The 822,724-nt window shown below is 42.5% G+C and overlaps 2 protein-coding genes across 9 annotated transcripts; one reads left to right on the top strand and one right to left on the bottom strand.

Moving 5' to 3' along the window:
- The first annotated feature begins 40,825 nt into the window (after window positions 1-40,825).
- PACRGL (parkin coregulated like) lies at window positions 40,826-73,465 on the top strand. Of its 3 annotated transcripts, XR_014711458.1 has the most exons (9): window positions 40,826-40,950; window positions 46,680-46,840; window positions 51,312-51,379; window positions 56,790-56,880; window positions 61,254-61,388; window positions 64,632-64,739; window positions 70,116-70,196; window positions 71,945-72,088; window positions 73,351-73,465. XR_014711458.1 is itself a non-coding variant. In XM_084627280.1 (8 exons), the coding sequence occupies exons 2-8, from the start codon at window positions 46,697-46,699 to the stop codon at window positions 71,999-72,001; spliced, it is 684 nt and encodes a 227-aa protein (XP_084483406.1). In that variant the 5' UTR covers window positions 40,826-40,950; window positions 46,680-46,696; the 3' UTR covers window positions 72,002-72,747. The 3 variants fall into 3 exon arrangements, 2 of the variants coding, with proteins under 2 accessions (XP_084483406.1, XP_084483407.1); XM_084627280.1 differs by lacking the exon at window positions 73,351-73,465 and having other exon boundaries at window positions 71,945-72,747; XM_084627281.1 differs by lacking the exons at window positions 40,826-40,950; window positions 73,351-73,465 and adding an exon at window positions 41,187-41,294 and having other exon boundaries at window positions 71,945-72,747.
- Window positions 73,466-74,265: 800 nt separating this feature from the next.
- KCNIP4 (potassium voltage-gated channel interacting protein 4) lies at window positions 74,266-551,114 on the bottom strand (the record flags this gene model as incomplete). 6 transcript variants are annotated; one of them, XM_084627273.1, is made up of 9 exons in its annotated part: window positions 74,266-74,388; window positions 79,591-79,653; window positions 79,978-80,082; window positions 81,312-81,419; window positions 98,453-98,523; window positions 108,924-108,993; window positions 184,537-184,657; window positions 200,677-200,782; window positions 298,332-298,443. In XM_084627273.1, the coding sequence occupies 9 exons, from the start codon at window positions 298,441-298,443 to the stop codon at window positions 74,341-74,343; spliced, it is 804 nt and encodes a 267-aa protein (XP_084483399.1). In that variant the 3' UTR covers window positions 74,266-74,340. The 6 variants fall into 6 exon arrangements, with proteins under 6 accessions (XP_084483399.1, XP_084483402.1, XP_084483404.1 ...); XM_084627276.1 differs by lacking the exons at window positions 200,677-200,782; window positions 298,332-298,443 and adding an exon at window positions 550,835-551,114 and having other exon boundaries at window positions 184,537-184,661; XM_084627278.1 differs by lacking the exon at window positions 200,677-200,782 and having other exon boundaries at window positions 184,537-184,661; window positions 298,332-298,464.
- Window positions 551,115-822,724: the final 271,610 nt, after the last annotated feature.

The following is an 822,724-nucleotide window of genomic DNA, read 5'->3' as shown; positions in this document are numbered from 1 at the left end:
CATCAATCATTTCCTGAGGGATCATGAGTAGCCATTTATTTTCAATGGCTAGATTTGGTGGTGCTATGCATCAGTTTCATCCCTGGAGTGTTAGGGAACTGGAAGTGAGTGGCTGGGCTAGTGATCAGAGTAGCCATTGGGAGAAGGGAAACAGACCTGATGTCAGAATAATGGAAAAACAATGGAATCAGAGTCAGAGGCTGGATGGCAAAACGAAGGGTTAATCCAGAGCCAGAGCCAGGAATTTGAGCCAAGGGTCAGAATTGGATTATCTGCAGCCAGAGAAGGCAGGAACAGGGCTGGATCCGAGGTAGGAGTGAGGCTGGGACAGGGCTGTGTTGCCTATAGGTATAGGTATTTGCTAGGTAAGATATGGGCATAAATTAAGGCAGTAAAGCAATGAGCCTACAGACCTGTATCTTGTAATTTATTGGTTTAAGCTGTTAGCATAGGCCTTGAGGTCTGTGAATTGTGGCATAGTTAAATGGCCTGATAGTCATCTTGAGTTTTGGAGAATTGGGAAAGGTATGTTTAAGAGGAAGTTTATACTAGGCAACCACAAGAACATTGAACTCATACCAGCTTTTGGACAGAAACATCCGCAGATGTCTCACTACAAGTGAACCATGGCAATGAATGGATGTACATGATAATAATTTCAGATCATTAATACACTAACATATAGGATACAGGCACCTCACCGTTAGTAGGATGAGGAAATACAAATAAAGCAGAGGGGAGACACACTTACTAAATATGCATTAGATATAATGGCATCAGTATAACCCATTATAAAAGTTGTATCCCAGCCTGTGTTTTTTGGGGAGGCAGAGATGTAGAGGTGCCAGGATGGTAGTCATTGGTGATGGTGATAAGGAAGATAATGGCCAACATTTCAAATTGTTCTGCAAAGGATGGTATGAATATATGAATGTTCAAATGTACATTCTGTATGATCTCTATCTACCTTCCTGGGTTACAGTGTTAGTGACTTTGCTAACTGTACTAATAAAAGCTATTACAAATACAAAAGGATTTTCCTAAGTGTGAGTTGTTCAACTGTGCACATCGGGGTTCCCAACCGAACAGTAATTTTAATAATACTGGGCCTGATCTTGAGACAAGAACCTATCAAACCTTAGTGTGTTAACTGGGAATTCATAAGTAATCAATATAATAATACACAATCCAGAGATCAGGCAATGGCTGGAACAAGGCAGGAATGGGACTGGAACAAGGCATGAACAGAAGTTAACACAGCTGTGGGTGAATGCTTTGAGCAGCCAGCACTCTACTAATACTGCTTGTATTTAATGGTGTAACAGACTCAGTTCTGAGTCTGTGACCACCAGATGCTGGATTTCATGATATACAGTTACATTCTCTCTCTCCCCACTATTTTAAAAAAATTATAATATTACTTCTTAATGGTGTCCCATTCTCCTAATGCTCTTACCAGGTATTTTAATGTAAACTTTGTTGCTTTTAGGTGTCTGAGTTTCTCATAGGAAATCCTCTTATCAGTATCACATCTTTCCACTCCCAGAGGATGTGATCAACTATTTATTTGACCTTGTATGGCTCACACAGCCCATCTTTGTGTTTGTTAATTAAGGCAAAGTTACTATTTAAGCCACAGAATCTGGTAGAAGTCGGAGTAGAGCTCAGTTACCTCACTCTCTCTTTCAGGTTCTTGCAATATTTTTAGAATTTTTTATTCTAGGACATGCATCTGAGCATTGGCCTGCTAAACCCAAGGTTGTGAGTTCAATTCCTGAGGGGGCCATTTAGGGATCAGGGCAAAAATTGGGGATTGGTCTTGCTTTGAGCAGGGGTTTGGACTAGATGACCTCCTGAGGTCCCTTTCAACCCTGATATTCTATGAAATGTGATTCTATGAAATCTTTTCTCCCTTGTTTCATTTATCCATACGTCCTGCCGCTCCTTTCTTAGCTCATTTTTAATTAGAGCTTTAAATTCCTGTTTACTTAGAGCGATCTGTGTGTCAGTTTTCATTTTGTAACAACATTTTTGCTTCTTTGTCAGCCACCTCATTTCCTGCTATCCCAACATGCACTTGGAGCCATGCTATTTCAATGTTTACTCCCATCCGTGCCAGTTCTGTAGTTAGTAACCATATATCATTCATTATATCATTTCTGCTCTCTGAATTTCCATTTTTGATAACCAGTAGTCCTGATAGGGAATCCGACAAGATGACAGTGGAGGTAGGTCACGTATCCAGTATAACACCAATGTTATTCCTGCTAGTTTAGCCATCATAATGGCTAAAACATTGATAGTTTTATGGATTTCTTTATTCCAAGTGTTGGGATGCAGAATGCTGTCCCCACTCTCCTGGGTTGTGTTTTTTTTTTTCTTTCATCTTTAGACCCATCTGTAAATATTTGGCAATATTTTCCCCATTTATCACATATATATCAATTTGCTAAAAAATACATTTAGCTCTTCTTTTCCCCCTTTTAATTTCATTATATAGCAGGGGTGGCCAAACCATGGCTTGTGAGCTGCATGTGGCTCGTTTACCATTAAAGAGCAGCTCGTGGAGCCCTCCCCATTCTCCATTTAGCAGATTGGGATTGGGGGGAGCTTGGGACCTCTGTCTTGCAGCAGGGTGGTGAGGTAGGGTTTTCTGCCCAGTGGGGACCGGGGTCTCAGGGCTTCAGCCCCGTGAGACACATCTGCCAGGGCTCCAGCAGGAGTGGGGCTGAAGCCACAAGCCCTGGCAGGTATGCCCTGGTTCTTGAACTTCTGAAGATTGTTGTATGCAGCTCGGCGGGTCTGTAAGTTTGTCCACCCTGGTTATATAGTTCCACATTTACATGAGGGGTTGTGATTTTTCCACCCATAATGCAATTTCCCATGGTGATTTATGCTCATTTCTTTTGTCTTTCTTTTCTCTGAGCTCCTTTGTCCACAGTTTAATCCTATTGACATGAAGCATTTTGGGGGGCTTTCCCCACAAGTTGTCCACTGAATTCCCAGCATTCTTTGTATATTTGTTTAGTGTTTCCACCTTCACTGTTTCCTATAACTTTTGCCCAGCAGGTGAAGTCCAATAACTTCCTTCTTAACACTACTGGCATCTCACCAGCAGCTGTCTGCATTACACAGGTGTTGTGATGCAGGCACCACATGCAATGTGTAATGCCAGGGTTTGGGTTGAGTCTAGCTTCCTTAGGTTTCTTTTGATGCTGAACTAAACTCTTGGCATCCATACTCAATATTTGGTATTATTAATGCTCTATAAAGCATTACCATTGCTTTCTTATCCATGGCCTAAATAGTTCTGGAAATACTTTTAAGTAGATTGAGTTTATTTTTACGTTTATCTCTAGTATTTTCAGTGTGATCCTTACATGTTCGTCTGCTATCAAATGCCACACCCAGGAATTTGTAGGTTTTAACTATATCTCTTTGCTCTATTTTTTCTTTGTTTATCCATAGAGAGACAGTTTATGCTCTTTTTTAATTTTTCTTTTAGTGAATATCATTCCTTTAGTTCTGAGAATTGAAAAGTTGAAGTCCCACATGTTTCCCCACTCTACACTTTTCTAAGTGCTTCATTAATTTGCTTCTCGCCTGTTTCTGGTTTTAGCCCAAAAGGCACAATCATCTGTAAAATAAGGATGCACCTATTCCTGCACTCATCCTTTTTGGAAGATCATTGAGTAAAATAGGTAGTGCCATTTGTGATTGTATATATGCTAGAATAGACTTTCCCTTCTCTTACCTGCGTAGTTCTTTTACTTAAGAAATCCTTTATCCACCTATACAGTCATCCTTTTATGCCCAGGGAAGCTATTTTATGCAATAATCCCTCTGTCCATAACTTGTCATATTCTTTTTCAATATCTCAGAAAGCTATTATATGTTTTTTATTTCTCATACATCTCTGTGCCTTGGTCTCTAGTCTTACTATATGATCCAGTGTACTCCTTTCCCTCCTGAATTGTCTTTGCCAATTTTGTCTATAAATCCCTTTCTCTCTAGATTTGGTGTTAATCTTTCAGTCACCACTCTTTCCACGGCTTTACTCATGATGTAAGGGTAATTGTCCGGTATGCCTCAGGGCTTCGTCACAGCTTCCCTGGTTTCCATACTGGGACTACAACCACATGTCTCCACTCCATTGGTAACTCACCTGGTCCCCTGTCATAAATATAAAGGGAAGGGTAAACCCCTTTGAAATCCCTCCTGGCCAGGGGAAAGCTCCTCTCACCTGTAAAGGGTTAAGAAGCTAAAGGTAACCTCGCTGGCACCTGACCAAAATGACCAATGAGGAGACAAGATACTTTCAAAAGCTGGGAGGAGGGAGAGAAACAAAGGGTCTGTGTCTGTCTGTAGTCGTCTTGGCCGGGGACAGAACAGGAATGGAGTCTTAGAACTTTTAGTAAGTAATCTAGCTAGGTATGTGTTAGATTATGATTTCTTTAAATGGCTGAGAAAAGAATTGTGCTGAATAGAATAACTATTTCTGTCTGTGTATCTTTTTTGTAACTTAAGGTTTTGCCTAGAGGGGTTCTCTATGTTTTTGAATCTAATTACCCTGTAAGATATATACCATCCTGATTTTACAGGGGGAATTTCTTTATTTCTATTTACTTCTATTTTTTATTAAAAGTCTTCTTGTAAAACACTGAATGCTTTTTCATTGTTCTCAGATCCAAGGGTTTGGGTTTGTGGTCACCTATGCAAATTGGTGAGGCTTTTTATCCAACATTTCCCAGGAAAGGGGGGGTGCAAGTGTTGGGAGGATTGTTCATTGTTCTTAAGATCCAAGGGTCTGGGTCTGTAGTCACCTAGGCAAATTGGTGAGGCTTTTTACCAAACCTTGTCCAGGAAGTGGGGTGCAAGGTTTTGGGAAGTATTTTGGGGGGAAGGACGCGTCCAAACAGCTCTTCCCCAGTAACCAGTATTAGTTTGGTGGTGGTAGCGGCCTGTCCAAGGTGTAATATTTTGTACCTTGGGGAAGTTTTGACCTAAGCTGGTAAAGATAAGCTTAGGAGGTTTTTCATGCAGGTCCCCACATCTGTACCCTAGAGTTCAGAGTGGGGGAGGAACCTTGACATCCCCATGTACTGTTTTATAGGTTTAGTAGTATTTTCAGACTCTCTTCATCCGGTTGTTTTAGCATTTCATTGCATATGCCATCCTTGACAGTGCAGCGTTTTTCCTTTTATCTGTAGCTTTTTTGAAGTTCCCTCATCTAGAAGTTTTTGTTTAATATTGTAGCCTCTTTTTCCTCCCACCTCTTCCAGATCTTATGATTCTCTTTAATATTTTTCCCCTCAGATGGATTTCTATATTCTGACTTTCATCATTAATAATGTGGTGGAATATTTTTGCTAGAGCTTCCACTTTTCCTTCATTTCAGCTTTTTAATCCCTTGACCTTCTATAATGAAACCTGGTATAGAATTGCTGTTACTCGGTATTCCATTCTTTTTCCGATCTGCAGTTTCCCTTGATGTTTTAGTAGCTTTATTTTCCCACAGTACTTTCTCCAGTTTTCTTTTCTTCTTCTTTTTTTTTTTGCTTTTTTAATACTCTTTGCACAATTTCCTTGTTTCTTTTACATTTCATTAAGTCGTCACCATTGATTATATTTTTTTTCCTTTCTTATTGTTATATTTGTTCCTTTCTTTAATTACTTATTTACACTCTTCATTCCAACATTGTATATGGTTTCCACCTGTGGGGGGATTTGATACCTTAGGTATAGCTAACTTTGCTGCCATCACAATTCCATCAGATATAGTGCTACTAAACTCCGATGTGTCATTATTTATACATTGTTCATTAATATTTTCATTACATTTGCTTCTAAACAGTTTCCAGTTTGCTTTTTCTATATTCCAAGTAGGGGAATTCTCCATCTCAAGCTTGCTTTTACCTTGATAAACTATAAGTACTGGGAAATGTTCACTTTCCATTCTCTCCGCTTTACTGATTTTCCAGCTGCATTTGCTTGCTATACTACTTGACACGTTTCTGAGGCCTAGACAGGAGAGATTCCCATTGGCTGCATTAAACCTAGTGGGTGTACCATCATTCAGTATTACTAAAATTTTTTCTTCAATTAATTGTTCTAGACATTTGCCATTCTTACCATTTTTTCCACGTCTGCTCAATCTCTTCTGGCTGTTTAGGTCTCCACATATAATATATAGGCCTGTTGCATACTCACCTATATCTGTCAAAACTTTCATCTCCAGTTTTCCACTGGGCTTGTGTATGTTCAGATTTATTCTGCATTGGAATCTTGATAGCGTTATACTCTACATTAAGTTTCTTCACTTCAATTTCAAGATAATTTAGGTTTTCCTTAAGGAATGTACAAACTTCCTCTCCCCTTCCTACTTCTCTGTCTTGCCTATAGATGCCATATTCTGGGATTCTGAAATCTAGTTTTCTTATTAACCATGTTTTCTGTATGCAAATGATAACAGATTTAGTATCCTTATCAAGAATATTTTTCTTTACTTTCTATCCATGTGCTATTAGATTGTATGCATTCCAACAGTCAATAATTAGTATTATTCTATTTATCTTTCAGGATTTCCTTCACTTAAAAAAAGCATGGAGTCTCTCTACTCATAAGTTGCTAACACTTAGGTACTTTGCTGCTACTTGTACTTTAAGTACAATTTTCATTTTCTCTGTTTTTTTCTGTCTGTGATGGGAAGTTTTATTACTTCAACCTCTCTTTGTCTATACACAGTGTCTTCTATTTTCACTGTATCACTCATATTGTCCTTTGATTTATTCTGTTGTGTATTTAGCTCTTTCTCCTTACTGAGTTTCCTTTCCTTATCTCCTTTTAGTCTTAGATGTCTCCCAGTGGCTTCCACATATGATATTCTATTTGAAATTTTTGGTTTTTTGTAACGCTCTTGCTTGTTTTGCTGCTATAAAACCTCCAGATGCTGCACTGTGCTTTCCTCCACAATTGCTACATTCTAATTCTGTCCCTTCCACACAATCGTCACAGGAGTGCTGTTCTCACCATTTACTGCATCTAATGTTCCCTTTATATATATCTTCCACACAGCCAAACCTTTGGCATCTGTAGCACCTCACTGGGGGTGAGATATATGGTTTTGTCAAAAAAAAAAATCTGATATCCTATTGTTACCCTATCTGTAAGGGTTTCTCCTTTAAATGCAATTAACACAACTGTTGATGTCTCCCCCCCTTTTGCTAATTAGCTAATTAGCATATAATACCTTATCATCCCGTAAGCCTTCCTTTACTTCATTTTGTATGGCAACTCATATACAACTTGTCTTGTCGCCATAAACTACTTAAGCAGTTGGCCGCTTAATTTCAGTTTTCTTAGAGTATGTCTACACTACGAAATTAGGTTGAATTTATAGAAGTCATTTTTTTAGAAATCGGTTTTATATATTCGAGTGTGTGTGTCCCCACGGAAAATGCTCTAAGTGCATTAAGTGCATTAACTCGGCGGAGTGCTTCCACAGTACCAAAGCAAGTGTCGACTTCCGGAGCGTTGCAGTGTGGGTAGCTATCCCACAGTTCCCGTCGTCTCCGCTGCCCATTGGAATTCTGGGTTGAGATCCCAATGCCTGATGGGGCTAAAACATTGTCACGGGTGGTTCTGGGTACATGTCGTCAGGCCCCCCTTCCCTCCCTCCCTCCGTGAAAGCAAGGGCAGACAATCGTTTTGCGCCTTTTTTCCTGGGTTACCCGTGCAGATGCCATACCACGGCAAGCATGGAGCCCGCTCAGCTCGCCGTCACCATATGTCTCCTGGGTGCTGGCAGATGTGGTACTGCATTGCTACACAGCAGCAGCAACCCATTGCCTTTTGGCAGCAGACGGTACAGTAGGACTGGTAGCCGTCATCGTCATGTCTGAGGTGCTCCTGGTCACCTGTGTGAGGTCGATCAGGAGCGCCTGGGCAGACATGGGCGCAGGGACTAAATTTGGAGTGACTCGATCAGGTCATTCTCTTTAGTCCTGCAGTCAGTCCTATTGAACCATCTTATGGTGAGCAGGCAGGCAATACAGATTGCTAGCAGTCCTCTTGCACCATCTTCTGCTGGGCAGCCATGAGATGTGGATGGCATGCAGTCCTTCTGCACCGTCTGCTGCCAGCCAAAGATGTAAAAGATAGATGGAGTGGATCAAAACAAGAAATAGACCAGATTTGTTTTGTACTCATTTGCAACCTCTCCCCATTCCTCTAGGTCACATTCCTCATTCCTCTAGGTCACACTGCAGTCACTCACAGAGAAGGTGCAGCGAGGTAAATCTAGCCATGTATCAATCAGAGGCCAGACCAACCTGCTAATTCCAATAAGAACAATAACTTAGGTGCACCATTTCTTATTGGAACCCTCCGTGAAGTCCTGCCTGAAATACTCCTTGATGTAAAGCCACCCCCTTTGTTGATTTTAACTCCCTGTAAGCCAACCCTGTAAGCCATGTCGTCAGTCGCCCCTCCCTGCGTCAGAGCAACGGCAGACAATCGTGCATCTGAGTTGAGAGTGCTGTCCAGAGCAGTCACAATGGAGCACTCTGGGACAGCTCCCGGAGGCCAATACCGTTGAATTGTGTCCACAGTACCCCAAATTCGACCCGGCAAGGCCGATTTAAGCGCTAATCCACTTGTCAGGGGTGGAGTAAGGAAATCGATTTTAAGAGCCCTTTAAGTCGAAATAAAGGGCTTCATCGTGTGGACGGGTGCAGGTTTACATCGATTTAATGCTGCTAAATTCGACCTAAAGTCCTAGTGTAGATCAGGGCTTAATAATTTAATCTTGAGTTTTCCCATTTGTTCTTTGCTTTTACGTTTAATCAAATGATCTCCTCCATATAGCTTTCTAGCTCTTTCTATTTCTCCAGCACTTTTTTTAACCCACTCTGCCACTTTCAGAGGGTTTATATCCCCTAGATTCACATCCTTGACCAGTGCTTTTATTATTATTACAGTTAGATTTTTCTCTTTACTCTTTCCTGTCTTTCTGCCTGTTGTTTCTTTGTTTAGCTCTAGCATGTCCACCCTTTTCTTTTTCCTAACCTGTGACCAGTCTTCTCCTCCGCTATTTCTTTCATCATTTTCTAGACTGATTTCAGTATTCTTCTTTACATCTTCCATCTCCTTCAGACTGAGCCAAGCCCAGCCAGCACACTGCTGCTGCTGCTGTTGGTTTTAATAGCAAGTCTGCTGATCCCCTCAGCCAGTGAGGTGGGTTGGCTAATCAGGCAGCTCAACTGGGGCCTCGTTGCACTCATTAGACTGCCTGGGGGGGTTAAGTTAGCAGGTAAGCACGCTAGCTGCAGTCCTTACTTCTAACATTGAGTTGGATTTTCAAAATGTACCTGCTGAAAGTCCTTCCGAGGACCTAGAACTATGCACTCGGTGCAATACAAAATTAGGCATCATTCTCATACAACACATAAATACTTTTTTGTGGGCTAGTAAGTTTAAACTACATGCTGAAAGCCAACCAAATTTCCACTCTAGAGCCTTGCATACGCTCTATGAAAGCAAGCATACTTAGAAAATATGCAAAATTTCACAATACACATCCTTTCACTTCATGTCAACACACCTCTGTCAGGGCATGTCTTAAGAAAAACAAAACCCCACAACCATGCACACAGGGGATCTGACTAATTTGCCATCTAGTCCAATATCCTGTCTATGACAGTGACCATTATCAGCTGTATCAGTAAAAGGTGCAAGACACCCAAGTAGTGGGCAATTATGTTGCTTTCAGAGAAGTTTCCTTCTGCTTCCCAATAGGGGTTGGCTAATGACTGAGGCATGAGTATTTATATTTCTTCCAAAACCTAGGAGTAACCCAAGGTCAAACCTTCGCCATGGCAATGGAAATAATGTCCTGGTAGAAAAGAATCTGCCACCGTTCAAGACAGTTCATATATAACAGCCGTAGCTTGTGAGCCACATGCAGCTCTTTAAGGGATCAACTGCGGCTTGCAGAGCTGGAGGTTTTTCCCCGTGGGGAAGGAGAGGAGATGAGCGGGCACTCGCGGCTCCAGCTACATGGTGGCAGGGGGTGACGATTGGGGCTTCCCCCTGCAGCGGGGCGAGCCACTGTTCGTGGCTTCAGCCCCTTAGCAGGGTGGCAAGAGTTGGGGCTTCACCCCTGTAATGGGGCACCAAGACTAGTGTGTGATTCATTTAAATTTTTGGTACAACATACTGCTGTGAATTGCTGTACTCCGTGATGAAGTTCGTAAAATCGAAACATCGTGCAGTCCTTATAAATCAACATCCGAACGAGCTCCTCCATACTGCCTTGACAACATATCAACCAGATTTCCAAAGATTTTTTACCAGGATGGAGACCCACAAGGCCTCTAGCTCTAGCAGTAATTAGCCACGATACAGTAAGTAGGATGTTAATATTTTTTTAAATGCATGTGTAAAGGTTGTTTGTGTCTTGCAGCTCTCAAACTTCCGAAGATTATCATATGCGGCTCAGAGGGTCAGTAAGTTTGGCCACCCCTGATATATAGAATACAGAAAAGAGGAAAAGGGAGAGTTGTTGTCCTCCTTTTAGTCCTCCATTGGCCCAGAAGGCACTTTGGACTTGCTAGACAACCAAGGATCCCAGGTTATACCTGAAGAAAACAAAGACCTCTTGAAGAAGTGACTCTGTCATCCAGACTGGGAACACCTACAGTTAACAGTCTGGGCATTGGAAAAGAAGTGTAGTTCAGCATGGAGTCTCCATTAGCCTGTCATATAATTTGGTATCCAGACAGAACTCAAACAGGATTTCATTCATTGATCTGGTAAAAGTTACATTTCAGGTATGAGAAGAAACAAAAAACTCATTGCAGTGCCCAGCAAAATGGGGGCCTGATCATGTTTAATCACAATGACAAATTAGACAATAAGATGTGGCTGGCCTTTCTAGTTGCCATTACCTCCAAAAGGAACATTTTGGAATTAGTTTCCATTGTCATACAATAATTTCTTTGCCTTTGTATACAGAAAAGGTTATTCATATAGCTCCAGAAACCTTTCTGGTCAAGATAAATTCCTCTTTCCACAATTCCTAGAAAACAGTTCTCCAGTCATTTTGGTCTAACTCTTGGAAGGTTGTGGCATAAGTAGACATTCTTAGAGCTCTAAAGAAGCATCTCAAGCATATGGAATACATATGCCAGTTGTATCCTATTCATCTCATTCTATCCAAAATGCCAAGGCCTTATGGCCTCAAGGTTGCTGATAGCAAGATGTAAAAATCATACACCAGCTGGCATGCTAGGCATCTGGGAAACTATTCACAGCAGTCCTTAGAGTCACCGGAAGAAAAAATATATGAGCCTGATCAGACAACATTTTGTAAAGTTACCATTGTTCTGCAAAGGCATCCTTTGATAGGAAGGTGCTTCCAGATTCCAGTTCCCACATAACTCCTTAGTTTACAAAGCTCTTGCTTTATTTGCAGGGGGAGGGACTTCCATTCCTGCCTATTATTGTAGTATAATATTTAAACTCTGATTGTCCTTTCCCTCCCTACTTCCAGGATTCATTGCTTGCTTCTTCCCATGGGTAATGAAAGAGGAGTAAAACTGCAACAGAATGAGAAATATCTTGCCTGGTAATTTTTTTTCTTTTAGCACTTCTCTCTGAATTCAACCCACCCTGGTAGTCTGGTAAATGACCAGAATAGAAAATTTCTTGAAAGGGAGAATTATATACAGTTTTGCATAGTGTTTCTTCAGCTACAACCGAGCTCTTCTGGTAGCCTGAGCTGAAGGGAGGAGCCTCCAGCAACAATGGACTGCCTCCGAATTCCACAGTTGGGGGCTTTAGTCCATGAGTAATGAAATCGGGAGAAGCTGCTAAAAAAGAAAATTATCAGGTAAGAAATTCCTCACTCCAGTGTAATAAAACACAGATGGGAAAAAGCAACCCAAATAGAGAGTTAACAGCTATATTCACTATTCTCATGAGATTAACTCAGGGTTGCAGGTTCCTGCTGCTTCTGTTCTGGCCAGTGTCCATGGGGTGATAGCCAGCAAAAGAACATGTCCCCAGGAAACTTATTTTGTCAGTGCTGAAAGCCATTTGTCAGTCTGTCATCCCTTGAACGGCACCCTGACCTTTGACTTTCTAGCATTCCCACAAAATTGCTCCAGGTCTGCAGAGTGATACCCATGCTGCAGGAATTCTCACCCCTGGGAACAGGCTTCAGAATTGCTTCCCAGGTGCATAGCTTCATTTCAGCATGCTGATCTTTTCAGTGTTTTCTGCCCTCTAAGTTTTGCAATGTCTTTACATTTCATTTTGCCTCAGAGGTAAACCAGCCAATGAGAGTGCTGTACTGAGCCTCCCTGTTTAATCTCATTAGCTGCCTTCCACTAAATTCAGGACGTCCATCAAAAGCAGCAGAGACTTTTATTTATGCTCTTTTTCCAGGGTGCACTACCATTTAGGGAACAGAGGACTTACCTTGGGGCGGGGGGAAGAGAAGGAGTGCATAGCTCAGTTGACCCTCAGTTCCAGCTATGCACAGTAGCAGATAACATGTATAATAGACTAGAATTCTTTTTCTTCTTATAACTAGGAAGGCAGTATATTAACTCTTTCCCAAGCATTTTATTTGTGTCTATCAGTTCATATTCATATATTTTAAAAAGCAAAAAAACCAAAATGTAAAGTCCTACAGCTCACCAAGATGCTACCTCTCGTTATTGTTTCTCACTATTCATTAGGTGTCTCCCTCAGAGTCTCTCCCTCAAAGTCCTTACTAAGTCTACTACTCTCTTCCTGAATTTTATTAAGAAGGCATAGCATTGATTTGGATTCCCCAAAAGATTTTTTCCATTTTGCAGCACATGTCGTTTAGCTGTGGAAAAATAAGGAGACTTCCAGAACTACTTCTCAAAATTGCCTTTTTTGCAGCACCTAGTTTGTATCTCCTGCCTGTGCACTTGTATCAGGGAAAATATTGTTCTATGCCCCAATATATTAAATCCCTTTTCTGTTTTTAGCTTTGTTACGTGTTTTCCCTATCTCATAAGTCAGGTAAAGATATAATTCATGTGCTGTGATTGCTTATTCTCTCATTAACGTCAAACACAGTCAAATACATTCTTTATATATGGGCATAAGGAATAAAAACCAAAAAGTGAAACAAATTATAGGTACCCACTACAGATCAGCAGGAGAAAAGGAAAATGAGAATGGGGGAAAGAGGTACACACTCTAAAGATACTTCAAGCTACTGCATACTGTACTCATGAGAGAATTAACCACCAGGCTAGCTGTTGGGTAATAAATACAGCCAAAGAGTTCCAAGTTATGCAAAAGGCAATTTTGTTAGGTTTCAGAAAATAGCACCCTGAGGAGAAGCCATCCTAGATCAACTTTATATTGATTGATCAAGAATAGAGAAATTAAAGGAACACTTGGAACTAGTGACCACAAGCTATTTGAATTCCACAAGGTAATTAATAAGCTCATTAAATACAGAGGAACCAGGGTATTAAGAACAAGCAATTAAGAAACCTAGGGTCAGATTCACTAGCCATACTCAAGCTGCTTTGAGCTGCTCCAGTGATGCAAAGCAGCTATGAACCCAGCTTAACTTGCCAGAAGCCACTAAAGTTTCTGTGTGCTAGAAGCTGAGTTAAAGTAAAGATTTCAGTGTATACAACTGTATGCTGCTCCTCCTGGTAGGGTTGCCAAGTCTCCAGGATTGTCCTGGAGTTTCCAGGAGTTAAAGATTTAATCTTTAAAGATTATGTCATGTGATGAAACCTCCAGGAATATGTCCAACCAAAACTGGCAACCCTACCCCCTGGGGATCCTCAACTGAAGATCTTTTTGTTGCTCCACTTTCAGGAGACTAAAGAGGAGGATCATGCTATCCCCCGGTCCTGGGGTTGCCTAAGATCCCAGGGAAGCGAAAAAAAGAACATGCTTCAACTTTGTTGGTCCTTTCCAAAGGAGTGAAGAGGTTTTTTGGTGTCCTGCTCCAGGAATAGGGGTCAAAACGACACTAAATACTAGAGCAACTTTAAGGGGAAGTGAGGGAGGGTAAACAGACTCCACTATAGTGAAATTGCTTACAGTGAGGTCATTTTTAAAAAACTAAATAAAAAAAGGACTTCACTGTGATTCAGTAATAAATGGTTACAGAAAACAGATTGTCCTTGTAATATTATAACTCTCTCTAGTTATATTCATATCAGGGTGGAACGTTCACATTTATTTTTCCAGAAGTGAACTTTCATGCTTTTAGATTTCCCTGAGTAGGTCTGAACAATAGCAAGTATGATTAGATATTCAAGATAACTAGGAGTCCGGAAGTTTAACCTAATGCATCTTGACTGTGCAACATTTCTGTGTAGAACACACTGTAGTTCACGCTGGGTGACAGCATATCTATTCTAGTTATATAAGGGATCAAAACTGTGTAAAACCTTCTGTAATGAAACTTGAAGACTTGTGTAATGAAACTAATCTAAATTCTCTCCTGATTTCAAGCTTTGCTATAAACCTGAAACTTGGGCCAAATTTGTCTATATTTGCAACCCATTTGATGAACCTCGGATGATTTATGATTTCAGTTGAAAAACAAAAAACAAAACAAAAAAGGTTTTGCATGGTTTAGACTCAAAAGCAGGTATAACAGTAGTTTCGATTTAGTTTCACTTTGGCTTTTTAGGTTTGTTCAAATCCAAAACTCTAAGCAAACTTCAGCACATCTGAATTAAAACAAAATATGTCTAGCACAAGTAACTCTGCAATGTAAAATAGTCTCACAGAAAACCTCCCCATCTTACATTTTCTGAATTTAAATTTGAATTTAAATTACAGAAATATGAGGAGTTTGGAGAGAGGGAAAATTAAGAATAAATGTAGTAAAAAACTTAAATATATTCAAATATAGTAAAAATCTTAAATTAATCAAACTGTACCATAAAATCTCTATGGATAGAAGTTCCATGCTTCAATAATAAGAGTATAGAAGTAGGAATATACTACCAAACACCAGGGTGGTGACAATGACTGTGAAATGATCAGGCTGAAAAACCAGTAATGGGGGATTTCAACTACCCCCATATTGACTGGGTACATGTCACCACAGGACAGGATGCAGAGATTAAAATGTCAGGACTCTATCAATGATTACTTCTTGGAGCAACTAGTCCTGGAACCCACAAGGGAGAAGCAAATCTTGGGTTTAGTCCGAAGTGGAACACAGGATCTGGTCCAAGAGGTGAAAATAAGTGAACTGCTCAGTAATACCTATCATAAGGTAATTAAATTTAACATCCTTTGGGGGGGTAAATACCAAAGAAACCCACAACAGTAGCATTTAACTTCAAAAAGAGGAACTACACAAAAATGAGGAAGCTAGTTAAATGGAAATTAAAAGGAACACTCACAAGAGTGAAATGCCTGCGAAGTGCATGGACACTATTTTAAAATACCATAATAGAGACTCAGATGAAATCTGTGCCCCTGATTCAAAAAAAAAGTAAGAGGACCAAAAAAAAGTCACAATGGCTAAACAGCAAAGTAAATGAGGTGGTTAGAGGCAAAAAGGCACCCTTTAAAAGATGGAAGTCAAATCCTACTAAGGAAAATAGAAAGGATCATAAACTCTGGCAAGTCAACTGTAAAAGTATAATTCAGCAGGCCAAAAAAGAATGTGAAGAGCAACTAGCAAAAGACACAAAAACTAACCACCAAAAAATGGGTTAAGTGCATCAGAAGCATGAAGCCTGCCAAATAATCAGTGGGGCCAGTGGACTATCAAGGTATTAAATAAGCACTCTAGGAAGATAAGGCCATTGCAGAGAAGCTAAATGAATTCTTTGCGTCAGTCTTCACTGCAGAGGATGTGAGGGAGATTCCCACACCTGAGCCATTCTTTTTGGATGCCAAACTGAGGAATTAGCCTGGATTGAGGTGTCAATAGAGGAAGTTTTGGAACAAATTGATAAATGGTACAAATGATAACAGTCAATAGGACCAAGGTTATTGAGGTTATTTTAAAACCAAGAGTTCTGAAGGAACCCAAATATGAAATTGCAGAACTACTAACTCTGGTATGTAAGCTATTGCTTAAATCAGACTTTATACCAAATGACTGGAAGGTAGCTAACATAATGCCGATTTTTAAATAAGGCTCCAAAGGTGATCTCAGCAATTACAGGCCAGTAAGCCTAACTTCAGTACCAGGAAAAATTGGCTGAAACTATAGTAAGGACAGAATTGTCAGACATATAGATGAACACAATATGTTGGTGAAGAGTCAACATGGCTTTTGTAAAGGGCAATCATGCCTCACCAATCTCTTTGAATATTTTGAGGATGTCAACAAGCATGTGGACAAGAGTGATCCGGTTGATCCAAGTATACTTGGACTTTTGGAAAACCTTTGACAAGGTCCATATCAAAGGCTCTGAAGCACAATAAGCAGTCATGGAATAAGAGGAAAGGTCCTCTCATGGACAGCTAACTGGTTAAAAGATAGGAAACAAAGGGTAGGAATAAATGGTCAGTTTTCACAATGGAAAATGGTAAATAGCAGCGTCTCCCAAGGATCTGTACTGGGACCTAAGCTGTTCAATGTATTCTTAAATGACCTGGAAGAGGAGGTAAACAGTGAGGTAGCGAAATTTGAAGCCAAGGTGCAGTGGCAGTCAAAAAAGCTAATAGAATGTTAGGAAAGGGATAGGTTATAAGACAGAAAATATCATGATGTCACTATCTATATCCATGGTATGTGCACACCTTGAATACTACATGCAGTTCTGGTTGCCCCCATCTGAAAAGAAGAGAAGGGCAATAAAAATGATTAGGGGTATGGAACAGCTCCTATATGAGGAGAGATTAAAAAGATGGGGACTGTTTATCTTGGAAAAGAGATTACTTATGGGGGATATGATAGAGTTCTATAAAATCATGACTGGTGTGGTAAAAGTGAATGAGGAAGTGTTATTTACACCTTCATGTAACACAAGAATCAGGGTCACCCAATGAAGTTAATAGGCAGCAGAATTTAAACAAAACAGAAGGAAGTACTTCATTACACAATGTGCAGTCAACCTGTGGAACTCGTTGCTAGGGGATGTTGAGAAGGCCAAAAATATAGCTACATTCAAAAAAGAATTAGATAAGTTCATGAAGGATAGATCCATCAATGGATATTAGCCAAGATGGTCAGAGAGGCAACCTGATTGCCTGGGTGTCACTAAACCTCTGTCTGCCAGAAGCTGTGACTGGATGACAGGATGGATCACTCAATGACTTGCCCTCTTCTGTTCATTCTCTCTGAAGCCTCTGGCAATGGCCACAGTTGGAAGACAGGATTCTTGGGTGAATAGACTATTTGTCTAACCCAGTGTGGCCATTCTTATGTTCTTATTAACAACATTCTCCCCCATGTTCTGAGGGCTAAGAACATTGTTCTTTGTTAAGAAGATAGAGAAATAAAATCCATCAAGTAGCATTTTATTCATGGTATTCATAAGCCTATTAATTCTCATTTATCAGTTCTTAAAATGGTGATGACAAGCATCACTAGAGAGCCAGTTTACTCAAAGGAGGAGTAATGTTCAGATAAATCAATTTTGAGTTGTAATTGAAGATAAGCGAGAGTGGCTGAAAATACTGCATGGAAATGTCAGCTATCGATTACAGTAGCAAGGTTTCCTACCTTCCCATTTTCCTGCCACATTTTTTTGAATCAGTTTTAAAATCTAGAGATCATGGATGCTGGGTGTCATCTCCCACAGAATAATAGTGATTGCAAAGAGCTCTCTACATCATGGTTCTGTACACTTGGATGTTTCAAGGAATGCCTTTTGATTAGTTATAAGGAAATTTAGTGACAAGTTTTCCTCCACCTCACTCCCTCAGACTTCTTGATAGTTCTAGATGTAAAGACCATATTCTAATGCAGATGCACAAGGGAGCAGAAATACTGTTGTGTCAGCAACCTTAATTTTGTACCTCAGCATGCAGTAAGATGGGGTGCAGGACAGAAGTGGGATAGAGCTGATGAATCTATAGTTACACTGGTCCATTCACCATTCCCCAATCCCACAAGAAAGAGTAGAGTAGTGGCTGCTGAGCAGATTCAAATGGGAGGAGGGTTCCCACACAGAGATCTCTGGTGAGCAGCTTGGACAGTCAACTGATTCCAGGACTTGGCCATAAAGAATGATGTAAACATTCTAAACCAGATTATTTTTAATGTAGGATTTGGTTTGGTTTTTTTACTCTCCAATCTGTGAGAATATTCACTGAGACTGCAGTAATTCTTCTGTAGATGAAAGTCTTCTGTATACACAAGTGTGGCCTCTGAAATTTTGGCCTAAAAGCCTGAAAACAATGTCACACCTGATTACTTTATCAAATTTTAATTAATGGACTAATGCAGGGGTTCTCAAATGGGGTCACGAGGTTATTACATGGGGGTCATGAACTGTTCGCCTCCATCCGAAACCCTGCTTTGCCTCCAGCATTTATAATGGTGTTAAATATATTAAAAAATGTTTTTAATTTGTAAGGGGGAGTTGCACTCAGAGGCTGGCTATGTGAAAGGGGTCACCAGTATAAAAGTTTGAGAAGCACTGGACTAATGGGACTACCTGTATCCCAGTACATGAGTATTCAAACACTGAACTGATTTTTGTATTAAACAAGAGATGGGTGCTCATATGCACTAGGAAATGTTTTCTATTTTTATCAACTATATATATTGTCAGTGTTTAAAATAGACTCTGTTCAGGCTAAGCTAGCTAGTCCTGAACCCCAACCCCAGCCAATAACAGCTAGATCATGCATAAATCAGTTTGGGCTACCTATTTAAACACTCATGAAGCTTTTCATTTCACTCTAGATCAAAATGCTGTTCTCCTCCATCCCTAGGATAAAAGTATATCTAAGAGGTTCTGAAAAGTGGCTCATAATTATCCTGGTTGGATGTAGAGTTTCTTACTATCTTTGATCTATAATGTAGTAACGTGTCAGCCAGACCAAAGTAGTTTTATGTGTAGTAAATAAGACAAGCTGAGTAGCTTTATGGTTAATTGATTAAAATGTTCTAAAGAAGGTGCAAGATCAAAGAGCAACTTAATGGTTTTATGTTACTTTAGAGAACTGTCAGTCCACTGGTCTGACAAGGGTGACCTTGGGCAATGAGGTAACAGGCAATTTTTAAAAAGTCCCAAACCTCATATTGTGTTTATTTAGCTTTGGCACCCTTATTTCCTTTAGAGGAATATGTGTGTTTTGTTTTATTGCACCAATGCTGTGTGACAGGTTACATTTTGTTATCATTTTAGGTGATGCAGCACAAAAATACAATGAACAAGACTGGCCACTTTCCATATGCTTTCCCTGACAAAATCAGATTAACAAGCTGCCTCATCATTAGTGGAAAACAGTTTTAAAAAAAACACAGCTGAGGGGCAATATCATCATACAGGGCCTGATCCTGTGAGTTGTTGAGCCTTCTCAACCAACCCCATTAGAATCAGGCCCATAATGAAGAGTACTTTGGGGGGAGGGAGATGCCCAAGGGTCATTTACTTGCTGAGCATCAAAATTCAACATGCTTTAATGGCATCATTCTTTGGCTCACGGATCTGAATATTTTAGGGAGGAAATTGTTAAAATAGCTCAAAAAAAAAGGAAATAAAAGAAAATCACCTAAAAATGTGTCTACTTAGCTACTTATCTGACTCCCATCATTATAGAACATGAGCACCTCACAATCATTATTGGATTGTGTCCTCACAACACTGTGTGGTAGGGAAGTACTATCCCCATTATACAGATGGGAAACTGAAGCACAGGATAGCTTAAGTGACTTGCCCATGGTCACAAAGGAAGTCTGGGGCTGAGCCAGGAATTTAACATATGGTCCCAGGCCAGTTCCTATCCATTTGACCATCCTACCCTCAGCCAGTTCATACTTTCCCATCAACATGAAGGTAAGTAGATATATAGTTAAGGCACAAGATGGCTTTCTATACCAAAACAATATAGGACTCCACTCCTACTTAGTGTTTCCCATGCTTGGGTTTCTCAAAAACTGCACTTCCTTGCTGTCAAGTCAAACACACATACCCTTCTTAGCATCTGTGTTACTAAAATAACACACTTCAAGTATCAACTTAAATGAGAAAATGTCTTGTTCTGACTCTACAGTTTCTCCAGCCCCTTGTTGAGGTCAGCCTTTTTTTTCCAAACTCCTGGTCCTGCTGCCTGGCATTTCCACAAGCCTCTTTCTCTTAAATAGGGTGACCAGAGAGCTAGTGTAAAAAATTGGGATAGGGGTAGGGGGTAATACGTGCCTATATATGAAAAAGCCCCCCAAATCGGGACTGTCCCTATAAAATCGGGACATCTGGTGACCCTTCTCTTAAAGCTCCTGCCCCTCACTGCAGGTATCTCCAGCGAGGCCTTTCCCTCAGTTTTCTCTAACCCAGGATTCCCTTCAGGTCTCTCTCCTCCTCAGTGATGGAACAGACTCCTCACAGGAAATCCAGCCCTCCCCCCGCAGCTATTATCAGGAGATTCTGGTCATCTGACCCACCCACCCACCCAATCCTAAATTCATCATTGGGGGCTGGAAAATGAGGCATGGGTGGGACTGATCCCTATTCCCTAAAAGCGTGAGTCCTCATTGGTACAGGCACCCATGAACCTCTCCAGCACTCAGATCCATAGTAATTAGAGCTATCCCCCCACTCTGGGAAAATTGAGCAGTCTTCCCAATCACACATGGCTGATGATCGTGTTCCAGTCTTAGTATCATACTTTGACTAGACTCTCTTCTATTTATGTGAAGATATCCATCTCAGTTCATCAACTAGCCAGATCTTCCTGTCACTCCACACTTTAAAAAAAAAAAAGGCTAACATCCCACTTCATTGCTGCTCCTCCCACTGAGACCTTCATGCTGTAGCACAGTGGTTCTCAAACTTTTGTAGTGGTGACCCCTTCCACTTAGCAAGCCTCTGAGTGCGACCCCCCTTATAAATTAAAAACACTTTTTAATATATTTAACACCATTATAAATGCTGGAGGCAAAGCCAGGTTTGGGGTGGAGGCTGACAGCTTGTGACCTCCCATGCAATAACCTCGTGATGCCCTGAGGGGTCCTGACCCCCAGTTTGAGAACCCCTGCTGTAGCACAAATAAGGACCTAATGCTTTCCAAGGTAAGAGAAAAACAGCCTATTTGAGCTGACCCATTGGAAGCTTTGCTATGTAACTGATCGTCTCTCTTTCCTGGGGTCACTGTGAACTAAGAACCTTTGAGTAAGGGGAACTGCTATGTTCTGAGATAATGCCTTCTGAGACACTTCCAGGTAGGCCTTTGTTTGGAAAAGAAGAGTTTTATTCATAGTCTCAAGTAAAATAAAAACTCTTGGACAGTCAAATCAGAAAAAAAAATAGTTTCCCTTGATTTTGTCAAGTCCCTTGGGATTTGTTTTACTAGAAAGGGTTATTGTACAGTAACTGAAAGTTGATTCTTCTGGAGACAATGTAATTTACACTACATGCAGAAAAACCGAGCTAAAACCTTTGCTATTCAAATAAGGACTTTGTCTTAGAAAATCTCTTTACTTCATACAAATCATAAATATGGCTTTTGGAGGTGTCAAGTCCTTATTTTGCTCTGTGGTTAGACTTTGGGACTTCGTATTAGTGATTTATGGTTTTGAAAATACAAATAGCAAAGAATTGTGGTGATTTAATATTCAATGCACACACTCACTTTAGTCAAGTACAAATGGTGCCTAGAGGGTCCATAAAATCACTGAATTAGGCCCCACAGAATCTGTTTTATTGCATTCTACCTTGAAGATACAATTACTTGCTTTAATATAAAATGGTCATACTCCATTCTTCAAGGTGATCAAGTGTAGTTTTGTGGACTGCAGGTTCCTTTGTTGCTAAGAACTGTATCAAAGCCTCTGGGTTTATCACCTTCCACTTTTTCTTTAATCACATTTTTTTTACTGAATGCTTTTTCTCCATCCACTCTCCCCTATACAGATCTCTCAGTCACAATCCCATTTTGAGTGTTGGGCCCAATTTTTCCATTGCCTGAAATGGACTATAGTTAGCTCATTATGTGCAGTTTTCATGTTCTAAAGTATTTTTTAAAATAACTCACTAGAATTTGTATTTCATTGTTTATCTTTCCAAGTTAGGAGTGGTTCCCAGTTTATGTCCCATGTTCACCTATCAGAATGTGCTTACTGATCATTTGATTTCCATCTATATTATTGGTACTGAGTCTTTCTATATTTTGTAATGAATCTATGGCTATATATTTATCACTCAAGCTGTGTATACTGCATGTGACACTGGCAAATAGAACTGAGGCCTTTATCTCTTTAGTTACAGGAGATTGCGGTGTCTCTCTATTTACATTTTTCTATACATCGCTTTCCAAATTATGCCTATCACCTTAGCAAGAGGTGCCTCATTACATAAACAAAAAAAAAATAGGTCTAACAAAAAGGTCTATGTAACAATGTTCCCTTAAAATGATCAGGTGAACTAGAACTTTCCTGAACACACATACTTTATGCTTCAAACAAGGGCTGTGGTGGATAGCCCGTGAAAGCAGATTGAAAAAGCAAAGAGCTAAAGATATAAAAGCAAACTTCAAGAATTTCTTAGGTATATCACAAAACAAACAAACAAACAAACCAAGAAGCTTGCACAAGAATTGGTCCACTAAATCACCAGGAACTAAAAGGAAAAGTTAAGGACATTGATGGGAAGACCAAATGATTTATTTGCATCACTTGCACCATGGAGGATGCTGGGGAGATACCTGTTCTTTCCTAGTAATAAAGATGAGGTACTGTTAGAAACTGAGGGGTTGCAAGAAGAGGTACTAGAGCAAACTGATAAATTTAAAAAAACAGTAAATCACCAAACATAGATGAGATTACAGTAAAGAGTCTGCAGAAGTTTTAAGTATGAATTAGCTGAACTGCTAGCTAAAATAAGCAATCTCATTAAAAACAGCTACTATACTGGTGTTTTGATGAGTAATACAAATTGCACCTGTGTTTTAAAAATGCTCCAGGGGTAATCCAGGGAATTAAAGACTAGTAAACCTTACATATGTACCTGGTAAATTGGTTGAAACAATAAAGTAAAGAGAATAATAAAACATCTGGAAGATCATAATATGATAGGGTTTAACCAGCAGTTCCTGCAAAAGGAAATTCTGTCTGACTAATCTGTTACAACTCTTTGAATGTGTCAAGGTAGTGGACAATGGAGAATCAGTTGCCACTTATTTAGACTTTCAAACGGCCTTTGACAAGATCCCTCACAACAGGCTGCTAAAGAAACAGAGTAGAAAGAAAATGAGTACTTGTGGCACCTTAGAGACTAACAAATTTATCTGAGCATAAGCTTTCGTGAGCTACAGCTCACTTCATTGGCTGCATTCAGTGATGTTAGCTGTAGCTCACGAAAGCTCATGCTCAAATAAATTGGTTAGTCTCTAAGGTGCCACAAGTACTCCTTTTCTTTTTGCGGATACAGACTAACACGGCTGCTACTCTGAAACCTGTCATTATGCAAGAGTAGAAAGACACAGTATTGTTTTTGGATCAAAAACTGGCTAAGAGATAGAAAACAAGGAATAAAAATAAATGGTCATTGCCTTTTCAACTTAAATAAATAAATTATTACATAGATTTCTAACTGGTAACGTCGTGTCGCCTCTAACAGTTGCAAGCCATCATACAATCAATTATGTAAAAACTTTCATTTTGTTGGACAATGATGCTGTAAATTACTTTCCTATTCATTTATTTAGATGTAAATAATAAAAAGATACACCTACAAGTCTCTAGACATTCTAATATATAATCAGTAATAAACAAAATCACAATAGCCTTAAAATAATCATTCAACAGGAATTCAGCCATGCATCTACAAAAAAACTACTTTCTACTCCTTTACCATTCTTGGAAGTATACCCTCACCCCTATTAAACAGATATCTTTTGAAGAGTGCCTGGAAAATCACCTATGTGTTTCACATTTCATATTTAATTTACAACTTAGTTCAATCTTCATCAATTGCTTCACTTTACATATTTTAATTATTAATTATTTGCTGAATTCCAACTATTTAGAGTACAGGACAGAGTACCATTTGCAAGAATGATTTTACCTGATGGTTTACATGATGAGTTCAGAATTACATCCATTATTTTAAAATTGCTCCAGAATACTACAGATTGTGCTTCTGTGGTTTAGCTCCTAAGCACCCACTTCAATGTAGTTAATGTTAAGTTAAACTGATAAGTCATGAATGGAAAAGTACTCAAAGGATCATTCCTTATTGCTTTTGAAACAATATGCTGTTAGTAATACACATTGCTTAACTGACTGCACTTGTAATTACTATACTGTTCTCATTTATGTGGATGTAAATTTACAAATAAAACAGTTGATGTGAGAATACTTAGCAGAAACTCTTGGAAGACACCATCAGGGAGGAAGACCTTGGGAGACATCTTCTGAGTTGGCTAAAATTATTGATTGCACCAGAAAAATACACAACATTCATAATTCAGTATATACTGGTCAGGATTGTGTTGTATTAGCCATTTAGGAAAGACACCACCATGAACAGAAGTAAATTGTCAGCAAGATTTATCTAAGTTAATATCATGAATTGTGGGAGTAAAGTATGGAGATTTAAGGACAGAAATTCAAATGTAAATAGACAAGATGTCCCAGTGCAGTCAGGGCCAGAAATGGGATTTTGGAGAGGGCCAACAAGATGTGCCCTTATTGGTCCCCTCACCTAAAAACTAAGCTGGTTCCTGGTTATGGTGAAGGTAATGCCATTTCAGGAACATTTTCCTGAACTTGATTCTGATGTAGTGTAATTGAATTTAACTAGGGCTGTCAAGTGATTAAAAACATTGTGATTAATTGCACGATTACAAAAATTAATTGTGATTAATTGCGTTGTTAAACAATAATGGACTACCATTTATTTAAATATTTTTGGATGTTTTCTACATTTTCAAATATATTGCTTTCACTTACAACACAGAATACAAAGAGTATAGTGCTCACTTTATTATTTATTTTTATTACAAATATTTGCACAGTAAAAAACAAAAGAAATAGTATTTTTCAATTCACCTCATACAAGTACCATAGTACAATCTCTTTATCATGAAAGTTGAACTTAAAAACGTAGAATTACGTACAAAAAAATAACTTCATTAAAAAAGAAAACAATGCAAAACTTTAGAGCCTACAAGTCCACTCAGTCCTACTTCAGCCAATTGCTCAGACAAACAAACTTGATTACAATTTGCAGGACAGAATGCTGCCTGCTTCTTGTTTACAATGTCACCTGAAAGTGAGAACAGGCGTTTGCATGGCGCTATTGTAGCCGGTATTGCAAGCTATTTACGTGCCAGATGTGCTAAAGATTCATATGTCCTTTTATCTTCAACCACCATTACATAGGACATGTCAAATCTGCTGTGAAAGTGTTCTTAAAATAAACGTGAGCTGGGTCATGATCCGAGACTGCTATAACATGAAATATATGACAGAATGTGGGTAAAACAGAGCCAAAGATCTACAGTTCTCCCCCAAGGAGTTCAATCACAAATGTAATTAATGCATTATTTTTTAATAAGCATCATCAGTATGGAAGCATATCCTCTGGAATGGTGGCTGGAGCATGAAAGGGTATACAAACGTTTAGCATATCTGGCACATAAACACCTTGCAACGCCAGCTACAAAAGTGCCATGTGAACACCTGTTCTCACTTTCAGGTGACGTTGTAAATAAGAGGCAGGCAGCAGCATCTCCTGTAAATGTAAACATCCTGTTTGTCTTAGCAATTGGCTGAACAAGAAGTAGGACTGAGTGGACTTGTAGACTCTAAATTTTACATTGTTTTGTTTTTGAGAGCAGTTATGTAACAAAAAAATTTACATTTCTAAGTTGCACTTTCATGATAAAGAGAATGCACTACAGTACTTGTATGAGGTGAATTGAAAAATACTATTTCTATCATTTTTACAGTGCAAATATTTGTAATAAAAATAATATAAAGTGAGCACCATAAACTTAGTATTCTGTGCTGTAATAGAAATCGATATTTTTGAAAATGTAGAAAAACATCCAAAAATATTTAATAAATTTCAATTGGTATTCTATGTTTAACAGTGCGATTAAATCACGATTAATTTTTTTGAGTTAATCATGTGAATTAACTGCGATTAACTGATAGCACTAAATTTAACTCAATGCTGTTACTTGTAAAAATTACAGAGTATCTTTTCTAATACTGAAAAAGGAGCTCTATGATGACAACGAAAACATAATGTATATTGAACTATTCTCTCTTTCACGCTATCTTTGCTTCACTGTAGAGCTTCTTCCTAGAACCTTCCCCAGCTTCTCCTGTCTCTAGTTTTCTTCTACAGATTTAAAGAAACAGTACATAGTCCAGGGGTAAAAGTAACATAGAAGACTTACCAGTATGGGGGCCTGGCTCCAGGTTCCCAGAAGGGGCAGGGCCTCGGGCAGAAGGGGCAGGGTTGGGGGTCAGCCTCCCCCAGCCAGCTGCCTGGCCTTCCACGCTGCCTGCCCCGCACCACCCGGGGCTCCGGTGGCAATTTAAAAGGGCCTGGGGCTCCAGCCACTGCCACAGTAGCAGCAGCAGCAGCCCGGAGCCTCAGGCCCTTTTAAATCACCTGGCTCCAGGGCAACTGCCCTTTTTACCCCTCGCCCCCCACCCATTGCGGCCCTGCTGGTAGGGTCCATTAAACGTTAAAGTGCTGCCGTGGTAGCACTTTAACATCATCTGCATACGGACTGGTGCCAGCAGCCACTTTCACCCCTGACAGCGTCTCACAGTTGAAGGTATATAGTGTAAAGCCAGAGTAAGTGAAGTCAGAATAAGTTTCCCTATGTGTATATCCTGGGGACTATGGCCCCATGAGGAAAGAGAGCTCCAACTTCATGAATCCTGGGGCCTCCACTTCACTTGGAGGGTCAGCCCATCAATTTAGCTTCCTGTCCCCTATCCGGTGTCCCCACCTCACCATTGCTGTACTCTCTCATTAATGTTCATAGCAGCATGTATTTTGGCTAGTTCCCCATGTAGAAATACTCCTTGTTAGGCATAGGTTTGCCAACTGTCTAATAACGCAAACCCAAATGCTCTTGCCCCACCCACTGCTCCGCCCGTGCTCTGTCCCTGCTCTGAGGTCCCACCCCACTCACTCCATCACCCCTCCCTGCATCACTCAATCTCCCCCACCCTCACTTTCACCAGGCTGGGGCAGTGGGTTGGGGTGCGGGAGCGGGTGTGGGCTCTTGGCTAGGGCCAAGGGGTTCGGAGTATGGGAGGGGGCTCTGGGCTGAGCCTGAGGCAGGGGGTAGGGGTGCAGGAGAGGGTGCGGCATGCAAGCTCTGGGGGGGGGAGTTGAGGGGCTGGGGCAGGGGATTGGGGTGCAGGAGGAGTGAGGGCTCTGGGAGGGAGTTTGGGTGCAGGAGGGGGCTCCAGGCTGGGGTAGGGGTTTGGGGTGTGGTAGGTGGTGCGGGTGCTGGCTCAGGGTTGGAGTTTGGGTGCAGGAGTGGGCTCAGGACTGAGGCAGGGGGTTGGGGTACAGGAGGGGGTGAGGGCTCCGGTCGGGAGGCACTTACCTCAGGCAGCTCCTGCTTGGCAACACAGTGGGGCTAGGGCAGGCTCCCTGCGTGCCCTGGGCCCGCACTGCTCCCAGAAGTGGCCGGCACGTCCCTGCAGGGGGCTTGGAAGCAGGAGCCCTGCTGCAGCTCCTGGCCAATGGGAACTGCAGAGTTGGCACTCGAGGCGGCAGCAGCACCGCAGAGACCCCTTGTCCCTGCCCAGGGGCCACAGGGATATGCTGGCTGCTTCTGGCAGAGGCGTGGGGCCCGGGCAGGTAGGGAGCCTACCTTAGCTCTGCTGCGCTGTTGGACTTTTTGAGCCTAAAATCTCCCGGTTTGGTTTTAGTAGTCTCTGGGAGATAGAGCCTGATTCCGGGAGACTCCCAGCAAAACCGGGAGGCTTCGCAACCCTAGTTAGGCGGGGAAGCATGCCATGCAGAGCAACAACTTCCCTGCCCTGCTCACTTCCTGCCCCCAACATGCTATCTTCAGACCCAAGAGCCCTGGCCACATGGATTACTTCTAGCACTGGGGAGGGATGGGCTTTCATGGTCTCCTATAAATGGACAAAGCATTTATTTCCCTGTTTATTATTACTTGCATGCAGGGGCCATAAAGTTCAATGAGCCTGCCCTTAATCAGCATTTTATATGTCATATATGCTCTGTTTCCTGGTCTGGGATAAAATTGGAAAAAGATTTGTCAGTAAATAAAACAGTTTCTCGGGCAATTGAGCTAGGAAATGCATCTCCTTCCTATTCAGCAATCTCTTCTATTTTGGCACCTTTAATATGTGAATTAACAGTTTGGGGAATTGAACACGGAAAAAATAAAATCTTCTGACAGCAGCAGCAATAGAAGGATGAGCAATGGGTAATATTACACAGAGCTAGCACAGGAAAAGTAACGAACAAAAGACAGTGAATCATCACCACCAAGTGGACAAAATACAAAACTGAAAAAAAAGTACCTCTGTGGGCTACTTCTTTTTCTGGCGCTCTGTTAGAGAAAATGTATCAGACCAGACTGTACTCACACTATCAGCCTAATCACCAACTGTAAAGAGATTTCTATATCGGTTGGCTTAAGTAGTGTGTAAACTACATTCCCTCTGATGTCAGAGTATCAAGTTTAGAAGAATATAAGGGTGAATATGACAATTAAAAAAAACAGTCTGCAGTAATTTGCTAGTTAGAGCTGACCAGCTCAATCTTCAATAACTGTAGGAAAGTAATTTTACCCAACTAGTAAGTATATCAGATGTGAATACCTGCCTCTAAAGCATACAGCCAGCATCAAAAGCTGTTTGTGCTGTGAGTAACAAATTTTGTACTACCGAAATCTGTGGGAGCAGGATCAAAGGTAAAGTAAGCAGGTTTTTCCCCCCATAATATACTAAGGTATGTTCTAAAGTAACAAACCTCAAATTTGAAATAGCAATCAAGCATTTCTGAATGATCCAATTAGAGAAATATGTGAGAGAAAACCAAGCATCTCTGAATGTGCAGACAATATCTCAGATAGTTTGATTAAACTAGAGAATTTGGAGTTGAGAACACTGGTTTCCTGTTCTTAGCTCTGTCACTAATTTGTTTGACTTTAGGTGTCACAAACCTTTCTGTATCTGATTTATTGTGATGACAGGCATAATCTAATCCCCCTGTGCCTCTGTTTACAAGGATTCTAATAATATCTGTGAACCTTCACAGGTTTGGTATAAGGCTGAATTAATGAATGTTTATGAAGTGCCTTGAGGTCTCTGGATAAAAGGCACAATAAAAGTTAAAATACCATTATTGTATTACTATGGGTTTCTAGCTTATTTGTCATCAGGTAGCCACTATGTTACATGGGACCATACTAACAGCTAAAATGGTAGGGTGTTAGGAGTGCTTGATAATGGCATACCTAAAGCTCACACATCTAAAGTATGCCACATGAAATGAATACATCTCAAGGGGGGAAGGTCCCAGAGCCCAGGCTCCAAACTGACCCTGGATGCCTACACTGCAGCCCAAGCCCCATGAGCCTGAGTCCGCTGCAATGTAGCCACACTACCTTAAGGCATAATGGCCAATCCTGACAAGTTTGCTGTTGCGAGGCTGAGGCAATTATTATGAGGTCATTCAGTAGCTCTTAGAACTGTTAGGATAGTACCATGCCATACCAAAATCAGAAGGGACATGCTATTGAATTTTAAAAACACAGACAGGACATCTCTTGTGCCTCTGGAGCTCCCTATTTTGGCTTCTAAGCAGGTATCACACTCCATCTATTTCGTTCCTGGAAGATTTCAGAGTAGCAGCTGTGTTAGTCTGTATTCGCAAAAAGAAAAGGAGGACTTGTGGCACCTTAGAGACTAACCAATTTATTTGAGCATAAGCTTTCATGAGCTACAGCTCACTTCATCGGATGCGTTCAGTGGAAAATACAGTGGGGAGATTTATATACATAGACAACATGAAACTATGGGTGTTACCATACACACTGTAACCAGAGTGATCACTTAAGGTGAGCTATTACCAGCAGGAGAGCGGGTGGGGAAAAAACCTTTTCTAGTGATAAACAAGGCGGGCCATTTCCAGTAGTTGACAAGAACGTCTGAGGAACAGTGGGGGGTGGGCGTGGGGGGGATAAACATGGGAAATAGTTTTACTTTGTGTAATGACCCATCCCAGTCTCTATTCAAGCCTAAGTTAATTGTATCCATTTTCAAATTAATTCCAATTCAGCAGTCTCTCCTTGGAGTCTGTTTTTGAAGTTTTTTTGTTGAAGTATTGCCACTTTTAGGTCTGTAATCGAGTGACCAGAGAGATTGAAGTGTTCTCCGACTGGTTTTTGAATGTTATAATTCTTGACGTCTGATTTGTGTCCATTTATTCTTTTACGTAGAGACTGTCCAGTTTGGCCAATGTACATGGCAGAGGGGCATTGCTGGTACGTGATGGCATATATCACATTGGGAGATGTGCAGGTGAACGAGCCTCTGATGGTGTGGCTGATGTGATTAGGCCCTATGATGGTGTCCCCTGAATAGATATGTGGACACAGTTGGCAACGGGCACTAGTCCATTTTTAAAGCTTTTGGCCCAATGCTCTACTGCATTACACCTTGTGTAGTCATGTACACGAGGGCAAAGTGAGTGTAAAACACTACTGTTTTGATTTGGCAGCATCCTCCTCTCCAGCCCCACCCCTCCACACACACTCTGCAGAACCAGCAGGAGGACGGACCAATGTGGGAGGAGGAACACCTAAACACATGCTGCCTGCTGTTCACGCTCTGCTAATCAACTGGGCAGCACTTGAATTTCTCCTGGGTGGCTGCCCAAGCGCGCAGCTTACAGGGAACACAAGTCTGCACTCCTGCTGGGATTTAACACCCCCCATTTGCTGAAGATTATAAAATCACATATCTCAAAAATCCTTATATAGATATTTAGATGCACAATCTGAGTATTTATCTTTAGCCTTAAATGCTCAGACTGTGCATCTAAATAATCTTCAGCACCACACTCATGAAATATTTTTAAAGCTAATTTTAAACTAATGTCCCGTAGACAAACATGTTCTGAGTAAATATAGCAATGCACAACTGTTTTTGTCAGTAAACTCAACAGCCCTTAAACTTCTCATTCAGATCTTAAATCTGTATGTGTGTCATACATGCATGTACAGTTCTTAATTTGCCACATTGAAAGAGTAAAGTATCACTATGGGTCAATTTCCTCCCCAGGAATTTGCCTCCTGAGTTTTATAAGGGACTTTGATCCGCTAATCCAAAACTCTCGTAGCATCTTAGCCACTCAATCAGGTCATACCAGCTATATTATTGAATGTTTTAGGCAATCTAATAATACCCAGGGACTCTAGTCATCTAGCATTGCTCAGCTAGAATGGCATTTTTCCTCACCAATTTTCCTTGAAGATTTATATTCATATTCACAGCTCCACAAATTTTGAACAGGTGCTGAACTGCTTGATACTGTGTTTGAAGATATATGTGCATCTAAACCTTTGCACAATTATGTGCCTATATTCTATTTTTTAGTCTCAAACTACTGTGTGGTTACTCCAGGATAACCATGGTGAGATGAGATTTGAATGTGACAAATAAAAATAGTGTTACATTTAAATCAATGCATGGCTCCTGAAGCTAGAGAGAATTTTTAACTACGTTAAAAAAGTGTGTTATCTCTATAAGAACTGGGGAAAAGAGAATCAGGGAATGATGGAGAGTGGTGGGAGTTGGGAAAATGTATTTGGCTCTGTTGTACTGGTGCCTTGAGATCCCAAAGAGGTACTGAGGCCAAATTATGCTAGGTGCTGTCCAAGCAGTCTCTCCTCCCCCGACACAAAAAAATGTAACACATAAGTAAATTCATATAAAAATGTTGTAAGCATATTTTAATGGGTGAGAAAATTACAAATAATTTTTTCCCATTGCCTTCATTCTTGATTGTAAAGGGAAGATGGGCTGATACATTTTCATGACAATTTTGCAAGGCTGGACTTTAATATGTGTTGTGTTACTTTTTCCCATTTTTTGTGTGTGTGTATGGAGAGGCTTGCAGGATACGTAACTTCAATAATTTTTGGAAGAAAAGTTGTTTTAAGGCTCTTTAACATAATGTGTAAAAATATAGTTTTAAATGGAGTATTACAAAATACTGTAACGCTTGACTCTTGCTAGTGAAATGCAGGCTGTGCTGTGCCTCCAACCCCACAAAGTATGCTCAGAGAGTGGTAAAATGGCCAAGCTTCCTGTACTCTCTCTTCTGATGAGTGAACTGAAGCTGAGCCATCTTGGAAAGGAACATGGCCAGCACACCACAAGGATGTACTGATTCAGTATATCTCTCAGGTAATCTCCATTAGTGGGATTTTTATGGGTCCCTGCCTGTAAATCACTCATGTTTTTCCTTTGCAGAAGGTAGTTGTTGTAGTGCTTTCTTCAGTAGAAGACAGTGTATTGAATCCCCCACTCCAGTGCAGTTGCCCTCATGGGTGTACAGGTTAAATTAAGAGCACATTTATTATTGATATTTGCAAGTTGTGTCCTTATTGACACAGTTTATTTCTACTAGAGCGAATGATTGTCTACGATTGTACTGTATAGGCAGTTATCGGTCACTTTAAGTCTGGCCAGATATCTTATTCATTATGAGAAAGCAAGTAAAGCATTAGCCTGCACAAAGTAAAGAGTTGTGAACATTAGAAGTGGCTCCCGTGCTGAGTTGCATTGGCATGACTTCTGTGTGCATGCATACCCCTTCCCCCCCAAGAAGATTACTTGCAATTATTCATATTCCCATCTTTTTTTCCCCTAACTCATTCTCCTCAACTTTGCAGAGATATCTACCAACCTCAGTTAAATGTAACATTACCCACAGTGCATTCACATATCCAAATAGGAGCTTTTATAGTTTGCATACTTTTCAATCAGAGAGACAAATTGCAGTTCCTCTGTCAATTGCCATATTTTGTAAGCTCTTCAAGGCAAAGACAGAGTCTTTGGAGTCCATCCTGCCCCTCCCTCACACCCTCACTCTTAAAGCAATGGCTCACAATTCCAACACAGTCCTCAATATACCACAGTAAAGATCATATGTGAAGAAACAAAATTGTCTGAAGGCATCCATGTGTGTCCTCCAAACATTTTTCTGATTCATGAAAAATAACATAAATTAGAAAAATATCCATAAAATATAATGGCTTTGGAATGCAAATGTTAAAGAATGCAGGTAATTTTATAAATGATTATAATCTATTCTAAAATGAGTGCAATAAGAATTCCCACATGACCAGAAAATAGTCATAGCACAATAGTTATCTCTAGCGTTGTTGATGAGGAAAGCTGTGTTGTGCTTTAGGCAGAACCTCAGTGATCCTTTAGATTTCCTAAACACGGGATTTTAATTGAAGTTTGCCTTGCCTTTTAATAAGCAACTTTCCCTTTGCAAGAGGGATTGTATACCTATAGATGGTAGTGTCACCTCAAGCAGCTGTTACAGAAATAATGCTGTTCAGAAATATATCACCAACACCAAGCAAAAAAGAATAATGGCTCAGAAAGGCAGCACTGGTGACTCTTAATGAGGATAAACACTTAAGCCTATATTTTCTAGTAGCAATTCTGGGTGTTCAAGTTGAGGCATTTTAAAAAAAATCTAGTTTTCAGAGAGCAGCTGCTTACTATTTTTGAAAATTTAGGCCTCAACTTAAAATTTCACTAAATAATGTGGAGTCATGAAGCAGTTACCTGAAGTTATTAGACTTTCTGATTAGTTTCAACTAAACATTTAGGAATTGGAGCTTTGGGATGGACCATTTTATTTTTATTTAGAATTTTCATCATCTCCCTCTTCTGTATAAAAACCTCTCCTCAGCCAGTGTGTTTTAAATGAGTTAAAAAGACGTGTCCCTATGTTTTTCTCTCCAACTTTCAGTCACTGGAAGATATAAATCATTTGTGTTGGATAAAGCTTATTCCAAAATGCCAGCGCTGACCAAAATCTAGGGCTTGTGTTAGTTGTCAGACAGACCATAACTAGGTTTCAGCATTGCTATTGCCTTTTCCCATCTATTACTTCAGAAAACCAACTGAATAGGTTGTCTAATCCAATTTCTTTTTAAGTCCCATAAAGTCCCTTATTGTGTATTACTGATGTTCAAAGGAATAACACACACCTTTCACAATTTAAGCAATAACAAAAAAAAAGTTTCCTATTTGGGGAATTCACTGCCATGTGTTCAAAAGAACAAATGTATCTCTTAAAGAGCAGTGAACATGCCATAGCTAATGAGGTCTGTTGGGAAAGAAAAATTGTAGTCTTCACTGGAAAGGTTACTCACTACACAGGCTTACCAGCAAATATTGTTTAAAACTTATAACTGTCAGATGTTGATACCCTGAGAACTGTTAGCTGGAAGATAAAACTGGTGGCTCAGATAATATCTTTACTGGAATGTTTTTATTCAAAAGTACCTGCAAATAGAATGTGTATCCTGGTCTGCAAATTGCTACTCTGTAGCTAAAAAATAAAATTAAACTAAAAGCATTTCCCAGTCACTGGTGTTATCTTCTCTTCCTACTGGAGAAAAAATGGGAGCTTGGCTTTATCAGCCTAATTGAAGTTACAACTACATAGCACAGCACATGTTGAAAGTCTTCCTTTTTCTTTTCTTTAATCTTTCTTCCCATAGGTGTGCATCTACAAGCCGGAAGCCAAGTATTTAAGTTTTGATTTGTTCAAGATGCATCCTCTGTTCCTACATACCACACAAACTATGCTGACAGCTTGTGCTACACGCTCTCAAAGAAACTGCGGAATCACCTGATCAACATCCTCTACAGCAAACAGGGAAAGATTAAGAATGAGCTCTCAGAACTGGATACTCTCATAAAAAACCAACCTTCCACACAAACTTCCTCGTGGCTGGAATTTACTAAAACTAGACAAGCTGTCATAAATATAAAGGGAAGGGTAAACCCCTTTGAAATCCCTCCTGGCCAGAGGGAAAACTCCTCTCACCTGTAAAGGGTTAAGAAGCTAAAGGTAACCTCGCTGGCACCTGACCAAAATGACCAATGAGGAGACAAGATACTTTCAAAAGCTAGGAGGAGGGAGAGAAACAAAGGGTCCCTGTCTCTGTATGCTGGTTTCTGCCGGGGATAGACCAGGAATGGAGTCTTAGAACTTTTAGTAAGTAATCTAGCTAGGTATGTGTTAGATTATGATTTCTTTAAATGGCTAAGAAAAGAATTGTGCTGAATAGAATAACTATTTCTGTCTGTATATCTTTTTTATAACTTAAGGTTTTGCCTAGAGGGGTTCTCTATGTTTTGAATCTAATTACCCTGTAAGGTATCTACCATCCTGATTTTACAGGGGGGATTTCTTTATTTCTATTTACTTCTATTTCTATTAAAAGTCTTCTTGTAAGAAAACTGAATGCTTTTCCATTGTTCTCAGATCCAAGGGTTTGGGTCTGTGGTCACCTATGCAAATTGGTGAGGCTTTTTATCCAACATTTCCCTGGAAAGGGGGGGTGTAAGTGTTGGGAGGATTGTTCATCGTTCTTAAGATCCAAGGGTCTGGGTCTGTAGTCACCTAGGCAAATTGGTGAGGCTTTTTACCAAACCTTGTCCAGAAAGTGGGGTGCAAGGTTTTGGGAAGTATTTTGGGGGGAAAGACGTGTCCAAACAGCTCTTCCCCAGTAACCAGTATTTGTTTGGTGGTGATAGCGGCCAATCCAAGGACAAAGGGTGGAATATTTTGTACCTTGGGGAAGTTTTGACCTAAGCTGGTAAAGAGAAGCTTAGGAGGTTTTTCATGCAGGTCCCCACATCTGTACCCTAGCGTTCAGAGTGGGGAAGGAACCTTGACACAAGCCATTTACAATGCACACTTTGCTTCTCTACAAAAGAAAAAGGACACTAAACTTTCTAAACTACTACATGCTACAAGGGGCCACAGCAATGGTTCCCTCAACCCACCCAGCAATATTGTTAACCTATCCAACTATACTCTCAGCCCAGCAGAAGAAGCTGTCCTATCTCAGGGCCTCTCCTTCTGCCCCTCCACCCCCACGAACATGATACAGTTCTGTGGTGACCTAGAATCCTATTTTCGACGTCTCCGACTCAAGGAATATTTCCAAAATACCTCTGAACAACATACTAATCTACAGAGGCCTCCCTACCAACATTACAAAAAGAAGGATTCTAGGTGGACTCCTCCTGAAGGTCGAAACAGCAGACTGGACTTCTACATAGAATGCTTCCGCCGACGTGCACGGGCTGAAATTGTGGAAAAGCAGCATCACTTGCCCCATAACCTCAGCCATGCAGAACACAATGCCATCCACAGCCTCAGAAACAACTCTGACATCATAATCAAAAAGACTGACAAAGGAGGTGCTGTTGTCATCATGAATAGGTCAGAATATGAACAAGAGGCTGCTCGGCAGCTCTCCAACACCACTTTCTACAAGCCATTACCCTATGATCCCACTGAGGGTTACCAAAAGCAACTACAGCATTTGCTCAAGAAACTTCCTGAAAAAGCACAAGATCAAATCCGCACAGACACACCCCTGGAACCCCGACCTGGGATATTCTATCTACTACCTAAGATCCATAAACCTGGAAATCCTGGGCGCCCCATCATCTCAGGCATTGACACCCTGACAGCAGGATTGTCTGGCTATGTAGACTCCCTCCTCAGGCCCTACGCTACCAGCACTCCCAGCTACCTTCGAGACACCACTGACTTCCTGAGGAAACTACAATCCATCGGTGATCTTCCTGATAACACCATCCTGGCCACTATGGATGTAGAAGCCCTCTACGCCAACATTCCACACAAAGATGGACTACAAGCCATCAAGAACACTATCCCCGATAATGTCACGGCTAACCTGGTGGCTGAACTTTGTGACTTTGTCCTTACCCATAACTATTTTACATTTGGGGACAATGTATACCTTCAGATCAGTGGCACTGCTATGGGTACCCGCATGGCCCCACAGTATGCCAACATTTTTATGGCTGATTTAGAACAACGCTTCCTCAGCTCTTGTCCCCTAACGCCCCTACTCTACTTGCGCTATATTGATGACATCTTCATCATCTGGACCCATGGAAAAGAAGCCCTTGAGGAATTCCACCATGATTTCAACAATTTCCATCCCACCATCAACCTCAGCCTGGTCCAGTCCACACAAGAGCTCCACTTCCTGGACACTACAATGTTAATAAACAATGGTCACATAAACACCACCCTATACCGGAAACCTACTGACCGCTATTCCTACCTACATGCCTCCAGCTTTCACCCTGACCACACCACACGATCCATTGTCTACAGCCAAGCTCTGCGATACAACCGCATTTGCTCCAACCCCTCAGACAGAGACAAACACCTACAAGATCTCTATCAAGCATTCTTATAACTACAATACCCACCTGCAGAAGTGAAGAAACAGATTGATAGAGCCAGAAGAGTTCCCAGAAGTCACCTACTACAGGACAGCCCTAACAAAGAAAATAACAGAACGCCACTAGCTGTCACCTTCAGCCCCCAACTAAAACCCCTCCAACGCATTATTAAGGATCTACAACCTATCCTGAAGGATGACCCAACACTCTCACAAATCTCGGGAGACAGGCCAGTCCTTGCCTACAGATAGCCCCCCAACCTGAAGCAAATACTCACCAACAACCACATATCACTCAACAGAACCACTAACCTAGGAACCTATGCTTGCAACAAAGCCCGTTGCCAACTGTGCCCACATATCTATTCAGGGGACACCATCACAGGGCCTAATAACATCAGCCACACTATCAGAGGCTCGTTCACCTGCACATCCACCAATGTGATATATGCCATCATGTGCCAGCAATGCCCCTCTGCCATGTACATTGGTCAAACTGGACAGTCTCTACGTAAAAGAATAAATGGACACAAATCAGATGTCAAGAATTATAACATTCATAAATCAGTCGGAGAACACTTCAATCTCTCTGGTCACGCAATCACAGACATGAAGGTCGCTATCTTAAAACAAAAAAACTTCAAATCCAGACTCCAGCGAGAAACTGCTGAATTGAAATTCATTTGCAAATTGGATACTATTAATTTAGGCTTAAATAGATACTGGGAGTGGCTATTTCCCCTTGTTTTTTCCTACCCCCCCCCCGACGTTCTGGTTAAACTTGGATTTATGCTGGAAATGGCCCACTTTGATTATCATACACATTGTAGGGAGAGTGGTCACTTTGGATGAACTATTACCAGCAGGAGAGTGGGATGGGAGGAGGTATTGTTTCATGGTCTCTGTGTATATAATGTCTTCTGCAGTTTCCACAGTATGCATCCGATGAAGTGAGCTGTAGTTCACGAAAGCTTATGCTCAAATAAATTGGTTAGTCTCTAAGGTGCCACAAGTACTCCTTTTCTTTTTGTTAACGTAGCTTGACAGACAACACAATTAATGACAGGTTTCAGAGTAACAGCCGTGTTAGTCTGTATTCGCAAAAAGAAAAGGAGTACTTGTGGCACCTGAGAGACTAACCAATTTATTTGAGCATAAGCTTTCGTGAGCTACAGCTCACTTCATGGGATGCATAAAAGTGGAAAATGCAGTGAGGATGTTTTTATACACACAGACCATGAAAAAATGGGTGTTTATCACTTCAAAAGGTTTTTCTCCCCCCACCCCACTCTCCTGCTGGTAATAGCTTATCTAAAGTGATCACTCTCCTTAGAATGTGTATGATAATCAAGGTGGGCCATTTCCAGCACAAATCCAGGGTTTAACAAGAACGTCTGAAGAACCGGGGTGGGGGCAGGAAAAAACAAGGGGACATAGGTTACCTTGCATAATGACTTAACCACTCCCAGTCTCTATTCAAGCCTAAATTAATTGTATCCAATTTGCAAATGAATTCCAATTCAGCAGTCTCTCACTGGACTCTGGTTTTGAAGTTTTTCTGTTGTAATATCGCAACTTTCATGTCTGTAATCGCGTGACCAGACAGATTGAAGTGTTCTCCGACTGGTTTATGAATGTTATAATTCTTGACATCTGATTTGTGTCCATTTATTCTTTTACGTAGAGACTGTCCAGACTGAAACCAGACTTAAACTGTGATAATGTAGGTTTAGAAAAATTGTCACGGGTGTTGCCCATACTGGTATTCCAGGAGGTGTGAGATTGGGGGAACTCCACATTTGGGGGAGAAGGAATACACACTGCTCACAGTTTAAGTCTGGTTTCAGTCTGGACAGTCTCTACGTAAAAGAATAAATGGACACAAATCAGATGTCAAGAATTATAACATTCAAAAATCAGTTGGAGAACACTTCAATCTCTCTGGTCACTCGATTTCTGATCTCAAAGTGACTATCCTTCAACAAACAAAATTTGAAAACAGACTCCAACTAGAGACTGCTGAATTGGAATTAATTTGCAAATTGGATACAATTAATTTAGGCTAGAATAGAGACTGGGAATGGTTGAGTCATTATAAAAAGTAACCTATTTCCCCTTGCTTATTCCTTTCCTTAAACCCTGGATTTGTGCTGGAAATGGCCCACCTTGATTATCATACACATTGTAAGGAGAGTGATCACTTTAGATAAGCTATTACCAGCAGGAGAGTAGGGAGGGGGGAGGGAAAACCTTTTGTAGTGATAAACACCCATTTTTTCATAGTTTGTGTGTATAAAAACATCTTCTGTATTTTCCACAGTATGCATCCGATGAAGTGAGCTGTAGCTCCCGAAAGCTTATGCTCAAATAAATTGGTTAGTCTCTAAGGTGCCACAGGTAACACAATTAATGTATCTAAAACTGCAGGATAACTTCTAATGAGACATTGGGCTTTGGACACGGAACCAATGCGCACAGCAATGGCTAGTTAGTTCAACTAGCAACCTACCTTCATGCCATTTAAAATTGCCATCTGGTCTGGTGGAACAAAGTGGTGGGAATAAAACGAGAATCCCGGGCCCTGCGTTCACCCATTTTGACTTCTTAGTGGTTCTTGTTAGCGGCAGCCCAGGCATGTGTGGGTTTTGCGTGGGCACAGGGGCTCTTGCCCAGATCCTTGCAAGGTTAGGACCTCAGGGAGAGTATCCTACTGCCAGTGATTATGCTTAGGAGCCCAAAGGGGAGCTGCGAGGCTGGTGGGGAGAGGCCCGAGCTGCGAGGCTGGTGGGGAGAGGCCCGAGCCGCCCGCCTGAGCGAGGTGCCATTAGCTGCCAAGGTCAATCCCCTGTAGGGGGACAATGATTGCAATGTAACAGACACAGCTGAGGAAAGGACACGGGCGCCCTATTCCCAGAGCCAGGCCAAGGCTTTGCTGAGCTGGTGGGGACCCTGCCCAGTGTAGACGGGTCAGCCAGACTGTGCCACGCAGCGATCCCCGGCCCCACCAGCACAGTGAGCGTGGGCGAGCAGCCCAGCCACGCGGCTACGACGGACGGGACTATAGCACAGAACTGGGGCGGGGGGGGGAGGGGGATTCGTGACGGAACATCCCCCGCCCCGCGAATTGCCGAGTCCCCCCACATCCGCGCATGCTCCCCAGCCCCGCCTGCAGTCTCTTCACAGGAAGTTTGGCCTTTCCGCAACCCGTAGACACCGCGGAGCTTCCTTAGCAACCGGCGGGACTGGAGGTGTCGCTGAGAGCGAGGCGCTGCGGAGCCCCGGCCTCTGGCGGACCTGGTAAGAGTGGCGGCGGGAAGGGGCTGGGCTAGGGCGGAGGGCTACCCCGGCGGGCCGGGGGGCTTCGTCCGAGAGTTCCTCCGCCGACAGGCTGTAACCGCCAGAGTTACGGACCGAGACTCGCTCCTCCTCGGACCTGGGGCCCCGCACACGGCCCCATAGACTAGAGCCGCAGCAACACCTCAGAGCCCTGCCGACGCCCCCCGGGGACTCGAATCCCGCCAATACCCCAGAGCCCTGCTGCTGACACCCCATCGCGGCCTGGAAGCTGCATCCCACCCAGAGCCCTGCAGATGCCGCCATGGACCCACGTCCCGCAGAGCCCCTTAAAAACTCCTGAAGAAGTGAGGTTTTTCCCCACGGAAGCTTATGCTCCAAATATATCTGTTAGTCTTTTTAAGGTGCCACTGCACTCCTTGTTGTTTTTTTAAAAACCTCCGAGGGACCCGAACCCTGCATCCTCCCCAGCCCTGCAAACATCCTCCATGGACTTGGCCGCACATCTGCTCCAGAGCCCCGCAAACACCTGTCCACACAGACCCACATCTAGGGTGACCATCCTTTCCCAACGGTTCCCAGCCCAAGTGCCGCCCGTGAGGCTGTCCCAAGCTGTTCGCCTGAGCCCCGCCTCTGCACGAGTCTGGCGTTGCTGCTCGCCCAAGCCGTGACTCCTTCCCTGCGTGGAGCTGGTATCGCAGCTTGTCCCCCAGCACATTCCTCCACATCCCACCTTTTTTGACAAAAAATGGGCATTTGTTTTGTTTGTTCTTGCCAGCTGATCAAGTTGGCAAGAGAAAACTGGACAAATATCCACCTTTGCCAAAAATTCAGAACGGCTGGAACAGGGCTTTAAAAAAGGGACTGTCCCTGCCAAAACAGGACTTTTGGTCACCCTACCCATATCCTACAGAGCCCTGCAAACATCCCCACAGTCCCAAATTCCATATCTCTCCTGAGCCCGACATACATCCCAATTGGTCTGTACCCCACAGAGCCCTGAAAATGCCCCTTATAGCTCTGTAACCCTGCATACCCCTTTAGAGCCCACATGCAGCCCATGGACCCATGCCACACATTCTCCCCTGTACCGTGCATACACCCCCAGCTGCCTACATTTCCTATTCAACCCTCTACATAGAGCTATACTTTCCATAGAACCATGCAAAAATTTCGTAGACCTATATGACACATATGCCCCCAAAGCTCTGCTTACATTCCCGTTGATGCCCTTGCTGATTTCCTCATATAACCCTGCATGTACCTCCCATAAATCTATAACACTCAAATATGGTGTATAGAGAGTGCGTACTCATTACATAATCCCCTGTATGTGCACTCCAGAGACCTTAACTTCTTCATATGTTCTATATACCAATAGTCCCGCCTCTGTGCCTCCAAAGAACTATAATTCTCCACCTGACCTTATAGTTTCACTCCTCTGCATATACCACTCCTAGACAAAAAGCCCCACCTGAAGCATCCCCTTTCCATCTGATGAATCTTCTGTGGCCGATCAGGTGGGAGTCCTGCTTTGTGAACCACAGAAGGTTCTTCAAGTGGAAAAGGGTGGGAAGCAATACTGCTTCCCCCTCTGCCTCCACTTCATTTTCCTGAACTTCCGAAATGTTCCTTAACTTCCCTCACTTCCAAGATTATTAGGTTACTATTTATGAATAGGAATGAGGGTGTAGATAGCCCCTATGCTAATGTTCCTCCTTCATATTTCTACAGTGTCCAGAATGTGCCTGAGAGTAGATTCCAACAGTTTTGTGGTAGCTCGCTAGAGCCTCACTACTACAATTCTGCTCAGTACTTCCTTTGGGTGTTTTAAAGAAGCCAGTGTTGCTTGGGCCACTCTGCTCCTTTCTTTCTATAGCCTGGCTAATGGCTTCCAGTCCCCACTCGTGCAGGGAGAATTCCTACTTGTGATGGGTAAAGGAGCAAGTTGGTATTTGAAGCCCTGGATATTGTGATTCTACCTTTCCACAAGTCTGTGACTCTAACTCTCTCTTCTTCTGCTTTGAAACCTTTCCTCATGCTTACTTGTTTTATTTCTGTTTAAGGATTTTTAATTTAGGTCTGTTTTCTGCCATTGGGATGCTTTTATTTCTAGTTTCAATCTTGAACATCACTTCTATGCATCTCACTGTACCTCTGCTCTCTGATCTCTCCTAAATGTGTGTCATTTATACATTTCTATTGTGCAGTCGACTCCTGGCTGCATGAATATCAAATTCAGTGGTAGAAAGACTGAAGTCTTCTTGGGTAAAGTACTCTCCCTCCCCCCCTTCTTGTAATTCTAACTCTGTTACTGTCGTCTTTAACTCCTATCTTGATTTGTCCCCAGGTGCTGACATTTTTCAGTTATCCACAGCCACATATTTTATTTTAATTTTTGTTCCTCTTTGCTGGTAAGGTCATTATATCTGGAATATTAGAATTTGTTGTTGACTACTTTCTTCTCTGCTGAAATCTTTATCATGTGGCTTTATTAATTCTCAGAAGAGAAACTGATTTAGAGTGTCTTACTATGGATGACCATGCTAGTTATTACATTATAATATTTTTCGTCTAAAATGTGCTCTTCCAATAGTCTGTAAGCACATGTTCAAATGTTAAACTAATTAACAATATTAAACTAAATGATCTGTGCACTATATTAAAACAGATTGCAGATACTATATTTTCACTATGTTTGCTACCTAGTGGAACATAAGAATGGCCATACTGGGTCAGACCAAAGGTCCATCAAGCCCAGTATCCTGTCCTCTGACAGTGGCCAATGGCAAGTGCCCCAAAGGGAATGAACAGACAGGTTATCAAGTGATCCATGCCCTGTCACCCAGTCCCAGCTTCTGGCAAACAGAGGCTAGGGACACCATTCCTGCCCATTCTGGCTAATAGCCATTGATGGACCTATCTTCCATGAATTTATCTAGTTCCCTTTTGAACCTTGTTATACTATTGGCTTTCACAACACTCTCTGGCAAGGAGTTCCAGAGGTTGACAGTGTGTTGCGTGAAAAAATACTTTCTTGTGTTTGTTTTAAACCAGCTACCTATTAATTTAATTTGGTGGCCCCTTGTTCTTATATTATGAGGAGTAAATAACACTTTCTTATTTTCTTTCTCTATACCACTCATGATTTTATAGACCTCTATCATATCCCCACTTAGTTGCCTCTTTTCCAAGCTGAAAAGTCCCTGTCTTATTAATCTCTCCTCATATGGAAGCCGTTCTATACCCCTAATCATTTTTGTTTCCCTTTTTTGAACCTTTTCCAATTCCAATATATCTTTTTTTGAGATGGGGTGAACACATCTGCGTGCAGTATTCAAGATGGGCATACCATGAATTTATATAGAGGCAATATGATATTTTCTGTCTTATTATCTATCCCTTTCTTGATGACTCCCAACATTCTGTTTGCTTTTTTGACTGCCGCTGCACATTGAGTGGATGATTTCAGAGAACTATCCACAATGACTCCAAGATCTCTTTCTTGAGTGGTAACAGCTAATTTAGATCCCCTTATTTTATATGTATAGTTGGGATTGTTTTCCAATGTGCATTACTTTGCATTTATCAACATTAAATTTCATCTGCCATTTTGTTGCCCAGTCACCCAGTTTTGAGAGATCCGTTTGTAGCTCTTTGCAATCTGCCTGGGACTTAACTATCTTGAGTAGTTTTGTATCATCTGCAAATTTTGCCACCTCACTGTTTACCTAACCAGTTACCAATCCATGAGAGAACCTTCCCTCTAATCCCATGGCTGCTTCTAATTATGTGAACTTCCTGAATACTTTGCTGAGGAAAATAAATTCCACATTTCTCATACTAAATATGGTTTCTTGTTTTATTGCTAATGTTACTTTTTAGCAAGAAGACCATCATTATGGCTGAATGTAGATTTTGAATTTTGGCACCAACAGCAATACTGAATTGTTTGCCTGACATATAGTATAATGTTAATCTTAAAGTTTGTTGTTTTACTATTTGGAGCTTTTATAATATGGAAACCATTCAGAGATCAATTATTCTTGCATTTGGAGAAATACATTAAGTATGATGTGGTAATAAGAAGTTTGGTGATAATAAATTTGCATTAGCAAGTTACAGTAGAATCTCAGAGATACGAATGCCTCTGGAATGGAGGTTGTTCATAACTCTGAAATGTTCGTAACTCTAAACAAAACGTTATGGTTATTCTTTCAAAAGTTTACAACTGAATATTGACTTAATACAGCTTTGGAACTTTACTATGCAGAAAAAAAAATGCTGCTTTTAACTGTCATACATTAAATGAAACAGGCACAGAAACAGTTTCCATACCTTGCCAAATATTTTTTTAAACTTTCCCTTTATTATTTTAGTAGTTTACAATAAGTAAGTTAACACAGTAAGTAAGTAAGCACTGGCCTGCACTCCAAGCCCTGAGCCCCCCACACCCAAACTCCTGCTGCTGGTGCGTGGGGGGCCCACTCTAGACTACCCCAGCAGCAGCCAGTGTGACTGGCCCAGGGGTTGCTCAGGTGGCTCCCGGGGCTGCTGCAGAAGTCACGGAATCCGTGACTTCTGTGACAAACATGGAGCCTTAGTCATGGAATGCCACAGTTCTGAGGGGGGAAAGAAAAGAAAAAACATGGAGGAGAATCCAAGGTGTAAATCAAGAATAGAATTGATTTTGATAAATGTTTTCTCAGTAGACAGTGACTCAATGATTGAGTCATTTAACAGTGTACACTGTGAGCAAGGGAACTTGGACTATCCTAGCAGGACCAACACAATTAATACAATTATTTAATTCAAAATTAATTTGTATAACTCATTCAATCACCTTAAATATTTTTGTAAAAAAACCCCACCATGTATCTCTGAAGAGCTTGTAACTCTTGTATCTTTCTTTAAGTATGAGGTGATATCTGAGACTGTATATCTTTCCTCAGTAGTAATCTGGGCTCTTCATTAAAGTTTCACACTGAAGATTTGATATGTTACATTACAAATAAAATTTCCCCTGTTAAAAGGATACTAGAGTTGTGTTTTCTGCATTATAACTATTTTTTCTAAACTTTGAATATTTTGTTTATTTAATACACTATATGTACATGTTTTCTAGTTGTTAGTTTTTAAAGTGTTCTGTATTCAAAAAGTTAAAACATTTGAAATCTTTTTTGAAATCTTCTTTTCATTTTCTGTTCTTTTCCCATTTTGTCTTTCACCCTATTTATTGTTCTCTGATTTTGCTCTATTTCAGAATATTTTTGATCACTCCTTGCACTTAAATTCTCTTTTTTCCCCATCTTTCCCATCCCTTCCAATGTTTTGCTTCCTCTTTTGTTGTATTTGTACCCATCCCCTCTCCTTCCCTCCAGAGAACAGCTTTGCGCTTTAAGTGCGGCACTAGCAGCAGAGTGAAACTGACTAAACTCAATTTCACTTTACTGCAGGTGTTGCTCTAGCAGAGTGGTAAAGGACAACAATGCAGGAAACAAAGAGATGTGGAGGCATGTGTTTGAAAAATGGAGTGATTGGTATTTACCCTGCACTGTTTTGGGTGTTCAGCAATACATGATTTATATGCATTGGTTCATATTTCCTGCATTCCTTGCACAACCTAGAATGTGAGATTTGGGTACAACAAAAATCAGGATTAAAGTTCTTAATTTGCTGTCAAGCGGGAATGAGAACTCTGTTTTTAGGTTTGTTTGCTTTTTTCATTCTAGGAATTTATGATAAAAGAATGTCATCAGGTTTCCAAATAAAACCAAAGACTGCAATACAGAAAAGCAAGACATCTTCATCTCCTTCATCTAGTTCTCCAGATCTTGCGGTTAAGCCACAACCAAGGCCCAGTGATAAACTTAACCCCAAAACTATTGATCCGGTATGTAGAGATGGTATTTTTCTGTACCAGCATAAATGAGTAGGGCCAAACAGAAAGTGAGAGAGTCACAAAAAATATGGCATTCAATTGGGACAACAGAAATCTTTGAGCACAGAAGATCTATGGTTTTCTAGGGCTTAGATCTTCTTTTATATTGTCCTATATTTTCCAGAAAGTAAACTTTTTCAAATGTAAGTTGCAGGCCCTTCAAATTGCAGAAACAACAGTGGATCTATTTATGATATGAAGGTTACTAGGTCTTGTTCACCCAGCCTGAAAAACTTAAACCAGGGGTTCTTAGACTTTTGTACTGATGACCACTTTCACACAGCAAGCCTCTGAGTGTGACCCCCCCCTTATACATTAAAAACACTTTTTAATATATTTAACACCATTATAAATGCTGGAGGCAAAGCGGGGTTTAGAGTGGAGGCTGACAGCTTGCGACTCCCCTGGAATAACCTCGTGACCCCCTGAAGGGTCCCGGCCCCCAGTTTGAGAACCCCTGACTTAAACAATTGTACCAAGATATGTTAGAAATTCCACTATTTTTTTTACTGGGTTATTGATTTTGAACATCACTACCAACATTGATTACTAGTTTGGTGCTGACCTACTGGAAATATCTATCAAATGTGTTTGTCAAAACTTGCTGGACATAATTGTCAAATTTTGACACTGCATTCTTTTCAGTTAATGTTCCTGAAGAAAGAGGTTGCCAATTCTGAACATACAAATAGTTGAAGTAATTGAATTTTAATACAGCTAAATATAAATGTGTACATCTAGACACAAAGAGCGTTGGCCATACTTTAAGGATAGGGGACTATATCCTGGGAATCAGTGACTCCAAAAAAGATTTGGGGGTTGTGGTGGATAATCAACTGAACATGAGCTCCCAGAGCCGTGGCCAAAGCTCTCATGCAATCCTTGGATGTGTACAAATAGGAATCTCAATTAAGAGTAGAGAGGTTATTTTGGCTTTGTTAGGCACTGATGTGGCCACTGCAGGAATACTTTGTCCATTATTCACTAAGAAGGTTGATTAAATTGGAGAGGGTGCAGGAAGAGCCATAAGAATGATTAAAGGCATAGAAAACATGTTTTACCCTGATAGACTAAAGGAGCTCAATCTGTTCAGCTTAACCAAGAGAAGGTTAAGAGGTGACTTGATCACAGTCTATAAGTACCTACATGGGGAACAAATATTTAATAATGGGTTCTTCAGCCTAGCAGAGAAAGGTATAAAACAGTTCAATAGCGAGAAGTTGAAGCTAGACAAATACAGACTGGAAATAAGTGGACATTAATAGTTAGATTAATTAACCATTGAACAATTTGCCAAGATTCATGTTGAATTCTCCATCACCGCACATTTTAAAATCAAGATTGGATTTTTTTTCTGAAAGATATGCTCTGGGAATTACTTTGGGAAAGTTCTATTTTTCTTGAAGTTAGATTAGAGATTACTTTTTTGTTTTAAAGCAAAAAAGATGTAGTGCCAATATACTTAAGATTCTTGTCTTCACTGAACTGTCAGCATTAGACTGACTATAAGTGGATAAGAAACTATGATTTTTTCTTTTAAAACCTTCAGCCCTGACTGTTCTGAGGTAGCATGAGCTAGAAAAAGTGGGCAAAGCTATTGTGAGTATCCGCATCATTTTCAAGACTTTCTTCTTCCTAACTTGAGAATTGCTGTAGAAAGCATTTTATTCCCTAAAATATGTTTTCTATGCTTGGAGACACTTCATCTGATTTGTGAGTTTAGATTCTTAACTTTTGTTATTAATCATTCAGTCTCCAAGGTCTGCAAGACCTAATGCCTGAGGTAAACAGTATCTAATTCCTTATCCTTTTCACAAGGGTATTTGACAGCAATCTCTCCATTTCTAGGATTGTTTTTTCTATATAGAAATACTTCAGTTTTCACCTATTTTTTTTTCCTTTTAAAAAATAAGATACACACACACACACACACAGGCAAAGGGCTACAGGGTTTTCAATACAAGGTAGTTGTCACTCCTTTTAAGAGGAGATGGGTCTAGCCCCCTCTGACTGATCAGCTGCCTCCCAGCTGAGGCAGAGATCAGGTGATAGCTGGAAGATCATCTAGTACTCATAAAAGTTGCTGGTGACAGTTGTCAGAAGCAGGAGTCCCTGGCAAGAGAATCCAGTTCATGTGAAATCTTCAGGTAATAGTCCTGTAGAGTGTAATCCTGCAAGGAGCAACGTCTGAATGAGATGGGAGCAGAGAAGCTTGCTGTGACTTGGTCATGGCATGGTTAGACCCCTGCAGAAGACTCTGGATTAGTGGAGAGGGAAGCATTCAATATACTGAACTTATGTTGTTTTGAAGAAATAAAGCCAAAACCCTGAGGAAAAAAGGATTGAAATCTTGTGGCTGGAGACTGTTCTGTGGTGCGTGGGCTGATGAGTTAGCTTACCGGTTTACAGTAGGTAACATCGTAGGCTGAACGGAAAGCCAGTGAGAGACTGCAAGCATAATGCTTATGAAAGGTGCCATCTTGTCAGTACTAAAAATTGAAAGCTTCAGTCAACAAGGAACAGTTTTATTAAAACAGAATCTCTTTTTGTGAAAAAATATCATGGTTTCATCAATTCACTGTTATCCAAGCCAACATACAGTGAAATTACACACACAATTATGTTAAAATTTAGTTAACATTGCAAAATCAAGCACTCGAGGGAGAAAATGGGAGACTGCAACCTTAATCAGACTCCTGATGTGTATGCTTTATGATACAATCTTTAATTACATGATTGCATACTATTTTTTTTCCCACAAGACTCCTGGTTCATTCAGTGCACAGAATGGATAGTGTCATTGAGTGAGCAGGTATTTGATATTACTTTTTAGTCTTGTTGTTAAACGTGTGACACTAGACTTTCTCTATTCCTCACTATTCAAAACCCTGCTCTGAAGTAAAAATTACTAACTTTCTCAGAGACTTTTCTGTGGTTCTCATCACTATAGTATCTGAGAGATTCACAAACAGTAATTTATTTTCACAACACCCGGTGAAGTGGTGGTATCCCCATTTTGCAGGTGGTGAATTAACCCCCAAATTTCACCCTACTTAAAAATTACTTGCTTACAAAATCAGACATAAAATAAAAAAGTGTGACACCACATTATTACTGAAAAATTGCTTTCTTTCTCATTTTTACCATATAATTATAAAATAAATCAATTGGAATGCAAGTATTGTACTTACATTTTGGTGTATAGTATATAGAGGAATATAAACAAGTCATTGTCTGTATGAAATTTTGGTTTGTACTGACTTTGCTAGTGCTTTTTATGTAGCCTGTTGTAAAACCAGGCAAATATCTAGATGAGGTGATGTACCCCCTGGAAGACCTCTGAGTACCCCCAGGGGTACATGCACTCCTGGTCGAGAACTACTGCTTTATATGATCAAAACACAGCCCCCATTAACTTTAGTTGCAGCTGTGAGTGTATAGCATTCCAGGGTCTCAGGTTGTGCACACATAATCAGTGAACACACTGTCAGTGAACATCTAGGAAAAGTTTTGGCTTAAGCGATTGGTTAGCATCATCATATAGGAACTCTCAGGAATAGGCAGGGATAGAATCCAGTTCTCCAATGTAGCATTCAACTGCCTTAACCGTGAGACAATCTTTTATCTTCTTCTAATCTTCTGTATCCTTCACTACATTTCTGAAAAAAATTAGGCAGGGATCCTACCTCCAGCCTCCTTCATTGCATAACATTGCTTCATCTCCACTGAAGGTCCGTTGTGTGTACTGAATGAGGCAGGGGTCATGTGGGGAAAAATTGTATCACAGCACATATGCACAAGGCGGCCAAATTATGGTTGCACAGCAACCCCTCCTCAATTGCTCAAGTCTTCTTGCCCAGCCGGTCCCAGTCTCCTCCCTGGCTCCTCATCAAGTTCATCTTCCCACCCTCACTGGCTCCCAGTCTCCTTGTCCCAATATCCTCCTTCTCTTCTCCTCCCCACCCAGTCCAACTCATATCTCCTCTTCAGTCAAGTCAGGCTTTGTGATGTCTGTGTGCCATCTGGGGGAGCTGGAAAGCCCAGGAGCCATGCTCCCTCCCCACTTATGTGAAGAGACCCCTCCATCCCCATGGGGCCATCATTGACTTTAGTGGGACTACTTGCACGAGAAAGTAGAAAAATGGGATGGGAAATGAAAAGTTCATTAAGGATGAGCATATTTACTTATTTTTCTTAACAAAACAGTAGTAACATACTGCTGTGAGGTTACTTTATTATTTAATTAAATGTTAGAATTCTTTTTCCATCCAGTCTCTGCAGTATCTTTACAGTTGTTTTTTGATCACAAGATTGTTTGTCACATTTCTCTCTAAACTGCAATACTGAAGTACATTTATAATGGTTATAACTGAAATATTATGATAGTGAGTAAATAATGCATTTCACTTTTTTGTCCACCCAGTTTGGGGATCGTTCAAAAGCTCCTTCTGCATTTTCTGCCATTTACTCTAAAGGTGGTATACCTTGCAGGTAATGAATTTTTAAAAACAATTTAACTGAATCTATTCAGACAGTAGTCTTAGGTGCAGTTAAATAGATCAAGACTCATTTCTTTATTACTGTTTGTGTAGGATGAAAACTATACACTAATTTGTATGTTCTCTGGCTATTTGATTTTACTGATCTCTGAAGGTGCCTCTGATATTTAATTCTTCTCAAAAGGAAGCAAAAACAACGAGGAGTCCGGTGGCACTTTAAAGACTAAAAGATTTATTTGGGCATAAGCTTTCGTGGGTAAAAAACCTACTTCTGCATCTGACGAATTTGTTCCGATGGAGTTGGGGTGTACTTCACTGGTGAAATTTTTGGCATTTTGCAATCTTGTGGTTTGCGACCCAATCAGCTGAACAGAGATTGGCTGCTGGTTCACAATCTGCATTTGCAGGGAAGTCCATCCTTTTAGAGTTCTCGTCCTTAGGATTGGACTTAAGTCTGCCCAGCCAGGCTCTGTTGTTCACCGCAGTTACAACCAGGGAATTTGGGGCCAGATGGGAGAAAAAGCCCTTAGCTCCCTGCGGTGGGAAAAAGTGTTTCTCCAAGCGCTTTGTGGTAGGTGGTATTGAAGCTGATATGCTCCAAAGAACCTTTGCAGGCTCTAGGAGTGCATCATTAATAGGGAGGGCCATTCTCCCAGGGGCAGATGGCTGCAGGATATCCAACAACTTATGGGTATTTTAGGAACTCTGCCTGAATGCCTAGGGAAGCCACCACATGCTGCAAAAGGTCCTGGTATGTCTTTAAGTCTAAAGGCACTGAAGGAGAGGAAGAGCCAGGCACTGCCAAATCGTCCAGGGACAAAGAAGAGGAGCCAAGGCCAGATCTTTCCCCTTGTGGACCCAGATGGGATGATTCCAGAGGCTCCCTGGGGAAGGGGAAGGCTCTCACTGGTGCCTGAATCTGTGGTGGATTGGCAGTTCCCGCCACCATTCTGCCCGGCGTTCTCACCTTAGAACAAGATGAGGAGTGCGACTCTTGCGACTGAGGAGCATCCCACGGATTCCATGGAGGCCACTGGGCAAAAGGATAAGGCATTAGTGGCCAACAGGTGCAGGGCCAACCTTGAGACAAGTGCCTATCCTGGTACTCATGGTGCTCCATGAACAGCCCCCCGTGAGCCAGGCAATGGAGAGCAGGAGAAAAAAGATCCTGACCTTGATGCTGAGGAGTCTCAGGTTTCTCGGGATAAAGGTGGAACAAGCCCTGAGGGGGTGAGCAACCAGTCCAACTCATCCATTGCCCAAAACAAGGGAGAGACTGGTGCCGACAGTGGGAACAATACCACAGGCTGAGTTTGCCTCTGTTGTGCCCAGTGCCAGGAGCAATGTTGAACCTGAAGTCAGCGTTGGTACTGAAGTAGCTGATGGTCCTGAAGTGGAAGGTGGTGAAACCACCACGGTAAAATGGGTGGCACAGGATGCACTGATGCCGAGGAGGTCCCTTGCCCTGAGCTCAGCACCGAGTCCACTTCCACTGACTGTGGAAGGGAAACATTGAGGTGTGGTGCCAACACAAAGGTTAGAATCATAGAATATCAGGGTTGGAAGGGACCTCAGGAGGTCATCTAGTCCAATCTCCTGCTCAAAGCAGGAACAAATCCCCAATTAAATCATCCCAGCCAGGGCTTTGTCAAGCCTGACCTTAAAAACCTCTAAGGAAGGAGATTCTACCACCTCCCTAGGTAACGCATTCCAGTGTTTCACCACCCTCATAGTGAAAAAGTTTTTCCTAATATCCAACCTAAACCTCCCCCACTGCAACTTGAGACCATTACTCCTTGTTCTGTCATCTGCTACCACTGAGAACAGTCTAGATCCATCCTCTTTGGAACCCCCTTTCAGGTAGTTGAAAGCAGCTATCAAATCCCCCCTCGTTCTTCTCTTCCGCAGACTAAACAATCCCAGTTCCCTCAGCCTCTCCTCATAAGTCATGTGTTCCAGTCCCCTAATCATTTTTGTTGCTCTCTGTTGGACGTTTTCCAGTTTTTCCACATCCTTCTTGTAGTGTGGGGCCCAAAACTAGACACAGTACTCCAGATGAGGCCTCAGCAATGTCGAATAGAGGGGAACGATCACGTCCCTCAATCTGCTGGCAATGCCCCTATCTATACATCCCAAAATGCCATTGGCCTTCTTGGCAACAAGGGCACACTGTTGACTCATATCCAGCTTCTTGTCCACTGTAACCCCTAGGTCCTTTTCTGCAGAACTGCTGCCGAGCCATTCGGTCCCTAGTCTGTAGCGGTGCATGGGATTCTTCCGTCCTAAGTGCCGGACTCTGCACTTGTCCTTGTTGAACCTCATCAGATTTCTTTTGGCCCAATCCTCTAATTTGTCTAGGTCTATCCCTACCCTCCAGCGTATCTACCTCTTCTCCCAGTTTAGTGTCATCTGCAAACTTGCTGAGGGTGCAATCCACACCATCCTCCGGATCATTAATGAAGATATTGAACAAAACCGGCCCGAGGACCGACCCTTGGAGCACTCCACTTGATACCAGCTGCCAGCTAGACATGGAGCCATTGATCACTGCCCGTTGAGCCTGACAATCTACCCAACTTTCTATCCACCTTATAGTCCATTCATCCAGCCCATACTTCTTCAACTTGCTGGCAAGAATACTGTGGGAGACTGTGTCAAAAGCTTTGCTAAAGTCAAGGAACAACACGTCCACCGCTTTCCCTTCATCCACAGAGCCAGTTATCTCGTCATAGAAGGCAATTAGATTAGTCAGGCATGACTTGCCCTTGGTGAATCCATGCTGACTGTTCCTGATCACTTTCCTCTCCTTTTCCTTGAGGACCTGCTGCGTGATTTTTCCAGGGACTGAGGTGAGGCTGACTGGCCTGTAGTTCCCCGGATCCTCCTTCTTCCCTTTTTTAAAGATGGGCACTACATTAGCCTTTTTCCAGTTGTCTGGGACCTCCCGCAGTCGCCATGAGTTTTCAGAGATAATGGCCAATGGCTCTGCAATCACATCCGTCAACTCCTTTAGCACTCTCGGATGCAGCGCATCTGGCCCCATGGACTTGTGCTCATCCAGCTTTTCTAAATAGTCCTGAATCACTTCTTTCTCCACAGATGGCTGGTCGCCTCCTCCCCATGCTGTGCTGCCCAGTGCAGTAGTCTGGGAGCTGACCTTGTTCGTGAAGACACAGGCAAAAAAAGCATTGAGTATGTTAGCTTTTTCCACATGCTCTGTCACTAGGTTGCCTCCCTCATTCAGTAAGGGGCCCACACTTTCCTTGACTTTCTTCTTGTTGCTAACATACCTGAAGAAACCCTTCTTGTTACTCTTAACATCTCTTGCTAGCTGCAACTCCAGGTGTGATTTGGCCTTCCCGGTTTCACTTCTGCATGCCCGAGCAATATCTTTATACTCATCCCTGGTCATTTGTCCAATCTTCCACTTCTTGTAAGCTTCTTTTTTGTATTTAAGATCAGCAAGGATTTCACTGTTAAGCCAAGCTGGTCGCCTGCCATATTTACTATTCTTTCTACCCATTGGGATGGTTTGTCCCTTTCATCTCAATGGGGAGTCTTTAAAATACAGCCAGCTCTCCTGGACTCCTTTCCCCCTCATGTTATTCTCCCAGGTTCACAAGGTTCAGTAGTCTGCCTAGCCAATGGGGCTATAAATGATGTAGCCCTGGTAAAGTCTTGGACCAAAGGAGAGGTCGGGAAGGAAAGGCAGAGGTGGTCCTTTGCTGCCTGATATGCTGTCAATGTGGAAACAGTCCGTGCTGGCATTGTCCTCATTGGTGCCGGACTCAACAGATACGCTGGGGCCAGAACTGGTGTTGACAGTACAGCGTCTCTAACCTTCCTGTGCAGTCCCGGGAAGTAGTTAGAGGCACCTGTGCCATCCTGCATGCCAGTGCATGCTCTTTCTGGAGGAAGCAGAAGAATCTCCACGAGACTCTTATGTGATCTTTTCCTCTGTGCACTCAATGTGGAATGGCTCCTCCATCGTTTTAGAGAGGTCCTGACTCCAGAGCACAAAACGACAGCACTCTGAGAATCTAAGGATGACCTCTGATCCAGCATGGGCCTCAGTGCTGGAACAGGCCACATGGCCTGTTCGAGCAGATGTTGCTTTGGGAAAAGGTCTCTAGCCACCTGAGTCCATTTTGTGAATGATTTACAAATTGAACACCACTCCTTGACATGGGCGTTGCCCAAGCACAGCAAGCACTGGGTGTGGGGATCATTCTTGGGGAGGCCATCCCAAGGAAAATAATTAGCTAAATTAACTAACATTAAATTTAACTAATACTAAGGTTACTAACTAACTATATAGAACTAGAAAAAAGTCACAGAGAGAGAGATTGTGAGGTTAAGTACCACACAGAGCTCCAACTCTAGCCACGGAAGTAACAAGGAACTGAGGAGGGTCAAGGTGGTGCTGTCTCATATAGCCAGAGGAGGGGCTTTGAGCAAGAGGCATGAACGCCGCCTTCTGCTGGTATTGCTAGGCAAAATTCTCCAGCTCTGGTGTCCTGAGTGCATGCACATCTAAGTGGAATACATGATTGTATCTACTTAAAGAAGAACCAATTAGATCTAGCATAAATACAGATAGACTTAGTTTAAAAAAAAAAAGTTTGATCTTGTAAATATCCATATAAACAGAAAACTTTTGTTTTGATAAATATCAGTACATTAAGTATCAGGGGGTAGCCATGTTAGTCTGAATCTACAAAAACTATGAGGAGTCCAGTGGCACCTTAAAGACTAACCAATTTATTTTGGCATAAGCTTTCAGGGGTAAAACTCCCCCACTTCTTCAGATTCATGGAGTGAAAATTACAGATACAGGCATAAATATACTGGCACATGAAGAGACGGGTACCTCCACTTGTAAGGCAACTAACTCCCTTCTCTTCATGTGCCAGTATATTTATGCCTGTTTCTGTAATTTTCACTCCATGCATCTGAAGAAGTGGGGTTTTTTATCCATGAAAGCTTATGCCCAAATAAATCTGTTAGTCTTTAAGGTGCCACCAGACTCCTCGTTGTTTTTATCAGTACATTAAGTTTGCAGGAAAAACAGTTGGTGTTGATATATATATGGGAAATACAATGTAATTATTATTATTTACAGCTATTTTATTTTTAGCCTCTATTTACAGGTTGTTGAAGAATTCAGATGTTGCCTTTTTCAGGAGTTGTAATGGTGTGTCAAAACGCTATAGCGTTCTGCCCAAATAGGGCTGTGCATTTCACTGGGAAGGCAGTGCATATTAGATGGGTATATATACCTTTATAGTGATTTTTTCAAAACATTTGTGGATCTTTTGGTATGACTAGCATGTTAAAGAAATTTACTGTTATATGCTGTTTGTTTCTCTGTACCATTTACTAACTTGTGTTCTGCATGATAGGTTGGTTCATGGCTCAGTAAAACACAAATTACAGTGGGAATGTCTTCCTGAAACTCTTCCATTTGATCCTCTTCTTATTACTTTAGCTGAGGTAAACTTGCTTTTCTTGAATAATTATAGAATAATACAAAGCTTTTTTGCCATGCAAAGGTCAAAAAATGAAATTGGCATGCAATATTCAAATAGGTGGGTAATTGAATGTTGATAACTACAATAACTAAAACAGTTGTTTACTTATTACTTCATATGTCAAGTGCCAACTCACGCCGATATCTAGAAACTGTCATGATTGGTGGTTTTCTGGAGACCCAAATTCAAATCTTACACAGATTACAAGAATAAATAATATTAAGATGTTGAGCATTTAAAGGCAAATCCAGTTCCCAGTGTCCAGACCAGCTGGATAGTGGGAACCTTCACGGGAAGAAAGATGGGGAGGAACAGAGGACCTGCATAGAAGCAGATACTTTGTAGTCCTCCAAACACCTCCAAGGAACTTGAACACTTATTTTACCCCTCTTAGTTTTATTCCCAATTGTTATACCTCATCTTTACCTCAGCGTGGAATCCAAAAAGTTACATTCCTTAGGGGTTGTAGCTAGTAGATCTTTCTGGATTACTGGATGAGCTGCGTCTGGTGGACATTCACTAGTCTCCTTTATCTGGATCCAATCATTGGATCCCAGGTGCTCGTAGGCAGGCTGAGACTGGAGAGAGTCTGGGTGTTGTCTATGCGCACTCTACGGTCCTTTTGCCTAGGCCCTGAATCTTACAAGCCTCCCCCATAGCTTTTTCATGTTCCTAGAGTTGTACTGAAGTTGTGGATCCATTGGATTACTGTTCCCCTCTTCAGCAAATAGGACAGTGAAAGCAAGGGGCACACAAACTTTGCAACAGAATTGCTAAATCAGTTGTGCTTTACTCACAAACAAAGCACATGAGAGATACCTCTATAGAAAATAAAAACTTTTATGCAAAACTCTCCTTCCAGTGCCCCCACCACTCCAGGAGTCCTTTGGTCAGTCCTTTCAGGGTCCCATTGTTGTCTTCTTCTACTCCCTCCTTCCCTGCCCGCAACAAAAGTCAGTGAGAGCCTTCCCATTATAAGGTTGCAGTCCCCCCTTTCAAGTGACTTTCCTCAGTGGCTTTGAGTTCCTCATCAGGTGATCTGATGGTTGGTTACAGACTCACCTAGGAGAACTAGTTACACTGGGTAGCAGCTAGCTTATTGTCTTAGGATGTTTCCATTTGAATGGGAGACCATCCAGATTAATGACTCTTGATTTCTGTGCTTTATTAGCCCTTTACTAACACTTCTGGAATCCCCACTCCGAGATGGAGTTTTGATATAGCTATGTACGGACATACACTAATCCATCACACCTTCCCCAGCGAAGGCCTAAGGGATAGGTTTTAGTGGCATCAGCAGAAGCCTTTCTCTCTATCCTTGGGCTTTGGATCATCTTGTCCTTCTCTTCATCTTCCTCCCAGCTCTCTTCTTTTGTATACTCTCTGCTACACTAACTAGGAAAGGCAGAGGGGAAAGAAGATGAAGCACCTAATGGCTGCTGATTAGCAATTGCAACCAAAAATGCTAGTGGCTAGAGGGAAAACTTCAAGTAAAACCACCTTCCCAATCCAGTATGAAAGGAGAAGTGAAGCGGAACAGCTGTTCATTCTTTCTTCCTTTCTACCCTTTGCAAACATCACATGAATAGGATTCAGTCAGAGGGTAAATCAGGAACAGAAAGGACTGTTACAGTACAGCGTTTTTCTTGCCTATAGAGGGCTGTAGCTTTCCTTCCCATCAGTCTAAGAACAAAAAATAAGCATGTTAGCTAAATGTTTCTGTGGAAAAGAACAGTAGTTAATAATAGTGGTGTTCAATTGTCATTATGTTTCAGAGGCAACTTCCCCTTGAATCCATTTGTCTTTGTTTTATCTGTATACAAACTCGGGAAGACAGGGATTTACTAGTTCTTATTTGGAAGATTTTCTTCACAATTATAAGGGCTAGAAATCTTAAATTGTGTACAATCTTATTCTATCGTGGGAGTTAAATTAATACATAAACTCCCAGCATATAGCCACATCTGGCCTATTTTGAGTATGATTTAGAGATTAGAATCTGTATTTTATGCATTGTACATCAAATGGTGACAATGCTGTTCTGTAATCCGTTTAAACTCTCCTTTTGACCTTATATAGGCCCAATAAATACTTGTCCTAATAATGCTTTCTGAAGAACTGGAAAATTTCAGTATAGCTCTTTATGGAGGTTGTGATAATGTATTGCTCTATTTGAATAGTTTTGTGTCTTAATATTATTTTAAATTGTTCTTGGAGACATTTCTCCCAGGGAATGAGAACTCTGTGATGGATTTCCAGCAATATTTTAAGAGAATTAATATTTTGAAAGCGAGTAAGCTTTTAATAAACCCACATAGATATTGTAAAATGTCATTGTTAAAAGATAGTACATCCCTAGTGTGAAACAGACTTTCAACTGAGGGGTAATGTTCAGCCAAAACGGTTATTTTTCAGTTATCTTATTACAATTAGTCACTGTCAGTTTCTATAGATACCTTTAGCGGCAATATATTTGTTTTTGAGCCCTCAAATTGGAGTGAATTACAGCTCCCAAGAAGCTAATCTAACCAAGTTACATTCCACACTGATAAACATAGTATAAACAAAGATAATATTTGAAGATGGTCAATCAGTTTGAGCAGTTGAACATTTTTTTAAAATAATCTTCCTCTGTAATTTGGGTTATGGGAGAGAGTAATGGAAAGTTGCTGAACAAACAAGAACCAAAAAGATTTGTGGATTTTGCTGTTCATAATAATACTTTATTTTATTGGGGAGTGACCACTATAATTACAGTTGCACAGGGATTTCAATTCAAATCCTGTTTTCAGTCCCTTTATAACCTTTCAGCACTTTCATTCTTAAGGCCTGAAATATTTCAGACTAGGGCTCTGTCCAGTGGTAAATTTTCTAAAATACTGAGCAAAAACATCCTAAAATTTCAGATGTTTACATCTGAAACCATGAAATTGACTATTTAAAAAATCCTATGACAGTGAAATTGAGCAAAATGGACCGTGAATTTGGTAGGACTCTAAAAGTGGTGGGTGAAATTCTGTGGCCTGTGTTGCAGGAGGTCAGACTAGATGATCATAATGGTCCCTTCTGACCTAAATATCTATGAATATAGCATTGTGGTGTGAAGAGGAAGGCCTTTGGCATATTTGCCAAAATAGCTCATCCAGAGCTGAATTTGGGTCTCAGAGCTCCAGCTCCTGTAGAGAATCCTTTGATTCTTTTGTGGTTTCAGAGATTCTCCTGTCAGTCACCAGTTTCCTGTGTGTAAATTTAGGTCCATCCCAACTATGTAAAGAGAACCTTCTCTTCAGTGAGTTAATCTTACTCACTGGAAGTGGGGCCTTGTCAATCAAAATGAATTACAGTCAGTAAGCAGCCAGGAAACCTAGTCGAAAATATGCTCAAATTTATCCTTACCTTCTGCTCTTTGTACTGGTCACTATAAGTTACTTTGTGTCCAGTCTTATTTCCTGTTTTCCCAACATTTGGCAGGGAGTTTGCCTGAAAAGACATTCCAAGAATCTCTACAAACTTAAATTTAGGGCATCTCTACATTTGAAATTCTACAGCAGCACAGCTCCAACGCTTCAGTGTAGACACTATCTACGCCGAGAGGAGGGGTTCTCCCATCAGTGTAGGTAATCCACCTCCCAAAGAGGCAGCAGCTAGGTCTACAGAAGAATCATGTCAGTTTAACTACACCGTTCAGTGGTGTGGATTTTTCACACCCTTGAGTGATGAAGGTGGATAGACCTAATTTTTTAGTGTAGATCAGGTCTTAGAGTCCTGTATCAGACGTGCTAGGCTGAACCTGAGCTATGTTTAGGTGCTTTTGAAAGAAAAAATAATCTCTTAATATTTGAAGTGGCTGAGGGACCTTCTCTCACAGAACAAATCAAAGATTTCTGCCATATAGATTGTGAGTTCCTGTGATTCAGGACATCACAAGCCTGCACCACTTTAAAGTGTCAGCCTTGTACTGCATTCTGTTTTTCATTAAGAGTAGGGGAAATCCCTTAGAAATGTCATCTATTTTCTGTTCATGGGGCTGTGGAGAAATTACTTTGGGAAGATGGAATGAAGATAAAGAAGTACATCTGTTGATGAAAATGACCATATTAAAAGGGTAAAAGTATTCTTTCACGTATCAAGGAAAAAACCTGAATATATAGTGAGCAGAGGTATACTCAATGAATCCACATGGTGGAGTAAGTGTGTTTTTATGTTTTTGAATGGCTGCTGCAATAAAACATAAGCAATATATTGCTACTAGAGGGAACTTTTTGATGTTTTAATGTAGTGTTGTGTTAAAAGTTACATATTAAGAAAAGATATTTTCCATATATATATAAACAGGGACTAAGAGAGACAAAACACCCATATACATTTGTATCAAAGGAGGGCTTTAAGGAATTACTCTTGGTTGAAGATGCTCCTGAAAAAGCAATTCCCTTGTTGCCTCGACTCGTTCCAGTGTTAAAGGCTACTCTGGTATGTTTCTCTTATTTTTCATTTATTATAGTCTTGGATTCTTTTCTTACAAAGAAAAAAAGTCACAGTTTGGTACAAGTGTTGCAGATGGGAAACTATCTGAGTCCTAGGATGACAGAAGCAACCCATGAGAAGTTGGGCAGCTCTCGAATGACTCTTCAGGCTCTGAGAGAATGTCTACTCTCAGTGTAAGCCTGTACTTGAGCCTGGGCTCAAGGCTGACCACTCCTTGCATCTACACTGCAATTGTGTTAGCCAAGGGCTGGGACCCAGGAGGGTCCAAGCTCAAGTCAAGCAGGGTCTGAGCCCTATTACTTTGCAGTGTAGTCACTACCCCACTTGACTCAGGTCCTGGGAGTCATTTGGAAGTATCCCACAATTCCATGGGACATCTTCCTTAGTCCTCTCTATCCCAAGAATCTGCACTCTATTGAAAACAGAAGTCCCTTCCCTCCCTCCCCGTTGGCAAACGGAGGCAGCTCAGGTCAGCGTTAACTTATTCTGTTCTGAGCACCAATCTGCAAGCAAATTATCAGAGAGCCTCCTGGGTGTGCAAAAGAGAGCGAGTCCATCAAGCCTTTTGCAAAGTGGGGTGCTTCCTGGTAATGTGCAGGGTGGGCAGTAAAGTTTTCTTACAGTGCATCATGTTCCTAAGGCTAGAGTGACCACATTTTGGGAGGGGGAGTGCTCTAGGGACTCTGAGATATAATTACTTTGATATGGCTCTGCACACTGCAGTGTGAACACCAGAGCACTAGGTTCGAGCACAGGTCAGAAAATTCTTAACCTAGGGTTAAAATATAATGTAGACACTCAAGCCTAAGGTTCCCTAACACAGGTCAGCTAACTGGATTCCCATTAACCTTGGTCTTACGTTGCAGTGTAGACATACTCAGAGTGTGGGAAATAGGCACCAGTAGAACTTCAACATCATTGTGCTTTATGTATAATATGCATATAATCAAAGGTAAAGGGACATATGAGGTAAAATGCACAGACCCACAGCAAATAGATAAGACTGTTTTATGGAAGGATTGAAATAAAATTAAAGGGGTTCAAAGGATGAAATGGAATAGATCAATGGGGAAAGACGAATAACATTAGAAAATGGGACTAAGCATACTTTTTAAAAATGTGTATTACAGTAATTCATTCGAAGGAATTGAAAGGTTATGGCAAGGCAGAAGTCTTAGGTTGGAATGGACCTGTATGGGGACTCTTAATACAATGGCCAGATCTGAAAAGATGCTTAGGTACCTAAATTCCAGATTTAGGTTCCTTTGCAATCCCTAAAACCCCCCACTTGGCTGCCATCCAGCCCTGTAGGAACCTAAACTCAGTGCTGAATTTCCACTAAAAGTTCCTTAGGCATGTAAGTATCTGCCTCTGAGCAAGCACACTGCTGCCTCACTCTAGGCATCTGGATTCCTCTCTCCCACCTAAGCCTTATTGTTATCCATGAGCCAGGGGAAGATAGGCGGAGGAATGCCTGTTTTGTCTGTGGGGCCTGATCTGGTAGGCATGCTCAGAGGTTCAGCATTGCAGCACCTAGCTCTCTTTATGGATCTGTGTCCAGGTCTCTTTTCAGGATTATATTTCTGGTTTTCCCACTGACTTGCTGTGTGAATTCAGCCAAGTTAAATTATTTGTTAAATTACTTATTATTTTGCTGTGCCTCCGTTTGTTCACCTATAAAAGGGTAGTAATTGTTATTTACCCCATGGATTTTACGGGGATGGATTAATACTCGAGAATTCTTTGAGATCCTCACGTTATGGGCACTACAGATGAGTCAAGTAATATTTATAGACTTTATCAGTTCCCTGGGCCTATTCTGGTAGTTCTAGTTATTCAAACTTTTTCAAATTTTTATGCTTTTTGTATGAACTTTTTCCCAGTTATCTTCTTACAATGTAATGCTGAAAACTAAATGCATTTCTCTAATTGAGGCCTAAGAAGTACTTCATATACATCCATTACTACTACAATCCAGTATAACAAATAGTGGATCCTTACACAGGACAGTCATTAGTGTTCTGTAACACATTTTTTTAATGATCCACAATAGATCCTGGCAGGGACCTCATTCAATATCTTCTTCCAACCTAACACTACCATTAATAGTTACTCTGGGTTTACCAATTTAGTAGCTAAAATTACTTACTATACTATAATTGCAGCTAATCCACATTTCTTGAATGCTTTTTAAAAATGTTATAGGGTAATGTAGTAAACACCTGACTAAAACTGAGATTCTGTAGATGGACTTGTCACAGTTTGAGTAACTGCACCTGTGTTCTATTCTTTATGTTTCACTTCAGGAGTGCCCAGTCAGGTCTCAGGTGTGCAGCCATCACCAGTCTCTGCGGGGGGACCCTTGTCCCACTCCCATCTGACATGGTGTTTTAAGCCTGCACATAGCCCTGCCTTATACTGGGATATCCCCAGCAAGCTAGTCTGCCTAATGGCCAGCACCGGTAAAATTAATTTCTCTCTCCAAGGGCTATGAACAATGTATTGCCAGCAGTGACAAGTTACCACACAGCTCTTTCTAAGCAAGCACATTTATTTTTAAGGTGAAAGCATTGCAGAGAAGACATAATGAAAACAACAAACTGATTTAAACACACACTAGACATACCAGGAGTCACCCATCAGTCTTATGGGGCCCTAATAGGCCAGAGTATTTTGTATGGTTCGGGCCCCTTTTTAATTTGTGAAGGAGCTGTGGTAACCCTCCCCCAGGAAGTAGAACATAATCACATTCCCTGTCCCACAGGTTACATAAATGTAATAAAATATGTTCCCCCAAAGATACTGCATGCTGTTACAATAACAGTCACATTACTATTGTTTCTTTAACTACCTAGCTTGCTCTCCATCAAATAAATAAATGATTAGTTGTCACACTACAGAATAAATGAAAGTCTGTTTCATTCTGAAAAACTTCTGAAACTTGCCATCAGCATCCAGTATTGGATGCTGTGTTGGGTGTGTTTCCCTTTTCCCCCCTGAAAATACATTGGCATTTAAATGACACATGCTTGATATTAACATATTCAATAATGCTGTACTTGTGTTTCTAAACCTCTTCAAACATTAGTTTCAGTGCTTTGAAAAGGTAAAGCACTGTGTAGGTACTAATTATTCTACTCAAGAGATTGCTGTTTTAGTGAGCTTGCACATTTGATCGAGAATTACTGTTTGACAGCAGTTTATTAATTTTCCCCCCTCCCTTACAAGGCCCATTCAAACAGTGAAGTATTTGAAAGAGGATTGAATGCTTTGGTACAGCTGAGTGCCATTGTTGGTCCTGCTCTTAATGATCAGCTGAAACATCTACTCACAAGCGTAAGTACAAAAAATTGACACAGTAACTGTGCCTCTTCATTTTTTATGTTACTTTTGTTTAGAGACTTCCTGTCATTTCACACAAAGATGATGGAACTTTCAGCTGTTCCATGAAAGGCATTTCTTGATAAGCTTTAGCAGAGAGCCATAGTCTTATTATAATATATGGTGAATTATAGAGCTCTAACATTCAGTATATGCTACTAGACCAAAGAACAATTTGTACAATAAACCCCCCTAAAGACTGAGACATATTAGTTACTGTGTTTTGAAGGGACATTGTTTATTATAAAATTACCTGTGAATTTTAAATATTAATATTTAGTAACAAAACCCATTAAAGTTGCTGTGATGGGGAGGACTAGGTCCTGAGGCCCCCTGCTGGAGGTCTTATGGCCCTGCCACACCCCACCTCATAAAAGGGCAGTAGAGAGGTCCTCCAAGCTGCCTAGAGTGGCTTTGTGGGAAGCAGCCAATCAGGGCCCAGCAGGCTAATAGAAGAAGAGCTGCAGGGCCAGACTGAGGAGAGTGGATGGTGCTCCAGGCTGGCTGCTGGGACTCCACGAGGACAAGACCCTGAGATTAGGGTGAAGAATGTGCGGGAGCACGGGGAAGTGGCCCAAGGAATTATAGCAGCAATGCAGTTTATTTAAAGGGACATTGCAGATGGCTGCTATCTATAGGGTCTCTGGGCTGGCACCCAGAGTAGAGGGCGGGCCCGGATCCTCACCAGCAGCTACTGGGAAAGTGGCCTGGACTTTGAGGCACCCCAGAAGTGGGATTGAACTGTAGTGGCCCAGCTGAAGAGCTGGAGCCAGAAAGGCCCTGAGAGGATGAAGACATTGCCTCCAGGGAAAGAGCTCTGGAGCACCGCTCTATTGCGGAACAGGGACAAACAGAGAGAGATATTACGGAGGGCACTGAGAGAGTACCCCAAAAGGGGGTTGCGTTGCTTTTATCTCACAGACATACTGTGTATGACTTGACTGGAGGGCTGAGTCAGTGAAGACCCACCACAAACGGGGGGAGAGAGAGAGAGAGAGAGAGTGTGCAGGCACACGCAGTTGGCCAGGAGGCACTTGCGAGAGGTGAGTTCAACCACTTTACACTGGTACCAGAAGTAGGATTGTTCGGACCAGCCCCTGCAAACAAGGGGACCATGGAAGAGCTGATAAGAGCTGTAGGCCAGCAGCAGCAAACTGTGGCAGCTTCAAAGCCTCAGCAAGCCACCCAGCAACAGCACGGCAAAACCCGGGAGGGGCTTCAACAGCAGCAACTCCAGGATCACCAGTCTTAGGCTTGGCAGGGAGCCTGGCAGCTAAAACAGCGTCTACCCAGGCCCGGCCGCTGCAGGTGCCACAGAGGAAAGAGTCAGAAGACCACCCCCCCCCGGTGGAGCTTTAGGTAGTATGGGCAAGGGGTCAGGTGAGATGGATTCAGCTTGATACAAGCCATGGTTGTAAGTCCAGCCCGGTTGCCATGAGGGCTGCTGGGACCAGTGAAGGCCAGGTGGATAAAGACACTCAGCCATGAATGGCTGAGGCCCAGGCTATAGTTAAGGCAGAACAGAGGACTGTCGGGACTCAGTTTAGGGCTTGGAAGGCTACCCACGGATAGTTTTTTTTCCATTGTGGGGAAATGGGCCACATAAGAAGGTGTTGCCCCCCCTAACTCAGGAAGTCAGTACTGGTACTATCATAGTCCCAGGACTCCCTGTAATTGGCAAACCTGGTAGACAAGGAAGGACTGAAGCCCATGTGATAGAAATGGGAAAGCAGTTGTGTGTCTTGAACAACCCTTTTTCTGAAGGGAAGACCCAGCCTGCAGTGTCTGTCCTGAGGGAAGAGAACATGGGGAATGTACCTAATGTGTTGCAGGAACTGAAGCAAGGCCAGGGCCCTGAAATGACTTCTGTGGAGAAGAGCCCAAAAAGAAGCTCTGAGGGACAGCAGGGTTCCTTGACAGGAGGTGTTGGAGACCGAGGGAAACTTGTTTCACAGGGCCTGGGAGCTCAGAGAATGACGGATAGTCAGGACTCTTGGTTGGGCACCAGGCACCCCTGCAACCTGCAGAACCAGATGAATGCTCTCTGGTATGAACTAAATAACTGGCTAAAGGCTTATGAGACCCAGGTCCAGGGAATAGAACAGACCCGTTTTCAAATGGTGAAAGAGCTGGCCAAGGAGCTGGGGACAGACCAAGCAGGAGACAGCTGATCTTGAGAAGGTGAAGGTGAAGGCACTGGCAGCCAAATGTAAAGAGGTATCCAAGGCAAGCAAAACGTGTCTGCCTAGTGAGTGAGACACTGGCTACACAAAAGATGATAGGCAGGTGAAGGAGGTGAGCTGAACCGAAACCTGGAGTAGGAAGTCTCCAGCCTAAAAGATAGAAGGAGTTGGAGCATCTGCCTATTATAGAGACCAGTGGGCCCATACAAAAATAGAGATACAGAAGAGAGAAACCCTCTCCTTGAGCAGAATTCTGAAAGAAAGCCAACAACAGAAGCTGACCTGAGAGAGGACCCAGCAAGCCTTAGAGGAGCAGCTTACCATACTGGGAAAAGAGCCAGAGACTAAGACCAGAGATTACCCCAAGGCTTGTGTGGATACCAGTGGGTTGGCTGATGGGCTAGGCACCCAGAAAGGCCTCCTGAAAGGAATGAGTAGCAGTCTAATAAAGAAGTGGGTGTCCTGTGCCATAAACAGTAAGTTCCCATGTACAACAGAGGCTGCAATAATAGCGTAGCCCCTCAGCTACACAGCAGACCTCTACAGTAAAGGACTGGGATAAGCTAGAAGAGAGGACTGCTACGGCTGATCGGAACCAGGCTGAAATCCTGGAACTACGGATATAGGTAGCTTAATACCAGCAGGAGCTGGAAGAGATCTGCTCTTCATGGGAAAGGATTGTAGGGTAAGCACTAAAATAGGAGCAAGAACTGACCCATCTCAAAGTTGAAAAGAAGACAGCGGACCAGCAGTGCTTACTACTGCAAAAGGAGCTGACCAAGCTCCAAAACCTGATCAAGGTCCAGCCAGGGTCAAAGTCCAACTTGGCTAAGGAGAAAGCTGGGGTTTTGTAGACTGAAGCCAGTACAGAAGGAAGATGGCTTGGATAGGGACATACAGCCACCTGATGAAACAGAGAGCTGCCTGACCATGCGTCTAAAAATCCAGGATCATGATACAGTGGCAAAGCAGGGCAACAACTGGACCTCTGCTAAAAAGAAGAGCTCTTCTTGGAGGAAAAAGGAAGCTAAAAATGGTGCTAACCTGCTAAATATTATCCACACGATAGTGTGGGTATAGCAAGAACAAAAGTGAGTGTTGCTAAGCCAGGTATTGAAAGCAGTGGGCAAAACAGTACAGTCCCTGGTCTTTGGAAGTCCTGGGAGCGATCTGAGCTTGGATAGAGAGATCTTTTAACTCTGAAGGGTGTACGTGCAGATGCATTCAGAAGGACTCCTCTCCAGATCAGGAGGCCACAGTAAAAGCGTTTATTTCTGGGGAAATCCTGGCTTTGTTAACCAGCCTAGAGGCAGTAAAAGGCTTTTACCATCTGAATGCCCCCTATGTGGTAAATCATGACATGTCACTGACATGGAGGGTTACGTGCACTGTATGGGCTACCTACAAAAAGGGGGACCTCGGGCTATGGTCACTTCATATTTCTCTGAGGGAGATAAGGGTATTGCCAAGGACCTAGTGGACTTCCTAATGTCAGCCAAACAAGAAGTCCGTCCCCCCACCACAGCTGAGAAACATGGCTAAAGGGTACCTTTGGTTGAGCCTACCTTTTGAGATTGGTTTGCTCTGAATAGAAGGAGCTCCCAGAGAGCCTGAACAATGAAAACCTCTCCAGACAAATGTTAGGGGGCTTATTCCTTCACCCACTTACTTTCCTGGTCCTTCTCGCATGAACAGAGAGCAACAATACCCGAAGTCCGAAGGTGCAAACAATTCGATGTTTACTGGGGTGAACTTCCAGCAAGCTTAAATACAAGTTCCTTTTTTCCTTATTTTCGAATCCCAACTTACTTCCTGTTTGCCCCTAATTTATATAGTAATATTCTTAGCTATACCTTAACCAATCATTCTACTAACATTTAACTAACCAATCCTAACATGGATTAGCTAACCAATTATATCCCACCACCTTAATTAGTTTACACCCAGCAAAATTAATTATACAGCAGACAGAAGCAATCACAGAACCAGACAGAGACCATGCCAATAAACAATAGCAAAGTGGGAACTATAATGACAAAACAATACAGAAGTGAGGATTTCACAACTACATCTGTAAAGACATAAGAGTTTCCCAGCTGTGTCTATTGATAAGTGAGTTCTTACCAGACAGAAAACTATCAACCTCAATTTCCTTTTACAGCTTCTAGGCACTTCCCTTTCTCTGGAAGTGATAGGCACTATAAGGACAGGATTAAATTCCTAACAGCCCAATAGCACCTTATTTCAATGTGACTAGTTTGGAATGTGAGGATGTGACCATTCACTTCCCAGCTTATGGCTGCCTCTGTCGCTTAGCCAAAGGCCTTAGCCTAAGAACAGGGCCTCAGACTGTCACAGTAAGAGAAGGCCCTTACACTGGCAGACAGTGATTTTGATTCTTTCTTTTATACCTCTAACTAGCCAAGTGATAGGAATACACCTAAATTCTTAGAGTATAGGCCTTTACAAACAGGCCTGAATATCTATATCCTAACAACAAAGAGTTCTGAGAGGAACCCTAACTAGGGCAATGCGATATTAAAAGCTCTCCAGGTAGAGAGGCCTGGGAGAGAAGTTCTTGAGCAATCAGGGCAGAAAGTGAATAACTCTCTGAGGTAGAAGACACGCATCCATTGAAGTGAGAAACTGCCAAATCTTTCCAGGCAGAGAGGCCTGGCAGGAAAACCCTGACAAATCAGGGCAAGGACTACTAAAGCTTCCTGTGTAAGAGACCAGGGAGGGAGAGTTCTAACAAACGGGCACAGGCAAAGGAACTCTCTAGACTATTCCCAACAACTGTTTCATATTCCTCCTGGTACTCTTGTTTTGCATCAAAAATAGTTGCAAACAAATATAAAAGCTATCTGTCTATGGATTTTATACTGCCACCCATCATTGCAAAAACTGGGCATTTCTGCAAAGCTATGTTTTTTGGTTCAGAAAACTTTGTCTTCCCCTTTTGCTTTTGACCATGTGTCTTACTTTGGCATTACCTACTATGCGTAAAGTAATGATTCTTTTTGCTTTCCCTTTCCTGAACTAAGGTGAAGCAGTATTCTAAAGCAAAAATAAATGTGGTCGGTTTTCATACATTGTACTTCAATCATCTTTTTTCCAAGTTATATTTATATTTATTTTATTCCAATAGATTTCAAAGAGGTTAATGGACAAGAAATTCAAAGAGCAAATCACTGTTGTATTACAAAAGCTAGAGCAGTATGGTGGAAAGGTGAGTTGAACAGATTATTCTCTGTATTTTACATTTTGTTAAAAAATATAAAAATATACGTGAATTTAAATCATGTCAAGAAGACTTTGATTTCAAGTCTCTGAATCCTTCAAGCTTTGCTCCTGCAAAGACTTATGTATGTGCTTAACTCTACACACTGGAACGACTGTGTGTAAAATTAATCATATGTGTAGGTTTTGCAGGGTTGGGGCCTAGTGGTGTTGTGTAGTGATTCATAATGTGAAAATAGCTTTATTTTTCCTGTATATGAATTGTGACATAGAAGAGAAATAGAATCTACTTCATGTAATACAGTCACTTATAGCCTTTTATTTTACATTTCTATAGAGAATACTTAAACACCTAAATTGTCAAACATCCTCACACTAATTTCTTGTGCTCCTTCATAAGAAACTTAGGTGCACACCTTAACATGACATTCCAAGGATCCACACCTACATAGGGATCCACACAGCAGGCCTCTTAGTCCCACACTGAGTCCCCTTCAGTGGGACTCCATTGAGAAGTAACTGCCTGTCCACGTAGATGCCCTTTGCAAGATAACCGTGTAAAACATTAAACTGTTTCTGCTAGGAGGTGTGTGCAACCTTACTGGTGAGACGGAACATTTGCTATTCTTTTCCTCCCCAGACACTAGAAGAGGTCTATAGTTCTACTTCCAGGGCTTGAAATTTGTGAGGAAAAAAGTTTACCTACTGCAGTGACATGTAATGTTTTTAAAATACTGGCTTTGTTAGCTAACCTAAAGTATTGAAATGTCCGACAGTAAGCATCAGTTTGATCCATGTTCTATCTGTAATAACATTTTGTCTTCCCAAACAAACAGGATTTTTTCCAAATCAATAATAAAACAATTACTAAGAAATACTAAAATTTTGTATAAAAAAGTAAGAGATATTTTATACATTTTTATATTCAACTTTCTGATATCCACTTCTCCCTCTCCTTCTTCTTTTATCCTGTTTTCTACCCTCTCTTCCTGTTCCCTTTTCTTAAGAGAAATTCTTAACCAGTATTGCACCCTTCTTTAAGTTCTCTCATTCCTCCCTTGTTGTCTTTAAATGATCTCCTAACCCTTATCGAGGATTAATTCTGCCTTTGTCAAACACACAGCTTCTATTGATTTAATTGAGAATTACATACGTAAGAAGGCTTTCAAATTGGGCATTTGATTTTCTTTCATTCACCCTCCCACCTACGCACCCCTTCTTCGGTACTCACTTCAAATATTGAAGAGGAAAATAATGATGCCCCGTAAATGGTATTATTTAAAAACAATTTTCCCAGCAGAACACGTGGCTTATGGAATTTTTAAACCCTGTATGTTTTTTCTGCGAGTGCCTTTTAAAAGAAAAAAAAATTATTCGAATGACAGCAGCAAGAACTTAGCGGTAGTTAATAGATAACCCACAAGCCATTGGTACATAGAATCTACCCTCCTGTAGTTCTCCCATCTATTTTCTTCTGTTATTTTACCAGTTCTCTGCATGTTTTTTTTTTTAAAGTTATTTGTCTCTGCTACTTTTCCTATGAGAGAGAGAGAGATCTGATCTCTCTCAAAATATTTAATGTTTTTCTGTCTTCAACTCTCTTCTTTTGATAGTTTAGTTTGCATGATGGGTGTTTAGATATGTATAATTATAAGGAAATGTTGTAACACAGATTGCCACTTGGTTGCCTTCAGAACTAAGTGCTTCTTACTGTGTAAACTTCATTTTTATCAACAGGAGAGTGTAACTATCATCAAATCTAAAATTCCAACCTATTGTTCCATCTCCTTTTGAATGAGAGAACCATATAGTCATTTACACTGCGTAGTGTCGTTGTGGGCATCAGAAGCTGACTGTGGATGCTGTTGGAATTTCCTTATGGTACAACTTATTCTAGTAAAACTAACCACAAACATTCTGTAATCTGCTTGGGAGAAAAAATGAAGATTAAGTGAAGTGTGCCCATAACATCTTATGAAAAAGTATAATTATGGCAAACAGTTAATCATTTTTATTAGATATCTTTTTGTGTATCCAGTCTTATGTTTACAGTTACAGTCAATAATTGGTTATCTACCATCCATTTTTTCAGCTGTAAACAAAGTAAATGTTAATTCATTTTTGCTGTACATTCCTATTTCCTTTAATATTTCTGCCACACTTACTGTGTTTATCAAATGTTACATAAAAGGTAGAATTTGATTGTAATTATTAATTAAGCAGTAACTAACTCACTGCTAAAGTGCATATACATATTTATTTTATACGCTTTCTTTCCGTGATGAGTGTTAGAGATGAAAATGTGAGTTTTCTGTTACAAAAGAACTGATTTCAAACTAGTTGTCCAGTGTTGCTCTAGTACCGTAAATAGGATAAAAACACCAGGTGTTGATATTGGAATACTGTTTTTCATATTCTATCTCAGTAACCCTTCATTTTGAAAACTGTCACATTGGGAACTTAAATCTTAGCACAGTACTGAATTAACAGTTAATTCAGGATGCGTGTATTGAAACAGTAAATCCATTTGGTTAAAGAAATGCCTGTAGTCTAGTATTTTTTCAAAAAACAAAAACATTCTGCTTGTTTTTCTTTCTTGTATTTTATTTTTATATATATATAATTTTATTTTATTATTTATTTATTTTTTTACAAAATGTGCACATTTAGTTTACGCAAACATGCTACAGCAAATTTCAGGTGTACATGTATTGTACTACTCTTATTCCTACACTGGTGATAGCAGAGCAGCCTTCAACATTCCATCTCTACACCAGAATAGATACCTGATTTATTTTTGCAAAAATAATGGTTGCAGCATTCTTTCTACGCCAGTAGCCCCTTCACATCCTTTGTGCAGAAATGTCACAATAAGGATTGGCATATCTTCAGTAGCATTTCAAAGTATTGGCCTGGAATCACTCAAAACAATAGTACAATAATTTTTATTTCTTAATTGTGATGGGGAAAAGATAATCCATTTTAATCTTTCACATCTGTGCACTTATGGTTTTTTAGGTCCAGAATTAAAGCTGTTCCTACTTTGATAGAATTAATGTTCCTCAAGAATGTAATAGTAGTACTGCTTATAAACAACACTGGTGTATAGCTAAAGTTTCTGCTTTTTTACTCCCTTTTCATAGTAAACAGACCATTGAAACAGATAGTAGACTGTCTAGATATTACTGCATTCTGAGCACTGAAGTGAGATGGAAGCTTCAAAAGACCATTATCTCCTTTTTCCTCATTAAAACCGGTAAGACACGTACTTCTGGAAATAATGGTAAAACTAGATTTTCTTCACAAAGAAATTTGAACTTAAAACCTTTTCAGGTCCTTAATTTTGAGCAGAAAACTTTGCTGACAGTCCAACCAGAATTACACATACAATATATAAGACTTCAGGTACTCATTTCATGAAAAATTCATAAATGCAGATTTATTAGGTAAGGATGATCTGTTTAATACCTACCAGTGGTACATGTCTATCTGAATCATAAAAATTTTTATTATAAAAAAGATTTCTTCCTCTTATGTAAGTTAGCTGGGCTTCAATCAAAGAGGAAAGAAAGCCAAATAAAATTGGATGTTGTTGTAGGAGATATGTATTGCTCATCAACTGTAGCAATATTTACTCAAAGTATTATGTAAAAATGAGCATTACACCATACAAATGTGAAAAGGAAATGCAGGATGATTTCTCTGTAAAAGAGAGGCTAAGACACTTTTTAAGGATTTTTAAGACACTTAAAATCCAGGGGCTGAATCCAATACAAACAAGTATCAAAACCAGCTATTTCTGATCTCCTTGTGTTAAAGCCTCTTTTATCTAGGGGTTGGAATGGTAATAAAGCTGTATAATGGCAGATGCTGTGCTGTTTTGGGGAGTTGTGGGGTAAAACCTAATACTTTTAGCATATCCCATTCGATAAAGGACAAATTATTACATCCTAACCTTTGGGAAATCATTTTTGGGAGGAAGGTCTTTATAATAAAACAAAACTTATTTGCATAATACATGTCTCAGTGTAAAGCTGAGCAATCCTACATATGGTAAATGTGGCAAATCCAGCTTTAAGTAATGTTGCAGAATAGTTCACATTTGTCCATTAATTGCAGACTAAACCACATTGTTAAATCACATTTTCAAAGAGCTGCATGGAACGCATTATGTTTTCATCCTGTAAGAAGAAAAAAAATACGTCAGATTATTTTATATTTCCTATACAGAAGTGTATAGAGGGGAAAAAAGTGGGTAGAAGTCACCAATGTTAGTTACTGACAGCAGCAACTTGTTTGGAAAAATTAATAAGTGATGATAAAATTTAACACTGAAACTGGTACTGATTTTAGAAAAAAATACCAAAACTATTAATAAATAATTACTGAAATTAAAAAAATTAAACTGAAAAGAGCATATTAAGTTAATTTGTGTTTTTGTTGAAACTGTCTACACTGTTTTGGAGATAATCAATTGAACTCTTGAAACTCTGTAAAAAAAAAAAAAATAGTATATAAATATGTGGTAACTTCCTACGTGCAGTTTGAGTACAGTCAGTAATTTCCATATATTTGAAATTGTTGCTTGGCACAGCATATTCTCCCCAAAAAACCCTTTGGCATTATCGGAGACTATTTTGTAGATTCAAGAACAATTTAAAACTGAGTCAGCATGTGCATGCAGCACGATAATTCCCCCAAATACATTGTTAAAATTGTTGACTCCTCAGCTCAGATTTTCCCCACTGGCAGTACGACATAGCAAGTCTTCTCTGATTCTACTGCTTGTTGATATTAAATAGGGAACTAATTTAATCCATTTTTACTTAAACTTTTAGCAGTGCCCTTACACAGTTACACCTCTATCCCGATATAACGCGGTCCTCGGGAGCCAAAAACTCTAACCGCATTATATCGAACTTGCTATGGAGGGCCGGGTAGGGAAGGCTGTGCCTCCCCAAACAACCTGGCCCTGTCCCCTATCCGACCCCCCACTTACTTCCTGCCCACTGACTGACCCCTCAAAACCCCCAACCCATCCAGCCTCTCCTATTCCCAGTCCCCTTAACACGCTGCTCAGAGTAGTGTGTCGGAGCCAGCCATGCTGCCATCCTAGGCGCCGACTCCGTGGGTGCTCCGGGGCTGGAGCACCCACAGAGAAAAATTGGTGGTCACAGAGCACCCACCAGCAGCTCTGCGCCCTGCCCCAGCTCACCTCCGCTCTGCCTCCTCCCCTCCGCTTCTCCCCCCTCCCTCTCTCCTTCCAAGGCTTGCCGTGAATCAGCTGTTTGGCGCGGCAAACCTGGGAAGGGGGAGAAGTGGAGCAGCGGCGCACTCTGGAGAGGAGGCGGAGGTGGGTGGGGAGTGGTTCCCCTCCCCCCCCCGGGCCTTCCACGCCCATCCATCCCCACCACAGCTCACCTCCGCTCTGCCTCCTCCCCTGAGCGCGCTACTGCTCGGCTTCTCCCCCCTCCCTCCCAGGCTTGCACAAGCCTGGGAAGGGAAATGCTTTACCGTGTTATATCCGAATTTGTGTTAATCGGATCACGTTCTATCAGGGTAGAGGTGTATCTCTCTCGAATCATCAGAATGTACTGGTCATCCCCCACACTAAATAAATATACATAATAATGATGACTCACAGCTGTCACAGTAAAACTACCCCTTAACCTCCACCTCTAAGAAAATAATTTGGTCTTGAATTTAATACTACATCTTTCTCAGTAGTGAGTATCTTATGAAGAGTGCTGTCTCCTAGACCAAGGTAGCTCCAGCTCCTTTTCCACTGCTTATTTCAGCTGTGATCTCTCAAGTAATTAGGGCTCAAATCATTCAGGGCTTTCTTAATAGGTTAAAATCCTTGCCTTGAATTCCACCCAGAAGCTTACTGATGATAAACTCTCAGCATGAAACTCCACCTAATAAACTAGCCCATGTTCTTCCCTAGCTCTAGTTTCCAAGTGGTCTTGTCATGTAGCTAATTACCATAAACCAATCTCGAGGCCAACTGTAGCAAGGGACACATCAGAGTGAAAATGGTGAATTTGTCTCAGCAAATGCAGCTGGAAGAAAGTGTACTTGACCAAGTCCATAACCTGGGCATCTAGGAGCAATTGAGTATCTTCTTAAAACCACATGGTTCTGCAGCTGTATTTAACAAATGGCGTTTGTACTCTCTCATTGAAGGTTGTCTGTATAATCATATGGCTCCTTCCCCCAAGCATTTTCTGTCTTATATGGATTGAACTGCAGCCAATAGATCCTCCCTCCACTCCCTTCAATAGATTATTCGTTCTACTCTATTAATGAGGTCAGATGTGATAAACAGTAGTAAAATACTTCATAACAAATCCAACAACAAAACCCATCTTCACATGATGTTCTAAACAGAATCAGTAAATACCAATTACCTACCAGCAAAAAATGTCTTCACTACTAGAGTTGTGATGCTGTGTGGAAGACTGTCCAAATTTCCTCTCTAATAATAGGGTAGAACACCAGTCTTCCTAATGGTAGCAAGCCCATTTTTTACCCACTGCACTGTATAGCTGTCCCAGTTCCTACAGTCTCTTTTCAGGAAAACTTTGGGCCTGACAGCTAATCATAGGTTTAGCCTGTGTTTTAAAAGCTTCTTTCAACATCTTTTTCAGTTCCAAAATAGGAAATGAATCTGTTCTTAGTCTTCCTATTCTATCAACAGTGTGATGTTGCTTTGTACTTCAACTATAAATCAGTAGCTGTTTGAAAGAATTTATTCAATCTGAGCTAGTAACAATCAGATATTGTGTTAGGCAACTGACATAGTGCTAGTATAGGTTTTTAGGTCAATGCAATTAAATCTACTGATACTCTTGGGCTCCCTTTACCCATTTTATCCTTTATGCAAGACCACAGACTCTGATATATTGGAATTGTAATCGGTGCTATTGGCCTTGGAAGCTACAGGGTTTTTTTTAAGTTCTAGTGTGATAACTAGTGTAGAAGGCTACTAACTACATTAGTTTCTTCTATGTACAATTATCCAACTAATAACTAGTTTGCAAGTGTAGCAAACACAATTACAGTACCAACTCCTAAATTATGGAAAAGTATCAGAAAAACTGCATTTCACACTGTGTGCATATTAATTAACATATTAATCTTGGTGATATGGGCTAATATATACACACACACAAAACCATTTATAAATAAAACAAGGACCTGGTACTGGCATTTGAAGGCTGATTTTGATCCTGCAATAATTGTATTTCAGGAACACACTGTAGGAAACACAGTTACACAGAGTAATTTTGCAGAAGAGAATTTCTCTCAGCTTTTGGTTCATTTTATGTATTGTTTTATCTCTTAAATTGATGAATAAAAGATACCATAGTGAACCTATTGCAAGAAGTAGAATGAGCACTGAGAAATTCTATTGTTTGATAATAAAGATAGAATCTATTAAATTAAGTCTGGCTACAATACTGTAGATGTTATATACAGTTGGAAATTTAAAAAAAAAGATGTTTTTTGGCCAAGCGTGATTAGATGCTTGACGTGTCATCTTCCATGTTGCCACCTGTAATTTTTAGTGTTGGCCTAAACAAAGTGTCCATATCTAACCCAACCATGCTTATCATTAAGGTCTCTTTGAGTAATCTGAAGCTCATCAAATGTGGGTTTTTAAGGAGTCAGGGGAAAAACAAAACACTGAGAATATCTGCTTATAGTCTTGAAAGGCCAAGTTCCAGGCATTGATGCCCAACACACCTGAACAGCCACGGCAAGATGTAGGAGATGAGTTTCCAAATCATTGGGCCCTGAAGTATGTAGGGATTTAAAGGTTGTCACTCATGCTATGAATCAGAGATGGACTACTCAGTGCCAACATATCTGATTACTCAGAAACAGCAAAGGCTGTAACAGCCTGCTGAAGTTGTGAATCATTCTGGAAAAGAACCACATTGTAGCCCTTACTGCACAATACCCCTCCATTCCTATAGATGAATTTTCCTACCCATCTGCATCATTGCCAACTTGTCCAGATTCCATCTGTAATTTTACACCCAGACTTATCCAAATCACAGTTAGGCACGGAGGAAATAGCAGAATTGGCATTTAATGAGAGGGAGACAAATGAATGCCATCTGCCTACTGGTGATCCATCTGCCTGAGCAGCCTTCCAGACATACTGAACAAGAGAAGTGACAAGATAAAACCCTACAGCACCCTATATCAGCTCTCTCCAGGAAAGAAAACTTACTCAGCAACACTGCAATCTTAGACAGGAGTGGATCCACTGCAAAGAATACTATCGATACTATGGTCAATGGTATCCAAAGCTTATTAGCCACCATGAGAAGTGCTATTAAGAATAGTACATCATTGGCTAGGTCTCACTGTCTCCTTGTCTTTGATCCAACCGGAATTTCCAATGGAATACCTAGAGGTTCAAGTAAAAAAAACCTGACAAAGTCCGTACCATCTTTTATATTTCCTGTGCAGCTTTCGGGCTACAAGGTGTTTATAAATTGTTGCTCATGGATAGACATGCTTTTCCTAGTCTTGCTTACCCATACCTGTATTGCGAATTCTTGTCGTCTGGCCCCCCTTTCATATATACCAAAAGGGCAAAACATTGACTCTTATTGTTGATTTTCCTAATCGCCTTTCCCCTATCTAAGGCAATCCAAATAGAGCTGGTATGTCCATTGAAATCTACTGTATTTTACTGTATTTATTGTTAGACAGAATTGATGGTTTTAGTTTGAGAAAAGAACTGTCAATGGCTACAACAATCTGCATGATCTAATCAATTGTTGCTAGCCCTTTTTCCAGTTTGGATCTCAACACTTGATCTAATGTAGTATGACACCCTCGGTATGTACCATGCTCCTCTAGTAGCTTGTAACCTTGTACAATGTACAAATAACAAGAAGCTTTGGTGTTTAATTTTTTCATAATAAAATTGCAGAACTTATTTTTATAAGGCTGTCTTGTCTAACTGTAGACAAGTTCTTAAATAATAGCTCATTCAGTTATCCTACAATGAATAAATGTGAATTCTGGCAGAGATATACCCAGCACAAGACTCAAATATTCACATAACAATTTGTCTACTACATGGTAGTTTTGCATAGGAAGAGACGATGCAAACACACTAGTGGAATAGGTGAACATTAGCTTTTCAAAAACTATCACCTCTATGAATACAAATATTGTATATGTTCGCACATGTAACTGACTGTTTTGTAGAACAGGTCGCCAGACATACCTTTTTGTAAAGGTGCCTAGAAGTGTAAGCTACATCTTTACACCCAAATCCTCTAATTGGTAGTACCATGTGACAACCCTTTAGCCAGCTGATAGGAGTAACTAAATATCTTACATTTATCATTACTTACTTTTTGGCAGCTTTCAATGAATTCATCTATGGTAACTACCCCATCTTTATTCTTGTCCATTTTCTGTCCAGAAAGATAAGAACATTTGCTTAAATCATGTTAAAATCCTACTTAAAAACACTGAATTTATTTATTACTTATTTCAGAGTTATATTGCAGGCTGGTGGCCACCCAGGTCAGGGTATCATTTTACTAGACACTATAAGTACATTACAGTCCCTGCCTCAGAGAGCTTCCAGTCTATAAAAGTCTAGACATAACAGATCAGTTGGACGAGTAGGTTGGGATGGGGGAACAGGGAAGATAGAGTAACAAAAATAATAGGATGTGCCAGTGAAAACATGGGAGTTTTCTTGTAGACCATCCTTTTTTGTTGTCTTGCCCTACCTGGAAAAATGTTTCCACATGTTGTCTAGGAGCATCCTCTTTGAGAACAGGATAAGTGCATTTTCCCATCATATCATATATAGCTTTCATAATATCAAGCATTTCCTGAAGAGAAAAACATGTTTATGTAAATGTTTTAGAACATGCTCAAAATCTTTTGAGCATTTATAGTTTAGAAGAAATATTTAAGACTGTGCCACAGTCAAATTGTGATTGAACAACTTCATGAGTATAATGCACATGGATCACTTTGAAATTTAAATTAGCTACTGACGCTATGTACAGACACTCCCTGGGTTACGCAACCCAGACTTACGCAAATTCACTGGAAATAGGATTTTTGAGTTGTGAAAATTTTTGTGTAACGTACGGGTATACGTTTCTGACTTATGCAAAATTTGAGTTACACAAGGCTTTCCAGAACAATTGTGTAAGTTGAGGGGCGTCTGTAACTGAAAACTCTTAAGTAGATGCAGATTTATGTTTCTGAATTTAAATACTTTACGATATCTAAAAGTCCAATGATATTGTGGAAAGAAAGCTCCAGTGGATCAGTAAGTGGAAACAAACCAACAAAAATTTGTAGTAGAAGGTGATTGGGCAAAATCACATCGCCTTCCTGTGTGTGAGTTTCCCCAGCTTTTGTAAGGTGCTTTGAGATATGTCGCTGAAAAGTGCTCTATAAGAATTATTATAACCATGTAATTCATCTGCCAATACGTTGAATAAAATGCTGTATTTTAAAAAAAACAAACCCTTTGTAATCTTTATGTAGTGTCTTGCTGAAACTGTTAGTACCAGTACCATTTACAGTAAACACATTGAGTCTGATCTTGCAAAAACTTATGTGCATGCTCACTTCACATTTGAGTTGTCCCATTGACTTTGATGAGTAAAGTTCAGCATATGCCTAATCCTTGCAGAGCAAGGCCCTTTAGAAAACAATAGCATTTTAAAGTGTTCACTTGCATTTCTGGATACACATTTTTATGTATAAGTACCCTACACAGTTCTTGAAATTCTGTGGGCAAATGTAGGTATTCAAAGGCATGCCCATTGTGCCCATTCCTTAAGAAATTTGGCCAGCTATGTCTTCTATGACTACTAATAAAATATAAATTTGTGGCTAGTTCTTTTTAAAAAAAAAAGAGTTAAGTTTATATAAAATACATTTATTTTAAAGTTGGTGGGAAGAAAAAAAATTATCTAGTTGTTTGCTACCAAACTCAGTTTTGACAGCAGTTTCTCTAAAGCCATGTTCCTTTCAAACCAAACTCAAAGGGACACGTACATGCTGTGGTTTCAGTTATTGTGGCTACAAAATGAATTCTTACCTCTTTAGTTATGTATCCATCCTTATTTATATCATACAAATTAAAAGCCCAGTTGAGTTTTTCTTGTACTGTCCCTCGGAGTAAAATTGAGAGACCCATAATGAAATCCTAGAAAGAAAACAAAAAAAAACCCTAGGTAGTTTGAAGCTGAACTATATATTTCTAAATATGCAACTTTCAAATCCTGGACTCCAATGTGATAAATTCTCCAGTGTAATACCAGGCTGGAAAGAAGGACTGTTGCTTCGTCTTGTTTTTGGTAATTAGTCGTATGTTTTAAAAAAACATCTAGACTTTTTAGGTAGTACTGCCAATTCATGGTGGATTGCTCTATTATACAAGCAATAATCAGTTTTCTAGCCTCCTTCTGTTAATGGATTGAATGTACTGTAGCCTATGACTTAACCTTATAAAATGCTGCATGCAAGCCGTTTCTGTTGAAGTCAGTGTGGGGAGAAAACACATCACTGCTGTGCACAGGTCCAGAACAAAGTCTATGTACTTCTTAAACACATGATTTAGGGCTTAACTGGAATTTAAATGGTAATAACTTATTGTAGAATGCTACATGGGAGTAAATGTCACACACGAGAACAATAAGAAAGGTAATATTCTCAGCTCTTACACCTCTGCAGAGGTTTTCTTCAGAGGCTGGCTGCTCTATGCATTGAAGCTCAACAAAAAAAAGGCAATTATGAGAAAACTATTCATTAGAGAAACGTAAGTTTATTTTTACCTCCGCTATATGAAACACAGTGATAATTGTAAATTAAAATATTGTAGAGAGAGTCTACAGAAGTAAAACAACAAAATCTGAATCCATTGCTTTGATCCTTGGTGGTAGAGAACTCTGACGCATTAACGTGTAGTGAGCTTTCAGAGAATGAAATTAGTCAGGCTACATTACTTCCCTATAGGCCAAGAAGACTAACGATTAATAGACTCGTGTTACACTAGTCCTAGAACTAGAGTTGTGTTTCAGAATTAATATGGTTTTATAGCAACATGAACCTCATTCAAACGGAGAATTGACAAAAAAGTCAAACATTTATTAGTTGTATTTCGTTCATATTTTTAAAGAGACTTGGTGAAAGCAGGGCTTTATCATTCCCAGTCCTTTGTTGGTCCTGACCTGATTTTGTGACATCATTGTTATTGCCATAGGGCTCATAACCAAATGTTGTTGTAAAGGCTCAAAGTCCTACCATAGCACCAAACCCATTAGCTACAAGGGTTAAATAATTCTGTACTGACACAGGCCAGGTTTACATGTTTATTCAGAGTTGAAAAAAAGCCAGTATTTTGGGGAAAACAGCCAAAGGGGTTGCATCAGGGACAAAGAGGGGCTGATGCATCATGTTTTAGTTTTTTTTCCTGTATGGCCATTACAGTTACCCTTCCAAGTACCTACTGAGGACAAGCTCAGCTAACGCCGCACAGCTCTATTAAAGTCCTGTCTTTCTTGACTAGTGTGCCCTGGGGCTTGCTGACGTTGTCATAGTTTCCAGTATTAATGCATCAGTGCACTCGCCTCATGAGGCATCTTAAAGATATGAATCCTGAAAAACATTTTACTGACCTTACTTATAGCTTCAGCATCACAGGGCTAAAGCACTATACAGCTCTTTGATAGCATACTGCCAAATATTAAACCATTATGCTTCAGGAAATTCAGAAAAAAATTGATCATATACTTTTAACAATCATCATTCCTATGTTGCTATTCTAAATCTTGATGGATCTTTTCCTGAAAAGTCTAATGCTGTAGTGTCAGCTTTCATGCAGGCATTTCCTCCCCATTCTACGCCTTTCTGGTGCTTCACCATTCTCTTGTTTGCGCTCCTTCACCGGCTGTACTCAAGCTACACTTCCTCAGAGGCCAAGCAACAACATGGCTGATGACCAAATTAGCTATCCATTTTGGGAGCGGCAGAAAAATGTTCCTCTTGCTTTATCTTCCCATCTTAAATAGTTGTGCGTTCACGGCTTAACAGCATATTTTGGAGCACCTCCTGCATGGGGCTGAGTGCACATTGAGCCTCACGGGTGTTGACAAGACTCAGCTCTCAGGATGTGCTCCACATCGTACAAGATCAGCCCCTAGCTTGGCGTCATATTTTCAGCTCTATTACCCTTGGGACTAGTAGACGCTACTGTGAAAGTAAATTGCTTTTTTGTTGAATGTTCACCTTGCCCTAAGGTATAAGTCCATCTCTGAACTGCTAATAAGGACTAACACTGGTAGGAAGTTGTGACGTGTTGCCTAAGAACCGAGTTTTTTTGCTATGTATATGATTGCTGTGTTGTGGCTATCTGAAATTAAAGCAAAGCCTAGAGGGATGAAAAAGCTGATTCATCTTTTCCATTTAAAAAAAGTATAATTTATCTTTAATAGCGTACATTTTTAGCCTGCTCATGCCAATCTTCACTGTATATATTATTTATTTATGTAGATTTCAGTCTAAAAACTTGAGGATGCCTATCCAAACTCTGGGTGCCCTTGACATACATAATATATGAGTTCAAAATATAAATCACTCAAAACAGTAGCATTTCTTCTTCCTGAACTTTCATCCATCATTTGTTCATGGAGGCCAATCCAGTTTAAAATTACTTCCTATTAGTTTTATTTAAATTGTGTGTGTGCAAAATTTAGTGCTTTGGGAAGCAGCCAAGTTATGAGTGCTGGAACATGAAATCCATTATTAATCCACATAAGGAGGAATACAGGCATCCGTGCAGCTCACCTGTGTCCTTGAGAAACTATTTTGGTAAGAAGAAACTCTCTCTCTCCACCTCCTTGCGTTTTCAATTAGTGCCCATCCCCATAGTATCTAAGCACTGTCACCACGCTAAAACTATCAGCAAAAGTGCCAGCTGCGACTGTGGTCTTCTTGAGGTGAACCACAGAAATGGAAGAATACCATCTATAGACCACCAAACGAGTTCCTTTTGGGTATGAGCCACAGACACATCCTTGGAGTCAATTCTGCAGCCATTCCATGCATGTTACTTTTTTACATACAGTGGCTTTTTATTAGTATTATTAAGTGCCAGTGTTGCATTTGGCCCAGTGCCTGGTTGACAATGGCTCCATGGAGCCGGGCCCATGCTCAGAAGGGGCCCCAGCCTGCTCCACTTCTACTGTGCCCCAAGACTTTGCTGACTCCCCTGCCCACCACTTGCTCCTCTTGGCCTGTCCACTGGCTGGCCAAGGGTTCCTCTCTGCCCCCTGGCCCCATCCCCTGCTCCTCTTAGCCCCCTGGCCGGACCCCAGTGCACCTCTAGCTCTGGGCAGTCTCCACTTCCACCACCTGTGGACATAGGAAGTCAGGGGGTATTGTGCAGGGAAGCTGTGTGGTGTGGCATGGGCCTGTCCCCGAGGGAAAGGGGCATGCTGGCAGCACAGGGCCGGGCAGGCCACTGTGCGTCTGGCAACTGCCGGTTTGTAAATAGGGCCCTCACATTGGGTGGAGCAGGGCTGCCCCTGCCATGCCATTCCCCATTGCCTCTCGCTGGCCCCTCACTCCGGGGACTGACCTCCCTGCACCATGCTCCATTGCCCTCATGGGGGCCCACAAATATGTTTGGTGCCAGGCCCACAAAAGGTTAATCCAGCCCTGAACAAGATACAGAGGAAGACATGATTAGGAGCTTTACTTTTCAGTTCCCCTAATTTTGAGTTTATGTTAGCACTCTTAAGGGTGTTACTTAATTGATTAGATCTCCTCAAGGAATAACTGAGACAAAACAATCAGAAAGTCATTGACAACTTTGTTAAGAGATAATTAATCATCTTTGGAAAAACAAATAAAAGTTAAGTTACTCATAGAGCATGCCCAAAGGCTTTAAACAGCTCTTTTGCAGGTAGGGCTAGCTCCACAAAGGGACGAACTTTTAAGTACCCTATACAATATATAAGGAGCTATAGGTGCATAAGCATGGGAGCCATAAAAGCCAGCATGCTGAGCTGCCTAGGTTTTTGACAAGAGAGGTTGGTCTACACCTGCCATTCTCAGGGAGATATGCACCTAACTCCAGAGCTTCTCAGCCATAATCTTTCTCCTGGAGTTTGGCATGTTAGCAGTGCTTATTTCGGGGCTGAGGCCTGGCACCTCTACGCTGGGCAGTTCATAGCCCCAGCACCTCTGGGCTTATCGCGTCAGTTACTAAAGTTTTAAAAAGTTGCTTGACCCCCCCCCCCCCTTGCACCTAATTGCTCGAGCCCCAGCACCTCTTTCCTTACCAATTAAGCACTGCGTGTTAGCTGGTTTGTTTGTTTGATTGTTTGGGGAGGAGGGAGGTGTTACAAGAAATGGAGATGGCGGCAGTAGACCCCTTACATACTTTAACCCAGTGGTTAGGGCATTCACTCAGGATGTGGGAAATTCAGGTTCAATCCCCCAATGTAGAGAAGGGATTTGAATTTGGGTGTCCCATCTCTAAAATGAGAGCCCTAACCCATGAGAGATGCTAGGATAGCACCCTCTCAGTCTCACCTGCATATTCTGGTGTGGGGCGTCTTCTGTTGACACAGTTCCACTGTCTAATTAACTATGCAATATGCCAAAGAGAGAGTCAGAATCATTCTACAGGCCAGTGGTTTGGGCATTTGCCTCAGAGGTGAGAAACCCAAGTTCAGATCCCTTTACTACATCTGGCAAAGATGGGATTAGAACCTGTCTCTCCTAACTACTATACTAAGGGGGCTACCTTTTTCTCCCCATTACCTCCAGCAATTTTGTGAGGCTTTAGGCCAGCTCTGAGCATACATAACAGATCAGGCCCTGCAGATGAGATACGCAGAGGGAGCCTACTTTGAGGATCCCACTGGGGCTAAAATGTGAGATAGGCACCCAGCTTGAGGCAGCAGTGCCCATGCTCTCTGGCAAAAACGTATGCCGCTACAGGATTAGGCAGCGGTTGAGTGGGGTCTTGGAGAGTCTCAGTGTCACCTAAGGCTATGGCTACACTTAGAGTACAAAAACTGCACACACACCCTAGTATGGGTATAAACAGCAAAGTAGATGTAGCTTTACTCTGCTCCCCTAAGCAGTGTCTCACCCCCAGAATCTACAGGTATGTACCCTACACAGCTTTCTACTCATCCAAGCTGTGCCTCCCATGGCTATTTTTAGTGCTCCACTGCTGCCTCAATGCCAGAGCCTTTCTCTGCTGCCTGCCCCTGCCCTGCCTCACCAGAGCCTTTCACTGCAGTGTCCAGCTGCATACCCTACCACATACCCTACCAACCACAACCAGTGAAGACCAGGCCACTGGGTACCCAAAAGGGCATTTGGCTACCTAAATCTTTGTGTGGATCTAGTGCACAACACCTCAGCCCTGCCAGTGATGAGTATTACTTGGAGGTTACTGAGTGATCTCAGTGCCCACTGGCCCAGATCCTGTAAGTTGCTGAGCAACATCGTCTGCCCATGAGGATGCTAGAAGTCATTCTAGGTCAGGAGCACTGACTTCAATAAGCATTGAAGGCGGGTCCTGATATTTAAAGGTATTTATGCATTGCTCTCCTCTGAGTTGCAAGGGCTAAGGCACGGATCCTCCCACTGGCACTTAAATACCTTGGAGAATCTGGGCCTAAGTGAATTAGACAGCTAAATCCCATTTTCAAAGCAATGTAGGCAATTAGAGGAGGCAAGTCTCATTGAAAACAATCCATGGAATTTAGGCTCAAAAGGTCCAGATTCATATAGGTTCTTAAGCACCTAGGTTCAACATTTAGACCTCACTGACATTCGCAAAAAAACACTGCTCAGCCACCTACTGCCACAGGGGCATAAGGTCACTAGGTGCCAAAGTTTCTGCTGGTGGGCAGGTGCAAAGCTGCTTACGTCAAAGCACACTACAAGCTCAGGCTCTACACAAAAGACAAAAATGGAGGGTGTTTGCATACACCCAGACCTAATAGCGCAGTGTTTAGGCCCTAGGCTGTGGGCGACTGAATCCCCCTTCTGTCTCACCCAGAGCAGGAACTTGAATGCAGGTCTTTCACCTCCCAGTGAATGTGCTAACCAGCAGGCTAGTCTGAGATGGGTATGGCTCAGTCTCTGCTATTAGTGCTGTTCCGCTTGGTATAAATAATTAAATATTCACTGGGCCAGTGAGAGAAGAGCATAGTTTCCTGTGACACCCAGGTTCCAGTCCCTGCTCCAATAAATACTTTATTATTTATACGAAGTGGAACAGCTTCAACGAGAGTATGAAAAGACACCCACCCCAGCAGTTATGTGGGAGGCAGTAGACCTAGATTCAAGTCTTGCACTATAGTAGGTGAAGTAGGGATTTGAACCTAGGTGTCTCACATCCTGGGTAAGTGCTCAAACCACTGGGATACTGGGAGTGCTTTTGCCAGCTGTGTTTTCTGCAGGGCCCAATCTGGTAAGCAGCCTCTGAGCACTCCTACCAGATTGGAGTCCATGGGCAAGCTAGATGAGGGGAATGCACAGTTAGTGAATCCCACCTGGGCTTAGGTATGAGGCACTGAGATGCTCAGAGGTGTCAGGACTTCGGCTGTACACATAACCAGCAGCAGAAATTCAGATGCCTAGGGGAATTTCAGGTGGCTAGGGCCTGAATGCTAGTGAAGCCTAAATGTTGGACTCAGGCATCTAAAGTGTTAGTTAGGCATCTAAGTTTTCCTTGTGAATCTAGCCCAAAGAAACTAATCTCAAGGAAGCAGAAAGGGTAGTCTCACTGGGCTCCAGGAAGTGGGCAGGCAGAGCCTGCCCACTGCTAAAGGCCCTCCCCCTAACCTAAGGATCCACAGGTCCAGGATTCCAAATAATTATGGGGGACAGCTAACGAGATAACAGGAATGGGAGTGAGGTCACAGGGCTAAACGAAGGGAACCTGAAGGGGACACCGTGCAGAGAACCTGGACAGTGCCCACTGCTCCTCGAAGGTGTCAATGAAGCCAGCGGATGCCGCCTAGAAGAACTCTGCCTGGATGCATGAACGGAATAAGGAACGGAAATAGGCCCCACAGTCACAGGAAATCCCATTGGCCAACCTCTTCTCTCCGGTTTTGTAGATGGCCAGGAGGAGGTTGACAAGGAGGTCCCGTGACTTTGTGGGATCACGGATAGGGAGTGCATAGATGAACAGGTGAGGGGAAAAGTGCAACCAAAAGCATAAAAATATATCCAAGAGGAGCCGGAATAGGGGCTGCAACCTGTCGCACTCCAGGTACACATACGTCAGGGTCTCCCTTACGCAGCAAAAGGGGCAGGTCTCTGGGAGGGGAGCGAACCGCTGCAAGTACATGCCCGTGCTCACAGCTCCTTGAAGGAGCCGCCAGCTGATGTCCCTGGCAGGCCTTGGCACTAGGGTGGCATATAGGCTGGCCCACTGGGGCTCCTCACCCTCCAGAGATGGCAGGAGGTCCCACCACTTTGTGTCGGGGCAGGACGTGAGGGTGAAGATGTGAAGGGTGTGCAGCACGAGCATGCATAGATGTGTCCATGGCGCGGTCCAGAACCGAACCGGCTGCAACTCGTGCAGCTGGCTCTTGATAAAGGGGCGGGATGGCCGGTAAGGTCCACGGGGCAGGGGCCCAATGAAAAGGTCCAGAGGGCCTGGTTGGAGGGTGGGCAGGGAGTGCCCTCTCACAGGACTCGGTTGAGGAAACCCTGAGCAGTGGGCGGTAAAATGGCCCTAACCTCCTGAAGTACGCACCAGGGAGTCTGAGGCCTGGAGAGCCCCATGCGCCGAGCAAGCATCAGGGGATCCAGCCAGTCTCCTTGGCTGTAGTCCAGGAGGTCTCCGGCTCTGGTGATTTCTGCCAGGACCAAGAGGCGGTTACTTACCTGTAACTGGAGGTTCTTTGTGATGTATAGTTCCTATTTGTAGTCCAAATGTGAGCAAAGGAAGTTTTTCAGCAGCAGTGTCCTTTGACCCTCATGGCCGCCTGCTGTTGCCATATGTTCCCTGCAAGGTTATAAGAGGCCATGCAGGGTGACGTGCCTTTAGTCTCCTTCTTACCACAGCATAGAGCATCTGCAGCAGAGGGAAGGTGTGTGGGCACTGAAATACAAATAGGGACTACACATCTTGAAGAACCTGCAGGTACAGTTACGGTGTCACACTGGAGTGCGCATAGCATTCTGTAATGCAGTAAGAGATCCAACTGCATGTGTGCTGCAAGGAGAGAGCCTGCCCTCTTGACTGTTCCGTGATGGCAACGAAGAGGCATGGGGAGGCACAAAAGGCACAAGTTCCGTCCAAGTAGAAGGCCTGCGGATGTCCAGGGAGTGCAGTGTGTTGTCCGCGGGAGTGGCGTGGGGTTTAGGATGGAAGACCAGGAGATGGATGAACTGGTTGAGATGAAACTCAAGATGCCCTTTGGGAGGAACTTAGGGTGAAGGTGCAGGGAGACCTTGTCTCTATGGAAAATGGGTCAGCCATCATGGCCACCAATTCACTGATCCACTGGGCAGAGGTGATGGCCACCAGGAGGAGGACCTTCTTGATAAGTGGGCCAGGGAGCATATGGCCAGGGGTTTGAATGGAGGCCAGGTGAGGGCAGACAGCATGAGATTGAGGTCCTGGGGGGGCGGGGGCATGGTGTTAGTACCGGCAGGAAGCAGTATGTCAGGCCCCTCAGTACCTAGGTATTGGTAAGGTGAGCAAATACCAACTGGCCATCCAGGGGAGGGAGGAAGGCGCTGAGTGCCACAAGATGGACATGGATCAACCCGAACGCAAGGCCTCAGTTCTTGAGCTCCAGGAGGTAGTCTAGGATGATGAGAACAGAGACAGCATGGAGGGGGAGATGTCATCATTGTGCCCAGAAGGTGAAACACTTCCATTTTGCGGCATAGCATGCCCTCATAGACTCCCATCTACTCTGTGTAACAATACAGTGGACGGTAATGAACAGGCATTGTCTCCGGCTGAGCCCGATCCAAAAACCAGGCCGTCAGTTGGAGCAAGCCCAGGTTGGGGTGGAAAACCCTGCCATTGTCTTGGGTGAGAAGGTCTGGCCAGTTGAGGAGGCTGATCAGTGGGCAGGCCAACAGTCTGAGTAATTTGGGAAACCAGAACTGTCGGGACCAGCGCAGCGCTAGCAAGATGACTGTGGCCCAATCTCGGCAGATCTTGCAGAGGACCTGGTGGAAAAGTGAGACTGGGGGAAAGCATACCACAAGCTGCCATACACTATGGAAGAAGGAGGGCATCACCTCTGGAGTCCTGACCCCTAGCCACCCTGGAGAAGTAGAGCGGGAACTTGAGGTTTGCATGGGTGGCAAAGGGGTCCCATAGGGAGGTGCCCCAGGTCCAGAAGATGGCATGGATCATGGGGTCATGGAGATCCCATTTGTGGCTGAGGTACCAGGTTCTGCTGAGTGTGTTCACCAGAGAGTTCTGCACCCCTGGGAGGTATGCTACATGGGGCACAATGTTGTGGCAGAGACACCAGTTCCAGAGGTGGATAGCCCCTGAGCAAAATGACCGGGATCTGGTGCCACCCTGTCTGTTTATGTATGCCATAGTGACGGTGTTGTCTAAGAGGATCTGAATGTGCCAGCCACGAAGAAGAGGCAGGAATATGTGGCAGGCCCATTGGACCGCATGCAGCTCCAGTGCATTGATGTGTATGCACACTTCCCTGAGAGTCCACCTTCCCTGCGTGATGTGGCCTGCCAAGTATGTGCCCTATCCCACCAGGCATCTCTGGTGAGGATGGTCATGGGGACGGAGGTGGCAAACATGGTGCCTTGGAGCACTTTGGTAGGATTGGTCCACCAGGTGAGTGATGCCTGGACCCAGCTAGGAATGGTCAAGGCTGAGTCCAAGTGATTGATATGGGGCCTTCAGACCAAGAGAAGCCACAGTTGTAGGCAGCACATATGGAGGCATGCACACGGCATATGACCGAGGAGACAGAGACAACAGTGCACTGTCATGTGCGGGTTTTGGCGCAGGGTGCCGTGAGGGTGGCAAAGCGGTCTGCTGGATGAAAGGCTTGTACTGTGATTGAATCTATGTGCACTCTCATAAAAGTATTGAGTAAATGGAGATTGAGGATAGGGTGGAGGCCCCTGTCTTTCTTCAGGATGAGAAAGTACAGGGAGTCGAAGCCCCTGCCGATGAAGGGGGTTGGCAGCAGGGTGTGGTAAGCAGAGCTCCCGAGGGGGGGGAGGCGCCCTGGTGAGGTGGGAATGTGAGGAATTCTATCGAGTAGCTGTGTCATAATATCTCCAATACCCATCAATTAGTGGTGCTCTTCCACCATTGGTAGGCAAATACAGCAAGACAGACCCCAAAGATGCCACAGGGGGCTGCATGTAGTGACATGGGGGGTTCACAGCTCTTGACTGTCACATCAAAATTGGGCCTTCTGCTGGTGGCAAGGTCTGGCAGCGGAAGCAGATGGCCATGGGTGCTGGGAGTGAGGGCACCAGCGGGCCAGCTCTTGGTACCTCGTGTATGGGGGTTGGTATGGCAGGTACGGGCGCGGCCAGAACTGTGGCTTAGATTGTCAGTGGTGGGGCCGGGGGTGTAGATCCAAAAGGACCAGAAGGTCACCCATGAGTCCTTTAGTGAATACAGGGCCTCATCCGTTTTTGTGGAGAACAGCTAATCCTTGTCGAAAGGGAAGTCCTCGATGGTGGATTGGACCACCCTGGGAAAACCAGACAACTGGAGCCACACATCACATCTCATTGCCACCCCGGTGGCCAGGGACTGGGAAGACATTTTTACCTCATCCACTATTGCCTGGAGGCTGACTTTGGCCATAATGTGGCCCTTGTCCATCAGGGCCTGAAACCACTGGTGCTTGTCCTCTGGGGTGTCCTTTAAGAACTCTGCCAGCTTGGTATAATTGTTAAAAGTGTACTTCGCCAGCAGAGCTTGATAGTTAGACATGTGGAATTGAAGGGCCACAGAAGAGTAGACTTTGTGGCCCAGGAGATCCAGGCGTTTCACTGCCTTATCCATGGGGGTGGAAGTGGTGGAGTGCTGGCACTCCTGTTCAATGGCTGCATGTGTGACCAACGAGGCTGGAGGAGGGTGGGAAAGCAGAAAGTCAGCCCCCTTAGCTGGCACAAAATACCTGCATTCTTACCTCTTGAGTGTCGGGGCACAGGATGCCAGTGTGTACCACACCACTCACGTGGGTTGTAGGTTGGCACTGTGAATGGGCAGAGCTACACGCGTCAGGCCCCGGAGCTGCAGAATGTCCAGCAACTTGTCTGGTTGGTCCTGGACCTCCTCCAGGGGGGGCCCAAATCAAGGGCCACCCTCTGTAGCAGCTCCTGGTACTGATGGTGATTGTTAGGAGGCGAGAGGGTCGGTGGAATCAAGGCCTCATCTGGAGAGGAGGGTGCTGCCGTTGGGACCGGTGGTGCCGGATTGAACTCCAGATCCTCCTTTTGGTCCTAAGTGATCAGATCTGGCAGAGGGGTTAGGGTGGGCTATTATGAGGCCAACTGATGATGGATATGGGCTCCAATAAGGGTCCCACGTGGGTCAGTGGTGCTATGAGGTCGATTCCTGATGGTACTGCAGGCCCCATGGATATGGGTACCACCCAGGCTGGTGGGCCAGAAAAAGTGGGGATGCCCACAGTCCGCACTACGCTGGGAGACCAGGGAGAAGGACAACTCTTCTGTTGAGGAGACCTCCGAGTCTGACAAAGCCCCCAGAAGTGGCAGAACCATTGGTGCGGGTGGTACCGTGACCAGCAGGGATGGGTCACAGCTGAGGAGGAGTGTCTCATCCGCTGGTATAGGTGGGCCGGAGGCTAAAAGAAGCGGCAAGGGCAGGGACGATAGCTCAAGGTGGGATGTGGGGACCAGTGGATCCGTCTGGTCCAATGTCCAGGGCACATCACTTTGTCTGCTGCTCAGAGCAGAGGATATGTGGAGTGGAACCCTAAGAATCCTGCCGTGGCGGAGGAGTTCACACCAGCGGGCTGTAGGGATCCTCAGTGATTGCAGGAACCGGCAGTGCTGGTGGATCTCGCTTCTGATTCGCCTTGCCCCCTGCTTTAGAGGGTGGCCCAGTGGGGTCGTCACTCAACATCTCACCCAACTGAGCCCACCTCAGGGAGGAAACGCAGTGCATCACAGCGGTCTGCGATGGGGATCTGCAATGGCGTTTGAGAGAGCACTTGTGACTGTCCTTGTGCACCTTCTCAAGTCTTGGTGGTGCCAATGGATCCAGGTGTGAAGTCAAGGGCAAAGCACTCATTGCCAGTGATGGGCAGTGCATCACCAGGCACCGGTCCGGGATCAGACTCCACACAGGGCCAGAGTGCCTCCGCTATGAGGAACTTGTGGCGGCACAAAAGTTGAGTGTCACAGATCCTTGACGGGAAGGACTTGCAGATATCTCAGTGAGTGACAAGGTGTGTCTCGCCTGGGCAGTAGAGGCAACGTGTGTCCTCATCACTCACGGAGAATGAGTGAGGGCATGAGGCGCAGTTCTTGCACCTCGGAATGCGGGGCAGAATCCCCCAAAGGGGTCGGGAGAGGAAGAGGCTACTATATACACTAACGTATTACAGAAGTACAAATTAAAAAGGAAACAGAACTAGCTACCATAGTTCTCGTAGAGTGTACGAGTGTGAAGGGAGCATTCCAACTCCGACCAGGCGGTAAGAAGGAACTGAGGGCACGTTGCCCTGCATGGCCTTTTATAACCTCGCAGGGAGTATATGGCAACATAAGGCAGTCATACAGGTCAATGGACACTGCTGCTGAAAAACTTCCAGCTCCAGTACATGGTGCACATGTGCACCTACCTTTGGAATTCATATAGGGACCATCACTCGAAGAAAAAACAATGTTTTAGATTCTTGGTTTTGACTCTTGCACCTGTCATGAGCCCTACACTCATTTAAAACTTTGCAGGGTTTTTTTTTTTTCCTCCCAAATAAACTCTACTTGAACCTTTGGCAGAGCTCCAAATTGAAAGAATTCTAAAGGTTTACCACATGCACATTTTTTCTGGACACTTCAGACTTGTTTTCAGATGCATTGTTCAGGAGCTGAAGACAGGCACACACTGCTTTTGCTGGGCTGGGTTTGAGGCTTTGGGAAAGGAAGGCTATAGTTTGGTGCCTCGCCTTTGGGAGATAAGCCATGGCTATGAGACAAACCCAAAGTCGGATCAGGGCTGCTCACTCAGCTATAACTCAGACAATTTGGGCCCTAAGGCAGCACAAAATTATGCATGTATTTAATTTCAAGCATACAAGTAGTTCAAATGAGTTCAAAGTGACAACTCAAGGGCTTAAAATTTAAGCATGTACATAAACCTTTGCAAGACTGGGGCTCAAATGGGGTGTAATACATAGTTATGCCATATCCTCACTCCTCACTGCAGCTGCTGGTTGCAAAATGGAGTGAAAATGCCTAGAAAAAGTTGGAGCACACGATTGCTTCCTCCCTTCTCCACAATTCCAGCAAATCCATGTTTTTTATTATATTCTTACAAATTAGGTTGGTACAGGAGAACATAGCAGAAAGGAAATTGCACTTCTTCTGGCTCTTCCTATACCAATCCAGACAGCCTATTTACATAAAAGCCCATGTGATTTGTTCTTGATATGATGAGGTTATAGATAGCGAGCATTTTAGCAGTAAATACAGTTTACTATAGATGGTGACAAACGAGTATTTATGCTCCAGCTTTCTAGAGCTTTTCCTCTCTGCTTTCTTTACTGAATGGAGGACAGCCATACCTACGATATGAATCGGTATAGAAAAAACTTGGCAAAGTTGCAATTTATGAGTAAGAAAAATTATTCTTTCTAGAATCATTTCTTCACACTGCCTAATGAATCTACATGCTGTCTATAGTTAACTACTGGGTAATATGTTTAGAAATTGTTTACACTACTTTAAAGAATAAAAAGAATTACTTAGGTATTCATATTCTGCAGTTAGTTTGTAGGTATTATGCTGCTACATATTAAAAGAACGTTGGGCCAGTTTCCATTAACCGCAATAAAGCTACTCTGGTTTTAACACCAGTATAAATGAGATCTGGATCACTCTACCTAGGTTAATATTGTACAAAATTGAACCTGAAAACCTATGCTGGAAATGAACAAAACAGAACCTCATTTTTGTTTTTCTATTTCCTTTTTTCAAAGCCCTTAGTGTACATCGGACTTCCCTTAGGTGTGTTCAAATCCCCTACAACAGAGGTTCTCAAACTGTGGTCCGTGCGCTCCATTCAGGTGGTCTGCAGATAGTTCCATCTAAGGTGCGTGCCTGGGTGGTCGCACACAAAAAAATGAAGGGCCACCCACCTAATAGTGGAGCCACGCAGGCATGGCTCCCCAAGGCCACCATCTCACGTTATATGTGCGTCTTCTCCAGGGTCCAGGCACCTAATTAGTTTGGAATTTGGGATGTGCAGGGCTGCAGCAGCCAGAGAAAGAGACGACCTTCCCCAGCTCCAGGGCTGTGGCTGCTGGGGAGAGATGGTCCTCCTTCCCAGCCCTAGGTTGGGGGCTGCCGTGGGAAGGGAGAGATGGTACATCCATCGCATTAGAAAGGTAAGAATACTGATATTAAAATATGAGTTGTGTGCTTTCATTTGTAGAACAAAAAACATTAATTATTATAATTTTTTTTATTTAGCGCTTTTATCCAAAGTGCTTTACAATAGTTAGCTAACAGTATAAACAACATTTGGAAAGATCATTAAGTGGTCTGCCAGACCCTCAGCAATTTTCAAATGGTCTGCGAAAAAGAAAGGTTGAGAACCACTGCCCTAGAAACTATAACAGAATAAGGCCAGACAAGCCCTGCCTTTTTTAGGACTTATTTCATACATGATGAAAAAACAACAAAATGGCATGGGAGAGATGCAGGAGCTCCTTTTGCTGTGACTTTTTTCAACAACAGACAATAACAGCAGAAATGTGGCTAGAAAATTGGTACAAACAATTCTTTGCCAGGGTTGTCTGTGTTGAATAATATTTGCTTATATTATAATATGCATTATCCACACCATATTAGTATACATTAAGCACAAATAGCATTAAGCACAAATATTATAGCAGTTATATTGCCTAAACTGGCCTATGATTTTTTTGAAACCTTGCTCACTTATAAGTTTTGCGTAACTCAACACATAGTCAACCTGTGGAACTCATTGCCAGGGGATGTTGTGAAGGCCAAAAGTACAGCTGGGTTCAAAAGTGAATTAGGTAAGTTCCTGGGGGATAGGTCGATCAATGGCTATTGGCCAAGATGGTCCGGGACGAAACCTCATGCTCTGGGTGTCCCTAAACCTCTGATTGCCAGAAACTGGGAGTGGATAACAGGAGATAGAGCACTTGATAACGGCTCTGTTCTGTTCTCTGAAGCACCTGGCATTGACCACTGTTGGAAGACAGGATACTGGGCGAGATAGACCATTGGTCTGACCCAGAATGGCCATTTTTATATTCTTCCCTTGCATTCACTGAAATAAGTTTTGTTTTCAGCAAATAGGTAAGCTGTCAAGAGAAGGACAGATGAGTGCTTTACCATAGTAACAGAAAGGGAGTTACTCTCACAAGCCTGTACAGGAATGTCCCAAAGGAAGAGGACAAGACATCTGATTGTTCTACCCTAGTACAAACCAAGGCGGTGCCTTCATGTCCTTTGGTACCTGAAATACATGTGTTCAGAACAAAGAGATAAGTGGTACAGCATGGTACCAGAAAAACAAGATAGAAAGCTTATCGGTTAAATCTAGTTTCATATGATGTACATAGTTCTTTTTACTTGTGAACAGGTAGGGTGTAAAAAGATGGCTTTAGGGGTGTAACCTGGGGAGTTCACCTTTTGTGATGTAAATGTAACAATGCAACATGAGAAAGCTTCCCAGAGACTGGCATCACATAGAACCTGTTTCCTGTACTATATTATTATTATTGGCTTATAGCAATAAAGCTGACTGACATGAGTTATTTGGTCTCTTGAGGAAATTTCGTAAAGAACCAAAGTGTGGTCAAGCAAATGACTATGCACTATCAAAACCTCTTCTGTAGTCAGTTTGAGGAGAAAGGAGGAGCAACCCATCAGTCCATGGATCAAAGATACAGATTAAGGCCCTTGTTCTGCTATTGGCACTGCACAGAACCTCCTTGACTTCAGTTGGCTGAGGTTCACCTCATGAATCCAGATGCAGAATAAGGGCCCATGTGTTTTCAAATAAACCTAAAGCCTAAACAAAATCTTGTTGCTGTTTTCTTTTTAAGTATAGGAAAATCCCAATGAATTTGTTTTTTACATACAGTAGTCACAGAACACCTCCTTGGCAAAGGCACCTGCTTCCATGTTATTCAGATTACAAGCACGCATCAATAATAAAAGGGTGAAAATATTTGTAAAATCACACATCATTGCCAGACTCTGAGAGAAATTATTCTCTTACAAACTTGCACATGTGAGAAATTTCAGACAAATTTAAAATTGGGCTTATTTTAGCTAATCATGACCTTAACGGTGAAGAGAATAGCAGCTCTCCATGACGGACGTGACATAAAATAAATACAGTCTTTAGTGGTGAATTGAAAGGCTTTTTAAATTCCATGACCTATGGTCATGGTTCTTGTTCAATATTTGATGACACGTCACTACTGCAAAAAACACACCAGGGAGTTGTGCTCTTTACCATGCTGTTGATGATGTCATCTGTTGTGGCAGGCAAAGTGCAAGAACCTTGAAATCATGTGTCAGAATTCAAGCAGAGGAAGAGCTTATTTTAAATGCTTATGTTGTACAGTACATTTGCCATGAAGCCACATTTTGTAAATATAAAGCTTGCTCCTGGAAACTACTTGTGCATGCGAGTAATCCTTATTTATTTGAGTAGTCCCATTAACTTCAATTGGAGTTGAGAGCACTTGTCATCTCACAGGAGGCACTCAAGCAAGATCAGATGTTCTTATATGTCACTTGCATCTAATTCAGGTTGCCTTTTAAATGAACATTATATCAGCAGCACAGTTTGAGGTACAATGCTGAGAGATGCCCTTCTAAAATAATAGTGGCTATTGCCAATGCATTGGAAAAACCTGAAATCTGGACCACAGCTAAAAAAGCTAACCTGGTGAGCAACAGAGGAAAATACATTCAGTCCTAGAATTAAAAACGGATAAAAGCACTTACCTCAAAACTCACAGATCCATTGTGGTCAGTGTCGAATGCATTAAAGAGAAAATGTGCATAGGTTGTAGAATCTAAAATTTAAAAACAGAATGTTCCTTAGTAAGTGCATTTTAAAAAATTATCTTGTACCGTAAAGCATATTTTCTTTAATTTTCTACAGTGAAAATTTTTAGCCACCAACAGAGCTAAACGTTAACTCCAGCCTTAATCAGGTTTCCCTTTTTGCAGGAACAAAATTGTTATTATTACACAAATAATCACACCCTCAAAAATAGTCTCAAAAACAGAGGCTATGTTCTAAAAATCTGGCTCAGACTATCCTTATGTACTCTCATCATCATAAGGGATCATTCACTGTAGTGTGACTTTATTGTGACTAGTATAATATGCTCAGTATTTACAAAAGAGTCTGTATTTGCTCAGGGCTCTGCTCATCAGATAAGGGACCATAACTGAGCTGCAGAAGAAGATGATGTTCACTTCTAAGGAAGAAACAAAGTACAACTGTCACTGGATTTGGTGGGTTGTTTTTATTTCGAAGGGAACCATGTTATCCAATTTGTAACTGAACTTGCCAGCAGGCTTCTACATGAATGAGCACTGGAGATGGACACTGATTTTCTGGTGTGATCAGTAAGTTAAAAATATGACTGAGCATTCAAACAAGTGATCCATTTATTAAACAACTGTTTTATTCTCCCTGAGTTTCGTGGCTACTGCTAAATTGACATGCTTTGAAAAATAAATGTAGAAAACAATAAAAATGTGCCAAACCTCTCAATATTTACATATGGCTGTCTCCCGTTAGGGACTGCATAAGCTAAAAAGTGGAGATTGTTTTATTTGGAGGATTTTCTGTGGTATTTGTCGTCATAGCACCTGAGCACAAGCACTAAGGAATTTGTTCTGACAGCTTCTTTGTAACATAAGGTAACATCTTCCTCTTTTTATCAATGCAGAACTGAGGCACAAAGAGCTAAGAGGTCTCATTTTAAGAGATGAGAGCTCCTGTAGCAAAAAAATCAGATGATATGTGACTCAGTTTACCAGAGTCCTCGTCTACTGCCTTAACCATAACACTAGCCTTCCTCTCTCTGAGCTCCCAAGAGTTCTTTGGATTTCCGTTCCCACCCTAACACACACCCAAAACCTGTGCTAGAACACCATGCAGGTTAATACTGCCTGAGGTATTATTTACTTGCCCTACTTTCCTCTCCACACTTTATATATGTAATCCCTCCCTGCTTTTTGTATTTGCATTGGCTTTTCTATAGTGCTCATTACCTTAATAACTAACAACCTCACAAACTTGCATTAATTTTAGTCTCAGAAAATCCTTGCGAGACAAGGAAGTGTTATTATTTTATAGATGAGGAACTAAGGCAAAGAGAGCTGGAAGCTAATTGCCCAAGGTCATGCAGGGAAAACCAAAGATGAACATATCCTGGGTGTTCCTCTGGGAGAAGGGATGATCCTGCCTGAAGGTGATAAATTTCTGCGGCCTCATTGTGGCAGGTGCAGCTCATTAACTCCAGCCTGGAATAGGGTGAGTGGGGATCTTGGGGGAGAGTGGAAACTAGGAAGTTAGGATATAGGTCCTGGAGGAAACCCTATGGGTAGCCACCTTAGGGAAGAATTTTAGGCTCAGTTTTATGTTGTTATTGATCCAGACATATCAGTGAGTGAGGACAGACATAGGGACTGATTTTAAGCATCAGACCACAACTTTATTAAATACAGGGGATGGGCATTGCACCCTCTGTCACCCAGACTCTCATAGTAGGCTTTTTACGTGGTTCCAGTGTGGGAGTTGCAGGGCTCCTACCATACAACCCATAACTCGAGGGAGACTCTTCTCAATCAACCCCTCAGATTAGCTTTCTCTACTGAATCCTTTGCCCCCACTATCCCCAGGACACAGATAGAGGGAACTAAAAGCAGGGAAGGGACATGGGCCTGCCAAAGCCACAAGTTGTCTCCCTACTCCATGAGCACAAGGCCCATCAGCAAAATCCCCTGTCTTTTACTTTGGGGAACTGGCCTTTTAACAGCACTAGTTCTGATCCTCCTTTGACACTGTTGACCATACTCTTCTTGAAATATTCTCCTCCCTTGGCTTCTGTGACTCTGTCCTATCCTGGTTCTCCTCCTACCTCTCTAATCAATCCTTCAGTGTGTCTTTTCATCCACCCTTATAGGTTTCTGCGGGGTTCCACAGGGCCCTGTCCTTGGTCCTTTTCTTTTCTCCCTGTACACCTTAGCTCTGGATAATCTCACTTGCAAGCAGAAATCAACCACCATCTGTATAGGGATGACTTCCAGAGCTACCTCTCTACTCAAGACCTGTCTCCTTCTGTTCAAAGTAAAATCTTGGCCTCTCTTGGCTTTTGGATATTTCACCATCAGCTCAAGCACAACATGGTTGAAATTGAGCTCTTAAACTTACCCCCCAAGTCATGCCTGCTGCCTCCTTTCTCAATCACTGTGGATGATAGCACCATTCTGTCTGTCACTCAAGCTTGTAACGTTGGTATCATCTTCGATTCAGTCCTCTCCCTAAGCCCTCTCATCCAGGCTATGTCTAAATCTTACCAAATCTTTTTGCAGAATATCTCTAAGATATGGCCTTTCCTATCCAGTGACACAGCTAACATGCTCCCTCATCGTGTGTCTTGATTTCTGCAATATCCTTTACTCTGGCCTTGACAAATGTAATCTTATCTGCTCAGATCCACTAAGGGTATATCTAAACTGCAGCTGGGACCATGTCTCCCAGCCCAGGTAGATACACTCGTACTAGCTTTACTCAAGCTAACACATTACAAATAGCAGTGCGGATATGTGGCATTTTGAGCTAGCTGCCTGAGTCAAAGCCTACCCAAACTCCTGGGTTCATGTTTGGGTGGCTAGTCCAAATTGCCACCCAGGCCACAACATCCACACTGCTATTTTTAATGTGCTAGCTCAAGTGAAACTACTGTGATTCTGTCTACCCAAGCCAGCAGACACTCAGGAGCTGCCAGCTGCAGTGTAGACATATCCTCAGAATGCTCTTGTGGCCTGTCGCTTTAGACACCTGAACCCTTTGCATCCCTCCATTGGCTTCCCCTTCAAATATAAGCTACTTGTCTCATTTTCAAGGCCTTTCATGATCTATTACAGCCTACCTACCATGTCTAATTCACTATCGAGAGATTGACTCTTGCATCCAGTCAACCCATGGTTCCAGCCTCCATTATCCCACTTGTTAATTTTTCAAACAAGTCCATTTGCGCTTTCTTCTATGGTAGGCTGCTGGTGTGCTGAAACTATTGCCTATCATGCAGACCAATATTGTCTCATTGTTTCCTTATACTCCCCTGGTGGTGTGTCTGCATTCATCTGCTGTCTCTTTTCTTATACTTCAGTTGTGAACCAGGGACCATCTTTTTGTTCTGTGTTTGTGCAGCTAGCACAACAAGGTCAAGGTCCATGACTAGGGTTATGACAATACAAGTATTAAATAATAAAATAACAAGAACATCTTGGAGTCTGTGTGCTCTACTGGGCACAGGGTAGGAGCTCAGCTTGGGCACGCCCTCCCTCCAGGACAGAAGGAATTGTTAAGGACTGGAATTGTGTATGTAAGCAGATTTTAAAACTAAGCGATGGGTAAACTTGTGTCTGGTCAAGTACTGACAAGTTAGGGTGCTTATCAAAAGCTTATTCAGCCTCACTCCCAAAGGGACTTGCAAAGACTATGCAATCCTGTAAAAGCAGGATCTCCTCTACCTAATTTTGATCCAGCCAATCCAGAAATAGCACGAGGAAACTGTTCTTTGCCGTATTTTGGTTCTTCTGGTCCTGGCAATACAGTGAGTGCAGAGGCGTGCACCTTTTAATCACAGCTATCCAAAGTTTTCCAACTCCCAAATGATATTAATTTGGAGGGAATGTTCAGATTTTTATTTTTCATCTGCTCCACCTTGTTCATCCCTAATTAAAACCATGAGGGAGTTTGTGGAATCTCCATCATTGGAGATTTTTCAGAGCAGGTTAGACAAACATCTGTCAGGGATGCTCTAGATAATACTTAGTCCTGCATTGTGTGCAGGGGCCTGGATTAGAAGACCTCTTCAGTCCTCCGATTCTATGATAGTAACCCTCTACACTATTCTGTTACCCTTCTGTTTCATCACCTTCCACATCATATCACATCAGAATTTGTACTCCATGGCACATCTTCTGTCGTTAGTGGCAGCACTCCTGAGTGGCATGCTTACAGAACAACACAAGGTCTTATCAGGGAACAACCTTGTTACTGCCTAAGAAGTCCTTTTCTGTCTAGCAGGATCTACAGGGGACTAAACCACTGGCTTCTGTGTACACTATTTGCATTCTGTGTTATCAAAATCATATTAACCTTGAAAAGCTGGTCACTATGCAGGGCCAAAACAATCTTCTTGCATTGGATCTATCAATGGCATTTTCTCTAGGCCAGGGGTTCTCAAACTTCATTGCACTGTGACCCCCTTCTGACAACCAAAATTACTTCACGACCCCAGGAAGCCTGAGCCCACCTGAGCCCCACTAGTCCGGGTGAGGGGGGCCAAAGCCTGATCCTCACCGCTCTGGGTAGAGGGGCCAAAGCTGAAGCACAAGGGCTTCAGCCCCAGTCAGGGGGCCTGCAACCTGAGCTCTGCTCCCCAGAGCTGAAGCCCTCGGGCTTTGGCTTCAGCCCTGGGCCCCAGCAAGTCTAAGCCAGCCCTGGTGATCCCATTCAAAGGCAGTCCCGACCCACTTTGCGGTCCCGACCCACAGTTTGAGAACCACTGCTCTAGGCTGTATCATGCACTCCTAATAGAGGCAAAAATCCCATTTTGAACTAAAAATACTCGTGACTTTTATCTGAATAAGGACTGCAAATAGTCTTAGCCCTTATTACAATATGTTAATTTGGTATTATATACATTAATTATTGTAAGAACAAACCCTGCACTGTTTGAACATATGTTACTAATGCATTTTCATTGAATTCAAAAAGAACATACTGTTGAGACACAGGAGACCACAACACTGGATGGATGGCTAAGTACCACCCACCAGTTAAATCCCCATTTTAATTTATTATTTCTTTATTATTTCTGGTATTGGAAGTTTGAAGACTCCTAAATAGATCTGAGATTTTAATACGCAAAATTTCTGGAAGGTATTGAGAGAAGATTTGTTGTGCTGTGGAAGGTGCTATGGGAACTGTCTGCAGTAACTTTTGTTTATTACAGAATTATAATTGTACACTGTGTACAATGAATTTTCTCGCTATCATGGTAAAGTGTTCCTGTTTATTTACTGTCTGTTTAGAGTGAATATAAATGTGTTAAAGAAACGATTTTCTATGGTTTACAGCCTTATTCAGACCACACATGGCTGAAGGGACACAATTCTAATTTTAATTCTCATTTGTATCAAGATATATGAATAAAAATAATCCCATGTTTGCAGAATCTTTTCTTTAGAGTGATCTGTTTGTATATTTAAAAGGATTCTTTAGGTCCCTGTTCCTGCAGTCCTTGTGCAGGTAAAACACTGACTGAGGATGGCTGGAATTTTGCCTGAAAAAAGACTACAGTGTGAGGTACTTTAATGTTTTAAGTAGAGCTACTTAATGCGATCTCTTTCCCACTAAATCTTGAGTATTATTCACTGCAGACAGAGCTTGACTTTTTAATGAAATACAGTTTCTCTTCAATGCCCAGGAATCATAACTAGTAGGATACATTAACATTTTGGCAGGTTGCAGAAGGGACAGATATAAAAGTCATAATTTGTTTGAGATTCATATCATGTACCTTAAAACATCTTAATTATACAAACAGAAGGGGTAGCTACTATGCACCCACCAGCATCCCATTGAACATCAAGGGTAAACAATTTAATAATGGCCCAGTGAATCCACTGTTATCTGTGACCTGAAAGGTTAGGGATCAAGTCCTAAGTTATATTTTTGGTGGCATGTAAACACAACCGTTGAATTGAACATTGAATGCTGGGAGGCAGTGTGCCCCCCTTCCTTCACAAATACTGCAATGATTTTCCTATATGCTAGAGAATTTAATGCAGCTACCTTAATTGAGTGCTTTTATAATGTAAAAAGCTTTTCTGAAAACTATTTTTGCCTTATAAAACATGTTCATTTTACTATAGTTCTTCATCATCCATTTGTTATTCGGAACCCAAATCACTCTCTTGTCCCCTTTCTACCCCTCCTTCCCACTTCTCCTGCACTTTAATGAAATGACTTGCCTGGTAACATGTGAAACTAATGTCCTGAGGACTGGTGGAAGTTGCTTGATTACTGTACAGAGGAAATGTTACACCGTAGTTGGCTTCCTCAAATGGAATGGGATGATCTAACAAGAAGTTGTCTCATTTTTTGTATTGTTTACACCGGGATCGGCAACCTTTGGCACACGGCCATCAGGGAAATCCGCTGGTGAGCCAGGAAGGTTTGTTTACCTGCAGCATCCGCAGGTTTGGCCAATCGCAGCTCCCACTGGCCACGGTTCGCTGTTCCAGGTCAATAGGCACTGCGGGAAGCGGCAGCCAGCACATCCCTCGGCCGTGCCGCTTCCCACAGCCCCCATTGGCCTGGAGCGGCAAACCGCAGCCAGTGGGAGCTGCAATCAGCCGAACCTGTGGACGCTGTAGGTAAACAAACCATCCCAGCCCGCCAGTGGATTTTCCTGACGGGCCATGTGCCAAAGATTGCTGATCCCTGGTTTATACTATATGAGCTGCTGATGCACATAGCTACATATAATACAGGAATGATGATTTTAGGTGTATACCACACCTATTTCTTTATAGTTAGCTAATCAATGTATTCTTTTGAATAATCCGATATACATAAAAACAATCCAAGAAAATTTAACTGCAAACTAACTGAAGGTCTCAAATGTGGGGTTAGGAGGAGAGTAGGGCTCAGCAGCCCTGGGCGAAATCCCTTCCGGTTTATGTCTTATGTTACTGAAATCTCATGCTTAAGGGTTTCACAGTTGGTCATCTGCAGGAGTCAGGAAGGAATTTTTTTCTCCAGTGTATTCTCAGATTTTTTTGGTCTTCTTTCTGTGAAGCAGCAGAGAGGGCCACAGCTAGAGGTGGGACATTGGACAGGGTGGGATGGTTCTCTGAGATGGCATCCTGCTTTGGCTGGTTCTTGCTCACATTTAACTGATTGCAATATGTGGGGTTGGGAAAGAATTTTCCCCAAGGTCAGATGGGCAGTGACCTCCTCTGTGGGATGCAGGTCACTTGCTGGGATCATCGAGGTATAGCTCACTCAATCAATTCCCTGCCACTGCAGGGACCTCTGGCATTGATGCACCTCAGTCCCTCCCACGCTCTGCGTGTGGCACATAACAATTTAGTCTCCTGTGAGCTTTAATACTTGGTCTAATTTTAGTTGTTAGGTTTAGTGTGCTGGTGCTGGGTGGTGTTGGTGGCCTGTGATATGCAGGAAGTCAGACTAGATAATCTGGTGGCCCCTTCTTGCCTAAACCTCTCTGACTCTAAATACATGGACTGTTTTGGCGAGACTTTCAAAAGAGCTCAGCACCCAATCTCGCCCTTTGTTTAGGAGTTTACATCTGATAATCTGGATCAGTTTAAATGTATGCATGGTATCTGTAAATTATTGCACTAACAAGGCATCTTGAATACCTGAGGAGCAAAGAATTGACTTTAGTGTCAGTCCCACACAGAGAACTGCACAGGTCAACCCCTGCACCTGCACAGAGCCCAAATAAAACCAATGAACCTCCATGCAGCCCTTGTGGCTCTCTGAGTAGGATCAAAGTCTTTATTCTAAACTACTGGAAATTCCTAATACAGCTGAATGTTGTAATCCTAACCCAAGCAAATCTCTGTGCAGTTTTCTGCCCGAGTAAGGATTACACTATCAAATCACTATTTTTTCCTTTGTATACTGATATAATTTAAAAAGAATGAAAATATTCTTTCACAACAAAAATTGAAAGGGAGGCATGAATTTGTGTTGTACCTGATCTTCTAACATGCATAAGTATTTTATCTCTGACTAGAAGAATAAAGTTTCAGTAGACAGTCACTGATGAATAGTTCACTTTTTTAATACCAAACTACTGTTAAAAATAATAATTAGGACATTGAGTCTTCTGAATATACAAAATGTGAGTGTAAAGGGAAGCAAAATGACATTCTTTAGTATGTGCTTCTTGCAATGAAAATTTGGCTACATAACTGGCCTGACTTTTGTAAATGAGTGATGTTTCTGTTTGGGATTTTAAAAAGCAACTCTGCATTGGGCTAACTTGGCTCCCATTGAAATCAATGCCAGTTTTATCACTGGCTTTAATGGGAGCAGAGTTAGGACAATGCTGGACACTTTTAAAAATTCCACCTGCCATGCACTGAAATAGGAACATATATCCCCAAATATGACTGACATATCGATCACTATCCTTCCTATATACTTTATAAGAATTACTTGAATCTTGCACGTTAACAATATGATAGCTCTAATGAAGAATACAATCAAGCATATTAGAACTGGGAACAGTGAGTTTAAGGAAATTATGTATGTGGATGTGGTTTATAACGGAGCCACTATTAACAATGTCCTCAAAGAATCTTGTGGTCTCATTCATACATTTGAACCTCTGTTCAATGTGAAGTGCCCTAAGAAAAGAGAAACATCATGGGACAGATTCTGAGCTTATTGACATTAGTGCAAATCATAACTAATTCCATAGGAGTCAATAGAGTTACACTGATGTAAAACTGGTCTAACCAAAAGAAAAAGCAGGCCTTATATGCTATCTTCTCTCACAATCCCAATAGATCATATACTAAATTTATGGTGATAGCTGTTCACATGTTTGAATTTTTTTTTAATTAATGTAATTTATATTCCTCGTGGTTCAAGGAGAATTATGAGCAGAGATATGAGAGGTAGAGAGTGGAGTTACAATCATGAAATTCTGATGAACTGCTATAAAAACCTCTGAAGGATAAACACATTATTAGCTCTCCATAACACCTCCTATTATTGATGAATGAATTCACTGGATTTGATACCTCTATATTTGTCCACATTAAAAGATGATATTAGTATATGTGGAGCCCCTTTGAGAAATATGTAGAAAAGAAGTTTCTCAATTCAGGAAAGCCTACATGCTATGGGTGAGAGCTTTGCCATTAACTTCAGTGGGGTCAGGATTTCACTCTATGTTCTTAAAATCATTTGGAACTGAGAATGCACAGTGCTTTGCAGTAACAAGCCCTATATGGCTGTAACATTTGTTTCATGTATTTTACCAACATCATATGAAGCAAGAGTAAAAAAGGGTGAGTTCTGTTATATTGGTCTAGATTGGAGAATGCCTATTCGTGAAAATATGGAAGATAGGATGTTCATAGTTTCTTTCTTCTGTTGCTTTAACTTGCTAAAGCATGTGGGAAAAGCTACCTTTTACAAACCAGGATAACTTATAACTGATACTACAGTTTTATACTGATTGGAATAAAAAACTAGACAGTTAGACAATCATCAGGCAGTTCTACTCTTCTTAAATGTTTTGTTCTTCCTTTTGAATGTTCCTGCTTGCTGTGGGTTTCAACAGTGGTAACCCCTTTACTTGGGTTTATTACCCCTTTACCTTCTAGTTTTTTATTTAAAATAAAACTAATTGGGAGTTTTGGTTGCTACTAATTAAGGTTTTACATAAAAGTGAAAAGCAACAGCCATTGCCAGGTAGCTCCATGGAAATCTTCCACTCTCCAGCATTTTAGGAAGAGATGAACAAGGAGAACTGAATAGAAAAGAAGTGGGGAGGGAACAGTAGAAGGAAAGGGGGGGGGGGAAATAAACACTAAAGGAAAATCTGAGGTTCAAGAAAAAACATTAGTCATAAGTGATTGTGTACTTTCATTTCACTGAAATATGGGGAAGATTGAGAAATTACTGAACATCACTGGAAACTATTTCACTGAATAAAGAGGATGAAAAAAGACCTGGAATAGGGAAAGAAATCCCACTGACGTTAATGGGATTTCACCCTCTTACACTAGATTTGAATTTGGCCCACACATTTAAACTACCTCCTACACAAATTCCTATTGTGTAAGATCTTGGGGGGAGGGGACAAAGAGTAGCAAAGATATAGCTGCATTAAAGCTTACAAGGAGATGACATGCTGAGAAAATCCTGATTTTCAAAGATACTCAGATTGTGTATCACAACTATATCCTGACACCTTGTAAATACCTCCTCTTTTTGATTACTGTCATACATGCCTGTGAACACTTCTATTCATTAAGATACTTACAATTCTCTACAGAACTTTATACAACAGTTTATTAATATGAACAATGGGCTGATAATCCAATTTAGAAATTCACAAGCGCAGTTCTCTGTAAATGCTAGCAATGCTAATTATGTCTGCAAAGTACTCACCTCCCTGTGGAAAGAACTGAGAATAAATCTCTTTGAAGGTCTCTTCATTAACAATCCCACTGGGACACTCCTAAGGAAAGTCACAGACAAGACATATGAATAAACTGTCCTTTACCTCAGTGCAAACAAATCAGTTGTTCATGAGATCATACAACCAAATGATAAAGCTGATATAGGTGAATCTGGGATATTAAAATACTGAAAAAACAAAATCTGATTCTTGCATTTTAAAATAAATATTAATAATTTATCACTTTAAAGCCACTTTTTAATGAACTTCCCATGGGATGAGGGTTCCTTCTATGCCACACCTAAACTTCCGTATCTTCACAGAGCTGGGTGACTGACACAAGCTGCACTAAGCTCTGCTGCAGTCCTTCCTCTATGGAGCTGTCAATGTAACCTTTGGCCATAGGCTACCTCACAGCTGTAGACAGCTCTCATGCTGAAAAGAAGCCAGCTACACAGCACTGAGGCAATATTTCCTTCAGACTGCACCTCAAGGATAAAGGATGTGGCCACTGAACTCAAAAGAACACAGCACAGAAGAGGAAAATCAAGCCCTGAAGATCCTCCTGTCCCATTATTCCTTGTGTGTGAACCAAGTTAGAGAGGGAAACAAGAGGACTAGAAGGCAGATTAGAAGGAAGGCAAACTAGGCAAGGTGAAAAAGAAAAATAGAATGGTGATTTTATAAAAATGCTCACTGGAGACAAGAAATAGAAGGTAGATGGTGTTATCTATTGGCTAGTGCAGGCAACTTAGATCCGAGAGATCTGTGTTCAATTCCTCACTTTGCCAGTGACTCAGTGGCTGACCTTGGCAATTCACTTAACTTCTTTGTGCCTTAGTTTCTCCACCTATAAAATGAGGCTAAGAAAACTGATCCACATTGCTAAGATGTTTAAGATCCTTGGATGGAAAGCACTATACAAACACACAGTATTTTTATTAAACCGAAAGGAAAGAAAAGCAAAACTTTGACATTAACACATTTAATTTTTATTTATTCATGTGCCTACAATTTGGAGTGATGGGACATTAGGAATTCATAGACCTAGACTCAGGAAAGGGGACATGTGAGGTATTGGAGGATGAGATGAAGGTCATGAGCAACATGGTTTTTCCTGTGGGCTCATAAAAATCAAAATGGAGAACACTGAATGCATTCATAGTTCTAACAATCCATCCTAGATAGCAAATACAAGTTCAACGATAGCAAATAGGAGTCTGTAAGCTGATTTCTCTCCCTTTTCTTTAGTTTATAGAGCAAGACATCCAGAGTAAGCCCTTTTCACTGAATGTGCAATCTGCTCTCTTTTTGGTAGGTCACAAGAGGCATAGTAAATATTAGCAACTCCAGTTACATCAGTCCTTAGGTTAGGCTAGACAGAAGTGTCAGGAATAAAACTGCCGTTTATGACAGCATAAAACTTTACATGTTAACTGTTACAAATAATGCTGTCACAGAGAAGATGATTCAAATGTACCCTGGAAAAACTTGTCTGAATTATATTTTATGTTAGCGCAATTATAAGTTAGCAACTGCCATGCAGCTTGGGTTTTGTGACATGAGTCAATTACCATAGACAACAGGATTTGTCCATGCGTTCTCTAAAACTGTGATACTTTGCTTTGACACTTAATGAATTAACGTATTAACACACCGGTTGAAAGAAATACTGTTTGAAAAACAATCCATTTTCATGGAATTGTTTAGCAGTAGAGCCAGTAATGACCACTTGGGTCACCTAATCTGACCCTCTTAATTTTGCTGGGCTCTTCACTACATCATTTCCATTAATGTCTTATTGCTTCTGTCTTTGGATATCTGCAGTAATGGCATCTTAAGCATAGCCATTCTACTGGCCAGTTGTTCTTGTTAAAAACTTTCCCTGTCAGGTCTAGCCTAAATATTCCTTTCCTTAGCTTAAGGCCACTTCTCCTTGTTCTAACATTCCCTGAGATCGTGGACAGTTCTGTTCCTTCTTTAAATATCTTTATCTTAAAAATATTTATAGACAAAGATCATGTGCCCCCCGAGTCCTCTCTTTTCTAGACTTATAAATTTAGCTCTGTTGTGTTAAGGGGGTGTCTTTGACCCACCAAGGGATAACTATTAAGAAGACCCTTGTTTACTGTTACAACATTGAATATGTCTGTGCCATATTATCGCTGGTTTATTCCCATTGTAACAACCACAATTAAAAATCTTTTAAACCTTTTATTAAACACACACAGAAGGGGAAGGAAAACAGCAAAGCATTTGAAACTTAAGAAGTAAATAAGCCTTTCATCTGAACGATTTCCTATATTCTGTTTCCCTTTAGCTCTAAGGACTTTTTTTTATCAGAGAAAGCCTCTGTTTGATAGTCTTTTCAAATTGAATGAATGATGGTATTAACTGTTCCTTTTGGGGATAAAAGAAAGTTCATTCAAATGGTCTTGAGCTGTGGTCATTGAAGTCAAATCCTGTTTTCTTTAAAAGAAAACAAGATAAACTCACACAAAAGGGGAGACAAAAGAATAGCAGACATAGAAAATACAGCTTCTGTCTCCGACAATCACTCTCAATTGTGAAATTACAGGTACAGTTCATGGTCTTATCAGACACTCCTAAACCTGGCAAACTTTTACCAGTGTCAGGCCGTCTAAGGCATTGCTTTCAGCTGGTCTTTCTGGGCACAGGCTCACAGCAGTGTTGTAAAAGGGGGAGTTGTCTTGTCCAACTAAGGCAGGCTCTTTTTAGCCAGAAGGCAAAAAGAGAAAGACAGAAAAGAGGAGAAATAAGGAGAGGAAAGAAAATGACACATGAACAAGGGCATAACAGTAGGCACCTCAGGTTCACATTTTAGATGTTGTTCAGGAGCTAGCCGGAGCTGGCGGAGGTGCTGATGCCATTAAGCTTCCCTCTCTATGGCTTTGTCTGGTTAGCACATCTTTCAGGATCAGGATAATAAAGGCCCAGTGGTGTTGTCATGGATCCTGGGGCCCCTAGAAGTGATAAGGATAATGGGAGCCATGATGATGAACTTGCTCCTTCCAGCCCACCCATCCCACTGGCCCTTTCAGTGGCTCCCAGATAAACAATATCAAGAATGATGGCAACCTCAGCCCAATGAAATTAATGAAGCCAAAAGCACTTCAGTGAGACATTACTTCCCATTTCTAGAATCTTTCAACTTGTTGCTAACCTAAAAAATCCAATTAGTACCAGTCTATTTATCTCCAACTTTTGTTTACTTTTATAAATGATGGTATATGATTGGCTGAGTTGGACTTTGTACCTTGGATAATTTAACACAATGGCTCTCTCCATCTCTCCTCACATGCGTTATTCACAAACCCTTGAATAATTTTGTTTACCCTGTTTTGTTTCAGGAATCTGTTCATGTCCATTTACTTAGAAGCTGTGCATGTTTAATTTGTTTCATCTTGTCCCTCTGTGTCTGTTTTCATTTTCACTGAAAACTTGAATTTAGTATATACTATTATCCCAAAATATAATGGAGAAACACCTGTATATGCCTTTTATTCTGATTCTTCAAATAAAAAAAATGAATTGGTTTCTTAGGGCCCAACCAACTCCTAATAAAGGCAATGCATGTTTTTCTAATGGAAAAACAGCTGTAATGGGAGCTGGATAAGATGTTTAGTCTGATACTTATAGGATGAGAGTTTAACAATGAACTTCCTTCTAATATCACAGATCAGACAAAAACTGGATCTGTCATTCCAGATAAACGATTAGTTATCAGCTTTCCAGCACACATTAGCCCAGAGATACTTGCTGAAGCTCAATCTAGGACCTTATAAGCCACAGAAGGCTCTTAGAGACTTGTAGAGTCCACAGATCTGAATGTGGCTCCTATCAGGTGGAACACACTCTCTATGTTGCACTGATATAGATGGGGAACACTGATCAAATTCACCTGAAGAACCAGGTTCCCTACCATCCACCTAAGCAGCCAGGGCGGGGGGGGGGGGAATGTGTAGTTGAAAGTAGTAAAGTGAGAGGAAAGAAATCTCCTTCTCAGAAGGCAGAAAGAAGTGAGGAACAGGACGGGAGAGAGGAGGAACAGTCCCTCCCTCCCATCAACCAGGTAGGTGTGAGAGGAAAGGAAGAGTGGGAGAGGGGTGATAGTGTTGAATGGAGTATATGAAAGTCACAGATAGACACATGCTGACATTCTGACATTGGTTTGTGCGATTTGTGAGCAAGCATCATCATGTACTGATGCAGAGCTGCAATGTCATGACTAAAACATTGCACCACCATATGGACACTGCACATCAAGTATTTTCCGGTTCTCTTTGAATCTTTTTGGCTTTATAATTGCTAAAAGTCACATGTAGCTGTTCTAACCAATGGGGAATCATGAAGGGGCTAATCATTAGTCATCTTTCTGTAGAAAATTCTTTAGGTGTTGGTATAAGTTATGAGGAGCAGAAGAGAGGAGAATAGGGGAAAAAAACTAGAGCAAAATGATGATTAAGCTGCTTTTCAGCCAAGTGAAAGAAATCGATTTACTTAATTAATTCAGAACCACGTGGAAGAGTGTCACTAGAACTAATCTCCACAAAGTGCTGAAAGAGCCCAAACGAAACTTAAACTTAAAGGGCAAACTATGTTAAACAAAAGTAGATATTGCTCTGTGAATTATGCTCCATGGATCTTTGTTCTGATTATCCTTGTAAGACAGTCCATTCAACACACTATCTGACACTTTACAGCAATGAGGGAGGAATGGAACTTCACCATTTGCAAAAGCCGTCCCGTTCACATTGGCTTTCCTATGCATACTTGTCCTGTATGGGGTATAAATCTCAAACAGTTGAAATAAAATAAAATAAACTATGAAAGAATGTGCCAAAAGAAAAAATAATTATTCCAATATTGTATTACTTTATCAAAATATTTCATGTCGATGAGAAAATGTTTCACTGAATAGTCAGCTAAGAATCCAGGATGAGAAGAAAGGAGAAGGTTGTTATAAAGGACATGAGAGGCGAAAAAAAAGAACCAAAAGATAGAAATAAAACCTGTACCTTTTGCGAGAGATTTTTTTACAATTCAAGAGTGAAAACCAGCTCTAGAATATAGTATTTAGGGCTTGATCCTGATACAATTGAAATGAATAAGAGCATTACCACTTACTTCAGTGCAAGCAGGACTGGACTCTAAGCAGGTTACCAAAGAATGCTTAACTCTTGAGTCTTAACACAGAGCAAAAAGCCAAGCATGTCTGTCTCTATTTCTTTATTAGTCTTTCTCCCCTCACCCTCTATCCATCCCTGAACTGCAGTGCCTCCCTTCTTTTGTATCAAATTAGAAGTCTGCTCCAGTTCCCCCATACCTTATCTACATTCCTTTTTGATCACTGCTACCGCATAGTTCCCTCCAGCTCTCCAAAAACCACTAACACAGTACTTGCCCATCTTTAAAAAAGGGAAGAAGGAGGATCCTGGGAACTACAGGCCAGTCAGCCTCACCTCAGTCCCTGGAAAAATCATGAAGCAGGTCCTCAAGGAATCAATTCTGAAGCACTTAGAGGAGAGGAAAGTGATCAGGAACAGTCAGCATGGATTCACCAAGGGCAAGTCATGCCTGACTAATCTAATTGCCTTCTATGACGAGATAACTGGCGCTGTGGTTGAGGGGAAAGCAGTGGACGTGTTGTTCCTTGACTTTAGCAAAGCTTTTGACACAGTCTCCCACAGTATTCTTGCCAGCAAGTTAAAGAAGTATGGGCTGGATGAATGGACTATAAGGTGGATAGAAAGTTGGCTAGATTGTCGGGCTCAACGGGTAGTGATCAATGGCTCCATGTCTAGTTGGCAGCCGGTATCAAGTAGAGTGCCCCAAGGGTCGGTCCTCGGGCCGGTTTTCTTCAATATCTTCATAAATGGTCTAGAGGATGGTGTGGATTGCACCCTCAGCAAGTTTGCAGATGACACTAAACTGGGAGGAGAGGTAGATACGCTGGAAGGTAGGGATAGGATACAGAGGGACCGAGACAAATTGGAGGATTGGGCCAAAAGAAATCTGATGAGGTTCAACAAGGACAAGTGCAGAGTCCTGCACTTAGAACGGAAGAATCCCATGCACCGCTACAGACTAGGGACCGAATGGCTCGGCAGCAGTTCTGCAGAAAAGGACCTAGGCGTTACAGTGGACAAGAGGCTAGATATGAGTCAACAGTGTGCCCTTGTTGCCAAGAAGGCCAATGGCATTTTGGGATGTATAAGTAGGGGCATTGCCAGCATATCGAGGGACTTGATCGTTCCCCTCTATTCGACATTGGTGAGGCCTCATCTGGAGTACTGTGTCCAGTTTTGGGCCCCACGCTACAAGAAGGATGTGGAAAAATTGGAAAACGTCCAGCGGAGGGCAACAAAAATGATTAGGGGACTGGAGCACATGACTTATGAGGAGAGGCTGAGGGAACTGGGATTGTTTAGTCTGCGGAAGAGAAGAATGGGGGGGGGGGATTTGATAGCTGCTTTCAACTACCTGAAAGAGGGTTTCAAAGAGGATGGATCTAGACTGTTCTCAGTGGTAGCTGATGACAGAACAAGGAGTAATGGTCTCAAGTTGCAGTGGGGGAGGTTTAGGTTGGATATTAGGAAAATCTTTTTCACTGGGAGGGTGGTGAAACACTGGAATGTGTTACCTAGGGAGGTGGTGGAATCTCCTTCCTTAGATATTTTTAAGGTCAGGCTTGCCAAAGCCCTGGCTGGGATGATTTAGTTGGGGATTGGTCCTGCTTTGAGCAGGGGGTTGGACTAGATGACCTCCTGAGGTCCCTTCCAACCCTGATATTCTATGATTCTATGCCCACTACTTCCTTTCCATGCTATCATTCATCTGCAGGCTGAAGAAAATTATAGAAAGACTTTGTACTTTTAAAGTCCTTTCCATTTGAGGACTTCAATGTGCTTTACAGATTAAGCCTGACAGCACCCCAGTACAGTAGATATATTGGAACATGGTTTATCAGTGAAGCAACAGAGGTTAGCATCTCACCCTTAGATGACACAGAAAGTCTGAGACTGCACTGTGAACAGAACACACATTTCCTGGCTTTAGTGTTGTGCCTTATCATAAAACTATCCCTCCAGCTATGTGAGTTGAAAGAAACTGAAAATAACTGGGTATTGTCACAAAGAATAGCAATGTTGAGTGTAGGAGAACAGGGGAAATCTTTATGATCCTAGAACCTCTGCCTTTAACTATATTACTGGTTCATCTATAGGAGTAAGGTTTGTAGAACTGGCCCCTTAATTAACTGATTAATTAATTAATTCAGTTAACTGGGTTCAGTGGGACTACTCACATGCATACATCTTCATATCTGGTCCTTACTTTGTTCAACATATTGAAACAGTTTGTAGGAATGATGCTATATGTAATAAAATAGGATTAGATATAATTTATATTCAAGATAAAATATAATCTCAAATAGTAATTTTTGTAAATTGCAATTTAAAAATTATCAAGAATTTGATCCTGACTGATGCTGCACATCTATCATTCAACTCCCATTGTAGTCACTTATTAAGATCAGGCACTTAAGAGTTTTCTACAAATATGTGATACCCTCTGATTGTATAGATACAACCAGATGAAAGAATCTGAGCATGACTTAATTAGAGACAGAATTAGACGAATATTTTTTGTATATTCAAACTTCATTTGTGGACAGATCTGTTCATGTAACACTCTTTGTCTGTCTTGTCTATTTAGCTTAGAAGCTCTTTGGGGAAAGGTACTATATAGCACTTAGCCCTGATATTAGTTGGAGTCTCTGGTTGTTACTCTAATAACAACAATACACAACATCTTTCATTTAAGAGTGAGGGATTTTTTGTTTGCTTGTTTGAAACTCTAATCTCCTCTTGTATGCAATTTCACAAAACTAACAGCTTTTTTAACATCTTTAGTAATGTTAAATACATATAATTAAGCAGAATTAGATTTTATTAGTTTATATTTCTGTCTGATGTGTATTGCTATTACCTGGGGAGCCTGCTTTAGCTGAAACTGATATTGAAAATATATCACCATCAAGGTTAAAGACCCAGTGGTTTACATGAAAAGATAATTAAAGTCAACTTGATTATTATATTTCAGAGTAGCAGCCGTGTTAGTCTGTATTCGCAAAAGAAAAGGAGTACTTGTGGCACCTCCAGACAGCATTTTTGCTGTACCTTTAATGGTTTTATCGTGCACATCCTTCTAGGAACTGGCATTAGCATAAAACATTATGTTGTATAACTGTGTGCAAATATCATAATGGAGTCCAAAATGCTGCTTGAATACAAACTTCAGATTTGAGAATAGTGAGCTGGAGTTTAGTTGCAGTACAAGTGAAGTTACAGTCACACAGGCTGAAGTGACCAAGATGACTACAGGAATAGCATTATAATTTATCACTGTGACAGACTGGATTCAAACACCTTGTTCGACTAATTGTATATGGAATATCATTCTATCTCATCTTAGCAGGGAAATCTCATTCTAGTGTCAATTTAAATGGGGAGACAGGGTAACACCTTTTAAATGTGCTCTATATGAAACATTGATGAAGCTGAATCAGAAATGGTATTGCTAAAGGTTGCCTCTTGCTGGAATGCTCTTTTTCTATAACAGTGACATGTGACAATCAAAAATGTGCAAGTGACAATACTCAAACGATCAATGGGACTATGCAATCCATCCGCCATGTAAAGGCCAGTTTCTGCCCTTGTGCATGCAGGTATACCATACAAATCAACTGTAACCCTGTGGGAGCATACTCAAGGGCAGAATGTGGCCTTCTTTTGTTGTACACTCGGATATCCAATATACTCTTACTTATTCTTAAATAGATCCAATACAAGTCTAATTCTTCAACTCTCCTAAAACCCTGCTAAATTCACCCTGCAGTGAATTTTTTGTCTTCGCTTCTCCCAAGGACTGGTTTATCTCATAAGAACATAAGAACGGCCATACTGGGTCAGATCAAATGTCCATTTAGCCCAGTATCCTGTCTTCCGACGGTGGCCAATGCCAGGTGCCCCAGAGGGAATGTCGCCCATTCCCCGCTTCTGGCAAACAGAGGCTAGGGACACCATCACTGCCCATCCTGACTAACAGCCATTGATGGATCTATCCTCCATGAATGTATCTAGTTCTTTTTTGAACCCTGTTATAGTCTTGGCCTTCACAACATCCTCTGGCAAGGAGTTCCACAGGTTGACTGTGCATTGTGTGAAAAAATACTTCCTTTTGTAGGGATAAAGATCAACTAAGCAGTCCACAAGTAAAGACTCTAACTATATGCATCTGAGGAAGTGAGCTGTAGCTCACGAAAGCTTATGCTCTGATAAATTGGTTAGTCTCTAAGGTGCCACAAGTACTCCTTTTCTTTTTGAGAATACAGACTAACACGGCTGTTACTCTGAAATCAGTTGGGAAAGGTGATCATCTTATTCCTTGAATTAATAATACTGATTTTGTTATAAGTGGTGACCTTAAAGGCTATAAGAAACAGTGGGTCTGAGGCTTGAGACAGAGGAGCCTGTGGTCTGTTACTGAGAGGGATCTTGTGCTTGGTTACAGTCTTTTAACCTTTTTCATGTTAACTAGACTCAGCTTTGAATCATGTGTTTCTAAACTTCCAAATCTGCATGGTTCAGGTACTTGCTATATCTGAAATGCTTCAAGAGACTAGAGTAATGATAATTTGTACAATTTTCCTTCCACCTCTGACTAATTTGAATGAAATACAGATGCCCTCATGATTTTTATATTTGCAATATACTGAGCCAAGTGATAATTTTTCTATTCACAGCACTTTCTTACTACACCAAATTCATCGTCCAACTAGGAGTTACAATATTAATTTTTATTTTCTGATTAAGCATCTAACTCTAATTTTGCTCAGAAATAGACTGTTCTGAGTTTAACTGGTCTACCTTTGCATCATGGTAAATTTGCATTCAGATTCCATAGTGAAGGATCAGTGGCTGTTTAGGAGAATAATTATCCTCAGCAAACCATTGGTCAAAAGTTTCTCAAAACTTTTCTCCCTCCCCTCTCCCAATATCTGATTCCAGTAGCCAAACTATTGTCGAACTGTCTCTCTTCAGAGATAAAAAAAACAGAACTGTGTGAAAATGGGAGCACGCCAAAGCCAGAATAGCACATTTTATCTTTTAACTGATTTAATGAAAAGGCAAAAATTTGGGCTTTTTGTAGGGAAGAATTTTTTGTCAATTCACTTCAGATAATAATGTCCCTTCTTCCCACTATCTCTAATAGAGGTCATGGCTTTGCAGGACTAGTCATGTTTCAATTTTGGAAATATAGAAAGATGAGATCCTGACAGCAGAAGGCAAGTAAAGTAATAGATACTGAAAAGTTCAAATACACAGAACTAGAGCACACATTAAAAGATTGTTTGTTACTGCAGTAATTTGTCAAGATTTCTGGAGTGTTCCATTTTTTTTCTTTCATCATGGACATAGTAGAATCTTGACTCATCTGGTGTCAGACTCTGCAACCACCTCAATTTCCTTCCTTCATCAAACAAAATTACTCTCCCTTCTAGGGTCTGGTTTATTAACATAAAATAACAGTTCCACTCAAAGCTAGACTATCCTAGCCTTCTTTTTCCATGTACAGCATTCCATTATGCCCCTCTTGGGCTCCTAATTCCCTCTGAAGCGTTTTGCTCTTGACCCTGGCTACAGGCAGCTCCAGCCATGTCTTTCCCTCTGCCAGGGGAAGGAGAGCTTCACTCCTGGTCTCCTCTGACCCTCATTCCCCTCTAGGTGCCTTCTTGCTCCCTGAAGGAATCTCTCCTTTGCACCTTTGTATCAGAACCCCAGACCTCAGTTCCCCAGGTCCCTTTGAGGAGGGGTGCTCTACCAGGCCCAGTCTAGGCATCTCCAGAGAGGTCTCTTCCTGGTCTTTCCTAGAAACAAATGTCCCCCTTGCTTACAGAGCAGGCTTCTTCTTTTAGGAAGCCCCATCCACAGGCTACCAACACGTGATGCCAGGTCACCTGACCCACTCACAAGCCCATGCTAAAATCCATGCCATCACACGATGCCAGGTCACCTGACCCAATCACAAGCCCATGCCAAAACCTATCACCTAGGAGGCAGATAACTAGGCACAAGCGGGGTTGAACCCATCTGTCCCTAAAGGGCCGCGTCTACCCTGTAGCATTCTAAGAATCCTCTTTTGCATCCTCATTTGAGTCAAATCCTGCTGTCTGGGTGTAGAAAGCACAAGGAATGTTGCATAGAGAGCCTCTTCCCTGTCCACTGTAGCAGAGCAGGATGCAGCATGTGAGGGAGCATTAGTAAAACAGACTCACACTAGTGATGCCCTACAGTCCCACAGTGTGCAGCAGGTCAGTCTGTCCAGTCACCATCTACCCCATTTGCTAGCCAGGAGGGAGCTGTTTATACTAACTAAGCAGCTTCCCAGATCACTCTACTGAATACTACACCAGTCAGCAGGATCTCTCAAGCAGAGGAAGCACTGCTTAGCATTCCTTCCGGTGCCATGGCAGGATTTCACTCTTTATGAATTTCACTCTATACACTCTTCAGTTATGAACACAGCTGGTTTACAGATGACAAGGCATGAAATTATCTATTCACCGAGTAAGTCATTCAGAGAGTTTCCAAGTCTCAGGCAGGATAAAAAAACTAAATGCAAACGAGTCAGTTAATAAGCCAATCATGCAACATAGATTAACTCATGGTTAGTTAAAGATTTTTGCACTTCAAGACAACACCCTTAAAGGTATATTCCTCGATACTGTATTAGGTTTATAAGGGTATTAATGAGATACTTGTCAAGTACTTTAAGCTCAAAATTTGACGTTCCTTAACACTGTAAAAATCTAATAGAGAATGTCCGCCTAAATACCTGATATTTTTAATCCACTACTCTGTTAGCTATATATTACAGCCTTTGCCTCAGTAGTTTTGTCTGGGAAAAGATATGTTGCTTGCTCCCCTTTAGGATAGCGATACTGTGTGGGACTGAGATATTGGAGGTGGAGGAGGGTGACCAGATAGCAAGTATAGCAAGTATGAGAAATCAGGACAGGATTTGTTAGCGGGGAAAGGCACTTATATAAGAAAAATCCCTGAATATTGGAACTGTCCCTAGGGAGGGGCAAATCGGGGAAAAATGTTTGAGAAACTTTTGACCTCTGGTTTGCTGAAGATAGTAATTCTGCTACACAGCTGCTGATCTGTGGCCATGGAAGCTGAACGTAAATGAGCTGTGATGCAAAAGTGCACCCATTAAACTCAGAATAGTATATTTCTAATAGTGTAAAAGTAGAATTGGCTGCTTAATCAGAAAATAAAAATTAATATTGTATCCCTTGTCAATAGTGCCACATTCTTGGGGTAACGGCTTGGGTCGTGACATGGATATTATCAATAGAAGATTAGAATACAGATCAGAAGCACAATTTTGAAAGAACATCAAAAGGCACATAGGCGCTGGAACTAGAAGTGTTGGGGACTGCTGCCACACCCTCTGGCTGGAAGTGGTTTCCATCATACACGGGATTTACAGTTTGGGTGAATGGCTGTCAGCACCCCCATTATACAAATTGTTCCAGCACCCTGAAAAGGTAGGAAAAGAAACACCAGAGAGTACAAGAATGATAGCATCCTGGAGATAGTAATTTTGAAAAGACATTAGGGAAATCATGGTTTTTTATTATTATTAGAGAAGAGGATATTTTGAGGTCAAGGAAGTATAGAGGAAAAGAACATTTAGTCTGGATATAGGGAAAATTACCTAGAAGGGAGATTCTATATATCACCTGTACAATAACCTCTCAAGGAAAGTAATAGAAACGCTATCTCTTGACACATTTGGTTGAACAAAACACTAAAACATACCTTCGCCTTTGCTTTGTCCCATTAGTCACAGCCAGCAGCTCTTGTGCTCCATCTCCAACCATTCCTGTTGAGTGCGTCTTCCATAGGTGACTGGTAACTGCTGATGGGGGGGAGGGGCAATGGCACCCTCCCCCACCACCACCACAGCTACAGTCAACTTCCTGGTGACTGCCAAGCAGGGCTGGCTCCAGGCACCAGCGAAGGAAGCAGTTGCCTGGGGCGGCCCATAGAAAGGGGCGGCACTCCGTCAGTTATTGGGGTGCCACGTCCGGGTCTTCAGCGGCAACTCCTTCATTCCCTCCCTTCCATTTTGGCGGCAGCTCAATAATTTTTCTTTTCCCCCCTCCCGCTTGGGGTGGCAAAAAAGCTGGAGACGGCCCTGCTGCCAAGGCACCCTCTAGCAACACCTTCTTGACCACGACATGCCCCAACCATGGTACACTGGGAGGTCGCCCGCATTGCTCATCCTTAAGGCCAGCCTTGTCAAGGTCAGCCTTAGGGAAAATGACACCCTGGCAAACTTGTATTTTGGCACCCTGCCCCCTGCTGTTTCCCTGGTCCCCCAAGCTGCTGGTGCCTCCCCAGACCTCCCCTCCTCCCCATCGCCCCTGGCTCTTGAGGCCTCCCCCAGTTCCCTAACTGAGGCTGATCTTTCTTGTGCCTGAGGGCTGAACCTTGGGTAAGTGCAGGAGGTAGTCAGGACCCTCCTGTTCCACTTGCCATTCATGAAGTCTGGTGTCCATCTGGATATGTAGGTCCATAAAGACTTCTAGACTGGTGGGGGAGGAGTCCACCTGTGCCAGCTTATCTTTTAGTTCTTTGCAAAGACAATTTTGAAACTGATGGAGAAGAGCAGCCTTGTTCCCGGCAGAATCTCTGGCCATGGGCCTGAACTAGGAGACATAATAAGGGGCTGATCCCTGGGTTTGCCAATACTTTCATAAGGCAGTCTCTACCATGTGGTGTTTGTGAGGATAATTGAAAATAGTAGCAAATGCTGGTAAGAATGAGTTCCAATTAGTCAAAAGGGGTGACCCTACTCTAGAAGGGGAGAGGTCCATGCTAGGGGGTTCCCAGTAAACACAAGCTCTGTACCAGCCCCACCTTAGCTTGTTCTGTGACATAGTCCTGTGGCTGGAGCATAAGCTGCATTAGGTAAGGAACCAAGGAAACTTACTGCAAGAACCATCATATCTTTCCAGTAAAGGGAGTCTGGGGCTGAGCAATACTGTGGGCCTGGGTTCAAGATCCATGGCTCCTGACATGCTTCCACATTGTGGTGAGCCTCATGGGAATGAGCTGCTCCCTCTACAAAAAACTCATTACTCAGCCTGATGTGATACAGCCTGGCTTTGAGCTGCAGTACTATTTCTGGTGTAAGATCAACTGCTTCAGATGCAAGTGGTAAGGTGTGCAGCAAATGACCACACCTTGGGACTCATAACAGCCTTCTATAGAGTGGTGGTGTGGTTGAGGATGCTGCACAACTACTAGATGACTTCTCATCTTGTGCTGGACTTTCCAGACTCCACACTGCAACCCCAAGGCTACTGAATGACTAAAATGTATGATGCCTACCTAAGCCCCTTTGGCATTTTTCTTCCTTTTTGACTTATAAATCTATGTTCTACCTCCCTACTTTCTATTTTGAACTTTTTTCCATCCTTATTGTACCACTTGTTCCTTCACTAATAATCATAATCATATCACAGAGGATTCCTGTCAACTCCCACCTTTTGCACCAACCACTCTTTATGCGACTCCTAACATCCATATCCACATTCCCATCATAGCTCAACTCTGAACCAAGGTATTTAAACTGTCACATAGACTTTAACTCTGTACCACTTAGTTTTACTAGCTTCTCTTTGTCCCTCCCAAAGAAGCATCACATGCATTCCATCTTTTGTCAGTTTATTCATAAACAATTTTCTTCTAATGTATTTTCTTCTAAAGCACTAAAACATATCATCTGTGAAAATTAATTCTCCATGGGGAAAGGGATGAACACAAAACCACAAATCCAAACACAGATGCCCTGACTTATTGAGTTCTGTGTGATGGAAATGGCGGCAGGTCAGATTTGGGGACCTGGAGTATGCTGACCTCTTGTATTCTAAGGGCATGTGTACACTTACCGGGGATCAATGCTGTGGCGACTGATGCACCGGGGGTCTATTTAGCCGGTCTAGTGAAGACCCGCTAAATTGACCAGAGATCGCTCTCCCATCAACTCCGTTACTCCACTGGAACAAGAAGCACAAGGTAACTCTATGGGAGAGTGTCTCCTGTCGACCCAGCCTGGTGTAGACACCACAGTAAGTCAACCTAAGGTAAGTTATTCACCTAGCTGGAGTTGCGTAACTTAGGTCGATTTACCCCTGTAGTGTAGACAAGGCCTAACAGACCTTCCTAGGCACGCTGAGGTGTTACAAGAAGATCGTACTTTTCTTAGACTCCCATTTTTTGGCCAAGCTCCAAAACCCTAAAGTGGGTAATAGACCTAGAGGGCCAGATCCTGAGTTACTGTAAATCAGCATTGTTCCATTGACTTAATAAGGCTATGTCAATTTACACCAGTTGGAGATATAGCACAAACACTTCTTTATCTCCAAGAGAAATAGGATAGGTAAAATATGTAATGTCATATGATCTTTTTTGTATCTGAAAACAGACAGAAGGTTTGCAGTATAAATACTGCACTTCTCCAACAGTCACTTCTCCAAGATTGCTAGCAATGTTTATGTACAGAAAATACATGCTGTAGGAACAGGGATTATTATACATAACCAAAAAAAAATTAACATGCAATCATCATACTTAGATTTCCCTTTCCACTCCCTGCTCTAATTCTAGAAAAGGTAGTAAGAGAAGAAGACATGGTTTTACTGTTATACACATATAACTCCATTGTAATCAGTGGAGTTGCACCTGTGTAACTGTGAGCAAACTTTTGTCCATCATATTTAGAAGTTAATAAAACTTAAATAAGTTATTTCTCATCAGCATCAGAAGTATCTACCCTTTTTCTTCCTTACAGACAGAATTTTCTCTGAACTCTCTCTTTGAATATACCTTTCCATGTAATTGAACTGCTAACATTTGGTCCCTGATTTTAACACCTCTCTTTTTGAAGTTAAATGCACAAGAGAAATATTTAATTTCCTTTTTCTTGACAGATCTTTCAACTCTTCCACATCAAATAGGAGTTTTGAGGATGATCTGGAAAAACTGGTACATGTGTGAGGTGGTTGCAATGACTGTAAAAGAGGTTTCTGCTTTTGCTTTTCTCATAAGTCAGTTATATTACTTCCCCATCCCTCTGTTTTTACGGAACTTTTCTAATTGCACTCTATGGGCCTGATTCCTAGTTGTTCCCAAACTCCACTAAGTATGTGAGTTATATCTTTATGCCATCTTTACATCTCCCAAGAGCAGCCTCAGCTCTTCCATTATGTGCATCTATCTACCTATGGCTATAAGGAGCCCCTAAGGCAACTGGAGATGACTGTCACAGAGAAGTATGCAGGCTGCTCTCCTTACTCCAGTCATGCCCATACACTAGAGATTGGGGGCAACTCAGACACAGAATAACTATGCTAGAGGAATTCCCTAGTAGCTATTTCTGCTTGCACTGGAAAATATAGCGTACGAAGGCAGAAATGTAATGGTGAATCAGACCCTGTATTCTTGCCCTGAGTCTGTGAAAATAAATGCCCTAGAGGAAACTAAATCATTAAACTTCTTTAATATAATATAACCAATAGGCTATATTAATATTTTATGAAAACCCTACAAATCCCAAATGCCTGTTCTTTCAAAGCTAACAACAACTATTAGAGTTAGTTAATGATTCCAGGCCTGCTGGAGGTTTTGGTCACTGTGTATCTCTTCAATGTAATTTTGATAAAAATGTTTAATATTTGTTTAACATAAGGGATAATTGCTATTGCTAGATCAAACACCACTGTATATAACAGAGCAAGTATAAGTCACATGACCAGCTAAGAATTTGCACATCTTACTGTTTTTATTTGCTAACCCATCTCCCCATCTTATCATGGTGCATTTGTTCCATCTACTTGCATTTTGCCTCCTGGACTGTAAGCTATTCAAGATAGGGACTATTATTTATTATATGTCTGTACAGTGCCAAGCACAATGGGGCCCAACCTAGTTGTGGCTTTTAGGTGTTACCATCATACACGTTTAATGATGATGATAAGTTCTCCAATAGAGCTTTTATCTGTGTAACCTAGGCAGTATTTGGGAAGAAAGACCTTCAGTAAGTGTCCTAACTTACAATTTTTATAGAGCCAGAGGCAAGAGGCAGGGCTAGGAACAGGACTATCCAAGACACACGTTTCCCTACACTCCCCCAAGTCTCTGGTAGCCCAGAGCTCTAGAGGTCCCAGAAATTTGTTGGCTGGGCAGGGGAAGATGAGGAACAGCCTGTAATAGAGGAAAGAGAAGCTGTCTTATTCTTCAGTATGGTAGCTGAAAGTACAGTTTCCTATGGGAAGCTCCTGTACCTTCTGGCTGATACTTCAGATATTCAGGGGACCCTGCTGGGAAGAAAGTCATCATGGCTGTTGAGAAGTCACATCTTCCAGCATACAGGATTAATGCAAAATTAAAGAATTAGAGTTAGTTTAAGTTTGGTTAAGAAAATATATGTGTTGTAAAGAAAGGCTCTGACTAGCAAGTAAAAGGAAGCCCTTGATGACAATGAATTATATGGCCAGAAGGAATGAAGCAGGGAGGATGTCTGGTTCAAAGAATGAAGGGAAAGTTTCTAAAAGGAAGACCTCTGACTGATAGGGATGACTGCAGACGGTTTTAAATAAAACAAAGATAATCTGTCTTAAAATGAGACAACGTGGCCCTTCCCAACCCACATACCCATGTTAAAGCCTATGTGAACCCAGGTGCAATGAAACAACTGTTGGTGAGCAAGGAGGAGGGGAGGAAAGGCCTTGGGCAGACAGGAGGTTGTAAATCATATCTGGAGTAAGACTGCAAATAAGGAAGAACTGTCTCAAACTGGTTTTTAGCTGAAGTCAGTAAGTGGCAATGACATCACTTGTTTGTTGAAGGGTATAAACATAATACCTTAAAGGGTTAATTGCTAATACCTGCCTGACCACTTTGGAGCTAACCAATATGGGTCTGAGCAGCTCTGAGTTTAGCTTGTTTGTAAGTATCTTGATCAAATGCTTATAAATGTTTTGTTACTGTATTGGGTGCAGTGACTGCTTATTTTTAGGCTGTTAGACACATTTAGAACAATTGTAGAAATACCATTTAGCATTTGGATTTAATAAAGGAATTTATGGTTAAATTAATGTTGTGGTAATACCCTGCATAAATATTAATAATTCTAACTCACCAGGACTGCTGAGATACCATTCATCCGCTACCCAGATCCTCTCCTTCCTCTCACCCCACTTTTCCCTCACTTTCCTGTTCAACCCCAGCCAGATCTGCTTTTAACTTTGTGTGCCACCAGAAATGCCCTTCTCCACTCCAGGAACTAATTATGGTACCTACAGAGGTAGCAGGTAACTATATTGCTTAGGATGTTGTGGGTAGGATAAGCAGCAGTGCCATGGAGCACTTAAGGTTTATTATTAAAGGATAGGCAGTTTGAAGTTGTGCTTTGGGCCAGTACATGAATCAATAAATCATCCCAAGGTATGCAGCTGCACAGGGACCTCATCTTCCAGGCATTCCACATAACACATAGCCCTAATCTACCAGCCAGAGCACCTCACCCAATGCCTTATCTGCAGTCCTGTCTAACTCTGGACACAGCTTGCCCACCTTCCCTTCTCAGCTCCCTATTTGTAAAATTATGCTTTGCATTCACTTCTGGCTTTCCATACGGGTCACCAGAGGTCACAGAGCTTCAAACAGATTTGGGGTGGTGATGTTGAACAGGTGACAAAATGAGAATCATAGGCACACAGGAGGTGGTATTGGTATATAGGAGAGGTGAAAAAGCACACAATCAAAGGTGGAGAGAGAGCTAGATGTACCCACCACAACATGCATCACTAACAACCACCATATCTCCTCCCACTTGCTGGACTTACCTACATCTAAATTGAGCCTAACTCACTGTTGTCAAGCCCAATCACAAATGTCCAATGTCCAAATACTTTCCCCAGCAGTGCCAGTCCCAACACTCAGCGGTTGAACTCATTCACAACCCACCTGCTTTCACATTTCACTGGTGATGCTGAAAAATGCAGTCCTGTTGTCTATATGGTTTATAAGCTTTTGCTGAATTTCAGCTTTGTACAAACCCACTCTCAACCTCTTTCCTCCAACCCACCCAGTATCTCTCTCATTCCCACTCCTCTTCCCAGCTGGAACTGTGAAAGGTCTCGAGCCTCATTATGTCCCATTGTTGGAACAGGTAGACATTACCATGACTGGCACTGATGTATTTGGAATGGCTGACCTGTAGTATTCTTTCATATTTTATGTTAGTGTCTGATGGCCTATCATTGACCTCCTGAGAGCAGATAAGAAATGAGACACTTTAAGGGCTATTGAATGCTCAGTGAATATTCACAGTAGATCAGTGCAAAGTTCCTTGGCACAGATGCCTAATCACGTCTAATACAGTCCTCTAATTATGATTTATTTGAAAAATCCACTGTTCAATGGCCCTCCAACACTTAATTCCACTTCCTGCTATAGATTTTTATGATGAATTATGAAGTTTTTCAAGAAGCAGAATTCTCATCATGAGTGTTTTATGGTAACATGCTCTTTCACAGAAGTGAAAGTAGATCAAGATAGGAGAGCGAGTTTTTGTGTCTGTCATCACAGGTCTTGACATCATGAGGTTATGCAGCATTGAAGAAAGTTACAGAGGTGGGATTCAGCAAAAAGGAAAAATGGGGCTAAAAGAAAAAAAGTCAAGCATGCCAGGTAAAAGTAGATGTATGTACAGAAAAATCCTTGGTTATTCCCACCCCTCCCCCCATTTCCACTAGGATTGAGAATTTGATGAGGATAAGGAATCTGTATTGATGCAAAAACAAATACAATTGTGAGGTCTCAAAGGTTATTTTTCCCCCTTCTAAAATTTTTGAAATACCCCATAAAAAGTCATGCACATTACAAGATTTTAAGACAAAACAAAAGGAATATTACATAATTTAGCTACTCACCCTCACATTTCCAAGAGAGAAGTGGGATACTGGGAAGAAGGGGTTGCTATTCTTCCCCTCTCCCCCGAGTGGGGATGGATTCCAGCATTAAAAGATCTGACCCCCATCCTCCAAAGAGAAGGTGAATAGGTTATTACCACCTGGGACACTCCTTCTCCCATGAGATAGCGCTGTGTTCCATCTACTAGAAGGAACTAATGGGAAGCCCAGAAACAACTTGTCTGCTCCGATTTATGATTCCCTCCTTATTGAGTCCTCATTGTACCAGCTATGGATGAGTGCGAGTTCTAGGGAAATGAGTTCCTCCAAGCCAAAAGAGACAGGGAGGGCAGCACTCTCTTTGCTTTTAGAAGAAGAGAAGCAGTTGTGCTCTTCCATACTCCCCATTATTTTAACATTTGCTCTTTTGAAAATAGGGCCAGATTCAGCCCGACTGATACATACCTAGGGGAGGGCAGGTGACGTTTCTATTACAGATTTCTTTTGGAGTTTCATGCCAGGAGAACAGCTTTAGTTTCTCTCCACAGCAACACCACCAATTTTTGAGGCAGTTTTGAACCCTAGCAAGTAGGGAGATGTGGACACTTAAACTTACTGCAGTCTCTCCTTTGGTGGACTTTCCACTTATAGGGCTCTGTACTGCATTTACACCTACAGAAGCAGACAATCTGGAGTGAATCTGGCCCCTTGTCTTCAGACATATCTGCCCTAACTTTTCAAATATGTATAGTGATTCTGGGAGCCTAAGTTTTTGGATGCTCAGTGTGAGACACCTTAAAGGAGGCCTGATTTTCAGAGGACAGGTACTCAGCAATTTATGAAGATCAGGCCCCTTTCAGATATCTCAGTGTGAGCACCCAAAAATCAGCTGAAAATTCAGGCCACTTATTCAGAGAGGAATGCTATATTTCCTAACTGGTACAGAGGTTAGTAAGCTAGTAGCCTGTGCTTCTAACTAAATATAAGTAATACTATATTCAAGTAATACTTAATGTGGCAAGGGTGAGAAATTCCTACTAGTGCACTCAACATTCCAATTTACCAACACAACTGTTAGAACAAAGTTTTCCAAAAACCTCTTCACTTGGTTGCAAGTTTGTGAAATTGTTTATTTCATCTACTGCTCAAGTAAATAAGCTTTCTTGATTATTTAAGGTTTACCTAAACTTGATAAGGATGTCTTGGATGGTGGAGAGTAAGTATATTAATTTAAGCTATCATGAAAACAATCCTATAGCTTACTACTAATCACCACTGTTCTACCAGTGCTCCTTCACAAAGATATGAGAGAGCATTGTAATTTAAGTGGTACTTTCTTGTCAAGAAAAATATAATCATCCACACAGTGGAATCCATCCTTGTAAAATGACTAAAAGTTCTGGGACTGCTGAACTGAGTACAGGGAATGCTTCAGTATTTTCTTTAAAAGGATTTAAAGGGCATGGTTAAAATCACAATAGGACTTTTAATTCAAAATTATTGGGTTTTTGGGAAGAAGGTGATAGAGAAGGGGCTGCTGTAGCTATTTCTCTTGGTAAATAGAAAAATATTACTTACCCTTACAGTAACCATGGTTCTTTGAGATGTCTTGTCTGTGCATGCAAGTTCAGAACTTTTTAGAAAGCAGCATCTGTTGGGGCAACACCTGTTCCCTGCACATCCTCACCCTCCCTGTGACAAGGGCATAAAGGACCCAACCAACTTTCAATTCCCTTGCTAATTTGGAATCCCAGAATAAGGACTCCAAAGGAACAGAGCTGGTGATGGAGGGTGATATGTGGGATCTACATGGACAAGACAGCTAGAAGAATCTCACTGTAAGGTAATTAACCATCCTTTCTACTTTGAGTCTTCGTCTATATGGATCCCACTATTGTATCACTGCTTGCTAGTCACCACACTGGAGGGAGAACTGAGAAGTCTTATCTAAATAACTACAGAAGATTAACTAGTCAAAGGGAGAGTTGAAGAAAGCCCTTCTAAACCAAGCATCAGATCTGGCAGCCAGGTCAAAGGCAGTGGTTAAAGAAAATGTATGTGGAGAGCTCCACATAGCTACTTTACAAATCTCTGACATGGGAATGTTTCTTGAGAACTCTAAGAATGGTTGCCTGAGCCCTAGTTGGATGAGCCCTAATTCCCAGAAGAGGCATATCTGTCAGTTTGTAACAAATAGATATGCAGTGAGTAACCCACTTGGAGAGGAACTGACTTTAACTGCTTACTATCTCCCTCTCAGCCCTTTTTGAGGTTGTAGGGATTGAGGCCTGTGTCTACTATAAGTTATTCCCTGGCTCTAGGGGGGAGGGATAGCTCAGTGGTTTGAGCATTGGCCTGCTAAATCCAGGGTTGTGAGTTCAATCCTTGAGAGGGCCATTTAGGGATCTGTGGCAAAAATTGGGGATTGGTCCTCGCTTTGAACAGGGGGTTGGACTAGATGACCTCTTGAGGTCCCTTCCAACTATGATATTCTATGATTCTACGAACACTATATAGACAGCCAAGACCAGTCTTGGCTGGTATCTGGAAGTGGAGAATGTTGAAGAGCTTATGGGGTCTTTTCTGTGTCTTGAGTGTCTCAGGTATTCTCCCAACCAGGTCCTGGAAAGTCCTACAAAAACCTGAAGGTGGAACTGGAGTTGGCGAGACTGTCTTATCAGGAGCTGATGAAAAACAAACCACTGCTTGCTCTGTCACTGCATCTCCAGGATGGCTGGTGGAAGCCTCTTCTTCATATTCAGGCTCTCACTACAAGTCTTTCTGTGCTTGAGAGAGGCTGATCTTTGCAACGAAGGGGATCTTGATCTCTCTTTAATTGAAGGTGCAGGGGAATGAGACTTAGATGTGCACTTGGTAGGTCCCTAGCATGCCCAATAAGGCCACGTGGGGTAGAAAAACTGAGAGGGTGGTGGAGAGCCCAGGGAGGAGTGTTCCAAGCCTTTCAAACCTATAATTGGGGAGGGAAGGTACTTTTCCCTAGGGTAGACTGGGTTGATAACCTTACCTGGACTTTTAAGGGCGGGGGAATGCTCTCTACTGGAAGCTGAGGAAAAGGAAGGGACTTGGGAGGAGGTGCTGATGGAATCAGTGCTGGGGAGATTGATACCAGGGAGGAAGGGGGTCAGCACCAGAGTCCCACATGCGAGCTGCAAGCAGCACTAGGATGATGTCCCCAAGACAGTGTCAATCTTGAAGAATTTTATTAGTACAGCAAATCAGAGCTCAAGGAGTGGAGTGGACTGTCTACTCATAGGACCACTGGTGTACGTTGGCTTGGGAACACTGTTTGGAATTCAGGGAAGGTCTCTTGGACTCTGAGGTACCCCTCATGGACTGTTCTAACAGGTACAGCTTTAGGGGAGATTCCCTTGACTTTCTGGTCCAAGTAGGAAAGGACCTTACAGATTGAACCATGATTGGAGATATGAGATTCCCTCAAGCAGAAAAAGCATCTGTTATGGCCATCAATTAAACAGATCAGTTTGTCACAGTAAGGCAGGGCTTAAAGTCTGCCTTGGGGTGGTGAGGTGCAAATGCCTGAGGAGATTCACCGGCATAAAAAGGGACAGGACAAGCTGCCAAAGGGGCAGAAAAATTGCTAACTCACTATAAAAACTACTAATCTAAATCTATGTATAATCACTGATTAAAAAAAAAAACACCTGTGTGACTAGTCACAAGTGAGAGGACTTGTGCAGAAAGGACACTGCAGTTCCAACTCACTGCCATGGGAGTTAAGAGGGAACTGATGGTCGATCAGGTCTGTGTGTCCCTCTTTGTCCTCAGCTGGGGGGGGTATGAGGATGTGCAGGGCATGGGCATAGCCTGATTGAGCATTGCTTATTAGAAAATTCTGAAATTGGGGGTATTCACACAAAAAGTGAGATCCTCATAGACAAGGACTGAAAGAACATTTGAGGCTACATTCTTGTGACCCAGGAGCAACTGTACGTTTTATGAAATCTCATTTTTTAATGTCGGATATTTTACAAAGCTTTCCCCCTTGCTTCACTAGAAAGACACAAAGCACACAGTGTAAATGGGGGTGAGCCCAGCCTCCTCTCCTCTACTAGAAGAAAGAGAGAGCTCCCTGTCTTCACCCTGGCCTGAATAAGCAATATGCTTTACAGCTTCATCTCCTCCTTTACTGTTGCAGTGAATGCTTCCCCTCCTGTTTCAATCTACTTTAAGCAATGAACACAGCTCTATGTTTGCCACCACTGATCCATCCATAGAACGTGCCAGTTGATTTTCTCAGCAAGGAAAGGAAGGGCAGAGAGAAACTCCACAGCCAATTTCAGAAACATATTTTCTCTGTACTACCCATTTATGAGATTTCCTTAGATAATTTTCTGTGCTTTTTCTAACTTCCCTAATTTATATTTAAATTATTTTCAACATTTAATTATATACCCTCTAAACTCATGAGGTTGGTAAACGGTCTTAAAAAATGCTCAGTGAGATTATTCTCAGGTGGGTTGATGCACACACAGAATTATCTTTAAAGCTAATAGCTGGTAGGTTTTGGTGTGCAAGATATGCAGTTTTGGACCCCAAGTGGACTTTTGTTCAGATGCAACAATGCTAATTTCACAGTTAAGAATCCTCCTAAAGACCCTGGGCAGATCCCCACCTGGTATAAATCATCCAATTTATGAGATGTCCCATAAATCATCTGATTTATACCAGCTGATGATTTGCCCCTTTATAGCCATGTATATTTTATCCTGTAATATATATAAACTTATTATGATACCATAATTCATGCCCCCTAATTATATTAATGAGTCTATTTAAAGGAAAATGTATCCACAGACTAGCAATTAAAATGTAGTTACAGCTGAAGGGATTTCATTGAATTTTGTATTGCTAAAGCAGCTTCCTACTGTAAAAATGAAGATTACCTAGAATATTAGCAAAGTACTTCCCTGCTTCACAGGAGCCCAGTTCATTAATGTGTGTAAAATACACTGAAGTTCTGAAAAGGAAGGAATTATATAAGTGCCAAAATATTAATTTTTATTACTTTGTTGCTTTAAATAATGCTCCTGAAGTTTGTAATTATAAGACCAGCATTAATATTCTTTTCAACAGTGTGATGTTATCCCAGCGATGTATAAGTACATACATTATATATGAGAGTGTGTTTATAATGATCTGGCTCTATATTGATGGATTTTCCCTAATTCTCCCTCTTGAATAATTTGTGTTTGATTCAATTATGTTGTAAACCATTGGTGTTTTTAATTTCAATTAAATTCTACTTGGAGTGTTATCAGGAGCAATAGAGCTATTAATTTAATCTCCTGTTTAAACTGAATTATTTCTTGTTTTCTTCTTTCATGTTATCTTTGCCAAGACATGGATCTAAGGAAAGCTTTAACAGTATCTTTGCTTTGCCAAAGGGTTCTTGTTTTTGATTCTTTTTTTAATAAACTGTGCAATCATTTGGAAAGATGCTTTATTGCTAACCTACAGAGCAATGATGAGCACATGGACTCATAGAAACATGTTTGGCTGGTCAGAGATACACATGGTTTGAACCAATACCACTGTAGACTATGGGCTAAATGCTAGCCCCACTGAAGCTAATGTCCAAATGTCTCTTAACTTCAATAGGCCAGGATTTCATCCCAAAAGAGCTCTGCCATTGTCTTCAGGAGATACAGGATCAAGACCGTAATTTATAGAGTGCTTTTTACATATTTTCCAACAGTCTATTTTCCATTTTAAAGTATTATGTGCTCATTATGCTTTTCTTCCCCAGAGATGTCCCATATTTATTCAGAACCCCGTCCTCTGCTATCTCCCTAATGCCGAAACGACCATTTTTATCTGATACCAATGCTTATTTCCCACAGTATTGTTACATGAATACACAGAAGCAGGGAATTTGCAAGTGAGGTGGCTTGAAACAGCCTGAAATTAATGAAAGTCTATGCCTTCTCATAACCTCACTGTCTGCTTAACCCTCAGAGGAAGTAATCTGTTCTTCTTAAGCACATTCCCACCAAAAAGGTCCTCCAGCAGATCATCACTGAGCTGCCTGAGGACCACCAGCTTCACCATCCAGGCAGGCCCCCCCGCCGCAGGGCAGTATCTCTTTCAGGCCACCTTTTAAAAGTCCCCATTCTTCTTGAAGAGCTGTAAAGAGTCCAATCAACCTGTAACGGGGCTTGCTCTATTCACTTGGACTCACTCTCCATTCATCACCTATTTGGACTAATGAGCGCCCCCTGTCCCATCTCCACTGGTGTTTCCATTCTCCTTATTGCCCTTCTCTCTCCACTTCCCATGTCTGTACCCATCCAGCCGTTCCGCACCTTCATCCCAGCTCTCCTACCCTCTATCTTCAGCCCCTCCCCTCCTGCTCTCATATTCCCCACACAAGCCCCCGCAAAGAACTCCCCATCCTATTTAACTAGAAAATACATAAATGTATTTAAAAACTTAGATAAGAAAGTGGAACCAATAATATTTGTCTATCCTAAAACCTAAGCAGAGACATTTCATGGTTTTCACCTTAATCCTCTCTTCCTCTACCTCCTTATTTATGGCTTTCTCCCTTCATGTTATACACAATGTCTGAACTGACACGTGAACCTTGAAATTGGATAAGCTAATGCAGTCCTTTGTGCCTCTGCAGAGTTCTGCTGAAAGTCACTGAGGCAGAACCTCAGCTATGACAATTTACACCATCTGAGGATATGTCCCAATATGTCTGCACGGATATACTTGCAGACCCACATGCAGGATTGGGGCCTTACACTATAAACTCTTCAGGGCAGGGAATTAAATATATATTTTTGGTTACTAAACTACTAATCATAAATAATAATGAGAGATGTCAGTCTTGTATGTAAAGAGATAGTAGGATGCTTTGACTTCTGTTTCACCCCATCTCTCGCTTCAGAGAATTGGTAGTATTCTTTTGTGAGGGCTCTTATGTTACTGTAATTGAACCTTCTGCAACAGATTGCCAGACTCTTCTTGAAGAGAAGTTTATTTATCTTGATTTATCAAAACAGGAATGTACACAGACACAGAAGAAAAATGACCAACAAAAGAAATATAAAACCAAAGGGAAAGTAGTACAATGTCTGCTTAGTCCAGGGATTAGCTAAACGGGGTTGGGGTCTCCATTGCTTTGCACCTTTTAAATATTCATTTACGTCAGTGGAAAATGTGTATTAAATATTGCAAAATCTAAATAGTAGCATTTTATACACACTTTGCACTGCTGTAAGCGATCGTTCCAGGTGCAGGTCAATAGGGAAGCAGGGCTGTTGAGTTCACAGCTCTACCACTTATAATTTGTGTGATTCTGAGCTCACAACATTTATACTACTCTGACAACAGTATAAATCAGCAGTAACTTAACTGAAGTTAATGGAGTTACACTGGTATAAATGAATCATCCTTCTTCTCAGACCACCATCCAGCTGTGAAATATTTTAAATAATTTTGTCCAGGTCCTGTGTCTCCCTGGCTAAGCCCCAAAACTTCTCTGTGCCTCATTTTATCCCTCTGTGTAACAGATATAATAATACATCCTGGAATACGGTAAAGATGCATTTAATATTAGGACAGGGTTTTGAACCTTCCTATGCAAGGCATTATTACATATAGAAACCTGCTCCCACCCACTACTAATGACTACAACAGCCTTCTACAGTCTCAAACCAAAATAAATAGTAACAAAGGAACTGGTTCACATCCAGCCTGTGTGACTTGATGAACTAAATAACAATTTTAACAAATTGGCTACAGGTACCAGCAATGTTTTAAATCTGTGTTGCTCTTTACGTAGCAGTGCAAGCCAATTAACGCAATTTTAGTTACCTATTATTAGCGATGGCACTGAAACAACTGTAATCAATTTGGCTTACAATTTGAACTTAAACCAAAAAAACCCCAAGCCTGCCAAACTTTGTAGGCAAATCTATGGGATCCAAATGGTACTTGAAATTTTTGTGCTTGCTCAGCAACACAGGAGGGGATTCTATGACACTGACTTTAAGAACAGAAAGATAGGCAGGAACTATTATTAAGTTTAATGTAGCAAAAACAAGGCTCCCAATGGATTATGTGATTGTTTCTTCTGTAAACACGTTGTTAGTCACAGGCCACTTAGCCTCGGGGGGAGGGGAATTTGTACTTGATGCTACCAATTCAAACACCTAGAAGATAATAAGGTGATAGGTAACAGTCAACATGGATTTGTCAAGAACAAATCATGTCAAACCAACCTAGTAGCTTTCTTTGACAGGGTAACAAACCTTGTGGATAGGAAGAAGTGGTAGATGTGCATATCTTGACGTTAGTAAAGCTTTTGATACTGTCTCGCATGACCTTCTCATAAGCAAACTAGGGAAATACACCCTAGAAGGAGCTACTATAAGGTGGGTGCATAATTGGTTGGAAAACCATTCCCAGAGAGTAGTTATCAGCGATTCACAGTCAAGCTGGAAGGGCATATCAAGTGGGGTCTCATAGGGACCAGTTCGGGGTCCAGTTCTGTACACTCTTTTCATCAGTGATTTAGATAATGGCATAGAAAGTACACTTATAAAGTTTGTGGGTGATACCAAGCCGGGAGGGGTTGCAAGTGCTTTGGAGGATAGGATTAAAATTCAAAATGTTACCAAAAAAATAAAAGCAAACATTATTCTGGGATGTTGTGACATTATCTGATTATAGAATCATAGAATACCAGGGTTGGAAGGACTCTCAGGAGGACATCTAGTCCAACCCCCTGCTCAAAGCAGGACCAATCCCCAATTTTTGCCCCAAATATGACCATGCAGATCATAGTTGCTACCACTGTTTGTATAATTGCAACAAATCTTGTATGAAGTATGTCATGTAAGAGGTCTATGGAGTAGTTATGATTTGTTGAATATGATTATGCTATTTGCATGCATATATCACTTTTTGTACCTGGAGTTATGAATATTGACTATGTATCTGTATTTCAAATGTGTTTGCTCCTGAGTAACACCCACAAAGTATTTAGCTTGCACATCATGAAGGGACTATTCAAGTTAAATGGCCCATCAGGGAACACTTAACTCACAATGGAGCATGGATGATGCCCATCCATACCTGATGGACTTTCCTGTGATGTTCTAACTGGAGTAGGGGTAATGGCCTCTGCTATGAGGCATACATGGACATGTGACTTGCCCATGTGACAGCAAACTCCATCTTGTTACCTGTAATTTCCCACAAACTAGAACAATGGGTTTCCCTTCACTTGGCAGAAGCTATAAAAGGTGCTGGAAACATCTCCATTTTCCCTCTTTCCTGCTCAAACCTCTGGACTATGGACTTATACTAATGGGAACATTCTAACCAAAGGACTGAGGGCCTTCCAATGATTTGGAAGCAACCAGAGACTTAACAAGCCAGAAGTTTATTCCACCACTGCTACAAGTCTGATCCAAGAACCATGCATTTGTTGTATGTATTTGATTCCTTTAACCAATTTTAACTCTCACCTTTCTTTCTTATAAATAAACCTTTATATATTATAGAATCATAGAATATCAGGGTTGGAAGGGACCCCAGAAGGTCATCTAGTCCAACCCCCTGCTCAAAGCAGGACCAGTTCCCAGTTAAATCATCCCAGCCAGGGCTTTGTCAAGCCTGACCTTAAAAACCTCTAAGGAAGGAGATTCTACCACCTCCCTAGGTAACGCATTCCAGTGTTTCACCACCCTCTTAGTGAAAAAGTTTTTCCTAATATCCAATCTAAACCTCCCCCACTGCAACTTGAGACCATTACTCCTTGTTCTGTCATCTGCTACCATTGAGAACAGTCTAGAGCCATCCTCTTTGGAACCCCCTTTCAGGTAGTTGAAAGCAGCTATCAAATCCCCCCTCATTCTTCTCTTCTGCAGGCTAAACAATCCCAGCTCCCTCAGCCTCTCCTCATAACTCATGTGTTCCAGTCCCCTAATCATTTTTGTTGCCCTTCGCTGGACTCTCTCCAATTTATCCACATCCTTCTTGTAGTGTGGGGCCCAAAACTGGACACAGTACTCCAGATGAGGCCTCACCAATGTCGAATAGAGGGGAACGATCACGTCCCTCGATCTGCTCGCTATGCCCCTACTTATACATCCCAAAATGCCATTGGCCTTCTTGGCAACAAGGGCACACTGCTGACTCATATCCAGCTTCTCGTCCACTGTCACCCCTAGGTCCTTTTCCGCAGAACTGCTGCCTAGCCATTCGGTCCCTAGTCTGTAGCTGTGCATTGGGTTCTTCCATCCTATCCTTATCCTTATCGTCTATCCTTATTGAACCTCATCAGATTTCTTTTGGCCCAATCCTCCAATTTGTCTAGGTCCTTCTGTATCCTATCCCTCCCCTCCAGCGTATCTACCACTCCTCCCAGTTTAGTATCATCCGCAAATTTGCTGAGAGTGCAATCCACACCATCCTCCAGATCATTTATGAAGATATTGAACAAAACCGGCCCCAGGACCGACCCTTGGGGTACTCCACTTGATACCGGCTGCCAACTAGATATGGAGTCATTGATCACTACCCGTTGAGCCCGACAATCTAGCCAGCTTTCTACCCACCTTGTAGTGCATTCATCCAGCCCATACTTCCTTAACTTGCTGACAAGAATACTGTGGGAGACCGTGTCAAAAGCTTTGCTAAAGTCAAGAAACAATACATCCACTGCTTTCCCTTCATCCACAGAACCAGTAATCTCATCATAAAAGGCGATTAGATTAGTCAGGCATGACCTTCCCTTGGTGAATCCATGCTGGCTGTTCCTGATCACTTTCCTCTCATGCAAGTGCTTCAAGATTGATTCTTTGAGGACCTGCTCCATGATTTTTCCAGGGACTGAAGTGAGGCTGACTGGCCTGTAGTTCCCAGGATCCTCCTTCTTCCCTTTTTTAAAGATTGGCACTACATTAGCCTTTTTCCAGTCATCCGGGACTTCTCCGGTTCGCCACGAGTTTTCAAAGATAATGGCCAATGGCTCTGCAATCACAGCCGCCAACTCCTTCAGCACTCTCGGATGCAACTCGTCCGGCCCCATGGACTTGTGCATGTCCAGCCTTTCTAAATAGTCCCTAACCACCTCTATCTCCACAGAGGGCTGGCCATCTCTTCCCCATTTTGTGATGCCCAGCGCAGCAGTCTGGGAGCTGACCTTGTTAGTGAAGACAGAGGCAAAAAAGGCATTGAGTACATTAGCTTTCTCCACATCCTCTGTCACTAGGTTGCCTCCCTCATTCAGTAAGGGGCCCACACATTCCTTGGCTTTCTTCTTGTTGCCAACATACCTGAAGAAACCCTTCTTGTTACTCTTGACATCTCTGGCTAGCTGCAGCTCCAGGTGCGATTTGGCCCTCCTGATAACATTCCTACATGCCCGAGCAATATTTTTATACTCTTCCCTGATCATATGTCCAACCTTCCACTTCTTGTAAGCTTCTTTTTTATGTTTAAGATCTGCTAGGATTTCACCATTAAGCCAAGCTGGTCGCCTGCCATATTTACTATTCTTTCGACTCATTAGGATGGTTTGTCCCTGTAACCTCAACAGGGATTCCTTGAAATACAGCCAGCTCTCCTGGACTCCTTTCCCCTTCAAGTTAGTCCCCCAGGGGATCCTGGCCATCCGTTCCCTGAGGGAGTCGAAGTCTGCTTTCCTGAAGTCCAGGGTCCGTATCCTGCTGCTTACCTTTCTTCCCTGCGTCAGGATCCTGAACTCAACCAACTCATGGTCACTGCCTCCCAGATTCCCATCCACTTTTGCTTCCCCCACTAATTCTACCCGGTTTGTGAGCAGCAGGTCAAGAAAAGCGCCCCCCCTAGTTGGCTCCTCTAGCACTTGCGCCAGGAAATTGTCCCCTACGCTTTCCAAAAACTTCCTGGATTTTCTATGCACCGCTGTATTGCTCTCCCAGCAGATATCAGGAAAATTAAAGTCACCCATGAGAATCAGGGCATGCGATCTAGTAGCTTCTGTGAGCTGCCGGAAGAAAGCCTCATCTACCTCATCCCCCTGGTCCGGTGGTCTATAGCAGACTCCCACCACTACATCACTCTTGTTGCACACACTTCTAAACTTAATCCAGAGACACTCAGGTTTTTCTGCAGTTTCGTACCGGAGCTCTGAGCAGTCATACTGCTCCCTTACATACAGTGCTACTCCCCCACCTTTTCTGCCCTGCCTGTCCTTCCTGAACAGTTTATAACCATCCATGACAGTACTCTAGTCATGTGAGTTATCCCACCAAGTCTCTGTTATACCGATCACGTCATAGTTCCTTGACATCACCAGGACCTCCAGTTCTTCCTGCTTGTTTCCAAGGCTTTGTGCATTTGTATATAAGCACTTGAGATAACCTGTTGATCGCCCCTCATTCCCAGTATGAGGCAGGAGCCCTCCCCTCACAGACATTTCTGCCTGTGCTTCCTCCCGGTATCCCGCTTTCCCACTTACCTCAGGGCTTTGGTCTCCTTCCCCTGGTGAACCTAGTTTAAAGCCCTCCTCACTAGGTTAGCCAGCCTGCTGGCAAAGATGCTCTTCCCTCTCTTCGTAAGATGGAGCCCGTCTCTGCCCAGCACTCCTCCTTCATGGAACACCATCCCATGTCGGTATTTAGTATTTAGTATTAGATACTAAAGGATTGGAAATAGCGTGATTATTGGATAAGATCTGAGTTATATATTGACCTGGGTATGTGGCTGGTCCTTTGGAATCAGAAGAACCCTTTTGTTTGATGAAATTAGTTTTAAATAATCATTCAGCATTAAGTCTACTGTCTGGGCGTTGAATCTAGGACTGGAATACCTAAGGAGGCTGCAATTCTGACTTCTTGTTAGCCAGTGCAGTGAGACAGAAGTTGACTTTTGTTGCTGGATTGGTATATTTTATGGGAGAATAACCACCAGCTTTGGGGTGTGTCTGCCTTATTTCTCAGCAGTTTGTCCTGAATTTGGTATTCTCAGTTGTGACCCACTGAGAAACAGTGACAGATATGTTAGCAGGAGTGCTGTAAGTAAGACACAAATAGTAATTCTTCCACTCTACTCCACGCTGATTAGGCCTCAACTGGAGTATTGTGTCCAGTTCTGGGCACCACATTTCAGGAAAGATGTGGACAAATTGGAGAAAGTCCAGAGAAGAGCAACAAAAATGATTAAAGGTCTAGAAAACATGACCTATGGAGGGAAGATTGAAAAAAATTAGATTTGTTTAGTCTAGAGAAAACAAGACTGAGAGGGGCAATGATAAGAGTTTTCAAGTACATAAAAGGTTGTTACAAAAAGGAAGGAGAAAAATTGTTGTTCCTAATCTCTGAAGACAGGACAAGAAGCAATGGGCTTCAATTGTACTAAGGGCGATTTAGGTTGGACATTAGGAAAAATTTCCTGTCAGGGCAGCTAAGCACTGGAATAAATTGCCTAGGGAAGTCATGAAATCTCCATCATTGGAAATCTTTAAGGGTTTATTAATCAAACACCTGTCAGGGATGGCCTAGAAAACACTTAGTCCTGCCATGAGTGCAAGGGACTGACTACATGACCTCTCAAGGTCCCTTCCACTCTTATGATTCTATGTTTCTGTGGCATTCCGTTCAAACTTAGCCCTTAGCCTGAATGCTTCCTGTTACTCTTTTATTAGAAAAGTGTGTTGTAGGTTGGGAGCTTAATTGGTGTTTTTATTTTAGTTTGACTAGCTCTATCTCTTGCACCATTTTAAATGAGAGTGGACAACTCACTGGAGAAAAGACTGTAGGGAACAACCCTGCATGGAACAGGCAGAGAAGTTGTAGAGAGATGGCTTCATTTTTTAGAGCTGTCAAATGGGCACTTTTTATTATGAACACAAATCCATATCCACCTTTTGAAAAGATCTTCCCCATTCAGCACAATGTGTTTCCTAGAATGATACTAAGTGGATCATTGTTGGCAATTACAATGGTGGTTTTTCTGATACAGACATCCGTGTACTAGGAACTAGACAGATGCAGATATTTGTTTGTTTTTTAGGATTTAAAACAGAAATAAACTGAAAGTGTTATATACTGTCTAAAATGTTGTTTAGGCTTTTTGTATCTGGCAGACAAACATATGTTAGTAGCTGGAGTTGCCACACTGAATTCAAATTTTATCATTTCAATCCTGAAATACAAAATACAATGAACAGGCAATTCGGGTTTAATGAACACATCTATATTTACAAAATGTTTGTTTTGAAATTGTGCCAGTGACAGAGTCTGGCTATTATCATCCTCATGTTATTTCAGAACGTTTCAAAGAGCAATCATTCTTTGTTTCTCAAAGAAGTTCATTGGTAGAGGAGGAAAAGTAAGTATTTAGTTAAATACTAAACATGAACAAATACAATTAGGAAGCGCAGCTGTTAGAGAATATAGTCAACTTGCACAAATGAAAAGAATAAAAACCAATCCCTTCGGGAAGAAAAGGGAAACAGAGTTAAAACTATGCCATAGGGCTCGCAGTTTCAATATTGTACCAATTATTTATTCAAAGATAAATGTCCCAAGTATAAATATCAGACATAAAGCACTCCTCCTCCTCAGAGCTCCTAGAAACATTTCCTTTGAAGAGCAAGGGCCTGATCCTGTAAACCCATATAAATGCACAGGACTTTAAACATGCAAGTTACAGAACTTAGCTTGGAGTTAGCACTTATAGGTGTAAACTAGAAGTAACTGAAAAATATTGAAGTCAGTGAAGTTTGCGTCAAATTGGATGGAGAAAAAGAGTGGACAATTCCAGCTGTCATAAAGAAAAATAATTCATCATCCAGATCATATATGATCAAGACCAACAGTGGAGAGTTCAACAGAAACTGTTGACATCTAGTTTGTTCCTCAGAAAAACAATCAACGAAGGAAACTCTACAGACGTGGACGCAGAACAAGACGACGACAACTCTTTACCCCACCCAGTGGGTGAGATGAACTCTGCAGATGAACCTCTGAACACTAGGTCTGCACTGACCAAGGACAGCAACTGTGAATGGGGTGAAGAGAAGTGTCGAGCATGTGAAAGGGACTTTTGGGTTGCTGGACTTAAGAACCTGAGAGGAAAAGGATACTGCCAAACCTACTTGGGGGTGGGTCTTTTAGTCATGGTTTATGTTTATGAACCCTGTTTGCGGCGTTTTCCCAAATTAATGTCGAGTTACTTCCCTCCTTTAATTAAATGTTTCTTTTCTATATTCAGACACTGTGCTTGAGAGTGGGAAAGTATTGCCTCTCAGAGGCACCCAGGGTGTGTGTGTAAATTTCCCAGATTACCAGGTGGGGGCGCGAGCTGGTTCTGTGTTCTATCAATGGAAAGGAACCCCTAGATATTGAACCCGGCCCTGGTTGCTGCTGGCTCCACTGGCAGAAGGGTTACTTTTGAATTACAGTAACACTAACTGAGACCCCAATGGGTTGGACACTGTAGAAATACTTACCAAGAGATAGTTCCCTACTCTAAAAACTTTACAATCTAAATAGACAAGGTGGTGTGTGTGTGGAGGGGGAGAGGCACAGAGAGGTGAAATGGCTTGTGCAGAGCCAGTAACAGAACCCAGGTCTTCTGATGCCAAGTCTGTCCCACGTACTACAGACCATATTTCCTGGTCAACTAGAGCTAATGCTTTCCCCTTTGCAGCAGCACTCCTCCCCACCAAGATCTAACTGTCTAATCTTAGGCAAAACTAATGCACTCACAACTTGGTATCTACATGCAATCGATAACAAATAAAATGCCAAATGCAAACACTGCTATAGCCAGTTGTTGGTGAAAATTATTCTTGATCACTTTTAGACATTTACATATAATTTGCATAATACCACATAAGGGGATATAATTACAAAGGAAGAATCCATACCTGTCAAATAGAAGAAAATGTTAACTGAAGCAAAGAAAGGTTAAATATCTTGCTTAAGGTCCTACAGTCTATTCATACTGGTACGTGTGGTACATACTCATCACTACAGACTCTCCCAAATACTTAAAGACAGAAATAATAATAATGAACGCTTTCTTCTTTCCCAGCCTGTATGAAAGTAGCTGCATTAGTTTATTGTTAATTTTTATATTATAAATGATATAAAATTTAATATATGTGTATGTGTGTGTGCGCATGGGTGAGAGTCAGAAATTTATTAAGGGAAAGCAAATATAAAGACCTGAACTTTTATTTAGTTCCTAGCACAATGAAGTTACTGTTCATTCTTTTCTCTTGCATGTGTGAAGATACTGGTATAGATCCTGCTGCAGAGAAAGTTCTGTTTCCCATGCTCACAAGCGTCTCTCTGTTGCGCAACGGAGGAATATAACCATCATGGGAAATTGGATCTCAGTTAGCTCAGGCCAATCTCAGGGAGGACTTTAAATGTCAGGACAGAAACATTATATTAGACTCTGTTGTCAATGGAGAGTCAGTGCAGAAAGCGGAGAACCCGAGTAATGTGCTCATGGCCACTTGTGTTGCTGGACAGATGGTAGGCTTTGTTTTGTGCCAGCTGGATATTTTAAGGTGTGTGGCAGGCCATAAGTCAGTGGCAGAGTAAGTAATAGAATCTACGTCTTCTGACTCCTAGTCCTATGCTCTATGGATGTAAGCAGAGTCAGGATGAGCTCCACCCTGACATCTGGTGGTGAGGTGTGGCAAGTTGTGGAAAAGAACTTCAGGGGCTGATCTCATTTGCATAGGCACACCCACCCCGCCTAGAATGAGGCCATAGCTGCCCAAATGGTCATTTTGGCTGCTGTGGGATCCCCAGTGTTATTGGGGGATATTGGGGCAGGAAGAATAAATTGTTATTACCTTGATTATGGGAATCAAGGACAGTGGAACTGTACTTGGCCTTTTGTTATGATGGAGGTACTCACCCTCAACTAAGTAGCACTCGTTAGACAAGGGACATGGGTTCCAAAACTCTGTGAATTGAGAGAGGCTTGAGAAGGCATTAGTACCTGGTGGTGTGGGTCTGAAACACCAATTGCACCTCTGTCTCTCTCCACTGTGGAATGTCAGAGCTAATTTTGGGTCTATTAAGAGTCTCGCTACAGGTGCTGTGCTGAATTCACTTTGGCCTTATGGTGCACCAGCACTAAGGCTCCCACTACTATGAGCTGAAATCACTAAAGAGCTAAGATCACTGAGAGCTGAAATCACTGAGCACTGTGTCAAGTAGTGGGGAGCCGGAAGATCTAGAGTGCAGTGGTGCTGTTCGTGGATAGGCTAGCGGAGTGTTTGTGAGATGGCGAGTGGAGCCGAGCTGAGCAGAGCCGTTCGTGAGACGGCAGAGCGGAGCCGTTTGTGAGACAGCGGAGCGGAGCCCTGCGGGGCAGTCAGCTTCAGGTCACATAAGGTGCCCCTTACCTCTTCCCCCCCCCAGGCACATTTTTAGCCAGACTGGGGTGTAACACTCTGCAGATGAACTTTTGAACTCTGGGGCTGGACTTTGGGGGATTTTTGGATTGCTGGACTCAAGAGACGTTTGTGTTGTGGGACTCAAGAACCTGAGGGAAAGGATGTGGCCCAATTTGCTGGGGTGGGTCTTTGCTCATGGTTTAGTTTACGAACACTAGTTGTGGTGTTTTCCCAATTTAATGCTGATGTCGTTTACCTCATGTTATTAAAGATTCTCTGCTACACCGAGACCCTGTGCTTGCGAGAGGGGAAGTATTGCCTCTTTGAGGCATCCAGGGGGTGTGTAGGATTTTCCCAGGTCACTGGGTGGGGGCTCGAGCCAGTTTTGCATTTGCTTTGATGAGAGGGAACCCCTGTGTACTGAACCCAGCCCTTGCTGCTATCAACTTGGCCTGGCAGAAGGGTTACATTTACTTGATCATACTGTCTCCTGAGTTTATTTGTTACATTATTATAATCATCCTGTTCAGTTGTCTATAAATTTATTTTAGGATGTGATGTTAGTTTTGGATAAATGTGTTAACTTTAAAATTGGTCACATGCAAAGAAATGGAACAATATGAGAATCTGAATGTAACAGAAGTTGAGCAAAGAAACAATGAATAGTGGATCTGTATCGAACAGAGCTCTGCGGTTTTAGATTTGCACTCGAGTGAATCCAGGTTGGCTCAATACTCAAGTGATACAAGTGTAGATCCTGGGGCTTTGGAACTTAGGGCTTGCTTGTTTATTTCACTATTTGTGTTTTTCTGTATTTATTTTTAATAGAAATGCAGAACAACTAGAAAGATCCTACCTGACAGTGTTTCTGTGGAATTCAAGAAAAGATTCTGTGAGGAGGGCTTAAATCCTTTATGAAAAAAATTGAGATGTATTTGGCTTTGATTAAATGAGATCAAGCTTTGACGAAGACTCCAAAGTTTCTTAGAATTTCCAGTAATACATAGGCACTGATCCTTGGGTCTGGTGGAGCTGCGCTTAGCCCATAATCCCAGGAGGGGGAGAAGGTAGTGCTAAGCCACTTTTGCATTTCTCAGCTGTCAGAAACAATTTAGGCCACATGCTCTCAGTTAAACCAGCCACTCAGGGATTACCACAGCCCAGGCAGTGCCTTAGTGATGAGCAGACTGGTATCAAGATAGTTCCCGTTAATAATAAAGGGTTTATGTGCAGAATGAGATAACAAAACTTTCTACAACTCTGTGTAGCTGCAGCCTCTGCCTGCCCCATCCTAGGCTTTCTTGTTCTGCCCCAGCAAACCAAAGACCTGCCTCTATAGTATACAGGAAGTGGGTCATCTCTGCGTTTGCTGGAGGACTTACTTTTTAGCACAGTGCTTCTCAAGCTATCTGATGTAGGGGACTGGCAATTTTTTTCTCTCACTGTGTGTGCAGACTGGCAGCCGATGTCTCGCAGGCCAGCACCAGTCCCCCACTTTGAGTAGCACTGCTCTAGCACACACAGTACACACCTGCCTAGGCTGTATTATCTTTCCAAGTAACTTCTGTAAGTCTGGTGGGGAAAAATACATGTGCCCTAGTAGCATCACACTATACTTCCCCACCTGCATAGATCACAGAACCACAGAGTGCATTCTGTATGGTACTGAATAGGGTGAGGTATCACAAAAGGAACTGACCTCATCCTTCCTGTGTGACGCTGAGGAGGCTCATGAATCTGAGTGCATGAATCTGGGAGGCCTAATGCAAGTCAAGGTGTGTTTGCTCTATTTTAGTGTATATAGTTGATCGTCCACTCCTGCTTCTATGGATATAGCCCAAGGATGTAGACTAGTGGTTTCCAACCTGTGGTCTGTGGCCCTCCAGGGATCTGCAGACTACTTCTAAGATTTTCAAAGGAGTCCACACCTTCCTTCAAAAAATTTTTAGGGGTCTGCTAATGAAAAAAGTTTGAAAACCACTGATGTAGACTAAAGCATGTATATGTGTGTGTGTGTAGATGGTGAGAACTCCTTCCCTTCCTTTCTCTCCCTCCCCCCACCCCTTCTCTGCACAAACCTGATTGACTGGGGGAGACTGTCAATCAAACACACAGAATTAACTCTGATCTTGGGAGGGTATGAGCAAATGAGCAGAGAGGATAGGAGTGAGATTCCTATTGGGCTAGCTGGAGGGAGCCTCCCTCGTGGAGGTGCAGACCTGGTCAGATGACCAGAATACTACCAAAAATATTTTTAAAATGTCTACTGTGATTTATGGACTCCTGCCACTCTCCCACAGATGCAAGAGTTCTTTGCTCAAGCCCAAAAACCTACTGAGAGACTCGGGGACTTTGCCAATAGCCTGCCCACCCACCACCACCACCCCTTTTTTTTGGGCAAACAGGGGCTGCTAACAGAGAGTTTTGAGAGGGAGTTCTCCCGGTGAAGGAGGAACAAATACAGGACCCTTGGGGTAAGTGGCTGCCGCCAGTGTGTGTTTGTATTTGGGGGTTACATGCTGTGCTTGTCTGTCTGAAGTACTGTGAGCTGCGGCCGGCTGTTGAAAGCTGTGAGCTTCAAATCAAGGTTTGAAATCTAGAAGTATCTGTTCATTGGCTGAGTCTTAGTCAGGGGCGGGGCTATCAAGGAGGCCAGGGATTTATAAAGCTGTGAGCCAGCCATGAGGAAGCTTTGCGAACAGGAACTGCTAACAAGGAGTTTCAAGAGGGAGTTGGTACACTTGCCATTCTTTAAAGTCTTTACACTAAACTATAATCAAAACTTCTTGATTTAAACAAAAACCCTCTCATTAACCTAGATAACTGTAGGAGAAAATGCAGACAGAAGCCCAGTAGCAGAGTGGGGGCTATCCTGTTTATTGTGCTCAGTGTAGCATGTATGATTACCTGGCCTGTGGCGTATGTGTGCACTTGGTGCAAGGAGCTTCTGGCCCTCAGAGACCATGTACGGGCTTTGGAGGCCAGGGTGGCGGAACTGGAGGAGCTAAGGAAGGCAGAGAGATACGTTGAGGCTTTCCGGGACACTGTAGATTTGTCCCATCTCCGGTCAGACAGCCCCTCTGCTGTTAAGGAGGATGAAAGACCCAGAGAAGGAGAGCAGTCAACAGGAACAGGGGGAAACCCTCCCATAGTTGGGATCCTCCTTTAAGATGATGTTAGGGTATCCTCTCGCACTGAGGTTACCTCCCTGGGGAAGGGAACTCCAGTCATTAGGAAAAGGCAGGTGTTAGCTGGATTTGTGATGACCGGGAGAACTGTATGGTGACTTGCCTGCCTGGTGCGAAGGTTGGGGGATCTCTCCAGCATCTAGATAGACTTATGTGTAGTGCTGGGGAGGAGCCAGTGGTCGTAGTACATGTAGGTACCAATGACACAGGGAAGGGTAGGAGAGATATCCTGGAGGCTAAATTTAGGCTGCTAGGAAAGACTGAAATCCAGGACCTCTATGGTGGCATTCTCAGAAATGCTACCAGTTCCAAGCACAGGGCAAGGTAGGCAGGCAGAACTTCAGAGTCTCAGTGCTTGGATGAGATGGTGTGGAGAGGAGAGGTTTAGATTTATTAGCAACTGGGGAACTTTTGCGCTAGGGGGAGCCTATACAGGAAGGATGGGCTCTGTCTAAACTAAAGTGGATCCAGACTGCTGGCACTTAACATTACAAAGGTTGCAGAGCAGTTTTTAAACTAAGAGATGGGGGAAAGCCGATTGCTGCAGAGGTGCACGTGGATCGGACAGAGACTTGTCTTAGAGGAGTTTATTGATAGAGATTCTCTAGGTTTTAGTCAGGAGGAGGGGATGAAAGAGGACAAAGTATGGGCCAGATCAGATGAGAAACAGTCGCATGAAGAATCTGACACATCAGAAAATGGCAGACAAACAGTGACTAGTTTTTAAAGTGCTTGTACAGAAATGCTAGAAGTCTAAATAATAAGATGGGTGAACCAGAGTGCCTCGTGTTAAAGGAGGATATTGATATAATAGGCATCACAGAAACCTGGTGGAGTGAGGATAATCAATGGGACACAATCATTCCGGGGTACAAAATATATCAGAAGGACAGAACAGGTCATGTTGGGGGAGGAGTACTATATGTGAAAATGTAGAATCAAATGAAAAAAATCTTAAATGAATCCACATGTTCCATAGAATCTCTATGGATAGTAATTCCATGCTCTAATAAGAATATAACAGTAGGGATTTATTATCGACCACCTGACCAGGACAGTGATAGCGACGATGAAATGCTAAGGGAGATTAGAGAGGCTATCAAAATAAAAAAACCCACAATAATAGTGGGGGATTTCAATCATCCCCATATTGACTGGGTACATGTCACCTCAGGACAAAATGCAGAGACAAAATTTCTCGATACTTTAAATGACTGCTTCTTGGAGCAGCTGGTGCAGGAAGCCACAAGGGGAGAGGCAACTCTCGATCTAATCCTGAGTGGAGCGCAGGATCTGGTCCTAGAGGTAACTATAAACAGGACCACTTGGAAATAGTGACCATAATATAACAACATTTAACATTCCTGTGGTGGGAAGAACACCTCAACAGCCTAACACTGTGGCATTTAATTTCAGAAAGGGGAACTATGCAAAAATAAGGAGGTTAGTTAAACAGAAACTAAAAGGTACAGTGATTAGAGTGAAATCCTTGCAAGCTGGACGGACATTTTTCAAAGACTCCATAATAGAGGCTCAACTTAAATGTATACCCCAAATTTAAAAAAAAACACAGTAAAAAGTAAAAAAGAGCCACTGTGGCTTAACCACGTAAAAGAAGCAGTGAGAGATAAAGGCATCTTTTAAAAAGTGGAAGTCAAATCCTAGTGAGGTAAATAGAAAGGAGCATAAACGCTGCCAAATTAAATGTAAAAATCTAAGAAAAGCCAAAAAGGAGTTTGAAGAACAGCTAGCCAAAAACTCAAAAGGCAATAACAACATGTTTTTTAGTACATCAGAAGCAGGAAGCCTGCTAAACAACCAGTGGGGCCCTTGGACAATCGAGATACAAAAGGAGCACTTAAAGATGATAAAGTCATCACAGAGAAACTAAATTAATTCTTTGCTCCAGTCTTCACGATTGAGGATATTAGGGAGATTCCCAAACCTGACCTGTCTTTTGTAGGTGGCAATTCTGAGGAATTGCCACAGACTGAAGTGTCACTAGAAGAGGTTTTGGAATTAATAGAGAAACTTAAGAGTAACAAGTCACCGGGACCAGATGGCATTCACCCAAGAGTTCTGAAAGAACTCAAATGTGAAATTGTGGAATTATGGTTTGTAACCTGTCCTTTAAATCAGCTACTGTACCCAATGACTGGAAGATAGCTCATGTAATGCCAATATTTAAGAAGGGCTCTAGAGGCGATCCTGGCAATTACACACCAGTAAGTCTAACGTCAATACCAGGCAAATTAGTTGAAACAATAGTAAAAGAATAAAATTGTCAGACACATAGAAGAACATAAATTGTTGCGCAAAAGTCAACATGGTTTCTGTAAAGGGAGATCATGTCTTACTAATCTATTAGAGTTCTTTGAGGGGGTCAAACATGTGGACAAGGGGCATCCAGTGGACACAGTGTACTTAGATTTCCAGAAAGCCTTTGACAAGGTCCCTCACCAAAGGCTCTTATGTAAGTTAAGTTGTAAGATAAGAGGGAAGATCCTTTCATGGATTGAGAACTGGTTAAAAAGACAGGGAACAAAGGGTAGGAATAAAATGGAGAGGGGTACCCAGTGGTGTTTCCCAAGGGTCAGTCCTAGGACCAATCCTATTCAACTTATTTATAAATTATCTGGAGAAAGGGGTAAACAGTGAGGTGGCAAAGTTTGCAGATGATACTAAACCGCTCAAGATAGTTAAGACCAAAGCAGACTGTGAAGAACTTCAAAAAGATCTCATAAAACTAAGTGATTGGGCAACAAAATGGCAAATGAAATTTAATGTGGAAAATGTAAAGTAATGCACATTGGAAAAAATAACCCCCACCTATAAATACAATATGATGGGGGCTAATTTAGCTACAAATAATCAGGAGAAAGATTTTAGTGTCATCGTGGATAGTTCTCTGAAGACATCCATGCAGTGTGCAGCGGCAGTCAAAAAAGCAAACGGGATGTTAGGAATCATTAAAAAAGGGATAGAGAATAAGACGGAGAATATCTTATTGCCCTTATATAAATCCATGGTACACCCACATCTTGAATACTGTGTATAGATGTGGTCCCCTCATCTCAAAAAAGACATACTGGCGTTACAAAAGGTTCAGAAAAGGGGCAACTAAAATGATTAGAGGGTTGGAACGGGTCCCATATGAGGGGAGATTAAAGAGGCTAGGACTTTTCAGCTTGGAAAAGAGGAGACTAAGGGGGGGGATATGAAGAGGTATATAAAATCATGAGTGGTGTGGACAAAGTGAATAAGGAGAAGTTATTTACTTGTTCCCATATATAAGAACTAGGGGCCACCAAATGAAAATAGGTAGCAGGTTTAAAACAAATAAAAGGAAGCTCTTCTTCACTCAGCACACAGTCAACCTGTGGAACTCCTTGCCTGAGGAGGTTGTGAAGGCTAGGACTATAAACAGGGTTTAAAAGAGAACTGGATAAATTCATGGAGGTTAAGTCCATTAATGGCTATTAGCCAGGATGGGCAAGGAATGGTGTCCCTAGCCTCGGTTTGTCAGAGGGTGGAGATGGATGGCAGGAGAGAGATCACTAGATCATTACCTGTTAGGTTCACTCCCTCTGGGGTACCTGGCATCGGCCACTGTTGGTAGATGGGATGCTGGGCTGGGTGGATCTTTGATCTGACCCGATATGGCCATTCTTATGTTATGTTCTTCAAGTGATCTTCTGCTCCATCAAAAGATGAGACTGTCCCTGGTTCAGGACCTGGCACAATGATTGGCAGAAGGGGCCTGTGATCCTGTTGCTCAGCTGGCTTTGCACTCCCTTCAGGTCCAATACCCCGATATGGGCATTGAGAACTTTAAAGAGAAGGCTGTAGATGCAGTTGGGTCGCAAACACTTGAGAGCCAGGGCTGGACTGCCACCCACATGCTGGGCTTGGGTTACCTGCACCTGACCCTTGGGGCCTGATTGGGGATGGACTGAAGTTTCCCAACCAGCATAAAGACCACATCACCATCTCACAAGACACAGAGGCAGTGGTGGTACAGTTTCCCACACTGGGACTAGCGCTCTCCCCTCCGCCTGGACCTGGGACCCACTGGCCAAGGGACCTATTGGCCAAGTTGTCCAGACACAGAGGAGTTGAGCACACAGACAGGCAGTTTGTCTGAGGAGATGCTCCCAAGGGACAGTGGCTTTTAACCTGGGGTCCTCAGGGAATGGGACCAAACCCCAAAGGGACAACCAATAGGTCCAAACCCTTGACTGGAAATTATCCAGATTCATCAAGTGCTCGTTCGTTCCCATCATCCTCCATGATGTGTAGATGTGTGGATGCCTTGCTGGACACTGGTTCCCAAGTGACTACTATCCAGAAAAGGACATTTCTCTGGCACTGGTAGCTGCAGGACTTAGTGAATCCTTCCAACAACTGGATCCAGCTAGCTGCTGGGAACAGGCTCAGCAACCCTTATGCTGGGTACATGCTTGCTGACATACAGTCCAGGGCTCCAGGACCCTTTAACAATAGGGGATCGTTGTAAGCAACACTGATGTTCTGTCCCCTCTTGTTCTAGGCATGAATCTGCTTCAGCAATATTAAGATGATGAACTTCTATAGGCACAGTGGGCTCACAAGCCTCAGTTACTTCCTCAGGGGAATAGAGCATGCACACCACCATTAGACAAGTATGCAAGTACCAGTGCTTTGCCAGCACTCACAAGTTCCAGGACACCGGCTGTCTGTGGATAGGACCGAACCCCAAGACCATCATCCTGTGTAAGACAAAAATGGCAAGGATTGTACTGTCCATACCCTGGCACCTGTGCAAGCCTGATCGTGGTGGCCTGCAGCTTGGTCACTGCCAGGAGAGTAGTGTTGCCAGTGAAAGCCCTGAACCACACCCATCAGCTCATACGGCTGTACTGCAATCACATCATTAGATGGCTCCTCTACTTTGAGTGGAAAGATGTGGTGATCCCCACAGGGAGACCAGACACCAGGAGTACCCCCATTGCCTTGCAGAGCAGTGTTAGTGAAGGCTTGGGAGAGGCCAGCTCCAGGAAATAGACATAGACATAGACTGTAGTGTGCAGATTACTACAGAACAGAGCGAGCATCTGACCCAGCTGATTTGAAAGCATTCTGTCACCTTCTTCCAGCACTACGCTGACTTCAGGTGTGAAACCCCCATCCAGCATCATATCACCACTAATCATGCCCCGATCAAAGAGAGGTTCTGGCTAGTCCCACCTGCCTTATCCCAACCAATGGAAGATATAGTCAATTAAATGAAGGAAACAGGTGTCAGAGAAAGCTAGAGTCCATGGGCAGCCCCTATTGCCCTAGTAAAGAAAAGAAAAGATGGGAAACACCACTTCTTCGTGGACTATCAGAAACTCAACCAAGTTACACATAAGGATGCATATCCACTCCCCTGCATGGAGGAGGCATTGACTGCCCTCCTTATTTTCCACCATTGACCTCGCTAGTGAGTATTAGCGGATACCAATGGGGCTGGAGAACTGGGAAAAAAGGGCTTCATCACACCCATGTATGTGTCTTTTGGCCTCTGCGATGCTCCAATGACAACTTTGAGATGATTCTCCTGTATCTGGATGACATCACTGTATATCTGAAGACATACGAGGAACACCTGAAACATCCAGACTTGGTGTTCACCCAACTGAATAAGGTCTGAAGATTAAACCTTCCAGGTGCCCCTTGGTAAAGGAGAAAGTGGTTTACCCGGGCCAGAGAAGGTGCAGGTTGTTGAGACGCGTCTGACACCAACCACAGTACAAGACATCAAGAACTACCTGGAGTTTGTTGGATACTGTAGATGTTTCATAAAAGATTTGGCCAAGCTAGTTGCATTCCTACATGCCCTGTTATGAGGGCTGTCCAAGGAAGGGGCTGTACAGAAGGGTATTCTGAACTAGGATGCAGGTTGCCAGAGGGCCTCTGAATGCTTGAAATCCGTCCTGGTAAATGCACCAACAATGGCCTATCCAGACCACACCCTCCCTTTCAAACTGTATACAGAGGCCAGTAACCAGGGGTTCAGGGCTGTACTCTCTGAGGACCAGGACAGGCAGAAGAGGATGATTGCGTATGCCTGCTGGGGACTGAATGGAATGACGAGCATTACAGCTCCTTCAGATGAGAATTCCTGCCCCTGGTCTGGGCGATCACCTAGAAGTTTAAGGGCTACCTGGCAGCCATTTCCCTCATAGTGTCCATGGACAACCACCCCAGGAGCACACCAGCTCTGCCAAACTGAGACCACTAGAACAATGCTGGGCATCAAGACTGGCCAGCTACAACTTCTCTGTGGAATTCCAGTATGGCCAGAGCAACACCAAGCTAATGCCCTGTCCAGGCTGCCAACAACAGACCCAGAAGCACCTGATGACAGTGAGGAATCAGAGACGCTACCATTTATGGCCATCCCCATGGAAGTGGTCCAGGCATGCTGCCAGGCAGCTGCAATCACCCCTGAGGCTCATGAGGAACTTCTGGAAGGTTTGAAGAGGGTGAGGCATCTGGGTCCAGATCCAGGGACACACAGTCTTTTATTTGGAGAGTACTGGAGATCACCAGGCAAGGCACTAGGCTTTCCGCCATGGCCTGGAGTACTTTCCCCCGGAGAGTAACCCAGCTGCTGAAGCGGTGGGCCTATCTATGTGAGGAAGAGGGCAGACTGGTACATAATACCACAGACCCTGGGACTAATGAAACTATCACCCAGATGGTGCTGCCCCAGACAGCAGGCGAGATGGTCCTCCAAGCCTACCATGATGTTTTGTGCTACTTTGGGCCCCAAAAGACTGACATGAATGTCCACAGGAGATTTTACTGGATGGGGATTGCCCAAGCCATGCAGAAGTGGTATGACAAGTGCTTGGTTTGCACCATCAGAAACAACTCTGAAGTAGGGGATGGGTCCTGCTCCAGCCAACAGAGACAAACGCACCACCCTTGGAGTTGGTCTCACTGGACCACTTGAAGGTGGAACCAAACCAGAGCAGTGCATCCTACATCCTGACCATAGCGGATTATACCAAATTCTGGTCACTTCACCACTCACGGAGATCATGGCTAGAGCAACCACAGAAGCAAAGTAGTATGCAGTCTATAGGACAGCCTACAACCCAGCAGGCAATGGCCTCTGTGAGCGAACCAAACAGATGTTGCTGGAGGGATGGAAGACTTTCTACCTGATGGAGCTGATCTATCTATATAGAACACGGTGCACACCACCATGAAGTACACCCCCCTACTTTCTGATGTTCTGCAGGCATGGCCAGCTGCCAATAGACAAGACCCTGGTCATCTGACAGGGGATCTCAAGGAACCAGGGTACCGGGACCCCAGAATGGGTCCATGATCATCACCAACGTCTCCATGAGACAGGCTAGACTGTAGCCTTTAACATGGGCCAAGCCTGAGACAAACGGAGCTATGACAGACATGCTGGTGCCAAACCAATAGCATGGGGGAGGGGAAAAAATCAGGTCCTACTCAAGCAGCAGAGGCACTCCAAACTGGACATAGCCTGGAGCCCTGAACAGTCCATTATCTTGGGCTTCTGACCTCCAAATGGCTGGTGTACAAGATCTTAGCAGGGGCGCCATTTCAGATTTTGGTTGTGGGGTGGGCAACTTTAACCATGATTCCAGGGGCTACTTAAGCATCTGAAAACTTTGTTTTTTCTTTTCCCCAGGTAATAACTTAGAAATTGGCTGATGGAGCACTGTATCTAATTCCTATATATAAAAAAAGAGAATTAAATAAATATTACTATTAGAGCTGAGTGGGTCTAACATGCTCTCATGTCTTGTGTCAATTCACTTGAGAGACAATAGTTAGGTTTAAAATTTTAATGTATATTCTTCCTTTGTTACTAACTCCTGAACACAAAAATTGAAACAATTGTAGAAAAATCTAGATTACTTTTTATCACTTTTTTGCAGTTCAACAAGTTTGGAATAGATCATTTAACTTTGGAAACATCCCACCAGGGCAAGGCTCCATGAGTTTTTACTGCACATGCCTGGGGCTTTAAGGGTGTTACCTCACTACAAATAATAGACTAGAAACAGACCTTAAATAGGAGTGAAGCTGACATTTTGAAGTCACTTTGACTGTAGTGCCAATCCCAAATGTTCAAAAATCATGGATCAGGCACACCAAAAATCATCCAATTGGCTTTAAAATCCCAAGATTATGTAAAAACAGATTTGGTCTTCTTTTATTTGCCTTCTGCTTTTTGAGTCACATTTTGAAGCTTTCTCCGCAGCCACAAGGACTAGAAACATCTTTCCTCTTTAAGAATGAAGGCTAAAATCATCAGATATCCACTTGACTCCACGAGCTGGGGTTTTAAGGAACACAAGTATCATGAGACTCATGACAAATCATGAGAGTTGGCAACACTGCTTTCACTTCTGTTTAAAAGGCTAGTTACTTTCCAGGAGGCTCTTAAAACACAACACTACAATTCTCACAGGAGAATATTTAAAACCAAACACCAAGAAAATTCCACATTTTAAAGTTGAGAAAAAAAATTGAGACTTCTGCGGTATATCAGGGCCACTGCAGGCAGGAAAGGAAACCAAACAGGCACAGGAGCTCCGGGCAGCTCTTCCACTTGAAAGAAACTTGGAGGGTCAAAATCTTCTAGTCCTTAATCCAGTAAAACTTCTATTGCTTAATAACTATACACTTCATACTTAAATATCTGAGCCATCTTACCCAGGGCTACACATTTTTATACACATTGGCTCAGGGACTACATTTTCTGGCATATTCTCAACAGTGCTGAGCACACAGATGGTGCCTAGTGAGTAATACAAATCATGACAATAATTGTTGACTTTATGGACTCTGTGGATGCAATTTCTGTTCTTTGTTCTGGAATTGTCCTGGATACAGCTGAAACCCTAAGCATTTAAGGCATAAACACATGTGATACTAAGAAAGTATCATATGACTCCTTTCTTTTCGCCAACTCAGAACAAAAAATGACAAAACAAAATGGTTTTCAGTTAAAATATAAAATGGCACAGCAGCCATTGCTCTACAACCCAGCACGGGGCAGAACCTGGCACCTCTTGGGAGTTAAGTGATCTCTTCTCATCTGCCTCTCAGTCTCCATCCTTCCTGACCTCTGTGCTGCTTTTCATGGTGTCAACCATGACATCTATCCCAACCTCCTGGGACTGTTTGCTGAAGTCTCAGAGAACTGGCTGCCTTGCTTTTGTTCCCATCTATCAGAGTTCTCTTTTTTTGCAGCATGCAGCCAAGAGACTAGTCTGCTGGATAAGGAGCTAGCCCTGAAAGATCTGGGTTCTACTCCCCACCATGGGCTTTCTGTATGACCTCAGGCCAGTCCCTTAAAGACAGCGTTTCAAAACCTTTTAGGCACCCAAAGATGCAGCTAGGCATCTAGTGGGGTTTACAAAGCACCTAACATTCTAGGCACTTTTGAAAATTCTACTGAATTCTACAAAGGTGCCTAAATACCTTTGAAAATCTGGCTTTTAGTCTGTGTGCTTCAGTGCCCCATCTGTACAAATGGGGATAACAGCACTGAGTCTCCTGTGTTCTATCTAAAGCAACCCCTCCTCCCTCCCCGCCTCCACAGAGGGATTTCTGTTTTACAGAATAAACTTCCAGATCCTTAATTTAATCACAAACCCCTTCTTATTTTAACCACCCTGCCTCTGTTTGTAAACATAATACTGACTTCCTGTCCAGGGCACCTCTCAGCTGCAGAACTTATATTTCTCACTAACGCTGTGCTGTAATTAAGACCTCCATCTGAGAGCTCCACTTGGGAGCTTGCATACCTCCTGTATGAAACTCGGGCGGGGTGGGGGCTTCTGCCCCCATGCCCTCCCTAAATGACACCCCTGCTGAGCAGAGAGATTGCAGATAGACTAGAAAAGGCAGTTCACCAGAGCATACTCAGGCCTTGCCACTTTGAGCCTGAGCCACAAAACAGCATGTTTGTGTGTTGCGCGGGTGGGGTGGGGAAGGAGATTCTAGTCCTAGTAGCCAGGAGGCAGGGCTGGAACGAGTCACTGGGCTCCCAGTAGTGGGGTGGATCAGACAAGGGAGATCCCCACTGGAGGCACCCTACACTGGTCTTGGCCCCAAGGCAGAGGAAAGGCAGAGTGAGGGGATCAAGGGACACATGGAGGAAGTACCCAAGGCAGGCCCTGAGGTGCGGAAGGAGCAGAGCAGGGAGGAGGTACCCAAACCTGACCCTGGAGGGCAGGGACACACAACAAAGAGGCAGGATCACCCCAATGTTCTCAAAGGCTGAAGGAGGAGTTCCCCCTATCGGACTGATACAGCAATGCTGAGAGTGGCCAAGCCATGGGGTATGCCCGCTACCTGGGGACAGGTGTGTTTGCATGGTGGTGGACGTGGAGCTGGTGAGGGAGCTTCTTCTCCCCCTCCCAGCTACTCTGAACAACCCAGATTGTCTGGCAGTCCCACCCAGCCAAAGATACAGAGTTAACGCTGACCCTTGGGAGGGTAGAAGCGAATGAGCAGATGGGGGACTGGATGGAAGACCAGTCCAGGAAATTTGGAAAGAAAGCAAAAAAAAAAAAAAAAAAAAAAAAAAAGAGCCCAGAGCAAGGAGATAGGGGAAGCTGCTGGGAGGAGAGGAGCTTGCAAAAAGGGACTCTTGTAAACTCTCAACCTGGAAGTGACAGGACAGCTGAGACCATGTAACTGACACACCATTTTGAGTTCAGACCAGCACCAGACCAGAACACCCGGATAATTGGACTGACCCAAAGGATGGAGGGGATTGCACTGGTGTGGGGCAGAGTCTGCGTGTGCCTGGCCAGGCACAAAGTGCGGAAGAGCTGTTTTGTTATATGCCATCCTAGGAGTGAGAGAGTTTGTGTACCCTCTGCTAGAGATCTTGGCCTGGGTCAGTTCCTGGCTCTTCTTGGGCTAGATACAAGTGTTGTTCCTTTATTAAGTGTGGTGCTTGTTCCAGGGGTTAACCCTGACCCCACTAAGAGGGAGGGTTGGTATTTGTGCTGAGGCTGAGATCTAGGCTGTGCTGAGATCTAAGATCTCTTCCCCAACCATGGGAACCCCACCTGACCATTGTCTTTTCCTCTCATTTTGTGAAAGGTTTGTTTGTTGCTGTTTTTATAGCTGTAACAAATGCTAATTTAAGAAGGCAGGATAGAGACTCACCCTCAAAACCTGTGCCTAGAACATCAGAGGAATTCAACCTCTCTAGCATCATTCATTTTTATTTTTCCTCTAACAGTCAAAAGCCATTTTCCCTTGTTATGATCAGCTTTTAGCATTTGACAAATATAATGCTAAGGGACACGTTCTCTATTTATACTACAGTACATAAATTCTACTCAAGAAACAGATAGTCTTGGAGACCACACTCGAAAGGGAGAATGAAAATTATTGCCTATTAATCACTGGTCAGAGTGGTTACACAAACTGAAAATTGCTTTAAGGGTGAAAGTCACCCCTGTGCAGAGGAGAAACATAAAGCCTATGTACCACTGAAATCTCACTTATGTCATCAAAATGACTCTACCCTGGGGAGAATTTCACTCTAGAGATGTAAAAGAAGAATTAGTTGATCCTAAAATGTAATGGACACAGATCAGATTTACTTTTTACCTTAAAAAAGTATTCGAGATAAGACAAACAAATGTGAAACTTAAACCTTAAAACTTCTGTAGGGAGGTTGAGGTATTTTTCTGTCCACAAAAAAAGGACACTGTATAGACTGCCACCCAGACATCAAAAAGTTCACACCAGATTCCAAATATTAGGCACACACCTCCACCCCCAATCCTCAAAAAACAAAACAACCCTCCCCCCACAGAGAAGAGGAGACAGAACAGGAGAAAGACTTTATACCTGTTAAAAAGAGTATTTTCATCACTGGTGACCCCATCTTCTTACCTCTGTACTGCTACTTTAAGTCCTTCTGTCCATTTTTTTCCATTTTATTTTCTTTAAAGAAGGAAAGATATTCCCTTTTTAAAATATTTTGAAAACTTCTGATGTAAAACAATGACCCAACTTCAGGTGGGACATCAAAAAATGCCGGTTGTTAAGAAAACATGGAGGCCTAAGCCCTATTCTTGGCAGATAGTTTCAGGAAGAATTGATTTTCAAACATTTTGTTTTAAACTGTAACTGTATTTGTAATTTTTGTATCTATGCATGTATATTCTGCTAACGTTAGGGATATTGTTTTTCTTTAAATTACAAATGCTTCACTGGTTACATTTAAGGGGTCATGTTTCAAATTCTGGTACACATGTAATCTGTAGGTCACCTTGTCATTGATCAAAAAGGAAACACTGAATACATGTATCTAGGTTCTTATAATGCTGCCCATCACTGTAGTGTGAGGGCACCATTCACAAATCACAATAGATCAGTGGTCTAAGGACAAGGCACCAAAAAAGACTTACACCAACATGGGACATAAAAGGCAAGAAGAAGAAGGTTTTATAAATACATTAGAAGTGAGAGAAAGGCAAAGGAATGTGTAAGTCCACTATGTAGTGGGGAAGGAGAGCTAACAACCGATAACGTTAAGAAGGCTGAGGTGTTTGATGCCTATTTTGCTTCTGTCTTCACTAAAAAGATTAATGGTGATCAGATATTTAATAGTATCTTTATAGCAGCAACAAGGGGAAAGAACACAAGCCAAATAGGGAAATAACAGGCTAATGAATATTTAGATAGTGGATAAAGCCTGATGAAATTCATTTTATGGTACTTGTGGAATTAGCTGAAGCAAACTCGGAACCATTAGCAATTATGTTTGAGGATGGGTGAAGTTCCAGAAGACTGGAGAAGGGCAGATATTTTACCTATCTTTTAAAAAGGGAACAAGACCTTGGGAATTATATACTAGTCAGTCAAACTTTGATACCCAGAAAGATACTGAAACAAAATTATTAAACAAAATCAGTTTGTAAGCAGCTAGAGCAGGAGTTCTCAAACTTCACTGAACCACAAGCCCCTTCTAACAACAAAACTTACTACATGACCCCAGGATGGGGGACCGAAGCCTCAGCCCACATGAGCCCCACCACCCCAGGTAGTGGGGCCAAAGCTGAAGCCCAAGCCCTGCCACCTTGAGTTGGGGAGGCAAAGCTGAAGCCTGAGCCCTGCCACCCCAGGGTCTTTCGCCCCAGGCTGTGGGGCTTGGGCTTCGGCTGTGGCCCTGGGCCCCAGCAAATCTAACACCAGCCCTGGAGACTCCATTAAAATGGGATTGCAACCCTCTTTGGGGTCCCAACCCACAGTTTGAGACCCACTGAGGTAGAGGATAATAGGATTATAAAGAATAGCCAGCATAGATTTGTCAAGAGCAAATCATGACAAACCAGCCTAATTCCCTTCTTGGAGAGAGTTACTGGCCTAGTGGACAGGGGGAAGGAGTAGACATGATAATCTTGATTTTAGTAAAGCTTTTGATACAGTCTCCCTTGACATTCTTATAAGAAAACTAGGGAAATGTGCTCTAGATGAAATCACTATAAAGTGGTTGAAAAACATTCTCAAAGAGTAGTTTTCAATGGTTTGCTGTCAAACTGAGAGACTATCTTGTGGGGACTCACAGAGGTCAGTTCTGGGTCCCGTATTAGTTAATATTTTCATTAATGACTTGGATAATGGAGTGGAAAGTATGCCTATAAAACTTGTAGATGACACCAAGCTGAGAGGGGTTGCAAGCACTTTGGAAGACAGGATTAGAGTTCAACAAGTTCTTGACAAATTGGAGTATTGGTCTGAAAAACAACTGCAAAGTATTTAGGAAGGAACAATAAAATGAACAATTACAAAACAGTGAATAACTGGCTATGTGGGAGTATTGCTGAAAAGGATCTGGGGTTACAGTATATCACAAATTGAATATATGAGTCAACAGTGATGCAGTTGCAAGAAAGACTAATATTCTGACATGTATTAACAAGAGGGTTTATATCAGACACAGGAGGTAATTGTCCCTCTCTACTGAGCACTAGCAAGGCCTCAGCTGAAGTACTGTATCCAGTTTGGGGCACACCACTCTAGGAAAGATGTGGAAAAATGGGAGAGAGTCTAGAGGAGGGGAAAAAAAATAAAAGGTTTAGAAAATTTGACCTGTGATGAAAGGTTAAAAAAACTGGACATGTTTAGTCTTGAGAAAAGACGACTGAGGACGGACTTGAAAACCATCTTCAAATATATTAAAGGCTGTTATTCTCCATGTCTGTTGAGGGTAGGACAAGTAGTAATGGACTTAATCTGCAGCAAGGGAGATTTAGGTTACATATGAGGAAAAACTTTCAAACTATAAGGGTAATTAAGTTCTGGAATAGGCTTTCAAGAGAGCTTGTGGAATCCCAAGCATTGGAGGTTTTTAAGAACACGTTGGACAGACACCTGGCAGGTCTTGTCCTGCCTCAGCTCAGGGGCTAGACTTGATGACCTCTCGGTTTCTTTCAGCCTCACATTTCTATGATTCTACATCAAACTGGATGCCTGGCATTAGGCAACAAAGATGTAGCTGAAAAATTCTTCATAGTCATCTAAGGTTTGAAGGGTCTCTTCCTCTGCTGAGATTGAGAGGAGGAGTGTTGCTGCTGCTGGCCTGGTTATGTTTTTTTGGTGTAGTAGGAAGAGGAAGTTGGATAGGACTTCCTATGGAATCTAAACATTTGGTCTGTTACAACCTTTCAGAAAGAAGTCACCTGCCCCTACGATCTAGCAGTAGACCGTTTCTTTTTCCCCCTGAAAATTTCATGAGTTTTAGCACTGAATAGATCATCCCCTTCAAAAGGAAGGTCCTCTATTCTAGACTTTGACTCTAGAGATAAACATGATCTTAACCATGTATGCAGACAGATGTATTGGGGAAACTACTGATCTAGAAGCTGTGTCTATCATCAAAAGATGCACTAAGTTTGTGCTTAGCAACATTCTGACCTTTTATGAAGGGCATTGACTAGCTCCTCTGGGAGATTTTTGGTGAAAAGTGATAGCTTGACCACGTTTGATAATTGGCCACTTTCATATTCAGAAAAGCTGAAGAAAAAAAATCTCATCCTAAAGAGTCCAACTTTTTCTGTTCTTTTTTATAAGGAGTGGAATGTAAATGAGCAGACTTAAATCTTTGGACTGTTGCTGCCACAGAGAACTGGGCAGAAGAGGAACATGAAAGCAGGAAATCCCTTGTAAGGACTCAGGTATAATTTGTCATTTTTCTTTGAAATTGACATTAAGATGTATTGGATCATACTGCTTTAGCTGGCAGCTAAAGTTCTTCTAATATTGGCAAAGATACCTTATTCCTTGAAATCATGCATCAGATATCAAAAATCAGGTGGGTGGCTCTTCCCAAGTTACTGATGGTAATTTTAGTATGCCACCATTCTGTAAGTGCATCCTGTACCGATAGGAAAGTGTTCTCTGTTGGTTCTGAGTGTTTAGGAACCGATCATATGAAAACCCAAATCTACAGATCCAAGATGATGATGTGGAACCAGAGTCTGTTTTTCAAGAGTGGTAAAGATAACTGAGTTGGCCACTACTGCCAAAGCATCCAAGGTGGCATATACCAATCTTGCCACTTACTCCATTCCAAGCTTCATAAGCTTGATGAACAGGAAGTCTCCAGGTGTCCATTTGAGAAAGAATACCTTGCCACAAAGGAAGAAGTTGAACTTCTGAAATCATTTCCAAATTTGGTTTCCCTTCAGAATGAGGAACTGACTCCAGATCCGATAATGAAACAATAGGTGAAATATCAAAGCTGGAATTTGAAGGGATAATGGCAAATAGTCTTTTTAGAGAACCAGTTGCAGTCCTAACTGATGGGAGTACAGTCTTTGGAGACTTATCTTGCACAGCCTCCCAACTGAGCCTCGTCAGGAAGAAAAGAATGAGAGGGGATGTACCTTCATTAGTTGGATCTAAGATGTGTTGCAGACCAATATGAACCTGCACCATAACTGCACAAGTTGAAATACTCGGTTCGTTTGACTTCTTTGGATTTGCCACTTTAGAATGATCTAGAGTTTTTATATCCTTAGGTCTCAACTCCACAGAATAATCTGAATGATCTCTTGAATCACCCAAAATATTTTAATTTAGCCTCTTTTCCTTAAAACCAAAAGTAATTTGTTCCAGCATGTCATCTGGTGCTTTAGGTTCCTGAGTTGGAACTGTCTTTGATAAGAGGTCTTAAGTGTCTCGGAGCTGGACTGCAGGAGTTAACTACTGAAAGTTCAGTTGACGTGGGAGCTCAGTACTGAGGTGGAAGCCTTCAACATGGTAGTCCTGTTAGAGCCAATACAGGTGTCCTATCTCTTCCTCTGTATTGCTTAGAAACTTCTGATCCCAGAAGTTTATCAGACAGAGCCTCCTATAATAGGAGGGCCTGAAGTCTATTTTGTCTCTCCTTATGAGCCTGAGGAGTCAAAGTGCTACAAACAGCACAATGTGAAGGGTAACATCCTTCCCCATAACATTTAAGGCACCTGGCACATGTATCCAGTGCCAGAAAAACTGCAGGGCATGATGCACATCTTTTAAAGCCAGGTTTATTTCTGTTTGGATCCACCATCAATGACAGTACCTAGGTTTTGTAAGTATTTTAAAGCTACTCAAACAAACCTGATACCTAACTTTCGTAACAGTTGTTCTTTGCGATGTGTTGCTCATGTCCATTGCATTCTAGATGTGTGCGCCCCTATGTGCACAGTCGTCAGAGATTTTTGCCTTAGCAGTATCTGTAGGGTCAGCAATGGCGCTTTCTGGAGTGCCGCGCTCAAGCGTCAGTATATTGGGAGCCACCAGACCTACACCCTCTCAGTTCCTTCTTGCCAGCAACTTTGACAGAGGGGCAGGAGGGTGGGTAATGGAATGGATATGAGCAACACATCTCAAAGAACAACAGTTATGAAAGATAGGGGACCGCTTTTCTTTGAGCGCTTGCTCAAGTCAATTCCATTCTAGGTGACTCACAAGCAGTATCCATGGAGATGGTCTCCGAGCTCACAGTCAGTCATATGGCTCGCAACACTGCTCTACCAAAGCTAGCATCGTCTTGGACCTGCTGGGTAAGTGCCCAATGAGACTTGAACATGTGAATGGATCATCAGATAGCAGTCCTGCAGATACCTTGAATCGGCACTTGGGCCAGGAAGGCCACTGACTAGGCTTGCACCCTAGTTAAGTGGGTGGTTACAATCGCCAGTGGAGGCACTTTCGCCAGATCATAGCAAAAAATGGATGCAGGCAGTGATCTATGATGAAATCCTCTGGGCGGACACTGGAAGACTTTCCATCCTGTCCTCCCCTGTGACAAACAACTATGTTGACGTACGGAACGGCTTGGTTCTTCCAATGTAAAAGGCTAGCTCAGATATCCAGAGAGTGTAATTTATGCTCCTAATCCAATTTATGAGGCTTTGGAAAGAAGACAGGTAAGTATATGTCCTGGCTTGTATGAAATTGAAACAACCTTGGAAAGCAGAGTGCAGCCGCAGCTGAACCTTGTAAAACACTGTATAGGGTGTTAGAATATAGATATTCAGACCTTCCTGTAAAGGCCTATACTTTAAGAATTTAGGTGTATTTTTATCATTTAGCTAGTTATAGAGGTATTAAAAAAAAAGAATCAAAAATCACAAGTCTGCCTGTGTATCAGCTTTCTCTCACTAGGATAGTCGAGGCCTTGGGCTAAGTAGCAGGGGCAGCCATAAGCTGGGAAGCAGGTCACATCCTCACATCCCAAAACAGTCACATTGAAATAAGGTGGTATTGGGCTGTTAGGAAGATGATCCTGTCCTGATAGTGCCCATCACCACCAGATAAAGAAAAAACTTAGTTTGATAGCATTCTGTCTGGCAAGAAATCACTTATCAATGGTTGTGAAACCCTCATTTCTGTATTGTTTTATCTTTATGGCCCTCCCTTTTCTATAGTTAAACTGTCTGGTTCTCTAATTGTTTGTCTGCTGCATAATTAATTTTGCTAAGTGTAAGTTAATTAGGGTAGTGGGATATAATTGGTTAGAGAATTATGTTACAAATGTTAGGATTGGTTAGGTAAATTTCATTAAAAGATTGGTTTAGGTATAGCTGAGATTACTACTATATAAACTGGGGTCAAAAGAGTGGAAGGGAAATTGGAATCATACTAAGGGGAGGTAGGGATGGGAATGGGGAACAGTGACACAGGCAAGGCTCTGTGGTGTCAGAGCTGGGAAGCGGGGACATGGGGTAAATGCTCTGCGGCATCAGAGCTAGGAAGGGAAAACTGGGGAACAGACTATTGGCATATAGAGATGAGCCCGACTGCTGTGAAGGGCTTTGGAATATGCTTGCGTGGAAACTAACCCTAACAAACATCACACTGTCTGCAGTTCGGACTTCTGGTCTTTTGCTGCTTGCTGTCTGCGTGACAAGAACCCAGGAAGTGTAGGGGTGAAGGGAAAGCCCTCTAACATAAGGCGGCTCCAGGGTAAGCACCCTAATCTCAGAGACCCTGTGGGCAGACATTATCGCCATCTGGAATGAGACCCTCTAGGAGAGTAGAAGAAGGGAGCAGGAAGCCAGAGGCTCGAAGTGGGGACCCAATGAGCTGCGCCAGCACAAGATTCAGGTCCCAAGGAGGGACAGGGTCACGGATGTGCGGATAGAGTTGCTCCAGATCTTTCAAAAGCCTGACTGTCATGACATGAGGGAATACTAAACTGGCTTGGAATGGAGGGTGGATGGCCGAAATGGTGGCTAAGTGGACCTTAATTGATGAAAGAGACCGTCCCTGGAGCTTGAGATGCAGAAAGTAGCTCAAGATGGATGCAGCGAAGCCTGCTCGGGCTGGATACCCTGGTCTGAGGCCCAGCACATGAACCGTTTCCATCTGGTCAGGTAGGTCACCCTGGTGGAGGGCTCTCTGTTGTCCAACAAGTCCTGTTGGATGTGGGCCAAGCACTCCTGCTCCTCTGCATTCAAGCACACAGCAGCCAAGCCGTCAGTTGCAGCGCTACCAAATTTGGTTCTTTCATGGTTCTTGGATAGCAGATCCACCCAGAGCATACATTAGAGCCCCTGACCACAGGAGTAAAAAGGCATCTGACAGGAAGCCTCTCTCGATCCCCCGAATCAAGCAGAATACGTGGCACTTCCTGTTCTGACAGGACATGAACAAGTCCACCCAAGGAGTTCCCCACCTTTAGAAGATCATGCTGACCACCTCCGGTTGGAGTGACCATTCATAGTGAGATGAGAAGAACCTGCTGAGGTGATCTGCTAACATGTTCCTGGCCCCGGGCAGGTGCGCAGCCCCAAGATTAATGGTATGCTGCACACAGAAGGCTGGAGAGTTTCTTGGCAAAGGGCTGACCTTGCTTGTTGATGTAAACCATTGCAGTGGTGTTGTCCATCAGGATATGGACAACATACAGCCATAGGAGAGCTGGCTGTATTTCAAGGAATCCCTGTTGAGGTTACAGGGACAAACCATCCCGATGAGTCGAAAGAATAGTAAATATGGCAGGCGACCAGCTTGGCTTAATGGTGAAATCCTAGCGGATCTTAAACATAAAAAAGAAGCTTACAAGAAGTGGAAGGTTGGACATATGACCAGGGAAGAGTATAAAAATATTGCTCGGGCATGTAGGAATGAAATCAGGAGGGCCAAATCGCACCTGGAGCTGCAGCTAGCGAGAGATGTCAAGAGTAACAAGAAGGGTTTCTTCAGGTATGTTGGCAACAAGAAGAAAGCCAAGGAATGTGTGGGCCCCTTACTGAATGAGGGAGGCAACCTAGTGACAGAGGATGTGGAAAAAGCTAATGTACTCAATGCTTTTTTTGCCTCTGTTTTCACTAACAAGGTCAGCTCCCAGACTGCTGCGCTGGGCATCACAAAATGCGGAAGAGATGGCCAGCCCTCTGTGGAGATAGAGGCGGTTAGGGACTATTTAGAAAAGCTGGACGTGCACAAGTCCATGGGGCCGGACGAGTTGCATCCGAGAGTGCTGAAGGAATTGGCGGCTGTGATTGCAGAGCCACTGGCCATTATCTTTGAAAACTCGTGGCGAACCGGGGAAGTCCCGGATGACTGGAAAAAGGCTAATGTAGTGCCAATCTTTAAAAAAGGGAAGAAGGAGGATCCTGGGAACTACAGGCCAGTCAGCCTCACCTCAGTCCCTGGAAAAATCATGGAGCAGGTCCTCAACGAATCAATCCTGAAGCACTTGCATGAGAGGAAAGTGATCAGGAACAGCCAGCATGGATTCACCAAGGGAAGGTCATGCCTGACTAATCTAATCGCCTTTTACGATGAGATTACTGGTTCTGTGGATGAAGGGAAAGCAGTGGATGTATTGTTTCTTGACTTTAGCAAAGCTTTTGACACGGTCTCCCATAGTATTCTTGTCAGCAAGTTAAGGAAGTATGGGCTGGATGAATGCACTATAAGGTGGGTAGAAAGCTGGCTAGATTGTCGGGCTCAATGGGTAGTGATCAATGGCTCCATGTCTAGTTGGCAGCCGGTATCAAGTGGAGTGCCCCAAGGGTCGGTCCTGGGGCCGGTTTTATTCAATATCTTCATAAATGATCTGGAGGATGGTGTGGATTGCACTCTCAGCAAATTTGCGGATGATACTAAACTGGGAGGAGTGGTAGATACGCTGGAGGGGAGGGATAGGATACAGAAGGACCTAGACCAATTGGAAGATTGGGCCAAAAGGAATCTGATGAGGTTCAATAAGGATAAGTGCAGGGTCCTGCACTTAGGACGGAAGAACCCAATGCACAGCTACAGACTAGGGACCGAATGGCTAGGCAGCAGTTCTGCGGAAAAGGACCTAGGGGTGACAGTGGACGAGAAGCTGGATATGAGTCAGCAGTGTGCCCTTGTTGCCAAGAAGGCCAATGGCATTTTGGGATGTATAAGTAGGGGCATAGCGAGCAGATCGAGGGACGTGATCGTTCCCCTCTATTCGACATTGGTGAGGCCTCATCTGGAGTACTGTGTCCAGTTTTGGGCCCCACACTTCAAGAAGGATGTGGATAAATTGGAGAGAGTCCAGCGAAGGGCAACAAAAATGATTAGGGGACTGGAACACATGAGTTATGAGGAGAGGCTGAGGGAGCTGGGATTGTTTAGCCTGCAGAAGAGAAGAATGAGGGGGGATTTGATAGCTGCTTTCAACTACCTGAAAGGGGGTTCCAAAGAGGATGGCTCTAGACTGTTCTCAATGGTAGCAGATGACAGAACGAGGAGTAATGGTCTCAAGTTGCAGTGGGGGAGGTTTAGATTGGATATTAGGAAAAACTTTTTCACTAAGAGGGTGGTGAAACACTGGAATGCGTTACCTAGGGAGGTGGTAGGATCTCCTTCCTTAGAGGTTTTTAAGGTCAGGCTTGACAAAGCCCTGGCTGGGATGATTTAACTGGGAATTGGTCCTGCTTTGAGCAGGGGGTTGGACTAGATGACCTTCTGGGGTCCCTTCCAACCCTGATATTCTATGATTCTATGAACCACATTGCCTTTCAGGTGGGGCAAGAAAACCTGGCAGGCCAAGTGAACCACTCTGAGCTCTCTGACATTTATGTGGAGTCTAGCAACCAATGGCCTTACGTGCTGAGATCACCCAGGTGGGCTCCCCAGTCCAGGTCCGAGGCCTCAGAGATTAAAGGTCAGCAATGGAGCCGGGGCCGCTAAGGAAACTCCCTCAAACACCGATCCAGGGGCCAATCACCATTCCAGGGATGTCTGTATATGATCCAGCACCTTGACTAAATGGTCCAGATCATGCCTGTTGGAGAAGTAGATCGATGCCAACCACACTTGCACGGGTCTGAGATGCAGCTGAATGTGACAGACCGCGCAAGTACAGACCCCATGTGGCCTAACAACCTCAGCAAGTTTGAATGATGGTGAGTGATCAGGTGTACCATGCCAGGTGTGACATGGCTTGGAAACGGACTTCCAGAAGGAAGGCTCTGGCCACATGGAGTTGAGGACAGCAACAATGAACACTATCCATTGCACTGGTATTAGGGCAATTTCTTTTAATTTATTAACATGCCCAGATTGTGGCAGATAGAATGCATTAGATTGAGGCTCATTTGTACCTGATCCCAAGATTCGTCCTTGATAAGCCAGTTGTTTATGTACAGATAAATCTGGACACCTTGATGCCTCAGGTGAGCGGTCATTGTGACCATGCATTTTCTGAACACTTCCAGGGCTGATGAGACCACAAAGGGCAGCGCTGTGAATCGGAAATGGCACCGGCCCACCATAAAAAACGGAGGAACCATCTGTGCCCTTGGAAAATGGAGACATGAAAGCATGCATCCTTCAAGTCAAGGGTGGTGTACCAGTCTGCGGGATCCAGGGAGGGAATGATGGAGGCTAGGGAGACCATGTGAAACTAACTTCTTGAGATATTTGTTGATGCTTCACAGGTCCAGAATGAGTCTTAGGCACCTTTCAGGATTAAGAAATAGTGGGAGTAGAACGCTTTTACCCTTATTTCCCAAGGGATCTCCTCCACTGCCCCCAGCTGTAGGAGGTTTTCCACTTCCTGAGTGAGAAGTTGCTTGGGAGAAGGGTCCCTGAAGAGGGACAGGGAAAGGGGGTGAGAGGCAGGGGCAGCTGAGAATTGCAGGGTGTAGCCCAGAGATATTATGCCACTCAGCCAACGATCCAAGGTTACTCATGACAAAGCCAACCAGAAGGGATGCAGGTGGTTGAGGAAGAAGTAGGGTGGATCCTGAAAATTGGCTGGGGTGCCATCCTCAAGTGCACCTTAAAAACAAGCACTTCTGGCCCCCTTGTTTCACCGGGCCAGGCTGAGCTGGTGAACTGGAGGTAGAGGTTGCAACAACTGAACCCAGTGTCTCAGTCCCTTCTCCTAGAGGAGCCCTGACAGGGAGGCCAAGACCTAAGAGGCAGGGGTGGCCTGAACTGCTTTCTTGATTTTGTGCTGTACGTAGGCCTAGCAAGCAGAAGGTGGCTCGAGTGTCCATGCAGCCTCACATTTGTCTGCTCGGAGAAGAGTCTGCTCTCATCCAACAGGAGGTCCTAGGTAGAGGACTGCATCTCCTGGGACAGACCCACAAACTGAAGCCAGGAATTGTGCCTCATTACCATGGCCAAGTTTCAACCCTGGCTGCCAAATCAGCCACCATCTAGAGGGAGCTCCTCACCACTGCGGTACCCTCCTCCAAGATGGCAGTGAACTTTTATGTCAAGTCCTGGGGCAGCGAGTCTTTAAACTTTTTGAGGGAGTCCCACAGATTAAATTAAATCTCCCCAATAAAGCCTCACAAGTTTGACACCCTAAACTGAAGGCTGGCCGTCGAATAAACTTTCTTCCAGACTCTTGGCATCTTTATTTTTTGGGGTAGAACTCGTTTGTTCTTGTCTGCCCCTCTCATTAGCTGAAAGATACAACCAGTGACCCTTGTAGTTGGTGGGTATAAAGGTATTTGAATCCTTTAGCAGGAACAAAATACTTCTTTTCAGACCACTTGGAGATGGGTGGGATGGAGGATGGGGTTTGCCAGAGGGACTTGGCTATCTTTAGAACCCCGTTGTGCACAGACAACGCGACCAGCAAGGAGGCTGCCACCGACAGCACGCTGAATAAATAGATGCTCTGCCATTTCTTCCACCTCCAGATCCAATTTTGAAGCCACTCTTCTGAGCAAGGCTTGGTGCTCCTTAAAGTCATCAGATGGATGGACAGACGTGTGGGGGCCCCACTACTCCATCGTCTGGTGATGAGGATGAGGACTGGACCACGAGGAGAGAGCCTGGGACATTGTTCCCCATGGGGGAAGGTTCTTTTGGAGTGGACATCCGCTCCTCTACTCCAGTATCTAATCCTGCTCCGCCAGAAGTTTGTGTCTGGCGGCTGACTGTAAATGGGGGAGAGCGATGCCTCGAATAGGAGGACCAGGGCCTTCCCAAAGACTGGTGCTGGAGGCTGGGAATTCGGTGCCGTGCCAGTGACCAGTCCCATATTTGAGGGGAATGATGCACCGACAGAGATGATAGAATATCAGGGTTGGAAGGGACCTCAGGAGGTCATCTAGTCCAACCCCCTGCTCAAAGCAGGACCAATTCCCAGTTAAATCATCCCAGCCAGGGCTTTGTCAAGCCTGACCTTAAAAACCTCTAAGGAAGGAGATCCTACCACCTCCCTAGGTAACGCATTCCAGTGTTTCACCACCCTCTTAGTGAAAAAGTTTTTCCTAATATCCAATCTAAACCTCCCCCACTGCAACTTGAGACCATTACTCCTCGTTCTGTCATCTGCTACCATTGAGAACAGTCTAGAGCCATCCTCTTTGGAACCCCCTTTCAGGTAGTTGAAAGCAGCTATCAAATCCCCCCTCATTCTTCTCTTCTGCAGGCTAAACAATCCCAGCTCCCTCAGCCTCTCCTCATAACTCATGTGTTCCAGTCCCCTAATCATTTTTGTTGCCCTTCGCTGGACTCTCTCCAATTTATCCACATCCTTCTTGAAGTGTGGGGCCCAAAACTGGACACAGTACTCCAGATGAGGCCTCACCAATGTCGAATAGAGGGGAACGATCACGTCCCTCGATCTGCTCGCTATGCCCCTACTTATACATCCCAAAATGCCATTGGCCTTCTTGGCAACAAGGGCACACTGCTGACTCATATCCAGCTTCTCGTCCACTGTCACCCCTAGGTCCTTTTCCGCAGAACTGCTGCCAAGCCATTTGGTCCCTAGTCTGTAGCTGTGCATTGGGTTCTTCCGTCCTAAGTGCAGGACCCTGCACTTATCCTTATTGAACCTCATCAGATTTCTTTTGGCCCAATCCTCCAATTTGTCTAGATCCCTCTGTATCCTATCCCTGCCCTCCAGCGTATCTACCACTCCTCCCAGTTTAGTATCATCCGCAAATTTGCTGAGAGTGCAATCCACACCATCCTCCAGATCATTTATGAAGATATTGAACAAAACCGGCTCCAGGACCGACCCCTGGGGCACTCCACTTGACACCGGCTGCCAACTAGACATGGAGCCATTGATCACTACCCGTTGAGCCCGACAATCTAGCCAACTTTCTACCCACCTTATAGTGCATTCATCCAACCCATACTTCAACTTGTTGACAAGAATACTGTGGGAGACCCTGTCAAAAGCTTTGCTAAAGTCAAGAAACAATACATCCACTGGTTTTCCTTCATCCACAGAACCAGTAATCTCATCATAAAAGGCGATTAGATTAGTCAGGCATGACCTTCCCTTGGTGAATCCATGCTGACTGTTCCTGATCACTTTCCTCTCATGCAAGTGCTTCAGGATTGATTCTTTGAGGACCTGCTCTATGATTTTTCCGGGGACTGAGGTGAGGCTGACTGGCCTGTAGTTTCCAGGATCCTCCTTCTTCCCTTTTTTAAAGATTGGCACTACATTAGCCTTTTTCCAGTCATCCGGGACTTCCCCCGTTCGCCACAAGTTTTCAAAAGATAATGGCCAATGGCTCTGCAATCACAGCTGCCAATTCCTTTAGCACTCTCGGATGCAGCTCGTCCGGCCCCATGGACTTGTGCACGTCCAGCTTTTCTAAATAGTCCCTAACCACCTCTTTCTCCACAGAGGGCTGGCCATCTACTCCCCATTTTGTGATGCCCAGCGCAGCAGTCTGGGAGCTGACCTTGTTAGTGAAGACAGAGGCAAAAAAAAAAAAAAGCATTGAGTACATTAGCTTTTTCCACATCCTCTGTCACTAGGTTGCCTCCCTCATTCAGTAAGGGGCCCACACTTTCCTTGGCTTTCTTCTTGTTGCTAACATACCTGAAGAAACCCTTCTTGTTACTCTTGACATCTCTTGCTAGCTGCAGCTCAAGGTGTGATTTGGCCCTCCTGATTTCATTCCTACATGCCCAAGCAATATTTTTATACTCTTCCCTGGTCATATGTCCAACTTTCCACTTCTTGTAAGCTTCTTTTTTATGTTTAAGATCCGCTAGGATTTCACCGTTAAGCTAAGCTGGTCACCTGCCATATTTACTATTCTTTCGACACATCGGGATGGTTGGGCCCTGTAACCTCAACAGGGATTCCTTGAAATACAGCCAGCTCTCCTTTCCCCTTCATGTTAGTCCCCCAGGGGGACTATGTCAAGGGGTTGGCGATCCACGCCGCATCAATGGTGACCGCAAGTGCGGTGCTGGCGACCTGGGCCATCTGACAGCCCAGGTTGCGGAATTGGGGATCTTGGCTGTGGAGACAGGGTACACTGTCTCTGCTTCGGGGACTGACGGCATTCTGCTGTCCTCTGAGGAGGTCTCATGGCTGGCTTACCCCCTGGGAAGCCTTAGCTGGATTCAAAGCCATACGTGGCACTGGTGGTGCTGGGAGAGGTCTCAGATCCTTGGCTGCCAGGAGGGTCTCAGATGTCTACATCGCTGCCAAGTGCCTGGGTCCCCTACTGCTCCCGGGAGTCAGAGGCAGATCCCTAGCAGGGCTGGGGGGTCCAGCTGGAGAGAGATACCCCCTTGTGGCTCCGGAGTGGGTGGGCGGCCTGAACAGGGTCCTTTGCTCAAAGCCCCTTAACCCTTCTTGCTCAGTACCGGGGAGTCTCGTTTCTTCAGACACTCTTGGGCACCAGTGAAGGGGAGCAGTGCCGGGTGGAGCCCAATGCCAGCGGTACACTCTGCACTGATGCAGAGGTGCTGGGCACAGAGTCGGAGAGGGAAGGCTCTGATGCTGGGCGAAGTGCAGCCTCCATGAGGATGGTCCTTATACGAATGCCACACTCCTTTTGAGTTCTAGGACGAAAGTTCTTGCAAATGAGACTCTTCACATGCGACTCCCTCAAGCACTTTAGACAGCTGCTATGAGGGTCGCTAATGTGCATAGGCCTATTGTAGGCAGAACAAGTCTTAAAACCCAGGATCAGGGTGTGCCCCATCCCAGGGCTAAGTCCCTTCTGGGACACTAACTTACTAACACTACTTAACATCTACTTACTTACTGACCAACTACTGTAAACAAACTCACTCTCGCTGTTAGCGTTGTATATAGAGAACTGCTGTCCACTTGTGAGGCAAGGGGAAAAGGTGCTCCGACCAACCATCAGGGCAGTAAGGAGGACTGGAGAGGGCGTAGGGAAGGCGCTGCACTCCAGAGCGAGGCATTCCAGAGGGTACCACTGCCAACCTGACAGACACCACTAAGGCAAAAATCTCCAACAGCCCTGCACATAAGTGTGCATGCCCCTAAATGGAACTGACATGAGCAAGCACTTGAAGAAAAGCCTAACACAAATTAAAATAGAGCACTAACACTAAGTAATCTAACAAACAATGTTTAAGTAAGGCACTTGAGTCATGTTGCCACCTCAGTTCCTTCCAACCGTAGCAATCAGACAGATCTAGACATCTCCAGATTTCTTGGATCCATAGCATTGACCAATGTTACAGCCACACCTTCAGCACATGCTCGAATGCTGAGGGGAGAAATTGATATTTATTTATTTAGCATGTGCTTAGTCGTCTAGCCAAGGAATGGCATCTTCAGTGGTGTGATGCAGTTCTTCTAGTCCACCGCTGAACCTAGTGAGCAGGCATTCATCGACAATGCGTGTCATCTGTATTGTGCCACAGGTGCACAAAGGGCAGTCACGAAGGCCCCACCAATACTGGTTGGCTGCACAGAGACCTTGGCCAGTCCGGAACCTGTTCAACAGGAACCACTGGTGACAGGGCAGGTCAAAACCAGGTGGGCAAATTGTGGGGTCAGCGATGAGGGACTGGTTAGGGATAACAACAGATATCCATTTCTCTCGCCAGAGTTTTTCTGCCCTAACATCCTGGCATGGTGAATGAGACCATAACGGGCGATGTGATGGCAAACGTTCAGCTGGTAGTTTAAAAAGGTCATTGTGCAGCAGCAGGCTTGGGTTTCTGCAGTAACTTGCTACTGGCAACCTCTCGTCTGATATGAGGAGGAGCAATATTGCTCAGAACTGGAAGCCATGGGAGTGGAGTCAGATACAGGGTGCTGGAGAGGATACACATTGTGGCATGTAACTGCGTATCCACCAGTTTGCACCAGTTTGGAGTTGATCATCACACACCACAGTACTCTGCCACCAAATATGAGGTGGCAAGAGCTGACGTCCGTAAAGTTGGAGCACGAGTACCCCATCACGAACCTGACAGTTTGCTAAGAAGATTGTTGCATGTCAACTTTCTCTGCTGTCTTCTTCAGGTGGTCATAGTAACTCAGTGTGTGGTCTAAAGTCACACTTAGACTGGTTCTACTTCATGCTTCACCTTCTGACCATTCAGATAAACATTCAGTTCTTGGGTTGCGCTGGTGTGATGAAGATGGAACAAACTGGGGACTGTTTTTATGACGCTTGGCTGGAGGCCCCAAGTCTTACAGCAGAGTTGTTGGGGAGAGGAGTTACAGAGGAGTTGGTGGGGTGCAGGAGCACTCTAATGGGCACTGCTATCAGCAAGGTTGCACCAGGATGGGGGGGGGGGCGCATCCACATGCTTTTGAATCTTTTTTTTTTGGGTGTGTACAAGTTAAATATTTTGTATTACAGTAGAATTTACACTATGTTGAATTTCAACATATTGTCTGTGTGCTTGATTTATATACTTACTAACAGCAATATGCGCACTTTGAATGAAAGGTGTCTTAAATTCCCCCTCCCCCCCCCCATCAGAAAATATAAATACATAAGGTGACTATTTAAATCTTCCTCATTCATAAAAGTGTCCCCATTCACTTCTAAGGAAATTTTTAGTGGTGGATAGTTTCAGAGACAAAGGAATCAATTCACACTTTCCATGGTACAAGGATGGGGGAGGGGGTATGTGCCCCTAACCTGCATATGCGTTTCAGTGCTGACACACATCTAAAAAAAAAAAAAAAAATCCATCCACATTTCCCTGAACATCTGTTAGTTTTCTGATATATTTATTAGTACAACAGAATTTACGATGAGAACAGACCAAATTAAAGGGTCATTCATGTTTAAGTTTTGCACAGGAACCTCCTTTGTGTGATGAAGGCATCATCTAAGATTATATCTACACTTAAGCTGCTATAGCAGCACAGCTGCAGCTGTACCATTGTAATGCTTTGGTGTAGACACTCACTACAGCAATGGGAGGGGTTCCTCTGTTGCTGTTAGTAATCTGACCTCCCCAAGAGGCAGTAGCTAGGTTGATGGAAGAATTCTTCCATAGCGCAGTCTACACCAGGTTTGGCTGGCGTAGCTCTCTCCTCAGGGGCGTGGATTTGTCACACTGCTTAGAGACATAGTTATGCAGATGTAAGTTTCCAGTGTAGACCAGCTCTAAGTATTTTTTAAATAGAAATGTGCAGTGGCTTAAAGCTGTGAGAGACTTAATAGACAAAAGGAAAAGCAAGTCCACATGCTGAGTGCATGCTTGATAGTCTAGGCAATTCACTGTGAAGTGCCATTTGTACTAGGCATGCCACAGAGCCATTGGTTTGAAAGGTTAATGATTGCAGCAATCACAATTTCGATTTACAACAAATGGGATGACAAGAAGCCAAATAGAAAATGGAGGGGTCCCACTGTGATGGTAGCTGAGCAACAATTCATCAACAACACTCCAGGAAGACTGTGAAGCCAGAATGCTGGGGAAAATCTTTGGAGCCTGGAGAGGCCTGAGACTTCCATTAAGCCCATTTTTCAAATAATAATGGGAAAGATTTACAATTTCTAAATTACCGAACACAAGCCTAAGTCCTCCCATAGTGCTTATCGTTTTCATAGCTGTTAGCTCATCTGAAGGATCATCTCCCACCCCCTCACATAACATTTCCTTTCATCTCTTGCCTCTCGTCCTTTAAGTGTTGCCCTAGCAGCCATGGCCATGACCCAAACAACCCATCCCCATAAAGCTAAATGAGTGCTTCTAGCTCCTTTTCTACAATCAGCCTCTATTTCTCTCTCCCGAGCATTGCAGCAGAGGTGATGTTCTATCAGGGTAACCCTCTCTAAAGCAATCCAAGCAGCCACATAAACTCAAAGACTCATTCCTTGACTTTCTGCTTCTACCGCATGAACTATTCTGTGATGGGTGCTGTGATGGTGAGAATGTCAACTTGGCCGATCATCGTACCGCCCAATGTAATTTGCTTGCATAAGGAAATCCAATTGATTAAAATGTCTTTGAAGGCTTACTTAGTTTTTAATTAAACAACAACAAATTGCTCAAACCTCTTAAATGTCATGCACATTACAAAAACACTTGATTCAGATAACATCTTTCTCATCTACACTCAAGCAGAACTATGGAAGTAGCTTGCAGGCATACACTGGGCATAATTATACAGGATATCACTTTTTATTCCTTTAATGATTGGGACCCAATGATGTATTCCCTCCTGTGTCATTCGGATAAACAGAAATACAAGAGAGAACTGATTAAGTTGGCAAGAGCAAATGGGACAAATGCCCAACTTCATCAAAAAAGTGATGTGTGGAGGAACATGCAGGGGGGGCCCAGTGGTGATGCCAGCCCCGTGGAGGAGGTGGGGGCGGGGGAGAGGCAAGTAGGGCTCGAGCGAGCAGTAATGCCAGCCCCAGCCTTGCACAGGAGTGGGGGGAGGCAGAGTGCGAGCAAGCAGCGATGCCAGTCCCAGCCTCGCCACGGGAGGTGGGGGGCAGAGGGAGGAGGAGGATGACAGGCAGAGCTTGGGAGAGCAGTGACACCAGCCCCGCATGGGAAAGGGGGTTTGGGGGTAAGGGCTCAGGCCAGCCCCATGCAGTGTCCCATTTTCCCTTTTGGGAAATATGGTCATCCTAGGGTTGGATCTCAATACAGCTTCCTATAATTTTACAGAAGTCAGTGGGATTGACATTGGGAAAACAGTATAAAGGAAGACTTGCAGATCGGAGGCCAAATGTCTTTGTGAGGTGTATTATTACATCATTGAACTCAAGATAACTAGCTGTGGGCTCACACACGATCACCAAGTTTTTTATTCTCTTATTTGACGTTGTTTATGTGGTACAACTAAATGTTTTATTTAACTCTCACTATAATACCTAGGGTGGGCCTATGAGGAAGCAGAAGATCGCGGATTATCAGAAGTCCCAGTCCCGGTATTTATTTTGTAAGGGACTAGGCACCGTGATACATTCTTCATGTTAAAGAAAAACAAGAAATCTCTAGTCAGTAATGTTAGTCTCACTAGGGAACACTGTAACTGCTGTGCTGTAATAGTTTATCTTTAGAATGTTACTCATAAAAAGGAATTTGAAATTATTAATTGTGTGTGTGCATAATTGTCTTATGGTAAAGGCTGGTACTGGATTCCTAAGAAAAAGACAGTAAATCCTATTACAATTTCAACTTTTTGTATTTAGAAGGTTCCTATAGTAAATCAAGCTCTTGCCAGGATAAGAATTCATGGTCTCTGCAAATACTTTAAGTCAGAAAGAGGGACTCTGTAGCACAGAATTGTTAAGTAAATTGACTTACCTCCTCTCTATGTAGGGTCCACAAGCAACATAAGTTAATCTGAAAAAGGAACCATCTCCTTTTTATAAGATTAAGAGTCTCCACTGGGGAGGGGGGTTACATTGGTATAAGCTAAGTTGTGAATTTAAATTCACATAATTATACCAATATAACTTTCCCAATCAGACAAACCCTGAGTATACACAACAGACAAGGCGTGGGGAAAATGAAAAGAACCAGCGTGATGGTTCACAAAAATCATGTTAGCGCCACATTTGTGTGTGTGAGTTTGAGAGTGTAGTTTTGTTGGGAGGAGATTTGGTAAAGGGAGAGACAAAGGAAGGGAGTTAGGTAAGGGGGATTGGGCAGGGAAGAAGAGGGAGACAAGAAAGGAGGAGAGCATGGAGGGCAGGTGGAGTGAGACAACGACTGTGTGGGATGTAGTTGGAACAAACAGCCAATCAGCACAGGGGCAAAAACATCCAGAGTCAAATCTGTAGAAAGCATTCTGACTACAACATTGGTGTCCTGTACCTGCTAAGGCTGCTTGAATTCCATTTGATAAAATGTGTAAGGATGATAGAATAGACAGACTAATATTTGTGGCTCAGTACATGTGAGATATCTGTGTAGTAGAGGTGCATTTGACCCACTCATGCTTCAAGAAAGTTGGGGATCTTTGGCCCTAGCACCAAACTTTGCAGCTAGAATTTATCACTGCAATATATAAAAACGAAACCCCAGATTCAACTGTGAACTTTGGAAAGAATCCAGTTCTGAATTCTGTGGCTTGGGCTAGCTTCTGTTGCTGTGGCAGATGTTACTTTCCTAACAGTCTGTAAGATTGAAACATCCATTGCAGCAGTTTTGGAGACAACTGATCAGTTTACCACGATAAACTGAATAAAGAAAAACTGCAGCTCATGCTCATTAACTCCAGATATTCAAAACTTGCATCTCTTGGGATTATCATGGACGATAAGGGAATGAAACATCTGAGGAAGGCTGTATTACCATGATAAAAACATATGATGCATCTTGGAATGTAAAAGAGGAAAATAAGTATAAGGGATGGAACTCCCATTTTAGGCTTTACTGAAAAAGCTCATAATATTTCCTTATAACCAACACTTTCTACATACATGTTTACATTCAAGAAAAATATTCAGATCCAAAAAGACTAAAAAAAAAAAAAGCTAGAAAGTGCTCTTTTGGTAACATACAGGAAGCCTCAATTTGCTCACCTTACAGTTCTTAAAACCTTTCCAATTATGCCTTAGATCAGTGGTTCCCAAACTTGTTCCGCCGCTTGTGCGGGAAAAGCCCCTGGTGGGCTGCGCCAGTTTGTTTACCTGCCGCGTCCGCAGGTTCAGCCGATTGCGGCTCCCAGTGGCCGTGGTTTGCTGCTCCAGGCCAATGGGGGCTGCGGTAAGTGGCGCGGGCTGAGGGACGTACTGGTCGCCACTTACCGCAGCCCCCATTGGCCTGGAGCAGCGAACTGCGATCGGCCATACCTGCAGACATGGCAGGTAAACAAACCGGCCCGGCCCACCAGGGGCTTTTCCTGCCCAAGCGGCTGGACAAGTTTGGGAACCACTGCCTCAGATAGAGAACATTACCTCAGGATTTGCAATAGCTAGAGAATACTGTGAAGAACAAGGAAATGTTTTTTAGTTATCTAAAGAAGTTGGAAAGCTTGTAAGAGCAAGCTTGTAGAGCACTACAATACCAATGTCAGATACCCACTGGTGTCAGACATGATATTCAATCAGGATGCCCTGTACAGGGTCTGACTGTATTTTATCTGTATTTGGATTTTTCAGTGAAAATTTTGTTTAAGAAGAAATTTCAGCTAGACTTCTTTCATTACAGATTATATGAAAGCTAAAAAATCTAAGTTTACTGTTTCTTCCAAGTGCCTGCCATTAAAAAAAAATTATACTACATTTTGTCATTGTGCTATCAGTATGCTCTTAGTGGTACTACATCTAACTTCTTATATTTCATTTTTACAGTAAATGCCAAGTGAAGGTCAAAAGAAAAACTAAATTAAAAGGGTCATAAAAGAAGGCTGCATATATTTTTGCATTCATCTAAACACAGGACTCAGCTCAGTGACTGGAAATTGCTCACTGGTGAACAACTCCAATTCATATTATTCAAGCTCATTCAAAATCAACCATCTTGGCTCAATGTTAATTGCATATAATGCCATATAAAAGCATTAATAAAATAATCCAAAATAAAAAACCAACAAAAAAAACCAAAACAAAAACACACCTCTTGATGCTTTCTGGTAGACACTCAAGGGTTTTGATTCAGAAATAACTGTGGGACAATAACTGCTTTCAGATGCACATGTAACTCCCTCTGATTTAGTTTGTGCAAAATATTACCATTTTGATTTGATGTTGTTTTATAACCACTTTTGTAAAGGATAAACCAGGTTTAAATGATAAAATAAGGTGAAAGAAGATAGTGGAGAAACAAGCCTTATGTCTTTGGTTAAAAGTGACTCATTTGTGCATGTTAAAATAGCTAGTAGGAGGATAGTTTATGTAATCCAGTGAATGTAAAAGAAACCTATTTGAAATTCACAAAGAAACACAAAAAATTGTTCATCAGAGTTACAGCCACTACCCGTTTCATACTACGGTTTACAACAATTTACTATTTAGGAACAATAATAGAAGTTTGCACTTACATAGTGGCTCATGTAAGAATCTCAAAATGATTCACATACATTAAATAATTAAGCTTTACATTACTTCTGTGAGGTAGATATTATCATCTTGCTAAGTAAACCGATGAAAACAGACGTTAAATAACTTGCCAAAAACAACACTGCAAATCAATGGCAGAGTTAGGAGAACAAGAATATGAGTCTATGGTCTAACCACACTTTTTTCCATTTTTGTCTCTAGATCAGTACATCTATTAAACTTTGAGATGGGCTTAAGGTGCACAGTTTAGATCCAAACCCATTTCCAGACTTTCACACAGTTTGAAGACGTTCAGATTTAGGTTTGTGATTTAGTCTATTGTAGAGATAAGAACCATAACTTGGTGCCGGAGCCAAATTTGGATCAGAACGTCCACAAAATTCTGATGTTTTCCTATCCAGAGTTTGGCATGGACTTATTTCTCATTAAGCAAGCTTTTGTATATCTAGAGCATATCTATCAATACTTAACCATAAACAATAAAAGCCTCTTACAAATTGAACAGTCAAGATGTTCAATGTATGCATAAGTTTATCTTGTTTATGGCAAACCAGTATTTTTTTATTTTACTAAATTGACCATGTACATAATATCTTGTTATTTAAACCCACAAACACTTTCATTATGCATTCCATTCATATACCTTTTCTGATTTTGTTGTGGGTTGTGTGCTACTTAAGGTGACAATAAAGTCAGAAAGAAAGTGCTTACATTCTTGAATCCTCTATACAGGATCTGAAGTTCCTTCTTTGTGAATTTGCTCTGTGCTTCCAGCAGTTCAAGAGCTTCAGGCCGATGCCGCACAGTGGCTATTTCCATTTCATCTTCTACGCTGTCTACAGAACAGAAAGAAAGCTCAACAAGAATATATGTGACACAAATACCTGCTCATTGCATAAATAGAAATATTAAATTAGACTCTTTACGAAAAAGGCATTTACAGCATTGAGGAAAGATGACATTGTGAGCTCCTCGGGGCAGGGATTGTGTCTACTTCTATGGTTGGACAGCACCTCATACAATGAGGACCCAATCCTGATGAGTATGCTGGGACTATATAAATATTTTAAATAATAATAATGCACAGCAAGAAAGAATCCTGCAAGGTTATGCATGACCTCCCTAATAGGTCTTTTTCTGTCTCTAATGCTTATGATTTTATGATAGCAAAAATAACTCAAGTTTCACAAAGTAGCATTGTCACCAGGATCTAGTTACAGGAATCTTCTAACCCATTGATTAGTTAATGAATGGGGGTTTTCAGCTTTGGGCTGGAGCATGTACGTGTTGGCGTTTCATAACTGAGGTAGACCTCACCACTGTATATAGGTATAAGGTAGCCTCCTGGGTAATCCTGTCTTTACATGGGTGGGAAGCTAGTTGGGGGTTTGCCAACTTGAGCACTTGTAGACCTTCAAGGCTTCCAGTAGATCTTGAGATTACAAGGAGTGAGAACTGGCAGATAACCGTTTGATTAACTTGTTTGAGTTACAATTTTACAGTAAAAAGTTCAATGAAGTTGCAGAAAAGGCCTTTACATGACAAATACTGTGCTGAGAGTTGTATTGTTGCTTCATGCCTCTGATCCCAGCAACAGACATATTTAAAAAAATTGTTTCACAATATTTTGAAATAATCACAGCAGAGTGTTATTTCTGTAGTGCTCTAGGGACAAATTTATTAAATTCACTACCTTGTTCTAGTGTAATAGTTGATCCCTCTATAGATACGTAATCTGAGCCAAAAAACAAACATACATAACAATTCTTAGCTCATAGAAAGCACAAAATGCAGAGACATCGTTGTTTCAGAAGGCCCTTACAGTATTAGTGGGAAATTTTAATAAATCTATTTTTCCCCATGATCAAACATTTTTAAACACATTACTTTAGTATTGTTACACTTTAGGAAGCTCTCACTGCCAGGCCATTTTTTGTTCTGACATTTGCTACAACAGTGACTTCCAGTTGCCAGGCTGAAAACTGACATTAGGAGGTTGATTTCAACCAAACAATAAAAATGAAACCCAGTTTAAAAAACAGCCCATCCCCTGTAATACATAAACACACACAAGATGACTGTAAAGTCAGCTGTACCGCTTAATGTAATTGCACTGTGTTGCCCAAGCCTTCCGGCAGAAAAGCCTTCTGCTGGCACTAGAACAGAAGATCTAACTTTTAAAGAAGAATTTGGGAGAAGGAAAGAAAAAGAAAAACATGCTTCAAAAATGTGAATAGTTTTGGAAATGTTTGGTGTCCACCAGAGGAAGGATGGTCCAGTGGGTAAGGCACTAGCTGAGATCTTGGGAAATGAGGGTTACATTCTCTGCTTCACTGCAGACCTTTCTGTGCCTCAGGCAAGTCACTTAGTCTTTCTGTGCTTCAGAAACCCATATGCAAAATGAGAATACTTCACAGGGATATTATACATTGAAGATTATGAGGTGCTCAGCTGCTATGGTAACCTTAGACAGAGCTGTAATAACAGCGTTCACAACATTAGTTCACATTTCAAACAGCTGATCATTCCAGCTATGCTCATGCCCTCTTTTCTCCACTGTTCTGGAACATTTGCATGGACAAATTTGCATTCACTGTACTTAGGGGAATGGCCGTTCTTCATATAAACTGCCCAGCATTATCACGGAAATAAGGATATTTGTGAGCAAACAAGAGTATTCATTATTCACTGCTCATCATTATTCCTCTGCTTAAACGTTTCAGTCATCCAGTCATGATGTGATTTAGGTGACAATGTCTGAAGTCTTTAGTGACTACCTATAGTTAAAGAATTAATTCACAGAAATTAAAATCCTTTCAAAATGACAATCCTGTCCAGAATGATTCACAAGGGTGACCTTCATTAGATAATTGCTTGAAAATAAACTGTTTATCCAGCTCTAGTTCCCAAGATTCCTCTCTTTTTGCATCTGGTTATTGCTGTCTGGCTTTTGGGGTCATTTCCAGAATTGCTGCCTCAAAGAGATATTTAAAAAAAAAAAAAGGTTTTGTAACATCAGACATAACTCTTTTGGTGATGCCTTGGAGGGAAGACTTATAGCAAGGGAAGCTGAAAGGCAGGTTCCAAGCCCAAATCCAGCCAAAAGATACCATGTACTGTGTGGCCACCAACATCTGAAATATTGAAATGAGGCACACACAGACTAAGGCTTTCAGGATACAATGATACATCTCATTCCGAGCAGCCTCTGTTCAGATCAAGATGGACTACTGTATGCTGGAATCTGCAGTGTCTCTGCAAACCGCATTTCCATAACAAAGATGAGGATGATTGCAAAGAGTCTGAGCATAACAACTAATTTGCTTAAAATAGAGCAAATTGCAAGTTGTTGAGCATAATGCCAAATCAAGTTCTGCAGTTTCTGAGGGCTACCGGCTACAGTTGCAGTTGGGCCTAGGATTTGGTTCATTGGGTCTATACCTTTACAGTCATTGGGCTTGCATAGAAGTAAATGAAGGATGATTTTGGCCTTTTAAATTGTGTGATGCTAGGAGTACCCAGTTGTGCGAGATATCTAAGGTGATAATACACCTAGAATAAAGAGTTACTGCATCAGTAGTTTTTTTTTTTTTAGGAAAGGAATTATATTCCAAAATATAACTCCAGTATTTTAGAATCCATTATTATCATGATGGAGACAAAGACTTTTTCTAGACATTGTGATTTGATTCAAATATGATGTCAGTGATGCAGGACAGAAATGGTATGGGACATCAAAAATTGATTCTCATAAGCTGTTTATATCTTCACTGTAGCCTGCTCCACTGTTCTCCTGTCTGTATCCTCTATTCTCTACTAACTTTACATATTGAAGATGCTCATGTCAAACTTTCCAGTTCTCATTGTATGCAGAAAGATTTATCATGCTAAGAAGCAAAGAACTGTTCTACTTAGATCACTTATTTACAGATGCCATTATATCCAGTTAGTGCAATCATATGCTACTCTTGTTTATGACAATAATTATGCATGGCACACTGAAGATTAGAATATTCTCAATTAAAAATTAAAGGCTTTTTTCTCCCCAATACAATTCAAATCTTTTAATTTGCATTTGAAAATTAAATCTTACATTCTTACAATACAAGAAACAGTTAACTCCGCCATTCAGTATTCAGGAGTTTGTAGGCACTTCCATTACAAACCCTAATTTTCCTCGATAAATGGCCTGTGAAAATTTGCTGGAACTTGCCATGCAAGGTCTAAGCCTAAGTTATACATTTTTACAAAAATCAAATTTTATTTACAGTGGTTTGCAGTATGAAGATTGTGCACAGGAATTACTTCAGCAAAAGGACTTCTAGGGCCTCGTCCTTCTTGCATGGAAATCAATGTCAGTTTGATCATTAAGGGTCTGACTGTCAAAGGTGCTGAGCAATCACTGACTTCAGTGGAAGGTAAGGGTGCTGAATATGGCTAAGGATCACATGATAAGTTCCTGAGAAGCAGGACTTTTGTATTCTTCCAGTGGCATAATAAAACATGACTGTATCAAACAGCAGATCCAGTCTATTCCTAAAAACTCTCACATTTTATAACGGGACTCTGAGAAGCATGTGTTTGGGTTTCAGGAATCTGCATTTTTGGTTTCTCCAAGCCATTACTTATCTGTGTCAGCACCGCTACACAAAAGTGTCTGTAAAGGGAAATGAACAGTAACACAGTCATTCAAATCTACAGAAAGAATTTTGCTACACAACAAATAAAAACATCACCCTGTTTAGATTTAGCCAACATACTCAAGTGAACACCCTAGTACCAAGGAATCTTCAGTGAACACAAGTGAGTAGGGTATGCCTCGATTTTACTTTTCATCAGGAAGATGGAATTATCAACAACATGGTTCCCAATTGTCCCATTCTGGGGCATTTTACTCAAAGACAAGACACAAAAATACTTCTTGCAGCACCCAAGGGTTTCCTTAGAAGTTTACTCTGCTACTTATTACTCTTACTGTTCATAAAGTTCTATAAGAAATTCCACTTTGCAGCCTATCATCAGTGTAACTAACTCATAATTTTATCGTAAGTCTGATGATATGTGGTCATTTTCTTAAAGCCCCAGTTCTTGGAATCATGGGATTGAATGAGAACTTCAGCTTCCTTTTTCAAACAAAGTTTCTAGTCCTCATGGTGGCACAGAAAAGCTTGAAAAATGAACCCCAAAAGATGGGGCTGGCATATAGCTGGCCAAGGAATGGAGAACATAAAGGCTACTTTTGTGCCTCCCCAACTACAAGGATTTAATAGTGAATATTATAATTTCGCATAAAAACAAATCTTTCCCTTATATGTAAAAATTTACCTATACTGTATATGAATGGTATATTTACTAATTATTGCAGTGGAAGAAGAGGCCCAGGCCTTAAAGGTCACCTTCATTCACACTACTGAAATCTTCCACTAATTGCATGTCAAATTTAGTGTTTAGATTAACTGACTAAGGAAGCAACCTGAGAACAAGCAACTGTTGAAAAGTTACCAGTACTTTATGTCCTGATTTACACATTTAAATGGGCCATACCTTAGGCAGTTACAGACTTTTGCCAGAAATGCACACTCTAAGCAGCTATTTGTGAACAATTTGACAGCCTAAAGAGACTTTACTAGCTTTAATACAAGATAAATTAATCCATACAGTAAATGGTAAGGCAAGAGGCAAACACAGACACTGAAATACTGAACACTGTCTGGGTTCTTCTTTAACACTAAAACTGTATATTGCATTTTAATGATTTATCAAAATATAATTTTGACAATAGTGTGGTGATGGGCTCTATATTAATAAGAAATTTAGTCGAATACACTTGTCACATTGTATTTCTGTATTCTTTTATACTAATAACTTCTCAGTAAACAAGACCACAGTGAGACTTCTTTATAAAGAACAAATTACACTGATTGGAAGCGTTGTATTTCAGAAATATTACTTATCTGGTGTTACATTTAGTATTCAGTATTTTTTGGGGGGGGGGCATATGTTGGCTACAGAATCACACAAATTGGAGTCTGAGGGCACTTAAACACTTAAAACACTGCAGTCGTGCAGCAACACTGGTGCACCTGTGCTGCTTTAGCGCTTCCGTGAAGACGCTACTTAGCCCTCCTGTTGACACCGTGCTATCTACACTGGGCGTGAGGTTGATATAACGGTGTCGCTCAGCGGTGTGGATTTTTTGCATCCCAAGCAACGTAGTGCTACCGATGTAAGTTTAGAGTGTAGACCTGGCCGGAGGCAGAAAACCTACATTCTTAAATATGCAGTGAAAAGGTGTGAAAGTACATGTATTTATATACAAAGGGCTCACAATTTTAGTGGCATTAATAAAAGTTAAAACTGCCCATATCAATTCTCTAGATTCTAGAGCATAACGTCTTAAAGTATTTAATTGGTTTTTGTACAGGAAATGTCAGGATACATATTAAATGACCTAAGAGAGAGAAACTGGCGCACATTTACCACTTAAAGTTTTATGCGAAGTATTCTTACAGTTGTAATGCTCTTCTATTTTTAAAGTGGTTTTTTACACTGGTTTCAGAAACTATCTGCCAGATGAACTATGTTTTGAAAATTTTTCAGTTCACCAAATGAGGGAAAAGGTTAACAGTAATATAAAACACAAACTTAGTCTTTAAACAGTGGCATTTAGAGAAATATTTCCAAAAGCTGGGCAATAAGTTGTGCCTCCCAAATTACATATGCACACATTTGGGTACATAAATCCAAATGTGTATATTGCTATCAAGTAACTGCATGCACAAAAACTATTGATTTTTGGTACATTTTTGGTCCCAATTCAGTCAAGCATTCAAGCACAGGTGTGATGCTAGCAGACCAGGTGCCAGCTCATGCCAAGTCCCTGGGCCTCCCTGAATATTGACAGATACATAGCTGGAAACCAATCTGTCTCACCTGTATGTTAGTATAATTAAAATAGATATCATGTATGTATTGTGGCAAAGTACCTTGTCCTCCTCAGCAGACTCAGTCCTTTTTAGCCTTTGAGACACCGACTTAGGCAAGGCAAAATCCTTACAGGTAGCACAGGATCCAGTTATTCCTTTCCCTGATCAGTCGCTTGTGTTTGTTTTCCTTCCCTTCCGGCAAGGGAGTGCAGCCTCCCCTCCTGGAAGGATTCAGTGTCTTCCTATCCTTAGCCTACTGGCAGCTTCTCTCCCATTCCATCCTGGGGAGGGTTTAAAAAGGTCTCCAGCAGTTGGAGCCAGCTGAACCTAATTAGCTCCCTAGCAACCCCTTTTGCAGCTGAACCTTATTTCCCCCTGTTAATCTCCTCCATGGACAGGGAGAGGCCTTTTAATCCCCTGGGATTAATTACTACCCCTCTCTTTTTTTGTAGCTGTTTGTCCTGGGTTTACCACAGTATTTAATGTTTAAACTTTATGGAATGAGAGACTGCTGAATTGAAATTAATTTGCAAACTGGGTACAATTAATTTAGGCTTCAATAAAGACTGGGAGTGGATGTGTCATTACACAAAGTAAAACTATTTCCCCACATTTATTCCTCCCCCCCACTGTTCCTCAGAGTGCTGGAAATGGCCCACCTTGATTATCACAACAAATGGTTCCCCCCTCAACCCCTCCCCCCGCTCTCCTGCTGATAATAGCTACCTTACCTGATCACTCTCCTTACAGTGTGTACGGTAACACCCATTGTTTCATGTTCTCTGTGTAAATAAATCTCCCCACTGTATTTTCCACTGAATGCATCCGATGAAGTGAGCTGTAGCTCACGAAAGCTTATGCTCAAATAAATTTGTTAGTCTCTAAGGTGCCACAAGTACTCCTTGTCTTTTTGCGGATACAGACTAACACGGCTGCTACTCTGAAAGATCTAATATCTGTATCCCATGGAATAGGGGAATACTTAATGTTTGCTCTGTAACTATAAAAATGGTTGTTAAAACTATAAGTACCCCACAGTCACAGGAGAAGAATTACCAAGTGTGAAATACCAGTTCACCACAAGAGGTATTATCTCTGAGGTCTACAGACATTAGAGAAGCCATTGTGGACAAAAGACTTCATTGATTGCTTCCTCCACAGCCCTGAAGAAGGTGCCATCACAGCTTGAATACTGTGGGAAGGAAATAAAAATGTCATTTGAAGACAGCTTATTATTCCTATACGGCTTGAATTCATAAGCATAAACAAGGATTCCCCAGCTATTTAGCTTGGGTTAGCCCAAGACATATAAAGTTTGCTTATTATAGAAGTTCAATCATCATTTAGAATTTAAGACTAACTCATTTGTGTGTGTGTGTGTCTGTGTGTGTGTGTGACCTGCTTTAACCTTGTAAATAACTAATTTATTTTCCCCTGTTAATAAACCTTTAGTTAGTTTGTTACAGGATTGGCTACAAGCACTATCTTTGGCGTGTCATCAAAGGTGCGAATTGACCTCAGGTAAGTGACTGGTCCCTTGGGACTCAGAGTATTTTGAAAAGGAGTACTTGTGGCACCTTAGAGACTAACCAATTTATCTGAGCATAAGCTTTCGTGAGCTACAGCTCACTTCATCGGACGCATACTGTGGAAACTGCAGAAGACATTATATACACAGAGACCATGAAACAATACCTCTTCCCACCCCACTCTCCTGCTGGTAATAGCTTATCTAAAGTGATCACTCTCCTTACAATGTGTATGATAATCAAGTTGGGCCATTTCCAGCACAAATCCAGGTTTTCTCACCCTCCGCCTCCCCCCCCACACACAAACTCATTCTCCTGCTGGTAATAGCCCATCCAAAGTGATCACTCTCTTTACAATGTGTATGATAATCAAGGTGGGCCATTTCCAGCACAAATCCAGGTTCTCACACACCCCGCCCCCTTTTCCAAAAACCACACACACAAACTCACTCTCCTGCTGGTAATAGCTTATCCAAAGTGACCACTCTCCTTACAATGTGTATGAAAATCAAGGTGGGCCATTTCCAGCACAAATCCAGGTTTTCTCACACACACCCCTCCAAAAACCACACACACAGACTCACTCTCCTGCTGGTAATAGGGAGAGTGGTCACTTTGGATAAGCTATTACCAGCAGGAGAGAGAGAGAGAGTGTGGGGAGGGGGCGGTGAGAAAACCTGGATTTGTGCTGGAAATGGCCCAACTTGATTATCATACACATCGTAAGGAGAGTGATCACTTTAGATAAGCTATTACCAGCAGGAGAGTGGGGTGGGAGGAGGTATTGTTTCATGGTCTCTGTGTATATAATGTCTTCTGCAGTTTCCACAGTATGCATCCGATGAAGTGAGCTGTAGCTCACGAAAGCTCATGCTCAAATAAATTGGTTAGTCTCTAAGGTGCCACAAGTACTCCTTTTCTTTTTGCGAATACAGACTAACATGGCTGTTACTCTGAAACCTGTCAGAGTATTTTGTGATCTTTGGTGTAAAGTGACCATCTAAATCAGCTTCCGCACCAAGTGACTGGAGGACAGCTAATGTGACACCAATTTTTAAAAAGGGCTCCAGAGGTGACCCTGGCAATTACAGGCCGGTAAACCTGACTTCAGTACTGGGCAAATTGCTTGAAACTATAGTAAAGAACAAAATTGTCAGATGAACATAGATGAACATAATTTGTTGGGGAATAGTCAACATGGTTTTTGTAAAGGGAAATCATGCCTCAGCAATCTACTAGAATTCTTCAGGGGGGGTCAACAAGCATGTGGACAAGGGAGATGCAGTGGATATAGTGTATTTAGATTTTCAGAAAGCCTTTGACAAGGTCCCTCACCAAAGGCTCTTAAGCAAAGTAAGCAGTCATGGGATAAGAGGGAAGGTTCTCTCATGGATTGGTAACTGGTTAAAAGATAGGAAACAAAGGGTAGGAATAAATGGTCAGTTTTCAGAAAGGATAGAGGTAAACAGTGGTGTCCCAGAGTGGTGTCCCACAGCGGTCTGTACTGGGCCCAGTCCTATTCAGCATATTCATAAATAATCTGGAAAAAGGGGTAAACAGTGAGGTTACAATATTTGCAGATGATATAAAACTACTCAAGATAGTTAAGTCCCAGGCAGACTGCAAAGAGCTACAAAAGGATCTCTCAAAACTGGGTGACTGGGCAACAAAATGGCAGATGAAGTTTAATGTTGATAAATGCAAAGTAATGCACATTGGAAAGCATAATCCCAACTATACATGTAAAATGATGGGGTCTAAATTAGCTGTTACCACTCAAGAAAGAGATCTTGGAGTCATTGTGGATAGTTCTCTGTAAAAAACATCCACTCAATGTGCAGCGGCAGTCAAAAAAGCAAATAGAATGTTGGGAATCATTACAAAAGGGATAGATAATAAGACAGAAAATATCATATTGCCTCTATATAAACCCATGGTATGCCCACATTTTGAATACTGCATGCAGATATGGTCGCCCCATCTCAAAAAAGATATATTGGACTTGGAAAAGGTTCAGAAAAGGACAACAAAAATGATTAGGAGTATGGAATGGCTGTCATATGAGGAGAGATTAATAAGACTGGGACTTTTCAGTTTGGAAAAGAGACGACTAAGGGGGGGATATGATAGAGGTCAATAAAATCATGAGTTGTGTGGAGAAAGTAAATAAGGAAGTGTTATTTACTCCTCATAATACAAGAACAAAGGGTCACCAAATGAAATTAATAGGCAGCAGGTTTAAAACAAACAAAAGGAAGGGTTTTTTCACACAACGCATAGTCAACCTGTGGAACTCCTTGCCAGAGGACGTTGTGAAGGCCAAGACTATAACAGGGTTAAAAAAAGAACTAGATACATTCATGGAGGATAGGTCCATCAATGGTTATTAGCCAGGGATGGTGGCCCTGACCTCTGTTTGACAGAAGCTGGGAATGGATGACAGGGGATGGATCACTTGATGATTACCTGTTTTGTTAATTCCCTCTGGGGCATCTGGCATTGGCCACTGTCGGAAGACAGGATACTGGGCTAGATGGACCTTTAGTCTGACCAGTATGGCCGTTCTTATGTTCTATCACAAAGTCAATCTTGCCTGAGTGGCAAGATAGACTGAAATGCCCCTGGGGACTGTCTGTGACTCCATGTATATTGCCTGAGGAGTTTACACTTGTTACTTGGTTGATCAAATCTAAGTAGAAAACTCACAACTAGTTTGGGGTTTGTGGCCTGCTTCTTGACAGACTGTCCTGAGGTTGGTATTCTTGCTTGTGAGTCTCTCCAGACAGCATGCACAAAAACTATCTATTCTCTCTACATCATCCCTCAATTTGGTCCCAATTCAGCAATGCATTTAAGCACGTACTTAAGTCATTCAGCAAAGCACTTAAGTACTGCCAACCTTAAGACCCCAAAAATTCATAAGATTTTTTAAAAGGAAGACTATCTTGTAGTTTTGTTTTGTTTGTTTTTTTTTTGGGGGGGGGAGGAAATCTGTCTTGATTTTGAACTCCCCTACCTATTCCCAATGTGTGACAATTCACATGGCTCTCTCTCCCAAATGTACTGGGTCAGATGATTTTGGCCCCTGCTGCAGAAGCAATCACTCCCACATTTACCCATCTCCTATCCAGCCTTCACCCCATTACTTCAGCCCACCCATATTAGTTCTACTCCCAGCATCAGTTCAACTTCCCCAGTCTCACTTCTGCTCCTCTCTGATGCCTGGGAGAATGGTGCAGTGGGATCTCTTCTCCTTCTTCTAGGCTGTTGGCAGCTCCCCCAGCTTTTCATTCTGCTCCTGTGGTTCTCAAAGCCGATCCACCGCTTGTTCAGGGAAAGCCCCTGGCGGGTCAGGGCCATGTCCGCAGGTTCAGTGGAATGCGGCTCCCACCAGCTGCATTTCGCCGCTCCAAGCCAATGGGGGCTGCAGGAAGAGTGGCCAGCACGTCCCTTGGCCCACGCCGCTTCCCGCAGCCCCCGTTGGCCTGAAGCGGCGAACTGTAGCCAGTGGGAGCCGCAATCGGCCAAACCTGTGGACGCGGCAGGTAAACAAACCAGTCCGGCCCACCAGGGGCTTTCCCTGGACAAGCAGCGGACCGGCTTTGAGAACCACTGCTCTACTCTACCCCTTCCCAGACAGGGTGCTGCAGGGAAGGGGAGGGAGAGGGTCAGAGTAGAAGCACTGGTTGGTCAAAGGAGGAGGGAAGGAAGGAAGGAGAGCCACCCTGAGCTGGCTGGGCTTATTTTGCTCCCTCTCTGCTCATGTGAGAATGCTTTGGGTTGCTATAGGGAGGGAGAAAGCTCTGTCTACAGCATCTCCGACTTCTTACTCTGCCCTAAGAGGCCAACAAGTCCATCAGAGGGCTGGATCTTCTTGGGTCATTGCTAGAATGGCTCCAGCTCCATCCAAAAGCATGTCACTAGCGTAAAAATTCAGAGAGTTGGCAAGGATGTGTACTTAACTTTAAACCTGGGTTTAGGTTGCATTGAAGGTAATGAGAATTAAGCACATAGCTAAAATAAAGCACATATTTAAATGTTTTGCTGAACATGGATAGAATGCTGAATTGGGGCCTTTATGCATGCAAGTACCTATCCATTTTCCATGCAATATTATCTGAGTTGAGCAAAGAAATTAAGATTTAATGTACATAATTGTGTGCATGCCTGTTTTTATGGTCATCAAGTATTTGTTTTGAAATTATATCCCTTACAGTCACTTAAGAGTTCACAATATACACAACAAATTATGTTTTGGTAATGCTCACTTTCTTTCTAGTACTCTGAAATGCTGTCTGGCCAAACCCAATAGCAGTTATGTCAAAAGGTGATAATAAATAGTGATGATGAGTGTCTTCAATTGCCTTGAAACTTAAAATTAGTGCTGTATTACTGACTAAAGCACAAAGAAAGATACTGACTCCAAGTTCCCTTTTTAATATTCTGTTCCCAAATACAGTTAACTTTTATCAGAGTAGCAGCCGTGTTAGTCTGTATTCTCAAAAAGAAAAGGAGTACTTGTGGCACCTTAGAGACTAACCAATTTATTTGAGCATAAGCTTTTGTGAGCTACAGCTCACTTCATCGGATGTGAGTAAGTAAGTTTTAAGTTATGTAAGTTTTACTTCAACTTACCTTACTTGGTGTACAACACCACTTATTAGCAAGCAAGTGCAAGTATCATGCTAAAAAATTCTTTGTAAATACTTTTTTTATTGTTTGTGCAACAATCCATTTTATTGGTGGGAGGGCAGATTACTATTACTTGTATATAGGGTTTATAATTTTACGTTTTAACTGATAAATATTGAAAGACACCCTGATACAAAAACGCCCACCAAAATCGATATTTATCCAATAAACACCAGAAAAACACTGGAAATCATTACTTGTACCTAAGGGTTGGTCTCCATGGAGCAGTATTGTGAACTAGGGGAGTGTGATTCTAAAGCACACTAACATATTACTCATTAATTGGTCTATGTAGACCCTGCTAGACACTAAAGGTTCTTTAGTGCACTTTAACATACTGCTTTTTGAAATAGTACATGCTAAACCACACTAGGGAACATTACAAAGAGATTACTCATTACAGTATATACACAGAAAGCCCCCAAACTCCCTGATTTTTTGACATTTACAAAAAAACCTCAAAAATTGCTAAAAATAACCCCTGAAAAATGAAATTAATAAACCCTGAAAAACAGAAGCCTAGCCTAGCAAGAAGCATGCTAGGCTCTTCACAGGTATACAGAAAGGTTGCTCTCTTAACAGCTTAAATTGCAAACCTATAGTCATGATTAATACTAATGTTCAGTTATTTTCAGTTTTAGATCACAAAGCATTTTGTAAAGATGGGAAAGTATCACAGTCTCCTACTGGCTTTTGTATGTTACCATATAAAACATATATACAAAAGCCAGTAGGAGAAAACTTCAATCTCCCTGGACATTCAATAACACATTTAAAAGTAGTCACCCTTCAACAAAAAATACTTCAAAAACAGACTTCAAAGAGAAACTGCAGAGCTACAATTCATTTGCAAACTTAACACCATTAATTTGAGCTTGAATAGGGACTAGGAGTGGCTGGCTCACTACAAAAGCAATTTTCCCTCTCGGTATTGACACCTCCTCCTCAATTATTGGGAGTGAACCACATCTACCTTGACTGAATTGGCCTTGTCATCACTGGTTCTCCACTTGTAAGGTAACTCCCTTCTCTTCATATATATATATATATACACACACACACACACATATACATATACTTATATGCCTCTATCTGTAATTTTCACTCCATGCATCTGGTTTTTACCCACAAAAGCTTATGCCCAAATAAATCTGTTAGTCTTTAAGGTGCCACCAGACTCCTCATTGTTTTTGAGCAAAGAATAAAACCCAAGTCTCCTGATATTCAGATTAGGCCCTATCCATTGGACCACATCATCTCCTCTGGACTTAAATGGGACTCCTCAAGTGAGTAATACTCTTCAGGATCAGTCAGTAGTGAGACAACTTATGAATGAATACAATGTAAGAGGTTTTCTAACACACTGTATTCAACTCCAAACCTAATTTCATAGAATCATAGAATATTAGGGTTGGAAGAGACTTGAGGAGGTCATCTAGTCCAATCCCCGGCTCAAAGCAGGACCAACACCAACTAAATCATCCCAGCCAGGGCTTTGTCAAGCCGGGCCTTAAAAACCTCTAAGGATGGAGATTCTACCACCTCCCTAAGTAACCCATTCCAGTGCTTTACCACCCTCCTGGCGAAACAATGTTTCCTAATATCCACCCTAGACCTCCCCCACTGCAACTTGAGACCATTGCTCCTTGTTCTGCCATCTGCCATCACTGAGAACAGCTTTGCTCCATCCCCTGTGGAACCCTCCCTTAAGTTAGTTGAAAGCTGCTATCAAATCCCCCCTCACTCTTTTCTTCTGCAGACTAAATAACCCCAGTTCCCTCAGCCTCTCCTAGTAAGTCATGTGTCCCAGCTCCCTAATCATTTTCGTTGCCCTCCCCTGGACTCTCTCCAATTTGTCCACATCCCTTCTGTAGTGGGGGAACCAAAACTGGACACAATACTCCAGCGCCGAATAGAGGAGAATAATCACTTCCCTCGATCTGCTGGCAACGGTCCTACTAATACAGCCCAATATGCCATTGGCCTTCTTGGCAACCAGGGCACAGGGCTGACTCCTATCCAGCTTCTCATCCACTGTAATCCCCAGGTCCTTTTCTGCAGAACTGCTGCTTAGCCAGTTGGTCCCCAGCCTGTAGTGGTGCATGGGATTCTTCTGAACAATTTCCACTTTTAATTGTTCTTAACCTCCACCTATTTTTCCTTCTCTTTGTATTAAACCTCCAACTATTTTATCCTCTCTTTTTGGTTGTTTTGACTGCCTCTTTTTATTTATTTTTTGTTATTTTTCATCCCTATTCTGTTTTCACTTTTTTCTTTCTTTCTTCCTTATGGTTTTTAACCTTTGCTTATTTTCACTTGATTTTATTTCTCTCTTTCCTGTTGTCTCTTGTCTGTTTCCTCCAGTTTGTTTATAAACTTTCTATCCTCTCCAATTATACTATTTAAACTCCAATTGAGTATCACCCCCTCTGCAATTGTTGGTCTTAACCTTTCCTCTCCGTGCTGACCCTTAGATTTCTTACCCAAGTCCCATACAATAGTCACACAGCCTGTGATTCTGTGCTGCATTCCAGAAACTTTGTATTATTCCTATGGCATAAAGGGGCAAGAAAGCATCCCAGCACCCTCCAGCTGGGAATTCCACCCATCACAAAGGGTTCTCCTAAGTGACACAGGACTAGCATAATGGCCTTCCCCAGTGTAGGGGAAAGCTCTGTGTGTGGGAGGAAGCACAGAGAGACTGCCCTGTGCTCCAGCCATTTTGGGCTGCCAGAGTAGCCCATTGGTGGCTGTGGAAATCTATTATAAATTGGAATAGCCCCTGAGGCTGCTTACAGTTACACCAGGGACAGTGTAGGTGCTCTGCAAGTCTCAAATTCTGGGTGTGGCTAAGGGGACCCCCAGGTCTACACTTCTGGACCACTCACAACTGGGGCCAAAAAGTTACTCTTAAACCCGTTATTATGTTGACCAATTTATAGAGGAAGATCCAATTGTTGTTAAAGTGGATTTACCTCTATTCAATTTAGCCCATATACTATACCAGGATGAGGTGATTCTGAGCAATTTAGTCTTTCACAGATAGAGTCACAGTACTTCTTTTTCTCTTTCTCTCACACACGCACTGTAAAGTGTTACCTCCAAAGCACTTCACTGGTAAGTAGTTACAATTCCTTTTCCCCAGAACCAGTTATACTGGTATTGTTCTATGGGATGGCCATAAATGGCAGTTTAAAAACCATAACACCTTTGTCCCACACACAGACCAAGCATTTCATTTATCCAGTGAACTAATTCTTCATTGTTTATAGGGTTGGTGCAGCTGTGTTAGTCCCAGGATATTAGAAAGAGTGAGGTAATATCGTCTATTGGACCAACTTCTACGGGTGAAAGGAGGATGATTTCAAACTTGTAAGCATGAAAGCTTGTCTCTTTCACCAACAGAAGTTGGTCCAATAAAAAGTTATTACCTCACCCACCTTGTCTCTCTAATTCTTAATTAGCTTTCATAGGAAAAATACACCGCAGCTACCCACGGCAATGACACCTTGACGTCAATGTGAGCAAAGAAAAATGCTGGGAGTCGACATACCCCTCCAGAATTACCTCTTAAACATCAGGAGATCGTGTGAGTCATTAGCAGATATCTTGTCTCCCAAATGAGCAGTTAACAACATCATTTTAAAAAGTATAGCTTGTGACACATGCAAACCTAAAAACAAAAATCAAGAGAAAAATAAAACTTGCTTTGAATATCGGGAGATGTCGTTTTGGCAGCCGAGCAGGGCAAGAGCTTCATAAGCCGCTCTTTAATGCTGCGTTTGGTACTGTTCTGAGCGTAGAGGAAACCTAGAAGATATATTATCAGGACTGTTAACATGGCCTTAAGCACAGCTTATGTGCATGCTGCAAAACTCATCATGCCAAAATTCTGGTGGGTAAAAGGGACAGATAGCAGAGGGACAATTCCAGCTTGCAAAAGGCAATCAGAAATATTGAGCAGGACAACAAAATTGCTTGTCTTTGCATATTTTCTATCGGGGCATTTTCCTGAGCATGCCCTTCTTTAAAAGTGTTTGTCTAGCATAATAAGGTGCAAAATGTAGACACTAACTCATGTCTTTAAAAGAGAACAAGAAGTGTGGGTGTTTTTAAAGATTTAAGTTACAAAATATTTACAAGCACTTCACTTTATTGTAATTATTTTAATTGCCATGTCATTCAAATATGAAAAAAAAAACTGTTTTGTTGTCCCACGTAAAGGTTCTCCAGCTCCACAAATGAGTTTGCATCAAATGTTTGGACCATATAATTCATTTAGCAACTGTGATCACCAGCTGGCACTTTTGCCTTTCCTGAAAATTACAATGCTACTCCATACCCAGCCATTCCTCCGTTCTTTGACATATCAATAATTATAACTACTCCTTACACATTTTTATATATAAATGACAAGAAATGAGGATATGGCTATTTAGTCAAAATAAGTGTTAAGAAATGAGGAAGATTATTACTGGCACGAATGTTAGCCTGCATTAGTGGAAAAGGAGTGGCCAGAATAGATATCTGCGACTTCAAGCCCCTTGGGTACATGTTAAACAAAACGTACAACACACACAGACAATCTTCTAGACTGATGTTTAAGGCAAGAGACAGAGTTAAGCACTGTAAAGCAGATAACTGATTTATCTTCCTGAGCAAGGTAGTGCTCAATCTGGGTATTATGCAATTCCCACACTTCTCATCTCTACCACATTCAGCTGACAAAGGGCAGCACTTTTCCTGAGAGTTCCTGTTCTGGTAGCAGGGGTGAAGAATGAGTGGGGAAGGAATGAGGTGTGGTGAAGCCCATTGATGGTTCTGGCAGGACAGCTGCTACACCCTAGTGAACTGGATAATTTTGGGGTGTTCCAGCTGGGGTTCTGTGCTTGTGCTGAACGCTTGAGTGGAAAGCGTTATGAAGACAAGCCATGTAACTTCCTCTCGTCTCCTGAATCTGAGTGACTAGAACACAGACTGTCCATCCTACCACCGCCAGCAAGCGGAAACAGTCTGTGGAGCCTGCAGTGCTATCTGAGGAAATGAAAGTATTTTTAAAGGTTGATCTTTTAAAAAGATTTTAAAAATTAAAAACAAACAAAGAAAAAAGTTGGGAAAACGTTTTTAAAAAGTTGAAAGAAGTGAGGAAAGAAGGAAAGGCTTTGGTGGGGAGTGATGGGGGTGGGAAGAGGAAGGGAGGGAGAAGGCAAAAGATGCAAGTCACAGTCCTGAAGGGAAAGCAGATAGGGGAGAAAATCTGAGGCAATGTCAGCTTTTGTGAGTGGCTGGGGGGGGGGGGGGCAGTTTCAGCACAGGGCCAAGGAAGTCTGAATTAACTCTCGGGGAATCTATTTTGAAAAACTGTTTAACAACAACAATTAATGCATTATTATTTGTATTACTGTAGTGCCCAGTGGCGCCACTCAGGATAGGGACCCCACTATGCGAGGCACTGCACAGACCCATCGTAACAGACCGTCCCTGCCTCAAGGAACGGCTCAAGCTTCAAAGATTATTTTGAATATAAAAGTGACCTATGAAACTCAGGTTTTCTTTTGACTGGCAGAGTAGCTAGGCTGTCTAACAACTGTGTTGTGAGCTAGATATAGATCTAGCTTGCTGAAGAGTCTTGTTTTATCTTTATTATTTTGTTTTGTGTTACTAATTCTGGAAACAATGCATTCCAGTGAAACTTAATCCTAACTCATCAACTTTATTACTATTTACTACCTATATAGTTCTGCAGACGTGTGAGGTATTTTACAAAACCAATAAAAGATGTATTCCTTCTCCTAAAGAACTTGCAATCCAAGATCCTGGATTTGCTACCCTTGTGACCATAGAATTCAATGGAGTCCATGTGAGCTTAACTGTAGCTCATCTACTTGCATCATCAATGCCAAAGGTAAATTGAGAAAAACTGGAAGAGATGACAATACAAGAAGGGGTAAACAAGAGGTAGAACAGCATAATTTTGTTCTCACATTGAAGACTACTGCATATATCTTCAGGGTTACAAAGAACGTTTTTGTTTATAAAGATTTTACACTAAGAATGGGTATAAAGTAAAGGGGTTGGCCAATCTTCTCATAGCACAGTGAATCAGCAAGCAAGCTTATACCCTCTGGTGGCTGCAATGAGTTCATCCTGGGATTATACAGGCATCTGTGATGGTACAGCCACCCAGTACAATCCTTGCAACCTCCAAGGAATCTCCACCCACATTTTGTGAATGCTTAACCTGAAGGATTGCTTCCCTGAAACATTGAGATGACATACGGAACAGTTTTCATGAAGAAGCGCAAGTCCGTACCCTCAGAATGGAGGATGGGGACTGTACAGACAGGAAAATTTAGGTGTCCAGCTCCATAACTACAGGTCAGTGAGTTCAATAAGTAATTATAATGGACAACATGGTAACCATTTTTAGTATTGTAGAGGAAAATGTAAAGTGTCTAAGTTATTAAATTTTTAGAAGTGAATTTAGTGCTGGTAAAAGTTGACAGAGTGGCCATTATTTACTCACAGAATACAGTACAAATTCCTCACACTGCCCAGCCAGACATAACATAACCTGTAGGAACCTAGAAGATGACAGAGCAAGGTTGTTCACTGCCCTACCATGTGCCCTGATTCTGCATTGAAAAGCACAGTAGAATCATTATGAGTCAGATTATGAAACTCTCTCTTTCACCTTACTTCATGAGTAGCTCCATTGATTTCAATGGATCTGTTCATAGAGTAAAGTACTATTCAACACAGTATGTCAATCTGGCCATATGCATGCTCAGTTTTTTAATCTCTGCTGAGACTGTGGGGGAAAAAAAACCAGTTAAGGCCAAATATCATAGTATTTTGTTGTGGAATACTGTAGACATCTCCCCACTGCGAAATAGGCTGTGAAAACTGAAGTGCTAGTAGATAACAGTACTACTTAGCATATCTATAATGATTCATAGGCCTGATTTTCTCAACTCTTCTTGGTTTGGTTTATTTAAGGGCTTATCTTCAATGCAAAGTTAGCTTGGGTCTTACTCAGGGGTTGCCATCTATACACAAACCCTCTGGCCTGATTGTGGTGCACATTTATACTCAAGCTAGCTAGCCTTTCCTAGGGCTAGGCTAAAGCTCATGTGCTGCTTACACTTGGGATGATAATTCACCCACTTTGCAATGAAGATACAAGCTAAACCACTGGAGTGCTGATAGTCTACCAATGCCTCCCCACAATTCCTCCCATGTGCCCAGGACAGACAAGTTCTTCCACAATTCACTAGGAAAGAATCATACAGCAGTTCAGCCTCCTGCAGCACTAGAGAACCATATGACTCCAGAAGTCCTAATGCCTGACACAGTAAGTACTATACCAGTGTGGACTCATTAACTCAGATGGCTTTGCAATGTGGCTGGTCAGACCTGAGCAAGGCTAACCCAGGTACTGATCACCCAGGTTAACTTTACTATAAAGACATATTCTAAGAGTGGCTTTTGTTATTTACTATAAACCATATTCTCTTACAATGGCATAAGTCCAAAGGTCAACGGAGTTATTACAGATCTACACTGGGTAAGAGCAGAATTTGACTCTATGATTATAAGTAGGGCTGTCGATTAATCGCAGTTAACTCACGTGATTAACTCAAAAAATTAATCGTGATTAATCACAGTTTTAATCACACTGTTAAATAATAGAATATCAATTCAAATTTATTAAATATTTTTGGATGTTTTTCTATATTTTCAAATATATTGATTTAAATTACAACAATATACAAACTAGACAGTACTCACTTTATATGGTTATTTTTTATTACAAATATTTGCACTGTAAAATGGCAAACAAAAGAAATAGTATTTTTTCAATTCACCTCAAACAAGTAGTGTAGTGCAATCTCTTTATGGTGAAAGTGCAACCTACAAATGCAGATTTTTTTTGTTACAATAATTGCATTCAAAAACAAAACAATGTAAAACTTTAGAGCCTACAAGTCCACTCAGCCCTACTTCTTGTTCAGCCAATCGCTAAGACAAACAAGTTTGTTGACATTTATGGGAGATAATGCTGTCTGCTTCTTATTTGCAATGTTACCTGAAAGTGAGAACAGGCGTTCGCATGGCACTTTTGTAGCCAGCATTGCAAGGTATTTATGTGCCAGATATGCTAAACATTCATATGCCCCTTCATGCTTCGGCCACCATTCCAAAGGACATGATTCCATGTTGATGATGCTCGTTAAAAAAATAATGCATTAATTAAATTTCTGGCTGAACTCCTTGTGGGAGAATTGTTTGTCTCCTATGCTGTTTTACCCACATTCTGCCATATATTTCATGTTATATCATCATCAGATGATGAGCCAGCACATGTTGTTTGTTTTTAAAACACTTTCACATCAGATTTGACAAAACACAAATAAGGTACCAATGTGAGATTTCTAAAGATAGCTGCATCACTTAACCCACAGTTTAAGAATCTGAAATGCCTTCCAAAATCTGAGAGGGACAAGGTGTAGAGCATGCTTTCAGAAGTCATAAAAGAGCAACACTCCGATGCAGAAACTACAGAACGTGAACCACTAAAAAAGAAAATCAACCTTCTGCTGGTGGCATCTGACTCAGATGATGAAAATGAACATGCATCGGTGCACATTGCTTTGGATGGTTATTGAGCAGAACCCGTTATCAGCAAGGACACATGTCCTCTGGAATGGTGATTGAAGCATGAAGGGCCATATGAATCTTTAGTGCATCTGGCACATAAATATCTTGCGACACTGTCTACAACAGTGCCATGTGAATGCCTGTTCTCACTTTCAGGTAATATTGTAAACAAGAAGCGGGCAGCATTATCTCCTGCAAATTTAAACAAACTTGTTTGTCTGAGCGATTGGATGAACAAGAAGTAGGACTTAGTGGACTTGTAGGCTCTAAAGTTTTACATTGTTTTATTTTTGAATAGTTTTTTTGTGTACATAATTATACATTTGTAAGTTCAACTTTCATGATAAAGAGATTGCACTACTGTACTTGTGTTAGGTGAATTGAAAAATACTATTTCTTTTGGTTTTTACAGTGCAAATATTTGCAATAAAAATAAATATAAAGTGAGCACTATACACTTTGTATTCTGTGTTGTAAGTGAAATAAATATAGTTGAAAATGTAGAAAACATCCAAAACTGTTTAAATAAGTGGTATCCTATTATTGTTTAACAGTGCGATTAATCGTGATTAATTTTTTTTAATTGTGCCATTAATCATGATTGTTTTAATCGCTTGACAGCCCTATTTATAATCCAACTCAAAAACAACTCACCAGATGACATCAAGGCAGTAATGGAAGAAACAAAACCACAAAACCTCAGGCGGTTCTCCCTTTAGTGGTGGTGATGAATTAATTTCAGTACCTTGAAAATTTATTCACATGGTTAGCCAATATCATATAAGGTAGAACTCCATTTATCTGATCCTCCATGTTAACCACAACCAGCGGCACACTGGTCCATAAGGGGGCAAATTCTCCTGTGGTCACTAGATGGCGCTGCAACATTGCACTTTTCCGTTCTCCAGTTTATCTGGATTTTTATTATCCGATCTGGTCCTGGTCCTGGTCCCAGTCCCAGTTAGATCAGATAAATGGGATTCTGCTATACTTCTAAAAGTTATACTATACTTATACTATACTACATGCCATACTCCCAAGTATGCTTTGCAAATCATGCCAAGCATATAGTGGAAATATATTTGTAGTAAACCGTGCGCAATCTCTGTTCCTTGTACATGTAGAAACTGGGAAAAACAAGATTTGATAAATATGAGCAGTGCTAGTTATATGTTTTAGGGATAACAGGTATAAGATGCCTTTGTGATGTGCAAAATAATTGGAAATTAGATAAGAACAGGTGTTTAAGGTCTTTAATTAATCAAGTAGAATTTTCTATCTGTTGTAAACAGCTGAGGTATAAAAAACAGATAGTAATTGTAATAAATTTGGAATAATGAAGACTGGGTAAATTATCAACTCCTTTTCTATTGTGCTGATTTATATAATCTGATTGAACCAAGTTATCTGACATCTTATCAATAAAGAATTGAACCCATTGGTATCAACAATGTTTTCTACATTCTTTTTTCCTTAACTTTCCTCATCTTTCCTCTCTTTTTGTAGGCTTCATTTACCATCTTAACATTGGCAAAGGCTGTATGTGAGCAGCTCCCAATTACAATCCTGTTCCATTTTTCACTTGGCAGTAGCTGCTGTCACCAGCTGGTGAGGGCAATGTTCTCAACTTTCTGTGACCAAATCCATAGCTAAATTGCCCTCTATTTCTGTCCACTTCACAGGTTTCAAGTCACCTAACCAGCAAACCAGTTGCCATTGCCAACGCATTACCAGCCTAGCTTAAAATATTAATTACAGGTTAAGTACATAAAGGAAAACAAATACAAAAGCAAATAATGAGAAAAAAATCACACAAAATAAGATTAAAGATAATAGTTGAAAGGCAGAAAGAAAACACATTGTTTCAAAGCATCAAGACTACATTTCATCTTTAGAAACCTTGAAACCTGAAAATAAATCATAGATTCATACATCTGTGCTGCTCCATTTTAGACCCTCCAGAAGAGAATAGTGTTACAAGCATGTAGTCATTTTTCTCTCGTGACACACACTCTCTCATACCAAGGATGCTATTACATATAAATGTCAGATAGCAGCAGCAGAAGATGAGACATGAATTCTGGGTGAAGTGAGCATTGATGGCAATAAATGTTTTTTCACAGGAAAAACATTATCGAAATTATAATGATGGTCCCTTTCTGCCTTTATTTCTCTCAGTTTCAGTCTGGAAAAGTTGTGTACAGAGTAATCTTTCTTACTTATTTTCCTGGGCAGAGAAATCAAGCAGAGTACTGTTTCATAATTTACAGCCCTGTTTAGATCACAAGTCATGTTTTTGAACTATAGTTACTGTTTTTCTTCCTGGCATGTAAGTCTACAGATGGCAAGTGAATAAAATAGCAAATAATATTTTCCCTTAGACATTATGTCTCCTCTGGATAATAATTATCACAAAGTCATGATAGGTGGGGGAGGCAATGAGGCTCAGGGTACATCCCCTTTTGTACCAATGATTGGGTCATTTTTCTTTGTAAGGAGGAAAATCCCCATGCTCTAACACTCCCAAATGTGATTTTTTTGGAGGATGGTTAGTACAAGTCCCATAAAACCAAGCAGTTAATGAATCATGCCTAGCTGCACAGGTCACATTTCCAAATTAATATTTTACTAGCAGGTGACAGTCTTGTACAATAATTAAATGAGTGGTGTCTCATGTAGGCACCTTGAAGTGGGCTCAATTTCAGCTGTACAACTCATTTTCTCCCAAAGTCAAAACAGCTGGCAGTCCCAATATGGTGGTCAGGGATAAGCTCAGATGGAGAGGAGATGGGGACAAAAGAAAGTTTAGTTTCATTTTCACAGTTCATGACTTGTGCAGGCAGCCAAGGCATAATCCTCACAGGGACTACTTATGTAACCAAACTGGACAAGCAATATAATAGTTTACAACACAATCATCATGCCTGACCAGCCAAGTCTCTATGGTAGAGGCAAAAACAGAGCTCCTAGAGCTGTAAGCTGGCTGTTCTTTATAACTATGGCCAGCCTAAGCATTTTTTGCCAGGCCTGCAAGTTACCACCAGTTATATATCCCCTGTATTTTTTTAAAAAACAATTCCTGTCCTCTCCTCCCCTGCCAGAAAACTAACAATGGTCGCACACAGTATGTCCCCATCAGCTTCATAGAATGCAGAGTTGTGTAAACCCCAGAAAATCTGTCACCTGAAGGAGCCACTAAGAAGCTGAATTGATTAAACTAATGGCAAGATGGGCAAACATATGCATTTTAGGAACCATTGCAGAGATTGGTCATACAACACTGGAGTTGCTCTCCCACCCATGAAACCTGTCTGTGCGCACCCACTTCAAATCAGCCTTCTATAAGAGTCACAGTCATGTGCAGTCTAAGACCCTGGGCATTGAAAGGCAAGCCTACAGCCAGCACAGCTGTACAATGCTGCTACTGACCTAGATGAGAGACAGGCATCCACTTTTCTGCTCACCTTCACGGAACTACAGGTGAGAATGAGATGGTGTGGGGCGGAGGGCTTGGAAACAAAGATTATGTGTGGGTTGAGAGAAAGGCCTGAGAATTACTAAATGTGCCAAACAGAGGAAGTGGGAGATATGAGGGTTTGAATTAGGAAGGCAAGAGGAAAAGGGAAATGATGGAAGGAGAGAGGACGAAAGAAGGCATGATAAAGATGAAGAAATGGAAAAAAAGACAAAGCACAAGAAGAAGTTACTCACCTTCTGCAGTAATGATGGTTCTTCGAGATGTGTCCCCCTATTGGTGTTCCACTGTAGGTGTGTCTGCATCCTTGCGCTGCTGATTGGAAAATTTTGGTAGCAGTGTCTGTTTGGCCCCTCACTGAAGGCTGGGGCTTCAGAGTCAAGTCTGTTATGGATGATGGTACTGTGGTGCCAAATTTGGCATCTGCAGCAGAGTCCCCCAGGATTGCATAGTGTTCTGGAAAGGTATGTGCCGATACCCAGGTAGCTGCTCTGCAGATTTCTGATATAGGGATACCCTTGGAGAAGGCGATGGATGAGGAAACCAGTCTCGTAAAGTGTGTGCAGACTGTAGATGGAGGTACTAAGTTGGAACCTGGTAACAGAGTTTAATACAGTTCAAGAGCCATTTAGAGAGTCTTTGAGCTGAAATCACTGTGCTTTTGGACCCGTCTGAAATGGAGAGGAAGAGTCTCAGAGATTTTCTAAAAAATCTTGTCCAGTGCAAAGAAAAGACCAATGTTCTCCTTACATCTAGCATATGGAGGATGGCTATTATCCTGCTTAGGCTTAGGATAAAAGGTTGGCAGGTAAATGTGTTGGTTCACATGAAATCCTTGGGGGTGAACTTTGGATGTGGTCTAAGCGTGACTTTGTCGGGGAAGAACGCTGTGAATGGGGGATGTGCCATCAGGGCCACTATCTCCCCTACCCTTCTTGCCGAGGTGATGGCAATCAGGAATGATATCTTCACGGAAAGGCGAGTTAAAGAACAAGTGGCCATGGGTTCAAAGGGGAGTCTAATCAGTCATTGTAACACTGGATTGAGGTCCCATTGTGGGGTAGGAAGCTTGGGTTGGGGAAAGAGGTCCAACTACGCCTTTGAGAAACCTCTTTGTAATCAGGTGGGGAAAAAATTGAGTACCCTTCTAAAGTCCCAATTTCTTGAGATCCAACGTATCGTCTAGGACTATGGGTAGGGTAGCCATATCCGGTGTGGCCATATCTTTTGGACTGGCATCAGATCTGGAACCTAGTCCAATTCTGTAGATAAGTACGACATGTAGTCATTTTCCTACTGTGTAATAACACTTCCTGTACCTCTTCAGAGCATGATGTCTCTATGAGCTAGAACCTGAAGACTCTGAGGCTATATTATCCACAGGTTGGGATGGAGAGTGCATCTCTTGTTCTGCAAGAGGAGGTAAGGAATGATCAGAAGAGTCATTGGTGGATACAGAGCTATTTGTGACAGGTAAGGGTACCATGTCTGTCTGGACCAGGTGGGAGAGATCAGTAGGATGTTTGCTTTTTCTCTTTTTTACTTTCAACAAGACTTTCAGCAATAGAGGGAATGAGTGAAAGGCATAAAGGAGGCCCTTGTCCCGTGAGAAGCGGAGAGAGTCCCTCATGGAATGCTGGCCAATACCCACTCTGGAGCAGTACAGTGGGCATTTCTTGTTCCAGTAAGAAGTGAACAAGTCTATTATCGGTGGCTCCCATCACTGGAATATGTTTTGAAGTGGGAGTCCATCTCCCACTCATGGTCATGTAGGAATTTGTGTCTGAAACAGTTCACTATCATGTTATGTACTCCTGGTAAGTAAGCCACTGATATTGTAACATTATGGGAAATGCACCAACTCTATAGCTTTAGTGCTTCCATACAAAAGGAGGGTGAACTGGCACCTCCTTGATGGTTTATGTAATACATATAGGCTATATTGTCTGTCATGACCTTTGTGTGTGTACCTCTGATCATTGGCAAGAAGTGAGCACAGGCATTCCTGACTGCTCTGAGTTTGAGTAAATTGATGTGAAGGCATGTCTTGGATGGAGACCATTTGATCATTGAGATGTGCAACCCATCCTATGAGGGATGCTGTGGTGGTGAGAATTAGTGATGGGGGAAGTTTGAGCAAACTGGATTCCCATACAAGAGTTTGCTGGGTCTTTCCACCAATTCAGGGATTGTTTGATTTTAGTGGGCATCAATAGCAGTTTGTCTAGGTTGTTCTTGTTCATTCTGTAAACCGAACTGAACCATGATTGCAGGCATCTCATGCAGAATCTGGCATGAGGTATCACCAATGTGCCCATGGCCATGAAGTTGAAGGCAATGTCTGGCTGATATTTGGGGGCTGGATTGAACTCTAAGCGTGAAGAAACGGAGGAATCTGTGTGTAGGAGGAGCGCTCTTGCTCGGACAGAGTTGAGGTCTACTCCTATGAATTCTAGTCTTTGTACCAGTTTTAATGTAGATTTTTGTGCATTGATTTGCAGACCCAGGTTCTTGAAAAGATCCAGGGTAGTCTGAGTAACTCACTGGGCTTCGGCAAAAGAACGCACCCAGGGGAGGCAATTGTCCAGGTAAGGGTAAATCATAATGTCCTGGGAGCGTAAGTGAGCCACCACCATGAGAGGACCTTTGAGAATACTGTGGGGGCCAACGAGAGGCCAAAAGGGAGTACTCTGTACTGGTAGTGGTCTTGGCATAGTATGAATCTGAGGTATCATCTGTGACTCAGTATGTCTGACATGTGGAAGTAAGCATCTTATAGGTCAAGTGCCAAGAACCAGTCTCTCTTTTCTAACGCTGGAATAATTGTCGCCAATATGACCATCCTGAACTTCTGAGCCTTGACAAATTTGTTGAGTGCTCTGAAGTCTAATATGGATCTCCAATCTCCCTTTTTCTTGAGTATCAGGAAGTAGTAAAACCTTTGCTTCTTAAATGTATGAGCACCAACTCTATGACTCCTATGCTGAAGAGACGGTCTATCTCTTGTAGCAGGCTCTTATGAGAAGGGTCCCTGAAGAGGGATGGGGAAGGGTGAATGGGTGGGGGAGGGACGTGAATAATCTCCAACCTCCATTTGTCAGAGGTTATCTGGTCCCAGGTGCTGCAGAACGGGGTGAGACGGCATCCATAGGGATGAGAGAGGTTTTCCAGCATTGGATGTTATTGAGGAGAGTGGTCTGTGGGGACCTCAGCCAACCTGACAAAACTGTCATTTTTAAATGGATGGCTGTGAAGAACTAGGTTAGAGCCCAACAGTTTCCATTTGGGGACTTCTTTCTCTGGGGTTCATATGATCTCTGAGATGAATATTATGGTGAACAAGGTCTGAATGAAGGCTGAGGATTATATTTCTCTTCTGCCCAGATTCTGAGCCATCAAGGAGTCTTTTAAAGTGTGAAGAGAAGTGTCCATCTTGGGAGGTAACAGTTTTGTACCTTCAAAGAGAAGGTCCTCCCCAGTTGTTTGCACCTCTTTGGGGAACCCACATAAGTGCAGCCAAGAGGCTTGTCTCATCATGACGGCAGTCGAGATGGAGCATGCCACCATGTCAACTGCGTCAAGTGTAGACTAAAGTGATGTCTTTGCCGCCAGTTAGATTTAATTAACCATGGCTTTACATTGCTCTTTGTGCAACTCTGGGAGCTGCTCAATAAAGGAATTGAGTTTTGAGTAGTTTAAGAAATTGTATTTTGCTGTTAAGGCTTGATAGTTTGCAATATGGAACTGAAGAGTGGCTGATGAATATGTTTTTCTCCCCAAAAGATATAGATACTTCCAGTCCTGGTTGTAGTGAGTGGATTTGAAATGTGCTGGCAGCCTCCACGTCCATGATGATCAAATTGAGAGGTGGGTGGGAGAAGAGAAATTCCGTCTTTTGCTTGGATGTAATACTTTTTGTTGGCCTAATTGCATATTGGCAGGACTAATGCAGGGTTCTGCCATATGAGTTTGGCAGGGTCCAAGAGGGCCTTGTTAATAGGGAGAGCTACTTTGGACAAGGTAGAAGAATGTAAAATGTGCACTAGTTTGTAGTGTGACTAGTTACCTCCTGTAGTGCTATCTGCAGTGCCTCTGCCACTCACTGGGCCAGCTCCTGAAACATCTTAAAGTCATCTACCAACGATGGTAGAGGGGGCATCACCATCTCATCTGGTGAGGACGATGAGAAATTAGTCAGGCTCTTTGACTTCAGCCTCTTGTTCCTCTCAATTGTTCAGGGGGTTTGCATGCCCTTGATGCAGCAGCCAAAGTAGAATGTCTCTTTGGCTCTTTATAAGCCACACTAGAGCCACGGGAGGCATGGTGCCTGCCAATGGTCTCCTTCACTGAGAGGGTAGGAAGGGGCCTGGTGCTTGGTACCATGGCTACCCATACCAAGGAGGCTGGGTGGTGGGATAGTACAACTGAGGTCCATACTGGAATTGGGTGAGAGAAGAGGCAAGAAACCATGTCTTCTTGCTCACTATCTGACTCAATGGATGAAAAAGTGGATGTACAGCATGATGTTGCCAGCAAGTCTGGAGTTCCGAGTGGACTCGATACCGGGGCCCTGGTACTGAGTAAATGTGAATCCGGTGCATCAGACACCAAAGGTTTGTCACGTACTGGAAGTCCGGCGGTGTCAAAGGTGTCAGCACTGGTGGTGGCTGTCAGTGCACAGATGTCTACATCAAAGGAGTCGGTGATTTGGACCTGATAGTGCGGTCCCCCAGTACCTGGCAAGCCAAAGACAGTACCGACACCAATGTCTGTACCAAAGGAAACTTCCCCAGGGTGGATTCTCTGAATTTCTCAAATCCAGTCACTATTGATGATTCCTTGTCCATGCCCACTGGGTACTTTGGCAGGCCAACATGCTTAGGTGGGGTGGTACCACGCAAGCCTAGGTACTAGACTTAGACGACTTCAGTGCTGTTGGTACCGATGAGACCGAGTGAGCCAGAGATCATTTTCAGCTCAGTCAGGGCTTGCTGGGGGACTCATGGACCTTTTCTTAGAGGCCTTATGTGAATGGCTCATGGGCATCTTCTTGGGCTCACCTCCCTTAGAGTAGAGGGTTGTGGTAAGGCTTCCCACCATCTGGGGTCTTGGAGTGGCTCAGAGGGTGATTCAAAGGCTGCCTCCCTTAGGAGAAGCTTGAGTCTCAGTTCTCTATCCTTTCTGGATCTGGGCTTCAGTTGTTGGCACAAACCACACTTCTGTAGAATGTGGTTCTCTCCTAGACAGCGGACGCACCAAGAGTATCCATCAGTCACCGAAATAGATTCCTTGCTTCTGAGACACTCCTAGGAACCTGGTGAACCAGGCATACACCATCTTGGGGAGGGTGTCTCCAGATCGGGTGTGTTTGTGTGTGTGTGCCAAACAAAAACAAAGTCTAAAATAAAGGGGGATTCTTTTGGTAATAAAGATAAAGGAGTAAAGTAAAGAAAGGAGAGCTCCAAAAAGGTAGCTAAAATTAACAATTCTGAAGAAGTTAATGATCTGCGCTAATCGACAGCTAAAGCTCCAACTCTAGCCAGGGGCAATTGAGAAGGAACTGAGGAGTGTTCGACTGTGCAGCATTGGTTAGCCTCATGGCAGAGCACAGGGGAGGGCAATGCATGCGCAGACCAAACAGACACTGCTACCAAAATTCTCCGATCAGCAGAGCAGGGACACAGAGACATATCTACAGTGGAGCACCCATAGGGATACTACCCGAAGAAGAAGAGGGAAAATGGCTACCCTTGTTGCCTTCCCTTCTCCTATGCAAAACTCCCTAACCGCCTTCTAACTATACCACATAGTCCCCTCCTACCATGGACAAACATCCAGTTTTTAAACAGGAAAATCTGGTCATCCTATAAATAAACTATTAATATTTTTGAATATAAACCCCATCTCAAAGTATTAGAGATGTTTCCTGTCACTTGAACTTAGGCAGCTGAGAGTTTAAGAGCAATCACTAAGTAAACAGTTGAGAAATGTACCAATGCCCTGATAATATGGGATTCATTTTATCACACACACAGAGCATGTGCATAAAATTAACTGGCTTATTATGGCAATGGCTATATTTAATCAGCTTAACCTTGGAAGTCTAGTTTGAATTAAATGTGAAGTGGGTGAGCAGGTGGCGAGGTTCACATTGGATCAGACTGCATCGAATTAATCTTTTGGACATTGTAGTAGCATCCAGTTTCATCACCTTCTGCTCCTGGTAGGTATTGGATGAATATAAAGCAAGCTATTCAACCAATTGTAACAGATACAAATCATGACAGACCTATAAAAACATCAAGAAAGTTCTCTCAGGGGAAGGGGAGGAGGGAGAAATAGACTTAAGAAGAAAAAGAAGGTTCCAAATTAGAGGTGAAATTGCAATATGAGACAAAAGTAATCTTGGGAGAGCAAGGCGGTAGGCATGTAATTTTAAAAACTGTAAAAGTAACTTATGCCCCTATAATAGTTTCAGGGCAGGTTCCTTTTCTGAAGCTTCTCCAAAGCAAAGTAATCTCCATTTTTCATTTTCAGTCTGGGATGCTCAAAGGCATTCTGGGGAAAAAACCTGAAATACTGAACTAGAGAACTTAATAGCCAACAACCCTCTGAATATAATGCTCTTTCTCAATAGCCTGAGACAACTACATAGCCTACTTTTCAATTTCTGCTCTGACTGGGACATAATTGTACTGTATTTCTGAAAAGAAAATATTTAAAAGTAGACTTCTTTTGAAAGACAAACTAGTGAATACAAATATCTGGTAGAATCAGGACTCCCTGATACCAACCATATCAGATAGTTTTATTTCATATTCAGGAATGCCCACTTTCCCAGAAGAGGACTGTGATAGCTTTATTCCAGCACTTCAACATTTTACAGAAAGGATGCATGATACAGGTATAGATAAATATAGTGGGATAAGATGGGTCATTTGCCAAATCACACTCTGACTCATTAAAGATAACTAGAATATTGTAGTTCAATATACAGCAGAACAGCTTTAATAGCATTTTCATTGCTACCCTCTACCTAGAGAGTTCCTAAGCAACCAATGGAGGTTATATAGTTAAGCATCAGTCCTCGTTTTTCAGAGTGGGTAAGGATCACTTATGACCTCTTGATATTTAAACTTGCCATGGACTTTGTCCAGCTTATTTCACAGAAATTCTTTCTATTTTATTCTCCACTCCCGAAACTCACCTCCATCCCTCCACACAATCTTGTCACCAATGGTGTGATACCCTTCTCCTACATAATGATGCTATCTGTAACTGCCTTTCTGTGTTTTTCCTTTCATCGGCTTTCTCTCTCATTTCTAAGATTATCTCAAAATAGCTTTTGTTCCTTGCTTTTTATTGTGCTCCCCTGTGTTATTATTATTTAACTCTTGAAAGCATTTGGGAAATATTCTATCACATCATCCCAGTACTTGAATTGAGGTAACCTGTTTTGTTTTGGTTTTTTTTGTATATTCACATAACGTGTAATTGTTTCTTTTTTTAAAAAAAAAGCCCTAAAGAATTCAGCTTCAATATGAATTTTGCTAAAACACTGAGAACTGCAAATGGCCTTGATGATGAAGCTAAAATTTAAAGCATTATTAAAATTGACCATAAAAATGCAAACTACTCCTATTGGCAAAAAAGATTCCCAAATGGAAGGGTATAATATAATCAAAAAATTGGGAGCAGAGAAGAATTTGCTGCTGAGAAAACTATTTCTTATACAGGGTATAGTAAAGACTTGAAGTAGCTAATCTAGATGGAATAGTAAAAGAAAAGCAACAAACGGACATAAAGAAGTATGTTCTGCAGAGAATTTGAAACATTTCTTCTGGTGGATAGTAGAGAAGTAAAGGCAACAAAAAAGTGGAAACAAGAAAAATAAAACAGGCACAATGATCCCTTTGGCTGTTTCACCTTGACTTAGTTTCTGACGTTATTTATTCTTTCATGCAAAAATGCTTGCTGCTTTAATGATCTGATTCAGTAAAAATGACCATTCGTTATTTTATTTAATTAGATAGTGAAGGCTTGATTTTTCAGAGACTTACACTGTCAGCTATACCTGTGCAAAGTAGATGCTGTACCATCTCAGTGCAGAACTGGGCCCTTCAGGTATAGTCCAATTAAAAAATACTTTTTGTGGCTTCTGAATCGTATGGGATCCTCAGACATAGACAAGGGCCAGAGTCTGCCACCATTTACACTGGCACAAAATGGATTAAGACTATTGAATCCATGAAGTAACTCTGAATTTACACCATTTACACCATTAAGTGATGACAGAATCTGGCCCTAAGTCTGATTGCTGAAGTAAGCATTCTGGGCCCAATTCTGCAGTGATGAACCATGCTTTAAGTTAAACAGCAGGAGCGAGTTGGTCTGAAAACAGAGGTATAAATGACAAAGCATAAATTGCATAGATTTGGCATTCAATGTGCAAAACATGAGGAACTGCATGCTGAAGGAGTTTAGCAGAAGAAGCAATTAGGCAGGAGAGTTTAAGATAGGGTGTGAAAAAAACACAGATTCATAATGATTTATCAATATGATGATCAATTATAATCATACTCTGGATGTCATGGTTTTAGGAAAACTAGGTGTCACCATAGAAGAACTTCACTGAGTGAGTGTCTAGAAATCCCTCAATATTCTATCATAGGTTAAGCCCTTTCTAAGTTGATGTAAACAATGCATGATGGTTATTTATGCCCACTGGGAAAATTTCAGTATGAAAAAATAAAGTCTTAAACGTAGGGAAACTCCCAACTCTGCCAACAATTTTAAATAGTGTTGAAAATGTGTAAGCCAGAACACAAAGCCAGTCTCCTACCTCCTGTCTTCCCCTCCGTAAAAGAGCCAGTCACTACAACAGACATCTACCAGAGGAGGAAAGTAAAAGGAACACAGCAGAAGGAGCAGTCTGATCAGTTTTGTTGCTCCCATCCCAAAAAGTGTCCAAGCTTCCAGGAAGGAGAGATCCCTCATTCCCAGCCAGCCACTGCAGCAGAGTTGAGGAGCAGCCAGGGAAACCTGACGTGGCCACTGCTGCCACCCCAGAAAGTCCCAAAGCCACCAGCAGAAAGAGGAAGCAGGAAGAGGCCTTGGTCCCAACCAGAGCCAGCCATCAATTCTCTCTCAGGCATCATTCCTTAGATGGGGAGGGAAACAAAGAGCAGGTATAGAGTAGGAACTTTGATCTGCTAGCCTCTTGCTCGGCTTCAAAGCAGGGACAGCAATGGGAGCTCAGGCAAGAGCCTGCTCTGCACAATGCCTGAGACCTCATGGGCTTAGCTTGGGGAGGTGAAAAGGATCAAGTTGGAGCTTTGATCAATGTCTTACAAGGCTCGAGCCCTTGGAGCTTTCATTAGCCCAGATGTTTGAAGTCTCTGAGTGGTTAATTGCTCCCTGATGATGAGGGGTGAAGCTCAGACGGGCGAAGCAGGGAAGATTTGGTATAAAAAGTCAGTTGCTAGGCAAACTCAAGCGTCGTGAAGAGAGGCAGCTAACAGGACAGTTTTAGAAGGAGTTGAAAGAGAGTGAGACAGGCTCAGTGCAACCTGTGATATCAAGATAGCCAGCGATAGAACAGTACTGGTGACCTGGTGGATATGACATATTCTCTTTCCTGCTTGAAGTCAGAGGGGACTTCTTGTGCATGAAGGACAAGTTGGTGTTTAAGAACACCTTAACAGATGCACAAAAGCCAATCCCACAAATTGAGGAAAAAGACTGCACTGGTGGTAGGAAAAAAACTGATTTAGTTTAGTGGGGAAGTGAAGACAGCTGAAAAAAAATGTAACAAAGGGAAGAAAGGGCAAGTTGATAGTAATGAATATAAATCAAGTTAGGAATTGTAGAAAATTGATAAGGGAAGCCAAGGAACACAAAGAGAAAACTATGGCCAGCAGAGTTAAGCAAAATAAGCAAGAGTTTTAAAAATATAGTAGGAATAAAAAGAACAATGACAATCATATTGGTTCATTACTAGATTGAAATGGTAGAATTATCAATAATAATGCAGAAAAAGCAAAAGTGTTCAATAAATATTTCTGTTCTGCATCTGGGGGATATTATATACTCTCATCATATGGTCTCATCATTCCCTCCCACTAGTACTTCTGGAAGGTGTTAAACAGTAGCTACTAAAGTTAGACATTTTAAAATCAGCAGTTCCAGCTAACTTCTATCCAAGTGTTTTAAGAGAGCTGACTGAGGAGCTTGCTGGTCGATTGTTGATTTTCAGTAAGCTTCGGAGCACTGAGGAAGTTCCAGAAGACTGTAAAAAAACCTAATGTGCCAATTTTTTTAAAAGGGTAAACAAGATAACCTGGGTAATTTTAGGCTTGTCAGTCTGACATCAATCCAAGGTAACGGAACAGCTTATACGGGGACTCGATTAATAAAGAACTAAAGGAGGATAATGTAATTAATGCAAATCAACATGGGTTTATGGAAAATAGATCATGTGAGACTATCTCAATATCTTTTTTTGATGAGATTACAAGTTTGGTTGATAAAGATAATAATGTTGTTGTAACATCCGTAGACTTCTGTAAGGCACTTGATTTGGTACTGCACAATATTTTAATTAAAAAACTAGAATGATATAAAAGTAACATGGCACACATTAAATCAATTAAATACTGGCTGAGTGATCAGTCTCAAAATTTAACTGTATATGGGGAATCATTGAGCACATCTGTATCAAGTGGGATCCCACATGGATTGGTTCTTGGCCCTACGCTATTTAACATTATTATTAAAGACCTTGAAGAAAACAAAATAATCACAGATAAAGTTTTCAGATGACCAAAAAAATCATGGGAAAGGTAATAATGAAGAGGACAGGTTATGAATTCAGGGCAATCTGGATTGATTGGTAAACTGGGCACAAGCAAACAATATGTATTTTAATACAGCTAAATGTAAATGTATACATCTTGGACAAAGAATGTAGTTCAGGATGGAGGCTAGGTCCTGGGAAGCAGTGACTCTGAGAAAGATTGGGTGTCATAGTGGATAATCAACTGAATATGAGCACACAGTGTGGGACACTGTGACCAAAAGAGCTAGTGAGATCCTAGGATGCATAAACAGGGGAATCTCAAGTAGGAGTAGAGAGGTTATTTTACCTCTATCTAGCACTGCAATCCACTGGAATACTGCTTCGAGTTCTGGTGCCCACAATTCAAGAAGAATGTTGTTAAATTGGAGAGGATTCAGAGAGGAGCAACACAAATGATTTAAAGATTAGAAAACATGCCTGAGAGCAGGGGTTCTCACAACAAAAATTTTGGTGGCCTCAGAGTGTGGCCACCAACTCTTTTTGGTGGCTGCTCTGACAATTTTTCCTAAAATACTTAATTAGCATTAGGAAAAACAAATAAACATGCACATATATAGGTCCAAATCAGTATAATTTATTTATGTAGGGTTTTTGGCAGACCTAATAATAAAAATAATGTACAGCTGTCTCTATTCTTTACTTGACCTAAACAGAATAGAAACACTAATAAGGTGCTTTGCATGTTCTTGTTTTTTGTTGGGTGGGTTTTAGGGTTTTTTTTTTTTTTTGCTTTTTTTATTGCTTTTTTATGACTTGCTAGATAGTAAGTCTGCTTCTATGAAAAGTGGTATTTGTATGTTTGTTAATATCACTTTTCACAGCAGCAGACTTGATAGCTAGAAGGCAGTGAAAAGTGATATTAACAAACATACAAATACCACTTTTCACAACAGACTTACTCAGCCCTGGTAAGCCGGAGGACAAATTAAACCCTGGTGGGGAACTCAGACTTCCTGTGTGCTCCTCTGGTGTTTGTGGCTCCGCTGCTTCCTCTCTACCACCCCTCCCCCGAATCACCACCCAGGAGGCTGTTATGGCCACAAGAAGAACCCCCAGTGGCCGTTTGGGGCCACAGTGGCCACATTTGAGAAACGCTGCCTTAAAGTGATCGCCTCTAGAAGTTCAGTGTATTTAGCTTAACAAAGAGAAGGTTAAAGAGTGACTTGAATAGTCTATAAGTACAACAAATATTTAATGATGGGCTCTTCAATCTAGCAGAGAAAGATATAACATGATCCAATGAGTGGAAGTTGAAGCTAGACAAATTCAGACTGGAAATGAAGCATACGATTTTAATGGTGAGAGTAATTGACAATTGAAATAATTTATCAAATGTCATGGTGTATTCTCTACCACTGACATTTTAAAAATCAAGATTAGACATTTTTCTAAAAAGTATTCTCTAGGAATTGTTTTGGGAAAGTTCTGTGGCCTGTGTTGTACAGGAGGTCAGACTCTATGATCATAAGAGATCCCTTCTGGCCTTAGAATCTATGAAAGTTCTGACCATCCCCCATCCCAGTCTGGGCAGGAAGGTGTAAAAGCATCCTTGTGCTATCTTCCCTTTGGTCTGTGGTAGTGGTAAAAACGTTCTCAGTGTCTCTCTCCTGGCTTGAATAGGGAGGTGAAGATGCTCAGTCTCTGTGCTGTTTCCCCTGGCCTGACAGGCAAGAGAAGATGCTAGCATCACTGCACCCCAGATTCAGGTAGTGGTGATTATGCTTTCAATGGCTCTCTGACTCACAGCTGAGAGGGAGAGGACCAGAGATGTTCATTATGACTCGCCTCCCAGCATGGGAAGAGGGAGAAAGAGAAGTGGAGGATGGCGTAGCAGGCAGCCACCACTACAAATCATAGTTTAAGGAAAACCTGCAAGAATATGGGAATGGCTAGATGTTAACAAATTTGATTTGGGGTCAAGAGAAGTGACTTGAGCTTATTTGGATTGGAGGTACTGAATTTATATTTTCTGATGGGGACTAACTGATTCATATCTTAATTGGAATGAAGGGCCAGCACTGCTTAGAAGAGTGAGTTTGTGATGGAGAAAGCATGTTAGGGGATTGGAAAAGAGGAGAAAAGAAAGCATTGTTATAGAAAGACAAGAAAGAGCAGTTGAACAGAAAAGTAGCACCAGAGTGAGTGGTGGTGAGGGCACCACTGTGTCTGCACCTGGAGAGTGAGTGAAAGAGATGGAATGAAGTGAGACAAGTAAGACTAAATGAAGTGAGAGAGTGAATGAGAAGAGTGGGATAAAGAAAAGGAACTGATTGATAAAAAGAAGTTGGAGAAAGGGGGACCAAGGTTAGAGAGGAGGAACAAATTAAGGTGAAAGAATGAATGTGAAGGAGGAACCAGGAATGAAGTTTCAGAGGAGAGCGGGTATGACCATATTTATTTCCTCCATAGATAGCGTTTATTTAATCATATGTGTGGGGGCTGGGAGCATGTCCGTTTCTGGACATGGAGATGTCCACTACTGGTTTTGCTCTTTGGCAATATTACTGTATTGTATCAAGAATTTATCATGCTTCCTCTGAAAACTGATAGCAGTGTTCTTGATCTTAATGTCAAGTCTTAACACTTCTATTTGTGGGTACTAAGGTATTGTCTGATTAATCAATCAGATTCAAAAGTTGTCGGGTGGAGGAGAGTTCATCCCAATGACCTTCCTTTGAGAATCAATGTAGCTGCTGAGCAGACTTATTGATCTCTCAGCTGCATGAGTCAGCCAATCATGGAGTTAGGAGACTTGACCTTCCTAGGCTTTGGCAGTCACGTGTGACACAGAAGGCTATGTATCATTTTTGTTGACTTGAGCCAATGGTGAGTATCTTTGAGATGTATAGTTAATCAGCCATTTGAGTATGTGGCTATCTACAGTACTATTTTTAATTAAAAAACATAATATACATTTAAAATAATCTAGCAGGTTAACTCCCATCACTATTATTGTACTTTAAAAAATATAGATCTTCATGGTCATTAGAAAATTGAGATAAAACCACAAAGAGTTCATGAATAATTTGTGGAGTTTTTCTCACTAGCTTTCAAACTATTATTCAATGATTTTAGATGGAAATAATTAACCTGCAGTGCTCTAGGCTATTATTTAAATGTATCTGTGTGAATTTAGCTCTCATGAAAGAGCCTTAATTGAGAGCCCTGAAGACTTTCACAGAAGAGATACAGTGAAGGCAATGCCAGTGCACACTTGTCCACTTCAGATATAAGTTGGGCAGTGAGACTCAGCCCCACCTAAGAGTATCCATCAGGTGATAGCTCAGTCTCAATGCTTACTTAGAGTCTGATCTTGCACTCAGTGAAGTCAATAGCAAAACTCGCACTAATTTCAGGGTGCAGGGTTAGAATAATAAACCATGGAGATAGAAGGGATTGCAAGGGTCATGTAGTCTAACCCCCTGCCAAGATATAGGATTTGTGGTGTGTAAACCATCCAAGACAGATGGCTGTCCAGCCTCTAATGGTCTTATTCTTCACCTTCCTGCTAGGGCTGCCAACAAGGTTGTTTTTTTTCTGTGAATCTTGGTTGTGATTTGTGTAATACTGACACTTGTCCATATGGAATTGTATCAATGCTAAGAACTAATTTTACATGGGTGACCAAAATGGTTTAGATGAAAAACATTAAAAAATTATGAAAGTTTTTCCTGTTGTTCAACTAACTCAAAAAACAAGTACAGTGTGGGTAGTGCTTAATTTTCCAGTACATCATTAAAGAGCTGGGTGATTATAGAAAATTTAATTAGAACAGCAAATAGACAGTGTACTATTCATAATATCATAAAAGTACTGAGATAATATTTTTCTTACTCCAATGCAGTAATATTCTGGTGACATGAAGAAAAATACATGATTCCACAAATGTGCATATGCATATTTCTGCAGATCTTACAGTGAATAAGCAGTGGATTGCAATTTTAGTTACGTTATACACTACAGCCTTAACAGGTATTCAGTTAATAAAAGATTAACTAGCATGTTAAAATACATTTTTGGAGGCTAACTGTCAAGGTTCCTTCCCCACTCTGAACTCTAGGGTACAGATGTGGGGACCTGCATGAAAACCCCCTAAGCTTATTTTTACCAGCTTAGGTTAAAACGTCCCCAAGGTACAAACTATTTTACCTTTTGCCCTTGGACTTTATCACTGCCACCACCAAGCGTCTAACAGATATATAACCGGGAAAGAGCCTGCTTGGAAACGTCTCTCCCCCCAAAATCCTCCCCAAACCCTACACCCTCTTTCCTGGGGAATGCTTGATAAAAATCTCACCAATTTGCATAGGTGAACACAGACCCAAACCCTTGGATCTTAAGAACAATGAAAAAGCAAGAATTTTAATTGAAGTAAAAGAATCACCTCTGTAAAATCAGGATGGTAAAAACCTTACAGGGTAATTAGATTCAAAACATAGAGAATCCCTCTAGGCAAAACCTTAAATTACAAAAAGACACAAAAACAGGAATATCCATTCCATTCAGCACAGCTTATTTTATCAGCCATTTAAACAAAACAGAATCTAACGCATATCTAGCTAGATTACTTACTAAATTCTAAGACTCCATTCCTTTTCTGTTCCCGGCAAAAGCATCACACAGACAGAGAGAACCTTTGTTTCTCCCCCCCTCCAGCTTTGAAAGTATCTTGTCTCCTCATTGGTCATTTTGGTCACGTGCCAGCGAGGTTATCCTAGCTTCTTAACCCTTTACAGGTGAAAGGGTTTTCCTCTGGCCAGGAGGGATTTAAAAGGTGTTTACCCTTTCCTTTATATTTATGACACTAACTATGCCAGTTTTTCAATTACATCTTGCAGGTATGTCAAACACTCTGAAAGAACCACAAATGTAATTAATTAGTCTGATGATGACCCCATGTTACATGGGGAGCTTCAGCTTAGAATTTTCTAGTCTACCTGGATTAGTGTTGTTGTCTGAGACTAATAAGTAATCCCAGATAAGTTTATGAAGTAATACAGTCTGCCACTGTCACTGTGGAAAATAGATAAGAACAAGATGGAAATATTGCAGTGTATTTCAGGTGTAACTTTGTTCACTTTTCAACTTTCTTTCTGGAAGTCAGCGTTAGGGAAGTAATTTTGAAACAAGAAATTCTAAAGTATAGGACACAAACTGCTGGAGATTTCACTTTAAAGGAACAACCTTGAAGTGGCAGGGGGATGGGCAGGATGACTCATAGCTGTTCGAAAGATGTTTATCAAGAGAAATGTTTATAGTTTACAAAGTGATAGATTAAATAAGGACCAGTTCTGAACCAGACTTAAAAACTGCATCTCTAATCGTCTCAAGCAAATCCTAAAGTTTCAGGGGTTCCCCCCTGTGAAAGTATTTTCTTTTTAACATTTTTTAAAAATGAATAAAAAGATTTCCTGGTAATATAAAGCCAAGGAAAGAAGTTTAATTTATTCAAACCATTTTCTTAGATTTAAAAATTGCTTTTAAAGTTGGCATTGTTCACAAATGTTTTGAAAACCATCTTATTTATTTCAGCTGGTTGGTTGTGAATGCTTCTTTTATTGTGCTGCTTTAATGTATAATTTCTAAGTAAGTTAATAGGGTTTTACTATGTCTTATGTATTGTTATTATTCGTTCTTGCTTTATTGAATGTATTGTAACTGATTGTTTTCAAATAATTACTGCTTGAATATCAATCCTTTGAGCAGAGTGCTGTATCCGAGTCCTCCAACAGGTTAGCAGAATTAATCTGCTCTGGCATAAAGGATAGACTTGGGGAAGGGACTGCTCAGCCTGCATGTACTTTGAGGGGAAAATCTGCAAGGTTTTGTTTGTTAAGAAGGTTTAAATAAAACAACTAACCCTGCTGGAAACTGCTTCCCTAGATTCCTTGAGAAAGGTCAGACAGAATTAGCCCAGGAAGTGAGCTGACTCAGTAAGATCAAAGCCAGATCTGATAGGAGGAGGTTGCTATAAGATAGACCCTTATCCTTTTGCAGGAAGTAAAAAAGAATAGGTGTGAAGCATGTACACAGGCACACTGCAGCCAGGCAAGGGTCTGATTTCAAATCCATATTTTATCTGCAGCTCATCAAGTATTATTCACAGACAATACAAACTTGAAAGAGAAATACAGAATTAATTAGAATTTATCATCAGTAAAATGGAGGAAAGTTCTTGACCTAGTACTTCAATAATTTAATTCATATCCATGCCATTATTGCAGCAGTGACAGATGTCCATGACCGGTATTTGTAGCAGGTTACAAGAAAATGGGCCTCAATTTCAGGTGACTATTGTGACAGGTTTATAGTTTTATATTCTCTGGCTTATCAATTTTAATGAAAAGAACACTACTAGGAGGCTTTTTTAAAATTAAAAAATTCTTATTTAAACCAGACATAAGACTTCTGATTTTTCTACAGAATATTTAATTCAATAGGTTTCAAAGGTCTACTAACAAATTCTTAATGAATAAACTGATGGTACATTAAAGGGACACCATTGTAATGATCATAGGAACTTTTGGACTAGGAATCAAAGTTACCCATAGTGTTGTAAAGAGGGAATCATTATGTAATGAGCCTTATCAGCAGAAGCACATTGATAGCACTTGGGGAGCCAGGCAGGCAAGCCAGCAGCACCTGTCTGTACAGTTCTCAGCAACAAGTTAAGTAAATTGTTTACAGTTACTTTAAAAGTCTCCGGTATCTTTTCTTATGATTTAATAGCTGGTTGGCAACAGCTATTACATGGACTCAAAACAAAACTAAAAGTAAGAAAAGATTAGAACAAAGCAAGAAAAAAATGGACCAACTAAAGCCTCCAGGAAAGTTATTGTTTGAAGAAAAATGGAGAAAGTGGAAGCAAAGATTTGAGCTATCTAGCAATGCATGTGGCACAGAAAAGAAAAAAAAAAAAGAATGTCTGCAAACAGCATTATTTCTTCATGTGGCAGTTGAACAAACAAGAGGTATTTAATACTTTTCAATTTGATGATGCACCAGATAAAGGAAAAAAAATACAGGTCTTAAAGAATAAGTTTGAGGCAAACTGTCCACCACGAAGAAATATCATGTATGAGAGGCACAAACTTTTCACCAGAATTCAAACAGATAGGGAGAGTACAGATCAATATGTAACTGATTTAAAACTGAGAGCACAATTTTATGAATATGGAGAACTGTGTGAATCCCTCTTAAAAGACCTCTCGTATGTGGTATTGTGTCAGACGCAGCATAAGCTCGGTTACTGAGGAAGACTAACCCTTGAACATGATGTGGACATATGTCAGGCAAATGAAATGACTGCAAAACAATTGAAAGCACTGCTGTGGCATTATCAAATTAAAATATGACCATAATGATCATTGTTGCAACCACTGTTATATATTTGCAACAATCTTGTATAAAAATGTGGCATGTAAGATGTCTATGGAAAGGTTAGAATTTGCTCAATAGAATTATGCTCTTTGTATGCATGTATCATTTTGGTAGTTGAAGTTATGAGTATTGGCTCTATACCTGTATTTCAAAATGTTTGCTCCTGGGATAATGCCCACAAGGTAATTAGCCAGCACACCTTGAAGGGACTATTCAAATTAAGTGGCTCAAAAAACATTTAACTCACAATGGAAGATGCCCATCTTCCCTGCAGGAAGTTTCCTGTAAATGTGCTGTTTGATAATAGCTTCCTACTATGTCTAAGTGGAATCATGCATGGACATGTGACTCCAAATACTATCTTGTCACACATAATATTCCACTAGCTGTGCTGAGGGCTTTGTTTGAAACAATGGGTTTTCCTCCACATGGCAGAAGATGTAAAAGGCCCCGGAAATCCCTCTATTTTGCCTCTTTCCTGCTCAAACCTCTGGACTTACACGAATGGGAACATTCTAACCAAGGGACTAAGGTCCTTCCAATGATTTGGAAGCCGCCAGAGACTTGACTTAAGGCCGCAGTTTATTCCATCACTGCTACAAGCCTAAACCAAGAACTTTGCAAATACTGTATGTATTTGATTCCTTTAACCAATTTTAACTCACCTTTCTTCTTTTTTTATAAATAAACCTTTAAATTTCTGGGGTAAGATCTGAGTTATATATTGACCTGGGTGTGTGGCTGGTCCTTTGAGATTAGAAGAACCTTTTATTTGATGACACTGGTTGTAAAGACAGGTTTCAGAGTAACAGCCGTGCTAGTCTGTATTCGCAAAAAGAAAAGGAGTACTTGTGGCACCTTAGAGACTAACCAATTTATCTGAGCATAAGCTCACAAAAGCTTATGCTCAAATTGGTTAGTCTCTAAGGTGCCACAAGTACTCCTTTTCTTTTTGGTTGTAAAGAACCACTCATCTTTAAATCCAGTGTTTTTGAGGGAGATGCAGTTTCTCTAGGTATTCCAATCCTTGTATCTCCCTCAAAAACCCTGGATTTAAAGATGAGTAGTTCTTTACAACCAAAAAGAAAAGGAGTTCTTGTGGCACCTTAGAGACTAACCAATTTGAGCATAAGCTTTCGTGAGCTTATGCTCAGATAAATTGGTTAGTCTCTAAGGTGCCACAAGTACTCCTTTTCTTTTTGGTTGTAAAGAACCACTCATCTTTAAATCCAGTGTTTTTGAGGGAGATACAAGGATTGGAATACCTAGAGAAACTGCTTTTATGACTTCTTGTTAACCAGTGTGGTGAAACAGAAGTTTTCTTTTGTTGCTGGTTTGGTATATCTTATGGAAGAATAACCACCAGTTTTGGGATGTGTTTGCCCTATTTCTCAGCAGTTTGCCCTGAATTTGGTATACTCAGTTGTGACCCACAAAGGCACAGTTACAGCTGGGTGAAGCAGAAAACCTCGTGCACACATTGCAATAAAAGTCTGTCTATAGTAAGCACCCAGACTTGCAGTCATGGACTAGGGGGTGTCCTGCTGCTAATAAAAACCTGTGAGCAAAAGAAGTGAAAAAGAGCAGTCAGAGCAACTAATGGTTGTTATAAATGTGGCCAGATCCATGCCGTAAGGAATTATCCTGAGCATGGGCAAGAATGCCAAAGATGTGGCAAATCATCACTTTGCCAAAATGTGCAACTTTGGAAAGGAAAAGTCCCAGGGGAAACACGTTTACCCTCATAGGAGGAGATGAGCACTCGCAAGATCTGTTCCTCAGTATGACAAGTGTTATGTGGATTTGCTCATTAACCAGGAGTTTTCAAACTGATAATGGAGCACAAGTCAATGTGATGCCTTTAAAGTTATACAACACTACAAGGGCCAAACCACTTCACAGCTCAAATATCCTGGTGATAACTTATTCAGGGGAAAGTCTGCAAGTGTGTGGTGAATGCAACTTGGACAGAGTATCGGGATAAGAAACCATTGCTGGGATTTTAGGTGGGCTTACAAGACTGACAAGCTTACACTTGGTACAAAGAGTCAATATGTTAAAAGGAAGAACCAGAAGGTGACTGGGATATATTTAAAGAATACAACGATGCACTTGAAGGTTTAGAGTGCTTGCCAGGTAAGCACACCATAAAAATGAACTCACAAGTACCTCATAAATCTTCTGTGGTATTAAGGGACAAAGTTGAAAAAGAATTGTACTGAATGGAACAGTTGCAAGTAATAACAAAAATGCAAGAACCTGCAAAATGGGTCAATTCTATAGTAACGGTTGCCAAACCAGGTTGAAATGAAATAAGAATATAGTTCCAGGAGATATTAAGGAAGTCATACAAAAGGAACATTTTCAATTGCCTACAGTAGAAGAAATCACCAGCAAGTTAGTGAAAATTGTAGCTTTTGCTGTCTTAGCTGCCAGTATGGATTCTGGCAAAGCTGGATGACAAAAGTTCTAGATACTATGTTCAACACACCATTTGGCAGGCATAGGTTCACTTTTTGGCATCTGTTCAGCTCCAGAAGTGTACCAAAGAGTAATCCAACAAACTTTTGAAGGTCTGAAAGGTGTTGAGTGTTAACTAGATGACATACTGATGTGGGGAAATACCAGATGAGAACATGATGAAAGACTCGAGTGTTCTAGATGTGTGTCATAAAAGGAACCTTGAACAAGAGCAAATGCAAATTGGCTCCGACAGAGATAAAATATTTGGGGCCTCACTTGACAAAAGAAGGTCTAAAACCTGACAACTCAAAAAATTGCTGCAATGGTACAAACAAACCTGCAAGGCTGAATTGCAAAGATTTCTTGGAATGGCTACTTAGCTTGGGAAATTGGTCCTGCACAGGTCAACAGTAGTGACTCTATGAAGACAACTGTTGGGAAAAGATGTCGCGTTCTCCTGGATGCCAATACATGAGGTAGCGTAAGAACACCTGATAGAATTTCTTACAAGGGTACTGTGACAAAGTTCCTGCTCTACCTTGGTGGGTCTTGCACTTATTGGAGGATTTGCTCGCCTTGGAGTGTCATGGCAACCCTCAGCTTGGCCGTTTTTCTGAATTCACAGTCCAGGTCAACTCCTCCTGTGTCTGACCAGGAGTTGGGAGGATTTGGGGGGAACCCAGGCCCGCCCTTTACTCCGGGTTCCAGCCCAAGGCCCTGCAGAATGCAGCTGTCTAGAGTGCCTCCTGGAACAGCTGTGCGACAGCTACAACTCCCTGGGCTACTTTCCCATGGCCTCCTCCCAACACCTTCTTTATCCTCACCATAGGACCTTCCTCCTGGTGTCTGATAATGCTTGTATACCTCAGTCCTCCAACAGCCTGCATTCTCACTCTCAGCTCGTAGTGCCTCTTGCTCCCAGCTCCTCACACGCACACCACAAACTGAAGTGAGCTCCTTTTTAGCAGCTCTTGATTGGCTGCAGGTGTTCTAATCAGCCTGTCTTACTTGTCTCCAGAAGGTTCCTGATTGTTCTGGAACCTTCCCTGTTAGGAAACGGAACGTCTTTTGCTTGCTCCTCAGCTATCTGCTTTCTGTTCTTTCCTAAAGCCCCCTGGCCCGGATTTTTCTTACTTTTTGCACCTGCCTTAGTCCCCCCCCGACCGGGCCAGACGCTTTTTTGTTTTTTCTTTTCATTTTTTGTGTTTTTTTCCATCTACATCCTTTGCCAGCCACCCCCCCCCACGCCTGCTTTCGGGCGCAGCTATTTGCCTCAGCTGAGCCCCCGGAGGAGGGGGGGGAAGATTGCCGATTTTGCTGTCCGGAGGGGGGAGTGGAAACCCCCAGACCCAGCCGTTTTGCCAGTAGCTCGGCCCTTATAGCATTCTTAACATACCGGAGGACTTGGAACACAGCCAACACAGCCGGAGACGGAGATTCCATCGGACAGAAGAAATAATATAAATCATCGTGACGGAGGCCGTAAGACTGAGTAACTTTCTGAATTATGCTCTCGTGGGGGGGAGTTTGACTGTGATTACTTGCGTTTGTGGCGGCACAGGGGGTGTGGCGTGGAGACCCCCACCCCCGATCCATCGGTGCCCCTACCCCCCCCATCGTTATTACAACTGTCACAGCCCCCCCGCAGTCTGTCCCTGCTGGCAATCTGCCATCTCCCTTCGGATCCAGCTGTTTGCTTTGAACTTTGCCTTCCGGACCGGACCTAACAACCGACCAACCGAGACTCTTTGGACAAACGTGTGTGGGTCTGCACCCCCCGCCCGGATTGCTTATCCCACAGTTTGCCCCTTTTACTGGACCCCGATTTTGTTCCCCCCGCTCCTCCCAGCCCCCCTCCCTCGGCATTTTTTCCCTTCCCGTCCGCAGCCAGCGGAAGGAGGGGCTATTCTGCCTTCTCCCCTCCCCCCTCCTCCTTCCGGTGTCTCCCTGTCTCTCCCTGCTCACAATGGCGGGGAACGAGAGGGGCGAGACTGCTTTATTAAAATTAGTTGTCCCTTCCCCACCACCACCCCTGCCCAACCCCCAAGGTCTCCCCCCTACTACTATTGTTAAGGTACTTGCCACCCCCCCTGCTGGGGCACCGGTAGCAGGAGGCACCAGGGTGATTGCTGCTGCTGCACCCACCACCCCCCCAGATTCTAGGAAACCCCCCCCAGTTCGCAAGAAGGGCCAGGGCGGGTGGAAGGGAAAGGGCCCCGCTAAAACCACTGAGCCCTCCATGGCGGGAGCTGCCCCCACCGCCGCGGCCTCGTCATCAACCGTGGCGCCCCTCCCAGCGTTTCCCTCCACCAGCTCTGCGATTGTCCCTCCCCCGGCCCCCAGGACGTATGCCCGGGCGGCAGCGGGCTCCCCGCTGCCTGCCGCCTCGTCATCTCGCCCCCCCCCTGCCTCTGCCACCATCACCAGCGGCCGAGGCCCTTTCCCCGCCTTGACCAGGAAGCACGGCGTCCGTTGCCTCCTGGTGCCCGCCTCGCCCCACGTGGAGACATACGTGCAGGCGTTGGCGAAGGTGGTGGGACCCACGGCTATTGTGGCGGCCTCCAAGATGTATGGGAAGGTAGTTTTCTTCTTAGCCTCGGAGGATGCCGCCCAGGAGGCGGTGGAGAGGGGCCTGACGGTAGGGGGGGTGTTTGTCCCCCTAGAACCGTTAGAAGACCTGGGCGTTCGCCTTGTCCTTACCTCCGTTCCTCCCTTCTTACCCAATGTTGCCCTGTTACCCGCTCTTTCCACCCTGGGGAAACTTGTTTCTGTCATCAGCCCTCTCCCGTTGGGCTGCAAGGACCCCACCCTCCGTCACATTTTTTCGTTCCGCCGGCAAGTGCAGCTTCTACCACCGGCAGGGGCGCGTGACGGAGAGGCGCTTGAGGGGTCCTTTCTAGTCCCCTACGAGGGAGCCCGCTATCGGGTCTTTTATTCTACCGGAGAGGCCCGGTGCTACCTCTGCCGCTCAGCGGGGCATGTCCGCAGAGACTGCCCTTTGGCTCGGGGGGGAGGGGCACCCGAAACCCCCGAGACCCGGCAGGACGTTGGCCCCGTCGCTGCCAATGCCCCTGGCTGCCCAGTACCTGAAACCAACCCTCCTCCTACTCGACCCATCGCTGCTTCCGTCCGGGCCCAAGAGATACCTTCCCTACAATGCCCGGGCGAGCAAGGGGTTTCCACCCTTGCTAGTACCAACCCAATAGAGCCCATGGAGGAGGGTGTGGCAAGGATATTATCGGGTATAAGAGAGGGCCCTCCCCAAGGAGAAGCCCCCGCCCCTTATGTTGCCCCACCGCTACCTCCCCGAACACCTAAACCATCGCCTTCGCCCCCCGACACGACCCCTGCTAACCAACCCCCAGATGATGCTATGGAGGGCTGGACCCTAGTCCAGGGGAAGCGAGGCAAGCGGAAGGCTCGAGCTCCGCTGCATCCACCCGACGCGGAAGCCCCCCGGAAGACCAGGAAAGGAGGCACTGCTATCGAGCCTCCCGCCACGGCCACGAGCGAGATCCATCCGCCGGTGTCGGGAGGGGAAGACGGACTGGCATTGGAGGGCAGAATCCCCCCTCCACGGGAAACCCTCCCCTCCAAGACTTCTGAGGACACCCCTTCTGCCTGGACGCTACCCGAACCCCCCGCAGACCCCGAGGTGGCCGTTGAGGCGGGCCCTAGAGGAGAGGCCCCCGGGGTGGCAGGAGTTGGCCTCTCCTCCGTGTATGCGGAGATTGAGGCCCTAGATTTGACCCCGGTCACCCAGGGAGGGGATGATTTGCTGCCGGCTGGCCTCGAGCTGGGCAGCCTTACCCCAGCCTCCCTTTCCCCATGCTCCCTCCCCCTTTTTGCCTTCCCGGGTGAGCACCCTGCAGAAGGCGGTCCACCACCTGATGCCATGACCGCTAAAACCACCATGGAGCCAGCACCTAGCATTCTTGGGAGCCCCTCCCCTTCCCCCTTAACCCTTGATTCTGCTCAGGAGGCACTTTCCTTTAGCTGCTCGCCTCCTGCACCCCAGAGCCTTACCCCTGCCCCTGCCCCCACCCCTGCCCCTGCCCGAGGTCCCTCCTCCTGCAATGTTAATGCCGCCCCTGGGGTTATTTCCTTTCCGCCTTTTGCAGACTCCCCCCAGGGAGCAGTCTTTGCACTTTCTAGTCGCGACCCGTTAGGAGTGGCAATTTTTCCCCTACCATCCCCCTCCACCCCAAGGCGTGAAGTGAATTTAATAACCCCAGCCTGTCAGACGCCCCGTCGGTGGTCCGCACCCTGTCTACCTGCCTTAGCGGACCACGAGGCTGTATTAAGAGGCCCATCAGAGAATACCTCAGGAATTGTAACCCCACCCCCCCATGAGCTGCGGCATGCGCTACGGAAGTTCCTAGAGCACTCCCGTGGCGCCCGCGATAGGGCACAGCTGGCTCTTCGGCTATGGGGGGACTTTGATCAACTCCTCCAGGCCACAAAGGCCCTTATAAAGGAGGGCAGGGGGCAAGGAAAGCGCGGTGCTGCGGCCTACGAGCGAGCCCGCAGCTTCCGCAGCGATCTACTCACCTACGGGATGGGTCATGGGTTGCTGTGCAACCCGCCGGGGGCCCTGAACCCCCCCGCTAATACGAGACCCCCACCCCCCCAGCCCTCCGTATGATGCCTCTTATTATTGCGACCCTGAATACCAGGGGCTGTAGGATGGCTCTCCGCAGGTCCCAGGTGCTCTCTTACCTTCGGGAGGGGAGGTACTCTGTAGTTTTCCTGCAGGAGACCCATACAGACCCGGCCGCCGAGGACAGGTGGCGGCTGGAGTGGGGGGACGGGGTATACTTTAGCCACTTTGCGACCTGGCAGGCTGGAGTGGCAACCCTATTCTCCCCCAACCTACGGCCTGAGGTGCTAGGGGTCAATGAGGCCGTGCCGGGCCACGTGCTGCACCTTCGAGTCCGTATGGAGGGGCTCGTGGTTAACCTTGTTAATATCTATGCCCCGCAAATGAGCTCCAGGCGGCCACAATTTTATCAGCAGGTGTCCGACTTTCTCGGCACCCTGGATTCGCACGAGTGCCTGGTCCTGGGAGGGGACTTTAACACCACCCTCGAGGAACGGGACCGCTCAGGGGCCGAACCGAGTCCGGCCGCTGCGAATATTCTCCAAGGGATAGTTGACCATCATTCCCTAGTGGACGTCTGGCGTGACCATCACCCAGATGACACCTCCACGTTTACCTTTGTCCGGGTGGAGGCCCATCGGTCACACCACTCTCGGTTGGACCGTATTTACTTATCCCGTTTCCATCTTTCACAGGCCCACTCCTCCGCCATTCGGCCGGCCCCATTCTCCGATCATCATTTAGTCACTGTAACGGTTTCCCTCCGTGCAGAGAGACCGGGGCCGGCCTATTGGCACTTTAATAACAGCCTGTTGGAGGACGAGAGCTTTGTGATGTCCTTCCGGGAGTTTTGGTTGGCCTGGCGAGAGCAGTGGCGTGCCTTTCCCTCGGTGCGGCGATGGTGGGATCTCGGGAAGGTGCGCGCCAAGCTCTTCTGCCGTGACTACACTCGGGGCACCAGCCGACGGCGAAATGCGGCGATAGAGCAGCTGGAACGGGAGGTCTTAGAGATGGAGAGGCGCCTGGCCGCCGATCCCGAGGACCCGTCCCTCTGCGGAGCGTGCCGGGAGAAGCGGGAGGAGCTCCGGGCCCTTGAGGACCACCGGGCCCGAGGTGCCTTCGTTCGATCCCGCATCCGCCTCCTTCGGGAGATGGACCGCGACTCCCGCTTCTTCTATGCCCTGGAGAAAACGAGGTGGGCCAAGAAACACGTCACCTGCCTTCTTGCGGAAGACGGCACCCCCCTCACGGGTCCGGAGGAGATGTGTGGGAGGGCCCATGACTTCTACACAAGCCTTTTCTCCCCGGACCCGACCGATCCTGACGCTTGCGAGGTGCTCTGGGAGGAACTCCCCACGGTCAGCGTGGGCGACCGAGACCGACTAGAGCTGCCTCTCACCCTGGCCGAGTTCTCGGAAGCCCTCCGTCGCATGCCCACCAATAAATCTCCGGGCATGGACGGGCTGACCGTGGAGTTTTACAGCGCGTTCTGGGACATTCTCGGCCCAGACCTAGTCACCGTCTGGGCTGAGTCCTTGCAGAGCGGGGTCCTCCCTCTGTCATGCAGGCGAGCGGTGCTCGCTTTGCTGCCGAAGAAGGGGGACCTCCGCGATCTACGAAACTGGCGTCCCGTCTCACTCCTTAGCACGGATTACAAAATCGTAGCGAAAGCAATCTCGCTGCAGCTGGGGTCCGTGATGGCGGACGTGGTCCACCCAGACCAGACCTATACTGTCCCGGGTCGCAGCATCTTCGACAACCTCTTTCTCGTCCGAGACCTTTTGGAACTCGGGCGGAGAGATGGTCTATCGTTCGCCCTCCTGTCTCTTGATCAGGAGAAGGTGTTTGATAGAGTAGACCATGGGTACCTCCTGAGCACTCTGCAGGCGTTTGGATTTGGACCTCAGTTTGTGAGTTTTCTCCGGGTGCTGTATGCCTCCGCGGAGTGTTTGGTTAGGCTCAACTGGACCCTGACTGAACCGGTCAGCTTCGGGCGAGGAGTGCGGCAAGGGTGCCCCCTCTCGGGCCAGTTGTATGCTCTGGCGATCGAGCCTTTCCTCTGTCTCCTCCGCAGGAGGATGACAGGGTTGGTGCTGCGGGAGCCGGAGCTGCGGCTGGTCCTGTCGGCGTACGCCGATGACGTACTTCTCGTGGTCCAGGACCCGGGCGACTTGGCGCGAGTGGAGGCATGCCAAGCCATCTATTCGGCAGCCTCCTCCGCCCGAGTCAACTGGGTCAAGAGCTCTGGCTTGGCGGTGGGGGACTGGCGGCAGGTGAGCTCCCTCCCACCCGCACTTCAGACCATCCGGTGGAGTGCGGATCCACTGCTCTATCTCGGCGTTTACCTTTCCGCCACGCATCCTTCCCCGCCGGAGAACTGGCAAAATTTAGAGGGCGGGGTGATAGAGCGGATCCGGAGATGGACGAGGCTTCTTCGATGTCTCTCCCTCCGAGGGAGAGCACTGGTGCTTAACCAACTAGTCCTGTCCACGCTCTGGTACCGGCTCAACACCCTGGCCCCGGCCCCGGGTTTCCTGACCCATCTCCGGAGATTGATTCTAGAGTTCTTTTGGTCAGGAATGCACTGGGCCCCTGTTGGAGTTCTTCATCTACCCCTGAAGGAAGGAGGGCAGGGCCTGAAGTGTCTGTACACTCAGGTCCGCGTCTTCCGCCTCCAGGCCCTGCAGAGGCTCTTTTATAGTGCAAGTAGTTCGGCGTGGAGCATACTGGCGCACGCCTTCCTGCGCCGTTTCCAAGGGTTTCGATATGACCGGCAGCTCTTTTATCTTTCTCCGAGGGGTTTTCCGCGAGACCTCTCCGGGCTGCCGGTCTTCTACCAGGACCTCCTCCGGACCTGGAAATTGTTTCTAACAACCAGGTCCGTGGCGGCCACCGTGGGGGCAGATCTCCTCACGGAGCCCCTGCTACACAACCCCCAGCTCCGTGTGCAGGTGGCGGAGTCCCGCTCGGTGCGCCAGAGGTTGGTCCTGGCGGAAGTCACGAGGGTCGGAGACCTCCTGGACTACGACCGGAGAGACTGGCTGGATCCCCTGATGCTCGCTCGGCGCATGGGGCTCTCCAGCCTCCGTACCCCCCGGCGCGTACTTCAGGAGGTGAAGGCCGCCTTGACCCCCGCTGCTCGGGCTTATGTTAGCCGAGCCTTGTGCGAGGGCGCACCCCGCCCATCCCTTACCCCAGGCCCGCCGGACCTTTCCATCGGGCCCCCACCCCATAGATCCCAACACACCCCTCACCCTTTCACTGCAAGCCGGCTGCACGAACTGCAGCCGGTTAGCTTTCAAATTGCTTCACGGAAATATTTATATACACTTACGCTTCACACCCTTCACGCCCACACCCTGGTGTCCCGCCCCGATACAAAGTGGCGGGATCTCCTGCCACCTTTGGAGGGTGAGCAACCTCGGTGGGCCAGCCTGTATTCCACCCTGGTCCCAAGGCCCGTCGGGGACATCAGTTGGCGGCTCCTTCACGGAGCTGTGAGCACGGGCGTGTTTTTGACACGGTTTACCCCCATTCCGGACACTTGTCCTTTTTGTAATGTGAGGGAAACCCTGGTGCACGTGTATTTAGAGTGTGCCAGATTGCAGCCCCTTTTCCGGCTCCTCACAAATATTTTATTACGCTTCTGGCTTCATTTTTCCCCCCACCTTTTTATCTATACACTTCCCATTCGTGGCCCCACAAAGTCGCGGGATCTTCTGGTCAACCTCCTCCTAGCTTTGGCTAAAACAGCCATTTACAAAACCAGAGAGAGGAGGTTGGCCCATGAAACGTCCTGCGATTGTGGGGCCGTTTTCCGATCCTCAGTACACTCACGTATCCGAGCGGAGTTCCTCTGGGCGGCGTCCACCGACTCCCTTGAAGCCTTCGAGGAGCGGTGGGCGCTGTCTGGGGTTCTCTGCTCGGTGACCCCGTCCGGTTCCCTCCGTCTGACCCTTTGATTGAGGGGAAGAGCGAGAGACGCCAGCCCCAGCCATTGCCGCTGTGGATACCATCATTCCTGTCATCTAGGAGGGGTCCTATAATACATGGGTGTCTACCCCCCCTCCCTAAACCGCCCACCCCGCAGCCGTGCCCATCTTACCGGGCACTCTCAGGAGAGGGAGGATCGGTGACACTGGGCGCGGCACTGGGTAACTCGAGGGGGTGGAAGACCACGAGTGTCGAGGAAGCCCCCCCGCTCTAGGCCACCAGGTAACTCAGGAGGGTGGAAGACCACGAGTGTCGAGGAAGCCCCCCCGCTCTGGGCCCAGGCTAGCCTGAACACTTCTCCCTCCTGAAAGCTGCTGTGTTATACCTTCTGATTGCGTTGTTTTGTTGCATAGTTGTTTTGTTTCCTTTGGTAATTCTGTAAGCGTTACCAATAAACTTTCTTTTTGTTTCAAAAAAAAAAAAACCTTCCCTGTTACCTTACCCAGGGAAAAGGGACCTACTTAACCTGGGGCTAATATATCTGCCTTCTATCACTCTCCTGTAGCCATCTGGCCTGACCCTGTCACAATAATTATACATACACACACCCCATCAGAATTTTTCCATCCCTTCAGTTGGGTGGAATGAAACCATTTTAGTGTTTTTCTCTTTTTTCCCATTAACCTTCACCTGGTAGGTGGTTGGACTTGCTTTGTTAATGACAACAACAGGCCCTGCCCATTTGGGGCTCAGTGAGTGATTTTGGTCAGAAAAGAATGAGTATAATACTTTATCACCCACTGTGACGAAGCAAGGTGGTTCCCTGGTTATGTTGTATGTGAGTCTTGCTGTTTTGCATGAATACTGTATGTACCACAGTTTCCCTGTGTGTTGTACCAATGCCTAGGTGGTGGGAATAAGGGTGTGTGACTTTTGCTGAGACCCTTGGGGACAGGTGAGGTGGCTCCACCTGCCTGCATGTAAGCCATGGCTAAGGTCCTTCACAACCTGAGACCCAGGAGGGGGATGCGACCAGATGACATTGTGCCTGGGAAGGGAGACAAAGACCAGGAGGAGGTGCAACATGTGTGTTGGAGATCGGGTCACTGGAAGCTGGGCAGTCTACTGTGGGAGATTTGAGAGGGAGTCCAGAGCGTCTGGCCTGGGATTCCCCAAGATGGACTTGGCTGAAAGTCACTGATTTCTGTGCTAACAAGACCTGTCCTATGCTGTGTTCCTGTCGACTAATAAACTTTTCCGTTTTACAAAAAAAAAAAAAAAACCTTTCCTGTTACCTTACCCAAGGAAAAGGGACCTACTTAGCCTGGGGCTAATATATCTGTCTTCTATTACTCTCCTATAGCCATCTGGCCCAACCCTGTCACAGTACCCATGCTTAAGTACTTTAGTGTACTAAACTAACCAGTTACTGTTGTTAGGATATAGATATTCAGGCCTGTCTGCAAAGGCCTGTACTTTAAGAATTTAGGTGTATTCTTATCACTTGGCTAGTTCTAGAGGTATAAAAGAAAGAATCAAAATCACTGTCTGTTGGTGTAAGGGCCTTCTCTTACTGTGACAGTCTGAGGCCCTGTTTTTAGGCTAAGGCCTTTGGCTAAGCAGCAGAGGCAGCCATAAGCTAGGAAGTTGTCATAAATATAAAGGGAAGGGTAAACCCCTTTGAAATCCCTCCTGGCCAGGGGAAAGCTCCTCTCACCTGTAAAGGGTTAAGAAGCTAAAGGTAACCTCGCTGGCACCTGACCAAAATGACCAATGAGGAGACAAGATACTTTCAAAAGCTGGGAGGAGGGAGAGAAACAAAGGGTTTGTGTGTCTGTCTGTAGTCGTCTTGGCCGGGGACAGAACAGGAATGGAGTCTTAGAACTTTTAGTAAGTAATCTAGCTAGGTATGTGTTAGATTATGATTTCTTTAAATGGCTGAGAAAAGAATTGTGCTGAATAGAATAACTATTTCTGTCTGTGTATCTTTTTTGTAACTTAAGGTTTTGCCTAGAGGGGTTCTCTATGTTTTTGAATCTAATTACCCTGTAAGATATATACCATCCTGATTTTACAGGGGGGATTTCTTTATTTCTATTTACTTCTATTTCTTATTAAAAGTCTTCTTGTAAAACACTGAATGCTTTTTCATTGTTCTCAGATCCAAGGGTTTGGGTTTGTGGTCACCTATGCAAATTGGTGAGGCTTTTTATCCAACATTTCCCAGGAAAGGGGGGGTGCAAGTGTTGGGAGGATTGTTCATTGTTCTTAAGATCCAAGGGTCTGGGTCTGTAGTCACCTAGGCAAATTGGTGAGGCTTTTTACCAAACCTTGTCCAGGAAGTGGGGTGCAAGGTTTTGGGAAGTATTTTGGGGGGAAGGACGCGTCCAAACAGCTCTTCCCCAGTAACCAGTATTAGTTTGGTGGTGGTAGCGGCCTGTCCAAGGGGTAATATTTTGTACCTTGGGGAAGTTTTGACCTAAGCTGGTAAAGATAAGCTTAGGAGGTTTTTCATGCAGGTCCCCACATCTGTACCCTAGAGTTCAGAGTGGGGGAGGAACCTTGACATGGTGGCACAGTGGTGGGATTAACCTGAAATCATTTTGAGATCCAGTTGAGATTTTTTGAACTAGAAATACAGATTTTAAAAAGGAATTTTTAGGAAGTCCAGAAGGCAGCTTTGAAACTGAAAGCAGCTTGGTTTCTCTCTGCTTTGTGGCCAAGCAGAGACAAAAGGGGATTATTTTGTGAATTGCAGGTTTTCTTTGCCTAGAGGCAGGGTACTTAACTCCTGCAGGGAAATTCACAGTCTTCCAACCCAGAGGTTTTTTTTTCTTTTCTTCCTAAAAGTAAATAGGGGGTGTGTGCTCTACCCATTTGCCTGGAGACAAAAGTGGCAGGGTTTTTTTAGGATTTTGATTTTTTTTTTGTTTTACAAGGAGCACAGGTTTGAAAAGAAATTTTTTTTTCTTTGGGCTGGGTAAGCAGTTTTCCAAGTAGTTGGAGGTTTTTTGCTTTAATTTGGGCCCAGAGCAGAGACAAGGGAATTGTCTTTTTCTGTAGGCTGACAATCACTATCAGAGAATAGGTATTCTATTCCAGCACAGCAAAATTTTACAGCCAAGTTTTGTTTGTTTATTTCTAAACCTCGGGTGTAAAGTTAGTTAAAAACAGAGAGGTTAGAATGGCCAAATCCTCAGCTCGACTACAGCTGGAATTAGCCAAATTTCAGGCTGAGGAAAAACAAAGGGAACATGAAAGACAGATAGAACTCATGCGGCTGAAGGAGGAGGAGAAGGAAAAAGAGAGGAAGCATGTGGAGGAGATGGAGAGGATAAAGGCCCAGCAGAATATACCAACAAACCCTAGCAACCCTTCTCCAGGTACCACTTCCCATCCCAGAAAGTTCCCCACCTACAAGGCAGGTGATGACACTGAGGCCTTCTTAGAAAACTTCGAAAGGGCCTGCCTTGGGTACAACATCTCTACCGACCAATACATGGTAGAGCTGAGGCCGCAGCTCAGTGGACCCTTAGCTGAGGTGGCAGCGGAAATGCCTAAAGAACACATGAACAAGTATGAACTGTTTAAATCCAAGGCGAGAGTCAGAATGGGGATAACACCCGAGCAGTCTCGTCGGAGGTTCAGAGCCCTAAGGTGGAAACCAGACATGTCATTTACCCGACATGCCTACCACATTGTAAAACATTGGGATGCCTGGATATCAGGAGCAAGTGTTGAATCTCCAGTAAATTTGCCCTTCCTAATGCAAATGGAACAATTCTTAGAGGGTGTTCCTGAGGAAATAGAAAGATACATCCTAGATGGGAAACCCAAAACTGTAATTGAGGCAGGAGAGATTGGAGCCAGATGGGTGGAGGTGGCAGAGAAGAAGAAAACTGGTCGCAGTTGGAGCGGAGACCAGAAGGGACCACCCCAGACCACACCCTATTACCGGGGGCCGCCCAAAGCCCCACCTACCTCCCAAAGAACCCTCCAGACCCCTTATCGTCCCACCACCCCGTTCTCCAGCAACCCACCTCGCCCCAGTGACCCGTCAGCTGGACGATGTTTTAAATGTAACGAGCTGGGGCATGTAAAGGCCAACTGCCCCAAGAACCCCAACAGGTTACAGTTCATTGCACCGGAATCACACCAGAGGTCCACAGGCCCAGATACCTCCCAGATACCCTTGGAGCGGAGGGAAACTGTGAGTGTGGGCGGGAAGAAGGTCACCGCGTGGAGGGACACCGGAGCACAAGTGTCAGCTATCCATGCTTCCTTAGTGGACCCCAATTTAATCAACCCAGAGATCCAAGTGACGATTCAACCCTTCAAGTCCAACTCTTTCAATTTGCCTACAGCCAAGTTGCCTGTCCAGTACAAGGGCTGGTCAGGAATGTGGACTTTTGCAGTCTATGATGATTATCCCATCCCCATGCTGTTGGGGGAAGACTTGGCCAATCATGTGAAGCAGGCCAAGAGGGTGGGAATGGTCACCCGCAACCAGGCTAAACAAGCCGTGAGGCCTAGCTCTGTTCCGGAAACTTCTATCAGGACCCAGTCAGAGGTGATGGACCTGGACCCCAGGCCAATGTCTGCAACAGCAGTAGTAGATCCAGTCCCAGAGACCCAGACGGAACCAGTCCCAGAACCGGAACCAGCCAAACAACCAACACCAGACCCCGTGTCAGCACTGAATCCAGTACTTGCAACCTCAACACCAGAGGGCCCCACCGAACCTGAACTGGCAGCAGCCGATAACCCTACACAAGAGGCTCAGCCGGAGCCTGAATCCCAACATAGTGCACCAGCGGAGAGCGGTTCACAGTCAACAGAAACAGCTCCATCCCCTATATCGCTTCCAGAGGGACCAAGCCTAGGTCCACAATCCCATGAGGAACTGATGTCTCCAGCATCAAGGGAACAGTTCCAGACCGAACAGGAAGCAGATGAAAGCCTCCAGAGAGCTTGGACGGCGGCACGGAGCAACCCACCGCCTCTCAGCTCTTCTAATCGATCCAGGTTTGTTGTAGAAAGAGGACTTTTATACAAGGAAACTCTTTCTGGGGGACACCAGGAAGACTGGCATCCTCAGAGACAGTTGGTAGTTCCAACTAAATACCGGGCCAAGCTCTTGAGCTTAGCCCATGATCACCCTAGTGGCCATGCTGGGGTGAACAGGACCAAAGACCGTTTGGGGGGGTCATTCCACTGGGAGGAAATGGGCAAGGATGTTTCTACCTATGTCCAGTCTTGTGAGGTGTGCCAAAGAGTGGGAAAACCCCAAGACCAGGTCAAAGCTCCTCTCCAGCCACTCCCCATCATTAAAGTTCCATTTCAGCGAGTAGCTGTGGATATTCTGGGTCCTTTTCCGAAAAAGACACCCAGAGGAAAGCAGTACATACTGACTTTCATGGATTTTGCCACCCGATGGCCGGAAGCAGTAGCTCTAAGCAACACCAGGGCTAAAAGTGTGTGCCAGGCACTAGCAGACATTTTTGCCAGGGTAGGTTGGCCCTCCGACATCCTCACAGATGCAGGGACTAGTTTCCTGGCAGGAACTATGAAAAACCTTTGGGAAGCTCATGGGGTAAATCACTTGGTTGCCACTCCTTACCATCATCAAACAAATGGCATGGTGGAGAAGTTTAATGGAACTTTGGGGGCCATGATACGTAAATTCGTAAATGAGCACTCCAATGATTGGGACCTAGTATTGCAGCAGTTGCTCTTTGCCTACAGAGCTGTACCACATCCCAGTTTAGGGTTTTCCCCATTTGAACTTGTATATGGCCGTGAGGTTAAGGGGCCATTGCAGTTGGTGAAGCAGCAATGGGAGGGATTTACACCTTCTCCAGGAACTAACATTCTGGACTTTGTAACCAACCTACAAACCACCCTCCGAACCTCTTTAGCCCTTGCTAGAGAAAACTTACAGGATGCTCAAAAAGAGCAAAAAGCCTGGTATGATAAACATGCCAGAGAGCGTTCCTTCAAAGTAGGAGACCAGGTCATGGTCTTAAAGGTGCTCCAGGCCCATAAAATGGAAGCATCGTGGGAAGGGCCATTCGTGGTCCAGGAGCGCCTGGGAGCTGTTAATTATCTCATAGCATTCCCCACCTCCAACCGAAAGCCTAAGGTGTATCATATTAATTCTCTAAAGCCCTTTTATTCCAGAGAATTAAAGGTTTGTCAGTTTACAGCCCAGGGAGGAGACGACGCTGAGTGGCCTGAAGGTGTCTACTACGAAGGGAAATGTGCTGGTGGTGTGGAAGAGGTGAACCTCTCCATGACCCTTGGGCGTATGCAGCGACAGCAGATCCAGGAGCTGTGCACTAGCTACGCGCCAACGTTCTCAGCCACCCCAGGACTGACTGAACGGGCATACCACTCCATTGACACAGGTAATGCTCACCCAATTAGGGTCCAACCTTACCGGGTGTCTCCTCAAGCTAAAACTGCTATAGAACGGGAGATCCAGGATATGTTACAGATGGGTGTAATCCGCCCCTCTGAAAGTGCATGGGCATCTCCAGTGGTTCTAGTTCCCAAACCAGATGGGGAAATACGTTTTTGCGTGGACTACCGTAAGCTAAATGCTGTAACTCGCCCAGACAACTATCCCATGCCACGCACAGATGAACTATTAGAGAAACTGGGAAGGGCCCAGTTCATCTCTACCTTGGACTTAACCAAGGGGTACTGGCAGGTACCGCTAGATGAACCTGCCAAGGAAAGGTCAGCCTTCATCACACATCTCGGGCTGTATGAATTTAATGTACTCCCTTTCGGGCTGCGAAATGCACCCGCCACTTTCCAAAGACTTGTAGATGGTCTCCTAGCGGGATTAGGAGAATATGCAGTCGCCTACCTTGACGATGTGGCCATATTTTCGGATTCCTGGGCAGACCACCTGGAACATCTACAAAAAGTCCTTGAGCGCATAAGGGAGGCAGGACTAACTGTTAAGGCTAAGAAGTGTCAAATAGGCCTAAACAGAGTGACTTACCTTGGACACCAGGTGGGTCAAGGAACTATCAGCCCCCTACAGGCCAAAGTGGATGCTATCCAAAAGTGGCCTGTCCCAAAGTCAAAGAAACAGGTTCAATCCTTCTTAGGCTTGGCCGGTTATTACAGACGATTTGTACCGCACTACAGCCAAATCGCTGCCCCACTGACAGACCTAACCAAAAAGAAACAGCCAAATGCTGTTCAGTGGACCGGAAAGTGTCAGAAGGCCTTTAACAAGCTTAAAGCGACACTCATGTCTGACCCTGTACTAAGGGCCCCAGACTTTGACAAACCGTTCCTAGTAACCACAGATGCGTCCGAGCGTGGTGTGGGAGCAGTTTTAATGCAGAAAGGACCTGATCAAGAATTCCACCCTGTAGTGTTTCTCAGCAAAAAACTGTCTGAGAGGGAAAGCAACTGGTCAGTCACTGAAAAAGAATGTTATGCCATTGTCTACGCTCTGGAAAAGCTACGCCCATATGTTTGGGGACGGCGTTTCCACCTGCAAACCGACCATGCTGCACTAAAGTGGCTTCACACCGTCAAAGAAACTAACAAAAAACTTCTTCGGTGGAGTTTAGCTCTCCAAGATTTTGATTTCGACATCCAACACATCTCAGGAGCTTCTAACAAAGTGGCTGATGCACTCTCCCGTGAAAGTTTCCCAGAATCAACTGGTTAAAATCGTCCTTGAGATGTGGAAAATATTGTTAGTCTTTATGTACTTGGTAGTATATTTAGAGATGCATGTGTCTTATTAACTCTGTTTTCCTAGAGCTCCAGGAAGAAATCCCAGCCAGTGTTTCACCCTAGCTGAGATTTGGGGGGCGTGTCATAAATATAAAGGGAAGGGTAAACCCCTTTGAAATCCCTCCTGGCCAGGGGAAAGCTCCTCTCACCTGTAAAGGGTTAAGAAGCTAAAGGTAACCTCGCTGGCACCTGACCAAAATGACCAATGAGGAGACAAGATACTTTCAAAAGCTGGGAGGAGGGAGAGAAACAAAGGGTTTGTGTGTCTGTCTGTAGTCGTCTTGGCCGGGGACAGAACAGGAATGGAGTCTTAGAACTTTTAGTAAGTAATCTAGCTAGGTATGTGTTAGATTATGATTTCTTTAAATGGCTGAGAAAAGAATTGTGCTGAATAGAATAACTATTTCTGTCTGTGTATCTTTTTTGTAACTTAAGGTTTTGCCTAGAGGGGTTCTCTATGTTTTTGAATCTAATTACCCTGTAAGATATATACCATCCTGATTTTACAGGGGGGATTTCTTTATTTCTATTTACTTCTATTTCTTATTAAAAGTCTTCTTGTAAAACACTGAATGCTTTTTCATTGTTCTCAGATCCAAGGGTTTGGGTTTGTGGTCACCTATGCAAATTGGTGAGGCTTTTTATCCAACATTTCCCAGGAAAGGGGGGGTGCAAGTGTTGGGAGGATTGTTCATTGTTCTTAAGATCCAAGGGTCTGGGTCTGTAGTCACCTAGGCAAATTGGTGAGGCTTTTTACCAAACCTTGTCCAGGAAGTGGGGTGCAAGGTTTTGGGAAGTATTTTGGGGGGAAGGACGCGTCCAAACAGCTCTTCCCCAGTAACCAGTATTAGTTTGGTGGTGGTAGCGGCCTGTCCAAGGGGTAATATTTTGTACCTTGGGGAAGTTTTGACCTAAGCTGGTAAAGATAAGCTTAGGAGGTTTTTCATGCAGGTCCCCACATCTGTACCCTAGAGTTCAGAGTGGGGGAGGAACCTTGACAGAAGTGAACAGTCATCCTCACATTCCAAACTAGTCACATTGAAATCAGGTGCTATTGGGCTGTTAGGAATACAATCCTGTCCTGATAGTGCCTATCTCCTCCAGAGAAAGGGAAGTGCCTAGAAGATGTAAAAGGAAACTTAGTTTGATAGCATCCTGTCTGGCAAGAACTCACTTATCAATACTGGGATGTGAAATCCTCACTTCTGTATTGTTTTGTCATTATAGTTCCCACTTTGCTATTGTTTGTCTGTATAATCTCTGTCTGGTTCTGTGATTGTTCCTGTCTGCTGTATAATTAATTTTGCTGGGTGTAAACTAATGAAGGTGGTGGGATATAATTGGTTACATAATCATGTTACAATATGTTAGGATTGGTTAGTTAAATTTCAGGAAAACGATTGGTTAAGGTATAGCTAAGCAAGTTTTACTATATAATCTGTAGTCAATGAGGAAGTGAGTGGGTGTGGGTAGGAGGGGGTGAGTGGGGGTGGGGGAGATGGGAACAGGGAATGGGGGTGAGGAAATTGGAATCATGTTTTGCTAAAGGGGGAGATGGGAACAGAGAATGTGCGTAAGGAAATTGGAATAATGTTTTGCTAAGGGCAGGAATGGGAACAAGGTCACAGGTGTAAGGCTCTGTGGTGTCAGAGCTGGGAAGGAGGACACTAAGGAAGGAAACGGGAATCATGCTTGCTGGAAGTTCACCCCAATAAACATCAAATTGTTTGCACCTTTGGACTTCGGGTATTGTTGCTCTCTGTTCATGTGAGAAGGACCAGGGAAGGAAGCGGGTGAAGGAATAAGCCCCCTAACAACTGTGTCAGTGGATTCAAGTTCTACCGGATTAGGGGCTGTATTGCTGCAAAAGGGAGTGCTGGCTGCTTATGCCTCTAAAGCTGTGACAACTACACAACAGAACTATGCCCAAATAGAAGAAATGTTGAGAATAGTGTTTGGCTGTACTTGATTTCATCACTTTATCTACAGGAAAAGAGTAGCTATGAAACAGACCACAAGCCTTGAGGTCATTTGCAGAAAATCTGTACATAGTGCTCGACTAAAGATTCAAAGATGGTTGCTAACACTCCAGAAATATCAGCTGGAATTTGGATACAGATATGGGAAAGAGTTAGTAATTGCTGATGCTTTATCCAGAGCATGCATGTTGCATGGTGAAGGAATATGTTCAGGAAAAGCTGATGTTGCAATATATCTCATAATGTCTTATTTGCCTTTTTCAGAATAGATATTGAAGAAATTTCAAACAGCTTCAGGAAACGATGTTGTCCTGCAAACCTTAGGATAAACTATTTGGCAAGCATGGCTAGACCAGAGACCTGAAGTACCAAAGGATATCCGTACTTATTGGTCATATAGAGAAGAACTGAGTGAGTAAGCTGGACTTGTCTTTAAAAGTGACAGAATCATAATACGGAAAAGTCTCAGAAAAGAGAGTCTTGAGAGTCTAAAACCTCTCCAACGCATCATCAAGGATGTACAACCTATCCTGAAGGACGACCCATCACTCTCACAGATCTTGGGAGACAGGCCAGTCCTTGCTTACAGACAGCCCCCCAACCTGAAGCAAATACTCACCAGCAACCACACACCACACAACAGAACCACTAACCCAGGAACCTATCCTTGCAACAAAGCCCATTGCCAACTGTGTCCACATATCTATTCAGGGGACACCATCATAGGGCCTAATCACATCAGCCACATTATCAGAGGCTCGTTCACCTGCACATGCACCAATGTGATATATACCATCATGTGCCAGCAATGCCCCTCTGCTACGTACATTGGCCAAACTGGACAGTCTCTATGTAAAAGAATCAATGGACACAAATCACACATCAAGAATTATAACATTCAAAAACCAGTTGGAGAACACTTCAATCTCTTTGGTCACTCGATTACAGACCTAAAAGTGGCAATTCTTCAACAAAAAAACTTCAGAAACAGACTCCAACGAGAGACTGCTGAATTGGAATTAATTTGCAAACTGGATACAATTAATTTAGGCTTGAATAAAGACGGGAGTGGATGGGTCATTACACAAAGTAAAACTATTTCCCCATGTTTATCCCCCCCCCCCACAACTGTTCCTCAGACATTCTTGTCAACTGCTGGAAATGGCCCACCTTGATTATCACTACAAAAGGATTTTTCACCCCCGCTCTCCTGCTGGTAATAGCTCACCTTACCTGATCACTCTCGTTACAGTGTGTATGGTAACACCCATTGTTTCATGTTCTCTGGGTATATAAATCTCCCCACTGTATTTTCTACTGAATGCATCCAATGAAGTGAGCTGTAGCTCACGAAAGCTTATGCTCAAATAAATGTGTTAAATAAAAGTCTCTAAGGTGCCCCAAGTACTCTTCTTTTTATATAGTAATTAGAAACTTTAAAAAACATTATATATGCATAGCTCATGCACAGTGGAATATCGATCATGACTGAGGTATTTGGGACACTACTACTAATATATATATATAAAAACAATACTACATATATTTATTTTCCAGGCTATTCCTAGTGAGAAGTTTCTCATCCGTTGAGCTTTCAGGCCTTTGGGCTGAGCTAAATGGATGCAAGTATTTTTAATATGTGATCTAGTAGGCCATACATATTATTCAAGGAACCACTCTTGTCTGCTGATGATAATTTCAAGGTTACATGTAAAAGGTTCCTACTAATTGTCACAGTTAAAGTTACTTAAAAAAAGGGATCTTTTTAACATTAGCTATCATTTATATTCAGGAGATTACTTTCTCATACGGATAACCCATTCTTAGCTCTTGAATTCAGAACCAAATGATGGTGGCAGTCATCTTGTTAAAAATATTTATTCTTTTAATGCTGGCAGCATAGAAGGTCCATGATTAAAGCTATATGAAAGCGATGGGATTGCAGGACAAAATTATCCACTAAAGTTTTTGCTCTCATATCTTCTTCAGGAAATGTTAAACACCTGAAATTTCACTTTTCCATTGAAGTTCTTCAAAATGGTTCTCCTCACAACAGAAACATGCAAATTATGTATTTTCACATTGTGTATGAATCATGGCAGACTTTGAACCATCATTATTAAACCATTTGTGCATCTTCCAGGTCCTACACATTTCTGCTTGGCCAACATAATTGACTTTCTCTTATGTCCATATCCCTGTTGTTCTCTGCTCCCCCAATGATACTACTTGACATGACCTTCCTTCTTTCTCTTAGTCCCATTTACATGCCTTTTTAAAATTCTTCTCCATGTAGAGAATGACCTTCCAAATCATGTTTGCAAAGCCACTGTCAAGGTTCCTTCCCCACTCTGAACTCTAGGGTACAGATGTGGGGACCTGCATGAAAACCCCCTAAGCTTATTTTTACCAGCTTAGGTTAAAACGTCCCCAAGGTACAAACTATTTTACCTTTTGCCCTTGGACTTTATTGCTGACACCACCAAGCGTCTAACAAATATGTAACAGGGAAAGGGCCTGCCTGGAAACGTCTTTCCCCCCAAAATCCTCCCCAAACCCTACACCCCCTTTCCTGGGGAAGGCTTGATTAAAAATCCTCACCAATTTGCATAGGTGAACACAGACCCAAACCCTTGGATCTTAAGAACAATGAAAAAAGCAATCAGATTCTTAAAAGAAGAATTTTAATTGAAGAAAAAAAAGTAAAAGAATCACCTCTGTAAAATCAGGATGGTAAAAACCTTATACAGGATAATCAGATTCAAAACATAGAGAATCCCTCTAGGCAAAACCTTAAGTTACAAAAAGACACAAAAACAGGAATATCCATTCCATTCAGCACAGCTTATTTTATCAGCCATTTAAACAAAACAGAATCTAACGCATATCTAGCTAGATTACTTACTAAATTCTAAGACTCCATTCCTTTTCTGTTCCCGGCAAAAGCATCACACAGACAGAGAGAACCTTTGTTTCTCCCCCCCTCCAGCTTTGAAAGTATCTTGTCTCCTCATTGGTCATTTTGGTCACATGCCAGCGAGGTTATCCTATCTTCTTAACCCTTTACAGGTGAAAGGGTTTTTCCTCTGGCCAGGAGGGACTTTAAAGGTGTTTATCCTTCCCTTTATATTTATGACAGCTATCCTCCTCATTATTCTCCTAAAATGTCATTTATTCAATAATGCCCTGAAATTCTGAGATCATAACTCATAAATTATTCTCTCCTCAAGGTTGTCTAGAGTCCGCCTTTTTATACTGTAAACTCTTTGGGTCAGTGACTTCCTCTATCTTTGTGTCTTGTAGAGTGTGGAACACATTGCCACTAAGCAAATAAAATACTTACAGTGATTTTGAGTTAAAACCCCCTTTGCTGGAAACTGTGTGCAATAGTATAAAAGGAGTAACTGTTATCAGGGGACATGTTTCCTTGCAAAACTCTCCCAAATGACCATACTGTGATTCTAAAAGATGTAAGATTATCAAACAGCTCACTTTCCAGGCGGTAATATAAATGAGAGCATTCTAGCCTAGGAGATTGTGCAAAGGCCTCTACCAGGAGCACATACTAATCTTGTGTGAAGTTACAAAAGAACTCAGATCTTTCTTGATATCCTCTTGCAAAGCTATATGAATCTGTTTTAGAAATCTCTAATAGTTATAGAGTTTGCAAGGCAGTTCCTAGGCAGTAATGGCCGAGAGATTTCCAGAAGAGAGGAAAACAAACATAGGCAAGTGTAAATCTCTGCCTGCACACACGACTTGCTCTCTGATTTCCTTTCAGAGAACACTTATAAAATAAGACAAGAGTAATACAAGACCAACAACAACAAGCTAGCACTTCCCACTAACTGAGGGAATTAGAAAAATATAAGAAATGTTAGGCTACTGCCTTTCAGAGTCTGAGAGACAGACATGGAGGAGTTAAAGATTTTTCTGACTTTTCTTTATAACTGAAATCTTAGACAGCACACCCAAATAGTCTGAAAATGTGGGGCCTGATATTGCTCTCACTTACACATGGGTAAACCAGGAGTAACTCCACTAAGTTAAAAGACTTAGACTCTGTAAAACACTGTAAGATCAGAATGAGGCCCATGATGTTCAATTTGGACAAAAACTGTGCCAAAAACAAGAACTTTTCTAATGAAACCCTTACATGGAAGCAGCTCGAGGTCATTTTGAAGGGCTTTTCAGTTTTGGGTTGAAAATTTCACAGAATGCTACCCACAATATAAATTGCTCCAAAGAGTAGAGTGACTTATACAAGCAAGTCTGCTGCAGAGGGCATGAAATTAACAATCTAAAGATTTAAAATAGATGGAGATAATGAAGCCATGTAGGTCAAGAGCAATGTGGTATTATCAGGCTGATATTTCACAAGAAGCTTGAAAAAATGATTTACAGAATGAGGTAACCAGGATCATACTTTCTCCCTTAGGTAAGTAAATAAGCCATTGCATTTGGTAAATTCAAGATTACACACAGCAGAAACAGAATCTACTCATACAGTGCTGCAATTTATAGTTTAAAAAGATTGGAAAAGCCATAGATTTCAAAATGTGGCCGAATGATAGCCCTGTAGTAATTTAACAGTTTATGTGCTGAATGACAAGAGTGGGATTTTTTGATGAAATGCCCAATACATTTTTTTTTTGAAACATACATAGCTCATATTCCATAATTGCTAACAGAAAGAAATAGCACCAGAGGCACATCCTGTGCATGGATTTCCTCCCAAACGCGTAAGCGGCAGCCACTAATACTACTCTGCTATTTTTCTATATCAAGTAATACATGGTATATGGTAAAATGTTCTTCCTTATCTGTTCAAAAATGTTTCTGATCTATCTATGTAACAGTTGTGATAACACAGTTTGGTTCCAGCCCATCTCTGTCCTTGTCTAGCACCCATCATAAATATGCAGAACTGATATTTATTTTATTCTTCTCCTTCCTCACATAATGGGCTGCTGGCATATGTGCCTGTTTCTAGCTGTGAGTATAACCAAGGGGATATGTTCAAAGCAGCTAACTGCAATGCAGATTTTAGAGCTGTAGACTCTTCTGTGACATGCTTATCCCTCCATTGGCCGATTGCCTAAGAATTTGCTAATCTACCTTACACTTTGCTTCCAGTAGGTAGCAGCACTGATACCTTGGAGAAAGAATGAATCACCTCTGCAGTGATACAGCCTTTACTGCAGACTGGGAAACATATGATGAAATCAAATAATGATCTAAAACAGTGGTTTTCAGCCTCTGGTCTGTGGATCCTTGGGGGTTCGCAGACTATGTCTAAGATTTCCAAAGGGGTCCACACCTCCATTTTAAATTGTTAGGGGTCCACAAATGAAACAGGTTGAAAACCACTAATCTAAAATGTCAGAGGCATATGATGCATTAAAAAGATGATTTAATCAGAAGAGCGTATATCATCACTTGGGACTCGATTTTGCCAGATACTGAGCACTGTGGCCTCAATCCACCAACGGATTAAAGCATGTGCTTAACTGAAATCAATGGGGTTATTCATCTGCTGAAGCCTTTACAAGTTCAAGTCCTTGAGCACAAATGCTATTTGATATACAGGTTGCAGAATCGGGCCTTTAAACTTTTCTCCATTTATAATATTTGTTCCTATCTGTAAAATGTGGATTATAATAATTCTCTCCATCATAGGACTGTAAGGAAGCTTAAAGTTTAAGTGCTTCAAAACCAGAGAGGAAAGATGCTATCTATGTGCATAGTGGCAATATTACTAGAAATATAATCTGGAAAACAATCTGGAGTTGGCAAATCAATTGACTTTCCATTTCTAGTTCCTATTATTCATGTTTAGATAAATCACCATGCCAACTAAAGTTTTAACTTTCATCTTCCAGAAACTGAACAGGGTTCTGGGATAATTTTGAGATACGGGGAGCACAGGCTTGGACTTTTATTTTTCCCAGGTGGTGCTCTACCCCATCTCCACCCCATTGCACTCTGCCCCTTCCACGAGGCCATGCCCCTGCCCTGCCTCTTCATCCCCTGCCCCGCCCCGACGCCCTGCACTCACTCCACCTCTTTCTGACCCTTCCCCCGAGTGCCTTCTGCCAGCTGCTGAACAACTGATTGGTGGCCTGCCCCAAGGCCACCAAAAAGCTGTGTCTGGTGGGTGCTGAGCATCCCTTCTTCTTTTTTTTTTTATGGATGCTCGAGGCCTGGAGCACCCACGGAGTCAGCACCTATGATGGGGAGTATTTTGCCTAATTAATTTTATAACCCCCTTTTCAGAGCCCTGCATGGATATGCAATGGGGTGCACTCACCTCTTGTAAGCACCCCCTTGACCGAGTGCATGTGCCTGCTCTCTCTCTGTGGTGTGTCTTAGGTGACTCAGCCCTCCGGCTGAATCACACACAGGTCTCTGTGATGAATGCAGAACAAAAGCCCTTCTGGGGTAAAGTCCAACAGGAGTCTTTTTCAGTGCCCCCTGTAATGTCTCCCACAAGTTGTCCCTGCTCCGGGATAGAACAGTGTCCCAGGGCTCCCTCCCTGGTGACAAAGTCTTTGCCCTCTTAGGGCCTTTCTGTCCACAACTCTCCAGCTGGGCTGCTGCAGTTCAGTTCCCTCCCTCTAGGGGTACCTTGAAGTCCAGCCCACTTTCCCAGTGGCTGCTTATCTGGGCCCACCTTCTACTCTGGGTCCCAGCCCATTGACCCTATAGATAGCAGCCATCCGCAATGTCCCTTTAAATAAACTGCACTGCTGCTATAATTCTCTGGGCCACTTCTCCGTGGCTCCCACACATTCTTCACCCTGATCTCTGGGCCTTGTCCTCGTGGAGTCCCAGTACCCAGCCTGAAGCACCGTATCCACTCTCCTCCAGCTCTTCCTTGCAAGGCACTGCTCTCAGTCTAACCCTGCAGCTCTTCTTATACTAGCCTGCTAGGCCCTGTTTGGCTGCTTCCTACACAGCCACACTAGGCAGCTCGGAGGGCCTCTCTACTGCCCTTTTCTGGGGTAAGATGTGGCAGGGCTGCAAGGCCTCCAGGAGGGGGCCTCAGGACATAGTCCACCACATCACAGGATACAGTATTTATATCTGTGGATGCAGATATCCATCGATATAAAGTGGATATCCATGGAGCTGTAGGGCTCTACCCAGAACCGCAGTGGTGAAAGCAGCAGCATGACGGACCACTGCTCACAGGAGCCAGTGACCAGCCCTGGCAGGTCCTCTGGTGTAGCTATACCACCCTATCATAAATATAAAATTTAAAGACATTTAAAATCCCTCCTGGCCAGAGGAAAAACCCTTTCACCTGTAAAGGGTTAAGAAGCTAGGATAACCTCGTTGGCACCTGACCAAAATGACCAACGAGGAGACAAGATACTTTCAAAAGCTGGGGGGAGGGAGAAAAAGTCTCCTCTGTCTGTGTGATGCTTTTGCCGGGGACAGAATAGGAATGGAGTCTTAGAACTTAGGAAGTAATCTAGCTAGATATGCGTTAGATTCTGATTTCTTTAAATGGCTGAGAAAATAAGCAAAAAGAAAAGGAGTACTTGTGGCACCTTAGAGACTAACCAATTTATTTGAGCATAAGCTTTCATGAGCTACAGCTCACTTCATCGGATGCATTCTGTGGAAAGTGTAGAAGATCTTTTTATACACACAAAGCATGAAAAAATACCTCCCCCCACCCCGCTCTCCACCCCACTTTCATGCTTTGTGTGTATAAAAAGATCTTCTACACTTTCCACAGCATGCATCCGATGAAGTGAGTTGTAGCTCACGAAAGCTTATGCTCAAATAAATTGGTTAGTCTCTAAGGTGCCACAGGTACTCCTTTTCTTTTTGCAAATACAGACTAACATGGCTGTTACTCTGAAACCTGAGAAAATAAGCTGTGCTGAATGGAATGTAGATTCCTGCTTTTGTGTCTTTTTGTAACTTAAAGTTTTGCCTAGAGGGATTCTCTATGTTTTGAATCTAATTATCCTGTAAGGTATTTACCATCCTGATTTTACAGAGGTGATTCTTTTTACTTTTTCTTCTATTAAAATTCTTCTTTTAAGAATCTGATTGTTTTTTCATTGTTCTTAAGATCCAAGGTTTTGGGTCTGTGGTCACCTATGCAAATTGGTGAGGATTTTTATCAAGCCTTCCCAGGAAAGGGGGTGTAAGGGTTGGGAGGATTTTGGGGGGAAAAGATGTTTCCAAACGGACTCTTTCCCAGTAATATACCGGTTAGACATTTGGTGGTGGCAGCGATAAAGTCCAAGGGCAAAAGGTAAAATAGTTTGTACCTTGGGGAAGTTTTAACCTAAGCTGGTAAAAGTAAGCTTAGGAGGTTTTCATGCAGGTCATCACATCTGTACCCTAGAGTTCAGAGTGGGGAAGGAACCTTGACATACCCCCAGCCCTGCCCACTGGGACAGGCACCAAGCTCACTGGCAGGACTCACTTCCATGCAGCGAGCCGCTTGCACACACTAGCGCGACCAGGGACAGCTGCTAGTGAGCCTGCTGCCCCCACCAGTGGGCAGGGCTGGGGGCAGTCAGCCATGCCAGAGGAGCTGCCCAAGCTGGGCACTGGCTCCTGCGAGCGGTGGCCCAACATGCTGCTGCTTTCACCGCAGCAGTTCTTGGGAGAGCCCTGCAGCTCCGTGGATATCCACACCTGTGAATATAAATTTTGTATCTGCATAGGGCTCTACCCATATCATACTAAAGCTCATCATTATTTCCAGAAAATTTACCATTAGAGATATGGGGATTTCAACAACAAAGAGAATGTCCTCTGCATAAACAGGTTTTTATGGGAATTTTCACCAGTTAGTAAATCTAAATGCTCAAAGCTGTTCCTGAGCAATTTCAATATCAGTTGCAAGGATAAGCAAACAAAACATCCTTGCCTGTATATAAGCTTATAGACAAAGACTTCAATGAATTATTAAAGACTCTAGCTGTGGTTTATGTATTATACTATTTAAAGCAAAAAGCAATGGTGTGAATATATAGTAAAATATCCCATTCAGTTCTATCAAAGGCACTGGAAACAGAAAATATTATAGTGGCTACTAGAATGATTGCATCTTTCAGTTCCAAACATATATGTAAAACCCTTCTTAAAAACTGTCTATTTCTTTGGTCCCTAGAACAAAACCTACCTGGCCAAGGCAAATCACTAACTTTACTTAAACTGGTAGTGATCAATTTAGTAAATTCGTTATAGGCAATAATGAGTAATGAAATATGCTTCTAGTTAATTGATTTTTGTAGGATTGTCTCTGGAGAACAGAAGTGCCCTATTAATAAATACCGTCCCTTTTGACAGAAAGCATTTAAGACTAGCAGAATTTATTTTTAAAAAAACAACAACTTTAGTTAAGTAAGAAAATAATATGCTTTTGTACCATCTATGAAACTTTCCCAGTTCACATCATTCACTGGGTTTTTTGCACAATTACCTCATCCCTTTTTGTACTTGGTACTTTAATAAGCATAACAGCATAATATCTGGAATGAAAATGTGCCACTAGGAACATTTCATTAAAATGTTCTAATATTGGGAGAAATAACTTAGGAGTAGTGGTAAATTTACAATACTGATAAAAGCTGAAACCCATCTACATGGTTATTCACCGAGTGAAATCATGACTCAGAACAAGTGAATTTTTTATAAGCATACCAAACACTAAATCATATAGACAGAAACTATTGTGAGAGGCATAGGAAGCTGAGCTTTGAATCTTGATGATCTCATTAAAAAGGATTTGTACTTTGCCAAGTTTTAAAAAAATTATTGAAGTTCGTATACAGGAAGATACAGGCCCTGATTCCAGTTGCATTGGATTGGTATATATCAGGAGTTATGCCCGTTTTATGCCATTGTAGCTCCGCTGCCAGTAAAGTTGCTCATGATTAAGGCTACATTTTAGTCACGGGTATTTTTAGTAAACGTCACGGACAGGTCATGGGCAGTAAATAAAAATTCACAGCCCGTGACCTGTCCATAACTTTTACTGTATACCCCTGACTAAACTGGGGGAGGGGGCTGCCCTGGGGCAATGGGGGAAGGCAGTCCGGGTGCTGGGAGGGCGGGTGGTGGTGTGCGGCCCGGGACCCCCTCTGGTGCTGGGGGAGAGGGGTGTGGCGTGCCCAGCAGGTTCCCTACCTGGTTTCTTGCCTCCCCCCACAACAGCAGCAGAGTTTGGGTGTGCAAGGGGGCAGGAGGTTGGGGCACGGGACGGGGTGAGGTGGGCTCCGGGCAGCGCTTACCTGGAGGGCTCCCAGGAAGCAGCAACATCTTCCTCGCTCAGCTGCTAGGCGGAGATGTGCCAAGAATGCCAGCTTCGGAGCTCCCATTAGCCGGGAACCAATGGGGGTGTGCCTGCAGGTGGAGGCAATGCACAGAGCTGCCTGGCCATGCCTCCACCTAGCAGCTGAGCAAGGAGGATGTTGCCGCTTCCAGGGAACTTCCCAGGTAAGTGGCACCCAGAGCCCACCTCACCATGTCCCGGGCCCCAATCCCCTCCCACACCCTAACTCTGCTGTTGCTGTGGGGGAGTGCGGTGGCCCGAGACTGCCCCTGAGCCAGGTGCACCGGCCGCTGCAAAAGTCACAGAAAGTCAAAGAATTGGTGACTTCCATGAACTCCCTGACAAACTCGTAGCCTTACTCATGATGTATACCTGTGTAACGACAGATGGGGATCACAAACAATGGAATTGTTATGTAGTAACAATTTATATTTACATAAAAACAAAGGGTGAGATACTCAGCTGATATAAACCAATATAGTACCACTGAAATCAAACTCTTCTGATTTGCACCAGTTTAGGATCTGATCCAAATTGTATTTTCCAAAGTTCAAAGCTTTGAAAAGTTAGACATTGTGCCAAAAGAGAGGTAAATATCACATTACAAGAGGATTTAACAACATTGTCTTTGTACCCACTTCCCTTTAGCAGAAGCAAGTTTTATTTTCACAAAACAAACTGTTTTACAACATTTAATGTAACCTGCAAGACAACAAATTTTAAAACATAAGTAAATAATGATACAAGGCATTTTCTTGGGATTAATGGACCAGCTGAATGGAGTAGTTAATGGCCTAAAGAATCCAGTTTAACCATTCAGTAGCCAGGTGTCAACAAAAGAAGCTATTACACATCTGTGATCTGACCTTGTACCCTTCTGCTTATTTAGCTCTTTAGGGCTTGTCTACACCATGGGGCATTGAGCACCAGAGGAGTGTACACTGTAGAACATTCTAAAGATTTGCTCTCTAACTGCCCCATGTAGACCCTGCTGACACACACTAAAAAGTTCCTAGCATACATTAACATGGTACTGTTTGAAATGGGAGTACCTCAGTGCATACCAGGCACCTTTTAGAGTGCATCAGCTAGATCTACAGACGTTGAATAGCTTCTTGACACCTGGTTATTGAGTGGGTAAACTGGATTCTTTAGAGTATTCTGTACTCCAATAAGTCAGACACTACCACATTCAATGAGACAGCATTTTTTCAACTTCAAGCATAAGTACCAAGTGATAGTCCTGAAGAGAGGTATGCTAGGTAGTTGGAACTTCTCCAATGATGCATGTTTGACAGTATCACAAATATCCACAAGATACATACATTTGGGCAGATTTGCAAAAGAACAAAACAAACAAACAAAAAATACCCAAACACCACAATTCCCCTTAATATGAATTTCTGATAATAGAGAAAAATAGTAAAAGCAAAACTTAGAATTCCCAACTACCTTCCAGGCTAATTAAATCATAGCCCATATACTTATGTAAGACTGAGTATATGATGTCAGTTATTAAAATTACATTCCTTTGTGACTGAGAAAAAATAAATGTTGGCTTCCTTTGGAGCAAAGGCTGGAGAAAGCAGTTATTTACTATCGTGTCTGAGTTTAATGTTTCTCTTTAGCAGGCTGAAAATCTAATTTCCTCTAAACAGGATCTGTGTTATCATCCATCACATCCCTTTTGTGCTGGCTCCGTAGTGATATTGCTCATAACAGCTTGGCCCGATAGGACAACTGTGGTGTGAGGCTACAGTATCTAACAACAGATGCTTGCACCCTAATCAGATACACGCTAATCAGACAGTATGTGTTAATATATACCAGTAACATACCGCTGGTTTTCTTCTGAATCCTTCTCTTCTTACTTTCATGAAAGGCCTTCTTGGGGTGCAGCTCCAGCACTGTATTATTCTCAGTTTGGGGCCAAATAATTAAAGGGACTGCCACCAGATGTGTACATCTACACCATCAGTTCGGTGTGCAGAGTCAGCATAAGGCATAAATATTAGCATTTCAATGTCTCATTGCTCTATACCGGTTGCAAGACAAAGTCAGCTGGTTAGACACTGAAATGCAAATATTTATGCCATCAAATGATTTTAATTGTACAAGCAAAATTTAGACATTTGAAAGCTGTAAAAGCACAAAATGCATGGGATCCAAACCAATTCAAGTTAGCATCAACAGGCTTGCAAGTTCCACAGCAAACTAAATCTATAAAAAGAATTTCCAGAAAAAGAAATTTATAATATCACTGTATATAAAATGTATGGCACAAACTTGTGGTACAATACGTTGCACCAGTTTGCTTCCCACTAGCAATACATACTAGTCAGTGCTTTGTTGCTCTTATAGTAACCTTCTCCAAGAAGCTGCAAAAGCAATACAAAATGGTGTAGGGCAGACTTGCTGCTAACTCAAACTGGGTATTTTTAAACAGTTTATTGGTATGGTCCACCTTAGTGCAAACACTGTCCAGAACCTAGGAGCAAACTCCAATTTTCCCTCCTGAGTGGGCTTTTAACGGAACCACATGGAAAATGTCACCCTGCTGCTGAATCCAGAAAAAAATGTGTATTTTTAAACAAACATGAATTTTAGTAGTTAAATATAAGCTGGTGGAACCCAAAAGGTAGCCCTGTAGCTGTTGGGAACCACATCCTAAGTCAGCCACTAGTCAGATGGTTGCTATAGGATATCCTAGTAGCTTGCCAGCAGAGATAAGGGTCATTGTGGATGGCACCCCGCTCTACATCTTCACTGCATTACCATTTCCCAGCAATTCGAGTGCCTTATTTATATCTGTTCAACCCTGATGGCCTGCACAAGTATTCAGAATATGACTATCAACAAAAGAGTTCAAGAATAGCACTGTGAAGATTTAGGGGCACATTCTCAAAGTAGTGAAAGGAAAGCTATGGGGAAAGGAATGTGCTTTTGTAATAAATATTGTATAGATATATGCTCCAATAAAAAGAGCATTAAAATTGGAAAAAGTGTTAAATATGAGTTAAAAATACTTATGAAATATTCAAGATTTACTGTGTCTGGGTGGACCACTCTGACCTTAGAGCACAGAAGCTGCCCTTCTTTTCAGGCAGGGAAACTGGTGTTTCTCTCATCATCTTCTTGAGTACCTGGACTCTTCTGGCCAAGACCAAACTGCCTCATATGTAACCATTTCACAGCTTCTTCTTTCCCATCACTAAACTTCATCCTTGAGGCTTGCATCCTAGCTACCCACCAGCCTGACCTCACCCATGGCATTCAGCTATCGTAATGAGAGACACCAGTTAAGAACAAACAATCATCTTGCAAGAAACTACATGGATCCTGGCAAATCTTCAAACCTGTACCATGGCTCCTCCCATGCCTCCTCGAACCAAGCATCCCAGCTTTCCTTCAGAGGGTCTTTCAGATCTCACTTTTTGTGGCTATTCTTGGCAAATACCTAGGTCAGCTATCAGAGTAGCCTTGGATCCCCTCTCCACTCCTGCAAGCTTCCTTTTCTCTTCTTCTCTATGGTGCCAGAATAGCTCTGGCTTTCTGGTGGGGACAAAGAAGAGATGAGCACTGGATACACTTCGAAGGGAAAGTGTAGTGTGTTATATGCTGGGAATGTGGAGATGTGATTAGTCAAGGTGGAGAGGAAGAAGAGGAGAGAAAAGCATTTCCTATTGCAGAAAATGGCAGGTTTACCTCTTTGTGTTAATCAGTATTACTGTGAAGATGAAATCCAAGTCCATTGTTTTCATACTAGCAGAGATGAAAAATTTAAAAAAATCTTCCTTTGATTTCAGAAGTAACACTAAAAACGTCCAATTTAAAGCCAACAAAGATCAATTTTATCTCAGACAGATGTGAAAGAGAAAAATAGTTTTCTTCCCATACCGCATATTTTTAACTCAAATGGATGCAACTAAAAAGTTACCATTAAAAGTGCCTCAATACAATACTTCTGTAGTTTAGTCTTCTTTTTTACTACATTAGAAAACACACCTTGTTTGAGATTTTTATACATTTTTTACCTACACCTCTCCCCACTCAGCTGCACATACCTGCCCTCCACACTCCCAGGTTAAAAACTACCAATATAATTGTTTATATGTATGATAACATTGGTGGGGGGTTATATTTTATAAAAATATAAATAAACTACCAATACGATTATGTACACACCCACCCACCACCACCACCAATTATATTGGTGGCTTTTAATCTAGACAGGAATTTGCTCTAGCAGTCACGGCCACAGTAAAACATAATGTGTAATATCACCCTAGATGAATGAATATTCTACCATACAGCTGACATTAGAGAACACCCTAGTTATTTTCTTATTACTGTTCAGTCCTCATCCTGCCCACTGATCTATTTTAGTAGATTAGATCCTTACACTCACACAACATACCATTGAAGCCAATGGGACTCCGGGTAGGTACAAACTTCCACCTCATGGATTACTTTGCAGGATTATGTCCTTAATTAGCTGTTTTCTAAATGACTTCTCTCTTTACAGCATATTTTAAAGAATCATTGTCCAGTGAAATCTGCTAGCCATCTGAACAAAGGGAATTATAGCCACAGGAAATGAACATTAGGAGGGGCAAAGTTCAAAATTTATGAAATTTGAATCAGTAAAAATAATTAGCCTATATTCCACTAAAGAATCAAATAATTATCTGAGAACACTTTCAAAACGTTTAATTTATCACATCTGAAAAGCAAGTAATTTCTTGCTGATACAGTAGATGGGAATTGTCAATTTCAAAACAAAATCAGTATTTAAAGAATACTAGAATACACTGGAATCTATTAGCCTATTAATAAACTGTCAAAATCCACAACAATTTCCTAGCAACCAATTTGGGGAGGTGTGGTTGCACCTTGCTCTCACCCACCATTATATTTAACTAACACCAAACACCAATTCCTGGCTTTTGTAAAAAAGTGCATTAAGAAATGTAGGGGGAGATTTTTAAAAGCACCTCATGGATTTAGGAGCATAAATCATTACAATTCAATGGCATTTGTGCTCCCAAGGCACTTCTGAAAATCTTTCCCCTACCCCTCACTGCCTAGTAATTTGACAGATTCTTCTAGGGCTTCATGTACTTTTCCTGAGGATTCGAAGTGCAGATAGCTAAAGATACTTTTTCATTCCCAAACTGAATCCAAAATGTGAGTTAAGGGGGAAAATGGTGAGGGGGACTTAAGAACAAAATTCTATAACATATCCAAGAAATTAGACACAAAAACCCTATATTACAAAAACAACAAGGAGTCCTTGTGGCACCTTAGAGACTTACAAATTTATTTGGGCATAAGCTTTCATGGGCTAGAACCCACTTCATCAGATACATGGAATGGAAAATACAGGAACAGGTATAAATACATGAAAAGATGGGAGTTGCCTTACCAAGTGTGAGGTCAGTCTAACAAGACAATTCAATTAAACAGTAGGATACCAAGGGAGGAAAAATAACTTTTGTAGTGGTAATGAGAGTGTCCCATTTCAAACAGTTGAAATGCCACAAGGATTCCTCGTTGTATTTGCTGATACAGACTAACATGGCTACCACTCTGAAACCTATATTACAACAACATTAAGGTTACAAAGTCAAGCGCTCCAATGTTAGGAAATGTCATAATTAAGGTTGCCTTTGCAATCTTAATTCTGCCCCTTGTGTGTATGCATTATGACACAATCTTTAATTACATTATCACATACTAATTTGCACACCATTCTGCCTCATTCAGTGCTCACGCTGGACCTGCTCTGGCAATAAAGATTTTGAGCAATGACAATAAGATTGCATTTCCAGTTTACTTTAGTGGGAGTTACATTTGTTCAACAACTCTGAATATCAGTCTCTTAGCATGTCTCTCAAATGGCTCACCCAAAATTAAGAGGCACTCAAAATTAAAGGAAATGTTTTCTGTGTCCTCAGAACCTCAATTTACCTATATGTAAAATGGGGGAACTATATTTTCCAGATTAAATCTGAAAATACATAGCATTTAAGATCTCTTCAAGCAGAGGTACTTAGATAAATATTATCATCCCTATTTTACAGATTTATAAACTGAGGCTCAGAAACCATTAATCTATCTTGAAAACAGGCAAGTTTAACTGAAAAGAAGAAGACATATAATAAATGTTTCACTTAGCTTGTGTGCTCTCAAAGACTGAAATAACTAATAAATGCATTGTTTGGGCATAATAGGCAGACCGACATTCGGGCATGGGCAGTAGCCAATTTATGTGCCTAAAATATCTCAACATCAACTGTCCATTTTTTCCTTCGGAATTTGGAAAATAGAAATTATTTAAATATAAATGAAATAGCTACAGGAGTCTGGGCTTGGTCAGCCTACAGCCCTGGAAAAGTTCTGTAGCAAGAACCTGCTGTAACATCGCTAGTCAGTGTTACTATGGAAACAAGAAAAAGGAAAGAGAAAGGGAACCAAAACTTAGTGATAAAAAGATGAAAGCAGACCACAAAAACAGTACCTCAACAGAACTATCCCCTTGGTAGCTTGCAGTCAAAATCTAAAATAGCAGAACTTCCTGACAGATCTTTCTGTGATCTGTGCATGGAAGAGACCCTCTCCACCCAATCTGGTCCTTCCCATGCTGAAGGTTTGCATTTTGGGACAGCTGCCTTTCCAACATTATCCCCCTTTCCCAAAAAGAGCCCTCCAAGGTGAGACCAAAACTGCATGTGGAGTGGGAGAGGGGGTTTGGTATGGAGCTTTGAGGAATGTACATTATCCAATGGGGCTGGGAGACCCTAATGCTGGCATAGAGGTATTAGGTGTCTCCACTGATGACTCAGGGACTTGCCAGGTTTGAGGGTAAAACATCAGACGCAAACCTTGCCCTCCTGAGACAGTGATTTAGATGACCTCCTGCAAAGGAAACCTCCCCACAAGGGCTCATCCTTTGGTTATTTTTATGGGCTATGAAATGTGTGCTGTATCAAGGTGGTTTACCCATCTCCTGCCAGTAGGACATTTTTTCTCCACAGTATATTTATGAATACTTTGTCCAACGTAGCTTTAATTTACTCAATGGGGCTTCCACAACTTCCTCCCCTCGCAAGGCTAATACCCAGGCCTTTTCTACACTACAAAGGAAAGTCGATCCAAACTACGCAATTTGAGTTACATGAATAGTGTAACTCAAATTGACGTAGCTTAGATCTATTTACCGCGGGGTCCATACTATGCAATGTTGACGGAAGACGCTCTTCCATCGACTCCCCCTACTCTTCTCAATCCAGTGGAATACGGGAGTCAATGGGAGAGTGATCTATGGTTGATTTAGCGGGTCTTCACTAGACCCACTAAATTGACCACCAATGCATTGATTGCCATTCGTCGCTAAATGTAGACAAGCCTGATGGATTAATAGTCCATCCTGTTTACTAGCAACATTTATTGATATTCAGAGTGTGTCTATTCATGAAAATTAATCCAAAACAGGGTTGGGTGTGAATTTAAAGTGGATTAACTCCATGTGTGGGTACTCTTATTAAAAAAAAAGGTTGTGCTAGTTATCCTTTCCTTATTTCCATACCACTACCTTTAGCTATAAAAATCCTCCTCCCCTCATTTTTGTAGCACCCTAAATAATCCCCGTATGGCCATTTACATCCTTCATATATTTGCACGTGATGATGCAGCTGCCATTTCGCCAAACTATATTTTTAGTTCTCATACTCTTTCCTCATCTGTCACTGCTCCTTTTCATCTCTGAATTCCATTCAGTTTTTCAACAAAATACCTATTTTCTCCATTTCTTCTCTCCCAGATGTTATCATGAATACCATTAAAATTCTCTGGCAATTTACAGAATGAAATAGTTTCTGAAAGTGGAAGGAAGCAATGCCATGGAAAAATGGATTGATATGATATTCTGTCAGAGGATGACAGGGACTGTGGAGTGAGAGAGGCATAGTCTACATCTCTGCAGCTGAATATGCAAGAAGAGGTGCCCGGACTTTATCAGACAAAGATTTAGGAAGTGTCTTCTATTCTTCAAAGTCTTGCCTCCAAAATGGAAGTAAAAATTATTGCTGCTGTATTATCTCATTGGCTCTTAGCACAACTTATTAAGGCTGCCCTGATTGAAGATAAAAGCCTCTGGCTGGCACCTAATCTTATAGTAATTGTTGTGAATTTGGAAAAATTGTTGTGAACTTGTGAAAGCAGCCTGAAGGTACACCAGACCCTCGCTAGAACGCATGTCTATATAGCGCAAATTCACATATTACGCGGTTACAGCCATGGATCCCAAATTTAATTACTTTAATTGCAATTCATTTTAATGCAGTCCGCACTATAATGCAGTCCCCGCGTTAACGCGGTACCACGCATGGATCCCAAATCTCACGTTCTAGTGAGGGTCCGTGTACTTGTTTTCTAAAGCAGCCATCTCAGGAGACTGCACAGTGAAGGGTTAGTTTCTTTGGCGACTATTAACATTGTGAACATATTCCAAAACAACTTGATTTCATATTTCACTTTGTTGCTGTTTGTATTTTATAATTATTGCAACCTAGAAAAAATATTTAAAATTAATTCAATTGTGAATGCTAATGAACATTTCTACATTGTGCTCTAGTGGGTAATTGAAGCAAATCCACACCATATGCTTAGAATATACCTAACATTGGGTCTTCTGTCAAAAAGAGGCCCAGGAAGACATCGCAGATGCTGTCAAGAACTTACCTTTTGATAGGGCATTCTTTATGAGGGGTCTTTGTCTCTGAAATACTCCTTTTTTAGTCCATCAGGATTTAGTAACCGACCAGACACAGCAACTCCCATCATTTCATGAGTAATAGTTCATAAGCAGAGGGGTTGGAGTTTGAAAGAGGGTTTATGATACAGCTGAGTAAAATGATGTTAGTAAGTCCTCTTACAAAAACTAATTTGAAAAAAATGTAACTAGGAACTAGTAACCTCAAAATACTGTACTGAAATATTTAAATTTGTTAACTCTGTTTTAAATTTGAGGAAGTACCTGGAACTCTGTAAAGATACCACAGAAATCAAAAACAACACACAAAAATAAGCTCAGAACTAGACCAGTTTTGTGACTTGTGTGTGCGTAGCCTATGGTGTGAACATATATATTACATATAAAGCTACAAATGGCTTGAGGAAAGCTAACTATCATCATATATAAAAGCCTTCCTCAAGCCATCTAAATCTTGTTAGGAATAAGCTGAAGTGAGCCACATTCATCCCTGGTACAACTGCATTGATTTCACTGACTGATACTGACAGCATCTTCACGTGCACACCATGGCTACTTTGTGTCCAAACTGTGCCTGCATCATCTGCAGAATCTTGATTCTTATTCACTTATACCTGGTTTTGTGCTTTATGCTGAAAAACAAAGGAATTATCTGGCTATTTTGTGCAGGGAAACTGTGCTTTGGAGCTCTAGGATACCAACTGTTATTGATAGAGGGTTCATCCAACCTCCATTTCCCAGTGTCCAGAGAAAATGCCAAATATTGATCACCTGCTGTTCTTAATAGCGAAGACTTGCACCTATAACAATAAGTCTGTTGTAAACAGCAACAAGGAAGGATTCTAACTATTTCACACTATATTTAATGGCATCACAGCTTTTATTTTTTTCAGCTGTATTCAGTGCTGAAAAAATGACTCTCTCTTAAACAACGCATCAGAGAAGTGAATTTACTTTTGGCCATTCAGAATGAGAACACTTTTGATTTACTCTGTAAACATATTGTGTTGCATATTGATAGGTGAACCTCTTAGAGAATGAGGCCCTCATGAATTATTTTGAGTTTGCAAGAGTTAAATATAATTCAAGTCCACAAACCTTTTTACCTTCAGATCAAACCCATATTTTTACAGGAAATATACAAATAAAATTAAACAAACCAAAGAGAACCTGGTTCTATGAGGGATACAAGATCTCCTTTACTCTACCCATCCCCACACAGCTATGCTGGCTGCAGGTGAAGGCCTTTACAGAATATGCTCTGTCTTACACTCAAAGCACCATTGTATATGTGGCAAATTTCACCTACATAATGCATCCTGGAGTCCATAACTACACATCAGTGATCCAAGACAATATGCAATCCTGCTCCCCAAATGCACTCCCCATCATCGTTCCCTCCCAGTCCAATCAGCATAGTACTGCCATTGTCAGGGGCTAGATATCATAGGAGAATGATGTAAAGGGACTCGGGGACTGGAGTGCACCTTTCGTTAACCTGCAAGGCAACGTTCAAGCTGGCATAGCCCATACGAGAATGCGTGAGTGGCTGAAAAGCTGGTAGTATCAGGGACCTCACACACTGCTGCTGCAAGAAACCCAATGTCTCCAGTCCTGGGAGGGTGACCCATGGTCCTGGATGCTCTCAGTATTATCATGGGAGGTGGGTCACTGGAGCTTTGTCAGACTGCAGAATGCAGGACTGCTCTGCCCAGGGAGGCATCCTAGGCACCTACTTGCCTCAGAGCACAGTGTTTTGTGAAGATGTGAACCGAGCTCCTTTTGCTAACATCAGTGATGTGTACATCCCAAAGGAAAGCTACTGAGGCTGCCTGAGCTATTGTCAAGTGCACTTTCACCGTGCTCTCAAGTGGGATCTTGTTCAGCTCATAGGAAAGTACTATTAAGACCCATTTTGACAGCCTCTGAGCAGAAATGGCCTCGGTACAGATGTGGGGACCTACATGAAAACCTCTTAAGCTTACTTTTACCAGCTTAGGTTAAAACTTCCCCAAGGTACAAACTATTTTACCCTTTGCCCTCGGACCTCCACTGCCACCACCAAACGTCTGACTGGGTTTATTTTGTTAGGAAAGAGCCCATTTGGAAACGTCTTTCCCCACAAAATCCTCCCAACCCTTGCACCCCACTTCATGGGGAAGGTTTGGTAAAAATCCTCACCAATTTGCATAGGTGACCACAGACAGACTCTTTGTTTCTCCCTCCCTCCAGCTTTTAAAGTATCTTGTCTCCTCATTGGTCATTTTGGTCAGGTTCCAGTGATGTTATTGTAGCTTCTTAACCCTTTACAGGTGAAAGGGTTTTTCCTCTGGCCAGGAGGGATTTAAAGGGGTTTACCCTTCCCTTTATATTTTTGACACCTCCCCTTTCATCTGTTCCAAATGACACAAACAGTCTTGGCGACTTCCAGAAAGGATTTGTCCTTTGCAGGTAAAAGACAAGGGCCCTACATACACCCAATGTCTGCAACCTTGCCTCCCCTTAGCCAGCGTGTGGCTTAGGGCAGAACAGAGGTAAGTGGATGCTTTGGTTGGTGTGGGAGGCCAACACCACCTTAAGGATGCAGCATAGTGGAAACTTTGTCCTTGTGGAAGATTGTTTAGGGAGGGGTCCGTCATGAGCTCTCCAATCCCCTTGATTGCCACAAGAAACCCTACCTCCCTGGACAGATGCAGCAGAAAGCACAATGCCAACAGCTAAAACAGTGCTCCCATCAGAGACAATAAGACCAAGATCAAGTCCCACACCAGAGCTGGCCTCTCCATTGGCAGGAATGTCCTTCAAAAACTGCACCGTAATTGAGCATCTTGTTAGCAATCACAAGGTTTGATGACAACTGCAGTTTAGGATTAAGTTTGTATGTGATTTGAAACAATTGATGATGAGTGAGTGTGTGTGTGTGTGTGTGTTACTGCATGTGTGGACACGCATGCATTAATCTGATGGGAAGGGACTAGCCACTAACTAAAGCAAACAGAATATATCATTGCAACTCTTCATGGCAGTAGCTTCTTTATCAGATATCATCTGTATTTTTAAGTCCATTTATAAACACGAGATCATTACAATAGATACTGAGCTGAACTGAGATACACCCTCACCAGGTCTGTATATGACCAACTTTTTAAAAATTATGGGCCTGATCCTCTTCCTATTATGGGGAATTCACTGCTGCTCTGCCTCTTTGTGTTGGCTATACCTGCAGAAAGGGACTATTAAAACATGCACAAATCCACACCCACCCCTCAGCCCTCCGCTCCCAGAGAATACTCTGGCACAAGAGGCCCACTTGTGGGGGACATAGAGCTTGACCTATGATCTAACCTCTTACCCTGGCAGCCCAGGGTAGCACTTCGCACAGGGTGTTCCCCAGCTGCCACAAGGCTTCCCTATTCATTTGTAGTGACTCCTCCTACACATGACAGCCGATAACATAAGGAAATCTGCTTTAAGGGAACAAGGTGCTATCCTGTCTCAGGAACACAAGCACAATGAGAACAGAGTTGATGAACTGAAAAATTGCAGGTCTCCAGTACTACTGAAGTCTAATAACAAGCAATTCCCATTTATCTATCCAGGGGGATGGATCTAAATACTGGCAGTTGTTATGGCTCTGCCCACTTACCTTTGATGAAAAAAGTTTAAGTAAATTAGGTTTTGCCTTTAGACACCTGGTACATTGTACCTTTTGAGTGACCCTGAATGAGGATAACTCACTTCTCTTTTGATGGATGAATGTTCCCTGGCTCACTGACAACTGCAACTGATAGAATCTTTTTTTTTATATAGATGTTTACTTGACAGTCAAGATAGTTCTAATTCTGCAACCCAAACTAGGGTCATCTCCAAGCCTGAAAAACGTAGTTGTGGACTGCTACAGAGGAAGATTTAATGTGCCTTGCCCTCTATGCACTTCTGTGAAGCTTTAGTAACATTCTTAAAAAACAAAGCAGGAATAGATTCCATGGGAAAGTTGATTTCTTGCTGAATCAACCAAACATTTGAATAGCCAGTTTTCTATGGGCTATCTCACTATGAAGCTGGCAAATATTTGAAGAGAGTAGAGCCTTACTTTGGAACCAACTGCTCTCGATCTTCAGTCAGTAAGCAGCTGCCCATCAGTTTGTAGCTCTTATGTAACTATTAAACACATCACATATACATCTGGAAATTATTACATTTACACCACATATTATAATCACATTATTTTACAACCTTATTCGATCATATAGGCACCTATTTAGTTTTATTTCTGCAATGAACATTTGTAAAGAAATTATACCATCTTACAAATCAATGTGAAGAATTTAAAGATTCCTGCATAGTTACTCTTGTCACAACACCAGTTGTTGCTGTAACAGAAATTGGCTACTTATGCTACAGATAGCAATTTTCCATATTCATTTTTCAAAAGAGTAGAAAAACAACAAGAACATAAAAGACAAGATTCAGCAATTCTGAAAAACAAGTAAAATCTTATAATGAAAAAGGTTTCAGTTCAACAAACATCTACAGCTGGACACAGTATCTCCCGAAATGATAAAAGATCCAATATGCCCTTGAGAAGCATATCCACGGAGTTCTCCCACACACTCCACATACTTAACAATCTTGGTGAGACATGAAGAACCACTCTGATATGTGACAGCTATTGCTCATCCACTTACTTTGGGATACTCTGCAATCAATTCTGGGTGTCTGGAACTGGTATTATAGCAAGCATTTTAAAATTCTCCATACATTATATAATATCTATGTCACTATGTCAGATAAGAGGGGAAAAATGAAAAGTGCACTTTTTTCTGACATTGTCCTTGGGCCCTTATTTTAATTGCTGTGTTATATATAAAAACAGAACTTTTAGTAACATTTTCTTTATTTATGGTAGCTCTGGTAGTGTATTACTGATGTTGCCAGACACTTCTCAGTATAAGACCCTATTTTCAGTTGTTTATAACTTTGCCAAAGGTTAACCCTTTGAGCTTGATTTTTACATGCTGGGTGTTTGCCTTTTTTTGGAAAATTTCAGCCAAAATAGTTCAACTGTTTCAGAAAACAAGTTGAGGGAAAGACATTTTGCCCATTAAAAAATTCTGGGAAAAATTAAAACCAAAATCAATTTGTTAGGGGACATATGGTTGTAAGGACTTTACCAGCAATTCATACAGTTCACCAATTTGAGAGGAATTCTCAGACTTAACAGATATGTCTCTGAGAAATCTAACATCAGAGTCCTCCAATCACCCGGATAATTTGTCATGAATATCATGAACTGTAGTCTTTTACAACCACGTTATTCCAAAGGGTTAAGTAAGGTGTTTTCAACAGGCTTTGATGATGTAGCAAGTATTTCCATAAATATTTTTGTAGTTGTGATAAAGATTAGAGGTCCAGTTTTGTGAAATGGCATGTGCCATATTGTCTTGCCATGCTGCATTAGTGGTATGTGGCTTTTAAAAGCAATTATGTCCCATCTTTAGTCTTGATTTTTAAAAAGATTAAGACAATGGTGAAAATGTTAATGCAAATTCAGCTGCATTTTCATAAGATGAGAAACAGAGGGCTGCTAAAACACAATTCTGTTAGTTTTATTCAAGATGACTGGCAGGCGATCAGGAAATGATTATAAGACATTAACTGGTCAGTGGGGAGTAAAATCAACTGAACAGTTTAAATGTGTAGCAAAGTCTGAGGGAAAAATGAGTTGTGTCTTCCACAGAGCAGCAGAGACTAAAATTAGATTACTTATGATTCCTTGTTAGATTAACCTTCTGCTTTCAGGGAATGCATGAGGAAAATCCTGATTCCTTCCATCTATTGGCCTAGAGGACCCAGGATGTAGAAGAACTATAGTTCCAGTTCAATTCCACTGTGGAAGGAGAGAAACAGGAAAGTAAGGGAGGCAGTGTAGGTGCACAACCCTTGTATGGCCCAACCCTGCAGAGGATCCCAATGTACTGAAATTAAGAGAGTGGAGTGGGTCTGGGGAAGAAACTATGTTGATCCACTGGCATTGCCCTCCACAAAATGTGTGCTGTCAGTGCTGTAAGCCAAGTTGTGCTTTAGACCCCTTGTAGCCCCTCTTGAGTGTATTCTTCAGGTGACAGACCTGACCTTTCTCAAAGGGTAGAATCTTGTGGCCCAATCAATTTTGGGCTGGATCTTGGGAGTGGCAGCCCCCTTAGTTTTCCAACAATGTTAGTATGACAGACCTAACTACATTTGGCACCTCTAAGCCCTTTTCCTCCAGGAGCCTGTGACCAGTGAGCTGCTTAAAGTGACTCAAAGATAGCTTTTTTAAAAAAAGATCAATACTAATTTCTTACCCAATGTATATAACAATTAGAGACAAGGGCCTACATGATTATTTTCTCTTATCTAAACCTTACCCAAGCCCTCAAAGAAAGTTCTCCTCAGTTAAGTTCCATTCAGCCCAGTTACGTGCATCTCTAGGCTGGAAGAAGCAAACTGCACAGCTGCAGCATGCTGTGTGTGCCATTCTGTCAGAGAATCACCTCTGATTGTTACTGCTGACCACTCAATCCCCACTTCCCACCTCAGCTAGGATCCTTCACTTTTGGTACCCCTTTAATCCTACATTTGGCCTGTGATGAATAAACCCTGCTAGCCTAACTGAAACCAGGGCAGAGGCCCAATTGATAGCTTCCCAATTGTTTCCCCAAGGCCCCACAGTATTAGATATACTTTATCTTTTCATTGTTCTGTTTCCTCTTGGTTTCTCCCTTACAGCCTCATTTGATTTATGCAGTTATATAGGATAATATCAAATTGGTAAACTGAGGTGCACATGATAATTATAAAAATAATATTGGTATTTCTCTCATTCTCCACTGATGCTTAAGAATCACAGAAACTATTGAAGCCTTTATCCAAAGGAGAGGGAGAGCTGCCCATCTAGCTTAAAAGGGTATATTTTCTCTCCAATCATCACTCAAACTCCTTCCCACACTGGGCAGCCACAGCAGTTTACTTGGAGAAAAATTTCCTCAAAATAAAGATGATTTCATATTATTAGGTCTCCTGGAAAAACAAGCCACTAATGTTTTACCATGATAAAAAGTCTCAATTCCAAAGCTTAATTTTGGCAACTGAGAATTTTTCATGTCACTAGACACAAGAAGAAGAATAAAATTGCCACTGACATTTCAGTGTCTCTCTGCCGCTCCCTCCTCCTAAGTTGTCTCATCAGAGATGGATCTTGGATCATTAAACTAATTCTTAGCAATAAGAGAGCAATTTTACCCTGGGGGGAAAAAAGGCAGATAAAAGTAGACCTCTGCAAATGGGTAAAACTGCAATTTGTTCACATATATGAATCATATTATCTTTTTATTTTATATCAATATCTATATAGATATAATCTGAAGGTCATTGTTTTGCGAACAACAATAAAAGGCTCAGATTCTTCATTCTTGCACACCCAAATCTCTTACTGACTTTAAAAATGAATGTTATTATCAACAGTACTTCATGGGGAGCAATGTATAGAAGAGGCATACAGGATGGGCCCCAAATAGCCCTACATAATGAATGCATATCACAACTATCCAAATTACTTTCCAGTTAAAAATAGCTTTCAAATTAAATAGCTATTCAGAAAAAAATGGCATAAGGTTCACTGCACTCATTTAAATATGACAGGTAAAATGCCTCAGTGTGTATTAACCTAATTTAAAATAATATTGCGGGAGAAATTGTACGAGTTAGATTTTTTAGCCTAATGTTCCTTCAGTTATAATGTAAATAGTATTCTTAACAGTATGTGGTCTGATGTTTGCTCCAGGGGTCAGGCTGATGCACAGCCCTATGCATCACAAAAGCTCTGCATCAGGACTGAACAGAGGCAGAGGTCCCATCTCCTGAGAAGTGCGACCTGTGCACACCATGGTCACTACGCCAAACCCACATAGGCCATTGCTGGAGATCACACGAGTTAGTGGCAGGCCAGAGGAGGGCGCCACCTACACATGTTTACACAGATTCAGGCGCCCCGTTATCATATGCAACCAGCAAGAAGAGAGTGTGGCCACTACTCAAATCCAGCAGCTGGAAGAGTAGCCCTAGACAACCTCACATCCTAGCCCTGAGCTAGATGGTGGTAGGTTTCATCTCCTCGACAACCTTCTACTACAGAAAGGCCCAAATACTGGAGCTCTAGGTATGAATGGGCTTTCACCATAAGTAAAGCTAAGATAGACAAAAGAAAGAAAAACAAGAGAGTAGACCAGACCTAAAACCTCTGGTTGTATGGATACTATGTGATAACGTACTCTTATCTTTGATTCTTAAATGAGTACAGTGGCACCTTGTAGACAAACTAATGAGAAAGTGTAAGAAGTCAGTGCAACACTGTGCAATATGTGAATCCTGGAGAACACAGACAAGTGTAATTCAATAAATATTGACAGAAGTTCTTCCTTTTCAATCAGCTTTGACAATGACCTTTATTCTTCATTTAAATGAGTTTAGCCCTAGAGATAAATAATTAGTCATAGGTTTTGGCATCTTTGTTACATGATGTTTCTTAATTAAAGTCCCCAGTGGGGCTGTAAGAATTTGTAAGCAAGTACTGTGCTTGTGATATATCTTCCTTCAGGCGAACATTTTAAATATTTACAGCATACGTGATCTGGGAGGCTTTTCGATTTTTTCCCCCTTGTGTTATAGTCTACTTCAACAACAATCAGCATAGCTCACCCTGGAAAGCTAGTAGGAATAATCCTGAATGAACCTACTGTCAATAAATGCTTAACTAGTGACATTAACGTACCTCTAAAATCATAGGTAATACCTAGGTTTTCTCTTGCTAATATGTTATGCTGCAATCAGTGCTATGTAGTTGCACAGTGACTTTGATAGACATGCATTTGTTGAGTTTTTACTTCCTATATTGGTTGACTATACATCTCACCTACTTTTAATATCTCTCTATCTGTTTCAACATGATTTAAATGTATTCACCACCATTGGTTCAGGAAACTGGAATGGTCCACCCTTCACTTAGATGCTTTCCTAGGATTTCACTGAGGGAGCAGTTTTAAACTCCTGCAGGATCGCCACAGTGACCTTGCTGGCAGAGGTTGCAGTGGAGCTGAGCTCAATCAGAGCATTCCCTGTGGTTTCACTTTTTTGAAAATCAGAAATAAATACTTCAGAAAGTGGAAGCATGGGCAAATTGCTAAGGATGAGAACAAAAGAACAGCACAAGCATGTAGGGACAAAATCAGAAAGGCTAAGACACAAAATGAGTTATAGCCCTGGTCTACACTAGGACTTTAGGTCGAATTTAGCAACGTTAAATCGATTTAAACCTGCACCCGTCCACACAGTGAAGTCCTTTATTTCGACTTAAAGGGCTCTTAAAATCGATTTCCTTACTCCACCCCTGACAAGTGGATTAGCGCTTAAATCGACGTTCCCAGCTCGAATTTGGGGTACTGTGGACACAATTCGATGGTATTGGCCTCCGGGAGCTATCCCAGAGTGCTCCATTCTGACCGCTCTGGACAGCACTCTCAACTCAGATGCACTGGCCAGGTAGACAGGAAAAGAACCGCGAACTTTTGAATCTCATTTCCTGTTTGGCCAGCGTGGCAAGCTGCAGGTGACCATGCAGAGCTCATCAGCACAGGTGACCATGATGGAGTCCCAGAATCGCAAAAGAGCTCCAGCATGGACCGAACGGGAGGTACGGGATCTGACCGCTGTTTGGGGAGAGGAATCCGTGCTATCAGAACTCCGTTCCAGTTTTCGAAATGCCAAAACCTTTGTGAAAATCTCCCAGGGCATGAAGGACAGAGGCCATAACAGGGACCCGAAGCAGTGCCGCGTGAAACTGAAGGAGCTGAGGCAAGCCTACCAGAAAACCAAAGAGGCGAACAGCCGCTCTGGGTCAGAGCCCCAAACATGCCGCTTCTATGATGAGCTGCATGCCATTTTAGGGGGTTCAGCCACCACTACCCCAGCCGTGTTGTTTGACTCCTTCAATGGAGATGGAGGCAATACGGAAGCAGGTTTTGGGGACGAAGAAGATGATGATGAGGAGGAGGTTGTAGATAGCTCACAGCAAGCAAGCGGAGAAACCGGTTTTCCCGACAGCCAGGAACTGTTTCTCACCCTAGACCTGGAGCCAGTACCCCCCGAACCCACCCAAGGCTGCCTCCTGGACCCAGCAGGCGGAGAAGGGACCTCTGGTGAGTGTACCTTTTAAAATGCTATACATGGTTTAAAAGCAAGCATGTGAAAGGATTACTTTGCCCTGGCATTTGCGGTTCTCCTAGATGTAGTCCTAAAGCCTTTGCAAAAGGTTTCTGGGGAGGGCAGCCTTATTTCGTCCTTCATGGTAGGACACTTTATCACTCCAGGCCAGTAACACATACTCGGGAATCACTGTAGAACAAAGCATTGCAGTGTATGTTTGCTGGCATTCAACCAAAATCCGTTCTTTCTCTCTCTGTGTTATCCTCAGGAGAGTGAGATATAATTCATGGTCACCTGGTTGAAATAGGGTGCTTTTCTTCAGGGACACTCAGTATAGCCCATTCCTGCTGGGCTGTTTGCCTGTGGCTGAACAGAAATGTTCCCCGCTGTTAGCCACAGGGAGGGGGGAAGGTTGAGGGGGTAGTCACGCGGTGGGAGGAGGCAAAATGCGACCTTGTAACGAAAGCACATGTGCTATGTATGTAATGTTAACAGCAAGGTTTACCCTGAAAGAGTGTAGCGACTGTTTTATAAAATGTGTCTTTTTAAATACCGCTGTCCCTTTTTTTTTCTCCACCAGCTGCATGTGTTTCAATGATCACAGGATCTTCTCCTTCCCAGAGGCTAGTGAAGCTTAGAAAGAAAAAAAAACGCACTCGCGATGAAATGTTCTCCGAGCTCATGCTGTCCTCCCACACTGACAGAGCACAGACGAATGCGTGGAGGCAAATAATGTCAGAGTGCAGGAAAGCACAAAATGACCGGGAGGAGAGGTGGAGGGCTGAAGAGAGTAAGTGGCGGGCTGAAGACAGGGCTGAAGCTCAAATGTGGCGGCAGCGTGATGAGAGGAGGCAGGATTCAATGCTGAGGCTGCTGCAGGACCAAACCAGAATGCTCCAGTGTATGGTTGAGCTGCAGCAAAGGCAGCTGGAGCACAGACTGCCACTGCTGCCCCTCTGTAACCAACCGCCCTCCTCCCCAAGTTCCATAGCCTCCACACCCAGACGCCCAAGAACGTGGTGGGGGGGCCTCCGGCCAACCAGCCACCCCACAACAGAGGATTTCCCAAAAAAAAGAAGGCTGTCATTCAATAAATTTTAAAGTTGTAAACTTTTAAAGTGCTGTGCTTAAAGTGCTGTGTGGCATTTTCCTTCCCTCCTCCACCACCCCTCCTGGGATACCTTGGTAGTCATCTCCCTATTTGTGTGATGAATGAATAACGAATGCATGACTGTGAAGCAGCAATGACTTTATTGCCTCTGCAAGCGGTGATTAAAGGGAGGAGGGGAGGGTGGTTAGCTTACAGGGAAGTAGAGTGAACCAAGGGGCGGGGGGTTTCATCAAGGAGAAACAAACAGAACTTTCACACTGTAGCCTGGCCAGTCATGAAACTGGTTTTCAAAGCTTCTCTGATGCGTACCGCGCCCTCCTGAGCTCTTCTAACCGCCCTGGTGTCTGGCTGCGCGTAACCAGCAGCTAGGCGATTTGCCTCAGCCTCCCACCCCGCCATAAACGTCTCCCCCTTACTCTCACAGATATTGTGGAGCACACAGCAAGCAGTAATAACAGTGGGAATATTGGTTTCGCTGAGGTCTAAGCGAGTCAGTAAACTGCGCCAGCGCGCCTTTAAACGTCCAAATGCACATTCTACCACCATTCTGCACTTGCTCAGCCTGTAGTTGAACAGCTCCTGACCACTGTCCAGGTTGCCTGTGTACGGCTTCATGAGCCATGGCATTAAGGGGTAGGCTGGGTCCCCAAGGATACATATAGGCATTTCAACATCCCCAACAGTTATTTTCTGGTCTGGGAATAAAGTCCCTTCCTGCAGCTTTTGAAACAGACCAGAGTTCCTGAAGATGCGAGCGTCATGCACCTTTCCCGGCCATCCCACGTTGATGTTGGTGAAACGTCCCTTGTGATCCACCAGAGCTTGCAGCACTATCGAAAAGTACCCCTTGCGGTTTATGTACTCGCCGGCTTGGTGCTCTGGTGCCAAGATAGGGATATGGGTTCCGTCTATAGCCCCACCACAGTTAGGGAATCCCATTGCAGCAAAGCCATCCACTATGACCTGCACATTTCCCAGGGTCACTACCCTTGATATCAGCAGATCTTTGATTGCGTGAGCTACTTGCATCACAGCAGCCCCCACAGTAGATTTGCCCACTCCAAATTGATTCCCAACTGACCGGTAGCTGTCTGGCGTTGCAAGCTTCCACAGGGTTATCGCCACTCGCTTCTCAACTGTGAGGGCTGCTCTCATCCTGGTATTCATGAGCTTCAGGGCAGGGGAAAGCAAGTCACAAAGTTCCATGAAAGTGCCCTTACGCATGCGAAAGTTTCGCAGCCACTGGGAATCGTCCCAGACCTGCAACGCTATGCGGTCCCACCAGCCTGTGCTTGTTTCCCGAGCCCAGAATCGGCGTTCCACAGCATGAACCTGCCCCATTAGCACCATGATGCATGCATTGGCAGGGCCCATGCTTTCAGAGAAATCTGTGTCCATGTCCTGATCACTCACGGGACCGCGCTGACGTCGCCTCCTCGCCCGGTATCGCGTTGCCATGTTCTGGTGCTGCATATACTGCTGGATAATGCGTGTGGTGGTTGATGTGCTCCTAATTGCCAAAATGAGCTCAGCGGCCTCCATGCTTGCCTTGGTATGGCGTCCGCACAGAAAAAAGGCGCGGAACGATTGTCTGCCGTTGCTCTGACGGAGGGAGGGGCGACTGACGACACGGCTTACAGGGTTGGCTTCAGGGAGCTAAAATCAACAAAGGGTGTGCCTGTACATCAAGGAGTATTTCAGGCAGGACTGCACGGAGGGTTCCAATAAGAAATGGTGCACCAAAGTTATCGTTGTTATTGGAACAAGGAGGTTAGCCTGGCCTCTGATTGATACATGGCTAGATTAACCTCACTGCGCCTTCTCTGTGACTGACTGCAGTGTGATCTAGACAGGGGAGGAGGAAAATGAGTACAAAACAAATCTGGTCTATTTCTTGTTCTGACCCACTCCATCTATCCTTTACATCTTTGGCTGGCAGCAGACAAAAAAGGCGCGAAATGATTGTCTGCCCTTGCTTTCACGGGGGGAGGGAGGGTGGGAACGGGGTCCTGACGATATGTACCCAGAACCACCCGCGACAATGTTTTAGCCCCATCAGGCATTGGGATATCAACCCAGAATTCCAATGGGCAGCGGAGACTGCGGGAACTGTGGGATAGCTACCCACAGTGCAACGCTCCGGAAGTCGACGCTTGCCTCGGTACTGTGGAAGCGCTCCGCCAAGTTAATGCACTTAATGCACTTAGAGCATTTTCTGTGGGGACACACACACTCGAATATATTAAACCGATTTCAAAAAAACCGACTTCTATAAATTCGACCTAATTTCGTAGTGTAGACATACCCATAGCAAGCAAGGGACAAAAAAGGCAATCAGGAGTGAACAGGCTGGACAAAGGAGCTCCCGCCAGGAAGCTACTGAAGAGCTGACCAGAGACAACAGCCCAGGAGGGGACGAACTGACCGATAGGCTAGAGAGCCTGCAGAGACCCAGGGGAAGGTAGGAGGCTTAGGACACTGTCAGAATCAAAGAATGCTTATCTTGCCTATCTTGCTTGAGGACCCTGAACTGGAACCCAGTGGAGTAGGTGGGCCTGGGTTCCCCTACTAACCACCTGATGGACTTGGGAGTGAAGAAAGTGTTTTCAGACTCCCAGGCACCAGGAATAGATTGACAGCCTCGTTAGGCTATGTGAGCCCAGGTGCTGCCCAGATGCTTGGGCAGAGGAGGTGCCATTGCCTCACAGTACCAATGTAGAATGTAAACACTGAATTCATCTACAGCTTTAGCAGTGTTTTATTCTGTAATATCCTAATAATTTAGGAATGGAAGGAAACTGATCGCAGAATGTATGTGCATCAAAGCTGCTATTTTTATTTGTTAAACATAAAATCCTACCTGCTTCATGCCACCAAGAATCAGAGCTGACAAAAAAAAAATATTTTAGTAATAGCTTGGCCTTAAACTTAATATGCCAATCTAAACAATAGAGAATACTAATAAAAGCTAGTGCAATGGTGCTCCTGTCCCCATCTCTCGTGATTCACAGATATTGCTTTTCTGAGAACTACAAAAGAGTGGTTTTCAACCTCCGGTCCACAGACTTCTGGGGATCCGCTGACTATGTCTAAGATTTCCAAAGGGGTCTGCACCTCCACGTGACATTTAAGGGTCCACATATGAAAAAAGTTTGAAAACTACTGCTGCAGAATATGTGATTTTAAACCAACAAGGATTATAACCTTTGAATCAGATTCCATAGTTATGAATTCAGTTATGTACTTTCTCTCAATGAATCTCACTGTTACACAACACACAGCTGATCAGCACCAAACACATGCAGAATTGACAGACATGAGATGGAATATTCAGAGTAACAGCCGTGTTAGTCTGTATTCGCAAAAAGAAAAGGAGGACTTGTAGCATCTTAGAGACTAAAATGCTCAAATAAATTGGTTAGTCTCTAAGGTGCCACAAGTACTCCTTTTCTTTATGAGATGGAATAGTTACTGAGCATTTAGTAGTTATTTCTTCCCACAAGCTAATCCATAGCACCTCACTACTAGCTAAAATGGTTATAGAATCTTAAAATCTTTTGAAGTTAAAGAAATTTTACAAATAAAACAACTTTAAAATTGCCTGCACAAATAAATGTTGTTTGACATTTTCCTCACAGATCCAAAGAGCATAATCATAGAATCACAATTCTTCACCATAGTATAAATATGTTCTCTCTAGTCTGTTAAAAATATAAAGTTGCATCATTCATATTATATACCTGATGGGAATTAATGTTGAGAGTTGCTATTAAGAGGAAGGTTAATGATTTCCCTAAATTGTACCCATCAGGAACTGCTTTTAATTGTCTTGAAACTACTTAACATGCAGTTATACAAATTATCAAAGTTGCTCTCTGCTGTCACCACCTAATGATGTTTCAGGAGTGGAAGAACTTTCTTTTAAGGGTAGAAACAACTTTACAATGGAAGGAGTTGCGGGCAAACACTGCATTATGCAATATCTAATTGGGTGAAATTCAACTCTGCAAAGAAGGCTTATGCACCACTTAAGCCCTGTTATGAGGTCATAAGTGGGATTTAAATTGTGCATAGGTCTTTTGCAGGCCTTCTGCAGTGGGCTGAATTTTACTCACTGTAAATCTAGAGGTCATGTTTTCAAAAGAGCTCATCACCCAGCAACTTCCATTTAGGCAGCTGAATAAGTGGAGATTGTTTCAAAGAGCTCTGCTCCCACCTAAAGCTTCTCCACTGGGAACTGCCAGGTGGTAAATTCTTTGAAAATCTAGTCCCACTTGGGAATGCTGAACACTTGAAAATCAAGTCTGGCATGATAGGAGGTTTATAAGGATATAATTCAACTACCTTTCCCAATCTACTTAAGGCAAGTGCTAATTACTTATGTGGGCTAACAGCATTCATTTATGTTATAACAGAGAAAGGTACTAGGAGAAATGAATTTAATTCCCTCAGCCGCCCCATTTCTACATGAAAATACTGTTACTTAGCCACCTTTCACTGAGCTTTGAAATTCTCAGCTGGAAAGCACTATATACATGCAAAATATTTATTAATGAACAATTTTAAGATAGATGAAGCTTGTCCGTATTTCCCAAACTCACCATTTTAGTTCTACAGATTGCTGAGTTCCATTATTCTGAAATATTTTTCCCCTATCACTTGTAGTTTATGTGTGCGTGTGTATAAAATCTATGTTTTACACCGCCCCACACACCTCTTCTGGCAAAAATTATATTTATACTATATAAAGTACGAAAGGTGCAATATAACCTATTTCACCCCTTTGCAAAATGGCTGTGACTTAAGAAAGAGCAGTAAATATTATTGCTATTACTTTTTGTTTACCCCCCCTGCCAAATTCTAAAAGGCAGAGAAAGTACTTCATTTTCTCATTCACTTATAGAATTAAACTCTCTTAATCACCTTGAAATCATCTTTAAGCAGAGAGTGATGCCCTATTTTATTAATTTAATTATAATGGGCAGAAAGTAATAAAGCCATTATTAGGTTCATTTTTCCTCAGAAATGTACAATTTTGTAATCTAGTAATAGTACAATATGATTTGTTTTGTGTCAAATACAGCCTCTAAGTACCTGCGGGGTAAAGCTTTGGTTTTGTTGGAATAAGAGTGAGAAATTATTCAAGAGGCAAGACAATAAAAGTTCTTCTCTCTGTATGACGTGGCTTAAAACAGGGTCCTGGATACTTGAGTCCACTTTTCTCCCTCTGAATATCATGGTAGTTGGGCTTACTTGAAGAGCTAGAGGCAACAGCTTCCTATGCTTTAACTGGAGGACCCAGTGGCTGGGCATTCTCCGTGATGGACGGTCTTTGGCTGTGGAGTTTAATTCCCCAACAGGTTTGCCAGAGCTCGGATCAGAAAAGGAGGGGATAGATTGATTTGTAACCTTTTTTTAGGGCCTGGTAAAGTTTGGTAGATGTATGAATTGAATAACTAAAGAGAAATCAAAAATATTTACCCCACTTGAACTACACATTTTGAAATGGCAACACAAAGAGAAAAAACAAAGTTCTGTTGAGAACAGACATTGTACTCAGAACCATCACTTACACTTTTTACACTTGGGTACCTAAATTTGGACATATAAATCCATATTTAGTTACCTAAATCAAAGTGGCCTCATTTTCAGAAATGCTCCCTGTGGAAATCAGGCCACTTACTGTGTTCCTGTGTGATGCCAACCTCAACTACCCATCTGATCATTTCCCCCCACAAGCACAGCTCTACCTTCTTCCATGCAGCTCCTTACACCATGGACACCCTCCCCAAATTCTTCCACCCTCTCAGTCAAATCTCTATTCAAGAAACCTCTGTTGTGACACTTATAGCGAATCACCCAACTAATGATGATTAGATAGAGGGCACATGGAACACTCAATATTTACTTAATCTTTTATGCTCCATACAGGGAAATAAATGCATATACAGTGCACTCTTTTTATAAGGATCACATCCATCCCGGATTATTTGATTCTTATAAGCAGCTGATTCTTACAAGTGAAATAGCAAAGAATGGATGAAATCTAGCGTTACGTTTTAAACAACTGTTTTTTTTTAAATGAGAATCATCTCATTTACCATAACTAAATTCTTTAGACTTTAGATATATTCAACATGGAACAAAATCATACCAATATTCTAACTGAGCAACAGGCTATTAATTTTATTATCACCACCAATTATTTGGCTGGTTCTTTTATTCAAGGCAATAATTAATACCGTACGGAATGTTACAACTTTACACAAAGTGCAAGTTAGTGGAGCTATTTACCTCTTAAGGATACAAAGATACAAATTTTAAAAGTCTGTCAAATAAACTGCAACAAACATAACATATAAAAGTGCATTAAACTGACTTTTATAGCATAAATATGAATGTAAAACAACAAAACCCACTGTTGAACAGCATTGACTCACATTAATGTTTATTTTGGAGTGTCACCATCCACCGTCTGTCACTGGAGTTGCATGTCTGGCACTGTGAATTCACAATGCAGTGACACAGTCACTGTTTGATTACAAACTTGTCCAGTGTTCCCTGGATCATTGCACAATCCACAACATTGTCAAGCTCCTTTTCAAGGTGATACAGGAGGTTAAAATAATTGAAGCCCCTCTACAATAGGTCATTTGTCAAAGTTTACATCACACCCTTTATTTGGGTCGAGGATGGGACAATTACCTCAGCATTAGAGTTAGTCTCTGCATCATTTTCGAGTTTCACTTCAAAGTGGTCTCTGATATCAGTCACAATGTCCTCATCAGAGACAAGTTTCCACAGCAGTAGTATTGTTGTTCTCATCAATGTGGTACAACACCATGTGAGACATTTGCTCGCGAAAGTACACCTTGACAGTTCTGATAATTCCCTGATCACATGACTGAAGGATCAGGCAGGACTTGAAATTAAATTCCACTTTTATCTGTATTCCAAATGTCTTCTTCAGCGAAGTCATGTCTTATTTCAATTCACTCATTTTTGAACCATTCTTCATCTGACCTAATGTCCACATCTTGGGCTTCTCCATGCATTTTCTTAAAAACAATCCCCTCATTTTTTAAAGCGCTCAAACCAGCCAGTGCTGCCAGTAACATCCAGGACCTCCGGCAGTTCTTCCACTTTCTGCATCACCAATGTCCTCTTAGGGCGGCAATTCTCTTTCTGGCATTTCTGATTAACTTCATAAAAACCACCTCGAACCTAGCTGCCTTGCCTGACCACATTCTTTCCTTCATTCTGTATGTTGCTCTCCCTGTCTTTGAGAATATTATATAATGAAGGTTGTTAAATGCCCAATTTCTGAGCTGCATTTCTTTGGCTGGTCTTGGGAAGACTACTGTAGGACTCCAGAAGGTGGTGTATTTCATCTGCAGAAAGCATCTTTCGTTCCCTGATACGTCAATTCACACATAAACAGCACAAATTGTTTTTTCTACACAGGCATTATACTATATGCCTAACAACATGAGATATTATCAAATTCAAAACAGCTTTATTAACTTATTACGTGTCATTGCACTTGATTGAGTATTGTATTATATGTAGTCAGTTTGCCCTGAAATGATTCTTATAAGCAGAATATTTTAGCATGGTTAGTATAGGAATGATTTTGATCACTATATATGGTCCCCATATCGACTCTAGCAGCACCATCAGAGGACCCAACCACATGAGCCACACCATCAGGGGCTCATTCACCTACATGTCTACTAATGTGATATATGCCATCATGTGCCAGCAATGCCCCTCTGCCATGTACATTGGCCAAACCAGATAGTCTCTACATAAAAGAATAAATGGACACAAATCAGACATCAGGAATGGTAACATACTAAAGCCCATAGGAGAATACTTCAATCTCCCTGGAGATTTAAAAGTAGCCATCCTTCAACAAAAAACTGTAGAAATGTACTTCAAAGAGAAACTGCAGAGCTACAATTCATTTGGAAATTTAACACCATTAATTTGGGTTTGAATAGGGACTGGGAGTGGCTGGCTCACTACAAAAGCCATTTTCCCTCTCTTGATATTGACACTTCCTCATCAATTATTGGGAGTGGACCACATCCACCCTGATTGAATTGGCCTTGTCAACACTGGTTCTCCACTTGTAAGGTAACTCCATTCTTTTCATGGGTCAGTATATTTATGTCTGCAGCTGTAATTTTCACTCCATGCATCTGAAGAAGTGGGTTTTTTTACCCATGAAAGCTTATGCCCAAATCAATCTGTTAGTCTTTAAGGTGCCACCGGACTCCTCGTTGTTTTTGTATATTATGATTGTTCCCGTGCCACTCATTTATCATTTTAGAGACTGACTGTGGCCCATCCTGCATGTAAGGTGCCCCCATGCTCCCTTGTGCTGGTATGCCACCTACTTCTTCCTAGGTGTAGGGAAAAGCTGTCTTTGTAGAACCTCTGTATCCCTCTCCTCTTGCAGGTTGGTAGGAAAGGGCATTGCCTTTAATTTTTTCTCCTTAACTCCAATGCTCCCAATGATGTACTTATGCAGACATTGTCAGAGATCATATGCTGCTACCGATATTGTTCTGTTGCCGTTTATCCCCCCTCCAGAGCCACAAGGAGACGAAGAGGGAGACTGTGACCTCTCTGAATCATAAACTCCATCATGGGCTGATCCCGGAGCAGTGCAATAAAGCAATTTAGTATAAACTAAAGGTAGCATTTGGACTATACATTTTTTGAGGCAGGAATTTGTGTCTTTCTGTATGTTTCTAAACCACCTACTATAATGGGCCTGATTAGAAACTCTGGGTGCTACTGTTATATAAATATTACAAAGCAACAACAGCGACACATAGGGTAATAGCCTTGAAAGACCTAATTGTATCAAATTATGTATTATTGTGGGATGGGATTATATGCAACTCTCTATGGGGGGAAATGTAACATATGTGAGGCCTGGAAGTTCAAAAGACTACACAGAAAATATGCCAGACAAGTATCAATTTTTGAGACAATAAGTGTTAAGTGGATTACCTAGGGAATGCCTAGGGAGATGTTAATGCAAATCCCCTAACTCACATTCTAAAAAAACTCAACCTTCTGAAGCAATGCCCTGAAGAGGGGGTATTGTTTGCAGATTACCTGTTACAGAAGGCCAAGATCAAAGGCCAGAGCTGTATAAAGATATTACTGATCAGCCCGGCCTTTTTTCTGGATCTGAGAGGGATGAATTTATAACCATGGGGAAACTCAGATGAGTTTTTTCAAGGACTGAAACCTGCCAGAGCCCTAGGTTGGAGCTGGGGATGACCTCTGGTAAGCTTTCTAGTATGTATGCAGGCTTTTATTGATTTAAATGTTATCTCTGTAATGCTTTTGCCTTAAGAATAAATGTGCTTGATTAGAAGGATCTAAGTGGTAACTTATAACTATGGGCAATACACTGGACTTAGCTTTCAGAGAGAAAGCAAAGCACAGGCATTGGTCTACTTAGGCAATCTGGCTTGCTCAGGCTATCACAGTGTAAATCCAGGGAGCTGTGAACCTGAAAACCCCTGGTCAGGAGAGAGTGAGATGCAATTCTCTGCCAAAGAGAGATAACAGCTGGGAGTAGGAATCCTTTAAGTGGGGATTCTTGAGGGACCATGGAGGAATACAGGTGAAGTTACCATGAAACTGTGACAAAAGCAATTGAATAAAGCCCATAAAAGCAAGGATTTGGGACTATGGATTTGACTTGATCATGATTCTTCAGCCACTTTTATTTAAACATTTTTCCATGAGATATAAGTTTAACCTGGTGAAAAAAATTTAACTGAAAGTCTTAGCACAGTATTTTTAATAATTTCATCCCCATTCAAACTTTAAAACAGGATACATATAAATGTCAAAAAGCTAGTAGCCTAACAGTACAAAATGATAATATAAGAGTACATGTAGAAATATCCATTTAATCACTAGTATTCTGGGGTGCTGCTGCTTTGATAGAAATAAATCTATACTTCTGTGTGGGTTGATTACTTTACTATGAATACTGCCATCTTGTACACAATATCCTGCTAAGGGATTAAAATGGTCGACATGTACAACCTCTAAAGAAATTAGCTTTGCTCTTGTACAGTGTTGCTCATTGATTTTACTCATCTGAGAAGTTGAAATTCTATCATCGTACAATATGTGAGAATCAGGGTGGAACCCAAATCCCAAAATGATTACTGTGAATTAATTGACTGCGCTCCATTTAATGTCTTTAGTAAGGAGGATGAAAGGTTGCCCAAGAAAAGGAGGAAAGGCTGGGAACAAAAAACTTCTGCTGCAACTTAAGTCAGATAATTATTATTCAAAGGACACACACACAAGTGTGCATAGGTAATCAACTTACTGTATACAATATTTTCTTTTGGAATTATTTTTTGAAAATGTTATTTACAAAATTAAAGGAAAAGTAGTGATATTTTTTCAAAATGTTAGAATCATATAGCGTGTCTAAAATATACATATTTTGCAAATGTATGCAAGTTCACCCATTGCACTACCATTTGAAAAATTGTTCTTAGTCTGCGTATATGTAAATTAGGTTTGTATGTTAGCAAAAAAGAACTCCACACAAACAAGAAAAAAAAACACCCAAGAAAACACACCATAGCCATGAAAAGAGCTAAGGCATACCAAACGATGAAAGAAACAATGTTAGCTTTGATGCCAAAGCCCCAATCCTACAGTTCCAATCAATTCAAGAGTATAACAAGCTATTGGATTGCTCCCTTTGTGCCTTCCACCGTAGTTATAAATATGTACATGGGAAACAAATATTTGGTAATGGGCTCTTCAATCTGGCAGAGAAAGATATAACACAACCAATGCCTGGAAGTTGAAACTCCACAAATTCAGACTGGAAATAAGGCATACACTTTTAACCATGAAGGTAATTAATCATTGGAACAACTTACCAAGCGTGTGGTAGATTCTCCATCACTGACAACTTTTAAATCAAGATTGGATCTTTTTCTAAAAGATATGTTCTAGGAAAAATGTTGGGAAAGGTCTATGGCTTGTGTTATACAGAAGGCCAGACTAGATGGTCACAAGGGTTCCTTTTGGCCTTGCAGTCTATGAGTTCAACAACAAGAAACATTTTTATAGTGGTTACATTATAAAGTCAACATTTGCCAACATCTGGGATATCACTAGCTTTCCCTATTCTTAAGGGAGGAAATATTTATGGTAACTTGGAAAGAAATGGCAAATGTTTACTTTTTAATGGCTTTTCGGTATTCTTAAATACTGAGCAAGCAATGAAACACTGAAGGAGGAGCATGGCAATGGTGAACTTGTCCATATAATACAGGGTCAAATTGAGAGCAGAACCTGTGCATGTTTGCAACACAAAAAGAGCTCCTTCTCCAACTTGTACCTGCAGAAGGGCAAAGTATAATTAACAAGTCAAGTTACAGGAATGTTTAAAAGGGTTGTGTTTTTCACGGAAATTAATGTACAGTACATGAATAACTTTATCTGTATGACAGACCCACTGAAATCAGTACGACTACTCACATGCAAAAGGGTTTACATGATTAGGGCCTATGCTTTGAAGTGTTTAAAAAGGGAATACAGATTGCTTGTGAACTGGTATTTGCATTTGCAACATCTTTGCTAAACACATTGTTCAGAAAGAAGAGAACGCTCTGTTCCACTAATGATGTTATTTTAAAAAAATTAGGAATAATAGGCAGATTGCTCATAGCAACCATGCAATGAAGAAAGTAGTGCACAGATCAAAGTCTAATGAAGGCTTAATGCAATGGTTAAACAGAGGGCATCTATGGCTGGAGGAGGTACAATGGAAAATGAAGGTTAGGTTACAGAAACGATAAAACTATTAGTATATGATTTACTTCACAGCAGCTTTTTGTAACAACCTAAAATAAGGCCACACACATTTTCTCTGCAGCAGCAGAAATACTGCAGGTAAAAATTAAAAACCCTCAGAGGGTGATAATGGTAGCAGGCATAGTCCATGATACACCAACCATGAAAGATATGCAGACTAATAAGTTTTACACAGTAAACTTCACGAGTATCAGCTTTTGTTTTTTGATTGGTCACTACATCTAACACACATAGCACAAGATACAAGACTTTGGTATTATAACATACTCGTTATATGGATGGTTGAAGCACTGTTAGAAGAACAGCTGACAGTATACGCAAAAAGAAAAGGAGTACTTGTGGCACCTTAGAGACTAACCAATTTATCTGAGCATGAGCTTTCGTGAGCTACAGCTCACTTCATTGGATGCATACCGTGGATACCATTTCCACGGTATGCATCCGATGAAGTGAGCTGTAGCTCACGAAAGCTCATGCTCAAATAAATTGGTTAGTCTCTAAGGTGCCACAAGTACTCCTTTTCTTTTTGCGAATACAGACTAACATGGCTGTTACTCTGAAAGCTGACAGTATGTTATCCCCAATGCCAATTTACTTCTGGGTGGAATTTAAAGTGTGTATATATTTGTTTATCTGTAATGCTCAAAGCAGGTCCTGGCTACAGGAGATACATCTCTCCCCCTGTTGAGATCAGATGAAATGCTTGAACTGGTAATCTCCTGGTTTCCATGAAAGTTTAAATGGAACTCCATTTATCTTAGGTACTTATATAAGCCCCATTATCTGAGCACATCAAATATAATGTGTTTATCCTTACAACACCCCTCGGAAGTAGAGAAATATTATCATTCCCATTGCACATATGAATGACTGAGACAAACAGAGACTTGCATACTGGAAGGGAATCAAACCCAGGTCTCCCAAGTCCCAGGCTCCCACCCCAAATACTGGACCATTTTGGTTATTCTTCCTCCTGCTAAATGGAGTTATTCCTAATTTATACTTGTGAAACTGAGGGCTTGTCTACACTTACCAGAGGGTCAATGCTGCGGCAATTGATGCATCAGCGGTCCATTTAGATGATCTAGTGAAGACCCACTAAATCGACCGCTGATCACTCTCCTGTCAATTCCTGTACTCCACCTGATCGAGAAGGGTAAGGGGAGTTGACGGGAGAGCGACTCCTGTCGATGTCACATAGTGTGGACCCCGCAGTAAGTAGATCTAAGCTACGTTGATTTGAGTTATGCTATTCACATAACTCAAATTGCATAGCTTAGATCAATTTTTCCCTTTAGTGTAGACAAGGCTTGAGAGGAGAATAAGGCCCACCTTATCTAGAGCCCTGTGGATATCCGCTTCCTATCCATGGACAATTTTTGCAGATAGTGGATTGGATGCCAATATACCCACAGATGGATCTACTCACCTGTGGCACCTGGCCTCCAGTGTCTGGCCTGGTGGGCACATATGCTCGGGGCTGTCAGCCAGTGGCTGGGGCTGGGCAGCAGGCCAGAGTCAGCTGTCCAGCACCTGGTTGCTGAGCTGGTTCCTGTCCAGCAGCTTGGGCCCCTCGGGCAGCACCAGCGTCCCCACCATGCAGCAATGGCTGCACTCCTGGCCTGCCGGCTTCTGGGCAGCAGAGTCTGCTCCCAACGCGGGAATTAGAGGGGGTGGGGCCCTGTTGCCTCACCTCTTCTCCCACTGTGGTGCAACACACACTACCGTTGCCATTGCTTGCGAGCCCCCAGGAGCAACACACAATGTGCCACCCCTTCCCCCCCAACCCCTGCGCTGCCCCTCCTCCTCGAGACCCCGCCCCGCACCACCTCTTCTCTACAAGACCCTGTCCCCGCTCACTCATCTCCTCTCCCTCCCCCTTTGCTAGTCCTTGTGATATGGCTTGCTGCTGTGGATGTGGATACACATAAAAGACGGCTAGCGGATCACTGGTTGGATCATGGGTTGATTCTGGCAGATTTTTGTATCCGCTCAGGGCTCTAACTATATCCAGTGGAAACTATATGGGGAATTTAGGGAAGCTGAATGTTACTATCTACAATTGAATTTGCTTAGGATTCTAGGGTTAACCCTACTCTTATAAGTGCTACAGGACTTTAAGTGACCATCTGTAGCTGGGTTCTACATTTCATCCTAAAGATAACGTCTCCAATAAAACATCTAACATCATGCCAACCCCCTCTTTTCACTACTGCTTCAGAGGGAAGAATCCTGACTAATGATACACAAAAACACTTTCTATGACCCACATCCAAGTACTGGCCTACCCTGCCCAATGTTGTGTAACTCATGAAACCTGGTGAGATCACAGCTCAAGGTGACATGGCTATAGGTTGAACAGTTGAAAACTCAGGAATTCACTGAAACAGCAATCAACCTACAGACATATACAAATGTACAATACATAGGTTTTAGTTAAAACATACTGGCAGGATTTTCCAAGTTTCTGTTAATTCGGACTTTAGAAATTGTAAGGCTCATATCCAGCCTTAATGAACCTGCGGTTCCTATCCCTTGCAAATTCCAGTCTCCTGTTCCCACAGCTGTGTAAACTGTTCCCAATCAGCTGAAAGGGGTCTCTTTAGTGACCATGGAATGCCACATTCTCCAGCTGCTCCATTCCCAAAGGTGTGTGATTTCATATAATCCTAGACAACCCAGCTCATGGGAATTATATAAACAATTCTCTGAGCTTCTGTCATGAGTTCCCTGATTGTCAGGATGGGGTTCCTCCCTGGCTTACACCGATGGTTAAGCTAGTAACACGTTAAAAAACTAACAATATTATCATGGCACAAACTAGACTATATTCCTGATCCCCATGCAAGATAACCATATAGGAAACAGCCACATTACCTCTAGGAGCTCCACAAAAAAATTAACTGAACTGTCAGATTTTCAGCTAGGCTTAAATTATTCCTATTAAGTCCTTTACTTCTAATGTTTTAAAACCATTTCATATGCACCATTATTTATTTGATATCATTTATTTGTTCTTAAAGTGAATAAAGCAAGGTTGAAAATAAAATATACATACACAACATGTGCAGCTATCTGTGGCAAATATGCGTGATATGTTTGTTTATATACTTATTCAAAAACAGACAAATACACACATGCCAACATCCCTTTTACAACCAAATAAAATTTTAATATCTTTTGAATGGATTGCAATTATAAGAAGGTACCAGATTCTTATTCAGCAATTATGGTTTGTTTGTTTGTTTTGTGAAACCACCACCAATGGAGTAATTATAGATAAAGATTTTTATATACTGTAAGTGACTTACTGAGAACTATAATAATTAAAAATACATGTATACACTCACACACACACACACACAGAGTAATTACGGTAGCATAACAAAGCTACCGCTGCTGGAGCCGGAACCCACGGAAGACTTCTGCTGCCCTGAGGACACCTCCCCGGTACTAGGACTGCCGGACCTGCCAAACGCTGAGGAGTTGCTGGGATTGCCACTGGCAGCATACCCTGGGGAGACAGAGGATGACCCCGGGGTTCAGGTACACCCGGAGGGGAGGGGAGGAAGGAGCCCAGGGATAGCAGACTGGAGTGTGGCTGAAGGGGCATCCAAAACACAGTCAGCATATTGCAGTGGCATTCCCTGCTGATCCAGTGGCAGACCACGCTGCCACTGTTCGGTCCGTGGGCTGGGATGCAGTGGAGTCATGGGCCTGTGTCACCCTACCCCTTGGGTGGCAGTACTCCTCCTCCTTAGGGGAAGAGGCCTGTGGGTGTCTGTGGTCCACCAGAATCAAGATGACAGACTGGGTTGGTGTTAACCCCTGCTGGCCCCCCTGTTTGCTGGGTGCCGTGCCCTGATTGAGAGCCTGCCCACCCCCCAGACCACTCGCAGCTAGCCTGCCTAAGGGTTAAAGTCTTAGGCCATGTGGTGCCCCACCCTGGATGAGGGCTTAGAGCCACAAATAGTTCAGTGGCCCACCGTGCCTAAAGGTTGGAGCCAGAGACCACTAAGTTCCCCCGTTACTTAGACTGTGGTTTCAGAAGTGTGCCAGCAAAGGGGCATGGCATCCCTCAGAGACTGACAGTGAGGAACAGCCAAACCCACCTACATGCTTATAATGTACTAAAGGAGTATGTTGGATAATAGGATGATATAATGGATTTTTTAAATCTGTTATGGTTCTCGTATGGAACTGATTCAACGGATTTACAAACCTTGACATTTATTTATAGATCTGTACATGACCAATTCAGGCATACAAGCCCCTACATAATCCACATGCTGAGCAGTGTCCATGTCCTCTTTAACATCACATATCCCAAAGACTACTATGGAGAATGGTGTCAATGACACACTAGATAAATTAAGAAGTCACAGACTAGAAGTGACTAATAATATGGAAAACTTTTATGATCAGTCATTCCACCATGGGCCAGCTCATAACAAGTCCAGATGCAGGTGGTGATCCAATTCGAAGTTCTTTGAGAGGACATCGGAAGGCCCTTCATGCTGTCAGCTATTGTGATAAAGAGCTGTGTCAATCTGCAGAAGGTAGAACCCCAGGGCACGCCTGACATCCAGAGTGTGCAGCCGCCTCTCCTTGTTGGTGGAGCGAGGCTTTGGACAGAACACAGGGAGGAAAAATATTCTGGTTGACATGGAAGTGCGACACCACCTTAGACAGAAAAGTCGGATGGACCCGCAGCTGGACCTTGTCTTTGTAGACTACTGTGAACGGGGGGCTCCAAACTGAGCAAGCACTCAAAGAAGAACAAAAACGTAAGGAAGTACTTCTTCACACAACTCTCAGTCAACCTGTGTAACTCGCTGTCAGGGGATGTTGTGAAAGGCAAAAGTATAACTAGGTTATAGATAAGATAAAAAATAGATAAGTTCATGGAGTTCATTGTACATCAATGACTATTAGCAAAGATGGTCAGGGGTACAGTCACAAGGTCTGGTTGTCTCTAACCCTGTGACGGCTAGAAGCTGGGACTGGATAACGTGGGATGGATCACTTGATAATTGCCTTGCTCTGTTTATTCCTTCTGAAACATCTGGCATTGGCCATGGTCAGAAGACAAGATACTGGACTAGATGGACCATTGGTCTGACCCATATGGCCAGTCTCACGTTACTTTTTGGTGGAGTATTTTCAGGGGTATGCTGTGGCTTTGTTTTTGTTGGACAGTTACTTTAAATAATGTCCAATGTGCCTGGAATAGTAGGCAAGGGCCTTTTTATCTTATTATAAATGGTAGTAATTAAATAATCAATAAAGTGCTAGAATTCCACAGTAAAAAGAAAAGGAGTACTTGTGGCACCTTAGAGACTAACAAATTTAATTGAGTATAAGCATAAATTTGTTAGTCTCTAAGGTGCTGCAAGTACTCCTTTTCTTTTTGCGAATACAGACTAACAAGGCTGCCACTCTGAAACCTGTCATTATGCAAGTTCCACAGTGTGGATAGATTAAGAAGCAGTGAGGCAGGTAAAGGGACAGCAAAGACCTTTTCAGCTACATGCAGACGGGGGAGAGGAGAGAGAGTAAGCTTGGGGAATTGGTAAGTGTATGATTGACTGTTCCAGGAACTGTGCAAATTCACTGATCTCAAACAGAAAGGAAGGATAATTTTGTGGGTAAACCACTGGGCTGAGACTCAGGAAATCTGATTTCTGATCCCACCCCTGGCACAGACTTCCTGAGTGAGCATAGCCACGTCTCTCCGGGGCAGACCATCAGCTGGTATAAACTGTCATGCATCACTATCATAATTTCATTGACTTCAGTGGAGTTATGACAATGTACACCCGCTGAGGTTCTGTGTTTCAAGTTCCACAACTGTAAAATAGAAATAAAAATGCTTCCCTATCTTCCAGTAGTGTTGTCAAGACAAATTCATTAGTGTAGATGGGATGCTTATATCTTACATTGATGAATGCCATAGGAAAGCCTATAAATATAAACAAATACAGGGTTGCTGCACTGGCCTGCTTGTGCAGGTGCCTCATGCCCTGCCTCCTGGTTGCAGGATCTGGGGGGGTAGTCCTTTATCTTCCATTTTGATCTAAACACACAATCCTTCTTATCTTTTGTCCAATGGATCAGTATTTGGCTATTAGGACCTGATCCTTGTCCCACTGAAGTCAATGACAAAGCTGCAGTGAATGCCATTAAGTTATAGATGTCCTGCAAAGCACTCCTTATTAATTTCTTACACGGGCAAAATTCCTATTAACTTTAGGGGAAGTTTTGCTGGAGTAAGTGATAAGTGAAAGAGCACGAAACAGGCCACAATGGAGTAAGAAATCCTGCTAACTACTGCTGCTCTTCAAACTAGTAATATTTATAATGTTTTTGCTGTGTTTTATAATGTTATTGTTTTTCTACTGTACAGATCTGTCAGTTCCACGTTGCTGGGTGATTTAAATACAATTATTATATTATGTGAGGAAATATCATGACACTATTGGTTGGAGTTAATTACATAATTATAGTCCTAACCCTGAATAGTTATGCTTCCTATTGTATATCACACTGCACTATTTATTTCTTACAGGGTTGGTTTGTTACTAGCAGATTTTTTTAGGGGGATTTACTGCATTTGCTGTAACATATAGAAGATTTTCTCAAAACTTAATCACAATATGATTTTGTGAAGAATTAAGGAAAGGGACAAACTCAGAATTGCTCATGAATTCTGTATTTTATCCTTTTTCTATAAATACTTTATTGTCATCAATTATAAAGCTGGAGTTATCATGCAATGAAGCAAGATGAAAGTTTAAAAACACTGAATGTTTATGTGCAAATCTACACAGCCCAGAGTTTAAAAGAAAGAAATGTGAGTATTATGAGGGACAGATTAACCTGTAGTTTAGAACTTTGAAAAAGAATTTCACACTTCCATAAAAAGTATTTAGTAGCAAGTTTTGCTGTTGCCAGATGTTGTAAATTCTCACATGCAGTTTTAAGGATGATTTATTTAAATAGTTCAGTAACTGTAAAAGTGCTAGGTTAAATATTTCACATTTCATCAGTACATTGAACAGTTTTATGGGGTGATTTTTCAAATCTCCATCAATCTTTTCCCACTATGAAGAAAAAAAAGTATGCTTCAGAAAATTAGTGTGTTCTTCTTAGATATCTGACTGTGACCAGAAAGTGCCGAAGTTACAGTGAATATCTGGTATTTGCACAGCAACAAAATCAAGCCTTAGGCTGTAAATTGTTTTTGTTTACTACAGCATTCAGACAGGAATTAGAGTAGATGACAGTATAATTTGATTTTTAGAACTAAATTTAATTAGCAATGTGAAGTTAACATATTCAGTATCATGAAACAATGCTTAGTATCTGTACCAAAGGTCTGCATTGTGCCACTGAGTTTTAAACAGAACCTGGTATTGAAATTAATAGGATGTTCTGTTTATAAACAGATGGCATGTTATGGCCCTATATACATAGGGAACAGACAGTCTAATCAAACAAACAGGTTACACACACACACACACACCCCCACCCCAGAATAATTATTTTTAGAACATATATCAAAGCAGAGGAGCACTCAGTTTTATGAAACAAACTATGATAAATCTCGATGTATTAAGTTTTGATACTAGTGAGCAGCTTTCAAAGGTTAGAATACATGTGTTTTCAACCTTTCCAACATACTTCAATGCAGACAGGCTGTAAAATGTAATACACTATATAATAAACCCTATGTTAGATTCTACTTCTGTTTTAAAATATCAGATAAAGGAAACAGAAACAAAAACAAGATTTCATAGTCCACAGGTTATTCTCACTTTTTCAAGCATTTTCACGTTACAGGTTTTATACCAGACTAGCAGTCTGTTTTACGTAGACAGCTTTTAAGCAGACTAGATACTACAAACAACACAAACAGTGATTGACCACTTTACCTTCTGAAAAATCAATCAGTCCCAGCAAATGAAGCAGCTTCAGAGACGCAAATATAATCACAACAATACCCACTGTTTGCAGTCCCTCCGACTCCCACTCTAACGTCAACATTCTTCAAACAAACAAATCATTCCAGTCTTCAAGCCAGTTCGTGATTAGAGGGAAATTAGAGGATTTTACCAATATTTTGTTTTGAAAAAAGTTGCAAAGGTGAAAAGCAACCTTGTGCTGTACTGTGGAAATTAACTGACCACCCTAGTTGAGGCAAAATACTAGCTAAAGCCCTGCATCTCATGCTTCTCTAAGCATTTGATTTCATTAGCAGTGAGTCCTCTTAGAACGCTGAGGTGGACCACTAACCCCTTGATATGACATTGTATCCAGCAAGTAAGGTTACTTCAGAGCTGCTGGAAGAACATCTGTTTCAGAACTGGAGACTTTGCTGTGTCAGTTCAAAAAGAAACACTCCCAGGAAACTTGCAGTAGGGAGCACACTGCTACGAGCACTGTGCATTCTAATGCTCCTAGACTCATGCTTTAGGATTCTACCCAATAACCTATTTTAACAGGTTTTTTTTCTTTTTTGGGTGTTAAATTTGACAAATGCCAGTTTACTGAAGACATTTGTTTTCACGTGTCAAACTCTGCATATCAGAAAAATACTGTCCTTTGCATCTTAGTGCATGGTATTTACAAATGCCATGTTCCTTCTTCTTGAACACCACGAGAGCCTAGTTAGAATTTCTAATGAAAATGACAATGAAATTAAAGGATAACATTTTGACATGATGATTTAGTGTCCCTGCTTAATAAAATGTAATGTTATAAAAGGGGCATGCCTTCCCAACCCCCAATTTTTGCAACATAGGTACAGTATGTCTTTTAGAAACCAGAAGTGCTTCTTTTTTGACTAAGGGCTTGAGCCTGCACTTTCGCAGTTTTTAATTAAATTTAACGATGCTCAACTTCCATGAGGAACACAGCAACTTCCAGGATCAAACACGAACCACACATCAAGAAAAAGGCTCTTCTGTGACCATGGCTGCTTTATCATTAGGCTTTTATAAAATTAATCTATTCAGTGTTTCAAATGAATAGAAATAAGGTATATAACGTACAGTGCATGCTGTAAGAATTATTTATACAGAACCAGCCTTCTCACATTTTAAGGCTGGGCCTGTGAAACAATTACTTCCACTTCCACCCTCCAAATTTAATGAAGTCTTGTCCACTGGGATACAAGGCAACACAATAAGGATCAAGGGAAGGCCCATAAGGTAAATCTTGGACCATCCTCAATAATGTCTTATTATATAATAAAATTATCAGGGTCTGGTAGTGACCCCTATATTTTGGTTGTCTAACAACGTTCACTAGAAAAGATGCTTGCTAACTTTTTTGAGAAGTTCTGACACCTCCATTGTTTGCAGGAAGTCACTGAAAATTTAACGAAACAATCTATTCAAGTTGTTAGATAATAAAAGCACAGGTTTCAGAGTAAACAGCCATGTTAGTCTGTATTTGCAAAAAGAAAAGGAGTACTTCTGGCATCTTAGAGACTAACCAATTTATTTGAGGATAAGCTTTCGTGAGCTTCTGATGAAGTGAGCTGTAGCTCACGAAAGCTTATGCTCAAATAAATTGGTTAGTCTCTAAGGTGCCACAAGTACTCCTTTTCTTTTTGCGAATAAAAGCACAGGGGAAGATAGTCTTCAGGCTACCACAGTCTCCTTTGCTGCAGGAAAAAGGAGTCTGTCACCTTAACCTTAAGTCTGTCAGACTTAATGCTATAGAGAGTCGCAATTTAAAAAAAAACCCATCATTTTTCCCCTCCATATAAACCAGAAGTTTAGGAGCTGAAGAGTTCATTCACTGAAGAATTGTGTGCATATTCAAGTTAATTTAAAGTTATCTTCTTTGGTTTTGTTGAGGGTGTTTCCCTCCAACAGTTTAACTATAGAATCCAGAGTATTCAGCCATAGTCAGGTAAATAAAATAGCTATACTTTTCATTCCCCCCCAACTTAGATATAGGATATCTGCAGAAGAAGCACAATAAAATAGTGGATCATAAATAAACTAAATTCACTAATGTGTTGTGTGCATCTTCTTGCTTATTCTAATCTTCCTCATATTTATCCCCTTTAGTTCTCATTGTCCATAAATGATCCATTTGATCCATCGCCCTATTCATTTTCTATTCTTTCTCATGTCTGTGCACGGTTTTTATTCGCTAGCTCTTCTTTCTTTGAAAAGTAGCATCTCATTCCCTCTCTCATTTTTCTATTGACCCCTCTTTGCTTTCCACCCCTTAGCTTTCTCCCATTTCACACAGTTTCCCATTCTTTTGTCTCCGTTACCTTTGCTCTCCTTATTTTCATCTCTCTGGCTTCTTTGCTCTCTCTTCTATCCCACTGTCTCTTTGGGCTTCTCCCCATCTTCCTCTCTCTTTCAAATAATGCTTAACATTTAGTTATGGTCAGATTTTCAAAACTGCTCAGCACCTAACATACTGAGTCCCAGTGAAAGCCGAGCATGTTTGAAAATGCGACCCATAGTGCTCTAAAGACATTGACAAATGAATCCTAACATTCTGCAGCCCAAGAGATAAGCATTATTATCTCCACTAATTAGCGTTAGACACACTATTAGAATAAAGGATTCTCCCACTCTAAGTTCTGGCTTAGTCTCCTAGATCATGCCACCTCATGTTATTGAGTTTCCCCTAAATGGGACCAGAAGCCCCACCACTTGCTCAGCAGATGTGCCAGAAGAGAGGGAGCGCAGTTACCAGCAGCCCAGGTAGTACCTTACTCTCTTGTTCCCATGTCATCAAACTGATCTGGAGTCCCTCTAAACATTTGAGGGACCAAAAGGCATGTATTTCATGGGTCCCACTGATCAGCCCTGGCAGCTGTGTGAGAGTGAAAAGAGACTCTTTAAGAAAACAATCGATCACAAAACAATCACAATTCTACAGAATGATAGAAGGCAAACAGCAGAATAAAGACAATGGATTTCAAGAAGGCAGACTTGAGCAAACTCAGGGAGTTGGTAGGTAAGATTCCATGAGAAGCAAGTCTAAGGGAAAAAACAGTTCAAGAGAGTTGGCAGGTTTTCAAAGAGACATTATTAAGGACACAAGAGAAAAACTATCTCACTGCATAGGAAATATAGGAAGTATGGCAAGAGACCACCCTGAATTAACCAACAGATCTTTAATTATCTGAAACTCAAGAAAGAGTCTCACAAAAAGTGGAAAGTAGGTCAAATTACAAAGGATGAATATATACCAACACCGTACACATTCAGGGACAAAATTAGAAAGGTCTAGGCTCAAAATAAGTTTAAACTACTAGAGACATAAAGGGTACCAAAAAAACATTCTACAAATACATTAGAAACAAGAGGAAGCCCAAGGATAGGGTAGGCTCATTACTCAGTGAGGGGGAAAAGACAACAACAGAAAATGTGGAAATGGTTGTTTCAGTTTTCACCAAAAAGGTTACTTCCGATCAGACATCAAACATAGTGAATGCCAGTGAAAATGAGACAGGATCTGAGGCTAAAATAGGGACAGAACAAATTAAAAATTAGACAAGTCAGAGATCTTCAAGTTGGCAGGGCCTGATGAAATACATCCTAGAATACTTAAGGAGCTGATTGAGGAGATATCTGAGCCATTAGCGATTATCTTCAAAAACTCATCGAAGACAGGAGAGATTCCAGAGGACTGGAAGAGGGCAAATATAAGTGTCAATCTATAAAAAGGGGAATAAGGACAATCTAGGAAATTACAGACCAGACAGTTTAACTTCAGTATCCGGAAAAATAATGGAGCAAATAATCAAGCAATCAATTTGCAAACACCTAGAAGATAATAAGGTGATAAGTAACAGTCAGCATGGATTTGTCAAGAACAAATTGCATCAAGCTAATCTAACAGCTTTCTTTGACAGGGTAACAAACCTTGTGGATAGAGGAGAAGCAGTAGATGTGGTCTATTGTGATGTTAGTCAGGCTTTTGATACTATCTCGCATGACCATCTCAGAAACAAACTAGGGAACTACAACCTAGATGAAGTTCTATAGGGTTGGAAAACCATTCCCAGAGTGTCATCATCAGTGGTTCAAAGTTAAACTGGAAGGGAATATTAAGTGAGATCTTGCACGGGTTGGTCCTGGATCGGGTTCTGTTCAATATCTTCATTAATGATTTAGATAATGGCACAGAAAGTATGCCTATAAAATTTGTGGATGATACCAAGCTGGGAGGGGTTGCAAGTGCTATGGAGGATAGGATTAAAATTCAGAATGATCTGGACAAACTGGAGAAATGGTCTGAGGCAAACAGGATGAAATTCATAAAGGACAAATACAAAATACTCTACTTAGGAGGGAGCAATCAGTTGCAGACATATAAAATGGGATATGACTGCATGGGAAGGAGTACTGCAGAAAGGGATCCGAGGGTCACAGTTAATCACAAGCTAAATATGAGTCAACAGTGTAACACTGTTGCAAAAAAAAAAAGCAAACATCATTCTGGGATGTATGAGCAGGAGTGTTGTAAGCAAGACAAAAGAAGTGATTCTTCCACTCTACTATGCACTGATAAGGCCTCAGCAGGATTATTGAGCATCACATTTCAGGAAAGATGTAGACAAGGGGTTCTCAAACTTCATTGCACCATGACTCCCTTCTGACAAAAAAAATTACTTTACAACCCCAGGAAGGGGGACCAAAGCCTGAGCCCACCCAAGCCCCATTGCCCTGGAAGTGGGGGGCAAAGTCTGTGCCCCACTGCTCCGGGAAGAGGGGCCAAAGCTGAAGCTGAAGGGCTTCAGCCCCTAGCCAGGGTGCCTGCAACCTGAGCCCTGCCGCCCAGGGCTGAAGCCTTTGGGCTTTGGCTTCGGCCCTGAGGAGTGGGGCTAGGGCTTCAGACCTCGGCCCCAGAAAGTCTAAGTGAGCACTGGTGACCCCATTCAAAGGGGGTCGGGACCCACTTTGCGGTCCTGACCCACAGTCTGAGAACCGCTGATATAGACAAACCAGAGAAAGTCCAGAGGAGAGCAATAAAAATGATTAAAGGTCTAGAAAACATGACCTATGAGGGAAGATTGAAAAAATTGGATTTGTTTAGTCTGGAGAAGGAAAGACTAGGGCGGGAAGGACATGATAGCAGTTTTCAAAAGGTTGTTACAAGGAGGATGCTGAATAATTGTTCTTGTTAACCTCTGAGGATAGGACAAGAAGCAATGGGCTTAAATTGCAGTAAGTGAGGGTTAGGTCGGACATTAGGAAAAACTTCCTAACTGTTAGGGTAGTTAAGCACTGGAATAAATTGCCTAGGGAGGTTGCAGAATCTCCATCATTGGAGGTTTTTAAGAACAGGGTGGACAAACACTTGTCAAGAATGGTCTAGTTATTACATAGTTCTGCCATGAGTGCAGGGGACTGGACTAGATGACCTATGAGGTCCCTTCCAGACCTACACTTCTATGATTCAGTTCTAAAAATCAGTTTACATCTCCAAGGCGATCTCCACAGTAAAAAGGGCTAGACACATACTTTTTTTGGCTATTTTTAAAGACAGTTACAGTTAGTATTGATATTCTCAAAGTCAGGGGGCCCAGAGCCATGGACTTGGTGAGCCCCAAAGTCCATGCTCTGCAAATTAATGCAATATGGACATGACACAAAAGTGCATGCAGGTGAAAAGAAAGCACATTATATTTAATGCACCATGCAACACTTTCAACTGTGGCATTACTATATGCTGAATTCCTCCTGTAAACAATTCATTAAAAATAAATAAGAAGTGAAAATTTCCTGCCTCATAGCATTTGAAAGTAAAGTAGAATTTGGGCAAGGTTATCACTCAAGTACAGCCACTGTTTGGATTTTGAGCACTCTTAGAATCCACAACCAAGTGTGATTTTTCTCTCTTTTTTTACATCCTGAGAACCACTTAAGAAACATTACTATATGTCTTTATGGGAGTGCCTGTACGAGCACTCCAAGCAAAATTTAAAAAGTCTTATTTTCTAGAAAAGCAGACTTCTAGGCACCACCACAAAAACACTTAGTAAAATATCCAATAAAAAAAAACAGAAACTTCTCTGCCTACACTTCTCTGCCCGCCACTGGGAGCTGCGGGGGGCCATGCCTGCGGATGGTCAACGTCAGTAAAATGTCTTGTGGCCCACAATCAGATTACCCTGATGAGTCACATGCAGCCCGCGGGCCACAAGCTGGCCACCACCGATCTAACACCTGAACAGAATTTTCCCCAAGTAATTCCTGTTTGAACTGGAGCACATTATTTAAAAAAAACCTCCCATCATGATTTAAAAATTGTCAGTGATGGGGAATTCACCACAATATTTGGTTAAGCTGTTCTAATAGTTAATTATTCTCACTGATAAAACTTTATGCTTTATTTCCAGTCTGAATAGGTCTGGCTTCAATGTTCAGCCACTGGATTGTGTTATATACACCTTTCTTTGCTAGAAGTGGGTCCCGACCCCCTTTGAATGGGGTTGCCAGGGCTCGCTTAGACTTTCTGGGGCTGAGGTCTGAAGCCTGAGCCCCACTCCTCAATAAATTACTTCTTAAGCTTCTCTTTGTAAAGCTAAATAGATTAAGCTCATTGAGTATCATCATAAGCTATGTTTTCTAATCCTTTAATCATTCTTGTGGCTCTTCACTGAGCCCTCTCTCTGATTTATCGGCATTCTTCTTGAATTGTGGGCATTGGAACTGGCATAGTATTCCAGCAGTGGTCGCACCAGTGCCGAACAGAGAGGTAAAATAAGCACTTTACTCCTACGCGAGAATCTCCTGCTTATAAATACAAGGATCACTTTTTAAAGCAATTAAAATTACTACTAAGCACTGCATATGCAGGTACCTAATACCAGTCTGATCTGGGTTTCACAAACTGGTATGGGAGTCTTTAAAAGTCCACTCTGCCTGGAAAAACTCCTATTAGTATCCTTCCAGATTACTCTTAAAATAATTTATGTACATTAAAAGTAGCACAGGACTAAATTGTTCTTTCCCCTCACAGGTGTGCAAGGAGGGAGGGTAGGAAGGCTGCATGTAAGTGCCAAGCCCCAAGGCTGTGTAAACCTAGCATTACTAGCAGAGCCAGAAACCCCAAAAAGGGTCAAGAAGAGGCGATTGAGGTGTTGACCCTGCCCCACCCTCCTCCTTCCCTGTAGGCTAGAGCAGTTGGTTGGTCACACAGGAAACACAAGATTTTCCCTCTTAATAGTACCATGGAGGCACCTATGTGTCACAGTTCTGGAGGCAGCAGCATCTCTCCTGAGGCACAGTGCCTCTTGGAGCTCCCATGTAGTGTTGTGGTTCTGTACCTTCCCCAGTAGAGGCAGTGTCTGTTGGACCAATCCAGCCCCCAAACTCCTACATGCACTTTTTTCCACAGGAAAAAAAAACATTCTTCTTTTTCAATATACTACTTATTTCTATACATATTAGAAGTAACATCATTTATGTCATGTGTAAAAAGGGTGTATTAGATATTAGACTGGACTGTGTAGAGTGCAAGCACTTAAATCTTTGTTGTGTGCACGCATGCATGGTACCTAATGCAATGGAGCCCGTACCCTTATCTGGTCTTCTACAGTATGTTTACATGCAAAAAAAAAAAAAAAAATCCCTGGCAGCAAGTCTCAGAGCCCAGGCCAACTGACTCGAGCTTGTGGTATGGGGCTAAAACCCCCTTCCAGTTTCAGAGACTGGGCTCCAGCTCGAGCAGAGCCATCTACACTGCTGATTTTAGCTCCATAGGGTGAGCCTAAGACAGACTCTGAGACTCACTGCTGTGATTTTGATTTGATCTGTTTTTTTTTCTTGCTTTGTAGATGTGTCTCTAGATGTTACTGCAAAACAAACAACAAATGTTAACATGTTAATCAGGATTTTTGCCCCCCAAGTGCATTGTCTGTACAGTTTGGAAGTAGAAAACCAAAACTGAAAATGGTTTCAATTATGTCATACAACTGAAGTGGAACAAGATGACAGGAATTGCCATATTGGATCACAACAGTTCTCCAGCTAGTCTAACATCCTATCTGTAACCGGTAACAATTGCTCCAGAGGAAGGTATAAGGAATCCTGAAGCAGATAATTATGGCATAAACAGCTGATAGAAAGTAACTGCCCCAAGCCCAATCAGTTAGTGGCTGATTTATTCCCTGAAGGTTTATAAGACCACAGAATTTCTTTGAAAATTATATCTGGTGTAACTGTGGACATTCTCATTATCCATATAAACATCTAATTCTGATTTTTAATCCTACTAAACTCTTGGCTTCAATTTCAGCTTGCAGTAGTGAGTTACACACTAATTATATAGTGTGTACATATATTTTCTTCAATCAGTTTTAAAATTTATTATTAGTTATAATTATTACCACCACCACAGCACCCAGGAACCCTACATAGACAAGGATCCCATTGTGCTAGGCAGTGCTAGGCAACATAGGAGAAAAAAAGATGGCATTCCCCCCAAAAACTTTATAATCCAAGTTATACAATTTGCTGCTTTTTAGTTACCCCTTGTTCTTGTGTTCTTATGAGAAAAGGTAAATAGGAATGCTCAACTGTTTTTCTCTATATCATTAAATATTTCATATCTCTCTATCATGTCTGCTTTTATTCATCTCTTTTCTAAACTGAACAGTTGCAGTCTTTTCAATCTTTCCTGAAATAGAAGTTTGCCTGTAATCATTTTCATTGTTCTTCACTGGATACCTCCTATTTTTGCTATATTGTTTTGAGATGGGGTGACCAAAACTGAACACATTTTTCAAGGTGAGAGCATCTATCAATATACATATAAAGACATTATAATTTTTCCTAAGTGATGGAATCTGCTTAGTGTTATAACTAATTTAAGGAAGAGACATAATTGACTAGTAAGGAACAGTCCTTCATTAGAAACTGGCTATTTGATTTTTTTCCCCAAACGTAATTAAAAAAGGAAATTGCTGATGAGTTAGAAAGAGAGACAAAAGTTTGGAGGGATTTAATTAGCTGCCCTTCTTTCTGCACTCTGCTTTTCCACAGGGAAATGTCAGTCAGCCAGAAAAGAACGAAGTTTTTAAGTAAACATAGAAAAAACCTAAGTATAATACATACTGAACTGCTTCTTGTATTTGTTTTGAGTGCCAGATCAGAATTTATTATAGAAGTTCTGGAGCTGGTAATGACCTTAGCCTTCCTGTTAGATTTCTGGTAAAGATTCTATTCATCAGTAATAATCCACAGTTTTATGCACATGGAAAACTGACTGGGGATCTTAGATTTGCAGCAGAAAACTTGTTCAGTAGAAAGTATGGCTGAAACCCAGGGAAGTAATTTTCTTAATTATGCAGGTCCAGACAAGGATTATCCACAGAGGAAATGAATTCATATTTCTGGATACAACATCCCCTGTGTACTCTGCTACTGATAATCGTAGAATATCACACATTCATCCCAAAGTGGTTAAAAAAACAAGAGACGGATACATAGGATCCTTTGTTCATCTCAGCAATATGGCAATGATTTAACAGCAGAATACCACATTAGAAGAAAAATATATTCAATCAAAATTGCCAACAGTCTTTAACTAGGTAGAATTCAATTACCTGAGCTGGAAACAAGAAAACATGGTTTGCCCCAGTTTTCAAGTTGTGGTCTTTTTGGTTGTTGTTTTTTGTTGTTGTTGTTGTCCTTAAGTAAATTACACTGAAATATTGCTGTGGCTTTGATTGTCTAAAGATTTTTTTTCTGCACTGAGCTATTATACCAGAGTTCTTATTTTTATTCTTCTGTTTCTGATTTGTCTGACTCTTACTTGGTCTTAAACGTTTACTTTTGACCTTCCTTGAACATACATTAAAATGCCACAGCTACCACCAGTCTGAGAACATGATTTAGAACTCTGACTGTATAATAATCTACTTCAAGTTCATGTAAAAATTCTAATGCATAAAAATATAAAGGGTAATCATTCATCTGGTTTGAAATCTAGAACTGATCAATACCCAGTGGCACTAGACTAGTCCTCCACTAGAGCTGCCTGATGTTGTTGAATGCTTCTTGTGACTATGTCCCTGAATGCATTTTGTGCATGGTCTCCCTTCAGGTCAGGCAAGAATAGCTTGATAGGGGAGGAAATTATGTATTCTTGAGCCATTCACTTGTATTTGGATCTAGTATCCGTGGGACATCAATTCTAAACGTTGCTCCCTCTCATTTACGAGAGAACTGCCTTCATAGGAAAGCTTCTCAGGTTTTCCGCAAGTTACAGAAACATTTCATTTTTCTAAAACAAAACCTCTGGATAGTTATACCTTTCCTAGAATTTTGGAAAGTGTATGTCCAAATTACTCATATTCCTCAGCATATACTTTAACTTTCACTTGGCCCAAATCCCGATGCATTAGTCTGCCGATTAAGGCAGATTCAGGGTTTTTTTTAAAGCAACCCCTCCACCCCCAAATGCTCCTATGGGGTAGTTTGAGGTACTGCAGCCAATTCTTTTTAAAATAATTTGTATATTGTTTTTATACCATTATGTTTAAAATAGCAGATAAGACACAAAGTGGTTTGCAAATTAAACTGCCTCACTCAGGAATCAGTGGTGAAATTTGCACTTTACAAGGTTAATACAAAGTATTACAAAAAGACCAGCTCCTTCCTAAAATCATATTAAATGATTTTTGCAGCAGCAGCTAATAATCAAAGTGTAGTTTATTTGCCTATAAAACCCACTTGGTTGGCAAATTATACTGTCACTTCTGGCAAAAATACTATGTTTGAACTAACTGGCGGTGGGTTATAGCGCACAAACCTTACTCTCCCTTTTGAAATCAAATCAAACTGGGTCTTGCAATAGCAAAAGCTGCTGTTGCTAAATTTGCAAGAGTAAAACTTGCCACACAACCTACTCTGGATGGCCCAGAAAATTTGCTGTTCTTTGCCTTTCTGGCAAAGGTATTGCCTTTGAACTATGTGAATGCAGATCAAAAACCCAGACTCAATTTCTCCCTCTGAAGAGGTCTATTTACAGCACTAAAGAACAACATAATCCTCCACCCGATTCTTCTGACTCTCTTCCCCACCCCAAGGTCTATTTAGTTGGTTTGCTTTGCCAACCCCCCAGCCCTGATTCACCCACAATATCTGCTTCCTCCACTTCTACTCTTGTGCTGAGGAGAGAGAGACTGGCAGAAATGCTGGGGTCAGGCTGACTTCCTCCACTACAAATTATTCTCTCCTTCAGTTCTTTCTTGCTTGAACAACGCTACTTCTCCAGCTCATTTGAATTCCATGCCCACAATCTCAGCTGCCTTTTTGCCACCATTGGAAAGTTTGAATGAGTCACTCTTCCTGCCTCCATTTCTTTTTCTGACCAGGATCTCACCAAATTCTTCCTACAGAAAACTGACAAAATATTTCATAACTTTCCCTCTCCTTTCAGCTTGCCTTCCCTTCTCCCTTACCCCCCACAACTCTTGACTCCTACCCTGCCACAGACCCTTCAATTGCTGCAGTGACCCCAGCCATCCCATCTCCTGATCTCCCTTGCAATCATGCTCATATCCTTCCTTACTCTTCTCTCCAACCTCTCCCACAGAGTTTCCCCCTCAAAATACAAAAAAAAAAAAAAAAAAACATCCTAGACCCACTCTTATCCAGTCTGCATTTCTTGCACTCAATTGAAACTGCTCTTGCCAAAGTCTTGAATTACCTCTTCCTAGCTAACGTGCAGAAACCCAGTACTCCCTTCTCATCTTCCTTGACTTCTCAAGCTGCCTGTGCCACCATGGACCATGCTCCTCTTCTTGAGATCTCGACCTCCCTTGGATTCTGTCACTATATTCTCCCCTGGTTCTCCTCATATCTCTCTAATCACTCCTTCCAGTGTCCTCCTTTTGCCCTCCAACTTTCTGTGGCAGGTTCCCACAGGTCTCTGTCCTTGGTCCCCTTCTCTTCTCCTCTATACCTTATCTCCTATGCAAACATAATTTCAACTACTATCTCTATGCTGATGACTCTCAGAACTACTCCTCTGCGACAGAACGGTCTCCTTTTATCCAAACCAAGTTCTTAGCCTGTCTCTCTGGTGTTACCTCATGGATGTATAGCTGTTAGCTCAAGCTCAACATGGCTAAATCAGAGCTCCCAATGTTCCCTCACAAGCCCTCCCTGTTACCTTCTTTCTTCATCACTGTGGACAACATCACCATCCTGCTTGTCACTAAGGCCATAACCTGTGCATCATCTTCAACCTGAACCCTTCTCTAGGTCCTCAGATCCAGGCTATGTCTAAATCTTGCCAATTTTTTTTTTGCATAGTATCTCAAAGACATGGTCTTTCCCATCTATCCACACAGCTAACACTCATCTAGCATCTCGATTCCTACGACATCCTTCTCTCTAGCCTTGATAAATGCAGATTTGCCCCTCACAGGATGCTGTCACAAATATAAATCTCATAGCCCATCATTTTGTCCATGTCACTTCTCTCTTTTTATCCCTCCATTGACTCCTCTTTTATCACCACAAACATGAACTGTTTATATTCATATTCAAAGTCCTTGATGGTCAGTCCCCTCTCTACTTATCTGTCATTTGCTACTGAGCTGATGACACTTGCCTCCAGTCAGACCATGCCAGCTTCCCTTGCCCACTGGTTAAATATACAAACAAGTACCCTCATTCCTTCTCCCATGCTGCCCCTCATGCTTGGGAGGAACACCCCATAAACATCTGCAAAGCTATGTCATTATCATCCTCCTAATACCTCCTCAAATGCTCTCCTTTGTCTAGATCCCTACCAAAAACAAAACCAAAACACCTTGACATTGGTTAGGCTGCGGGTGTGCTGAGACCACTGCCCATGAAGCTGACTAATATTATCTTATTTATGTTATCTATTGTCTCATATTTACCTACATTGTAAGCTCTTTGGAGCAGGAGCCATATTTTTGTTGTGTGTTTGTACAGCATCTAGCTCAATAGAATCCTGATCCATGACTAGGGTTCCTAGGCAGTATGGTAATACAAATAATAAATACAATTCCAACAAAGGCTCACTGAAGGCTTATCAATATATTTCTATTCCCACCCCTTCTCTGAAGATGTAAATTGTATAGCCAGCTAGGCCTAACACTCTCTTATTAGCTATTCTGCTCTACTGAATGTCTGAGTTGCTCTTCCCATTGCCAGCATGATACTATTTTTCTGCTTCCCTTCTCCACCTTTAAGCATTTAGTATGACCAGGGTACACAACACTGCCTGAGCTCCCAATGCAACGCTGGGTGCTATTTTTGTAAATATCCTATTGAGTTAGCTGACTTTTATCATCAATTATATTCCTTACATATGCAGGAGTTCAAGAGAAATCTACAGGAACAAATTGGCAGAAGAGGTAGAACACAGAAGCAGAAAAGTTTACTCCACGTTCAACTGCAAAGCTGAATTAAGTATACATTCATAGATTCTCAACCACTCATCTTAACAGCTACTTTTTTGTGGACTGTGCAGGTGTTGAGGACCCAAAATGAGTTCCCATAAGAAAAAAAGACATGTACCTGAGCCCAAATTCTCTTGCTTAGATTATACAATACAGTAATTATACAATAATTACTTTGAATATATTTAACAGTCATATTGATTTGACAACAGAATTGCATTATGCGATAATAATACATAAAAATGTAATATTCAGAACTGCTCTGTAGCATCTCCTGCATGGTCTAATATTTATTTGATTTATTAATAGCTGCTAAAGCATACATCACTGTCTAATTCTTACCTTACAGAGACCAAACATCATTTATATTATTTTTCAGTGAAACAGCATCTTCAAAACCTTCCTGAGTATGACATTTTAAGGAACTCTAACTTACATGTTGTATAATATGAAAACATGCTTCACAAATGTTTATTTTTTTTAGGAAAACAATTTTAGGTTTAAACCGCATTTCAGCCCTCCTTACTGTAAAAAAACCAAACAATTACCTACCTTTTGCAACTATTGTTCTTTGAGATGTGTTGCTCATGTCCATTCCATTCTAGGTGTGTGCGCGCCCATGTGCACAGTTGTCAGAGCCTTTTGCCTTACCAGTATCTGCAGGGTCGGGTGTGGCACCCCCTTGAGTGCCACACTTATGTGTCAGTATATTAGGTGCCACTGACCCTACATCCCCTCAGTTCCTTCTTGCTAGTGACTGCAATAGAGGTGTGGGAGGGCAGGTAATGGACTGGACATGAGCAATGCATCTGAAAGAACAGTTACAAAAGGTAGGTAACTGCTTTTCCACTGAATGCAACTGATGAAGTGAGCTGGAGCTCATGAAAGCTTATGCTCAAATAAATTGGTTAGTCTCTAAGGTGCCACAAGTCCTCCTTTTCTTTTTGCGGATACAGACTAACACGGCTGCTACTCTGAAACCTGTTTTTTCTTTGACTGCTTGCTCATGTCGATTCCATTCTAGGTGACTCACAAGCAGTACACTCAGAAGTGGGCTTGGAGTTCACAGTTTAGCAGCTTGTAGTACTGCCCTATTGAAGCTAGCATCATCCCGGGCCTGTTGGGTAAGTACATAGTTGGACGTGAGCTTATGGACAGAAGACCAGGTGGCTGCCCTACAGATATCTTGGACAAGCACTTTGGCCAGAAAAGCTGCCACAGAGGCCTGCGCCTTGGTCTAGTGGACCATTATAATCGTCAGGGGTGGCACCTTTGCCTGATCATAGCAGTAGCAAATGCAAGCAGTGATCCAAGAAGAAATTCTTTGAGCGGACAATGGGTGACCTTTTATCCTGTCAGCCACTGCGACGAACTGTGTTGACTCAAGGAATGCCTTGGTCCTTTCAATGTAGAAGGCTAACGCCCTACTGATGTTTAGGGAATGCAGCCTATGCTCCTCCTCCAACTTATGCAGCTTTGGGAAAAAGACAGGTAAGAAAAATGTCCTGGCTCGTATAAAACTGAGATCGCTTTGGGCAGGAAAGCCGAGTGTGGCCCCAACAGGACCTTGTCTTTGTAAAAGACCGTATAAGGCAGTTCTGAGGTGAGAGCTCTAATCTCAGAGACCTGGCAGGCAGATGTTACTGCAACCAGGAATACAACCTTCCAGGACAGAAGAAGGAGAGAGCAGGAAGCCAGAGGCTCGAAGGTGGGGGGCGGTGGTCCCATGAGCTACGACAGCACCATGTTCAGGTCCCACAGCGGGACGAGGTCCCTGACATGCAGACAGAGGCGCTTGAGGCCCTGACCATCATGTTTTGGGTGAAAACTGATGTACCCTCGAGTGGCAGATGGGAATGCAATGCATTGGAAATGAGGGTCACTGATGGGGATGGAGCTGTGAAGGGGACTCCTTCCAACACTGATGTAGGATTCTACCACCAGGTGAATTGCAGGGTGTAGCCCGAAGAAATTGTGTCGAGCACCCAATGGTCCGAGGTTAGCTGAGACCAGGCCAATCAGAAGGGGCAGAGGCGGTTGAGGAAAGAGAGGGAGGGTGGATCCAGTGAACTGACTGGAGTCTCATCCTCGAATGCACACTCAAAATGACTGCTTCTGGCATCCCTGGTTCCCTAGAGGGTCAGGTTGAGCAGACAGACAGGTGTTGTTGCTTAGACCCGTTGTCTCTATCCTTTCTCCTGTAGGAACCCAATTGGAGAGTTCCCCAGGACCTAAATTGTGGGGGTGGAGGAGGTGGAGGATGGAACAGCTTTCTGGCCTCCTGAGGAGCATGAAGGCCCAAGGAGCAGGGGGTGACCTGGGAGTTTTTAAAGCCATGGACCCTTGAGTCCATGAGCTTGCAGAAGAACCCCACCCCCTCAAATGGGAGGTCCTGAATAGTGGCCTGCATCTCTTGGGACAACCCGGAGGGCTGCAACCAGGAGCTGCACCTCATGGCTACTGCGGTGGTGACCGCCCTGGCTGCTGAATCAGTAGCATCCCAGGACATTTGGAGGGCTCCCCTTGCCACCGCTGTGCCTTTGTCCACCAAAGTGACGAACTCCTGGGCTCGATCCTGTGGGAGGGCCTCTTTGAACTCATTAAGGGAGTCCCACAGGTTAAAACTGTATCTGCCTACCAGGGCCTGGTGGTTAGACACCCTGAATTGTAGGCTGGCCGTCGAATAGATCTTTCTGCCAAATAAATCAAGTCTCTTGGCATCTTTATTCTTTCGTGTGCCACTAACGTGGCCCTGCCTGTCCCTTTCATTCACAGCAGACATGACCAGTGATGCTGCTGGCGGGTGCATGTAGAGGTATTGCAGGGATGTAATACTTCTTTTTCGCCTTATTAGAAGTCAGCGGGACGAAAGAGGGGGTTTGCCACAGAGATTTGGCAATTTTAAGGACCCCTGGGTGGACAGGCAGCATGACCCGGGCTGGGATAGTGGACAATATAACGTTAAGGAGGTCGGACTCTTCCACAATCTCCTCAATCAAGACAGCAGCCACCCTTTTAAGGAGGGCCTGGTGCTCCTTGAAGTCATCGGGGGTGGGGGAACTACCTGTTTGGGAGGGACTCGCCACCTCTTCATCTGGGAATGACGCCGATGACTACACCAGCTATAGAGGAGCAGGGTTTTTTTTTTTTCTCTTTCTCTCTCTCTCTCTCTCTCTCCCTCCCTCTCTCGGTGCTGGGGTTCGGTGCACTGCCCGGTGTGGAATTTGGCACCGCATTCTGACTCCAGTGCTGGTGGTACCGGGGCCGGTTTGTCCAAGGTGGCCAGGGAGGGCTGATGGGAACATGGGACCGGTGTTACTCGTACGACTACTGAGTGGGCCACTGTGCCTGCTGCCACATTGTCAGTGTGGGTGCCCCACCACTCTCATGAGTTGGCAGCGAATCACCCCTTCTTTGCGAGGGGCTGAACTCCCAGTTCAACTCCAACCACTGTCCTTCCAGTGACGAGGGTGGAGTCATCGAGGCCTGAGTCTGCCAACTGACTCTGGTTGGCGAATAGCGAGGCGAGGGTGAGAAATAGTGCCTGCCCGACAAATGGTAATGGCGGGAACTGGACCAGTGCTAATCACAAGGAGTGTTCCCCGCTTGGGTGGGGACCGACATCTGTGAGACTGTCTGGGCAAAGATGACCTGGGCCGTGGCTATCTCTGATGGGAAGCTCGCTAGTACTGGTGGTATGGTGACCAGCATCTTGACTCCGGTGTCCCATGTCTTGTAGATGGGGAGTGCGTTGAGGACCTGGGCCTTCTAGTAGGAGACCTAAGATACAGTGCTGGGATCCACGGCCATGGAGATGGAGACTTGCGCCTGTGGCCTTGTCACAGCCTGGACTCTAACTACCAACTAACCTAACACTTAACTTAATGGCTACAAACGATATACAAAGAAGAGAACCAAGGCTATAAAGAACCACTAATGCTCTTGCGATCTGCAAGACAAGGTGCTCCAACCAACCGTCATGGGCAGTGAGAAGGAACTGAGAGGGTATAGGGTCAGTGGTGCCTAATATATCGATGTATGAGCATGGCACTCAAGGGGCCGTCACAACTGACCCTAAGGATACCGCTAAGGCAAAAGTCTCCGACAACTGTGCACATGGGCACGCACACACCTAGAATGGAATCAATATGAGCAAGCTCTCGAAAAAGAACTTTTAGAGCCAGATCATGCTCTCAGCCTGCAGAGAAGTCACTCTGCATTAAGGGCTTTCTGTGGATGCATGAATTCATGAATGGGATGGGCACAAGTAGATAGCTGTAGGGACCAGATGGAGGCCAGGGAAGTAGCCAGAGAGATGTACATCTTCCACTTCACACACACAACATCAAAGGGAAGAGAGGCTGTATCAATTTTCATGCAGAGGTTCTTGTCCATTAGTAATCTCAGGAACTTCTTAAAGGGGATCTCAGGGACAGTTACCGCTTGAAGATTCCCTGGAAAATGTAGATGAGGCAGAGGATAGAGGGCCCAGAGCTAATGCAGAGTTTATTCACATGTTTGGAAGATTCACATGTTTGTGGGTGGGTGTTGTACTTGCCACCAGTTGTGTGTGAGGACTGTGTGCTGTAAGGAATACAGGATAATGGAAATCCCACCCTCCAACAATGGGGAACACATATTTAATAATTAGCTCTTAAATCTAGCAGTGAAAGATGTAAAACGATCCAATGGCTGGAAGTTAAAGATAAACAAATTCGAACTGGAAATAAAGTGTCGAATTTTAACAGCTGGAACAATTAACCATTGGAACAATTTATCAAGGGTTATAGTGGATTCCCCATCACTGAAAACTTTTAAATCAATATTGGAAACATAGGAATGAATAGTACAGGATTGTTCCTGACAGTCCATTTGCTTGTACGTTGTCCAGTCTAGTTAAGTAAGCCAAATGATGGGTCTTTTGACACTTCCCGTGGGAAATTACTCTAGAGTCTAATAGGCCAAATTCATCTGTATGTCTCTTCTGATATACAGCCTGGGCTCAAGTCGCTTCATGGCCACGGGAGGTGTAGACAGAACAGGCAAGTAAAACTCCTCCCCAACAAGTCTCCAAAAAGGTACCACATTTGTTTGGAATAGATACTATTTCAATAACCAGCTCCTCTTCCTCTCTCTCGTTATATCTCTGCAGAAATTACCACAAACACTAAGGCTATAGTTTCTGTAGCTATAGTGCAGGATGCAGTGGGCTGCTTCCGTGGATGTGAAGCTCATTTTGATGTGCTCCTTTACATTCAAAAGACTCTGCACCCAACTCCCTTGGAAAAAACACCCCTTTCATACCCTATTCCACACTAGGACAACTATTAAAAGAATGGCTGGCCTAGTTCAACAGTGGCAGTAATGGGATTACACAGCTGTTTTTACCATTTCATTAAGGTCCAGGATTTGGTCCTTGATGTTTAATTTCAAATACTCTCACAGTTATTTCCCCCATTTATCATCTCTTATCCAGACTGCACATTTTAACTCCTCTAACCTTCTCATAAGCCATTCCCCCAGCTTCCTAAATCATTTTACTGTTCCCTGAACTCCTTGCAATTAGGCAATAAATTATACAAAAATAAATCCCTCAAAAATAATTATATTTAAATTTCACCTTAATATTATTAGTCAGTCTGATATTTTAAACAAATAAAAGCAAAAAACACTATTTTTCTGATTTCTTTGCAGCATTAGAAACATTATACAGTACACTGAACGTGCACAGAGTTTGTGGACTATCGGAGCTCTACTCTCTTGAAAGTGCACCCCCCCATAATCTGAATTGAGGAAAAACTGTGTTTAATCCAGTGATGTTTATTTGTAATCCTATTCTTCTCAGCCTCTCTTTGTTGATAACAGCAGCAAGGCCAGATTGCGATTCGCTTCGACTTCACTACTTATCCAGCCCATCTAAGGAGCAGTGTCTACCTATGCTGCCTCAGAAACAGAACAGGACTAAAGTGTGATTGAGAAGTCAGAGTCTCAGCCCTTCTCTCCCTCTTGCTCTGTGTGGTGTAAGTCTTACCTACCACACTGCAGTGGCTTAGTCGTGCTGTTTGGCACACAGACAGGGTAGAGCCAAGGCTTTGCTTACTCCTATCCCCTGCCTACCAACTAAACATCATCCACATGTGTGGGAAGAGAATAATACCCAGGCAGCAGTTGCTCTCCCCACCACAGTTTCTGATACTGCAGGCTGCCCATGTAGTAGGAATACGTGAATACCTTATACCCCATTATTCCCCTGTACAGGCTACCAGCAAGACTGATGATTGAGCCCAAAGGATCTGGCTCATACAGGCAGGATATTTTATTCAAGTGTCTTGGTAATTGATTTTTTACAGAAATCCAGTGTTCCAGCACTAGAGAGGTGTCTTTGAACATACACAGGACAAGCTAACGGGAAACTACATCACCAGCAAGAAACACTAAAAAAAAAACAACAACAAAAAAAACAGTTACTCAGAATTGCATCTCTGGGTACAGGGGCATACTTGTAGAATCATAGAATATCAGGATTGGAAGGGACCTCACGAGGTCATCTAGTCCAACCCCTACTAAATCATCCCAGACAGGGCTTTGTCAAGCCTGACCTTAAAAATATCTAAGAAAGGAGATTCCACCACCTCCCTAGGTAACCCATTCCAGTGCTTCACCACCCTCCTAGTGAAAAGGTTTTTCCTCATATCCAACCTAAACTCTCCCACTGCAACTTGAGACCATTACTCCTTGTTCTGTCATCTGCTACCACTGAGAACAGTCTAGATCCATCCTCTTTGGAACCTCTTTTCAGTAGTCGAAAGCAGCTATCAAATCCCCCCTCATTCTTCTCTTCTGCAGACTAAATAATCCCAGTTCCCTCAGCCTCTCCTCATAAGGCATGTGCTCCAGCCCCCTAATCATTTTTGTTGACCTCCGCTGGACTCTTTCCAATTTTCCCACATCCTTCTTGTAGTGTGGGGCCCAAAACTGGACACAGTACTCCAGATGAGGCCTCACAAATGCTGAAGAGAGGGGAACGATCACATCCCTCCATCTGCTGGCAATGCTCCTACTTATACAGCCCAAAATGCCATTAGCCTTCTTGGCAACAAGGGCACACTGTTGACTCATATCTAGCTTCTCGTCCACTGTAACCCCTAGGTCCTTTTCTGCAGAGCTGCTGCCTAGTCACTCAGTCCCTAGTCTGGCATGGGATTCTTATGTCCTAGCAGGACTCTGCACTTGTCCTTATTGAACCTCATCAGATTACTTTTGGCCCAATCCTCTAATTGTCTAGGGCCCTCTGTATCCTATCCCTACCCTCCAGCGTATATACCACGCCTGCCAGTTTAGTGTCATTTGCAAACTTGCTGAGGGTGTAATCCATGCCATCCTCCAGATCATTAATGAAGATATTGAACAAAACTGGCCCCAAGACTGACCCTTGGGCACTGCACTTGATACCGGCTGCCAACTAGACATGGAGCCTTTGGTTACTACCTGTTGAGCCTGATGATCTAGCCAGCTTGTGCCCTGCTTAACTGACTGAGCTCTAACCCACCATGAGAATTAGATTATAAGTATGTTATCTTTTTTTATACTAAGAAGGCTTAATACAACAAAAATACAGAGATGATAACCTATTCTGAGTCTCAAGCTAACTATAGCTATCTCTGTACCACCAGGACAGAGTTGTTTTATTTAATTTTAATTGTTTGGGGAAGGGGAGTGCCATTAAAGTATAAACCAAGCTACACTTGCCATCTTTTTTATTCTTGTCAGCTGAATCAAGCCTCCCATTTAGCTGATTGTGGGAAATCTCAAAATTTCCAAAGAAGGCTGTTCAACAGTATTCACAAATTACTTCTGAGTCTCCGTCTGTCTGCAGAGGAAAAACAAAAACCAGTGCCAAGTATTTTTCTCCTCACTCCAACCCTCCACACACAATATAGTTTCTGGAAAGGTCTTCTGCCTTATAGTTCAGTCATTCCTCTTAACAAGTATCTATTTAGTTTGGGCTTTGGGGGCTTTCAAATGTTTTCCTTAAAAACATTCAAGACACTTTCTGCTTTGCATGTAGCACGTTTTATAGCCTCTCTATGAAGTAGGTTAGAAACAGATAAACGTACTCTACTCTGGGAGCCTCAGAAGAGTTGGTTTACTAAACAAATGAAAATGAGGCAGAGGCATTACACTGTTTAAAGTTGGACTGAATTTGAGGATGATCCCATAAAATCTGGGATGGGGAGGGGAGAATTGGGGTGGTATGATGACTGTCATTAAAAAGCCAGCATTTGCTGGAGAGTTTCAACAGTTTCCACGGGATCATTTAAGTAGAGAGGGAATCTGTGTTGCCACATACCATTGTTGCAAAGTGAAACACTCTAAAAGTTTAGAAATAAAATGTTTTTGCAACCTTAATTCTGCACCATTAGGATAAAATTTTTGACTGCACTTGAGATACTGGGAAACCAGGTTTCAGATTATGCCGAAGTCCCCATGCCTTACTTGGATACTAACAAATACATAATTGGAATTAGTTTGGCTCACCTGTGCATTAGTATTGTTAAAATAGGTTTTAGAGTTCTAAAATGTGCCTTTACAAGTCTTTATTGAATGCTTGTAAGTTACTGCATATATTAATCTCACTTATAACATCTATATCCCACATTGTAAAATAATATTTGAGCATTTGTGTTTGTAATTCCTGTTTGGTGATTTACACAGTTACAGAGAAGAAGACATGAATTCATGTGAAATACTTGCCTCCAACAGAAGGTGTTTGGGCCTTTTCCGTTGGGCAGGACCTTCAACAGAAGAATAAATATTGCTGAACATCAGAGAACAAAAGACTTTATTGATTGCTCTCAGTTGCGTCCTCCCCACCACGAAGAAGAGACATGCAAGTGAATTCCTCCCATCAGCTGAGCTGGCAGCTCAGAGAAGTGGGGGGAAAATGAATAAAAATCTTTATGTTGCTTGGACCCTGAAGAACAAGGTTTTCTAGGCATAAGCAAGAGATTCATCTGGGTTAGCCTTATGGGACACGTAGAGCTTGCTTGTTATATTACTGTGATGTTGCACCCTATAAGGCTTTATGGAAATATGCTTATAAATGTATATATGACATCGCTGGAATATGTTTTAAGCTACATATGCCAGGTAACATATCTCTGTAAAGGGTATGATCTACTGAATCTATTCATCCTATTTGTATGCATGTATCATTTTTGTATTCGAAGTTATGAATAGTGGCTGTGTACTGGTTTGATTTTAAGTAGCCTTAGTAAGGCATTTGGGCAGCTTATTTAGAAAGGAATTTGCAAGTTAAGTGTCCAATCAAGAAATACTTAATGGATAATTTTCAGAGTAGCAGCTGTGTTAGTCTGTATCCACAAAAAGAAAAGGAGTAATTATGGCACCTTAGAGACTAACAAATTTATTTGAGCATAAGCATTCGTGAGCTTTCAGCTCACTTCATCGGTTGCATCACGAAAGCTTATGCTCAAATAAATTTGTTAGACTCTAAAGTGCCACAAGTACTCCTTTTCTTTGAATGGACAATGGATCTTGGAAGGATCCAATCCACATAAGAAGTCTACTTGAGAACGTTCAAGGAGGCATATGAAGCATGGCTGCTACCTGTAAGTTCTGCGTCATGCATGGACATGTGACTTGCCCATGTGACTCCAAAACTCCATCTTGTAGCTGGAATTCTACACAGAGGAAGGAGGGGTATCCACCCATAAGAGAAAGTCTATTTAAATCCCTGGGAGACCCCTCCATTTTGTCTTCAGCTGGCTCAAGAGATAGCATCTCCACCCCCAAAGGATACCTGAAAGAAACTGGAACAAAGGACAGTAACCCCGGGGGTTTGACTGATTGCTGGACCCAGACTAGAAGGAGACTAGTCTGTAAAAGAATCTTACTGGAACATCTCTGAGGGTGAGGTTTCATCTGTAATCACTTTCTTACTATATTAGGCATAGACTTGCGTGTTTTATTTTATTTTGTTTAGTTTGGTAATTTACTTTGTTCTGTCTGTTACTACTTGGAACTACTTAAATCCTACCTTTTGTATTTAATAAAATCACTTTTTACTTATTAATTAACCCATAGTATGTATTAATACCGGGGGGGGGGGGAGAGAAACAGCTGTGCATATCACTTTATTAGTGTTATAGAGGGTGAACAATTTATGAGTTTATCCTTATAAGCTTTATACAGGGTAAAACAGATTTATTTGTGGTTTGGACCCCTTTGGGAGTTGGACATCTGAGTGTTAGAGACAGGAACACTTCTTAAGTTGCTTTGAGTTAAACCTGCAGCTGTTAGGGGATGTGGTTCGGGTCTGGGTTTGCAGCCGGCAAGAATGTCTGGCACAACCAGGCAGGGTTCTGGATTCCCAAGCTGGCAGGGAAGGCAGGAGTAGTCTTGGCACATCAGTTAGCAGCCCAAGGGGGTTTCTGTGATCCAACACATCACAACTACCTTTTAAAACTTAAGACTTTAAATCATTTGTGTGTGTATGTATACCTGCTTTAACCTTGTAAATAACTCTCTAATTTCCTTTTACCAATAATAAATCTTTAGACAGTTTATTATAAGATTGGCTACAAGCATTGTCTTTGATATGATGCAAGATGCAATTCATAGAATCATAGAATATCAGGGTTGGAAGGGACCCCAGAAGGTCATCTAGTCCAACCCCCTGCTCAAAGCAGGACCAATTCCCAGTTAAATCATCCCAGCCAGGGCTTTGGCAAGCCTGACCTTAAAAACCTCTAAGGAAGGAGATTCTACCACCTCCCTAGGTAACGCATTCCAGTGTTTCACCACCCTCTTAGTGAAAAAGTTTTTCCTAATATCCAATCTAAACCTCCCCCACTGCAACTTGAGACCATTACTCCTCGTTCTGTCATCTGCTACCATTGAGAACAGTCTAGAGCCATCCTCTTTGGAACCCCCTTTCAGGTAGTTGAAAGCAGCTATCAAATCCCCCCTCATTCTTCTCTTCTGCATGCTAAACAATCCCAGCTCCCTCAGCCTCTCCTCATAACTCATGTGTTCCAGTCCCCTAATCATTTTTGTTGCCCTTCGCTGGACTCTCTCCAATTTATCCACATCCTTCTTGAAGTGTGGGGCCCAAAACTGGACACAGTACTCCAGATGAGGCCTCACCAATGTCGAATAGAGGGGAACGATCACGTCCCTCGATCTGCTCGCTATGCCCCTACTTATACATCCCAAAATGCCATTGGCCTTCTTGGCAACAAGGGCACACTGCTGACTCATATCCAGCTTCTCGTCCACTGTCACCCCTAGGTCCTTTTCCGCAGAACTGCTGCCTAGCCATTCGGTCCCTAGTCTGTAGCTGTGCATTGGGTTCTTCCGTCCTAAGTGCAGGACCCTGCACTTATCCTTATTGAACCTCATCAGATTCCTTTTGGCCCAATCTTCCAATTGGTCTAGGTCCTTCTGTATCCTATCCCTCCCCTCCAGCGTATCTACCACTCCTCCCAGTTTAGTATCATCCGCAAATTTGCGGAGAGTGCAATCCACACCATCCTCCAGATCATTTATGAAGATATTGAATAAAACCGGCCCCAGGACCGACCCTTGGGGCACTCCACTTGATACCGGCTGCCAACTAGACATGGAGCCATTGATCACTACCCGTTGACTCGGGGCAACTAACTGGGCCTTTGGGAATGAGAGTAACCTGAATATTACTGTGATTTTTTTGATGTAAGGGATCATCTATCACAAAGGCAAGATTACCTGGGTGGCAAGATAGACCACAGTGCCCAAGGGACTGTCTATGACTCCATGTTAAGGCTGCTATAGTGCTGAGGAGTTTACTCTTGATATTTGGTTGGTGAAATTTAAGTAAAGAACTCACAGCTGATTTGGGGTTTGTGCCCTGCTTTCTGTCAGTCTGCCTTGAGGTTGATACTCATGGCCTTCAGGCACTGCAGGACAGCTTGACATCATCACATACTTTTTCTCCCTGCAAACACCCCACCCTCATTCAGGATAGAAGAGCAAGAGGACAGAATTCAGATGAGACAGGGAAGTTTAAAATTGGCATTTCCTAACTTTCAAGTGCTTGATTTTGTAATCTAACTTTTTTAGATGCAATATTACATAAGACAAGCACAATCAACTTGGATATTTCTAATCAAGAGCTTACTCCATTTAAGGTATGATACAGTTCAGTGAGAGTATATAGTTAAACTGTCTTTGTCTAAAGTACTTTCTTTTAATCATGTGAAGATATGACAAAGATATTGTGGAGTATATCATTCAGACAGTTGCAACCCTGGTAATAAATAATGCTCAAACATTTTTCTCCTACATAGTATGTAAGTAATACATAAAGTGGGCAATGTGAACCATGAATTAGAAATGACAAAAAATTTGTTATTAATATACAATACTCCAGAGAAATGATGTGTAAGTAGCACAGAAAACCTTTAGCCCGCTTGTGTGTGCCTTGTGTGGGATACAAGGTGGAACACAGTTGAATCATTACTTCAGTGGGAATTGCATGTACTCTGCAGCTCAAACTCAGGATATAGGGGTCTCAAAAAGTTGGGCACTTAAAAACACGAGGCACACAAAATTAGTGAAATGTGACCTTAGTCATTACTTCTTTTCTCTTGTACGGTTGGCACTCAATAACTTCATCATTTCTATAGGAACTATCATGTGATCTCACAAACAGAGTTACAGCAGAATATTTAATAGGTAAGATATTAAATCAAGATTAGTATTCTCAAAGATGTAGTAAAGATTGCATATTGAGTGCTGTTAAATGTAGCAGGGCAAACAAAGGAAAGGTTTTCTACTGTATGATCATCCTTAATGATGTAAGAGTTTAATTTTTCTTGCATTTACTGACAAACACCAGTGATCTAGTTTACAACAATAGAAAAATAATCCATATTAACCAATGCCTTTTTTGTACAAGATGTAATCAAAGCATCTGTTAAACATCAGTGAAGATCTGTTTGCATAGGTTACAACAGACCGAACTGAATACATTTTCTAATTTCTGGAATATTTCCCAATTGGAGAACAAAAAGTCAAACAAGATTTATATTTTAATTGTATTGAAACTGCTCAGGAATCTAGACACATAAGCAATTGGCAATACATAAAAGATGACAGACTGATGAAAGGGTTATCTGATGTTTACATTTTCCTTTAGAATTAATAGCAAACTCTGTCATCCAAGCTGTAGTAGCTTTTACTGTGCCTGCAGCTGCACTGTGTAACATCTTAAGTTTGCTATGTCTCCATAATGCCTTTTTGCCAATTTGCAAATCCACTTATAATGAATACCATGTATGAATCTTAACTTGTAAAGTCAGATGAAAAATTCTCCACTATATTGGGTGATCAGAAATTTTTTCCTCCATATTTTTCTCTGTTAGCCAGTCATCAATCCAATTAAAACTTTCCAGCTAACTGATCAGAGCACCCTTGTTTTCCATTCTGCACCATTGCAGTATCACCAGCCATGCCAGCTGCTCCTGCTGATGCAGTCAGCAGTTCCATTTATTCCTCAACATGTTTAATTCCATCATTTGCTTGTGCAGCATAGTGAAGACAAGCTGGTTGTGCTGCCTCATGTGCTGATCATGAAAGACAAAAAAAAAACCCATCTCCAGACAGTTCAGTGTGTAAGATCTGACAGATTAACCCAACCTACGAGATAGGACAAATGTGTCACATAATTTATAATCATCTTTATCAGAGAGTAAGATTTCAATGGTGTTCATCACCTCCATATCTGAGCGCCTTACAAACACTAGCGAATTAAGCTTCAGAACAGTATCTTGGGAAGAGCTGAGAATAAAACCCAAGTCTCTTGACTCCAAAACCTGTGCCCATACTCATTCCTCACCTCCGAGATACATTGGTTGCCAAATGACAAGTGAATGTGCTACAAACATTCAGATTCACAGGGAAAAAAAACTCCAACTGCTTTTTAAGAACATTTATATTGTTATGGCAAAGTGCTAATGGCTTGCACATTAAGGATACCAATGTTTTCAGTGAAAGAGTAAAGATGTCATGCAACAACTGTCCAAAGAGTGTATTAAGGGTCACATGAGACATTGCAAACCATCTAAACCATAGGCTGCAATTCCCATGGTCTCTCGCAGACGAAAGGATGCCAACAATCTAACGCATATCTAAACAGTGAAAACTCCTAAATGGCTACAAGCCCATGATTATGCCTTATTCAAATTAAATGTTTTTCTTTTTTCTAATTAAAAGACTTACACTAAAAGTGTGAAATCATAAAGAAAGTAATTATTTCAAATTTAAGACAAGTGAAAACCTGCAAATGGCATGGAAGAAATGCCTTGTCTACATGAACACTTAGTTTGTGGCAAGCTGGAATGTAAATCTACCTTGCACTAGCCTGCTGCATGCTAAGGTTATGCCTATACAGCAATTAAACACCATGGCTGAAGCATGAAGGGATATACGAATATTTGGCATGTAAATACCTTGCAACACCATCTACAAAAAAGTGCCATGCAAATGCCTGTTCTCACTTTCAGGTGACACTGTAAATAAGAAGCAGGCACCATTATTTCCTGTAAATATAAACAAACTTGTTTGTCTTAGTGATTGGCTGAACAAGAAGTAGGACTGAGAGCACTTGTAGGCGCTAAAGTTTCACATTGCTTTGTTTTTGAGTGCTGTTATGTTACAAAAAAAGCTACATTTATAAATTGCACTTTCCTGATAAAGAGATTGCACCACAGTACCTGTATGAGGTGCATTGAAATATACTATTTCTTATTTTTTACAGTGCAAACATTTGTAATGAAAATAATATAAAGTGAGCACTGTACACTTTACATTCTGTGTTGTAATTGAAATCAATATATTTGAAAATGTAGAAACAAAATATTTATAATATAGTTAAAAACTGGTATTCTATTAGTGTTTAGCAGTGCAATTAAAACTGTGATTGATTAATCATGATTAATTTTTTTTAATCGACTTAATTTGTCTTGAGTTACTCCCTTGAGTTAACTGCAATTAATTGACAGCCGTAGTGCTTATACTGATACAGGTTATTTTGCTTTGCTGAAAATCTACTGACATAATGCATCCTATACAAGTATAACTGTATCTATGCTAGGACTTTTATCAGCTTAATTATGTCAGGAAAAAAAAATCACACCTATAAATTTCAAAGTTATGCCATTAAAACATTAAGTATAGACCAGGCCTCATCAGGATAGCTGCTCCTTATCAAGGAAAGTTACTTCTGTATATAGCTGACATTAGCATTGAATACTATACTGTGGTGTTTCTGCTCTAAAATCATTAATTTTGGTCAACCAGTTGCGAGAAACTTCACCCCCTTCTTTTTCCTCCCCCTTTATTTTTGTATGAGAAGATCCTAAGAAAATTCTATCCAAAAATCTCAGCCAAAGCAATATTATTTGCACAATTAAATCACACAGAAATTAGAAAATGCAAAGTTACAGTTTAACATTGTATCTAATTTTCAGGGAGTAGTAAAAGAGATGAGCATCTGATGGGCCAAGGAGAAAAAGTTAAGAATAAAAGAGGAAGAAGCTGAAGTTGTGAGGGAGGCATGAATGGGAGAAGAGAAATAGTGGAGAGCATAGGAAGGAAGAGGAAAGGACCAGGAGAGGCAGATAGCCTGGGAGATACTATGATTGGACCACTGTAACCCTTTGTACATTATACATACTCCATGTATCCTCCATCACGACAATGGAACCATGTCCACTCTAGCTGGTACTTCTAGAAATCATGATATTGGCATTCAATATGAACAAACTGAAAACAGTATAAAATTAGCAATTGTCCATTGTTAGTATCTGTAGAACATACAAACAGAGGTAAACGGCTATGCTTGTTGTGTGGGTGAATGAAAAGGACATCAATTAATGGCCTACTGGGATCAGTGTCAGTCACTCAGATTTATAAAAAACTAACCACCATCCTACATGCCACTCTCTTGTTTATAGATGTACAGAGAAAACTGAAAACACTGCATCTGCCCCTTAGAGACCTGGACCATCTATAGCCTGAAAATGTTTCCCTGGCAGCCTAATGAAGAAGAGTAACCTCCCAAGACACTTATTTACAGGAACATAGTTGTGCATTTGTGTTTTGGCTCTCTGGGAGCAGCCATCTTCTCTTAGCTGGCAGCAGCATGCATTGATTTAAATCAAAGTGATTAAAATCACCCATTCTAACCATGATTTAAATCAGTAAGCAGGAAATCTTAATTTAAATCCATTTTAATCATGCTTTGCATTCATACTGTTTAGTTATTTTTCCTAAAGACAGATTGGTTGATTGAGTCTTATTATTGAGTTGATTTTCAATTAAATAGAGTCTTTACACCAAATATAATACTTAAAGAAAAACCCACATCTATACATATTTATTTAGGCAATTATATAGCTTACCTTATATTTATTCAAATTCTTAATTTTTACATTTCTATTAGGATAGAAAATGGTGACCAATGCATTTCTTAGTTACTATGATGATTAAAAGTTTTATTTGGGATTTTGTGCCAAAAGTCTATTTGGATGGAAAATTGAATTCAATTAATGCACAAAAACATTTTAAAGTTGTTTTTATTAATTAATACTACTGTAAATGTGTTGGATATATAAGGAAAAAGGTTTATCAAAACATGTTTTGCATTTAAAACTGATTTACAAAACAAAAGGAAGTGAACTGATCTGATTGTTTCTCACTAGTGGGTCCTTCAGGAGTTTAGAACTAATAGATCTCATCCTCATACTTAGTTTTATTCACAGACTGGAAGAGGAAAACAAACTTTCCTAATTATTCAGGTCCTAATGATCTCTTGATTTTTTCTGTGTCTGCACTATCAAGACTATACCTGCATAGCTACACCAGCACAACCCCATAGCATACATGCAGCCTACACCAATGGAAGAGGTTTCTCCGTCAGTACAGAAACACTATCTCCCTGAATCAAGTTAGCTACATGGACAAAAGCATTCTTCCATTGATATAGCAGCATCTAGGTTGGCATAGTTATGTCAGTCAGGGGTGTGTTTTTTCACACCCCTGACCAATGTAGTTATATCCATCTAACATTTAAGTTTACGCCAAGCCTTTGAATGAAGAGAGGGTTATTCACCTTGTGCAGTAACTGAGGTTCTTTGAGATGTGAGTCCCTGTGGGTGCTCCAATTTAGGTGTTTGTGCGGCCTGCACCTCTAGTCAGAGAATTTCAACAGCAGTACCTGACTGGGCCACACATGCGCTCTCCCCGTCTCGCACCTGCAGCAGCAATTAACTAGTGGAAATGGTCCTGTTCCAGTACGAGCCAAATAAAATTCCTATGCCTAGGGTGTACAGTAATATAAAAATATGACTCCTGCAGGTTGAGGGCTGCAAACCAATCCTCTTGTTCCAGTGCTGGAATGATTGTAGCTAATGTAACCATCCTGAATTGTTGTTTAGCTTTGTTTAGCTTCCTGAGATCAAGGATGGGTCTCCAGCCTCCACACTTTTTGGGTTAAAAATAATGGGAATAGAAGCCCTTCCCTCTGATGTACCGGAACTGGATCTACAGCACCAAGTTGTAGGAGATGCTCCAGGAAGGGCTTGTGAGAGGGGTTCCTGAAGAGAGACGGAAAGGGAGGGTGGGAAGGAGAGGAACTCTGAAGCACAGCTGGTCTTGATGATTTCCAGTACCCATCTGTTGGAAGTAATGGTCCACCAGTTTGGATAGAATGGTATCAGATGATTGGTAAAGGGATGGTTGGTGGGAGGAAATGTTAGCAGCAAAAGTTGGTGGAGGTCTGGCAAGCCCTCGACCAAACCTTCAAGTCTGCTGTTTATGGGTTGATTGTTGAGATATTGTGTGTTGGGAAGAGCTTGGTCTGCATCTGGGAGGTCTCTGTCTATGCCTCTGGTTATTGTGTTTTCTTGGCCGCTGTGTGTACAGGGCCTGTCTGGTATGCTGTGATGTATAATACCTACTCTGTTTTTATTTTGTTGCAGGTGTATAGATGCCAAGAGACCTGAGCATGGCCCTTGAATCTTTCAATGAATGGAGCAACTGGTCAGTCTTGGTGGTGAACAGTTTTGGACCTTTGAATGGATGGTCCTCTACCGTGGCTTGGACCTCCCTAGGGAAGCCCGACAGGTGAAGCCAGAAGGCCCGGCACATTACTATGGCAGTGGTGATGGTACTTGTTACCATGTCAGCAGAGTCCAAAGAGGCTTGGAGGGCAGTTCTAGCCAAGAGGTGGCCCTTGAAAATAGCAATGTAAACTGCTCTCTTTTGTCCTCTGATATGTAGTCAAAGTCAGAAAATTTGGAATAGTTTATATGGTCATACTTCACCATAAGTGCTTCATAACTAGCAATCCAGAAGTGTAGTGTCGCTGATGAACAGGGCTTGCGGTCAAGTCCAGTCTTTTCCACTCTTTATCATAAGGGGTGGTCCTTGAGTAATGCTGTTTGTCCCATTTGTTAACTGCATCGATTACCAATTATTTTGTCTGAGGGTGTGTGACAAGAAATTCCATCCCTTTTCGAGGGACATAAGGTTTTTTGTCCACTCTCTCTCTCACATGTGGGTGGGATGATTGCAGGGGACTGCCAGATGTTTGTGGTGGGTTCCATGATTGCCGAGTTAATCGGAAGGGCAACCTTGGAGGAGGTGGATGTGTGAAGTATGTCCAAGAGTTCGTGACGTGACTCGGAGACCTCCTCTAGGGTTATCTGGAGCATCTCTGCTATTCTTTTGAAGAGCTCCTGGAAAATCCTGAAATCATCTCCAGCAGTAGGCATAAGGGGCATAATAGTCTCATCTGGAGAGAATGAAGTGCAGGAGCCATCTCCTGAGCTAAGACTTTTTCTGTCTCCTCAATGCTCTGTTTGGGAGGGACAGCTGGTGGCACTGTGGGTCATGGTGCAGCGTGCCAATGTACCTCCATGGTTCCACTTAGGGGCCCTAGTTTAAAATGGCCTATAAGCTGCCCATGGATCCCAGAATGCCCACTGAAGTGGGAAGGGCATAGTGGGGCCCCCCCAGCGGTGACCATGCCACCCTTGAAATTCAGACCTGGAAGGAGGCTTAGCGCACTCCTGATGTGCAGACTGAACACTGCCTTGCACAGGTGAAGTGTTGGGAGGAGAAAACCCCCACTTTGTCATTTTCATCCTCCCCGGTAGAGAAAGGAGAAGTGGCTGTCGTTGGTGGAGCGAGCAGTAGCGAAAGTGCTGACGTAGTATTGGTACTGAGGAGAGGTGATTCTGGTTCCAGGGCAGTTTTCAGGTCCTTCACAGCAAGGAACTGTTGAGGCTGTGGTATCGATGGAAGTTCCTGTGTGAAAAGCAATATAGGAAACTGTGGTGGTACCAGTAGGAAAGGAGCAGGCAGAGAGCATGCCAAGGATGGTGTGGCAATCTGAGGTGCAGTGTCTGTGCTATTCAATGTAGGGCCAGCAGCTGGTGCTGTTACCTTTTGTACTGCAGAGTCACTCTGCTCAGAGCACTTTGTCTGTGCTGCAGGTGCCAAGGTGGAGGAGGTGGTCTCTGCCTGCCTTCCTTCTTAGAGCCTGCCTGCCTAGGGCCTGCGGCTGTGACGGTACCGCCGATACTGGAGGTCCCTGCTGACTCAAAGGTACTAAGCCGAGGCAGTCAGTACCGATGTGGTGGACAGAGTCCGGGAATGTTTCCTCTTTGACATGATCTTGGTAGGGGGAGCGTTAGCTCACCTCTTTCCATGTCCTTTAGGAGACAGGTCCTTTCCTTTCAGGGTGAAGGAGTGGGGTCTGTCGGAAGCCGCCTGTGTTGATAGGATGGCAAGAGAAATTTGCGAGCTTGGGTCTGAGGTGGGATAGAGGGACTTCTCCATTAGGATAAGTTTCAGTTTTCCTTGTGTGGGTCTTAAAATTGTGGCAACGGGTGCACTTCTGGGGCACAGGAGTTTCCCCCAGGCACCGGACTCATTGCAAGTATCCATCAGAAAGCAGAATCACCTCATGACAGGAGAGGCAGCATTTAAAGCCAGGCGAACCTGGCAATCTGAGGAAAAGTAACATCCCTTAAGGGGACGAAAAGAAAAAAAAAAAAGTCTTCTTAAAACTTAAGAGGGGAGAAAAAGAAATAAAGGGTTCTGCCTTGGACCAAGGGCAGTTGAGAAGGAACTGGGAGAGGAGGGAGCCGCACAGCACTTGTTAATTGCCGCTGCAGGTGCAAGGCAGGGAGAGTGCGTATGCGGCCCAGCCAAGTACTGCTGTCAAAATTCTCTGACTAGAGGCACAGGGTGCACAATCACCTAAAGTGGAGCACACACAAAGACTCCACTCAAAGAAGAGCTAAACTAGTTGAATAAATTTAAAAATGAAGAAAATGCTCTTTCTGTACCTGCAGAAGAGGCTACTGCTGTCAAAACCTGGTTTAGCACTTCAGCAAACTCCTGGAGCTCAGCCAATGACTTCCACTAGTTCAGTGGTTTGATTTTCTTCAACATTTCAGCAACAAGTACTGCATATTTTTTTTAATTTAAAGTGATTTTAATAGATTATAGTGAGTTTAGGCCTTAACATAGGTTGTCAAAATTTAATTTTAAATACAGGTTTGTTTTTAGGGTAAATCTATATTTAATTTAAACAAAAATCCAATTCTAATTTTAAAAAATCCATTTTATTATAATTATAGACTTTTAATCCACCCTTGCTGGCAGCCAGAGGAACATCAGCCATTAACAGCACCTCCTACTCTTATAAGCAATTTCAGTATTCTCCACCAGGGAAAGTATGAGCAAGCAAAGAACTCTACCATGTGATTCAGAAAATAAATGAGATGAAAGAATAGTGATGTGGTTGTTAGTACACAAAGAAACACTACAACTATGACCATTTAAGTTGCAGAGAGATGCTTGAGGATCTAAGAAACATTCTTGGTGAGCATTAATAAAAACTAACAGTATGTTACTGTTGGCCTTTCAGATAAAACTGGAATTAATATTTTCTCATAGCCAGTTCCACACAGGCTCCCAGAAGTGGTTTAGTGAAAATAAATGTAAAACAGGAGAAGACTGACTATATGACAAACTGTTCAAAAAGAATCTTCTTCCAGGGGTAAAATTATTTCTTAATAAGTAACTTCTCAGGACCCAAGAAGTACAAAACTAATAGATTTAACGAATGTTAAAAAGAGTGCATACCCATAAGCTCTCACTTCCCTTGACATAACTTAAAATACAACTCAAATAATATGGTAAGTGCAGCAGTACTTAGCTATTGTCCTGAATAGGTCAAAAGGGAATCAATTTTTTGTGCTCATCACTTACTCTTTGTAAGTATAGTAGGGTGGTCATCCACGCTGCCCGGAAGGGCTTAAGACAGCCCAGGAGTGGATTGTGGCTGGGGGCAAGTAGCTCCCAGGCCAATTGGGGGAAGTAGGCACAGCTGTGGCCACACCCCAAACAGACCACAGCTGGCCCTTATAAAAGGTCTGTGAGCCAGATGCTCAGACAGCATCTTCTCTAGCTGTGGAAAGTACCAGGGTACTTGAGGTGAAGCAGGGCTGGGGAAGGCTAGAGGAGCTGGGAGGCTCCAGGCTGGAAAAGCCCCAGGCTGCAGGCTTAAGACAGGGTACTGGGGTTGTAACAGGGCAACTCAAGTGTATGGGGACTGTTGCCCCCTTACTAACAATCAGTGGGTTTTTTTTAGTTGCTAGCTACCAGTACTAAAAAGGGGGATGGGTTGATGGCGAATCAGGACCCTGAGACTGATAGCCTGCAGGAACAATGGGGAGAGGCCAATACTCCAGGTCAGCCTGAATGACATGGTGGGCAGGCTAATCAGGAGGCTAGGGAAGTCCTGTCCTCCGTGTGAGCTGGATTTGCCTGGGTCAGACAGAGTGGGGCTGAGCTAAGGAGAAAGCAGGGGCCCAAGCTAAGCCGGGGAGCAGAGCTGGGCCAGATCCCGAGGGATCAGAAAAGCAGCCCAGAGAGAGTAGACCTAGTCCTGGGAGCAGAGCTGCAGCCCCAAAGCCAGAGGCGCAGCCCAGAGAGAGCAGACTTGCCCTGGGAGCAGGGCTGGAGCAACCAGAGGCAGAGGGGCTAAAGAAGCAGCCCAGGGAGCTGGAGGCAGAGCAGCAGCAGCAGTGCTGAGACAGAGTGGTGGAGCTGGGGCTGGAGCAGTCTGGAGCTGGGTGTGGTGAGCAGCTGGGGAGACGCCTCAGCCAAGAGGCTCTGCAGGCCAGGCTTGGACTGTAACCCCAGCAGGGCGGGGGCGACACTGGGAAGAAGGGTCCTACCACCTAGAGCCTGAGAGTGTGTGGCCACCACCAGAGCAAGTGTCCAACCCACAGCATCCCTACAGCACAGCCAGGGCCTGAGAAGAAGGCCTGGGACTTACAAGGAACAGACTGTGAACTGCCCGGACATTCCAGACACTGTTTGTGATGTTCCCTGCCACAGAGCGGGGTGATGTGTTTCCTTTAACCTTTCCCACTTTTCCTTATTCTTTTTAAGATTAATTGTTGATTAAATAACTTGCATTTGCTTTAACTTGTATGTCATGGTCAGAGAAGTGCCCAGGGCAGAGAGAGTACCCCGGAGTGGGGACACCCTAGCCCCCGTCCTAGTGACCACAGCAGGGTTGGGGGGTTGAGCCCCCCAGGAATCTTGGGCCCAGCCTTGTTGGGTTAAGAGGACTCCGCCAGACAGAGTGGAAGGGGAGTCCTCAAGTGGGAGTGAGGACTCGGATGCTTTCGCTGGCCCACTTCACCAGGGTAGTGCAGAAGCCAGAAAAGTTCCCCACAATAGCAGGACTATTCCCCTGCTTACACAAGGGTAGGCAAAGGCAGCAGGTCCAAACCCCCCTTGCCTATGATGAGTGGCACTTACACTGCAGTCAGCCCCTGGGAAGGGGGGCTAGGTGATAACTAGTAGTGGCCATAGACTGAGGCAAGGTGGGGGTAGAAGGTTGGGGGTTCCCTGGGGAGGGGAGACCCAGATCTGTGTGGGGTACTGAAGGTGGCAGCACCCCGGCGTGAAAGGGAGTACTGGAGTCCAGGAGGGACTTGAGGCCCAGTAGCAAGTGGGACACTGGCCTGCAGAGGATGCTCTGGAGGCTGGAATGCTAATTCCCTGGATGACCAGCAGGAGGCACCGCAGGGGTGAGTCCCATACAGCTGCAGTAAACAATAGGTGACACTGGAGTTAGAGAAGTGGAATTAATGGGCATTAGTAGCTCTACTTGTATATTGCAGACTCTTACATTCAGTTCTACTTGTCTGGAACTAAATTTTGCATGAAGGGCTGTGCAGTTAAAGCAGAAATAATCTATCCTGTTCATGTTACAAGTGACCTTTTGAGTATTTTTTTTTAATCAAACTGGGTTTTAGAGAAAATCAGAAGTGGAGGAGTTCCAATCCTACCAGCAAAAAATAAAATCTAGTTTTTATATAGCACTTTTCATCTATAGATCTCAAAACCCTTTACAAAGGAAGTCAGTGTTCTTATCCCAAATTTACAGAAAGAAAACAGGTACTGAGACACAAAATGACTTGCCCAAGGTCAGATAGCTGGCCAGTAGCAGAGCCAGGAAAAGAATCTGTCTTCTGAGTCCCAATCCAGTGTTCTATCAAACAGGCCACCATGCCCATCAAAAAAGAAAACTCCTCACCAATGTGGGCAGAAAATCTGGCTTTATTTTGAATGTGCAATATCCATGTTGGCATATCATAGGTTTTTTGACTTAGCCAGCCAGATGTAGATCACACATATGCATAAAAGTTAGGTGTACAAATGCTCATGCACTTAAAGATAGACCCTAGCTATGCTCTGTAAAGTTTGTTTAAATTATATAATCTTTTCCTAATTTTTCAACTGCCAGGATGAAGTCAGGAGGATTCTTATGGTATTCCCAGGTCTACCAAAGACTTCATGACCTTGAGGAAGTTGCCTTTTCTACTTTCCTCAGAGCACAAAGTGGAGGAAAATAATATTCACATATTTGACAAAGAATTGTAAGGCTTAATTTATTAATATTTGTGAAGTGATTTCAGATCCTTTAATGGAAGCTGCTGAAATGTAAACTATTGCTATCTTGTCATCTATATCACCACTTACTAATGTTTCCAGTTCCAACGTGGTCTGAACAACACACTTATTTCTAAGCAATTGTTATGAGGAATTGTACTGGGGCTCTTTTGTTTTTTAAACTCATCCAGAGTTCTCTCTCTTTATTAAATCTTACCTTATGCCTGCTTAAAAGTGATTAACCAAAAGAGTGGAAGTCATGCTGATTTTAATACAAGTGGTTTGGTTTATAGGTTCTCATATTAAACACATGATCTAATTAACAACTGACTGAATTAAGTGGAAAGCAACTATATATTATAGTGCTTTTGTTCTTTTATGATGAAGTGTTTATTCATAGCATATTTTAGATCATTTTATAACTGATCTATTCTGGTCTTCAAAAGAAATTTCTATTCATTTGTATATTCATATTACAATTGATGGATAAAATTAATGTTTCACAAAAACATTAAAGTGCTGTTGAATTTTTTAAACAATTAAAATGAGTTCTAAATTTAAACTACTGTACATGAATTTAACAATCCTTTATCAAAATCCTGAATTTACTGCCACACATTTATCATTCATAAATCAACAGTATTCTAGTGGACTCATTAAATTAGTAGCAAAAAGACTAATCAAAGATTAAGCAGACATCAGCTAGTACAAGGCACAAAATTAACATTAACTTACTGGATTAATTAATTTTCCCCACACCGGTTTCATGAATCAAATAAGAGGCTGGTGATTTAATGATAAGTGTTTGATATACAGTATTCATGACTCCCATATGATTTTCAATTTAATGTAGGCATGTAAATTGGAGTACTCTTGAAACGGTTTTAAAAAGATCAATAGAAATTCACTTATGTAATGAAGCCTTCATTTTTGCAAATTCTAGAAAGAGCAGTTTAAAATAATCAGTTTAATTTAAACTATTAATAAACAATAATAATAATAAATAATTAAAAATAAACAATTTAAACAAACTATTCAATCAAATCAAATTAGTGGACCATATCTACTATATATTCTAATATCCTGGTCCCATTCAAGTCAATGGCAAAACTCCCATTGACTAGAACAGTGTCAGTATTTCGCCTATAATGTGTCATTTACAATACTGTAGATATTTAATGAATTCAAGTGTTGATACACAGTGCATCATAACAGTAGTATTCCTTTAGCTTTGAAAAAAATGCTTTACAACATTAAAAATTGTTAATAAATAAAGGCCCAGTGATTATAATTGAAGGAGCAAGACATTTCTTGTATTGTTTGTGGAAAATACTGGCCTTGGTACCATGATTCCACCTATTGTATTCAGTACAATAGGGTTCTGTAATTAGACAAAGCCATTCACTGTTATTTTCATGACTTTTTTTTAAACCCACAATAAATGATAAACTTGGAACCAATTGTATATAAAGTAAGGAAACTAAACTATTAATCTGTGAGTAGCCTTTTCATTTGACACTGATTATTGTTTATAGTATTAATGGTTTAAGTTTTCTAAACAGTATGATGTATCGATGCTTTTTTTGCCTTGGTCTTCACAGACAAGGTCAGCTCCTAGACTGCTGCACTGGTCAGCACAGTGTGGGGAGGAGCTGAGCAGCCCTCAGTGGTGAAAACACGTTAAGGACTATTTAGAAAAGCTGGACATGCACAAGTCCATGGGGCCAGATCCTCAGCATCCTCAGATGAATTGTGAGTTGGCTGATGTGATTCCAGAGCCATTGACCATTATCTTTGAAAACCTGTGGTGATCAAGGGAGGTCCTGGACGATTGGAAAAAGGAAAATATAGTGCTGATCTTTAAAAGAGGGAAGGAGAACAATCTGGGAAACTACAGACAGCCTCACCTCTGTCCCCGGAAAAATCATGGAGCAGGTCCTCAAGGAATTCATTTTGAAGCACTTGGAGAAGAGGAAGGTGATCAGGAACAGTCAACATGCATTCACCAAGGGCAAGTCATGCCTGACCAACCTGATTGCCTTCTATGATGAGAAAACTGGCTCTGTGATTATGGGGAAAGCGGTGGATGGGACAGATCTTGACTTTAGCAAAGCTTTTGATACACTCTCCCACAGTATTCTTGTTAGCAAATTAAAGTAGTATGGATTGCATTAATGGACTATAAAGGAGGATAGAAAGCTGGCTAGATAGTCTGTCTCAATGGGTAGCGATCAATGGCTTGTTGTCTAGTTGGCAGCCAATATCAAGCGGAATGCCCCAGGGATCGGTCTTGGGACTGGTTTTGTTCATAATCATCTTTAATGATCTGGATGGTGGGATGATTGCCCTCTCAGCAAGTTCGCCTGTGTCACCAAGCTGGGGGGAGAGGTAGATATGCTGGAGGGTAGGGATAGGGTCCAGAGTGACCTAGAGAAATTGGAGGTTTGGGCCAAAAGAAATCTGCACTTAGGACAGAAGAATCCCATGCACTGCTACAAGCCGGGGACCAACTGGCTATGTAGTAGTTCTGCAGAAAAGGACCTACAGTGGACAAGAAGCTGGATATGAGTCAGTGTGCCCTTGTTGCCAAGAAGGCTAACTGCATATTGGGCTGCATTGGTAGGAGTATTGCCAGCAGATCAACGGAAGTGATTATTTCCCTCTATTTGGTACTGGTGAGGCCACATCTGGAGTATTGTCCAGTTTTGAGCTCCCCCATTCAGAAATGTGGACCAATTGGAGAGAGCCCAGCAGAGGAAAATGGAAATTATTAGGAGTCTGGGGCACATGACTTATGAGGAGAAGCTGAGGGAACTGGGCTTATTTAGTCTGCAGAAGAGAACGGGGGGGGGGGGAATTTGATAGCAGCCTTCAACTACTTGAAGGGGAGCTCCAAAGAGGATGGAGTTTGGCTGTTCTCAGTGGTGGCCCATGAGAGAACAAGGAGCAATGGTCTCAAGTTGCAGTGGGGGAGGTCTTGGATGGATATTAGGAAAAACTATTTCACTAGGAGGGTAGTGAAGCACGGGAATGGGTTAGCTAGGGAGGTGGTGGAATGCCCATCCTTAAAGGTTTTTAAGACCCGGCTTGAGAAAGCCCTGGCTGGGATTATTTAGTGGGGGTTGGTCCTGCTTTGAGCTGTGGGTTGGACTAGATGACCTCTTGAGGTCTCTTCCTTATGTTCCCTAATCTTCTATGATCAGTGTATTCTTTAGAGAAGACAAACTATATGCAGTTATTTTCTGACCTTTGTTTTACATAATTTGTGAGGAGCATTTTCCAGCCTCCAGCACTTTTCTCCACATTTACCTTTTACCTAAACAGCTTGTGACCAACAAACTTCTCTAGCTATGGATGGTGAGACACAGACAGTTTTTACAACTGATTGCAAACCAAAGGTTGTCCATAGAAATGTTAGGTGTTGCTCTCCTAACTGGGATCTGGATGTGTTTCCACAATGTTATCACCACCTTGTAGGCTCTGGAATCAAGGTCAGCCCCCACCCTGGATCTCCAGCTGGATGCTTTGAGCTAGCAGTAAGTCACCAAACAAGACTCACATTTTTGTAATCTTTAAAGATATTTTCCTACTTCAACTTTTAAATCCATCTGACAACTACACAGTACCCTGGGGCTGTATACACCATTTCAAATTAATTATTCTGCACCCAAACCATCAGAAAAACGTTTTGCCAAAATGGTGCATGTCAAATACCTATATAAATGTTGTGTGGCAAGATTTTTCTTTTACACACACATATTTTTAAATGATCTGAAGCCATCAAGTTACACAACAGCTAACCTATATGAATGTGTGATATTATTACCTTCTCCTTGTCTTCCCTCATATTGTTTGTCATAATCACTTGAGGCACCTAGTTTCAAATTATACGGTAAGCTCTTCAAGGCTTTTTCTTATGTTTGTTTATTTGTACAGAGCATAATACAAATGGACTCCCAATACTGACTGGGTTTTTGGGTGCTACCACCCCTTATGACACAAGTAAAATAATAGTTAAAGCCCTCCCTCTCTGGTCTCATTTACTGATAAGCTTCTTTAAAAAGAATCAACATAAACACCAAAATTTAGATGATATAGCTACTGCAGCTGAATACAAGACTGGCATATTAACCTTCTTTTGACTTAAAATTTGTGCCATAAAATAGCTTGAAAACACTAATATTTATTATTTGAATCAACTACGGATAGAAGAACACAGGGCATGCAGTGTGTTGCTTTGTCACTTTGAGACTCTCCGAATCTTTTATTGATTGGAGATAATTTTGCACAAATCCAAGGAAACAGCGTGCAAGTCTCTTTCTGCCTTCAAGATCAGTGTATTTTCTGGGGGGAAGTTCAAATCTCAATCTTTTCATAGAATTGAACCAACCTGGATGTAGTGAAGTGGAACATAATTCAGAATAATTGCAACAGACTCTCAAATGGAAGTTCTCTTCCCACTGCCACTTTGATTTTCTCCCCTTTGTCAGTAGGGTTAAGAGGGGAAGCTACATAAATATTTTTCTAAAGTCAACCTAGTAATCCTATTAACCACAATATTTCCATTGGATTTTATATTATTTGTCACTGTACTTCAGCGATGTGGACACAGGGGCAAAGTGAGGGCAGACGCATGCATGGAATTAAACAGCAGGCTGCAACTTTTATTAAGCTTTTAACATGAGGGAGGGGAACTACTCACCCATACTCCCCTAGACCAGGCATTTAATGGGATCTAGTGCAGGGATTACAGGGCTCCTCACCATATAAACTGTAACTGGTGCCAGGGTTACAGGGCTCCTCACCATATAGGCTCTCCTCAGCCAACTCCCCAGGACTCAGCTCTGAGTCCTAGCACCCTACCCCCCCCCCCAAAAAAAGGGGGACAGTGCAGCAAGTAGGGACCTTGGCCCTATCACATGAGCCCAAGGCCCATTACCAAAATCTCACATCTTTTACCTCTGGGAACATTCATTGAATTCTCTTAACTGCACTGGAACCTGGCCACCAGTTGTGATGAGTAAGCTACACCACCCCAATATCTTGGTTCGGAACCATGCACTGTGGCTTGCAGATGCTGCAAGGAAGGCAAAACACACCTCCCTGGTCCTCTACCAACTGACCCATGGGGAAAAAATTCCTTCCTGACCCCCTAAACAGTCAATCAGCTAGACCCCACAGCATGCGTCAGGCTGAGTTCCATTCCCCAGTTGGGTGGATTGGATGAGCTGCTGGAACAGAGCTGAAAGAGTTCCACGTGGCCCCTGTGCTGGGCTAAATCCTGGGACACAATCAACACCCCTCTCACCCACCTAGATAATGGTTGCCAGAGATTCCCCTGGGAGGAGCTCTCCATTGTCCCTTGGCAAGTGCCTCCCTCCCTTGCTACTAGGGCTGGCCCCCTTTCATCGCTGGTCCCATACGTTTCCCGCAAATGTTGATGTGGGTTGCATTGTTTTTGTCTATTATTGTACATTCTAAAAAGGTAGTAATATTCAGTGCTTTTACTTTAGAATGAAAAAATTAATCTTAATATGATCTATGAAGAAAGGATATTTTCTCACCACAGTATATTAAATACAGAAATGCATTTAGCATTCTAGCTAAACCATTGCAGTGCCAACAAACAAAAGATAAAAAGTGGAGAAAGACTATGGTTGTAGGAGAAATGTTTCCCTTTGGTGCCTGTGTATATTGGGGTCTGGTATTTTAGGGTGTGAAGCAATTCCTCATCTCTGCAACTTTAACCATTATTAAGCCATTATGCAGAAAACCCATGATAGAATTTTTGAATAATCAACCAAAAAGATGATTCTGTGCCCTGTACCCCGCAACTTAATTTATAATAATGAATAAATATATCCACGAACCACCCTCTGCTTCAGATTCACAGAAGTCCTGTAACAAGCTGAGATTTTGGATCCACCCGCTAGACCCCCCCCACACACATCCACTAGAGGATTTTGTGTACATCCAAGTGCATTTTATTCAGATATCATTTCTGTCTCTTCTACAGTTACTTAGCATTGAATCCAGAGTGATCAATACAACAGAGTAGATTTCTCAAAACAATTACTTGAGGGAGTTGGGTGTTTCTTTTTCCCCCTTTGCAAATTATCAGCAAACAGACTTAGAATGTACCACAGTATCTGTTAAGCTACAAGTATGCATTACGTGAATAAATGCTGTATTGAGGCTTCTGGGACAGGAATCCCATCCAACACTTCACACTGTAGTGAACAGAATTCTAACTGCACTGTTTCAAGTGTCCTTTTCCACTACTTTGTATCCATATTGCTATTAATGTAACAATCTGATTAGATAAGAGTCCAAATGCAGACCCCCTCCCGCTGCAGCAATATGTTTAAGATTCTAAATGATTACCATTTCACCCTTAGAATCAAGATAAATTCAGCAAATGTATAGACACATTTGTTAAAATACATTTGTCCTGTACATTTACACTGTACCTTACCATAGAATATCAGGGTTGGAAGGGACCTCAGGAGGTCATCTAGTCCAACCCCCTGCTTGAAGCAGCACCAATCCCCAATTTTTGCCCCAGATCGCTAAATGGCCCCCTCAAGGATTGAACTCACAACCCTGGGTTTAGCACACCAATGCTCAAACCACTGAGCTATCACTCCACCCAATAATACGTATCAAAGTCCATGTTTGCGAATAAATTGAACATAATTGACATTACATTCTTATTGACAGAAAATCAGATGAATGAAGAAATTACCTTTTTGTGCCCTTCTGCAGCCCTTTGACTACAGTGTATTACTAAATTCAGCAGTGCCAAGAGAGTTCATTTGTATCTCACAATGCATTGACATATACACATTCATAAAATAAATAATTTCCAGCCCTATCTCACACACATCATATCTCTGTGGATCATGCTTGTCAAGAGAAGTCCCATGCTGAGCTGTCGAGTTGGAGAAGAGAAATCACTGTTGGCAGAGCTATTTTCAAAGCAAGTAGAACAAATAAATATTGCATGTCCGTTATTGATGCACTGTTCTTTAGAAAAATCAAAGCTTCCAAACATGGCTTTTTGCTAAAGAACTATTGGCAATTTCACAATAAACCCAAAATTTAGAGCTTTATGACTCATCCATTTAGCTTCCTCTAGTCTGAAGAATGGCATACAAGATATAACCAGGGAGCAAGAACTTTCAGTGGAGAAACTTTAGTGGAAAAAAGTTTAAAAGGCTATTTTAACTAATAGGAGTACAAAATAAAGCAGAAGTCATTTGCTCTGGACATTTCTATGCCTACAGAAAGCCAAAAAAAAATCTTTGATTTACAGAATAAAAAAAATAAATAAAATTTTAAGTTATTAGTCTGTGATAGGATCTGTGAACAGATCCTGGTTCTCATGGGGGACTTCAATCACCCTGATATCTGCTGGGAGAGCAATACAGCAGTGCAAAGACAATCCAGGAAGTTTTTGGAAAGTGTAGGGGACAATTTCCTGGTGCAAGTGCTGGAGAAGCCAACTAGGGCCAGAGCTTTTCTTGACCTGCTGCTCACAAACAGGGAAGAATTAGTAGGGGAATCAAAAGTGGATGGGAATCTGGGCGGCAGTGACCATGAGATGGTCGAGTTCAGGATCCTGACACAAGGAAGAAAGGAGAGCAGCAGAATACGGACCCTGGACTTCAGAAAAGCAGACTTTGACTCCCTCAGGGAACGGATGGGCAGGATCCTCGGGGAGAATAACATGAAGGGGAAAGGAGTCCAGGAGAGCTGGCTGTATTTTAAAGAATCCTTATTGAGGTTTCAGGAGCAAACCATCCAATGTGCAGAAAGAATAGTAAATAGGGCTGGCGACCAACTTGCTGATCTTAAACACACACACAAAAAAAAAAAAAAAAACTTACAAGAAGTGGAAGATTGGACAAATGACCAGGGAGGAATATAAAAATATTGCTCAGGCAATTGTTCAATATCTTCATTAACGATCTGGAGGATGGCATGGATTGCACCCTCAGCAAGTTTGCAAATGACACTAAACTTGGAAGAGTGGTAGATACGCTGGAGGGTAGGGATAGGATACAGCAGGACCTAGACAAATTAGAGGATTAGGCCAAAAGAAATCTGATGAGGTTCAACAAAGACAAGTGCAGAGTCCTGCACTTAGGACAGAAGAATCCCATTCATTGCTACAGACTAGGGACCGAGTGGATAGGCAGAAGCTCTGCAGAAAAGGACCTAGGGTTACAATGGACAAGAAGCTGGATATGAGTCAGTGTACCCTTATTGCCAAGAACGCTAGCAGCATTTTGGGCTGTATAAGTAGGAGCATTGCCAGCAGATGGAGGGACGTGATCGTTCCCCTCTATTGGACATTGGTGAGGCCTCATCTGGAGTACTGTGTCCAGTTTTGAGCCCTACACTACAGGAAGGATGTGGAAAAATTGGAAAGAGTCCAACCCTGATACTCTATTTTTTTGAAGAATATCTTAAATCATAATCTAAGAAAAATTTCTGGAGATACTGGGTGAAATTCTGAACTCATTGAAATCAATGGCAGTTTTGCCATTGACTTTTAAATGGGACCAGGATTTTATCCATTGTAGTTTTGGGTCTGACATAACAACCATTAAAAATCTAAAAAACATGTGTTCTTAATTTGCACCCATACACCCACTTCCCACTGTACTTCCCGTCACCCCACTTCATTTCTTGGTAGTCTTGTCACAGAATGGAGAATTTTAGAGCCCAAGCCTGCAAATATTTACCAATGGGTGTAGTATTTACTACATACAGTAGCCACATTTTCTCCAATGAGTGTACACACATTTGTACATTTCTGAAGGATTAAAGCCTTTAGATTGTGAACTCTTCAAGGTAGAAAACATAACTTCTCAAATATTTCTCTAAAGTGCTAGCATACTTTGAGGTGCTGAGAAAGAAAATGCTAAGGGTAGGATTTTCAGATGTGCCTACATGAGTAGGTGTCTAATTCCCATTGACTTTCAGGTTTCAGAGTAGCAGCCGTGTTAGTCTGTATTTGCAAAAAGAAAAAGGAGTACTTGTGGCACCTTAGAGACTAACCAATTTGAGCATAAGCTTTCGTGAGCTACATGCATCCGATGAAGTGAGCTGTGGCTCACGAAAGCTTATGCTCAAATAAATTGGTTAGTCTCTAAGGTGCCACAAGTACTCCTTTTCTCATTGACTTTCAATAGAAGTTGGGCTCATGAATCACTTAAATGGCATTAATTTGTTTCCTCAACCCCCAAATCTAATGTGTTCCATGACGTTTTAAGTCCAGGTTGGAACAGTACTAGAATAAGTTCTTTGCTTGGTTATTGTATGACTATATTAACTGAAGGCTAGATTTTACTAAATTCTGCTATATATCAGATCCTCAGCTGCAATGCTATTTCATATCTTTTAAATGATCTTTTAATTATTACAATGCTAATCACTTGTTAATTGTTAACCGTTAAAAATGTAGTAACTATAAAGTTTGTTCAAAAATCATCTGCAGTATATATGCAGTACTGTTTCCTAATTAAAATATTTTTCATAAAGGTATTTGCTGTACAAACTATAGCATGCATCCTAAATATGTAATTAGATGAATGAACAGAATGCTTCCTTCTGGTCTGTTGCATAATTTATATACTTTTTTGACAATATTTGTAAACAGAAATTTAACTGCTTGACCAGAGAGGCTCTGAAGCAGATGGTATGATATACTAGATATAGAAAATACAAGATTTAGAAAACACAGGGCTGAGGTTGTACTGGCAGAAGTAGTGAAGAAGTGAAAGAAACATTGCCCCCTCAAGGACAGAAAATTCTAATATCACATTTTTTTTGGACTTTGTTCCTATCCAATGGAGATGCATTACATTTAAATTATATTCTCAGTATCAATGCTCAGTATCTTCAGTCAATATTTTTGTATAGATGCAGTGGGGATTGTAAAGTATACTGCTTTATTCACACAGAAATTTTGCCTTGGACAGAGGGTGGAATAAACCCCTAAATATAATGGATATATTTCTGATATAACCTCAAGACCATGCAACCTGTTAACTTTATTCTAATTCAGATAAGATTGAGATAATACTAACTCACTCCCCAGAGATTCATTGTTTCAGGTCACCACTGGGAAAACAAAGTATCACATCATTTGTGTGATGATAGTACGACAGTTAGCTGTATGTCATCTGGGCATAATTGTGTATTCTCTGCTCATGGCATGAATTTACATACATTTTGAACAGGAGAGCTGACACAACAAAAACCCATGGAAAGCTGCCCAAGAAATGCTTGGGGCAGACAAGCAACTCACTGTTGGGGATCTCTAAGGGAAGAAAGTGGAATCTATCACCCCCCAGCTTCGGTGCGTCAACAAAATGTTGTTACTGGTCCTGAAAGCTGCTGATAAACCTATTAGGATTAGCCTGGAAATGTGAATCTATAATAAGAGAAGAACAAACCAAGCTAACTTGTGCATGCACAACAACAAACTAAGCCATAAAACTGGAGTAAAAAGGTTCAAGGAAACTACAAATTATGCCATAGTTGCTTTGCTACAACCAACTCAATATTCACCCAAAAAAAAAACCCACCCCCACAATGGAGACACAACATCATTGATAGATGGCTTCTTGAGCCAGGGCCTACAACTTCTAATCTGAGAGAGGTTGGCAATCTCCCTCCCATAGGAAGGCATTAACATCTGCACTAAGCCATGGACCAGTGTCTCCCCACTCAATTGTGCTACCCTGGAGGGGTATAAATCCACAGACAAAGATTCAGTCAGTTTCCAGGAAAAGACAATGCTTCTCACAAATGGATCTGCCACCACAAAAGCAGCTAATCGGATCCAAATCAACCTTGTGAAGTAACTAGAAAATTCCTCATTAAGACAGAGGTCTGAGCCTGAGTGGAGTCAAACAAAGCATCCACCCTCCAGAAGAATTTCCATGCACTGGACTTCAAATGTACTGTGATGGAAGAGTTGGACAGAATTCCTCCTGTGGCAAATAAAAACCTCATGTAAACCATTCCAATGCATGGAACGATACCAAGGGCATGAATTTGGCTAGAGAAAAGGCTTCAGGATTGGGACATCTGTACCTACCCAAAAGATAGAGAGGGGTTTTTTGTTTTGTTTTGTTAAGATGAATGACTGTTTGCACATGTGAACAAGTATTTAAACACAGTAGCTGCACCCAGTTACTATATTTCACTTAGTCAACTATTTGATGAAAAAATACTAGAGTAAACAAACTCTGTAAGTAGTGCTAGAGGATCTGCACACAGTATTCAAGATGTGGGTGTACCATGGATTTACATAGAGGAAACATCATATTTTCTGTCCTACTATCTATCCCTTTCTTAATTATTCCCAGCATTCTGTTGGCTTTCCTTTTTAAAGCGCACACTGCCGCTGCACATTGAGTGGATGTTTTCAGAGAACTGTCCACAATGTCTCCAAGATCTTTCTTGAGTGGTAACAGCTAATTTAGACCCCATCATTTTATATGTATAGTTGGGATTATGCTTTCCAATGTGCATTACTTTGCGTTTATCAACATTAAACTTCATCTGCCATTTTGTTGCCCAGTCACCCAGTTTTGAGAGATCCTTTTGTAGCTCTTCGCAGTCTGCCTGGGTTTTAACTATCTTTAGTAATTTTGTATCATCTGCAAATTTTGCCACCTCACTGTTTACCCCTTTTTCCAGATCATTTATGAAGATGTTGAATAGGACTGGTCCCAGAACAGACCCCTAGGGGACACCACTATTTACCTCTCTCCATTTGGAAAATTTACTATTTATACCTACTTTGTTTCCTATCTTTCAACCAGTTACCAATCCATGAGAGCACCTTCCCTCTTATCCTGTGGCAGCTTACTTTGCTTAAGAGCCTTTGGGGAGGGACCTTGTCAAAGGCTCTGAAAATTTAAGTACACTATATCCACTGGATCCCCTCGGTCCACATGCTTGTGGACCCCCTCAAAGAATTCTAGTAGATTGGTGAGTCATGATTTCCCTTTACTAAAACCATGTTGACTCTTCCTCCACAAATTATATTAATCTATATGTCTGACAATATTGTTTATTATAGTTTCAACTAGTTTGTCTGGTACTGAAGTCAGGCTTACAGGCTTGTAATTGCCGGGATCACCTCTGGAGCCCTTTTTAAAAATTGACATCACATTAGCTATCCCCTAGTCATCTGGTACAGAAGCTCATTTAAATGATAGGTTACAGACAACAGTTAGTAGTTCTGCAATTTCACATTTGAGTTCCTCAGAACTCTTTGGTGAATACCATCTGGTCCTGGTGACTTATTGCTGTTGAATTTATCAATTTGTTCCAAAACCTCCTCTAAGGATACCTCAATCTGGGACAGTTCCTCAGATCTGTCACCTAAGGGGATCTCCTGCACATCCTCAGCCGTGAAGACCAATGCAAAGTTTCTCCACAATGGCCTTATCGTCCTTGAGTGCTCCTTTAGCACCTCGATCGTCCAGTGGCCCCACTGGTTGTTTAGCAGGCTTCCTGCTTCTGATGTACTTAAAAAAAATTTTGCTACTACTTTTTGAGTCTTTGTCTAAACTGTTCCTCAAATTCTTTTTTGGCCTTCCTAATTGTATTTTTACACTTCATTTGCCAGTGTTTATGCTCCTTTCTATTTTCCTCACTAGGATTTAACTTTCACTTTTTAAAGGATGCCTTTTTGCCTCGCACTGCTTCGTTTACTTTGTTGTTTAGCCACGGTGGCTCTTTTTTGGTTCTCTTGCTATATTTTTTAATTTGGGGTATACATTTAAGTTGAGCCTCTATTATGGTGTCTTTAAAAAGTTTCCACGCAGCTTGCAGAGATTTCACTTTTGGCACTGTACCTTTTAATTTCTGTTAACTAATTTCTGTTTAAAATTTCTGTTTAAACCTCCTCATTTTAGTTTCTGTTTAAACCTCCTTTCTGAAATTAAATGTTACAGTTTTAGGCCACTGATGTTTTTCCTGCCACAGGGATATTAAATTTAATTATATGATGGTCATTATTACCAAGGATGCTGGGTCTGCAAGCATATTAGTAGTGTGGACATAAATGCTCCCTGCTAGATTCACATGGAGCCTGCTACTATCTCTGCAGGATCACTGGGTGAAGTGAAGTTCCCCCACCAGAAGTTCCATTTGCTTTCTAACTAATAAAAAACGGGCCTCTAAGTGTTGATGAATGGACTAAGAGGAAAAATGTGGCACTAAGATGAAACAGTTTTCACCAGTTCAGGCTGCTCTGCTTTCATCCCTTCCCATGGAAACACTGAGGCCAACAACAAACAATGGGGGGAGCACAGTCTAATACAGGGGTGGGCAAACTTTTTGGCCTGAGGACCGCATCAGGTTTTGGAAATTGTATGGAGGGCCGGTTAGCGGAGGGGTGTGGGGCCCAGACCCCACCCCCTATCCGCCTCCACAGGACTCCTGCCCCATCCAACCCCCCCCACCCCCTGTTCCCTGATAGCCCCTCTGGGACTCCTCCTCATCCAACCATCCCTTCTCCCGTCCCCTGCCACTGCATCCAACCCCTCCTCTCATTCCCGATGCCCCCCCCCAGGACCCTTGCCCCATCCAACCATCCCTTCTCCCATCCCCTGACTGCCTCCAGAACCCCTACCCCTGACTGCCCCCCTGCCATCCCATCCAACCCCACCCCTCCTGACTGCCCCCCCAGGACTCCTGACCCCATTCAATCCCCCTGTTTCCCACCCTCTAACCGCCCCAACCGCTATCCACAACCCCACCCCTGACAAACCCCCTAAACTCCCCCGGGCTCTGCAGCTGCGCTGCCCCAGGAGCTCGCCGCCCAGAGCATTGCGCCAGCAGCTCAGTGAGCTGAGCCTGCAGGAGAAGGGCCAGGGGTGAGCTTCCCGGGCCAGGAGCTCAGGGGCCGGGCAGGAGTGGCCCGCGGGCCATAGTTTGCCCACCTCTTGGGTCTCGTAAATAAAGAACTCGACTAATATTCAGGAGACCTGGATTCTATTTCCAGATCTGCCACCGGCCTGCTGCGTGACCTTGGCCAAGATGCTCCTCCCCATGCACCAGTTCCCCCAGCTGTATAATAGGGATAACGATCCTCACTCGCTTTTTAATGTGCTTTGAGATCTAGGTATGAAAAGCAAGTTAGGTATTATATTCCTGGTTCTGCTGCTGACCTGCTCTATGGCCTTGGAGAAGTCACTTCACCTCAGTTTCACCTTCCAATCCCATGCATGTCTTGTATATTGAAGTCAGTGGGAAAACTGCCTTGACGCTAAGTTCTGAGTTAAGCAACTGGGACAGGTCCTGCCCCTTAGCATGTGTTTGCACAGTGCTTAGCACAATGGGGCTTTGATCTCTGTGCTACTGGAACACAAATAAAAATGCTAACGACAATGGCAAAACAAGAGAGTTTTAACTTTTTTTTTTCTTAAGCGATCCAAAACACAGCATCCCTTAAGGTTTTGCACAAAAAGCATTTCAGATATCTCTGGCGGGCGCTTGAGCGATAGCAATAAGTGGGAATATTCTTGGAATTAAAGTATCTAGAAAGGGAAGATTTCAGAGTAGCAGCCGTGTTAGTCTGTATTCTCAAAAAGAAAAGGAGTACTTGTGGCACCTTAGAGACTAACAAAGGTATCTGAGCATGAGCTTTGAATGCTTATGCTCAGATACCTTTGTTAGTCTCTAAGGTGCCACAAGTACTCCTTTTCTTTTTGAGAAAGGGAAGTAAATTACTAAAGATTTTATTTTCCCTTGTTTGTGCAACAATTTCTCATGTAAAACTAATCTTGAATAGTTCTATATGGGCTGTTTCATGCTAGCTTTTTTAATAAAATGCTTGAACAGTAAGATGCAGAGTTCACTGTGATACAGTATTCTGTAGATACAGACCTTTGGAAAAAGTAAATCAATAGAATTTTGTTTTACTGGAGGTCATAGAAGTTAAAGGCTGGACTGGAAGTGATAAAAGTATAGTACAGAACGTGTTCTACTAAGCCAGGGGTTCTCAAACTGGGGGTCGGGACCCCTTGGGGGTCATCAAGTTATTACATGGGGGGGTTGCAAGAGGTCAGTCTCTACCCCAAACCCTGCTTTGCCTCCAGCATTTATAATGGTGTTAAATATATAAAAAAGTGCTTTTAATTTATAGGGGGGAGGGTTGCACTCAGAGGTTTGCTGAGTGAAAGGGGTCACCGGTACAAAAGTTTGAGAACTACTGTACTAAGCCTTTCTGAAAGTATCCATTAACTGAAATTAATGAGCTACAAAATTAGTAGCTGGTGCAGCGTTTTAGATTTCATTTGTCTCAATCTCAGTGATTAAGGAAGTTTGCTGTGTTTCTATCACATTTTCCTTGAGAAAAACACCAATACTTTCTATAACAATAAAATATTCTTTTTACAGAGGTTTGATTCAGCAAACCCTTATTAAATTCAAGCAGTTGATACACATGAAAATTTGGGGCCCTATTCTTCCTTTGCAGGAAATGAGCAACTTCCACTGAAACCAACAAGGCCTTGCGGTAGGAGAATCAGACGCCAATAAATTAGTATCTATGGAACTCATCCCCATAGTATCCAAGCACAACACAAGCATTAAGAGCCAATATTGTGTGACCCTTACTCATGCTGAATATCATGCATTCACGTGAGTATTCCCAATGAAATCAAAGATATTATTCAAGAGGCATCTGCTAGTCAGTTTATGGAGTACAAAATCTGGTCCTAATGAATTAAGAACCGTTATAAAATCCATTTAAGTTTATGGAACTGCACCCACTAAAAAAAGAGGATAAGTAAGAGGTCACATAGTAAGTTTGCAGAAATACAAGCCAGATTTTCTGCCACCCAGGCATGTACCTTAATCACAAGATTATATCTTTGTTATTATTATTATTATTTACACAAGAATATATCTAAATATTATATCATATTTACCCAATTGGGCTACTATACACTGAGCCCTCTCACTGCTTCTTGGGGATCAGGTCTCCACCAAGGAGACCTCAGCAGGTAAGCCCCTCTGCTGCTGCTCCTTCCTTCAGCCCTCTCCGGAGCTCTAGCATTCTGTCTCAGAGCCAGCATGCAACTCCCTCCCTGGCTCGGTAACACACCTAATGCTCCTCTTCTGCTTTCAGCTCTCTCCCAGGAATCAGCCTTTGTCTCTGGCAGCTCTCATCGCCTGCCCCTCTCCTGACTGACTTTTTATAACCCGCCAGGTGCTGCCAAGCCCTCTTAATTGACCCAGCTGGGAGCAACAGGACTGGAACAGGAGAGCTAAGCCCAGTTTCATTTAATGGGCCCATCACTCTGTTACAGCCACACTCAAATGCTCCTATTGACTTTAGTGGGTGTGCCATGTACAAAATAATTACAGGACTTACCCAGAAAAGTAGTAACCATAAAACTAGTGAAAAATTGTTGTTTTCATTTGAGCAAGTATCGACTGAAACCTCAAATAATATACTTGTATTCTGACAGAGAAAAAGAGGCCAGCTATTTGGGAATAATAGGAAATAATGCTTTTAATAACATGAACTCAGTAGTTCATACTTTATTTGCATGAACAATAGGGAGGAATTCTGCATGTGCTTATGCAGGACCTCTTATGGACACCAAAAAATAGGTCTTGCACACTAGAGTCTGACCCATTTGCTGTGGCCCAACAAACCTCTAATTTTTTCTCAGATCTCTAAAATAACAGAGATGTGACTCCAACTAGCAGTAACAATTATTAGCTGAGCTTGTAAAGGCCTTACACTCAACCTGTCTGTCTGTAATGCAGTAACTTTTGAATGCCGTATTCAATAAATTCCAAAACTTCAGGGAATTTTCTAGGCATTAGTGGCCAGATTTTAAGGGAATGATTTTAAGGGAAATCAGAAAACTGAAAGAGGGAAAATGAAGGTTTGTCATAAATATAAAGGGAAGGGTAAACCCCTTTAAAATCCCTCCTGGCCAGAGGAAAACTCCTCTCACCTGTAAAGGGTTAAGAAGCTAAAGGTAACCTCGCTGGCACCTGACCAAAATGACCAATGAGGAGACAAGATACTTTCAAAAGCTGGGAGGAGGGAGAGAATCAAAGGGTCTGTGTCTGTCTGTATCCTGCTTTTGCTGGGGATAGAACAGGAATGGAGTCTTAGAACTTTTAGTAAGTAATCTAGCTAGGTATGTGTTAGATTATGATTTCTTTAAATGGCTGAGAAGAGTTGTGCTGAATAGAATGACTATTCCTGTCTATGTGTCTTTTTTGTAACTTAAGGTTTTTGCCTAGAGGGATTCTCTATGTTTTGAATCTATTTACCCTGTAAGGTATCTACCATCCTGATTTTACAGAGGTGATTCCTTTACTTCTATTAAAAGTCTTCTTGTAAGAAAACTGAATGCTTTTTCATTGTCCTAAGATCCAAGTGTTTGGTTCTGTGGTTACCTATGCAAATTGGTGAGGATTTTTATCAAACTTTCCCCATGAAGTGGGGTGCAAGGGTTGGGAGGATTTTGGGGGGAAAGACCTGTCCAAACTACGTTTCCCAGTAAACCCAGTTAAAGTTTAGTGGTGGCAGTGGAAATTCCAAGGGCAAAGGGTAAAATTAATTCGTACCTTGGGGAAGTTTTAACTTAAGCTGGTAAAAGTAAGCTTAGGAGGCTTTCATACAGGTCCACACATCTGTACCCTAGAGTTCAGAGTGGGGAAGGAACCTTGACAAGGCTGCATGGAACCACTACCAGCCACAGTCAGCCTCAAGCGCCTCTGCTGTTGTAAATAGATAAAACAACTGGTTGATGGCACCTATTAAGATACATACATACTACTACCTAGCTATTACATGGCTGTTTTCATGAATAAATCTAAAAGTACAGGTCAGTATCTTTACCCTTGTTTTACAGATGGGGGAAACTGAGGCAGAGAAGTAAAGTGATTTGCCCAAGGCCATCCAGCAAGGCTGTGTCAGAGTCAGAAAGAGAAACTAGGTTTCCTGATTTATAGCTCAGTACTTAAGCCACACAACCACATTTACACCTTCCAGCATAACAACTCTGATCTCAGCTCTGGCTATCTTCCCAATAGAGTTTAATCTGTTGGCACCCTGAATGTGTAATTTCCCAGACACAAAGAATAATGTGGGAAAGGGGGAGTATGTAGAGCCCTGGCATGAAGTTGTGGTGGGGAGAATGGGAGACACTGGTATGGGGGGAGAAGGAAATAGGGCAAAAAGCGGTGGGGGAGAATACAGGCACACATTGAGCCCCTGCCAAGGAGAGGGGAATGAAGGAAGGGGGCACATAAAGCTCCTGGCATGGGGTGGGGGTAAAGAGGAGACCAGGATACACAGAACCTCTGCCATGGAGGTGAGGAAGAGGTATCTGGGAATAAGAGCACACAGAACACTTGGGGCAGAGGGAACAATTAGGGGAACCTGCTGTAAGGAAAGGGGCTCACATAGATATGTCCTTGCCATGGAGTCAGAGTAGATTGATTTAAAATCAAAGTGATTTAACTCACCAATTTTAATCATGAGTTCAACAGACAAGCAGAAAAACCTGATTTAAATCATTAATCTTGTTTTGCATTTGTATTTTTTAGGTGTTTTCCAAAAAAAAAAAAAAAAAAAAACCACCCCAACCTAACTTGATTCCCATTGGTTGATAATCATTAAAATAAGCTGAGTTGCAACTAAATATGGCCTTTACACTAAATTTGGAGCTTCTTTCTGCCAACCCGGAGGACGCACACTATCTATGCACATTTATTTAAGCAATTATATGTCTTAACTTGCATTATAAAAATTTAAGAATCTGAATAAATGTTAGAAAAGTCAGCATTGTTTATTTACTAGTTGATGATTAATGATTCATTGTTATTTGTGTAAAGTTCGATTTGAATTGAAATTAAAATTAAATTAAAATGCAGATTTTGTGCATTTTAAAATGTGCTGGACGCATAGAAGGTTAATCAGAAAGTTTATCAAAACACATTTTGCATTTAAAACTAATTGATTTATTAAACTAAATAACTTATCTGTAGTTAGTGAACTGAACTGATTGTTTCAAGTTAACATGTCTTTCAAGATTGTAGAACTAGCAAATCACGTCCTCTAACTAGGTGTTTTTCATCGATTGGAAAAAAAAACATGCTTTCCTTCTTTTTCAACTCTGAATGAACTAGTCTATAAACTACCTGAATAAACTAAAATGAAGATAATATTCTCTCTGCACTTGTAGAACAGGCTACTGCTGTCAGGTGCTTAGCCAGTGACTTCCACCAGTTCAGTGGTTTGGCTTTCTTTAAAACATTAAGAACAGTCCTGCTTTGTCACATCTCTCCCTCCTTCGAGACCGAACCGAGCGGGGTCACTTTAGCCGGTGACCTGGGGAAGTTCGAAGCCACCAACGTTCCCATGGATGCCCCAGCATCTCTCCCGTTCCTTGGTGAGAGTTACACCAGGCCCTTCCAGTTTCATGCCCTCCCTTAGGTCGGGGGTGGTTGATAGCACTCGCATGCCGCATGTGGGAAGGTTTATGCGGCCCTTGCCCTTTTGCCACCCCAAAGCCCCTGGGGGTCAAACTGGGATCAGGTCTTCTCCCAGCGCTCCAGTCTGGAGGAATGCAATTCGGGCTCTCTTGGTTAAGAGCCCCTATCTTGACCTGGGCCACATACTGTTTACTTACAGAACTAGCATAGAGACATTCCTCTCTCAACAACCTTGTCTCCCCAACAAGCTGGCCAAACACAGCCACTTGGTTATAGGACTGTTTAACTTTCTTAACAGCTTTCACTCCATCTGAGATCTTCTCAAAGCTATCCACACTGGATCTTTCAACAGGAAAGTCAGTGGCTTCATTCACAACAGAAAATTTCTAGCTGTTAGGAACTGAAATTTTCTTGATTAAATCACTTTCACACCCTTCAATTGCAGTAAACTGCTTGCAAAGACTCCATGAGGATTCCTTTCGCTAGGGGCTTTTCTATGCAACAATTCACCCTTCACAGAAATTCTGCCCTTACCCTCTTCACCTAGGGCTTGCTCTAGAGGAACACTTTCCTGAGCAACAACAGACTCTTTCTGGGTCTCACTTACATCCAGAATCGCCTCTGGCCTACACAATTCCTACACAATTCCCCTTTCAGGCAAACTTACAGACTTCCTAGATAAAAGGTTAGAAGCATTCTCCTTCCCTTTGCCACACACAAGCTCAGGAATCTTTTCCTTCTTGCTACACACCCTCAGTAGGTAACACAATCAAATCACCTTTCTGCTCTCCTTGTGCCCTGGCTAGGATCTCACCGTGATTAGACAGAGTTGCTACACCCTTTCCCAACAACACACTAGCAACAGGCAAAATACAAGCACCAGAATTGTCTGGTCTCTGGGATTTTGCATAGACACTAACTGGATGCGACCTAGTTACATGCCATTCTCCCTAGCAGACACAAACTTAGGACCATTCCCTTCCTGGGCTTTAGCTGAATCCAGAACCAACTCTGAGACAACTGCACTATTCTCAGCCATCACAGGCTGAAAGGCCCCTTCTGTCTGCCCCACAGACAAAGAAGAACCAGAAACACATTCTCCTTTCCCAGACACACAGCCTGGGATCTCATTCCCCTGGTCCCAGCACACAGGGCTGTTCACAGACAACTGCTTGGAGACCGGGGTAGCTCCCTCCATAGGCAAGTCAATACCCCTGACAGACACAGGCACATATCCTTCACTGTCACAATTCTCCACCCAGCTAACAGGTAAGGTACAGGGACACTCATCTTCCACTATCCTCGCCTTCTGCTGACTAGACAAAGCCACAGCTCACAAGCCTGCCTAGGCCTATCCAAACTTTCCTTACCAAGCACCTTGCCACTCCCAACAGATACCCTGCCCTGCGTGTGTCTCACCGCAATCAGCTGGGGTCTCAGCTCCCACTGTGCTCAGCGTTGCCCTTGCTGTCCCAGTGGGGGTAGGCAGTGATCTCGCTGCTTTCCTCACTGCATCAGAGCCAGCGTGAGGCCCCTCTCTGGTGTGCAAGGGGCGGGGAACATCTCTCTGTCCCACCCAGCCCCAGGGGTCTGGTTACAGGCAGGCAGGTAGCTTAAGCCTAGCAGCTCCTCCCCCCGCCAGCCAGGTCTTCTGCATTTTTACTGACCATTTCCCTCTCTGCCGATTGGTTCCCTGGATTCAAATTCAAATCCTTGGTCATTACAGGAGCCTGGATCCTGTCCCAAAGAGACACAGTCACTCCCCAACAGGTTCTCACAGCTGATATCCTGGAGAACCCCAACGACCAGCCAGCCCCACCCCTCCTGTGTCAGCACAGGGATCTGGGCCATAGGCAGGGCGAGGGGCTTCATCCGTGGGACTCTCACCCAGATCACACAGTCCCTCAGCATCTGAGGCTGCACCACCAGGGGCCTGACAACAGTTCTCTCTGTCCCAGGATCTCACCATGCCAGGAATGTCTCCCCATTGACCATCACCTTCCACTCCCACTGGGGGTCCGAGGGGCCTGACCCCAGGAGACTCCACGCAGATATATAGGTTGGGACCAGGAGTGGGAGCCTGTCCACCTCCCCACCCATCTGGCTGACGGAGTCTATGGCCTTGGGACCCAGCAAGGGAGCTAGACACCAGGGCTTTTCTGCAGAGTCCCCCCGGTTCAAATCGCCAGCCTGCTCAAAGGCAGTGAGGTGGGCATCCATATCCCCCCGCCCCTTAACCAGGGGCAGCAATTTAGTCTCGAGGTTTCCTGCGGAACTTGCATCCTGGGATCTATCCCCACTCACCCTGGGGAGGTCCCCTATGCCTCTCCGCTCCACCATTGTCAGTTCCTGCTGCTGCTTCTGCAGCTTTTTCTTGGACTCTCGCTGTCTCTCACAGTCCTCTTGCTCTCTCGAACTCAGCTCCAATCCCGTGCATCTCCGATCCTGTCAAGGTTCCTCCCCCACTCTGAACTCTAGGGTACAGATGAGGGGACCTGCATGAAAACCTCCTAAGCTTACTTTTACCAGCTTAGGTTAAAACTTCCCCAAGGTACAAATTAATTTTATCCTTTGCCCTTGGAATATCCACTGCCATCACCAAACCCTAACTGGGTTTACTGGGAAACGTAGTTTGGACACGTCTATCCCCCCAAAATCCTCCCAACCCTTGCACCCCACTTCCTGGGAAAGGTTTGGTAAAAATCCTCACCAATTTGCATAGGTGACCACAGAACCAAACCCTTGGATCTGAGAACAATGAAAAAGCATTCAGTTTTCTTACAAGAAGACTTTTAATAGAAATAGAAGTAAATAGAAGTAAAGGAATCACCTCTGTAAAATCAGGAATGGTAGATACCTTACAGGGTAAATAGATTCAAAACATAGAGAACCCCTCTAGGCAAAACCTTAAGTTACAAAAAAGACACACAGACAGGAATAGTCATTCTATTCAGCACAACTCTTCTCAGCCATTTAAAGAAATCATAATCTAACGCACACCTAGCTAGATTACTTACTAAAAGTTCTAAGACTCCATTCCTGTTCTATCCCCAGCAAAAGCAGCATATAGACAGACACACAGACCCTTTGTTTTTCTCCCTCCTCCCAGCTTTTGAAAGTATCTTGTCTCCTCATTGGTCATTTTGGTCAGGTGCCAGCGAGGTTACCTTTAGCTTCTTAACCCTTTACAGGTGAGAGGAGTTTTCCTCTGGCCAGGAGGGATTTTAAAGGGGTTTACCCTTCCCTTTATATTTATGACAGATCCTTTGATGGGGAACCCGATCATGGAGACCCCCGTCTGGTTGGGGACAGGAGTCTTGGGGATGTCTGGCTACCACTCCAGCTGCTCCCAGATCCTGCTATAGCCCCATTTGGGTCAGAAATCTGCTCCTTAGAGTGATCCTCCTCCTCCAGCTGAACGATTAACTGTGCTTTGGTGAACTTTCCAGTGCGTAACCCTCTCTTTTTGCACAGGGTTATAATGTCCTTCTTAAGGAGATGGTGATAGGCCATCACTCCGCTCTTCCCAAGTTGTTGTGGACTCGCAGGCCTGTGTGCTCTCAGCTCCCCACGGTTTCCAGGGAGAACCCCTAGTGTGCCAGCCCTTCTCGAGGTCACCACCTCTTTGCCAAGGTCGAGCTGCAGACTCCTCTGCCCCTGGAACCGCTCGCTGCATTCCCCAGGGGAACCCTGTTACTGCAAAAGTCCTTCGCTCTCCCAGGGCCAAGCTGCAGGCTCCTCCGCCCCTGAGACTGCTCACCGCAGTCCCCAGGGGGACCCGATTACTGCACAGTCTTTCTCACTGGTCACACACTCCCAGGGGTTATCCACCCCCTGAAACCACTCCTCTCTGAGCCTTCAGCACGCCTGGTCCTCGTCAATCCCCCTTCGTTTTACTGCTCCCCAGTCGCTTACTGCAGGAAGCGCCACCCACGGGGTGCAGTACATCCCACCGCTACCACCAGTTGTCACAGAGTCCCTGGGCAATGCTCTGGAACTGCTCCCTACGAAGCCAGTCGGGACTCTGGGAAAGTCTCCTTTCTGTGAGCAGACTGTCTTCAGGACACACAGCTCACACAGCTTCCACCTTCCTGGGTCTGACCTCGGAGCATTCAGCATCCCCTGCCCCTCTGTGTGCTTCCCACAACAAGTCCGCTCAGGCGGGGTCCTGCGGAAGCCAGAGGGTCCTGCACCCCAACTTCGCAGTCAGACGTGACTCTCAGCCAGCCAGTAAAACAGAAGGTTTATTAGACGACAGGAACGTGGTCTAAAACAGAGCTTGTAGGTGCAGAGAACAGGACCCCTCAGCTGGGTCCATTTTGGGGGGCAGTGAGCCAGACAACCCTGTCTGCACTTCACTCCTCATCCCCAGCCAGCTCCCAGCTGAAACTCTCTCCAGTCCCTCCTCCTCTGGGCTTTGTCCCTTTCCCAGGCCAGGAGGTCACCTGATTCCTTTGTTCTCCAACACCTTTAGCTCTCACCTTGCAGGAGGGAAGGGCCAGGCCATCAGTTGCCAGGAAACAGGGTGTTGGCCATTCTCTGTGTCCAGACCGCTGCACACACCTGCCCTCTAGGGCTCTGCAATGTTCATATACCCTTATCCCACCACCTAGATACTTAAGAACTGCATAGGGGAAACTGAGGCACCCCCACACTGCTCAGAGGAAACATTAAGAACAGTCCCGCTTCGTCACACTTGCCATGGAGACAGAGTAGATTGATTTAAATCAAAATGATTTAACTCACCAATTTTAATCATGAGTTCAACGGACAAGCAGGAAAACCTGATTTAAATCATCAATCTTGTTTTGCATTTGTATTTTTTAGGTGTTTTCAAAAAAAAAAAAAACCACTCCAACCCAACTTGATTCCCATTGGTTGATAATCATTAAAATAAGCTGAGTTGCAACTAAATATGGCCTTTACACTAAATTTGGTGCTTCTTTCTGCCAACCCAGAGGACGCACACTATCTATGCACATTTATTTAAGCAATTATATGTCTTAACTTACATTTATTCAGATTCTTAATTTTTATAATGCTAGAAAAGTTGGCATTGTTTATTTACTAGTTGATGATTAATGATTCATTGTTATTTGCGTAAAGTTCGATTTGAATTGAAATTAAAATTAAATTAAAATGCACAAAATCTGCATTTTAAAATGTGCTGGACGCATAGAAGGTTAATCAGAAAGTTTATCAAAACACATTTTGCATTTAAAACTAGTTGATTTATTAAACTAAATAACTATTATCTGTAGTTAGTGAACTGAACTGATTGTTTCAAGTTAACATGTCTTTCAAGATTGTAGAACTAGTAAATCATGTCCTCTAACAACTAGGTGTTTTTTATCTATTGGAAGAGAAAAAACAGGTTTCCTTCTTTTTCAACTCTGAATGAACTAGTCTATAAACTACCTGAATAAACTAAAATGAAGATAATATTCTCTCTGCATTTGTAGAACAGGCTACTGCTGTCAGGTGCTTAGCCGGTGACTTCCACCAGTTCAGTGGTTTGGCTTGCTTTAAAACTTGTCAAACATACACTACTTAATATTATTTTAAATTAATTAAGTGATTAATAGATTGCAGAAAATGTAGACTAACATAGGCTGTCAAAATTTCAAATTTATTTTTAAATGGTTTATTTTAAAAAAATAAACTTTTAGTTGATTTAAATTTAAAAAATCCGATTTAAGTAAAATAAATCTGATTTTTCTATTTTTGTAAAATATAATTGATTTTTAGCAATCCTGCACGGCGGGCTTGTGGGAGGGGAAATGTCGTGCACATAGAGCCAGTGGCCTGAGAGGAGAGGGGATGGAGGACACACACAACTGTTGGAAGGAGAAGATTGCAGGGATTTGAAGGGAATCCCTGACAAAGCGGAGGAGAGGAGGGTGGTATATAGGGAGTGTGGTGGGGGAATGGAAGAATGCAAAAAACCTCTGGTGAGTGCACTGAGCTTGACCTACACAAGCTACAAAATGTGTGACGCCATATTAAGTTAAAATGAGTACTTTCTTGAATCTTAGTACAGCTTAAGTGAAATTCTGCTCTTACTTTCTAGTCAGTCCCACTGACAGGGTGCAAGTCAGGGAAGAATTGGCCCAATGGAAAGATACCTGAAATCAGACAAATATCATTTGTGTGAGAGACTGCAGAGAATTACAGCATAGTACATTAATTCTCTTTTAGCCTTTTCTCTCCAAATTATCAGTGCCTGACCAGATCTCTAAAATTTATCAGTGAGTATTGGGGAATTGGGAAATTGAATCACAAATCCCCCCCAAGTTAGGTTTAATCAATTTTCACCTTTATTTGTACAATTTCAGACAGAATTATTGTCACTTATAGTGTCTGGACATACATTTATGTCTGACAGATAATAACTGTCAAGACAGAATCGGTAAATGTGCTTAAGTTATGATCCTAGGGCACCAGGAAGCTCTTCCACCATCCATGATAGTCATCACCTTCTCCGATTCCTTGATCTGTTATTTCAGTCTCTTTCCTCAGTTTCTGGTCTGGTGTTTCTCCAATTTGGGCCTATGTTCACTTAGGTCTTATAGACATTATAGATTATTTAAACTTTACCCAACTGGCTTTTAGTACATCAAGCCTAGAGATTTTAGGTAACCAATATATAATGCCTACACAAGCATCAATTACCCACTTTGATATTTTTTCCTGTGGTCTGAGTTTCTGGGTCATGTTGTTTTGTGTCATCCTGTCTTGGGTCTTTCCAGAAAAAAGGTTGTATTTTTTAATCTATTATTATATGTTTGCACAACATGTTACCTTTGTTCTGTCAGCAACAACATTTTCAGCATATTAGAAAGACTATAAAAGAAGAATTGGCAAAAAAACACTTATGCCAGCAAAGCCTTGGCCTAAGTGTTACCTCATCTGTACTCATTCACTATACATAATCACAAATCATTAAAATATAGCTATCAAAGCTCCTAATCTGACCATTAACAATTCTTCATTTTATATTTCAATGCTACGGATTAGTGTATGTTATTCTGTGCTACTCTTAATCTATTAGAAAAGGGGAAGGGTTTTATAAAAAAATATGATGATTCTTTAATGTCCATATTTCCGATCTTCTTTAAACATGGGTTTTTCATTCAAAGTTCAGTTTTGCTTGTGATTCATTACAAATTGCTGAAATGTCATTAGCAATTTTCCTGTGAATGCATTTTGAGGGGTATCTCAAATTCAGGGCTTTGATATTCAGTAGCTTTTAATGGTACCCCAACAGAGTTCTTAAACATGGGAACACCTTACTGGTGGTTACCCATTTAAGAGTGTTTCTATGTATTAACAAAGAGCACTTAAATAGTGGTCACCATTAAAAAGTTGACATTTGCCAATACAAATTTCAGATGTACAGCTAAGATACAACTGTAGGGCCAGGGACCCATGTTGCGAGAATAGGTAGGTAAATTGGCAGGATGGGGGGAAAGTATTATTCCTTCACTGGCCCAAGGAAATACCGTCCTCCTCCCTCCCTCCCCTCTGAAAGTTAATTCTGCCCTAAACTGAATAATTTTTCCTTGGTCCCCGCCATTGCATATGGGAACCTTCCTAAAAGGGAACCCTGGAGATAGCCACTAGATGTTGCAGTCATCCTGCTAGGGAATAATGAGGATGCCGAGTTTTCATGGAGCCTTTGATACAACAATTGGGTACAAATCTCTAGATTATTTAGGTTTATACACGACCATAACCATGGTATCTCCTCCTTATCCGTTGGGAAACAATCAATCATTATTGTTAACTTTTCTCTGTTGATGAATCTTGACTTCTCCATGGCTCTTCCTATATGTAAACTAAGTCGTTAAAATCCTTTATTTTCCTGACACTGTATTAGCAACAACATATATTATTATGAGCATGATTCGTAACAAATATTCCTTAATTAATTATTGGTACAGCCTTATTACTGCTTCTTTTGTTGGTCTATAAGTAACTTCTGACAAACTAGCTGGAACTGGAAGCAACCCTTCACTGCTTTTCATCCTAATTTATTCTTTTTCTAGTTAAGCATTCAGTGCTTTCCAGACTGACATAATGCCAATATGGATACGAGAGTTTCATCCAAAGCATTCTCCACAGAGTCGTTGTTTCCTGTGCTACTGACTGAAAAGATTCTAAGAACGTTAATTTACCCCGAGCAAGTGTCCCAATAATCCAGGGAGTCACTAGATGGAAAGCACTACGGTCACTGAAAAAATTTATGGAAAGCTTTAAACCCGTGTTTTTCAAACCGTGGGTCGCAACCCACTGGGTTGCAGCGTATAAGGTGCTGGGTCACGGCGGCTCTGGTCAGAACCGTCAACTGGGACATTAAAAGTCCCGTCGGCAGTGCTGCCCAGCTAAGGCAGGCTAGCACCTACTTTTTCCAACACCACGCTGCACCCCAGAAGCGGCCAGAAGTGGGTTTGGCTTCTGGGCAGGGGGGCCACAGGGCCTGAGCCTGAGCACTGGCTCCGCACTCCCATTGTCTAGAAACCGGCCAATGGTAGCTGCAGGGGTGGTGGTGGTGCCCTGCAGGCAAGAGCTGCGTAAAGCCGCTGTGTGCCTCCGCCTAGATTGGAAGGGACATATTGTGCACATCTCTGCGGATCTTAATTATGGTTTTTGGAGCTTAGATACCATGGAGACAGACGCACATATACCTTGCTTAGATTAGAAGAGAGGCAGTCTGTTTCATAATTGCTCTCCTACTGCAAGCCTGTGAAAATAATTAACTGCAGGTGTCAAAGCAACAGCGCAAGCCTGCTTTTCTGCTACTTTGCAATTTGCACCCTGAGTAGTTTCTACACCTGCAGAAGATGAGTGCAAGGTAGGTGTAAAATACTGCCGAAGTCTGTGTCCCCACTTTGAACAGGTGCCAATGAATACACAAGTTGCAAGGGAGTGAGAAACCAGGCCCTGTGGCTCTGCTCTGACCAGGGCCAGCTCTAGCTTTTTGCCGCCCCAAGTGCAAAAAAAAAAAGGGGGGGGGCAGAGTGCTGCCCCTTGAAAAGCGCCACCCCAAGCATATGCTTGGTTTGCTGGTGCCTAGAGCCGGCCCTGGCTCTGACTCAAGAGTCTGGTAATTCTGAGTTAGGATAGGATTCAGTCAGAGGCAGCATGGACAGCTAGATAAGGGGAGCGACATGTATTCAAATATTTCAATGAACTCTCCTTGGCAGGGTTTCTGTCTCTTTTGTGTTCACTTTCTACTACCATTTGAGCCACTAAGTTTGACTTGCATGGTGGCAGAAAGGGACTTTTTCAAAGGACAGAATACGCGACGATGCTGCATTCAGTTCATGCATTTTTGCACCAATAGAAAAGAAGCTAGGTTTGTTGTGTAAACTATGTATCTAATTCAAAGGCACACTGCTTCATACTGGTACCTATTACCTTGTCAAAATGCTGTACTTCAACCAGGTGGTGAAGTTTTCAAGATTCATATTCTGATCTGCCTCACTATTCCAGACCTGTCTCCTTTCTGTCCAAATTAAAATCTCTTCAGACATCTTCTTATCTTGAGGATGTCTGGCCATCAGCTCAAACTCAAAGAGGCTAAAACAGAGCTCTGAATCCTCCCCCTCTTAAATTATCCTCCCCACACCTCCTTTCACGATCACTCTTAGCCCTTAGTTAATGTCCCATGGGTTTTGAAAGAAAGGTTCAATTGATGAAAGTTTGTAAAGCAATGGATTCTTGGATGAAGAGGTACCATGTAAGTGCAAAGTATTATTATTATATGAAAGTCAGGGTAGAAATGAATAAAACACATCATATCATGTATGCTAACTAGAATTCCAGTCATGAAGATCCAGAAGAGTTCTTACATTAATCAAATCAAATTGTCCATGCTCCCCACTGTATGGGCCAAATTTTAAAGTCGGAAGCTCAAATTCATTCAGTAAATACTGCAATAAAAGTGTCCCGCTGATTGAATGCTCAGTTATTGTGATATACATGCAAATTGACTTAAAATGGGGGTATTCATAATTGTCAGCACCTTCAAAACATAACCCCCAGTGAAGATCAGTGGGACTTGTGCTCCTAAGTTATTTAGGTGCTCTTGAAAATCCTACCTTTATACAAAAGGCTAGTTGTGTCCTTAATTAGCTGTCTGTATGGGCATTTATTTATTTATAGACCCAACACATGGGCAAGACCCTCAGCTGACATAAATCATCTTAACTCAATGGAGCAATGTCAATTTACACCAGGTGAGGATCTGCCTCCACAATAGTCATGCATGCAGATAAATAGCTTCCACCCTTCTCTTCTTTCATAGAGAAGTTTTTAAAAAAGGATTTATGATAAGATTTAGTACCCACACTGTGCTGCTGCCCAGGAGCTGCCAGAGGTAAGCTAAATTGCTTTTCTGATTCACCCACTCCTGTGGGAGACTAAGATTTTTCCACAATTTTTGATAAACACCAAAAAAGCTGGAAAATATGGATCGTTTTGGAAGAAAAAGTAGATTGGAAACACAACCATCAAATCCATCAACATCTGTGAGGGAAAGAGTAAGTACGTCATGCACAACCGAAAATTCTAGCAGTAAAAATGAACAGGCTGCTTCCACTTCATCTGAATAGCGAACCAAAATGAAAAAATCATGGTCAAGGCAGCACAGTGTTGATTTCTTGAAATATGGCTTCATCAGTTGTGCTAAAGCAAACCAAGAACCAAAGGATCGATGTGTTACTTGCACTGAAGTGCTTGCAAACAAGAGTTTAAAGCCATTGAAGTTGATGAGACATTTAGAAACAACCCATGGATAAACCATTGGACTATTTTCAAAGGAAGCAACGGGAACTTAACTTATCAGGTCAGGTTCTCAGCTGGTCAACCGCCTTGAACAATAAAGCACAACTGGCATCATATTTAGTTGCATATCGTGTGCCAAAAGAGAAAATGGCCCATACAGTTGCTGAAAAAGTTATTCTTCCAGCATCTGTGGATATGGTGCGGACAATTTTTGACGAGAAGTTTGCTGAAAAATTGAAAAGTATTCCTCTCAGTGATAACACAGTGTTCCAGTGAATACATGATATTGCAGAGAATTTGGAAGCTCAACTTGTAGTGCGGTTACAGTCAGGTGGGGATTTTGCTACACAACTTGACGAAAGTACTGATATTTCAGATTGCACAATGCTGTAGTTTATGTGAGGTTTGTATGGCACGATGATTTTAAGGAGGATTTGCTGTGCTGTCTGACCCTACCAACGAATACAATGGGGGCACAGAAATTTAACGCATTGAATGACTGCATAGTTGGAAAATACAAACTGGAATGGGGTACCTGCAAAGGAATAATAAGTGATGGTGCAGCAAATATGATCGGAAAGAACAGTGGAGTTGTGAAAAAAATCTGTGAGGCAGCTGGCAATGACATTGTTTGGAATTATTGTTTCATTCACCGCAAAGCTTTGGTGTCCAAGCATATTCCTCCTGATCTTATGGCAGTACTGAAGGAAGCAGTTAAAATCATTCACTTCATTAAAAGAAGCGCACTTAACAGCAGGCTCTTTGAAGTGCTATGCTGGAAAACTATTCTTTTAGAAACCCGAGTCATATTACAAAAAGATAAAACAAGGTAAAAGGTAAAATTCCATCTATTCAGAATGCCCATGACTAAAATAAAATGGATTGACACTCTTTACTAAACATATATGCAGCTGTTTTTGGAATCACAAACTGCATTTTCTTCCACTAAAACTGTAGTAAGAAGTATCTGTAACACATATTGTCATCGATTGGATAATGTGAATAATGCAATTCAGAAACCTATAATGTACTTCGTTACCTAAAAAGCAGGTCAGGATGAACAGACCAATTAGAGAGAAGTTTCCTACCTTTCTCCAAAACCCCTCAAAGTCTGAAAGAGCCCACCAGAGAGTGCCATCTGGGAACCAACCAGAACTTTTCCCACCTCTTTTCCAGTTCAGACATCTATATTGTATTGTGGACCCAGGACCCAAAGATCAGAGTTGTGAACCAGAATTGCTGAAGTTTTGTTTGTGTTTTATAACAGGTTCATATAGAGCACTTTTAACATAAGAATCTTAAAGGACTTCCCAAATGTTTATTAAGACTTACTACCTGCTAAAGTAAGGTATTCATCTTAAAGAGGGGTAGACAGAGATACCCAGATGTTAAGTGACGTGTCCAAGATCACATAAGAAATCACTGGCTGAGTAAAATATAGAAACCAGGCATTCTGGCTCCAAGTTTCATGTTCTAACCAATCAAAAACACCTCATTAACTAAGATGACGGTAGTATTTTACAGCAAATACTCTTACGTAATCTTTTATAGGAAGTGATACTTGAATAACAGATTTCAGACAATTTCTCAAATTAGATCAATTTATTATGAAGTTGCTACTATATTTAATCTGTACATGGCCTCATTATCATATAATTTCATATATAAGTATCAAACCTGTCAGTTAATTATTTCCTCATGGGAGAGATTTATTTTTAAGTAACATAACTATAGACAGGCATATTTATCAAAGATGACTTGTAAATGAACTTGTATGGAATGCCAAGTAATATTTCAGTCAGTACTTCTAACGGTGTTAAGATTTACTGAGCCCAGAATTTTCTGAAAATTCTTTTGACTAAACTTGGCAAACAACTAGTATTTTGACTGCAGCAAGCAGTTTTGAGGATAGAGTTTCAAAGAGATTAGAATGTAAACCTCATTACCACTGACCTACAACCTACAAGCCTACAACCACTGACCAATTATTTAACGTCACATCACAATGTATATAAAATTAGATTATATTGTAAACTGGATAAAGTTCAATAAAATGTTTATATATAATGGAATGAATTGGATTCTCCAAATTTCATGTCCGTCTAAAATATACATAAAACAGAGTATGTGAAAAAATAATTATAAATATTGTACATCTGTTTCTCTGACAACTCATACAACAGTAGAGGATTATTTCTAAAAGAAGAAAAACAAGGCAAGTGATCATGAGCAGGCAAGTGATCAGGAATTTTATTCTTAGGTTCTGTATGCCTATAGCTAACCAAAAGTTAATTGCAGCCAAATACAGAGGAGTGCCCAGATCACATTTATTGAACAAAAAAATGAAAGCCTCCTGCATCACATGATACTGAACCCCCCCCCAGCTCTAAGGGAGTAAACAGATCACATTATATACATATTTCTTAGATGACTACTTTTTATCTTAATAAAGCATATTTATGATTTGACAACCAATAGCTCATCTGACATCAATTTACCAAGGGTTCAACAAAATTTGAATCTGAAAACAAAAAATTTCTTGAGCAGCCACCAGAGTTTTTGAAATCATAGGACAATTAACAATGCCATACCCACATCAGCTTTGAAGGGAAATGTTTTATATGGATTATCACTGCAGTAAAAAATGCTGCCAGTGACCTTTTGCATAAAAACGGGATTATTTTTCATTTAAGTTTCAACTCTGAATTCACCTATCACTATCAGACAATTATATCAGTTTAATATCTGGCATGTGTTTAAAATAGATTAGATTATCTGGAGAATATTCAATTTGTTTTAGCATTTTGATAACAATGTTGTTTTGTGGGAAGCCAGTTATTAAATTCACTTCTCCTACTCAGTGCTGGATCAGGGGTTGTGAATGATCAGAAAATACAGGTAATATATACTGCCCATAGCTATAATGTAATGGGAAAAAGGATCCTTATCAAATTCTTTTCTATACTCACAGTTCACTCAAATTTGCCATCTCCAAGAGTCCCTTGAATAACTTTCCACATTAGGGCAGAATAAAATCTCCCAACATATATTCCATGGCATTTTATTTGCTAATTTTTTTAGAGGACATTTTGTGCCATCAGTCTCAAATTCAAAGCAAGAGAGACCAAAAAGCAGCTCTATGCAGCTCTAAATAAAATGAGCAAAATACAGTTCAGTGACCCAGTGTTCACCCCACACTCAAGTGGAAGGGGTTAATGGAGGCCTGGGGGTCCTGCCACACCCCGTCCCAGAAAGGAGCAGGGGAGGTGAGTCCTCCTAGAAGGCTATTGAGCAGGTGGAGGAAGCAACCAATAGGAGGGAGGCTTCATGGAGAAGCCAATCACGGCTTAGTGGGCTAGTACAAAAGGAACTACAGGGAAGAGCAGAGTGAGTTGCTGCAGGAACATAAGAATATTAGAACGGACATACTGGGTGAGACCAACGGTCCATCTAGCCAAGTATCCTGTCTTCTGACAGTGGCCAATGCCAGGTGCTTCACAGGGAATGAACACACAGGTAATCATCAAATGATCCATCCCCTGTCATCCATTTCTAGATTTTGGCAAAAAGAGGCTAGGGACACTTCAGAGCACAGTTCTGCATACCTGCCCGTCCTGGCTAATAGCTAGTAGCCCAAGGATGGAGGACTGTGTTCCTAGCAGGTTGCTCTAGCACCTTGGACAGAGCAGTTGCTGGCAGGGGTGGGGGTCAAACAAGGAGCTCCTAGCTGACTAGCAGGAGAAGAGGGTGAAGAAGGTGCTGGGGCCATGGGGAACTGACACAGAGAATTGAAGTAGCATTGAAGGAAGTTAAGGAGACATAGCAGGAGGCTGCTATCTATCGGGTTCCTGGGTTGGGACCCGGTCGGGACCCAGAGTAGTGAGACAGGCCCGGGTTCCCTCCCATTTGCCACTAAGGAAGTGGCTCGACCGTTAGACATTGATACCTAACCCTGGAAGTGGGAAACACAGGTGGTGACAGGGCTGAAGGGCTGAGTCATGAAGAGGATGCTGAGGTACTTGGACTGAGGTGTGTCTGCAGGTAGAAAAGATGACAGGAGAGGCACCACCTGGAGAAGGCACACTGTCTGGCAGAGCTAATCCCCATGATGGCCAGCAGGAGGCGCTGCAGTGGTGAGTGGACGCATCACGCAAATAATAAATAATATTATGAAAAAGAAATGGTTACTTACTGTAACTGTTTTTCGGGATGTGATGCAGATGTGTATTCCACTTAAATGTGTCCGCGCCCAGCATGCCGGAGCCAGAGACTTTTGCTAGGCAGTACCCGTAGAGGGGCGGCCCTCGTACCTCATGGCTTTGGCCTCTCTCCTGGCTATATGAAGTGGCACAGCCCTGACCCCCCTCAGCTCCTTCACATCAAAAGCCCATGAGAGAAGATTCCGACGCAGAGGGAACGGATGATGAGTCATGGAATACACATCTGCATCACATCTCAAAGAACCACAGTTACAGTAAGTAACTGTTTCTTCTTAGAGTCAGTGCAGATGTGTATTCCACTTAGCTAACTCATGAGTAGTACCCCAATCTGGAAGTGGGGCTCAGAGTCTACTGAAATAGGAATCACAGGACTGCTCTTCCGAGACCTGCGTCTACTCTGGAAGATACAGTAATAGCAGAATGGTCTGTAAATGGATCATGGATGACCACATGGTTGCCCTGCAAATATCCACTAAGGAAATGTCACTCAGGAATGCTATCAATGTCATTCTCATGGAGTGAGCCCATATCTGCTGAGGCGGTGTAACCAAAGCTATCTCATATGCAACCTTGACTCAGTATGTTATCCATCTAAAGATGGTTTGTGCAGAGACTGCTTTTCCTTTCATGAGGTCTGCAAATGACACAAACAGGCTAGGCAAAAAATGAAACTGCTTAGCCCTCTGTAGATAAAAGGCTAGAGTGTGGCTTAAGGAAAAAACACAGGTAAATACAATGCCTGATTCAGATGAAACTGAGAGATCACCTTCACTAAAAACTTTGCATGTGGTTGTAGTATTACCTTGTCCTTGGACAACTCAAGGTAAGGCGGCTCAGCCATTAGGGCCTGCAACTTGGGGATGAAGGGTTTGGGCTGTGGGAGGGGCACAGGGCTGCAGCAGTCGGTCGGGGTGCAGGGGTGAGGGCTGTGGGGTGGGGCCAGGAATGAGGGGTTCAGGGGTGGGATGGGGCTCAGGGATGGGGCAGGGGATTGGGGCGTGGGAGGGGGTCAGGGCTCTGGGCTGGAGGTGCAGGCTCTGGGGAGTGGTTTGGGGTGAAAGAAGGGGCTCCAGGTTTGGAGGGTCTCAGGGCTGGGCAGGGGGTTGGGGTGCAGGAGGGGGTCAGGGCTCTGGGTGTAGGTTCTGGGGTGGGGCTGGGGATGAGGGGTTTGGGGCAGGGGCTTATCTCTGGCGGCTCCCAGTCAGCAGCGCAGCCTGGGTGCAGAGGCAGGCTTCCCACCTGCCCTGGTATGAGGACCACGCTGCACCCTGGAAGCGGCCAGCAGCAGGTCCGGACTTTTAATGGCCCCGTCGGTCGTGCTGACCAGAGCCGCCGCAACCCAGTACCTTCCATTCTTCGACCCACTACTGGGTCGCAACCCACAGTTTGAAAACAGCTGCTCTAGAGTTATACCAGTGTGCAAGTCAAATCAGAATGTAGCTGACAACATGTAGCATGAGACAGAGAAATAGCATCTGAAAAAAAAAAGTCCAATGCCAGTCCCATGTGAAATAAAAGTGCAGTATTTGGGAAAAAACAGGTTGCTTAAAAGTGCATAAGAGAAAAGGAGAGAGGAGTTCAGGAAACACTATTAAGTCCTTGGAGGCAGAAACCAGAGGGGGTATTGTTTCTCTATCTGATGTGCACGTAGCTGTGAGAATTTTTTTATTAAGCCTGCCCACTCAGGGCACAAATCTCTCCAAAGCAGCTGAAAAAGTGACTCAGTGACCCAGTGAAAACATCAGACCTGACCAAGTGGGAACTTCTAGCACAAGGGAACAACAATAACAGCAGAAGTAATGAACCAACTTATTCTTCTTCATTTGTAAATTCTATCCTTTCTGTACTTCAAGAACCCAAGATTCAGTCACTGAACAAAACAGTGGTTAAGCAAAAACAACTCTGCTTACTCAGAAAAACTAGGGGTAAACATCAACCAATATCTAGGACAAGGGTGGGAAAACTTTTTGGCCTCAGGGCCACATTGGGGTATGGAAATTGTATGGCAGGCCATGAATGTTCATGAAATTGGGGGTAGGGGTGTGGGCTATGGCTGGCAGTGCAGGCTCTTGGGTGGGGCCAGAAATGAGGAGTTCAGGGGCAGGAGGAGGTTCCGGGTTGAGTTGCGGGGGGAAGGGCTGGGGTGCGGGCTTTGGATGAGGGGTTGGGGTACAAGAGGGGGCTCTGGCCTGGGATTGAGGGGTATGGATGATGGGAGGGGGATCAGGGCTATGGCAGGGGATTGGGGCACGGGGGGGGAGGTCAGGGGTGCAGGCTCCAGATGCTTACCACAAGCAGCTCCCAGAAGCATGTCCCCCCTCCAACTCTGAGGTGCGGCCAGGCAGCATTTCATACTGCCCTGTCCACCTGGCCACACCTCCGCGTACTAAATAGGAGCCGGAGGTGGGTCATGCCAGCTGCTTCCTGGGAGCTACATGGAGTGGGGCAAGCCCCCGATCCTGCTCCCTGGAGGGAGCTGAGGACCAGATTAAATGGTCTGATGGGCCAGATGTGGCCCATGGGCTGTAGTTTGCCTACCCCTGATCTAAGAGAATAGTATATCTGAATATCAAAAGATTCAGATAGACATGCATATGGGTGTAAAACATACAATAAATAATATCACTTTGCCATTCTATACAATGTCTTTCATTTAAGAATCTCAATGCAAATGTGAATTAATTAAGGTTGAGGACATCCTTGTGAGGTAGATTATTATCCTCATTTTACAGATGAGGAAACTGGGGGGCAGAGAATAAAGGTGAAATTCAGCCATGGTGTGAAAGGCCAGCACAAGACCCCCTGCACCAATTAACCCTGCACTGAGGCAGTGGGGGAACTGAGAGAGGAACAGTTCCACATCTCCTGTGCATTGTCAAAAGGAGGTCTCAGCAGCAGTTTTGTGGAGACCAGCAGAGAAAGAAGTGTGCTTATGGGTAAACCAGGGTCGAGACCACAGAATCTTTATTTTCATGGAATCATTGGTCCTGATACAATAAGCAAGTGATTAAGAAGTACAGTACCTACTACTCCATCCTATGCTAATGTAGTAGCTCTGGAAGAACTATGCTGCTGCCCTGGGCCCTGACGCAGGGTGGATTTCATCTCTGCACTTTAAATTCCCACCTTGAGGGCTTACACATTAATTGCATTAGTTAGAGCGCATTAAACCCTGTTCGGATACACTCATTCAGACATAAAGCAAAGCTCAGTTTAGCTTAATTCACTGAATTAAGACCACTTTACTTGTGAATGGAAGTGCCCACGCAGGGGCTTAATGCACTTTAACTTATGCATTTTAAAATTCACACCTTTAGTTAATTTGGCTTAACTTTCCTGAGTGTATAGACAAGCCTTATGTGCTGCAGGGGAGTGATTACTTTTACTATATGTCTGCACAGTGAGGCCCAACACTACTCTAATACAAACAGTAAATATTAATAATGAGTTAGGACAACTAAAGTTCTGAGCTCTTGTTTCTGTGAAATTGTTGTGTAACCCTATTTTGCATTTCTCCTTGACAGGATCCTGAAGACATACCTACTGTGCAGACCAATGTTATGGTGTTCTGGGACTACATACCACAGTAGCAATTTTCTATAGTTCATTTTATTTAATCATGCCCATGGCAATAAACCAATTGAACAAGAATTCAAAGCGGTGATGAGTTATTGGATTTATTAAAAGCTCACTTTCTCCCTTTAGGAATTACAGCCCAAAGTCCAAGGAGTTTGAAGCCTGCATTGCATTTGATGAGCTTGGAATGTATCCCCAGAATAACAAAAGTCTACTGTTGATCAGTTAAAAGTGGATTCAGTCAAAGGATAATATGAACTGAATTAGTGCAAGACAAGTCATTTTCCCAGGAGCAGCAGGCAGGGCTAATCAGGCAGCCAACTACAGGCCTCTGACCTCAGAGGAATGATATTCCTTATACCTTCACAGACCCTTGTAGTGCTAGGTGCAGCAAAAGCACAGTAAGAGAAAGTCCTGCCTTAAAGAACTTGCAGCCCAAGACAACAAAACAGACAACAGCAGAAAAGGTACAGTCTAAATATTTAAGGTGATATTAGGAACATCTTAACTTCTCTTCCCTCCCACACCTCCAAAATTCTGTCTCTTGCCTCTCCCACATCCACTCTATCACAAGTTATTTGGGGCACTGGGTCATTGCTGCCCCAATGTGCCCTCCTTATCCCACGGCAACAAGGGGGGTGGAAAATCCCCACAGTCACTCAGAAAGTGTTTGTGTGTCTAATGGCAGACATCTGGTGAGCTCTTGGGGTCAGGAGAGATCCCTGGGGTTTCAATGACCCCAAAGTCTGTAGTAACTCCCTTAAGTATAAATTTAAGTACCTGATGGATTCAAAAAGGAATCCAGGTTTTCCTAAATAAAACCAGAAATAAAGTACAGTAATGCCATGAGTTACACAAGCTGCACCATCTGCAATGGAAGAGACCAGGATAATGATGAATGGATCAGATTTTGATATCAGTTACAGTGGTGTAAACCTGGAATAATTTCACTGACATTACACCAGATTTACACACTGATGCAACTGAGATGAAAATCTAATGCAAACAAGTGGGGAGAAAAATGGAAAGAAAACTTCAGAAGGAAGTTAGATACATACAATACTCTTTTCTAACCATAGTAAACACTTATTTGGTCCTTTTGGATAAAAAAACATTGATAATGGAACCCACTGATGCAGAGGTTCAACCAAATTTAAAAGCAAAAATCAGACAGCACTGTTTTTCTACAAAATAAAAACAGACCTACATTCTGAATGTAAAGCATTGAAGTAAGGCAAAATTATTACTTTCAAAATGATCTTTGCTGTAATAGTTAAGGTTGTCAAAGGAATATATGAGTGCATGTTCCAGAATACTTTGTTCTGCCATGGCAAATTTATTTTTCTGTGACTGTTAGTAAGATGGCCATTTCATTATTTTGCACCTGATTGGTGGTAAGAAATAGTCTATGCTAGCCATAGAACTCTGACAATGATAAAGCTCATCTATAAAACACATTCTGACCCTGTGTTCTCACTTTTGAATAAGAGGTTCAGAAATAGCCTGCCTGATTAACTTAAACTAATGATAGTAAAATTGAAGAGGTGTAGCTCATCTGCTTGTAACATCTCATTCTTCGTTACACTTTGCTCTGCCTTGACGATGGCTTGAGAAGACTAATGAAACAGCACTCTTTACAGAGTACAGTATAAAAGGTAGTGAATACACCAAATTCAGCTGACGCTTTGTCAGCATCTCAAAATAATATTTGTCTATGAAAAACAAGCATCAGTTCATGGGCTGCTTCTCCCCGCTTATAACTTAAACCCAAGTATGGTTCAGATAAAAGCTACTGGGAAACCAAATGACCCAACAGCAAGGTTGAAATGTGGATGCAGGGGTGTAAGTGCTGCAACTATTGGCAAATCTTGCCATACCTGGTGCTTTGGGACCAGCCTATTAGGGCTGAGCTAAGCAGAAACAGAGCGCCCATAGCTCAACTGATGACTCCTGTTGCTGTCCTCTCTCCTTCCACTGCTGTCTCCTGCTAGATCAAGGCTTGCTTGCTCTGTGCTCTCAGGAAGCCATTGTCCAATAGCATCTATCCTGATGCTCTATCTTTTACTCTCCCACGCCTAGGAGTGTAGCCAGAAGCTCACTGGGTAGAAAGACTGGCTCTGGAGCAGCAACATCCATCAGCCCTCTGCTTGGCTTACTATGCACGCAGGAGTGCATGAATTCATATGCTTCTTCAGGTGCGAGTATGTGCACACAACTCCATGTGAAAACATCTGAAAAAGCATGTGTCAAGGTTCCTCCCCCACTCTGAACTCTAGGGTACAGATGTGGGGACCTGCATGAAAAACCTCCTAAGCTTATCTTTACCAGCTTAGGTCAAAACTTCCCCAAGGTACAAAATATTACCCCTTGGACAGGCCGCTACCACCACCAAACTAATACTGGTTACTGGGGAAGAGCTGTTTGGACGCGTCCTTCCCCCCAAAATACTTCCCAAAACCCTGCACCCCACTTCCTGGACAAGGTTTGGTAAAAAGCCTCACCAATTTGCCTAGGTGACTACAGACCCAGACCCTTGGATCTTAAGAACAATGAACAATCCTCCCAACACTTGTACCCCCCCCCTTTCCTGGGAAATGTTGGATAAAAAGCCTCACCAATTTGCATAGGTGACCACAAACCCAAACCCTTGGATCTGAGAACAATGAAAAAGCATTCAGTGTTTTACAAGAAGACTTTTAATAAAAAATAGAAGTAAATAGAAATAAAGAAATCCCCCCTGTAAAATCAGGATGGTATATATCTTACAGGGTAATTAGATTCAAAAACATAGAGAACCCCTCTAGGCAAAACCTTAAGTTACAAAAAAGATACACAGACAGAAATAGTTATTCTATTCAGCACAATTCTTTTCTCAGCCATTTAAAGAAATCATAATCTAACACATACCTAGCTAGATTACTTACTAAAAGTTCTAAGACTCCATTCCTGTTCTGTCCCCGGCCAAGACGACTACAGACAGACCCCTTGTTACTCTCCCTCCTCCCAGCTTTTGAAAGTATCTTGTCTCCTCATTGGTCATTTTGGTCAGGTGCCAGCGAGGTTACCTTTAGCTTCTTAACCCTTTACAGGTGAGAGGAGCTTTCCCCTGGCCAGGAGGGATTTCAAAGGGGTTTACCCTTCCCTTTATATTTATGACACGCCCCCCAAATCTCAGCTAGGGTGAAACACTGGCTGGGATTTCTTCCTGAAGCTCTAGGAAAACAGAGTTAATAAGACACATGCATCTCTAAATATACTACCAAGTACATAAAGACTAACAATATTTTCCACATCTCAAGGACGATTTTAACCAGTTGATTCTGGGAAACTTTCACGGGAGAGTGCATCAGCCACTTTGTTAGAAGCTCCTGAGATGTGTTGGATGTCGAAATCAAAATCTTGGAGAGCTAAACTCCACCGAAGAAGTTTTTTGTTAGTTTCTTTGACGGTGTGAAGCCACTTTAGTGCAGCATGGTCGGTTTGCAGGTGGAAACGCCGTCCCCAAACATATGGGCGTAGCTTTTCCAGAGCGTAGACAATGGCATAACATTCTTTTTCAGTGACTGACCAGTTGCTTTCCCTCTCAGACAGTTTTTTGCTGAGAAACACTACAGGGTGGAATTCTTGATCAGGTCCTTTCTGCATTAAAACTGCTCCCACACCACGCTCGGATGCATCTGTGGTTACTAGGAACGGTTTGTCAAAGTCTGGGGCCCTTAGTACAGGGTCAGACATGAGTGTCGCTTTAAGCTTGTTAAAGGCCTTCTGACACTTTCCGGTCCACTGAACAGCATTTGGCTGTTTCTTTTTGGTTAGGTCTGTCAGTGGGGCAGCGATTTGGCTGTAGTGCGGTACAAATCGTCTGTAATAACCGGCCAAGCCTAAGAAGGATTGAACCTGTTTCTTTGACTTTGGGACAGGCCACTTTTGGATAGCATCCACTTTGGCCTGTAGGGGGCTGATAGTTCCTTGACCCACCTGGTGTCCAAGGTAAGTCACTCTGTTTAGGCCTATTTGACACTTCTTAGCCTTAACAGTTAGTCCTGCCTCCCTTATGCGCTCAAGGACTTTTTGTAGATGTTCCAGGTGGTCTGCCCAGGAATCCGAAAATATGGCCACATCGTCAAGGTAGGCGACTGCATATTCTCCTAATCCCGCTAGGAGACCATCTACAAGTCTTTGGAAAGTGGCGGGTGCATTTCGCAGCCCGAAAGGGAGTACATTAAATTCATACAGCCCGAGATGTGTGATGAAGGCTGACCTTTCCTTGGCAGATTCATCTAGCGGTACCTGCCAGTACCCCTTGGTTAAGTCCAAGGTAGAGATGAACTGGGCCCTTCCCAGTTTCTCTAATAGTTCATCTGTGCGTGGCATGGGATAGTTGTCTGGGCGAGTTACAGCATTTAGCTTACGGTAGTCCACGCAAAAACGTATTTCCCCATCTGGTTTGGGAACTAGAACCACTGGAGATGCCCATGCACTTTCAGAGGGGCGGATTACACCCATCTGTAACATATCCTGGATCTCCCGTTCTATAGCAGTTTTAGCTTGAGGAGACACCCGGTAAGGTTGGACCCTAATTGGGTGAGCATTACCTGTGTCAATGGAGTGGTATGCCCGTTCAGTCAGTCCTGGGGTGGCTGAGAACGTTGGCGCGTAGCTAGTGCACAGCTCCTGGATCTGCTGTCGCTGCATACGCCCAAGGGTCATGGAGAGGTTCACCTCTTCCACACCACCAGCACATTTCCCTTCGTAGTAGACACCTTCAGGCCACTCAGCGTCGTCTCCTCCCTGGGCTGTAAACTGACAAACCTTTAATTCTCTGGAATAAAAGGGCTTTAGAGAATTAATATGATACACCTTAGGCTTTCGGTTGGAGGTGGGGAATGCTATGAGATAATTAACAGCTCCCAGGCGCTCCTGGACCACGAATGGCCCTTCCCACGATGCTTCCATTTTATGGGCCTGGAGCGCCTTTAAGACCATGACCTGGTCTCCTACTTTGAAGGAACGCTCTCTGGCATGTTTATCATACCAGGCTTTTTGCTCTTTTTGAGCATCCTGTAAGTTTTCTCTAGCAAGGGCTAAAGAGGTTCAGAGGGTGTTTTGTAGGTTGGTTACAAAGTCCAGAATGTTAGTTCCTGGAGAAGGTGTAAATCCCTCCCATTGCTGCTTCACCAACTGCAATGGCCCCTTAACCTCACGGCCATATACAAGTTCAAATGGGGAAAACCCTAAACTGGGATGTGGTACAGCTCTGTAGGCAAAGAGCAACTGCTGCAATACTAGGTCCCAATCATTGGAGTGCTTATTTACGAATTTACGTATCATGGCCCCCAAAGTTCCATTAAACTTCTCCACCATGCCATTTGTTTGATGATGGTAAGGAGTGGCAACCAAGTGATTTACCCCATGAGCTTCCCAAAGGTTTTTCATAGTTCCTGCCAGGAAATTAGTCCCTGCATCTGTGAGGATGTCGGAGGGCCAACCTACCCTGGCAAAAATGTCTGCTAGTGCCTGGCACACACTTTTAGCCCTGGTGTTGCTTAGAGCTACTTCTTCCGGCCATCGGGTGGCAAAATCCATGAAAGTCAGTATGTACTGCTTTCCTCTGGGTGTCTTTTTCGGAAAAGGACCCAGAATATCCACAGCTACTCGCTGAAATGGAACTTCAATGATGGGGAGTGGCTGGAGAGGAGCTTTGACCTGGTCTTGGGGTTTTCCCACTCTTTGGCACACCTCACAAGACTGGACATAGGTAGAAACATCCTTGCCCATTCCCTCCCAGTGGAATGACCCCCCCAAACGGTCTTTGGTCCTGTTCACCCCAGCATGGCCACTAGAGTGATCGTGGGCTAAGCTCAAGAGCTTGGCCCGGTATTTAGTTGGAACTACCAACTGTCTCTGAGGATGCCAGTCTTCCTGGTGTCCCCCAGAAAGAGTTTCCTTGTATAAAAGTCCTCTTTCTACAACAAACCTGGATCGATTAGAAGAGCTGAGAGGCGGTGGGTTGCTCCGTGCCGCCGTCCAAGCTCTCTGGAGGCTTTCATCTGCTTCCTGTTCGGTCTGGAACTGTTTCCTTGATGCTGGAGACATCAGTTCCTCATGGGATTGTGGACCTAGGCTTGGTCCCTCTGGAAGCGATATAGGGGATGGAGCTGTTTCTGTTGACTGTGAACCGCTCTCCGCTGGTGCACTATGTTGGGATTCAGGCTCCGGCTGAGCCTCTTGTGTAGGGTTATCGGCTGCTGCCAGTTCAGGTTCGGTGGGGCCCTCTGGTGTTGAGGTTGCAAGTACTGGATTCAGTGCTGACACGGGGTCTGGTGTTGGTTGTTCGGCTGGTTCCGGTTCTGGGACTGGTTCCGTCTGGGTCTCTGGGACTGGATCCACTACTGCTGTTGCAGACATTGGCCTGGGGTCCAGGTCCATCACCTCTGACTGGGTCCTGATAGAAGTTTCCGGAACAGAGCCAGGCCTCACGGCTTGTTTAGCCTGGTTGCGGGTGACCATTCCCACCCTCTTGGCCTGCTTCACATGATTGGCCAAGTCTTCCCCCAACAGCATGGGGATGGGATAATCATCATAGACTGCAAAAGTCCACATTCCTGACCAGCCCTTGTACTGGACAGGCAACTTGGCTGTAGGCAAATTGAAAGAGTTGGACTTGAAGGGTTGAATCGTCACTTGGATCTCTGGGTTGATTAAATTGGGGTCCACTAAGGAAGCATGGATAGCTGACACTTGTGCTCCGGTGTCCCTCCACGCGGTGACCTTCTTCCCACCCACACTCACAGTTTCCCTCCGCTCCAAGGGTATCTGGGAGGTATCTGGGCCTGTGGACCTCTGGTGTGATTCCGGTGCAATGAACTGTAATCTGTTGGGGTTCTTGGGGCAGTTGGCCTTTACATGCCCCAGCTCGTTACACTTAAAACATCGTCCAGCTGACGGGTCACTGGGGCGAGGAGGGTTGCTGGAGAACGGGGTGGTGGGACGATAAGGGGTCTGGAGGGTTCTTTGGGAGGTAGGTGGGGCTTTGGGCGGCCCCCGGTAATAGGGTGTGGTCTGGGGTGGTCCCTTCTGGTCTCCGCTCCAACTGCGACCAGTTTTCTTCTTCTCTGCCACCTCCACCCATCTGGCTCCAATCTCTCCTGCCTCAATTACAGTTTTGGGTTTCCCATCTAGGATGTATCTTTCTATTTCCTCAGGAACACCCTCTAAGAATTGTTCCATTTGCATTAGGAAGGGCAAATTTACTGGAGATTCAACACTTGCTCCTGATATCCAGGCATCCCAATGTTTTACAATGTGGTAGGCATGTCGGGTAAATGACATGTCTGGTTTCCACCTTAGGGCTCTGAACCTCCGACGAGACTGCTCGGGTGTTATCCCCATTCTGACTCTCGCCTTGGATTTAAACAGTTCATACTTGTTCATGTGTTCTTTAGGCATTTCAGCTGCCACCTCAGCTAAGGGTCCACTGAGCTGCGGCCTCAGCTCTACCATGTATTGGTCAGTAGAGATGTTGTACCCAAGGCAGGCCCTTTCGAAGTTTTCTAAGAAGGCCTCAGTATCATCACCTGCCTTGTAGGTGGGGAACTTTCTGGGATGGGAAGTGGTACCTGGAGAAGGATTGCTAGGGTTTGTTGGTATATTCTGCTGGGCCTTTATCCTCTCCATCTCCTCCACATGCTTCCTCTCTTTTTCCTTCTCCTCCTCCACATGCTTCCTCTCTTTTTCCCTCTCCTCCTCCACATGCTTCCTTGCCTCCATTTCCCTCTTGTGGGCAGCCTCTTGGTGTTGTTCTGCCTCCCTTTCTTGTTCCTTCTTCAGCTGCATGAGTTCTATCTGTCTTTCATGTTCCCTTTGTTTTTCCTCAGCCTGAAATTTGGCTAATTCCAACTGTAGTCGAGCTGAGGATTTGGCCATTCTAACCTCTCTGTTTTTAACTAACTTTACACCCGAGGTTTAGAAATAAACAAACAAAACTTGGCTGTAAAATTTTGCTGTGCTGGAATAGAATACCTATTCTCTGATAGTGATTGTCAGCCTACAGAAAAAGACAATTCCCTTGTCTCTGCTCTGGGCCCAAATTAAAGCAAAAAACCTCCAACTACTTGGAAACCTGCTTACCCAGCCCAAAGAAGAAAAAAATTTCTTTTCAAACCTGTGCTCCTTGTAAAACAAAAAAAAAAATCAAAATCCTAAAAAAAACCCTGCCACTTTTGTCTCCAGGCAAATGGGTAGAGCACACACCCCCTATTTACTTTTAGGAAGAAAAGAAAGAAAAAAAAAAAACCTCTGGGTTGGAAGACTGTGAATTTCCCTGCAGGAGTTAAGTACCCTGCCTCCAGGCAAAGAAAACCTGCAATTCACAAGATAATCCCCTTTTGTCTCTGCTTGGCCACAAAGCAGAGAGAAACCAAGCTGCTTTCAGTTTCAAAGCTGCCTTCTGGACTTCCTAAAAATTCCTTTTTAAAATCTGTATTTCTAGTTCAAAAAATCTCAACTGGATCTCAAAATGATTTCAGGTTAATCCCACCACTGTGCCACCATGTCAAGGTTCCTCCCCCACTCTGAACTCTAGGGTACAGATGTGGGGACCTGCATGAAAAACCTCCTAAGCTTATCTTTACCAGCTTAGGTCAAAACTTCCCCAAGGTACAAAATATTACCCCTTGGACAGGCCGCTACCACCACCAAACTAATACTGGTTACTGGGGAAGAGCTGTTTGGACGCGTCCTTCCCCCCAAAATACTTCCCAAAACCCTGCACCCCACTTCCTGGACAAGGTTTGGTAAAAAGCCTCACCAATTTGCCTAGGTGACTACAGACCCAGACCCTTGGATCTTAAGAACAATGAACAATCCTCCCAACACTTGTACCCCCCCTTTCCTGGGAAATGTTGGATAGAAAGCCTCACCAATTTGCATAGGTGACCACAAACCCAAACCCTTGGATCTGAGAACAATGAAAAAGCATTCAGTGTTTTACAAGAAGACTTTTAATAAAAAATAGAAGTAAATAGAAATAAAGAAATCCCCCCTGTAAAATCAGGATGGTATATATCTTACAGGGTAATTAGATTCAAAAACATAGAGAACCCCTCTAGGCAAAACCTTAAGTTACAAAAAAGATACACAGACAGAAATAGTTATTCTATTCAGCACAATTCTTTTCTCAGCCATTTAAAGAAATCATAATCTAACACATACCTAGCTAGATTACTTACTAAAAGTTCTAAGACTCCATTCCTGTTCTGTCCCCGGCCAAGACGACTACAGACAGACCCCTTGTTACTCTCCCTCCTCCCAGCTTTTGAAAGTATCTTGTCTCCTCATTGGTCATTTTGGTCAGGTGCCAGCGAGGTTACCTTTAGCTTCTTAACCCTTTACAGGTGAGAGGAGCTTTCCCCTGGCCAGGAGGGATTTCAAAGGGGTTTACCCTTCCCTTTATATTTATGACAGCATGGATGGAAAAAGAAGTAGATCCAGCCTGAGCTCAGTAGGGGAGCAGAGGAAGCAGCTAAGAATTCCTAGGGAGCAGTATGTGTGTGGGCAGAAGTGTGTTGAGCGGGGGGGGAGGGGGGCAAGGAGAAATGGGTTGGGTTTTTTTTTGGTTGGTGCCAATTCTTTTTTTTCTTTTGCATTTATAACAATACCTCTAGAGTTGGTTAGTAAGCAATGCCATGGGATAGGATATAAGCTTTTGTACCCGTGACTCATGCAATATGACTTGGATCAAGAAATAAATGATTAATCCCATATCCGCACTCCGGTATCACACCCTTATTGCAGGAAGTAAGCGTGTGTGGTGGGAGAGGTGTAGCAGTGGGGTATGTTATGGAAAGAATGGATTAATTTGTTGTGGTGACCACTGTACTCGAGTGGATTCCAATTCTATAGTGAAACTGGTCATAGATGAACACAGAAAGTAAAACTTGGTTGTTACAGAGTGGGTCTTCTGATGATAATGGAGAAGAATTGTACTAGAATTGCTTGGGAGGACTTTCAAGTGTTCTCTTGAGATAGTAGGTTATTGGAGGTCACAACGGAATTTTAGACAAATTTTACTCTTTTTTCACACACTGCCCTATTTAGAATATAAACCCAACAAAGTTTAAGTTCAAGCATAACTTTCAAATCCATGTTGCACATGTTTGTGCAAAACCAGTTCATCCAGACTCTATAAAGCCTGGTTGCTCTGGTTAAGAGTTCATAGAATCATAGAATATCAGAGTTGGAAGGGATCTCTGGAGGTCATCTAGTCCAACCCCCTGCCCAGAGCAGGACCAATCCCCAGCTAAATCATCCCAGCCAGGGCTTTGTCAAGCCTGACCTTAAAAATTTCTAAGGAAGGGGATTCTACCACCTCCCTAGGTAATGCATTCCAGTGATTCACCACTCTACTAGTGAAAAAGTTTTTCCTAATATCCAACCTAAATCTCCCCCACTGCAACTTGAGACCATTACTCCTTGTGGATACACCTTTCAGGTAGTTAAAAGCAGCTATCAAATCCCCCCTCATTCTTCTCTTCTGCAGACTAAACAATCCCAGTTCCCTCAGCCTCTCCTCATAAGTCATGTGTTCCAGACTCCTAATCATTTTTGTTGCCCTTCGCTGGACTCTCTCCATTTTTTCCACATCCTTCTTGTAGTGTGGGGCCCAAAACTGGACACAGTACTCCAGATGAGGCCTCACCAATGTCAAATAGAGGGGAACAATCTAGACACTCTATGTCTAACAAATTATGGGGCAAATCCTACCCTCCAGTACAGGATAAAAACTGAATCCCGCTGAAATCAAAGGAAGTTATGCAGGTATCCAGATGCATTTGATCCATATAAATTTATAGAACTGGAAGGGACCTCAAGAGGTCATCTCGTCCAGTCCTTTAAACTCAAGGCAGGACTAAGTATCATCTAGACCATCCCTTACAGATGTTTGTCCAACTTGCTCTTAAAAGTCCTCGATGATGGAGATTCCACAGCCTCCCTAGGCAATTTATTCCAGTGCTTAACCACCCTGACAGTTAGGAAGTTTTTCCTAATGTCCAACCTAAACCACCCTTGCGGCAATTTAAGCCCATTGCTTCTTGTCCTAACCTCAGAGGTTAAAAAGAACAATTTTTCTCCCTCCTCCTTGTAACAACTTTTTATGTGCTTGAAAACTGTTACGTCCCCTGTCAGTCTTCTCTTCTCCAGACTAAGCAAACCCAGTTTTTTCAATATTCCCTCATAGGTCATGTTTTCTAGACCTTTAATCATTTTTGTTGCTCTTCTCTGGACTTTCTCCAATTTGTCCACATCTTTCCTGAAATGTGGCTCCCAGAACTGGACACAATACTCCAGTTGAGGCCTAATCAGCCCCGAGCAGAGTGGAAGAATTACTTCTTGTGTCTTGCTTACAATACTCCTGCTAATGCCTCTGAGAATGATGTTTGCTTTTTTGGCAACAGTGTTACACTGTTGACTCATATTTAGCCTGTGATCCATTCTGACCCTTAGATCCCTTTCTGCAGTATTCCTTCCTAGGCAGTCATTTCCCATTTTGTACGTGTGCAACTGATTGTTCCTTTCTAAGTGGAGTACTTTGCATTTGTCCTTATTGAATTTCATCCTATTTACTTCAGACCATTTCTGCAGTTTGTCCGGATCATTTTGAATTTTAATCCTAGCCTCCAAAGCACTTGCAATCCCTCCCAGCTTGGTATTGTCAACAAACTTTATAGGCGTACTCTCTATGCCATTATCTAAATCATTAAGGAAGATATTGAACAGAATCGGACCCAGAACCAATCCCTGTGGGACCCCACTCGTTATGCCCTTCCAGCAAGACTGTGAACCACTGATAACTACTCTCTGGGAACGATTTTCCAACCAGTTATGCACCCACCCACTCCATCTAAGTTGTATTTCCCTAGTTTATTCATGAGAAGGTCATGCGAGACAGAGCGACTAAAGTCAAGATATACCATTTCTACTGCTCTCCCCCTATCCACACGGCTTGTTACCCTGTCAAAGAAATCTATCAGGTTGGTTTGACATGATTTGTTCTTGACAAATCTATGCTGACTGTTACTTATCTCCTCATTATCTTCTAGGTGTTTGTAAATTGATTCCTTAATTATTTATTTCATTATCTTTCCGGGTACAGAAGTTAAGCGGACTGATCTGTAATTCCCCGAGTTGTCCTTATTTCCCTTTTTTATAGATGCGCACTATATTTGCCCTTTTCCAGTCTTCTGGAATGTCTCCCGTCTTCCATGACTTTTCAAAGATAATTGCTAATGGCTCAGATCTCTCCTAAGTCAGCTCCTTGAGTATCCCAGGATGCATTTCATCAGCCCCCGGTGATTTGAAGACGTCTAACTTGTCTAAGTAATTTTTGACTTGTTCTTTCCCTATTTTAGACTCTGATCCTACCTCAGTTTCATTGGCATTCATTATGCTAGACGCCCAATCACCACCAACCTTCTTGGTGAAAACAGAAACAAACAAGTCATTAAGCATCTCTGGCATTTCCACATTTTCTGTTATTGTCTTAGATTCAGGTCAGATTAAGGTTAGATTAAGGTCAGAAGGGACCATTATGATCATCTAGTCTGACCTCCTGCACAATGCAGGCCACCAAATCTCACCCATCCACTCCTGCAATAAAGCTCTCACCTATGTCTGAGCTATTGAAGTCCTCAAATCATGGTTTAAAGATGTCAAGATGCAGAGAATCCCCCAGCAAGTGACCCGTGCCCCATGCTACAGAGGAAGGTGAAAAACCCCCAGGGCCTCTTCCAATCTGCCCTGGAGGAAAATTCCTTCCCGACCCCAAATATGGCGATCAGCTGAACCCTGAGCATATGGACAAGATTCACCAGCCAGATACCCAGGAAAGAATTCTCTGTAGTAACTCAGATCCCACCGCATCTAACATCTCATCACAGGCCATTGGGCCTATTTACCATGAATAGTTAAAGATCAATTAATTGCCAAAATCATGTTATCCCATCATACCATCTCCTCCATAAACTTATCGAGTTTAATCTTGAAGGCAGATAGGTCTTTTGCCCCCACTGCTTCCCTTGGAAGGCTATTCCAGAACTTCACTCCTCTGACGGTTAGAAACCTTCATCTAATTTCATAACTAAACTTCCCAATGGCCAGTTTATATCCATTTGTTCTTGTGTCCACATTGGTACTGAGCTTAAATAATTCCTCTCCCTCTCCAGTATTTATCCCTCTGATATATTTATAGAGAGCAATCATATCTCCCCTCAACCTTCTTTTGGTTAGACTAAACAAGCCAAGCTCCTTGAGTCTCCTTTCATAAGACAGGTTTCAGAGTAACAGCCGTGTTAGTCTGTATTTGCAAAAAGAAAAGGAGTACTTGTGGCACCTTAGAGGCTAACCAATTTATTTGAGCATAAGCTTTCATGAGCTACAGCTCACTTCATCGGATGCATACTGTGGAAACTGCAGAAGACATTATATACACAGAGACCATGAAACAATACCTCTTCCCACCCCACTCTCCTGCTGGTAATAGCTTATCTAAAGTGATCACTCTCCTTACAATGTGTATGATAATCAAGTTGGGCCATTTCCAGCACAAATCCAGGTTTTCTCACACACCCCCCTTTTTTTTTCCAAAAACCACACACACAAACTCACTCTCCTGCTGGTAATAGCTTATCCAAAGTGACCACTCTCCTTACAATGTGTATGAAAATCAAGGTGGGCCATTTCCAGCACAAATCCAGGTTTTCTCACCCCCCACCCCCATACACACACAAACTCACTCTCCTGCTGGTAATAGCTCATCCAAACTGACCAGTCTCCTTACAATCTGTATGATAATCAAGGTGGCCATTTCCAGCATAAATCCAAGTTTAACCAGAACGTCTATTTCCCCTTGTTTTTTCCTACCCCCCCCAAGACGTTCTAGGTAACCTCCCTCCAGCCTGACAGTTCACCTTTCAGTAGGACCCACTGTAGTCTCCCCTTTAACCAGTTCCTTATCCACCTTTCAATTTTCATATTGATCCCCATCTTTTCCAATTTAACTAATAATTCCTGTGTGGCACCATATCAAACGTCTTACTGAAATCTAGGTAAATTAGATCCACTGCATTTCCTTTGTCTAAAAAAACATAGAATATCAGGGTTGGAAGGGACCTCAGGAGGTCATCTAGCCCAACCCCCTGCTCAAAGAAGGACCAATCCCCAATTTTTGCCCCAGATCCCTAAATGGCCCCCTCAAGGATTGAACTCACAACCCTGGGTTTAGCAGGCCAATGCTCAAACCACTGAGCTATCCCTCCCCCCCAAAAAAGTTCATCCCTTTCGTTCCGCAGCGAGCAGGGACAGTAAAATCTGTTACTTTCTCAAAGAAGGAAATCAGGTTGGTTTGGTACGACCTACCTTTTCTAAAACCATGTTGTATTTTGTCCCAATTAGCATTGACCTCAATGTCCTTAACTACTTTCTCCTTCAAAAATTTTTCCAAGACCTTGCATACTACAGATGCTAAACTAACAGGCCTGTAGTTACCCGGATCACGTTTTTTCCCTTTCTTAAAAATAGGAACCATGTTAGCAGTTCTCCAGTCATACGGTACAAACCCTGAGTTTACAGATTCGTTAAAAATTCTTGTTAATGGGCTTGCAATTTCATGTGCCAATTCCTTTGATATTCTTGGATGAAGATTATCTGGGCCCCCCGATTTAGTCCCATTAAGCTGTTCGAGTTTTGCTTCTACCTCAGATATGGTAATATCTACCTCCATATCCTCATTCCCATTTGTCATGCTACCATTATCCCTAAGATCCTCATTAGCCTCATCAAAGACTGAGGCAAAGTATTTGTTTAGATATTGGGCCACGCCTAGATTATCCTTAACCTCCACTCCATCCTCAGTGTTGAGCGGTCCCACTTCTTTCTTTGTTTTCTTCTTATTTATATGGCTATAGAACCTTTTACTAGTGGTTTTAATTCCCTTTGCAAGGTCCAACTCTTGACTTTTAACCTTTCTCACTTTATCTCTACATGTTCTGACCTCAATAAGGTAGCTTTCCTTGCTGATCCCTCCCATCTTCCACTCCCTCTATGCTTTCTTCTTTTTCTTAATCATCTCTCTGAGATGCTTGCTCATCCAGCTTGGTCCAGCTTCCCCCCCTCATTGAGTAACAGGCCTACTCTGTCTTTGGTCTTCCTCTTGCTTCTCATGTATTTGTAAAATGTTTTCTTGTTTCCTTTTGATGCTTTCAAACATCTTAATTCAAATAAAACAAGCACAGAACCAGTTTTCTTACCTTGTCAAATCTTTTTTTAAAAAAAAAATCCCTTCATTTTTTCGTAGTTTATGTTTAACACAGTGATGTACTGTTAGGTATTTGCTTTTTTGGATGCCTGATTACATACTTCCGGTTCCAAATGAGGTGTATGATTGACTGGTCAGTTCATAACTCTGGTGTTCGTAACTCTGAGTTCTACTATAGTAATAGTAAATAAAATGGTGGTAAGTGTACAGTTACAGACCTGATCCTGTCTTTGTATGGCCAGATCACTAGCTATTGCCTAAAACCGCAGGGCTCCATATGGGGCCCAAAGTCTGCTTGAGGTGACTCAGTTGCAAGATTAGGAGCATAGTTTAATAACTTAACAGCACTCCTCAAAACACAATGTGGTCTGGTAAAGTGTCTAACCTTTGCCTCAACTTGCTTTAGCCAAGTTTTTGTTGCAGATGTCTTGCTAGCAGTTTGGGTAATGAATTTTGATCTGCATTTTTTTCATTTCATAGTTCATGAGATCCACTGTCCTTTAAAATAGTGTTGTCTTTGAGTACGCAGAGAAGTTTCAAGGGCACAGAGTCCTTATGCTATTTGTTCTTCCTATTACAATTCTAGTTCTTTTTCTCTTGCACATATGCAATCATCTGAAGTTACCCAGAGTGCATTTCTAAATTATGGCATAGCTGTAGGTGGACTGCAGCATCAGGCCTATGATTATATTACAGATACTTGGGTGCCACCAGAGGGAAAAAAAACATAATCAAATATAGGACTAATCTTCAGTTGGTATAAATTAGTGTAGATCCCTTGCAATGAATGGTGTTATGAACATTGGTACCAATTGAGTTTTTAATTCAATTAAAATTCATTTAATTCAACCAGTGTTTTTAATTCAATTTAATCATAAATTGCTGTTTTCTAACTTGAATGTAACTCATTTAGAAGGATGTATAGTGTACCGTAAAGACATACTCTAATGTTTTAAGATTTGTTTAATACAATCTTAGGTACTTTAACATAATCTACCTAAAATACACTTGAGAAAAATTGGTTTTCCTTCAGTGTCTTCCTCTTTACATGACACTTATTTACTCTTTAAAAACTATGTTCATATTCAAATGGTAGAAGATCTAACAGAACATGTTTAGTCCATCAAAATATTTTTTTAAAGAACTGCATATAAAAATGTTTAATTTGAAAAAATATCTGCAAATGTATGAAAAATAAGAAGACAGTTTTTGACCAGTCTTTTTCCCTTTTTACAGTGGCATCTTGAAGCAGATGGGCATATGCACAATTTTTATTCCAGTAATTGCAAGTATTTATTAAATAGCAAATTACATCAGTGGCTGCTCAATTATATGACAGAAAAAATGTGAGTTCCTTCTTCTCAAAGGCACCAAAAATCAGCAGAGATATCCCATGGGGTTTTATAAATGTAAATCGAAGTGGGGTACTGACCAGGAACAGATTGCAATCACAGGCAACTATCATGAAGCACAGCAGTTGTATATTTTCATCAAGCTTTGAAGGGTACCACCAACTAGTCACATTCTTAAAAAGTGGCTCAAAAATGAAATACAGAAGGATGGAAGTTACTTTTCAGTGTATCTGGAGATGCAAGTTCAAACAATTCCTACAGCAACAGTGTGCTAAGATTTGATAAAAATAAATCACTATCAGAAGAGAACAAACATTAGAAAACATCTATTCATTTGGATGGTAAGTTCAGAAGAGTGCCATCAAGCAAATTTTACTTATTCAAAATACTGCAAGTGTACCATTAATTGGGTATGAAACTTTTCTCTGTTGCTTGCCTTTTTTAAAAGTTAATTTCCTGTTCATATATGCTGATCTTCTCTGAGGACTTTACACCAAATACTGCAATCATCTATATTATTTCACACTCACTATAAATGGACAACAAAAAATCTGGTGTAACAAATCTAATTGACATGAGTAGCATTAAAGTAGGAATGAAGCTGGGCCAAAGAGAAATAAGCCTTATGGAAAAAATCATACAGAACTTAAAGAATAATCTTTCGGCAGAATTTTTAAACCAAGCTTTAGCAGGGTTAGAATTTTCTGAAAAAACCTTCAGAACTCATTATTTAGTTATACAGTATTTTAGAGTAATTTATAAAGAACCTGATTTAATTTATTCTGGTTTCCACTAAATACAAATTTCTGTACAAATTTTTCATAAGGGGAAAAAAGTTGATCTGACTGATTGATTTCAGTCACCTTGTTTGACCAAACTTAATTCTTCCTACTCCCCTCCTAGGAGCTATTAAACCCTTCTATTAGTTTTGGTGACTTCCACTCACACATTTGGATTATTTTCTTGTCCCCTCAGAATCTTCAATACCATAATGCCTAATCAGTGATCACCTGGGTTAGACAGCTTTCTGTTCCACATATCCACTTATTTATACAGTTATATTTAACATGTTGCTTATGTCTCTATCAAATAGAATTTCAGTAATAGAAGTTAAGCACTGCATGCAATCCCTAACCACAATGATGCAAAAGTACTTGCTCCTGTCACTTCCAACAATGCCTTCTCTTGAAAAAGTGAAAGTGCAGTTCTTGACAATTTACAAAGAATTAGATGCAGCCATTAGCTGCAAGGATGAAACAGGAAAACAAAATTGGTGTTCTTATAAATACTGCTGTTATAGTAAACTGAGTTAAGTGCCTGGCCTACACATATAATCAGGAGAAGTTTATCTAAACAAGCCACATAAAACTTCTGTAGGGAGGGAAGGCCACAAAAAATACTGACATCCCTTCTTTTTCAGAACAAATTGTGAACTTGACCATTTCTTCTTGTAAAATTAGTAATAAAATCTAGAGACTATGTTTATTCACGTGAATGTTGCAGGTCTTACTGATAACTGAGCAACTTCAATTTTCCCTTTCATTTGCAAACCGGATTATCCTCACCATTTAAAAATCTATTCAAACATGACAAAAAGCTGCAAGGTTGTCATGAATTTGTTAAAAACCTACTGGAAAAAATGTGTGCATATTTTCATAGTTTAATTTCAAGTAATTTTTGACTCAATATTACTTTGTGAATTTTTGCAAAATGAAGTTTAATACTGATAGATAGAAAATGTAAAGTATTTGTGTTTTGACACAAAATTAATCTTCTCTAAATAAAATTTCCAGTTTGGAAAGTTTTACTAAGAAATAGCACCATTTTTAATTGAAAACAGGCCCATCTTTCACATCTATAATTCTTTCCTGTTTGAATCTTTCCAGTGAGTCTTTTCTCTTCCTCCGCTGCATGAAGTTCAAAATTCTGGTCCTTGCTTTCAAGGCCAGCATACTTCTGATCCTCTCTACATCTCGGTCATTGTCTCTTTACATGTCATTCCCCATCCCCTCCATTCCACCAACAATGCCAGCCTTGACCTAGTATTTGTCTGCTTCTTCATCAAACATCTCCATACCTTCTTCAATATTATCCCCTTATGAATGGAGAACTCTTACTCCTCATTCAAATCGCTCCTAAAGATCCATATCTATTCTCATATCTACAGGCAACAACTGTAGTATGGTTGAAGGCTAATTGGGGATAGTCTATGCATTCACACATTAAATAACTGTATCTTTTTATCAAATAATAATTGCATATTCAAATTTTGTATGAGCAGGATATGGCCAATCACCTCTTGTCCATCTTGCTTGGTTGTTGCTCACTTCCCCCCATTCTTTGTGTTTTGCTTGTTTCCATTTTTTTGTTGTTTTTTGCAGTGTAAACTTTTTCAGAAGTGTGGTGCCCAGAACAACTGAAGCTGCACCAGTACCAGGTAAAGTGGGACAGTTGCTTCCTGTGTGTTACATATGACAGTTCGGTTAATATACCCCCAAGTGATATTACAATTACATGACACTGGTGCCTCATATGCAATTTCTGATCCACTGTAACCCCTTTTCAGCAGTACTACCACCTATCACAGTAATTCAGCAGTTGTACTTGGTCTTTACTGAATTTCATCCTGTTGATTTCAAACCAATTCTCCAATTTGTCAAGGTTGTTTTAAAATTCTAAATTCCATCCTCCACAGTGCAAACAACTCCTCCTGCTCTCCGCTCCATTAACCAAGTCATGAATGAGAATATTGACTAGTACCAGATTCAGGACAAAGTCCTCTCGGTTTCACTAGTAATGACCCTGCACCCCAGTTTGACAGTGAATTATTGATAACTACTCTTTGATTATACTCTTTCAATCACTTGTGGCCTACATTAAGATGCGTGCATATTTCCCTAGTCTGCTTATGGGAACATGATGTGGGACTGTGCTAAAAGCCTTACTAAAGATAAAGACATATCACATGTACAGCTTCCCTCCTGTTCACAAAGCCAGTAACCTGTCAAAGAAGGAAATTAGGTTGATTTGCCATGATTTCTTCTTGACAAATCTATGTTAGCTACTGCTTATTACCGTATTATTTTCTAAGTGCTTACAGATTGATTGTTTAATAATTTGTTCTGGTATCTCCCCATGTATTGAAGTTAGACTTACTAGTCTACAATTCCCCAGATCCTCTTCGTTCCCCTTTTAAAAGATATGGACTATGTTTGCTCTTCTCCAGTCCTCTGGGATTTCACTTGTCTTCATTGAGTTCTCAAAGATGATTGCTAATGGTTCCGAGATTGCATCAGCTAGTTCCTTTAGTACCTTTGGATGAATTTAGTCAGGCCCTGGTGACGTGAATATATCAAAATTACCTAAGTATTCTTTAACCTTGGCTTTTAACCCAAAATGGTTCTCTGTATACCAGCAGTTCTCAAACTGTGGGTCGTGGCCCCATTTTAATGGGGCCGCCAGGGCTGACAGACTTGCTGGGACACAGGGCCAAAGCCTGAGCCCCACTGCCCTGGGCTGAATTAGAAGGCTCAGGTTACAGGCCCCCTGTCTGAGACTGAAGACCTGGGGCTTTGGCCCCCGGCCCAGGGTGGAGAGGCTAGGCAGGCTTAGGCTTTGGTCCCCCATCTTGGGGCCGTGCAGTAATTTTTGTTGTCAGAAGGGAGTTGTGGTGCAATAAAGTTTGAGAACCCCTGCTATATACTATGTCTATAAATGCACTTAATAAATAAATAGCAGAAACATGCACACTGAGTAATAGCCAAAGAAATTGCAAGTGGTGATTTGCTGTGTCCAGAGGCCTGATGGATCAATTATGTCCTTTACAGGCTGAAGCCAAAACTCAATTCCTCTCTTAAAAAAGAGATACATGGATCAAATAAATAAGCCCCATGTTATTTACATGTGAGCACAGCTCATATGAAGAAACATTGTGACCTCAGGCATTATTTAACATTATTTAAACATTGTGACCTCAGCCTTATTTCCTGTCTGCAAGATACGATCTTACTCATGTGAAAGGTTATGATAAAGCTCCTCAAGAAATGCAGTCAATCTCTGTATACATACACTGCAACAATTCTGTTTGTAACAATGACTGATCCAAATTTTGATAGAATTAAAAAACCCTTTTAGAATGACTCATACTGACATCATTCAAAATGTTACCTGTGTAAAACCTGTAAATGAAAAAAAATTGTTTGCAGTGACCAAAAAGTTAAAATAAAAATGGTATAAGATATGAGGTTTTGTTTACCTTTTTTCCCCTTAGATTTGTTTTCGTCTCTCTCTTTGTGCTCTCATTTTTACAGGTTTTCAAAGGAATCTACTTTTCTCATGCAGAACGTCAATGAAGGACAGACGAATAGTAATGATTAGAAATCAATGTTTTAGAACATATTGCAGTATATTTTACTGTGATCCACGTGGGATTATCTATAGTACCTCCATTAGGAATTTGTAAAATGACAGTTCCCTATCACTGTCATATAAAAATGTGAAATTCACCCCATGCAAGGGCCATACACTGCTTGTTTCACATATTAGCCAAAACAGAACTTAAGTGGTGCACAGGCTTTCTCCTGGCCCCTCTGCAAATGGCTGTATTCCTCTCTAAGTGCTGAATTCACTTTGCATCTGTCAGTAGGTATTTAATAATAAGTAGTGCCCTTGAAAATTCATAGTCCATTTTGCTCAATTTCATGGTCATAGGATTTTAAAAATAACACATTTCATGATTTCAGATATTTAAATATGAAATTTCATGGTTTTGTAACTGTAGGAGTCCTGACCTAAAAGGTGGGGGGGGGGGCGGGGCAAGGGGAGGTTGCAAGGTTATTGTAGGTGGAGGATCATGGTATTGCCACCCTTACTTCTGTGCTACTACTGGCAGTGGCGCTGCCTTCAGAGCTGGGCGGCTGCTGGCCGGGAGCCCAGCTCTGAAGGCAGCGCCACCACCAGCAGCAGCAGCGCAGAAGTAAGGATAGCATGGTATGGTTTTGCCACCCTTACTTCTGTGCTGCTGCTTTGAGAGCAGGGCCCTCTCTGGCCCAGCAGCCCCCACGCCCGGGTCACCTAGCTCTGAAGGCAGCAGTGCAGAAGGGTGGAAAGGTACGGCAGCTCTTCCCTTACTTCTGCACTACTGCTGGCATGGCACTGCCTTCAGACCTGGGCACCTGGCCAGCAACTGCCACTCTCCAGCCACCAAGCTCTGAAGGCAGCACAGAAGTAAGGATAGCAATACCGTGACGCCCCTTACAATAACCTTGCTCCCCTCCCATGACCCCCTTTTGGGTGGGGACCCCCAGTTTGAGAAACACAAGTGAAATCTGTATAGTATAGGGTAAAAGTACACAAAAGACCAGATTTCATGGTCCGTGACACATTTTTCACAGCCATGAATTTGGTATTGCCCTAATAAGAAGAGATGTATATTAACCCATTTATGTTCACAAAAAGTTGGTCCCAATTTGGCCTGTAAGATGCTAAGGAAAAAAGAGGACATACTTCCATGCTAATAAGGGTCGTTAAAAAAAAATCCATTAATTACCTTTGTGACTGAAGTCCTTGGGGGAGAATTGTATGCCTCCTGCTCTGTTTTACCCGCATTCTGCCATATATTTCATGTTCATAGCAGTCTTGGATGATGATTCAACACCTGTTGTTCCTTTTAAGAACACTTTCACCGCAGATTTCACAAATTGCAAAGAAAGTACCAATGTGAGATTTCTAAAGATAGCTACAGCACTCAACCCAAGGTTTAAGAATCTGAAGTGCTTTCCAAAATCTGAGAGGGACAAGGTGTGGAGCATGCTTTCAGAAGTCTTAAAAGAGCAACACTCCAATGCAGAAACTACAGAACCCGAACCACCAAAAAAGAAAATCAACCTTCTGCTGGTGGCATCTGACTCAGATAATGAAAATGAACATGTGTCGGTCCACACTGCTTTGGATTCTTATCAAGCAGAACCCATGATCAGCATGGACATATGAATCTTTACCACCTCTGGCATGTAAATATCTTGTGATGCTGGCTACAACAGTGCCACGAGAACACCTGTTTTAAACTTTCTAGCAACTAAAACTTTCAGGTGACCTTGTAAACAAGAAGCAGGCAGCATTATCTTCTGCAAAATTGTAACCAAACTTGTCTGTCTGAGCAATTGGCTGAACAAGAAGTAGGACTGAGTGGACTTGCAGACTCTAAAATTTTACATTGTTTTATTTTTAATGCAGTTTTTTGGTACATAATTCTACATTTGTAAGTTCAACTTTCATGATAAAGAGATTGCACTACAGTACTTTTATTAGGTGAATTGAAAAATACTATTTCTTTTGTTTTATTACACTGAAAATATTTGTAATAAAAATAAATATAGAGTACTGTACACTACGTATTCTGTGTTGTAATTTAAATCAATATTTGAAAATGTAGAAAACATCAAAAAATATTTAAATAAATGGTATTCTATTATTGTTTAACAGTGTGATTAATCGCGCAATTAATTTTATTGCTTGACAGCCCAAGTAATTTTTTAACTGTTAGTACAATTGTCACATGAATATAGTTTATGTTTATACTTAGTTTTGTCATTATAGAAAAAAACTTTGCAAGTCTTATTTTAAACTGTAGGATTTAGATTTTTGAAGCAGTCTTAGGAAATTTTGACACTGCTTCCATTTAAAATGAATGGAACGTGTTCTTAAGTCCCCGTGGTGCGAGTAAAATTTATTTCTTACTGGTACGCTGTGCATAGGTGACTCATGGGAGGGTCACAAGGGGAGGCACCAGCTAGAGGGGGGCATGTGACCCCCCCCACATGACTCCGCCCTGCCCCCAGCCCGGGGCCCCTGCACTCTCCCCATCCCATGTTACCTAGGCGGGGGGCTCTGTCCTCCCGCTGAACTGGATGCAGACTTCTGAACCACAGGGCTCTCCAGAACTTCAGCAGCAAAAGGAGCAGACCATGGGGCCACCAGACGGCCCCATGCCGGCAGCTCCTCCAGCACAGCAGTACTGCCTCCAGCCCTTCCACACAGCTGCATTTCCTGTCTAGGGTCCATACAGCCCCACTGGAGGAGCTGCCAGCGTGGGGCCACTGGGCAGCCCCACATTCTGCTCCTGTGTCTTTCCAGTATGGTGTACCAGCAATAAATATCTTACTGGTATGGCGTACCGGACCAGACTGCCCTGCTTGCACCACTGCTAAGTCCCCAGGAATGCTTTCAAAATATCAAACTAATTTGGGAGGAAACTGAAAAAAAGAACAAATAGTCAAGTTGCCAGCCATCTCCAAATTTATTTATTTGCCCATGCCCGGTCTATAAGGAATTAATAATTGCACTTGTTCTAACTAACATTAAAGACAACCATTGGTCACATAATCAGACTGTATGATTTCACAAACAAATCAGTATTATCAATTCACTGTTGAAGAACAGAAAATTTCCTTCAGTGCAAGTATTAGTAGCCTGTTTTGGAGATGAAGAGCTACAATTTTGTAAATCGGACATAACTATGAAATCAAAGCCTTTCCCCTCTCTTTTCTTAATGTACCTTGATTTGTTATTCGATCATTTATCTTACAGTATTTCAAGGGTACAGCTTTGAAGAAAAGGCAGATTTCAGGCCTCTTGTGAGAAGCAGACAAGGGGAAAAAAGTACCTATCTTGGAGCACCTAGCTGAGGCAACCCTTAAGGTTACATTTACAAATGGAGAATGAGTTATAGCTCACCTAAGAAGAAAAAGAGGGTGTAGCACAAGCCATAGTTATGCTTAGTGATATGGCCTTAATAATAATAATTAATAATACTTCACACTTGTGATGCTGGCAGACCAGGTGCCAACTCTTGTCAAGGCTATAGCCATCATCTGAGCACTGACAAATTCAGAACTGGAAACCTGACCAGCTCACCTATATGTTAGTATTGTTCAAAATAGGTATTAGACTTACAAAAATGTGTTTACACTCTATGGAATGCTTGTAAGTTACTGCATGCTTAAATTGTACTATCTGAAGCCCATGCTATAAGGTGATATATAAGTTTTGCTTTATAACTGTAAAAATGCTTGCTCTGAACCTGTGAACGCAGTCGGGAGGAATGGTTCACTGCCCATCAAGGAGAGTTATCAAAACTAAATGGGCCATTGTGGAATATCCCAATACAAAGACTACATTAACCATAATGGCCCTCCCAAACCCATGAAGGTGCTACATAGAAGAAAGCTTGTGCCATCAGCTTGAATTCTGGAAGAAGACAATACAGATAGGTGACATGAAAATTTCTCATCTCTATTGCTCTCTGAACTCACAGGGCTGGAGCTGGGAAATAGAAACAGAGATCCCCAGGGTCAACCTGGGTTAGTAGCCCTAAAAGACATTTAGTGCTGACAGATTACTACCACTCTGCCACCTTTTGTAACCATAGACTGTCACTCATTTATGTATATATGTTGCCTGCTTTAACCTATACATAACATTTCTTTTTCCTAGTTAATACATCCTTAGTTAGTTCAGTACAGGATTGGCTACAAGAGTCTTTGGTGTGAGATTTGAGGTACAAATTGACCTGGGGTAAGTGACTGATTTCATGGGACTGGAAGGAACCTGAATCTTTTGTGATCTTTGATGTATGGCAACCAATGAGCATTAAGTCCAACTTGCCTGGGTGGCAAGATAGACTGGAAGGCTCAAGGGATCTGTCTGTGACTCCACTGTACGAATGTTATGGTGCTTCAGGCATTCACATTTGTTACTGGATTGGTTAAATCTAATTATAGAAGACACAACCAATTTGGACTGTCTGCCCCGCTTTTTGACAGTCTGCCCCAAGGCAGGCACTCATGGTCACAAACCACTCTAAACAGCGCAACAGCACTTACACAGCATCTTTCATCCTAGGAACTAAAGACACTTTAAATTGGTATCCAAGTACGGTTCTTCACCCCTCACTTATAGATAAGGAAGCTGAGGCACAAATTATGAGGCTTCTTCATTGTCAAATAGCATGAAAGTGCCAGAGATTGGGTGTAGAACCCACACCTGCTAACTCCCAGTCCTATATTCTAAACAAAAGACAGTGTTGTCTCTGATGCAAACTGCAATTTGATATTATCTGATCTTTGTTCTTTAAAAGCAATTTTTGCTTTAAAGATTTCGAACAAACCAAGCAATCCATTCCTCTACATGGCAACCGCTATGTCCTATATTTAAAATGAGGAAGCTAGCATGAAAGTTAAAACTCCGATTAAGATTTAGTTACTACCAAATCACTGGGCTATTTGTTAATATTAAAACATAAGGTAGCAGCAGTGCCTTCAAGCATCATTTCTTTATTATATGAGCATTTTGAGAGGAACAAGCTTGCAGTATACAGCCTAGGTGGTATTGCATGTCTTTTGGGCAGTAGAGGATATTTATACTCAATAAGAGATTTTAGTGTCATTATCATCAGCATGCTCCTTGAACTCCCTCCAACAGTTAATTTTGGCCTCAAGGAAGTAGCATGTGGCACCATTATAGTTATGGTTAAAATTTTTTCCTGTAGTGTTATACTTTCTTTTCATCATCTTTGTTAGGTAGGACTGCAGAGAAAATTGATCTATGAAGTCAAGTGTGAACACAGAATGCCACTTACAAAAGAAATAACAAAATTGGTTTCTAGCCGGTAATGTATGAGGGGTTTTTCCCTTTAATTAGCACATTTTGTACAGGCAAAGTTGTGATATGTTAAAGGGTGAAAAATGTCTAAGTAAAATGTAAAGTACTGGGTTATCATCATCAGGTGTCCTCTGAAGCTTGGAAGAGCAGAGAAGAGGGGATAAGAAATATCCCTCCCTGTATACTAGCTCTTCTGCCTTCCAGAGATCAGTGGGTAACGTGGAGAACTTCAGGCTACTTAGCAGAAGCATTTTCTGCAGGGAAAAAAGTAGAATTTAAAAGAAAATGAGAGAAATGAACAAGAGAAATAAAGTCCTGGATCCTCCATGAGAAGGAATGGCTCAGTAATCTAAATATCACATTTAAAATTTATTCTCCCCAGAGCAACAGATAAAAATCTATGAACAGCTTGAAAAGGCAGAACCAATCTCGAGGCTGAAAAACGGAGTCCCATGCCGTTTACTGGGACGATTTTTCAGAACTCACCTTGGTAACTGAAGCCCCGATCTGTTCTTTGTGGATGTTAGAGGGATGATATGTTTTGTAGAAGTAGAGACTGAGCACAGGACCAGAAGCCAGGACTGCTAGCTCCCAGAATTTAAGGCCAAAAAGGGTCATCATAGTAATTTAGTCGGACAGCCAGCATAAAGTAGGCCACAGGACTTCACTAAGTGAATCTTGTGTTGACTCCAATAACTTGTGATTGAATTACACTGCTTATTTTAGAAAGGCAACTGATCTTGATTTATAGACCTCAAGTAATGGAGAATCTACTATTTCTCTTGATAAGCAGTTCCAATGGTTAATTATCCTCACTGGGCAAAAAATTGCCCTTATTTTCATTTTGAATTTTTCTTGTTTAATCTTTCATCCATTTGAACTTCCTATGTTTTTATTTGATAGGTTTAAGAATTATTTTGTGCCATATCTTCTGTTTATAAAATTGTGATTCAAGTCAGCTCTTAACCTTTCTTTGGTCAGCTAAGTAGACTAAGCTTTGTTTTTTTCTTATTTTAACATGTGTTTTCCAGTACTTGAATATTCTTGTAGCTCTTCTCTAAACCTTCTCCAATTTTTCAATATCCCTTTTCAAGTGTGGATGCCAGAAGTCGATACAGTGTGCCAACAGGGTGTCAGCATTACAGAAGTAAAACCACTGCTCTAGATTCACAGAGGCTAAGGCCTGAAGCGACCAGCGCGATCATCTAGGCAGACGTTCTGAATAGCAAAGGCCATAGAACTTCCCCAAAATAATTCTTAAAGCATATCTTTAAGATAAACATCCAATTTTGATTTAAAAATGGTCACTGATGGACAATCCACCATAACCCTTAATAAATTGTTCCAATGGTTAATTATTCTCCATTAAGAGGATAGACCTTATTTCCAGTCTGAATTCATCTAGTTTCAACTTCCAGCCATTGGACCATGTTATACCTTTCTCTGCTACACTGAAGAGCCCATTATTAAATATTTGTTCCCTATGTAGATACTTTATAGACTATAATCAAGTCACCCATTAACCTTTTGCTTGTTAAGCTAAATAGATTGACCTCCTTGAGTCTATCACTCTAATGCATGTTTTCAAATCCTTTAATAATTCCTGTAGCTCTTCTCTGAACCCTCTCCAATATATCCACATCCTTCTTGAACTGTGGTCATCAGAACTGGACAAAGTATTCCAGCAGCGGTCTCATCAGTGCCAAATACAGAGGTAAAATAACCCCTCTACTCCTACTCAAGAGTCCCCCATTTATGCATCCCAGGATTGCATTAACTCTTTTGGCCACAGTGTCACAACGGGAGCTCATGTTCAGCTGATTATCCACCACAACCCCCAAATCTTTTCAGATCATTGCTTCCAAATATAGAGTCACCCCCACACCTGTGTAAACATGGCCTACACACACACATGGCATATGAAAAGACATATTATGCCAGCATAACCAACCAAACTTGTAATCTCATTTAAAAGAAAAGAAAGATGTCAAGTTAGTGTGACAGGATCTATTTTCCATAAACCCATGTTTGTATTAATTTGATTTGTATTAATTACATTACCCTCTCCTTCAGTTCCTTATTAGTCAAGACCTGTGAAGGGCCAAAATCCATTAGTGTGTATGTAAGATCTTAACCTCAAGTCTCTGTTAAGAACTTTTCGCACAGGCCTAAATTCCACAGCTTTATCTGAGCCCTGGGGCCTAGCTAAGAGAGAACAATAATGGCTAAGAAAAACTGGATAAACAGGAGACAACCTTGCTTTGTTTCTGCTAGATAAGAAGAGTCAGCAGAACTCCAAATGGGGAGCAGTAACTGGGTGTTCTTATAATGAATTACAGACACACAAAGCACTGAGAAGAGTCTCAAAGTTTACACCCCCAGTGCAGGAAGGGGATAGTGAATACCCTCCCCAAATGCCTACTAGAGTTCATGGAGAGGCCCAACATGTCAGTATGAGATATGACATCCTCCCACTTCACAGATGTATCCTCCTTCATAGATGCTAACTCTAGTTCTCAGAAACACAATGGTGCCCCCTAAGAAAATTGCTATTTGATGTATACTTTTCACTGTCTTTTGCTTTAAACCCCCAGGAACGTACCTGTTGGACAACCGGAAGAGCTACCTCATTCCTATGGACCCCAAAATCAGGATTTAACCTACACATTGCAATAGGAATAGTTTGAGGGAAAACACCTGTGTATTAGCAACATGTTAATCTGAGCCATGGGCGGAGCCATTATGTAATCTTCTAGACTACTGGTTTATTGTGCTAATCTTGTCTTGCTGCTAGAACCTATCTAGGGGCTCGGGACCTCCCACACTGTCACTTCCCTCCGCCCATGAACACCCTATATAATCTATTGTAATCAATTGTTTGGCAGAGCCTAATAAGCAAAGTGACACTGCGCCAGTGCTGTGCGTAATAAACTCTTGTGCTTGACTCTAAACGGTGTCCCTTCATTATTCACCATTTGACCAACCTTCATGTCATCTACAAACGACATTTTAAATTTTCTTCCAGATAAAAATACTGTTATTGGGTTCAGAACTAACTTTTTGAGGATTCCTCAAGAAATATATCCACTTGTGGAAGATTACTCATTACCAATTAAATTTTGTGGTGTATCAGTTAACCAGTTTTTAATTTATTTATTAGGTGCATTTTGATTTGTATAGTTCTAATTTTTTAATGAGAATGCCACAAGGTCAAATGGCTTACAGAAGTCTAAGTCTGTTACATCAGAGTTACATTGACCAACCAAATTGGTTATTTCAGAGGAAAGTATTTCTTCTAATGCAAGCTCTGTCACAGATTCTCTGTGTGGCCTTGGGAAATTCATCAGAGGAGAGTGGAGAATGACTGTTCCATTTTGCAACAACTGTCAAGGTTTAAAGATCTGTTTTTGTTCCACAATGGAAAGAAAACAGTTTTTATGGTTTTCCAAAAATGGAATTCTGTTAAAAATTCTGTTAAAACATTTTTAATTCCGTTTTCCTCCACCTCCCCCACCCCCATATCCACCTGGACCTCAGAAACCCTCTCATCAAAAACTTCATTGATATCTATGCAAAATGTTTTGACTTTGACAAAACAAAAAGTTGCATTGAAAATGTTCCTAGCAGCTCTAAAAATCACTTCACCTTTGCATCTTAGTGTGCCAATCAGTAAAATGTAGATAATATATATAAATGCCTACTCCACAGGGACATTGTGAGGATGAATTAATGTTTGTATAGTCCTTTGACTGGATAAAGTATAACAGTGTAACAGACTGTCAATTTTCTGCAATATCCTGAATGAAACTTAAATTATGTTAAAACTAATTCAGAGAGGTTTAACTTCTTTAGAGTTCATTGTATTAAAAATGCTGTTGTGTGTTATTCTATGTATTTTCATGGAAAGGGTAAATAGGAGAATAGCAGGGGGTGATTAGGCAAATAGTTGTAACATCTCCAGAGAGGCCATCCTCCAGGAGCAGTACATATATACGAGCTCATACTGGATTCTCCAGGGACCAACAGACAAAGATAGGGCTTTTGGATAAATAACCTGGTTTCAAACTGCCTCATGGTCTTCTTCCTGATTCAGCAATCAGACAGGACCCCTGGTCCACAGAAGGGCCCAATCCTTAGAGTAAAGTGGAAGGATTGGGCCTGCCAGAATCTATGTTATGGCTGGGGTTAATTCTAATAAGTTTATTAGCATGTGTGTAGGTTTTAATTGTTTTTAATGTGATTTCTCTGTAATGTTTTTTACTTTGAGCATAAAATGGGCTTGCATTGGAAGAACTATGTGGTATGCAGGGTAGGTACATCTCATCACAGGGTGTCGGGTGATGTATGCGCAAAAGAAAGGGAAAGGCTGTACTGCAGCTGGTTAGGTACTATGCTGGTGACCCTTACTATAAAATGTAGTAGTATGGCCTAGTGGCTAGAGTCAACAGAATGGCTTTTTCACACTGAGCTGCGTGGCCAAATGGCCGGGGTCAATAGAGCAGCCCGTCTGCTCAGGGTAGCGTGGCTCAATGGCTGGAGTCAATAAAGCTGTGCACCTCTGAGTGGCTGTATTGGCTTCTTGGGCCACTGGGGAAATGGGGCACCAACTAGGGGTGCGTGGTGCCCAGAGTACGGAGACTTGGGTGCTCCCTGCTCCTCTGAGTCCCAGCCCACGGCCCTGGCAGTGGCGAGGATGTTCTCCACTGAAACAGCGTGGATCCTCCCAAAACAGGTTGACCTGTTCCCTGATTCCCCAATCGGAGCAATATCTAAGTCCCCACAGCTGCTTCCTACCCATCTTCAACAGCGATGAACCACAGCTCCTGACAGCTCAGTCCCTTCTCTGGATTCCGCAGGCAGTCTGGAATCTGTCTGGGGCTCAGCATGTCTTGACTCTGCGGTCGGGGCCTATAGCATCTCTTAGGAGAGAACCTGCTGTCTGCATCCTTCCCCTTCAGCAGCCTACCCAGACTGAAGCTGGGCTGCTTCCTTTTATATTTTGCCTCCAGGCTGAGCATGCCCAGCAGAAGCAGAGGGGCGTGGCTTCCTCAGCTTGCAATGCGCAGTTAACATGCAGTTAACCAGTACATCCTGTCACAGATACTTATAACTGGAACTATTACAATTGTTAACCGTTTCTGAAGAGAAAGCAAGCAGATATCCTTACGCAACCTTCTCTGCTGGGAATAACAGTGAACTGTACATCTTGGAAATACCCAGGGCTGGATTACCCAACAGACAGCCTAAGCACATGCTTAGGGTACCAGCAAAAAATTTGATATTTGATATTTAAAAAAAAAAAAGCATCGAAGTAGTAATCATGAGAAAAATAAGAAATTTGTTAGACTTCCTTACACTCCACTCCACACTCTTCCCCTGTTTTTCTGTTCTCTTTTTATTACTTATCCCCACCTAAACCAGGGGGGCATCCTACTAATGTATATCAAAATAATGCGAGGAAATCAGATCGTTCCAAAACCTGTAGGTGTTTCAGAGACTGACCCTTCTTCTATCGATGAAACAAACACCATTCCAGAACATGTGGATGTGTCAGAGACTGTAACTGATCATCCTACTCCTGGTGGTAAAACGGACGTTGTTCTAGAAGGTGTGGATGTGTCAGAGACTGAACCTGCTCATGCTGTAAATAATAGGAGAAAAGATCCTGGTATGTGGGTTGATTTTAGTACCGATGATGTAGCTGACTGGATAGATTGTGGACCAAATGACTGTCAACACCACACTGGGCTATTTGAGAAATCATGTCAGACTTTTACCAATGGCAAACAAACAAGATATTGTCCACAAAAAATATTTTTCAGAATGAAAGCGAATGGTGAGAAATACACTCGAGAATGGCTACTGTATTCACCATCACACCAATGGGCAGTTCTTAAAACATATTTGGGCAATAATCGTGTGTTGAAATCTCTTTCTAATACTCACTGGGAGGCACATGCAGTGGCAACAAGTGCAATTCTGGAGTCCTACTCCAAGATTGTGGATGCTTTAGAAAGTGTAGCTGAAGGCCAATCACAAAAGGGAGAAACTATACGAGAGGCAGAAAACATTGAAAACAAGATGCAAGAACTAGAGTTTGTATTCATGTTGACCATGTGGAATGAAATTTTACAACACTTTTACCATACAAGTCAAGCTCTCCAAGAAAAAGAATTGGTTTTGAAAACATGCGCAGACCTCTGTCAATCATTAGCAGATCACTTACACACTTTGAGGAATGATTTCGAAAGTTTTGAAGACGTATCAAAAGATATCTTGCCTGATACTACCTACAAAGAAGCCCAGTCCCGCAAGTGAATCAGGAAAAAACAAGCAAATGATAGCAGTGCAACAGAAACAGCATTGAATCCTAGAGACAAATTTCACGTATCTATTTACTACGCTATAACTGATACACTTGAAGCTCATATAAAGAGGAGAGGTGAAGTGTACAAAGAAGTATCAAGTAGATTTTCTTTTCTAAATGATATGGACTTATCTGACGAAAAATATTCACAAGGTTCCCAAAAGCTAGTTGACTCATACCCTGTTGGCCTGAACATGAAACTCTGTGGAGAAGTACAGCAGTTCCACTGTTATATGGGTGCAAAGTTTAATGAAACAGGAAAAATGAAATTCAGTCACATTGATCTTCTTGACACAATATTGAAAAACAGAATACAATGTGTATTTCCAAATGTAGAGATCGCACTATGTATTTTTCTAACATTGATGATTACTAACTAACCCGCAGAACACTCTTTTTCTCAACTGAAAAGAATAAAAAACCCTCAGAGAACAACAATGTGTCAGGACAGACTTGATTCACTTTCCCTATTGTGTATGGAAGTGGACATGTCGAGTCAGCTTTGATGAACTTATCCAGAATTTTGCAATCAGAAAATCTAGAAAGAAGCTATTTTAATTTCAGCATACATGTAAGTTTTGTGTCATTTTGAAAAATAAAATTTTATTTTACAGTATAGTATTGTTTTTATTTTGAATTACATATGGGGGGGGCACCATAATCTTTTCAGTGCTTAGGGCCTCTAAAGGTCTTAATCCAGCCCTGAAAATACCCCAGCTGGGATTGAGAGATACACACGTCTCCATCCAGAAAGCCAACAATTAGGGAACTGAAACCGCTTGCTGAAGGACTGAAGGGAACCACAGATGCAGTTGCCCTGAACTGGTACTTGGCACTTACTGTATCTGCTTTGCAAATTATGTGGCAAAACATTCATTTGAGGCCCCATTTACCATGCTACAGAAACAGCACTAGAACACAGGTTATTGCTATAGTTTCCACCAGGGTTTCCCTGATTAGTGTAGGCAAGGCCTAAGTCACACTAGCAAATAGCAAGTCTATAAAGACCCATTAATTCTGAAATCTGTTATACAGAAGCATTGTAGCTTATCCATGATATTCTTTTTATTTTATTTTTTTTAAAGCCAACATTGCTAGTAATAAGAGGTGCTTTCCCATTTTTCCTGATGCTACTTGTTTCCCAGGTATACACTATGGAGTTTCTTGCACCTCCCACTAAAGCATCTGATACTGGTCACCATCAGAGACAGGACACTAGACTACCTGAACTATGGCAGGTCCAATAACTGTTTAGGCTACTGTTAAGCCAGTGGAAGGTAATTTGAAGATGCCTTCAGAAAGATTTTGATCCCTCAGACAAGCGTAAGCTATGCCTGCTTGTTGTGGCACTCTGTCTCTCTCTAGTGGTGGATAGGACAACTAGAGATTGAGGAATCTGCAATAGAACCTTGCTAACATAGCCGGGGGCGGAGTTAGCTCAGATAGTAGTGGTTCCTCAGTTAAGATCCAGAGATCCCCAGTTTGATCCTCACTGCTGATGACCCACCCAGGAGTGTCAGCAAGTTATACAAGTAGAGAGAGCCTGGCAAACATCAGATGAGAAAGGCACTATTCATAACTAGAACAATGTGTTGCTTTTATCAATCCAATTTGTCTTTACTTTTGAATGTGATTATAATACATGTATGCAGTGTGATATGTTTGCAGACTTGCATCTCCAGCATTTTCTATCTACAGTGACAACAGATGGAGCCTCTCAGGAGTCCAATAAGATGTGTTGAGGATTATGTCTTGTAAGAACCAGAAACCGACAACTTGCAAATCACTGCTGTCTAAAACTAAAACAGCTCTTTTAAAAACTGCTCACTCCTCACTCACATGAGGAGGATATAGCAGAGAATGCCAATTTAGGCAGCACAAAAGAGAAGGGAATAGGTGCTTCTGCCCCCAAGTCCTGCATGTGGAAATCAGTTACAATCTGACCCAGTGAACGTGGTATGATTTCCCAAGCAATAGAACCCCAATGTCTGCAGTATGGTATGTAAACACAAAGCTTAAGTAAATGCATTAGATTTGTGACAGGACATAACATCAAAACATCAAGTTGGGCTTATTGACCATGTCTGATTACACATTCCTAAGTGCCTTGTTACCGTCAATAAAATGCATGTGAAGAGAGATGACATTAGGACAACACCACTTATTTCCAGGGAGACAAATATATAAAATGTCGTCAATGAAATTTTAACCTAACACTGAAGCTATTCTTTGAGTAATCAAGGACATAATTCTCCTATATATTCACTCTGTTACTGCTTTCTGTTTAGTATAAAGTATTTAAACAAATCCTGCTCATTTTACTTAGTCATGCAAAATGAAAGATTTTAAAAAGTAAGTGAAATTAAAAAAAATGGAAAGAAAGAATGGTTTCAAGTTGCATTTCTGGGCCTCCTTCTGAAGACATCATTATAGTGTAACTGACAGACTTGGCATACCTATGGCAAAGAGGTCATTAAAGTGGCTACCACCTTATGAACTATGCACTACAACATTGATCCTGGAGAAGACACACCACTGTTAGCCAGATGAACTCTATTTGGCATAGGAGACTGATTGGTATGTTCCAAGACTGTCCGAGCCTGTGTTCTTTTGAGTTCAGCATTGGAAGTGCAGAAAGGACTGCCACAACAGCCTAGGGACTTTTCCCTGAACTGAAAAGACTAAAAATGCAGAGACCTTGAAGGAAGTTCTATTTGTTGGTTGTGTTTTCTTTGCACTGTCTTTCCTTTTCTTTATTTCCACTCCAAGTCTAATTATTTAAAGTCTACTGAGCATATGGACATGGTGTTTCTTGAATCTAACAACATATCATACACCGTCCTTGTCTATTCACCTCACACTTGTAAAGAGAAATACTACATATCATCTGAGAATCGGGCCTTCTCTCATCATCCAGCCATCTAAAATTTAGGGGAATCAAAAGGAGACATACTGCCTACTTAAGAAAGGAATTCTGTCTTTTTTTTACCCGGAGGTAATAACAATAACCACCACTCATGAACCATTTGACTATAAACAAACATTATTTTCTCCTAATATGTCCTTTGACCCTCCTATCTGTTCCTTTGTTTAAGTGTGTTCACTTGGTTTTTTGGAAACTGATTTGATAAAAACAGCAGCTGTTAAGTGTAGGATTTTTTGGTTATAACCCAATTAATACTTTTTATCACAATACAAAAAGGGTTAAAACAGCTTTTCTCATTTGCAATTTTTCCTGCCTATTTAAATAAATGCAGAGAGAAGTTTTTAGCACTAGCCATGGGGTGCACTAAGTAACATCTCATTAACCCATAAACCATGACAGTTCCCTGAAGACTTTGAACATTAACACAGTTTTTCTTCTGGGTGTTAAAGCAGCAGCAAAGTAGGATTGAAATTACCTTATAGAAGAGAGATGCCTGAGCTTTAAAATTTGGTTTTGAGTTTAGATCCAAATCCAAACTTCCCTGAAGTTCACTGGTTACTTGATTTGGTGTTCCAATTTAACCCATTTTAGAGAAAGTGTGAGGAACAAAATGTTTGGATCTGGATCTAAACTACCTCAAAGTTCAAGAGGGTTCAGACTTTGGCATCCAAAGTCATGGCCAGTTCAGTTTCTGACCTGCAACACTGGGCTCCCCAAAGTAACGCAAATGCTTTTAGCACTGCAGTAACAGGCACAGAAATATCAGTTGTAATTAAAAAACATATTTTCAAATATATTTAAATACATAAAGAAGTAATAGTTGCTCCTACTGCATGGATTTTCAGATAGCTTGGCTGGTCTAATAGAGTTAATCTTTATCAGCAATTCTTATCACAACAGATCACTAAAACAATACAAAAATTCAAAAAAATAATGTTTTTATAGCAAGAACTTTTTGAACTCTTAATCCTAACTTTTATGCTGATAAAACCACATGGCATTTTATTTTGCAGAGTATAAATTTGTTTGATTATAATAGGGTACTTGATATGTAATTTTGTGTTAACTTCAATATAACTCTAAGGTAACTAAAAACTAATTTCACCTTGTCAGCATCAGAGTGCTACGACTGCAAATTTTCATATTCTATGGTAGTTAGCCCAGCTCAAGTAGTGACCAAAAATTATTACTGTCTGATGGCTGTTCAGTGATTTATCTGAAGTTAATTGCTGATCTTAATCCAGATTCTAATGGACAGGTGTCTACATTCATAAGAAACATTTCATTTGATTATTCTTACTAGCAATCACAGAGGTCAGAGGGAATGGACATGAACACCAAACTACCTTCTTACTCTGGACCTGATCCAAAACCTAAGAATATCTTTCTAATGATCTCAATGGGCTTTGGATCAGGCAGTCTGAGTTATTCCTTCAAATCAGAGCCATTCCTTCAAAATAAGAGCTAGAGGATTTCATCTTCAAGGGTGCCTTTCTGGAACTTTTAGAGATAAATTCATTTTCTTTAAAAAAAAAGTTTATACTGCAAAATTTGTGGGACCTCAGGGTATAAATTCAGTAAAACTGCTTAGAATATAGTTACTACATATATATATATATTTCCCTTGTAGCTCCAGATAGTTAAAAGTATTCTTCCTCTCTTGCCATCTACAGCCGTGTTAATGTTGCTGTGCACTGTTACATAGCTGTCAAGTTTCACTTTTGGATAAAAGTGATCACCATCATTATCACAGTCAAAGTTTTACTGTTTAAATGCATAAATCTAACTTTAATACTGAAGTCTTCGTGAGAAAAACAGGAGAGTGTGGAAATTAAGTTCCCCTAAAATATGAAACATTTAATATGCTATAAGAAAAGTTAACCCTTTTCCTGCAATCCTCTCCCACACCTCTCATACTTCCTTCATCTATTAATATTTGTTCAAAAGCAAAGGATATTAAGGTACAGCCAACACAAATGGTGCTTTCTACCTTGATACAATGGGAATATCCCACATTCAAGTGGTTAATGGGAGAAAGTTTACCGGAGTTCTAATTTAAAAAAAAAAAAAAACTAAAACATTAAAGCCTGTCATTCCCCCATCATAGCAAACAGCATAGATCTGTGCATAATTACAGTTTTAAACATACTTAGGCCAATACCCTGAACGCACATTCCTAAAACTAAATTTGTAGAAGTGACCAGTGAAACCATGGGCTTCAGTTTTTGGCTGCTCAAATCGAGGTACCTCAAAAGTACTGACACCCACTTTGGATAGTCAGGCCCCCTTTAAAAGGTGTCTCAAGTTGAGCAGCCAAAAACTGATGCACCAAAAATCACTAGTCATTTAAAGAACTTTAGACCGTAAGTCCTGGTTTTCAAATGCAAAGAGTACCCAGAAACTAAAGTTAGTTAGACTGATAGGTGCTAAGCACTTTTGAAAATCATGCCAACTATTCAGATGACTAAATATAGATTTAGGGCTGAGATCTTCCAGTCCACTAAGATATTTAGACATACAATTATCATTAATTTCAATGGGAGCCATATGCCTTATCTGCCTTCAAATCCCTCCTCAAAGTTTTCTCTTGCCATGATGCCTACAAAAAAACTTGACCACAGTTTGGCTATTGACATGCAAAGACCACATCTATCATGCTGACCAGTATTGTCTCATTGTTTCCTTTTACCAGTGCTTCTATATCATGATGCCAACTTTTCCCAACCTAGCGCTAAAAACTTCCCAAATGTGGTGAAAAATTCCCAGATTCTGGGAATTTTTTACCAGTTTGGGAAATTTTTGGCACTAGCCAGTACTTCTATATCCTGGGAAATTTCCCCAAATCTGGGAATTTTTGAGTAAAATGTTTCACCTTGGGAAATTGCAGGGCAAATTGGGAAACTGCAGGGCACATGCTGTTAAAAACCTCCCAGATTTTGGGAAATTTCCCAGGATATAGAAGCACTGCCTTTTACTCTCCTGTATCCATCAGTTGTCTCTTGTCCCATACATAGATTTTAAACTCCTTGGGAAAGAGATCATCTTTTTGTTCTGTGTTTGTATAGCACCTAGTACAATGGGTTCTTGGTCCATGACTAGGGCACCTAGGTGATATGGTAATATGCATAATTAATAATAATAATGGCTGCACCTGCCATCTCCTTTAAAAAAACTCACTCTAGCAGAGTTACTTTACGTAACCATTTTTTAAATCTTGGCCTCAACTAATTAGAGCTTTGATTTTTTTGTACAAAGTATATATTCAAAAATAGTGCTGACAAACTTTTTTTTTTTTTGCAAAAGATCTCATCTGACCAGTATTTTCATTTTTCCAAAAGTTTCAAAATTAAACATTCCTAGAAAAACTTGTCACTAATTTCTACCAAAATATTTTGAAATGAGGGAAATGTATACATTTGCTCAGTTTAATTTTTTTACTTAGAGAAGCAGGAAAAAAGTTTTGTAAAAATGCTAACAAGTAACACTTCAATTTTAAAAAGTAACACTTGCTCTCACATTTCAAATGCTCTAAGTAAGAGAAAGTAACCTGGAGTTATTTTCCAGTTGGAAAGTGTGAGTGAGTGTGGAAGAGCACTTCTCAAAACTTTCTTATAATTTTCTAATTGTCAAAGTTTAGAAAACAGTAAGAAAGTAGAAAACTAGATTTTTTTTATACTTCCCTTGTTCTGGAAAACAATTATTTTTTAACAGAAAAATTTGAACTGGGATTTTTCATATGAAAGTTCCTGTGGAAAGCAATTACCATTTGCTGGCCAGCTCTATTGCTGATTACAATAGCCAGCAATTTATGAGTGAAATGAATGATAACCAGCAGTTTCAAACACAAACACAGAAAAAGGCTTCTGCCAATCTTTCTATGTACACAATGAATAGGACTCATTCAGTGTTCCCCAATCAAATTGACATGGAATCAACTGTTTAATAAATTGCAATTAATATCCTCCTTGGAATGAACATACTATTACACTAATCTAAAATTTATTTGTAGACATCAGACATCTGTGATTGTTCCAAGTATATTATCTCCTTACTACTATAGAATGAATAAAACCCAATTAATCTTCATTGTTATAGTCAAATGCCATTAACCTAGACGAGAAGGCTGTGAAATTAGTGTTCAAAGCCGTCATGAGTTTCAGTAGGATTGTTGGGGGATCAAGATAACATTTTAGCAGAGGAGCACAAGTTAATTGCTGAGAGAGTTAAAGATTTCATTTTTTCCAGATTAGTTAACCTTTTAATTTATTGGCATTAAATAAGGTGTCTTTTAATCCAGTTATTTAATTTTTTCCAGCACTTCCTTATTTTGGCATAACATTTGCAATTTAACTAAATGCTAATATGAAGTATCACTCATATCACCTTCCATCCAGAATGTGGGTGGCTCATTTACTTCAGAATTTTTCAGCTCACTGGAGTAGTGAAGGGCAAATGGAAACTTTTCCACATTTCTAAATAGCAATTAACACAGAATTTATATCACAGGAAAATACTGAACATTCTGTTTTACTCTGAAAATGGTGCATTTCATTAACTAAAGCAACAAAATGGATACACCATTCCTTTTGATGGCAAAAACAAAACAAACTGACTACTGATTAGAGATTATCTTTTCAAAACTATATATCGCAGCAATTTACTACGCTTAAGAAAATGCACACTTAGATGTTCACCTCTGTTCTGATTTTTTTCAGATTCACATTTTGAGCCACATTTCTTAGAGGGTATGTTAGAACAAGGAACTGTAATTATGTTTTTCTTGGTGCTGATTGTTAAGTATCTATAGTAAACACACACAAAAAAGCAAACAGGATAGCTCAAACCACTGAAATGTTACAGATCCCCCTACATGTTTTCAGCTGAATTATGAGTAGGCATAAACAAAGTACTTCTAGTTTTATCACGAGAGCTTCATTATGGCACTTAAGCCAAGGAAGAAAGTATGAAGGAAAAGGCCCCAAGGGAAGTTTTACATTTCTTTATTTCACTTTTCCTACCCCATTTTCAGACAAAGAATCTTTCAGACATATAGTGTGATTATCTGTCAGAGATACACAATTATTAAAAGGCTTCCAACCCAGTTACTAATGAGTTATGACCTACAGTGGTGACAGCCATCAATGAAGATTTTATGAAGCAACAATGCTGTATTACTAGTCATTTGTATTGTGGAAGTGCTCTGGTGTTTAAACCTGAAAACCAGATCTCAACTGTCATGGTGGTAAATACAGAGAAAGACAGTCTCTCAAATTGCAGGACCTATAGCCAAATAGGGCTTTATGCCACTGCCAAACCTATCCCTCTCCACTATTTTTGATCTAAGCTCCATTTTGTTAATTGACATATGTCATAAATATAAAGGGAAGGGTAAACCCCTTTGAAATCCTTACTGGCCAGGGGAAAGCTCCTCTCACCTGTAAAGGGTTAAGAAGCTAAAGGTAACCTCGCTGGCACCTGACCAAAATGACCAATGAGGAGACAAGATACTTTCAAAAGCTGGGAGGAGGGAGAAAAACAAAGGGTCTGTGTCTGTCTGTAATCGTCTTGGCCGGGGATAGACCAGGAATGGAGTCTTAGAACTTTTAGTAAGTAATCTAGCTAGGTATGTGTTAGATTATGATTTCTTTAAATGGCTGAGAAAAGAATTGTGCTGAATAGAATAACTATTTCTGTCTGTGTATCTTTTTTCTAACTTAAGGTTTTGCCTAGAGGGGTTCTCTATGTTTTTGAATCTAAATTACCCTGCAAGATATCTACCACCCTGATTTTACAGGGGGGATTTCTTTATTTCTATTTACTTCTATTTTTATTAAAAGTCTTCTTGTAAGAAAACTGAATGCTTTTCCATTGTTCTCAGATCCAAGGGTTTGGGTCTGTGGTCACCTATGCAAATTGGTGAGGCTTTTTATCCAACATTTCCCAGGAAAGGGGGGGTGCAAGTGTTGGGAGGATTGTTCATTGTTCTTAAGATCCAAGGGTTTGGGTCTGTAGTCACCTAGGCAAATTGGTGAGGCTTTTTACCAAACCTTGTCCAGGAAGTGGGGTGCAAGGTTTTGGGAAGTATTTTGGGGGGAAGGATGCGTCCAAACAGCTCTTCCCCAGTAACCAGTATTAGTTTGGTGGTGGTAGCGGCCAGTCCAAGGACAACGGGTGGAATATTTTGTACCTTGGGGAAGTTTTGACCTAAGCTGGTAAAGATAAGCTTAGGAGGTTTTTCATGCAGGTCCCCACATCTGTACCCTAGAGTTCAGAGTGGGGGAGGAACCTTGACATGGTGGCATAGTGGTGGGATTAACCTGAAATCATTTTGAGAAACAGTTGAGATTTTTTGAACTAGAAATACAGATTTTAAAAAGGAAATTTTTTTTTCCTTTGGAAAGGAAGTCCAGAAAGCAGCTGAAACTGAAAGCAGCTTGTTTTTTCTCTGCTTTGTGGCCAAGCAGAGACAAAAGGGGATTATCTTTGTGAATTGCAGGTTTTCTTTGCCTGGAGGCAGGGTACTTAACTCCTGCAGGGAAATTCACAGTCTTCCAACCCAGAGTTTTTTTTTCTTTTCTTCCTAAATGTAAATAGGGGGTGTGTGTTCTTCCCATTTGCTTTTTCTTTGGGCTAGGTAAGCAGGTTTCCAAGTAGTTGAAGGTTTTTTGCTTTAATTTGAGCCCAGAGCAGAGACAAGGGAATTGTCTTTTTCTGTAGGCTGACAATCACTATCAGAGAATAGGTATTCTATTCCAGCACAGCAAAATTTTACAGCCAAGTTTTGTTTGTTTATTTCTAAACCTTGGGTGTAAAGTTAGTTAAAAACAGAGAGGTTAGAATGACCAAATCCGCAGCTCGACTACAGCTGGAATTAGCCAAATTTCAGGCTGAGGAAAAACAAAGGGAACATGAAAGACAGATAGAATTCATGAGGCTGAAGAAGGAGGAGAAGGAAGAAGAGAGGAAGCATGTGGAGGAGGTGGAGAGGATAAAGGCCCGGCAGAATATACCAACAAACCCTAGCAATCCTTCTCCAGATACCACTTCCCATCCCAGAAAGTTCCCCACCTACAAGGCAGGTGATGATACTGAGGCCTTCTTAGAAAACTTTGAAAGGGCCTGCCTTGGGTACAACATCTCTACTGACCAATACATAGAATCATAGAATATCAGGGTTGGAAGGGACCCCAGAAGGTCATCTAGTCCAACCCCCTGCTTGAAGCAGGACCAATTCCCAGTTAAATCATCCCAGCCAGGGCTTTGTCAAGCCTGACCTTAAAAACCTCTAAGGAAGGAGATTCTACCACCTCCCTAGGTAACGCATTCCAGTGTTTCATCACCCTCTTAGTGAAAAAGTTTTTCCTAATATCCAATCTAAACCTCCCCCACTGCAACTTGAGACCATTACTCCTCGTTCTGTCATCTGCTACCATTGAGAACAGTCTAGAGCCATCCTCTTTGGAACCCCCTTTCAGGTAGTTGAAAGCAGCTATCAAATCCCCCCTCATTCTTCTCTTCTGCAGGCTAAACAATCCCAGCTCCCTCAGCCTCTCCTCATAACTCATGTGTTCCAGTCCCCTAATAATTTTTGTTGCCCTTCGCTGGACTCTCTCCAATTTATCCACATCCTTCTTGAAGTGTGGGGCCCAAAACGACACAGTACTCCAGATGAGGCCTCACCAATGTCGAATAGAGGGGAACGATCACGTCCCTCGATCTGCTCGCTATGCCCCTACTTATACATGGTAGAGCTGAGGCCGCAGCTCAGTGGACCCTTAGCTGAGGTGGCAGCTGAAATGCCTAAAGAACACATGAACAAGTATGAACTGTTTAAATCCAAGGCGAGAGTCAGAATGGGGATAACACCCGAGCAGTCTCGTCGGAGGTTCAGAGCCCTAAGGTGGAAACCAGACATGTCATTTACCCGACATGCCTACCACATTGTGAAACATTGGGATGCCTGGATATCAGGAGCAAGTGTTGAATCTCCAGAAAATTTGCCCTTCCTAATGCAAATGGAACAATTCTTAGAGGGTGTTCCTGAGGAAATAGAAAGATACATCCTAGATGGGAAACCCAAAACTGTAATCGAGGCAGGAGAGATTGGAGCCAGATGGGTGGAGGTGGCAGAGAAAAAGAAAACTGGTCGCAGTTGGAGCGGAGACCAGAAGGGACCACCCCAGACCACACCCTATTACCGGGGGCCGCCCAAAGCCCCACCTACCTCCCAAAGAACCCTCCAGACCCCTTATCGTCCCGCCACCCCGTTCTCCAGCAACCCTCCTCGCCCCAGTGACCCGTCAGCTGGACGATGTTTTAAATGTAACGAGCTGGGGCATGTAAAGGCCAACTGCCCCAAGAACCCCAACAGATTACAGTTCATTGCACCGGAATCACACCAGAGGTCCACAGGCCCAGATACCCTTGGAGTGGAGGGAAACTGTGAGTGTGGGCGGGAAGAAGGTCACCGCGTGGAGGGACACCGGAGCACAAGTGTCAGCTATCCATGCTTCCTTAGTGGACCCCAATTTAATCAACCCAGAGATCCAAGTGACGATTCAACCCTTCAAGTCCAACTCTTTCAATTTGCCTACAGCCAAGTTGCCTGTCCAGTACAAGGGCTGGTCAGGAATGTGGACTTTTGCAGTCTATGATGATTATCCCATCCCCATGCTGTTGGGGGAAGACTTGGCCAATCATGTGAAGCAGGGCAAGAGGGTGGGAACAGTCACCCGCAGCCAGGCTAAACAAGCCGTGAGGCCTAGCTCTGTTCCGGAAACTTCTATCAGGACCCGGTCAGAGGTGATGGACCCGGACCCCAGGTCAATGTCTGCAACAGCAGTAGTGGAACCAGTCCCAGAGACCCAGATGGAACCAGTCCCAGAACCGGAACCAGCCGAACAACCAACACCAGACCCCGTGTCAGCACTGAATCCAGTACTTGCAACCTCAACACCAGAGGGCCACACCGAACCTGAACTGGCAGCAGCCGATAACCCTACACAAGAGGCTCAGCCGGAGCCTGAATCCCAACATAGTGCACCAGCGGAGAGCAGTTCACAGTCAACAGAAACAGCTCCATCCCCTATATCGCTTCCAGAGGGACCAAGCCTAGGTCCCCAATCCAATGAGGAACTGATGTCTCCAGCATCAAGGGAACAGTTCCAGACCGAACAGGAAGCAGATGAAAGCCTCCAGAGAGCTTGGACGGCGGCACGGAGCAACCCACCGCCTCTCAGCTCTTCTAATCGATCCAGGTTTGTTGTAGAAAGAGGACTTTTATACTAGGAAACTCTTTCTGGGGGACACCAGGAAGACTGGCATCCTCAGAGACAGTTAGTAGTTCCAACTAAATACCGGGCCAAGCTCTTGAGCTTAGCCCACGATCACCCTAGTGGCCATGCTGGGGTGAACAGGACCAAAGACCGTTTGGGAGGGTCATTCCACTGGGAGGGAATGGGCAAGGATGTTTCTACCTATGTCCAGTCTTGTGAGGTGTGCCAAAGAGTGGGAAAACCCCAAGACCAGGTCAAAGCCCCTCTCCAGCCACTCCCCATCAGTGAAGTTCCATTTCAGCGAGTAGCTGTGGATATTCTGGGTCCTTTTCCGAAAAAGACACCCAGAGGAAAGCAGTACATACTGACTTTCATGGATTTTGCCACCCGATGGCCGGAAGCAATAGCTCTAAGCAACACCAGGGCTAAAAGTGTGTGCCAGGCACTAGCAGACATTTTTGCCAGGGTAGGTTGGCCCTCCGACATCCTCACAGATGCAGGGACTAATTTCCTGGCAGGAACTATGAAAAACCTTTGGGAAGCTCATGGGGTAAATCACTCGGTTGCCACTCCTTACCACCATCAAACAAATGGCATGGTGGAGAAGTTTAATGGAACTTTGGGGGCCATGATACATAAATTCGTAAATGAGCACTCCAATGATTGGGACCTAGTGTTGCAGCAGTTGCTCTTTGCTTACAGAGCTGTACCACATCCCAGTTTAGGGTTTTCCCCATTTGAACTTGTATATGGCCGTGAGGTTAAGGGGCCATTGCAGTTGGTAAAGCAGCAATGGGAGGGATTTACACCGTCTCCAGGAACTAACATTCTGGACTTCGTAACCAACCTACAAAACACCCTCCGAACCTCTTTAGCCCTTGCTAGAGAAAACTTACAGGATGCTCAAAAAGAGCAAAAAGCCTGGTATGATAAACATGCCAGAGAGCGTTCCTTCAAAGTAGGAGACCAGGTCATGGTCTTAAGGGCGCTCCAGGCCCATAAAATGGAAGCATCGTGGGAAGGGCCATTCGTGGTCCAGGAGCGCCTGGGAGCTGTTAATTATCTCATAGCATTCCCCACCTCCAACCGAAAGCCTAAGGTGTACCATATTAATTCTCTAAAGCCCTTTTATTCCAGAGAATTAAAGGTTTGTCAGTTTACAGCCCACGGAGGAGACGACGCTGAGTGGCCCGAAGGTGTCTACTACGAAGGGAAATGTGGTGGTGGTGTGGAAGAGGTGAACCTCTCCATGACCCTTGGGCGTATGCAGCGACAGCAGATCCAGGAACTGTGCACTAGCTACGCGCCAACGTTCTCAGCCACCCCAGGCCTGACTGAACGGGCATACCACTCCATTGACACAGGTAAGGCTCACCCAATTAGGGTCCACCCTTAGCGGGTGTCTCCTCAAGCTAAAACTGCTATGGAACAGGAGATCCAAGATATGTTACAGATGGGTGTAATCCGCCCCTCTGAAAGTGCATGGGCATCTCCAGTGGTTCTAGTTCCCAAACCAGATGGGGAAATACGTTTTTGCGTGGACTACCGTAAGCTAAATGCTGTAACTCGCCCAGACAACTATCCAATGCCACGCACAGATGAACTATTAGAGAAACTGGGACGGGCCCAGTTCATCTCTACCTTGGACTTAACCAAGGGGTACTGGCAGGTACCGCTAGATGAATCTGCCAAGGAAAGGTCAGCCTTCACCACACATCTCGGGCTGTATGAATTTAATGTACTCCCTTTCGGGCTGCGAAATGCACCCGCCACTTTCCAAAGACTTGTAGATGGTCTCCTAGCGGGATTAGGAGAATATGCAGTCGCCTACCTTGACGATGTGGCCATATTTTCGGATTCCTGGGCAGACCACCTGGAACATCTACAAAAAGTCCTTGAGCGCATAAGGGAGGCAGGACTAACTGTTAAGGCTAAGAAGTGTCAAATAGGCCTAAACAGAGTGACTTACCTTGGACACCAGGTGGGTCAAGGAACTATCAGCCCCCTACAGGCCAAAGTGGATGCTATCCAAAAGTGGCCTGTCCCAAAGTCAAAGAAACAGGTTCAATCCTTCTTAGGCTTGGCCGGTTATTACAGACGATTTGTACCGCACTACAGCCAAATCGCCGCCCCACTGACAGACCTAACCAAAAAGAAACAGCCAAATGCTGTTCAGTGGACCGGAAAGTGTCAGAAGGCCTTTAACAAGCTTAAAGCGACACTCATGTCTGACCCTGTACTAAGGGCCCCAGACTTTGACAAACCGTTCCTAGTAACCACAGATGCGTCCGAGCGTGGTGTGGGAGCAGTTTTAATGCAGAAAGGACCTGATCAAGAATTCCACCCTGTAGTGTTTCTCAGCAAAAAACTGTCTGAGAGGGAAAGCAACTTGTCAGTCACTGAAAAAGAATGTTACGCCATTGTCTACTCTCTGGAAAAGCTATGCCCATATGTTTGGGGATGGCGTTTCCACCTGCAAACCGACCATGCTGCACTGAAGTGGCTTCACACCGCCATGGGAAATAACAAAAAACTTCTTCGGTGGAGTTTAGCTCTCCAAGATTTTGATTTCGACATCCAACACATCTCAGGAGCTTCGAACAAAGTGGCTGATGCACTCTCCCATAAAAGTTTCCGAGAATCAACTGGTTAAAATCGTCCTTGAGATGTGGAAAATATTGTTAGTCTTTATGTACTTGGTAGTATATTTAGAGATGCATGTGTCTTATTAACTCTGTTTTTCCTAGAGCTCCAGGAAGAAATCCCAGCCAGTGTTTCAACCAGTATTAGTTTGGTGGTGGTAGCGGCCAGTCCAAGGACAACGGGTGGAATATTTTGTACCTTGGGGAAGTTTTGACCTAAGCTGGTAAAGATAAGCTTAGGAGGTTTTTCATGCAGGTCCCCATATCTGTACCCTAGAGTTCAGAGTGGGGGAGGAACCTTGACAACATACAAAGCCTTGTCAGAGCAGACTAGCATGAAAGGCAACACAACAGAACAGGGCTAGCACTATCTGTGCTCTCCACATTGCTGATAGTAACGGCAGCCGACACGACAACTCACTGCCAACTGCAAAGCATCCCCATGGACATTTTATTAAAAACTACAATAAGCTTATTTCTTGTGAGTCACCAAGGATCCCGCTAACATAGGTCAGCCCTGGAAATTATTTGTCATACCTTCCTCCCCTGTAGTCCTGCATTTTACCATAAGTCATTCTTTCTGTTGTATACCCATAACCAGGATCCTTGACCACTGACAGCTGGATGAGAGAATGCCCTGCTAAAGCAGAAAGTCTATGAACTGATCCATAAGGCCACTTCCATGCTCTCTTACAAATCCCTCCTCAAGATCCATTCCTTCTCTGGTGCCTGAGTAGGTATTTGTAAGAGAAGATGGTAGTGGCCTTAACCGATGAAACTGGCCAACAAATAATGGGTACGTTGTGGAGTTGTCAGAGATGTTTAACTCCAGAGAGGACTCAAGTTATCACTACAGAACTCAATCACCATGAAGTAGTGCATATTCATGCAATGTGGCTGCAGAGCATGAGCAGCAAACGTCACACTGGAATTTTAGTCTGTTTCTAACGTGGTGACGCTGAAATATGGCAGCATTGTCTGAACCAGCTCTGACTAGGAATCCCCAAGCCATGAAAATGAAATGGTACAAGACTCAGAAGAGGACGATGACAACAAATCTACACACACACAAATTTACCTAGAAAATAACTGTTTCATAAAGAGATATGTTAAAATCCTTATTGGCTATAATCCACTCAAACCTACTAAGAAATCTAATAAGCAAATCTATTTTGAAAAGCTGGACATGCACAAGTCCATCAAGCCAGATCTTATGCATCCAAGGGTGCTGAAGGAGTTGGCTGATGTGATTGCAGAGCCATTGCCCATTATCTTTTTAAACTCATGGTGATTGGGGGAGGTACCGGACGATTGGAAAAAGGCAGGTCGAAACAATAATTAATTTCCTGTGTACAGAAATTAAGGAGAGGAAGGTGATCAGGAACAGTCAACATGGATTCACCAAGGGCAAGACATGCCTGACCAATCTGATTGCCTTCTGTTATGAGACAATTGGCTCTGTGGATATGGGGAAAGCGGTGGATGTGATATATCTTGCCTTTAGCAAAGCTTTTGCGATGGTCTTCCACAGTATTCTTGTCAGCAAGTTTAAAAGTATGGATTGGATGAATGGACTACAAGGTAGATAGAAAGCTGGCTAGATCATCAGGCTCAACGGGTAGTGCTCAACGGCACGATGTCTAGTTGGCAGCCGGTACCAAGCAGAGTCCTGGGTCCGGTTTTGTTCAACATCTTTTTTAATGATCTGGATGATGGGATGGATTTCACCCTCAGCAAGTTTGTGGATGACACTAATCTGGAGAGGTAGATATGCTGGAGGGTAGGGATAGGGTCCAGAGTGACTTAGAGAAATTGGAGGATTGGGCCAAAGAGGATGAGGTTCAACAAGGACAAGTGCAGAGTCCTACACTTAGGAAGGAAGAAACCCATGCACTGCTATAGGCTGGGGACTGACTGGCTATGTAGCAGTTCTGCAGAAAAGGACCTGGAGATTACAGTGGATGAGAAGCTGGATATGAGTCAACAGTGTGCCCCTGTTGCCAAGAAGGCTAATGGCATATTGGGCTGCATTAGTAGGAGCATTGCCAGCGGATCGACGGAAGACATTATTCCCCTCTATTCGGCATTGGTGAGGCCACATCTTGAATATTGCATCCAGTTTTGGGCCCCCCACTACAGAAAGGATGTGGACAAATTGGAGAGTCCAGCAGAGGGCAATGAAAATTATTAAGGGGCTGGGACATATGACTTATGAGATGAGGCTGAGGGAACTGGGTTTATTTAGTCTGCAGAAGAGAAGAGTGAGGGGGGATTTGATAGCAGCCTTCAACTACCTGAAGGGGGGCTCCAAAGAGGATGGAGCTCAGCTGTTCTCAGTGGTGGCAGATGACAGGACAAGGAGCAATGGTCTCAAATTGCAGTGGGTGAGGTCTAGGTTGGATATTAGGAAAAACTATTTCACTGTGAGGTGGTAAAGCACTGGAATGGGTTACCTAGGGAGGTGGTGGAAAGTCCATCTTAGAGGTTTTTAAGGCCTGGCTTGACAAAGCCCTAGCTGGGATGATTTAGTTGGGGTTGGTCCTGCTTTGAGCAGTGGGTTGGATTAGATGATCTCCTGAGGTCTCTTCCAACTCTAATCTTCAATGGTTATAAACTGTAATCAATTCACCCCTCACACTTCTCTTTGTCAAGCTAAATAGATTGAGCTCCTTGAGTCTAATCACCCTAAGGTAGCAGTTCTCAAACTATGGGAGGCACAGGAATGTGTAAAGGAGGCAGGAGCTGTCAGCTGGAGCTCATACACAAGGGCCATGCACACTTGAGGGGATGTGGTAAAGGAAACAGCTGGAGCTCCAGCCCACCCCACTCTGACAGGGAGCTGCAGGGTTCTTCATTAGTCCCATGCTGGACTCTTTCAGAAACTGTAACATGTCAGACACCCATTGCCTATTTCCTCCTCCCCACCCCCCCACGAAGAATTTAGGACTGGTCTACGCTACCGCTTAAGTCGCTGTAATTTACACCACTCAGGGGTGTGAAAGCAACACCCCTCTGAGCAATGTATGATGCATCGATTTAAAGCAGTGTCCACACTGCTCTGTGTCGGCAGGAGACACTCTCCTGTCAGCGTAGCGTGTCTTCACCACAGGTGCTATATTGGTGCAGCTAATGAATTGGAGAGGGTACATAGAAAAGCCACAAGAATGATTAAGGGATTAGAAAACATGCCTTAGAGCAGGGGTTGTCAAAATTTGTCATTGTGAGCCTCCCTGAGCTATGAAAAAAATGACAGTGCAGCTGCATAGTTTATTAAAACCATATAACAAGCTGAAAACCCCTGTACCTTGCAAAAATGAATAAGAAGTAGAGATTTGATCAATTATAGATCAGTATGAGTTTCAGAAATATTAATTTTAAGTTCAAAACGAGTACAAATGGAAGCAGCTAAAATAAAACTTCACAAAAACATTTTAGGAACCATGACATCAACCAATGATATATATTAAATGAGTATAATATCCATCAGTCCCATCTTATCAGACCCTCCCCTCCTCCCCTCTACTTTGGCGTTGCCACTGGTTGATTCTGAGGTCGAGAAGGGTCTGAGGGATAAATGCCGGCGCATGCTGGGTGGAAGGCGAGGGGCAGCGCGGGCGGGATGGACTGCTATTGAAGTTCTCTGATTGACAGTGCGGGGTGCACACACCTACAGGGGAGCACCCACAGTGACAGTACTCGAAGAAGAATGAGTTACCTGCCAATCAGTGAGGATTTTTGCCAGTTTTTAATCCAGGGGTCCCCAACATGGTGCCCGAGGGTGCCATGGCACCAGCAGGGGCATTTTTGTGCACCCACAGGACATCCCACCGCTGAAATGTCACCGAGAAGCGTTGCCGTTTCTCGGTGGCATTTCAGCGGCAACGCTTCTTTTCGCTGCTGCTTTTTGGCGGCGGCATTTCGGCGGCAGGGTGTCCGGCACCCGCCACAGTCTTCTGGGAATAGCAATATGTTATTCCCACAAGAAAGGTTGGGGACCACTGTTTTAATCCATTTAATGTGTGCCATGTTAATTTTATATCATTCCAGTTTTTTTTTATTAAAATATCATGCTGTACCAAGCTAAATGCCTTACAGAAGTCTGAGTATATTATGTCATCACTATTACCCTTATCAACCAAATTTATAATTTCATTAAAAAACAGAATATATCGTTAGTTTGACAGGACCCATCTTCCATAAACCCATGTTGATTTGTATTAATTACCTTCTCCTTTAGTTCATTATTAGTGAAGACCTGTCTCAGCTACTCTATTATCTTGCCCAGGATCCATGTCAGGCTGAAATGCCTATAATTATCTGGTTCATCCCATTTACCTTTATTAGAAATTGGCATTAGCTTTCTTCCAGTTTTCCGGAACTTCCTTAGTGCACTATATATAAATTCCCAGTATGTTTTAGTACTGGCAGCATGAGACCTCCAGCATGTGTCACTCAAATTGAACTCCCCCTGTGATCACATAGCTTTTTCTCTGACACATTGTAGATTGGCTGCTTCCTTATGCACTTTATTGTTCCCTCGTGTGATTCGGTGGCCTGTATCAGACAAAGCAACTAGTACCCCCCATCTTGTCCTTTATCTATTAGGACACTGATCCATCAGTATTCAAGATAATTTTCTGCTGAGTTATCAATGACTCAAAGAAATATTGCCATTTTTGACAGAGTGCCATTCCCCTTCTCCTTTTGCTTACTTGATCCTTCCTAAATAGGTTATAACCATGGATTTTAACATTCCAGTTGTATGAATTTTTTCCCTCTGTGTTCTTTAGTTCCTTGGTATTTTGTTCTCAACATCTTGATTTTGTACTGAGTGCTAATATCTTCCATCTTCTTACCCTACCCTTTTGCTACTAGTTTAACCCTTCCTAACTATTCCAGGCAGCTTGTCACCAAAAGGATTGGTCCCCCTTCTACTGAGGTGGAGGCCATCCAAACTATACAACCCTCTCTCCCCACAGAAGGTGGGCAAGTGGTCCACAAAACCAAAGCCCTCTACCCTACATCACATATGTAGCCAGTGATTCACTTCCAAAACCATATGCCTTCTGTCTTCCTTTGCTCATGAAACTCTAAGGATGTCAAATAAGATTGTCTAGAAATTCTTCTTCAGCACATTTTCAAGTTTCCTGTGGTCATCTATGATTTGCAAGATATTCTGTGACACAGCATCATTAGTACTAATATAATGTACCAATGAATTCTTGCCCATAGACATCAGAAACCCAATCTTAGAGGGATGTCTCGTGTCTTCGGTTTAGGAAGGCAGCACATTGTACTGTTGACCACCTGTCCCTTGCAGAACGTTCGTTCGATTCTTCTGAGTATTCTGATCCAATAGGATCAGAACTCCCCTTCACCACATTTCAGAGCCGAAGCAGTAATGTCTACACTATTATTTTTTGTCCCATAGTGTGAGCCCAAGTCAGCTGACCCCACCTGCCATGGGGTTGGGTTTTTTCAGTGTAGATGTACTCTATGAGGCCCCACTGAGAGTCTGCTAATGAGACCAGCTCCCTTTCAAAGGACCCAGCCCAAAGGGTAAAAAGAGAACACAATGAGGCAATTGTACAGGGACAAAGAGGAAGGCCAGAATCTATATCAGTTTGTGTATTTGCTCTGAGAGATGCTTATTTTGCTGAATCTGATCCTATCTAAAATATCTGCTCTTCATTGCTAAGCCATTTTCTTTCTTGTTCCTTTTATTCACATGCACACACACACCACAATTCTCTTCCACTTCCGTTAACATTCAATCTTTCCTCCTTCCTCTGATCTTCCCCAATTCCAAATGAATCCTTCAGTATCTCCTCACTCTCCTTCCCTGATCCTTTCTTTCCCTTACATTCTCCCATCTCACTTTGACCAATCAACAGTGGTTGGATTAGCAGAGAAATCAGATTAGTGTAGTTGATGAGGAGTTGTAATTTGTGCTGCTACGTCCACACTGTATCACTAGTTTCAGCATCGGCAACACTTGAGTTTCAACCCAGCCACCCTAACGAGTTAGTGAGTTTGAGTTTAAAGTACTACTTAATTGGAACTAAAAATTCATGGAAATGCATGGGATTTGGGTAACTCAAGTCACAGCTTGATCTAACAATGCTGTGAAGACAAGCCCTTACATACTGCCTGCTGACTCCTATGTATTGACCTCACTAGAGTCAAATGTCCACGTTTTAAAGGATTTTAGTTTGGCTCAAAGAGCTCTTGAACTTTGCCATTTAGCAAATTTGTCAAGTTACTTGCTACAAGTTATTTTCTCAGCTCTACACAGCTATTACCTGCAATAAGGATATGGAAATCAGGTGCCATCTCATGTACCACTGTATAGTAATGGTGGGTAACATAAGTGTTTTTATGGCAACTACTGTATTAAGTAGTACCATCTACTACAGAAGGAACTCAATGTTTATTCATAGTATCCTCAGAACAAAAATTAAAGCCACAAGAAATGTATTTTTAAAAAAATCCCTGGAGTCTGCCTCTTTCTTCTCAGGTATTATTACAAAAATGGCAGTGATATTTTAAAGCCTATTTTCGCAGTCAGAAAAAAACAACCATCAGAGGTGTACATAAGTCACTTTGCAAAGTTGATATTCAGTGAAATAAAAAAGAAAAATGCCATTGAAAGATAAATAATATTCAGAGAAAGATTTCTTGTACTTTTTGTTTTCACCAACCTTGCCCATAATTAGATGATTGTCTTTTCATGTCCTTCCAAACATCATAAGAGGAAGCCTACTTTCACTGGTTGCTTTGCTATAAAGTATTTTTGTTTTTCTGAACACATGATTTGAATGAATTTGCTTTTATATATTTTAGAATTTGCTTTTAGATATAGGATTTTCGATCGTAAAGTAATTAGCAAAGCAGTAATACCTCTGTGCTTATACTCTGAAGATCACCTACCTGAAATAAAATGAGATTAAGGGAGAGATTACAATTTACATCATCTGTGGATCTGACCCTTTATATAAAAACAGAAATATGACTACTCCACACACACAGATCCCTAAGACTTTTTCATAAAACTAAGAGGACTTATCTAACACTCAGCATCAACAGTCAAGAGAACACCTCAAACCAACAGTATGAATAGAATTTATAAAATGTCAGCGTTGTGAGACTTTGCAGACTGTTTTATTGCTTGAATTCATACAGGAGGGCTTATAGGGATACACGGCTCTCAGAGAGAAGAGTTTTGGTGTATACAGTGAAAAACAAAATTCAATACAAATAATGAAAAACAGATAAGTAACGCTCAGAAATTAAGTGCAACAATCCTCATACATAATGTAACTTTCTGTTGTCAGAATATGTATAAACAGATACCAAGTTTTCTGCCTACTTTCCAAGCAAAACCATATCAGAATCTCTATAAAAGCAAATGAGAATGAAACGCATCTATTTATCTCCCTAATCTAATACTCCTGGTGCTGCTGTTTATGGAGAAATGACAGTGACCTCCTGAATAAATCATGGCAGGGATGATGTTCTTCAAGATATTTAATTATAGGGAAATGGTGATGGATCCTTATTCTCTGATCTGTTTTACAGGTCTGATTTTTACGGTCTTTTCCTTATTTTGTCTGTTGATTCCCCTAAGCCACAACATACTGAAACATTTCTGCAAAAGGTCTCTAAACACAATTAACTCTTTGGATGTGAAGCATCCGAGCAACCTTACCAAAGAAGGACAGCGTATGGAATAGAACAGTTCTGTATAGCAATGGCCAGAGACAATGACAGAAAGTTGTAGGGATTGAAAAAAATACAAGAACTGCGGGCTTTCACAAAGAAAAATGCAGCATTCATACCAACACAGGTAGGGAAGAAGAGACTAAAAGTTGGTCTCTAGGTAAAGAAATAATATAGAACAGATGCTTTGAATTTTATATGAAGAGCATAGGCCTTTTGAGAAATAGGTATTTGTACAGAATACACATCTTCCAAAAAGCCAAACATCCACTATAGCTGTCCCTCTTAACTCTAGTAACCTACTGATCTTCAAAGGACTGATGTTCTTCTCTTATCTTAATCAATACAAATAGCTGAATCATCATGTAAATTGTTTTTTCTATCTCACATTCTTCTATGTGCCTTTTATTTATAATGACCATGTGCATTTCTATATGTGACAAAGGGAGACATTTCAGCTATGGACTCAGAGAGCACAATATAAAAAACAACTGCAATAATGAATAGAAATAACTCTAGATACGCACAATTTCTTATCCCTCCTGTGCAAAAAAGTGGGGTTGTCCACCGCTGTAGCACCATATCCACACGCCCAAGTCTCTAAAAAATATCCTCCATAAGTATGGGGCTTTGCACAATGAGATGGTGGGAATACGCACACTGTCCCATCAGCACCTAGTAGAAACTCCACCAAAGGTAATATGGCCACAAGGAGAAGGTAAGAGTTAGAGGACACTAGAGCCAGCATAAAAGGCTCTTATCCCCCTGGCTCCAAGATCTGCAGAGTTTGGAGCACTACAACCTCTGCCTTCTTCTGAGGTGTTCACATGTGGGGAACAAAATCTCATCTTCTCATGCCACCTCCTCTAATCGAACAATTTGGAAGAAACTTGGTGAGGAAAACCAAAATTTTCTGGTCCACTGATCTAGCTTCATATAATTAAGTGCTGATCCTTTAGTAAAATTCAGAGAGTCAAAGTCTGAAGTCACTTAATAATCCCACAAAAGTAAGTGGGGTTGTGGCAGTATAAGTGAAGGTAAAACTTGGAAGAAGAGATAGGAGTTTGAACAGTATGAGTGTCTAGAGGCAAGTATGACATTAACTTCCTTTGAACAAGGCAGCTGATGATACAGTACTTGAACAAACTATGGGAAAAAACTAAGAATTCAACAGAAAATTGATTTCCTTTTATGATTTTAACCCTTCTATTAAATCGAATAGAGAATTATATCCTTGTCATAGAATACATGTAGAATGGTTCATAAACATAAGATCACTATTTAATTCTACAGATTTTTAGAGTATTATATCGGTAGAACGTTCTGAAATTTTTATCAAACTCAATTCGTTTTCCCCCTATTAAATTCTATGACACTTTTCCATAACTTTTGCAGTAAAAGATTCACAAAGATGTTGATCAAAAACTCTGCAACTACTATAATTATTCAACCCTTCAACTATTTTCCAGTTGTTAAGTTTAAAGTATAGCATTGCTTGTGCAGACATTAGTTTTTAATGAATAAAGAACGTATGTGTTGTGACAAAGTTCCTCCTCTGCCTTGGTGGGTCCTGTGCTTATTGGCGGATTTGCTTGCCTCAGAGATTCATGGAAGCCCACAGTTTGGCCACTTTTGCTAGTGGCTCAAACCTGTCGTTCACTCAGCTAACCTCATCACTGGCCAGCATGGGGAAAAAGAAGGAGAACAATCCCCACAGTCCAGGTCAACTCCTCCTGTATCCAATAGGAAGTTGGGGGGATGGGGGAAACCCTTTACTCCGGGTTCCAGCCCAGGGCCCTGTGGATCACAGCTGTCTACAGTGTTTCGTGTAACGCCTGTGTGACAGCTACAACTCCCTGGGCTACTTCCCCAGGGCCTCTTCCCAACACCTTCTGTATCCTCACCACAGGACCTTCCTCCTGATGCCAGATAGTATTAGTACTCCTCAGTCCTTCAGCAGCACTCCCACTCACTCTCAGCTCCTTGTGCACCCCCCACTGACTGAAGTGAGGTCCTTTTTAAACCAGGTGCCCTGATTAGCCTGCCTTAATTGATTCTAGCAGCTTCTTAATTGGCTCCGGGTGTGCTAATTAGCCTATCTGCTTTAATTGGTTCCAGCAAGTTCCTGATTGTTCTGGAACAGCCCCTGTTACCTTACCCAGGGAAAAGGGACCTGCTTAACCTGGGGCTAATATATCTGCCTTCTATCACTCTCCTACAGCCATCTGGCCTGACCCTGTCACAGTGTATAACCAGAATTTATATCCAAAGAGCAATATTGTACTCAGCCCTATGTGGATGTCCAAGAAGAATAGGTGGACACAAGGAGCAGTCTTCCTCCCATGCCTACCTTTGTTCACAGGTCAGGCAATTGAAGTTCTTGCATTTCCTGGAGCATGGGAAAAAGAGGGACCAGGAGATGTAACGTATCCCTTCCCCAATCTGCAAGGTGGCTCTGCTTATGGGGAGTGCAATATTGCATGCTGTATCCTGTCAAATTGTGGCACACTGCCAGTGTTCCCAAAGCATTATATTCTTGAAACTGTTGTCTGAAGCACAACATCCAACAGAAGCTCCGACTGGGGTTCTGCCTTAAAGGAACACTTTACCCGAAACCTAACAAAAATAAACTGCAATATTACAGCACATTATTTACCTCACAGCCCATCTTTGAGAACTTTACTTGTCTTCCTGCCTTCTGTGAATGTCACAAATAAATCATGAGATCAGGAAGAGAACATGAGGAAGGGGAACACATCTGGGGATATTTTTTCAAAAGGACTGAGTGGGAATGTAGCTGCACAACATCCTTTCATGGCAATGGGAGGTGTGCATTTAAATCTCCACATATTTCTGAAAATTTACCAGCTGAGAAAAATATCCAACTATTTAAACCTATGTTGATTAGAAATCCTAGCAACTGGTTCTTTATACTGGCATTTAAGGACAACAACAAACAAAAGCAGCTATCCGTGTGAAAACAGAGTGACAAATTATATTGTGTCTGTGTTATCTGAAGTTGATTTTTACAGTACTTGTCACATATCCAAGACCAGGGCACAACTGACGGGGTTGTATATATTACTGCCTTTTCTGTGTACTTGGAATGACAAAGCATTATTTAAAAAGGGTATATATAAGTGATTTTAACATGATTTTCAATTAAAGGAAGAAAGCATATTTTAGGCTTTTATTATGTGAAATAAAAGTCAATGAAATTCACTCATGATAGACAATGAAGTGAACCACATTAATACAATGCACTACCAGTCCTTTGATATACTATCCATTCAAAGTAGACATCCTTATCTGGGTAGACCATGAAGATAAATTAAACAAGTTTCCATAAAGCTTTCAACAATTCCTATTCTACCTTCAGAATCAAAATGGGAAATGTAAGAGAAAAGATCAGTTTTCTCAATCCTACAATTACTGTGTACTTGGGGAAATTAATATATCCAATCACAGACAGCCAACAGATTTTTTTAACTACTACACTGCATAGGTTATACTAAAATGGGTAGTTATCTTCAGACAAAATCACAGATGTTAGCATGTCTGTTCAGAAATGAAACTAATATACCTAGATAACTGACAGAGTGCATTAGTCCCAGGAGGCTTAATCAAGCAGTTTGGCCAGCATCACTCAGATGGAACCAAGGGACAATATTTTATAAAATTAGGAATGATTTTGGGTGCCCAATCTGACAACTCTTGCAGAACCTGGATTCTGAAAATGAGGACCCTTTAAGATGTCCCAAATTGGGAACCCAAAATCTGATGCACCCAAAAATCATTAGCCAGTTTTAAAGATCTTGGCAAAGATCCACACATCCATTTTCCTTAGCAGGTGTGCAGGGAATATGGAACCATAACAAAGAGGTTAAGTGGCTGCAAAGCAAAATTAATGGAAGCTTGTTAAAATTACTGAGCCTACAGACACCAAAGAGAGCAAGAGGAAAGAAAGCTAGACCTCAATCAGCAGTATCCATCTATCCATAAGCTACTTAAAAATCTATGCTCCACAGGCCATGAATCAGACTCTAGGGTGGAGAGGGCAGTCTCAACAGCAAGGCCATGGCATTAGAGCAGAACACATTCACCTCACCATAAGTGATTGTTCTGCTCTAAATGGAAGGCTTAATCTCTTCATTTAAGTTTCTTTTGTAACAGCATCTCCCACCATTACTATGGTTACCAACTTTCAAATTGCAGAAAACCGAACACCCTTGCTCTGCTCTGAGGCCCCACCCCTTATCCAAGACCTCACCCCCTGCTCACTCCATCCCCCCTAACTCCGTCGTTCACTCTCCCTCACTTGCTCTTTTTCACCAGGCTGGGGCAGGGGGTTAGAGTGCAGGAAGGGGTGAGGGCTCTGCCTGGGGATGTGGGCTCCAGGGAAGGGGGTGTGGGCTCTGGGATGGGGCTGAGGGATTTGGGGAAAGGAGGGGGTGCCACGCTGAAGTGTCAGGCCGAGAGGTTCGTAGTGTGGGAGGGGGCTCTGGGCTGGGACAGGGGGTTGGAGTGCAGGCTCTGGCTGGGGGTGTGGGCTTTGAGATGGGGCCAGGGATGAGGAGTTTGGGATGCAGGAAGGGGCTCTGGCCTGGGTCTGAGTGTTTGGAGTGTGGGAGGGGGTGTACAGTGCAGGCTCTGGGAGGGACTTCGGGTGTGAGAGGGGGTTCAGGTGTGGGCAGCACCTACCTCAGATGGATCCCAAGAAGGGGTGACATGTTTCTCCGGCTCCTAGGTGGAGGCATGGCCAGGAGGCTCCGCGCATCACTCCCAGGTGCCAGAACAGCAGCCAATGGCAGTTGTGGGGATGGCACCTGTGGGCGGGCCAATGAGAGCTGCAGAGCTGGTGCTCAGGGCAGGGGCAGCATACAGAGCCTCCATGGCCCCCCCTATGCTAGGAGCCAGAGAGACATGCTGGCCACTTCCCAGGAGCCACGCAGAGCCAGGTAGGGAGCCTGCCAGCCTCATATCAACCGGACTTTTAACAGCCCGGTCAGCAGTGCTGAGCAGAGAGACCTGGGTCCCTTTTCAACTGGGTGTTCCGGTTGAAAACCAGACACTTGGCAACCCTAACCATGACCAGTACACAATTTGTGGGGAGGAAGAGGGAACACACGTAGAAAAGAAGAGAGATAAGAGAAAGTGAAAATACACTGAGAATCGAGAGACATTAAGCATCCCAAAAGGCATTCTGTTCACTCAATGATATATTTAATTTTGTCTTGTGCTTAGAGACCACAGTAATAAGAACATAAGAATTCCCATACTGGGTCATGCCAATGGTCCATTTAGCCCAGCATCCTGTCTTCTGACAGTGGCCAGTGGCAGATGCTTCAGAGGTAATGAACAGATCAGGGCAATGATAGGAATACCCACGTTGCTATAAAAATCGAAAAGATAAAACAGATTAAATATATAGTCGTGGACACACTCCAGGAGTGGGGAGGCTTGTACCGTTACTTAACCCAATAAACTAGAAGAACCCCTCCTCCATCTCAGAAAGTCAAGTATAAATTCTAACATCTTCCTCAGCCAGTGAGACAACTTTTCATGAATACATAGTTCTTCAAGTCTAATTGATTGCCCCAGGTCCTTTAAATATTAAAAATGCAGTTCTTTCTACGATTCCTTAAAGCTTCTACGCTTTTGCCAATCCTGGGAAGACTGCCAAGCAAACAAAAAGCGGTATCTTTCCTTGTAACATGCAGTTTTGTAAAATAGGAAACTGCTGCTTACATAAAGGGGTTTGACATGCTAATTTTCGAGAAATCAAGTTTTCATATATCTATGTAAATGTACTTTCTTGGTAGGAAAGATAAGTATGAAAGAAGACAAACACCCAAACACATACAAAGAAAAGGAGAACTTGTGGCACCTTAGAGACTAACCAATTTAATTTGAGCATAAGCTGTCGTGCGCTACAGCTCCCTTCATCGGATGCATACTGTGGAAAGCGTAGAAGATCTTTTTATACACACAAAGCATGAAAAAATACCCCCCCACCCCACTCTCCTGTTGGTAATAGCTTATCTAAAGTGATCACTCTCCTAAGCTATTACCAGCAGGAGAGTGGGGTGGGGGGAGGTATTTTTTCATGCTTTGTGTGTATAAAAAGATCTTCTACACTTTCCACAGTATGCATCCAATGAAGTGAGCTGTACCTCACGAAAGCTTATGCTCAAATAAATTGGTTAGTCTCTAAGGTGCCACAAGTACTCCTTTTCTTTTTGCGAATACAGACTCTGTGTTACTCTGAAACCAAACACATACAAACCACTATAAATACATAATCTTAAGAATATACAACTGCTTCTGATATGAGGCCAAAAACACAAAAGCTTCTATTAAAAGGAAATAAATTAAAAGGATATAAAAACGAATCTGTAAACGTTAGCCAGTAACCATGCCAGAATAGGATAGTCCTCATACTTAGAATGATTAATCTAAGTCTGTGCAGGAAGCCATATGAAAGTGGTCTCCTCCATCACAGTATGGCAAAGTATATTACTTGAAATCAGATTCACAGTCATATATATTTCAGAGTAACAGCATTGTTAGTCTGTATTCGCAAAAAGAAAAGGAGTACTTGTGGCACCTTAGAGACTAACCAATTTATTTGAGCATAAGCTTTCGTGAGCTACAGCTCACTTCATCAGATGTAGCTCACAAAAGCTTATGCTCAAATAAATTGGTTAGTCTCTAAGGTGCCACAAGTACTCCGAGTCACACATATTGTAATTCAATTGAGGGAAACTACAGGACAACTCATTTTCTTGGTAAATTCAACCAACTTAGTTGGGGGTTTTCTTACTTTTTTGTTTTTGTTTTTTTTATAATCTCCATGGGATACAAGAGAGGTTGTGGGCCTGTGGAACAGATGAAGGAATGCATGGAACAATGATCAGAAGACCATTTTAAAGAGATGCCATGTCCCAATTTACTGTATCTATATTTGGAAGATTTCTGGATCTATTAATTTGTCCTTGTAATTGGATTTATAATAATCCAATCCAAACTGCTTTGGTACTAGAAAATACTCTGGGAGTCAGTTCATGTGGTTTAATTTCAGTAAACAGCTAGGAGATGACAATAAATCATAGAATCATAGAAGATTAGGGTTGGAAGAGACCTCAGGAGGTCATCTAGTCCAATCCCCTGCTCAAAGCAGGACCAACTCCAACTAAATCATCCCAGCCAGTGCTTTGTCAAGATGAGTTGTAAAATATTAAAGATTTTAAGTGAGAAAAAGTACTTAAAAATCAATTCAAAATTTCACTGATGACCAATGAAGGGATTTCAGGACCACAGTAAAATACAGTATGACCACATAACTGGCATACAGTGGGAACTGTAGCTGCATCATTTTGCATCAGCTGAAGTTTTTTTAAAAACATGCACCATCATAAAAATTAATAGGAACAGAAGAGATATTCCGTAGCTAATGTTGAGATCCTGTCAAAAGTCATTTAGACATCCCAAAGAGAAGTTATCAGACATCAGTCATTTAAATCCCAAAGATTTCTCGCATAAATCTTAAAATAAGATGATCACTCATAAATTAGCATAGAGGTGGAAGCCTACTTGATGCAAATAAGTTACTGTACAAGGAAGCATCCACTATATAAACCGAAGTGATACTAACTTAAAACAGGAATTGTGGTAGGTTATGGAGCATGGGAATATCATTGCTAACACAGGACAAACATAAAAACCATGATTACCAAATGTACTACAGGGCTTATCTAAAATGAGATTTTAAGAAAAGTAAAACAGTATTCTTAACACAGGATAAACGGCAATTCAACTCAACACCCTGATCAAAGGCAACCAAAATATTCAGAAGGATCCAGACAAATTCAACTTTATTTGTTGGTTATGCGCAAACTTCAAATAGTTCAAAGATTCAGTACGGATCAGATAAATGTTCTGTAATGTAGATAAAGCTTTTCAGAATCTTCTGAGGTCTCCTCCTGTCTCCCAAGTCATCAGACCCTTCAACTCCATTATTCCAATTTTTCTTGACCCATCTATCTCTGATTCCAGAATTCCCTCTCCTTGTCTTCTTATAGATAAGCTAAACACAATAATCCCCTATCCATAACTATCAGATTCTCCTGCTATCACCTGGGAGGAAGGTCTCTTCAGGTCTCTATAATGCGGCTCCTGCACATTTTAGTGTGTCCCATAATCCACTGCCCTCCTTTTTGCCATACATGTACTAGATCTCATGAGATCGATGGACAACTGCTGGCCCACTAGAACATACTAAATCTGCTAAGAATCTATACATATATACAAGTAACCTACCAATATCCAAATTATTTCCATCCTAAATAAGGTTCAGTCTGGTTTAAGATTGGGGTTGTTTTTATTTCTTTGGAAGAAGGTTAAGTCATCCCTTCTTATTAGCAAACAACTTTGTTAAATATGGTTTAGACTGCCTAGCCGATCTAAAGAAATGGGGCCTTCATAGATCTAGGGCAGTGCTCCCCAACCTTTCTGTGGGAATAGCATATTCCTATTCTCAGAAGACTGTGGGCCAAAAACCCCACCGCCAAAATGCCGCCGAGAAACAACAACGCTTCTCGGCGGCCTTTCGGCAGCCAGATCTCCAGCAGCCTTTTGGTGGCACGGTGTCCTGCGAGCGCACACAATTCCCCCAGTGGGTGCCATTGCACCCGCGGGCACCGCGTTGGGGACCTCTGATCTAGAGAGTGGTAAGATCTAAGCTAGAATTATGTAGTCTGTCTTATTGGTTTTTTAAGATATGTTTGCACTGAAGTACTTTTCAGAGTAACAGCCGTGTTAGTCTGTATTCGCAAAAAGAAAAGGAGTACTTGTGGCACCTTAGAGACTAACCAATTTATTAGAGCATAAGCTTTCGTGAGCTACAGCTCACTTCCTCAGATGCATATCGTGGAAACTGCAGCAGGCTTTATATATACACAGAGAATATGAAACAATACCTCCTCCCACCCCACTGTCCTGCTGGTAATAGCTTATCTAAAGTGATCATCAGGTGAGCCATTTCCAGCACAAATCCAGGTTTTCTCACCCTCCACCCCCCCCCCCCACAAATTCACTCTCCTGCTGGTGATAGCCCATCCAAAGTGACAACTCTTTACACAATGTGCATGACAATCAAGTTGGGCTATTTCCTGCACAAATCCAGGTTTTCTCACATCCCCCCCACCCCCATACACACACAAACTCACTCTCCTGCTGCTAATAGCTCATCCAAACTGACCACTCTTCAAGTTTAAATCCAAGTTAAACCAGAACATCTGGGGGGGGGGGTAGGAAAAAACAAGAGGAAACAGGCTACCTTGCATAATGACTTAGCCACTCCCAGTCTCTATTTAAGCCTAAATTAATAGTATCCAATTTGCAAATGAATTCCAATTCAGCAGTTTCTTGCTGGAGTCTGGATTTGAAGTTTTTTTGTTTTAAGATAGCGACCTTCATGTCTGTGATTGCGTGACCAGAGAGATTGAAGTGTTCTCCGACTGGTTTATGAATGTTATAATTCTTGACATCTGATTTGTGTCCATTTATTCTTTTACGTAGAGACTGTCCAGTTTGACCAATGTATATGGCAGAGGGGCATTGCTGGCACATGATGGCATATATCACATTGGTGGATGTGCAGGTGAACGAGCCTCTGATAGTGTGGCTGATGTTATTAGGCCCTGTGATGGTGTCCCCTGAATAGATATGTGGGCACAATTGGCAACGGGCTTTGTTGCAAGGATAAGTTCCTGGGTTAGTGGTTCTGTTGTGTGGTATGTGGTTGTTGGTGAGTATTTGCTTCAGGTTGCGGGGCTGTCTGTAGGCAAGGACTGGCCTGTCTCCCAAGATTTGTGAGAGTGTTGGGTCATCCTTTAGGATAGGTTGCCCACATATCTATTCAGGGGACACCATCACAGGGCCTAATAACATCAGGAGGTATTGTTTCATATTCTCTGTGTATATATAAAGCCTGCTGCAGTTTCCACGATATGCATCTGAGGAAGTGAGCTGTAGCTCACGAAAGCTTATGCTCTAATAAATTGGTTAGTCTCTAAGGTGCCACAAGTACTCCTTTTTTTTGAAGTACTTTTGTTACATATAAAAATACTTTGCTTTCAGCAGGCTTCAGTTGCTGATTACCACTGTTATTTCCTCATAGGGAACAGAATTGGGCCTAAAGTCAGATATTCTGAGGCAAACAAAGTTAGTTCCAGGGGACTGCAACGTGGGTGAGGGTCTAAGAATGGGTGAACCTCTTGATTCCTTTCTGAGTGAGATGATGGCTCAAGGCCTGGGAAAGGGACATCTTCACTAAAGGCTTTGTATAAATAAGTTAGTGATGTGTCCAAGAGAAGCATCGTAATATCAAACTATTTTAGGAACAAACCCTGTCACTGTGAATATGGAGCATAAAGACAATGTGAGCAGTCTGAGTATTCTGAATTTAAGTAGTGAAATGGGAGTTTTGCCATTGATTTCAATAGGATCAGAAATTCACCCTGATATCTGGAATCACAGAATTAAAATGGCCAAGCGTACAGGCCCACAAAGTTAGCTGTAAGAAGTAACTGAACAGGACATGTTTTCCACTAGGTCTGTCAATTAATCAGAGTTAACTCAAGCGATTAACTCAAAACAAATTAACTCAATAAAAATATTAATTGCAATTAATCACAATGTTAATTGTACTGTTAAACAATAATGAAATACCCATTTAAATTTATTATAAATATTTTGGATGTTTTTCTACATTTTCAAATATATTGATTTCAATTACAACACAGAACAGAAAGTGTACAGTGCTCATTTTATATTATTTTTTATTATATTTGCACTGTAAAAAAGAATAGTATTTTTCAATTCACCTCATACAAGTACTGTAGTGCAAACTCTTTATCATGAAATGCAACTTACAAACTTTTTTTTACATAACTGCACTCAAAAACAACAATGTAAAACTTTAGAGCAGGGGTAGGCAATCTATGGCACGCCGGCCAAAGGCGGCACATGAGCTGATTTTCAGTGGCACTCACACTGCCCAGGTCCTGGCCACCAGTCCGGGGGGCTCTGCATTTTAATTTAATTTAATTTTAAATGAAGCTTCTTAAACATTTTAAAAACCTTATTTACTTTACATACAACAATAGTTTAGTTATATATTATAGACTTATAGAAAGAGACCTTCTAAAAACGCTAAAATGTATTACTGGCACGCGAAACCTTAAATTAGAGTGAATAAATGAAGACTTGGCACACCACTTCTGAAAGGATGCCGACCCCTGCTTTAGAGCTTACAAATCTACTCAGTCCTGCTTTTTGTTCAGCCAATCGCTAAGACAAACAAGTTTGTTTACACTTATGGGAGATAAGGCTACGTGCTTCTTATTTACAATGTCACCTGAAAGTGAGAACAGGCATTTGCATGGCACTTCTATAGCCGGTGTTGCAAGGTATTTACATGCCAGATGTGCTAAACATTCATATGCCCCTTCATGCTTCAACCTGTAGTTGCACTTTTATCTTGTTTTGGGTGCAAATATTTGTAATAAAAAATAATATAAAGTGAGCACTTTACACTTGTATTCTGCATTGTAACTGAAATCAATATACTTGAAAATGTAGAAAAAATCCACAAATATTTATAATAAATTTAAATTAGCATTCTATTATTAACAGTGCGATTAAAATGGCAATTAATCATAATTAATTTTTAATCTTGCAAATAATATTTTTAATCATTTGAGAGCCCTATTTTCCACACACAAAAAAGCAACATCCATGGTTTTCTACATTTCTTCACATTTTAAGTGCCTGAAAAATAAAGTTTGTGGTACTGTAGCTCTGAATGTCCATACTCTCCAGCATTTGGGCTTTTTTTGGTTTTTAAAAAAAATTACCTACCTTTTTGTAACTGTTGTTCTTCGAGATGTGTTGCTCATGTCCATTTCATTCTTCGTGTGTACACGCCCACGTGCGTGATCATTAGAGATTTTTGCCTTAGCGGTATCTGTAGGGTTGGCTGTGGCGCCTCCCTGAGTGCCACGTTCATGCATCGGTATATCAGATGCTGCTGGCCCTAAGCCTTTTCAATTCCTTCTTGATGACAATTCCAATAGAGGGGCAGACGAGAGGGTAATGGAACGGACATGAGCAACACATCTCGAAGAACAACAGTTACAAAAAGGTAGGTAATCGTTTTTCTTCTTCAAGTGCTTGCTCATGTCGATTCCCTTCTAGGTGACTCATAGACAGCGTCCGTAGAGGTGGGCTCGGAGTTCACGATGGTCTTGCAGTACTGCTCTGCCAAAGTCAGCATTGTCTTGAGCTTTCTGGGTAAGTGCATAATGAGACACCAATGTGTGGTCAGATGACCAGGTAGCAGCCCTGCAGATCTCTTGGATTGGAACTTGGGCCAGGAAGGCCGCTGATGATGCCTGTGCCCTAGATGACTGTGCCATCGTTATTGCCAGCAGATGCATGTTTCCCAGCTCATAGCAGTAGCGGATACAGGCAGTGATCCAGGAAGAAATCCTTTGGGCAACCTTTCATTCTGTCTGCCACTGCGACGAACAACTGCGACGACTTACGGAACAGCTTTGTCCTATCTATGTAAAAGGCCTGATGTCCAGGACGTGCAGCTGTGTTCCTCATCAGACGCATGAGGTTTTGGAAAGAAGACAGGTAAGTATGCCCTGGCCAGTATGAAACTGGGAAACTACTTTGGGCAGAAACACCGGGTGTGGTCGCTCTGGTGGAGGGTTTTCTGCTACACAACAAGACCTTCTGAACCCAGGCCAAGCATTCCCATTCGTCCGTGTTTAGCCATGCAGTAGCCATGCTGTCAAATATAGTGTCACCAGGTTTGGGTGCAGAAGGCTGCAGTGGTTTTGGGACAGCAGATCAGGCCAGAGGGGCAGCTGCAGAAAGGTCTAGCAGCCTGCCGAACAAGTGCTGGCAAGGCCACATGGGGGCTGTTAGGATAACCTTTGCCCTGTCCTGTTTGATCTTCACAAGGACTCTGTGAATCAATCAATGACACTGGCAGGATGGCGTACATCAGAGCCCCCGACCACAGGATGAGAAGCGTGTCTGACAGGGAGCCTCTGTTTATCCCCCAGATTGAACAAAACAAGTGGCATTTCCTGTTCTGCCTGGACCTGAATAGGTCCACCTGGGGAGTCCCCCACCTCTGGAAGACTGTACAGACCGCCTCTGGATTGAGCAACCACTTGTGGCGAGATGAGAAGGTCCTGCTGAGGTAATCTGCTAATACATTCCTGGTCCCAGGCAGGTGCATGGCTACCAGATGAATGGCATGCCATGCACAAAAGTCCCAAAAGGTGGAGAGCTTCTTGGCAAAGGCCTGAAGACCTCGCTCTGCCCTGTCTGTTGATGTAGTACATCACAGCCGTATTGTCTGTCAGGACCTGCACCACCTTGCCCTTCAGGTGGGGAAAGAAAGCCTGGCAGGGCAGACAAACAGCTCTGAGCTCCCTGATGTTGATATGGAGGGCTAGACCATCCATCACCCAGGTGGGCTCCCCAGCTCAGGTCCGAGGCATCGGAGACCAGTGTCCGCGACAGGGATGAGGCCGTGAAGGGAACCCCCTCCAACAGTATCCCTTGGTCCAACCACTAATCCAGGGATGACCGGATTTGATCATGTCTAGGTCTAGGTCATGTCTGTTGGGAATGTAGACCAATGCCATCCATGCTGCCAAGGCAACACCATAGAAGTCGACGTAGCCTCCTGCCCAATCACGCCGGCGATGCCTTGGAGAGGGGCTAAATTGCCTTCTGTGCCAGATTACCACTGTGGAGCTGTCGATGTGTGTGTTTGTCAGCTGACTGGCACCGCTGGAGATCAGCACTGTGAATGGGAGGACCAGTGCCAGGGCCAGAAGGACTGTACCACAACAGAGATCATTCCCATAGAGTGGGTGACAGGGACCTGCACTGAGAAGACAACCAGTGGGAGGGCGAATGGTGCTGGTAATACAGAGCCTAGCACCTCCCCCTACGCAAATCACATTGAGAGGGTGGAGACCGTGAACATGATTCCAGTGATCTAGGGCAAGCCGAAGATCTGTGGTGCGTGATCAGAGAGCGCTGCCTCGGCTCAGGAGATCAGCAGTGCTCAACTGCCCTCTGGGCGGTCTTGGCAGCTGGCTTGCCCTTGTAGGGAGCCTTTGCCACTTCCTGTGGCAAACACAGTGCTAGCGGCGCTGGTAAAGGCCAAGGAAGGTGTCAATCCTGCCAAAGTCTGGTTCCCCTACTGCTCCAGGGAGTCAGCAGTGGATCCTTTGGAGAGCTAAGGGCTCCAGTGTGGACGGGCAGCCCAAACTGAGTCATTTGCCTGATACCTCATGGCCTTTCTTGCCTGGTGCCAGGGAGCCAAGTTTCTTGGTCTTCTTTTTGGGCACCGGCAACAGAGAGCGGTGCTGGGCAGAGCCCGGCGCCAGGGGTGAGCTATGCACCGAGGCAGAGGAACTAGGGATAGAGTCCGGCCAGGACAGCTCAGAAGCCAGCCAAAGGGCAGCCTCCATGAGGAGAGCCCTCAAACAGATATCATAGAATATCAGGGTTGGAAGGGACCTCAGGAGGTCATCTAGTCCAACCCCCTGCTCAAAGTAGGACCAATCCCCAATTTTTGCCCCAGATCCCAAATGGCCCCCTCAAGGATTGAACTCACAACCCTGGGTTCAGCAGACCAATGCTGAAACCACTGAGCTATCCCTCCCCCCATGCTCTTTCTGGGTCCTGGAGCAAATTTTTTACAGATACAACTCTTGTCCTTCACATGTGATTCCCCCAAGCACTGCTGTGGGGGTCACTAAAAGGTATAGGACAGTTGTAGTCTGAGCAGGGCTTAAATCCCGGAGACCAGGGCATGCTCCACCTGGGGCAAAGTCCACTTATGGGACTCTAACTTCTAACTATATTTAACCACTTAACAGTAACTACTATAAACAAACTATTTACAAGACCCTAAGGCTCAAAGTCAGAAGAGACAAAACTGCTAGCTCTTGCTATGCAAGGAAAGGCGCTCTGACTAACCACCACGGGCGGTTAGAAAGAACAGGGGCTGTAGGTGCCTGATATACTGAATCACGAGTGTGGCACTCAAGGGGGCGGCACAGCTGACCCTACGGATACCGCTAAGGCAAAAATCTTTGACAACCATGCACGTGGGCATGCACACACCTAGAATGGAATTGACATGAGCAAGCAGTCGAAGAAGAATGGAAAGTTTTACTTTACAATTTTCACTTTTCATTTTTATAATTTAAATGTTATTTTAGTTTTTTTAATTCTTAAATCCTCGGGATTTTCTTTTCAAAAGTGCTCAGTGTTGAAGTCAATGGGATTTGACCATCAACTTAATTGGAGCAAGGTTAGATCATTTTTTAAATCCTGTTTATTATGTATTTACAATCTTAATTTCACTAAACTGAAGTTTCCTCTTTGAGAATGTGTTCCAAACTATGTAGCTAGATTAGCACTTCCGATTCACATCACTTCCAAACAACTTCTTCCAGTTTACTAAGTTATCTGCCTAAGTATCTTGCATCTCATATCTTCTCTATAGTAGTTAGCTATACATTTTAGTAAAAAAAAATACATGGTTAAACAGCATTTGCCTTTTCTTTTCATCATAATTTCTTTATCTTTTTCATAGATTTTAAGACCATCATCATCATGTAGTCTGACCTCCCACATAAGATAGGCCATATAATTTCATCCAGTAATTCTTAAACCCATAATTACTGGTTGAACTAGAGAACATCTTTTAAACCTTGCTAAGTTGTCCCAATAATTAATGATCCTCACTGTTAAAAAACTACATTGCTTTTGGACTTTTATTACGGATAGGAGCAAGAAGTCCTTTTCTATTTGTCCTCACACTGAAGTTCACACTTAAGTTCCTCTGAAGTTTTTCCATTTCTACTATGAACTCATGGTTTTACTATTTTTACCAGGTATAATCTCATAACATTCCAGCAAAGCCATATGAAAACTATGCCTCTACTCAAGGGGACAAGTAACTTTAGATTCTCATTATCCTCCTACAACCAATATTTACCAGAAGAACAAGAAATATCCTAAAATGAAATTCTGTTGCCATTCAGTATCAATCACGCTTTATTTGAAGAACCAAAGTTTACTAAAAGTAGCATAGATTTGCCTCTGCTTAAATTTGACCTTCAAGTGCAAGGTTTAATAGGCTGGGGATTAAAGTTAATCACTGTGGCTTGTTCATTCATCTAGGTTAGAAAGAACTACAAGAAGGAATTAAAACAATATAAAATAAAGCCGGAAGGCAAAAGTAGTCTATAAAAGAGATAAAGCAAAGTGTGCGTGTGAAAGAGAAAAGGTTAGAAACTAGTTAAAAGAAAAATGAACCAAAAGATTTTAAGATTTCACTGCTTTTTTTGTGCTGCTTTGTGCTTTTTTGTGCGTATCAGATGATTAAGGCTACGTTTTAATCACGGGTATTTTTAGTAAAAGTCATGGACAGGTCATGGGCAGTAAATAAAATTCATGGCCTGTGACCGGTCCATGACTTGTACTATAGACCTCGACAAACTGGTGGGGGGGGGGGGGAAGAAGGGCATATGGGCCCGGAGGTGCCACAGGTGCTGGGGGGTGGGGAGGGGTGGACATGGTGGTATGCAGCCTGGGATCCTACTGGTGCTGGGTGGGAGGGCAGCTGGCGGGGCTGGCAGGCTCCCTACCTTCCCAGAAGCAGAGACATCCCCCTCCATCTGCTCCTAGGCAGAGATGTGGCCAGGCATCTCTGTGCACCGCCTTCACGCCGAGTGTCAGCTCCACAGCTCCCATTGGCCAGGAACAGCAGCCAATGGGAGCTGCGGGGTGGTGCCTGCAGGCAGGGGCAGTGCACAGAGTCCCCTAGCTGAGCCTTCCCCCAGGAAGGAAGGGATGTCACTGCTTCTGGGGAGCCGCCTGAGGTAAGAGCCGCCTGGAGTCCTTACCCACTCCAACACCCAAACCCCCAGCCTTGAGCCCTCTACCACATCTAAACTCCTGCTGCTACTGGGAGCCCAAGACTGCCCCAGCAGTGGCCGGTGCAGCTGCCCAGGGGCTGCCTGAGCTACTCAGGCAGCCCCTGGGCCAGGTGCACCAGCCTCTGCAGAAGTCATGGAAAGTCATGGAATACGTGATCTCCATGACAAACTCGCAGCCTTGCAGATGAACATACAAACTGTTGTCTAAAGGAATTAGGCTATACTTGTATACAATATAAGCAAATGACACCTCCAAAACTGTACAATTTGCAGACTCTTTCCTGATTTTAAGCAACTTGTTTCAATGAGAAGATCCAGCCTTACAGATAGAGAATGTTTTATATCACAGTATATGTCAGATTGCCTTTCAATTCAGAACACACTGACAGAGCTGTGACCAGTGGAAGTGCTAATGCTAGATTGGCCTTGATATAATAGAGAGGGGGCAGCTTGCAAAGGCATTCTCTGTAAGGGCTTAGGACTCTGGAGTGTCCTCCCAAGCCTAGTCCGAAATAGCTGAGATTTGCTGACTTTCAGGACATACTGCAGAGCCAATTTGTTTCTGCTGGTCTTTGAAGAGAAGCAGAGAGAGACAGGGATAAAGGCTGATGAATGGGGGTGTTAGTATTATGTTATGTTCTACTGCCTGCAGAAAGGGTGATCTGATTCAACTGGATTTAGTTTTTGTAATTTTAAATAATCTGCAAGGCTCTCAGATCCTACACATGGGCCCTTTTTATATCTTCTAAATCAAAAGAAAAAAACGTTTTCTCTGCTGAATTTACGTAATAAGGACAAACAGACAATCACATTTCCAAAAAATGGACACAAATATACATAGTTTCCAGTTCAGATTGGGTCAGCTCAGGTATTTTGTTCAAAAAATTATTCTTACCATAAACACACTTTGAACAGTATCAGGTTTTAAAACTACAGTTGGTATCTCTGAATTTAGGACGCCAACCATCTAGCTGTAAGGTGACAATCTGTATAGGAAGTGGATCTGGCACTGCTCATATTGAAATCAATGGCAAAAGACAAGATATAGGAAAAACTGAATCAGGCCTTAGGCTGGGAGTCTTTTGTAGAATGCTAACTACCTCATTATATGCTCTCATGTGATAATTATCTTGATTAAGCAGCTACTGCTGCCAGTCTATCACATCTGATAAAATATATCTGCTGTTGGCTTTTATTAATTCCATGCCATAAAATCTATGTGAGTATAGGCAACCTAGACACACAAGGTGGGAAGGTAACATCTTTTATTGGACCAACTTCTATTGGTGAAAGAGACAAGATTTCAAGCTTGAAGAAGACCTCTGTGTAGTTCAAAAGCTTGTCGCTTTCACCAGCAGAAATTGGTCCAATAAAAGAGGTTTCCTCCTCACCTTGTCTCTCTAATATCCTGGGGCCAACAAAGCTACAAGAACACTGCAGCCATCCTACTTACACCCACTTCTTTATGAGAGAGATGTGACAGATATTGCAACCACATTCAGCATCTCTGGGAATCAAACTGTATATTATGTTTAAACCACAAAAACCTCAAAAAGCCATTATAGTGAAATGAGCCAAATAGCATGATCTGCAGAATATTCAGATCCTTTATCAATACAGGTGATGTGTATTTGTGTGTTTCTGCTCACTGTGGGGTGTTTCCTGAAAAATCTGGGGGATTAGTGCAAACTCCCAAGGCCAGCTTTGAAGCTTGCCCTCCTGGACAAAAAACTCAGGGCTTCTTTCTGATCCAGCAAATGGACATGAACTTTTGTCCTAGGGCCCCCAATCCTCCTTAAGGGTTTGAAAGGCTTTGGCCTACCAGGGGCCCATAATACTGAAGCATGATTTCCGGTACATTTAGTAAGCATGCAGGATTCCTTATTTAGTTGTTGGTTTTTTGGTTATGTTTTCTATATGATGCTTTTACCCTAAGAATAAATGTACTCTTCTGAGAAAGAGCTGTGTGGTAACTGGTAAAAAGGCAGTCATTGTCCTCAGAGAAAAAACACAGTACAGGTGCTGGCTGTAGGCAGACTGGGGATATCACAATGTATAGCAAGGGGCTGTGGAGCCTTATAACCCACAGTCAGAAGGGAATGGGACATGGGTCCCTGCCCAGAGACAGGTGACAGCTGGAGGCCTGAGACCTGACCGGTCACTGTTGGATAGGACCATGTAGATGAGATATAGGTGCAGTTACCTGAAACTGTGACAATAGCTTTTTATTAATTTCTTCCCATATGATCTATGAGAGTCTATTATGCATGCATGCATACACACGTGTGCACGATGGTATACCACTACATAAATGTTTAAATAGACAGACAAGGTAGGTGAGCTAATATCTCATTGATCCAATACATATCAAATAAGATATATTACCTCACCTACCTTGCGTCTTTCATATCCTGGGACTACACGGCTACAATACCACTTCAAACAAACAGATGTTTAGTTAGCAGGAGGTTAAAATGGCCAACTTAACTGTTCATGTCTGAGTATACATGTAAATGTAGAAGCTGTTAAAACCAACAGCAATAACTGCAGACCTAACTAGAATCTGCAATACTACCTCCATCTTTGCTATTTTGAAAAATTAAGCACAAACATATTAAATTATTCAAAATTGTAGGACTCCAGAAAGTTAAACTTTCTTGTAGTTTCACTAACTCACTCATCAACCAAAATTATGCAAAACTGCCTAGAAAGGTAATTGTCAAGCTTTTATTTTTATTAAAATTCTCAGTTGTCTTAGATAAAAACAAATAGCTATTCTGCAAATGCTTGAGAATGGTCACAAATATTTCATAAAGTTTGTTATGAAGAACATTATATATATGCTTATAGTTCTGTAATTATTTGTTTTCCATATAGTTTCCTTTTGCTCATTTCAAGGTGAACAGTATATCAGAAACTTATGAAAAGCATGAGCATCTAACGAATGTCTTACTGAGTTTCAGTACTCAGTTGGGAATGGGCCACATCCACCATGACTGAATTGGCCTCGTTAGCACTACAAAAAGTAATTTTCCCTCTGTTGATATTCACTCCTCTTGTCAACTGTTGGGAATGGGCCACATCTACCGTAATTGAATTGGCTTCGTTAGCACTAATCCCCCACTGGGTAAGGCAACTCCCATCTTTTCATGTGCTGTATATTTATACCTACCTACTTTTTTTCACTCCATGCATCTGATGAAGTGGGTTATAGCCCACGAAAGCTTATGCCCAAATACATTTGTTAGTTTCTAAGGTGCCACAAGGACTCCTTGTTATTTTTGCTGATACAGACTAACACGGCTACTCATCTGAAATACTCAGTTTGATTCTTCCGCAGTGAAAAACAGGGTGTTTATTTTGTACTGTATTTTGGGACTGTATTTAACTGATCATTATATTAAAAAAAGTTATTTCCAGGTTAAAGACAAACTAAAACTTGTACTGTAAAATTGGAACACCTTGATGGATGACTGAGGCCAGTCCAGTGCAAACACTATTATTAGACTTTCTGTTGGGGGTTTGTTATATGAAAGCATAATAAAAGACTAAAACAAAAATCCAGCATAAGAGAATGTTATATACATTCTATGCCATTATCCAGCAAAGAGCATTTGGCAGATGTACCATGTGATTCTGTACCTTTAATAACCTTAAGCTTTTCTTATTGTATATTTTCTAAGGGTTTTTATAATTTAGTTTAGCTCTGTCTTCTTGCTTACTAGAGTTTACCTCATACTGTACCTTAAAATGTTGAGTTTCATGTTCTGAAATTATCAAAACTATTAAACCAACTTTATTAAAGTCTTTTCTAATAAATTTAAAAAGCAGAGAAAAATGTTAACATAAATTTGGTTGCTTTCATCAGTTCACAATAGTGCCAAAAATAAAGACTTAAGAAGTATATGCTACAGAAGGGCTTCAATGCACAAGTTTTTACCTTCATTGTGTTAAGCAGTGTCATTAGGAAAAATACAAGTTGTCACCTTGGCTAAATAAAAAAGAAAACCAGAAACATTATGTAAGCAGAGTCAGGATGAGCTCTACCCTGACATCTGGTGGTGAGTCATGGTGGGTTGTGGAAAAGAACTTCAAGGGCTGATCTCATTTGCATAGGCACACCCACCCTGCCTAGATGGTCACTTTGGCTGCTGTAGGAGCCCCAGTTTCTCTGTTATTGGTGATATATATTTGTCCCAGGTCACTGGGTGGGGGCTCGAGCCGGTTTTGCATTGTGCTATTGGAATGGAACCCCTAGATACTGAACCCGGCCCTTGTTGCTGCCAACTCTGATGGGCAGAAGGATTACAATTATATGAATCTTACATTTGATATGGTATCACTAAACACTTAGTGATGTCACATCAAATACAACGATCAATATCAAATGGCCAAAACTCACCTTAGCAGACTTGGACAAGTGGTGGGTATTGACTGACTAGAATACCATCATGGATTTTGAAGTAAAATTATACCTAGTTCTGAAACTCTGTAATTAAGAATTAATAATTGATAACAGTTCCTCTTCAAAAGAAGTTACAAACCAATGAGCAGTGATGGGTAAACTGCCCAAGTGTTAGAGTTGTGATTTGGCTCCAGTATGCAAGATATATTAATATATTAATATTACCCACTTTAAATCCTCAGATACTTATCCAGAATACAAGATCAGCTAAACTGGTTTGGAAATCTCATGAGAAAAATCTCTGAGATTTTTCAGTTCTCTCAGAGTACTGCCAGAGCAGCAGGAGGCAAGAAAATCCCGTTTTACGTAGTTGGACATTTCCTTTTCTTGTTACACCTCAGAAGTGTGCGGCTATGAGCAAAACCAAGCAAATAAAAAGTAAACCAAAATGGGAAAATGTTAATTTGGTTCAGTTCAACATGATTCTCATTTTATCCAAACTGCTTAACCCATGGCTTGCCCTACATTCATAGGAGTCCTCTGCGAAGTAATGTGACAGAGCCATATTTACTTCCTGCCTGAGCCATTCTGGCTAATTGCTATTTTTGGTCTCTCCACAGTTTGGGCTTTAACACTCCAAAACTAAATTTAAAATGGACCCATTTACTCAGCCTAAAAGGTAGGAAGGATCTCCACAGGTGCACATAGTGAGTTGCAGAGGTTCACGGAAGAATGTCTTTTACCAAGCTGTGAGAGGTCTCCAACAAGTGAGAGTGCAAATGCTGATGAGGCACCTCCATAAAGTACATGACTTTTCAAAGCATTGAGTTTAGGGACAGTCAACCCTATTGTTCCTCCTGGAGATCAATCTGGATGCATTCACCGTACTAATGGATTTTTAAAATGTCAGCAATTACTCAGTCTCAAAAGCCTTTAAACAAAGACAGAACCTAAAGTACAGTAGGCTACAGTAAAACTGCCTTACGGGTCTAAATGACGCTCCAAAAAGCAAGAAAATTCAGAAATAAGGCTAAAAATCTGGGCTGACAGTCCGTGAAGTAATCATTCTGTTATTTAGATCTGTACTGCATCATATACAACATACATACTGTACACAGACTGCTGCAAAATATGGACATGTTACCCTGATTATCAGCTAACATTTTTATACTCAACTCTAAAATTATTAATGAGATTTTACATCATAACATTGACCACCAGCTCAAGAAATAAAGAAACCCCTGGGAGAGCCACAGAAACTCAAAACCAGCAGCAGATGCAGAGGAACAACCCAACACGGACCTTAAGATATATGTCTTACTGGTTTCTACAGCTTTTAATTTCCCCTGCACTGTTTGCTTCTCTCTCCCAGCCCCTCCCCGTGCCAAAACTGTGACTTTGCATTACTTTACTTGCCCCTCCAAGCTTCTCTTCTTTCATCCCTTTACTCCCCTTACATATGCTCTACCCTGCTCCCCTTTCCTTCTTTTGTCTCTGTTTCGCTAGTCTCCTCTGAACAAAACCTCACTTTAAAAATAAATTTTAAAAGCCCCCAAAATATGCTGGAACATAGGTGTTGGAACTAGGGGTACCTGAAGTGCTGCCGCACCCCCTGGCTTGAAGTGGTTTCCATTATATACAGGGCTTACACTTTGGTTCAATGGCTCTCAGCACCCCCACTATACAAATTGTTCGAGAACTACTGTCCTGGAATCAATGTGACATTTTTCAGACTACCACACTATTCTGCCTGCTTGTAAGTGATATCTCTCCTTCCACACTCTTTGTTTGTGTTGTCTATTTAGAATGTAATCTTTTCAGGCCAGTGACTGTTTCCTGCCTGATGATTTTAGACAGTAAGGTCCTGATCTTGATTGGAGCCCTAAGATGTCACCCTCAAACAAATCAGGGAATAATTACATAATTCTGTACAGGTTTCAGAGTAGCAGCCGTGTTAGTCTGTATTCGCAAAAAGAAAAGGAGGACTTGTGGCACCTTAGAGACTAACCAATTTATTTGAGCATAAGCTTTCATGAGCTACAGCTCACTTCATTGGATGCATTCAGTGGAAAATACAGTGGGGAGATTTATATACACAGAGAACATGAAATAATGGGTGTTTCCATACATACTGTAAGGAGAGTGATCACTTAAGATGAGCTAATACCAGGAGAGCCGCGTGGGGGGGGGGGTTTCGGAAGAAAACCTTTTGTAGTGATAATCAAGGTGGACCATTTCCAGCAGTTGACAAGAACGTCTCAGGAACAGTGGGGCGGGGAATAAACAGTCACAATATTACAACAAAAGACTTCAGAAACAGACTCCAATGAGAGACTGCTGAATTGGAATTAATTTGCAAATTGGATACAATCTGTGTGAAAGAAAACAATTAACTTAGGCTTGAATAGAGACTGGGAGTGGATGGGTCATTACACAAAGTAAAACTATTTCCCCATGTTTATTCCCCCTTCCCCCCACTGTTCCTCAGGTGTTCTTGTCAACTGCTTGAAATGGCCCACCTTGATTATCACTACAAAAGGTTTTCTCCCCCCCCCCCACCACAGCTCTCTTGCTGGTATTAGCTCATCTTATGTGATCACTCTCCTTACAGTGTGTATGATAACACCCATTGTTTCATGTTCTCTGTGTATATAAATCTCCCCACTGTATTCCACTGAATGCATCCGATGAAGTGAGCTGTAGCTCACGAAAGCTCATGCTCAAATAAATTTGTTAGTCTCTAAGGTGCCACAAGTACTCCTTTTCTTTTTATAATTCTGTACCTACATTACACTATAATAGAATAACTGTTAAACACATTAAGGTTGCAATGTCAAGCACTCAAAAGTTTGGCATTCCCCAACAGTTCTGGCTGAAATTAAAAAAAAAATTAAATAAATCAGCATTACACCCAGCATAGAAGATTTCAGCTGAAATTGCTTAAGTCTGGCAGAGTTATAAGGGACTGAAAACAGGTCTTATAAAGAGAAATGTTGAGTAATTTTAATAATAAAGCAGTACTACCAATCTCATCTATAATTCTGTGTTATACACCAAAGGTGAAATCCTGGCCCCCACTGAAGTCAATGACAAAACTGCCAAATGGGTCAAGATTTTACCCTAAGCATCTAAAATATTGATGCTGCCAAACAAAAAGCAGGAAGCCTCCATCGGGAATGCTTTTGTTTAGTGTGAATACCACCATCTGCAAGAAATGAGGATGACATAAGAAGCACTTTAAATAAAATAGCTAGCTCATCTTTAGCACTCTCACATAGTCAAAGATACTAATAGAGAGACAATTCAAATTATTTTCAAATGAAGCAGAAGTACAAATTACATGATCAGTACCCAGGTTTTGGCAGCTAGTGATTAAATTATAATACAAAGTGTTTTCAGTAAATACATATTCACGGCAATCATATAAGATATTTACACCCAGTTTAGAAGCTGAAATTTCAGGGACAGATTGCTGAAAAGTTTTGCAAGGGTAGGCTCAATATTAGGTCATTATAAAGTATATCATTGCTGCTCTCTGCTGGTCAAAAGGGGGGAAATACAGTATATGCATATCTCACGTGTAAACAGGAACAGGAAATATTTTTGCAGTTATACCGCAGTCTCAGCCATAAAATGTTTTGTCTAATGTGATTTTTTCATGATATAGTGTTCATCAGTATCCTTCAGACCAATAACATTAATAAAAAATGCAATCAATCAGTGACCTGTGCATACATACTATCACTATGTAGCTTACTGGCTGCCACATTTGCACGATTTATCATCAAATAGTAAGTGGTGTCAACTCAGGTTCCAAATCTACCTGTCCCAAAATTCAGATTCACACACAGCATTAAATCTCTCAAATCAGGTTGTATGAGTCCCTGGTTTTTACAGAATTCCAAGTTTTGGAGGATGTAAAAACATGGTATCCAAAATTAGATAATTTTGATTGCCTAAATTTAGACATGATTACTTGAAGGTAGAGTAGAATATTGGAACTGAGGCTCAATCTGGAGATCAAAGGGCAAAATTTTGTCTATTTTAGGTTCTTAATATTCATTGAAATTAACTATTTTAATAAAAAAACAAACTGGTCCCTCATTTGCACACCATGTCCTACCATATAAAACATAAGTCCAATCCTACATTGAGGTTCTCTAGCACAGACTCTTGCACCTCTATGGTATTGCACCAAAGTCAAAGCAAAAATTGCTTTGTTTTCTTATAACATTTTATTGTTTTTATTTGTATGTGATTTTAAAATATGTGGCTTTATATTTTATTTATATTCAGATAGCTGATTTGTTTCATTTGGCTGTGTGAAAGAAAAATGCTTTTGTTTTCAGTATTTTTATGTTGACTTAATCTTTTAAAGAACACAAACAAGTAATCAAGAGTGCATTTATAGAAATAAACATGAACTGACAAGGGAACTGAAAAGAGAACTGTTCAGAAACCAAATCAGAGTAACCAGCTGAGTATTCCTAATTTGCATAAATTGCATATAAAGTATCCAGAATTTGAGAATGAAAATCATTGCAGACCTATAGAATTCAGGAACTGAAAGGAACCAAGATTGCTTCCACTGAAGCAAGACTGGGTTCATGGACTCACAAACTGTAAAGAGCAGGAAATGAAGAATTAAAAGATTTAAGACACAATTAGCACAGGCTGTAAAGTGAATGGAAGAAACTTTTAAGGAGCTTGGATTTGGAAGAACCTGTGTTGTCTCTAGAATTGACATCAGGGAATTAAGAGTTGATTGTTTCCTAAACCTTAAAAGATGGGTATTGTTGGAAATATGAGAGACAATTATAGATTTACCAGACCAGACATATCGCAAGGTAAAATATCTTGGCTTGAAAGTCTGTAATTTTAACTGATTCTTTTTACTTGCAACTCTTTGCCAGTTATTAAAGTTCAAGATGCAGCACTCCTAGTGGACATTTACTTCTATTAATAAAGGACACATGCGAGTAACCAGAAAATCCTAAACCTAGAGAAAGTAGGTTCCAGATTTAAGGAAGTCAAACCTTAAAATAGGCTGAACTAAAAAGTTTCTCTGTTGAGAAGTATCCTTCTCTGTCATAGCTTGACCTCTGACCCATCTTTACATCAGAAGACTCCCTTGCCTGGGGCTGGTGAGTGAAGATGAAAAATTTCAAGGCTACTGTTTTGGGAGAAATATAAAATGTTTTGAATTTCTCATTTCTGAGCCAACAATCATTTGGCTTTTACTTTCAAGTGCTTCCTTGAGACCAACATGAACTTTGACTCCAACAAGAAACTTGCCATCTAAGTATGGTGAAGTACAGAGACATTTTGAGATAGCTGCTGTCATTTAAAAAAAATTATATCTATATGGATTATTTTTTCATCCCTCCCTACCTTTGTATGTTGCTTTTCTTGTTATTTTGTAAGTTCTACAACACCAAGACTGTATATGTTTGGACAATGCCTACCGCCTTGTGGTACTAAGGGAAATAAATTATTAGTAATAGCTAGTGCTGACAGCACCAGCAGCATAATAGGCACTGTACAAACACAAAACAAGGCACACAGTTCCTGCCTCAAAGATCTTTCAAACTAAAAGACAAAATAGACAGACCGACGTTAGGGGATGGAAGTGCAAAGTGAAAATAAAGTAGTCAAGCGGGTCACTGGATATGTTTTGAAGATGTATGATAAAAATCATCCTTTGTGTTTGTTAAGATGTATAGGATATTTCCAATTTTGCCTCAACCTTATCATCATTAATCTACAGTTTTTTGTTTTCTTTCTTGTCATCAGAGTTGAACTGGGTCTTCAGGAGGGATTTTAATGTGGCTTTGTGGACCAACTGAGGAAAGGGTATTATACTTTCAAGGAGTAGTCCAGAAGTATATGTGGAGGCAAACGTGGGTGAAGTTGACAGATAGCATGAATGTGAAACAAGAAGCTTGATCTGTGTGTAGTGGAAGGGCAACCAGTGGAGGGATTTCAAGGATTGAAGGTGTGTTTAACATAGTTGAAGTGACAGACTATAAAGAGAAGGGAGGAATTTTTTAAGGAACTGGGACTTGGAACAACATGGCCTGTGTTATGTCCTCATGTGATTTCAGGGAATTAAGAGTTGATCTTTTCCTAAGGCTCAAAGATTGGTATTGTTAGAAATATGAAAGATTATCTTAGTAGCAGCATTTTGTATAGGTTGAAATGGGCAATCTAAGTATTAAGGAGCACATAGAGGAAGCAACATAACAGGATTTCTGAGCCCTTACTCTGTCCCTGTCTCACCTGTTTAGGATCAGCCAAACCCTGGCCCTCTTTATATTGCTGTACGCTAGAAAGCTCTCTGGTGTCAAACATGACACATTTTAAATGATACTATTTCAAATATATTTTGTTAATATCTGGTCATTCAAAAGCACAAATAAGGCCAGAAACAAACTGAATCCTGATTTTGGCCAAGTAACTCTTTGTGATGGAAGAGTAAGCTGACTCTTGTAGGAAGTAATACCCATTTCACCTCAGTCCCCCATTCCTTTGGGCTACTGAACATCCTATGCATTTCATGTCCAAGCATCTGTATTATGACTTCCATTTGCCATGACGGCAAACCTGATGGCTGAAATTTATGACTTTGTCCTCACACACAACTATTTCAGATTTGGGGACAATTTATACCTTCAAGACAGCAGGACTTCTATGGGTACCCGCATGGCCCCTCAATATGCCAACATTTTAATGGCTGACCTAGAACAATGCTTCCTTAGGTCTCGTCCCCCAGCGCCCCTACTCTACTTGCGCTACATTGATGACATCTTCATCATCTGGACCCATAGAAAAGAAGCCCTTGAGGAATTCTACCATGATTTAAACGATTTCCACCCTACCATCAACCTCAGCCTGGACCAGTCCACACAAGAGATCCATTTCCTAGACACTACAGTGCTAATAAGCAATGGTCACAAACACCACCCTATACCAGAAACCTTCTGACTGCTATACTTACCTACAGGCCTCCTGCTGTCATCCAGACCACATCACATGATCCATTGTCTAAAGCCAAGCTCTAAGATACAACTGCATTTGCGTCAATCCCTCAGACAGAGACAAACACCTACAGAATCTCTATCAAGCATTCTTAAAACTGCAATACCCACCTGTTGAAGTGAAGAAATAGACTGAAAGAGCCAGAAGGGTCCAAGAAGTCACCTACTACAAGACAGGCCCAACAAAGAAAGTAACAGAATGACACTAGCTGTCACCTGCAGCCCCCAACTAAAACCTCTCCAGCATATCATCAAGGATCTACAACCTATCCTGAAGGACGACCCCTCACTCTCACAGACCTCGGGAAACAGGCCAGTCCTCACTTACAGACAGTCTCCCAACCTGAAGCAAATACTCACCAGCAACTACACACCACACAACAAAAACACCAACCCAGGGACCAAACCCTGCTACAAACCCCTGTGCCAACTGTGTCCACATATGTATTCAAGGGACACCATCACAGGACCTAACCACATGAGCCACACCATCAGGGGCTCATTCACCTGCACATCTACTGATGTGAGATATGCCATCATGTGCCAGCAATGCCCCTCTGCCATGTACATTGGCCAAACCAGACAGACAGTCTCTACGCAAAAGAATAAATGGACACAAATCTGACATCAGGAATCATAACATTCAAAACCCAGTAGGAGAACACTTCAATCTCTCTGGTCACTCAGTAACAGACCTGAAAGTGGCAATTCTTCAACAAAAAAACTTCAAAAACAGACTCCAACGTGAAGCTGCAGAACTGGAATTAATTTGCAAACTAGATTCCATCAGATTAGGCCTGAATAAAGACTGGGAGTGGTTGGATCATTACAAAACCTAACCTAATACTAATTTCTCCCCACTGTTACTCACACCTTCTTGTCAACTGTCTGTAACGGGCCACTCTCTTACCACTTCAAAAGTTATTTCTCCTCCCTTGGTATCCTGCTGTTAATTGATTTATCTCGTTAGACTGACCTAACACTTAGTAAAGCAACCCACATCCTTTCATGTATTTATACCTGCTCCTGTATCTTTTATTTCATACATCTGATGAAGTGGGCTTTAGCCCACGAAACCTTATGCCCAAATAAATTTGTTGGTCTCTAAGGTGCCACAAGGACTCCTCATTTTTTTTGCCAAATCAGAAAGCATCTCATCGGCTAATACTGGTCAGAAAACTTTGTACATATACAGAATCTTGATAATTTCCAAATTCAAACATCTTTAAAACCCTGGTATACTGTTTGCCTTTAATTTCAATTCTCCTTTATATAAAAGGCTTAGTTATGGAATCCTAAATTAGTTAATTTAATTGATTAGTCCTAATGGGCAAGTATTACTCAGAATGAGTTAAAGTTGCAAAATCAGGCCCAAAACAAGGCAATCAAATTACCACATGGTGAAAACTATGTCTCTTTCACCAAAGCATTTAACTGCAAAGTGGGGCACTTTTACATTCTGATATCTGCCCCAATCAGTATTTAAAAAAAAATATTAAACATAGAGCTCCTTTGACAAGTCACATCAAGATCTTTACCTAGAAGGAAACTGAGCTCAATTTGTTTAATTAATAAAATCAGTTTATTTTGTATAGTACAGAAATGTGAATAATTTATGCCTTGATTCAAGCCTCACATTTTTCCTCAATGGAAAATCTCAGCACATATAAAATGACACATCTAGATACAGCCTGGGAGTACACTGGCTTTGAACTGGCTTTGAGCATGTTGCATTAAAAGAATTGTCATCTAAAAAATAAATTCCCAAATGGCTTAAGGAGCTTCACCTGAGGTCACAGAAATCCATTTAATACAATCAAAATAGGATGCAAAAAACCATTTTGTGATTTCTGTGCCTATTTTCTTAAACTCCATGTGAAATTACGGAGATTATAAAGAGATACTGGAGTATCTGAGCTAATGGCTGATGCATCGTTGCAATGGTAAATGTCCATATTTTATACTACAAAGTAAACTCAGTTTCAGTTGACTGTACAGATCATTAATGGATTATTAAAACATGCTTGTCTAGAGTGAATAAAGATTAATATTTTCTTCTTGCAATCAAGTGTTTTGGTGTAGTCTCAAGACATAGAAGCCTGATTTTCAAAACTTGTTTCCTGAAAACTGCCTATTAGTTATTTTCAAATTTAATATTAGCATCAAAACCCAGATCCAAACATTTCTGAACTTTGAGGTGTGAAGGATTCAAAGTCTAAACAAAATCAGGGTCCCAGCTTTGCAATGCGAAGCACTAAAACTCTGGATCTGAACACCACAACAGTTTAAAGCCTTCGTAGTCTGGATTAAAGAGTTACAGCTCAGGTCTGTCTCTTTTAAATAACAAAGGTACTTGAGGTGACTTCCAGTTTTCCAGAAAGGAGCTCTGAATAGATTTTACTAGCACTTACTAGTTGCCATAACATTTAAGCAAGTTAATTTCAAACTAAGTCAGCAAAGAAGCTTATTACTGTCATCCCTGTCTTTTCATCACCTCTTTTTGCTCCCATATCTAAAATTAAATTGGAAGCTCTTTGGGACATGGACCATAGGTTGAAACATCTAGCACATTTTAGGGTGCTGAAAAATAAAAAATAAGAACAAATACTTGCAGTTCTCCAATACCTTTCATTCAAATATCTGAAAGTACTTTCCATTCTTACAGAGATGTTGAGCAGCAAAGTATCATCATATCAATTTGAACTACAATGAAATGGAGACAGAAGTTACTCAAAATTTCGAAAAAATGACCATTGATTTTAGGTGCCTAACTTGAGACAATTTGGCCTTGATTTTCAGTGACAATGAACACTCACTTTTCCAATTCTCATTTACTTCAATTGGGAGATGTGGGTGTTAAAAGTGGAAAATCATGCCCAAGGTATATCTAGCAGGGTACCTAAAAACCTGAAATAACCGAAAATCAATGGCCCCTTTTTGAAAATATTAGCCAAAGTGACTTACACATGGCTAGAAATAGTGTGTGAATGCCAAAGCTGTTAATTAAAATTAACAATCCTCTTAACTCTCTCCTCTACAAACAAAGTACAGTGCAAATGGAACACAAACATCTGAATGCAACATATGGTAAATAACGGGGAGTCCGGTGGCACCTTAAAGACCAACAAATTTATTTGGGCATAAGCTTTCATGGGTAAAAAACCCACTTCTTCAGATGCATGGACTGAAAATTACAGATGCAGGCATTATTATACTGACACATGAAGAGAAGGGAGTTACCTTACAAGTGGAGAACCAACGTTGACAGGGACAATTCAATCAGGTTGGATGTAGTCCACTCCCAATAATTGATGAGGAGCTGTCAATACCAAGAGAGGGAAAGTTGCTTTTGTTGTAAACCAGCCACTCCCAGTCTCTATTCAAGCCCAAATTAATGGTGTTAAATTTGCAAATGAATTTTAGTTCTGCAGTTTTTCTTTGAAGTCTGTTTTTGAAGTTTTTTTGCTGTAGTATGGCTACTGTTAAGTCTGTTACAGAACGTCCAGGGAGACTGAAGTGTTCTCCTACTGGCTTTTGTATGTTGCCATTCGTGGTGTCCATTTATTCTTTTACATAGAGACTGTCCAGTCTGGCCAATGTACATGGTAGAGGGGCTGGCACACGATGGCATATATCACATTAGTAGATATGCAGGTTAATGAGCCTCTGATGGCATGGCTGATGTGGTTGGGTCCTCAGATGGTGTCGCTAGAGTAGATATGGGGACAGAGTAGGCAACGGGGTTTGTTACAGGGATTGGTTCCTGGGTTAGTGTTTCTGTGGCATGGTGTGTAGTTGCTGGTGAGTATTAGCTTCAGGTTGGGGGACTGTCTGAGAGGACTGGCCTGCCTCCCAAGGTCTGTGAGAGTGAGGGATTGTTTTCCAGGATAGGTTGTAAATAGTCAATGATGTGCTGGAGAGGTTTTAGTTGGGGGCTGAAGGTGATGGCTAGTGGCGTTCTGTTATTTTCCTTGTTGGGCCTGTCCTATAGTAGGTGACTTCTGGGTACCCGTCTCGCTCTGTCAATCTTTTTCCTCTCTTCCCCAGGTGGGTATTGTAGTTTTAAGAATGCTTGACAAAGATCTTATAGGTGTTTGCCTCTGTCTGAGGGATTGGAGCAAATTTGGTTGTATCTTTGGGCTCGGCTGTGGACAATGGACCATGTGATGTGTCCTGGATGGAAGCTGGAGGCATGTAGGTAAGTGCGGTGGTCAGTAGGTTTCCGGTATAGAGTGGTGTTTATGTGACCACTTATTTTCACTCTAGTGTCCAGGAAGTGGACCTCTTGTGTGGACTGAGGTTGATGGTGGGATAGAAATTGTTGAAATCTGGGTGGAATTCTTCAAGGGTCTCCTTCCTGTGGGTCCATATGATGAAGACGTCATCAATGTAGCGCAAGTAGAGGAGGGGCGCTGGGGGACGAGAGCTGAGGAAGCATTGCTCTAAGTCAGCCATAAAAATGTTGGCAAACTGTGGGACCATGCGGGTACCAATACCAGTGCTGCTGACTTGAAGGTATAAGTTGTCCCCAAATCTGAATGTTTGTGCGCGAGGACAAAGTCACACAGCTCAGCCACCAGGTGTGCCGTGGCCTCATCAGGGATACTGTTCTGGACAGCTTGTAGTCCATACTTGTGTGGAATATTGGTGTAAAGAGCTTCTACATCCATGGTGGCCAGGATGGTGTTTTCAGGAAGATTGCTAATGCATTGTAGTTTCCTAAGGAAGTCAGTGGTGTCTCGAAGATAGCTTGGAGTGCTGGTAGCGTAGGGTCTGAGGAGAGAGTCCAAATAGTCAGATAATCCTGCTATAAGAGTGCCAATGCCTGAGATGATGGGGCGTCCAGGGTTTCCAGGTTTATGGATCTTGGGTAGCAGATAGAATACCCCTGGTCGGGGCTCTAGGGGTGTATCCATGTAGATTTATTCCAATGCTATAGCAGGGAGTTTCTTGAGCAGATGGTGTAGTTTCTTTTGGTAACCCTCTGTGGGATCAGAGGGTAATGGCCTGTAGAATGTGGTGTTGGAGAGTTGCTTGGTAGCCTCCTGTTCATAATCCGACCTGTTCATTATGACTACAGTACCTCCTTTGTCAGCCCCTTTGATTATAATGTCAGACTTGTTCCTGAGGCTGTGGATGGCGTTGCGTTCTGTATGGGTGAGGTTATGGGGCAAGTGATGCTGTTTGTTCACAATGTCAGCCTGTGCACGTCTGCAGAAGCACTCTATGTAGAAGTCCAGTCTGTTATTTCAACCATCAGGAGGAGTCCATGCAGAATTCTTCTTCTTGTAGTGTTAGCAGGAGGGTTCCTGTGGGTCAATGCACTGTTCAGTGGTGTGTTAAAAATATTTCTTGAGTCGGAGACGGCGAAAGCAGGCTTTCACATCGCCACAGAACGGTATCATGTTTGTGGGGGTGGTTTTTGTGGATACAGACTAAAACCGCTACCCCTCTGATACTTGATACGTTAAATAGGACATACAAAAATAAAATAGGTAATACAAAAATAAAAATGGCCGAGTTTAGCCTTCACTGATGGGTTTGTGACTGAGAACTGTGATCTTTAGAGATCTTCCAACCACTTGCTGCAGAGACTACTGCAACTCCCTTTGTGGTTCAGATCCAGTTTCATTGCCTTTTATTTAAAAAAGAAAGCCACAAAAATAATTTTGATTACATGGACAACACACCTTATTTCCCTAATGTTTCTTTTTGCTTTCCCAGTGTGTAACTGAGGTATGGACTGAGATGGAAAGCTCAGGCTCAATCCAGGTAAAATGAAGGGTATGCATTTTAAGGAACTGTCCAGGGATCTGACCTCAAACTCAGCTGAGGGTTTCTGTCCTCTGTTTGTCAAGGTGGTTTGCAATCTTTCATTCTTCCTGAAGTCATCTCTGTTCCTGGCTTCTAAAATAGCAGTAATTTCCAGAAATGCTTGCCCCCATTCTTCAGATGGTCAAAATGATTGCACCCCTTCTTCTCAATGTACTCCTTACCTTGATCATCTATTCCTTCGTCACTTTCAGAACATTTCAGCAAACTACATTTGGTATTATCCTGAAGTCTCATCAGGAAGCTGCAGCTATTGTATAAAGTAGTGGCCCACCTTCTAGATTTACTAGGCCATTGAAGGGATAGCATACTACTACTCTAACTTCACTGGCTGCCAATTCACTTCTGGATGTAAGACAGGGTCTTGCTCATGGTCTCTAAAGCCCTAAATAATCTGGGACCCATGTACCATGGCCCTGGTCTACACTGGGGGAGAGGAAAATCGATCTAAGTTACGTGAATAACGTAGCTGAAGTCGACATACTTAGATCGACTTATCATGGTGTCTCCACTGTGGTGAGTCGACTACTGCCGTAGACTCTGCCTGCGCCTCTCACAGCGCTGGAGTACAGGAGTCGACAAAGTGCTCGGGGGTCGATTTATCGCATCTAGACTAGACATGATAAATCAATCCCCGCTGGATCGATCGCTGCCCGCCGATCCGGCGAGTAGTGAAACATACCCTCCTTATGACTTGATAGGGCTGGTGATAGGAGCTTATCTGGAATTTACTCCTGAGGTGGATTAATCCAAGCTGCCTGTTTCATCAGCTATATGCACATGAAATAACTTAATCCCCATTTGGATGAACAAATAAGAAAGGGTTCTATCCACCATACTGATAATTAATCCTCACTTGCTTACCTATCCACCTTTAACCTCGTGCCATCCAGTGCGGAATTGCAATGGGAGGCTGAAGCTTGGCACGTAAGGAGGAGGCTGCGTGAAAAGCATTGTACTGTGGGTTACATTCAGTATAGGGAGTCCTCGGATTTACGATGCCCAATTTACGTTAGACATCACTTATGACGCTTTCCAACTGACTGCCCATTTCGCCCCTATGACGCTTGTTTCGCCCCTATGACAAAAGCTGACTAGGGAGAACAGCACACATCACATGCTGAGCCTCAGCCAACCACTGATTTCACTGTTCAAACTTTCTGACTGGCTTAGCCTGGGGCCAGGGGCCAATCAAAAACAAATGGCAAAGCTACCCGGCAACAAGCTACCCTGGCTGTGGACGCCAATCAGACAAGTGACTGCAAAGGATCCCCTTCCAGCTCCATTCATTATAACGCGACCACGAAGTTATTTACAAGCAACTCTGTAAAAAGCAAGCCCAATTCTGTGTAGTATCTTGCTGGCATTCTGTACAGCTGCCTGCCTTGCTGCCTGTCTCCCTGGCATTCTGCCCAGCCTGACTTAAGAAGCCCAGTTGCTGTTCTTTGTGGTTCTAAAAAAAAATTTTAAATGGCAGAAAAACGTAAATCCAGTACAGGTGACGTTTCTTCTTCTAAGAAACACAGAACAATTACTATAGAAACAAAAATGGATGTCATTAAGAGATCCAGAGACAGCAATTGTAATCAGCAGAGCTTTGGATATCCCCCGAACGACTATCGTGACCATCTTGAAAGACAAAATTAGAATTCAGGAACTTGTCAAGGACTCAGCTCCTATGCAGTCAACTGTGATAGCTAAGCAGCATGTTAGACTCATTGCTCACGTTGAGAAACTGTTAATTGTTTGGCTGGAGGATCAATATCAAAGCAGCCCTCCTGTGAGTTTAGGCATAATTCAGGAAAAGGCTAGGAGTCTTTATGAAGAGCTAAAGAAACAACAGGGGGAGCTCTACTCATGAGCACTTTAATGCAAGCAGAGGCTGGTTTATGAGTTTTAAAGCCAGGACCAATTTGCACAACATCAGGGTCTTGCGAAGCTGCCAGTACTGATGAGGCAGCAGCTTGTGCTTTTCCTGACACATTGGCTAAAATCATTGAGGAGGGTGGCTATTATGCTCATCAAGTTTTTTAATGTTGACAAAACTGGGCTCTTTTGGAAAAGAATGCCATCAGAACCTACATAGCCAAAGAGGACAAATCCATGCCAGGGTTCAAAGCTACTAAGGATAAGCTCACTCTTTTGCTCAGTTCAATTGCTGAAGGTGACTTTAAACGCAAACCCTTGGTTGTTTACCGGTTGGAAAACCCCAGGGTTTTCGAGGGATATTCCAAGGCATTTCTCCCAGTGATATGGAAATACAATCCTAAGACATGGGTCAATAAGAACATTTTTGAGGATTGGTTTAATCATTATTCATGCCAAGTGTCAGGACCTATTGCAGCATTTAAAGCACTGTTAATCCTCGACAATGCTATTGGTCATCTAGCCATTCTTGACGACACGTCAAAGTGGTGTTTCTGTCTCCCACCACCACTTCATAGTTGGAACCCCTGGTCCGGGGAGTAATCACATCCTTCAAGGCCTACTATCTCAGGAGCACATTTTCCCAGGCCATCAGGGCAACTGAGAAGCAAGGTAGACCAACTCTGAAGGAATTCTAGAAGGGCTTCACCATGCAGTTAAGTACATTGGTGAGGCATGGAATGAGGTGAAACAATCCAATTTGAATGGAGTTTGGAAAAAGTTGCGTCCTGACTTTGTGTCTGATTTCCCAGGATTCACAGACACTGTTGATGACATGACCCAAGTAGTTGTTGAGATGGGCAAAGACCTCAACTTAGATATTGCATCAGTGGTGGTTGATGAGTTCCTAGCACCACATTGTGAGGAATTAACTAATGAGGACCTCACTTAATTGGAAAAGCAGAAGGTAGCAAAGAAAGAAAATTATGTGCCCACTTCTGAGACTTCAGCCCATAAAAATCTTGACAATAAAAGTGTTGGCTGAGGCATTTCAACATTTGGAAGCTGCCATGTCCCTCTTTGAGGAACATGACCCCAACAGTGTATCTGTGAATAGGCACATATCCAACATGTACAGCTGCTACAGAGAAATTTACAAGGAGAAGAGAAGAACATCTGCTCAAACTTCCTTGGACACTTTCTTTAAGACTCCAGAGAAACCTGCAGCCCAATCTTCAGAGAAGACCCCAGCCAAGAGCCTCCAACCTCAAAAAGTTCTAGAAAGTCAAAGCATATGTGATTTTGTCTGTTTATTTGAATGCTGTTTACCAAATAAATACATTCATGTTGCTACATTAGTCATGTATAATTCATTTAGTACAAAAATCTGGGTTATTGTGGTGAAAATAGTGTATCAAGCCTTGGGTTCAGCAACAAATCCCCCCTTTATACCATTGATTCCTATGGGAAAAGTGGTTTTGACTTACAATGTTTCGACTTACAATGCAATTTTGAGGAATGAATTGTGTCATAAGTCAGAGGACTCACTGTAGTTTTACATGAATAACCCAGGGGACATTATGAAAGAACACAAATGAGTGCTTTTTACATTATCATTCTCTAGACTCATTAGTTCCATCTTACTAGAGATGTGCTAACTCTCTCAAGGCCCTATATGAAGAGAAATAAATGTATGCAAACAGACAAACGTGGCAAAGGGACATGGAAGAAAATGAAAAAGTGAATGCTATGTGGCATGATTCACTCCTTTTCAAAACTGACAGCAGCCCATCCACGGCTTCTCCACATCTCTGTGCCTCCACTGAATTTTGAGGGAGCAGCTAAATGGTGGAGGACAGTAAGTGAGAGGGGTATCTGAAAACAGGTGGCAATTTACTCAAATAGATTTATTATTCAATTACTTATTTGTGATTTTTACGTATTGATTTTGACTATTTCTCTGTAAATCAGGAATATTCCCAACTAGGGCTTTTGACACTATCATACTGGTAATACTAATAATGAAGTTGTGAAGTTTGCTTATAATGGAGCAAATGAGACTTATGGTACTGGTTAGATGAGCACAAAAGCACATCTAGCGTGAATACTCATTAACGCAAATTTTTAAAAAACACCTTTGTTTCCACTAATACACGTGCATGCAATCTTGAAACTTGGATTCTGTGAACATTTATGCCAGTAAAATTTCAATGCTACTTTGGATACTGAACACAAGAGAGACAAACATGGCCACAAAACTTTCTTTTAAGAAGACGTGAATGAATAGTCACTGAAAGGTTTGGTTTTTTTTGCAGAATTCTCCTACTTAGCATTTGTAAATCTCTTTGAAGATGTAAAGGATTCTACATGCCAAATTGTATCATTATCTCCTGCTATCCCTAACACTTGCATTATCGACTGAACTACACTCTTCAATTCTTAGTAAGTTAAATGTTAAATTATTCTTCAAAAAGCACAAAATCTCACAATCCATTGTGTGAGACCATTTCTAATGATGTAGGATCTAAAAGACGAATAGTCTAAGATAAGTAGCCAGAAAGTATGGCATACTATCAGCTCAAGCACTGGCAACTGCAAATGAAAGTTTATTCATGTCTGCATTTGTTTCTGGTTTCTGATTCACCAGTTAATAAACAGAGCTGTGCAAACTCTGCAGAGTTTGATTCTGAAGGGAAACTAACTGCCCACAGATTCATCTGGTGATTCACGATAGATTAACTCTCCATCAGGCTTTCCTTAAAGCATCTCATCAAGAGCCATGATGGCATGATGCATATTCACACATTTGCTTCCCACCCTTGCTTCCCAATAGTACAACACTAGCACAAGCTCTTCCTAAACCATCTCCTCTCCCAACTCTCAGTGCTAGCTGGCTTTGTTGAACAGAGGATGACAATAGCTCCGTAAAATCGGTAGCTAAGAAACCCTGAATCTAGGAGAGAAACCTTAACCCTGGTATGCAGTTGATGAGAAACCAAAATGGTTCCTTATCTAGAGCCAGCTAGACCCAGGAGGAGCAAGCAAGAAGGGGGCAGGCCACTTTCATCCCCCCCTGAACTGACCAGAGGTATTAATGTAAGAAGAGGCAGTCTTGAGGATTACTGGAAAGTGAGATGGCTGTTGGAGGACAAAAGAAGTGAGTTTCTTGCATTTCTTAAGTGCACACAACCTCAGCTCATAGTTACTTGCAAACTGTCACAAGCATAGGATAAGATTCACAAACAAAAGCATTATCAAATCCAAGGGTCAGGCTGAGGTGGATTGAAGTTAAATGGGAATATTTCACACCGCTCCAATAATAAAGCCTGAAACACTTCAGAAGTATCAAAACACACCTAAGTATAAGAATTGGGCATAGACAGACAATATTAAAATGAGTAATCTTGTTTATCTTGAAAACAAATTTGATCCTGAATTGTTATTAATTCATTTACACACACTAAGCAGAGGCAATGCATCTGATGTAGTGAGCTGTAGCCCACGAAAGCTTATGCTCTAATACGTTTGTTAGTCTCTAAGGTGCCACAAGTACTCTTGTTTTTTTTGCGGATACAGACTAACACGGCTGCTACTCTGAAACCTGTAATTTGTCATTGAACTCCTTATTTATTGCTTATTTATTTAATATCCAGTGTTTATTCACAACACTATTTAGGATACAGTGAAAGTGAATGAAGCTTTTTTCTTTTAACCGGTTTCTGGTATCCTGGGCAGATAATAGAGAATAAGGGAGTCATCTGTATTATTTTTTATGACTGTCTTATTTACCTGCTTGATAATATCCTGCCTGTCTGCATGGAGCTAAATCAAAGGAAGCTCTTAGTAGGGAAACAGCACATGGGGTAAACAACTTAAGGGAGTTAAAATAACAATGGCTAGGCCATTAATGGGGAAGAGGCTTTATTCAGGCACCAGAATTACGTGAAAGCCTAAGTATTAAAAAAAATATCATAAATAGACCCTCTAGGGAAAAAAAGAAGGGTGAGTGAGTTTTCAGTAGAGCTGGTTAGAAATTTTCCAACAAAAAACAGAATTTCATCAGAAGAATGCCAGTTCACAGGAACTGAAATGTACCATAAAAGTGAGTTGCTTTCAACTAAATTTTGTCAAATCACAAGAATGCAAACCTGCCTGGCCCTCTACCAGCTCTCCTGAAGGGCTGCTGGGGAGCCTGGACTCTGAGTAAGAAGATTTAGAGTTAAAGATTAAAATTTACCTTTAATTCATTCCATGGTAGCCATGCTTTGCGTCAACATTGATTTTTTCACACTAATCTATTTAAAAAGCCTCCAAGTACACTCAGGCAGAAGAAAGAAAGTCCTGGGCTTAGTGTTGATTTTAAGTGATTTACCATAGCTTTTGTATACCATACTTCATGAAATAACGATTAAAACCAACTACTTACCGAAAAATATTGTTGCCAAATAAATTCTACCGATTTAATACACTCTAAACAACTAGGCTTTCAATATTGAAAGCCCAAAAAGGGCTACTGAATTAAAGCTACTTTTTGTAACTTTCTAGGCAGAAATCCTTTCTAGTACAGAACAGGCTCTTATCAGGTTTCAGAATAGCAGCCGTGTTAGTCTGTATTTGCAAAAAGAAAAGGAGTACTTGTGGCACCTTAGAGACTAACCAATTTATTTGAGCATTGTTTTTCAATTTCCATGTCAAGGTTCCTTCCGCACTCTGAACTCTAGGGTACAGATGTGGGGACCTGCATGAAAACCTCCTAAGCTTACTTTTACCAGCTTAGGTTAAAACTTCCCCAAGGTACAAACTATTTTACCCTTTGCCCTTGGACTTCCACTGCCACCACCAAACTTTATCTGGGTTCCTGAGAAAACGTTGTTTGGAAACGTCTTTCCCCCAAAAATCCTCCCAACCCTTGCACCCCACTTCCTGGGGAAGGTTTGGTAAAAATCCTCACCAATTTGCATAGGTGACCACAGACCCAAACCCTTGGATCTTAGAACAATGAAAAAGCATTCAGTTTTCTTACAAGAAGACTTTTCATAGAAGTAAAAAAGAATCACCTCTGTAAAATCAGGATGGTAAATACCTTACAGGGTAATTAGATTCAAAACATAGAGAATCCCTCTAGGCAAAACCTTAAGTTACAAAAAAGACACAGAGATAGGAATATTCATTCTATTCAGCACAGCTATTTTCTCAGCCATTTAAAGAAATCATAATCTAACACATACCTAGCTAGATTACTTACTAAGTTCTAAGACTCCATTCCTGTTCTGTCTCCGGCTCTTATCAGTTATACTCAGTAACCACCGGTCATCTTTGTTTTGGAAACACCATGAATTGGTATTTCTGAAACTATTTGAGAATATCTAGTTTGCAGGAAATTTCAGAAAAATTGCTTTCAATCTATACTGAACCAAAACTAAACTAAAATTTAAAAATCTCAAAGTTTCTTGCGGACCAAAAATCCTGAGTTTCAGTCAGCTCTAGTCATCAGTAACTGCAGGAGGAGAGACTGACAGAGAGACACTGAGGCTTCAGAGACAGTCTGTCTCTTCCAGACAGAGATTGAAATAACTTGTCTGAGTACAATCTACCAAAGCTTTTGAAGGAAGATTGAAGTTTAGATAAGAGGAAGTCTGCATTTAGGCATTTATTGTTGTAACCCTTTTCTCTGTTTGATATGTATCTTTAGGTGAATAAATATATAAATAAATATTTTGTTTTAAATAAGCTGTTTTTGAGCCACTTTAAAATCAGCCATTCCCCAGAGGAAGATGCCAAACACAACTGGGCTTTTTCTGTTAACATAGATGGGAAACAGTGGGGCTGCCACCCAGAGATCCAGTCCAATAGTGGTAGAGCCTCAGGGTTCCACCAATGAGAGAGGTAAAGGAAGCTAAGCCTATCACCTGAAGGGTGCATGTGAAAGGACTAAAACAGGTCTAAAAATACAACTTGCCTGTAACCATGACACATGCAGCAGTTATGCAGCCATTTGCCTGAGGAAGGTTACTTTTTTGTTTCTTTACATGCTGCTCTGATAACAAGAAATCATTAACTGGCACTCTTGTAATCAAGACATTAAGCACTTTAGAAAAAAAAACATGACCAAATTAACAGTGAAATATTTACAGTTAACAGAGTCAGCTTTCATTAATGTCACAGTCCTATCATTAAAGATCCATCAAGCTTTCCATTACAAACTCTGATTTAACAGAAGTTAATATCTTTGCGACTGTAAATCGGAGAAGGCTGTAAAAAGGTGTTAAGGCCAAATGCAAGTGCCTTCCCAAACCTCCTTAAATATGTACCAAACAGTAAGATCATCATTTACATCTACAGCTTCTAATGGGCTAGGGCTCAGCCGCAACCTTTTCCTAATCTGAGCAGCCTCCCTCTGGAGGAAATTAGGCTACTCATACAAGTAAGGACTGTTCACATGAGCAAGGGTGTGTAGTATGGCATCTATTACTTTTGAGTTGATTTAAACACATGTTCAACCTACAAAAAAATCTTTAAAGTAAACTGTACATGCATGTTCCCATTCATTTGTAGGCTTTTGCTTAGATTTGTACAGAAAATATTTAATAAAGTCACAATTCTTAATTTAAAAAACAGTATCAAATATGAAGAGATTTAAGTATAAATTTTATTGATTGTTAATATTGTTTGAATATCAAGAAACATTATGGATCCTAAGCTGGCCCAGTCCTAGAAGCTGCTCCATGCCAATGAACCCCTGCTTGGAGTGTTATTGAAATGAAGAGGATTCTGCAGAGACCCTTGCAGAATCAGGACCTAAATCTTTATTTAGGCAGCTACATTGATATTCAGGTGCCTAACTTTAGGCATCCAAGTTCAATTATTGGGCCTATGATATTGAAGCCATTAGAAATCTCCCAGATTGATGTTCTCTTAGGCTGCTCATAGTGAATTCATATGTTAGGTTGTTGATATCTTGGACACATCTTTTGTTTTTACTCTAAGTGAATTCTAATACTCAGGAAGAGTCCTAGCTTATTGGAATTGAGGGGAGTGGCCACAGAAACCAGGAGGCAACATATTGTAGGAGACAACAAATGAAAAAAAGCAGAGACAGGAATGAGGGTCAAACATTCAAAATAAGGATACTGGATGGGGACCCTGAGCAGAGTGCCCTGGATGTCACACACAGTTTCACAATTACCCAGGGGAGCTATGTCCAGATGCATGAGACAATGAAGGAATAGAACTAGCCCCCCGCCCCCACCCCGCTTCAGAGAACACCATCCCCAGCCCACCCCACTCCACTCCCCATCAAACTTCTTCATGCTGGAAGCATGGACTGCCATCTTGGTCAGTGCCACGAGAAACTAACAAGCAGGTTTTGGACTTTTGGGGGCGTAAATAAGGAGATATGTAAAACAAGTACAGCCAGAACCTCTGCACTGGGTTCTGGAGTATCTGAAAGAGGGGTTACAACCTGGGCACACTAGACAGAGACCAGGGTTTCCCTCTCAACACCAAGAAAGATACTAGGAATAATTGTCCTCAGGAATGAAGTCCTGGATTTATTCCCAGAATAGATAGATATAGCATAAGCTGTAACCTTAGAGAGATGAATGCTAATGATAAGAGGGTGGTTTGGTCCCCATATCCATTCATACCATGGCTTCTCTGCAGAGACTAGCAACAAGATTTCTCTTTATTGCCAACTATGATATGGGCACTTACCCCTTGGAAACTGAATTGACACTATTAATGTTGTTGTAGCCTTGGTGATCCCAGGATAATAGAGAGATGGGGTAGGCGGGTGAGGTAATATCTTTTATTGGACCAGTTTCTGGGGATGAGAGAGACGCTTTCAAGCTTACACAGAGCTCTTCTTCAGGTCTGGGAAACTTATTCAGTGTCACAGCTAAATACAAGGTGGAACAGACTGTTTAGCATAAGTCAGTCGCTCTCAACCAAGAGTATGTGTACCTCTGGTGGTACACAGAGGCCTTGCAGGGGGTACATAAACTCGTCTAGAGTTGTGTTTTTCAACCCTGAGATGTCACACTCCAAGGGGAGGCAGGGGGGCATCGCAGGACAGATTTAGGGGTTTGTAGTGCCAGCATTGGGGAGCGGCAAGCAAGGCAACTGCCTGGGGCCCCATGAAACTAAGTTACATACTTCAGCAGCAGGGCTCAGGCTTCAGACTCCTGAAAGGGGTACAGTAGTGTGGAAAGGTTGCAAACTACTGGCATAAATAGTTAAAACATTTTAATGGGCCACTTCACTTTCAATGGTCTCTTAGCACCCCGCCAGCCATGGGGCAGGGGGGTTGTTAAAGGGTTACAGATTGTTGTAATAAGACTATTATCCTATTAAATGTCATCTGTTTCTCATAGTTCAAACTCCCCATTTATTTTCATAGGCTCTTGTGTGATGCAATTATAGTGCTGCATAACTGCTGTTTTTGAAACTTACTATGCAACTTACTATACACTGAAGAGATTCCATTGAATTCAGAATTACAGTAGTGTAAAACAGGTGTAAGGAAGGGGCAAATAAGACCCACCATTTTTTTTTAAATTAAGTCTGTGAAGAAAGCCTTCCAAATGTAAGTAGCACTGTTTTCCTGCATGTGCATTTTTACTCTGAATGGAATTGGGAGGACTATATAAGAACAAAAGACACTAGTTTGAGAAGCTGAACAGAACTATATTGCCATATGACTGCAAGATGAATATAACTTCTCCTTGTTTCTCTAGGCAGGGACTCACTTTCTGTACAGAACTCTTGGAACTCGGATTTACCCTGAATTCCCTTTGGAATGGATTTCTCTCACTCTCCAACATTAAATGGAGAAGTCTTTCCCAGTCATTTTGAAAGAACCAGTTGCCTCCTCACCCCTGCACTGTCTCCCCACCTTTACTCTTCTTTTTCCTTTCCTGGTTTGCTTTTTCTGTCCCATCCTACTTTCTTACTTCCCAGTGTGGTACTGTTGGTCTGCCAAGTGGGAACCATGACAAACAGCTCTCCACAATGGTCCAATTTGGAATTATGCCTTCCATTTTAGTTTTCCCTTTGAACACTCAGTTTAATTATATTTTAAACACTCTCTGAGGATAGAGAGACAATACTGAAAATAGGGCTGCAAAAGGTTCCTTATTGAGTTTTGCTTCTGAGTGTAATAAATGACACAAATAGAATTCACATGGCAATCACTTACATTTAAAAAAAAATATTCTTGAAGACTGATTTATTGCAAATGCATTCATCCTTGTAAACCATGATTCTTTTATATGCTAGGACTGAACTTGTTCTCTGTTTATGGAAGGATTACTAGTGACAAAATCCAATACTGCTTTCCCAATATTTCTTTTTATTCATCAATCCTATATAAAACATTTCAAACAAAGCAGAGAACAGTGAAAAAGCAGCTGTATCTTCTAAATGTAATGACATTTTTAATTTCTTTAGGATTAGAGTGGGTAGAGAAATATGTAAACAAATGCTTTCTGTATTAAAGGCCATTGGGTGTTTAGTTTCTTAATAGTACTCCACATGACTTACACACACAAAATCTTGTTACTTTTTTAACTTCCGTAATGGTAACTTCACATATGGAACCAAAACAAAATATTGGGAGAAGACCAGGGAATGCTGGAAATTATACTTGTTTTCTTAAATGAAATACCTTGGGCCAAATTCATCCTCAATTTCACAGAAGATAGCCTAGTAATTAATTTGGCTCTCTTTTCAAAAGGCAACACTTTTCTCTTTTGTATTAGAATGGAATGTGTACTTCCAGACTGCGTCCATTATCTCTGGGGACTGTCTTCCTGACATTCAGCTCTGCTACTAAATACTAGAATAATAAATGTCAAATATTCATATAACTAATTTGAATTAGGCTATCATTTTTGCAGAAGTACTCAAAGCAAGTACATGGAGAAAATAACTCATACATTTCACTTTTTTAAAGAAGTGCAACAGGACATCAATCATTCTCAAGACAGGAATAAAATTCTGCAGTTAATATTCAGGCAAAAATCTTCATTTCAATGGCTTTGGACAGCTAGGTTTGGCCCATGGTGATTAAAAGTCTGAATGCAGATCACTAGACCTTTATGCCTTCATACTCTCTTCAGTCCCAATGCTGACTTTGTAGATTTTTTTTCCATTACATTTTCTTGGTGGATTATTCTAATCTAAACTTTTTAGAAGCACTGAATGACACCAACTCAATAGTTATTTTCAGAGGCTTGTGATCCCAACAAAGATGAAAAATACGTTTGAAAAAAATCACATTCTTTGCACTTAATGTTGAACTTATAACACAATATATTAAAGGAGATGTACTTAGTTTGCAAAGATAAAGCTGACTGATTTCTATGGAGTTACACAAGAGATATGTTTGGCCCACTGATCTTCCTTTAGCATACTAGATATTGACTCCAACCACTTCAATTACTGAATTTGTAATCAAGGCAAATCTATAACATTTTGTTTGAATTATTTTTAAGGGGCATGCAGGTTATTTTAGCCAATATTGTCAGCTCTTTGCTTTCCTCTATGCAACTATGAGTTCAGTCTTCAGGGTTTTTAAAAATTTATATTTTCAGGGTTTTAAAAAATTTTATTTGATTTGCCATTCCACTTGTGTAAAGGCAGGCTAGGTAAGGTAGTTTTTTTAAGGCAGAATCGCTAATATATGGTGCTGTGAATTCTGTGGATGTGAGTGAAATGTATAGATAGCATAGAAACAAACTGGAAGTATGAGTTTTATTGGCTTTGGCATGTCTTTCCTTTGGAGCTTCAACTAAATAAATGAGTTACCGTTTGCCAGAGGAAGCTGAAACATAAGAAATTGTTCATTGCACCTAAAGCCAAACATCTGGAGCTTGGGAAAAAATTGAAGTGATCTACTGTACAATATGTCTGGATGCTTATTTCCAAAACCTGGTGTTTGATTATGTAAGGTACAACTTTCCTACTGCCCTTCACAGTTTAAGGGCAATCCTGAGCAGTGTGATGGAGATTTGAATGCTATTTGAGTCTTCGCAGAGCTCCAGAGATGGAAGCACTTGTCCCTATACTGGCTGTTATGTAACAGGACACAGTGGGCCTGATTCCGATCTTGCTCACACTGGTATAAATCAGGAGTAACTCCACTCAAGTTAGAGGAGTTTAAAGGATGCATGTAAAACCAGCATTGGTGAGGTGAGAGCAGAACCAGCCCCCTGGTACCTTTTTATTTCAGGGGTGCTGAAACAAATTGTATAATGGGGGTGCTGAGAGCCATTGAACCAAACTGTAAATCCTGTATATGATGGAAACCACTTCAAGACCAGGGAGATTGAGAGATGGGGAAGGTTTGTTTTAAGCCACCTGGCATCCTTCTCTCCAGCATAAAGCACAGCTCTTAGCCACTCTGCCTTATACCAGCTGTCCCAACACCCAAGTACTCTCAACCTAGGAGTCTAGTTGAGTTCTCGGCAGGGTGACCAAATGTCCTGTTTTTAAAGGGTCAGTCCCATATTTAAGCTCTCCAGCAGGGGTCCCGACTTTTTCTTTAAAATGGGCAAATTGTCCTGTATTTTCTCCCCCCCATTACCCCCATCCGTACTGGCTGTTCCTGCTGCTAGCTGGATCCCTGCTCGCCAGCCACAAGCGGTGAGTGTGTATGTGTATGTGTGTGTGGGGGTGGGGGTTCAGTGGCTGACAGCGAGGGTGGGTGTGTGTCATAAATATAAAGGGAAGGGTAAACCCCTTTAAAATCCCTCCTGGCCAGAGGAAAAATCCTCTCACCCGTAAAGGGTTAAGAAGCTAAAGGTTCCCTCATTGGCACCTGACCAAAATGACCAATGAGGAGACAAGATACTTTCAAAAGCTGGGAAGAGGGAGAAAAAACAAAAGGGTCTGGAGCTCTCTGTATGCTGCTTTTGCTGGGGACAGAACAGGAATGGAGTCTTAGAACTTTTAGTAAGTAATCTAGCTAGGTATGTGTTAGATTATGATTTCTTTAAATGGCTGAGAAAAGAACTGTGCTGAATAGAATGACTAACCCTGTCTGTGTGTCTTTTTTGTAACTTAAGGTTTTGCCTAGAGGGATTCTCCATGTTTTGAATCTAATTACCCTGTAAGGTATCTACCATCCTGATTTTACAGAGGTGATTCCTTTACTTCTATTAAAAGTCTTCTTGTAAGAAAACTGAATGCTTTTTCATTGTTCTAAGATCCAAGGGCGTCTTAGAGAGAAGGTTTGGGTCTGTGGTCACCTATGCAAATTGGTGAGGATTTTTACCAAACCTTCCCCAGGAAGTGGGGTGCAAGGCTTGGGAGGATTTTGGGGGGAAAGACGTGTCCAAACTATGTTTCCCAGTAAACCCAGTTAAAGTTTGGTGGTGGCAGTGGAAATTCCAAGGGCAAAGAGTAAAATTAATTTGTACCTTGGGGAAGTTTTAACCTAAGCTGGTAAAAGTAAGCTTAGGAGGTTTTCATGCAGGTCCCCATTTCTGTACCCTAGAGTTCAGAGTGGGGAAGGAACCTTGACATGGTGGCAGCATGGTGGGATTAACCTGAAATCCTTTTGAGACCAATTTGAGATTTTTTGAACCAGAAAAACAGATTTTAAAAGGAAATATTTTTTTTCCTTTGGGGCTGCAGGAAAGGAGGTCCAACTGAAAGCAGCGAGTTTTTTTCTCTGCTTTGGGGCCAGAGCAAAGACAAAAGGGGATTATCTTTGTGAATTGCAGGTTTTGTTTGCCTGGAGGCAGAATAATTAACTCCTGCAGGGAAATTCACAGTCTTCCCAAACCAGAGGTTTTTTTTCCCCCTAAATGTAAATAGGGGGGGTATTTTACCCATTTGCCTGGAGAAAAAAGTGGCAGGGGTTTTTTTCTTAGGATTTTGTTTTGTTTTTTTTTACAAGGAGCACAGGTTTGAAAGGATTTTTTTTTGCCTTTGGGCTGGTTTCCAAGTAGTTGAAGGTTTTTTGCTTTGATTTGGGACCAGAGCAGAGACAAAGGGAATTGTCTTTTTCTGTAGGCTGACAATCACTATCAGAGAATAGGTATCCTATTCCAGCACAGCAAAATTTTACAGCCAAGTTTTGTTTGTTTATTTCTAAACCTTGGGTGTAAAGTTAATTAAAAACAGAGAGGTTAGGATGACAGAATCCACAGCTCAACAAAAGCTGGAATTAGCCAGATTTCAGGCTGAGGAAAAACAAAGGGAACATGAAAGACAGATAGAACTCATGCGGCTGGAGAAGGAGGTACAGGAGTCTGCCCACAGGAGGGAAATGGAGGCAAGGGCCAAAGAACTAGAGGAGAAGAAAAAAGAGAGGAAGCATGTGGAGGAGATGGAGAAGATAAAGGCTCAGCAGAATATACCAACAAACCTTGGCAATCCTTCTCCAGTTACCACTTCCCATCCCAGAAAGTTCCCCACCTACAAGGCAGGTGATGATACTGAGGCCTGCTTAGAAAACTTCAAAAGGGCCTGCCTTGGGTACAGCATCTCTACCGACCAATAGATAGATAGAGCTGGGGCCGCAGCTCAGTGGACCCTTAGCTGAGGTGGCAGCTGAAATGCCTAAAGAACACATGAACAAGTATGAACTGTTTAAATCCAAGGCGAGAGTCAGAATGGAGATAACACCCGAGCAGTCTCGTCGGAGGTTCAGAGCCCTAAGGTGGAAACCAGACATGTCATTTACCCGACATGCCTACCACATTGTGAAACATTGGGATGCCTGGATATCAGGAGCAAGTGTTCAATCTCCAGTAAATTTGCCCTTCCTAATGCAAATGGAACAATTCTTAGAGGGTGTTCCTGAGGAAATAGAAAGATACATCCTAGATGGGAAGCCCAAAGCTGTAATTGAGGCAGGACAGATTGGAGCCAGATGGGTGGAGGTGGCAGAGAAGAAGAAAACTGGTCGCAGTTGGAGCGGAGACCAGAAGGGACAACCCCAGACCATACCCTATTACTGGGGGCCGCCCAAGGCCCCAACTACCTCCCAAAGAACCCTCCAGACACTTTATCATCCCACCACCCCGTTCTCCAACAACCCGCCTCGCCCCAGTGACCCGTCAGCTGGACGATGTTTTAAATGTAACGAGCTGGGGCATGTAAAGGCCAACTGCCCCAAGAACCCCAACAGATTACAGTTCATTGCACCGGAATCACACCAGAGGTCTGCAGGCCCAGATACCTCCCAGATACCCTTGGAGCAGATGGAAACTGTGAGTGTGGGGGGGAAGAAGTTCACCACGTGGAGGGACAACGGAGCACAAGTGTCAGCTATCCATGCTTCCTTAGTGGAACCCAATTTAATCAATCCAGAGATCCAAGTGACTATTCAACCCTTCAAGTCCAACTCTTTTTCAATTTGCCTACAGCCAAGTTGCCTGTCCAGTACCAGGGCTGGTCAGGAACATGGACTTTTGCAGTCTATGATGATTATCCCATCCCCAGGCTGTTGGGGGAAGACTTGGCCAATCATGTGAAGTGGGCCAAGAGGGTGGGAATGGTCACCTGCAGCCAGGCTAAACAAGCCGTGAAGCCTAGCTCTGTTCCGGAAACTTCTATCAGGACCTGGTCAGAGGTGATGGACCCGGACCCCAGGTCAATGTCTGCAACAGCAGTAGTGGAACCAGTCCCAGAACCGGAACCAGCGGAACAACCAGCACCAGACCATTTGCCAGCACTGAATCCAGTACTTGCAACCTCAGCACCAGAGGGCTCCACCAAACCTGAACCGGCAGCAGCCCATAACCCTACACAAGAGGCTCGGCCGGAGCCTGAACTCCAACATAGTGTCCCAGCGGAGAGCGGTTCACAGTCAACGGAAACAGCCCCATCCCCTACATCGCTTCCAGAGGGACAAAGCATAGGTCCACAATCCAATGAGGAACTGATGTCTCCAGCATCAAGGGAACAGTTCCAGATCGAACAGGAAGCAGATGAAAGCCTCCAGAGAGCTTGGAGGCGGCACGGAGCAACCCACCGCCTCTCAGCTCTTCTAATCGATCCAGGTTTGTTGAACAAAGAGGACTTTTATACAAGGAAACTCTTTCTGGTGGACACCAGGAAGACTGGCATCCTCAGAGACAGTTGGTAGTTCCAACTAAATACCGGGCCAAGCTCTTGAGCTTAGCCCACGATCACTCTAGTGGCCATGCTGGGGTGAACAGGACCAAAGACCGTTTGGGGGGATCATTCCACTGGGAGGGAATGGGCAAGGATGTTTCTACCTATGTCCAGTCTTGTGAGGTGTGCCAAAGAGTGGGAAAACCCCAAGACCAGGTCAAAGCCCCTCTCCAGCCACTCCCCATCATTGAAGTTCCATTTCAGCGAGTAGCTGTGGATATTCTGGGTCCTTTTCCGAAAGAGAGGAAAAGCAGTACATACTGACTTTCATGGATTTTGCCGATGGCCGGAAGCAGTAGCTCTAAGCAACACCAGGGCTAAAAGTGTGTGCCAGGCACAAGCAGACATTTTTGCCAGGGTAGGTTGGCCCTCCGACATCCTCACAGATGGAGGGACTAATTTTCTGGCAGGAACTATGGAAAACCTCTGGGAAGCTCATGGGGTAAATCACTTGGTTGCCACTCCTTACCACCATCAAACAAATGGCATGGTGGAGAAGTTTAATGGAACTTTGGGGGCCATGATACGTAAATTCGTAAATGAGCACTCCAATGACTGGGACCTAGTATTGCAGCAGTTGCTCTTTGCTTACAGAGCTGTACCACATCCCAGTTTAGGGTTTTCCCCATTTGAACTTGTATATGGCTGTGAGGTTAAGGGGCCATTACAGTTGGTGAAGCAGCAATGGGAAGGATTTACACCTTCTCCAGGAACTAACATTCTGGACTTTGTAACCAACCTACAAAACACCCTCCGAACCTCTTTAGCCCTTGCTAAAGAAAACTTACAGGATGTTCAAAAAGACCAAAAAGCTTGGTATTATAAACATGCCAGAGACCATTTCTTCAAAGTAGGGGACCAGGTCATGGTCTTAAAGGCACTCCAGGCCCATAAAATGGAAGCATCGTGGGAAGGGCCATTCACAGTCCAGGAGCACCTGGGAGCTGTTAATTATTGCATAGCATTCCCCACCTCCAACCAAAAGCCTAAGGTGTACCATATTAATTCTCTAAAGCCCTTTTATTCCAGAGAATTAAAGGTTTGTCAGTTTACAGCCCAGGGAGGAGACGAAGCTGAGTGGCCTGAAGGTGTCTACTACGAAGGGAAAAGTGCTGGTGGTGTGGAAGACGTGAACCTCTCCATGACCCTTGGGCGTATGCAGCGACAGCAGATCCAGGAGCTGTGCACTAGCTATGCGCAAACGTTCTCAGCCACCCCAGGACTGACTGAACGGTCATACCACTCCATTGACACAGGTAATGCTCACCCAATTAGAGTCCAACCTTACCGGGTGTCTCCTCAAGCTAAAACTGCTATAGATCAGGAGATCCAGGATATGTTACAGATGGGTGTAATCAGCCCCTCTGGAAGTGCATGGGCATCTCCAGTGGTTCTAGTCCCCAAACCACATGGGGAGATACGTTTTTGCGTGGACTACCGTAAGCTAAATGCTGTAACTCGCCCAGACAACTATCCAATGCCACGCACAGATGAACTATTAGAGAAACTGGGACGGGCCCAGTTCATCTCTACCTTGGACTTAACCAAGGGACTTAACTGTACCGCTAGATGAATCCCCCAAGGAAAGGTCAGCCTTCACCACACATCTCGGGCTGTATGAATTTAATGTACTCCCTTTCGGGCTGCGAAATGCACCCGCCACTTTCCAAAGACTTGTAGATGGTCTCCTAGCGGGATTAGGAGAATATGCAGTCGCCTACCTTGACGATGTGGCCATATTTTCGGATTGCTGGGCAGAACACCTGGAACATCTACAAAAAGTCCTTGAGCGCATAAGGGAGGCGGGACTAACTGTTAAGGCTAAGAAGTGTCAAATAGGCCTAAACAGAGTGACTTACCTTGGACACCAGGTGGGTCAAGGAACTATCAGCCCCCTACAGGCCAAAGTGGATGCTATCCAAAAGTGGCCTGTCCCAAAGTCAAAGAAACAGGTTCAATCCTTCTTAGGCTTGGCCGGTTATTACAGACGATTTGTACCGCAATACAGCCAAATCGCCGCCCCACTGACAGACCTAACCAAAAAGAAACAGCCAAATGCCGTTTAGTGGACCAAAAAGTGTCAGAAGGCCTTTAACAAGCTTAAAGCGACACTCATGTCTGACCCTGTACTAAGGGCCCCAGACTTTGACAAACCGTTCCTAGTAAACACAGATGCGTCCGAGCGTGGTGTGGGAGCAGTTTTAATGCAGAAAGGACCTGATCAAGAATTCCACCCTGTAGTGTTTCTCAGCAAAAAACTGTCTGAGAGGGAAAGCAACTGGTCAGTCACTGAAAAAGAATGTTACGCCATTGTCTACGCCCTGGAAAAGCTACGCCCATATGTTTGGGGACGGCGTTTCCACCTGCAAACTGACCATGCTGCACTATAGTGGCTTCATACCGCCATGGGAAATAACAAAAAACTTCTTCGGTGGAGTTTAGCTTTCCAAGATTTTGATTTTGACATCCAACACATCTCAGTAGCTTCTAACAAAGTGGCTGATGCACTCTCCCATGAAAGTTTCCCAGAATCAACTGGTTAAAATCGTCCTTGAGATGTGGAAAATATTGTTAGTCTTTATGTACTTGGTAGTATATTTAGAGGTGCATGTGTCTTACTAACTCTGTCTTTCCTAGAGCTCCAGAAAGAAATTCCAGCCAGCGTTTCACCCTAGCCGAGATTTGGGGGGCGTGTCATAAATATAAAGGGAAGGGTAAACCCCTTTAAAATCTCTCCTGGCCAGAGGAAAAACCCTCTCACCTGTAAAGGGTTAAGAAGCTAAAGGTTCCCTCATTGGCACCTGACCAAAACGACCAATGAGGAGACAAGATACTTTCAAAAGCTGGGAGGAGGGAGAAAAAACAAAGGGTCTGGGGCTGTCTGTATGCTGCTTTTGCTGGGGACAGAACAGGAATGGAGTCTTAGAACTTTTAGTAAGTTATCTAGCTAGGTATGTGTTAGATTATGATTTCTTTAAATGGCTGAGAAAAGAACTGTGCTGAATAGAATGACTAACCCTGTCTGTGTGTCTTTTTTGTAACTTAAGCTTTTGCCGAGAGGGATTCTCCATGTTTTGAATCTAATTACCCTGTAAGGTATCTACCATCCTGATTTTATAGAGGTGATTCCTTTACTTCTATTAAAAGTCTTCTTGTAAGAAAACTGAATGCTTTTTTCATTGTTCGAAGATCCAAGGGTTTGGGTCTGTGGTCACCTATGCAAATTGGTGAGGATTTTTACCAAACCTTCCCCAGGAAGTGGGGTGCAAGGGTTGGGAGGAAAGATGTGTCCAAATTACGTTTCCCAGTAAACCCAGTTAATGTTTGGTGGTGGCAGTGGAAATTCCAAGGGCAAAGGGTAAAATTAATTTGTACCTTGGGGAAGTTTTAACTTAAGCTGGTAAAAGTAAGCTTAGGAGGTTTTCATGCAGGTCCCCACATCTGTACCCTAGAGTTCAGAGTGGGGAAGGAACCTTGACAGTGTGTAAGGCTGATGGCAGGGTAAAGATGCAGCGTATGGGGCCAGCCACTTCTGTGCTGGCTCTCAGCCAGCAGGGCCCCACCCCATCCCATTTCCGGCTGGAGATGGCAGATGAGTGAGGGCAGGCACCACGCAGCGGCCAGTTACGTGTCAACCCTGCTGCCCACCCATTAGCCATTCACGTGCTTCCCCTCTCACTGTTCTCTCCCTGCTTTGCTCTTTCGCCTCCTCAGCTCATCAGATGTTAATCAAAAGACAACAGCTCACTGATTAAGAACTTGACATTTTATTTAGAGTATATATATGGATGAGCATCAGAACAACAGTTCAGTGTTGAACTACTCGATTTCAAGTCAAATACAAAGCTCTGATTCAAAAGGAAGAATGGAGAGATGTGGTATCAATGTGTGACTGACCCTTAAGAGGATGTAGAAATGTTGTAAGTAGAAGCTTTTATAATATGGAAAAGAATATGGTTTCTTGCCTGTTCATGAGCAGATGGTATGTTCACAAATTGAGTTTAATTTACATATGTTCATGCTCATAAAGAACCCAATCAAGAAAGGTATTGAGTACAGGTGAACAAAGGTTTATGGCTAAAATAATTTTTCCACTGAAAAATGAAGATTCAGTTTAACTGAAATGCTCTGCGAATTCACATCAATTTTGGCAACTTGTTTCAGTCCAAGGAAAGGAATTCAGATATGTCAAAACGGTTCATTTGGCATTTCTGAAGCAAAATGTTTCAATTGTTTGGGCCAGATTCACAGGGGGAGTTAAACGCACTACTCATAAAATGGTGGTGATGTTTTCCCAATATCCATATCCCAGTGGTTTGTGCACTCACCTGGGATGTGGGACACGCAACTTCGGAGCAGGGACTTGAACACAAGTCTCCTTTATCCCAAGTGAATGCCGAGACCCTATTAGCTCTTCTGGCATGGGGTTCTCACTCTCCCCTGTTGAAGCTATTTCACTTTGCATAGTAATTAAATAGTCATTGGGACAGAGAGCAAGAATGACTTTCTAAAGTGGGAGACTTGGGTTCAATTCCCTGCACCACAGTGGGTATTTAAATCTGGGGCTCCAATGTCCCAGGTGAGTGCCCTAACCATTGAGCAATACAGGTGACAGAAACTGCTTCTCTTTTGTGAATGGTGCTCATTTCTTTTGCTTTTATTAATAAGATGGGCAAAGATGCCCAAAATCGAAAGGAATTGTTTTGCACAAACCAAACAGAATATCTTCCAACTTCTTGATCTGCTGAAAATTTTTAAAAAATGGTTTCAGGTTGACTAGAAATTATTATTTTTTCAATTTTTCAAAAGATACAGTGAACAGAAAAATCCATTTTTCACTCCATCCTAGTATGAGCATGTCCTTTTAAGTGTAGAACACCCTCACCTTTTAATAAATGTTAATTGACTGGGCCCTCAAGTAGTAGTCAGTAGCTATCACTTTTGTCTTCTTTTAAAACACAAATACAACGGTACAAGAGAAGACAATCAGCTTAATATATCACTGACAAACACTTCACTCTGATTTCATCTCCTTACCTAACGCACCCACTTACAATATTTTACCCGAAAAAATAGATTTTCCACACAACTATTGGCTATAGTCTGCAATTGGTATCCATTAAAATGAATACATATTCAGTAAACTTTTACTGCATACTGTCTAATAGATAAATAGTATCTGCCTAAGGAAAACAGAAGAGGGAGTAGAGTTATTACATGTATTACAATAACTACTGGCACCAACTGCAATTGGGGCACCACTGTACTATGCACTGACATATGGTAAATCATAGTCCCTACCCCAAATAATTGACAAGTCTTTTTTTAAAATTAGATTAACAAGAGGGGGGGAGGGATAGCTCAGTGGTTTGAGCCTTGCCCTGCTAAACCCAGGGTTGTGTGTTCAATCCTTGAGGGGGCCCTTTAGGGATCTGGGGCAAAAATTGGGGATTGGTCCTGCTTCAAGCAGGGGGTTGGACTAGATGACCTCCTGAGGTCCCTTCCAACCCTGATATTCTATGATTCTGAGAGGGCATGTTTAGACTATCTTAAACTCTTTTTTCTAGAGTGTTCTAAAGTGGGTGCTGCTGTAGGTCCCTAACAGAGATCCCACATCTGCCCAAACACTGTAGCAACATTTCCCCTTTCTGAAACAAGCAATATTATGTTTATATTGTATTTCACATACAGCATAAGTAGACACAACTATACAGAGAATGAATCTCAATGTTAGATCAGAAACATGATGAAATAATGCATACAAACAACTCACAAAATATTATTTTAGAGTCAGTGGGTACAGTGGACAAATACTAATCAATGAGCCACCATAACTCACATTAATAGCAAAGAGTATACATCTGTTTCTGCTAATCCACTTACTGAGAGGTTGACGGTGTATCTGAGCTTTACATTGTATACCAGCATCAATATGAACTTGGAATACTCTATGGCTTATAAACCATAAAAATTATTTTGTATTCTAAAAAGTTATTCATCCCAATACCAGCAAAAGCCTGCTGCTAGGAAGAGACAGAATACGATTAATGACCAATCCCCAAAAGAGTGCAAATAGCTACCAAATCCAGATCCATTTATATAATTATAATTTTCAAATATGAGAACTTAAATTTCTTCTCTTATTCAACATCAAAAATGGTTGTGATTATTCTATTTGTTTTAGTGACAGCCAATTTTTAGGACCAATTTGCTAATTGCTTGCTTTATAATTGCATTTGCTATTTTTAAACTTTTTGTATGTTACAGCTGTGAACATAAACAAGAAAAGATTGCTCTTAAATTCCCAAACCCGACTGTATGTAAAATATACTAATGACTGTTTTTAAGTTGTTGCAAAATGGTTTGAACAGTGCCTTCCTTAAAATATAGTTGGTCCAGGGCTACATAAAAAAAACCCTCTCACCCACCTACAGAAGCCTAAAGTTTCTTTTGAATGAGGAAGAAACAGTGTGCCTTTATTGTGAACAGAAGGAATTACTGCAGAGTGAGGATGAGGCATGTGATGGTGGCAAACCAGGTGCCAACTCTTGCCTATATTGTAGGCATTAGCTAAGAACTAACAAATTCCTAGCTGGAGACCACACTAGTTCACCTGTATGTTAATTTTGTTCAAAATCGATATTAATCTTATCAGAATGTATTTAGAGCTTAGACTCTAGGAAGTGCTTGCAAGTTGCTACATGTATGAATCTCATTTGTAGTGTCAGTATTCCATACAATAAGTTTTGCTTTATAATATTGAAAATGGATGCTCTGACCTTGTGAACCCAGGCATGAGAATCATCCCTCCGCTCATTCTGAAGGGCTATCAAAATCAAATGGAACATCACAATACAAAGGATTGGTTAATGGCCCTATCGCACCTTGGATATGAGAACCGGTAAATAACTCGAATTTCTTTTTCCTAATAAATAAACCTTTAGATAGTTTATTACAGGACTGGCTCCAGGCACTTTTTGTGGTGTAAGATCTAGGATACCAGTTGATCTGGGGTAAGTGACTGGTCTCTTGGGACTGGAAACAACCTGAATATTGTGTAATTTTTGTATAACTGACCATTTATCACTAAGTCCAGTTTGTCTAGATAGCAAGGGAGACTGGAGAGCCTAAAGGAACTGTCTGTGACTCCATGGTAAGATGGGTATAACGATCCAGGAGTTCACATTTGTTATTCAGTTTGAAAATCTAATAATAGAACATACCACCAATTGGTGGTATCTGTCTTGAAGTAGGCACTCACGATCATGAGCCACTCTAGACAGCGTGACAAGGCAAAGGATGAGGGAAGGGGTGACACTGGGATCAAGTTAGTCCAGGAGTTGGGAAGAGTGGGTAAATGGGAAGTGGAGAGATATGGGGAGGAGGATAAGAAATTTTGTTGTGGTAGCAAGAGATGAAGAGACTGATGTGGATGAGGAAAGAAGTGGTTATGTCATAGTGCGTTAACATTCTGTTGTTACAATTATGACTGCGTAACAAACCTTATGGAATTAAGTTAACCCCACTTCAGTAAGGTTTAGGTGCTTCAGAACTCACTGTATTAAAAATACAGATGTTTACATGTTATTGTGGAATCATACATATGAGCTTCAAAGGACTCTCAGAACCAAGGGCTAAAACAAGAATAAACCATTGGGTAGGTTTCCAGGAAATACTTGGTCAGGGGAAAGCAAATGTCCCACTTCCAAATCCAGACTTTTGAAGATACACCTTGAACAGTGGATTCATGGTCTCTTCAAAAGGACCATACTAGTGACTCTCAAACTCATTAGGGTTCTTGTTTTGAGAAACCATTGAAAACCCCGTGTGGGGGTTTGAAGGACTGCTCCCCTGCCACATTTCAAATTTAAATTGGGGTGATCTCTGGTAATCTTATTAGCATTAAGAAAAGGAGTACTTGTGGCACCTTAGAGACTAACAAATTTATCTGAGCATAAGCTTTCATGAGCTACAGCTCACTTCATCTGATGCATTCACTGTACATGCTCTTTAATTGTTTTTAATAGGTTTCTCTCTGTAATGCTTTAGATCTTAAAAGCAAATGTGCTGGCTTAGAAAGAACTGTGTGGTAACTTGTAATGGTGGAAATTACACAGTTAGACTGCAAAAGAAGCTGGCGTAGGCAGCTGTCTTTTGCTGGGGATGTCACAGGATAGTCAGGGAACTGTGCACCCTGGAAATAGCCTGGTCAGAAGGGAGAGAAATACACGTGTCTCCACCCAAGTGAGGCAACTGCTGGGGAGCTCAAACCATATAGTGGGTGCCCCTGCTGGACCACAGAAGGGAAATACAAATGCAGTTGCCCTGAACAGGCTGTATCTGTGTTTTTATATCATGCCCATCACAACATTAACTGAATACCTTGGTCCTGACCCCAACTTCATTAAAATGAACAGGAGACTTTCCTTTAACTTCAGTAGGATTTGGATCAGGCCCATAGCCCTAGAAATATGCAATTATTAAATAAATATGCTAATCTCATCATGGCAAAGACGCCCAATGTATGTGCCAGTCTGCTGTACTCAGATGTTCAATCTGAAAATGCTGCCTTAACAGTGCTCTGAGAGTAGGTATTGCAAATGCAGAGTAGCGATGGCATGGTTAGCCTTTCTGTTCAGTAACAAGTATCCTTTTTGAATTTACTGTGCCCAGGCTATCTACTGTCCCAACCGCAGCTATATTAAAAACATGTTCTATGAGCAGGAAGGCAGCTACAGCTGGGGCCATGTCCCAACCAGGCCACAGCTGGCCTTATAAAAGGCTGTGAGCCAGGAGCTCAGGCAATCTCTCTCTCTCTCTCTAGTTGTAGAGAGAGACGGGCCTGGCTGCTTGGGAGCTCACGAGAGTACCTAGAGTGAAGCAGGGCTGGGGAAAGGCCAGAAGAGCTGCAGAGCTCCAGGCTGGAAACCCCCCAGCCTGAAGGCCTTGCTGAAGACCTAAAGCAGGTACTGGGGGTTGCAGAGGAGCAGCCCAGGGTTAGGCAAAGGCAACAGGTCCAAACCCTCCTTGCCGATGAGGAGTGGTTTACAGACTGCAGTCTGCCCCAGTGAGCAGGGGCTAGATGGTGACTGGCAGTACCCACTGAGGCAAGTTGGGGGTTCCCTGCAGAGGGGAGTCACAGAAACTGTGGGGGTATTGCAGAGGATAGAACCCTGATGTAGAGGGGTACTGGGGTCCGGGAGGGACATGGTGGCCTGAGGCAAGCGGGACACCGGCCTGCAGAGGGCGCTCTGGAGGCTGGAGAGCTAATTCCAAGGACGACCAGCAGGAGGCACTGCACTGATGAGTCGCACCTTGCTACAAGGTGGTGGAGAAGGCAAGGACTGGGACTATTGCCAACCAGGGAAGAAGAGGGGTGATGGATCCCCAATACATGGAGGTGTTTATGCAGAGGGTTCCTGTGCTGTTCCAGGCTGGGCTCCCGGGTCTGGTCCCCTGAGGAAAGGGGCAGTCCGACAGCTGGAGAGACTTACCAGAGACAGTGGGAGGTACAGTGGGCCTTGCAAGCACAGTTTGGGTGGCTAGCAGAGGAGCAGAAGGCCCTGGGGAAACTCCTGCGGAGGGAGTTCCCAAAAGACCTCAGAGACTGGTGGGAGAAGCCCAGCGCTGGGGCCAGGAGGCCCAGGGCAGAGCGCCGGGCGTGTTACACCTGTGGGTGGCGCAGACATGTACAGGCGAATTGTCCCTGCTGGGATGGGGGCAGGGAGCCTCACCCAGGATGGGGGAAGGGACAAGCCCCTATGAGAGGCCTGGCAAGGGAAATCAGGAGGAAAAGAAGGTGCTGGGCCTGTGGGCGGTGGGGGCACCTATGGAGGGAGTGCCCTGTCCTAAGGAGCATGGCCCAGGACAGCCCAGGGAGGGCTGGCCCTGAGAAGGACAAACAGAAGAAGCCGGGGCCCAAGGCAGCAAAGGGGTGGTGAGCCCGCTTTGGCCGCCGGGAACCGGGCCATATTAAGTGACACTGCCCCCTCAAAGGCAGGGTGGAGGCAGCAGAAGTGGTGGCTGACTGGTCATTAGGCCACCCACGAGACGGGGTGGAGGTAGCGACGAAGATGGACCCAGGCGGTGGTAGAGCAGGTAGCAGTGGGAACCCAGACCCGGAAGGAAGAGGGCCTGGGGGACCCTGACCTGCGGGCACGGTTGGAGGCCGCGGAGCTGTCCTGCTGGAAGGCAGAGGCCCATGCCTGGGAGATGGTCCGAGGCTGGGAGGCCTCACAGATGAGGCAGGCAGCCCTGGAGGGCCGGCCCTGAAGAGGCAGCTCTGGGGAGCCCAAGACAAGAGTCCCCCCTACCCCCAGGTGAGGGGGGGGGGGCTGTAGTGGGGTGGTCACCCGCTCTGGGCCTAAAAGGGTTACAGCCAGCCCTGGGAGAGGGCTGGGGCTGCGAGCCAAAGGCCAGGCTGATGGCGAAAGCAGCCACAGTTGGCCTTATAAAAGGCTGTTAGCCAGGAGCTCAGGCAGTGTCTCTCTAGCTTTTGAGAGAAACGGGCCTGGCTGCTTGGGAGCTCACCAGGGTATCTAGCATGAAGCAGGGCTGGGGAAAGGCCAGAGGAGCTGGGGAGCTCCAGGCTGGAAAACCGCAAGCCTGCAGGCCTTGCTGAAGGCCTAAAGCAGGTACTAGGATTGCAGAGGGGCAGCCCAGGGTTAGGCAAAGGCAGCAGGTCCAAACCCTCCTTGCCGATGATGAGTGGAACAGATCTGCCCCAGTGAGTGGGGGCTAGATGGTGACTGGCAGTAGCCACTGAGGCAAGGTGGGGATAGAGGGTGGGGGTTCCCTGAGGAGGGGAGGCCCAGAGACTGTGGGGGTACTGCAGAGGGCAGAACCCTGAGGGAAGGGGCACTGAGGTCTGGGAGGGACACAGTGGCCTGAGGCAAGTGGGACACCAGCCTGCAGAGGGCACTCTAGAGGCTGGAGAGCTAATTCAGGATGACCAGCAGGAGGTGCCTTATCGGTGAGTCATCGCTTCGCTACAGGGATCATCATCAAATGTATATATTTTGTAACAGGATCGGGCCAAATGGCTATAGGAGAGTAATAGAAGGCAGATATATTAGCCCCAGGCTCAGTAGGTCCCTCTTCCCTTGATAAGGTAACAGGGAAGGTTCCAGAACAATCAGGAACCTTCTGGAGACAATTAAGACCGACTGATTAGAAAACGTGCAGCCAATCAAGAAGCTGCTAGAATCAATTAAGGCAAGCTAATCAGGACACCTGGGTTTTAAAAAAAGGAGCTCACTTCAGTTTGTGGTGTGCATGTTAGGAGCTGAGAGCAAGAGGCACTAGGAGCTGAGAGTGAGAACGCAGGCTGTTGGAGGACTGAGGTGTACAAGCATTATCAGACACCAGGAGGAAGGTCCTATGCTGAGGATAAAGGTGGTGTTGGGAGGAGGCCATGGAGAAGTAGTCCAGGGAGTTGTAGCTGTTGCATAACTGTTCCAGGAGGCACTCTAGATAGCTGCATTCCACAGGGTCCTGGGCTGGAACCTGGAGTAGAGGGCGGGCCTGGGTTCCCCCCAAATCCTCCCAACTCCTAGTCGGGCACAGGAGGAGTCGACCTGGACTGTGAATTCAGAAAAATGGCCAATCTGAGGGCTGCCATGAAGCTCCAAGGCGAGCAAATCCGTCAATAAGCACAAGACCCACCAAGATAGAGCAGGAACTTTGTCACAATTTCTAGTGGGGTACTGCAGGTATCAGTTCTTGGCCCTATGCTATTTAACATTTTTATGAATTACCTGGAAGGAAACAAAATAATAATAAAGTTTGCAGATGACACAGATTGGGGGAGTGGTAACTAACTAATGAAGAGGACAGGTAAGCTAGGCACAATGGTCGCTTTGGGGCTTGGAATCCATAAAACTTTATTAAACTATCTAGATTTAAGTATGGATGGGAGAGTTTATTGCAGGGGAAAAGGCTTAAACTCCTTTTACCCCCACATATTCATGGGTCTCTACAATTTTTGATTCTGGCTGGATTCAGAAGTAGGTTTGCCAAAATACAAGAAAGGCTATACTTATGGTACACTACTGCTGGCCTGCCAAGCAGCAAGAAAGTAGAACACTCACCACAATGGTGTCTCTTTGCATGGTTCCAGCCCAATATTGCAGATTTGAGAGAGTCAGGCAGCCAAGCTAAGCACCAAGACTTTGACTGAGCTGGGAGCCTTCTGAAGTTTCCCTTATTGCTTCTTAAAAGAGATCAAGTCTTCCTGGGGTTTGAAGCATCCCAGTGCAGTTAGGTGTACTCTCTTGAGTAACTGCCACTATAACTATTTGTGATGCTGGATGTCCCTAGTTTACTCACTCAGTCAACCGGGGAGTGGAGCACCCACAAAGACACACATCTTGAAGAACTTCAGTTACTGCAAGGTGAGTAACTTTCTCTTCTTCTTCGAGTGCTGTCCCTGTGGGTGCTCCACTCTAGGTGAATGTGAAGCAGTTGGTGGGATTTTGGAGTTGCGTGAGGGACAATGATAGACAGTACCATATGGTTGACTATGGTGTCTGCCGTGGCATCCTGTGTGATGGCATAATATTTGGCAAATGTGTGGTCAGATGTCCACGTGGCCACCTCACATGTCTGTAATAGGTACATTGTGAAGGAAGGCAATGGATGTTGACATTGCTCTAGTAGAATGAGTCCTAACACTCTCTGGTGGTTGAACATTCTGGGTCTGATAGCAGGACCTGATGCAGTCAGAGATCCACCTGGAGAGTCTTTGCCTAGAGATAGAATGCAAGAGCCAGTTGGACATCGGGGGTAGGTAACCCTGTTTCCTGTCGAGTCGTGCGAGGCTTGGAATGGAATACAGGTAAGTGTATTGGCTGGTTAAGGTGGGAGGTAGACACCACCTTGGGGAGGAATTTGGGGTGGGGTCACATAGTAACCTTGTCTTTAGAGAAAATCGTGTAGGGAGGGTAGGTCATCAGGGCGCTTATTTCACCAGCTGTTCTTGTTGACATTATGGTAACCAAGAAGCCACTTACATGGACATGTGTAGCAGGGATGAGCGCAGAGAAGTAGGTTGAGACTCCAGGAGGCTACTGGTGAATGAATCTCAGGGTAGAGATGCTGCAGTGGGGTGGTGGGGTGGGCAAAAAGTGGATAGCCGTCCAGAGTGTCATGGAAGGTGGTAAGGGCTGAGAGATGTACTCTGATAGAACTGAGTGAAAGCCTGTCCTGTTTTAGTCCGAAAAGACAGTCTAAGATGTCTGGGAGGGTTGCAGTCTGAGGTGTCAGGTGTCTGTGGAAGCACCAGATAGAGAAGTATTTCCACTTTTCCAGGTAAGCCTTACGAGTGGAGTCCCTTCTACTGTTAAGGAGGATGTGTTGGACCTGTTCTGAGCAGGCTAATTCAAGGGATTGAAACCATGAAGGAACCATGCCATCAGATGAGTTTCCGGAGCTGTGGATGAAGAAGCCAACCGTGGTTCTGGGAGAGGAGATCTGGTCTGTCGGAGAGAGACCGGGGAGGACGGATGGACATGCATAGCAGGTAAGGATACCATGTCCATCTGGGCCAAGCTGGGGCAATAAGTATGACCTGGGCCTTGTCCTCTGTGAGCTAGCATAGAACCCTGTATATCCGTGGAATCGGTGGAAAAGCGTACCTGAGGGAGCTGTTCCAAAGAATGAGGAACACATCCCCTAGAGATGCATTTCAGAGTCCCGCTCTGGAGCAAAATAGACGGCATTTGCGGTTTTGAGGAGTGGCAAACAAGTCTATAGATGGAGTGCCCCCAGTAGGAGAAGAACTGTCAGAGTATCACGGGGTGTAATTCCCATTTGTGTTCCTCGGAGAAGTGTCTGCTGAGTGTAAGATTGATGTGCAGACGTGTCTTGATAGGGACCAGCAGTCCTGTGCCTTCTGGTCACCTAGGTTCGCTCCCCAACCTATCAGGGAAGCATCCGTGGTCAGCATGAGTATTGGAGAGTGTGGATGGAAGGTAACACCCGTGCATAAGTTCTCTGGTTTTGTCCACCAATGTAGGGAGGTCAATACGTTCAATGGTGGAGTCTGTGTTATGCAGAAACTGTATCTGTTGGGTTTGTAGTTGGAGTTGAGCCAACCCAGCCTGGTGTATTTGACCACGAAGGTGGTGGCTGCCATGTGACCAAGAAGCTGAAGGCAGGTCTGTGCCTGTATTCAGAGGCAAATGGAGATTGTGTGTATGAGATGCATAATAGTGAGGAATCTGCTGTGTGGAAGCGAGGCTCTGGTTTGAATAGAGTCCAGGTGAGCTCAAATGAACTCTATCTGCTGTATAGGTATTAGGGCGGATTTTTGGAAATTTATTTGCAAGCCTAGACTGTGGAAAAGGGAGATGGTAAAGCGTGTTAGTTTTAAGGTCTCGTCGTAGGAGCTGGGTTTGATAAGGCAGTTGTCTTAGTAGGGGAAAAGTATAATCCCACGTTTGTGGAGGTTGTCTACAACGACAGCTAGGGTCTTGGAGAATACCCAAGGTGTTGTGGAGAGACCAAATGGAAGTATTCTGTATTGAAAGTGGTCGTGTCAGAGTATGAATTGCAGGAAGCGTCCGTGTGCTGGATGAATAGATATATGGAAATAGTAGTCTTGTAGGTCGAGGGCTGTGAACCGGTCCCCTTGTTCCAGCATGGGTATTATTGTGCCTAATGTGACCATCTTGAATTTTTGTGCACATACAAACCAGCCCAGTTGGCATAGATCTAAAATAGGTCTCACCTACCGCCTTTCTTTTGGGTCAGAAAGCAGTGGGAGTAGAACCCTTTTCCCTGACGGTGCGTCAGTACAGGTTCAACTGCTCCAGAGAGGGCAGAGAGCTCCACTGCAGCGCCAGCCGAGGCTGAGAGTTCAACCCCAGCCAGATCCAATTTCTCAGCCTCTCCCCCCGGCCATGGCCCTGACCAAGCTCTTCACCCCCCCGTCAGCTGAGATCAATGTGCAGGGGCGTGACCTCAGCCAGAAGAGGTGGGGCACGGGGCTGGCCTCCCCCAGTAGAAGCTTCACCCACTGCACATGAGCTTATTATATTAAAAATACACAAGTGTTCATGGGTTACTGTGGGATTGTATGTAACTTCTCTAGGAGATGTGACTAATGCAAACCTTAGGAAGTGTCATGAGCGTCAACGGATTCTTTGAAACAAACTCTGTGCTAGACAAACAGTTAAATTGGGTGGAGGGGAAAGCAACTTCACACCTCTGAATGCTTTGTTTTTTAAGTTGTGCTTTGAGGAGAAACCCATTGTCTGCTAATTGCCTGTTACATGAGGACTTGACCCAAATTGGATAGAAGAGTGACTCTCGGATTCATGGGTGTGCTGGTTATGAACTTATGACCACTGAAAAATCCCTGGGTCAGGTTTGAAGGACTGCTCACCTGCCAGAGCCCTTGCCTGAGTCAGTTGGTGATCTTGGGTAGGCTTATTAGAATGCATGTAGGTTCTTTTATCGTTTTTAGTATGTTTGTAATGTAAGCCCTTTACCTTAAGAACAAAGGTGCTTGCTTAGAAGGACTGTATGATAATTTAACTCAACTGTGTGATAATTACACTGTTTATAGCCTCTGAGAACTGGCAGGTGGAGTCAGCCTGTATTGCTCCAGCGATTCACAGTATAGTCAGAGAACTGTGCAGCTTGGAAAAACCCCATGAAGCAGAGAGCAAGACACATGGTTCTCTCACCACAGAAGTGACAGTTGGGGAGCTGGAAGTCTGAGAATGGACCACAGAAAGGGAATGCAGTTGCCCTGAACTGGGAAAATAGCCACTGAAGGCAGCCTCTGTGAACTGTGAGGTTGAAAGTAATTGATGAATCTTGGGACAGCAATCAACACTGGAGCAGAAAGTGGGCAGACACACTCCTTGGCAAGGAAGAAGCCTGGAAGATGATCCAGAGGCAGAGCAGGCAAGGACAGGAGATCTTTAGATGAACCTACCCACCTGTGTCAAGGTTCCTCCCCCACTCTGAACTCTAGGGTACAGATGTGGGGACCTGCATGAAAAACCTCCTAAACTTATCTTTACCAGCTTAGGTCAAAACTTCCCCAAGGTACAAAATATTCCACCCGTTGTCCTTGGATTGGCCACTACCACCACCAAACTAATACTGGTTACTGGGGAAGAGCTGTTTGGACGCGTCTTTCCCCACAAAATACTTCCCAAAACCTTGCACCCCCCTTCCTGGACAAGGTTTGGTAAAAAAAGCCTCACCAATTTGCCTAGGTGACCACAGACCCAAACCCTTGGATCTGAGAACAATGAAAAAGCATTCAGTGTTTTACAAGAAGACTTTTAATAAAAATAGAAGTAAATAGAAATAAAGAAATCCCCTCTGTAAAATCAGGATGGTGGATATCTTACAGGGTAATTAGATTCAAAAACAGAGAACCCCTCTAGGCAAAACCTTAAGTTACAAAAAAGATACACAGACAGAAATAGTTATTCTATTCAGCACAGTTCTTTTCTCAGCCATTTAAAGAAATCATAATCTATCATGTACCTAGCTAGATTACTTACTAAAAATTCTAAGACTCCATTCCTGGTCTATTCCTGGCAGAAACCAGCATATAGACAGACACACAGACCCTTTGTTTCTCTCCTCATTGGTCATTTTAGTCAGGTGCCAGCGAGGTTACCTTTAGCTTCTTAACCCTTTACAGGTGAGAGGAGCTTTCCCCTGGCCAGGAGGGATTTCAAAGGGGTTTACCCTTTCCTTTATATTTATGACAACCTGCAAGGAAGAATTAGGCATCCAAAAGTCAAGCAGCAGGACAAGTTGAACAGTTAAGGGAGCTCTTATACAGATTTCATTTATAATGTCCTGCCAAAGCCTGTAATATCATTTGAAAGTCCTGTTCTATTTCCAAGTAGGACCACATTTTCACTAGTACCTACAGAGCTTGCATATGCAATCACTTTGCGTGCAGAAATTGCATAACTAATCAACAGTACCAGATTTGCACATGCAAAGGGCTATTTGATTCTGTGATCTGTGCATACAATCAGAGAAGATTAGGGTTGGAAGAGACCTCAAAAGGTCTTCTAGTCCAACCCCAGCTCAAAACAGGACCAACCCCAACTAAATCATCCCAGCTAGGGCTTTGTCAAGCCAGACCTTAAAAACCTCTAAGGATGGAGATTCCACTACCTTCCTAGGTAACCCATTCCAGTGCTTCACCACACTCCTAGTGAAATAGTTTTTCCTAATATCCATCCGAGTCCTCCCCCACTGCAACTTGAGACTATTGCTGCTTGTTCTGTCATCTGCCACCACTGAAAACAGCTTAGCTCCATCCTCTTTAGAACCCCTCTTCAGGTAGTTGAAGGTGGCTATCAATTCCCCCTCACTTTTCTCTTCTGCAGACTAAATAAGCCCTGTTTCCTCAGCCTCTCCTCGTAAGTCATGTGCCCCAGCCCCCTAATCATTTTTGCTGCCCTCCACTGGACTCTCTCCAATTTGTCCACATCCTTTCTGTAGTGGGGGGCCCAAAACTGGACACGATACTCCAGATGTGGCCTCAGCAGTGCCAAATAGAGGGGAATAATCACTTCCCACAATCTTCTGGCAATGCTCCTACTAATGCAGCCCAATATGCCATTAGCTTTCTTGGCAACAAGGGCACACTGACTCATATCCAGCTTCTCAGGCCACGTTTAAACTACCTGCTGGATCGGTGGGTAATGATCGATCTATTCAGGATTGATTTAGCACGTCTAGTGTAGACGTGATAAATCGATCCCCGATCACTCTGCCGTCGACTCCGGAACTCCACCACAGCGAGAGGTGGAAGCAGAGTCGACGGGGGAGTGGTGGCCGTCGATCCCGCGCCACAAGGACGCGAAATAAGTGATTCTAAGTCGATCTAAGATAAGTCTACTTCAGCTACGCTATTCTTGTAGCTGAAGTTGCGTATCTTAGATTGATCCCCATCCCTAGTGTAGACCAGGCCTCATCCACTGTAATCCCCAGGTCCTTTTCTGCAGAACTGCCACTTAGGCAGTTGATTCCCAACCTCTGGGAGTTCATGGGGTTCTTCCGTCCTAAGCGCAGGACTCCACACTTGTCCTTGTTGAACCTCATCAGATTGCTTTTAGCCCAATCCTCTAATTCGTCTAGGTCACTCTGGACCCTATCTACCTCCCCTGCCACCCCTCCAGCTTAGTGTCACCTGCAAACAGATATGAGGTCTGCAGCTTTATAAATGCAGAAATGTGAGATTTTGCAGTGTCAGCTGCAGTTTTGCAGACCAATTGAAAAGCCACTTTTGAAAATTTGGCAGATTACACAGCAGATAAATTCCCCCAGAAATTTAGGCACGTTATGCTGTTTTGCGTAACAGTTAAAAAAAATTTTGGGAGAAAAATGGGAACTGAAGATGCACTTATTTTTAATCAAAGATGCAAAAAGATGAAAGAATTTAACTTTAAAAATCACCTAAAAAGGCTTGTGGTTTCCCCCCCCCCACTTTCTTGGTTAATAATTTCCGTTTTTACAATAGGTGCTTGTTGAATGAACTTTTTGGAACCCTATCCACTGGTGACCAACCACTGTCACTTTGTCTTGCTATGCCAAGATGCAAGTGTTAAAAGTGCCAAGTCTTAGCAACTGTGTGTCCCTGAGGCCCAAGGTCGATACATATTAAACACTACAGCAACAAAGACAATAGGCGCCAGAGAGTAGCAGAATGGGAAACACATGCTTGAGGATTAAAATGTTGTTATATGCAGGAAGACTATTCAGGCTTTCCCATAGACGACAGTAGCTGCTAAAACTTTGGAATTTACATGAATTATATAATTTCAGGGCGGTGTGAAACTAGACAAGATTACCTCAAGCACTTGCATCCATTGCTACAATATGTCCCTTCTATTTTGAAAGCATTTTAAGTATTTCAGGGGCCAGGTCCTCAGCTGGTGTAGGTCCAATGACCTCAGTGAAGCTATGAAAATGTATGGCAGTTGAGGATTTGATCCCAGGACTCAGAATAAAGTGTTTTCAGGAATACAGGCATGTTGAAAATTTTGCGTACTAGATCTGGTGCTAAAAAGTAGGATCTTAGAGGAAAAAAATCTTGACATGCTGCAAACAGACCTGAGCTAGAAAGTATGGGATTGAAGGTGTAGGATACATAATGGAGATGTAACCACAGCAAAATAGGATGGATCAGACCGTTTGAGCTTTTCTTTCCATATTTCTGTTACAATTCCTGTAGGCCAAAATTTTCAATTCAAGTTGAGCAACTAAAACTAGGGCAAAAATTCCCTTTGCAGTACACATTCTAGATCTCCTATTTTGCATTCATCCTGCTTGTGTGACACCAAGAACTTCCCCCTACTTTGTATTTTCCTTTCTGATACATTACCCTCTGTTTACCATATGTTATTTTACTTCCTCTTTGTTAAAGCTACTCTATTGCTCAAGGCTATGACATTGAAACACAAGAAGATAATTTTATTAACTTTATTAACATTAACTTCTACATATCAGGTTTCATGGAAATGGATTAAAGTACTGATCCCACTAAACTCAGTGGGAGTTTATCTAATTAGGAAGAAGACTGGGTGTAAAATGAGAAGGCTGGCTCCTTAAATACAATCCATATCATAATTGATCAAAATATACAAGGTAAATAGAGACCAGTTTCAGACATGAGATAAATGCAAAGTATTACTAATGCCATGCACCTTTGGAAATACCTACCCGATTTGGGGAAGAAGGGAAAGAAGGGGGAACTTAATCTGCCCTCGCTAACACTGGCTTCTGACTATATTACCCAGAGCATGGAGCCACTGCAACGGAACTTTACACCACAAGGGATGTTACAGGATCATCTGCTCCTATCCCCACTGCTCGTAAGGGCCTAAAGCTAGCCAGTGCCACCTCAATCAATGGGTGTTACTGGCCCTAGTGGGGTCATAACCAGACCACCTGGAAGATCTGCTAATTCCATGGGTCTCCCAGGCAGAAGAAGCTTCTAGCAGAACTGCTAGGGGAAATCCCAGCCACAATTTAAAGCTGCCTCCCTGATGAAACTTTCCAACTATCACCATCATCTCTAGGTTGCAGCTTCTCTGTTAGCACAGGGCTTTACAGTTGGTGAAAGTGGAGATGAATAAAATCCTAAGTCTGCATTACTGACAACATCTAGAAAATGCAAAACAAAGCAACACTTCAAATGTTTGAAAACCCTTTACTTTTTCTACTCTGAACTTCAGGGTCTGCAAAATATTTTGCCTTGCTTGAGGTGGTAGAACAGACGGTCCAGGCTCCAACCACAATTATATGAGAGTTGAATGGAAACAACTTTCTGCAAATATCAGACCCATTTCAGGTCTTGCACAAATTCAGAGTTACCATAAAAGTTAGGGTGGCTCTGAGATGGGGAAAAAGGGAAGCCACACCAGCTAGGTCTCCAAGAGACTAGCAAATTTCCTCATTCCTACCTGCTATGCCCCCTTTTCCAGTTCCACGGAAGGCAGCAAAGGTGCATTCCCCCACATCATCACAGGGCAGGGACCATCAACATTACCTGCCTTTCCTCATTCCTCCTTGCTCTCTTACTTCTCCCCTCCTCAGCCAAAGTGCAGGAGCCCTTGAGTTAAAATGCTGCTGTGGGTAACTGTGTGGCACAAGGTACAAAATATCAGCCCACCTACAACCCCAGTTCTTCAGGACCAAAGATTATTATTTTTCCATGATATACCAGCCTATCTGAATGGCACTTGTTACTTCTAGTCCAATATACATCAGAACTTCTCATATATATAACATTTCCAGCTAGCGAAGCTCTTAACTCACATGGGGGGAAAAAAAAATCTCTGTTCTGAAACCAAAGATCAAGGATTCTGTTCCTGAGACCTCATGGGTGTGGACCCCGATTTGAAAGGTTGGTTTTGGAATTCATATTGCCTTCTTACAGAATGTGTTTGTATAAATAGTCAGCTAACTGGTGCAAGGAAAAGAGCTGAAAACAAGAAATAGTCAATAGAAAAAGAAATTTGAAAAGAGGGGAAGAGCTGTTTCAATAGTCTCATTTATAATAGATAAAGAAAGGGAAAAGAACATCTGGTGACTAGAGAGCATAACTCATGATAGCCTTGAATTGTTCAGATTGGCAACTGGGCCCTGAATTCTGAGGTACCCACACACTCTGCAACTATCTTAAATTTGCATTTGTACATGATGTACTGGCTAGTGGGTTTGTATACTGCTTCCCTTCAGATGGTGTCATACTCCCTCACTTGCATGTATCTATTGGACAGGTCATGCGAGTTAGCAAACACCTGCATTTTAACAGAGGAGGGTCCTAAGTTTTATTTCCTAAAATCTGTGCTAATTCAGATATTGTTCCTGACATTACAGTACTAGTACCATAAGAGATACAACATGAATAGATGGGTGTGGCCCAGGGTTATACTGTAAAGGTACCAGCAACTGGGAAAATACAGCAACTCCTCACTTAATGTTGTAGTTATGTTCCTGAAAAATGCGACTTTGAGCGAAACAATGTTAAATAAATCCAGTTTTCTCATAAAAATTAATATAAATGGGGGGGTTGGGCTGTAAACGGGAATTTCAGTGGGAGTTCTGTTGGAGGAGAAAGTATTTCTATTTGGTTTTGTATTTGTATTATTTGTACATGTAGAGGCTTGTAGGGGCTTTGTGCTGGGAGAGAAGCTGAGCCCTGATTAGGGGGTGGGGCTTCTGAGTAGGGGGTCCTATAAAGGTAGCCAGTCAGGCAGCGACACAAACAGCTGCAGCGGCACAGGAGCCAGCAAACAGAGCTGTAAACAGGGGAGTTTGAAAGGGGAGTTTGTCTTACGGTGCTCGTTTGGGGTTTGTTTTTGCTGTGGGTGGTGGTGTATTGGTGTGGTTTGTGTTTCCCAGATTAACAGGGTTTAGGTGGGAAGGCAATGACAAATACAGAGGCAGCAGTGGGAGTGACCCATATAGTGGAAGACACAACGAAGATGACTGGATGTGGAAGCTGCGGTATGTACATGATCCTGGAGGGGGTACCTGGAAAGAGTTTTGTCTGCATGAAGTGCCGTCTGATAGAGCTGATGGAGGAAAAGATCCAAGGATTGGAGATGCAGGTGGAAAGTCTGGTTGAGTTTAGAAGGGGGTTCAAGCGGATGATGGAGCAAAGACATGAGGCGGCTGAAGGGAAAAGCTCAGACTTGCGGATGGAAGCAGGACCGAAGAACTCTGAGGGGAGACTGCTGGGTGAGGAAAGTGGACAGTAGAAGCATGTGACGAAGAGAACCAGGCAGAGGAAAGGACGGGCTAGTGAAGGAGAAAGAGCTCAAGAACAGGTTTGCAGAGTTAGAAAATGAAGGGGCTCAGCAGGTGGTCACTGAAGGTGGAAGAGCAAGGAAGAAATGAGCGGCTAGTCCCATAGGAAAAGGGGAAGACTCAATAGAGACTATACCAAATATGAGTCCCAGGAGGATACAGGATGGGTTGAAGAGGATTACAAGGGAGAATAGGAATGGAAAGAACTTGCAGCCAGAGGGAACAGGGGATAGACCGGAGAATCGCACCGTCACTAGGAAAAGGCAGGTCTACATGATCAGGAACTCCTTAGAGAAGAATGGACAGGCCTGTAACCAGAACTGATCCAGAGAATAGGAGGGTGTGCTGTCTTCCCGGTGCTAAGATACGGGATGTGGACCTCAGGTTGAAGAGGCTCCTAAAGGGAGCGGGAAAGAATCCACTGATCGTCCTTCATGTGGGAACAAATGATACTGGTAGATTCTCGCTGGAACGTATCAAGGGAGACTATGCCAGGCTGGGGAAGATGCTTAAGGAAATCAAGGCTCAGGTGATCTCCAGTGCAATTGTGCCTGTTCCTAGAGAAGGGCAACAAAGGTGTGACAACAAAGGTGTGACTATCAACAGATGGCTTAGGCAGTGGTGCTATAAGGAGGGCTTTGGGATGTATGGCCACTGGGAGGCATTCATGGACAGAGGACAGTTCTCTCGGGATGGACTTCATCTGAGTAGGGAAGGAAATAGACTTCTAGAATGGAGGCTGGCACAACTGATTAAGAGAGCTTTAAATTAAGAATTTGGGGGAGATGGTTGGGAGATGTCCAGGTAATCTCCACACTCGATTTTAACATAGAGGGGGAAGAAAACAAAGTAAAAGGATACAGCTGTGGGTAGGAGAATGGACAAAAGGAGGAAGGGCAGTATGGATACCAGTCTAATAGGTCATACTGACTATAGAATGTCCGTGCCTAATCAGGCAAAGAATGTGAACTAGGCCAAACAGCAAAAATTAAGATGTTTGTACACCAATGCGAGGAGCCTAGGTAACAAAATGGAGGAACTAGAGCTACTGGTGCAGGAAGTGAAACCAGATATTATAGGGATAACAGAAACATGGTGGAATAGTTGTCATGACTGGACTACAGGTATTGAAGGGTATGTGCTGTTTAGGAAAGACCAAAATAAGGGTAAAGGTGGTGGAGTAGCACTGTGTATCAATGATGAGGTAGATTGTAAAGAAATAAGAAGCAATGGAATGGGTAAGAGAGTCCGTCTGGGCAAAAATCATATTGGGGTAGAAAACTACTAGAGCCGCCCCAGTGATAGTGCTTGGGGTGTGCTATAGACCGCCGGGATCTAATTTGGATATGGATAGAGCACTCTTTGAATGTTTTCAATGAAGTAAATACTAATGGAAACTGAGTGATCATGGGAGACTAAGTTCCCAGAGATAGACTGGAGGACAAGGGCTAGTAATAATAATAGGGCTCAGATTTTCCTAGATGCGATAGCTGATGGATTCCTTCATCAAGTAGTTGCTGAACTGACTAGAGGGGATGCCATTTTACATTTGGTTTTGGTGAGCAGTGAGGACCTCATAGAAGAAATGGTTGTAGGGGATAATCTTGGCTCAAGTGATCATGAGCTAATTCAGTTCAAACTGAATGAAAGGACAAACAAAAATAAATCTGCGACTAGGGTTTTTGATTTCAAAAGGGCTGACTTTCAAAAATTAAGGAAATTAGTTAGGGAAGTGGATTGGACTGAAGCACTTATGGATCTAGAAGCATAGGCGGCCTGGGATTACTTTAAGTCAAAGCTGCAGAAGCTATCAGAAGCCTGCATCCCAAGAAAGGGGAAAAAATTCATAGGCAGGAGTTGTAGATCAAGCTCGATGAGCAAGCATCTCAGAGAGGTGATTAAGAAAAAGCAGAAAGCATACAGGGAGTGGAAGATGGGAGGGATCAGCAAGGAAAGCTACTTTATTGAGGTCAGAACATGTAGGGATAAAGTGAAAGGCTAAAAGTCAAGTAGAGTTGGACCTTGCAAAGGGAATTAAAACCACTAGTAAAAGGTTCTATAGCCATATAAATAAGACAAAAACAAAGAAAGAAGAAGTGGGACCGCTAAACACTGAGGATGGAGTGGAGGTCAAGGATAATCTAGGCATGGCCCAATATCTAAACAAATACTTTGCCTCAGTCTTTAATAAGACTAAAGAGGATCTTAGGGATAATGGTAGCATGACAAATGGGAATGAGGATACGGAGGTAGATATTACCATATCTGAAGTAGAAGCAAAACTCGAACAGCTTAATGGGACTAAATTGGGGGGCCCAAATCTTCATTCAAGAATGTTAAAGGAATTGGCACATGAAATTGCAAGCCCATTAACAAGAATTTTTAATGAATCTGTAAACTCCGGGGTTTCACTGGAGAACTGCTAACATAGTTCCTATTTTTAAGAAAGGGAAAAAATGTGATCCGGGTAACTACAGGCCTGTTAGTTTGACATCTATAGTATGCAAGGTCTTGGAAAAAATTTTGAAGGAGAAAGTAGTTAAGGACATTGAGGTCAATGCTAATTGACAATTGGGACAAAATACAACATGGTTTTACAAAAGGTAGATCATGTCAAACCAACCTGATCTCCTTTGAGCAGGTAGATTTTTTTAGACAAAGGAAATGCAGTGGATCTAATTTTACCTAGATTTCAGTAAGATGTTTGATATGGAGCCACATGGGAATTATTCGTTAAATTGGAAAAGATGGGGATCAATATGAAAATTGAAAGGTGGATAAGGAATTGGTTAAAGGGGAGACTACAGCAGGTCCTACTTAAAGGTGAACTGTCAGGCTGGAAGGAGGTTACCAGTGGAGTTCCTCAAGGATCAGTTTTGGGACCAAACTTATTTAATCTTTTTATTACTGACATCGGCACAAAAAGTGGGAGTGTGCTAATAAAGTTTGCAGATGATAACAAGCTGGGAGGTATTGCCAATTTAGAGAAGGACTGGGATATCTTACAGGAGGATCTGGATGACCTTGTAAACTGGAGTAATAGTAATAGGATGAAATTTAAGAGTGAGAAGTGTAAGGTCATGCATTTAGGGATTAATAAGAATTTTAGTTATAAAATGGGGATGCATCAGTTAGAAGCAACGGAGGAGGAGAAGGACCTTGGAGTATTTGTTGACCATAGGATGACTGAGCCACCAATGTGATACAGCCATGAAAAAAGCTAATGCGGTCTTGGGATGCATCAGGCGAGGTATTTCCAGTAGAGATAAGGTGGTGTTAGTACCATTATACAAGGCACTGGTGAGACCTCATCTGGAATACTATGTGCAGTTCTGATCTCCCATGTTTAAGAAGGATGAATTCAAACGGGAAGAGGTACAGAGAAGGGCTACTAGGATGATTCGAGGAATGGAAAACCTGTCTTATGAAAGGAGACTCAAGGAGCTTGGCTTGTTTAGCCTAACCAAAAGAAGGTTGAGGGGAGATAGGATTGCTCTCTATAAATACCAGAGAGGGAGAGGAATTATTTAAGCTCAGTACCAATGTGGACACAAGAACAAATGGATATAAACTGGCCATCAGGAAATTTAGACTTGAAATTAGATGAAGGTTTCTAACCATTAGAGGAGTGAACTTTTGGAATAGCCTTCCAAGGGAAGCAGTGGGGGCAAAAGACCTATCTGGCTTCAAGATTAAACTCAATAAGTTTATGGAGGAGATGGTATGATGGGATAACATGATTTTGGCAAGTAATTGATCTTTAACTATACATGGTTGTCATAAAAATAAAGGGAAGGGTAACCATCTTTCTGTATACAGTGCTATAAAATCCCTCCTGGCCAGACGCAAAACCCTTTCACCTGTAAAGGGTTAAGAAGCTAAGATAACCTCGCTGGCACCTGACCCAAAATGACCAATGAGGGGACAAGATACTTTCAAATCTGGACAAGGGGAGAACAAAAGGTTTGTCTCTGTATGATGCTTTTGCCGGGAACAGATCCGTAATGTAGCCTTACAACTCCTGTTAAGTTAGTAAGTAATCTAGCTAGAAATGTGTTTGATTTCCTTTTGTTTAATGGCTGGTAAAATAGCTGTGCTGAATGGCATGTATATTCCTGTTTGTGTCTTTTTGTAACTTAAGGTTTTGCCTAGAGGTATTCTCTATGTTTTGAATCTGATTACCCTGTAAGGTATTTACCATCCTGATTTTACAGAGGTGATTCTCTTACCTTTCCTTTAACTAAAATTCTTCTTTTAAGAACCCGATTGATTTTTCATTGTTCTTAAGGTCCAAGGGTTTGGGTCTGTGTTCACCTGTACAAATTGGTGAGGATTCTTATCAAGCCTTCCCCAGGAAAGGGGATATTGGGCTTGGGGTGATATTTTCGGGGAAGATATCTCCAAGTGGGCTCTTTCCCTGTTCTTTGTTTAACATGCTTGGTGGTAGCAGCATACGGTTCAAGGACAAGGCAAAGTTTGTACCTTGGAAGTTTTAACCTAAGCTGGTAAGAATAAGCTTAAGGGGTCTTTCATGCGCGTCCCCACATCTGTACCCTAGAGTTCAGAGTGGGGAAGGAACCTTGACTCTGGTAAATAGACCCAATGGCCTGTGATGGAATGTTAGATGGGGTAGGATCTGAGTTACTACAGAGAATTTTTTCCTGGGTATCTGGCTGGTGAATCTTGCCCACATGCTCAGGGTACAGCTGATTGCCATATTTGGGGTCGGGAAGGAATTTTCCTCCAGGGCAGATTGGAAGAGGTCCTGGGGTTTTTTCCCACCTTCCTCTGCAGCATGGGGCACAGGTCACTTGCTGGAGGATTCTCTGCACCTTGACGTGTTTAAACCATGATTTGGTGACTTCAATAGCTCAGACATAGATGAGAGGTTTATTGCAGGAGTCGGTGGGTGAGATTTGGTGGCCTGCACTGTGCAGGAGGTCAGACTAGATGATCATAATGGTCCCTTCTGACCTTAATATCTGTGAGTCGGAGTCCAGGGAAATTTTTTTCACCAGACCAAAAAATTATATTTTATATATACATACACACACAGAGTAAGTTTTAAACAAGCAATTTAATACGGTACACAGCAGTGATGATTGTGAAGCTTGGTTGAGGGGGTGAAGTTAGAGGGTGGAAGAGGGTGGGATATTTCCCAGGGAATACCTTACTGCTAAATGATGAACTAGCATTTAGCTGAGCCCTCAAGGGTTAAGACATTGTTAATGTAGCCTCACTCTACAAGGCAGCACGAATTGAGGAAGGGGAAACAGCATGGCAGACAGACAGAGAGACACACCCCCTCTGTGTGGGAGAGAGAGATGCACATTACCCCTTTAAGTACACTGACCCCACGCTAAGTACACTATTATCAGGAAGTTGAGACAGCAGCTGCGGCCAGCAAGCTCTCTCCATCTTGAGTCCTGTCATGTCCCCACCCTGCTCTATATGGAGAAGGGGTAAGCAAGGGGGCAGGAGCAGGGTGGAGGGGGACACCCTGACATTAGCCCCCTTTGCTCCCCCTGCACAGCAAGCAGGAAGTTCCTAGGAGCAGCTTCAAGGCAGAGGGCGGGAGCAGCACATGGCAGTGGGGGAGGGACAGCTGAACTGCCAGCAATTGATAGCCTGCTGGGTGGCTGCCTCACAGGGAACTTAAGGGAGCAGGGAGCTGATAGGGGGGCTGCTGGTCCACCCTGGTTCCAAGCCCCCACCAGCTAGCTGCAACAGGCTGCTCTTCCTGCAAGCAGTGGACAAAGCAGGTGGCTGCCAAACAACATTATAAGGGAGCATTGCACAACTTTAAACAAACATGTTCCCTAACTGATCAGCAATGTAACAACAAAACAACGTTAACCAGGACAACTTTAAGTGAGGAGTTACTGTACCACATCTGGCTCATTTAAAGGTTTCATCTTTCCACGTAGAGGCTTTCCTCACCCTGGCCACATATGAAGATTCAAGCTTTAATCAGTCTGGTCCAACATGGGAGCAAAATGCCAAACAAAGGATAGCTTGGTTCACCAAGAGAAAACTGAAAAGAGAACTATACAGCCCTTAACTGAGGGGCTTTGGTGAGCAGCAGCATTTCCCTTCTGGGTGGGTAAGGCAGTCGCTTTCCCAACATCTGCTTAGTCTGGAAGCTTCCTGGCTAGTTTCTTCCCTGAACCAAGAGGAAAGAGTAAGCCCTTCCTCCTTTCCTCATGGACCTGTCTGTACAGCAGAGATGCAAAGAAGATGGTGTTAAAGGACTCAGATGGAAGATTCTTCATTTCTTGGGAAAAGGATGGGGTAGGCCCTCTGTATGGTTTTCTTTTAGACAGACAGTTACCCCAAACTAAGGTCAGTGAGGAAGGGTTATGTGCAAGCACATCACAGAAAGGTCCTATATATCCCATCCCAGCCTCCCCCAGGTAGTAATGTGAATGCCGAGATCAGGGTCACACTGTATTTCAAAGTGACAGGCTTGATCAAAATAAGAAGGCAGCATTGTAAGCATGACTTTAAGAAAGGGGGGGAAATCTTACACATGGAAGTGGACTGATTTATGCTGCAATAAGTCTCTAAAGAGCATGAAAACTAATAATATAACCTAGAAGCCAAAGAGCCAATAAACTGCAATTGAATGATTGGCAAGTGTGTGATGACAAACCTCAAATGTACCCACAATGGGGTTTAGAGAAAATTTAAGTCCTAGTCTTCCAAAACTATTAATTCCACCAGCTATGTGGAGAAGACAGGACGACACATTCAGCCCTATTTAAGAGTCTCCAGCTCAGTTTTCTTTGGCAAAGTCAACAGTAACTAGGACTAATTCCAGTTAGAGCATTTTAACTACAATGTTCTGATTATGATATTGTACTGACATAGCCTAATAAAATGCTAAAGAAACAAACAGTAGCAGTGTTATCACTATATTCATTTTGTGCCTTTCCTCTCAGGACTTTCCCTCTTCTAAAAAAATATTCATAAGAATCATACTGACAATCTACTTCTAAACCACCACCAACCAAAAAAAAAAAGAGGAATTTAGGAATAACAAAACAACCAAAGCAAATAAAAATTCTAGAGTTTTACAGTTTATTTTTTGGTTCACTGATGGTTCTGAAAAAAAAATCAGTTCAAGTTGAATCATAATCTGAAAATTCCAAAAAATTTCAACAAACTAAAGAAAGTCAGTATTGGGTAAATGTTTCACTCCACCCAAAACATTTTGGTTTGGGATGTTTTTCAAAGTGCTAGATTCATATAAAGGCCAGAGTAGGTGGTAGCAACGGTGACAGCAGAGTTCCCTTATAAGCTTTAGGCGAGTTGTTAGGGCACTTAGCTGGGATGTGGGAAACCCAGGTTCAATTCTACCCTCTCCCTAAGGTGGAGAAGGGATTTTAAATGGGTCCCTCACATTCCAGGTGAAGTGCCTAACTAATGGACTAAATCTTATAAAGGGACCCATCCCTACCTCCTTCTATTCTGACTCTTTTGCAAATCTAGCCCTTTGAAAACACACAGAAACAAAACATTTAAAGTGCAACACAATATTTAGTTCCCTCCACTTTCAAAGGACTGTTTTGATTTGCTGTAGTTTTTTGGAATTTTTGAACATTAGGCTATGGATAGTTCAGAGTGGGTTCTCACAATCTCACCTGTTCCACTGTATATAAATAACCAATCATTGGAGCACATATGTAAACTTGGGCCTCTCAGCTCCCAGGTGAGTACCCGACTGGGCTATAGTCATTCTCTCTTTGGCCAAATGACTATTTTAGTATTTACATAAAGGAAGAGAGCTTCAATAGGACAGATTGAGCAAGACCCACCCCAGACTACTCTGTAACTTGGATACACTCTTCTGCAATATGGGAGATCTAAGTTCATGTGTACTCTCCACATCAAAGGGAGGAACTGACCCCAGGTCTATCCCACTGAGCTGACTGCCCCAACCATTGGGCTAAGGCTTATAAGGGAGACAGCATCTCCTCCTCCGCCCTTTTGTAAATTGTGCCTCAGTATAAAAATGTGTTTGGCTGTATCTGTTCAGCAAATTGGTGTCCAATTCACAAATAGTTTCAGTTTGCTGAAAAATGCATTTTAGATGACTTTTCTATTCACCAAAAATATTTTCCCAGCTCTAATTTGGACCCCAAAAAGGAAAATGCCAGAGACTTCATGAAGTTCACTAGGGACTTGGCTTTTGGATTTATGTGCAATGGTAATGGGCAGGAGTGAGGGGATAGAGGTCTCAAAACGTTCAAATATTATAATTATTTTCAGACCTGTGATTAGTCAAAGGTCTTGTCTTTTCCCTATTTCACAGTGTCATAAATATAAAGGGAAGGGTAAACCCCTTTGAAATCCCTCCTGGCCAGGGGAAGCTCCTCTCACCTGTAAAGGGTTAAGAAGCTAAAGGTAACCTCGCTGGCACCTGACCAAAATGACCAATGAGGAGACAAGATACTTTCAAAAGCTGGGAGGAGGGAGAGAAACAAAGGGTCTTTGTGTCTGTCTGTATACTGGGTCTTTGCCGGGGATAGACCAGGAATGGAGTCTTAGAACTTTTAGTAAGTAATCTAGCTAGGTATGTGTTAGATTATGATTTCTTTAAATGGCTGAGAAAAGAATTGTGCTGAATAGAATAACTATTTCTGTCTATGTATCTTTTTTGTAACTTAAGGTTTTGCCTAGAGGGGTTCTCTATGTTTTTGAATCTAATTACCCTGTAAGATATCTACCATCCTGATTTTACAGAGGGGATTTCTTTATTTCTATTTACTTCTATTTTTTATTAAAAGTCTCCTTGTAAAAAACTGAATGCTTTTTCATTGTTCTCAGATCCAAGGGTTTGGGTCTGTGGTCGCCTATGCAAATTGGTGAGGCTTTTTATCCAACATTTCCCAGGAAAGGGGGGGGGGGCAAGTGTTGGGAGGATTGTTCATTGTTCTTAAGATCCAAGGGTCTGGGTCTGTAGTCACCTAGGCAAATCGGTGAGGCTTTTTACCAAACCTTGTCCAGGAAGTGGGGTGCAAGGTTTTGGGAAGTATTTGGGGGGGAAGGACGCGTCCAAACAGCTCTTCCCCAGTAACCAGTATTAGTTTGGTGGTGGTAGCGGCCAGTCCAAGGACAACGGGTGGAATATTTTGTACCTTGGGGAAGTTTTGACCTAAGCTGGTAAAGATAAGCTTGGGAGGTTTTTCATGCAGGTCCCCACATCTGTACCCTAGAGTTCAGAGTGGGGGAGGAACCTTGACATGGTGGCATAGTGGTGGGATTAACCTGAAATCATTTTGAGATCCAGTTGAGATTTTTTGAACTAGAAATACAGATTTTAAAAAGGAATTTTTTTTTCCTTTGGAAAGGAAGTCCAGAAAGCAGCTGAAACTGAAAGCAGCTTGTTTTTTTCTCTGCTTTGTGGCCAAGCAGAGACAAAAGGGGATTATCTTTGTGAATTGCAGGTTTTCTTTGCCTCGAGGTAGCGTACTTAACTCCTGCAGGGAAATTCACAGTCTTCCAACCCAGAGTTTTTTTTTTCTTTTCTTCCTAAAAGTAAATAGGGGGTGTATTCTCTACCCATTTGCCTGGAGACAAAAGTGGCAGGGTTTTGTTTTTTTTAGGATTTTGATTTTTTTGTTTTACAAGGAGCACAGGTTTGAAAAGGAATTTTTTTTTCCTTTGGGCTGCTGGTAAGCAGGTTTCCAAGTAGTTGGAGGTTTTTTGCTTTGATTTGGGCCCAGAGCAGAGACAAGGGAATTGTCTTTTTCTGTAGGCTGACAATCACTATCAGAGAATAGGTATTCTATTCCAGCACAGCAAAATTTTACAGCCAAGTTTTGTTTGTTTCTAAACCTTGGGTGTAAAGTTAGTTAAAAACAGAGAGGTTAGAATGACAAAATCCACGACTCGACAAAAGCTGGAATTAGCCAGATCTCACGCTGTGGAAAAACAAAGGGAACATGAAAAACAGATAGAACTCATGCGGCTGAAAATGGAAGCAAGGGACAAAGAAATGGAAGCAAGGGCCAAAGAACTGGAGAAGAAGGAAAAAGAGAGGAAGCATGTGGAGGAGGTGGAGAAGATAAAGGCTCAGCGGAATATCCCAACAAACCCTAGCAATCCTTCTCCAAGTACCACTTCCCATCCCAGAAAGTTCCCCACCTACAAGGCAGGTGATGATACTGAGGCCTTCTTAGAAAACTTCGAAAGGGCCTGCCTTGGGTACAACATCTCTACTGACCAATACATGGTAGAGCTGAGGCCGCAGCTCAGTGGACCCTTAGCTGAGGTGGCAGCTGAAATGCCTAAAGAACACATGAACAAGTATGAACTGTTTAAATCCAAGGCGAGAGTCAGAATGGGGATAACACCCGAGCAGTCTCGTTGGAGGTTCAGAGCCCGAAGGTGGAAACCAGACATGTCATTTACCCGACATGCCTACCACATTGTGAAACATTGGGATGCCTGGATATCAGGAGCAAGTGTTGAATCTCCAGAAAATTTGCCCTTCCTAATGCAAATGGAACAATTCTTAGAGGGTGTTCCTGAGGAAATAAAAAGATACATCCTAGATGGGAAACCCAAAACTGTAATTGAGGCAGGAGAGATTGGAGCCAGATGGGTGGAGGTGGCAGAGAAGAAGAAAACTGGTCGCAGTTGGAGCGGAGACCAGAAGGGACCACCCCAGACCACACCCTATTACCGGGGGCCGCCCAAAGCCCCACCTACCTCCCAAAGAACCTTACAGACCCCTTATCGTCCCACCACCCCGTTCTCCAGCAACCCTCCTCGCCCCAGTGACCCGTCAGCTGGACGATGTTTTAAGTGTAACGAGCTGGGGCATGTAAAGGCCAACTGCCCCAAGAACCCCAACAGATTACAGTTCATTGCACCGGAATCACACCAGAGGTCCACAGGCCCAGATACCTCCCAGATACCCTTGGAGCAGAGGGAAACTGTGAGTGTGGGCGGGAAGAAGGTCACCGCGTGGAGGGACACCGGAGCACAAGTGTCAGCTATCCATGCTTCCTTAGTGGACCCCAATTTAATCAACCCAGAGATCCAAGTGACGATTCAACCCTTCAAGTCCAACCCTTTCAATTTGCCTACAGCCAAGTTGCCTGTCCAGTACAAGGGCTGGTCAGGAATGTGGACTTTTGCAGTCTATGATGATTATCCCATCCCCATGCTGTTGGGGGAAGACTTGGCCAAGCATGTGAAGCAGGCCAAGAGGGTGGGAATGGTCACCCGCAGCCAGGCTAAACAAGCCGTGAGGCCTAGCTCTGTTCCGGAAACTTCTATCAGGACCCGGGCAGAGGTGATGGACCTGGACCCCAGGCCAATGTCTGCAACAGCAGTAGTGGATCCAGTCCCAGAGACCCAGACGGAACCAGTCCCAGAACCGGAACCAGCCGAACAACCAACACCAGACCCCGTGTCAGCACTGAATCCAGTACTTGCAACCTCAACACCAGAGGGCCCCACCGAACCTGAACTGGCAGCAGCCGATAACCCTACACAAGAGGCTCAGCCGGAGCCTGAATCCCAACAGTGCACCAGCGGAGAGCGGTTCACAGTCAACAGAAACAGCTCCATCCCCTATATCGCTTCCAGAGGGACCAAGCCTAGGTCCCCAATCCAATGAGGAACTGATGTCTCCAGCATCAAGGGAACAGTTCCAGACTGAACAGGAAGCAGATGAAAGCCTCCAGAGAACTTGGACGGCGGCACGGAGCAACCCACCGCCTCTCAGCTCTTCTAATCAATCCAGGTTTGTTATAGAAAGAGGACTTTTATACAAGGAAACTCTTTCTGGTGGACACCAGGAAGACTGGCATCCTCAGAGACAGTTGGTAGTTCCAACTAAATACCGGGCCAAGCTCTTGAGCTTAGCCCACGATCACCCTAGTGGCCATGCTGGGGTGAACAGGACCAAAGACCGTTTGGGGGGGTCATTCCACTGGGAGGGAATGGGCAAGGATGTTTCTACCTATGTCCAGTCTTGTGAGGTGTGCCAAAGAGTGGGAAAACCCCAAGACCAGGTCAAAGCCCCTCTCCAGCCACTCCCCATCATTGAAGTTCCATTTCAGCGAGTAGCTGTGGATATTCTGGGTCCTTTTCCGAAAAAGACACTCAGAGGAAAGCAGTACATACTGACTTTCATGGATTTTGCCACCTGATGGCCGGAAGCAATAGCTCTAAGCAACACCAGGGCTAAAAGTGTGTGCCAGGCACTAGCAGACATTTTTGCCAGGGTAGGTTGGCCCTCCGACATCCTCACAGATGCAGGGACTAATTTCCTGGCAGGAACTATGAAAAACCTTTGGGAAGCTCATGGGGTAAATCACTCGGTTGCCACTCCTTACCACCATCAAACAAATGGCATGGTGGAGAAGTTTAATGGAACTTTGGGGGCCATGATACGTAAATTCGTAAATGAGCATTCCAATGATTGGGACCTAGTATTGCAGCAGTTGCTCTTTGCCTACAGAGCTGTACCACATCCCAGTTTAGGGTTTTCCCCATTTGAACTTGTATATGGCCGTGAGGTTAAGGGGCCATTGCAGTTGGTGAAGCAGCAATGGGAGGGATTTACACCTTCTCCAGGAAGGAACATTCTGGACTTTGTAACCAACCTACAAAACACCCTCCGAACCTCTTTAGCCCTTGCTAGAGAAAACTTACAGGATGCTCAAAAAGAGCAAAAAGCCTGGTATGATAAACATGCCAGAGAGCGTTCCTTCAAAGTAGGAGACCAGGTCATGGTCTTAAGGGCGCTCCAGGCCCATAAAATGGAAGCATCGTGGGAAGGGCCATTCATGGTCCAGGAGCGCCTGGGAGCTGTTAATTATCTCATAGCATTCCCCACCTCCAACCGAAAGCCTAAGGTGTACCATATTAATTCTCTAAAGCCCTTTTATTCCAGAGAATTAAAGGTTTGTCAGTTTACAGCCCACGGAGGAGACGACGCTGAGTGGCCTGAAGGTGTCTACTACGAAGGGAAATGTGGTGGTGGTGGGGAAGAGGTGAACCTCTCCATGACCCTTGGGCGTATGCAGCGACAGCAGATCCAGGAGCTGTGCACTAGCTACGCGCAAACGTTCTCAGCCACCCCAGGACTGACTGAACGGGCATACCACTCCATTGACACAGGTAACGCTCACCCAATTAGGGTCCAACCTTACCGGGTGTCTCCTCAAGCTAAAACTGCTATAGAACGGGAGATCCAGGATATGTTACACATGGGTGTAATCCGCCCCTCTGAAAGTGCATGGGCATCTCCAGTGGTTCTAGTTCCCAAACCAGATGGGGAAATACGTTTTTGCGTGGACTACCGTAAGCTAAATGCTGTAACTCGCCCAGACAACTATCCAATGCCACGCACTGATGAACTATTAGAGAAACTGGGACGGGCCCAGTTCATCTCTACCTTGGACTTAACCAAGGGGTACTGGCAGGTACCGCTAGATGAATCTGCCAAGACAAGGTCAGCCTTCATCACACATCTCGGGCTGTATGAATTTAATGTACTCCCTTTCGGGCTGCGAAATGCACCCGCCACTTTCCAAAGACTTGTAGATGGTCTCCTAGTGGGATTAGGAGAATATGCAGTCGCCTACCTTGACGACGTGGCCATATTTTCGGATTCCTGGGCAGACCACCTGGAACATCTACAAAAAGTCCTTGAGCGCATAAGGGAGGCAGGACTAACTGTTAAGGCTAAGAAGTGTCAAATAGGCCTAAACAGAGTGACTTACCTTGGACACCAGGTGGGTCAAGGAACTATCAGCCCCCTACAGGCCAAAGTGGATGCTATCCAAAAGTGGCCTGTCCCAAAGTCAAAGAAACAGGTTCAATCCTTCTTAGGCTTGGCCGGTTATTACAGACGATTTGTACCGCAATACAGCCAAATCGCCGCCCCACTGACAGACCTAACCAAAAAGAAACAGCCAAATGCCGTTTAGTGGACCAAAAAGTGTCAGAAGGCCTTTAACAAGCTTAAAGCGACACTCATGTCTGACCCTGTACTAAGGGCCCCAAACTTTGACAAACCGTTCCTAGTAAACACAGATGCGTCCGAGCGTGGTGTGGGAGCAGTTTTAATGCAGAAAGGACCTGATCAAGAATTCCACCCTGTAGTGTTTCTCAGCAAAAAACTGTCTGAGAGGGAAAGCAACTGGTCAGTCACTGAAAAAGAATGTTACGCCATTGTCTACGCTCTGGAAAAGCTACGCCCATATGTTTGGGGACGGCGTTTCCACCTGCAAACCGACCATGCTGCACTGAAGTGGTTTCACACCGTCAAGGAAACTAACAAAAAACTTCTTCGGTGGAGTTTAGCTCTCCAAGATTTTGATTTCGACATCCAACACATCTCAGGAGCTTCTAACAAAGTAGCTGATGCACTCTCCCGTGAAAGTTTCCCAGAATCAACTGGTTAAAATCGTCCTTGAGATGTGGAAAATATTGTTAGTCTTTATGTACTTGGTAGTATATTTAGAGATGCATGTGTCTTATTAACTCTTTTTTTCCTAGAGATCCAGGAAGAAATCCTAGCCAGTGTTTCACCCTAGCTGAGATTTGGGGGGGCGTGTCATAAATATAAAGGGAAGGGTAAACCCCTTTGAAATCCCTCCTGGCCAGGGGAAAGCTCCTCTCACCTGTAAAGGGTTAAGAAGCTAAAGGTAACCTCGCTGGCACCTGACCAAAATGACCAATGAGGAGACAAGATACTTTCAAAAGCTGGGAGGAGGGAGAGAAACAAAGGGTCTTTGTGTCTGTCTGTATGCTGGGTCTTTGCTGGGGATAGACCAGGAATGGAGTCTTAGAACTTTTAGTAAGTAATCTAGCTAGGTATGTGTTAGATTATGATTTCTTTAAATGGCTGAGAAAAGAATTGTGCTGAATAGAATAACTATTCCTGTCTATGTATCTTTTTTGTCACTTAAGGTTTTGCCTAGAGGGGTTCTCTATGTTTTTGAATCTAATTACCCTGTAAGATATCTACCATCCTGATTTTACAGGGGGGATTTCTTTATTTCTATTTACTTCTATTTTTTATTAAAAGTCTCCTTGTAAAAAACTGAATGCTTTTTCATTGTTCTCAGATCCAAGGGTTTGGGTCTGTGGTCGCCTATGCAAATTGGTGAGGCTTTTTATCCAACATTTCCCAGGAAAGGGGGGGGTGCAAGTGTTGGGAGGATTGTTCATTGTTCTTAAGATCCAAGGGTCTGGGTCTGTAGTCACCTAGGCAAATCGGTGAGGCTTTTTACCAAACCTTGTCCAGGAAGTGGGGTGCAAGGTTTTGGGAAGTATTTGTGGGGGGAAGGACGCGTCCAAACAGCTCTTCCCCAGTAACCAGTATTAGTTTGGTGGTGGTAGCGGCCAGTCCAAGGACAACGGGTGGAATATTTTGTACCTTGGGGAAGTTTTGACCTAAGCTGTAAAGATAAGCTTAGGAGGTTTTTCATGCAGGTCCCCACATCTGTACCCTCGAGTTCAGAGTGGGGGAGGAACCTTGACACACAGTGACACATACACGTTTGGTACCTCTCATGGAATGAATGGGGACATATTATTTCAACTTCACAAGAACCAAATGTTTACTTTATCACAATGAAGAGTAAATGAATGTTAACGTGTAATTAAAACCCATGAAAAAAAATCAAAGCACAGATCAATGTCAGAACAAAGGAGTAGTATCCTTGACTTGAGAGTCATGCAGAGACACATTACTGAAAAGAGCCACTGTAACAATGTTAATTAACAAGCCTTCAGAGGTCAACCATCCATCTAGTTCATTTTTTAATCACAAAGTTAATGTAGTTTGTAATATCAAGAATGCTTTGAGCGAAAAAGTTTGTGGATGGCAGCTGCACTGATCTGGCCAGATAAAAATCCCGTTTATACAGATAGTGCTTAAACTGCAGTGTATGATTGTACAAGGCACTGTGCAAATGCTGTACTATGCTGAATCCAAAACAGTTTCCAGCAGTAAAAAGCAGATAGACCTCTTAGAGGCACTGGTGAGAGTACAAAACAATTCAGCCTCAGTAAAGAACAAAGACCACAGTGACATATGGTCATTATAATTGGAATGAGTCATGGTTCAGGTGAGTTTTTGACTTTTGGAATAAGGAGAGGTAGATGGTTGGCATTTATGAATTGGGAGGGTAATCCAAATGTAACGCCTGATTTGAAGAAGATGCCGCCAAGATTAGAGTTGCAGAAGACAAAGGGAGCAAAGAGGAGAGTGGCATTGGTGGAATGTACAGAGTAGAATGAGCGTAGGAGGTATAGGTAGGAAAAGGGCTAAGTGGTGAAATCCTGGCCCCACTGAAGTCAGTGGGATTTTGGCTATTGACTTTCAGAGTCAGGATTTCACCCACGGGGTTCATTTGAACCTGAAGAGGGGAAGCTTGAATTTGATGCAGAGAGAGAGAAGACAGTGCAAAGATTCAGGAATTGGTGGGGCGACCTTCAAAGAGCAGCAAGAAGCCAACATGACCTTGGCACTGGAGTTTCAGTGGTAGAGGATGTAGGAGAGAAGGCCCTTTCTGTAGTCTTTCCCCTTCAACTCTTGTCACTGCTGCAGAGTGCTGAGGTCCCCTCCCTCCCCATTTTTTAAAGTTTGGGATAAAGTAGGAAAATGTAACCATCCATGATGTCATGATAATCACCAGGAAACCATGAGAAGGTAGGAGTCAAGAAAGCACACAGAGACGCTGGTTCTCTGCTTTCTCAGTTTTTCCAAGGTATGTACACATAAAAGGATGGATGCTAGACTGATCCTGAGAGAGGAACAAATCCAGCCTCCCCACACACGGAACAATTCAGAAGAAACTGTGTGGAAACTCAGGGTACATACTCATGCTATCCACATACAGATATGTGAAACTAGCGTTAAAATAAAGAGCTTGATTCTCTACTGCCTTGCACTTTACATAGCTATTCATACCTCAGCAAAATCTAGAGCAAATTGAAATTTTTCTGATGGAACATTTTGTGTCAGAAAATGCCAATTTCTAGAAATCGAAGCTTTCTGTGAGAACATGTCAGCACTGCCTTTATTATTATAATTATTAAAAAGGAAAAAAATTGAAAATGGTATTCTGATAAGGTCCAAATGTTCCATTTTGACATTATTGAAGTGGAATGTTCTGATTTTTTTGTTCTGAAATTATATATAAAATTTTAAAAAGTCAAAGTTGTTTCAGTTAAGTTGAAATGAAATTTTCAAAAATTTTGTTTTGCAAGAAATTTAGAACATTGTTTCAATTCAGAATGGAAAGATTTCAAAATATTGGAATTTTCCATAGAACAGAAATTCCAAGTTTTGCCCAGCCCTAGCAAAATACTATTTTCCATTCACCATACGCACATGAAAAACAAACAGCACAAGGCGGTCTCTGTGGAGTGTGAGGAAGTAGCATGTCAAGCAAGCGTTTGTCTTTTTGTACTTGCTATGTCATCCAGCATCAAATCCATTTAAGTCAATAGTAAAACTCCTATTGACTTCAACAACGCCAGGATTTCACTCAGAGTACTTATGAGCAGGGATGGATTCAATTTGAAGAGACATCATATACTCAGACAAACATTTTAACAAAATTTAATGGGTCACAAAACCTCACTCACCAACTCGTGTAATAGACTCAACCTCTGGCTGAGTTACTGAAATCAACAAATCATGGTTTGAAGGTTTCAAGTTACAGAGAATTCACCATTTACACTAGTTTAAACCTACAAGTGACCCATGCCCCATGCTGCAGAGGAAGGAGAAAAACCTCTAGGGTTTTGGCCAATTTGACCTAGGGGGGAAAATTCCTTCCCGACCCCAAATATGACTATCAGTTAGACCCCGAGCACGTGGGCAGATACTATCGAGAATTATTTCCCAGGTAACTCCGAGCCCTCCCCAGCTAGTGTCCCATCTCCAACCATTGGGGATTTTTGCTATTGGCCATTACCAATGGGCAGGGCTTAAATTCAGCTGGAGCCCACTGCAGCAGAGCTCTGGTAAATATTTTCAAACCTGCAGGGCTGAAGCCCCAAGTTCCTGCGCCCCATAGCTGAAGCCCAGATCTTCAGGTGGGGGCACTCCTGAAAATAATCTCTCTGAATTTAAACCCTGCCGATGAGCCACACGCCATCGTGGGCAGTCCCACTGTACCATCCCCTCCATAAAGTTATCAACTATGGCTGATCTGATTTTTTAATCATCAGGTAAGTCCAGCATCTGTAATTAATATACAGAAAGACTAAAAAGACTTTAGATTTAGCTTTTAGAAATTAGGATTTTGTTTTATAATTCCAGTGCCAACCAGAAGCTGCAAATGTGCTTTAATAATTATCAGAGGGGTAGCTGTGTTTGTTTTTGTGGATACAGACTATGAGGAATCTAGTGGCACCTTAAAGACTAAAATTTATTTGGGCATAAGCTTTTGTGGGTAAAAAACCCACTTCTTCAGATGCATGGAGTGAAAATTACAGATCAATATAATAATGCCTGCATCTGTAATTTTCAGTCCATGCATCTGAAGAAGTGGGTTTTTTACCCATGAAAGCTTATGCCCAAATAGATTTGTTAGTCTTTAAGGTGCCACCAGAGTCCTCGTTGTTTTAATAATTGCATCAATCATTTACTGATTTGGGAATAAACCTGAATTTCAGAAGTATATTATTTATCTGTGAAAGAGATATTTACCACACCATGGTTGTTGACTTAATAGAAGAACTACAATAAATGTAACTACTTTGGGTGATGAATATTCATGTTTTAAATGGCACCCAGTGTACATACTGTAAATGATACCCAAAAAGTGCATGTATTTCCTAATCAATATGACAGTGGTAGCCATGAATGTCTAATCATTTTGTTCTATCTGGCTTTCACTGACTATACTGTAGTGCAATAAACACCCAATATCTGATTTCAGGCAGCACTCAGTTGTTCATCCAGGATTTTGCATTTCTTCTCCTGTCCTCTTTTATTGATATGAGCTTTTTCAGCTGTTGCCCATGGAAACAGAGTGGAAATCTGACCACTAGTTTCAGTGTATCAGATACAAAATTGAAGAAAACCTTATTTATTTCCTTATCCTCCAGAATGAAGCTGTCCTAAGTATCAACTGGCTTCTGGCTCCAAGAAAAAAAGTTGCTTGATTGGTACTAATGAGAGGACATAAGACACTTGTTTGTATGGCAGGCTTTATATGTTTGGTACAACTGCACAACATTCAAATAATAAGCAACAATGTACTTAGAGATGGTCCTGACTCAAGAGCAACTAGCAGAAAACCCTCTTGAGCTTCGGGAAAATTTGGAGCCAGATCACGATTGAGTGTCATAACTTGGGCTTATCTCTACATGGGACGGAATTTAAAAACACACAATTCATGGGGCTACTTGGAAAATAAATGCAAAGACAGCTCTCCACTTGATGAATACAACAAGAGAGATTTTGAAAGGAAGCTAATGATCTGGTCACTCCCAGTTGTCAATTTTGGGCTATCCCCAGCATAAAATTGCTTAATACGCTGATGTGTAATTTTCTGAAAATTAGGAGTGGTACAAACGTCTTTGATATAAAAAAAATCATCAACATTTGCCCGTCAGTTTTCCTTTCTAAACCAGCTTTAAGGGTGAATACTGATTAGACTTCAAGTTAGTAACTCAACCAGGCTCTCAGCTGTAATGTTAAAGACACTAGATGGAGCAGACAGAAAAAAATACATCCTGATAATCCAAATATTTTAGGGAATTTCTAGGGCCTGATGCCCTACTCTGCAAATACCTTTCTTTGGTGCCAACTGTGCGGGACCTACTGAATGTTACTTCCCTGGGTTCTGAGGAGCCCAAAGCAATACTCAATTCTATCGGTATCTTTTCCCACACACGGGCAAGACATACCAGACTTACTTTTGGTGTTGTCAAGGTTCCTCCCCCACTCTGAACTCTAGGGTACAGATGTGGGGACCTGCATGAAAAACCTCCTAAGCTTCTCTTTACCAGCTTAGGTCAAAACTTCCCCAAGGTACAAAATATTCCACCCGTTGTCCTTGGATTGGCCGCTACCACCAAACTAATACTGGTTACTGGGGAAGAGCTGTTTGGACGCGTCTTTCCCCCCAAAATACTTCCCAAAACCTTGCACTCCCCTTCCTGGACAAGGTTTGGTAAAAAGCCTCCAATTTGCCTAGGTGACTACAGACCCAGACCCTTGGATCTGGGAACAATGAAAAAGCATTCAGTTTTCTTACAAGAAGACTTAATAAAAATAGAAGTAAATAGAAATAAAGAAATCCCCCCTGTAAAATCAGGATGGTAGATACCTTACAGGGTAATTAGATTCAAAACACAGAGAACCCCTCTAGGCAAAACCTTAAGTTACAAAAAAGATACACAGACAGAAATAGTTATTCTATTCAGCACAATTCTTTTCTCAGCCATTTAAAGAAATCATAATCTAACACGTACCTAGCTAGATTACTTACTAAAAGTTCTAAGACTCCATTCCTGGTCTATCCCCGGCAGAAACCAGCATATAAACAGACACACAGACCCTTTGTTTCTCTCCCTCCTCCCAGCTTTTGAAAGTATCTTGTCTCCTCATTGGTCATTTTGGTCAGGTGCCAGCGAGGTTACCTTTAGCTTCTTAACCCTTTACAGGTGAGAGGAGCTTTCCCCTGGCCAGGAGGGATTTCAAAGGGGTTTACCCTTCCCTTTATATTTATGACAGGTGTGAATGTTAATATTGTCAAAGAAGCCTCCTAAAGTGAATCTGCAAAGTATTCACATAAGTCACTTAACATGAACAAACAAATCACTGTGTCCAACCAGAATAACTACCACTTTAAGTGTCCATTTGGGAGCACAAATAAACAAAGAGCCCTGCTCGAATACAAACATTTGGATCTGCATCCAAGATAATTAACTTTTATCTGACCCACGATCCACACTCCACCACCTTTTATATGTATCTGCATCCACACCCATACTAGCACCCTAGTTCACTGTTAGAGCCATGCACGGATACAGAAATTTGGATCCACACCTGATCTGCAATCTGCAAAGATGGTAAACATTACAACCGCATCCTTATCTGCGTGTATAAAGTAGATATCCATGGATTTGCAGGGCTCTACAAATAAGCATTTGCATGCACAAATATAGGGGTTTGTACACATGAACTGCTAGCTCAGAAATGATGCAGGCAAAGTTTAGGTGGCTCTGGAGTATTTGGCTCAGACATACTAGAAGGTTTTAATACACATTTCTACAGTCTCTATAATCATTTTAGTGTGTATGGTGAGCTTTTTTTAAAAAAAAGCGGTAAACTCTTGTTAATAGCGAGAAGAAAAAGGAGTACTTGTGACACCTTAGAGACTAACAAATTTGCCTAATTAGCCACAGTCAAATATCAATGTATCCACGACAAAGTCCTAAATATTTCCTGTATCAGAAACATATGGTTTCAGCAATTCAGCCATTAGTTACTGACCTAATGTGGAATGTTTTTAATGACAGATTTAAAGATTATCCATGAAGCAACTATAACAGGTTTTGAGAATTTTTTGACAGATGGTTAATAGTGAACTGCTGATCACCACTTGCAATGGCTTGACAGCTGACAGATCGCTTGTGTTTTGCCAATTTGGCAACATCGCCTGGACCAGTGCAGAAAAGCATTTACAGCTTTCAAGATAGTTTCCATCTGAGGAACATAAAAACAAACTGAAATTCTTTATGCACATCAAAACGCACCAGCGCAACCATGAATAGAGAGATACTAAAACCCCAGTGCAGAACTGCTACATTGTCAACAGCACTGAGCACCTTCCAGTGAACTAAGTAATTCCTAAATTGCTTTACAGAAAATAAAGTTATGGGGGAAAGCCCTGGGAGTAAAGACGCAGCCTGTAGAGTTTGGGTGGAGTCAAGAATATTTAGCCTTTTGTAAGTAAAAATAATCCTGATAGTTTTTCTTCCACAGTGTTGTTACAACTACTGTTTAACCCAGTCATTAATACCAACATAGCAGCAGGAAACATGTACCCATATAACCCTTCAGTGAGTGTGTTTTCATAGCCAGGACTCCATTTTTTACTCAGCATGGACAAATTTAGCCAGCATTTTTGGTAAAGTGAGATTTGGGTTTTATTAATTAAAAGAATCCACAATGTGATGCTAATTATTGTCAAAAATCAGGTAAAGTTATTTCAGTCTATCAACTTCAAGGGAAATAGGTACAGATCCAGATTCAGCTTACAAAAAAAATTCATCCATCCATCCAATTTGTGGCTACTTTTTAAATACCACTGCAATACACCTCACTATGAATATTACGTTTAGTTTAATTTAGTCAGCTACTGTATCTCACAGTAAATACTATCATGAATTCTATCATGAGTAAATGTTAAAGGAAGGTTGAATACAAAAGCATTCATTTGTTATTATGAGTTGATTGTATTTATAATGTTCCGCAAAAAATATATATATATATCTCCCAGAGAGGAAACTGCATCTCCAGTTCAGTTTTCTAGCAGATGAGCTACAGAATTTTAATTCCACCTCAACCTTGACTGACTCAGTCTAAAAATAGCCTTTTTGATGTGTCACAAGACACTCAAGTTCTGGTTTATTTGAACTGATTAACATATAATCAACCTTTGGCACAAATGCTTGATTAAAACTCACATTCAAAGCTGGATGTTAAAATCCTGAAACAAAACACTACATTTTATAAATAATTAATACATTTTTTCCCATGTTGTTTTTGTAAAATAATCTCACTTGAGACCGCCTGATCTGAACTTGAATAGCTTTTACTGAAAATTAAGCACATCTCAAAAGCAAACAATTTTAACTATTTCAGCTTCACTACTTTTGATGAAATAGAATCAAATACAAGAAGATTTTAGAATACATTTATGTCTTCTGTTAGGATCATATTGAAATTACTTGCAGTCTCCAGTAAAGCCTATCACATCAACCGATTATTTTTCTGAAGATTCCCCCTCCCCCCGCCTCTCTCTCTCTCTCTCTCACACACACACACACGCCACCTTCCCCGTTCCCTCCCCCGCCCCAAGGAATAAAAAGCCAACTACAGAATTCTTTTTAAGAATCAAACTTCACAGCTGCTTCTGAATAACTGTCTACTTCTTTTTAACACCCTTTCTGGTTTTCAAGTTATTGAATGGGTCACTTAGCCACAGCTTGCTCAAAATCAAATTGAAATCAAAAAATCAATTGCTTATGTACCTCTTTAATGTTCCTCTTTCATATTCAATCAAATCAAATGGCAATAAAGTGTTGCTCTGAAGCAGATAATTCCATACAGTCAAAAAAAAAAAGATAGGATTGAACATGACAACTTTGAACTATTGCATTTTACTACACCCCCCCATCAAAAAAAAACACACACACACACACACTCCCCACAAACACACCTTACCCAAATGTCCTCATGTTTTAAATCAACAACAAGAACAGGAACCTGACAGAAAACACTGTTCAACATACAAAAGCACAACACTAAAAATACGTAGTTTCCAGTGAGTCTGAACAAAAGCAATAGATCTAAACATCCCCCAACTTTGGTATAATTCAGATGCAGAGATGAACTTTGGGGCTGCCCCCCTTGTCTGGGTTGAAATAAAATCCAAACATACTCAAACTTTGGAAAAAACAAAACTATTAAGCTCTGCAGTTTAGTCCATATGCAAATAGCTACTCTCCTGGTCTCTTTAAGAGCCCTTCTTAAAGCCCACCTTTACCAAGATACCCCATCCCAAAAAAGGAAGAGCGGTCCAGTGGTTAAGGTACTAACCTTAGACTCAGAAGGTCAGGTTGCATTCCTTCTGCTGCCCCAGACTTCCTGTGACATGTTGGACAACTCATGCAGGGTGCCTGCACAGCAGCTAGATGTCATGTCCAGCTGAGGTAGACGTACATGCATTAGCTCTGTTTGAGTTAGCACAAAAAAGTGGCAGTGGCAGCTCGGGCTAGCCACCCAAATATGTGCCAAAGCGGTTGGGCGCAACTGTAGTTGAGTGACTAGTGACTAGCGACTAGCTTGTGGGCATGGTGGCGCACTACTTTTTTAGGCACTAGTTCAAGCTGAGCTGCGGCCTGTATGTCTACCAAACTGGGAATTACACTTCCCCATTGCTTTGTAAATATACTCTTAGTCTCGGTGTACCTCAGCTTCCCATCTGTGAAATGGGGATGTACAGTATTTCGATACCTCACAGGGGTGTCGTGAGGTTAAAGCATTAAAGATGGTGAGGCTTTCAGAAATTATAGTAATGGAGCCAAATAAATACTTTAGCAGTTCATTATAATTAGGCAGATTAGCAATGATAACTGATAGGCAGTGGCCTGTAAAGGGATTCATCATCAGCTCACTTTTTTAAAAACTGCAGATAGCATATTCAGCCTTGTGTTCTGTTCTTATTACTGCCACCCATGTCTTTCCCCTACTTGGTTGCTGCATAAAACAAGGAAGAATCTCTCTCAATCCAGCAAAATCTTTCACAATGGGAAAAAAAATTAAAACTTCAGATAGTGTACATCTAGCAAGTTTGCAAAGGTCTGTTTCCTGCAGCTTTAGCCAAACATTCTGTGTGTGGCGGGTTCACTGAATTGAGCCCTAACATGCTATTTGTTTTCCATATTTAGGGCAGTATTCAAGCTTGGGCCCATCCCACAGCATTTGACTTTTTTTTTTTAATTATTCTTGGAGTATATAGTATGTTCTACATCCCACATAAAAAGGCCTATAGCAAAGTCATAATGGCTGTGACAGATATTGCAACTCCTTGTAGTATCTTCAGGGTCCACTGTCTTAAATGTATGGTTTATGCAGGATTATGTTCTTTGTCATGTGGGAGGATTACCACAGCTCCTCCAGGAACTAAAGACAGTGGGTGGTTAAAGCAAATCAATCAGGTTGTAACTCTCCCAGGGAGGTATCCTTTACGGGGAGGCTCACATATATTACTTCTGATTAAATTCTCCAGAGACCAGACAGACAAAGAAAGGACTTTTGGATTAAGAGCTTGAGTTTAAGCTGATTGAGTGCCTTCTTTCTGATCCAGCAAATGGACAGGACCTTCTGTCTGAGTGAGAACCCCAATCCTTGTGAAAGGGAAGGACTTGGCCTACTAACACCCCTGAATATTAATGTGATCTCTGTTAAGCTTTTTAAGCATGTATATAGGAACTTATTTGTGTGCATTTGATCTCTAACGCTTTTACCTAAGAATAAAAGTGATTGCTCAGAAAGAGCTATGTAGTCACTTGTAACTACCAGCAACACACTGGTCATAGCCCTTGGAAAGAAAGCAAAGTGCTTTAAAATTATACTAACTGAAAATAATTTAAAAGCAATAACAGAAAATAATTTCATCTTAAACAATACTGTTTTTTGAAAGTTAGCATTCAAACCTGATCAATGAGCCTTTTATTTTAATTTCACTTTAGCATTAACTCGAGCATGGATAGATTCCTTAGATTAAATTTAAGATAAATGCATGCTAATGCGGTTCTATTATTGTAACTTATCACAATCTTGCCTTGTCAGCTCCTGGCTGATAACGTATGGGTTGAAGTCTTACCCAGAGACAACAATGGTATGGAGTACGTCAATGGTGACTGTCTTGGAGGAGACAGTCTGTCTAGTAAAAAGAAAAGGAGTACTTGTGGCACCTTAGAGACTAACCAATTTATTTGAGCATGAGCTGTAGCTCACGAAAGCTTATGCTCAAATAAATTGGTTAGTCTCTAAGGTGCCACAAGTACTCCTTTTCTTTTTGCGAATACAGACTAACACGGCTGCTACTCTGAAACCAGTAAGTCTAGTGTAGCTCTTTGCTTCAGGACATCTTAAGTATATGAGTGCACAGATTGTAGTCTATTGTTCATTAGAAATTGTTAATTTGCTACTTTAAATTTCAGGATACAACTATGTACGGTAGCCACAACTTGTTTTCAATATGTGGTAATAGTCTTCTAGTTCATGCTTACATATGTCCATATTTGTAATTTCCTGAGGATCTTCTACATTGTTTGCTGCACTCTTCCTTGTGTAGTTCTATCACAGAGTGCTAACTAAGGTAGTGCTTTGCTTTATTGTGCGTTATCTCATGAATATATGTGATCCCTTGATTTATCATGTCAGTATTTTCAACTTTCACATACAAAGTGGAAATGGGTGGGCTATATTGGGGATATCAGTTTTAAAGTAGGACTCTCAGCTGATTTTAATAGGAAAAGGGTTGAAATCAATATGGTACATTGCTTAAAAGTTGTGGTCACAGTTCCTAACTTCACTATATATAGATTTATTCACAACAAATTTAAAATAGGACATATGCTGTACTTCCCTCCACCACCTTTAAATATGCAGAGTAAATCCAGAGAGAAGAGCTAAAACTGGACCAATTTCCAAAACTCAGAACACTGCTTCTATTTCTATTGAGAAAATACTGAGTTCTTCTGCCACAGCTGAGGCCTTAGTCAGAACACTATTTAATTATATATTATGCATAATAAATCCAAAATGCATAGTTTACCAGAAAGCTCTCATGCAAATGTTATTTATTCACAACACCAGGTCAGCTTTTGTAAATGGCAACAAATGCCATTTATATATAATACATGTGAGTGGAAAAACTAAACAGAAGACGACCAGACATGACATTCTCATAATTACACTGAGCATGAAAACAGAAGACAAATTAGAACCTGGCTCTGTGTAAACTTGCAGAATCTTCGTAGAACAGAATACAGGGAAAAACCTAATCTGTTGATTATAGTGCTAAATTGCTGTAAAATTATGTGTACCCGTGGTGGTGGTGGCGGGGGGGGGGGGGGAACAAAACAAACAAAACCATACCAACATGAGAGATTGCTGAAAACAAGAGCTATAAAACACCATACAGAGTTTGATAATGCTAAAGAAAGGAAATTAACAATTAAAAACCAAAGTATAGTAACAGTATGACTAGAACAGTCTGGAAAGTGCTTTTTGTGATTATGTATTCATCTACTCTAGGAAGATATTCCATCATGAAGTAATTCCTTTAACATACATCTCACATTACATACCGGGGGGGAGAGGGGGAACCTCCGCTTTTTCACATTGATATCACCACCATACTGAGCAGTCACCAAAATACTGTCCACAGAAATTAATGCAAATAAACTGCTGGCTTACAAGATCCCCACCGTTATTTGCTACTTGCAATAAATTGAAGTTATCAGGGAATACTGTGTTAGCTTTAAATCACTATGTGGGAAATGCCTGGATTTTAATGGGAACCACTTAATTATGGAGCCAAAAATAGCATCTCCATGGGAAAGCTAGTTGCAGCTTTAACATGTTCGGATATATTTTGATGTACAAGAAGAAGTCTTTTCTTCCTGAGATTTGCCAGAGGCTCTCTTTTTGTTTGTCAGACAAGCCATTTTGAACAGAGAGATGAGATGTTGGAGGGGGTTGTTTCTCTGTATGTTTTTATTAAATGAGAGGTTTTACAACTTTTGGAAAGTTATTTCCTTGGAACATTGTTTCGTAGCTCCAATTTTGTTTTATCCATTTATTCTTACTGTGAAATCATATTTTGAAGTACTCTTAAAAAAGATGGATGGTTAATTGAAGGATTTCAACAAGATGGAGACCAGAGGGAGGATATAAATGCTACTATTGTTGACAACTGAGGGAGACTATGCTTTAGCTCAGTTAACTTATGCACTGCATCTACTGCAGGGATCGGCAACCTTCGGCATGCAGCCTGTCAGGGAAATCTGCTGGCGGGCCGGGATGGTTCTGCGATTCACTGTTCCAGGACAGTGGGGGCTGTGGAAAGCAGCGCAGGCTGAGAGATGTGGTGGCCGCCACTTCCCACAGCCCCCATTGGCCTGGAACGGTGAATCACAGCCAGTGGAAGCTGCAATCGGCCGAACCTGCGGATGCGGCACGTAAACAAACCGTCCCGGCCTGCCCGCGGATTTCCCTGACAGGCTGCATGCCAAAGGTTGCCGATCTCTGATCTACTACTTTTGAATCATTCAAATGGTCTCTGAAAAGGCTTCCTTACACTAGCATAGAGAAATTGAAAATAAGCCTTTGGGGGAGGGAGGAAGTGCTATCTCCATAATGCTCCCAGCCCCAGATGACCTTCTACAGATCACGAGACCAGAAATCAAAACCCAGGCTTCTTGCATGGCATTGGGAAGCCACTGGACAAACATCCCTCCCTCTGAACTGCTGGATTTTGTTCTGGAAAATACTTTCCCCATCTGTTAAAGAGCTGTGTCCTATTCCAATCAAACTAGACTTTCCTGCTGGTTACTCGCTACAACAAAATAACCCTGTTACTTTACTATGATGTTGAGCAAGGCTACCTAAACTATAGCTTGCTGATTAATGTTACTCACTAAACCACCTGAAGTACACTTTCTAAAATATTGTGTATTCATGACATAGTCTATACCGCTACTGTTTACACCAATATTCATTTAGTGGCCACCCACAACTTTATAGAACTTAGATTTCCTTGAACATGGTAGACTTCTGGTTCATCTCTCTACAAAGACTGCCCTCATCTGAGTTAGGAATGGTGGTGATAGAATCTTCTAACTTCAGGGAAGGTGCCACAGTACAGAGCCTTTGAGAAGGGAGAATAAAGAAAGAAGTGAAGGAAAGTGTGTTCTCCAATGAGGATGGGGGGGGGGGGAGGGAGGGAAGAGTCTGTTCACCAATATTCAAAATTGCCGTAAGAGAAGATTCTCTGAAAAGTAGTTTGAGAATCCAGTCTCAAACGGGAGAGTATTTTAAAGCACCTCTTCTAACTCAGTGCTTTATTTCACCTTTCATGGTATGATATTTAGCAGATTAATTTAAAATCCTTTTAAAACGGATAAAAAGCTGAACATATTTATTAATCATATCAGATTTCACGTCAGAAGGTCACACACTTAACACTGAATTTTTCCATTGAAATTACAATTACCAAAGATTTCCTAATGGGCTCTGCTAAAGAAATAGTAGAATCTGAACTTCTCCACCGCTTTGCATAGAAACAATACATACAGACATATTTTACATGAAAATGTAAAGACGACTGACAATCCTTGGGTGCATTAACACAGAATTCAGTAGTAGCAGAGTGGTGATATTACCTCTGTGTATTGGTACAGATGAGACTAGTTTTAAGGCTCCTGTGCAGTTTTGGTGTCAACACTTTAAACAGAAGGTTGAAAAACCTGAGGAGAGTTCAGAAGAGAGCTTAAAGGATGAGGAGGTCTAGAAAACATGCCTTAAAATAAAAGACCACTAGAGCTCAAATTATTTAGTTTATTGAAGAGAAGGTTAAAAGGTGGCTTGATCCTGGTCTAAAACAAACTTACAAAGGGAGGATATCTGATGCTACAGAGCATTTTAATTTAGCAAAGACATAGTAAAATCCCATGGTTAGAAAATGAAACTAAAATAATTTAAACTGAAATATGGCTCATGTTTTTAGTAGCAAAGGTAATTAACCATTAGATCAATGTATCAAATACTGTAATACGATGGATTATCCATCACTCAAGTTTTTAAATCCAGACTGAGTCTCTTTTAAAAAGAAAATGCCCCACTTTTAATTAATTATTAGCTTGAGCTAAGAATTACTAGCACCCAGAAACCATTTTGTTTTACTTGTTTAGATTGGTTAAATCTATTCTCAAAGAGAGGGCAGGTAAAGAAGCAGAAGGACCAGTAATATTTCAATAAGGTTTAGCAGTAGAACATTTAAGAGTAATATAAAAATGGCACCCTCTCATGAACAGATTCACTTCCCAGTTGCAGAAGAGACTCTGAATACAAGTTTTAGTGATAAACACAACCCACAAACACACAACTTGTTTTAGCACTACAGAGCTGTGGTAGAATGAGCTGGAGTCTGTTTCTTCTCAATCAGCACTGTTAAGTAAGCTTCACTTGCAGAGCTATAATTCACCCTCAGTTACACATGTGGCACCCCACTGATGACAGTTATTTACACCTTTGTAATCCAATTTACCTCAGAATTACCCAGGTTTAAAAGAGCCCACAATCTGAAGACAATGGAGTTGTTGCTTCTCTCTGCCGGTGATATTTAATGAGACAAGAGAACCCAGCTTCACCTTCACATCCTAGCTGGACTTTACAAATGTGGCACTTAATTTTCCATCTCCAGCATGACCCCATAAATGGAGAAAATTGGATATGGAAATCATTGACAAGCACAGAAGCCCACAATGTCATTTTTACAGTCATTTGTCAGACTGAATCATACCTTTGGCAAAACTCCTATTGACTTCTATGGTGCACAATCAGGCACCTGGGCTGTAAAATGACATCCAGTACTTCAGGTTAACTAAAAACTATGGATGATGCTGTTGTAGTTGCTCCTTTTGAAATAAATTCTGTATTAGACTATAAACACCTCTCCCCCACCTCAGGTCACAAAATGGAGGAAACCAGGCCTTTGACTGGTTGTTCTTCTGCTGCTTCTTCCTCAGGGAAAAAAGGTAAGCAGCAGGATATGGACCCTGGACTTCAGGAAAGCAGACTTCGACTCCCTCAAGGAACGGATGGGTAGGATCCCCTGGGGGACTAACATGAAGGGGAAAGGAGTCCAGGAGAGCTGGCTGTATTTCAAGGAATCCCTGTTGAGGTTACAGGGACAAACCATCCCGACGTATCGAAAGAATAGTAAATATGGCAGGCGACCAGCTTGGCTTAACGGTGAAATCCTAGCGGATCTTAAACATAAAAAAGAAGCTTACAAGAAGTGGAAGGTTGGACATATGACCAGGGAAGAGTATAAAAATATTGCTCGGCATGTAGGAATAAAATCAGGAGGGCCAAATCGCACCTTGAGCTGCAGCTAGCAAGAGATGTCAAGAGTAACAAGAAGGGTTTCTTCAGGTATATTGGCAACAAGAAGAAAGCCAAGGAAAGTGTGGGCCCCTTACTGAATGAGGGAGGCAACCTAATGACGGAGGATGTGGAAAAAGCTAATGTACTCAATGCTTTTTTTGCCTCTGTCTTCACTAACAAGGTCAGCTCCCAGACTGCTGCGCTGGGCATCACAAAATGGGGAAGAGATGGCCAGCCCTCTGTGGAGATAGAGCTGGTTAGGGACTATTTAGAAAAGCTGGACGTGCACAAGTCCATGGGGCCGGACGCGTTGCATCCGAGAGTGCTAAAGGAGTTGTCGGCTGTGATTGCAGAGCCATTGGCCATTATCTTTGAAAACTCGTGGCGAACGGGGGAAGTCCCAGATGACTGGAAAAAGGCTAATGTAGTGCCAATCTTTAAAAAAGGGAAGAAGGAGGATCCTGGGAACTACAGGCCAGTCAGCCTCACCTCAGTCCCTGGAAAAATCATGGAGCAGGTCCTCAAAGAATCAATCCTGAAGCACTTACATGAGAGGAAAGTGATCAGGAACAGTCAGCATGGATTCACCAAGGGAAGGTCATGTCTGACTAATCTAATCGCCTTCTATGATGAGATTACTGGTTCTGTGGATGAAGGGAAAGCAGTGGATGTATTGCTTCTTGACTTTAGCAAAGCTTTTGACACCGTCTCCCACAGTATTGTCAGCAAGTTAAAGAAGTATGGGCTGGCTGAATGCACTATAAGGTGAGTAGAAAGTTGGCTAGATTGTCGGGCTCAACGGGTAGTGATCAATGGCTCCATGTCTAGTTGGCAGCTGGTGTCAAGTGGAGTGCCCCAGGGGTCAGTCCTGGGGCTGGTTGTGTTCAATATCTTCATAAATGATCTGGAGGATGGTGTGGATTGCACTCTCAGCAAATTTGCGGATGATACTAAACTGGGAGGAGTGGTAGATACGCTGGAGGGGAGGGATAGGATACAGAGGGACCTAGACAAATTGGAGGATTGGGCCAAAAGAAATCTGATGAGGTTCAATAAGGATAAGTGCAGGGTCCTGCACTTAGGACGGAAGAACCCAATGCACCGCTACAGACTAGGGACCGAATGGCTAGGCAGCAGTTCTGCAGAAAAGGACTTAGGGGTGACAGTGGACGAGAAGCTGGATATGAGTCAGCAGTGTGCCCTTGTTGCCAAGAAGGCCAATGGCATTTTGGGATGTATAAGTAGGGGCATAGCGAGCAGATCGAGGGACGTGATCGTCCCCCTCTATTCGACATTGGTGAGGCCTCACCTGGAGTACTATGTCCAGTTTTGGGCCCCACACTACAAGAAGGATGTGGATAAATTGGACAGAGTCTAGCGAAGGGCAACAAAATTGATTATGGGTCTGGAACACATGACTTATGAGGAGAGGCTCAGGGAACTGGGATTGTTTAGTCTGCAGAAGAGAAGAATGAGGGGGGATTTGATAGCTGCTTTCAACTACCTGAGAGGTGGTTCCAGAGAGGATGGTTCTAGACTATTCTCAGTGGTGGAAGAGGACAGGACAAGGAGTAATGGTCTCAAGTTGCAGTGGGGGAGGTTTAGGTTGGATCTTAGGAAAAACTCTCTCACTAGGAGGGTGGTGAAACACTGGAATGCGTTACCTAGGGAGGTGGTAGAATCTCCTTCCTTAGAAGTTTTTAAGGTCAGGCTTGACAAAGCCCGGGCTGGGATGATTTAATTGGGGATTGGTCCTGCTTTGAGCAGGACGTTGGACTAGATGACCTCCTGAGGTCCCTTCCAACCCTGATATTCTATGACACCTATTATCCTTCAGGTCTTTCTTAGATCTGCAGCGACGAACATTTCGGAGAGCACACCACACATTTTTCAAATATAATTTAAGTTTCAGACTTGAGGAAGGAATCAACACAAGCAGCAGACTCTGCTTTTATAAACATTTAGAAATATGCCCTATGCCTGAGTAAGTTTCACAGCTGTGTCAAATATATTTTTGATGAAAAAATACTGGAGGACAATCATATGAAGGATAGACAGACTGGTCAGATTTAATCTACTAGAAAACCCAAAGAATTAAGGAGAAAGAGGTTCTCTCCAAGCCTAAAAAAGCAAACTGGAAGTTAGGAGGCAATGCAACCTTGTGGATACAGCACTGGACTGAGACTCAAGAGACCTAGGTTCTATTCCTAGCTCTGCTAGGTGACCCTGGGCAAGTCACTGTACTTCTCTGTGCCTCCTTAGGCTGGATCTTGAAGCTAGATAAATTCAGACTGGAAATAGGGCACAATTTTTGTTTTTTAAAAAAATACATAAGAGTGAGAATAATCAATCATTGAAACAATTTACAAAGGCTCATAGTGGACTTTCCATCACTGGCATTTAAGTCAACATGTGAGGTTTTTCTAAATGATACACTGTAATGGATGTAATGTTTTATTTGCAATTCTTAACTATTTACTTAAAAGATTAAAATACAAAGGATTAAAGATACAAATAAACATTTGACAGGTTTTAGAGTAGCAGCCGTGTTAGTCTGTATCCACAAAAAGAAAAAGGAGGACTTGTGGCACCTTAGAGGCTAACAAATTTATTTGAGCATCGGCTTTTGTGAGCCACAGCTCACTTCATCGGATGCATTCCGATGAAGTGCACTGTAGCTCACAAAAGCCGATGCTCAAATAAATTTGTTAGTCTCTAAGGTGCCACAAGTCCTCCTTTTCTTTTGACTCTTTAGAGCATCAAGTAAACATTAGTCCTCTGAATGGTCCAGAAAAGGGCTGGACATTGCAGAGCACATGGTTTTTAGGAAAATTCAGGACTGGGAGTGTGGTGGAGTCACTTGACTAGTAACCAAGACTGGTGGATATCAGCATGTAGCTGGGTTGTAACAAGCAGGCTGCTGGAATTAAAGCGCTGAGCCACTTAACTCACACTCAGTGCATGCTTGTCTGCTAGCCGTAGATGTACAGGTTGTAAGCCATGGCAGCAGAGCATTTAAGGCACCCAGGGTTACAGGGCAGGCAGTAATAACCCCTCATGGGCCTGAATTGTACCCCAGAATGTGACCGCGTTACATACAGTTCAGATGTCTGTATTTTAGAACAGATGCTGAAAAGTTAGATGGTGCAGAAGAGAGCCACAAAAATGATTCACGTGCTGGAGAAAATGCTTTAAAGTGAGCAATTTAAAGAGCTCAGTTATTTGTTAGTCTCTAAGGTTCCACAAGTACTCCTGTTCTTTTTGCAGTTTATTTCTGCTTATCCAAGAAGAGTCAGAAGTGGCTTGATTAAAGTGTACCAATTCCATCACTGGGAGAAAATACTGGGTTCTAAAAAAGCTCATCTAGCAGAGAAAGTCATAACTTGAATTTCTGACTTCAGCTTCCAGACAAGTGAGAAATTAGGCAGAGGTTTTTAACAATGACTATAACTGGCGCAAGCTACCAGGTAAATGGTAAATTCCCCATTTCTTAAAGTCTCCAAAAATCAAGAGACTCAATGCATTTCTTGAAGATATGAGTTAGTCAAACAAGTTACTAGGCTCAATACAGGGGTAACTGGTGAGAGTTAATGATCTGTGATATACAAGATCTAACTAGATGACCTAGTGTTCCTTCTGTTCTTAAAGTCTTTGAATAAATCAATGAAAGCTACTTAGGCTAACTGAAACGCAGGACTGGATGGGAGCTCGAGAGGCTATCAACTCCAGCCTCCTGCACTAAAGAAGGACCAAGTAAACCTAGACCATCCCTGATTGGGCTTATCCAACCTGTTCTTAAAAAGCCTCCAACAAAGGGGCTTCCCATAACCTCCTGGGAAGCGCATTTGAGTGCTTAACTCCCCTTATAGTTAGGAAGGTTTTCCTAATATTTAATGTAAATCTCCCTTGCTGTAGATAAATCCCATTACTTCTTGTCCTGCCTTCAGTGGACAGAGAAAAAGTTACGTTCTTTTAAAAACAGCCCTTAACATATTTGAAGACTTAGCAGATACTCCTTCAGTTTTTTTTCTTAAGAAAGAACATTCCCAGTTTTTCCCTGCTTGCACCACATTTTCTATACATTTTATCATTTATTGTTCTCCTCTGGACACTCTCCAATTTATCCACATCTTTCCTACAGCATGACACCAAAACTCCAGCTATGGCCTCACCATTGCTGAGTAAGTGGGACAGTTAACTCCTGTGTCTTACATACAATACTCCTGTTAATACTCCCCAAAATATTAGCCTCTCTCACAACTGCATCACATTGCTGGCTCATACTGGATTTTGATTCACTATAATACCCAGATTCTTTTCAGCAGTATTACTGCCTAGCCAATTATTCAGCCAAGGTTTACTGGATAGGAGAAGTGCTGCAGATGTGATATAGCATTTTGTAGTTTTTCATTTGATTTTTTCTTTTTAAGTGAAGTACTTTGCACTTGTCTTTATTGAATTTCATCTTGCTAATATCAGTCTAACTCTCCAATTTGTCAAGGTCATTTTGAATTCTAATCTTGTCCTCCAATGCGGTTACAACCCCTCCTCTTGGTGTCATCTTCAAGTTTTAAGAATATTCTCCAGTTCATTAACAGAGTTATTAATGAAAATATTGGCTAGTACCACACCCAGATCTTACCCCTGCAGGACCCCACTAGATATGCCCTCCTATTTTGACAGCTAACCACTGATAACTATGGTTTCTGATCTTTGAGCCAACTGTGGACCGGTACACTAACTTCATCTAGACTACCTTTCCCTGATTTTCGTATATGAATGTCATGTGGGATTGTGTCAAAAACCTTACTGAAAAAACCAAGATACTTTATGCCTACTCCTCCCTTCCCCAATCCACTATGTCATAACAACATTATGTTGGTTTGGCATGATTTGTTCTTGACAAATCCATGCTGGCTATTCCTTATAACCCTATCATCCCCTACTTACAGATTGTTGAATAATTTGTTCCAATATCTTTCCAGGTATCTTAAACTGATGGGTCTATAATTCCCTGGGTCCTTTTTCTCCCCCCTTCCCCTTTAAAGAGAGGTACTATGTTTGCCCTTCTCTTGTCCCCTGGGATACAATCCTGTGTGGAGGTAATCACTAACAGTTCTGAGACTGCTTCAGCTAGTTCCTTAAAAGTACCCTAGAACGAATTTCATTAGGCCTTGCCAACTCGAATGCATCTAATTTATCTAAGTATTTTTAACCTGTTCTTTCCCTATTTTGACTTACAATTAACAAGGGGGAATGAATTTATGCCACCATTAACCTTTTTATGGAAGACTGAAGCAAAATAGGTATTAAGTACCTCAGGCTTCTCAATGTCATTGTAGACTCAAAGAATATTAGGGTTGGAAGAGACCTCAGGAGGTCATCTAGTCCAATCTCCTGCTCAAACAAAAAAAATTTCCCTGGGGGGAGGGATAGCTCAGTGGTTTGAGCATTAGCCTGCTAAACCCAGGGTTGTGAGTTCAATCCTTGAGGGGGCCATTTAGGGATCTGGGGCAAAAATTGGGGATTGGTCCTGCTTTGAGGAAGGGGTTGGGCTAGATGACCTCCTGAGGTCCCTTCCAACCCTGATATTCTATGAAAGCAGGACCAACACCAACTAAATTGTCCCAGCCAGGGCTTTGTTAAGCAGAGCCTTAAACACCTCTAAGGATGGAGATTCCAACTACCTCCCTAGGTAACCCATTCCAGTGCCTCCTTCCTAGTGAAATAGTGTTTCCTAATATCCAACATAGACCTCCCCCACTGCAACTTAAGATCACTGCTTCTTGTTCTGTCATCTGCCACCACTGAGAACAGCCTAGCTCCATCCTCTTTAGAGCCCCCCTTCAGGTAGTTGAAGGCTGCTATCAAATCCCCCCTCACCCTTATCTTCTGCAGACTAAATAAACCTAGTTCCCTCAGCCTCTCCTCGTAAATCATGTGCCCCAGCCCCCCTAATAATTTTTGTTGCCCTATGCTGGACTGTCTCCAGTTTGTCCACATCCCTTCTGTGGTGGGGGGACCAAAACTGGACGCAATACTCCAGGTGGCCTCACCCAGTGCCAAATAATCACTTCCCTCAATCTGTTAGCAATGCTCTTACTAATACAATGCAATCAGTGGAGAAGGAGAGACAATAACTAAGCAGAGGGCCTGCACTTTCCTTCATCTTTCTCTTGTTCCAACAGTACTTAAAGAACCTCTTCTTGACTTCTCTCTCTTCCTAGATGTAACTCATTTTGTGCCTTAGCCATCTGTACATGCTTGTGCATTTTTTTTTGCACACTGCTTCAGTTTCCTCACCTGTAAAATGGGAATAATGGATATTTACATTCCTTTGTTAAGCACTATGAGATCTATAGATGAAAAGCACAGTAAGAACCAGTAGTAGTAGTAATAATAGATACTCAGTACTAGTTAGAAATATGACGGGATTACACTACTCAGATTAAAATTAATCTGTTAACTCAAGGTGAGTTACAGGACAATTTCTCTTCCACCACAACTATACTCTTACAATATGAAAAAAGTTACTGAGCTATTTTACCCACTATACTGTAAACTGAAGAATGACTTATTAAAAACTGGATTTAAAAAATCCTCAACAACCCATTACTCTTATTCCCTCTAACAAAAATAATGAGGAGTCTTTGTGGCACCTTAGAGACTAACAAAATGTATTAGTCTCTAAGGTGCCACAAGGACTCCTCATTATTTTTCTGATACAGACTAACATGGCCACCACTCTGAAATCTAACTAACAAGACATTTATATTGTGTCCATTTAGACAGATACTACTGGAATTAAAGATAAACATGCCTTCCCAAAAATTGGTACAAATCCAACCCATCTTAGCCTGTGTCAACCACATGCATTGACAAAATAAGCATCCAGTGGCTGTAGTCCAAGACTAAGAAAAAATAGTCAGTTAAATATGCCTTACAAATGATCATGAAGATTTTCATCAGAATGGAATTCAACTTTGCATATAGGAAGCAGAAGTGTGTGTTCACATGACATCCTCTGCCTACAGTGCCCTTTGGCAGCAACACATCTGGGACTAGAATTAATAGTTTTGTCTTTTGGATTACAAAATGTAAGTGCTATTGTCATAAATATAAAGGGAAGGGTAAACCCCTTTGAAATCCCTCCTGGCCAGGGGAAAGCTCCTCTCACCTGTAAAGGGTTAAGAAGCTAAAGGTAACCTCGCTGGCACCTGACCAAAATGACCAATGAGGAGACAAGATACTTTCAAAAGCTGGGAGGAGGGAGAGAAACAAAGGGTTTGTGTGTCTGTCTGTAGTCCTCTTGGCCGGGGACAGAACAGGAATGGAGTCTTAGAACTTTTAGTAAGTAATCTAGCTAGGTATGTGTTAGATTATGATTTCTTTAAATGGCTGAGAAAAGAATTGTGCTGAATAGAATAACTATTTCTGTCTGTGTATCTTTTTTGTAACTTAAGGTTTTGCCTAGAGGGGTTCTCTATGTTTTTGAATCTAATTACCCTGTAAGATATATACCATCCTGATTTTACAGGGGGGATTTCTTTATTTCTATTTACTTCTATTTTTTATTAAAAGTCTTCTTGTAAAACACTGAATGCTTTTTCATTGTTCTCAGATCCAAGGGTTTGGGTTTGTGGTCACCTATGCAAATTGGTGAGGCTTTTTATCCAACATTTCCCAGGAAAGGGGGGGTGCAAGTGTTGGGAGGATTGTTCATTGTTCTTAAGATCCAAGGGTCTGGGTCTGTAGTCACCTAGACAAATTGGTGAGGCTTTTTACCAAACCTTGTCCAGGAAGTGGGGTGCAAGGTTTTGGGAAGTATTTTGGGGGGAAGGACGCGTCCAAACAGCTCTTCCCCAGTAACCAGTATTAGTTTGGTGGTGGTAGCGGCCATTCCAAGGATAACGGGGGTAATATTTGTTACCTTGGGGAAGTTTTGACCTAAGCTGGTAAAGATAAGCTTAGGAGGTTTTTCATGCAGGTCCCCACATCTGTACCCTAGAGTTCAGAGTGGGGGAGGAACCTTGACAGCTATATTAAGTAACACAAGAGTACAGCTCTACCCCAATATAACACGAATGTGGATATAATGCGGTAAAGCAGCATTCTGGGGGGCGGGCCTGCGCGCTCCGGTGGATCAGTGTGTCAGCATGTCTGGCTCCAACACGCTGCTCTGAGTGGCGTGTTAAGGGTGCCAGGCCGAGGTCAAGGGGTTGGATAAGGGGCAGAGGGTCTCAGGGGGTGGTCAGGGGACCGGGGGGGTGGGCGGGGGTTGGACGGTTCAGAGGTTCTGAGGCGTCAGTCAGGAGGCGGGGAAGTGACTAACAAGAACAGAAATGCTCGAGGCCAAAGCAAGTTCGATATAACCCGGTTTCACCTATAACGTGGTAAGATTTTTCGGCTCCCGAGGACAGTGTTATATTGGGGTAGAGGTGTATAAGCAGCAGCCACCTCTTTGCTGACACCGTAAGAATTCTGCAGGAAGTTCTGCACCCTTCCCCTTAAAGATATTCTCATACTTGCTCTAAAAGAGATGAGAGACTGACACTGAGCAATATAAAATGATGGGGTCTAAATCAGCTGTTACCACTCAAGAAAAAATCTTGGAGGTATTGTGGATAGTTCTCGGAAAACATCCACTCAATGCGTAGCAGCAGTCAAAAAAGCAAACAATGTCGGAAATCATTAGAAAAGGGATAGATAGTAAGACAGAAAATATATTGCCTCTATATAAATCCATGGTACCCCCACATCTTAAATACCGCATGCAGATCTTGTTGCCCCATTTCAAAAAAAGATATATTGGAATCAGAAAAGTTACAGAAAAGAGCAAAAAAAAATGAGGAGGGATAAGGAACAGCTTCCATATGAGGAGAGATTAATAAGACTGGGACTTTTCAGCTTGGAAAAGATGACTAAGGGGGGATATGATAGAGGTCCATAAAATCATGCCTGGGGAGAATGTAAATAAGGAAGTATTATTTACGCCCTCTCATAACACAAGAACTAGGTATCACAAAATGAAATAGGCAATAGATTTAAAACAAATAAAAGGAAGCATTTCTTCACACAACGCATTGTCAACCTGTGGAACTCTTTGCCAAAGAATGTTGTGAAGCCAGGACTATAACAGGGTTCAAAAGAGAACTAGATCAGTTCATGAAGATAGGTCTATTGATGGCTATTAGCCAGAATGGGCAGGAATGCAAAACCATGCTCTGAAGTGTCCCTAGCCCAGGGATCTCAAAACTCAAATCGCTACGAGGGCCACATAAGGACTAGTACATTGGCCCGAGGGCCACATCACTGACACCTTTTCATATAAAGATACAAAAGCCCCATTCCCCCGCCCACCTCCACTCCACCTCTTCCATGAGTCCCCGTCCTGCCTCTTCCCACTCCTTCTCTTCCCCTATTCCAACCCCTTCTCCAAATCCCCATCCCTGCCCCGCCTCTTCCCCTAAGCGCGCGGCTCCCTGCTCCTCCCCCTCCATCCTGGAAAGTGCTAAGCTGAGAAACGCCTGGAGGTAGGCAGAGGACCGGAGAGACAGCATGCTGGGGGGACCGTGGGTGAGGGGAGCTTGGCGGCCACAGGAAATAACTCCATGAGCCGCGTGTTTGAAACCTCTGCCTTAGCCTCTGTTTGCCAGAAGCTGGGAATGGGTGACAGGGGATGAATCACTTGATGCTTACGTGTTCCGTTCATTCCCTCTGAGGCACCTAGCATTGGCCACGGTTGGAAGACAGGATACCGAGCTAGATGGACCATTAGTGTGACCCAGTATGGCTGTTCTTATGTGCTTAATAGAATCCTAGTACGCTTTTCAGAAGATAACCCACCCCTTCAAAGATTGCGGATTGAAACTCAGGTGTTTTATGTTCACAGACTTCCTTTGCTTAAGGGGTGGATAGCCACATTCTTCACTAACTGAAGCTTTCCACTGTATACCAAAGCAGAGCACCTTTCAATAGTTCAGCTGTAATGTGGTCTATTTTGGGACATCCTGAAGAACACATGGAATTGTGGCAATGGCCATATCAGAGGAAAGGTTGCAATCTCCAGACCTAGTGGATGTGTTAGAAGGAACTTTGAATATTATCAGCATACAGTGGGACAGGATAAAACCATCTCACGGAGATCACTCAAGGAATGCATTATTTCAATCAAAACTGGAGAGAGAGGATCAGGAGTCAGAACTGACCAGAAGCTGGGGAGTGGCAGGTGGGAGACATACAGAAGAGTCTTAGCTTGTAACACCATCCTCTCAACATAATCAATAAAGCGCTATTTCTTTCATTTGTATCTGTTTGCTACATCATTTACTGTTAATGAAACAAGGAGGATAGCAATTGTCATTCATAACTGAATTCTCCCTGAGAAGAGCCACTACCTTTCTTTGGAAGGCACTAAACAGTAATTAGGACTCTCGCCAATGGGTTTAATTTTCATCTCATTAATTATAAACTGTACAAGGTTGTGCTCTGTTCCATACATTGTAAGTCAACCTTGCAAAATTCCACTTAAGGCCAATACATTTTTGAAGGATGAGTAAAAAAATATCAATATTAAAATCCTCACAATAGTAAGAGATAAACTGATTTAGTATGCATAACACCTGCTTTTTTGGTAAAGATGTCTGAATACAGTTTTCAAGTTACGAGTGCCCCCCAGAACAGGGCTACTTGGAAGCCTTTGAATAGATCTGGTATTATGGACACCTACTCAATCTCTGGACTATAGGCTACTTTAAGTGTGCTATTAAAATGATGGCACACACTGGATAAAAAGCAATCCAGATAGCTTGGTAAGCTGGGTGCAAGCAAACAATATGCATTTCAGTGCAGTCAAATGTGAAGTCACACACCTAGGAAAAAGAATGTACAATGTACTTACAAGAGGTGACTCAGACTTTGGGGTCATGGTGGATAATCAGCTGGATATGAGCTCCCACTGTGACTGAAAGGGCCAGTAGTATCCTTAGATGGATGAACAGTGGATAAGGAGAAATAGCCTCCATACTCTATTACCTCTGTTGAGCATCAGTGCCACTGGAATACTGTGTACAGTTCTAGTTTCCATAATTCAGGAAGGAGGTTGATAAAAACTGGAGAGGGTTCAAAGGAAAATTTGGAGCTATGAAAGTGATTAAAGGATTAGAAAACATGTCAGAGTGAAAGACAGCTAGTTAGTTACCTTAAAGAGAAGATTAAAGGGTGACTTGACAGTTTATAAGTACCTACATGGGAGGAAAAAACTGATGAGCTGTTTAATCTAGCAGACAAAGGTATAACAAAAGATCCAATGACTGGAATTGGAGCTAGATACATTCAGACGGGAAATAAGGCACACATTTTTAACAGTGACGATAATTAACCACTGGAATAGTTTACCAGGGCTTATGGTGGATTGTCCATCTATTAGAAGATGGGATGGGTTTTAAAAGATATCCTGTAGTTCAAACCCAAAATTAATTCAAGGAATCTCAATGCCTGTGTTATTCACGAGGTCTGACTAGTGGATCACAATGGTTCCTTGTGGCCCAAGAATTTATGAATAGTTAGCGTCAAGCAATTGGTATTACTCAATCAGTGTTGCTAGAACAATTTGTACAGTGGGGGTGCTGAGAGCCATTGAACCAAACTGAAAACCCTGTATATGATAGAAACCACTTCAAGGCAAGGGGTGCAGCAGCACCCACAGCACCCCTCGTTCCAGCACCTATGGGCACTATTATGTTAATTCAAAATACTTTTAGAAACTATAATTCTAGTAGTGAAAGAAAAAAAAATAGATTCTCCCAGTATCCACATGCATATGTGAAAGTTGTTATTGACAGTCTACATATCAGCTTGTGATGAAGTCTGTTTTAATGCCTTCCCATTACTTTTTGAAGATTAATTTTAAATATTTAGCTTTGTGAAAGGCATCAGGCTAACAGCACAGGAGCTTAATGTTCTTTATGTACCGTCAATTACATGACAATGGCTGTGTAAGTATCCTGATGTTTTTCTATCAGTGTGCATCATTTCTAATTGGCCAGCCCAGTCAATTATGGGTGACAGAGTGGTGCAGTCTCCATACATATTAAACCCTTGCAGTATTTGCCGAAGCCATCAACTGCAATATTTACCCATGTTTGAGATCTATGGATGTAGCGCACTAAAGAAATGCAGAGTATCATCTTCAAAAGTAGCAATTAGTCCCAGGAGCTAAGTTCTTCACTGGGCATTGAATTGAGGCCACTAACACATTTCACAAAGGCAATTGAACAGCTGTCAGAAAGTAATGACTCTCAGCCATTATGTTAGTCATAACAATGAGCTACAAGTTAAAGGATTATTATTAATTTTCTGGGTTACCTAGCCCCTCTTCTTACACTTTGCCCATTTCTAGTTTTCAGACATTGTACTCAGAACTTTATACCTCCATTGTGATAAATATCTGAAACGTACAGATGACCTATTCTTATTGTATATGGAACAAAGACAGTACAATTTTCCTTGACTGAATATATTAGATTTCCATCTACTTGCACTGCAGCTATTGAGTATTGTTAAGGGGTTTGCTTTAACAGCTATTGTTCAATTTCTCTTGAAAAATCTGAAGATATAATGTAGGAACTATTTCTAAGCGAGTAACCAAAAATACCAATTTTAAAATGTCCAAGATTCCCCCCCCCCTTCCCTAATGACACATTCAGCTAGGTCTATTCACATTCTAATTTAGGACCGTATTTTAAAACATCCATGCATGCAACACCATCTGACATCAAGGAGAAGTTTACAGTATAATTCCTAAGAAATGCAAAATGGTGCACAACTCTGTGTGTTTGTTACAGGCTAGTGCTCATCAATAATAATTGTTTGATGTGACAATCCCCCACCACCACCACACACAGGACATCACAATGAAGCATGATTACGCTGAAGTTCCCAGCAGACTGCAGTTTGGGTCACAAAAACAGGTTTAATAGCTGCTGTTTTCAGAGCAGAACAAAAAAGCAGCCACAAGTAACTCAAGAGACTGTCATTACAAGTCACACATAGTGCTTGTTAAAAAGAAAGCACTAGGACATCACTCAGCAACACCCTATATATCCATGGTCATGCATGGTTTTCCAGCTGAAAGCAATTCATCAAAATACCCAGCATTAAGACTGGGTTAGAAACTTTGGCATATTACAGTGATCCAGTGGATTTATCTACATTATAATGATTTCAGCTGTAAAGTTCTGTGCAACCTACTGCTGCCACTCTCAGGGCTCATGAGGAAGTTTTTGAAACTATTACTGCTATCATGAAATTAACATTTTAGAGCCAGGGCAATTATAAGAAAACAAACCATGTTTCAGTGCAACATTAACTACCCTTTATGCCAGCTTTTATGTCTTGGTGAATTTTATTAGTGTCAACTTATTGCTTTGAGCGGTATCTATTGCTATGTGTGTGTGTGTGTTCTCACTCCACATCAACCCTCAGTGTATAGTCTATTATTTATCTGACTGAACAGGGTCATTTCACAACCTTTTATTATACATTTAGTTTTAGACAGGAGATTCAAATTCTGACAACATACTGTTAAGAGAAAACTATTTTAAATTTTTGTAACTGAGAAGGGGTTGATCTCTTTATAAGGCACATCAACTTTATTCTTACGTATTCGTTTTAAAAAGCTAGATTAGATCACCTGAACTTTAATAATTTACCCACAGTAATGAAAATGCAGAGAGAAAATATTTAAAACTTTCTGTACCAGGTTAATTTGACTAACTTGTACACAGATTACCACCTTTCATAAGAAAGCTACAAACATTATGAAATATAAACTGATATTCTGACGACTGTTATACCTTAAGATTTTAGAATATTTTGATTTACTTGTTCTTCTCTAACAAGCCTGTCTCCCCTCTCCCCCAGAGGGTCATGGACAATTTATCAAGAACATCTCAAACTTCAATTTGTACCATAGTAAAACATTAAAATGTTTCCAATATTAGTGTATCAATACAGTAGATACTCACCTTTGAAAAACCACCAATAAGGTACACTTAAGCAGGACAGTAGGCACCTGTTCAATTCACAAGCAATTGAAGAGTCATTACAAGTATCAAGTTCTGTGATCTGTATAATTATACTGTTTTTCCCTTTAATATCAGTCATACATTTTTAAAAACACCTTTCCTTTTACTTTGGAAATACTCCTACTATAATCACAGCAGAATCTTTCAGCAACTGAGGATGATTGGAAAGGCCCATTCAAAATATCCAATTACTTGAGTGCAGCAGGTTGGAAAATAAAAAAATATTCTGATTCTGCCATTACAATACTTCATTTTTGCATACAAAAAGAACCGTAGTATTGAACTACATTTAATGCATAATGGCATGTATTCAAACATTGCATAGTAAATAAATACCACAATATTGAGAAAGATACTGAATAATGCATATATTTATATAGTTAAAGCTAAATCAGAATCCCGATTGAATAAATGGAATTTTGCAGTTGATTTAAATTGGGTAAGTATTTGATCCTTCTAGATTAAGTAGCTGATTGAATCACAAAATCACAAGATCCAAGCTTCCTCAAATTTGAGGGAGTTCAGATCCAAGGGTTGGTTTTGTTCCGTTCCATCTGGAGGAGCGAACTCTGAAGTTCAAATATGGTTCTGAACTTCAGAGTTAAAGGAGTGTTTGATTTGGTGTCCTAGTTTGGATCCATAATTATTGAATTTAAAAGTAACTTCCAGACAGATCTACAAAAAAAAATATCTGAGGACACAGAACAACTCTTGGTGTTGTGAAAAGAAAGCCTACAAATGTCAATCAAGGTGAGCTATTAGTTTTCCATATAACATGCAAGGAGATCTAAGTAGGAAAGTTGAATCCTGGAGCACAGAAAAGGGAAAGAGATGTCACCTAATGAAAGCTGAATCGATGCAATACCACAAAGAATAATATTTTAAGGACACCACCAACATTTTTAGAAAACCATATAAGCATCATGAATGGACTTGTAACGGTGTATGATTTAATTTTTTTTAAATGTTCTAAGAACTTTTCAGCACTTACACATGTAATGTATGTATCACAAAGGAGCATATGTGTGAGAGCACAGTTAAATAGATTTTATCAAAACCATCTCAGACAATTGTTTAAATCCCCCTAGTAATACTGCAAAAAAACAACGAACCACCACACTAATTTCTCTCTTGCTTCATTCAAAACCTTCATTTTCCAGGTCTGAGAAATATGCAGAGAGTAAAGCTGCAGCTCATGAATAAACCCAAGACATCCATTCATACTTTCTGTGTAAGCCCTGTTTTTGTGTATTTCATCATTTATAAATCTAATGAGCAATTTCAATAAAATATGCATTTATTCCATACATATTGTTGCCGATAGCACTTTGAATACCACGAAGCAATAAGTTTTATATTTTTTCCCTTATGATTTCAGCTGACATTCTAGAATACTTTGTTATAAGGGGTAAAAACCAAACAGATTGTGTGCATATGCAAATGGACAGTTCTCCTTGAACTCCAGAATTTTTTTAACAAAGTAGTCAGCTGTTCTACAAACCTATCTATCTTTCTTACAGGAATTTTATAGACACTGGGAAGCAAGTCTACCCCCATAGTCTGTCTCCCAATTACCACCATTATATATAAAATAATAATTTAAAAAACACACCAATAGTGGATTTTACCGTAGAAACTCACTAGGGTACAACAGTTATACCTAAACAGACCATATAGAAATATACCAACTAAACAGACTGTAGATGAATATAATGGTAAAAGTTAAGTAGAAGTTGAGATAAATTTGTTAATTACAAAACTGAAATAAGACAAAAAACAGGTTCTAATAATATATTCAAAAGTATAAGGTCTCAGTTATGTATACCAATAATAATGCACTCTCATGGACTCTACAAACCATCCAAAACAAGCTTTAAACAAGAATACATCTGATAACATATCTGTGGGAAACACCATCGTTTTCAGGAGCTGTGATTAAGTCTACACATTTCTAAACATATATAGCATGAGAGAAAAAACAAACAGTTTTCAGGGAACACTCTTAAAAAGATCATTTGAAGAAAAGAATGAGTTTCTCTAAAGGGTTACACACACAGGATTACTTTAAGCCTGGTCATAATGGCAAATATATTTTGCTGAGATTTGTTTTACTTGTTAGCCTATAAAACCATAATCTGCTCATAGACAGAGTTCCCAAATGTGTATAAGCACATGTATATTGTCTAAAATGCAGGCTTACAGGAATATTTAAGAAATAGATTATTTCAGCCAAAGACCTTGTAAAATTTTGGAAAATAATATCTGAATATTTGTGTACTACATTGCAGCCAGCTTCCTGGGTAGAGTAAAAACTTAAATGGAAAGAGTAACTATGCTTTAAGAACAAGATCACAATAATCAAATGGTTTACTAAGATGCATTCAGAAAAGCCATACTTAAGAAATGCAAGCACCTGATTTCCTTTGTTTACTGTTTTATATACAAACTTTATTGCTAATAAGGATAAGATACAATTGTCTACGATAAACAGCATCAAGCAATACAAACTTGCAAATAGAGTTGTTCATTTGAATCCAAGGATTGCAGTTATTTCCTCCAGACACATTGTTTTACTTTGATAATGAAGGATATTGTAATCAGATTGGCAAATATTATAAAATATGTATAGCTGGTTACAACAGTCCCAGCCCAGATGTTCTTATACAGATTATAAAAATATTTGCATGTTAACTATTTTGAAATCTGATTTGTGATCAAATATTACTACAACTATAGATTATAAACATGAATAAGGAGTTAAAATCTTAATGTCTTTGCTAAAGATCTAGTTTTATATTTGTACAGTACTTGAAAGTATTTTAATGCAATTTTTGCTGTAAAAAGAAAAACCATCACTACAACTTGTAATGTTTAAGCCACAAAGCTCCTGTTGTGCATGTCGATCTCTGGGTGACTCAGGTAGTATCTTACATCTAGTTTACAGGTGCCCCTTGCATTGTTACAAGAGATCATAACAAAAATATTTTAGAAGTCACTGAAATAAACTCCCTTACCTTCTACACCTGCTTCAATCAGCCCAAATTGTTCCAACACTTTGACAAAAAGCACAATCACGATCAAAACTGCTATCATTTCAAGCCCTTCCAAGTTCATGGTGAGAGGTCATGATCCGACCACAGCCACTGAGAAAAGTGCTCTCTGCCTGGCTTTGTAAAGCCATTAAACTACATTAAGAAGGCTACTGCAAGGGAAGGGGGGAAGAGAGAGAGAGAGAGTGAATACATCCTGTCTACACTAACAGAGGCCAGAAGTGGCAGACAGATAAACTCAGGCCTGTCAGGTTTATCTGTTTGCTCGTTATCACTCTTACACAGAAAGACAGGCATGCATGAAGTAAAGTGCCGATCACCCAAGGACCCAGGAGGTCACAGAGTAAATGTCCCCTGTAAAAATGACATGCCTAGAGTGACAGCTAGACATCTGGGAATATGCTGCTTCTTGTGCCAGTGCTGCTGGTACTGTAGCATTGTTGTGGATATTCAGTTGCCTAGGTAACAGAAGCTAACTAATATGTGGACTCACATTGGACACTACGGGACAAAAAGGCCTCATATCAAAATAAGAATGGGAACATGAAAATAATCAGAAGGATTTATTATTAAATCTGAATGGCTTGAAATGTGTATTTCTAGAAAACTAGTACTATATAGTCTCCTGCAAATTAATCAAATTGTAAACAGATATTGTAGCTTAAGACGACTTTTCAATTAGTTTCTCTTGTCAAAAAGAGAGCCTGAGGATTATGAATTCACTGCTCTACCTACCACGTATATTTATATTTTATTCCTGGAGTGTAGAGAGAGAGAATCATTTTTGTACTTTAAAAAACCAAGTACAAACCTGTTCCATTTTGTCTGTTTATCTTTTTCAGCTTTAGGTCCAACTTTGTGAGATTAAAGAAATTAAAAAGAAAAAAGATAAAGGGAGCATGAAGGGGGGAAGAGAAGACTTCACTAGCAAAGCTTTTAGTAAAAAAAATGTTTTATTTTTTATTTATTTATTTATTTTGAGATTTAGCTATACAAAGTATTTTCTACGTGGTCAGCAGCAACATAATACCAGTGTGTTAACCATAGGACAGAATTACAGTGCTTCCACAGCAAAAGATATGGTGGTCCATTTTTATTACATCTTACCATACTGGCATTGTCGCATACAGTATAACTTAAGCATGCATCAGAAAAACTTGGGGCTGTATTACAGCACCATGGGCAACAGTGCCTGGGCTGGAGCTGCAATAAATCTAAGCCTGCTGGGTGAAATCCCAGCTCCTGTTGAAGTCAATGGCAAAACTCCCATTGACTTCAGTGAGACCAGAATTTCATCCCTAGTTTAGACAGGATCAAGGATTTTTTAACATTTTGTTGTGAAAATGGTTAAGACAGGTAAACCGCTGTTAGCAACAGTATAAGAACTAGTGTATCACCAATGCAACTGCATTGATGGTGGCAAATTATATGATATGAGTACTAATTTTCTCTAATTTACACAAAGCCTGATGGTTTGATGAGCACATATCACCCTATGTTACTGCCTGACAAGTATTATCTGCTGGAGAAGAAGATCTCCTCTCCACCCTCAGAATGGTAAAGAGGAAAAAAAAATTATGTGGAGAATCCCAAGGTACAGAGAGCTCCCTCTCAAAGGGAATTCACATGAGAGTCTCACTGGTTGTCTTAAAAAATGCTGCAAGGCTTAATGATTTTGCAAACCTTATCTTTGACTTTTCAAGCCACCTTTCCCCAAGTTATTTGTATATCCTTTCCCCACCCACCCTTTTTCTCAGGGCAGGTGCTTTTCTAAAGATGTTCCACTTATGCTAAAGTTTTCTTCTTCCAGGGTGCCCTACTAATGGACAAAGAGGTCACAGACTATCTTATAAGAGGTATCAACTATCTTATTATGGGTAGCACCTGAAAGCCCCAACCAAAATTGAGTCCATGTTGTGCTATCCATTGTACACAGGTATTAAGAGTCTTTGGCCTGAAGAGTTTTGTTGGTCTTGTCTAAAATTGATTGTAAAAATGGAAGAGATAAAGGAAGAATTATCCCCCATTTTACAGATGGGGATCTGAGGGACACAGCAGAAGGAGTGGTAGAGGGGCAAACATACAACAGGCTAGGCTGTTCACTTTTGAGACTCTTGCTAATTCAGCTACCTCTGTTACTTAAACTTATCCATTTGCATAAAAAGTATAGCGCACACACAACACAGGATGCAGTTTTTTAAAATATAAAAATCTGAAATCCAGTAATAGTTCTAGCTTTAAAAAAAGCTAACACAAAACCATTACACTACCAAATGTTTATCTGCAAAAAGAAAAAGAGGACTTGTGGCACCTTAGAGACTAACAAATTTATTTGAGCATAAGCTTTTGTGAGCTACAGAATGCATCTGATGAAGTGAGCTGTAGCTCACGAAAGCTTATGCTCAAATTTGTTAATCTCTAAGATGCCACAAGTCCTCCTTTTCTTTTTGCGGATACAGACTAACGCGGCTGTTACAAATAAACATTTGACAGGTTTCAGAGTATCTTTAATCCTTTGTATTTTATTCTTAAGTAAATAGTTAAAAATTGCAAATAAAACATTAAATCCTCTGATGCAGTCAATCATTATGAGATTTAAGACTTTACTATGGGCCAAACCTTACTGTTTTTACTCACAGCCACCTGCTGCCAGCATACATGTTAGGAGCTACATCATCCAGAGATTTCCCCATCCTGGGAAATCTTCCACTCGCCCTTTCAGCCAGATTTAAAAAGCAACTTTCCATTGCAACCTGTTGTGAGAACAGCTTGATCATTTGCAAAACCACAGGCTTAATCCAGGCATATATTGCTTTAAATGGTTTATTAACTATCCTTTGGAAAAGCCTGTGCACCTGTAGTGATGAAGAGCTTATAACGGCATGCTATCACGTGAAAATGACACAACTGTGGGTGTACAGAAAGTAGACTGTGCCAGGGATGGTGTTAAAACAATTTTGGGGAAGAGGAATCTGTTTTACAACATGCTTTCATTTTGTCTGAGTGATACATAACTTCAAGTTTTGAGTTGTCAGTATGTTGCATAGTTATGGGAGGCTAGGTGTCCTCATGTGCTCTCAAGCCAATTAGTTAACCATGTCCTGCTGGGCCTTTTAGTGCACCGTGGCCCTTATTAACTGGAACCTCTTCCTAGTAAGTGCTATTGTATGGGTGCACTATGGCAAGGAGCTGAATTTGCCCCATACTCACACATAAAAGCAAAAATATATGAATTGCAGTCTCTACAACAGACATAATATAGGACACCAATGAAGAGCTGTTTGAAAGCCAAATTTCAAAGTGACTGAGAACAAGGGATCTAGCTTTAACTGGACTAAGCAAGCTATTTAAGAGCTCTGTAGCTGCCTTTGCTGCATCTCGACACAGTGTTAAAACATTTGCAAATAATGTATCTGCTATTCTTAATCTTCAGTAGTGCTGTGGTCCACACAAGGAGCTCTTTAATAGCCTTTTTAATAATTACAGAAGAAATACCACCCATACATTCACAGACTGCTGAACAAGTCATTTACACTTACCATTACAAAGACACAAATGAATAGATCCATACAGATGTGAAGTTACACATCTAAAATATTTAGAAATCAGCATACTGCTTCTGCGAAATATTTCTTTGACAGAACATCTAAAGCAGTAGGAAACTGAGCTTTTATTTATGCTTACCACACACACACACGCCTTAAGTTTGAAGCGGCAAACAGCTATCATATTATACACTTATCCAACAACCTTGGGGCTTGATCCTGCAAAGATTTAAGCATAGGAGTAACTTTAGTCACATGATTAGTCCCATTGAACTCAACTCTTTCCAGCCTTCACTGTCACCCAGCCCTGTATCCTGGGTGTCATATTTGATCTGGCTCTCTCTAGACCCACACATCTAGATCATGGCTAAATTTTGATGGCACAACACCCAAGATTCATCCTTTCCTCACAATCCACACACCTAATAAAACTTCAGTTCAGACCTCACTCATTTTCTCACAACTGGACTACTGTAACCTCTTCCTTTCTGTCCTTGAAAAATGCCATGTTGTTCTCCCCTCTTATAGCCATTCAAAATTGTGCTGTGAAAATCATCATTCTGGTTGTCAATCCAGCCATGTCACCGCCTCCTTTCACATTTCTCTATATCAAACACCAAATACCGGTCTTCACTGTCAAGGCTGGTCATGACTTAGACCTGATTCCAGCCTTCTTTGCACATTAAGCAAGCCTTGCCTACAAGCACCTTTGCTCTCTCATGAAGCTCCTTCTACATGGGTTTAACAAACAAAAAACCTACAAAACTGCCACTGTTATCCTCCTTAAAATCCCTCCTCTAAACTCTCCTCTATTGTAGAATCTATAAACTTCATGTCAATGCGCTGGCAGTTGGGTGCTACCACCACTGCTTGTTACGCTAATTGTAATCACATCACATCTGTTCTCTCATTTTATACTTTGATCATAAACTCATTGGGACAGGGTCCATCTTTTCATTATTCATGTATACGGTGCCAAGAACAATGGGGCCCTGATCCATGATGGGAGGCTCTAGATGCTACTGAAGTATAAATAGGGTTGACCCCTAGAATTTTTCTATATTTTAGCTTGATAGTTTATGAAGAACTGATTTTAGGTTACATGAAACTTAATTCAGTCATTTACCTCCCAAAAAGTGAGAAGTATTTTAACTTTTTATCTCCACCAAGTTTATTCCAAACTTAGGGTACTATTATAAAATTAGTCATGCACTATGAGACTCAAAGTGCTGAACTTAACAGAAATACATACTATGGTATTCTTAGTTTGGTTATGCATTATTATCCTTTGTTATTATCAGAAATGCTGAGCATCTCTGAAACATTCCTGGTTATGTAGAACAAGGCTGGAGGAATAGAAGGTGGAATTTTAAAAGCACCTAAGGAGTTAGGAACACAAGGACTTGGACTTCTAACTCCCTCAGGTGCTTTTGAAAATCCCACTCATTGATAGTAAGTCTACCAACCACATTTTACTGGATTCATTGTGCAGTTTTATATGCTGTTATAGCAATACAGAGCCATTCTGGAGATGCTATGGTGTGAAGTCTCACAGAAAGTTGCTTCATGGCTTAATGGAGACCACAGTACAGGATGTGCCTAAAATGCTGAATGTTACCTAGGGTCACCTTAAAAAGCCTGGAACCAGTAAATGAAGGGCAAGTGGCATGAACTCATCCGTAACCCCCTTTCTTCCAAAAAAAAAATATATTTTTTTTTTGGTTAGTTGTGACTTTGATTCTCTCTCTCAAAACATTCCCAGAGTAATTCCTGAAGCATTCATTGATACACCCACTGAAGACTGAAGAGTATCACACTAACATCACCTGATGAATATTTTCACCTAAACAAGTTTGTAGCAACACAAGACTTAATGTCCTGTGGTGGTAAATAAAACAAAGCAAAGCAAGCCCCCACCCAATCAAAATGTTAGGTTATACTAAAGAGATAGACAATAAAAATGAAAATATGTCATTCTACAGATCATTAATTATGCCCTCACTTTGAATACTGTGCCCCTTTCTCACCAACCCATCTTAAAAAGAAAGTATGAGGATCAAAAGAAGCACAATGAAAGTGATTAGAGATACTAAATGCAAATACTAAAAGAGTTTGGTTTCTCTAGTCCTGGCAGGAGAGGATTACCTGGGATCAGGACCGAAGAATATTAGATAATGAACAGAGAAGGTTAATTAGATGCTCCTATTTAACTTTTCCATACTATCAGAAAGAGACCAAATGGAATTAAGTGGCAACAAATTTAAGATAAAATGAAATATTCTATTTTGCACACACAATGCAGAGTCTTTGGAACTCACCTGTCACAAGATATTGTCAGTGCCAAAATTTAGAGAGTCTTAAATAAAGTAGACATGTATTTAGTAAAAATATCTACAGTCACCTTACTAGAAGAAGAATATATAAGCAATATAAATCCTCAAGGCTCAGATGGCTAGCAAAACCCTAAATGACAGGAGTTAGAGAAAAACTTGTGTTAATAGGCAGGTTATTACACACTTATGCCTTTTGAGGTTTATCGCTCCTCCTTCTGAAGCATCTGGCCCTGGCTACTGGTCTAGCTAGATCAATGGTCTGACTCAGCATGGCAGTTTCTATCTCTTACTCTGCTGGCAGACCTGCAGCAGGCCAGCACTGACCTCATGGCACTTACCAGCACAGCCAAAAGAGGAGTTAATACTTGGTGAGTGAGTGAGGGTGAGTGAAACCTACACAGTCAGGGATCTTATGGAATCCTGATTACAAGTGAAGGCTGTTCTTCCACAGCAGGACCCTCAGGGAGGATGATAGAGCAAGTCCGCATAATCTTTGGGCCGCTAGAATTTACATGGCTATCCCTCTTCCTAGTGCTTAAACATGACTCCTATAGCAGGGGTCACCAAAGTTAAGGACCCTCCAATCTTCGGAAGTTTGAGAACTGTAGCGTGCCTGTCGTGGCTCCGGGCTTCAGTCGGGGGGGAGGGGGTGTCATCTTGAGGCTGAAGCCCTGAGCCCCAGCAAGTGTGCCCTATGGGGCTGAAGCCCTGAATCCCTTCCCCACTGGGCAGAAGCCAGAAACAACACATGGAGGGAATGCCGTGTGCCCCCACAGATTTTTGCCAGGGTTTGCTGACCCCACTCAGTCACATGACGCCGCAAGGCCCCGCCCTCCACGGCAGCTACTGGAGCTGGCAAGCTGGGTGTGGCAGCTGTGGGGAGAGACTGTGGCAAACAGCTGGGAGCTGCAGAAAGAGACATTGTTTTTGCTGCTGCCTCTCCCTGTGGAACTAAATCAGTGGCCCCTCCCTGCTGCTCCCAGCTGCCTCTCCATGCAGAGCTAACACATGGGTGCTGCAGGGAGGGGCCGCCGAGGGTAAGAGGGGGGACATGCGGGGGGGGGCACAAACCTTTTAAATTGTAAATTTTAAATCCCACTACGAGCAGACACCAGTAGTCTCTGGCAGAAGCCCCTAGCCCCACCACAGGACAGAAGCCTCAAGCTCCTCCCTCCCAGCCTGGTAGGCGGAGAATGGGGGGGAGCACTGCTCCCTGAGCAAACAGCTGAGCTGCATGCTAACTGTAACACAGCCACATGTGGCTTGCAAGCCACAGTTTGAACACTCATGTCCCTACAGAAAAGCATATGGCGACTCAGAATTCAGTCATTGGGGATTTTCAGCAAGGATTACAGTGTCAACTTCCCCACAAGTCTAGGGGGAAGGCGAGGGAGGACACTTAAGAATTAAGAACCAGTTCTATAAAAATCTTATGACAAACAATAGAAGCTTAATTTCTACTACATAACAAGGCTACTTCATCAGCCATATACATCATCTTAATACAGATACACAGTTATACATAAATGTGAATTTTTCTTTGGTTTATACTTAAACAGGTTAGTCCCCACAAACACACCGTGAAAAGCAATGCAAAGTTTCAAAAGCTGAGCTGGAGTTCACCTGAGCTTCAGTTAGAATCTTTATCCACTGACTATTTAAAGTCCACAGAGTTAAAAGCACTGCAAAATAATCTTTCCTCCTCTTGCTTGCATTCCAGAAATCTATATCTGAAACCCAGGCAGACTCTCTCTACTCCTCTGCTGGACTATGGAGTCAGCGAACTAATTAGCTAACCAATCAGTACTAAGTATATAAGAGGAAAAAAAACAAAACTGAAAACAGCACCATATAAGTGACTCTTTCCCCACCATCACATTTAAATAAAGAAAACGGTGAACCATACCGGCTAAAACCATTTAACTAAAAACAGTCTGGCTAAAAACATTCAAGGGATACTAATTAACATGAAAAGTTGGAAAAAAGGAAACAGGAGGGGGCAACTATAACTAACACTGCCAGTGCCTCCCTGCGTTGAAAAGTGAATAGGACTAACCTGCTGCAAATTGCTTCAGAGTTAGGGGAAAGCCACCTGCTTTCTGATCCTGTGGCTGAGCTTCTCCCAACCCATGCAGGTCACATGGCCTCGTGTGAAGCAGCAGCCCTAACTGCTGGCCCTCAATGGAATCTGTGAGCCCAGCAACAGGGAACCTATTGAGCATGCCCAGGGAACTACCCCACTCAATTCCAGAAGCTTCTGGGCATGGAATGCTAATTGTGCATCTGCTTAGCTGCCAGGACCCAGACAATTCCCTTCTCTCTAGCACTTTTAAAGAGTTATCTCCTCATTAGGCATGTGGGTTACATTTGCAGCTGCCATCCCAGAATGGGTAACTAAGCCCTTGTCTACACTGGAGGGGAAGGGTGGGGGCAAAATCAATCTAAGTTATGCAACTTCAGCTACGTGAATAACGTAGCTGAAGTTGATGTACTTAGATCGACTTACCACGGGGTCTTCACCACAGTGGGTCGACTGCTGCCGCTCCCCCGTCAACTCCGCCTGCGCCTCTCGCGACAGTGGAGTACAGGAGTCAACAGGAGAGTGCTTGGGGATCCATTTATTGCATCTAGACGCGACATGATAAAATCAGTCCCCGCTGGATCATTTACTATAAGGAGTTCAAAAGCATTTTGTGCTCAGCTATAAAGCAACTAAAAATAGTATTGAATTATAAATATCACTGAAGATTTGTGTTGATTAAAATTATATACGTTGTCATGAACACAGCAAGAAAAGTGAAAGAGATTTTTAAATGTGAATATTGAAAATGTTCAGTGTTTTTTGCACCCCCAAAATTCATTTGGCTCCTAAGAAAAGACCAGGTTTGATAAGCTTTGCTTCTTTACGATTTACTGTCTCTCCTTAGATGTTGCAGAGGTCTTTTTTTTCCTCCAGGAACATCTGTAAAATTAGCCCTACAACAGTAATCTTAACAAAAAGAAGAAGAGTAGCCAAAGCCAGGGAGAAAATAGTCTGAAAAGAAAAATGGATCTTAACATATCTAGATGCCAGAAAACAGAATTTTCTGCATAATGATTGAGAAAAAGAAAAGTGAATAGCATACATCTTGTGAGTGAAATTCTCTTATCACTCTTTGGTCAACCTGCCTACAACACTTGCTGTCCAGATACCAACTTCTTGCTATGGCCAGATATCTGCCTTGATCTAGGTCAGCCTCCCCCATTTTCAAAATCAGTTTTCTCCAGTTACTTGATACCTACAATAGCCTTTTGATCTCACTGACTTTTCTAAGATATGGCCCATTGACGATACAAAGATCCTGAATGATATGATTATTCGTCATCTTTCAAAGGCTTAGGGACTAGGCTAACAGATCACATTTTGCAGACCACTCTGACAAGGCAATGGATGGGGCAGAAACATGCAAACAGATTGGCATTTTCCCTGGTACCAATCCCACCATGCTCATTTTCCAAGTTATCAGAGACAGAGGTCCAGACCATTTGTCACAATAAAATTGGTATTTGAATGTGAACATTTATTCTCAGTTTATACCCTACTCTGGTTATCAAAAGGGAGAAGATACCTCAAAGATAGGAAAATATTTGTTTTTTTGCTGTATTTTTATCCTTACAGACCAGTGTTTCCCAAACTTGGAATGCCACTTGTTTGGAGAAAGCCCTTGGCGGGCCCGACTGGTTTGTTTACCTGCCACATCCACAGGTTCGGCCGATCACGTTTCTCACTGGCCGCGGTTTGCTGTGCCTGGTCAATGGGGCCTGTGGGAAGCGGCACAGACTGAGGGACGTACTGGCCGACGCTTCCTGCAGCCCCCATTGGCCAGGCACAGCAAACCAAGGCCAGTGGGAGCCGCGATCAGCCAAACCTGCAGTCGCAGCAGGTAAACAAACCGTCTGGGCCCGCCAGGGGCTTTCCCTAAACAAGCAGCATACCAAGTTTGGGAAACACTGCTCTAGACTGAAAGATTGTAAAGCTCCCTGTCAGCTTTATTAGTTAATGTTTATATCAATTGTAAACTTTTAGCAAAAAAAAAAGTCTACATACAAAGAAGATAGAACAGTTCCTTTAGTTCAGCTGATACAGCATGTGGATGACAGCCAGGCATTTTCCTTCTAATCCCTTATTAGCTCATTAATAGCTCACCACAGATAACAAGGGACTTTCATGGTAATCAACAGTAGGAGTCCCAAAAAATTCTAGCTCATACTTCCATGTGAGCCAACAGGGGAGACTGAAACCAGACAGCATTCTATAAAGCCCAGCTTAAAAAACCAACAAGGAAGTCTAGAGTGCAGTATCCGTTGAACCGCCTGATACTTTGAGTCAAATATCAGCATGTGGTCAGGGTTCAGTTCCACTTCCCCAGAACACCACAGGCACCTATGCTTCAAAGAAATAACCTGCTTTTTCAGAGGGACTTTAACTATTAGGATCACAACAGCACCAGAGGGAGTCCAGATCAAAACATCTTCACCAGTTCCTAGTGGCTGGCTACACAAAAATTCCTTGAATATAAAACAAAACCTAGACTGTAGGATTTAATTCCCATGTTTGCCCCTACAGATTCCCTGAGCCTGCCAGAGAACTATGATGCCCCTCCACTAGTAAGGCTGCACAGTTGTCTTTGTTCTAGTAGGTCAGACTCCCAAAGGCATTCAGGTTTCCCTCTCTGATCCCTGAGTCATACAAAGAACCCATCTGGGCCACAGCGCTGCAGTACTTCTGTGCAGGCAGACCTCATTGCAGTATCAAGACCCAGAGTTCTAGTTTCCCTGGAGTTCTCGTCTCAATATCCAGGCTGATGCTGCTTCACTTTATTATGGGAAGTGAAACATGGGTGCAACAGAGCAGTCAGCACCCCCAAAGGGTCTGTGCCAACCTTCACATAGTAAAATTTATCAGATATTGCATATGGAGTTGATGTAAGTAATAATAATATGGCCTTGCACTATCTGATGGCTGTTTGATCTATCAAAATTAGTTAACAGTTACAAGGTCAGGTGGCCACTTTGCATGCACCTCCCTCACACACACACCCACCTTTGTTAGCAGTCTCAGCAGAGGCACCCAAGGACAGGCAGGAAGACTACACTAACTTCTCAGCTCTGGAAGTGGTCTTTTCAGATTAGCGTTGAGGCACACTGGTGGGACAGTATGGAGAAGCCTGAACTGTTGGCATCTGTTACATGACTGAAGAGAAAACTTCATCCTACAGAACAGTGAGTCCTGCATCATTCCACAGCACTAAATTCACCAAAGCAAAATTTTAATTAATAGTAAAATCTGTCTTCATACACTTGTTTCTCCTCTTTTCTGTGAGATGTTTCTATTTTATCATCAGATTTTTACACTATTACACTTGTTGGGATTCTGTCAAAATTAATTCCTTCCCTTCAATAACCAGTTCATTTGCATTCCAAAAATGTAAATCTGAATCAGATTATTCACTCTAATTGGTTCTTTAGTTCTGATCATTCTAAACCTTTTGAAAGCAGCCTTTATTTAAAATTCAGATGTGTTGCACTTGAAAGATTAGGGTTTGATTTATATCATCTCTGGTTGGTTCTGGAATGTATGGAACAGAATATGCACATGTCTGGATGAGCCAGAACACTCTCTCAAAATGGTTTGTAATTCTCAGATGTTGAGAAATACAATAGTGCTGCCTTTGAGTTTGATTTACCTATAAATCTTAAAATAGTCTCAAAAGTGATTACATGCTTCAGAAAACTGTTTATAACCAGCATGAAGTCTGCCGACACATGGCAAGAATACGAGCACCTATTTTGAAGCCATTTTTCTGGCATTATATAAAAGCACCAGTGATGCTTCCTTTAAAAAAAAAAAAATCCACATCTTGCCTTCAGTTCGTAGTCTGATGGAAATTTTGGTAGTTTTGGTTCAGACACTTTCTAAATCTAGCAAGCAGACTTATCTGACTGAGGAAGAGTGGGAAATAATTGAAAAAGCCTAGAAAAAAATTTCATTAAGGAGCTGGATGTAAGAAAGTGAAAATACACAGATATTTTTACTGTAAAACACTTTAGTGTCTCTGCCCCTCTTGAGGATTTCTCCATGCAGGAGAGAACACTTTGCTAGCTGGGTAAGTCAGCTTTAGGGCCGCTTTGCCAGGCAAAGCTTCTGCAGCATGGCTGAGAACCTGCCCCAAATTCAGTGATCCTTTAACATTGTGAGCTAATTAATTTCATTGGTTACTCATTCACCCCTTTCTTCACTCTAACTCCTGCAAGTTCATTGCTTTCCTCAATAGCCCATTAACAGATGTGGTAATCAACACATACAGTCTCCATTTCTCAGTTGTATTATGGACCTGATATGCTGCAAAAACAAGTTTGCCACCGCTGCCACCCCTCTCCTTTCCTCCCATTTTACTTACCATTGCCATTATCAAAATAGTCAAGCTAGAAATAAGCTTTTAAATTTTTTCCTTAATTTCCATGTTTCTTCTACCTTGAAGGTGAGCATGACCCTGGTTTTTGCACTCTTCCAGCTATATCATTTGACAGTAAAATTATTCTACTTGCACACCAGAGAAAAACTCTTCCCTCCAATGTTTTTACTCTTTGTTCTAGGTGAACAGCTTCACTTATATTCAAAAGCAGATAAACTATGAAACACTACCTTTCTCTGGCAGGATAACAGATCCACTGATCCACAGTAAAAGCTCTCCTTACTATCAAAGGGAGTTCTGTGCACAGAAAATAGCAATATTTGACCCCTGGTTTCAAGGGCATACACTGGCATTAACAAAAAGCTAAAGGGTAAATTGTTTTTATATTGCAGCATATTTTATTTGCACTTTACTAATCTGGGGTCACATTCACTCCAGGCAAAAGTTAGCACAACTCCACTGAAGATCGAGAACAATATATTTTAAAATCCTCTCTTTTACACCTGTTACCTCTTATAAATTATGAATGCACTAAGCACATCAGTAGTGGAGATTTACAAAACGTGGTCATGACCACAGCATACCTGTGATCCCCAACTGATCCTTGGAGCGACAGTTAGCCAACAAAAGCTACTGCAGCCTTCAGCCTGCCTTAGTATTAGACCAGCTTAAACTGAGTGGCTTCATGCCTACAGAATACAAAGGTGGCTTATAAAGTCATTGCCACACCCCTCTTCCTTCATGAGCTGTTCAGAAGGCTATTGAGAAAGAAAGACAATTGGAGCCATGGACTTTTCCTTCTCATGAATAAGGATTCTCGGTATGCTATTTTTGATACTAGGTTTGATGGAGAAGTATATTAGAAATTAAAGAACAAGACCTAAAGCAAAGAGATTTAAGCTCTATTTCTGGTCCAGTCACAGATTTAGGCCCTGATCCTACAAACATTTGTGTGTTTAGTTTTAGGTATGAAAGGAAGCCATGTCAGGTCGCTGGGATCATTTGTGCTTAAGGTTAAGCACCTGGGAAAGCGTTTGCAAGATGGATCAGGGCCTATGTGACAAACACAGGAATAACAGTAATTGTGTACTAATGATAATTGCTTTAGGCCCAGTTTATTAAGCCCAGTTTATTATCATTCATAACATTTAAGGCCAGAAGGGACTATTAAATCATGTAGTACAATCTTCGGTATATTACAAGGCTTTAAATTTTATTCAGGCACCCCTGTATTGAGCCCAATAACTTGTGTCTGAATACAGCACGTCTTGCAGAAAGGTATCCCATCTTGACTGAAGACATCAAGAAATAGAGAATCTACTATTTCCCTTGGCAGTTTGTTCCAATGGTTAATCCTCATCACTGTTAAAAATGTATGCCTTATTTCCAATTTGAATTAGTCTGGCTTTATCTTACAGCCAATCAGTTCTTGTTATGCCTTCCTCTGCTAGATTTAAGATCCCTTTCGTATCCACTATTTTCTTCCCATTATGGTCTTAGCACACTAATCAAGTCACTTCTCAATCTTCTTTGATGAGCTAAATAGATCTAAGTTCCTCACTGGAAGAGCTTTTCTCTGGCCCTCAAATTACTTTTATAGATCTTTTAAAACTCTAATTTTTCAACATTCTTTTAAAAGTGTTGACAGCAGACAGTAAACATTTTTCTATTACCTCACCAATGTCATATACAGAGGTAAAAGTCGCCTCACTGCTCCCTGTTTATACAATCAAGAACCGATTCCTGTGGAACCCCACTAGTAACATTTCCTATTTACAATTTTTTAGATTTGTCAGTTAGCCAGTCCTTAATCCTTTTAACATGTGCTTTATTGATATTGTATAGGGCTAACTTTTTAGGTGAAATAGTCATGTAGTACTAAGTCAAACGCTTTACATAGTTCTAATGTATTTAGACTTTTGTAGTTACTTATCAACCAAACTTTTAATCTTCTCTAACAATGAAATCAAGTTTATTTGACAAAAGGCATTTTCCATAAACAGTGTTGACTGGCCTTAAATATATTAACATTCTTTAATTTTAGGTCAATTGACTCTTGTATAAGCTTTTCCATTATTTTGCCTAGGATTGATGTCGGCCAACTATCCTAGAGTTATCAGGGTCAATTCGCTTGCCCTTTTTAGCACTTTGGCACAGCATTAGCCCTCTTCCAATCTTTTGGAATTTCCCCAGTATTCCAAGATTTATTAAAAATTAAGACTAGTAGTCCAGCAATTTCCTCAGTCAGCTCTTTTAGGAGTCTTGGGTGCAATTTATCCAGGCTTGCTAATTTAAAAATGTTTATTTCTAACAGATGTTGTTTAACATACTCCTACTTTACTAATAGACTAGAAAGTATGTCATCCTCATATGATACGGGTATATCATCTTGTTTCTTTCCAAATACAGGATAGAAATATGTATTGCATATTTCTGCATCATTAATAATAATTGTACCAGTTCCACCTAATAGGCCTATACCACTGCTAGAATTTCTTTTGTTCCTTAAACTCCCTCCTTATAGTCCTCAGCCCTCCCAGCCATGGATTTTTTTCCCCTGATTACTTTAGCTGCCCTTATCAATTTTCTGCATGTCATAACTTCAAATTTATATTGATTGTTATTTAAATCCACTTCTCCCCCATTGTTTAATATATTACATTTTCATTTCTAATTGCTGCCTTCATTTCACCACTGAACAAAAGTGAACTTTTAGCCAAATTTCCAAATTTGTTCTGTTGCTTAATTATGGAATCGTGGCTATTTGACCATCCAATAAACTCTTCTTAAAAAGCTCCCAATTTTCCATTTTTTTACCTAAAGTTTTCCTTCCACACAATTTCACTTAGCTTTCTTTACCTTTAATAAATTAGCCCTTTTGAAGTACCAAGCGTGTATCTGTGGGTATGTGAATATGCACATATGGATATTTTACTAGTTGTGACTGTCCCCTCTTTGCCCATATGGAGTTGTCAGGAAGGAGTTAAAATTCAGCCGGCAGAAAAGACAGAAACTGCTGAGAAGCAAGAACATAGTTTCTGTCAATACCTGATAATTTATCTCAGCTTATATGGCCAATGCCCGCCCAGTAACTCAGCTCTTAGAACAGTGGTTCTCAACTGTGCTTGTTCAGGGAAAGCCCCTGGTGCGCCGGACCGGTTTGTTTACCTGCCGTGTCCGCAGGTTTGGCCGATTGCGGCTCCCACTGGCCGCAGTTCGCTGTGCCCGGCCAATGGGGGCTGTCAGAAGGGCAGTCAGTACGTCCTTCAGCCTGCGATATATTAATTGGCCTCTCAAGACCACATTAACCTTTTTGGAGCCTGTGTGGGGTCCATACCCCATCACACTCATATGCTGAAGTCCCCCATAACACCACAATGTTTCCTTCCACACATTACAGACAAATAGCTAAGGACATACAATACAATTTGAGATTTCCTGATACACAGTGACTTGGAAGTATTATTAGCATAAGAATTTTGCCTGTTCTTATGAAAAAAGTAAACAGACAGACAATGTGTCCTTTCACCTTTAAAAGGTCTGTCAGATGGTCTCCTGTCATTTTGGTAATGCAGAGTGTGAAAAACCTTCTTTTTGCGAATACAGACTAACATGGCTGTTACTCTGAAACCTGAAAAACCGTTGTTTAACATTGCAAAAGATCTGTGTTACTCATTGCAAAAGATCTATGTTTAAAAAGAAAAGGAGGACTTGTGGCACCTTAGAGACTAACCAATTTATTTGAGCATAAGCTTTCGATGAAGTGAGCTGTAGCTCACAAAAGCTTATGCTCAAATAAATTGGTTAGTCTCTAAGGTGCCACAAGTACTCCTTTTCTTTTTGTGAATACAGACTAACACGGCTGCTACTCTGAAGCCTGTCTTTTTAATGACCAATACAAAGGTTTTAATGAAAGCAAAAAATATCTGCTATTATCTTTACTGGCAGTGTGTAACAAATGGGGCTCAGAATACTTCAGAGACATTAGAACAACATAAGATAATAAGAAATGTAATTTTTGAAATACCTCAATTGGCAACATGCACTAAAACAAGCATGACCTCTCTACTAGGTATTTTCCTCACCTATTGTTTCCCCTAACTGCCTCATCAACTTTTTGACAGATAAAATTGTTAGTCAAGCTATATATGCTGACCTACATTCAAAATGTCACCATGATCTGTATGATTCTTTGAACTTTAATATGGAGAATTTGCACTCATAAGCAACTATATTTTCTACAGTTTACATAAGAAGAGAAGCCAATGATCTGGGTAGGATGAGTGTTAGACTGTGCCAAACTGCTCAGGAATGAAAAGGGAGAAACTGGAGAAAAACATAACTGGAATTAAAAATACTTACCAAAGTACAAGAGGGTTGACTATGGAGCACCAGTGAGAGGCAAAATGGTCATATTAGGGCTGCATCTATTGAGCTTCTGGAGATGGGAGGGCACGAGCCCGCTCACATCTAAAGGCCCCATGCTAGGGTTGCTGCTGCCTGTCTCTGCCAAAGGCTGAGACCCCATAAAGGCATGCTGAGAAAAGAGTTCTTATAATAGGGCAATTTAACAGTGAGGAGAATCAATACTGACCAAGCAATAACAAAGGGAAGTGTTCCAAAGTAAGGGGCTGCTTTTGTGTATCATCACTCTACCACGAGTCATCCTTTTAACCCAGTTGAATTTTTAGTAGTGAACATTTACATCTTGCACTAGCTTATCTAGAGTGGAGGAATAAAGAAGAGACAATGATCTGAGCGTACACTTTGTTACTAAAAGGGTATATTACACGAACTTTGTCCTAAAATTTCATTTACCTAAAAGTACCTAGTATTTTGGAGAAATTTAATTTTCTACTATTTCTATTGTCTAAATATCTTACTGTAAAATGGTAAACCCTCATTCTGTATGCATTACTCTCTCACTATTTGTGCCCTGCTACTAAAAGGCTAGATTGCCAGGAAGCAAAGGGAGTACAACTGATAAACTGTGATCCACAGAAATGCTGCTTACATTGCCATCAGCATTGCTGGTATCACTGAATAACACGGCTTGAACACATTAGCTTGTGTTGCTTTAGAAACAGAAAAAAGGATCAGACTTGTCTCACGCACAGGTAGAGAAATGGGTTAGTTTCTCTATGCTGAGAGTATATTAAACACTTCACAGTGTAAAACAGAAAAAGTACTCGCCAATGGTTCTTCACAAGGAAGGTTTCTCTACTTGAGGACCATAAAGTACACACATGGGGGACATAAAATATACTCATAGCAGGTGCCATCCTTGCCTTCCGTGGGAAGGGCACTAAATCTAATTCTCAAGATGAGAAGCATATATCAACAAAAAGACCTTTTTAAATTGATCTCTCTGACACAGATCAATTTCACATCAAACAGTAAGGAGTAAGGCTCAACACTGCTGAAGGAACTGTAGGTGTGGGGAGGAAAGTTTTGAGGGTGGTGGCTCTAAGCCACTCTTCCATTCCCCAATCAGGCACCTGGCAGGGGCTGAAAAGGTCCCCAGAATAATTTAAAACAGCCTAAAGGCTACTGTAAATTAGTCTCATAGGGACTGGTACACCAGCTGGTGATCCTCACCCCCAGATACATCCTGTACTCTACTGGGCAGCAGTGGGAGGCCCAGAGCCAGCTATGCAGGTGTTATGACATTCAAGGATGGTCAGAGAAATCCCTGGATGCCCCTCTAGGGCAACATCCCTCATTAAGACAAAGCAGCTGGGCAGGGGTGAAGATCTGGCCATAACTCCTGAAAAATATTTAAGAAACACTTAACATAAAAAAAAGAAAAGGTAGCTTTATGTGATTAAAGATTAATACATATGGGGAATTTTGACTGTCATCTCTGCTTAATAGCCAAAGCTTACAGGCACTATATTAAATCAAAAAGTAAATACAGCACACACAGTGAAACTTAACCGACTTGAAAAGAGCCAGTTATCAGCTAGCCACCAATTGTGATCCAGTCCCACAAAGTTTTTAGTTTTGTTTTTTAGTCTTTGGGCCTAATTGTTTTGGTTTAAGTTACAGTAGAAATATTTTACTTCAGTATGTATATTGTTTCTAATTCTTCCAGGAAAATTCTTTAGCTTGCCACCTGCCCCCTCCCCCAAATAAAAAGGGCTAAATCTCAGATGTGATAGCACTTGATTTTTACTGTAAGAGACATTAATACTTGTAAAAGGTCCTGGAGTGACAGCACTGGAAAGTGACTAACTTTTGCTACAAAGCAGACTTAGCATAGATGCCAGCAGTGCTGTATCTGTCCCTACCCTGTTCCACTACTGAGATTCAGCTTCAGCCATTTGAGGCACTGTGTGAGCAGATTTCCCAGTTATGCAGTGGTTCTCCAGTCATGTAGATACCTCTTCACAGGGCACTCATATGAGAAATGTTAGTGACTTCAGACAACTAATCAGCCAGTTGGTAACTACCTGTGGCTCATTACCAAACTGAGCAGAATTTGAAGCTAGGAAATCGTTGGACATTTCAATTTTAAGAATCATGAACACCCCAAAATATATGTGAGAATTTGAGAAATTCCTAGACCTTTAGATTTTAAGTGCAGAGGGAGCCATTGTGATCATTTTATCTGGCAATCTGCATAACCCAGACCATAGAACTTCACCTATTAATTCCTACATTGACACCAAGTGGTGGAGAATCCACCACAACCTTAGATAAATTGTTCTAATGGTTAATTACCTCACCGTTAAAAATGTGTGCCTTATTTCTAGTCTGAATTTGTTTATGTTTAGTTTCCACCTATGCAATTCAGACTGGTATCAAATTTATGAGAGAATGCAGAGAAGACACAAATAATACACTGATTTAAATAATATTTTATTTATCTACAATCTAACAGCAGCTAAAACTCAAACAAGTGTGCAAAATTGAATCTGATGCAAAGAGGGGTTTGATGGCAGACATGTTTACAGCAGTTCTATATCATTTATCAGAAAATTATGCAGATTGGGAAGTATGTGATAAATAGATAGTGAGAAAATAGTCATAGGACTAAAGGCTCCAAATGGAGCTTGACCTCTAAGAAATGCTAAACACCTGCTGCTCCTAGTGACAAGCCCTGGGAAAGGCAGGTGCTCAGCACCTTTCAGGATTAGGTCAACAATGAAGGGGAAAGATGAGAACTTTGCTTGCCAAACAGAGGAAGTTGCAAAACAGTACATGTTTAGCAATATAGGCTTGGAAGGCTGAGCTAATGGAAAAACACAAAAGAACAGGAAAAGATAAAGATAGATAATGTTGAAATGAAACATGCAGGAGGCAAAGATAGGGAAAAGGGCTCCAAAAATAAATAAATAAAAATACCACAGAAGGCTGGGCATGTGTGTAAATACTCGTGGAGTTTAAGACCAGAAGGGACCAGATCATCTAGTCTAACTTCCTGTATATCGCAGGCCACCAACAAGCACCTGCAGCTAAACTCAACAACCAAAATTAGACCAAAGTATTACCACCCATAGAAGACCAGACTGTTATGTGCCACAGGCAGAGACTAGAAGCAACGGAGGTGCATTGATGCCTGTAGCCCACAGAGTGGCAGGGAAACGATTGAGTGAGATATACCCAGATAATCAACCTGCATCTACATGCTGCAGAAAAAAAAAAGGCGGGGGGGGGGGGAAGGGAAGCCCAAGATCACTGCCAGTGTGACCTGGGAAAAAATTCCTTCCTGACCCCACACATGGCGATCAGTTAGACCCTAAGCATGTGAGGAAGAACTAGCCAGCCAAGCACCTGAGAGAGAGAATGATCAGTGCCATCTCAGAGCTCTGGCTTTCTCCAGACTGTGTCCCATCTCCAGCTGTGAGTGCCCCTGATGCTTCAGAGGAAGGAGATTTTTTTTTAAATGAATGAATAAAAAAAAATACATGGGTTGGTGGGATATCCTTCCTGACCTCTGACAGTAGACAGCCGAAACCCTGCAGCATGAGCTTTTAGGAACATAAGACACAAACTGGAAGCGAGCCCAAGGGCACCTGATCCCTGCCTCCTCACAAGCAACCCCATCATACAATTAAGCTCATAAATTTGTCAATTTCTCTCTTAAAACTAATTAAGGTATTTGCCCCATAACTCCTGTTGGAAGACTGTTCCAGAACCTCACTCCTCTGACCTTAGAAATCTTCTTCTAATTTCCTGCCCATATTTGTCCATAGCCACTTCATATCCATTTGTTCTTGTGCAAACACTGTCCTTTAGATTAAATAGCTCTTCGCCTTCTCTGATGTATTAATAGAGAGCAATCATATCCCCTCTAAGCCTTCTTTTTGCTAGGCTAAACAAGTCAACTTCTTTCAGTCTTCTCTCATATGATAGGCCCTTCATTCCCCTGCTCAGAGTAGCTATTTGTTGGCACCTGTTCCAGTTTATTTAGATATTTATTTTTAACATGGGTGACTAGAATTGTACAATGGCATTACTACTACTTTAGCTCTACTGGAAATTCCTTGCCTGTTACATCCTAGGATTGCATTTGCCTTTTTTGCATAGCTGCATCACTTTCGTAGCTCATAGTCATGCTGGAATCTACTCACATACCCAAGTCTCTCTCCTCCTCAGTTGCTTCCAACTGATGAGTCTCTAGCTTGTAGCAGAAATTCTTATTATTAGGCCCTAAGTGCATGATATTGCACTTCATACTACTGAATTTCATACCATTTCTGTCACTCCCTTCTTCAAGGTCATCCTGTATAATCTGACCTTCCTCTGTATTGACGATGCCTCCCACCTTTGTATTATCAGTAAATATCATTAGCACATGTTTATGTTTTGTGCACAGGTCATTAATAAAATAGTGACTAAGATTGGTTCCAAAGACGGATCCTTGAAACTCCACTAGTAACCTCCCTCCAGTCCAAAAACTCACCTTTCAGCACAACCTGTTACCATCTCCCTTTTAGTCACTCAGTTTATCTACTTACAATTCTTATATTAATGCCCATCTTCCCTAATTTAACTAATAATATTCCATGAGGTAGTGTGTCAGATGCTTTACTGAAGTCCAAGTATGTTACATTATACTGCACTTCCCTTATAAAAAAAAAAGTTATTTTCTGAAAGAAGGAAATCAGGTTAGCCTAGCATGATCTATGTTTGGTAAACCTATGTTGCATTACATCCCATTTACCGTTTACCTCCATGAATTTAATTATTTCCTGCACAATTTGTTCTAAAGCCTTGCATACTATTGAGGTCAAAACTAACAGGTCTGGATTATTTTCTTGTCTTAAATATAGATGCTATGTTTGCTATTCTCTAGTCATGTGGTAGAGCCCCCAAATAGATATATTAAAAATCTTTGCTACCAGACAAGCAATCTCATGTGCCAGTTCTTTCAGTATTCTGGGATGGAAATTATCCAGTCCCCCTGATTTGAATGCATTAAGCTCGTAAGGTCTCTCTTCCACCTCAGATGTGGTAATTTCCATATCTAAACACTCATTTCCATCAGCTGTACTACTTTCATGCATTCCATATTATCTTCCTTATTGAAAACTAAGAGAAAGTATGTGTTTCATTTTGGAGGCATACCTAGATTATTTTTAAAAGGCAAATTGCAAAACCACATGCATAAACAATCACTTTACTGTGGTTTATAAGACTACTAAAACCATACACCAAGGGACAGATCCTGTCCATGCTTCTCTAACTGTAGAGGTTGCACTGATAGTAAAACTAGCATGGTTCTACTAGGGGAAATGAGGTTGGTCAAAAGGGTTTTGACTGGTTATGCATGGTCCTTTCTGTGAGTCTGGATCCCCTCCCTGTATCCATGCAAATTACCATTTATGATTGCTTTTATATACAGTTTTCCAACAGCTGTCTTCTACCTTAAATTCTTAGCTACAGAATTGTTCTAGTCTTTTGTTTCTTGGTCTTTGTTTTTCATTTTTTTTTATCTAATACCCAGATATTCCATCACTGTCATATGTCAGACAGCCATAGCAATGATGATTGGAACATTTGTCTAAAACACCTTCTGAATACAAATGACTTAAGTAATGGATGTCGCTGTCTGGATTGTTGGAAAAGGTGTGTTGCCCTTTAAGGACTAGAGGCCCAGAGTGTGACATTCTGCTGCAGCTACAGACCAGGTCAGCCTGGGAATGCTGACCATTTCTACCCCTCCTCTCCCAGCTAGCTGGAAGAGAGGGGGGACTGAATAGAACCATGCCAGTGCAGGAAAAGCCCTCTTTTACCTGGACCAGGCAAAGCAGCCCTCCACCCCCACCCATGGAAGTGAGGAAACCAGGTTTTGTCAGGATCTGCGAGTGGCACAGCACTAGTTGCTTCCATCTCGGGTGGGCTGGGAAGGAATTTTTCCCTCCCTACTATATTGGCAAAGTGGAGGTTTCTTTCACCTTGCCCACAGCAGGTTCAGTGGAGCTTAGTTGGGGTGAAGATGAAATACGACTTAGGCTATGTTGTTGCAATTCATTATGTAAATATGGGGCGGATATCCAATGCAGGGTTTCCATAGTTCCAAATGTTAGCTGCTGGTGTGAAAACTTCCAATTGTCGATAGAAAAATGCACTAATTTCTTCTTGCTGACGTCCGAGACATTAAATTGATAATTGTTCAAGTGCAAACATATGATCAGACTTCTGCAGAAAAATAGGTTGACTAATCACTCAGAAACACATCATCCATAATACAAGTAGCAGCACGTATTTGATCACCCACACTGTTCTAAAGGCATTTGCTGGTATTTCTTCTAAAAAAGTAGCCCACAACATGGTTAAATCTAGGACTGGATGAATAGTCTGACTGGAAATCCCAATCTGTTTGCATTGACGGTCTCCACACTTTTGGGGTGGACTTGCAATACAGATTTTGAGACCCTTCCCCTCATCCCCACCTATGACAAAACATAACTGATTCTTGTCCACAGCGATCAGACCAGCACATGCGACTCATTTTATATTCCAACTAAAAAGTTAAAAAATAGCTACAGTGGAATAAGGGCAAAGTTCAGCCTCATCATTAAAAACAATCATTAAAATCAGAAATCATTAAAAACAAGGCAATGACCAGTGAAGTGTGTCCATCTTATTTACAATGCATTTATATTCACACACTGTATTTTCATTGACAGATTCCTTAACTTGACAAAGAATTTCCTTCGAGCTCCAACTGACATGCACACACTACACAGAACATATTAATTTCATTCACACTGCAACCTTGACTCCAGTCTCACATTTACACCACAAACACATCAGACACTTATGGTGAGTCTTCACTAGGAAATAAAAGGGTGTTCACATCTTACCTCATGTAAGCTAACATGGTGTCACTGACATGCGGTAAAATCCTAGTAAAGACAAGGCAGTTTGTAATGTTCAGAGTCTGAGCAAGTCAAGGTAAACCTGCTAATACGTGAAAACTACAAACTGCCCTGTTTGTCTAGAATTTTACCTCGTTAGTTCCCATGTATTAGCTGACATTAAGTAACACCAAACCTTTTTTCCCCGAGTGAATACAAGACTTTGGAGTTGCTAAAGAACAAATATTTGTAGCCTGGATCAAACACGTAAGGAGTATCCATGCTGGCCTTTATAAATGTGTTAAATACCTTGAGTTAAATTAACTCAAAGTACAAAAGTCTAGCGAAGACAAATCTTTAAGCAATACATGTGTCAACACAAAATATGTGTTATTGTTGCTGAGGTCACAGTTAAGGTTAATCCTCTACTACTTTAAACACAGGACTTGGACAGAGCGGATACATAGTTGCACAGCACCTCTGAGGCCATTTTTATTCTCCATAATCTCAGGGCAGGTCTACACTACAGCCTAAGTCAATATAATTTACATCGCCCAGAGGTGTGAAAAAGCCTCCTTGAGCGACGCAAGTTTTATGCTGTCCACACCAGCGTTATGTGGGTGGGAGACACTCTCCCACTGACATAGCTTCAGCTTCTCACCAAGGTGGAGTAATTATGCCAACAGCAGAGCACTCTGCCATTGGCATAACATGTCTTCACTAGACATGCTACATCCGTGCAGCTACGCCGGCGAAGCTGTACCGATGTAGTGCTGTAGCCTAGACTTGCCCTCAGCCTTTATGTTTTTAAAAATAAGTCTCTAGCAGTATGGTTGTGAAGAAAACCTTAGAAATGTGAATCAGGTATAACTTCTGCAGAGAGATCTACATGGGTCTGCAGAGATGCAGGCTGCCCATTCTTCTCAGGGAGGTGTCATTACTGAGCATCTGAGTTACTTTAAGTGTCAGGGTTAGTTATTTCATTCTGCATTGTAAGAAGAGGGGGAGTATCACAGAGCTGTACAATTTACTGTGAGTGATGTCTCATTTTGATGCCACAAATGGGTGGGATTTGGGAGATACTACCACTTCTTCCCGTAAATCAAGAAGGTGTCATGCCGAACGAGCTTAGCAGAGCCCATGGGATTAATACAGCCCCACCAAGCGAGAACCATCCTCTAGGATCCCAGTGGTACTTGGAGAGCATGACTGTTTAGCTGTTCAAAATATGACCAATCTACTGCAAGCAGTTTCTCATTCTGACGATTCAAATGGGCAGAGCTTATTTTGTGGGTTGAGCTTGGATGCATACCTCCATTTTTCCTCCTCTAATTTTAATTATTTTGTATAGCTATTTTATAATGTGGCAAAAATGGTAAAGGGATTAAGCTAATAATTTATCTGAAATAATTATCTGCGATGGGAACCTGCAGAAGACGTTAATGAGACACGTAGCTCACTATAGAATTAATTACATGCAGTACTGGTACTTCAGGTTTACAAAGCAGGTCCACTGAACTTGAGTGATGAATTTAGAAAACAAAGCTTAAGCATGATCAGCACTGAGAATAAAACAAGAATGATGCTATGGGGAAGGAGAGCTTAAAGTGAAAATATTTTGCAAGATCCTGTTGGAATAGTTGAGAGACGCATCATGGAGAAAATATTTTCCAAAGAACTCTGTACTAATGAGGTTAAGTCAGACGTGATGGTGGAACTTAGACTCCTGTACATTCAGAATCCTTTACACTAGGGCTTGGTCTGCACTTACAAGTTAGGTCAACATAGCCACATCCATCTGGGATGTGAGAAAATCTCATCCTGACCAACATAGCTATGCTGATCTGACCCCTAGTGTAGGTGCAGCTATGTTGATAGAAGAATGCTTCTGTCAGCATAGCTACCATTGTTCAGATAGGTGGTATTCCTACACCAATGGAAAAATAACCCTCTATTTGTTTAGACTGCATCTACACTAAGGGATTATGCCATCATATCTAGGCTGACATAACTATGCTAGTAGAGTCCCCATTGTGTAGACATACCCCACGTTAAACTCCTCCCTTAGACTTACTTATACACATTCACCAATGTGTAAGGAACTGTAAGTGAATCAAAATTAATGTAAATTACATGCCAAGGAACTGAAAAGAAGTTGTACATTAAGGAACATAAGGCCAGACCAGGTCACACCAGGGTAATTTTGAGTGATCCATCCCATCATTCAGTCCCAGATTCTGCCAGTTGGAGGTTTAGGGACACATGTCCCCGAGCATCTTGGCTAATAGCCATTGATGGATCTATCCTCCATGAACTTATCTAGTTCTTTAACCCACTTCTACTTCTGGCCTTCACAACACCTCCTTGGAAAAGAGTTGCACAGGCTGACTGTGCATTGTGTGGAGAAGTACTTCTTTTTATTTGTTTAAACCTGCTGCCTATTTATTTCATCAGGTGACCTCTGGTTCCTGTATATATGAAAGGGGTAAACAACACTTCCCCGTTCACTTTCTCCACATCGTGCATTATTTTATAGATCTCTATTATATCCTCCCTTAGTTGACTCTTTTCTAAGATGAATATTCCTGGTCTTTTTAATCTCTTAATTTTTGTTGCTCTTTTCTGTACCTTTTCCCATTCTATTTTTTTTTTTTTTTTGAGATGGGCTGATCAGAACTGCATGCAGTATTAAAGGTGTGGGCATACAATGGATTTACATAGAGATATTATGATTGTTTGTTTTATTATCTATCCTTTTCCTACTGGTTCCTAGCATTCTGTTAGCTATTTTGACTGCAACTGTCTATTGAAAAGATGATTTTAGGAAAAAAATCCGGGATGACTCCAAGATCTTTGAGTGGAACAGCTAATTTAAGCCCCATCAATGTGTATACATAGCTGGGATTATGTTTTCCAATGTGCACTACTTTCCATTTATCAATGCTGAATTTCATCTGCTGTTTTCTTGCCCAGTCACCCAGTTTTCTGAAATCCCTTTGTAACTCTTCTTAGTCAGCTTTGGACTTATCTATCTTGGGTAGTATTGTAGCATCTCCAAATTTTGCCGTCTCACTGTTCACCCCTTTTTCCAGATACATTTATAAATAATTGAACAATGCAGGTTCCTTGGGGGACCCCGCTGTGGTAGGTTGGATCACTGCCAACTGATGTGCTGAGACTACCTCTGAGCCCGTTTTTCCTGGAAGCTTGAGACTTCGGTGCCCTGCCTGGTTCGAGCCAGACACGCTAGGCTGCTACAAACACAGACCCAGGTCTGAACAACATCCCCCAGAAGCTGCAGGCTTAACTGAAAACAGCTTAAGAAGTGTTCCTGTCTCCAACACTCAGGTACCCAGCTCCCAATGGGGTCCAAACTCCAAATAAATCCATTTTACCCTGTATAAAGCTTTATACAGGGTAAATTCAAATTGTTCACCCTCTATAACACTGATAGAGAGATATGCACAGCTGTTAGTAATACATTCATACTCTGGGTTAATTAATAAGTAAAAAGTGATTTTATTAAATACAAAAAGTAGGATTTAAGTGGTTCCAAGTAATAACAGACAGAACAAAGTAAATTACCAAGCAAAATAAAACATGCAAGTCTAAACCTAATACAGTAAGAAAATGATTACAGATGAAATCTCACCCTCAGAGATGTCCCAATAAGCTTCTATCACAGACTGGATGCCTTCCTAGTCTGGGCACAATTCTTTCCCCTGGTACAGCCCTTGTTCCAGCTCAGGTGGTAGCTAAGGGATTTCTCATGACTGCAGCCACTTTGTTCTGTTCCACCCCATTATATATCTTTTGCACAAGGTGGGAATCCTTTGTCCTTCTCTGGGTTCCCACCCCTCCTTCTAAATGGAAAAGCACCAGATTAAAGATGATTCCAGTTCAGCTGACATGATTACATGTCACTGTAAGACTTCATTACCCACTTGCCAGCACAGAGATATACAGGAAAACTTACACGTAAACATAGCCATCTACAGTCAATTGTCCTAGTTGATGGGAGCCATCAAGATTCCAAACCGCCCACTATGGGCCCACACTTTTCATAATTACAATAGGCCCTCAAAGTTATATTTCATATTCAAGAGTGATACATCTATACAAATAGGATGACCACACACAATAGATTATAAGCTTTATAATGATACCTTACAAGAGACCTTTTGCATGAAGCATATTCTAATTACATTATATTCACACTCATTAGCATATTTTCATAAAACCATATAGAGTACATCACCACAACATCGCTATTTACCTATCTCCATTCTGAAAATGGACCATTTATTCCTGTTCTTTGTTTCCTATCTTTTAACCAGTTACTAATCCATGAGAGACCCTTCTCTCTTATTCCATGATTACTTACTTGGCTAAGAGCCTTGGGTGAGGGACTTTGTCAAAGGCTTTCTGAAAACTCTAAGTACCCTATATTGACTAGACCATTTTTGCCCATGTGCTTGTTCACACCCACAACGAATTCTAATAGATTGATGAGGCAGAATATCCCTTTACAAAAGTCCTGTTGAACACGCTATGTTGAGGAAGAGTCATCTATGTGTCTGATAATTCTATTCTTTACTATAGTTTCAACCAATTTGCCTGCTACTGAAGTCATGTTTACCGGCCTGTAATTGCCAGAATCAGACCTGCAGACCTTTTAAAAACTAGCATTACATTAGCTACCTTCCAGTCACCTAGTACAGATGCTAATTTACATACATGGCTAGTAGTTCTGCCATTTCATATTTGAGTTCCTTCAGAACACTTTGTCCATCTGGTCCTGGTGACTTATTACTGTTTAATTTACTAATTTGTTCTAAAACCTCTTTTACTGACACCTCAATCTGGGACAGCTCCCCAGATTTGTCACCTAACAGGAATGGCTTGGGTGTGAGAATCTCCTCCTATCCTCTGCAGTGAAGACCAATGCAAATAATTCATTTAGCTTTTCCACAATGGCCTTGTTCTCCTTGATTGCTCCTTTAGCAACTTGATCATCCAGTGGCCCCCACTTACTGTTTGGCAGCCTTCCTACTTCTGATTAATTAAAAAAAAAAAGCCATTAGTTTGTGTGTCGTTAGCCAGTTGTACTTCAAATTCTTTCTTGGCCTGCCTTATCGTACTTTTAGGTTGACTTCCCAAAATGTATGTTCCTTCCTATTTTCCTCACTAGGATTTGACTTCCAATTTTTAAAGTATGCCTTTTGTCCCTCTAGCAGCCTCTATTACTCTGCTTTTTAGTCATGGTGGCATTGTTTCAGTCTTAGCTAATTTTTTTTTTCCATTGGGGTCTACACTTTGGTGGAACAGGTCTTTTTATAATCAGCACATTCTTATACCCTTTTATTAGTTGTTGTTTTTTTCCTTTTTAGACTCCTCTTCTGGTTCCCAGACTCTTACATTCATTTGAACTCAGTGGATCAAATTCTAAGGCAATATTTAAAGGGGATGTGTGTATAATTTACATTGACAAACTGGGGAATTCAGAAAAAAAGTATATTACCTCAATGTTGGGTCATCTCTAAATATAGCTGCTGACGATTTTGCATTAATTTAGGTAATAGGTCAAGATGATCCCCAGATTTTCAGCTGTCAAGTGGAAGATATCATAACAGACCCAACCTGTAGTTCTTTCTGAGTTAGACAAAACTTGAATCAGAGAAAGTAAACTAACATTTCACAATTACTCTACAGCAGACTCTGTATAAACTGCATTATGGTGTAAAAATTTAGGGATGGTTGAAAACTTTTCATTGGAAAACTGGGTTTTTAGACTAAACCTATATTTTCCATAGAAACTGTGTGCTGTCCTTGAACATTTTTGATGTTTCATAAGAAAACTGATCACCAAAAATGTTCAGGCTTTTGGTTTTCAGGATATTTACTTATTTACAAAGTCTAAATTTTCCATAGGAAATAAAAAGCCATTTCAAACCAGCTCTGGTAACAATACAACATTAGTGTCTTCCAGAATATACTTAAAAACAAAACACCCAGAATTTGAGGGGAACATAACATTTGCCAATCACCACTCTGACCACTTTGCTCATATGTTATACCTAATTCCCCCCACCCCACATCCTCTGGGTAGTGACTACGACTTGCTATGCACTTGGAAATCACCTAGGTGCTACTGCACTCTAAATAATACGTTTAGTAAAATGGTGAAAGGCATATCTTACAGGCCATCTTTTCAGCTGTGGCATTAGCGCAAAAGCCTGTTAATGACATTTTGCTTAAAGGTTGCCATATATCATGATTTCTACCCTGTTATCTTGACTGACACTTGGAGCCAGATCCCCAGCTGGTATAAATCCACCTAACCCATCTGAGCAATGGAGTTCAGAAACAGTTGAAGTCAGTAGAGTGACTCCAGATTTACACTGTGTAATTGAGATTAGAATCTGGTCCTTAATGAAGAATAATATCCACAATGTATTCATGTCTGATGAAAAAGAAAAAAAAAAGTCACCCCACCCGCCACTCGGTATCTAACTCATGCGTAAACCTCAATGGAACTCACACAGTAGGCATTCCTCTGCCTATCTTTCCTTCAGAACCTGATCCAGGAGGCATGTGTTGGTATCTCTAAACTCGTACAAAATGGCTGGAGGAAGAGATGGCACTCTTACAACCTTTAGTCACTTGGGATGTGGGAGAACCAGTTTCAGTTCCCCTCTCCACCTAATATAGAGAAGATATTTGAACTTGGAATTTGAACCTCCCAGGACGTATTCCAGGCGGATCTCTCAATCTCTCCAGTTAAAGCTGTTCTATTTTGTATAAATAATTAAATACTCATTCATCCATACAGAGATCATGCTAGCCCATTGGGGGCCATAAACAGGATTATTTTGGGGTCACTCTTACCCCCCCCCCCACAAGTACTAATTTGCATTATTTCCACAAACCAAAAAATATGCTAACACAACACAATACACTTGTTAAAATGTCCACATGAAATAAGATTAACAGGAGTTAGTCACATTAAATGTTAGGTTTCAGAGTAGCAGCCATGTTAGTCTGTATCTGCAAAAAGAACAGGAGTACTTGTGGCACTGTAGAGACTAAAATTTATTAGAGCATAAACTTTTGTGGGCTGCAGCCCACTTCATCGGATGCATAGAATGGAACAGATAGTAAGAAGATATATAAATACACATACATACAGAGAAGGTGGAAGTTGCCATGCAAACTGTAAGAGGCTAATTAAGATGAGCTATTATCAGCAGGAGAAAAACACTTTTGTAGTGATAATCAAGATGGCCCATTTAGACAGTTGACAAGAAGATGTGAGGATACTTAACATGGGGAAATAGATTCTATGTCTGTATTGTGACAGGGTCAGGCCAGATGGCTATAGGAGAGTGATAGAAGGCAGATACATTAGCCCCAGGTTAAGTAGGTCCCTTTTCCCTGGATAAAGTAACAGGGAAGATTCCAGAACAACCAGGAACTTTCTGGAAAGAATTAAGGCAGACAGGCTGATTAGAACACCTGCAGCCAATCAAGAAGCTGACAGAATCAATTAGGACGGGCAGGCTAATCAGGGCACCTGGGTTTTAAAAGGAGCTCACTTCAGTTTGTGGTATGTGTGTGAGGAGCTGGGAGCAGGAGGCGGAAGAAGCTGCAAGTAAGAAGGTGTACTACTGGAAGACTGAGAAGCGTAAGCATTATCAAACAGGAGGAAGGTCCTGTGGTGAGAATAAAGAAGGTGTTGGGAGAAGGCCATGGGGAAGTAGCCCAGGGACTTGTAGCTGTCACGCAGCTGTTACAGGAGCCATTGTAGACAGCTGCAATCCACAGGGCCCTTGGCTGGAACCCAAAGTAGAGGGTGGGCCCAGGTTCCCCCCAACTCCCTACTTGATACTGGAAGAGTTGACCTGGACCATGGGTTCCACCAGAGGGGAAGATCTCTGGCCTGTTCCCCAATCCACTAGGTGGATCAGCAGAGACTACGGGGATTGTTGTTCTTCCTTTTCCCCCATGCTGGCCAGTGATGACGCTAACCGAGTGAACGGCAGATCTGAGCCATGAAAGTGGCCAAACTGAGGGCTGCTGTCAACCTCTGAGGTGAGCAAATCTGCCAATAAGCGCAGGACCCACCAAGGCAGAGGAAGAACTTTGTCACAGTGTGTATATATCTATATCTTCTTACTATATGTTCCATTCTATGCATCCGATGAAGTGGGCTGTAGCCTACAAAAGTTTATGCTCTAAAATGTTAGTCTCTAAGGTGCCACAAGTACTCCTGTTCTAGTCACATTAAAGAAATTTGTTTTTAATATGCTAGCTTCAGGTGAACAGACAAGAGTTCATGGTTTAACATATCCTACTTCTAGTTAAATCAGACCCCATTTTAGGGAATTTTGAGCATAGGAACATTAAGTACAAGTATCTAATCTAATGTGTTTTTTCTGAAGAATGACAGTATCACAGTAGAACAACAGTTCTATGCTGAGGCAGCTGCTGCCAAATACTCAACACAAATTATTCCACTCTTGGATGTTCAGATCTGAGTCCACAACTGAGCTCTAAATGAGTATCCCATTGCCCACTTGTAGCTGATGTGGATGAATTTCAATGCCATGTAATTTACTGTCCACAGGAGATATTACACATTTCAGGATAAATGAAAATTAAGCATAAATGAGTGTGTCATTCATGAGCAGAGACTTCAAAAAGATACAATAGAGCGGCGAAACATCTGTTATAGCATCTTAAAGGAGAGATGGGTCCTGGTTCCTCTATTATTGGAGAATGACACAGCTTGGGTAGAGTTGGGTCTAGTCCTGGTAATGAGGTGAATGAGACCAAAACTCTTTTTGAAATATCTGAGGCCAGCCACAATCTCATTACTGCATGCTAGAGTCCAAATTACTAGGGAAGTCTAGCCTGAAATTTGGCATTGGGTTCCACAGAGGGAACAGGGAGCGATGGGTGAAACCCTGCTCTTTCCTGAGCCAATCTGTGGGGCTCAGTCAGCATAGTGACTAATGCATGCTGAAAAAACGGCTCTAAATAGCAGAGGCTGGTCAGGCCTGCGCTCCTAGAGGCAATGGGCTTGATTTGCCATCGTCCTGCACCATGTATAGTCATCTATACCAGTGTAAAGTGCGAGCAATATGCCACTAAATGAGGATAGTCATGTTTTACACCCACTTTGCCCTGGTGGAAATGGCTACACAAAGAGCAGGACAATAATGAATTGTCTGCCACACAAACGATGTCTGCCAAACAATGTCTGCCAGTGTGACACCAGTGTCTTCCCAACATGGGCAGTAGCTTTTAGCCACAAACTTGTGATTTATGTTATAATTAAACCAGTTGCTGAGGAAAGTGAAAAGACGACAGCAGATACCTATATCTCTAATTTTCACTGTGTTATGTATGAGAATGAAAGCAGCTCCCTCTGGGCTTATTGTGGCTGTGATGTGCATGCAGACATGGCTGTAGGGAGAAAAGGGTCATAAGGAGCTTCTTTCACTGGAGCACCTCTGTGTTCCTGGAGTATACAGGTTAGGGACTGATCAATGTTGCCATGTCTACTATACATTCCGCAAGGTGTGTATATGGGATTTCTTCTAAATCACCTGTGCAGGGGGAAGCCACAATCCTAGCCCTTGCAATCACTAACAAAGACAGAAGAAGGCAATCACAGTGCCAGTAGCATTAGCAGACATCTCAAAATGAGTGTGGCTGGAAGCAACCTGGGCAATTTCCCTACCCCACTCCTCACCTCAGCACAGAAGTGTAAATAAAAATCTTCAGGATGCTCCCCTATTGCCAAAGGGGGCATTTTCTCTCCCCATCTGACCTACAGACAGGATACCCCTGCTGGTGTTGGGAACCTCTGCTCCCACCTCCATCATGGCTGTGACCCATTGAAATGCAGAAGAGTCCCTTGGGCCTGATTGTCCACTACTTTACACCCTATATAGTTCTTTACACTTCTACGAAGTAGAAATAAAACTCTGCTAACCAGAATGCTCCACTCACACTGGCAGTAATTTTCCACCCATTTTGCCCAAGGGTAAATCACTAGGCTGCAAGAAAGAAAATCAGCCCCTTCATATTTAATAACCCTGAAAACACTCACCTTATATTTTGAACTATTACTACTACATGTAGCCAATTACATACAATACTTCATGCATTGAGAAAGGCTAGAAGACTGATTCAGTTCTTCAGAGAGCTTGTGCTTGACAGCGAATGCTACAAATGGAGTGGGATATTTTAAATGGAACAGATAACATTAACATAATTAGGAATTCGCAACAAGACTTCAGCTTTGTATTTCCTGGTTTCAAAGTGATCTGATGGAATGCCTCAGAGGGATCGTTAAGTTTTCAAAAATAGAAGCAAATGAATGGATACTTACCTCAGATTTCATGAGTCATGGCTCCCCAATCATACTTCTTTTCATCTCTCTCTTTAAAAATAAAAATCTCCCTTGTTTGTATTGGTTCCTGCATCCCTATCAAAGTGGGACAGAATTAATTTTGCTTCTGCTGAATTGTATACCTACAGTTCTGTGGAAAGTAATGGGCCACTTTGTGAAATGGAGTTCATTAGTACAGATGGGAAGGTAAAATATTTTTCATTGGACAAGGCTATTCACAACTATCACTCATTGGGGTAAATACTCTTTTCTATTCATTAAATATTATCTAAAGGAAAAATTTAATTGCAAAATTGAATTTAACTTCACCAGCATATGCCTAATGTGTTTGGGAAATTCCTTTACTTCAATCTGTAGACTGAATCTATTTTTATAACAATGTCCTTAATACTTTCATCCAGAAATATCTAAGTGCTTTGCAAAATAGAGAGGTATTTTTAATTCTCATTTTTAGGTAGGAAAAAATGAGGCACAGTGACGCTATGTGAGTTGACCAAGGTCAATGTAAAGGTTTGGACTCACCCCTGTAGTGCCTCCTGCTGGTCATTGGGGAATTAGCTCTTTCCAGCACAGAGCACCCTCTGCAGGCCACACAGCTCTGGCCCCCGTATCCCTCATAGACCCCAGTCCCCTTTTCTCAGGGTTCTACCCTCTGGCAGCACCTCCACACTCTACCTCTGGGTCTCCCCTTCCTGGGGAACCTCCAACCCCCTATCCCCACCTTGCCTCAGTCTGAGCTACTGCCAGTCATCACCAAGCCCCCGCTTCCTGGGGCAGACTGCAGCGTAAAAGGCCACTCATCATAGGCAAGGGGGTTCAGACCGGTTGCCTTCCTCTGCCTCCCAATGCCTCTATGGGCTTTGGACCAGGCCTTACAGCCTGGGGAGTTGCCAGCCTGGAGTGCCCTGCTCAGCCTACTCCTTCCCCAGAACTGTAGTACCCTGTCAGGCAGGTAGCCAGGCCCTGCTCTCTCCCAGCCTGGAGAGAGACTCCTTGGGCCCCCTGGCTCACAGGCCTTTTATACAAGCCAGCTGGGGCCTGATTGGGGCATGGCCCAGATGTGGCTGCTTCCCCAATCAGCCATCCCCAGCCACAGCCCTCTCCAGGGCTGCTTTTAACCCCTTCTATTTTAGGAGCAGGGTAGCCACCACGCTACAGTCACACAATGGTAGAGTCAAGAGTATAGTCCAAGTCTTCTTCAATCCAGCCCCACATTCAATTCACTAGATCAAAGCTAAGAGGTATATTTATAGAGAGGACTCCAACATTGTTACTTTATAATTTGGAGAATTCTACTGTGTGTCTTACAGTGCATAGTGACGGATTAGGTACAGTACTATTCACCACAAACTTGTTGGAAGAAAATCATAAGACAGAAGAGATATTTTGAAGCAGGCTCTCCTACCTTTTAATCTCAGCATAAAATATTCTTATAAATGTAGAGAAGCTGTAAGAACAGCATGAAGGTTTCCAAGGAATACAAAGGATGAAGAATTAATTCATGAGGAATTTCCATCAGCTATTATCCATAAAATGATGAGGCCCACAAGCTCCTTAAAGCCAAGGCAGTGTCAATGAACTGATTAGGCAGTTTGACAGATTTCTACCTAGCTGTAACCTCTAGGATAATATTTCTTATACAATTAGGTTAATAGCATTTTTTCTCTGCAAAAGACACTGCAATTCTGATAAAGGAATTTCTCCACCAGACGCTATATCTCAAGACCACAGCAATACTTTGTCTCACCAAGTCTATGCTGCTACTCACCCCAACCTGGGATGAGATCTTCACCCCTGCTCTAACCCTTTTATGCCAAATAACAGCGGAGAATGGTGTAGAAGGGCCTTAAAAGTCTCAGTTCTATCTGAGGGAGGATTGCCCTGGTATAGGGAATGTGACAAGGGCAGGGACTCAGCACACAGCACCACAGAGATTCCAGGCAGTTCTGCCACCAACAGGGCAACTAGGACTCAGTAAGCTACGCTAGGGACCTCTACAGCCCCCAGAGCAGCTCAGGAGAAGGACAGAAATGTGGCTTAAAGCCATCTTAGCCCACACCCTAAGAGATGCAGCACAGAATCTCTCCCCGGCCCCTCCGCACCTATCATGAGACATATAAACCCCCTCTCTCTTCATGTCATATCACAGAAGTTGAGATTAGCTAAGACACTAGAAAGGCTCTAGATTTATAGGTCTGGGGAATGGCAAATACATCAGGGCTCAGTGTGCTCAATTGAAAATGCCTATCCCCCCTTGGTGCGTCAGAACCCTTATTTGATTACCTTCAGGGCAAATAAAAGGCTGTCTATTTCCACAGACTTTTCAGTGGGGAAAGGTAGACAGGGAATAGTCTTAGAGTTTGGAGGCTGGTGAGTTATTTAGTTGATGTTATGACACTGTGTGAGATTTAGAAGATATGTTTTTATTTTAAATTGAACATGTTTCTAGGATATTTGTTGACAGATGCATTATAAAATAAAACAACAACAATAATAAATACATCATAAAAACATGGATTACTGTTTCCTGAAACTGAACATAGTGAATCAATGAATTATGCTTTAAACTGAAGATGGTCCAAGATTTGTGAAATTCTATCCACAATACCAAAGGTAAGGACAACTTTCCAGATAAAGGGAGCAGTACATATGCCAACAATGTGTTCATCCAATAATAGGGTAAGGTAGATCTGGTAGGGACACTCATGGTTCAGATTGCCTAACATTTTCCATTATAAGCCCCTGTTTTCAGTGGCTTATAAACTTTATCCATTCAGGCTGAATGTTTTCATGTTTGCTCTCTGCCTCTGGTTGAAGTTTCCTTTTGAAGTTTAAGTGAAAATGATGCCGTTGTTTCTGAGACTGAAGCTAGTGAAAATTAGGTAGTTTTGCCAATGCTATATTTTCCCCTAAAACTTTCCTTGAAGAGCTACATGATTTGGAGCAGAAACTGGAAATCTGGCAGGAGGAAAATCCTGGGGACAGAGAGGGCTCCCTTTCTATTCCCTGCAAGGTCTCTCTGTACACCCCCAGAGAGGTGTAACAACAGCTTAGCCCAGTGGAGTTCTGGCTCCAGTTTGTGGGTTAAGGATGGTTGAAAGGAAGGCAGAAGGGAATGAATTTACTGGGTTTGGGTAGTGGCAAAAGAAGGAAAGCCACTGTAAGGCATTAGAAGTGACATACATTAAATGCTACAATTTAACAATATCCTGATTTCCTGTGATCTACTGAGCAACTGTTCTTTAAGCAGGGCCAAGTACAGTTAGAAGCTAAAAAGTGATGTTTTCCCTACAAAATGAAACTTGCTGTAAGAAATAGATATGTTTGGAAAAAAAATTAATTGCAAAAAAACACATTTGCAGACCTGCCAATGCCATGGGTTACCCCTGGAAGACTGCAGCTGTTCTGACCCATCTGTGTTTCTGGGTGAAATCACCTAGTTCATGGTGAAATCCCCTTTGATGGGCTGCTCTTTCTCCATTCCCCAACTTCCTAGGAAACAGCAGCCAATCAATGCTACCACATACACAGAACAACCCAGCCCCTCAGCATGTGTAGCAGGCAGAGCTGCTGGTTCCAGCTGCCCTTCCCCCGGTGTAAACAAAGGGCTGAGAGTGCTACTAAACTGTGCAACCCTGACCTGAGAGCTGGGGTGAAGGGAGGGGTTTCAGGAGATGGAGGGTCCTGGGCAGCACAGTACTGGAGAAGGGGAGTCAGGGGAGAGAAGGCTTTGGGTAGCAAGGTGGGTAGCCCAGAGGCCTCATAACGTGGTACCGGGCTCTCAGAAAAGGGGCCACTCCAACATCTTCACTCCCTCCCTTCCTGAAGGCAAAGGGGTGGGAGGCAAGAAGTTTCATAAAGGTGTGGGGAACTTACAGAGCTGATGATCCTGCCAGCTCTGCAGCTTGTGCTCTCACTCTCCCACCACTGTGACCAAAGGAGGAGGAAGAAGACTCCCATCGCTTCCCAGTCTCCAGCTATCTAATACTGAGGGAGGGATTCAAATGAAATGCTTTGAGGGGGTGTGGGGTTTAAAACAAAGTGGGGTGTGTGTGTGTAGAAGGGGGGAGTTAAAATGAAATGATGGGCAGGGAAGAGTTCAAAATGCAATGTCCAGGGGTGGGAGTATGGGAAGGGTAGTTTACATAAGATGTTGTGGGGTGGTGCCTCGGGGGTGGGGCTTGTGTTTGTGGGGCATAGTTAAAACAAAACACTTGGGAGCAGTTGTGTGAAATGGTGTACTTGTGTGTGTGTGTGGGGGGGGGAGTTAAATTGAAATGACAGAGAAAGAAAAGGGTGTAAATAAAACATGTTTTAGAAGGGTTAAAATAAAATTCCAGGGAGGAGAAAAATGAAATGCTGCTGGTAGGCAGGGAAGGAAGGGGAAGAGAATTAAATGCTGGGGTCACACTGTTTCCTATTTTCTCTCTCCTCTTTTCCTTTCCTCCATTTTCCTTTCTCTCTGTGCATCTCATTCTCATGTTCTAAGCAAACCTATGTACGTATATTCAAATTTACACACAGGCTGAAAATTTATTTAAAAATTCTGCATATCTACTACTTTTTGCTTTGAAAACCTCAGCAGGTGTATGTGCATTCTCATTAGATGTTATGATTATATAGCCATTTAAATCATGTCTGACACTTTCACTTAACATGGGCAGGTAGGTTTTACAGTATGAAATACACTTCATCCATAACAATTAAAGTGAACTGAGAAAATTAGACAGACAAGGGAGGCAAAGGTGTTATGAAGTGCTAAAGCTTCCATGGTAATGCAATTGGCTCATACAGCCCCTTCTGTCATGTCTTGATTCCATGCCAGCAAACCATGAACTGTCCATCATTTCACACATCTATTTATAGATCATCCTCAGCTGCTACAAATAAAATGGTAAATGATACACATTCAGGGAGGGCTATTACCAGTGATCAAGAAAGGTACTGTTTCCATCTGAAATGTAATCTGCAGTTTATAGGGAAACAACATGGCTAAGCAGCAGACCTGATATGTGAGGTGACATACATGTGGTGTGTTGCCACAGTGCCTGCATTTTTATTAACAACAGTTTGACCCACAGGCAAGAAGCCAATACCAAACTGGACCGAGTGCTGTAGCCATTGAGGGAACAGCAGAGGTAGGTGCCACTGCTGAATCCTACCCATGGATTGGATAGCCAAGGAACAGGTAAGTTGGCCTCTGCCTACAAGAGCCCCACCTCCTATGAGATATTACATAGTAAGGGCTGCTAAATATGTTTAAGCTCCCCACACCATGCAAGCATTGCAAGGGCAGGACACTTGATACAGCTGCCTCCCTGGATCATGCATTTTTGGCACAGAGCACCCAATGGGCACACGCAAACAAGTAAAATCAAATCAGGTAAGCTGCACCACAAACATATTGCTGCACCAAACCCCAACATCCCTCAAGGAAGGCAAAGAGACACCCCTAGAGATTCATGTGTGGATAGAAAAAGTTAGGAGATGCCTTCCTGTGGCAGTCAGATCTAAACCCAGAAATAATAGGGGAAGCCCTACTGACTAACCAAGGAGACAGTGCAACAAAGCATGAAGCCCTCACCAGTGTGCCAGTAGTGCCACCAATGGACACACAACACAAACGGATAGGAGGCATCATCTCATTCCCCAGGCCATTCATAGCCTTATTCCTTTCTACTTATTTGATCTTTTCTCTTATCACTCTCAACACCCCTCATCCCCCGTCCTGTTCCAACAAGGATGCCAGCCTCATCTCCCAGAATGTTATAAAACATCTCTGCATCTTACGGACAGCCTTTTATATATGAAACATGTACTCTGGACTGACCCATAAGGCTACTACCTTCTCCTCCTTCAAATCTCCTCTGAAGACCCACCTTGGCCACCATTCCTATAAGAAATCAGCCAGTTAATCAAATTCTTATGTAAAGATATTATACTGATTATTTTTGTTGAACTAGCACTTTCTGACAACAAATATTGTCATGATTTTTTTCACAATTTACATCAGTTTGTAAACTTTTTGGAGCGGGGACTGTATCTTCCTGTATTCATACAGTGCCTAGCACAATGAGGCCTGATCCACAGCATGGCCTTTGGCAGCTACCACAATAAATAATAAATAATTAATGTCATTAGTTAACAGTAATTTTACTTCTGGGGCTAATATGTTTTAAAGACAAACATACTTGCTCACTTCATATTACACTATGCATAGTAAACTATAGCCTTTGGAGTGGTTGTCCTGATAGACAGTTTTCTCTGAAAATAAACCCTACAACATTATTTAGTTGCTATATTTTAACTGTTGAGCAGCCTGTACATGTCACAGCACAGAGCTTTAACAAGATGATGTGAATTGTTCCACAGTTTAATCCTTGATGCTGACAACTCTAGAAGGAAAACAAAGCTGTTTATCATGGAGTTGTCATTTTTACTGTGTCTGTGCATATAAATTATCCAAAAGTGAACATTTGGTGAGAAATTTCTAGGTATTTATTTTTCAAAGATTTAGGAATTTAAAAACAAATAGCTGGAAATTTGGAGGACTGCACATTTCCCATCTATTAGAGAGAAGCTTAAAATGTAACTTCAGTCAATTACCCATGCTCCCAGTACTTATAGAACTGCCTATCCAACCGTACCCTTAACTTTTCAACACAACCCATTTTAGCATTTAAGAAAAGGTCTCTTTTCGAATCCATGCTGCAGGCAAGCACCGTGGCTAGAAAAGTACACAGGATACTGCAAGAAAGCAGTTCATTTGCAGCTACCCTGACTAAGAGGATTGTGGTGAGGCAGAGCAACTACCAGCCAGCCCAGCCAGGGTTAAAGTGAGTTTCTGGGCCCAGCTAGCACCACCCCATTATACCTGCAGCCAGTGCCAGACCTGGAAGGAAGAGAAAAGGAGAGAGCCAGGCTCAGTTTGGGGATGACTGGCAAAGGGGCAGGAGCTAGCCACCTCCCTAACTGAGGGGAAGGGACAGTAACCTGCTTGCCAAGGCAGCCACCTGAAAGGAAGCACGGTTTCTTCCTGAGCTATAGGATACTCTGAAGGAGGCCTAGGAGCCGCTGACTTTGCAAGCAACTGAGTGGTGAAGCCCAGAGACATGGCAGGGCCATGCCCCAAACTAAACAGACTGGTAGAAAGTAGCCCAGGGCAGTGAATGTATTAATTCTATTAATCTCTGCCAGGGGAGCTTGTCCCTGTTCAGGAGTTGACAAATACAGGACCCTGGGCTGGGATCCTGCGGAGAGGAAGGGTCTGGTCCTCCTCCTCCTCTCCCCCCGGCCTTAAAGAATGAGGTATGTCTACACTATGCAGCATTTAGCGACATGGCTGTGTCACTACAGCCATGCTGCTAAAAGGCGCATAGGGAGCCACTGTTTGTTGGCTCTCCTGCTGACAAAAAGCTTCCACCCCTACCGAGCGGTGTTAGCTCTGTCAGCAGGAGAGCACTTCTGTGGACAAAGCGCTGTTTGTCCACAGCAAAACTTTGGTCTTTTTGGGGGTATGTGTTTTTTTAAACACCTCTGAAAGAAAAAAGTGTTGTCGTTCAGTTGCCAGTGTAGACCGAGCCTGAGGCTCTGCAACCAAGCCGGGGACTGGAGACCACATGCTCTAGCCAAAAGGCCATTCCACGCTCCAGGCTGCCTGGTACAAGGATGCTGCATGCACTTAGTCATTTGAGTAATCCTTCATTGGGTGATTAAGAGTTTGTAGGATCAAAAACAATTTCATAACAGGAATGATGAATGCATCTTTTAAAATATTGACTAATATTTTATAGGCCCAGCTTTGTTTCAAAGCTAACTGTAATTATGGTTATCCTCCTGGGTTACGCAGGGAGACAGACTAGAGGATCACAATGGTCTCTTCTGACCTTAAAATCTATGAAGTCCATGCCATCCTAGCAACAATACATTACCTTATAAAAGAGTACAATTACTGTGTCAAATTACTTTTCTCCCACCCCATCCACATTAATATTTGTATGGTACAACCATGTTACAATTCTTATGACATAAAAAAATACCCTAGCCTTGGATCCAGCCAAGCCACATTTGCCCTAAAGGTGGGCAAAAGTAGGACTTCTCCCACAAAAGTCTGTTGCTTCTTCCTTGCAAATACCTCCACAAACACTTCGAATAAAAGAAATGGGCACATTCAGGACATAACAGGACACTAGACTCAATCCTGCTGCCAGACCCCTGAAGCACTAACTTACCCCCTGCTGCAATGGCCTTCAAGGAGCTGTTACACTGGCTGTGTTTGCCAGAGAACAAAAGCACACCCCTAAGCCAGGCTAAACAGTTTCACACTAGGTAGGGAAGGGAACCCTTGAACTGAGGAATTCTCAGGAACCCAGCTTTATTTCCTCTGTGTGTAGCCAAAGCAGAACTAAGGGGCCCTTGTCTGGGGGCATGATCTGGACCATTACACAGAAAACATGTGCAGAGCTGTATCCAGCCCTTACTCTTTCTTAGGTTTGCATGTGTTTACTCTGAATGCACAGCTGGTTTCTTGTTTGAAATTTCAGTCATTATTCTCTCCTCTTGAGGCATCCTGGCAAACCTGATAAAATTACGAAGTATAAAAAGCAAAAGAACTAATCCAAACAAGCCACTTACATATCGATTCTCTTTTTATTTATTTCCTCCCCTATTCTCCCAAACTTGGAACTCATGCTGGCCCCCAACAGGTTTCCTTCTGTGAGCAACACTCACTCAGCATATCACAGCTGAGGTCACTGACCCTGTCAGCATAACAGGGATCATGTCTGCACAGAAATAAGTTTATTTGGAATAATTTCTCCAGAGTATTAGCCATGAACATGCCTTGCATAGATATCAAACATCCATGCTAGCTCTTTCCTTGTTTTTGTTTTATATTTACTTTAATGTCTTTTGCTTCAGTGGAGCAGAATCAGGCCTTAAATATGCAGGATAGATAATCCTAGAGACCAAAGCCCCCTATTAATCCATAGGAAATCTACAGCAAAGAGAATGACCCTGCTGGCTTCAGTACACTGTCCCACTTAAATTATCTCCGGATGGAACCCAAGTCTAGGGATCTCAGCCACAATTTGGTCCCTGCTTTTCCCTTGCTTCTGGAAGAAAAAAAGCTACACTAGCCCATTACTTGGTGTAGCTTACTACCATCTGTGTCTGTCCAATGTGATCGGGAGGTGGCAGAGCCAAAGCTCCATCCATTTCTTGCCCAGAGGGGGGATTACAGGCCATGCAGCTGCGGTTCTCCCTTCCCCACATGACCATTATCTGCAACATAGGTGGCAAGCACAAGGGAGTGAGAGGGGTTCCTCATTTCTGAGTACTACCCATATACATGCATCCAGAGAGGATCATATTTGGTCCAGACTACTCAATTAGATGGCAAATGTAGATGACATGCAACTATGATACTTGCAAAGCGTGAAAGCACACTTGTTATAGTTAAGAGCAACTGCAAACAGAGGCGACGTGGAGGGGGGCATGCGAAATCAAGCCCCCTCCCCACCCCACCCAAGATTTCTGCTTGGCCTGCCGGGGGGAATAGAGAGGGGCTCTGTCTTTCTCCTGTTGCACCTGCCTCCCAGCATGCTCAGCCCCCAACCCTGGAAGCTGGGCCTAGGGAGGCAGTAGAAGGGGCAGGAGCAGTTGCTTCTCACACTGGCCACTCCGGGTCGCTGCTCTGTGCAATGTGGTGGCTGCCTGCGAGAGCCAGGCTGGGGTGGTAGGGGCAGACCACCCCGCACCTGGGCCAGGCTGCCGGGAACAGGGGCTGAGCAAATTGGAATCTTCTCAGGCCCTCCTCCCTGGCATGTTTCCAGCTCACTTGTCCCCTGTCCCTGGCAGCCAGGCCCAGGTGGGGGGCCCTGCCACCGCTGCTGCAACTTCACCAGCCAGGCTGTCTCAGGCAGCTGCTGTACTGCACAGAGCAGCGACCAGGAGTGGCCAGCTTCAGCCATGTGAGAAGCAGCTCTGTCCCATCCCTTGCCCGGGCCCTGCTGCCAGGGAGAGTGGCTGAACGTGCTGGGGATTGGGTGCAGCAGGAGAGAGGTAACATGGGGTGGGGAGAGCACAGTGGCTGTGGGCTGTGTGTGGGTGTGGTGGGGGTCACTGGGCAGAGGAGACATGTTGAGTGGTCACATGACCTCCGTTTTAGATTGTTCCCCCCATCCCTAGTATGGGGAGGAAAGAATCTTCTGTGACTGCAAATGTATTTTCCCCCTCACAGTCCAACAAAAGCACCCACTCAAGGCTCCTGGGTCCTCAGCCATCACCTCTCTTGGGGAGAGACCTGCGTCTCCCTCCCTTCTGACTGGGGTTTTCCCAGGCAGCATAGTTCCCTTCCTACACTGAGTTTCCCAGCAAGTGAGACTACCCAGCAGGCCTTCTCCCCCCCCCCCCCGAGACGATAAACAGGACAATTGCCTACAGTTAGAAGTTACCACACAACCCTCTCTAAGCAAGCACATTTATTCTTAAGGTGAAAGCATTACAGAGAAAGTATATTGAAATCAATAAAAGAACCTATATGCATGCTAATAAGTTTACCAGAGATCACCCCTCGAACTCCAACAAGGGCTCTGACCGGTGATCAATCCTTCAAACCCCACCAAGGGATTTTCTATTGTTATAAATTCATAATAGCTGTTAGCGGAGAACAAGCACACCCATGAGTCTGTGAATCCCTCCTTTATGCAGCCAGGTCTTTGATCATCACAGACTGTTAATAGGCAATCAACCAGACAACTGTGCTCTCCTCAAGATGTAGCTTCATAAGGTTAGGTTTGGAGGTGGGAATTTGAATTCTCCTCCCCCTGGTATTTCCTGGGAAACCCACTTAACTTTGTTTATCCCGAAAATGCCTCCCTGTCTAGCATATTGTTTAAAATAGTCCTTTGAAGCTCATGACACTTTTCAGAGTTTACACTGGCCACATCCCCCTCCTCCCAAAATTGTTACAATCCCATAATATATACATTTTGCATTCATAATACAATGGACTCCAAAGCTATTTAAAACATAATGCAATAAGATCTCCCAACATATTACAGCAAATTTCCATATCTGGCATAACACTAAACTCAGGTGAGAAGCTTTTGTATGGATGGGTGGGAAGAAGATTAAAGGCAACACCGAGGTAAGAACCCGGGCCAAGTCTGCAGGGAAAATATGCCCTCAGAGGAGTATCTTAGAGTCCTTTCCGGAAATCCCTGTAGTCCAACACAACTATGAGCCACTCCTTAATACAGAACCGAGAAAAGATTCTTAATCTCTCAGAAAATAGATTTGTTACATATTTATAGTGTGTTTTGATTTCCCTTGGTATTAACTCTGGAATCTCTTTTTATACATCATTAAGAATAAAGTATTTATAATAGAAGCAAAGTTTTATTTACCTCTAGTCACTTAGCAAGTCTACAGCTATTTTGTTTTCTGCATTCTGTGTCATTGCGAAATGATCTTTGAGTATTCTGAAGAATTAGGTGGCTGGAGAGTTCATTTACATACTTTTAGTATAAAACATTTTATTTAAAGTCCCACTGAGCACAATTCTGTCCTGCTTACTCAAGCAGAAGTAGTGCCTTTCTCTTCAATACCAGTGGAGTTATTCACAGATTAAGGTTTTACTCCATGTGAGTAAAGGTGACAGAATCAGGCCTTACAAAACATTTCTTGATAACAGCTGATAAATGCGACTCTTTTGAAAGTATAGTTAATAATCTGCAAAATTTGCATAAATGTGTACTAAGATGGATGACTTCAAACAATTGTCACTAATTAAGAGATTGAAAAAAACAAAAGACTAATAACACTTCATAAACCAAGATAGGCATATTAGCATATTTTACCCCATATCATTGTTGCAATGTCACAAAGACAAATATTCCTGATTACACCTGAAGAAATACTATAACTAATGCAATCAATCATAGCAAGGGACTTTAGGTTTTGTGGTGGTTTTTATATTCACACTGATTTTTATATTAGCCTTGTTGCTGAAATAGAAATATGAAACTCAATCAAATTTGTTGTAATACGTTGCTTGAAGGATTTCCTCTCAACTGAATTGTTAGCAACCATTTCCTAAAAGTAGCTAATCAATAGGCAGACATTCAACCTAAGCTATATTCATTAGAGGAGAATGTATTTTTCAGAAGCACAACTTCAATAACTGTTTATCTTTTGTGTGGCACTGGCATGCAACAAAATCTTCTTTGCCTACCTGAAGATTTGTGAGATTTTTTTTCAATTAACCTAAGACTGAAGAGTCACTCACAAAGAGGAGATAAAAAAGTCATTTAATTCCAGTTAACACAGCTCATTATTAATTAAGACCACACAGCTCATTTTGAGTTATGTGCTTTGGGGTATGCAGAGAATTAAGGGCCAGACTTTTAAAGGGGTTAGGAGCCTAAATACCTTTAAATATCTGGCCCTAAGCCATGTAAACCCAGAGAACTATATGATAATATAATCAGTCCAGGTAATGTTGGAAGCTGAGGAACAAATTGCTTATGGCAAAAAATTTCAGAAGTGACTATTTGTTTTGGTTTCAGAGTAGCAGCCGTGTTAGTCTGTATCCGCAAAAAGAAAAGGAGTACTTGTGGCACCTTAGTCTCTATTTGTTTTCTATTTATCTTAGTCTTTTCTATTTGTTTTGGGTTCCTCAGTTTTTTGGTGCCCTACTCAAGAAGCACTTAGGGATTTGTGTGTGTGTGTGTGTGTGTGTGTGTGTGTGTGAGAGAGAGAGATAGAGAGTTTCAGCTCCGACCTGTCATGTAAGCAGAAAAAAGTACGCAGCCTTGGGAATCTGGCTAAGTGTAATAATTACTGTGACTTAGGTCGTGGGCTGCATCTGAAAAGCATTAGACAACTGGGAGGGAGTAAGTGCAAAAGTGGTGTGAATGCCACTTTGTGACCCTTGATCCCAGGGTTGGCAAATGCTTGGCCAGTTCCAAATACAACTTAGAGCAGCCAATTGCACCATTTACCACTGGCCCTGAGGAGTTATCTTTGCAGCTGGGGACTGGTACCCAGAGCATCTTTACATCTTATGTCCCCTTTTCCATAGAATACGGGTCATGACTAAGGCCAGGGGAAGAGGTCACTAAGGCAGCTTTACATCAAGCTATGATTCACTTCATATGAAAGTGGAATCCTCAAGTAGCTGTGTCAAGGTTCCTCCCCCACTCTGAACTCTAGGGTACAGATGTGGGGACCTGCATGAAAAACCTCCTAAGCTTATCTTTACCAGCTTAGGTCAAAACTTCCCCAAGGTACAAAATATTTCACCCATTATCCTTGGACTGGCCGCTACCACCACCAAACTAATACTGGTTACTGGGGAAGAGCTGTTTGGACGCGTCCTTCCCCCCAAAATACTTCCCAAAACCTTGCACCCCACTTCCTGGACAAGGTTTGGTAAAAAGCCTCACCAATTTGCCTAGGTGACTACAGACCCAGACCCTTGGATCTTAAGAACAATGAACAATCCGCCCAACACTTGCACCCCCCCTTTCCTGGGAAATGTTGGATAAAAAGCCTCACCAATTTGCATAGGTGACCACAGACCCAAATCCTTGGATCTGAGAACAATGAAAAAGCATTCAGTGTTTTACAAGAAGACTTTTAATAAAAAATAGAAGTAAATAGAAATAAAGAAATCCCCCCTGTAAAATCAGGATGGTAGATATCTTACAGGGTAATTAGATTCAAAAACATAGAGAACCCCTCTAGGCAAAACCTTAAGTTACAAAAAAGATACACAGACAGAAATAGTTATTCTATTCAGCACAATTCTTTTCTCAGCCATTTAAAGAAATCATAATCTAACACATACCTAGCTAGATTACTTACTAAAAGTTCTAAGGCTCCATTCCTGGTCTATCCCTGGCAGAAACCAGCATACAGACAGACACAGACCCTTTGTTTCTCTCCCTCCTCCCAGCTTTTGAAAGTATCTTGTCTCCTCATTGGTCATTTTGGTCAGGTGCCAGCGAGGTTACCTTTAGCTTCTTAACCCTTTACAGGTGAGAGGAGCTTTCCCCTGGCCAGGAGGGATTTCAAAGGGGTTTACCCTTCCCTTTATTTTTATGACAAGCTGGATGCACCAGGTGTACTTTGCATCGGGAGAATGGACAAGAAGACTTAATGCACTGAAGAATCAGTGCCCATAGCTTTACCTACTATCAAGGTTGCTTCTCTAATAGAACAAACATGTAAATTCTGTTTTATATTTAATGTTTAATGTTTTATGTTTAATTTAATGTTTGCTTTCTTATAAACAGATACAAAATCCTATATGCATGCTATTTGTTTGTGTTTGTGCCATTCTGTTGCATCTCATTAGATAGCTGATCAATGCAGTTGTTCACAATGGCTTCCTATGCTTTGTTAAATATAGTGTCCTCTTATTGGCTTCTCTTTGTCCTATCTGACCTATCCTGTCCTATCCTATCTGACCAACCTATAAAATGCATGATAAAGGTAACAAATACTGTGCTAGAGTAAGTTTCTCAGTAACTGAATTTAAGAAACCAGTGAAAAATCCTGTTCAGAGCTTCAACTGATTTCATGACCCCATTCATGACCATTCATGTAAGCACGTTTTTGCATAAATGTTTAAGGAATGCCTGCTGTTCATAAAAGATACCCATAAGGGTTTAGAAAAGATCTGCAAGAATTGTTCTAGGTCTGGGAAACATGCCTTATAGAAGAGACTAAAAAGTTCAATCTATTTAGAAACTCCAAGAGATGGTTAATGGGTAACTTAGTCACAGTCTATACATACACATACGTGCATGGAGAAGAGATTTCCAACAGTGGATTGCTCTTTAATCTAGTGGGAAAAAGGCAAAATAAGATCCAATGGACAGAAGCAGAAGCTACACAAATTCAGATTAGAAATAAGGCACAATTTTTAAGAGTGAGGATAATTAACCATTGGAAAAACTTACGTAGTAGGAATATAGTGGATTCACTATCACTTGAAGTCTTTAATTTAAGACTAAAAGATATGCTACAGCTCAAACAGAAGTTGTGGGCTTGATGCTAAAATTATTGGATGAGATTCTCTGGCCTAAATTTTGCAGGAGTTTGGGCAAGATGAGTGTGGTCCCTTCTGGTCTTAAAAATCTATGAATCTATATTTGTGTGTGAGCAAAGATATTTGCGTGCAAAATCCAATTCATTATTCTTCTTAGAAAGTTTCAGGCACAGAGCAGAAACAATACAAGGTGGCTTAGCTGACCAATTAAACATCACAAATAGTTGACATGAACAGATCATAAACAGACAATAGTTTGAAATTTGTTTGCATAAACTGTTTGTGGGACAATTTAATTTGCACAAATACAATCTATTGGTGAATAATTCATAAACAGGGGGGAAAAGGCAGAATTCATCATATCAGTTATTCAATCATGAATTCAATCAGCTGCACTGACAAGGGTGGTAGGCCATTAGAGCTGGAGTACTGGCTTTGTCTTAGATCATGGGAACAAGTGTACAGCATACCACTCCATGATTCTGCTCTATTGTTCTGAAAGCACAAATTATTAACTAAACCATACAAAATGATCTCTCTCTCTCTCTGACTACTTAGGGAGTTGCCACTATTGTATTATCCTTAAAACCTGCAAGAAAGCTTTAATTTTAGTAAACTATTGATGGCTGGTAATCACACAGGAATTGGTTCTTGAACGCCCCACAGAAGGGTTATATGACAATGTTCCCTCATCACTGCATAGCCACCAAAAGCTCCACTGCATCAAAAACTCATTAACACAGCAGTGTGTGAGGAGTGGGAGAGGTATGGCACATGTCATAAATATAGAGGGAAGGGTAAACACCTTTAAAATCCCTCCTGGCCAGAGGAAAAACCCTTTCACCTGTAAAGGTTTAAGAAGCTAGGATAACCTCGCTGGCACCTGACCAAAATGACCAATGAGGAGACAAGATACTTTCAAAAGCTGGGGGGAGGGAGAAACAAAGCCTCTCTCTCTGTCTGTGTGATGCTTTTGCCGGGGACAGAACAGGAATGGAGTCTTAGAACTTAGTAAGTAATCTAGCTAAATATGTGTTAGATTCTGATTCCTTTAAATGGCTGAGAAAATAAGCTGTGCTGAATGGAATGGATATTCCTGTTTTTGTGTCTTTTTGTAACTTAACGTTTTGCCTAGAGGGATTCTCTATGTTTTGAATCTAATTACCCTGTAAGGTATTTACCATCCTGATTTTACAGAGGTGATTCTTTTTACTTTTTCTTCTATTAAAATTCTTCTTTTAAGAAACTGAATGCTTTTTCATTGTTCTTAGGATCCAAGGGTTTGGGTCTGTGGTCACCTATGCAAATTGAGAATTTTTATCAAACCTTCCCCAGGAAAGGGACTGTAACATTTGGGAGGATTTTGGGGGGAAAGAAGTTTCCAAATGGACTCTTTCCCAGTAACCGGTGTTAGACGTTTGGTGGTGGCAGTGATAAAGTACAAGGGCAAAAGATAAAATAGTTTGTACCTTGGGGAATTTTTAACCTAAGCTGGTAAAAATAAGCTTAGGAGGTTTTCATGCAGGTCCCCACATCTGTACCCTAGAGTTCAGAGTGGGGAAGTAACCCTGACAGCACATTAGAGGGGAATGGAGGACTCCAGCAAAAGCTGGTCTACATGATGTTTCCTTCTCCAAGCATGACTACAGAAAACATCCACATGTGTTCTATGCACCCTGTCAGAGGGGTCACAGGTATGCATGAGTTCGGGGATGTCAAGAGGAGTATGGCATGGGAGTCAGGGCTCCCTCTTATCACTGAAGATATGGCTATGTCATGCAGAGACAGCAGATGTTTCCTACCTATGGTTGGAGGTTCTCATGTCATTTGCCAATGCTTTTCAGCATATGTAATTATTTTGACCATGCCCCCTATTAGTTGTGTGCTGTCAAAAGCCCTGTTCTTCCACAGTTAAGGTATAGCACAATGGTGGGTCTACAGAAACTGCAGATCTTGCCAGATAACTTATTCTCTTCTATTATTTAGATGTGGCAAATATGCTCCTTACAGTGGATTTCTTTAGGCAAGTAATGAAGTTTACAAGGGCAGTAAACAATTAATGACATTGCTTAGTGCACGTCACACTATCTGAATATTGAAATTTACAGCCATCTGGATTGCCCCCTGCTGCTTTGAAGCTTTTGGTAAAAGCTCACTTTGGACTGCAGCACATTTTAAAGATAGCAACTTAAATGCCAGTATCAGCGGAAACCTACTGCCATGGGTTTGCACTATTTATTCTGCAGCCCTAATTTGGGGCAGCTCAAAGATGTTTTGTGGTCACAGAGATATTTTGAGAAAGGAGTTTTTCAGGTAGGTTAAAATTCAGGTTTATCAACTCTCTCCTCAAGGAATCCCAGTGGCAAAAATGATTTCTTTTCCTAAGTCACAATTACTTTATTTTAGATAGCCCTCTGTGAAGAAAAGTATTATATAATCCTCCAAGGATCAAGTTGTTAGAGTGAGATTCCAGTTTCAGGTATGTCCCACTGTATAAGCCTCCTAGGATCAAACTCAATGAGAACCCTTCAAAGGCACTCTAACATGGTGTAATTTATCTTTTTGGAGGCTGACCTATTAAGGCTTGCATTCTGGGGAAGTTCAGTAATAAATGAGCTTTCAGACTGATGCTGCTGGCTCAATGACCTTGATATGAACACAATCCAAACTGGTGTGTTCTACCCAGAATAAACTGTAATACAACATATTTGTTTCTCTTCCATGTTTTCTACCATAGACACAGTATGATAGAAAAGCTTCAGAGAACTGGTGGGAAGTTAAAACGCTATAAGCCAGACATCCCAGACACAGGCTGCTTCCGTGTCACACCAGTCATTGTGTGACTGCTACATTGTAGAGCAGAGTTAATTTGCCCCGAAAAATTTTTCCCTGGAAGTTTAAATCAGCATACAGTTGTTTTCATTCAGTGATTTGTCAGAAGAAGGGAAAGGGAAAGGACAATAACCAACAAATATTTTACAACATGTGCAAACAGTAACATCTTCTGGCATATGTGCAAATGCCCCAAGTCAATTCAGCTCTGACTGAACACTGCTGTGCTGCAACTAATCAACCCCAATTTGGTATTTTTAAAACCAAAGGATTTCTTGGTCAGTCTGCTGGGTAGGTCACATTTAAAAGTCAGCCATAACCAGGGATAAGCGTCACCCCTGAAATTGGATGGTATCGCAATATCAAGTCAAAGGATGAATATCACCCAAATGCTAGGAAATCCCTTCCATCTGCCCTTCAGTTCAAACACTGGATTTTAGAAGAAAAGCTAACACTTGTGTGTGCTGTTAATGCTTTCTTGGTGTTAGCTTTAGCTCTTGTTAGAGATGGAGGGATCTGAGTTTAATACTGACCTCCCCCAACTTCCAGAATGACGAGCAGAGCAAAGATGGTTCTGAGGCTCCTAGTTTCGGTCCCCTTTTCCCTACAGATCATGTTGCTACAGTCTGCGGCAGAAGAGAGGATCTGAAGCCACATCCCTCTGCTTCATCCTGTTAGTGGTTGGAACCAAACAGGGAAAAGAGCTGAGACCCTCTGCTCAGCTTCTTCCTACTGCTTCCTGTGGAAATGGATGCTATGGGGCTGCTGCAGTGCTGAGATGAAACAAATGCTAAAGATCTACTCTCCCCTACTGCTCCCTGTGATTGGCTGAAGAAATGAGTGGGGATGGAGACAGAGCTCCCAGCTGCAGCACCGGACAGTACTTGGAGAACAGCTTTCCAGAGGTGGCTGTGAAGCTGCTATGTGATCCTTTTGATCATGCAGCAAAATAAAAATCCTCCCACCTGGAAACCAACACATCTTGAAAGTCACACACACAGTCACAGGTTGTTGCTGACCTAGATTTAATCCAGCTAGTTTCGGCCCTGGAACAGTGAAGTCGCTGCAGCATTGGCTAGCTGCCCAAGTAACTAACCCAGGGCTCTAGGTGGACTCATACAACACTCACTGAAGCCCATGCTGGCTTTAAGCTAGCTAGATTAAAGACAGATAGCTTGGGTATGTCTCCAGGAGCTAGAATCACCTCGCTCACTGCAATGTAAATAGAGCCCCACACAGAGAGAAATCATGTATTACAGAAGTATAAGAGTTAACTTTACAAAAGCTCAATAATGAGCCTTCCTGCCTGCCTGCATGGGGGATTAAGGGAGTATAAGGAGCCTCCTTTTTTCCTGCATGGGCTACCGGCATCACCAGAGCCTGTGGGTGGAAAATGAGCTGGCTGGGAGAGTTGAGCCTTAGCTTTGCTCACCCAATACTGAACCCACCACAGGGAGCCGCGAACTAGTCTGCACCAGCCCTTTTGCTGGCACAGGTGATTTTTCCCCGGGAGTGTGGAGGAAGCAGGAACCAGACTGTTACTCTTGCAACCTGACTGTCACTCTGCTCCTTTGGTAGCTGAAGACTGCTCTGCTCATCACTTCAGCCAGACTGCAGGATTACAGTCCAGCACTTGATGAGCAGGGGAGAGCGAAATAGGAGGAAGGCAGAAGGAAGAGCAAGACTAGGGTACTTTCAGAAGACTACTGAGATATTGGCTTATGTTTGATCACTCAGTAAAACCCCTATATACCTTCTACTGCCATTAGTGTTACCTTCCCCATCCTCCCCCTCCCATATGACTCTCTCCCCCTTAGTGGATAGCTTGTTAGACAAAGGGTAACTGTGTGTTTTAAGTCTACCTCTGATTTCCACATGCAGAGAAATATCATTGCTTGAGCACGATACAGCAATATCACCACCATACACAGCGCCTGAACAATTCTGTGAAACTCAACCGCAGAATAATGTTTAATAAATGTTGACTGAGGTGCTTTCATCCAGAGCAATTTTATTACAGAAAGATTGTCCAGCATATTTTGGAAAAGGTCCCATTTTTAAAACTCCGCTCTACCTCCTCAATTTGGACTACTTGCAAGCTACGACTGAGATAATTATGTTTTTCTCAACTATGCTGATGCCCATAATATATGTGCAAACAGCTAAGAGGAAATGATACCTACTAATAATCAAAGTACTACTGCATCATAGCCTTCCTTTCTTCTGCTGCTATCTGTCTTTCACCAGTCCTCGTCCATTAAATATTGAGCTAGCCACCAGGGGTCCTCTTTCTTTATGGCTATCTTGGAATTTCAAGCATGAGTTACGTTTCTTTCATGTGTATTGGTCTCCGAATCATTAGCAGTTTTACTTTTACAGTTTTACTCTCCTACCACAACAGCAGATTTTTCCCCCAAGACAAGAAATTCAGAACAAGAATGTTGAAAGGAAAAGAGTAAGCTGTACAGCAAAGACCACTGGGAAATGAGAAAGGATGAAATGATGACACAAGGCATAAAACTTGAGGCTTTTTTTGACGGTATTAGCTGCACAGCCGAGGACAAAAAAATGTACACTAGTCTTCCCTTTCAAAAGTAATGCTAAAAAGTAGAATTTGGTTAGGTTGTCAAAAAAATGTAAACTTCTCGCTAATCTTGTTATGGCCATTACAACATGTTCAGCTGGGCATTAGAAAGATGAAAGCAACATGTGGTTTCTTGGTGATCTACTCTTAACTGTGAATTTAGGGCTTTATCCCACTTTCACTGAAGTCAATGGAAAGACTTCCACAGACTTCACCTGGAGTTGGAACAGGTCCAAAAAGTCTCTAGGAGATGCTTTCTGCTGGAATCTAAAAAATATGTTCAGCTAACACTTGAGGTAGTAAAGCTATTGTACTGTTCTTGCAGATGTGCTCAAATTCATTAGCATGGAAAGTTGTACTAGAACTTAAGGATGAGGAAGCATTAAATCTGGCACCAAGATTGTCTGTACAGCACTTAGCAGTTCTTCTAGATGACTTGACCGAAAGCCATCAAGTTTATAATGGCATTTCTATTACCTGAACCAGTAATGAACGTGTGCTACATAAAGGATGTGACTTCTTGGTCATTTAGTTTTAAGGTTAGCATCCATAAAAAATTACTTCTCCAGAGAAATCTTTTTAATCTATGTAATGAGGAATCTACAAGGGCCATAAAAATGTAAGAAGTGCAATCAGTATTCTCCCTCATTGAATATTTAGAGAAAATATTTAACACTAGGATCTTAGCATATGGCATAAGTATATATGCAAAGTGTTAAAAGTTTCAAATGATGCGGGATTCCTGCCATTATGCACAATGTTTAATTCCTCTACGAGGTAGCCTTTGTACATTCCCACTTGTGGCTTCACTGTCTGATCATCCTTTCACTTATTCCTAGGAGGCAAAGTTGTCTTGAGCCTGTATCCAAATCAATACCAAAAGGTGGTGTCTGAGTTTTACCTGAATTGGACCATTAGTGCTCTTCCTAAAACTTCATTCTTGGTTGGAAGAAATTAAGCACAATACACTACATGTCAAAAGGCTGTGTGTGTATTTGGATGAGGGCATCGAGGAAGCCAACTAGGATTTTTTTTTCATCTTTGGGAATCATAGTGAAGGGATAGCCATTTCCATTTATCACCTTTCTAAGTGGATCAGGCTGTGAACTGAGACCTAAAATAATTACAGTTCCTTAGGGTGTTAAAGCCACTCTACAAGTGCCAAGGTGGCATCAATACCATGCCTCTAATATTTCCATCATAAAAATCTGCAGAACTGCTTATTATGTGATAGTATTCACAGAACTCTCACTTCTCTCTCAGCTCAGATCTCTAGATCTGATGTTTGCTTTGGGAGTGCAGTTCTTTAATCCTGTTAACTGGAATACCTCAGCCCACATTCCTGGAAATTGGACAGCTCAATAAACGTCCAAAACCTCTAAATACCCACCCTGAAGAAGAAAAACAACTATTGCTTATCATAGTAACTGGGGCTGAGGTATTTCCTGCGCATATTAACCTGGCCACTTTTACCTCTTCCTTGGAGTTTCACTTTCATGAACACTTGGTTTGGCTGAAGGGACTGAGGAGTTTGGGGCTATACGCTCTTTTCACAACCTTGACTATGAATGTTCAGTACCATGAAAGGGCACTCACAACATCCTGACAAGCACTGTGTTCCAGGAAAGTCCCCAAAGCCTAGCAGAATTGAGGGAGGAGGGTGGTGCACATTCTACAAGTTTGAATCTGCAGAGGCAACATTCCCAAAGAATCAGTTTCTATGGTAAGTAACTTGTTTTTTCTTTGCTAGATCTGAGTAATAGCATTACTGTCTTTCTGGCTGGCTTGCTGTCTTTGATTGACAGCGATTAAATTAGGTTTTACCTCCTCAGTTCTGTCCAGATTAAATACATTTATAGCACAGCATGGAACAATGAGGCAAAGGAACAAGTGGCAATTACTTTCATCTATTTTAGCCTCCTTCATAGTTAATCATTTAAACTGTGAAGGGGGCGCGGAACACCTGTGTGAATTTGAAGAAAAGAAAATGGAATGATCAGGCATCAGCCATGTTTAATCTACAACAGTTTGCAAATAACACTAGTCAGAAAATGTGATTTATAAAATGTTGAGAATGACTTCTAGATAGTGAATCGAAGAAAGAGGCATTAAATATGCAAGACTGTGTCAGCTTAAAATTGCTGAACTCAACAGATACACAAAGATGATGAATTTGGCCAATTGTGTGTGACTTTTAAAATAATTAATATTTTAGTTTTAGATTTTTGGTTTGTTTTTTTTAACACTAGAATGAGGAAGGTGACTTCTTATGGTATCAGAATAGGAAATTCACTGTATGATTGGTGCTTCAGATAGTGTTTCAAATATCATATACTCACCAAACATAAAAACCATGGTTCTCATGCCTGTGAATAACTGCATCTCATGCTGGCATTTTCCCATCTGATCATATATATAAATGGCCTTGGGCCGTATATAGAAGTGGTTTCCGAAGGCAGATGTCCTGTGGCTAGACAGGAACATCCCATTCAGTGGCTGCTGACAGGGAGGAAGAACATACATTTCAATTCATATACTTGGCACATATATGAAGTAGGAATGGTAGTATGTACAAATAGAAGAATACCCAGCAGTTTCTCCCCCAAACTTCTGGCCAGAATCCTAGCCCTCAAGTTAGACAAGGCTATATTGCACACTCTGCAAACAGGACTATACACATTCAATTCTTCACTGTTGGTGAGACAAGAAAAATGCGAATGTAAAGCCTGCTATATAGCCAATAAATCAGGTTTCTGTTTCGATCCGGAAGAGATCCAGCTATTTTCTGAGGGTCTAAGATGTACAGCCAACTAGCCAGAAACTTCCAGTGTCCTGCTATCCTTCTCTTCCAGAGATTCAAAGCCCCATTTGTTTGGTTATGTCCCATCATCAAATAGCTAAAGATAGCAATTCTTAATAGAACTGGATGAATTTTTTTCAGTGAATTGATTTTTGTCATTTTAATTTTTAATCTGGCCAATTTTTTTTAAAAACACACACAAACACACACACACAAAAGGGTGAAAAACAGCTGAAACAGCCATAACTGAAACAAAAACTCAAAAAAAAATATTGTTGACTCTAAACGAATCGCAAAAACACCAAAAAGCAAAAACAAAACAAAAATTTATTTAGGTCTATTCAAAACATTTCAATCAATTTTAAGTGAATTTTTTTTCAAGTTTTCAGATTCAACAAAAAAATTTAAATATTTTGTTTTGGTTCAAACTGAAGTGGATTTTTTTCTTATTTTTAAGTGTAGCCCCATACAAATTATTCACTCAGCTGTAGCTCTTAATACTGTCATCCATACAACACTTACTGGTGACTTGCCTGAGCAGCCACTCATGACACCTCAGCCACACTGCGATTTTTAGTGCACTGCCTCAAGCACTGCCTCCATAAGAATGGCCCTACTGGGTCAGACCAATGGTCCATCTAGCTCAGAATCCTGTCTTCTGACAGTGGCCAATGCCAGGTGCCCCAAAGGGAAGGAACAGAACAAGTAATCCATCAAGTGATCCATTCCCTGTTGCCATTCCCAGCTTCTGGCAAACAGAGGCTAGGAATACCATCCCTGCCCGTCCTAGCTAATAGCCATTGAATAGCTAGCATGTGTGGATCTACCTGCTCTGGGAAGCATTTTCTAAATTCAGCAGACATGTGACTGTTCTATTATTCGCAAAAAGAAAAGGAGTACTTGTGGCACCTGAGAGACCAACCAATTTATCTGAGCATGAGCTTTTGTGAGCTACAGCTCACTTCATCGGATGCATACCGTGGAAACTGCAGAAGACATTATATACACAGAGACTATGAAACAATACCTCCTCCCACCCCACTCTCCTGCTGGTAATAGCTTATCTGAAGTGATCACTCTCCTTACAATGTGTATGATAATCAAGTTGGGCCATTTCCAGCACAAATCCAGGTTTTCTCACCCTCCCACCCCCTCACACACAAACTCACTCTCCTGCTGGTAATAGCCCATCCAAAGTGACCACTCTTTTTACAATGTGTATGAAAATCAAGGTGGGCCATTTCCAGGAAGATCACCGATGGATTGTAGTTTCCTCAGGAAGTCAGTGGTGTCTCGAAGGTAGCTGGGAGTGCTGGTAGCGTAGGGCCTGAGGAGGGAGTCTACATAGCCAGACAATCCTGCTGTCAGGGTGCCAATGCCTGAGATGATGGGGCGCCCAGGATTTCCAGGTTTATGGATCTTAGGTAGTAGATAGAATGTCCCAGGTCGGGGTTCCAGGGGTGTGTCTGTGCAGATTTGATCTTGTGCTTTTTCAGGAAGTTTCTTGAGCAAATGCTGTAGTTGCGTTTGGTAACTCTCAGTGGGATCATAGGGTAATGGCTTGTAGAAAGTGGTGTTGGAGAGCTGCCGAGCAGCCTCTTGTTCATATTCCGACCTATTCATGATGACAACAGCACCTCCTTTGTCAGCCTTTTTGATTATGATGTCAGAGTTGTTTCTGAGGCTGTGGATGGCATTGTGTTCTGCATGGCTGAGGTTATGGGGCAAGTGATGCTGCTTTTCCACAATTTCAGCCCGTGCACGTCGGCGGAAGCACTCTATGTAGAAGTCCAGTCTGCTGTTTCGATCTTCAGGAGGAGTCCACCTAGAATCCTTCTTTTTGTAATGTTGGTAGGGAGGCCTCTGTGGATTAGTATGTTGTTCAGAGGTATTTTGGAAATATTCCTTGAGTCGGAGACGTCGAAAATAGGATTCTAGGTCACCACAGAACTGTATCATGTTCGTGGGGGTGGAGGGGCAGAAGGAGAGGCCCCAAGATAGGACAGCTTCTTCTGCTGGGCTGAGAGTATAGTTGGATAAGTTAACAATATTGCTGGGTGGGTTGAGGGAACCATTGCTGTGGCCCCTTGTAGCATGTAGTAGTTTAGAAAGTTTAGTGTCCTTTTTCTTTTGTAGAGAAGCAAAGTGTGTGTTGTAAATGGCTTGTCTAGTTTTAGTAAATTCCAGCCACGAGGAAGTTTGTGTGGAAGGTTGGTTTTTTATGAGAGTATCCAGTTCTGAGAGCTCATTCTTAATCTTTCCCTGTTTGCTGTAGAGGATGTTGATCAGGTGATTCCGCAGTTTCTTTGAGAGCGTGTGGCACAAGCTGTCAGCATAGTCTGTGTGATATGTAGATTGTAATGGACTTTTTACCTTCAGTCCTTTTGGTACAATGTCCATCTGTTTGCATTTAGAAAGGAAGATGATGTCTGTCTGTATCTGTACAAGTTTTTTCATGCAGTTGATAGATTTCCACTCCATACGGCTAAATGCAGTGCCTTGCATACTGACAGGTTTCAGAGTAACAGCCGTGTTAGTCTGTATTCACAAAAAGAAAAGGAGTACTTGTGGCACCTTAGAGACTAACCAACTTATTTGAGCATAAGCTTTCGTGAGCTACAGCTCACTTCATCGGATGCATACTGTGGAAACTGCAGCAGACTTTATATACACACAGAGAATATGAAACAATACCTCCTCCCACCCCATTGTCCTGCTGGTAATAGCTTATCTAAAGTGATCATCAAGTTGGGCCATTTCCAGCACAAATCCAGGTTTTCTCACCCTCCACCCCCCCACACAAATTCACTCTCCTGCTGGTGATAGGCTGCTGGTGAATTTGTGGGGGAGGGTGGAGGGTGAGAAAACCTGGATTAACTTGATTATCATGCACATTGTGTAGAGAGTTGTCACTTTGGATGGGCTATCACCAGCAGGAGAGTGAATTTGTGTGGGGGGTGGAGGGTGAGAAAACCTGGATTTGTGCTGGAAATGGCCCAACTTGATGATCACTTTAGATAAGCTATTACCAGCAGGACAGTGGGGTGGGAGGAGGTATTGTTTCATATTCTCTGTGTGTATATAAAGTCTGCTGCAGTTTCCACAGTATGCATCCGATGAAGTGAGCTGTAGCTCACGAAAGCTCATGCTCAAATAAATTGGTTAGTCTCTAAGGTGCCACAAGTACTCCTTTTCTTATTGTAAGGAGAGTGATCACTTTAGATAAGCTATTACCAGCAGGAGAGTGGGGTGGGAGGAGGTATTGTTTCATGGTCTCTGTGTATATAATGTCTTCTGCAGTTTCCACAGTATGCATCCGATGAAGTGAGCTGTAGCTCACGAAAGCTTATGCTCAAATAAATTAGTTAGTCTCTAAGGTGCCACAAGTACTCCTTTTCTTTTTGCGAATACAGACGAACACGGCTGTTACTCTGAAACCTGTTCTATTATTGAGTATCTTTCTGTAGCCTGATCATCCTTTGGTGTTAGATTATTAATGATTATTGATTAATGATTAACAGGAAATGACTTTAGCAAGATGAAAAAGTTGGCTGATAGAACAGAGGTTTCATTTTTGGGGTAAAGGAATGAGCGTTCTTGTGAAGGACCCAGAGTCAGGGAACTAGTTTCTGCAGGAGATCAAACTGAACCCAAATCTCACCATCTTTACGAGGGCTACAAGATAGCCCTGCATAAACAAACAAACTATTCCCCAAGCAACCAAGTAATGACACCACTCCATGTGGAAGGAATTCACCATCAGATAGCTATTCCTGAAAGAAACCAGATAAAAAGGACAGGTTTCAGAGTGGTAGCTGTGTTAGTCCATATCAGCAAAAAACCGAAGAGTACTTGTGGCACTTTGAGACTAACAAATTTATTTGGGCATAAGCTTTCATGGGCTAAAACCCGCCTCATCGGATGCATGCAGTAGAAATACAGTAGGAAGATATATATACACAGAGAACATGGAAAAAATGGGTATTGCCATACCAACTGTAACAAGACTAATCAATTAAGGTGGGCTATTATCAGCAGGAGAAAAAAAAACTTGTGTAGAGATAATCAGGAAAAGAAGCCCTTGAGGAATTCCACCATGATTTCAACAATTTCCATCCCACCATCAACCTCAGCCTGGACCAGTCCACACAAAAGATCCATTTCTTGGACACTACAGTGCTAATTAGCGATGGTCACATAAACACCACCCTATACCGGAAACCTACTGACCGCTATACTTACCTACATGCCTCCAGCTTTCATCCAGACCACATCACACGATCCATTGTCTACAGCCAAGCTCTAAGATACAACCGCATTTGCTCCAACCCCTCAGACAGAGACAAACACCTACAAGATCTCTATCAAGCATTCTTAAAATTACAATACCCACCTGCTGAAGTGAAGAAACAGATTGACAGAGCCAGAAGAATACCCAGAAGTCACCTACTCCAGTACAGGCCCAACAAAAAAATTAACAGAATGCCACTAGCCATCCCTTCAGCCCCCCAACTAAAACCTCTCCAGCGCATCATCAAGGATCTACAACCTATCCTGAAGGACGATCCCTCATTCTCACAGATCTTGGGAGACAGGCCAATCCTCGCTTACAGACAGCCCCCCAACCTAAAGCAAATACTCACCAGCAACCAAACACCACACAACAAAAACACTAATCCAGGAACCTATCCTTGCAACAAAGCCTGTTGCTAACTCTGTCCATATATCTATTCAAGGGACACCATCCAAGGACCTAATCACATCAGCCACACCATAAGAGGCTCGTTCACCTGCACATCTACCAATGTGATATATGCCGGCAATGCCCCTCTGCCATGTACATTGGCCAAACCGGACAATCTCTACCAAAAGAATAAATGGACACAAATCAGATGTCGGGAATTCTAACATTCAAAAACCAGTTGGAGAACACTTCAACCTCCCCGGTCACTCAATTTCAGACCTAAAAGTCACAATTCTCGAACAAAAAAACCTTCAAAAACAGACTCCAAGGAGAAATTGCGGAATTGGAATTAATTTGCAAACTGAACACCGTTAAATTAGGCTTGAATAAAGTCTGGGAGTGGAAGGGTCATTACACAAAGCAAAAACTATTTCCCCATGATAATTTTTCCCCTATTGTTACTCACACCTTCCTGTCAATGGTTTGAAATGGGCCATCCTGATGATCACTACACAAGTTTTTTTTCTCCTGCTGATAATAGCCCACCTTAATTGATTAGTCTTGTTACAGTTGGTATGGCAACACCCATTTTTTCATGTTCTCTGTGTATATATATTTTCCTACTGTATTTTCCACTGCATGCATCCGATGAAGTGGGTTTTAGCCCACAAAAGCTTATGCCCAAATAAATTTGTTAGTCTCAAAGTGCCACAAGTACTCCTCTTTTTTTGATGATAAAAAGGAGTAAGGCAGAGAGCTCCTCCCACTGGAGATAATGTGATACATCTTTAATGTCATGAGGGACTCAAATTCCATGGAATTTACGAGCACCATGGAAATGTCTATAAATAAAGTGTATTCAGAAGTGTGATCTTCATATCACTTTGCAAGAAAGCATTAATTTTCCTGTGCTATTGCTGGATACAAGAAATCAGGTAAGCCATAGTCAAATTCACAGTCCAACTGACATGTGCACCAAGGGTTTGGAGCCCACTTAAAAATGAAAAAAGGACTTTTTCAGCCTGGTCTTAAAAACAAAAACTGTGATGGATCTGCAAAGCAGGGGACTACAGCTCCCATCAGCCTCCCACCCAATTGTATATCCTCTTCCCCTGGCCAGGTAAGGTCGTTAAATAGGGAGTGTCTGGGCCCTGTTTGGCAGGGGAGCTGTATGGCAGCAGGGAGATGGAGAGAAGCCCCAGGAATAATGGACAGAACTGCATGTGGAAGAGGCTGTGACTGCTGGACATCACAGCTGAATGCAGGTCTGTCTAGACCTTATGGGGGAGCAGCAGTGGCTGGGCAGGAAACCACTGCAAAGGGGTCCTAGTGAGAGACACTAACTGAACCTGGCTTGGAAACTCACTAGTGCTTATCTATTTAAACAGAGACTGGACTGGAGAAACATCTGAGGCACTAGGCCTGAAGAACCCTGACTCTCAACTGGACTGTCCAGGGACCCGAACAAGAACCACTATTGCTCACTTTGAACTATACCTGTTTAAACCTCCATACCAAGGGTATTTGCAATCATCCCCTTTCCTGCTAGCCCTTGTAAAAACCTTTCCCTTAGCCACGTGTCTGAGTGGTTACTGGGAACCCCACTAGGACTACTGCCTACAAGCTGTAGCTGCTGACATACCTACAGTGTTGCCTCCGAGACGCAGTACACTCAGCAGGCTACTTTCATCCCAATAATTACAAAACCTTTCTACAGCCATGGCTTAAAGATTCTATAAAGGCTCAGTATAGACAAGGTTTGTGTTTAGTAAAAGAAGAACTTGCCCAGCTCTATATTTTCATCTTCCCTATTAATGTTATCCTCCTATAAAGACAATGCACCCTATAAGTTCCAAGGTACCAGGCATTTAGGTCAAATTTGCCAACAGTTGTTGTTTTCCAGTGGTGTATGGCTGTGTAATAGCAGCTTTCATGTCTTAGGAGATTTCTCCCCATCTCCTAAAAATTAACTATTGAACAAACAAACAAACTCTCTTTCATTTCATAACATCTTTGTTTGTGCAGCTGCATCAGCAATGCTGCTGGCAGGAATGTGCTCCACTCCATGGGTGGCACTTATTAGTTACCTGTTTCACGTAGGCCATCAAGGGAGCGCTTATACTGAGCCTTTCCTGTGTCGCACCAAAACATTGGTGGTTTAAATATTTTCATTGACAAGATGGAATTACCAACAATTTTGATGTAGAGATGTGACGAAGATGTGGAGGATAGAAACTATGAACTGTTCAAACAAGCTTTACTGCTTACATTTGAGCTGACCCCTGAGGCACTTAGTCAAAGATTTTGGGTTATACAAAAGACTCTGGGTGTCACCTACATGGAAGTCATCATCCTGATGGGAGACTATCTCAGCATATGGGGTAAGGGTGCAGGGGTCGCTACCCTGCAGGATTTGTATAAGGCTGATTGGGGTGGCAATAAGGCATGGGGCTGCATAAAAGCTCTTTGTGTGCACCCTGCGAGTGTCATCGAGCAGACCAGATCCTTTCGAGGATGTGAAGCTGCTCTGAACTGTGTATTGTAAACTGTAATTATGATGGATTAGAAGGGGTGCTAAGAAAATCTTGAAAGTGCCTGGTATAACAACTGCCAAGGAAATGGGAAAGATGCTGTGGCATCCATGGATAGCATTGGTAGGTTTGAACTTCCTCACTGAAGTGACCCCACTCAGTTTGTCTCAAAGCGGGGAGAGATGTGACAAAGTAGGATTTTTTTTCCAGAATATTTTGTATGAATATTGTGTGCCTCAGTTTCCCCTATGTGCTGCATGATTAATGGGGGGGGGGGAAGGTGTTTTCTTTGCAGAAGAATCCAGAGATTCAGGTGGGCCTGACAATGGCCCAGCGATTTGTCACCTAGCAACTGATAACCCTGGCCCTATGTGGGAAGCCAGCCGGTTTGACCAGTCGAAGAACAAAGAGTGAGGCAGGAGAAGACCAAGGGACCCTGTTTGACCCAGAATAGGAACAAAAGACTGAGGAGATGCCCGGAGGGTGGCGACATGTGGGCCGTGGTCTGCTGGACACACACTTCGGGACTGGGGGAAAAGAGGGGACTCAAAAGAGAGGTCTGAGTTCACCTAGGTTTAGGGAATACGCAGATGAACTATGCGGTAACTTTTCCATTCTCTATGCTAACCAAATACTTTCTAGGCTGTGTTCTAGATATCTAATAAACCCTCCTGTTTTTACAACACTGCCCGAGAGTCACTTCAGTCTAAAATGGTCAGGGGTGCATTGCTCCCTTTGGGCATGCAAGCCTTCCCCAGGTGTCCAATTCAAGTGAACTCACTGAGGGGAGCTCACAGAGGAAGCAGGGGGTGCTGAAGGCTCCAGTGTTCAATCTCAGAAGGCGTGAAGCCAAGCAGCTTATCTCAGTGAGAGAGTGTGACCCTAAGGGGTTAACATCCCAAAGGGGTCCTCCCAGGGACTGTTCCAGAGCCCTGCTAGAGTAGTGGACCTGTGAATCCATGTCAAGAGGATGTTGCTTCTTTTAAATAACAATTACAAGGCAAGCCAAACTTTGAGCTGAATCATGTTGTGGATGGCCCTTGAAGAGTGTTGCAGCCATCTCGTTGTTCTATAATTTATAAACCACAAATGAAAGTGTTTGTTATTCCAGCACTAGCATCTAAACAATCACTATTACCTGTAGGTGATGGCTGTCACAAGTTACTGCTGTTAATTGCTAAGGCAAGCTGCTGCATAATGGGGATCTTATAGGAGGCATATAATGAATCACATAACAGTTACAACACGGCATTCAGAAAGACAAACTGGGTTGTGGAAGGGGGAATCATCCCCTCAAAGTTTAAATGAGATAGATTATTTTAAGAGAGTCTTATAAATATATGTAGTCCCTACATTACTGAACATATGGGCTGAATTAATCAAAGGAATAATGGATATGCTTATTTAGTTGTGAATTTTGGCACGGTTATTCATTCTGGCCCAATCCTGGCCCCACTGCCCATCCCAGCTACTGAGACTATGCTCCAGTCACTCTTAACCTTTTAGACGACTGTACCCCTTCCAGGAGTCTGATTTGTCTTGTGTACCCCCAAGTTTCCGCTCACTTAAAAATACTTGTTTACAAAATCAGACATAAAAATACAAAAGTGTCACAGCACACTTTTAATGAAAAATTGTACTTATATTTCAGTGTATAGTATAAACAAGTCAATGTCTGTATGAAATTTTAGTTTTTACTGACTTCACTAGTGCTTTTTATGTAGCCTGTTGTAAAACGAGGCAAATATCTAGATGAGTTGATGCACCCCCGGAAGACCTCTGGTTGAGGTTCCCCGGTTGAGAACCACAGCTCTAGGGAATTTTGCCAAAGGGAAACAAGGAAGAAATCTTCTACTCTTCCCCAGACCACAGACTGCACTGGAGGCACTGAGGGCTAGATCCACAAAAGGACAACGGAGGCACTTACATTTAGGCACCACAGATCCTCCTTGACTGCCCCCCTAAATCTGAGCACCTAGATTTCCATGATTACAGTCCCCTAGTCACCTAAGTTTCTGCGTTTGAGTGTGAACATGGCTGCCTCAGTCTAGGTACCTAGGAGCTGAGGCACCCAACCCAGGGCTGTGGATTCTACTGGGTATTAAGGCACTTAAAAGTTAATTGCTTCAATGCTGAGTATTGTTACCTTAAGCCCCTTTGCAGATCTAGCCCTGTGTGCCTACCATCTCCAATACTTGTTAGCTCCAAATGATCTCAGACCCACTGATCATTTCCTTATGCCATCTCCTAGTTGTGCACTGATGAACAGGGAGCCCTACAGAGCTAGGTTCTGTGGCACACCGGTAACGTGCATCCTCTGCATGAGCTCTTCAAATCCTACTTCTGTCATGCCCCAGGTACTTGCAGCCCTGCCCCGTCACTGGAAAAGGGACCTCTGTGTCTGTGGAGGAAGGCACAGGATTTACCCCCAAAATTTGAAAACCAATTTTTAAGAAGTTAATTCCCAAACTTCTCTATTACAGAAAGCTGTCAAATGTGTTTTGGTAGCAACCACACCACGACCACCATCACCTGCTCATTCAGTTTACCTTTAATCCTGAATGAGTTCATCTCTTGTATTCCAGTCTTAAGTTATGCATAATGCTTTTGTGATGTGTACAACAAATATAGATGCCAGGACAAGACCATCAAGTCTGTTTAGACTGCCTTGAATTTGAACTCTGACCACCAGAAACAAAAGGCTAGACATTTATTGCGCCATTGATTATTACACACCCTCAAAGCATCACTTTCAATAACAGTATTTCTGGTACTTACATGCAGGGAAAATTATAATCAGTACCTGCCAGTAGGTTGGGTATTTGTGGGATATTGATAAGCAGTCCAGTAGCTCAAGTACAGTAGTAAATAAAAAGGTCAATTTTTACTGCATACATTCCTTACCAGGCATTCTGGTTTAATACTTATGCTTTAGCCCTTTTTTTTCCAGGTAATCTTCACAACAGATGTATGAATACCTAATGCTGAAGCCATTTTAGTATATCAGAAATGGAGAATTGATAATTAATTCCAAGCTCATTTTTCATGTGAAAGTGCTATATACTACTCATTGTTGAAATAACTAATCAGTTTCTTTGTGCCAGTCTCTTGAGGAATTTTAAACAAATCCAAAATAATTGCTTCGTTATTTCAGGTCTGCCTAGTCGTTTTCTACTATATTATAAAGGTATTCATTGCTGACAGTGATGTGGGAAAAATGTACATGTTTCCCTGATGGAGCTTTTACTTATTTTCAGTCAACATAATTACCCTTTATTAAACACATTTGTTATCTAAACAATAGCATACACTTTATTTATTCCACTAATAATTTGACAGATTCATAATTGCCTAACGTTTGTACTGTTACAATAGCAACGAACAAACAAGATGGATTACGTGGGAAAGAACATGATATGGTGATATTTTTTTTCTTCACAATATTTAATCCAAGTCACACACAAAGCAATATCAACTGTATGGTGTTCCACAAAAGAATAAAGACCACACCTTAATTTTAAGCAACATGTATAAGAGTGAAACCACTACTGATGGAGTGGATTCATAAATTGGTCTTAGATGTCATAACACCTAACTCCCAGCCACACTGCACATTATATGGGGAGAGTTAAGTGCCTAGGAAAGGAATTCAGAGAAGCCAGCAAGCTGAGCAGGGGCCACCTAAGCCAGCCAGTAGTGAAATGCAGAGGAAAGAGTTGGGGCTTAGAGCTCAGATCCACAGAGGGACTTAGGCGCCTGACTCACAGGCCAAAAGGAGGCCCCTGTCTCTGCTTTGGATTCACAGCCCTGAACCCTCTCAGAGTTAGAAGGTGGTCAGCCCTTTTTTGTGAAAAAGCAGAGCTACCCCGCCCCAATATTCCAGTGGTCAGGGCACTTAACTGGGTGTAGGAGACCCAGGTTGGAATTGCTGCTCTGCTTCATTGGCGCAAGGAGTTGAACCCAGGTCACCCACTGACTACCAGGCTATTGGCTGTTTTGTAGCCTGCTGAAAAAGCTCCACTTTGTAGAAATAATTAAATGTGTTAAATAAATGTGACTGGATCACAGAGTGACGCGATAGCCCAGTGGATCGGTCACTCCCCTGCAGTGTGGGAGCAGTATGTTCTAGTCTCTGCTCCAATTAATATTTAGTGACCCAAAGGGGAACAGCTTCAACAGGCGAGGTGAAGGGACACTCACCCCAGAATACCCAGTAGCCTGGTGGTCAAGGCATTCTCCAGGACGGTGAGAGATTTGTGTTCAACTCCCTGTTCTAAGTCTGCCACTTGGTGGTGTCAGGATTTAGGCCTTGCCTACACTACGAAGTTAGAACAGCGGAATTTGCCTTCTGTTAATCTCGGTGTGCACGTGTCCACACTCAGATTTGTCTCCTGTTGATGTAAGCACCCCATTATGGCAGTAACACCACCTTCCTGAATGGTGATGAGCCATGGTCGATGTACTACAGTCAATGCAATGTAAGCGTAGACACTGCATGAATCCTCTAGCAGCTGTCCCCACACTGACCACTCTGGTCAGAACTGTGAACTTCTCAGCCCAGGCGTCTTCCCCTCTCTGGTATATTTTAGAAATGTGGTTTCCTGATTGACAAGCTTGGTGAGCACACCTAGCAGCTCTCTCTTGTTGTGTGCAACAGCCCAACCAACCACACCATGATCTCGAGAAACTGGAGAAATGACCTGAAATAAATAGGATGGAATTCAATAACGCCAGTGCAAAGCACTACTCTTGGGAAGGAATGATCAACTGTACAAATACAAAAAGGGAAAAGACTGCCTAGGAAGGAGTACTAAAAAAAAGGATCCAGGGGTTATAATGGATCACAAACTAAATATGAGTCAACAATGCAATACTGTTGCCAAAAAAAAAAAAAGGCACACATCATTCTGGGATGTATTAGCAGGAGAGTTGTAAGTAAGACAAGAAGTAATTCTTCCACTCTACTCAGCACTGATAAGGTCTGAACTGGAGTACTGGAAAGGAAATACATCAGGAAAGATGTGGACAAGCTGGAAAAAGTACAGAGGAAAATATCAAAAATGATTAAATGTCTAGAAAACACGACCTGCGAAGAAAGATTGAAAAAGTTGGGTCTGTTTAGTCTGGAGAAGAGAAGACTGAAGGGGGCATTGATAAGTCTTCAAATATGTAAAAGGTTATAAATAGGAGGGTGATAACCACTGAAGACAGGACAAGAAGTAATGAGCTTAAATTGAAGCAAGGGAAATTTAGGTTAGACATTTTAGGAAAAACTTCCTAGCTGTCACAACCGTGTGTTTTATCTGTAGCTGCTGCCATTACAGCCTTGAGAGGTCCACCCTCCACATTTGCAGAATGCCTGCCCACGATAAGGAGGATAAAGACAAGGACACAGGAGGATACATTCAGAGAGGTCCTACAAGCCAGTGCTGCATTGGACTGCAACAGAGGAACAGGAGAGTGACTATTTCAGACTGTATAGAGAAGGAAAGAGCAGACAGAAGAAAGGCCCAGGAATCCCAGCAGGAAAAAAGAAGGGAGATGCACCAGGATGTAATGGGGCTTCTCCAGCAGGAAACACAAATGCTGCAGGTTCTTTTTGAGCTGCAAGCTCCACAAATACAGGCTCACCTTCCTTTGCAGTCAGTGGAGAACTCCATTTTAGCATCTCCCTATGCGCCCCTGCCCCCAATATTTCACATAGCATCAGGGGTCACGTCCCAATCTCTATCACTTCACACTAGGATAGTAAGGACAACCACAGTTTCTCATATACAAGTGGACATGAATGTTCTTTCCCCTTGTTAGTTCTGTTCAGAGCAGCAGGACTGGCAGCTGTGCTGCCCGTTCAGAGCCAGCCACGCTGCTGCGCTGCCCGGCAGGAGCTCGCAGCCCCTCCACCCAGAGTGCTGGCAGTATGGCAAGCTGAGGCTGCGGGGAAGGGGAGACAGCAGGGGAGGGGTTTCGGGGGCTAGCCTCCCCGGCCAGGAGCTCAAGGGCCAGACAGGATTCATAGATACTAAGGTCAGAAGGAACCATTATGATCACCTAGTCTGACCTCCTGCACAACGTAGGGCACAGAATCTCACCCACCCACTCCTGCGAAAAACCTCACCTATGTCTGAGGTATTGAAGTCCACAAATCGTGGTTTAAAGACTCCAAGGAGCAGAGAATCCTCCAGCAAGTGACCCATGCCCCATGCTACAGAGGAAGGCGAAAAACTTCCAGGGCCTCTTCCAATCTGCCCTGGAGGAAAATTCCTTCCCGACCCCAAATATCACGATCAGCTAAACCCTGAGCATATGGGCAAGATTCACCAGCCAGATACTACAGAAAATTCTTTCCTGGGTAACTCAGATCTCACCCCATCTAACATCCCATCACAGGCCATTAGGCCTATTTACCATGAATGTTTAAAGATCAATTAATTACCAAAATCATGTTATCCCATCATACCATCTCCTCCATAAACTTATCGAGTTTAATCTTGAAGCCATATAAGTCTTTTTCCCCCACTGCTTCCTTTGGAAGGCTATTCCAGAACTTCACTCCTCTGGTGGTTAGAAACCTTCGTCTAATTTCTAGTCTAAACTTCCTGGTGGCCAGTTTATATCCATTTGTTCTTGTGTCCACATTGGTACTGAGCTTAAATAATTCCTCTCCCTCTCCAGTATTTATCCCTCTGATATATTTAGAGAGAGCAATCATATCTCCCCTCAACCTTCTTTTAGTTAGACTAGACAAGCCAAGCTCCTTGAGTCTCCTTTCATAAGACAAGTTTTCCATTCCTCGGATCATCCTAATAGCCCTTCTCTGTACTTGTTCCAGTTTGAATTCATCCTTTTTAAACATGGGAGATCAGAACTGCACACAGTATTCCAGGTTAGGTCTCACCAGTGCCTTGTATAACGATACTAAAACCTCCTTATCCCTACTGGAAATACCTCTCCTGATGCATCCCAAGACGGCATTAGCTTTTTTCATGGCCATATCACATTGGCGGCTCATAGTCATCCTACGATCAACCAATACTCCAAGGTCCTTCTCTTCCTCCGTTACTTCTAATTGATGCATCCCCAGCTTATAACTAAAATTCTTGTTATTAATCCCTAAATGCATAACCTTACACTTCTCACTATTAAATTTCATCCTATTACTATTACTCCAGTTTACAAGGTCATCCAGATCCTCCTGTATGATATCCCGGTCCTTCTCTAAATTGGCAAAACCTCCCAGCTTTGTATTATCCGCAACTTTATTAGCACACTCCCACTTTTTGTGTCGAGGTCAGTAATAAAAAGATTAAATAAGTTTGGTCCCAAAACTGATCCTTGAGGAACTCCACTGGTAACCTCCCTCCAGCCTGACAGTTCACCTTTCAGGACCCGCTGTAGTCTCCCCTTTAACCAATGTTCCTTATCCACCTTTCAATGTTCATACTGATCCCCATCTTTTCCAATTTAACTAATAATTTCCCATGTGGCACGGTATCAAATGCCTTACTGAAATCTAGGTAAATTACATCCACTGCGTTTCTTTTGTCTAAAAAATCTGTTACTTTCTCAAAGAAGGAGATCAGGTTGGTTTGGCACGATCTACCTTTTGTAAAACCATGTTGTATTTTGTCCCATTTACAATTGACTTCAATGTCCTTAACTACTTTCTCCTTCAAAATTTTTTCCAAGACCTTGCATACTACAGATGTCAAACTAACAGGCCTGTAGTTACCCGGATCACTTTTTTTCCCTTTCTTAAAAATAGGAACTATGTTAGCAATTCTCCAATCATACAGTACAACTCCTGAGTTTACAGATTCATTAAAAATTCTTGCTAATGGGCTTGCAATTTCATGTGCCAATTCCTTTAATATTCTTGGATGAAGATTATCTGGGCCCCCCAGTTTAGTCCCGTTAAGGTGTTTGAGTTTCGCACCTACCTCAGATATGGTAATGTCTACCTCCATATCCTCATTCCCATTTGTCATGCTACCATTATCCCTAAGATCCTCTTTAGCCTTATTAAAGACTGAGGCAAAGTATTTGTTTAGATATTGGGCCATGCCTAGATTATCCTTTACCTCCACTGCATCCTCAGTGTTTAGCGGTCCCACTTCTTCTTTCTTTGTTTTTGTCTTATTTATATGGCTATAGAACCTTTTATTAGTGGTTTTAATTCCCTTTGCAAGGTCCAACTCTACGTGACTTTTAGCCTTTCACTTTATCCCTACATGTTCTGACCTCAATAAGGTAGCTTTCCTTGCTGATCCCATCTTCCACTCCCTGTATGCTTTCTGCTTTTTCTTAATCACCTCTCTGAGATGCTTGCTCATTCAGCTTGGTCTACAACTCCTGCCTATGAATTTTTTCCCCTTTCTTGTTTCTTCCCCTTCCAATAGCTTCTGCAGCTTTGATTTAAAGTAATCTCAGGCCTCCTCTACCTTTAGATCCATAAATTCTTCAGTCCAATCCACTTCCCTAACTAATTTTCTTAATTTTTGAAAGTCAGCCCTTTTGAAATCAAAAACCCTAGTTGCAGATTTATTTGTGTTAATCCTTCCGTTCAGTTTGAACTGAATTAGCTCATGATCACTTGAACCAAGATTATCCCCTACAACCATTTCTTCTATGAGGTCCTCACTACTCACCAAAACCAAATCTAAAATGACATCCCCTCTAGTTGCTTCAGCAACTACTTGATGAAGGAATCCATCAGCTATCGCATCTAGGAAAATATGAGCCCTATTATTATTACTAGCACTCATCCTCCAGTCTATATCTGGGAAGTTAAAGTCTCCCATGATCACACAGTTTCCATTAGTATTTACTTTATTAAAAACATTAAAGAGGGCTCTATCCATATCCAAATTAGATCCTGGCGGTCTATAGCACACCCCAAACACTATCCCAGGGGAGGCTCTAATAGTTTTCTTCTCCAATGTAACTTTTGCCCAGACGGACTCTGTCTTACCCATTCCTTGCTTCTTATTTCTTTACATTCTACCTCATCATTGATATACAATGCTACTCCACCACCTTTACCCTTATTTCGGTCTTTCCTAAACAGCACATACCCTTCAATACCCGTACTCCAGTCATGACTACTATTCCACCATGTTTCTGTTATCCCTATAATATCTGGTTTCACTTCCTGCACCAGTAGCTCTAGTTCCTCCGTTTTGTTACCTAGGCTCCTCGCATTGGTGTACAAACATCTTAATTTTTGCTGTTTGGCCTCGCTCACATTCTGTACCCTATTAGGCATGGTTATTCTACAGCCAGTATAACCTATTAGATTGGTATCCGCACTGCTCTTCCTCCTTATATACATTCTCCTACCCACGGCTGTATCCTTTCTTACTTTGTTTTCTTCCCCCTCAATGTTAAAGTCCAGCGTGGAGATTACCTGGACATCTCCCAATCATCTCCCCCAGATTCTTAGTTTAAAGCTCTCTTAATCAGTTGTGCCAACCTCCATCCTAGAAGTCTATTTCCTTCCCTATTCAGATGAAGTCTGAGGTCCTGTGGTTTTCAGCTGGCAGTGGCTGAACATAAAAAATGACTGACTGCAGTACAGTTAAGTTCTGGGGTACATGCGGGAATGTCAAATTCCAAGATAACATATGCCAAGCACCACACAATTCCTAACAGCTCCCCAAACTACAAGCCCAGGTAGACCACAGTCACCATACAACATTACAGTGGCTGACTGTTAAAGTGTTCTTTCAAGGCCTCCCTCCACTTCATAGCTCCCTGTTAAGCTCTGCTGGTGCCCTTATGTCAGGCTGTTCAAACTCAGTAGATAGCCATGCACCTCCACTTCGGTGGCAATTTTTGCCTCAAGGGTATTACGCAGGACACAGCAGGCACCTATAAGCCTTGGAATATTTTTTTCACTGAGATCCAATCTTGTGAGTAAACAAATGTCAGTGACTCTTTAATCTACCAAAAGCACATTCAACTTCAATTCTGCAGCTGCTGAGCCAGTAGTTGAATCTTTCCTTGGTGCTATTGAGGTGTCCTGTGTACAGCTTCATGAGCCAGGGGAGCAAATGGTAGGCAGGGTCCCCCAGGATCACGACTGTTCACATCACCGAAGGTAATCTGCTGGTTGAGAATGTCACACTGCTTGCAGCTTTCTGAACAGTCTGTTGTTGTTAACACAGGCGCCGACTCCACTGGCAGAGCACCCACTGGCAGGTCCCCGCCCCCCGCCCCAGCTCACCTCCGCCTCTGATCCGCCTCCTCCCCTGCGCGCACCTTCTCTGCTTCTACCCCTAGCTCCCAGCTTGCCATCGCAAAACAGCTGTTTCGCGGTGGCAAGCGCTCAGAGGGAGGGGGGAGGAGGGAGAACACGGCATGCTCAGGGAACAGGCGGGGCCGGGATTTGGGGAAGGAGTCCAATAGAGGCAGAGAGGGGGCGGAGTTGGGGCAGGGACTTTGGGGAAGGGGTTGGGGTGGGGGTGGAGTCGGGGCAGGGCTGGGGCTGTGGGGGTGGAGGGTTGAGCACCCACTGGTGCCAGGAAAAGTTGGCACCTATGGTTCTTAAGAGACGAGTATGATATACCTTCCCTGACCAACCAACACCAATGCTGGTGAAGCATTCTCAGGGATCCACCGAAGTCTGTAAAGCCATAGAAAAACTGCCCTTTCTGTTGATGCACTCTGTGGCAACGCAGGGTGGAACTGAAACAGGGATGTTTGTGCCATCTATCACCCCACCACAGTTTGGGAACCGCACTGCTACAGATCCATCCACTATGTCCTGCACATTACTGAGAGTCACAGTCCTGCAAAGCAAGAGACATTTAACGGCCCGGCACACTTGCATGACAATGTGGATTTTCCAACTCGAAAATGCAGGCCCACCGACAGCAATTCCAGGCCCCAGGGCAGAACAGTCAATGGGCCCCCAAGCACGCACAAGCCAGGCAGATGCAGTCCACCGGACAGTTGGGTTGTGCTGTGCTTGCGCTGGCTGGTGCCCAGCGAGCTGCCGGCTGCGCTGCTGGACGCGCTCTTCCGGAACAACTGGGCCTTCTACATGCCTGCCTGGCAGGGTTGCCTACTGTCTAATTGTGCAAACCCAAATACCCTTGCCCTGCCCCTTCTCTGAGGCCCTGGCCCCTGCTCACTCCATCCCTCCTCCCTCTGGTGCTCGCTCTCCTCCACTCTCACTCGCTTTCACCAGGATGGGGCAAGGAGTGTGGCAGTGGGAGGGGGTTCAGGCTCTGGAAGGTAATTTGGATGTGGGAGGGGGTGTAGCGTGTGGGCTCTGGGAGGGAGTTTGGTTGCGGGAGGGGGTGACGGATGCGGGCTCTGGGAGGGAGTTTGGGTGCAGAATGTAGGCTCTAGGAGGGACTTTGGGTGTGGGATACAGGCTCTAGGCTGCAGCAGGGGGGTGGGGTGCAGGAAGGGATCAGTGGATTGGCGCTTACCTCCGGCTGCTCCCGAAAGCAACCAGCACACCCTTCTGGCAGCAGCTCCTAAGTGGCGGGGCCCAGGGGATCTCTGTGCACGTCTGCCCGCAGGCACTGCCCCCACAGCTCCCATTGGCCACAGTTCCTGGCCAATGGGAGCTGCGGAGTCGGTGCTCGGGGTGGGGGCAGCACGCAGAGACCCCATTCCTGCCCCCTTCTCCTCCCGGGGCCGTAGGGCCAGTCCAGCCTCTTCCAGGAGTGGTGCGGAGCGAGGGCAGGCAGGAAGGCCTTAGCTCTGCTGCACTGCCAGCGATGGTGGCCGGGGACCCTGGGTTCTTTTAAATAGCCCGGGTCCCTGGGCAATTGCCCCCTTTGCCCCTGCCCCCATCAGCGGGCCTGCCAAAATGATTTCCCACTGACCTGTAGCAATCCAGCATTGCAAGCTTCCACAGTGCGATCACCACTTGCTTCTCCACGGTCAGTGCACCTCTCATTCTGGTGTCCCTGCGCTAGAGGAAAGTGGCCTTTGCATCTGAAAGTTCCATAGCCAGAGCTTGACATCCCACTCCTGCATTACAGTGCAATCCCACTCAACAGGGCTCATTTCTTGGGCCCAGAAGTGGTGGTCCACTGTCTGCAGCTGCTCCATGAATGCCACCAGCAAACCTGAAATTGGTTTTCACTATGTACCACAACTCTCTGTTCTCCAGGAAATTATCACGTCCCCCACTGCTGTGGTTGTTCCTGCAGCTCTGCAAGTACTGGAGGACCGTTCATGCTATGTTTGCAATGCTTGTGACAGTAGTGCAGACTCCATGCTTCTGTCAGAGATGGTGCACAGCAAAAAGTGCCACATGGTTTGTGGGATTTTTTTTATAAAGGCTTGAAAATTATAAGATATGGATGGCATTATGGGATGGACAGAGTTGCATGATGGGAGCTTGACCCTTGCTCACAGTCATCCCTGCGCAACTTGTTTCTGCCCCACTATCCATTGCCAACATTTCCCAAAAGACAGTATTCTGGATGATGGCGAGTTGCATACGTACCCACAGTGCACCACACAGTGCATTGACACAAGCCCTCCTGATGAGTACACACAGTAATGATGCAAGGAGCCAAGTATGCAGGTGCACAAGTGATATACTAACTGTGGCAGCCATGTGCCGACTTAACTTGCATCAACCAAAGTCTGTAGTGTAGACATTGCCTTAGGCAGCTTTGTGTACGCTCACCAATGGAAATGTAGGCACCGATAGGACTTTATCAGCAGAAATGTATGGGTTAGGTGGCAGCCAAGCAGTGGCTTTGGGAATGTCACTGGTGCCTAAAAAAGGAAGTTAGGCACCTAAGTCCCTCTGTGAATCTAGCTCTTTGTGACTAGAAAATGGAATCTTTTTCATTGCTTATGTATTGTAGTTGGTACTCTTGTGACTTAGTAAAGTACACTTTATTATTAACAACATGTCCTACACAGATATTTGAATACTGTTATATTAAACAGCAGGATATAATCCAGCCAAAGTTCATCTACATCAGTAAATATTATGCAGTATGATTAATTCCCTATGTCAAACTCATCCTACATTACCAAGTCCAATAATACAAGGAAAGCTAATGGCACTTCATCACTAATACCACGAGTAAACTTCATCCAGTGTTTGAATTATGCTAATGCTGGGCCCCAGAAGTTCAAGAAGCAACCCTGTTGCCTCTGATGGCAGACAGATTAAAATGAAGGTAGACTCCTCTACTTCTGGCAGCTAAATTCTATCATTAGCATTATAAAATAAGTACTGTGGTTTGTTCTGAAGCTTGATACATGGGGCTTTAGTCACACAATTCATATTACCATTTACATTAGCTGCGTGGCTTTAAAGGCCACTGTATATGTTTTCAATGAATGTGGGAATTTCCAAAACAACTACACTCCTGGTATTTTGGGGGCTTTTAGCAAAGTTTTTTAGTTTTTTATTTTTCACACACATCTGTGTCCTATTGTACCGCTACTTCTTATCTGTTTTCATACACTGTGAAAAGGGCTCAGGTGAGGCTCATTTACAAAGGGCTCAGGTCCATATAGGGGGCAATGTGCAGCAACGCTGCCCACAGCATGTGACTCCCAGAGGGCCTGGCATACAGGGGGAGTGAAAAGCTGCCATAAACCTTAAAAAGTCAAGCAGTTGTGCCCCTCTGCTGCTGGCCAGCTCTGCTAGTTGGTGCAAGGAGTTGGAGGGGGGTTTGTGACTGTATCCTTCTAGTGCTTTTAGGCAGCCTTAGCCACACACTGACTTTGAGCTCAGGTTAATGTAAGGACTCCAGTTGTGGCAGCCATAACCTCCATAGTTATATGCTGTCATAAATATAAAGGGAAGGGTAAACCCCTTTGAAATCCCTCCTGGCCAGGGGAAAGCTCCTCTCACCTGTAAAGGGTTAAGAAGCTAAAGGTAACCTCGCTGGCACCTGACCAAAATGACCAATGAGGAGACAAGATACTTTCAAAAGCTGGGAGGAGGGAGAGAAACAAAGGGTCTGTGTCTGTCTGTATGCTGGTTTCTGCCAGGGATAGACCAGGAATGGAGTCTTAGAACTTTTAGTAAGTAATCTAGCTAGGTATGTGTTAGATTATGATTTCTTTAAATGGCTGAGAAAAGAATTGTGGTGAATAGAATAACTATTTCTGTCTGTGTATCTTTTTTGTAACTTAAGGTTTTGCCTAGAGGGGTTCTCTATGTTTTTGAATCTAATTACCCTGTAAGATATCTACCATCCTGATTTTACAGGGGGGATTTCTTTATTTCTATTTACTTCTATTTTTTATTAAAAGTCTTCTTGTAAAAAACTGAATGCTTTTTCATTGTTCTCAGATCCAAGGGTTTGGGTCTGTGGTCACCTATGCAAATTGGTGAGGCTTTTTATCCAACATTCCCCAGGAAAGGGGGGGTGCAAGTGTTGGGAGGATTGTTCATTGTTCTTAAGATCCAAGGGTCTGGGTCTGTAGTCACCTAGGCAAATTGGTGAGGCTTTTTACCAAACCTTGTCCGGGAAGTGGGGTGCAGGGTTTTGGGAAGTATTTTGGGGGGAAAGACGCGTCCAAACAGCTCTTCCCCAGTAACCAGTATTAGTTTGGTGGTGGTAGCGGCCAGTCCAAGGACAACGGGGGGAATATTTTGTACCTTGGGGAAGTTTTGACCTAAGCTGGTAAAGATAAGCTTAGGAGGTTTTTTTTCATGCAGGTCCCCACATCTGTACCCTAGAGTTCAGAGTGGGGGAGGAACCTTGACATATGCTCATCACATTCTCCCTCTGGTTTTATGCACTCTCACAACAGCTGGCCAGTGGCCACACTCTGATCCAAAGTTAAAGAACAGCTCCCTTTATCCTCCTTGGTCAGCAAATTTGCAGTAACCAGAGCAATACAAAGATAAAAAAGCTCCATGTAATGATCCTTCAGTATTTATAAAACATTATACCTCCACTTCCTTAACCTATTACTTATTCAGGAATATTACAGCATGTTATCAAATGACAAACTGTACTATCGAAGTATGAACACAGAAACGGGACTCAAATTAATGTCATGCTATTCCCATTCCTTGGTAATTTAACTGAACAAGACTACTGATACCCTAACTTTGCTTCTTATACTAAAATATTTATCATTTTCTTTATGAATTTCAAATTATGAAGAAGTATGCTGGTTCATAAAAGAGATATTTATAACTCACTGTGTTTTCATCTATTATTATTTTCTGTGGGCTACTTTATTATTAGATATGGGTAAATCCTGTGGGATTTAAGGTTCATTATCTCCATTTGTTGTTTTGGAAGGGGTGCAAAAGGAATTTGAATTCAAATATGTCCTTCATACCGCTCACAATTTATGTATTTTTGTGCCCAGAAAGTGATTTCCAGTTTCAGAAGTGCCATGTATTTTCTACTATAAAAATGCAGGGAAGTGTGAACTAAATATTAGGGATTTAAAAAAAAAATCTCAAGATCTGTTTTTTGTCAGAAAGTTCTTCCCTGCTGTGCATTTTTTTCTTAGTCTCTCTTTAATACTATTTAATATTTATATTAACAGCAGTGTCCAGAAGCCCCAAGCAAGATAAGGACCCCAGTGTGCTCAGTCCTGGACAAACATCTTCAGTGACACAGTCCCAGTATTGCCAATCCCACATGTTCAAAAATCATGAGTGAGGCTCATCAGAAATCATGAGATTGGCTTTAAAGTCATGCGATTATGTAAAAATAATAGTTTTGGTGTTCTTTTTTATTTGCTTTCTGCTTTTTGAGCCTTTAGGGCGCGTGGGGTCCAATTTTGAAGCTTTCTCCACAGCCACGAGAGCTAGAAAATTTTACTTTTTCTTTCAGAATGAGGGCTGAAATCATCACATATCCACTTTACTCCAGGAGCTGGGGCTTTAAGGAAAACAATAATTATCATAGGACTCATGACAAAATCATGAAATTTGGCAACATTGGGAACTGGCATATAAAGGGTGAGTGAATAGGATTAAGCATTACCTACATATTTGCATTTTCACTTTTAATAAAAAATAAAGTAAGTGGCAAATATCCACATCTGTCCCACAGTCTAGCCATAACTAATTGGCTGATTTCGTACAGGCCTTACCGCAGAAGTGGGTCTTGAGGAGAGTTTTGAAGGAGGAAAAAGCTGGAGGCTTGTGGGTGAGTTCAAGGAGGCTTCCACACTTAAATGGTAGCATGGAAGAAGACATGGAGACATTTAAGTGAGAATCTGACCCATGGATGGATGCTGGTATAGTTCGCAAACCGGAAGCGGTATGGTGTAACACAAGTGAGAGAAGACCAGATAAGTATGAAAGTTGCAAAGGGCCTTGAAGGAAAAAAAAGCAGCTTCAGTCTTGTAGTCAACTCTCACCCTGTGGTGGGTACATATTCGTGGCATTATATATAGCTTGCATTGGGATCCTTCAGGATGAAAGGTGCTTTTGCAAAGGTAAAATATTTTAAAACAAATGTGATTATTGTGAATCTACTTGAATGACAACCATGGTGACCACAGTGTTTGATTTCTGCACACTAAATATATGGCACGGGAAGCAGCTGAACAAGCCTCTCTACGCTGCCATCTACAGCTAGTTCAGTCTTCATGGTGGAAGGATGGTCCAGCAGTTAGAGTTCTAACCTGGGCTGAGGGAGACCCAGGTTTAAATTCTGCTCAGCAGCCACAAACATCTCCAGTGACCCTGGGCAAGTCACTTAGTCGCTCTGTGCCTCAGTTCTGCATCTGTAAAATGGGGTCATATAAAATGTATAAATTCTTGGTTGCCAAATATGGTGCTACTTTTTCTGATGCTGACAGCTGTCCACTAGGAACCAGATGGAGACTTCTGCGCCAGGGTGGGATATGTCTGTATCAAATTATGAACTCCATTTTGTATTGTGTGTTGAACACGTGTCTAAACTTTCCCAAGGCAAGCCCATTGAATTATTTTTCCCCTTGCTCGGGAAGGTGCTTGACACCTACTCAAAGGATTCGCACTGAGAGGCCATCACGATTATAATCTGGAGCCACTGACTTTGATTGTCTCTCAACTGCTAGCCCACTCCCATGGAACAGTGTTCTTTCTCCCCCACCTCTCACAGGTACCCATAGACAGGGCAAGCAGGAGGCTGGAGTTTTCCAGTGAAGAACATGGATTATGGCAAGGAGACAAAGACTCTATTTAACGGCAAAGCTCTCTGCTTTCAGCAGGGGAGCTGATGACCATTACCAAGTAAGCAGGACTGGCAAGAAAGAAGGCAGGGGGGATTATGTCCAGCCTGAAATGCTGGCAAATCATTGGATGCACAGGAGGAATGAGATCTGACATGGGGAGGATGCATTTCAGGACCTCGGTTATATTTCAAAATCTGTAACAAGGGGTCCTAAAAGGTAGCCAGCCAGTCAGGCAGAGGCACAGACAACTGCAGCGGCAAAGGGGCTAGCAAACAGAGCTGTAAACAGGGGAGTTTGAGTGCGAGTTTGAAAGGGGAGTTTGTCTTGTGGTGCTTGTTTGGGGTTTGTTTTTGCTGTGGGTTGTGGTGGTTTGTGTTTCCCAGATTAACAGGGTTTAGGTGGCAAGGCTATGACAGATACAGAGGCAGCAGTGGGAGTGACCCATGTAGTGGAAGACACAATGAGGATGACTGGATGCGGAAGCTGGGATATGTACATGATCCTGGAGGGGGTACCTGATAAGAGTTTTGTCTGTATGAAGTGCCGTCTGATAGAGCTTATTGAGGAAAAGATCCGAGGTTTGCAGATGCAGGCGGAAAGTCTGATTGAGTTTAGGAAGTGGTTTGAGCAGATTATGGAGCAAAGACATGAGGTATCTGAAGGGAAAAGCTCAGACTTGCAGATGGAAGCAGGACTGGGGAATTCTGAGGGGAGACTGGGTGAGGAAAGTGGTCAGTGGAAGCATGTGACTAAAAGAACCAGGCAGAGGAAAAGAGGGGCTAGTGAAGGAGAAATAGAGCTCAAGAACAGGTTTGCAGAGTTGGAAAATGAAGAAGGGGCTCAGCAGGTAATCACTGAAGATGAAAGGGCAAGGAAGAAGAGAAGAGTGGCTAGTCCTGTAGGAAAAGGGGAAGAGTTAATGGAGACTACACCAAATATGAGCCCCAGGAGGATACAGGATGGGTTGAAGGGGATTACAAGGGAGAACAGGAATGGAAAGAACTTGCAGCCAGAGGGAACAGGGGTTAGACTGGAGAATAGCACCGCCACCAGGAAAAGGCAGGTCTATGTGACCAGGGACTCTTTACCGAGAAGAAAAGGAGTACTTGTGGCACCTTAGAGACTAACCAATTTATTTAAGCATAAACTTTCGTGAGCTACAGCTCACTTATGCTCAAATAAATTGGTTAGTCTCTAAGGTGCCACAAGTACTCCTTTTCTTTTTGCGAATACAGACTAAACACAGCTGTTACTCTGAAACCTTTACTGAGAAGAATAGACAGGCCTGTAACCAGAGCTGATCCAGAGAATAGGAGGGTGTGCTGTCTTCCAGGTGCTAAGATACGGGATGTAGACCTGAGGTTGAAAAGGATTCTAAAGGGAGCAGGAAAGAATCCCCTAATTATCCTTCACGTGGGAATAAATTATACGGCTAGATTCTCGCTGGAAAGTATTAAGGGAGACTATGCTAGGCTGAGGAAGATGCTTAAGGAAATCAAGGCTCAGGTGATCTTTAGTGGGATTCTGTCTGTTCCTAGAGAAGGGCAACAAAGGTGTGACAAGATTATGACTATCAACAGATGGCTTAGGCAGTGGTGCTATAAGGAGGGCTTTGGGATGTATGGCCACTGGGAGGCATTTATGCACAGAGGACAGTTCTCTCTGGAAGGACTTCATCTGAGTAGGAAAGGAAATAGACTTCTAGGATGGAGGCTGGCACAACTGATTAAGAGAGCTTTAAATTAAGAATTTGGGGGAGATGGTTGGGAGATGTCCAGGTAATCTCCACGCCAGATTTTAGCATTGAGAGGAAAGAAAACTAAGTAAGAGAGGATACAGCCGTGGGTAGGAGGAAGGGTAGTGTAGATACCAGTTTAATAGGTTATACTGTCTGTAGAATGACCGTACCTAATAGGGTACAGAGCATGAGTGAGGCCAAACAGCAAAAATTAAGATGTTTGTACACCAATGCGAGGAGCCTAGGTAACAAAACGGAGGAACTAGAGCTACTGGTGCAGGAAGTGAAACCAGATATTATAGGGATAACAGAAACATGGTGGAATAGTCGTCATGACTGGACTACAGGTATTGAAGGGTATGTGCTGTTTAGGAAAGACCGAAATAAGGGTAAAAGTGGTGGAGTAGCACTGTATATCAATGATGAGGTAGAATGTAAAGAAATAAGCAGCAATGGAATGGGTAAGACAGAGTCCGTCTGGGCAAAAATTACATTGGAGAAGAAAACTATTAGAGCCTCCCCTGGGATAGTGCTTGGGGTGTGCTATAGACCGCCAGGATCTAATTTGAATATGGATAGAGCCCTCTTTAATGTTTTTAATAAAGTAAATACTAATGGAAACTGTGTGATCATGGGAGACTTTAACTTCCCAGATATAGAAATTTTTTTCCAAGACCTTGCATACTACAGATGTCAAGCTAAACCCTGAGCATATGGGCGAGATTCATCAGCCAGATACTACAGAAAATTCTTTTCTGGGTAACTCAGATCCCACCCCATCTAATATCCCATCACAGGCCATTAGGCCGATTTACCATGAATATTTAATTACCAAAACCATGTTATCCCATCATACCATCTCCTCCATAAACTTATCGAGTTTAATCTTAAAGCCAGATAGATCTTTTGCCCCCACTGCTTCCCTTGGAAGGCTATTCCAAAACGTCACTCCTCTGATGCTAAGAAACCTTCGTCTAATTTCTAGTCTAAATTTCCTGGTGGCCAGTTTATATCCATTTGTTCTTGTGTCCACATTGGTATTGAGCTTAAATAATTCCTCTTCCTCTCCAGTATTTATCCCTCTGATATATTTAGAGAGAGCAATCGTATCTCCCCATAACCTTCTTTTAGTTAGGCCAAACAAGCCAAGCTCCTTGAGTCTCCTTTCATAAGACAAGTTTTCCATTCCTCGGATCATCCTAGTAGCCCTTCTCTGTACTTGTTCCAGTTTGAATTCATCCTTCTTAAACATGGGAGACCAGAACTACACACAGTATTCCAGGTGAGGTCTCACCAGTGCCTTGTATAACGGTACTAAAACCTCCTTATCCCTACTGGAAATACCTCTCCTGATGCATCCCAAGACGGCATTAGCTTTTTTCACAGCCATATCACATTGGTGGCTCATAGTCATCCTATGATCAACCAATACTCCAAGGTCCTTCACCTCCTCCGTTACTTCTAATTGATGCATCCCCAGATTAATTTGGGGTCGGGAAGGAATTTTCCTCCAGGGCAGATTGGAATAGGCCCTGGAGGTTTTTCGCCTTCCTCTGTAGCATGGGGCACGGGTCACTTGCTGGAGGATTCTCTGCTCCTTGAAGTCTTTAAACTACGATTTGAGGACTTCAATAGCACAGATATAGGTGGGAGGGTTTTTGCAGGAGTGGTGGGTGAAATTCTGGGGCCTGCATTGTGCAGGAGGTCAGACTAGATGATCATAATGGTCCCTTCTGACCTAAATATCTATGAAGCTATGAAACTCCTGAGTGTTTTTAAGAAAAAATTCCTTTGTATTCCTTGTTTTCCTGACACATTGTCTCTAAAGGGGTTAAACTATCCTAGAGAGCCCACAGCCTAGGGAAAGTTCTGGGGGCATTTATGACTGGAGAAGTTCAGAGGTTTGAAACTGATTTTGGGGTTCAGGACAGCACAGCAGCAGCACCACACATGCCAAGGAAGTCAGATGAACTCGGAGCCCAACAGCGTGTCTTATAGACCTAGAGCTAGAAACAGAGACCAGATTCTACTCAGACCCAGTTAACCTGGAAGCACATGGAACCCAGCAACAGTCCACTTGCAACATACTGGTGACTTTTCAGAGTGGCACTGGGTAAGGTTCTAACAACCACCGTGTCATTTCACATAAGTTATTGAACAATTTTCCTATGATAATGACCAGTGGCTTCTATAGGCCTGGGTTGGATCTGACCTACTGACCAAGTGATGAAAAGTTCTGTACAGTAGAACCTCAGAGTTACAAACACCTCAGGAATGGAAGTTGTTTGTAACTCTGAAATGTTCCATAACTCCTGAACAAAATGCTGTGATTGTTCTTTCAAATGTTTACAATTGAACATTGACTTAATACAGCTTTGAAACTTTACTATGCAGAAGAAAAATGCTGCTTTCCCTTTAGTTCTTTAATAGTTTACGATTAACACAGCGCTGTCCTGTATTTATTACTTTTTTTGGAGCGGTGGGGGTGAGGGGGTGACCAAATAGTAAATGTGAAAAATTGGGATGGGGTGAGGATAATAGGCACCTATATAAGACAAAGCACCCAATGTCGGGACTGTCCCTATAGAATTGGGACATCTGGTCACCCTGGGGTGGGGTATCTCTGCAGCTGCCTGATTGTGTACTTCTCGTTCCAAACGAGGTGTGTAGTTGACTGGTCAGTTCGTAACTCTGGTGTTCATAACTGAGGTTCTACTGCATCATATTACCACACACCTGAACTGTGCAATCTACCAGCTACCTTATTTTTCATTCAGTATGAGTATAAGGTGACCATTATTACTTGCCTATACACTAATCATACTATCTAGCAGTCGCACAATTGTTTAACTGGAAAGAGAACGCTTCCTGAAGAAAAACACATTAAGGAGTACTGTATCTATGGTTTAGAATTTTTCATTATTCTTCAGTCACTTTCCAACTTGAATCCTTTTACTGAAAGATTATTTCAGCTAAGCTTTTCATTGTAACAAATGATTTTTTTTCCTCCTGGCAGCTTCTTTGCTGCCCTCTAAAGCCCTTTACTAGAACAGCAAAACTGAATGCAAAGCTGAGTTACGAACATTATAAACTTCAGCAACAAGGTAGCTGGAAAAAGAAAATCTATGGTCTGAGAATAACCATTGTTGATAAAAGAAAAATAACAACTTGTTCTATTATGCAAAATGCAGTCTTGTCCATAATTTCATCACTACTGTTAATCATTTAATGAACTTTGCACAGTACATATTTCTAAGCTACTCTATAACCAGATCTGGGGACAAACTCTTAGAAAATAAAGGATTAAATTCCTCTCAAATCAAAATCCTATCACATTTGTGTTCTTTTAAGTTCAAGAAAAAAAAAGAATTGACACAAAAAGAATATATAGCTAGATAATTCATCTATTGGTTAATAAAAAGTAGTTATTTTGTTACCTTTTGGTTAACTGTCCCATAAATCTGTTGTGCCATGAGTATTGTATTTAATATTTTTTTTAACTGTGAAAGTTTTTCCCATCCTCCCTAGTTTGAAATTTTTTCTGATGTCTCTCTTAGCTAGATACTATCACCAACTTGTTAAGTGTTAAAATTTTAGAAACATAATGTTGCAGGCAGGAGTAGATCTGTCTATTTCAATCTCCTGCTCCTCATCTGCTTTCCCATTTTAGACAAATACCTCATCTCAGATGGCAGCCTGAGGGTGGAATATAAGGAGGAGAAGGATGAAAGGGGTATGTGAAAAATAAAACACAATTGTATCAGGTAAGTTTTATCTGGTTTCATGACCACCTGAAAGGATGTATCAGCTTTAGTAAAGTCTTTTGCAACTCTAGACTCTGCTGATAGGAGTACGTTGAAAGGTGGAGTTGGTTCTGTTCCAGGGTGAGACCTCAAGTTCAGACCACCAAATATTGCTCTTCAGTGTGGACTCAAATGCTCCTAGAGATACAAGTTTTCAAGACTTAACAGGACTATAAAGGCTTAATTTAAATAAACACTATTTGCTGATGATCCAAATATTGCCTTATACCAGGACAGCAACTAACTCATTGCGATGTGATTGTCCAGAATGCTTGACTCTGGCTCTCTTCCATACCCGAACTGTTACTCAATACAGGAGGCAGTTACAGTTTAATGAGGACATCCTGAAATTAAAACTTTTGGGATATAATGAAAGATTTACCTTTTTCCTGGTGTTCGAGATGTGTTGCTTATGTCCATTCAACTTAGGTGTGTGTGCGTGCTCGCCACATGCACCGGTGCTGGAAGTTTTCCCTCAGCAGTATCTGTAGGGGACTGGCTCTGGTGCCCCCTGGAGTGGTGCACGTATGCCGCAGCATATAGGGCGCCACCAACCCCCTCCACCCTCAGTTCCTTCTTGCTGGAAACTCCGATAGTGGGGAAGGAGGGCGGATTGCGGAATAGACATGAGCAACACATCTTGAAGAATACCAGTTATGGAAAAAGGTAACTGTCTTCTTCGAGTGATTGCTCATGTCCATTCAGCTTAGGGGACTCCCAGGAGTACTCCTGGAGCCAGGTAAGAAGTTCATGGACATGTAGATTGCAATACAGCTCTACCGAACCCAGCATCGTCCCTGGCCTGCTGTGTGATGGTGGACTGTGAACATGTGTACCGAGGACTACATCACAGCTTGAAAGATGTCCTGGATGGAACGTGTGCCAGGAAGGCCACTGAGTATGCCTGCGCTCTTGTCAAGTGGGCTTTGACTATCGGCAGTGGAGGGACTCCTGCTAACTCGTAGCAGGTCCGAATGCAAGAGGTGATCCAGTTAGAAATCCTTTGTGTGGACACTGAGAGGCCCTTCATCCGATCCGCTGTAGAGATGAAAAGCTGAGTCAACTTGCGGAAAGGTTTTGTCCGATCTAGGTAGAAAGCCAGAGCACTTCTTATGTCCAAAGTGTGAAGGTGCCTCTCTTCACTAGTCTCATGGGGCTTAAGGCAGAAGACTGGAAAAAAGATGTCCTGGCTCATGTGGAAAGTGGAAACCACCTTGGGAAGGGAAGCCGGGTGGGGCAGGAGCTGGACCTTGTCCTTACAGAAAACTGTGTATGGCAGTTCTGAGGTCAGGGCTTGCAGCTTGGAGACTCACCTCGCCGATGACACTGGCACCAGGAAAGCTACCTTCCATGATAGGTGAGACGGGAGCATGAGACCAAAGGCTCAAAGGGTGGGCCCAGGAGTCTGGGCAGAACCAAATTGAGATCCCACTGAGGGGCTGGGGACTGACTTGAGGAAAGAACCTCTTGAGGCTTCTAATAAACCTGACCGTCATGTCATGGGAGAACACAGTCTGCCCCTGGATTGGCAGATAAAAGGCCAAAATGGCTGCACCCTGATAGAGGAGTGCGCCAGACCCTGGCTCCTTAAATGAAGCAAGTAGTCCAAGATCTACTGCACCAAAGAATGAGAAGGGGAGATACTCCCTTCGGTCACCCAGCAGGAGAACCTTGTCCATTTTGCCAGGTAGGTCTGTCTAGTCGAGGGCTTTCTACTGTGCAGGACGACCTTTTGGACCCCGTCTGCACAGGCCCGTTCATCCAGGTTCAGCCATGCAACATCCATGCCATGAGGTGGGAGGGATGTGGGTTGGGGTGCAAGAGTCGTCTGTGGTCCTGTACAGCAGGTCCAGTCGGTTTGGCAGGGGCCAGGGAGGGATCGCTGATAAGCTTGATAGCAGCCTGAACCAGTGCTGGCAAGGCCAAGCCAGGGTGATCATGATAACCTGTGCCTTGTCCCTCTTGATTTTTGCTAGGATCTTACTGATGAGCGGAATCGGAGGGAACATGTACATCAGGCTTCCTGCCCATGGCAGGAGGAAGGCATTGGAGAGGGAGCCCTTGCCCAGATCCCATCTGGAGCAAAACCTGTGGCACTTCCTGTTCTTCCTCATGGCGAATCTACTTGGGGAGTTCCCCATCTCTGGAAGATCATGCCGGTTACCTCCAGGGGGAGCACCCCCTCATGGTTAGAGGAGAAATCCCTGCTTAGGTGATCTGCTAGTGCGTTCTAGCACCGGGAAGGTGACATGCTTCCAGATGGAGTCCATGGTCGATGCAGAAGTCGCAGAGATGGAGTGCCTCTTGGCAAAGGGCCAAGGATTGTACTCCGCCTTGCCTGTTGATATAAAACTTCAAGGCTGTGTTGTCTGTGAGGACTCTGACCACTCTGCCCGAGAGGTGAGGTAGGAAGACATCGCATGCTCTGTGCACCGCCCTAGCTCTTTGACATTTACATGTAGTGTCGATTCCTCTGGGGACCACATACCTTGGGTCTGGAGGGTGCTGAGGTGCGCCCCCCAGCCTAAGTCTGAGGCGTCTGAAACCACCTCAACTGAGGAGTGCTGACGAAAGGTACCTGTGGCCTTTGGATGGCACAAAAGTCCTTGCACTCCACCCTCTTGCAGATCGGAGGCAAGGAGGAGAGGGTTTGCCAGAGGGCATTTGTAACTTTAGCAACCTTTATGATGAAGGGGCAAAACTACCCTGGCCAGGGCCACAGGGCAGAGAACATTGAAGACAGAGGTCCAGGTTGGCGGCAACCCTCTTTAATGGATCCAAATGTGCCTTAGCATCATCCTGGGGCACCGGTGGAAGGGCCCCACTATGGCATAGTCTGGCGATGACTAGGAAGAAGCCGGTACCAAGGGGTCCTCCACACCCTTACGTGGTCTGGCAGCTTGCTTGCCCACTTCCTCCTGTGCCTGCAGGGTGCCTGCAGCCGAGGCCTCTTGGGCTGGCGGGGGGCAGGAGAGAGCGATAGCCGGTCTCTCAAAGCTCTGGATACTGAGCGGGTGGCCTGAGAGGGCTGAGTGAACACCCATGGGTTCCATAGGTACCACTGTGCCGGCCACAGGCCGGGCTACGGTGCCACTGACATAGTCTGCACCATAGGTGCCAGAGCCTGTCCTGTTGCTAGGGAACCTTGCTCCAAACCTGAGCCAGAGCCCGAGCAGTCGCTCCGCTGCAACCAAGATGGGGCTAATTGGTGGCTCTATCCCTTTCGGTACCAGTCACCCCTCCCGGAGTTGCATCTGGTTGACCTAGACGACTATCTGGATTGGGGCCTCAGTGACCGGTGGCGCTCGGCAGATTTGCAATAGCAGATCTACACCTCATGATTAACGAGCAGTATTGGGATGTGGAGCAGGATCAGGAACTAGAGCAGGCTTGGCGTCGTGAAGATGTAGCTGCATGCGGTGACGCCGACCTGGGGGATTGGCACAGTCTGTCCCTGGAGCAGTACCAGTGCCATGGAGATTCCGGACGCCGACTCCGAAACTCCTGGCAGGGGGCATGTGCCTCTAGAGGTCTGTGCCCGGTTACCCTCGAGCCTCTCTGCCCTTATCCGAGGTCCCGAGACCAGATGGGGCTGACCTATCATAGTCAGAAGAATGTCGGCTGTGAGAGGGCAACCATTGGTGGGACGTCCCCCACAACGGGAAGTGCTGCCGGAAAGGTGGAGACTATGATGGTCGCAATGTGGGTTTAACCCAGGACCAGGACCCTGCAGGGAAGGACATAATGACTTGCGCTGCTTGCAGGGCCTCTGGCACGGATGGCACCTGGAACCGATGAGGACCTCCGCCACTATCTGGGGTAACCAGCGCGGAGCAGGGCTGAGCTACACCATTCGACATGAGCTGGGGCCCAGGATCCCAAAGGGGGTGAAGAGGCACCTGAGACAGGACTTTCGTCCACCCCAGACTTGTCCTTTCCCTTGTGGGAAGCTGGAGACCTTTCTCCCCCCATCTTCCTGGGCTTCTTGGCTGCAGCCACGGAAGTAGACCAGTGCCAGTACGTAGACGGTACCGGCGGGGCACTGCACACCAAGGTCACGGTGCACTAAATTGGAGCGCTGCTCCAGCATCAGGGTAAGGGCAGACTCCATCAGGAGCACCTTGAAATGAATGTCACACTCCTTCTTTGTCCTGGGCTTGAAGGACTTGCAGATTTTGCACTTATCACTAATGTGACCTTCGCCCAAGCACCGTAAACAACTATTATGTGGATTGCTAATGGACATGGCCCTTTTAGAGCAATCGCAGGGTTTAAAGCCTGGGAACTGGGACATGCCCCATCCCAAGGCGAAGTCCCTTTAGGGACCAACTAACTTAACAAATAAGTTAAACTAAATTAGAGGGAAACTATATACAGTAACTCCTCATTTAAAGTCATCCCGGTTAATGTTGTTTCGTTGCTGATCAATTAGGGAACATGGTTATTTAAAGTTGCACAATGCTCCCTTATAATGTTGTTTGGCAGCCGCCTGCTTTGTCCGCTGCTTACAGAAAGAGTGGCCCATTGGAGCTAGCTGGTGGGGGCTTGAAACCAGGGTGGACCGGCAGCCCCCCTATCAGCTCCCCTAAGTTCCCTGTGTGGCAGCTGCCCAGCAGGCTATCAATTGCCAGCAGTTCAGCTGTCCCTCCCCCACTGCCATGTGCTGCTCCTGCCCTCTGCCTTGGAGTTGCTCCCCGAGCCTCCTGCTTGCTGTGCAGGGGCAGGAGAAGAGGGGGGCTAATGTTAGGTTCCCCCACCCCGCTCCTGCCCCTCGCTTACCACATTTCCACAGAGCAAGGGGGGACATGACAGGGCTCAGGACGGAGGTAGCGTGCTGGTAGCAGGGGCTGTCAATTTGCTGATTTACTTAAAAAGGCAATGTACTTAGAGTAGAGTCAGCGTACTTAAAGAGGCAATGCACATATCTCTTTCACACACACAGGGTGTGTGTCTCTGTCTGCCATGCTGTCTCCCCTCCCTCCATTTGTGCTGCCTTGTAGAGTGTGAGGCTACATTAACAACACGTTAATCCTTGAGGGTTCAGCTGTTCTAGTTCATCATTTAGCAGTAAGGCATTTCCTGGGAAATATCCCACCCTCTGACTTCACCACCTCAACCAAGCTTCACAATCATCATTGTTGTGTACAGTATGAAATTGTTTGTTTAAAACTTATATTGTGTATAAGATATATATTAAGATATAATATAGTCTTTTGTCTGGTGAAAAAAATTTCCCTGGCACCTAACCCCCCCATTTACATTAATTCTTATGGGGAAATTGGATTCGCTTAACATAGTTCCGCTTAAAGTCTCATTTTCAGGAACATAACTACAATGTTAAGCGAGGATTTACTGTACAGTAATATTTGCAAGAGGCAAATGAGTTTGAATGAACGCGAAGCAACAGCTATAGCTGAAGCAGCACCAGTTCCATGCACTGTTACTAGTGGCAAGAAGGAACTGAGGGTGGAGGGGACTGGCGGTGCCCTATATGCCACGGCACATGCACGCCACTCCAAGGGGTGCCAGAGCTGGTTCCCTATGGATACTGTTGAGGGAAAAACTTCTGACAGCGGTGCATGTGGCGAGCACACACATCTAAAGTTGAATGGACATGAGGAACCACTCAGAAAAGAATACTTAGCTTTTACATGGCTCTTTCAATTTGTAGATCTCAAAGCATTTTACAAAGTATGTATTATTACCTCATTTTGCCAGTAGGGAAACTGAGGCACAGAGAGGTGAAGTAATGTACCCAAGATCACAGAGCAGGCCATTCATAGATCCAGAAATAGATTCCAAGTTTCTACGCCAGGCAAGTGCCCTATCCTAAGAGCCATGCTATCAGAGATGAGAGACTGTGTTATCTTTCTCCAGTCCAATTCACAATTTTATGATCATACACTGGCCAAGTATATGTAATCATGTGTCTCTCTAGTGACTGGTCCCTGAAATTATACAGCCTACTATCTTATTGCTAAAGGACCTCTCCTATAGATCCAGTAATAGAAGCCTGTGTTTTTTGGTATTGAAGTCATGGATTTGTTCTCTGCTGAAGGCCATTGTGCCTATGTACAGATGGCTACGATTTGGTACACACAATTACAGCAATGTTGTTCTCAAGGCTGAGGGAAGGATGGATCCTTTCAGGCAGCCATGGTACTGGATAAAATTGTACCTGGTAGGGATATGAAAAAAAACCAAACAATTCTTCTTTTCTCTCTCTCCCTCCCTCCTTACATTACATCCTTAAACTGTCATCTCAGATGGAGTATTTTTCTAAAATGTTGTGGGGTGGGTAAGAAACAGCTGATTGAAATAGGCATGGAAAGGCATCGAAAATTGATGCCATGAAGAAGTGATGTTTCTGTCTGTGAAAGATCTCAAAATACTGGAACGTCTCCATTACAATATAGATTCATTAGTAATTTGCTTAGGAGGATTTTTCAACATCCTTTCTTCAGACTGCGATCAGATATATCTGGAATTGGCACATTAATGGATGCTGTGGACAAACCTGAGTTGGCTCTGGCCTTCAGCATCAGATCACCATCCATGTGACATCCAGGAGATCTAAGAGTTGGATCCTTGCCCTTCATGTGTTGTGGCCCATCAATAAGACTGGATGCTCTTAGCCTTCCACAGGAAAGTTCCCCTTGCTGCCAGTAGCCTCACTAATAATATACAGATCTCCTTTTGAGGATGGTGACTGACAAGGTGGTAACTGTTCAGTTGCTGGGCCATCTCAAGGTCTGCAGCATCATGGACCACTTCAAATTTGACTTCACACCAACTCAGAGTATAGAGACTACAATGCCTTGGGGGTCAGTGTTTCTCTTATAAGGAACATGCTCCAATACCTAGTGCACATAGTCAGTACGTTCCCTCTTTACAGATACTGTACCATGATAGGAGGGGGTTTGGCAAAGATGTCTAATCTTTCAGGAGGAGGCTGTTCCTGGCAAATGAATGAAATTAATGGTTCAATTGCATCAGGGGTGGGGCAAAATTTGTACTCCATGGAAGTGTACTATGAGTTCTGTTCTTCAGCAGCTCCACAAACACCGAGTGGGGCAGGAAGAGGAGCAAGGGTCGTGCTAGTGCATTGATCCACCACTCATTCCTTCACTTATGGGAGACTCAAGTTCTGGGGACATTATTTCAGCAATAAGGCTGCCAAGGAACCCAACATTAAGGCTCTGGCTGGACAGCAGAGAGAAGATTCTGTCCCTACCTCCCTTTGTTGGAAAGCCCCTCCCCCCAAACCCAACTATTCAGACGTGGTGGAGGGGAGTGCATACCTCCTTGGCTTTTAAAAGATCTGCAGACCTCAGCCCCACTTAGTTCTAGGATAGTTCATCCCTAACCACATATAGGACATCACAAATGGACAACTTGACTGTTCAGCATTAATAAGAGAGTGACATGACTCATAAGTCTAAAAACAGTGCCATTTTCTTCAGGAACATCTGAGCTGCAGACCACAGTATGTCAGTAGAGAATGTAATGAGAAGAGTCAGCAGCATGTGAGCAGCTTGCTTTCTGTGTACTGCCAGCAAGTGCTCTGCAGATCTCCATTTGAGTTGCTAAACTAGGGCGTGCTGAACAAAGGATGGCACACCACACACAGCATCTCCATCTCCTCCAAAAAACTACCCTTAAGCGAGAGAGCCTTAGTTCCAAGCCCCCTCTATGCTCTCGCTAACACTTTTGGGAACTACTCATGCTGCAAAATAAATTGTGAAAAAATTCAGATAATGGTCATTTTGGATTCTTCCACTACTGTATTTGAAATTAAGTGACCAGCACATCTGGGATGAAAACTAATCCATGACCGAAAAAAATGGTCACTTAAAACACTAACTAGGACTTTCATACTCTGAACTCCCACACATAACCTTCAATTTTGGGTCATCTAGACACACAGACTCAGAATACTGGCTATGTATTAAGGCTGAGCATCAGCTGATTTTGTAATATCTCAGCATTATGTTCTGTGGTTTTATGCTTAAACAACACCATTAGCAGAGATGTAAAGAAGACAGAAACCAAAATCTATTTGGGACAGAAGGGGTACTTCTAATGGTCAGTATGACTGAATTGTCATTTCTGTCCCTGATACTTGAACAAAACTTTAGCATAAACATTTGTGTTCTTATTGTAGCCTCGCAGGCTATTCAAGTGTTCAGAAAGTCATGCTGACATATGGCACTCTGTACCCAGCTCTTCAGATTATTGTGTGATGCTATGTAGCTATGATGCTATGTAGCTTAATAGTGCATTAGTTTATACTAAATAATAAAATGTTATGTTGTAGGTTTAACATGCTTAATTAAAATGGAACTATTAAATGCAATGTAAAATAATCAACGGAAATGGGTTGCATCTTAGTGCCATTCAGTAACTGAAATACGATGTTTAAAAGCTGCATTTTGGAGTTTATGAAAATGATGGTCTCTGCTCCAGGGTTTAATGCCACTCATGTGTGCACTTTAATTAAAATGCAAATTCAGCTACAGTGCAAATGTAAAGACAAAAGATTTGGAGAGTACAGGATATGATATCTGAAGAACTATTAGCTATCATCATAACAGATCAGATTATTGCTACTGAATTGTAAAAATGATGTTTACTCCTTCATGACATTGAAGAAATTATAAATTAATTGAGTTTAATTTCCACAAATTTCACTTTAAAACACTTTTTCCTGTGAACAACAACTTTCTTCACTGTAGTGTTATAAAGCCGTAATTTGAAGTACCGTGCTTTCTTATCATACAACTCTCTCGGAAAAAAAAAGACTTTCTGATGTGAGGTTCTATCATCTGGCATCCAGTGTCAGTAAAGTTTCATTTAAAATACACCTTGCATATATAAACCAACACCTCCAGTGCTACCCTTAAACAAAGTGAGGTGAATGCCTGGGGTGCCAAAATGGGAAAGGCTTAAAAGAAATGGACTATGACACCTCAAGTCATTTTTTGGACTTGGACTTTGCTGAAGCATGTAATGTCCTCATCCAGCACAAAATTTCTCCCGACTTGGTACAGTCCATTCATGGATCTCTCCTCTCTTTGTGCCCAGTCACTCATAAGATTACCCCCTTAGCAGACATTACCCTTCAAAGTCATGGAGAAATCCTTCAGTCTGGGTTGATCCATGCAAGTCATTCTCTAGTCATCCTTGGTATTCCCTGATTCATTGCCCATAACCCACATATCTGGTAGTGCACAGGCATGGTGCATTTTAATTCTCCATACTGCTGGCAACATTGCCTCCCAAATTCCAGCCACAGACCAGAAGTCCTCTTCAGCTCTGCCTGCCTCCTAGGAAATTCTGAGACAGAAGGGGTTAGCCCAAAGAACCTCAATAACTCCTGAGGTCTCCCCAACAGCCTTGGTGGTGCCCTCCAAATATCGAAACGTCACTAACATGTTTGACAAAAAGAAAGCTGACATCTTGCCATTCCATCGTAGCTATGACTGCCCCACTGATCTCCAACCTAGAGCAGAGGTCCTTTTTGGACATATCTATTCTCTCTTGAAATCTGAGTTACACGCTGTCTGGAGCTATCTCCGAGAAAACCTGCAAAAGGGAGCTCATCCATATTTTCACATTCTACATTCTGATTTTCTTTGCAAGTAAGGAGGATGGCTCCCTGTGGCCATGTCTGGATTACCGGGCATTAACACAGGTTATATCTGGGACCAGTACCCTTTACCCCTTATCAATGAGCTCTTTGAAGAGTTATTTTCTGTTAAGGAGTTCACTAAAGGTCCTGTGGAGCTCACAGCTTGGTTCAGATTTGAGAAGGAGACAAATGGAAGACTGCCTTCCACATCTGGTACGGACACTGAATACTTGGTATGTCATTCAGCCTGTGCAACGCTCCTGTAACTTTCCAACATTTCATTAGTGATATTTTTAGGGACATCCTGCACCAATTAGTGGTTATTTATCTCATTTTTTCTGAGGCTCAGGTACTTTGATGAACATGTACACAGTGTCTTAGAGACTCCACCAAAGCCACCTGTATATGAAGCTCAAGAAGCGTGAATTTTACATGGATAGGGCTGAATTTGCCTATACTCATGCAACCCATGCCTCCACCCAACAAAGCCTTTTCTTTGCTAACTATAGTGTTCATCCTCGTTTTCTTCCAGATAAACCCACAAGTTTCCTGGTACCTGCTATCACAGACTTGGCTACCCACCTGTGCCAAGTACATGAAGAACTCAAGGAACAATTGAGAACTGCTAAAGAAGCTTACAAATGCCATGCTGACGACAGCCACCAGGCCTCTCCTGACATTGTCCTATAGACAATGTTTTAAGATTCTGGGAGGATAATCAATCAGTCCTCCCATCAGCCAAGCTAGATCACCAGTACCTAGGCCCATTCAAGATCTTGGAACAGGTCAACACAGTAAGATTCAAGCTGCAGCTACTTGAGTCCCTAAGGATCCATCCCATATTTCCTTTCTAAAGCTGGACACCAAGAATCTATTCCCAAACCATGCCAACCCAATGTCAAAGCCCATAATCATTTGAGGATAGAAAGAATACTTGCTCTGATGAATTCTTGATTTTCAACGAGTTAGGGGGAAACTCCAGAACTTGGTGAGCTGGAAGGGCTATGGCCCAGATGACTGGTCCTGGGAGCTGGTGGAAAACATCCACACCCTAGACCTGTTAAAGGACTTCCACTGAATGTATCCCAAGAAGCCAGACCCTAGGGCTCCTTAGATGGTGCCCTCGAAGGGGGAATTACTGTCAGGAATCAGAGCCTGCAGCTGGGCGTGGGACCAGCTCGCCATCCTGCAACTGAAGGACCTGATTGACCAAATCAGCCAATTGGCTGAGAGGCATTGACCGTTCTGCTCTTAAATCCAGCTAGGCTAGTGGCTGCTCACTGCTTACACTGGCAATAATTTATGAGACAGCCTTGTTCCCAGCCTCACTCCTGCCCTGCTTAAGTCCCCTCTTTTGCTCAGTTCCTGACTGTCTCTGACTACCCACACCCCAGTCCATGACATAGTTACATATAGAGGTCTCTAGCAAGTCTATGGCTTACAGTCATTCAGCTTTGACTGAATGAGATATACATATCTATAATCCTTATATACATATGAACAGGGCAGATCCTCAGCCATGCTAAGTGGCCTAAAGCCTGCCACTTAGCCAGGAAATATTGGAAGTCAGGTATGGCCTGGTGATCTCAGTGGCACCTGTTGGCCTGCTCTAATCTGTACTATAGTGGTGCTGTTGAAGAGAAAGAGGTGTGGCAGCTCAGAATCTGACCCCGGGACTTTGTTTTGTTGTTTGGTTGTTGTTTTTTTTAAACCAAAGGCTTAAGTGTTAATTGGGCATGAATGTTTGTGAGCTCTGTTCCACATACAAAAAACATCAGGAATTGGACAGTGGGAAGAGTGAAAATGAAAACTAAGTAATTTACAACAGTGGATGATATCCTGTTCTTAGCCATACAACTCTAAATTTAGTGAGCTCTGAATATACACTGGAATTTTTAGAAATAAAATTTACAAGTTTTCTAAAATATTTTTCCTTATACAAGACTCAGATAGGTTGCTCAAAGTGAGACAGTCCTGGTTTGCACATCATCACAAAATAATTTTTAACTCAGTGCAGTCAAAAATTCAGCCAGACCTTTTAATCTATTTCCAGAGCTTGGAAACTGTATTTATATATATATTTTTCTGTATTACTGAAGTACTATGGCTTTAAAACTGGAATCAAGTTAACCTTGACCAAACATGTGACAATGAACACAAATTTCACCTGTTAGGGTTTGTTCTTTCAGAATGCAGCCCTTATTCAAAACTGAAGTCAGGGGGGACTAAGGGCATTTAGCACTAGAGGTTGCTGAAACTCATGGATTTTGATTCACCAAAAGTTTTAGTATTTTTGAATTTGTTTTCATTCCGATTCAGAACTAAAGCACACTGACCGAAATTACACCTTTCATAGAATCAGAGAAATGTAGGGCTGGAAGGGACCTCAATGTCATCAAGTCCAGCCCTCTAAGATGGGGCAGGACCAAATAAACCCAGACCATCCCTAAAAAGGTGTTTGTCCAACCTATTTTTAAAAACTTCCAGTGATGGTGTCAGGGTTCCCTTCCCACTCTGAACTCTGGGGTACAGATGTGGGGACCCGCATGAAAGACCCCCTAATCTTATTTCTACCAGCTTAGGTTAAAAACTTCCCCAAGGCACAAATCCTTTCCTTGTCCTTGGACGGTATTGCTGCCACCACCAAATGATTTAGACAAAGATCCAGGAAAAGGACCACTTGGAGTTCCTATTTCCCCAAAATATCCCCCTCAAGCCCCTTCACCCGCTTTCCTGGGGAGGCTTGAGAATAATATGCCAACCAATTGCCTTTAATAAAAGTACAGACCAGACCCTTTCTTTAGGGCATTAAAATCAATCAGGTTCTTAAAAGAAGAACTTTATTATAAAGGAGAAAGTAAAAGAAGCACCGCTGTAAAATCAGGATGGAAGGTAATTTTACAGGATAATAAAAAGATTTAAAACACAGAGGATTCTCCTCTAGGCTCAGCTTCAAACTTACAATAACAGGAATAAACCTCCCTCTTAGCATAGGGAAAATTCCCAAGCTAAAACAAAAGATAATCTAATGCATTTCCTTGCCTTACAATTTTTGTAATCTTAGATGCTTATTTCAGGTAGGGTTTTAGGAGATGTTTTTTTCCTGCGCTGGTCCCTCTCTGTCCAAGAGAGAGGACAACAAAGAGCGCCCAAACAAAAACTTTAAAATCTGAGGGGGAAGGATCTTCTTCCCTTATTGGTCCTTTTCGTCAGGTGCCAACCAGTTTATTTTAGCTTCTTAACCCCTTACAGGTAAAGGAGGGATTTTATGCTACCCTTAGCTGTATGTTTATGACAGATGGGGATTCCACAACCTCCCTTGGAAGCCTATTCCAGAGCTTAACTACCCTTATAGTTAGAAACTTTGTCCTAATATCTAACCTAAACCTCCCTTGCTGCAGATTAAACCCATTAGTTGTTGTCCTACCTTCAGTGGACATGGAGAAAAACTGATCACAGTCCTCTCTGATAGCCCTTAACATATCTGAAGTTGGTTTTCAGGACCCTCCTCAGTCTTCTAGTCTCAACAGTAAACATGCCCAGTTTTTTAACCTTTCCTCATAGCACGCTTTTCTTTAAATCTTTTATCATTTTTATTCCTCTCCTCTGCATTCTCTCCAATTCTTTTCCAAAGTGTGGCACCCGCAATTGGCTGCAGTACTCCAGCTGAGACCTCGTGAGTGCTGAGCAGAGTAGGATAATTACCTCCCATGTCTCACATATGGCCCTTTTGTTAATACATTATATTTGTTAATATAGCCCAGAATATTAGCCTTGTTCACAGGTGCATTGTATAGTTGACACATATTCAATTGGTCATCCACTCTAACCCCCAGATCCTTGTCAACAGTACTACCATGTAGGCAGTTATGCCCCATTGTGTAGTTGTGCATTTGATTTTTCCTTCCTAAGTGAAGTACTCAGCAGTTGTCTTTGAATTTCATCTTGTTCAATTCAGATTGATTCTCCAATCCATCAAAGTTTTGAATCCTAATCCTGTCCTTCAAAGTACTTGCAACCCACATTGGTTTCAGTGGGGCCAGTTTCACACAGTATGTGTATTTTCCAATTTAAGCATAAAAGTTTTCAAGCAAATGCAGCAAATATTGAACAGTATTGTATTCCCAAATTACGTAATCTGATTCTACCATGAGATCAATTGACTATATTGTAAGTATTTGTTTAAAAAACAGAAATTGGTTCTAACAGTACAAAATTAAGAGGTACTAAAACAATGTTCAGTTAGAATGTAAATAAATAGGCATTACATCAACACTAAGATAGTTGTAGTTGCTCGGGGGGGATTAAAAAATATAAATTATTTGATTTATAATAATAGTACAATGTAACTGTTTCGCTCTTGGGTTTCCCAGGAATCCCTTTATCACTCCTTTGTTTGCAGAGGGATGCCTTGTTAGAGGAAAGGTTTCTTGTGGGTAAAGCACCGACTAGGATTCAGGAGATCTGGGTTCAATCCTCAGCTGTCCCACATATTTCCTGTGAGGCCTTGTACACATCATTTCTCTCTGTGCCTCAGTCCCCCATCTGTAACCCAGAGCTAAGAAATACCTCCCTACCCCACAAGTGCGTTGAGAGGATAAATCCATAATTACTTGGAAGTTGCCCAGATACTACAATGATATGCATCATGTAAGTACATAAGAACAGCTATACTGAGTCAGACCAACAGTTCCTAGTATCCTGTCTTCCAACACTGGCCAATTCCAGGTGCCCCAGAGGGAATGAACAGAACAGGTAATACTCAAGTGATCCATCCCCTGTCACCCATTCCCAGCTTCTGGCAAACAGAGCCTTGGGACAACATCCCTGCCCATCCTGGTTAATAGCCATTGATGGACCCATCTTCCATGAAGGGATCTAGTTCTTTTGAACCCTGTTATAGTCTTGGACTTCACAACATCCTCTAGCAAAGAGTTCCACGGGTTGACTATGCATTGTGTGAATACTTCCTTTTGTTTGTTTTAAACCGATTGCCTATTAATTTCATTTGGTGACCCCTAGTTCTTGTGTTATGAGAAGGAATAAATAACACTTCCTTATTTACTTTCTCCATACCAGTCATGATTTTATAGACCTGTCATATCCCCCCTTAGTCACCTCTTTTCCAAATTGAAAAGTCCCAGTCTTATTAATCTCTCCTCATACGAAAATTGTTCCATATCCCTAATAATTTTTGCTGCCTTTTTCTGTAACTTTTCTGATTCCAATATATCTTTTTTGAGATGGGGCAACCACATCTGCATTCAGTATTCAAGGTGTGGGCATACCATGGATTTATATAGAGGCAAGATGATATGTTCTGTTATTATTTTTCTTAATGATTCACACAGAAATCATACACTCACAGTGGTATTATCATAGAAGATTAGGGTTGGAAGAGACCTCAAGAGGTCATCTAGTCTAACTCCCTGCTCAAAGCAGGACCAACACCAATTAAATCATCCCAGCCAGGGCTTTGTCAAGCCGGGCCTTAAAAACCTCTAAGGATGGAAATTCCACCACCTCCCTAGGTAACCCGTTCCAGTGCTTTACCACCCTCCTAGTGAAATAGTGTTTCCTAATATCCAACCTAGACCTCACCCACTGCAACTTGAGACCATTGCTCCTTGTTCTGTCATCTGCCACCACTGAGAACAGCCAAGCTCCATCCTCTTTGGAACCCCCCCTTCAGGTAGTTGAAGGCTGCTATCAAATCCCCCCTCACTCTTCTCTTCTGCAGACTAAACAAGCCCAGTTCCCTCAGCTTCTCCTTGTAAGTCATGTGTCCCAGCCCCCTGATCATTTTCGTTGCCCTCCGCCGGGCTGTCTCCAATTTGTCCACATCCTTTCGGTAGTGGAGGCCCCAAAACTGGACGCAATATTGTCTAGAGGGCCAATCCTGCTCCCATTGAAATCAATGAAGAGACTTTCGCTGACATCAGTGATGTAGCATCAGGCCTCTGGTCAGCTAATTTTTTGTTTGCTTGTTATACTGCTCTATGGGAAGGAAGGAAAGAGCAGAATATTGATTTAATAATAGCTATTCTAAAATATAAGGGATTTTTAGGAGTCATTGTGGCTTTAATCACATAGCAGGGAGGCAAGTAGGCTTCCTAAAGTGAGTTACTAACCTGTGCCTGCATAACTGAAAAATATCCTGGCTACTCACTTGACTAGGAACAAGAGGAACCTTTATCAATACAAGTGTGGAAGTAGAGGAAAGGATGAAGGAAATTTGAACGCAGATATCTTAAGTTCTAAAGAGTCAGACTAACACTAGCTCTGATAATGCGAGACTTTAAAGCAGGGCCTGAGAAGTGAGTGGGAAAGAACTGTAAGAGATACTGTTTTTCGACCTTGTGTTAGATAAGAATGGAACACAGACTGTAGCAGGAACTGCTGAGAAAAGTAAGACAGCACAAAGGTGTATGTATAAACAAGACGCGGTTGTTGATCATTACTGTCTGTAACAAAGGTATAAATGCTTGCCCTAATTGTTTATCTAATAGAGACCTGCCTGGGACGGGGGAACCCTTGCTAGTGCTAGAAAAAATAAACCGTTTCTGATTTGTTGCAACCAACCTGAGAGAGAAGACTGTTTTCTTCCACAAAGTGAAGGCTGACCATCTCAATGATTGGGTGCATGAAGGACTGATTCAGACCATATAAGAGTTGACAGCAAGTTGGAAAACTTTGGTCTAAGCGACCTGCCCAAGATCACACACAGTAAGTTAGTGGCAGAGCTGAGCCTAGAAATCAATCCCATGCTCACACTATCAGAGTACCCCTGCCATTTAAAGGGCTTCAGTTTTTTCCCTTCTTCATGGAGTACTTTTCATTATACTGAAACATAAATATTATTTGGATTGTTGAATTACTGGTATAAAACAATCTAGTGAGACAATAAGGAATGAATTTTAATTAACTCCTCTCAAATGTTTTCTGTCCCTTTTATTAAATCTGAACCTTAACCCATCTTAAAATTTTCTCTATCAAGCATGGTAGGGGGTCGCAGTACCAGTATTTGCCATAGGATGAGAGGCTAGAGGATTTATTGATTCTCCAAATGGATTGTGAGTCCTTAAGATCCCTCTTCCTTAAATGTGACAACACACCCTAAATGTTTTTAGGTCAGGGAGCTTTACATGCTTTTCTATCTGGATTGTCAATTCTCTTTATTTTTATTACCTGGAAACAGTGCTCATCATCTGAACATGCCACATGGTTCCTGTGACTTGGATCCAGCTCTCTTATATTTCCCTCTTTAGTCTGCCTGCCAAGGAATCACCAAGCTAACCCAATAAGTAGTTACCATGGAGACAACTACACTGCATAGGTCAGCTGATACAGACTGGCACTCTTATTCATTGAACAATTCAAACCCATTGATTTTCCAATGCTGCATGCTAGCCACATCTAGCTCCTGCCTCACTAACGAGGCACTCTCTTTTTAATTTGAAAACTGAAGCGATTCATGTATCTGGGTGAGATATCTGAGTTGCTGTCAGGAGGTTTTGTGTGATGCTATAGTAGCAGCTGCTAACAGGCTACATATGTTCTCATTCTCTTGTATTTACTTTCTCTTTAGGGTTTGATTTTTCATAAAACCGGTACTAAATTTTGTCTGGTCCCTGCGCAGATGCACTGAGAAAGGGCTTCAGATGAATCTTCCTCCCCACCCAGCACAACTTGCGCCCAGGCACTGGCCTGAATCCCCCTGGAGTAGGACGGTCCTTATTTATAGAATATCAGGGTTGGAAGGGACCTCAGGAGGTCATCTAGTCCAACCTCCTGCTCAAAGCAGGACCAAACCCAAACTAAATCATCCCAGCCTGACCTTAAAAACCTCTAAGGAAGGTGTGACGTTATTGACTTGAACTGGGACCGTATAGAACATTGTTGCAACTAAGGTCCTGTAGTGGCACCAAATCTTGTATAAAGGGGGTCAAATAAGGTGTCTAAAACAAGGTTATGGTTTGCTGGTTATGATTATGCTATCTGTTCGCATGTATTATTTGTTTTTAAAGATATAAGTATTGGCTCTATACGTCTGAATTTCAAACTTATGCTATGCTTCCGGATGACACCCCAGACAAGTTGTCAGCTCTGCCTAGCCTGCTTGATGGCCCATTAAGGACCATCAGCTATACAACTGAGCCATTGAGAGAAGACAGACACACCTTGCGGCTCAGCAAGGTATGCAGGGACATGCCTATGGACAGAACTCTGAGGTTTTTTCATGCCATGTAATGGACAGCTTGTCTTTGGAACAAAGAAAGAAAGACCACATGGCAGGAGAACATAAAAAGCTGCTGCAGCTCCTCCATCTTGTCTTCAATCCTGCTTCATATCTCTGGAGGAACTTTGCTACACTGAAGCTGTGAACCAAGGACTGAAAGACCCATCCCAGCTGTGGATGTTCTCCAGAGACTTGACTTGAACCTGCAGTTTATTCTATCACTGCTGCAAGCCTGAACCAAGAACTTTGCCATTACTGTATGTAATTGATTCCATTTAACCAATTCTAGCTCTCATCTGTATCTTTTTCCTTTTATGAATAAACCTTTAGATTTTAGATTCCAAGGGACTGATGATAGCATGATTTGTGGGTAAGATCTGATTTGTATATTGACCTGGGTCTGGGCCTTGGTCCTTTGGGATTGAAAGAACCTCTTTTCTTTTACTGGAGTATTGGTTTTCATAACTATTTGTACCCATAATGAGTGGCACTGGTGGGGATACTGGGAAACTGGAGTGTCTAAGGGAATTGCTTGTGTGACTTGTGGTTAGCTAGTGGGGTGACACCAAAGTCCTCTCTGTCCGGCTGGTTCGGTTTGCCTTGGTGTGCACAGAAACCTCAGCCTTGGGCTGTAACTGCCCTGCTTTAAGCAGTTTGTCCTGAATTGGCATTCCCAGTTGGGTTCCACCAGAACCAGCATCGTTACAGAAGGAGATTCCACCACCTCCCTAGGTAACCCATTCCAGTGCTTCACCACTCTCCTAGTGAAAATTTTTCCTAACATCCAATCTAAACCTCCCCCACTACAACTTCAAACCATTACTCCTCATTCTGTCATCTGCTACCACTGAGAACAATCTAGATCCATCCTCTTTGGAACCCCCTTTCAGGTAGTCGAAAGCAGCTATCAAATCCCCCCTCATTTTTCTCTTCTGCAGACTAAATAATCCCAGTTCCCTCAGCCTCTCCTCATAAGGCATGTGCTCCAGTCCCCTAATCATTTTTGTTGCCCTTTTGCTGGACTCTTTCCAATTTTTCCACATCCTTCTTGTGGTGTGGGGTCCAAAGCTGGACACAGTACTCCAGATGAGGCCTCACCAATGCTGAATAGAGGGGAATGATCAGGTCCCTCGGTCTGCTGGCAATGCTCCTACTTATACAGCCCAAAATGCCATTAGCCTTCTTGGCAACAAGGGCATACTGTTGACTCATATCCAGCTTATCGTCCATTATAACCCCTAGGTCCTTTTCTGCAGAACTGCTGCCTAGCCGCTCAGACCCTAGTCTGTAGCAGAACAGAAGAATCCCATGCATTAAGTGTAGGACTCTGCAGTTGTCCTTGTTGAACCTCATCAGTTTTCTTTTGGACCAATCCTCTAATTTGTCTAGGTCCCTCTGTATCCTATCTACCTCTCCTCCCAGTTTAGTATCATCTGCAAACTTGCTGAGGGTGCAATCCATGTCATCCTCCAGATCGTTAATGAAGATATTGAACAAAACCGGCCCCAGGACCGACCCTTGGGGCCCTCCGCTTGATACTGGCTGCCAATTAGACATGGAGCCATTGATCACTACCTGTTGAGCCCGATGATCTAGCCAGCTTTCTATCCACCTTATAGTCCATTCATCCAGCCCATACTACTTTAACGTGCTGGCAAGAATACTGTGGGAGACTGTGTCAAAAGCTTTGCTAAAGTCAAGGAATAACACATCCACTGCTTTCCCCTCATCCACAGAGCTAGTTGTCTCACCATAGAAGGCAATTAGATAGAAGGCAATTAGGTTAGTCAGGCATGACTTGCCCTTGGTGAATCCATGCTGAATGTTCTTGATCACTTTCCTCTCCTCTAAGTGCTTCAGAATTGATTCCTTGAGGACCTGCTCCATGATTTTTTCAGGGACTGAGCTGAGGCTAACTGGCCTGTTACTTCCTCCATCTCTCCAAAAGGGATCCAGGTCTGCTAGCTGCAGAGCAGGGAACACAAGGACACCTGGACACAGAGCAGGGACTCAGCTAGATCTCATGCTGAAGGTTCCAGCTCAACACAGATGCTTCACCCCCCTCCAGCATGCCTGTTAGTGCACGAACAGAATTTACCCCTTAATGTTATCTTCACTTCTCTGAAGTGGGAGCTCCAAACTGCACATCTGGGTCACTGAGTCTCAGATCACCTCATTTTCCCCGTTCATCGTCCCTGTAGACTTCTTGGGGATGAATTTCTCTAAAAAATGTCATTTATTTTGTGGACATTGGGTTTCTGCGTGGTTACGTCATCAGTGTTTGTCTCATGGTTTTCTGTATCCCATCACCTCTCTCCCACCCTCTGTTACCTGTACATCACTTTGGGGTGGATGTTGTGGACTGTCTGGCGACCACTACTTATTTCGCCCCTTTTCCCCTCTGTGCCTTTCTTCAGTGTCCGCTCCCCCTGCTCTGTGCATGTGTCTGAAGAGAACATCAGGATGACTACTGAACATTGGGCTGCTGCTGCTGGAGTTGCACTTGGTCTTAATTCTGGTCCCCTTCCCTGATTATTGCAATAAAAATAAAGATAGTCCAAGGCTGTAAACTCCAGATCCTCATCCACAGTTTGCTAAAGTCCACGAGTATCCTGAGCAGGGTTTGGTTTGGAGTCTCCTGTAGTTAAAAGTGAAGTATTTGCCTACTTTGGAGATTGTTCCGTGGCTCTGTGGGGAGAGATGAACTGCTGCAATGTGAATTTCCACCAGAGTGTGAGTGAGTGTGTGTGCACACGAGCACGCCCACACACACTCTCTTTCCTCTGCTCAGGACCTTACAGAGCACTCTCCATGAGAGTGGGAATCAGAATAAGTGTAGGACACAGGATGGGAATGTTTCTGAGAGGGTTGGGCAAGCTCCCTAGAAACCAGTCATAAATCTGTGCCAGTTAATACCATTGGCCCTGGATTAATAGTTTGCATGGAACCGCTATGACCCTGGGCCACCCTTCTTGAAAAAAGTTCTCAGGGCCTGCTGGCAAGGGTAGCCCTGATGTACAAATGAGCTCTCCCTGGATATCTAGTGATATGCCGGCAGAAGAGACTTCTGGAATAGACCATGTTTTCATAGTCACATCTAATCCGTCTAGGTATGCAGCATGATGCTACTTTGCCAAAATGATCCGTTATAGCTGGTTTTGGGTTACAAATCACTCAAGAATTCGAATGCAGGGGCAATGAAATGTTATCCTTATTGTACACATGAAGGGCAGCAGAACTGTGTGTAGCATACCCTGATTGAAAGGGTCACTCTACACTGAGCCTCAGTTGCTAAGTGAGGGTATGGATGCCAAATTCCAGTGAAGATAAAAGTGAATCGCTGATATGCTGGTCTAGGGACTATGCATTTGTCCTGGTGTAGGGACAGTGGTGAAATGAAAGACAATACAGAGGCTGTACTGGCAGAAAGTGATTTCACTGGGCAGCAGGGAACCTTAAGAACTGAAATTACTAGAGACTGGGTGTAGCAGGGTGGTCACCCCACTCCTGCCCTGAAGGGCTTAACACAGCCCAGGAGAGGGCTGTGGCTAGGGGCAAGCAGCTCCCAGGCTGATTGGGGAAGCAGCCTCAGCAGTGGCCATGCTCCAATCAGGGCCCAGCTGGCCCTTATAAGAGGGCAGTGGGCTAGGAGCAGACAGAGACTCTCTCTCTGCCTTTAGAGGGAGAAGGGCCTGCACCCTGGGTAAAAGGGACACCGGGGTCTGGGAGGGACACGGGAGCCAGCGGCAAGTGGGACACTGGCCTGCAGAGGGCGCTCTGGAGACTGGAAGAGCTAATTCCCTAAGAGACCAGCAGGAGGCGCCACAGGGGTGAGTCCCACCCCATGACACCTGGGTTAAGCAGTAGAACCTCAGAACATGGCATTGCAGAAGTGGCAGTGAGCATCCAGCAGCAGAGTAAATCGTGAGCAGCGGGGGTAATGGCAAGCAGCCAATTGCAGTGGTGCACAGCAACCAGAGATTGCTCGACACTCCCCCACTTTCTGAAGTGGGAGGTGAATCCTTATGAACATACACTGTACTCTGGGTCCTCACTAACCAAGGACAACAAACTGTGAGTGGGGTGCAGTGGAGGGAGAGACGAGTGAGGTGTTAAAAGGTGGGAAATTGAGGGAAAGGACACTGCCCAGTGCACTGTGGGATCAGGGTCTTGTTTATGGTTGCATGCTATTGAACATGGTTGTGGTGTCTTCCCAAACTAATGCTTGGTTTTCTTTTCCTTTTAATCTAAGACTTGTTTGCATTCTTCAGATTCCTAAATCCAAATCAAAAAGATTTTACTTTGTCACATCCTCATTTGTCTTAGTCTCAAACTGGCTATTATTTTTAATCTTGAATACTCTGGTTCTATGTTAATGGAATATCTTTTCTTTCAGATCTTGCTTCTCTTCTCTCAGACTAGATTGATGGCTATTTACTAGTCCTTAGCCTCTGTTTGCCAGAAGCTGGGAATGGGTGATGGGGATGGATCACTTGATAATTACCTGTTCTTTCCCTCTGGGGCACCTGGCATTGGCCATTGTCAGAAGACAGGTTACTGGGCTAGATGGACCTCTAGTCTGACCCAGTGTGTCCATTCTTATGTACTACATTCCTGCTTAAGTGGGGAAATTGGAATCATGTTTTGCTAAAGGGGGAAATGGGAACAGGGACACAGGTAAGCCTCCATGGTGTCAGAGCTGGGAAGGGGGACACTAAAGGAAGGAAACTGGAATCATGCTTCCTGGAAGTTCACCCCAATAAATATTGAATTGTTTGCACCTTTGGACTTCGGGTATTGTTGCTCTCTGTTCATGCGAGAAGGACCAAGGACGTAAGTTGGTGAAGGAATAAGCCCCCTAACATCTTGGTGCTGGTGACTCACTCAGATGCATCGCATCGGATAGGTGAGTGGCAGCCTGTAAGTCCCCCTCCCCAACAGCCTGTGCAGCTGCTTGGAGGGGGTATTGCGAACTCTTGTGATGGTAGTTGCGGGTTCTGGCAAGCCAGGGTAAAGGATTTTTTGGATAAATGGATATGGAAGAACCAGGTACAGGAGTCAACCTGGGATGAGATTAAAAAGGAAATGGAGGAAGTGTTAGGGGACCTAGAGGGATGGGGGGGTGGCTGAGGAGCCCACCGTCCTTGGTATATGGGTAGTGGAAGAAGGTCCATGCCCATTGGGACTGAATGCCTTCTAGGGAAAGGAGGCCCTTCAGTCTGCTTGTGAGAGGTTTGAAGTAAGGGCAGCATTATGGGAAGCTGCCAGTAATCTTTCAAGTTTGGTGCTGCTTCAGCAAGGGCTGCTGAAGGATTGTGAATTAGTTAGGGGTGGTTAAAGATGATTTGGCACAACAGGGTTTAAAGTCAAAAGCAGAGTTAACAGACTACCTTTAGAGACTGGAACTGGGACTTGGTCCTGGGGGAATGGAGAGAAAGAAGGGGAAGGAAAAAAAAAAGTTTCAAAGTGCAAAATGGCAGGGCTCGCAGGAGCAGGCAACAACCCGCACTCTTCTTCCAGAGCCAGAATGAGAATCTGGTGATAAGGGTTCCCAACTGTTTTAACCCAGGGAACCTACTCTTGGCTCAGAGCTAACTATGTCCTTTTCTTCTTTTCCTTGTTCGTTTTTCTCAGTTTACTTAATTTGCTGCTGGTAGCCTATACTTTAAACTGACCTGACAGGCTTAATTGGTTTCTTTGCACCTCTCCCCCTGTCTTTCCACGCTTTTGTTTTTCTGAAGTTTTAATGGAGGGTACTTTGGATACTTATGTGAGATGTTTTGGGGTTTTTTTGGACAAAGTATGAGGGAGGGCTGCTGTATTCCACTGGAATTTTTGGAGTAAAAGATCCATGGGCTTCCATGGAGACAAATGTTTTACTGCCTCTTTGAACAGTCTCAAGGTAAAAAGAGCACAGGTTAAGGCAGCTGTATGGCAATAATTGTACTTGGTGGCTAAGTTGTTACAGACAAATTGCACTACCTTAAAGAACTATATGTAGTGTAGTGAGTGAAAAGTTACAAATAGCTTTTGCAAAAATTGATGATACAGGTTTTGCAGGAAAGTAAACATTTGGGAGTTGTGGAAATGGTAAGAGAGTAACTGTTGTGGTGTTACAAGAAGGAAGTTGTTGTTTAATAATAAAACCCAGTTATATAAATGTAACTGTATGTGCAACTCTGTGCAGTCACATTGGATGGAAGCTTGGTAATTAAATTATCCAAGGGGGTCAGGTCGAGTGGCTACTACCACCACTATGCTTCTGTCCCCAGAAGCCTTTACAGCTATTCTGAAGGAAAATGGGCCCTTTTCCCACAGAAATGGGCTATAAGGGACTGCTGCAGGCAGCAGGCGGAGAGAGAATCTGATCAAAATTATTTGACTATTGGGTAACATAATCAAAATCACTAAAGGATGGAAGGGGTTTCTATTGGAACTTAACTTGGCTGCCCCTGGTTGTGTCTAGTTGTACAAGATGGAAGTGTAATCGGGGTACAGTTGTGTAAAAGAGTAATCACAGTGCAAGGGATATTAGGCAAAAGAGAATTGTGTATGTGTGCGCACTGGAAAAAGAAAAGGAAAAGGGGAGGAATGATGGGAACACTGAGCGTTGGGGTGGCTCTGGGGGGTCAGATTGTTGCTTTGATGGGTGTGCATGAAAACTCTGTGGGCATGGGAGGCAGTTACACCTTGTGTAAAATTAATATGGCTAATATAATGTTATGGAGGTTAAACTATATGGAAGGAATGTGCATTTTCCCAGGACTTGTGCAGTGTATATTGGAGAAAGGGTAAAAGTAGTACAAACAAAACATGGTACTTAATTAAAATCCTATTAGGGCTCCAAAAGTGGCCACAATGTGCTTTCTTTTTCAGATCTCTGTGGGTTTTGGAGCAGGAGATGAAAGTGGAAAGTAATCAGAACTCTAGTGGAAGTGGAATGTTTCCCTTTTAAGACAGTCTGAGCTACTAAATACTCATAGCTTTGGATCCAAAAGCAAGCTAGTAAGCCTCTGTGTAAATGCAAATTACCTAGCTGATGGGCACAAAGGAGCTGCAAACAATGAATACATCTGATCAGCAAACAAGCTACTAGAAGACTCAGATTATGGCCCTCCAGGAAAGGGAGGTGAAAAAACAAGTCAAGCCTGAAAATAAGGGGTGTGTGGGTGGGGGAAATTGGAATCATGTTTAGCTAAAGGGGGAAATGGGAACAGGGACAGGTAAGCCTCTGTGGTGTCAGAGCTGGGAAGGGGGACACTAAGGAAGGACACTGGAATCATGCTTTGCTGGATGTTCACCCCAATAAACATCGAATTGTTTGCACCTTTGGACTTCGGGTATTGTTGCTCTCTATTCATGCGAGAAGGACCAGGGAAGTAAGTGGGTGAAGGAATAAGCCCCATAACAAAGATCATTCACCAATTCTGGACGTTGGCAGAAACAGTGAGAGCACTGAATTCCCAGACCTGCTGAAAGAGAATATGAGGCAAAGACGACTCAGGTCCATAACCTTACAGGTCATTTGGATAATTCATACATTAGTTGGATCAAAATGAGATAAGGCTTAGTCTAAAGCAGAACAGGATTATAGGCCAGAGAAAAATAAACTCATAGTATAGGTATAATGTTAGGTAAGGATTATCTAGAAAGCAAACCTTAACAGACAGATTTTGTATAATAGCAGGAAAATGGAACACGATTTCATAATGTGATGCTATTGTGAGCAAGGTTAGTTCAGTTCTGGGATGTACAGTATATGCAGAGAGCTCTTACAAAATGTAGATACTATATACTATGGCTGTTATATTAAAGTGCCTCCTAATCTGAAAGTGGCTGTGTAAGAGGAAAAAAATCACCTTTTTACTCAGAGATGCTTGTTTAATTGGGGCGGTCCCCCCTCTCCGTCCCTGAAAGGGTTAAAAGCCAGCCCTTGGAGAGGGCTGGGTCTGATAGCCAATAAGAAAAGGCTGGGAGGCAGCCAATCAGGGCCAGGCTGGGCCCGATAAAAGAGCTGCCGGCCAGAAAGCAAGCAAACAGTCTCTCTCTAGCTTTGGAGAAATATAGTCCTAGCTGCCTGAAAGAGCAAAAGTACCTGAAGCTGAGCAGAGCTAGGGAAGGGCAAAAGGAGCTGTGGAGCTCCAGTCTGGCAACTCCCCAGGCTGAGGCCTTGGTAAAGGCCTAAGGAGGTACTGGGACTGCAGAGATGCAGCCTGGGGATAGGCAGAGGCAGCTGGCCCAACCCCCTTGCCAGTGATGACTGTCCATTACAGACTGCAGTCTGCCGCAGAGAAAGGAGGCTAGATGACAACTGGAGTAGTCACTGAGGCAAGGTAGGCATAGGGAGAGGGGATTCCCTGGGAGGAGACACCCAGAGTGTGGGGATTGCTGTAGGGCAGAACCCCAAGGTAAATGGGGCACTGGGGTCTGCAACGGAGAGGGGGCCCTGTGGCAGAAGGGACACTGGCCAGCAGGAGGCACTCTGGGGCTAGAAAAGAGCTAATTCCTGGACTGACCAGCAGGAGGTGCTGCAGCAATGAGTGCCCGATCTACTACAGCATAGCAATATTTGCTTATCTTAGGGACAGAAAGAAGTTACTACTTGTTACTCCGGTTTACCACTCAAACCCAACAAAGCTAAGAGAATGTGAGCTGGATTCTATGTTGGCTCATATCAACAGAATTGTTAATTAAGTCCCATTCTCAGGAAAAGATTCTCCCTTAGTTACTACTGTTCAACCCCAGAATTTTGCCTACAAGTGAACTTACTGCTGTTAATGAATGATCCAAGACAATACATGGATGGGAATAGAACAAGCCAGAAAACACTCCGACTTTGATTAAACAGATTTCTGCCAGAAAATGCAGTTCTGTCAAAATTGAAACACTTCGTGAAAGTGTCAATTTTGCTGAAATTTTGTTTTGGAGGGGGGAAAAAAGGGGGGAAAAATCTGACAATGTCAAAACATCCAATTTTCAGCTTTTTTTGTGACAAATTTCAATTTTCATTTCAAAACCACTTTTAGAAATATTTAAATTTTATATCAAACATTTTTTAAAAGTTGGAATCTAAACAAAACATTTTGATTGTTGAAGAAAGTCACTTAAAAGCACATTTCAGACTGATAATTTTATTTTAGGGAATTTCTAAATGTCTGTTTCATTCCTAAATGGGGACAAAAACAAATGTAAACATTTCAATCCTCCGCAAAACAGAATTTCTGTTCTCTGCAGTTTTAGGTGGGAGTAATGATTTTTTACCATCTCAATGTGGCTAGTAGACTCCATCCTAGCAGACTATGTTGTGCTATGTATTACTCTCAGCTCAACTACAGCAATGCAATATTCCTAGCCATGAAGACTGCTGCACTTAACGCCAACTGCTACCGAACCCTGCAGTAACACAGACTACTGTGCGCTCATCACATCTGTCCTCTGCTCCTTGTACTGGCTTCCAACAGCATATCCGATCAAGTTCAAGGTCTTGATCCTTATCTTCAAAGCACTCAGGATAGCTGAAAGAACCTAAAGTTATGCACTGAAGACAGTGATTGACAATTCTGCTCTGCCGGTGCAATGGAACTTTCCATCATAAGAATACCACTCATCTCTGGAGCAGACAGAGCTTTTTTGGAGACTGGCCTGAGATTATGGAATGTACTCCCACAGGAACTAAGGATCACCACATACCTTGCCACCTTTTGCTCAAAAGGGTAAATTGCACTTTTTCAACCTTGTCTCAACAGATAGCAACATGTACATAAGGGAAAAAAACAGTTAAAAACCCTACTACAACAAAACACTCCAATATGCACACAATTCTCCCCCTAACAAGAGCATAAGTGACAATAAACCACACATGATAGGATAGCAGACATTGTTTAGTTCACTGCTGCCAGTTGCTCAGATACTACAGTGAGTGCAATATAAGAACCTATAGGGAAGAAAAGTCCTTTTACTTGTAAACAAAGAAAATTGGATCTGGAATTATTAAAATACAGTCAACCTCACCCCCACAATGCCATTTTAGATTCACTTTTCAGAACATAACTACCATTTAATACTTTACATTACACAGATAAAGCACCTGGAATATTATGCACAATTCTGGTCCTTTGAATTTGGCCTATAAACATTTGCTGATTCAGGGCCAGATTCTCTAGCACTTATATTTAGTAGGATTTATTTGTGTCAATAAAGATTCAAAACCAGGTCCATAAGAAAGAAATAAAAATGAGATTTGATAAATACCAGGGAAGGAGAGAAAAGAGTCAGCACAAACTTCTTGCTTGACACAAAGGTTTGGACCATGTTACCCAGATTGTCTCATCCAACCATTCAATAGTTAAAGACACAGGGGTTTTGGAAGGATTATGTAATGTCTGTATATTGAGGATATAAAGTGCTAAAGATGTAAGTGCTGAGAAGTGGTTTTATTCTTAATCTGCATCTTCAATATTTTTACCCAACAGTTAAGCAGAAAAATCCGCAATCATATCCTGCAGATAGATTTGAGTTACTTTGGCTAAAAGCAAACGTCTAATTTCTACGCTCACAGTATAAGGTCTATAATGATTTTGCAAATACATTTTGGTGCAAAGAATAGCATTTTTACTATAAAATAAGTGTTCACTCAGTCAGACTCCTTACTTACAAGATACAAACTAAAAGGTCAACGTTATTTTGAAATGTCTTGTGTGCTCATACCATTGTTTAATGAAAACTGGGTTTCCTGTATATTTTGTTTCCTGAAGCTAAAAACTGTCTCTGCATGAAATATTATTTAGACTGTTGATTTGATTTCCCATTTATTTTACTTTGATTTTATGTCAGTGTGATGGTTTTCTAAAATAAGCTACCTATACCTCAGTGCTCATTTGGAAATATATTGAGCTAAATTGCACCAATGCTGTTTGCACAGTTAAAGTGAAGGCTGTGTAAGTTTTTCTTTAATTAACTTATATTTTTGTGTGTGTAACATTTTGACCAGCACTGAAATTTTATCAGAAGGTCATCTCCTACCTGCCTAACTTAACTGAGTAGTCACGGGACTTCTCCCATAAGTAAAACGAGCAGGATTTGGCCCAAAGCTGCATATTTTCCCTCAATTTTGAAAAGAATTTTTTGAAAGAACCTTATCTGTGTTGTTTCTTACTAAAAGTATATAATCCTATAAGGTAGTGAGAGCCTCTGGGGGGTGCTGAATGCTGTCAACTGCTATTGAAAACAATAGGTGCTACTCTGCATCTCCCAGGGACTCTCAGTATCTTGTAGGATGAGGCCCTAATAGAGCAAAAAAAATGGTTTGTAGCTTCAGACATTTTTTGCAGTTCCTCATCAAAACACACTTCTTAAACTGAAATCTTTACAGATTATTCATTCCTATACTTTTTGGTGTTTGAGAGAATAAAAAAATTAAAACAATTTTTTAAAATAGTTCTCTCTGTATACAATGATTCTCTCTCCTGGTTCTGGGTCAATTACTGAACTACTGTGGAGCAGAATGATGGTGCCCTAAATTCTCCCTAACATTCTGTGGACATTATGGTTTCCCCTCTATCCTTGCTATTATAAGATTCAAAAAAATCCTACTCGTGGCTAGCAAAATATATTTTTGTAATAAAGTCACTCTGGAATATATATATTATACTTGCAAGAGTCCAAGTGTGTGTTTTTCCTGAAATGAGCACCACATGCCAGACTATTTCAAATGAGTTAGAAATATTTATTTGTTAAATCCCCCTCACCTTCCATGTTTCTTGATAGGGTCTTCCCTACATGATATGACTGTAGTGCTGAGATACACTAATTGAGAGATAGCTTAGCCCATAAGTCTAAATATTTGGCATTTTAAAATTTGCCTATGGTCTGTTTGGTACTAGCTCAATTTAGATGTTCAAATAAATTATTTTCTATCCTATAAAGTCAAGATACTCTAGTAGCTACTCAAAAGCAGTGACCTCATAAGGAAGAAAACCGTCTTCAGTAAATGGCAGTATATATTCCACAATATTTTAAAGCCTAAATCAATATAAAAATCACACATTTATATATTAGCAACCTTTCTTTAATACAAACATTCCATCACTTTTGCAGAAGTAATAGGTTAGGTAAGTTACGTATACTTGAAGTGGATCAAGAATTACCCCCCTACCTCCACCGTGTCTCCTCTGTTTTGTAAGTATGCAAAAGGTCACCATCATAGCCCCCATCTTCAAACTTCTGTTCCAGATCTTCTGTTTCCCTTTGCTAGCATAATGTATTCAGGACTTTTGTCACACAGTGCACAGAAAATAAACTGACGCTGTGGCAAAGTAAACATAGAAGGATTCTACACTTACTGGTCTTCATTCCTCTCAAGTACTTGCATCATATTTGTTTGCAATATACGTATTTAAGTGCTATGCCCTCTGGATTTCAGCTTGTGATCTACACAGGTTAGAGTTCAGAGAAGTACTTCAGTGGGAGAGCCTGAATACAATACAATGTAGCCTTATTGTCTGAGAGTCTAGAATAATTGAGCTTTCTGCTGCTTTATGCACTGCTACGGTATTTACAATGCAATTCTCATACGTCTAAATATTAGATTCAAATTTTCGTTGGCTATAAATAGAATAAGCTGGTTATATTGTAATAGAAGGAGTGCAAAATTAAGTAAGCAGAATTAGGTAGCAATAAAATATATAATGAATCCCTTCCTACTGTATGTTTATAAAAACTATAGGGTCAAATCCTATAGTCTTTACTCAGGGAAAACTCTAAATGTACTATTGGCTGATAGTGATTTATATTTAACTGAATATGACCACCTCAGCCTACTCCTTTCAAGGCTCTAAATAAAACAAACCAGCAACTATAAGATTCCTTCTTTAATCCAGTTCAATGCTGAGAAAAAACAATTTTCATCTGTCCAGTAATCTTCACCTGAATGTCCACTCAAAACACTAACAGCATCTGAAATATTGTTGCTAATATCTGTCCTGATCTATATCTGTTTAAGCTAAGTACTCCCTACTCCCATTGAAACCAACCTGAACAGTGAGTTTTCAGCATCTCTAAGCATTAAACCCAGTAGGAATTATTCTAAAATGTTTGGTACAATTCTTAATAAATAAAGGAGACACATGAAATAAAACCATCAGTAATGTCACTGTATTGAGAGAAATACTGTTTAGACAACCATAATTATCTGAATAATTATCACTGACCTACACAATCTCAACACAATTTCATTCATTTCTGTTATTTTCTCTAGTTGACTCTGAAGCTATCAGAATAGGAATTGAGAACAACCAAATTACCAGGAAATTCTAAATTACTCATGCCCCTCTTTTAAATACCATAGAGGATGGCTAACTTCTAAGCATTTAGTGCTTATTATATAGCAATAAACATTTAGCCCCCTTTAAACATAATCCATGTGAGAAGAATAGAAGGGTTATGATATTTTGCAGAATGATATTTCCCCCCTGAAATTATAAACTGTCTTAGTGAAACATTTAGTGAATTCTAATTGTTTTGAAGTAGAACTGCAGTACAAAAGCTCTGTTCAATTAAAAATTAATCACATTCCGCAACTTTCATTCTTTACCTTTACTATGCAGGGATTTCAGTGTTCCTAGTTCAAAAGCAGTAGGTATGCGTTGAGTGTTTGCTCTACCGAGTTTAGACAGACATGCAGGACCATACTTCGCATAACTCCCATTTCCCTTAATAGAACCTCGTGTGTGACTCTCCATGCATTGCAACGATAAGAAATGCAAACAGGAGCATGAACAGTGTCCATTCCTGGGCAAGCTCATAGAGGGCTAATCTGAGGCTGCCCAGAAGCTCATTTGACCAAGGCCAATATTCCATATCTAGCTTCAGGCCAGTATGTGGGATGGAAACAGTACAAGTCACTCTGTTGGATTATCTCCTTCTGTTAGTGAATGGAGTGCATACATCCATTCTCATCCTCCTGGACCTCATTTCAACAGAGTTGATCATGAGATGCCACTAACCCGCCTGAAGGAAATTGCAGGAATCCAAGGGAATGCACCAAAATTGTGTGAATCTTTCCTGGAGGGATGCTTCCAAATAGCAGTGATGGAAAACTGTACCTCTGCCACCAGATCTTCACCTGCGACATCCCACAAGGATCAATTCTTTCACTGATCCTATTCAATATCTATGTGCAGCCACTAGGAGAGCTGGTAAAAACAATGCACACTCAATATAGAGATGACACAGCTCTATCTATCCATCCATCCTTCACATATGATACTGCCACCAAACTGACCCAGTATGTGGCTAAGTTCAGCTCATCGTTAAAGAGTAGCAGCTGCCTGAAGCTGGACCAAGCAAGATGGAAGTTGTGCGGTGGGCAGAGGGAAATCATTTGTTGACTTTGCAGCCGTAATGCAGTCTCTTTTGGTTGAAGGTACACAACTACAAAAGGGCTAAGTCAGTCTCCTGTTAGTAATGCTCCTGGATTCCTTGCTGACATTACATGCTCTCACTTAGAGTCCATTAATAGTATTTTATACCATTTCCACTTTGGCAGAAGGCTGCACCCCATCCTGGTGGACAATGAGTTGGCCTCAGCAATACATGCCAGCTGGACTACAGCAATGCAACGACATACCCGGGTATGAAGCTGTCAGAGTTTATGAAACTCTAACCAAAACAGCATGCAGAATTTTTTCCTCAGGAGCAGAGACTCCTGAGTAGATCATAACTTTCCTCTGCTCTCTACACTGGCTTCCCATACAATATTGTTCAAGATCTCTGTCCTTATCTTCCAGATGCTTAATGGACTGGGCCAGGACACCCAAAAAAAAGTCACCAAAAACTCCAAAATGAGGACAGTGGTCAACAGCTCCATTTCTCAGGAAGAATGCAGCTATTCATCACAATGGTAAAGCTCATCTATGCAGAAGACAGAGCTTTCCTGTGTGCCAGTCCAAGGCAATGGAACAAAACTCCCACAGGATCTAAGAACCACTTCAGACCTCACCACTTTCCAATCCAAGCGCAAGACACACTTTTCTTAAACTCTGCCTTCAACACCACCACGTGCACACACAGCATGGCAGATAGCAAATGATACATCAGAAGAAAAAAAGAAAAAAAAGACGACACTCAATTTTTGCCTGGCAGAGAAAAGAGATAGTATTGTGATAAGGGCAACAAAAGAATCTGAATAGAATATTACCCACGAACCTTCTGCAAAAATACCCCACATCCAAACACACACAAACCAAGAGGAGAGTGGGCTCTTCAAATACCAGAAGATGTTAACATATTATAATTTTCCCCCGCAACAGCTGGCAGGACCCATCTGAATGTACAGTACCCTGGGGGCCCAGAAACAAGTGAAAGCTCTCATCAGAATACCATATGATTTGGCCTTAATTAACTGGTTAATGGTCCACTTCCATTGCATCAGGATGTATTTTATTTTATGAAATACTAATTGCTGCAGGGCTACAGGGAGACTGTGTACATCCCTTGCCCTCATCTCACCTCTTGCTCTTGATCTACCTGGTTTGCAGAAGAGTCGTCACGTTGTGTGGATTTGATAGCGTATGAGAGGACAGTGCCATGGAGGCAGCAGAGTCTTTTCTACCCTTTCTGGGTGTATCCACTTGTACAAAGGTCTGTTTACAGAGGTTGAGAATATGCTAGAAATGGGCTCATGTTGCAAAGTTCAGATCCGTACTTTTTTTGTTTGGTTTTGGGAGTCTAGTTCAGACCAATCTCTCGAATTCACATTCATAGATACTAAGGTCAGAAGGGACCATTATGATCATCTAGTCTGACCTCCTGCCAACATTCTTTCAGTCCTGATGGAAACCCTGCCCATTCTGGCAGCAATAAAATCAGGGAGAACAGAACAGGCCAATCTTTTATCACAGCAAAATAGATCTGTTAGAGGTTATGTAATGTGATCATCACCAATGGGTACATTTCAGAATGTTTGGAGGGGTACTTTGGGATGCAGCCAAGAGTCTGGATTCTTGTCTAAAGCACATTGATTCAGTTCTTCTCATAGCATTTGCAGTGCTTGCCGAGCCACCCAACAGCACCTTCATCAGCACAATGAAGGGCTCTAAAACCACCATGAAATCCAGTCAGCTGACACTTGTTGACAACGTACGCCATTGACTGAGGGAGGCCACACTGACAAAGTGGGTCATCGTGCAGACCTCAGGTGTAGAGGGGGCTGTACAAATCCCTTGGCCAGTTCAGAACCAGTTAAGCAGAGTCCAAAGGTGACATGGAAAGTCAACTCCAACCGTCAAAACAGTTGGAAATCATTCCAAACATCTTAAGCCAACTACTCATCACGCCATAGGGTTGCTGTTGACAGATTCTGATCTGGCAGTTGAGACCACAATGGATGCTTCGATGTAACTCATGCACTGTGATGATTGAAAATGTCTGAACAGTGGGAGACCTGGACTGGGATGTAGCTTTTGCACCAGCCTAGCCGTAGACTCTTTGCAATGAAAGTGTGGAGGGGCTATGTTGCTCAGAACTGGTAGACATGGAATAGGAGCAGGGTGAAGGATGCCTGAGAGAATATGCATAGCTGAGTTCAATTCGATGTCCACCAATTTAGTGTGAGGCAAATGACACCACAGAGGGGCACAGTATTCTGCTGAGGAATAGCACAGTGCCAGAGCCAATGTGTAAAGGGTCTGTGTGCCTGCGCCCCAGTTCGAACAGGCTAATGTGCTGATTAGATTATACCTCGTCCTGACTTTGGCAGCAGTGTTTTTTAGATGGTCATGGAAAGTCAGAGTGGTCCACATGACTCTCAGATTTCCTCAATGGAAAACTACTGAAACACATGGCTGAGATTAACTCATGTTTAGCACTTGCGTTTTGGAGCCGGAAGATGCTCAAAATTGTCTTAGTCACACTTGGTTGCAGGCAACAACTGCTATAGTAGACTGCCATCTTGGCCAGGTCACTGTTCAAGATGTTCTCCAAAAAGCACAACTGGGTTCTATATAGGTCATCTACATTGATAAATTTGAGTGACTGAGCCAGTGGTAGATCATTTGTGTACAAATTGAACAGGGTGGGCACAAGCATGAAGCCTTGGGTTAAACTGTTGGATTGTCTTCTCCATGCACTTGTTCCATCTCCCATATGTACCCAAAAATGCCGGTCATGAAGTAGAAGTTCAACTATATTCACCACCCATGCTGGGAGAGCTCATGACAGTTTTACCAGAAGTCCAATGTGCCATACTGTATCATAGAACATTGTTAGGTCCAAGAAAACAGTGCCTGTCTTCAAGTTATGTTGAAACCCATTTTCTGTATATTTAGAGGGGGATAGGACTTAGTTGCATGTCCTTCGACCTTGTGGACCTTGTGGAAGCCAGCTTGGTTGGCACTGAGAGTTATCTCCACCTCTGGAGATATACCCTGGAAGATAAGCTGCTCCCGGACTTTCAAGACAACAGATAGAGAGATTGCTCCGTAGCTTGCTGCATTATGTTTTAGCAAGGCCATCACTTTTCACATCCTCCAGATCCGTGGCAGATTATCCTCATTAAACAACTTGCATCAGGAATTTGGATAGCCATTGAAGGGCATTGGTTCCAAGCAACTTTGGCAAAATATTGTCGTATCCTGCTGCAGGTCTGGGTTTGATGTTGCTCAGTACAGTGCCTAATTCAGTAACTGAACTGGATATCTCAAAACATAGTTTTGTAACATTTCTTGCAGTTCCCGATTCTGGTTTGGTTGAAAGCAATTCCAAAAATAATCTAACCATATTACTCCTGACCCAGGATTCATTTTTATAACCTTATTTTTCCTGTTTGTTTTCTTTTCCTCCAGTTTAAAATTACTTTGCATCATAAAATTAAGAAATGGAAATTAAACATGAAACCAAAGTAGTTTGCAAACATTTCTTTTAGTAGTTATTACAGTTTGCAAGAAATGTTTAGAGGGAATTTTAGGGACAGATTAAGATCATGGTTTATTTTATCAGAGAGAACTGCCCATCCTTAATTATTACTAGTAGAATATGGAAGTGAGTAATTTAAATTAAAAAAGGGCAAAAGTAGAATCTAAATTGTTGACAGCTATTGCCTAAACTACACATGCTCCACATTTTACTACAAATGTGTGATGACAGTATCATAATGATAATAGGTATCATTATGAAGCATATTACACCCTGCTATTTTTACAAATGCTTTTTACTCCAATTAGTGTTTATTCTTACTGACAGTAACATTCCCCAGGATTAAGTATCTGCCATTTTTTCTTAGACTGCTTAGAGGATAATGCATACATATAACTATGGGATTAAATTCAGTTGCAAAAAGAAGGGAGGATGAAGTTCAGGTGATTTAGGGCCCAATTCCATGAGTTGCTGGGAACTCCTGTTACCACCAGAAATTTCTGTATTTTACTTTCTGTAGGCCAGAGGCAGAAAGGAAATGTGCAGAAGAGTTAACCATTCTGTATTAACTTTAAGAGCTGTATTAACATTGTGGAGCCATCTCCAGCACTGCAATTTTAGATAACCACTGGATGACGTAACCTTGTGACTTCTCTCTTAAAAATCCATACAGGGGGGCAGACACAACCAGGACCTCAGTGCTAGAATTAGTACATCAGTTTACTGTGTTTGTACGTAACCCAGCTTTTAAATGCTTCCAACTCAGTTGATTTTATTCTCCCCCCCACCACTCCAGAGACTCTAGTCCTCAGTGAACCCTTGTCAGTTTGAACACTGCATTATAGAGTTCAGCCATACTTGATTTCTGATTGTGTGAGCTAAAATGTTTCTTAATTCCTGCCCCCCCTCCCGCCCCCCGCCATACACACTCACAAAAACCTGTGGGACTAACATGGTTTTTGCCACCACCACAGTCATCACTCTGCTTATGTTATATACCCCTTTCCCCCACCTTGCATCTATCTTGTCTATTTAGATTGTAAGCTCTTTGGGGCTGTGTTTGTACAGTGCCTAGCATGATGGAACCTTGACCTTGGTTGGTCCTCAGGCACCATAAACATGATTAGTAACAGTAAAAATTACAGCTTCAGCTATTCTGTAAATAATAAATGATCTTCAGGATCAAGTGGGATTCTCAATCCTATGGTAGTTTCCATCGTAACACCTGTCTTTTCCTGAAGCTCTGCAGATATTGCTTGCATGCTACTTAATATGAATGGCTCTGAATCTGCAGTCCTTACTCAGACCAAGGAGTACTAGTGGCACCTTAGAGACTAACCAATTTATTTGAGCATAAGCTTCATGCATCCGATGAAGTGAGCTGTAGCTCACGAAAGCTTATGCTGAAATAAACTGGTTAGTCTCTAAGGTGCCACAAGTTCTCCTTTTCTTTTGCAAATACAGACTAACACAGCTGCTACTCTGAAACCCGTTACTCAGGCCAAACTCCCTCCAGTCAGTGGGAATTGTGTCTGAATCAAAAGAGCAGGATTGGATCCCCTGAGTTGGTGAACAGTAAATCCTTACACAAAAACACAAGTCTTAGTTTAATTTTTTTTTTATAAAAGCCAAGTTTAAAAAATTTCAAAAAGCTTTTCTTGGATGTGAATAAATATTTTTCTGTTCCTGACATTCTATCTTCGTGCGTAGGCCTACTACTTTTGGAGCCACAATAACTTCAGACAGGCAACACTGCCGGGTCAGCTTCGCTTGAAATGATCAGTATAATGTAGGTTGCTTGACAGTTTCATTACCTACGAGGTCCTTTTCTCTGTAATGTGTGTGTACTTTCAAAGTGAATGAAAGTACTATGCAATATCTTTAAATCTCCGACTATATTTGCAAATGTGTTAATAAGTCATTTTATAAAAGAGGGAAAGTCAAATTCCAAGCAAGGTGATAAAGATGCTGATGTTAAATATCTTTAAAAAGTAGAGAGACAAGGTGAGTGAGGTAAAATCTCTTATTGGACCAACTTCTGTTGGTGAGAGAAACAGGCTTTTCGAGCTTGTCTCTCTCACCTCAACAAAAATTAGTCCAGTAAAAGATATTACCTCACTCACCTTGTCTCTCTAATATCCTGGGGCTGTCACAGCTACAACCATGCTGCATTTAAAAAGTAGAATGAGTTATTTGCACCTGGCATTGTAATCTGTGTGATTTTTAGTATTAAATATGTGATTCCCAGTATGATAGAGTAACCTTTTGCTGATCGATAGATAATCTTCCATCATCAAAAGGTTACTCTATCGATCAGCAAAATGTTACTCTATCATATTGGGAATCACATATTTAATATTTAAAAAAAAAATCACACAGATCTATATCGATCTATTTCTCTTTTCCCCAAAGGGACAGTTACCACCAACTTTAAATACCATCTAAGAGACTGGTAAAGGAGGAGAAGTTTTAAAAGAAAACTCTGCACAGCTAAAGGGAAATGGAACAAGGGATGTGGTTAAATGAAAGCCTTACTTAATAATTTACATGTAATGTGCTTTAGCCACCCTCCCTCGCCCTTTTCTGTAATTTTAATAAAAGGTTAAAAAGATTTTAAGGGTGGGTTTGCCATGGTCTCTGTAACCTGAGGTCTCTGTATAGCAAACCTCAAACATTGTTGAAAAACTGTTTAATGTTGGACAGTGATAGGGTATATGCCCCTCTGCAGAAAAATTGCTAAATCAGATCAAGAAATCTGTCTGGGATCAATATAGAATCAATCAGAGAGCTACAACAAGAACTCCCACCCCTGCAAAATTGTTTTACAGTGTGTTGACTGCATAAATATTGTGATTTATTTGACAAGCCACTTTCAGTGTTGATGGATTGAGTAAGGAAAAATTGCAAAGCTATTATTAAAATAATATTAATACTAAACTTTTAAGGAAAATGACATGTTTGGATTGCCGGGGAAAGCTTATATTTTACTTTTTAAAAATTCTTACTCAACAGATATTCATTACAGAGCCTCAGGGAGTCACGATCTCCATATTATATAAACTACTATTGGTCTCTTTAAATTGGATTAATCACAAGGCTGAATGTTGAGTAATCTATTCACCACTCTATCCCTAATTGGACAATCATTAAAACTGTTGACTCAGATAGTTGTGCAGGCATAAAAGTAAGTTAAGGGGAAAAAACACTGTCTGTGCTTATCATAGAATACCAGGGTTGGAAGGGACCTCAGGAGGTCATCTAGTCCACCCCCTTGCTCAAAGCACGACCAATCCAACTAAATCATTTAAGCAAGGGCTTTGTCAAGCCTGACCTTAAAAACCTCTAAGGAAGGAGATTCCACCACCTCCCTAGGTAAACCATTCCAGTGCTTCACCACCCTCCTAGTGAAATTTTTTTTCCTAATATCCAACCTAAACCTCCCCCACTACAACTTGAGACCATTCATTACTCCTTGTTAAGTCATCTGATACCTCTGAGAACAGTCTAGATCCACCCTCTCTGGAACCCCCTTTCAGGTAGTTGAAAGCAGCTATCAAATCCCCCCTCATTCTTCTCTTTTGCAGACTAAATAATCCCAGTTCCCTCAGCCTCTCCTCATAAGGCATGTGCTCCAGCCCCCTAATCATATTTGTGGCCCTTTGCTGGACTCTTTCCAATTTTTCCACATCATTCTTGTGGAGTGGGACCCAAAACTGGCCACAGTATGCCAGATGAGGCCTCACCAATGCTGAAAAGAGGGGAATGATCACGTCCCTCGATCTGTTGGCAATGCTCCTACTAATCCAGCCCAAAATGCCGTTAGCCTTCTTGGCAACAAGGGCACACTGTTGACTCATATCCAGCTTCTTGTCCACTGTAATCCCTAGGTCCTTTTCTGCAGAACTGCTGCCTAGCCACTCGGTCCCTAATCTATAGCAATACATGGAATTCTTCTGCCCTAAGTGCAGGACTCTGCACTTATCCTTGTTGAACCTCGTCAGATTTCTTTTGGCACTACCCTCTAATTTGTCTAGGTCCCTCTGTATCCTATCCCTACTCTCCAGCATATCTACCACTCCTCCCAGTTTAGTGTCATCTGCTAACTTGCTGAAGATGCAATCCATGTCATCCTCCAGATCGTTAATGAAGATATTGAACAAAACCGGCCCCAAGACTGACCCTTGGCGTACTCTGCTTGATACCAGCTACCATCTAGGTATGGAGCCATTGATCACTACCCGTTGAGCCTGATGATCTAGTCAGCTTTACATCCACCTTATAGTCCATTCATCCAGCCCATACTTCTTTAACTTGCTGGCAAGAATACTGTGGCAGACCATATTAAAAGCTTTGCTAAAGTCAAGGAATAACATGTCCACTGCTTTCCCCTCATCCACAAAGCCAGTTATCTCATCATAGAAGGCAATTAGGTCTGGTCAGGCATGATTTGCCCTTGGTGAATCCATGCTGACCGTTCCTGATCACTTTCCTCTCCTCTAAATGCTTCAGAATTGATTCCTTGAGGATTTCCTCCATGATTTTTCCAGGGACTGAGGTGAGGCTGACTAGCCTGTAGTTCCCCGGATCCTCCTCTTTCCCTTTTTTTTTTTTTTTTAAATGGGCACTACACAAGCCTTTTTCCAGTCATCCGGGACCTCCCCCATCACCATGGGTTTTCAAAGATAATGGCCCATGGCTCTGCAATCACATCAGACAACTCCTTTAGCACCCTTGGATGCTGTGCATCCAGCCCCATGGACTTGTGCTCATCCAGCTTTTCCAAATAGTACTGAACCACTGCTTTCTCCACAGAGGGCTGGTCACCTCCTCCCCATGCTGTGCTGCCCAGTGCAGTAGTCTGGGAGTTGACCTTGTTCGTGAAGACAGAGGCAAAAAGTCATTGATTACATTAGCTTTTTCCACATCCTCTATCACTAGGTTGCCTCCCTCATTCAGTAAGGGGCCCACGCTTTCCTTGACCTTCTTCTTGTTGCTAACATATCTGAAGAAACTCTTCTTGTTACTCTTAACATCCCTTGCTAGCTGCAACTCCAAGTGTGATTTGGCCTTCCTGATTTTTCTCCTGCATGCCTGAGCAATATTTTTTATACTCCTCCCTGGTCATTTGTCCCATCTTTCACTTCTTGTAAGCTTCTTTTTTGTGTTTAAGATCAGCAAGTTACCAAATGGTTACCAAATAAATTAATTGCAAGAAAGGAGATCTATAACTTGGGTGGATTGCTTCTGAGATTATATACTATCTTAAAAGGAAAAACAAAATTAAAACCATTAAAAAGATGTAGCTATACAGTCCACTTTCGGATTTTTTTTTTAAAATTAATATCATTTTTAAGATGGACCGGAAGAACTGGAACAGATGCTCCAATAGGTTGCTTGGGTGTCTGAAGGCTAGGAAGGGCATAAACAAGACTACCTTTCCTCCTCATGTTTTCTCCCTTAAAGTGAAAGGACTCTGTCCCAGACACAGGGTTAGAAAACAAAGCAGGACCATGAGGTACAGATCAAAGCCCATTGCGAAACTACACTCAATAATAATGAAGCTCCTGTGATTCATTGAGGGCAAATTCTCCATGAGGCTAGAAATCAGACAAAAAGTTACCACTGGTAATAATCAGATCTTTTTCTATCCACCATAACTATGGAAATAATGCCCAAAAGAGAATGGTGGAATATGCCTGAAAGCAACTGAATAAATATGGGCTCCAGCAAACAACATAGTACCCTCAGACAGCAAGATCAACATTGTTTTGGTAGAAAATGCAGTTTCTTCATTGAATATGTGAAGTATGTCATTTTTCCACCACTATTTGTGTGGTTCTGGAAACAGGTTTACTTCCTATGTGCTTAGACCTCACCAGGGAGTTATCAGGTAAGGACACATCAATCCACATTTAAAGGCTTTTTATCTGCAGCGTCCCCCGCACAGGAATCCCCTTCTCTGTAATTTCTTCCTCCCTGTACCATGATTCATACCTCCCAGGTGCAAGGACAAAGTTCAAGTTGCACATTGAATAAACTCATGGCATTTCCAACATTTAAGTACTGACCAGTGCAATCATACCATGTAGAGGGCACTCATTCTCTCATGTTGAAGCTGTTCCACTTTGTATATTAACTATTCATTGGGCCAAAGAGAAAAAGACTCTGTAGCCTGGTGATAACAGCATTCATGTGAGAGGTAGGAGATGTGGATTAAAATATTTTCTCTGCCTGATTCAGAGAAGGAAATCACTAGGCTAGAGTGTCAGTCTCTCTCTTTGGCCCAATGAATATAAGTAGTTCTATAACATGCAACAACTTCAAACAGGAGTCAATGAGTGTGCCCCAGCCCAGGACAGTCTACAGCCTGGTAGTAATGATGCTCATCTATGAGAGGAGAAATCTGAGTTCAAGTTCTTCCTCCGGAGTGGAGATGCACACCTGGATTTCCCACACCCCATGGAAGTGCCATAGTCAGTTTGCTAAAGGTTATAAAGGAGTTGAGAAAAAACATCTGTCCCAGCCAAAACTAATCAGGTCAAATTTGCCAATAGTTTTGAGTGGGCCAAAAATGCATTTTTATTAGCCTGAAAGATTTCACCAAGGTCTAATTGTAATATCCCTACCATTTATAGCTCAATTTTATATATGCCTGGACACTTGGCATTAAGTTTTATCTTTATATGCAGGAGACTGCCCCAGTTTATCCTGTACAGCTTACAATTTGTTTTTTCTTCCTATATGCTACCTCTTCCAGTTTTGGAAATTTGATCTCTGGTTCAATTTACATTTTCCTTAGATATATAATGACATATAATAGAATATGGGACCTATATTGGCTTTTATCTCATTTCTTGTAAACCCTTCCCCTTCCAAGTTTCCAGTCTTCCCTAGTGTATAATTTTTTAAAACTTATAAATGAAAGGTTTCTAAAGTATAATATTTACCTTTTTTTCCAAAATAGTAATAGACTGCATCAAATTGACAGCATTATATATAGAATTTATATTTTTCCCCACAGTGTGGCAGCAGAGTCTTTAAAAAAGAAATGCAGTGCCACTTCAAGAAACCATTGCTAGAGTAGATAAGAAATGGGGGGGGGGGGGTGATAAGTTAAAAAAGACCAAACAAATTTGTTTCCAAAAGGATGAAAATCTTTAGAATTCTGGATAACTATAGGTCCTCCCATTTACAAAACATCATTTTGTGGGTCATTCTTTACTTTTTTCCTGGTAATAAGTCTCATGGAGAATGTTTTGGTTTTTACATTTGATATGTTTTGGCTTTTACATTTTACTCAATGACTTCTGAGTTACATGAGCAGACTAATTATGCCCCTCACATGAGGGGGGGAAGGGACACTAGAGGAACCTCGTTCTATAAAGCTAGATGGAAACATTAAAGGGGGACACTCTTTAGCAGGGGTGGCCAGTCTGTGGCTCTTCAGAAGTTAATATGCAGCTCCTTGTATAGGCACCGACTCCGGGGCTGGAGCTAATGGTGCCAACTTTCCAATGTGCCGGGAGGTGCTCACGGCTCAACCTCTGGCTCTGCCACAGGCCCTGCCCCCACTCCACCCTTTCCCATGCCCTCCCCTGAGCCTGCTGTGCCCTCACTCCTTCCTCCCCCCGCCAGAGCCTCCTGCACGCCATGATGATTTGCAGATGATACTAAACTGGGAGGAGTGGTAGATACACTGGAGGGGAGGGATAGGCTACAGAAGGACCTAGACAAATTGGAGGATTGGGCCAAAAGAAATCTGATGAGGTTCAATAAGGATAAGTGCAGGGTCCTGCACTTAGGATGGAAGAATCCAATGCACCGCTACAGACTTGGGACCGAATGGCTAGGCAGCAGTTCTGCGGAAAAGGACCTAGGGGTGACAGTGGACGAGAAGCTGGATATGAGTCAGCAGTGTGCCCTTGTTGCCAAGAAGGCCAATGGCATTTTGGGATGTATAAGTAGGGGCATAGCGAGCAGATCGAGGGATGTGATCGTTCCCCTCTATTCGACATTGGTGAGGCCTCATCTGGAATACTGTGTCCAGTTTTGGGCCCCACACTACAAGAAGGATGTGGAAAAATTGGAGAGAGTCCAGCAAAGGGCAACAAAAATGATTAGGGGTCTAGAACACATGACTTATGAGGAGAGGCTGAGGGAGCTGGGATTGTTTAGCCTGCAGAAGAGAAGAATGAGGGGGGATTTGATAGCCGCTTTCAACTACCTGAAAGGGGGTTCCAAAGAGGATGGCTCTAGACTGTTCTCAATGGTAGCAGATGACAGAACGAGGAGTAATGGTCTCAAGTTGCAGTGGGGGAGGTTTAGATTGGATATTAGGAAAAACTTTTTCACTAAGAGGGTGGTGAAACACTGGAATGCGTTACCTAGGGAGGTGGTACAATCTCCTTTCTTAGAGGTTTTTAAGGTCAGGCTTGACAAAGCCTTGGCTGGGATGATTTAACTGGGAATTGGTCCTGCTTCGAGCAGGGGGTTGGACTAGATGACCTTCTGGGGTCCCTTCCAACCCTGATATTCTATGATTCTATGAAACAGCTGATCAGGAGGTGTGGGGAGGGAGGGGGAGGCACTGATTGGCAGGGATACTGTGGGTGGGAGGCTGCTGACCTATTACTGTGGCTCTTTGGCAATGTACTTTGGTAAATTCTGGCTCCTTCTCAGGCTCAGGTTGGTCACTCCTACTCTTTAGCCTCCAGTTGGGTAAGCGCTATGGGGGAGTGGAAAATGGTACATTCAAGCAATGAGTAGAAAGCAATGTAATTCTTCTCACTCCCAAAAGAATGTCTTTAATTCTACCATTGATACAACTGAACAAAGGAGACAGCTTAACCAGAATGATGAAGATTGGAATCTAATCTATTTGCTTCATTACAGAAGTATCTAGACAGATAACCTTACAATTGGGCTTGGAAGGATTAGATTGCTATTGGTAAGTGTCAGTAAACATTGATTTCACCCTACCCACACATAAACCAACAAAGAAATTTTTCATCACTAACTGAAATTTACACATAGGTCAAATTTAAAAAATGCTGCTTGGAGCTTAGTGAATATCTTTAAATCAAACACTCGGGATGTTTTGATTTGTGATGTTTACAATTTGTGTTTTAACAGTTATAAAGCTCTAACCTTTTGAAATCAATGTCTACAGTCATTAAAATAATTGTCTGACAACCCCCATAGATTTCCCACAACAGTGACAATGTAAATAGATAAAAAAATGCTTCACAAACATTGATCTTTGTTGAAATTAGAAAAAAAATTGAATTCTGCCAAGTCTGCTTTCAGTGCCACTCTGAGACCTTCATATTCTGCATCACTGACTCAGAGATAGCAAAAGTTCTAGCAGCACTTCCTTGATCAGTGAGCAAGGGACGTCTTATTGCCTTGACTATTCCAATTTCCAACACATGCCTTGTCTCCAACTTTTCATCTCTAGTCTGTCATGTTTGTGTAACCCTTCTGCCCGTCATAGTTGGCAGCAACAAGGGCCGGGTTCAGTATCTACGGGTTCTATTCCAATAACACAATGCAAAACCGGCTCGTGCCCCCACTCAGTGACCTGGGACAAATATATACCACCCCTGCTGGGCGCCTCCAAGAGGCAATACTTCCCCTCTCGCAAGCACAGAGTCTGAGTGTAGCAAAAAACCTTTTAATAACAGAGAGAAACAATGTGGCATTATGTTGGGGAAACACCACCAACAGGATTCATAACACAACCCATGAACAAAAAGCCCACCCCAAGCAAACTGGGGCGTGTCCTTTCCCTTTGGTTCTTGAGTCCAGCAACCCAAATATCACCCAAAGTCCCAAAAGTCTCTGTCCCTGGTCAGGGCAGCCCCAGAGTTTGAAAGTTTATCTGCAGAGTTTTACCTCCCAACCTGGGTGGAGATGGGGGGAGGAGTTAAGGGGCGCCTTACGTGGTCCAAAGCGGATTGCTCCACCTCTCCATGGGGCTCCGCTCTGCCAGCCACCCCCATGAACTGCTCCTGGCATCCGACAAACTAATCTGCTCCACCAGCCACTCTGCTCATCGTCCCGCAAACTGCAATGCTCTGCCAACCATCCCACAAACTGCTCTGCTTCACCAGCCACTCTGCTCGCTGTCCCGCAAACTGCTCCACCATATATCTTCAGGCTCCCTCACTACTTAACACAACACTCAGTGATTTCAGCTCTTAGTCAGTTCAGCTCTTTTGTGATTTCAGCTTGTAGTAGGGGAGCCTCAGTGTTGGTGCACCATTAGCCCAAAGTGAATTCAGCTCAGCGGCCTGTAACTAGACTCCTAATGGAATCAAAATTAGCTCTGATATTCCACAGTGGAGAGAGGAGGAAGTGCAATTAGCATATAAGGCCCTCACCAAGGGGGCCCATGCCACCAAGTATTAATACCTGTCCCCAGCCTCTCTCCCTTCACTGGGTTTTGGAACCCATGACCCTTGCCTAGCGAGTGCTGCTTAGTTGATGGTGAGTCCCTCCATCATAGCAAAAGGCAGAATACAGTTCCCCTGTCCTTGATTCACATAATCAGGATAATAACAGTTTATTCCTGCCCCAATAACAGAAAAACTGGGGCTCCTACAGCAGCCGAAGTGACCATCTAGGCAGGGTGGGTGTACCTATGCAAATGAGATCAGCCCCTGAAGTTCTTTTCTACAACCCACCATGATTCACCACCAGATGTCAGGTTAGAGCTCATCCTGACTCTGCTTACATCTGGAATCAGAGGGTAAAATTCATCCTTGTCCAAGGGGCCAACACAAGTCCCTAAGGGCTTGACTGTTAGAGCAAGGTGCTGCAAACCAGTCACGTTGGCCCCCTAAACTGTGATAAATTTAATCTAGAAGGAGCAGATGTAAATTAAGAGTTTCATGACAACTGCATTCATCCGAGTGTGATTAAACAAGACAAGTTATTACATAAGGGAGAACTATAATATGTTTCAAAATGTTAATTAGTATCTACATCAGAGTTAGAGAACAGCCTAGGCAACAAAGTGTAAATGCAGATCCAAACATCTGGGTTTTGGTTCACTCTATTATAGGAACCAAGCTCTATCCCTTGTTCAGTTGTATCAATGGTAGAATTAAAGACATTCTTTGGGAGTGAGAAGAATTACATTGCTTTCTACTCATTGCTTGAAAAGTACCATTTTCCACTCCCCCATAGCGCTTACCCAACTGGAGGCTAAAGAGCAGTAGTGGCCAACCGGAGCCTGAGATGGAGCCAGAATTTACCAAAGTACATTGCCAAAGAGCCACAGTAACAGGTTAGCAGACCCCCATCAGTTCCCCCCCTCCCAGAGCCTCCCACCCACAGTATCCCCGCTAATCAATGCCTCCCCCTCCCTCCCCGCTCCTCCTGATCAGCTGTTTCGTGGCGTGCAGGAGGCTCTGGCGGGGGAGAGGGAGGAGTGAGGGCACAGCAGGCTCAGGGGAGGGCATGGGAAAGGGTGGAGTGGAGGGAGGGCCTGTGGCAAAGCCAGAGGTTGAGCCGTGAGCACCTCCCGGCACACTGGAAAGTTGGCACCAATACCTCCAGCCCCGGAGTCGGTGCCTATATATATTACACACACATTATATATATATATATATATATATATATATATATATATATATATATATATATAGGGAGCCGCATATTAACTTCTGAAGAGCCACAGGCTGGCCACCCCTGCTAAAGTGTGTCCCTCTCTAATGTTTCCATCTAGCTTTATAGAACGAGGTTCCTCTAGTGTCCCCCCCTCCACGTGAGGGGCATAATTAGTCTGTTCATATAACTCAGAAGTCATTGAACCATCATATCAAATGTAAAAACCATAGGTCATATTTTCTAGACCTTTAATCATTTTTGTTGTTCTCTTCTAGACTTTCTCCAATTTGTCCACATATTTCCTGAAGTGTGGTGCCAAGAACTGGACACAATACTCCAGTTGAGGCCTTATCAGTTTTGACTAGAATGGAAGAATTACTTTTCCTGTCTTGCTTACAACACTCCTGCCAATACATCCCAGAGTGACTTTTTGTGTGTGTGGCAAGAGTATTACATTTATAAGCAAAGTCTGAATGAGCTCTTCCCTGACATTTAATGGTGAGCTGTGGAAAAGGACTTCAGGAACTGACCTCGTTTGCATGGACACAGCCACCCTGCCTAGGTGCTCAGCATGATGGGATTGCTTGCCCAAATGATCACTTGTGGCTGGTGTTGGATCCCCAGTCTCCTTGTTATTGGGCCAGGAGTAATAAAGGGTAGTTATCCTTGGTTTTGCGAACCAAGGGCAGAAGAACTGTACCTGGCATACCCCAATGGAGGGACTCCCCCTCAACTGAATGGCACTTGCTAGGCAGGAACATGGGTTCCCAAGCCCAATGAGTTGAGAGAGGGTGGGAACAGGTATTTGTACGTGTTTAAGGGTCCTAGATGCCATTTGACCCTTCCTCTCTCCACAGCACAATAAAAGAGTAAATTTAGACTCAATTGAGAGTCTTGTTACATGCTGCAGACCTACTCTGGGACAGTGTCTCTATTGCAAGAGACTGCCCAGTGTGCACCAGCAATGAGATTCCTTCACTAATGGCTGAAATCACTGTGAGCTGTGTTAAGTGGAGGACCCTGAAGACATCTTGGTGAGTGGCCAGCCAGGCAGTTGGCGGAAAGGGCTAGAGCAGAGCCCTGCAGAGAGGTGTGGCAATTGGCAGGCAGAGTGATGAGCAAGAGCCCGAGGAGCGGAGTGTGTAAGATGCCTCCTTCCCCCCCCTTCCACCTAGGGTGGGAGGTGACCTCTGTGGATGAAACTCTCAACTCTGGGGCTGTGCTAGCCAAGGACAGCAACTGTGAGTGGGGTGCAGAGAGGGGATGGCACATTAAAGGGACTTTTGGGTTGCTGGACTTAAGAACCTGAGGGGAAAAGGACACTGCCCAACTTACTTGGAGGTGGGTCTTTTGCTCATGGTTTAGGTTTATGAACCCTAGTTGCGGTGTTTTCCCAAAATTGATGCTAAGTTACTTCCCTCCTTGTAATAAAAGTTTTTGCTACACTCAGACTCTGTGCTTGCGAGAGGGGAAGTATTGCCTCTTAGAGGTGCCCAGGGGGTGGTGTGTAATTGTCCCAGGTCAGTGGGTGGGGCTCGAGCCGGTTTTGTGTTGTATTGGTGAAAAGGAACCCCTAGATATTGAACCTGGCCCTTGTTGCTGCTGGCTCCACCTGGCAGAAGGGTTACATATTGTTGACTTATTTAGCTTGGGATCCACTATAATATCGGAGTATGCATCCGATGAAGTGAGCTGTAGCTCACGAAAGCTTATGCTCAAATAAACTGGTTAGTCTCTAAGGTGCCACAAGTACTCCTTTTCTTATAACCCCCAGTTCATTTTCTGCAGTACTCCTTCCTAGGCAGTCATTTCCCATTTTGTATCTGTATGACTGATTGATTATTCCATCCTAGGTGTTAGTACTTTGCATGTGTTAGTGAATTTCATCCTATTTATTTCAGGCCATTTCTCCAGTTTGTCACAATCATTTTGAATTCTTATCCTGTCCTCCAAAGTACTTGCAACTCCTCCAGCTTAGTATCATCTGTAAACTTTGTAAGTGTACACTCTGCCATTATCCAAATAATTTACAAAGATATTGAATAGAATCATGATAGACCGCTGGTCTTCCAGCTTGACTGAACAATTGTAATTACTCTGAGTAAGATTTTTCCAACCAATTTTGTACCCACCTTACAGTAGGTTCATCTAGGCTATATTTCTCTAGTTTGTTTCTGAGAAGGTAATGTCAGACAGTAACAAAAGCCTTATCACAAGGCAGGTTCAGTCCCCATCTGAGACTGAGTCATGGTTTTAAGGTACAATGATGAGAAACTGCTGTTGGGAAACCTTTATCAATGGTTTAGTTGTATATTTTCAAGATAGAGTTTAGTCAATACTAACATTGAAAATTACGAAAGGAAAACAATCATTTGGAAACATTGCATTGAGCCTAGAAAAAAGGCTAAAGAGGAGTAAAGAGACCCTTCTCTTCAACTTTACACTATTTCACAGGGGCTGCACATCGTCCTGTTGGAGAACCAAGGCACTACTTCCAGCTACTACTATCAGCATCCAAACAGAGTATGGGAAGCAGTAGGATCATTGACTGGTGCTGGCCCACTTCAAATATTAAGGTATATTTTTAAAGGGTGCAGAGTTGCTGGTACAGAGCATGCACTTCCCTGGAGGAATTTTGGCTGACTAACATTTATTTTATTTCCTCCCTCGGATGTGTTTTAGTTGTTTTATATGGTGAAAATATTACAACAAACTCTTAGCTCACAGGAGTGTTCTGAGTTTTAGTCTTTGTCAATTACAATAAGATCCTCAGAAGAAAGTACTGTTTTTAACTATACAATACACTACTACACAGATAGGCTTTGTTTCTGCAGTCAGGTCTTCCAGCATGGAACTCTGTGCATATTTGCAAGCATCTGTGGTGGAGAATCAGGTTGCAGGATTGGGGCTTAACTTACTAAATAACATTTAATCATGATTTATATCCAACAATGGACAGGACTCACAACCAATAGTTTTTTTAAAAAAAGTACAAACTACGAAAATCCCACTTATCTGAAAATATTTACCCATAATGGCTACTAGTCACCTCTAAACACAATAACTAAAACAGAAAAAAAAAATCTATTTTTTCCAGTTTACTTTCTTTGAGTGCGCTTTGTGTAAAGTCATTTTCACTATTTCCTCCTTATACTCAGTTAGGTCCTGATCCTGCAAAGCCTTTACGCATGTGTTGTACATTAAGCACACATGTAGCACCACTGACTTCAACAGAACTACTCAGATGAGTAAAATTAAGCACATGTATCATGTGTGCACATTCTGGGCCTTAGCTGGGGAGTTTCCCCTACTGTTTGTGTGGGTATTTCATATAACAGGAGACAAAAAATATTAAATAGAACAATACAATCCTACCATCAGTAGGAGCTGGTAGGGAACTCAATGGCAGCAACTGAAACTACTGGTAACAAAAAATTAACTAGATTTCATGTTAAATTCATCCTTTTAATGGTAGTGACCTATAGGACTTCAAAAAACTGAAAAACATGAATCTTCTATATTATACTCATCACAAACTTACACATTAGTTCTAAATTAAGACTATAAGATATACTAAATCTAATGCACTGAAAGTTTTTACTATTTTACCTATAATAGGCAACAATTCAACAATGATTCAATGCCCCAGTCTTGCCAGGCAGTCTATGTGGATGCACCTCGGCAACCATGCTCACTGAAGTCAAAGGGCCTGCCTTGCAGTCACAGGGGTTTGACCCTAAGGAGCTCCTCACAGAATAAGGGCCTAAATTCCCCATCCACCAATACCGTCTCCTTTTCCTTGGCCTGGTGGATTATTGGGTATCACCAACTCACAAATGGAAGAACAGGCAAACACCTCCTTCCGCGGATTACTTCAATACAATACAAATCCATAGTTCAGTTATTAGAATGGTATCTCCTGAAACCCGGAGGACAGTAAGTAACCATAAGAATACAGGCCAAGTTCTGTATTCTAAGTCTCTGACTGAAGGCTGGATTACTGTCGCTGTTCCACAAGCCAATTTATATTGAGTAGCTCACAGCACTAACATCTCACATTTATGCTGAACAATAACCATTCTTTTTAAGTATTACTTTTGTAATTTTCAGGTAAAATAATACTGACTTCTTATCTCATTACTGAAGATCAAGAAGGGTAATGTGACCCAGGCCACTTTTCTAATTTAAAGCAGATTTATTCATAATTTTGTCCAAACCCTGCTGTGAAATCTACCTTAGGTAAGGTCCATTCGGTATAAAACTACCACCATGAGGTCATACCTAATCAGCACTTATGTTTAATATATTATTATAAAGTGATACAATTAATTTCATAAATGTTTAATGAAAGCATTTAAATGAATTGAGACTGTCCGCTGTCTCAAGCTATTACATGTCACTGTTCCTACTGATGTGGATGTTATGTTAAAAGGCTGATTGTTACATTCCCATAGTTCAAATACACTTTCTATACTCTGAGAACTACTTTTTAACCCAATATTTGGTGTAGATCAAATGCTATGTCTTGTACACTGTTTTAGAATTCTGGACTTCCAATGCAAGTATAAGAAGGAATAATGTACATCCAATTGAATATAACACGGGATTAACTAGTGGCAGGTTCCAGCTATACTGTAAACAGAGTTTTGAATAATTCACGACTCACTAGAGCCTCCATATGAAATTATATTTACAGGTGCACAATAGATGGTCTTTGGTATATGCTGTATGTAAAAAAGAAAACCTTGGATAGCTACATTTATTTTACAAAAGAATAATCTGACAAATTATATCTACTACCTTTACCTTTAGTAACAAATGCCACTTAAAAATCTTGTCAGCCTGATTTCTGTTAAAAATACAGAGACAAAATATGCTGTTTCTGGAGTTATATTAGAATCAAACCTGCCATAAAGTACATGATTGTGTATGGTTTATGTTCTGAAACATAATATATTGTAACTACAGATATTTGTATTATTCATAGAAATGTCTGGCTACTTTTTGAGACGACTCAACTCTTTGACTCAAGATCCTTGACAGGTTAATTATATGTTTGAGGGGGAGCGTATGAAATGGTTACTTACTGTAACGGATTCTTCAAGATGCGACGCAGAGGTATAATCCACATGGTGTTCATGGCCAGTGCACCAGAGCCACAGACTTTTGCCTAGCAGTACCCATAGAGCGGCAGCACGTGCGCCTTGCGGCTACGGCCCCTCCCTAGGCTATATGAGGTGACACCACCCCAACTCGCTCAGTTCCTTCATACCAAAAGCCCATAAGAGGAGATTCCAATGCAAATGGGATGAAGGGTAGGTCATGGAATATAAATCTGCATCACATCTCAAAGAACCACAATTAGAGTAAGTAACTGTTTCTTCTTCTTCTAGTTGATGCAGGTGTGTATTCTACTTGGGTGACACATGAACAGTACCCCAATTGGGACTCTAGGGCTCAGAGGCTACTGAAAAAAGGATTGTATAACTGCTCTTCCTTGGCCTAGGTCTGCTCTGGAAGATATGTTTACAGACCACTATGCTATTACTGTATGTATGTATGACCATGTGGCTGCCCTGCAAATGTCCAGTATGGAAAAGTCACCGAGGAACACTAGGTCGCTTGTGCACTTATGGAGTGAGTCTGTATCCACTGAGAAGGCTTAGTTGAAGCTCTCTCATATGGAGCCTTGATACAGGATGTTATCCATCAAGAGATGGGCTGTCCAGAGACCACTTGTCCCTTCATGCAGTTTGAGTATGATACAAACAGGCAAGGCAAAACATGAAATGGGTTAGTCCTGTCTAGATAAAAGGCTAAACATTGCCTGACATCCAGAGTATGACGCTGCTGGGAAGAGTGTGGCTTAGGGAAAAAACACAGGTATATACACAGCCTGATTCAGATGAAACAGACCACCTTGGATAAAAACTCGGTGTGGTCACAGCGTTACCTTGTCCTTGGAGAACTGAGTGTAAGGCAGCTCAGACATGAGGGCCTGCAACTCACACCCTCCTTGCTGAAGTGATGGCTATCAGGAACGTAGTTTTCTGAGACACGATGGGCAGAATGCAAATGAGCTTGAACTGAGGGCTCATCAGAGCTGCCAAAACAGTGTTTAGGTCCCACAAGAGAAGCAGTTCTTGGAGCGGAGGATGTAAGCAGAGAAGTCTCTTCAGAAATCTTGCCACCATGGCATTGGAAAAAAACTAACTTTGCTGGCATATGCACTCTCAGTGAGCTGAGCACAAAGCCTGATGTTTGAAGATGTAGCAGGTACTCCAAGAGTTCTGGATGGAATCCCCTGTTCAATGGCAGATTAGCGACTGGGCCAACAGGGGCTTACCCTACACTGCCCACCCAGCACTGCTGCACTCCTGGGCAGGAGTGCTGGGCAGGCAGAGCGGGACAAGGTCCTGCACCCCACTCCCGATCCCCAGCAGAAGTGGGGCAAGCCCCCACGCCCTGACCCCATTTCCCTGACAGGAGCACCAGGGGTAGCGTGGGGGGGGACCGCAGGCAGAAGGGATGGAGAGGGGGCCCCCCCATTTGCTGTGGGGCCCTGGGCCCCACAATACCTCAATCTGCCTCTGCCCTGTTGGTTGGGTCCCGCAGGCCATGGACCACACTGAGGATCTCTTTACTTCACTAAATAGGCTGTCATAGTGGAGGACTTCCTGCTGTTGAGTAGGACTTGGACAACTGCCAAGCACTAACTCCTCCTCTTCATTCAGTCATGTAGCAGCCATGCCGTAAGGTGCAGGAAGCTGATCACAGGATAGAAGGTGAGGCCATTGTCCTGAGTGAGCAGGACAGGATGGAGAGGAACTTATATGAGAGGGTGAGCTGACAGAACAAGGAGGTCTGAGAACCAACATTGTCTTGGCCTTGCTGGAGCAATGAGGATTAACTTTGGCCTGATCTGCTTTGAGCTTCAGGTTGATGTGCCGAATGATCAGAATGGGGAGAAAGGGGTACAGAAGAGCCGACTCCCAGCTGCAGTGGAATGCGCCAGGACTGAGGCCTCTTCAAGAGCAGAATAGTTGACACTTCCTGTTTTCCTTCATCACAAAGAGGTTGATCACAGGGATGCCCCCACATTGTAAAGACAACCCAGAGAACATACTCCTCCAGGGACCATTTGTGTCTTGGGGTGAAAACCCTGCTGAGATGGTCCCCAAGACAATTTTGCATCCTCAGCAAGTGCACTCCCATTGGAGCAATGTCTGATGCAAAACTCCCATAAGTTGATCATCTCCATGCAGAGTAAACTGGAATGCACCCTTCCCTCATTGTTCACATAGTACTTCGTGGTGGTATTGGCGGTGAGTATGGGAACCATGCATGTCTGATGTGGCCTCAGAAGACACAACATGCATTGTGGATGGCCCAAGTTCCAACACATTGATATGGAGCAAGGCTTCCTGTTCTGACCACAGGCCCTGCATCCTCAATGAGTCCGTAAGTGTCCCCCAGCCAAGAAAGGAACTGTTGGTAACCACTGACTTGGACAGAGAGGGCTGAGTGAAGGGGACTCCTTGGCACACATTGTGTCCAGGGAATCCCACCAGAGCAAGGAATTTAGGACTGGTGGAGGAAGGCGAAGCAACCTGTTCAGATGATGCAGGGCAGACCATTCTGAGCCACACCTGAAGGAGGTGAAGGGACAAACTGGTGAATTAGACCACCTGCATGCACATGGACGTGTGGCCCAGCAGACTCAGATACACATGAACTGTCATAAATAGCTGGGATTGCAGACTGAGGCAGAGCTGTGGAATTGCCTGGAAGCGGTCAGTCAGCAGAAATACTTATGACCTTTTGGAGTCTAACACGACCCCAATAAACTCATTTTTTGAGTGGGAGCCAAAATGGACTTTGTGGTATTTAAGATAGTCCTAGATGGTGTCAATGCAATGCGATGTCAATGTGGGTAAGAACCTTCTCTCTGAAGCCACCCTTCAGCAACTAGTCATAGGGAAGATGTGGATTTCCTTCCTCCTGAGATATGCCATGATGATGGCCATTCATTGAGTGAAGACTCTGGATTGCAGAAGAGAGGCTGAATGGGAGAACCGAATACTGAAAGTGGTAATCTCCTACCACAAAATGCAGCAACTTCCTGTGGCTTGGCAGAATTGCCACATGAAAGTAAGCATCATGACAGTCCAGAGCAGCATGCCAGTCATTCTGAGATAGCCTGGGGAGGATAGCCGATAGAGTGACCATGAGGAATCTCATGTACTTAATGAATTTGTTGAGACCATGAAGGTCAAGAAAGCCCTTGAATTTCAGTATCAGGAAGTACCAGGAGTAAAAACTGTGGCCCCTGTGTTCTGGTGGGATTTCCTCAACCGCTCCCAACTTGAACAGAGAGCTAACCTGCTTGATGAACAGTGTCCCGTGAAAGGGGTCCCTGAAGAGGCACTAGGAAGGGGAGGGTACTAGGGAGTGTCGAGAGGAACTGGATTGCATACCCCAATCTGACGGTTTCTTGGACTCAGCTGTCAGAGATATATAGAGTTGCAAGCATTGTAAAAGCGGGCCACCCTGTCCCCAAAAACGATGGAGGGGACAGAGCAGTGACTGGACTAGTGCTCCAGACTAAGTCAAAATAGGAGCTTGGCTTACACTGAGGGAGGGTGTGAGGAGTGTCCAAAGCCTGACTGCTTCCTCTTGTGGGATCTATGTCTCTTTCTAGGGTAGTTCCATTGTTCTGGGGAGAGAGGCTGTACAAAGGAATGCTGCGGGCAATATGGTTGCTGCTTCCACACCCCATAGTGGTGACGTTGGACGGATGGTATGTACACTCCCAGGACGTCAAGGTACCCCTGGAATCCTTGAAGGAATGCAAGGTGTCATCCATCTTGTCTGAGACCAAGACTTGGCTGTCAAAGGGCAAGTCCTTAAAAGCTTGCTGGATGTCTAGAGTGATCCCAGAGTTTTGCAACCAGAAAGTCCTCCTCGTAGTAACCGCCAAGACCATGACCCTAGTAGTGGTGTCAGCAATATCAAGGACAGACTGCATAGATGTTCTGGCCACCAAGCAGCCTTCCATAATAAAGGCCTGGAACTCCTCATGTGATACCTTGGGCAACTGCTCCTCGAATTTAGTCATGGCTGAACAATTGAGGAAATCATACTTGCCAGAATAGTTTGTTGATTAGCGATCTTCTTCTGGAGGGATGGTGAGGTACAGATCTTCCAAGCAGCTGGATCTTCTCGGTTGGAGTCTCTGTCCTTGGGGGTAGACTTGAACCTACCCTGCCAGACCCTGTCATTTACCACCATTACTAGCTGGGAGTTCAGGACCTGATGGGAGTAAAACCCCTCAAATCCCTGCATGGGAACAAAGCAGAACTTTTCCATGTGTTTCACCATTAATGGTACTGAGGCCGGTATACCCTGCAAGGCTCTCGCTGGCTCAAGGAGTGCATCATTGATTGGGTGGGCTACTCTCCTGGTGATGGCAGTCTGTAAAATGTCCCCCAGTTTGAGTGTTCTCTTAAAGGACCACCACCTGGATGCCCAGGGATGTGGCTATGTGACATAAAAGGTCTCGGTATGCCTTAAAGTTCTCCGGTAGAGAATGAGAGGATGAACCAGGCATCATGGCATCGTCTGGCAAGAAGGATGAAGCTCTGGGAATGAGCCAGAACTGGCTCATTCCCAGGAAGATGCACCAGGGAGGGAGGACATTGGCAGTTCTGCAGAGAGGAAGACTGCTGATGCCTGGGTGTGGCTGATCTGAAATCACCATGGTCAACCTAGCAGGTTACTTCAGCTTCGAGTGGGATGAAGAGCGGGACCTCCGTGAACAAGACGCATCCCAGTGAGTCCAAGGCCTCTAAAAATGGATAGGCTGGGTAATGTGGTTTAACATCTGCTCTTTTGGCACCTTAATCTCTGACAAACCCCAACTTTATGACTTTTAAAGTACCTATTTCTCCACAGTTCACTCAACTGCAGACAGATGCTAGTTAGCCTATTCATCTCTACCTACATGATCTGATATGTCCTCCATGTTACACTGTTGGAACAGAACCACATTACTCCAGCCAGCCGGTAAAGAGAGTAACTTCAGCTCCATGATCTCTACTATAATGTAAACAGAAGGAATCTATGATGGTACAATATGTAGGAGAGTTAGGCAGCAGACAAATAAATGACATTAATTGCCTTTTTCCTTCATTTTACTAATCACCACCACCACCACGACAAGGGTGATTATTTCAGAAGCATTTTGGATCACCACAATTTCATAGGGTAGGAAGGTGGTGATTAAAGCAGATTACATTAATGTTTATGAATTAAAGTTGTCTTAAAGAAAAATAGGGATCAAACATTGTGTGTGAGAGAAAAACTAAAATAGAGGTAGTTTACTTCAGAGTAAAACAATTAGATTACCAGACCTTGTAATTCCTTCAGAGGAAGAAAATTTCAGGCAAGAGAGCATGGAGGGTTAATGAAGGGTTGCGATTTTCTTTTAGCAGCTCATGCTGATTCCACAAACATGTATACAATAAGAATATAGTGCTGTGGTTCAGGGAGTATTCTCCAGGTGTTTTCACAATATATTAAAATCAAGGATACAGTGGTACACAAAAAAGATTCAAAATTTTTTGGAGGAGAAGGAATAGCGAGAGCATTTTTTACTTTATAGTTAGCCACAGTGCCCATTAGGTAGCATTATGTATATATTCAATATTACTCCACATACACTATGTGAAAACAAAGTCATGTTGCAAAGTCAAGCACTTGAGGGTCAGGAAATGCCAGAAATGTCCCCTTTATGCATTATGACAGTCTAATTATATGATCATACTATTGTTTTTCCACAGGACCCCTGCCTCTTTCAGTGCACAGGTATGGACAGTGCTCAAGAAAGGAGGCAATTATTCAATATTTTTATCATTCAGTTAGTGGCAGCTTTTTATTTGCTGTATACCACCTGAAGCATGCAGTCAGTACAGAATCATTTGTTTTCTCAGTCTTTGCTAGGTTACTCAGCACTGTAGCATCTGAGTGCTCCACAAACCTTGAATTTATCTCCACATTTCCACTGAGAGAGAAAAACATTGTTTTTCTGACCTGACCAAAGTCAACACAGTCAATCAGTGGCAAAGCTAGGATTAGAACTCAAGACTTCTTGACTCCTAAAACTGTGCTCATTCGCCCACATCACACGTCCTTATATGCCAGAACTGCTGAGCACCAACAGTGACAGTTGAGTGCCCTATTTGAGAGACCGAGGACAGAATAATTTTTCAGAGTACTTAGCATTATATAGCACTTTATATGTTCCAAGTACAGTTCAGTATTTCTGCAAATCAAGTTGTTCATGCAGAAAATGAGGAACACATGATTAGTAGCAATTTGCCAAAATGCTGCTTAGTGACTTGCTCATCACCACATATGAGGACAGAGGCAGGATTAGAGCCTAGCCTAGCCTGTACCTCAACCAGCAATATGTTAAAACTACAATTTGCCTTGTCCATTCTAGGATTTTAAATGTGTTAGTGAACATGCATTAAAAATACACCTTTTAAATGTACCTGGAACCCTAAAAATACACCTAAATGTACCTGGGAGCTGACAGCCCCTCCAACAGTTGTGGGGGCTAGGCCAAATTCTCCCCAGCCCCTCCTTCCCCAAGACCAAGCTAAGACTTGTTACAGAACCATTGTCCTAGTGAAGACAAGATGGGAGAAAAGGCATTGGCCTCAGCACTTTCACCCTGCAAAATTTCAAAGGCCTGCTGCAAACAATGGTGGTTTAAGAACTAAAAAAAAAATTTTTTTTTTTTTAATTTTTATAATGGAAAGCATTAGGAAACCTAATTACAGAGGTCACTACTAGTTTCCCCCATACTCATCACCTTAGTAGTGATACAGGTAAAGACAGTATTAACAATAATATGTAAAACAAGCACACAATTTTCTGTTTTTTTAAAATTGTTACTTCTAGCATGCCTTTTTCAAACTTCATATACTATCTAATTTACCTGGACAATTTTTTATACCTAATCAGTCAAAAGCAAAACTAACAATATTAACTCACTGCAAGAATTGATTAATCATTTTTCCTTTAGTTTCAAAGGCAAGTGCAGGGCGGTCCCTAGCTATTCTAGGGCTGTCCCTAGGCAGCCCCACGGGGGGTTAGGGGGCCTAGGCCTCCGGGGGGGGCTAGCTTGGGGGACAGGGGGAATCGTCCCCTCCCCCCGCCCCAGCACTCACCGGCACCGTGGCTGGGGCCAGGTCACTGCACTTCCCGGCACCGGTGCAGGCCTGGCCCTGCAGTCCTTAGGGGAGAGGGGGCTGGGCTGGGTGGAGCAGGGGTGGGGGCTATGGGGAAGAGGCGGGGCAGGGGCAGCACACAGCTGCACAGGGCACCAGGAAATTTGGTGCCCCAAATTTCCTGGTGCCCCTACACAGCTGCATACTTTGCATATGGGTAGGGACGGTAGCGAGAAGTGTTACAGCACAATGGTTTTTGTGGATTAAACATTTCCTAAACTATATAAACGTACAGAAAACTAAGTGCATGGATGTTTCTGGCCATGGAATTTGCTATAAAATGACATTTGATCAAGATTTTAGATCAACTTTCTTGTAATCTAAAAGGGAGTAGCTCAAAGCTCACTGATAAAGCGGCGGGGGCGGGAGGGTGTCTTTCTATTGACTTTAGTGGGGTTTATATCAGGTCCTAAATTTCAGCTCAATATTGTTAGCTAGTATCTGACAAGTAGAAGATTTTGAAAAATTTAAGTATCTGCTGCCTCCCCCAGGACATTCATAAGACTACCATCCATTCTAAATCCTGCTTTCACAACATGAATTCAACAATCCAGCTGTAATCAAGGTCAAAATGAGTCCAAGCAATAATTCAAATTTCATAGGTCCTGCTTCCCCACTCCTGCTCTTTTGTTTTGGAACACCAATTAAATAATAAATATTATCATATTTAGCAATTTTCATTGGAGTATCTTGAAGAACTTTATAAAAGTTATTCAACCTCACAATATCCTTGTCAAGTAGAAGATGATCATATTCCTTTTAAAGATGTGTAAACAAAGGCACAAAAATTTAAGTCTAAATTTTCAGAGGTGATCACTAGTTGGGGGTTTAACCCCCCCCCCCCAAAAAAAAACAAAAAAATAAACAGACTCCCAATCTGGGAGACTCAGGACTTAATGATCAGAGGAGCAGTGTGTGCCAGTGGGCCTGTACTCTGTCAATTAATATTTCATGGCAAAGCAAAATTAATAGAAATTTAAATAGTGGCAAATCCATGCTACTTTATTAGCTAAGATAGTAGCTGCATGTATCCAGCATGAAGGTGTGATCCAAACCCCATAGCCAAGAACAATGGACACACAAATCAAAAGGACTATTAACAGCTCCAAATGTTCATTACCATGAGTAAGACCTCAAAATAATGAGATTTAAAAAAAAAAACCTTATGATTTTTGGGTCAAAGTGTTTTTTGGTCTGTCTTCATTTATGAACTCCTCTTGCTTGTTCATGGGAGTGTGAGAGATTAGTGCTGCCAACTCTCCTACATTTGTTGGGTAAGGAGATGTTGGTCCCTGCTGCAGTAGCTGCCCTGGTGCAGAGCTTCCAGTTTCTCCCTAAACCCTCAAATTCTAATTAGTGGTCCCCATATTCCTGTATTGGACCAGCCCCCAGCGCAAAAATTTATTATGCGCCTCCCCATCCCCGAGCAGTGAACATGCACCTACTCCCCATTTCATATCTGTTCTTCCTGTAGCTCCAGCGGTTCTTTACATATGGACCCTTCCCAAGCCAGCCATTAGAGGCAGAGAGGTGGGAGGAGCAGAGAGCAAACTGACCCACTGTTCATGGCGGGAGGAGGGATACAGCAAGGCTGCACAGAGCTGCCGGGCTCTTTCTGCTCCCTCCTGCCCCAGCAAACATGGCTGCTTCCTCTCCCTCCTCAGAAAGTTCTCTTGGCACCCAAGGGAAGCTGAGAAAGCACTGCCTGCCTTCTGAAGAGTCCTGATTGGCTGCCAGGCTTGCCGGCCACACTTGTCCACCATCTGAGGAACAACAGCCAATCAAAAGGAGGGTTGCCCCAACTCAGGCAAGGCTGAAATTTACCTGTTGGCTAGAGTGTGTCTTATGGCAAGACCAGCCCCAGATAAACTCCCATAGCTCAGAAAGAAATCCTGAGAGCGAGCAACAGTGAAAAAACTCAGTCACCTTGACTGGTGAGTACTGCATACAAAAGTGGAAATCAAAGGGCCTTAAAAATGCTGGATCTTTACATTTACTCTTTGTGGGAAAGTGTATGCAACTTCAGGCTGACATGATAAATGAACTCTAATACCTAAAACTTGATGCATAGGCCAGGTGAGAGATAAGCAAGGATTTTTCTCACCATATCCAAGAGAAACATTGTCAGCACTGATCAGAAGGAAAAATGTATTTAAGAGCTGGAAGACTGTCTTTCCACTTCTCTGTAATTAATTAGGCTAAATGCTTTATTAGAATTTTTTACTCATTTTTTTTTAAATCACTTATCAGGTGTTGGGTGATATCACACTGACTGTACCAAAAGAGAAGAGAAGCTCTCGAACTCTGAACAGAGGCACAGAAGGAAAAAGCAGTTTCTCATGATCTTTGTTAGATGGGGCTTGATCAGAATTTTCTTCTTCCATTAAAGAATAACACAAAGTTGGTGAACTGAGGGGAGATGTCTAAAGACCAAAAAGATGCTGTGAGTTGGCAGAGGCATGGGTTACAGTGAGGACACTTAACTCCAGTTCAATGGGAGCTACAGGCGCTCATAACTCCGGAAAAGTCAGGCTTAAAAGGTGCCCCAAGTTGAGCATTAGAACTGGCCAGAAAAAAAATTTCAATATTTTTGCAAGACGTTTTCTCCATTTTTCTTTGAAATTTCAAATTTTTCTGAACAGGTCTCCAAAAGAGGGAGTCATCCAAAATTAGTGGACACTTTTGAAAATTTAAGCCAAAGCGATTTGCCCAAGGTTATACAGTAAGAGTTCAGTGACTGTCTTCCACTCCCTTGTTCTATCCAAAACTTGTCTCGTAGTCCTTCTTTTGCTCATAACAAAATGTAGGTCTTGATTTTTAAAGATATATGCACATGCTTTATTTTAAATCAGTTGAGTTCATGGGTTGTACTTTTGTGGTAAAAGTTAAGCAGGTGCGTAAGTCTTTACAGGATCAACATTCAGGGGGAAAAAATTACCAATGGCACACAGTGAGAAAAATACCTTGTATTCCAAACACCATTGCCAGGAAGAGAACACAGCAAACAAAATATAGGGGGAAAAAATGACCTTGCATATTACCCCTACTTCAGAGACTTTTAATGGATTCTGGGAAATGCATTAATTTTGCTAGTATTTATTTCTACTGCTGTAGCCCCTAGGGAAGTGCTCTTCACTATTTTTGAAGTGGGGGCCACTTTGGCAAAAAACCTTCAATGTGAGAGCCACATCAACCCGACACCTACAACTGAACACGTACCCATCACAGACAGTCAAACACTCGGAGTTCTTTTTTGGTTGATTTGTTAATATTACCGCTATTGGTAATATTGCTTGGGGTGCAGGAGGGGATATGGGGGGCTGGCTCTGGGAGGGGACTCCAGGATGGAGCAGCGCGTTCGGGTGCAGGAAGCAATGTTGGTGGGAGAGCGTCTCCCATTGATAGAGTAATGTGGGCCCCACGGTAAGTAGATCTAAGCTACATCAACTTGAGTTATGCTACTAAAGTAACTCAAAGTGCATCGCTTAGATTGACCAGCAGCGACAGTGTAGACCTGCCCCAAGTGTAATACAACAGATGGACAGACAGACAATGGGAGAGTATAAGGAAGTAACAAGACAGCACTGGTCAGCATGATAGGCAGTAGTACAGCAGCCTAACCGTTGTCAAGTTTTTTGTAGGCATCATGGCAGAGGAGAGTTTTAGGGAGGGATTTAAAGGAGAACAATCAGGTGGCTTAACAGATCTTTATGAGGAGCTCTTCTGAAGTGTGAAGGGTAGAGGATTAAAGGACTCCAGTATCACTTTTGTCAGAAGCAGACTGTGTCATCTTTCCATGCAATCTTTTGAAACTTTGTGAATTTCTGCAGCACAAGTACCAATGAGCATGAGGACACCTCTGGAAATGAAAGGTGAACTCCATGGGACAAGATCTTCATTGCCACTGTACTGAAGGCTAGTCTTTCTAGCTGTGCCTATCATGGATTGAAGAGGTCTGGCTAAATTGGCAAAAGCGTCCAACTGCATTGCTATAGATACAGGCTTCTATTATCATGGGAGAATTGGGTATCATGAAAGTCATAACTGAACGCTACTGATAAGATGAGCAAGCAACGTGAGGATAGTACAATATCTCATAAGACCAAAGGTTGAAACTGATCTGGGATCTCTAGATGGGGCAGGTCTCTCTACTTTCAAACATAGTAAATAGGCAGCTATCTATTGTGTGTGTTAAATAAAGAGGTTATCAGAATTTGTGGAGATTTTACAAGATTAAATAAAACATTGTATGTACAGGTATTGAAGATCTCGCCGAAGAGGTGATTAAGGAATAAAGGGCCTCCACTACTGTCAGCAGGAACATTTGGAATATTTTTAAGTGTGCACGCGCATGTGTAGGAATTCATAGTTGAAATATTCATGGGGGCGGGAGAGGGGAAAAAGTCACATTTGGCTACTTATTTTTTGTTATATTTTTAACCTGGCTCAGCCCTATTACAAATTAATTCTGATTCCATTAAAAACAAATTATAGTGCCATATACTTGTGAATACAGCTGGTCAAAAAGTCATGTGAAATTTTTTGCTTTCCTGTGAAAAAATGTCATAACTGTGGGATATCCCACGCTTTCCTACTGTTTTCCAAATTTTACCATTTGGAAAATAGTCCCAAAATTTGGGATAGTGGAGAAAAAGCATTTTTCACATTTAAAACTAACACTTTAAGGGTTAACATTTACAATTGAAAGTGAAAATGTTACTTTCAGAGATAAATACTTTAAACATTTTGAACCATTTTCCAATTGGCAAAAGTCAGAAGACAGTAAGAAAGGGGAAAAAAACCCACAATTTCAAAGCAAAACGTTTCAGAAGTGTTCCAAAATTTCAGGTTCTCACAAAACATTGATATTTAAAAACCAAGTTCAGAAAAAGAAATTTTCCCATAAAAATTGCATTGTCATTGAAACCCTATTTTTGATTAAGTAACTTTTTGGGGGAAATTTTTTGATCAACTCTACTTGTGAAAACTCACTATCTCAAATAGCAGCCTCTGTAGATAGGTCAAAGTTCGAATGAATCTGTAGACATACTCTACCCAAGTTGGAGACACAATGAGATGTCACAAAGAAACTTGCATTGCCACTGTCCAGGTGGCAGTTGTGTGGATAGAGGACATCAGTTTTCAGTGCTCTCATGCAGATACCTTTTTTCCTCCTCTTTCTCTCTCTAACAAACACACGGAATTAGCTGAATTGCCACTCTTTCTAGGCACAGCACAGAGCATTGTAATGTTTTATAGCATTATTATATAGTACTAATGATTGTAGCATTGTCAAAGTGCTTTATTTATAGCACCCTTCTGAGTCACTGAGGCTGACTGAAATGATTTGTATCTTGCACATTATGCACAGTAAATATATGTCTGGTTTTGTTATGAAAAAACCATGTCTAAATAATTGCTGAATATAGAAAGGCCCTTTTTTTCTTGTCAAATCATCTTGTCAAATGCAGCGAAGCATGCTAATTCATTTATTAGGAAAATAATCAGACAAAAATTGCCAAAATTTGAATCAATTTTTCTTTCCTTTTTATATATTAAAAAAAGAAGAAGAACCTACAATATATACTAGGCTTTCCTGGAAAGGTTCAGAAATTAGCTTAAATGGTCTGTTATGTTAAGATGCAGGTTAGTCAAAGGATTTATTCAGTATAAAACAAACATTCATTCAAGAAAGAAGTGCTAGGAAATAGGATTCTATACAACAAATCATGAGATCTTAAAATGCTTCAAAACAAAAAAAATATTTACAGCAAGGGTCAAATGCACGTTAAATATTGCAGTTTTAAAATACTTAGAATTTTTCACATATGAATTTTTTCTCTCTGTACTAGGATATATCCAGTCACTTATCTTTTTACTGATGAGATACTTGGATACTTTCTGAATTATTAATCACTTTTTGGATTTTGCTTTAGTTCACAGAAATATGACAGTCTGATGAATCTCAGTACTATAATGTGTTACCAAAACACTAAATGTGTTTGACAGCCTGATAAAAAATGAATTGCTCTTCCTTCCATGTGGTAGGATAAAATCTGGCAAAAAACCCAAACAAACCAAAACAAACAAACAAAAAAAAACCAATTAAAGTGCATCTTTTAAAGGTTAGTAGACTTTCTCCTTTTTACAAAAGGCACTATGGTAACTATTAGCAGCCTTTAAAAAAAAGGGGGAAAAAAAACAGCAGAAAGCGTTGCATCTGTTTATTTTTATTTTTAATTTTAAAAAAATCACCTATTTGAACCCTAGGCAATTGTAATTTCACAAAACACAATAAAGCATAAGAAAAACATTTACGCAAATGATAAAACTTCCCTGGAATCAGAATTTGCTCCAAGCTATCACTATTGTTACCTACACTCCATAGAGAAGCATGCTGCTTCAGTTAGAGCTGGCCAGAAACTTTTCAATTAAGCTTTTACTTGGGGTTGAGAAATGCTTATTTGTCAAAACGGAAACTATTGTGGAAATGTATCCTTTTTGATAGTCCAGGATGGATTTTCTTGTCAAAAGCAGAGGGGGAGAGGAAAAAAGCCGATAACCCTGTGACGAGGGCACAATCTGGGAGATCCAGGTTCCAATACTTGATCTGCCTGATTCAGTCAAGGGACTTCAACCTCAGTTCTCCCAGGTGATTGCCCTAACCGCTAGGCTAGTGACTATTCTGCGGTTGGTCTGTCTCTTTCTTCTTCACCTGAAATGCATACGGACAGATTTGACTACTCCTGCATGAAATGTCTGTGAGCATTTCCAATCAAACCGCCCTTATCCCTGGAAATAGCTCTTCTATTAACCCCAACCCTGCTTAACTCTAAACAATCAAATTGACCCTGAGGTATGGAGAGTACTTTTCAATCAATAGATCTCAAGCTCTTACTATTTGATTTTAAGGAAAATCTGTGTTTTAATATATAAGACCTATGACAAAGCTGAACAGTTCTGATTTCATCCTCAAGACTGCATGAGTACACATACAAATCCACAAGTTCATTACAATTAGAGATGGTCAAGAAATTTCTGTTTAAATACCTTTTCAATGGAAAAAAGTTCAGTTTATGAAAAATGAATTTTTCTGCAGTAAAATTCCAATTTTGCTGAATTTTTTCAATTTTCCATAAAAATATTTTAAAAAATACTGTGTTGGATCAAGTTGACCTGAATCAAAATATTGTGATGTATTGTACTGAATCTGAAGTCTCATTTTGAGTCAGTTTAACATTAATCTGTGTTTGCCTGAGATGCTACGGTGCCACAGGTCCCCATTCTCTTCAAGGGGTGAGGTTCCCTGGCTGGATTATATTTCCCATTATATACAATGGTATGTCCACTGGTTGAACCATCATGGTGCATCATGGGAGATCTAATCTGACTCATAGCCCATTGTGGGATCCTGGCTCAAAGAGGAGAATGGGGGCATAAGACATCTGAACTACATCTCCCATGAGTCACCGTGGCAGTTCAGAGGGTCATGGATTTGTTAAACTGATATGAAACATTTCCTAAGTTTCAGAACTTTTCATTCTCTGGGGGAAAATGGAAAAAAATAGATATTTTGACTTTTCATTCTGATTTGTAACAGTTCATTTTTGCCACTTCCTTTCTCCCCCCTCAAGAACCCCTAAGGTTGCCCATAACCAGCGATCATGTTTTTAAAGGTGTTAAAGCTTTTCTTGCACTAAACATGTTTATAAACACACTTATTTTCCTAGTCTAGAATGGGCCTTACTGAGACTATGGAGACTGTTAGGTCAGCTTCCAATTCTGTTGTTCTCCAAACACTTTTCGTTTACTGCCTCACGTTAATCTCACACAAAACAGTGCGGAAAGCATTTAACAAATTTACAGGTCAGTGGGAGGAAATCAAGTAAACACCAGTTACACCTGCAAAGTACCTTCCTGCACTATGCCTGCCAAGAGTATGTGAATAACTCCTCAGTTTCAAGGAGGACTAAACTCAAACACAGCCCTCAGGGATAAATGGCTGAGCTGTTACAGCTCACTATGTATGATTAAAGGGAAATCAACCACTCACTATTTAGAATTCTTGTCCCATGAGCCATCCTTTGATCTATATTTTAATCTTTCATTTTGCTCTGAAATGCTTGATTTTGGCAAGTGAACACCACAGGCTGGAGTTCTGAAAATCTTTGTGAACATAAGTATAAGCAGCATGTGCATGTTCATTCAGTATGGCCAATACAAGCAGCAGTGCACCAGGCATGGATGACTGCCACCTTCAAGGCTTCCACAGGAGGACAAGATCAGTCCTTGAAAAGCCCTGGGAATAAGGAACCTTGAGGTCTAAAGCACCTCACCTGGGGCCCTAAGGGGAAGAGGAGCTCCCTTCACTTTGGGGTGTTAGTAAGCTGGGGGACACCTAAAAAGAAAACTGCATGGTGAGGAGACTCCTACCTCAAGGCTATTTAACTGGCAAAGGGAAATCTAATCCTTCACATTCACTCACTAGCACATGGATTGCAAGAGTCTCTCATGCCCCCCTCCCCCCATCTAATTGAATGCCAAAACCCCACAGCTTTCTGAACAAGCCTGGGACTTGATCTATGCAAAATTCAAGCACAGCAATTGCTGACCCATAGAAGCTCTCCTAGTCTCTTGGGCTCCACAGAGAAGAGGAGCCCCTGCAGCTGCAGAATTAGGCAGCCTTAGTTACTCCCTTTCAGAGGCAGAGCCATCAACTATATCTAGCCTGTGTGCTTGTTGACAATGGTGTCTGGGGACGCTATGGAGATGGGATTTTCTCCAGCTCATTGATAATCTGCTAAGGAAGAGGCTGACAGTTTTAATCCAGGAGTCAGCCACAGACAGCAAGAAAGAATCCATTGTTCAAAAGGGAGATGTTAATCCACATGGTTTAAAACAGTGTACAAGGAGGCCCTTGGAACACACGTGCAGTCAGAGAGAGTCTCACTTAGCAAACGATGAGCAAACGATGAGCCTCTTCCACTGCTGACTCCAAGGTAATTAAGAATAATAGTTGAGAGGACAGACACTTCATACATTCCACCAGCAGTTACACAGTTTAAGGCTGAATTAACTACAGTTAGCGTCAGTGAATGGTGAGTTCAAAGTAAGATTTGTGTTAAATTTTGTAGGACCCCCACCCCTATTAGTTTCCTGACACACAATGAGGTTCTTTAACTTCCGCAGACCCATCACACACCTTCAGGTTGCCAAGCAAACAAAGACTTTGGAAGAGCCAGTCCGTACACAAGGAGCATAAAAAGTGAAGCAAGGATAGGAACTAGTAGTCAGCATTTAGAAAGGCTTTTGAGGGAAAATTGTCTAAATAAGCGAGGGTTTGGGCAGCCACCGGATGCATTGTGAGTTTTAGGACTTACATAGCACTTTACAAAAAATTAGGTACTTAATTGTCACAACACATCCATGGTACAGACATGACCCATTTTTGCAGGTGTAGAAACTGAAGAACAGTGAAATGAAGGCCAAATTTTTCAAACTTGAGTTTATGGATTAAGGTAGCTAAATCCTCATTTGTAAACCTAAATAAAAGTGGCCTGATTTTCAGAGACAACTGGAGCCAATGGGAGTGGAGAACTTACATGAGGTATGGATTTAGGAACCTGATCCTGTAAACACTTGTGCCCTTAACTTTAATTCAAAATTACTGTTTTGAAATTCAAGTTAATTTATAGCAGTGATTTTCAATCTTTTTTCCATTTGCAGATTCCTAAAAAATTTTTGAATTTGTATGGCAAACCCCTTTGGAAATCTTAGACGTAGTCTGTAGACCCGCATTGGTCTGCAGACCACAGGCTGAAAACCACTGATTTACAGTAAAAAAGTAAATAAGAAAAATTAAAGCCAAATGCTTTGATTGACCTGAACCAATTTTGGGCGGATGGGTGTGTGTGTGGGGGGAGGGGTTCAATTTGTGAAAATTTGAAATTTCAACTTTGCATCTTATTTTGGAGGGGAAACTTGGAAATTTGGAAGTTCTTGCAGGAAATTGTTCCCTCCCAGCTCTAGCTCTAACTACTGCACCATCCTTCCGCTATCTTCTTTCAAACTTAGTTCTTTGTTTCTGGTTATGACATAATAGAGGAACAGCACAGGTGTGAGGGAGGGGTAATAGAATTCCACCTTTTTTGTTATTTAAACAAGGATTTCTCTTTTTTGGAATAAAGTGCCAATGCAAGTACATAAATTATTGCACACTGGGCTTTGAGTTGGATTTGCAGTGCAAAAAGGTGGGTTAACTTTCACCACATTGTACGGCATCTTTGAATCACTGACCAGACTGAAGGGCATGGCTGACATATTTTCCACTGAGAGGTTATATAGAGAGAGACACATGACAGACAAATGCAGTCATTAAAGCCCATCGTGTTAGTGCACACTTGGGAAGTCCTTACTCCACAACTTGTTGACAATACTTTGTAACACTTTAATGAGCTTTAAAGCCTTGGAGTAGTATGTGAGATCACTTTGGATAATTTTTAAGACGAATACTCAACTTACATGCATTGTATCCACTTTGAAAGAGAAAACTGCTCATCCAAATTTTTCAAATTACACACATACTCTGCCTTAATACATATTATAGAAACAGAAATCTGCAATATTTCACTTGAACAGTTAATCCATTTTAAAGTAACATGAGCATCAGTGCTGTCTGAAGCCAGAAAACTTTTCCTCTAATTTTGACCTTGGGCCAGGTAAAATGGAGCTATGCTGATTTACACTAGTTGATTATCTAGCTGACTGATTTCCCTCCACCCCACCTAGCAGTGAAAAATACTGAATATCCCTCAAGTTGAAACATTATGACAAGTGCCAGTATGCAGCATTTTACTAGGATCAAGTTAGAAGCACAGGATACCCCCCGCCCCCAACCCCATCTGCTGGTACTACTCTCTTGTCAAGGGGCAACATAACTCCCATTGTTTCAGAAACCCTTTGATTGTTGTTACTTGTGTCAGCAGATGCATCTTCTCCCCATTGGGCCTGCCACATCTTATACAGTTTAGGTTCTCCCTTGGCAGTAACCCCTCTATTTCATCCCTGATGGCCTAATTTCCTAAAGTTCCAGCTGGCATGGTCTCTGGCTCCTTGTCCAGCCCTGCCCCAACTCTAGTAACCCCCTGATCCGTCCTCTTGATCTTCCCAGTCCCCGACCCTTCTTCTCCACTGGATCCTTCCCCTGCCTCCTAACGGTGACAACACCTGACTCTCCCCCTTCTTCCTGCCATCACTCTACCGGACCCATTTTAGCCCCATTTCTAGGCTATTGCCAATTGACTCCAACAAGCATTCCCCACACAATTCTAATCAGCACCCAGAGCAAAGGGCAGCTGACATTCCACCCTGTACAAATTAATGCAGGAATGAAGGGACTCATAATACTCATACCATTTTAGATCAATATAAATGAAGAATTTTTTTAAACTCTGTCTTTAATCTCATGTAGACATCAGATACCTATAATACTAATTCTAAGGCAGCCAGGCCACAGACTGAATAAAGTATTACAATTTAATTTATTGAGGATAATAAATCTTCAGTGGTTGATATTAAAAAGTCATTATGTATAATGCAAATGTATGCTTCTGAATAGTCCATCAAAACATGTTTGAACTTGGTTTAAGAAATAGTTTTACATAACATGGGCTAATCTTGCATGAAAAAATAAAATGGTTTGAATACTCAGAAGGGATTAAACACTAAAGATTCACTTATGCTTTGTAACTTGATCAATGTTTTACAAAGTAGGATTTATTCTGCTCACATGATAATGAATGAGCAGAGTTGAAAAGCAGGAAGAGCTTCATGAAGATCTCTGCTTTGCAAACAAGCTTTCCCATGTTTAACTAAATCTGCAACAGACAAAAAAATAAAAAAAAGTGTTCATTTAAAAAGTGCTAATTTCATACTGTAGCAAAACCAGTCTTAATCAGTAGCTGCACCTTCAGTTGATAGCATGTTGCATGTGAGAATATGCTACAGATCAAGAATAATTGTTCCAAGTTACAGATCTCTCAGAATAAAAATAAAAGTAAATTTATATTCCACCTGTTTGCACTTGCAAAAGATATTTTGGGTACTGTATATTTGAGCAATTATCTTAATTACTTTTACCTTTGATTTATTATACAAGAGTAATAAATCTGAAATTGTAATTTCTCATGTAAACTAGGTTTTGACAGTGTTTAAAATGTTCCCTCTATACTGGTTTGCAACATGATATTTCATAGATGTTTTGACTCCTTTAAAATTTATAATGACAAATCATTTATATTTATGCATCTTTTCCTGAAAGGAGTAGCTAGTTATAATTCTAGAGTTCAAAAAGATCAATACATTACAATACTTAACTTTTTAGAAATTTTTTTTCAAATTGTTCTACTGAGAAGGTATACAGCATTCTGAATATTAATAGAAGCTCATGTTTTCTCTCATTCTGACAAGCTCACCTCAGGCACTTTAAATATTTCCAAATTCTCTTTTTGCAGTGTAAATGCAAGGTGTTATCAATATGGCCAGATTAAAGGTAGAGAAACAATACAAAGGGTCCTAGTTCCTGGAGACACAATTACATGAGAATCTCAGCTTTCATTTAAGGGGCAGGAGGAGTTTCTAGCCCTCATAGTTACGAAGAAAAGCTTCAAAACATGAAAAAAAAAAGTGTAATCAAAACAGTGATATCTGCCCAAGTCTGCAGGCAGCCTGAAACAATAAAAGAGATGTGAACTGCCTCAGTCATCTCAATGAGGCATTAACTCTAAGACCTACAGCTCTGAGGGGTCCTCACCAACAGCATTACAACAAAAGGACACAACAGCAAGTGCAAAGGGCTGGCCCAGATACCCAAGTAACTATATCCTGGTTGCTGCGGTAACTATTGGGAGCCCCCCGATGCCATTCATGCCTCTCAGGAAGGGAGAGGAAAAGGGGGCATCTGCTGCTCCCAGGGAAAAGCAGAGAGAGAGAGAGAGAGAGAAAGAAGGAGCCTTCATTTTGCTGCTCCTACATGGTGTATGTGTAGGGCTATGGGGATGGCACCCTGGGTCATGGTGATCCTATGACACTAGTCTGTCTTAATCCAGCCCAGTTTATTGATATCTGAAATCTAGGTCTAATCAATTCATTAAATTTTGACTGGGTATTGTTCATGGGCACCTGCCAGAAAGCCTATGAACAACAGGAGGCCTACAAAGATACAGAAATGCACTTATCCTCCTTACTACTGGCTCCTTCCAAAATTCCTTGGGAAAATGCTCTGCAGGTTTTGACGGTCGGCAGCTGCAGCAGGGCATTCCAGATTGGGGTTCTCACAGTACTCACCTGATTGGCACTGGTACCTACATACGAATAATCCACAGTGTGCACTTACGTATTGGGCCAGAGCTATATTCTGTACTTTGGCCACACTGACAATAATATAACTGAAAAAAATGTCTAACATCTGTGAGGCCAGTAAGTTACACTTACTTTACTAACACTTCTATAGGTGATTCATAGTAAATTCCTAAATAAATTATCTGTTAAATAAAAAATGGTTCAAACAAACTCAGGTTTCCCTGCTCAGCTGTTAAATTTGGTTTGGGGTTAGACAGATCATCAACATGAATTGTTTTGTTATGTTGCAGTATATGAGGACAAGTAAGTGGAGCACATTGAATATTATTTTCATCCACAAACTCATTTAAATTAAAAAGTTCACTTGTGACCTGATCAGCCATGGAAAGTAACATGCAGTGATTAGGGCTCATTCTAGTCAGAAGGAGCCGCTGCAGTTGCTGATCCAAGACTCAACAACTTCCCGTTCTCCGACGATATAACAGCCTCTCTCCCCTCAACCATTAACTGAAGTGACAATTAAAAATGGAGTGGTTAATATGCCTAACAAGATATTTTTAGCATAATCAGAGGCATTCACAGCTTGATAAAGTGATAGAAAGGATGCATAGGGTTTGTTGTACTTAATTTGCAGTCTCAAACTAAGGGCTTGTCTACACGGGAAATCAGTAGCACCAAGAGGTCTGAACCAGGCTGAGACCCCATTGTGCTAAGCATTGTGCAGACATATTGCTCAAACTCCACTGAAAGTAGTTTTCAAAATAATTATTTCATTTGTATAATTAACCTTTAATTCCAGCCTCAGCTTCACAGGCAAAGACATATCAAACACTACCTAGGTTCTTCTATGGCCCTCATCACAATATATGAGCAACTCACAAACATTAGCATATCCTCATGACACTGCTGTAAGGCAGCAAGACAGTCATCATCATCCCCCTTTTTTATAGTTGGGAATCTGAATTACAGAAAGATGAAACAGCTTGCATCAGGGCACAGAGGAAGCCTGTTTAACAACTGAAATTTGAAGTCAGGTCTTCAGAGTCCTACTCCAGTTTCTAAGCCACAAGGCCAATCATCTCTCATGGATGTATTCTAGTCACAACTCAACATAATAAAAATACCTTATCTGTTTGTAAATGGTTATTTATTTATCTTCAGTGTCATGTCATGATGTTGCTTGCCTTGTAGCCAAATATGAGCTAAATACAGAGGTCCTATTTTTAACCTGGCCCATATGCATAGGTGGGCTATAACAGGTGCCCAGCTTGAAACATCTAGAGCACCTCTTTAAATCAGGCCCAACATGAACAACTCTAGCTGAAGGTCAGTGGAAGCACCAAGTGCTGAGTACGCTGAAAACTCAAGTTCTACATATAACAAGTCAGGACACCCAAAAAGTGAGGCATGAGTCAAGTCAAGCAGAGTCAATATTCCAGTTGTGGCAAATTGCTGATATGATTATGATGGGTCCCATGCTTCCTCTTCTGGGGGGGGGGGAGGTTCAGGGCACAGTTTCCTGCCCCTGAACTAGGGTATCTACTGTCCCACTAGTAACCCAGAGAAGGTTAGTGGAGAGGGAGGGACCCGGGCCCACCCTCTACTCCAGGTCCCAGCCCAGGGACCCTAGGGCTAGTGGTAAACCACTTGAACTAGTGCTTCCTTCCCTGGGCTACTTCCCTTTCCTGCTCTTCAGCTTGTGGGGCTTCCTGCCCCCCCCTCCACAAGCCGGGTGTCTCTTTACCTAGGGTCTTTGTCTTCTAGCCGGCCACAGCACTTCTCCAAACTCTCCTCTACTTCAGCTCCTCTAAACCACTCTCTGCTCCAACTCCTTCCCCTAGGAGATTGAAGCAGGGGTTTTTTATCAGGTGACTAGCTTCAGGTGCTCTACTTGGCTTCAGGTGCTTTTAATTAATCTATAGAAACCTTTCTTCCCTCTACAGAGAATAAGGCTTCTCCTCATCCTGGGACTTACATATCTCTCCTATATCACTCTCCTGCTGCCTTCTGGCCATGCTGTATCACAGTGTATTTAATTATTTCAGAATTGTTTGAAATCTCTTCTTTTAATGAATTGTTTCACATAATTTTAGCAGTTATTTTCCATAACTCAACTATCCCCTTTTCTGTCAATAAGACTGACATTGCCAATCAATTCAAGATATGAAAAAGCATTTGGAATGTACCATTGTATTGAGGAAAATAATAAGTTGCTGAGTACGAAAGTGCTTGTTATTTATCGGTTAACTATGACAGGGCGGTAAACTAATTAAATGACATGTTACATTCAAAGGAGATTATTAAATTTATAGTATCATACCATCCTTTATGTTGTCAGCATATGCAAATATCAACACCCCCTCACAGAACTCCATATTGTCGTATTATTTCCATTTTACGGAAGAAGAATCTGAAATACGAAGTGAGACTTGCCCAATTCCATAGAGAAAATCAATGGAAAAAGTGGAGTGCAAATCAGTAGCTGAGACACTGCCCTGTGCTTCATCTCATAGACAGCAATGCTTCTACTTGTCATTAACACCTCTGACAAATGGTCTATACTTCCAGAAGGGTAAGCCCTAAAATTGTAAGTGACATGATCAGCTGTCCCGAGTTTGTGGGTTTAGTAGGCTAACACTCTTCAAAAATTGTCCTGAATTGAGAAATATCATTTCATAAAGAAATGAGTTGTTTGGATTATATAGTCGCATTGTATTAATTTCAGAAACATGATTCTTGCATTACCATTTAATGGATTTTCACTTTACAGCTAACACTTAAAGAAAAAGTTACTAGTTCAGCACCTACTGATTTAGAACTGTATATCTAACTAGCTTTTGTGGGACAACTACTCCTAAAAGTGACAGGCTTTATTAAGTTAAAGCAGCATAAGCAATGAAAACCTACAGGTCTAATAGTCCATAAGGATCAAGGAAAAGAATTACTGTATTTAAACAAACATTTCATGAAGCAAAATTTACAGAAAGGAAAAAAAATTGCATTTAAAAGTAATTATAAGTTGTTTATGTACATAGTAATTATATGGTTCTAATAGCTTAAACATACTTGCTTATCAATGTGGTAGCAGAAAGAACCCTGCAGCCTGTTAGAAGGGGTCATCATTTTGTCCATTTGTAACATTTGGATCATAGCTTTTTCTGTGGCTTTTTGGGGAAGTTCAGGATAATTTTAAGTCATTTTTACATATATGTTTGTAGTGCCTATTGTTTTCAACCATAAAGCCCTGTTCCCAAAAGGTGCCATGTATTATTAAAACTTCAGTAATAATGAAATGCATTCATATAGCCCTTTTCATTTTTTGTTCCTTATATTCATTAACGAATCTATTCTCACAACTAATATATTTCCTATAATCACGGGATAATTACTCACTCGCCGGTTATATTTTCCAGACTATTGCTTAGTAAACTAAATAAATCAAGTAAAAACAAGTTATCCCCTCCCTTCCACTCCCTTTCTGAGGTGATGAGAGTTCCAAAGGGCAAATAACCTGCCTGCATAAGCAGTCTGAGAATAAAAAAGTTTCCTTCACTTTATAAGGCTATTAAGAATGCAGGCACTTCATTTAAACGGCTGTGTGTTCTATGCCTGCCCAGAATGCACCTGTATACATATGGAGGTAATGCATATCACGGGGGGGAGGAGAAAAAAAAAGGAAGCTATAAGGCAAGGACCCCCCTCCTCTTTCCACCACCCCAATATGACTAAAAGGCAAAATGCAAAAGGTTATTTAAGCCAAATAGGTGTCTTTTTCAAAAAGGAAATCCAGCCCACCTAAAGCCAATAAAAAGGATCAAGTTATGATAGGAAATATGTAAGTTAACAAGACTAAGAAGGATTTAGAAAAGCAATTATCCAAAGAGACAAAGCCAAACATTGAAGAATTTTTTTTAATTGCTCACTTTACTCCCTATTGTTTCAACAGACCCATTCTCTCTGACTTAGGCTTCCTTCTTCCAATACATTAAAAGAGGATAAGCTACCTTGTGGTCTCAAAAATCATTTTATTGTCCTCTTTCAAATTTCTCCTTGAAACTCTCCTATGCCACGATGCCAACAGAAAAAAAAATCAACTATGGATAAACTGTTGGTGTGCTGTGATATTTGTGCTTATTAATAATTTTAATGTTAAAATAATTTCCTGAATTATGTACATTTTGACTGTGTAATTACTAACACGCCTCTGTGAATCCAGAGGAGAGAGATTAGTCAGTGACATGAACTCTAGACTTAACTGAATGCAGATTAGAGAAGTCTAATCCCACTCAGAAATGCCTTTACTCTGAACTCTGAATGAAGGGGTAGAACTACAAAAAGGCCCCTGTCAAAGACTACAGGAAAGGGTATGAGTAAAATTTTCAAAGTGCCAAGGATCCTAAGGGACTTAATTCCCATTGATTTTCAGTGAGTCTTAGAGTATGTCTGCACTACAAGTGCTACAGCAGCACAGCTATGCCACTGAAGCGTAAAACACTTACTACAGTGACTGAAGAGGTTTTTCTATCATTGTAATAAACCCACCCCTCAAGAAACAATAACTAGGTTGACGGCAGAATCTTTGTTGTTGACCTATTTGTGTCTACAGCAGGAATGATGTCAACCTAACTATTTTTCACATCCCTGAGTGATGTAGCTAGGTCGATCTAAGGTTGAGACCAGGCCTTAGACTCCAAAAAGTGATTATGTTACTTTTGAAAAATGGGAGTTAGATGCTACGGAAAGATTACTCCATGTGCTTATTTGCTCTCTCGAAAGAATGTACATGTGACTGGGGGGAGAATCATCCTTATACAGAGGTTGAGTCAAACCAAGGTGAGGTAAAAGCATAATAGCATATAGCAAATCAAACAAAATCCACTAAAAAGAAAAGGAGTACTTGTGGCACCTTAGAAACTAACAAATTTATTTGAGCATAAGCTTTCGTGAGCTACAGCTCACTTCATCGGATGCATGTAGTGAAAAATACAGTGGGGAGATTTTATATACACAGAGAACATGAAACAATGGGTGTTACCATACAGACTGTAACAAGAGTGATCAGGTAAGGTGAGCTATTACCAGCAGCAGAGTGGGGGGGGGGGGGAATCTTTTGTAGTTATAATCAAGGCGGGCCATTTCCAGCCGTTGGTAACAGCTCACCTTACCTGATCACTCTTGTTACAGTCTGTATGGTAACACCCATTGTTTCATGTTCTCTGTGTATATAAAATCTCCCCACTGTATTTTCCATTATATGCATCCAATGAAGTGAGCTGTAGCTCACGAAAGCTTATACTCAAAGAAATTTGTTAGTCTCTAAGGTGCCACAAGTACTCCTCTTCTTTTTGCAGATACAGACTAACACGGCTGCTACTCTGAAAAAAGTCCACTAAGACATCTGTCAAAGACCTGTGAGAGCACACTGAAGCTCCTAAAGACTCAAACCTGCAAATGACTAACTTGATGCTCACAAGTATCTCTGTTGAACACAGTAGGTCAATTTGGGTGTGTGTTTGCAGCATTGGGGGTATTTACATAGCCTCTACAGATTTCTTACTATTTTAATGCCAAAGTGACTTTGAACACTTCCACCAATATATTTTCCCTGCATTTGATTAATTCTTTTGGCAACTGAGAACATCCTCAGCGCCATAATAAATAAAAAAAGTGAACTGTCATACAACACAGTGTTTCATTTTTTGTATTTTATGAAAACTGAAAAGGTAAAACAAATTCCCTTGTTTCTTTAAAAATGTGCCAGTCATCTCAGAGGATGACCCAGTTCAGTGAACAAGGTTATAGTTTAACAGCTAAAGCTGACATTCTCTTGTGTTATTTATGTACTGTGGCTGTAATACACTTTCAATTTATTTTTTATTTAGTGCATTACACTCTGTCATCATGCTTGCTGACATTAATATAAATCTGTGGAGATAATCAGTTTTATAGACACCTTTTTCTGAATTGGATTAAGTGACATTCAAAACCTCTAAAATAAAAAAATTGTATTTTTAAATAAACTTCACAACTTTATATACACACCATCTTAAACCCATGAGGTTCCGAACATGTTATGATTATACTACGAACGCCTGATCGGGATGTTGTACGTACTGTCTGATGCGCCAGTAATGCAAGATCTGGCCAAGCACAGAAGATCCACAGCCTCCCAGGACTCTCAAAAATGCAGGCAACCATGGATGCTGGCCTCACATCATCCTGGTATGAACAAGATATAGGTATAGTGGTTGCTCTTAAAAATTTGCTAACTAGATAAGGTTACTTCCATACTGGCAGTATTTCTTACACTTTAAGAGACGGTCATAATCAGTAAGGTATAGTTATCTATGGCAAAGGGCAAGCTATTAAGAGTGACCACTTTAAACTTGCAAAGGGACATTTTATACACGCACACACACGCACGGGCATTGAAGAGTTGCTCAGAGAAGCAGAGTTCATGCAAAATCATGTCTCCATCACCTGGACTTTGCAACTCTTTCCAGAACTTCCAATACCTCCAATTGGGGCCACTCATACAATGGGCATTTCTGAAGCCTTGCGGTGGAGTAGTGCCCAAGCCCCCCCCTAACCCCCTATGTGTAGACTCAAGATGGGGAGAGGGCCAGGTTCCAGTTAATTTAGAGGTCATATACCATAAAGCAGTGCCTGATTTGGCACTGCTGATGTAGAAGTGGGGTGCACTGACCACAACTGCCTGAGTGTTGTAGCAGGAACCCAATTAGGTGCTCAGATACCACAAGGAGAAAGATAACTGACATCTAGACAGACAATTCTCTATTCTATTGCTCCCTTAAGGTGTTCAAGAGAAAAGTGATCTGTAAGTCTCCAACTGCTGCCTGGCTGTGGGGGAAGAGAGTTGGGGTGTGTGAAACCCACAAACCTCCTGTAGATGGGACCAAGACCACTTAGAGAGATAAAATGAGTCTGCTCTACAGCCTTAGCTAACAGCCAGTTGGCTTGTAGCTCATGCAGTAGAGGCCCATGCACTAAGCTCCAGAGGTCCTCGATTCGATCTGCCCACCAACGACTGGGGTCTGTCGGCATTACACATACATGTGTAAGCAGAGTCAGAATGAGCTCTACCCTTACATCTGGTAGTGAGCTGTGGAAAAGGACTTCAGGGGCTGATCTCGTTTGCATGGGCACACCCACCCTGCCTAACATGATGGCCTGCCTGCCCAAATGGTCACTTTGACTGCTGCGGGATCCCCAGTCTCTTTGTTATTGGGGTAGGAGTAATAAAGCATTGTTATCCTGGTTATGTGAATCAAGGACAGTAGAACTGTACTTGGCAGTTTATGATGGAGGGACTCGCCCTCAACTAAGCAGAACTTGCTAGGCGAGGGACATGGGTTCCAAAACCCAGTGAATTGAGGAGGCTGGGGATAGGTATGTGTACCTAGCAGTGTTGGCCCCCTTCTGAGGTCCCCAAACACGACTTTGATCCCACCTCTCTCCACTGTGTAATAACAAAGCTAATTTTGACTCCATGAGGAGTCTTGTTACCTGCTGCAGAGCTGAAATCACTGATGCCTAGGTCTAAGCATTGGACCTACTTTGGGCTAGTGGTGCACCAGCACTGGGGCCCCCCTACTATCAGCTAAACTCACTGAGGGCTGTAGTTACAAAGAGCTGTATTAAGGGGGGAGGGGGGCTGAAGACAGTTGGTGAGTGGCTAGCAGGATGGAGAGCAAAGTGGAAAGCAGGGTGATTGGCAGAGAAGAGTGGACAGCAGGGTGGCTAGTGGAGAGGCGCAGCTGGTGAAGACTGCAGCAGAACCCCTTGGAGAGGCATGGCACTTGGCCACCGACCTGAGCAGTGGAGCATGTAAGATGCCACCCATACCTCCCTCCACTTCCACCCAGGCTGGGAGGTAAACTCTGCCGATGAACTTCTGAGCTCTGGGGCTGCACTGACCAAGGTCAGAAACTGTGGGTGAGGTGACTGTGGGGTTGCTGGACTTAAGACTCTGAGGGGAAAAGGACACTGCCAAACTTACTTGGGGTGGGTCTTTTGCTCATGGTTTGTGTTATGAATCCTGTTTGTGGTGTTTCCCCAACACAATGCTGTATTGTTTCCCTCCTTTATTAATGACAGGTTTCAGAGTAGCAGCCATGTTAGTCTGTATTCGCAAAAAGAAAAGGAGTACTTGTGGCACCTTAGAGACTAACCAATTTATTTGAGCATAAGCTTTCGTGAGGTACAGCTCACTTCATCGGATGCATACTGTGGAAAGTGTAGAAGATCTTTTTATATACACACAAAGCATGAAAAAATACCTCCTCCCACCCCACTCTCCTGCTGGTAATAGCTTATCTAAAGTGATCACTCTCCTTACAATGTGTATGATAATCAAGTTGGGCCATTTCCAGCACAAATCCAGGTTTTCTCATCCCCCCTCCCCCCCCCAAACCCACTCTCCTGTTGGTAATAGCTTATCTAAAGTGACCACTCTCCTTACAATATGTATGATAATCAAGGTTGGCCATTTCCAGCACAAATCCAGGGTTTAACAAGAACGTCTGAGGAGGGGGGAGGGTAGGAAAAAACAAGGGGAAATAGGTTACCTTGCATAATGACTTAGCCACTCCCAGTCTCTATTCAAGCCTAAGTGCAGGAGAGTGGGTTTGGGTGTGTGTGTGAGAGAACCTGGATTTGTGCTGGAAATGGCCCAACTTGATTATCATACACATTGTAAGGAGAGTGATCACTTTAGATAAGCTATTACCAGCAGGAGAGTGGGGTGGGAGGAGGTATTTTTTCATGCTTTGTGTGTATATAAAAAGATCTTCTACACTTTCCACAGTATGCATCCGATGAAGTGAGCTGTAGCTCACGAAAGCTTATGCGCAAATAAATTGGTTAGTCTCTAAGGTGCCACAAGTACTCCTTTTCTTTTTTCTCCTTTATTAAAAGGCTTTTGCTACACTCAGACTCTGTGCTTGCGACAGGGGAAGTATAGCCTCTTAAGGGTGCCCAGGGGGGTGGTATGTAATTGTCCCAGGTCACTGGATTCGGGCTTGAGCCGCTTTTGCACTGTATTATTGAAATGGAACCCCTAGATACTGAACCGGCCCCTGTTGCTGTCAACTCTGACAGGCAGAATGGTTACACACGTTTGTTTTCATTCAATCTGATGGCTTTTTTCCTTGTATGAGTGCCAGAACACTGCTGTCAGCCAATGATTGGGCTTTAGGCCTCTAGCTGCCCTTTAACATCTAGGGGGAAAAAATAATCTAAAACAGCCAGAGAAGAACCCACTCCTCATATCCAGGCATCTGAACATTCTCATCTTGAAAATCTATGAGTGCCAGAATTGGCACTACAAATCCATTACCAAAGGGATATCCCTATAGAACAATGGTCTCCAAACTTTTTACACCCAAGATCACTTTTTGAATCTAAGGGCAACCCAGGATCTACTCTGCCCCTTCCCCAAGGCCCCTCCCCTTCCCCAAAGCCCCACCCTGCTCACTCCATCCCCCACTCGCTCCGTCCTTCACTCTCCCCCACCCTCATTCACTTTCACCAGGCTGGGGTTTGGCAGAGGGTGTGGGCTCTGGGCTGGGGCCAAGGAGTTCGCAGTATTGGAGGGGATGAGGGGTGCAAGCTTTAGGAGGGAGTTGGGGTGCAGGAGGGGGCTCTGGGCTGGGACAGAGTGTTGGGGTGCAGGAGAGGGCTTGGGGTGCAGAAGGGAGAATGGGGTGTTGGCTCCAGAAGGGAGCTCAGGGCTGGGGTGAGGCCTTCTGTAAGGCAACACTTACCTCCGGCAACTCCCGGTCCGCGTCAGGTGCAGCGAGGCTAAAGCAGGCTCTGGCTCCCTGCCTACCCCTCCCCACGCCACTCCCAGAAAGGGTCTAATGCACTGGTGGGGCAGGGGGCATGTGGCTCCGTGTGCTGTCCCTCTCTGCAAGCACCACCCCCACAGCTCTTCCGGCCAATGGGAGCTGCGGGGGCAGTGCTTGCAGGCAAGAGCAGCACACGAAGTGAGATCCCTGGCCCCCCGCCCATGCTGGCTGCTTCCAGGAGTGGCGTGGGCTGGGGTAGGCAAGCAATTTGCCGTAGCAGCAGCCATGCTGCTCCACCAGAGATCGCAACTGACTGGGAGATCCTCTAGGATCAACCAGTCAATCGCGATCAACTGGTTGGTGACCACTGGTGTAGAGCAAAGGGAGCAGCTGCATAGTCAGTCAGTCCCATGAGATTCTGTGGGCCAGCACTTGCTTTCTGCTGGATAGGTCCCATGGAGATGGAGCAGTGCAGCAATTTCAGTATGCCAGCATGTACTTTCACTACCAGAGGGAATATTCTGTGCTAGAACCATCTGCCTGAATTACTTGTGACTGAGCAGGGCAGGTAGTACAATACAGTATTGGAAGGAATTATACTTTGATTTTCAGACTCCAAATTCTGCAGACTTCTTGAGATCATCAAGAATGGTCAACTAAACTGAACTTTGAACCCGTAACCCAAATAGTAACTTTTCCTTCATATGTACAGCAAGAGCAGGTTGTTCTATTAGTTAAAACACAATTTGACTGAAGATGTGCATCAATAAATTCAATTCATAAACACCAAAATCCCTTCAGCTTCATTCTTGCCCATGAAATAATCTTCTATATAGTCTTGACGTAAATCAAATTCAACTGCAGCATCCTAATGACAATATAACCACATCATTTAATCATCAAATGCAAAGAACAAAACACCAACATAATGCCAGCATTTTGAGGGATAGCATAAACATATTTGTTAAAAAAAAATAAAATAGCATGACATTCAATGCTTTGCAAAGAACAAACAGTTCAAAACATTAACAAATAAAAATGATAAAATATTAGTGGGTAAGCTAAAATAGGCTGAATTGTGCAGAATATAATCTTTGGGGAAATAGCATCTTACAGCTTCAGTAAACTGCATTATGAATATGAATACTCCAACACCTCAATATAGACAAGATTTTGTAGTGTTTCAGCAGAACTATTCACACAAATGTTTTGCTGATTTTTCTCTTTTCTTTTTGGTGGAGGTGATATAAAGTGTTTTGGTACAAAAGTAACCGCACTTTTCAGGTGGCGCCATATAAAATCATTTCACGGATAAATCCCAGCTCCTGCCACTGCCACTAACACCAACATTGTTCCACAGATCTCTGGTTTTCTAATAATCTGCGATAGAAGCAGAAAGATGGAAGACGACAAACATCAACAGTGAAAAGTAAGCAGATATTTAGATTCAGGCACACTGGTCACAGTCATGAGATCCTGCTGCTTTACTGCCATAGTAGCTGCTAACTCTGATTCCACTGAGCTTTTCCAAATGTTAGATCACTTCGCAAACCACTAAAACCATGCATTCTACTCCATACCCATCACCTTTTCCTGTAAAGAATTACCATTCTACTTCACAGGGGGCTTACCCACATCAGAAATGCCCCTTAGGGCATCGAGAACTAAAAGCTACTCATAGGCATAAACCCTGGAGTGTTTTCCCCCTCCTTCTTTGAACAAGTGCTGTAAACAAAAGACTAGCTGGAAGCTTGAGCTTCACATTTTTCCCCAGGGTAAGTGGTCAGGTTCCACGTTTTCTATAAACCAGTACCGTCTTAATCATGAAGGATAAATGAGATCATTCTAAGTTAAAGGAAGTAATGTCTAGCAACTCCTTGAATGTGATGGATTTACAGCAGGGATAAAACAGTCCATTGGCTTATAATTCTTATCAAGTTGAAAAGTCATAGAATCATAGAATCATAGAATATCAGGGTTGGAAGGGACCCCAGAAGGTCATCTAGTCCAACCCCCTGCTCGAAGCAGGACCAATTCCCAGTTAAATCATCCCAGCCAGGGCTTTGTCAAGCCTGACCTTAAAAACTTCTAAGGAAGGAGATTCTACCACCTCCCTAGGTAACGCATTCCAGTGTTTCACCACCCTCTTAGTGAAAAAGTTTTTCCTAATATCCAATCTAAACCTCCCCCACTGCAACTTGAGACCATTACTCCTCGTTCTGTCATCTGCTACCATTGAGAACAGTCTAGAGCCATCCTCTTTGGAACCCCCTTTCAGGTAGTTGAAAGCAGCTATCAAATCCCCCCTCATTCTTCTCTTCTGCAGGCTAAACAATCCCAGCTCCCTCAGCCTCTCCTCATAACTCATGTGTTCCAGTCCCCTAATCATTTTTGTTGCCCTTCGCTGGACTCTCTCCAATTTATCCACATCTTTCTTGAAGTGTGGGGCCCAAAACTGGACACAGTACTCCAGATGAGACCTCACCAATGTCGAATTCAGTAATAAATTCAAAGTCATTTAGTTGCTGTGAAGAATTTGATTTAGGAGTGTTTATGCAATGAGTACTAATTACGTATACAGTTGACAACTAAAGTGTAACAGCAGACAGCTATTTACCTGACTGACTAATATTAAAGTGAGATAGAATATTGAAGGAAGGATTTATTACACTAGTCTAAGGTGTTAACTTTCAATTCAGAAGGACAAGAAAAAGTATCCTAAGAGCCAAGCTAAGTATAGCTTAAGATGGCTCATTTAACCACTCCATAATTAGCAAGAGTTCCATAATTAGCAATGATGATCCATTTACACAATGATTTGATGGAAACTTTTCATTATAATTTTAAATGAAACTTCCAATTTGAATTTTAAAAACATATTTTAGATAGTTGATGACTAGGGCACAAGGAGATATTCACACAATTTCCACTGTATCATGCTTCATTTATTACTGAATTAAGTTATTTAAATGGTGCCCTCTCTACCCCTTAATTAATAGATAGCGTTTATTTCATGCTTTACATTTTCCAAGTGCTATATCAACATTAATGAAATCAACACGACCCCCCTCCAAAGAAATCCCATTTTAGAGAGAGGGGAAACAGACAAAGATTCAATGACTTGCTGAAGATCACACACAGTGAAAGAAAAGAAGAGTTCCTGGTCCCATGTTAATGCTACTAAAAGTGTTGCTTCTTTCTACTTAACAAAAGTACTGTACTTTAGGGTACTGAATATGTGAAAAAAAACATGCACTCTACACTGAGGGACATCATGCCTTCCAGACTCTCCAAGCACAGAACTACCTCATCCATATCGACAGAGGGCTCAGCTGACTGTGGCCTGGTGTACAGTTAGAGCGCACACTCCTTTTGGCAGCATGTAGAGTACATACATTGTACACACAGCCACAGTTTTAAATAGCAGTGTAGATAGATTTCAGAGTAGCAGCCGTGTTAGTCTGTATTTGCAAAAAGTAAAGGAGGACTTGTGGCACCTTGGAGACTAACCAATTTATTTGAGCATAAGCTTTCATGAGCTACAGCTCACTTCATCGGCACTGCTTATGTGAATAAAGAGACACTCCTGAACCCTGCTGGAGCCTTTTCCCATTGTACTGAAGGGCTGGCAGTGGAGAAAGGTTCTGGCAGGGGGGGAAGCAGTAGGGAATGGCTCTGGCAACTCCCCACTGCCAAGCCTTTCCCTGTTGTGCCCCTGTGCCAGAACCTTTCATTGAGATGTTTAGTTACCACAGCCTGATTTTCACTGCAGTGTGTGCCTACACATAACCTACATACAGCCTCAAGAAGCATGCAGTGTAGACAGTCTTAGAAGTTTTGCCAGCAATGCTATGTTGATTTAGGGCTATGATTTTTTGCTCACACAGTATGCTGGCAAAAGCCTTAGTGTAGATTCTAAAACATCCTTTTGCTGGCATAGTTTATTTTGCTCGGAGAACTGATATAACCTTTTAAGAGTAGACAAGGCTCATGTCACTGTTTTTCCATCCCTTCTTCCCCAACAGAAGTCTCTTCCCAAGTCTCGGGAAAGAGGGAAACCATGTGGGAAAGAGGTGAGGATTGAAAGGGAGTAGGTAGGGCAGTGCCCAGGGGGCAATCCTCCTGAATGTGCTCAGACAAGTTTACAAAGGAAAACATAATATTCTGGGGCTTTATTACTTTTCCTGTGGAGCCTCCTCCAATGTAGGGATTCACCCTTTAGTGGGGTAGGGAATCCCCAAACAGTGACGGCAAGGAGAGGGGCCAGAATCATTGGGGGACAAAGTACGGATGCACAAGTCCCCTACGAAGCCTCTCACTCATCTCCAGGGATTCACAGGTTTGGGGATAAATCCTATAGCATGCTGTTTCCTGGGCTTGAGAAAACCCCATTCTCTCTGTAAGCAGAGACAGGGTGGGCTCCACCCTGACATCTGGTGGTGAGGTGTGGCAAGTTGTGGAAAAGAACTTCAGGGGCTGATCTCATTTGCATAGGCACAACCACCCCGCCTAGAATGAGGCCATAACTGCCCAAATCGTCACTTTGGTTGCTGTGGGATCCCCAGTGTCTCTGTTATTGGGGCGGGAAGAATAAATTGTTAGTACCCTGATTATGGGAACTGTGCTTGGAACTGTACTTGGCCTTTTTGTTATGATGGAGGACTCACCATCAACTGAGTAGCACTCACTAGGCAAGGGACATGGGTTCCAAAACTCTGTGAATTGAGAGAGACTTGAGACAGGTATTAGTGCCTGGTGGTGTAGGCCCCTTTTGTGAGGGCCTGAAGCACCAATTGCACCTCTGTCTCTCTCCACTGTGGAATGTCAGAGCTAATTTTGGGTCTATTAAGAGTTTTGTTACAGGTATTGTGCTGAATTCACTTCAGCCTTATAGTGCACCAGCACTAAGGCTCCCACTACTATGAGCTGAAATCACTGAGAGCTGAAATCACTGAGCACTGTGTCAAGTAGGGGGGGAGCCAGAAGTTCTAGTGTGCAGTGGAGCCGGTCGTGAGACAGCAGTGTGTTCGTGAGACGGCGAGCTGAGCGGAGCCGGTCGTGAGACAGCGGTGTGTTCGTGAGACGGCGAGCTGAGCGGAGCCGGTCGTGAGACAGCGGTGTGTTCGTGAGACGGCGAGCTGTCCGGAGCCAGTCGTGAGACAGCGGTGTGTTCGTGAGACGGCGAGCTGAGCGGAGCCGGTCGTGAGACGGTGAGCTGTGCAGAGCGGAGCCGGTCGTGGTGGAGCGGAGCAGAGCCCTGTGGGGCAGTCAGCTTCAGGACACGTAAGGTGCCCCTTACCTCTTTCCCCCACACCCAGGCACATTTTAGCCAGATTGGGGAGTAACACTCTGCAGGTGAACTTTTGAACTCCGGGGCTGGACTTTTTTTGGACTTTGGGCGATTTGTGGATTGCTGGACTCAAGAGACGTTTGGGTTCTGGGACTCAAGAGCCTGAGGGAAAGGATGTGGCCCAAATTTTCTGGGGTGGGTCAGTGTTCATGGTTTGGTTAATGAACACTAGTTGTGGTGTTTCCCCAATTTAATGCTGATGTTGTTTGCCTCATGTTATTAAAGATTCTCTACTACACCAAGACTCTGTGCTTGCGAGAGGGGAAGTATTGCCTCCTTGAGGCGCCCAGGGGGTGTGTAAGATTTTCCCAGGTCACTGGGTGGGGGCTCGAGCCAGTTTTGCATTTGCTTTAATGAGAGGGAACCCCTGTGTATTGAACCCGGCCCTTGCTGCTATCAACTTGGCCTGGCAGAAGGGTTACATTTGTGGGGGCTCGTCCGGGATCGAGACTGGGTCAGTACCCCTCGCAAGCACATCTTAGGTGAGTCATTAAATTGGGAGAACCCAGAATCTGGTTGTTGTTGTTTTGATCTGTTATATTTGGGAAAGAAATTACAGTTTGTATAATGGCCCTACATTTGCTAGAGGATTGGTGCAAGGGGATGAATATTAACCCTAGGAACTGTGTCCTGGTGACCGGGGTGCCGGAGGCATTCGATGAAGGCTCAATAGAGCCTACCTTAAGGGCATCCACTGAGTACCTGAGTAAGTGTAAAATGCGTGGGCGCATATTTGTGAGGGAGGATGGAGATTTTGCTGTACTGTGTGAGCTGCCGTCGGCTGTGGACCCTGTACAGGTTCCAGGCACGATAGCAGTGGAAGATGGTGAGTGGAAGGTAATAACTACTGGGAGCCAGCCCTCACCGGCTCCTGCATCTGAAGTGGAGTTTTTAAAGAAAATGTCAGCCTTTTTGGGGAGAGAGGGGAAGACCTTGGCTGATATGCCGGGTCTGTTGGGCCTTGACCCAGGAGTCCCAACCCGGGAGGCTGCTCCATCACCTGATGAGTGGGTGAAGGCTTTGGGGCAAGCATTAGAGAAGGTCGTGCCACCCCACCCTGAGTCAAGCCCCTATCGTAAACTGAGGCTGTTTTCTGGGGGTCCCACCCCAATACCCGGGGAGGAAGCATTTGAACCCTGGCTGGAACACACCACTGAAATGCTGCAGGAGTGGGCAGTACCTGATGCTGAAAAGAGAAGGCGACTAGTAGAGTGCCTCAGGGGGCCAGCCCTAGATGTGATTCGCACCCTGAAGCTCAGTAACCCTGGGGTCAAGGTAAAGGACTGCCTAGAGGCCCTTGATCATGCCTTCGGGAGAACCGAGGGCTCAGAGGATGTTTATTGCAAGTTCCTCAATGCCAGGCAACAAAAGGGAGAGAAAGTTTCTGCCTACATACAGAGGTTGGAGAAATTATTACAGAGAGCCATCATGAGGGGAGCAGTAGCGGTTGAGCAAATGGACCGGACTAGATTGGCTCAGATTGTGAGGGGAATTCAATATCAGAACCCAATCCTTCTCCACCTTCGATTAAGGGAGCGCCAAGACAATCCACCGGGTTACTCTCGACTGATAAAAGAGGTCCGAGAGGAGGAAGAGAGGCAGGCAGCTGGTGAGGTTTGGGAGGTTCAGCCACCCCAGGCAACTGCCACAACATCCATACGAGCGCCCAAGGCGCTGATGGTGAATCCTCAAGAGGAACTTACCCAACGAGTGCAGGTCCTGACACAGAAAGTGGCTGAACTAGAGAATACTATCGATTCAGCAAAGACTTCAGCGTACAAGGAACCCCCTGTTACCACGGTCCAGAAGACTACATTTAGAACCTCTGCCCCACCCCGGCAACACGGGAAAGGGCAATCCTTCTTCTGCTACCGGTGTGGCCAGGATGGGCACATTGCTGCCAGGTGTCAGAATGCAGAGAATCCCCCGCTAGTATACCAAAAGCTGAGGACCACCTGGGGAAAGTCGGGAAACGGCCCCAGGGCCTGGGAAGGGAGCCGCCTAGGCCTGCAGGGTTTGGAGGCTCCCCTGCGAAGAACCATGCCACCCGAATCCCACCAGGATTGATAGGACCTCGAGCTGAGGTCACTGTAAAGGTTGAAGGGACAGAATGTAGAGCAGTGCTTGACACGGGATCCCAAGTGACTATCATATTCCAGTCTTTCTACCAGCAGATGCTTATGCATCTGCCTATACAGCCCTTGACAGGGCTTGGCCTGTGTGGTCTCAGCATGGATGAATACCCGTATCAGGGGTATGTCATTGTACACCTGGAATTCCCAGAAGAGATCGCTGGGGTAAGACAGGAGGTGGACACTGCAGCTTTAATATGCCCTGACCCTAAAGGTGTCTCTGATGTGTCCGTGCTGATAGGGACCAACTCCAGCCTCTTTAAGGTACTTGCAGATTACTGCAGACAGCGAGCAGGGGACCAATACCTGAATACCTTGGTGATACACACACATTGTGCTGCAGCCTACAGAAAAATTGAGGACGCAAAAAGAGTGATGCCTGATTTGCCGGTGGGAGCACTGAGGTACGCAGGCCCGGTCCCCTTAGTGGTGCCTGCAATGACAGAAAAGGAGGTGATTGTCATGAGTACCTGCCTGAAAGGCAATAAGAGAACATTAGCAGTGGTGGAGCAGCCAACTGAGGGAGGGCTCCCTGAAGGAGTGCTGGTTCTTAGTGGACTCATAACCCTACCTGCTGAAGCCCAGGAAGAGGTGACTATACTGATTGCTAATGGGACAAGTCGTGATATTTTTGTGAGGCGAGGACAAAAGATAGCAGACCTCTTTGAACCCGAGTCAATTGTAACCCTCCAGTGTGAAACGCAAGTTCCGACGATAGACCCAGCAAAGTTTGACTTTGGAGATTCACCAGTGTCCGAGGAGTGGAAAGATCGCCTGAGGAAGAAACTTTGTGAAAGATCCAAGGTGTTCTCACTGCATGAGTGGGATGTCGGATGTGCAAAAGGAGTAGAACACAATATCAGACTACATGACTCTCGACCTTTTAGGGAGAGATCTAGGAAGATTGCTCTCTCTGAGATGGAAGATGTGCGACATCATCTTCAGGAGCTGGCTGCGAATGGCATCATTACAGAGTCCCGCAGCCCATACGCCTCGCCCATTGTGGTAGTCCGTAAAAAGAATGGGAAAATCCGGATGTGTATTGACTACCGCACCCTAAACAGCCGTACTGTGGTCGACCAGTACACTATGCCTCGAGTGCAAGATGCCTTAGACTGTCTGCTGGGAAGCCAGTGGTTCTCTGTGTTGGATCTTCGAAGTGGGTACTACCAGATCCCTCTGGGAGAAGAAGATAAGGAGAAGACCGCCTTCATCTGCCCATTAGGGTTTTATCAGTTCGAACGCATGCCCCAAGGGATTTCTGGAGCACCTGCCACCTTTCAACGTCTCATGGAGAGAGTTGTGGGAGACATGAATTTACTGCAAGTGTTAGTTTATTTGGATGACCTGATTGTGTTTGGAAGAACCTTAGAGGAGCATGAAGAAAGACTTCTTAAAGTGCTTGATAGGTTGGAGGATTATGGTCTGAAGCTTTCAATTGACAAATGCCAGTTCTGCAGAACCTCAGTGAAGTATGTGGGTCACATCGTATCCCAAGAGGGTGTGAGTACTGATCCTGATAAAATAGAAGCACTCACTACATGGCCACGTCCAAGTAACTATAGAGAACTCAAGACCTTTCTTGGATTTAGTGGCTACTACCGCAGGTTTGTGAAAAACTATGCTACGATTGTAAAGCCTCTGAATGATCTTACCAGGGGACATCAGTCCAGCAAGAACAAATCTAAGACCAGGAATAAGGGGAGGTTCCCAAAGCCTCCTGTGCAGAGAAACTATGGCCCCTTTGCACCATTTGGGCCACGGTGGGATGAGAGATGTGAAAGGGCTTTTCGAGAACTCATTACTTGCCTAACTCATGCTCCAGTCCTAGTTTTTGCTGACCCAAGCAAACCATTTATCCTGCATACTGATGCCAGTTTGGAGGGTCTGGGAGCAGTCCTGTACCAGGAAGTGGAAGGCAAACATAAACCTGTAGCCTTTGCCAGCCGAGGATTGTCTGATAGTGAAACTCGTTATCCCACCCACAAGCTGGAATTCTTGGCCTTGAAATGGGCCATCACTGAGAAATTTCGAGACTACTTGTATGGTGCTCAGTTCCAGGTGTGGACAGACAACAATCCACTGACTTATGTGTTAACAAGTGCTAAGCTGGATGCTACAGGGCAGAGATGGGTGGCCGCCTTGGCTAGCTATGAGTTTAGCATTCAGTACCGATCAGGGAGAAGCAATGTAGATGCAGATGCATTGTCCAGGCGTCCGCAGGCTCCAGAAGTTGCTGTGATACCTACAGATGGAGTGAGAGCTATTTGCAGTGTGAGTCGTCGAGAGCCAGAGGCCTGTGAGAGCCTTCAGGGATGTATTGCAGAAGCTTTGGGCCTGCCCCCTGAATGCATGCCTTCTGCCTCAGTGAACTATATTGCATTGGACCAATCTCCTTTGCCCATGCTCAATGCGGCTGACTGGCAAGAAGCCCAGCAGCAAGATATTGACATTCGTGATACACTACTTGCCAAAAGGGAGGGGCGAAGCCCAGCTGCAGTTGTCCCACCTAACCCGGAGGGTAAACTACTATTGAGAGAATGGACCAAATTAAAACTGATTCAGGGAGTGCTACACCGAATGACCACCGACTCTTTACAAAAGCAACGAGCACAACTAGTACTGCCAAAAAGGTACAGAGCCCTGGCCATGAGGGCCCTGCATGATGACTTTGGGCATTTAGGGATGGAGAGGACTCTGGAACTTATTCGTAGTAGGTTCTATTGGCCCCGAATGGCTGAAGATGTTCGCAGGAAATGTGAGACTTGTGCTCGATGTGTTCAAAGGAAAACTCTGCCCACGAGGGCTGCATATCTCAAGAACATCACCAGCAACAAACCTTTGGAGTTGGTATGCATTGATTTCTTGTCTGTAGAGGTAGACAAGAGGAATGTTGGGAACATTCTAGTAGTGACTGACCATTTTACACGGTATGCACAGGCATATCCCACACGTGATCAGAGGGCCACCACCGTCGCTCGAGTATTGTGGGACAAATATTTCTCAGTCTATGGATTCACGGCTCGGATACACTCTGATCAGGGGCGGGATTTTGAGAGTCACCTTCTGAAGGAGGTGCTGAAGACAGCAGGAATTAAAAAGTCTAGGACAACGCCTTATCACCCCCAAGGTGATCCCCAGCCAGAGAGGTTCAACCGAACCCTATTAGATATGTTGGGAACTTTGCGACCAGAGCAGAAGGCAACCTGGAGCCAGCATGTCGCATTTCTGGTGCATGCCTACAATGCCACAAAGAACGATGCTACGGGAGTCACCCCATATCTTTTGATGTTTGGGCGAGAACCAAGATTACCCATAGACTTGTGCTTTGGTGTATCAGAGGATGGAGATAGCTATGAAACTCATCAGCAATACGTATCCCGACTAAGAGAGAGGCTGCAGGATGCTTATCGCTTGGCTACCGCTGCGGCTCGGAAGAACGCAGACCGCAACAAACATCGATATGATGCTAGAGTGCGATCGCAGGAGCTCCAGCCGGGGGACAGAGTCCTGCTGCGAAATTTGGGTATCGCTGGCAAACACAAGATAGCTGACAGATGGAAGGCAATACCTTACCTGGTGATGGAAAAGCTGGGAGATCTGCCGGTCTACAAGATCAAACCTGAAGACAGTCCAGGGCAAATAAAGACGGTGCATAGAAACCTTTTGCTCCCTGTGGGGGAATTGGTAAGCACCCCTTATGAGATGGGCCATGACAGGGCAGCCGGGCAGAACAGAAGTGCTAGACCAAAGCTGCCATCCAACACAGACAGTGAGCCTCCTGCAGCTAACTTACCCCTATTCTGCACATCTGAGAGTGAGTCTGAGGAGGAAGACACAACCCTGGTGTATCCTGGGATGGAGACAAGATTTCAGTCTCGACCAGCTGAACTGAATGAGAGTTCTCCCTTTTCCACCCTAAACCCTATGGCGGAATTATTTAGGCCCCTTTCTGACACCCCTGTGCCGCTGATGAGACCCCCGTGTGATGACACACACAGGTTATTGGCCAGTGGAGACACTCAGGTAGAGGATGTCCTGGGCACCTTGGACCCTCCCGCGTTAGAACTAGGAGTGCAGGGGCCTACGCCAGTAGCCAAGAGACCCTCAAAGGAAGCCTCTCCATCCATCAATCAAGAGGACGTTCCCCTTACCTCAGCAACAGAGATTCTCAATAGACGAGACAGGGTGATAAGACCAGTAAAACGGTTAACTTATGATGCACCTGGGGTGACTAGTGAGGAGCCAATACATTTAGCACACAGGATTGTGGAAGCCAAAGTGGGCTTTCTGAGGCCTTTTGGAGGAAATCAATGAGTTGGTATAAAGGGAGTATGATTTGTCGGGACGCCAAATTCTCGGCTGGGGGGAGGATGTAAGCAGAGACAGGGTGGGCTCCACCCTGACATCTGGTGGTGAGGTGTGGCAAGTTGTGGAAAAGAACTTCAGGGGCTGATCTCATTTGCATAGGCACAACCACCCCGCCTAGAATGAGGCCATAACTGCCCAAATCGTCACTTTGGCTGCTGTGGGATCCCCAGTGTCTCTGTTATTGGGGCGGGAAGAATAAATTGTTAGTACCCTGATTATGGGAACTGTGCTTGGAACTGTACTTGGCCTTTTTGTTATGATGGAGGACTCACCATCAACTGAGTAGCACTCACTAGGCAAGGGACATGGGTTCCAAAACTCTGTGAATTGAGAGAGACTTGAGACAGGTATTAGTGCCTGGTGGTGTAGGCCCCTTTTGTGAGGGCCTGAAGCACCAATTGCACCTCTGTCTCTCTCCACTGTGGAATGTCAGAGCTAATTTTGGGTCTATTAAGAGTTTTGTTACAGGTATTGTGCTGAATTCACTTCAGCCTTATAGTGCACCAGCACTAAGGCTCCCACTACTATGAGCTGAAATCACTGAGAGCTGAAATCACTGAGCACTGTGTCAAGTAGGGGGGGAGCCAGAAGTTCTAGTGTGCAGTGGAGCCGGTCGTGAGACAGCAGTGTGTTCGTGAGACGGCGAGCTGAGTGGAGCCGGTCGTGAGACAGCGGTGTGTTCGTGAGACGGCGAGCTGAGCGGAGCCGGTCGTGAGACAGCGGTGTGTTCGTGAGACGGCGAGCTGTCCGGAGCCGGTCGTGAGACAGCGGTGTGTTCGTGAGACGGCGAGCTGAGCGGAGCCGGTCGTGAGACGGTGAGCTGTGCAGAGCGGAGCCGGTCGTGGTGGAGCGGAGCAGAGCCCTGTGGGGCAGTCAGCTTCAGGACACGTAAGGTGCCCCTTACCTCTTTCCCCCACACCCAGGCACATTTTAGCCAGATTGGGGAGTAACACTCTGCAGGTGAACTTTTGAACTCCGGGGCTGGACTTTTTTTGGACTTTGGGCGATTTGTGGATTGCTGGACTCAAGAGACGTTTGGGTTCTGGGACTCAAGAGCCTGAGGGAAAGGATGTGGCCCAAATTTTCTGGGGTGGGTCAGTGTTCATGGTTTGGTTAATGAACACTAGTTGTGGTGTTTCCCCAATTTAATGCTGATGTTGTTTGCCTCATGTTATTAAAGATTCTCTACTACACCAAGACTCTGTGCTTGCGAGAGGGGAAGTATTGCCTCCTTGAGGCGCCCAGGGGGTGTGTAAGATTTTCCCAGGTCACTGGGTGGGGGCTCGAGCCAGTTTTGCATTTGCTTTAATGAGAGGGAACCCCTGTGTATTGAACCCGGCCCTTGCTGCTATCAACTTGGCCTGGCAGAAGGGTTACATCTCCAATCAAATGATCAGGGACAAGTCCACAAAGGACACAAGCAGACTTTTCCTCTCCCTGTGGGGAAAGGTGCTCCAAGTGATAAAGATGGAAAGCTAAATTCAGATGGTGCACAAACAGGTGCAATTCCATTGATGTCACCTACCTTGAACCTGGCTCAAGAGGCTTTTAAAGGTTGGAACAGCTGCATTCTGCAGAAGCTACAGTAGCAACTAAAAGAGTAAAACTTCAGTTTCATGGATTTGCTTTTTTGAGAGGGGGCGGGGGCGGCAGCGGAGGGACAATTTAGAAGGACGCTGGTATTGTTACTGAAACCTCTATAGTGATTTGCAACCCCATGTCCCAACAGGAAGTAGCTGATAGGAATCTGAGGGAACTCATTTCCACTGAAAGAAAGGCAGTGTTGCCACTCCACCAACCCTCCTGGGGGTATCACACAGGGAAGAAATCTTTGAATTGTGGTCATTTTTACATAGCTGCTCCAACAGACACTGCCCAGGGAATAAATTCAATCAGCGCATCTCCTGGATGCACTGGCCATGTCTCATAGCCAGAGCTCTCCAGAGCTCTATTTGGAGTGTGAGCAACCTGCCTTTTTATGACAGCCCTCCCCCAGAGCATATTGTGCCACAAGGTCCTCTGTTTCTGCCACTGCACACCCTAGAATGAAGAAACTGTATAGACTTCCATGGGAGTTTTACTTCGAATAAGGACTGCAGGATCAGATTCACACACACACACACACACACACTTTAAAACCCATTAAAGTAAGGAATTTAGTTGTATGGCAACCTTAACTAATGCTTGGAGCATATACATTACAATAAGTGCTGTTATTTCAAGATCACAAAAGCATGACTATATTAAAGGTTCTCAATTCTCCCCCTGCCCAATTATTAACTAATACATATCAAGTTGTGTTATGTCTTTGTATCTGCAATATTCTTTATGTAATATTATCTAAGTATCTAAAACATTTGGACAGCTTTTATGGAGCTATATTTTATTTTGCAAATATGGATAATGCTGGGGTGGTGTTATTTAATGCTTGGCAAATTTTATACAAAAATTGGTTGGTTAATTGTTCAAAGTCATAAAACATGCACAAGTTTAGAAACAAACTATTATAAGTCTGAAAATATGGATATTTAAATTGGGAATATGTTTCTTAAGGTTTACTCATGAATATTTATCCACGATTCACAAGGAGATGAAAATTTGTCCATACCTGCATCATGGAATAAGTTTTACTCAAACATGGTTTTATAATCTGTAAAGACACTGAAAAAGTAAAAGTAATTACATTGCCACAGATGTTTTACCTGTTACGATGCATCATTTTCAGCCATAATTCTGATAAAGATCAACTACAATTTTATTATTGTTTTTTCGAAAATGAAGTCTTCATGAAGACTTCATTTTTCTTATGTCACTAAAAATCCTGTAATCACCGAGAAAACAAACAGCATCTTGGTTGGAGATAATTCAGTACGTTATCTTAATAATTGCCCCTTTTTCAGCGGCATATTATCTCACCATATTCAGATCAATAAAACATACATTTTTATTGATGCAGCGCCCACTATTGGAATGTAAGTAATGATCATACTTGCTTCTTTTGTTTTCCTTTTTTGGATGAAAAACATCACAAATTGTGGTGAGCAGTCAATGGAAGGATTTGGAAGATTTATTTTCGAATTGGATGCCTCATCATAGGAGTCAGAGACAAATGGGAAGATTTGAGGTCTGTTTGTAAGCTTCCTATAAAAGTCCAGAAGTGTAACTGAGGTGTGTTTGGGGAAGATACTAGACAATGCAGAGAACAGTTAGAAGAATGGCTAACTTTCATTAAGGGTAATAGAGGGCTGGGGTTTCCAGGTATGATTGCGATACAAACAAACAACAATTATAGGCGGGGTTCCTATTAAGGTTGCCTGACATTTCCCATTATGAGGCCGTTGCTTATAACTTTGCTAGACTTCAGCCGTTCAGGACTGAAACTTCCCATGCGGGTGTGTGGCTCATGCTGAATTTTTTCAGCTAGAATGATTCAGCTGTTTCTAAGAATGTGGCTAGGGAAAATTTACTTTTTTAAAAAACATTGAAAAAGCAAAGTTATTGTGATCTTTTCTTGAAAGCTCAATGCACCAATGCTTTGGAACAGGACTTGAAATTTGGCAAGGGGTGGCCTGAGTGTCAAGGGGGTCTTGTCCCCTTGAAATTCTGCCCAATTTGCTGAGTAGAGACCCACTAGAGGTTAACAGCTCCCAGTGCTGAGCAGACTGTGCATCCACCATCCCCACAGAGTTAGGCGGGGAAAGCTGGATTCCCCTGTAAAGGTTGCTCCCAGCTGCTCTAAACTTGAGGGAGACAGGGAGCCAATGGGTTACAGGAAGAACTGAGAATGGGTGAGGAGCTGGGCAGGGAGGCTGGGACTGACAGGACAAAGGGAATGGATCTGGGAATCAGTGAGGCAGAGGGAAAGAGGTGGTGGGAGGAGAGACAGTTGGGACAACGAGCTGGAGCATATGGGGTGGGAATTAGGACTGGAGGGACAAAAAGTAGGACAAGGATCTGGAAGAGGAGAGGACAAACATTGAATGAGGAGCCTGAAGAGGCAGACTGGGAGCCAGTGGGGATAGGCACATGACAGAAGGTGATCGAGGGCGGAGGGGGATGAGATCAGAATGTGGGAAAGGGAAGAGGAAGGATGATCTCATGTTTAAGGTAGCGGAATGCTGTCCTGGAAAAGTGGATTCTATCTCTGCCTCTGCCACAGAATTCCTATGTTATTTTTGACAAGTCACTTAAACCAAGTGGTCACTAATTGAACGTTTCTCATTTTCTGAGTGGTAGCTGTGTTAGTCTGTAACAGCAAAAAGAACAAGGAGTACTTGTGGCACCTTAGAGATGAACAAATTTATTTGGGCATAAGCTTTTGTGGGCTAAAATCCAGCGGTTTTAGCCCACGAAAGCTTATGCCCAAAAAATTTGTTCATATCTAATGTGCCACAAGAACCCCTTGTTCTCATTTTCTGCGTGCTGACTGCATGCTGAGGTCTGATATGCAGAAGTGATGAGAACTCACAGCTGCAGCTGAAGTCAATGGGAACCATGCTCTGAACATATATACAGCTATAAGATGCTAAGTAGTCAAGTCCTAGTCAGATTGGGCATGCAAACTTAGTGGATACTTTTGACCTGAATCTCTATGCCTTAGTTCTCAATCTGTAAAATGGGGATAATACCCACTCATCTCACGTGGGTGTAGTGAAGACAAATTCATTAATGTTAATGCACTCAGATACCGTAGCAATGAGCACCACCAAAAAGCCCGTTGGGAAATTACTAATTCTGTCTTTAGTGAATGGTTTGAATAGTGTTCAGTAAATAGGCCTAAGGTCACACATTGAAACAATAAAGAGAAAAATTAGTGAATAGCTAGTTGCTCATTAAATGAGTGCTGTCCATTTGTGCACTGAATGGAACAGGGGTCCTGCTGAAAAAAATAGAATCATAGAATCATAGAATCATAGAATATCAGGGTTGGAAGGGACCTCAGGAGATCATCTAGTCCAACCCCCTGCTCAAAGTAGGACCAATCCCCAATTAAATCATCCCAGCCAGGGCTTTGTCAAGCCTGACCTTAAAAACTTCTAAGGAAGGAGATTCTACCACCTCCCTAGGTAACGCATTCCAGTGTTTCACCACCCTCCTAGTGAAAAAGTTTTTCCTAATATCCAACCTAAACCTCCCCCACTGCAACTTGAGACCATTATTCCTTGTTCTGTCATCTTCTACCACTGAGAATAGTCTAGAACCATCCTCTTTAGAACCACCTCTCAGGTAGTTGAAAGCAGCTATCAAATCCCCCCTCATTCTTCTCTTCTGCAGACTAAACAATCCCAGTTCCCTCAGCCTCTCCTCATAAGTCATGTGTTCCAGACCCCTAATCATTTTTGTTGCCCTTCGCTGGACTCTCTCCAATTTTTCCACATCTTTCTTGTAGTGTGGGGCCCAAAACTGGACATAGTACTCCAGGTGAGGCCTCACCAATGTCGAATAGAGGGGAACGACCATGTCCCTCAATCCGCTGGCTATGCCCCTACTTATACATCCCAAAATACCATTGGCCTTCTTGGCAACAAGGGCACACTGTCGACTCATATCCAGCTTCTCGTCCACTGTCACCCCTAGGTCCTTTTCCGCAGAACTGTTGCCTAGCCATTCTGTCCCTAGTCTGTAGCGGTGCCGTCCTAAGCGTAGGACCCTGCACTTATCCTTGTTGAACCTCATCAGATTTCTTTTGGCCCAATCCTCCAATTTGTCTAGGTCCCTCTGTATCCTATCCCTACCTGCCACCATATCTACCACTCCTCCTAGTTTAGTATCATCCGCAAATTTGCGGAGAGTGCAATCCACACCATCCTCCAGATCATTTATGAAGATATTGAACAAAACCGGCCCCAGGACCGACCCTTGGGGCACTCCACTTGATACCAGCTGCCAACTAGACATGGAGCCATTGATCACTACCCATTGAGCCCGACAATCTAGCCAACTTTCTACCCACCTTATAGTGCATTCATTCAGCCCATACTTCTTTAACTTACTGACAAGAATACTGTGGGAGACCATGTCAAAAGCTTTGCTAAAGTCAAGAAACAATACATCCACTACTTTAGTATGTGATCATGTAATTAGAAGGTGTATTAATGCATATTACTCCTCGGGGAATTCTGTACCCGGGGGGGAGGGGGCACAGAATTCATACCTTCTGCAGCTTTCTTGGCTCCCTGCAGAAAAATGGGGTAACAAAGAAATCTGTGGAGAACACACACACCTTCTGCAGCAGCCCAGGCATGTCTGCTGGGAGCAGCCAGCAGCAGAGAGCAGATCACCTGGGGGGGAGGAGGGAGGCTGGGCATGCATGCATGAAGAAACATTAAGGTGGTGGGGCTGGGCACCTGCCTGCAAAGAAATAAGTGAGAGACACTCACTCTGTCCCTCTAGCTCCCTGTTGCTGCATCCTGGGCTTGGAGGGCAGAGCAGAAGTGTAACAACTAAACAGGCAGGCTGCTAATGTTCCCATTCTTAGTTAATTGTTCCCATTCTTAGTCAAGTTTCAGAGTAACAACCCTGTTAGTCTGTATTCGCAAAAAGAAAAGGAGAACTTGTGGCACCTTAGAGACTAACCAATTTATTTGAGCATAAGCTTTCGTGAGCTACAGCTCACTTCATCGGATGCATACTGTGGAAAATACAGAAGATGTTCTGTATTTTCCAAAGTATGCATCCGATGAAGTGAGCTGTAGCTCACGAAAGCTTATGCTCAAATAAATTGGTTAGTCTCTAAAGTGCCACAAGTACTCCTTTTCTTCATTCTTAGTCAATTCAGTCTTCTTTACCTTGCCAGAGAGGTGTAAAGGAGCCTTATTGTAAATGACAGTAACAGAATCCTCAGCTAGGAAGGTCTATGTGCGTTCTTGCTTGTTTTCCTGTGCCAGAGAGGCACAAGGGGGTTGGATTACAGCTCAGGATCTACTTTACTTATCCATTAAAAAAAATGCAGGACAATGATTACCAAAACTGTATGACTTTCATGTGTGAAAGTCTGAGCAACTTAAAGCGACAGTCTACAGAACACCAAACACTAAAATAAAAGTACTGTAATTTAAATGAAAATCCAGGATTATAACTGGAATGCAGGGTCTTAGTTACCAAGTATTTGTAACTTAACTTTCATGTGTTTAGGAAATGCTGAGCAGTTATTGTGATTTTTTCCCCTGTATGGTAGTTTAAATATATTACCAAAATAAGTAAAATTGGTGTGATTATATTGCATTATTATGACAAATAAAATATGCAGAATTTGGGATTTTCTGGGTGCAGAATTCCCCCAGGAGTAGTATATGCTTAAGGGGGCTAATTCTAGTTTTACAGGTAACCTTCATTTGGGCATTTCCTGGTTTAAGTGCTTAATTTTGCAATCTAATTTCCTTATATATCTTAATTGAAATTACATGGGCAATTTAGAGAGCAAGTATTCCATTTTTGTAGGATTCCATTAGAACACTCCAAGCTGAGTATCAAATTAAAAAAATTACATCAAAACAAACTAATTGGTGGATTGTGTCCTGAGACTAGGCCACTCTTGCTACTTGTTTTGAGAACAATAAGCAAATAGTAAAACATCTGACAAAGGAGAATGATATATGAAAAGTCATTGGAATTGCGCCTGATTAAACTAGGTCTGAATTTGACCCACTGCTCACAATGGTTCCAAACCTGTGAGCTCTTTCTATGTGGAACAGACACTGAAATCAATGGGGATTCTGTGCACTGAACCACTCAGACTAAAACTTGTAAATAGAATCTACAGTATAAAGATCAATTGGCAGTATACCCCTATATGATTAATATTCTATAATCTCATGCAGACCTTCCATTTGTGTATGAATTGTAGGGCTTAATCCTGGGTTAAATCAAAGGGAGTTTTCCCTTTGCCTTCAGTGGGATCAAAATCAGACCCAGACAAAACAACTTAAGAAGTATAAAAGGTGTGTGTGTGTGTGTGTTGAGGTGAGGGTGCATTAATTGTGTGCAGGTATTACTAAATCAAACACTCTGCATCAATAACTTTAAACTGAGGACAAGACAAGACACGACACTGAGGAAATTTGACAGCCATGACAATATTACTTCAGACTGTAGTAACAATGCCATTTTAGACTTATTTTTCTGGTTGGATTAAAACGATTTCTGGAATGGATTGAAGGATTGTTATACTTCTCCTAAAGTTCTATGGCAGGGGTGGCCAACCTGCGGCTCCTCAGAAGTTAATATGCGGCTCCTTGTATAGGCACCGACTCCAGAGCTGGAGCCTTTGGCACTGACTCCGTGGGTGCTCTGGGGCTGGAGCACCCATGGGGAAAAATTAGTGGGTGCTCTGCATCCATCGGCAGCCAACCTCCGCTCACCCACCGCCCCATCTCACCTCCTCTTCCGCCCTCCCCACATGAGTGCACCACGTCCCCACTCCTCCACGGGTTTCCAGCCTGGCCGCCATCAAACAGTTGTTTGGCGGCGTTAGCATGCTCCGGGGGTGGGGAGGAGCAGGAACGTGGCACGCTCAGGGGAGGACATGGGGAAGGGTCGAGCACCCAGGGGAAGTGGGGAAGTCGGTGCCTATGGCTGGAGCTCCGGGTGCCAACTTTCCAATGTGCTGGGGGGTGCTCACTGCTCAACCCCTGGCTCTGCCACAGGCCCCGCCCCCACCCCACCCCTTCCTGCCCCCACCCCTGAGCCTGCCGTGCCCTCTCTCTCTCCCCCTCCAGCCTCCTGCACACCACAAAACAGCTGATTGGGAGGTGCAGGGAGGGAGGGGGAGGCGCTGATTGGTGGGGCTGCAGTGGGTGGAAGGCGCTGGGAGTGGAGTGGGGGAGCTGCTGACATATTACTGTGGCTCTTTGGCAACTACATTGGTGAATTCTGGCTCTTTCTCAGGCTCAGGTTGGCCACCTCTGCTCTACAGAATTCTTTTATCACATGAGAAATTGGCTGTGCTGTGCTAGATAAACAGCAGAAAAGCAATGGTGAGCATAGGACAGTGGTGAAGCACACTTGTAAGTTGTTTATATATAAATGTATTCTACCACTCTACTCTGCTAGGAGTACTGTTTGCTTTCAATCTGAAAGAAAAATATACTTGGAGAATACAATACATTGTACTGCTCCAGAGCCAGATTTACACTTTAATATGCTTTAGAAGACATGGCTGGTGCAGTTGGCCCTCATCTGCTTTCCTAATTATAATTCTAATATTGATGCTAGTAACATTTCGAGTTCTCAGGATTGAAGTTGCTTCCAAGCGGAGAGCACAAACAGCAATCTTTCTTACAAATGAATGAATTTGCATCTTCGTCTGAAAGCCTCATTGTTCTAATGTCCCAAATAGATATGTAATTTAAAACAACATTTAGCATATCAGATACTTGCTAAATTTCTAATCTTATTTTTCTAGTTTTGCTGGCTTAAATGGTGTAAACATGCTTTAAACAGCTACCATTTTAGGCTCAGTTATTTCTCTTCAGATAAAAGGCCAACAATAGGTTTACATTAGCTGAATCCCAAATAAATGTATTTAAGAGTAAATCACCATGTGGCATAACAGATATTTTAACCGGTCAAGAATGGTTTAGTTCATTTTAACATGCCATCTAGGAATCAAACCTTTGCCTTAAAAATACACAGACAAACCTTTTACTGAAAGGAAATAAAACAATTATGGCTCACAATAGAAATTATATACCAATGAGTCACTTCAACACAAATTTTTCCATACAGCAAAATGCACTTTAAATGAAATGAACATTTTTCTATTCAACCGGGACACTGTCCCTTTAAGTCAACAGCTCCCTGTTTAGGAATTTCTATACATTTTAGGAGATCACCTAGAAGCCTAAAAATATTTCAGTCCAGCCTACTTATTCATAAGATGAAATTTAAGAAAGGAGAAGGACTTAGAGAAGTCAAAATGAATCACCATAATGATTGTCATAAATATAAAGGGAAGGGTAAACCCCTTTAAAATCCCTCCTGGCCAGAGAAAAAAATCCTCTCACCTGTAAAGGGTTAAGAAGCTAAAGGTAACCTCACTAGCACCTGACCAAAATGACCAATGAGGAGACAAGATACTTTCAAAAGCTGGGAGGAGGGAGTGAAACAAAGGGTCTGGTCTGTCTGTCTATATGCTGGCTTTGCCGGGGATAGACCAGGAATGGAGTCTTAGAACTTTTAGTAAGTAATCTAGTTAGGTATGCGTTAGATTATGATTTCTTTAAATGGCTGAGAAAAGAATTGTGCTGAATAGAATAACTATTTCTGTCTGTGTATCTTTTTATAACTTAAGGTTTTGCCTAGAGGGGTTCTCTATGTTTTGAATCTAATTACCCTGTAAGGTATCTACCATCCTGATGTTACACGGGGGATTTCTTTACTTCTATTTACTTCTATCTCTATTAAAAGTCTTCTTGTAAAAAACTGAATGCTTTTTCATTGTTCTCAGATCCAAGGGTTTGGGTCTGTGGTCACCTATGCAAATTGGTGAGGCTTTTTATCCAACATTTCCCAGGAAAGGGGGGGTGCAAGTGTTGAGAGGATTGTTCATTGTTCTTAAGATCCAAGGGTCTGGGTCTGTAGTCACCTAGGCAAATTGGTGAGGCTTTTTACCAAACCTTGTCCAGGAAGTGGGGTGCAAGGTTTTGGGAAGTATTTTTTGGGGAAAGACGTTTCCAAACAGCTCTTCCCCAGTAACTGGTATTTGTTTAGTGGTGATAGCGGCCAATCCAAGGACAAAGGGTGGAATATTTTATACCTTGGGGAAGTTTTGACCTAAGCTGGTAAAGATAAGCTTAGGAGGTTTTTCATGCAGGTCCCAACATCTGTACCCTAGCGTTCAGAGTGGGGAAGGAACCTTGACAATGATAGTCAATAACCTTTAACTAAATCAACCCTACCTGAACACTATTCATTGCTTAAATTATACCTTGCTAGATGTGACTTCTCGGGATGAAGATCAGCAACTTTAGACTAGTGATGGACGGACAACTGCACTGCCAATAATGGTTGTGCTTTGTAGCTCACTACACAGGAGCAATTACCCTTTCCCTGACAGAGGTTTTCAACCCAACACTAGATATTTGTAATATTTACTCTTGAGATTATTAATAGAAGTCAGTCACTGCAAAATGGCTAGTAGATATTTTCCTTAAGAAATTGCTTCTTTGGGGAGTCTGAAACTGTAGACCCCTAATTAAAAAACAGTCTAAAAATGTACAAGTAACACAACTTCCAAGTTTTAGAATGACTGGATTCCAAGTGACCCTATCCATTTGACAAACGATTTACATAATATTAAAGACTTTATAGCTGTTGCTACTGCCCCACCTAGTTAGCATTGCTTAAGTATTTCTATGCCATGCCACTATGTTGAGTAGCTTATAATTTTGCTAAACTGAACTTTTCAAGATGTGGCCTTTATCCATCCCAAATGGTGATTTATTTATTTATTTTTGTAATATTTGAGCAAAAACCCTTCAACTAATGCTTTCACTATTTTATAATAAAGAACTGTGCCTTTCTTGAACAAGTTCAGCTGAAGCAGTTAGGAACAGGACATTGAAATTTGGCAGGGAAATAGTCCCAAATGATAAGTGCCTTTGAGCAGTCTGGAGAAAGTTGGTATTCATTTCAACATGTGCACAACTAACTTAGTTGCATGCCTAATATGTAACTTTTGAGGTGTTCTGATAATTCAAATGCTAAGAGAGCTCAGCAGGAACTTTGCAGGAAAGCAGCTGTAAAGTCCTCTGTCTTTTACAGAGTTCAAGAACTCCACAGGAGGCTGGGATTGCTGTAGCTGTTCTCCTGAACTCTGGAAGAGAGGAGTAACAAGGGCGAATTGTGAGTCGACTGGGATTGGAAGAGAAAGCAGAAATCTCAAAATTCAATACATTGATTCTAAAGATGTGCATTGAATAGAAACCTGCCTCATTTATTGCACAAGAGAACAGAGTCAAGGAGGCTCTATACAGACACCTACACATACAATATGAGATTCAAAAATGAGTCGGAGAACACTTTAATCTCTTTGGTCACTTGATTACAGACCTAAAAGTTGCAATTCTTCAACAAAAAAAACTTCAAAACCAGACTCCAACGAGAGACTGCTGAATTGGAATTAATTTGCAAACTGGATACAATTAACTTAGGCTTGAATAGACGCTGGGAGTGGATGGGTCATTACACAAAGTAAAACTATTTCCCCATGTTTATTCCTCCCCCCCCCCCCCAATTCCTCAGACGTTCTTGTCAACTGCTGGAAATGGCCCAACTTGATTATCACTACAAAAAGGTTTTTTCCTCCCTGCTCTCCTGCTGGTAATAGCTCACCTTAAGTGATCACTCTCCTTACAGTGTGTATGGTAACACCCATGGTTTCACATTCTCTATGTATATAAATCTCCTCACTGTATTTTCCACTGAATGCATCTGATGAAGTGAGCTGTAGCTCACGAAAGCTTATGCTCAATAAATTTGTTAGTCTCTAAGGTGCCACAAGTCCTCCTTTTCTTTTTACATCCTCCCTGTAGCTGGAATGAACTCAGAGTCATCGCAAACCTCACCACCTTCCACTCCAAGTACAAGGTGCATCTCTTTGACCTTATCTTCTCTAATGAACATATGTATATTAAAAAACCTTATAAAAATAAGACATTCCACTGGACACACTCCTCACCCTGGGAAGAGATGAGAGAACAAACATGTGACCGATGTTATTCACGTCACTTAATGCTGTACTGAGAGGCGCTCACGTAGTACCGTGATGTGTGGTGTAAGAAACTTACATAGAATAGAAAGCTTAATACCTGTGCTGTACGACGGTCCAGATAGTGCCACAAATGGTGTCTGATCACAACTATGGCCATGTCTATATGTAGAGCGCTGCGGCTGTACAGCTGCGTTACTGTGTGGTGAAGTTGCTCTGTGCTCTTCCGTCAGAGCTCTCCCATCACCATAAAAAACCACCTACCCAAGCGGCATAAACTATGTTGGTGGGAGAAGCTCTTCTGCCAACATAGCGCTGTGCATATGAACACTTATGTTGGTGTAACATGTCACTCAGGTGCGTGAAATATTCATACCCGAGTGATGAAATTTTGCCAACATAGGCTATGTCTACACTACAGCCTATATGAGCATGCATGGCAAGAGCATATCTCCGTTTTAAATGACAGAATGCAATAGAGCTTGTTTTGCTACTTCATGGTTTAATTTAAAGGATCATTTTAAAATGATGCACTGTAAAGGAAAATCTGGAAAGGAGTACATAACAGGTGAAATTCAGAGTAAAGTTCACAGATAATACATTGCAGTGAATGTTTGATATTGCACAAGAATCTCAATATGCAATATACTTTTAGCAGGACAATATAACCATTTCTCACACTGTATTAGTGGCAGAAGAGCAGTGGCCAATACTGTGCACAGAGAAATAGCTTTAAGGACGAAATTTATTTTATTTAGGATAATGTAAAAGACAAAAAATTGATGTTATTTTGACTAAGTCAACCAAACTCTTAAGATGACTTAGGACAAAAGGCAATGGGCCCAATTTGGAGCAGTAATGAGCATCTCATTAACTACAAGCCCAATAAAAATGTAGCGTAGCGAGGTCAGTAGTATTTCTCTTATGTGCTCCTATTCTAAAGAGCTGAAACAGTCTAAGTCAGTGTTTTTCAAAGTGCGAGTCGCGACCCAGTACTGGGTCGTGGCCAGTGATGAGCGGCCAAAATCTTAACGGGTTCCCTCCTCACCCCATGAGGGGGTCGTGGCCCACCCCCCGCCCCCAGGGACTCCTGCCCCATCCAACCCCCCCACGTTCCTTGACACCCTCCCCCAGAACCCCTGCCCCATCCACCCCCCTCCCCTGTCCCCTGACTGCCCCCAGAACTGGGCAGGAGGGTCTCGTGGGCCACCGTAGTGGGTGCCCACCCCACCCCTAAGAGCCAGAGGTACCTGCCAGGGGGCGAGGTGGGGAGTCCCGGAGGTGCTTACCTGGGGCAGCTCCCAGGAAGCATCCGGCAGGTCCCTCTAGCTCCTAGGGGTGGGGAGCGTAGCTGGGGTGGAGCAGGGGGAGTGGCCGCTCCCCCACTGATCACATCAAAAGTGACGCCTTAGGCAAAGCACCCACCGGCAGCTCCCTGCCCCGCGCCCGATCCCAGCTCACCTCCGCTCCGCCTCCTCCCCTGAACGCACTGCCCCGCTCTGCTTCTCTGCCCCCTCCCCCAGCTTCCCGCGAATCAGCTGTTCAGCGGGAAGCCTGGGAGGGCTGAGAAGCAGGCGGCGGCTTCGTGCTCAGGCTGAGGGTGGTGGAGGTGAGCTGGGGCGGGGAGCGGTTCCCCTGCATGCTCCCGGGTTACCTGCTGCGGCGCGGGTGGCCCTCCTCATGCCCCCTCTCCCCCAGCTCACCTCTGCCTCCCTGGGCCTGAGTGGGAAGCCGCGGCCTGCCCCTCAGCCTGCCCCAGCTTCCCACAAACAGCTGATTCGCAGGAAGCCTGGGGGGTGGGGCGGGGAGCTGCCGCTGGGTGCTCTGCACCCACCAAATTTTCCCGTTATGTGCTCCAGGGCTGGAGCACCCATGGAGTCAGCGTGGAATAACCGGTTCTAAAAGGGCTTCTAAATTTAACAACCGGTTCTAGCTCACCACTGGATACGGGTCATCTCTGCCAACAGGGAAGTGGGGATGAGTCACCCCAGGCAGAAGTCACCCCAGGCAGATCTCCCTCCCTCTCTCCCTCCCTCCCATTGGGTCGCAGGCATCAACAATTTTCTTCAACTGGGTCCCCAGAAAAAAAAGTTTTAAAACCACTGGTTTAGGTGACTGGTCATAAGACTGACTTTGAGGTAACCCATAAAACTTTATATTGGTGAGTTATAGTAATTGAATACCAGCCTATCGTCTATTTTTAACAGTGTCCTTATGTCCTGTTGCAGGTTTCTTTATTTTAGCCATTAATCTCAACATAGGACTTTGTCAGAGGCTTTTTGAAAATCTAAGTACATTACACCCATTGAATTTCTTTTCTATTATGGCCATAATACCTGCAAAAAATTACAGCAGGTTTGTTAGGCATGACCTCCTCTGACTGAATCCATATAGGTTATCCTTAATCTCTGCTTTTCCTGCGGTACTAGATGACTCAGGGCTGGCACTACAATACAATACATATTTCCAGTGTGGGTTATAGCTCAAATTCAGCTCAATTCAGTAATAATTGATAATTAACAATTTGGCAGCTTTTTGGTGGCCTATCTGAATATTGTTTTGCGGTTTCAGTGTAGTTCCTAAAGAACAAGTATTCAGAGCACAAAACCCAGCACTATAGTTGGCATCCTGTAACAGCACCACATCTGGCTCACTTCAGTGTATAGTCAAGGAACACAATGGTGTGATTTCTAAGGCTTTTTACCAACAAAAGTGCTAGTGTAGACACTTTTGTTGATCAGGGGTGTGGAAAAAAAACCCCACCCTCTGACCGACAGAAGTTTCACTGACAAGAGCGGACCGCGCTGTGTCGGCAGGAGAGCGTCCGACGACAGCTACCACTACTCGTTGACTGTGGTTAATTATGGCGGTGGAGAGCTCTCTCCCATTGGCGTAGACCATCTTCACAGGAAACCTTACAGCAGAGCAGCTGCAGCTGTGCCATTGTAAGGTCTGTCATGTAGACATAGCCTAAAATACACTTAGATTCTGTTTAATCTGACAAAAGGGCCGTGCTTTGCCTGTGGGGTCACTGGGTCTGACAGTTCAATTTGTAGTGTATAGGGGGGATCTAGCAGGTCTACACAGTGTAATAGAGTAACTAGAGGAAATCTCATTTCAAAAACACTATTGGAAGATTTATTTAAACTTCTTAGCGTCGTTCTGGGAAACTTTAGAAGCATTAACTTTTCATTAATTCGGTGTATACAGTGTTGTTGAAGCCACGTTGGTCCCAAGCTAGGAGAGGCAAGGAGGGTGAGGTGGTAGCATTTATTGGACCAACTTCTGTTGTTGAGAGAGACAAGCTTGTTGTCTCTCTCATCAGAATCTGGTCCAATAAGAGATACCACCTCATCCACCTTGTCTCCCTGAATTTGGTGTACTTCTTTAAAATGTCAGTTTCATTCTTTCAAATGCTCTATGGATATTTCTGAAACTGGCATAATCTCTTACATCTAAGCATTTTACTTGAGATATAAACAAACCCTAATTGTGTACAACTCTTATTGGCCTGAGTTGAGCTGGGAAGGGGAGGTGGTGTACTGACTGGGTAATGGAGTCTGGAGTGTTATGCCTTTGAGATGCGCATTCTAATTCCCATAATGGTCTGGGGAGAGGGTGGGACAGTCCTAGTGTAAGGGGACTGTTGCCCCCTTACTAACATTCAGTGGGGGTGTTTTGGTTGACTAGTTCCCAGTACTAAAAGGGGAAGAGTCTACAGGAAATCAGGACCCTGAGACTGATAGTCCCCAGGAACAATGGGGAGAGGCCAATGCTCCAGGTCAGCCTGAATGACACGGCGGGCAGGCTAATCAGGGAGTCAGGAGGCCAGGGAGGTCCCGTTCTCCAAGTGAGCTGGATTTGCCTGGGTCAGACAGAGTGGGGCTGAGCTACGGAGAAAGCAGAGGCCCAAGCTGAGCTGGGGAGCAGAGCTGTGCCAGATCCAGAGAGAGCAGACCCTGTCCTGGGAGCAGAGCTGCAGCCCCAAGCCAGAGGCACAGCCCAGAGAGAGCAGACTTGCCCTGGGAGCAGAGCTGTAGCAACCAGAGCCAGAGGGGCCAGAAAAGCAGCCCAGGAAGCAGGTCAGTGCTGGGAGCAGAGTCACAGAAGCAGCCTGCAGAGCAGACCTGTCCTGGGAGCAGAGCTGTAACAACCAGAGGCAGAGGGGCCAAAGAAGCAGCCCAGGGAGCTGGAGGCAGAGGAGCAGCAGCACTGAGACAGAGTGGTGGAGCTGGGTGCGGAGAGCAGCTGGGGAGAGCGAGGGGGACCCTGGCAGCAGGCTCAGCACAGGGAGACCCCTCAGCCAAGAGGCTCTGCAGGCCAGGCTTGAATCATAACCCTGACAGGGCGGGGGTGACACTGGGAAGAAGGGTCCTACCACTTAGAGCCTGAGAGCATGTGGCCGCCACCAGAGCAAGTGTCCAACCCACAGCATCCCTGCAGCACAGCCAGGGCCGGAGAAGAAGGCCTGGGACTTACAAGGAACAGACTGTGAACTGCCCTGACATTCCAGACACTGTTTGTGATTTCCCTGCCACAGAGCAGGTTGATGTGTTTCCTTTAACCTTTCCCATTTTTCCTTATTCTTTTTAAAATTAATTGTTGATTAAATAACTTGCATTTGCTTTAACTTGTATGTAATGGTCAGTGGGTCAGAGAAGTGCCCAGTGCAGAGAGTGTACCCTGGAGTGGGAACACCCTAGCCCCTGTCCTTGGTGACCACAGCAGGGTTAGGGGTTGAGCCTCCCAGGAATCCTGGGACCAGCCTTGTTGGGGTTACGAGGACTCTGCCAGACAGGAGAGTGGAAGGGGAGTCCTCTGGGTAAAGGAAATGGGAGCGAGGACTCAGATCCTTTCGCTAGCCCACTTCACCGGGGCAATGCAGAAGCCAGGAAAGTTCCCCACAATAGCAGGGACTATTGCCCCGCTCACATTAGTTACACATGCTCTGCAGGTATATTTAGAGCTTCACACTAGCACTCCTTGTAGGAGAGTAGAAGTGCATGCACCCTGTTGAACTCTCAGCACTGGAAATCAGATTAGTCCTGGCCCTGGCATGAGTATGTTGGAAGCAGCCATTTTCCCTGTTAAGCACACTCATATTCTGCCTGTAGCATACCCATATGGCATAGAGCATACATTAGCCTGTAAGCTTTGGAGTTTTGAAAATATTTTAGCATAAAAAACCGAAACATTTTTAAATTGTTAAACAAAAAGATCGCAAAACAATGTTAGAGAGAAATATCATACTTTGGGTTCAAAATTATAAAATCTTCAAGGAACCAGACAACATATGAATATTTCTGCCAGACTGAGAATAGGGAACAAAACATTTTGCCATTTTTCTTTTTCACACTTATGAAAGTTTTTTTTTCTATCCTAAAATATTTTATGCTAAAATAGATCTATTCCTCACAGGAAAGAAGAGGAGGGTCCCTTAAACTGATAAAGTTGCATTGGGAAGCTTGCTTAGCATCTGCCATCCCCTGTGTAGCTGTTGCCAGTTTAATTAGCCTTTCAGTTCCATAAACATAGCAAAATGGATTTGCAGCTTTTAAGAGCTAATGAGGCATGAGCTATGTTTCATAGTGGAATATTAACTATAGAAACTGTGCTTTAAAGATGGTAAGTAGCTTGAACTACCTATTAGCAGCTGATGCAAGAGTGCTTATCACACTTACAAACATCTGAACACCCCAAGGATTGGCGATATCTGAAGGTCATCACATCAGTTTGACTCACGTCCGCTTAGCATTTTCACTGATGTATATTTCCATAGGAACAAAAGCATGGAGACCCATTAGCACACCTGTCATGTACATTTTCATTGAATGCACAGAGTCTCTAACCTAAGAAGACATAGCTAAAATCTGTCTTACTAATGGTTCCCAAACTTAGACAAATAGAAAATTGATAGAGAAAGAATAAATTAACAATTTCTTTAGTGCATCAGAATCACACCTTAAAAGGAGTATCAGTTTAAATATAGTGGGACTAGTGTTTGTATCCCCAGAACTCCTGAGGGAGAGAAAGCTGAACTGCAAACTTCCTCTTCAATATATCTGGGTTCTGCCTGGCCCCCTCTTCCTGCTTCTTCAGAAGGATGCAGAGTGGTTTTTCCCTAATTTTGGGAAGGAGGGAGAGAGGGAGTGAGATCTGCCTGGGGTGACTTCTGCCTCATCCCCACTTCCCTGTTGGCAGAGATAACCCGTATCCAGTGGTGAGCTAGAACCGGTTGTTAAATTTAGAAGCCCTTTTAGAACCGGTTATTCCACGCTGACTCCATGGGTGCTCCAGCCCTGGAGCACATAACGGGAAAATTTGGTGGGTGCAGAGCACCCAGCGGCAGCTCCCCGCCCCACCCCCCAGGCTTCCTGCGAATCAGCTGTTTGTGGGAAGCTGGGGCAGGCTGAGGGGCAGGCCGCGGCTTCCCACTCAGGCCCAGGGAGGCAGAGGTGAGTTGGGGCAGGGGGGCACGAGGAGGGCCACCCACGCCGCAGCAGGTAACCCGGGAGCATGCAGGGGAACCGTTCCCCGCCCCAGCTCACCTCCACCACCCTCAGCCTGAGCACGAAGCCGCCGCCTGCTTCTCAGCCCTCCCAGGCTTCCTGCTGAACAGCTGATTCGCGGGAAGCTGGGGGAGGGGGCAGAGAAGCAGAGCGGGGCGGTGCGTTCAGGGGAGGAGGCGGAGCGGAGGTGAGCTGGGGTCGGGTGCGGGGCGGGGAGCTGCCAGTGGGTGCTCTGCCTAAGGCTTCACTTTTGATGTGATCAGTGGGGGAGCGGCCACTCCCCCTGCTCCCCCCCAGCTACGCTCCCCACCCCTAGGAGCCAGGGGGACCTGCCAAATGCTTCCTGGGAGCTGCCCCAGGTAAGCACCTCCGGGACTCCCCACCTCGCCCCCTGGCAGGTACCTCTGGCTCTTAGGGGTGGGGTGGGCACCCACTACCATGGCTCATGAAACCCTCCTGCCCCGTTCTGGGGGCAGTCAGGGGACAGGGGAGGAGAGTGGATGGGGCAGGGGTCCTGTGGGGGGGTGGAGTCAACGACCCTCTCGTGGGGTGAGGAGGGAACCCGTTGTTAAGATTTTGGCAGCTCATCACTGCCCGTATCTGCGGAGAGTGCGGAGCAGAGTGAGGGCAGCCAGATTCAGCAGCGTTACTGAATATGCTCAGTACAAGTTAAGCAGGAAATTGAGGGGCACATGACCTCACATGCTCCCCCGCATGCATCACCTCTGCCTACTGGGGAGCAGCTGGGTAGAAAGCGAGCCCAAGGTGCCCTGGGGGGAAAAAAAAAAGCTTGTCTGATTTACCAATAGGTTTCCATGATTTTTTCCTTTAGCAATTTCCCTGGAATAATATACAATAGCTTCTGTGGCATCTTGTGCCACAGTTCATTCTGTATACACAAGCAGCAGGAGCAGGCAGTTTTCTCAACACTGAGCAAAACAGACAGGTTCCAGCTCCCTAGAATACCCTCTTCAGAACAGGAGGGAAGCTGCTTCTTGAAAAAGAAAGAATAAGAGCATGTCTGGTGGTGGTGGGAGGGCAAAGCTATTTTGATGTAAGACTTTTTTGTGGGCAATGAAAGAAAGACTAAATCTTTGAGTTTATCCCCATTTAGTAGAGTAGAAAGTTCTTGTGATAGCGAAAAAAACCTCTCTCTCAAATTACATCCTGTGTTTATTCCATGAAAACAATGGAAATGGCAACTGTTAACACCATGCACTGTTACACAGACTGAAGGTTAAGAGTTTGATCTTGTGTGTATCTAAGCACCGATGGCCTAGTCATGGAGACTCTAGAATGTTATATTTCTACCTATCCTTCCTCAGTAAAAGTACTGCAAAGTTTCTAGTTGAAAAATAAGTGGAAGTATCAGGGAAAGGATTATAAACTGTGCATAAATATGGTGATCTATTAATAGCTACTGAAAGATATGTAGGGGCAGTGCTCATGCTACTGATCTGAATGTTATTTTTTTCCCCAAACGTTTTCTCTTCAAAGTTCGACTCACTTTCTGTAGATGAGTTCCAAACTCAGGGCCTAAACCAAAGTCCAGTGAAATTGATGAAGCTACTCAAGTACTTTGATTTTTACAATAGAAGACAAGCTTAAAGGAGCTGATTATCCACAAACTGCTACTGAACAGACAGGCTGGCACTTTGTGGAGACCAAGCAATTCAAAATGGCAACTTTAAACTCAGTCTCCAACGAAGGGATGTTTTTCATACTCAATGAAGAATTTTTTTTTTTAACACTATCACTTGTGTTTTGTTTTCCAGTGATGTCAAGATCCAGGCTAGTCACTGTTCAGACTTGGAACATGGGTGTAACATCAAGAAGGCCCAATCAGAATAGGATTCAACAGTTAGGCCTCTGAGGAGGATCCTGGGGCGAACATGATGGTGCCTAACAGCCTCAATGCTGATTCAACTGTCTGCTTGGAGTGAGTTTGACTTTTAGACCACCCTCTCCAGCCTCTTGGCATCAAAGGCATTCCTGGGAGAAGAGGGGGCATGGCTAGAGTGTCTGCGTGCACTGGTGATCTTTGTCCATTGGAATGGCTGTGAGGTGCCAGCCAAAGGCTAGGGCACAGGCCTAGGAATCAGGAGACCAGAGTTCTGGTCCCACCTCTGCCACTGACTTGCTGTACAACCTTAGCGAATTCATATAACCTCCATCTCAAATTCCTCATCTGAAAAATGAAATGGAGATTGTAGAGCTTATCCATCTTTTGAGAAGAAACACACTAAGTGCTAAGCATTATTTTCATTATCCATTTATCTTTTCCACCATGGATTTCTGGTCGCTTCTGCTATGAATTTAGCAAAGGTTCACTACAACAAGTGTCTCTCAAGTCATAAGGAGTTGGTGTGTTTTACACATCTGACCACTTGTAAACACCCTCACTTGCCAGAAAAGTGGTATGCCTGTAATTTTAACCAGACTGAAGAGCTCTATTAATGTTTGGGGGGAGGGGGGGAATCCCATTCTTTGACATGGATTTGGAAATCGCATTCTTGAAATTTATTATATTCCCTGAAGTCAAGAAATGGAGCCCAAGTGCAATTTGCTTGGGTTGATTTTGCCATTCTTATAATTTCAAATTATTCACACAACATTTGACATTTTTGAAAATTAGTATAATGAAAACTGAAAGACTTGAGAACTGAATGGACTGTCTGGTTTGTTCAAGGATGCTACAATGCAAACCAGAGTGGGAACACACACACAATTTAGGCCTTGGTTCTTCAGATAATGGTCCTGCCCTGGATGCAATGTGTCAGTCGCCCAAGAAGATTGCTAGATGGGTAAGTACTCAGCCACAGCAGTGCAAGTGGAGGGACTGACTAGCCACCCTCAGTACTTTCGTACCTAAGCCCATAGGAATGTACTTGGGGCAACTAGCTTATCCCACCGCTTGTGGTACCAGAACTACACTATTTTTAGCACATGGGCTCAATGAAAGCTACCACAAGTATGTCTCCTTGAGCTCGGAATCTCACTCCCAACTCCAGGTGTAGACACACCCTTAGACAGACACATGCATAGCTTCAGTACACGGATATAAAACAGTGTTTGTAAAGAAATGGATCTAAGCTTCTTTTTCACAAATATTTTACTGCTACATTAAACACAAATGAGTTATTCATTAAAAATAAGCTATGCCAAGTGATTGCTTTCCATTTCTCTCAGATTCTGTAGCTGTGCATTCTCTTTTCTATTCTCTCTTTACGAGTGCTATTATGCTATCAATTTCTGACTCTGACTTTGATTTCCTCCTCTCTTCAGCAGTTTCTTTTTATGGTAGGAAGTCATTCTGCAACACTATACAATGAGAAACAGATAAATTAGTTGCTATGATTGACCTTCACTAAGAACATTGCCAAAAAAAAAAAAAAAGGAACAAAATGCTTTGTTCTATATATTCCACACCAGTCTTAATAAAATACAATCAAAAAAATAACTGTACCAATCTCAACCAGTCCCTTAAGTACTGATCACTGAGTTAGGCTCCAAGGCTTATCAAAGTAGGGTCAGCATAGCTAGGCATTCCACAGCTTGAGTGCTCATATGCTATTCAGACCTGACAACTTCCTCTAAAGAGCAGTGGAGTATAGCAGTAATCCTAGGCAATACACCTTTTTCAACAGCTCCCACTCTACAAAACCCCATTCATGCACTATGGAGCATATAAAATACAGTATTCTTTAATGACTCTCCCTTAACTGGCCTTGGAGAAGACTCAAAAGAACCCTGAAAGGAGTTCTCACACTTCTCTCTTCCTGTCAAAACCCAATTTTTCTGGTATGGAAACTTCCATATTGTAACAGTGTATGTGGCAACACTGAAGAGTCTGCAATAGCTCAGTGGACTGAATCCGAGTCTGGGAATTTCCATGGACCTCTGACTCACTGTGTAAGTTAGGGCAGTTCATCTCTGTTCCATATCACGGCTGTTTACAAAATCTGAAGGTAACAGACCTCCCTGCAAGATGTCTAGAGGTATCTTTGCCCAAGGAAAACTTTAATTTTGAAAAAAAGGAACTTTTGAGACCGTATTTATGTGCCTGCAGCAATAAAAGTCAGCTTGGGCCCACCTGAAAAATCATAGCTAGATCCCCTTGTTTTTATTCTTCCCTTACTTCACTTTTCTTTAACTTTCTCTCTTTATTTTTTTGCTTGTCATTCATTATCTATTTCCTCTTTCCCCAACATTACTTTTCTTTCCTTGTGTTGTTTCATCTCTTCCCTGCCTGCCCCCCATCTCTTTTTAATCTCGTGCCTCCCTATTCATTCCAATTCTCTCTTTCCTTACCTCTTTCCAAGTCCCTCAACCTTCTCTTTCCATCCTAGGGATGGGAAGCAGATATAACCCTGCCATGTAACATTGCCTGATACCAGGAATCATGTAGACCGATGAGAAATGCACATAGATGGAAGAGTTTTTCCCCATCCCCTTAGGGGAACAGGAGAGGCTTGGATCACCAGGCTCTTCTCTCTCAGTCCCTGCAGAGAGATTATAGATTCTTCTCTCATAGGGCCTACCAGTGGTTAATATGGACCAAAATAGGAGCAATAGATTCTATGGCTTCCCGTCTCAGGTCTCAATCTTACATGTCATATTATCTTGTAGTGACAGGCTGCAGCAAGAGGAAGAAAATATAGCAATTTTTTTTATATTGTGCCAATCACTATGGTGTCTGACCTCCTTGATAGACAGAGAAAATATGTCTGCAAGTTCTGCCTGGTAAGCCCTCACCTCACCAGCTAAATAGGGAAGGAGTTCCAGGGGAAGGACAGCAGAAGGAGCTCTCTCTACTTTTAGTCGAAGTAGGAGAACTGCAATCCCACATACTCTCCCTTACTGTAACTACACCGGCCAGGGGAGGGCATCACCTGAGCTACAGAGATCTTTGTTCCTCCCTGAAACAAAGTTCTGGAAATGAATGTCCTCTCTCTCCCCTTTTGACATGCTAGGAATGGGGAGCCAGTGAAGCAGGGAACTGTCTCAGACCCATGTGAAGACAGACAAGATGCAAGGGATGTAAATTAATTAGGCTGCAACTTCATTAACTCATCTGGGAACTAGCTGGCAGTACCTCATACAGTGCAGACCACGATTCCTTCCTTAATTGTTTCTTACCTGGTGGAGAACTGCCATCGGCCTGTTGCTGGGACCCTATTAACCTCCCGACATGTGAGGGGTTTTGGGAATTGTTATAAGGGTCATTTCTAAATGAATAAGTTTGGGCAGACCAAAATGGTGTGTGTGTTACTTGCCTGGCTTTTGCCATCACTCCCCTACAGGTTCCCAGATATTAGACAAGGAACTGTTAACTATCAGCAAAAGTATATATCTCCTCTCTGGTCAGAGACATCTATCTCATTGTCTCAGAACAACTCTGGTACCAAACAGGGTATTTTTGATGGGTGAGGACTAAAACTCAGTGTTCCCAATGTTTCAGATATTGTCGGCCCTTATCACCTATGAAGGCCTGGTGGCTCCCCACCATACCTTCTGCTGCAGCATTTTAGACTAGTTCTCAGTCACCCCCAGGAAAAGGTCCTGGATCTGCCCTGAATTTCTCTTTACCCCCTTTATAAAATCCCAAATTGGCAGTCTCCTGAAATTATTATTGTACTCCTGGGTGAAAGCAAAGCGCATAAGGGGGCATCAGCTGGCCCCCACATGTCAGTTCAATGCACAATAATGTGTCTGCAAACGCAAACATCAGCACTCATCACTCATTCCCTTGCTCTTGGACACTGGACCAAATTAGCACATTCACACTGTTGGACTCTCTTTCTCAACCAAGGGACTCATATACATCCTGTATGCCTATGAAGGCCAGTGACTGATCACTTGAGCCATATGCAATTTCATGATAAAAATCACCATCCTTTCCTACTCATAATATGTAATGTAGCCACCACTGATGAACTCATCTTCTAGCCTTGCCCACTTGCAAAGGCCTTATGGCTCCACTGGATCCAACTTTCTGCCTAATTTTTTCCCAACCTTTTACTAAATCTTCAGATTGGTTTCCCCCAGGTACACAGCAATTCGCTCATGAAGCCCCTTCCCTGGCCAATGAATGTAAAAGAGGTATCCTCGAATATGTTCCTCGATTCACGGCAACTCATTGCTGCCTCGCCGCTGAGACCCAGCGACCAAATTCAAGGGGGAACTGGCCACCCAGCACAATATTATGCCCAAACACCCTGTCATTAACTCCTGTGACCTGTTCACATGATGGCAAGAGAGGCAACTCAGACTTGAGGGACAGGCTTATATATACACACCTTCTCCCACCTATGTGCGGACCAATGGCTTACCTGAGCTCCACTAGCCCGCCCACACCAGGTCAGGTGATTCCTTCCTCTCCCGCCTCATTAACCACCCCCCTCCAAAGTCTTGAGGGAGGGGAACCCACGCACCAGTCCAAACAAAGCGCCCTCCCCTGCTCCCACCTTTGAGATTGCGAGGGGTGCTCTCCTCTTTCCCTCTGTAGGTAGGAAATCAGTGGGTCTTGAGGGCTAGCCTGGCATTTAAAACACTGTCGTGGCCTCGTAGAGCAAATGGAAGCACTGATTTGTGCACTGCTGAGTCTAGCCCAGGCGAGTGCATAAGTTTAGGAGGGCCAGCCCTGAAACCCATAGTAAAGAGCAGATCAGCGGTGGCCGAACTGAAGCCTCTTGCAGGATGTATACATATAAAAAGATCAGTCAGCTTCCTTTAGACATCATGTGCCTATTTCACCCCGGTGTAACTCCATGAAGGTCAGTGAGTTTACATCAGGGATTTATGTCCTGAAGACCATAATTCAGAGGGAATTATAATTAAGGCTACAAATATATCATGGAGGTAACGGAGTCCATGACTTCCTCCACTTCAGCCCCGGGGCAGTGGGGGAGGAGCTCCCAGCCACTGCTGGAAGCTGGGGGACCCCGGAGATCCCAGTCACAGCAGGGGAAGGTGTGGGACCCCCCCACCGCACCCCTCCTGCAGCAGCACTGGGGCTTAGCCCCATTTTGTCAGTTATTTTTAGTAAGAGTTAGGGTCAGGTCAGGGGCTTCTGTGAATTTTTGTTTATTATCCGTGACTTTTACTAAAAATAACCATGACAAAATCATAACCTTCATTATAATGGTCGCAATCAGAAGACAAATGCTGATTGACCTACTTGTGGAAAACAGCTAATGGACATTTCTAGATTGTGTGGAGGCACCACAGATGACATCCTGACCCCAGTGAAGTCAATGGGAGTTCTACAGACACGGGGTCATGGTAAAAGAAGCCTTAACTATTATACAACGGCATACATACCAAGTTCTCTGGAATGTTGAATGATCTAGGAAAGAACTTAAATCCAGAGAGAAAGAGCATCTGTAATCATTAATGCTGTTGTTCATGTCCTGTTTAGGCTCTGGGAATTCCTCAGTGACACTTGTATCTTCTGTAACCGTCCTTATTTGAAAACAGGTTTTCATGCAAGACTCATCAGTACTTCTCAATCAAAATTGGTTGAAGGGGATATTGTAGTTTTCTCCTTCTGCAAGCATTTGTCTAGCAGCTGCCATCATTTTCGCTCCCAGGAAGTGATTCTAATTATTGATTAATTAAATTAATTGAACATTGTTACATTGTTTCCATCCCTCTTAACAGATTCTCTGAGACACAGGGGGAGGAGAAATATTTAACAGCTGGTTTGGTAAAGATGCTGTTTTATAAGGAGAAATTTCAAAAAATCATTTCACAGAATATTTATAAAACCAGAGTTGACTTCCCTGCCCTACCAGCTGATTTTACATCTCTATTTCATTGCAGGATGGCTCAAAGGATTCAGAAACAGTGCAAGTGGATAAATAAGAAGGAAGATTTTTAATTAATTCAGCCAGGATGATATGCTATCAGAAGCTGTTTGAGCTGACTAGAGCTGGTCTTATAATTTATCAGAGGACTGCAACAATTACACTAAGAGGTGCAACAGTAGGTGGACTGGCTGGGATAGTCTTGCCAAAGAGGACTTGAAAGTTTTTAAAAATAAAAACTAATTTGAAGTCAAGGAATTTTGTAGTTTCTCCTATTCAAGCAGAATCCTGAATTATATGACTTCTGCTCCTGAGACTACACCAGTTTTTCCTCAGGGTTATCTCCTTCCCTGGCCCTGTAAGAGGGGGGCTCTGATGCATACTGTGGGTCTCTTTTTCTAACCTATTGTACACAGGTAGTACTTATATGTTGCCTCAGTTTGTTAGATGGTCCTTGAGATTCTTTACATTAGATCATAGTGCAGCTGGGGCTATGACAGCATTTGTCAGAGAGCGACTGATTGCTTCAGAGAGGAAGACTCTTCTTTCCCCACCAGTTAAAAGAAGCATTTAACAGGCGGAAAAGCAGATCCTCTCTGATCCTTGGGAAGGGCTAGAAGGACAGATGCTGCAGAGAGTTAAAGAAAGGGAAATTAAAAAGATGGTTTAGTATATATAATTCACATGCTAAAAAGATCCCCTGCACAAGAAAGATTATTAAACTGCAACATTCCAGGGTCTTGAAGGTAGGCCTGTAGGTTTGACACCCCAGCTCTACAGCAATAAATATATCATCAAAATGTAGTAGCTGCCAGCAAAATGCTGTCATTATTAGAACATTCAACAGACAGAGGTATTGTCAGTCATTAAAGTGAACAATGTGCATGTATGCAATTTAGTACAATGAGTAAGTCGTAAACAAAGAGACTGACCAAGAAATTTCAGATTGCAGATTCACTGACTCCTGTCCTGCACATGAATACCTCTGAGAAGCAGAATTCCATGTACATATGAGGGGCTAACAGTTGCTTTGGTGTTAAAATGTGGTTGTGGTAGGGTACTGCTGGCTGGTAAATGGCTTAATAAGTCATATATATACACTAACTGCTGCAGCTGTATGGCAACGTAACTTGTGTCAACCTGAGTTTGTAGGGTAGACATGGCCTTGGTGCCTAATACTCCAAATTGTGGAGTCACCTGTACCACGGACGTGAGTGCAAAGCTGGCGCAAAACACTTCCATTCTGATTTGGTAGTCGTGTTTTACATAAGGGTCATTGATTCCACAAGGTCCAAGACAATGGAGAATCAGGCTCCTACTCTCTGGCGTTAATCCATTTAATGGATAGCAATGAGAATAGAGCCCTTAAAATTGAACTTTTCAGCCATCATTACAGAATTGTTCAATGAACAGTCACAGCATACATTCTGTAGCTACCCAAAGATAGTTACCCCAAGCATGGATTAACTAGGTCTGACTGAATTATAGCAATTTCTATGAAGCCTTTTTACAGAGCTATGCATATCTATTCCTTTAATAGCAGTTTTTTCCTAAATAGATATTTCAGCTGCTTGAACAGGCTTATCTACATGATACACAACCCTGGTGCCCTGTTTTGCACATTACAGATAGAGCAGAGAAGAATTACATTAGTTTAAACTCTATTAGCCAGCACTACTGATTCATTAACATGCTGTACTTTTTAATAAAAATTTAAAGATTCTGTAGAGAACCAGAATGCAGGCAAAATAAGAAGTAAACTTAATTTCCCATTCAAGATCAGTTAGGAGATCAAGAGAAAATTCAAATGAGGTTAAAAATTTAGAATGAATAACTTCTTTGTAGCTACAGTAAAAAAGTCTACAGGCTAGACTGGTCCCTCCAATAGAGGGATCTAAAGTAGTGAGTAGGCGAAGGAAAACCAGCCCAAGTTTGCCTTGAAGAGTTTCCCCAGGCAAGGGAAGTGGGGGCTGGGTTTATTCGCCCACCCACTGTGGAACACGCACAGGTTTTCAAGAGCCCATAGATCTCAGAGAATCCAGTAGAGACCAGGCCAAACCCAGTGTAGAAGCATGTGGCCTCAACTAACTCCTATCTATATGTTCTACATAGTATCTCACCCATCCAGAGCTGCGGCAGGTTAGTTCCTTCAGAACAGCGTGGAAGGTACCACCCTACCTACCTCTGCCTCTGGATCTCCTCTAAGAGGAGATAATATAGCCTCAAGCATAGCACACTTCCCTGCTCTGCCCCCCCAACAGAGCTGCCCCCTCACCAAGAGGGATCATTAGACTCTGGTGAGTCCTTTACAGGGTCTAGGGATATTGTAGGCAGGGAGAAATCTGGACGCTTAGGGTCTCTGACATGGAGGTCCAGGACTGACAACTGGGACCATACAAAAGAGAGAGAGTAGTTTTGTGTTAATGTACAGAACAGAGCTATTGCAGGAAATCTGGGTTCTCTTCTTAGTTCTTACACACTCTAGAAAACCCATCTAGTGCCTCAGTTTTCCGTTCTGTAAATTGGGAGCAATAAAATACTTACCTATGTTATATGGGGTGTTATGAAGATTAGAGTGCACTACTTTAGAGGCATGATACTTGCTATTTGAAGGATTCAGGGAGAGGAGAAGAATTATCCTGAAGAATTCGTTTATCCTGAAGAATTATAAAAATGTAACATAAGGCTTAGTTTGATAGAAGTAAAAACAAAGTGTTTTACTGGCTAATAGGATACACCAAACATACTGAGCAGGCAGGTGACTGGACAGCAATCCAGGAGCCACTGCACTGGAAATATTAGAAGTTTTTAGACAAGAAGCAATTCCAGAAAGAGGGATGTTTCTCAAAAGATTAAAGTATATGGCAAAGTCTGGAGACCCTCCTCCCATGCTAGATTCTTAAACATCTGTCCATATAGTTTCAGCGATACTCAATAGAGGGTGACCCAAAGAGAGCATATTGCATCGCTATTTAAAAGTGAATGAGCATCGCTACTAATAATAATCTGAGCCAGGACTGAGAGCCACAGTCCACTGCCACCCTCACTGGGCCATGCTGCCTCTGAACTAGAACTTAGTCAGTAGAAAGGTTGATAATGATGATCTACTTTCTGAATTCAGTCTTGGGAGGACACTTTTCTGCAGATCATATCCAACCTCTTAAATTGCTTTTGGGTATATCTACAGTTTTCTGCCTTCTTTAACCTCATCAATTCCTTATTCTCCTCCTATAAATTCCTCCTATCCAATCCATCCAAAATGCATTGGCACAAGTCCCCACTCAAACCTGGAACACATATCCATCTTAGATATCCTCTGATTCTGGATTATCTCAGAATCCATTGTGAAATGTCCATACCACTCCTTGAGATCTTACTCTAGATTATCCCAACCTGACCTGATGCTCTCTCTTTATTTGATCCTATAATCCTTATTGTTCCCTAGGTATCTTAAGCTTTGGATTTCTTTCCATCTTCCCTCTGTCCCTCCAAAGTAAGCAATAGATCATTCTGTCACCCTTCCCCTGGCAACCCTAACATTTTTCAGTCTTGTCTGAAGTGCCATCTGTTCTCCTTGGCATATTATTCCTAATCTTCCTGTTAAAAAGAATTCTATTAAATCATACAGCCTAAGCCTCCCAACCACCTCAATATTAATTTTTCTCCATAAACATGGCTTTTATATATTTCCTGTTCATTCCTCTTCCTTGCCAGATCTATAACAGGTCATAAAATAAAATCTGTAACTTAGACATTACTTGTATTTGTATGCAGTGATTAACAAGCTGTGAAGTGTTTCATGATACAGTGGACTCATACTGGAAATGGGTTGACCAGACAATTCAAAAGTCTATTTGTCAAATCAAACCCATTTATCTTGAACAATACAGGAAATCCCCTTTTCTGGATATTATCCTGATCTTCCCCGACTTCTCCTGCAACCTCAGATTTCTCCCTCATTGGGGAGAAGTGAGGAAGCAGCAGCAGGAATAGATGAACCACTAAAAAAACCACCAACCCTAGAGAATGGGACAATAGACTTAAAAAAAAAAATTAAAGGCTCTTGCAACATTTATTCACTATAGTAAGGAAGGATTACCTGGGGAGGTCAAGGAAGCCAGTACCAAATAGCATAAGGTCTATAAGAAACAGGGGAAATTGATTATCTCAGCACTAAAATATGAACTTTGATAATGTAGGAAGACTATACGTTTAGTTCTCAACTGTACTCAATAAAAGGAACGATTAGTTGCAGCTTCATATTATTTTAATTCAAATCTCCATTTTCTGTGATATTTTCTTCTATTAAATTGTGTTTTGATGGCCAGCACAAACACAGCCCTGGTGAATTCTGTGCTGTCTTCTGCAATTCTCTGGAGTGCTCTGCAGCAGTGCCAAGCATAGATTTTATGGCAGCGACAGTCACAGTTGTTTGGCTGCTTCCTAAATTGCACTGTACAATCAGAGGGACTGGTAAGTCATTTGCCACCACTGTCAGATGTAATGAAGTGTCCTTGCAGCAAGGCTGACTCATGTAGAGGGAAGTTATCTGGGGCGATTAAGTAGGCTAGTAGCATAGGTCCTTAAGGAAACAACGCAATTTTTTTTTTTAAGCTTTAAGCCAAAATGTTCAGATAGTAATAGCAATCCCGGTGTGTGATGACTATACTACATTAGGTCATGGCTTGGCAGTGACTGATTGCTAGCACTTTTGGAATGGGCATGCCACAGACTGTAGAGAAATTGTTATCTAGCCAATTAGCTGAAAACTTCGAGATTTTAACCACGGGAGTCTGCGTGGACATCATGGAGGGAAAAAAAAATTTGACATAAACAAGGTGGTCATTTTCTAAGGACAGATGCTTAGTGAAAGCAAGGCACGGAATAGAATAGCACGTATATGAAGGGTTCTCTAGTAGCTGAAGATTAAAAAAAACAAAAACAAAAAACAAAAAAAACCAAAAAGGTGCTACTAGTTAGTTTTCTTTGTGTCAAGCTGGGTTTTCCTTTACGTTTATTTGGATGTTGCCATAATTAAAAAAAACTTCTATGCAAATGCTCTGAGCACCATAACAATAATTAAATTTACAGCCACCAGCAACTGCTTTAAATTATATACACCCAGATTAATGCTGCTAGCCAGAAGCAGCAAATAATGAATTGAAAAATTCCAGAAAACCCTACTCATCCCCACCTTATAAAATTGTTAAACCCTGGATCTTTCCCAGCAAGGCTGTGGATGATAAACAAACTAACAAAATAAAACCATTGAAAAGAGTTGATATAATTAGAAAACACTATCTCACAAATGTTTAGTCACATAAAAAAACATCGAGCCTGTAATTATATTTTTTATGAAACTTATGGAGTGGTGACAAAAATCATATTATATTTATCATGAGAATTTTATCAAGATCTCAAAAATGTGTTATGTATTCTCAGACAACACCACAGTATTTTGTTTTATTGCACAGAGTTGCTAAGAAATACTACCATATGGTCATGAATTCTTATATATTTTTTGAAAACAATGTAATCATAGTACAATTTTTAAGTCCCATTTTCAAATGGATCTCACATTTTTGTCTGGACACGTGGGTTAATAAGTTGCGCAAGAAAATTATTTTCCAATAAAATTATTATGTTAACACTGAGGTTTCAGTGGCAAGGTTAACAACCTCCCTCGGGGCTCAGCAGAACCAAGTAGAGAGATTTGTATCTATTCAACTACAAATTACCATCTCCTGCCATATAAAGGAGTAGAAATAGTTGGTTGCATTTTATCACATACAGAGAACAATCCAACATCTTCTCCTAAAATGTTGAGTAATTTAATAGGATTGTGTTATACCCGGGAGCCTGTGAAATCATCCAGCCCCTACAAGCCATTAGAATAAGTGTACTACTTTTCTAGAACAGAACCATGCTTTGGAAGCTAACTGCTTACTTATTTGTGTTGGGCAACTCCTAAATAAAAAAAGGGAAGAGTGTCACTGATTTTAGTGGGGACAGGAATGAGGAACTACTATTTTAAGCTCTTCTTACTGTTAGGCCCTGTTTCTGCACAGTAAATGCAAGTTTCTGCACAGTAAAGAAGCTTTGTGCTGTAACTCCCAAGGTGTACACACTGCCAACCCACTTAGTACGCAGAAACTGTGCAATTGCAGTGCTTTAAAAAAAAAAACACCGCAATGAGACACGTACAGCTTTCTGCGCTGGGGCTACAGTGCCAGTGAGACACCGTGGTCAATTATAGCGCTGCGACTGGCCTTCCGGGAGATCCCACAATGCCTGTTCTTGCCTCTCTGATCATCCGTTTGGACTCTACTGCTCTGCCCTCAGGTGACCAACTGTCATCCCCACCCCGTACATTCCTTTGGAATTTTGAAAGTCCCCTTCCTGTTTGCTCGGTGATGCGTGCAGCGGTCTCAGAGCATCTTTCCAGGTGGCCATGCCTGCTCCATGCACCAGGCGATCCCCCGCTTGGAGCAATGCCAAGCTGCTGGACCTCATCAGCATTTGGGGAGAGGAGGCTGTCCAGTCCCAACTGTGCTCCAGCTGTAGGAATTATGATACCTACAGACAGATTTCACAATGCATGACAGAAAGGGGCCATGACCGGGACACACTGTAGTGCAGGGTCAAAGTGAAGGAGCTGCGGAACACCTGCCACACGGGAGGCAAACCACCATTCCAGTGCTGCACCCACAAGCTGCCGGTTCTACAAAGACCTGGATGCAATACCCTGTGGTGACTCCACCTCCACTGCAAAGGCCATTGTGGATACTTTGGTGGCTTGCGTGCCAGTTGAGAGTGGACTGAGCCAGGAGGAGGAAATCTTGGATGAGGATGTGGAGGGGGAGGGGGACCTAGAGGCAGAGGATGACTCGAGGTCAGAGATGCATGCAGCCAGGAGCTCTTCTCTACCCAGGAGAAGGTTAGCCAGTCACAGCTGCCGGATGTTGGCGAAGTGCAAACAGGAGAGGAGGCCCCTGGTAAGTGGATTTGATTTGGGGAATTGCTGCAGCAAGTTGTTGGGGGCAGGAGGGTTTCAAAAAGCAGGCTTGTCTCCCACCATATGCCTAGTCTGAGCAGTGGAAAAGGCTGTTGATTGATTACCTCACTTCATGGGAATCTCCCTCAGAGATCTCCAGGAAACTCTTGTGGCGATACTGGGCAACCTGCTCCCGCAGGTTCTTCGGCAGAGTGGCTTTGTTTCTTGCCCCATTAATGGTAACTTTCCCACAGCACTGTGCTGTCACGGGGGGTGGGGGAAGAGAGGAGAGAAGACCATTGCTACACACAGGCGAGCCTCATAGGGGCCAGGGCAGAAGCCACAGTCTTGGAGAAGGCCCTCCCCTGATTCCCAGCTCACCCTCAGCAGCGAGATATCTTCATAATGATCACATCCTGTGGAAAGTGTACAGGAAAGTGGACAGGAATGATCGTTAGACCCCCCCACTACAGTGCTGGCTCTCCCCAAGAGCCACGTGCCCAGTATACATCAGGGTCCGGGAAGACTGATTTACCGTGCCCCTGTGACTACTCACCATTTTGGGGGTCTTGTGGCTCATATGTGCTTGCCTCAGGTCAGCCAGTTAGTGACAGGTGTGAGAGTACTGGCTATGTTTTAAAATGAATGAAGCAGTGTTCTTTCTGTAAAATGGTGCACTTAAACTTCACATGGATGACCTTGGGACCCCAGCCTCCCCCTTTGTTATCGGCTGCTGAATGGCTGTGCAGAATTAGAAAGCAGCCATGAAGAACTACGGCGGACTTTCTGCATGATGTTACGATGCACTCCGCCTCTGAGAAACAGGAACTGAAGGAGTGGCAGGACAGTGAGAAGAGGGACCAAAAGGAGAACACAGCACTCCACAATGAAGCCACAGAGCAGCTCTTAAAGGTTATGGAGCGCCAAGCAGACACCTTCCAGGTGATCCTAGCTCTGCAAACTGAGCAGCTCCGCACCCACCCTCCCCTGCAGCTGCTGTCGCAAAATGTTTCCCCATGCCCCCCCCCAGACACCGCCAAATACCATTATCAACCTCCTGGCTCCAGTCTATACCAGTAACATTCCACTCCTCCCCCGCCCTCACAGTCCAGCACTGTGGACTTCCACTACGCACTGCACTCAACACCCATCCCTCTACAGTTTGGCCCTCCTGAAGTACAGTACCTGTTGCACTGTACTCCAAAGGTTGGATATGATCCCTGGACACAAATATTAGCCGTCCTGGGACCCCACCTCCTCCTGGGACCCTCCCTTCCCTCATCCCCCTCACTGCTTTTTTTTGTTTGTTTGTTTGACTCTCTCCTCCGATTGTTGTTTTTTAATAAAAGAATTGTATTGGTTTGAAAGCAATCTTTATTCTATTAATTGAAAGCAAAAAGAGCCCTGCAAAGCAACATACAATTATGTTAAACCAACATATTGCATTGTCTGCACCTCCTAGCATTACATGCACTGCACTCCTGAGCATAGCAACAAATATTATTGGCTTTCAGCTTCAAATTGCTGCCTCAAGGCATCCCTGATTCTTATGGCCCTGCGCTGCGCCCCTCTAATAGCCCTGATCTCTGGCTGTTCAAACTCAGCCTCCGGGTGCTGAGCCTCAGCGGTCCAGCCCGGAGTGAAGATTTCACCCTTCCCTTCATAAATATTATGGAGTGTACAGCACACAGCTATAAGCATAGGAATATTGTCATCAGCCAGGTCCAGCTTCCCCACAGAGGCAGCACCAGCGGGCTTTTACACGACAAAAAGCACACTCAGTCATTTTGCACTTGCTCAGCCTGTTGAGCTGCTCCTTGCTGCTGTCAAGTTGCCCTGTGTATGGCTTTATAAGCCACGGCATTAAGGGGTAGGCAGGGTCTCCCAGGATCACAATGGGCATTTCAACTTCCCCTATGGTGATCTTCTGGTCCAGGAAGAAACTCCCTGCTTGCAGCTTCCTCAACAGGCCAGTGTTCCAAAAGATTGGGGTGTCATGCACCTTTCTGGACCAGCCTGCGTTAATGTCTGTGAAACGCCCACTGTGATCCACAAGCGCCTGGAGAACCATTGAGTAATACCCCTTGCAGTTAATGTACTCGGAGGCTAGGTGGGCTGGTGCCAGAATTGGCATGTGTGTGCCATCTATCACCCCTCCACAGTTAAGGAAGCCCATTTGTGCAAAGCCATTCACATTGTTACGCACGTTGCCCAGAGTCACGGTCTTTCAGAGCAGGATGCAATTAACGGCCCTGCAGACTTCCATCAACATGAGTCCAATGGTCAACTTTCCCACTCTGGACTGATTAACGACCGATTGGTAGCAGTCTGGAGTAGCCAGCTGCCATAGTGCAATTGCCATGCACTTCTCCAGGGACAGAGCACCTCTCATTCTTGTGTCCTTGCGCCGCGGGGCTGGGGCGAGCTCATCACACAGTCCCATGAATGTGGCTTTCCTCATGCGAAAGTTCTGCAGCCACTGCTTGTTATCCCAGACGTGCACGACGATGTGATCCCACCACTCAGTGCTTGTTTCCCAAGACCAAAAGCAGTGTTCCACTTTGGTCAGCACCTCTGAAAATGCCACAAGCAATCTCATGTCATAGCTACTACACATGGCGAGATCAAGATCACACTCCTCTTGCCTTGGTAGTTTAAGGAACAACTCCACTGCCACTTGTGACATGTTGGTCAGAGCAAGCAGCATACTGGTCAACAGTTTGAGATCCATTCCTGAAGCCCAAAGAGGCAAGGTGTGCAGTACACAAACCGTTGAAAGATGGCACCAAATGCAGACAGAAACACAGGGATTGCTGCGATGCGAAGCAATGTATCACGGGGCATTGGGATAGGACCCAGGATGCCTCGTGACCCCCTCTGCCTTCCCACAACTCTTAGCGGCAGAAAAGGAAAAGATGCTTTGTGGGATAGCTGCCCAGAGTGCACCATTCCGAATATCACTGCAAGTGCCAACATGCTATTGTGCAGGCAGCTGACTGTGTGAACACAACAGCAGTTTCCCCTTCAGTGCTCTCTGAGTGACTAACTCTGCCAGTGTAGACATGCCCTTAGTGCATAGAGTTCCCACAGTTATCAGTACTTCAGTATTTACTTTTTAAAACTATATTGTCTTCTTAGCACTCATACAGACTTTCATCTGCAGATCTTGGTGCTTTGGCAGTCACCATCCTGGTATGTTATTGAACTTCCTGCTTTAAAAGCTGCTAGAAGTAACAATGTAGTCTCTTTACAGCCAGAGATCTCCCGTCTCATCAATGAGGAGCAAATTCCTTTATTTAAATCTTCAAGGATGAATTGCAGTGAAGGTCTGGAGAAAAGCTCGATGCTATTGACTTTCATGGAAGGCCTGTTTGCACTCAGGCTTTGGAGAAAGTGGTTAGCTGAGGAAAGCATGAAGTTATTCGTTGTTTGGGGTTGGGGGGGGTGGAGGAGTTCATTATTGATCATTTGATTGCTTTGGGCAAGATTGCAGCCTAGCCTAATGTGACCATGTAGGAAGGAAAGCACCTCCTCTGCAGCCACACTGGCACTCCCAACTGGAGCATGAGGTAAGAGAGCAAGGGCTGTGCTGCTACATCACCACTCCAAGCAGGTGGGTGAGAAGGGAGGAAGGGGCAAGGAATAGGTAGAGGAAAGGCCCTGCCCTTCTTCCTCCTATATGCTGCCGAGTGAAGCTGAGGGGGCACAAAGGGACAATAAGCTGCAATCTGTGAGGGATCAGTAAGTTTCTGGGACAAGGGAGAGCAGGGAAGTATTTGTGACTGAGTGGTAGATCCTTCCCAGAGGTCCTCCAGGGGCAGCACAGATCTCTGCCACCCTTTTCACAGGGCATGCAGCAAAATCTTGATTTAACCCTTTTTAAATGCTGTGTGCATAGGCATATTTTATAAATACGAAACTAAATTAAAGATGGTGCTGCTGATTCTTCATTATGAGAAGGAGAGGAGAACGGCACACAAGACACATTGACAGAGCTTTCACAACAATGCATTAAGTGTATCTCAAGATATTTGCTGTAATTTCTCCAGGTGTTTTTCCTGTCTGCACTCTGTTCAGACTCCCTGGATTTGCCCAATATTTGGTCCAGTTAGTGTTAGGGGAGTTAAACTTGATAAAGTTGAGAAAAGACTTTAAGGACCAATGTTTCAGCCATTAAACTCTCTTTGCCATTATGGAATTGAGATGTGCCTCTGGGAACATATCCTTGTGCATCATAGGAGCCACCACATAGGAAAATGACCATAAGTTCTGACAGCTTACACACCTTTTGCACCAGTAATTGACATCCATTTTTGGGTCTATTCTTTGATTTTTGGAAACATTTCTCTGACTTGCTGCACATTAATTAGGCATTTGGTAAGTGAAAGAAATCCGTCATCTTAATGCCACTGCATGGCTTCACATGGAAAAAGCTACAACAGTAACTAGAGACAGGAACATCTGTTCCAGAGACGGCAAGGAAACAAAATAAATTTATGATCTCTTGGGGAGGTGAAGGAGAGAGAAGAGAGGGAAATCACCCTGGAACTGTCTTTTTTACTGAAGTATTTATATTAGTGCATCAGTAGAAAGGAAAATGTCAGGATGCTGGTCTTAAGTGGAGCCCCATATATGACAGACTTTCCCCCCCATCTCCACCACATAAAAGCATATTTTTTATTTCCCTAGCCTCAGTGGGCATTACAACAGCTATTGGAACATGAAGGACATTTGTGGCAGAATAAAAATTAAAAGAGCATTCACCAGCTATTCAGGTCAGAGGTAAGAGAACCAGTAGATGCTCAATATTTTTCAGCATTACCCCCCCCCCAAAAAAGTCAGCAACACCTTATAAAACACATTTTAACTCCCTGTTAAACATGGCTAACAGTTTATCACTTTGTCAGTGAAATTCCTATGGTAAGAGGTGAAATCTGGGGGTTGATGTAATTTATTTTCCAACTCTAGAATAAATCAGAATGCTATTGAATAAAATAGAATACACTGAATAAAAAAAGAAGACACCCAACTGAAAGGCTTCTAAGAGCAAATGACCTGGATGTGGATTAAAAATAAATAAATAAAGACACCCAACCATTTTCTATTAGACACATTCTACAGAACATTTTCATCTCATTCAAATCTCCTATATTTTTCTTGCCGCATATAAAACACACACACACACACACACACACACTGAAGACTCTTACAGAGAAATAAATAAAGTGCAACAAACATCCATGTGGGGATTCATATTGAACAATCACATTAGCACAACAGACAGTTAAAAAAAAGGTTACTCTTACTTCAGGTGTTGGTATAGTGCCTGACGGACCAATTTGTCATACTTCACCATGTAGTTAACCATACAGAATATCAAAAAGCAGTGATCAGCAATGAAGGAAAGAAAAATAAAAAACGGCAACAAACTATGTGCAATGGTTCCTAAGCAGTGTTATAAAACTTTTTAAAATATTCTGTATAGCTAGGAGGCAAGGCATTGTGCAATAGGTTTTGTTTGTTTTTACAGAATAAAAGATTAATAAGGCAACCAGCACGCGACATTCATCCATTTTGAAATATTTATGCAAAAAAAAAAGTTGTTGACCTTTTTAACATACATTCTGAGGCTAGCCCTACATTAGTTTTCCTTTAGTATATGGATATGTAATGATTTAAGTTTACTTAAACCAAATACCAATTCCAAATATCTTAGGCAGTTTTATGGCCCCCATTACTGTACTAATATCCAAGTGCCTCACAATCCCCACTATGCCTGTGAGGTAAGGAAGTATTTTTATCCCCATTTTATACACGGGGAACTGAGGCACAGAGAAAGTAGAGGCCAGACTTTTCAGAGGTATTTAAGCACCTAACTGCTACTGAAGTCAAAAATAATTAGTTGTCCAAATACCTTTCAAAATCTGGCCGAAGTGACTTGCCAAAAACCACACCGAAAGTCTGTGGTGGGGCAGGGAACTGAAGCAGAGTGTCCCAAGCCACAGATAAACATGCTACCACTGGACCACATTTACTCTTAAGAAATTTTAGTTCTCTATTAATTCCTTGCAATATGAATGGAATGTGAAGGTGCTGTTCTGAGGAGCCTTTGGATTACTTGGGTGACAAATTTCAGATTTTAGGGCATGTTATGTAGCCACAGGGCATCAAAGCAATTAAGATCATTTTCAGTTTAGATTTTCTTCTCCCCCAATAGCTCATAATTTACCACTTCTATCTTCGTTTTTCCTTCGAGAAAACAGCATTTTTATCTGTTATGATAGGATATTCCTACATCTTAAAGTGTTGGACCATTATTTATTCTCTGCTAAAGAAATTAATTTTGCTTGTCCAAAGCACTCTGCATTAGTACTGTATGCCACTACTTTGCTCATTTTAATAATCTGCTCTTTAAATAAAAAGAAAATGCAAGAAAAACACAGCAAAACAACCTGTAGAAAAAAATCCTGTCAGTATAATTTAGGGGGGGGGGGGTTTGAACATGTCAAAAGCAGACAGTTTCTTATTTCACACAACTCTTTTCATAAGCATTTTGTACAGATTGCACCCTATAGACTTTGCCCCTTTTCTATTATTTAGTGTACTCCAGTATCACCTTCTTTGTCAATATACTGCGTATTGGTTTCTTTCTACTCAATAAAATGATACTTTTAATGATACAGCACATTAAAAAGTGGCTGTTTATTGTATTGGACATGCTCTAGAATTTCACTGCTGTATTTCAAAAGGCTTAACATTCTTATCCTCTTAGAAAAGACCTTGAAATGCATTAAGTGGAAAATGGTACTGGACAAAGTTGCATTAAACTATGGAAAGCTGCCTTCCACTATGTGAAGTGCTCATTTTAAGGAATAAGAAAAGTCATCATTCTAAACCTTCATCGCTATCAAGACTGTGATGCTATGTTTATCAGGTGAGTGGGGTGGGGTTTAAAATCAGTCACTGGTAGAGAAGGTCAAATCAAATGGTAATACTACTTATTATTCTAACAACAAAGTGGGACTGATTTCAGGGTAGGGGAACAAGTTCTGCACTAAGACCAAATCTAGCAATGTACAGTCACCTGCCAACTTCTGAGGTAATGATGGAAACCCTAAACAGCAGATTAGTATATTAATTCACACCTTGTCAATATAAAGATCAAGAAGCAAGCCTCAAAAGTAGCCAGAGCCAACTCTGTTAAAAGCTTTTCTAGGCACCCATCTGTATGTTTCATATTGCAGTATTGCAAACCCTGGGCATTCAAAAATAGCAAGTCAGCCTCTCTCCCCCAAATAATCGAGAACTGGCTTCAAAATCATGAGATTTAAAAAAAAAAAATGTTGGACAATTGAAATTTCCTTTCTGGTTTATGGAGGCTTTAGGATTCTTATTTACGAGCTGTGCTGGACCACCAGAGATAGAAACATTTTCAATGAAATGTGAACTTCTGAAATAATCACACGATTCCATGAGTGGGAAGGCAACACATTACATACTCATGGAATACTCATGATAAAATTCCAAGAGTTGGCAATACTCTGCTTATCTATGAAACAATATTCAAACAGGTTAACTTCTACAGGGTAATTTCTCTGATGTCATCCCTGACATTATTAGAACACTTTCAAAAATTGTGTTCCATTCTTACTATCAAGCCCTCTTTAGGCATGATCGCCTCCCAGCTCATAGGTATGGGAACATCTGAAAAAACTGTTCTCTTCCCACATAGGATACTTTGGATTACCTGAAAACGTGGTTAGTATCTTCCTCTAAGAAGATCAGTGTTCTAACCAGTTGATATAAATGAAAAAGAAAGATATAAAGTTTGTGGATGATAACAAGCTGGGAGGGTCTGAAAGTGCTTTGGAGGATAGGATTAAAATTCAAAATAAACTGGACAAATTGGAGAAATTATCTGAAGTGAATAGGATGAAATTCAATATGGACAAATACAAAGTACTCCACTTACGAAGAAATAATCAATTGCACACATACAAAATGGGAAAGGAGAACTGCAGAAAGGGATTTAGGGGTCATAGCGGATCACAAGCTAAATATGAGCTGAGGGGGAGACAGCATCTTGCAGCCTGCACCAGCGCTCCTGCCAACAGGGGGCTGGTGAGTGCCACAGGGGGTGGGAGAGTGGGTCTGTGGGTAGGTCTGGGCAGTGAGGAGGTGGGGGGCACTGCGAACTAGGGGTTTGCCAGAGTGCTGCAGCACCCCCAGGTTTTAGGTGGGTCTCCACTCCTGGCCCTCCCCTTCTTGAGTCCTGGCTGCTGGCCTGCTCCAGGTGCTTTGCACCAGGCCCTGTGTGGCAGGGTCCCACGACCCGGCTGCTGCGGGGTCCCATGCCCAGGCTCCACTCCTGGCCCCGCTCTGCATGGGGATGTCGGGTATAGGGGACTGTGGGTGCTGTGGTTCTCAACCTGCAGCCCAAGTAACACATTGTGGGCTGCATATATGGCCCACAATGATAAACAGGTGCAGAACCATGGTCATACAAGAAAATCTGGATGACCTTGAAAGCTGGAGTAATAGAAATGGGACGAAATTAAGTAGCGCAAAGTGAAAAAGTCGACACGAATTTTTGCTATAAGCTCCAGAGGTATCATTTGGAAGCGACAAGACGAGAAAGTATTGCGTGTGTTGGTTGATCATACTGATAGCTCATAATCATCCTGTGATGTAGCTGTGAAGAAGAAAATGCAATCAGGGGCACGCGCAGGAATTTAAATTTGACCCCTTTTGGAGGGACATGTTCTGTGCCCCTGACACGGTCCCGGGAGGAGCTCACTCTCCTCCTCCCTGCCATGGCCCTGGTACTTCTTTGCCCCTGACAATTACTGGGGGGGCACTCTGCCCCTGCTTCCCCACGCCCTTGTGCATGCTTTTGAATGCAGTCATAGTATGAATCAGTTCCATTATACAAGGCATTAGTGAGACCTCCTCTGGAGTACTTGTATACAATTCTGGTCTCCCATGTTTAAGAAAGATGAATTCAAACTGGAACAGGTGCAGAAAAGGGCTACTAGGATGATCTGAGGAATGGTAAGCCTCCCTAATGAGAGGAGGCTCAAAGAGCTTGGCTTGTTTAGCCTAAGCTAAAGAAGGCTGAAAGGAGTTATGATTGCTCTCTATAAATATATCAGAGAGATAAATACCTGGAAGGGAGGGAAAGGAGTTATTTAAGGTAAGCACCAATGTGGACACAAGAACAAATGGATATAAACTGGCCATAAATAAGTTTAGGCTTGACATTTGATGAAGATTTCTAACCATTAGAGGAGTGAAATTCTGGAACAGCCTTCCAAAGGGAGTAGTGGTAGCAAAAAAACCTAATTTGTTTTAAGGTGGAAGTTGAGAAATTTACAGAAGGGATGATATAATGAGATTTGCCTACAATGGCAGGAATTTGTGACTGCTAGTAGCAAATATCTCCAATGGCCAGAGATGGGACATTAGATGTGGAGGGCTCAGGGTTGCTACAGAGAATTCTTTCCCAGATGTTTGGCTGGCAGGTCTTGCCCACATGCTCGGGGTCTCTGATTGCCATATTTGGGGTTGGGAAAGAATTTTCCTCCAGGTCAGATTGGCAGAGGCCATGTGTTTTTTTACCTTCCTCTGCAGCATGGGGCACAGGTCACTTGCTGGTTTGAACTAGAGTAAATAGTGGAGTCTTTATAACTGGAAGTTTTTAAATCAAGATGTTACAGGTTTTTAAAATCTAGATCTTATGGGCCTATTACAGGAGTTGGTGGATGAGGTTTTGAGGCCTGTGATGTGCAGGTCAGACCAAATGATCACGATGGTCCCTGCTAACCTTGAAGTAATAGTCTATGTGCATTCAGCAGTGTGACCTATTTGTCATGTATGGATTTCTCTTACTGAGTTTGCTTTCCTCCACAAGCCATTATTGATCCCTAACTGCCAGTCAGAAATAGCACCATGACAATACTCTCCCTTAGCACGGCCTGATCATTTAGACTGTTATTGGAACTCAGATTTCCTGAACTCTTAACATACTCCAGTTAGACATTACAGAAACAAAACCAAAATGTTTTTCCACAAAACAGACAGGCACAGAGAAATTAAGGGACATGTTCCAGGTGTCAGAACTCGGAAAAGGACCAAGATCTTCAGTGACCAGGTCAGAAGACTGAGACTCAGGATTGTGTTGTGTAGATCTGCATGATCTACTGAGTGTGGCATCTCATTTTGGTGTCAAAAGCAGACAGCATTTAGGAGAATGAGATATTTTTCTAGACTGAAAAAGCACTTCAGAAAAATGGCCAAAAAAGTGCTACAACTCTCACACCAAAATACTCCCAAAATGGCAATAATCCAATAGCCGCACAATATCTCCAACCTGTTTTCCGGTTCCTGCCCCACAAAGTACGTAAAAGGTAAGAGACAACAGATGGATGTGGGGAGTACAAGGACTCAAAGGAGCTCCACACGAGCACATTGTAAATTGCAGGATCAGGGCCTTACTTCTCTAACTCATTTGCTTGAAATGATCCCAATAGAAGTTAGCTGAATAGAGAGCAGACTATAGGACTCTGATAGTTTAGGATTCCTGCCATAACGAAAGAGAGCTCCAGCCACATAGAATGTCCAGAATCAGCAAGTAGTCCTAGCCCTTGTTTGTATAAAATGAAAGACCTGTAGGCACTTTGCAAAATTTTCAGTATTAAACACTAATAGATGTAACACTGAAACTGACAATCTGAACAACTATAAAGCTTCTCTGGTTTATCAGTTCTCTACAGTATTGGCGTGTGGTACCACCTTGCTTCAGGGATAATTAACTCCTGAAAGCTTTGTTCTGTATCCTAGCATCCTGCAATCCTGGCTTTTTACTTGAAGTTTCACGAAGCGCTGCCAAATTTGGCAGCAAGAACTTACTGGAAAATCTTCAAGCAATATCATAAGCAAACACGGGTGTCACACACCGTATTAAACATTTTCAAAATACAATGTACATAAAATAAAAAACTTGATTTACATGTAGGGAAAAACATGAGCATTGATATGATTTTTAATCTATGGTTCAACTACCTAGTCATGGAACAGATATAAATTTCATTTTATTTCTATCTGAACATCAATTTTTTTTTAAAAGGAGAACCAAACAAAAGAGGCAATGGAAACCTTAACATATCTGCAACTTTGTTGTAAGCTGATCATTTTCCTTTCCTGAGGGAGGAAGGGGGGGGGGGGAGAGAACTTGGTTTATTTTGCTATTTTTGATCTGTCTTTGACCTTTAAAATTATTTCCAAATAGTTATTTTGTTTTAATAGAGGGGAATCATTCCCTTTCCCTATTAGGTTGGTTAATTTTGTATAGATTAGGATTGAGAGAAATATTCATAATGGAACACAAAACCAGATAAAATCTGCCTCATTTTGGATTTGGTTGCAAATCTGATACTTGCTGCAGGTTCACAGAAAGGTATTTCAGGGTTACAGACTTCAAACCCATCATCCTTTTCTAGAGCTGTTGTTGTCTACTCCAAAGGTCCTGGGTCCTCAACTCACTTACCATAAATTTTCTTGGTGTCAGATCCATTGTCCAGAAACCCCCACCCCCTCCTTCCAGGCTCAGATATCAGTAAACATCCAACATTCTCCTTTTAGTTGTCTTGGGGGTGACATCCATCCACAAGCTTGAGTGTTTGGAAGGAGTGTGAAAGGCTGTTCTGAAGAGATGTGGTCTGTTTGCCCTTCACCCTGTAAAGGCAGGGAAAGAAAGCCTCATACTTCCACTTCAGTAAGCAACCCAGGAGCTGGGGTGCTCAGAACTCCTCTGTGCAGTAACTAGGGAAACCTTGGGGTTCCTCTATAAATCAGGCATGATAAAGATGTAGCAGCCACCTAATGACTCACCACTAAGACACTGGCCCCTAATGGCATGGGTGTAAGGCCACCTGGCTTAAGAAGTCTTTGTGGAGATGAGATGAGATAAGGGGTAGTCTTGGGCCTACCAGAGTAGGGCACAAGGCAAAACTCACCAGGTTAATAGGAAACTGGCCAGTTTGGCAGGAATTTGCATTGAAGCTTTGGATTTGTGTGAACCAAAAACCTCAAAGAAGATCTGAAGGGATTGAAAGAGTGTGAAACCCAGTACATATATCCTACAGATTTGTTTTCACTGTGTGAACCAAAATTGGCAGGTTTTGCACAAGCCTGGAAAATACAGCATATTGCATTAAGTCTTTTGGTTTGTTTTCTCACTTGCAGATGTTAGCATAAAGAACAACATAAGATCCACCTTTGACTGCTATTTTGCTGTACTTTTTTATTTCCCAGTAAGAGGATCTAGACCCTACAGCTTACAAAAATTTCAGGCATACACAGCAGCAGAAAATAACCCTCCTCTAATGCAGTTCCTATCAAGGGACATAGCCAGCAATATAAAATTTGTTGGCACACACAAGGGTCTGTTGCTACCTTCACTGCCATTACCACCACGACAGCTATACCCCCATCTAATGAGATGCAAAGCCAGTAGACAATGGAGGAAGTGAGTTTGACTAGCCCAACGCTGAGCAAACGGTTTCTTTCTTTCATATAGGTTTAGTGTGCAAAAGTAGAACAAGAGATGGATGAACTGAAATCATATTGTCCCCCATCACATATGCAAGTGACAAAGGTCATGAACCGGCTCGTATAGAGAAGCATAAAAGATCAGGGCCAAGCTTTATTTATGTATAACACAATAAATAACATGTATTAGTCTTATTTTCCTCAGACTATTTATTTTATTACATATTTCCCCTCTGTTATTTGAAATTGGTTGCATTTCTTCACTGTGTCACTCTCTCTTCTCACTAATTTAAGAACTAACTACACAAATCTCATTCCTAATTCTCAAAGAACTCTCCCTCCTTTCTTCAACGGTTTTAGGCCAGGGGTTCTCAAACTGGGGGTCAGGACCCCACAGGGGATCACGAGGTTATTACATGGGGTGGGGGGTCGCAAGCTGTCAGCCTCCACCGCAAACTCCACTTTGCATCCAGCATTTATAATGGTTTATAAATTAAAAACCACTTTTTTATATATTTAAAGGGGGGGGGTGTCACACTCAGAAGCTGCTATTTGAAAGGGGTCATGTAGCAAGGCTGACCTCACTGGTGCAGTGCCTCCCACTGGTCATCCTGGGAATTAGCTCTCCAGCCTCTGGAGCACCCTCTGCAGGCCAGTGCCCCGCTTGCCTCAGGCCCCTGTGTCCCTCCCGGACACCGGTGCCCCTCTACATCAGGGTTCTGCCCCCTGTAGTAACCCTGCAGTCTGGGTCTCCCCTCCCCAGGTAATCCCCACACTCTATCCCCAACTTGCCTCATCGGCTACTGCCAGTCCTCATCTAGCCCCTGCACACTGCAGTCTGTTCAGTGGAACATCATCGGCAACGAGGTTTTGGACCTGCTGCCTTTGCCTAACCTTGGGCTGCCCCTCTGCAACCCCAGTACCTGTCTTAGGCCTGCAGGCTGGGGGTTTTCCAGCCTGGAGCTCCCCAGCTCCTCTCGCCTTTCCCCAGCCCTGCTTCACTCTAGGTACCCTGGTGAGCTCCCAGGCAGCCAGGCCCATCTCTCTCCACAGCTAGAGAAAGAGACTGCCTGAGCTCCTGGCTCACAGCCTTTTATAAGACCAGCTGCAGCTGCCTTCCCCATGAGCCTAGCCTTTGGCTCCCAGGGCTGACTGTAACCCTTTCAGGCCCGGAGCAGGTGACCACCCTGCAACAGGTCACCGGTACAAAAGTTTGAGAACCACTGTTTTAGGCTATGTCTACACTGTAACTTATGGTGTATTACTTGTGTCACTCGGGTGTGAATAAGCTACCCCTGAGGGACATAAATTACACTGATCTAAGCACCAGTGTGGACAGTGCTATGTTGGCAGAAGAGCTTCTCCTGCTGACATCGCTAGCACTGCTCGTTGGGGGTGTATTAATTAAGTTGATGGAAGAGCTCTCTCCCACTGGCTTAGAGCATTTGCACTAGAGAGCTTGCAGCTGCACCCCTGAAAGCTCTCTAGTGCAGCCATAGCCTTAGTCGTCTCCTCCTCCATTATCAATTCCTTCCTCCTCCTTGCTTCATATATTTAGCTCTTGAAGTGAGGTGCGGGAAGTCAAACCCCACAGAAGACAATTGCGGGTCAGATATATCAGTAGACGCCCACAGCAGTCTCCTACACTCATCTTCCACCTATCCTGAAGAAGTTGCTCACCCATACATCACAATTTGAGTCTCTGCATTCAGGAAGCTGGCCACTTCTCAGAACAGTGCAAACCTCTTATTATATTCCTGTAAAAGCAATGCCGGCATACGCAAACATTATTCTGTGCCACCATATACACCAAGAGTGGTTTTTGAGTAGTATGGAATCCATGGCAGCAATACAGATATTGTGAAGAGGGAGCTGTACTGCTGGGACAGAAGGCTGGGGTGCAGTACAGAAGCCCTGGATAGAGCTGCGTGAATAATTTGTAATAAAGAAATAATCTAATGAATTGTGATTCCTTCTATTAATGAACTGACCATGATCTATTTTCTCAACTGTCTCTCTTTTTTTGAAGTTATTTGCTGAATAGTTTCTGTAAATAATTCTTAGACTATAACTTAAGAGCAGATCATTGTAAGTATTTGATATTAGATATCAATTTTCTCTGGACACAAAAGTACATGTTATGTTTCTATTCACTGATCAAATTAGCATAATTCCCAGAACCAGATTTCCAACAGATTCTTGCAGTTTTGTATTAAAAGTTTCTTTCTAGAAATATTAAGCAATATTTAGTTAGGATTTGGTTTTACGAACAGTCCTGCTAGTAAATTCAGTTGCTAGGCAATTTGCACAAGAGAGGCATGAACACAAATTTAAAATTAGAATGAATATATAAGAAATTTTGTTTAAATATTCCCGTGGGCCTAAAGATGCAGCAGTCCCAATATTCATCAATTTTCTCCTCAGTTCTTTAGAGATATTCAGGATGGTAAGTCTTGCCTCCTACTCCCTCTGTGCAAAGCTAACACCTTCACATCACCTCAACTCCTACAACAAAATTATCTTAATGTTCTGTGAGTTGATATGGTATTTCTTAGAAACGGAACATTTGGACCTCTTATTGACATCAAATATAGTGCTAGTTGATCTAATTCTTCTATGATGTTGTAAAACAAAATAATCCTTGACTTTATATATTACTAACATAATCATTATTTAGCACAGTTATTGATCAATACCTCACATTACATTGTCTTCCCATCACAGTAAACATGGTCTTACATGGTGACTTTTTTCCCAGCTGTCTAACTCTAAGCAAGTGAGTCTCGTATAGAGAGAATGTTTAGGTTTACTACGCATTTTCAATATAGATATATAATTATTTATTATAAATATAAATCTGAAGACCTTAGCTTTGCCATAAATCAGTATGATTTATACCAAACAAAGAGGATCCTATCTCACGGAGATTGAACCCAAGTTATTTTCAGGGTACAAAGCTATAGATCTCCTGAGCTCTATTCCAAGTATACTGTGCATGCTTATTGTCTGATACTGCTAAATGTTGGCAATATAGAGGGATGACAAAGTTCCATTCATAAAATAAAGTTGTCACTGCTATGATATTGCTGTGTGATAACTGCACTATCTGTGAAACTACTTGGAATACACTACTGAAATTTAGAACAGGGAAGTAACATAGTATGTGATATTAACACTGTAATAGTCACAGCTAGACACCTCTTACAATCTCACTGACTTTGGTGAAGATGCAAGATACCTAAATTAGCACATTCACGATTAAAATGGACGCCTAAAGTTGGGCTCCTTAATCCAGGTTTGGACAGTCAAATAAGTGGCTTCATTATCAGAAGTACTGAAAGCCCAGTAGCTCCCATTAACTTATACGTAATTTTAGGCTCTTATTTCTTTAGAATATTGGCCAGTGTTCTTTTTTTAAGTTATATATGAATGAGGAAAATATAATAAAATACATATAAAGCATAAAACAACTGGAGTCCTTACAGATTTTTAAATTAGAAATTTTTGAGAGTGAGGGATGAAAGAGAAGGTTGTTTGATATAATTCAATATACCATTATACTCAGTTAAATCTCAGTTTTTAAATAATACAACAGTCTCTGGGTAAAATTATAAATAACTATTATATAGATTCACAGATTCCAAGGTCAGAAGGGACCACTGTAATCATGTAGTCTGACCTCCTGTATAACACAGGCCATAAAACATCCCCAAAATAATTCCTAGAGCTCATCTTTCAGAAAAACATCTAATTTTGATTTAAAAATTGTCAATTATGGAGAATCCTACGTGACCCTTTGCAAATTGTTCAGCCACTCCGGCTAGACTCCACCATCATTGTCCTTATCCAGGTCCAGTGAACAGGAAACCAGACAGACAGTTTTACTTCCCTAGAGAGCACTTGTAAATGTTCCAGGCTTTGGGAAGTAGGGTTTTTTCCCTAGATGATTCTTATAGTCAGCACCATTATCAACTCAAAGTTAAGGTTTGCAGTGCTTTCAAATATAAAACCCTATTTTCAGGATGGACTCTCTGGTCAAAATGAGAAACATAAATCCCACCCCAGCACACTCAATATCCCAGTAGTTAGAGCACTCACCCAGGATGTGGCAGGACCTGAGTTTAAGGCCTGAATCAGGCAGATGAGGAACTTGAACTCAGGTCTTCCTCTCTTGGTGCCGTGACTCGGATGTTGGACCATACTGCAGTGGTCAGGACTCTTGGTGTTGCTCTGGATTATTATAGCAGCTAGTGTATTGTTAACTGTATTTGTGTTACATTGCATATGGAAATGATCAAGGGGGGCACAACCCCCTAGAGAACAGCCACTAATTATAACGTATAAGTAATTTAGTAAGCCCTCCCCCACAGTGTATTAAACAACCCGGACCCAACCTTATCGGCCCACTATAATGGGAAGTCTGGAACACTAATTGGAATAGGTGTTGTATGCCCATACGAGAGAAGGTGCAGGGCATGATACTACACAAGGGGCAGTGAGACAGATGGAATATCGACACCTTCCAACTTGATGCCTGGCTCTATCAGGAAGTGTGTCGCCATATGTCCTATGCTTTTCCAGTGATACCTGTGCAGAAGGATCCCAAAAGAAAAAAAAAGGGGTGGGAGGAGAGTTAGGTAGGGTGACCAGATGTCCCGATTTTATAGGGACAGTCCCGATTTTTGGGTCTTTTTCTTATATAGGCTCCTATTACCCCCCACCCCCATCCCAATTTTTCACACTTGCTGTCTGGTCACCCTAGTGTTAGGATATAGATATTCAGGCCTGTCTGTAAAGGCCTATACTTTAAGAATTTAGGTACATGTTTATCATTTAGCTAGTTATAGAGATATAAAAGAAAGAATCAAAATCACTGACTGCCTGTGTAAGAGCCTTCTCTCACTGTGACAGTCTGAGGCCCTGTTCTTAAGCTAAGGCCTTTGGTTAAACAGCAGAGGCAGCCATAAACTGGGAAACGTATGGTCACATCCTCACATTCCAAACTAGTCACATTGAAATAAGGCAATCCGGGGCTGTTAGAAAGATGATACAATCTATCACCTCCAGAGAAAGGAAAGAGCCTAGAAGATTTAAAGAAAACTTAGTTTAATAGCATCCTGTCTGGCAAGAACTCACTTATCAATAGCTGGGGTATAAAATTCTCATGTCTTTGTTGTTCTATCACTGTAGTCCCCACTTCTCTATTGTTTGTATAATCTGTCTGGTTCTGTGATTGTTTCTGTCTGTTGTATAATTAATTTTGTTGGGTGTAAACCAATTAAGATGGTGGGATACAATTGGTTAAATAATCACGTTACAATATGTTAGGTCTGCAATCAATTAGGAAGTAACGGGGGGGATTGGAATCATGTTTTGCTAAGGAGGGGGAATGGGAACAGGAACAGGGAATGGGAACAGGGACACAGGCAAAGCTCTGTGGCATCAGAGCTGGGAAGGGGGACACTGAGAAAGGAAACTAGAATCATTGCTTGCTGGAAGTTCACCCCAATAAACATCAAATTGTTTGCACCTTCGGACTTCGGGTATTGTTGCTCTCTGTTCATGTGAGAAGGACCAGGGAAGTGAGAGTGTGAAGGAATAAGCCCTCTAACAACCCAGTATGTGGCAGGACCTGAGTTTAAGACCTGAATCAGGCAGATGAGGGACATGAACTCAGGTCTTCCTCACTCCAAGGGCAGGCCCTAACCACTGGGCATTCGCACGTGTGCACATGTCCCCTCTGAAAAAGCTTCCTGACAAAATTGTAATAGAAACTGACAGTTGCATGAAAAGTTTCGTTTTGATTCATCAACAATTTACGACATAAAAATGTTCCATTGAAAAATTCCTGACCAGCTCTCACTGGCCGTGGTTCACCGCTCCAGGCCAATGGGGGCTGCGGAAAGGGCAGCCAGCTTGTCCCTTGGCCCGCGCTGCTTCCCGCAGCCCCCATTGGCCTGGAGCGGCGAACCGCGGCCAGTGGGAACCGCAATCGGCCAAACCTGCGGACACGGCAGGTAAACAAACCGGTCTGGCGCGCCAAGGGCTTTCCCTGAACAAGCAGCAGACCGGCTTTGAGAACCACTGCTCTACAGCTCTTCAATCTACCAGAGAAAGGCATAACAAGAACCAACAGCTCGAAGTTATAGCAAGATAAATTCAAATTAGAAATAAGGCATGAATTTTTAATAGTGAGGGTGATTAACCATTGAAACATGGTTCTTAAAACCAAGACTGAATGCCTTTCTGGATGACAGTGACACGTGAGTTATTGGGTTCAATACTGGGTGAAATTCTATGGTCTCAGTTATACAATCAGACTAGATGATCTAATGATCCCTTCTGGCCTTGGAATCTAAGATTATAAAGAATGTACAAAAAACTGATGTCAATGGGAGCTGTGCTCTGACCATACAAAGTATGTAATGAAATGTCAAGTATTCTGAACATTAGTTGACATTTGTGGCTTTAATCTGTTCCCCATGTGTAAACAGGGGGTAAGAATACCACCTCACCGGGGTATTGTGAAGATAAATTCACAGATTTTGATAAAATACTAAGATATTCAATGGGAGCACCATATTCACCCTGTATTCAGTGAGGGGTTTGATTGCATATTGAAGGCAGGCCTGAAGTCAAACGTTGAATGATGAGGATTAAAATAAATATTGAATAAGAATCCATTCACTGAATGAGGCAGCTGTCTTGTGGGAAAAATAGTATGTGATCACACAATTGAAGACTGTATCATAATGCATATGCACAAGGGGGCTGAATTAAAGTTTCACAGTCAACCTTAATTCTGCCATTTCCTAACTTTTGATTGCTTGACTTTGCACTTAATGTTCTTTTCACTTAGCAGTCTATAAAAATCACATAAAAAACTATGTCCTATATATGGATGCAGTTTTAATGTCCTTATAAAATACTCCAATAATAGAAATTTTTACAAAAGTGCTGTATATCACAGAATAATAAGCACGCTTCTAGAGAGAGGTCATTGGGATAGGTATTGAGTGTGTTTCGCCTACATCTCTTGTAAGAGAAGCTGAATTGTATCTTCTATCAAGATCCAAACTGTAAGGAGAGAATAAAAAACTCCAACAACTTTTCAATAAGAAGCATTACTCAGAATTACTCAGGATCATAACTTCATTTGTGGCTGACATTTCTTGCGCTAAATTAAAGTAAAAAAAGGAAGTCTTTAGATAGGGACTAAGGCTTTTGTGGGAGCATCTTGAAGGGTCTCTGAGTTAGATGAAATTAGAGAGATTATTCAAACTATGGAAAGTTTTGGCCAAATGTTGTGCTGGTCAATGTTACCAGTGGTAAATAGTCTCCATTACTCAGCTTTCCCAGTAAGCACAACAAAGTGCATTGAAGAACCAAAATCTAAATCCTGGCCCCAATGAAATCAATGGGATATTTATGGGGGATGAAGTTTGGAAATCAGTTTGCTGTTTTGTGAAATGTGCATTGTCTTTGCTCGTCCTATGTCTAAAACAAAATATTGGAACAGTCTGATGGCTCCCAGATGAATCAGTCTGTTAACTTCAGAAAGTCTGCAAGCTGCTGGATTACATAGCCACTTACATACCTTGCTATCACACATGCGTTGGATGTACTGCTTGATTGTCCGCACGTGAACAACCAATTACATGCACTCAGAGTAATGGGGTCAGTCAGTGCTTCCTTCTATTAAACTGTATCCATACCATCTTCTATTTAAAATAATGCATCCTCACAGCTCTTATCTTAATCAACAGCAATGTCTACACCACAATGTAGGCCTGAGCTCAGACTCAGCCTTGAGCCCAAAATCCCACTTCTGTCTACACACAAATCTCTCAGACTTGGGCTTCGATGTAGGGTTCTGGGATCTGTGGGGACGGAGGGTCTGAGCCTGGGTCAAGCCAGGACCAAGGGTTCGAGCCCTATTGCTTTGCAGTGCAGACACAGCCCCCCCACAACTCGGGTCATGAGAGTCTGCCAAAAGTATCCCCCAATCCCATGTGCCAACTTCCTTTGTCTTCTCTATCCCACAAATCTCCAATAGACTTCAGTGAAATTGGAAGCAGCCCCCCTTGGTATAGTGCAGCAGCTTGGTGAGTCAGTCTTTACCCCTTCCATTGTTTTCTAATCACAAAGCCTTCAAAAGGCTCAGAGAGCCTTCTGTATAGCGCACTGCTTCATGGTCACAGGAGCACAGCCAGATTTTCGTAAGTCTCTGGTGCAAGGCCAGAAAAACAGTGGACTTCAGTAAGAGTATCAGGAATGATCGCGCATACCAGCAAATAGCAAAGAAGATGGCAATGTTGCAAATTTCCCAGACCAATGACCAGCACAGGGAGTGGATTAAGTAGCTCAAGATTGAGCAAAGGAAAGCCAGGGACCACAACTGTACCTCAGACAACTCACTGACATTATGTCCATTTCATGAGGACTTTGACTGGGTGCTGGGCAGTGTGCTGAGCACAGAGCCAATGGTGATGCTGATGACCTGGTCAGCCAGGATGGTGCCCTCCTGGCCCCAGAATCCAGCACAAGTTCTGATGGCAGCCAGCAGCTGGCATCAAGTGAGAACAATGAAGTCACTCTGCTGCTTAAACCAGTCTCATACAAGACTCTGGTGCAGAAGCAGCAGCACATCCTGGAGCCATCCTTGTAGGAGCTGTTTGTTGCTCCCCCTGAGGAACAGCCCACCACAAAGCCTGCAGTAGACACAGGATGGACAGAAGTTATCCTTTAGCCCAGCAAGTTTCTGGCTCCATTTTCATGTTTATTAATACAGTAATGGGAGGGATGCCCGCTCTCTGAACCAACACAAAAGTTATGAAATGCCAGGGCTAGCAGCATGTATCTGCTAATGGTGGCTAGTATGCCAGTGCCCAGGTGTCCCTATCTCCCTTCCCCATCCCACCATGTGGAGTTCAAAATGGTGACAAAATATAAACGGTAAAAAATACCTTCAGGGTGATTTTTTACAGGAAAAGCACAGATTTTTGCTAGGTACATTCCCATTTCTTAAAAACAACAACCTTACATTACTATGTCTGTAAGTGTGCCTCTCTGAACTGCTCAGTGGTCTATCAAGCCACCTGGAGACAGTGAACTGTGGGGTGGGACTGAAGGTGAAAATGTGCTCCATTTACAAATCTAGTCCATTTAAATGGGTGAAAAAAATCAATTGCCCCTATTATGACAGGGGTTTGAAATTTTGTCTAGGAATGTGCCAGGGATGGCAGCGAGGTAAGAAAGATGGCTGTGGAATTGTGTATGTTTGCATGCAGCCATATCAGACTAAGTCATGTGGAAGCTAATGCAACATCCTATTGACTCCCTCATGAATTCTGATCCAATCGCAGGTGCTGATAGCTGCAAACTTTCCTTGAAGCAGGAACTCCAGATAGGTAGTCACATTCTGGGAAGGGCGTATTTCCCAGGGTTACCTTGGTAACTGACCAGTCCACTCCACTCGTAGATGTGCTATTCAGTCACTATATGTTTGAATACTTCAGTTGCATTCACTGCAAGTTTTCCAGCAGCAGCTTGGAATAACATCTGCCTTTGCCAGTCAGGCACCATAAGAACTGTTATGTCCTCAAAAATGTGGAAGGCCTGAAAAAATACAGCTTTTATAGCATGGCTACTGATGCCCCCATCCCAATTAAAGTAAGTTCTGCAATTGATAGAAATCAAAAAGCAGCTTTGCATTTTTAACTTACTGTTGTCTCTGCACTTCTTTCACTGTGGTCTGAAGCATCCCTCTCATAATATGTTGAAGTTCAATTTGGAAAAGTATCATTTTATGTCCTTGGCATTCCACAAGGATTTTTCTGTGCTTTTGCACTGAGCTAGTTGAGACAATAACCTGCTGTGTCTTGTCCTGTTCTAGCACCCCCACAGCTCCCCACACTGCAGCAGAAGCCGTGGCCAATGAACCTTCCCAGACCATTCCAAGAGGAGGCGTTTCCATGACCAACTCATGGTTGAAGTTCTGGAGAGGGCCAACAAGCAGGTCCAGTGCCAAAGAGAAAAGGCTCAGGCTGGCTGCACAACTTGAGGACAGGGTTTCAGCGCTGGAGCAGGCATTTGCTTTGCAGTTCCTGGCAGCTAAGGAAGGAGGACAGAGCTCAGCAGAATAAACTGTTTGAGCAGCTGCTATCACTAATGGTCACCAGAGTACCGACTTCTGCTGGATCATGCACACCCAGCCTGAGTCCTCTACGCAGTACACTGTGATGCAGTACAGAAACAGCTTGGAAGACTCCATGGCTGTGTGGCTCATTCAATTGGTCCCCATGAGTGGCTGGGATAGCAGGGTAACTTTGCCCCATTCAGCCATCCATACTGATCCTTTCCCCTGTGGATGCCTCCTCCCCACTTCCCCAGTGCCAAGTGAGCAGCAAATGGGAAAAGTACAGGGGATCAAGGGACATAAAACAGTACAGGATTTCTGACTTGTACACAGTTCCACTGTTTGTACTTGTTCATGCACTTTTTAAAAAGGTTTTGTTGTTACTGGTGTGTTGGTGTGATAATGGCTACTGGCCTGTCTGGCAATGGGTGAATGTTGTAATTTTCCAATACATGTTTATAAATAAAGCTATTTATTTTATCAAGAAAGTGTATTGCTATCACTGCATCACATCAGACAATGTGTATTTAAAATAATAAAGGTCAACACATGATCAGAATTAGTATGTGAACACAATTCCTCTATACCAGGGGTAGTCAACAGGCAGACAATGGGCCAAAGCTGGACTGCCAGACACTTTTGAATGGACCCCAAAATCTTTTTATTTACTTAATATCATTATTGTTTTTTATTATTATTTTCTCTGGAGTCTGGACCTTGACTATACCTTGACCAAGAAATTTGGACCTTGACAAAAAATAATTGACTACCCTTGGTCTATACAGTCAGGTACACAATCCATACTTCAATCACTTCCTTACATCAGTCCATACTGTGAATCACCCCTATCTCCAACCCCACATTTCATACGTGGTCACGTCATACATAAGTGCATTGCACGGCAATCAACTCCTCATCCCTCACCATGCACTGAAATCCACTACAATCAAGGAGCCTCATCACCACCCCCTACAAGCATATTTTAAAGGTACTATTGCCCCTCTTCCATTGAGTCACAGAAGCCCACATTGTGGGAGCACAAAGTATCCCTGTCTTCTGCTGTTGTGTGGGTGCATCCATTCCAGCTGTAATAGGTGAATTGTCTGGCTGAGTGTACTTATTCAGTGGCCCCTGGCTGTCATAGCTTCATTCAGGGGGAAATGGCTCACCTGTGACTTCACAAAGATTATGAAGAAGACGGCAAGCCACAATAACATGGACAACATTGATAATACTGGCACCCAAATGGGTCAGTAGACATCTCCAATGGGATTTAAATCTGCCAAAAACACATTCAGCTACCATTCTACACCTGCTGAGAGTGTAATTACATTGCCTTTTGCCAGGGTTTCTGAAATCAGGGTACGGTTTCATAAGCCAAGGCAAATGTGGGGTCCCCCAGGATAACAGTGGGGACAGTAAGTACATTTATGATAATGTCATTTGGTGGGAATGGTGTCCCAGCCTGTCCACGAATATAGACTCATGATCGTCAAAAAACCCTAGCATCATGGATCGCCCCAGTGCAACCCACATTGCAATTCATAAGTTGCCCTCTGTTGTCCACGAGAGCCTGCATAAAATGGATTTATGTACTCATGTGCTCCTTGAGGAGGGCACACTATGAGCACAAGAATCCCATCAATGGCCCGGCACAGTTTGGAAACTCCATTTTCTTGAAGCCAGCAATTACTTCAGGATTGTGTTACTGTGCCTCAGAAACCTCAGAAATCTCCACCACCGCTTTACCCACCATCAACTTTCCAACAACAAACTGGTTGGCAAAGAACCCGTATTAGTCTCAGGTAGCAAGCTTCCAAAAGGTCATAGCAACTCACTTCTGGACTGGCAAGGCCACTCTCACACAGGTGTTCTTGTGCTGGAGGGTCAGGGCAAGCTGCTCACAAAGCTCCAGAAGTGTAGCTTTCTTCATGCAAAAGTTCTGGACCCACTGTTAGCCATCCCAGCTGTGCTGAATGGAATGTACATTCCTGTTTTTTTGGTTATTCCTGTTTTTGTGTCTTTCTGTAACTTAAGGTTTTGCCTAGAGGGATTCTCTATGTTTTGAATCTGATTACCTTGTAAGGTATTTACTATCCTGATTGTACAGAGGTGATTCTTTTACTTTTTCTTTAATTAAAATTCTTCTTTTAAGAACCTGATTGCTTTTTCATTGTTCTTAAGATCCAAGGGTTTAGGTCTGTGTTCACCTACGCAAATTGGTGAGGATTTTTATCAAGTCTTCCCCAGGAAAGGGGGTGTAGGACTTGGGGGGTATTTTGGGGGGAAGACGTCTCCAAGTGGGCTCTTTCTCTGTTCTTTGTTTAACACGCTTGGTGGTGGCAGCATAGGGTTCAAGAACAAGGCAAGGTTTGTACCTTGAGGAAGTTTTTAACCTAAGCTGGTAAGAATAAGCTTAGGTGGGTCTTTCATGCAGGTCCCCACATCTATACCCTAGGGTTCAGAGTGGGGAAGAAACCTTGACAATGTGCTTACCTGAGTCAGGGTTACAGTGCTCAATTTATGTCCTTTAGCTGAGTCCTTTTGCTTGTGTAAAATAAAGAAACTGTGACTGAATCCATTACCTACTATGTTGCACTGTGCATGATGTACTTTTTCAAATGTGTTGCTTTAGCAGGGTTGGTGGCAGTTATTTGTATTGTTCCATGTTTCTCACTGAATCTCTATAATCCTTGATACTTGCTCATTTCTAGCCTCTGCCTCAGAAAATGCTTGGGTAGAACATACCCATCTCATGAAGATGGCCTCAATCTGGGAGCATTGCCTCAATCTAGGTATGTGATTCTCTTCTCACTTATATCAGTGTAAACTGAGTTAAACTGACGTACTGTAAGTGAATAGAGAACCAGGTCAATGTTTATATAGTACACTCACCATCAACCAACAAATCAAGTGCTGAACTGTAGTTTTATAAATTAAAAAAATCAATAAATAACTGATTTCCTTTCCTTCTGCCAAAGCCATAACTTGGAGCTAAATCCGTTTACCGAATGCTTTTCAGTTCCCTATTTACTTTTGTTTGCTTTTAATTTAACACTCAGTCACCTACTGCATAGCTGTGGTAGATTCCTGAGCTCAAACTTCTATAGAGGAAAAATGTTCCAACACTTTTCTTTTACAGGAATTGCAGTAAAACAGTTTTTTTTTAAGTCATCTTCATCCCATTTCCCCTTATAACAACTTTAGGAAAGAAATATTCTCTCCAAACCTTGCCCTCCTAGCAAAATTGTGCTTAACAGAAAGGAAAAAATATCAAAACACCACATTCAACCTCTGCTTATCATTTCCCACTCCTCAGTCCCTAAGAAAGAAAACATCCCTTTTCCCAAAGTCTGAGGCAGCATTTGCATTGGAAACCCCACACTTGGACCCTTTTTTACATTAGTCTGCTAACATCAACCAATGCAGTCTGCACTAGTGCTTGCAGCATGAGGGGCCCTAGTGCAGCTAAGACTCCAGCGACTACAGCCATTTTTAACACTGTCTCATTTAGACTTGTCCTGAGCCGGTTTAATTGGTCCAACATTAAAATTGATTGCAGCTATAGAGCCTGTCCATTGCTACATCAGCATTGGCAATACTGGAAACTTTTTAGAAAATCCCTTTATTGGAGGCCAGGATTAAGAGTGCATCTATCCAGTCAGGGGAAAGCAGCACACCATGTGACCAATCAGGCAGGAAAAAAGCTTTGAAGATTCACAATGAACTGCCTGCAAACAAGCCATGAATCAATCACAGAAATTATTTGGTGAATAATTTCAGAAAATCCAACTACATTTGTGGAAAAAATACTATTAAAAAGGTAAAATTAATTGGAGAGTTGGGGGAATATTTAATCAAAACCCCCCTCTTGCCATTAGACTCACATGTTAAGGCCAGAAGGGACCATTAGATAATCTATGAAGAATAATAATCTAAGGCTTTGTCTACACTAGCACTATTGCCAGCAAAACTTTTCTGAGTCAGGGGTGTGAAAAAACACACCCCGACCGATATATGTGTCACTGGCAAAAGTGCCAGTGTGGCCAGCACTGTCCGTGGGAGAGCGTCGCCTGCTGACAGAGCTACTGCCACTCTTTGGGGGTGGTTTAATTATGCTGGTGGGAGACCTCTCTCCCGCCAGCACGGAACGGCTACACAGGAGACCTTACAGTGGCGCAGCGGTACAGCTGTGCCGCTGTAAGGTCCATAGTGTGGACATAACCTAAGCCTACTTAGAACATTAAATTTATCATTTCACCTCTGAGATACTGCATCACCCATTTATAACTTTAATAATGGCAATGCCTGCCTAGTCAAAGGTAGGGTCAGACAAATTTAAAAGGCACTATATTTATTTGACCAGAAACTTCTCAGCTTTTGCACAAAACAAGCAGGCAAAATATTTGCTTGGACCAAGTATCCCTTGAAGAAGAGGGCTCTAACCATTTGCTGGAGTTATTTCATTAGATGTACTTAAATCTACCATTCAGTAATTAACTGCAAAATGTTCTCCAAGTTTTGTTCGTAAAATTCTGAATTAAAATACAAGAGGGAAAAAGCCTGTATAATTAAATGTAAAAGTTAGAGTTAATTAGTCCCAGCATTCTTTTTTTACATAACCTCTGTGCTATAAAGAAAGTTTTTCTGGAATGTTTAACTACTGTCACTAACAAGATCGTTACACCCATATTATGATTATGTAAAAGGTTTTATTTTAATTAATCTTTAGTTTACTATGTAATCATTTATTGGAGCTGTATTTTGAAAAAAAACCAAAACTTGATAATAGAGGACAACACAGAAGCATGCCAGTGAGGCTGTGGGTTGTACATCTAAAACCCCAGACCACTCTACCCCGTTGTCAAAGCCGGTGGCAAGGGTCACTGCAGGAGTGAAAACTCTCTGAGGTATCCCTCAGAGTTTCCTCTGAATCCCTCCACACATACATGAAGCAAAGGGTTTACCCGAAGCATTTTTTATTGATATCACCAAGGGATCCATTGTAGGTGCAAGGACATGGTTCAGCAGCCTTTAATTGTACACTGGTAAGAAGGCCCCCACTGCTTTCCCCAGACTGAAACTGCTCCTGAGCCCTCTTCCAAGGGGGCTTCATAGAATAGAGAAGGATGGGGGGTTTGCAGTCCCTGTGGGGTGGGGATGTCCCCCAGCTCCACTTAGGTCCCCTTGCCCCATGTATGAATCCTAGACCTCAGAAAATATTCCAGGGGTGTCTGAGGGAAGACAGTGACAGAGGTGCAGCTTTTTCCCCACTTCTGCAAGGATGGGGGAGATTCATCAGAAGAAGGTCTCCTCCTTACTGCCATGCATGAGAAGCTGCAATTCATTTTGATGTATGAGCAGGCTGTGAGTGATCTTTTGGCTATAGTTAGGGTGACCAGACAGCAAATGTGAAAAATCGGGACAGGGGGTGGGGGGTAATAGGAGCCTATATAAGAAAAAGACCCAAAAATCGGGACTGTCCCTATAAAAAGGGGACATCTGATCACCCTAGCTATAGTTCAGTTTACAACAGATCCATGCCCTCATAGAGCATAACTATCAAATTCTTCTCTTACTAAAAACCATCAAGAAACACACACTCAGCAAGAACCATCTTAAATTCACAAACACTTTCTTTGATATTGACACAGCTAACCCTGGAGCCAGATAAAAGTGCCTGAAAGCATAAGTTTTCTAGATTTAAAATTTATAAATTAACTCAAAGACTACATAGAAAGCACTCAAAAATTACAAAACGCCAGTATTAACGTTGCCTCTGTAATCTTAATTTGGTCCCCTTGGCCACATGCATAATGACATATTATATGATTACGTACTATTTTCCCCTATTTTTTAAATTCTGCCTCATTCAGTGCAGAGGATAGATGATGCTCAATTAATGAGCAGCTATTAATTTTTTTGTGTTATTTTCATTATTCACTGACACTGTCGGCCTTATCTACTGCACTCTATTCAAAACCTTCATCACTGTTGTACCCTACTGCTTCACAAACATTAATTTATCTTTATAAACACCCCTGTGAATTGAGGGGATGTTATTATCCCCATTTTACAGATAGGGACCTGAGGCACATAGAGACTAAGGTAAAAAGTATCCATTAATTTTGGGTGCCCAGCTTGAGATGCATAGGACTTGATTTTTCAGAGTATTATGTACTCTCTATATTCAAACACAGCTCTCATTGATTGCAGCTGTGAGTGCGAGCACTTCTGTGAATCAGATCTCAGCATCTCAAATCAGACAACCAGAACAGAGGAACACACAGTTAATGATCAACCGTGAAAAATTTAGTGTAAGTGACTTGCCCAGCATCATGTATGAACTCTAGAGCAGAACAGTGATAGAATCCAGTTCTCCACAAAAACATTCAACTATCTTAACCATGAGACCTTTCTTTCTCTTCCTAAAATCCCCTGCCTCATGCACTAGACACCTTCCAACTTCTGCAACAACTGAGTCAGGGTCCTATAGACATCTTCCTACACTCTGCAACCCTGATTCTTCCCAGAACAGGTCTATCCTGGGTCCTGGATGAGGCAGAAGTCCTGTGTGTTCATGTAAGTAAACACTATCATAATGCATATACACAAGGAGGTCAAATCAGGCAACCTTAATTCCGGCATTTGATAACTTTGGAGTGCTTGACTTTGCAACCCCTATAATGTTCGTTTTCATCATATGGCATCACCTAGGTCACATCAGCAGGGTGGGGACCTTTAGATCCATTGCACAGACCTGTGCCACTAGAGTTAATGGAGTAACTGATAGCAGTAATCGACTGTTATCCTCTATGTGGACCAGCACTAGAGGGGGATGAGACATTTAACCAGTGGGTTTCATAGATATTTGCTGACAGCAGAGGAATGGTGCGATTCAAGGATCTTGAGTTCCATTCCAGGCTTTAGAGGGAAACATGCTTCAGTGGGCACAGACCCTTATCCCAAGGTTGATCCCCTTCTGCCCCATCCCTTCTAACTTGTCTCGTCAAGTCCTGTCTCTTCCCCACCCTTAGAAGTGGAACAAAAAGCCATTTTGCTTGTCTACATATTCCCAGTCTCCACTCCTCTGGGTTCTGATCCCAGTCCTAATCTCCTTGCCCAGACACTCTTATCTCCCCTGCAGGCTTGCTGTCACCTGTCCTATCTTCCACCCAGCTTCCAGTCTCTTCCCCTCCCACCACCCAGTCCCAATCCACTTTCCCAACAGTCCCAGTCCTCCTCCTCCAACTCCGAGTTTCTCTCCCTCACCCCTCCAGTACCAGTCTCACTGGACCCTTGTTCCAATCTACTTTTTCCTCTTCCTGGGCTTTTGTCCACAGTGCATTCAAATCAAATGGCTTTCTCCTCCACGTTGCCTGGGAGCATGGAAGAAGAAGCAGTTTGATTTGAATGCAGTGGGGACAAAAGCCAGACCAGGAGGAGGACAAAGTAGATTGGGACAAGGAGTGACTGAGCACAGAAGACAGGGGCTCACTGCTCTCCGTTTTGGCAGCTGGCCCTAACTCAGCCAGATGCAGCCATTGCAGGGCCATTACGGCTTCACCCCTGTAGCCTTGAACTGGAGGAAACATGCTCAGTCACTCTGAGGCTGGACCATCCACAGCCCTGTCATACATAAGAACTATGAGGGGATGGAGCATGCTCAGTCATTCTGTGTGGAAGAAACATGCATATAGTCTGGGTCCAATGTAGTAACTGTGAGAGGTCTGAAAATGCTCAGTAAGGACAGAATCTTTGGAGATTTTAGCTGCTAAAATCTAAGAAATCTCTGTTGAGCATATGTCAACTGTGATTTATATCTTGGCCAAATATTGGTGGATTTTCACAGGAGTGGCAAACAGCACATCACTCACACCAAGACAACCCCCCTGCTAAATTTCAATTTCCTGCTCCAAAGCACATGGGGGAAGGGGCGCTAACAGTTGTAATCGCTGGTATTTATCTAGGTGTTTATATTGTGCCAATCTCTGTTGCATCTGAATACCCAAATGCATTTTCCTCAGATGCACCACAAAATCCTTTACATTAGTTCCAGTGCTCCTGAAGAATGGCTGATGCTTCAGCCAGGATGCTTCAAAGACCATACAGTAGGAATTGGTGAAATAACTTATCAGGTGTTCTTGGCATTTGAAAAGGGCTATCTGAAAGTAATTGAAAATCTGCTAGACAGAAGACTAGATACATGGAACTGGATCAAGTGTCTGTCGTAGAATTGGGTTAAAAAAGTTTTTTCCCCAGAATTGTTCCTTTTAAAAAAAAGTTAAAAAATTAAGACAGCTCTATTGCGTAGAGACTCCCTTCCACAACCCAGATGCTGGTGACCCAGTATGGTTACGAACAAACAAATGGGGATAAAGATCCTTTTTGCTAAGGGAAAAAAAGAAAGAGAATTTTTGATTTATTCATATGGGGGTCACCTCTGAAGCCCCAATTCAGTAAAGATGTATGTGAATGTTTAATTTTAAGCATGTGAGTAGTCCCACAGATGGGAGTAGGGTTATTCTTGTGATGAAAGTCAAGGATGAGTCACATTTTAAGACATTAACACACACTGGTAGTTGAGGCATTATGGTTATTTTAATGTTCTAAATATTGGGACACATAATGGTATCTTAAACAGCAATGTGTGTCGTGAAATTGTAACTAATGAGGGTGTTACACTATTGTTACTGCACTGCCTTCAGCAGACTTTATACCAGTATACACTTGGTTACATATATAGTTTTATACCATAATCTAAACATGACTGAATACAAGAGAGAAACCTTGCAACTGCAAAAGATATTCAAGGACACTAGCTACTGTGCTGATTAATGGACATTTAAAGATTGAAAACAGTCAATCACATGACTAAAGTAACAAGAACAAAAACACCCGGGTTGTAAGCACAAAGGCTCATCTTCCAAAGGCATGAGAACCATTTTGTTTCTGATAATCAGTTGTGTATTTTCTGATTGTTTTGGGATAGAAATAGCACATTTCTTAAGTATCCCCAAAAGGTATAATTTTCTACCTCTTTCCATTAAGCTTCCCATGTCTTCATTAGTTACCAGCTAAAGAACTTAGGAGCTGCCTAATGAATTACACATTAGATGCCAAAATGTGAAGAGTGACTATTATTGCAACAGTTGTAGTAAAAGTATAGACTAGCTTTATCAGAACTTAAAAGGAACCCTATAAATCGTAAGGTATATTTCACACTGCACTGTACATTTCATATCTATTTTGTCACACTTTTGAACACCATGGGAATTATTATTGGAATAGGTATCAGAGTGGTAGCCATGTTAGTCTGGATCAGCAGAAAGAACGAGGAGTACTTGTGGCAACTTCTCTAAGGTGCCACAAGTACTCCTCGTTCTTATTATTGCAATAGTATCTGTAGTAAATATGAGCAGTGAACTCTTCAAATACTTGTTTCTCTCAGTGTTGAAGAGGTCTGTTAACATACGTTAAAAACAATTTTCTCAGAACTACGACCATAGAGGGTTTTTATGAAAAATAAAGTAGACATGCTTCATATTCTCTCTCGCTTTTCCAGCAATTTATCACTGTAAACTAAGCAAGCGTCTTCTAGGGCAGTGGTTCTCAACCAAGGGTACACATACCCCTTGGGGTACAGAGAGATCTTCTAGGGAGTACATCAACTCATCTAGATATATGCCTAGTTTTACAACAGGCTACATGAAATGAACTAGTGAAGTCAGTACAAACTAAAATTTCACAATTTTTCATTAATAGTGCGCTGTGACACTTTTGTCTTTTTATTTCTGATTTTCAAAGCAAGTCATTTTAAAGTGAAATGAAACTTGAGGGTACGCAAGGCACATCAGACTCCTGAAAGGAGTATAGTGGTCTGGAAAGGTTGAGAGCCACTGTTCTAGAGTGCGAATTTTAACTGTAAGAACTTCAGTAGATAATGTAATGTAAAATTCATTATCATAATAACCCAACCCATAATAATTCATTATACTTTTATCTAGAAAATGGTTTCAAAATTATGAATTTAAGATGCTTGTAGGCAGAGACAACAAACTGAAAACAGAATAAAATAATGGAAAATCCATTTTATCTGGTATGAAGCAGAGGAATAGGTTAAACTACTTTATGAAAGTAGGAGAATGCAGGCATTCATTTCCAAAAAAGCTTTCTTCTTACATAGTACATTACTTAATTTCCATAGCAACCCACAGCAACATGAAACCAGCATTTAAAAAAAATCTGACATTTGATACAACACACAAAGGGCAAACCATGCTAGACTAAGCCCTGGTCTACACTATGAGTTTAGGTCGAATTTAGCAGCGTTAGATCGATTTAACCCTGCACCCGGCCACACAACAAAGCCATTTTTCTCGACTTAATGGGCTCTTAAAATCGATTTCTGTAGTCCTCCCCGACGAGGGAATTAGCGCTGAAATCAACATCACCGGGTTGAATTTGGGTTAGTGTGGACCAATTTGACGGTATTGGCCTCTGGGAGCTATCCCACAGTGCTCCATTGTGACCACTCTGGACAGCACTCTCAACTCAGATGCACTGGCCAGGTAGACAGGAAAAGGCCCATGAACTTTTGAATTTCATTTCCTGTTTGGCCAGTGTGGCAAGCTGATCACCATAGGTGAAGGTGCAGATCTCATCAGCAGAGGTGACCATGGAGTCCAGAATCGCAAAAGAGCTCCAGCATGGACCGAACAGGAGGTTTGCGATCTGATCGCTGTATGGGGAGACGTATCCATGCTATCAGAACTCTGTTCCAAAAGACAAAATGCCAAAATATTTGAAAAAATCTCCAAGGACATGAAGAACAGAGGCTATAACAGGGACCCGCAGCAGTGTTGTGAGAAACTTAAGGAGCTCAGGCAAGCCTACCAAAAAACCCAAGAGACAAACGCCTGCTTGGGATCAGAGCCCCATTCATGCTGCTTCTATGAGCTGCATGCAATTCTATGGGGTGCCCCTACAACTACCCCACACCCTGTACGTGGACTCCTGCAAGGGAGTCTCACGCAACAGGAATGGGGATTTTGGGGACGAGGAAGATGATGAGGAGGGGGAGGTTGAGGATAGTGCACACCAGGCAAGTGGAGAAACAGTTCTCCCCGACAGCCAGGAACTGTTTATCACCTTGGAGCCAATACCCTCCCAACCCAGGCTAGCGGACCTTGAAGGTGAGGAAGGCAGCTCTGGTGAGTGTACCTTTGTAAATACAATACACAGTTTAAAAGCAAGCATGTTTAATCCTCTGGAGACTTGGGATGCATTCGTGGCCAGTACAGCTACTGGAAAAGTCTGTTAACGTGTTTGGGGATGGAGCGGAAATCCTCCAGGGACATCTCAATGAAGCTGTCCTGGAGGTACTCCCAAAGCCTTTGCAAAAGGTTTCTGGGGAGGGCAGCCTTACTGCGTCCTCCATGGTAGGACACTTTACCACGGCAGGCCACACATAGTCTGGAATCAATGCATAACAAAGCATGGCATCATGTGGTCCCCGTGTTTGCTGGCATTCAAGCAACATCCGTTCTTTATCTCTCTGTGGTATCCTCAGGAGAGCGATATCATTCATGGTCACCTGGTTGAAATAGGGAACTTTCATTAAGGGGACATTCAGAGGTGGCTGTTCCTGCTGGGCTGTTTCCCTGTGGCTGAAAAGAAATCATCCCCGCTGTTAGCCGTGCGGTGGGGGGAGGGGTTAAGCGATCATCTCAGAGAATTGGGTGTGCGTGGGGGGCTTTAGTCGGTTTGTGCTGCACGTTAACCTGAAAACATCAGCCCGTCCTTTTTAAATTGCCAATGTGTCTTTTTAAATTTTGATCTCCTTTTTTTCTTCCTGCAGCTGCAAATGTTTCAACACTGCGATTAGCATCTCCGTCCCAGAGGCTCGTGTAGATAAGTAGGCCAAAAAATGCACTTGCGATGAAATGTTCTCTGAGCTCATGTAGTCCACCCAAACTGAAAGAGCCCAGCAGAATGCATGGAGGCAGACAATGACAGAGTCTAGGAAAGCACAAAATGAATGCGAGGACAGGAGGGACGTGTGAGAGGACAAGTGGAGGGAGCATGATGAAAGGAGGCAGGATGCAATGCTGAGGCTACTGGAGGATCAAAATGATATGCTCCGGCATATGGTTGAGGAGCAGGAAAGGCACAGACCACCACTGCAGCCCCTGTGTAACCAACCACCCTCCTCCCCAAGTTCCATAGCCTCCTCACCCAGATGCCCAAGAACGTGGGGGGGGGGAAGAAGGAGGGGCTCCGGGCAGCCAATCACTCTACCACAGAGGACTGCCCAAGCAACAGAAGGCTGGCATTCAATAAATTTTGAAGTGCAGTGTGGCCTTGTCCTTCCCTCCTCCCCAACCCCACCTGGTGCTTCCCTCCTCCCCCACCCCTCCAGGGCTACCTTGGCAGTTATTTGTGTGACGAATTAATAAAGAATGCATGAATTTGAAACAACAATGACTTTATTGCCTTTGCAAGTGGTTATCAAAGAGGGGAGGGGAGGGCGGTTGGCTTACAGGGAAGTAGAGTGAACCAAGGGGACAGGTTTTCATCAAGGAGAAACAAACAGAACTGTCACACCGTAGCCAGGTCAGCCAAGCTTCTCTGATGCACAGCACGCCCTGCTGTGCTCTTCTAATCGTGTAATCAGTGGCCAGGCAATTTGCCTCAACTTCCCACCCCACCATAAACGTCTCCCCCTTACTCTCACAGATATTGTGGAGCACACAGCAAGCAGTAATAACAACGGGAATATTGGTTTTGCTGAGGTCTAACCGAGTCAGTAAAACCGCCAGTGTGCTTTTAAAACGTCCAAATGCACATTCTACCACCATTCTGCACTTGCTCAGCCAATAGTTGAACAGCTCCTGACCACTGTCCAGGGTGCCTGGGAATGGCTTCATGAGCATTAAGGGATAGGCTGCGTCCCCAACGATAACTATAGGCATTTCAACATCCCCAATGGTTATTTTCTGGTCTGGAAAGTAAGTCCCTTGCTGCAGCTGTTCATACAGACCAGAGTTCCTGAAGATGCGAGCGTCATGTACCTTTCCCAGCCATCCCACGTTGATGCTGGTGAAACATCCCTTGTGATCCACCAGTGCTTGCAGCACCATTGAAAAGTACCCCTTGTGGTTTATGTACTGGCTGCCTTGGTGGTCCGGTCCCAAGATAGGGATATGTCGCCCCACCACAGTTAGGGAATCCCATTGCAGCAAAACCATCCACTATGACCTGCACATTTCCCAGAGTCACTGCCCTTGATAGCAGCAGCTCAGTGATTGTGTTGGCTACTTGGATCACAGCAGCCCCCACAGTAGATTTGCCCACTTCAAACTGATTCCCAACTGACCGGTAGTTGTCTGGCATTGCAAGCTTCCAGAGGGCTATAACCACTCACTTGTGAACTGTGATGGCTGCTCTCATCTTGGTATTCTTGTGCTTCAGGGCAGGGGAAACTAAGTCACGAAGTTCCATGAAAGTGCCTTATGCATGCAAAAGTTTCGCAGCCACTGGGAATCATCCCAGACCTGCAACACTATGTGGTCCCACCACTCTGTGCTTGTTTCCCAGGCCCAGAATCAGCAAGGCATGGCATGAGCCTGCCCCATTGCCACGAGGATGTCCAAATTACTGGGGCCCATGCTTTGAGAGAAGTCTGTGTCCATGTCCTCATCACTCTCGTCTCTGTGCTGCCATTGCCTCCTCGCCTGCTTTTGCAGGTTCTGGTTCTGCATATACTGCATGATAATGCACGAGGTGTTTACAATGCTCATAACTGCTGCGGTGATCTGAGCAGGCTCCATGCTTGCCGTGGTATGGCGTCTGCATGAGAGCAGAGTTGCAGGGGAAGCGGTGGTTGGATGACCAGTTTTGCAGACCCACTGCACTGTTTGTTGCCAGGACACAACAGCTGAGTGGGCTGCACGCTTGCCATATTATGGAGAGACAAGAGCAGCTGAGCAGAGTTGCAGCAGAAGCGGCCCTGCGAGACCACCAGGAGAGCAGGAGAGCAGAGTGGCAGCAGAAGTGGTGGATGACGACGGTCATATAGAGGACCTGTGAGGTGGATTCATAGCATCAGGAGAGCAGAGTGGCAGCTGAAGTGGTCATTCGATGACGACAGTTTGCAGACCTACTCCACCATCTGCTGAAAGCAGTATGGTGCCTGCATGGAAAAAAGGCGCGAAACGATTGTCTGCCATTGCTTTCACGGAGGGAGGGGTGACTGATGACACGTACCCAAAACCACCCGCGACAATGTTTTTGCCCCATCAGGCATTGGGAGCTTAACCCGATATTCCACTGGGTGGCAGAGACTGCAGGAACTGTTGGATAGCTACCCACAATGCAACGCCCTGAAGCTAGCCTCGGTACTGTGGACGCACTCTGCCGACTTAATGCGCTTAGTGGGGACACACACAATCAACTGTCTAAAATCGCTTTCTAAAAAATCGACTTCTATAAATTTGACCTAATTTTGTAGTGTAGACATACCCTTTAAGAAAGTTCTGGAACAGGAAATCGTATTTATTCTAAATACAAAGATAGGGAGGCTTTAGACCAGCGGTGGACAAACTACAGCCTGCGGGCCACATCTGGCCCGCGGGACCATCCTGAACAGCCCCTGAGCTCTCGGCCGGGGTGGCTCACCCCGGCCCCTCCCCTGCAGCAACTCCGCCATGCGGGTAACGTGACTTGTGCCTGCCCACCTCCCAGGCTTTCAAATACTGCCACTCTGTTCTGTTCTGCCACTCTGAGTGGCATGGTAAGGGGGTAGGGAGGCTTCAATAAGGGGCAGGAGGCCCTGGGGGCAGTCAGGGAACGGGGGCAGTTGGATGGGGCAGAGGGGCAGTCAGGAGACAGGGAATGGGGGGGTTGGATTGGGGGTGGGATCCCGAGGGGTCGGGGGGGACAGGGACTGGGGGGGTTGGATAGGGGGTGGGGTCCTAGGGAGATAGTTAGGGACGGGGTCATGGGGCACAGTCAGGGGACAGGGAGCAGGGCGGGGTTGGATAGCTGTGGGAGTCCCAGGAGGACTGTCAGGGGTGGGGGTGTTGATAGGGGTAGTGGCAGTCATGGGACAGGGAGCGGGGGGGTTGGGTAGGGTGTGGGGTCCCGGGAGGGGGCGGTCAGGGGACAAGGAGCGGGGGGGGGGAGGGGTTGGATGGGTCAGGAGGTTCTGAGGGGGGCAGTCAGGGGGCAGAGGCCAGGCTGTTTGGGGAGGCACAGCCTTCCCTACCCAGTCCTCCATACCATTTCGCAACCCCGATGTGGCCCTCAGGCCAAAAAGGTTGCCCAACCCTGCTTTAGACAACAATTATATAGTTAGTTGCTATTAATGAACTTTGTACAGTACTCAGAGTTACCAAAAGGCCATAACAGAGGTTCAAAGCTAGAACACCCTTATTTAAACCCTGGTTGTGAATGTTTGTACCATAATGGCTACTAACCACGCATTGACATTTTCCACTCCTTCTATTTAACAATGTTACAATTATTTATGAAATTTAATCTTTGTTTGTTTCAAGTCTCCTAGCACTGACTTTTAAGCAAACATATTCAAGAGCAACATCAGTACCTTTTGAAAATTTATTCAGAAAGTTGTTACTTATACTGATTTGAATGGAATTTATTTTTCAACAATAGTTTTTAGTATTTTTAATTATTACATATTAAACTGTACTCAGAGTTCTGATTTATGTTTTGATCAAGGAAGTAAATTAAAAGTTATATTTAGCATCCAAAAAAAGCACTTATATTTTAGTGTTCCAGAATGACATGCTATTATACAAGCCAACCTATGTATCTCTGTCATCTGGCACGAATATGAAGAATGCCTATTACAGTGGAAAAAATATATTTTCCAAAGTGTTATTTAAGAGTACACCTGCATTGTCTGCTGAGCCTTGTATTTTAAAAGCAAAATCAGCTACTTGTCCAAATTTAGCATTTGGTCCAAATTAAAAAAAAGCAACAATATAAGCTTATGAATTTTTATTTCAGTTACTGTAATGTCAGAACAAATGTATCACAGGTATTTCACAGATTTCAAATGCTCTCAAGGTCAATGCTTTGTATAGATATTTTGTAATGGGATTTTAAATGTTATATTAACACCTAGCTGATTTACAGTACAAGATCAGCAAAAACCCTAGTAACCTGTAAGAGAATATTAATGTCAGTTTTCTACACTGTCATCTGATTGCCCAGGTAAAACAACGTAAGCAAGAGAAGGTGAGAAGAAAAAAAAACCTAACAATTCCCTGCACACAGTGTGTGTGTACTTTCTATTACATCTCTCTCTCTCTTTCACACACACACACACACACTTCTAATTCAGGTGTGAATGTAATTATACAGTCAATATATACAGTAGCAAAACCAGAACTGTATATAATAATTCATTATACTTAGCCATAAATTCCTTAAATTATTATACTTAGCTGTATACTTCCGTAAATTCATTATACTGTATTTTTTTACAAGATGAACAGTTCACAGCACAAAGCAATATACTATTTTAAACTTAGCTACAATGTTACCACACTGCACATTTTGACTATAAAGAAAAAGAATCATTACCTGTATGAAGAGAACCTGTGATTAGCCTGAGAAGGTACTGGGCAAATTTCAATATTTCACGTTTACAGCGCTTTCTACAGCCACTCATCTTAAGCAATAAGGTATTCCTCTGAGAAGAGCCAATAAAGAGAATAGTTTCTGACAGAAAACTTCCGTCCCAGTTTATATCACAGTCTGTCTTACAACTTGCCTTGTTAAAGCCAACAAGCTCCTTTGGATTTACCTCTGGTGTCTGAAAAGGAGATTCCTTAAATAGCTAGTTGATTTGAATACAGATGAAAGTACAATAATGAACTGATAATAGGATGCTGATCAGTATGGTCACTCAGTTCCTTGTCTGACAATATAGACAGGCTATCTGAAAATGAACACTTGTAGTAAACTGGATATAGTATAACAGAGATTCACTTACACAGCAATCTCCTCAGTAGATACTGCAACCGCACAGACCACTGAGTCAGAGGCGGGGCCTGCATGCCCCCTCTACACACAGATTTGTCCTCATCAATGAATCAGCATGTAAGCAGGTGGGGAGCGATAGATGGCAGGACCCTGTTTGATTTCCATTTTACTGGGAAAAATTACCATTGAACAGCAACAGAGTTTTTACAAAATATCCTAGTGCTGGATATTATGAACAGGGAAAATATGGAAAGCATGCTGTTCAAGGTCAGATACATAGTAAGTCACAATAAAATTATATACAATGTTCTTTCTATAATACCTCACCTGCTGGAATGAAAACAAAATTTTAAGCTGAAAGTTACCTGCCAACATGTTAATTTCTTGCAAGGGCAGCCCAATTGATCTAAATTTTAATGGATAAATCCTTCAACCCAACTAAGGGCAGTGGAAATCTCAGATTGCTATAAAACTAGTGAGTTACACTGTTCAGAGGGGGTACAGTATGGAACCCCCACCTAGGACTGTGGAGTTGTGTTCTGCAGGGGTGCATCTGCTCTGCAACCTCCATACTCAAAGGAATGGCTTGAAGGTAGACTATGGCATGATTAGTGGGTTTGTGGGTGTGAAGGTCTAACAGCTAAAACCCCCATTGGGTGTGTTTGTGTGTAAAGCTGCAGTAGCATCTGTGAAATGACTGCTACCACTCCATGACCTAAAAGAGACCATCCCACAACTGCTGAAAAACCTGCCCTTTCCCGCCAGATACAAATTCTTGATTCTTTAGCTTGCATAAGGGAGAAGAATTCTCTTTTAGGAAGTTTAATTTTCAGTGTAATTGCTGAGTATTTCATACATGAAAAAGAAAACACCAAACAGACTGCTTTTTTCTAGTGTATCAAACAGTTTATTTACAGGGATAACTCCCAATACTATGTAGACAAACAGAAAACTAAATTATCTGGATATTGCATTACAGAGTAGTGTAATATGTAATGTCTAATAAAGTTAAAAGACATGGAACCCATTATGGGAAAGCTTAACAGAGGAAAAATCACAGTCTGATCTAATTTTAATGACAGCATTGACCAAGTGAAACATTTTTGTGCATTCCTCTTTAAAAAAATCATAACATCTGTGTGAGCACATCTGTAAGCATTTTTTACCATTGAACTCTGAGTAGGGATAGTGTTTCATATCATGTTTCATAGATTTCATAGAGTTTCAGGTCAGAAGGGATCATCAGATCACGCAATATGACTTCCTGTGTACCTCAGAAAATTTAATGCTACACAGTTACCCCTATGTTGAGCCCAATAACTTGGGTCAGCCTAAAGGATTTTAGCCTTCAGGAGTCTAAACTGTTGTGTCATAGCCAGAGAATAGGAAACACTGAAGTGCCCAGCCTGTGCCCAAGTCCCTGGAATGGTAGGAAATTGATTAAGTGGGATCAGTCCAGGTCATCATAGCAGGTAATCCATGCTCCGTGCTGCAGAGGAAAGTGAAAAAGCCAAAAGGTCCCTACCAATCTGACCTCGGAGAAAAATGCCTTCCCAACCCCAGATCTGGTGATCAGTTGGACCATGAGTGTGTGAGGAAGACACCAACTAGTCATCTAAAAGGATTCTTTGTACAACCTCAGAGCACAGGCCTGTCTAGTATCCCATCTCCAGCTGTGGTCATGCATTGTGCTTTAGAAGAAGGCAAAAAACCCAACCCATAATACTTCTGACCAGTTATGCATTGGGGTGGAGCGGGTGGGGGAATGACCCTTCCTGACCCTTGCCGGCCACTGGCTGAAGCCCTGAAGCATGAGATTACAATTGTTATCTTAATGCAGAGCTGCAAGTGCTATAAGCATGTAGAGGGCAATGCATAGCTTCCTGGTTTCTCCATGGCCCATGAAGGAAGGGAATGAACAGGGGAATTCGTATATTCATGGACTTGAAGTCCAGAAGAGACCACCATGACCACCCTGCCTGACACCCCACCTATCCAGGCCATAGAATTATTTCCAGAAGCTGGGGTTAAAGGATAGAAAAATATCTAATCTAATGTTAACGATTCCAACTGACGGTGAGTTCACTATTTCAGTATTTTAAACAAAGCAGAACAGTTTCAACAGGAGAGATGGAGAGGGGACTGCCCCAGAATATCCCACAGTCCAGTGCACACTGGTGAGAGGTGGGAGACCCAAATTCACATCCTGCTTCACATAAGGCAGAGGGTAGAATTCCCAGGTTCCCCACATCTTGGGTGAATGCCCCAACCACTGGGCTAAAAGTTGTAAGGAGGACTACCTCTTTTTCCTCCAGCCTGTTGCAAATGGTACCAAAGTCTGAAAACAAACTTTCTGGTTAAAATTATCATAGAATCATAGGGTTAGAAGGGACCACAAGTTGCATCTTGTCTAACCCCTTGCCTTCATGCAGGATTTAAATTTGGTCAATTTATGTCAAATTTGCTTATAGTTTTAGGTGATCCAAAACTGCATTTTCTGGTGAATAAACAATTAGTCTGAATTTTTCCCCCCAGCTCTACTCAACATCTCTTGAGAATAGCTCAACACCTGGCAAAAATCAGGCCTTTACACTATACTCCAATACTATCCCTGTCTAACAAACTGTGCTGAACAAAGTCTTTGGAACCACTCTCTTATCACTAACTAGTAACATCAGGGAGATGAATTAATTAACATTATTTCAGTAGCATTACTGGGGGGCATGCATCACCATTCATGTTGCACGCCCCATCTGTATCCGGCCCGGGCAGGGGAAGCTAATGATCCAACTAGTGGACCAAATTCACTGATGAATCCTGGTTATGTGCCACCCGAGGCATGTTTTGCATATGCTAAGTAGCAGCAGCATTACTACTTCCTATCCCAGTACAGAATACTGAAAAAACAAAGACTTTATGTTAACACTTGTTCGATGTTCCAGTACCCCATATGACAGAAATTAAGATGGTCCCTTTTAATTATATGTGAAGGTGCAGTATTACAAAATAAAGGGTGAGATCCTGGCCATAGAGAAATCAATGGTTTCAGAGTGAAGCCATGTTAGTCTGTATTCGCGAAAAGGAGGACTTGTGGCACCTTAGAGACTAACCAATTTATTTGAGCATAAGCTTTCGTGAGCGACAGCTCACTTCATCTGAGCTGTAGCTCACGAAAGCTTATGCTCAAATAAATTGGTTAGTCTCTAAGGTGCCACAAGTACTCCTTTTCTTTTACGGAAATCAATGTAAGTTTTGCCTTTGATATCAGTGGGGCAAGGATTTCATCTTTATGCCTTGTGACACAGTTCCTCCTCTGCCTTGGTGGGTCCTGCGCTTATTGGCGGATTTGCTCGCCTCAGAGATTCACGGCAGCCCTCAGTTTGGCCACTTTTGCTAGTGGCTCAAACCTGCCTTTCACTCAGCTAACCTCATCACTGGCCAGCATGGAGAAAGGGAGGAGAACAATCCCCAAAGTCTCTGCTGACCCACCTAGTGGGTCCGAGGATAGACCAGGGACCTTCCCCTCTGGTGGGACCTACAGTCCAGGTCACCTCCTCTTGTCTCAAATAGGGAGTTGAGGGGGTTGGGGGGACCCTGGGCCCACTCTCTACTCCAGGTTCCAGCCCAGGGACCTGTGGATTGCAACTGTCTACAGTGTCTCTTGTAACAGCTGCATGACAGCTACAACTCCCTGGGCTACTTCCCTATGGCCTCCTCCCAACACCTTCTTTATCCTCACTACAGGACTTTCCTCCTGATGTCTGGTAACAAATGTATTTCACAGCACGCCTACTTACTCTCAACTTCTTGTGCCTCTTGCTCCCAGCTCCTCACACACACCTCACTAACTGAACTGAGGTCCTTTTTAAAACCAGGTGTCCTGATTAGCCTGCTTGTCCTAATTGATTCTGGTAGTTTCTTAATTGGCTCCAGGTGTCCTAATTATCCTGCCTTAATTGGTTCCAGCAACTTCCTGATTGTTCTGGAACAGCCTATTATCTTACTCAGGGAAAGGAACCTGCTTAATCTGGGGCTAATATATCTACCTTCTATCACTCTCCTGTAGCACTCCTTCACGGAGCCGTGAGCACGGGCGTGTACTTGGCGCGGTTCATCCCTGTCCCGGACATCTGCCCCTTCTCCGGCATGAGGGAGACCCTGGCCCCCGTTTACCTGGAGTGTGCCAGGTTACAGCCCCTATTCCGGCTCCTCTTAGACATCCTGTTACATTTTTGATTGCACTTTTCCCCTCACCTTCTTATCTATGCACTCCCTATCCGTGGCCCCACAAAGTCACGGGACCTCCTGGTCAATCTCCTCCTAGTCTAGCTAAAATGGCCATCTATAAAACCAGGGAGAGGAGGTTGGCCGATGGGGTCTCCTGTGATCGTGGGGCCTATTTCTTATCCTCCGTCCGCTCACGCATCCAGGCAGAGTTCCTCTGGGCGGCATCTGCTGGCTCCCTTGACGCCTTTGAGGAGCAGTGAGCACTGTCTGGGGTTCTCTGCTCGGTGTCCCCGTCACGTTCCCTTCATTTGACCCTTTAACCTCATTCCTATCCCTTTTATCTCATTAGTTGTCCCCCAGAATCATTTGGCTTCCAGGTCCTCTGGCTCCTCCCCTTAGGCTGCCACCCGCACACTTCCTGGATCCCAATAGGATCACTCTCCTGTAGCCATCTGGCCTGACCCTGTCACAGCCTGCATTACAGAAGGTTATTCTAATGATTCACTGCAGTGTAATGTTTCGTTTGTGCCTAACACAATGGGGCTGAGACCTTTAGGTGCTACCATAAAAAAATAGTAATCACAGTAGTCCCATTTGATACAAACAGAAATACTTGTGTGTTTAACTATGTGCATAAGTGTTTTCAGAATTGGGGTACAAATGTGTAATATTCAGTTTTATAAAACCGGACACGGAGGCCACATGTAAAGATATGAATTTACAATGTAATATGGCAGCAAAAAAGAGAATGTGAGTTTAGGCTACATATGCAGAGTTAATGCATAAGAAAATGATAGCCTCTGATGAGACAAGACTTCTATTTACCCTGTACACTCCCTCATATGTTCTATGAAAATATAAAAATACAAAAGGTAATAAAATGTTTTTTTTAATCTTCCTCCCCACTTTTCAGAGGAGAATTCCCCTTCTGAAGATCATAGTGATTTCAATAGTTATAATGTAGGAATATGGCAAGAGATAACAGGTGGATACAACAAACAGATGAGGGAGGACAAGGTAACTATGAGATGATTAGCATAATAGGCAGCCGTCACACCTTTCACATACAGTTGACCACTTTTCCTTTTAGTTGTTGCTTAGCCAGGTTCAGTGGCATGCCATGTACAAGGCATGCATTGCATGACTGACCGTGTGTTCTCCAACTGGTGGCCCACAGGCCAGATCCAGCCCATGGGATGGACCTGCCCATATGGACCTGCCTGGAGCCTCCCTCCCACATCCCCATGTGGGACTACCTGGAGCTTGCCCCTCCCCATGTGGCCCTGTGACCTCCAGCAGCCCTATGGGGCCTGCTCTGCCTCCTAACCTGGCTCCAAGAAGGCTGCTGTGACTTTTCACTTGAGGAAAAAATGCACCCGACACCCGCATGCCAGCTGTTTGCCTCCGCCCTCCGGACCAGCCAGCCTCAGCCGGCTCAGGCTGTTCTGGCATCACAGTGGCCTCTGGTGGGCGAAAGGTAGAACTGCAGCAGATTTTTTGCAGAAAAAAAGGCTTCAGAGTAGCAGCCGTGTTAGTCTGTATTTGCAAAAAGAAAAGGAGGACTTGTGGCACCTTAGAGACTAACCAATTTATTTGAGCATAAGTTTTCGTGAGCTACAGCTCACTTCATCGGATGCATTGGATGAAGTGAACAGTAGCTCCTGAAAGCTTATGCTCAAATAAATTGGTTAGTCTCTAAGGTGCCACAAGTCCTCCTTTTCTTTTTGCAGAAAAAAAATCTCCCTCCCTTGGACAAGAATACTCCGCATGCTACAAATGTCACCTAAGGGGAGGGGGCATAACATGAGACAAGCAGTGCGTGGGGCCTCTCGGCAGTGGTGGGGCAGGTCAGGAGGCTCCCTCCTTCCCAAGAACTCCCGAGCAGCAGCAGGGCAGTAAAATAGCCCAAAATACTGTAATTGGCAAGTGTTAAAAAAGCCTGGCAACTGACAGCTAAAAATAGCTCATTTGGGCTGGAAACAGGAGCCTCAGGTATGCAAATGAGTTGCTGCATTCCTTATTAAAACTGTCATGGCACACCACGGGTCAGGTTATATATATTTGACTCTCATTCTATCCTTCTACATCAATCCCTCCAATTTTTTTCTCTCTTCTCTTAACTCCCTCCCACTTTCTTTCTGGTTACTGAGGTACCCAAAACTGATTACAATATTCCAAGGTGACTGCAACAGGAGCCCAGGCCTTCCCCTTTCAAGTTGCACTGTTAGCTTAAAATGGATCTATGACCTCTCCAACCCATAATATGATGCCTCTAAGAATGTAGCCCCAAATACTAATGGATCTTTTTGTTGACTTAGCCCATTGAGAATTAATATTTATTTTGCTGCCTACTCCTTTTGTCTATGTTTTTTTATATTCCACTAAATATCTGTGTTTAGAATAATATGTCCACAAACCAAACAGCTCTTCTGAAAACACTGTTAGAAAAAGTTGTCATCACAGACTCTTAGCATAATGCCAACAAATTATGTGTTCCATTCCAGTAGCTAGTTCCTGCATTCAAGAAATTACTTTCACCAGTTCTACATTTCCAGCATGTACAGTTTCAAAATTGTTGTCAAGGTTCCTCCCCCACTCTGAACTCTAGGGTACAGATGTGGGGACCTGCATGAAAAACCTCCTAAGCTTATCTTTACCAGCTTAGGTCAAAACTTCCCCAAGGTACAAAATATTCCACCCGTCGTCCTTGGATTGGCCGCTACCACCACCAAACTAATACTGGTTACTGGGGAAGAGCTGTTTGGACACGTCTTTCCCCCCAAAATACTTCCCAAAAACCTTGCACCCCACTTCCTGGACAAGGTTTGCTAAAAAGCCTCACCAATTTGCCTAGGTGACTACAGACCCTGACCCTTGGATCTTAAGAACAATGAACAATCCTTCCAACACTTGCACCCCCCCTTTTCTGGGAAATGTTGGATAAAAAGCCTCACCAATTTGCATAGGTGACCACAGACCCAAACCCTTGGATCTGAGAACAGTGAAAAAGCATTCAGTTTTCTTACAAGGAGACTTTTAATAAAAATAGTAGTAAATAGAAATAAAGAAATCCCCCCTGTAAAATCAGGATGGTAGATACCTTACAGGGTAATTAGATTCAAAAACAGAGAACCCCTCTAGGCAAAACCTTAAGTTACAAAAAAGATACACAGACAGAAATAGTTATTCTATTCAGCACAGTTCTTTTCTCAGCCATTTAAAGAAATCATAATCTAACACGTACCTAGCTAGATTACTTACTAAAAGTTCTAAGACTCCATTCCTGGTCTATCCCCGACAAAGACAGACTATAGACAGACACAGAGACCCTTTGTTTCTCTCCCTCCTCCCAGCTTTTGAAAGTATCTTGTCTCCTCATTGGTCATTTTGGTCAGGTGCCAGCAAGGTTACCTTTAGCTTCTTAACCCTTTACAGGTGAGAGGAGCTTTTCCCTGGCCAGGAGGGATTTCAAAGGGGTTTACCCTTCCCTTTATATTTATGACAATTGTATATAACATATTACCTTTACATAATATTATTCATAAATATAGCAGCTAGTCTGCTAGAAGCATAAAACCTGACTTATTAAAAAATAATAATTCTGAAAACATTAGACTTTTTGATTTTTAGTTCCTCTGCAACTAGCTGAATAACCAGAATGCTTGTTTTGGTCCATTCAGAGTCCTTGAGTTTACTCCAAGGATTCATTTTCACACAGCAAATTATATTGCAGACAGTCAACTAGAAACTGCTGCCTTAACCTTCCGCACCATCCTCACTAGCTTAATTAAATGTTCACATCCCCAGCATAATATGACGTCCAAGACAAGCAACTTCACGGTCTGACCTTCCATAGGAGGCAGCTAGAGAAAGATGTTGGAAAATAAACAAGACCCGTGTGTATCTGCTGTAACACAGAATAGCGTAATGCAGTTATCATGTCACATGCTTAAGTACTGTGCATTCAATGTTAAAATTCTCACTGCAGAAGCTAGAGTACTTAGAGTCTTTTAGTGTGTGATATAAATTGAACCTCTGTATGCCAATTTAACAATAAAAGCTAACTGCACAAAGATGTACCAATATTACTTGTGCAGAATGCTAAAATATTTACTGCAGTATTTGGAGAATCATGGTTTTGTGTACTTTGTCAAATGAATTCTATGTTTTAAAATGATCAAAACTCTGAATCTTTTAAAAACAAGCAGAGACTCCAGGAGAACAAAACATCACTCTTGTATTGTCAGCAAGTGGACTTTTTGAAGCTTTGGACTTTCAACTTAAAAAATTTCCCATGTCCGATTAATAGAAATTATGTCGCTAGCCCTCACCACACAAATATTACATGTCATGAATTCAAACTCACCATTTCTAACTGAAAGAGTATCTGGAGTTATGATAACTCCATCATACTAGACTGAACTTCTATTAAATGGAATTGTTGACTATGAGAGAGAAAGCAGAGCTCCCTGTGAAAAATCAAAAAGGAATTAGTTTCCCTATCACTGGTTTCCATACACTCAGTGCTCTTTGGAGCTTGAGGTATACCAGTATTAGAAATTGACACAGTATAGATAAATTTAATAACAGCATCAAGGAAGAGATTTAAATTCAGCCCTGACCAACATCATAAATCAATTTAAAGGAAGCCAGCAATATATTGACACATTGAAAATAGAGACCAGACTATGTAAAAAGACATACCACCTGAATTCCAACTACTGAGTTGACACATGCCCCCACTGTGCCTGCAAAGGCCCAGTGTACTAAATCAGCTATTGTGCTTGCAACCAGCACTGAGATATGATTCTGCAAGTGCACCAGATACATATGTACATTTTGGACCAAATAATGCAAAGCTTCTGTAAGAAGTATACCTTAGCAATTGTTATGAAGTATGTGGTTGAAGGCCAATGGATATCAATCACCTTGAAGGGGTAATAATCCTTTTTAGTTCTATTTAGAGGCTTTATACTGCTGCTTGTCATCATAGTATCTGAGAGCCTCCTATGTAAAATCATTTGCAAGAGTCAAGACCCTAAGGGATTTCATGGAGTTTCTGGCACGTCTCCCTATTCCAGAGAAAAACTCTGCTTGCAATTGTGTTTTTGTATCTATTTTACATTTTATTAATTTCCTCTTTTTGATTGTTTTGTTGGTTGGTAGGTAGATCGGTAGAGGTTAATTGGGTAGAAGAGATGTCAGTATTGCAAGTCCCAGTCTTGCAGTGGAAAGGCTTTTTCAAAGAGGAAGGTTTTGCAATGTTTCCTACAGGTGGTCAGACTCTGGATTCCACTGATGATCTCTGAAAGATTGTTTAGTAGCCAGATCCACTCAGATGAGAGTGCTTTATCCCAGAACTCATGCACTTGTCCCAAAGTAGCACAGTTGTTGCAATGGTTCATAGATCAATATTTGGTCCTCATTGTTTCACCCTTAAATTGGCCCTGAAGCTGATTGGGTACCAGTGGTGGGATGAACACAGACCTGATGTGCTCATGGCAACCTAAGCCATGGAGAATGTGCACAGCTGCATTCTGTGCCAGCTGGAGCCTATGCATCGCCTTCACATATAGCTTGATGTACACTGAATTACGGTAATCCTGGAGTTTATGAATGCATGGATTACTGTCGCTAGGTCCTTCACTGGGAAGAAGGAACAAAGTTTCCTAGCAAGCTGGAGGTTGAAGAAGGCATTTTTAGATACTGATGCTATCTGGGCATCCAAGCATAGTGACGAGTCAGACAGGACCCAGATGCTTCACACCACTTTCACGAATGGGAGCTATATGATTTCAACATCTTGGACAGTTCTTCAAAGCATTTTCCCTTTCCAACCAGCAGGACTGGAGTCTTGCCTGGATTCAGCTTGAGCCATCTGCTCTTCATCCAAGAGCTGATTTCTTGTAGACATTTGAGAAATTTACAAGTGGTGGTGGTTGCATCATTTGAGAATGAGACATATAGCTGAGGGTCATCTGCACACTGTTGGCTGCTAACTCCACAGCATTACACCATCTTTCCCAATGGTCTCATATTGAGGTGAGCTGGGGATAATATGGAACCTTGTGGGACCTTGGCAGTGAGGACCCTTGGAAAAAAGCTGTAGTTACCCCTTACCTCTCTGAGTTCTGCTAGAGAGGAACAACTAGAGCCACTATACTGCTGGGCCACCTACTCCTGCTATGGCACATAGGTGTGTTATCAGTACCTTAAATAATTTTCTTGGAAGGTGCCCCTCCTTTCTACTATGAAAGGCAATTTATGCACAAGTGTAAGGGAATTGAACTACGTAGTTACAGGACCCGATATACATCGTTAGACACCACTGCCAGCTAATAAGAAAGCTTTACATGTCTCCAGAATTCTGAGGGTCTTTGAGTATTTGTCTCCATATTAAGTTTTATCTCTTTCTTTTTGCATTTCTCTCATTTTGAATTTCTGTCTGTTTAAATAGGGCAGAGGAGGTTGCAGCTTGTTACCTACTTACGGCCTTATCTAATGCCCATTGATATCAGTGAAAAGATTCCCATTTACTTCAATGGGAAAAGGGTCAGGCCCTTATGCAGTAACAACACTGTGTGTTCTTGAAGTATGTAACTGGGAACATAGAAAGCAGTGATATTACAGGTGCCTATTAATATAAAACGAAAGGACCTATTGAGAAGAAACATTTAATTTACAAGGGTGTCCTTTAAAAGACAGAAGCAGTGATGCACATCAACTCAGTTGTAGTGCATGAAAACATAGTAACAGATGATAGTTCTAAACCCCACATAACAAACGACTTTTCTTGCAGGAGCTACAAATCCATTACACTTTTAAAATGATGGGACTGAACATAGAACAAAGTGACATCTTTGTGGCCTTAGGGACATATTACACATCACTGCATTTATTTCATTCCGCAGGAGCACAGTAAACAAGAGCCCTGAAAGCAGGGCCGGCTCTAGGCAACAGCAAAGCAAGCTGGTGCCTGGGGCAGCGCTGCTGAAGGGGCGGCACTCCGGCTGTTCCTGAGGTGGCACTCCGGCAGCAGTCCTGGCGGCAATTCGGCGGCAGCACCTCTCCGTTGTTTCCTGCGGCAGCAATTCAGCAGGATTTTTTTTGTTTGTTTGGTTTTTTTTTTTGCTGCTTGGGGCGGCAAAAAATGTAGAGCCGGCCCTGCCTGAAAGACCCCTGAAAGTGTATCACGTGTAGATCCTTAAGAGGTTCCTGAAAACAGAAACATATCCATATGGATGGGGATGACTGTAGGTCTTGTGGGCCCTATGTAACATCTGTAGGGCACAACCATGACACCTCTCTACTTGTAACTGTGACCTTCTACCGCCACATACGACATCCAGACATGTCCCACCTGCCTGCAACTTCCTTCAGCTCCAGGTAAACTGCATCTGCTTGTGAGATGATATTAACCAATGATAACCCTCCTACAAAGCCCCCCAAAAGGCAGGAAATGCAACTTAGAAAAGGACAGGGGGAGGGGAGAAGTTGGGGAATTCAGTCTCAGATGTGACCCACACAGAATTAGACATCATCTGGACTGTGGCTGGGAAGTTGAGTAAATCTTCATATGTGCTCTGAAACACTGGCAACAGTAGGAGTGCACTGGGTAATTCTTAAAAGTGAAAAAAACAAGATTCATCAGATAAATTATCTGGTATCAATAGGTCACCCAGCTTTAAGAAGGATGAAGAGAATGACTGCAGTTTCTTAAAAAGAGAATGTGAGAGTATGATCTGCTAAAAAGATCCGTAATATCAAACATAGCTTCACATCCATTTTTAATGTTATAGATATATGGTAGTCAACATGTTTTCATTACACACACTGTTTTTATAATGTTAGAATTATCAATGGGTTGAAAGAAGATGGTCTGAATGGGCAGATTTGGGTATCTGCCCAAATGACTGGCCAGCCAAAATCCACCTCTTGTCTAAGAAGTAGTTTATGAATCTAGCATTGCAGATATAATCTGATAGCTCCAACCCACAAGGGGAAAGTTACCAAACTGACTGGAAACTGTGCATTTTTCTTCTCTCATCTCTTATAGATCACCACAGTGAGCTGTTTTAAGCGATGAGGGAGGTCCTTGTGCGTCTGTGCTAGTAAAGGATATGGTGACAGGACCAGTGCAGATCCATTACTTGCTGTCCTCTGCATGGGAGGGCAAGGAGGCCCAACAAGTTCCCACATGCTGGAATAGGAGCCACAGTGTACTACGGGACTTCTCCACAGCCTGGGGCTGAGGGTTCCTTCCCATTCAGTCCTGCATAATATCCCCACGGCACATTCCAGCTGCTCAGGCTGTATGCTCAGGAAGGATTTTTGGACAGGATTTGGGCTTCATGCAATTTTTGTTGGATGACTTTATTCCCTTAAAAATGTCACAGAAGTTATGTCCTCAAACTTTTCCCATCAAAATAGGAAAGCTTCATCTAGAAGTTATATTGAAAAAGGCAAAGATAAGATGCTTCAGTCAAAAAAAAATCTATTAGAACAAGTTATTTTATCCCCAACATCGTGCCTGAAAAAACACCTACAATTTCCACTCTGTAGCTTCCTGCTTGTCAACTTTAAGCATCATAACCGAAAAGACCCCTGAACAAATGTGGTATTTCTCAGTTAGCCCTTGTGTCCTGGTCAAACTGGTTAATTCCACCCTGTTTAATTAAAAGTGACCTTTAATTTCTTTTCAGTATTGAGGAGTTGTCCTAAATTGTACTGTAACATTACTATACACCAGACCACCCCATAATGTGGTCCATAGGCTACTTGGTAATGGCCTCAAGAGAGCTGGCCGGTCACAAGGTTCCGGCTCTCCTCCACCTTCCTGCTGAGAGAACTAGAATGGGTGGAAAGGGGAGATGAAATGGAGAGCAAAAGTAGATGGTTAGCTTTTTTCCCCAGTACTTAACCAGCTAACGTTGTGCTGCAACAGGTCACTGTATTTGGCTGAATCATCTTGTAAAAGAGCTTTAAAAAGATGATGTTACAAGTTAGAAGTTGAGAGTATGTAGTTCACTGATACTCATCACAATACCCATTAGTTTGTTTTTTTTCCCAAATCCCCAGACAACTTACTGTACAGGACAGTTTGGTCAATGATGCAGTCAAGTTTATTTAATGAAGGGTGCATCACTGCTAAACGTGAAGCAAAGTCCTTCTTTTTCCCTGTCATGGAGGGACCTCCATCTGTAACAAGCAAGTTTACTTTCTGCAGATCTAAACCATTTTTTAAAAAAAAGCCTTTTACTGTTTCAAAAATGACCTCTCCTGTGGTATAGGTTTCTAATGGTATTAAGCACAAAAATTCTTCCTTGAAAATTTCACCACCATAAAATCTAACAAACAGTGATAGCTGGCAGTGTTATTTCAATGGCTTGATTCGCCCACTGCAAAGAGACATGTATTTGGCATTTTTTTTAAATCAGAAAGCAGCGCTGACAAACATTCCTCATAAATTACCTCCAATCTTTGCACTGCCATGGAATCTGACAGCAAAACTTACTTCCCAGGGTTCACAATGTCATCTTTGTTTTCATCACTGGCAAAAAGCTCCTCCAGCATTTCCAATATGCAGTCCTTCACAAGCTCGGCATCAGAAAAGGCTTTTTCTTCTTTTTAAGCTAGTACAAACATTATCAGAAGAGAAACAGCTGTTGCTTTTTCCTACACAGTTGATGATGTTGTGAGAATGACATTTGAAGTGCGATACGAAGACTTCAGATTTTCAGGTTTGTCACATCTTGCAGCACTGCCAGGAGGATAGATCACGTTGAGGTTACTGTGCTTTGATTCAAAGCGGTGCCTCACATTAACACCTTACAAACTGATACAGTGGTTTGGCATATTAAACACAAGGGTTTTGCGTTTAAACGAGGTGCCATCATAAAAAGAAAATCCGCTGCCCAGTTTGGGTGAAAAGCTCGGTTCTCACTGTCAGCTGTGTGACATTTGCTCCCACTCGCATTTATTTTTGGCTCTATTTCCATCACTGAGGAAACAAATGGGCGGTGTCCCTCGCCCAGTCGTAGCCAACGCTCTTGCGAGAATTTAAGAGCTAGTAAGTTACTTACTAAGGAAGTCAAAGGCAAGCGATAGGCCGTGTATCACGTTTGTGAATTTAATTATAAACATGTTTTAAGCTGAGCTGGCCTTGGCCCATGGGCCGCCTATTGAGTATCACTGTTTTAAAGGGAAATAAGCAATTCACTTTTCTTTTTTCTTGGTAACTGAACTGAGAATGCCTTACCTAGTTTAGCCGATGAGAAATGTGAATTTGAAAATGTTAGTTTCCTTTGCTTTAAGTCCATTTTCTCTGCTGTAATAAATTTGTTTGATTTAAGCTTACTGTTACTGGAAGCTATATGCCAGTCAGCCTTGAATAGGGGGAAGACAAAGGTTTCCTCTTTCAGCTAACTGTGTTGTTCCAGTGAATGAACGCAATGGGAGAAGCCAAAGGACTAAGCAGGAAATGAGATAGCAGAGTTGGTCACCATGCCCATTGCTAAGTGAAGCTGGTGCAAAGAGGATGAAAGGGGTCGATATTTATGCTGTTGAAAAGTTTAATAGAGCAAGTCCAGAACAGTATTTTTTGAAAACATTTTTATTTAGAAACCTGCAATTTTTTTTTAAGGACCAGAAGATTCCATTGAAATCACGTTTCCATTTCTACGTCCTTTTAAATGAATCTGCTATTGTTCAAATTGTTCTATTTGGCATCACATCGTGCTATTATCCTAGTATCCTAATCCTTCAGACAGACCAATGACAGATGTCTGCAATGTTCAACTTTTTTTTTTCTTAATTTGTGTGGCTAATACTGCAAATAGCCTATGTTCCTTAGGGTAAGTGATAAGTAGAGCTGGCCACAAAATGGAAATTAATTCCATGGGAAATTCCAAATGTCCAAAATTTTGTTTCATTCCATATCAGAACCAAGTGTCATACCTTGGAATTTCAATTTGGAAATGTATCATTGCCACTGCCACCTATCCCAGGTATTCCTGTCCCCCAGTGCTCCTCCTTCTTCCTCGATGTAGGATAGCAGGAGTGGGATGGCTGCCCTGGGCCGATGATGAGAAGGAATGCTCGCCACCAGTCTTTCCATCAAAACATTTGTTAAAAAATCAACATGTTTCAACAAACCCTCTCCATTTAGATGAATCTATATTTTTCTGATTGAAAACTGTTCTGTCAAAAAAAATTCTGTCAGCTCTAGTAATAAGCACTTGGCTGCATATTCATTCTCCATCAAACTCTGGGCACCTATGACCTCACTGAGTTTCAAACATTTCCTAACTTATCACAGTAATGCAATATTGGAGAAGAAACTAATTAAGTTAGACATTTATAATCTTTGATCCACCTAGCATCCTACCCAGCTCCCCATCTACGACCCTCAGACATGCTTTAGCAATTGCAGTTTCCCTCCAACATCTACCCAGCAAACCCAAACCTTGCAGCACCCACCTATCTCCAGGCATATTAGAATTGTCCAGAACCCATCTTTCTTCTCCTCTGGGACACTCCCTAGCACTCACCCATCCACCTACCTTAACAGCCCTCTATGCTTCCTTCCACCTACCACCGTAGGCCAAAAGCCTAATGGGGAGAAATTGTCTCAGGTAAGGTTTGCTAGCTTTGAATTAGTTAGAAGAAACTGTAGCCTTGAATTAGTAAGAAGAAATTGTTCTGGGTTTATTCTTTGCTGATTATGTCAATGATTGTTCTTAGAAGGATAGAAGTTTCATGGCTTTAATTCTTGGCTTTGAAATCATTTACTGTTGTGTGTGTGTGAATGAAAAATGTATGGCATACTGATTATCAGAGAGGAGTCAGGAGGCGCCAGTACTGATGGGCCGGATGGTCGAGAGGGGAGTGGAGGAGTCAAGAGGCACCAACTTTATTATCAGAATCACCTGGATGGCAGATTGACGACCCTAAAGCAAAGGCATACACCTAAAGGACAAGAT

The sequence above is a fragment of the Lepidochelys olivacea genome, assembly GCF_965140295.1.
Source record: "Lepidochelys olivacea isolate rLepOli2 genome assembly, chromosome: 4".
Lineage (NCBI taxonomy): Eukaryota > Metazoa > Chordata > Testudines > Cheloniidae > Lepidochelys > Lepidochelys olivacea.
This window is presented reverse-complemented; position numbering and strand designations above follow the sequence as displayed.

What these genes read in the sequence shown, in the direction of transcription:
- PACRGL (XM_084627280.1), top strand. Translation starts at nt 46,697, where the DNA reads ATGTCATCAGGTTTCCAAATAAAACCAAAGACTGCAATACAGAAAAGC. An exon ending in AAAGGTGGTATACCTTGCAG is followed by an intron (nt 51,380 to 56,789) that starts GTAATGAATTTT and finishes TCTGCATGATAG; the next exon opens with GTTGGTTCATGGCTCAGTAA. An exon ending in CAGTGTTAAAGGCTACTCTG is followed by an intron (nt 61,389 to 64,631) that starts GTATGTTTCTCT and finishes CTCCCTTACAAG; the next exon opens with GCCCATTCAAACAGTGAAGT.